Raw genomic sequence first — 1,146,030 nt, forward strand, 5'->3', positions numbered from 1 at the left:
TTTTAGTACTTTGAATCCGCCAAGGAGACATGATGTGGGTTTGACCGTTCTCTCCGGGTGAAGGTCACGGTTAACCACGAGGGTGCCTCTCCCTCCAGGCCCGCGCGGCGCCCTCTCACCCAGATTCCCGTCCTGCACCGCGCCGCAAGTCCCCCACCCCGGGCCGCCACCCGATCCTCCCAGCCCCGCCTCCCCCGGGGCAGCTGTCAGCCTCAGCGTCCCACAGAGAGGGCGAAACGTGGGGACGCAGAGAACTAGACCCGGCTTTTGGGGGACCGCCCGGGGAGGGGGTGCACCCCCTCCTTAAGTCGCACCAATCGCGCAGGCCAGCGTCACACAGCAGGCGTTGGAAACCCGGCGCCGGCGACCCCTCCTACCGTACCTTGAGCTGCACCCCCGCCCTCGGCGGCCCAGCCTCCTACTTCCGCCCCGCCCCCGGGCCCTGGTGGGCGGGTCCAGAGGGGGCCTGCGCTCGGGGAATCTGTCAAGGCGCTGGCCGGTGTGTTCTTATCCGAGCGGCCGGAACCGGAGCCAACATGGCAGCGGGGTTCGTGCGATGCTGCAGGGTGAGAGGGAGCCCAGCGCTGCGGTGGGGCTGGGGCATGAGTATTGCGGCGTGTGGTCATGGGCCAAAAATAAGTGCGGCCTGGAGGAGTGAGAAGCCGGTCTGAGGAGGGAGCCCGCCTAGGGACCCCGGCCCTGCTTTCATGCCTCCTACCACCGGACGGAACGTGGTCCGGAGTTTCATTTTCCCGTATCCTCCCATCAGCAGACCCCTTTATAGGCGGCATCCTCTCTTTAGAATATCGTTTTTCTTTCTCTGGCCCGGGAACCCTCCAAATATTTACCCCAGGAATCCCACCTTTTTCCGAAGTGAATCTGTCTCTGTCAGAACCACGGGAAAAAGGAAAATGGAGCAGCTACTCCTTGAGATACTTAATATATTTAATAAGTTTTCGTTGTGTAATATGGTGGAGGACTCGTCCACTTTGCTTACGGGAAAAAAAAAGTAAAAAGAAGAAACCTACCGCAGAATTGTGTGTGAACTTGTCTGTATATTCTAGTATGTGTCTTACGGATTCTAAATAGGTTTGTCACTAGATGGATGCATTTTGGGATCTTAAATATTCTTGGTATGTTCACATGACTGCCATTTAGATGTCACTTAAAATTATGTTTTTAACCAAAAAAGCTGCGGTTTTAGAATAATCCTAAAGAATTGCTGCCCATATTTTGCTGCTTTTATACAAGTTAATGTGCAGAGAAGGCAGAAATTGGGGGATTTTAGCTATTTTTAACTCCAGCACCAGAAAAGTAGATTTCTCAGCCTCCAAGGAAGGAGCCAAAAAACCTGACATAGAAAACTTACATCCTTTTTTTCTTCTTTCACTCATAAAACTAACACTCATATTATTTCTAAGAAATGCACAAATGTTTAATTCTAGTGGTGCCGTTTCGATGTTTAAAATTCCATTGTTCTAGACAGAGAGCCTGTAGTAAGAAAACCAGTATTTACATAGCATTAGGCTTTGAAAACATTCTCTTCTTTTAAACATCCCAACATACACAGTGAGATTAGCCCTATTTTTCGGCTTTGAATGGAAGCTATAAGCAGTTTGTAACCTAAGGCCACAACTATAGCTGTGGATTCAAATTCAGCAATTGTTAACTCCAGATTCGGTGATGTATCTGTTTTCTATTTGTAAACCACCTCTCTACTTAACTGGCTAACTTGGTTATGTGACTGACAGGTGGATGTGCATTGTATTCTGGTAATAGCAACCTTTGCCCTTTGTTCTATATAACACATTTTCCTGAGCAGTCATATGTGAAGTGACTTTTTCCCTATTTAAAGTCTCTCGGGCCGCAGCGTCCCACGCCTGTAATCCCAGGACTTTGGGGCGCTGAGGTGGGTGGATCTTCTGAGATCAGGAGTTGGAGACCAACCTGGCCAACATGGTGAAACCTCATCTTGTAGTGGCATAAGCCTACTTTCCCAGCTACTCAGTAGGCTCAGGCGGGAGAATCACTTGAAACCAGGAGGCAAAGTTTGCCGTGAGCCAAGATTGCATCACTGTACTACAGCATGGGTTACAAGAATGAAACTCCGCTTCAAAAAATAAAGTCTCTTGGTTGGCCGGGAGTGGTGGTTTATGCCTGTAATCCTAGACCTTGGGAGGCCTAGGCCAGCGGATCACTTGAGACCAGAAGTTCGAGACCAGCCTGACCAACATAGGGAAACTCCATCTCTACTAAAAAAATATGAAAAACTAGCTGGGCGTGGTGGCGTATGCCAGTAATCCCAGTAGGCCGAGGTTGCAGTGAGCTGAAATTCACCCACTGCACTCCAGCCAAGGTGACACAGGGAGACTCTGTCAAAAAAAAAAAAAAAAAAAAAAAAATTCAGCAGACCATTTAACCTGGCTTGAGTTCTGACATTTGTGTATGTAGTATTCAAAAGCATATGTATAATAGAATTGGGTTTTTTTGTTCTGATATTTGTGGGATGTTTTTCTTTGTTATTGAACTTAGTGAACAATTAGGAGACCAATAGAAAGATCAATATGGCAAGGTGGTTTACAGCATGTGCTCTTGATAGTAAATGTTAGAAACCTGGTTGCACTAAGAGTAGAGTAACTTGCCTAATTTAGTTGACTTTCTGAGCCTTCGTTTCCTCACATGTGAAATTGTAATAAAAATAATGTCTTAATCATAGGCTTGATCTGGGATTCAGTGAATTAACCTGTCTCAGGTGACTGTAAACAAGAATAGATTTGGTCTGTGACTACTGGACAATGAAGACCAGAGAAACTGTTTCACTTTCAAAATAAAATTAATGAAATTGCAAAGAAAATGTGAGCTTTCATGCTCTGTGTTTTTTAAATTATAGTATGAGGTATGTTATTTTGAAAGCTCTATTTCAGTTACAAATATTTGACAATTATATTGTCACCTTACACGTAGGAAATTCTCTTTATAAGTGAAATTGTCATCTACAAAGACAGTTTCTTTTTACAGATTTTGAAAAACATAAGTTAAATTGTAGAAACTTTAGTATATTCTTCAGCTTCTCTTTTCTCTTAGTATCTAAGCTTATTAAAATTGCCAGATAGTTCAATCAAAATATTTTACAGTGAAAATTGTGTAATTTTGGCTGTCCCAAAACCTTTACTCAGGAACACCATTGTGGTCTCCAGTTTGGCAGCTTTAATAAATACAAATGTTTACTTTTGTATGCATTAAACTGTCATGAATATAAAAATGCAAAGCAATAATGCAAAGCAATGATATATGTATATTTGATTTTTTTAATATGTTCCTTTGAAGAAATATGAGTATATTTCAGATCCTAAGACAAATAGTATATTAGTAGTTTAGAACAGGGTTGGGAAACGTTTTTTGTAAAGGAGCAGATAGTAAATGTTTTTGCCTTTGTGAACCATATGGTCTCTGTGGTAACTACTTAGATCTGCTGTGAAAGCAGCAATAGACAGCATGATGTGGCTTTGTTCCAATAAAATTTTATTTACAAAACTATTGGCTGCCATAGTTTGGTGACTCCTTGCTTAGAACACTGTAACAATGCCTGTAGACAATGAGCAGAAAATACAGAACATGGTTTTATGCTAATTTGTTTTGTTAAGAGTGGGGTATCCTAAAAACTGAAATCCTCTGAGGGGAAGGTTCCCAGAAGCATGCATGGGAGGCTTACAGGGACAGAGTATCAAAGTTGATGGACTAGGCAACTCTTGAACACAGTATGTTCACTTCTATCCTATTATTCTCCCCACCCCAACTCTCCAATCATCAATGTCCTAGGAGCTTATAAGATACCCAGAATAGTGGTCCTACGTCTACTACTACCCTTAACTGTTGTTTGTCCTGGAAACCCTCCACTTCAATAGTGTTAATACCACTGATTTTATTTTCATTACTTTTTAAAAACATCTCCTCTGTGATAGGAGTTTAGATAGCTGGTAATTGGCTTATTTAAATTATGATTGAAAGCATTCAAATAATGATGACTGTAAAAACTATGAGTATCCTCAAACAAGTTGCTTTACTCACACAATTATCAGTATTCTCTTTTGATGTTTAACTTATCAAATGTATTTTAATAAAAATGTTCTTTACAGGTCCTGAGAAGTATTTCTCGTTTTCATTGGAGATCACAGCATACAAAATCTGCTCTACAACGTGAACCAGGATTAGGATTTAGTTTTGGTATGTGTTCTATCTTTTGACTTTAAAGTTATATATATGAAGCTCTATGTATTTGCTTGGAATATGTTTGTAAATAAACTTAATAATGTCTTTAAATGAGTAGAACCAGTCCACGATCCCTATATAGTTCACAATTAATCACACCCATTCTTTCTGATCTCATTTTCTTCCTTAGTATACTACACTATATATTAGATCTGTTAGCAGCATATATACACTTCTTATGTTCCTTCCTTTTTTTTCTAAATGTTTAACCCAAAATAAATGAGATTTACTGATATATATGAATAGTCTTCAACTTATGTATTTGAATGCCACAAATGCATTTTAAAACACCTGTTAGATTACAATGCTAGGTGCCTGGTAATAAGCTAAAGCTTGTTTTTGCTATAATATATCTGAACTGCAATTTTGGTGCTATTAGATGAAGTTCTCCTGGGACCAAGTAGCCATGTGGTTAGTATAGGGAAAAGGAATTTGTTTTTCTTCCTCTGTCCTCTATAAAATGAAAACCACAAGCACAAAATTTGAAATAATAATATCTATCTTTGGCATTCTTAGCCTCCTAAAGTGCTTCTTCAATTTTTTTTATTTTTCCTGTAGTTAAAAGCTATTTACTCAATTCATTTGATCTTATAACATAGTTAAAGGCAGCTGAGATAACTCACAGGTAGGTTCCAATGGCAATCTCAATGTTCTCTAGCGTGATTGTTTTATTATTTGTTGTTTTTTTTTTTTAAAGATCTTTCCCTTTTCTTTATAAAGGTTTTTTTTTTTTTTTGAACCACAGTTTAAAGAAATTTTATTTTCTTTTCTTTTTTAAAGATGAGGTCTCATTAAGTTGCCCATGCTAGTCTTGAACTCCTGGGCTTAACTGGTCCTCTTGTTTAAGCCTCCCAAAATGCTGGGATTATAGGCATGAGCCACTGCACTCAGACCAAATGAAAATTTTCTGGTTCGTTTTTTTTTTTTTTTTTTTTTTTTTTTTCTGTGACTCTAGCCAAAGACTAAATGAAAATTTTCTTTTCTTTTGAGATGGAGTCTCACTCTGTCACCTAGGCTATGGCTCACTGCAACCTCCACCTCCCAGGTTTAAGTGTTTCTCCTGCCTCAGCCTCCCAAGTAGCTGGGACTACAGGTGTGGGCCACCATGCCCAGCTAATTTCTATATTTTTAGTAGAGATGGAGTTTTGCCATGTTGGCCAGGTTGGTCTCGAACTCCTGATTGCAAGTGATCCACCTGCCTCTGCCTCTCAAAGTGCTGGGATTACAGGAATGAACCACTGTGCCCAGCCTAAGTGAAAATTTTCTTTTTTTCTTTTCTTTGTCTTTTTTCTCTTTCTCTAGCCAAAGAGAAAATGAAAATTTTCAAGCAGTGTGAGGATAGCCATTTGGGATAATGGATCCCTGTTTTTGTTTTGTTTTGTTTTTTTGAGACAGAGTCTTGCTCTGTTGCTCAGGCAGGATTGCAGTGGTACCATCTGGGCTCATTGCAACCTCTGCGTTCTGGGTTCAACTGATTCTTCTGCCTCAGCCACCCAAGTAGCTGAGATTACAGGTGTGGGCCACAACTCCTGGCTAATTTTTTTATTATTAGTAGGGATGAGGTTTCGCCATATTGGCAATGCTGGTCTTGAACTCCTGGCCTCAAGTGATCCACCCGTCTTGGCCTCCTAAAGCACTGGGATTACGGGCATGAGCCACCATGCCCAGCCAGGACAGTAGAGCTTACTGAGATAATTAATTTGGTATGGTTGCTTGTCACTTAGAATTTTACGCTCAGTAGTAAGAGACTCACAGGAGAAATCTATGGTGATTCACTGAGTGACAAAGGATAAGGTAGATATAATTGTTTGGGAGAGAGATTGTGACGTTCAGTACAGGTTTATTCTTTGAACCAGTTGCATCTGTTTCTTTATAAAATGGGAATAATATGTATATACAGAATTTCTATGAAAATTAAATTATATGGTATATTTAAAGTCCCTAGCATATAGTGACTGGATCAAAGTAGTTTCTCAATAAATAATAATACATCCCTGTCATTTCTACTTTTTTTTTTTTTTTTTTGAGATGGTGTTTCACTCTTGTTGCCAAGGCTGGAGTGCAATGGCACCATCTCGGCTCACTGCAACCTTCACCTCCCAGGTTCAAGTGATTCTCCTCCCTCAGCCTCCCGACTAGCTGGTACTACAGGTGCATGCCACCATGCCTGGCTAATTTTTTGTATTTTTAGTAGAGACGAGGTTTTACTGTGTTAGCCAGGATGGTCTCGATCTCCTGACCTTGTGTTCTGCCTGCCTTGGCCTCCTAAAGTCCTGGGATAACAAGCATGAGCCACCTGGCCTGGCTAATTTTTTTTTTTTTTAAGAGAGAGTTTCACTCTGTCACCCAAGCTGGAGTGCAGTGATGTGATCATAGCTCACCACAACCTCGACCTCAGGGGCTGCAGGGATTCTCTAGCCTCACCCTCCTGAGCAGTTAGGACAACAGGCCCATGTTACCGCACCCAGCTGATTTTTTAAATTTTCAAATGTTTTGTAGAGACAGAGTCTTGCTATGTTGCGCAGGCTGGCCTCAACCTCCTGGCCTCAAATCATCCACCTGCCTCAGCCTCCCAAAATTCTGGGATTATAGGTGTCAGCAACTGTGCCCAGACATTCTCTACCCTCTGTCTACCCGCAGGATTGATATACTGAGGGACTAGAATGTCCTTACTCTGCATTAGTTTATCTGTAAATAGAGACATTTGATCCTATGCGCTTCAATTCAGCACCAAAATTCTACTTTTATATGTTATTTCTCACATCCCCATTCGAGTGATTAGTATGGTCTTAAACATTCTTCTGTGTGTTTGCTCTCATTTTTCTTGCTTGAAATATCCTATTATCTCTTTTAAATTTTACCTAGTCTTTGACGTTAGATGCAACCACATTAAAACACAAAAATACCAGGGATTTGAAAAAATGCAGTTAACAATGGGCTCCTGCCTTCAGTCAAGCCACCATACTAATTTAATTAATTTTATAGCAATAATCCCTTATTTTAAGTAAACAAATTATTTGGACACCATTTATTAGCATTGCAGCAGGATTTTATGTTATTATTGTCTTTTCAAAAACCTTTCTACAACTTTTACCAGTGGCCTTGTGCTAATTTATAAACATGTCTGAGTTTAAAGGAGCAGTATGCTTGGGCTTGGTGGCCTCATGCTTGTAATCCCAGCACTTTGGAAGGCCGAGGCAGGCAGATCACCTGAGGTCAGGAGTTCTGAGACCAGCCTGACAAACATGGAGAAACCCCATCTCTACTAAAAATACAAAATTAGCCAGGCATGGTGGCACATGCCTGTAGTATCAGCCATTTGGAAGGCTGAGGCAAAAGAATCTCCTGAACCCTGGAGGCAGAAGTTGCGGTGAGCCAAGATCACGCCATTGCACTCCAGCCTGGGAAACGAGTGAAACTCTCAAAAAAACAAAACAAAAAGAAAAAAAAAAAGGACAAAGCAAGGTGGCTCCCAGCACAAATGGTCAAATCATTTGAGCCCAGGAGTTCCAGACTAGTTTGGGTAACATGGCAAAATCCTGTCTCTATAAAACTTACCATAATTAGACAGATATGGTGGCATGTGCCTGTGGTCCCAGCTTTTGAGAGGCTGAGGTGGGAGGATCATTTGAGGCCAGGAGGTCAAGGCTACAGTGAGTTGTAATTATACCACTGCACTCCAGCCTGGGTGACAAAGTGAGACTTTCTCAAAAAGAAAAAAGGGTAAAATGAAAATTATGATATTGATATTCTTATATGACACTTTGAAATAAGTTTTATTGCTTTATGGTCACTGTATTTCATCTATTAAATTGATTTTTGTGATTGGGGATATATCTTCTATGTTAGTTTCACTTCAATGTTAGTAAACATTTGATAAATAGGCTTAGGAACTAAGTTAAATATTTTTTATATCACCAATTGGAAAAGAAAAGCTCACTTGAGCTCTATGAGTTAAAATCTATTACTCATTTGTAAAAGTTAGAAATCTTACCTATTTCCTTTAGCATTTGTGTTGACATAGGTTTATTTATGTTGTGTAGTGAACTCTTGATTAGTCAAAAAATGCACTGTAGTCTGACTTTCGGATTAATCAAGGGTTTAAGTCCCCACTATAAATACATATTTCCATATACTGACTCCATAGGACATTTTTCCTTAACTTGTTATCCAATTTTAACCTTTTCTAAATAACTTTCCCTTAGAGCTCACGGAACAGCAGAAAGAATTTCAAGCTACTGCTCGTAAATTTGCCAGAGAGGAAATAATCCCAGTTGCTGCAGAATATGATAAAACTGGTGAAGTAGGTATATACATTTTAAAGAGAGAAAAATCTTTTATATTTTTTATAAGATTATGTAATCAAACTGTCTGGATTTTAAAATATATTATAACTCAGTTCTTTCCTTTTTCTCCTAGTATCCAATCCCCCTAATTAGAAGAGCCTGGGAACTTGGTTTAATGAATACACACATTCCAGAGAATTGTGGTAAGCTTTCTTTATATTTTTATTACTGGAATGCATATGATCAGGAAAAATCATGGAACTGTATTCAGTCATTTTTTTCAAATCCTTTGTATTCCTGCTTAGACTACAATGTTTGCCTACTTTTGGAAGCTTGTATTCCATACTTAGATGTATTTTTCCTTCTTCTAACTGGTTCCGACCTTAACTTGCACCTAAACTTTGGTAACTTTTGTTTATAGAGTTGGTCAATTTGTTGCTTTTTTTTTTTTTTTTTTTTTTTTTTTTGACTGAATTTCACTCTTGTTGCAAAGGCTGGAGTGCAATGGCGGGATCTCGGCTCACAGCAACCTCCACCTCCCGGGTTCAAGCGATTCTCCTACCTCAGCCTCCTGAGTAGCTGGGATTACAGGCATGCGCCACCATGCCCAGCTAATTTTGTATTTTTAGTAGAGATGAGGTTTCTCCATGTTGGTCAGGCTGATCTCGAACTCCCGACCTCAGGTGATCTGCCCGCCTCGGCCTCCCAAAGTACTGGGATTACAACCGTGAGCCACTGCACCCCGCCAATTTGTTGCATTTTAATCCTACCTTCTATATTAGATTTTATTGAGTCTTTTTTGTGAACTATCATTCTTTTCCTCAGAGCCAGTTTTGGAGTTGAATTGAGTTGTTTTTTTTTTAAAGATGGGGTTTCACCATGATGGCCAGGTCTTGAACTCCTGACCTCAGGTGATCTACCCACCTCGGCCTCCCAAAGTGCTAGGATTATGGGCGTGAGCCACCTCACCCGGCTGAATTGAGTTTTAACAGAATCAAGTTAGAACAGGAATATAGGTTCAAGTTACAAATAGTATGTTTTTGAAAATTTTAGAGCTTGCCTTAGAAGAGTATAATTTCTTATTGTGCCAGCCAGAACACGTGTAGATATTATACTTCGAATTTCCTTTTAAAACAAATTCTGGGTCATATTGAAAGCAATTAAAATCATTTACCTTTATTTCTATCATGATGCACTACATATTATAATGTGTTAAAACATTTTGATACTGTAGGAGGTCTTGGACTTGGAACTTTTGATGCTTGTTTAATTACTGAAGAATTGGCTTATGGATGTACAGGGGTTCAGACTGCTATTGAAGCAAATTCTTTGGGGGTAAGTTACTTAGAAAATTAATTGCCTAACTGAGCCCTTGTTAATGAGATAGTGACTCCCCAAAAAGCTGGATTTTAAAAGAAAAAAAAGAAGAGTCAGTTACTACTAGGTTAGGTTAATGGGTAAACACAGTTTTCTTTAAAAAGGAACGCAAAATTCAGCAGTGAAGCCTGGAGTTCTGATTTCAAGGCTTAATCACTCTGACCTTGTTGTCTCTAGTACTCGGAGTTCTGACTGTATTTGTGAGGAAACTATATACTTTGGCTGCAGCTTCAGTGGCAATTCTTAGGTGAAGCCAAGGGCTAAATCCAGCATTCAGGAGCAGGATTGGGATGGCTTGCTGCCTCTACTGGCAGTACTGAAATTTAGCAAATAATTCTTAGGCCTGATCATATATACCATATCACATATTCTAAACATAATTTTTTATTCGTGCATTTTACTGTAGTAGATTTTCACAGATTATAATGCCACGAGTCCTACAGATAAAACTTAATTTTATGAAAATGCTTAGATTAGCAGATTTATTTCCTCATAGTTTTAGCTCTCTAATTTAGAGGCAAGGTATAGGCCAGTTCTTTGGACTTATCTCTTGGGTGAAAAATAGTTCTTTCATTTTGAATTATAGCATCTCTGAATTTACATATCTAATAAAAATGACTTGACTTTTTAATGTCAATTTTCTTTGGTAGGAAATACCTGTTATTATTGCTGGAAATGATCAACAAAAGAAGAAGTATTTGGGGAGAATGACTGAGGAGCCATTGATGTGTGTGAGTATGTGTAGCAACGCTTTATTTCACACTTAAGAAGGGAACAAAAGTGCTATTTCTCCTTTTCAGTCTCTATGTATATATTGGGATATATGGGATATATAGCACTGAAATAAAGTTAGCAACATATTATTACAATGATGTTTCGAAGATGCCAAGAAAGTATCATAATAGGTTGAGCGTGGTGGCTCATGCCTGTAATCCCAGCACTTTGGAGGCTGAAGCAGGCAGATTACTTGAGGCTAGGAGTTTGCAGCCTGGCTAACATGGTGAAACCTCGTCTCTACTAAAACTACAAAAATCAGCTGGGGGTGGTGGCACCTGCCTATAATTCCAGCTACTCAGGAGGATGAGGCACAAGAATCACTTGAACCCAGGAGGTGGAGGTTGCAGTGAGCTGAGATCACACCACTGCACTCTTGCCTGGATGACAGAGTGAGTGAGACTCCATCTTAAGAAACAAAAAGTGTTGTAATAATTTCCTTGCTTATTTCCAGGAGAAGACATATCTACTTGCGATGTTTTTGAGATGTCAAAAAGTGTCATAATAGGGCCAGGCTCAGTGGCTCACGCCTATAATCCCAGCACTTTGGGAGGCCGAGGCAGGCGGATCACCTGAGGTCAGGAGTTTGAGAACACCTTGGCAAACATGGTGAAACCCTGTCACTACTAAAAATATACAAAAAAATTAGATAGGTGTGGTAGCATGTGCCTATAACCCCAGCTACTGGAGAGGCTGAGATAGGAGAATTACTTGAACCCAGGAGGCAGAGGTTGCAGGAAGTGGAGATTGCACCATTGCACTCCAGCCTGGGTGAAGAAGTGAGACTCTGTCTACAAAAAAAAAAGTCATAATAATCCCCTTACTTTATCCAGTAGAGAGACATCTATTTAATGGAGCATTCTGCACTTCAAGAACTGAGTCATTGTGTCAGGAAGTTCAGATTGAATGTACAGCAATGCATGTTTGAATTAGTAAAACACTAGTAGTGTTTTGAATTAGTAAAAAATTAATGTTGGCCAATCATGGTGGCTCATGCCTGTAATCCCAGCACTTTGAGAGGCTGAGGCAGGTGGATCACTTGAGGTCAAGAGTTCAAGACCAGCCTGGCCAACATGGAGAAACCCCGTCTCTACTAAAAATACAAAAATAGCTGGATGTGGTGGCATTAGCCACCTAATTGGAAGGCTAAGGCATAAGAATCTCTTGAAACTGGGAGACACAGGGTGAGTCAAGATGGTGCCACTGCACTCCAGCCTGGGCAATTATATATATATATATATATAATATATAATATATGTAACAAAAATATATTAATCTGGGCTGTGCATAGTGGCTCACACCTGTAATCCCAGCACTTTGAGAGAATGAGGCAGGAGAACAGCTTGAGCCCAGGAGTTCAAGACCAGCCTGGGCAACACAGTGGGACCCTGTCTCTAAATCAGTCAATCGATCAATCAATCAACCAACCAGCCAACCCATCAACCGACCAACCTACCGACCAACCTACCATTAACTGAAGAAATAGCAACTTATTTGTTGAATGACTGGATGACTTGGGAAGAATAGTTGTAGAGTTTATGTAAACCTCTGAGAGCAACTCAACAAATTTTCAAATTAGATTTTTTTTAAAAACATACACACACTGACTCTGTTCTGAAACCTAAGGATTTTTACTTCTTGTTTACTCAAACATATTTCAATCTAAGGTGTAATTGTTATGCTGAAATACAGATTTATTAGTTTTGAGCTAATGATAATTCATCTTAAAGAACAGAAAGTAATATTTAAAAATAAATTTTTCAATTTCAGATACCTACATATCAGGCAAACTGTTTAATAAAGGTGTTTGTACATATTTCCTAGGAAATTTGCAATTGTTTTTAACAACGGAGAGTTTAGCTAAACATTCTCACTGTTGATGGTGAGAACTGTGTGAAACATCCAGATTTTTCTCCAGTCAGCTGTCCATATCCATGAGGGAATGGTTTAGGACCTGTTGTTCTCTGTATCAAAATTTTTGATTGCCCAAGTCCCTTATATAGAATGTACAGTTAGCCCTTCATATCTGTGGGTTTTGATCCACAATTGGTTGAATTCACGGATGCAAAACTCATGAGTGCCAAGGGCAAATTTTTTAAAAATTAAAATATTTAAACTCTTCTGATTATAAAATACTGAGTATAGAAAATTTAGAAATCTTTAAAGAAGAACAGAAAATCTGTAATCTCTCAGATATGAATTAGTATTACTTCCTTATTATAGTTCCTGCCAGATTTTTAAGTATGCAATTGTGTTTTTAACAGTAAGGGCCCTATTATATACTTATAGTTATATATACTTCTTTATTTAATAACATGAACATTTTCTTATGCTCTCCATTTTAAATGCTGTAACATTACTGCATAATTTGCTATCTAATGGGTAAGCTATAAATTATTTCACTGTCTGTACTGTTGCATGGTTAAACTCCTTGGGTTTTTACTTTAGAAAACAAAGTTATGGTAAAAAATGATACAGAAAATAAACGAATGAATGAATGAATGATCAAATAAGAAGATAAGGCCAGGCCAGGCATAGTGGCTCATGCCTGTAAGCCTAACACTTTGGGAAGCCAAGGCAGGAGGATTGCTTGAGGCCATGAGTGCAAGACTAGCCTGGGCAACATGGAAAGACTGCCTCTACAAAAAGAAAAAAAACATATATGTATTTTACATGCATATGTATTTTACATGTATATATTATAATACGAAAAAAAAGAAAAAGAAGACAAGAACAATTCTGAAGTACCAGTAGTGACAAGCCATTTTGTATAGGAAAAACAGACCCGTTTACTTCACAAGCTCTAAAAACGTCACATTTCTCTTATGAAACAGAAAGATGTCTAATAGCATATTTCAGTGAAAATAAAAGTGGTTACAACAAAATTTTGGTACTTAATAGGGGCATCTTTTATGGACAGCTTCTTATTTTGTTATGCTGCTGAAGACATCATTGAATCTCCAGGTAGCACAGTAATCTAGTTCATTTAACTTGAATTACCCTGAATTCCCTCTACAGAATCCATGTCAAAAGACCATCTAGCTAACATGTTTTTATGCTTCAGGTGCCTGAGAGTCAACACCTTTTGACGTAGCACCATCTTTAAGCATCTGTCATCATTAGAAAAATATTTTAGATTTCATGGTGCTAAAGCACAGAATCTGTCATTTTTATAATTTTAGCAGCTTATAATATAATAGGTGTTTAATAAATGTTAGAGTACTTTCACTGTAGTTTTCCCTTGGCTATATTGCCCTTCAGATGTTTGAGTGTAGTTATTATGATTATGATTATTTTATTTTTTTCTGAGATGGAGTCTTGCTCTGTCACCCAGGCTGGAGTGCAGTGGTGGGATCTCGGCTCACTGCAACCTCTGCCCCCGCCCCCACCCCCGCCGGTTCAAATGATTCTCCTGCCTCAGCCTCCCCAGTAGCTGGGAATACAGGAACCTGCCACCACAACTGGCTAAGTTTTTGTATTTTTAGTAGAGATAGGGTTTCACCATGTTGGGCTGGTCTCAAACTCCTGACTTTAGGTGATCTGCCCACCTTGGCCTCCCAAAGTGCTGGGATTACAGGCATAAGCCACTGTGCCCGGCCCTAAATAATCATTTCTAATGCCCCTATGTATTCTTACTACTTTAAATTAAAATAAAATGTTTATAGTTTTTTTGTTATATGATTTTTAAAAATAAAATGAGATGGGTTCTCGCTATGTTGACCAGGCTGGTCTCAAACTCCTGGTCTCAACTGATTTTCCCATCTCAGCCTCCCAAAGTGCTAGGATTACAGGTGGGGGCCACCATGCTCGGCCCACTTTCTTTCTTTCTTTGGATTATAACTACCTTAAGGGCAAGGAAGGAACTTGTTTCTTTAGTATCCACAGTACCTGCCACTCTTTAATTAACTTGAACTAACGCTTGCCTTGTACCACCCCCTTTTATCCATTATTGCTGTCTTGTCACTCCTGTTTAAGAGCCTTAAGAGGGTCCCCTCTTTCTGCCAGATAAAATTTTAAATTTGTAATGTGATATAAAGGATTCTCATCAACCATTTCCTTTCTTTCTTTCCAGACTCATATCTTACATTCCCTTTCTTTCCAGACTCATGTCTTACATGCATAGATTTCACATACTGTGGAACTCTGGTACTTTCAGCATTACAAACACTGGGTAACCCTGTTTCTTATCTTACTATCATTCCATACGCCATTATTTCTACCTGGAATGCATATTCCTCCTCTTTTTCCCTCCTCCCAAATAATCCATTTTCCTTTTTGAGACTTAATTTAAATATCCTCTTCTCTGGGAAGCTAGTTTCTCAAGCCGCTTGTCTGTGATTTTTACATATAGAGTTGCAATATAGTTATTTATTTCCACTGTTACATGGTGAAAATCTCTAGGACTGAATGTCTTTTCTCTCTTATTTCCACATATCCTAGGTTATATCATGCTACATAGTAGATATTCAATAAACATTTGCATGAATGAATACATGTGAAATTGAATTTAATGAACTTGTTTGAAGCTATCTAACATTTTCACTTTTTAATTAAATATGTGATTTATTGATATTCCTATGCCTAATTTTAATTTATATATTAAATGTTTTTAGGCCAGGTACTGTGGCTTATCCCTGTAGTCCTAGCACTTTGGGAGGCTGAGGCAAAGGATTGCTTGAGCCCAGGAGTTTGAGACTAGCCTAGGCAACACAGTGAGACTCCATCTCTACAAAAAATTTTACGATTAGCCAGGCATGGTGGTGTGTGCCTGTAGTCCCAGCTATTATACACGGGAGGCTGAGGTGGGAGGGTTTCCTGAGTTCAGGAGGCTAAGGCTGCGGTGAACCTTTGCACTCCAGCCTGGGCAAAAGAACGAGACCCTGTTTCTCAAAAACAAAAAAGTTTTTACATTTTAGTGGTTTATTTGTTCTTCTAAGAACATTTTAATTTTAGGTATTTAAAAATATTTAAAATACAGCTTAAACTATCCTGTTTCCAAACATTCAAAATTTAATCACTAACATTTAATTTCATTTCTCTTGTTTTTATGTATTCAAGGCTTATTGTGTAACAGAACCTGGAGCAGGCTCTGATGTAGCTGGTATAAAGACCAAAGCAGAAAAGAAAGGAGACGAGTATATTATTAATGGTCAGAAGATGTGGATAACCAATGGAGGAAAAGCTAATTGGTATGTTGCTCAAAACATCTTTGTATATTTCTTCTTTATTGTTTTTATCTTCAAATCTCGTTTTTTCTTTCCGTATATTGTTAAACCACTATGGTTAAGGTAAGTTATGTTATGTTGGTGGAACTGGAAGGTCTATAAGAGATTATAAACAGTTCACTGATTTTCAAAAACGATTTTTAAGCCCCTGCACTATTTTTTCAAATTAACTCTCAGAAGTTTAATTTGTAAAATAAAACACAAATACGTGCTCTGTTTGAATCTGATTAGGAAGCCTAGCACTCTTATCTATTTGGCTGGTTATCTCCACTCCTCATCTCCTATGCCAGCCACTCCTTGGAACTCCTAAAATTCTGAGGAAAAAGGAAAACCTTTGGTATAGTGCATGTCTCTGATTGTCAGAAATAAGCAGAGGCAGTCTTAAAACAGGTTATCCGTTAGAGAAGATAGAATTTGACTTTAATAAAATCTGAAAATTTCTAATATATGTTCAAAAAATAATATGGAGTTCAACAAAGGATCAAAAGTCATTTGTATAAATATAAAATATTAAAAACACTTGAATATTTGTTGATAAAACATGAGGAAAGTTCAATAAGTGACTCTGGAGTTCAATAGGAATCAACAGTATGAGCCTTTAAAAAGCTAATATAATTTTAAGCCAAAGTAATAGAAGTACAGCATCAAATAGGAGAGAAAAAAATGTGTTGCCCAGTTCTGGGCAACACATTTTAAACCATGTACTGAAAAAATGGACTAAATCTAGAAGCAGGTAAGTGTCTTGCATTAGGAGGATCCTACAAAACATGTTCTAAAAAGCAAAGGCTTGGGTGTTTTGGAAGAATCTTGAAGTTTTTCAAATATTACACAGAAAGATGATCAGACTTATATGCTTACTTCAGAATCCCAGCTTAGAATTAATGGGTGAAAGTTAGAAAAATGTAGAATTTAGCTCAACATAAGGACAAACTTTCTAGCAGCAGTGCTGTTAAGTTGTCCTGGGTAATAAATACTATATTTAACCATCACTTACAAGTATATAAAGAGTTTCTAGAAGAACTTTTTTTTTTTTTTTTTTTTGAGAAGGAGTTTTTGCTCTTTGTTACCCAGGCTGGAGTGCAATGGCGCGATCTCGGCTCACCGCAACCTCCGCTTCCTGGGTTCAGGCAATTCTCCTGCCTCAGCCTCCTGAGTAGCTGGGATTACAGGCACGCGCCACCATGCCCAGCTAATTTTTTTTTTGTATTTTTAGTAGAGACGGGGTTTCACCATGTTGACCAGGATGGTCTTGATCTCTCAACCTCGTGATCCACCCGCCTCGGCCTCCCAAAGTGCTGGGATTACAGGCTTGAGCCACCGCGCCCGGCCTAGAAGAACTTTTTATTGATTGGAATAAAGTACCAAACGGCCTCTCTTTGTGAAAATTCTGATTCAATATATTTGTGTGCCATATAGTATGGTTTTCTAGCAAATGAAACATCATTTTTGGGGAATGAGCCTGCTAAAAATTTATTTAGTTTAAATATATCAATCCATTCCTTATGAGCATCCTAAATGTATTCAGTATTATGGAGTGCTATATCTTTAAGCAATTCACAGTAATATCAGCAACTAATAAAAAAGTGAAGAAACTATTAAAATTTAACAAGTTGAGAGAAATGTAAAAATGCAGTTTGAAGTTTTTGTAATTGTAAGAATGGATTAGCTAGGTGCAGTGACTCACATCTGCAGTCCCAGCACTTTGGGATGCTGAGGCAGGAAGATTGCTTAAGCCCAGGGGTTCAAGACCAGTTTGGGCAACATAACAAGACCCTGTCTTTACAAAATTAAAAAAAAAAAAGAAGAAGAAGAAAGCTGATTACAACTGTTTATATAGTAAAACAAATTAGGTAATATATCAAACCAGAAAACAATTTTTACAATTTTGTTATTATTAATATTAAATAAAACTATAGAGTGAGTGGTAATGTATTGGTTTTAAGCATGGAAAATGAGTTTGTATTGTTTAGGGAAGAGTATACCTTTTTAAAAGAATTTTTCATGTACCAGGGTATAGAGAACATGAGTTAGACAGATGCTTGGACATTTGCATTTTTTTCTTATGTTTCACTTCAAAATCTTTCTGAGAAAAATTTTTCTGGAGGAAACAGCAAATATTCATAGTAACTCAGCTATTACAAAAACACTGACTTTGCTGCATAAAACAAACAGTAGTTGGAACATATCGGTCTCTGTTTTCTATTACTCCTTTTCACAGGCAGCTCTGTTTGCCCTCGTTTTCAAGATAGCGTGCCCCTTAAAGAATAGAATTCGTTTTGCGAAAGAAAAAGTGCCAGTTTCAACATTCAAAGACTGTCTTGTTATATTACATTATTATTATACCAGGGATTTTTACTTACAACTCATGTTACTAAAACTAAGTTAAATACCATTCTGTAGTCCCTCCTTAGCCTTGCAGGATACATTCCAGGACTCCTAGTGGATGCCTGTAACCTCAGAAGTACCAAATCCTATACATACTATGGTTTTTTAATAAAGTGGGCCCAGTAAGAGATTAACGACAACTACTAATAAAATAGAATTATAACAATGTATTGTAAAAAGTTATGTAAATTTAGGCCAGGCATGGTGGCTCACACCTGTAATTCCAACATTTTAGGAGGCCAACGTGGGAGGATCCCTTGAGTCCAGGAGTTTGAGACCAGCCTGGGCAAGGTAGTGAGACCTCATCTCTACAAAAAATACACAAAATAAGTTGGGCATGGTGGCACATGCCCATAGTACCAGCGACTCAAAAGAGGTAGGAGGATTGCTTGAGCCTGGGAGGTCAAGGCTGCCGTGAGCCAAGATCATGCCACTATACTTCATCCTGGGTAACAGAGTGAGATCTTGTCTAAAACAACAACAACAACAACAACAACAACAACAACAAAAAGTTATGAAAATGTGTTCTTTGTCTTTCAAAATATCTTGTGTGTACTGTACTGTGGGTAACTGAAACCACAGAAAGTGAAACCCCATGGAATGGGGGAGGGCCTACTGTGTTATTAAGACACAGACCTCAAATACTAGCTCTTCCATATACTAGGTACTATAAGCCTAATCATCTTTCTGCGTAATGATATTTGAAAAACTTCAAGATTCTTCTAAAATATCCAAGCCTTTGCTTTCCAGAACATGTTTTGTAGGCTTCTCCTAGTGACTAGGTAAGTTTTTAAACCTGATTCTTTATTTCTTCATTTGTAAAATGTAGGTAAAAGTAATTGGGATTGTTAAGAGGATTAACTGAGAGAGCAATCACCATGTTTTATTTGCTGATATTATAATCACCATTATCATGTGTATATATCTCTTAGGTATTTTTTACTGGCACGTTCTGATCCGGATCCCAAGGCTCCTGCTAATAGAGCCTTTACTGGATTCATTGTGGAAGCAGATACCCCAGGAGTGCAGATTGGGAGAAAGGTAAAGTGTTTATCAATCATTAGGGCCCCAAATATTATTTTAGTTATAAATTGCAAAATTACTTTACTTTCCTTTAATGAAAACATTTGTTTGTATTAGGTTGGAGTAAAAATAAAGCTGTATTTTGATGATATTAGATCAAATAGTCTATATACTACTGAAGATTTTGTGAATAGTCATTTCAAGTCATTTTGAAAGAGTGGTGCCAACCTATGGAAAAGGCTAATAACAGCTGTAAGGAATAATGAAGTAGAAATCAAGCTATCATTTATATTACCTGACCAATAATAAGAATTTTGGATATTTCAAAGGACTTAACCACTCTTTCCCCATTGGATCCTCACAGCAACTTTTGGTAGTGTAAGTGGCACTATGCCCATTTTACAGATAAAAACAATGACATAATTGAGATGATACAAGGTCATACAACACTAAGAAAAAAGTCTATGCCTGAAAAGAGTGTAGAAAATAGCAAATAGCCTTGAATGTGGAAAGGCGAGAATCTCATTTAAATAAGAAAAGGTAATCTAATACATTTGAAAAGGGTTGTATTCTGAATATGTGGAGATACATTTGGCATTTAAAGTAGACTAAAAAGAGTTTAAAATTTATAAATCAGAGTTTAAAATTATACGTTTTACAAAGAAGTGTAGGGCTGTTGGGCCCCACAGGGTAGTGGGGTGTCCCTTATGCTGTGCTGAAGTGCAGGATCCGAGAAGTAAAGAGACAGGACACTGTAGAACTGGTGAAGAGCATCTGGACTTGGGGGGCCATGCCATCTATGAGCGGAGACAAGTGAGGCCCCGAATGCCCAGAAGCATCTGTATTTATTACATACAAGCAGAGGGCAGGGTCTCGAGTGAAGTTATCATCTATAGGCTTAGTGATAAGGCATACATAATAGCGTGAGTCGCAAAAGAGGGGGCTACCCCATTATGTTACCTGGGCAGAGAGGTGGGACGTGCGCAGTAGGGGGTCGTGCTTTGCGCAATAGTAGAGGGTCGTGTACAGAAAAGGGATCCACCCCCATTAGGTCACCAAGGCAAGGAGGTGGGCTGTGTGCAACAGGTGTCTTACACAACACTTCTTATCTAGGGGCTGGAGACTTCAAAAGGATTTCTAATAGAAGGATACTGTAAGCCAATGCAGTGGGAGCTGACAGACTTATGCTCTTCTCTTAAGATATTTATGGGAGGATGATTTGGGCTAGCACAGAAGCAAGAAAAGACTGACAGGGTGTACAGCCGCAGTGACTGGTCACACCAGAGGGGTTCTTCTCCTTCGGTTATTTTCAGGATCACAGGCCTGAAGCCTACTTTCCACTGGAACTGGATGCAAGGTATTACAACTCCTTTATCAGGAGGAGAGGCTCTTACTCCAAGCCTGCCATACAGCATATGCCCTTTCAGGCAGTCACGCCACCACTTGGGTTTTTGGTTCTTGTCCTGGTCTGGCTGTTTTCCCATGTACTGCTTCTGTTCTGTGACTGCTCTAGGCATTCCTCCTACTACAAACTACTATATGGTTATATGGAAGGATTATATAAATCAGCACTAAATACAGCCCCGACTACAATACCTATATGATTATATAGAAAGATTATATGAGACTAAGTATGATTATATATATAAGCTAGATATAGTAAACAGTAAGTTATACTTCAGGCACTAATTCTATAAACTAACATGATTTTATATATAAAGGATTATACAAAGGAAATAGCTGAGTAATAACACTGTAAACTAAGATATTCTTCAGGCACTAATTGTGCCAGGGGTCTGGACAGTTCTCCTTCCTCGGTGCCCATGGGGGGTGGGGGTGTTACCCACAAAGAAGGAAACAAAGTCATTAAAGTTATATATATATATATATATATATGTGTGTGTATGTGTGTGTGTGTGTGTATATACACATATTTACATTTATATTCCCCCCACCTTTTTTTTGAGACACAATCTTGCTTTGTTGCCCAGGCTGGAGTACAGTGGCAAGATCTCGCTTACTACAGCCTCCACTTTCTGGGCTCAAAAAATAGTCCTGCCTCAGCCTTCCGAGTGGCTGGGATTATTGGTATGCGCCACCACACCTGGCTAATTTTTATATTTTTTGTAGAGATAGGGTTTTGCTGTGTTGCCCAGGCAGGTCTCAAACTTTTTTTGTAGAGATAGGATTTTGCTGTGTTGCCCAGGCAGGTCTCAAACTTCTGGGCTCAAGAGATCCTCCCACCTTGGCCCCCTAAAGTGCTGGGATTACAGGTCTGAGACACTGGGCCCAGCCAAGGTCACGAATTTAGAGGAAGAGTGAGACCAATATGAAGGTATCCTAGGACCTTACCCAATGTAGTTTCTGATGCTATATTGTGTATGTTTTCTTTAAAACTCAGATATTAAAGGTAGACTGCACTTGATAAATAAAACTAATGATACTGTTGCACTTAACAAAATTTAAGCACTAAAAATTGTACTTTTCCCAAGAAATTGGTTTTTGTTTGTGTAACAGATCATATTTTTGTCTTAGGAATAGTGGCCAGCAAGCTTGGCCAAATGTATGGCCCATCTTTAGAAAGTATAAAGGACCTAACAGCTTATATTTCTTTCAGTAGTAAACTCACACCTGATTTTTATCTTGCTATTTCTAGTTCTTTTTCTTTTTGCTTAATTTTCTCTCTTAAAAAAAATCTCTACTTCAATAAATATTTGGTAGTGCATACTACATGCAGTATTCTTGCTATTAGAGATACAGTATGGATCAAAATAGACAAAAAATCCCTGCCCTTAGATAAACTACTTTCTAGTGAGAGATATAAATAATTATATTATATATATTTAAGCCTCCTTAAATCTTTTTTGAAACAAATGGATATTTACAAATTTGTGAAATTCAGTGTTTTTAGGCCAGGTTTGGTGGTTCATGCCTGTAATCCTAGCACTTTGGAAGGCTGAGCGGAGAGAATTGCTTGAGCCCAGGAGTTCAGGAACAGCCTAGGCAACATGCTGAGACCTTAACTCTACAAAAAAATTTTTAAATTAACCAGTTGCAGTGACACACACCTGTAGTCCCAGCTACTTGGGAGGCTGAGGTGGGAGGATCACGGAAACTGAGGAAGTTGAGGCTGTAGTGAGCCATGCTTGTGCTACTTCACTCAAGCCTGGATGACAAGAGTCAGACCTAATGTTTTCAAATATTTTGTGTTTTAGAAATCATATGGTTTGAGATTAGCCCAGGAAGCATTTTGGTTTTAAATGTTGTGGGGTTTGGTAAGGTGTTTTCTCATTATATCTCAATGGTGGTCCAAGATTCTAGTTTATTAAGTTTTAAAGACAAAATAAAAGGATGTTGGTTTTCTTTCTAGGTCAAACTATTGTTATCATTTCTTCAAACTCCAAAGCAGACTATTAAAACCAGCAAATTAAGGATTAGTTTATAGTTCTGTGTTTCCATTGCCCTGTTTCTTATTCTACTTATTAAATATGAGATCAAGTTCAGGTGTGGTGGCTCATGCCTGTAATCCCAGAACTTTTGGAGGCAGAGGTGGGCAGATCACCTAAGGTCAGGAGTTTGAAAACAGCCTGGCCAACAAAAAAAATTAGCTGGGTGTGGTGGTGCACTCCTAAAATCCCAGCTACTTGGGAGGCTGAGGCAGGAGAATCGCTTGAACCCGGGAGGTGGAGGTTGCTGTGAGCTGAGGTTGCACCATTGTACTCCAGCTCATGCAACAAGAGCAAAACTCCATCTCAAAAAAAAAAAAAAAAAAAGATCAGATCTTTCTTTCCTTAGGAAGAGTCATTTCTGCAACTTCCTCTCATGGTTCAGCATAACACTAATAGTTATATACAAAGAGAAAGAGAGAAATAAAAAACAAAGCAAAAGTATCAAAACATTAACAATTGGTGAATCTATTACAAGTGAAGGGTATGTAAGTACTTATATAACTATTACAACTCCTCCATTTGTGTGAATATTTTTATTTTTATTTCATTTTTTTGAGATGAAGTCTCACTCTGTCACCCATGCTAGAGTGCAGTGGTTCACTGCAACCTCCGCCTCCTGGGTTCAAGCGATTCTCCTGCCTCAGCCTCCCAAGTAGCTAGGACTACAGGTGCACACCACCATGCACAACTAAGTTTTGTATTTTTAGCAGAGATGGGGTTTCACTGTGTTGGCCAGGCTGGTCTTGATCTCCTGACCTCATGATCAACCCGCCTCAGCCTCCCAAAGTGCTGGGATTACAGGCTTGTGCCATCGTGCCCAGCCTGAAAATTTTTAAAACAGGGTTGAGGGAATATAGCTACTTTAGTAGTTTCTTATAAAGTCAAACATACATTTATCACATAACCAGTGCTCATAAATACCCAAGAGAAATGAAAATAAGGACCTATAGATAAATGGTTATAGCATGTTTATTAATGATTGCTAAAAATGAGGAGGGGGTATCCATCAACTACTGAACAGATAATGGATATATGGTACATCCATAGCGTGGGATACTATTCAGCAGTAAAATAAATTAATTATTGATCATGCAGCAACATGGATGAATCTCAGAAGCACTATACTAAGTGAAAAGTCAGACATAGAAGGCTGGCCTTATTATTTCACTTAAATGACATTCTGGAAAAGGAAAAACTACACGGAGAGAAATCCAACAGTGGTTGCCAGGGGATGGGTGTAAAATAAGCAAATTGACTATAAAGGGAGAACAAGGTAACTTTTTGGGGTTCTGAAATACTCTGTCTTGAGCATGGTGGTGGTTACACACATATACACTTGTCAGAGCTATTAGAAATGTATACATAAAAATGTTGAACTTTTCTATATGTAAATTATACCTCAATAAACCTAATTTTAACCTCAATAAACCTAATTTTAACCAAGAGTTGAAGGAAAATAAAGTCAATTTTTATTCAGTAGATTATTGTGCTGGCTCTATTAGTTAACTAAGATTTAAGGTCTCAAATCAGATTGTGTTAACTAAATGTTTTTTCTGACATGGTAAAATAGATAGCTTTCAAACATATGATATTTGTCTTTGTTGATATGATATACTTGTAGATCTTTAGACTAGTGTTGGTTTCAATTTTGTGAAACATTATTTTAGATTATGGTTGGCAAACTTTTTTGTAAAGATTCAAATTATAAATATTTCGGGCTTTGCAGGCCATATCTTTGTCACAACTACTCAGTTCTGCCATTGTAGCAAGAAAGTAACCTTAGATGATATGTAAACAAAAATGTGTGACTGTATTCCAATCAAGCTTTCTTTGCAAAACAGACATAGTAGACGATAGTTTGTTGACCTCTGTTTTAGGTAATTGCAGAAAGTCAGGAAACAGTGATTAAAGCACAAATTGATACTGATCACATTTCTTAAAATATATCAATTTTTTTATTAGGAATTGAACATGGGCCAGCGATGTTCAGATACTAGAGGAATTGTCTTTGAAGATGTGAAAGTGCCTAAGGAAAATGTTTTAATTGGTGAGGGAGCTGGTTTCAAAATTGCAATGGGAGCTTTTGATAGAACCAGACCTGCAGTAAGTAATATGAATTGATAATCTTTATGGGATCCTTTGTTTATTACATTAAATAAGTAGTTTTACTTTAAAATTGTATGTTTAGTGTGTTTCTCTTTTTAATATCTGCTTATTAGGGATACAGGAGAAATATTGTTACTTTTCATAATTTTTTAGATTTCTTCAACTTTTATATATATATATATATATATATATATATATATATATATATATTTTTTTTTTTTTTTTTTTTTTTTTTTTTTTTTTTGAGATGGAGTTTTGCTCCTGTCGCTCAGGCTGGAGTGCAATGGTGCAATCTCGGCTCACCACAACCTCTGTCTTCTGGGTTCAAGCGATTCTGCTGCTTCAGCCTCCCAAGTAGCTGGGATTACAGGCATGCACCACCACGCCCAGCTAATTTTGTATTTTTTCGTACAGACGGGGTTTCTCCATGTTGCTCAGGCTGGTCTTGAACTCCCAACCTCAGATGATCCGCCTCCCTCAGCCTCCAAAAGTGCTGGGATTACAGGCATGAGCCACTGCGCCCAGCCCACTATCCATTATAGAAATTGTTTTAGCTACTGCGAAATTAGTTGGTGCTAGATTTAGAGAGGCAGTCCATCCTAAATTTGATCATCCTGTTAATATGTACTCATTTTCTGTTTTCACTCATTAAGCATATTTCCCCTACTAAGGTTTCTCTTGTTAAACAAAAGGAATGAGTTTTTTCTAGGGTATGATTCTACACCTAACACTACCTTTAATTAACAAATAATATAAACTTAAGTGCCTATTCCCCCCTCCCCACCAGTTTCTTGTTGCTATACATCACCTTCTCTTTATGTAATCCCTAACTTAGAAACTTAGGCAGACAGCTATCTATTGTGTATTTTAAAGATAACATGAACTTTTGCTTTATAAAATATTAAAATAGGTAGCTGCTGGTGCTGTTGGATTAGCACAAAGAGCTTTGGATGAAGCTACCAAGTATGCCCTGGAAAGGAAAACTTTTGGAAGGCTACTTGCAGAGGTAATTTTAATACTGCTTGCTTTGTTCAGATATAAAGACAGTCATTTTCATTTAATATTTAGAAATTAATTTTAAACCACGAACTAATCTGTTTCTACTTTGATAGCAAGAAAACAATGTGGTTTTATCAAGATGAGTTTCAAAGAAAGATTTTTTTCTAGATTATGCCACTACTATTGGTTACTTCTGTACCTGACACTGTGGTACGTATTTTTTTTTTTTTTTTTTTTTTGAGACAGAGTCTCATTTTATTGCCCAGGCTGGAGTGCAGTGGCACGATCTTGGCTTACCACAACCTACACCTCCAAGGTTCAAGCAGTTCTCATGCCTCAGCCTCCTCAGTAGCTGGGACTATAGGCACGCGTCACCACACCCAGCTAATTTTTGTATTTTTAGTAAAGATGGGGTTTCACTATGTTGGCCAGGCTGGTCTTGAACTCCTGATGTCTTGATCCACCTGCCTTGGCATCCCAAAGTGCTGCAATTATATGCATTTTAAATCTATTCTAATTCAGTAACCCTTTTTTGGGTAGTGTTAACTCTTTTAAGGATCAAGAAACTGAAGCTCAGAGAGGTATTAAACGATTTGTCCAAGGCCACACAATTTATAAGCCTCAGATCCAGGATTCTAATTTTTGCCCTTTTATGCTTTTTTTTTTTTTTTCTTTTCTTTTCTTTTTTGCCAGGGAGGAGGTGGGGGACAAAGTCTTGCTCTGTCACCCAGGCTCAAGTACAGTGGCATTATCTGGGCTCACTGCAACCCCACCTCCCGTGTTCAAGCGATTCTCATGCCTTAGCCTCCTGAGTAGCTGGAACTATAGGCATGCACCAACATACCCAGCTAATTTTGGTATTTTTAGTAGAGATGAGGTTTCCTTATGTTGGCTGGGTGGTGTTGAACTCCTGGTCTCAAGTGATCTGCCTGCCCTGGCCTCCCAAAGTGCTGGGATTATAGGCCTGAACCACTGTGCCTGGCCTATGTTATACTCTTAAGTCTTATTACTTCCTATGTCTTCTTGAGTATCAAATAATTTTAGTACTATAAAGAGTCATGTCTTCCATGAATTTCCAGGGTAATTCTTAACTCTTACCTCTTCAAATATTGATGCTCCTTCATTATCTGTATTCTCTCTTGCAACTCACTATGAGTTGTATAGTGAACCTCCTATTTCTTTTTTTATTTTTTAACTTAAAGACAAGGGTGAAGAAACTTTTTTTTTTTCCTGAGACAGGCAGGATCTTACTCAGTTGCCCAAGCTTGAGGGCAGTGGTGCGATCATTGCTCATTGCAACATTCTAGGATAAAGTGATCCTCCCACCTCAGCCTCTTAAATAACTGGAACCATAAGGGCACACCACCATGCCTGGCTAATTTTTTTTTATTTTGGTAGAGATGCGGTCTCACTATGTTGTCCAGGCTGGTTTCAAACACCTGGGCTCAAGCAGTTCTTCCACCACAGCCCCCATGAGTCTCCAATTCCTATTCCCATGTGTCAGTGGTTCTCAAATTACCTGTTGTGAAAGACCAGTTTGTTTTAATTCGCAATTAATGTGGACCATTATTTCTGTAAAATATAAGAATGTCACAACAATGTTAAATTGCTGTAAAAGTTTCTAAATGCTTATTCTCTTCTGTACCATCTACCAGTAACAGTTTGTGAATCGGCACTGTGGACAAACTTGGATTAGCACTGCTCTGTGCCCCTTAACCTTAGTTTCATAATTTATCTCTCTAAGCTATATTCTAGATGATTTTCTCAGATCTGCTTTCTAATTCTCTTATCTTGTGCCTAATCTATTTAAGGCTATAAAGAAATCTGTTGATTTTTTATTAATGACTACTTTTCATTTCCAGAAGTTATATTTGTTTTTTTCCATTATACCTTCTTTCCAACATAGTACCTCTTTTTCCTTTTTCGTCATTAATCATAGAAAAATTCTTCATTTATAATCAATTTCAGATTTTTTTGTTATCTCCAATTCTTGGAGTGCTAATCTTGCATGTACTGTGTCTGCTAACTCTTTTATGGTCAATTATTTCTCTTTTATTTTTTGTTTGTAAGCTTATCTGCAGGAGATACTATTTTTCTCAGTGCATTATGGAAGCATTTTAGAAACTGGCTTTTGTACTTTTTCAGCACTTTTGTTAGGTACTCCAAGATTTCACCATTCTAAGAACTGTTACTTTACATTAATTTCTCAACTTGGGGAATCCTGTATCACAGAAGCCATGTATATTGATCCCACACATTAAGAAATTCCCTACATTCCAGTCTGGGCAATAGTATGAGACCCTGCCTCAAAACAACAACAATAACAAAAGTCCTTTCTCTTCTTGTTCTTTCTTTAAACCTCCTGGGCAAGAGATAAGCTTCTTTGTGGCCTTGTATCCTGAGACTTTTAATTGCCCCTTTGGAAAGCAAAGCTTTTACATGCAGGGGATCTCAGTTTTAGCCCCTTAGCTTGTTCATGCTTACATCAAAATCTCCCGGTTTTAGTGTTTCTTAAAACTCTGGCTCCTATCCTATCGAGCCCAAATCTGAGTCTGATTTTTTTTTTTTCCTCCATGTCATCTCTTCTCATCAGGATTTAAATTCCTGTTTAGAGACACTTAGAGATTTCTGTTTCTTTCCTACGAGCTTTTTTTTTCTTTACCAACAGTAATTGAATACCTACTCTATTAAAATACTAATAATCGGATGCTTTCCTTGTTCCAGGCACTATTCTAGGTTCTTAACATGTATTAACTCATTTAATCTTCATAATACTGTGGAATAGGTGCTGTTATTTCCATTTATCACATGTAAAACTATTAGGCCCATCTAATAAATTATGGAACTAAGATTTGAACTCAAATAGTCACTTGTGTCATGAAAAACTCTCAAACCATGTTTTTCTTTTGTTCTTGACACCACAAAAATTAACACAGAAAAAGACTTCTATGACCAAAGATGTGGGAGGATTTCCCATACACACCAAGCAACAGACACCAGCTGGGTATTCTCCAGTTTAGTTCTAACAATACATACTCAGAGATAGCATCAGATCCCACAGGCTTAGTCTCACAGGACTGCCCCTTCTTTCCCCCCAGTTGCAAGTCTTGGCCTTCAGAACTTCTGGCCAACTGGCTTCTAGGTGGGGCTCCTATGACCCCCTCTATGAATTCCAGTAATTTGCTAAAGCAGCTCACAGAACTCAGGGAAACACATTTACCAGTTTATTAGGAAAGATTTTTTTAATTTTAATTTTTTTCATCTTTTTTTTTTTTTTTTTTTGAGATGGAGTTTCACTCTTGTCGCCCAGGCTAGAGTGCAATGGCATGATCTCAGCTCACTGTAACCTCCGCCTCCCGGAATCAAGTGATTCTCTTGCCTCAGCCTCCTGTGTAGCTGGGATTACAGGCACCCACCACCATGCCCAGCTAATTTTTTTTTTTTTTTAGTAAAGACAGGGTTTTACCATGTTGACCAGACTGGTCTTGAACTCCTGACCTCAGATGATCTGCCCACCTCAGCCTCCCAAAGTGCTGGGATTACAGGTGTGAGTCACCACGCCTGGCCAGGAAGGATATTTTAAAGAATATAGATGAAAAGATGTGTAGGGTAAGGTATCAGGGAAGATACATATGGCTTCCATGCACCCCCTGGGAATCTCACCCTGTAGGAACCTCTGGAAGCTCTCCAAACCCCATCTTCTTGGGTTTTCATGGAGGCTTCATTATGTAGGTATGATCAATTAAACTATTGGTCATTGATGATTAACTTGACTTTTAATCCCTCTCCCCTCCCTGGAGGTTGTCAGCGGTGGGGCTGAAAATCTCAACTCTCTAATTGTGCCATCATCTTGCCAGTGACCAGCACCACTCAGAACTTTTCAAATAAAAGACATACATAAAAGATAGCACTTTGAAGATCCCAAGGAATTCAGGAGTTGTATGCCAGGAAATGGGAACATATTTCCATCCTATAACATATCTTGGCCATAACTAACTCATAGAGCACTTACTGTCTCTTATTGAAAGTATTTGTTTTATGGCTTCTATTTGATTCTGATCCTCTAGAGTCTAAGAAGCATCTTTTAGTTTTCCTTTCCTCTGTCTTTGTATCTGATACAATGCTTTCTCTATATGTAGCAACTTTCTTTTAAAAAGTCCTAGCAGAGGCTAGGCATGGTGACTCACACCTGTAATCCTAGCACTTTGGGAGGCCAAGGCAAGAGGATCGTTTGAGACCAACATAGGCAACATAGAGAGACCTTGTCTCTACTTAAAAAAAAAAAAAAAAAAAAAGTTCCCAGCTACTTCGGGGGCTGAGGCAGGAGGGTCACTTGAGCCTGGGAAGTTGAGGGTACAGTGATCTGAGATCATGCCATTGCATTCCAGCCTGGGTGACAAAATGAGACCCTGTCTCAAAAAAATAAATAAATAAATAAATAAATAGGCAAATCAAAATTGAAGGACATTTTACATAAAATAACCAATCAACATTCTTCAGAAGTGTAGGACATTTTACATAAAATAACCAGTTAACATTCTTCAGAAGTGCCAAGTCATGAAAGATAAGGAAGAATTGAGGAATTATAGTAGCCTGGGAAAGAATAAGAAGAAATAACTGAATTCAGTGTGTAATGGTGGAACAGAAAAAGAACATTAGCTGAAAACTTGACCAGATCTGAGTAAGGCTTATAGTTTAGTTGTTAATATCATACCTGTTTTAATGCCCTGTTGTTGACTATGGCACTATGGTTTGGTAATATGTTAACATTAGAGGAAGCTGAGTCTAACTTTTCTGTAAACCTAAAATTAATGAAAACTTAAAAAAAAAAAAAAAAAGGCCAGGCGCAGGGGCTCACATCTGTAATCTCAGCACTTTGGGAGGCCTAGGTAGGATTGCTTGAAGCCAGGAGTTGCAGACCAGTCTGGGCAACATAGCAAGACCATGTCACTATAAAAATTAAGCAGCCCCAGGAAAAACTTTTAAGGTTTCTCAATAAATATCCTTTAACTTTTTTCTTTTCAATTCTAGCACCAAGCAGTATCATTTATGTTGGCTGAAATGGTAATGAAAGTTGAACTAGCCAGAATGAGTTACCAAAGAGCAGCTTGGGAGGTTGATTCTGGTCGTCGAAACACCTATTATGCTTCTATTGCAAAGGCATTTGCTGGAGATATTGCAAATCAGTTAGCTACTGATGCTGTGCAGATATTTGGAGGCAATGGATTTAATACAGAATATCCTGTAGAAAAACTAATGAGGGATGCCAAGATCTATCAGGTAAGGTTAAAAATGATTTTTTTTTGGTTTGTGAGGAGAGAGACTATTCATAAATGACAAAGAAGATTTCTTACTATTTAAGAATTTTATGTCCCTAGAAGCAAGAAATTACTATCATATATAGCTGTGAGTCAGTTTTTAGAGAAATTAATTAATAGAAAGAAGAATGTTATTTGTAATTAAGTATAAGTCTGAAGAGAGAACAGACTAACAAAACAAATGGTACAGACATGTGTATTATGTTTGGATTATTTTTCTTTGAGTTTTAATACCTTAGCTAATTGTAACCCAAACTTTTCTCTCCAAAAAGTACGCATGTAATTTAAAATTAATTATTTTGATTTGAATCTTGCCTGGCAGCTCTTGAATTAATTATAACTATACTTGGAGTCAAAGTTCAACATGAGGAGACAGTGATATAAATGAATTCCAAATTAAATTATTAGTCAAAAAAACTTAGAAGAAATTTTATAAAATAAAATATGTGTGCATATTCTTTACATGTGGCTTAAGTAATTACTTAATAATTACCACAGTCTTGCTCTTAAATATCTCTTCCCTTGCTCTCCCTATACCTAGAAAATTATTTGACTTATCCAGTCATTTGAAATATTGAGTTCGAATCAGAATGTTAAGAGTGAGAAGGAATGTTGGACATAGTGCAGCCTCTCCATGTAGATATGAAAAAATTCAGGTCCAGAATTTGTGCCTTACCCAAAGTTGCAGGTTTATCTGGTGATACTCTTCCTCTCCTAGAGCCTTTAATTATAATTATTACTATTAATTATTATCAACCATTTAGCTTTCCTCTGCCATTTGAGAAGATGAACTAACAAATGGCTAAAGTTAGACGTTTAGAATGAAAATAAAGTCTGATCTTGAAATCATTCCAGTATCTTTTTCTTTAGCAACTCTGTTCCATAGGCAAAGGGAGGGAAAAAAAAAATAGATTTAAGAGTAAGAATAAAAGACTGAAGGTGACAGCTTTTAAGAACAGTTCAGAAAAGTTGGACAAATATTTTGCCATATTAAACTTTAGTTTTCCCAAACTTTCTGAAATGTAAATTTTCTTTTTTATGTTTTGAAGACTCTCCTCCAAAATTTTGATAAATGACTTTTTATAATAACTTAAACCAATCTTTAGAGAATTCCATATTTTCAGACTTTCACAAAATCAGGTTTTGGAATCTCTATAGGCTACAGAGCATATATATGATTTGATTCAGTTTTGTATTACAATGCAGCTTACACTACTGTCTAGAATGTTGAATAAATGAAGGTATTTATGTGCTAAAGATATTTAACCTACACTTATATTTTCTTGCAGATTTATGAAGGTACTGCACAAATTCAAAGAGTCATTATAGCCCGTGAACACATTGGCAAGTATAAAAATTAAAGAAATTACTATAGAAACATGATTAAACATTGAGTAACTAGAACACAATCTACTGTTATAGCTCCAGAAAAGAGAAAGGGCTTTAACACTTTTCCAGTGAAAATAAAAATAAGTCCTCTTATATTAAATCTAATCAACTGATTATTATAGTAGTTTATACGTTTGTTTATGATGTCTCTTAAGCAGGTTTTTTATTAAAATTATGTGTTTTCTTTAGTATCACTTTACTTGAATTACATTAACCTAGAAAAGTGCGTATGTTTTGTTATTTGATCTCTTAAGATAAAAATTGCAGAAATTTCTTGGAATTTTATTTTTTTAATGACAGAAAAGTGGGCTTAGAAAGTATTCAAGATGTTACAAAATTTACGTTGAGAAAATATTGTAGAATTTGAATACTATCAAATAACTTGCCATTGACTTTGTAGACCTAATGTATTATTTTATTAAAGTTCATTTTGTTGCAGTTTTAAAAGCATTTGCTTTCAGTCTGGCACAGAAATAGTCAAAATTTTGACATTCACATTCTCCTATTTTATAAAATTTTGAAGAACTTTCTTGGAAATCTTGTTTAATTCTGAGCCCATATTTCACTTGCCTTATCTAAAATAAATCAATAAAGCTTTCCTTAAACTATTTTTATATGATTGTTGGTCTCTAGTTAGCCTTTGGTCTATTGTGCACAATCTTATTTCATGTGTATGCATTTTGGCCAAGAACTTAATACAATTGTTCAATGCCTGTTATTATATCTTTCTGTATTTTTTCCAGAAAATTTCATTACTTCATATAATAGTGTATATTTTGTGTATTTACTATCATGAAAAAAAGTCAGGTTTTAATTTTGAATTGAATAAAGTTATCTGTTCATTTTTATTAGGCTATATTAAACTGTGTTATACTAAATGGAGTGCTTTCTGACATCATATCTCATTCTCTAGCTCCTTGACATCAACTGTGTCCTACATTTCAATTCTGTTCTGACACTATGCAGAGTTAGGCTCAATCCCATAAGGCTGCCCTCATATCATCAGAGGCCAGTCACAAGTCCTGAGTCCCCAAGCTACCCATTCTCTGTCCAACATGACTACAAATTCAGGTATTCCTGTGACCCTGCTGTCAGGTTTGATAATTTGCTAGAATAGCTCACAGAACTCAGGAAAACACTTTACTTATATTTACCTGTTAATAAAGGGTACAACTCAGGAACAATTAATGAAGAAGTACATAGGGAAAAGTATGGAGGGAGAAAGGAGGTGCAGAGCTTCCATGCCTTCTTCCAGCATACTGCCTTCCCAGCATGTCTATGTATTCATCAACTGGGATGTTCTCCAATTCTCAATCGTGAGTTTCCATAGAGATCTATCTCCAGTACTTCTCTCCTCCCAGGAGGTCCAAGGTGAAAGCTGGAAGCTCCCAACTGTAGTAGTCTCCTAGGGTTGCCATGAAAAATACATGGCAGACTTGGTGGCTTAAATAAATTTATTTTCTCACAGTTCTGGAAGCTAGAAGTTCAAGTTCAAGGTGCCATTTGGGATGGTTTCCAGTGAGGCCTCTCTTCCTGTCTTATAGACTGCCACTTTCTATGTCCCTACATGTCCTCTTCTCTGTGCATCATGAAGGATTGGGTTAGGGGGAGCTCTTGTGTCTTTTTCTCCCCTTCTAAGGACACCAGCCCTATGAGATTAGAGCCCTATCCTCCTGACCTTAATTAACTTCCTAAAAGGCCCTGTCTTCAAGTACAGTAACATTGAGAGTTAAGGTTTCAACATAGGAATTTTGGATGGACACAATTCAGTCTATAACATCACCCTCTAGTTACTTAGTCCTTCTGGTGACCAGACTCCTCTTGAGACTGTCTAGCGGCCTAACCCTAAGTCATCTCATATGCTAAACTCAGGTATGATTGAAAAGGGTTTATAAGAAATAGCAGAAAATACTCCAAGCACTCAAGAAATTCCAAGTGTTTTAGGATCTCTGTGTCAGGAACTGGGGACAAAGACCAAAAAAATTTCTTATACCACACTAACTTACCAAAATAAAAATCTAATCTTTTACAAATATAAAATATTTAAATGACTTTTCCTTCATGCTCAATGATGAAATTGTATTTAAATGATACAGCTTGAGATTGGTTAAGGAGATTTAGAAATTTCTTAATTGGGTATTATGTAGAAATGAGAATAGAATATATATAATTCAAATGCAAATTTGAATTTGCAATACACAGGCCCAGCCATTTTTTAACATAAAGCTTCTAGAAATGGGGTGGGCATGGTGGCTCATGCCTATAATCCCAACAGTTTGGGAGGCTGAAGTGGGAGGATCACTGAAGCCAGGAGTTTGAGGACAGTGAACTATGATAGCTATTTATAGTCCAGCTATTTATACTCCAACTATGAACTATTTATACTCCAGCCTGGATGACACAGTGAGATCTTGTCTAAAAAGAAAAGAAAGTTTCTATACAAGATATAAATGTACACCAAAGCCTTATGACGGGAATATTAAAGTATCCTTGCTAATAAATATTAACCACTTACATAATTTTATATCAGTTAAGCCTTGTTAGTCCCAAGTAACAAATGAACTTAAGCTACTTTAATCAAATATGTATTTTACGTATGTGGAAATGCCTCCTAGATCTGAAAGGCAGGAATGGAGTCAATCTCAGGAAGGGACTAAAACCAGAATAACCAGTCCTCAGGATTCCTTGAAATATATATAGTCTTTTGCTAACTCTCTACTTGTGTCATATTTTATTCATTGTTGCTCTGTAGCCTAACTTCCTCTGCTTCTTTGATCCCATGATAGAATCAGACTTCACTGTAGCATATTTATAAACTGGATTGACCATCACACATATAAGCTTGCTGACTAGGGCCATTACAAGAAGGAGGGTAGGTACAATCATGGACTACAAACATGATTGTTAGTTGCCTCCATCTGTCAATTGATGGTTCCTAGAGAAAGCATAGTTTTATATGTGATCTGGTAGGTTTACAACAATTGTAATGAATGTTTAAGCAATCTATCAGTCATCAATTTGCATAGAGGGAGAAGAATTATTTGGTGACTCCTCTGGATTAAAAAAAAAATGGTTGTTGATATGGCTTCTAGAATTACAGCCATTAATTTGAATACATTACCCATGATCAAATAGTATGAAGCGTTTTTGGAGATTAAAGATTACATTCCACAGGTAACACTGTTTTTTTTTTTTTCTTAATATGTGAAAGACTATTTACTCAATAAAGGAGGGAACTAGTATGAAGTTAAAACTGGTATAAAGGAGAATTTGAAGCGCAGGTATAGGCAGTAAGAAATGCTTAAAATAATTTGCTACTAGATTAACTATATCCTATAGGGCATGAGTCCCCAAACCCCAGGCCACAGACCATTAGCAGTCTCTGGCCCATTAGGAACTGTGCTGCACAACAGGAGGTGAGTGGTGGGCCAGTGAGCATTACTGCCTGGGCTCCACCTCCTATCAAATCAGTGTCAACATTAGATTCTCACAGAAACATGAACCCTATTGTGAACTGCACACATGAGGGATCTAGGTTGCATGCTGCTTTTGAGAATCTAATGTCTGATGATCTGAGAACAGTCTTACCCCCAAACTATCTCCCCCCACACCCCCAACTGTGTCTGTAGAAAAATTGTCTTCCACAAAACCAGTCCCTGATGCTAAAAAAGTTGGGGACCACTGGTATAGGGCAATAAAACCTAATGGAACCATCTTTTCTACAGAGCAGAAATTCGTTGTAGTTCAGGTTCAGTTGCATTACTTTCCATGTTTTTACAATTTAACATTTACATTTACAATTGTTTCACAGTCTAGCCAATAAAAAGACAATGGTGCATATCCCATCAGGTAATATGCAGATGATCCATTAGATAATACCTAGCACACTACTAAAGGAACACCAAATAATTTATTGTATCCTTTTTCAAGGCTTTGACAGCGTTTCTCAACAGTCTTCCTTTTCATCAAAAGGAATCTGTCACAATTATTCTTGATTAGTAAAAAGCAAATTTCATTAGGTTTGTCCAGATTATTTGCCTAGGTACAGCAAGAGTGTTCATTAATCATGTAGATATTCTCAAATTTACTTTGCAAATCCAAATCCATACAGTACAGAACAAATTACTAAGGCCACAGGATTAACTTTTGTCTGAAAGTTTTCATCAGAAACCTCAGATTGGACTTCTAAAAGCCTTTGTAACTTTACATCTCAAGGCTGGGGAACCAAATCCAAGAAGCTCTCCACTAGATTTCTCCTGTAGTACCTAAGAATTTGGTTGAATCTCTTTCCTTAGCATTTTCAAAATTTGCTAGGATTCCCAGCCTCCCAAGCATTGCTTTTCCTTACCGCTGATAAGACAAACATTTAAGCCAGGCACCATTCCACACCTTTGTAGGCATTGACTCTACATATAAAGTCAACTTGAAATGTATATAATCTTTTCCTAACTCTCTACTTGTATCATATTTTATTCATTGTTTTTAATAGTGGGCTTGTCATAACTGGTTAAATGAGAATTATTTTCAAAAAGGTCACTCTAGATACGGCCCTCACGACCTAATCAATTATCCTGGTAAAAAAGGACAGATTCCTTTTGAATACTGCTATGACATAAAAGGAGATTCGGCACATTTCTGAATTCTGAGGGCTTAGAATCACATGACATTTAAAAATTTTAGGGCTGGGTGCAATGGTCTATGCCTGTAAGCCCAGCAATTTGGGAGGCTGAGGTGGGAGGATTGCTTGAGCTCAGGAGTTGAAGACTAGCATGGGCAAGATGGGTGAGACCTCATCTCTACAAAAAATTAGAAAATTAGATGGGTATGGAGATGCACACCTGTGGTCCCAGCTACATGAGCTGAGTCAGGAGGATCCCTTGGGCACAGGAGGTTGAGGCTGCAGTGATCCATGTTCATACCACTACACTCCAGCCTGGATGACAGAGAAACACCCTGTTACAAAAAAAAAAAAGAAAAGAAAATTTCAATTTACAAAAGCAGAGTACACTAAATTGAGGTCAATAGCTTATGAAGAATTTAAAAGGGATTTCTCATATACCATAAAAATAGAACACTGCATCAACAATATTCCAAAAAAGAAATAACTATGATTAACTTTCTCTCATCAGTTCATTCATTCCTATGTACTTATTCTGCTGGAAATTGTGTTGGTGGACTGCTGTCATGAATCAGTTTCCAAAAGAGAGTCCTAGACATGCGGACTCAGTTCACTGCCATGTCTTGAAAGTTGTCTAAGATGTCTGCTCAGAAGCCTGTATTCATAAATCTATTTTTTGAAGAATTTATCAGTAGTTCAAAGAACCTGGTCCTTTCTATGAGGCTCGAAGACTGCCCTTTCTTGAAAATACAAATTTGGCCTCTAGTTTATAGTAGAGCTCTTGAGCAAGCATCAGAGTAGCTCAGAAACTATTGATGTAGATGGCCAAAGCAAAATGGTGTTTGATATGGTTTGGCTCTGTGTCCCCACCCAAATCTCATCTCAAATTATAATCATCATAATCCCCACGTGTTAAGGGAGGGACCTGGTGGGAAGTGATTGGATCACGGAGGTGGTTTCCCCCGTCATAGTCTCGTGATAGTGAGTGAGTTCTCACAAGATGTGACAGTTTTGTAAGGGGCTCTTCCCCCTTTGCTCTCTCTCTCCTGCCGCAATGTCAAGAAGGTCCTTGTTTGTCCTTGTTTCCTCTCTGCCTTCTGCCATGATTGAGTATCTCCTGAGGCCTCCCCAACTGTAGAACTGTGACTCAATTAAGCCTCTTTATAAATTACCCAGTCTCAGGTTTTTCTTTATAGCAATGTGAAAAGGGACTAATACAGTGTTAATTACTTTATTCAATAACAGAAAAAAAATAAAATTCTTCATTATAGCATAGCTACTACATTTCTTTGGCCGGGAATCATTCTTATTTGAATAAATGTACTGGGATATTCAGTGAAAAGTAGGATTGGTTGGTAGGCAGGATTTAAGAAAGGATTACTTTTCACTGAATATTCTTCTGTTAGGCAGCTACTTTTAGTAATTCAAAGCACCTGGCCCTTTGTTCACAGATATATATTTTTTCCCATGTAAATAGTAGCATACTATATGGTTTGTGGCTTTCTTTTTATGTTTGCTTTCGCTTGGTATATTTTTAAGACCTTTCCATAGCAATATGTGTAGAGCTTCATTATTATCTTTAATAGGTACATATGAATATACCATAGTTTATTTAACCTTTTGATGGTCAGTTAACTTTTTTTTTCTTTGAGATGGAGTCTTGCTTTGTCACCCAGGCTAGAGTGCAGTGGTGCGATCTTGGATCTTGGTTCACTGCTAACTCTGCCTCCTGGGTTAGAGTGATTCTCCTGTCTCAGCCTCCCGAGTAGCTGGGATTATAGGTGCGCACCACCACACCCAGCTAATTTTTGTATTTTTTTAGAAAGAGGGTTTCGCTATGTTGGCCAGACTGGTCTCAAACTCCTGACCTCAGGTGATCTGCCTGCCTCAGCCTCCCAAGTGCTGGGATTACAGGCATGAGCCACCGTGCCCAGCCAGTTAAAAATTTTTAAATCTTTTGCTATTATAAAGATTGCTCCTACGGTTATTTTTCCACATAAGTGACTTCACAACCAAGGGGATATATTTGTAGGATAAATACCTAGGAATAGAATTTTCAAATGTAATTCAAGAATTGGGCTGGAGGTGGTGGTTCACATTTGTAAATCCACACTTTTGGAGGCTGAGGCTGGAGGATGGAGGGTTTCTTGGGCCCAGGAGTTTAAAACCAGCTTAAGCAACACAGGGAGACCCTGTTTCTAAATAATAATAATAATAATAATAATAATAGCTGGGCATGTTGATGGTCACCTTTTACAAAAGCAGAATACACTAAATTGAAGTCAATAGCTTATGAAGAATTTAAAAGGGATTCCTCATACACCATAAAAATAGAACACGGCATCAACCATATTCCAATAAATGAATAGCTATGATTAAATACCTTTGGTCCCAGCTACTCTGGAGACTGAGGTGGGAGGATGATCTCTTGAGCCTGGAAAGTTAAGTCCACAGTGAATCCTGATCCCACCATTGCATTCCAGCCTTAAGGACAGAGTAAGAACCTGTCTCAAAAATAATAATAAATAAAATTAAAAATGAATTGTTAGAATATATACTTCCTACAAATATTTCTATTTTGCTTACCACTGTACCCCCAGAACTTAGAATAATATTGGCATATTCTAGGCAATCAATACATATTAATTGAATGAATTTATACAGTAGGAAAATAGGTTTATTTTTTATTCCTTCAGCAGTTATTAACTCAATCTGAATAATGCTACTTTTTGGATCTAATGCTTACATGATTCTTATTTCAAGCATTGCTTTTCCCAGGAGATCTGATCAATCCTTGCCTCCCTCTGTTTCCCCCTCTACCACAACTCTCTCCCATCTGACTTACAAGTCACCTTTTCTGTAGCATACTAAGCTTGCCTTTGTCAGAGAATTTGTCACCGATTGTTTACCAACTGTCTTTCCCACTGAGCTCCTTCAGGGTAGAAGCACTTCTTAGAGAGCCAGCTAGGCTGCACATTGTTTGCATGATGTAAATTTAGATGATATCACTCTTTGGCTCTTGTCAGAGCATATACAAATATTCTCCAGAGAAAGGCACCTTCCAATGAGGCCCTAATATGAGCTGACAACCAAAAATCTTCAAAATAAATAAAGAACCAATCAGCATGAAAAAAAGTCAACTGAAAATTAAAAATAACACATTTGGGAACCTGATATGGTTTGGATCTGTGTCCCCACCCAAATCCCAATTTCAATTATAATCCCAGTGTGGGGCCTGGTGGGAGGTGATTGGAACATGGTAATGGTTACTAATGGTTTAACACCATCCCCCTGAACACTGTCCTCATGGTAATGAGTGAGTTTTCCCCTGAGATCTGGTTGTTTAAAATTGTGTGGCACCTCCCCATCCCCACCCCCACCCCCGCACCTTTTCCTCCTGCTCTAGCCACATCAGACTTGCCTGCTTCCCCTTCACCTTCTGCCACAATTGTAGGTTTTCTGAGGCCTCTCCAGCTGTGCTTCCTGTATAGCCTGTGGAACCATGAGCCAATTAAACCTATTTTCTTTATAAATTACCCAGGCTAAGGTATTTCTTTGTATCAGTGAGAGAATGGACTAACATGGACCTCAAGACTCCAGATATAAGAATGATCAAATAAACAGTACAGTTGGCCATACTCTGTTTCCATGGGTTCTGCATTTTTGGATTCAACCAACCTCAGATGAGAAACACTCAGGGAAAAAAAAAATTCCACAAAGTTCCAAAAAGCAAAACTTGAATTTGCTACATGCAAGTACTACAATGAATCCACACAAATGGAATGATATGTAGTCATCTTATTAGATATTACAGATAATCTAGAAATGATTTAAAGTATATGGGAGAATGTACGTAGGTTATATGCAAATATTATGCCGTTTTATATAAATGACTTGAGCATCCTTGGAGTTTGGTATTGGCAGGGGTTCCTGGAACCCTACAGATACCAAGAGACACTGAATAAAATAATGTGTGAAATATGTAAAAAAAAATTTTGAAAAATTACAAAATGGAAAACAATAGGAATCTATAAAAACAAACAGGCAAGGCCAGGCAGGGTGGCTCATGCCTGTAATCCCAGAGTTTGGAAGGCTAGAGCAGGCAGATCATGATGTCAAGAGATCAAGACCATCCTGGCCAACATGGTGAAACCCCGTAATTACTAAAAAAAAAAAAAAAAAATAGTGGGTGTGGTGGCATGCCCCTGTAGCCCCAGCTACTCGGGAGGCTGAGGCAAGAGAAACGCTTGAACCCAAGAGGTAGAGGTTGCAGTGAAGTGAGATTACACCACTGTACTTCAGCGTAAGTGACAGAGCAAGACTCAGTCTCAAAACAACAACAACAAAAAAACGCAAAAAAAACACAAAAACCCAGGAAGATCTGAAAAACAATCAAATTTAATCTGAAATAGTATTTCTTAAATTTTAAAATGCATAAGAATCCTTGGGGAGATTATGCAAATGCAGAATGCGATTTGTTAGGTCTAGGATGTGACTCAGACTGCCTTTCTAGTAGCTCTCAGAGTGCTGTTGATGCTTCTAGCCCACGGACTTTAAGTACCAAAAGAACACTATATAGTCAGATAGATATGAATAAATTATCCAGGATCCATCACAGAAAGACAAAAAAGGTGAAATATGCAAGAAGTTAAGAAATACGAATGATGTAACAAGAAAGTCTAACTTTTCGGCCAGGTGCAGTGGCTCACTCCTGTAATCCCAGCACTTCAGGAGGCTGAGGCAGGCAGACGACTTGAGGTCAGGAGTTTGACACCAGCCTGGCCAACATGGTGAAACCCCATCTCTACTAAAAATACCAAAAAATTAGCCAGGCGTGGTGGCACACGCCTGTAATCCCAGCTACTCAGGAGGCTGAGGCAGAAGAATCACTTGAACCCAGAAGGTAGAGGTTGCAGTGAGCTGAGATGGCACCACTGCCTCCAGCCTGGGCGACAGAGAGACTCCACCTCAAAAAAAAAAAAAAAAAAGAAAAAGAAAAAGAAAAAAAAAGAAAAGGAAAAAAGAAAAAAAGGAAATCTAACATGTCAACTGAAGTCCCAGAAAGGGAGAATATCGAAAGAGAGAAGGCTTACTCTTTACATTTGCAGGGCCTGGAGCAAAATCACAAGTGCACGCTCACATACCATGCAAGGCACATTTAACAATTTAAAGTTAAAACCCAAGCTAATCCATGTTAAATAAAATATGCTCTGGGCAGGGCATGGTGGCTCACATCTATAATCCCAACACTCTGGGAGGCCATTGCTGGTATGACAAGAGCAAGACTCCATCTCAAAAGAAAAAGAAGACACTAGCATTTTGGGAGGCCGAGATGGGTGGATCACGAGGTCGAGATTGAGACCATCCTGGTCAACATGGTGAAATCCGTCTCTACTAAAAATACAAAAATTAGCTGGGCATGGTGGTGTGTGCCTGTAGTCCAAGCTACTCGGGAGGCTGAGGCAGGAGAATTGCTTGAACCCAGGAGATGGAGGTTGCGGTGAGCCGAGATCGCGCCATTGCACTCCAGCCTGGGTAACAAGAGAGAAACTCCGTCTCAAAAAAAAAAAAAAAAGAGAAAAGAAAAAGAAAAAGAGGAAAAATGTTTTGACCAGACACTGTGACTCAGGCCTGTAATCCCAGCACTTTGGGAGGCCCAGAAGAGGGGACTGCTTGCATCCAGGAGTTCAAACTACAACAGATGATTTCCTTCCTTCCAGAGTTCAAACTAGAACAAATGATTTCTTTTTTTCCTTTCTTCCTTCTTCCCTCGAAGAAATAATTTCCTTCCTTCCTTCTTTCCTTTGCTCTTTCCTTTACTCCGTCATCCTTCTTTCTTTTCTCTCCCTCCCTCCCTCTCCTTCCTTCTTTCCCCTCCCTCCCTTCCTAACTAGAATAATTTCCTTCGTTCCTTCCCTCCATCCTTCCTTTTTTCTTTTCTTTCTTCCTGTTTCTTTCTCTTTTTTTCTTTATTTCTCTCTTCCACCCTCTCTCTCTCCCGGCCCCGGCTCACTGCAGCCTCCGCCTCCCACGCTCAAGCCATTCTCCTGTCTCAGCCTCCCGACTACGCTGGGACTACAGGCATGAGCCACCACGGCCAGCTAATTTTTTTATTTTTAGTACAGACGGCGTTTGCTCACATTGGTCAGGCTGGTGTCGAACTCCTGACCTCAGGTGATCCGCCCGCATCGGTCTCCAAAAGTGCTGGGATTACAAGCGTGAGCCACTGCGCCCGGCCCAAATGATTTCTTAAAAGCAACTCAGATATTTAAATATTATTTAAAGCTGTTGCTAGACAAATCAGACTGACTACGGAACGAAAGTATAGGCGCCAGAAACTTTGAACGCAGGCAGGTGAGGACACCTATGAACAATCAGTGGGGTCCTACGGCAGCCTTAAGATCTGCTCTGCCTTTCAGGCGAAAGTGTGGTCAGCTATATCGGAGGGCGGTGGGGGCCTGAGAGGTGCTTCTGCGCAGGCGCCCGGCTCCTAAGTCTACGCAGGAACTGACCCTGCTCTTTCTTTTAGCTGTTAGACATGGTAAGTTGCGTTTCGTGCTGCTGTCCAGATGAGTTGGTAGCAGACTGGTCGCTGTAGGATTGTTTTCCTGGTGCTGGAGAATGGTTTAAGCACAGGTCTTAGAAGGTTTCTTGAGGGTGAGATATTACTCAGCGTTTTCTGCAGACCTTCAGGGTAATTTCGCTTCTAATTTTACCCAGGCTGCCTTCTGTTGGGAGGGCCTGTTAAGAGTTGAGCCGTCCGATTTCTTAACCCCTCTAAAAAGCTGGGGCTGATTGATGGCTTTCTTTTTTGGAGGGAGGGGGGGGTGTCAAAAATTTCTTTAAAATCGTTAGTGATGTGGTCTAGCTTGAAGGTTTCGTAGATTTTTAGTGGGATTAGAGGAAAATTCGGTGCTTAATCATTTCCGGTAATCGTCATGACCTATTATAGTGACTGCAATGTACTCTAAATGAGGAAGATACAGATACGAAAAGAACTAGAGCCGTATCCCATGGGGACTTCTGCAAATACAGAAACTCGGATTAAAGGTGGAGAAGATGGAGCTAAAGGAAATGCTTATTTAGTATATTTGAACATATTTTGGGATACTTAGAAGGTGCTCTGAAACCTGCATTTGATTAAGCAAGAATTTGCTTGCAAGTTAAGGGCTAGCTAGATTTGTTTTTTTTTAATATGCTTTCTGCCGCATGTAAACCGTAAGTTGTCCTGAAATGCTAAGCTTTGATATTCTATTGTGTTTATTTTTTCCGAGACAGAGTTTCGCTCTTGTTGCCTGGCCTGGAGTGCAATGGCGCGATCTTGGCTCACTGCAACCTCAGTCTCCTCAGTAGCTGGGGTTACAGGCGTGAGCCACCGTGCCCAGCCTGGTGTTTATTTTTACTTTTTTGAATGAAAAATGAACAAAAAATGCTGGTGGTAATTTTTTGGGTCGATGATGAGCTGGCATGTATTCTGAATCTAAAGTTGATTATTACTACTTTAGCTCTAGAATTACTCTGAGACCTGAAAATTACCTGAATTGTGACTAAGGTGGAGCTTGAACAATTTAAGTTCTTTTTTGTTATAAATATATACATACCTGTACTTTATTTATTTAGAGTCAGGGTCTTCCATTGCCCAGGATAGAGTGCAGTGGCACCATCTAAGCTCACTGCAGCCTCAATTTCCCGGGCTCAAGCCATCTACCTCAGCCTCCCTAGTTAGTTACAATTTTTAAATGGAACGTTTTCCTATTGCAAGGTGAAGTCAACTAAAAATTCAGATGTATGTAGAATCTGCTGTGGGGCAGAACGTTGTCAAGGTAAACATTGAAATTACTGCTTTTTTATTTTGAAAGGGCACTCCACAGAAGGACGTTATTATCAAGTCAGATGCACCAGACACACTCTTATTGGATAAACATGCAGATTATATCGCATCCTATGGCTCAAAGAAAGACGATTATGTACGTATGAATTTTTTTATGTTGGAAAGTTTATTTTTAAAGAAGCGTGACAGTCATAAGCAGTGAGGCAGTATTTATGTTTTATGTGTCTTAAAACGGTATCCAACTCCATGCAGAGAACTGAGGATGTGCTGGGCCTTTGAACTTCAGTGAACCGTGCCTTGAATGCCTGAGGTTGTGGACTTATCAGAATCATAGTTCAGGCCGGGCGCGGTGGTTCACGCCTGTAATGCCAGCATTTTGGGAGGCTGAGGCGGGCGGATCACAAGGTGATTGAAACTAGCCTGACCAACATGGTGAAACCCCGGTTCCTCCAAAAATACAAAATTAGCCGGGCGTTGTGGTGCGCGCCTGTAATCCCAGCTACTCACCTATACTGAGAGGGCTCACCAGACAAAGTAGATAAGTGTTTGGGTCAAAAACAGGTGTCCCCTTTTGTAGTTAGTGGTAATACTTTCAAGGTCAATGATGTTTTGGCATGTATTATCTGAATCTGCTGCTGATGTGTAATAACACTTTAGCTCTAGAATTACTCTGAGACCTTGAAAAAGTTTTACCTTAAATGTTTTAATTTTGATGAAAGCTCTCTGGGACAATCTTAGCCAAAAGTAGTAAACAACTTAGTTAAGAGTAACTGTTTTTCCCTGTAGTATCCAAACTCAATTGTATGTACTGGTATGTGGGATATATGGTATGTATTAATTTTTTACTTAAGTGTTAGGTTCTCATAACCTTGAAAATACTGGAGTAGCTGTCCTGGAGTTAAGGTCATCACATGGATGGAGCTGGACTCGTTTTTGCCTTTATCTGCTATCTGTATGCTCTGGATTTGGGTTAGTAGCAAACTGAGATGCACTTCCTCTTACAAAACTTTGTCATTTTGGGAGATAAAACCTCACTTTGTTGCCCAGACTGGAGGGCAGTGGTGTGTTCTGGGCTCACTGCATCCTCCACCTCCTGGGTTTAGGTGAGCCACCTGAATAGCTGGGATTACAGGCGAGAGACACCATACTCGGCCACAAAACTTCTTAAAATGTAATGCATTGTTGAGTGTGGGAAAAATTTGTTCTGGAATCTTAATGTTCGTGTATCATTGATTAGCCAGTGTTTTATCTGAGCTCTGAAATCTTTCGCATGTTTAGGCCATTTTGGTTTTCATGTAGTTATATAATTTACGAATCGATAATAGGTTATGTACAGACTCCACATTAAAATGCATGCTTGATAAGTATGGTATAGGTACTCTGATAGAAATATTCTCCCTGAACTTTACTGATGAAAACGGTAGATGCATTTCTGTCTGGTTGGCTTGTAGGAGAAACTGAAAGCCCTATTTGTATTGTTAGCCATAGATGAATTAATCCTGTCCTCAGATAATTGCTTTTTTCTGATTAATAGTTGTGTCTGAAGATGGCTTCTGACATTGAGTCACAAATTTAAACTCGCTACTGATTAGTGCTATTAAGATCAGGAGAGGTAAAAAATAGCAGCATGGCTAATGAGTTAGCTTTGCTGACACATTTAAAATTGTGTCTTGTTTTAGGAATACTGTATGTCTGAATATTTGAGAATGAGTGGCATCTATTGGGGTCTGACAGTAATGGATCTCATGGGACAACTTCATCGAATGAATAGAGAAGAGATTCTGGCATTTATTAAGTCTTGCCAACATGAATGTGGTGGAATAAGTGCTAGTATTGGACATGATCCTCATCTTTTATACACTCTTAGTGCTGTCCAGGTAAATACTAATTAAAATTTCAACGATCTTGATAGTATGTTCTTTTCAAGAAATGGGAATTGACACTATATATAGGATTTGGTCAAAAAGTGAAGCTGTCCTACAAGGTCAATGATGTAATGGCATGTATTAGCTGAATCCAAAGTTGATGTGAGTTCTAAAATTGCACTGAGACCTTGGAGGATAAAATTTTTATCTTCAGTATGTGTAAATACTGAAAAATAGCTATTTGAATTCGATATTAGTGAACATCTACCTGGTGGTTTAAAGTCTGGTGCTGGGTGCTGAGATGGGATAAGGACTTTGTGTATATTGGAGTATGTTGGAATGCCAAGTTAAAATTTATATGTAGAAAAATTATATTTTATGGATAAAGATTTGGGTTTTCTTGGTATCTTAATTGTATTGAATGACAGGAGAGTCTTGAGAAAAAAAGAGTTGAGCATAAGAGCTTTAGAATAAACATAAAAAGGGTATTTACCTAATATTTGTCTTTATTGCAGATTCTTACGCTGTATGACAGTATTAATGTTATCGATGTAAATAAAGTTGTGGAATATGTTAAAAGTCTGCAGAAAGAAGATGGTTCTTTTGCTGGAGATATTTGGGGTAATGTCAGATTTAGTCCATTCTTCCCAAAATACCAATGTAAAAATGTACTGGTTTTGCTAGTAACCAGTTTATAAGATTTTCATCTTTTCAGGTCCCACTAAGCAGCTGGTCTAACTGGAGTTAATGGTCTGCTGGAACTTCCAGCATGTACTGTGGTAGTTATATCAGCATACAGGAGCACTGGAACAGAGGGGGCCAGTCTAAAAGATAAGGTAGGTGAAATTTTTTTCCCCCCAATATTTGGTGGCTTTGTAAAGTTTTTAAAAAACTACTTGCTGGTAAGGGAAAAATATTCAAAAAAACTTTACAAACTTACTGAATATTTGAGTGGAGGGAGGGAATAGAACTTAATTTGATAAATGTAGATAATCTCTGCTTTAGGGATGAACACAGTGCAGGCCAGAGAGACCAGCTGCTTCATGGGATGTGAAAAATCTACTTTATTATAAAATAGGGTAAGTTTATTTGCATTATTAGGAATTGACAGTTATAGTAGTTTTCTTCTCTTTCTGGACATGCTTTAAGTAGCTTAAGATAATTTATTGTTTTTAGAACAATAAATTTTATGTTTTAAACAAATATATTTTTTTAAAAAAGTTTTTGTAGAGACGGGTTCCCACTATGTTGCCGTGGCTAGTCTCAAACTCCTGGGCTCAAGTTACCCTCCCACCTCAGTCTCCCAAAGTGATGGGACTATAGGTAGGAGCTACTGTGCCTGGTCAAATTTGCTGTTATTTTCAACAAAGGAATTTTTTGGAAAGTAAAGACACTTTAGATTTAGCTTTCCTCTTGATACCTAAAGTAAAAGTTGAGCTTGAACTCAATTTAAAGTGGTAGTTGTGCAGTTTTTTAGATGACTCAGGTAACACCTGCCTTCATTTTGGTCTCTTTTTATTATAGGAGAAATCGATACAAGATTCTCTTTTTGTGCGGTGGCAACTTTGGCTTTGTTGGTAAGCTTTGAATATTGATTTGAAATGATTGAAGTTCATGAATACTCTAGAATTTTTTATTTTTTATTTTTTTTGAGTCTGATCTGCTGAATACTCTGGAATTAAAACGTTTTTTGTTTTTGTTTTTGTTTTTTGTTTTTCCTGTTTGTAGGGGAAGCTTGATGCTATTAATATGGAAAAGGCAATCGAATTTGTTTTATCCTGTATGAACTTTGACGGTGGATTTGGTTGCAGACCAGGTTCTGAATCCCATGCTGGCCAGGTAATTTATTAGTCCAGATGAAAATTTATTGTCATTTTGGAAGCAAGAATCAGTGTAGGAAAATGAGTTATTTCAATGTTTGTCAAATACAAATAAAGTTAATTTGACTGTAATATGGTATCTTACATAACAATTGCTTAATTGTTAACATTAGTTTGCTTTACATACTATATACCTTTCTCTTTCAGTGGATCCCTCTGACCTAAGCAAACATAAGTGGGTTCATAAGCACCAAAACACATTTTTATTAAGTATTTGTCAGATCAGAAAGAAAAACTTAAGTTATAAAGTGGTGTTTTAATAATTTGAGTTTTATCACTTTTACTATCAAGAAATTATACACATTTACTTTATGTCTGTAATTTTAGATCTATTGTTGCACAGGATTCCTGGCTATTACAAGTCAGTTGCATCAAGTGAATTCTGATTTACTTGGTTGGTGGCTTTGTGAACGACAGTTACCCTCAGGTGGACTCAATGGAAGGCCAGAGAAGGTATTGTTTGATGATCTGTGTTCTACTAGCCTTAGAACCTTGAGTTATTGCTACTTTGTCTTGCCTATTTCAATATACTTGTAAATTGGCCATGAGCTTATTTATTACCTTTCTCCGTTATAATTTTTCAGTAATACCTCCTACTAAAAGACTTCCCTTGACAAAAGTAGAGCCCCATGGGTTGAAATGCTCATTGATCCTGATGTCCATTTCCGACAGTCTTGTACAGAAATCGTCATGTTTATCTATGGATGTGAAGGGACAGTTGATTTTGCCAAACTGGATTTTTTAAAAAATTTAAATTTTCTTTTACATGATGAATCTATCTATATCAGGTCTGTAAGGGACAAATAGGAAATACTCATTTGAAACTGTGTAATTTTCCTGTAGAGCAAATGCAGTCATATGTGGTAAAAAATGAATGGATATGGCTGTTCCATTTAGAATTACTATGGACAGATACACTCATTTCATATGTCAGAATTTTTTTTTTTTTTTTCAAAAGACAGGGTTTCACCATGTTGGTCAGGCTGATCTTGAACTCCCGACCTCAGGTGATCTACCCCCCTCGGCCTCCCAGAGTGTTGGGATTACAGGTGTGAGCCACCGCACCCGGCCTATGTCAGAATTTTTTTTTGAGACAGTGTCTCACTCTGTCACCCAGGCTAGAGTGCAGTGGCGTGATCTCACTCCACTCACTGCAACCTCCGCCTCCTGGTTCAAGTGATTCACCTGCCTCAGCCTCCAGAGTAGCTGGGACTATGGGTGCATGCCACCACACTGGGCTAATTTTGCTTTTATTAGTGACTGGGTTTCACCATATTGGCACGGCTGGTCTCCAACTCCTGACCTGATCCCCCCCACCCGCACCGCCATGCCTTGGCCTACCTCAGTGCTGGGATTTACAGGCGTGAGCCACTGTGCTCGGCCTGTATTTTTATTTTTAAACCTCAGTATTCCTAAATAAATAATAATGGATAGAGAAATATCCACAGTAGCTGTCTAGAATAGAGTGGGGCAGGTGTGTGCCCACCTGGACAGAGCTTGCAGAAAAATGGAACTATACCCCTGGATTTCATGATGCTATATACTACTGGCTTCTTGGTTAAGGGGCTGAGTTAGGCATTCATTGCAGGTAGAAATAAGGTAGATGCATGCTTATCAGTGAGTACTGAAATATTCAGCATGGCTACCTATGAATTGGAATTTAGTCTCTTACCCATTAATTGATTATCTTTTATTCTAAGCCAGTATTTCAAACACTGCATGTCAGTATATCCCTGGATTTTGTCCCTCCACATGGTTTGATGCTTTGAACATCAGATTACCTGAGAGTGAGACTTAACCCACTTTTAAATTGTTCTCGAAATTAGGGAAATAAAAGAATGAAATTGGCAATTTTTCCCCCTCCTAGTTACCAGATGTATGCTATTCATGGTGGGTGCTGGCATCCCTAAAGATAATTGGAAGACTTCATTGGATTGATAGAGAGAAACTGCGCAGTTTCATCTTAGCATGTCAAGATGAAGAAACGGGGGGATTTGCAGACAGGCCAGGAGATATGGCAAGTAATATTTCTGACATATTTGTATAAGTTATGTTTTTTAGTGTTGTATTTCTTAATGGTTCTATGGATTTCCAGGGTGGTATTCCAAGTGTTGCTTTGAAAGTAGTTTTTTTTCCCTACTTATTGTAGAATATATGAAGGATATAGAACTCTCTTACAGAAATTTCTTGTTGCTAACAAAATTAGTGTATGGTTAAGGTTGGGTGTTAATAACAATTTGGTTAAGAAGTTTTCATTTTGCAATCTCTATAAATTCTTGTTATAGGTGGATCCTTTTCATACCTTATTTGGAATTGCTGGATTGTCACTTTTGGGAGAAGAACAGATTAAGCCTGTTAATCCTGTTTTTTGCATGCCTGAAGAAGTGCTTCAGAGAGTGAATGTTCAGCCTGAGCTAGTGAGCTAGATTCATTGAAGCCAAAGTTGCAAAGTATAGTTTTGCCATTTTAACATTTCTGTATTTGAAGTGCTATTGAATCTAAAAATGACTACTGTTAATATTTTGTATATTGTGTTATATTAATTATGATAAATTATATAATTATACATATTGTAAAATAAAAACCTGTATTTTATTTTCTGCTTTTTATTGTGAAGTCCTGTTATTCTGACTATAGTTTTTTTGTGTATACTTCTGTGTCTGTTATTTATGTTTCAGTAACTGAGCAAACTTAAAAAAACTCGTGGTTTTTACCTGATTTTTTTGGTTTTTCCCTATGTATACCTTTCATGTGTTCTATAACAAGTTGATGTAGTATTTGTGTCAACAAGAATGTTAACTGGACAGAACTCATACATGAATTAAATGGTGCACAAAATAAATGGCTGTTGACATTTGGAAATGATTGACAGGTTTGAATACGGTTATTCTGAATTGGTCACAGACTTAATTTAGGTTAAATGTCAAGCCACCATCTTAAAGTGAGATTGTGATTTGGACTGAAGAATTACCCAAGGAAAGGGGTTGTCTTCAAATAAGATAACACTAATGGATAAGTTGATGGTTGCCACAGTGTTTTTTGCACCTGTCTTTTTCCAAAGCTAAATTGGGTACAATCTTTAAGGGGTTACAGTTTTGGTGAAAAGTCTTATTTTGTTCCCCAGGCTGGAGCGCAGTAGTGAAATCACAGTTCACTTGCAGCCTCAAACCCCTGGGCCCAAGCAATCCTCCCACCTCAGTCTCCTGAGTACCAGGCAGTACAGGCAACTGCCACCACGTCCACTATGCCCAGCTGATTTTTAAATTTTTGGTACAGGCAGTTTCTTTCCCAGTTTGGTCTAAGGTGAAATGATTCTCTGGCCTCAGCCTTTTGAAGTACTAGGATTACAAGCAGGAGCCACTGTGCCCCGTCTGAAAGTTTTTTGGTGGAAATTGAGATTTTAAGTAGTTTGTAACACCCTGCACAATAGTCATTCCAAGAACAGAGACGTTTTTAAGGACTTCTCACTGCCTGTGGGTGAACCAGGCTGTGCATGACTGTTTACTGAGAAAAGACAACAGTGGCAGGATTTCAGTAGTGGTGTAAATGTCTTCTAATAGCTTTTATATGATGGTATCCAGAAAATTTTGTCATGTTTAATCCATGCATCTCTGATAAATTGGTATTACTGGCCATATTTAAGTAATTTTATGAAGGTCACTATTGCAAAGCTGGAGTTTGAACTTCTTCCAGTGTGCTATTAACTGATTTATGTTTGAAAGCACAGTATTAGAAATGGTGGGTGGGGAACTATGAACTGTCTGGGAGATCTCACCCTGTCTTTCCCTGGTTCCTGCTGGACTATCCACAGCCATGTGTGTATAGTGATATATAACTGGATATTTCGTGTATTTGGTCACAAGGTCAACCTTAGGTGGGTTATGCTGTGAGCATTGCATGTTTTCACTGTGTCAAAGGCACGGGGTGTACTCTGTTGGATGGTTTCTCATTTAAAGATAAGCTAGTGTGCTTGGATGTGTGGGAATTGCATCTAACCTTTTGCAATAAGGGAGATGGAGTGCTGTGAGAATAAAGGGGGTAACAATTCGGGTGGTAATTGATGGGCCTTAGGGAATTCTGTTCAGTCTGATACCTGCAGGCTGAGGAGGTTCCAATGAAGTTCACGTGGAAAGTGACGGGTTTGGGAATGGCTGGGAGCAGGGTCATAGACCGGAAGCACGTGAACCTACGTGGAAAGCTGAGGCGTGCGTGCGCCTGCGCAGTGCAGCTTAGTGCGTCGGAGTGCCGTTCTCCCGCCCTTTCCAGCGACGCAGCTTCTGTAGTTGGGCTACGGGAGCTGGCCCTCAGAAACCTGTACTTCTTGGGTTAGGGAAAGTTTTGGAGGATGCTGAGGCCTGAGGTCTCATCAACCTCGCCTTCTGCCCCCGCGGTTTCCCTCTCGTCTGGAGAAACACGCTCGCCACAGGGTCCCCGCTACAATTTCGGGCTCCAGGAGACTCCTCAGAGCCGCCCTTCCGCCCAGGCCGTCTCTGCATCCACCCCTCCCGGCACGTCAGGAGCCGCGGGCGACCGGAGCAGCAGCAGCAGCCTCCCCTGCCCTGCGCCAAGCTCCCGGCCAGCTCAAGGTAAGTGGTCGGGTGGAGGAATCTCCTCGAGGCTAGAGGCCGGCAGCCCCCGGAGGCTCAGGGACACCTGGGTGATGGTTACCACGGCGAAGTTCAGTTGTGGTTTGATTGGGGCGTGAGATCAGAGTGCCCTGGGAATTTGGTGAGTCTGGGAGATTAGAAGCCTTGACTTTTCAAATTGGTTCTATTGCAAGACCTTGATGGTGGATGTCTCAGTCCTCAGGAAGGCTGAAGTATCGCGCAGAACGTCCCTGACGGTGTCTGACAAATGACGGTTTGTGTATCAGTTTACTGATACAAGTGGTGAGCTGATCTTTGGCTGCTGAATTTAATTCTCCAAATCCTGCTAGGCTGGGATAAAACAGATTAAATGGAACATTTCATTTCATATTTTAAGGAAAATAATGTGTTTGGTATTAACAGACGTGAGCTGGACGGGGTGACTCACACCTGCAATCCCAGCAGTTTGGGAAGCCGAGGTGGGCGGATCACTTGAGGCCGGGAGTTCCACACCAGCCTGGCCAACATGGTGAACCTCCCACCCCCATCCCCATCTCTATAAAGATACAAAAATTAGGTGGGTGTGGTGGTGTGTGCCTGTGGTCCCAGCTACTCAGGAGGCTAAGGTGGGATGATCTCAAGTCCAGGAGGTTGAGGCTACCTTAAGCCGATCACGAAATTGCGCCACTACATTTGAGCCTGAGTGATACGGTGAGACCCAGACTCAAACAAAAAAAGATACATGTCCTTCAAATCATTTATTAATGTGTTAGTCTCCATTCATGACAAAGCGTCACCATTTTTCACACATGATTGCAACGCAATGGTAAAGTAACAAATACCAAATCCAGTGGTCATTTTTCTGTTCATCTCATGTGACCTTTCTGCTGTATTTAATGTTCTTAATTTCTTTTTTCTTAGAAGCAGAGTCTTGCTATGTTGTCCAGGCTGGTCTCAAACTCCTGGCCTCAAGCGCTCCTCCTGCCTTGGTCTCCCCAAGCGTTGGGATTGCAGGCATGAGCCTCCACTGTCTGGCTCATTTTTGTTTGTTTGTTTGTTTATCGTACTTTGGGCTCTGGGGTACATGGGCACATTCTGCATCCTGAAGGATTGTTGCATAGGTACATTCATGCCATAGTGGTTTGCCGTCTTCATCCCCCGCCCCCTACCCCGGTCACCTACATCAGGCATTTCTCCCGGTGTTATCTCTCCCCATCCTCCCTGCCCCCCCAACCATGTCCCTCCCCTCCCCTCCCCCCCCAGCCCAGTGAGTGTTGTTCACTTCCCTGTGCCCAAGTGTTCTCATTGTTCATCACCCGCCTATGAGTGAAAACATGCGGTGTTTGGTTTTCTGTTCTTGTGTCAGTTTGCTAAGAATGATGGTTTCTAGATTCATCCATGTTTCTACAAAGGACTTGAACTTGTTTTTTATGGCTGCATAGTATTCCATGGTGTATATATGCCACATTTTCTTTGTCCAGTCTATCATTGACGGGTATTTGGGTTGGTTCTAGGACTTTGCTATTGTAAACAGCACCACAACGAACATACGTGTGCACGTGTCTTTATAATAGAACGATTTATAATCCTTTTGGTATACATCCAATAATGAGATTGCTGTGTCAAATGGAATTTCTATTTCTAGATCCTTGAGTCCATGTTTAATGTTCTTGATTTGCCTTCTCTTAAACTCTTTTAATTTGCCTTTCTTGATTCCACTTGCCCCTGTTTTTCTGCTACCTCCCAGAGAACTGCTATGCTCACCTTTGTTCCCAAATTATGGGCATGTCATTAAAGCTTTTTTTCCTAGGCCACTTCTATCTCCACAGCTCAGATCTCATCTGTACTCCAGACTCTTATTTCAAACTGTCTTCTGAAGTTTTTATTGATGGACCAATGGATACCTGAGACTCACTATATGATTAATTAAATTCTTCTCTGCATTTTTTTTTTTTTTTTTGAGACGAGGTCTTGCTCTTTTGCTCAGGCTGGAGTGCAGAGGCGTGATCATGACTCACTGTAGCCTCAAATTCCTGGGCTTGAGCAATCCTTCCATCTCAGCCTCCCAAGTAGCTGGGACCACAGGTGTGTGCTCCTACAGATGGCTAATTTTTAAAAGTTTTTTATAGAGGCAGTGTCTTCCTATGTTTCCCAGGCTGGTCTTGAACTTTTAGGCTCAACTGATCCTCCTGCCTAAGCCTCCCAAAGTGCTGAGATTACAGGCATGAGCCACTGCACCTACCCCTCAAACTCCTAAGTGTTCTTCCTTCCTTCAAGTTTACTTGACTATACCACCAGAGTTATGTAGAAAATGATTTTATCATGACACTTGCCACTTAAATCAGTAGCCCTATATCTACAGGTAAAAGATCAAACTCTTTAGAAGGATATCCAAAGCAATTGGGATCAGTTTCTAATCTTTACACCTTTATCCCTCATCACTTGTTAATGTTTACCCTGCTTTCTAACAAAACTGAGCTACTTGCAGTTCCTCTAAGGCAACATGCATGTTCACATTGTCAGTATAATCCCTCTCTTCATCAGATGCTTTGTTACCCACTTACTTTATCAGTAACGATAACATTCACTAATTCATATGCACCTACTTTGTTCTGGCTTTTTACTAGGCAGATGGTATCTTTGATCCTCACAATAATTCTTCAGAGTAGATTTTTTTTTTCTGGTTTTATAGACAGAACCAAGGCCCAAATAGGTGAACAAAGGCCAAAATTATGTTAGCAGCTGGGGATAGTAATCTACGTTTTCAGGGAACTTAAGGTCTAGTAGAGAAGACTTAAAAATCAACAAATACACATTTAAGAGATAACTGTATTTGAGGTATTTATAATTTTTGAGGTATTTACAATTAAAATATGGGACGAAAGTGGGAAAAGACGTTTTACAGAGTAAGTGCACCTTGAACTGGTCTTGAAGAATGAGTAGGAAGAAGAATGCCAGCCAAAAGGAAAGAGGAGAGACGAGAAACTGGAGTGCATTCTTGAGAAAAACATGCAAAGGCACAGAATGTAGAACTGTAAATAATTTTGCTTGGCTAGAGCAGGAGAGTGATCTGTGTAGATAAACTTGGATGTAGATATACTTGTGGGAGTTAGATCTGGGAGACAAATTTTGTCCAGAGAGCCCCATGTTCAATACCAGGTCTCTGGCTTTGGTGACTGGATAGATTGTAGTAGTAGTTTCTGGTACTGGGAATTTTGTAGGCAAAGCAACTTTTAGACAGAAGATGATGAGTTCTGTTACAGACATGCTGAGTGTGAAGAGCCTGTGGGATGTCCATATATTTATATCAAGATAATTGAATATAGGGAACTAGGAGTAAGAAGAGAGAAACTTGAGGGAAATATAGATTTAAAAGTTTCAGTTCATCTGAGAACAAGAAACAGCCCACTCCATCTCCAGTTTCTGGGAACCACTTTCTTCTTTAGCTCCCCAAGAACTAAGAATGCTAATGGAGAACATTTTACATTGGTTCTCTGAACTTCTTTATGATAATAGCCCTACACCCTGTCCACATCTTTGTAAATATTCTCTATATCAAATTATCCCAGTTTGAGTATATCATTGATTCCTGCTGGAACCCATATAATGAAGTTATATTTTACCCTATCGTTTGTGGAGACACATGGGTATTGTAAGAAAGAGAGATACTGATCAGATTTGTTTTTCAGAAAGATTACTGGTGATGTGAAGAATAAATTAGAGAGGTATAATACTGGAAGCAAGGAAAAGGAGAAGAAGTGAGACTTGCATAAGAACCAAAGAAGATACAGGTTTAAAATGGGCTGGGAAGAGTAGAGAGGGATTTAAATGTTAGTGATGTTAAAAAGAAAAGAATTCTGCCAGGAACGGTGGCTCACACCGGTAATCCCAGCAGTTTGGGAGGCCGAGGCCGGTGGATCACGAGGTCAAGAGATTGAGACCATCCTGGTCAACATGGTGAAACCCCGTCTCTACTAAAAATACAAAAAATTAGCTGGGCATGGTGGCGCGTGCCTGTAATCCCAGCTACTCGGGAGGCTGAGGCAGGAGAATCGCCTGAACCCAGGAAGCAGAGGTTGCAGTGAGCCGAGACCATGCCATTGCACTCCAACTTGGGTAACAAGAGCGAAACTCCGTCTCAAAAAAAAAAAAAAAAAAGAAAAGAAAAGAATTCTGATTGGGGAGGAGAGGGGGAAAAAAAAGAAAAGAATTCTAGGACTCACTCACTGAGTGTTAGGGTTGAGGAAGGAGGAGTTGAGAATGTCTCCTAAGCTTATTATGACTTGAGTGACAAGGGACAAACTGGTACAATTGACCATACTGGCAATAAATAATTAATTTGATTTAATTTTTTTTTTTAAATGGAGTCTTGCCCTGTTGCTCAGGCTGGAGTGCAACGGTGCCATCTCAGGTCCCTGCAACCTCCACCTTCCAAGTTCAAGTGATTCTCCTGCCTCAGCCTTGGAGTAGCTGGGAATACAGGTGTGTGCCACCATGCCTGGCTAATGTTTTGTATCTTTAGTAGAGATGGGGTTTCACCATGTTGGCCAGGCTGGTCTCAAACTGCTGACCTCGTGATCCACCTGCCTCAGCCTCCCAAAGAAGTGTTAGGATTACAGGCGTGAGCCACTGCACCTGGCTAAATAATTTTGAGGGACATTTAGAATGCTGGGAAGATGCCTCAAGGTTTATGGCCAAGAGATAGGTATAGTGACCTAGAGCTACATTGTCTGATTGAATATTCTGTGATGATAGAAATGTTTCATACTTATGCTGCCCAGTATGGTAACTAGTAACCATATGTGGCTTTTGAGCATTTGAAAATGTTGCTAGTGTGACTGAGGAAATTTAAATTGTATTTAATTTTGATTTAATTAAATACCCACATGTGCCGCTTTATTGAACAATGCAGCTGAGAATGTTTTTTGTACTTTTAAAGGATTAAAAAATCAAAATAATATTTTGTGATGTTAAAATTATATGAAATTTAGAATCAGTATGTAGAAATAAAGTCATTTTTAATTGAAACATGTCATTCTCATTTATGTTTTATCTATGACTGCTTTTTCAAGGTAGTGTCAGAGCTGAGTAATTATGACAGTGATTACATGGCCCACAAAGCCTAAAATATTTGCCATCTGGTACCTTTATTTAAAAGCTTATGGGCCAGACATGGTGGCTCACCATATCCAGCTAATTTTTGTATTTTTAGTAGAGACACGATTTCACCATGTTGGCCAGGCTGGTCTCGAACTCCTGGACTCATGATCTGCCCTCCTAGTCCTCCCAAAGTGCTGGGATTACAGGCATAAGCCTCCTTGCCTGGCAGGAAGTAGATGTTAATAGAAACAAAGAGGAGAGATGAGATGCTCAGAGGAAATGTATAATGTTGATTTATGAGGGAAGGATTAAAAGTATGAAGCCCTGGAGACCAACAGTTAAGAGGCAGAGGAAAAAGGAGTTGGCAAAGGAAACTAAAAGTGATTTAAAGAGAATCAAGATACAGAGTTGTTGTGGAAATCAAAGAGAATAGGAACACAGAGCCTGAACATTTTTAATTTTCTCTATAACTTCTATGTGCCAAGAGGCTATGCTAGTTTGTTTCTGTATGTTATTTAAAACTTTTATGACAATGCTGTAAAATAGGTAATGCCTTACATCAGTAGATAAGTACCTAAATAAGAAACTGAAGCCAGTTGAGTCTAAAACTCTACAATGGCATTTGGATGGGAGGAGAAAATTTCAATAAAGAAGAGGTCCAAAAATTACTATACAAATGAAACATATGCCTTAGTCTGTTTTCTGTTGTTTTTAACAGAATACTTGAAACTGGGTAGTTTATAAAGAAAGAAAATGTGTTTCTTGCAGGTCTGGAGGCTGCTGGGAAATCCAAGGTCAAAGGAGGCACATCTAGTGAGGACCTTTGTGCTGGTTTAGTCTCTGTAGAATCTTGAAGTGGTACAGGGTATCACATGGAGAGGGAGCTGAGCACTGTAGCTCAGATGTCTCTTCTTCTTATAAAGCCACCAGTCCTACTCCCATGGCAACCCACTAATCTATTAACTCATGAATGGATTAATTTATTCATGAAGACAGAGCCCCTCATGACACATCGCCTCTTAAAGACCCCACCCCTCTACTGCCACATTGGGGATTAAATTGCAATGTGAGTTTTGTAGGGGACAGATACTCAAATCATGGTAACACATCTGGTATACTTGAAGATTAAAGGGTAATTTATGATTTTAGCAAGAGTAATTGTGGTGAACTTGTATAGGTAAAAGCTGTATTAACATATTCATAAGATTATCAATAATATTAATTTTGTTATCTGTTATATTTTAAAAAATCTTTTTCACATGATGTTTTATAGAAAGTAAACATGGTATAAATTATAATGGTTAATATATCACTGCATAATTCAAATCTTTAAAAATTGACTTAATTTTTCAAATTTAGGTTCATACTTTGGAAACAAAAGACTTTATGTAGAAAACACACTTGCATCAAATTTTACTTTTGGTGTAAGCTCATCTTCTGCACGAGAAACTAATTATCGTCAAACACTTAAAACTCCATTGTCTACTGGAAATCCTCAGAGATCAGGTTATAAAAGCTGGACACCGCAAATGGGATATTCAGGTAAAATAAGTGGAAGATTAACCTAGATGATCTTTTGAAACTTAAAAGTTTTATAAATTATAAATTAGGGTTGTTAAGTTCATTTGAATTGATCTATAAATGATATGAATGAAAAATAAATACATTAGTTTACCTGTATCCGTGATTTGACTCTAGATTAATAAGGCAACATAGTTTCTGATATTGTTTGTTAATAAAAAATGCAGGTCTATATTATTTTAACCATTCTGACAAAAACCACTCAAGAAAGAGAAACCTCTTCCTTTTAAACATGATGTTCATTTAAAAATAAAAGTTGACCCTGATAATACTAGTTTTGTTATACCTTAATTTTTATCTAAATCTACCAGATTTTCTTGAAGAGTAGATGGATAAGATAGATTTTCATGTATAACAGTTTTCTAAAGTATATACAACAGAATTTCTTGGTTACAGGGTATGTTACTTGAATGCATATATTTATAAGATAATGACAAATTGTTTTTTATACATTTATACCTATGTATAAATGGTTAAATTTATATTAGATCTGCAGAAGTCAGTTTAAGCTCTGTAGTAGAATATGACCTTCTTATTTTTAATTAGAAAATAAATACCAAGTTCCAGTGGAAATTCAGTAGACATAAAAGATACCTCCTCTAAGGTTCTAAAAATCTGTTTATGCTGTTATCTCCCTGTTGTAAATAACATAATAATGAGCATCTTAATGCATAAAGCTTTTTTCTAGGTCTCTTATTGTTTCCTTAAAATGCACTCTTAGAAGTCAAATTACTGAAACAAAGGGAAGTTACTATTTTCTTTTTCTTGAGTTAAAGTCTCATTCTGTCACCTAGGCTGGAGTGCAGTGGTGCCATCTGGACTCACTGCAACATGTGTTTCTTGGGTTCAAGTGATTCTCATTCCTCAGCCTCCTGAGTAGCTGGGATTACAGGCATGCACCACCACGCTTGGCTAAATTGTGTATTTTTAATAGAGACGAGGTTTTGCCATGTTGGCCAGGCTGGTCTCGAACTCCTGACTGCAGGTGATATGCCTGTGTTGGCCTCCCAAAGTGCTGGGATTACAGGCGGGAGCCAGCGCACCTGGCCAAAATTACCATTCTTTTAAGAATCTCAGATATATTGCCAAATTTCTACTGCGAACTGGACTAATTTTTAATTCCATCAACAGTGTATGAGGAAAGCCAGTCTCACTGTATCCTCATCATTACTAACTTCTAAAATTTATTATGATTATGATTATTGGCTGATTTAATAATAATCATAATCATAAGGTTATTAAATCAGCCAATAATCATAATCATAATAAATTTTATTGGTTAATTTACTGGTTATTATGGTATACTCTTAATAATATATAAAAGTCTACTTCAACATTTGATATTGTCAGACTCTTAAAATATTTTTCAACGTAACAGTTATAAAATACTATATGAGTTTGCATTTTCCTGATTACTAGTGAGATTATCTTTTTGTGTCCTTGGGGGCTATATATTTTTAATATTCTGTGAAATTAATGTTCATGTCTTTTACTCATTTTTATTTAGGCTTATGTTTCTGGATTTCTAGCAATACTCTATATATTCAGAATACTAAATATTTTGATCAATTTCCTGTTTGTTTCTGTGTTTCCAGTTCTCTTTTAACTTCCCTGGGTCATTATGTCTAACTGTGTGCCAATATCACATCATCTTTAGCTTTATAATAAATCTTGATATTTAGATATTTAGTAGGACAGCCCTACCACCCTTACCCTCCACAAGCCACCTTCTTCTTTAGAGGAGTCTTGGTTCATCTTGGCCCTTTGCTCTTCCATATAAATTTTGGGCCAATTTTACAAGTTCTACCAAAAAACACATTGAGGTTTTGGTTGAAATTATAGTTGTACTGAACCAATAGATCCTTTACGGAGAATTGAAATAAGAAGCTAAGTAATATTTTCTAGGTTGCATTATTTTGTTCTCTTGATTAAGAATTTCCTCTTCAGTGGATGTCCTTTGGTGAACATTCACATAGGATGCAAATATTTTAAATTCTATGATCGATCTTAGAGATCCATTTATATACTTCTTCCTCAAATGTTCTTGTCACAGTCTTTCACTCATGTTCCTTCCAAGTCCCAGCCATCTAGGTAAATCATTAGCAACTGCTTATAAATGAATCTAAATCTGTACTTCTGACCATCTCTCATTCTGGACGTGATAAACAACCAAATGTACTGCTGAAAGATGAGAGATCCAAATGAACAGGCTGTGCATGGTGGCTCATGCCTATAATCCCAAGGAGGCTAAGATGGGAGGACTGCTTGAAGGCAGTCCAGCCTGGGCAACAAAGTGAGACCTTGTCTCTACAAACAAATTAAAATTAGCCTGGTGGTGTGGCACGCCTGTGGTCCCAGCTACTCAGGACGCTAAGGTGGGAGGATAACTTGAACACAGGAGTTCGAGGCTGCAATGTGCCATGATTGCATGCCATTGCACTCCAACCTGAGTGACAGAGCCAAACCCTGTCTCAAAAAAGAAAAGAAAAACTCAAAAAAACATAACAAAATAATAATGAGGCTGAGTGCAGTGGCTCACGCCTGTAATCCCAGCACTTTGGGAGGCCAAGATGGGCGGTTATGAGGTCAAGAAATCGAGACCATCCTGGCCAACATAGTGAAACCTGGTCTCTACTAAAATATAAAAATTAGCTGGGCGTGGTAGTGCGTCTGTAGTCCCAGCTACTTGGGAGGCTGAGGCAGGAGAATTGCTTAAACCTGGGAGGCGGAGATTGCAGTGAGCTGAGATCGTGCCAGTGCACTCCAGCCTGGCACCTGGTGACAAAGCAAGACTCTGTCTCAAAAAAAAAAGAAGAAAAAAGAAAATAATAATGAATATTGAATATCTCAATGGAGGAATTTCTTAGCAGAAAAGCAATGGAAGAAATTATACAGACAAAGATTGTGCAAAAATAGAAATTTTTGAGATAGCAAAAATATCAAGATTGCTAGCAACTATATATTATTGTCATTGATTTATACAATTCTCATAAAAACATACTGAAAAACATTAAGACCTAGTAAACATATAAAATGATGTAAACATCTCTAAAAAGAAAACAATAGAGATAACAATGGATATATTAAATTATGTTCAATTTCAATAGTACTTTTAAAAATATAGATTTAAGTGGCAGTCCATTAAATTAGCCAATACTTATATTCACAATAAATTCTAGAAGTTAGTAACGATGAGGATACAGTAAGATTGGCTTTCCTCATACACTATTGATAGAATTAAAAATCAGTCCAGTTCCCAAAAGAAATTTGGCAATATATCTGAGCTCCTTAAAAAAATGGTGTTTTAGTAATTTGTTGCAGTAATTTGAGTTCTAAGGGTGCATTTTAAGGAAATAATAAGAAACCCAGAAAAAAGCTTTATGCGTTAGAATGCTCATCATTGTATTATTTACAACAGACAGATAATAGCATAAATGTACTTTCAGAACCTTAGAGATGTGTTTTTTGTGTACTAAATTTCCACTGGAACTTAGTATTTATTTTCTAATGAAAAATAGGAAGGTCATATTCTATTACAGACCTTAAACTGACTTCTGTAGATCTAATATAAACTTAACCACCATTTATTACATAACGTTCATGGGGAAAAGGTTTCTGAGATTTAAAAACATAGATTTTTGAGTGAATCCTTAAGTTTACTGCTGACTCAGGTAGCATAAATATTTAAGTTTTTAATGGGCATTGTAATAGAAGAATGGAAGAAGAAATGAATCTAAGTCAGGGAGGGAAAAGAAGGAGGAAAAGTAATTAATTAAAAGGTTGACAAGGGAATAAAAGACTAGTTTGCCTCTTTGAAAACAAAATTATAGAATTTTTTAGTCTGACTTTGTTCATATGTGAATAATGCCCATATTTTTGCATAATTTCACATACTTTATAAAACATTTCTATATGATTGCATTTAATTCTTATAATAATCTTTTGGAAAAGTTTGGTATTTCTAGTTAATAGATGAAGAAATTGTAACTTTAGAAGTTTAAAAAATTTACCTGAGCATTCATAGTTTGTAAGACACAGATCTCCAAATCAATAATGTCTGTAGTGGTTCATAGCACCAGCTGTGGAACTAGACTGCCTGAGTACAAATGCTGTCTCTACCAGTTACATTCATGCCTTGGTCTCCTTATAACTAAGTGGAGAAAATAATGGTGGCTATCTGATAGAATTGTTGTAACAATTATGTGAGTTAATTTAATCAAAGAACTTAAAACATTCTTGACACTTAGTAAGCACTAATACATGCTGGATACTTCATTATATTACACAGATATCTCATAATTGGAATTCATAGTTATATAATGTTTAATATTTTTTTTTTTTTGAGAAGGTCTTGCTCTGTCACCTAGGCTGGAGTGCAGTGGCATGAAACACAGCTCACTGCACTCTCAACCTCCTGAGCTCAAGTGAGCCTCCCATCTCAGCCTCCTCAGTAGCTTGCACCATGCAGGTGCACAACACCACACCCAACTATTTTTCAATTTTTTTGTAGAGGTGAGGTCTTGTTATGTTGTCCAGGCTGGTCTCAAACTCCTGGGTTCAAGTAATCCTCCCACCTTGGCCTTCCTAAGTACCAGGATTGCAGGTGAGCCACCATGCGCAGCCCCAAATAGCTTTTATTTTATTTTTTCATTTTTTCATTTTCTGAGGCGGAGTCTTACTCTGTCACCCAGGCCGTAGTTCAGTGGCACGATATCAGCTCACTGTAATCTCTCAATGTCAAGCAATTCTTTTGCCTCAGCCTTCCCAGTAGCTGGGATTACAGGCATGCACCATCATGCCCGCCTAATTTTTGCATTTTTAGTAGAGATGGTGTTTTGCCATGTTGAATGGCTGGTCTCAAACTCCTGACCTCAGGTGATCCGCCCACCTCAGTTTCCAAAGTGCTGGGATTGTAGGCATGAGCCATCGGGCCTAACCTCCAAATAGCTTTTAAATCACAGAGTAATAAGGTAAATAATCTGTTTTCTGACACCAAGTTTAGTGTTCCTTTTATGACTCCATTCCAACAAAACAGAAAATAAGACAATGTAAAATTTGTTATTTCTAAATGTGAAGTCAAGTTTTGGTAAAATACTCAGAGAATTAACATTTTTATTTGTTCTGGTAATGAAAAGTTACTTTTTGATGAGGAAAAGAAATGGTTATTTCCTTGTCTGTTAAAGAGTAGCTATGTCGTAGACTAGGTGCTTTAAGAAATTATGTGAAAGAATTAGAAATTATTATTAGGCCAGGCTTGGTGGCTCATACCTGTAATCCCAACACTTTGGGAGGCTGAGGTAGGTGGATTACCTGAGGTCAGAGGTTCGAGACCAGCCTGACTAACATGGTGAAACCCAGTCTCTACTAAAAATACAGAAATTAGCCAGGCATGGTGGCGCATGCTGGTAATCGCAGCTACTTGGGAGGCTGAGGCAGGAGACTCACTTGAACCCAGGAGGCATAGGTTGCGATGAGCCATTGCACTCCAGCCTGGGCAATAAGAGCAAAACTCCATCTCAAAAAAAAAAAAACACACACACAAAAAATGATTATTATCAATGTTTGTATTTTTTTATTTAAAAATTTACAGCTTCATCCTCATCTGTGATTTCTGCACACTCCCCATCAGTTATTGTAGCTGTTGTAGAAGGGAGAGGACTTGCCAGAGGTGAAATAGGAATGGCAAGTATTGATTTAAAAAATCCCCAAATTATACTATCCCAGTTTGCAGACAACACAACATATGCAAAGGTAAGTATTAATAATCCTAGAAAATGGTTGCTCCGCTAGGCAGTATCTAGATTTTAAAGTCAGCTTTCCTGATTAGTTTTTTGATAGAATAAAGGTTATTCATTATTACGTCAATGTAAATACTCTGAATTAAAATAAAATTATCTTATATTTGATTTTTATTTTTAAACGTATTTTGTCCTAGAAAGATTGTTTTACTGTTGCTTGAATAAGCTATTGCTAGTATTAGTTTTTAAAATTAACATCTTCAAATTAATAATTTCTGAATTTATTCCAAAGGTAATATATGTGATAATGTGGTACTGATCACAATCCTTAAAGACAATCTCAGTGGTCAAATCTTGAAAGATCAAAATCCTTAATGTTGAAATCTTGAAAGCTGAATTCTAGGAAAGTCATAATTTAGCCTCTTAACTTTTTGCCTTCACTTCTTATTTTGCCTTTTGCCTTTATTTTATATCACTCATTATTAATTTGGGCCACTTGCCCATTGTCGTGGGAATTTGCATGATCTTTCAGGTATAGGTAGCTTACCTCCTAATTTCTATGTTATTTGACCTAATTATTATTTTAATTTATTTTTGGAAGGTCTTGCTCTTTTGCCTAGTCTGGAGTTCAGTGGCATGATCACGACTCACTGTAGCCTCCCACCTCAGCCTCTTGAGTAGCAGGGACCACAGACACTCACTCACACACACAGCTGATTTTTAAATTCTTTTGTATAGATGAGGTCTTGCTTTGTTGCCCACGCTAGTCTCAAACTCCTGGACTCAAGTGATCTTGCCCCCTTGGAAGTTGAATTGCCCCCCCTCAGGTTCCCAAAGTGCTAGCACTATAGGCATGAGCCATCGAGCCTCGCCAATTACGATTTTGAAGATGTGATCTAGTGTTTTATTTCTAGTGTTTCATTATTTTTTTATTATCTTCCTTTAGTTTCTCTTTATGGTCCTCCAGTATGTACACTTCCCTTTCCTAATAATTAATTTTTTATTATAGCGAACAACCTTAATGATATTAGTATTGCATACTAATTTCATCTGTGGGTATTTTATACTTTTATATAATTTCAAAAGAGTAGGAAAAGAGTTTTTAAAAAACAGGAATGTTAGACAAATTGAGAATTTCTGTGTTTATAATAGTTCTAAGAAATACAACCTATTTTATGAAAAGCTAGGCATAAGGCAGACATTTTTCATTTGCGTTTCTGTACTTTTCAACACTTAAACTGTACCAGTGTGGCCATACTGATTGTATTGCCATAGTTCCCCACCCTCCTTTTTTTTTTTTTCTTTTTTTTTGAGATAAGGTCTCACTTTGTCACCCAGGTTGGAGTGCAGTGGTGCAATCTCGGCTCACTGCAACCTCCGCCTTCTGGGTTCAAGTGATTCTCCTGCCTCAGCCAGTCCCAAGTAGCTGGGATTACAGTTGCGTGCCACCACACCAGGCTAATTTTTGTATTACTAGAGACAAGGTTTCACCACATTGGCCAAGCTGGTCGTGAACTCCTGACCTCAAGTCATCTACTCACTTCAGCCTCCCAAAGTACTGGGATTACAGATATGAGCCACCGTGCCCAGCCTTTAGTTACCCTTATTGGATATATTTATATTTTTCATGGAGATGGAGAAAATATTAAGAATTTATTTACAAAAAGTTTTATTTTGGGAATACATATTTGATAAGTTCAAATTAATTTTTGAACTTAAGGCTGTTACATAGCCTATTTTATGACAGTATTTTATATTAGTAATTATATAGGATATATATGTTTAATATTTCTATTACCATTAGAAATATATATATTTGCATATATATATTTTGTTGATGGTGGTGGTGGAGGTGGTGGTGTTTGTCTGTCTGTTTCTTTTTAAGGCAGAGTTTCCCTCTGTCGCCCAGGCTGGCAGTGGCGCCTGGTGTGAGCTCAGCTTACTCCAACCTTTGCCTCCTGGACTCAAGCATTCCCATACCTCAGACTCCTGAGTAGCTGGGATTACAGGCGTGCAACACCATGCCCGGTTAATTTGTGTATTTTTTTTTTTTTTTTTTTCTTTTTAGTAGAGATGGAGTTTCACCATGTTGGCCAGGTGGGTCTCGAACTCCTGGCCTCAAATCATCTGCCTGCCTCGGCCTCCCAAAGTGCTGGGATTACAGGTGTGAACTACCACATCTGTCTAGAAACATATTTTAATTGAAATATATCCTTAGAACAGATACAGTTTTGTGTATCTATGAATTAATTTTGAATACTTAAAAATATGAAACTTTTTTATTTCCTAAGCTTATATGTAAGAAATTGTTTGTTCAAATGATTTCAGGTGATCACTAAACTCAAAATTTTATCACCTTTGGAAATAATAATGTCAAATACTGCTTGTGCTGTGGGGAATTCCACCAAGTTGTTCACTCTGATCACAGAAAATTTCAAGGTAAGTGATTTTTATTCTTGTTTGTAATATTTTATTTAAAATTTATTTAATAATATCATTATAAAGGACAATAATTTTAGTAACTTTATATTTAGTGTCCTAAATACAAATCCTAATCTAAGGGGACTATTAATACAGATAATAAAAATGATAGGGAGTTTTCTTATTTGATTTGACACCCTTGATCTACTTTAAACAACAGAAAAAAATGTTTTAGGTAATAAGGAAGTTTCTCAGAGTCTACAAGGGGCAGACCAATAGAGAAAACATAGGTTTCCCTTATGTGTAGCTTCCTGGAAACTACTTATTGTGCCATCAGACTGGTTGAAGTTGAAGTTCTTACCCTTCTAGGGGATAGCACCTATCAGCAAGTACTTTTTTCTGTTGGGAATTTAATTTGTATTACAGCATTGTTTCAGCTTCCCCTGGTAACATGTAATGCTTTACAATTAGCCTGCTACTCTAGTCTCCATCTGTGGGACTGTGGTGGGTAAGCACTGTGGAACCTTATCCAACAAATGCTCTTCTCCTCAATTAGGGCCTTCCCACCACATACTAATAATTTATTCCTTCCCTCTAGCAAAAATCTCTCTGTTTCCTAGAATGGGGCTGTGGTTCCAAACCAAGTAGATGGCATTGCAGTTGGAATAATTTCTTAGGATTGCAAATTATTTTCAGCATATACTATATTTTGTTATGTTTGTAGACGTTTTACTTTAACACGTTAGGAACCAAGCTGAGGTTTAGAGTCCAGTGAGTTCCTTTCCTGTTTCTAATATATTCAGCATCTGCAGTCATATAAGATTTGCCATGGTACTCTTAGAGATCCTATATAGATGAGCTGTCTCTGCCTCATTGCCAGAGATGTTCTTTTATTCTAAATCTATTGTCTCTATTAGACAAATCACTTCATCTGTTCTTTTTCGTTTATAACTTTATACTTCTTTTCATCACCCCTATTTATCCATACCTTTCCAACCTTCATTCATATTTTATTGTTGTTATGATTAGGCCTTATAATTCTTTTGGCTGTAAATAACAGAAATCTAATGGAAACTAGCTTAGGCAAAAAAGGAAATGTATTGCCTTATGTAACTGGGAAGTCAATGGTTGAATAGATCTTTTTCCTACTGTCTAAGGTAAACAAAACCAAACACTAGCTAAATATTTTAATCAGTACTATGCTATTGCAACAGAGAAAAGAGTCCAGTGTGGACTGAACTGAACTTCAATTTGTACTGGGCATTTTAATGGGAGAATAAGGGAATAGGGAGGGGTAAAAGCACAGGAGTCAGGGAAATAAAAAATTATTATACAAAAAGTAGAAAGGTGGGATTGGTCCATGTGAAACCTATCTGGGTTTGCTAACTGGCACTTATTGAAGTTAGGCTCCTATTCTCCCACAGAGGATAGGAGACAAGGATCCTACCTTTAAGTGGTAAGTGGAATGAACAGTAAATTGTTATTGGCAGCCTGAGTTTTCTTAGGCAGGCACTTTAAGAGACGCTAAGGTCATCCTAGGAATGTGGCTTTGAGCAGTTAGAAACAATGTTAGTGTTTTGTTCAAGTCTTTATAGGTCACATGGAGGATTAGTTGAGAAGAAGGCTTATAATAGCCCAGGTAGAGTTTGGGCAAGGAGAGAATCTTTATCACTACTCTGATTCCCCATATCATCCTTTATCTACTGCAGATAGTTTACTTCTATGAGATTTAAGAAGATGATTGCTGATGGCTCCAGGCTAATATCATCTAAGTTTAGCTAATCCAAAGGGAAAATAACTTCTTTATTCCATTGTCCACGTATGAATTCCAGGGAAGGATGCTGATTGATCCTGCTTTGTTCATTTTCCCACACATTAGATTAATCACTATTTCTGGGGGTAGATACACTATGATTGACTAATCCTTTTGTTGTGGGATGCAGAATACTATAATATATAGGCCTGCTAGAATCACATGGAATGGGGGATAAGTCCTCCAAAGGCAAAAAAAAACATAATTTCAGTACATTTAAATAATAAGGCAGTATAGCATAGTGCTTAAGAATAGAGAACTCAGATTGTCCCGGTTGCAAATCTCGACTCTAAATGACGTTGTGCAAGACACTTAACTTCTTTGAACTTCAGGTTTTTCATCAGTAAATTAGGGACAGTAGGAGGTACCAACTTCCTAGAGAATTTATATTTTATATAGGGTAACCAGAGATGGCCTCATTGATAAGGTTACATTTGGGCAAAGCCCTGAATGGAGGAGGGAGCAAGATATGGAGACATTTGAGATAAAAGTATTTTAAGCAGAGGGAATATTCAATATTATTATTGTCATTATTGTTATTACGACTACACTTACCTTCATTAGCCAGGTGCAGTGACATATGCCTGTAGTCCCAGCTACTTGAGAGGCCAGGGTGGAAGGATCACTTGAGTCCAGTAGTTCAAATCTAGTCTGAGCAACATATAGTGAGACTCCTCTCTAAAAAAAAAAAAAAAAAAAAAAAAAAAACTTCAGTAAATCAAAAGTAATATGAAGTAAAAGGAAAACAGACTTCAAGGAAATCTAAATTTGAGTCTCAGCTTTGGCAGAGATCAACTGTGTTAAATTAGAAAAGTTACTTGATTTTTCAGAATTTTATTTATGTGAACACTGGAGTTAAGATATGTCATAGGATTATTATGAAGATTAAATGAGATAACTTTTAAAACAGTCTTGACACATAACACATTCTCCACTTGGTCATGATTTTTTTCATTCTTAACATCTCTTACATAAGTCCACTAACATAATATTATCTTTTGTTACCCATTAGTTTTATTGAAAGGAGGTAAACCTTTTACTTAACAACTTCACACTTTTTAAAAGTTTCATTATCAACTGGGTGCTGACGTCTCACACAGGTAATTCCAGCACTTTGGGAGGTCAATATGGGAGAATCACTTGAGTCTAGGAGTTTGAGACCAGCCTGGGCAACATAGTGAGAACTTGTCTCTGCTTAAGAAAAAAAAATTAACCAGACATAATGGTGCATGCCTGTAGTCCCAGCTACTCAGGAGGACGAAGCAAGCAGATTGCTGTACCCTGGATTTCAAGTTTGTAGTGAACCATGGTCATGCCACTGTACTCCAACCTGGGTGATAGAGTGAGACCCTGTCTCAAAAAGAAAAAAGTTTTATTATTGTTTTCTCTTTGTTCTAAGTAAATTCCATTCACTTTATGTAAATAATATATCATAGATTTGATAGGCAGAATTGGTGTTTTCATCTTTTTACCTGGTGCATTATAAGAATCTATTCTTTCTCAATTATGATAGACTATGGAAAGATGATTATAAAACTGTGAGATGTTGTTTCTGTACAGTACAACTACTAAAAGGCATAGACTGTCATGTTTATTTTTTATTATTGTATCTAACATATTCCATTAAAACTCATGAGTGAGGTCTAATTAGAAGTACAAACTCTATTGTGATTCACTTAGCAAGGTTAATCATTCTTTTTATATAAATATCTAAGAAAAGTTCTTATTTAAATGTTAAAATATTTATACAATATTTAAGCCACCTACCTAGCTACCAGCATGTGCCTAAGAAAGCAGTTCTGAGCAAGCACATGGCACTTAAAAGTTTAATTTGAAATTAAAATTTCTTTTCAGAATGTTAATTTCACTACTATCCAAAGGAAATACTTCAATGAAACAAAAGGACTAGAGTACATTGAACAGTTATGCATAGCAGAATTCAGCACTGTCCTAATGGAGGTTCAGTCCAAGTAAGTTAGGTGTTTATTTTTTTACTAGCCCACAGCTACCAATATCACATCAAGTAAGTTATAACTTAAGGAAAGTAAATAAATTCCTAGTGTGGGTTCCACAAGGGCAGGGACTTGTGTCTGTTTTGTTCTCTGCTGCATTCCTACCACCTGGAAAATCACCTGGTTCATAATACATAGTAATTACTGAAATAGTAAAATAGTTAACTAAAATTTATACACAAGGCATATATTGCCTTTGAATTTCTTCAAATTTGTCATAATCTATTAATTATGGTTGCTGCTTACTTTGGAACGAAAAGCTGAAGTAGCTACAGTAAACTGAAAATGTGAGGGCATAGAAGTGAAACACAGGTAAAGCTGTATTCCTGTTACTTCCTATCTTTACTCCAAAAAGATCCAGCAGGATGGAGAATGATATTTTTGGATATCATTTCATAGAACATACCAAATGTTCTAGGAAACCTACCATGTTATTTACTAGAACATACCAAATAGATACTTTCTTTGAGCCAGATTGGATTATGTGTTTACTCAGCTAATAACAATCATTATTCTCACCGAGATCATAACATACTTTTCTATGCATTGGGAACTTCTTATTCTACCTTTAAAGTACCAGATTTTTCCAGGTTGGGCACAGTGACTCAAGCCTGAAATTCCAGCACTTTGGAAGGCTAAGGAGTTTGAGACCAGCCTCGGCAATGTGGCAAAACCCTGTCTCTACCAAAAATACAAAAATTAGCTGGGTGTGGTGGTACATGACTGTCATCCCAGGTACTTGGGAGACTGAGGCAGGAGGATTGCTTGAGTCTCGGGGGTGGAGGATGCAGTGAGCTGAGATCACGCCACTGCACCCCAGCCTGGATGACAGCCAGACCCTGTCTGTAAATAGTAAAGTGTCAGATATTCCCAACATTATTTGAATATTTAGAATGGTGCAAATTACCTTTGGTTGAATGTTATCCTTAACACAGGATTTATTGGAGTCTAAAGTCCCTTAAGTGTCAGACTTGAATAAATTATTTATTTTCATTAATTTTTATGATTTAGGTATTTACCTAGTTTTCAAAAAATATGAAATACCTGGTGTATCTTTGTCTTTTGATTTTAAGCAATGCTATGCAAATATTTATAATTTTTCTTAAATTAAGGTGAAATATAGAATTTTTTATACTAAAGACTTATAGTGATGTATTATTGATCATCTTTTAGGTATTACTGCCTTGCAGCTGTTGCAGCTTTGTTAAAATATGTTGAATTTATTCAAAATTCAGTTTATGCACCAAAATCGCTGAAGATTTGTTTCCAGGGTAGTGAACAGACGGCTATGATAGATTCATCATCAGCCCAAAACCTTGAATTGTTAATTAATAATCAAGACTGTAGGTAAGATCATCCATTTTTTTCTTATAAAATACATAGGTATATTTTATTTTATTTTTCTATAAATAGTTACTTTAAAGTTCTTTTTTTTTTTTTCCTTGAGTCAGAGTCTAGTTCTGCTGCCCAGGCTGGAGTGCAGTGGTGTGATCTCAGCTCATTACAATCTCTGCCTCCCGGATTCAAGCAGTTCTTCTGTCTCAGCCTCCAAAGTAGCTGGGACTACAGGCATGTGCTACCGTGCCTGGCTAATTTTTGTATTTTTAGTAGAGATGGGGTTTCATCGTATTGACCGGGCTGGTCTCAAATTTCTGATCTCAAGTTATCCACCCACTTCAGCCTCCCAAAGTGCTGGGATTAGAGCCATGAACCATTGTGCTCAGCCTAAAGTTCTTTAAATTATTTGATGGATAATTTTATTTAAGAGGTAGAGTCTTGCTATTTTGTCCAGGCTGGTTTGGAACTTCTGGGCTCAAGTGATTCTCCTGCCTTAGCCTCCCAAGTAACTGAAACCATGGGAACAAATTGCCATGCCCAGCTAATGGTGGAGAAATATTGAATAAGCATGTTTTAAATTATTATACTGTTGTTGCTGAACTGATCAGATGTTTCACCAAAATCAAGTTTTAAAAAGATATTTATAGTAAGTAATAAAAAAACAGCCCAGTTCAGAACTTGGTAAAGGATCTTAATAGATATTTTCCCAAAGAAGGTAAACAAATGGCCAGTAAGCACTTGAAAAGATACTCAACATTACTAGTCATTAGGGAACTACAAATCAAAACCACAGAAGTTATGACTTAAAATTACTCTCTTTCACTTTATGATATCCTATGTTATCATAGCATAGAAAGTCAATGACCAACCCTGATAGTTATCACAAAGTGTTTTATATTCAGTTTTACCTTGTTATGTTTCATACTTTATCATTATTTGTCATTAGCATTGTCAAACATTGTTTGACTTTCTGCTATATGTTAGGGATACAGAGACTTAAATGATAGAATATCTGACCTCCAGGAGTTAGTATTATAGTTGAGAGGAACAACTAAAAAGTCTTTTTACACACTTAACTGAAAGAATCTCAGGTTATAAGATGGATATTCTGCCTACTGAACTATCTGAATAGCTCCAATGCTTCCATAGGCTTGTCAGCTGTTCAATACACTGTTACATCCATTGATTTATATAATAAATGGGAGATTTATGTGTGCCCCTCACCTCCTTTGTTCCTGCAGAAATAAATTCTCAAAAAACAAAAAATTGTACATGTGATGGGAGATCCCCAGCCAGTTGATGATATGAGTAGTTCCCTAAAAATTTGTTTAAATTGGTATGACAAAAATCTGGTGGTATGATGACTAAATCTTGAAAGTCATTCTTGTTTCTTCTCCTTTCACACCTCAGATTTGATCCATCAGAAAATCCTCTTGATCCAACCTTCAAAGTATATACCAGTATTGGATCACTTTTCACCATTTCCAAGGCTATCACCCTAACCCAAATCTCTGTCATCTTTAGCATGGACTACTATAATAGCCTTCTAGCTTTTTGCCCTCTTCTTACCCTCCTGTAATTAGTTTATTATCAACATATTAATCGTAGTCAGGCTGTCATATTCTTTTAATCCGGAAATCAGATCCTGTAACTCTTCTGCTTAAAACCTTCCAGTGGCTCTCTTTACATTTGCAATAGAATCCAGACTCTCTGGCCTACAAGGACTTCTATGTCCTGGCCTCTTCATTCATCTCCCTCTATTCTTGCAAAGCTCCACCAATCTTAATTTTATTATTCTGGAACCAGATTTCCTGGGCTTAAATTGCTGCTATGCTGCTTACTCGCAAATCTTGGACAAATTACCTAATTTCCTTATACTTCAGTTCCTTCTGTTGTAAAATGATTTGGCCAATAGTAGTGTCTGTCTCATAACATGGTTATTAGAATTAAACAAGTTAATACATTTAAAGCGCTTAGAAGAATTCTGGGTAAATACTAAGTGTCATTTTATGTTAGCTATCCTCATTATTGTTGTCATCATTCCCATCCCGTCATCATCTTTGCATTGCTACCTTCTTTTTTAATCATTCAGGTCTCAACTCTATTGTCAAATACATAGAAAGGTCTTTCTCAATCAGCCTAACTAAAGCTTCGCTCCTGGTCCTTCTCTATATATTCCTGTTTGTTTGTTTGTTTGTTTTAGCGGTCTCTGTACCTGAAGTTATTTTCTTGATATGATTATGTGTTTTTTGTTTTTATTGTTTATTTCCCCTTGCTCTTTGTCTTCAGTCATGGCCAGTAAACTGACAAAAGTTATTGGCAATGGGTGGGCGCAATGACTCATGCCTGTAATCCCAGCACTGTGGGGAGGCCAGTGTGGATGGATCACTTGAGGCCAGGAGTTCGAGACCAGCCTGGTCAACACAGTGAAACCCTGTCTCTCCCAAAATACAAAATTTAGCCAGGTGTGGTGGTGCTCCTGTAATCCCAGCTACTCTGGAGGCTGAGGCATGAGAATCACTTGAACCCAGGAGGCAGAGTTTACAGTGAGCCTAGACAGTGCTGCTGTACTCCAGCCTGGGTGACAGAGTGAGACTCTGTATCAAAAAAAAAGTTATTAGCAGTCAGCCACTAGGTTGTAAGGTCCATGAAGATAGGAATCATGTCCATCTTGCATGCCCAGTGTTTAACATAGACTTCTGAATACCATAAGGGCCCCAAAATATTTGTTAAAGATTAAAATGAATTAGATTTTTTACATGTATTATATGAAATTATCTAATAAATAGTCCAACTAACTGCATTATTTTTGTTTGTTTGTTTTTGTTTTGTTTTATACAGAGTCTCACTTTGTAGCCCAGACTGGAATGCAGTGGTGTGATCTTGGCTCACTGCAACCTTTGCCTCCTGGGTTCAAGTGATTCTCATGGCTCAGCCTCCCAAGAAGCTAGGATTACAGGTGCCTGCAACTACACCTGGCTAATTTTTGTATTTTTTTTTTTTTTTTTTTTTAGTCAAGACGAGATTTCACCATGTTGGCCAGGCTGGTCTTGAACTCCTAACCTCAAGTAATCCACCTGCCTTTGCCTCCCTAAGTGCTGGAATTACAGGCATGAGCCACTGTGCCTGGCCAGCTCTCTTTATAATAGCTTGTTTCTTTATAAATCACTTAGAAATTATGAAGTTCTCTTGTCATTAGAGCAAGATGATTATAGTAAATACTTATTTTAACAATATAAAAATTCCTTCACTCTTAAGGACATATTATTGATATCTTGCTATTATGGATGGAATATATAGAATATAAAACTTTATATTAGTCTGAATATTGTAACTAATAGAGTCATAAAGTGCAAGGAGATTCTATTCATCCTTGTTAAAGTATAGTTCACTGACCAATAGCATATTTGGGAGCTTGTTCAAAAAATACCTAAAAACATTTTTTTTTGAGACAAGATCTAACTCTGTCACCACACTGGAGTACAGTGGCACAGGTATGGTTTACTGCAGCCTTCACCTCCTGGGCTCAAGCAATCCTCCCATATCAGCCTTTTGAGTAACTGGAACTACAGGCCTGTGCCACCGTGCCCAGTTAATTTTTAATTTTTTGTAGACCCAGGGTCTCACTATGTTGTCCATGCTGTCTTGAACTCCTGGGTCCACGCATTCCTTCTACCTCGGCCTCCCAGAGTGTTGTTGGGATTACAGATGTGAGCTACTGTGCCTGGCCCAAAATGTAGATCCTCATGCTTTTTCTTAGACATACTGAATTAGAACTCATGTAATTGTATGCACAATAAAGTTTAAGCATCATTGCTGTAGATTATGGGATTATTTAATTATAAGCAAAAATGAAATTTTCTTGCATTTTTCTTTGTATTCTTAATGACATTTCTTGTGTTTTCAAAGGAATAATCACACTCTGTTTGGTGTTTTAAATTATACTAAGACTCCTGGAGGGAGCAGACGACTTCGTTCTAATATATTAGAACCTCTAGTTGATATTGAAACCATTAACATGAGATTAGATTGTGTTGAAGAACTGCTTCAAGATGAGGAACTATTTTTTGGACTTCAATCAGGTAAATCAATATTATTTAATTTTATAAATATAAATTATTGAAAATACAATTGGCTTAGTTATTTTTTCCATGTATCGGAAAGACAAGTAGTGAAGGTGTAAATTCTTGTATTCTTTTATGAAGGCTATTTTCCTGAAATTTTCTACTGAATCCTATAGTAAATAATTTCAGAGGTATGTTATGTAATATATTTTGATTTCCTGGATGCTTTTCTTTTCCATTGTTTTTTCTTTTCTTTCTTTCTCTCTCTTTTTTCTTTTTTTTTTGTTGTTGTTGTTCATAGATATCTTCTATTCCTTTTCTCCATGGAAATCCTCAAAGAAAGGAAGATTTGTCTAGACTAGGTAATTATCAACAGATAGGATGTATAAGTTTCCTAGCCTGCTGTAAAAACTACTACATATTCCATAGTTTAAAACAACAGAAAGATTTTGCCTTATAGTTCTGGAAGCTAGAAGCTGAAAATAAGGTGTCAGAGGAGCCATGCTCCCTCTGAAACCTTTGGAGAGAATGCTTTGCCCCTTCCTAGCTTTTCATGGTTGCTTTCAGTCCATTTCGGGCCTTGGCTTGCAGGTTCATCATTGCAAACTCTGCTTCTATTGTCATATTTTTTTCTCCGTGTGTCTTCATATTGTTTTCTTTTTTTTTTTTTTCTTTGAGACACAGTCTCGCTCTGTCTCTAGGCTGGAGTGCAGTGGTGTGATCTCAGCTCAATGCAACCTCTGCCTCCCAGGTTCAAGCGATACTCCTGTCTCAGCCTCCCGAGTAGCTGGGACTACAGGCATGTGCCACCATGCCCAGCAAATTTTTGTATTTTTAGTAGAGACGGGGTTTCATCATGTTGACCAGGATAGCCTTGATCTCTTGACCTTGTGATCTTCCCGCCTCAGCCTCCCAAAGTGCTGGGATTACAGGTGTGAGCCACAGCGCCCGGCCCACATTGTCTTCTTATAAGGAAACTAGTCATATTGGATTAAGACTTACCTTAATAACCTCACTTTAACTTGATTACATTTGCGAAAACCCAATTTTCAAATAAGGTCACACTCACAAGTACCAGGAGTTAAGACTTCACAATATCATTTGGGGGTCACAATTCAACCCATAATAAGAAAGATAAGAAAATTGCACTTACCTCAAGGTCTGTTTCTGGAAAACCCAACCTAATACAGTCACCAACAGGCATATATATATTTTTTTACTTTTATTTCTGGGATTGATGTGCTGAAATGTGCTCAACATGCAGATTTGTTACATAGGTATACATGTGCCATGGTAGTTTGCTGCACCTGTCAACTTGTCTTCTAAGGTTTTAAGCCTTGCATGCATTAGGTATTTGTCCTAATGTTGTTCCTCCCCTTGCCTTCCACCCACCAACAGGCCCCAGTGTGTGACGTTCCCCTCCCTGTGTCCATGTGTTCTCATTGTTCAACTCCCACTTAGGAGTGAGAACATATGGTGTTTGGTTTTCTGTTCCTGTGTTAGTTTGCTGAGGATTATGGTTTCCAGCTTCATCCATGTCCCTGCAAAGGACATGAACTCATTCTTTTTATGTCTGCATAGTATTCCATGGTGTATATGTGCCACATTTTCTTTATCTGGTCTATCATTAATGGACATTTGGGTTGGTTCCAAGTCTTTGCTATTGTAAACAGTGCTGCAGTAAACATACGTGTGCATGTGTCTTTATAGTAGAATGATTTATAATTTTTTGGGTATATACCAGTAATAGGATTGCTGGATCAAATGGTATTTCTGGTTCTAGATCCTTGAGGATTTGTCACACTGTCTTCTGCAATGGTTGAACTAATTTACACTTCTACCAACAGTGTAAAAGTGTTCCAGTTTCTCCACATGTTCTGTAGCATCTGTTGTTCTCTAACTTTTTAATGATCGCCATTCAAAGTACTTTGAAACCAATGAGAACAAAGAGACAATGTACCAGAATCTCTGGGACACAGCTAAAGCAGCGTTAAGAGGGAAATTTATAGCACTAAAATGCCCACGTCAGAGAGTGGGAAAAATCTAAAATAGACACCTTAACATTGCAATTAGAAAAGAAACTTTGTTATTTCTGCCTTAATTTCATTATTTACTCAGTAGTCATTCTGGAGCAGGTTGTTTAGTTTCCATGTAGTTGTGCGGTTTTGAGTTAGTTTCTTAATCCTGAGTTCTAATTTGATTGCACTGTAGTCTGAGAGACTGTTATGATTTCCATTCTTTTGCATTTGGTGAGGAGTGTTTTACTTCCAATTATGTGGTCAGTTTTAGAATAAGTGCTATGTAGTGCTGAGAAGGATGTATATTCTGTTATTTGGGGTAGAGAGTTCTATAGATGTCTGTTAGGTCTGCTTGATCCAGGCTGAGTTCAAGTCCTGAATATCCTCATTAATTTTCTGTCTTGTAGTCATCACATTCACCAAGGTTGAAATGAGGGAAAACATGTTAAGGGCAGCCATAGAGAAAGGTCAGGTTACTTACAAAGGGAAGCCCATCAGACTCACAGTGGATCTCTCTGACAAACCCTACAAGCCAGAAGAGAGTGGGGGCCAATATTCAACATTCTTAAATAAAAAAATTTTTAAGCCAGGATTTTATCCAGCCAAACTAAGCTTCATAAGTGAAGGAGAAATAAAATCCTTTACAGACAAGCAACTGCTGAGAGATTTTGTCACTACTGGGTCTGTCTTACAAAAGTTCCTGAAGGAAGCACTAAATATGAAGAGGAAAAACCAATACCAGCCACTGCAAAAACACACTGTAATAAAGACCAGTGACACCATGAAGAAACTGCATCAACTAACGTGCAAAATAACCAGCTAGCACCATGATGATAGGACCAAATTCACACATAACAATATTAACCTTAAATGTAATGAGGTTAAATGCCCCAATTAAAAGACACAGACTGGAAAATTGGATAAAAAGTCAAGACCCATCAGTGTGCTATATTCAGGAGACCTATCCAATGTGCAAAGAGTCATACAGTCTCAAAGTAAAGGGATGGAGGAGTATTTACCAAGCAAATGGAAAGCAAAAACAAAAGCAGCTGTTGGAATCCCAATCTCTGATAGGACAGACTTTAAACCAACAAAGATCAGAAAAGGCAAAGAAGAACATTACATGATGGCAAAGGGATCAATGCAACAAGAAGGCTAATTATCCTAAATATATATGCACCCAATACAGGAGCACCCAGATTCATAAAACAAGTTCTTAGAGACCTACAAGGAGACTTAGACTCTCACACAATAATAGTGGGAGACTTTTTAACACCCTGCTGTCCGTATTGTTAAATTTAATAGACACATTAGTTCTCTTATTTGAATAAGAAAATTGCTCTTGTGCAAAGTACATCAACAGATACTTCTCAAAAGGAAGACATACAAGCAATCAACAGACGAAAGAATTCTCAACATCACTAATTATCAGAAAAGTACAAATCAAAACCACAATGAGATACCATCACACACCAGTCAGAATAGCTATTAAAAAGTCAAAAAATAACATGTTGGCAAGTCTGCAGAGAGAAGGGAATGCTCATACGTTGTTGTTAGGATTATAAATTAAGCCTCTGTGGAAAGCAGTTTGGAGATTTCTTAGAGAACTAAGAATAGAATTACCATTCAAACCAGCAATCCCATTACTGCATCTAAACCCAAAGGTAAATAAATTGTTCTACCAAAAAGACACCTGCACTCATATGTTTATCACAACATTATTCACGGTAGCAAAAACATGGAATGAACCCAGGTGCCCATCAGCAGTGGATTTGGTGGAGAAAACTTGGTACATATACACCTTGGAATACTATATAGTCATAAAAGAATGAAATCATTTTCTTTGTAGCAGCATGGATATAGCTGGAGGCTATTATTCTAAGTGAATAAACACAGAAACAAAACCAAATATTGTGTGTTCTCACTTATATGTCGGAGTTAAACATTGGGTATACATGGGGATATAAAGATGAGAATAGTAGATATTTAGGACTCCAAAAGGAGACAGGAGTGGGGCAAGGGTTCACAAATATTGGGTACTGTGTTTACTATCCAGGTGCCATATTCAATCAAAGCCCAAACTTCAGCATTACACAGTATATCTGTGCAACAAACCTGCACATGTACCCCCGGAATCTAAAATAAAATTTTTTTAGAAAGGAAAAGAAAGTTGCCTTTGCAACCTGGCTGTTGTTTGTCCACTGGCATGACAGTACTGTTTTCTTCTTAAATCTGTAGATGAAAGAATAGTTTATATTCACTACTCTTTGTCCAATTTTTGGTTGCTTACAGCTTGGTCTGTCTTCCATACCTCCACTTGCCTGACTACCCTAGCTGGTGTTCTGGTAGTCTATATGAAAGTGGTACATGAAAATGTAGAAGACATTTAAGACCTGAGTAGGCTTTCTTCAGTTCAATTCCAAATGCCTTTAATTAGTGTAATTCCTTCATAATTCTGATATTATATTGACTGTGACTCTGCCTGTCCAATGTTGTTCACCATATTCTTTTTTAAATATATATATTCATGTGTATTTAGTGAGACATTGGGAAAGGCAAAAAGGGACCATTTTTAACTATCCTTTACTTGTTAACAGTAACATCTTGTTGGTCTACCTATACTTGCTCCTTATATAATACATAAATGCTAGGAATATGTAAAGTCATTTAATCATGTTACATTGGTCAAGCTCCAACCATTGTTATCTTTTTTAACTTTCTGCTACCAAATATGCATTTATACTTATCTGTTTTTCACTCCCTTTGTGTAAGCTGGAAGTGGTATTCTCTAACTAATTCCTCCATCTGTGCTCTGGATCCCATCGTTGCACTTATCTCCTGAATCTTCATTATTTTTCTCTCTATGGGCTTCTTCTAAGAGGATTCAGACTTCCTCATGTCTCTCCCATCTGTGTAAAAGTTCTCCCTGTACTTCATCTTCTCCAGCTACCACTATATCACTTCTTTATTCATAGCCAAATCTGTTGAAGAACAGATTTCCTATGCTAACTATCTTCTTTTCATCACCATGTCTCAGTGTGTCGCAGTCTTATTTCTGTGCCCAGTACCGCGCTGAGACTGCCTTGTCAAGGTCACCTTAGCAGATCTTGTTGGTTCTCTGTTCAGACCATCTTGAATCCTTTTGACCTTTCAGTATACACCTTTTGCTGCTCTATGAGCCTAATGGCCCACACCTGGACACTTTTTCAAGGCCTACTCTCAGGCTGTTAGAGCCGTCTGTTCTTAAGTACAGAGTAACCAAAGTGCCTGGTAGCCCTTAAATAACTGTATGGTATGAAGGTATGAACGCCCAGCTCTTTCACATTGATTTGGCAAAAACCTGAATATAACTTCAACTCCAGAATTCCTTTGCAAAATCAGTTGATCAGTTACCTTCCACACAACTTTGCCTGAAATCACACTGTTGGTTGGCTTCATTTCCCTTCTCTGTCCTTTTCTCACTGCTCTACTGGTTTCTTCTCGAAGCTGATTCTTTTTTTTTTTCTTTTTACTTATTTTCTTTTCTCTTTTCTCTTTTCTCCCTTCCTTCCTTCCTCACTCCCCCCCTTCCCCTTCCTCCTCACCCTCCCTCCTCCTCCCTCCCTTCCTTCCTCCCCTCCTTTCCTCCCTTCTTTCCTTCTTCCCTTCCTTCCTTCCTTCCTTCCTGGGCTACAGTGTAGTGGTGCGATCTCAGCTTACTGCAACCTCTACCCCCTGGGCTCAAACAATCCTCCAACCTCAGTCTCCCAAGTAGCTGGTGTTACAGGCACATACTGCCACACTTAGCTAATTTTTATATTTTTCGTAGAGATGGGGTTTTACCATGTTGCCCAGGCTTGGAAGCACATTCTTAATAAAGTCCTTGCCTCAGGGTCTTTTTCTGGAGAGCCCAACCTAACACAGTCACAAGAGGCGTATTGTTAAATTTAATGGACACGTCAGTTCTCATATTCATGAATAAGAGAAATATCCACAATTTATTCGATACTGCTGAATATCTGTCGTTATTCAGTGACTGCCTTTCTTTGCTTCTGTGGTTATAAAATCTCCTGATTTTCTTCCTACGTCTCTGTGGTTTCCTTCTGAGTCTTTTTTATATACTTCTCTTTTATGCTTATTTCCTAAATGCTATGGCTCTTCAAAGATATGTGCTGGGTTGTCCTTTTATCCTGAATATCCTTATTATATTATTTATTAATTTACCTTAATAAAGTAGGGGAGCAGGGCATAGGACAGACTGGGAGGGTAATTTTTATAGTTTATTAAAATACAGGAATCTAAACCTTAAAAAAAAACCAAAACAGAACCTCCTTTATTAAAGGCATTCTGTAGGTGTTAGGGATAAAAAGATGAAGAAAATTAAGCTGTCTGTCCTCAAAGACCTTATATCCATGTTAGGGAAACAGAACTCTAAATCATTTTGATGCAATGTGATAAATGCAATAACAATTGAGTAGTTTATGGAAACACAGAGAAGGGAGTTGAGATGAAGACAGAATCCAGATGGGATTTGCAGAAATAATTTTTCAGCTTTGTCTTAAGGGAAGGAATAGGATTTTAGCAACAGGCGAATCCTAGCAGTGATATTCGAGACAAAAGAAACATGCCTGTGCAAGGTATGTTGAGGCCCATAGGAGTAACGAAGATGTTTTTTGGAAATAGTGGTTAGGATAAAGATCTGGTATATATGCCATTGGCTATGATCTTGACCTGTCATTTCCTTCTTTCCCTCTCTCCCCTTCTTCCTCTCTTCCTTCCTTCCTCTCTCCTTCCTCTTTCTCTCCCTCCCTTCCTCACTCCCTCCTTCTACCTCTCTTCTTTCTTTTGTTCTCTCTCTCTTTCACAGAGTCTGGCTCTATCACCCAGACTAGAGTGCAGTGGCACTATCATGGCTTACTGTAACAAACCTCTAGGTTGAAGTGATTTCTTTTGCTGCAGCCTCCTGAGAAGCTAGGTCTGCAGGCCCGCACCACCATGCCTGCCTAATTTTTATATTTTTTGTAGAGCCAGGGTTTTGCTATGTTGCCCAGGCTGAACTTGAATTCCTGACTTCAATCAGCCCTCCCATCTCAACCTCCCAAAGTGCTGAGATTGCAGGCAATAGACATTGTGCCTGGTGTACTTAAGTTGATATAAAAGAGCTTGCTGTATTTAAGGATTGGCCAGTTGTTATTTATGACGTAAAGCCTTGAAGAATGGCAGGAAATGAGGATTGAGACTAGACTATGGAGGGCCTTTTTATAATGCTAAGGAGTTTAATTTTTTTCCTTCAGGTAATACGGAACTGACCATTCTGAACCCAGAGAGCACTGATCAAATCCTTATTTTAGAAACCTTCTGGTTGTAATGATAGATTTGGGGAAAGGAGGAAGGAGGAGTCTGGAAAGAGAAAGAGCAACATGAATGACAGCTTTAGAGAGTGTGACTAGGAGAATCACATGTAAAATATCATAATAGTATTGTTGGGGAAGGAGATCCTTAATCCTCTTCAGCCTTCTACATTGCATCTCAAAAGGAGAAGTTAGAAGTCAGCCAGAGGAGGGACTGGTTGGCACCACCAGCCAGGTTAAGGGTAAGACCCCGACTGCTAACCACAGTGCCATCTATAGATCACAGATACAGTATGGAGGAATCTTTCTGGAAGGCATTGTTTTTACTTAAACACCATCAAACCCCCACCTAAGTCATGTACCCCATGCCTACTTCATGGATCAAGACCCTTTCGCATGTAATTTCTAGAGTTGTAAGCCTTTAAAAGGGCAAGGATTTTCTTTGTTGGGGAGCTCAGCTATTAGGCAATTATGCCACTGCTGCTCCCAGCCAAATAAATCACCCCTTCCTTTCCAGTTTGATGTTTGAGAGGTTTGTTTCATGGCCTTTCCTACTTCATTGTATTATATTGAACATAATGAAGATTATAACAACAATATATTCAGCCTATTCTAATTTTTTAAACTGTTGGCAAGATGAGTCAAACTCTGTAAAATATTTGAAGACATTTATTCTGAGCCAAATATGAGTGATTATGGCCCATGAACATAGTTCTCAGGAGGTCCTGAGAACATGTACTCAAGGTGGTTGGGGTACACCTTGGTTTTATGTATTTTAGGGAGGCATGAGACATCAATCAGATACATTTAAGAAATACATTGGTTTGGTTCAGAAAGGTGGGACAACTTAAAGCAGGTGGCGTGGCTTTCAGACTATAGGTATATTTAAACATTTTCTGTTTGACAGTTAGTTGAGTTTATCTGAAGACCTGTGATTAATAGAAAGGAATGTTCAGGTTAAGATAAAGGATCCTGGGGACCAAGTTTTATTGTGCAGATGAATCTCTCAGATAGCAGACTTCAGAGAGAGAACAGGTTCTAAAATGTTTTTTATTGGACCTAAAAGAATGCCTGGGTCTTAGTTGATTATCTCCTGGATCTGGAAAGAAAGGAAGGAAAACAAAGGGGGAAGGGGATTCTCTAGAATGTGGATTTTTTCCCAAAAGAGACTTTGCAGGGCAATTTCAAGGTAGGGCAAGGAAATATATTTTGAGGTTAAATATTTTATTCCTTGTCTCATAATGTTATACCAGAGTCAGATTGAAAAACAAGTCACAACATACAGGGTCAAATAAAACCCATCTGATAAGAATCCATGGTTTGCAGGGCATAACTTCCCACATCCCTTAGGTAGGAATTTGGGCTAGCCAGAAAATCAGAGCTTAGTCCTCAAAACACATTTTGAACATGATGAATTACCACAGAAACAGAATATTAGAAATGGGACAGTTCTAGGGGTAGGCAAACTGAAAACTATCAAAAGACATCTGACAGTTTGAACAGGTAGCAGTAAAATAAAAACTTTCTTATATTGTGTTTTAAGGGATAACAGCATGACACCACTTTGAGAGCAGGTTAATAAGTTTACACAGAAACTTTTTTTTTTTTTTGAGACAGAGTTTCACTCTTGTTGCCCAGGCTGGAGTGCAATGCCATGATCTCAGCTCACCGCAACCTCTGTCTCCTGTATTCAAGGATTCTCCTGCCTCAGCCTCCCGAGTAGCTGGGATTACAGGCATGTGCCACTATGCCCAGCTAATTTTATATTTTTAGTAGAGATGGGATTTCTCTATGTTGGTCAGGCTGGTCTTGAACTCCTGACCTCAGGTGATTCAACTGCATTGGCCTCCCAAAGTGCAGGGATTACAGGTGTGAGCCACCGTGCCTGGCCACAAAAACTTTTAAAGTAATACATTACAATAAGCATGAATCGTTAAGAAATAGTTATCATTGTTTACTGTATTTTAAGTATGGGGAAATGTGTACATTTTTTTTAAACAATCTGTATGTTAAATGGTTAAAATTTATTATTTATATTTATTTTTATTAATTTTTTTTTAAACAGAGTCTTGCTCTGTTGCCAGGCACCAGGTTGGAGTGCAGTGGTGCAATCTTGGCTCACTGCAACCTCCGCCTCCCGGGTTCAAGCAATTCTTCTGCCTCAGCCTCCCAAGTAGCTGGGACTACAGGCGTGGGCCACCACGCCCAGCTAATTTTTGTATTTTTTAGTAGAGATGGGGTTTCACCATGTTGGCCAGGATGGACTCAATCTCCTGACCTTGTGATCCGCCCGCCTCGGCCTCTCAAAGTACCGGGATTACAGGCGTGGGCCACTGTGCCCGGCCAAAAGCTTCTTTTAAAAAAACACTTGGAGATATTTAAAAGAGATAGATTGCATGATCTATAAATTTATTTTTGTAGAACACTGTAAACTGGAAGATAAATTGAGAAGAATAAAATAAGCTTTTGAGCCATGGTAAATGCAAGACACTTTACACATTGTCATAGTCTGTGTTGTGATAATAAAATAGCTGACACTGGGCAATTTTTAAAGAACAGTGATTTGTTTCTTACAGTTGTGAAGGCTGGTATCTGCAAGGTTAAGGGACCTGTATCTAGTGAGGGCCTTCTTGATGCATCATAACATGCCAAAAGGCAGAAGAACAAGAGAGCACACATACAAGAGAGAGAGGAGGTGGAGGGCAACTCATCCTTTTATCCGGAATTTACTTCTGGAACAAGTTACCACTTCTGTGATAATGGCATTAATCCATTCATCAGGGCAGAGCCCTCTTGATCTAATCACCCTTTAAAGGTCCCATCTCTTAACAAGGTTGCATTGAGATTTAGTTTACAACACATGAACTTTGGGAACACATTCAAACCATAGCATTCTGCTCTTGGCTCCCTTAAATTCATGTCCTTCATACATGCAAAATACATTCATTTTATCCCATTAGGCTTAAAGTCTTAACTTGTTTCAACACTAACTCAAAGGTCCAGAATCTCATCTGAATCAGATATGTCTGTGAAACTCAAGGCATGATTCATCCTGAGGCAAATTCCCCAGCAGCTATGAGCCTATGAAATTAAATAAGTTATCTCCTTCCAGAATGTTGGGGCAGGGATAGGATAAACATTCCCATTATAAAAGGGAGAAATAGGCAATAAGAAACGAGTAACAGGCCCAAAGAAATCACTTCAAACCTGACAAGGAAAACAACAGTAAGTCTTAAAGCTGAAGAATAATCTTCTTTGACTCCATATCCCACATCAGGGGCACAGTAAGGTAGGAGTTGGGCTCTCAAGGCCTCAGGCAGCCTCAGGCTTAGTCCACCCAGCAGCTCTCATGGTTTGTAGTCTCATGCCTATGACTTTCTCAGACTGGAGTTAACATGCTGATGCCGCCCATAGTTTTATGGTCTCAGAGTGGGGAGCTGGGGAGTGATTGCCCCACTCCCATGGCTTTACTAGGCATTGCCCTATTGGGGACTCTGTGAATGCTGGCCTTACTCCTATGGCTTCACTAGGCATAGTAGGGGCTTTCTGTGGTAGGCTCTCCTTGGTGGGTCTGCCCCTATGATAAGTCTGCTTGGGTCCCAGGCTGTCCTCAACATCCTTTGAAACTTAGGCAGAAGCCACCATGGCTTCATACCTTTTGCATTCTATGTGCCTGCAGAATTAGCACCACGTGGACACTGCCAAGATTTACTGCGTATACCCTCCGGAGCAGTGGGTTGAACTGCAGCTGGGTCCACTTGAGCTACAGCTCTGGTGGCTGAGAGGCATTATGCCAGAATTGAGGGAGCAGAGGTCCAAGGCGCTGCAGGGCAGCAAATGCTGAGGTCACACAAGCACCTCTCTGGAAACTTTGCCCTCAAGGTCAAATCCTAGCTTGCTTAGATCTCTGAAATGTTTTTGGGGTCATTCTCTCATTGTTTTCATAAATAGAACCTGGCTTCTTTCTATACTAGTTTTTTTAGCAATCACTTGACAACCCCTTTACTATTCTTTCCGGAACATACATTTTATGTGGCCAGGCTGAGAGTGTTCCTGATTTTTTTATTCTGCTTCTTTTTAAATTATAAATGTCATCTTTAAAGTATTTCTGTCTTCTTTCATTTTACTGTAAATGGCTGAAAGAAGCTTTGTAACATCTTGAATGCTTTGCTGCTTAGATAGTTCTACCAGATATCCTAGTTCATTCCTCTTAAGTTCTGCCTTCCACAATATCATAGGCCATGGATGCAGTCCTCCCAAGTTCTTTGCAACTGTGTAACAAGGATGGCCATTACTCCAGTTTCCAAGATTTTGTTTCTCAGTTCCACCTAAGTACTCATCAGAATGGCCTTTACTGTCCATATTTCTACCAATGGTCACTGATCACGACCACTTAAGTAATTGTTACAACATTCCAGACTTTCCCTACATTGCTTTCCTTTTTCTGAGGCTTCACTAGAATTCTCCTTAATGTTCTGTTCATGGCATTCTGGGCTTTTTCTAACCTGCTCCTCCAAATTCTTCTAACTTCTGTGCATTGTTATTGTTCAATTCCTAAGCTGCTTACACATTTTCAGATATTTGTTACAGCAACAAACCCAGTCTTGGTACCAATTTTCTATCTTAGTTTGTTTTGTGCTGCTATACCAGAATATCTGAGACTGAATAATTTATGAACAGCAGAGACTTGTTTCTTACAGTTCTAGAGGCTGGAAGATAAAAGTTGAGTGACTCACATCTGGTAAGGGCCTTCTTGCTGTGTCTTACCTAACATGGTGGAAGTGCAAGATAGCATGCATGCATATGAGACAAAAAGGGAGCTGAACTCATCCTTCTGTCAAAAACCCATTCCCATGGTGATAGCATTAATTCAATCACAGAGGCAGAGCCCTCATGACCTAACCTTCTCTTAAAAGTCCCACCTCTCAAGACTGTTGCATTGGAGATCAAGGTTCCAACACATGAACTTTGGGGGGCATTTTCAAACCATAGCACATATATAATCTCACTTAATTCTCACAACACACTTGGGAAGTCAATGTTACCAGCATTTAAAAGATGAGAACAGCACCAGGTCTGGTGGTGTGGGTAACCCCCCCCATATAGGCACCGAGGAATGAGAGCTAAGCAAAACCCTGGCACAGTTAGGGCTTGAGGAATATCTCACTTTATAGTGTTACGGCTTGAGGAATATCTCACTTTATAGTGTTACTACTCAGCTATTTCCTTTTATATAATCCTTTACATAATCATATATTAGTTTATAGAAATAGGGCTTGAAGTCTCCCTTTATATAATCCTCTCTATATTATCATATAATAGTTGATAGTATGAGTGCCTAAAGAATATTTCCCTACATATATACCTATAATTATATCTTAGTTCATAATTGGAGGAATGCCTAGAGTGGACACAGTACAGAGCATGAATTAAGGAATAAGCAGCTTATAATTGGAGGAATGCCTAGATCAGACACAGTGCAGAGCATGAATTAAGGGAAAAACAGTTATACCAGGACAAGAATCCATGGCCCAGGCGGCAGCGTTCAGTATTGTAAAGATACCCACTGTATGACAGGCTTGTGGTGAGAGCCACTCCTCCTGATAAAGGAGTTGTAGGACCTTGCTCCAGTTCTCATGGAAGGCTGCCCTCAGAACGGCAGTCCACCTTGGTGACTGTGAACTTTATCAGCTCTTGCTACTGTGCTGCTTGAAAAGCATTTTCCCATAGAATGCATTGGAAGCTGCCAGAAGGTGACGGTAACCTTGACAGCTCTGTCACTGCTATGTGAGTTAAAGCATCCTCCCATAAATCTTCTTAGTAGTTTCCCATAGATAGAAGTATTGCACACTGCACCCTCTTCACTTCGCACGACCCACCTTGAAGCCTTGGTGACCTAATGGGGGTGGACCCCTTACTACACATGGCCCTTGCCTTCGTGGGAACGGGGCCCTTGCCTTCATGGGAACAGGCCCCTTGCTGTGCGCTGTCCACCTCCTGGCCTAGGTGACCTAATGGGGGTGGACCCTATGTTTTATTGCTCACGACCCTATCACTATCCTTAAAGATGATTTCACTCACTGCCCTACTCCCTAACCTGTACACAATAAATACTCATGCTTCTGGACATTCGGGGCCTCGCCAGGCGCCTCACCGGCCTCGCCAGCGTCGCCTGAATCTGTTTATAGGTGCCATGGCGCCCCGAGCCCAGCTACATTTTCTTTATACTTCTGTGTCCTGTCTCTTTATTTCTCGGATCCTGCACCTCAGCACAGCATAAGGCTCACCCCACGACCCTATGGGGCAATCAGCCATACATCTGGCTCCCAATGTGCCCTACAGGGAAGTCAATGTTATCAGCATTTAAAAGATGAGAACAGCGCCGGGTGTGGTGGCTCACACCTGTAATCTCAGCACTTTGGGAGGCCAATATGGGCAAATCGTGAAGTCAGGAGTTCAAAACGAGCCTGACTAAGATGGTGAAACCCTATCTCTACTAAAAATACAAAAAATTATCTAGGCATGGTAGTGTGGGCCTGTAATCCCAGCTACCCAGGAGACGGAGGCAGAAGAATCACTTGAACCCAGGAGGTGGAGTTTGCAGTGAGCTGAGATCGCGCAACTGAACTCCAGCCTGGGCTTCAGAGAGAGACTCCATCTCAAAAACAAGAAATAAAAATTTTAAAAAGATGAGAACAGCTAGAGTTTAGAGATGTTAGGTAACTCTTGGGAAGGTTATGTGGTTAGTGGTTGAATTATATTTCATGTGTCATGATATTGAATAGACAATATCCAAAACCAGAGAAGTAGGGTTTCAAGAAGGAAGGTAAGTCTTAGTTTATTTAGTGTTGCTATAATGGAATACCTGAGGCTGGGTAATTTATAAAGAAACGAGTTTATTTGGGTCACAATTCCAGTGACTGGAAAGTCCAAGAGCATGGCATTGGCATCTACTCGGCTTCTGGTTAGGGCTTTTGTGATGCATCATAAAATGGAGGACGGTCAAAGAGGAAACAGAAATATGCAGTGAGTAAAATGAGGGGCAGTCTTACTTTATAACAACCTGTTCTAGTGTGGGAACTAGTCCCTTTTCGTGTGAACTAATTCAGTTTTATTAAGGGGTTAACTCACTCATCATGGTAGGAATCGCACCAAGCTTCTTGTGAGAGTAGAGCCTCTGTGACCCAAATGTTTTCCACTAGACCCCACCTATTAAATATTTTACTTTCCAACATTGCCACACAAAGAATTAAGGTTCCAACCTGAGTGTTGGTGGGGAAAGGCAAGCCATAGCAGAAGGGATGGTCAGCAGCATCAAATTTTGAGGTGAGATTGAGTAATCAAAATTAACAAAAGAACATCATAATTGAGTTAAAATACTCACTTTACATGTAAGATAGTTAAAGAACACATAACAGGTAATATTTGCAGGTAGAATTGTTCTATTTTATTCTTTGAGGATAATATTTTACATAGTCAATATTTGCAGCTGTTCTATAAAGTTTAAATACTCAACATTTGTTTGTTTGTTTCAGTTATATCAAGATTTCTTGATACAGAGCAGCTTCTTTCTGTTTTAGTCCAAATTCCAAAGCAAGACACGGTATGTTTTTGTATACATTATATATATTATTATACATTATGTGATTGAACTTGTCTTAATGTAACAATTGGAAAATATAAAAATGTTTTGAGATAGTCCTTCATTATTGATATCTGGAGTATTTTATGCCATTGTAGAGGAAAACTTTTTTCTTAATGTATTATCTTGTATGTTATAGTAAAATTTAAAATTTCAGCCTAGCATGGTGGCTCATGCCTATAATCCCAACACTCTGGGAGGCTAATGCAGGAGGATCACTTGAGACCAGCAGTTCAAGACAAGCCTGGGCAACAAGTGAGGCCCCATCTTTATTTTTAAAAAATAAATAAAAAAATTAGCTGGGCATGGTGTTGCACACTTGTAGTCCTGGCTACTGGGGAGGCTGAGGTGGGAGGATAACATGAGCCCTGGAAGGTCAATGCTGCAGTGAGCTGTGTTTGCACCACTGCACTCCAACCTGGGTGATATAGTGAGGCCTTGTCTCAAAAAAAAACTTTTTTTTTTTTTAGATAATTAAGGAGTTGGCCTATTTTCATTCATAAGATATTAAGGAGTTGTATATAATTTTCAAAAGATGTAGACTGTAATAACGTTTGCCTAATAACTAACTAAAATATGTTAGCGCTAAAGAGTATAGATTCTTCTTAAAAGTGACCATTATGTGAAGTTTGATTAGTGTTCAAATATTATTATTATTACTGAGATGGAGTTTTGGTTTGTCATCGAGGCTGGAGTGCAGTGGTGTGATTTTGGTTCACTGCAATACCTGCCTTCCAGGTTTAAGCGATTCTCTTGCCTCAACCTCCCAAGTAGCTGGAATTACAGGCACGCACCACTATGCCTGGCTAATTTTTGTATTTTTAGTAGAGATAGGGTTTCACCATGTTGGCCAGGATGGTCTCAAACTCCTAACCTCAAGTGATCCACCTACCTCAAATTACTGGGATTACAGGTTTGAGCCACCACACTTGGCCAAGTCTTCAAATATTCTTGATTTTTAAGAATGAAATAACATCTTTTCTGGATACTTTTCAAATTTAAATAGTGCTTATGGGTACATTCTATAAAGAAAGTAATAGCTTTCATTATTCTGTTTAAGGTGAACTGAAGAATATTTACTATAATGAAATACAGGTATATTTTTGCCCATATGCTTAAAAAGAAAAGAAGTCTTGCACATCAATAAAATTTAATTTACAATTTGATGACATCTGTAAGTCCACTGAAAGCTTATCTATATTTGAAGAGTCTTTTCGTATCATAAAGAAAATACTCTTCAGGTTCATTTATAATAAAAACATCACTAGATTGAAAAGCTTTGGCTATTGGGTAGGCAGAGAACTAGGTTTCCTTAAATAATTGAAGCTGCTTATAATTCAGTATATACAACTGGGAAGTAACCTAAAGCAACTGATGTTTGGAATTAAATTAGCAGCCCTCATAAAATAAGTTTGGAAGTATCCCTTTCTCTTTAATTTTCTGGTAGAGTTTACATAGACTGGTATTATTTCTTCCTTACATATTCGGTAGAATTCACAAATGAAGCCATTAGAGCCTGGAATATTTTTTGGTAGGAAGGTTTTTAACTATGAATTCAACTTATTAAATAGGTATAGTGCTCTTCAGGTTAACTGTTTCTTCTTGAAAAAGCTTTGGTAGCTTGTGTCTTTTAAAGAATTTTTCATTTCACCCAACTTTCCAATTTATCAGCATAAATTGTCTTATAATATCCTTCTTATATCTGTAAAATCGGCAGTGATATGCTCTCTCATTCCTGATATTAATAAATTTAATATGTTCTCTGTTTTTCTTAATCAGTCTGACTAGAGGTTATTGTTTTTATTGGTATTCTCAAGGAAACAGCTTTCTATTTCATTGTTATATCTTTTTTTCTCATGTTCTTGAAATAGAGATTTCTGGTTTTATCACTCTTTCTTTTGCTTACTCTGTGCCTGCTGTTCTTTTATGAGATTGTAAAGGAGGAAGCTGAGGTCATTGATTTGAGACCTTTTTTCCTTTCTTTTCTTTTTTTATTTTACAATTAAGTATTTTAAGGTTGACTTCTTTTTTTTTAATCTTTTTTTTAATCCTTTTTTCTTTCTAATATAAGCATTTCAGCACTGTAAATTTCTCTCTCAGTAATACTTTACTGTATTCTACAATTTTAGATACATTGTGATTTCTTTTTCATTCGAAAAGGTCAAAATACTTTCTAATTTCTTTTTAAAAATTCTTTGATGTTTGGGTTTTTAGAGGTATGTTATTTTGTTTCCAATATTTGGGGACCTTCCAGATTATCTTTTTGTTATTGGTTTCTAACTTAATTCACCAATGGTCAGAGAACATGTATTTACATATTTAGATCCTTTTAACTTTATTGACTTTGTTTTTATGGTCCAAAATAGAGTTAATATTGGTAAACGTTCCATGTGAACTTGAAAGCAATGTGTATTTTGCTGTTGGTTGGAGCGTTCCATAAATGTCAATTTGTTCAAGTTGTGTGGTAGTATTCTTCAAATCTCATCTATCCTTATTGTGTTTTACTGTGTTTTTTTTTGTTGTTGTTGTTCTATTTGTTTTACCAGTCATTGAGAGAGTAGTGTCAAAATCTCTAAATGTAATTGTGGATTTGTTTCTTTTTCCTTGCAGTTTTATCAGTTTTTATCTAATGTATTTGGAATCTCTGTTATTAGGTACATAAACATTTAAGATTGCTTATGTCCTCTATAAATTGAGCCTCTTATCATTATGAAATGACCCTTTTTATTCCTAGTAATTTTTTGCTATGCAATCTACTGGGTCAAATATTAATATAGCTGTTCCAGCTTTCTTTTGGTTAGTTTTAGCATGGTGTATCTTTACCATCCATTTGTTTTTAACTTTTTTTTTTTCTTTATACTTACAGAATATTTTTTGTAGGTGATATATATTAGGTATTAACTTTTTGTATACAATCAGAGAATACCTTATTTTTAATTGTGGTATTTATTGCATTTACACTTAATAAGATTATTGATATGTTTTCATTTAAATCTGCTATCTTGGTTTTTTTTTTTTTTTTTTTTTTTTTTTTCATTTTTCTCATCTGTTTGCTCCCTTTTTTCTTTTTTTCTCCTTTCTTTTGTATATTTTTTATGATTCCTTCTCATTTCCTTTGTTGGCTTATTAGATAGAAGTCATTGCCTTTATTAGCTTAATTATTGACTTAAAGTTTATAGAATACATCCTTAGCTGAATTCAGTTCACTTTTATTTATTTTTTATTTTATTATTTTTTTGAGAGAGTCTTGCTCTGTTGCCCAGGCTGGAGTGCAGTGATGCCATCTCAGCTCACTTTCACCTTTGTCTCCTGGCTTCAGGTGATTCTTGTACCGCAGCCTCCTGAGTAGCTTGGACAACAGACATGCCACCATGCCCTGCTAACTTCTGTATTTTTAGTGGAGTCAGGGTTTTGCCACATTGGCCAGGCTGATCTCGAACTCCTGACTTCAAGTGATCCACCTGCCTTGGCCTCCCAAAGTGTTGGGATTATAGGTGTGAACCATTTTTTGATCAGAGACTAGAATTGCAACCCCTGCCTTTTTTTGTTTGTTTTGTTTTTTTTTTTAATCTCCATTTGCTTAGTAAATCTTCCTCCATCCCTTTATTTTGAGTTCGTGTGTGTCTTTGCACGTAAGATGGGTTTCCTGAATACAGCACACCAGTGGGTCTTGATTTCATCTAATTTGCCAGTCTGTGTCTTTTGATTGGGGCATTTAGCCCATTTACATTTAAGGTTAATATTGTTATGTGTGAATTTGATCCTGTCATTTTGATAGTTGCTTGTTGTTTTGCCCATTAGTTGATGCAGTGCCTTCATAGTGTCGATGGTCTTTACAATTTGATGTTTTTGGAGTGGCTGGTACTGGTTTTTCCTTTCCATGTTTAGTGCTTCCTTCAGAAGCTCTTGTAAGCCAGGCCTGGTAGTGACAAAATCTCAGCAGTTGCTTGTCTATAAAGGATTTTATTTCTCCTTCACTTATGAAGCTTAGTTTGGCTGGATATGAAATTCTGGGTTGAAAATTATTTTCTTTAAAAATGTTGAATATTGGCCCCTACTCTCTTCTGGCCCTTAAGGTTTCTGCCAAAAGATCCACTGTTAGTCTGATGGGCTTCCTTTTGTGAGTAACCCAATCTCTCTGGCTGCCCTTAGCATTTTTTCCTTCATTTCAACGCTGGTGAATCTGATGATTATGTGTCTTGGGGTTGCTCTCCTTGAGGAGTATGTTTGTGGCGTTCTCTGTATTTCTGGAATTTGAATGTTGGTCTTCCTTGCTAGGTTGGGGAAGTTCTCCTAGATAATATCCCAAAGAGTGTTTTCCAACTTGGTTTCATTCTCCCCATCACTTTCAGGTACACTGATATCAAATGTAGATTTGGCCTTTCCCATAATCCCATATTTCTTGGAGGCTTTGTTCATTTATTTTCACTCTTTTTTATCTAATCTGGTATTCTCACTTTATTTCATTGAGTTGATCTTCAATCTCTGATATTCTTTCTTCCACTTGATCAATTCAGCTATTGAAACTTACGTATGCTTCACGAATTTCTTGTGCTACGTTTTTCAGCTACATCAGGTCGTTTATGTTCTTCTCTGTCCTGGTTATTCTAGTTAACATTTCATCTAACATTTTTTCAAGGTTCCTAGCTTTTGTGCATTGGGACAAAAATGCTTTCTTCTGAAGCCTACTTCTGTCAATTTGTCAAACTAATTCTTATCCAGTTTTGTTCCCTTGCTGGTGAGGAGTTGTGCTCCTTTAGAGAAAAGGCATTCTCATTTTTGGAATTTTTGGCCTTTTTGCATTGGTTTCTTCCCATCTTCATGGATTTATCTACCTTTGGTCTTTGAAGTTGGCGACCTTTGGATGGGGTCTCTGAGTGGATGTCCTTTCTGTTGATGTTGAAACTATTTCTTTCTGTTTGTTAGTTTTCCTTCTAATAGTTAGGCGCCTCTGCTGCAGGTCTGCTGTAGTTTGCTGGAGGTCCACTACAGACCCTGCTTGCCTGGGAATCACCAGCAAAACAGCAAATATTGCTGCCTGCTCCTTCCTCTGGTAGCTTCATCCCAGAAGGGTACTCACCAGATGCCAGCCAGAGATCTTCTGTATGAGGTATCTGTCAGCCCTTGATGGGAGGTGTCTCCCAGTCAGGATACATGGGGGTCAGGGAGCCACTTGAGGAAGCAATGTGTGCCTTATCAGAGCTCAAATGCTGTGCTAGGAAATCCTCTGCTCTCTTCAGAGCTACCAGACAGGGACATTTAAGTCTGCTGAAGCTGTAGCCACAACCATCCCTTTTCCCAGGTGCTCTGCCCCAGGTAGGTGGTGGCTTTAATTATAAGTCTCTGATGGGCTGCTGCCTTTTTTCAGAGATGCTGTGCCTAGCAAAAGAGGGATTCTAGTTACACAGTCTGCCTGCAGAGACCGTGCTGAGCTACTGTGGGCTCTGCCCAGCCATTGTGTAAACTTCCAGGTGACTTTGTTTATACATGTAATGTTAAAATCACCTACTCGAGGTCAGCAATGGTGGAAGCCCCTCCTCTCACTGAGCTTGAATGTCCCAGGTTGAGCTCAGACTGCTGTGTTGGCTGTGAGAATTTCAAGCCAGTGGATCTTAGCTTTCTGGTCTTTACAGGGGTGGGACCCATTGAACCAGATCACTTGGCTCCCTGGCTTCAACCCCCTTTTTCAGAGGAGTGAACAATTGCATCTTGCTGGAATCCCAGGTGCCACTGGTGTATGATTAAAAAAAAACAACTGCTGTGGCTAGCTCAGTGTCTTCTCAGCACAGTGTTGCTGGAAACCTGGGACCCTGGTGTTGTAGGCACTGGGGGGAAATCTCCTGGTCTGCATTGCCAGGGAAAGTCCCTAATGGCTTCCTTTGGCTAGGAAAGGGAGTTCTCTGGCCCCTTGTGCTTCCCCGGGTGAGGCTTCCCAGCTTTGGCTTGCCCTCCTTGGGCTGCACCCACTGCCTAACAAGTCCCAGTGAGGTGAACCAGTTACCTCAGTTGAAAATGTGGCGATCACCTGCCTTCTACATTGCTCTCATTTAGGAGCTACGTGCCGGAGCTGTTCCTCTTCAGCCATCTTGCCGGCAATTCTTGCCTTCTATACTGTTTGACTATCACATTTTAGAAAAGTCCTCTGGTCTAGGTTTAAGGTAATTCAGTAATCTAGGAATTTGGATTCTATTTTTCTGTTTAGAAAAAAAAATCTATAATTAGCTCCATAACGTTTTTGTCACTGTTACTTTCCATCCTTTAAACTAAGGCAGTCAATTACAAAATCTACATCCATTACAAAATCTTTTTTTTTTTTTTTTTTTTTTTTTTTTAAGACAGCAGGATGGAGTTTATTGAGACTACAACAGTAAGGGAGAGAGATGTCAGTGAAGGCTGAACTCAACTCTGAGCCATGCAGAGGTGACTGGGCTTTTTTTTTTTTTTTTTTTTTGAGACAGAGTCTCACTCTGTTGCCCAGGCTAGCTGGAGTGCCGTGGAGCAATCTCTGCTCACTGCAAACTCTGCCACCCAGCTTCAAGCAATTCTCCTGCCTCAGCCTCCTGAGTAGCTAAGATTACACCCAGTCAATTTTTGTATTTTTAGTAGAGACAGGGTTTCACCATGTTGGTTAGGCTGGTCTTGAACCCCTGACCTCAGATGATCCTCCCGCATCAATTACAAAATCTACAAAAGTTAAACTATAAGGCAAACTTTAGTTTTGGAAGAATCAGTTATAATTGTAAATCGTTTCCTCTCCATTGTATTTCTGTCCTTTGTGGAGGCTTTTTGTTAGACTTTACACATCAGATGTTACTAAGGTTTCCCTTAGTAACCTTCAGGGAAACTTATACTTATACAATATATTTAACTTTATACGTGATTCATGGCTTTCATTATTTCTTATCATATGTCAGTTATCTTTTTTTTAAACCTTTTTTTTAAAAATCTTTTTTTTAAATATTGTATAAAAGGCTCTTTTCTCATTTAAGCACAAATCTCTTAATTAAATACAATATTTACTAAGTTCAGACTTGTGTTAAACTGAATGATTTGCTAAAACTTGTGAATGAACTAAATGCTCTCAGAAAATTTTCAGTAAGAAATTGTTTGCTTAAGATGAGTTCTTATTCTTTCTTTTTAAGAATATTGATTTCTAGAAAATGCATGTTTCTGATCGTAAGTGTTCACACCAAATACTGTATGTTCTCACTCATAAGTGAGAGTTGAACAACGACAACACGTGGGCACAGGGAGGGGAACATGACACACCAGGGCCTGTGGCATGGGGGAGGGGCAAAGAGAGGTATAACATTAGGAGAAATACCTAATGTAGATGACAGGTTGATGGGTGCATCATATCACCATGGCACGTGTATACCTATGTAACAAACCTGCACATTCTGCACATGTACCCCACAACTTAAAGTATAATTTTTAAAAAAGCAAGAAAAAAAAACAAAAAAGACAGTGCATGTTTCTGATCATAAGTGTTCATTAAGAATAAAGCTTAAATTTCTTATTTTAATTAACACAATTTTCTTTCTATACAATATCTACAAACATAGAGCTTAATATGCTGCATGTATTGCATTAAGAATATTTGTGTTTTTCACTGAAAACCCCTAAAATACTTTCTTCAGCATTTGAAAAATGTATATTAAAATTTTTTCTAATTTTTTCATGAGTTTTTTGCATCATTTTGAATAACTTTTTTCCAAATGATTTCAGACTGCCATATAGAGTATCTGAAGTATATGACTCCTTCTTTCATTTATTCTGTGATCCATTTTAGTTAAGTTTCATAATAAGTGCTAGAAACACCATAAGAAGTATAGCTCTGATCCAGAGGAATTTGTACTCCAATGTTATATTTGAGTAAAAATAAGCAATTATAGCATAGTATTATCTAGAACTGTAAGGGATCTGAGATTCTACCCTACTTGCAAACTAAATAGTTAGCCTGCCACAGTTTCATAGATGCTGATACAAGGCACAAAATACCTAGGTCAAAGAGAAATACAAACTTGTTGTTATCACTTCATTAAAACAAAATAAAGTGACTTTTTTGTTTGTTTTTACTTCCTCCTCTACTTTTCTTCTGTTTCTATGTAAAGCAATATTTTTTTTTTGGAAGGATTATATGTAATTGGTGTATCTAATTATGCTCCTTTTCTCTCCAAACTCACTCCATTCATATCTTCACCACTCCACTGGAAGGATTATCTGTAATTGGTGTATCTAATTATGCTCCTTTTCCCAAGGCCACCAACAATTTCCACATTGCTAAATCCAGTGGTTAATGGGAGTGCTCATCATGCTTGACCTAGCAGCAAAATTTGACACAGATGAACACACTCATTTCCTGTTTTCTTTTTTTTTATTCCATAAGAGTACTCTTTTCTTTCTACCTTTCTGTTTATTATCATTTTTAGCCTTAAAGTAATGAGAAAGAACATACAATCCAGAAATTTGTACAAAATAAAAAGGTAGTGCTCATTGATTTATCACAAAGTGAACATTCATGTAACAACCACTCATGTAAAGAAATAGTTATTACCAATACCTCAAAAATTCCCCTTCTTCTCCTTCCCATCCATTATTTTTCACCTGTCTCTAAAAAGAAGCCAATTTTAGTAATAATTTCCTTTTTTTATAATTTAGTTTGACCTGATCTATTAAAAACTTTATATATAAAGGAATTACTCAATGCATGTGTTTTATGCCTGACTTCTTCAAGTCAACATTATGTTTGTGAGATTTAACCATGTTGCTGCATGTGTATTTAGCTCATTTGTTTCATTGCTATATAACATTCCACTGTATGTGAATATGCAATTATTTATCTATTTCATTATTGCTGGACTTTTGAGTTGCTGACAGTTTTTGCAATCAGAAATAATACTGCTAAACCATCTTGTACACATCTCTTTATGTAATTGTACATATGTTTTTATTGGGTCTATAGTTAGGAGTAGAATTTCTGGGTTATGGAGTATGCATATATTCAACTTTGGTAGATAATGCCAAAATGTTTTTCACAATGATTTATCAATTTATCTTCCCATCATCAATGTATGAGAACTCCCATTTGTCTTCCCCAAACCTGATATTGCTAGTTTTAAAATTTTAGCTATAGCATTTTGATAAACAGTGGTTTTAATTTGCATTTTCTTATGAATGAGGTTGAACATCCTTTCATATATATACTGACCATTTGAATATCTTCTTTTATGAAAGCCTTGTTCAGAATTCTTACTCATTTTTCTATTGGATTAATTTGCTTTTGTGATTTGTAGAGATTCTTTTCACATATTAGATATAAGCCGTTTTTGGTTATGTGTGTGGCAAATATTTCCTCCCACTTTGTAATTTACTTTTGCACTGAGTATTGTGGGATAGATGCTGTTGGTGTGCTACCCACATTGTCTTGGTATTCACTTTTGTGCAGGAAGACTTCTTGCTTGAAGCAGCTGAGACTCTTTCTGAAGACTTTCTCTGGCTATAAGAGAGGCTGGAGGGTATTAGGGAGTTGATACCCTGGCAGCAGCTCTTAACCAATACTGATTAAGCGTTGATGAGTAAATACCCCATTTTCCTTACCTCTGGTGATAGCTTCTGAAACTTACTCTATGCTATCTCTCAGATGGAGACAATCAGAACATAGATGGAGACATCTGAGAAATGGAGACAATTTGGTAACTTGATCATTAATGTCTCCTCTATTGATATCCTTTTCTCCTCTGTCTTACTTCCTCACTGCCTTGCCTGTTTTTGCTGGAATTACTTTTTTTCTTTTCTTTTCTTTTTTTTTTTTTTTTTTGAGACAGAGTTTTTTGCTCTTGTTACCCAGGCTGGAGTGCAATGGCGCGATCTTGGCTCACCGCAACCTCCGCCTCCTTGGTTCAGGCAATTCTCCTGCCTCAGCCTCCTGAGTAGCTGGGATTACAGGCCTGCGCCACCATGCCCAGCTAATTTTTTGTATTTTTAGTAGAGACGGGGTTTCACCATGTTGACCAGGATGGTCTCGATCTCTTGACCTTGGGATCCACCCGCCTCGGCCTCCCAAAGTGCTGGGATTACAGGCTTGAGCCACCACGCCCAGCTGGAATTACTTTTTTAAATAAATTATTTGCTCTCAAATTCTAGTTTCTCACAGTTGGCTTTTGGAGAACCTATCCTGAGTTAGTAATATCTTTTGATGAATAGAAATTCTTAATTCAAATGGATCTAGTTTATCAGTTTTTTTCCTTCATAGTTAGTGTTTGCTATGTCCTGCATAATAAGTATTTACCTACTCTAATGTCTTTATTGTACTATGGAATTTTAATTTATGTGGGTGATTGAATGATAACTTGGAGACACTAATGCCATTGTTTATTACTTATAGTTCCCAGGAGGAGAGGGCATGCCAGGCAGGACCACCTGGGGAAGTACTAGGGCTGGTCGAGAGGCAGAAGGAGCAAGGAGAAACATGGGCAAAAATCCTTATTACTACAGTGCCAGGAAGTTGCTAGGTATGGATAGCACCTATTGGGCAGGAAGTAAAACACAGATGTTGAAGTTGTGATTAGAGGGTTTGTAATATGATTTTCACATGCCCATAAAAGCCAGACTGTAAGGGAGATGTAAACAACTTTAGCTGTTAGTTTCACTGTGCGATTAATGGATGCCAAATCATCAATTACAAAATCTGCAAAAGTTATTTAGAACACATCAGGCCATCAAGATATTCTTCTTTATTAATTCCAGATATTTTATTGTTTTACCGTTTATATTTACATCTACAATCCACCTGGAATTAATTTTTATGTGTAGGGTGAGGGAAGGGAAATGTTTCTTTTTTTTTCTCATATGGGTTCATAATTCTACTGGTACTATTTATGGAAAAGATACTACTTTCCCCACTGTTCTGCAGTTAACTTTTGTCATAAATGAAGTGCTCATATATATGCTTGGGTCAGTTTCTAGACTCTTTATTCTGTTCCATTGGACTCTCTGTTCTTGTGTCAATACCATCATTTCTTAATTACTATAATTTTATTAGAAGTTAACATGCATTACAGTTACTCTTTCCACCTTGTTCTTCTTCAGTGGTGTGTTAGCTATTTTTGGAATTATCCCCTCGCCCTTTTTTGAGACAGGGTTTCACTTTGTCACCCAGGCTGGAGTGCAGTGGTGTGATAATGGCTTACTGCAGGCTCAACCTCCTGGGATCAAGTGATCCTCCCACCTCAGCCTCTGAGTAGCTGGACCACAGGCATGTGCCACCACACCCAGCTAATTTCTTAAATTATTTTTGTAAAGGCAGGGTTTTGTCATGTTGTCCTGGCTGGTCTCAAACTCTTGGACTCAAGTGATCTTTCCACGTAGGCCTTTGAGTAGCTGGACCACAGGCATGTGCCACCACACTCAGCTAATTTCTTAAATTATTTTTATAGAGGCAGGTTTTGCTTTGTTGCCCAGGCTGGTCTCAAACTTCTGGACTCAAGTGATCCTCCTACCTTAGACTCCCAAAATGCTAGGATTACAGACATGATCCATTGCACCCAGCATGAATTATTCTCCTTTAGTGACAGTGATGATAGTTGTTTTCTGTTTAGTGAATTTTATTTATTTTTAATCTTCCAGTTTCAGAGATCCATTGTAAGAGAATATGACATATTCCATTTTGGGGCTAACAACATTTATTATGGTATTTTTTCTAAATTGATGCATATAGTCACAGAACAGTCCAGGTATTGTGCAGAGGGACCTTAGACCAGGGTACCTCAAAAAGAAACATCTGGCTGGACACAGTGGCTCATGACTGTAATCCTAGAACTTTGAGAGGCCGAGGTGGGTGGATCACCTGAAGTCAAAAGTTTGAGACCTGCCTGGCCAACATGGTGAAACCCCATTTCTTTAAAAAAAAGAAACATTTTCATATTGAGTACATTATGTTATAATTGTAGTATCCTAAAACTCGACTTCATCTTTCAGTATTGGTAAATTAGTCCAGGTATAGGAACATTCCTCATTTCTCCAGGTTTGGTACCATTCCTCAACTCTAGAGTGCAATTTAATTTGTATAAAGTTTATTAATAAAATTTGGAATGTTGATGTTGCTTTATTTTGAAAAACTATAATTAAGACTAGTAGAGTTGTGAAAATAGTTTTACTTGCACAAACAGGAACCAATGAGGGAAATCCATGTTGTTTTTTAACTGTCTGGGAGGTTTGGATTCAACCTCTTAAAATATCATCTATGTACAAATACTTGTGCCTTTTTCTGTTAATGTTAGTCTTTTGGTACTGCTCAGGATGGAACTGCATCTTCTTTTGCTATTCAGTTTAAATTGAACCCAGGAGATTGAAATATAAATGAAAATTGGATACAATGAGATAAATTCTTCTCATTTTCAGACTTTGGGGAAACTAGTGTATTAGGTTTATTATGGTGGGTCAATAATTTTTTTGTCATTCTTTAGGCTTGCCTTGTGGCTAGGCTGATACATACATATATATAAATCTATGGAATATGCAAAGAGTAAGAATGTTCAAGAGGAAAATGCATAATTGTATTAAATATTTAGGTTGTCCATCCAAATTTGGGTTTTTATCTTAACAGGTCAATGCTGCTGAATCAAAGATAACAAATTTAATATACTTAAAACATACCTTGGAACTTGTGGATCCTTTAAAGGTAATTTATATGTATGTGTATTATACAAAACATGTCCAGCATTATTTTTTAACTTTTTATTGAGAAAGAATTTCAAACTCAGGGAAAATTGCAAGAATAGCATGGTGAATTCCTCATATATTTTCTCTTTGTACATGCTTTATACACACATACACATTATTAGCCTTATTGCACTTATTAAACGATTTGAGAATAAATTGCAGTACCTACTGATGCAATATTATTCTAAAATCAGCGGGTTAAAGTTTGATGAGGATCAGGTTATTTACACATTCTCATATCAAATATGCAATACCATTTTATAATATGTATCCCATACTCAATTTTTAAAAATTGTCCTAACAATGTTCTTTATAGCATTTATTTCCTGATACAGAGTCCAATCAGGATTATACATTATATTTAATGTCATTTTTTAAAAACTCCTTTGAAGTGGAAAAGTTTCTCAGCCTTTTGTTCATGATACTGACATTTTGAAGCATGAGGTCAATTTTTAAAATAGAAATTCCTCAGTGTTTGTGATTGCTTTCTCCTGATTAATTTCATCTATGCATATTTGGCGTTAATACTCTATGGTGTATCCTTTTTAGTACATCACATCAGGAGGCACATAATTCCATTTTTTCATACTTGGTGATGTTAACTTTGAACAATTTCTTCACCATAAATTCATATTTTCTTTTGTAGTTAATAAGTTACTAATCTATGGAGAGTTATTTTGAGAATGTATAAATAACCCAATACTCATCAAACTTGTACCCATTGATTTTAGAATTAATTGATGACTCTTATTTGAAGTAATTATTACTCTGATGGTTACAAGATGATTGTCTCCTTAATTTTTAAATACTACACTGTGTAAAACTTATTTTTATTAAAGTGATAAAGGAACTGTTTTTGAAAAAGAAATAATGAAAAATATGGAGTCATTTTGTTATAGAGATTATTCTAATAAATATTAACATGTTTTGGCTGTGTCCCTACCCAAATCTCACCTTAAATTGTAAGAATCCCCACATGTCAAGGTGTGTGGGGGACCTGGTGTGTGGAGATAATTGAATCATGGGGGTGGTTTCCCCCATACTGTGCTTTTGGTAGTGAGTAAGTCTCACAGGATCTGATGGTTTTAAAAAGCAGAGTTTTCTTGCACATGTTCTTCTTGCCTGGTGCCATTTAAAATGTAACTTTGCTCCTCATTTGCCTTCTGCCATGATTGTGAGGCCTCCCCAGCCATGTGAAACTGTGAGTCAATTAAACATTTTTCCTTTATAAATTACCCAGTCTCAGGTATGTTCTTATTAACACCTGAGAATAGTGTGGTATGGTAAATTTTGCCAGTAGGGTGGGGTGCTACCGTAAAGGTACCTGAAAATATGGAAATGACTTTGGAACTGGTTAACAGGAAGGGGTTGGAACAGTTTGGAGGGCTTAGAAGAGAAGAAGATGTGGGGAAGTTTGAAACTTCCTAGAGACTTGTGGAGTGTCTTTGACCAAAATGCTGATAGTGATATGAACAATAAGATCCACGCTGAGGTGGTCTCAGATGGAGATTAGGAACTTTGGGGAACTGAAATAAAGGTCACTCTTGCTATGTAAAGAGACTGTCAGCATGTTACCCCTGGCTGGAGGTCTGTGAAACTTTGAACTTGAAAGAGATGATTTAGGGTATCTGGGGGAAGAAATTTCTAAGCAGTGAAGCATTCAAGAGGAAGTACAACATAAAATTTTCGAAAATTTGTAGCCTGAGTATGCAATAGAAAAGAAAAATCTATTTGCTGGAGAGGAATTCAAGCTGGCTGCAGAAATTTGCATAAGTAACAAGGAGGCAAATGTTAATCACTAAGACAATGGGGAGGATGTCTCCAGGCCATGTCAGAGACCTTTGTGGCAGCCCCTTCCATCACAGGCCCAGAGGCATAGGAGGAAAAAATGATTTTCGGGGCCCCCTTGCTGTGTGCAGTCTAGGGTCTTGGTGCTTTGTATCTCAGCTGCTCCAGCTGTGGCTAAAAGTGGCCAAGGTACAGTTTGGGCTATGGCTTCAGAGGGTGTAAGCCCCAAACCTTGGCATCCTCCATGTGGTGTTGAGCCTGCAGGTACATAGAAGTCAAGAATTGACGTTTGGGAGCCTCCACCTAGATTTCAGAGGATGTGTGGAAATGCTTGGATGTCCAGGTAGAAGTTTGCTTCAGGTCTGGGATTCTCATGGAGAACCTCTGTTAGGACAGTGTGGAAGGAAAATGTGGGGCACAAGCCCTCACACAGAGTCCTCACCAAGGCATTGCCTAGTGGAGCTGTGAGAAGAGGGCCACCATTCTTCCTACTCCAGAATGGTAGAGCCATCAATAGCTTGCACCGTGCACCTGAAAAAGCCACAGACATTCAATGCCAGCTTTAAAAGCAGCTGTGGAGTGTGGGGGGCTGTACTCTGCAAAGGCACAGGGGCAGAGCTGTCCAAGGCTGTGAGAGCCCACTTCTTGCATCAGTGTGACCTGTATGTATGTGATCTTCTTCTACATAGAATCAAAGGAGATCATTTTGGAGCTTTAAGATTTGACTGTCCTGCTGGATTTTGGACTTGCATGGACTGTAGCTCCTTCATTTTGGCCAATTTCTATCATTTGGAATGGGTGTGTTTACCCAATGCCTGTACCCCAGTTGTATTGTAAGAAACTAACTTGCTTTTCAGTTTCACAGGCTCATAGGCAGAAGTGACTTGCCTTGTATCAGATGAGACTTCGAATAGTGGACTTTTGAGTTAATGCTGAAATGAGTTAAGACTTTGGGAGACTGTTGGGAAGGAATGATTGGTTTTGAAATGTGAGGACATGAGATTTGGCAGGGGCCAGGGGAAGAATTATATGGTTTGGCTGTGTCCCCACCCAAATTTTGCCTTGAGTTGTAATAATCCCCACATGTCAAGGGCAAGGCCAGGTAGAGATAATTGAATCATAGGGGCAGTTTCCCTCATACTTTTCTCCTGGTAGTGAATAAGTCTCTCAAGAGCTGTTGGTTTTATAAAGAGGAGTTCCCCTGCACATGTTCTTTCTGCCTCCTGCCATGTAAGACATGACTTTGCTCTTCATTCACCTTCTGCCATGACTGTGAGGCCTCCCCAGACATGTGGAATTGTGGATCACTTAAACCTTTTTCCTTTATAAATTACCCAGTCTCAGGTATGTCTTTCTTAGAAGCATGAGAACAGACTAATACAAATATATATATAGTTAAAGTAATGTGGCAAAAGACATCAAAAATGTTATTACCTTTCTTGTAGTGAAAGAGGTGGAATAAATCACCAGGAAAATATTGAGAGATTTTATGAAACACAAATTTTAAACTTTGGTATGTCAAAAGCAAGTAAAATTCAAAGATAGGAAAAATTTATAAAAAGTGACCGTGTATTAGTCTGTTTTTGTACTGCTAAAAAGAACTACCCAAGATTGGGCAATTTGTAAAGGAAAGAGATTTAATTGACTCACAGTTCAGTATGGCTGGAGAGGACTCAGGGAATGTATAGTCATGGAAGAAGGAGAAGGGGAAACAAGGCACCTTTATGAAAAGGCAGCAGGAAGGAGAAGGAGTACAGGAGGAACTACCACATACTTATAAAACAATCAGATCTCATGAGAACTCACTCACCATCATGAGAACAGTATGGGGAAAACCACCCCCATGACTCAATTACCTCCGCCTGGTCTCTGCCTGGACAAGTGGGGATCTTGGGAATTATAGGGATTATAATTCATTATGACTTTTGGGTGGGGAGACAAAGCCTAACCATATCAGACAGACAAAATACTAATTTCTATCATCACAAAACTCATGTAATTTCATAGGAAAATATTGAAATCTCAATGGAAATTTGGAAAATGACCCAAGGAAGGAAATCAAGGTGATTAATAGATGTTACCAAAAATGTTAACCTCATTATTAATGGAAGCAATACAAATTAAAACTATAGTTTTATATCTGTCAAAGAAGCAGACATTTTTGTTTATCTTAATGGATGTAACTCTAATTAGAGATCTGTGAGACAGACAACTTACTAAACAGCTGGTAGGAATACAAATTTCACATCCTTTACCGGAAATTGTACTGGAAATGTTAGCAACATATATCTTTTGATCCTGTAATACTACTTCTAGAGATTTGTCTGAAAGAACTTTTCAGAAATGTTAGCCAATATTTATGTCCAACAGGGGCTATTCCAGTATTATTTATTTAAATCAGTGAGAAATTATAGGTAGAGTAGAACTTCAATAATTAGAGGAAGAGACTATTTGGTTTCCACAGAGTAGAATATTATTAATTATTAAACATTTTTGCCCTGAAAATTTTTTCATATGTATTATATAGTATAAGTTAAGCATACCTAACCCAAAAGTTGAAAATTTTAAATGCTCTAGATTCTGAAACTTTTTGAGTACCAATGTGATGTCACAAGTGGAAAATTTTACATCTTGACCTTATGTGATGGGTTGCAATCAAAATGCAGGTATTCAGCGCAGTCTATTCAGCATCCCCAAGGGAAAAAAGACCCTCCCAGCTCCTTTCAGCTATAGTATATCATTTCTGTGCACTCCCAGATTCTTATATGCAAATATCCCACAAAGGGTAATAAAATGACACAGGGTTGGTTGTGCCAATGGCAGGTTTCCATGATGCCCCACGTAGGACCAAGATGGATGTGCATTATTGTTTTTTACTTATTATCTGCTTGGTCTAGTGGTTAGGATAACAAAAACAAAACAAAGAAAATGTCAAAAAGGCCAGCAGATACCCCTATGAGTAACAGTTATAAGAAAAAGAGGAATCACTTATGTTTATATATAACACAAAGTCAAGCTATTGGAGAAACTGGACAATGTTTTAAGTGTGAAGGTCTTAAAGAAGCATATGCTTCTTGGGATGACTGCCAGATATGACCTAAAGAAACAAATGGATAAACTATTGAAGTTCTATGCTGAAAGTGATGAATAGAAGCTAATGAAAAATAGAAAAACACTGCATAACATTAAAAAAAAAAGGGAAAGAATAGATCCATCTGCCTCACAGTGAACACATGCCACTTAATGGTATACTGATCATGAAACAAGTGAAGATTTATCACAATGAAATGAAAATTGAAGGGACCTGTCAATATTCAACAGGCTGATTACAGAAATTTAAGAAGAAAATGGCATTAAGTTTTTGAAGATTTATGGTGATTGAGCATCTGCTGATCATGAAGCATTAGAGAAATTCATTGACGAGTTTGCCAAGGTCATTGCTGATGAAAATCTGATGCCAGAACAGTAGATAATGCTGATTAAACATCATCGTTTTGGCATTATTGCCTCAGAAAGACACTGACTACAGCTGATGAGGCAGCCCCTGTGGGAATTCAGGGTGCCAAGTACAGAAAATAACAATGCTGGGCTGTGCAAAGCAGCAGGCACACATAAGTGTAAACTTGCTATGTTAGGTAAAAGCTTGTATCCTCACTGTTTTCAAGGAGTGAATGAATTCCTTACCAGTTTGTTATTATGCTAACAAAGAGGCCTGAATCACCAGGGTTATTTTTTTTTTTCCAATTGGTCTCACAAACATTTTATACCAGTGGCTCATGCTCACTGCAGGAAATCTGGATTGGATGATGATTTAAATATTTTATTATTCATTGACAACTCTTCTGTTAATCCTCCAGCTGCAGTTTTTGTAAAACATAATATTTACTCTATATGCTTTCCTCCAAATAATTTTTTAATTTTAGTTTTGGGAGTACATGAGCAAGTTTGTTATGCAGGTATACTTGTGTCATGGGGGTTTGTTGTACAGATTATTTCACCACTCAGGTACTAAGCCTAGTGCCCAGCAGTTGTTTTTTCTTCTTCTCTTCCTCTTCCCACACCCACACTCCACCCTCAAGTAAGCACCATTGTCTGTTGATCCTATCTTTGTGTCTATGAGTTCTCATCATTTAGCTCCCACTTTTAAGTCAGAACATGTGGTATTTGATTTTCTGTTCCTGCATTAATTTGCTAAGGATAATGACCTCCAGCTTCATCCATGTCCCTGCAAAAGTCATGATCTTGTGCCCAGGCTCGAGTACAGTGGCACAATCATGGCACTCTGTACCCTTGAAATCTTAGGCTCAAGTAGTCCTCCCACTTCAGTTTTCTGAGTAACTGGGACTACAGGCATATGCCACTCTGCCCAGCTAGTTTATAAACAAGTTTTTATGGACAGGAGTCTTGCTATGTTGCCCAGGCTGGTCTTGAACCCCTGGCCACAAGCAGTCCACCTGCCTCATCCTCCTGAGTCACTGAGATTACAGGTGTGAGTCACTACACATGACAATGGAAAGTTTTCAAAGGAAGTTTAGTGTGAAGAATGCCATATGTGCTGTTTCCAGTGCTTGGAACATAGTTACTAAAGACATGGTTGTGCATACCTGGCACAACCTCTGGTTTGTGATGCTGTTCAATGATGATGATAAAACAAGATGGTGACTTGGTAGGATTCCATGTCAAGTGAGAAAAAAATTATGCCTGACCTCCTAAAATATGCAAAATATATACTTTCAGAGTCTGTCAGTAAGCTGGAAGAAGTGAGTGTTGAAGTTTATATGTATGTATGTATGTATGTATGTATGTATGCATGTATTTATGTATTTACTTTTTGAGATGGGATCTCACTCTGTCAACCAGGCTGGAGTGCAGTAGTATAATCTTGGCTCACTGCAACCTCTGCATCCTGGGCTCAAGCCAGCCTCTTACCTCAGCCTCCCTAGTAGCTGAGACCACAGGCACGTACCACCATGTCCAGCTAATTTTTTGTATTTTTGTTAGAGACAGGGTTTCACCATGTTGGCCAGGCTGGTCTCGAACTCCTGAGCTCAAGCGCTTTGCCCACCTTGGCCTCCCAAACTGGTGAGATTACAGGTGTGAGCCACTGTGCCCAGCCAATTGACATTTTTAACATCAATAATAAGGCCCAGCTATTCATTCATCAATGGATGATGAAATAGAAAAAAATGGTTCTAGTTTAAGGTGATCATGGCAATAATGATGATGAAGATGATGTTGTAACACTGCAGAAAAAGAGCCTATAGACATGGTGAAAATGTGCGATGGGCTTATTGAAGATCTAGAGTTTTTATTAAGCACAATAAAATTCCTATCTTTACCATACAAGAATGGAGAAGCACACATTCATAACAGAACAAGAAATGTCAGTTATAAAATCAAAGAGAAATTTCTATGACAAAACCCATTATTAATGAGTCAGATGACTCTGGAGGAAACATTTTTAAAAGCTGTCCAGCAAAATGCCTCTGTATCCTTAGAATACCCACTTCCTGGTCTCTTAACTGTTTCTGATGTTCCATTTCACCTAGAAAAATAAAGTACAGTTTACAGTAACCTCTTAATCAAAACATAGCATCATAGGTAGATACTTAAAACTGTTAGTTGTTGCTGTTATTTAAGAGCTGATGCAGGTATTCCAGGGGTGCTACCGTGCTGTTACCTTGAGCACATTTTTTTCACTGGATTAATGATATGTCATTTTTTTTTACTGTTAAGTACTTATGGGTAAATAAGTGTTAAAAAAATGATTGCTTATTGGTAGCATACAAATTCAGGGTTAGGAATGATAGTACGCCAAACAATCAGATTGTCCACATAAGCGACTGAAATAGTGACACCTTTGCTTTCTGATGATTCAATGTACACAGATCTTTTTTTTTTTTTTTTTTTGAGACAGAGTTTCACTCTTGCCCAGGCAGGAGTGCAAGGTGCGATATCCGCTTACTGCAACCTCCCCCATCCACCCACTTGCAATAGCTTGCAAATTCAAGCTATTCTTCTGCCTCAGCCTCCCCAGTAGCTGGGATAACAGGCTTTTATGCACAGAATTACTTTAACTGTTGTATAAAATTACCACAGTCAGCCGGGCGCGGTGGCTCAAGCCTGTAATCCCAGCACTTTGGGAGGCCGAGGCGGGTGGATCACGAGGTCGAAAGATCGAGACCATCCTGGTCAACATGGTGAAACCCCGTCTCTACTAAAAATACAAAAAACTAGCTGGGCGTGGTGGTGCATGCCTGTAATCCCAGCTACTTAGGAGGCTGAGGCAGGAGAATTGCCTGAGCCCAGGAGGCGGAGGTTGTGGTGAGCCGAGATCGCGCCATTGCACTCCAGCCTGGGTAACAAGAGCGAAACTCCGTCTCAAAAAAAAAAAAAAAATTACCACAGTCTATCATATAAAGCGTGTATGAAACATAAATGAATTTCATGTTTAGACTCAGGTTTAATCTCCAAGATATCTCATTATGTACATATGCAAATGTTCAAAAATATGGAAAAAAATCCAGAATCTGAAGCGCTTCTGATCCCAAGCATTTCAGATAATAAATGCTCAACCTGGATTAGGTCAGAGGCTTGGGAAGGAGCACACAATTATATAAAATTATTTATTTCAGATACTGACAGGAAAGATACTGTATTTAGAATGTTTGTCTTTAGAATGATAGTAGATTTAATTTTTTTCTTTGTTTTGGTAAATTTTTAGTTTTTATCTGTGCGTATTATTTTCTATTCATAAGCAAAAAAAGTGTTATTACCATTGCTTCATATCAAACTAAAAAAGTAGATAATGGTCGAGCTAAATGTGTTTTCTTCTCTTCTTTTCTGTTTATTTAGTGACCCCTCATAGTTTTTATTAAGCAAAATAAAATGCCTATTTTTACTATTTAAGAATGGAGAAATTGCTCTATTTATGAATATGCAGAGCACCTTTTTGGTTTAATGTATATCTAACCTAAATTTTGGAATTATATGTAGTGTACTCTAAATGTGCAACAGTAGTTGTTTAAGTACCTATGTCTACAAGTTGTCAGATGTTAACAATTTAGTAGGGAGGTAAGAAAAATAAAAGTTCTAATAAGCAGTGGATGGCACTTATTAGTCATGTACACTTTATCTGAAAAAAGAGAGATACTATCTGTCCTTAGCTACATGGCTAAAATATATTTCATGAGAATATAAATGAGGAAATCAAGAAAGCACTTGGTAAACTATAAAGTATTAAACAAATGTAAAATGATAACGTTTGAATGATGTTGTAATTGATTATCCTTAACTTTTTTATTTTATTCTTTAATAGATCGCTATGAAGAACTGTAACGCACCTTTATTAAGAGCTTACTATGGTTCCTTGGAAGACAAGAGGTCTTTGTCACTAACTGTTAATAGAAACTAAGATTTTTCTCTTCTTCCTGATCATAACTGATCTTAAAGACTCTAGTTGTATGAACAAATATTTGAATTCTGGTTAACAGAATCTTTAACTTAGTCATCAAAATTCTAATTGCACATTTTACCTTAAAAGTACAATAAATAGGGTAACAACACATTGATCATTTGTGTTAATGGACAATTAGAATGGCATGGAAACTTGAAGTCCATGCACAATTTTAATATTTCTTTTTAAAACCATTCTTCATGGAAAGACTTGCAAATAATAAAAATATATTTCTTTATTTTGCTAAACCATGGTGGATCTAATATAACAAAAAATGGTAGATATAAATATTAAATATAATCTAAATACAGTTTAATTTTAATAATGTTAAATTATTAGCAGTGGTTGTGGACTGAAGAACTACTGGTTCTTCAGTAGTTTCTTGATTTGTGATACTTAAGAACTATTTTTCTATTAATTGAAGATTTATACCCTGCATGAGGCCGCACATTGAAGTTAATAATAAAACTGGCTTGATTACAAATAAAACATAGAAGGGAATGAAGGAAAACTTGAGGAAAATATGTGTTACCAGATTTCTGGTTTGCATAATCATTTCACTTTGTCACTGATAATTGTGAGGTTCATGTTATGCTGTTTACATATATGTTTAGTGTCCCTTCCCTCTACTAAAAGCAGGGATCATATGTTATTCTTCTCTGAATCTCTTCACCTAGCATAGTGCTCGACATGGTGTAAGTTAATGTTTATTGAGTGAATGAGCATGAAGCCAGAATTTTTATAACAGTTCTTTAGAGATATATTTTATACCCACAGGCACATCAGTATATATAATTTAGGAGATCTATATAGAATTGTTCTTGGGGTCCTGATGCTGTTTTAGACTAGTCCTGTCTGATGAAATAGTTTAAAATTGAAATAATCACAGCTCTAACTTAAGTAAATTTAAATATTTATTGCTTAATTAGCTATTTCAAAATATATTTCAGTGAAAATTTGCTACCTACTGTGATTCAAATTATAAATTAAAATAACTCTTTGACTTATTGCCTATAATATTTTTCTTCTTGACTTAATATTAGATTTGGAATCATACTTGAAAAGATTAAAACAGTAATTAATGATGATGCAAGATACATGAAAGGATGCCTGAACATGAGGACTCAAAAGTGCTATGCAGTGAGGTCTAACATAAATGAATTTCTTGACATAGCAAGAAGAACATATACAGAGATTGTAGATGACATAGCAGGTAATTTATTTATTTGATAATGCTTTTTATTTTTGTAGGGATGAAGCAGACTTTTTAGGACATACTGTTCTTCTTTGCTACTAACTAGCCATACATATTTTTAATTTATTTTTTGTTACCAAAACATAAGGTTAGCATGTATTGCCATTTAAGGAAACAGCATATGTAGCAGCCTTCATACTGAACTCCTTTTGAAAAACTTCCATTGCCAGGTGTATTAACTCATGCCTGTAATCCCAGCACTTTGGGAAGCCAAGGAGGGCTGATAGCTTGAGCACAGGAGTTTGGGACTAGCTTTGCCAACACAGCTAGTCTTTTGGAGAGACAAAACTTTGTCTCTACAAAAAATGAAAAAAATTGCCATGCATGGTGATGTATGCCTGTAGTCCCAGCTACTCAGGAGGCTGAGGTAGGAGGATCACTTGAGCCCAGGAGGTCGAGGCTGCAATGAGTTGTGATTGTGCTGCTGTACTCTGCCTGGGCAACAGAGTGAGACCCTGCCTCAAAAAAAGAAAAAAAAAATCATTAGAGTTTGAAAGAGTAACAAGACCTCCTCTTTAAGTATAAAATAACAATAATTTAAAAACCATATGACTCTTTAAAATAGAGTTATTTTCTCATTAAAATTTGTTCTTTTTTTTTTGTTTCTGGTCACCAGGAATGATATCACAGCTTGGAGAAAAATATAGTCTTCCTTTAAGGACAAGTTTTAGCTCTGCTCGAGGATTTTTCATCCAGATGACTACAGATTGTATAGCCCTACCTAGTGATCAACTTCCTTCAGAATTTATTAAGGTTCATTTTAGAGTGGTTAGGAAATTATTGTTTCTGATTTTATAGAATTACATCTACATATTTTTGGGACTTCTTGAGTTTTACAAGCCAGATTTCTGAATGTTCTACTTCTTCTCCTATTCCTACCCACCTATCTAACTAATATACTTATCTAAGAGTGACTTAGAAGCTTTTACAGAAATACCAAACTCAACGTTTCCCACAGTTCTGGGAGCATGGTGTAAGACAAAAAGGAACATAAGAAAGAACACCCAAAAGCTGTTTATAATAAAAGAAATTAGGAAAATACCACACCATTTGCCTGTTAAATGTTTAAAAAGTCCTGAAGTAAAGAAATCTACTTAACTTAAAAAAATCTAATATTTCCAAACTTTTATACCACAGTAATAATTTTTCCTATATAGCTGTTTTACAATGTCCAGTTTGCAAAGGTCTAACCCACTCTAATCTTTGTTCTGTTTGCTTCTGGGGGTACTTTTTGGTAAGAACAAACCATTTAACTTTCAGGCTTTTAGATATTAAGATAAGAGATTGAGTTGAGGATCAGATATAGGACAAGGGTATGACAGGGGTCAGAGATGGAGTAAGGATCACTTATGTCCATCATGCATGTTACTTGGTAATAAGATGCCGTGTTTTTAATGTTTTAAGACCTACCAGAATAGTCATCCCAGATGAACTAGGTCAAAGTATCCTGCTTTTTAAGGATGAATGTATGGGTTGAAAAAAAATCTGGCTTTATCCTTTGAAGTGATCTTCCTTTATGTTTCACAAATGTTATTTAGAACTTTCTTTGTAATACCATATCTCAAAGATTAAAATTATTAACCTAAATATCCATATTTCTGTTGTTTAAAATCTTATATTTCGTAGTAGTGTGCACTTATCTTGATAATTGTTTTTTAATCTCCCAGATTTCTAAAGCGAAAAATTCTTATAGCTTTACATCAGCAGATTTAATTAAAATGAATGAAAGATGCCAAGAATCTTTGAGAGAAATCTATCACATGACTTATATGTAAGAGCATTTGAAGTCTTTGAATACTGAATTAATTTGGTTTAATTTGAGAAACTGTGATCAATTTTATTAGTTGAATTTTTGTCTAACTATAGACAATTATAGAATTATGTATGTTAACAGACAGTCTGTCGTTATGATTAGAATCACTGAGCCACACAGAAGTTTCGGGGAAGATCTAATTGTAAACGAATACTATTATAATTGATATTTCTGTAATATGCATTCTACCATGATGTAGAACTTGCACATTATGGGTTTACCTGGGCTTCATTCAGTTTATTCTTTTCCTATAGTCTGTAAGCCCTCGGCTTCTTATACCTTGATATTAATAATTCAATAGCAGTATCACAGTAGTGTCAGTGGTCATGATGTGGTAGCAATACAGCCAGAAAGAAGAAGAAGGACATTTAGAACACTTACTGGCTCAGATAATAGAAAGGTTGGACTTTCAAGACAATTTCAAGGCATGGACCACAAACATTTTAATATATTATAAGTTTTGGGTACATATTTATCTTTGCAAGAGGAAAATTTTTTGCACTATATTACAGTATAACTCTGCCTTATAAAAACTTAAATAATTATACGATTCAGATATTGTGTCTGCGTGCATGTGTGTGAGTGAGAGAACAAGAGAGAAGAGGAAAGAAAAAATGGGTGAGAGACAACATGCATATAGCTTTTGTGTGGAACTAAGCATTTGCAAATTCACAAAATGATTAGGAAATGGGATCTGCCCAAGCATAATGAGGGGTCAATTTCACTATCAAATATTTTTATTAGTAAAAGCTTATTAATATCAGATAAAAGCAGTTATTTCAAAAATTTGTTAATACACCAGAAGATAGATTCTTTGCCACTAAGTAGCTGTGATCTTGGAAAAAAACTTTGATTTCATTATCTCTAAAATGAGATAGTTGAAAAATAAGCTTTATCTGTAGTATGTAACTCAGGTGTGAATATTATTTTACTTCAGCTAATGAATTTAATATTATTTTACAATTACAATGTATGTCCCTTTTGAAAAAATATTATTACATGTCTTACCAAACATGTGTTTTCAGGATAGTGTGCAAACTGCTTAGTGAGATTTATGAGCATATTCATTGCTTATACAAACTATCTGACACGGTTTCAATGCTGGATATGCTACTGTCATTTGCTCATGCCTGCACTCTTTCTGACTACGGTAAGTTTCTTTGGAAGAAATGTGTTGCATACTTAAGTTTGTATTCCTTTCAAACAATTTGATATAATAGTTGAGACATTGAAATTTTTAAACTTGAAATAGAGTCTCTTGTCTCAGGTCCTAGACTAAGACACAAAATAATTTTTGGGGGGGAATCTAGGGGAGGGATAGTAGGGGGTAGGGAGCTGGGAAGGGATAACATGGGGAGAAATGTGAGTTATAGGTGATGGGGAGGAAAGCAGCAAACCACACTGCCGTGTATGTACCTATGCAACAATCTTGCATGTTTTTCACATGTACCGCAAAACCTAAAATGCAATAAAATATATAAATAAATAAATAATAAAGTAAAAAATTATTCTGTCAGAAATTGGCAAACAAAAAGAAAAAACTGCAAGAAACTAAAGATTCCCCATATAAAAGAGACTTCAAGAACTGTCTCCTTGGTAAAAATGATAATGATCTAAATTTATAAAGTTCAATTCCAAATACTTATTAGAAGTAGTGGGATAAATATTAATAGAGAGAAATGCATCTCCAGAGTGAGCATTTTAATCCACTAGCTCCTTAGATGTGAATATACCAAGATCAGGAGTTACGTAATTTATTTTTATATCCCAAGTCTATACAAAGGCCTTGAATATAAATGTTAAGTAATTTTCTCATGTTAAATGAATACTTTGAGTTAGTGCTTTGACATTTCTTATCTAACTTCTCAGTAATAACCATACTCCTGTATGCAAATTTACTGGACTAATATGTGATAATTACCGTTGAATAATTGTAGGCTCCATTACATTAAAAACATTGAAATTTCTAATGTAAATCAGCGGTAACATTTCTAAAATGTTATGTTAATTTACTTTTATGGGAAGTATCTTTTAAGATTTTTTCATATTTCTTATGGAAATATTAACTTTTTCCCTTAGTATTTCGTAGGCCAAAACTTTTCAAACTTTTTTATCTCCTTTGAGTCAAAACTCTACTTTAGGGGACAGGTATTCCAATAGTAGTTTAAAAAAAAAAGAGAGATTTAGTATTACTTCATTTTAGTTTGTGAGGGATCATTTTGAAGCTCCAAATCTATAAATAATGAAATTCTGAAAATACTTAAATTTTTTTTTTCTAACCTCACTTTTATGATGAATGTTTTCAGGTTTATCTATGCATTTTAGATAAAGATACGTAGCATTTTGGTTTTCATATATCCTTTCACCCTCTTCCTCTTCCCTCTGCCTCAGGTGGTAGCCATAGAAACCTGGTCATTATTTGTTTCTATAAATTAACAAATCATTTGTGTTGATCTTCTGTATTCTCTGAAATTTTCTTTTATACAAGTTTTTTTCATGGGCTTAGAATTATTTTTATATTTCATATTATTCTGTGATCATACCTCAATTTATAAGCGAGGTGTTTGAAACCAGCCTGGGCAACATAGCAAGACCTCATCTCTAAAAAACAAATAGTGATAAGTGGTGGCAGGTGCCTGTACTCCCAGCTACTTGGGAGGCTGAGGCAGGAGGATGGCTTGAACCCAGGAGTTTGAGGCTGCAACAAGCTATGATTTTGCCACTATATTCCACCCTTGATGATAGAGCAAGACCCTGTCCCTAATAAATAAATAAATGCTAAGTGTGCCAAATTTGAAATAATAGTATAGGGAAATAGTGTTTATGGTAGAGTAAGTAAATGTGCAACTCTGTAGTACTAGTAATCAATTATGATTTTTAAAGTACTGTCAACGAGTACTTGGTTCTTTTTGTTTCTTTGAGACAGGGACTCGCTTTGTCACCCAGGCCTGGAGTGTACTGGCACAATCTCAGCTCACTGCAGTCTCCACCTCCCAGGCTCAAGAGATTCTCCTATCTCAGCCCCTCAAGTAGCTGGGACTACAGGCATAAGCCTAGCTAATTTTTTTTTTTTTTTTTTTTGTAGAGACAGGGTTTCACCATGTTGCCCAGGCTGGTCTTGAATTCCTGAGCTCAATCAAGCAATCTACCCTCCTTGGCCTCCCAAAGTGTGCTGGGATTACCAGTGTGAGCCACCACACCTGGTCTACTTGGTTCTTTTTCAACTACACAAAGCTGAAAATTTTATAAACTATTTTGGAGCTCAGGATAGGATAAAGAACTGAATTCTAGAGTTCTCTGAAACTGAGTAAAAGTTGTGATAGTGATTAGAATATGTCCATTATAATTTAGAGGAATTTGGGTGGGGATTTGGGATAAAATGATACCTTAATGTTATTATTTCAAATTGACCCTTGTAAATATCACTAAGATGTAGACAGTACATACACACCACAAAATCTTTAAGCACAAATATATTAATCCTTAAAAACCATTCTATTTTTTTTCTTAAGTTCGACCAGAGTTTACTGATACTTTAGCAATCAAACAGGGATGGCATCCTATTCTTGAAAAAATAACTGCAGAAAAACCTGTGGCCAACAATACCTATATTACAGAAGGGAGTAATTTTTTTATCATAACTGGACCAAACATGAGTGGAAAGTCCACATATTTAAAACAGATTGCTCTTTGTCAGATTATGGCCCAGATTGGTAAGTTATGGCTTTATTTATAATGACCACTTTGACACTTAAGTTTAATTAGATCCCAGTTGTCTATTTTGGTTTTTGTTGCCATTGCTTTCGGTGTTTTAGTCATGAAGTCCTTGTTTATGCCTATGTCCTGAATTATATTGCCTAGGTTTTCTTCTGGGGTTTTTATGGTGTTAGGTCTTATGTTTAAATCTTTAATCCATCTGCAGGTAAATTTTGTATAAGGAAGGGATCCATTTTCAGCCAACTTCTGTTTTATAAACATAGTTTTACAGTTGGTTCTTTTATTTTTCCACTTACACAAACATCATTTGCAGAAAGTGATAATTCTGCCTTATTTCCAGTGTTTTTGCTTTCCATTTCTTTTTCTTTAATTGTTTTGACTAAGACTCTCAGAAGAATATTAAATAATTATAGTAAGTTAGTGGGCATACCTGCATTGATCCTGACTTAAATGGGAATGTTTCTGATGTTTTATTATTAAGCAAGCTGAATTAATTCATATCATTGTATTCATGATGTATCCATTCTTATTGCTTAAGTTATTATACTTATTAATCAAGGTGAAATGTTGAATATTATTAAATACTGTTGCTGGCAACTTTGAAGATGCTCATATAGTGTTTCTTAATATAGTGAATTGTATCAGTAGGTTTGTTAATATTGAAACCTATCTTCATTCTTCATATGAACTTATTTTATATGTTAAATAATTCTGCTCTTCTGTTGGTCAAATTCCATTTTCTAATATTTTAGTTAGAATTTTTACATTGATATTTATACACAATTAGACTATAGCTTTTTTGTGTGCTATCTTTTTAATGTGTTTATGTTAATGTTATGCCAGCTTCATGGAAATAATTTAAAAGTTTTCATTTTTTTTTTTCTGTAAGTTCTAGAACAGTTTAACATTGGCACTATCTATTCTTTAGATATTTGTTAGAATTTACTTCTGAAATCACATGGGTTCTTTGCTTTTAGGGAAGGTAAATTAAACCATGTACTCATTATCTTCTGTATTTTAGTTGATATGTGTATGTTTTCTATCTTGATGGATGTCTGTTGGCCACGTTCAGATACCATCTCACTCCAGTTAGAAAAGTGATCATTAAAAAATGTGGAGACAACAGATGCTGAAGAGGATGTGGAAAAATAGGAACGCTTTTATGCTGCTGATGGGAGTATAAATTAGTTCAAGCATTATGGAAGACAGCGTGCAATTCCTTAAGGATTTAGAAATAGAAATACCATTTGACTCAGCAATCCCATTACTGGGTATATACCCAAAGGATTATAAATCATTCTCTTATAAAGACACATGCACACATATGTTTATTGTAGCACTGTTTACAATAGCAAACACTTGGAACCAACCCAAATGCCCATCAATGATAGACTGGATAAAGAAAATGTGGCACATATACACCATGGAATACTATGTAGCCATAAAAAAGGATGAGTTCTATAACTCAATCAAGACAAAAAAAAAAAAAGGGATGGGTTCATGTTCTTTGCAGGAACATGATTGAAGCTGGAAACCATCATTCTCAGCAAACTGACACAAGAACAGAAAACCAAGCACCACATATTCTCACTCATAAGTGGGTGTTGAACAATGAGAACACATGGACACATTGAGGCGAACATCACATACCAGGGCCTGTTGGGGGGTGGAGGGACTAGGAGAGGAATAGCAGGAGATGTGGGGGTTGGGGAGGGATAATATTAGGAGAAATACCTAATATAGATGACAGGGGGATGGATGCAGCAAACCACCATGGCATGTGTATAGCTATGTAACAAACTTGCACAATCTGTACTTGTACCCCAGAACTTAAAGTATATATATTAAAAAGAAAGTAAACATAAAAAAGAAAAATTTATTGAGCCCACGACATTAGTAGTGTCATGGGTGAGAAACCTTGGTCTAATGTAATGAATTATAAGGGGAACAAAGCAATAATAATGTTGGTGATACCATACAAATTCACCCTTAGTACTGGGAAATGAAATCAGAGATTAATGAGTTAATGAAGAGTAAATATTTTATTGATTTTGTAGGTTTATTGGAATTAAAAGGACATCTTAGCTAATTTCCCTCCCCTTATAAGAATACTTTCTAATTCATGTAAGACACAATACTTTTATTTGAATAGCTATGAGGAGCTCTGTTTTTTAAAAAACAGGCTGTCCCATTGCTGAACAGCCTTAGCTCTTAGAGTATTCATTACATTGAACTGAAATCTCATTTCTATAATTTCAATTCATTAGTCCTTACTATTCTGTGTGCTACAGAATAGTCTAGTATTTTTTCCCAATATTAGTTCTTCAAATACTTGAAGATAATTATTATACTTCTCTGGTCAAAGACCAACTTAAACCTCTGAAACATAGATGATATTTCATATAGTCTAACCATAAGATACCAGTGGGACTTGAAAGGCATGGAAGTTAGGAACATAGACTTTGAAGGTAGATCTTGCTTGTCCAGTTACTAGCTGTGTCATCTTAGGCAAATTATTTAACCTCATTAAACCTTGCTTTTCCTATCTGAAAATGAAAACTACAGTAACACCCACTTCTAATAATTTTTATAAGGACTGAGGTAATATAAATAAAATGCTACAGATTTTAGGGGAAAGTATGAAAAAGAAGGAGACTTTCCAGGCAGAGGTAAGACTATGTGCTAAAACACAGCAACAACAACAACAACAAAAGTATGATGTGCCCAGGTAACTGAAAAAAAAAATAGTACAGAGGCTTTGTACTTCCTTTGCTTTGTAGTGTTAAGACTAACTGTGAGAAATAGCAGAGTATAAAGCTGGAGACATGGGCAGCAGTTAGGTCATGGAGGGCTTTAGTTATTTACCCAAGGAGATTGAGCTTTATCCAGTAATCTGTAGGGAGCTATTGAAGAAATTCAGTTAATCCCAGCACTTTGGGAGGCCGACACGGGCAGATCGCAAGGTCAAGAGATCAAAACCATCTTGGCCAACATGGTGAAACCACGTCTCTACTGAAAAATAAAAAAATTAGCTGGCTGTGGTGGCATGCACCTGTAGTCCCAGCTATTCAGGAGGCCGAGACAGGAGAATTGCTTGAACCTGGGAGGCGGAGATTGCCATGAGCCAAGATTGCACCACTGCACACCATCCTGGTGTCTGGAGACAGAGCAAGACTCTGTCTCAAATAAAAGAAATTTAGTAAGAAAATGGCATGATCAGATTTGACTTTTAGATAGATTGTTCTAGCTGGAGCATAGATGAGAGCTAGACTAGAAGCAAAAATACCAGCCAGGAGGCTCTGTAATAATCTAGGTAAGAAAGGTTGCGAACCTTTTTGATGGAGGTTAAAAGAGCAGAGAAAATACAAACATATACCACTTAATAATATATGTATTACCTTCACATTTATTTTCTTGGAAATTCCATAAGAAAGCTGTATTTAAGAACTCGCAAAGTTCTGCTCTCCGAGGGAAGGGCCCATGTCTATTTATTTACCCTAACACATAGAAGGGCTTCCATAAATATTTATTAAATTTCTATAAAATGAGGAAAGTCAGGCTCAAAGACTTGCCCAAGATCACCCAGTATCAATCCTTTACCTTAGTCTTCCCCATTTGCCCCATTATACTGTTTGGTTCTGTGTCCCCAGCCAAATCTCTTAAATTATAATCCCTACGTGCTGAGGGAGAGACCTGGTGGGAGGTGACTGGATCATGGGGGCATTTTCCCCCATGTTGTTCCTGTGATAGTGAGTTGTCACGAGATCTGATGGTTTAAAGGTGTTTAGAAGTTCCCACCTTGCTCTCTCTCCTGCTCCCATATGAAGAAGGTCCTTGCTTCCCCTTCACCTTTCACCATGATTGTAAGTTCTGAGGCCTCACCAGCCATGCAGTATTGTCAGTTAATTAAACCTCTTTCATTTATAAGTTACCCAATCTCAGGGAGTTCTTTTTAACAGGGTGAAGAAGCAGACTAATACACCCCAGTAGGTAATATTGAATGTTCACTATGCCCGTCACTGGTCTATGTACCTTGCATGATAATACACATTTCACATCTTCCTGGAAACTCCTAGTACATATATCATAATACATATACTGATTATCTAGTTAATACTTATAAAAATATGATAAAGATTATTAACTCCATGTAAAAGATGAGTAAGTCAAAGTATTGAGAAGGAATTTGTCCATAATCATATAGTTTGTAAGAGGCAGCACAAGGATTCAAACCCATGCAGCCTGACAAATAATCTTTGCTCTAAATTAGCAAATTGTCCCCACCCTTCTCCAGAATCTTCAGAAGGTAGCAAGTCATTTCTATTATCTTGGAAATAGACAGTTTGTTTCTGTTTTTGTTTTGAGCCAGATGATTTGGATTCAGATTCTGGCTCTATCACTTCATTGTTTATTTTCAGCAAACATCATGAGATTATGTGTCAGGAGCCACTTTAGGTTCATAATTTATGCTTCTTTCTTTCTTTCTTTTTCTTTCTTTCTTTCATCAGCCCTGCGTAATTTATGCTTTTAGGTAAATAAACAAAAAAGTAAAGTAGAATGGAGGAGATACGTCTTTCTCGTTTTGTGATCCTGAGCCTCCACTTTTTCATTTGTAAAATGACAAAAATAATACTCAATTTAATAGGTTATTTTGAAAATTAGGAAGAGTGGATATAAAATACCTGGTATGTAGAATGGTAGGTGCAGTCATTATAATTATTGCTGTTAAGATTATTACTTTTGTTTTCATTAGTATTAGCCTGACTTTTAGTTTTGTTTTCTGCTAGTCCTTATTCCTCAGAGTTAGGCCCTATTCTTTATCCTTATTTTTGTTTTTAATCTTGGAGTAACCTGGCTTTGCTTTTTTCCTCCTGTTATTTCATGATTTTATATATACAGAATTCTGTATATGTGGTATTTTTCCCATTAAACTATTTGTATATTTTTTCTTCTTATAATGTTAGAATGCCTTTTAGATTTTATTCTGTATTGGGATGGATGCATTAATCAGATTGATTTGTTTTCAAAAAATGAATATTTTAGTTGAGTTAGCACAATAACTTCTTGGCAGGAACAGTCTTGTGGGTAAAAATTCACTTTTTTTCTTTTTATTAATTGTTTTGCTTTTATTTTGCTTCTGAATGTTTCTGCATGTTTGTAATCATAGAAATTTATTTAATGATTGAATTAACTTCAGCTTTATAGACATTTTCTTCAAATTTTCATATTTCTTTTTTAAAAATTTATTTTTGACATATAATAACTGCACACATTTAAGAAATACATAGTGACGTTTCAATACATACCATGTATAATGATTAGATCAGTGTAATTGGCATATTATAGTCATATTCTCTTCACATTTTAATATTTTGAATACTCTTTATCATTCAACTAAGTTATTTAAAAATTTATTGAGTTTATAACACTCTCTTTCTTATATACTTGAATATCTGCTGTCTCATTTGCACTTCTAGATAACTTTGTACAGTAGGTAGGGCAACAATTTTTATTTTACATATGAGTGAGATGGAACTCGGAAAGTTTAAGTGCTGTCTAAGCTTATATAGTAAGGATAGAGCTGGGGCCATGTCTTCTGATGTCATATCTAGTGTTCTTTCTACCATATAATCTTTGTAAATCTGAGAAGTGCAAAATGTTATTAGACTTATATTTTATAAACACATTTCAATTTATCTTGACCTTATGTTTTACAGGATCATATGTTCCAGCAGAATATTCTTCCTTTAGAATTGCTAAACAGATTTTTACAAGAATCAGTACTGATGACGATATAGAAACAAATTCATCAACATTTATGAAAGAAATGAAAGAGGTACCCAACAAAATTTTCTTATGTTAAAAACATTAAATTCTCTCACTAATGATCAGTTATCACATAAAATATTTTTATACTGAAATATGTAGAAGTGTTTATACCCTTTTCTAAGAGCCAGAGGGCAGTCAAAGACAGCCTCCTAATTTCTGTTTTATATAAAAATAGAAGAGAATGTTTCATTGAAGAATACAGTTTTAAGAGAAAGAGCTAGTGTTATTGAGTAATAAAAGTGTGCTTAAATGTTTTTATAGGGAATATGTAAAAGACTTCAGAAAATGATGACTGGTTCAGTATCATTTTCCATAATATTTATTGTTCCTCATAGGTTTGATTTTAAAACAAAAAATCGTTGTGTTAGAAGGTTTTCAAAAATCATCGTTTTCTTTGTTCTTGTAGAATTTTCACTTCTTGTACCAAAGAATCACCTTTTTCTGATTGAGCAAACATTGAGTAGGCTTTAGAACTAAAGGAATTAAGTGTAACTTGTGGGATATCTGTATTAAAAATTATGGGATCCCTGTTTAGTTAGATAATTTTTTTTTCAAGTAGATAGGTGGTAAATAAAGTTATCATTTGTCCCGCAATTTATATAATTATTTATTGTGTATGGAATATAAGAGAGCATAGCAATATACTAGGCACTTAAGGTATATTTTTAAATAGTCCTAGCCCTCAAAAAGCTTAGTTTCCTAGAAAGATAAAATATCCATCAAAGTTACTATTGTGTCAAAGTATAATAAAGGTAAATTTTTTTTTTTTTGAGAAAAGTTAATAATCTTCAGTGGAAAAGAGCACTTCTGTCGATTTAAGACTTGGTCTACATTGGTTATGTATTTAAATTTATTTGTTAAACCAGTAGTCAAGACTTAGGTACTTTTTCTTAAAATTTTTTTACCTCATCTTTACTGGATATAGAGTAATACTTAAATAAATTTGAGAGATGGTTTTGGATATTTTATAACAGTAATTGATTAGTCATTTGTTGAGAAGAAAATGACCATCTTTGTGCTTAGTTTAAACATTTATTTTATTGCTTTATCTCACTGTATCTAAAGCATCAATATTTTAGATAATGATTATTTACTCTGTGTTGTCTCATATACATATTCAAATGTCTATGTACACATCAGCTATTTTATTGGAATTATTAGTGATGAGATTTTTAGAAAAGAAAACAATGTGTTATTTTCTGCTCAGCAAGATGTCTCTATAAAAATACATTTCAGATAAACTTACAAGGAGACTGGATTTCTCTTCGTTTTTTAGTGTGATAGTGACAGTTGTTTGGTTACAATGAATATATATTAAAATTATATCTTTCAGATAGCATATATTCTACATAATGCTAATGACAAATCGCTCATATTAATTGATGAACTTGGCAGAGGCACTAATACAGAAGAAGGTATTGGCATTTGTTATGCTGTTTGTGAATATCTACTGAGCTTAAAGGTATTGTTTTATTTTAAATATGTTAATTTTGAGTCCTCTTTATGTATCCTTTTATTATAATTGAATTTTGCAGATACCCACAAATAGCTTTTAAAACAATTTAGTCAACATGTATAATATTTTTATTTTTATTACTTCATTTCCAATGAAAGTGGGAATCATTAGTTTGATAGCCATGATATAGATAAGGAAAAGATGAAATCAAGAAATACGAACAACACAAAATTAGTCAGTTGGCTTTAATTTCATAAAATTAAGTAGCAAAATATGAAGGTCTTTCAGTAATTGTCTCCATGTGCAATAATGTTGACGATGATATTACAACAGGAAGAAAAGCACCAGGCATCTCAGGTAACTTTACAGACAATCTATTTTACCTACCTAACTAAAATTTTATTCCTTTAAATAGTTTTTCACAAATCAACTATGTGGAACATTGATTTTTGCTCTATTAAATTAATTTATAAAATATCTTTTTAAATGATCATGCACAATGTATACAGATATGAACAAAACATAAAAATAATTTTCTTATTTAATATACCTTAAAATGTCCCTGAGATGAAATTATTTCATCTTATTTCATTTATTGAAATGAATTTCATATTCATTTAATGAATTAACTTCATCTTAGGAACATTTTAAGGTATATTAAATAAGAAATATGTTATTAAATAAATATATATTAAATAAATATATTTATGGATCTTAAATGTAAGTCCATAATTATTTATTTATTTTTATTTAATTTATTTTTAGTGGGGACAGGATTTTACTCTGTTGCCCATGCTGGACTGCAGTGGCATAATCTTGGCTCACTGCAACCTCTTATCTTTCAGGCTCAAGCAATCTTCCTGCCTAAGCCTTCTGAGTAGCTGAGATTACAGGCATGCACCACCACAACTAGCTAATTTTTGTATTTTTGGCAGAGATGGGGTTTCACCATGTTACCCAGGCTGATCTTGAACTCCTAGGGTCAAGTGATCCACTTACCTCAGCTTCTCAAAGTGCAGAGATTACAGACTGAGCTGTCATGCCCGGCTCATAATGATTTATTATATAGAATGAGAAAAATCCATTTTATACTTAAAGGTATGTGATAAATCAAAAGTATTGTTAAGCCGGGCGTGGTGGCACAAGCCTGTAATCCCAGCACTTTCGGAGGCCGAGGCGGGTGGATCACAAGGTCAAGAGATCCAGACCATCCTGGTCAACATGGTGAAACCCCGTCTCTACTAAAAATACAAAAAATAAGCTGGGCATGGTGGCTCGTGCCTGTAATCCCAGCTACTCAGGAGGCTGAGGCAGGAGAATTGCCTGAACCAGGAGGCGGAGGTTGCGGTGAGCCGAGATCGCGCCATTGCACTCCAGCCTGGGTAACAAGAGAGAAACTCTGTCTCAAAAAAAAAAAAAAAGTAATGTTGATAAATAATATTAGTCTTTGTAATTTTTAATGTATCAGTTATAATTTCTCATATAAATAAAGTGCATGTCTTACGATTAAAAGCTAATTAGGGCCTATGATGGTTAATTTTACCTGTCAGTTTGACTGGGCCACAGAGTGTCCAGACATTTGGTCAAACATTGTTCTGGGTATGTCTGTGAGGGTGTTTCTGGATCAGATTAGAATTGGTAGACTGAGTAAAGACGATTGCCCTCCCTAATGTGGGTGGGTCCCACTCAATAAATGCAAAGCCTGAATAGAGCAAAAAGCCTTCCAAAGAGTAAGAGGAAACTCCTCTTTCAAGACTGCCTTCAATATGGAAGATCTATTCTTTACTGCCTTCAGATTCAAACTGAAACATTGGCTTTTTCCGAGTCTGGAACCTGCCAACTTTGGACTGGAGTTATACCATTGACTTTCCTGGACCTCTAGCTAGTCCACTTTAGATCTCAGTACGTGTTAGCCTTCATAAATCACATTAGCCAGCTTCTTATAATGATTCTCTTTCTCTCTCTCTCTCTCTCTCTCTCTCTCTCTCTCTCTCTGTCACACACACACACACTTTCTCTCTTACTCTCTCTTTCTCTCTCTCTCTCAGTCCTCTTTCTCTGGAGAATCCTAATACAAATCTTGGTTCTGGTATGATCTGACAATAGTGATAAGTAAAATATCACTATCATATACTCTTAATTACTGCTTGTAAGCAGCAGAGATCCACATGATTTTATATATGATACTTCCAAACATTTTTGGCAAACTAATGAATATAATGGAATTGGCTGGTTGCTCCTAGTGTCACTATACAAAGTTGGAAAAGCAAAGGATGAACTCAAGGATTCAAATTGCCAGTTCAGACCCCCACCCAAGGGACTTCCAGGCACTGCCTGCCACATATCTGGTGAGGACCTGTCTTTCACTACCAGGAAGAACCAGGCATCACCTGTGTCTCTAAATCACAGCAGGGGGTTTGTAAGAAGGGCCTGGGTTCTTAACCTGAGATCCATGGATCACCAGAGCTGTGTGAATCTGAAAACTTGAGTCCAGGAGCCTCAACTTAGATGGAAAAAATCCTCTTTATGGTCACTAACCTCTACTCAAAATCTAACCTTTTCTCCTGGGTGAATGCAGGCAAGGAAGCACACCAGGGTTAGAAGGAACTGTGCATTCCCTGGGTAGAAACCACAGATGTTTTCCAGTTCTGTGACAGTGGCTGTAGACACCAGGAAATGTGTATCACCCCCTCACTGCTTCCAGAAGTGGGACTTATTAGTCTTGCTGCTTTTTAATGCATTACTTAATGTGTTAACTTAGAACCATGTGTATTACTTATCTTTTTAACTAAAAAGGACTCAGTTACACCACCAGCTAAGTGACAGTATGTTTCAGCACTAAGGAAAGGTTTTCCAGAAAGCTGTATATTCTTTGAATCAGCTTCCAATATACAATGCTGTTTCTCCCATTGCCAGGATTCATGGGTCCAGGAATCAAGAAGTGGAAATGGAAGTGGCATCACTCACCATTATCCCTAGTGACTCAAAGGCAGAATATCTACTTCCAGTTTCTACAGCCTTGCTCTGATGACCTAGAGGTCTTAGTTCTAAAGGGAGTATGCTTTCACCAAGAAAGGCCTTAGTTCCAAAGGAAGTATGCTTTCACCAAGAGACATCGTGATAACTTTTTGACCTGGAAGTTAAGACACCTGCTCAGCCGCCTTGGTTATCTTATGCTTCTGAATCAACAGGCAAAGGGAAATTAGCAAAGGGAAACTGGACTGCTACTTCATAATGCAATAAAGGACGAATATGTCTGGAATGCAGAAGATTCCTTAGGGTATCTCAGTTCTGTCATGCTCTGTGTTAAAGGTTAATGGAAAACTACAATCCAATCCAGGCAGGATTATGAATAGCCAAGACCTTTCAGGATGGAAGATTTGGGTCACCCCACTTAATAAAGAGCTGTGACTAACTAGGGCTTGCTGAAGGCAAAGGAAATACAGAATAGGTAGTAACAGGAAAAGGTAGTTGTAATTACCAACTGCAACTCTGTTACTAGTTACAGAAATAAGGACTGTCTGTAATTGTCATGATTATTTTCTCTTTATTTTGTCTGATTTTTTTGTGTATATATACATATATTTTCTTTCTTCTCTTAGTCTCTTATAATGTAACATAAGATGTATTGATTTCACGTCATGTTATTTAAGTATTTCTAATTTCACATTATAGTATTTAAGTTATGAGATATCAAGGAGAAGAATTAACATCACTCAAGGACGTTAACCTCTTTTTCTGGAAAAGGGGTTAGTGCTTTCTAAGTTGTACTAAAGATAGTTGTATCATATTAGAGGGAAGTATGACCTTGTTATCATCTTCATTTGCAGATTAAGTGTGGTATAAGGAGATGCCTGTAGATGCCAAGTTTACAAGGGTTGGATTTGTGATGGATAGTTTTATGTGTCAACTTGGCAAGGTCGTGGGGTGCCCAGACATTAGTCATACATTCTTGGTTTATCTGTAAGGGTGTTTCTAGATGAGATTAACATTAGCATTGGTAGATTGAATGAGCATATTGTCTTCCCTAGGGTGGATGAGTCCCGTCCAATAAATTGAAAGCCTGAATAGAACAAAAAGGCTGATCCTTCCAAGAATAAGAGAGAACTGAGTGCCTCCAATCTGAAAAACTAGTTCTTTCCTGCCTTCAGACTCAAGTGAAACCTTGGCTCTTTCTGAGTCTAGAGTTTGCAGGCATTTAGAATGGAGTCATACCATCAACTCTCCTGGGTCTCCAGCTTGCTGACTGTAGACTTTGGATCTTGTCAGCCTCCATAATTGCATGATCCAATTTCTTATAATAAATCTCTTTACACACATACAATACACACTTGCATGCGTGTGCACGCACACACACACACACACACACACACACTCTTATTGGTCTGTTTCTCTGGAGAACCCCATCTAATACAGTATCTGTTTTCTTTTCTTTTCTTTTTTGAGATGGAGTTTTACTAGTCACACAGGCTGGAGTGCAGTGGCATGATCTCAGCTCGCTGCAACCTCCACCTCCTGGGTTGAAGCATACAGTATCTGTTTTCAAAGTATTCTGCAATAGTTTAAGAATAGTGCTTTTAGCATTACTTTACAATATTATTTTCTAGTATAAATAATTTAGTCATAATGTAATATTGCTACTTACTTTTAAAGTTAATCATTATTTTCTAACACAGTATCCTTAGTGCCTAGCACAATCCTTGTAAATATAGGATCTGAATAATTATTTGCTAAATTGATTTAACCTGAAACAGAGTTTACAAAGTTACTATAATAGATTTGTTTGGCACATGACTTTTAACGACATTATTGTTATTGAATATGGTCTGTAGCTTTTAAATGGTTTACTGTATTCTAAATATTTTCCTGTAGCTTTATAAATTTGGTTTTGTTTTATACTCCTTTTGATTTGTTGAGTAGTTATTTAAAATTTTTATTTTTCTGTCATGTACAAAATTATTCCTTCCCTTGCTTTTTACCTTCCACAGTTGATAGCCATTTTGCCCATTAGTATTTTTTACTGTCTTAATATTTAAATTTTCACTGATCACCTACCTAATTTTTCACTAGTAATATCTTAAAACATAAGTAGTTATTCAGATCTAGCTGCCTTAGTAACTTCTGAGTTGGAAATCTTGTGCTGGCTGTAAATCACATGAACCACTTTCATTAAAATCACCCAAAGTACTTATGGAAAATGCCATTTCCTGGGGCCCCACATTAGAACTATTGATAGAGAATTTTAAAGGGGATATGTACCAAGAATTTGCATCTTTAACAAGCTCTCTAAGGGATTACTAATGTTTGAGAACCATTATCTTAATTGGTGTTCTCAATCTTTCTTTTTCCTCTACTAGTACCTAACCCAAACACAATGCAAATCTAAAAACTAAAAACTTTTGGAATTTTACATACCTAAAATAATCTCCTGATTGCATTGCCAAAACCTACTTACAAGGAGGGAGGCTACTTTTATAGTGAAGCTTTTTAAAAATTGAGGAAAAATTATGATTTTTTTTGCATGTGAGTTACCTCCCTAATAAACGATTACCTCAATTCATAGCTTTGTTTCTGGTAAACATCTTTTCAGTATCTTCAGATACATTTCTTAGGAATTTATTTTTGGTTTTGTTCTCTTTCCTATAATGTGGCACACATGTCTGTGTACAAACATAATAAACATGTCTTCTTCATTTAATATAAAATCTCAGAACATTTAAAAATGGTTTGATAGTATTAGCCTCCAAATTATTAGTTTTATTCCTACATCTTTGCCAAGCTACTTGGAAAATTAAATTAAAATTTTATGTTCATATAGTTAAAATAGAATTTTCTAGTTAATATTAGAAGTACTAATATTCATCTGTTATATATTCCAGGCATTTACATTGTTTGCTACACATTTCCTGGAACTATGCTATATTGATACCCTGTATCCTAATGTAGAAAACATGCATTTTGAAGTTCAACATGTACAGAATACCTCAAGAAATAAAGAAGCAATTTTGTATACCTACAAACTTTCTAAGGGACTCACAGAAGAGAAAAATTATGGTACTGCATATAGAAGTTATACCTATACATTCAAGTAATATATATTTTCCTAAGACAAACTTTTGTCTCTTCTTTACTTGGCTGTCAGTCTAAGCAGATTTTTCCCATTCTTTTGAGTGCTTATATTCTCTTAGATTGTATTTTCTATGACAAACTCATTATGTGTGTGTGTGTATATATATATATGTATATATATATATATATATATATATATATATATATCTTAAAATTTGTATGAACCAGTAACTTTGTAAAAATTCAGTGACAACTGAAAACCCTAGAAGTATTAGTTTCTATCCTTAGAAAATGTAATTTAGCTTATATTTGCACGTTATATAATTATTTGAAAATTATGTATTTTCTACACACTCTTTCAGTATTAGGGTCCTGTCTCTGTTTTCCTCAGGTTGGGAGTACTTAATAATTAAATCTAAAATCTTAAAAGGGAATCTATTACCAAACCATATAAACCATATATATATTTGAGACAGAGTCTCACTCTGTTGCTCAGGCTGGAATGCAGTGACATGATCTCGGCTCACTAACCTCCACATCCTGAGCTCAAGTGAGTCTCCTGCCTCCATCTCCAGAGTAGCTGGGACTGCAGGCATGTGCCACCATGCCCAGCTAGATAGTCTTAAACTTGATTAGATACTTTCTGTCTAAATCATTAAATCTCACAGATTCAGAGACTTTTCAATTAATCTGTACGTGTAAGTTTCAAAAATTATTTTAGCTATGGATATGACCCTTTGAGGGGAAAATAAATCTTTGTTTTGCTATTTAAAATGGAAAATCAAATGGACAACTTATTTATATCAGATGTTTAAACTTTATAAGCCTCAATTTTATGACCTATGACATGAGAATAATTTGCCATATATGTAGAATTACAAGAATTCAATGAATTATCAAATGTGAGCTGTGTTGCACAGTGCCTAGCAATTACTAACATCTCAATAAATTTTGATATTGCTTCTATTACTTCTAAAGCAATAAATATAGTTAACTGTTGGCATATAGTAAAAAGCCTATATGGCATTTATACAATAAAATTAAGCTCTAAAAACATGAGAATATAATTGATACTTTGAATTTGCATATAGAGTACTCACCTACTGTTATATCTTCTGAGAAATTTCTGTCTCATTTATTTAGGTGGGTGAATGTTTAGCTGTAGTGTTATTGCTGTGATTAGTTATTACCTTCCCCTGCAAAACTCGTATGCCTTTTGACCTTCTGTTAATCAACCATATTTGCAATTGGAATTTCAATGTTATTATTTTCTAACTATCTTTTTTATTCCTGATATCTTAGAGATATATTAAGAGTTAACTGATATTCTAATTTGCCTTATATGTCTTGGACAAGTAATTAAATCTATTAATTGGTAAGTTGTCATCCAGAATTTTAGAAAGCTTAATTCCAAGAATTATGGGGCAGTTCAGAAATGCCTTTAGAAGGAAAGTTTAAATCTGTGAATAAAAGGTTAATACTAGTTAAAACAAGCATAAAAATACCAGCAGTAAATTGAAGCCAATTTAAAACAAATAATTTTAGGATTAAAAGCTGCAGAGGTGTCATCCCTTCCACCATCAATTGTCTTGGATGCCAAGGAAATCACAACTCAAATTACAAGACAAATTTTGGTAAGAAACTTTGTTCTCATTTGTTCTTTGAATTAAAAATACTTTTAGTGTAGATTCTTATTATGGCCTTTAATCTAAATATATAACAAATAATACAATAATTAAAATATTTAAAATAAAAACCTAATTTCTAAACAAAGAAAATCCTTTTTACTTCTTAAAACTCTTTTGGTTTGGTCTATTATAATCCTTGAAGCAAATCAGCTAACAGACTAGGAGATAAAAAACAGTTCAGTTTCTAAAATAATTATTGCTATACTAACTTTATGATGAGAAAATAAATCTATTGTAAGTGGGCATTACAAATAAAAATCACTATGCACAATATTTATATGATTATATATTTTTTATAGTTTTCAAAGCTTTTCTACTTATCACATGTAAACCTCATAACTCTTTATGAAGTAGTTAGGTCTTTATAGTAAAAGATTTAAAAAGGATTACTTCTACTCTTAATTTTACAGAGGTTAAGTGATTTGTTTGGAAGCATTAGGTTCAACACTAAACTCACATCTGTTGACTCAAAATTTGGAAAATTTTTAAATGTCAGTTTGTTTTATATAAGTGCTTTTGGTTTTGGGTTTTCGTTGTTGATTTTTTTTCTTTGAGATGGAGTCTTGCCCTTTTCACCCAGGCTGAAGTGGAATGGCACGATCTCAGTTCATTACAACCTCCACCTCCTGGGTTCAAGAGATTCTTTCACCTCAGTGTCCTGAGTAGCTGGGATTACAGGAGCCCACCACCATGCTCAGCTAATTTTTTTTTTTTTTTTTCCCATAGAGATAGGGGTTTTGCCATGTTGGCCAGGCTGGTCTCAAACTCCTAACCTCAGGTGATCCACTGGCCCTGGCTTCCCAAAGTGCTGGGATTATACGTGTGAGCCACCATGCTCAGCTGCTTGATAGAATTTTAAAAATCCAATGTGTTCAGTAAACAGTCTAGGTGCAGTGTGATACTTTCTTCAATTACAATTTTCTGTGTCCATCACTCTTTCTTAACCTGTCTTCCTTTTTTATTAATTAATCTGCCCTTTGAATTCCTCTAGTCTCTGTGACTTCACTTGCCTAATTATCTATTTGGATCTCTTCATCAGAAATTTTAACTGTGCTGTACTCTGAAGAAGCTCTTACTACCTAACTCTTTAGAGTTCATCTTACCACATTTCAGTTATGGACCACCTCTCCTCTAGCCTTTTAGTAGGCTTTAGTTCTCCTAATGAAGTTTGAAAAATGTTCAAAACAAGCTAATTTTAACCACTGTAAATTCATATATACTGATTTTAGTTGAATATTTTACTGGATAATTGTGATTTTTTTTTCTTTTTTTAATTGGTACTTAATAGTTCTACATATTTTGGGGGTACATGTGAAATTTTGATACTTGCATGCAATGTGTAATGATTAAATCAGGGTGGTTGGGATAGCCATCACCCCGAACATTTATCTTTTGTTTGTTTTTGAGACAGAGTTTTGCTCTTGTTGATCAGCCTGAAATGCAATGGCACAATCTCAGCTCGCTGCAACTTCTGTCCACTGAGTTCAAGTGATTCTATTGCCTCAGCCTTCTGAGTAGTTAGGATTACAGGCATGCACCATCACGCCTGACTAATTTTGTAATTTTAGTAGAAACAGGGTTTTTCCTTGTTGATTAGGCTTGTCTTGAACTCCCAACCTCAGGGACCTGCCCACCTCAGCCTCCCAAAGTGCTGGGATTACAGGCGTGAGCCACTGTGCCTGGCCCAAACATTTATCTTTACTTCATGTTGGAAATGTTCCAATTCTTATCTTCTAGCTATTTTGAACTATGCAACACATGTTAACTATAGTCACCCTACTGAACTATCTTACACTACACTTTATTCCTTCAATCTAACTGTATTTTTGTACCAATTTACCAACCTCTATTCATCTCCTTCCTCCCCCAAACCCTTTCTATCCTCTAGTAATCATCAATCAGCCCTTCACTTCTATGAGATCAACTGTTTTTGTTCAGACATATGAGTGGGAGAATATGTGGTATTTGTCTTTCTGTGCCTGGTTTATTTCATTTAGCATAATTATTCTTCATCCATGTTGCTACAAATGCAAGGATTTTATTTCTTTTTGGCTGAATAATATTCCATTGTGTATATGTATCACATTTTATTTATCCATTCATCTGTTAATAGACACTTAGGTTGATCCATATCTTGGCTATTGTGAATAGTTCTGCAGTAAACATAGGAGTATAAATATCTCTTAGATATATGTATTTTCTTTCTTTTGGATAGATGCTCTGCAGTAGGACTGGTGGATCATATGATAGTGGCATTTTTAGTTTTTTGAGGAACCTCCATACTATTTTTCATAGCGGCAACACTGATTTACATTCCTGTCAGCAGTGTGTGCACATTCCCCTTTCTCTATCCTCACCAGCATTTAATTGTTTGTTTTTTAGATAAAAGCCATTTTAACTAGGGGAAAGAAATCTTGTCGTGGTCTTGGTATGTATTTCTTTAATGATTAGTGATGTTGAACACTTTTTTATATACTTGTTAGCTATATGTTTGTTTGTTTTTTAACCTCTTCTATTTCACTTATGTTGTTCTCTCTGCCAAGAATTTCATTCCCCTTCATCTACCTCATGCATATAATTTTTACTTGTCATTTTCTCTAGCTCAGATGTGAATTTCCCCAAGAAACTTCCCTGAGTTTCTTTTTTCAGTGGAGCAATGAATCATTTCTTGTTCTTAAGGGGCCCTTCTCACAACTACAATGTAGTTGCAATAATTTAGCCAAATTGCTTATTTTTATTTTTATTTTACTTTATTTTAAATTGTGGGGGTATATGTGCTTGTTTGTTGCATGGGTATATTGCGTACTGTTGAGAGTAGCGTTCCTAGTATATCCAATAGCAAAATAGTGAACATTGTACCCAACAGATCATTTTCAGCCCTTGCCCCCTCCCACCTTTCCCCCTTTTGTCCCCAGTGACAGTTATTTCCATTGTTATGTCCATGAGTACCCATTGTTTAGCTCTCACTTATAAATGAGAACATGCAGTATTTGGTTTTCTGTGTCTGAGTTAGTTCATTTAGGATAATGGCCTCCAACTCCATGTATGTTGCTGTGAAAGGATGTGATTTTATTCTTTTTTATGGTTAAATAGTATTCCATAGTTTTCTTTATGTAGTCACCTATTGATGGGCATTTAGTTTGGTTCCATGACTATGCTATTGTGAATAGTGCTGTGATTAACATATAGGTACAGGTGTTATATATATATATATATATATATATATATAAAGCTATATATGTATAACTAATATATATAAAAACTATATATATAAAATTATATAATTTTATATATATGGGGAATGCTGGGAAGATGGCCGCCTAAGAACAGCTCAGGACTTCAGCTCCCAGTGAAAGTGCAGAGGGTGAGTGGACGCCACATTTCCAGACGAACTCTTATCGCCCACAGACCAGGAGATACCCAGGCAGAGGGGTCGCCAGCGTCCCAGTCCCAGCCGGTGCGGCTGTTTTGGCCCCCGCGGGGCTGATTCCGCCCGCGCAGCTGCTGTGACCACTCCCTGTTGCTGCGGTTCTCCGTACAAAAGCCAATGGTCTGGGAGCCCTCTTAGCTGGCGAGCAGAGCCCTGAGACGGCAGAATAGCCCATTCATCTGAAATAGCGAGTCAGGCCAGGAGATTCCTAGGCAAAAAATCCGCCAGGAGCCGGCGCCGCAGTTTGAGCCGACTCCGTGAGTCGCAGCACAGGAGATCCCGGCGCCTTTTCAACAAGCGACCAGAACGTGGGGTCGTTCAACTTAAAAGAAAAGACTCTGAGTCAGAGAGCCAGGTGATCAGGCTCGGTTGGTCCCACCCCTCCACCCCCAACAACAACGAAAACAAAAACAGTAATTGGAAACCCTCTGGGTTGAGCCCTTCAAACCAAGCACAGCTGAACCAGGACAGTCCGGCTCCGTGGGGGAGGGGTTTCCGCCACTACTGAGACTCTCCACCTCTACGGAGGCAGGCTGCCGTTGCCGAGGCAACCCGCCGTTGCCGAGGCAACCTGCCACAACAGAGAGAGTCCACCATAACACAGGCGGGGCCACCATTGCCGAGACAGTTCTAACTACGCCCATATAAAAAGGACTACAGGGAAGAGCTCAGGGCAGCTGGGCGGAGCCCACAGCAGCTCAGCAAAGCCCCTGCGGGCAGGCAGTGGCTAGGCGTACTGCTAGCTGGGCGGGTCAGACCTGAAAGAAAAATCAAAAAAGGCAGTAGTGCAAGGGAAACTCATAAAGCTCCAACTCCCTGGGACAGAGACAGACAACAGGTGGATAAACCCACAAAAATGGGAAGAACCCAGCGCAAAAAGGATGAAAACTCCCAAAACCAGAACACCTCTCCTCCTAAAAGGGATCACAACTCCTCACCAGCAAGGGAACCAGACCGGATGGAGAAGGAGGGTGATGAAATGACAGAATCAGACTTCAGAAGGTGGGTAGTAAGAAACTACAATGAGCTAAAAGAACATGTTCTAACCCATCGCAAAGAAAATAGGAACCTTGAAAAAAGATTGGACGAACTGCTGACGAGAATGGACAGCATAGAGAGGAGTATAAATGAATTGATGGGGCTGAAAAACGCAACACGAGAACTTCGTGAAGCATGCACAAGCTTCAACAGCCGAATTGACCAAGCAGAAGAAAGGATATCAGAGGTCGAAGATCAACTCAATGAAATAAAAAGAGAAGGCAAGAACAGAGAAAAAAGCGCAAAAAGGAATGAACAAAATATTCAAGAAATGTGGGACTATGTGAAAAGACCTAATCTACGTCTGATAGGTGTACCTGAATGTGATGAAGAGAATGAATCCAAGCTGGAAAATACTCTTCAGGATATTATCCAGGAAAACTTCCCCAACCTAGCAAGGCAGACCAATATTCAAATCCAGGAAATACAGAGAACACCACAAAGATATTCCTCAAGAAGAGCAACCCCAAGGCACATAATCGTCAGATTCACCAGGGTTGAAATGAAAGAGAAAATGCTAAGGGCAGCCAGAGAGAAAGGTCGGGTTACCCACAAAGGGAAGCCCATTAGACTCACAGCAGATCTCTCAGCAGAAACCCTACAAGCCAGAAGAGATTGGGGGCCAATATTCAACATCCTAAAAGAAAAGAACTTTCAACCCAGAATCTCCTATCCAGCCAAACTAAGCTTCATAAGTGAAGGCAAAATAAAATCCTTTGTGAACAAGCAAGCACTCAGAGATTTCATCACCACCAAACCTGCCCTACAAGAACTCCTGAAAGAGGCTCTACACATATAAAGGAACAACCAGTACCAGCCACTCCAAAAACACACCAAATGGTAAAAAAGCATCAACACAATCAAGAATCTGCATCAACTAACCAACAAAACAGCCAGGTAGCATCAAAATGACAGCATCAAATTCACACATAACAATACTATCCCTAAATGTCAATGGACTAAATGCCCCAATCAAAAGACACAGACTGGCAAATTGGATAAAAAGCCAAAACCCATCAGTGTGCTGTATCCAGGAAACCCATCTTACATGCAAGGATACACAAAGGCTCAAAATAAAGGGATGGAGGAAGATCTACCAAGCAAATGGAGAGCAAAAAAAGGCAGGAGTAGCAATTCTCATCTCTGATAAAATAGACTTTAAAGCAACAAAGATCAAGAGAGACAAAGAAGGACATTACATAATGGTAAAAGGATCACTGCAACAAGAAGAGCTAACGATCCTAAATATATACGCACCCAATACAGGAGCACCCAGATACATAAGGCAAGTTCTTAATGACTTACAAAGAGACTTAGACTCCCACACAATAATAGTGGGAGACTTTAACACCCCATTGTCAATATTAGACAGATCAACCAGACAGAAAATCAACAAGGATATCCAGGACCTGAATACAGACCTGGAACAAGCAAACCTAATAGACATTTACAGAACTCTCCACCCCAAATCCACAGAATATACATTCTTCTCAGCACCACATCACACCTACTCTAAAATTGACTACATAATTGGCAATAAATCACTCCTCAGCAAATGCAAAAGAACAGAAATCATAACAAACAGTCTCTCAGACCACAGTGCAATCGAGTTAGAACTCAGAATGCAGAAACTAACTCAGAACCGCACAGCTTCATGGAAACTGAACAACTTGCTCTTGAATGTTGACTGGATAAACAATGAAATGAAGGCAGAAATAAAGATGTTCTTCGAAACCAATGAGAACGAAGACACAACATACCAGAATCTCTGGGACACATTTAAAGCAGTCTCTAGAGGAAAATATATAGCAATGAGTGCCCACATGAGAAGAAAGGAGAGATCTAAAATTGACACCCTATCATCAAAATTGAAAGAGCTAGAGGAGCAAGATGAAAAAAACTCAAAACCTAGCAGAAGACAGGAAATAACTAAGATGAGAGCAGAACTGAAGGAAATAGAGACACAAAAAACTCTTCAAAAAATCAATAAATCCAGGAGCTGGTTTTTTGAAAAGATCAACAAAATAGACAGACCACTAGCCAGATTAATAAAAAAGAAAAGAGAGAATAACCAAATTGATGCAATAAAAAACGATAAAGGGGATATCACCACAGATTCCACAGAAATCCAAACCATCATCAGAGATTATTACAAACAACTCTATGCACATAAACTAGTAAACCTGGAAGAAATGGATACCTTCCTGGACACCTGCAACCTCCCAAGCCTAAACCTGGAAGAAGCCGAAACCCTGAATAGACCAATAACATGGTCTGAAGTCGAGGCAGCAATAAAGAGCCTACCACCCAAAAAAAGCCCAGGTCCAGATGGGTTCACAGCTGAATTCTACCAGACATACAAGGAGGAGCTGATACCATTCCTTCTGAAATTATTCCAGATAATCCAAAAAGAGGGAATCCTTCCCAAATCATTTTACGAGACAAACATCATCCTGATACCAAAACCCGGCAGAGACTCAACAAGAAAAGAAAATTTCAGGCCAATATCCATGATGAACATAGATGCAAAAATCTTCAATAAAATACTGGCAAACCGATTGCAACAGCATATCAAAAAGCTCATCCACCATGATCAAGTAGGATTCATCCCGGGGATGCAAGGCTGGTTCAACATACGCAAGTCCATAAACGTAATCCACCACATAAACAGAACCAAAGACAAAAACCACATGATTATCTCGATTGATGCAGAGAAGGCTTTTGACAAAATTCAACAACCCTTTATGCTAAAAACCCTCAATAAACTAGGTATTGACGGAACGTATCTCAAAACAATAAAAGCTATTTACGACAAACCAACAGCCAATATCACACTGAATGGGCAAAAACTGGAAGCATTCCCTTTGAAATCTGGCACTAGACAAGGATGCCCTCTCTCACCACTCCTATTCAATATAGTACTGGAAGTTCTAGCCAGAGCAATCAGGCAAGAAAAAGAAATAAAGGGTATCCAAATTGGAAAGGAGGAAATCAAATTGTCTCTATTTGCAGATGACATGATTGTATATCTGGAAGACCCCATCATCTCAGCCCAAAATCTCCTGAAACTGATAAACAACTTCAGCAAAGTCTCAGGATACAAAATCAACGTGCAAAAATCACAAGCATTCCTATACACCAGTAATAGACTTCAAGAGAGCCAAATCAAGAACGAACTGCCATTCACAATTGCTACAAAGAGAATAAAGTACCTAGGAATACAACTAACAAGGAACGTAAAGGACCTCTTCAAGGAGAACTACAAGCCATTGCTCAACGAAATAAGAGAGGATACAAACAGATGGAGAAACATTCCATGTTCATGGTTAGGAAGAATCAACGTCGTGAAAATGGCCATACTGCCCAAAGTAATTTACAGATTCAACGCTATTCCCATCAAGCTACCAATGACCTTCTTCACAGAACTGGAAAAAAACACCTTAAACTTCATATGGAACCAAAAGAGAGCCCGCATAGCCAAGTCAATTCTAAGCAAAAAGAAAAAAGCAGGAGGCATCACACTACCGGACTTCAAACTATACTACAAGGCTACAGTAATCAAAACAGCATGGTACTGGTACCAAAACAGAGATATAGACCAATGGAACAGAACAGAGGCCTCAGAGGAAATACAACATACCCACAACCATCTGATCTTCGACAAACCTGACAAAAACAAGCAATGGGGAAAGGATTCCCTGTTTAATAAATGGTGTTGGGAAAACTGGCTAGCCATGTGCATAAAGCAGAAACAGGACCCCTTCCTGACACCTTACACCAAAATTAACTCCAGATGGATTAAAGACTTAAACATCAGACCTAATACCATAAAAACCTTAGAAGAAAATCTAGGCAAAACCATTCAGGACATAGGTGTAGGCAAGGACTTCATGACCAAAACGCCAAAAGCAATGGCAACAAAAGCCAAAATAGACAAATGGGACCTAATCAAACTCCACAGCTTCTGCACGGCAAAAGAAACAGTCAGTAGAGTGAATCGGCAAGCAACAGAATGGGAAAAAATTTTTGCAGTCTACCCATCTGACAAGGGGCTGATATCCAGAATTTACAAAGAACTAAAGCAGATCTACAAGAAAAAAACAAACAAGCCCATTCAAAAATGGGCAAAGGATATGAACAGATACTTTACAAAAGAAGACATACAGGAGGCCAACAAACATATGAAAAAATGCTCATCATCACTGGTCATCAGAGAAATGCAAATCAAAACCACATTGAGATACCATCTCACACCAGTTAGAATGGCGATCATTAAAAAATCAGGAAACAACAGATGCTGGAGAGGATGTGGAGAAATAGGAACACTTTTACACTGTTGGTGGGAATGTAAATTAATTCAACCATTGTGGAAGACAGTGTGGCGATTCCTCAAGGACCTAAAAATAGAAATCCCATTTGACCCAGCAATCCCATTACTGGGTATATAGCCAAAGGATTATAAATCATTCTACTACAAGGACACATGCACACGAATGTTCATTGCAGCACTGTTTACAATAGCAAAGACCTGGAACCAACCCAAATGCCCAACGATGATAGACTGGATAGGGAAAATGTGGTACATATACACCATGGAATATTATGCAGCCATCAAAAACGATAAGTTCACGTCCTTTGTAGGGACATGGATGAACCTGGAAACCATTATTCTCAGCAAACTGACACAAGAGCAGAAAATCAAACACCGTATATTCTCGCTCATAGGCGGGTGTTGAACAATGAGAACACATGGACACAGGGAGGGGAGCACTACACACTGGGATCCGTTGGGGGGAAATGGGGGAGGGGCGGGGGGGTGGGGAGGTGGGAAGAGATAGCATGGGGAGAAATGACAGATACAGGTGAGGGTACGGAAGGAAGCAAAGCACACTGCCATGTGTGTACCTATGCAACAATCTTGCATGTTCATCACATGTACCCCAAAACCTAAAATGCAATAAAAAAAAAAAAATAAATAAATAAATAAATTAATTAATTAAATAAATAAATAAATAATTTTATATATATGGAATTCTTTTAGTTTTTTCAGAAATATCCGTAAGGTTGAACTAATTTACATTCCTGCCACCCGTTGGCTATTTGTATGTCTTCTTTTGGGAAATGTGTATTCAGATGTTTTTCCAGCTTTTCAATTGAGTTATTTGGTGGGATTTTTTTCCATCAGCTACTGGCTTTTCTTTACTTTTTCTTTTCTTTTTTAAAATTTATTTATTTATTTATTTTATTTTTTGAGACAGGATCTTGCTTTGTTTCCCAGACTGGGGTCCAGTTGCAGAATCCCAGCTCACTGCTTACATGACCTCCTGGCTCAAGCAATCCTTTTACCTCAGCCTCTCAAATAGCTGAGACCACAGGTACACACCACCACATCTGGCTGATTTTTAATTTTTTTGGCAGAGATGGGGGTCTCCCTATGTTATGAGCTTTTCTCTGATGGGAGACTTTTTTTTTTCCTTCAATCTTGTTATTCATTTCTTCATGGTTCAATCTTGTTAATTTGTATGTCTCCAGGAATTTATTTATTTCTCAGATTTTCCAATTTGTTGGCATATAGTTGTTTGCAATAGTCTCTAATGATCCTTTGTATTTCTGTGGTATCAATTGTTATGTCTCCTTTTTCATTTCTGATTTTTTTGGGGTCTTCTGTCTCTCTTTTTAGTTGGTCTAGCTAAAGATTTATCTTTTGTATTTATTTTAGTTTCAGCTTCATTTGTTTCTGCTTTGATCTCTATTATTTCTTTTCTTCTACCAATTTTAGGTTGGGCCTGCTTTCACTTTCCTAGCTTTGAGAAGTACCTCGTTAGGTTTTCTGTTTTGTTGAAATTTTTCTACTTTTTTGTTGTAGGTGTATATTGCTATAAACTTCTCTCTTAGCAGTGCTTTTGATGTATGTCATAGATTTTAGTATGTTGTGTATGTTTTTCAAGAAATTTAAATTAATATCTTTATTGACCCATTGATTATTCAGGGGCATGTTGTTAATTTTCCATGTGTTTGTATAGTTTCCAAAAGTTTGTCCTGTCACTGATTTCTAGTTTTATTCCATTGTGGAATAAAATATACTTCATATGATTTCTACTTTTCTGAATTTACTGACACTCGCTTTGTGGCCTAATGTATTGTTTATACTGGAGAATGTTTCATGTGCTTATGAGAAGAATTTGTATTCTCCAACAGTTGGATGAAATGTTCTGTAAATGTCAGTGAGGTCCAAGCAGTCTAGAGTGTAGTTTAACTTCGATGTTTAATTGTTGATTTCCTGTTTGGATGATCTGGCCATTACTGAGAGTGGAATGTTGAAAACCCCTACTAGTATTGTATTGCAGTCTACATCTCTCTTTATATCTATGAATTTCTGCTTTATATATTTGAATGGTCCAGTGTTGGGTGAATATGTATTTATAATTGTTATGTTCTCTTGCTGAATTGACCCCTTTATCATTATATAATGACATTGTCTCTTTCTGCAGTCTTTGACTTGAAGTCTGTTTTATCTTACATAAACATAGCTACTCCTACTCTTTTTGTGGTTTTCATTTATCTGGAATATCTTTTTTCATTTTTTAACTTTTAGTCTGTGCATGGCTTTATAGGTAAAGTGAGTTTCTAGTAAGCAGCATATAGTTAGGTCTTGTTTTATTAATTAATTAATTTATTTATTTATTTATTTATTGGGGACAGAGTGTTGCTCTGTCACCCAGGCTGGAGTTCAGTGGCTTGATCTCAGCTCACTGCAACCTCCACTTCCCAGGTTCAAGCAATTCTCCTGCCTCAGCCTCCCAAGTAGCTGGGATTACAGGCACCCCCCTGTATATCTGGCTAATTTTTGTATTTTTTTTGTGTGTGTGTGTGTGTGAGACGGAGTTTCGCTCTTGTTATCCAGGCTGGAGTGCAATGGCGCGATCTCGGCTCACCGCAACCTCCGCCCCCTGGGTTCAGGCAGTTCTCCTGCCTCAGCCTCCTGAGTAGCTGGGATTACAGGCATGTGCCACCATGCCCAGCTAACTTTTTGTATTTTTAGTAGAGACGGGGTTTCACTATGTTGACCAGGATGGTCTCAATCTCTTGACCTTGTGATCCGCCCGCCTCGGCCTCCCAAAGTGCTGGGATTACAGGCTTGAGCCCCCGCGCCCGGCGCCAATTTTTGTATTTCTAATAGAGACAGGGTTTCATCATGTTGGCCAAGCTGGTCTCGAACTACTGTAGGTCTTATTTTTTTAAATTCTTTCAGGCACTCTATGTCTTTTAGTTGGAGAATTTAGAACATTTACATTCAATGCTATTACTGATAAAAACTTGCTACTACCATTTTGTTACTTGCTTTCTGGTTGTTTTGTAAGTGCTCTCTTCTTTTCTTCCTTTTTGACTATCTTCCTTTGTGATTAAGTAGTTTTTTTCTGGTAGTATGTTTTAATTCATTGCTTTATATTTTTAATATATCTATTACAGGTTTTTAACTTATGATTACCATGAGGCTTATAAAATATTTTATAGCTATAACACATTATTTTATAAAGATAACTACTCAGTTTTGACCACAGAGAGAAAAAAAGTAACAAAGGAAAAACTAAAATATTCTGTACTTAAACTTCATTCCCCTGATATTTTGACTTTATATTGTCTCAATTTACACCTTCTTATATTGTCTCTTTCTTAAAGATTTCTGTAGTTATTATTTTTTATAAATGTGACTTATAGTCTTCATATTAGAGATATGAGTGGATTACATGACATTTATACTGTTAGAGTATTCTGAATTTATGTACTTACATATACCAATGAGTTTTATACTTTCAAGTTTGTCTTTTCCATGTTAGCATTCTTTTCTTTCAAATTTAAGAGCTCCCTTTAGCCTTGTTTGTTTGTTTGTTTGTTTTGAGACAGAGTCTCACTCTGTCACCCAGATTGGAGTGCAGTCGTGCAATCTTGGCTCACTGTAACCTCTGCTTCCCAGGTTAAAGCAATTCTCCTGCCTCAGCCTCCCAAGTAGCTGGGATTACAGGCATGCGCCATCACATCCAGCTAATTTTTTTTTTTTTTTTGTATTTTTAGTAGAGATGGAGTTTCACCATATTGGCCAGGCTGGTCTCGAACTCCTGACCTTGTCATCTGCCTGCCTCTGCCTCCCAAAGTGCTGGGATTACAGGGATGAGCCACCAAGCCCAGCTCTAGCATTTCTTATAAGATAGGTCTAGTAATGATGCATTTCCTCAGCTTTTATTTGTCTCGGAAAGACTTTCTTTCCATATCTAAAGGAAAGTTTTGCTAGGTATAGTATTCTCAGTTTGCAATTTTTTTTTTCCTTCAGCATTTTCAATCTGTTGTTCTGTCCTCTCCTGGTCTATATGGTTTTTGTTGAGAGATCTGTTGCCAGATGAATTGGAGCTGCTTTCTATGTTATTTGCTTCTTTTCTCTTGCTGCTTTTAGGATTCTCTTTGTTCTTGACCTTTGAGAATTTGATTATTATATTTTTGGGGTTGTCTTATTTGGGTTTAATATATTTGATGTTCTGTGACCTCTTATACCTGGATATTTATATATTTCTCTAGGTTTGGTAGGTCTTCCGTTATTATTTCTTTAAATAGGCGTTGTACTCTTTGCTGTTTCTCAGTTCTCTCTTGAACACCTGTGAATCTTAGATTTGCTCTTTCAAGGTGTTTTTTAAAATATATATCTTTCAGTCTCTCTTTATTCCTTTCATTCTTTCCTCGCCCTCTTCCCCTCCCCCCACCACCTTTATCTTGGCTTACTGCAACCCCTGCTTCCTGGATTCAGGTATTTCTCTTTGCCTCAGCTACCCAAGTTGCTGGGATTACATGCATATGCCACCATGACTGGCTGATTTCTGCTATTTTTTTTAGTGAGAAGGGGTTTTGGCATGTTGTATAGATTGGTCTCCCACTCTCAGCCTCAAGTGATCTGCCTGCTTCAGTCTCCCAAAGTGCTAGTATTACAGGCATGAGCCACTGTGCCTAGCCAGTCTCACTGATTCTTTCTTCTGCTCAATTTCTTTCTTTTTTTTTTTTGAGAGCCTCCGTACTTTTTTTATAGTTCAACAAATGTATTTCTCAGTTCCAGGATTTCAACTGTTTGCCATTTGATTTTTTAAAACTTTAATCTGCTATGTTGTTGTTGTTTGTTTGTTTCTTTTTTTCAGACAGAGTCTCGCTCTGTCACCCAGGCTTGAGTGCAGTGGTGTGATCTTGGCTCACCACAACCTCTGCCTCCTGGGTTCAAGAAATTCTTCTGCCTCAGCCTCCTGTGTAGCTTAGCTGGGATTACAGGTGCGCACCACCATGTCTGGGTAATTTTTGTACTTTTACTAGAGATGGGGTTTCACCATGTTTGCCAGACTGGTCTTCCTGACCTCAAGTGATCTGCCCACTTTGGCTTTCCAAAGTATTGGGATTACAGGCATGAGTCAACATGTGCAGCCAACTTTAATCTCTTTATTAAATTTCTCTGATAAATGTATCAATTGCTTTTTCTATGCTGTTTTTTAGTTCAGTGAATTTTCTTACAACTGCTATTTTGAATTCTTGATCTGAGAGCTCATGTATCACCATCTTCCCATGGTATCGATCACCACTTCCTTGCTTTGTTCATTTGGGGAGGTCATAGTTTCCTGTTTGCTGTTGTTCCTTGTGGACGTATATTTATGTCTTTGCAATGAAGGATTAGTTTATCTTCATTGTCTCGCTTGTTGGACTTTCTAGGTTGTATGTTTGCTTAGAGGTTCTTTGCATTTGCCTGTGATTCTCCTTAATCCTAGATTGCTGTCGCCTTTTCAGCACTAGATGGCACCTTAAGCCCAGATTTTCCTCAGCTCTGACAAATATTTGCAGTACTGCCCATCTCAGATGGTGGGGTTCTTAGAGGAGATACCTCAGCTATGTGGAAAGGCTGGCATGGGGTTCATACTAAGATAACCTGTGGTATCTGCTTTCTATAGTATGGTGCTGCTGAACAGCCACTCTGATTTGGTGTCTCCTTTAGCTGAAATGAGTAGTTTTATAGACTGGAGTTTCTAATTCCCACCCCCCACTCAGGGGGGCTTCTCCCTCCAGGCACTAGTGGTGCTTCCTATGGGTTGAGGCAGGAATTATTTTTCTGAAAGGGAACCCAAGATAGTGGGGAAACTGACTATCCATCTCAATCTCACTTTTTCCAGAGTAGAACAAATGAGACTGGGAGGAATTTCCTGTGCATGATGCCTGGCAGAATGGGGCAGGGACATCGAAGATAGAAAACTTTGTTTTATTGTCTGCTCAGAGTTTTTCATTTCTCTGTGTCCCTGGTGTCATTTCAGCCTCAGATTTGGCTTCTGAGATGTTGTTGGTGTTCATCTGTGCTCCAGATACTGGCTTTTGGTTCTCTGTGGGAAGAGTGAAGGCAGATTGCTTCTATTTTGCCATTTTGTTGATACTCAGAATTGTATTTTTTTTCTTTTTTTATTGATATACTTTAAGTTCTGGGATACCTGTGCAGAATGTGCAGATTTGTTACATAGGTATACATGTACCACGGTGGTTTGTTGCACCCATCAACCCATCATCTAGGTTTTAAGCCCCATGTGCATTAGATATTTGTCCTAATGCTATCCCTCCCTTTGTCCCCTACCCCCACAACAGGCCACGGTGTGTGATGGAATTGGTTTTTTTCTTCTTATTTTTATTTATTATTTAGCTTATTTCACAATAACTCTTTTAAAACATTTTCACTCTTCCTGAGCTCTTGATTACCTCACTCTCTACAGATGATCGGCCTCCTACTTTTAACAAATTTGAGGTCATCTTGATGAGTTCTTGAACCGTCCCTCCTTCAAAATCTTGCTTTGAATATTTCTGTTTTTCTACCATCTCTCCTCCCTCTTATCTCAGAGGAAGAGATTGTCTTTCAGACATTTTAAGGTTAACTTTTTTTACCATATTTTAAATCTCCATTGAGGTATTACTTCTCAGTTTCCTTTATTCTCTTGCATCTTTAATATTTTCTTCACAGGCTTTTCCTTTTTCTATGAGTATACTTAGATTTCTCCCCTAAAATTCTTCCTGTTGACTCCACTTTTCAAACTATTATTTAATTTTCTTTTTACTACAAACTTATCAAAAGTAACCTATGCTTGCTTTTTTCATTTCTCATGTTTAAACTGAGTCTTATTGTAATTACTCTACTGGAACTTTTCTCTTAAATACTAATTATCAAATCCTTTGTCTTTCTTTTCACTCTGTGGCACTTGATACTACCCTTCTTTTCTCTTAATTCTGCCCTCTTTTGGCTATGCGGAATTATTCTCTCCTGGAAGTTTTTATTCTCCTACCTCTTTGATTACTTCTTCTTTCTCTTCTTCACCAGTTCCTTTCCTCTTTCCTTTTTCTTCTTTCCTTTTTTTCCCTTTTCCTTTTTTTTTCCTTTCCCCTTTCCTTTCATTTCCTTTCTTTTCCCCTTTCTTTTCCTTTCATCTTGGTGTGTTGCCCAGCCTGGTTTTGAACAAACTCCTGGGCTCAAGCATTCCACCCACCTCTCCCTCCCAAAGTGCTGGGATTACAGGCATGAACCATTGCACCAAGCCATCTTCAGTACTTTTTCTTATTCCACTTACTGAATATAAAAGTTTCTAAGATTTTTGCCCTTGTTTCTTCCCTTTTTAAAATCTGCACTTGGTGATCTCATCTTTTCTCACAGCTTCCATCATCATTTCTGTTCAACTCTGAATCTATATATTTTTCTCCATATTTCCTCTTCATATGTTAATCTATGTTTAAAGGCCAAAGTTAAATATATCATCTTCTAAATAATTATCTTATCTCTTCACCTGTAAGTCTCCCAGAGACCCACCAAAGTCCTATATAGATCCTTCCTCTTAATCACCTGTCATTAGGACTATGCAGTAAGTTCTCTCTCTTTTTCAGTCTATCCTACGCACTTCTACCAGATTGTCTCCTACTGCATAGTTTTTATTATGTAGTTTGCCTACTCAGAATCTTTTAGTGATTTCTCATGAAGTAAAAATTGAACTCCTTTGTCTAGTATAAAAAGTCCTCTGTAATTCTCAAAATATATTTTAGAATTACCTACATTAGAATTGCCTGAGATATTAGGTACCAGACTAGATTGTCAAGGATCTCCTATGGCTCAGGGATTTGCCTTCTTAATCAGTCTTTATGTGCTTATAAAACTTGTTGGCGTCTGCTTTATGATTTTCCTTTGTTTTCTACACGAACTATCACTCAGTTTCACATAATCTGCATTTCTGCAATTTTAATCTTGAAAATTGAATTGATTGTCATTACTATATTTAATTGTTTTCCATTTTATCATATTGACCTGATTGTGTATCATGCTTTCTAATGTACCTGCTCTAGCTGTTTCCATTGTGGAATACCGTCTCTTCTAGGCTCTTTACCTGTCAGAATTCATTCCAAAACTCTTTCCTATTTAAGCTTTTTTGGGGCTAAACTGGAAGTGAATTACCCTTCCTCCGAGAATTTTGTGGCTGTTTTATGGGACTTTTCATAATTACCATAATCAGTTGCTTATAAAGAAGCCTTTTTTTTTTTCCAACTATTTAGACTGTAAGCTCCTTGAGTTCTGTAATCATGTGAGGTACACATTCATTTTTGTAGTCCCCATAGATACATAAGCACAAGCTTTGAGGCCTGGAACATAGATGACAGTAGGTATTCAATAACTTTTCAATTTTAATAATAGACTAATTGGCAATTGATCAGTGTACCAAATAGATAGATGGGTTAATATATGATAGTCTTATTCTACCTCATAAAATCATTTTTGTGATTTTTTTCCTACACTCATTTTTCCTACACTTAAAAGCAAAAATAGAATCTGGAGTTGCTTGCTAGTATGAGTTGAAGGGATTATATATCTGGGAAACTCGCTAAGAGTTTACATAAAAAGTTAAGATTAAAAATGCTGATTCCTCTATCTAGTTCAGGCAAAGAGGAGAAATAAGAATTTTCTAGGTATATTTGCAGTCCTCAAGTTCTATTCAAGAACCAAATATCTAAAGGCCTTCTACATTCCCATTTTAAATATTATTTCTTGGGTATCCTGAAGTTTAGTTTATTAAGAATTAAGGCGTAATTTTAAATTGCTATTTATATTATTTATTTTTAAAATGTAATTTACCCCTCAGGCAGTATTTTCTGTTAAGTTCCAGCAGTTTCTATGTATGTACTCTCTATAGGAGCAACCAATTTTCTGATGATCCATTCTGTGTATCAGTTTATCTGTTGGGGAATTAAAATAGGAGATAGCAGAATAGTACTCTTGAGCATCATTTAAAAGTATGATTACCACATAGCAATGAACAATGCTGTTTTCCCATACCTTTTTAATGAGAAGGGGTTTGTAGAACCTATCTCTGGTGGATTTTCTGTTACTTTTTGGTATTATGTTGAGAAATCTGACCTATTTAGCAGAACTCTTATTATTGAAAAGTGATTTTCAAAAATATAAAATCTGATAAAGTAGCAAATACTCAGAAGAAATTATATTCTTCCAAATACAGAATTTCTTTTTTTTCTTCTTATATATTTTTTCCTTGTTGGATGAAACTGATTTATTCAAAGGAATTAGTTAACCCTTGAGTTCCATATGTCTATGGAAGGAGATAGAATATTGCCCACATGTCATTGAAACAACAATTATAGTATTCATATATATATAATGTATATTTTTCAATGACAGCAAAACCAAAGGAGTACCCCTGAGATGGAAAGACAGAGAGCTGTGTATCATCTAGCCACTAGGCTTGTTCAAACTGCTCGAAACTCTCAGTTGAATCCAGACAGTTTACGAACATATTTAAGTAATCTCAAGAAGAAGTACAAAGAAGATTTTCCCAGGACTGAACAAGTTCCAGGAAAGACTGAAGAATAGTAACAATTTACATCTTGTACTAATTTAATAATATATCTTAATTCAAGGAACCTAGAATTAATTTTTCTCCTTAGAGATAAGGAAATAATATTTGCTAAATTTCATATTTTAATTGAAAATTATATTACATTAATATCAAAATTGTCATCTATATACTATATATGAAAAATATTTGTTATAATTTAAATGAGAACTACTTGGAATGGTTTTTATGTTAGGAAAAAGTATAACATACCACTTTTTTCTCATAAAAATTCACAATTAAGACCTAAGTTTATTTATTTATACTTAAAAGTTATAGTTTAAAATATTACTGTAAATACCTTATGTTAATAAATAACTTTCTCTTTAGGTCTGGAAACTTTTATGAGCTTTTCTTTTACATTCTATTCTGAAGTAATAATGCCCTATGACTCAACAATTTATTAATTAGTACCCCACATTCCAAGACTGGAAGGTTCTGAAGTTCATCAGAGTAATTTTGGAATCACTCTGCTAAGTGAGTAATCTCAACCTAAAGGCCTAACATAGATAAGTTATTATTTTCTTGGGCAACTAAGTGTCTGAAATTCAAGGTATACATTTGAACCATTTATTCAGTGAGTTACAGTATTCACAGTAGTTTGACCCACCAACGTTATTCACAAACCACTTAGGGCCATATTTTATTCTATAATATTTAGTATTAATATTTGTTGATTTTATTAAACTTTCAGCATTATAAGTAAATATTAGTAGGCAAGTATATTGAAAAAGTTATAATTTAAATGATATGTGTATTATTTTGGAAAAGTGAATGTAAATTTTTTGTTTTACATTCAATTCAACATATATTAAATGTCTTGTTAGATTGCTTATATTCCCTATTGTCATGTTTTAGAAAAATTATCACAATATTTATAATTAACTATTAGCTATGTTCTAATTCACAGCCTCTGAAATAAATACTATTTTGTGTGGTCATTTCTAAAGGCAGTTAGGTAATTTAGGCTTGTGGCAAATTTCAAGAAGACACTGAGGAAGAATAGGGCATGGCAGATTGTTTAGGGTGGCAGGAAGGAAAAGAGAGGAAGCAATAAAAGGTAGAAGAGGAGTAGTCAGTGGGGAAAAATAACAGACAAGCAGAGACAGGTGCAACGTATCAAATATGCTGAATATTATTTCCTCAAATACGTTAACTTCTTTTTAGATTTAACCTCAATATTAGATTCCACCCAACTTTTAAGAAATTTTTCATGAATTAAAGCTTTTGATGCAAAAACCGCAGCCAAATGATTAATGTCTTTTATTTTAGAATTGAGATACTGAAATAAAAATAGGCTTATATCTTCTTAAATTACTTTTTCTTAAACCATTTTGTGTGTAGCAGAAACATACAAAAAAGCAAATCAAATAAAGATATAATTATTATGTCATGGGACTATGGAAGGAAGGTGAATACTAGGGAGACAATTCATTTCTTAATTTTAAGATCTGTTTGCTTTACTCTTTTGTTACTCTTTGCCTTTTTCTAATATTATAGATCATTATCTCATAATCCAGTCTTTCAAGGTAAATGCCCGTAATGTGTTAGCTAACTCCTTTAATTCCACCCCTAAGCCATTATTTTAGTCTGTTCCACCTGTCTCCTCACAGGATAAAATCCTACATAAGATAGTCTTTTTCAAGTTTAGGGGTAAAATATGTGAGGGGTGGAGAAGAAACACAGTTTATTCTCATGCCTAGGAAGTAATGCATTTATTTTTACATTTATATTCAGTAAAATATAATTTTTTTGATGTACCATCTTATGAATTTTGTACATTTATAGATTCACATAACTACCAGCAAAATCAGAATACAGAACAGTTCCTTCACCACAAAAGACTTGCTTGGTGCTGTTCCTTTGTAGTCAAATCCTTCCCTGACCCTTAACTTTAACCCAGCAATCACATGACTGTCTTCTTTCCCTATAGTTTTGGTTTTTTCCCAGAATGTCCAACGAATGAATCTATATAGTGTGTAACCTTTTGAGACTGGCTTCTTTTGCATAATGCATTGGAACCTATACAAGTTGCTGTGTCTTTTTATTGCTGACAATTATTTCATTGTTTATATGTGCCAGAGTTTGTTGTCCTTTCATTCACTGAGGGTCATTTGAGTTTTTAGTTTTCACTGATTATGAATAAAGCTGCTGTAAATCTTTCTATACAGGGTTTTTGGGGAGAATAAGTTTTCATTTATCTAGATTAAACAGGAGTGAAATAGCTGTGTCATATGGCATAAGTGTATGTTTTGCTTCATAAGAAGCTGCCAGACTTTTCCAGAGTGGCTATACCATTTCTCATTCTCTTTTTTTTCTTTTCTTTTTTTTATCTCTTTACCATTTCTCATTCTCATCAGCTATTTGTGAGTTGCAGTTGCTCCTCATGTTCACTAGTACTTGGCATTGTCAGCTTTCTTTTCCTTTTTTAATTGATCCATTTTAATAGGTGCATAGTGAGTAATGCTTTTAAAAAAAAAAAAAATTAAAGCTATTCTGATAACTTTTTAGCCAGCAGTGACGTTTTATTTTATTTATTTATTTATTTATTTTTGAGACAGAGTTTCGCTCTTGTTACCCAGGCTGGAGTGCAATGGCACAATCTCGGCTCACCGCAACCTCCGCCTCCTGGGTTCAAGCAATTCTCCTGCCTCAGCCTCCTGAGTAGCTGGGACTACAGGTGTGCACCACCATGCCCGGCTAATTTTTTGTATTTTTAGTAGAGACGGGGTTTCACCTTCTTAACCAAGATGGTCTCGATCTCTTGACCTCGTGATCCACCCGCCTTGGCCTCCAAAAGTGCTGGGATTACAGGCGTGAGCCACTGCGCCCGGCCCCGACATTTTATTTTTTTTTATGTTTTTTTTTTTTTTTAACTGCTTTTAGTCTACCCTGTCTGATAGCATATTTTGAAATCTGTTCCTTCAAGCAAAAGTTTTAGAATAAGTATTACTTTTAGAAAACCATAAAACAAATCTAATTCAATAACTGTTTTCTATGGACCAGGCAACATATTAGGTGTTAGTAGTACAAGAGATAGGACATTTGACTTTGAGGCCCTCAGGTGTAATAAAGAGAAAAAATAAAACACATATATTAGAATTGGAGCACTATGTGATAAGTACCATAATAGAGAAATGTTTAAGGCAATGGAACCAAGAGTATGTAACGTTTGTTGGTCAAACGGAATTTAAAGATTAAGATATATTGGGTTTTTAGGAAGGAAAAGGCATTTTAGATAGATTAGCATATGTGTAAGCAAAGATGTGTATAAGTAAAGATATGTAAAACAATAAGCAGCCTGGTTTAGCTAGAGGATACAGAGCATATGAGAGTGTGAGGCTTGGTGCTTTCTGTCAGTTTCTCCTATAAACCACTATAGAGTTTTAAGGTATGTTTGCGCTTGGGGGGTCAGCAAGGGATGGTGGTAGTAGTAATGATGGTATAACATGATTAGATTTGCATCTTAATAATATCATCTGGGAGTTAGCATGAATGATTTTTAAATGGGCAGTTGAAACCAGAGTTAAGGAGAACAAATAGTTTAAGAAACTATTTTAGTAGAGTTGATGAGGGTTAAAGGTAGAAATGATGGGAATGGGACAGATGCATGTAGGAGGAGGGAAGAGTTGAGTGGGCAGTGTCTGATGAAGGAGAGAAGACATTAATTTGAAAGATATTTCCTTTACGGGAACATGGATGGACCTGGAGGCCATTATCCTCAGCAAACTAATGCAGGAACAGAAATCAAAAACTCCGTGTTCTCACTTTTATAAGTGGGAGCTAAATTATGAGAACACATAGACACATGGAGGAGAACAACACACAGTGGGGCCTGGCAGAGGTTACAGACAGGAGAGAGAGAGTGTCAAGAAGAAGAACTAATGGATGCTGGGCTTAATATGTAGGTGATATAATGATCTGTGCAGCAAACCACCATGGCACACATTTAGCTGTGTAACAAACCTGCACATCTTGCACATATACACCTGAACTTTAAAAAAAAGACAAAAAATGTTTTAAATATGACAATAAAAAAGATATCTTCAAGTTCTAACCCTCAATACCTCAGAATGTGATGTTGTTTGGAAATAGGATTATTGCAAATGTAATCAGATAAGATATGACAGCTGTCCTTGTAAGATCACATGAAGACAGAGGGTAAAACCATAAGAAAAAAAAAAAAGAAAAGAAAAAGAAATGGTGCAGCTATAAGCCAAGGAAAGGAAACCACTAGAAGCTAGAAAGAGATAGGGAAGAATTCTCATAAAAGCTTCAGAGGGGCCGGGCGCGGTGGCTCAAGCCTGTAATCCCAGCACTTTGGGAGGCCGAGGCGGGTGGATCACGAGGTCAAGAGATCGAGAACATCCTGGTCAACATGGTGAAATCCTGTCTCTACTAAAAACACAAAAAAATTAGCTGGGCATGGTGGCACGTGCCTATAATCCCAGCTACTCAGGAGGCTGAGGCAGGAGAATTGCCTGAACCCAGGAGGCAAAGGTTGCGGTGAGCCGAGATCGCGCCATTGCACTCCAGCCTGGGTAACAAGAGCGAAACTCAGTCTCAAAAAAAAAAAAAAAAGCTTCAGAGGGAGGTGGGCCCTGGTGACACCTTGATTTTGGACTTTTAGGATTCATAACTGTGAGATAAGAAATAAAGTACCCAGTGTGTGGTACTTTGTTATGACAACTCTAGGAAACTAATGCAGAAGGGAAGAGTTCAGTATGATTGTGGGTGATGGTGGAGTGATCATGTTGAGAAATAGGAAAGTAATCAGAATTCCAGTAGGAAGAAATTCCTGAAACTTAGATGCTGCTTATTGCCTACTGTTTACAATAGGTATGAGCTATGGTCAATAAAAGTGAAGACTAGATCAAATTTATTAATTTGCTTAGAGTTGAAGACATATGAATAGAAGGATGGAAAAAAAGGATGGAAATTAGAGAATAAATGTAAAAAGATGTGCTAAGATATTTTGCCTGACAAATCACTTCATCTGGATCAGCAATCTAGTGTTTCTTTAAAGGTAGCTTTTAGGCTTTCTTTATATTAACTGATTTTTAACCAAAATATACAGCTATTTTACTTTTTCTAGTAAAGGAAATATTCATATGAAAAACCTGTGTATGATATGTACTTCTATATTTAAAATATGCTCAGTTATAAACATTTTAATAAAGTATGTAAATAAACATTTCTATAATTCAATCTTAAAATGTATTTTTACTTCACCCAAATGAAAGTGAAGGGCAAGAAAAAGCAAGTAATCTGGTTATATTGCTCCATGTCTTTGCTACTTTACTATTTACATTCTGTTCTTTAGAAACTGTAATAATAATATTCACACAGTTTATGTTAGTATAGGACCAGAGTGAACACTCTATGAGTTGTCACGCTTTGATAGTACCCAGTCTGTGAATGGACAGTGGAAACTGCTACTATCTGCCATAATTTGCGAAGACAGGTCCTAAAATATATAGTGAAAAGATGGGAACAGGTGCTCATTGTCAAGAACTGTGACAAGTCTGGTATTTTTACCCTAACTGCAAGCAAGCAGTTTAGCCTGCCATCTCTTCATGCTTGCTGTCAGAGGCCAAGAAACTCCTGGTTAGAAACAAAGGATTTTATTACTAATGGCATTAGCAAGTAGCATAAGATTCATGCTTGTGTAAATTCCACTTAGATCCACCCTCCAAGATAACGGAGTGGTCCAAGTAGATGTGGACACAGTAGATTTGTGTCACAGCTGAGGGGCTCAGAGCTCTGTTTTTTTAGGGAAGTTTTTTCGTGATGAAAGAACATACAGTATTAACCTATATTTGCATTTTAATGTAATTTGGATCGAAATAGTTCATTTTTCTTTGTGTAAAATGCATATAATTTATTCCATTCTGTAGAAGGTAGTAGGCAGAGTCACGTATTGATTAAAAAGTTATCCAGTTAAGATGTTGTGTGAAAATATATTTTCTGGCACTGTTCTTTTTTTTCCGAGACGGAGTTTCGTAGTTTTGCTCTTGTTACCCAGGCTGGAGTGCAATGGCGCAATCTCGGCTCAACGCAACGTCCGCCTGCTGGGTTCAGGCAATTCTCCTGCCTCAGCCTCCTGAGTAGCTGGGATTACAGGCACGCACCACCAGGCCCAGCTAATTTTTTGTATTTTTAGTAGAGACAGGGTATCACCATGTTGATCAGGATGGTCTCGATCTCTTGACCTCATGATCCACCCGCCTCGGCCTCCCAAAGTGCTGGGATTACAGGTGTGAACCACCGGCCTGAAAATATATTTTCTAAATGAATGTTCAATACAATAAAAACTTACTTGAAGTTAATTTTTATTAACTTCTAAGCCATACTTTGGTAAGCATTGTTAAGGAACTTAGGACATTGATGTGTGTTAGATTTCTAAATTCAGATAGTTCTGTAGACGAGCAGGAATTAGAAGTGAAAGTATTCCATTTGGGAGCATATTGTTGGTTAATAGTTGATTCCTGATGGTTATTCTGCAAAGATGTAATAGTTCACATGGATCTTTGTATCTTGTTGAAGGAATGTAATCAAACCAATTTGAAATAATTGGACGTCTTCCTAAACTCAGCTGTGTCTGAAGAAAAGCAAAATATTTTACTTTTGTAATGTTTTGTAATTTGGATTAGTCTAAATTATTAACACTTATTTTTAATTTAAATTTAGAAAATAGATTATAAATTTATAAAACCCTTATAACTTTTTTCCAAAGTATTTTTACTTGAGGCAAGTATTTTATTTCCATTTTTTTCACAAGGATAAACTTTAAATAATCTGTATGTCTAAGGACACAAGGCAAAAATTTTTTACGACTATGAATCTGAACAAGTTTTTAATTTTAGTTGGATTGTACTTACATTTTATCAACTTCTTCCTGTAGAGTAGTTATGGTCGACTTAGCCACATAGTAGAATTATCTGTGAAACTATAAAAAACTAGTGCTCAGGCCCTACTCCACAAATTCTGATTCAACTAGTCTGGGATTGGATGCAGACAATGTAAGTCCTAAAGGTTTCCCAGGAGATATCCATTGTAGAATAAGGTTTCTATTGTAAAGTTTCACATATAAGAAGACCCGGGAGGCCTGTCCAAATGAAAAGTTGTCTTTTTTTTTTTTTCCCCATAGAGACGAGGTCTCACTGTGTTGCCCAGGCTGGTCTCAAAATTCTGGGCTCAAGTGATCCTCCTACCTTGGCCTCCCGAAGTGCTGGGATTACAGGTGTGAGCCACCACGCCTGGCCTAAAGATGTCTCTTTTAAAGGTTTAGAAAGGCATCTTTTAAAATGAATCTTACAGGTCAAATGTCAACAGATTGACTTAGGAGGAAAAGACATTGCTGTATTACAGAAATATTCTCCACTAGAACATATACTCCACAGGTTACATGACACTATTTCTTATCTAATTATATTACATATATAATGCATTCATTATTTATTCAATTATTTAACTATTAAAGAATATATACTTAACATTGTGGTAAGTGCTTGGGATAATTGCTAGGGCAGGTAAAATAGACATAGCCTCTGTGCTTGCAAGACTCGTGATGTAGAGGTAGAAATATCTAAACATACACTTACAACAGAAAATATGTGCTGTGATAGGGAAAACTACTGGGAAGTGTGGAAATGCAGAACAGAGGTATTTAAAGTGTTTTTTACGCAGTTTTAATGCTACTCTTTATCTTCTTGCTCAATGCTATTTTACTTTATTAAACTGCAATTGATTGGAACTCAGCTATAATTTTTTTGCCACTTAGGCAGGTGATTTTGGTCAACTCACTCTATGCTAGTGCTTTTCTACCGGGGTTGTATCTCAGGAATAGCATTCATGGAACTTGCTGAGAATTTGTATGTTATGTAACAATTGTGCAGGACTAATACTGGACCAAGGACAAGCAAGTTTCTGAAAATGAAAAAAAATTATTTTTGTTTTAAAAATGGGTTGCCAAAATAATTTGATAAATTGGCTTTGCTTATAGTTGGCCCAAGCATTCTTTTAAAGGTTTAGAAAGGCATCTTTCATTGCTGAGGCATTAAAGAAAAAAAAAATAGTACAGTTATATCTTTTATGAGTTTATTTCTGAAATCACATCCTTAAAGGATAGGGGAACTGCTGGATTCCTTGATAATTTGACTTATTTCTTGCTACTGATGGAAATAATTTGATTTGATGCTGACGCTGGCAGTTCATTTTGACAGGGGAGCATATCTTATATGCTGTTAATTGTTTTCTCTACATTTGGTGTATTCCAGAAACCTTACCAAGGAGATCATCACATTTCTGAGGGTTAGATATTTTCAGTTGAACAAATAATTTAAGCCTTTATTTATATTTTTATAATGCTTGACATTGCTTTGAGAACTTGAATGCAAAATCTGTTTTTTGACATATGATTGTATTTGTGGGGAGAAATGTAACCCTCATTTTGAAATATTCAACTAGAAAGGAGGTCTGTTAAATTTTTTTGATTTTGTTGTTAAAGGACAGAGAAATATTAAACAGTTTAAAAAATATCATTAGGATATAATATATATCTACTTAATACTAAAATACATATAACTTAAAATTCTTTCATATTTCTAAAAACAAAGAAGTAAAGAACTGTTTGAGATTTTCCCTATTATTTTTATTAATAGGCATATACTCAGTGATCTGTCACTGGATGTAATCTATAAATTAAAAATTAACAATTATTTCCTTTACAGTTGAATCTTAAGATTCACCGATATTTGAACCTTTTCCCCCACTTAAAAGCAGTATTTTGCTTACCTCTATTTCCTTGACTGAAATGACAGAAAGCACTCTGGAACATAGTACCAAACATGTTTTGGCATCTTCGTGGATGTCAGCCAATTCACGATCAACCATTACTCTCACTCTTGAAGGGTAGAGTACTATTGTTAAGACAATGTTGATAGGGTTTTTTTCTCTTTCTAAGATTCCATATTGCAGTAATATTTTAAAGATATTAGACTGTCTTGTCTGAGCTACGTAAAGGAGAGGTGTGATGCCACTTAATGGGCTTGGACAGTATACTGGTGTGAAAGTTCTGTGAATTAAACAAAACAAAACTCACTGGATATAGAATTAAGAAATGTGACAAACACTTTGTATTACTAGTAATGGAAAAATAATAGTATTATCTTAAATGTTAAATATCTTAAATGTAACTTTATATATTACTTAAAAAATTTTTTTCACTCTATGAATCTAGGTCAAACTGAAGGTTAAAAGAAAACTCCTACCAAACACTTAAACCCCCTTTACAGTTGTAAAAATAAGCAAAGCCAGTTTATCATATATGTAAAGTGTTTACTTTTAGTCATAGCAATTCTAGTTGAGAAATCTATACTGCTTAGGACAGTATTTCAAATTTGAGGTAGCTCTGGAAAAAATAAAATGGAAAAGAAGGACAGACCTTTTCGATTTGACTTTATTAAATAGAAAAGAATGTGATCATTGGCATATCTTTTTGTTTTTGTTCTTCTTGATCATATATCAGATATGAGCTTTAATTGAGTTTGGAGATTAGGAAAGGAATAAATGCAACTATTTTTATTCTATGTTTTTCACTTTAATAAAATTAGAATTGGTTGGGCTAAGGAAATGTAAATTATAGTGAGAGCTGTATCACATCCCTCAAGGGTAGAATTTTCTTCTTGAGTAAAAGTTTGAGTCTCCTCTGAAATCTTGTTTTTCCTAGAGTGCCACAGGATGGCTAGAGTTAAAAATTTCCCTTCCCTTATGACAGAAATGAAAATTTTATTTTTTCTAATGGTATATACTTCTTGCAGTTGTTTCGTTTAATAGACTTTTATGCTGTTATGTTGGTCACTGTAATTATTGTTGTGGTGTCCTTGACCACAGGGGATTTTATTAGCAAGCCAAAATTATTAGTAAGCCATAATTTTGCCAAGTAATGTGGTTTTTAGGCTAACAAAAGTGAAATTTTATTAATGATTTTTGTCTGTGGAATTCCCTTGACTGGCCTAATAAAATACGGCAGAAAGCCACACACAGTATAAATACTGATTTTAGACAACTATTCAGAGCAAGGAAAGTCTTATGAAAAAAGGGGAACTTTGGGGACGGGCCCGGTGGCTCAAGCCTGTAATCCCAGCACTTTGGGAGGCTGAGGCGGGCGGATCACAAGGTCAAGAGATCAAGACCATCCTGGCCAACATGGTGAAACCCCGTCTCAGAAAAAAAAAAAAAAGAAAAGAAAAGAAAAGAAAAAAGGGGAACTTTAAGATTGCATGTATAGTACTTAGGTAAAATGGGAGGCAGCATGGTATAATGGTATAAACAACAGAGACAAATGTTCCAGGTTCTAAGTTTTGACTCTTCTAATTGGGCAAGTTGTGTGATCTTTGGCAAGTTGGCCTCTTTACATCTGTTTCCACAAGCATTTATGTACTCATGTGCTCATTCCCTCATTACCTATTTAACACTTGCTTGTCTAGAGTGTACAGAGGAGTAGATACACCGAGATGAAAGATATAGTTCTTGATTATTATTATAATCTAGTAAGGAAAACACAATAAATTGTATAAAAGCAATACAAGGTGACAATCACAATGATAGAAGCATGTTCAGGTACTGTAGTAACACTGAGGAAGGGTACTTAACTCTATCTGAAATGGTCATTTTCTGTAGGTTATCCAGAAACTGATTTGAAAGATTAGCAGGTGTTTTCCAATAAAAAGATTCAAAAGAATGTTTTAGGCACAAGCATAAACCAGCACTGGAGGATTGCTATACCTGAACCAGCTACAGAAAATAAATATTTTGTAATAGATGAACTGTTTTCACACTGTTTTTTGAAGAATCTGACAAAACTAAGAAAAGATAGTTTTTCTGGTTGAGGTCCAAGAGCCCTTACCCCTACTGGGCCTGAATCCAAAAAGTATATAGTTGGAAAGTCACTGGACCAACTAGTTTATGTCCAGAGCTTCACCAAACTCTGATGGCAGGATTTTGTAATTAAAAAAATAGTTTAGTATAGTGCAAAGTAGCATTTTAGAAATCAAGATGTAGGTTTTTGTCGTAACTCTGTCACTGGGACTATACATACACATATATATATATATATATATATATATATATATATATATACACACATATACATATGAATATGGATATGTATTATTTCCTCTCTCTCCTGGAGTCATCTCCAGACCAGTAATGTCCTGGACATCTCATCCTTTCTTTTTATAAATACTTGCAACACATAGAGAACTTCTAAACTACTTCTCTTTCTACATTATCTATCATTGGTATGCAGTTTTCCAAACGACCGCTGCATCCAGGTCTTTCACATGTCTTTACTTTGTATTTATTCTTCTCCCCCACCTTTATTTTTTTCAATTTTGTGATAAATCTAGCTCATCTTTATGAGACCTTGTCTAACAAACTCTTTTGTGAAGTTTTCTTTGATTACCCTGATACACCTCATACTTCTCAGGGCACTTTGTACATAACTACATTAAATTTGTATCATGGCCAGGGGTGGTGGCTCATGCCTGTAATTCCAGCACTGTGGGAGGCTGAGGTGGGCAGATCACCTGAGGTCAGGAGTTTGAGGCCAGCCTGACCAACATGGAGAAACCCCATCTCTATTAAAAATACAAAATTAGCCAGGCATGGTGATGCATGCCTGTAATCCCAGCTACTCTGGAGGCTGAGGCAGGAGAATCACTTGAACTCGGGAGGAGGAGGTTGCATGCATTCTAGGCTAGGCAACAAGAGTGAAACTCCATCTCCAAAATAAATAAATAAATAAATAAATAAATTCGTATCATTTGGAAAACGTATTTAACATCTCTAAACTTTCATTTTCTCATCAAAACAATCTACAAGTGTAAGCTCCCAAAAGACAGTAATTTTCATCTTAATTCACGACTGTATATTTAAGTGCCTAGAACAATGCTGGGCCCACATTAGGCACTCAAATATTTGTTAATTGGAAATTTTTTACTGGAAATTTTGACTATATATATGTGATAGTAAAAAAAATCCTTGAATTTGTCTTGTAGCTTTCAGGCCTAATAAGATTTTTGTTGATGTGCAATTACTTAAACTTTTCAAAGACAATTTAATGTATTCACCTCACTAGTCCTTAAGAAAATATTTGACTTAAGAACCCTGTAAGTATGGGAATTTGAGAGACTTAGGAGACAAAATATACCATAAGTGGTCATTATTAAGATTTAGAGATATTAGTTGATTCTAACATATTAAGATTGACATTACCTTTAGAAGATATTGAATGAATACTAAAAAATGTTGGAAACATGAGTAAAACTCAAATAGATTTAAAATGAGATTTAAAAGTCTAATCTCTACCCAAATGACATTTGATTAATCCTCATGTTTAAAGAGTATGTTACTGTAAACCAGAATTTGCTTAATCTGTACTGACAGTTAATTATAGCAGTACTTATATGGATGAAGTACAGCAAGCAAAGCAAGATTAGTTTTTAAATGTGAGGTTAATGAACTGAACCCTTGGTATCTGAAAACCTGTCATAATGCTTATGAAATGGGGCATAATATTTCCATATAGACATTCAGAGAGTGATTCTGTTTTTTAGCTGTAATTATTTCTAATTTTTTCCCTTCTGATTCTCCATTTCTGAAAAATCTGAAAGATGCTTCTCCATAACAATTTTGTGTGTGTGATATTTCACATAGTTGACTTTCTTAACACTTTGTTTTCCTTTTACTTAGTTGGGCTAGTCTCTCCAAGTAACCCATTTATCTCTTTGGGTATTTCTCCTCAACCATCTTTCACTGGCTTCTCTTCCTCTGCCCTCAACATCCAAGTAAGTATGCATGGCATTTAGACCATTTTTTTGACTATTCCCAGGAAATTTCATTTATGACCGTAACTTCAATTCCTGTCCATTTATTTATTTTAACAAATATTGAATGCATACTATATGCCAGGAACTGTTTTAGGTGCTTGGGTTATATCAGGAAACAAAATAAGTATCCCTACTGTCTTGCTTATATTATAGTGAATGATTAGCAACAATATAGGATAAACATAGTAAACGAGCAAATTTTATATTAGATGTTGATAAGTGCTTGGAAAGAAAAGTAGAGCAGAGTAAGTATGGATATGCTGTGGGTGGGTATAGTTAGGACATTTAAAAATATTAAATAGGATGATAGGAGAGTACATTATTGAAAGATGACATTTGAACAAAGACAAGAAGGAGGTGAGGAAGTTAACCATTTGGATATTTCATGGCCCTGTGGTGGAAGAGTGTGCCTGGATTGAAGGGAGAATAAGGGAACAAGTGTGGCTCAAAGAAGACAGAGGTAATGGGATGCCACATTATTTAGAGCTTTATGGGTCACTGTACAAACGTCCCCTTTTAATCTAAACCAAATGGACGAGTCATTGGATGTTTTGAGTAGAAAAGTAATGTGATCTGCTGTTTGTTGAGAATTTGTTATAGGATAGAAGGAAAGAAATCACTTAGCTTGGAACATAGTAGTGTAGGCTGTATATTATTTGCAGGTAGAACCAACAGATATCCTAATATAGATGTGAGTTGTAAAAGAAACATTAAGGTTGGCACTGTATATCTAGCCATGTACTGCACATCTCTACCTGGATATCCATTAGGCAGTGCAAACTCACATTTCCAAAACTTAGGTTTTTGTAATATTTTATCTTGCTAAGTTTGTGGTATGACCATTTTGGTAGGCTGAATAATGGCCCCTCAGTATGGCAAATATGACTTTGCAGATATGATTAAGATCTTGAGGTGGGAGATTAACTAGGTGGGCCCATGTAATTGCAGGAGTCCTTGTAAGTGCAGAGAATGTTGGAAGCAGAGTCAATGAATAAGATATGATGGCATTATGGTGATAGCTTTGAAGATGAAGAGGCCATCAGCCAAGGAATGTAGATGGCCTCTGAAAGCTGGCAAAGGCAAGGAAACAGATTCTTCCCTATTCTCCATAAGGGATCAGACCTACTAACAATTTGATTTAGCTCTGTAAGACTATTTTGGACTTCTGATCTCCAGAACTATAAGAACTAAACTGTCGATTCGTGTTGTTTTAAGCCACTAAGTTTGTGGCAATTTGTTGCAGGAGCAACAGGAAACTAATGCAATTTTCAACCACTCTCAAAATTTAGAAATCTGAAAATTAACTCTTTTTTCTCTTAGATCCTCCAATTATAATAACTTACTGTGTCTTGTTATTTTGTCTAAAGATCTCTCTCCTTTCTCCCACTGCTATTGTTTCAGTTTAAGGTCTCATTGTAATTTACCTGGACAGTTGTAGTATCAAAGGGCGACCGGAGGTTGGGAGGGATGTTGGCAGAGCAGAATTAGTTCTCCCCTCAAAACTATTATAAATACATGTGTAAATTAAGTACACACACTATGCATGCTATGCAAATTCAGCCTCAGGGATCTTCTCTAATCACCTCCCTTTGAAAAAATTAGATCACTTTCCGCCAACTCTTCCTGCATAGAACATTGTACTTGCAGGGCTTGAGTAGTCTGCTAACTGGTTTCCCTACCCTAGCTGCAGCCTATGTTCCCAAAATCGAGTCTTCAAATGGGGGCTGATGAATCTTTTTTCTACAAGTTGACCTTCACTGGCCAGGCGTTACCTGTGGTATAAATTTCATGTTCCTCAGTCTGGCCTACAAAGTCCTTCATTCTTTCAATTCCAGTGTTCATTTCTCTTACTACCTGATTCCGATCTCACTCTCTAGCTGTTACTAAACTGCTTGTAGTCATTGGATACAACAATGTTGTTTATATCTCCCTTAGTTTCAGTCATCCTCTTTCTATCTAGATTACATGTCTTCAAGGGAACTTGAAGAAAGAAAAACTCTCCATTGTCTTTTAAAAATCAGTTTAAGACATCACCTATTCTAGTGAGCCTTCTCAGAGACCTATTCCTCCCTGTTAAGTTTCTTTCTCTGCTCTTTCTACCTGTACATGCTTCTATTTTTGTATCTATAGAGTAGTTATAATTGCTGTTTACCTTTATGCCTCACTTCTAGTATGTGAGCTCTCTAAAATCAGGAAATATGTCTACTTTGTTTTTGTATCCCCAATAAATAACATAGTGCCTGGCACTGAGAAAATGCTTAATAAATTATTATTGTTATTTGAATGGAATGACATCTTCTCTCTTTAGCCACCTACAATCTGTCACACCATAGAATTTAGATGTTTTTTGCAGGTTTGTGGTGAAAATGAACAAACTTGAATTTCTTTTCCTCATTAATTCTATCTCCTCTCCTCCAGGGAGATATAATAGAGAAATTATCAAATTAGAGTGTAAACAAGGGAGGATGACCAAAGAATGATGTTGTCGAAGTAAAGAACAACAGATAGGAAATTTGTAATGTTCATTATGAGGACATAATAGGTGTGTTCAAATATTTGAGAAGTTTTCATGTAGAAAAGAGTTAGCAGATTGATTTTTATGGCCACAGGGGCAGGGTTGGAGAAGTGCAAGCAGATTTCAGCATACTACGAGAAAGAATGATCAAATAAAACTATTTCAAAATTCACTAATTCAACAAAATCTTAATTGAACAGTTGCTATGTGTATGACATAGTTTCACACACACTATCCGTAAGGATAGTGAGCAAACAAACCAATGAAAAAAGGAACAACAGTAAATAAACAGGTCAGTGATCAGTGGGTGCAGAGAATTAAAGTAAAATACTATAATAATGACTAAGTGGTTTCTTTAGATTGTGTGAGTAGGAAAGGCCTCTTTGAGAAGATGATATTTATACTGTGACCTAGCTGATGAGGAGGAAGATCCAAGTGAACAGATTTTTCAGGCAGAGGGAACAGTGTTTTGAGGCCTTACAGGTAGGAATGAACTTGGAAAAACAAGGACCCCCAAGGCGAAGGAATGGTTTGCCTCAGGAAATAGTTAACTCATTACTACTAGAATCGTTCAAGAAGAGACCAATGAGCATCAACCAGTGATGCCCTACAGAGGGTTGCTGTCCAGAGTAAAGGTCTGCTAATGAATTCTTAGGCTCCATCGAAATTTAAAATTCTGTGATTCTGAAAGGTCCAAATGATGTTGTGATCAGTAGAACTGGCCTGTAATGGGTTTTACCTTGTGGATGCATCTAAATTGAAATTTATTAATTTTAAACCTGTCTTAAGATGGTTATTAATGGCACTCTATCATGTTCTATGATGTTTCTCTTTGTTTCATTTTCATTCTAGCTTTCCTCTCTGTGCTTCCTTTTTTAATTTGTAAAAATGTATCTCTATCCCTCTGTTTGACTCCATTTTTGTTTCTAATGGGACGTTCAGGGTTATAGACAGACACTGCTTAGCCCAGCTAGTGACAGTCAGCTTTAGAAGCTTTGCCGATCTCTTCTGTAGTTACAAATATAATAGTTGCTTAAAACACAAAGTACTATTCGGTGGTTTTGTTTACTGTTGTTTCCAAACCACAGCTGTCAGTTCATGTACTTTAGTAATCATTAAGAAATCCAGTGGTTCTGCAATACCATAGTGATGCACAAACAAGAAAAAACTCTGCTTTAGGTAGAACCTAAATTGATTTAGTCTTTAACTGATTTTGTCACTTTTGTTTTTCATTGCATACATGCATCTATCATTGCACCTAATGCGGTGCTGCATACATAGTAAGGTGATCAAGAAATACTTTGCTGAATGAATGAGCACATGTGTGTTTGCTTTATTCAGATAAACATCCTAAAATCAAAGAATAAATTAAAGTTAGTGCAAACTAGGTTACTTTAGAATCTATTTTACAGGCTCTATCAAGATGATACATTGGAGATTTTATTTTCATGAGATCCTCAGTAGTATGTATTAGGTCGGTTGATATGTGAAGACTATAAAAATTCGGCTCTATAATAAATAGCATCAGGTACTTGACCTTCATTGTGCTCAAATTTAGAGAATTTGGGGTCCAATTTATCAATGTTTAACACAAATAGGGAATTGCTGTGTTTAATAAGCATTACTCTGTGAAGATGTGTGCATATTCCCAACTGTACTTTGAAAGTCAGCTTATAAATATATATAAATATAAAACCTCAGGATTCTCAGAAATAGGAAATCATAGTATTACATAATGAAGTGTCTTTGTTTAGAGAAACTTGTTGTTTAGCACTACAGAATCACTAATGATTCATAGGTATATAATAATGTACATATAGGTATAAATGAAGTACATGAAGAGTAAAGGAGTGAATAAATGGTCAAGCAATTAGGTGAGAATTCCTTATTTCACATATAGCCACTATTCATATTAATTTTAGAAAAAAAGAAGCACTCCACTCCCCTAAAGATAAATTTTCTTATTCTATAGTGAAAACATGTGAGATTATTACCTCCATATCAGTGCCAGGTTACAGCTTCTGTCTTGAACATAGTCTTTTGTCTTCTTGAGAAGCAATTCCACAAAGTCAGGATTACCTTTTCTGGCAAAAACCCAGTACAGAATTGTATTCACACATATTTCAGTAAAGTCGAGGTTAAAACTTACTTCAAAACGGTATCCTGATTTTTCCACAAATGCAATGTAATCTGTGAGTAGTGCGTCAAAACCATCCAAATCCACATACCTCAGAATTTTTGCCAGTGACCTGTAAATCCTAGGTTCATAACAGTGATATCCCCACTGACCCAAAAACTGCAAAGAGGGTCTTTTAACAATTTTGTCAAGGAGATTACAGAATATATTGCTTCTTGGACAAGAAGTCTTACGACATAATTTTGTCGATTTACTCATTGTTACTTATAGCAGCGGTGTAGAAATAAAATCAGAGGTAAGCATACTGTAATCCTCCAGTTACATAGTTTGATAATGTGTATCAAACTATGGCTTTACTCCACAAACAGAAGTGCCCTTTAAACTGTAACCAGGAAAAATATGTGAGATATTACCATAAAGTAATGGATGACATCACAATAGGTGGAGATTTGTCACCAGCATAGGTCAGAGATTGGAGATATTATATGTAACTAGTGACATTTGAAAGAGACATGTTGGACAGAAATGGCATGCATGAAAGCTAAGATAATATATTTAATTTTCTAAGAATTCAATTCAAGGTAGCTGGCATATTTCTTCAGTTCTGCATGTTTCTGCAGTAGGCTAAATAATAGTAATAAACAGATTAATTATCCGTTGTGGACATTGTATAAGCAGAAAATGATTGCTAGACTGAATAAATTCAAGTGTTGTTCACATGTTCTGCATGAATACTGTATGCTCTCACTTAATCATCATTGACTATTTTCCCCTATCTTATAGTTGAGGAAATTGAGGCTTCATGGGTAGTTTTTGTTGTTTTTGGTTTTTGTTTTCTGAGCAGAGTCTCAGTCTGTCACCCAAGCTGGAGTACAGTGGTATGATCATGGCTCACTGTGGCCTTGACCTCCTGGGCTCAAGCGACTCTCCCACATTTTTCTCAAGTAACTGGGACTACAGGCATGCAATGCGATGCCCAGCTAATTTTCACATTTTTTGTAGAGACAGAGTTATGCCATTTTGGCCATTCTGGTCTTTCACTCCCAAGCTCAAGTAATCTGCCTGCCTCAGCCTCCCAAAGTGCTAGAATTACAGGCTTGAGGCCCTTGCCTGACTGAGGCATACATAGGTAAGGTAACTTGCCAGCATATTCATCTAAGTAACCCATTTATTTTATTTAAGAGAAGGGATGTCATACAATATTAACCAAAATTTAAAGACTTTGTTTTAGTATTTTAAATTTTAGAGAAATTATTCCTCTATAAACCAGGCAGAATGTATACAATTTAGGCATGAAAGGTACTTCAAGCTTGATATGGTGTCCTTGCCCCCGTACAATAAAGGGGAAATATGTTATGGTTGTTTTTATCATTATTCTGTAGTTAATTTTTCAGCCATCTTTTTATACCATTCACAGAGTGATCAGAGTTAACAACTTTGGGTATATATATCAGCATTTCTAAAGGTAATTAAATATTTTCTTTTTTCTTTCCATCTTTTTCTTTCAATCATATGAATGATGTCTCTTTAGTAAGAAAAATTATAACTTTAGATTTACTATACTTCCATTAATACTGCATTTTATTTTGTAAACTCTAAACTGTCTTTTCCCAGCTGGACAACCTAATTAAACTAACTACATATTGTCATCTTTCTGAAAAGCAAGTTTTGTTGTTTTCTTTCACTTTTTCTGTTCTAATTTTTTTGCCTCAAAAATATTTTGTAAATTAAACTATTTTATTAATTTCTTAATATAATACATAAAACTTATAAAAAGTAGAAACATTATAGAGCCAGTAAAAATTCCTCCCTTAGGTAATCATGCTAGCAGTTTTATGTATACCCTTTCAAACATATTTTTGCTTATGTGTATATAAAATTTTGTCATTTTTTAAAAAATAATACCTAATCTGAATTTTTTTTGGTCATTTTTATACAAATAGGATGACATTATACATATCTTCCTTTATGAGTTACTTTTTATTTCTATAACAATGTATTATTATTACCTTTGTATGACCATATATGGTCATGCATGCTAACTCTGTGTACTACTTGTTACATATCAGGTACTGTTTTAAGTGCTTTATATATTAACTCTTTTAATTCTTACAACAACTTCACAGATAAGGAAGCTGAGATACAGAGCTTAAGTGTCTTGCCCAAGATCATTTGTCTAATAAGTGGTAAAGCTGGAATTTGAATCCAAGGAGAATGGGGCTAGAGACTTTCTCTCTACTTTCACCTGATTCTTCAAAGAGAGCTACCTTTCCTTTTTTATGGCTAGTTGATGAAGACTAGTCATGAAATAAGAGCTCTACAATTATATGTCAAAAAGCAGAAGATAGTAGGTTAATCCTGCTTTTGGAAAAAAGTGTTTAGAATATCCATTAAAGTAATACTAATGTAAATCTGTGAATATGAAAACTTGAGTGATTCTTTTCTCCTTTTTATTTATACTTTCTTGATAATTTGAATATCAGTGTGTATTTTTTGCAGTTATGAGAAACAAGGCATGCTCACTTTGGAAATAATAACCACAACATAGTAAGTCAAAACTGTTGCTGTATTAGTTCTTTAAAATTTTTAAAAAGTTGGCCAGGTATGGTGGCTTATGCCTATAATCCCAGCATTTTGGGAGGCCAAGGCAGGTGGATCACTTGAGGTCAGGAGTTCAAGAACAGCCTGGCCAACATGGTGAAACCCATCTCTACTAAAAATACAAAATTAGCCGGGTGTGGTAGCATGTACCTGTAATCCCAGCTACTTGGGAGGCTGAGGCAGGAGAATGGCTTGAAGATAGGATGCGGAGGTTGCAGTGAGCCAACATTGTGCCATTGCCCTCCAGCCTGGGTGACAGAGTGAGTGAGACTCTGTCTCAAAAAAAAAATTTTTTTTTAAGTGATTTTCACTGCTAATATGCCAAGTCTGTCCTGCAGACTCTGGCCAAGCGACAGATGAATGGAGTACACAGACACAGACTTGCCTGTCAGCGCAACTAGGGCACTCCTGCCAGAGTCAGCAGCAGCCTCCATAAGTGATAAGCCAGTGAGGCTCACATTTATTTAACAAATTTAAGGCCTAGAGCAAACATCATTTGTGCGTAATTGACATTGTCGACCTCCCAAGTAGGGAGCAGTCCTGTGCATGATGATCAAAGGGTGGTTTCCAGAGAAATAGGTTAACAAACTTATCTAGATAAATTCCTTTGCACCCCCTTGTTATCTGCCCTATGCTATTAGCTCAAGGTAAGAGGATTAGTCTGCCTTCAGCCATAACCCTTTCCCAAAACTTTTGCAAAATCTCCCAGCCTTCCAAGAAGGATCATAATTTTTCTATAATTTTTCCCACCACCCTGACTGATCTCCTACATCTCCCCAGTTTCTGTTTTTTGATAAGGTTTTGTAGATTGAAGAGTACAGATGTGTGCAGCAACAGGTTTGTCAAGCACTGTGGTTATAAGTTGTGTTCCAGCTTTGCATTCTAGAGTTAGTAAATAACATCAGACAAACATGAGTATAATCAGTAACATTCTTTTCCAATCAAGGAGTGACATGTAGTGTTACTTGGCACCTCAGTCCAAAGTGTGCCATTAATGAGGGACCCCACCAGGGATATATTAATCCTTTCTAGCCAAGCAATCACATCGTTAGAGGCTAGGAAGGGAGTGTCTGCCTAAGTAAGAAGCAGAAAAAAGACAGATTTAGAAGACAGGCTCAATAGAGTGTAGCAGGTACAGATTGCAGGCAGAGTGAGAGAATAAACAAGGAAAAAATTATCTGGACTGAATGATGTTTGGAGCAGGATTTGCTCAGCCTCCTGAGTTGTTTTTTTCGGCATTTCCCAGGTAATGTCCAGGGCTTGTTTCAACCAAGGAGGTTGTGACATACGGGGCTGTGGGTCCTGCAGGGTCATTTTTAAATTTCTGATACTGAGTTGGGTCCTAGCCATGCCATGGTTTGGTTTGATGTGTTGTGCGGGAATCCAAAGAGGACCTGAGGGGCTGTGAACACAAGCATATCCTCTTCCCCATGTGAGCAAATCATTTGGACCACACCATACATTACTGTTCACATCTTTCCGTAAAACTGTGGGTTTTATGTCTTAAGAGGTTTTAGCAAAGTGCTTTTCTATAGCTGATTGAAATTTGCCATTTAAATTAAAAAAATTAAGGATAAATAAAGCTTGTGCTAGTAGTGTTGCAGGTTCCTTACTCATATTTCCCCTTTTTCGTTTTCTGAGCATATTTAACTACTTTTATAGGCAAAACTACAGGAGTATGAAATAAAAACTGAAGTAGTTTGTCAGCACGAAGGGCATGTTCTATATGGCCTGTATAACCAGAGAGTGTTATCTGAAGATCTAGATATAGGGGCAATACTGCTTCAAACTGCTTTTTACTCAGAGGAATTTTTATGACATCAGGGTCATAAGCCAGCAACAGATTGCATTGTCTGTGGCCCATATAGATGACTTTACTAACTAGCTGGATATAGGGAGACAGTGTTTTAGTTGAGGTATGTGAGCAAAAAAAACCATTGTAGGAAGGACAGCCTTGGGGCCATCTGTCCTGTTAATCCTCTTGAGGAATGTTTTGTAGGAAAAACAAAAAATTGAATTGAATATTTTGGGTCTGTGCAATCTAGTTGCCTCTGAGAAATAGCTTGTTCTGTTTTCTCAATTTCCCTTTTTTGCTGGAGAGGTTAAATACTTGGGAGAATCTAGAGTTTTATTGCCCTTTCCGATAGAAAACAGGTTTTGCAGTTTATCAGTAGTTCTGCCCAAGGTGGAGCAAAGCCAGTTAATATCTCTCCGTAATTTTCAATAAACATTTAAAGTACGTTAGTTGCTAGTATTTAATTTAACCTTCTGGGGTATTACTGACTGAGAATTTAGTATGTCCAAGATATTTTGAAGGAGAGGACATTTGTGATTTTTCAGGTGCTATGGTTAAACCTGTTAAGTCTGCATTCCTCTGGACAGAGGCATATCAACCTAAAATACTGGCTCTAATGGGGCTGCTAATAAAATGTCATCCATAAAATGAATAATCTTACAATTAGAAGATTATTTTCTACTGGTGAGCAAAACCTGATTTACTGATACTGACACATGGTAGGACTGTTCAGTATTCCTTGAGGTAGCATTCCTTGAGGAAGCACTTTCCAGTGAAATCAGCAAGCTGGCCTTTATTGATAAATGGTATTGTAAACACAAATTTTTCTCTGTCCTGTTCTGCAAGGGGAATAGTACAAAAGCAGTCTTTTGGCCGGGCGCGGTGGTTTAAGCCTGTAATCCCAGCACTTTGGGAGGCCGAGACGGGTGGATCACGAGGTCAAGAGATCGAGACCATCCTGGTCAACATGGTGAAATCCTGTCTCTACTAAAAATACAAAAAAATTAGCTGGGCATGGTGGCATGTGCCTGTAATCCCAGCTACTCAGGAGGCCGAGGCAGGAGAATTGCCTGAACCCAGGAGGCGGAGGTTGCGGTGAGCCGAGATCGCCCCGTTGCACTCCAGCCTGGGTAACAAGAGTGAAACTCTGTCTAAAAAAAAAAAAAAAAAAGCAGTCTTTTAAGTCAATGAGAACTATAGGCCAATTCTGAGCAATCACCTCAGGGGAAGGGAGCCCCTGTTGAAAAGCCTCTATAGGTTGCAAATTAGCATTGATAGCCCATAAGTCATGCAAAAGTCTCCATTTGCCAGACTTTTTGGGAATGATGAATATGGTTGAATTTCTATATGGCTGGCTTTTAATTGCTCCTCGACTAATTCATGGGCTCATAGTAATTTCTCTACCTTTAAAGGTCACTGTTCTACCCAAATAGGATTTTGAGAGAGCCATGTCAGGGGTAGGGGACGAATAACAGTGGCCCTTATTAGAAAAGCGTTAATTTTTCACATAATTCATCGAAGTCTGCCCTCTAGAGAAGGTTATCGACTGGCTTCTAAAGTTGTTTTAGCTAGCACTGACCAGTCCCATGAAGTCATAGGGAAGTTGTCTGCTATGGTTTCAATTAATCCTTTTGTAAATGGGCTAATAGCTCCATTTTCTCTAATGCTTTTTCTTATCTCTCTGTAAGCATCAGAAGAAATGGGTTCATATACCTGATTGCGTTGTCGATCTTGCATTACTGGGCAGGCCAAGAACTCCCCTTGTAATGCTTCTTGCCTAAGACAGGGTCCCACAGCTTTAGTGTCTCCCTTGCCCTTTTTCACTTTATGGGGGGAGGGGACTTGGGAGTCTTCTGTGGCACTTTTACTTGGTAATCGTAGGGCTGAGGGAGGAGGAGGAGGAGGCAGTGAGGTAGGTGCCTTCCCTTTTTAGGCTCTTCTGTATAGAGTGGGGCCAAAGCAGCCCTGACTAAGGCCCGTAATGTTAAAGACATTACTGTTGTTGTTGTTCTTGTTCACGACATTGTTTTAAGATTTCTCCCGACTTGTTCCCAGAACTCTAAGTCTAGTGTGCCTTCTTCCAGGAACATGGGTTATAGGAAACAACAGTTTGCATTAGGTCCCTTAATTCAGCCTGTGAAACCAAGGCTCCACTAGCTTTAAGCAGCTGTTTCAATACTTTCATATACTGTTTCTGTTGTGGTGATAACTGTTATCCCATGATGAAACCCTAGCTTGAATAATTCCCCTGAACTTGGAAATCCTGAGCGGGCACCAATGACTTACTGACTGCACAGTCTCTTCACTTTTGCCTTTGAGGGTTCCATTGTGATCTATTGCAGTGTTCCTCACACAGGAGCACCAGCTGCTAAGTCTGGCCTGCAGAATCTGGCCAAGCAATGCCTAGCTACATTTTGTTCATAAGAGGGTAGCATATCAGGAAAATCTGAGTGTAGTGGTTTAGGAATTGGGAAACTATAAAAGGTGTAGCACAACAGCTCTAGACAACTGAGGTAGTCACTTGCCTAAGGAGAGATGCCAAGAACAGAGTTGGCCAGCTAAGCCCTTGCTCCAGAAATGAAATGTGTAGGTAAGTCACAGATTAGTGACATGTTTGTATAGTCTCAGGAAACTACAAATGTCAGTAGATAAGAATGACTTTTTGATGAATTCAGAAATACAGTTGTTACATAATTTTATAAAATTAAGCTTGTAAAAGTTATATCTACTGTATAAAGTTTATAGAGGTACATAGGTTGAGCATCCCTAATCTAAAAATCCAAAATCCAATATATTCCAAGATTTGAAACTTTTGTGGCTCTGATATGACATCAAAAGTGGAAAATTCCATACCTGACATGTTTGCTTTCTGATGAACCAACGTGCACAAACTTTGTTTCATGTATAAAATTATTTTAATGTTGTATAAATTTATCTTTAGGCTACATGTATAAAATATTTATGGAACATAAATGAATTTCATGTTTAAACCTGGACCTCATTCCCAAAATATCTCATTATGTATATGTATGCAAAATTCCAAAATTTGAAACAAATCCAAAATCTGAAACACTCTGGTCCCAAGCATTTTGGATCGGGATACTCAACCTGTATTAGCCCTTTTACCAGGCTTTCCCATTCCCAGTACCATTTGTCTCTAGTATTGATTTGTGTATTTAAAATAAAATACAAAGGAAAAAGATATTTGAGAGAAGTGGGATTTCCTGATTTTTGAAGTATGGGTAAGATCAGTATGTATTTTCAAAGGCAGAGTGTCCATGTCCATGTCTGTGTACATATTATATGATGCCTTGAATATATTTTAGTACCACTGTTTCAGTTTTAAAAAGTATCTTAAGATACATGGCAAACTGAATTTTTACTGTTCTATTCATGAATTCAGACAACCCTCAGGAAATACTTAGACCTGTCATTTTGCTTCCCTCAGAACTTTGGCCTGCACAAAGCTCAACTGGTAGACTTTTCTCTACCTCACAGCATCTACTCAAATTTGTAACACAATTTTTAAACTTAATTTTAACTCACATTTTTAAGTTCGGCTGTTTTAACACATAGCCTTGATCAAATTTTATGTGAGTTTTCCTTGGGACTACCCCTCAGGCTAGTCAGCTGTGGCTAAGCAAGGCAGAAAACACAAAATATCTAGTATTACAGTTAAATTTTAAAAATAAACACACAGATGACTTATATTGAGCATGTTGGAAATGCTTACAATTACTAACAGAAAATCATAAGAACATATATGAAATTTTAGCCCTTTAAAAAACAAAATCAAAGATCTAATCTCTTAAATTTCTACTTAAAAGTCTCACCATGATAGATGTTCTGGGATTATGAATAACTAAAAGCTATGAATAGATTCTTTTATTGTCTGTCATTGTTCTATTGAGCTGTGCAAGGTTCTTTGAGATAAACACATTTAAGGTAGAAAGTATCGTCAGAAGTACATTAAAATCCCGACTTCACTTTATGTGTAGAAATCGTGACCTTTTACCCAAGTAAGAATGTAAGACTCTTACCTTCCCTCTTCCCCAGGAGAATATCATCTTTTCTGCTTATCTTGTAGATATCACTTTCCCTTATCTTATGTAGTGTGGTCAAAGAAACACAAAGCATAAATCTGCCCTCTTAATAAACTTTCAAGTGTAAGCAAATACCTAGAACTTTTTTATTTTGCATGACAAAAACTGTATGCACATTTATCAGAAACTCCCTATTTCTCCCTCCCTACAGCCCCTGGCAATCATCATTTTACTTTCTGCTTCCTTGAGTTTGACTAATTTAGCTACCTCCCATAAGTGGAATCATGCAGCCTTTCTTCTTCTCTGACTGGCTTATTTCACTCAGTATAATGTCCTCAAGTTTCATTTATGTTGTAGCACATGGCAGGATTTACTTTTTTATAAGGCTGAATAATATTCTGCTGTACATATGTGGCCCATTTTCTTTTTTTTAATTTAATTTTTTTATTGCATTTTAGGTTTTGGGGTACATGTGAATAACATGCAGGATTGCTGCATAGGTACACACATGGCAGTGTGATTTGCTGCCTTCCTCCCCCTCACCTGTATCTGTCATTTCTCCCCATGCCATCCCCTCCCACCTCCCCACCCCCATCCCTCCCCCATTTCCCCCCGACGGACCCCAGTGTGTAGTGCTCCCCTCCCTGTGTCCATGTGTTCTCATTGTTCAACACCCACCTATGAGTGAGAACATGTGGTGTTTGATTTTCTGCTCTTGGGTCAGTTTGCTGAGAATGATGGTTTCCAGGTTCATCCATGTCCCTACAAAGGACAGGAACTCATCATTTTTGATGGCTGCATAATATTCCATGGTGTATATGTACCACATTTTCCCTGCCCAGTCTATCATCGATGGGCATTTGGGTTGGTTCCAGGTCTTTGCTATTGTAAACAGTGCTGCAGTGAACACTTGCGTGCATGTGTCCTTATAGTAGAGCGATTTATAATCCTTTGGATATATACCCAGTAATGGGATTGCTGGGTCAAATGGAATTTCTATTTCTAGGTCATTGAGGAATCACCACACTGTCTTCACCAATGGTTGAACCAATTTACACTCCCACCAACAGTGTAAAAGTGTTCCTATTTCTCCACATCCTCTCCAGCATCTGTTGTCTCCAGATTTTTTAATGATTGCCATTCTAACTGGCGTAAGATGGTATCTCAATGTAGTTTTGATTTGCATTTCTCTAATGACCAGTGATGTTGAGCATTTTTTCATATGTTTGTTGGCCTCCTGTATGTCTTCTTTTGTAAAGTGCCTGTTCATATCCTTCGCCCACTTTTGAATGGGCTTGTTTGTTTTTTTCTTGTAGATCTGTTTTTGTTCTTTGTAAATTCTGGATATCAGCCCCTTGTCAGATGGGTAGACTGCAAAAATTTTTTCCCATTCTGTTGGTTGCCGATTCACTCTAATGACTGTTTCTTTTGCCGTGCAGAAGCTGTGGAGTTTGATTAGGTCCCATTGGCACATTTTCTTTATCCATTATCTGTAGGTGGATATTTAGGTTGTTTCTACCTCTTGACTATTGTAGATAATACTGCAATTGACATGGAAGTATAAATATCTAATTGAAATCCTCTTCTCAATTCTTTTGTATAAATACCCATAAGTGGAACTGCTGGATCATATGGTACTACTATTTTTAATTTTTTGAGGGATCTCCTTACTGTTTTCTGTGATGGCTGCACAATTTTACATTTCTACCAATAGTGCTCAAAGGCTCCAGTTTCTTCATATCTTCAGCAATGTTTTTTGTTTTCTGTTTGTTTTTTGTTTTGTTTTTTAAATAACGGCCCATCATAATGCCTGAGGTGATATCTCATTTTGGTTTTAAACCTCTTAACTGGTTTTTGGATATCTAACAAAGATGAGGCACATAACATAATAATCAGCATTTTAGGGAATTCAAGCATGAAACTATTAGAATCTAGCACTCAACCAGTGGTCAATTGACATCTGATATTTGAGAGACAGAAAAATCTACGAGACAAAATAATTAGGCATTTCTATAGCTTATCCTAAAATTTCTGCACTCTTAGATTATAACGAATTTGTTTCTAGATATTTTTTTTAAGCTGCTGTTATGTGACTCCTTTTAATAATAGACATTAACTAGTATAATCAATTTTTAAATAAGAAAATTTATATCTCATAAAATTTACTCTTTGAAAGTGTAATAATCAAGGTTTTTAACCAGAGTTTTATAAAAAATCTCCAAACTTTTTCTTTTTTCTTTTGAGATACAGTCTCACTTTTTCATCCAGGATGGAGTGCAGTGGCACAATCTTGGCTCACCATACCCTCTACCTCCCGGGTTCAAGAGATTCTCCTGCCTCAGCCTCCTGAGTTTCTGAGATTACAGGTGTGTGCCACCATGCCCAGCAAATTTTTGCATTTTTAGTAGAGATAGCATTTTACCATGTTGGCGAGACTCTTCTCAAACTCCTGACCTCAGGAGATACACCCACCTTGGCCCCCAAAGTGCTGGGATTACAAGCGTGAGCCACTGCGCCTGGCCAAAAATCTCCAGACTTTTAAATTCATGCGTGTTCCATTGTTTGATTCCCTTCCATCTCTTAAAAAAAGGGTTTGATATTTATTAATAATTCAATGAAGGCATTTCTGTAATAAGCTTAGACAATACCCAAGTATACATTTTTTACAACAAAACTGAGTAATTTGGAAATACTGGCAGTTGCCAAGAATTACTTTCAGAATCAGAATATTTTTTCTAGTCTCTATGCTCCTGTGTCAGTAACACAATTGATTTTAACTCTTAAAATTACCCCTCTATATGAATAATCATTTAACCATTCTATTCTATTTTAATATATGAATCTTCAGTTTGAGCATTGCATCATATAGATAGAGATTTAGGATCTATTAAGTCAAAGAAAGTTGTGATATAAATTTTAATTCTTTCATCCATCATCATTCTCCTTTAGGTTTTAAAGTTTATAATCGGCTTTTACAATCAATTTACATATATAGTATAGGTGTGTGTGTGTAGATATACAGTTAGTCATACATCGCTTAACAATGTGGTCAGGTTCTCAGAAATACATTGTTAGACTATTTCACTGTTGTGTGAATATCATAGAATGTACTTACAAAAACCTCAATGGTTTAGCCTATTATACACCTAAGCTATATGGTATAGCCTATTGCTCCGAGGCTACAAACCTGTACAGCATACTAGATATGTGGGCAATAACAACACAATGGTAAATGTTTTTGTATCTAAACATAGAAAAGACACAGTAAAAACAGTATAAAAGATTTTTAAAAATGGTATACCTGTTAAGGGCACTTACCATCACTGGAGCTCGCAGGACTGAAAGATGCTCTGGGTGGGTAGATCAGTGAGTTGTGAGTGACTATGAAGGCCTAGTATATAATAGTACACTATTGCAGACTTAATAAACACTGTACAAATTAACTACACCAAATTTATTTAAAATTTTCTTTTCTTCAATAATAAATTCACCTTAATAGAACTTTAAAAAACTTAAAAAATTCTGTGGATACATAGTAGGCTTATATACTTATGGGGTACATGAGATGTTTTGATACAGGCATGCAGTGTGAAATAAGCACATCATAGAGAATGATGCATAATGTGAAATAAGCACATCATGGAGTATTCATCCCCTCAAGCATAAATCCTTTGAGTTAAAAACAATTCAATTGCATTCTTTAAGTTATTTTAAAATATACAATTATTATTGACTATAATCACTTTATTTTGCTTTAAAATAGTAGGTCTTATTCATTCTTTCTATGTTTTTGTATCCATTAACCCCACCCATCACCCCACCAACCTCTCCACTGCCATTCTCAGCTTTTGGTAACCATCCTTCTACTCTCTATGTCTATGAGTTCAATTGATTTGATTTTTAGATCCCACAAATAAATGAGAACGTGATGTTTGTCTTTCTTTGCTTGGCTTATTTCACGTAACATGATGATCTCCAGTTCCAGATGTGTCGCGAATGACTAGATCTCAATCTTTTTTTAAAATTTTATTATTATTTTTTTTATGTAGAAAAACAATTTATTCCATTTTGAACACTTATGCAGTTAGTCATGGAGAGTAACAGGGCTGCTGGTGAAACAGGTCACCCAAAATGGAGATGGCATCAAACTAGTGGCCAAGAACTCACTCCTAAAAAAAAAAAAAAAAAAAGCAACTTTTATCAAGGATTAATTTAGTTTTTAAAACAAATATAATTATTGATTTACTCTTCTCAACTTGACAGTCTACCTTTGGTATAACTGTCAGGTAAAAACATACATATTTACAACTTGTTGGTCCCAAGTTAAAAACAAAACAAAACACAATTTCACAGAAAGGAAAGAAACAACATGAAAACAGCTCAAGAAATACACTAACAAGCAAAAATATATGGGTAAAGAGGAACATAGAGTTTTTGACTTAACTGAAGAAATTAAGAGGAAACTGGTCTACATATGAAAATGTCCATCCTGGAAAGTCAGGTGTCAAGATTTTTGAGTAGGAATACGTATGTCTTGAATCTCCCCTATTTCCTGAATAAAAGTGACATCTTTCAGTATTTATACTTCATGGCTCAGACACCTACCTCATTTGGCTCTATTCCTTACTCACTCTAGCCTTTACTTGAGTCTGAATAACTTGGGGATATAGCTTAAGAAAAATAATCACACATAATATTCCTCTTTCTGCAGCTACTTTAGATCTGGGTTTGTTACTTGAAAATTCCTAAAGACAATTTCAATGTAAGTCTTTGGCTTTGCTGAATCAAGCCCCCCCACCCGCCCAACACCTCAACCATTAATATTTAGAAAACACCCACTGTTAAGGCTAATAGCATTATTGGTGGTACCTATTATATAGAGGGAAAACAGAACAAAATCTGTGTCTCAAAGCCAGGGTTATATCATTCTCAGGGTGGAGAAGAAAATACATGACTCTAAAATCACAGGAAGTAAAGACATATATATCTAGGACCCTTGTCCTTCTGGATCCATGCTTCCTTCAGGGTTTTCATCGTTATAAATGTTCTCTGCCATTTGCCGCACTTGCATGATACTATCTTCTGATACAGAACAAATAACCCAAGGCTCATTGGGATTTCAGGAGAAATCAGATATCTTGGCATTGTGACCACCATGAATAAACAACTCTGGTGGCCTGTATTCTGCATCTTCTGGGGATTGTTATTCTCCAATTTTACTTAAATCCCAGACATTCCATCTGTAATCAGTACCACTGGAAGCCAAAATAGTCTCATTGTGAGGTGACCATTGAATCTGGAACATTCAATGTTTCAGATTTCTCATATCACACAAGGCAACAATCTTCTCAGCTGATCCTGTGGCAAGAATGAACTCACTCTAAGAACTGAAAGAGAGGCAGTTCACTTCAGCAGTGTGAGCATCAACTGAGTGGCTTGGTTTGAAAGTATTGTTTGAATGAGTATCTCAAATCAGAAGTTTCTGATCATCAGCAACTGACCCAAACAGAGACTCATGGAGCAGTTGCCAGGAAACACCTTCTACTACTGCCGTATGCCCTGTAAAGATGGTCTTCACATTCACTACTTTTTCCTCCTTTGGAATGGCACTGATGTCCCACAGGCAGATGGTGTGGTCATCTGAAGCACTAAGCAAGTGCCCACTGAGAGTTGGGTTTCAAGAAAGCCCATAGCCTGCCTTCTGATGTTCATGGATACACAAGTCTGGGTTGCATTCTCCAGAAGGATCTGGTTTAGAAGGATGTTTCATATAGTCAAAGACAAGAACATCACTGGAAGAAGTTTTGTTGTGATGTTACAAGGGTTCTGGGGCATACAGCGATCTCTGTTTACTTCTCCATCATGGTAGGCCTTGATTTCTATTTCAATGTTTCCACTAACTGAACCAAAACCTCCAAATTCTCCTTTCTCACTGTCATAGTGTGACACATCAAACAGCATCGTCATTAGGGAGTTGCACACTGACTATAGTAAGATGGTTTTGTTCATCTGATGTGTGTGTCCTCAGGACAAGTCGATGAATGCTGAAATCTTTCACTTCTGGTCTGGTTACATCTGGAAGCCACTGGGAAGTTAGGTTGGGCTACTCCAGAGCATGGGTCATCACCAAATCATAAAGAAAAAGAGTGTGCTTTTTCCATATTTTGTACTCCTCACTGATCACTCGTTCTTCCACTGCATCATCGAAGGCTGCTTCCTTTTTGGCCATGGCGAGCAAGCAAGCCGGGGAATCCTGGGGTCGAGCATTGCAGGAGGGCCCAGATCTCATTCTTTATATGGCTGAATAGTACTCCATTGTGTGTATGTACAACATTTTCTTATCCATTCACCTGTTGATGGACACTTAGGTGTTTCCAAATCTTAGCTATTGTAAATAGCGATGCAATAAACCTGGGAGTGCAGATATCTCTTCAATATACTGATTTCCTTTCTTTTTGTATATACCCAGCAGTAGGATTGCTGGATCATACAGTAGCTCAATTTTTAGTTTTTTGAAGAACCTCCAATCTGTTCTCATAGTGGTTGTACTAATTTACATTTCCACCAGTAGTGGACAAGGGTTCTTTCTCCACATCCTTGCCAGCATTTGTTATTGCCTGTCTTTTGGATTCAAGCCATTTTACTGGAGGTGAGATGATATCTCATTGTTGTTTTGATTTGCATTTTTCTCTGATGGTCAGTGATGTTGAGCACATTTTCATTTGCCTGTTTGCCTTTTGTATGTCTTCTTTAGAGAAATGTCTGTTGAAATCTTTTGCCCATATTTTGATCAGATTATTAGATTTTTTCTATAGAGTTATTTGAGCTCCTTATATATTCTTGTTATTAATCCCTGGTCAGAGGGGTAGTTTCCAAATGTTTTCTCCCATTCTGTGGGTGGTCTCTTCACTTTGTTGATTATTTCCTTTGCTGTGCAGAGCTTTTTAACTTGATGTGATCTCATTTGTTCCTGTTCACTTTAGTTGCCTGTGCTTGTGGGGCATTGCTCAAGAAATATTTGCCCTGACCAATGTCCTGAAGAATTTCCCTATTTTTTCTGGGTTTGTTTCTGGGTTCTCTATTCTGTTCTATTGGTCTGTGTGTCTGGTTTTTGTTTTTGCCAGTACCATGCCGTTTTGGTTACTAGAGATCTGTAACATAAGTCAGACAATGTGATTCCTCCAGTTTTGTTCTTTTTACTTAGGATGGCTTTGGCTATTTTGAGTATTTTGTGTTTCCATATAAATTTTAGGATTGCTTTTTCTATTTTTGAGAAGAAAGTCATTGGTATTTTGTTAGGGATTGCACTGAATCTGTAGATTGCTTTGGGTAGTAAAGACATTTTAACAACATTGATTCTTCCATTCCATGAACAAGAAATTCTTTTCCATATTTTATGACCTCTTCCGTTTCCTTCATGAGTGTGTTAACAGTTTTCATTATAGAGGTCTTTGTCTTCTTTGGTTAAGGTAATTCTTAGGTTTTAAATTTTATTTGTAGTTATTGCAAATGGGATTACTTTTAAATTTTCTTTTTCACATTCTTCACTGTTGCCATATAGAAATGCTACTGATTTTTTAATGTGGATTTTGTATTTATCAATTCTAATAGTCCTCCTGTGGAGTGTAGGGTTTTCCAAAGGTAAGATTACATCATCAGCAAACAAGAATAATTTGACTTCTTACCATCCAATTTGGATGCCCTTTATATTTTTCTCTTGTCTGACTGCTCTAGTTAGGACTTCCAGTACTATACTGAGTAACAGTGGTGACTGACAGTGGGTATGCTTGTCATGTTCCAGATCTTAGAGGAAAGGCTTTCAACTTTTCCCTATAGAGGAACTGCCTTGATGGTCTTGGACAAGATCTAGGGGAATTCTCTGGATTGCCAGGCAGATACCCTTGTTCCCTTCCTTTACTTTCTCTCATACAGACAGAGTCTCTTTCTCTGTTCTGAGCCACCTAAAGCTAGAGATGGAGTGGCATAAATATCCTGTGGTCACTACCTCTGTGGTTGCACTGGGTGAGACCTGAAGCTAGCACAGTGCTGGTCCCTGTCCAGGGCCTTCCCTGTCAACTGCCTATGTTCCCTTAAGGTCCTGGGGCTCTACAATCAGCAGGTGGCAAAGCCAGGCAAGCCTGTGTTCCTTCCTTTAGGGTAGCGAGGTCCCCCAAGTCCCAGGTGGGTTCAGAAATATTGGGAGGCAGGGACTAGTCAAAAACCTTAAAAGTCTACCTGGTGTTCTATTATATTGTGGCTGAGCTGGCCCTCAACCCACATAACACAGCCCTTCCCTGTGGGTGGAAAGTCTCATAAGTGCTGAGGCAGAAGACTGAAGCCTCAGCCAGTTCCTGTTTAATAAATAGAATATAGAAGGCTGGGCATGGTGGCTCACACCTGTAATCCCAGCTCTTTGGGAGGCCGAGGTGGGTGGATCACTTGAGGCCAGGAGTTTGAGACCAGCTTGGCCAACATGGTGAAACTCCATCTCTTAAAATAAATAAATAAATAAACAGATAAATAAATAAATAAATAGAATATAGAAATCTAGTAAATTTCCTGAGTGATTCGATATAGTCTTATTGAATATTATCATGAGTGATTAGATATTAGTCTTATTGAATATTAAGCCTTGATTAAAGCCTTCTTGTACTTTATGCATAATTATCTAGGAACTTCAAGTTGCTGTGTTCAGGGACTGATAAGGGACACTGTGAAATGAGGCCACAAGGCAAGAGCTTTAATACCTGTCTAACATCTGTTGGTGACGATCAGCAGAGATAACCTGTTGAATGCCAAAACAAAGCCCTCCGTCACACCCGCATAAGGGTTTCTGAAGGGCATCTAAAATCTCTGAGGTAGTGCCAATGCTTGGGGAAGCACCTCTACTCGGCACACCTTGGAAGGGAACATCTCCTGTCCTTGGGCGAGTCAGAGAACACTCCACTCCTGCTGCGCTCTTGTGAAAGGACTGATATCAGTCAGCCCAACCCCCAGTTACCCAGGGGCTTAATTGTCTCTGTGTGGTGCTGTGCTATATTGGTTGCAATCTGTGTCTGCTTTCACTCTCTACTTCTGCACCTGGTTCCTTTTTTGAAGACAGTAGGAAGTAGCACAATTTTTGAAGCCTTCGTTCGTACTTGGCAAGTATAACATAAAGAAGTGCTGACACATCTTGCTGTCCCCTGCTTCAGCTACTTGAAAGTCCTGAGCCCCTTGTTCCTTAGACACATGATCTGTTTGCAGATCCACCCTACTTACCCTGCCCCTCTGTTTTGTACCTAATAAAAGAATGTTTAGGCACTTGGGGCCACTACTGATCTCTCTGCAAACTGGTGGTAGTGGACACCTGGGCCCAAACTCTTTTTCCTCTTGATCTCAGTTTATTGTATCTTTATTTCTACAGTCTCTCATCTCCATACCCATAAAGAATACCCTCTAAACCAGGCATCCCCAAACTTTTTACACAGGGGGCCAGTTCACTGTCCCTCAGACTGTTGGAGTGCCGCCACATACTGTGCTTCTCTCACTGACCATCAATGAAAGAGGTGCCCCTTCCTGAAGTGTGGTGGGGGGCCAGATAAATGGCCTCGGGGGCCGCATGCAGCCCACGGGCCGTAGTTTGGGGACGCCTGCTCTAGACCCAGCAGGACTGGACCCTGCACTTCCCACTCTTCCTTACCCTTCCCAAAGGCAGAATAGCCTTACCCTATAGCCACTGCTACTACAGGCCATGAGGAATACTTGCAGACTACCACTGATGTTCCCTGAAGACTCGAGGTCTCTTAAGTCAGCTGAGTGAATGCTCCCTGGCCTGGGACTCACCCTTTAGGAAAGTAAGTTCCCCTCTGGCCCAGGGCAAGCCCAGAAATGCCATCTGAGAATCAAATCCTGGAGTCAGGGATCCCAAGAACCCACCTGGTGTTCTACTCCCCTGTGACTGCACAGGTGTCTAAGGTGGAAGTCAAAGTCCTGTTTAATTTTTCACCTGCTTTCCTCAAGCAGAAGGAGTTTTACCCCATAGCCACCACAGCTGATTATGTGTTGAGTTTCACCTGAAACCAGCAAGTCTCAGAGGCTCACCCAAGGCTCTCAGTGTAGTACTTGGGTGTTGCTGCTGGTTACTCAGGATTCAAGGGCTTTTCAGTTAGCAGGTAATGAATGCTGGCAGGACTGGGTCCTTTTCTTTAAGGCGGTGGGTTTCCTTCTAGCCCAGGTGTGCCTAGCAATGTTGTTTTGGAGCAAGGATTGGAACAGGGGCCTCATGACTCTGACTGGTGCTGTATCCTGCTGTGGCTGGGCTAGTATCTTAGCTATAATATACAGTCCTCCACACTTTTCCCTCTCCTCTCCTCTCCTCAAGCAGAAAGAAGCGGTCTCTTCTGGAGCCGAGAGCTGTGTAGACTTGGGTTAGGGGATAGGTGATGCTGGGACTCCCTCGGCTGCCCAAGCTGGTGTCTCGGTATGTAGTGTGCACCCCAGTTGGTTGTCTGTTGGCCTAATTCAGCACTGGGACTTAGACCTACTGAGTTACAGTTTTTATGTCCCAGACTACCTTTCAAGTTTACTTAAGAGTCACAGAGTGCGATAGCCCTTGGTGGTGAGCTTCACAGGCACTCGAAAGTTCAGACCTCTGAGATAGGCGCTTTCCCTCTGGCTAGGACTGGTTTCTCTCTCTGTGGGCAGGTGTTGGCTGTTTGGTCTTTCTTATTTAACAGACTAGCACTGAGTTCAATGTCTGACAATTACTGTGTTCTCTCTCCCCTAGTTCCCAGAGGTGCTATCAACACCACATTACTGCTGCCCAGGGAGGCAGAGGAGTGGCATTGGTGATTCAGGACTGTTTATTCTATCTCTTCAGTGCCTCTTTCAGTGATATGAAGTTAAAACCAGGTACTGTGAGTGCTCATTTGATTTTGGGGGTTCTTATAAAGATTTTTTTCTGATAACTGAGTGTCCTTGCTGTTGGAACAATGGGTAGAGCTTTCTATTCCTCCATCTTGCTCCACTTCTCCATAAATATTCAAAAGCCTAATGTTCTAAGTTTCTGATTAGCAAGTTTCTGTTAGCAATCAAGTTTCTGATTAGCAAGCTATGATATGTAGTTGAGTAGTTATTAGAGTTAAAACTACAGAGAGTGTTAACAGTGGAAGAGACTTTAGAAATGGTTTAGCTTAACTCCCTTAGCAGATGAAAAAACTTAGGCCCAGAGAAGATAAAATTACTTTCCCATATTCAAATAGCCGGCACTCAGGCAAGTCTAGATAAAAATTCATATCCGGCTTTTAGTCCAATGCTGCTTTTCACCCATGCTCTGAAATAAGCTATGTTGTTGATGAATGACATGGCAGATGAAGTGGCAGAGGTCTTATATCATTTGTAATCAGAGTATTGTTTGTGTGTACGGTGTGCAGTTCCTCCGAACTCAATGTCGACTTCTAACTTCTTTTGTGGAAGAAAGGTTTTTCAGTTTTGCTTATTCATGCCTTAAACCTCAGCCTGAAACTTTGACATTTCTCTTTGTCAATATTTACTTGTTCCCATACCTCTTTTGGGGTGTCACTTGTTATAATATTTATCAAACTGTGTAATTTCATGTTTACTTTTCTTCTAAATTTCATGCCTCGTTCACATTTGTACCTTCAATGGTGACTAGCACAGTTCCTTTCACTTTGTGTTCCACAATTATTTGTGCAGGAAATAAATGAATAAATATTACCTGATTTTAAAATAAAGCATTATGGAGTAGATATAGGGACCAGATATCTTATTTCAGGAAGAAAAATCCCATATCTCACTTCAGTTTCCCCATCAGGCCTAATACCATGTTCCCAAAATGATTTTTGGGAGGGAGGGAGGGAGGGGGAGAGAGAGAGAAAGAGAAGGAGAGAGAGAGAGAGAGAGAGAGAGAGAGAGAGAGAGAGAGAGAGAGAGAGAGAGAGAGAGGGAGGGAGGGGGGGAGAGAGAGAGAGAGAGAGAGAGGGAGAGGGAGAGAGAGAGACAGGGAGACAGGGAGACAGGAGAGACCTGCCAGTGCCAGAGACAGTAAAAACTCTAAGAGGTTGTATTGATTGCAGAAAGCTGTTCCAGAAGCAGTGTCTTTGGAATGCCATTTAAGGCCCAACTCTTTAAGAAGGAAAAGGGGAAGGTTGCAGCTGGTTGTTTTTGTTGCTCTTGATTGTTAAGGATGCCATTTCATTATCTTTCAATCAGGCTTTATTGTAAAATGTTTTTAGCCAAGATTAGAATTATTTTTTAAAGAGGCCTAATGTGAAGAAGAGCTGAGCTAAGCCACATTCTTTAACTGAATTAAAGAAAAGAAAATCACAAAAATAAAATTATTACCAAAATAATAACTGGAAGAAAGGGCTCCCTTGACACAGGTGATCTTGCCTCAGCTCAGAAATTGAGGTAACATGATAAAGCAGTGTTAAGGCAGCTGCTGGTGAGATTCAGATTAAATAATGAATGAGCTGGCCAGGAGTTAAGAAGAAAGTGTTTAGGAGTGTTTGGCTCAGAGTAAGAATTTATTTTCTTCCTAATTTAGCGCTAACTTGAGCCCCTTCGACCTTGAGCCCTCAGGTTGCAAAATGTTCTCTAAAACAAATTGTTATACACCTGTAAGTTGCTGCTATTGATATTCTTTCTTTTGCTTAAGGCTAAACTTTTGTTTAAGAGGGTTATGGGAGAAGGGTTAGGACTCTTGCTTAATTAGCTCAGTTGGATTCCTCTACCGCTAAGTTTCCCAATGTGGGCACTTTCAACATCTGGGGCTGGACATTTTGTTGTGGGTGGCTGTCCTGGCCATTGTAGTATGTTTAGCAGCAAACCTGACCTTCATTCACTAGATGTTTTTAGGACCTTCCTCAGTTGTGACCTATAAAAATGTCTCCTGACATCACTAAATGTCTTCTAGGAGGCCCCAGCCTGCCCCCTGTCCTGTACTTTGAGAACCACAGATTTAATGAAAGAGCTGAAAGACAGATGACTACATTGACCTCTAGACTTTGCCATGAAGTTACCATGATTCTTAAAAAAAAAAAAAAAAAAAAAAAAAAAAAAAAAAATTTGATCACAAAATTTACTCTATTCCAAATTAAGTTTTTATGCATTCACTAAGCATTTTACAGGCTGTCTGCAAGCACTGTGCTAGGCCCTTGGTGTACATAGGTAAGTATGATCTGGTCCCTGCCTTAAAGGACATTGATTCTACTACAGATAGGAAGTAATGCTTTACTAGTTCATTTCAATTCATTGCTGTTAAGTACAATCATATATCTTAAGTCAATATAAAGTGTAGTGGAACTGCAAAGGTGAAGTCTTCCCATTCACTCTAGGGGAAAGGTGTCAGTTAAGGCTTTGTTGATAAAGGAGTAACCATATGAGGCTATATTTCAAGTCACCAAACAAAATAAAATTAAACTCCAGACATCTAAATATAGCATTTTGATATTGTATTTTCTGCCTGTTTTTTTAAATTTTATATGTATAATACATCATTTCTTTGATATTGTGTTAGGATTCTCCCAAGAAACAGAATCAATAGGACATACACACACATATATACATATGTATGTACATACATATACACACACAAAAAAAGGAGATTTATAAGACATTGGCCCATGTGATTTTGGAAACTGAGAAATCCCATGATCTTCTATATAAGAACTGGAGACCCAGAAGATCAGCTGATAGTATAGGTCCACACTGAATTCAGAAGACTGACATTCCAAATAAAAAACAAGCAGAGAAAGCATATTCTCCCTTACTTCTTTTTGTATTTAGGCCTCCTGAGGATTGGATGACACTCACTCATATCGGGTAGGGCAATATACACCTCCGTATCCTGTCCTGTCAAAGATATTCAGGAGTAGTAACACAAATGAAGCTGTCATCCATGATAACAGTACCTTCTTCTAGAATACCTTCTGAAGGACCTGCTTGAGACTGCTTTACAATTGCCTTTTTAAGAAAAGTATGAGTACACTCTAAAATAATGATGATAAGTATATTATAGTAAATACATAAGCTGGTAATGTAGTCATTTATGATCAACTATTATATACTGTACAGAATTGGATGAGCTACACTTTCATAAGACTGGCAGCACAGTAGGTTTGTTCACACCAACATCATCACAAACGTGTGAGTACTGCATTGCACTATGATGTTAAGATGGCTACAGTGTCACTAGGCGATAGGAATTTTTCAGCCCTATTATTATCTTATGGAACTACCATCATATACGTGGTCTGTTTTTGACTAAAACATTGTTCAGTGTGTGACTCTGTGTGTGTGTGTGTGTGTGTGTGTGTGTGTGTATGCATAACAATTTTCATTTAATTGGTGGTAGTCCAACTTACCCAAAACACAAATATAAACTTTTTTCTTTTCTTTTTAGAGACAGGGTCTCACTATGTTGCCCAGGCTGATCTTAAACTCCTGGGCTCATGCTATTCTTTTGCCTTGGCCTCCCTGAGTGCTGGAATTACAAGAGTGAGCCACTGCACCTGGCCCAAATGTTAAATTAAAATGGTCTTGGAGTAACAAAAGCAAACAAAAGCAAACAAACAAATAACCAACTCAATAATTTCCAAAGCCAGTGTACTTTAAAATAGTAGAAAGTCAGGTAACTTAATATGGCACATAATATTAAGGCTAGGGACTTGGCAAACTTGGTCTTTTGTTATTTTCAGGTAACTTTCATGATTGACAGGTTTTCAAAACTGGAAATTGAATTAAGGGGTAGTAGGTCAGGCCAGGCAAGCACTGCTGGAGGGTGCTGCTTACACAGGTAGAGCTGATATAAACAAATCTTCAAATATTAGCGAATCTAGGATTGTTTATTGTGGCAGAAAACACAATTATATTTTGAGGGTATTTTACACTTACAGTAATTGATATTGCTATTTATAAACATATTTATATTACATAGGCTCTTTTTAGCAAATAGGGACATAATTATTTTATACATTTATAACCTGTTTATTATAAAATTAGTCTTTACTGAAGTATAAAGAAAAATTGCTTATAATTTCACTACCCAGAGATTACCATAAACATTTTGAATATAGTCAGATCTATCTATCTATCTTTTTTATTTCTTTTTTTTTTTTCTTTTTTTTGAGACAGAGTCTCACTGGAGTTCAGTGGCACAATTGTGGCTCACCGCAATCTCCACCTCCTGGGTTCAAGCGATTCTCCTGCCTCAGCCTCCTGAGTAGCTGGGATTACAGGTGCGTGCCACCACGCCTAGCTAATTTTTTGTATTTTTAGTAGAGACGGGGTTTCACTGTGTTAACCAGGATGGTCTCGATCTCCTGACCTCTTGATCAGCCTGCGTTGGCCTCCCAAAGTGTTGGGATTACAGGCATGAGCCGACACTCCCCACCAATATAGTCAGGTGTATATCTTTTTAAAAATTGGTATTAGCCCGGGGGTGGCGCCCACTGCCAGCCCCACCCAACCAGGTTGAGGAGGCCAAGGCCAAGGCCGTGGCCGAGACGCAGAAGCAGAACCTGGAAAACTTCCTTGCCAAAATCGACAAGAAGAAGAAGAAGGAGTGGAGCAATGGGGGGGGTGTGGGGGAGGTGGGGGGGTACGGCTGGCCGCTGGGCGGGCTTGGGGACCCGGCCGGTAGACGGACTGCAAGCGCTCTGCAGGCCCAGGGGACACCACCAAGGCTATGACGAAGGACGTAAATGAATAGAAAGAATTGGAGCAAGAAGAAGTTGACTACAGCAGCATCAGCGTTCAGGCAAAGCAAATAAGTGAAAAGGAAGAAGACGATAATGAAAAGAGACAAGATCCAGGTGACAACTGCAAAAAAGGTGAAGGTGGTGGTGGTATGGAAAAATCTTCAGGTCCCTGGAATAAAACAGCTCCGGTGCTTCCAAACCAGCAATGACTAGTGGTGTGCATAGGCCTCCTGGGGCCTGGTTAACGACAGCAAGGAAAACACCACAGGGACCACCAGAAATCTATAGCGATACACAGTTCCCACCCCTGCAGTCAACTGTCAAGCATGTAGAAAGCTGGAGCAAGTACTTAAAATGAATGCTACCTGGAATTAAATGACTGCCTATGGTATATCTACATCTTACTTAGGGATATGAATTTAAAAAAATAAAATGGGAAGAAATGTAAATGACATCAGATGGAAATGTTTTTTGGGGTGGCTTTTAGAATAAATCCCAGCCTTTTCACCACTTTGAGAGCACAGCTGGCTTGAATTTAAACCTCCATGTGGACTTGCTCCTCTGCTCTGTCTTAAAAAATGTATAAGGGACCTTTGGGAGGGCAGTGGTTTACCACACTCAAGTTTCTTTACCTGATCAAGTCAAATCTCCCACAAAATCGATGTCAGGAGAAATCATTGACTAATGAGTAGAATTTACTTGAATGAGAAAATTGTTACCCTTGTGCATCAAGAGAGAGATGTATTATCTATCGCTTGCTAAAAGTGAAAGTCTTAGGAGAATGTCATTACACAGCTTTTAACAGTTTTCTTCAAGTGTCCTGAAATAGGGTCATAGTTAATGCTATTCGGTAGAAGATAGGACCTTAGAGCTTCAGGACAGTGTTCTGTGTTTTCTGTTTGAATTGAAGCCTTAAAATGGTTTGATAAGGATTTTATATACACCTCCCCATCTACCCCTCCCCAGAGGGGTGGCATTTTTAAATTCAAGGATGAATATTTTCAAAAACCCTAGTGAAGAAGAAATATTTACTGATTACATTTCTTTTCCCTTAGGGACAAAGAAATGGAGAAGAGCTTTGAAGTAGTAAGTCACTAAAATAGAGGTAGGAATGAGGTTTCAAAAAACCAGGCCTTAAAACTTCAGCTAGACAACCAGTATGCTGTGCCTGAAAATCAGAAAAACAGCCACTCACATAGAATTAAGAAATGGGCATTGCTAACCCTTCTGAGGTAAACAGACTAAAGGTAACCACCATGAACACCATTCATCATCTGATTTCTGCGGGATCTACAGACACTATTGCAGACCACTCGATCTCATGACTGGCCTTATTGTGCTATGGAAGTTAAAGTGTCATGACTGCTCTATGCATATTGGATTTAGGGGAATTTTCATTGTTAGATAAATGTGTGAACTAGTTGCAACAGTGTTCTTTTGTATTTACTCTGCAAAGACAAAAAAAACCCTGCAGCAAGTGGTCATTTCAAAATTTTTTTATGTTCAGATACTGAGCCTTCGTAAGGGTTGACTACCTCAGATTTGATGCACTCATTGTGGACTTCATGTGGATCACAACTTCTGGATAAGGAAGTTACAACTAAGGTGTCGATGTGAACCTTGAAACCAGCTCTACTGGATTCTTATCAGAAATCCTGCATAAAAAGTCAGCCATCTGAGTTCTAATCTGCTGTAAAAGATGATGATTTAAGTGATGTTAATTAACGTGACCTGTACCCTACCCTTAAGGAATAGGCTGTGTAGTATGCTATGGCTACATTAGACTTCCTGGAACACACCGCTGAAAAGAACTGATGTGTTCAGATAATCTGTGTAGGGCTGTGATTTGTAGTCTAAACTCTTAGTTGTATTCTGAGGTAACCACAAAATAAATTCAACCACACTGGGGTCCACCAAGTGGGGGGAGGAGTGAAGGAGACAATAATCTTGTTTTTTTGTGGTTTTTTTTGTAATTTTTTTATTTGGATAGTGCTTTTTTTGTTGTTGTTTTGTTTGTGTTCTACATTAAAGCCTTTTTTGCTTTGATTTGAAATGAGTTCTTTGGTCTATGGCCATACCACACTGACGGTGCCAGATCTCATCTGAAATAAGTTCTTTGACATTGTATTGCTTGGTTAAGTAACCTGAAGTGCGCATTAGGATTGTGAAATGTGTCCTGAGTATGCGAATCCTGAGGGTGGAAGAGGGTGGAACCAAATAGCCTTTGATGTAAAGGAGATGCTGGAGGCTTGACTTCAGGTGCTGCTAATGCCTGGTCTAATCAGGTCTAAATTGTATAATAAACTGCAGTGGGAAGAATATGCTTTCTGCTCAGGCTAAGGGATTCACTGATCTGTGCTTACAGATTCAGAGCAACATGAGCAAAACCTCAGCTAAAACCCTTTTAAGTGTCATGGATTGTGCATGATCTTTGATAAGAATTTCTTATATACTTGTGTCCAAAATTTCAAGGTATTGGCTATTCTAAAGGTTCAGTGATTATACCAGCTAGCTCTGTTTTTAACCTTTTAGCGTGTCTTTATGTTCATTTGGAGAGTCAGGGAGAAAGACAGGTGATGTAGCACTTCTGTTTTTAATAATTCCAGCTTAAAAATACCTATTAATTTTAGTTTTTGGTCCCTTAAAGGGACTTGAGGAAGCTACCCAAGATTACAGAAGAGTATCCACTTAATGAGATAGTCTGCCAGTTTCCTAGTTTTGTAACTTTCGTTCAACAGAAATATCTGAAATTTATTTAATGTAAGTTTTTTTCAACTTTTAAGTTCAGGGGTACATGTGCAGAATGTGCAGGTTTGTTACATAGCTAAACGTGTGCCATGGTGGTTTACTGAACAGATCATTCCATCACCCAGGTATTAAGTCCAGCATCCATTAGCTATTCTTCTGATACTCTCCTGTGTCCCTCCACCCTGACAGGTGCCCAGTGTGTGTTTTTCCCTGCCATGTGTCCATGTGATCTCATCATTCAGCTCCAACTTATAAGTGAGAACATGTGGTTTTTTGTTTTCTGTTCCTGTGTTAGTTTGTTGAGGATGCCTTCCAACTCCATCCATGTCCCTGCAAAGGGCATAATCTTGTTCCCTTTTATGACTGTGTTGTATTCCATGGTGTATACGTACCACATTTTCTTTATCCAGCCTATCATTTATGGGCATTTAGGTTGATTCCATGACTTTGCTATTGTGAATAGTACTGCAATGAACATACATGTGCATATATCTTCATAATAGAATAATTTCTCTTTCTTTGGGTATATACCCAGTAATGAGATTTCTGGGTAAAATGGTATTTCTGCCTCTAGGTCTTTGAGGAATCACTGTACTGTGTTCCACAATGGCTGAACTAATTTACACTCCCACCAGCAGTGTAAAAGTGTTCCTTTTCCTCCACAACCTTGCCGGCATCTGTTGCTTTTTGACTTTTTAATAATTGCCATTCTGACTGGTGTGAGGTGGTATCTCATTATGGTTTTGATTTGCATTTCTCTAATAATTAGTGATATTGAGCTTTTCTCATATGTTTGTGGCCACATGTATGTCTTTTTTTGAGAAGTGTCTGTTTATGTCCTTTGCCCATTTTTTAATGGGGTTGTTTGATTTTTTCTTGAAAATTTGTTTAAGTTCCTTTTAGATTCTGCTTATTTAATGTAAGTTTTATGTGACATGAGAGCCTTCCGAAATAAAGATTCCCAGACAACTTAGACTGCTCTTAATGCTAAAAAATAGCTCAAATACTTTCAGAACAGTAGTACCACCCAGCAGCTGGGATTCTTTTCTTTTCTTATTTGCCTTCTGTCTTGACTTTTTTTCTTCAGATGCTTGAATTGGAAGTAATCTTAAACCTTCGGAGTTCAAGACTTTTTAAAACTGACTAAATAAATAATCTCCACATGTAAAAGGCCACTGATGCCTACTTCTGTTTAGAGCAACTGTTGAACTCAGCTGCTGAGGGGCTTCAAGACAGCTGACCAGAGACATCTCCTACTCACCTCCTCCACAAAGAAGAACCTAAATAGTGAGTAGATAATTACACTTAAAATAGATCATCCAGGAGAGAACACTGGAATTAAATGAAGAAGTGACAGGAAACACCTAAAGCAAGGAAGAATAAGAAAAAGAGGCAACCTGCTTAGCCAGGATCAGCTGGGAGCCAGGAGAGACTCCCCAGTGCAGGGAAAGGTTAGTGAGAGACCTTCAGTGGGCCTCATTCCCACTATGAACTCCTGCCATTTTAGCCATGGGAGAGGGCCTCAACTCTTGCAGGCCTTGAAACTAACATAGGAAATTGCCTGGAGACTACATAGTGGCACTGCTCCTGGGTCCCACACACTCCTAGAGACCTAAGCGGCTACAGCAAGAGCCATTTTGAGAATCCAATGCCAATAGACTACACCTCACCCTGGGGCCCAACAACACCTGCATTTACACATCCCTAGGGCTTCACTGACATCCTTTGCATGCAACCACTGCTGGAGCTACCTCTGATGCTAGGGCCCAAGTGCAGGCCACAGACTGCAACTGCCTCCAGCATTGAAGCCACTGTGCAGTTTCACATGCCTAGATAGAGTTTCCTGCCCATGGCTGTTATTGCTGTGGACTGCTGCATGTGGACTAAAGCATGTGCAGACCACAAGCTGCCACTGCTGGAGATAAGTGCAAGTCAAGCACAGGCTGATGCTGTTAGGGCTGAACTGCGAGTGAAGTACTTTTCTCACTCCGCTGTGTACAACTGATGCCACTGAAAGCAACCCTGGCCTCCTAATTTTTAAGGCTGTAGTGCATCCCTGAATACTCTGCCAGGGGCCTGGGAAATCACCCCATCTCTGCCTACCACAGTCAGTGTCTGCACACACTATTGAGAGGCTTGAAGCCAAGTCTGCTTTGTCTAGCTTCACACCCCACCCCTCAATGCTAGAAAACAGAGTCCCAGAGTCTGGAGAATTACACAGCCCGGGCTACCACTGTTGGTACCTAAATACCTCTCTCGAGGTGTTGAGGTTGGACCCACCCATCCTGCTGCTACTATTACAGCTGGAACCTACCTTCATGTGCCATTTGTGGGCCTGGAGACTAGTCTGACCAGCTCATTGCAATCACCATTAACACCAGTGTGCACCCCTTGGGATGCAGAGGGTTTACCTGCCACTGCCACTGCCATTGTTCATGCTATGCCTTCTACCCAGAGGCCTGAAAACCTGCCCATTTGTTTGGCTCACTGCCGCCATCATTGGCATCTGAGCAAGCTGCCTAGAAGCCTAAGAATCAGCCTGGCTGGACCAGCTACTACTGGTGCCAGCCTACACCACACTGGGACCCCAAAGGCAGATATACTCAACCCAACTGCTGCCATCATTGGGACCTGAAGACTGGCCCACCTGGTATCCCCATTCCCAGCAAAATGTCACAGCCTCTACTAATAACCACACTCTAAGCCATCAAGTAAATAAGACTCAACTAACACTATTTACAGCTAAAGAATTATAGCAAGACTACTACTGTATCCACCCAGAATAATAGCCAAAGTGCCCTACCCAACACTACAAAACATTGTCAGGAAAAGTTCCTCCCTTACAAAAAGTAAATTCAAAAAAATGGAGGAAGCAACCATTAGACCAGATGCACAGATATCAATATAAGGGCACAGAAAACATTAAAAAACAAAGAAATGTGACATCTCCAAAGGAACACAATAATTCTTGAGCAATAAATTCCAGTCAAAATTAAATTTATAAACTCTCTGAAAAATTCAAAATATTGATTTTAAGGAAGCTTAGTAGAAGACAAGAGAATACTGAAAAACAATAAAAAAAGAAAAATTCAGGATATGAATGAGAAATTTATCAAAGAGATAGATATCATAAAAAAGAGCCAAACAGAAATTCTGGGAATAAACGACTCATCAAATAAAATACAAAATACATTTGAAAGCATCCACGATAGACTAGATCAAATAAAAGAAAAATCTGAAACTTGAAGAAGGTCTTTTGAAATAACCCAGTCAAACCAAAATAAGGAAAAAGAAAAAAAAATAATGGACAGAGACTTTCTGATATATGCAACTCCATGAAGTGGCCAATTAGTCAAAATTTTGGAGGCCCAGAAGGCAAAGAGAAATGAAAGGGATGGAAAACCTATTTAGGCCAGGTATGGTGGCTCTCACCTGTAATTCCAGCACTTTGGGAGGCAAAGGTGGGTGGATTGCTTGAGTCCAGGATTTTGAGACCAACCTGGGCAACATGGAAAACCCCTATATCCAAAAAGAAAAGAAAAGAAAAAATTACATGGGCTTGGTGTCACAGACTTGTAGTCTCAGCTACACAGGAGACCAAGATGGGAGGATTGCTTGAGCCCAGGAGGTATAGGTTGCAGTGAGTCAAGATCATACCACTGTACTCTAGCCTGGGTGACAGAGTGAGACCCTGACTCAAAGAAAAAGAAAAATAAAAAAGAAAATGTATTTAATTAAGTAATAGATGAAAACTTCCCAAGTGTAGCAAGAGATTTAGACATACAGATTCAGGAGGCTCTTAGATTTTCTGCTGCACATTATAGCCAAAATGTCTAAAGTCAAAACAAAGAGAAATTCTAAAACAGGAAGAGAAAAGCATCTAGTCACCTATGAAGGAACCCCTATCAGACTAACAGTAGATTTCTCAGCAGAAATCTTACAGACCAGGAGAAAATAGAATGGTATATTCAAAATACTGAAAAAAACCTCTGCCAGTCTCAGATACTAAACACAGCAAAGTTAGCCTTCATAAATGAAGGATAAATGAAGTCTTCCCTAGACAAGCAAAAGCTAAGGGAATTCATCACCCCTAGACCAGAACTACAAGAAATGCTTAAGGAATCCTACACCTGGAAGTGAAAGAAAAATATTTATCATCATGGAAGCACATGAAAATATAAAACCTACACATAGACCAAACACACAAACGGGAGAGAAAAGACTCAAATGCTGCCACCATATAAAACCACCAAACCACAACGAGAGAGAGAGAGAGAGAGAGAGAGAGAGAGAGAGAGAGAGAGAACAATCAGAGATCAATTAATAAAATGGCAAAAATAAGCCATCATGCATTAGTAACAACCTTGAACATAAACAGATTAAACTTTCCATTTAGAAAATATAGACTAGCTGAATGGATAAAACATGACTCAACTGTATGCTGCCTACAAGAAAGTCACATCATCTGTTAAGATACATAAAGACTGAAAGTAAAGGGATGGAAAAGAGTTTCCATGCAAATGGAAACCAAAGTAAGCACAACTAGCTATACTTATATCAGATAAAATAGACTTTAAGTCAAAAAAAGCAAAAAGAGACAAAATGGTTCATTATATGATGATAAAGGGATTAATTCTGCAAGTGGTTCTTGGTTCTTGGTCTGTCACTCCAGGTTCTTGGTCTGTCACTCCCCAAGAATGGGAGAGGAGACCACAGCACAGTGTACTCGTAAAAGTAAATGCCAGACTCAAAAGTGTTTGTAGAAAGTCATTTATTGAGGCAGAAAGAGAAAACCCACGAAGGGCATGTGGAAGTGGGGCCCCAGAGGGGAAATCCAGGAGGGGAAAGAGAGCTCCCACTATGTGGGAGGGGATTCCAGAGAGCTGGAAATCCAGTGTGGGTGAAGAAGCAGGGGAATTTATCCTGGGAGAAATTCCTACCTACCTAAGTTCCTCTGGCAAATGAAAGGAGTTCCTTTAAACGTCCACTGGGATGATTGACTCAGTTTCTTCCTGCTCCCATGAAATTTAAACATAAACTGTTAAATCTCCTGGACGGAGAGAGATGGAGGGGAGGCATGGCGCTGGGAAGTTCTTGCCCTTAAAACTATGCCCCCTTGTGGATCCGGAAAGGGAACACATTCCCTCACCACTCAGCATTAGACAGATCATCTAGGCAGAAAATTGACAAAGAAACATTAGATTTAAACTGCACATTAAACTAAGTGGATCTGACAGACTTTACAGAACATTTTATTCAACAGCTATAGAATGTATATTCTCATTAGTACATCAAACATTCTCCAAGATAGACCATATATTAGGACACAAAACGTCTCAATAAATTTTAAATAACTAAAATCATTTAAACTATCTTCCTGGACTGCAATGGAATAAAACTAGAAATCAATAACAAGACAAACAATGATGAAAGAAATTGTAGAGAATGCAAACAAAGGGAAAGACATCCCATGTTCATTCATCAAAAGAACAAATGTCATTAAAATGACCATATTACTCAAAGCAATCTAAAAATTCAGTGCAATCCCTATCTAAACACCAATTTCATTTTTCACAGAATTAAAAAAAAATCTAAAATTTATATGGAACAACAACGAAAAGCCCAAATAACCAAAGCAATCCTGAGCAAAAAGAATGAAGCTGGAGGCATCACACTACCTGACTTCAAAATATATTACAAGGGCACAGTAACCAAACAGAATGGTATTGGTATAAAAACAGACACATAGACTAATGGAACAGAATAGGTAATCTAAAAATATATCCACATATTTACAGCCAGCTTATTTCCTTCCTTCCTTCCTTCCTTCCTTCCTTCCTTCCTTCCTTGAAGGACAAAATGTTATGTTATAATGGTAATAAATTAGGAGGAACTTGGCAAGGCTGTTTGTTCAGATTCTTCTTGGTATCCCTGTGACATTCCTTCCTTCTGGCTATAGGACAAGACACTGATCACATAATGGTATTCATGGGAGAAGGGAAGGAGAAGGCCGAGAGTGACTTTCCTGGCTTTTATGGCCTGTTTCAGGGAAGAAGGGAGTAGGGAAGGTAAAGTAGTCTTCTTGCTTCTGCTGTTTTCTCAAATACCTAAGTGCTATATTTTGGGAACACTATCAGTGCTAGAAAGAATTTATGGTAAAAAGGTATTACTGGCCTAACCATGGAATGTTTTGTGGATCTTTAGCTAGATCAACCCAATATATGAGGGCTCCTTGTTTTTCTTAATCTTCTCAAATTCTTTTTTACCGGAGAGCTTTTTCTTTTAAAACTTTTTTTCTGAGATGGGCCTACTTGTTTTCACAGATTTATACTTCTAGACTTTAAAAAACTTTTTTCTTGTCCTCCTTAGATAATCATTAACTACAGATTTTCATTGTTGCCAACCAGAACAATTATTGAATTGTCTCTACATTTTCATCACATTAATTCATATATACACTGATATTATATCAAATTATATCACTTATTAGGTAGCTTTATACGTTTTTTATTTTTCAGAGGAAAAATCTTATTATATAAGGGTAAAATTAGTAGGCTGTTATGTATCCATGAACCATTTTCCCAATGTTAAATAATACTAAAATTATTTTCCTTTAGATGAAAAGAGATGACTTCAGTGACTTTTCTTTTATAATTCAGTGTGAAGCTAGCTTGAAGCTATCTTTGAATGCAACTCAATGTGATGTACCTGCCTGAGGCAACTGACATTTCAGATTATGATTCTTTTTACCCCAAAGAAAGAAGGTCTGCTCTTTTCTGTAGTTAGAGCTATTTTAATGAAGTTAATTTAAGAGGTCAGAATCCAACTTGTGACTTCTCAGATTCTTTCATTTGCATTACAAATCATTTAAGGGAAAAAGGAGCAACTGACTAAAAGATGTTGGAGAAGGACTAGAGTAAAACATTATTAATGTGAAATTTTTGAAAATCTGATCATTTAGACAGAGGTAATGAATGCCACTGGACAAAATGCTCTACAATGGAAATCAGTAAGAGTTCATTGGAGAGATTAAAATATTCACTAGAACAGAATTTTTAATCACTCTCAGTATCTGAGAATACCAATTACATGATGCCCAGAGCACATTATAAACAACTCCTTCCTGTTTTTTAGGCCAAGTGGTAAAAGAAGTGAGTCTTGATCATTTGGTCTTGTGCATCACTCTGTTGGTCATCATAACTGTATGAATGGATGCTGGAAACCCAATCCAGTAAGTCTTCATTTCATGTCCTTGATAAGATTCTTGGAAACCTTGCAACTTTGGAAGAAACCATCTATAACAAAACAAATTTTACCATAGGCTGATATAAACCAAAGTTAAGTTTTAAGATATATTTCTGATCACAAAAACATCACTAAACTTTAAATTTTTAAAATTCTACTTTTTGTTTTTGAGACCGGGGCTTCCTCTGTTGTCCAGACTGGAGTGCAGTGGTGTGATCATAGCTCACTGTCACTTTGATCTCCTAGGCTCTAGTGATCCTCCCACCTCAGCCTCCTGAGTAACTAAGACTACAGTTATGCCCCACCATGCCCAGCTAATTTTTAATTTTTTTTTTTTTTGAGAGATGGGGTCTCGCTGTGTTTTCCAGACTGGTCTCAAACTCCTGGTCCCCCAAAGTGCTGGGATTACAGGCATGAGCAACCAGCATAACCAGCCACTAAACTTTTAAATAAAGACACAAAACACTTTTAATATTAAGCATTAAAATACATGTGAACTATTCATAGATTAATAAACACAAGCAAGATAATTATTTACCCAGTTTTTGGTGAATCAGTAAGTGATGGCAGTCATAACGGTTGTTAAGTCAAGGAACATATCCTACTATCACACAGTTAAAAAACTGACAAACAGGGCAGGTGCTCTGTGCACTTTCTTAGCTCATCATTTATTGTCATCGGTCTGTATGATTACCACCTACATTATGAATTCTTATTTGATAATAATTTGTATTAATTCATCCATTTTTCAACTTGCTTATTAGAGTTCAAGGTCTGGGGTGGCCAGAGCCTATCCTGGTAGCTCAGAGCACAAGGTGGGAGCCAATCCTGACAGGATGTCATTCCATCACAGGGTGCACTCACCCCCATGCTTAATCAGACTGACACCATTTAAATGCACCATTTGCACACACATGCACAGCTTTGAGATATGGGAGGAAACTAGAGTGCCCAGAGAAAACCCATACAAATGTGGGGAGAATGTGCAAACTTCACACAGACAGTGGTCCCAGCTTGGAATTATTATTATTTTTTTTTCTCATCAATGTTATAACAAAATGATGTTGAATGAACCAACATTATTCAAAGGTCTGCTGTATCAATATTTATTGACTATCTGGGCAGTATCGTTCAGAGGACATAAAGTAAAATCAGTGTGTGGTATTCTTTCTTAAAGCTAATTTTGTTTTAAAAATAAAATAATTTGTCAAAAAGCATATTGAAATGCATACAGCTAGTGCTCGACTTACGACCACGATTGGTTCTGACAGACCAGTCGTAACATGGTTTGGTCGTAAGTTGAGTAGGCTATATGTACAGTACTGTGAAATGATGTTGTAAAAATCTTTAAGTCATATTTTATCATAATTTTCTTTCATTATTGTTATATATCATAATTTTCTTTGTTCATTTTATGCCATTTTTATCATCTCTACACCATTTTGTTTCTTATTTTTATATTCATCAGGGTTAAGTAAAACACTGCATTACCAGTACAACTGGTTTAATATTTGCAAAACATACAAAATTACAAAATACCGGTGCATACAAAAATACAAAATACAGGTGTAAAAAATGCCATAGGAAACATTTTCCCAATTGCAAAACATATCAAAATATATAAACATGTACGAAACATTTTATTGGCAATTCCTCTTTGTAGACATCTTGGGAGGGGTTTAATGAAAAATATCCAAGACACAAAACACAAATTGCTGTACCAAGTCTGGGATAACAGTTGAAATGGTGCACGTGAGATGATAGTGCTGCCGGAAGCTGGTCCACACTGCCGTGCGCCCAGCTGGGCAACGTTTGTGCTGCCAGACGTGGAGCAGTCATGGCTAGCGATTGTGGTCGTAAAGTCAAATGGTCGTAAGTTGCATAGGTTGTAAGACGATCAATACCTGTAGATTACATTGTTGTAGAATATTACTGGATTTTGTCAGTTGTCATTTTAGTGCTTACATGGGTATTGATCATGTATTTGAATTTCTAACAATTTTCTTGCAAACAAATGGAGGAATAAAAGCTTACTCTCTCTTTCAAAACAGCAAGTAAGCAAACAAAACCACAAGCCAATAACTAACAAACATGGATATCTACAGCTCTGTCAGCTCCCTGATAAGATGAAAAAGAGTGAGAGATTTATTAATGGTAGAGGTGGGTTTTTTTTTGTCTTTTGTTTTTGTTTTTGTCTACTTATGTTTAGGTAAGTCTATCATACTACGGGTATGTATTCATGGACAAATGATCAATCTCTTCATATTGAAAAGCATTGCGTCTCAGCTGTGGAGGGAGATAGAAAGACAACAATGGACCCAATCCACACAAGTTTTAAGCTTATAGATATTGTACATGTTTTTTCTTGTTCCAGAATTTCATTATGTTTGTATTTCTCTGGGAGGCGACATACAATTTTATAATCAAGAAGAACATGGTAGAATCTTTTGTGCTTTCTGCTGTAGTTGCTCATTTGTGGTTTTAATTGTTAGACCAGTAGGGAAATAAATGACTTTAATTCTAAAGAATTAAGAAGACATGAGCAATATATGAATGCAGAAGATAGAGGCTGGAGCTCTTCTTAGGAAAACTAGTCAGCCTCCACACACTCAGTAAGCAAGTGAATGAACTCCATTGGTAAAAGATAAACAAAAAGTGGTGCTTCTTTCCTTCTTTACTATATGGCTAGTTATTTTTACTTTCCCATATAATAGGAATGATTTATATAAATAGCATTTGTCTCTACTAGTGAAATGAGCATTGTATAGAGAATGAGAACTGGATTTAAACATGACACTATGGTTAATTAAATGTGTAATTTTATCCAAAATTATACATTTAAACTCCCTGGGTGTTCTTTTTTTTTTTAAGTGAATATATTATAGCAGAAAACTTCTAAATTCTCCAGCTTATCTCTAAATTATCTAATATCTAGTGCAGATTCAAATTTCCCTAAGTGACCTAAGATGTGTCTTTAGAGATTTTGTAAAAATGTAAAACCAATACAGATTAATAAATTCCATGTAATGTTTTGTCTTTTTTGATTTTGAAACAGTTTTAAAAGTCCTATCATAATAATGACTCCCATGATGATTATGGAATATCCCATATTCTGAATTTGTCTGATTGTTTCCTCATACTGAGATTTAAATTCTTTCTTTATCTGTTACATTTTCTTTTCCTTTAATTTTTTAGTTTTTTGTTTGTTTTTTGAGATGGAGTCTTACTCTGTTGCCCAGGCTGCTGTCACCCATGGAGGAATGCAGTGGCAGTGATTATGGCTCACTACAGCTTCCGCCTCTCGGGTTCAAGTGATCCTCCTGTTCCCGGACCAAACTGAGGGTTGGGCTGCTGTTTCTTGTGGCCCAGTACTAGATGCAGATGTACTGGGGAGGAAGAGGTTTTTTATTTCTGTAACTGGTTACAGGGAGAAGGCCTGGAAATTATCATCAGATGAACTCGAAATTACAATGTTTTCCAGAGCTTATATATCTTCTGTGCTATATGTTTACATGTAAGTGTGCATTGATCTAAAGACATAAGTGGTTAACTTCTTTTAATCTATAACTAAGGTCTGAGTCCTGAAGACCTTCTTCTGTAGCCTCAGTACGTTTACTTAATCTAAATGGGGCTAAGCGCTGGGGTGATTACCCTTATCTTGTCTCCTGCTAAATCATAAAGGTTTGGAAAGTTCCTTTAGACCCCAATAAACTTGTTTGTGGAGGCCTGCGGAGTTTCTTCAGACCCCCAATAAAACTTGTTTAATCCTAAAACTTAGGAAAACTAGTCAGCCTTCACACACTCAGTAAGCAAGAATTCCTTTCTTATCTTGTCATGCTTAAAGGCCCAGGAAAAGCCTAGGCAAAACTCTTGGTGGGCTCTTTGTTACATTCCAGCCTTTGTATATGGGCACTGGCTCAATCACCTTTTAATGTTTAACCCAGCTACTCAGTCAGTGCTGGGACAGTTGTAATGGGGGCCTACATTAGTGAGACCTGGCCTGCCACACTCCCGCCTCAGCCTCCCAAGTAGTTGGGCCTACAGGCATGCGCCACAACTCCCTGCTGATGTTCGTATTTTTAGTAGAGATGGGGTTTCACCATGTTGGCCAGGCTGGTCTTGAACTCCTGACCTGAAGTGATCTGCCTGCCTTAGCCTCCCAAAGTGCTGGGATTATAGGCGTCAACTACCATGCCTGGCATTATCTGTTATATTTTTCTGTAAACTAACTTCATTTATTTCAGTGTAGCATTTTTCACAAGATTACTTCATAGGTTATATTGAAGTATATTCTGCATCATACCAGAAATTACATGATGTCATACTGTCCCAGCGTTAGTGATGGAAAGGTTTATCCTTGATTAAGGTGGTGACTACCAGATCACTCCATTTTTTTTTCCATCCAACTTATATATTTTGTACTTCTTTGACTTTCAGTGTCATTTCAGGACTTTTTATTACTATACTTTTGGACTTCCTAAACATACATTCATCTTATCAATAGTTGCCAGCTAAGTCTTTTAATCATTTTCATTATCTCCTTGGAACAGGTAATCCCAGTTGACTATTAGTATCTAAAATCCCTACTCTGTTGTGGTAGTCTAAAAACACCTTATATTTTGTGGTCTTCTACCAAGCTTCTTTCTACTCCAACTAAATTAATTTGCTTTTTGTATTCTACGTATGATCTTTTCATCCTTACCTCTGCCTTCAATATCCTATTGCCTTCCTCTGTAATTCCTCTTTGACTGCCCCGGCTTGTTTATCACCTCCTTTATAATTTATCCCAAACCACTAAAATTATTCTCAATATTCGGTTTTCCCTAGTGGTCAAATATTCAGTTTATGGCATATATTTTTATAATTTTCAATACAATGTTTCTTTCAACTGGAAGTAATAAGTTTTCAATATAAGGATTATATTGATTCAAAGTTATAGTAATTGAAAAATTGAAATAAGATTAAAACATGATAAAACTGTTTAAGAGAATAACTTCTTTGTTTTTATATCCATAGCTTACATAAGAACCCCTCTTAAGAATATGAGTCAACATAATGATGATGAATGAAAATACTGTTCTTTATAAAGTCAAGGAAGCCACCTTGTGAGACTAGGCTATTATTCAGCAGTCTTGTGAGTTTTGCTTTCAAATTTCAGGTTAGTTGTGATTTTTATGTGCTCTTTTTTTTTTTCTGGAATTGGGCAGTTTGATCCAGATGGAACTTTTATGACTATGGTTTGCTAGGAAATACTGCTGGGCTTGCAGATCATACATTCATTGTTAAACTGAATTGACTTTTTCATATACTTAAGTCAGTTTTTTAATGTGATGTAGTGAGAGAAAACTGGATTTGGAATCAGAAGACAGGGGTTTCAGTACTGCCTCTGCTACTTACCTTACATGCGACCTTGAGCAAATCCTTTAACCTATTTGAATTTTACCTCACTGAAAAACAGAAATAAAAAACAGTATTTTACCATGACTACTTCATTATGTTGTTGCAAAACACAAATTAGGTATTGCGAAAAATCCCTTATGATTTATAAAGCACCATCAAAATATACAGGGTGATTATTTGTGTTTTACAACTTAATAAGAAGATTAATAGCTTCTTTTTTGGAAAAATTCTATTCCAAAACAATAAAATATTTGTCTGTTTTTGTAAAGTGGGAAAGGTAGATTTAATTGGGATTTTTAAAAAGAGATATGGTTGAAAATAAAGAGAAAGAAGGTAATTTATTTTTATCTGAATTCCTTTTTTGCCATGTATTTCACTCATTTTCTCTCTTCTCTTTATTCCTTCTACATTATAACATTGTGTGTTTTTGTTTGTCTGTTGTTTTGGTTTGGTTTTGAAAAGTGTGCAGTGATATCTTGCTAATTTTCAAAAATACTGAACCACCTCCTAGTTTTAGGGATAGCTTTACCTAGTTGAACAAACTTCTCTACCTTTATATCCTTCTTTTTCTGACATTTTTGCAGTAATTCATGTTCAATCAGTTAATCACATGATCAATATTTCTGGCATACATATTATATAAAAGTCAGTCTGTTATTAACGTAAAAATTTAAAAATGCATAACACCTGTCCTGGATTCAATTTATTTGGATAATAAACTATATTAATCATCTACTATATTCATGGTTGTATAAAAACAGCTTCTACTCTCAAGAAGACTTGATGTGAGTCTGGGAAACAAACCTAGAAAGATCTTAAGAATAAAATTATTAGTATGGAAATGAGAAATAAAGAAGAATTTATAGAGAAGAGATCATTTATAAATTGTCCCAAATGAAGGGAGAAGCTATTCATTGTAAAATATGGTAACTTTCAATTATACCAGGTGGTGATTTTTATTTAGAGAATACTTAGGAATCCTATGGTGAGACTATTTGGGAAGGGGATTTGTGATCTATTGGTATGTAAAAAATTACCCTAATATGTAGTGGAAGTCACGTTCTGTCTCTCCTGCCACATTTTACTGATTAGAAGTCCCTAAGTTCAGCCCACATACAAAGAAAAGAGAATTAAATGATTCAGTTCATTAGTACATCTTATACTTTCCATGCAACTGCAGGTAATATCGTCAATAAACTTTCTGCCTCAAAATACTGAGGAGCCCCTCTCCTCCAGTTTCCAGTAATGTTTTTCTTATTTTTTTTTTTAAGTCATCACCAGTAGCCTCCTCAAAGCCCATTAGGATTCTGTTAACACTCAAAGTCCTTTCAGCTTCCTCTCAGTTCTTGATTCTGAAACTTCTCCCACACTTTAGATTTTTATTACAGCATAGTACCTTTTTCTGTGCTAAAATCTTCATTGGTTATCTATTGCTGTATAACAAATTGCCCAAAATGTAGTAGGGCAATATTGTATTATAAAAACAATAACAAACATTTATTATCTTCACAATTTCTGAAGGTTAGGAATCTAAGAGTGGCTTAGCTAGGCATTTCTGCCTCAGGGTCCCTCTTGAGGTTGCAGTGAAGATGGAGGTGGGAGACTCTGTTTCCAAGGATTCTCACTCTCAGGGCTGCCGAGTATTGGTGAGAAGTTTCAGTTTCTCCCAGTGTGGCTGCTTGAATGTCCTCAGGACATGATGGCTGACCGCCTCAAGAGCAGCCAATCCAAGAAAGCAAGGTGAAAGGGACAGTGCGTTTTATGACCTAGTATCAGAAGTCACAAACCTTCACTTCTGCCACATTCTATTCATTAGGAGAAAGGAATGAAGTCCAATGCAAAATGAAAGGTGGGGACTTAGGCTTCTCCTTTTGAAATAAGAAGTGCCAGAGAATTTGCAGACATATTTTAAAACCATGCAGTCTAGATCCTGTTCTTGACCAGTAAGACCTCTGAAAAGATCTCCAAGAGAATGTGCACACACACACACATACACACACGAGGAAACAAGGCAAAGCTGGAATTTGATCCCAAACTCCAACATCATGTAACTCCAGGTCTATAGATAAATTTTTTACTGAAGCTACATGGGTCTGAACAACATAAAAGCAGGCCAAAAGCCTCTTACATGTTCTTTCCTTCCAAAGCAAAACATGCCAGTAGGGGGAAAGTGGAAGGAGTATCTGTGAGAGAAGATAGGAGAGCCAAGCGCAGACAGACAGACCACGTTTCCTTTAATGTCTGGAGTTGCTTGCCTCAGCTTTCTCCTAATGGGTAGTAGCTCCAGAGCTTCTTTTGTGTTGGAGGAAAAAAATCGGCAAAAGGGGAAATATAGATAATGGAATTTTCTTAGGGCAGCTATAGTGTTCTTATCACTCCAGGCCTGTGAATGAAAAGAGAAGAGGAATGGCCCAACATATGTATTCTGTGAAGTTTAGCAAAGAGACTTTACTCAGTAGTACACTGGTCAGTACTGTGTCCTGAAAACTTACCAGATCATAGCACCAGACATCTCCTGTTTCAAAGCACAATAACCCGGGGGCTAGGATTAGAATTTCCTCAGTTTTTCACTTATATCCTGTTAATCTAGTTGGTTTAACCATAATAATAATAGTCAATTTATAGTGTGATTGTGGCTTTTGTGGGGAAACGATCAGCAGCACATTGAATAAGTCCCATTGATTCCATTTGTGGAACTCCTTCAGCAGTCTTTTCTACTACAGCAATTGAGATCTAATGTCAGGGCAGTGCAGGCCTTGAGTCCCTTTATGTATGTCCCTTGATGTTGCCTCTAGAAGTTTCTGAAATAGATTAAGCCTGGAGACCAAGTTTATCCCATAATCACCATATGCACTATACTGATTTCATTCTTCAAGAAAACCTTTTATTAATTCCTGCCACCTAAATGATGTTTAACTGCTTTGGCCAATAAAACAGGGTAATTAAAGTGAATATGATATAGAAGCAAAGCCCAAAACACAGTTACACATCATAAAAATGCTTCAGTTTTTTGTCACCATATTAAATTTTAGAAATCTCTTCTCATAATCAATACTATTCCCACAATCCAGAGTGATTCTCAAACTCTGAGTGATGGTTCTCCTGTGACTTCCAGTTCTTTTCAGGGTGAGAGAGGGAGGCAGGTGGAAAATCATCGCCTTTCCTACACTCTCTTCCACCATCAGGAAAATGGTAAAACTGGATAAAAGAATAAGTGTCAAACTGTCTTTCCTCTAACTTTCTTTTTTCCTTCTTTACATTTCTAGCTCTTTCTAAACAACTAAAGAAAAGGTTCTTATCAAATAGATTCTGCTGGAAGATCACAATGTAGCAAAGCATGTGGTGGAGATTCTAGCACCGATAGACTTGTTAACTCTGAACGGTGAAGGAAATATCTTGTTTTTAGCAATAAAGTGTTATCATAGCACTTGACACAATCCTGTTGGATTAATACAGATGATTTATATGACCCATCTAGATTCCTGTGCATGTCACTGAAGATCCTCTTTAATATAAGTACTGGTACTTCTGTTTTTGTCCCCTGACCTGTTCACTGCTTGCGTCATGAGAAGCTACTGTCTTCTCCTCACATATCCTGTTGTTTCTATGCTCTGATTTCTTTTTATATGCTTTCCTGCTCTCTGGGATTGCTCTTCCTTCCCCTTCTTTTCTCCCCATCATCATGACCATGCTGTTCTTCACTTCATCTGTAACTTCCAGATTGAGCAGACCACTTCTTTCTTTCATCCTCATTAAACTCTGGACTCCACATTAAACAGTAACTAGATTGTAATCTCATTGAGAGCAGAGAGTACCTCTGAGTTTCACTGACCCTTCTGTGTCTAGTACCAAGCACAGTGCCTGGCACAAAATAAGTGTGAATACATAGTGATCTGAATTGAGGTTCTGAAGGGAATTTACTGTGTCCAATTTTTTCATGCCTCTGTAAGGGTCCCTATATCTACTCTTCTATTTTTACTTGGAAGATGCATTTTGGGAACAAGTCATTGAAAGCAACTTACATTAGATTCTTTCTACATTCTCTGATTGCATGCCTTTCACAAGAATATTTTATAGACAGTACTTCTGTCACTCTTATGATCTTCATATCACTGTATTGAATGAATAACTTATTTATTGAGCTGCTGTTTTTCTCATAGACTCTTTTTCTTTTAGAAAAATACAGCTTTGAGAGATAAAGGACCTAGAATATCTATATGTAAGAACAGAGAAAAGATGTACTTGGCCTCTAATTTCCTGACACTGTAATAAGCCAATTTTGATAACATTGATTTAATAACTAACCCAAGATAGATCTTAAAATCACTCAATCTATAGTTTCTTTAAAGAAAATAATTCAGCCAACAAAGAGACATGAAATGAATGATAAGCAAGGATCATCAATACTATGATATTTATTCCATGTCTTGAGTCCAAGAGAATAATACTGGGATAGTTTCATTCCATAAAGAAGCCAAAGCAATTTATGCATTGTGACTATTATGAGAAATGCAATTGTGTAGTAGTTTTTGCTACCATGTGCTAGGTGCTGTACTTGGTAAATATTTTATTACTTCATTTAGACCTTATTACACTATTGTATGAATCAGGCTTCTCCAGGAAAATGGGACAAATAAGATTTATCTATCTACATATCTTCTTATACATGCATACATATATACACACATACATATAAATCTATATAAAGAGATTTACTAAAAGGAACTGGCTCATATGACTATGGAGGCTTTCAAGTCTCAAATCTGGGAGTGGCCATAGACTCAATACAACCAATGGTGTAGTTCCAGTCTAAAGGCTGATAAGCTTCAGACCAGGAAGAACCAGTGTTTCAGTTCAAGTCCAAAGCAGGGAAAAAGGCAATATGCATATCAAAGGCACTCAGGCAAGATAAATTCTGCCTTACTTGGGGAAGGGATAGCCTTTTTGTTCTATTTAGGCCTTCAACTGACTGAATGAGATCTACCCACATTAGGGTGGACAATCTGCTTTACTCAGTCTACCAATTTTAATTTCATTCAAATACATCCTCCCAGAAACACCCAGAATAATGTTTGAACAAATACTTGGGCACCCAAGGCCCAGTCAAGTTAACACATAAAATCAATCATTGTTACATCTTAGTAGTAAGTTCCACAGCTACCTCTGTCTTTTAAAAGAGAAACAGTGAGAGGTGATATAACTTCCTTGTCACATACAACTGGTAAATGGCAGAAGCTGTTCCAACCCAGGTCTGACTGACCAAATCACAGTGTTTAAAAAGAGATCAGGGTTTGGAATTTAGATAGAACTGTGGTTTTTGTGAGAATTAATTTTTTTAAAAAATGAACCACCAAAGAATGTATCACTGTGATTGGCACACAAACTCATTACATCTAATATTATTATTAGCATTAAAAGCATTATTATTAATTTGTTAATATCATATAAACCTTTGTATCCTTAGAATAGTTGGTAGTGGGAATGCCAAAATGGACATTAAGTGAAAATATATGTGAACAATATTTTGTTTAATCAATCTCTATTCTTTTTCTTGCTTTTGTGACAAAAAGGTAAAAAAAAATTGTGAGTCACCAGACAATTAATTTCTCTAACATATCTTCTTGTAAAGATAATATTACCTTTGGCAGAGATATACCTCATTCCTGCTGATGTCATTAGAAAGTAACAAGGTCAACCAAAATGAGAAATTGACAGTGTTCCTGTCTTTCCAGCTTTTAATAAGTATTGTCAAAAGAAATAATAATCAGATTTGAACTTGTTTGTCCTTGAAGTACCTTTTTCTAAAGGCCTCCTAGGAAATCTACTGTAAGATCAAAAGCAGTTGGGAAAAAGTAAAAATCACTTAAGCATACTTCCTTACTCTATTCTATGTGATAGAAATAAAGTACTTATTCACTGTCAATGACCTGGGCACTGGGATATTTGCATTCTTTTTTAGAAAAATGTAGGAGACTGTTGGTAAAGGGAGCTCTGATAAACTAATAAGCCATATGTTCTTATGTGTAAATAAAATATGGACTTATGGGGAATGAATGGTGTTTTTAGACCTTCAGCCTCCTTTTTAGAGCAAGACTTCAGGTAAAATTGTGAAATTAGTTACATATATGTGTATGTATGTGTGTGTGTGTGTGTGTGTGTGTGTGTGTGTGTATTTATCTGTTTATCTATCTATCTATCTATCTATCTATCTATCTATCTATCTATCTATCTTTCCTCTTCTGCTATTGAGTCTCCTATCTTCCATCACCCTCAGGGACCAAAATCCTCATGTTCTTTCATCTTCACATTTTGTGTTTTCAGCAAAGGATGTGGTATCTCCTTTGAGATACCATGACTTACAAGAATTTTTATACTCTTTCTACAAATCCCCTTTATAATTTAATGAGCTTTATAGTTTAAAAAGCCTTAATTTTAGGCATCAATGCAATTGAGGAGGCATTTGCTAGAATCAGAGAGAACTTCCTGGAATTGCTGAAATCACAGCATATAGAAAACAGGCCAATTCTCTGATTTTCCTAGACATTAAGGCCAGCCTGTTTATTTATCATTTTATATCTAACACAGGCTCTCCATTTCAGCCATACAGATCATGGTACTGATCACCTTTTCCTGATTTATACTAGTGCTTTCTTTATCTAGAAACCGCTAGTACTGACGAAGCTAGCAGTACAGAAGAAAGTAGTGGTTTCTTCTGTATTAATACTGTTATCTCCACTCAGAATGCCTTTCACTCATCTCTTGGGCAATCCATACCCCTTACTTTATCTGAGCCCAATTTAATCCAAATTCTCTTCTCTCTAACACAAACTGTTTAATCAAGAAATGAACCATCCTCTGAAGAAACAACTGTAGCAGAGTATAACATAATATGCAGCAATAGCCATTTGTGCATGGGCTGGTGATAGATTCATTGTACTCATCCCTTAAGAGCATATTTTCTTGTAAGGGACACAGATAGATATATAGAAAAAAATAATATAGTGAGGAGGATTCGATAGGAGCAAATGACCCAGGATATATAGGAATACAGAGCGTGAGGGTGCATTGTTGTTGGCTGGGCACCCCTTAGAAATTGTATCATCTTGTTTCTCTAATTTTGCTAAGTAACCAATACATCATAGTTATAAAAGATACTATTTTATTATAATATGACCAATAAAAATATATACCATAAACAATGTTTCCTGCAAAGGGAGTTGTAGTGAGATCCATGAGCTCCATTAGATCTTCTTATCTTTTCCTATCAGCATCTCATGTTTCACATCAAAGAGGCTGCTGGTTCATATGCATCCCAGCTTCCCTCTCCCTGGTGTGGAAAGGGGCTCACTGAAGTGAAGTCCCCACAACCATACCAACAAGCAGTGTTTCACATGTGGTTGCCTGAAGAAACAGCCATATAAAGGGTATTTAAATTCCTCAGGCACTGGGAGATTATAGAGAGCAATGATTAAGAATTGGCCTGCTTAGGTTTCAGTTTATCACTTACTGTTTGACATAGGAAAGAGGATTAAACTCTTCATGTCTTGATTTTCTCATCTATAAAATGGAGTAATTATAATAGTACTACTTCATAGGATTGAAATGAGAAGAAAATGAGATAAAGTTCTTCATAATGCACCTAACTTAGCATAAGCCTGCTGTAAAAAATCACCACAACTAGGTGGTTTAAAACAACAGAAATTCATTGGATATGGTGGCTCATGCCTGTAATCCCAGCACTTTGGGAGGGTAATGTGGGAGGATCACTTAAGGTCGGGAATTTGAGACCAACCTGGCCAACATAGTGAAACCTCATCTCTACTAAAAGTAAAAAATTAGTTGGGCATGTTGGTGCATGCTTGTAATGCCAGCTACTTGGAGGCTGAGGCGAGAGGATTGCTTGAACCTGTCAGCATCTGGTGGTTGCTGGAAATCTTGGCATTCCTACATTTATAGACACATCTCTCCAATTTCTGTCTCTGTCATTATGTGGCTCTCCTTGTATGTCTGTCAGTGGCTTCACATGGTCTTCTTTTAAAGACACCAGTCATTGGATTTAGGACCCACTTTAATCCAGTATGGTCTCATCTTAATTTAATTAATTACAGCTGCAAAGATTCTATTTCTAAGAGAAGTCACATTCACAGGTTCCAAGTTAACATGAATTTTGGGGGACAATATTCAACTCAGTACATCTAATAGTCATGCAATAACTGCTAGTTAAAACACACTCACTTGTTTCATCACACAAGAAAACCCTGCAAAGTACAAGTTCACTCACTCACACAGAGGAGATTTTGGGAAGATATTGACTTCCACATGGCCTTACTTTTCTTCACCCACCATTCCACCTTATCCATTTCTGAGTCTAGGAGCAGGTGGAGCTTCCAGAAGAAGGCTCTATGGGTGGGAATGAGGTTGCTGGAGGGAGCTGGTAAATAAACACTATTTTCTGGGTCACTCCCAGGGGAGAGTTGATATCAGAATACACGGTTTCTCTGAACCTCAAGAAGTCAAGGAGTAGCTTAACAGACAGGCTTAGTCCTTTCTAACCCAGAGAATGAGCAAATGGGAAGAAATTGGGTACAGAGATGATGGATGGGCCCAAACAGCCTCACTGCTACTATAGTGCTTCTTCCCCAAAATACAGAGACCAGGTGTGCCTTCTTCCATTTGCCTTTGGCTTTTCAAGGTACCATAGAATCTGTGTCTGAATCTCAATAAGCAGACAAAGGAAAATAACAAAGTGCATCATGGGCCCAGTTAGAGACTAAAAAAAGGAGCATGACTCTTGGAATGGACTCCTATTGAAATACAGCTGCTTCGAGAAGACAAAGGATAACCTGGATAAAACAATGAAAGGCACCCTTAAGGATATAAAAGGAGAGCACAAAACAGATTGTTTGAAACTGAAAACATGATTTGCAAATGAAACGTCAGTAGATGAAGAAAGAAGAGCATAGTTTCTGCCTAAAGCTATGTACTGATCTGAGACATCAAATTTCTCAAGACATAGAGCAAATATATACATTCCAAAAATGAAATCATGATGGAAAAGAGAACAGATTTGGAGACAAGATCTTTGAAGCCTAACAAGGAAAAAATAGGAATTCCAATTAAAGAAAAAGCAACAGATCGATGAGAGAGCTGAAAAAAAAAAAAAGGCCTGATTACTATTTGAAAGTGTATACCACATTTTAGGAAAGACTGAAAAGAAAAGACTTAACTAGGCATATCCTGGTAAAATTCCTGAATTCCAGGATAGAGAAAAAAAACTCACAAAATTCCAGGTGGAAAGAAAAAGGCAAAATAATCAGACTGTCTTTGAATTTCAGCAATATGTGAAGTGGTAGAATAGCATTCACAGATGACTTAGAGAAAAGGACTAAAACCTAATGATCCAATACAGAGGCAATATATAATTTATGGGTCATGCAAAAGGAAGATGTTTTGGGCTATGCTCTGCCTAAGAAAAGTATGTGAGAAAGGACACCAAGCAAAGAAGTTGGAACTAAGACTTAAATGTAAGGGAAGATGAAGGAGAAAGAAAAATATGTGTAGAAATAAGAAAGGAGGCTTAACTGAAGATATAAAAGAAGCCGTAGATACAGTAGAGAGAATACTATGTGCAACTTTTTAACAATAAATTTGAAGACCTAGAGGAAATAGATGTTTTCCTAGTAAAACACAAATGATCAAAGTTGGCATAAGAAGAAATAGAAAACGATAGACCAATTCCTGTAGCAGACATTGAAAGTATAAAAAAGATCATTATTTAAGAAGAACAGCAGAATCAAAGTTTCTCAGCTGCATGTTATCTAACTTTTAAAGAAAAGTTAATTGTAGTGTTTTGTTTTTTTTTTTAAAAAAAAAAAAAAGAAAAAAAAAAAACTATTCCAGATCTAGGAAAAAATGAAAAGTACCCAGATTCATTTTATAAATCTGATTCATTTTGTAAGTTCAGCATTAATATCAAAGCTTGACAAATAGTAAATAAAAGGAAATTATAGCCAACTCCAATTATAAATATAGAGGTGGCCAATATGAGGGTCAGCAAGAAAAGGATAAGGAACTTTGAGAGTATCAAATTCTGAATATAATAGTAGCTTCTTTCTGCTCTTCATCAATCAGAACTAGATTTGCTAGTGGTATATGACAGAATAGCCAAAATTACAGAGGATTAAATGTGACAGTTTTAACTTTCCATTTTATAAAAAAGTCAAGAGCCAGGTTCCGTCCATGGTTGATACACTGACTCCTCAAAGTTATCAGGAACCCAGGGCTTTGTCTAGCTCTTTTATTATCGCTAGAGACTTCATTCTTTTAGTCCAAGGTGGCTCCTGGAGCTCTAAAATTCACATCCATCTGTAGCAGCAGGATAGAGAAAGTGATACAGGAAAAAGTTACAAAAGGTACATACCAATTATATTTTAATGTGGTTTATCTGAAATTGCCAGTATCACTTCTGTTTATAGCATACTGGTAAGAATTTAGTCTATTTGCCACATTCAGTTGCAAAAAATCCTGGGATTATTGGTTTGTTTTTAAAATCACCTTGGCCCTATGAATCATTGTAAATCAGAGGTTCTGTGACATAGGAAGTGGGAGAGATCAGATATTGAGATCCAAAACTAGCTACCTCTGTTCCATGTATCCTGGGACAAAAGCAACTCCCTGTCTGTAGGAAAGAAGTACCTTACAGTAGATAGTGTTGAAGAATGGTTTCCTTCCATGTTGTTCCTTTGAGATGCCAATGCTCATAAAAAGGAGGTTGCCTCCCAACTCACATCCTAAATAGCATAGTCCAGAAGCAATCCATCTCCACACGGATGTCGAAAAAGCATTTCAAACCTTACATGTATAAAGCAGAGCACTTGCCTCCATTGGCACCCCTGCTCAAACCTGTTTCTTCTCCAGTTCCAGCTCTCATAAAATACCATCACCTGCCCAAGTGCTCGAACCAAAAACCTTGGAGTTATTTTTTATTCCACTCTTATCTTCACTATTTCCCTACCCCCTTACCTTCATTGCATTAGTTCTACCTCCAAAATCTAAACCACTTCTCTCCATCACCACTATTTCCAACCCTTGTCCGAGCAACCATCAGCTCTTGCCTTGTTGCCAAAATATCCTTCCTACCTGATCTCTTCATTTCCAGCCTCACCAACTAATGATTTATTCTCCACATTAGAGACTGAATGTTTTTACAGTCCTGTTTTATTTGATATTTAAACATTAAATAGTAATTTTATTTCATAAGATGAAACAACACAATTCAGATGTGCATAAAGACAAATCTAGTCATCTTCCCTGTTGCCCACACCCCTCTGAGGTCACTATTAACCTCCTGGCTGGTCTTTTTCCTCACCAATCTCTTTTACACATGAACTTATACAAACAAATTAATAAATTTTACTTATTTTTTCTGAAAAAAAACGGTATTCATTATTCAGTTTGTTAGCTTGTATTTTCATTTTGTATATAAATTGTATCATGTCTTGAGAGGGGGGGTCTCCTACTTTCAACAGGGAAAGTTAAGCCTCTTTTAACTTGTATTTGCCCAGTTGGTATAGGCTGAGCTAGATAGGAATTAAAGAAGCAAGTGGCTGAACTAGGAATTAGAAACCAGTGGGCTAGCAGTCTGCCACATCTCTTAAGCAAGCTATAGGTAAATAGAAAAATGTCAAAAACATTCAGATAACTTTTCTGAGCCAGAGGGACATCTTTTAGAAATGCTGCTGTATTTAAACAGCTATCTCGTGTGCATGCTCATGGTGTATAAGGTCCCCCTCCAATGGTTGTGCCAATTTACATTCCCATCAGTATTTTGTTTCCATTTGTCCATCATCCCTGTTAAGTTTGGGTGAAAGTGACCTGTCCCTTTTAATAAACTACTCATGTTTAAAAGATAGAGAGCTGAGAACTGCCTACCTCATCACAGTGCAGAGGAAACAATTGGAGAAATATCTTTAGACTGTCAGACTTCATCTTGGCCATTTAGTTAAACAAAAACTGAAAAATCTACCTGCTGACATGACTCTCATTCACAGTTGAGGTCGGGAAGCAAGAATTGGTTTGAATAGGCTTCTGTTTCATTTGAATAACTTGGTTATTCTGTATTGGAGTTCACTGGTAGGTCATATGCTGATAAACCATTTTCTGAACTTTGAAAATGATTGCTGATCTAGATTAGAAAAGAGGTAGATTTGGAAATGCTCTGAAAGCTATCGGTGAGAAATACTTTGTGTCAGCTTTCAGATAAGCATGACTGACCATGAGCTCCCTGGTCATTTGGGGAAGCTGAGCTATTGCCTATGAAGCTTTCTCTGCAGGGTCTATGGCAAAGTGAGCTGAAAGCTCTGTGTGGCCGAGTGAACTGAAGAGCAGAATGCCCGCTGGCTAAGTGTCCCAGGATCATCTCCAATGTCTGAGTTTCCACTTGGCCACACAGAAAATGGGTTGCTTATAAATTATTGTTTTAGTGTCAGCAAATAAAGTTATCATGAATCATATTTTTCCCTTTTTATACTTGATAGAGTTTAGCTTTTTAAAAGATCTTTGCATTGTGTATTTCTTCGTTTTTTTTTTTTTCAGTGAATGCTGAAAGCTTAGAATTGAAACAGCCTCCTGTTTAGCTGTTTTTTTGTTTTTTTTTTAACATTTTCAATTTCTTGCTGCATTTCATGAGAGTCCTAATATCCTAATCTAGTCTCACTACAATGATTTTCATTTATAGGATAAAATTGCACCCATAGCATCAAATTAAACTGCCTTTTAAAATTAAATTGGTGGTTAAAAAGTTAATCCTGTGAATAATAAACATGTATAAAGTAAATATCATGTATTTAAGAAATTATAGTTTGCAATGCCTCTCTATGCATATTTTAATCAACCCTTATGCCAATTCTGTGAAGTTGGTATTATTGTCCTATTTTGCAAATAGGAGTTGGGTTTCAGGAAGAATAAGTGACTTGCCCAAGATCACACACTAATAACTGGTAGGAGTAGAACTCTTTTTTTTTTTTTTTTTTTTTGAGACGGAGTTTCGCGCTTGTTACCCAGGCTGGAGTGCAATGGCGCGATCTCGGCTCACCGCAACCTCCGCCTCCTGGGTTCAGGCAATTCTCCTGCCTCAGCCTCCTGAGTAGCTGGGATTACAGGCACGTGCCACCATGCCCAGCTAATTTTTTGTATTTTTTTAGTAGAGACGGGGTTTCACCATGTTGACCAGAATGGTCTCGATCTCTCGACCTCGTGATCCACCCGCCTCGGCCTCCCAAAGTGCTGGGATTACAGGCTTGAGCCACCGCGCCCGGCCAGGAGTAGAACTCTTACCCATTTTTTTCGGATTCTAAGTCCTGTATCTTGTCTCCTCCTTAGAAGAAGCAGTATTGATTCATTCACCGTTTATTTACTCAACCGTTTAACAAAGTTAACAAAAACAGTGTTGGCACTGAATTGGCTCCTAAGACACAGGAAACAACAGGACACAGTCCCTGCTTTGATGAAGCCTATAGTCAAATGGGGGAAGACAGTCAAGTAAATAGGAAGTGATTACACAGGATGGTCCACGCTTTGTTAGGGAAACCACAGGGAATAATGGGAGCCCTAGAGAGGCACCTAACCCAGAGGGGCAGAAGGAATGATGGAGTGGTCAGTGAAAGCTTTCTAGAAGAGGTGATGTCTAAAATCAGACAATGAATAAGAATTTGTGGTATGAAATGGAGAAGAACATTCTGGACTGATAGAGCAGAATGTGCAAAAGCCCTGAGACAGGACAAATAAAAAAAATCCAGTGTATAGCACTGCTTGAGGAAGGCTACTCTGGCATGAGTATGGAATGAATGAGAGAGAAAGTGAGACTACCGCAAGGGAGGGCAGATAGGAGATTACAATAATAAAAAAGGTGGTGGATGACAGTGGCCTGTACTGATGCCTGGTGACTACATCTCATCACTCAAGTACTTGTGGCAGTTCCATTTGGTGAACAAAAGGCAGACCTGCCTGAGCACTGTCTAAGGCTAGCAATGCGAAGAAAGGTCTCCAGGCTCCTAAACTATCCCAACAACAACCATTGAGCCCCTAGTAATGCAAATTTTGCTCAGTTGGCTGCCCAGTTAATTTGCCAGATCTTTGAATTGGTTTATAGTTTACCTTCTCCAGATACGCAGAAACTTCTTCCTTGGTGGTATTTTTTGCTGCTTAGTCAAAAGCATGTGACTGACATGCAGTAGACATCTTAGCCACTCTGACTGGTTTTATGTGATTGAGTTGTAGTTATCTGAGGATTAGACGGATATTGATTCATGTCATGTTTCATGTATTAGATTCTCATCTTATCAAAGCATTGCAAAAACATCATCTCCTAAATGTGAAATTACTCAGTGAATAAATCATAACGTGAAGCTCTCAGGCAAGCCATATTTAGGAAATGAAATTAGGAGAAATTACAAAAGGGACAGGGTAAACAATTACCATTCTGAAAATAATCATTTACACTCTCCTAGTACTTGGTGTCAGAGAAGCAATGTGATGAATAGAAGGGATATGCAAATTGAGAAAGTCTACTCAATTAAGCAGGATATCATCCTCTGCTATTTACAGAGGATAAAATCTAACTTCCTCAGCATGGCAGATGAAGCCTTTCAGGCTCTTTCCTCACCAGGCTGTTCTGCCTTGTATTCTTCCCTCACATGCTTCCCTCTTCTTGGAATATCCTTTCCTTGTTTGCCTATTGGCCAAATTCCTGTTTACTTCACAAGTTTTTGCTTAAGCCTGACTTCCTCTCTGACAGCTTTTCCATCTTCTGTGCTTCCCCACCCACTGCATTCTGAAGTTGTCTTTCCCTGCACTTCTGTTGTGCCTTGTTATGCTTTTATTACTGTACATTATGAATGCACATACAGTTTGTAAGGTTTATTGCTGATGTAAAATGAGGAAACTGAGGCAAGTATGAGAAAATGAGAAGCCAATTTATTCAGCTCCCTGGTGAGGTTCTGTGGTCCAGGAAGGGGCCATAGAAGTTGCACCCAGCTGCTCAGATCATGGGGTTTTATAGGGATGGAAAGCGATTGATTGGCTATTGGGGAAACAAAGCAAAGGCAATTTTATTGGCTGTTAGGAAGCAGGAAGTGCTTGGAGCTAATGGTTAAGGGTAGGCGGGTGGGACCTTGGGCCTTGATTGACTGTTGGGGAAACAAAGGGAAGGTACTCTTATTGGCTGTCAGGAAGTAGGAAGTGCTTGGAGCTAGTGGTTATGGGTAGGCGGGCTTTCTGGGGGCATACAGAGCAGACTGCTACTGGGCAGGGTTTGATGGGGCTTCTTTAAAACTTTTTCCTGCAGGGTTTATCAACAGCGGGCTGGATGTTGAATGCATAATTTAGTGCTGAATGTGGGCTTGGGTCTGGTATGTGGAGGCAGGTACGGGGAAGCCCTCAGGCAAGGCCAGATAATGGGCTTGGATGATGACGCAGTTATCACGTGCAGAGAGAGATGGATGTGTCCGTTTTAACCCTCTGTGAGGCAACCGGCCTTATACAGTTAATCCTCATTATTCACAGAGTTCATATTTGTGAATTTTTCTACTTGCTAAAATTTATTTGTAACCCCTAAACAGATACTTGTACCACTTTCCTAGTCATTCATGGACACATGCATAATGGGAAAGTTTTTGTGTCCACTGACACACATTCCCAGCTGAGGTCAAATTTAGGGATACTCTGCTTTTCTCCTTTTGCTTTCATACTATGAACATGTATCCATTTTGCAGTCTGTTTGGTGCCATATTGTCTCATTTTTGTGCTTTTCATTGGTGATTTTCCCATCTAGAATGGCCCCAAAGATAGTGCTGAAGTGCTGTTCTAGTGTCCCTAACCACAAAAAGTCTCTGAAGAAAGAAAATATGTGTATTAGATAAGCTTCATTTAGGCATGAAGTGTAATGCTGTTGGCTAGCGCTGTATTCAATGTCAGTGAATCAACAATATGTATCAAATAAGGTATCTTTAAACAAAATGCCATGTAAAACAAGGTTACATATCCATCAGTGGACATAAAAAATTTGTCACCAGAAGGTCACAAGAACTTAATCCCATATTTCCCCTTGGAGCAGTGGTTCAATATTTGCTAATTCGGCATTTGGAATGACTTTATAGTATATGATTCTCATGACTAATGAGAATCAACTACATTCATATATTTGTGTGCCTATAAAATTCCTTGAGGAATGAGACCGTCACCTCTGTACACTTAACATTAGCATTATGGTTAATATATGCACATGGTTGGTGCTTAATATTCTTGACAATAATACCAAGGGATATTTCAAATATTGATTTCATTGGTCATTACAGGTTCTTCCTTATGCCAGTCCACCAAGAATATCTGCTTAAAGGTCAGGTAATTACAAGTCCCTTTAAATATTAGCTGGGCCATAAGCTCCTAATAAATTATTAATTGTCTTAAACATTTATCAATTTAAAGAGATTGTGGCATTACTGGGCTGGGAATTATGTAACTCAAGGAAAAGTCAAGATATTATCTACTATACACAGACAGAAAGAGGCTACTTAAAACACATTTGCTAAGCAGCAGGTTTCAATGGTAGGGCCTAGGAAGTTGTATCTTTAACAAGGACCCTAGTGATTCATATGTAAGATGTTAACAAAACACCATGTGAAACAGTGCTATCAGGTATTCCTTACCTAGTTATCTTCTCTAGGGATACTCAAAGGGATCTTTAACTCTGGTAATTTTTCAGATAACTGAAGCATTTTTGTGACTTCATGAATTTTAAATATTTTACCATATATGTCAATTTACAAAAAAACTCTACTGGGTCTATTTCATCTCTTTTTCACTAAGGAGCAAGTGGTGATAAATTTGACTAAGAATTCAGATTAATACTACGATGTCTTCTTAGTGTCTTCCATTGCTCTTGGTCTATACAGTCCACTCAGAGCTGGGATATTAGCTTCTAATTTGGGTGCTCTCTTAAAGTTAAGTTTTAGGGTAGTATCAGGATAGGTTAGGTTATGCTGTGGTAGCAAGCAACTCCCAGACTCCCTGGGTTTGAAAAGACAAAAGTTTACTTTTTTCTAATACTACATGCTTAACTTGTGGTGGCAGGGACAATGCTCATTAATGCTCATTCAGGCACCCAGGATGATGGAAGCATTATCATTTTACAACATTTCTATTTCAACACGAGGGTTCAGGGTTTGCTGTGACAGTGGAAATAAGCATGGAGGATATTGTGCTGGATCTTAACTGTACCAGCTTAGTAGTGGCACATCACTTCTGTTCTCATTCCATCGTCCAAAGCAAGCAACTGGCTATGCCTAACTTCAAAACAGAGAAGTATAATCCTCAGTATTCCCAAAAGAAGAGAAGAGAAATATTGAGGAGTATTTTTAATTTCTACCATAATCTAACAACTAAATACTGATTCAACCTTTCCCCCCACATCCAAAATACACTTCTTACCCCTGCTCCCTGCAAGAGAGAGAACTCCAAATCCCCACGAAACACTATGAACTAAAAAGATGTGCCCCTCTCTCACTCCCTACTCTTCCTATAGGATAGGACAGGATAATGTCAATAAATGATCACATTCTCTGAGAGGAAGAATGGTAGATACATAACAATAGCTGATCTGGAGCAATTATGAAAACTCACTGGGCATGTGATGATTTCCTACATTGGAGATAGAGAGTATTCCTTGATTGAACTCCATTCAGATCTCTAGGAGAGTCTCCCAGTCCACCAATCCCTACAGCCCTTGGCTTGGCCCTCTAGGAGGTACTTTCTTGTCTATTATCATCCTTGCTTTGGGTGATGCTGCCATCTCAACATGGGTCTTCAGGGTTAGCTGTGTCAGGAGAAGTGAAGAATCATGCTCTGAATTTTAAATGCTTCTGCAATAAAGTATATTATGTCATTTTTGTTGGCCGAAACCAGATGAATGCTAACTGAAATGGGGAGGATCATGTCCTCCTCCCATATGCTCAGAAGGAGAGAAGAACTCAAATACATTAGCGAGCCTTGGTATTGTTTACCACACTTAGTTTTTGTTTATGCACTTACTTGCTTAAAGAGCAGAGTTCCAGCAGACAGACTAGGTCTCAGGCCTGGCTTTGCTATTTACTTTCCCTGAGACCTTAAGTAAATTACTAACCTGTTAAACAACCCTCAGTTTCCTTATGTATAAAAAAGAGACTGTAAGAGTACCTTCCTCTGTGGGTGGCTCCAAGGATAAATGCATGTCAAGTATGTAGCGAAGTGTGTGGCAAAGTAAATTCTCTCAAATGTTAGCTGTGGTGTTTACTGCCTTCCTAATCACAAAATTCTGTGCTGGAACATTCTGGAAACTACATTCTTTTCACAGAATATGTGTTCTCTTCTGTGAGGTCTATAATCCCTTTCCCCAGTGGATTATTGTTGAATGTGATGGGGTAGGTGAAGAGGGATTTTTGTTGTTGTTGTTTGTTGGTTTGTTTTAAGACAAGTCTCACTTTGTAGCCCAGGCTGGAGTGCAGTAGTGTGATCTGGGCTCATTGCAACTTCCACCTCCTGGGTTTAAGCAATTCTCCTACCTCAGCCTCCTTAGTAGCTGGGATTACACGTGCCTGCCACCACACCTGGCTAATTCTTCTATTTTTAGTATAAATGAGGTTTCACCATGTTGGTCAGGCTGGTCTCGAACTCAATAATCTCAACTGATCCACCTACCTCAGCCTCCAAAGTGCTGAGATTACAGATGTGATGAAGAGGGATTTTATGAGTGTTTTGTCAAACAGGGCTTCTTTCTGAGAGCCCCCATTTGTGTAGCACCATGACACTTGCTGCACAGCATTGTTAATCATCTTTCTGGCACAGTAGTTAGGAAAATTTTGTTTATTCACTTCATGCCAGCTTAGGGAATGCCACAGACTCCCTCTAAGACCATGTATTTCATTGCTTGAGTCATTGAACACAATAGGACAATACACAAAGATTTCTGAGAAATGACTGAATTTCAGCAAATTCGGGATAAATTATAGGAAATCAATGATTGTTAGTACTGTGAGGTAAAAAGTACCCTCTTAACATGTCCTTTGAGCCTTCTGGGTACTGCTAATGACATGTCTTTTTTTACTATCTTGAAGCAAGATTTCATAATAATGAATGCTGTTTAATTCCTCTGCACCAATGGAAAAACACCCACTGGCTCCCACAAAGCATTTTGGAAACCTGTGATATAACAGGCATTATAATTATCATTTGGAATGTGAAAATATGGGAGATTGCTTCTTGCCCTCAAGGAATTTCCAATCCAGTGGGAAGAAGATGAATGGGGGAGAAAATTTTATACACTGTGTTAAATACTGCATCCGAAGATCAAACAACATGAAATGGATTCTCAAAAAAAACAACTTAGGTCTACCTAACTTATGTCAACCTGCAGTGTTAAGATTTAATTTAGTTGCCATGACAAGTGGGCTGAATTGATCATCAAAATATAGTTGGTAATTCTGTACTGTGACCTATCTATACAGCTAAATCATATTCACTTTATTATCTTGAGATAATAGACCAAACAGTTTTGGTTTCTATGGAGTCTGCCTTGGCCTTACTGCATTTTATAACAGCAAAATAGCTTGTTACATTCATTTTGTTTGTTTATTTTTCTCCTGGCCTTGTTTGTAAAGAACTGTATATAAAATAAAATACTCAGTTGATTTACATATTGACATTTTGGCATCCCTAATCAGAGACTATTCATGACTTCACCTTTCTAGTGTCTCATCCTTAGGAACCTCAGAGATAGATTGGTGAACGTTATCTATCAATTTGCCTTTCTTTTCACTGGAAATGTAGAAATTTATATTATTTTGGAATGCTGAATTTGACCATTTCCACACCAGTGTTTTATCTGCCTGGGAAAAAGGGGATAAAATGGTCAGTAAAAAGCAGGTCAGAGGAGAGGATTACCGATGAGAAAGAAAGCTTGATTCAGAAGGGTGGTAGTGGCATTCACAGCGTTTTTGAAGTACTTAAGGTATTGCAATATCTCAAGAGAAACTGTCTTCAACAAGCAAAGAAGAATGTCAGGAAATTGTATGACTCTTCGAAATAGCTCTCCATCAAAGAGTGATGAGAGAGCTTTCTGAAAGCAACAACCTTATGAAGTGGGAGCCTAGGTAATACCTAGACTATCATCTAACAAACTTTCTGAGAGTTTAGTCATTATCTCAAAATTGGGAAAAGATCATTACATAAGAAATTAAACACAAATGTGGGCTAGAGATCAGCTATCAGAAAGTAAGACAAATCTGACTCCAGTATCTAGATAGACAAATCCGTAAACTAGGCCTGGCTAGCCTAGGCAGAGCAGCCACACAGGACTGCGCTCATTGTCAGGCACACAGCAGCACCACACTGAAGGGAGCGCTATCCTCATCATAGACCTGTGCATTTATCATTTGAGTCAGATGGCAGTAAAGTGTCTTGTTCTAATAAATCCATATGCTAGAGCAATGTCCTCACAAGTGTCACGAGGAGGGGGACTCCTTTTCTAATTTGCACAGAGCAGTGTATGGAGTAGCAGCACCCTGGCTCCTCCTCAAAAATAATGAGTTCTGACATTCCTCAGCATTTTTTGGTGTTTGAGTCCATTCTGGCAGGACTGTGTCACCAAAACTCATTCGTTCATTTGGCTAACAACTAATTGAACATCTGCCACATGACAGCCACTATTGTGGGTACTTGGACACAAGAGAGAAGACAACAGACAGAACCTTCTGCCCTTAGGAATCTCTCCCTCCAAAGTGAACTTTGAACTGAGGAGTAGATATAGTAGAGGACATGGAAAGAGTGGTGCAGAGGACCATGATCAGGCTTAAAGGACAAAAAGATCCTGTGCTTAATCCCAGCTCCAGAATGGTATGGCCTCAGGCAATTTGACTCTTAGATTATTTCCCTACAGAAACGTTAGTAATACTTTCCTCATTGGGCTTGCTGGAAAAGTTGAAGATGAGATTCTTAAAAAACCCTTTTCATGTGGGGCTTTGACAGCAAGTATGCAATTGACGATAGTAATAGTTATTATTGTTGTAATTATTATCTAAGCAAGGATAATAGAATGTACAATCCAATTCTGAATCTACTCCTGGACAGCAACATCTGCTAACTGTGGCTGCCTGAGATGGAAGTAGGGTGTTAGAACTGGAAGTTTTATTTTACTTCTGTGTAAAACTTGTTCTCTAACCCTCACTGAAGAAGGCTAGGATAGCGAAAGCAGGACAGACCTTTCTCACCTATGTGAGAAAAAAAGGCTTAAAGAAATTAAGACCCTAATCACCTCTATGGGAAATGGACGTTGAAATGAGATTTCTCTGAGATGGGAAGGCCATGCTTAGTTATGTTTCTACGTGTTTTTAGTGGGGATGAGTTTGATGGGAAAGAGAGATTGAATCAGGAGGCTGTCCCTGGTCAGCTCCAGGAGGCCAATTCTGAGATGGGGATTTGTGCGCAGGAGGATTGTCGAGTGCGTTCCTAGGTTCAACAACTATAGGAAGCAAGGAAAGCAAGATTGGGCAGAAGGAGAAATTAAACAGCAATATATTGAAAGAGGCCTCACCTGAACTTGTAGGAGCTCTGAAGCTGGTGGCTCTTCAGACTTGGCTAGAATAGGAAAGAGGGGGCCAGGCTTTTATTCTCATCTGCCATCATTGAATCATTCTTGCGTGTAGGCTGTCCTTGAGGAGAGTGACCTTGAATGAAGTGGCTCTCTTCAGAGGAAGGCAAATCCTATTGAGGGACTCAGCTGAGAGCTGCCAGCTGCCAACATACCCAGCAGCTGGGAAGCAAGTCCTGCAACTCTAGAGGGAAAGAGCTGAGCAGAGCATCTACACAGAGGTGAAGGACACCTCCAAGGCAAACCTATCCATAAAGAACCCTGCTGACAGATGAGCTAGCTATACTTCCTAATCTTGTCCTCATTACAGCATATCAAAAATAATAATATTTGTATGCTGTATTGGGGTAAAAAATTAGGCTGCTTGTGGTCTGAGGCAGTGAGCTCATGAGCTTCAGCTGCCTGCCACATGGCAACCAGATAGCCCTGAGGATTGACGGGATCAGGGTTTCAGCAAACTCATTTAAGTATCTGGAGCCTGTGCACACTGCTTGGGAGATGGTGAATTAAGGTCCTAAGAACAGGTTTTGACGTGTACAAAGATGGTGAGGATCATTTGGAAAAGGCATGTGGTCAATAGTGTATAAGAAATAAACATAATTCCTCCTGCCACATTTGTGTAAGATTCACTCTTTGAGTATCTTAATTGTTACAAAATCAAAGACTAGGCTCTAAGTAATGATGTCTTCACTCTGACTTTCCTCACCTGTAGCAAAGTGTTTGAGACCTAGGAAACCTCTCTGGATCCGGAGACATGGATTTAGTTTCTCTGGGGCTGCCAATTACTTTGGAACCCAGAATTCAGTTCATTATTATGTAGCCTGATTGAGGTGCCCCTAAAATACATTATTGATTCCCTTCCTCTTTTGTTTTCCATCTGTGCTGCTCTTTACAAAATGATGAAAGGTGGAGAGCTGTGCTATGGCTCATGGTCTGTCTGACTGCTGCCATCCATCACAGATTTGCAAGTCAATGCCTTGTTGACAATTCTGTTATTAAGCAACATGTCAGACATTACAGCCTAGGGTTAAAAATGTGTTTTGTTTGGCCCTTGTATTAGGCCATTTTTGTGTTGCTATAAAGAAATAACCTGAGGCTGTGTAATTTATAAAGAAAATAGGCTTAACTGGCTTGTAGTTCTGCAGGCTGTATAAGCATGGCACTAACATTTGCTTGGCTTCTAGTGAGGCCCTCAGGAAGCTTACAATCATGGCAGAAAGTGAAGTGGAAGCAAGCACGTCAAACGGCAAGAGACTGGAAGCAAGAGAGAGAAGAGGTGCCACATAGTTTTAAACAATCAGGTCTTGCATGAACTCACTCATCACCAAGGGGATGGCACTAGCCTTTCATGAAGGATCCACCCCCATAATCCAAGCATCTTCTACCAGGCCCCACCTCCAACACTGGAGATTACATTTCAACATGAGATTTGGAGGAGACAAATATCCTAAGCGTATCAGCCCTCATAGTGTTATTAGTTCATACAGTATATATATATATTTAAATGCCAGTTTCCAGCTTAAAAAGAAATTAAGAGATTTATGAAAAACTCAAAGAATCTGGAAAGGCTAGGCTTTGATTTGTTCCCACGTGGGGAAAATTGGTTCAAGCCAACTTACGGCTATAACTTATTATTATTATTATTATTTTGAGAGGGAGTCTTGCTTTGTGGCCCAAGTTGGAATGCAGTGGCATGATCTCGGCTCACTGCAACCTCCATCTCCTGGTTTCAAGCAATTCTCCTGCCTCAGCCTCCCAATTAGCTGGAATTAGAGGTGCATGCCATCACACCTGGCTAAGTTTTGTATTTTTAATAGAGACAGGGTTTCATGTTGGCCAGGCTGGTCTCAAACTCCTGACCTCAGGTGATCCACCTGCCTTGGTCTCCCAAAGTGCTGGCATTATACATGAGAGCAACCATGCCCGGCTGGGTATACCTTCTTGAGATGGGGTTTGGACTCACTGGTTTGTCTCAGTCTCCACCATGTCCTAGTCTCTCCTTACCCAATTGCTTCAGTCATTTATGTTATTTGCTGGACCCTATAAGAGTTTGAACCCAGTTGCTTCAATCCTTAATGTTACTTGCTGGACCCTATAAGAAATTGATGCTTGGTTTGTATGTTTGGGGGCCTTGTGAAACTTCTAATAGGCATGAAGGAAAATGGTTAAAATTAGTCTTGGGGACAAAATAATATTGTAATTGATTGATACGACTTTGATTCATCAAGCTTAAAGTGTGGCCAAGGTCATGGGAGCCTATAGGTGGTATCCATCAGGGAAGAAGACAGCCAAGCAGCAGCTGCTGATGAGGAATGGCTGTGGAAATAGTGAGGTAGGGGAACCCTCCAACAAACCTCAGCAGTAAAGACACATAGTGAGAAATAGGTTAGTAACAGGAAGCTACTGAAAAATATGGGTTCAGAGAATTCAGGAGATGAGCCAACAAATGGGTTCCAGGAACCTAGAATAAGAGGGAGTGAAACTGGAAAGATACTCACTTGCTTATGGTGACCAAGGGTTCCCCAACACTGGTCTTGTCTCCTTTGTATATCAGACTCTGCCTGTGGTTTCTAAGGGTACATGGACTCAGCCTCAGGCACCTTGAAAGACTCATACAGCTGATGAAAAGAAAAACGCCTGATTGAAAAAAAATATATTTGATTCAGGTAGTGTTCTGTTCCATTCCAGTCCAGAATACTAATATACTGACATAATGACCAAAGTAATATATTATTTATGTAAACAGCATAAGCATAGGAACAATTAAAATTTAAAATCAGATAATATATGTTGTTAGGTAACCACTGTAGACCAGCTCCAGGTCAGATAATTGATCAAATCCACCCTCTCCCAATAGACAATGCATAGTGTTACTGACTCCACAGGAAACTTGCTGCTCTTTTTCTCCTTCTGCACAGCTCCATACCTTTTACAAGCAGGAGGCGTTTTAAGTCATGTATTAGGTACATGACTCACATGTCTTTTTTATGAGATTTCTGAACTCTCCTTCTATAACAATGATCACACTGATCAAGCTCAGTCCCCTTCTCTTCTTCCTTTCCCTCTTGATCTCTCTCACTTGCCCGCCCTGCTTTCTTCTCTGCCAGCTGCCCTTCCTACTTTTCTTGCGTTTCTCTTCTTGTTGTTTCCCCCTTTCTCTGATTGACAGATAAGTCGTTTTTGTTTCTTGCTGGACATTAGAGCTCCTTCACATCCTGTGTGTGTCTCTCTCTGCTTTTATTTCTTTGATGAGAAAAGCAGACCCTTAAGTCTCCAAGGAGTTTGGAGCTATAGAGGTTAGAGTTCTCACTTCGACCTGAGGACAGCTTACCCCTTCCTTCGCCTTTTGTTGGGGATAGGAATCTTCCTCTTTCCTATGGTTTTGGTGGCCTTTGGCTGGAAGTTTGGAGAGTTAGGCTACAGCTACCAAATTAGTGATGTTTTGAGCCATTTCGGCTGATCATTCTTATGTATGGACAAGCCACAATGCCCTGTCAACAGGTGAAGCCATGGAGTCAGTAAGAGACAGGGTGTAGGTGTCTGAGGATTATTCCATCCAGCTCGGCCAATGAGACACATAGTTTGTATAAGAATAAACAAAAGAGACAAAAATAGCTTGAGAAAGCCTGGGCAGAACTGTGAAATTAGGATAGCAAGAATCTATACAGAAAGAGAAAGGAATTTTACTTTGAAGTTATTTTGTGGCCATCTGAGCAGAAGCTGCTCACATGTTCCTTCCATTTGTGAACTAGAAGTGAAGTTAATGACAGTTGATAGAAACAGCTCCTTATTCACAGGAATTAAATAAAGGGAAGCTGTAAGTAAGTGTTCCAAGTGCAAACGTGTGGCTCAAATAAGCCCAAGACTTAGCTGCCTGTGTGTTGAATGAGGTTGTATTAATACTAATTCCCAAATCTCACTGATTTTACACCTACTCCCACTGTGAAAGATCATCTCTCTCTACCTCTCCTGTCCCCTAGATACATAAGTCAGTCCCCATGTCTTACATAGGAACAGGATCAAGACAGCTACTTTCTGCCAACCTTGACAATTTAGCCACTTTCAGGTTACCGCTGCGTGTGATGGCCCACTTAATGTTGTAGATATATTTGTGAGCCACTGTCTCTCTTGGAGCTGGGCAAGTGTTGACATGGTGGGTAGATCTAGGTGGGTTTTCTTGATGCTGGTGATTCTGAGTCCTCAGTGAGGTAAGGGGAAACAACTCCTGTCCTCTGTGATGTGATTGGTGTGTGTGTGTGTGTGTGTGTGTGTGTGTGTGTTGGGGTACTCACAAAGCAGAGTTGTTTGGTTCCAAAATGTTGCAAGGTTTTGTAAAAATACTCTTTCAGCTCATGCTCCAGCAAACTCTCTACATGGGGAGTGGGTCTGCCAGAGTTATGCTACTTTCAGACACTCCTATTGCTTCATTTCAGGCTAAGTAAAACTCCTCACCATAGGAGAAATTCCCACTGCAGATCTTTGCACTTACCTTCACCTCTTCTGCCCCAGCCCTGTGCACGCTATATTTGCCATACTTTGAACAGGATTCAAGCATTTTTCACAGAAACCTTCAGTCTCTACAAAAATCAATGTTGACAAACATAAACTCAGAGGGATACCAAGATACATCCAGATTTTATCTCAGGCCTGGCCTTGAACTAAAGGGTGAGTGAACGTCATATTTAACAACTTCAAAAAACAACTTGAGGCCACTTCAAAATATTCACCCCCAAAATTTCAATCTACTTGTCTTTACCCCTTTCTCCCACTTTTACTCAAGTACCAGAATTTCAGATGAAGATTTTAGAATCTGTTTTTCACATTTCTGTGCCTGGCTTATTTCATTTAAACAATGTCCTATAACTCCATCTATGTTGTTGCAAATAACAAAATTTTCTTCCTTTTTTAAGGTGGAATAGCATTTCATTACATGTATATACCACATTTTCTTCACTCATTTATCTGTCAGTGGAGACTTAGGTTGATTCCATGACTTGTCTATGGTGAATAGGGCAACAATAAACATGAAAGTGCCAACATTTCTTCAACAAATTTATTTCAGGATTGCTGGTTTACATGGTAACTCTGTTTTTAGTTTTTTGAGGAATCTTCACACAATTTTTCATAGTGGCTGTACTACTTTACATTCTCAACAGTGTAAAAGAGTTTTCTTTTCTCCACATCCTTGCCAACACTTGTTACTTTTTGTATTTTGATTATAGCTATATTGAGAGGTGCGAGGTGGTATCTTATGGTGGTGGGAGTGTAAATTAGTTCAACCATTGTGGAAGACAGTGTGGAGATTCCTTAAGGATCTAGAACTAGAAATACCATTTGACCCAGCAATCACATTACTGGGTATATATCCAAAGGATTATAAATTCTATTATAAAGACACATGTACACATATGTTTATTACAGCACTGTTCACAATAGCAAAGACTTGGAACCAATTCAAATGCCCATCAATAATAGACTAGATAAAGAAAATGTGGCACATATACACCATGAAATACTATGCAGCCATAAAAAAGGATGCATTCATGTTCTTTGCAGGAACATGGATGAAGCTGGAAACCATCATTCTCAGCAAACTGACACAGAACCGAAAACCAAACACTGCATGTTCTCATTCATAAGTCAGTATTGAACAATGAGAACACATGGACACAGGGAGAGGAACATCAAACACTGAAGCCTGTCTGAGGGTGGGAGGCTAGGGGAGGGATAGCAGGGGGTTGGGGAGGATAACAGGAGTGGGGGAGGGATGGGGGAGGGATAGCAGAGGGTGGAGGATTGGGGAGGGATAGCATTAGAAGAAATACCTAATGTAGATGATGGGGAGATAGATGCAGCAAACCACCATGGCACATGTATGCCTATTTAACAAGACTGCACATTCTGCACGCATACCTCAGAACTTAAAGAATAATAAATAAATTTTAAAAATTTGCATTTCCATAATTAGTAATGTTGAGCATTTTTAAATGTGTCTATTGTCCATTTATATGTCTTATTTTGATAAATTTTTATTCATATCTCTTGATCATTTTTCAGTTTTTCTTGTTTTATTGCTATTGAGTTGTGTTTATATATTCTGAATATTAACCCTTTATTGAATGTAAATATTTATTGCTTGCATGTATTTTCTCCCAATCTGTAGGTTGTTGCTTCACATTGTTAAGTGTTTTCTTTGCTGCACAAAAGCTTTTTAGTTTGATATAAATTCATTTGTCTGTTTTTGCTTTTATTGTCCACACTTTTGGTGTCAATTCCAAAAGGGAATTGCCCAGACCAAGGCTATACAGTGCTTCCTCTGTGTTTTCTTTTATAAGTTTATGGTTTCTTATCTTACATTTGAGGGTTTAATCAATTTTGAGTAGGTTTTTGTATATGATGTGAGATAAGAATCTAATTTCTTTTTCTTTCTTTCTTTTTTTTTTTTTTTTAATGTGGATATCCAGTTTTCCCAACTATTTATTGGAGAGGCTATTTTTTGCATTGTATATTTGTATTAGTTCATTTTCACATTGCTATAAAGAACTGCCTGAGACTGGGTAATTTATAAGGAAACAGGTTTAATTGACTCACAGTTCAGCATAAGAAACTTACCATATGGTGGAAGGAGAAGGGGAAGCAAGGCACCTTCTTCACAAGGCTACAGGAAGTAAAAGTGCTGAATGAAGGGGGAAGAGCCCCTTATAAAACCATCAGATCTTCTGATAACTCACTATCATGAGAACAACGTTAGGGGAACCACCCCCGTGATATAATTACCTTCACTTGGTCTCTCCCATGACACATGGAGATTATGGGACTTACAATTCAAGATGAGATTTGGGTGGGGACACAGCCAAACCGTATCATTCCACCTCTGCCCCTTCCCAAATTTCATGTCCCCTTTGCATTTAAAAACCAATCATGCCTTCCCAACAGTCCCCCAAAGTCTTAATTAATTCCAGCATTAACCCAAAAGTCCACGTCCAAAGTCTCATCTAAGACAAGGCAAGTCCCTTCCACCTACGAGATTGTAAAATGAAAAGCAAGTTAGTTACTTCTTAGATACAATGGGAGTACAGGCATTGGGTACTTATACCCATTCTAAATGGGAGAAATTGGCCAAAATGAAAGGGCTACAGGCCCCATACAAGTCCAAAATCCAGAGGGGCCATAAAATCTTAAAGCTCTGAAATGCTCTCCTTTGACTCCATGTCTCACATCCAGATCATGCTGATGCAAGAGACAGGCTCCCACAGTCTTGGGTAGCTCTGCCCCTGTGATTTTGCAGGGTTACAGCTCCCCCACCTTTCCAGCTGCTTTCATGGGCTAATTTTGACTCTCTGCGGCTTTTTCAGGCGCATAGTGTAAGCTGTCGGTGGATCTACCATTCTGGGGTCTAGAGGATGGTGGCTGTCTTCTCACAGCTCCACTAGGCAGTGACCCATCGGGGACTCTGTGTGGGGACACTGACTTGACATTTTCCTTCCAAACTGCCTTAGCAGAGGTTCTCCATGAGAGCCCCACCCCTGCAGCAAACTTCTGCCTGGACATCTAGGCATTTCCATACAGGCTCTGAAATCTAGGCAGAGTTTCCCAAGCCTCAATTCTTGATATCTGTGCACCCACAGGCCGAACATTATGTGTAAACCACCAAGGCTAGTAGCTGGCACCCTCTGAAGCAATGGCCTAAGCTTTACATTGGCCCCTTTTAGTTATGACTGAGATGCAGGGCACCAAGTCCCAAGACTGCAGAAAGCAGCAAGGCCCTGGGCCTGGTCCAGGAAATAATCTTTTCCTCCTAGGTCTCCAGGCCTCTAATGAGAGGGGCTGCTGTGAAGACCTCTGATATGCCCTGGAGACATTTTTCCCCTTTCTTGGTGATTAACATCTGGCTCCTCATTACTTATGCAATTTTCTGCAGTAGCTGGAATTTCTCCTCAGAAAATGTTTTTCTTTTCTATAGCATCCTCAGACTGCAAATTTTCCAAACTTTTATTCTCTGCTTCCTTTTTAAAAATAAGTTCCATTTCTAAAACGTCTCTTTGTGAATGCATAAACAGAATGTTTTTAAGAGGAGCCAAGTCAGCTCTTGAACACTTTGCTGCTTAGCAATTTCTTCTGCCAGATACCCTTAATCGTCTTTCTCAAGTTCAAAGTTCCACAGATCTCTAGGGCAGGATCAAAATGCTGCCAGTATCTTTGCTTAAATATAGCAAGTGTCACCTTTATTCCAGTTCCCAACAAGTTCCTCATCTCCATCTGAGACCACCTCAGCCTGATATTGTCCATATCACTATTAGCATTTTGGCCAAAGCCATTCAACAAATCTCTAGGAAATTCCAAGCTTTTCCACATTTTCCTGCCTTCTTCTGAGCCCTCCAAACTATTCCAACGTCTGCCCATTACCCAGTTCCAAAGTTGTTTCCACATTCTAAGGTATCTTATAGCAATGCCCTACTACTTTGATACCAATTTACTCTATTAGTCCTTTTTCACACTGCTATAAATAATTGCCCAAACTGGGTAATTTATAAAGGAAAGAGGTTTAATTGACTCTCAATTAAGCATAGCTGGAGAAGCCTCAGGAAATTTACAATCATGGCAGAAGGCAAAGGGGAAGCAAGACACCTTCTTTACAAGGTGACAGAAAGGAGAAGTGCTGAGTAAAGGGAGAAGAGCCCCTTATAGAATCATCAGATCTAGTGAGAACACACTCACTATCACTATCTGGAGAACAGCATGGGGGAAACTGCTCCCATGATTCAATTACCTCCACCTGGTCTCTACCTGGACACATAGGGCTTTTTTTTTTTTTAACTATACTTTAAGTTCTGGGGTACATGTACAGATTGGTCACGTTTGTTACATAGGTATACATGGTGGTGGTATGCTGTATCCATCACCCTGTCAACTATATTAGGTAATTCTAAAATTATCCCTCTCAATCTGCCTCCACGCTATTCCTCCCCTAGCCACCCACCCCCTGGCGCTGGTGTGTGAGGTTCCCCTCCCTGTGTCCATGTGTTTTTGTTGTTCAACATCCACTTGAGTGAGAACATGAGGTGTTTGGTTTTCTGTTGTGTCAGTTTGCTGAGAATAATGGTTTCCAGCTTCATCCACATTCCTACAAAGACCATGAACTCATAATTTTATATGGCTGCATAGTATTTCATGGTATATATGTGCTACATTTTCTTCATTCAGTCTATCACTGATGGGCATTTGAGTTGGTTCCAAGTCTTTTCTATTGTAAACAGTGCTGCAATAAACATACTTGTGCCTGTGTCTTTAGAATGATTTATAATCCTTTGGATATATACCCAGTAATGCGATTGCCAGGTCAAATGGTATTTCTATTTCTAGATCCTTAAGTAATTGCTACACTGTCTTCCCCAATGCTTGAATTAATTTACACTACTACCAACAGTGTAAAAGCATTTCTTTTTCTCCACATCCTCTCCAGCTCTGTTGTCTCCAGATTTTTTAATGATCCCCATTTTAACTGGCATGAGGTGGTATCTCAATGTAGTTTTGATTTGCATTTCTCTAATGACCAGTGATGATGACCTTTTTTTTCATGTTTTTTGGCTGCATAAATGTCTTCTTTTGAAAAGTGTGTATTCATATTCTTTGCCCGCTTTTTGATGGGATAGTTTGTTTTTTTTCTTGTATATTTGTTTAAGTTCTCCATAGATTCTGGATATTAGCCCTTTGTCAGATGGGTAGATTGCAAAAAATTTTTCCCATTCTGTTGGTTGCCAGTTCACTCTATTTATAGTTTCTTTTGCTGTGCAGAAGCTCTTAATTGTAATTGGATCCAATTTGTATATTTTGGCTTTTGTTGCCATTGCTTTTGGTGTTTTAGTCATGAAGTCCTTGCCCATGCCTATGTTCCGAATGGTATTGCCTAGGTTTTCTTCTAGAGTCTTTATGGTGTTAGGCCTCATGATTAAATCTTTTTCCATCTACAGTTAATTTTTGTGTAAGGTGTAAGGAAGGGATGAGCTTCAGCTTGCCACATATGGCTAGCCAGTTTTCCCAACACCATTTATTAAATAGGGAATCCTTTCCCTATTGCTTGTTTTTGTCTGGTTTGTCAAAGATCAGATGGTTGTAGTTGTGTGGCATTCTTTCTAAGGCCTCTGTTCTGTTCCATTGGTCTATATCTCTGTTTTGGTACCAGTATGATGCTGTTTTGAGTACAGTAGCCTTGTAATGTAGTTTAAAGTCTGGTAGCATGATGCCTCCAGTTTTTTTTGTTTGTTTGTTTGTTTGTTTTGTTTTTTTTTTGTTTTTAAGGTTAGGATTGTCTTGGCTATGTGGGCTCTTTTTGGTTCCACATGAAGTTTAAGGTGGTTTTTTCCAGTTCTGTGAAGAAAGTCATTGGTAGCTTGATGGGGATGGCATTGAATCTATAAATTACTTTGGACAGTATGACCATTTTCATGATATTGATTCTCCCTAACCATGAGCCTGGAATGTATCTCCATCTGTTTGTGTCCTCTCTTATTTCCTTGAGCAGTGATTTGTAGTTCTCCTTGAAGAGGTCCTTCCCATCCCTTGTTACTTGTATTCTTGGATATTTTATTCTCTTTGTAGCAATTGTGAATGGGAGTTCACTCATGTTTGGCTCATGTTTGTCTACTATTGGTGTATAGGAATGATTGCAATTTTTGCACATTAATTTTGTATCCTGAGACTTTGCTGAAGTTGCTTATCAGCTTAAGGAGATTTTGGGCTGAGATAATGGGGTTTTCTAAATATACAATCATGTCATATGCATACAGGGACCATTTGACATCCTCTCTTCCTATTCGAGTACACTTTATTTCTTTCTCTTGCCTAATGGCCCTAGCCAGAACTTCCAATACTATGTTGAATCGGAGTGGTGAGAGAGATCATCCTTGTTTTGTGGTGCCAGTTTTCAAAGGGAATGCTTCCAGTTTATGCCCATTCAGTATAATATTGTATATGGATTTGTCATAAATAGCTCTTATTATTTTGAGATATAATCCATCGATACTTAGTTTATTGAGAGTGTTTAGCATAAAAAGCTGTTGAATTTTGCGGAAGGTCTTCTCTGCATGTATTGAGATAATCATGTGGTTTCTATCTTTGGTTCTGTTTATGTGATGGATCACATTTATAGATTTGCAGATGTTGAACCAGCCTTGCATCCCTGGGATGAAGCTGACTTGATCTTGATGGATAAACTTCTTGTTGTGCTGTTGGATTTGGTTTGCCAGTATTTATTGTTTTTGCATCAGTGTTCCACATGGATAATGGCCTGAAATTTTCTTTTCTATTTGTGTCTCTGCCAGGTTTTGGTATCAGGATGATGTTGGTCTCATAAAATGAGTTAGGGTGGATTCCCTCTTTTTCTATTGTTTGGAATAGTTTCAGAAGGAATGGTACTAGCCTCTTTGCACCTCTGGTAGAATTTGACTGTGAACCTGTCTGGTCCTGGACTTTTTTTGGTTGGTAGGCTATAAATTGCTCCCTCCACTTTTACTGGTCTATTCAGGAATTCAACTTCTTCCTGGTTTAAACTTGGGAGGGTGTAAGTGTCCAGGAATGTATTAATTTCTTCTGGATTTATGGGTTTATTTGCATAGAGGTGTTTGTAGTAATCTCTGACAGTAGTTTGTATTTGTGTGGAATCAGTGGTGATATTCCCTTTATCATTTTTTATTGCATCTATTTGAATCTTCTCTCTTCTTTTTTACTAGTCTGGCTAGCGGTCTATCTATTTTGTTGGTCACTTCAAAAAACCACCTCCTGGATTTATTGATTTTTTTGGAGGATCTTTTGTGTCTCTATCTCCTTCAGTTCTGCTTTGATCTTAATTATTTCTTGTCTTCTACTAGCTTTTGAATTTGTTTGATTTTGCGCCTTTAGTTTTTTTTAATCGTGACATTAGGGTGTCGATTTTGTCTTTCTTCATTTCTCTGGTGCGCACTTAGTGCTATATATCTCCCTCTAGACACTGCTTTAAATGTGTCCCAGAAATTCTGCTACATTCTATCTTCATTCTCATTGGTTTCAAAGCCTATCTTTATTTCTGCCTTCATTTCATTGTTTATCCAGTAGTCATTCAGGAGCAGGTTGTTTAGTTTCCATGTAGTTGTATGGTTTGAGTGAGATTCTTATCCTGAGTTCTAATTTGATTGCACTGTGGCCTGAGAGACTGTTTGGTATGATTTTTGTTCTTTTGCATTTGCTGAGAGTGATTTACTTCCAATTATATGGTCAATTTTAGAGTAAGTGAGATGTGGTGCTGAGAAGAATGTATATTCTGTGGATTTGGGGTGGAGAGTTCTGTAGATGTCTATTAGATCCACTTGGTCCAGATCTGCATTCAAGTCCTGGATATCCTTGTTAATTTTCTGTCTCATTGATCTGTCTAGTATTGACAGTGGGGTGTTAAGGTCTCCCAATATTATTGTGTGCGAGTCAAGTGTCTTTGTAGGTCATTAAGAACTTGCTTTATATATCTGGGTGCTCCTGTATCGGGTGCATATATATTTAGGATAGTTAGCTCTTCTTGTTGCATTGATCTCTTTACCATTATTAATACCCTTCTTTGTCTCTTTTGATCTTTGTTGGTTTAAAGTCAGAGACTAGGATTGCAACCCCTGCTTTTTTTTTTCTCTTCATTTGCTTGGTAAATCATCCTCCATCCCTTTATTTGGAGCCTATGTGTGTCTTTGCACATGAGATGGGTTTCCTGAATACAGCACACTGATGAGTCTTGACTTTTTATCCAATTTGCCAGTCTGTGTCTTTTGACTGGGGCCTTAGCCCTTTTACATTTAAGGTTAATATTGTTATGTGCGAATTTGATCCTGACATTTTGATGCTATCTGGTTGTTTTACCCATTAGTTGATGCAGTTTCTTCGTTGTGTTGATGGTCTTTATAGTTTGGTATGTTTTTGCAGTAGCTGGTACTGGTTGTTCCTTTCCATGTTTAGTACTTCCTTCAGGAGCTCTTGTAGGGCAGGCCTGGTGGTGTCGAAATCTCTCAACATTTACTTGTCTGTAAAGGATTTTATTTCACTTTCATTTATGAAGCTTAGTTTGTCTGGATATGAAGTTCTGGGATGAATATGCTTTTCTTTATGATGCTGAATATTGGCCCCCACTCTCTTCTGGCTTGTAGGATTTTTGCTGAGAGAGCCACTGTGAGTCTGATGGGCTTCCCTTTGTGAGTAACCAAACCTTTCTCTTTGGCTGCCCTTAGCATTTTTTTTTTTTTTTTTTCATTTTAACACTAGTGAATCTGATGATTATGTGCCTTGAGGTTGCTCTTCTCGAGGAATATTTTTGTGGTGTTCTTTTTATTTCCTGAATTTGAATGTTGGCCTGCCTTGCTAGGCTGGAGAAGTTCTCCTGGGTAATGTGCTGGAGAGTGTTTTCTAACTTGGATTCATTCTCTCGACACTTTCAGGTACACCAGTCAAATATAGATTTGGTCTTTTCACATAATCCCATATTTCTTGGAGGCTTTGTTCATTTCTTTTCACTCTTTTTTCTCTAATCTTGCCTTCTCCCTTTATTTCATTGAGTTGATCTTCAATCTCTCATATCCTTTCTTCCACTTGATCGATTTGGCTATTGAAACTTGTTCGTGCTTCATGAAGTTCACATGCTATGTTTTTCAGCTCCATATTGTCATTTATGTTCCTCTTCACACTGGTTATTTTCATTAGCATTTCATCTAATCTTTTTTCAAGGTTCTTAGTTTCCTTGCATTGGGTTAGAAAATTCTCCTTTAGCTTGGAGAAGTTTATTACCCAACTTCTGAAAACTGCTTCTGTCCATTCATCACACTCATTCTCATCCAGTTTTGTTCCCTTGCTTGTGAGGGATTGTGATCCCTTGGAGGAGAAGAGGCATTCTGGCTTTTGGTGATTTCAGCCTTTTTGTGCTGGGTCCTTCCCATTTCATGAATTTATCTACCTTTGGCCTTTGAAGTTGGTGACTTTTAGATGGGGTTTCTGAGTGGACATCCTTTCTGTTGATGTTCAAGCTATTTCTTTCTGTTTGTTAGTTTTTCTTCTAACAGTCAGGCCCCTCTGCATCAGGTGTGCTGGTGTTTGCTGGAGGTCCACTCCAGACCTTGCTTTCCTAGGAGTCATCCCCAGGGGCTGCAGAACAGCAAAGGTTGCTGCCTGTTCCTTCCTCTGGCAGCTTCATTTCATAAGGGCACCTGCCAGATGTCAGCCAGAGCTCTCCTGTATGACATGTCTCTTGGTTAGGATACACAGGGCAGAGGCAGTGAGCCACTTGAGGAGGCAGCCAGTCCCTTAATGAAGCTCAACCACTGCGCTGGGGGATCCATTGCTCCCTTCAGGGCTGCTGGACAGGTATGTTTAAGTCTGCTGAAGCAGAACCCACAACCACCACTTTTCTCAGGTGCTCTGTCCCAGGAAGGTGGGGGCTTTGTAAGTCCCTGACAGGCTGCTGTCTTTTTGTTTCCTGAGATGCCCTGCCCAGCAAGAAGGGAATCCACCTGACAGTCTGCCTACAGAGGCCTTGCTGAGCTGCCGTACTGAACTTCACCCAGCTGCCCTGTAAAGTTCCCAGCAGCTTTGTTTACACAGCCAATGTTGAAATTGCCTACCGGAGTCTCAGCAATGATGGGCGTCCCTTCCCCCACCAAGCTCAAATGTTTCAGGTTGAGCTCAGACTGCTGTGCTCTCTGGGAGAATTTCAAGCCACTGGAGTTTAGCTTGCCAGTCTTTGTTGGGGTGAACCCACCAAGCAAGCTTGCTTGGCTCCCTGGCTTCAGCCCCGTTTTTCAGGGGGGCATGGGCAGTTCTGTCTCATTGGCATTCCAGGTGCCACTTGACTAAAACAGCCACCCAGTTTTGTGCTGGAAACCTGGGTGCTGATGTTGTAGGTGCTGGAGGAAATCTCCTGGTCTGCAGGTTGTGTAGACCCTGGGAAAAGCGCAGTATCTGAGCTGAAGTGCCAGAGTGTCTGGAAAAGTCCCTAATGGCTTCCCTAGGCTGAGAGAGAGAGTTATCTGGCTCCTTTTACCTCTTGGGTGAGGCAATGCTCCACCCTGCTTCAGCTTGCCCACCTTTGGCTCTTCCCATGTTCTAACCAGTCCCAATGAGATGAACCTGGTACCTCAGTCGGAAATGTGGAGATCACTCGTTTTCTGGCGTGCTCTTGCTACGAACTACAGACAGGAGCTGTTCCTATTTGGCCATCTTGGCAGAAGTCTTCAATTCAAGATGAAATTTGGGTGGGGATACAAAGCCTAACCACATCAGTCTTACTGGTATCTTTGTTGAAAATCAAATGACTGTACATGTGAGTTTATTTCTGGGCTCTCTATTCTTTTCTATTCGTCAATGTGTCTTTTTTTTTTTTTTTTTTTTTTTTTTTTTTTTTTTTTGGCCAGGACCATGCTGTTTTAATTACTATAGCTTAGTAGTAATAGTTTGAAATCAGGTAATAATATGTCCAGCTTTGTTCTTTTTGCTTGTGATTGACTTGACTGTTTGTTTGTTTGTTTTGTGTGTGTGGTTCCATATGAATTTTAGATCTTTTGCTGTTTCTATGAAAAATGACATTGACATTTTCATAGAAATTGCACTGAATCTGTAAATAGCTTTGGATAATATGGACATTTTAACAATATTAATTATTTGAATTCATGAACATAGGATCTCTTTGAGCTTTTTTTTCCTTTTTTTCCTTCCCTCCTTCCTTCCTTCCCTCCTTCCTTCCTTCCTTCCTTCCTTCCTTTCTTTCTTTCTTTTTCTTTCTTTCTTCTTTCTTTCTTTCCTTTTCTTTCTTTCTTTCTCTCTCTCTCTCTTTCTTTCTTTCTTTCTCTATCCTTTGTTTATAGGATCTCACTAGGCTGGTCTCAAACTCCTGGGCTCAAGTGATCCTCCTGCTTCAGCCTCTCTAAGTGCTGGGATTACAGGCATGCATCACTGCACTGAGCCACATTTATTTTTGTCTTCTTCAATTTCTTTCATTAGCATTGTATTATAATCTCAATGTCAAGGTCTTTCATCTCCTTGATTAAATTTATTCCAAAGTAATTGTTTTTTTGGTATCTATTGTAAAAGGTTGTTCTCTTGATTTCTTTTTAGGATAGGTTATTGTTAGTGTATAGAAACACTACTGATTTTTGTGTGTTGATTTCACATCCTCCAAATTTACGTATTAATTCATTAAGTCTAGCAAGATTTTGGTGGAATTTTTAGGGTTTTCTGTATATACAACCATGTCATTAACCAAACAGTTATAATTTTACTTTTTCCTTTTCTGTTTAGATGCCTTTTATTATTTCTCTTATCTAATCACTCTGGCAATTCAATACTATGTTGAACAGAAGTGGTAATCGTTGACATCCTTGTCTTGTTCCATGTCTCAGTAAAAAGGCTTTCATTTTTTCACTATTGAGTATGTTAGCAGTTGGTTCCTCATATATGACCTTTATTGTCTTGAGGTACCTTCCTTTTATAACACATTTGGTGAGTTATAGAAACGATGTTGAATTTTGTCAAATGTTTATTCTGCATCTAATGAAATCATATTTTTGTCTTTCATCCTATTAATGTGCAGCATCACATTTATTGATTGTGTATGTCAAATCACCCTTGCATTTTTGCAATAAATCCCATTTGATCCTGGTAGATTAGCAGTCACCAACCTGTTTGGCTCCAGGGACCAGTTTTATGGAAAATGATTTTTCCACAGATAGGGGTCAGGGGGACTGTTCCACCTCAAATCACCAGCCACCAGATTCTAATAAGGAGCACAAAACCTAGATCCCTTGAATGCTCAGTTCACAATAGGATTTATGCTCCTATGAGAATCTAATGCTACTACTCATCTGACAGGAGGTGAAGCTCAGGTGATAATTTTTGCTGGTTTGCCACTCACCTTCTGCTGTGAGCCCTGGTTCCTAACAGGCTGTGGACTGGTATTGGTCCATGGCCTGGAGGTTGGGTACCCCTGTGGTGGATGATCCTTTTACTACGTTGTTGAATTTGGTTTGCTAGTATTTTGTTAAGGATTTTTTCATCTGTGTTCATCAAGAATATTGTAATCTAATTTTCTTTGCTTATAATGTCATTGTCTGGCTATAATATCAGGGTAATATTGGCCTTGTAAAGAGGGTTTGGAAGTTTTCTCTTCTCTTTGGTTTTCTGAAAGTTTGAAAGGATTTATATTAATTCTTCTTTAAATATTTGGTACAATTCAGCAATGAAGCCATCCACTCCTGGGCTTTTTCTTAATGGGAGACTTTTTATTACTGATTTAACCTTTTTGTTTGTTATTGGTTTGCTCAGATTTCCTGTTTCTTCATGATTCAGTCTTTGTAGGTTGCCTGTGTCTAGGAATTTGTCTGTTTCTTCTAGGTTACCCAATTTGTTGGTGTATAATTGTTCTTCATGTTCTCTTATGATCCATTGTATTCTGTGATATCAATTGTAGTCTCTAGCCACTTGGAGCTAGAAGCAATATTAGTGCTAGGCCAAACTTCCTTTTCTTTCTTTCTTGTTCTTTTTGAGAAAGAAGACAGTTTTATTATTAAATAAATATTAAGCCAAAATGTGATACACATCGCAAGCAATCCACTAAGAACTTGCAAAGACAGAAAGAAATCTCACCCTTTTATAAAGCTAAATAGACACAATCCATTATGTTCACGTTTTCAAGATAAAATTGCTACCATTCTAGTATCTTCTTGAGTGGAAGTAGATTTTACAATTTGGAATCAAGTGATGGCTGACAAATTTCCACATTCTCCCAGGGGACAATACTGTGCCCTATGAGGTCCATACCTAGAAGTGAAATTGCTGGGTTGAAGCATGAGCTCACTTTCAGCTTTGTTAGAAATAGCAGTGGTGTCGGGCGCGGTGGCTCAAGCCTGTAATCCCAGCACTTTGGGAGGCCAAGGCGAGTGGATCACGAGGTCAAGCGATCGAGACCATCCTGTTCAACACGGTGAAACCCCGTCTCTACTAAAAATACCAAAAAAATTAGCTGGGCATGGTGGCATATGCCTGTAATCCCAGCTGCTCAGGAGGCTGAGGCAGGAGAATTGCCTGAACCCAGGAAGTGGAGGTTGCCGTGAGCTGAGATTGCACCATTGCACTCCAGCCTGGGTAACAAGAGCGAAACTCCATCTCAAAGAAAAAAAAAAATAGCAGTGGCTCTCCAAGTGACCCTGCTGACTTACAGAAGCACTCACAGTGCATTCATGATCCTGTTGTTCAGTATCTATTATGTGAGAGAGTGTTATTGGTCATTGGGTATTCTTTTCTCATATTGGCTGTTAATATTGTTTGCTTAGTTTTCATTTATCTTTTTCTATATTAATTTGTTCGAATCTTTTAATGTTATGATATCATGGGCAATACAGTTTTGTAGATACATGTGTGCAAAACATTTGTCTAGTTTATCTTTTCATTTTTATGATATGTAACTAAAAGTACAAATTTTAATACTTTGGGTTTATTAATATTTTTCCTCGTTTTTGATTTTTGTGTTTTGCATGAACATCACAAATACCTGTGGTCAATATATTGTAATTTTTAAAAGCTTGGGTTTTTACATTTAGGTTTTTAATCACCTGGGATTTATTTTGTTTATAGTGTGAGGCAGGAGTATATTTTTATTTTTTCCACATCGAAAAAAATTTACTGTTTTCACTTCACCAAGTTGTGATGGAATTTGCATGATTTTTTGAATACTTTTTCTTTTACTCAATGACCTTTGATGCTGCATATGTCCTATATTGGGATTCTAGATGTATATGGGTCAGTTTCTGGGATCCCTATTTTGTTCCATTGGTCTTTTGTCTATCTCTGACCAATCTCAGATTGTCTTAATTACAACAGATAGAAAATAAATGCTGATGTTAGGTAGGACAAATCACTCAATCCTGTTTTCCTTCTTTAAAATTTTTATATTTGTTAGGCCAGGCGCAGTGGCTCACGCCTGTAATCCCAGCACTTTGGGAGGCCAAAGCGGGTGGATTATGAGGTCAAGAGCTCGAGACCATCCTGGTCAACATGGTGAAACCCTGTCTCTACTAAAAATACAAAAATTAGCTGGGCATGGTGGCGCACGCCTGTAGTCCCAGCTACTCGGGAGGCTGAGGCAGGAGAATTGCTTGAATCCAGGAGGCGGAGGTTGCGGTAAGCTGAGATCACGCCATTGCACTCCAGCCTGGGTAACAAAAGTGAAATTCCGTCTCAAAAAAAAAAAAAAAAAAAAAAAAAATATATATATATATATATATATATATATATATATATATATATTTGTTATTGGTCTTTTGTTCCCCCATATACACTTAAAAATCATGTTATTAAATCTATGAAAACTTTTGGATTCTCTGTTAAAATTACATTGGATAAATGAATGCACTGACAGAGTGCTTACATGGTCCAGACACTGTTCTAAGCATTATTTCACTTAATTCTCACAATAACTCTACAGACAGGTGCTGTTATCGTCCTTAGTTTTCAAAGGAGGAGATGCGATATAGAGAGGTGAAATAACCTTTCCAGGACTACACAACCAGGAAGTTGCAGATCCAGGATTCCAATGCAAGCAGTCAGGTTCTAGAACCTCCATGCCTTACCATTATATGGAAGGAAACCGATGCTTGCAGAAGCAGAGAAACTAGTCCATCTGGGCAGGGCTTCAGAGGCATTGATTAATGACCCTGTCTCTGATTCTCTTATTTTATTTTCTAGATGTTCACTTCTCCAGATCCTCCCATGTTTACTGTAAAGTCTAATTCCCATACTAAATCCTTTAATCCGCTAATACACAGCTCTGCTTTCCTAACTGAACCATGACACACTCACTGTACTTTCCAGCTCACACATAGACATGATCTCATTTACTCCAAAGCTCTCCTGGGATTCAAATTATTATTTTTTCTTTATGAGTCTCCCCAAACAAACCCTAAGCCTCTCAAGAGTGAAGATGCTAAAAGAGAGAAATGCTCTTCCTGTAGTGACCTCAAGTCTTAAGTGAGAAAATAGATACAAAATATAGGAGTCACAGTTCATGCATTTGCCAAATGAAAGCAATTCTGAACTTCCAGATGCTTTTGCAAGAAGGTAGAGGTTTGCAAGTCTGGAAGACAGCTCCTGCAGATGAAAATAAATTCTACCACTTTACCGGAGAGTTTTATTTCCTCCATATGTTTATACATTTTTCTTTCTTTATGGTTGTGATTCATCTCTGGCTCAAGAGATGTGTGGTGCTTGGGAATTGATGGCCATGAGGGCTGCAGAAATGGTGTAGACAGTTACTGCAGTGACATGATGCAATTCTAAGCATTTGCACAAATATGGAGTGTTCAGACAGCCATAGAATGGTAGAAGTAGCTCTGCGAACCCTGACTTTCACTGGGAAATCACTTGGTTTTAGGTAAGGCCAGAGATTACAGAAAAGATGATTGATAGCAAACTTTTACAGCAACTTTGGGATAGCCTTAGCTATGAGTAAACACTTTCACTACCAATCACAAGGATGTTAGCTTTGATCAGGCCTTTAATGAGGCGTTCTAGTGCTTGTTGTTCCGTCTTCTGCTTTTTTGCTCCTTGGAATTTTACTGTCTCCCTCATAGGCTAGTTGCAAGGTGGATGAAATAATCTATGTGGAACACTTGGCACTTCCCCAGCTTCTCCCATGTTTGCCTGGCTCAAATACCTACTAAAGTGCCTACTGCATAACTGACAACTTGAGATTCATTGGAAAACCAGAAATAATTCCCAGGATGTCTGACTTCTATTCTGGTACTCCTTTTGCATTAACTTAAAAAAAAAAAAAAAATCAGTTATGTTACGTAATGCTCACGCATATATTGCCTTCATATCTCATGTGGCAAAGCACATACTTGTGTTGTAACACCATATCTGGTTAGAGACTGCTTTCCTGGTTCTACTCATTACATTCCAATCATGGCATATCCTCCAAACTTTCTTTTCCCTTCATAAATCCTCTTTCTTTTTTTCCCTCACAGCTTTCCTTAACACGATGCCTATTAGTTGTGGCTGCTTGATGTGGACACCAGGTGGCGCTGGGTATCAGATTTGGAGAGGCAGTTGTCAAGGGAACCGGGCTCTGTGCCAGCACGGGAGGCAGGCAGGCTTTCCTCCTCCAGGGATGCTCATCCAGGAGGGAGAGATTGCAGGCTGTACACACTAACCTTCAAGAATTCTCCTCTCTCAGTCTCTTTCATCATTTAGAAAGGAAGAAATTGTTAATTTTAAAAAGTAAGTCAAACTCGAATTTTACAAGGAAGTCCACCTCTAAACAAAGCCCTACCACACCCAGCTACAAAGTAATGAAAATTGATAGTTTCTTAACGCTGATGCAAAGGCTTCACTGAGAATGACTTTTCCATTTTTGTGGCAACAGAACAAGGAAGCAAAACATAAGCTCTAAGAAGAAAGGTAGTTTTTCAGAGAAGGGTAAAGAGACTCCAGGGGGAACTGAATCACAGCCTGGAATGAGAAATATTACCATACTTCATAAATGCTAAGATGTCATTGATTTTAAGTCTCCCCACTGTTTTATTTGCACTAAGGAAGAAAACAATCCTGACAACTAAATTGAATCATTGATTTTAAGACTCAATCTGATTTCAGAGATATTTAAATGTGAATCAAACTTTCTGTTTTTGTATTAATAAATATGGTAACACTGAGAAAAGTATTCTGAACTGATTGCCTTCTAGTTATCTTAGCCTCCTCCTCAACCTGTGTCTAGCCTGGAGCACCTAAGAGATGGGCTTGAAAACAACCAAGGTTACAGACTTCCAGAAGAATCATTCTTGTTCTTACCGAGAGTAAATACAGACTGCTTCCTTCCACATCTCCTTAGAGAGCTAAATGAACCCCTGTAGTCGATGATGAATGATGATTCACTGCAGCCACTAGACCAGGGTTTGGCCCAACTGTGGTCCTTTGGGCCCTGGGTCCTGTTGAGGCCCTGGGTCCTTTGGGTCCTGGGTCCTGTTGAGGCCCAACTGCCTCAACACCTGTTTTTTTTTTACACTCCAGAAGTTAAGAATGGTTTTCATAGATGAATATTTACAATCAATTTGATAACAGGAAGCATTAACTGTGACTCCAATTAAGTAAAATGTGATGCCTCCTAAAAGTATTTTATTCTTGTCATTAATAGACATGTACTTATAAGAAATTATACTCAATTATTATATTTTGAATTTTGCCAATAATTTGTGAATTTTACCTCTTATTATATAAGTAGTTTTATAATGTCATCAGCTTTGCCACTTGGGCTGAAAAGCCTAAAATATTTGCTACCTAGCCCTTTACAGAGAAAGTTTACTGAACCCTACTCTAGACCAAAATGGAAATTATGGGTTAGTCTGTTTCAATCATCGATAAGAGTGCCAAGATACCTGAACAGGAGTCAGGCTGAATAAATCAGTTTGCTGCAAATGGCCAGACCCAATCAATAGATGCATAGTAGGAATGTAGCTATTCAGTAATGAGATTTTTTAAAACACTAGATTTCCACATATAAAATTAGTGCTATTCTACCCAAAGTGGACACCTAGAGAAATTCTATGGTTATTTTAAAACTCTCAGGATGGTCTTTAAAACTAGTTTATGAACCATGTAATGAAAATCTATTGTCCATTCCTATTAGCATTTCTTGAGTATGTGCTCAGTAAAGTGAAAGACATTGACGGGTTAAAAGATGAATACCGTATTGTAGTTTGAACTTTATAATCATATTTTGTTTTGACCTCAAATAATGTTTATCTGATTTCAATCACTAGTTTTAACTTTAAACGACTTTGAAAAAATTTGTAAAATATGCCCTCAACTTTCGAAGATGCAATTCAAACTAAAATTTGGCCAGGCATGGTGGCTCATTCCTGTAATTTCAGCACTTTGGGAGGCTGAGGCAAGAGGATTGCTTTAGGCCAGGAGTTCAAGGTTGCAGTAAGCTATGATCACACCATTGTACTCCAGCCTGGGTGATGGAATGAGATCCTGTCTTTAAACAATAAAAATAAAATATATTGATATAATGCAATCACAAAAGAGAATTGTAATGGAGTTTTAAAAATGCTCAGAGCAGTGGCACAATTGCACAGCTTTCTCATGTTATTGGGAAGAAATACTGTCTGGAAACTCTCTAGCATACACCAGCCTAATGTTTTTGATAAAAAGTTCATTCTGTTATTTTATGATCACACTTCATATATTCATATACCACACCAGACTACAACTTGGCAAGGAACAAATTTCTTGTTTTAGTTGGGAGAAGGGCTATATATAAGGGAGCGGGAATGTTGAAGCAAAACTTTAACTTCTCATTGGAGAATTCTTAGATGCTTTCCCCTTGAAAAATCATACTGCCTCAGAATTAATGGTCATGATAATTTTGAATCCCACTTCTTGAATCTTGGATTTACAGCTGATTTCCTTACTGAAATCTGTATCTGATACTGCTTTCCAAGGACACTGGACTGGTTAATTATGTCTAATTCAAACCTTATTTCTGAAAACAGGGAAAGAGATTGAGAATGGGGAGAGGGAATGAAGAAGAGACACATGTACAGAGAGAGCAAGAGATGCAGAGACACAAAGAGGAATTGAGAGATATTAAGAGAGAGGGATAAAACAATGCAAGATAGCCCAGTGTGGTCTGCATCTGTTTGGGAGTTAGGAATTGGATTTAAAGTTGGACAGAGAAAAATGGGAGGGCCACTCTACCCTCCTATTTGTCCTAGTTATGTAACTAGGGATATAATAGCAATGTAGTAGTTTATCTCTCTATTAATGTAACTGGACCTGACATACTCACTAGACTGATTTTATTTCTTTCGTAATTTTCTGTTCTTGGTTGCTTTCAAAACTGTCTCGGACTGGAACAAAGACAATTGTACATTCAGGGACCTCTATAAGTTCACTTTTATTAATTATCACTTCAGATCTTGTCAGCGAAATTGGTTTATTGTGGCTTTAGCTCAGATGGTAATGTACTTATTGGTCTCTGAAATTCCTGTTTTGGGGGCATGGAGGCAGGGATCGCTAGAAGATTTTCCTCAGGGCCACATCTATAAGAAAAATTGGCATAGTTATATCAAAATATACAATTTCCTCTAAGTAACTTTTAAATTACATTTTATTATTTATGTCCTTAAGGATATTTGTCTCAATCTTTTCTTTCCTTAAAAAAATCAATCTGTACATTCTTTTCCTGTGAAGCTTATGTTAACAGATGAAAAAAGGTTTAGGGAAAGGACAAGAGTTAGGATATGGTATTTTTGAGCTAAAAAGCATCCCAGAAGGAAAGATGCAGTGCCAGCCAGTCTTCCAATGTTTTGGGGAACATGATGAGATGGTTTATTTTCAAGGCTGTCAAGTCTCAAGCCTTCCTTGGATTTTCAGTGTGGTAGTGTAATCAAGATGGGGATATAACCTTGCTGAAGTACCTGTTGTCTCTTCCACCTTTTAGAAGCAAAAGATCAGTTTGTTTCTAAAAGACTCATGTTGAAATAACATTTGTAGTAAATAAAGTAATGAACTCTTCTATACATTTGTCTTTCTTTTGCCTGAAGTGCGTTGATGTGAGTGTTAAAAATCTCACCAAAGCAGAATTCATGTCATATAGCCCCCTAAAAGAATTTTCTGCTGGGAGGTAATGCTGAGTGTTTTGTTTTGTTTTTAACTTGTATTAAAAATATTCTGTGCGTAGAGATGTCTGGAACTGATTATTCATTGAAGACTGCTCTTTGTATGTTTTTAATGTTCATCCAGAAGATTCAGCTCTGGCTCAACAGATAAACATTTTAATATACTTGTGCATTCAAAATATTTTAATTATTACAAAATGAGGAGAGTTGAAATGCCTTTTAAAAATTCAGATGCTTGTCTGTTGGTTTTGAAGTCTTGGATAGTTTGCTTTTTTACTTCTGCATAGGGTCTGTATGATGTGCCTTGTATCCACATGGTGCATATGATAGCAGTCCCTGTGAATGAATATCAGTGAGTATAAATATAACTGGGATTACGCCTTGAAACATCCCTCTGTAATAATGTAAAGAAATATGATTCTAATGGCTCTGACACTTTTTAGGTAAGGTACTTATGCTTAAATCTGCACAGACAAGCTTCAGGTAACACTTGCAAATGTTAACAGCTGTAAGAGAGATAGGGCTGTAAATACATTGGTGGTCATGATTTCAACCTAGAACATAAGATTATAATTTATTATTTTATAAACTTTCTATAACATATCCTATTTAAACATTTTCCCTAGTATCACTCGGTACGAGAAAGGGTTTCATAGTGCCTTGAGTTTCTTCCTCACCCATATTCTATGGACTACAAACAGATTTCAGTTCAATACTCAAAACTATTATTTTCTTGTGTGTGTGTGTGTGTGTGTGTGTGTGCGTGTATGTGTGTGTGTGTGTGTGAGAGAGAGAGAGAGAGAAAGAGATCGACTATGTAGAACTGCAGACACTGTTCTAACTACTTTCGATGTATTTTTAACTCCAACAACCCAATGAGGTGTATTATATATTTTATTTTTTTTCCAAAGGGGTAGCTGCTAACACCTAACCCCATACTAGTTAGTAATCATACTAGTAGGTAATCATTACTACCTATTCATTTATTCCTGCCAGGTGTCCTATTTTAGCTTTGAACAAAAGCTAAAATCTGGAAAGTAATCTGGAAAGTAATCTGGAAAGTAATCTTTGGTTTCACTAAGAGCTAGTAGGGGAGGCATGGTGGGTGGCCATCCCAGCATCCCTGAAGTTTCATCCTCTTCCCTGTCTCATTGGCCACAAATACTGGCATGGTGGAGAGTTCCTGGAAGACGTTAACAGAGTCATGGAGCATAGCTAACATGCTTCAAGTCAAGCGTAGCATTTTCTTTGGTTCGCGGGCATTTTTTGGTCACACTGCCTATTACAGGGATAACATTAGATGAGGGTGATTATATTGTTTTATGAAATATGTTTTATTATATGTTTTGTAGTATGTTTTGTTATTTGGATTAAAAAACAGTGGAAGTTCAAAGAATTTTTGGTGACATATTAACTATACATTTTATTGGCCTAGTGTCAGTACTAATGTTTTATATTTAGAAGTTAACTATTATTGTTATTTAAAATTTTCTAAAGGCTGAAAGTAGCCTTAATGGAGACCTCATCTCCATTCATGTTTATATGGCAAAAGCAATCTTATTCTTTCAGGTGCATTCACAGATTTGAAAATCAGATAGATTGTTCTTAGAAATCAATTTACAGTGTTATTGTTTGAGTATGGCATATACTGGGTTTTTCAAAGGAAATATGCGATCTTCTTAAACTCAAATCAACATCCTCAATCTGACAGATGAGAGGAACTTGGTGAAAATCAAACAACTGCTAATTTAGCAAATTGCAAAGTTAAGAGTGGAGATGGAAAATCTATACTCAGAAGAATATTTTTCTCAACAGATTTATATTTAAATAAGCCAGTCAAATGGGTTGCCTTAAAGGACAGAATCAGAAGCATAATTAACCTCTCTGTGGTTGTTGGAAATTTAGAATGTTTACTGTTTTATAACTGTCTTTTTCTTTTACAAGATAGTGGGTTACATTATCTTTAAAGGAAAATTCTGAAAGTAAGCCCTTTGGTGATTATAAAAAACCCTGTGGTTATTAATTCAGATGAATACTTTTGAAGTCATTCTTGCTTTACATTTTGGACTTTTAGTTTTAATTCTTCCCTTCAAAATTTGCTGCTTCTCCTCTTGCCATTACCTTTGGAAAGGCAAATATTTGTCTCTTTCCAATATTAATGAGATCTTGTTTCCTCAATAACAAAGTAACTGCTGATGGATAAGACAATGAAAATGTTCAGTTTTTTTCCCCTCAAGGCATTTAATTCACTTGGCTTTTCATCTTTGAGATTGTCAGTTCTGATAAAATTTCAGTATAAATCAGCAAAATATTTGGCTTATTAAGAAGAGTCAAACTACAGAGAATGCTGGTCTACAGAACCTCAGACAATCCCTGAGAGAACTCTAAGGTAGTATTTTTGGCTATATTTTATTGGGTGAATGCTCCTGGAAATAGCTGTCAGGATGTTGATCTTTGGAGCTTTAATACCTTAATTTTCTTGTTACTTTATTTCTAACTTTCTTCTGCATTATTTTACCTGGACTAAATTCACCCTTCAGTCAAGACACATTTAGGATAATAGTTGTCAGGGAATCAACTTGTTTCCAGGAAGTTTTTAAGGCATTTTGATTTCTTCAACTATTATTCTAAATTGATGTAAAATGGAGAGTTTTTCTCTCTACCATACAATTTATTAAAATATTATAAATTTGTCAATAAAAATGAGGAAGGCTTACTCTCTGTGGTTTTTCTTTTTTAACTATATCTGACCATTGCTGAGAAAAGTCTTTGGAAAGCCCATTGTATTATATGTATTTGTTCATTTGACTATCATTCTAATAGACTGTGAGCTACTCAAGGACAAGGTTTTGCATCTTGGCACCAAGTGGATACTAAACACATGAAAACAAACGACTGCAGGTTAAGAGAAGGTCCTGGGTCTTGCTTCTAATTCCCAACAAGACTAAACCAAAGGCATCCGACAGGCATAGTTGTAGCATATCCTATATTTTAAGAGTCTTTGAAGAATAATGGTCAGCAAAATTGTGTGCAACGTGTAGCATATTTACACAGTGCACTTCCCAAAGTACTTACATAATCATATCTATCCTAATAATTAGGTGATGTGTATTGATCCTGGTTGGGTATTGCACATAGTAGACACTCAATAAATACTTGCTGAATGAGTGAAGGACTAAAGAATTTAGCAAATGAGGGGTTTAAAACACAAATCAACTGTGACTGACTTAAGAAAGTTAACATAATAATTTGAACTAAACTTCAAGTTTCCTGAATTGGTAATTATATCATGTTGTCTCTTATTTCACCTCTGACTTTACACAGTAAGACAAACACTTCTTACAGATACTTGTTTTTCAAAGCTTGCCACAGCTTAATTTGGAGGAAGGTCAATATGACCTAATGTAAAATTAGAAGTATGCAATATTTTTTTAAAATGGACTTCCTCGTCCTTCACTTTGTGATATGGTTTGGATGTTTGTCCCCTCCACATCTCATGTTGAAAAGTAATCCTCAGTGTTTGAGGTGAGGCTTGGTGTGAGGTGGCTAGGTCACGGTGTGAGGTGTTTGGGGGTGGATCCCTCATGAGGCACCCTTCCTGCAGTAATGAACTCTCACTGTTAGTTCATGTGAGAGCTAGTGGTTTGAAAGAGCAGGGCAGCTCTTCTGCTCCCTCTCTTGCCTTGTGATATCCTGGCTCCCTCATCACCTTCTGCCATGACTGTAGGCTTCCTGAGGTCCTCACTAGAAGCTGAGCAGATATTGGCACCATGCTTCTCATGAAGTCTGAAGAACCATGAGCCAAAATAAACTTCTTTTCTTTATAAATTACCCAGCCTCACATATTCTTTTATAGCAATGCAAAATGGACTAACACACTTGGTTTCCAGGATATGACATTCTCTTGGTTTTTCTTCTACCTGAGTAGTTGAGCCTTCTCAGCCTCTTAAATGCCATCTACATGCTGATGACTCCTACATTTGTATCTCTCTCTCAGACTACAGACTTGAACAAGAAATTGCGCACTTGACACCTCTACTTCATGACTCACAGACCTCTTAAATTCACTTCATTCAAAACAGAGCTCCTGACTACCCTCCCACAACTTGTGCCACTGCAGCCTTCCCTATCTGAAAGGATCTTCAATGTTTCATTTACTAAGCTCAAACACTTGGAGATATACGTGTCTCCTCTCTGTATCTTCATCTTAGAGAGTCTATATAATTTACTATGCAAACAAGGTACTTTCAGAATGAAAGAAACTGCTATAACCAGTTATGACCAGACAGCAAATTAAACTGGGATTGTTCGGGGCAAAAGGGATTCGTGATACCCTACTCCTACCCCACATCTGACCCATCAAGAAATGTTAGCTGAACCTTCAGAAATGATCCAAAATCCACCAACTTTTTACCTTTGCCAACTATTAAAATCTTGCCTCAAGTCACTGTTATTGTCTCTTCTGGATTCTCCAATAACTTCCTAATTAGCTTTCCTATTTCCACCATTCTCTCATCCCGTCCAAACTCAGTCCCAGGTTGGCCCTGTGTGTGTAGGCTTCCGTGGTAGGGCTTTTTTCAATGTTTCTTCTCCCCTTCTTCTTTGCAAGTACTTTAGAGTATTTTGTGTATGTATAATAGAATGCCAAGGACAGAGTAATTTATAAAGAAAATAATTTTATTTCCTGTAGTTCTGGAGGTGAGGGGCCTATATTTGGTGAGGGCCTCCTTCCCATGTCATCCCATGGCAGAGGAAAAAGGGCAAGAGAACATATACATAAGAGAGAAGGAAGGGGACAAACTCATCCTTTATAAGGAACTCACTCCTGAAATAACTGATGTACTTCTGCCATATGGCAATATTCCATTCAGAAGGACAGAGGTCTCATGATATAACCGCCTCGTGAAAGTTCCACTCCTCAATACTGTTGTATTAGCGATTATGTTTCCAACACATAAACTTTGAGGCACACATTCAGACCATAGCATTTCACCTCTAGTCCTTCCCCAAATTTACGTTCTTACGTGCAAAATGCATTAAGTCCATCCCAATAGTCCCTGAAGTCTTAACTTGTTTTAGCACCAACTCAAAAGTCCAAAGTACAGAGTCTCATAGGAATCAGGTATGCGTGAGACTCAGTTCATTGGGAATGGGTGAAGAACAATTCATCCTGAGGCAAATTACTCTCCAACTGTGAGCCTGTGAAATTAAACAAGTTATGCACTTCCAAAATACAATGGTGGCAAAGGCATAGGCTAGACATTCCCCTTCCAAAGGGGAATAACAGAAAAGAAGAAATGAAAAACATGTCCCAAGTAATTCCAAAAACCAGCAGGGCTAACAGCATTACATTTTTAGACTCCAAAATAATCTTTGGCTCCCTGGGCCAACTTCTGGGCATGCTGGGGTGCGGGTTAGGCATCCAATGCCTCAGGCAGCCCTGCTCTCACAACTTTGCTGGGCTCAGCCCACTCAGTACTCTCACAGGTATGCCTGCAGCTCTTCTAGGCTGGTTCTGCATACTAGTAGCTCTACAGTTCTGGTGTCTCAGAAGTGGCTCCATTCTCACAGCTCCATTAGGCCTAGTGGGGTCCCTTGGCAGCCCTCCTCCTGTAGCTTCAGTAGGCATTATCCTAGTAGGGACTCTCTGTGGCGATTCCACCTCTGCAACAAGTCTTCGCCTGGGCTTCAGACTCTCCACTACATCCTTTGATATCCAGAGGAAGTCACGGACCCGCAATTCTTGCATTCTGCATAACTGTAGAATTAGCCCATGGATGCCACCAAGGCTCACTGCTTGTCCCCTCCAGAGCGGAGGCTTGAGATGCACTTGCGCCTGCTTGAGCCAGGTTGGAGAGGCTGAGGAGTGCTGCACTAGAATGTGGAGAGCAGAGACTGAAGTATCCCTGAGCAGTGAGCTCCAAGGTACAGAGAGTACTTGATATGGTTTGGCTGTGTCTTCACCCAAATCTCATCTTGAATGAGATGATTGAATCATGGGGTTGGGTTAGGTCTTTCCTGTGATGTTCTTATGATAGTGAGTAAATCTCATGAGATCTGATGATTGTATAAGGGGGAGTTTCCCTACACAAGCTCTCTTTGCCTGCTGCTATCCAGGTAAGATGTGACTTGCTTCTCCTTGCCTTCCATCATGATCGTAAGGCTTCCCCAGCCATGTGGGAACTGTAAGTCCAATTAAACCTCTTTCCTTTGTAAATTGCCCAGTCTTAGATATGTCTTTATCAGCGGCATGAAAACGGACTAATACAGTACTCTAGGCCTTTCTTTTGATCTATTTTCTTCTCCTAGGGCCTAGGCATTTGTACTCTGAGCCTGGGCACTGGTAATTTTCAAATTCCCTTCCAGGTTGTTCTTCCATTGTTCTGATAAATAGCCCCAGGCTTCATCCTACCCATACTAATCTCTTTATCAAATGATTGCTTGGCTGCATCTTTGATTTCCTCTCCTGAAAATGTCCTTAATTTCTTTCCACACAGCCAGGCTGAGAAGCCTTCAAATCCCTAATCCTGTTTCTTCTTTAATTACAAATTTTGTCATTTAATCATTTCTCTCTTCTATTTTACTGTATGCAGTTAAAAGAAGTCGCATAACTCATAACTCCTTTAATATTTTGCTTAGAAATTTCTTCTACTGGATAACCCAGTTTATTGCTCTTAAAGTCCCTCTTCCATAAAGCCCTAGGATATGAACATACTTCTTCTAAGTTCTTTGCAACTGTGTAATAAAGATGGCCTTTTATTCCAGTTTCCATTACCTTGTTCCTCAGTTCCATCTCAGACCTCATCAGAATGAACTTTGCAGTCTAGAGTCTATATTTTTACCAACATTCTGATCAAGACCACGTAAGTAATATCTCAGAAGATGTAGGGTCTTGCTTCAAATTTTGTCTTCTGAGCCCTCACCAGAAGCTCCCTTAACACTTCATTCGCAGCAATGTAGACATTCTCTAGCCTGCTGCTCCAAATTCTTCTAGCCTCCGTACCCGTTACCCAACTTCAGAGCCACTTCCATATTTGCAGGTATCTGCTGTAACAGCCTCACTCTCAGTAGCAATTTTCTGTCTTAAAAAATTCTCACATCTGCCAGGCATGGTGGGCCACACCTGTAATTCTAGTACTTTGGGAGACTGAGGTGAGAAGATCGTTTCAGGCTGAGATTTCCAGACCAGCCAGGGCCACATTGTGAGGACTCTGTCTCTACAAAAAGTGTTCTCACCTCTGGCAAGGAACTTCTTGATGCATTATTGCATGGCAGAAGGTGGAAGGAGAAGAGAGCACATGTTGGGGTGGACAGGGGAAACTCATCCTTTATAAGGGACACCAGTCCTGCAACAATTAACCCACTCCTACAAAAATGCCATTAATTCACTTGTGAGGGCAGAGGCCTCGTGACCTGATCACCTCTTAAAGGAAAAAAAAATCCCTGTCCCTTCCCCAGTGATAGGAGAACTCAGTGGTGTAGAAGTTCCTTCTATGTCTTCTCCACAGGTGGAGGGTTTTCTTTTTTTAATCCCTTTTTTCTTTGTAGCATTGAGTCTTTATGTGTGCCTTGTTTGGGGGCAGTGGTAATAGGATTTGCTGCTCTCCCCAGTGGTTTAAGACTTTTGCTCCACATGGAAGAAGGGACCTGGGAAGGAATTATACCCACAGAGGGGGCTGATCCCATTCTGCACATCTGCACTAACAGGGTGGATCCTCTCCAGGCTCCCATCTGTCCTTACTCTTCCTGTGGTGTTTTGGGGCCAAGAGCTTGCTGGAGTGCAAACTCCTCTGTGTCTGGGGCTCACAGGGCTCTTTCTTGTCACAATAGCCCACACTTGGCCTCTAGCAGTGTATTAACATTTTAGTTGATTCCGTTTTGCCCAGGTGCACAGTGGCTGTTGCCTCCTTCACCGGTGCTCTGCTGTAGGTGAACCAGTCTGTGCATCCCACTCTTCTTGATGGGGCTTGTTTCTACTTGGGATTTGGGAACTTTGTATCCTTGCCACTTTAGCTGTCTCTGTTAGGGTGAGAAAAATGCTTTTTCCAGTTTTTTACACTCAAGCAGAAGCAGAACTTGGCTCTTATTTTAATGATGTACCTTTGACCAAAATTTTATGGAACCTCTTTTTGAGAATTCTCTTCTACATTGAATATCCCTGGTTTGTAGCAAAGTTTTACTCTTTAACAGTGAATTTTACTCTTGTAGGATAGCTTGAAGTAATTTTGAAATAAGCTTGATCAATAAATGTGTAAACATGCTGAATACTGTTACTTTTAATAACCATAGACTCATAAAAGATGAGGGTATAACATAGTAATCAGAAAGAACTATAAGAAAGCATGACTTAGCCCAGCCAGGTTTATTTCATCTTGGAATTGCTTTGTTCTGATATTGAGACAGCTGCACTCGTAACTTTGGAGAAACAGAGGCAGGAAAAAAAGGAAAGAAAAGGTAGTGGGTAAGCACTTTAGAGGGGGAAGCTCCACCCACCATCACCTACATCAACACTGCCAGACATTCACTAAATAATTATAACAATCTGACTTTAGGCAATTGCGCACATGCCTAGCTCCCTCTCTAGAGTATGGTGTAATAGGAAAAATCAACTAAAATTTGAAGGCCATCTCTATTACTTAAAGCTACATAAATTCCAGCATGTCATTCAACATCCAGAGTTTAATTTTTTCATCTAAGAAAAAAGATAAGCATACCATTCTCTTCATAGGGTGGCTGTGAGGCTCTATCAAAATAATATATGGAAATTGTTTGTATAGACCTAATCCAATGTTAGTTGTTAGTGATTAGATTTTATTATTTTGTTTGTGAGCAATCTATCACTATCATAATTATTAACAAGTGTTTATTGAGCAACATATTACATTAAACTATGAGATTAATAAAATTATTTTAATGACTGCTTAATAAGTAGAAAAAATTACTTTTTTGAAAAAGAAAGTATAAGCTTACTCTTCATTAGATAGATCTGGGTTATTAAAAATGCCTCTTCAAAAAATATTTTCTCTTACTCCTATATTATTTGTAAATATATTTCCACTGACATATCAGCCTTAGGTCAGACTTTTTATGGGATTTTATGTTTTTCCTACATTGGGATATCTTTTATGATTAATGTCTATATTACTTTACTACAAGTGATTTTAGAGAATGTGGTAGTTTTATTATATATTATTACACATATTTTTATTATGTTTAATATATTTTTATTATAAACTTTAGTTTTACTTAGCTCTTATATATTGTTGGAATACATATTTTATATTGATATACTTTATTGCATATGTATGCAGATTAATTTTAATTTTCCTACTTACTTTCCGTATATAAATTAATTGAATCCTCATGACAGCCCTCTGAGGTTGGTAGTAGTAATATTTCTGCTCTACAGTTGAGGAAACTGAGGTATAGAGAGTTTAAATAATTTGCCCAAGGCCTATGGTTACAGAGTGGACAAGCTGGATTTCACTGCTTGCTCTAGCCTGTGTTCCTGTAACTAGGGTGGAAACTACCCAGGGGCTTCCCTAGAGACAGGGACAAAATACCTTGCCTTACATAGGAAGACGTGATGGATTACCCAGAATTCCTCTTGGACTTACAGTTATAGGCAGGTACACTTTTTTCCTCTCCTGTTTTCAGAATAGAAGTTAACAACTGAGCTCATTCTATATAGATGCCTTCTACTTTTGTATCCATCACAGACCTGTTATGGGTATTCACTAGAGGCTCAATAAGTGAATAAAAAGAGACTTCCAGGTGAGACCTTCCTAACCAAGCCAGGGGCAAAGTCAGGTTTTGGCAATAAATTACTATCATTTTTCCCTTTGTCCCAGTCACCAGGGCCCAGGTCCTTCCTGCTCCAGAATGGGTCTCTGTTCAAGCCACAGGTAAAAGTGTGATGGGGTCAGAATGAGGTTCTCTCTTTTGATGTTAAATGAGTGAGAAAATAGTGAATTGGCTCCAGTGACAAACTTAGAGGAGAATTTCAAGTCTTGACATTTTTATTATTGAGAGGTATTTCAGATTGACAGATAATAAGAAAAGGTAGGTTATGCTGAAAAACAGTAACAAGAGATATCCATTTTTGTTGTTGTTGAGTTTCTAAGTCAGTATGGAAAACTATTGGCTTATTTCATTTCAAGCCAACTTGGACATCTGTCATCAATAGAAAAAATATGCTGTGTAATGATGCTGAATGATGCTTCTCCCTTTGGAATTTACTGTCTCTTCTTGGAAAATGTCACCGGCTCTTATGCATATGGATTTTAATCCCCCTTTTGGCTACATTTTGCAAGTTATAACTTCAGCTGATGGTGCATAAACTTTGGTTATATCATCTTTAACAAATTTGTTAGCAAACAGAAAGACCCTGAATGACTGCCATGATCTTGGACAGTGGCACTGACTTAAAGAAATTTCTCTGCAGCTCCTAATTATGTCCCAAGAAGGCCTTTTTTCATTTTTACTAATGAACTTTAAACTTGCAAAAGGCAAGCAGCTATATTCTATGGAATTTGGCCAGTTATGTTTTATTAATGGAGGCCTGGATGACAAGCAAATGTTCCTTGACTTCTTTCCAGTTGTGGCTTTGTGTAGTGCAAAGCCATCATTCAGGATCTTCCCCAAGGCTGCATCATGGTTCACCTGGGATCCTGTACTTTTGAATTGCTGTACATGAGATTTCACAGAGATGTTTACAGTGATGATTCACTTGATATTTAATAACATGATCTGGTATCCAGTCACATGTTTATAGTGTCTTGAACAAATATTTGGATCAAAGAATGTCCAAAAAGCAATTCTCTAAAATATGTATTGCAAAAACCTAAGAGACCCAAATACATATAAAGTGGAACTTCTTTTCATGATGAAGCCATGGCTAGGATATAAGTAAACATCTTCTCCTTTTTTCTTGATAAAAGAGGATGCTGGTAATGTGCAAGCTAAGAGATTTATTGAATTTTAAACTAATTGTCCCTAGCATTAGAAAAAAAAAAAACAGCAGGAGAAGCAAACAGCTTATATAAAATGCCCTGTTCATATGAGGGTGAGTATTAGATTTGAAAGAATCATCATCCTTCTCCAAAAGGAGAGAGTTACAAAGTCCTAAGCCAAATATTTCAGCAGACATGGAGGAACTCCTCATTGTGACTGGAAGCCCCTTGGAAATCCTGTTAAATTTGTTGATTTCTGTTGGAAATATCTGTGTGTACCCAAGCAATGCCCAAGTGTGCCTGGAGTGGGATTTTCTAAAGGAAATCTCTGCTCATCAGAGCATTTTCTTTGGGATGCTTCCAGGCCATCTCAGGCCTCTAAAGAGATGCTCTTGTGTCCAGCTCTTCCTCAGCATCTCAGAGGCTTTAAAGTATTTGGATGAACCAAGTAGATCCACATGGCAAATATCTGCTGAAGTACACATCTATACTAATAAGATAACATGAATTATGAATTGCCATTTAAAACCATGCTATGATAGAAGAAAATGACTGCAGTTTCAGCATTAAAGTGACAACATATATTAACCCCCTGGAGTCACTTCATGACCCCTCCACATGCACCAAGGTCAGTAAAGGTTCCCATGGTCAGAAGGATGAAGAATCAACACCACCACCTGTCATGGTCACTTCAGTAGCTGGTCAACTTTAGTACATTAATTAATGCCTTCTTTCATATAGCCATAAGGTTGAATGAAGATCCAGCCTCTCAGTTTTCTAAGACAAGAACTAGAGAATATCTTCTTACTCAGTTATTTACAAGTAAAGAGGGCATTGGTGGAGAGCAATAGTGAATCCAGATAAACTAGTACAAATAAAACAAGAAGCTGGAGCTGTTTACAGATCAGCAGTAGGGAGGCTCATCAATCAAAAGTTGTTTTGCTTTGTGGCGCTGAAGAGAATTATAGATAGTTACATAGCTAAGACTGTAAAAGAAGTTTCATTACTGCCCTGAACTGGTATAAGACAACAGAATCTCTGTGGTGGACACCATGATTGTCACCCCAATTTCACGCTCCCCATTGTATGCCAGCCATAAGGTTTGAGAGCTGACCCCCAGTCGGGGTGAGCTTATCCTCTTTTCCAAAACTAGAAGTTCAGGGCAATGAGACTCAAGGAAAGATTTGCTAGAGGCTTCTGGGAAATAATATTATTACCCTTAAGAGGTTCTGAAAGTGACTTTCTCTATTGCTGGATGGGAACAAACCAGTTGTGGTAGTGACTGCTACCAGCAGCCCTCCTATGTCCATGAAGAGAACCAGCCTTAGGAGCAATGTCATTAAGAACTCAGGTTCTTTTTCCCTGTATCTACTGTCCTCTCCACAGTAGATACACGAAAAAAGAACCTGAGTTCTTAATGACATTGCTGGGCACCTGGTAAAGCTGAGGCACACTTTATTTCTGGACTTTTTAGTACATGGACCAATGCCTATCCTTGTTTTTAGTTTGAGTTTGATTAATGAATCTTGCTGCTAAAAGCCTCGTTATATACTCATTATTTTGGCAGACTTTCACACACGCACCAAGAGAAATTATGGATCTCCCTGGCTAGGTCAACAACCAAGGGATGACCACTCTGCACAAAATTTGAATTGTAGTATATGAGATTTCAGAGATGGCATGTAGTACACATGGATGAATCACCTAGTGTTTAAACATAATCTAGTGTTCACTCATACGAAATGTTTGGTTATAACTAATTTCTGTTGTGGTAGGATAGGTAATCTAGGAATCTGCCCCTACTAGATGGAATTGATGAAGAGAGTACTAGAGGAAGTCTGATGAGATAGTACTAGTCTTAAAATACCCTAACAGGCTTACTTTCAAACAGGACTTAGATACAGATCAAGATTGTGACTAGCTTGGGGAGGTTTGTATGCAGTACAAGAAAATCTGTACAAATTGGGGAAAAGGGCACCAGTGAAATCTCCATTATGAAATACCATTGAGACATTAGACTCAGCTCACCTCTGTTCTGAGGCAAATAGTACCAAAATGTCATGTAATATTTAGAGGTGACATGAATTTATGTGTTATTTGAGGCCATTTATTGTAAAAATTTATATATTTATATTTCTTCCAAACACTGGGGAGTTTCAGTAAAGGCTTCATTCTCTCCCTTCCTCCCTCTTTCTTCCCACCCTCATTCCCGTTCTCTCTCCCTCTGACTGTAGGTCCTACTCTTGCTAATCTTTCGAATCTTTGGTTCTTATTTTAGCAACAAGTGGAGGTGGGCCATGTGCATTGACATACTTCATGTTCATATCTTTTTATGTTCATGAGAATTTTCATAGCACATTGACCTGATGCTTTCTATAAGTTTATTATAAAATGTTGATTGGATTTTGTGGGTCTTCCTGATACTAGACAGATCTTAAGAAATCTATTCTTTTTTGGTTTGTTTACAAGATAAAAACCATCTGAGCATCTGGGGTCCAAGGCCTAAAAGCCTCAACAGCAGGGAGCTGTAGTAGTCACCACTCACCTTGTCCTTTTCTTCTTCTTTTTCGTGTCCTTGTTTATAATTTTTTTATTCTGGCAGAAATTGGTTACTTTGCTTCTGTCACCTATTAAAAGAACTGACTCTTGATAGCAGGAATGAACCAAAGAATCTTCTGGTTGTTTTAAGACAAAAAACCTTGAATAATTACAGCTAAGACTACAACAAAGTGAAAAGATTTTGCAAAGCCCAGATAAGATAACATTGAAATCAATATCACTGAGTATTTTCACTTATCCCCCCACCCCCCATCACAAAGCTTTCTGTGAACCTCTCCACTGAAATAAATCCTTTTATCTTTAGTACCTCTCTCACCTTTCCTGGACCTCTCTTCTAAGATTGACTTCATTAACTGTATAGGCTTTAGGCTGTGTTTTCTTTGTCTCCATATTCTGGTACCTGGTCTAGACCTAAGTAGTACATATCACATGTTAAGTTAGCACACAACTACAAAGTTGTAGAGGCATTTAGGCCTCACTTACACAATAAATATTAATTGAGCCTCTATTCAGTACCAATCACTGTTCTGGGTACTGGGATATACTGTGATAAGTAGAACTGTCAGTCTTTGCCCTCATGGAGATTTCACTCTAGTGAGAGAGACTGAAAATACACAAATAATATGAAATATAATGTCAGGCAGTGAAATGGCAATGGGGACATAAAGAAGGATAAGAGGATGAAGAGGATGGGGTAGGATGAAGCTAGAGTACTATTTCCTGAGAACTCAGAGATAACAAAGGAAGCCACGAAAATATCTGAGGAAGGAGCACTCTAGGCAGAGGGAATAACATGAGTGGAAGAGCAAGAACACCAGTGTGACCAGCAGGAATGCTCAGAGAGGAGGTTGAGACCAGCAGAGCGGGATCATGTGGGATCTTATAGGCTATGCAATAGTTTATTTTTAGTATGGTGGGAAACCAGTAAAGGATTTGGACAAGCAATGGACATGATAAGAAGTTCATTTTTAAAGGTTGTCCTGATTGCAATATTCAGAATGGATTATTGTGGGATACAAGTGGATGCAATAAAACAGATTTGGGGAAAATAACTTCAATCTAAGTAGACCAGAATATAGGTAATGAGAGTGGTTAGCAGTGGTTAGATTCCCAATGTAGTTTGGAGTTCATATTATCAAGGCTTATTTGAACTATTAAAACTCTCCTAGAAGGTAAGCACTTTACAGAATTTACACTGAAGTAAAGGCTGACACTTGACTGCTTGGGCTACAATCTAACACAGTGGTTTCTCAATAGTTTTGATTCCAAGACTACACTCAAATACTATTGATAACCCCAGAGTTTCTCTTTATGTAGATTAGATTTATTGAAAAAAAAAAATATATATATATATTTAACATATTGGTTGATTCATTTAAACCAACAGTAATAAACTTAATATACCAATGACATGTTAATAGAAATACCATAATTTTGTAAAAACTAACTATATTTTTAAAACAAAAACATTAGTGAACATAATGGCATTGCTTTACATTTTTACCAATTTCCTTAATGTCAGAAGACAGCTAGATTCTCATTTCTGCTTCTGCATTCATTCAGTCTGTTGTGATACAGCACATCATCTGACTTCTGAAAAACTTCACTGCACACAGGTAAGAGAATTTTAAATCAAGTTTAACCTAAAGCTGCCTCTTTATATATTTTTAGTTTGGCCTAAACGTTTCTCTACACATGATGGACTATCACCTAAATGGAATTGTAAACAGACTGTGGCCTACTGTTGGGCCAATCAAATGTGGCCAACTGTCCAAATTATGTTAAAATGAGGCAAATGCTGAGTTGTAACCAACCTAGCTGTGTCTGCACCTCACGTCCATTTTCTGTAGGTCACTTTCCTTTTTTCATCAATAAATCATAAGTCTTCTTCCGCCATGTGCCTGTGCTGAAGTCTCTGAGCCTACTCTGGGTTGGGAGACTGCCTAATTCATGAATTGTTCTTCTCAATTAAATTCTCTCAAATTTAACTTGGCTAAATTTTTTTAAAACAAGAATGAAAGTACAAAAGGTCAAAAACATATTAATATTACTGTTTTTTAGATGCTGACCTCATGGACTCCCTGAAAGGATCTCCATGTCATCTATGGTTCCTTAGACTACACTTTGAGAGCTATTGATATAAAGGAAAAAATGCTCTTAGTGGTAAGATTACAACTATATAAAAGAGATAAAAGCATCAGTCCCATGAATTACAATGATAGAACCATTGTAGAATGTCTTTGTCACTTGTAATCACCAGCACTCAATAGAAAACCAGACTACAGTTTAAAGACTGCTTTAAATTAGGGATCCTAACCTTTTAATTCTGAACACCACCAATAGGGGTAAGCATGAAACAGCAAAGATTCTGATAGAAGAGAACAAAGCAGGGAAAAAAATCATAAAAGAAACAGGCTGGGCACTGGCTCACGCCTGTAATCCCAGAACTTTGGGAGGCTGAGGCAGGTGGAAGACCTGAGGCCAGGAGTTCGAGACCAGCTTGATCAACATGGTGAAGTCCCGTCTCTACTAAATATACAAAAGTTAGCCAGGCCTGGTGGTGCATACCTGTAATCTAAGCTACTCAGGAGGCTAAGTCAGGAGAATCATCTGAACCTAGGAGGAGGAAGTTGCAGCGAACTGAGGTTGCACCACTGTACTCCAGCCTGGATGACAGTCCCAGACTCAGTCTCAAAAAAATAAAAAAGAAAAAAAAATTAATAAAAGAAACAGAGACAGACTCATAGACCAATGATAAAGAGGTGACAAAACAGAAAGGATTTCTGTTGTGAGATTGGGAGACTAATGATAAAAATTGCCGTTGGGTGGCTCACTGGTTCTCCTGTCCATTAGCCATTCTGATCTAACAAGTCAGCTTTGCTCAGGCAGCCTGGTTCTGAACTGTGTGTCCTAAGGCCTTTCCCACAGATGGGGTCGGGGAGGGGGCCCAAGGAGGAGACACCATACATCTGAAGCCATATGTTGGTCTGACATGACTACATGAGTTGCAAAAACAATCTCCACCAAAACTTTTCCATTTCCAATGCCAACACTTCATTTCTCCAAGTTAAATTCTGGATTTAATACTATATTTGACATAAAATCCACCATAGGTGAGTGTGACTGAATATAAAATAACCTAGTACACCATTTGCCTGGATCAGAATTCCAGGGAGTATACTCAGACAACCGCAGTAGTGAGGGAAAAGGGAGAAGCTTTATCCCCTCCAAACTAAGCATCAAGCAAAACTCAGCTTGTCTTTCCAGAAGGCACAATGGATCGGTACATGACATTCAAAACCAAAACTCTATTAACACTCAACTTTTGCCAAAAGGAGCCACAGGAATCCACAACATTTTTACATGGCCTTAACTATCAAAGTAATGTGTAAGATGTCAGAATAGGTTTTAATGGGCCAGGCACAAATTTCTAAAGAAATTCTGCTGAGTTCTGCTCAGTCTTATAGAACACAAGCCCAGCTGCTGCTAAAAGTAAGGCAGCTTGAAATTTCTATGCTGGGCAAAAGGCAGCCAGAATGTCAGTGACCTGCTTACTCCCCTTGTGTGCATGGGACTTGGTATTCTGCCATGCATCTGACACCATTGAGAAAGGTTATTTGAGCCCAGTGGGACTGGTAGCAAAAATCTAAATGCTTACCAGCTTGCAACTAGAACATATGTACCCCATTGGATTGTCATAGTGTTGTGCAGAATTTATCTGTTTTTTTTTTTTAATCTGCAAAACTTCCTCTTATTCTTTCTCTTTTTAAAAATGCAAATGAGAGTGGCACTGGTGTCTCAGGGTTTTAAAGAGCAGAGAGTGCCTGTTAGGCAGTGATGTGTGACCGAAGCCAGCAAAGAGGTTAGGGACACATTGTCAAGAGCTAGGTACAAATCCATGGGCTTAAGAAGGCCATGACTTATTTACAACTTCTTATTTGCCACTGGTATCACTTAAGTTTTTATAGGTTTTAGTAGAGTAATATACATATATTGTTCTTCTTTGGAAAACAAGCATGTCTTAAATGTTCCTGAGATTCTTGTAACAGTTATCATTTTGTTTTTGCAGTTCCAGTTTAGCACAGAATGAAATCTGGACTGTGTCTGTTTGTGAGGATTTTATGCCTACTTGGTCATCAGGTAAAATTCTTTTCTGTGTTGTGAAAAGAGGCAGACTGGAGTCATTAGTCACTGCCAATGTCGTATCAGTTCTTGCTGGCTTACTCTCTTAGCACTGGAGACATTAATAAAATGGGCTGCCAAAGCCCCTCGCAGGCAAACTTGTAAAGTAGGAAGCAATTTTCTTTGGTTGATTCCCTCTCAAAGGCAGTGGGTGTTGTAGCATCAGTGAAAAGAATTAAGATCATGGGCTTTGCAATCAGAGAGGCTTATGAATGGATTGCATTTTTTCATTTACTGATTCAACAAATATTTATTAAGTGCCTACTAAGTGCTGGCCTCTTTTCCAGCCATCGGGATGCAATAGTGGGAAGAAAACAAACATGGGTGCATGCTTGCTAGTTGGGAAGCCAGCCACTAGCATCTGGGTGACAGGCTTGAGGCCTAGCCTTATGCTGAGCAGTTTTTTTACCTTTTAGCTGCAAACCTTCCTTTCTATACAGTATTCCATGGGTCTGGGATGGGACTCTTTCTCCTTTGCCCACTGGCTTCCTGTAAGGGTCTTATGTATCAGTCTGTCTGCATGCTGCTGATAAACACATACCCAAGACTAGGCAATTTACAAAAGGAAGAGGTTTATTGGACTTACAGTTCCACAATAATAGCAGAAGACAAGGAGGAGTAAGTCACATCTTACATGGGTGGCAGCAGGCAAAGAGACCTTGTTCAGGGAAACTGTTGTTTTTGAAACCATCAGATCTCATGAGACCCATTCACTATCATGAGAGCAGCATGGGAAATATCCACCACCATGATTCAATCATCTCCCACCAGGTTCCTCCCACAACAGGTGGGAATTATGGAAGCTACGAGATGAGATTTGGGTGGGGACACAGAGTCAAACCACATCAGCTGGAAATAGGGATGCTAGAGGGAGACTAGGAGGGTGGAGAAGGGACTTTCTTTTCCCTTTTGGTTTTTGTTGTTCCTCTCAGCATTGTCCCAACAGTGACCTTGGCCTGACAGCAGCAGTTGGTTCCAGTCTCCAGACTCTTGTGAAAACCTGAAAGCCAGCCTGTTGGTATGTTCTCAGAAGTAATGGCAACAGCGTAATCATGATCTTCTTCAGAGGTCTGAGCCCCAGCTCTTTCTCTGAGCTTCTGGGCTGTGATTATTCCAACCTCTTTCTCAGAGAGCAGCTGCTCCTGCTGTTGTACATCAGAGTTACTCCAGTGATCCCTTTTGCCCATTCACACTCCATCATCTGGAAAAACAAGTCCCTGTAGTAGATTTTATGTTAAAATGCTTCATGCATTTTTTGTTTTCTTGACAGGATCCTGATATACTCACACTGTACCAGCTTACCTTAAGATATTTGAGATTTGTAACAAGGATGCTGGGGAATAGTTAACCGGTTATGAAGCACATTATCTTCGTACATTCACCATTTTCAATAATGAAAAAAGAGCAAGAGAGTATACTTATGTAGTTACAAATTTTGTATGATTTCAAGGAGGAGAAAGCAAAAATGTCTGTGCTTACTTACAATAGATTAACATGACATTTTTGTGAAAATGAAACATATCAGGGGTAGCTTTTCTTACACATTTGTTTAGACCTATAAAAGAAATAATTTTATGACCTACCAAACCATAACTGGATATTATAAACCCATATTCTTCCAGTTTTGTTTATTGGGAACAAAGCTTCTGCTCACTGTCATTCTTCAACATCTTTTCTGCAAATTCATTTTATTTCTATCATCTCCATATATGATATAAATTAATTTAATCTGAATATGCGTGGATTCTATTGTAAAGAATGCATTTAACAACACTTGTATCCTTCTATTTTATTTTTTTATTTTGATGGAATCTTGCTCTGTCACCCAGGCTGGAGTGCAGTGGTGTGATCTCAGCTCACTACAACCTCCACCTCCCTTGTTCAAGCAATTCCCCTGCTTTAGCCTCCCAAGTAGCTGGGATTACAGGCACATGCAACCATGCCCTGCTGCTTTTTTGTTTTGTTTTGTTTTTTTAGTAGAGATGGAGTTTTACCGTGTTGGCCAGACTGGTCTCGAACTCCTGACCTCAGACAATCTGCCCACCTCAGCCTCCCAAAGTGCTGGGATTACAGGCATAAGCTACCACACCTGGCCCATATCCACTTTTAAGTCCTGCTCTTACTACTTTTTGATGTTAATTTCTTTTCTTTTTCTTTTTTTTTTTCTTTTTTTTTGGGGGGGAGGGGGATGGAGTTTCGCTCTTGTTACCCAGGCTGGAGTGCAATGGAGTGATCTCGGCTCACTGCAACCTCCTCTTCCTGGGTTCAAGCAATTCTCCTGCCTCAGCCTCCCGAATAGCTGGGACTACAGGCATGTGCCACCATGCCCAGCTAGTTTTTGTGTCTTTAGTAGAGACGGGGTTTCACCATGTTGACCAGGATTGTCTCCATCTTTTGACCTTGTGATCCAACCGCCTTGGCCTCCCAAAGTGCTGGGATTACAGGCGTGAGCCACTGCACCCGGCTTGATGTTAATTTCTAAGTATAGAATATACTTTTTCCTAAATGCAATCTAGCATGTAATGCACTGGATTTTTGAGAGCCAACTTTATATAAATAGAGTCAGTGACTCCCTCTCAGATACTGATATGCAATTTCAATTCTGTCAGATTCATATTTATACACTTAACAATCTTATACTCTGAAATGAAAATAGTAATCTGTCTATCTGGCTATCTATCTATCTATCTAACTATCAAGCCTGTCTGTCTCTCTATTTACCATGCCCTTTTAAAGTTGCTTTAATATGTTCTAGTAGATGGAAGTTTGGCAAGAAGATATAGGTCTTTGTTCACAGGAAATAGGAAAAAGCCTAAAATGTAAAAGTTCAGTTTCACTTAATTTCGAAAATGTACATGTAAGATACCTCTAACTAAAAGACTAGAATGCATTTAATTAAGAATTAAACGTCCCTTGATGAGTCTTTGTACAGATTTTACAAGTTGCTATAGCTCCCAAGAAATAAAAAAGTGTATCTTTTAGTTTCACTTTCATAAGTCAGATTTTCCAATTTCTTTTTATTTTTTGTTTAAGGAGGACTTTTAAAAATTGTCAGATGAAAGATCATGAAAAAATAATTGTTGATGATAGACCACTGTGCGATTTTTGGCATCTAACTCAGGAGATCAAAATCTGGTAACTTACAACTCTTCATTTCCATCAGCACTTATATGCATTAAAAGATGGTAATAAGGATTGAACTGATGCTGAATCCTGTTTCATTTCGCCATTAAATAATATTCATCCAAGTTTACCTAACTGAGAAAGAAATATGTTGCATTCAGAAGTGGATTTCCAATAGCATTTTACTTTTTTTTTGCCCAATAATTTCATTTCAAAATTTGAAACATACTTACATTTATTTAATCAACCATGTATAACTAATAATTGTAACAATAACACAATACAGAAAAATAATTTAGTACTTACAGCTTCATGTTTACAAAACAAAAAACTTGTTTCTTATAATTTTCAGTTTCAAAATATATTTATAGCAGAGAAATATGATAGGGCTATCAATAAAATATTTCCAAGCATAACATCATATTACATTAGGGCAAAATTATGTGAAGGAAGTAGAATGAAAAAACTTCACAAAGAGACCAAATATTGGGTAAAATGTCCAATCATCAAAGAGCATGGTCATTGATATGGCTTGCCTCTGTGTCCCTACCCATATCTCATCTCAAATTGTAATTTCCACAGGTCAAGGGAGGGACCTGGTGGTGATGAATCCTGGGGCCGAATTTCCCCACTTGCTGTTCTTGTGGTAGTGAGTTCTCACAAGATCTGGTTGTTTGATAAATGTCTCACACTTTCCCCTTCTCACTGTCTCTTTCCTGCCCCCTTTTAAAGAAGGTGCCTGCTTCTCCTTCACCTTCCACCACGATTGTAAGTTTCCTGAGGCCTCCCCAGCCATGCAGAACTGTGAGTCAATTAAACATCTTTTATTTATAAAGTACCCAGCCACAGGTAGTATCTTTATAGCAGTGTGAAAATGGACTAATATAGTCATGTATCTTTTAAATAGATGATTATTGGTATAAAAACACTATGGTATTTAGATTTATTGCCTTTATTTTAAAATGTAATGAAACACTTGATATTTATATGTATAATATAATGAAATTATGTCTTTGCCACTTCTTAAACTAATATTGAAGTATTTTAAGTAATAGCCTAAAAATATGTATGGGGGTATCTAGATTTTCATACTTATTTTAGGAGACAGAAGTCAGAAAATTTGAAGACCACTGGCATACAGAGACCAGCAAGTAGCTGAGACTATCCTGGGCAACAAAATAAGACTCCTTCTCCCTCAAAAAAAGAAATAAAAATATTGTATTTAGTATTTTTCTTAAACATACATTGAGGAAACATTTTTAGAACCAAAATATTGGAATTCTATTTTTAATATCAGACATAATCTTTTGTTTTTGTATTCACTGTAGTAGCCCATGGATTATCCTGTTGGTATACTATTTTAGTGTAAATCATTTGTATAACTCTTCCAGTTTGCTTGGCACATAGAAAATAACTAATAAATGTTGACTTTAATTTAAATTAAATAAGATAAAGGCCAATTGGTCCTTTATTGGTTTGGTTTGGTTTTGCTTTTTTGAGACAGGGTCTCGCTCTATCACCGAGGCTGAAGTGCAGTGGCATGATCATGGCTCACTGCAGCCTCCACCTCTTGGGCTCAAGTGGTTCTTCCACCTTAGCCTCCCAAATTGTTGGGATTTCAGGTGTGAGTCACCATGCCCAGTCTAGTCCTTTATGTTTAAAAAAAAAGTATGGCTTCAACTTTAATAAACAAATTTAACTCTAGATAAGTAAAGAAAACTGGTGCTTCATTCCATAACTATCATGGCTTAGATAACACCTCCATCCCAGCCGTGTTTTGCTGGCCAGTGTGGAAACACTCATTACCTGTCACTTTTAATTACATGATAGGACTGAAAGGTCACAGACACTTCTTTTTGAATGGGACTTTTCACGTCTACAGAGGTTATTAGTTGCTGAATCCTATAAGCTACTAACTCCTGACTAGATTCCTGCCTGAATCTGTTGCCTGTAGATATAACTACAGATTGTAAAAACCATGATTATTCTGGGCAGATATAAAGCTCTTTGCATTGCACACAGCAGCAGTGGAAAAAAACAAAATTAATCTTGCAAATGTTATTGAAATGTAAATGTCAACATATTCTCAATTGGGTATGAGCATTCACAAACTTGTGTTCAGGCACCAGGGGTGCTCAGAGCACTTGCAAAGGAAAAAATCTCAACTCTGAAAGACAAAAGCAAAGATGCAAGCAGTTTCCTCATGCTCTCTGTTTGCAAATGTGCTTAGCATGGACTCTGTCAAATCCTTGTTCACAGAACCCAACTTGAGTCATTCTGTTTAAATAAGCTGTTAGTGTCCTCTCTCTTACTTTCTACAAAAAGTGACTATATCATTGAAACTGCTGTTATGCAAGATCGTCTCCATTTCCTGCCTCCAGCCTTGCAAGCTTTTGCCCTAAAATTGATTCCAAAAAGCAGCCAGGAAACCTACCCATGGAAAGGGTGTTCTGTGCCAATCCAATCTTCCTGAAAAGCAAGCAGTCTCTTTGCTCCTGCAATTTCCTATGCTCATACCACAAATAGTCTGCTGTCGTTGCTAGTGTGCTTTCATTTACATTTTACAAGTTTGGCAAGGCCACTCTCAAAATAATTTCACCAACCAGGTGACATGTCAAGGTGTCTCTTAGTTGTATACCTAAAGTTAATTCTTTATTTTCTTGAAACAACCAATAAGGGATTCCAAAGACAGAAGAGGAAGCACTAACACCATGAACATCATGGTCAAGTTATTTTGTGAGAAGAACAAGCCTAAAGTAAAAACCTTGGATTTGTCTTTGTCCTTGTACATACTATCTGGAAAGAGTTTTCTTAAAAGTATTATTGTGGGGCCGGGCGCGGTGGCTCAAGCCTGTAATCCCAGCACTTTGGGAGGCCGAGGCAGGTGGATCACGAGGTCAAGAGATCGAGACCATCCTGGTCAACATGGTGAAACCCCGTCTCTACTAAAAATACAAAAAATTAGCTGGGCATGGTGGCGTGTGCCTGTAATCCCAGCTACTCAGGAGGCTGAGGCAGGAGAACTGCCTGAACCCAGGAGGCGGAGGTTGCGGTGAGCCGAGATCGCGCCATTGCACTCCAGCCTGGGCAACAAGAGTGAAACACTCCGTCTCAAAAAAAAAAAAAAAAAAAAAAAGTATTATTGTGAACCCATCCATTTCCCAGTATAGTTGATTGCAGGGTTTAATGAATAAAATGAATCTAGTTTTAGTTCCTGTACTGCTGTGCTTTCAATAACCTCTATATTTGAATAACACATTTCAGTAGATATGTTTGTTAGTGTTGACTTTGTAAGTTGACAAAGAAAGGGTAGCATTATCAACCATGAAAGGATAAAGAAAATTCTATGTGTTTTACAGACATATGTTTATCATTTTGAATTTATATGTGGTCAAGGATGCAACTCCTCCCTCAATTTATATAAGCTCTTGATGGCTTCTACAGGTATCCCTCCCTGTAAATATTTTATTAGCTGAGTCAGATTATTCACATACATTCTCAGTAAGAATGTATTTTAAAGTCAGAAGTTCAGAACTGTTAGCAAGCTGGTTACAATGCTGCAAAGTAATGGAAATCCTTAGACAAACCCAGCCAGTTTGGTTTTGTTTAGTGAGGGGGTATACTGAGAAACCCCATCTTCAAGTACCAGTTAAGTAACAGTAAGATGTATCCCTGAGGTCCCAGTCACAGTTGTACCACACCCCATGAGGAGACTCAGTCATGACCAAAGCCCTTTGACACTCACTATCTTGACTACATCAAGGCTCCAGGAGCAAAGAGTTTCAAAGCTGTTCATCCACCATGATGAGTTTTGAGGTACTTGAAACTTCTCAGAAAAGAGATATATTATGGGCATTGATCATTGCATCAGTGAAGAGGAACACATGGCTGCAGATGTCAGAACAGTTAATAGTCTGCTCTGTTAAGAGGGGAAGGGATAATAAATTAGAGAGCACTTAATATTGGCACCACTGAAGGCAGTATGGGAATTGATAGGACTGACTGAGAGAAAATCTTGTGCCACTACTAACAAACCCCTTAAACTCTTAAGCTCCCTTCAGAGAAAATTGCTTTCCTCTTAGGTCTTGCCTGAACCCTGGTTATACCCCCAGTACAAGTCCTTTCCTCCAGAGCTGTTGAGTGGAGCTATTCTTCCATAGTGTTCACACTACAGGTGGAAAGTTGGGGTGTGTGTTTATTAGTGTTCCCAGGCACCCCATGTCACTTCACACAGGCCTGCCTTTACTTTGTGTAAAACTCATACTTTCGGGAGGTTGATCCCACACCGTGGCATACGTGGTACACTGTTGCTTACAGAGCCCTAAGGTCATTCTATTTCATGAAAGTCTCCAGCTTTCACTATCACTCTCCATTCCAGCTACTGTTATAATTGTAAGGTATTTCAGTATCCAAGGGAATTGGGTGAGCTTAGAAACCTCACAATATCTCTGGACTTTCTAAATTCATTGCATTTCAGCCACCTAGGATGAAAATTATGGGTTCTCCTTTACCTCTTCCTCGCTATATTAAGGCCTGCCTAATTACCTCTTGATTCTTGAATCCATCCCTACCACCAGGCCCTAGTTCAGAGTTTTGTGTCTCTCCACTTCCTTATATCTTCATCTAATCCCTTTTCTGCATAACGACCAATGTAATATATTTTACAGCTAGTGCTCGACTTATGATCGTGATTGTTTCCAACAGACCCGTTGTAACACAATTTGGTCATAAATTGAGTAGGCTATATGTACAGTACTGTGAAATGAAGTTATAAAAATCTTTAAGTCATATTTTATCATAATTTTTTCATTATTGTTATATATCATAATTTTCTTTGTTCATTTTATGCCATTTGTATCATCTCTACACCATTTTGTTTCTTATTTTTACATTCGTCAGGTTTAAGTAAAACACTGCATTACCAGTACAACTGGTTTAATATTTGCAAAACATACAAAATTACAAAATACAGGTACATACAAAAATACAAAATACAGGTGTAAAAAATACCATAGGAAACATTTTCCCAATTGCAAAACATATCAAAATATATAAACATGTACGAAACATTTTATTGGCCGCTGGTGCTTGGCTGCGGATCATTGATGTCGTCATCTGAGGCATTGGTTTTTTGATAAACATGGTGAGCTTTGTCTGAATTGTTATGTTTCTTTTTTTTCTTCATAAATTTCACAATACGGACAAAACACATCGTGCGCCATCCGTTCAATCCTTGCAAATCGTTCAATGTTTGGGTCCATTGCTTCGTAATGCATAAGAAGTTTATTCAGTAAAGATAAACCGTCTGATAATCCCTTAGTGGTGAACTTTCTTTCTGGCTCCTCCTCTTCTTTGTCTGCTTCTCTTCTTTCTTCTTCCGCCACTCTTTCTTCTTCCAGTTCGATTAGCTCTTCATTTGTAAGTTCATCAACATTGAAAATCTATTCTGCTAGATATCCCTCATCTGTAATTAATTCATCCAGACTATCAACAAATTTACATGCTCCTTCCTCATCTGCACTTGCTGCATCTCCAGTCATTCGAACACTATGCATTTGGAATCTTTTCTTGAATCTCTGGAACCAGCCAGTGCTTGCTACAATTCTTGACTGTAATCTTCTCCAACACGCTCCTTCAGAGTCTGAAATAGACTTCTTGCCTTCATCTGCACAATAAAAAGACTTAATGGTGTCCGTTTTTGAATTTGATCTTCCATCCAAATATATAGCAATTTCTCCATTTCGTGGATGGGCCCGCTTCATTGCTTTGTTATAACTGCTGATTGCATGGGTGCAGAACTTTTCACAGCTTCATGAATTCTTTCTTTATCTTTCAAAATCGTCGACACAGTAGAGTGTGATAACTTCGTATCACGTGCGGTCACATTCACTTTCTTTCCTCCTTCGTACTGCTTAATTACCTTCATTTTTGTGTTGAGATTGATGGCCTTTCTTTCCTTCTTGGCAGGCTGAGGCATAGACAAACACAATTTCCTCTTGGTAGGCATCTTGGGAGGGGTTTGATGAAAAATATCCAAGACACAAAACACAAATTGCTGTACCGAGTCTGGGATAACAGTTGAAATGGTGCACGCGGAGATGGTAGTGCTGCTGGAATTTGGTCCGCACTGTCGTACGCCCAGCTGGGCAACGTTTGCGCTGCCAGGCATGGAGCAGTCGTGGCTAGCGATTGTGGTCATAAAGTCGAATGGTCATAAGTTGCATAGGTTGTAAGTCGATCAATACCTGTATTTAAATAAAGCCATGTCAGCTGGGCAAGGTGGCTCACGCCTATAATCCCAACACTTTGGGAGGCTAAGGCGGGTGGATCACTTGAGTTCAAGAGTTCAGAATCAGCCTGGCCAAATTGGTGAAACCCTCTCTCTACTAAAAAAATGCAAAACTTAGCTGGGAGTGGTGGTGTATGCCTATAGAGTCCTAGCTACTCAGGAGGCTAAGGGAGGACAATTGCTTGAACCTGGGAGGCAGAGGCTTCAGGGAGCTGTGATCGTGCCACTACAGTCCAGCTTGAATAAATATAGCCATGCCAATTCTTTATTTAAATACTTTACTTGCATTTTTCTATCAATTTTCTACCAGGTGGTATTCAGAATCCTTACCATGACATGGCTCCATGAGTTAACCCCTGAGCCGCTTCCCACTTACCTTTCCAGCTCATCTTTCCATGTTCACCACTCTCTGTCTTAGACTTTGTGGACAGTAAGATTGAAGGGCTTGGAGCTCCCTGTACATACCATTCTATGCCTTGCTTCCATGCTTTTGCTCACACTGTTCCCTGTACCTGGACTGCCCTTCCATTCTCCCCATTCTACCTTAATGTACCCCTTAGGACCTACTATGTAATATTCAGTGGGAAGGCCTCATATAACATGAGTTCAATAATCTTTCTTCAAGTTCCCAAACTACTCTGGGCACCTTTCTAGCAGTGTGCTCATTACTTTCTATTCACTCATTCATTGGAATTGTCTGCTTATGTTTATCTTTCCTCATCTAGATGTAAACTGTAAGTTCCTTGAATTCTTAGAAGATATCTTATTCAAATTCCTATTTCAATACTTGGCACAAAGTGGTTATAAGTAAAAAATAATGATAAAACAGAGACAACATAATGAAAGCCTTCTATGCACAAGGCATTTAATAGGCATTTACATATCATATATTATCTAATCCTCACCACAGTTCTACATCAAGGAAACTCAGATTCAGAGAGATGGAACAGTTTGTCCAAGGTCACCTGGCCAGGGAATGGCAGAATTAGGATTTGAATCCCATTTGTTTGATTTCAGATCACACATTCTATTTACCACAACCACGTGTGAAGGTCATCCTGGAAGAATTCTCTGCTTTCTGAATCACGATGAGTTGGAGGGGAATGAAAGCTGCTGATAAAGTTAGCACATTAAGTGTCTAGCTGGTCACCACACTCCAGGGCAAGTGCAGCATTTCATCATTGCCTGCATTCCTACATCCTTCACCCATGACAGTCCTGTGGTCATGGACATTCAAAGATGTTTAATAGATAGACTTACTGGAAAATGTAACTGACTTATAGAGCAAAGAACGGCATAAAGAACATGTCATTCATATTTCTATTACTTAAGTAAATTGAAGACATTACAGAAAAGGAGCATCCATAGACACTGTTTTACTTAGAGCTTTTCCCCCATGATTCATGGATTTACTTATGTAGCAGAATTCTTAAATATGAAATTCAAGTCATCAGCCTAATTAGAGTTTAATATAGTTAATATAGTAACTTTATTTTGAAGAGAATAAAAATATACGGAGTCAGAGATATTCCAGAAAATAAAGAAACCATAGGTATTATATCTTAAGAAGCAGCACAGTGTAGTTACAGTAAGTATTGCATAGATGAAAGCTATGCATATTTCAAAACAAAATTTCCGTGACTTAAATTAGCATCTGTTATTATGACAGCTGCAAACCATCCCCAAAGAGTCTCATCTTTATGTGTGGTTCAAGCCAGCCCATTAGTCACCATTAGATCAAAATCCCTCTCCATGATGCTGGCAAATGGATCTCATCTAATAGAAATGCAACAAATGTTTATTGAAAAGCTGCTGTAAGACCTGAGCTAGGTTTTGTGGAGGATATAAAGATAGCACATCTCTCCCTTCAGACTCTTACAAAACAGTCACGGATTAAAAGTTGAATCAGAATACAAGGTGTTATACTGATAGTGAGTCACACAGACAGTGGCTGTTACCAACTCTCCTTACCTTGGTTGACATTTCCTCATAGCACTATTTCCTGAAGTCTATGTGTATGTGTGTATGTTTGTGTGTGTACAGACATTATCTGTTACTTAATGATGGGGATACATTCTGAGAAATCCATCATTAGCTGTGTTGTCATTGTGGAAACATCATAGAGTGGACTCACACAAATCTAGATGGCATAGCCTATTATACACCTAGGCTATATGTTATAGCCTATTGCTCTGTTCCTAGGCTACAAACCTGCACAGCATATTACTGAACTTAATACCATAGGCTACTGTAAGACAGTGGTAAGTATTTATGTATCTAAACATATTTAAACATGGAAAAGTAAAAATGTGGTATTATAATGTTATGGTACCACTGTATATGCTCTTTCATTGACAAAAATGTTGTTATATGTCACATAACTGCATCTCTATTATCTATCTATCTGTCTCTATCTGTCTATTGATCTCCATCTCTATAGCTACATCTATCTATATCTCTTTGTATTTGTTGTTTTTGCCCTAGACTCCTCACTAGAATTTTAAGTGTAGTAAGGGCAGGGACTTTGTGTGTCTTGATCACCATTGTATTCACAGGAACTACAATTCCTGGCACATAGTAGGTGTTCAATAAATATTTGTTGAATGAATGAGCGAATTTGGAGAAGAGATAAATTACTACAAACAGAACTAATTAAAGAGCAGGGGACATTTCATTTAGTTTTTGATGAATGAAGATGATCTGGATAAAGGCAGGGAGATATTTCAGGATGGACATTTAACAAGTGTGAGGTTAGCTGCAGATAGACCTTTCTAGCTTGAAAGTATGTTTTCTGTTGTTCATTATTTAGCCATAGGATTGATTGAGCCAGGTAAGGAGTATTCTGTAGAGTGTAGGCACTAGAACTGTTTGAGAGATTAAGTTGCTCATGTCAAAACAATTTCTGTTTCCCAAAGTTTGTGGCAGTCTCTCTATGCTTGTAATTGCAGTTTCTTACCACAACCTAGGACTACATGTTCATTGCCTTGCCTGTAGCAAATGGCTAACAAGTCCTGTGTTGAGCATGCTGTCAGCACTGATGGGCTAAAATGTCAGTTCATCTGAAAATGATGCCTCTTCACCAGTGTATTTGGCAGAAAAATCCTTCAGAGCAAGGACACTGGCTCATTCATTGTGTTTTAATTTTTATATTTTCCCCCCATATGCTTGAAGTTTCATCTGTCTTGATTTTACTCTCAACCCACAAAGATTGATAAGCAGTGACTGAGCACTCAAAACCCCACTACATCTCCTATCAATTCTCCAGATATGTCTGCATGAAGACTCAGAGGTGCCAGGCTGGGTGACTTTGTCATGGAGGTCATCAGCAGCAGGGATTAAGTTTGTATATCTCCACTTGAAATTCTAACTGAGTGATCCAAGTATTCTTATCTTAACTTGGAACATATGTAGAAGCTATAAAATTATTAATTTGTTGAACTTTTAAACATTCTTCTTTGCTCTTGCAATTTCATCAAATCTGCTTTGTGGCTCAAATTTTTGCCTCAAGTTTTGAAAACAAGCTGCAGGAAAACTTTTAAGTTTTACTTATAAAGATAATATTAAGATGGCCAACATATATTAGGGCTTTGGTTAATTTTACAAATTAATGAGGCCAGGCTCAGTGGCTCATGCCTGTAATCTCAGTACTTTGGGAGGCCAAGGCAGGTGGACCACGAGGTCAAGAGATCAAGACCATCCTGGCCAACATGGTGAAACCCCATCTCTACTAAAAATACAAAAACTAGCTGGGCATGGTGGTGTGCACCTGTAGTCCCAGCTACTCGGAAGGCTGAGGCAGGGGAATTGCTTGAACCCAGGAGGCACTCCAGCTGGTGCCTGGCAACAGAGTGAGACTCTGTCTCAAAAAAAATAATAATAATAATAATGAAAATGGTGGTTGTTTGAATGGACTCTGTTGTTTGAATGGAATCTTCTAGGGATCCCCAGTATATAAAACAAATTAGAAGAGAATTGCTCTGGTTAGAGAAGGGGGCCCAGAGCACCCTGGGCTAGACTTCTGCTCTTTTCCTTCCTACCCCATCCTTGTAGCAGGCAACAATCTTGAACTCCATTGAATAAAACTTTTGAACCAGTGAATAAAATGACACAAAAGCCAGGCATGGTGACTCATGGTTGTAATCCCAGCACTTTAGGAGGCTGAAGCGGGCGGATCACTTGAGATCAGGAGTTCTAGACCAGCCTGGTCAACACGGCAAAACCAATCTCTCCTAAAAATACAAAAATTAGCTGGACATGGTGGCACACACCTGTAGTTCCAGCTACTCTGGAAGCTAAGGCAGGAGAATCGTTTGAAACCAAGAGGTGGAGGTTGTGATGAGTGGAGATCATACTACTGCACTCCAGCCTGGGTGACAGAGACTCTGTAAAAAAAAAAAAAAAAAAAAAAAAAAAACATTTAATTGTGTCACCCTGAAGACCATAAAGATGGTCATTCTTCCAGGGTTCACTTCGTAGTGTCATTACCCCAGTTGCATTCTTCTCTCCTGACAAATTAGGCTACGAATAGTATGTTTAGTCTTCTGAAAAATTCTCCTCACATGTGCTGGGAATATAAGATAGAAAAATATAGCCTGCATCATGTTCTAGATAAACATAAAGTATCCTGTCAGTGATATAAATGATTCTTGTGAAAAATAGAAACTTTCACTTGCAATATTATTTGTTTTGCCTAAACTCTTAACATTTCAGTCATTTAGTATAAATCCATGGTCAGTACACAGAACAGGTGACGGATTTGAGTAGAAAATGTTAATATAGCACTTTCAATGCCATCAGGAGCTCAGTGATTTGTAACCTTTTGTTAATCTTCAGGAGCCGCCCCCACAAACCCTATTGGTTAATGATGCTATGGCTACTCCTGCACAGATGGTGCAATGTGGCTGTGGAGCTTGTTATGGAGAGATATAGCAGGTGCTCAATGCACACTGAACTTGTCACGGGCATGGAATAGGTCAGAAATCAGGTCTGGCTTTCACCCTTTGAACCTCTCCAAGAGTCATGCTCCTTTCATGTCATCTACAGATAAAAAGTGGCTAGTGTTGCCTGCTATTAATTGGATTGGAATCATAAACTGTCATGTAAAAACACTTATTTAATATAATTATATAAGAATATACCAAGATATCATGTAATTAATTAAATTTAACAAAGGGTAACCTCTATGTTGTGAGGAGGGTGTCATAGATTACCAGGGCATACAACGTTACCCACTAAATGAGAGAAGAAGATATTAGAATATACTTAACTTTTATAGCATTTTACAATTTTTCTATTTTTGTATCTTTCATAATATACATATTATGTTATTGTAGCATCACAAATACATATTAATAATTTATGAATCCATATCTATACATGTGAAAGATTTTACTAATAAGATATGAGAACTACTTCATGTGGCTCTCATTGCACAAAAATGAGTTCTCCATTTTACTGCTCAATAGTTTAGGTGAGTACAGAGCCAAAGACAGAGGCATAGGGATAGAGTGAAGACTAGCACCCAACAGGTCTGTATTTAAATATGGGCTTGGCCAGTTGCCACCCTGGTCATCTAGGACAAGTTTGCATCCCCAAATATCAATGTCCTCATCCATGAAAAAGGGATAATAATGTCATTATTTTAAATTGGCAATCTGTTTACAGTGTATACTAGCGTATCTGACACAATAAATTGTATCTATTATCATTTGTGAAACTCACTATTCAAGTTGTCCTCCAATTTGTCACATTTTCAGCTATCAGTAAAACATAGTTACATTAAAAACATAAACAATGTCTATTCCCTTGGGATAAAAAGAGGTCCAGATTTTCTCGTTCTTTTCAACTCTTTGGCCATGAAGGCTGCATTCTGCACTCATGAATCTGTGTATTGAAGGAGGAGGACCCTTGATTCTTGTCTTCGATAAAGCTCTGCTCTGCTCAGCCATGGCTGGATTAATGCATGTCCAGATCCACATTACAGAATTCAGTAAGAAAAGAAAAGTTAGCTCACCCTATGTGGTTAAAGATAATATAAATTTGCTTATTAGAAGTCTTCCAGAGAGGAAATTTTTTGATTACTTGCTTTTGATCAAAAAGAAGGTAAATAGAAGCAATTCTGAAGCAAGCCTTGTTACTGTGTTTTTCTGAACATAGTGTGGAAGTCTGACAATTAGGGAACAGTTTCCTGCAGTTCGTTCACATTTGTTTGAGTCTCACAGAGCTTGGAACCAAACTAATAAAGAAGGGAGTCACCTCACATACTTTTTAGAAGAAAGTGATATATAATTATGGAGTTTGCCAAGAACAAATCTCATCAGAGCAGCCTAATTAAAAAAAAAAAGTGCATTACTAGTCCATTTAGTCAATAGACTACAGTAGACACAATATGTGTGATTTCAGAAAAGCGTTTGCAGAACATGTCATGGTAATCTTACAGTCAACACAGGAAATGTGGTCCTGACCATGCCAGGATTAGGTAGGTAAGATTGTAACCCAGCCCATACAGAACATTATGTGATTAAGTTAGTAATGCTTTGAATGATTGTTTTTGGGGGGATGGTTAATGATGAATTTTTTTGTGTGCAACAGGGAAAGCCTAGTGATCCTTATGATTTTAGTGTGTAAAATATTACTCAAATAACTACAGCTTTCTGAAAAACCTGGCTGCTTTAGAATGAATGTAGCCATGGTAGAAAATGCAGTCAGACAATCTATACAAAAAGAAATCTAGACGTCTAGTCCCAAAATGGCTGCATAAAAGCAAACTAGCTTTACTTCCCACAACAGAAAATAAAAAATCAATTATACTGTGCCAAGATTATCACCAGCAATTGTACCAGAACTCAAATATAAGAGGAGACAGTTCCTAGGACCATCAAGAAGTGAAACAACTTCCAGCACACAATAAGAGAATCAGACTTCCATATCTGAGACATCACTCTCCACAATCTGGCACGTAGTGTGTGAAAAATTTTCCCCGACTCACGGTTTCTATACTGGAAAGTGAGATGAAGGTTAACAAACAGCTTCCCCACCATCTTGGGTTTTCTAGAAAGAGATCTGTCCCAGGCTCAACCCACAGGAAGCATCAGGAGTTCTTGAAAGGACAAATTCCCTGAGGACAGCCAAAGACAAAGGGGAAAGCCAGGACTACCATCCCCAGCCCTGGAAACTCTGTAACTCAGCCAAAGGAGAAACCAAATCAGAGTGGCTAGTCGGCAGCACCACACTGTAGGTTTTTTTTCGTATATCCTCTGGGCATGAACCCTAGCCAACCTTTCCACGACACTGGGATATCCCCTGAGCCTTCCACCATTTGAGATGAACGGCACTCAGGTTGTTTACTACAATCAAGACAAACCTGGGCTTGAGGCACCATGTAGTGCCGAGACGGCAGCAACCCAGCATCAGGGAGAAAAAGAAAGAAAAACAACAGGTGAATTACAAAGAATCTCTAAGCAAACATATCCAGTAAAAAACAAGCCAGACAGAGGACTGAAGTAAAGAAGAAATAATTCAGTACAAAGACATATTTATGTACATCCACAAGAAACAGCAGCAAACGGGAAACTATGACCTCCTTATATGGAGAAAGCAAGGGACCAGTGACTGACCCCAGTGACCCTGTTAACTATAACAGGGTCAGATATGTTAACTCTCTGACAAAGAATTCAAAATAGCAGTTTAAGGAAACTCAGTGATCTCCAAGATAAGGTAGAAAAGCAAATCAGAAACTTGTCAGAGAAATTTAACAGAGATTAAAATAATTTTTAAAATCTAAAATAAATTAATGGTGGTGCTAAAACATGCTAAGAGGAAATAAACTATCAAGCCATGGAAAAGTATGGAGGAACCTTAAAATGTGTATTACTAAGTGAAAGAAGTCATTTTGAAACGCTTACATATTATATGAAACCAACTGTATGACATTCTGGAAAAGGCAAAATTGTAGAGACATTAAAAAGATCAGTGGTTTCCAGGGATTAGGTAGGACAGAGGGATGAGTAGGTGGGATACAGAGGATTTTTAGGACAGTGACATCACTCTGTGTGATATTATAATGCTGGATACTTGTCAGTACATTTAACCAAACTTTTAAGAATGTACAATGCCAAGAGTGAAGCCTACTGTAAGCCACAAACTTTGATTCATAAGGGTGTGTCAATGTAGGTTCATTAACCGTAACAAATGTACCAGTCTCATGGGAGATGTTTGATAATGGGTGAGGCTAAGCACATGGGGATGGAAGTATATGGGAACTTTCCATACCTTCTGTTCAATTTTGCTGTGAACCTAAATCTGCCCTAAAATTAAAATCTATTAAAAATCAAAATAAACAAAACAAGAGCTCCAAAGCTGCATCATCACACAATCACTTTGTGTATAAGTATAGCAGTAGGTCAGATTCTTCTATAGGAATCAATTGATTAAAAATGTTTACTATGGTCAAGGTATGAGTAGAGACTATTATCACATTTCTCATTAGTACTGAAAGTCTTAAAGAGTGGTGGGTTGGTAAATGTTTAATAACGAGCTCTTTAGGAAAAAAAAATGTATGCTTATGGATACCATAGAAATAATAACCTCAAGTACATAGATAATAAGACAGATAATAAGAAAATAAATAAGAAGTGATGAGTTTAGAGTTTACCTTTTTCAAAAAGGCTTTTAAACTTTAAAAGTGTTTTGTTTTGAAAAAATTATAGATTTACAGAGAGTTACAAGATGGTACAGAGTGTATTCATATAACCCCCACCACCCAACTTCCTCTAATGTTAACTTATATAACCATGGTCATTTGTCAAAACTAGCAAAAACATGGGTATAACATTGTTAAGTAATGTAAACGCTCCATTTAGACTTCACCAGTGTTTCTATTACTATCTTTTTCCTATATTCCAGAATCCCATTTAGGATGCCATGTTGTATTTAGTTACCATGACTCCTTAGTCTCCATGATCTATTTAAGTTTCTTAGGCTTTTCTTCTTTTTTCATGACCTTAGTTTTTAGTATAACTTATTAATTGTATGTATATTTATGAGTTATTGACTTTACAGTTTCATAATTTATTAAAGCAGTTACCCAAAGAGTGTGGTTTCATGGATTGATGTCATCTGAATAGAAGTTACTAGGGACATGCCCACGAGAACCTGTCATTGGTCTTTTCTCCTCAACAGTTTTACTAATGACTTAGAAAAATCTATTGCTGTCATGAACGTCATATTAGCAAGTGATACAGATCAGGAAGTGTTGCAAATACATTGAATAATAGTTCAGAACCATGGGGACTACAGCATAATAGGCAAATCTAACAGTGTAAAGTATTACAGGGATGAATGTATTACCCCGCAATGTGTGCCAAAAAATCCCTCTACCACTGAGCCTAGAGAGATGTTATTTAAAAGAAGTGAATGCGAAAAACATGCTTAGGGCTTTAAGATATTCACTTTTCTTTTGTGGACAGAATGGCTACCCTAGGGCCTGGTAAGAAGCAACTTGAAGGTCTGAGTTCCATTTGGGAGCATGATCTCTCCTCCATGTGAGGGAGATAAAAATATTTTCAGGGACATGCCAGCCCAAAATTAGGTAGCTAGTCTAAAAAGGGACACAATAAGAATGATATAATCTTCAAGGGAGAGTCCAGAATCATAAATAGCTGTTGCCTAGTGGGGTATGAAGAAGGACCTGGAAAGGTGAGGCCAGGCAGAACTCTCTGCCAGTGATCAGGCAGCCACAGAGGCCTTGTATTTAGTTTCTCAAATGAAGGGCAAGGTTGTTCCCAGAGGCTAGAAGTTACCCTCTAGATTAGGGCATAGGTGATTGCAAGTAGAATATGGGCCCATGATGTTATTTGTCTGCCAAAAATCTGCTTAGCTTACTCTGTTTCCACAGAAATACAGTGTCTAGCCTAAAAGAGCTGATAGTTGTATCTGTATTGATCAAACAAATTCAGAGTATTATGGTTGATAATTCTGGACACTAATACCCTGACCATTTCAAAGGGATATAGGGTGAGTGATTAGAGACTGTAAGCAATGCCATGTGATAAGCATGTAAAAAATTGAAGAATGCTTAGCTGAGCAAAGAGAAGATATAGGGGAGGTAAGATGGTTATTTCTGAGCATATGAAAAGCTGTGTCATGTGGAAGCACAGACTCAGATAAATGGTGGGCACCACAGCAAAACAAATTTTAGCTCAAAAAGCAGAAGAGCTTTTAATTATTAGGGCTGTCACTGGGCATGGTGGCTCATACCTGTAATCCTAGCACTTTGGGAGGCCAAGGTGGGTGGATCACCTGAGGTTGGGAGTTCAAGACCAGCCTGGCCAACATGAAGAAACCCTGTCTCTACTAAAAATACAAAAAATTAGCCAGGCATGGTGGCACATGCCTGTAATCCCAGCTACTCAGGAGGCTGAGGCAGGAGAATCACTTGAACCCAGGAGGTGGAGGTTGAGGTGAGCCAAGATCAAGCCATTGCCAAGATCAAGCCATTGCTCTCCAACCTGGGCAACTAGAGTGAAACTCCATCTCAAAAAAAAAAAAAAAAAAAAAAAAAAAAAATTATTAGAGCTGTCCAAAAATGGATAAGGCTGTCTCAGACAAAAGTGTTCCAGTAGAAGAGAATAAACATTTGGTAGACATGCTGTCTGGATGATTGATTTAGATCTGTGATGCCAAGACATGTGTTTCTAAATGTGACATAGTGCCTATATAGCTGGCCGCTAGCAGAATAGTATAACAGAGATGTTATGTTGGATCATTTTGAGCTCACATAAGCCCTTTCATCTTTTGCACTACCAAGCAACCCTGTCTGAATGCAACTTGCCCTCATGCTGCTGAAAACAGCCAGCCATGTAGAACAATGCAGTATCCAATGTCTGTTCCATCCAGGTTCATCTGGCTCAGTTTGCCCAGGTATTCTGACTTAGATGTGCTTGTTGTACAGTTCTTCCCAATCTTTGTGGTTTTTTAAAAAAGTCAATACTTAATCTTTCTTACATTCTCTTCCATCAAACTAACTCCCTCTTTCTTTCAAGGTTAAGTCCTATATTTACTCTATCCATTTTTAAATGCAGTTAACATTTTGAAAACCATACTGGTGTTTTTCTATTATCAATGTTTTTGTTAATGGCCTTCTAACCAAGTTACATGTACTTTCAGTAGTCTGTTTTTGTGTCTATTTTGACCATTAGCCCAGGAAGTTTTAGTTTGTGATTTGGAAGAGTAAGTGGTGACAGAACAGAATTGCCTATACTGAATGAAGTGTTGGACTTAGAGCAATGGTTCCCAATCCTGACAGCACATCATAATCACCAAGGGAACCTAAAAAAAAAAAAAACCTTCAAACCTCTAGGGCCCACCTCTGGGCCTCCCAGGAGTAGGACCCGTAGCTTTGTGTTTTTAGCAAGTCTCTTTGCAGCCAGCCTGAAACTAGCTGTGAAGCTGTGATTTGGAATCACTAGACAGATGACCTCTAGCTTCACAATTTTAAGATGCTGCTCACCTCCCCTGTGATCTGTTACAAGACACACACTATCCTTGGAATAGTGAAGCAGCAAAACATGCATTTCAATGTCTCCATCGACAGCTGCCCCCACTGCACTGAATTTTATGTATCAAGCACAGTATGTTAAAGCTATGAACACTTTGCCAGATAAACATCTCCAGTTAAAATAGCCTTCAAGTCACAAATGTCTTCATATCACTAAAAGTTTAGCTCTCAAGAACATTGTGTTTATCAGGCAAATTTAAAAAGTGAGCTTGTCTTTCAGCTAGACAGCCAGAAATTTAAGTAGATTAAGAATATTCTGAAGTTGGAAAGCAAATTGCCAATAGGACTCTAATTTGTGACTATTTTCATCCCCACCAACATGGGACATTTTGATATTATTGAAAATCTTTACTTGCAAGACCTGTTATTAGAATAGGAAGGGTGGGGTGGTCAGGATAGTGGTATGTTTACTCTGCAGCTGATCATTAGCCTGGAACTTGCTCAAGTCAATTTTATGGCCATTAATTTCAATGCCCCCATTAGAAAATTTACTTCAAAGGCCATTTGCATGACATCTGCTCTCCTTTCAATCTTGTCTTCTCCCCTCAGTAAACGTAATTTCCACAGAGACTGCTTAACTGACAATTTTAAGCCGGCAAATCTTGAACTTTCCACGTTAAATAGGATCTAACTTTTTAGAAAGTTATCTATAGCAATGAAGTATTTTCTTAGTCTTGTGCTAAAGTATAAATAGACAGTTGAGCTATGGGCCTACTGCTGTTGAATCTTGATAAGAGACATGCCAAGAGGTTTGAAGGAGAAGAATAAGAAAAACCTGATATAAAGCTGTGCTTCAATACTTCCAGCAAATTACAGGATATTAACAACCCATCCCCAGTTGTCTCGTGTGCAGGCAGGCTCATTCTAGCAGAACAGAGATTATGCCCTCTTTTGTGTACCTTGGATGTCTGGTAAAACACATTTAAAACAGAAATCTTAACTCACAAATCAAAGATAAAAAGTATTCCTTTTAACATTTCCTTGGAATTACTAGGTCTGTTCAGCAACTACTCTCACCTGCTAATAAGTTAAGATCTCATTAGAATGGTGAGTGATTCTGTAAATCAGGAACCCTGTGTTTTGCAGCCACTGGTCTCAAAATTGTCACCACCTGCCTTGACTTCTTGGCCTTCTGTAGGTCTTTACAACAAAGAGAAAACCAGAATTGCATTTCTTCAGTCCCTTTATAGAATAATTTGACTACAAAATCATACTTTATTGAATAAATTTCTGTAGGTACTCAGATGATATTTGAAATAATAATAACATGGGAAAGGTAAAAGGAGTGAAAGCAAGTCCTTTGTAGAAACTAGAATCTTTGCCACCCTTCACCCTGAGGAAGAGAGTGAGATAAAAGTGGCAATATTTACTGAGCCCTAAATTATCTTAAATGAGCAAGACTGAATTGAAAATTTCAGTGGTCTCTAGGCTACTTGAATGAGAGGCCCTAATCCAGAACAAGAAGAATTACTGAAAATAGGAGCAAGAAATGAGAGGAAAGAAAGAAGACAGGAAAAGAGAGAAATGAAAGTAGATAAGGATGGAAAGAGAACAATGTTTCATACCTCATATACTATGTTTGATACATTGCATACAGCAACATCTTAGAAATATCATTTGAAAATGACTGTTCATTTTCCTAGAAAATTAAATATTAAAACAGCTTGTTGTTCATTTTGCTACTCTATTGTGAGTTCCCCTACTGTGATTAATCTTCCAATACTACCATACACTTAGTACATAGTAGACACTCAATATACTGGAGGAGGGGAAGGCAGGACAATGTTTGCTTTTTTATTTTTAAATACTTCAGTTTTTGAATAAGTATTACATTCACATTGTTATGAACTGAATTGTGTTGTCCCCCACTTCCAAAATGCGTATTTTGAATCCCTAATCCTCAATATGACTGTATTTGGAAATAAAGCTTCTAAGAAGGTAATTAAGGTTAGATGTGGTCATAAGAGTGGGGCCCTAATCCAAGAGGACCAGTGTCCGTATAAGAAGAGGAGACATGGGGAGTGCATGCATGCAGAGGAAAGATCGTGTGAGGACACGGTGGGAAGGAGGCCATCTACAAGTCAGGAAGAGAGGCCTCGTGAGACCAAGCCTGCAGTCACCTTGGTTTTGGAATCTCAGCCTCCACAACTATAAGAAGATAAATTTCTGTGAAGCCACTCAGTCTGTGATATTTGGTAATAGCAGCCCGAGCTGACTAAAACAACATGGTCCCAAGATTCAAAGGTAACAGTGAAAAGTCTTTCTCCTTGCCTCTTTCTCAAATGATGATATCCTTCCCTACCTTTAAAATAGTAGGTAGCATATTAATGAATTACCTTCTGGCGGACCATGACTAATGTGTCCATCAGTAATACGATGGAATCTAATAGGCTGTAGTAGAGTGATGTCTTTACCACCAGGGGATATGCAGGGCTTTGAACTATTACCCTTTTTTATTCTCACACTGTGGTAACTTTCCATTTTTGAATTTTTAAAAATAGTTTTTAAGATTTTTCTCCATCAAGTTATCAGCTATTATTGGGTCTATGAATGTGCTTAACAATAGCACCTGCCACACTTACTGCTGATCACCAATTTTGTTAAAATTGTTTCTTTTTAAAAAAAATCTTTATTTGATTTTAAGTTCTAGGGTACATGTTCAGAAGGTGCATTTGCTACAAAGGTAACGTGTGCCGTGGTGGTTTGCTGCACCTATCAACCCATCACCTGAGTATTAAGCCCCACATGTGTTAGCTATTTATCCTGATACTCTCCCTCCCACTTCCCTCCACCGCCTGCCAAAAGATCCCAGTGTGTGTTGTTCTCCTCTTGGTGTCCATTGTTCTCATGGTTCAGCTTCCACTTAGAAGTAAGAACATGCAGTGTTTGGTTTGCTGTTCCTGAGTTAGTTTGCTGAGGACAATGGCTTCTAGCTCCATCCATGTTCCTGCAAAGGACATGATCTGATTCCTTTTTATGGCTGCATAGTATTCCATGGCATATATGTACCACTTTTCTTTATCCAGTCTATCATTGATGGGCATTTGGGTTGATTCTTAAAATGGTTTCTAAAGTAGAATTCAGTAAGATCTAAGTGACAGCCAAGCTTTTTTGTATGAAGTAAGCACATGGGCTTTGATTTTTCTTTTACTGTTTCAAAAGTCATTTTTAAACATTATTTTCTATGTTCTGGTAGTTGAGGCTGCCAGAGAAGTGATTTGCAGTTAGCATTCTGTATTCATAACTGATTGTTCCTCCTGTATAATTTCACAGTCTAAAATATCCTGGCTTTGCCAGGAGATGGCATCAGTTTGCCTGGTAGCTTATAGTTATAGGCCTTGCATTGTTTGCCTTTGAGAGTTTCAAAAATATCCACTTATTCTCAACCCATCAGTTTCATATATCTGCCCAGATGATTCGATATCCAAGCAGAAAACTATTTGGAGCAATATACTACAAATTAAACAAGGAACCCTTTAATTAGTTGTGAGCTTTTCCATTACACATGCATGTAATGCTCTCTGGAATAGTGCATGGTGGGCAGCGTTCAGATTGAGAGCTAAACTGTGAGAGCCCCTTTAAACCATTGCTTGTTAAGCATCATCATTGTCATAGATTGAAACTAGACAGATATGAGCACTCTCTATTTTTCTCTCCCAGTCCAGAAAGGGAGCAGCAACTTTCTTGCTCCTTAGTCTGAACTTAACCATACAATAAAATATAACCATTTCCCTATCGTTTTAGTCCATTTGGGAGAATTAGCCAGGCCCGCATGTACCTCTAGTTCTTTTACATGAATCTGGAGTCTGAGAGACATGAGTTCAGATCTTGATTCCAGCACTTACTGGCCAAATGACTGTATTGAAGTTTCTTAATATTTCTACACCTTGCTTTTTTATATGTAAAATAGGAATATTCTTAGTATCTATCTCATAGGGTTGTTGTTAGGATTAAATGAGGTGATATATGTGAAGAACTTCTTGAAACCTTTTGGCATGAAGATCAATTTAAGATATATTAACTATTTATGGGCTACTTTAAAAATTGAGATTTGAAATATATTTAAGTCTCTTGGAAAGAATATATATCCATACAAATTAAATTACCTACATTATTTAATAGAAGAATGTCAGTGAGAAAATGGCATGCTCATTATCCCCAGCAATTTTGCTATCAGGGCACAACTCTAACTTTCATTGTGGAATTAGCTTGAGAGTCAAAAGGGATCCACAGACCATGGGATGTTCAATGTTGAGCACAACACTAAGAGTTAATGGATAATTTGACTGATCAGAATGACTTATCATCATCAATAAATCACAGCATGTGAAACCATACTGCATACCTTGAATATTATTGCTTCAACTCTCATTCCCCTCTCATAGCACAAAGTATTTTGCTTAACAGCCCCATTTTTTTTTTTTTTTTTTTTTTTTTTGAGATGGAGTCTCACTCAGTCACCCAGGCTAAAGTGCAATGGCATGATCTTGGCTCACTGCAACCTCCGCCTCCCAGGTTCAAGCGATTCTCTTGCCTCAGCCTCCTGAGTAGCTGGGATTACAGGCGCATACCACCGCGCCCAGCTAATTTTTGTATTTTTAGTAGAGATGCGGTTTCAACATCTTGGCCAGGCTGGTCTTGAACTCCTGACCTCATGTTCCACCTGCCTTGGCCTCCCAAAGTGCTGGAATTTACAGGCGTGAACCACTGCGCCTGGCCACCACATTCTTACTAAAGTGAGCCCACAGGAAATGCTGAAAATGGTATCCTAAGACCAGAATCACATGAAGGTTTTTTGAAATCCAGATTTCTGAGGCTGGGCCGGTTCTGGGAGTATGAATTATTAAGGATACAAATGATGACAAATTTACAGAGTTATTGCCCTGAAATGTACAGAGGTAGGCTTTTTAAGCCTTTTTCTTGAGTTTTCCATTTTTTTTCTTGTGCATTTTCTCCAAACAACAAAGCAGTTAATTTAGAACAGTGATTTCAAACATCATCTCCCACCTGCCTTTGGATTGCACATTGAGAGTCTGATTTCAAAGGTGTGCAGTGAAGCTTGGATCAGTCTAATGTTTCTCCAGAAATCATGGTTCTGACAATCCTGATTTTATCAAAGCTCTATGAGTGCTAAATAGATTTTCTGAATAGAAGACAAATATCTTTCTCTTGTTAATTATTTTATTAAACGATAGATAACTGTATGTTTTATCCTACTTTAGCCTTAAAAGAAAACCTAACCCCAAGCCTGTATATTATGTAGTATCTGACATTTTGAATAAATAATAGAGCATCTAGAATCTTCATGATCAACCTAGAAATTTCAGTTTTGCACAAATCTCTTAATACTCTAAGATCTGGAAAAACAAATTACATTCCCTATGCTGAGTAAAATCAGATTAATGAAACATCATAAGTATCTTAGTGTAATTCTCCAGATTTGACGTAATCTACAACCACCCTCCTCTGTGACACATAGTTTTAGAGAGGCACATTCTCCTTTGCCTCAGAGAAGTCAGATCTTCCCCACACTGTCAATCTCCGTGGCTATCACAACTGGCTTACTTCTTTTTTTAAGTTAAATTATTTATCTTCCATGTAGTTGGAGAAAGTCAATTATCTTAAAAACTTCACTGATTTCTTGTTGGGTATCTTCAAATGTGACACCCACATAAGGACAAAGAAAACTTCTCCAAAGGTCCTGATAAAAGCGGAGCAGTTTTAAAATTACTCAGGGCTTAGTACTCAACTTTTCAGCTGGAAGCAGATGTCCGTGCAGTGAGAGAAAATTCCAACATTCAACAAATGTTGAGTCCTAAGTCCCAGGACTCAAGAAATACATTTAGTACTTTGCCGGAAGTGATGCATGGAAAACAAATACTTTAGTACCTGCAACATTATAGGATAAGGGCATACTAGCAGGTGATGAATATCCTGCCTTAGGAACTCCAAGCAGACAGTGATTTTCTGTACTTTGCTTTAGAGGTGAGATCAGCATTGGAGGCTCAGAGAAAGTTGCATACACAAGACACTGCATTGTGGTTGGAGGTGATTTGAAGGTGTTTGTTATTTCATGTGGTAGGGATGAGAGAAAATGGGTGGTAGTGAGAGAGGTCTACTTGTTTATTTCTCATCTCCTGTGAAGTATTTGACATCTGGGAGTTCCAATTAGCATTTTTGAAGCTGTGTTTCGGATCAGCCTTATGCTTTTCAATTGGCAATAATCTAAGATGTCCCAGATGATCTTTTACACTTTAGTTAAACATTGTGATGATGACTTTGTAACTACTTCAAATGGCTGAACCACTGGCCAAATTTCGAAAAGCAGATCATTAATCCAGAAAGCGTGACATTGTGTTCACACACAACCAAGGATTGCAAATGATGCAATTTTAGCATCATATTCTTCATCTAAGACAACTTACCAGAATCCTTTGCATAAATTAATAGTTAAGGTTATTTTTATAGTTCTCCAGTGATCCAATAGTGCAAATTCTCTAGTACTATACATAGACATCAGTATCTACATAGAGTCTAATCAAGTTGTCCAAATGATACGCTGAGTTCCCTGAAGAAACCCAGGAATTTTTAGAAAAGTGTTAGTTACCTCTGGAAGTGTTATTTCTTCCACTTTTTCTCATGTTATCAAATAGTTTCGCATTAGCTCTACAGGAGGTAATCTACTTACTCTATCAGGTCCTTTATCTGTATTATCTGTGGCAAAATAATTCTGCTGACTGAATGATTACCAAGAGCTCACTTAACACAGCCATAATTCTCTCTCCATCTGACTGAGGAATGTTCTTAATCTCCCTTAATCATTCCAGTCCACATTATTTCAGTATAGCAACAGAGTGTCTGTAACTTTTGTTTCCTCTTAATTCAGGATCATCAAAGTGGGTAGAAAACAATGACCACCTTTCACAGAGTGAACGATAATTACATTGTTTCAAGTATATTATCTCAGTTGATTCTCAGGACAAAAAATTATATACATATATGTATATATAAATGTATGTGTCGATTGCTTTTTATAGGTAGTACTGAAACCACAGTTCAAGGGCAGTAACCCAAGATTACTCCACTAGTGAGCAATAAACTTGGGATTTTAACCACAGTCTTTGCTTTCAAAAGTCTATTTTGTTAAGGCTCATAAAATAATTCTTTGGTTAGCAAAGTCCATTTCTTATTTATATAAACCACTTTAAACATATTAAGTATATTAGTTAGAAACATTTTTTTAAATTTTTTATTTTTTTTTTGGACACAGAGTCTTGTTCTGTTGCCAGGCACTAGGCTGGAGTGCAGTGGCGTGACCTCAGTTCACTGCAACCTCCACTTCCCGGGTTCAAGCAGTTCTCCTGCCTCAGCCTCCTGAGTAGCTGGGACCACAGCTGCTTGCCACCACGCCCAGCTAATTTTTGTATTTGTTTCACCATGGTCTCGATCTCTTGACCTCATGATCCGCCCACCTCTGCATCCCAAAGTGCTGGGATTACAGGCTTGAGCCACCACGCCCAGGCTAGTTAGAAACATTTTGAATACTAGTGACCAAAAAAAAAAAAAAAAACACCCTCAAGCTAGTTAAGTAAAAAATGGAAACTTATCAGTTCAGTTGCCTGCAGGAGAAAGCAAGGGTGTGTCCGAACACAGGCCCCTGGGGTCAGGGATTCTTGTTCTGCCAGGCCTCTTTCTGTCCCTCTTTTTCTGTCTTGTTCTTTTTGCCACATCACTCCCACCCCCGACCCCCCACCTTTTTTTCCAGACAGACTTCTTCACGTAGTGAGAAGCAAAGCTTTCAGCAACATCTCTAGCTGGTTTGGGTCAAATGCCCATCTCTGGACTCATCAATTGTGGTCAAAACAATGGGACCCTCTCATGTGAAGCCCGCATTATTAGAACCTCCGCATATCTAGAATCAGGGAGAGAGGATTCCCCAAAGAGGGAGGTTAACATTCCCAGGAGGAGGGAATTATATGATTTTCAACTTATATTTTCATATGAGTAGAAATGCATTTACCACGCTCCCAATTTATATCAGAATTTCTGATTTTCTGATGCTCTAACCGCATTTCCTAATGCTACACTGCACCCAGCACAATGTCTGGCACCCAGCAGATGTTCAACTGCTATTCTTGAAAGTATAAATACATTTCACAGATTTTTACCTTCATTCTACTGCTTCATTAAAAATATTTTGTGTTTTCTTACATTCCATCTGGAAGTCTATAACTTAGTACCTTGTGTAATAAAGAATTTGGCACTATCACTCCTCCAAAATAATAGGTTAAAATGGTAAGCATTCTATGGTTTTCTTGAGGAGACTTTTTTTTTTTTTTTTTTTTTTTTAAGACAGAGTCTTGCTCTGTCACTCAGGCTGGAGTGCAGCGGTGTGATCTCAGCTCAATGCAACCTCTGCCTCCCAGGTTCAAGTGAGTCTCCTGCCTCAGCCTCCCGAGTAGCTGAGAATACAGGCGATCGCCACCACACTCAACTAATTTTTTTGTATTTTTTTTTTTAGTAGAAACGGGTTTTCACCATGTTGGCCAGACTGGTCTCAAACTCATGATCTCAGGCAATCCACCTGCCTCGGCTTCCCAAAGTGTTGGGATTACAGACATGAGCCATGTGATCGGCCAGCGACACATTATACATGTAAAAAGCAAATTTATCTTGTCATTGAGATGCGCATCCACAAGTCACAAACCCCATTCTAACGCCAGCTTTGTGGTTTACGAAGTGATGTCAATTTCCCAACGTGGTGGATGACAAGGTATGTATGTAACTGAAATAAAAGCCAGGGCAAAAAGTTGAAACCAACCTCATTGTCTGGGTACTACTGGAAGTTCTTGGTATCACAGCTGAGGTAATCAAGGATGCGGATACTCCAGACTTGAGCTTAGAGCAGAAGTTTGATACATGAAAGGAAGAAAGCTCTCTGGAGCAGAGAGGGGTCCCAAAAAGATGGGTTGCCATTTTACAGAGAAATGCAAGCGTTTTTATAGACAAACTGGGGAGAAGGGTGTTTTATTTATACAAGCCTTGAATTTCTGACAGTTCCCACCCCACTTTTTCTAGTGTGCATGCCGGCTTCTTAGTCTGAGTTAACGTTGCTTATCTCTTCCTACTGTGCATGTGTGAAAAAGATGAGGCAACAGAACCCAACCCTCCACGGTGGATGGACGCGCCTGGACCAGGGTAGCTCTTCTCATCAGTGCTGCTGTAGGCACCCCCCCGTGCAAGCCTCCTTGTCAGTATTTCCAAGAAGGGAGACGACTGTGCACACTGGGCCCACTGTATGTCTGTATGTCACACAGGAGGCCTCTTTCTGTGTCCGTAGCTACTTTTTGTTAGAAGGAAATTCTACTGAGGAGTCTTGCCCTATCTGCCTAGCTGATTTCTCTCTCTCCTCTCACAGAATGTAGCAGAAAAAACTCCAATCTATCAAGCAAATGTAATTAACAACAATTCAGATCTTTATTGGATGCTTAGAAAATATACAAGGAAATCTAATTTGTAGCTCCCACATACCGAGATTTTTGTCTCCGTTCCTGTTGTTTTTGTTTAATTCAACAATATTTACTAAATGTCTCCTGTGTGTCAGACGTGCTTCCAGTGCCCATAGAGCCTGCACGGCTCCATTCCCCTAGTTCCCCTCACCACTCCTTGGATTCAACTCTCAACTTCAAACTGACTTTTTAAGTCAGTCGGGTGGGGGAGGGTGGTTCTTGACTTACAGGGCCTCCTCTCCCTTCCAAGATCTTTAATTCTGCACATTATTTTAATTCTTTCTAATAAGTACCTTGATCTTTATTTGTGACATCTAGTGACCCAAAGGCAGCTCCCAGCTTCCCTGGGAGTGGATATGGGTGGGGTTCCAAAGAGAGGGGAGATAGGAAGAGTCTTCCCAGGAAGGGTTTTTGTTTTGTTTTGTGTTTATTTGTTTTGGTTTTTAGTAGATGGGGGATGTGCACGTAGGAGGTGAGGGAGAGAGCAGACTGCAAATCCTGTAACTGATCTGTTTATTATCAGTTCTTTCAATGGAGTAATACGCTTTTCAAAAGTGATTTTCTATGTTTCAGAGACAGAAGAGGGGAGAGAAAGAAGAGAAAGTTCTGGGAGGGAGGTAAAAGAAAAGAAGAGAATGAATTGCAGCTGAGGAAGTGGAAGAGCGAGAAGAGCTTCCAGAGTCCAGGTGACCTCTCTCTCTGACTCCTGATTTTTAGCTTATTTCCCTAAATGCCTTAATGACCTGTGTAACACAGGTGACTGTCATGAAGGCTACATGGTGTATGTTTCTCTTACCACTGTCTGCTATTGAAGACATAGGAATTAGTTTTGGGAAGATGTGTAGTGGAGAAATAAAAAGCAAACACAGTGGTTGAATGCAAAATGAATCATAGGAATTACCCAGTAAAATGGCTTAAAATCATATTCCAGGCTTTGAAGTCATGGAAAGTCTCTCTTAATGTATTGGAACCTAATCTAGTAATTTCACCTGGCTTCCCCATCCAGGGATCTCTTCTGCAATATGTTCAGAAGTAAACAAATTAACAGCTTTTAAACAGCCAATTGCCATGGACATTGATGAAATCTACAGGTTTCATTATTTGGTGTCCAAAGACATTTATTCCTATTTACATCAAAAACACTTTTGAATTCTTAAATAGAGTAAGCCTTTATTTGAAAGAAATACACATTGAAGTTCTTTAATGATGAAAGCAGAACTGTCTTGGAGCTGATGCTAAAGCAGACCAAGAAGACCATATGTATTTTCAAATAAATCTTCAAAAACTCCTGAGATTTGAGAAAGGATCTAATAGTACACTGCCTATAGCTGAGCCTCACAGAAGCTTATCACAGCACAGAAGAAATTGTTGGAAAACTCACATGGGCATCAGAAGTTTCCTTTTATTGGAAACTTGCAGTTTTGGAGACTCCTTATAATTTAAAGACCTGAGTTGTTAACAGGAATCTAAATCTAGCACCAGAAACAGTTGAGACGATTTTACAGTGTATCTGCCCAGATCCTCATTATTAGATTTTCTGAGTGTTTTCTTATTTTTGACAGTTGCCTCACTCAAATTGAGGCAGTCTTTTAAATTTCTGTCTAAGATTAACTGGCATTTTCAGGTATATTGGCATCGTTTTAAAATCCACTTATTTTTAAGAACATTTGAATGTGAAAAGAGGTGTATATGCAAACTGTTGGATCAGGCAAGTTTCCTTCAGGCTGTCTGGATGTGTCTATCTATAGCATTTGGCAAATACCTTGCTGTCACTCAAAAAAGACAGCTTATGTTCAAAGTTAATCTACAGTACCTACTTGAAGTCTGCTTTATTTATTTGTTTTTAATTTGGCCAGATTATTCTTGGGGAATGGAAAGGAAAGAAAATGGCCAGGCACAGTGGCTCACGCCTGTAATCCCAGCACTTTGAGAGACCGAAGCAGCCAAATCACTTGAGGTCAGGAATTCAAGACCAGCCTGGCCAACATGGCAAAACCTTGTCTCTACTGAAAATACAAAAGTTAGCTGGGTGTGGTGGCACATGCCTGTAATCCCAGCTACATGGGAGGCTGAGGCAGGAGAATCACTTAAATCTCGACTGCAGAGGTTGCAGTGAGCCAAGATTGTGTCACTGTACTCCAGGGTGGCGACAGAGTGAGACTTTGTCTCAAAAAAAAAAAAAAAAAAGAAAAAAGAAAAAAACAAGGAGGGAAAATGAAAGGAAGTGTTTCCAGTTATTTAACTTAATTCCATTAAGTTAACTTTAAAATTTACATTGAACATTAGAGAGTTCCTCAAATGAATGTCGAATAGTAGTCTGTCATTTTACATTAGAAGCAATGGGCTTAAGTCCTCTAACCACGTTACAGCTAGACAACACAAATGTTCAACCTTAGTGTTAATTAACTTGAATACCCACATCAAAGGTCTTTATTTTGGAGTGTGAATAACCAAATACTGATAATTCAGTTTGTTGGTTGAAATTGCAAATCTACAGGTTTTGGGAGATTAAAGTAGGGTCTTTTTTTGGAGGGTTGGATCTGGAGTTTGTAAAAATCTGTCATGAGGCTAAAACAGAACTGGAATTCACTTCTTTGTCTCTGAACTCTTAGAGATAAAGCCTGTATCCTTAGTGAATAGCCCAGGTTTGAAGAGAATTGATGCTGATGGACTCTTTGTTGCCTATGCTGTATCCTTTCTTCTTCATTTCTACCAGACCTTCATTTTGTTTAGATTACATTCTCCTGCCCCAATAGTCATATGTTTCAGGGGAAGCTGACCCCAGTCTCACCTCTAGCTGTGGGCCTGATCGGCAGAAACATGACAGTCTTATTCCCTTGCTAATGTTTTTGGTTCAGTGATGGACATTGGGCACAGCACTGGCCAGTGGAAATAGAGGCAAAGTCTGCTGCATGGGGGCAGAAGAGGAGTTCTAAGGAGCATTTCTGGGAGAGAATTATAAAGCTGTATTTCCCTTATTCCTCTGATGTTGTCGTATCTGGATGTGATGCCTGGAACTGCTGCAGCTATGTTGCTACCAGCCTGAGGTTAATGTTGATATGAGGAAGGCAGAGCAGAATAAAAAAGCATCTGGCTCTTCTATGACCATGATAAGCCACTGAATCAACTAACTACTTCTGGACTTCTTTCTTTGTGAGATAATAAATTTCCCTATTGTTAACACCATTGGGTTTCTTTTATTGCCAGACAAATGGACCATAACTGATAAAGCTGTCCGCGGGGATTTGGAGCCTTGGTCGATTCAGTTGCTGAAATAGCTTTTCTAGTGCCACAACTTACAATAATGTGGGCTTTAACTATTCTATCAAAAATGAAAGCTGTGTGAGACAGCTCAGTTGAATATATGCCATTTTAAAGCAAGAATCAAAGCTAGTCTGTGTGATTTGGGGTGATCCAGCAAACTTCAGTGTCACTTATTAAATTGGGCTGAAAGTACCTCTGTTTCCCAGAAGTACTTTCAGGATAAATTCAATTAAATAGTTTTAAAGTACTTTTAGAAGAAAGACATGTCATGAACTTGAATAATGATAGCCTTTTATGACATGTCTTTATATCCATATAAGAACAAAGGCTTCTAGCATTTCCTCTCTCTTGAGTCTATGGAGTAATCATGTTTGTATGCTGTTGTAATTTCAGTGGTAGCAAAGAAAAAATTATTTAAGGATGTCATAGAGAAAATCACTGGAGAGATGTACTTCTCAGATCCATTCCCATTATACTCAGACCAAATATCTACCCATAAGTGACACAGAAGTATACAGAATCTCAGAACTAGACTTTTGACACACCAGTAGAGTGCAGATTCCGTAACATCACGCAGAAACTAACAGCATGTTTTTGAAGAGAGTTTAAAGACAAAATTGATATTCAGTTATTTTAAGAAGAGACACATACATTTGTGGATAGAATGATTCAAGTTGAAACATGCTAAATTTTCATGAGCAAGAGAATGAATGAATACAATTGAATATTATGTGGCAGTGAAAATTAACAAACAGAATATACCTAGATTTACATCAATGAATTACACATGTATAACAATGAACAGAAAAATAAGGCAAAGAATATATACAATATGAGTGTATTAATATAAAATATAGTACCATGTAAAGTGAGACTTCTTTAGGGATATTACATTTTAGTAAGTATAAAAGAAACTCATGATGATGATAATCACTGCATCTAGAATACTTGTTACTTCTGAGTATTAGGAAAGGGAATTTGATCAGAGGGAGAAGCAAATGGGTACTTTAAGCTTTCAATTATATTGGAAATATTTTATTCTTTAAGCTGAATAACAGATGCATGAATCTTCACTCTATTTGGTACTGAAAGTTTTCTCAGCTGTGTGAGAATGACAGTCTCACTTTTGGTTTAGAAGATTCTAGGTTCACTATTCACTGTGGTATTTTTCTAACCATGTAAAAATGGAACCTCCTTGATACTTATATAAGAGAGCCAGACAAACGTGTGAGTCTAACCAGAGTCTAGTTAGTTTATTATAATTGTTTTTCTTTTAATCCGTGTTGAATGTACTACCCCGTATTCTAGCGGGCAGGTTATATTACTCAGATACTCTTCTGCTTGCAAGGTGATTGTGATGTTGTTTTTATGTGTCAATGTGACTGACTTAGAAGATGCCCAGATGTCTGATTAAACATTATTTGTAAATGTGTCTGTGAGAATGATTCTAGAAGTGGTTAGAGTTTGCATTGGTAGACTGAGTAAAGTAGATAGCTCTCCCCAGTGTGAGAGGGCATCATCCAACCTGCTGAGGACTCAAATAGAACAAAAAGGTAGAGGAGCTTTCACTTTACTCTCAGCATCTGGCTGTGTAGGCTAAGACATCTGTCTTCTTCCATTCTTGCACTGGGACTTATGCCATCAGAGCTCCTGGTTCTCAGGCTTTCCGACTCAAACCAGAGTTTACACCACTGGCTTTCCTGGGTCTCTGTTTCTCAGCTTCTGCAATTATGAGTCTATATATATAGTATTTATTTTAATCAATTTAATTAATATTGATTTTAGTTATTTTAATATAATTTATGTATTTATTTTCAATTTTTATATTATATATAAAATATATATCATATATATATATAAAATCTTCTGTTACTTTGACCCATTTCTCATTATTATCTTGCAATTAAGTTTTCACTGTATATCTCTCCTTCATGGCATTTAAGGCAATTATATTTATATTTATTTGTGTAATTATTTGATCAGTGTCTGTTTTCCAGTAGATTGCAAACTCCAAAAAGGCAGACTATCACGTTTTGCTCACTATCATATTCCCAGATTATATACTGGTTGAATTAATTGAATTGAATTAATTCAGTACATACTAGTTGAATTAATTGAATAAAATAAAATAGGATCACATCATGTTTTTTTCTTCACTCTAGCCTACTGACATCAAGACCTTCTTAAATTTTTCCCAGTGACATAAGAGAATGGGTTACTGTCTTTCTTCCCACCAAATCTGTTTCATTTTTCTTGATTATTCTTGGCATTACCTGACGAGTTTATTTTAGGTTTCTCAAACTAAAACCTGACTTGGAATAGGTGATACCAGGAAACATGAGGAAGGCAATGAGAAGAGTGGGGCAGTAGAGAGGAAAAGCCGTGGAAGGAGACTGGAGCAAGATTCAGGTCTGAAGAAAGAGGCCTTGCAGGTCCATAGCCTCAGAAGACTGGCTGCTCCTCATTCTGTGTTATAACCAGAAGGGGAGCATTAAGTGGGGAATTGAAAATTAAGCGTCTTGGAGGAAGGGCCACTCAAGTTAGTTGGCCACAAACTCATTGCTCATGTAGATTTGGGGACATAGTGTGGCATAGTGGTTGAGATGCAGGCTGGGGGAGTTAGCCAGACATGGTTCAGACCCAGGTAGGTTTGAGATCTGCTTCTGCCAGTGCACATACTGGGGAGCTTTGGACTGTAGTCAATAGAAAACCTAACGCAGATGAGCTTAAACAATAAAAAAACTTATTGACATAACTGGGAATTCAAATTTGGTTAACTTTCAGGGTCAGCTTGATCCAGTGGCTCTTTTTTCTTTTCTTTTCTTTTCTTTTTTGTCCATACTTTCCTCCCTCAAAAAGTTCATGTGGTTTTCTCTGTCTGCTCTGTCCCCAGGCTGGCTCCTCCCTTGGTGACTCTGCATGCATGCTGCCTTCCCAACATCAGTCCTTTTCCTCTTGTAGGAGAGCCCAGATTTTTTTTTTTCTTATTGTAAAGACAATATATGTTCATTTAAAGCAAGCGTCCCCAAACTTTTTACACAGGGAGCCAGTTCACTGTCCCTCAGACCATTGGAGGGCCACCACATACTGTGCTCCTCTCACTGACCACCAATGAAAGAGGTGCCCCTTCCTGAAGTGTGGCGGGGGAGGGAGGCAGATAAATGGCCTCAGGGGGCCGCATGCAGCCCACGGGCTGTAGTTTGGGGACACCTGATTTAAAGAATTAGGAAAATACAGAGAATAATATATACAAATAAAAATTATCACTAATACTTCAATTTCAGAAAATCTCTAATAAGCGTATGTATTTTTACATATACTTGTGTTTATCTTTAAGATACATCTGTGTGTATGCATGTGTGTATGTATCTCATAATGTATGTTAAAAAAGTTTGGCTTTCATTTATATTCTGTTGAGTTTCCCATACTTAATCTTCTCTTATTAGACATTTTGTTAGGTTTTAATAAACACGACATCACTTTTCCAAAAAGAAATTAATTTGAACTTTATATAGTTGTTTAAATCTAAATGACCAAGTTATACCTTTTATGCAAAGTTATTAAATCTCATTTCCTTGCAGCAGGGATTCTGTTTAGTTGACAGTACTTGTTTTTCTTAGAACACTTAGCTGATTTGAAATTGAGTATTAGTCTTCTGGTTTTGCCTTGTGTTGTTTGATGTTGGATTCGAGAATAGTTTGCCTGGGTCCTTCTTAAACCCACACTGAAATAATTTCCTCATCTGGTGATTTTTATGTCAGAAAAGTTCTGCAAACTTTTATCATTTACTCCCTGGTGCAAGGTTACTGTACTATCTGGGGAGCTCCTGTACACACATACATTTATGAACATGAGGATGGTAAGTTGATTGTGGAAAATTTCCTTTATACATATAGAGAAAATGCTTTTTAACAATATATACATTCTAAGTCTAATACTGCCAAGAGTATAAAACCCCAAATCCCTAGCCGACGTAATGTGTAGTTATCTGTGAAACTAGATTGTGTGTGTGTGTGTGTGTGTGTGTGTGTGTGTGTGTGTGTGTGTGTGTGTCAGGACACAGAGCTTGCTCCCCGTCACCTGTGGGTAATTAGCTGGGATTGCAGGACGCATCTGGCCATCCTTGTAGACATCAGTCTCTGTTAGGCAGAACCAATAATGGTTTCTTATCCTGGAAGCAACCCCCTGCTAATCTTGGTGAAATAGCAGTAGCACTCACAGCAGCTCTGCTTTGATTAAAAATTAATGGTGATGTGGGCACTGGGAATTAATTATGAGCTGTGAAATCTGTGCCTGATATGTTTAAGAAAAAAAGAAAATTATGACTGCTCAAAATAGACTATTTTCAATGCATTTTGGATGTTCCCTTTCTACCAAAAAAAAAAAAAAAGGTTTAATTGATTTCAATAACTCCTTTTTCTTGCTCTTTTTATTAAAAAATACACAGTTCTAACTGCTTGTTTTGCTCTTCAATGATTGAAAAAGTCAAATAGTTCTTCCTTCCAAATATTTTTTTCTAATGAAACTGGTAATACATTCTTAATTTTGCTGGCAATTTGGGTACAAGAATGTTTGTATTTTATTGAAAGCCTAGAACAATGGTAATGAAATCAGAAGAGATTTGTTATTTGCTGCTGTTACTTGTTTAATATTTGTTTCTGTTAATTATTTGAATTACATGAAATATGTTTTGCATGAAGTCTTTTAGTATGAAGGAACAGATGCTTGGGAAGATGGAGAAGAATCTTTTCGCCTTGGGAATATTTTCTCCTATTTTTTTATGATTTGGAATTTGGTGCTTTTCCAAGGTATTCTAGATGCTTAATGAGGTCTGGTAAGGATGATATGACTAGCTTACAGGAAGTGCTAAGTTTTACAAATGACTTCTTCCAGGATTTGCCCTCAAGATTTCACTACCCTATGTTTTAAAAGAAAAAGCTCAAAGTAAGGTACTTACGTTCTGAAATATCTGTGGGACCCGCACTTTCCTTCTTTCTTCCCTCCTTCCCTTCCCCCTTCCCCCTTTTCTTCCTTCTGATTTATTTATTCCTCCAATGATTTATTCATCCCCCATTTTTGATTACCTTAGGTGTTCACTACACTTGGTTCTCTCTGAGACGTGAAGATAAAACAAAGCCCTAATGAGCCTTTATTTAATTAATCCTTATAGCAACCCTCTGGGTTAAGATTAAATTTTTTGTTTCCATTTAATAAATCAAGGCTTAGGAAGTTAAGTCCTTGGTTGCTCAAGGTCACTGAGTTAGTAAATGATAGGCTGGGGACTTTTTTTCTGTCTTTGCCTCCCTTGGAGCCAGCCCTCTCCCTGTGTGTCAGAGATGGCTCAGAAACCAGATCTGTGGGTTTCCAGAATGTAAGCTCATTACCCTACACCATTCTGCATTCACGCATGAGATAGAAAAATGTGAGAATGATGAAGCATGATTTAAATAGACTCAACTAAAATGTAGATGAATCCATGAATGATAAAATCTTCAGGAAGTTACTTTAAGAATACCATTGCTTGTGCACTATTATGTTCAAGAAGTATTTACATTTGTTATCACTAATTCTTACTGAAATCCTGTAAGGCTTGCCCCATCTAAAGATGGAAAACTGTGGCTTCCTTTAGAAAGATTATCTTGCTGAAGACCATACATCTAGAAAAAGTTTGGAGATTTAAAGCCAGCTCTGTTTGATACAGGTCCTTTTCATTACACCACATGATCTCTGGAGGATGAAGTCATAGAGAGCCACTTGCTATGGCAGAGAGGAATCAACTAGAAGTTTACATGTTCTCTTATTGAGTGCTTAGCATATGCCAGGCTCTGTGCCAAGCACCTAAGCTACAGCAATTGTGGACAGACAGATCCTTCCCTCAAAAAATACTGTCTAGTCCTTTTGACACTGAAATCAAAGCTGCTTTTAGCCCACTGCCTGTGAGAACATTTCTGACAAGCTTATCTATTTTGACTAAAAATGGAGCATAATCAGGCCATGTTTCTGAAAATGTTAATTAGAAAATCCATTTTCTGTTTTCATGAAGGACAAGCATCTTTGGTGAGGAGAGGGAAGAATAAAAGTTAGTATTTGTTGAAACACTGGGCCACACTAATCATCACATTAATCGCAGGAAGAAAGTCAGCTTTGGGGTTTTAAGTGTTTAGAGGTCTCTTATGTAAAAAAAAAAAACAGTTTATTTGAAGTTGCTATGGTTATGTTTTATTCATAAAGGTAAAACAATTGAGAAAGTGGCCTAGAGAAATAATAATAAAGTCATGAGCCAACATTTGCCAAGTGCTCAGTTCATGCTAGGCACCATGTCATATTTAATGTAATCCTCAAGACAATCCCAGCAGATAGCCTTATAATTCTCATTTTACAGAGCAGACTGAGGCACAGACAAGTACAGTTAATATGCCCAAGGTCCAACAGAAGAATGGGAATTTGAACCTAGGTGGTTTATGATCTGGGTTGATTAGATTCATTTAACAGTTGCTCATTTGTCCCTTTATTTTGCTCATATAACACAATATTGCACTCATTTCACTTAATTCAACAGATAGTTTTGCTTCAAGTCTTCTAAAGTGTCATAATTATTCATTGTTATCACAAAACATTTATTTAACACCAACCACATGCCAGGCCTCAGACTAGCTGGTCAATATACACACTGTTTAGCAAAAGCTAAGGTAATATTTATCTTCCAAGGTTATTTTTTATGTAGGTCCCTATGATGTTATATCTTCTCACAATCTTTCTGCAGAAAATTACAAGCTGGCTGCAAAATAGCAATGAGTTATTCTTTTCTGTTCTTTTGTGTAAGACATAATTCTGGTTGTAGAAAGGTCTGATTTCATAAACGTGTGTTTAGGTGAGGTAACATACAGACATGTGGATTCATTTAGGGTCTAGTTTTTACAGCTTTCTAAAGTCCATATGAGAACTCCCGTGTTTCTTCCTTTAAAAAATATATACTTTTTTTTTTTTTTTGCAAGATGATCTAGAGGGTGAGGTAAGATTGAGGTCACAGGAAACAAGGGTCCATGAGCGTTCAGTGCAAGGCGCTATTGTGGTTACTGGCAGTCAGAGAGTGGTTAAGTGAGGACCGTTGCAGCTCCCTTCCTCTGGCAGCAGTGGGAGCTGGGTGACGCTGAGCTGCCTGTTTCCAGGCCACTCATTGTGGCTTTGTTGTGCTGTGTCTGCACATCATTCCCAAGCTCTGATCTCCAGCGTTTCATTGTCAGCCACGGCCAGGGTACCCCGCTGCCTCTCATTTCTATCACAGGGCCAGCCCCAGGCAGGCAGTTTAAAAAATAATACGCCTGTCTTGCTTCTCTGCAGATGGAATGTTTTACGTGAGAAATAACCCAGCTGAGTGTTTGCTCCACAGTTTGAATAAGAATGAACTGGCTTGTGGCTTAGTAGGGATTCGAGTCAGGAATGTGTTTTGCTGTCAGAAGGGGAAGTTAGTGGTGGAAATCTGTAAACTCCTGGTGTTGGGTTGACATAATAGGTATGGTCTAGTAGGAATAGGAGTTGGTTGTAGAGTTAGACACAGGTTCAGGTCCTGATGTTGCTCTTCACTAGCCACTTTTTATGAGCCTCAGTTTTCCTTCCATGAAACTGAGGAAAAAGTTGATGCAAGAAGTGAAGAGATAATGCAGGCACAGTGTTTATCATATTGCCTTACACAGGATGAGTGCTCAGTTAATACTATTATTTTTGTCATTTTGGTCTTTATTTTATGGTAAAGCAAAAAGCAATCCACTGTTTTGAAATCTTCTGCAAAAGCATAGTTAGCAGTAGCCTAGAAAATAATGAATATGCTGGGCGTGGTGGCTCACGCCTGTAATCCCAGCACTTGGGGAGGCTGAGACGGGCGGATCACCTGAGGTTGGGAGTGTCTAGACCACCCTGACCAACATGGAGAAACCCTGCCTCTACTAAAAGTAAAAAATTAGCCAGGTGTGGTGGTGCATGCCTGTCATCCCAGCTACTTGGGAGGCTGAGGCAGGAGAATTGCTTGAACTTGGGAGGTGGAGATGGTGATGAGCTGAGATGCACCACTGCACTCTGACATGGGCAAGAAGAGCGAAACTCAAAGAAAGAATAGTGTTAACTCATTCATGTCAGTACCCTTTCCACTAATATTGTTACTAGTGGAGCCAGCATGATTATGCTTTGATTTGCTAGCATGATTAAACATGTAAGAGTGTAAGAGTCAACTAACAGATGACTTTATCATGGAAGCCTCCATTTTTATTTTAAATTTTCTGTCTTCTTTTTTCTTTTTTTGAAACAGTATCTCATTCTGTCACCCAGGCTGGAGTGCAGTGGCGATCATAGCTCACTGCAGCTTCAACCTCCTGGGCTCAAGCATCCTCCCATCTGTCAGCCTCCTGAGTACCTGGTACTCAGGCATGCACCACCATGCCTAATTTTTAAAAAAATTATTGTAGACACAGGGTCTCACTATGTTTCCCAGGCTGGTCTCAAACTCCAGGGCTCAAGCAATCCTCTTGCCTCAACCTCTCAAAGTGCTGGGATGACAGGCATGAGCTATACTGCACCTGGACTCTCGTAATTTTATCAGATTTGCTTTAAATACTTTGTGGTTTTGTTGCCCAAAACATGCACATTCATACTTATTTTACCCTCTTGGTGTAATTTTCTTATATACAGTCCCTCTTTAGCCCCTATGGTACTTTCTGATTAAGTTTTCTTTTGTCTGGAATTAATAGTGAAGCATCAGTTTTCTTTTCTGAGCAATGGAATAAACTAGTGATACACATGACATGAATGAACCTTAAAAAACATTAAGCGGAGTGAAAGAAGCCAGACACAAAGACTACATACAGTCTAAAAGCATTTTTCAAAAGACTCTTGAAAAAACAAATCTAATTTATAGTGACAGAAAACAGAGCAGTAGTACTTGGGGCCAAGGGTGGGGTGGGTAAATTGACTGGGGAAGGGATAAAGGAAACCTTTCATGGTGACAGAAATGTTCTGTATCTCGATTGTGGTGGTAGCTACAAGAGTGTGATCTAACGGTGCTCTTAAAATGGATATACGTTATTGTATATAAAGTGTGTTTCAATAAGGTTAAATAACAAAGTTCTGATCTTATGGCTTCTGTGTTTTTTACAACATGGGTTTATTTTGTCTTAATTATTAATAACAGTATTTCATACTCCAAAGATTTCAGACTGATAATTATTTTCCCTGAAGATTTAAAATATATTATTCTGTTACCTGCCTATTGTTGCTGAGAAGTCAGTCAGTTACATTGCTAATGTGTCTTATTTTCTTCTCCCAGTAGCTTTGTTTACTTCTTGTTTTGGATGTTGTGCATTTTCAGTAAGATGTGACTAGTTGTGTATTTGTGTTTTTATTCTGCTTAGATTTTGCTGTGACTTTTTAAAAAATATAATGACATTTCTTTAGTTGTGGAAAGCTCTCAGCCACTGTCTCTTTGGATATTGGTTATCTTTCCTCTCCATTCCTTCCTTTTGGAATTCCTGTTAGGTGTATGGATTATACTCTTATTTTAGCCTTCTAGTATCTTAATATTCCTTGGATATTTTAGGTTTTTAATATCTTTTTTATTCGTGCTGCACCTGTGCTAAAATAATGTCCTTAGGTCTGTCTTACATTTCATTAGTTCTTTGTCACCTGTGTTGGGGGATTTCTGTTTCAATGCATATACTTTCTGTCACTATAATTTCAGTTTCATACTTTTCAAAGAGGGCTATGTGTTCTCTAATATTTTCTAGCTCTTGCCTTGCAACTTCTGTTTCTACCTTTAGCTCTTTGCACATGTTAATCATGTTTATTTTAAAATCTCTTTTATCTTCTTCCATTATTCCAAGTCACGGTGTGCCAGCTCTGCTCTCTGCTGTGTATGTGTCCTTTTTCCCTATGTGGTTTGTAATTTTTGACCAGAAGCACATTTTCAGCAAAGTTTATTTGCCATGGGACGCCCATGAGGCCTGGACTATGGAAATGGTTTGGGGTTTGACTCGGCCAGGTCTCTGGAGGTTTCATTGGTCCTAGATTAATTTTTATGTTAAACTTCTGTGGTAAATCGTGTTTCTGGAGAAGACTACCACAATAGACCCTCTCCCAATAGCTCTTTTGTAACGTGATCTTGCCACTCCTCCACCAAGCGGTGTTGTTTATGATCGCTTCCCCTGATTCTGGGCTGCTTGTGACTGGCTTTGATTGATAGGATGTGGCAGAAATAACACTGCATCACTTCCAACACTGGCCTTATGAGACTCCCAACTTTTGCTTTCATTATTTGGAGAGCTCCCTCTTGGAGGCCAGTCATCACATTAGAAGCATAACTAACTGGAGACCACTATGTGGTGGAGAAGCCCATGCTATCTACATATAGAGGGAAATGGCACATCAAGGAATTAAACACGAAAGTCAAGAGTTCTTGGCCTTTTCCGTCTTACTCTGCCCATTGGAGCCACCAGCTGAATGAGCCCAGCCCCCAGTGGAGCAGAAGACCTGTCCAGCGAAGGCTGACATGAATTCCTGACTAACAGGTGGGGAGCAAATAGTTTGAATCCACCACATAGCCTTGGGATTCTGATTCTTTCAGTTGACCCTTTTCCACTCATAGTGTAGGCAGGCGTCCCCAAACTGCGGCCCCCTGAGGCCATTTATCCGGCACCCCGCCGCACTTCAGGAAGGGGCACCTCTTTCATTGGTGGTCAGTGAGAGGAGCACAGTATGCGGCGGCCCTCCAACGGTCTGAGGGACAGTGAACTGGCCCCCTGTGTAAAAAGTTTGGGGACGCCTTGTGTAGGCAGTTGGGAACATGTCTTCTCATTTCATTAGTCTAGTAGGTGAAGCTTTTCAAGTGTTTCATTGGGTCCCTTTCCAGTCAAATTGGTTTAGAAATAACTAGAAATGCATCTTCACTCATTATGGCCCAGGTTAGGTCTTTACCCTCTGACAAAACTGTCCTCATCAACATCATAGAGAACCATGCCATGCGTAACTATTCCCTCTCTCATGCCACCCCTCTGCTCACAAACATAATGGTTTCCAATTTTCTGTAAAATAAAACTTTTGTTTTTCAATTCCAGATATTTTTATCTAATGAAAGCCCCACATTTCCTATTTATCTATTTATTTATTTTTAAGAGATAGAGTCTCACCATGTCGCCCATCTGTTGTTGAACTCCTGGCTTCCAGCAATTCTCCCATCTTGGCCTCCTAAAGTGCTGGGATTACAGGTGTAAGCCATGGTATCCAGCAAAATCCCCACTTTTCTTATCTCACTGGTCTACATATCTGTTTCTCAATCAACCTAAACTATCTCTTCTTCCTGTATATACCCCACTCCATATCCTGTCTCCATAATTTGCTCACATTTTTCTCTTTGCATGAGATATACAACCCTCTGGTGTTCACCTTTAGATCTAACCTATCTTTCAAGCTCCACTAAATCACTTCCTCCTCTATAAAACCTTTTTTGATAATGCAAGCTGTAATGTCTCCCTCCCTTGAAGCTTAATAATATTTTTTTACCTGTCAGTGTCTTCTGATTTATACCTTCTCAGATTTTTAAATCATGGTGTTTTAGAATGGAAATTGACAAATTACGGTACACTGACCAAATCCAGCCCACTATCTGTCTAGGGGAAATAAAGTTTTATTGGAACACAGCTACACTTATCCATTAATACATTGCCTATGGTTACTTTTGTAATACAATGGCAGAGTTGATTCTTTGCAATGGAGACCAGAAAAGTTAAAATATTTACTATCTGGCCTTTTATAGAATAAATGTTGCTGATCCCTGATTTAGTGCCACCGTGGTTTGCTGCACCTATCAACCCATCAACTAGGTTTTAAGCCCCCCATGCATGTATTTGTCCTGATGCTCTTCCTCCCCTTACCCCAACAGGCTCTGGTGTGTGATGTTCCCCTCTCTGTGCCCACGTGTTCTCATTGTTCAACACCCACTTATGAGTGAGAACATACTATGCTTGGTTTTCTGTTCTGTGTCAGATTGCTGAGAATGATGGCTTCCAGCTTCATCCATGTCCGTGCGAAGGGCATAAACTTACTCTTTTTGATGGCTGCATAGTATTCCATGGTGTAATTTTGCCACATTTTCTTTATCCATTCTATCATTGATGGGCATTTGGGTTGGTTCCAAGTCTTTGCTGTTGTAAATAATGTTGCAATAAATATATGCATGCGTCTTTATAGTAGAATGGTTTATAGCCCTTTGGGTATATACCCAGTAATGTTACCCTTAATATTTACCACTTGTATGATTCACAGCTTGCCATGAAGGCCAAGTGACAGAACATGAATGGACTCTTTTGGAATCCATAAAGTAGAAATGTAGAGTGTTACTATTGTTATTACTTTTGCCTTAAATCAAAGTATGTTATGGTTTGCCTCTGAGTAAACAGTTTTTATAAGAAAATGGAAAGAAATTAGAAACAGGGTGGTGTTGTGTGACATCACCTTATTCCTGTAAGAATAGGTATAATAAAAAATTTAAAAAATTAATAGATGTTAGGTGGGACGTGGTGAAAAGGGAATGTTTTTACACTGCTGTGGGAATGTAAACGAGTATAACCACTGTGGAAAACAGTGTGGAGATTCCTTAAAGAACTACAAGTAGAACTACCATTTGATACAGCAATCCCACTAAAAAAGGTGCTTGCACATGCATATTTATAGCAGCACAATTTGCAACTGCAAAAATATGGAACCAACCCAAATGCCCACAATCAATGAGTGGATAAAGAAATTGTTACACACACACACACACACACACACACACACACACACACACACACAGACACACCATAGACTACTACTCAGCCATAAAAAATAACAAAATAATGTCATTCATGGCAACTTGGAATGGAATTGTAGACCATTATTCTAGTTGAAGTAACTCAGGATGGAAAACCAAACATCGTATGTTCTCACTCGCATAAGAATGATACAATGGACTTTGGGGACTTGGGGGAAAGGGTGGGATGGGCAAGGATAAAAGACTACACATTGAACACAGGGTACACTGCTCGGGTGATGAGTCACCAAAGTCTCAGAAATAACCGCTAAGGAACTTAATCATGTAACTAAACACCACATGTTCCCCCCAAAACCTACAGAAATAAGAAAAAGAAACAGGGTAGTGTAATGTTGGAAGTTATTGCATTCTTTCTATGACAGTGTATAGATATGTGTACACAAGCAATGTGATCTAGATAGATGCTTCAGTAAGCAGATACCTGTATTAAACTTAGGGAAACAGAAAATTTTCCTTTGTAAGCTCTGATGTGGAACAGCGTGGCTACAGAGTAGACACAGGTTAGTGTGTGCCAGCACGTCTCTGGTACACAACTTTTCTGTGCAAAATGTCCACCTGAAGATGAGATTTCAAAAGTGGAAATGCTAACATTGTCCTTTCTATAGTGAAATAATCTCTCAGCTTTTGTATTTTTGTAGAGGCAGATTTTTGAACATGGAATGTCAAAGATGATTTCTCAGTGTGGATAAAATAAAGGAGAGGCCATTGTTAAAAACAAACAAAAAAAATGAGGCCAGCTGCATGCTGACAGCTCAGAGATGGTGGTTAAGAAAGCTGTTTCTAACCAAATCCCACAGCCAGTGGTAGTTTAAAAGAAGTAATGTATGTCCCATCAGGAAATTTTGCTTCTACATCTCTTCTGGGATGTTATTAAATTTTCTTCTAGGAGGGAGACCAGGAAGCCACAAATTGTTTTCTCTAGTGTTTGTGCAGTGAAAACAGCAGGTAGGAGGGGAGTGTTTAAGGAGTCTGGCATTCCATGGGGCATCAGGGGATCTTTAATTAGAGAGAAGCTGTCAGGGAAGATGGACAATGCTCCCTTTGTTAGGGCAACACAGTGTCATTCAAAATGATATTTGTTTTTAAACTTGCTGTGTTTGCACACAACCACAATGAGATATACAGTTTAGATGATGCATGAGAATTTGGATAGGAGATGTTCACTTTCAAAAATAAAACAAATTGTGATACAGGCTTTTGAAAACTAAGAGTTGCAATGAGAGAGCTACAAAAAGTTCACTCTAACTTTGAAATTTGCTGATAAATGGGTTATATCAGCTTGAGGGGAACTATAACACACATGGATACTTTGAATCTGAAAATGGAATGAAAACTGTTCTCTTCTGACATTAGAAGCAAATTTTACAACACTGAATCCTTTATTGCTTTCTTAGGTATCTTCAGTTCTAAGTAAATTCATACAACAATAAAATGATATAAATCCTGAAAACCTTTCAATTTGTAGGACTTCCATTGACTTAGGTAAGAATAGGAGGAGAAGTCAGTGTCTGCATATTTTAGTGATGATATTCACATCATCCAAGAAATTTTATTTTCTATAACAAATTGACTCTTATGGCTAATCAATAGTATACTGATACCTTAATGAAGCATTTCCTTTAAGAGAAGTGACCTAGGGTGGAACCTGCTGTTGACATTTGACCCAGGTCACTGTGTATGTAAAATGCCCTGTGTTGTGCTTGTTTTTTTTATGTTGTTTTATTATATGCAATGATTACCCAGTAAGCAAGCTACGTATTCCAAAAGTATCAATAAAAGAGGGGCACAAAAAATAAGCAACTAGGGATGGCCAAGGAATTGATATATAGACATCAAAGTAATTTTCATGAAAGATAAAAATAAGGCTCTGTTGGACTTCATTACAGCTGCTACAGTCAGCCACCACATACTGATGTTTTGGTGAATCATGGACCACATATGCAGCAGTGACTCCATAAGATTATAATGGAGTTGCACTGTATAGGTGTATCATTTTTCTTTTATACTATATTTTTGCTGTACCTTTTCTATGTTTAGATACACAAATACTTACAATTGTGTTACAACTGCTTACAGTATTTAGTAGAATAACATTCTGTAGAGGTTTGTAGCTAGGAGAAATAAGCTGTACCATAAGCCTAGATGTGTAGTGGGCTATACCATCTGTGTTTGTGCAAGTACACTTTATGATGTTTGAACACTCATGAAATCACCTAATGATGAATTTCTCAAAACATATCCCTGTCAGTAATGACTATATGAATTTTAGCAAGGTTTCTGCGCTAAATTATACATTGGGGGAGGGAACACCATAATATTTTCAATGCTTAGGCTGTTAAAAATCATAATCAGGCCTGATTATAGGTCACATCACAATTATGCTGGGTCATAGTAGGCTTTCTAGAGAAAATCAAAGAAAGAAAAGACATAGCCCCATAGGCTCCACAAGGAGTCTACACAAGCACGAGAAATATACCCAGAAAACAATTAGAGACCTAATCAGTATATAATTTAGTTATAATTGTATTGGATGTTTTATTTGGTTTGACTATGTTGTTAACTCTCATGTTGACAGAGTACTTTATCAAATTGTTAAATACCTGTTTGTTTGAAATATGGGTAATTTGTAGTTACTGATTGCACACCATGAGACATGACCCACCACGCTGCAGGCAGATGATCAGAGAGTATCTCTCCATAGTTGGAGTTTGTCCAGCTGTAGCCCAACAGACTAATGACTGTGGAAGTGAGCTACATGGAACTCAACTAACTAGCACCTTCAAATAATTGGATTTTTTCCTCTTATACTTTTTTTTTTCTGATTAAAAAAGAAGTAATGCCATGAAAATAACTCAGATAAATTTTTTTTAAAGTGAGTTCCTGGTTGTAGTTCTGGATCAGTATATGTTAAGCCCAATTTCCTGGCCCACTTCCATCTACAGTTCTGCTTAGCAAAAACTATTATTGCTAAGGATGATGGTAGAAAACCTCAACTTTAAAGAACTGTTAAATTTGTTTGCAATACTGAAATAAAGTAGGCAAACAGATTCAGAAACATTTTTTCACCATAAAAATTGAGGCAGACTGTAGTCCCAGCTACGCAGGAGGCTAAGGCAAAAGAATCACTCAAACCCAGGAGGCGGAGGTTGCAGTGAGCCAAGGTTACGCCACTACACTCCAGCCTGGCAACAGAAGGAGACAGCATTTCAAACAAACAGAAAAAAAAAAAAAAAAGATAGGCTCGGGTGTCATTTTTAGGAAACTGTCCTTTGACCCTACCCCACCACCCCCTTCTATGCTTCTATCATAACCAGTTAATAACATCATTAATATACCTAAGACATTTCACATCCATTAAGTTCCAGTGGATCTCAAATGTTTAGTGAGCAAAATATTTACTTGAGGGAGTTGCTAAAAATACAGATTCCCTTGCCCTGTGCAGATTTTGATTTAGCAGTTGTGGGGTGGGCCCAGGGGGCAACATTTGTAAATAAAACCTTCCTCAGTGATTCCTTTTTTTAAAAAATGATTTGTTAATCTTTATTGAAGTATAATCAATAAATTTTTTAAAATGTAAAAAAAAAAAAGAAAAAAGAATTGAGGCAGAAATTTTCTATGTAACTCTAGTTCATTTTGCTGAAACCACAGTTTTATTTATTCAGCTCTACTTCTACCATTGAGGTGGTTAAGTTTCATTGTGTCTGGCCTGACATCTTTCTTAGGATATCCAGGGATGGCAGCATTTCTAAATAGGCCTACCAAATACGTTCATCCACAAAGCCATATATGTGCCCCCCAAAATTGTTTCCCCTTTGGAAAATCTCATTGAGTTGAAATAAACTTGAGGCCAAACTTCTGGTCTAAGGAAAAATTATAAAGTATGTGAAGAGAAACCAACATTTGGTGAGGACCTACTATTTGCCTATTGTTTTGTCTATATTACTTCATTACTTGTGTAAACCAAAAAATATCTCAGACACATTTCAATCAATTTAGAAGTTTATTTTGCCAAGATGAAGGACATGCCGGTGACACAGCCTCAGGAGGTCTTGATGACATGTGCCTAGGGTGGCTGGGCTGCGGCTTGGTTTCATACATTTCAGGGAGGCATAAGAACTCAATCCGTACATGTAAGAGGTAAACTGATGCAGTCCGGAAAAGCGGGACAACTTGAAAGCGGGTGGCGGATTTCCAGGTCATAGATTGATTCAAAGATTTTCCAAATGGCAACTGGTTAAGAGAGTTCATCTAAAGATCTGGAATCCATAGAAAGGAGTGTCTGGGTTGAGATAAGGGGTTGTGGAGACCCAGGTTCTTATTACACAGATGAAGCTTCCAGGTAGCAGGCTTCAGAGAGAAGCGGTTGTAAATGCTTCTTATCACACTTAAAAAGGTGCCAGACTCTTAATTAATTCTCTCCTGGGTAGAGGAAAAAACCTGGAAAAGGAAAGGAATTCTCTACAGAATGTAGACTTTTTCCATAAGAGACAGCTTTGTGGGGCATTTCAAAATATGTCAAAGAGGCCAAGCGTGATGGCTCATGCCTGTAGTCCTAGCACTTCAGGAGGCCAAAGCAGGCAGATCATCTGACATCAGGAGTTCTATACTGGGCAACATGGTAAAACCCTGTCTCTACCAAAAATACAAATTTTAGCTGGGTGTGGTGGTGCATGCCTGTAGTCCCAGCTACGCGGGAGGCTGAGGCAGAAGAATCACTTGAACCGGGCGGTGGGGGGTGCAGTGAGCCAAGATGGAGCCACTGCAGTCCAGCCTGGGTGACAGAGTGATACTCTGTCTCAAGAACAAACAAACAAACAAAATATGTCAAAGAAATATATTTTAGGGTAAAATACTTGGATTTCTTTCAAGGCCTGCTATCTGTCATGCGATCCTATATTAGAGTCAGGCTGGAATTTACTGTCTTATTGCTACAAAATGTCTTAAGATCTCTGTTTTAGTGTTAATGCTGGTCAGCTATACCTGAATCCCAAAGGGAGGTGGGTATAATGAGGCATGTGCAACTCCCTCTTCCCATCATGGCCTGTGCTCATTTTTCAGGTTAATTTGAGAAAGCCTTTGGCTAAGAGGAGGGGTGCATTCAATTGGTTGGAAGGGTTAGACTTTGGCTTACACTTCTCACAAAACTTCTAGGGATATTTGCGTTCTTACAATCTTCATTTTTTGGATAAGAATGCTGCAGCCGTATTTTTGCCAAAAATATTTAACCTGAGTCAAATCATGAAGAAATAATCAGGCAAATCAAATTTGAGGAACATTCTGCAAAACAACTTTTCAAAACAACTGTTAAAAACGACTCTTCAACACTGTCAATGTCTTGAAAGACAAAATAGGAGAACTGTTTTAGATTAAAGGAGATGAAAGACAAATGATAAATCAAAAGGAATAGATGACCCCTGCTGCCTTCCCGACTGAAATCAACAATAGGAAACATTGCTGATACAAAAGGAACATTAAAATATGGTCTTAAATGTGATAATGATGTGTGGTTATGTGGAGAATATTCTTGATATTATAAGAGACATGCTAAAGTCTTTAAGGGCAAAATGTCTTAACGTCTGCAACTTACTGTCAAATGCTACAGGAGTGTGTGTGCACACGTGGAGAGAGAGAGAGAGAGAAAGACAGCGGGGGAAAGCAAATGTGGCAAAATGTTAACAACTGTTGAATCCGCCAGGCACAGTGGTTTGAGTCTGTAGTCCCACCTTCTCAGGAGGCTGAGGCTGGAGAATTTCTTGAGCTCAAGAGTTCGAGGCTACAGTGAACTATAATTGTGCCACTAAACTTCAGCCTAGGCAACGAGAGAGACTATCTCTTAAAAACACACAAAAAAACAGGCCGGGCACGGTGGCTCATAATCCCAGCACTTTGGGAGGCTGAGGCAGGTGGATCATGAGGTCCAGAGATCAAGACCATCCTGGTCAACAAGGTGAAACCCGCTCTCTACTAAAAATACAAAAATTAGCTGGCCATGGTGGTGTGCACCTGTAGTCCAAGCTACTCAGAAGGCTGAGGCAGGAGAATTGCTTGAACCCAGGAGGCGGAGGTTGCGGTGAGGTGAGATCGCGCCATTGTGCTCCAGCCTGGGTAGCAAGAGCAAAACTCCGTCTCAACAATAACAACAACAAAAACAAAGTAAAACCAACTGATGAATCTCTGTAAAGTGTACATAGGGTGTTCTTTGTATTAATACATTTTTCTTCAGGCTTGAAATTTCTCCAAATAAAACACTAGGGAAATCCAAAAGGATGTTGAGTTGCAGAGAGGTAAAATAATGATAGTAAAATGAGATTTAAACCAAGGTATTTCTGCTTTAGCTTTGGTCCCAACTCCCTGCATACAAGTTACCTCTCCTCTGTCTGGGAAAATGAGAGGTCACTCTTGAAAAATTGGCTCACAGTACAAAGAAGTATATCCCAACTCACAAATGAGTCAGAGTTACGGTAAAGACTGTAGGAGTTTGGAAGAGGAATGGATGATGCCATCGATTCCTAAGGCCGGGAACTGTATCTCTTTCTTCAGGGTTCTATGTACAGGTTCTTACATACAGTAGGCACTCAAATAAATTTATTGAGTAAGTATTTCCTGTTAGTATTGGCCATCCTATGGATTGCGGCTTTTGAATTAGACACTTAAAGTAAAGGTGAGCTGAATTTTGATTACTGAAAAGAAGGGAAGACTATCCAGATAAATAAATGGCATATAAAAAAAAATGCAGGGCAGGGAAGAAAAGTGGGGAGTGAGGGGTGGGGAAAGCTAGATAAACTCTGATAAAATCATTTAATAGCTTATCCTGAGGTTTCATCACTCACATAGACTTGATGATGGTTTTAGAGAGATATTATTTTGTGTTCATGTTTTTCTTCTTCTTCAACATATTGCTCTTACTGCCTCCCTTGCCCATATGCATTTTGGAATCAGAGAAGGAACATTGCTTATTTGCAATGGTCAGCTTGGGTTTTAGCCTTAAAATGCCCCAAAGAAAAATGCCTGCGCACATTCACTCTGAGGTACAGAGCTAGAAGAAAGATTTTCTGGACTCCAAGAGCATTTCATTTGACAGCATGTATTTGCTTTCACTCAGGATGAACTCTTAGCTAAAGCTCATTATTCTGCTATTCCTATTCCGTAAAGAAGCCATTTGAGGTGCCCAAAGAACCAGCTGTTAGCATGCCAGTTGTTAGCACGGCTGGTGCATAAGGTCTCTAGCACTATGTACCCTGCAAAAATGCCTGCGCACATTCACTCTGAGGTACAGAGCTAGAAGAAAGTTTTTCTGGACTCCAAGAGCATTTCATTTGACAGCATGTATTTGCTTTCACTCAGGATGAACTCTTAGCTAAAGCTCATTATTCTGCTATTCCTATTCCGTAAAGAAGCCATTTGAGGTGCCCAAAGAACCAGCTGTTAGCATGCCAGTTGTTAGCACGGCTGGTGCGTAAGGTCTCTAGCACTATGTACCCTGCAGAAATGTCATTTCAGATGCATCATTTTGCTAAGTAAGTGTCCCTGCTTAACGCCAACACTAGTTTGTCTTCTGAATAGCTGATCCCATGGCATAACACACATTACATATTTAGTGATGTCACTCTCACTCCCTGGTTGCAGACAAGAGACACCTGAGAAGAGGAGGAAGTTTACCATTGAGGGGAATAGAAAGTGATTTTGTTATGTCTCTCATCGGAGGCTGAATACCAGACACACAAATTTCAGGGCTCAGCACCCTGAACATGCAGACATACATGGAATCTGGAGTGAGAATGTGAAGAATCCAAGTGGAATGCAGGATCAGAAAGGGATGGGAAGATCAGAGTTATGTGTAATAAAAGAGATTTAATACGTTGCAAGGAAAATTTTGGGTTTCACATAGAGGAGGATTTTGAAAAGATTAGAACTATTGGTGCTGAGGATGCTTATAGAATGTTGTAAAGATTTCCTACTGAAGTACCAAGGATTACTTTCTGAGCTGGATTGAGTTTGTATTATCTTGCCTGAAACAGAGGGTTAATTCAGAAGTCTATTCAAGACACTATTAACATTTATGCAGTAGCCAGATTTGTGTGACTGTTTCATATCATTAAAGAATAGAGCAATTTTGGCAAAAAAGGATGCTGCCATGTTCGCTTTCTTTGGTCTTTCCTAGGCTTAACTAGTGGATTTTTGGTCTTGCTGAAGTGGAAGAAGGAGTAGGAGGAGGAGGAGGAGGAGGAGGAGAAGGAGAAGGAGAAGGAGGAGGAGAAGGAGGAGGAGAAGGAGAAGGAGAGTGTAATTAACAAGAAAAAACTAACACCTTCAATATTTAACAGAATGTCAGCTACTCGCCTGTAATTCAATCACTGTTCTCTACATAGCTAAACTTTTAGTAATAATGTACGTATTCCCTGGGCAAGAGAAAGATAGAATGTGTGTGTGTGTGTGTGTGTGTGTGTGTGTGTGTGTGTCTATGTATGTGTGTGTGTGTATAGCAGAAGAAAATGGAAAGAAAACAAAAGATATTTTGGAGTCAGTGAGTAAATATTTCATTTTAAAGCATAGCATATTTTAATGGAATATGATGTCTAGGGCTGGAGAAGAAATAACAAATATACGTATTTATAATTACTTATTATTTTTACAAACTCTGCTTACTAAAAATAACTTGAAACAGCTCACATTTATCCAACAAACACTGCTGATGCCTCATATATGCTTTGCCTAAATTTGCTGAGAGTAGGTACAGAGCATGAGTCAGAATTTGTAACAGCAGGTACAAGGAATGTGATCACTAGTGGGAGGCAATTCTCTTTGAACTTCCTGAGTTTCTGTATGTCTTGTGATAAGAGGTAGAGAATACCTCTGTTGTGGATTATTCTTTCAAGGATATTTGCATTATCGACCAGACTTGGGGGAGAAAAAGGGAGAGACAGAAAGACAGAGAGGATAGTTCTCTCAAGAGCAATGGACCAGCATGCTGCCTATTATAAAGGATTTGAACTCCCTAAGCTCAGGGATTTTTTCTCTTAAACAAAACCCACAATGGCTTGGTTTTCTTCAAGTTACCATGTGGAAACTGGGGCTTGGGGAATGGATGCAATTGTTGTAATCAACAGTCCCATAACTGTAAGTAATAAATAGTTCTACATCTCTGGCCCATGGGGTTTGTAGCTTTATCCAACACCCATAAAAAGGTGTAAGTAGTTTCTTGGTTTGCATGTGGAGTGAATTTTCAGACCCTTCACATATTTTGTCATTTGCTTTGAGTATTTGCATTTTATTCAGACAAATACTTGAGCCAAACTAGTATTTCCTCAAGGTAAAATATCCCCTGTCGTATTTAATTTTCCTGTTAAATTTAAACTCAAAAACCTCCTCAGAGGAAAATGAGAAAAGGATGTTGTAAAAGAAATAAGAGTCAAAATGGAATGATAAGAATACCAAAAATAGGCTGGGTGCAGTGGCTCATGTCTGTAATCCCAGCACTTGAGGAGGCCAAGGTGGGAGGGTCACTTGAGGCCAGGAGTTCAAGACCAGCCTGGGCAACATAGCAAGACCCCATCTCTATTAAAAAAAAAAAAAAAAGAGTAAAAAACAGACCCAAAGTACCAAAAATAATGAAAAACAAAAAACAGGTCAAAGAAAAGAGCAGGGCACAGGCATTAAAGTTTTAAAAATGTGTTTAGACAAATGTTGTTTAAAAGTGTTTTCGATTCATCCAATGGTTATGCTAATAGACATACTTTTGTGGAAAATATGGAAAAGAGTTAGTTTATTGGAAGAGAGGTGGTTGACTATTCTTCACCAATTTTTAAATGGCAAAGTTTTATTATAATTCAAGAATGGAGACAGACAGCTGTGAATAACTCATTTAAAATGTAAGCTGATGAAAGAACAAGGACATAGACATTTTTCTAGTGTTCAAATTATGCAGTGCTTGCCCTAAATACTGCTGAACTCACCACTTGGAAGGGAAGACTAATCTTATTTGGAACATGCCATTGTTTAGTATGTAATTTCCTATCATGTCTTAATTTAAAGGTGTCAGTGAAAACTGCAAACTCAGTTATTTAAATATCTGACACTTTTGAAAATCCAGCTGTTTTCATCTATTAGACAAAACATGTATTTACAAGAGTCTATTAATTACATTTTAATAAAAGTGAAGATGAAATAAAGTGGAACAAACTGAAAGAGAAATCATGGTGTTAGTGAATCATTTTTAACTACACTAAATATTGAATAAACACAATGCACCACGGCTGATTCAAAAGTACTACATATAGTGATTTTTTTTAAAAATCATGATATAAATAAGGTAGTTTCCACTTAGAAGAAAAGCGTCACTGATTTCTCAATCAACTGAGAACACCCACAAGGATAATCAGAGGCCACTCTTGTTGTTAAACATAAACTCAAAATTCATCTAAATCAAGTAATCAGTCTGTTGATTAAAAAGTTTAAAGAAAATGCCTTATAGAAAAATATAAGATGATCTAAGAATATCATATGTAATGAAGGAAGTAATAACACATCTGAAATTCCTTACCCAAAACCTTTCAGCAGCATTCAGCATGATAGGACAATATGATTTTCAATTTCATAAATTTATGGTTGCTAGCATCTTTTATCTGGAATTCTTAGTTATCTCTTCAGAGTTGAATGAATTGAATCGGATTAATCAGCATTTACTGAGTATGTAAGGTACAGTGTTTCCTTGCTGGGGGCACAGAAAGGTGAAGGCTGCAAAGAAAAAGAATACACCAGTAAGCTTACAATCTATTAGGGAAGTAAGGCTAAAAAGAATAACAATAAAGATATGGATAATAGGTCAAGTGAAGACTGGAAAAAAATTCCACCAGATAGGTTGTGATTCATTGCCAAAAGAATTTTGCAAACAGTGATTGCTGGAATTCAAAAAGGAGAAATTACACTGGACTAGGGTGGTCTGAAAAGTCATCAAGAGCCAGATGGGATTTGATCTGAGATTGAAGAATGGTGAAATCCAGCTGAATGAAGAATGCAAAGATCAAGACAGAGGTTGGCAAACTGCTGCTTGGGGGCCAAATCCCAATTGTTTTTCTATAGCTGCAGAACCAAAAATGGATTGTACATTTTTAAATGGTTAAAAAAGCAAAGAATATTTCATAGCACTGAGAAGTATATGAAATATAAATTTTAATGTCCATGAAAAAGTTTTATTGGGACACAGCCATTGCCCAGTTTATGCCTGCTTTCGTACTACAATGGCAGTGTCGAGTAGTTGTGACAGAGACCAAATGGCTTGCAAAGCCTAATACTTACCATGTGCCTCTTTGCTGACAAAGTTTGCCAACTGTTGGTGTAAGAGAATAATGGGAAGTGATCGTGGAAAGAATGTTGGCAGGCCTATAAATACACCAGGAGGCCACTGAAAGTTTTGACTACAGGAGGAAGCTCATTCACAAATTGTTTCTGCTTCCTATACACATCACCTGGGCTTGCAAATGTTTGTTAAACCAACAAATGAACCAGGATTTTCATATTCCTAAGACACTTGTTGCTTTATATCTGTTGCTCTTGAAAAGGGTGAATGGCTTTTCCACAGGGGACCTGCCCCTTTACTCTCTCAGTTTGTCTGTTCCACCTTCACACAGGAAGCAGGGAGCAGCTTGATACATATTGACATTGTTGGTCACAATAACAATACCTTGTGTTTCAGGGGTTCTGTAAGAATGTACTTAGGTGACTTCTTTTGGGACCTTTTTTCTTTGCATTGCATGATGTTGTTCTTTTACTTTTCCTACAATAGTTCAGACATAGATACAAACAAGAGGGTTTGGGGAGATTCCTGGAAGGGGTTGGTATTGATAAGAAGAATCAGCAAAAAGCATAGCTGTCTTCAGAGAGTTTTCGAGGGCCAGACCATTAGAAAAAAATGGTTCAGGAGAAATAAACTGCAGCAGAACCCCAACTGTTAGCTGTTCTCCCATGGGTGTTCCCATCAGTCCTGCTTGGATGCGTTCCAATCAGCAACTTTCCACTTTAATCTTTTACGGCAGCATGTAGCCAGGCCTCACTGAGAGGAGAAATACAAGAAGAGTGTAGACAAACACACATGAGACGAACCTCACAATAAAAGGAAACACACTCTGGGAAACATGGTTAAGAAATATCAGACTCGATTAATAACAGAGGCTTCAACAGCCTTGGAGAGATCCAATACAAACTAAATTCAAGTTACATGCCAGTGCTTCTAGTCATATTTATTTATTTATTTGAGATGAAGTCTGGCTTTGTCATCCAGGCTGGAGTGCAGTGGCACAATCACAACTCAGTGAAACCTCTACCTCCCAGGTTCAAGCAATTCCCCTCCCTCAGCATCCCGAGTAGCTGAGACTACAGACACACACCCCTATACCCAGCTAATTTTTGTATTTTTAGTAGAAAAGGGGCTTCACCATGTTAGCCAAGCTGGTCTTGAACTCCTGACCTCAGGTGATCTCCCTGCCTGGCCTCCTAAAGTGCTGGGATTAGACATGAGGCACCATGCCCAGCCCATATTTAGTTTCAATTGGTTATGTTTACCAAAAAAATCTTAAAGGGAAATTCTTTAAGAAAAACAAATCTGGTTAAAAATTACATTCTTCTAGGTAATGAAAAGTAGGTAAACAGCATTAATTTTGAATTAAAAAAATTAAAAACAGCTTTTTAAAAATTGATTCATTTGAAAAGAAAAATTTGGGAAAAGATGAAAACTTCCAATAGGAAATGTAGAGCTGAGACGAAGTTAAAAGAGAATGTTACTGAATGGGAAAATATATAATATTTTTAAAATGCAATTTTAAATCATGCATAGCTTGTCTTGGAGTTCATCCCAGATAAGTATCAGTATAGTCAGGGATAATGATGAATTCTGGAGTAGAATTGTGTAAAGGTTTGAAATAGCAGTAAGCTCCAGTCTTGGGAATGCAAACTGATGTCATTTTGGAATGTCCTACTATTGAAAAGGAGGGAAATGAAGCTTAACCCCACATGTCAGCGTATTCTCATAAACAGCCACCTAAAAGGGCATAGCCACAGACACTTAAACACAGCTACAGATACACACGTGGACATGGATCACATAGATACCTGCTTTAGGATATGAAAAATTTCCTAGGTCACAATTATAAAAGTGCAATGGTTTCTAGAAAAAGAAGGTCATTTCCTATCCTGGCTCAGAATGTTAAAAAAATGACTTTCCCATAATATTTTCTAATGAATCTTCCAGTCACAGTCTCCTATGGAAGCATAATTTATGTAGTGGATGACAAAAGAGTTTTATGATATCTGAAATTCATTTAAAATCTTTAGGTCGGAAAAATTGAGATCCAATTAAAATCTTAATAAATGTTGCATATAAATATATTAAATTAGTATGTGTGCAGGATGAAATTGGAAAAGTTATGAGAGTCAGCATGTTAATTCTATTTCTATCAGGGAACTAACTGTATGTTATAACTCTGAGAATTACTGGGTAATGGGGCTGTTTATAGTGAAGCAAAACCAAATTTAAATAGCAAATTTGCATCCGTGACTTGTCATAACTCATGAAGTCTCCACCTTGAGGCATGGTGAAATCTCCCTAGTGAAAGGCCTCTGAGGAGAGGGAAGGTGGACCAGTTGGAGCCAACAAGAGCCCTAAAGAGGCTGATGTAGTGAAAGGGCCAGGCCCCAAGGATCTCGCCATGAAGGGAAGCAAAGGCTGGCAGGCTGCTCTGGGCACCCCCATGTAGTAGGTGAGATACAGCAGTGAGAATTTTTGATTGACAGCTATTCTAAGGCACAGAAGGTGGTAACAGCTTGGTTGGTGAGAGACAGATGAGAAGCGCCAAATCTTTGCTAAGGCATGACCCAGGGCTGAGGGTTGAAAACGCAGGATGAGTGTATCCGGTACACTCAGATCGATAGAGTGCACCTATCCTCTGTATGCCCACATATTCACCGTAGGTTTTGTATCCTAGTATGTATCCTAGAGAGGATTCATACTTACTCTACGTTTTCTTGCGGCTACACTGAGACAACAGATTAAATCTGAAGAGTGCCAAATGACAGAGATTGGGCTTCTAACATACAGGACAGCTGAATGTAGCAGTTAAGATGGCAAAACTACGAGGCCCTAGATTCAAACCACTGTTCCCTTAGTGACTAGCTGGGGATGATAACATCCATGTGGATATTGTGAGGATCAAATGAGGTATTTCATGTTAATTGCAGGATGCTTCCATTTTGTTATTATTATTTTTGAAAATAGAAGTGCTTCGCTTTAAGTCGTATAATGTCAGAGCTGGAAAATTATGCTACACCTATAGACTAGACTAAGCGGTTCCTGTAGTTTGGCCAGTTTTACAACAAAAAAATCCTGGCCACACACTCCTACCCTCCTAGCCCCAACAAATCTGGCTGTACCTTCATTTCTTGGTAGGTTCAAAACCTGTTTTTATTTCCATCCAAAAGCTTTTTTTCCCCCAGATATCAAGAGTGATCCCTCTGAAACAGTGATTCTTAATATTCTTTTGTAAATCTTCCAGTCCAGATTTATTCTAGAATTTGAGTTTGTTTTTATATTGCTATAAATATACCTCTATTTCTAGCTGTATTTAGACATAACTTTTGGATGCTAATAAAAAAATAACACCTTGGGAAGTATGGACATGGGTGGGTAGAAATTTAATTGAGAAAGCCATACCCAAGTAAACTGAGGGAGTTAGTAAAGGCCCATCCTGCTATACCCAAGTCATAACATGTTAAATGTCAGCTCCATTGGTGTTCAACCTCCTGAGACACGCAAGGTCATCCTATTCATCTTCTCCCACAAATCTATCTTCAGTGGAAGATTTTCTTCTTTATATTTAAGCTATCATTTAAAATGTGCTTATAGTGCTAGAAATTGAGTGTATTTGCAAACATTATTATCTCATTTAATTCTTGTGAGGATAGATCCTATTAGATAAGGTAAGGATGAAAGAGAGGTTAAGAAACTTGATCCAGGACATCCACAGGGAAGTACTTAGCAGGGCTGTTCACTAGGACCTGATGTTTCACTTTCCAGATGTACAGACTTCCTGGAGAGAATGATGTGCTCTGCCCACCCTTGCCCCTTTGCCCTGCTGTTCTGCCGGGCCCAGACCCTCCTTCCTGAGAGCTTTGCTTCTGCTTTGGCTAAGGCCCTTTCCATGTTATATTATCATGTATCTCTTATTCTTATCTTTCTAACTTAACTGTGAGCCCACGTTGATGTTAGATATCCTGAAAGTCATTCTCCTATCCCTGAAAGGTCCTCAATAAAGATTTTTTCCTCCACTTAGTGGAAAGTGAATAAAGTTTATTCTTCCATTTAGTAGTAGCTCAATAAAAAAATTGTGGAGTTAACCAAGGGATGAGTGAATGAATGAAATACTGAATTTTCCTGGCCCATGAAGGACCATAAGCTAAAGCAGCAGTTTAAAAGTATATAGTCCCGAACAAGGAGTTTGTACTGAAAACACACTGGATCTGTAAGGCAGAGGAGGAAGGAGAGGGAGGAAGTCGAAGAGCAGGCTCTGTGGTACCCCAGGGAGACTGAAGACAGGAGATTCCCATGGGAGAGGCAGTTCATCCACAGGCTCAGCTTCTGCAACCTCCTTCTTGTGGTTACTCCTGCGTTCTAATAATTTCACATGCTCTCATCCAGAAAAATACCAAATTCCTTGAAAGTCTGGTGTCTGCCTTGTGGTTTGTGAGCCAATCTCATGACACTACCAGCCCACAGTACTTTTCCTGATTCCATGGAGGCAAACTAGACAGGGCTTCTAGGAAGTGAAACTTCTTCTGGATAAATATTTGGGGGCTGCTTTAAAATGTTTCTGACAGACCAAGTGGTAAAAATCTGTGTATATTCAGGGAATGCTCTCTGTCTTCTGCAATGCGTTTACTCTCCTTGTAGAAATAACTGCTTCTCTTAGCCAGCTCTTGCTGGGAGTAGTGAGGAGCAAAGTCCTGCCATGTACACACACACACTTTATAAACATAGAATGTACAATCAACATGTGCATATATAATGCAATATACACCTGTGTACATCCTGTGTCTATATACTGTCTATTATGCATATACAATTTTATAAACAAGCTGGTAGCACTAAAAGGCAATCATCTCTATATTATACACAAGCATAAACAAAATATGTGATATGCAGTGTAAGGTTCATGACGTCTTTCGTTGATTGACATTTGTGCTCCCTTATTAGTGGCAAATTACTAACTTTAGATGAGCCCATCACAGAGTGAAGGCTCAATCCTTGAACAACCCAAGAACTTCTTGCTACTTTTGAAGAACCCTTTGAAGTCTGCAGAAGGGCGATGCCAAATCCACTGAACTTTGACGAAAGTGTGAAACTTCTGTAAAAAGGAGTTCTCTGAAGTGTGAGAGGAGACGGAACCAAGAAGAAAAGAAGGTTCTCTGCTCCCCCGCGGGACCCAGGTCCCTGACTGCTGCGGAGTGCACTCGGGGCGCGTCGAGCCGCCAAACGGTCACAGAAGAAAACAAGGGAAAGAAGCAGCCGGCACCGAGGGGCCGCCGGCGCCGGCGCCCGGGACGGCACGTGACCTGGGGGGGCGGGGCCGCGCGGGCCGCGGGCCAGTGGATGGGGACGGGGGCGGGGCCGCGGCTCGGGGGGCGGGGTCTGTGGCGGCGCAGCTTGTGCCGCGGTCCCCTTATTTGGAGCTGCGGGAATGTGGGCTGGAGCGGTCCTGCCGCGGTACCAGCCTCCAGCCTGCCGCCGGGACTGCCCCTGACCCAGGCGCGCCCGCTGCTCGGTGGCAGGAGGGCCGGCGGAGCGCCATGGCCTGCATCCTGAAGGTAACGACTCGGATCTGTGGCTCGGACGCGTGGTTGGCCAGCCCCTTGCTGCTCAGAGTCACGGAGTCAGCCGCGGTCCCACCGCATCCTCGTCTCAGTTGTCTTTTCCTGGCATTGATTTTCTTTTTGTTCCTCTGGCAAATGCATATGGAGGGAGATTCTGAAACATGCAGCTGGCACAGCTTCTTTTCCCACCATTCCTGCCTGCTCGCGCCTGCATTGAAGGAGCTGCAGACTGTTGGCTCCAGGGGAGAGCAGGGCTGTGTGCAGAATAATGGGGATGGTAGGGAGAGGAGGGGTGTTCCCGCGGGTCCCGCGGCTCTGTGGAGCCTGAGGCCTTTCAGGGGCCACGGGGAGGGGTGGAGTGGCTAGGTGTGAGTTGCTGGTGGTGAGGGGCATAGCGCTTTGAATGGAGGGAAGAGTGAGCGGAGGTGGGCTCTACTGTGCATTTGCTCATGTGAAGACAGAAACTTCTGAGTTTACAGGTAGTCCCTTATGAATGAGTTTTCTATGAGATCGGCTAGCTCTGTGTGCCGTTACCTCTACTTTGGAAAAGTTCACACGAGGATGTATGTGTTAGCAGAGAACCTCTCACCCGTCTTAGGCTCACAAATTTGAATAGACAAAATGATTTTATACTCTGTCAAAGTGCGCTCAGCTGCTCCTTCTTTGTTGAGTTTTCTTTCTCCAAGACCGGATTCTTAGCCTCAGCTGAGCATCTTTATGGGTTCACAGACTTGTGGCCTCAGGTGGGGGGACTTGGTGTGAGGGCCTCACTTAAAAAGAACTTTCCATCCAGCTGTTAGAGGCTCTCCTTCCTGCACTACGTTTCTACGAGAACATAACCTGGCCACGTGAATCAAAAACATGCACAGCGTGAAAGTTTCCTGGGCCTTGACTGGAAAATGCAAAGGCCTATTTGTCCAAGCCTGGGGGAACTGTGTGACGAAGGAAAATACCAGAAAACAATTCGTTGTTGTTGTGTTATTGTGAAGTAGCATTTATTTCTCCGTAAGATGATATGAAGTCATCTACTGCTATTCTGGTTACCTGAATCATCTTCTAATGTGCCTGGTGTTAATGATGCAAGTAAGAAACGATCCTCGTAGAATTTATTTCTCCTTCTTTGAGTGAAGGAGATCAGACATTTCCTGTGATCTTTCTGAACTTCCTTCTTTTGTTTCAGAAAATTTTCCAGGACATAATAAATGGCAGCAAAATCACAAGGAAATAATACATCAGTATTACAATATGGAGTATTTAACCTGGAGACTCTTAGTACAAGGACTGACATATGAATATGAGTCATCTCTACTATTCATTGTGTTATTTGCTGAAAGGGACATTGAGAAGCATGGTATTTATTGTTGGCCATCTTTTTCCCTTTTGGTTTCTCCCTTGCCTTGTCCTGTACACGTGCTAAACATCTTTAATGCACATCCCAAACTACACATGAACCTGGTCCAATTTTTCTCCTCTAGCACTTCACACTGCCCTCAGACTTTGGGACATGTCTGTCCACCTTATCTTCCCTCCACTGAAACTAATCTGGGTTTTAGACTTAGATGTGTCTGGATGCTGGCTCTGCCTACTGCTACCTCTGTGATGCTGGAGAAGTTACTTAAATGTCTCTGGGCCTTAGTTTCTTCGGTAAGATCAAAGTAGTGACACCTGCTTTACAAGGTTGCTGTGGGAATGAAATAAGATAGGGCATGAAAAGTACTTTTGGCACAGGCATTAGTATGTGCCTTTTTTCCCTCTAATGTGTAATAATAACTGCAGTTTGGTTGACCCTTAACTATATCCTTAGTCTGTTTCATATCATGATTATTTTTTATAAAATACAAAATGTTTTTTAATTCTTTAATCTTTATATAAAACCCTGAAAGATAAATATTATTGTTTTAAACCCCATTTTACAGGTGAGAAAGCTGAGGCTCCCTAGTTGAAGAGATTTGCCTAAGGTCACACAGGGTTAATGATAGAGTGATCCTGAATTTAGACCCAGATATGTCAACCTTCCTTATACTTTGCTGCTGTTCCCAGTACTTTCCCAGGTGATTAAGATGTCCTAATGCCATTCAGTTTCTACCACCTTTGAGCACCTTTGAGCAATCATTTTCTCTAGTTATGGTCCAGACGGTCTGGGCTGGGCCTTTTGTCTTTGTTGTCTTCGAAAAGCTACAACTGGAGCAATGCAGAATACAGGTTTCAGTCCAGAGACCTGAGTTCAGTGTAAGTTTGGTCTCTTGCATATGATTTTAGACAGCTGCTGCGACTTGGAGCCTCAGTTTTCCCATGCTGAAGTGTTCACAGCGTTATAACCATTGCGCTACAGGGTTGTTATGAAGATAAAACTATGGCCCCACCTTTTTTTAAAAATGAAACATTTTCTGCCATATGCTGGCCCTGGACTTGGTGTTGGCATCTGTAGAAAAGGAAAGATTTTCCTCTGCCTTCTTAGTTTCTGTGCCTGGTTCTGATAACTAAACTGACAAAAAGCATATTAACAGAGGAAAAGCATTCAAATTTTATTTGATGTTAATGTTTTTATATGTACACAGAGGGCTTCATATATAAGCAATACTCAAAGAAGGGGAGAGGCCTGAGAGTTTATAAAACATTTTAATAAAGAAGGCTAAATTGTGTGGATGTGACAAGACAAAGGAAAAACGGGGTTTGGCCTGGGGCAGTAGATTGTGGGAAAGTGACTGGGAAATGTATGGGGAAAACTAATGGAAAATAGGTGAGTGTTTTTAGTAGAGATTCATCTTGGTGTTCACTCTCCATCTTTGGTCATAAGAACGTTCTCCTCTTCCTGGCACAGGGAAGGCACATTTCTCATGGGAACTTTTATGCCTTACTTTTAGGTAGAAATGGGGAGGTCAGAAAGCCCTTCCTGTGTCTGCTTTTTCTCAATTGCCTTTAGCTCAAAGTAATCAGTATGTCAAAGTGATATATTTTGGGGTGGCCTGTTCTGATTCCTTTTACATCACAAGACGCATAAACCATTGACCCCATTCTCAAATGGCTTGTGGTTTAGTAAGGGTGATAGAAGAGTAAATGAGTGCTTAGGTTACAATGTGAAAAATGAAACTCCATGAGTCCCTGGCGGGCACAACAGAAGCATGGAAGGAGAGAGCAATTACCCCATCATTGGGTAGTTCAGACAGTTCCCACTGATGATGTTCGAGCTGTGTTTTGAAGACTAAATAGGATTTGCTGTGATGGAGCTTGTGTTTCAGGAAGATAACTTTTGAGGCAGTGCCAACTTTGTTCTGTGGGCTAAGACTTTAATTTTTTCAAAAGACTTTTGCAGATTTTACTATCCATTTTTACAAATGAGAAAACTGAGAGATATATTGATTAAAGTATCGTTATTGCCTACACAGTAGTGACCCTCAGTAAGAAGAGGCACCCATGCTGTGGCATCTAATTTTGGTCTTTTAGGGAATATGAAACTATCCCCTCAAGGTGTTGTGCATGCTGAGGGCCCATTTTGCCAATGCACAGGGCTTGTTCCCATAACAGAATGTTGATCACCTCATAATCATTCAATTTTGGAATACAGACTTCACATTGCCTGGACTTTAAAGCCAGAAATATGTGAATTTTAATTATGGATCCACTCCTTTTTAGTTGTAGGGCCATAGCAAGTTTCTTGATTTTACTACCTCAGTTTCCAAAATGGGAATGATCACGCATTCTTCAATGGGTTATTCTAAAGGTTAAATGAGATAATCTGTATATTAGTTATATTGCAGGGGGAAAAAAAGAAACTGAATCTTAACAAGTTCATTTCTTGCCATGCTCCTGGTTAGAAGGCTCTTCTGTGTAGCTCTACCATTGAATAAAGAATCAATTCAAGGACCAGTCTCTTTATTATTATTATTTTGAGACGGTCTCACTCTGTTATCCAGGCTGGAGTGCAGTGGTGTGATCTGGACTCACTACAACCTGTGCCTCCTGTATTCAAGCGATTCTCATGCCTCAGTCTCCCAAGTAGCTGGGACTACAGGTGTACCCTCACCATGCTTGGCTAATTTTTTGTATTTTTAGTAGAGATGGGGTTTCGCCATGTTGGCCAGACTGGTCTAAAACTGCGGGCCTTAAGTGATCTGCCTGCCTTGGCCTCCCAAAGTGCTCTGGATTACAAGGCACGAGCAATGGTGCCTGGCCTAGAACCAGTTTCTTTTCATTAAGTAGCTCTGATGTCTTCTTGGGTCCCAGAGCCCTTGTCAGATTCTCTGCCTTTCCAGCAGACAGAGTATAGGGAAGATCTCGTGGGGGTGTTTAAAAAGTCTCTCAAATTTGATAGACAAGAAAATTATTTGCTTTAATTTTTATTTATTTGATTATTAGTGATCATTTTACATTTGTATTAGTCATTTGTCTTTCTTTTATAAATTATAGAAACTTTGAAATTTTACATAATAAAACCTATCCATATTTTATGATTTCTACCTTTGGTCAGCAGGTACATTTTCAGCACAATGTCTTGTACACTTATATTTAAAAAAATAGGTAACTTGTATGAACTTTTGTATCGGAAGTGGACATTGAGTGGACATGAGGGCACAAGATCCTTGTGAATCATTTCTGCTTTGGAGAAGATTGTGGTTTTGCAGGTTGATGCAGCTTATGAACATGAAGCAGTTAGCTGATACAACACATGCATGACTAAGCCACAGCTACCTTCTCTCCAGTGACCTGTCCTCATATATTAATCTTGATTGATGGGAAATTAGATGAAACATAATATCAAATTATGAATTTGGTGTCTTCTCATTTCCTCTTCCTCCCCCTGCCCCAGATCTAATCCTTCTCTACAGTGAATCAATTCTGTCTCTGGAAAAACTCAACTTTGCCCTGTCCTCTCCAATCTTACTCCCTCTGCCTTGTTCAACTCCTACTTTAGAGTCACGTCCATGGTCAAGCCATCTCCTGCCTCAGCAGGCCTCCTCTGTGCTCCTGTGGTCTTAGTTCTTGATCCGGTAGTAGCAGGTGTTGCCATGTACTGTCAATAAACTGCTTTCGTGCCCAACTCTTTTGTTTAACTATCAACTCTTAGGGAGCTGCAGCCTTCCAGTGTTTACTGAGCATCTGTAAATGAATTCTGTTCTCCCCCTAAGTGAGATTATAGACTCTTTGAGAAGGCAAATAATTAAACTAGTAATTAAAACTATGCAAATTACTTTGAAACTTACACCTCATGGTATGGAAGTATATGGATGGGATGGTGGTGGTTTCTTACCTGAATCCAGAAGGCAGAAAAGGCTTTGTTTTATTCAAGTTTGTATTCCTAAGAACTAGCCTGGCTCTCAGTAGGTGGTCCTTAAGTGTTTGCTGAATGTATGAGTGGTGTTATTCATTTTTTTTTTTGATGCCAGATATAGACACAGGTCCAACCTGTCTTCTGAAAACAGCTGAGTTCTTCAAGGATGTGGGATGGATTTTTTTTGCTTTAATATACAGCAAGCAGATTAGAGCTTGACAATTAGTTTGCTCTTTACATTTTTTCTTCGTGTGTTTCTTGTAGGTAGATCTGTTATCATTCCTCATATAAGACCTCAGGCCAATTTAAAATTTGGGGTTGGGGGTATGGGGAGATGAGAGAACTGGGCTAGAGGGAGAAAAAAAGGGAAGCATAGGAGTAGCTTAACTTTCTTGAGACAGAGTCTCGCTTTGCCACCAGGCTAGAGTGCAGTGGTGCCATCGTAACTCACTGCAACCTCCACCTCCCGGTTCAAGTGATTCTCCTGCCTCAGCCTGCCGAGCAGCTAGCACCTGGCACCATGCCTGGCTAATTTTGTTGTATTTTTAGTAGAGAGATGGGGCTTCAGCATATTGGCCAGGATGGTCTCGATCTCTTGACCTCATGGTCTACCTACCTTGTTCTCCCAAAGTGCTGAGATTACAGGCATGAACCACCACTCCGGCAAGAGTGGTTTAACTTTCATCATGATCATTTTGGTTCCCCAGATTAACAGAAACAGATAAACCAAGAAAGCAAAAAACTAATCAAAAACCAAATGCCCACAACCAAACGATTGTGTGGTTCTCAAACTATGAGGTCTCAAAGCATTTGAAAACAGTATGGCTTCACTGAGACTGGAGAGCCACAGGGACCTCACAGGTACACAGATGATAAATCTGAAACTAGGATAACCCTGGCAAGTAGACAAGTGACTTCATTTAATAAATCTGCTATGACATTTCTTACTGCTGCCCAGGAAATGCTGAATTCTCAGCAGCTGCCTGGCCTAATTTCCAGTCTTACGGTGACTGAGCAGATGCTTTTGCTACGTATATCAGCACACCGTGGGGAATGAGTGGCTTGTGTAAAAGTAGTGCTCTTTGGATGTACTGGTAACAACAGTGACAATAGGTTCCATTTACTGAACAGCCAGAGTGCTCAGGCTGGGTTCCGTGCTAAGTAAACTTCTATTACACATATTGACACTGAAGTTCGGAAAACCTAAGTAAATCGTCCTGTAGCCAGCAGTCAGTTAAGTGTTGGAGGCGGGGTTCGCCCCGGCTTTGCCTGGTTATAGAGCAGGGGTGTTCAATCTTTTGGCTTCCTTGGGCCACACTGGAAGAAGAAGAACTGTCTTGGGCCACACATGAAATACACTAACACTAATGATAGCTGATGAGCTAAACATAAGTAAATAAATAAAAAGCAAATCGCAAAAAAAAAAAAAAAAAAACTTATAATGTTTTAAGAATGTTTGCAAATTTGTGTTGGGCTACATTCAAAGCCCTCCTGGGCTGCGGGTTGGACAAGCTATAGAGCTTGTCTTTTACTTTCAGTGCCAATTAAGTCAATATTTGTAGGGATTCTGAGTTTATTTCACCGTCTTCTACCACAGGCAATATTCAGTCTAGACAACTTCCTAATCTGGTGACCTGATGTGGACCACTTTTAGCTGTGCTGTTTTTATTTGTTCCTCCAAGTTTCCTTTGTGACAGAGGAACTAGAGGGGCTGCAAAGACTGGGGAGCTAAGAAGGCTTTAATTCTGTGTCTAACTCTGAATAGCTCTTTGATGCTGAGCAAGTTATGTGAACCTGTATGTCCTTTATGGGGGTGGGAGTGAGGGAGAGTTGGATTTACCCTGAGCCCAAGTTTCCGGACCCTTCCGAGGTTCTGGAAGAGACACTAGCATTTTGGTATTTATAATTTTATGTTCACTTTATCAAAGAATCCCACAAATTGTATACATTTCAGGATCCCCAACCTGGATCTGCCCCTAGGGTGGTGTTGGAGACTGAGACACTGCTTGTGAATGCACTTTGCAAAGCAGAGTGCACTGCACAGATAGGAGGTGGAAACGGCAAAAAATATTGCTAGTATTAATACTGATAATAGCTGGAATTGAGGAAACCTTTCTTGACGGACTAGTGGAAGAAAGAAGCGGTTTATATCAGAGGAAAACAGAGGAAGCCTATTAAGCTTTCTAGTAAACCACTGAGCAAAGTTATGAAAGCTTCTCTCCAGGAGAAAAATTTCTGTTTGTGAGAATTTAACACACACTTCTGCCTGAGGGCTGGGAGCTGAATGAGGTTCTTTTCTGTTTCCTGGCTTAAGGGAACAGTGCAGGAAGGCATTTTTCTAATTGGAGGGAGTAGATTTACAAGTGCTACCTGGATCCCATTACCAAAAGCTGCAGTTACCTCCTGGTTATTAAAAGGCTCATTATTCAGCTTATGGATTCTCCAGACCCTGTTCGCCTCCAGCTATTCTGATGTACACATTTTATGCATTTTACTGCCAATTAGCATCTTCACCTGAGCAGGGAAAGAAAGGGGTGCTAAACCCCAAATTGGTTCATTTCTCTCCCTGTTAGCAGCACTGTAAAGGTTTGTCAGCAGGAGAGTGGGTCTAGGAAAAGGCTCAAATGAGGTGAAGGGATTATCTGTACTTTGTCTATTGCTGCCTCTCTCAGTTCAAAAATCGAGACTAGCCTCTGGCTCTGATTGCAAAAGGATTTCAAGTCACTAAGTTAGAGACCTTAGCCTGGGATCTCAAGAGACTTTAATAAACAGCAGCCCCAGGGTAGGTGGCATTCTTTGAGAAGCCCCTTGCCCCACACTCGGTATCTCCAGGCCTCTCTTTCATTTCCTGTGTGATGTGGAGGGGTGGGGGCCAACAACATCTGGCACTTGAGAGAGCGAGGGAGAAGTTAACTTCCAAACAGATTTGTCGGAGGTCAGAAAAAGAGAATACTTGGGTGGTCTTAGTGTGTGTGTGTTTTTTTAAAGGTGTGTGTCTCTGTGCACACGTAGTAAATATAAATATGCATCCACATTCATTCAATCTTAATATTTACTTTGAAAACTGTCGCACATAAAATCCTTTTCTGGAAGGGACTTCCCTCTGATTTCAAAGGTCTTTGGTTTCTTAATGAATTTATAAGCTGTGCATTTACTAGATATAAAATAAAATCTTAATTGGTCAGCTATGAAAACTATTTGTGTCTTGCTCTGAGAAGATCATGAAGACAAGGGAACTGGAAGTCCAATTGTGTATGTTCTGGGTTGGAAGTGAGTCCTGATCTGGGATTAAAACCCAGTTGTGATACTCATCTTAGATTTTTTTTTTTTTTTTTTTTTTTGAGACGGAGTTTCGCTCTTGTTACCCAGGCTGGAGTGCAGTGGCTCGATCTTGGCTCACCACAACCTCCGCCTCCTGGGTTCAGGCAATTCTCCTGCCTCAGCCTCCTAAGTAGCTGAGATTACAGGCACGCGCCACCACGCCCAGCTAGTTTTTTGTATTTTTTTTTTTTAGTAGAGACGGGGTTTCACTATGTTGATCAGGATGGTCTCGATCTCTCGACCTCGTGATCCACCCGCCTCGGCCTCCCAAAGTGCTGGGATTACAGGCTTGAGCCACCGCGCCCGGCCTCTCATCTTAGATTTTGAGAACTAGAATGAGTAATGACTGTGGTGAGTTGATTCCTCTCCTTGAGACTAGTGGGATATGCACTTGGATGAGCAGGGCTGAGATTCTTGGTGCTATGTGTTGCCTGGCTGGCTGCAACAATGGGCTGGACTCTAAAGAAGGAGAAATGAAAGTCTCTCTTTGTGAAAAATTTGCCTTATCAATCAGAGAAAGTGGTACCAGAGAAAAGATGCAGGAGCTGCTCTCTGGGGCGTGGGCAGTAGGAAGACTGTGGGGTGCAGAGGTCAGAACTAGACCGACTCGGAGGCCCACTCTGGCTTTGTGATTAATATGACTAAAACAATAATACCTTTATTTCATGCTCTGTAGCAGTGCTGTCCAGCAGAAATATCATGTAGGCTATTTATGCAATTGTACATTTCCTATGAGCTATATTTAAAAAAGCAAAAAAGAAGCATGCAGAATTTAATGTGTTTTAATTAACTTGAATTATATCCAAAATAATTTCATTTCAACATGTACTCAATATAAAAATTACTGCGATATTTGTATACTTTTTTTTTTTTTTTTTACAAAAAGTCCTTAAAATTCAGTGTATGTTTTACACTTATAGCATCTCTCAAGTTGGATGCTAAACTTTTCATCAGAAATATTTGATTCGTATTTTGATTTTTAAAGTCAAAAAGTAGGTTCACTCATCTAAGTTGAATTGTGCTTAGACCTTTTCCAAAAGCTGAATGGAACATTATTTTTTAAAGGTAAATTACTTAATATAAAATTAAATAAAAAACTGTGGTTCGTTGGTTTTGCTAGCCGTGTTTCAATGCTCAAAAGCCACATGTGGCTAGTGGCTACTGTGTTGGATGGCATGCTCCTTTGGGTATTCATCTTCGCCATCTGAAGAGACCACGAGACTCAGAGACAATGAGAGTAGTGTAAGGGGCTGCAGAAAGGATTAGCCGCTGGGTCAGATTCAGATGGGGAAGACACACCTGTTGGCTAGACCTCTGGCAGCCAAAGGCTGGCAAATAATGAGCAAGTACTAAGTGCCTGACTCAGAGACACATGTGAGCCTTTGATGAGCCCTTGAAATTTTATCTGGAAATGCAGTCCTATGTTTTACCATATCCTGAGCCTAATTTTCCTGCAGATGTTGTGCAGCTGTGAATTTTCCCAAGGGAGTGCTGCTTTGTGGGATGTGTGAGTTGGCTCTTTGGTCTCAGTGTGGTAGTGTGAACTTCTGGAGGCTCAGAGGGCAGAGACTGACCTGATGCACTTTGAGTTGTTTCATTGCTCCAGCAGGGTAGTACACATATGGGAGCAATTTAAATGTCCAGAACAAACCACATGTCTTCTTTTAAGTCAAGAGAGCAAAGTGATTGCAGTTCCTTTGTTCAGTTTGCTTATTTTTTACTGCTTATTTCTGTGTGTGTAAATTCAGCAACATGCTAATAGACATATGGCCAGTGGTGCTTAGAGCAAATCTGTTTGTAAACCTTTATCTCTGTTTTGCCTACACATTTGCATTGTAGTCCTGCCCTGCTCCAACTCCTTGCCCTAGATCATCTAGTGTAGGCATCTTTTGGTGAGATGAACATTTTGTTATAATAATGACAGTAGATGTCATTTGCTGAGGGTTTTCTCTGTGTCAGGCAGCCTACTAGGTAGTTTACAGAATTTATTGTCTCACAGCAACCTTCAGCATGGGCAAGATTTGTTTCATCTGATAGGTGATAAAACTCTGGCTTGACAACTTTACCAGTATGGGAGTGCTAGCCTAGGGTCAGCAAACTACCTTCTCTAGGACACGTCTGGCCTGCTGCCTATTTCTGTGCAGCTCCTGAGTCAGAATGGCTTTTGTGTTTTTAAATGGTTGGAAAAAAATCAAAATAAGAGTAGGATTTCCTGACATGTGGAAATGATATGAAATTCAAATTTTCTGTCCATAAATGAAGTTTTATTGAAACACAGCCATGCTTATTCACCATATCTGCTTTGATGACACAAAAGCAGAATTGATTACTTGAGATGGGTAAGGTATGGCCTATAATGCCAAAAATACTATCCATCTCTTTACAGATAAAGTTAACCCTTGTGTTAGATAGTTGAGTTCTTTCGGTGAACTCAAAGCACCACAGTGAAGAGCAGTGTGGTTCTCCCATGTCTGGCCAGCACCAGGCCTCATGCCTCACACTCTGAATGTTGGGGGCCTTTACTGAGCATAGAGCCAAGCATAATATGTGGAAAAGGAGACTGAAGCTTAGAGAGGTCAAGTGACTGCCCAAGACTCATAGTGGGGCTGGAATTCAGACCCAAATTCTGAGCCCATAACAGTTATGTTGACCTCAGTGCTGCAAAACTTGAACTACATCAGGACCACTGGAAGGGATGGTTGTGCTAGAGTTTGCTAGGCCTTACCACCAGTTTCTGATTCTTCCAGTCTGGGTAGGACTCAAGAATTTGCATCCCTAACAAGCCACCAGGTGATACTGGCACTACACATCTGGGAACTGCACTTTGATTAACCCTACCATATGACATCCAGCTCAATGAACAGTGTTGAGTTATGGAAATTGCAGAGCATGGATTCAAACCCATGCATTTCCCAAACAAAATTGACTAGAAATTTAAATCAATTTAGAAATTTAAGTGCAGTGTATTCCAGTTAACTTTCTTGGCATTGTAATAATCTGTTTTCTGCCTGCACTGTTTTCATTGAACTCAAGATTTCTGATGCTATGAATCTGAGGCCACCATGTACTTTGAAAAGCTTTTGCCTTTGCATGAGCTAGGTGGGCTGGGACTGAAATTAACCCCTCACTGGTGGCATCACTTGTGTGTTTCTGGAAAAAGCAGTTTATGATTATTTCTAAACCAAGGAATTTTTTTCCTGCTGATTGCATACCAAATCCTTTCTCACAGTTTGGCCCCCCATATCTTTGCTGGCTAACAGGGAGAATTAGGGGTGCAGGAAACAGCTTTCATAGTTAGACTATGCTGGCTTTGGTTACAAAAGTTTCTGCATCAGTGCTAGAGTTCACTATCTGAATTATTGGCTTACTCTCATACTTAAAAAGTCATTATTTAAGGATAAGGAATGGGAGGATCGAAGACTGGTGAAAGATAGTTTTTTTTTTTCATGTTGATGATTCATAGCCTTGTTTTAGATTTTCCTAAGTAACAAAAAGCACTAGATACTGCTGATTTAGTCTCTTCTTATAGACTCATATTTGTGTAAAGAAGGAAATTGCTCTGTAAGTTTTCCCTTTTGCTGTCTCCTGGCTCTCTATTTCTGTGCCTTTATCTATAGTGCAGCCTATTTTTCTGCTGTTCCTTCTTCATCTCCAGCCTTCACATGCCTTCCCAATACAAGTGTTGTAGGGATTATTAGCTAGGATGTCTAAGGAACCAGACTATTAGCCCAAGAGAAGGGAAGCTTGGGGAACTCTTACAACCAGGTAGATGAAGCCCTCTTGCGGAGTCCCAGAATGTAAGCTATTCCGTTAGGAATCCTTCTCTGGAAAATACGAATATTTGCTATGCCTGACATAGTCATTGGCATGGCGTTCATGACAGCTCACCGTGTCATCCCTCACACCTTTGTCATGGCCTGCAGGCTGACTTCCCTACTACTTGTGTTTGTTCTTTTATTACTGACCTTGTCAACCAGGTCATTCCGTCTTTCCTTCTTCCTATTTCTAAGAGAAAATTCATTCCCAGAAACAGCAAGTACCTGAACCATTGCTGCTTTATATGTGCTGCCTTATTTATTTTCCTCTAATTCTTTTGGCTTGGAGTACCCTGGTTTATGTGGCCTGATGATCTGTTCATTGGCTGGTTTGATGTTTATTTAATTCTACCATACTGCTTAACCTCAGCAGCCCAGTTTTATTTTTGCATGTGACTTCTAACTGGTTGGCAAATTAAGGTTTGTTTTTCTCTCACCTATTAAAACCTTGTTTGAAGAAAGGACATCCAACCCATATACCACTCTAGACTTCTGTGTTAGAACTACTGAATTTCACTGTACATTACTTCAGATTTATGTAGGTTAAAGGGATCTGGGTTTGACCTTTCCCCACTTACTTTCAGCAAGTAGAGATGTGTGAAGGGGAGGTTTGTTTATCAAGCACTTATAGAGAATCTAAGTACTGTGGGTAAGAGGAGGCGTAGAGAGAATAGAGATAAAAGAGACACTGAAGATCTAATTATTTTTCTAGGGGAATCTTCGGGTGTGTGTGAATGGTAATAATAATTGTAACAATAGCTTACATTTACTGAATGCTTACCTGTACTGTGTTAGGGCTTTATATTTGTGGATATTCTCATTTCATCCTTATAGGCTCATGGGGTACATCCACCTAGATGAGAAAACGAAGGCTTGGAGAGGCTAAGTTGCTTCTCAGAAGTCAAATTACTTGTTAAAGGGTGTTATGCTTGAATAAAGGAGTTTGGCTGAAGTAAAATACATTTCCTGGAACATATTACTAAGATCATACATAGGCAAACCTATCTGTAACTTGCTCACAATAATAATAACTTTAATGACACAATAACATCAGCAAACATTTTCTGGGCACTTACCATATGGTAGGCACTCTATTTAATGCATACAGATGATTTCTTTTAATGTTTAGCAATCCTATTAGAAATCTATTTTATCTGAGGAAACTGAGGCTCACAGAGAACTTAAATTCTTTGTCCAAGGTTGTGTGGCTGATGAGTGGAACACCATGGGGTCATGTTATTTTTATAATTGTTATTGTTATTAGCTAAGAGTTACTATCTGCAGTAAGGAGGAGACATTGTTCTCAGCACTTTACATTTATTAATTCATTTAATCCTCATTTTACAGGTAAGGAAACTGAGGCACAGAGTGGTTAAGGTTATAAAACTATTCTATGGCAGTGGTGAGATTTGAACCCAGGCACTTTGACTCTGGAATATGTAGCAGACACGTATTTGACCACAAACTTTGTTTCTTTTGCCACTCTGGTGGTCGATCTCCTAGAGCAGAGAATCACTAGTACTATTAAAAAACATCCCAGTAGCAAAGTAACTTACTTAGAAGGAGCTTGTGGAAATGAAAAATACAACTTGAATTTTGACTTGAAATAAACTGAATTTTTAAAATCCTTTGAGGCTTTAAAAATATGTATTTGAAGAATTTCAAATCAGATCAACTTAGGCAGGCTCACTTAGGTCAAATCAGACATGGAGGAATTCATTTCCTTGTGGAGCTGGTGTTGAGCATGAGTCCATCGAGCTGCCTGGGTGGGAGTGCCCGGCAGCTTTCCTTCTGGACTGCTCCCTGTTCTCCCCTCAATCACTCATCTCTCTGGATAAGGCCACAAAACAGCCAGAGTGATCTTTTAACAAAGTAAATAGGATCATGGCAGCCTATTTGTTGATCTGTCAGTCAAAAAACTAAAAGGATCACAACAAAAACCAAAGGGATCGCAACTGTTTTGTTTATGGTTGTGTACCTATCATCTAGCACAATGCAATCAACAAAAGAATGATGAAATTTTTTAGGCAAAAAAATAGCATATGCTAAGATATGATGCCATGAAGGAACGGGACATTTTGGGAAACAGTGAAAAGTTGTGGATGGCTGGCATTAAGCTGGTTTTGGGAGCTGGAAGAGATAACACAATTGGGATCAGATCATAAGGATCATGTAGATTTTGTTAAGGAGTGTAGATTTTATCCTCTAGAAATAGGGAAACACTAAAGGATTTATAAACAGAGTCCTTGGGTTGGCTCTGGACATTGTATTTTGTCTTTGGAAATTGCTTGTCTTGATGATTTTGCTGCAGTGATTGCACAGTGGTGGTTTCAAACACAACACTGAGAGCTAAAATATGCCAAAGATGTAGGTGTGCTTGTTTATGACAGAGCTTGGAGTTGTATGTATCAAATGGGTCAAGCCAATGACAACATAACTGAACATTTTATTCAAGTAAGTAATTAGTTGTACCGGTTGTTAAATTTTCCATTTGATGAAGGGAATCACATTTGAGCATTATCTCTTGGGTCATTTAGATGATACATGGTGGATTTTTGGCTCCTTTTGGTAGAGTCAACAACTGACATTCAGTTGACAGTATTGCCCTTAAGGAAGATGCTAGGTGGTCCTTCCCTCAGAGTCACTATATAACAGCTGTCTTTGAGTCCTGCCTTGGAAGGAAACTATTCTTTCAGCAGCTACTATTTATTGAGCACCTACAATGTGGCAGAGGAACTAATTATCTTACCTTACGTGAGTAAAAACTTTACAGCATCTCTTTGAGGGAGATGTGTCCGTATTTAACGAATGGAGACACTGTGGCTCAGGGAAGTTAAGAATAACTTAGAGTACAGTTACATACACCTAGATGTGCACCTCGAGTGTGCTTATATACACCTAGAAGTTAAGAATAACTTATCCAAGCCACAGTTTCTCCATTGTAAGTGCTGGTGGGTCCACGGAATAAAATTCAGATCTGTCTGACCCAAAATACCTTGCTTTTAACCATCTGGTATTCTACCTCTGTAGAGGAGAGAATCATTTAGGACTGTTGAAATGAACTAAACATCAGTACACTTTGAAGGAGCTTATGGACATAATTTTGATCTGAATTAAACTATTTTTTAAACATCAAGGAATTCCTAGAACTTTTCTTTGATATTAAGAACGTTTCAACTAGATGGTACTTAAGAAGACTATTTAACTTGCTTAGTTCAGGTCAGACCTAGTGGAATTAGCCTCACTGATAAGCAGATACTTAAACAGAATCTTGGTGAATAAGCATGAGGGTTAACTTCAGGCAAACTGGTCAGATGGCTGTGCCTCCTGGTCTCCCTGCCACAAGTTCCTCTTCTTCCTTTGTCACTCTTTTATCATTTCTTGGCACAGCAACCAGAAGGAATTTTTAAAAGATGTACCTAATTTGATCTCGTTCCCTTTCTTATCTGTTCAGTGGCTTCCTCTTTCATTTGGAATGCGTTAAGGTCTTTTCATCGTGACTCCACAGGCCTAGTTATCCCTCTCCAGACTCCTCCAAGGCACTCAGACTCTTATTGTTTATTTTCCAGCTACTGTGGGGTCCTTCCAGGCTCTGAATCTCAAGCATGACGTTTGTGGAAAGTGGTGGGGAGTACTTTACAGCTAGAGCTTAGTCTGCACTTGGGGGCTGGTAGGAGATTAGGTAGACTAAGGGGTTTGGACTTGACCTTGTAGGTAATGGAACACCTGTGAGACATTTTTAGCACAAAACTAAATGTGATGGAGCTACTGAGCTGGGGGGTAGAATATTCTTCTATTGTCTTATTGCGTTTTTAAAGTGCTCAGAGTGCCTGCATTAGCACTGGTCATTGCCCTTTGTTATTTGGAAATGACTTGTTCCAATTATGGCGGCCTTGCAGTTGCACAGGCAGAATGTTTATCAGAAAGCTGTAAGTTAAAACATGGCAATGGCATCTCTCCTTGTGTGTCATATTTAAGGCACATGTTCTCTGAAATAAAGGAGCTGGGCTGGGTCTTGCACTGGCCCCAGACCACATTCTGTTACGACCATGCTTCAGTGAGAATGCATCACCTGTAAAATGAAGATAAGCAAGAATATCTGTTTGAAAGTAATAATACAAGTGAAATGTTCTTGGCAAATAAAGCTATTAATGTAGGTGTCGAAATTTTCATTTACTCAGAGCAGTCCTAAACTTAAATGTAACATTTCAAGCCTTGAGATCATTGAGTTAAGGTTTTTCTTCATGTGGGTGAACAGTAAAGGCTTGTGATCTGAAGGTATAATTTGGGAGGAGTAAGGTACTTCTGGCCCATTGTGCATCAATGCCTACTGTTTGTTTCCCTGACTTAGAGTGTGGCTCCGTAATATTGCCCTCAAGGCAGCTGTTGATGGTGTCACCCTGTGCTCCAAACCTTGAGCTAAGCACCACATATAGGCATGTGCCACATAACCATGTTTCAGTCTAGTCAGTGACAGACTGCCTATACAACAGTGGTCCCATAAGATTATATCACATTTTCACTGTATCTTTTCTATGTTTAGGTACACAGATACTTATCATTGTGTTACAGTTACTATACCTACAGTATATAGTACAGCAATGAGCTGTATGGGTTTGTAGCCTAAAAGCAATTGTCTATACCACATAGCCCGGGTGTGTAGCAGGCTACACCATCTAGGTGTATGTAAGTGTGCTTCTCTATGATGTTCACACAACCACACCTAAGGATGCATTTCTCAGAAAGTATGCCTGTCCTGGAGCCATTCATGACTGTATGTATATGCCAGTTAAAGCTTATAACAACCGTGTGAATCTGTTTTTTCCTCCTGCTGTGACTCTGGATTGTTTATTAGGAAATGCAAACTTAGAGAAGTTAATTGCTTAAAGTCAAAGAGTTAGGAGATCCTTCAGTTTTGACTGATGTCAAAATTTGTGCTCTTAACCTCAGCCCTGTCCAAGTCATAAGACCGTCCTATAGACAGGCCAGAATGGTACAGGTAGAAGCCCAGGAAGAGATCTACTTTCCTGTAGACCTTAAATAAAAATGTCTCTTGGACCATCTTGTCTGAAAGCCCATCTTTTTGGGTTTATTTCTCTGATTAGAGATATACCTTTTTTTGCCTAATACATATTTTAGTAAGTAGTACAGGCATCAGCCTTTTTGTAAACTATCAGATTTAAACAAGGAAGTTTGCTATTTGAAAGACTGGCTAATCTCTCGGTAAAGAAGTATCTTATAATTAACTATTAATGCCTTAGTAGCTCTTCTGTTTCATAATTTGGCTTTCAAAAAATAATAATGGCAAAAGATAACTTTTTTGATAAGCACCAGGTGCTTTTATAGAAGTAGTTTTTATGGGAGTTTCTAGTGCAATCATCACAGCAACCCTTTAAAATGGGTGCTATTATTGTATCCATTTGACAGATAAGTAAATTGAGGCGTTAGAGGCTAGATGCAGGGATGGCTTCATGGCCCCACACTTGGTGTAATATTCTGCAATTATTGTCTTAAAAGCCTTCGTAAGTTTGAACAAGGGCCCTGAATTTATATTTTGCATGGGGCCTCATAAATTGTGTGGCTGGTCCTGCCTAGCCAAGCTGTCCAAGGGCATTCTGTGGTGAGCAGCAGAGTTGAGATTCAAGCCCATACTGCCTGGCCTCCAGCGCGTGACCTTCCCATTGTGTCCTCCTGCTTCCCACATTCCCATCTTAAAGCACTGTCCTCCATCTTCTTTTTCTCTGGGTGTGTCTTTAGAGGCATGTGGTTTGACTCACCTCTGTTCAGTTCTTCAGATTCGAAATTTATTTGTTGAACTGAATGTTTGATATATACAATTTCCTAATTAGGTTTGTGGAAGTGCAGTAGTAAAGATTTGAAGATACGGCAAGAATTACATATCCTTGCTGTAGTGAAAAATCATAGTCTAAAAATAGATGGGAATAAAGTAGAAACATTGTAATTTGTTTTGTACAGCTTTAATGGAAAAAGGAAAGGAAAGCAAGCTCCAGTACATCTGAAAGGAAGGCAGTCCCTTGGCACTGCCTGTCTCAGTGCCGTGTGTCGTGGGCTGAGGCCACTTAATTACCACGTACAATTTTATGGACTGTTTACGAGAAACTGCTTTTTAACTTTTCATGGATTGCAGTAAAGGAAAATGTAGAAAGATAGAGGAGGATTTTCATCACTTTGGCAAAAACTGTTTCTCCATGGTCTTTGGCTAGAGCCTGAAACTGCCCAAGTTCCATCTCTCACCATTTTCTCAGCACTTTCCATGAAGTTCAGAGGCCGGTAAAACAAGCATGGTTACGAAGAAAATCAGAAGATGACTCCCCCAAATCTGCCTCTCTGGTGTAAAATTATTTTGAGCTGAAGGCACTTAAGAAGCAGTAAACAGGGGAAAAGCGCTCTCTATTCTCATTTTCTGCCTAAAGACAGGATATAAATCTTCCTCTACTGGAGACAACTCCAGACTCATCAGCTCAGAGACAATGCCACAGGAATCTGCAAACAAACCTCACTTCACTAATTTCTGCTATATATTTGCCTTCCCACAGTTTCCCATCCTTGGAAGCCCAAAACCTCACTCCTTTGTCCTGTCATTTCTTGACAACTTTATTGTTCTCTGTTGAAGGTGCCACATAAGCCGGAGTTGTAAGCTGCTGCTGTGGGTTACCTTTCATTGAGGTTTCTCCTGTGTGATGTACACTGCATGCATGCATTCATAAGTTGTTTGTTTCACTTCTGTTAATCTGTCTTTTATTATGAGAGTTCATCCCAACTAAGAACTCATGGCGCTTGGGGGCAAAATTATTTTTCCTCCCTGATAGTCACTGGGGGGGGCAACTAAGGCTCTGACAGAGGCAGGCATCTGCCACAGGACCGGCTGATAGAGTCAAGAGGAGTCCAGAAGGGTCAGGGGAGTTCTCCATGTAGAGAAGAGGGAGAGTTCATCTATGGAGGGAATAGTAAGAACAAAGTCACGGAGGCGAGGGAGATCATGGTCAAGATGAACTGCAGGATTTGGCCCTGGGGGAAGTGTTAGAAACGTAGGTGGGGACCAAATGCTAGTGTGCTAAGTTAAGGAGTGTGGATTTATATATCCCAAGGCATTAGGGAAGCTGATCATAATAGCTGACATTTATCGAGAGCTTCCCAAGTGCTAGGCACGATTTAGCCCTGTAATATCTTTATTCTCCAACACTCCTTTGGGGTAAGTTATTAATCTCATTTTACAAAGAAGAAAATGGAGACACAGAGACATTCAGTAACTTACCTAAGGTCATACAACTAGAATGTTTCAGAGCCGGGATTGTGAACTCCGGAAGTCTGGTTCCAGAGCCTGTGTTCCTGATGGCAACGTTATACTGACTCCAGTGATGGAAGAATTTTAAATAGAGGAAATGTGGATATAATTTACATTTCCAAAGATTGTTCTACTGGAAGTGTGGCCTGCTGGATGCAGGGAGATGAGCGTCTCTGGTTTTGCCACCGCAGGAGCTATGAACATGTGTTCTTTAACAGTGACTTATCTCTTCCCTTGGCATGCGGGCACAGTCAATTCTGACTTTAAACCTTCTCCCCGCTCTGCCTCTGAACAGTTTCCTCACCCCTCTCCACCACTCCTTACCCATGGCCTTCAGCATGGGCTCTTTCCATTGTGTCTTTTCTGCGCTTCCATATTCCCATGTTCTTAAAGCACTGTCCTCCATCCTTTTCTCTGGGCGTTGTCTTTAGAGGCAGGTGGTTTGACTCATCTCTGTTGAATTCTTCAGATTCAGAATTTATTTGTTGAACTGTTCAACAAATCAACAGAGATGAGTCACTGACTCAGCAATCTTCAGTGACCTTTATGCTACTTGACCATCACTCAACATGACTCACCAATCTAGCTTACTTTCTTCTACTTGGTACTGTTCTCTACATTAGAAACCTCCACGTGGTCCCTAGTCACCTGTATGTATACGTATTAGGTGATATAATGTGCACACTCAGTGGTCATTATTAGCACATGAAATGACTGAGGACTCCAGAGGCATGAAGGGAGTTAGAGTCCTTCCTGTGTTATATATCCCCCTGGGATCTGGGGGGCAGGCAGCAAACCTCTTTGGACCTTAGAGATAAACTGGGCAAAGTAATCATATCTGCTACACTGGTTGTTGTCAGAAACAAAATGAGATAAGATTATATACTTTGTATAAATAATGTTCTCTGGCTAAATTGTCCCTAGTGTTAGCAATTTTATTTACTGTCTGTACTCTACTTGTTTTGATATCATTTATGGCAGCCTTATGTATTATAGCATTTAAACCTGGAGGGATCCAGGCAGACTGTGGTTAATTAGCTGATGTTTAGAGAGACTGGTTAATTCACTGCCAGAATGGAGGTTCGGTGGGTGGCGAGGATAACTGTTTTCTCCAGTCAGTGGGTCAGACTGTTCCCAAAGTGTGATCTTACCCATATCACTTAACCTCTCTGGGCCTCTGTTACTTCCTGGAAAATGAAGGCAAAATTGCCTACTTGTAGAGCTAATTGTGAAGAAGATTGAGATATTTTGTGTAAAGAACTTGGCACATAGCAAGTGTTCTTCTATAAATGCTATTATTATTTTCATTCCTGAAAAGGAAGGAGTTAGCATTCTAGTGTTGAGTGTAAAAAGTGGGGGAAGGAGTGTGGGAGGGGTTTATACAGTTTTCTTCCTGTCCTCTCAGTTGTCCTCCCTCATCTCTACTCCCTCCATCTCCAATCTTTTCTCCCCTCAAGGCTGAATGAAATTGGATGTCTTGTAAATGTGTGCAGCCTTTGCCACAGGGCCATCAGACATGTCCTTCTAACACTCTGGCATAATGGATGAAAACATGAACAGCTGAGAGTCATTGGTTAAATCTCCAAATATTTCACCCCCTCACTTGTAGGGATGGTGCCCTCTGCCTGGTGAACGCAGCCCAGGCAGAGCTTGCAGGAGCCAGCTCTGCTGGTGGTGGGCCTGGTTACCTAGGCAACATTTACCTGTGCTGATGACAAAGGGCCTGTCACTGCCTCCTGATGCATGTAGAAGAATATTAAGTTTGGGGGAGATGGAAAGAAACAATTTTCTCTTGAAATGAGGTAGATGCAGGTGTTAATTTCTTTGGAGTGAATTTTATGTTTTCAGAGAGGCAGGGGTAGAGCTTAAACACAAACTTCTGGCTGAAAATACTTGGTTTGCAAACCGAGCAAGCCTCTGAAGAAAAAGAACCATCCTAGCACTGGGTCTGTTAGACTTCTTGTCTTTTTCAGCAGCTTATTGCATTTATTTTACTACTTCGAAGGATTGGAAGTCTGAAGGCCATTTCTTTAATGACTTGGAATACTGATGTAAAAACTTGATTGTTGGACAATATAGTGAATACTAAAGTTTGTCTCTAATTGGCTTTTCAGTTCTTCACTCTGTAAAGCCCCCTCTTTTAAGATATTTTAAAATATAATATATATTTATAAATTCTATTTATAAAATATGCTTATTTTATAAATAAATTAGCAGTGAAGGAAAGTGCATCAAACAAATAGCCCAATGATTTATTATGAAATGAATATACTGATGATTGCTGCCGTTAACAAGGTGGAGACAGATGGTGTAGGTGTCCCAGAAGCAGTCCTCCTAGTTTCCAAGCATTACCTTCTCTCACTTCTCCAAAGGAGACCATTGTCTTGGCGTTCCAAAGAAATCAACAAAGTTCTTACTAGAAGTTTTGTTGCTTAAGCGTTCATGTTAAACACTCTTGTTTAGTTTTGTCTCTTTTGAATTTCATGTAGATGAAGTCATATAGCATTGTTCTGTGTATGGCTTCTGATGTGGTTTGACTGTGTCTTCACTCAAATCTCCTGTTGAACTGTAGTTCCCATAATCCCCATGTGTCATGGGAGGGACCTGGTGGGAGGTGATTGAATCATGCGGGTGGTTACCTCCATGCTGTTCTCATGATAGTGAGTTCTCATGAGAGCTGATGGTTTTATAAGGGATTTTCCCCCAACTTTGCTCTGCACTTCTGTTTGCTGCTGCCATGTGAAGAAGGATGTGTTTGCTTCTCCTTCTGCCATGATTGTAAGTTTCCTGAGTCCTCCCCAGCCATAATGTCAATTAAACCTCATTCCTTTATAAATTACCCAGTCTTGAGTATGTCTTTATTAGCAGCCTGAGAATGGACTAATACAGCTTCTTTTTTTCAGTGTTATGTTTATGAAGTTTATCCATGTTGTGGTGGACAGCTGTAGTGCATTCATCTTACTTGTTATATTTCATTATAGAAATATTCCAGTTTATCTGTCCACTTGACCATTGATGGATATTTGAGGTATTTCCAGTTTTTAGCTATAAATAATGATGTTATGAATGTTCTTGTACCTGTCTCTTGGCCACACGTGCATGCATTTCTGTTGATTGTGTTCTTAGAAGTAGAATTGTTGGGACATAAGATATATCTTATCTTTGACCTTAGTAGAATAAAAAAGTTTTGTTGTTTTTCACAAAAAAGCAAAATAATTGCTCTCATACAAATACACAATGAACATATGTCAAAGGTTTTATTTAACTCATTAGTTAACGAGGGAACCAGTAGATGTTAACAGCTGGTTGAAAGGAGAATGGAAAGATCTGTGTATATGTAGGCAGTAAGAGATGAGGAAATGAATTTATTAATAAAAAGTGAAATGGGTCTGTCCACAAGGCAATAGTTTGTTGCATTTCTAGCATACACAATTCACTTGCATTTCTTTGAACAGGAAGAATTTGTGTCATTATCAGTTTTTCTCTACTTAAATAGTTGTAGAATAGCTGAAAGACATAGAAAGGCAAAGTAGGGTGCATTAGACTGGACACTCAGTATGCTTTTTTTTTTCTTTCCTATTAAAAATCTTTCACAATTTTTCCTGATGGCAGATAATACCAACCTGTTTTCCAAAGTTAGTGTATCAGATTACCCTTCTACCAGAAGTATGCAGGAGTTCCTTTTGCTTCTGGCCAACAATTGGTTTAAACTTTTGCCATTCTGGTAGGTACGCGGTGGTATCTTTGTGGTTTTCATTTGTATTTCCTTGATTGAGAGTGAAATTGGACACTTTAAGATATTTATTGGCTATTTGAATATCTTCTTGTGTGAACTGCCTGTACTAGTCTTTTCCCCATTTAAAAAAAATGGGTTATTTGTCTTTTACTTTTTTGATAGGTAGGAGTGTTTTATGTATTTTATGCATTAATATATACTTTCCAATCATTTGTGTTGCAGATATCTTCTTTCATGTCTTAGCTTGCCTTTTCCTTCATTTACTGGTGTCTTTGATGAACAAAACAATTATACTGCAACCCATTTTCTTAATCCTTTATTTTACAATTAATGATTGTTAAAATGCCTTCTTAAGAAGTCTTTTACCAGTTTGATTTTATGGAAATATTTTAGCATATTAATGTCTAGAAGCTACATTATTTTGCCTTTCAAATTTAGATCTAAAATCTATTTTGATTTTATTTTTCTGTATGGTGTAAAATAGGGCATCTTTTTTTTCCCCTAGTATGGTATCCAATTTTCCTGACATCTTTCATTAAAAAGATTGTGCTTTCGCTACTGCTCAGCAGAGACATCCAAATGTTCATATGTTTGAGTCTTTTTCTGGATATTTTGCCAAATTCTATTGATCCATTGATCTATTTGATCATTGTAATGCCAATGCCACGCTTTAGTTTTTATAGTAAGTTTTATAATAAGTCTTTATTTCTGATAGAGCCAGGCCTCCCACCTTGCTGTTCCCCTTTGAGGCGATCCTGGCCCTTTATACTTCCTTTGAATTTTAGAATTAGCTCATAAAGTTCTGCAAAAACTGTGGATTTTATTTATTGAGTTTTTATTTAAGACTACTTTGAATCCTTAAAAATTCCACTTCTAGGTGTTTATTCAAGTGAAATGAAGACATATGTCCACAGAACAGTGGTACATGCGTATATTCATAGCCCTTTTATTCATAGTTGCTCCAAACTGGAAACGACCAATATGTTTATAAAATGTAAAACTACTAAGCAATGAGAAGGAATGAGCTGTTGATACATGCAACAATATAGATGAATCTCAATAACATTACATTAAGTAAAAGAAGCCAGACCTGAAAGAATACATAATACATGATTCTATCTATATGAAGTTTATAGTAGCCCCAACTTTACAGTGATAAAAATCAATCAATGGTTGACTACAGTCAGGGATGAAGTGGGGAGATTAGAAGTGAAGAGCCTTACAGGGGCATGTGGGTACCAACTGGGGTGATGATTACAGAGATCACCAAACCGCATCCTAAAAATGTATATATTTTATTGTAAATAAATGATACTTTATTAAGTTTTTTTTTTCTTTTTTAAAGACTCCATTAACTACATAGATCTGTTTAGGAAGAACTAACATTTTTGCAAATTGAGTCTTTCCACCTAGGAATATGTTATATACCTCCAAGTACTATTGCATTTCAATTCTTGCAATAATATTCTAATTTTATGTAGAGATTTTTCATATTTTTCAAAGAAATATTCTTAGGTACTTTTTTTGAGGTATTGTTAAGTATTTATGATACAGTGGAAATTAAATTTTCATTATAGCTGGTTTATAAACATGTAGTTAGTTTTTACTTATTGAAAATTATATATAGCAATCTTGCTACATTGACTTACTAATTTTATCTGTAGATTCTTTGGATTCCTACATCCACAATCATATTATTTGCTAAAATGGCACTTTTACTTCTTTTCTAATTGTTTTATCTTTTATGTCTTTCTTTTTATCTGATTATACTGGCCACAAAAATGAATACAATGTTGATATCAAAGAGAAAGTTTTTGACATTTTATCAATGTGTTAGGTTTGCAATAGTGTTTTTAAAGATACATTTTAAAGTAATTTCCCTTCTGTTCCTCCTTTGCTAAGAGGTTTTATTAATTAATGGATGTTGAATTTTATCAAAGCTAATCTTGCATCTATTAAAATTATTATATGTATTTTCTCCTTAATTCTGTTAATGTAATGAATATCCTTTAAATGTTGAGCAACCATGCATTTCTGAAAGCAACCCAATTGGGTCAAGACAGATTAACATTTTTATATGATGTTGTATTTGGTTTGTTACTATTTTGTTTAAGCGTTTTGCCTTTATGTTCATGAATGAGATAGACCTGAAATTTTCCTTTCTCACAAAGTATATGTCAGGTTTTGGTTATCAAAGTCACACTTAAAGTTAGTTAGGAAATGTATTCTCTTATTGTTTGGGGATATTTGAGTGTGATCAGTATTGTTTCTTCTTTAAATTTCTGGTACATTTATCTGGTGAAGTGACCAGAATCTGTTTTTTTTTTTTCTTTGTGGGAAGTTTTTAAATCATGCATTAAAATTTTTAATGGACAATTTTTTACAGAAGTTTTAGATTCACAACAAAATTGAGCAGTAGGTACAGAGATAACTAATATAATCCTTGCCCCATGCATGCCTAGCCTTTCTCGTAACCGAGATACCCCATCAGTGTGGGATATTTGTTACAATGGAGAAACCTAAGTTGACACATCATTATCACCCAAAGTCCATAGTTTATATTAAGATTCACTCTTGGTGTTATACATGCTGTGAGTTTGGACAAATATATCCACCATTGTGTCATGCAGAATAGTGGTACTGCCCTAAAAACCCTCTGTGCCTGTCTATCCATCTCTTCCTTCTACCATAACACCTGGAAACCACTGATCTTTGTTTCTGTCTCTATAGTTTTGCCTTTTCCAGAATGTCACATAGTTGGAATCATACAGTATGTAGTCTTTTCAGAATGGCTTCTTTCACTTACTAATATGCATTGAAGTTTCCTCCATGTCTTTTCACAGCTTGATAGCTCATTTCTTTTTTAGCACTGAATAATATTTCATTTTCTGGATTTATCAGAATTTGCTTATCCATTTCCCTACTGAAGGCTAGCTTGGTTGGCAGTTTCGAATATAGCTGCTGTATTCATAAACACAGAATAAACACCTCTATGCAGTTTTGGCATGTACATAAGTTTTCAACTCCTTTGGGTAAATGCCAAGGAGAATAATTGCTAGATTGTGTGGTAAGAGTGTTTTCAACACTTCATCATGTTGATCTTCTATATCATATGTTTGTTTTCACTTCACTCACTTCCATTTTCTTCATTCTACTTCCTTTTGTTGAAATTTCCTGATTTTTAGAAATGATTTCTTGAAGTGGTTGACAGATTCTCAGATTTTGTTCCGATGTATTTAAACGATAGCTTTCTGTTTAAGTATTGCTTTTGCTGTGTTAGATGAAATCATTTTATTATTATTCAGTTAAGAGCATTTTCTAATTTCCACCAGGGATTTTCTAGCCATCTTTTCATTATTGATTTTTGGCTTCATTGTATTGTGAGCAAAGAACACATTTTGAATGATTTCAGTGCTTGAAATGTGTTGAGATGTGTTTGATACCGTAACATCTGGCACATTTTTATACGTGTGCGCTATGTGCTTGAAAATAAAGTGTATCCTTATTTGTTGAGTGCAATGTTCTATATGTTTATTTGGTCAGCTTTGCTGTTTGTGTTCTTCAGATTTTCTGCATCCTCACTGATTTCTTTTGTCTCTTTGTTTTATGTTTCTGAGAGAGATATGTGAAAATTCCATAATATGATTGTAGACTTGTCTTTTCCTCAATTACAAAGGATCTTCCATATACCTAGTAAGACTTTCTGCCTTACAGTTTATCTTATCTGATATTAATAAAACCACATCAGCTTTCTTTTGATTAGTATTTGCCTGGTGTGTGTGTGTGTGTGTGTGTGTGGTGTGCGCGCGCGTGTGTGTGTGTATGCCTATTTTCATACTTTTAGCTCCGGTATTTCTAAAGCATTATTTTTAGATGTGTCTCTTGTAAATAGCATGTGGTTGAGTTGCACAGAATTTGTCCTTTAATTGCAGCATTGAGTTTTCCTAATTTTAATGTAATAACCTGTGGTGGGTTGAAATTTAGTATTTTATTAATTTACTCTCTTTCTTTTAGTCCTGCTTGTTCCTGGTTCCAGTTTCTCCTTTTTCTCCCTTCTTTTGAATTGAAGATTTGTTGTTGTTGCTTTTAACCATTCCACTTTTTAATGTCTTTTACCTTTGAAGTTTTATATGCTTTTATGATTATTTTGGTGCTTCCGTTAGAGATTATAGTAAGCATCTTGACTGAGGTCTTAGAACACTTTAATGGCATTTATCACTCTCTTGACTTCTGTGTCAATGTTATGTATTTCACTTTTATACCTTTCAGATGCCCAAAACATTATTATTATTGCTTTATTCAATCATAATTCATTTGATTACTCATGTGTTTATTCTTTCCTTTGTTCTTCATTTTATTTTCTTGTATTATTTATCTTGCATCTGGGGCACTCTCTTTTTTCCTGAAGAACAGCCTTTAGTATTTCCTTTGTTGTAGCTCTGTCAGTACCAAATTCTTTTAGTTTTTGTCTGAAGTGCTTTGTTTTACTATTACTCTTAGGGATATTTCCTCTGGGCATAAAATTCTAGGCTGTCAGTTATGTTCTTTCAATACTTAAAAGATATTTTATTTACTTCTGGCTTCCTTTATTTCTGTTGATAAGTTAGCTAAAAATTCAATTTTTGTTTCTTTTTCCCCCTTAGGCTGATTTTAGTTCTTTTTATTCTTTGTAGTTTTAGCAGTTTTATTGTAATTTGCCTATGCTAAGTTTTCTTTTTATAAATCCTGCTTGGGGTTTCCAGGGTTCTTTGTCTTGGCTCCTTCTAAGGCCTGATATCTTTCTTCAGTTTTGGAAAGTTCTTAAGCATCATTCATCTTGTCAAATATTGCTTTTCCCCATTCACTGTCTTCTTTTCCATGGGCTATAATTACATATGTGTTATACCTCCTCACTGTATCCTGTAGTGTCTTATCCTGTATTTTCCATCTTTTTGTCTTTCTATACTTTATTCTAGTTATTTTCTTTTGGCTTCTAATTCCTGCTTCAGCTGTGTCTGTTCTTCGTTTATCAAGTTTATTAATTTTAGTTAATGTATTTTTAGCCTAAAATTTTCATTTGACTCTCTCTGTTTCTGACTCTCTCTGTTGTCTTTTTATTAGTTTCATAGGAAGGCATAGCAAATTCCTAGAGACTGGGTAGCCTAGACCACAGAAATGTCTTCTCTCCCTGTTCAGGAGGCTGGAGGTCAAGGTGTCAGCAGCCACTCTCCCTCCAAAGGCTCTAGGGAAGAATCCACCCCTTGCCTCTTTTAGTTCCTACTGGCTGTTGGCCTTCCTTCACTTGTAGCTGTCTCTCTGTCTCTCCATTTTCACATTGTTTCTCCTCTTTGTGTCTGTCTTAAAATTTGTTCTACCAATCTCGTGTAAGAATACATGTGATTGCATTCAGGGTTCATCTTGATAATCCAAGGTAAGGCCCCCTCTCAGCACCCTTAATTCAGTCACATCTTTTTCTATATAATGTATTATTTGCTCCATTGCTACATAAGGTAATATTCACAAGTCTCAGAGATTAAAAGATGGACATATCTTTTTGGGGTCCACCTTTTAGCCTGCTATACTATTGTATGTTGAAATTCTCAACTTTATAATTTTATCTTTCTATATATAGGAAGACTTTTTACAAAAAGTCTGTTTCAGATAATTCTAGTATCTGGAGGCTTGTGGGTGGGTTTCTATTTCTGTTATTTCTGCTGGTTTTGTTTATATCTTCTTATCTCCTTATGTGCTTGGTTATTTTTAATTGTGTGTGAGACAGTATATTCGTACAATTTTTTGTAGATATAATTTGAGGTCAATATTGAGTTTTCTCAAACCCAGAAGGGATTTAGATTTGCTTCTGCAAGCACTTGGGGTATTAGAGTTCTGGAAGCATCTGATTTTAGTTTCAGGTATTAAAATGGCTTAAAGATGATCCATAGTCCTCTGCAAGGGCCTCTTAGCTCTCTACTCTCCCTTCCTGTTAGGATACATCTCTTTGAGGAGCCCAGTCCAAAACAAATGATATACCTGGTCAGTTCCCCAATCCTTAGCAGGCCTTAAACACAAATCTTTATTTCCTTGGCTCCTCAATACATCAATAAGGGAAACACAGGTCCAGAATGCTAGCCTCTTTTGTCTGGACATCTTCCTTCCCCTGATCCTAGCCTGATGCTCTTTTTTTTTTTTTTTTTAGCTTACAGATGTTTGAAAGCATTTAATAAATGCTTTTTCTCTCTTCTACTTGTCTTCAATGGGAGGGTGTATTGGTCTGTTTTCACACTGCTGATAAAGACGTACTTGAGACTGGGTAATTTATAGAAGAAACAGTTTTATTGGACATATAGTTCCATGTGGCTGGGAGGCCTCACAACCATGGTGGAAGGTGAAAGGCACACCTCACCTGGCGGCAGACAGGAGAAGAGAGCTTGTGCAGGGAAACTCCCTTATTTAAAACCATCAGGTCTCATGAGACTTACTCACTATCATTCAATTACTTCCTCCTACAACATGTGGGAATTCAAGATGAGATTTGGGTGGGGACACAGCCAAACCATATCAGAAGGTATACCTGGCATGTCCAGTGGATCATTATCAGAAACAGTAGTCTCTCTGAAGCTTTTCTCATCTGTTGCCCTTAAATTTTTACGATTAAAAATTCCAAACATTGCAGAAGTGGAGAGAATAGTAAAAATATTCCCGTCACTCAAATATAACCTTTATCAAGATTTTGTCACATTTGTGTGGAAATGTTCACAACCTATAAGAAGAGAAAGTTATAAAGCAAGGCAATATCTCAACTCACAACTATCCACTCACCTCTAATGGCCAGCATCAGAGACAGAGACTTCTGCCTTGGTTACTGCTGTCCTGAGCTTCTAGCACAGGTGTGTCCCTAGTTGATACTCTGCGAGCTATTGTTAAATGAATGTGAATTCACTGAAGAACCACAGACTGTTGGATCTGAAGGAAGTCTTTCCTTGTCATAATGAACATCAGATTACAGATGGTGATGCTGACATCCTGAGATTTGAGATGGGCTATAGGTCACACAGGTGCATGGTGGAGTTAGACTAAGGTCTCAACTCAGAGCTCTTTTCACTTTTCCACACTTCCTCCTCACTTTGCTAGCTCATTTAACTACCACTTTTTCTTCCTTTCTGATAACACTGAAGTTTAAGAGCATTTCATTATAGTGTGATGATACAATGTGGTATTAAGACATGACAAAGCAAGTTTTATTGGCCATTACTATTTGCCTCAAGTGAGTGGCAAAGCCTTTGACCACTCGAGGCATATATTAATAGCCCTATAAAATACATCCTGGATTGCTAGTGCTATTACTGTCTGGCTATTACCTTTAAAAATATATTGTACAAATACCACTTCAAACAGTTTTCTTCCTTTTTTTTTTTTTTAAACTGGAAAGATGAGCTTTTTTTTATGAGGGACAATTCTTCACATGCTGCTGGAGAAAACAGAATTGTCAGGTAACACGGAAAGAGTATAAGCTTTGGAGTCATACCAAACTGTGTACAGGCATTTGCTCTGCTATTTATTATCGCTATGACATTAGGCACTTTTCTTAAACTCTCTGAGTCTGTTTTCTCCTCTGTCAAATGACAACAAGAATACTTGTCTTTTAGAATTCCTATGTATATTGAAACACCTAGCATAGAGCCTTGAGCATAATGAGTGATCAATCTTACCTTTTTGTTGTTGTTATTATGGTTATGATAATGAAAGCAAATGGGAATTTTTTTCTTTTAATTAGTTGATTTATTTGTAAGATTAAAAATGTTGTCGTTATAACAGATCATTGTCTTACAGGGCAATCTTTAATTTCTTCTCTAGCCCGCATTCCTTGGAAAAATAAACTGAACCATGTTGGTTGGTACAAGAGGGGCTGGCCAAGAAGAGTTTTCACAAATCCACAAGATAGCTTTGGAAACTTTTTGCCATTTTTCCTCCTACTCAATGCTGCTGGGACTTTGAGCTCATCGAGGGGGTCTGCATCTGCGCTTTGACTTCAGCACTGTGCCTTGTGCTTGGGATAATTGTGTTTTCCATTTGATGGCCCCCAGTGCTTTGTGTAGGAATTGGATGGTGCACCATGATCTTCAAATGATGAAGTAGTCATGTCACTTGGTGGGGTGAGGTGGATCAACTGCAACAACATACTATTCTTTTCTCTTTGAATTAAGCATATGGAAAAAGCCATAATTTAAACATGAGGGACATTAAGTTTTGGATGGAAGAGAGTAAATTTTGCAACAATAACAACTAAGAGCCCAGGACAGAGAATAATGACTGAAAGCAGCTTGCTGAAGTATATAAATAAATAAAAGTATCACTTCCAAAGTGTCTTTCCTTCCCTAGGCTCGCTGCCATTGTCATGGGAAATGTGTGCATGGCAGAATTTACTCTGAAGTAATAACATAGATACATTTCCTGTTGCTCAAAACTTGCACGTGGAGTCTAAATACAATTTCTTGCTATCTTGCTGAGAAATTAACTTCTATTTTTCCCTTCCTGTGAGCCAGAAGAGTAATCATCACATGTTCCCAGTCATGAGTTTATGGAAAGAAACACAGGCTTCATTCAGGGTCTTCACCAACTGGGTGGAGTTGGATTGGTCATGGAGGGAACTTTCATTGTGGGTTTATAGCTGTACTGCAAACATCTCTTCAAATCTGGAGCAAACTCAACCCCTCTTTCCTGACTAACTTCCTTGACTAATCCAATGAAGACAGTGGTTCATGAGAATAATAATAGTTATAGCATATTAAGTATTAGTCATGTTATTCTTTAAACACGTTTTTGCTTTTTTTCAGGATAATCAGCAATCCAATGAGATCCATTCTCTTTTTAATCCTCATTTCACTGAGGAGGTACTGGTGGCTCTGAAGAGTTAAATTACTTACCTAAGCTCACAATTTTAGATGGTGTGACCAAGACTCAAACCCAGATTGGTTTGATTGTCAAAGCCACTCTCTTTGGTACCAGGATTATCTCCTTGCCTTATAAATATTCTTGTATGTGGTATTATCTTTGTCTTATTATTCATAGTACACAGGAGCTTTTTTCTTCCTACTTCCGTTTCCAGTTCCTTCCTTATTAATCAGTGCAAGCTTTTTGTGATTGAGTCTTCTTTTCTCTTGCTCTACCTGCCCAGTCCACCTCTTGTTCAAATACAGCCCTGTGAGTGGATACTATGGGCAGCCCATGTGTGTAGGCTCATAGGAAGATGCAATGTGGAGAAGAATGAAAGCTTCGATGGCAGATCTAGATTCTTTTTTCTACCCACTCCTCTCTGTAACCAATGTACTTTTTGGGGGGTCAGTTTCTGCTCCTATATGCCCTTTCATCATCCTCAGAGCTGGTAGCCTTGGCATTTTTGTCTGGAGACATTTATATCTCTTGGCATTGAGGCTATAGATCTCTGATACTTGAATTGATTTTCAAAATTAGGGGAAAGAGCTGTGATGTTACTTATATATTTGGGCTGTTTGCATTGAGAATGATGAAGAGTAAAGTAATGTCTGGGTAGGAGGCGGAAGGCAGGACTGTGATGTGGTCAGCCTGACTCTTAGATGTGTGATAATGGTCTGGCACTGCCAGTCTTTCACTGTCTTCTTGAAATCACCTCTGAAGAAGAATTTGATCTGGAAGGTCAGCACTGGCAGTGGGCTGAAGCTGTTCTCCCTGTGTGCATCTATTCATTTATTCACAAAGCAGTTACTGGCCTATGTGCCTCAAGATTCCTAAATCTCATTGAATCACCAACCCCTTTATTGAAAGCTACAGCCTCTTTTTTTCACAAAAATTTGTAGAATACATAACATGGTTTTGCATGCAATTTGAAGGGATTCACAGATCCTTTGAAGCCCATCTGAGGACTACCAGCCAGGACCCCTAGCTTGGTGATGCACTACCTTTCTTGTTTAATCACATTCTAATCTCCAGATCAAGGGCTTTTCCATTGTGAATAGAGATAGAAACTCAGCCCAGATTCTTTGATGGAACTGTGTTCAGCCAAGTTGTATTTACTCCTCACTAGAGCTTTAAGAGATGGTTAAAGAAACAAAGTAACAATGCGGAATTACTCATGATCAAAAAGGCATCCATAGCAAAGGATCTGTCTTCATAGGAGTTGCCTTCTGAGCCTGAGGGTCTCTAAACTATTTCATGGGAAATTTAAATCTCTCGACTGAAATAAATTATCATAGGAGGGAAGAAAAAGAAAATCTCAGTAATGCTTAGGTGTAGTGGGTTAAATATTTGCAAAGTCTTATTCATTTTGAAAATGGTAGTACCAGTTCAATGAGTTCTGAAATCTGTAGACATTGTGTGTGTGTGTGTGTGTGTGTGTGTGTGTGTGTGTGTGCGTGCGCACGTCTGAAGAAAATAAAAATTTTCATCTAAAATAAAGGTGCAATTTCCTTTGGGGTTCCTTAGTTAACACCAGTATGACAGCTAATCAGAAAGCTGCCATACTGTGATTCTGTTTTTATATTATTTAATTAGATGATTTAAAGATTCTCTGAAAAATCTGGTGCAGGCTTTGTGTTCCTGGGAGGAATCTTACATAACGTGGAGTCCCAGAATACAGGAAGAGAACAGTGGTACCGAGGCCTTGTTTGCTGTCACGGTTTACATCACTGACTTGATATGTATGACTTCCATCAACAGAAACAGAAGTTGGCAGGTTACAAAAGAGTGGATAAAATTTTTTGCCGACTTTTCTCCTGGCTACACTCTCCTTACTCTATACCCATTAAGAGTAACAGGAGAGTTCCTGAACTAAAGTGGCATTGTGTTTCCATGCAGAAAACCAAAGCCTCCCGTAAACTGAGCTGAGGTAGGCAGGGCATGAAACCCAAGGGCTACAGGTTTGTTGTTCGGTGTTAAGAGCTGTGGCGTAATTGATCAAAGGGGCTCACTGTCTAGAGCCTTCTATAAGTTATTTTGTAATATTCCATTCAAAGGAAAAGCAACCAAGTTCTGTTTCCACCTTTCCAAAGCCTTTGGTGGTCCCTGTCCATTGTGTGTGTGTCCTGCTCTTTGCCTCATTGTCTCAATGTGGCATGTGAAAACCAGTTTTCTCTCTGGTCTGGCGGATCTGTTGAGCAGGGAGTGGCAAAGACTGCATCTGCTCCTGGCATTGCCTGTCTGCCAGGGCACCAGACAGAGCTTGGGCTTTCAGGCACATTTTGGGTGAAGTCATTCTTCCCTGAAAACTGAGATGGGGAATGTATTCTGACATGTCAGAACTGACGAAGAAGACTAAGTCATGGCTAGCTGAGCGTTAGGCTGGGAGTGTGTCCTTTTAAGCACAGGTTTAGAGAGGGATCACTTTACCCTTATTTCTATTGTTTTCTCTACTAAAAAATTATGAACGTAGATTTCCATGAAAAAGAAAAGACCAGAATTTGAAACTGTAATAGAGTGCACATTGATTATCAAGATTATTAGAAAGCCTTTGAGAAGATCAGGCAGTGAGCTGAGAATTATCATTGAAGTTTAATTTGTTTGTTGGATATCTGGATGAAAACCAGCAGGACTGGCCATGCCCTCTTCCTCTTTCATAACGCTTCTAAATCTTTTTTATTCTTTCAGCACCCTCATATTCTCTACATACCTTTCTCCTCTGGAATCCTGCTCTGAGGAAAGAAATGGGTCTCAGTCACCTATACCTTTTACACCTTACTGTGAATGTAAGGATATTGTATAACCTGGATACTGATACTCCCAGGGCATTTGATTGTTATCGTTTACTGTGAGTTAGAAGACTTGACCTTCTTTATAAAGGAAGTAGAAGCCATACTTAAATGCTTTCAAAAACAAACCTGCATAGTTTGTGCTTTGCACTATTTTCGAATCATTTGTATTAATGCTGTGACTTTGCGAGCACAGTATGTGTGAGTCTCAGCAGGGACGAGGACCTACAGAGTTCTGGCTTGCTGTTAACCTGCACTGTGGCTTTGGGACTGTGAGCTCCCTGCATCACTGTAAAATGAGTAGGTTGTATTAGGTGATCTCTAGGGTCCCTTGTAGACCTGAGAGCCCAAGGATAAAGTTGAGTGCTAAAGGAGCAGGCTGTGTAGCCAGATTGCAAGTGTCTACCAGTGGATGGTCTTGGAAAAACAAGGCTGCCTCATGCTCGTCTTTGGTCTCGGCAAGTTCAGTATAAAATGGAAGAAATGTTGTAATTGTAACCATCGGTATCAGACTTTCCCTTAGCGGGAGAATTGCCTTTGTGTGGGAAAATATCATGATGAGACATTTGGAGTAGATTGGAAACATTAGTGTCTGGGAACCTAAGTGAAAAAATGGATGCTTAATCTTTTGTACACAAGAAAGTAAAAGAAATTTGTTCAACCTTATGCAGAGCTAGAAAAGAAAATAGAAGTGAAGAGACAAGAGAGGAAGGAGAGAGAAACTCTGGAAAGATGGCAGAAGACTAGATGCTGTGTGTCCTAAAAGCCAGTAAGAAAGCCTTAGAGATGTTAGGAACTATAATGTCTAATGTGAGATATCTATTTAGTTTACGATGTGTTTTTTGCTATCTTGTTTCTGTGACTTACCAATCTTCAATAACTCACAAATTGATTTTGAGTGAATTATTTTGTAAAGACTAAGGAAGTCATGGAGGTTTTATTTATTTATTTAGGTCTAGATTAATGTGGAAACAGATAGCTGGTATGGAAATAAAATCTTTGAGGCAGAGGTGAACAGAAAACACATTCCCACCTAGACAATTGTAGACATCTTAGTGAGAGGTTTGTGTCTGCACTGGACATGGAGTTTGGGAGTCTCTAGCCAATCTCATCTAGATCTTGTGGGGCTGGTCAGGTGGGAGGTCCCCAAATCGCATTATTATGGGGTCTTATCTGCAAACACAGGACTCTTATGACATAATGATGGATGAGCCGTTTAACAAATTTGCTAGATTCCAGAAGAAAGAAGAATCTGGAATGTGTTCTTATATACTTTTTTTGGTTTATTTTGTTTTTCTATTTTTTTTTCCAAGTTGGATACTCAGTTTAAATGTTCTTCTGTACTGTAAATTGTACCTCTAAGATGATATAATGACCTCATCTAGCTCTCAACGATGGCTCCTTTTTGGCCAGCGGTTATTTGACTGCTTCAGAGAGATCTGGAAAACACAATTCCTTACTTTTATCTGTGGCCAATTGTAACTCCATAATGGCTGTTTTGTCCAACATTGTTTCCTGAGATTTCTTAGGAAAATTCTGAGACAAGTAACTCCTTTGTTTGTGGAAGTTAGTTTTGGAAATGACAAATTTCTATCCTAAAATGGTATGCATTCTCTAATCCCCGGTGGGTAAAAAATGTATATATATTTAATTGTTGCTCTCAAAAAATATAGAAAGCATGGGTACCAAAATCTTAACTATAGTAAGGGTTCCCATCATAGTTTTCATAGCATCCTATCCTGTACTTGTATGTTGTCACATTTATAAAGATTGAAATTCATTACTAATGTGGTTGGTTATCAGTTTCTTTTCTAGAACAGAGAGCAGCTGTCCTGCACCAGGCAGGTCCAGAGTAGTGTAAATGACACCTCAGCAATAGAATGAGATGTGTGTATCTATAGTCTTGCTCTGTCACCAGTACAGTGGCGCAATCTCAGCTCACTGCATCCTCCGCCTCCTGGGTTCAGGCAATTCTTCCGCCTCAGCCTCCCAAGTAGCTGACTGCAGGCGTGTGCCACCACGCCTGGCTAATTTTTTTGTATTTTTAGTAGAGATGAGGTTTCACCATGTTGACCAGGATGGTCTCGATCTCTTGACCTCGTGATCCGCCCACCTCGGCCTCCCAAAGTGCTGGGATTACAGGCGTAAGCCACTGCGCCCGGCCGAGAAGTGTATATTTTTATATTTTTTATTTTCTCTATCTAGTTGTACAGTTTCTACAGTGAACATACTATTTTTCCTGATTAAAAAATATAAATGTCTTTTAAAACGAAACATGTATAATTAAGTACTCAGTATTACTTTCAGGAAATTATATTTGTACAACTGAAGAAAAGGCCTACATGGCAAGAACTAGAACAGAAAGGAACAGTTGAGAGGTGTTTATAAATGGTAGGTTTCCTACTTTGAGAGGCTGAGGCAAGTGGATCACTTGAGGTCAGGAGTTTGAGACCAGCCTGGGCAACATGGTGAAACTGTATCTCTACTACAAATACAAAAATTAGCCAGGTGTGGTAGCTCATGCTGGTGTGTGCCTGTAATCCTAGCTACTTGGGAGGCTGAGGTAGGAGAATTGCTTAAACTTGGAAGGCAGAGGTTGCAGTGAGCTGAGATCATGCCACCACACTCCAGCCTGGGTGACAGAGCAAGTCCTTGTCTCAAACAAAAAACAAAAAACAAAAAACAAAACAAAAAAAAAGTAGTTTTCTACTCTTGGATCTAAGTGCTCAATTATAGAGAAGATATCCTAAAGAGAGTCCAAAATGTGAGTTCATACCCACAATAGCCAGTAATTGACATGGCAGCTTCGTTTTGCCTGCACTTAAAATACTGGCACAGTGTGTGTTTTGTTCTCTGTCCTTCAGAATTGGATTTTGTTTTTTCAAGGAGAAAAATAAATGAGACTGCTATTATAGAATCACTTGTGAGATATATTACATTTCAGGATATAGTTCCAGGCACTTCATGGTGGAAATTTGGCTCTCGGAGCTTAGGCTTGGTTTTGGTATGTTTTCTGCATGTCAGTATATTTCAGTATGCCTCTAAGTAAACCACATAGCTCCTCCTCCCCCTCAACACCTGGCATGATTCATGACTGATCTGGGTAGCTATAATTTTTCTAATGTCAGTTAGAAGGGAAAGAATTTAAATTTACTACATGTCAATCATATTCCAAAGCCATACTTGGTATTAAAACCACAGACGGAGTGATTTACATTTAACAGGAGCTGTGGGGTCTTAAGCAATGATCATTTGGTAATGTATGTTTTGATTTTAGGTTAAAATGAACCTTGATGTTGTGGGATTTCTGGTTTTCAGATGAGTGGCTAATAGCCTGTTTTTAGAAAAACACTGGGGATGGGAACATGTACTCGGCTTCTTCGCGTACAGACATTCTGCTTCTTGGTGGACCACAGTTTGACTTTGTTTTCAGGGTTGCCTCGGTGTAACAAAGCATCCCTTATGCTTCAGGGCTGTCCTTGCCAGCCATCACCTGCCAATCGGTTCATGTCTTTGTCAGTGTTTCGAGTCAGAATATGAGGTGTGAGAAATACTTTGTTCAATTTTAGACCACTCCTACGTTTTGGATACTATTACATTTGAAAGTTTAGGATTTGGCCTAGTTCACTTGCTTATTTTTTCACTCTAAAATAGATGTTAAATGTATTTTGAGCATTTACTGTGGCAGGGCACTGTGCTAGGCACTAGGAATTAGATACAGACTGGAGAGACAGGCTCTGCTTGCATTAAACTTATCAAATGATAGGAAAGAAAGAAAACAATCAAAAAGCTATGTAGCCCTTTCATTGCAGAGTGGACAGTGCTATGTGTGGAGAGGGTGTCCTGAGGGAGTCTAAGTAGAAGGTAGGATGACGGAGAAGTAGATAGAGAGTGTGTGGGACCTTACGCAAAGGTCTTAGAGTAAAAAGGTGCATCTGTCATTGAAGAGATGGAGAAAAAAAAAAAAAAAAAAAAAACACTAAAAACTGCAGGGACAGGAGCTCAGTGAAGGAAGGTGAGTATGCCCAGAGGAGGACAGGATGGGCAGTGAGGAGCCAGACCATGAAGGCTCCTGGGCTGCAGTGAGGACTTTGAACTCTATGAGTTAGGGGTGTTCTGCCCACTTAAAAAAAAAAAAAGCATGTAGGGGACACATTATTTTATTTGCCTGCAGCTTGACCACTTGTCCTTTGGCTCCCTTCCGCATTCTGGAAAATGCTTCTCCATTTCTGTAGCTCCATGGTTACCATGGAGGCAGCCACTTATTTTAAGCTACTCTATGTCCCAACCACAGATGATTGCTCCAGAGGTTTTATTTAATTCCTTGGGGATATTGGAATTGGATTATAAAGTAAAGACATGCTGGAGGCCATGCTCTGTCAAGCAGCCTGAAGAGCAGAGATGGAAGAATGAAGCAAGACCAAAGAGAGGATTTAAAGTAAAATCTGGCTGGTGCAGTGGCTCACACCTATAATCTCAGTACTTTGGGAGGCTGAGGTAGGAGGATTATTTGAGGCCAGGAATTTGAGACCAGCCTGGCCAACATGACAAAACCCCATCTATACTAAAAATACAAAAATTAGCCAGGCCTGGTGGTGTGTGCCTGTAATCCCAGCTCCTCAGGAGGCTGAGGCAGGAGAATTGCTGGAACCTGAAAGGCGGAGGTTGCGGGGAGCCAAGATCATGCCACTGAACTCCAGCCTGGGTGATAGAGCAAAACTCTGTCAAAAAAAAAAAAAAAGAAAAGAAAAGAAAGAAAGAAAACAAATAAAAATAAAGTAAAATCAAGGAGGTATCAAGGAGGTATAGCATATTCCTGGGCCTTCCACATGTTCCAGGCACTGGTTCCAGACCTTTCTAACATGTATCCTAGTCTTGGATTCTGTAATACAACAGTATTCCTCTAAAAAGTCTTCTCTTCCCATTTTCTGTTTACTAGCCAGAGTTGGTTTCTGTCACTAAGGTCAAACTATTTTCTCTGTATGTGCAGGTATTTGTAGATATTTACAATAATTTGGCTTTAGGGCGATCTTCTGCTTGTAAATGGGCCTTAAAGCTTCTTAATTCATGGAAAGTCAATTATCCTCTGGTTTAGTTTGAGGATACAAAGGGACAGGAGAAGTTAAGCTCATCTCATATTTCCCAAGAATGTAAATGTGATGAAAGGGAACTTTTCAGCCTAAGCAAAAACAAACAAGATAACTTAGGGATTTGAGTGTAAAAACTTAATAAGAAGTGAGCTTTTACGTGTAACGTTCTCTCTGATGTGAGTCTTTCCAGCCTACTCAGGTCTGACTTCTTTTGAAAATGATGCAAACAGCAATATGATTAGCATAAACCTAAAATGTAGTTTATTTAACATAATCTTATGACCAACTGCACTTTCCTAATTCTGTCTTTGCTGCATTATCAGCTCTTGGAGTGTGTAGCTTTGCCAATGGCAGGGTTATTCACGTTGGACTGGCTGCTGAGCCTTGTAATTCAAATGAGCGGTCCCTGCCAATCACTGCTAAGCTTTGAGAAAGTCTAGCCTAAAGATGGGAAAATGAAAGACAGTTCCACACTGTGGTAAGACAATCAACTAGTCTGGTTACCTAGTAACTAAGCTGAGTGGGAAGCAGCGTAGTATAGGAGATAAGAGCAGCTATGTGGATTCAGATCTGTGTGGGAATTCCACCTCTGCTATCTACATGCTGGTTGACTTCAAGCAAGTTCCCTGATCTTTCCAAATCTCAGCTTTCCTATTGATAACGTGAAATAAAACCAGTCCTACTTTGTGGGACTATTATGATTCTGTAAAATAATATTTATGAGGCACAGTAAGTTCTTTTTTAAAATTACTTTAAGTTCTGGGTTACGTGTGCAGAACGTGGACATTTGTTCCATAGGTACACATGTGCCATGGTGGTTTGCCACACTTATTAGCCCGTCATCTAGGTTTTAGGCCCTGCATGCATTAGGTAAATGTCCTAGTTCCTTCCCTCCCCTTTTCCCTGGCCCCTGACAGGTCCTGGTGTGTGATGTTCCTCCCTGTGTCCATGTGTTCTCATTGTTCAACTACCCGTCATGAGTGAGAACATGCAGCGCTTGGTTTTCTATTCCTAGACACAGTAAGTTCTTAAGTATTAGCATTATTATGGATATTATTTCATAAAGCAGTTAGCATAATGCCTGGAATTTGATAAATGTTATTCACTCTTTTACCTTAAAAATGTACCTATCCGGCCAAGCGCGGTGGCTCAAGCCTGTAGTCCCAGCACTTTGGGAGGCCGAGGCGGGTGGATCAAGAGGTCGAGAGATCGAGACCATCCTGGTCAACACGGTGAAACCCCGTCTCTACTAAAAATGCAAAAAACTAGCTGGGCGTGGTGGCGCGTGCCTGTAATCCCAGCTACTCAGGAGGCTGAGGCAGGAGAATTGCCTGAGCCCAGGAGGCGGAGGTTGCAGTGAGCCGAGATCGCGCCATTGCACTCCAGCCTGGGTAACAAGAGTGAAACTCCGTCTCAAAAAAAAAAAAAAAAAAAAAAATGTACCTATCCATATCTTTGAAACTATAGTGAGTAAACATCTACCCTGATTTACCTGTCTCTGGACAGCAGGTTAAGAATCCCTGAAATAAACTGACTGTCTCTTTTTGTAGATGGAAATCGAAACCCCAAAGAGTGGTAATTTTGTAGGGTCAGGCGGAGCTGAGTCTGGAGCTTAGGGGCCCGTCTCCTAATTCAGTGTTTTACCAGCTACACTGCTTATTTCAATGACCTAGGGCATTCTTTGGCTACATGGATATGTATACAGAGACATATGATGCTTGCAAAAGATGCAGTTTAAGACCTTCCCAAACCCACAAATTTGTGAATATGGAAATGCTTATATGCTCCTTATTTTTCCCAAATCATATTTCTATAGGGTTTCTCATTTCCTATACACATTCCTTTTTTTTATGTGCATACAGTTTTACTAAAATATCTTTCCTTGCTTGACGGCAAGTATTTACAAGGAACCTGAGTTTGTAATCACTTCACAGGTATTACTGCACCCAAGGACAAAGGAGGAATCTCCAAGTTATATTGCCAGAAAGATGCTGGGCCCTTGGGAGCTGCATAGCTATTCTAAACACTGGGTACATCAACCACAGGATCCAAGTCTGCATCTCAATGAGATTTCACACTAGAATATGCTCTTTGGAATTCCTCGTGAATAATTGAAAAAATGATTGTTAAGTCCTTTCATGCTAAATATTTACTCTATAATGGTCCCATTCTACTTGACAGTAATCAGACTGACATGTTCCACTGAGGGTCGTATTTAAAAGAGCTGTGGCCAAACCTAAGTTCACAGAACGGAATGCATTGAGGCTGAGAAGGAGTTCTAGAAGTTGTTTGTGGGATGGTGTATTTGCCCTGCACGAGAGATGAAGGGGAGCAATAAAAGCCACCATTAAATGTTTTAAGGCTGTCAGGGGAGGAGGGATTTTACTTACTCCATCATACTGGATATTTCCGAGAGGCATGTTTTTTTGGCTGTTTAATAGAAATTTCGGTGAAACTTGACCAAAAATAATAACTATAACAATTAAGGCTGCAGGCTCTTGAGCACTTAGTAAGCACGATGTTAAGTGCCCCCAGGGATTGCAATACCTGTTTTACAGATGATGAAACTGGGATTCAAATAGGTTTGGGAATTGGTCCTTAAGTGGCAGATCCATCAGACTCTAGAGCCTTGGGAAGAGCAAATGCCTCCTCACAGAATACATAAAAGTTGTAGGAAGAATAGTTCTGTGAGCTACTTTTTAAAAAATTTAATTTAAAAAATGTTTATTTATTTATTTATTTATTTTACTTTAAGTTCTGGGGCACATGTGTTGATCGTGCAGGTTTGTTACATAGGTATACATGTGCCGTGGTGGTGGTTTGCTGCATCCATCGCCCCCTCATCTACATTAGGTATTTCTCCTAATGTTCTCTCTCCCCAATGCCCCCACTCCCTGCTATTCCTCCCCTAGGCTCCCATCCCCCAGGCCCCAGTGTGTGATGTTCCCTTCCCTGTGTCTGTGTGTTCTCATGGTTCAACACTCACTTATGAGTAAGAGCATGTGGTGCTTGGTTTTCTGTTCTTGTGTCAGTTTGCTGAAGAATGCTGGTTTCCAATTTCATCCATGTCCCTGCAAAGGACATGAACTCATCCTTTTTTATGGATGTATAGTATTCCATGGTGTATATGTGCCACATTCTCTTTATCCAGTCTATCCTTGATGAGCATTTGGGTTGGTTCCAAGTGTTTGCTATTGTGAACAGTGCCTCAATAAACATAAATGTGCCTGTGTCTTTATAGTAGGATGATTTATAATCCTTTGGGTATATACCCAGTAATGTGACTGCTGGGTCAGATGGTATGTCTAGTTCTAGATCCTTGAGGAATCACCACATTGTCTTGCACAGTGGTTGAATTACACTCCCACCAATGGTGTAAAAGCATTCCTTTTTCTTCACATCCTCTCCAGCATCTGTTATCTCCTGATTTTTAAATGATTGTCATTTTAACTGGCATGAGGTGGTATCTTAATGTGGTTTTGATTTGTATTTCTCTATTCATATCCTTTGGCCACTTTTTGATGGGGTTGTTTTTTTCTTGTAAATTTTTCTCCCTAGATTCTGTGTATTAGCCCTTTGTCAGATGGGTAGATTGCAAAAAAATTTTTCCCATTCTGTTAATTGCCAATTCACTCTAATGATTGTTTCTTTTGCTGTGCAGAAGCTCTTAATTTTAATTAGATCTGATTTGTCTATTTTGGCTTTTGTTGCCATTGCTTTGGTGTTTTAGTCATGAAGTCCTTGCCTATACCTATGTCCTGAATGATATTACCTAAGTTTTCTTCTAGAGTTTTTATGATGTTAGGCCTAATGTTTAAATCCTTAATCCATCTAGAATTAATTTTTCTATAAGATATAAGGAAGGGGCCCAGTTTCAGTTTTCTGCATTAGGCTAGCCAGTTTTCCCAACACCATTTACTAAATAAGAAATCCTTTCCCGATTGCTCATTTTTGTCAGGATTGTCAAAGATCTTAACACAATCTCACTGTGCACAGTAATTGTCTGCTTGTATGTTTGCCACTTTCCCTCCAGCAAAGCTTCTTAAACATTAATGTGCAGAGGAATCACCTGGGCATCTGTTAAAATGCAGATCTTGATTCAAGAGATGTGGGGTGGGTCCTGAGAGTCAGCATTTCTTATAAATGTCCAGGCGATGCTGATACCGCTGTTCCACAGACCCCACTCTAAATAGCGCTGATGCAGACTACAAGCTCCTCCAGAGCAATGCCTGGAGCTGTTTGAGCTTTGTGTCTGCAGCTCTCATCTCAGTTCCCAGCAAACGGCATCTGCACAGCAGGGTCTGGCTGAGCTGATGAAAACGATGCTACCTGTTCCTGGAGCTCCGGTACCCCTTTTGCAGCTCGTGCAGACATTCAGAATATGGGCAGTGCTTTGGGGTCCAATGTACATTCTGAAGCATAATCACCCCCATATTAAACTCATGAGAGGGTTATGAAATGTGTGCATATAATTGTAAGTGGTGCATAGCCAGTGAAAGAGGCTTCAAAGGAGTCATTGGTTCACCTCGGGAAATTTTCAGTAAATAGCTCAGTGCTTTGCCAGAGAGTAGACAGCTCTTCATTGGCTTGAGAGAGAGAGAGAGACCATTCACCTGTTCACCTCCCTGCCTCCCAGAAGACATCGCGGCATGTTTGATTTGTGCTGACTGATTTTTGGGAAGGTGTTAGGAAAACATACACTTTGCTGATGTTACAAAATCATACTGTTCTTTAACCACCTATGAAGAAGACGCATGAGGAAGGGAAGAGCACATGCTATCCAGAGCCAGAAGACCTAGATTTAAACCTCAGGTTTCATCTATATATTTATTGAGCTCTTACTATGCGCAAGTAATCACTTCAGGTTCTGCAAAAAGGCAAATTCTCTACCCTCATGGAACTACCCTCTGAGGAAGAAAGGTAGACGATACACTTACAACCACTATATATACAATATATGGTCAGTAGTGCCAAGTGCTTGCATGGGACAATAAAGCAGGGTAAACTGGCAGTGTCAGGTCAGGCGGGCTGACATGGAAGATAGCCCTGCAGAGGTAAAAGTTAAGCGAGACATGAAAGAAGGGAGGGAGGGAGACACACAGATATCTAAGGGAAGAACATTCCAGGCATGTTCCAGGTATGGTTATACACCAAGGGGGCTGGAACAGAGTGAGTGAGGTGGAGAGTGGAAGAGAGGAGGTCAGAAATGTAAGGCCAACAAGGGCAGGCAGTAGGGCCCAGAACCATGAGAAGGGATATGGGTATTCTTGTTCTGAGTAAGATAGAAACCTCCTGGAGGCTTTGTGTGCAGAGCAGTGGTGTGATCTGACCCACATTTTTAACATGCTGCTGTACGGAGAACAGAGAGTAGGGAGGCAAGGCTAGAAGCAGGGAGATCAGATGGGATGTTCTGGCATAAATCGCCCAGGTGTGAGAGGGTGGCAGGTGAGGTGGTCGGGGGTGGGGATCCCAGCAGGGTTTGCGGATGAACTGGATGAAAGAACAAAGGGCGATCCTTGCAGTAAGCAGAAGATCGGCCCACAAAATGCCAACATCCCGATCTCTCAAACCTGTGAATATGTTGCTTTGCATGCCAAAAGGGACTTTGTACATGTGATGAAATTAAAGATCTTGAGGTGGGGGATCGTCCTGGGATATCTGGGTGGGACTCCGTGTAATTACAGGGATTCTGATGAGGGAAAGATGGAGACAGGAGGGCCAGAGTCAGAGAAGGAGATGTGATGATGAAAGCAGAGGTCAGGGTAATGCAAACCACTTACCAAGGAACATCAGGAGCCTCTAGAAGCTGAAAAGGCATGGAAACAGTCTCCTCTGAAGACTCCACAAGCATTGCAGCCCAGCCAACCCACATTAGATTTCTGGCCTCCGGAAGTGTGAAATCATAAATTTGTACAGCTTTTATATTGGTGGTAATTTGTTACAGCAGCAATAGGAAACTAATGTATCTGGGTTCTCTGGGATGCCATTTACTGAAACAGGGAGCATCAGTGCTCTTCAGAGAAAGAGCAGGAGTCAGGAGCTCTGTTTAGGTCATGCTGGATTTGAGGTGCCCATTAGCTATCCAAGTGGAGACATCAAGTGGGCAGAGGATAACTGACCCTGGAGCTGAGAGAAAAATTGGAATTTCATATGACCTTGAGCAAGTCCTATAATTTCTCTTAGCTTCGATGTCTTCTGCAAAATGGGGCTTATATCTTCTTTATCTACCAAGGATCAAAGGAGACATTTTATGGCAAGTGTTCAAAGTGTGCCACTAACTTAAGGCATTTGCTATTCCTGTAAATTGGCCTCTCACCCAAAGGCAATAGGAGTCATTTCTCACAGAGACCTTTTAAAGTCTTTTGTCCCTACAAAGCTTATCATGTCCCATCAAGTGCCACAAAATGCAGAGAGCAGCACTTAGGGCAGTATGTGGCCACAATTCTCAGGGAAACATCAGATCATTCTGGACACATCCAGTTAATAGAACTGTAAGGAAAAATCCCACCCTTTGCACTCTCAGGAACTGCCACTGTTCCCCTAGTCCAGCCTTGCCAGACTTTAACTGTGATGAGTTTATATTTAACAGCCAAGTGACGGGGGTGTATATTTTATTTCCACCTAAATGATTAGTGAGTTTGGAAGGGCCTTCAAGTCCAGTCAGACAATTCCAAGCTTCCACTAAATGCAGAGTCCATTCATGTGTCCACTGCACAACCATTTGCTGAGCACTGGCAGAGGCCAGGCCAGTGCTGGGCCCTCTGGGTAGAGTGGGACACAAAGCAGGCCTGTGCTCACAGAGGTGGGACTGTGCATGTAGTGTTTGCATACCCCAGAGTTGCTCCCTGCCCAGCACAACTTTTTGGATGAAGCTGGAAACCATCACTCTCAGCAAACTGACACAAGAACAGAAAACCAAACACTGCATGTTCTCACTCATAAGTGGGTGTTAAACAATGAGAACACATGGACACAGGGAGGGGAACATCACTCACTGGGGCCTGGGGGATGGGGGCTTAGGGGAGGACTGGGGATACTGGGGATACTGGGGAGGGATAGCATTAGGAGAAATACCTAATGTAGATGACAGGGTGATGGATGCAGCAAACCACCACCGTGGCATGTGTATACCTATGTAACAAACCTGCACAATCTGCATATGTACCCCAGAACTTAAGTATTAAAAAAAAAAAAAAAAGAATGGGAAGAGTAGGAAGCACAGCTACCCAGAGGGGATCATCCACTCTGAGTATGTGAATGCATTTTTCTGTGTGTATCAGGTAAGGGGATAGGTGTTGGGCTTGGTCAGGAATAGCTAGCAGAATGAGGTCATAGCTGAAGTAATGTTTGGAGGATGGAGTAAATATTTTAATAATCATCATCATAGTTTTCACCTATTGAATACTGAATAATAGTGTAACAAATAATAGTAAACACTTGTATAGTTCTTAGCATGCTCCAGGTCCAGCTCTCATTTTTATTTTTCTTTTTTGTTTTTGGGATGTCTCACTCTCACCCAGGCAGGAGGGCAGTGGCGCAATCTCGGCTCACTGCAACCTCCACCTCTGGGGTTCAGGCAGTTCTCATGCCTCAGCCTCCCAAATATCTGGGACTACAAGTTTGCACCATGATGCCTGGATAATTTTTGTATTTTTTTTTTTTTTCTTTTGGTAGAAACAGCTTTTCACCATGCTGGCCAGGCTGGTCTCAAACTCCTGACTTTTAGTGATCCACCCGACTCTGCGTCCCACCCAAAGTGTTGGGATTACAGGCATGAGCCACCATCCCCAGCCTCATTTTAATTTTGAATGCATTTGTCTTAAAACATTAGTTTTAATCTTTACATGTCTTTGTGAAGTACACATGGTTATTATACCCATTTTTAAAGTAAGGAAACTCACTCGCTGAGGCCAAGTAATTTGCACAAGTTGACACAGCGAGCGAATATTAGCATGGGACTTGGGTTTGTCTTTAAAGCCTGATGTATTATCTACATGAGCATGATTCTGTCTCTTCTTGGGTGTGTATGTATGTCTGTGCACATGCGTGTCCATGTATGTGCGCTTGCGTGCATGAGGGAGAGGACAAGCACCCACTAGCTGCATGGTGTTGCTAAAGTACAAAACAGGAGGTGAGGAAGGTAAGGACCTGTGGGAGATGAGGCTGGAGGGGTAAGCAGGAATCGGCTTTCATTTCATAGGCTTAGGTGTCAGAGTTTTGCCCTTTTCCCCTCTCAGGAGTGACAGTTTCTAATGAACAACATTTGGGGTTATCAGAAGAGAAAAAGAATACTTTTGGTTTCTGACACAGCTGTGAAGTTCTCAAAAGCTGGAGAAAAGAGGCAAGCAGAGACCAGGCATGGCAGCTCATGCCTGTAATTCTAGCACATTGGGAGGCTGAGGTGGGTAGATTACCTGAGCTCAGGAGTTCGAGACTTGCTTGGCCAACATGGTGAAACCCCATCTCTACTACAAATACAAAAAATTAGCTGGGCATGGAGGCGGATGCTTCTAATCCCAGTTACTTGGGAGGCTGAGGGAGGAGAATCACTTGAACTCAGGAGGCGAAGGTTGCAGTGAGCCGTGATCATGCCATTGCACTCTAGCCTGAGCAACAAGAGTGAGACTCTGTCTCAAAAAAAAAAAAAAAAAAGAAAAGCAGAATTTAGTAGAGCTCCCAACTATGATTGCTGGAGTGCCAGGTGAGCCCCAGCTGGGCAGTTCCATTCATCTGGTGCCTGCCCTTCCTCCTTGGGGAGCCTGCCTTGCTGCTGATGAGATAGAGGTAGAGAGCCGTGAAGCGGAGTCCCGTTAGCATTCCCGTGATGAAGAAATCATGCACATTCTTTCAAGGTGATGTGAAGAGATGACTAAAAGGTTTTGAAAAGTCCCAGAGAGAAATCTTCTTAGATGGCATTGACTGGGCTGGGGAGGGGCCTGTTTCTGTGGGTGAGTCGCAGTCCTCCCTACTTGACCTTGAATAATGTAGCCTGTCCCTGAATGGGGACATGCCGCACTCCACCGACTATGTATTAAAAAGCGGTATTGACTTATTCCTAACAGGGAACAGGCTCCGATTTCCATTTCGCAGCAGCTGTCACCTGCTCTACTCTTTAGCAGCAAACACAGGGTCATCTTGTCCCCCAGTTTTTTCCCTCTTGTGATAGTGTTAAAAAGTTCCCCAATTGTCCCAGTCTTTCTGTACCTGCTGGATTTGATACTCTGCCTCCTACCTAGGCCTTTCAGAGACCTCCTTTTGATCATCTGCTTCTTCAGGGGTTTTTATTATTGAAAGAAAATTTGGGGAAAGATAAAATATTGGTCTACAACTACATATTAATCTTCATTGTCCAATATGGTAGCTACTAGCTGTGTGTGGCTCTACCGAGCCTTGAAATGTGGAGGGTCTGAACCAGATGTGCTACAAGCGTAAGACACACACCAGATTACAAAAGACTTGATTACAAAATGTGAAACATCTCATTACTAACAAGAAGATAAAATAGCTCATTAATAATTTTTATATTGATTAGTGAATATTTTGGATCTACTGGGTTGAGAAATTATACTAAAATTAATTTCACTTGTCTCTCTTTACTTTTTATTAATGTAACTCCTGGAAAATTTAGTTTCCTATGTGGCATGTGTTTGTAGCTTCCATTACATTTCCCTGGGGCAGCCTCTCTCTAAACCCATTTGACCAGGAGCAGCCAACAAGGTTTCTGTATGCCGGAATCCATATTTAGAGTCAAACGTTGAGTCAGTTTAATTCCACACATGGCATTTTCCCCCCACCCCCTCCTCCTTACCTGTTCCCTGGACCTCATATCAGATCTTGTTCAGGTTTCGGACACTGCACCTATGACTGATCACTCAGTGGCTGCTGGCTGGCTGTTTGTCCTACCTTTACCATCACCTGGTCTTTCTGGGACTCCTCAGCTGGCTCCTCTGGGTGAGCTAGCCCTAAATGTGAGTGTAGTGATGGATGTGACCCCTCCGTCACTACTCTCCTCTCTGCTTCTCTTACCTGGTTTGGGACCCGGATTCACATTGAACCTTTTTTTTAACTGGCAGGGCAAGCCTCCATGATCCATCTGGAAAGAGCCATAAAGCATCCTTTGTCATCCTGGTTTAGTACCTAGAATACGCTCTGAAGATCAGAAGCAGCCTCTTTGTACGAGACATGTGTTTCCCATCAGCAGACAGCAGGCTCTTTTGTAGCTGGGTTCAAAATCTTTGTTGTTGACTGCTTCTGGCATCTTAGCTTTTGTGAATCTGGGGTGATACCTTTTGGTTTCTCCTCCTTTTCTTTAACATCAGATCTACTTCATCCTGATGCATTTGTAAACGCCAGTCAGGATATGCCATTTGTGTTCGTGCTGAAGTCTTCACTGACACTCACCACACCAACTGCCTACTTTCATTCCCAGTTACTATGTTAGATCCATTTAGATAGATGGAGCCAATTGAGCAGGCCCTGCAGAAAGCCGTATTCAGTTAGTGTAAATCTTTCTGCTGTTGTTGGAGACAGCAAGGTCCCCTGGGATTCTGTCTAGAAATCTTATTGGATTTTCAAGACTTAAGTTAATATTGAGACCCCCCAGATAGTATAGGGCCTCATTTCTTTGCCTTGAAAGATGTTTTTAGAGGTCTGTCTCAAGAGTCTTGCTGATAAGGAAGTTACCTCAAATATTTCAAGAGAAACGACCACAAAGGGTCTTCTATTTTCTCAATATATTTCTCTCCCTGCCCTTCTATCTTTTTAGTATTTTTTAAATGCCTGCCCTCCACATTTATTTCCCTCTTTCTCTCATGCACTCATTAACCTTAGGACCCTGTTTCAAATGGAATTAATTAGTAACCATAAAACTTTGTAAGTGATGGCCTTAAGGGAAAAGTTTCCCTCCCTCCCTCTCTCCTTCCTGCCTTCCCTCCTTCCCTCCCTCCCCGCTCCTTCCCCCCTCCTTCCCTCTTTCGTTCTCTGTCTCTGCCTCTCATGAGGAATGAGTATACCTTATAGACATAAGTGAATACATTTCATGATACTGTATTTCTTTCTTAATAACTGAACATCTTCCTCACTCACATACAGGATACTATTTCCTGACTTTTGCTCTGGGAAACAGCACTCAACAGAGTGACAGAGTGTGGGCTTTGGATTCAGAGCCATGAGTTTAAGTCCCAGCTCTGCCTTTACGCTGGGCAAACAATGTCACTGTTCTAGAAGTCCATTCCCATGTTTGTAATACAGGCGTGATCCTGTCTGCCTTGCCATATTGTGTTCAGAACTAAAGGTGACTGTGCATGTGAAGTACCTCACTCCCAGGGGACTTACAGGGAGTAGTTCTAAATACCTCCTACCGGTGTCTTTGGTAAATGTCTTGTCTCAGCCTTCTTGAGTCCAGTGAGGATATCGCCCTCAGACCTTCAGTAAACTAGATTTTGTACTTTTAAAAAGCTTTTATTAGGCACATAAGAAAATGATGCTAACAAAGTTCAAAGTTGCTCAGTGTTGCAGTGATCTTTTAAAGGGGAAGTTTTGAAGTAGTTTTGACGTAGAATTCTGGAATCATTTTCAGGACTTTTGTGAGCTCATTGCAGTATGCTATGTGAAATGCATGTCCTCAAAACGTGGGTGGTTGTATAAACGAGGAAGCTGGTATCATGGAGCCAAAGAGGCATGGAGAGGTCCAAACAGCTTGCTGTGGGGAAGCCTGACTGCCCCTGGGATTTTTAATCAGCATGAAAAGCCACCCAGGGCCCCAAGCCATTAGTGATGTTTTAATTGGCAGCGGAGTAATAGTGTATCTACTTTGGCTTAAAGATAGAAATTTCCTGCTCTCTCGTAACAGATGGTGATGAGGTGCATGGTAACTAAAGGAAGCATGGCAAGAACTGTGTTACTCAAAATGTAGACTTCATTGCAAATGTGAAATGGAAATAAAGTAAAGGTTCTGTCTTTATTTTCAATAAATTTCACGTGCTAAATGGACTTGTCTGTTCTTTTATTTTACCGAGCGACGAGATAATAAACATTTATTATGTGCGTCTGGCATGCACTGTGTTAAATACTTTACATGGATTATGCCATGGATCCCTCGCCATGATCCTGAGGAAAGTATTATTGCTACTTTTAGTCGCATCAAAAGCTTGGAAGGAAGTCTGCAAGGGAACCTGGTAATATGTCAGTGATGTCTGTCTTCTGAGATGATACAGTGATGAAAGGGCTGACTGCCCACCTAGGAAGGCAGTCTCATCTCCCATGAGTGCCAGGAGCCACAGAATGTGAGCCTGGAGGCTGTCAACACCAGGTAGGTGACCCTGTGCACACCCTCCCATTGCTTTCATCACATTCAGGTAGCATCTACAGTCTTTACTGTCACCGTTAAGGCCCTACATGACCCAGCTTCACCTTCTATTCTCCCTACGTTCTTTTTTCTTCCTCTGCTTGATGTTCCTATGTAGCAGTTATTCCTGCCTGGCATTATGTTATACGTCAAATAGGAAGATCCGGCTGCCAATCCCACGTGGGGATTCTCAACCTGCGGACGATGCCAAAGAGTATAACAGCACCAATCACTAGAAGTCGGAGCCCACTGAACTTGGGCCCTGCATCACCTATGGGCTTGGAGTCCACAAGGAGACCTCAGCACACAAGGCGCTGGTTGGAACAATGCTTTAGGAACAGAAAGGAGAAAAGGCACAGCACCTGCAGCATGTGCCAGTCTTCCGTGGTTACCAGGTCCCTCCAGATCAAGTGGAAGACTGGACGCAGGCTGCTCTGACTGCAGAACACCCCATTTCCTCCCCCAGGGGAGCAGATATACAAGTGGACTGGCCAGATGCCATATGATGCACACACTTAAGCAGTACAAGAAAGTTTTGTCCCCAGAACAAGAAAAAATTTCTCCCAATGAGGAAGAAGAATCTGGCAGCCAGTGGCAGCTCCACATGAGGAAAGGTTCCTGGTCCAGGGCACTGACTGGGCAAACTTGGGGAGGGGTGACAGGTCGAGCAATGACTGATTCCCCCACAGCACATCCCCAGGTCCTCATCAAGATGCCAGGACAAAAACCTCAAGCATGTCACATCCAGTGGGACAAACCGCTCCCCCCAAAATGGAATGCTTCTGCAGTCACCACTGAAGATAGAGGTGTGTTCAATGGGGTCCTAGAGTGATTCTCATGGCTCACAGAGCTTTCCTGCCCAGCTGAGATAGCACTTTGTCAGGGCCACTAACAGGGACAGTCCAAGGAAGATGATCAGGCCTCCCTGATTGTCAGCCCTGAGCCACAGATGCTGGGATTTAGTCAGTTAAAAAAGTCAAAGGAAGAGTCTAGTGGATACACAGGTTTACAGACAACAAACATTCTGCTTGAATGTAGATTGCTTTTCCCGAATAGTTGATGTATACACAGCAAGATGTGTTGGCAGTGGCGTGGACTCTGCCCTGGATAGTGTCCCAGGCTGTCTGTCCTAACCCAAGGGCTTCCACCTCTGTAGGAATACATTGCTCTTGCTGTTTATCCAAACCTTTCTTCCCTGATCATCCAATCGAGGCAGCGAGTTATGTCTTGTACAAATTTTGTGTGTCCTATAACATCACCCACTTCTACACGGGAGTTGGTAGTTCCTGATGCTACCAGGGAAATTTTGGTCTTGTGGTGTTTTATGCTCTTCTCCTTTCCTGGGGGTCCCCAGGAGGTGAGCAACCTGGGGCAGCATAACTTCCAAGTTAGAGTAAGGGATGGAGGTCCCTGTCAGGCACTACTGCTGCAAGGACCGCAGACCACTCTGGGCACCGTGTTCCAGAAGGAAAAAAAGGAGTGGTTGGGTACACAGATGGGGATGCCTCAGGCACAGCCTAATCAGGCGACTGCCTGCTCCTTTACCCCCTGCCAAACTCAGGATGCCCCAGTGTGCATTTCAGTGCTGTTTCCCTTTGGCTGGAGTGCAGTGTCAAGTGTCCAAATGGCCTCAGCGAGGTGAGGGTATCATCCTGTTAATAATCCTTCTTTACGCCCCTTTAATTGTCGATTTCGTCTTCTATTCCACTTCCGTGGCTCTCTTAGCTTATGGGTGGTGTGAATGTGGGAGGTGCAGCGTATACCATGGGATTGTGCCCATTGTTTTGTGGCTTGTGCTATAAACGAAGTGCCCTGATTTGATTGGTGTTTAGCATGGTATCTAAACTCACGGCAAAGATTTTTTTCCAGGGCAACTATGGTGGCACTGGCATCCACATGCAGCACAGAGATGACAGTTCTAAACCTTGCTTAGGTGTCAGCTGCTGTGAGGCACCAGAAGAATCTGTGGCTGGGTGTTAAAGGTCCAGTGTGATCCATCTGCCAAACCCAAGCCTAAAGATGCCCCTCACGATAGGTCATAATTCTCATCACACTGGGCTGACTGGCAGGAATTGCACCACATTCTTGGCTTCTGTGTCTTCAAGGATTACACCCATGGATTTGGCCCATTCCTGCATTTGAGGTGGGCTTCCATGACTCGTTCATTGATGCACCCAGCGTGTGACCCTTGCAACTTGTTTTGCACAGGCTGTGATTCCTTAGGAATTCCCCTTGTCTTCTTATTTAAGAGGCATTTTGCTGGGAGCGTCTACATGAGTGATAAAGATTTGCCCATTTCATGCAGCGAACATGCCATAATCCCTGTCCCCACACAGATTTTTAATAGTTCAGTCATGTAGTTGCCAGTCTCCTGACCAAATGGCTAGACCACCACCCAGGAATCGGCAAGGACGTAGCAAGGTGTGTGGGGTGGGGTGGCTTGGATATCATTACCATCACATGAAATTCAGCCCCTCGGGCCAGGTGTTCTCTTCCAGTTTCAGGTAAGAATGGCTCTCCATGGGTGGATGGCTATGGGGGCACTGTGGACTCCATCAACTCATTTTGCAGAAGCCTGGGTAAACTAGGCCATAACTTCAGCTGAAACCTCTTCAACATGGCCCAGGTGACCAGAGAAGGGACCACTAGGTCCTGCAGACATCTGAAGCTTCATGTGGCTAGCAGGCTCCAAATGTCCCACTCAGGCAGGGCCCAGGCCATGGCAAGCTGAATAGTTCTCATTGCTCACTGCTGAGAAGGGCCCCATTTAAAGGTTGCTGTCTTTTGTGCCACCTTCACAAAGGGGCCCGAAGGATACCTAGGTGGGGTATGTGTTGTCTCTGATGTTTGAAAAGATCCACCAGTTGCTGTGCTTCTATCTTATCAGTGGGACAGCCAGGGACTGTAACTTCTATGTAACTTTCTCTATGATACTCTGTTGATTTTATGCCCAGATGGTCCTGAGGAATTGTACTTATTGGGTGGGTCCTTGAATCTTAGCAGAATTTATGGCCCAACTGGTGTTAGTCCTCGCATTGGTGCTCGAGGGAAAAGCCAAGGCCACTTGTTCTTCAGTGGGACCCACAAAGAAGATGCCATCTGTTAAACCTGAATTGGGCTTGCTGTAAATCAAGCCCTACCTGCTGCTGACAAATGGCAGGGTCATGAAGGGACCCCTGAAGGAAGACAGAAAAAGTGTATTACAAGCCATTCCACAGGATGCAAATTGATCTTGGTCTTCCTCCCCCTGGGAAATTGAGAAACAGGCACTGGCCAAGTCTGTAACAGCATACCAATCTCCAGTATGAGCTGCCACGGACTCAGAAAAACGGGATCATTGCCAGCACTCAGGAGCCAAGGCATTTGGCCTGAAGTATTCCAAGCCAGCCTCTGGGGCACAGAGTCCGATGCAGCCTCTTAGCCTCCCTGGGTTGGAGGCCTTTTTGGCCAGGATATTAAATTGTAACAAAGTTGTTTGAAGCAGCCCTGCTTGCACCAGGTTATTTACTCTCGTACTGAAAGGGTAATGCCTTTCTTTCCACAGTGGGTAGTGGCTTAGGCAATTCTGAGAGGAGGAAGAGGAGAAGTGTATTTGGCTCACATTGCTCAAATATTGCCCTGGGGAGGTGCAGTGCACATTCCTGCAGGTGACCCTTGTGTTCAGTGTCATAGGCCATCAAAATGTCATTACCCATAACACATGGTGCAAGGGGTACCATGATCATTGGTGCCAAAATGGTCTTGCTCATAATTACATGTTTATTTGTTTTCCATGGGCTATCATGCCCTCCCCCAAAACACCCAAGGCCACCGTTCCCCTCTTCCCCCTGTGGGGACTTGGTATAATAATCACTAAGCACCGTTTGTTTTCATACTCTCCCGCACCCCCATATTTCCCATTCACCCCAACAGGGCCACAGAGCTGCAGGACCCCGTGGGAGCATGGAACCTTTGGTCCTACCCCTAATCGTTCTTTTTAAAAGGAGTCAAGATATAGGTAGCACAGCTCCTCCTCTTCATCTGAGTCTAGCCTGTAATTGGAAACACCGTTGTCCTCACTTTCCGAGCTGGGTATTGGAAAGCTCCAGCAGCAGTGGGGTGGAGCAGGGAGTATCTGAATCTTCAGGGTGGCAATCCAAGACTCTAAATCCTTCCAATCTGGTGAGCGCCCCTCTTCCTGTTCCTTAATGGTCTCCATGAGTTCCTTCATCTCTAATTTGGGGGGTCCTCTTTCCGCTTTATGTCATGGAACAAATGTCTTCAGTGGCGACTCTATCTCAGTCGTATCTATTCTCTGTTTAGAAGTCACAACCATAGTGCACTGTGCGTGGGTCCTGACCCTTTGATTGTCTCCCCTTTTCGCCCTTGGAGGACCACTCACAGGGGTTTCTGCTGCTCCGGTCTCATCCATCCACAGCTAAAATGGCTTCCACCTTGCGGTTCTCTCCATCAGACAAACGGGACATTGCAGTGATGTGTCTCCACCACCTCGCTCATTATCCCAGGGCACAGAAGAAGGGACAAGGGAGTCTTCCATTGTGGGGGATCCTGCCTCTTAAAGGCCTCTAAGGCTGTACAAGATGGGACAGCTTCATCTACATCCTGTCTGGGGGAGGATCATACAGCAAGGTGTCAATCGCCTTTATATCTTAATGGCTATACTGGTTTTATGAAACATTTTCCAGGGAGCCTTGCTTCCAGAAAATTCCCCTGCAGTAGCATCCACTGTGGTTATTCTTCCAGTCACCCAAAACTAATAGTGGCATCAGTTTGTCTTGGTTAGGTCCCTTTAGTTGTTGTATGTGATCCAGGTGAAAATATGCTGTAGTAGGGGGATAGGCTCTCAACTTCCCCAAACTACACTTTCTGCTGGAGACACGTGGGTCCGCAAGGCCCCCTCATGCAATAGGCACACCAACCAGGTAGCTTGGGACTCTCCTGGCCTCTGCCCACATCTATTCTTTGATTTCCTTATCTTGCTGCCCCAAATTGAGCACTTTTCCATGGTTTCACCTTCAGGGACACCATCAGTCCTTTGGCCTTTTGTGACAATGGATCTCATCTGCCTGTGGCCGCAGAGCCTCACTGGTTGGAACTCTGTCCTAGGGCCTTCAGTCTGCATTGGAGTTTGTAATTGTTGAGATACCAGTGTACCAGCAGCACGGTGGCCGGCAGTCAAGGGATAGTTTTCCTGCTCCTCTTATATCTCCACCAGGGGTTCCACTTCCTGTCTCTCTACCATATGACCCATTGCCCAAGTCATCCTGGTCTAAAAGTAGATTGTTAAATCTCATCTGTCCTGTTTCCAGAGGGTGGCCAAAATTTCTGCCAGCTGGTTACCCCGTGGGGAGCTGGTGACAGAAACATACACCCTTGCTTTTGGTGAGGCCACAGTAAGTATCTTTGGCAAACCTAACTTCTAGAAGCTGTGCAGCAGGAAGGTGCAGCTGCTGATCTCAGGGAAAGATGCTGTTCACGTGCAGCAGGGAGCATACATTGCCGACTTCCAGGAGAAGGATCCCACAGACATTTGCTCACTGCATCTTCTGCAGGTCTGGATTCACCAAAGAGGACTCGATGCACAAGGGCCAGTTGGAACAATGCTTTACTTACAGAATGATGAGAATATGGGTCCCTCCGATAACTAATTCAGGGTGATGGCCTGCATGCAGCCCTTTAGGTTATAGGCAAAGACCCCCATCCCACCACTCCACCTAGTCATATCGACAAGGGGAGCTGTCCAGGAGCCATGGACACACACGCTTAAGTGGTACAAGGAAATTCACCGCATACCCAGAACAGAGAAATATTTCTCCAAGTAAGGAAAAGACTGAGGCTGAGGAATAGCTGGACACCTGGCCTCTAGATTAGGGAATGTCCCAGGTTCAGGGCACTGATTAGGCAATCCTGTGGAATGATGGACAGGTCACAAGATGGCTGCTTCCTCAGCATTGTACTTTGTATGTTTGTTTATTTTCCTCCCCCATACATTCTCCAGAAGGCAGGTACTTTGCTCACAGCTGTATCCCCACTCATTGAAACTGAGTAATGTCTGGCATGTAGTTGGTGCATTCAATAGAAACTGTTGATTGAATCAAGAATGAATAAATGCCCTTCAACTTTTGCAGGCCTGAAGCTCCTACTCTATGAGATGAGAGCACTGGACAGATGACACCTGAGGTGCCCTGCAGCTGTAACTGCATTCTGTGACTGTCCTGCTGTGGAGGGGTGTCCCACAGCAGCCAGTGATTTAATCGAGGGTTAGAAGACAGGTCAGAGACAGGATTGGGCTTTTTCCTGCTCAGTTTTCAGACGTCCCTTTTCCCTCAGCTTTTCTTCGTTGTGAGTCCCTGAGGTGTGAGCCCCTCTAGGGGTGGCCAGTGCTTGTTTCCTGTTTGCGTCGTCCTGACCAAAGGCGCAGCACCTGGGCTCCTGTATGGTCAGTGTTTACCAGCTGCTGGGGGAATGGCTCTTGCCTTGTGTCTGTGTCTTGAAAAGCACTGTCTTCAGACAGACTGTCTCCTTCAAGAACACTCAGGTTTAATAACTACCTGTTACTAAAACAATAACATTTTGCCATTATAAGAGTAATAGTTTCTGGCGGAGTATGGTGGCTCACCCCTGTAATCCCAGCACTTTGGGAAGCCGAGGCAGCAGGATCACCTGAGGTCAGGAGTTTGAGACCCGCCTGACCAACATGGTGAAACCCTGTCTCTACTAAAAATACAAAATTAGCTGGGCGTGGTGGCACATGCCTGTAATCCCAGCTACTTGGGAGGCTGAGGCAGGAGAATCACTTGAACCCAGGAGGCAGAGGTTGCAGTGAGCCGAGATCACACCACTGAACCCTAGACTGGGCAATAGGATGAGACTCTGTCTCAAAAAAAAAAAGTAATATTTTCTTCTTAAAAGTAAATTTGGAAAAAAAAAAAACTTGCTAATAAGCACTCCATACAAATGTAGCATGGCTAAGGTTCTAGAGAATTTCCTCCTATTCTGTTTTATATGTTTGTTTGCTTTATTGCACCAAGTAGTGTTTTGCATTTGTGTTTATATATATATATATATATATATTTAAACTTAATATGTAAGTATATTCCATGTTGTTGTGTGACTTGTTTTAAAAATGAACCAAATATTGAGTATCTAGTGATACGATGGAAACTGAATTAGGTATTTTTATAAAAATTAGCTAGTTTACTACACTACTCTAGTGAGGTGGACTTCATTATCCCTATTTCGCTGTTGAGAAAACTAAGGCTCAGAAAATTTCACTTACTCAAATCAAATCTCTAAGAAGCACCAAAGTCAAAATCCACTGGACATGGGGCTGACTTGAAAAACGTGTGTTTTTTTGAGTATGCACTGTAACGGCTACCAGATATTGCATCTATCATGCCGTGAAGCAAATTGAACATCAGGTGAGGGGCCCCGTAGTGGAGCTACCTGCCATCCAAGATAGGATTTCTCCTTTCAGGCAACTTCTTCAAGGCCCAATTCAGCCCATAGACATATAGGTAGAAAGGTGGTTGTTTCCTGCCTGGGATAGGCTTCCCTGCATTGGGCTCTGCTGTAATCTTAGGTGCACATTATAGATTCCAGGTGTCATATGTGTCCCTATGCATGTTGTGGATAAGAAGCTCCACAGTCTTTTCTCTTGAAAGACTTCGCTCTGGCTCAGCGGTGCCTTGCATCTGTGATTCTGTCACATACCCCAGGCTTCTCTGCTCAGGATGGGGCCCCTTTGAGACCAGGTCTTTTGTGCAGTCTGGAATCAGCTGCACGTGGCTGGGAAGCTGCGCCACCCACCTCTAACAGGCTCACAGCGGAATTCTCAACACAGGTGCTTTATTTTAGAAGTTTATACTCTTCATTGTAAATAGCTAATAAAAAGTGACAGCTACAGCTCATTTATAAATGCACTTCCAGAAACCAAATTCAAAGGGTTTACTAAATGGCAGGAACCTGGTCAACAGCTGTTTTAAATGCATTTATTTCTGTCGGGAGGCAAATGTTCTGCAAAATGGCTTTGTTGTCAATAGACTCTTTGTTCCTTGATTTATGACTTACAAATAAATGCATTTATAGGACCTGCTAATGTATGAGGGTGCTGATATTAGTGCTAAATTTGCAATCTATAATATATCATGTAGTCATCTTTGACAAACTCAATTTTAATCTAATTAAGTGGTGTCTTCTGTGATTCTGAGATCCCTAAGGTAATTCAATCCTACTTGATTTTCACAGGAGTAAAAGAATCCCTAAGAGTACTGTTCAACAATGTGTGTGTGTGAGTGTGTGTATAAAATAGTCCTTTTAGATGAGCAAAACCAAGAAGATGCCTAGTAATAAATAGCTTTCACAGCTGGTTAAATATCAGAACTGGGGAGGCATGTGACCCCGAAATCATATGGCATCTTTAGTGCATGGCAATTCTGGGAAACTGTTGCTTAAAGAAGGTTTAAGGTATTTGGGAAGTAATTTCTCTTTTATTTTCGCTCCCTTAGGATGATTTGGATTTGCAGCCTTTATCACTAACTCCTTGATGAGAATTTTTTCATAAAGTTTGCCAAATCTATAGGCCTCAGAAATGGCAGTTCTCATACAAATCCCAATAATGATGGGATTCATCCAGTGTCAGAGTCAATCCAAGGTTCTTGAAAAACATTTCATTTAGTCTTTATAATAGCTTATGCAGTCGGTACTTTGATCTCAGTCTTTAAATAAGAAAGTAAAAACTCAGATTGGTTTAGTAATCTGGTCAAGATTCCAGATCCAGGAAGTAAAAGGAGGAATTGAAAACAAGGTCTGCCTGCCTGGGATTCTGTGCTGTTTTAAGTCACTTTTCTGTCCCATGCTCTGTCTCTGTCACACTGCCTGCGTATTCAGAGAGGAGGCAACCACTAGGCTAAATGACTGTCTGGCAAAAATCTTTCTGGAGTTGGTTCTTCCTATTATATCTGTCTGGGACGTCTGAGTGTTTGCAGAGATTCTTGCCCTGATTTTCGGTGCCCTTCGCTGTTAGCCGCTCTATGGACCTGATGTTGGGATTGAAGTAGCTAGTTGCATGTAGATGAGAAGACTTTCTTTAACTTCCCCTAAGTAGACATTCTGCACAGTCAGTATGTGTGACAGAGACGTATTTCTGGGAGGCAGGTGATCCAAGGAATGTTGATCAAAAAGCACAAAATATATAGAGATGGAATAGAAACAAATGCCATGAAAGATCAGGACATTTTGTTCAAAATTGAAATTTCCAGTAAAGAATCTTCCTCCCACCTACCCTCATGAGCTCCAAGAAGATTTTAAGAATCCTAGTCTTTTTGTGTGCTCTTTACCATATGACTAAAACATGTTACTGATTTCCCTTTTCATTAAGTTGTAGTCATGCCCCTGCAAGGGAGCTAGTTTGTATGTACTACTTGGGGCTTTAAGATGGCGATTCTCCAGGCTAGAAACCCTTCTGAGATATTCTATTGCTTACCCAAAGATTTCATTTTCCCCCCTTTCTCCCCCGTGAATATAAGGAGGAGTTTAAAAAATATCTATGCATCGACACATACACACATAACACACACAATCACACAAACATAAGCACACGTACCAAACATAAGCACACAGATCCACACCAAGGGCCCTCATATACACACACATTCACAACTCATACATGCATATGCACCTGTATAGCACTCACATGCTCTTACAAATATACACATATACAAGCACAAACACATACAAAGCCGAAACACTTGTCCCATTTAGCAGGAAATGTCTATGTGAATATGATTTTCTTGCTTTCAGCCATTTGTGGTTCGGAGTTAACTGGTGCCCTGAGGAAGCCACCTCTGACCCAAACATTCCTTGTGAAACCACTGGCATGGCTCAAGTGACTTGGAAGCCTCACTGTAAATATTATTGTGTAACTTCCACAACAAACCTTCATTCTTTTGTGGTAAAACCTCACTCGATATTCAGACATACATTAATTAGTACCTGTATTCTCGTAAACGTGCACTGTGCATCATGACATGTCCTCAGGATATGGAGATAAAATACTTCGTTTTTGCTCTCAAAGTGAAGTGAAGAAGACTACATTCTGAAGCCTCTGAATGTCGAAAAGTTCTGGTTGAAAATATTTCATTTTTTGTCAAACATGAGAATAGGTAAAATCATTTTCAGAAGCAGTTATGGAGGGGAGACATCTGGACCTTTAGAAAGGCCAGGTCATTGAACCCTCAGGGCTTTAGTGAGGTGACAGAATAGAGTATCCCAGAGTGATGTGTTTCCTTGAAAGATTCTTTCTTTGAGAACATAGGGTGGGGTTCTTCCTGAGGACAATAATGATATTGCCAGCCTGATCATGGTGAGGTTGAGAAAAGCCAGGAAATTTAAACAAAGACACCATTCAAGACCAATATTTAGGAGGAAGCGCTCACCACAGGACCAGACCCTGACCTTTGGACCCTCGGACTCTGCGTCCCAGCAGTTCCCATGCTCTTCCCAGCACCTCCCTACAAACGGGTCATTCTATGCAAATCCCAACAGCCTTCCAAATAGATTGTCACTGCCCTGCTTAGCGAGTGTTTGTATACTTTTTCTCTAAAATGTCTACTTGATGTATCATATCTTCTTGTATGTTTCTTCTGGCTTCTATTTGCTCTTTACAACTTCAGTACAATTCCTTTTTCCATCTATCAGACAACGCAAAGGACTTCCAAAACTCTGCAGTGGGATAGATGCATAGCTTTGTAATGGCAGCCAAAAACGGTTTGTAAAGATTTTATTTTCCCCCCTTTTACCCCTGTGAATATAAGGAGGAGTTTAAAAGCATCTTTGTACCTACACATGCATACATACACACACAATCACACAAACATAAGCACACCTATGTGCACATTTAAGCACACATATGTGCACGTTTAAGCACACAAAGAGCCCTCACACACAAACATACATACATTCACAACTCATACATATGTACATGTATAGCATTCACATGCTCTTACAAATATACACAAACATATACACTATATATAAACATGCACACATGCAAACATATGCGTACATATAAACCAATATACATACACACTGTGCATGTATTGTTTCTTGGGAAGAAATGCTCATTCTGTGACAGTGGCTTCTTTTTCTTTGTGGATTTGCTCCTTGGCCTTTATCCCTATAGGAAGCCAAGCTGAAACCTTTTAAACGGGTACAGCTTTTGTCCTGATACCTACAACTGGGTGACATAGATTCTCAGAGAGAGAGGGAGAGATATTAAAGGGAAAAAAGTCTCTAAGCAAATCATAATCTTTCCCAAAGAAGTTCTTGCCTAGTGCCAGGTTTCTGGGCTCAGAGCAGATTAGTGAAACAAGCACTCAACTAGGAGTCCAGGGCCTGCTTTCTAGTTCTGGTTTTGACCCTAATCAGCCGGGCAAGTCACTTATGTTCTCTTAGCCTCAGATTTCTCACCTGTGCAATGATGATATCTCAGATTCTAGCTCTGAAATTCTGTGCATGTCTCTTTCCCAGTGACTGAGGAAGTTCAAAGTAGAATAGGATGGGGATAACACGTGAATAAGCTCTGAATCCTCACCTGTCTCGAGGAGGAATGAATTCAATCCTAATGCCAAAATGACAGAATCTCTTTGTTTCCTCACTGCTTTGCTAAATGCTCATTTAGATGTATCTGTCAATCACAGGTTTATTCATATGGTGCCTCTCACCATGAAATCTAGGTTCTGGAACAATATAATTGGTCTAATTTTGGTTTTCTGCCTGCAGAAGCGGATGCTTCCTCTGCCTGTCTCTACTCTCAGCTCTTATTGATTTTGATGGTGAAAGAGATTAATCCGATGCTCCGTGGAAGTAGATATCAAGATCTCTTGAGCAGAGAGATGTTTTGCATTCTGCCTGTTTGACATTTACAAGGTATTTCATTAACACTGCGGGCAATTCCAGCCCCTTTTATTTTTGGCTGCCCTTGCAGTGCCTCTGAAGGAAGGGATGCCGTTCTTCTGCAGGGTAAGAAGCAGGAAAAGGCATGGCTCCAAAGCTACCTGGAGCCTGATGGGGGTTAGGTAAGTCCTAACTGCCCCTCTTGGTCACACGGTCCCTGCTTACCCTGCTTGCCTTCTGTCTTCCTCTTTGTGGACTCCCGTTGATTCCTATACTTCCTCTGGCAGAGTGTTTATCATATTATATTGAAACTTCCTGTTTATTTCTGCCTTTCCCACTGAACAGTAAAAACCTCAAAGACTGGGGCTTTGCCCTTCCTTCCTTCTTCCTTCCTTCCTTCCTTCCTCCCTCCCTCCCTCCCTCCCTTCCTTCCTCCCTCCTTCCCCCTCTTTCTTTCTTTTCTTTCCTTCCTTCCTTTTCTCCCTCCCTCCCTCCTTCCTTTTTTTTGGACACAGGGTCTCACTCTGTTGTCCAAGCTGGAGTGCAGTGGTGCAATCACAGCTCACTGTAACCTTGGACTCCTGGGTCAAAGGATCCTGCCACCCCAGAGTCCTGAGAGGCTAAGACTACAAGCATGCACCACCATGTCCAGCTAATTTTTTTTTTTTTTTTACATTTTATTTTTTTGGTAGAGGGGGTGTTGCTAAGTTGCCAGGGCTGGTCTCAAACTCCTGGCCTCAAGTAATCTTCCCACCTCAGCCTTCCAAAGTGCTAGGATTATATGAGCCACCATGCCCAGACTTGATTCTTATTGCATACTTTGGGACTTGCCTATGGTAGGTACTCAGTAAATGTTTCTTGAAAAAATTAATGATTTGGGTTCATTTGGATGAAAGAAGGAATGGATGGAGGGCATTTTTTAGTAGCTTGGAGACTTGGTTTCTATGCCCCATGCTGGGATGTCCCTGGCAGCCCATCTACTGAGCTGGTACCAGGATGCTTACTGGTCTCCTTTGTGACAGGCCCAATGGACATTTTTATTGGCCAGCATCGTCTATTTCATAATGCTGAGTGGCAACACCCTGCATGGCAAGGTTTGTTTTTTTGTGTTTTTTGCTGTGGAGACAAGTTCTAAGAACTGTCTCCATTCCAGAACAGAGAAGGTTTCTCTTGTCTGTAGCCCAGAAAAGAAGTAGTTTACACATGCATCAGCCCTGGGTCAGGCTAAGAAGTGGCCCCAGCACTGGCATGCTAGACTTACAGATTCTAATATTCTCCCAGCCAAACCCTGAAGCAAACTGCACCTCTTAGGTCCTGCAAGTCCCCATTAAGTGTGCTTGAATCATTTGAACTCCTAGAGAATCTATTTCAGAGGTGGGGAGTCAGATTCTAACAAAAGATAACATGTAGATCTTTTTTTTTTTTAAGCGAAAAAGTGGGCCGGGTGTGGTAGCTCACGCCTGTAATCCCAGCACTTTGGGAGGCTGAGGTGGGCAGATCATGAGGTCAGGAGTTTGAGACCAGCTTGGCCAACATGATGAAACCTGTCTCTACTAAAAATACAAAAATTAGCCAGGTATGGTGGCAGGCATCTGTAATCTCAGCTACTCAGGAGGCTGAGGTAGGAGAATTGCTTGAACCTGGGAGGCAGATGTTGCAGTGAGCTGCGATTGTGCCACTGCACTCCAGCCTAGGTGAAAGAGCAAGACTCCATCTCAAAAAAAAAAAAAAAAAAAAAAAAAAAAGCCAAAAACTAAAGCTTGCCTTTTATATTGATCGTCAACATGTTTACTTACAGCAAAAACAAAATAAAACAAAACAAGTAGAGATAGACTTTTACCATTTAAAGCATTTATTAAAACCCCTATTTTAAGCCAAGATTTATGACGAAGTTTTTAGGGAAATAACATATATCTCCTCCCATCTAGAAATGAAAAGAACAAGCAAAACGGATCCACTGTCTTCATTATAAAAGGTACCTTAGCATGTACTTCAGTCTCCCCATGGTAACCAATATGTAAGGATAGGGAGAGGCTCTGCAAGCCTCCCACTTCCACGCTGCTCTAGAGCTGAGATTCAACCAAGACCCCTGCTTTAATTTGGGCTTCAATGAGCCTAAGACAGGAAGGAATATACTCACAAGGCAAAGCCCTGTGCTTATTGGCACCTGATCAAGTGCTAAAGCTTCAGATGAAAAGGGCAACAGAATCTCCCAGGAAAAGGGATCAGTTAGTGGAGGATTCTTCAGAGAGAAGGGAAGAGACCCTTCCTGGGCCTTGGGAATGGAGCATTTAGTCATGAAGATGACATCCCAGTAAGGGGAGTCTACCCTTAAAAGCAAAGGTGGGGAGATGGGAGGGAACGCGGAAAGGGGTGGAGAAATTCCATCTTTGTTAGGACAGGAGTCAAGGATGAGTGAATTCGCCTCTGAAGGAAGAGGCTAAGCTGTTAGAATACAGAGGTTTAAAGCATCAGTGGCTTAAATCAAATATATTTTCACATCACAGAGTAGATGTGGCCTGGTGTCTAGAAAGGGTATGTGACTCTGCTCCACTGTGCCTCTGAGGGACCCAGGCTTCTCTTGTCTTCACACTCCATCACTTCCTAGGGTGTTGCCTTCATCTACATAGTCATAGCTAATTTTCCACTGTCACCACCAACCAGGGGAAGAGGAGGAAAGTTAGCCTCCTTTTCATGATAGGTGTGAAGTTACACAGGACACTCTCAGAGTGAATGGACCACAGTCTGGCCCCTGACGGGGCAGGGAGGATCTGCTGCTGGAGAAAGAAGAGAAGAAGACAGTCGGTCATCTTTGCCATCATGAGTTGCATAAGATGGGAATAAAAACTGGACAAGACCTTAATTACCGTTAATAGTGAACTCTAGCCATTCTAAAGACATTGAAGAATCCTGTTTGGATCTTTCAGCAGTGAGAAGCAGCCAGCTCTGGTTATCTGGAGAATGCAATGGGTGGAACTAGTTGGTAGAGGCCCTGCTTCCCCGACTTGAATGCCTGGCTTTTTTTTCTTTTAAATTTTGCATCTGCTTCTGGATCACATTGCTGTGAGCCACATTGGGTCAATTCACGTGGAGGATTAGATCCGGACACGCCGTATCTTTTATGTGTCTTTTATTTCCTTGACTTTATTCTGCTGGAAAATGTTGGCTCACAGCCAGAACCAGGAGAGGCCAAAGGAGGGATTACTTTCTTATCACAAGGAAATTAGATGCCTAAGCCAGCAATAGGATGATTTTTTTAAAAAAAGAATTTTTAGGAAAATTGAACGTACCCTGTTTACTTTTATGGAAGGCTTTTTGGACTGCGGGAAGGAACCTATTTTTGAACTTAATGAAATGGATCTTGGCAGCAAAGGGTTTAAACTAACTTTGGATTTATTTAAAAAGTAATATCCCTGCCACCAACTTGTCTTCTGTCTTTAAAGGGAGGAGAATTTTTACAGTGCCTGTAGAACACGCCATTCCTCACCAGTCGTTTGACAGTCCTATTAGCACACTCATTTGTCAAAGCCTCGTTAGGTGATCGCAAAAGTACTCTCCCAGGACCCACTTTGGACATCTTACCAAGTCGTGTGTTTGTGTGTGTGTGTGTCCATCTGTGTGTGTGTATATTTGAGATGGAAGCGTGGGAACATGACAGTGTAGAAAAGCTTCCAGCCCCTGTTTTTCTTCAAGTGGCCCCCTCTGATACAAGGTTATATCTTGGAAGATAACTTAAAACATTTGAAAAATCAAATTCTCTTGGAATATAATGCCAAAGCGATGCTGTTGTTTTTCTTGCATCTACATGTTCTGTAAATATTTTCCAAACAATTCAATAAAGTACTCTTCAGCCCAGTGCCCGCGCTGACATAAAAAACTTTTGGGAAGAAAAATTGTCATCGAATAGCAGTATCGCATCAAGCAGGTGGGATCATTGTCCCCCAGGCTAAGGCATTTCTCATGTGCTGGAGAGGAAGACTGTGGATCTGACAATAGGATGAGGACTGTGGCTTACTGAGGACTTGCTCTTGAGAGGCGGCTTGGAATGATGGCGAAGAGTGGGCTCTAGTGCAGGACTGCTGGGGTATTAAGCCCCCTGGACCACTTCCTAGCTGGCCAACCTTGGACCAGTCGATAGCCTTTTGGGTGTCAGTCTTCTCCTCCATGAGATGATGTAATGTCACCTCCCACGTCAATGTGAGGCGTACATGAATGGATACGTGTAAAGAGCTAGGAGCACCATCTAGCATGTGGAAATGCTCAGGAAATGAACCAGGTCTCTCAAACTCTAGGGCCCATTGTTTTTCCCCGTTACCACTAAGAAACCTCATAAGCAGCATGTGCTCAGGAATGGCAGGAGGCTTCTGGCACAGAATGAGAAGATGGGAAAGTGCTGCTCGGCCACGATGGAAAGAGGAGAATGGTCAAGGAGCTCGGTCAGTAATGCCCACCCTGAGGCCAAGGACAGAGGATGGAGGAAACAGCAGCCAGAGCGTTGAATGCCACATAAGCAAGAAACCATACGTTTCTTTCCAAACTAACAGTTAAGAAACCAGACCTAGCCACTTCTTGTCAGGGACTACACCTTTTATGTTTTTGTATCCATAGTGCCTGGCCTCTAGTTGAGCTTGACAGATACTGAGTGTTGACCTGTTTCTTGTTCACTCATTTGTTCAGTCATTCAACAAATATTTAAGTGCCTATCATAGAACAGCCACTGCTTTGAGAGCTTACAATCAATGCTGAAGAAAACAGACATGAACGGATCTCCCTGCCTTGGTTTTACCTGGGAGTGGAGATGGGCAGTGAGCCCATGCTAGCTTCTAATGCACTCACCACTTCTTTTTTTTTTTTTTTTTAGAGACAGAGTCTTACTCTGTTGCCAGGCACCAGGCTGGAGTGCAGTGGCACAATCTCAGCTCACTGCAACCTCCGCCTCCCAGGTTCAAGCAATTCTCCTGCCTCAGACTCCTGAGTAGCTGGGACTACAGGCGCACGCCACCGCACCCAGCTAATTTTTGTATTTTTAGTGGAGACGGGGTTTCAATATGTTGGCCAGGATGGTCTCGATCTCTTGACCTCATGATCCGCCCGCCTTGGCCTCCCAAAGAGCTGGGATTACAGGCTTGAGCCACCGCGCCCGGCCACCACTTCTTTTAATACATATAATACTCTTCCCAGTTTCCCCTGCTGATTTTGTGAAGCAAACTAGTCTACAGTTCCTGGTGTCTTCTTTTCTTCAAAATTTGACATAAATGACAGTTGAGTCCTGAAGCCTGATAGCTTTTATGAATTTTTCAAACATTGGTTACCAACTGGTTTGGGGATCAGCTTGATAAATTGTGTTATTTAGAGGAGAGGCCTCGTTTCTTGGAGTCAGAAGACCTCCTGGGTTTGTATCTTAGCTCTGTTATGAGTTGAGTGGCCCCGGGCATCTTCTGAGTTTCTCATTCCTTTACTGCAAATAATAAGAATGCTTATCTTAAGTCAGCTTGTTCAGAACTTGCCTTGTCCCAAGAATCAGCCAGACATTTATAAACAAATCCGAACCCTGAACCACAACCCAGGCTCGTCTAAGAACCCTTCTCTTTATTATTCTTAGCTGCTCAGAGTAGAGAGCCTGTCACCACATCTCACACTGTTATTACAGTTTCATGTTTCTTCTTAACATTTGTTCTACCACATTTTGCACCTATGACTTTAGGCCTCGAACTTTCAAGTCTTTTAGACCAAAGGCACAGCAATGCTTTCCAGAGAGTCCAGCAGTAATCACACTGGGTAAGCTAAAAAAACAACTCAATCCCTTTCACCCAGCAAATTCCTCCAACCCCGCTGCCCTTCCTTAAAACCTGGATGATCTATTGCCTTGAGACTCAAAGTGCGGGACATGTACCAGCAGCATAGGTGTCACCAGGGAGCTTGTTGGACATGTGGAATCTCAGACTCCACCTTAGACCCACTGACTCAGAATCTGAATTCTGACAAGGTTCCTGCATATCATGTATGTTATTCTTTGGGAAGCACCAGCCTGTTGAATACCTCTGGGCCAAAATACTATTCAGATGTTTTGTTCTTTTTCAATTACAAAATAATTAGTGGCTTAAAACTCACTTCTGATTCACGACTGCATGACTATGTAAGTCGATATATCTGCATTAATGCTATGTAATGACATCACTGAATTGCGGCGTTTATGAGCTAGAGAGTAAATTCTATGTGTGTTTTAAAAATTAGATAAATAAGAATTTACATGACAGTTTAATAGGGGCTTTAAAATTTTAACACGGATAAGTCATCTGCTTTTTCAATGAATTTTCCTGAATAGTGGGATCACAAAAGACATTTATGTGTTTTTCTAAGTTTTTAAAATTTCTTTTCATGTGGATTTACAAGTGATCAATTTATAAATTCACTCTCTGATGAGCAGGTAACATTTATAATCTGGGCCTGTACCTAAGACAGTGTGGCAAATAAACACAAACGGCTTACTAGGTCTTTGCTTTTGAAAACGTATGACCATCTAAAAGTAGCAAAGGCAATTTAATAAATACAGACAACCTGCTACGTGGCCAAGGAGAAAAGGTGCCTGAATCCTATATGTCTGTATGAATGGACAAGACGTGCTTTTCAAGATTAATGATTTAAGCTGTTCTTCACATTCCCAGCCTCATTAAACAAGGCCGAATTCTAAACAACACTTTGGCCTTTTCTTGCTTCTTCAAAATGCACTGTCCTTCTCCATCCCCGCAGGATTGATTGCAGGGGCGATCCCGGATGGTGTCTGTCTAAAGCCTTAACTTCTCCCTCTTTATAAAAGGAAGATGATCCCCTTTTTAATTCCTTGTTTTCATTGATGTCACATGGGAGGCATTCAGAAGGAGTGAGTCAGCATTCACTGCGCTTTCCCTGAAGGTGGCTCAACTTTGGATTGAGACGTTCTTGAGGATTCTGTTAGTGGCATCTTGACATGTTCCTGTCCTCTCTGACTCTGACGGCTCCTCCCCTCCTCTTCTCCTCCCTCACACTCCTGTCCACACTTCCAATTAAGTGCTTGCCAGAGCCTGCCATTCAGTTTCTTCTCTCTCCCCCAGATCTATCATCTTTTCCCAATTTAAAGGATTTTCTCTCTTTCCCTCTTGTTCAGCATTTCATAAAGTTTGTCCTGCCAGGTTTTACTAGGGAGTCCACGTCCCTTATCTCTAAAACAATAAATTGGTCAGGACAAAGTATCAAATATTAATTTAGACAGTTAAATATCATTTTGCTTGTTGGTTTAGGCTCAGGACAATTTAGAACTTTTCATATGCTGCCAGGAGGGGGTTAGGTGGTTGTCTCATTTCTGAATTTATTTTCCTGTAGAATCTGCTTTGGGAGTATCTAGGAAGACCCATGCTCGATGAAATGCATTTCCGACCTCCTCCTTAATGTCTCTGCTACGTGCATCTCTCTGTCTCATGCTGTGTCTAATGACTCCACGGGCTGCTGCATATGTAACATCCTCAAATGCATCCTAAATTAAACACTATGAACACTAGCTAACTTCCACTGATTGCTCCTCCTGCTTTTTTTGTTTTTGTTTTTGTTTTTGAGATGAGTCATGCTCTGCTGCCCAGGCTGGAGTACAATGGCACCATTATGGCTCACTGCAACTTCCGCCTCCTGGGTTCAAGCGATTCTCCTGCCTCAGCCTCCCAAGTAGCTGGGATTACAGGCATTTGCCACCATGCCCAGCTAATTTTTGTGTTTTCAGTAGAGATGGGGTTTCACCATGTTGGTCAGGCTGGTCTCGAACTGACATCAGGTGATCCAACTGCCTCGGCCTCCCAAAGTGCTGTGATTACAGACATGAGCCACTGTGCCCGGCCTGATCAGTCACTTTTACTGCTAAGACTTTTACAAGCATTTTGGCTCTTTGGTTGTTGGTGAAATCAAGTGCACATACCTTAACCTGATATGCAAGACCGTGTGCGTTCTTGGACCAACCAGGTTGCCATCATACTTCCCCCGTCCCCAGCGTTTGACATTCTCTTCTGTGCTTGGTTTCTCTTTACGAGGGTAAACTTTACCCCTCCCAATATACTATACCATTTACTTATATATTTTGTTTACTATCTATTTTACCTCAGCTAGAACGTAAGCTCCATGAGACTGGGATATTTGTTTGTTCAAGCTGTGTCCCAAGTACCTACAACAGTGTCTGGGAAATGGTAGGTGATCAGCATGTGTTTCTGATACAGGCCGAATGAATGAGTGAGCATTCAGAGTCTTGTCTCCTGCCTGTGCCTGGTCTTTTTTATTTATTTATTTTTATTTATTTATTTATTTTTTTTGAGACAGAGTCTCACTCTGTTGCCAGGTGCCAGGCTGGAGTGCAGTGGCACAATCTCAGCTCACTGTAACCTCCGCCTCCCGGTTTCAAGCAATTCTCCTGCCTCAGCCTCCCAAGTAGCTGGGACTACAGGCACACGCCACCACACCCAGCTAATTTTTGTATTTTTAGTAGAGACGGGGGTTTCACCGTGTTGGCCAGGATGGTCTCGATCTCTTGACCTCGTGATCCGCCCACCTTGGCTTCCTAAAGTTGGTCTTTATTCCTACTCTTCCCTTGCCTTTTTTCACTCTCTTTGCCTTCAGTCTCCACCTGTCATCATCTCTCTCTATCCCTCAGAGTCTGTCTCTCTGAGCAACGTTTCTTCCAACAAGCCCTCTCTAACTGTGACCCTTCTCTCTTTCTATGGGTCCCTCTCTTTGGAATGTTGTGGGTTTTTTTTTTTTTTTTTTTTTTTTTTTTTTTTTTTTTTACCGGTTTTATCAGTCAGTTACATTCTGCCTTGTAGTAGAGTTACTTTTAAGCTGAAAAAGGATAATGGGGTATTCATGTTTGCCTCTTACATCACTGTGGAATATGCTCAGTAAATTTATAATGAATAGGACAAATCCAAAATTGTGCTTCCAGGAAAGTAAACCCCATGTGTGCCTCAGTCTGTACCACGGAGACTGCTTGACACACCTGCTTCCTCAGTTGAGCCCTTAAGATGAATGCTTGATATTCTCAAGAGGCTATTAACGAGATTTTTTATTTCCCCAAAGTTTCTTTTTTCCTAAAAAGCATTTCTTTGATATATAACAAAGCTCTGTTATAAAAATTTCAACTGTTCATCCCGGTAGGAGAGAATGTTCTACAAGTTCAGATATAGGAGGGGTTCAGGGGCTATATTTTATTTTCTTTTTGGGTTTTCATGTTCACGTTTCATCTATTTTTCCCCTTTTGGGCAATAGGTTGCACTATTTAGGGAAAATATTTCCTTCTGATGTCTTTATTTATTTTTTCTTATTATTTGCTTTCGCTTCCTTCCCTCCAAGAGAGTTCAGATACTTACCACAAAGGATAAACTTACGTTGGGAAATTGCAAAGCTGTCCTTTTTTTGCAAAGTTCAGGCCTCATGTACATACAAAGGCTGCTGACTCTAGCTTTCCGTCTGGCCACAGGAAAGTGTGTCCTCTCTTTCTTCCACAGCTTGTCTCCTGTTCCCAGGGGCCTCAGTGGAAGCCAGGCAATGACTTGTCTGTCTTTCAAAAACCCACCCAAATCCCCAGGACCTTCCTAATAAAGCTTTTCCATATAGTCATGTATCACCACCTTAAACTTGTTCCATTCTAAGTTAAGGATTAACAAAATGAGTGAAAACTATTTATTTGGGAGACAGAATAGGAAGGGCTTAGAATCAGGCAGACTTGTGTTTCATCCCGGAATTCTCCTGTTTACTCATTGTATAACCATAGCTCAGTCAATTCCATTTGCCGAGCCTCAGATTCATTGTCTGTCAATTGGGGATAACAATGCCTGCCTCATTATATTCTTGCAAAAATTAAGTCAGATAATTCATGTAAGGCTTGGAGCATAGTATGCGGCACCAGGTAATCGGTCTCTCTATGATGAAGATTTGCTAATGATGCTGCTTGCTTTTCTGGCTTACGGGGGCCTAGGTTCTGAATCTTTTAAATCTTTTTGTGCCTGAGGCATATGGTCAAATCATTTTAGTTTGATAGGCAGATATGTGGGGTTTTTCCTTAACAAGCCATTCAACCATGTTATAGTAAAGAATTGCTCATGATTGGTGTTAGTCTACCATGTCTAAATATTAGAAGAAAAGGCTAAAACATGAGGTTACTCTCTATAGCGCAGTGGGAAAGAGTATATTGCCAGGAAGCTGGCACCCACTATTAATCTATAAACAGACCTATAAGCAAAGGAAGGGCTTTAGGATGCCCCCCTCCCCCACTCCACCAGCTTTATTAAGGTGTAACTGATGAATAAAAATTATATGTATTTTTAGTGTACAACATGATGTGTGTGTGTGTGTGTGTGTGTGTATATATATATATATATATATATATATATATGGATTGTGAAATGATTATCACAAACAAGGCAATCTATCAGCTCACATAGTTATCCCTCCACGTTCATCCATGTTGGTGCAAATGACAGGATTTCCTTCTTCTTTAAGGTCAAATAATATTCCATTGTGTAATTATATCACATTGTATATTCATATCTATTTATTCATTCATTGATCCATGGATATCTAGGTTGTTTCCAAATCTTGGCTTTTGTGAAGAAGATGTGATGACCATAGTGCTGCAGATATCTCTGAGATACTGATTTCATTCATTTGGCTATGTACCCAGAGGTGGGATTGCTGGGTCATAATATAGTGTAGGAGTTGTTTTGCATGTTGCTAGATGTTTCTTGAATGATATGAGGAGATGCTTAAATATAGGGACCTCCCTAGAGCCAAAGCTGACCTGATTTATTCTTCCTAGGAGGGACATGGTGGTGGAGAGAGAGCTCTGCTGGGGAGGATGAGGACTTAGCTCTTCAGCATGCTGCAGTTTGACACAGGAAGAGCCAGGCTATTAGTAGCCAGGTTGTAACGCTGATGTTTCAACTACTTGGACTCCGGAAAGGTGTGATCAGGCCCCAGCCTCCACATTTCTGGACTGCATTTCCTTCTCTACAGGATGAGGAAGCAAGCCTAGACTATGTCTAATATCTTACAGCACTGCAGATCCTACCCCCGCCCTTTTTTTCAGCCCCCATCTAGGAGCCTCTTTCTGTTTGTGGTAAGAGCATCTTCACCTGTCACCGCCCTGGTGGGCTGGCTTTTACGTGAGTGCTTTGGCGTGAAAGGCAGGCTTCTCTCAAGTTGACTTCAACTTCCCTCTTTAGCCTTTTCTCTTGTGTTCTTGTTCATTCTCTTCCTTAACGGTGTCAAGGAAAGCGAGTAGAGATGAATCCGGTTCGCTGTTCTTTTGGAGATGTGAAATCCTTGAGTGGGACTGGGTTTCACTGTGTCTCCCTCTGGGTGGACTCGCTTCCCTCCTACTTGCCTTTTTCCTGTTGATCATTCACATCTTCTGCCTTGGAACTTCTTTAAAGTTTTATCATGGTCTCCCTTCATCACGTCCTTCCCTTTGTGACTTCGGATTTTCTGTGGATAGCTCTAATTTCCTGCTGAACAATGTCTACTAGATTCCCTCTGAGCGTGGCTGGGCAGTGGTAGGATACTGCGAAACCACCTCTGTTTTATCTGGATGATGATAATTACAGCACCTCAGATAGGTGTAGAGATTTCTCCAGCAGTGGTCTAATGGTGGCCTGTGTGCCCAGTGGACTGGGAACCAGAAGGTGACTTTATCAAGGAGCTCTTAGTTGCAGGTAAGCCTATTTCTGCCATGCTGGGGATTGTCCAGGTCTTGGTAGAGCTGGGTGTTTTGCACCATTATTAGTAGCCAGGCTGTACCTCTGACATTTCAACTACTTGGACTCTGAAAATGTATGGTCGGGCCCCAGGTCTTCAGCCAAAACTTCCACTCAGCCTGCTTCATGACCTGACATGCTTAGCATCTGGGCCCTTTTCTAAGAGTGAAGTAACACACTAATAGGAAAACAAGGAAGTGAAATCATGGCCCCTTGATTCTGATGAGGAAGGGAGGAGATGTGTTTAGGGGCTCTCCGCCTTCATTGGTTCCTGGGCGAGAATCACTGGGAGTCAGGAGGAGCCATCAGAACAGCCTTGAGATCTTGTGGGGCAAACAGAAGGCCAGGGGTGATATTAAAACCAGGCTTTGTCACTTTCAAAAGCCTGCATCGTGATCAGCCCTGGAGAAAATGGCCTACTTTCTACATCACAGGCATGGCTTAAAGATATAATGCCAGGCCATTTGAAAAGATTTAGCCCCTGGCAGAAAGACATACACCACCCCTCCTAGTTTGGGTTCCCACAGAGGCAGGATTCCAGTGCACATAGTTTATGTGGGAGATGATCCCAGGAAATTTGGGAAGGAGAGTGGGGGCCTGAGAAGGGGAGGGAGGAAGCCAATAAAGGATGTGCTGTCCAGCTCGCCATCGCTGTGGACAAGTGGAACTCAGTTCCACTGCGAAAGTTTGGGAAAGCGTGCAGCACAGGTGTGTCTGAGTGATCCCACCTGAGAAGGAGCATGCTGCTGGCCAGAGAGCCTCAGGTGAGGAGGTGCAGGGGCCGGCAGCTGGAGGTCAGGCCAGTGGACACTGTTATAATGAAGGCTGAGGGAAAATGGGTGGGGCATCAATTGCTCCGCTGTGGGTCCTATTCCGGACTCACCTTCCGAGGGAACCTAGATGGGAGTCTAGACGTTGTCTTTATAGAGAATGAATCCAGAATTTGGAAAGGCAACCAAGGCCCCCTGTGGCAGAGCCAGTTCTTGAGAGCCGGGTGAGAATCCAGGCTTCCTGACTCCCGCTGCACTGCCCTTTCCACTTGGCTGCTCAAGGCAGACACTGAAACGGGTGATGACTTATGAGGCATACCGCACCCGATTCATGGAACAATGCTGTCCTTCCCACCGTGGATACTCTTCAGTCTTTCTCGGAGTGAAAAATCGTCAAGGGATTAAATCCTATTTGAGAGCCAGAGAACGAACAAAAGAATGGCTGAGTATGTAAATAACGTCTCCCAGGAAGATCATAGTTTTGAAGGCATTTATTATTCATGTCTTTTTGTCATTGTCGTGTTGTAAGTGTTTACTTGGCTTCTAGGTTTTTGCTTTTCCAAGGACACTGCTGATCTACCCTAGAAGAAGCTGACAGCTATCGCCTTAACACTTGTTCGTGGCTGTCCGGGTTATTTAAGATGTGGAGGAAATTTATCATAGAGAAACAGCTTCTGAGCATGTCCTGCTAGGTGCACGATGAGGTAAAGGCTGCCCAGGTGCCTTGTGCACACCACATGCTTGTGGAGCCACTCTGATGAAAGGGTGGAATTGTTTGCGAAGTCTTGCGCTAGGCAAAGGTGGTCTTTCTTAGATTATGAAATGCCCACAAGTCTTTGGTAATGGTCATAGCTAATCATCTTAGCTGAGCCCAAACCTTCCAAGGAGGCTGTGCCACTGAGATTGTTGACCATGACCTCCTGGCAGCACAAAAGGCCTCCACAGTTTCCATTTAAATTGTAAGCCTTTACATTGAAAATAAAGTGCTGGTGTATGATTCTGAACTCGTGAGACGAGGTGGAAACCGGAAAACACCTTTTTGACCTTTGGGCAGAGATTTCCCATCATGAGATCAGCCATAGACCGTGTCCACTGGGAACGTGGAGAAAAGGTTCGGAGGTTTCACCAACATTTTCCCTAATTCTTCAATGTCGTTTGGTGGTTGAATTCTGTCTTTATTTTCTTACGTATCTGAAGCCCAAAGCATAAGCTCTATAATGCGGTCATTCATAAACCTTTAGAAAAGGGATATTCATATTGGAAAATGTTGTTCAAGTTTTATTTTAGAGTTCCCAGAAGGGAATTACTGGACCTTAAGATATGCACATTTTTAAGATACTGGATACATCTGGTCTCCAGAAGCGGGAAGACCATTTTTACTTCTTTTAATAGTGGTTTCTGGTGTCTTTCCTCAGATATTCAGTAATGGATATGTCATGCTTTTTCATTGTGCCCTTCTGATAGGTGGAAAATGATGTAACATCCTTAATTTAATTTGCATTTTTTGAATGCCATTGTGAATTTTTGCCCCCTGTGGCTACGGCCTATTTGCATACCCTCTGAAGTTGCCCGTTCTTGAAGGACGCTGACAATGTTCTCCTCCCCTGCCCTTTCCTCCTCACTGTCAGAATAACCTAATCTAGTATATGTGCTGCCGAAGCGAGCACAAGAATAACCTAATCTAAACCAGACACTCCATCGCTTCTTCCCCAGGGCTCCTATAGACCTACAGGCATCTAGAGTATTATATCCGTGAGCCTCTGGGGAGATGGCCCACCCCTGGAGAGCTGCCCCCAGCTCAGGACCTCACCTGCCAGTGCCTGCAAAAATCACACCTGAGATGGAGTGGCTGCGTCCAGCTAACAAAGCCATTTGGGGAGGGGATTTCAAGCGATCATATTCCTTACTCACTTCAGTAAAACATGGTATGAATTCAGGCAGAGGGATTCAGTCCTTCCTCTCTCAGGTCAGACTTTTCTGTGTTTTGCTGTTGGTATAACTTGTCCTGTGTTAAGTTTTAAACATATCTCTATTTGTTTAAAACACTAACCATGGCTTTGAGTGACTTATTTTTGTGTCCTAAGGAGGTGACAAAACAGGGGAAAGTTAGCCGTATTCTGTGTCAGGCCAATCCCTCTGACCCCTCCCCTTCTCATTTTCCTCTGTCTGAAGTGATGTTGTTGGCTGTCAGGTTTGAGGAAATCTTCCCCGTTTTGCTGTTTGTCCACAGGCACGCCCCTCAGCAATGGGCAGCTGGGCAGCCGTCTTCATTTTGGTGTCTCCTTTAAGACCTTGCCTACTGGCTTAAAGAGTTGGCCTCATGTTCCTTCTTGGTGATGAGACGCCTGCCCTGCAGTCTGTAGTCCGCAAGGCTTTTTCTGTGATGGGAATGAGCTGCAAATGCAGGCAAAGACTGATCAGGAGACATGAAACCCAACCTGGCCCAGTCGGCTTCAAAACAGTCCCATCATTTTCCCCAGGAATGTTCTCCCACTTATGTGGGTGGGCAATTCTCTTGGGACACCACCAAGATCATGAAAAGGAGAAAACAGGAGCAGGCAGCAACCACGTGAATTCAACCCAGGCCGACCCTGGGTGCGTTGGCCCGCGCAGGTTTGCACCCTGCATGCAGGGCCGTTTCTCCTCCACGAGAGGGCGCTCCCGTCACTCTGAAAACCGTCGTGCTGGGGAAACCTCGGGTTGTTTCTTCGTGAAGTCCCTGGAGAGCACTGCGCTTAAGCTGCTACTTGGTGTCTCAGCTTCTACTTTTACAGGTTTGTTGTGAATGTAAGGACATTCTCCAACCCGAGCAGGTGTGAGCAATGTTAGTGTCTGGAAACGCCTGTTGCAAATGAAGCACAGCCCCTGCTTCTCTGTGCTTCATTAGTGAAGCGTGATAGTAACCCGGGGTTTCTGACACTCCGCAGAAGCCTCCGCCGTGGTTGCGCTGTACCTGCAGGCTGCTCTTCTCCTTTGCTGGCACCTGGTTGCAGTGTGGCCCTAGTATGCTTGTGCTGAGGTCTGACAGGTGATGAGGACTCGACCTCCTTCCTGGGCTGATCTGACTCATTTCGGGGAGAGCAGTCGTGCCCAGGGTTAGTGAGGATCAGCCTGGCAGGAGATTTTCCACTGAGGGAGGATTGAAGACTGCAGGCAAAGGAAATACAAGCCGTATTTCACCAGCTCAATACATCAGGTTTTGCTACCATTTAACAAAAACCACCATTCTGACTTCTGGGTTTTTATGTCAGCGGGCAGCCACTGTGGGGTCAGTTCCTTGGCCCTTGGTTAGAAGACCCTTCTTATTACAAAACATCTCTTGATTGAAATCTACTCATTTCCACTAATCTTTATTTTTTCTTTAGCTGTAGAGGATGTGTGTGTGTGTTAGGGTGACCTTCTCTTTATTTATGGGAATCGGGATGTCCCCTTCTTCCTACAAAGTCCCTGTAAAACTATGGGCTGTGCTGTTCTTGGTACAGGCTCTGGAAGTGGTTGTTGGGTGGTGACCAGCACTGTGACAGTTTATTTCCTGGGTCTTTGAACCTGAATTCCCATATGAAGAACACAAAGGATTCAGCAAATCTTGCCCCCAACCACTGCCACCTCCATCCCCCTACACTGGAGCCATGAGTACTACTGCCACTGTCACTACTGCCAAATAATTATAGAGAATTACTATGTGCCAGGCCTGGGTAATTTCTGGTTGTTTCAGTAAACTTTGTTTCAAACAGCTTTAGATTTGCAGAAAAACTATGAACATAGCATTCCCCTACTTTCCCCTATTTTTAAAGTATATTTCTCCTGTTTTTTTAAACCATATGAGCATAACACATTTGTTATAATTAGTAAATGAATGTGGATGCATCATTATTAATGGAAATCAACACTTTATTCGGATTTCCTTTATTTTGACCTAGTGTCCTTTTTCTACTCCCGGAGCCTACCCAAAACACCACATTACCTTAGGTGTCATGTCTCCTTAAGATCCTGCCGACGGTAGCAGTTCTCAGACTTTAAACGTTTTAATGACCTTGACAGTTTTGAGGAGTACTGCTCAAGGGTTTTGTAGAAGGTTCTTCTTTTGGAATTTGTCTAAGGTTTTCTAATGATGGGACTGGGGTTATGGGTTTTTGAGAGGAAGATGACAGAGATAAAATGTCATTCTTATCATGTTATAGTCAGGGCACATATGAACATGATTTAACATTGTAGATGTTGAACGTCATCACCTCGCTGAGACGGTGTTTGTCAGGTTTCTTTTCTGTAAAGTTACTGACCCCCATCCCTTTTTTATACTGTACTATCACAAGAAAGTGACCACGCGCAGTGCACACTTAAGGAGGGGGAGTTGTATTCCATCCACTGAGAGCACAGTACCTACACACATTTTTTGAAATTTCTCTGCAGAGAAAATTTATCTCTTCTTCTCCATTTATTTACATATTGAATTGTTTATTTCTATCAGTATGGACTCATGTATTCCATATTTGGGGTTATAATCAAATGGTGTACTTTAGATTTTGTGGATTGTGTTGCCTCTGGGAGCTCTTTCACTTGGCTCCTGTGTCCCTTTGCCACACCCCATCATTGTGGGTGTTTGTTTTCGAGCTGTTTCTTTCTTGCTTGCTTTCTGGCACTACAAGATACTCCAGGCTTATCTTTTATATCTTCTGCCCTAGTCCTCGAATCAGTGATTTCTCCAAAAAGTCCTGGCTCTGTTTATTGGAGGGTAGTGTTAGAAGCCAAGGTCTGGGCTCTGGGTGTGCTCATACTTCCAGGTGCTGCTACTGCTGTATAAGCTTTCAGCTGACAGCCAGGAAACATGTGCATACAAACCGATCTATAGATGCCTGTCTATTGATCTACAAATATATCTGTACATAACCCTTTGGGTCTGTATTATGCTAAACGAGTTCACACTGATGTCTCCACCTCTTAAGCTGTTACATATCTCCAGCTCTAAGCCATTATCACATGGATCATTTTAGCCTTCCCTTGCCTATCTGTAGCCTCCTACTCCAAAAACGATAAACTTGGCTCTCAGCATCTGCCACACATTTATTTAATTGTTCAATTCCAGTATACATATGTAGCAGTATCAAAATTGTTAACTCATACCCCATGGAAATAGCTTCATCAACTGGAGTACAGTGCCTGTGTATGGTTTATTTTGCCTTTAGTCTTACAGACTGCATACATTTCCAAAGCCACTTAAATAGCACCTATTTTTCCCACCCACTTTAGTGGGCTTGCTCATATATTTGTACCACAGATTGCTTTGGCACATTCTGCATTTCATTCTGGGATTCTCCTAACCTCCAATTAAATGATTTTGTTTGTTTGTTTGAGGTGGAGTCTTGCTCTGTTACCCAAGCTGGAATGCAATGGCACAATTTTGGCTCACTGCAGCCTCTGTCTTCTGGGTTCAAGCGATTCTCCTGTCTCAGCCTCCTGAGTAGCTGAGACTACAGGCCACCATGCCCAGCTATTGTCTGTATTTTTAGTAGAGATGAGGTTTCACCGTGTTGGTCAGGCTGGTCTTGAATTCCTGACCTCATGATCCACCTGCCTTGGCCTCCCAAAGTTTTGGGATTAGTGGCTTGAGCCACTTGCCTGGCCTGATGTTTTTTTAAGTTTACGTATGTTAAGATTTGCTCTTTGTCCTATAAATTTCAATGAGTTTTCACAAATGCATAATATTATGTATCCACCATTACAGTAATGTACAGAATAACTACACCACCCTAGAAATTCTTGGTGCTTCATCTGTTCACCTATTTAACCATCCTCCATCCCTGGAAATCATGGATTTTTAAAAACTATATTTATCTATAGTTTTGCCTTTTCCAGAATGTCATATAATTGGAATAATATAGTAGATAGGTTTTTCAGACTGGCTTCTTTCACTTAGCAATATGCATTTAAGATTTAGCCATGTCTTTTCATGGCTTGATAGATTATTTCCTTATATTGCTGAGTAATGTTCCATTGTGTAGACATACCCCAGTTTGTTTAACTATTCACCTATTTAATGACATCGTGGTTGTTTCCAGTTTTTAGCAATTGTGAATAAAGCTGTTGTAACATTCACGTGCAGGTTTTTGTGTGGACATGGTTCTCAGATTAGTTGGGTAAATGTCTAAGAGTGTGATTGCTGGATTGTACAGGAAGGCTATATTTAGCTTTGTAAGAAACTCCCAAACTATCTCCTAAAGCGGTTGTACCACTTTGCCTTCCCACCAGCAGTGAGTAAGAGTTCCTGCCTTCTTTGCCAAGAACTGACACTTTCATTTTGGATTTTAACCATACTAATAGGTGTGTAATAGTATCGTGTTTTCAAGTTTTCTAATGAGAGATGATTCTCAGCATCTTTTCATCTGCTTATTTGCCATTTATATATCTTCTTTGGTGAGGTCTCTGCTCAGATCTTTTGGCCGTTTTTAATTGGAATTTTGTTTTCTTATTGTTGAGTTTTATGAGTTCTTTGCATTCAAGTCCTTTATCAGATATGCGTTTGCAAATATCTTCTCCCAGTTTGTGGCTTTTTTTCATTTTTTGAACTCTGCCTTTGTAGCACATAAGTTTTTAATTTTAATAACATCTAACTTAACAATTTTTTCTTTCATGGATTATGCTTTTATGATGTTATATCTAAAAACTCATCTCTAAACCCAAGGTCACCTAGATTTTCTCCTTTGTTCTCCTCTAAATGTTTTAGAGTTGCATTTTACATTTAGGTCTGTGATCCAGATTGGTTTAATTTTTGTGAGAGATGTTAAGGTCTGTGTTTAGATTCTTTTTCTGCATTTGGGCATTCAGTTGTTCAAGCACTTTTTGTTGAAAAGGCTATCCTTTCTCCATTACACTGCTTTTACTCCATTGTCAAAAGTTAGTTGACTTTATCTGTGTGAATCTGTTCCTGGGCTCTCTATACTGTTCCTTTGATCTATGTGTCTATTCTTTTGCCAGTACAGTGCTGTTTTGATTACTGTAGCTTCATTGTTAAGTTTTGAAATTGGATAATGTTATTCCTTCAACTTTGTTCTTGTTCGATATTATGTTGGTTATTCTAGGTCTTTTACTTCAGACATGGTTTGAGTCCTTTACATATATTAACTCAAAGAAGTGAAACCACTTGTTCAAATCACATAAATAAGAAATGGAGGTTGTAGGATCGTGGTTTCAGAAGTGAAACCACCTGAAGAAGTGAAACCACCTGTTCAAATCACATAGGTAAGAAATGGAGGAGGTAGGATCCTGGTTTCAGAAGTGAAGCCACCTGAAGAAGTGAAACCACCTGTTCAAATCACGTAGGTTTTAAATGGAGGAGGTAGGATCGTGGTTTCAGAAGTGAAACCACCTGTTCAAATCACGTAGGTTTTAAATGGAGGAGGTAGGATTGAAATCTTGGCAGCGTGGCTACAGAGGCTGACTTATAACCACCCCACAGACGGCCTCCGAAGGTAGGGGAAAGAGACATGCTTGTTAATTTTTGATAACCTAGTGAAAATATTTGTAAGGTGGCTTCCTGGACCCATTTCATTGGAAAATAGGCAGCATAGTGGGGAGTTTCAGAGTTCTTATTTTAACATTAGAGACTTGGGTTGACCCTGGCTTCCCCATTTACAACCCGGAGAACTCTGGGTAATCATGAGTTCTAAGGTCAGAGTCCTCAACTGGAAAATGGGAACATAATAGTGTTTTAATCCTGTCTTTCCTGGCTTACTAAACAATTCTTCCTTTCAGGAATGTGGGGGAGGGGAGATCTGTGCAATGCAGTTGTGCACCTGGACATAGTGATATTGAATCAGGCCAATTAACTTCTCTAGCCTAGCGATTTGAAACCCAGAGCCTGGGCCCTCTGCCATGAAGTCACCTTTATGTCTGCAGTCTGGAGGGCAGGCCATCAACCGCTGCAGCCACAGTTCCTGGGGTGGCCCCAGGTCTGGATGCTTAGGGATTTATTAGTTCTTTGAGCAACTCCAGTATATTAAAGAAAAAAAAAAATCATCCTTCTCTTCCATTCTTTGTTGTTCTTCTTTTATTCTTATTTTTAAAATTGAAGCCAGGTAGAATTAGCCCCTCTTGGCTACAGGTACTTTAATTACTATGGGAGATCACAGTAACTACCTCACTGGTCATACGAGTTAAATAAGATAATATATAAGGCAGTTAGCACAGTGCCTGTGAGGGAGTAAGTCCCTGGTAATTAGTAGCTTTTACTATTATCTAATAACAGTTCTTGATACTTACTTAGAGCTTTGTAATGTGAACCATACACTCCTGTGTGCTTCTCTCCTTGACAACTGGGTGGAAATGGCATCCCCATTTTATGGATGAGCAAATGGTGATGCTTTGGGGTTTGCCAAGGGTCACAAAGCAGGCAAGGGACTGAGCCGGGATTATGTCACGTATCCAGGGTTCTCTCCAGTGTGCCAGGGCCCTGTGTGGTTTCCCAGGGATGTGAGTGATGATGGAGAGGGAGGCAGCTTTCCTTTCCCATTTTAGGGACAAGAGTGGAGCTGGGAAAGCACTCTCCTGCCGACAGGATGGAGGTGAAGGTGGTGGATTTCTTTAGCTATGGGGAGTTACATTGGGAATGTTAGGCCGCCAGGCCTTTCCTTTTCTCTTCTTTTCTTTTTCCTTTTTTTAATAAGATTCTTGCTCTGTTGCCTACGCTGGAGTGTAGTGGCAGGATCTTGGTTCAATGCAATCTCTGCCTCCTGGGTTCAAACGATTCTCATGCCTCAGCTTCCCTGGTAGCTGGGGTTACTGCTGTATGTCACCACACCCGGCGAATTTTTTTGTGTTTTTAGTAGAGAATGGATTTCACCATGTTGGCCAGGCTGGTCTGGAACTCCTGGCCTCAAGCGATCTGCCTGCTTCGGCCTCCCAAAGTGCTGGCGTTACAGGTGTGAGCCACTACACCCGGTCTAGGCCCTGAGTCAGTTTCTGACCTGCCTTCCAAGCTCTGGATGGTGCCTGGGATCAGTCTGCTTCTGGCTTCACCACTCTCTATCCTGCTGCATTTATTGTGCAGACAGTTGATTTAATGGCTGTGTATGTGGCAAACACTGTACTAGGGATACAGATGAAAGAATGCATGAGACCCATTAAGGTCTGCCTTTCAAAAGCTTGTAACATGTTGGAGAAACCAGACGTGAAAACAACTAAGTATGATACAACGTAAGGTCAGAGAGATAAAAACAAGTGTTTTAGGAACACAATCCTTACAGAATACCTACACATGCCATAAACTCTGCTGAGGGTTTTCCATGGGTTAGCTAATTTAATTTTCCCCATCAGCCCTACAAAGGAATTGCTGTGGTTGTGATTGTTCTTATTTCACAGGTGGGGAAACTAAGCACAGAGATGTTAAATCACTTCTTTGATGTTATAAAGACAGGAGTTGTAGAGTTAAGTTCCAGAACCTGCCCGATTAACGATGGCACGAAGCTGCCTTCCAGGGAGGGTCAGAATGCCTAGCTCTTTCTAGGATCATCGGTGAAACTAGCAGAAAGGGTATTTTCTGAACTGATATTAAAGGATGAGTAGGAATTTATAGATGGAGAGAAGAGTGTATTCCAAGTAGAGGAAGCAATGTGAGTGGATGCACAGGTGGATAAAAATATATGATGTGTTCAGGGAATGGCTAGTAATCCCAGAGGTGAAGAGCGGCAGAGTGGTTGGCTGTTACACTTAAAAGGTTAAAGCTGATGCCCTAGGCACTGGGGAGCTCTCAGAGGATTTTAAGCAGGGGAGTGAGTGTCTGTAAGGATTCCTGTAGCAGCAGTGTGAAGGCTGGCTTGAGCATGTGTCGGCATTGTTTGAAAGGCGAGAGGGCCTGCTGGAAGGCCCCGCAATAGTCTAGGTGAGATCATGCATCGGCTTTGGGACGTGACAGTAGAAGTGCCCATTTCTTGTGGTTTTGGGGCTTGGTGCTTCACAGAGTGAAGAAAGAGATGTCAGAAGAGTCGTTAAAATCCCACTTGTGGCCAGAGGCGGTGGCTCATGCCTGTAATCCCAGCACTTTGGGAGGCTGAGGCGGACAGATCACGAGGTCAGAATATCGAGACCATTCTGGGTAAGATGGTGAAACCCCCGTCTCTACTAAAAATACAAAAAATTAGCTGGGAATGGTGGCAGGCGCCTGTAGTCCTAAGCTACTCCGGAGGCTGAGGCAGGAGAATCTCTTGAACCCAGGAGGTGGAGGTTGCAGTGAGCTGAGATCATGCCACTGCACTCCAGGCTGGGCAACAGACTGAGACTCCATCTGGAAAAAAAAATCCCACTGGTGTGCCTGTTGATATAGGAAGCACCGATCTTACTCTCTAAGAGTGCTCTACAAACTAGCCTGGCTGTGAAACTGCTCATTACTGTTTGGGCCAAAATAAGGGGCTTACACCGGAATGTAGATCAATGCACTGCTTTCATCATTGAGAAAATCTTGGTGCACACACACACAGTCTACTGAAGCAAAAAGTGTGCTTAGTGACAGTTGATTTGGATTCTAGTGCAAGCTCCTATTTTCTTGCAGTTGACAACGTGGACTTTCACCAGTCTGCAACCATGCAGAGAGTACCACTGCTGTATCATCAACTTATTTTATTTGCCATATAGTTCAAATATCTTTTTCTCTACAGCTGAACTTTGCATGTGAAAAAAATTATTTTAAAGTTTCAACATTTTAAGAGGTTTCTTTTTACTCTACAGGCAAACCACTTATGTCAAGGAGCCATCTCTTAATTTTTGATTTTGGGAACCTTACATGAGTACTTAACCTTGATTAAGAATTGATAACTCTTTCCATGGAGATGGGTCAGTGACCTCTTCCTACTTTCTAGCATGGTTAAGTACTATTGCCTTGCAGACTGCAGATTCTTTCCAACCTCTAACACTTAGGTTGTTATTCCTTCTCCAAGCTTCTCAGAAGTGATAGAGCACTGGAGAGGTAATGAAAGCAATGATTTCTCTATCACTTGAGTGTAAAGTGTAAACTGAATTATCACTTAGCAGCCATGTTATAAAAGGGATTCAAACATTGGTACAGTGTCTGGACTAACAGAACTTCAAGATTCTTTGCAACCCTGAGATTTTCGATTTGTCTGGGGTTAGAAAACTGGTAAGCAGCAGAGTGGGGCAACAGCTGGGTTTCCTGACCCTTGCTTCCCTGCCGCTCCCCTCAGTCCTTCATCAAGAGCTGCCAGAACAAGTACCATGCTTTCTGGAGGACAGGAGCTGTGGGTCTTCATTTAATGATGGGACCTCCAAATACTTTTCTCTCTACTAATCACCTAAGGATGCTTTACATACTGTATTAAGATCTAAATTTGTATTGCAGATGGGCTGATGCTGATATCTTAAAGTACATGCTAGGAAGATAATCCCCATCTCTAGAGGAAAGAGCATTCACATTTCTTTTTACTCAGTGCTGTTCTGTAATTTGGCTCTCCTAACTCTGGCTTGCCCTAGCAATGAGCTACGTAATTGACCTTAAAGGGCCACCCATTGATTTGGACAGGGTCTGGACATGCACCAGTTAAACACAGTGCCTCATGCTGGGTCTGTGTATTTCTGCTGAGCTTTCTTTTCTAAATGTTATTTAATTCCAGGGTTTCCATTAGTGTTTTAGTCAAATATTGTCAGGCTTTGGTCAAAAACCCTTACCTGATGATCAGGGTTGGTCATAAAAAAGTTGGAAATTGATATCTGCCAATACCAACTGGCAGAGAGTTGGCACTCAAATTAGGGAACAGGGCCAGGCAAAAAAAGATCTTCAAAAATTGTTCTCCCAATCCTCTAAAATTCACTGTGATTGCATCATTGCCCAAACTTACAGCTTAATATGTTGGCTTTGCTGCTTATCAGCTGTGTGAGTGGGCATGTTACTTAACCTCTGTATTTCTCCATCATAAAATAGAGATAATACATTTAAACCCATGGGATATTGTGAGAATACGTAAGATAATCCATGTAAAAGATGCTCAGCCTAGTGACTGGCATATGACAGGTACTCGGGAAATGTTTAATTTGAGTCTGTTGCATGTGTATTGCCATTGTAGCCAGGTAAGTCTCTCTGCACCATGAAATGCTATTCTATCCCTGCCTCTTAGTATGACCTAAGGGTTAACAACATGGCCGTTGGTGTCCGGCACAACTGGCTGAAGTTTTGCTTTTTCTGTTGCAGGACTGGGTGAGTTAATTAGCTTCTTTAAGTCCCAGTTTCTTCACTACATAATGGGGGAAATAATGGTAGTGATCTTACAGTGTTGTAGTGAAGATTTAAATGAGGTAAAGTTTGTGGATGCTTGGTTAAGAAAATTATGAGCAGGCTTATTGAACTCCAATTATGAGTTAGTCCTGGAGGTAGAGTGCTGAGCACACCCAGCTGGGTCTGATGGATGTATAACCATAAACAGTTACAAGCCTTGAAGTAAATACAAATAATTACAAAGGGGCAATGCATGTACGTGCCATGGGAACAGTTACTAAGGGGGCCCAAATGGGTCTGGTGGTCACATAAAACTTCTCAGTTACCTTTAATACCACACAGAATGTGATATTAAAGGTTGACGTGAAGGACAAAGAGAAGGTGGCCAGGCCCAGAGCTGGGGAAGACTGTCCAAGGAAGGGGAATAGCAGTGTGTGGACTCAGAGGCCAGAGGGCATGTGCTATGTTTTGAAGAGCCGAGAGAAGTCTGATGTGGGTCTTGTCGGTGCTACATCAAAGGCAACTGTCATTCTAGATTCCCTCTCAGGCTGCTGAATCCTAACTCACAGCTTGAGTACCTTCCTTAAGTCTCATTTGTTTCTCATTTTAATGAGGCTGCCTTTGACCAACTCAGAACTGATCCCAATCTACTCTAAAAACTTACAGTATTTTAGTCAGTGCTATATAGTTCAACACTTAGTTATATGATCTGAAAAGTTGTTCTTGAAGTTTTATGTATCTTTCCTGAGTCATCAAATTGAGTGAACCTTCACTGAAGAAAAGAGCCCTGATTTTATATGATCAGTCTCCAGAGGGCTTAGCACAATGCTGAGTCCACAGTGATTAACAAATAGGTAACACTTGTTGTAGAAATAGATCTTCCACCTAAAACCTTATAGTGTACCCTGGGCAGTGCTGGGGGGGTGCACACTTGGGATCCAGATTCAATGACTTCACCATTTTCTATGTGTGTAATCTTGGGCAAGTCTTTCTTTTTAAGTCTCAGTTACCTGAATAAAAAATGAGGATAATATCATAGTTCATTGACTGTAAGACTCATTTTCTTTCCTTTACATTTTAACATGTCTACAACTTGAATGTGTCTTACAATAAATGGCATGTTATAGTTTAATTGGCCGTTTTGTTGTTTTGTTTTTTTTTTCTGTGTTGGCGATTATAAAATAATGATGTGTCTTAAATTCAGTGGCATTTTAGTTTTGATGAAATACAACTTTTACATTTTAGGATGGTTATGAAAATTCAAGCTAATTTACACAATTCATTTGTCCACAATTCATTTACCTGATGTTGCCATGACAGTGAAAAGGTGGCTGCAGACAATGAAAATCATTTCTGTGATCCAGCACAAGCTTTGCTAACTGCCAAAGTTAAACACTGTTGTGGCCCACGCACATGCCAGAACTCAAAGCCACCTACCCTCAGCCTCAATTCCTCTAAATGTATTTTGCTACTTGTACACATTTTAAGGTTCATGGCATGATGCTTAAGATGTTGGATTAAGCCGGGCGCGGTGGCTCAAGCCTGTAATCCCAGCACTTTGGGAGGCTGAGGCGGGTGGATCACGAGGTCGAGAGATCGAGACCATCCTGGTCAACATGGTGAAACCCCGTCTCTACTAAAAATACAAAAAAATTAGCTGGGCATGGTGGCACATGCCTGTAATCCCAGCTACTCAGGAGGCTGAGGCAGGAGAATTGCTTGAACCCAGGAGGCGGAGGTTGCGGTGAGCCAAGATCACGCCATTGCACTCCAGCCTGGGTAACAAGAGCGAAACTCCGTCTCAAAAAAAAAAAAAAAAAAAAAAAAAAAAAGATGTTGGATTTGTTGAGAATCTCCAACCCTCCTACCTAAGTTCTAAGCCAATTGAGAAATAAGGTGAAAAACCAACAGACGAAGAATCAAAATGTCACTAAATTCTAGGTTGGAGTGTGTAGGTTTTCTCTGTGGTTAAGTGGGCTCTCTGGTACTGAACCCAAGAATTATCTGTGCATTTAGGGGTATGCTGATAGGCTGTTGCTGTGAGGGTGCAAAGGAGAATAAGGATGCCTGTGGCAGCCCATTCCAAGGAGAGAGGGGAAGAGCTAGGAGCCGGACTATACACGTGACTCACAGATCACGTAAGTCATTCTCCAGGCCAGGAGAGGAACTCCAGTAGGTCCCTGCCCAACGAAGGGAAGCATCTAGGGTGGGGCAGCACCTGGCATAGAGTAGGCTTTTAGTAGATGATAGCTAATCGGGAAAATCATGGCAGCTTTAAAGAAAAAGAAGTGATTTCATGTTCAAAAATACTGTTTTTACATTATATACCCTATAAGTAGACATTTAAGAGCATGTATGTTGGTCTAGGATTCCTAAGCATTATTTTCATTAAATATTGTTAGCCCAGCGATTACTTGGTTATGCAATTCTTAAATCAGGTAGATTTTAAAACATTAATATCTCAGCAATATTTAAACACACTATTCAAATTATGTACTTAACACTAAGTTCATAATAGGGTGTTGCAAACACAGAAATTGTCGTAAACTTAAAGATAAAAATAACTTGAGTAAATTAGGAAGGAGAAAGGCTGATGTTAGTCAATGCCAAGGCTGATTTTTGTGCAGCTAGGATAAAAAAAAATATTTGATTGAAAAATGTGGGCATCTATCTGGAAGACTTTCTCAAAAAAAAAGTGAAGATAGTAGTAATAAACTGCATTGCTGGAGAGAGGGGACAAAAATGTGTGTGTTTTTTCTTTATCTTTTAAGTTCAGGGGTACATGTGCAGATTTGCTATATAGGTCAACTTGTCTCAAGGGGGTTTGTTGTCCTGATTATTTCATGACCCAGGTATTAAGCCTAGTGTTATTTAGGTAAGCGTGTGTCATGACGTTTGTTGTGCAGATTGTTTTATTGCCTAGGTATTAAGCCTAGGACCTGTTAGTTATTGTTCCTGATCCTCTCCCTCCTCTCACCTTCCGTCCTCTGATAGGACCCAGTATGTGTTGTTCCCCTCTGTGTGTTCTTATCATTTAGCTCATACTTACAAGTGAGAGCATGCAGTATTTTGTTTTCTATTCCTGTGTTAGTTTCCTAAGGATAATGGCTTTCAGCTCCATTCGTATCCCTGCAAAAGACATAATCTTGTTCTTTTTAATGGCTGCATAGTATTCCATGGTGTGTATATATATATATATATACACACCACATTTTCTTTATCTAGTCTATCACTGATGAACATTTAGGTTGATTCAGTGTCTTAGCAATTGTGAATAGTGCTGTAATTAACATACATGTAGATATGTCTTTATAATAGAACGATTTCTATTCCTTTGGGTATATATCTAGTAATGAGATTACTAGGTCTAATGGTATTTGTTTTTAGATCTTTGAGGAGTCACAAATGTCTTCCACAGTGGTTGAACTAATTTGCACTCCCACCAACAGTATATAAGCATTCCTTTTTCTCCACAACCTCATCAGCATCAGTTTTCTTCTGACTTTTTAATATAGACATTCTTACTGGTGTGAGATGGCATCGCATTGTGGTTTTGATTTGCATTTTTCTAATAATCAGTAGTATTGAGTTTTTTAAATATAATTATTGACTACATGTATGTGCATGTCTTCTTTTGAAAAGTGTCTGTTCATGTCCTTTGCCTGCTTTTTAATGATTTCTTCTTGTAAATTTGTTTATATTTCTTATAAATGCAAGATATTAGATCTTTGTCGGATGCATAGTTTGCAAAAATTTCCTTCCATGCTGTAGGTTGTCTGTTCACTCTGTTGAGAGTTTCCTTTGCTGTGCAGAAGCTCTTTAGCTTAATTAGATCCTGTTTGTCAATTTTTGCTTTTCTTGCAATGGCTTTTGGTGTCTTTGTCATGAAATCTTTCCCTGTTTCTATGGCCAGAATGGTGTTGCCTAAGTTGGATTTTTTATAGTCTTAGGTTTTACATTTAAGTTTTTAATTCATCTTGAGCTGATTTTTGTATATGGTGGAAGGAATGGGTCCAGTTATTCTGCACGTGGCTAGCCAATTATCCCAGAGCAATTTATTAAATAGGAAATCCTTTCCCCATTGCTTGTTTTTGTCATGTTTGCTGAAGATCAGATAGTTGCAGGTGTGTGGCCTTATTTCTGGGTTCTCCAGTCTGTTTCATTGGTCTATGTATCTCTTTTTATACCAGTACTATGCTGTTTTGGTTATTGTAGCCCTGTAGTACAGTTTGAAGTCCGGTAGTGTGATGCCTCCAGCTTTGTTTTGCTTAACATTGCCTTGACTATTTGGGCTTATTTTTTTGCTTCCATATGAATTTTAAAATTGTTTTCTCTAGTTCTGTGAAGAATGTCAATGCTAGTTTAACAGGAATAGCATTGAATCTATAAAATTCTTTGGGCAGCATGGCCATTTTAATAATACTGATTCTTCCTATCCATAAGCATGGAATGTTTTTCCCTTTATTTGTGTCACCTCTGATTTCTTTGAGCAGTGTTTTATAGTTCTCCTTGTAGAGATCTTTCACCTCCCTGGTTAGCTGTATTCCTAAGTAGTTTATTCTTTTTATGGCATTTGTGAGTAGGATTGCATTCCTTATTTGGCTTTTGGCTTCACTGTTGTTGGTGTATAGGAATATTAGTGATTTTTGTACATTGATTTTGTATCCTGAGATACAGCTGAAGTTGTTTATCAGCTTAAGGACCTTTTGGGCTGAAACTATAGGTATAGGATCATCTTGTCTGCAAATAGGGATAGTTTGACTTCCTCTCTTCCTAGATGGATGCCCTTTCTTTCTTTCTCTTGCCTGATTGCTCTGGCCAGGACCTAATATTGTTGAATAGGAGTGGTGAGAGAGGGCATCCTTGTCTTGTGCTGGTTTTCAAGGGAAATGCTTCCAGCTTTCACCCATTCATTATGATGTTGATTGTGGGTTTGTCATAGATGGCTCTTATTATTTTGAGGTGTATTCCTTTAATACCTAGTTTATTGAGAGCTTTTAACATGAAGGATGTTGAATTATATCAAAAGCCTTTTCTGTATTTATTGAAATAATAATTTTTTTTTGGTCTTTAGTTTTGTTTATATGATGACTCATTAATTGATTTGGCATGTGTTGAACAAACCTTGCATCCCAGGGATAACAAGCCTACTTGATCGTCATAGATAAACTTTTTGATGTGCTGCTGGATTTGGTTTACCAGTATTTTGTTGAGGATCTTTGCATTGATATTCATCCAGGATATTGGCCTGAAGATTCCTTTTGTTGTTGTTGTGTCTCTGCCAGGTTTTGGTATCAGGGTAAGGCTGGCCTCATAGAATGAGTTAGGGAGAAGTCTCTCTAGCTCAATTTTTGGGAATTTTTTTTTCCAACAGGAATGATATGAGCTCATCTGTGTACCTCTGGTAGAATTCAGCTATGAATCCATCTGGACCTGGGTTTTTATTGGTTGGTAGGCTATTTGTTGGTTCAGTTTTAGAGCTCATTATTGCTTGTTCAGGGATTCAGTTTCTTCCTGGTATAGTCTTGATACATTCCAGAAATGTATCCGTTTCTTCTAGATTTTCTAGTTTATGTGCATAGAGGTGTTCATAATATTCTCTGGTGTTGGTTGTATTTCTGTGGGGTCAGTGGTAATATTCCCCTTGCCATTTCTGATTATGTTTATTGGAATCTTCTCTCTTTTCTTTATTAGTCTAGCTAGTGGTATATCTATTTTACTAATTTCAAGAAAACAGCTCCTGGATTTATTGATTTTTTTAAAATGATTTTTCATATCTCAGTTTTCTTCAGCTCAGCTCTGATTTTGGTTATTTCTTCTGCTAGCTTTGGAATTTGATTTTCTAGTTCTTTGGTTGTGATGTTAGGGTGTTAACGTGATCTTTTTAACTTTTTGATGTGGTCATTTAGTGCTATAAATTTCCTTCTTAACACTGCGTTAGCTGTATCTCAGAGATTATGCTACATTGCATCTTCTCATTGATTTCAAAGAACTTCTTGATTTCTGCCTTAATTTATTTATCCCAAAGCCATTTAGGAATAAGTTATCCAATCTCCATGTAATTGTATGGTTTTGAGTGACCTTCTTAGTCTTGATTTCTAATTTGCTTGTGCTGTGGTCTGAGAGATTGTTACGATTTCAGTTCTTTTGCATATGCTGAGGAGTGTTTTATTTCTGATTACGTGATCAATTTTAGAGTAAGTGCCGTATGGCAATAAGAAGAATGTATATTCTGTTGTTTTTGCATGAAGAGTTCTTTAGATGTCTATGAGGTCCATTTGATGTAATGCTGAGTTCTGGTCCTGAATATCTTTGTTAATTTTCTGTCTCAGTGATCTGTCTAATATTGTCATTGGGGTGTTAAAGTCTCCCAATATTATTGTATGGGAGTCTAAGTCTCTTTGAAGATCTCTCAGAACTTGCCTTATGAATCTGAGTGTTCCTGTGTTGGGTGCATATACATACATACATATATATATATATATATATTTAGGATAGTTAGATATATATATATATATATATATTTAGGATAGTTAGATCTTCTGGTTGAATTGAACCCTTTACCATATGTGATGGCCTTCTTTGTCTTTTTTGATCTTTGTTGGTTTAAAGTCTATTTTGTCTGAAATTGAAATTGCAACTCTTGCTTTTTTCTGTTTTCCATTTTCTTGGTAGATTTTTCTCCATCCCTTTATTTTGAGCCTTATATGTGTCATTGCATCTGAGATGGTCTCTTGAGGACAGCATATCAATGAGATTTTTTTAATCCAGCTTGCCACTCAGTGTCTTTAAACTGGGACACTTAGCTCATTTACCTTTAAAGTTAATATTGATAAGTGAGGATTTGATACTGTCATAATAACGTTAACTGGTTATTTTGCAGACTTGTTTATGTGATTGTTTTATAGTGTTACTGGTCTATGTACTTCAGTGTGTTTTGTAGTGCTGGTAATGCTATCCTTTCCATATTTAGTGTTTCTTTCAAGAGCTTTTGTAAGGCAGGTCTGGTGGTAATGAATTCCCTTACATTTGCTTGTCTGTAAAAGATTTCTCCTTTGCATATGAAGCTCAGTTAGGCTGGATATGAAATTCTGGGTTGGAATTTCTTTACTTTATGAATGTTGAATATTAGCCCCCCACCCCAGTCTCTTCTGGTTTGTAGGATTTCTGCTGAAAGGTCTGCTGTTTGTCTGATGGGCTTCCCTTTGTAGGTGACCTGACCTTTTTCTCTAGCTACCTATAATATTTTTCCTTTCATTTCAACCATGGAGAATCTGATGATTATGTGCTTGGGGGTGATCTTTTTTAGTATTAGTAAAAAGTATTTTACTGGGGTTGTCTGCAGTTTCTGCATCTGAATGTTGTCCTCTCTAGCTAGGTTGGGGAAGTTCTCATGGATGATGTCCTGAAATATGTTTTCCAGGTCGGTTGCATTCTCCCTATCTCTTTCAGGGACACAAATGAGTCATGGTTTGGTCTGTTTACATAATCCCATGTTTCTCAGACATTTTGGTCATTCCTTTTCGTTATTTTTCTCGATTCTTGTCTGTCTTATTTCAGAAAGCCAATCTTTAAGCTCTGAGATTCTTTTCTTCACTGGTCTATTCTGCTATTAATACTTGTAATTGCATTACTAAATTCCTGTAGTGTGTTTTTTAGCTCCTTCAAGTTGGTTACTGTCCGCCCCCCCCATATACTGGCTATTTTGTCTGTCAGCTTTTGCATTGTTTTGTCATGATTTGGAGAGGTGATGCAGTCATTTGAAGGAACGAAGGTACTCTGGCCTTTTGAGTTTTCAGAGTTCTTGCACTGATTTGTTTTTTTGTGGGCTTATCTACCTTCAATATTTAAGGTTGCTGACCCTCGGAATTTTTTTTTTATCCTATTTGATTATCTTGAGGGCTTGATTGTGGTATAATGTGGATTTAACTGATTGCCTTCATTTCTGGAAGATTTCAGAGGGCCAATATTCAGCTCTCAACTCCTGCACTGTGTGCTCTAACTCTGGAGGACTTCTATTGGGCCCTAACTTTGTTCTTTGGATCCTCAAGGTTAAGAATCCACTGCACTGAAGAGGCCCAAGGTATGGCAGCTCTAGGAGAGTGCTAGCAGGTGTCGGGATGCCTGCCTCTAAGTGGGTGTTCATCACAGTGGCAGAGGCAATGAAGCTGTTGGGGGAGTCCCTGCTGGCAACTATGTATGTGGTTATGCTGGACATGGTGTTGGCTTGGGGTGGGATGCTGGCAGACACAGGTCTGGGTGTCTTTCCTGTGCCCCATAAGCAAGAGTGATTGCTCAGTGTGAGGGAGGACTATTGTTCTCTGCAAAAATGTTTAAAAAAGAAATTGTTTCAAAAATCTATGTAAAGCTTTGGATTTTGTAAATCCAAAAGTCATTACTAGTTTATTACTTTACTGGCCAGGGATTATGGCACCAGAAGAGGGATCTGTGGTATTGACAATAAGCCATGAATGTGGTTTGTCCTGTACATGGTTTAGCTTTGTTTCTGTATCAGACATGCTAGTTTAATTTACAAATGGAGTTTTGATATACTCAGAACTGTGAATAAGTATTGGGGGGATGGTGTCTGGTGAAAGGCAGACAAACCACAGTAGCTCATTCCTTTTATTGATCTGTGTACAAAGCATTGCTGTTGCATCTTAGAAATTAAAATCCTTGATTCACAGAATAGTCTGGTGCAATCTGGAAAGAGGTTGTTGCGGTCTCTTAGGAGTAAATACTATGAATTTTTAAACACTCTCCAAGAATAATTTACATGATTCCAAACACTCTAAAGCATCAGGATATACAGTATGTCTTACAGTAGAGGAAACTGCCAAATATTTTTTTTAATGTAAGACAGAAACTATATGTTGGTAAGAATGCATTTTTAAAGACTATGTATTTTGTTTGTTTTTAACTGAACAATTATTCACTGACAGGTGTGTGTGTGTGTGTGTGTGTGTGTGTGTATACGCTGCAGATAGTATTTTCCCAAATATCACATTATATAGAGGCTACAACTCAGACTTACGAACTGCTCGTAATTGCAACTAACAACAACCTCCCATACCCTCTTGGCATTTCTCTAGTGAAGCTATTGATGTAATTATTGCTTTTAGTGTTCTGTATTAAATTTAAAAAACAACTTCTTTTAATTTTGTGCTTAGTACAGAAATCCTAAAAAATCAAAGAAAAACACATAGGGAAAAAAATCCAGCATTAACCACTAAGTGGATAACTAAGATCAGAGCAGAAACTAAAACAAGTAACAAATAACTAAGATCAAGAAGAATTGCAGGTGATAGAGACATGAAGAACCCTCCAAAAAAAAATTCAATGAATCCAGGAGATGATTTTCTTTTTATTTTTGAAAAAAATCAACAAAATAGACCACTGGCTAGACTAATAAGGAAGAAGATGGACAAGAACCAGATAGACACAATAAAAAATGATAACGGGGATGTCACCACTGACCACACAGAAATACAAACTGCCATCAGAGAATACTATAAACACCTCTACACAAGTAAACTAGAAAATCTAGAAGAAATGGATAAATTCATGGACGTATATACCCTACCAAGGCTAAACAAGGCAGAAGCGGCATTCCTGAGTAGACCAATAGCAAGCTCTGAAACTGAGGTGTAATTAATAGCCTACCAACCAAAAAAAGCCAGGACCAGATGGATTCATAGCTGAATTCTACCAGAAATATAAGGGAGAGCTGGTCCCATTTCTTCTGAAACTATTCCAAACAATTGAAAAGGAGGGACTCCTCCATAACGCATTTTATGAAGCCAGCATCATCCTGATACCAAACCCAGGAAGAGACACAACATAAAAAGAAAACTACAGACCAATAACTCTAATAAATATCGATACAAAAACCTTCAATAAAATACTGGCAAACTGAAACCAGCAGCACATCAAAAAACTTATCCATCATGATCAAGCTGGCTTTATCCCTGGGATGCAAGGCTGGTTCAACATATGTAAATCAATAAATGTAATCCATCGCATAAACAGAACCAAAGACAAAAGCCACATGATTATCTCAATGGATGCAGAAAAGGCCTTTGATAAAATTTAATATCCCTTCATGTTAAAAAGTCTCAATAAACTAGGTATCAATGGAATATATTTCAAATTAATAAGAACTATTTCTGACAAACCCACAGACAATATCATATTGAATGGTCAAAAGCTGGAAGCATTCCCTTTGAAAACCAGTACAAGACAAGGATGCCCTCTCTCACCACTCCTATTCAACATAGTGTATTGGAAGTTCTGGCTGGAGCAATCAGGCAAGAAAAAGAAATAAAGGTATTCAAATAGAAAAAGAGGAAGTCAAGTTGTCTCTGTTTGCAGGTGACATGATTTTATATTTAGAAAACCCCATCATCTTAGCCCAAAAACTCCTTGAACTGAAAGGCAACTTCAGTAAAGTCTCAGGATACAAAAATAATGTGCAAAAATAACAAGTATTACTTTACACCAACAATAGGCAAGCAGAGAGCCAAATAAAGAATTGAACTCCCATTCACAATCACTACAAAGAGAATAAAATACCTAGGAATACAGCTAACAAGACATATGAAGGACGTCTTCAAGGAGAACTGCAAACCACTGCTTAAGGAAATAAAGGACAAACAAATGGAAACACATTTTATTCTCATGGATAGGAAGAATCAATGTCATGAAAATGTCCATACTGCCCAAAGTAATTTACAGATTCAGTGCTATTCCCATCGAACTACCATTGACATTCTTCACAGAATTATAAAAAAGCTATTTAAAATTTCATGTGGAATCAAATAAGACCCCATATAACCAATACAATCCTAAGCAAAAAGAACAAAGCTGAAGGCATCATGCTACCTGACTTCAAATTATATTACAAGGCTGCAATAACCAGACATATTGACCAATGGAGCAGAATAGAGACCTCAGAAATAACACCACACATCTACAACCATCAGATCTTTGACAAACCTGACAAAAACAAGCAACGGGGAAAGGATCTCCTATTCAGTAAATGGTGTTGGCAAAACTGGCTAGCCACATGTGGAAAACTGAAACTGGACCCTTTCCTTACAAATTATACAAAAATTAACTCAAGATGGGTTAAACACTTAAATGCAAAACCCAAAACCATAAAAACCCTAGAAGAAAACCTAGGCAATACCATTCAGGACATAGGCATGGGCAAAGACTTCATGACTAAAATGCCAAAAGCAATTGCAACAAAAGCCAAAATTGACAAATGGGATCTAATTAAACTAAAGAGCTTCTGCACAGCAAAACAAAAACAAAAACCCCAAAAAAACTATCATCAGAGTGAACAGGCATCCTACAGATTGGGAGAAAATTTTTGCAATCTACCTGTCTGACAAATGTCTAATATCCAGAATTTACAGGGAACTTAAACATATTTACAGGAAAAAACAACCCCATCAAAAAATGGCCATAGGATATAAACAGACACTTCTCAAAAGAAGACATTTATGTGGCCAACAAACATATGAAAAAAAAAATAAACTCAACATCACTGATCATTAGAGAAATTTAAATCAAAACCACAATGAGATACCACCTCATACTAGTGAGAATGGTGACTATTAAAAAGTTAGGAAACAATAGATGCTGGTGGGGCTGTGAGAAATAGAAAGGCATTTACACTGTTGGTGGGATGTAAATTAGTTCAATCATTCTGGAAGACAGTGTGGCAATTCCTCAAGGATCTAGAACCAGAAATACCATTTGACCCAACAATCCCATTACTGGGTATAACCCAAAGAAATAGAAATCATTCTATTAGAAAGACACATGGACACCTATGTTTATTGCAGCACTATTTACAATAGCAAAGACATGGAACCAATCTAAATGTCCATCAGTGATAGACTAGATAAAGAAAATGTGATACATATACACCATGGGATACTATGCAGCCTTAAAAAAGAATGAGATTATGTCCTTTGCAGGGACATGAATGAAGTTCGAAGCCATCATCTTCAGCAAACTAACGCAGGAACAGAAAACCAAACACCTCATGTTCTCGCTAGTAAGTGGGAGTTGACCATCGGGAACACATGGACACAGAGAGGGGAACAATACACAGCAGGGGCTGTTGTAGGTTGGGGGTGAGGAGGGGTAACTTAGAGAATGGGTCAATAGTTGCAGCAAACCACTATGGTACACGTATACCTAACAAACCTGCACTTTCTTCACATGTATCCCATTTTATTTTTCAGAAGAAATGAAGAAAAATATCCAGCATTAATGACTGTTTACATTTTTGTGAATTCTTTCCAACATTTGATATTTATACATACATAATAAAATTCTATCTATCTATCTATCTATCTATCTTTCTAGTCCTCCTTTTTCTTTTACTTAAACATATGTTTCCTTTCTTTCTTTCTTTCTTTCTTTCTTTCTTTCTTTCTTTCTTTCTTTCTTTTTCTTTCTTTTTCTTTCTTTTTCTTTCTTTCTTTCTTTTTGGAGCTGGAATATCACTCTGTTGCCCAGGATGCAGTGCAGTGTGCGATCTTGGCTCACTGCAACCTCCACCATTTGGGTTCAAGCAATTCTCCTGCCTCAGCCTCCCAAGTAGCTGGGATCACAGGCTCCCGCCACCACGCCCAATTAATTTATTGCATTTTTAGTAGAGAGGGGTTTCACCCATTTTGGCCAGGCTGGTCTTGAACTCCCGACCTTAAGTGATCCATCTGCCTCGGCCTCCCAAAGTGCTGGGATTAGAGGTGTGAGCCACTGTGCCTGGCCCAATATATATGTTTCTGTGATATGCTACTTAATGGTACCTGTTACATTTGATGTATGGAAGTTCCATTGTTTACTTAATCTGTTCTTACTGGACGTTAGGTCTCTAATTTTTCTTTATTGTAAAATATGATATCTTAAACATCTCTACATATTCATGTTCTTGCATGTCTTTGATTATGTCCTTTGTATAGTTCTTAATAGTGTTTTTGCTGGGTCAGTGTTTTTGTAAACCAAAAAAAAAAAAAAAAAAAATGTTAAGGATTTAGACATGTATAACCAATGTGCCCTCCCAAGAGAGTGTAATCAGCTTATACTGCCTCCAGGACTTTTTGGGAGTGCTTGTTTTTTCATATCCTCTCCCACCAGATAAACTTATTATTTTTACCATTTTTGACCCATTGGATAGGAAAATATTTTCATGTTTTTATTTGCATTGCTTTCGCTTTTTGAGGCTAAGTTTCGCAAAGCTGTTACTTTAAAGCATACCAGAGAACACGAAGTCCTATTTTATTCATATCTTGGTTTTATCCACTTGCTTTCAACCCCCTGAGTCAGCTGCCCTGATGGATGGGTCTTTTTGGTGGGGGCCTGGCTAGGATGGGGACTTGGTTGAAAGATGAGTGAAGTTAAGGCAGTTCAAGGGTATCATGCTTTTTAGAAGTACCAGAAGATAAGAAAGAACTACAGAATATGAGAAACAAAGAAATCAAATACTTAAAAATATACTCCCCCAGGTCAATGCTTTGCCACAAAACTGAAGAAAAACAGTTCTTTCTCTCTAAGCTACAGTACCCCTGGGTCACTGTTCCAAAGCTCTCAGCATAGACCGTTTGTCCTATACATGGCTACATGTGGGTGAAGTTATTTTTGTGTGTTCTTTTAAGAATGAAGGTACTAATCACAATTTTAACATTGCTTCTCCAGAAAAATACTTTCTAAGTTACGAACTTTGGGGACACAAACCTCTTGGTCATTTGGGGAACTAGTTACCCCTTTATTTTTCTAAATTAAACCTTAAGACAATCTGAGCTTTGCCTTTTTTTCTTTTGGGTAATTTGATTTCCCAATTATAAATAATGATTATTTAATGTCTGTTAATTCTTTCACAGTTTAGGGTGAATTCTAATTAGCCATCTCCCTAAGATATGTGGTTTGTGGCTTGAAAGGTTTTCTAATGCCTTCCCTCCCTAGAACTAATGACTCAGAACTGAGAAAGACTGACACAGAGCTTCGTCTTCTGCTGGGGCTGCAAATGCTCTGGAGATTGCTCACGCCCTCTTGCAGGCACTTCTAGCTGAAGACTAAAGCCCACTGCCCAGACAGCATCAGTATTTCACCTGCTCCGTATTGCACACAAAAGGCATGGTTTGACTCACAGAATGCTCATTGCTGGAAGGTCACAACCACTGTTTTTTGATAGAGTTTTGAGTAGTCATTTTTCCTAGTGCTTTAAAGAGATTTAAATGTGGTTTTATGGGTAGTCATTTCCCAGATCCTTGTGAAAACGATTCTAATCCTATTGATGGTAGAAACAGATTCAGAGACTCAGTAAAAAAAGATGTCTGTGACTTTTAGTTCAAAATAGGTTTATTATTGATGGATCACCCACCAGCATTAGCTTATAGATACTTGAAGATTAAACATGGCTTTCTGGAACAAAATAACATTGTTTAGTCTTTTTGCTAAACATAATGTACAAGATGAGCTTAAATAAGTAAAATTAGAAAATAATCTCAATTTTGCCCCATATAAGAATAAAACATCAAAATATTTAAAGAATAGAGGTTTCTGTTTGGTGCAATCTTCTGGTTAAATGGTTAATGGAGGGGCATGGAAAGTAATTATTTTATGGATACGGAATTTTAGTTTTATTAGACAAAAAGAATTCTGGAGGTAGATGGTGGTAATGATCGCACAACAATGTGAATGTATTTAATACCGTTGAGCTGCACATTTAAAACTGGTTAATGCCTGGTACAGTAGCTTGAGCCTGAAATCCCAGCTCCTCAGGAGGCTGAGGTGGGAGGATCACTTGAGCCCAGGAGTTCGAGACTACAGTGAGCTCTGACCGTGCTACTGAACTCTAGCTTGGGCAACAGACTAAGACCTTGCTTGTCTCAGCAAAAGGAAAGAAGAAAAGAAGATTAAGATAGTAATTTTTATGTTATGTGTATTTTACCACAATTTTTTTTAAGTGTTAAATGGAAACAAACCTCTTTTGGAGAGCCTTTTGGTCTGTGCTTTGACTTAGTAAATACAATATTGAATGTAACTGTATTTAGTAGATATTTGAGGGACATTATTCTGGAAGCCAGGTCTCATTTCCTAGGACTGGAGAAGACAGAATGTGTTTTGGACTTAAGATGTGTTTATGAAAGAGCTTAAAATTTCTTTAGGTGATTGTGCATTCCTGTGCTATGCATTTTCTCCAAAATGTACAGAAAGAAAATACTTTGAATCCTAATTAATTGGGTTCTAATTGGTCTGTGTTTTAGGCTCTAAAGGATCTTAAAAGATCAGTTACCAATGTAGTATTTAATTGTTACTGATTTTTATGCAACTGAGCAGGAGAAGAATTGTTCAGATGCAGCTTTCTGCACATCCGTGCCTTCCCTAGGCCATTGTGCTTTGTGTTCTTGAGACTCGGTGAATGTTTCTGAAGGTCAGCTAGAGTGCAGAGGAGAGTTAATATTAAAATGCTTTTAATAAATAAGCTGTCAGATGATTCCTGAAGATACCATAAGCAGCAGAAAGTCTTCTTTCCTCTTTCATTCAGATCTCTGTGTACAGAGGGTATACTGGTTAATATAGTCTCTGTTAGTGTCTCCTAACGGGCTTTGGTAATCATTTCTAGCCCAGCCGTGCTCCACTGATTTCATCACTCTTGAGTGACGGGGCCATTTCCTCACAGAACACAGCCCCTCCCTGAAAAAAGAGGGAGTAGAAATAGTCATCTAGCAGGGTAATAGTTGGGGAATAGAAAGAAAATGACTGATTTTGCAGAGAAGGCCTGCATAAACTGATCCAGTGTTTCTGGCAGTTTGAGTAGAGAGTGGGATTTTGGTCTTTACTTTGAATTGTCATAATTATTTGATGTCAAACCTATGGAGTGTTATGAGGTTGTAGGATTTTGAACTCTGTACCCTTCAGAGGCTTTGCCTCAGGGCACAAACACAGGAAGATTAAACATTAATTAAAGTAACCACACAGGAGAATAAACAATGTAAAGAAGTAGAAAAAGATCTGGCTTCCCCACCAGGGCAAGCCATTTTAGAAAGAGAGATCTTATATTGAACTTCAGAGATAGATGAAATAGGCTTCACTAGACCCAAGGGCATGGCTTAATTTCTCAGGAAAGCATTCTGCCGTTGATTACTGGAAGAAAAATTAGAAAAACTCATTGGATGATGGACCAATCCAGAGGCCTTAATGGTACAGAGAGAAAGGAAACATGACCATGTTCAAGTTACAAGTTGTAACTGACCTTGATGTTTATTGCCAGACCGTGGGAGGTTTTGGAACCTGACTGATGCCTTTCTTCCCTGTGGATTCTAATTCAGTGCCTGGGATGTGGGCCTAGGAACCTGTATTTTTAAAAGATTCTTGGATGCAGAGCCAGGTATGAAAACTACTGATCAAGATCAATAGTTTTAATTAACGTCAGGGTGGAAGGAATAGGAGGGAGGGAAAGACAGAAGAAAGAGGGACAATGAATGAGCTTTGGATTCCTTTGTTCAAATATGATCATGTGAGGAAGAGAAATTTGTCAGTTCAGAGCAGAGCTGTGCTGGCTCTGTTGGAGCTGGGAGGCTTTTCTTAGGTTCCCAGGGCCACAGAAGGGAAGCCCATGCAGAGCTATCCAGATTTAAGCCTTACCCATTGGCCTCAGATGCCTGTTCCCGTCTTTCCTGTCAGCTACTGCCACTGTCAGCCCTTTGTAGCTGTTCCATCCCATGTGTCAGCTATTTGTGGGCTGGTTTGCCTCTGGAACTATTGCTCTGGGTTCTTCTGTCCATTCCCTGCTTGGCTGAGTGGGCTCCCAAGTTAGCCTTCAGCATGACACCTTCTGGTATCTCCATGGTACTAGGACCTCCACTTTTCATGAGGGCTCTAACCAGCAGCATCACCCTACTGGGAGTGTCTCAGCCTGGTGGACAGGAGTGGACACTCAAGGTGGGTATGAATTAAATATTAAATGAATTTAATAATTAACTATTAAATGAATTTCAATACTTGGTGTACCTTTGTGAAACAGCATGGTGATTTCGAGAGAGCATTGACTTATATCTGATAGATTTTTTTGCAAACTTCTTTTCAGCAAATGTCTTGCTGTCCTTCCATTTGCTGAGGTCAGACTCCTCAGAGTCATTCTTAACTCCTTCCTGTTTTTCACACCCCACATAAAAATGGTGAATCCCTTAAAATATGTGAAGAAGCCAGCTCTTTTCCCCGCCTCCAGTATCAGCATCTAGGTCTGGGCCGCCACCGTGTGTGGCCTGGATTGTTGCCACAGTCTCCTAATCGGTCCACCAGTTTCTGCTCATTTCCTGAATCTTTATCTTACATAGTCCTATAATGATCCTTTAAAAACATGACTGAGGTTCCTCACTTTGACTCAGAACTCCTGTCTCTTAGAGTCAAAGCCAACGACTTTATAGTGTCCTACAAAGCCCTTCATGACATGGTGCGCCTCATCTGGATTTACCCTTGATCTTAGCCAAAAGCTTGAGAAGCGAACTCATCCGAATCTCACCTCATCTCCAACTTATTTTCCCCTTAGTCACTCTGTTCTAGCCATAATTTCCTCCTTGCTTTTTCTCACTTGGCCAAGCATGCTCTTCCCTTTGAGCCCCTCCCTCAGTTCCTCTGGCTGAGAGATGTTTTTGTAAATGAGGTATTTGTCTGGTTTCCTCACTTTCCTTTAAGTCTGACCAATTTCGCCAGTCAGTTTCAGACCTGCCTATATAAAAATGGAACCCCTTTGTTAATTTTATACACTGTTTTCCCCTTACCCTGCTTTACTTTTCTTCACAGCACATTTCATCATGACATTCTGTTTATTTATTTTATTGGTTTATTATTTATAAAGTGCTAACAAATACTTTAATCCAAGCTCTGTGAGGGCAGGGCCCATGTTTTGTTCACTGAAGATTCCCAGTGTTTAAAAAAGAACGTAGCGCATAGTAGGTGTTCAGAAAGTATTTGTTAAACAAATGTATTATTAGTAAATATGAGTTTTAAATTCAAATTTATCACTTCTTAATTATGTGACACTCAGCAAGTTACTTCTCAGAGTTCAAGCCTTCTAATGTTAAGAATAAACATAACTTCCATTTCATGGAGTTGTTTTGCAGAGTAGAACTAATGCTTAAGCTTCCTACCTAAAGTGTGAGATCAAATTTGCATTAAAAATAGAATATTTTTATTGCTGTTGATGCCGACAAGAGACAGGGAAATACTGGGTAGAAGAGGGCAGTTCCCCAACAAAGGCCTGCCCCTCAAGCCTGGTTACCCATGGCCCTTTTTGGCAAAAAGGCCCAAAACGTTGCCTTTTACCCCACCACGCCCCACATAAACCCTGAACCCCAGGCTCCAGAAGCAGATCAAGAGATGAGGAGATGAGAAAGATGGGCAGTCAAGCAGACAAATGCAGAATGTCGCATCAGAAAAGGAGAGAAGGAGCGTCTGAATGTTAGCAGGAGTTTGGCTAGAGATGGTCAGAAAATCAGCCACTGGATGGCCAAACTCCAGGGGAAGATCAACTTCCCATTCCATTTCCTATCTACCTCCCCACCCATCCTGCTGAGAGCCACCTCTACCACCCAGTAAAACCCTGCACTCACCATCCTTCAAGTCCATGTGTGACATGATTTTTCCATGATGCTGGACAAGAGCTCAGGATATGAAAGCTGCCACACTGGCCCTCTGCCCTTGCAAAAAGGCAGAGGGTCCACTGAGCCAGTTAATACATAAGTCATGCATGGATGGCAAGCCTAAAAGAACATACCGTAATACACACCCAACTGGGCTCTGGAAGTCACGGGCTCCCATCCCTGGATGCTGCTGTGGGGCCAGAGTCCAGTGTCGTGGCTCCTGCACCTGTCTGTCTGCATGCTCACCCTCCTGTAAGGGGTTTGAGCAATGGTGGTGACTGAACAGACAAGCCACACCTCTGTCGCAAGCCCTGCAAGGGAAGTCGGGGAACTCTCCTGTTTCACTGTTGTTAATATTGGTAGAGCTTTAAGACTGAATTTATTCTGATATGGGTAGAATTTCAATGAAAGTGGAATTCAGGAACCGGCTTTAACTCTGTGTGACTTTTCTAAAAGGAAAGTCTTGATTGCCTCTATTTTACTTCTAAAAAAGTGTAGGCTACCAGCTAATGCCTCCCGGATTTCTGCTTGAATGATCTTTGAATAAGTAAAGGCGTTCCGATTATAAATTTTTCTATTGTTCTGAAGCAAGTCATTAAAATTAAATATGACTATAGAATGGAGAGAGTTTTATTCTTTCAATTACATAAGGTTTGTTAAGAGTCATTCTTTGTCTACTTATATTTAATCAACATGCAATATTTTATGTGCTTTTATTATCCATATGTTAAGGTAATATTCACGTTAGCTAGCTATTTTTTACATTAAACCAAAAAAATATGGTTATGTGCAAATTCTGTGAAGAACATGCATGCAAGTAGTCTGCTTATTAACCAGGTTTGGTGTTAGCTACACACTTATAAAGCTACTAATTGCTAACTGTTAATATTATAACTTTAGTTCAAATATTATTGGTATCTGTTCTTCTAAGACTACATGTTAAGATTAGGATTTAGAATTTAGTACAAGTATGTATAAATCATTTCAACAGAAAAAAATGAATGCAAATCAGGAACCAGCTGGAGGCAGATTTGCATGATTATTTGAATGCTGTGACAGGACACGCGCACTCAGAAATTCGAATTAGAGTGCTTATTTCTCATACTTACAGTGGTCACCAAGTCTCTCTTACGATATGACCAACTATCACCCTGGGTTATCAGTAAACCTTCCTGACAGAAATCTGTGAGTCTAATATCAAACTCACTCTTTCAATTTGTTTTCTCTGCACCCTGGGTTAGAAGACTGAAATGAAATAAGTGTTTTCACTATAGTGAACTACACTTATCGTTTGCATTATTGGAGCTGCTTAGAAATTACTCCACAACTTTTCAAAAGATAAATCATGCCCCATTTGATTATCAGCAATCATTAGTCCAATCAGCACCCAAATGCAGTGTTTTCTTTGCCACTCTTACAAGAGATTTAAGGAGTAACAAGGCCATTTTTGTGGATAAGTCTAGACAATAGTCTCTTTTGCAGCATGAAACTAATATCTGGAGGGTTGAGTCTTATTGCATGATCATTTGTCATGCACATTCTAAATCCTTTAGTGCCATTCATAAAACTTTTCATAAGAATGACTTCATAGGAGTTTCTGTTCTTTTTAGAGATATGATTATCTGGCTGCTTTTAGTTTATACTGTCGCACTCGTGTGTAGGGGGATGTCCTCTGGTCTTTTGCAATTATTTTCATTTTAGTTACTCAAATGAATTGCTGATTAAAAAATAAACTTTGATGGTCATGTAAATTGGAGATGATTCTGGCTTAAAAGGATAACTAAGCAGGTATTTTTTGAAAATTAACAAGCAAGGCTATCACTCCACATAAGCAAAGTGATTTTTTTAGGAGCAGAACACTTGATATACTGGTTGATGCTTCAGTCTGGTGTGGTATTTGAAGAGCATAAAGTTGTAACATAGATTTTCATTTTAATGAGAGTGTTGTAATATCCTCATAATTTTTTCTTTTTACTTCTCATTAGCTTTTACAACCTATGAATTACCTAAAACAACTTTAGTCATTTGAATTTTGACTTGCCACTTATTTTACTATGTGCAAAATTGTCATTTGAGAAATGGAATCTGTATTTATGGTATTGGTGTCTATGGCTAGACATTAGGACTACTGCAGAGTTTGGAGATGTCACTACATATAATGCGGTTCTAATGCAGATCTGTTTGGGGTTTTGTTGAATATAGAATTATGGAGAAGTCTAGAAAGGAACGACAATGAAGTAGTTGTTACTGTAAATCTTGTGGTCATGTAATGAAACTTTAGGGGGCTTTTCTGTACACCAGTTTAGTTCTGCTCTTTGTAGACTGACTCATCTAGAGGAGATTTTGTACAATTTTTTTAAGCTTATTTCTCCAGTTCATTTGTTTATTGATCTAGTATTACATTATTATTTACTTAAGAAAATGGTCTATAGCACAAGACTTCAAGCCTCAATGTCTTCTTTTTTGTTGTTGCTTTGTATACTAAATTTCAGAAATGTCTCTTTGTGGGAAGGATTGGAGACAAATAATGACTATATACACATACATTTCACATGTATACATTATTGAAACATGTGTCATATATGTTTAAGTGGATGGAGACAAGTAATGACTATATATACATATGCAATCATGTGTCACTTAACAGGGATACATTCTGAAATGCATCATTAGGTGATCTTCTCATTGTGGGAACATCACAAAGTGTACTTACACAAAACTAAGTAGTAGAGCCTATTGCATCATACCTAGGCTATATGTTACAGCCTATTGCTCCTAGGCTACAAATCTGTGCAACATGCTACTGTACTGGATACTGTAGGCAATTGTGACACAATAGTAAGTATTTGTGTATCTAAACATATTTGAACCTAGAAAAGGTACAGTAAAATTATGGTATTATAGTCTTATAGAATCACCATTGTATATGCATTCTGTTGACTCAGATGTAGTGCATGAATATATACATGTATACATATATACACATATGTTACTGAATATGTTATGTTATTGAAACCTACTTTTATTATAACACACATATACATACACACATGGCCCTACTTCTGCAGTCATGTGAAGTTATGCCTACTGATATGTGTATTAGTCTCTCTATCTTATTTCTTCTTGACACTTCTCCTCTCAACTGAGCCCATTCAAGTGACCCATTTTAACAACTACTTATAGATTATTTCATAATTTTCTTATTTTAGTTCATTTCTAATCCTTAACTGTGTTATTGATTACTGTGTTATTGATTACCCCTTATGTGAGTTCTGCTTTATTATAGGTAAGTCAGCTTATCCAAGTCACCAGAACTGAGTTAAGAAACATACAATGGCCAGGTGTGGTGGCTCAAGCCTTCAATCCTAACATTTTGGGAGGCTGAAGCAGGCAGATTATGTGAGCTCAGGAGTTTAAGACCAGCCTGGCCAACATGGTGAAACCCCATCTCTACTGAAAATACAAAACTTAGCCAGGTGTGGTGGTGCATGCCTGTAGTCCCAGCTTCTTGGGAGGCTGAGGCAGGAGAATTGCTTCAACTGAGGAGGCGGAGGTTGCAATGAGCTGAGATTGTGCCACTGCACTCCTGCCTGGGCAATGGAGCAAGGCTTGTCTCAAAACACACACACACACACACACACACACACACACACACACACACACACACACGAAACTTATGGGCAGTCCAGTGGATTCTAGTTCTTCAGAGTTTGCCCAGGACTAAAAGTGGCAGTACAAAATTGAGCACTGACCTTTTGAGATCACTGGGAGCAGACCAACTAATGAGGACCACCCATGGGAACTGATGGACTTCAGAAATGGGCTTGAAATTGGGGCTCACTCTATAGAGGGTATTGTGGCATGAAAAGGAATCTGTTTGCTTGGGTCAGTGGGGAAGTTCTTAGGTGTCAGACTGTCTTATTTTGAGTTAAAAGTTTTATAGGTGAGAATTTTGCTGTAATTTTCTATTCACGTTGTCCAGTCGAGTAGGGCCTTGTGTGCTTCTGTCTCTGAGGAGAAATAATAATGATAAAGATCATGAGAGAAGCAGGTACCACTCTGGCAATGAAGTGCCTTTCTCTGTCCCAGTTACTTAAAAGGTGGCACATTTTTTAATCCTCACCACAACTCTGTGAATCCATGTTTCTTTCTTCCTTTTACAGATAAGGAAACTGAGGATCAGAGAGGAAAAGCAACTTGCTCAAGCCCACCAGGCTAGTTACTGTTAGACCTAAGATTCAAATCTAGGACTGCAGCACTTTCTACCCCAGGACAATATTATCGGTGCTTCTTGATGTTTTGAGATCAGTTCAAATACTTCTTATTGTGCTTTTCTTGTGGGCCTGCTGGCACTGGGGCCAGCACTGAGGAATTAGTGATAACCAAGACGTGGTCCCTGCCTGGAGAGGTTCACAACACGTGTACCATTTTAATGTAACATCGCATTACATTATGTTTAATGTGGCATAATATGAGCTCCAGATGAGGAGGCCTTTTCTTTATTTTGTTCTTAAAACAGTGCCTGGAACATAGCACTCAATGAATACCTGAAAAACACAAAATATGTCATGAAGTCCTGTCATGGAGGGAAGCACTCTTTGCTTTGTCTGTGATTTTCATCTGTGCCTTACTCTGAATCCTACTCCTAGCTCCTCACCTCTGATGCATTTGCCCATGAGCTCCTGGCATGCCTTGCTGTCCTTAGCATTCATTCTGCAGAAAGTTTAGGGAGCACATACTGTGTCCCAGGCATCATGCTGGCACTGGGGACACGGGTGGACAGACCAGACACGGTCCTTGCCCTCATGGAGGAACACAGTTGCTTCTCTGTACCCATGGGTTCTGCATCCATGGATTCAACCAACCTTGGATCGAAAGTACTCAGGGAAAAAATATGTGTCTGTACTGCATACATACAGACAATTTTGCCTTGTCATTATCTCTGAAACAATACAGTATAACAACTATTTAGCATTTATATTGTGTTAGGTATTATAAGTAATCTAGAGATGATTTAAAGTATACAGGAGGATGTGTATAGGTTATATGCAAATACTGTGCCATTTTATAACAGGGACTTGAGCATCCGCAGATTTTTGTAGTTTTGAGAGGTTCTGGTACCAGTCCTCCGCAGATATGGAGGGAACACTACTCAGTTCTCCTTCAGGCATTCAGAATTCAGCTCAGCTCTTCACCCACACACATTACACTCTTCCACCCACTGCCCCTATGTCATTAATAGGATTGATTCTTAAGTGTGTGAATGGCAGTCAGAGCCCATGCACCTCAACTCTGACTTGACCAGATGCCACACCCCGGAGTTTCTCCATAAAGACTTCCTGCTGTGAATCCTCATGTGAAATCAACTTCTTTGTGCATATGGGAATGTCCATGGTGGAAAGAAGCAGAGAGGTCAAAAGAAACCCATTAACTACTGAGAAAAGAATTAACATGTACGAGTCCCCTGACTATGTCTCAGGCAATATTATAGGGCTTTTCCTCCTTCATTCAATTCTGATAGTAATCCTGAGGGGGTAAAAGTAGTATTTTCTTTGTTTTTCTAGATGAGGTCCATGGAGGTTACCCTGGAGAGCTAGGGAGTGGCACAGCTGAGATAAGGAATGGAGGTCGGTCTTTGTACAAGCCTGCTTATTTTGTACAAACCTGCCATGTATTCTCAAGGCTGTGAGAGAACCAGGGAGGGCTGGAGACTGAGCTGCCTGGTGGTGCCTATTGATATCCATGCCCTGGAAATTGTACATGTAACTCATTACTGTGGTCATCTGCTTTCTGTAGCCTCGTGATGGGCCCTTCTCATGTTCCTCTGTAGATTTATGAGCTTGTACATGGCACCACCATCCTACAGCAGTTTTTAGAGTTCCGTGAGGATTTTATAACAATCACAATTATTTAGGTTCTAAATTACCCTTGTCCAGTGTTAAGCAGATGAGCAGTGTTTTCACCTTCTAAACAATGATTCCTGAGGCGACTGCTGCCATAATATCACATTTTGTTTCCAAGGAAACTGTGTATCTATCCCTTCCTCCCACCCTCCCCACTTCCTTAAGCATGAGATTTTTTGAAACTCAAAATGTGCTATTTCAACCTCTTGTTATTGTGAAAGTTTTAGTTCCGGCATTGGTTCCTAGGAAATTATAGTTTTCCTTCTGATCTTCTTCTTAATGTTTTGGATGCTTTTCTGCAGAATAGCCTTGCATTCTAAATGGTGAAATAAATTACTGCCTTCATTATGACACACAATAGATGAATGTATTCTACTTCAGAGTCACAGCTTCATTAGCCAGAATACCTTGATTGTTTTCCATCCTGAAGTTCTATAATTGCTTACTTGATATTCCATTTTGAGACCTCAGAATAAGGTAAAAAGTAGGCTGTGGTATATATGTATCTATTACCCTCAGGATGTATGTGCATTCAAGTTAACTGACTGGATGAATTCAATAAGTTTGTACCCTCCAGATAAAGTAAATTACTGAATCTAAGCATCCCTTTTCTATAGATTACGCTACCAGTGACTAAAAATATCTTCAGATATTGTGTAAATCATGGAATTCAGGCAGCCATGTTTACTACAAGTGGCAGTGAAGTATTTACTAACTCCAAAGGGACTCTGGAGTACTTTGCAATCCTGCTGGAAAGCAGGCGAGATGGGGGTGGCCACACAGGGTCAGAGGATGTCAGCATGCAGGTCCTGCATAGGCATTTGAGCTGTGTGGATTGAAGACTCTCTCCTCACTCTTTAGTTTCCTCACTCCAAACAGACACACACACACACACACACACACACACACACACACACACCCCTCAGGAAACAGTGGTGAGCAGCCCTGTGTTTACAGATACTCACTTCTGGCAATATCCACGCAGCTAAATTCTGGTCACCATGTCTGTCCCAGGACTGCCTCAAGCCTCCACACTTCCCTCCAGCCTCTGGGCTTTTGACATAGAGACCTGGACACTTGGATTTTGATTTTGTTTTTCCAGAAAAATCTCTCTGAGACTCGGCTTTTAAGGTATGTGAAACTCAGAATCTGACTTTTTTTTTTTTTCAAAGGAAGGGGTAGTCGTGAACAGCCTATGAGTAGATATAAGTAGATGCAGAAATTATATGTATGTATTTAGTAGGTAAGGGTGAAAATGATTATTATGGTGTATGTGGGAGTAGGAGGAAATTAGCCCAGGTACAATTAGACTGGTGAGGTGTTGTATATGCAAAATTGATCTTCCGTTTACCTAGCCTTTTAAGCACTTGGGCCTGGTCAGTTGACCACGTAAAGTTGACCCATGAACTATATGGGAGTTAGGGGCGTTGATCCTGTACAGTGGAAAATTTGTGTTTTAACTTTTGACTCTGCCCAAAACCTAACTATAATAGACTACTATTGACTGGAAGCTTTACTGGTAACATGAGCAATTGATTAATACATAAAAAATGTTATTAAGAAAACCATAAGAAAATAAAATGAATTCATTATTCATTAACTGCAAGTAGATCATCATAAAGATTTTCATCCTTGTTGTCTTCATGTCGAGGAGGAGGAACATTTAAGTCCAAAGTCGTTTTGCTTAGTGAATGTCGAATCTGAGATAAAATATCCCCTTTGATGAGCAGAGAGTAGAATGACTAATAAGAGGTCAGAAGCCAGCAAAGAGTAAATCCAGCGACAGCAACAAGAAGAATGTAGAGTTTGAAATTTCTTAAGTTTAAATGAGAATGTTAGCTTATTTTGCAAATAGCTTTGTCTTTTTCTGACCCCTCCTCCCACCCATGTGGAAGTATGGAGGAGAGAAATGCTCTTGCAGAAAAGTATAAGCAGTGCAAGTGGAGAGAGCGGCAGAGATGGAGGTGGAGGCTCAGTCTGCTTGTGAAGGTCTTGTCTTACAGTCCAGGCTAAGATGTTCAAGCATCACCTTAGAGGTATGAAAGAATCTCTGAAGGCCATTAAGTGGGGACTGAAATTCTAAAAGCCCAATTATGAGCCTGGCTATGGGATCAGTTTCTAGTCATTAGATCACAGTAGACTGAATTCTGAGAGCTCAGTGTGGCAGATAAAGGAAAGTTTGTCAGGTGGATACTCTTCTGACTTTTGGGATAGAGTTAAACCCCTTATTTTAAAGCAACTCACTATGTCTAGTTGGTAATTAATGTAAAAAAATTATACACTATGTGACACTCATGACATTTCACCTATAAAGTAATTTGTGGTGATTTGTCCTAGAGTGTTCTATCAGAGGTTGATAGGATTCAGGAACTGTATCCTTGTTTTCTACTCTAATAGACTGGAAGGTGGATTAGGATGAGAGGCAGGTTCAGAGACAGGAAGAAATAATTTTTTCAAAGCAAAGCAAAACTGTTAGAAAAGTGCATGGTACTCCAAGCTTTCAGCCTAGTTAACTTCTTGCTGCTGTGAAATGGCTGCTGTTTCCTTCTTTGCAAGTTTGGAACGCAGACCCAGCTGCTGGAAGGATTTGGTTCACAGCATATTGAAAAATAAGGCCAGGAGCAGTGGCTCCTGCCTGTAATCCCAGCACCTTGGGAGGCTGATGTGGGCAGATTGCAAGGTCAGGAGTTCAAGACCAGTCTGGCCAGCTTGGTGAAACCCCATCTCTACTAAAAATAAAAAATTAGTTGGGCATGGTGGCACGTGCCTGTAATCCCAGCTGTTCAGGAGGCTGAGGCAGGAGAATTGCTTGAACCAGGAGCCAGGAGACAGAGGTTGCAGTGAGCCGAGATCATGGCACTGCACTGTACTCCAGCCTGGGCTACAGAGCAAGACTGTCTCAAGGAAAATAAAACAAGACAAGTAAAAGAAAACAACATTAACAAATAAAACTCATAAGCAAGCACACATAAAATGATTTAGTGAGGTAATATCTCACAGATTTCAGAATTTCCTGTGAATGTTCAGAAATGGGTCTTGCCTGTGGCTCACAAGGGCTTCAAGAATTTAATTTACCCATGTTGATCAGATGTGTAAAATGATGGTTCTATCATTTGTTGAAAAAACTTTAGGTGCTAGAGTTTGGAAATATTTGCTTACAGATGTCTCATCATTGTAAGCTAAAGCTTTTTAGCCATCCAGGCCACACAATGGGATTCAAATTCCATTTGCTATTGTTCTTATGAACATCTAAAAAGAGCAATCAAGGGGTTTTTATATTTATTTTACATTTATACTCCCATTCCCAGAAATCCATTTAAAAATCGATATTGGTTCTGGTAGCAGAAAAAGTGGAAGTGAAAGTAGAGTATAGAAACTTATTTTTCAAAGTGTGGTCTGCAGACTGCCCACATCAGCATCACCTTGGAGCTTGTTAAAAATTCAGAGCTGCTGGCCCTACACCATCTCACTGAACCGGAACCTGCATTTTACCACGATCCTCAACCAGCACATTACTGTTTGAGAACCACTGGTGGAGAATACCCTTTTAGGAAGCATGGTCATGAAGAAAGTAGGGTGGATGGGGAGAAGGTCCTAGCTAGAGATGGAGCATGAGGTCAGGGCATTTGTTTGTCTTAAAATTTTGACAAGCCTTGAGCATGTTTATACTTGTAGAGAAGGAGAACTTTGAAGTAACCAGACACTGAAAGACAAATACCACATGATGTCACTCTTACGTGGAATCTAAAAAAAGGATTGATATCATAGAAACAGTAGAACCATGGTTACCAGGATACTAGGAATTGGAGAGGGATGGGAGGAAGGGAGGATGGTCAACAGGAACAGAGTTACAATTAGGAGGAATATGTTCTGGTGTTCTATTGTAGAGAAGGGTGACAATGGTTAACAGTTAAGATGTGGTATATTAAAAAAAATAGCTAGAACATAGGGTTTTGAGAATGTCCTCACCACATAAAAATGATAACTACATGAGGTGATAGTCATGCTAAATACCATGATTTGATCATTATACAACATATACATCTATCAAAACATCAAATTATACCCCATAAATATGTATAATTACAATGTGTCAACTAAAATATAAATAAGAAAAGAAGCTGAAGAGAAAGAAGAGGTGACTGAGGTCCCTGGGGAGCTAGAGGGCTGAGATACAGTCATAGGAGGGAGATTAGACTAAGGTAGATGAATGACACTTGTTCTTCTGAAATGAGACGGAAGGAAGAGAGAGTGGGCTAGGGTGGGCTGCATATAAATTAGCTCATGTATTAAAGAAACTGGAAAATTGAGAGTAGTAAAAAATGGTGGCTTATTTTTACCCATGATGGTGGTGAAGTCATTTTTTGAACATAAAGGGGCAGACCTGGTCATGGGGTTTCAGAAAAGTGCAGGGCCCCTTGGTAAAACACACTGATGAGGGGGAAAGAACAGATGGGGGTAAGGGACCTGAGTTACTGGTTGCTTTGGTCTCCCCCTCGTACAATTCAAAACACCTTTCAGATATGTAGAATGGAAGAAGTACCCAACACCGATGTATATTAAATCCCAGCCCTGAACATCATGCAATTAAATAAACGAATATAATACCTACATAAAATGTGAGACTGTTTTGCCTATATTGGTACTTTCCTTTTTCCAAAAAGGCAGAGCTGCTTTTGCAAATGAACTTATTTTCTTCAAAATCCATTATTCTAGTGTGAGAGATGGAGAATTTGGGGCATAGAAAACATGACAAATTTTGCCTGTAGTCCTGAACTGAGACTGGTACCAGCCTCTTCTGGCTGCCAGCTAGAATTCCTTCCAGTAAGCGATTTCCATTTCATGATTTATCAAGACCTCCTCTCTACTTGACTTGGAAAAAGAGTTTTTGAAGAGTCCTCATGGGACATCTGTGGAATGCAGAAGGAAAAAGTAAAGAGAAGCAAACTTCAATATTTTATTATCTCAACACACAGCCTCAAAGGTCCCCTCAATTGTCTCTGCCTACAGGAAGGCTCAGCTGCTTTTTTTTTTTTTTTTTTTTTTTTTTGAGATGGAGTCTAGCTCTGTTGCCCAGGCTGGAATGTAATGGCATGATCTCAGCTCACTGCAACCTCCGCCTCCCGGGTCCAAGTGATTCTCCTGTCTCAGCCTCCTGAGCAGCTGGCACTACAGGTGTGCACCATGATGCCCAGCTAATTCCTGTATTTTTAGCAGAGATGAGGTTTTACCACATTGGTCAGGCTCCTGACCTCGTGATCCTCCTGCCTCGGCCTCCCAAAACGCTGGGATTACAGGTGTGAGCCACCGTGCCCAACCACAGCTTTTTATTCTTCCATTGGTGCCTTGTTTCAGGGGCTTGTGTTTTGGTAAGATGTTTTTTTTTCTGAGGACAGGTGGTTAAAACACACTGCCTTAACTGGAATATTCACAGGTATGTAGTTCTCGGCTCTGTGAATCATTTTTCAAAAGCTTTTCATGGCTTCTACTCTTTGATCAGGATAAATCATGCCACAGTGAGGATGGAATCTACTTTCATAGACTCCCATACGTCCTTGTTCTCAACCACTGGGCTTTACTTCTCTGAAGAACCTGACCTTATGAATTAAATTCTTTCTGATTGTGACATATAATCAGATGAATTTGGGAACTGGGGACTTTTGTTTATTGATCCTTTTATCTTCTGCTTTTTTGCTCAGAAAGGTCATTTTTCAATTCCCCCAGAAGGTAATTCTACTTCTCTTAGTAATTCTCCACAAATGCTAAGCTTAGGACATTTATATACAAGCCAAAATAAACATTCAGTTTAGAAGTATCATATAAAAACTAGAAACAGGCTTTCATGCTTCTGAGTATAACTTAAATTAGGTAGAAAAATATCTAATAATGGAAGTAGATACTTCTACCCTGTGTAGGGTCCACAAAGGAAAACACGTGGCCTCTTCTTTCTAGAAAATGTCTTTATTTATTTTTAATTGTCAAAAACTTGTGCATGAGAAATATACACATGTTGTTTTGAAGTATGTGTACACTGGGATGGCTAAATTGAGCTAATTAACATATGTACCAACTCACAGGAAGTATCCCTTCTTTATCTTATCTTAGCATCCTTGATTTCCTCAACATTTAACACAACTGCAGTATATTTATTTGAATAATTATTGGTTTAACCACCTCCTCCTTGCCACCCCAGACTGTAAGTCCCATAATGGCAAAAGCCTTGGTAGCTGTAGTAGACACTACATAAATCTTTGTGGAATGAATAACAATCATAATAGTGGAGAATATTTGTTATGGTTATGATGCCCCAGGGACTGTGTTACTCATCCTATCTTACTCAACCTCTGTCTTAGTTCACTTAAGTTGCCATTACAAAATACCATCGACTAGGTGGCTTAAACAACAGAAATGCATTTTCTTGCAGTTCTGGAGGCTAGAATTTCAATATCAAGGGTCCAGTGATTTGATTTCTAGTGAGGGCTTTCTTCATGGCCTTCTTCTTGCTGTATCCTCATGTGGTGTAGAGAGAGAGAGAGAACGGGTTCTCTTGGTGTCTCTTCTTACGATAACGTTAATCTTATAGGACCAAGGCTCCACACTTACTACTTCATTTAATTTTAATTACTTTCTTATGCCTACTATAGCCACACTGGAGGTCAGTACTCCTATAGATAAAATTTGAGGGAACTCACAGCAATCCATAAAACCCACCTAACCACCCTAATAAAGTAGGCTCTGTGATCATCTCTGTTATACATATGAGACCTCTGAGGCTTAGAGCAAGGAGCTTTCTCAAGGTCACATGAGTAAGTGAACAAGCTGGGGCAAGGTTGTAGGTCTTGTTTACTCAAACCTGGGCTTATAAAGGTATAAAAATCTGAACTAGTTACATGTACTTTCTCTTTGGAAGAGGTATGATCTGAGATACATAGTAGAAGCTTAAAAAAACTATTATATATGCAAGGAAAAAAGTTTATAGGCTGAAAGAGTGGTTTTCAAACCTTGTGTTTTAGGACCCTTCTATACTAAAAAATGTATTAAGAATCTCAAAAAGCTTTTGTTTATGTAAGTTGTATCTGTTGATACAATGTTAGAAATTAAAACTGAAAAAATTTTAAAATATTTAATTTATTTCAAAGTAGCAATAAACTCATTACATGTTAACACAAATAATATATATTTATAAAAAATATATTTTCCAAAATAAAAAATTGTATGAATGATCACATTTAAAACATTTTTTGCAAATCTCTCTCACGTCTGCCTTAAGAGAAGATGTAGATATAGATTCCCATATCTTCTTCTGTATTTACTCTGTTGCAATATGTTGTATTGGTAAAAGTAGATGAAAATTCAGCCGCACACAAATATGCTATTGGAAAAAGGAGGAGTATTTGATTAGCCTTTTCAGATAATTGTGGACATTCTGTTTTGTTATTACAGCAAAACTCCAATTGGTAGTTTTCTAAAGGTTAGTTGCAATGTGAAATCTGAAACAGAATCAATGAACTTTTCATATTCTGCTACTTTGAAATCCATTGGTCTACCTTGCACTTTGAATGGATTTTTCACTCATGCATGATTTTTTAACATCTTCCATTGGTCATTTGAAAATATCAGTTCACTGAGTTAATACAGGTCTTTCAGATGTTGACATATTTCATTATATAATATCCAAAAATCACATTCCTTAATGCCACCATTGAAATATCTCATCAGAAAAATCTTTATGTACTGGGAAGCTGTCAAGACCATGGTAGCAGATATGAGTTTTATAAAATCCTAATTTTCATTGGAAAATGAGATTTTTATCATAGGCATCAATGACTATTAGTTGCTTTTCTTAAAGTGTTAAGATGGTTTCATTCATTTTTAAGAAAACATCTGCCAACTGCCCACGTATAAATAACTTTACTTTGTTAATTTTCCTTTCAAGTAAAAAATGTGTTCACAAAAAAAGCAATTATTTGAGTTTGCAACTCAAACAATTATACAAGTGCTTTTCTTTGTGACAACCAGTGTATTTATGTGTGTAATAGAAGTATTTTATATATTTTCCCATTTAATCACATAGAATATTAAAAAGAATGTGTACTCAAGGTTGAATAAAATTAATAATTTCTTCTCCTTCAAGGACATTCTTAATTAAAACTAGTATTTATTTTATTGAGAGTACAGGGCTGTGAACAACGCATGACTACTAGCACAATTTGGAGCCACTGCCTTAATTTGTGCTAAGGCGGCTAGAAATTATCTTTTGTATTTTTGGTGCAAATGTTAACATGGTTTAAAAAAAAAAGGCAAATACACTTTAGTATTCTTACAAATACAGTTTTGACCTTGTGGTTCCCTAGTAGGGTCTTAGGGAGCCCCTAACATCCCCTACTCCCCAGCATTCCTCCAGGATCAAGGACTTCTTCCATGAGGATGAGTTCTATAAAGGAATTCAGGAACAAGCATGCACTTGGTTTGACTGTACGGTTCAAGAATTAGGGAATCTGAAGGAGTATAGAGTGGGGAATAGGGAAGCCATTAACTGAGGTTGGTAAGGAGAAACGTTTCTGCAAGAGTCTTAAAGCTCAGAAGCTCCGATTCTGTAATTTCTCTTTAAGGAAAAGCAGGAGTTTCTGTAATTTGTTGAGACAAAAATTACACTGTCCATGTGTTTCCTTATCTGTAGTCAGAGTATTGTTATTGTTTGAATCAATGTATAAACAGTTTAGAACAGAGCTGGGCACACAGTAGGTCCTATATAAGTGTTATTATTGTGAAAATGGAGTTTTCTTCGGTTGTATGATGAATTGGAGCAGCTGTTCTTAAACTTCAGTCAGCAGCAGAATGCCTTGGTGGGATTGTTAAAACACAGATTGCTGGGCCTTGCCTTTGGAATTTCCGACTAAGGAAGTCTGAGATGGGGCCATGATTTTGCATTTCTAGCAGGTTCCTGGGTGATACTGATGCTGCTTTTCTGGGTAGCACACTATAAGAAACTGATCACGGGAATTCACACAATGAATACTATAAATATCAACAGATACAATTCACATAAACAAACGCTGTTTGAAATTGTCAATACTTTTTTTTTTTTTTTTTTTTTTTCGAAATGGAGTTTTGCTCTTGTCACCCAGGCTGGAGTACAATGGTGTGATCTAGGCTCACTGCAACCTCCTCCTCCCGGGTTCAAGCGATTCTCCCACCTCAGCCTAGCAAGTAGCTGGGATTACAAATACACACCACCATGCCCAGATAATTTTTGTATTTTTAGTACAGATGGGGTTTCATCACATTGGCCAGGCTGGTCTTGAACTCCTGACATCAGGTGATCCGCCTGCCTAGGCCTCCCAAAGTGCTGAGATTACAGACATGAACCATTGCACCCGCCCTCTCAATACTTTTTTTTTTAAGAGTGTCAACAGGCCCTAAGATGCAAGGTTTGATGCTCTTCTGTTTTCTAGATACTCAACAAGCCATTGCCTCTTATTCATATCCATGTATGGAAAGCAATGTCTACTTATTCTTCTACTTGTTTTCATTTAACTTTGCTCAAGAACTGGTTTCCCCCATGTTTATATTTTTATCTGCACAGTAAGCTGGAACAGTAACTGGTTCAGTATTTATATTTTTTTCAGCATGCCCTATTTTGCTGTGCCTAATTGCTATTAAAGCCAGATGGCAGGGTTCCAAAGACTTGTCTGATTTGCCAACAGTTTTACTCACCTGCATAATTTTCACTGGCTCTAAGCTCCCTGACTTATGTTACAGGGCATCATTGCCACTTTTCTGAACTTGCCAAAGCATACTTGCTTTCAGGGCTTAGAAGTGTAGATTCGTTGTTAAGATTGCTGATGAAGATGTGCTAAATGAAGAGTGTTGGTATTTGATGATTACTGATGTTGATTTTAAGTCCTACATTCATTTAACAAATATGTGTGTGCCAACTGTATGCAAGGCTTTGTGCTGAATTCTGGGAATCAATCTGAGGATAAGATAGCCAGGGACTCCGATTTTCAGTCTGGGGAGACACTAAGTCAACAGGCAATTATTAAACAGTCCAATGGCAAGGGAAGGGCAGCGAGATAATTGGGTTAAAGGGGGCATCTAATCCATGAGGGACAGGGAAGGCTTTCTAGGTAAGTGATGTCTGAGCTGAAAACTTAGAGGAGACTTTGAATTCGTTAGGTAAAGAAAGCAGGTAAAAAAAGCATGATGGTATCCCAGGCTGAAAGGGACAGAGTGTGGAAGGACCTAGAGGAGAAGCAGCACACTCCACCGTCTTTGAGAATTTTCATTTGGCTGGCTCACTGAGTTTAGGTCAAGGTAGGGATGTAGAAGGAGGAAATGACAGGAAAGTAAAAAGGTTAGGCAGGACCCTCTAAGCCTTTGGGGTTTCTCAGCCTTAGCACTATCCACATTTTGGGCTGGATAATTTTTTGCTGAAGTTGGGGAGGGTGAGCTTATCTATGCATGATAGGATGTTTAGTAGCATTTCTGGCCTTTGTGCTAGATATCAAGAGTGACTCCTATCCCTCCAGTTTTAACAAATAAAATGGTCTCCAGATATTGCCAAATGTACCTTGGGAAAGTAAAATTGCCCCTGATTTAGAACAACGGTTACAGAGTTTTTTGCCTTTATGTATGTTTTTGTTGTTTGTTCTGAGACAGGGTCTCACTCTGTTGCCCAGGCTGGAGTCCACTGGCACAATCGGGGCTCCCTGCAGCCTTGACTTCCCAGGCTCAAGTGATCCTCCCACCTCAGCCCCAAGTAGCGGGGACTATAGGCATGTGCCACCACACCCAGCTAATTTTAAAAATATTTAGTAGAGATGAGGTTTTGTTATGCTGCCCAGGCTGGTCTCAAACTCCTGAGCTCAAGTGATCCTCCTGCCTCAGTTTCCAAAAGTGCTAGGATTACAGGTGTGAGCCACCATGCCTGGCTTTGTCTTTATATTGAGAACAGTGGTGGGCACGTATAAGGTGAATTACAGCAAGATTTATACCTTTTGGACATTTATTTATAATAACAGTGTGGAAAATGAACAGAGGGTTGGCAGTATTTGAGAAAGGGAAACATATTAGGATGTCACTGTTGCAGCTAGGATGTATCTAAAGAAGTGGCTGCAGGAACGGAGACAACTATATACACTTGAAATGTAATTGGCAGATAAACTCAACAGGGTTTGGTGGCTAATTGGACATGAAGGGTGAAGGAGAGAAAGGAATCAAGTCTGCCCCAAGGTTTCTGGCCTGGGTCCTGAAGAAGATGGTGCAATTCACTGATGAAGGTAGCACAGGAGGAGAGACATACTTACTTGGAAAATCAGGAGAGGATAGCTGGTATTTGAGATATGTTAGATTTGAGGTGCCTTGTGGCAGCCATGTGGAGATTTTCACCTGCAGGTAGAGTTGGGTTCTGGAACTTCGGAGATATAACTGAGTCAATCAGCAACTAGACAGTAGTAGAAACTCTGAGCAAAGCTAATTAAGAAAGGCTGCATTGAATAGGAAGGGCTGGGGACTAAGAGCGGGTCCTGGCTGACACCAGGTAGATCATGGCAAGAGTTGGAGGGGCTGGTGAAGAGGATATTTCAGAGGAGGAAATCTAGGATGTGGCAGTGTCAGGGAAGTTTGGAAGAGTTAACTATGTGAAGAGAAGCAAACTTTCCATCCGTGGTTCAATGTCCTTCCTTTCCTTCAATGAGTAAAAGTTTCTTGTGGTTCTAGATACTCATTAGCATTCTTCTGAAGTGACTGGGTCCTCTAAGATATGGAAGGTTATGGCTGGTTATAAAAATTGCCACATTTTCCTCTGGTATAACCCAAATAGAAGCTCTGAATCATAAAATCTAGAGTTGAAGACAGATACCTTGATAGGATTGATGCTGGGCCAGACTGCTGAATTATGTAGAGGCCTTATAATGGAGATACATCTGTCCAGCCAGATATCACTTGCCACTTCCATAAGGAAAACTCCCTTGAGTTGATGAGTAGTAGAGCGATGCTTCTGCTTTATAAAATCTACTTTTGATGAAAAATTAACATTTTAATTTAGAGATGTGTAGTTACCACCAAAGGGTTATGATGTCATGTTACTAAGTCTCAGAGGCCAACATTGTTCAATATTGTATAATTTTTTCCTGAGTGGTATGTGCTCTAAATATCTGACCTTTAAGGTAGTAATGTATTATTTACATGAAACTAAAATCCAGTGCATTCTAAATGGTTGTCATTTATCATGACCGTTTTGAAATTGGGTCCTGTGGCCTTATGCTAATCTGACTCAAAGGAAATTCTATGCTGTATGCTTGGATTTCATGCTTAAAAATTTCAGCAATAGTTTCAATGCTCTTTTAATTAAAATAGGATGCTTCATAACATTTCCCACATAATGTGGAATGTACTCTTTTGCTCATATATGAATGAAAACCCTTAGAAGATTTATATTTTCTCATCTGGTGACCTTCATTTTTCTAATGTATGTGTCCCATTTGTGCTGAAGGAGTTGGGAAGTTGAGATTTAAAGCCATCCCAAATGGGAGATTTAAGATTCTTGATTAAATGAGAGCTTGTTTGTTTATTAAAATGGAAAAATGTGGGTGGACAAAATTAAATTTGCAGTGGGTTATCTACTGAACAGTTTTGCCTTTCCTGGTAATTTCACCCTGCCCAACTATCCACATGGTAAGTATGAGAAAAACCATTTTTGTATAATAAAACTTTTTAGCAGTAACTGACTAGACCATGTTGGGCTTCTATTCCAAGTTATTCTAATCAGCCCCTGCATCTGAGACTTTGTACTTGGCTCCATCATATTCCCAGTATGCCTTTTGTGTGTGGCCTTTTTCTGCTATGTAAATAGGAAAACTGAGAAATCAGGTCTGCAGAAATAGAAGGATGAATGGGGAGAAGCAAAGACAAGCATTACAGAGAAAGAATTCCTAGTCATTCCTGGTGCACTGCAGTCCCCAGTTTCTCTGAGTTTCTAAGACTCAACTCATCCATGCCTTTGGGGTCCTTGAGAGACCCCTCTATCCTTCAGGGATCTTTGAAAAACCCATTTATTTCAACCAGCTCAGATGGCTTCCTGCATGTGGGAGCAATTAAACAACCTATATTGCTTAGACTTCTATTTTCTGATTAATGTCGGCTACCATGCTACGTGTATATCCTTCAAACAAGCCCCTTCATTTAAGTTAGATAATATTCTATGGTTTTGGCTGAGCTAGTCTTTGGCTTAAGTGTTATTGAAATGTTTGTGAAAAAAATATGGTAAGTATAGGAAATGTATAATTTCACACAAGTTTGAAACTATTTTAATAGATTCTTAAAGGAAAGGTGTATTTGTAGACATGTTGGTTGGTTCCAGATCTAGGAATCCAGGCCATTTACAGTTTGATGTGTGGAGAAGGAAAAGAGAGTACAATCTCTCAGTGGTAGTAAGGAGGCAGGATAGATGGGGGAGGGAACCAGAAATGCCCCTGAGATACAGTGTCCCAAGGTCCAGTGTTTTTATGCTTGAGAAATAGACTGCTATAAAATTTTTGAAATTTGAAGATTATTAATAATAAATGTCCACACTAACTTCCTCCATTCATAGGATAGTAATGCAAAACAAATTTTACCCCAATGCAGCAGTGTGAAAAAAAGAAAAAAAGGCCAAGATTATTAAATTCTTATGTTCAAACTGAGAACCAGAAAGTGAAAGAGAGTTAATCATTGAGTTGTGTATTAGTCTGTTCTCACACTGCTAATAAAAACATTCCTGAGACTGGGTAATTTATAAAGGAAAGAAGTTTCATTGACTCACAGTTCCATATAGCTGGAAAGGCCTCACAATCATGGCGGAAGGCAAAGGAGGAGCAAAGTCATGTCTTACGTGGTGGCAGGCAAGAGAATTTGTGCAGGGGAACTACCGTTTATCAAGCTGTCACATCTTGTGAGACTTATTCACCATCACGAGAACAGCAAGGGAAAAACCTGCTTCCATGATTCAGTTACCTTCCACTGAGTTCCTCTTGTGACATGTGGAAATTATGGGAGCTATAATTCAAGATGAGATTTGGGTGGGGACACAGCCAAGCCATATCAGGTTGGAAACAGAATGTATAGGTGGTCATAGGGCTAGACGGCATTGATGACAACTGTTTGGAGTCTTCTGTGTCTGGAAAAAAAAAAAGTAGCTTTCCTGCTTAGAAAGTCATAATGTAGGTAGAAGGGAGAAAAAACTGTTTAAAAAACAACAACAACAACAACAACAACAACTTCAAAGACTGGAATAAACTACAGTTTTGTAGAGCTACTATATTAAAATATAAGAGGAAAAAGAAGTGGAAAAGTTGGGGAGTGGGAATTGCAGGCCTCTGCAAAAAGGAGATAAACAAGTGCCTTTGGGTGGGATCATTTGTGATTTTAACAGAAAGACATAAAAAGACACGAATATGTCCTTAGAAGCAGAGTGGCAATTTCAAGTTTATAATTACCAATAACCCCTGTGTACACAGCATTCGGCATGCGCAAAATATATTGGCAGATGCATTAGTAAAATTTAACTATACTAAAGCCTCTGGGAACATTGACTTGGTAAAATAACGGAATCTCCATTAAAGCAAAAGTAATGAACTGATTCAGCACTCCTGAGGAAAGTAACCAAATGTCAGAGATACCCCTGAAGGACACAGAGGGCAAATCTGGTGAATTTTCTTGCTACAGTTGGAAGGGTGGCACACAGAGATGTAAAACCATGAATATACCTTTGACTTCAAGTTTACCTCAAAGGCAGTGACATTTACCTGGAGAGCAGGGAGAACCACTGATGCTTCCGAGCTGATTCTTTAAAGAGGTACGGGTGGAGAATGTGTGTATGTGTGTCTGTGTGTGTGTGTATGCGTGTGTACGTATATACACATATATAAAATTAGCTCCAATGCTTTAAATACATTCAATACAAGTATTTATTCAGACCTTTTTTGTGTAAGGTCCTAGGAGGGAATACATATATGCGTGAAGCCCTAAGCCTTGCTTTAACAAAGCTAAGGGTAAAATGAGAGTGAAGAGCACATCACCTCCTCCCCAAGCTCTCTCCTCCAGCCTCTTCCAGTCATGGCTCTCTAGAGACCCTGCAGTAGGAACAGTTGAATGTGTGTGTAAGTCGTTGGAAAGGGAGGTAGAGATGATACTTAGATAACATAAGTGAGAGAAGTGTGAAGTGTTTGCAATCAGAGAGTAACTATACCCAGTAGGATGCTTTTCATTCTGATAAAACCATTCAGTTTTGGATGTTGAGATCATTTTTTTCAGTGAAAAATCTGCCCAAAATCTTAAAAATGCAAGCAAGTCATCTGTATATGGCCTCAGCCATATACATTTTCGATGTACTGATTTTCTAGGTATATATTGAAGTGGTCTTTGGACCCTGGGTGTTAAATATGGAGATCTGAGTGTCCTTCAGTTCATTTTAATTGTGGAGAAGTTAACTGCTGAGGAAACACATGCTTCCTGATATAATCAGTCTGTAGCCTTATAGAGATCCAAATATGTCACCTTTAACATACAATTCAAATTTATTATGATTAATTTGTGGAGAGTTGCAAGATTGGAATTTACAATATTTTAAGTGAAATTGTTGGATTATAGATTTAAAAAAAATTTTCAAAAGTCAATTATGTACAAGTTCTGGGCTAGGTCCTAGGGTACATGCCAAAGGAATATGAGGATGTTCCCAGTCTTTGTTTCAGAGCAGAGTCACCGGGAGCATTTTAGAAAACTCTTGAGACTCAGGCAGCACTCAGATCCATGGAAGTGGCACTCAGAATCTGTGCAGGGGGTGCCCATGCTTTACTCAATTGTAAAGCCCCCTCCCAATCACGTGATTCCAAGTGCAGCCATGTGTGAGAACTAGGTCAATTTAACATCAATTTAAATATGAATCTCTGGGCATTAGTTTGCAGTTGGTTAAGTTTTCCAGGCTCTCCAGGTGATTCTGATGCACATGGAAGGTTTATAGACCCTGCCCTTCAGGTGATTATACTCCAATGAGGGAAAAAGTGACTTATGTGTTAAACCGTTTAGAAAATTATAAGAAAATTTGCATTTAAATGCCAAAAAATGGATAAAAGACAATAAGGAGTAATAAGAAAATGCAAGAGGTAAACATTTAGTGACTAAATTAATAATGATCTATATTTAGCATGTTGATTCAGGTGAAAATTGTGTTTTTAAAGTGTATATATTTTTAGAAATGCTTTTTTTATTGTATATTTTCAATATGTATTCTACAGTATATATATATATATGTACATATATATACATATATTTATAATTACATAATAGGTCTACATACTTTCAGATTACCTGTCATAATTTAATACACACATATAATTTGTAAAGATCAAATCAGTGTAATTGGGGTATCCATCACCTTAAATATTTGTCTTTTCTTCATACTGGAAACATTCAATTTATTATCTTCTAGCTATTTTGAAATATATGATAGATTGTTGTAAACTGTTATCACCCTCCTGACCTATCAAACACTAGCTCTTATTTCTTCTATCAAACTGTGCATTTAATCAACCTTTATCAATCCATTAATTAACTTTTGTTTATACCTTTCACCCCTACTACTCTTCCTGGCCTCTGATAACCACAAATCTACTCTCTATCTTCATGAGATCCACTTTTTTAACTCCCAAAGAATAGTGAGAACATGCAGTGGTTGTCTTTCTGTGCTTGGCTTATTTCACCTAACATAATGACCTCCAGTTCCATCAGTGTTGCTGCAAATGCCTTACTTATGGCTAATATTCTCTCTCTCTCTCTCTCTCTGTGTGTGTGTGTGTGTGTGTGTGTGTGTGTACCACAATTTCTTTACCCACTTATCCATTGATGGGCACTTAGATTGAGTCCATATTTTGTCTCTTGTAAATAGTGTTGCAATAAATATGGAGGTAAAGACAGTGGATGAAAACATAATCCTCTTATTTGAAGAATTACTTAAAATTCTAAAGTCGAAGAGTTGGAATTGAGAGCTAGATAGATCATCTGGTCTCTGATGATCTTTCTGTTTGCAAAGGGGAGTTGAGTGGAACTGGGTGCTCTGGGAGTACTCTGATGGTGGAAAGAGTCCTTTTTATTTCACTGTGGGGGTGGGGGTATGTGCTTAGGTGGGGTTTTGGGTCTGGATATCCAAGAGCAGTATTTCTCAAATGGCACTATTCTGTATATTCCCTATTGCAAGATGTGTATCTTCTTGCTAAAACCAAACAGTAGCAGTATTTTTCTATGGGATGTAGGGAATATTTGATAGACATATTGGTATAACTTTTTTATTTTAAGTTTTATTTCCATAATCTTCTCTTAGTCCTTTGGTAACTATTACTGGTAGTCTCAAGAAAATTGAGTGAGAGATAATATGCGATATTTCTTTGATTTTCATAGCACCTCATCTGAGTACGAGTAGCATTGGATTCTTATGTTAATAGCTGTACCTTACCTCATAGGATTCTTTTGCAGACTTACATGAATTGATATATGCAAATGTGCTTAGGAAAATGCCAGGCACATGGTGAGCCCTCAGTAAATGTCAGCAATTCTGTAACTTCCCTACCACTGCTGTTATTCCCAACATCATTTGCTTCATGAACTGTGGAACCCATGAGGACAGGCCAGATCTTTTATCTTTATATTCCCAGTCTCCTAGCACAAGGTTTGACGCAGTATCAACACTCTTCAGCATGTGCTGAGTGAAGGATTGGCCAGCTTAGATCTGATTCGCCCCAAAGCACTTATGCAGTTATTTTAAGAGTATTGTATCAGTGTTTAACTACTTTTCTACCTGAGTGAAATGCTTCCAAATGCTCCTCTATGTTAACAGTGCAGAGAATGGCTGCTTTAGAAGAAAGAGCCCCTTGTACACTCAATAGTCCATAGACTCCCCCTTTACCTTCCTGATGGTGGGCAGGCCACTATATCTCCCCATCTGCCTCCCTGCTTGCTTAGGGTTCCCCCACACACAGATCAGCCCTGATTCATCATTCCCTACAGAAGACTGACCTTGGGGCCAAAAGACTGGTAGATACGATTCAGGGGATGAGGAGAGGAAATGAGCCAGCGACGTGCCAGCTGGACACCTGAGTCCCCTTTCAATAGAGCATCTTGTTTTGTCCCATCAGACATCCTCTGAGGGAAAGTTAGCCTGCACTTATGAATGAGACCCTTGCTGCTGTTTTGATATTGTAAAGGAGGAGGGAAATCTACAATGGCATTGAGGAATAATGAAAGTGCATATATTTTTTCTCCCAAAGAAACCAAAAGTATTTCCTCCTCTGTATTATCCGATGCTGCCGATTTTATGCTTCAAAGAATTGAGAACGAATACCTGGCAGTAAGTACTAAATCTGTGTGTGATGACTGACAGATTAAGCACTAGGGATGTTAAAGGAGATTATACCATGGATCCCCAAACAGTGAATGTCAGTGTTATTTTCCATTTTGAAATTGAATGAAGTTACCTTTCTGATTCTTACCATAGCCAGCACCGTTATATCCTCCCAATTTGGTTCTTACATTACTTCATTATTTAGAACATTATTCATTTATTTAAATAGTATTTCTTGAGCTCCTTTTGTGTTATGGCTTGGTTCTGGCTATGGAGAAGGATATAATAAAATGTGAGACATGGTCTTTGGATCCAAAAAGTTTGTATTTTAAGAAATGGAAAAATAAGGCCATAAGTCATGATTATGTGATTAAGTTCTATGATTCCATAGTGAAAGGATATTTTTGAAGTACAGAATACAGAACAGAAAATAATGCAAACTTTCAAGATGAGTCTAATTATACCTCTTTTGTTGTCAGCCTGTGAGAGCTGAAGGATTGTGGCTTTTAATTCTCATTTAGGTTGTTGAAGGCAGTGGGGGTGTGGAAGGAGTGTGATCATTAGAATTAGTTCTGGATTCACATCCCAACTCTGATGTTTTCCACTTGTAGAAATTTAGGCAAGTGACAATATTTCTGAGCACAACTAAATATATCCACATCTTTCAGAGTTGTGAAGAATTGCACTAATGCTCACAGTTAGAAAAATGCTGTCAGTGGCGGGCGGATCACGAGGTCAGGAGAACAGGACTATCCTGGCCAACATGGTGAAACTTCATCTCTACTAAAAAATACAAAAATCAGCCAGGTGTGGTGGTGTGTGCCTTAGTCCCAGCTACTCAGAGGCTGAGGCAGGAGAATTGCTTGAACCCAGGAGGCGGAGTTTGCAGTGAGCTGAGATCGAGCCACTGCACTCCAGCCTGGTGACAGAGTGAAACTCCATCTCAAAAAAAGAAAAGAAAACAATGCTGTCGTTAAAAAGGCCCTCAATAGTGCTAAATGGTGATTGTTATTAACAAGGATCACTAACAGTAAATATATTGCTTTTATAAAGCTCATGCTTAAATGATAACTTCCAGAAAAACAACTCCATTTACCTTGCTCAGGTTAAGCTGTTTTTCTTTATACTACAGAAATAGTACTTTTTGTCCCTCGAAATAGGCAGTATTAGACAATATATCACAGAGAGATGTTTCCTTTCCTTGAGGAAGCAATATGCTATTTTATTTTTCATTCCATGGACATTTCTTAAGAATTCCCAAGGAAGGAAGTCTCAGGTGGCCTCCTTCCACATATTAAGAAAGAACTGTCACTTCATCATGTTGGACTTCTGATTCCTCTTCCTATAATTTTAAGTCACTGTGCTGAGTATTTTACATTGTGTTTCTCATTTAACTATCCTCAGAGTTCCCTGAAGTAGGTGTTAACCCTGTTTTACAAATTGAAGCCCAAATTGCCCAGCCAACTAGCAAGTCATTAGGTGGGATTTGAGCTCTGGCAGTCTGGCTCCAGAGCCTGTGTGTCTCACTGTGATGCTAGGCTTGTCTGCCTGTGTGCCTGTCCCACCAAGCAGGGGGCTGGCCTACCCCTACATCTGCTCCTTCTGCTCCTGCCTATATGGGCTTTGGCACCATTTGTGAGAACACACAGTAAAGGTAGTGTCTTTGTTAGCTTTCTGTTGCTATAACAACATATATTGGGTAGTTGATCACGACAAGTTTACTTGGCTCACGATTCTAGGGGCTGGAAAGTCTGAAAGCATGGCACTGGCATCTGGTGAGGTGCATCCCAAGGCAGAAGGTGTCATGTGGCAAACATGTGAGATAGAAATGGGACTGACCCTACTTCCTTGACAACTAACCCACTCCCGTGATCATGGTGCTAATTCATTTATGAGGTCTCTGCCCTCATGAGTTAATCACCTCTTAAAGACCCCACTACTTAATAGTATTACAGAGGCAATTCAATTTTAACACGAGTTTTGGAGGGAGACATTCAAAGCATACCGGGTGATTACCCACAGCCCCCATTCAAATTGATGGTAAAGAATGAATGTTAAATTTATCTTCTCTCCAGTATTGATTCCCATAGTCCATATGCTTCGCTGGCTATTAGATTTTCACCTTACATGCTCCAATGTGCTTAATATATAAAATGATCTTAGAACCTACTTTGTGAAGATGCTGCACCATCCTGAAGGGACAACAGGAATCAGGCCCTGAGTTCTGCTGCTGTGTTTCAGAGGGGCCTGCATTAGCCAGATCCAGCTGTTCCCACTCGTGAGTGCCCCTCCCTCCCAGGGCCAAAAAATTAGTTCACCAAGAACCTAAGCTAGTCCTTTTATGCGGCAGGTACTCAAGATCCTGTAACTCCCCACTTAAACATCCCTGACCCCTTCTCAGGGCCTACCAAGACCTTTGACTTGGGCCTGTCCTCCTGAGGTCAGCCTGGCACCACCAGTGGGAGCATCCCTAGACCTCAGGGATATAGGGTGACTATTGGGATGGCGCTACGACTTGCGGGCTGTCCCAAAGATTATTGAAACAGTGATTCAATATGAAAGTGCTTTGCAAATGGTAAGATGTCGCATGAATTTAGCCACTGTTTGGTCCTTTTCACTTTATTTGCGAAAGCTCATATTTATAGCTAAACATTTGGTTAGAGGATTAAAGTCTATGAAAAGAGTTGGATCTAGTAGGTCACAGCTTATTAGGAATAGGACAGAGACTCAAACCATGTGCCTCCGTCTTCTGGAGTTGGACTTTTACCATGACGTTCCTTCTCTGGATGAAATCTGAGGGCTCTTCAGTCTAACTTTCGAAGGGAGTCATTCAGGGAATGTTTTAGTGTCAAGCCATTAAATCACACCTCAAGAGGCTGAAAGTGGCCCAAATATGAGTCCATATAGGTGGGTCTGGAAAGGTGGGATGTGTTGCTATAACAATCTCTGGACTTAAACTCTGCTGAGATCTGAGTGCCTCGAGCAGAGCAAGAATCTCTTTCCATTATGGTGATGGAGTTTCTAAAGTAATTATTGCTTTTTTTTTTTTTTTTTTTTTTTTAACATTCTGCCTCTGCCATTTTCCAGTCACACTGTTCTTGGAGCAATGTGCATCATAAATACTTTTTACATTAAACAGCCTCTGCTATTAGATTTACCTGGATTCTAGAGGTATCTTTTTCGCATTTGTCTGGAGACAATTAGTGCTGATAAGGATTTTCTGAGGTCTCTCTTGCTCTCAAGCTTGTTTTCCTTAACTTTTCTTATCCCAGTTTCCACTTTCTTTGGTCTCCCGAAACCTTCTAAACTTCATCTTTAATGATAAATTCATCTTTTGTAGTTCTCCTCTCAAAGGTTTTGTGTTTAATGACTTATTTTGCTTAATTGCTAGAGTTTTCTGGCCTTTTGTTATTTGGTCCTGCATATTTTCAAAGATTCCATAGAAGTTTCAGGCTATTACTCTCATGTCAACTTGGTAGATTGATTGCTAAGTTACAACAGAGTAGGTTTTTGAGGTTATGCCTATGATAAGGTCTGCTTCGACCTGGAGTCCATTACACTTGGAGTGCTTCTTGAAGCCCCTGAGTTTGTGCTGTGATAAAAGCATGGACGTTTTACTGTGTCATAGCACAGTGGCTCATAAGGCTTCAGAAGCTCTGGCTTTTACATCAGAGCATCTCATATGGTTGTGCAGATTGCATCTTGGTCAAGCATGCTGGGCTGAGGGTCCAAGGGGGTACTGAATGCCAGCCTGTGCTTCATTTGCCAAGCCTTGCATCTGATGCAGGACTGTATCCTCACAGGGAGCACCTTTTCCTAATACACACAAAGGTATCATGTGGGTTGCTATCCTGCTATAACTTACAAGTTATAGGCAGTGGAAGAGGTGGTGGTGTTTCCCCTGGGGAACTCAGATCAACTTACTCACCGGGAATCTTTAAGTGTCCCAAGATGAAGCCCTTAGTGCCTGCCCCCACCAATTTTTTAAAAGTTGTTAAAAAACTGCTTGACATTTGCTAGCATGTTAGATGCTCAGGATGATTTATGAGGCCATGTCAGTTATTCTTTACTCAGAAGGGGACTTGAAGCTGCAGATCTGATTTCAGCCTCTGCTCAGCCCCGGGGCTACCCTTCCTGCAGAGTCTGAGCCCTACTGTCTCTAGAGGATTAGCCTGGGGTTTATTTTGGCTCCTGGCTTTAAGTCAGAATTGCTGCCCCTCAAGTTATATTTAAACAGCTCTATTAAGATAACCTTGTTTCCAGGGGCTGCAACCATCCAGTTTCATTTTCCAACTAGTTTAGTTGGTCAGTGTCCAGAACTGACCCGCTTGAAATTGGAGCTGTATTTTTCTTTTCTTTTTTTCTTTTTATTATTGTACTTTAAGTTCTGGGATACATGTGCAGAACGTGCAGGTTTGCTACTAGGTATATGTGTGCCATTGTGGTTTGCTGCACCCATCAATCTATCACCTAGGTTTTAAGCCCTACATGCCTTAGTTAATTGTCCTGATGAGAGCTGCATTTTCTAGAAGTCAACAACACAGTATCTTGAAAACCTTCTTTGTCATATCGCAGTTGTGTCTGAGACCTGCATGTACCTTAGTTTTTTGGGGGGTTTTCTTTGCCCATGTAAACCGCAGTTATCCTTTCTCTGGCTAGTATGCTGAAGTGATGGTACATTTCTCTTTAGCAGCTGCTTCCTGTGATTGGCCTTTGTTCTGAAATCTATGACTTGGACTTTATCTATATTGATCCAAATTTAATATCTATCTGCCTGGATGCCTGTACTAACATAATTCATTTTGTATTTACCCTCATATTAATCTGGTAGGATTTCCATAGCAAAATACTACAGGCTGGGTGGCATAAACAACACATACATTTCATGCAGTTCTGGAAGCCGGAAGTCTGCAATCAAGATGTTGGCATGTTTGATTTCTCCTGAGGCCTCTCTCTTTGGCTTGCAGACAACCGCCCTCTCTCTGTGCCCTCACATGGACGTGGACTTTTCTCTGTGCATATATTCCTAGTATCTCTTTCCCCTCTTTTTTTTTTTTTTTTTTTTTTTTTTTTTTTGAGATAGACTGTCATTGTATCGCCCCTACTGGAGTGCAGTGGCATGATCTTGGCTCACTGCAACCTCTGCATCCTGGGTGCAAGTGATTCTCCTGCCTCAGCCTCCTAAGTAGCTGGAGTTACAGGACCTGCCACCAAGCCTGGCTAATTTTTGCAGTTTTAGTAGAGATGGGATCTCAAACTCCTGACCTCAAGTGGTCCACCCGCCTCAGCCTCCCGAAGTGCTGGGATTTCAGGCGTGAGCCACTGTGCCAGGCCTCTCTTTCTCTTCCTATGAGAACACTGGCTATTGGTTTAGGGTCCCATGCTTATGACCTCACTTACTCTTAATTACTTCTTTAAAGTCCCATCTCCAACATAGTCATACTGGGGATTAATGCCGAAACATAGGAATTTGAGGGGGAGCACAGTTCAGTTCATAACAATTTTCCCTTGCTAGGCTTTCTCATTTAAGCATATCCAGTAGATATTAAAACAAAAACAACATTTCAGTTATACCTATTCTGTCCATTTGGGCTCATGCAGCTTGTTAAAGACTTCATTTCCATCCTCAGAAAAACATTCCATTTAGCAATAATTGTATTTTGGATCTTGCCCCTTAGACAGCTTCCTAATTGTTATTTCCAAAAATCTAAGCCTCATTTTTGGAAACTGCTCCCCTATGTTAAATATAGTGAAATGCTTCCAGACAATCTCATTTTGTTAAAATTAAATTGGTGTTTTCTGGACCGTGTTTGTCCCATAAGCAGCATTCTCGAAGGGCTCGGCAGGCTGGGGCCCCCAGGCTGTACTTGTAGGAATCATGTTGGTTTTTAATCAAAAGCCTTATTTTGGCAGCTTCCGTTTTTTTGATTGTTTGAAAAATACTTCCTGATGGTTTAGATTCTCAGTTGTTGGATCCTGGAGAGGAGTTTGAGGCCTTAGTTTTTTAGAAAAATGCACCTGATCTGTGTATATTAAGCTGCTAAATATTTAGGAGCATCAGGACTTAGTTCCACTTCTACCACACAACATTGAAGCAATTCAACGACTCGATTTTTTTTTTCCACAAGGAGAGAGGGTTTTTCAGGCCACTTTGAAATGCAGGTGGTTGATTTTAAAATGTAAATTCTTTGGGGATTAATCATGAAATGTTTCAGGGTTTTTATAAGGAAGCTTATCCACTTAGTGAAATAAGGGATGCTTTCTTGGTCGTGGATTTTCTTTTTGCCTTATTTTGTTAGTTACTTGCTAGGCTGGATAGTATTTGTGGGTGCCACTGGCAAGTCTACAACACAGGAAGGGAGAAAGTAAACAGCTGAGACTTAGAAAGTCTGACTCCTTCTGTGCTGGAAACATTTGGTAAATGGTTAAATTTACTGCATATGCTGGAAACGAATAGCTGAATAAATAAATGAATGACTGTTAATTCAAGCTGTTCTATTTTTCAAATAATACAAATTAGGGATAGTGACAAAAACCGTGTAAGCTCTGATCATATTCCTCCTGGGCACTTAACAGGAATTGTGCAACTCATTCTCAAGAGTTGTTGCGTAGGGCCATGGGGTTGGATTCTGGCCAATAGGATCTGTTAGGAATGACATGTGGTACTTCAAAACCTAAAAATCCTCCTGCATGATTCTCCACATTTTCTGTCTTTCTATATCTACTGACCGGAGGGTGCTAGGGGACGGTGGAGGTATAAGAAGCATGTCGTGTCCTTGAAACACAACACAGAGCAGAGCCCCTGTCGGTGCACGTGAAACTATAATTGACCAAGAAAGAAACCTTCGTTGTGTGTGTTTTTTTTTTTTTTTTTTTTTTTCTGAAGCAATTTGCATTTTTTTTTTTAATTGCATTTTAGGTTTTGGGGTACATGTGAAGAACATGCAAGACTGTTGCATAGGTACACACATGGCAGTGTGGTTTGCTGTCTTCCATCCCCTCACCTGTATCTGTCATTTCTCCCCATGCTATCTCTACCCACCTCCCCACCCCCCCGTCCCTCCCCCATTTCCCCTCAACGGACCCCAGTGTGTAGTGCTCCCCTCCCTGTGTCCATGTGTTCTCATTGTTCAACACCCGCCTATGAGTGAGAATATACGGTGTTTGATTTTCTGCTCCCGTGTCAGTTTGCTGAGAATGATGGTTTCCAGGTTCATCCATGTCCCTACAAAGGACGTGAACTCATCGTTTTTGATGGCTGCGTAATATTCCATGGTGTATATGTACCACATTTTCCCTATCCAGTCTATCATCGTTGGGCATTTGGGTTGGTTCCAGGTCTTTGCTATTGTAAACAGTGCTGCAATGAACATTCGTGTGCACGTGTCCTTATAGTAGAATGATTTATAATCCTTTGGATGTATACCCAGTAATGGGATTGCTGGGTCAAATGGGATTTCTATTTTTAGGTCCTTGAGGAATCACCACACTGTCTTCCACAATGGTTGAACTAATTTACATTCCCGCCAACAGTGTAAAAGTGTTCCTATTTCTCTACATCCTCTCCAGCATCTGTTGTTTCCAGATTTTTTAATGATCGCCATTCTAACTGGTGTGAGATGGTATCTCAATGTGGTTTTGATTTGCATTTCTCTGATGACCAGTGATGATGAGCATTTTTTCATATGTTTGTTGGCCTCCTGTATGTCTTCTTTTGTAAAGTATCTGTTCATATCCTTCGCCCATTTTTGAATGGGCTTGTTTGATTTTTTCTTGTAGATCTGCTTTAGTTCTTTGTAAATTCTGGATATCAGCCCCTTGTCAGATGGGTAGACTGCAAAAATTTTTTCCCATTCTGTTGCTTGCCGATTCACTCTACTGACTGTTTCTTTTGCCGTGCAGAAGCTGTGGAGTTTGATTAGGTCCCATTTGTCTATTTTGGCTTTTGTCGCTCTTGCTTTTGGCGTTTTGGTCATGAAGTCCTTGCTTACACCTATGTCCTGAATGGTTTTGCCTAGATTTTCTTCTAAGGTTTTTATGGTGTTAGGTCTGATGTTTAAGTCTTTAATCCATCTGGAGTTAATTTTGGTGTAAGGTGTCAGGAAGGGGTCCTGTTTCTGCTTTCTGCACATGGCTAGCCAGTTTTCCCAACACCATTTGTTAAACAGGGAATCCTTTCCCCATTGCTTGTTTTTGTCAGGTTTGTCAAAGATCAGATGGTTGTGGGTATGTTGTATTTCCTCTGAGGCCTCTGTTCTGTTCCATTGGTCTATATCTCTGTTTTGGTACCAGTACCATGCTGTTTTGATTACTGTAGCCTTGTAGTATAGTTTGAAGTCCGGTAGTGTGATGCCTCCTGCTTTGTTCTTTTTGCTTAGAATTGACTTGGCTATGCGGGCTCTCTTTTGGTTCCATATGAAGTGTAAGGTGTTTTTTTCCAGTTCTGTGAAGAAGGTCATTGGTAGCTTGATGGGAATAGCGTTGAATCTGTAAATTACTTGGGGCAGTATGGCCATTTTCACGATGTTGATTCTTCCTAACCATGAACATGGAATGTTTCTCCATCTGTTTGTATCCTCTCTTATTTCATTGAGCAATGGCTTGTAGTTCTCCTTGAAGAGGTCCTTTACGTTCCTTGTTAGTTGTATTCCTAGGTATTTTATTCTCTTTGTAGCAATTGTGAATGGCAGTTCGTTCTTGATTTGGCTCTCTTGAAGTCTATTACTGGTGTATAGGAATGCTTGTGATTTTTGCATGTTGATTTTGTATCCTGAGACTTTGCTGAAGTTGTTTATCAGTTTCAGGACACTTTGGGCTGAGATGATGGGGTCTTCCAGATATACAATCATGTCATCTGCAAATAGAGACAATTTGATTTCCTCCTTTCCAATTTGGATACCCCTTATTTCTTTTTCTTGCCTTATTGCTCTGGCTAGAACTTCCAGTACTATATTGAATAGGAGTGGTGAGAGAGGGCATCCTTGTCTAGTGCCAGATTTCAGAGGGAATGCTTCCAGTTTTTGCCCATTCAGTATGATATTGGCTGTTGGTTTGTCGTAAATAGCTTTTATTGTTTTGAGATACGTTCCGTCAATACCTAGTCTATTGAGGGTTTTTAGCATAAAGCGTTGTTGAATTTTGTCAAAAGCCTTCTCTGCATCAATTGAGATAATCATGTGGTTTTTGTCTTTGGTTCTGTTTATGTGGTGAATTACGTTTATGGACTTGCGTATGTTGAAACAGCCTTGCATCCCCAGGATGAATCCTACTTGATCATGGTGGATGAGCTTTTTGATATGCTGTTGCAATCTGCTTGCCAGTATTTTATTGAAGATTTTTGCATCTATGTTCATCATGGATATTGGCCTGAAATTTTCTTTTCTTGTTGAGTCTGTGCCGGGTTTTGGTATCAGGATGATGTTGGTCTCGTAAAATGATTTGGGAAGGATTCCCTCTTTTTGGATTGTCTGGAATAGTTTCAGAAGGAATGGTATCAGCTCCTCCTTGTATGTCTGGTAGAATTCGGCTGTGAACCCATCTGGACCTGGGCTTTTTTTGGGTGGTAGGCTCTTTATTGCTGCCTCGACTTCAGACCATGTTATTGGTCTATTCAGGGTTTAGGCTTCTTCCAGGTTTAAGCTTGGGAGGATGCAGGTGTCCAGGAATTTATCCATTTCTTCCAGGTTTACTAGTTTATGTGCATAGAGTTGTTTGTAATAATCTCTGATGATGGTTTGGATTTCTGTGGAATCTGTGGTGATATCCCCTTTATCGTTTTTTATTGCATCAATTTGGTTATTCTCTCTTTTCTTTTTTATTAATCTGGCTAGTGGTCTGTCTATTTTGTTGATCTTTTCAAAAAACCAGCTCCTGGATTTATTGATTTTTTGAAGAGTTTTTTGTGTCTCTATTTCCTTCAGTTCTGCTCTGATCTTAGTTATTTCCTGTCTTCTGCTAGGTTTTGAGTTTTTTTGATCTTGCTCCTCTAGCTCTTTCAATTTTGATGATAGGGTGTCAATTTTGGATCTCTCCTTTCTTCTCATGTGGGCACTCATTGCTATATATTTTCCTCTAGAGACTGCTTTAAATGTGTCCCAGAGATTCTGGTATGTTGTGTCTTCGTTCTCATTGGTTTCGAAGAACATCTTTATTTCTGCCTTCATTTCATTGTTTATCCAGTCAACATTTAAGAGCAAGTTGTTCAGTTTCCATGAAGCTGTGCGGTTCTGAGTTAGTTTCTGCATTTTGAGTTCTAGCTCGATTGCACTTTGGTCTGAGAGACTGTTTGTTATGATTTCCGTTCTTTTGCATTTGTTGAGGAGTGATTTATTGCCAATTATGTGGTCAATTTTAGAGTAGGTGTGATGTGGTGCTGAGAAGAATGTATATTCTGTGGATTTGGGGTGGAGAGTTCTGTAAATGTCTATTAGGTTTGCTTGTTCCAGGTCTGAGTTCAGGTCCTGGATATCCTTGTTGATTTTCTGTCTGGTTGATCTGTCTAATATTGACAATGGGGTGTTAATGTCTCCCACTTTTATTGTGTGGGAGTCTAAGTCTCTTTGTAAGTCATTAAGGACTTGTCTTATGTATCTGGGTGCTCCTGTATTGGGTGCATATAAATTTAGGATCGTTAGCTCTTCTTGTTGCAGTGATCCTTTTACCATTATGTAATGTCCTTCTTTGTCTCTTTTGATCTTTGTTGCTTTAAAGTCTAATTTTATCAGAGATGAGAATTGCAACTCCTGCCTTTTTTTGCTCTCCATTTGCTTGGTAGATCTTTCTCCATCCCTTTATTTTGAGCTTTTGTGTATCCTTGCATGTAAGGTGGGTTTCCTGGATACAGCACACTGATGGGTTTTGGCTTTTTATCCAATTTGCCAGTCTGTGTCTTTTGATTGGGGCATTTAGTCCATTTACATTTAGGGGTGGTATTGTTATGTGTGAATTTGATACTGTCATTTTGATGCTACCTGGCTGTTTTGTTGATTAGTTGATGCAGATTCTTGATTGTGTTGATGCTCTTTTACCATTTGTTGTGTTTTTGGAGTGGCTGGTACTGGTTGTTCCTTTATATGTGTAGAGCCTCTTTCAGGAGTTCTTGTAGAGCAGGTTTGGTGGTGATGAAATCTCTGAGTGCTTGCTGGTTCACAAAGGGTTTTATTTTTCCATCACTTATGAAGCTTAGTTTGGCTGCATAGGAGATTCTGGGTTGAAAGTTCTTTTCTTTAAGGATGTTGAATATTGGCCCCCAATCTCTTCTAGCTTGTAGGGTTTCTGCTGAGAGATCTGCTGTGAGTCTAATGGGCTTCCCTTTGTGGGTAACCCGACCTTTCTCTCTGGCTGCCCTTAGCATTTTCTCTTTCATTTCAACCCTGGTGAATCTGATGATTATGTGCCTTGGGGTTGCTCTTCTTGAGGAATATCTTTGTGGTGTTCTCTGTATTTCCTGGATTTGAATATTGGTCTGCCTTGCTAGGTTGGGGAAGTTTTCCTGGATAATATCCTGAAGAGTATTTTCCAACTTGGATTCATTCTCTTCATCACATTCAGGTACACCTATCAGACGTAGATTGGGTCTTTTCACATAGTCCCACATTTCTTGAAGATTTTGTTCATTCCTTTTTGTGCTTTTTTCTCTGTTCTTGCCTTCTCTTTTTATTTCATTGAGTTGATCTTCGACCTCTGATATCCTTTCTTCTGCTTGGTCAATTCGGCTGTTGAAGCTTGTGCATGCTTCACGAAATTCTCGTGTTGCGTTTTTCAGCTCCATCAATTCAGTTATAATCCTGTTTATGCTGTCCATTCTCGTTAGCAGTTCGTCCAATCTTTTTTCAAGGTTCCTATTTTCTTTACGTTCAGTTAGAACATGTTCTTTTAGCTCACTGTAGTTTCTTACTACCCACCTTCTGAAGTCCGATTCTGTCATTTCATCACCCTCCTTCTCCATCCAGTCTGGTTCCCTTGCTGGTGAGGAGTTGTGATCCCTTTTAGGAGGAGAGGTGTTCTGGTTTCGGGAGTTTTCATCCTTTTTGCGCTGGTTTCTTCCCATTTTTGTGGGTTTATCCACCTGTTTTCTTTGTAATTACTGTCTTTCAGATTGGGTCTCTGAGTGAGCTTCTGGTTTGTGGATGCTGAAGTTACTTCTTTTTTTTTTTTTTTTTTTAAGCTTTCCTTCTACAGTCTGGCCCCTCTGCTGTAGGTCTGCTGAGGTCCTCTGCAGGCCCTGCTTGCCTGGGGGTCACCTGCAGCAGCTGTAGAACAGTAAGGGTTGCTGCCAGTTTCCTCTTCTGCTATCTTTGTCCCAGAAGGATGCTCGCCTACTGTCAGTCCGTTCTCTCCTTTATGAGGTGCGTCTTTGGATCTATGGGGGTCAGGGAGCTACTTGAGGAGACAGTCTATCTTCTATTGAGGCTTATGTCCTGAGCTGTGAGCTCCGTTGTTCGTTCAGAGCTGCTGGGCAGGTATGTTTAGGTCTGCTGCAGCTGAACTCATAAAGCACTTTTTGTTCCCAGGTGCTCTGTCCTAGGGAGTTGGAGCTTTATGAGTTTCCGTTGCACTACTGCCTTTTTTGATTTTTCTTTCAGGTCTGACCCGCCCAGCTAGCAGCACGCCTAGCCACTGCCTGCCTGCAGGGGCTTTGCTGAGCTGCTGTGGGCTCCGCCCAGCTGCCCTGAGCTCTTCCCTGCAGTCCTGTTTATATGGGCGTAGTTAGAACTGTCTCAGCAACGGTGGCCCCGCCTCTGTTATGGCGGACTCTCTCTGTTGTGGCAGGTTGCCTCGGCAACAGCGGGTTGCCTTGGCAATGGCAGCCTGCCTCGGCAACGGCAGCCTGCCTCCATAGCGGTGGAGAGTCTCAGTAATGGCGGAAGCCCCTCCCCCACCGAGCCGGACCATCCCGGTTCAGCTGTGCTTGGTTTGAAGGGCTCAACCCAGAGGGTTTCCAATTACTGTTTTTGTTTTCGTTGTTGTTTCGGGTGGAGGGCTGGGACCAACCGAGCCTGATCACCTGGCTCCCTGACTTAGAGTCTTTTCTTTTAAGTTGAAGGACCCCGCGTTCCAGTCGCTTGTTGAAAAGGCGCCGGGATCTCCCCTGCTGCGACTCACTGAGTCTGCTCGAACTGCGGCGCCGGCTCCTGGCGGATTTTTTGCCTAGGAATCTCCTGGCCTGGCTCGCTATTTCAGATGAATGGGCAACTCTGCCGTCTCAGGGCTCTGCTCGCCAGCTAAGAGGGCTCCCAGACCAGTGGCTTTTGCCCGGAGAACGGCAGCAACGGGGCGTGGTCACAGCAGCCATGCGGGCAGAATCAGCCCCACGGGGGCCAAAACAGCTGCACTGGCTGGGACTGCGATGCTGGCGACCCCTCTGCCTGGGTATCTCCTGGTCTGTGGGCAATAAGAGTTCGTCTGGAAATGCGGCGTCCACTCACCCTCTGCACTTTCACTGGGAGCTGAAGTCCTGAGCTGTTCTTAGGCGGCCATCTTCCCAGCATTCCCCCATTGTGTTTTAAGTTAAAGGAAATTTGATTGTGGGTAGCTTGTTACAGTAGCTTGTGTTAATTTGTAAAAGTGTCACTATGGTGTAGTTTCTTAGTATCATTATGCTAAAAAATGTTTGATCTGAAAGCAACAGATACTGCAACTAAAGTACCTATGCCAGTTTCTGTTCTGTTGAAAACAAATTCCTCATGCTCTGTTCATTCCTAGTAGAATCACAGAGATGTGCTCATTTACAGGCCAGCCGAGCACTTGTCACATGCACATTAAAACAGTGAACACACAATCTTTTGGGGAGGTGAATAGTGGCAGGTGTCTATTCTCCCTCGGGACCCTTCCCAGGAGACTGCTTTGCCTGGGCATAACCCAGCAGATGAAGTCATCCACCTCTGCTGGCCACCATCATCTAATGAGAGGAATTCAGACCACATGCTTTAGATGGTGAATGTCTCACTAAAGGGTATGTTGTCAGAGATGAAGTGTACGAATTCCACGTATGACTACCGCATCATTTGTGAATGCTTACTGTATATGACTGTATGAATGGGCCACCTGCATCTCAGAATGTTTTTGGAAAAAAGGATTAAATATAATTGAAAGAAGCCAAAGAAAGAGCAAAGGCCATAAGGAATGACCGTATAAGGTTTTATGTTTTTCTTCCCCTTTGAGAGGTGGCCATTTTATAACCTAGATTCCTCCCGAGCTGTGCAGCTCAACATGACAGACACTACTATTTAAATTTAAGTTTAAATTAAAATTAAATAAAAAACGTATTTTCTCAGTCATACGAGCCACATTTCAAGAATACAATAGCCACATGAGCTAGTGGTTGCCAGACTGTACAGCACAGATACAGAACATTTCTGTCATTTCTGAAAGCTCTCTCAGCACTGACCTAGGCTGGCTTTCATATTTTCATCTTTTCATGATGCAGTCCAATTGCCAGATTTCTTACTCTCATATACTTAAAGCAACCCCTTGAAATGTTTTTAAGATTGTTACAATATAAATTCTGGAAAAGGTTCTAGAACAAATCAAAAAAGGTTTATTTTTAAGTACACATTAAAGGAAACTATGATAATTAGAAAAACCAAGCTTTCACTGAAATTAAGTTACTACACATTTACTTCATTTCCTTCAGTGACTGGAATAAAAATCTAAGCTTCAATGAAAGAAAGGACTTTTTTTTTACATTGCCAGATATTTGCAGTTCTTGCACATAGTAGGTACTCAATAAATATATTTTAAATGCCTATTAGAGAAATAAAATTGGTATAGTCAGTTTTAGATTTTATCAGTTTAAATGAGAAAAGTCCTTATGCTGCTATTGAAAAAGTGGTTATTGGGTAGTATGGCAGTTGAGTGAGTTGCCAGAGAGCTAACCAGTCATGAGAAGCAGCTGACGAAGAGAGCGTGAGACTTGAAATTAGATACAGACCTACCTTCACTTCTAGGCGTTCACTTGATCTATGTAATCCCAGGCAGCCATTTCACTTCACTGAATCACTGTTTCTTCATCCTCAATTGGGCATTATAGGGTGCTTATAACAAATATCACAATATTAAGAGCTAGCATGAACATAGCCTGGAAGGTTTCTAGCAGTACGCTATGGTGTGGTTCTTCATACTTATCTAGCCAGTGCTTATATCTCTGATTTCAGTAAGGATATACTGATTACATTTGTGGATGACTCGAGATGGAGTAAGAATCAGAATTCAGAGGGACCTTAGTAGACAAAAAGATAGGCTGAATGTAATCCTTTAAAGTTTCATAAGAGTAAATAATAATTAAGAAAACTGCAACAGTAATTGACAGAGGACACGTAGTTTAACCTCATTGTGTAATAGACTTGGGGATTAAAAAATAATGTCATTCACTGTGTGATGTGGCTGCCAGAATTTAGATTTTAGCAACAGAAAGAAGGGATGCAGACAGCACATTGGAACTCCTGGGAAGTTAAAATGCCAATGGTGGGGTTGTTGCCAGAGATTATTTAATTGATGTGGGATGCAGCTTTGGCATTGGGATGTTTCATGCCCCTGCTCTGCCCCAGGTGATCCTAATATTCAGCCACATTGGAGAACCACTGGTTTAGGCTGAGGGAAGTCCTGCCTATTTCTGTTTGCTCCAGGTTTACATAGTCTATTGGGTTACTGTCATGGAAAAATGCATGCTGCCTGTAGTTCCAAATGCCCCACCCAAAGCTTGGAATGTATCAGGAAGACAGTTGGGACAGTGAGTAGATGGCAATTGTAAGAGAAATGTTGAAGAAACGAAGAAATTTGTCCTGAAGAAGAGTAGGAAAAGGTAGCAGTCTTGAACATTGCCTGCTTGGTCTATCTCAGGAAGCTGGCTTCAGTTCTTCTCTCTGGCATTCCAGAGGGTAGACAGCGATCCACTGGGTGGCAGCTTCAGGGGATGAATGTAGGGAAGCACGTGCTTACCATAGTACTTTCTAGAGATGGTGGGTTTGTCAGGTGCCAGAGATTGACAGAGACACCAGAGATGTTTCTGAGAATTTAAAGGTACATAAATGTTTACTGACAGATTCAACTTCCAGAAGGTTTTGTTTCATCCCTCTCCTCATCTCTTATTCTTTGGCTTTCACCTCCTGCGTTGGCAAGACTGGTCTCATGGATGTTATTTGAGGCCCGCATGTACCAATTCAGGGTCTTTGGACTTGCTGTTCTTCCTGGTTGAAATACTTCTCATATCTGGACAGTTTACTCTCACCTCCTTCAGGTTTTTGCTTAGATTGCAACCTTACCCTGGACTCCTTGTCCTTCTTATATTTCTCTATCCCCATCTCTCTTAAACACACCACTCACACACACAAATATGCAAATATGTATGTGTTCTCCTCTAACAAAATGTGAGCCCCACGTGGGCCAGGACTTTTGTCTGATGTGTTTGCTGATGTATCCCCAGGGTAAGTATAGTGCCAGGTTTTCAGAAGTGCTCAAGAAATAATTGGTTGTCGAATAGATCTCTAGGATCTTCTAGTTCCTTGGAATTTCCTATACAGGCAACTTGGTAGCTTGAATCTCCTATTTGGGCCTGGACAAATGTCCTGTGAAGAAGGCCATCTAATTTGTATCTTCGAAGGATGAATCCAATAATATGTGGGTAGAGTGACCACTTTCAAGATTTTCTTCTTTCTTCTTTTCTCCCCCTGCGTCAAACAGGAACAGCATCTTCTAAAGACAAAACTTTATTCATTGGTCAGCAGTTTCAGGCAACCGTTGAATACAATCCAATGTGAAACGGAAATCCAAAACTTCACTGCAGTGTAATTTGTTTCTTCTGTGCCACTTTGTGTACAGTAAAGGTCAATAATGCGCAGGAAAGCTAGGTTTAATTTCTTTGATGTGTAAAACTTAGTGCTTTGTCATCAGTTACAGTTGCAAGAGGACAAATCACTGGCACATTAAGTTGTTCCTGCTACATAAATTACAAATCTTGTTAGGAAAAAAAATATTCGCATCCTTCCTTGCTATTTTAAAAATGCCAACACTGATAAACCGTCAGCCTTGGGCATATATTAAAATCTTTGAATTGAACTAAAATAAATTTGGTCTTTTAAGATAACACCTTATTTTAATTTCATACATGATTAAATCCATCAATTCAAAGGTCTTTTAAGATGTAAGTTTTGAAATAATAATAGTACCTTTTAACTCCCTGTGAAAAACTTAAACCTCTCTCTACTTCATTAATAATGATCTTGACAGACAAAATTTTTAAAGAAAATTCTCAGCTGCTTTGTTTTGTATGTTTTTCTTGAGAAGAAATTAAATTATGATCCTGAATCCCTTTCATTTTTAGAAGTAGATTTTTCTGTTAATCATAATCCATAGGAGGTGGAAAAAACTTTGTGAATCAAATGTTGTATTTCTCACATGATGACATAGTCTAAATTATTGTCCAATATTCAGCAAAATCTTTATTTCTATATGTGGCAGAATTGAATTTTTAGTTTTAGCGTAAATAGTGCCTCCTTTTCCCTATTTAGGGTGATGACTGCTTCTTCGTGACTTTACAAACACAACTTCTTCTTCTTATTATTTCAGTAGGATTTTGGGGAATTGGTGGTGTTTGGTTATATGAATAAGTTCTTTAGTGGTGATTTCTGAGATCTTGGTGCACCTATCATGTAAGCAGTGTACACTGTACCCAATGTATAATCTTTTATCTCTCACCCCCTCCAACCTCTTCCCCTGTGTCTCCAAAGTTCGCTCTATCTTTCTTGGGCCTTTGCATCCTCATAGCTTAGCTCCTATATACAAGTGAGAATATATGATGTTTGGTTTTCCATTCCTGAATTACTTCACTTAGAATAATGGTCTCTGATTCCATCCAGGTTACCGTGAATGCCATTATGTTATTCCTTTTTATGGCTGAATAGTATTCTATGGTATATATGTACCACATTTTCTTCATCCACTTGTTGATAGATGGACATTTGGGTTGGTTTTATATTTTTGCAATTACAGATCGTGCTGCTATAAACGTGCATGTGCAATTATCTTTTTTGCATAATGACTTCTTTTACTCAGGAGTGGGATTGTTGGATTAATTGATACTTCTACTTTTAGTTCTTAGGGAATCTCTACACTGTTTTCCATAGTGGTTGTACTAGTTTACATTCCCATCAACAGTGTAGATGTGCTCCCTTTTCACTACATCCAAGCCAACATCTATTATTTTTTGATTTTTTGATTGTGGCCATTCTGCAAACACAACTTTGAAGAGACTTTCTAAAGCTGGGGCTGGATATGGATCTGATGACTCACCCTGACCCAGGAGGCCACCTTCAGGCAGAGCAGCCCTGTAGCCTTTCCAGAAGAGGTAGCCTCCTGCCCATGTCAAAGACCTTGGAGGCTTGATAATTTGCACTTCTGCTCTAATCAAGATCTCTTTGGAAAGAAAGCAATCAGCAAATCTTTTTTGAGTACTTTCCATCAGACAGATTCTGTGCTTGGGGCTGGGTATCTCAGCCCCAAGGGGTTGAGAGATATATATATACATACACAAACACACACACACACACATACATATATATATACATATATACACACACACACACACACATATACATGTGTGTGTGTGTGTGTGTGTATGTATATATGTATGTGTGTGTGTGTGTGTGTGTGTGTGTGTGTGTGTAGAGAGAGAGAGAGCATATCGGTATTTATCTACTTTTCCTTTCCATGCCTCCCCCATCTCTTTCCACCATCTTTCCCTTTTTTGTTTGTTTTCCTCCTGTATTCCTCCTTGTTTTCCATCCATTCCTGCAGCTTAATTCTTATTAACTAAGAGTTATATTGCAGATGTGTGAGTTAAGAGCAAAGGCTCTTGAATCTGGAAGACCTATGTTTGAATCCCAGCTCTGCCACTTCACAAAAATATTGGTGTATTTGTTACTGGCACTATTATTGCCATCATTTGTAGCATAGACAATTACTACTTGTGCTATTTATGCTTATTAGTTATTTACCATATCAGGCACTAAGAGATTTGCATGCATTTTGAATTTAATCCTTGTAACAATTATATGATGTAGGTAGTATTATCCCCACTTTATGACAAATGAAACTGCCTTGAGATTTTTAAGTAATATGTCGCCCAAGGCCGCATAGTAAATATGTAAAAGAACTGAAACTAGCTTTGTGCTTTGAACTTACTGAGATTTGCTTTATCTTCTGTAAAATGGAGATACTAATTCCTGCCATGGTAGCTGGTTGGGATCATTCAATGAGATGGAATATTTCGCATTTGCAGTTTGGTTTCCTGCATGTAACGTATGCTCACACAGTATATGGCTGTTCCTGCTCTGCTTCCACTACCTGCTTTAAGGTTAAATAATCTTTCTTTTTTCTCTCTTAGCTATTTCCTAGTCCCTCACTTAAGTTTGTAACTTTTTTTCATCAGCCTAGAAAACCAAATGAAGCCCGAAGTATTAGAACTCACAAAATATTTTTGAGGTCTCATGTGTTTCAGTGGCAAAGGCAGAGCAGGTGCAGATGCAAACCTCTGGGCTCCTGGATGTGAACCTTCTGTCTGGTGTTTTCTCCTGGCTTGTCTCTGCAGCAAAGCAGGTGCTAGGATCCAAGTGGGTCCTTGAGGCCAGCTTCCCCCAGGCACAGAAGTGTGCTCTCCCTCAAACCATCCCCTGGCAATTTTTTCTGGCAATCAGGGGCCCTAAGGGGTGAAAAGATTTTGGCAAGTGTGTTAGTAAGAAGCATGAGGCAGCTAAGGACTGGATGTGGTGGATGTGTCACAGGACACATGGAGTGGCATTATTTGATAGTGTGCCATTTTCTGTCTGTAACTAAATCAAATACTGTGGTTGAAAATGACTCATACATAACCTTGGTGTCCTTTAACACAGTAATAATTCTTGTGTTAAATAAGTTAGGATTGGAGAATCAGATTGCTAGACCCCAGGGGAGTGGCTCTGGGTCTTGTTTTGGTTTCCTGAGTTGCTGTGGCATCCAGTTCTAGGCAATTCCTGCGACTCATAGTGGTGGTTATAGAGAAGATACACAGTGGTGAATGAGAAGGATGCTTATTGTTATCTGTAAGCACCATTTGTTTGAAAATGTAATGGCAAACTGCAAAAGTAGAAATACTTATTCCCAATTAATTGTGGTTTTGGTCATAACTTTCTTTTAATTTTTTGAGAGTTATTTGATTCAAATTTCATAAGATCTCACCTAAAAAGCTGGTAAATTTCACCAGAAGTATGAAGACAGAATAAACTTTCTTGAATTTTTTTCCCTGCAATATTACAGTCTGATTCTAGATGACTTCTTGAAGAATTATCTACTCTGATTTGTATTTTTTAGGAGACATCAGAGACAGAAAAAAATTCACGTTAAGGAAGATATGCATATTATATAGGTAAATAATCTTTGCTTACAGTTCTTTTTTAAAACAAATATTATACAAAGTAAAATAATTCTAGCAGTTTGGTTTATTTTTAAGGTATCTCATGCCTGCATGCATGATTGAGTCATTCATTCTTTTTGACTAATATTTGAGCACATAAAATATGCCAAGAAATGGGGCTACTCAGGCCTTCACAGATCTTATAATCTATCAATCAATATAAACACATAATCAGGTCATTATAATTTAGAGGACAGTGTTGTGAGAGCACATGGCAAGGTAATCTAATGCTGAGTTGGTGGATGATGCAATGACTTCCTCCTGAATGAAGTAGGTGCTAAGCCAGATCCTGAAGGAGCGGTGAACATTAACCTGGTGAAGCTGTGAGGGCAGGCTAGGGCTTTGGGTGAGGGAATAGCTCATGCAAATGCCTGGAGTGGGCAGCAAGCCATGGTGTTATTTTGTTCTTCTTCTCAGAGATATGTACGTGAGCAAAACTTCAGATTATACTTGATCGTGACATTTGCAGTTTCAAAAAACTGCAAAAGCTGCCTGGGGAAAACCATTCCAGCTGTGACAGGTGCATAGTCTAATATGTCCAAAGGCAACAGGTGGCCTGCTTTGTTGAGACACAAGCCCTTTAAGCAGTTTATTTTCACCCCATGGCCAGGTTGGCTTTGGAGCAATTAATGCAGCCTGGAGTAGAAATCCTGCTGGATAAGGTGAGTAGCCTTTGTCAATCAAGGGTTCTAGGACTGCTCCTACTAGGAAGATAGAAGTGATAGGTGGAGGCCAGGCGCGGTGGCTCAAGCCTGTAATCCCAGCACTTTGGGAGGCCGAGATGAGTGGATCACGAGGTCAAGAGATCGAGACCATCCTGGTCAACATGGTGAAACCCCGTCTTTACTAAAAATACAAAAAATTCGCTGGGCATGGTGGCGCGTGCCTGTAATCCCAGCTACTCAGGAGGCTGAGGCAGGAGAATTGCCTGAACCCAGGAGGCGGAGGTTGCGGTGAGCCGAAATCGCGCCATTGCACTCCAGGTTGGGTAACAAGAGTGAAACTCGGTCTCAAAACAAAAACAAACAAACAAAAAAAAACAAAAAAAAAAAAAAAGAAAAAAGAAGTGATAGATGGAATGGATGGGTAACTATAAAGAAATTCTTTTGGTTCTAGAACCCTCAATGTAAAAAACATTAGAGGCACATAGGTCCATAATCATGTAGCATAATTTAATTTCCCAGGAAACCTTGATACTACAAAGTCATTTTGTATCATAAACTTGTGTTTTATGCTGCAAAGAGCCCTGGACTTGGGAAAGGTCCCAAGGGTCTACGTTCTAGTTTCAACCACGTGCCCTGGGGCCCATTATTTATAATGTATAATGAAGCTGTCATATTGTATCACCATGACATGGATCTGGTTGTGCCAAGGTAGACATTTGAGATGAGATGCCTTAAAATACCATGGAAAATAACTGTGGCTGTCTCCATCTCTAGCCTCTTTCTGGGCTTCATAGCTCCCCTTCCCCAGTGTTCCTGAGAATATATCATTTAGACCGTCTTCCTTCCTTCATTCAATGTCATAGTCCCATGACTCAGTGATTCAACAGTCAAGCTCTGTGACCCTATTTTTGCCTGCCCTTCTTTTTCCTTTCATTTCAGGTGTTCAGTAAGTGAAAACAGAAAAGGGAAAAAGCATTATATGAATATATTTCATACTCAATATTAATATTGACAAGATTGGCCTTTTTCTCTATGTTCCCTACAATGAGTGATAGGTTCTCACTTAATTTAACTTAAATAGAGGGATTATTGGCATAAGGGTTATTAATATAAAAATTATTTGACTCAAAAATATCTCCACTGTTTAACACCTCCTGCAAACTTTATTATTGCTCTTGGCATGAGCTTTGATTGTGTTGAAAGAGTGAACTTGCATTTTTGTTCTTGTATTGTAAATGATGGACAGGGGAGTGACTTTTCTGTGGCTGAGTGGTCATCCTCTTCAAAAAGAGGATTCTGAAATTTTCTTTTCATGTGTGTGTGCATGTATCTTTTTTCCTTTTCCATTTTTGGTTATAGTGAAAGTTCTATCTCTAAGCATTAAAAATTAAACATTTAAAATGTGCTTTTGCAATGGGGAAAAGACTCTCTATTCAATAAATAATGCTGGGATAACTGGCTAGCCATAAGCAGAATATTGAAACTGGGCCCCTTTCTTAAATAAAATCAACTCAAGATGTAAATGTAAAACTGAAAACTATAAAAGCCTTGGAAGATAACCTAGGAAATACCATTCTGGACATAGGATCTGGCAAAGATTTCATGATGAAGATGCCAAAAGCAATTGCAATAAAAACAAGAATTGACAAATGGGAACTAATTAAACTAAAGAGCTTCTGTACAGCAAAAGAAATTATCAACAGAGTATAGAGACAATCTACATAATGGGAGAAAATATTTACAAACTAGGCATCTGTCAAAGGTCTAATATTCAGAATGTATGAGGAGTTTAAACAAATTTACAAGCAAAAAGCAAACAACACCTCCAGAAAGTGAGCGAAGGAAATGAACGCTTTTCAAAAGAAGACATACACACAACCGACAAGGATATGAGAAAATGCTCAATATCATTAATCATTAGAGAATGCAGATCAAAACCGCAATGAGATACCATCTCAAACGGCTATTACTAAAAAGCCAATAAATAAATAAATAAAACCCAGATGCTGGCAAGATTGCAGAGAAAAGGGAACACTTATATATTATTTGTGGGAGTGTAAATTTGTTCAGCCATTGTGGAAAGTAGTGGCGATTCCTCAAAGAACTTAAAACAGAATTACCATATATACCAAAGGAATATAAATCATTCCACCCTAAAGACACATGAATGTGTATACTTATTGTAGTGTTATTCAAAATAGCAAAGACATAGAATCCACCTAAATGCTCATTGATGGTAGAGTACATAAGGAAAATATGATACATATATATCATGGAATACTATGCAGCCGTAAAGAAGAGCAAGATCATGTTCTTTACAGCAACATGGATGGATCTGTAAGCCATTATCCTAAGGAAGCAAACTAAGGCAGGAACAAAAACACTGAATGCCGTCTGTTCTCACTTATAAGTGAGAGATAAACAATAAGAACACGTGGACACAAAGAGATGAACAACAGATACTGGGGCTTATTTCAGAATAGAAGATGGGAGGAAAGAGAGGGTCAAAAAACTACCTATTAGATACCATTACTGTGCTTAATACTTGGGTGATGAAATAATCTGTACACCAAAACCCTGTGACATGCAGTTTACCTGTATACCAAACCTGCACATGTACCCCAAACTGGAATTAAAATAAAAAAAAAGTTGTGCTTTTAGAAGTATCCCGGCCAGGCCAGGGCTTGTATAAATCCATGTTACTATCTTGCAGTTGGTCAGAATAGTTAAGAACCCGTGTAACGGTGTTTTCTGAAATATTGGAACAACTTTCTATCTTTATTGCAAGGGTTTCTGTCTTCCTGATTCTACTAATTAATTATTCCAATATCTCCTGATCATGCCATGATGATATATTTTTTTAAGAATTTGATCCTGCAAGCTTTTATGCCTAAAATCTCTCTAGCTTTACTACTGCCGCCAGCAGGAATTCTTAACCTAAGTTCATAAATTGCTGGCAGGAAATTGGTGAACTCTGAAGCTTTCTGTACACTTTTATGTGCAGAGCATCCAGAGTTTGAGTCAGAGCCTGAAAGGTATCCTTGATTGGATTTAGAATATCCTAATTCTTTAGTAAGAAATACACTTGTCTAGCTTTACATGCATCCACCAGCCATGACATAAGACTCACCTCACACTAACCTGTTATTCAGCATTTCCTGATGCGTCCATACTTCTCTGCCTTTGAACCTGATGATCATTCTACTTCTAATGCCCTTTCCTGATCCTTAGCTTTGCCTGTTGAAATTCTATTTCACCTTCAAGGTTTTACTCCAGAGCCACCTTCTTTGGAGCGATTTTGTTTACTTTGCCAGGGACAAAATGCTGCTTTTTTTAATCTTTTTGCCTCCTTTATAACACTCATCACATCTCCCTGCTAAAGTTGTGGACAAGAAATGTATTCTATTTACCTACGTATTCCCAGCTCAGATGAAGATACTGGCCCAGAATAAATGCTCATTAAATATTGTGAATAAATGGGCAGAAGGATAGAAGACACATTCTTTACTTAGATGGAGTTCAGATAAACTTAAGAGAGTCATAGTGCTAGAATCAACATTGCTTTCTTGCAGGCAAATGATTTACATAATCTGGACATCAAGTTGCCTGTCCTTTGGATGAGGTATCTCAGTCTCCTATGTTAAATAATAGTATATTGATTCTTTCTCCAACACAAACAGGGTATAGCAAATACCTCTAGGTTTTATGAAACAAAAAATTTCTGGTGCTGGAGATTGATGTTGGTAGTTACAAGCTTCTCAGTATATCTTCAAAGAGATAAAGAGCCTAGGTGGTTAAAAAGATTTCCCTTAAATCAGCCTGATAAAAAGTTCTCTATGGTAAGGTAGCCTTGTCTTGTATTAAAATTCGTTTTTCTCGCCCAGTGACTTTGGCAGGTTGGTGAATCCTTTTAAGAAAAAGAGATCTGGTCTGGAGTTGTGGGCCCCCAGGGATTTGGTTGCTATTGTGATCATCTGATGACAGCAGAAAACCCAGGAGGATCAGCATGGTTTATTTCAGACTGTGTAGATGTCAACCTGGTATTGTAGGAGTGGGAGCTACCTAGGCAGATGGCTGCTTTCTAATTTGTGGATTGGGAACACGAATTGAGCAGCAGCCAATGCAGTGACACTTGTAATACTCTTCTGAAGGCCCCTCTTTTTTTGGCTACTGAGAGACAGTACCCACCTGCTAACCTACAAGGCAAAGCCATCCTTATTTCAAAGTGTATTTGATACAACAAAATTCTTTATGCTGAAAGGCTTTAAAAGGTCTCTACATTTCTTGAAATGAGATTTAATCTGATATTTGAATCTTATGCCTTCTATCCAAAGAACGATTTCTGCCTAGTTCCCATTTCTATGTAGAGATGCAGAAAGTTCATAATTAGAAACCTGTGACTTTAGCTTATGGCTTGGTCGCTCGTGAAGAATGTATTATGCTTTTAAGTGATGTGTGTATTTGTCTTCGTCTCTCAGAAGTGTCTTTGTTGAGACTAGCCATTGATGAAGATGAGAAAGAGAGCTGGTAGGGACACCAGGAGGAAAACAGAGCCATTAAAGAGAAGAGAGAACTCCCTGCCCCTACCCCAACAGCACTTAAGGCCACCAAAGGTAGCTTTTTCTGTGTTACTGTTTATTCAGGAGTTGGCTTCTAACCTGCCATATGCTTCACTGTATTTAAAGAGCCTAGTTAATGTTCTCTCCTTTTGTAACGAAATATTACTTACATAAGAGCTTGCGCAAACTGAGGAAAACAGTTTGCTAGTAAGTTACATGCCTCCGTGAATTGCACTATAGAGATGAAATGATGACAAATTGGGATGAGAGGCAGTGAGTGTTGAATGGGAATATACAGGATTTAATATTTGAAAAGAGCCATTTTAAGAGCCCATGTTTTGCTTTCTGTCCTCAGCTTAGCACCCCAATTATACTTACTGGCTTCATTGTACCTGACTTTACCCATTCAGACACCTGTCACCCAAAATACTACGAAATATTTTCCTTTAATGTTATTTTTGCATTTAATCCCCATGAAGGTTAATAAAGTCCTCTCTCTCTTTGTGATAGGAAAGCATAACTGATGACTTTATTGGTGCAGATATATTATGGCTGCTTTTGACATTTATGTTTTCAGCCCAGATAGATGAATGATTCTAGTGAAAGTAAATCAATTGCACCCAGACTGTGGGTATAAAACACCACACTCAGAGTTTTTCTTCTTGTCTGGCAGATAGTAGAGGGTGTGAAATATTGAAATTTGACTTAATGCTGTATATTTCTTCTGGAAAAGATAATTCCCTTTGACTGTCTCCAAAGTACATCTATAATCAATATTTGGCCTGGCATTTAATGCCAATCTAGCGATGGGGTGCCTCTTTTGTGGGGCCTGTTTGCTCTCCAGGGAAGCCTTTATGGCTTTCTTTGGTCTAGTTGGAGTGACTTGTTTTTTCTTCTAGAGGATTGAATTCAATAAAGAGTGATTACAAATTCAGTTATTAAGAATTTATCAGTGATGGGAAATGGAATTTTACTGGTGTGTTAGTCCATTCTTGCATTGCTATGAAGAAATACCTGAGACTGGGAAATTTATAAAGAAAAGAGGTTTAATTGGCTCACCATTCTGCTGTCTGGCTGTACAGGAAGCATAGTGGCTTGTGGTTCTGGGGAGGCCTCGGGAGACTTCAAATCATGTTGGAAGGCAAAGGAGGAACAGCCATCTTACATGGCAAGAGCAGGAGCAAGAGAGAAAGTTGGGGGCGGGGTGCCACATACCTTAAACAACCAGATCTCAGGAGAGAAGTCACTCGCTATCACAGGAACAGAACCAAGGCGATGGTGCCACACTATCCATGAAGGGTCCACGCCGCCTCCAACTTCCAGTCACCTCCTCACCTCCAACATTGGGGATTACGATTCAACAGGAGATTTAGGTGGGGACACAGATTCAAACTTTATTAACAGGATTCCCAACAACTGGAAACACGAGAGGGTAATTTCAGTTTCTAGGATGGGTTTAACTGGCTTTCACGATAAAAAGAGAAATATTTCTTGATCCACAAAAATACAGGTTTTTGTCATTGCTGCTGCGGTTTTTTCCAAAAGTGATTTGAGTTCCTAGTATGAATCGAAACCAGATGCAACTGTAATTGTCAATGGATGGTACAAATAGACAGGTAAATCCAATAAGCGTATTTCTCTTTTTTAAAAGTTCTGTACCCTGGAATTCCCTTCTTCAGCTTGCCTCCCACCTCTGCATTCAGGAGAGCTCTGGCCCCAATCAATCAAAATGAACACTGGCTGTAAACAGCTAGTATGGTGGTGGTGCTGAGCCTGCATGTCAGCTTTTTCTGGTCCTTCAAGCAAGAATTAATTACATTCTCATTAGGGGTCCCGGGATCCTCAGGATCAATCTTTCTTGTGGCATTGATCACATTGTTTTAAAGCTATTTGTTCATTTGTCCAGTTCAATTTCCTGGTAGACAGTGAAGTACTTGAGGGCAGGGATTGTATATATCTATCTTTGTATCTTTATCACCAACTTGCTGCCTAGTGCAGAGACAGTTCTCAATCTTTAATGTACAAAATAAATTAAAATTATAGAGAATATTGAGGATTTTTATTTTAAGGCAAATGCAGATGCGTTACTGTGTCCAGCACTCATTTGTATTTAAATCCCACTTACTGGAATGTGTTTTAACAACAGTTTTGTCTGCACATTACATTGACTGGATGAGTTTCTATCCTACAGTTTAAAAATCTCTAGGGAAGAAAATTTCAAAACTTCATTTTTGCTCTTTTTAGAAGTTCAATTACAGTAATAATCAGCACCTACTAACTCACTGGGATATTTCTAGTAGTATTTGCACTCATGTGACCATATAGCATGTATCTCAAGTGCTGCAAAAGATTTTCAGCTGTGACTATCTGGAAACCTTGGGAAATATTGTGCTGAGCTGCTTTTGTGAGGGATGTGGTTTCTAGAATCTGTGTTCAGGGGAAAAAATGTCTAAAACCTGCAAGTAGTCATTTGTGGAACATTTAATTTCATTACTTTGTTAACAAAGTATGTATCTGGAGGTAAACACCAATCAGCTTCAATTAGCTTCAGGCCCAAGAGAATTGAGGTTAGGAGTCAAGACAGAAAGATGGCTATTGTAGCAAAATACATTTGCCCTAGACTAGGATAGATTTTCCTATTGAAATATGGAAATGGACCATTACACAGAAGTCTGCCTACCACTTAAACATTTTTAAGAACATTATAGTTCAAGGGTGCCAAATTTTAAGCAAAGTCCTGTGGTTTTAGTAATACTATTATCAAATCATGATAACAGAATGCTGTACAACAGGAGTTAAAAAAAAGTGTAGCTTTCTCTCACAGAAATTCATACAGTTTCACCGTCCTGTCTTCCACTAATCTGAGAAGTTTATGGTACAAATCCAATTATTTTCCTTAAACACTTGTACTTACCAGGTTAATTCACAGGTGGTCTAGTAACCTTGCAAAGAAAGGTCAGTTTGGGGAAAATCCTTGTGAAGCCCCCTTTCAAATTCATTTCTGCCCTACTTTCCATCTGATTTAATCCACCACATTTCTTTGTCTACTTCGTACTCTAGGTCAAACCACAGCAGCACATTTTAAAACCCAGTAGGAAGTGAGTCTCAGAGCTCTGGAGGAACTATTATGCCAGTCTCACAAATTATTTTTTAATTATCGATTTCTCAGACAACTCACTTGGTTTACTTTCAGGAACAATGTTATCGCTGTAAATGAGTTGTACTTTCTTCTGTCAGAAAACGTAAAATGTGTAACCAGTTTTATTTTAGTTGAGAGTAAATTTTTTGATTCAATTTGTTTGCCATGTATTTCTCAGTTTGTCAATTTGAAATGAAGCAACATAAACAATAGTTTCTGCCTGGAGAAGGTCATGCCAGTCAGGACCCTGTGCATTGATGGTTATCTTCAGGTGATTAACATTGATAGACACCTGACCTGAGAATAGTGCGGGATAGAGAAGGAGCCACCCTCAGACAGGGTTTAGCACATTCAGAGTAGACTCACCAGGCTAATGTTCACTGAGTCTGCCCTGGTTTCATTTAGGGCTAAGAATGGATGGACAATAGCCAGACCCTGGATGAAAATAGAACCCTGACCTACAACCTACAGCAACCTGCCCAGGAAACTGACCCTTTATCTACAATAAAGAACCCAGAAAGCTAGCCTGCCATGAGTTAGACTTGAAGCAAGTCAGATTGCAATCTCCGGTCACCATCTAGTAAGCTAAACAATAACTTCAACAATTGACTCCAAGTGGCCAGGACTTGATCAATAACTGCCAGCTTCCCTAATTTTTGTCCCCATTTTTAACTTAGGATGAACCAGAGAAAGCCAAATAACACACCCCTAACAAATAGACAGGATGCTCCACTTCCTGTTAGACCACCTACAGCTTCCCTGCACCCATAGCCTTTAATTAGGGCACATCTGAAACCTCCCTTTTTTTCAGGATAAAGCTTTTCTACTTCTCCCCCTACCTTTGTGTCTCTGCCAAAATGCAAGTGACAGTGTGGCTGGCTCCCTGGCTCTTGCAAGCTCCGAATAAATAGCCTTTGCTTGTTCTCATTTGGTTGGTCTTTGTTTATTTCCAGAGGGCTTGGTTGGGCAGGAAATGATACTGTCCAGGAGCACGTTTTAGTTTCATGGTCTCTGTAGGTGGGTAGCTGGTGCTCCTTCGGGTACATTAGCATTTTCTAGCTTTGGGGTGGGGGCCGTGACTGACCTGTGACAGAGGCAGCCTTGCTCCCACTTGCTGTTCTGTTTGCGGAAATGGCAGAGCAGTAAAGCACATTACTAAATGTCAATGCATGCATTAGGAATTACCATCTCACGGTGAACCCCACTCACATGGCGCCCAGTAGGGAGGAGCAGAGGGGCCTCTTTGCAACAGAGATCAATGGCCAACAGCTTTTCTTTTTTTAAAATGTAAAACTATAAAGGAACACCTTTTCAAACATTATCCTCAAAAGATTTGAAAATAGGAGATCTGAGCTTAGTGGGTCACTGAAAGGCTAGCACTTGCTTATAGATGAGTTAGTTTAGAAACTCCAACTTCCTCATACTTTCGTTTGCGCTGATAACAGAATGCAGTACAGCAAGAGTGAAAAACAAAGCCAAGTTATTTCTTTATCTTTTTCTAATGAAAATTCAATGACATTTCAGCAGTGACCTCTTCCCAAACTTTAAGGAGTACATATAAGTGTTAAAATGAGAATTTAGACCAATTACCCAAGCACAGTTTGGAACTGCATCACACCTTGTTTTGTTATTATATTTGATTTCTGCTGCATTGAGATCATAATTTGTGTTCTCTCTGTTATTACTGAATTTAGGAATTGTAATTATGGAGCTTTAACAGGATGAAAGAAAAGAAAGATGCAAAAATAGTTAAATACTGTTCATGATGAAAGATCTACATTATTTTCAAATTCTTTTATTAGCTGAGTTGAGTCCTATAGCAATATACTAGAGTCAAAGTATTTTTTCAAAATAATTTAATGCGATGCTGTTATGATTAGATAAGCCTACTGAATTGAATCAGTTTATAGGAAGAGTATTAAATTAGTATTATTAAATTTTATATTGTAGTCTTTGGTTTATTTTAATATACCTATATAGGTATGTATGTGTGTATTTAAGACTTTAGTTGCGAAATATAGACTCCTGTTAGTAACTGATACCTTTTCCTCTTTTTGATCAGAAGAAATGTATTAGAATGGTATCACAATCAACTCATTTGCCAGTTGGCAAACATTTCTGCAATTTTAAGAATTGTAATAACAATAAAACAGTAACTGCTTATTAAGTGCTTACTATGCACATTGTTCTTAGTGTTTTACTTCTGTTACTCTAAGCATTAGATTATTTATATAGATCACAGTAATCCCTTCATTGTTTATGCACACACACACATTTGCAATGTAAATTTGCTGTCTGCCCCACCTCCTTCTGTGAGAGAAGTCTATTTTCTTTTCTCTTATTCTGGTCTGGCCTTGTGACTTTCGATGAATAAACTGTGATGAAAGTGATATTTTGCAAGACAAGGCCTTGAGAGACAAGGCTGCTTTCTCTCTCAGCTTCTTGGAACACAGGGCTGGGATTAACGACCATGGAGGGAAGAGGCCCCTGATAGGCAAGTGAGGCCATCTTGAACAACCCAGGTCTGGCTGAGCTACCAGATGGCTGCAGGCCAGACCCAATCCAAATGGTATATTATAAACCAAGATTTATAAACTAAGTAAATGTTTGTTTTTTAAAAAAAAATTTAACTTTTTACTATTTTATTGTTAATCGTAATAAAATACACATAATATAAAATTTACCATGTTAACCATTTTTAAGTGTACAATTCAGTAGTGTTAAGTATATTCACACTGCTGTACAACCAATCTCCAAAACATTTTCGTCTTGTAGGACTGAAACTCTACCCATTAAACAACTTCTGTTTCTCCCTCCTGCCATTCCCTCAAAGTAAAATTACCATTTTACTTTGTTTCTGTGAGCTTGACTATTCTAGATACCTCCTCATACAAGTGAAATCATGCTGTATCTTTATGTGACTGGCTTATTTCATTAAGTGTAATGTACCTCAAGGTTCATCCTTGTCATAGCCTGTATGAGAATTTCTTCCTTTGTGAGGCTGAATAATATCCATTGTAGGTATGTGTCACTTTTTGTTCATCCATTCGTCTGTCAGTGGAAACTTGTGTTGTCTTTATCCGAATGGCTATTGTAAATAATGCTGCTATAAACATGGGTGTACAGACGTCTCTTTGAGACCCTGCTTTAGATTCTTTTGCATATTCCCAGAGGTGGAATTGCTGGATTATATGGTAATACTATTTTTTAACTTTTAGAAACGATGGTGGTTTTAAGCCATTAATAACTGAGGTGATTTTGTCTGTGTGATAGCTGAAACACCTAACTGAATTTTGACAACAATGCTTAGAGGTAGATACTATCATTCTTATTTTTCAAGAGAGAAACTTCACTTATCCAAGGTTATGTGGTTTGGACAGACAGAGCCAGGCTTTGATACCATGAAGTCAGGTAGTAGAGCCTCACTCTTTGGCACACTGTGCTACTTTACAAAAAGCGTGTTCAGAATTATTTTACCTATAGTGGTTGATACTGGACAGAAAGAAACATTAGCAACCAACAATATTGAAAAAATGCCTATCTTGACGGTTAGAGTTCAAGGAGGTATACGTTTCCAGAGTTGATAGTATTTATCCATCGTGTGGTGGCCTCTGAGCTTATTTCTGTGTTGTCAGTTAGACGTACTCCGGTGGTGGTGGGAATGCTACTGGGTGATCTATAAGGAGATCCATCCCCCCACTCCAGGGCTGCTGGATGCAGATGGGCAAACTGGGTTTGAACAAAGGGCCTTGCCAGAGTGGGCTGGAAGACAGAGCCCTTCTGGATTCCACTCAGTAGGACCAAGCCTATGCTCTGGCCACCTGGGAGTAAGGGGTCCTTTTTCTAATTGATCCTCCCTGGAAAGGCTCCTTTGTGCAATTCATCTGACTGGAGAATGTCCTCTCCTTAAGTTTTTCCCTGTGTCCTGCTTCAAAACACTCTTCCCTCAGATAGCAGTGCTATTGTTGAACTGTGTTACAGCTCCCTGTTCTCCCCACCACCCAGTCCCTGCCCCTTAGAGCTGGGTGACTCTTGTTTTTCCTCCATCAACATAACCTGTGTTGTAGAAGAAGTCACCTGAAAGAACTGTGGTTGAATGATAATGAACTCTTGACTTGAGTGTTAAAGCTGGGCCCCAGTAGTCTGCAGGAGCCAGCCAAGTAGAGAGAGACTGCAATGGAGATGAGCCACCATTAGCCGAGTGTGTAATCCAGGAGGCTCTCTTTACACAGGCCTGGGCTTTGAAGTCGGAGCAACTCCTGGCTTTACCACTTAGGAACCACGTGACTTTGGACACTGTACTTAACCTCATCAAGTCTCTGAGACACAGGTACATGAGAAATGCCTACCTTACAGGACTGCTATAGGCTCAGGAAACAAAGTCTCTAAAGGAACTGGAAGAGAGTCCACTAAATTGTCAATGTTCAATACACATTCATTGGGTACCACACCCATTCCTCCTGGTTACTTCCTTCCTTCACTTCCTCCCAAATTCCTCTCCAGTAATAATGTTAATATTACAACAATTACCACTAAAACCAGAGGCCAGTTTCATTAGATTTGGTGGTATCTGATACAGTTAAGAGAGTTATAATAAAGACCGGCTTTTGATTGCAAAGTTTCACTTGCAAAGGCATAGGATGAATGGGATATGGATTAGCTGCAGAATTATAAAAAGCTTCACAAGTTTCAGTTGAGAATAATCTAATGTGCTCTGACCAAAGCAAGCATGCAAGTAAGCCCATGAGCAATGAGCAGGAAAGGGCATCCACCAGCCACTAGGCCAAGGCAAGGCCTAGGTGTCTCTACAGGAGAGAGAAGAATTGTGACCTGTAGTTTAATCCACCACAAAGGGCATGTGCTGGTATGCTTGGCCAGTTTAAGACATGTATCCATCCTAAATGGGTATCCTAAATGCTTGATTCATAGTGCCAGTGTAGTGCCTATTAAGTATTTTGAGTAGCATCCTCATTGCTAAGAACTTCATCTACAGTGTATATCATTTACTCTTTTTCTTTCTGCATTAGTCTGTATTACGATATACCTATTTATGTATTTGTTATTTATTTATTTATTTATTTATTTATTCTGAGACAGAGTTTCGCTCTTGTTACCCAGGCTGGAGTGCAATGGCACAATCTTGGCTTACCGCAACCTCTGCCTCCTGGGTTCAGGCAATTCTCCTGCCTCAGCCTCCCGGGTAGCTGGGACTACAGGCGTGTGCCACCATGCCCAGCTAATTTTTGTATGTAGAGATAGGGTTTCACCATGTTGACCAGGATAGTCTCTATCTCTTGACCTCGTGATCCACCTGCCTCGGCCTCCCAAAGTGCGGGGATTATAGGTGTGAGTCACCGCGCCCAGCCTGTATTTATGTTTATTTAACTAAATTTCAGAAGTACAAGTGCAATTTTGTTACATGGATATATTACGGTAGTGGTGAAGTCTGGAAGGAAATACCATTTACTTTTAGCAACAAACATATACTTTGTGTACATGTAAAGAACAGATATATATGCAGTATATAAACAGATGCACAGTATATCTGTGGTATTAAAATTCAATGTGGGGAGCAATTAGAAAAAATGTCTAAGAAGTGTCCTTAGAGGGACAATAATAAAAACAGTCTAAGAAGTACTGCCAATTGATATTACTACTTTTATTAAATAATGTGAAAATGTAGGTTGAGAGGTTAAATAATTAGTCCAAGAACATAAAATGATGAGGTGTCAGAGCTCTGACTTCTACCCACGTTTTTGCAGTCATGAAGCGGGTGCTTTTATCCACCTTATCACCTTGCCTCCTTGCCCTTCATTCAGCTCTCTCAGCCTCTGCCTCCCTCCAGGGGCTTTTCTGCTTCCCTTCCTCCCAAATCCCTCTGTATCCTCCCTTCGTAGTGGCCTGGGTTCTCCTAAACTGCTCCGTCCTCCTTCCAGGATCTGAGACCGCGCCTCTTTGGTTTCATTGTTAGTGAAGAAGTACTTCAAGAGAACTTTCTGCTCTTGGGTTGGAGAAATGAGTGTTTGCATTTTAATGCCCATGCAGAGACATTTCTCAAAGGACTGGGTCTTTTCCAGGGGGACTTCAGGATCTCTCGCTTGCCCGTGGGAAGCAATTTGGAACTGTGTGCTTTGCAAACTCATGCAAATCATAGCAGGAACCAACGCCTATCTCTCATTGAAGCCTTGTGTGCTACATCTCTTCATGTGACCCTCTGGACTAGAATCCCCGCTGTTATGCCATAACCTGGGCTCTACGCCTGAGTTTCTCTGTGTAGCAATTCCAAGAAAATTCAGTCTTCAAAACACATTTTTTTTAGTAAATAAAGGCAGCCATGGAAACATTTTGTTGCTCTGAAAGTTGTTTTAGAAAATGGAATAGTAAGTCTCAGCTTTTTAAACAGGGTTTCTAGGATCAATTTGTCAGGAAAGAGTGGATTCCTTTCTCTTCCTCCCAAAAAGCCTATGGAAGATCAAGAATCTATGCAATAATAGCAAATCAATCAAATTTACATAGCAAAGAGTCCTTCACAAAAGTACTTTAGAGGGCTCTACATAGATAATTAGATGCTGACAGTACCCCTTTCCCAAATATAGTCCACCTCTGCAAAGAAGCAAGAAGGGTTGGCTTCAGCTTCTCTACAGAGTCCCTCGTGGTTAAACTCAAGGTAGCAGGGCCTGACATGTGGGCATTGCTGTGTAGGGCTGCCAAGAGTTAGCCACTCAGCTGATGGCCTCTGGTTTCCAAAGGTAATGCAAAACCTGTTCAGAGCTATTGTTCAAAAGGGAAAAATGATTGCCCGCCAAATTTTAGCATCCAAAAGCACACATGTGTCAAGTGCTAACATTTTCCTGAGTCAGGTCTGGTGGCTCATGCCTGTAAACTCAGCACTTTGGGAGGCCGAGACAGGAGGATCACTTGAGTCCAAAAGTTCAAGTCCAGCTTGGGCAGTATAGTGAGAACCCATCTCTACAAAAAAATGAAAAATAATAGCCAGGCAAGGTGGTGCATGCCTGTAGTCCCAGCTACTTGGGAGGCTAGGGTGGGAGGAGCATCTGAGCCTGGGAGGTTGAGGCTGCAGTGATCCATGAAGTCACTGCTGTACTCTAATCTGGGCAACAGAGCAAGACAGTCTCAAAATAAATAAGTAAAATAAAATTTGCCTATATTGAATGCCTACAAAAGCCAAGGTTATTTCTTAGAATTATAAGTAAATAGGGGTCTCTCATCTGATATATTGGATAAATTTATTCAAATGCTTCAGTTTTCCTATCTTTAAAATGGGAATCATAAGAATACCCACCTGCAATAGTTTGCTAGGGCTGTGGTAACAAGGCACAGCAAAATGGGTGACTTAAATGAGAAACTTACTGTGTCACAGTTCTGCAGGCTAGACATCTGAGATCAAAGCATCACAGGGCTGTTTTCTTTCTCAGGGCTCCTGGGGTGTGCTGCCAGTCTTTGTTGTTTCTGATCTCTGCCTTCATCTTCACATGGTGTTCTTCCCTGTGTATGTCTGTATCCAATTTCCCATTTTAATAATGGTACCAGTCATATTGGAGCCATCCTACTACAGTATGACCTCATTTTCTTTTTTGTTGTTTGTTTCTTTGAGATGGAGTCCCACTCTGTTGCCCAGGCTGGAGTGCAATGGCGCAATCTTGGCTCACTGCAACCTCTACCTCCCAAGTTCAAGCAATTCTTTTACCTTAGCCTCCTGACTAGCTGGGATTACAGACACACACCACCGTGCCCAGCTAAGTTTTTGTGTTTTTAGTAGAGATGAGGTTTCACCATGTTGGCCAGGCTGGTTCCGAACCCCTGACCTCAGATAATCCACCTACCTTGGCCTCCCAAAGTGCTAGGATTGTAAGCGTGAGCCACCGCACCTGGCTGACCTCATTTTAATATAACTAATTATATCTATAATGGCCCTATTTCTAAATAAGGTCATACTCTGAGGTATTGGGGTTTAGGATTTTAACATAGGAGTTTTGGAAGGATATAATTCAACCTATGACACCACCTCACATAGGTTGGTGTGGATTAAATGAGTATATAAATTGCTACATAAGGGTTTGCTTTAATTATTATTGATAACTAGATATCTTAAAGGATAACAATATAAGCAATGATTACTACTTGAGAACCTATTAAGTGTCAGACACTATATTGTCATAAACTCTTTCTAATCCTTGTAAAACCTTCAAAGTGTGTTTCGTATCGCTAGTATCCCCAGTTTATAAATGTGTAAGCTGAAACTTAGGTGAAAACATTTTGATGTAGCTGAGGCTTCACAATTGTTTCTGATTATAAACAAGACTAATCTGATGGTGAAACTTGTTGAATAATAGAAGAACATTTAAAAAATTCATACCTCCTTACTTTAGTTTTTGTCTGTAAATGCAATCCTCCATATAATGTATTGAGTTTGTGTAATCAAGGGGTTCTAAAATATTTTTTTAGGTAGGAAGCTTAGCTGTTACATGAAAACTGTCAATTAAACAGATAAAAATATAGTCATTTTGATATTGTCAATAATTAACATAGTAGCAGGTACCTGATTTAGTTATCATTCAGTGAACAGAGTTTCTGAATCTGTGCTAGGAATCTCAGACCAATAAAGCCTTGCTCCTGCCTTCAAAGAGCTCACAGTTGGTTTGGGAGTGTGCTAAGGGGATAGATGGGCCACGGGCCAGGTAGGCGACTATAATTGGCTTGGAAGAGGCCGCGTGCCGGTGAGCTGGAGAATAGTGAGCAAGATTCAGGTTCATGGTGTCTGGTACAGGTGTGAAATAACTTACTTGGGATCAGTGAATTATTCAGGAATTCCGTTTTTTACATTTTCCCCACGCAGGCAAAAGTGCTGTGGTGCAATCTTTACTCACTGCAACATCTGTCTCTTAGGTTCAAGCCATTCTCTTGCTTCAGCCTCCCAGGTAGCTGGGACTACAGGTGCCTGCCACCATGCTGGATTAAGTTTTGTGTTTTTAATAGAGACAGAGTTTCACAGGGTTGGCTCAAGTGATCCACCTCCTCAGCCTCAAAGTGTTAGGATTACCAGAATGAGCTACCCTGCTGGCCTGGAATTCTTTAAAGCAGTGAGAGGAGGTGAAGGCCACTTAAGCTAAGCTTTTAGGTTCATTGAAGGGCCATTCAAACAGCTGAAAGGTTTGACATACACTTCCCTATATCAAACCATGCCTGATTTTTCAGAAATAAGGTGGAAGTTAAATGGATGTCATAGTCTAAAAATTTGTAACATAATCACTGTAAATGGAGGAAAAAAACCCTGTTATTTTCTTTCAGGGCCATTTCTCATGGGAATGCAGACTAAAATAAAAGTAAGTTATTTATAGTGTGTTTACTCCCCAGTCACCCACCATGATTCTAGATAGAACAAACATATTTCTGGATATGGAAATGCTGGCTTCAGTGTCATGTGGAAAATTTTGTTGAAGACCTATCATGTGCAAAAAGATGAATACAATAGGGTCCTTGATTTACAAGAGCATATAGTCTAGAGGAAGAAGACATACACTTCAAACTCTTCGCCTCACTTGCCTGGATATGAAATGCTTCCTGCTTTTGAATGAATTATGTTGATGTTGATTAATGATAATGGAATAACATTACTTTGCATTTGGAGGATGCTTTTAACATTTCAAAGTGCTTTCTATATTTCTCCCATCAAACTGTCCGACAAGCCTGGTGTGGATGGGGGCTGGGCTTACACTCCCAGGGGCACAGGGCCCCCAGGAGCCTGGCCTGACCGCTACTTTTCTGCCAATGGCGTTCGCTTGCAATTTCTTCCCAGCCTGCGCCTTCTACCTTTTCTCTCTAGTTCCCATGCTGTGCTTCCTTTGTTTTGGTCTTCCTGGCTATTGCCTTGGATTCTTTACGTATCCTGCCACGCTCTTTGAAGCAAAGCTATTACAGAAATGTAATAAATAATAAATTTCATCACTCAGACAGATCAATAAAATGCATGATAAGAAGAGGCCATTATGGAGAGTGAAAAATGCACAAGAGGATGCCCACAGCATGAGTCAGTCTTCAGCCAGGAGATGCCAAAGACCAGCCAGGCCATTCCAGGGTATTTTAAGCTTTTATTTGTTAGTATATTCACAGACATTTGCTGAGGATATGTTTCCTGCTATGCCCAGGGCTAGGCACTGGACATGCTGAGACATACTGTGTCCAGAAGCTCAACAATTTAGCTGAGGAGACGGATGATGCAGCCATAACTAATTGTAATGCAGTGCCGTTACCTCTGTAGACAATAGGCAGAGAGCCGTGAGAGTTCAGGGGGGAAGAAACCAGCTTTGAAGAGGAGGGGGAGAGGGGGCTTTTATTAAGGCAACGACATTGGACTTCAATTATACAGTATAAGCATAATTTTTCTCAGGTAGAAGAGTCGAAGTAGATGTGAGATAGAATATTTTCCAAGGGCAGGAAATGTCACATGCAAATATGATGGATCCTACACTTATTGACAATGTCTAGGGATTTTTTGGTTCACAGTTTTTATTCAGGTATTTAAAGTCTTTCTCAGTCTGGGGCAGTTTAGATAAGCAGCCTTACTTTTCCACTAAGTCTGTTTCCCACTAATCTTTTTTTTTTTTTAAACTGTTTAAAAGATAAGGCCCAGTAAGAGAGAAGTGAGCACAAAAGCAAGGGGCTGCTCTGCTCCAATGGCATAGCATATAGGTAGCCTGGGCTTAGGCCACCAGCTGCCCCACGGGCTCTCAAGCCTGGAGTCCTGAGGAGCCTCTTGTCCCTCTCACTTCTCTGGTCTCCTTGAAGGAAGAATCCAAAGAGAAGGATTCAGTATTATCATCCTGGTAACATGAAGAGAAGAGATAGAAGGGTGACGCTGTTTCTCTTTACACCCCAGTTTTTGAATATGTGGCCCAAGTCAGCATCCTTGATCTTCACCAGTCAGTGACAATGCTCCTCTTCCATGGAGGAAGTAGGGAGGATGTGGAGAAAGGATATATTAATCCATTTTACATTGCTATAAAGGAATACCTGAAGCCAGGTAATTTATAAACAAAAATGTTTTATTTTGGCTCACGATTCTGCAGACTGTACAAGAAGCCATGGTGCCAGTGTGTGCTTTTGGTCAGGACCTCATGGCAGAAGGCAAAGAGGGAGCAGGTGTGTCACATGGTGAGAGAGGAAGCAAGGGGGAAGGGAGAAGATGCCAGACTTTACAAACAGCTCTTGCATGAATGAATAGAGCAGGAACTCACTCATTATTGCATGGGAGGCACCAAGCCATTCATGAGAGATCTGCCCCCATGACTCAACACCTCCCACTAGTCCTACCTCCAATATCAGGGATCATATGTCAACATGAGATTTGGATTGGATAAACATCCAAACTATATCAGAGGAGCTTTGAATTATACGGTGCAGAAACATCAACTTCCAACCACAACTTTGTTATGAAATTGGATACAGGGCTGAGATGAGATGCAAAGAAGGTCCTATGCGATAGAAATTTCTTCCATTCATCTTTTTCTTCTGGATTATCCTCCTTCATTTATTCTTTATTCTCACTTTACACTCTTTATTCCCAGGTACAACGTTTTAGCCTCTTTTGCATTTCTGCTTTTCTCTATTAAGGTCACCATTGATAAATTAATAATGGAAAAGGAGTATTCACTTTGGAGTCAGAGATGGGTTCAAATCCAAGAACTATTACTAGCTTAAATGCATGACCTCGAAAAAGTTGCTAGGAAAATTCAATAAAATAACATAGGTATAATACATAGTACCTTACAGTACAAGCATCGTTGCAATGTCTTGCAGTACAAGCATTCAGTGAATTGCACACACACACACACACACACACACACACGTATATATATTCACTATTAGTTTTTTACTAGTGATGTGGTATGCTGGAAAGAATAAAATATGTAGCAAGATGTTTTACATAAAACTGCTCAAAAATGCCTGTCTCATCTCCTCTTTTGATTCTCCATAAAGCTTCTACCTTGCTTTACTTTTTACTAGCAATTCTGTCTCACTTGCTAGAAGACTTATATTTGGTTAGCTAATGTTGAACACTAACTGCCAACTGTCTAGCCACATCCATTCTCTTGTTCCTCTTTAGTTGGATCATGTCTTCTCCATTTCTCAGCCTTTTTATAGTTAAGTGTGGCCATCAGACTAAGTGTTCACTGGTGTGGAATGTAAGGAGAAGTGATGTGTGTCATTTCCAGTCTTGGCCATTAACTTCCTACGAGCAATTCTCTGTGTTCTTATCTTCCTTCCAGACAGCTGGGATGGGGCTGCCCAGAGCAATCTTGGAAGACAGTCCGCTGATCTGTCCCTCAGCTGAGTCCCTAAATGACTGTTGAGCCAATTGCCTCCCACAACATGCAGATACATTGTGAGCATGAACGTGCACAAACACAGAAACAAAACACTTGAAAACAAACTTGCCTTTGAGCTATTTAATTTGGGGTCTTTTTGTCCTGGCAGTTTATCCTATTTCCAAGTTTGACTGAGATAGCTGGAAAAAGCCAAACCATAAGATACTTTTTGAAAGAGCACTAAACCTAGATGCAGAACTAGATTTAAGATAGTGTTGTGCCTAACAGCTATATAATTTTTTTATTTACCTATTCAATGCTTCTCTTTCTTATTGAAAAAATATCTAATAATCTCTGTGACTTAGTTGAGCTATTTAACTTCCTGGTTATCAGGTCACTAACTTGCAAAATGTGTCATGGAATTACTGTGAGAAATAATTAGGATAGTGCATGTCATAATTTTAAATTTGTAGAGTCCTTAGAGCTTCACTGTCCAAAATAGTAGCCACTAGCCATATGTTGCTATTGAGTACCTGTCTTAGTCTGTTTTGTGTTGCTATAAAGAAATATATGAAATAGATAATTTATACAGAAGAAGAGGTATCTTTGGCTCACAATTCTGGGATCTAGGAAAGGTCAAGGTCGGGCATCTGATGAGGCCCACAAACTGTTTTCACTCATGGTGGAAAGTAAAGGAAAGCCAGTGTGTGAAGAGATCACATAGTGAGAGAGGAAGCAAGAGAGAGGTGGGAGGTGCTAAGCTTCTATAAACAACCAGCTCTCGCAGGAGTGAACACAGTGAACTCAATCACCCTGTGCCTTCCCCAAGAATGGAATTAATCCATTCATGAGGGATTCTCCTCCATGACCCAAACACTTCCCGTTAATCCCCTTCTCCAACACTGGAGATCAAATTTCAACAAGAGATTTGGATGGGACAAATATCCAAACTATAATAGTACCTGAAATATGGATAGTCTGAATTGAGATACTTCATAAGTGTAAAATACAAACTGTGTTTCACATGTCTACTACACAAAAAAGTATATCAGATGGTTCATTAAAATTTTAAAATACTGATATATGTTGAAATGATAATATCTTGAGTCTAGTGGATTAATAAAATATGTTATTCAATAGGATTTCCTCTTTTTTCCACTTTTTGTGTGCCTATCAGAAAATTTAGGATTATGTATATGACCCTCATTACATTTCTATTGGACAGCCTTGCTCTAGACATAAAGTATTATGTTTTAGTGCAGGCAGACATCCTCTAATACTTTTGAATGTGGGTCTTGGGTAGTAGGAGTTAGAAAGCAAGATCTCTTTAAATGGGATTGATCGTCCTTACCTTGCAGGGTTGTAATTGGGATTAAAGATCTTATGTGCATAGTGACTGGTACATAGAAGTTGCTCAGCAGATACTAGCTGTTGTTCTCCCACCTTTTCCTTTCATCCAAAAGTAGCTTCCACAATCACAGGCTATCTGGCTTTGGATTTTTCTCATTCAAAAACAATTTCTTTTATTTCCGCTTTTATTTTATTTTATTGTATTTTATTTTGAGACGGATTCTTGCTCTGTTGCCAGTGTCACCAGGCTGGAGTGCAGTGGCATAATCTTAGCTCACTGAAACCTCTGCCTCCCAGGTTCAAGTGATTCTCCTGCCTCACCCTCTCTAGTAGCTGGGACTACAGTCACGCACCACCACACCCAACTAATTTTTTTGTAGTTTTAGTAGAGATGGGGTTTCACCATGTTGGCCAGGATGGTCTTGATCTCTTGACCTCATGATCTGCTTGCCTCAGCCTCCCAAAGCCTGGGATTACAGGCTTGAGCCACCGCGCCAGGCCAGAAGAACCTTTTTAATAGCAAAAAAAAGAGAGTAGACTGAGGAAAATGAGATAAAAGAAAACCCCGAGGCTGGGATGAGCTAGAGTTGGAAGGAAGGTCTTGGAGGTCACTGCATTCTGAGTACATCACGTCTGGAACATAGCTGGGAGCAAATGTTAGGGTGATGTTGCCATATGCTTTTTTTTCTTTTTCTTTTTCTGTTTTTTTTTTTTTTTTTTTTTTTTTTTAATGGAGTCTCGCTCTGTCACCTAGGCTGGAGTGCAGTGGCATGAACTCAGCTCACTGCAACCTCCCATCTCCTGGGTTCAAGTGATTCTCCTGCCTCAGCCTCCCAAGTAGCTGGTACTATAGGCGTGCACCACCGTGCCTGGCTAATTTATGTATTTTTAGTAGAGATGGAGTTTCACCATGTTGGCCAGGCTGGTCTTGAACTCCTGACCTCAGATGATCCACATGCCTCAGCCTCCCAACATGCTGGGATTACCTGGACTTTTCTTTTTCCTTAAATTTTACTTTAAGTTCTGGGATACATGTGCAGAATGTGCAGGTTTGTTACATAGGTATACATGTGGCATGGTGCTTTGCTGGACCTATCAACCTGTCATCTAGGTTTTAAGCCCTACATACATCAAGTATTTGTCCTAATGCTCTCCCTCCCCTTTCCCCCCACCCACAGTGGGCCCTTGTATGTGATGTTACCCTCCCTGTGTCCATGTGTTCTCATTGTACAACTCCCACTTACAAGTGAGAACATGTGGTGTTTGGTTTTCTGTTCCTATGTTAGTTTGCTAAGAATGATGGCTTCCAGCTTCATCCATGTCCCTGCAAACAACATGATCTCATTCTTTCTATGGCTGAAAACTATTCCATAGTATATATGTACCACATTTTCTTTATCCTGTCCGTCATTGGTGGGCATTTAGATGGGTTCCAATAATTTTCTATTGTAAAATAGTACTGCAATAAACAGATATGTGCATACATCTTTGTAGCAGAATGATTTATAATCCTTGGGGTATATACCCCGTAATGGGATTGCTGGGTCAAATAATATTGCTTGTTCTAGATTCTTGAGAAATTATCACACAGTCTTCCACAATGATTGAACTAATTTACACTCCCACCAACAGTGTAAAAGCATTCCTGTTTCTCCACAGCCTCACCAGCATCTGTTGATCCTGACTTTTTAATACTCGCCATTCTGACTAGTATGAGATTTTTGTGGTTTTGATTTGCATTTCTCTAATGACCATTGATAATGATCTTTTCTTCATATGTTTTTTTGCCACATATGTGCCTTCTTTTGAGAAGTGACTGTTCATATCCACCTGCTTTTTGCTGGGGTTTTTTTTTTTTTTCCTTGTAAATTTGTTTAAGTTCCTTGTAGATTCTGGATAGTAGATGTTTGTCAGAAGGGTAGATTGCAAAAATCTTCTCCCATTCTATAGGCTGCCTGTTCACTCTGACAAGAGTTTCTTTTGCTGTGCAGAAACTCCTTAGTTTAATTAGATCCCATTTGTCAATTTTGGCTTTTTTGCCTTGGCTTTTGGTGTTATAGTTGTAAAGTCTTTGTCCATGCCTATGTCCTGAATGGTATTGACTAGGTTTTATTCTGGGGTTTTAATGGTTTGGGGTTTTATGTTTAAGTCTTTAATCCATCGTGAGTTAATTTTTGTAGAAGTTGTAAGGAAGGGCTCAGCTTTTTGTTTTCTGCATATGGCTAGCCAGTTTTCCCAGCACCATTTATTAAATAGGAAATCCTTTCCCCATTGCTTCTTTCTGTCAGGTTTGTGGAAGATCAGATGCTTGTAGATGTGTGGCATTATTTCTGAGGTCTCTGTTCTGTTCCTTTGGTCTACATATCTGTTTTTGTACCAGTACCATGCTGTTTTTGTTACTGTAGCCTTGTGGTATAGTTTGAAGTCAGGTAGAGTGATGTCTCCAGCTTTGTTCTTTTTGCTTAGGACTGTCTAGGCTATACAGGCTCTTTTTTTGGTTCCATATGAAATTTAAAGTTGTTTTTTCTAATTCTGTGAAGAAAGTCAATGGTAGTTTGAAGATAGCAATGAATCTATAAATTACTTTAGGTAGTATGGCCATTTTCACGATATTGATTCTTCCTATCCATAAACATGGATTTTTTTTCCCCAATTTGTTTGTGTCCTCTCTGATCTTCTTGAGCAGCAGTTTGTAGTTCTCCTTGGTTTCCAAGAACTTCTTTATTTCTGCCTTAATATTATTATTTACCCAGGAGTCATTGAGAAGCAGGTTGTTCACTTTTCATGTAGTGTTGTGGTTTTGAGTAAGTTTTTAAATCTTGAGTCCTAATTTGATTGTGTTGTGGTCGGAGAGACTGTTTATGATTTCTGTTTCTTTGCATTTGCTGAGAAGTGTTTTATTTCCAATTATGTAGTCAATTTTGGAATAAGTGCTATTTGGTGCTGAGAAGAATGTATATTCTGCTGATTTTGGGTGGAGAGTTCTGTAGATGTCTATTAGGTCCACTTGCTCCAGAGCTGAGTTGAAATTCTGAATATCCTTGTTAATTTTCTGTCTCCTTGATATATTTAATATGACAGTGGGTTGTTGAAGTCTCCTACTATTATTGTGTGGGAGTCTAAGTCTCTTTGTAAGTCTCTAAGAACTTGTTTTATGAATCTGGGTGCTTCTGTATTGGGTGCATGTATATTTAGGATAGTTAGCTCTTCTTGTTGCATTGATTCCTTTACCATTATGTAATTCCCTTCTTTATCTTTTTTTTATCTTTGTTGGTTTAATGTCTGTTTTATCAGAGACTAGAATTGCAGTGCTTGCTGTTTTGCTTTCCATTTTCTTGGTAGACATTCTTCCTTCCATCCCTTCATTTTGAGTCTATGTGTGTCTGCACCTGAGATAGGTCTCCTAAATACAGCACTCCAATGGGTCCTGAGTCTTTGTTCAATTTGCCAGTCTGTGTCTTTTAACTGGAGCACGTGGCCCATTTACTTTTAAGGTTAGTATTGTTATGTGTGAATTTGATCCTGTCATCATGATGCTAGCTGGTTATTTTGTACATTTGTTGATTCGGTTTCTTTATAGTGTCATTAGTCTTTATATTTTTGTGCATTTTTGCAGTGGCTGGTACTGCTTTTTCCTTTCCATATTTAGTGCTTACTTCAGAAGCTCTTGATTTGGCTATTGATACTTGTGTATGCTTCATGAAGTTCTCATGCTGTGTTTTTCAGCTCCATCAGGTCATTTATGTTCCTCTCAAAACTGGTTATTCTTTTTTTTTTTTTTTTTGAACTTAATACCTCTTTATTAGGATGTTATGGTGATCAAATTGAGTTAATACATGTAAAGTAATTAGAACTATGACTTGTACATTATAATGAATGATTTCAGTTTTTATTATCATATCCAAAGCTGAAGTAATTACATGCTCTTCCAAAGTTACTATTTTTCCATCTTAGATTTTGGAACTTCTAGTTATTCTAGTTAACAGTTTCTGTAACCTTTTATCAAGGTGCTTAGCTTCCTTGCGTTGGGTTAGAACATGTTCCTTTAGCTCAGAGGAGTTTGCTATTACTTACCTTCTGAAACCTACTTCTGCCAATTAATCAATCTCATTCTCTGTACAGTTTTGTGCCCTTGCTAGAGAGGAGTTGCAAACATTTGGAGAAGAAAAGGCATTCTGGTTTTTGGAATTTTCAGTGGTTTTGCACTGATTTTCCCTCATCTTCATGGATTTATCTACCTTTGATCTTTGAGGCTGATGACTTTTTCTACCAGAAATGTATGGGGGAAACAATTGCTCCACATCCTTGTCAACACTTGCTATTGTCCATCTTTTTTATTTTAGCCATGCCAATGACTATGAAATGTATCTTGTGGTTTTGATTTGCATTTCTCTGTTGATTAATCATGTTTAACATCTTTTCATGTGTGTGTTAGCCATTTGTATGTGATTTTTGGATTAATGCATATTCAAATCCTTTGTTCATTTTTGAGGTTTTTTTTTTTTTTAAATTGTTGAGTTGTAAGAGTTCTTTGTATATTCTGCATATAAGTTCCTTATTAGATATGATTTGCAAGTATTTTCTTTCATTTTATGTTTGTCTTTTCACTTTCTTGATGGTATCTTCTGAAGCATGAAATTTTAATTCTGATGAAGCCCACTTTATTTTTTTATTTTGTCATTTGTACTTCGAATGACAGATCTAAGGAATCATAGCCTAATCCTTAGAAGTTTCTCTCATGTCTTTAAAAACACACATATATAAAATAGAATGGTTTGTCATTTCCTACCAGCCCTTGTCAGGCTTCAGTGGCTTCCAGACAAAGTTTTGGCTGTGCTAGCAAAGACGTGTTAAAATCTTACTTTCATAGCTAGCCGGTGGTATGAGGAGGGCACAGCTGCTAGGCATTTGGACAGTGCAGCAATTGCCTTAATTGGACATTCCTCACCCCTCTTGTCTGACTTGTTAATGGATTTTTAAGTGAGACACACCATCCAAGTGAATTAGACTATTTGGCAAGTCAATTCCTGCTCACTTGGAAGTGTTAATCCATGGAAAATAAGCAGAGACCTTCAGCCAGGAGGAAACCTGAATTTCATTTGCAGAGGTGAAAGAGAAAGAGCTGTTGTCTGCGGTCTCAGGAGTTTCCAAGTACACTTCCAAGGGCTGCCTGGAAAAGGTCTTATCTAACTGGCTCTCTCTCTCTCCCAAACCCACTTTTTCAATTCAGCACATATTTATTTTTACCACCAGCATGGGTTTGAAGCATACAAGTGAGATCTGTCGCGGTGCCTGCCCTGCGAAGCATCTATGCATTGGAAGCAGGAGAAAAATACACATACAAAATAATTAGCAATAATTTGCTAATAATATAATGTATTTTCCATTCACTCTTTGACTTAGCATATTCTGACTTCAGTCAACCACTCTACTTAAATTGATCTCTTGAAAAACAATGACATTCACCAGTAACCTATTAGGTGTCAAACCTGATGATTTTTGAAATCTGCGTTTGTATCTTCGACCTTTCTTCTGGGCTTCACCCTCAATTTCCCCTGCCTATCACACATGTTTACATAGAAATCCTAGCAGCACATCCTTCACACATCAAAAGTCAAACTTCTCTTACCCTTTTGTCTTAATCTCCTTTTCCATCTTCAACAATGTATTCTCCTCCTCTGATCATGGCTAAACACCTACTTTTAATCAGAAAATTCTCCCATTAACACCTTCCCATCACTAGTTTTAGTCCACTTATGTGACTTCCTTTCTACTCCCACTGCCTCAGTGTAGACTTTCTGTTTCCTGCATAATACAGTATAAGGCTTCTTCCACACCCAGCTTCTCCTCTAATACTTTGTCTACACTTCTGCTCAATTTTTTTTTTCAAAACCACAAACCTTATCTTGTCTGTTCTTTTTTCACACATCTTCAGTTATTCTTCAGTGTCTGGAGAAAAAGGTCGAAATCTTTGGGCAGCTTTTGTAGACCTGCTCACTCTTGCCTCAACCTCTCTTTCTGGCCTTGTCTCATGCAGCACTAAATCCTTCACTGTTCTCTCCTCCCATTAGGCTCATCTGTACATCCACTCTCTTTCTTCTCCCTGAAATGCCCTTTCTTTTGTCTGTTTGGAAAACTCTTAGTCATTTCTTAAGTTCCCCAATCCAAAGTGAACTTGGAAAGTCTTCCTTGAGATCCACGGCCTTGTATATACATCTTTGTGCACACATTTTTCTCGTGCTCCAATCCTGTACTTTTGATCCCTCCAATGCATTTTTCAATCTCTTGCTCTTTATTCCTCTCTCAAACTCCCTCTACACCATACTTCCATCTATGAACTGGTCTGCTCCTAGGTAAGTGGGGACAGTCCTGCCTGAGCACCTTGTTTAGTGCCTCACTTAGAAGAGATGCTCCCTAAAGGGCCTAAGGAAGGAATTTGCTGAACTAATTATAAGTAAAACTATAATTAAACCTCACCCATCTAAAGGCAAACATGCTCAGGTTTCAAATTAGTTTAAAATATGGCTTAAGGGGATTTTTTAATGTGATAGTTTTTGTCATCATTGTTAGATGGTGGGGAGCATTGGAACGGTGGGAACAAAACCTGGAAAAACCAAATGTGAGGAATTTAGTGATACAGAATTGCCGATGGAGGGCCAGAGGCCATCCCTGGAGTGGCTTATCTGACCCTGTAGGTGATGTTCATTTGGATGGATGGCTGTAGTGTAATAGTCACTTGGACACCAGCGTTAGAGTCAGAAGAGATTTGACTTCAGGCTTTTGTATGTCTCATTCGTGGTCATCTGCCTAACTTATCTGAACTTCAGAATCTACTACTGTGATATAAACAACCTCTCAAACTTTGAGGGTTTTGTGGGAATAAATAGGATAATATTTGTAGCTTAATCAAATTCTTTCCTGTGGCAAATGCTTATCAAGTGGGAGCTGTTTCATGTTTGTGTTTAAAAGAGAATGTATGTATTATTTAACTAGCCTGGAAAAATTACAGATGATATTTTTATTATATCTGACCAGTTCTCTTGAGGATGCTCCTCGTTTTTAAATTTCTTGGGCTGGGGACCCATCTCTCATTCCTGAATGCTATGAGTACTGAGAGAAATGTGCCATTAAAGCTAGTGAATGGCAATTGTACACTGAGACACTTTTTCTAGAATTTGTCCCTGGGGATATTTAAATAGCAATGTCCAAAGACTGTAAACACAGCTGAGAAATGCTGTTATTGCATTTAAGAATCTCTTTTCTGTAATATTAAGACGTCTTGATTTAATTGGTAAGCTGCTCTGTGATAGTGTTCAATTTAAATGAGGTTTGTCGAGTGGAGAATCATAAGGCAATCTCTCATGGACCAGGGATTGCTGATGAAGTCTACCTTATTGCCATATGTCAGAAATTAAATCACTGTCTATTATCATGAACCAGTCGATCAGATTCTCCTTCTGATTGGAATGCGCTGGTGGGGGAGGGAGAGAAAGTGAGAATTTAAAATAGAGTTTTACCACTTCTGTATTTTGTTGCTTACTTCATGATAATAGAAATGCTCTTGGCTCACTAGAATATTATCAATCAGTATTTTCATAGGAAACAAAAATATACACACATATATACACTAACAGAATGAAATCTAGACGAAATATGTATAGAGGAAAATATAATTTTGTCTTTAAAAATCCCAGAATCCTTAGACTCCCATGATTAGAATTGTTTTCAACTTGTACAGTCTTCTGTGTCATTCATTCTTTGGTAAATTGAGAATGACTAATATGTGCTAGCTCCTTTCTGAATAAGGAAGTGTAAATAAATGTTTGCTGAATTCCCTGAAGTCCTGGGCAAAGCACACTGTCATAATGTCTTTGGTTTGCATGAAGACGGAGGCGCTCATTTATAATGTGAAGCCTTTCACCATTAAAGCTTCACATGAACCCTAACTGACACAGAATCAACGCTTTCGTGAGAGCTTGGTGGAAAGAGATTATGTTACTATATCCAGTCTCAAAATGTTGTGAAGTATCAGGCTTCTCAGGGTATTCCATGATACTTCTAGAATCTGTCTCATATTTGGCCACATAGATCATTATTTTACTATTTATCATTTTAGATGAGTTCAATTGGAGCTTGCCCTCTAAGGGAAATTATTGATGCAATTACGTTAATCCTGATCACCATGGTGATGTATAGTTATAAAATTGGCTTAAAATACTGTAAGGCAGGAAAACTAGGCAACCTTAACTCTTTTAGTGCAGGTAGTCCTCTCTGCAGAGCATTCTGACTTTCTTAGTTTCCAGTATTCTAGCAGACGGCATGGGTGGTTGGGCACAATCAGTTCTCTGTGCACTGCCTCACATCTTCCAGTGAGATTCTGTGGAAGGATAGCGTGTGCACCACAGATCTTGGGATTTTTCAAAGGATCCTCAAAGCTCCTCAGTGGCCAATCAGCAGTTAAAGGGGAAATGGTGGTAAATGAGGTAGAAGCTCTCTGTGAATGAAGTAATGTTCTGGAAGGGGCTATGCATTTGGATTTTCATTCTGGTAATTTTCTCTATAACCTTGGAAAATGACTTTATTTCTTGGCTTTTGCAGATGGAAGGAATTTTAAAAAATGGTTTTATGAAACCTTGAAACCATAAAATGCTGTAGAGATGCTAAATATATAGCATTTAGCATGCGATTTCCCTCTGTTCTTAGGACAGTTACTATTTCTAGACCTTAGTGGATTGGGGAGAAGAGTGCACTAATGCTCTGAGAAGGAAACGAGTGTTAAGCTGGATACTGATGTGCTGAGCTGCAATTAAGGAAGCTGCTGTGGAATTAGTGACTCACCCTTCATCGGGATGGAAAACTGTCTCATGCCGTGTTTTTGATTTTTCTCCCCTATTCAGTTTATTTGAAGTCTGTCTTTTGTGATAGGAGAAAATGACAATTATCCTTCTCTTGTGTTGTTTCCATTTTTGGTAAGCAGTGGGCAGAGTTTACATTGGATGAAATTTCAAAAGCTGTTTTTGTTTTTTGTTTTTGAAAAATCACTTCCTCTGAACAGTGGCAAAATGGTGAGAGAGAGTCTATAGTTAGCTTTTAGTTTACCAGGTTTTACCACCTGCAAAGGCTATATTCAAGACTGACCTATAGACATTGAGAATCTAGTTAATGCCACTCTCTGCCTGTGAATTTCCTGCCTTAAACTGTCTGTGATTATACATTAAACTGTTCCCCCTCACCCCCCCACCCCATCCCCACCCCCAGCCATAATGCTTCAGAAAACAAAATTTCAACAAATTGAGCTTAAAGATCTAACTGGCTTTTATTGGTGATTCATGAATCCGTTTACATCCCATCTACGAAACAGCAAGGTGCTCTTTGGGGTGTGGCAGGAAAGTGGTTTTCATAAGGTAACTTGCGCAGAAACAATGAAACAACAAGTGCACACAATGGATTGGTTAACATCGTATTACTTCGGGTTACTTTCCTTGTACAGGAAGAGCACAGGAGGTTTCCTTATCATCCTGGCTCAGCCAACCTTCTGCTTGGTTTCCACAAATCTCTTATTTTTTTTTATGGAAAACTGGCTCATTTCGAAGTTCGATTTGATTATGTGGCACCTGGCATAAGTGATGCCATTCTGGTTTTATCAGGTCTGTTAGAGTCAGGAGCCTAGTCCAAAACATTGGCCTCCCATAAATTTTATTCAACAAATGTTTCCTACACCCCTGTGTCAATTTCATCACCTACATAAATTCGTCACCCCTGCCCCTCCTCTTCCCCAGTCCCTTATACTCATCACTGAGTTGTTTGTGCTTGGGAGGAATACAAAGTATTTTCAATATATGGTTAGCATGAACAAATTATAGTTAAATGATAAATTTTATAGAAAAAGCAATGCACACTGAGGTCATTGGTATGCAGATATTAAAATATCTGCTTTTTGTGTTATTATATGTGCAGTAGCACTTATCCACTGGTGTAAATAAGAAAGTCAATTGAACACTCTTTGTCTGGAGAGAGAGAAAATGAGATTGGGAATAAAGTCTTGCAAATGTTGCAGATTGACCCTACAAGGCTGAATTCAGCCCTTGTATGTATTTTGTTCAGTTGGTGCAAAGTTAAATTTAAATGCAGTTAAATGGCTTTCAGATACACTTTGCTACAGTCCCCATTGCTCCTTAGTGTTCTATGCCCTTTTTGTTTCACTACTTTGTTGCTAACTAGTCTCTGAACAAATTTGAGCTTGCAACCCCTGGTTTACATACTTGCTCCTATTATGAAACTGTGGGTGCTCATGCTAAGGACTTAATCTTTCTCTCCTGCATAGCAGGAAAGGATATTCATACCAGAACAATAATTGTAAACTAGGAGAGTAGGAAAAAACGTGGTGTCTCAGGCCGGGTGCGATGGCTCACACCTGTAATCCTAGCACTTTGAAAGGCCAAGACAGGTGGATCACCTGAGGTCAGAAGTTCAAGACCAGCCTAACCAATATGGTGAAACCTTGTCTCTACTAAAAATACAGAAAAGTTAGCTGGGTGTTGTGGCCTGCACCTGTAGTCCCAGCTACTAGGGAGGCTGAGGCAGGAGAGTTGCTTGAACTGAGGAGATGGACGTTGAAGTGAGCTGAGATCGTACCACTGCACTCCAGCCTGGGCGACAGAGGGAGAGTCTGTCAAAAAAAAAAGAAAAAAAAAAGAAAAAAAGAAAAAAAAAAGAAGGAAAAGCACACTGTAAAAGGCAGGGAAAGAATGGAGATCAAATACATTTATTATTTATTAGAATGAGAGCTTCTATACAGGAAAAGAAAAAACAAAGTATAATAATAGAAGGCAACCATATAATTAAAGAATTTTTTTCCAAAGACTGTCAATGGTAATACACACACACACACACACACACACACACACACACACACACAATTAGGAGAAGCCGTGAAAGGGTCTCAAGTCTGACTTGACAAAACTGAAAGTATGTTATATTTTTAAAATAAAAATTAAAGTACTTTAAACTAGTTTAAAAATATATCTCTACTTCATTTACATCTGTTCTGTTTGACATGTTATAACAAAGGTTAAATTGTCTTTATAATTTAAGAAGACAAGAAAAGTAATGGTCTTCCTTCTTTCCCTCCAATTCTAGTTCTTTGGAACAGTCATTGCTAATTAGATTGCAGATATGTTCACTTTTTAACATTGTAGTAATTTAAAAAGACCATGCCTATGTAAGAAAAGGCCAGGTATTCGGAATTTTTCTTGATCATAACAAAAAGACACTGAAACTCAGAGGCAGCAAGAGGCCCCATTACGAGGGCAAAGAGTAGCAGTGGAAATGAAAGTGAGTTCCTGAACAAGTTGCTTCCAACAGGGTAGGGGTATTTTAAAGTGGTGTCATAAGTGGCACCCTACTGCTTCCATGAGTTTAAATGGTATCAACCAAGTATAAAATGTAAGCCAATTTAAAAAATAAGAATTTGTAGAATATATGTGATTAGATTCAAGGTTTTTTAAAAGTAAGATTTGAATTTTGTGGGGGAGCATGGAGGAGAGCGGCCAGTGGGGGGTATTTATAATGTGTTCATAGGATGACGGCAGATATCTCCAAGGAAGTGGTTTGAAGTACATTAAGTTCTGAATACATGAAATTACTTTTTTTTCTTCCTTTTTATTCTTCAGGAGACTTGAGAAAACAAGTGCTGTGTTAAGTTATAAACAGGACACATGGAATACTGATTCTGCAGGAATGAGAAAAATACTCCAGTCACAGAAGTTAAAATTAGAGTAATCTGAGGCATTCTCCATACTTTGGATATCCTGTCCACATTCAGGGCTACTGATTATATTTCTAAAGAAACTTACAAAACCAGATGTCTAGCTGGCAATTGGTTTTGATGAATCTCCAAATCTCAGCAATGAGAAAATTTGACAGTTGTCAGAAAGCAGCTAGCTATTACGAGTGAGCCAGGGAATTTTCTTATCTGTTACAAGTGTAGAACTATTACAGGGAGGTACTGAATCCTAATGTCATGTTTATAAAGAAGGCTTCAGAGCATATGGTTTAATCCCCAAGTTTCTAAGAATGACAGTTCATTTTCCTGGATGTTGAAAGATGCTTTCATACCTATACAACATGAATATGGTTTTATTATCACCAATCAAAATATCTTGGTATTTCTTAATTTGAAGAAATTCATTTTATAGGAATTACATTGCCAAGAATTCACACCATGACACTGACATGGCTCATAATAGTGGTTCTAAAGCCTGCATGTACATCAGAATAATTTGGGAATTTCAGGGGAATTGTTAAATATACAGTCACTGGGTACCCCCCTGTAAGATTCTGATTTAATAAATTTGGGGTGGAATCCAGGCATCTACATTTTTAACAAGCACCTTGGCCAATTCTGAATCATGGTCAGGTTTGAAAAGCACCGGGTTTGGGCAGGCCTGGTTTATTTCAAAGAATTTTCAGGTATCTTTAGTTGTGCTGTTCAGTAATAGTAGCTTCTCTTGTTACTGTGTGCATCCCAGTAAATCTCTTCCCATTTACTCTTTCATCACCCCACTTTGGGTTCTTCCGCTCTGCCGCTGTCTATTTGGCCTGTACCCACTGTTCACCAATGAAAGCCCATAGCTTCTAAAATGGGCTGAGATTCACAGTTGATAGCAGCTGAGAAAGACTGACAAGTTATTCTGCCAAATGATACTGGAAAAAAGAATAGGATAGAGGGCTGATGATGATATTTTATTTTTGTCCAGCATCTTTACACTGTTAGTTGCTTTTTCGTTTGTCAAATGGAATCTCGTGTAGAATCCCACTCTATAAAGCAGATGAAAAAATGTGGAGCCAGTCTGGCTGGCAGTCCTGTCCCCTTGGTTTCCTCTGACTCAGGCACTGGTGTCCCAGGCCTCTTTGTCTCAGATGTCCCTGAAAACTGCTGTGACATTTAAGCTTTTGTGTCTCACATAAAGGCAATAAGCATATTGCAAGCTTTTCTTTTCTTCAGGATTCAATACTCTAGTATAACAGATATGTTCTCAAAGTAGAATTAGTCCTTAGTTAAAATGATTCACATGTAGTCTAAAGTGTTTTTCCGCATAAACTCATCTCCAGCTTTTATAGTGAAATTCAGTTGTAAAATAAGATGAGGTATTAAGTTTAATTTTTTGGAAGACGTTCATTGCATAAATATTAAGCACTCTCTAGATATGGCACAATTCAGTTTCTGTAAAGTACAGTACACCTCTTACAAAACTGGATAATCTTTAAACTGAAAGGCCAAATATCTTCATCAAATACTGCTTCTTCAGATCCCTGCTTCCTTAGCTCTTTAAAGAAATGGGCACCTTTGGCATGGATGGGCTTATATCCAGATGATAATTCCAGAACCATCAGGGCTTCAGGTTTTGCTAGCAAAAGAAATCAATTTTATTGCTACTTGAAGACTCCCCTGGGCTGAAGCAATATTGGAGGAAGCAATGCATTCTAGAATGTCAACTTTCACGGGTTTGGAGTTTGCTCAAAAAATAAATGATCTCTGACTTGATTAAACCTCTTTTGAGTTCCTACTATACATAAAGGGGCTGTGGAAGGGCTGGGTACCCCGGTGTTGTAAGATGTGACGTCAGCCCTCAAGGGGTTTGCAGTCTAGCTGGAAAGAAGGATCTGGCAATAAGAAAGCACAGTGAGCCCAAACGAAGGGTTCAGATCCCACAGATGCATTCTACATACAGAATGCATCATATAATTGAAGAAATAGAAATCACCAGGTTGCATGGCAGACCTAAAAAATTCAGCGAGTCTCTTCGAATGTACTTGTGACTGTCAACATTTACTTTGTCCAAAATTTTCCAGTGAAGTGAGGGCATTAAAAAACTCTTAAACGCTTTCATATGTGGTGGGAGCACCTTGCTTCTATGAGATTTATATTCTCCTTGCCTTCTCAGTTCTGTTTCCCTATCTTACATGCTATAAACAAATCCTCACTCAGGAAAATAAAAGATGAATGCGTGTTCTGAAAGAATACAGAATCATGACAGCTGAAATGGTCATGGTTTCTTTTAGGAGGTAAAAAAATTAACTATGTAAGTGAAAAGCAGTTCAATGAAATTCTCTAGCTTAGCATATGTTTACAAAAAAAAGTCAAAAGCAGCTGCAGAAATGGAAATTTCTAATGACAGAAGAAATCAAATACCAGATACAGTAGAGATGTTAGAGATAAATGAGTGGCAATATAGTGGTAAGAATATGGGTTCAGAGGAGATCCCATGTACCATCTAAATCCTGGTTCCATCACTCACTGGAAATGATTACTTGATATCTTTCTGTGTCTCGTTTCATGTGATAATATCTATCATACGCAATGTTGAGTAAAACACTTAGCATAATGCCTGGCACCCAGTCAGTGTTCAAGAAATGTTGAATATTATCATTATCACCACCACCATCATCATTCTCTAATAAAATTTAAGCCCTTCTCTCTCTTGAATAAACCATCAGTTAATACCAGTGGCTCCTTTTAAATGGCCTAAAAGCAACCAACACTCTATAGATTGCAGTGCAGAAGATTGTAAGTGAAATGGCTGCTGTGACCTTTCTGGAAAATAACCCTTCTCTCTGTTAGTATCTAAATGCTAGTGCTGAGTACACATACTCTGAAGTTGAACTTAATTAATTTGGGGCAGTAGCATTTTCACTGTTGATGAGCTTGTATTTATTTTCTCTGGCTTATAAAGCAGCTGGTGGTATCTAAAAATTAAAAAAACCCTTTCCAAAATTTAAATGACCACTTCATTTACAGTGTTGTTCTAGAACCTGGGATGACACTCTACAGGGTGAGTAGACTGGTCCCTCTGTTTTCAGTTTTGCTTTTTTCTATCTATCTTTTTTTTTTTTTTTTTTTTTTCTGACTGAAGCATGGAATAACTGGCTGTGTTGATTGAGCTAATTTCCTTACCTGCTTCAGGGCCTTCAAACCCAGAGACCTGTGGGTGATCTGTGGTCATGGCAGGCAGGAAGACTTGGGGACCACACTTCACTTTTGGAGTAGTCCTGGTTTGAAAATGTGGGAGGGAAGCCGGGCAGCCAGAGAGGACCATGTGGCTGCTGACTTAGAAAATGCTGAAATGGAAAGATGCTGGAATAGAAAATCAAATGTCATTTATTCATTGGCCTACACTTTCACAAGTACCTTCCTGGCAGCCTAAGCGTATTCTTTGTGGTGATGGCCTTTTGAATGTCAGTCTGTGGAAGGACTTCTGTTTTTAAAAAAGGCTGATCTTTAAGGCAATTAAATAACAGTTATAGTAATAGCCCCCACTTATTGAACACTTGCTGTATACAGGGTAGTGTGCTCAGCACTTCCCATGATTTCATTCAATTGGGACAACAGCCTAATGTGATAGGGTATTATTATCATCAGTTTGTAGTTGAGGAAACTGAGGTTAAGGGATAAGTGACTTCCCCAAGGTCATAGGAAGTAAGTCGTGGAGATGAGATAGGAACATGGTCTTTCTAATTTCAAAGCTTGTGCTGTTAACCATTTTGCTATACTTCCTCACGTTTGCTTAATGGGGTCCAGTTTCTACCGAAGGAATATTTTACTTCTATGGTAAATCAGACAGATCTAAAAAAATTAGGTGTAGACTGTGAATAATATAATATATTTACCCATCTCTCATTCCTCTTAGGCTCATTTAAAAAAAAATCTGTTTTAAAAAGGAGGTTTTCTTTTTAAACTTAACAATATATCATGAACATCCATCCAAGTTAATGTGTGTCTGCTTTTTAGAAATTCTAAAAAAAGTTTAATTGACAAGTAAAAATTATATCTATTTATGGTGTACAACATGCAGTTTTGATATGTGTGTATATATATGCACATTATACACATATTACATATATTATGTATAATAATGTATAGTTATATACATTATGAGCTTGATTTGGGCATTTCACAATGTGTGTATATAAATACGTATATATACACATACACAGACTGAAATGGCCAAGTCAAGCTAATAAACACATGTATTAACTCAGGAATTTATTTTTTATATTATATACCTAAAATCTAATTGCTTAACAATTTTTAAGTATATAATATGTTATTATTAACTATTATCTCCGTGATGCACGGTAGACATCTTCAGTGTATTCCTCCTATATAACTGAAGTTTAGTCCCCCTTCCCACTTTAAGTATCTGTCTTTTAATGGCTACATGATATGGTTTAGATACACTATAATCTATTCAATCAGCCTTTTGTTGATTTGGATATGCCATAATATACTGAATCATTCCTTTATTGATAGGCTTTCAAGTTACTTCCAGTTTGTTGCCATTTAAGTAAATTTTTCACTTGAAAGCTGCCATTGTCTGCATCTCTACCACTAGGGGACCCATTTTGAATGCTGGTGACGCTCACACAACAAGGAGACACAAGCCCAGAGGTGAGCTCCCAGGCGAGAGTTATCCAGCAGCCGTTCTGGTCCAAGTCCTGGCCCTACGACTTACCTGCCACGTGTCTCTCAATAAGCCGTCCGGCCTCTTTTAAGTCTCAGTTTCTTCATAGGAAAAACAAGAAAAAATGCTTCTCTCAAGGAATGACCACAAGGACAAATAGAATAATGTGCATACAGGGCTGAGCAGAGAGCCTGGAACAGGTGCTAAACAGCAGAGTGACCACATTGCTGGAGCCCTGCGGAAACATCCTCTCACTGGAGCTTGGATGGGAGCTCTCTAAGGGCCCTAACTCTCCTCTTTTGGCTAAATGCATAATAAACATTTGTTAACCAAAAAAGATTTGGAAAACTGTTCTGGGCAGTATTTTTCTTTTCTTTTCTATGTTTTTAATCTAACAGTCTCTAAACCACATTTTGAAAGTGTCTGGGATGGAGAACCTTCAATGGTTTAAATAGTTTTACCAAGGAAATGTTTTTCACATGGAAACAAGATTGGGATGAAACTTATAGAGACCTTGCCTCACCCTTTCATTTGCCAAAACCATGTATTTTTGAATGTAGTGTCTGAGCTCTTAAGCACTAAGTCATATTGCTTTAATAATGGTGATGTGATAATAGGTACCATCTATTGAGCACTTACTGTGTCCCAGAAAAATTTGCTCAGCAACCTTTACCAATGATCCCTTAATCATCACAGTAATCCTGTGAGAAATATACCCTCAGTATATCTGTATTTAATTTGGGGAAACAGAGGATTAAAAAGATCTAACAAATTTTCCCAAGTTAGTGGAACCAAAACTCTAATCCAGCTTTGCCTGACACCAGTGCCACTGTGCTAATTCCATGGCAGGCTGTGGTGACTATGTATTTATTGCGCTCTGTTCATATGGAAAGTTGTATGCATACAGAAACTGGGAGCATTTGCTATAATACTTAAGGGAGTAAAAGAGGAATGTATACAAGGCTAAAAGAGGAGAGTATTGTTTTGTCAATTTTGATGTCTTTCTTTGATGTTGATATTTGAATCATCTAAGTACATGCTATGATGAAAATAACATTCAAGAGTCTGGTCTGGCTGTCTGGGTAGAATGAGGTAGTTGTAGTAAAAGCTGGAATGGAGGAAAGCTAAGAGGCTATTATAGTCATTAGACATTGAGGTAAGAACATGTGGAGGAGAAGGATGGCAGTGGTAATAATTAGGGACAAATTGGCAAACAAGTGGGTAGTAATTAGACCTTCAGTCAGTGGCTCGTGGGAAGTGGGGGTCATGGTTCATCATCCTCCAGGATGGATCTATCCCTGGAGATTGGAAACATGCACCCACTCATTTCTTACTTCCACGTTCCAAACTTTGGGGAGCATTCACAGGTGGTATTTCCCAATCTCTTGGAGTCATGTTTATTATATCCGGGATAAAGAAGCACTTCTTGTCATCTGAGGCTCACTGGGTCTAGGGTTGTGTGGTGATCTAAAGGCCTTGCCTAAGGAGTTTGTCTAAGAGTATCTCAGATAAGGGCTCTCAGGAACAGCATTTTAGCTGAGCCACCAATCTCCAGATTTGATCTTCAATCTTATGACTGTAGAGAATGAGTATTTTCAGGTGACTCAGTTCAGTGTCTACCTCATGAAAATTAGGCTGAAAGAACAATATAGAGATTATAGTTCAAGTCCTCTGCCACTGTGTAACTGTGTAAGCTTGGGCAAATTATTTAATCTCTGTCAGCTTCAGTTTCCTCACATTAGCATGGGATGGTCCTCATAAGATACTATGTTGGTTAAATGGGCCCATGCACACAAAGCACTTATAGTGAGTGCTTGGTACATTGCCAATACCTGATAAATATTATGTGCTAATATTTTTATGGTTGATCTATAAATCATAACTACCTTGTCATGTAATTTTTTTATATGGGTATCAAATCTAAAACCTGCATATCAAGAGCTCTCTGAGCCTTTTTTGTCACCTCATCTTTCCCCTACCCCAATTCTTGTGTTGAGGTTATTGGGAAACTGAACTGTTAATCAGGAGGTAGCTTAGTGTGGACTCAACAAAGAGAGGAGATCATTGAGATGTGTAAAATTGAAGACCTGGGAAAGTGACAGAATATTTATATCCTACAATAGCAGATATCTTTCTGTCAATGGAATTGGTTTAGTTTTTCAGCTCCATTGTCCCATTCTTTTGGAGACTTCTGGGTAAACACATTTTGCTCCTCTGAACGCTGTATTTCTCTACTGTTCCTCCCTGGCAGTTGCCATATTCTTTCTGTTGATTTGTTAGAATCACTTATTAAACTAAAGTGAGGGTCACCCCTTGTAGGTCATAGAAGTGCTTTTTTTTCTGAGACAGAATCTCACTCTGTCACCCAGGCTGGAGTGCAGTGGCACAATCTCAGCTCACTGCTCCCTTCGTTCAAGCAATTCTCCTGCTTCAGCATCCCGAGTAGCTGGGATTACAGGTGCCTGCCACCATGTCCAGCTAATTTTTGTATTTTTAGTAGAGAAGGGGTTTCACCATCTTGGTCAGGCTGGTCTTGCACTTCTGACCTCATGATCCACCTGCCTCGGCCTCCCAAAGTGCTGGGATTACAGGAGTAAGCCACCTTGCCTGGCCAGAAGTGCTTTTTTTAAAACCTTTTGTCTGTTGATGGAGCTTTTGTTTCTGAGTGGAATCTTGTAGTGAATGATATTTGGTCAAGGTAGGAAGAGGTTTGAACTAGAACAGCAAATAAAAGGCATTGGATGGACAAATCATCTTAAATGTGTAACTGCTGCAATCAGGGTAGTTGAAACAGGGAGATAAGAGAAGGTTACCAAAAGTTCTGTGTTAGTTGGATAAGACATTTTGTACAATATACAGAAATGATTGTCTACTCATACAGCTGAAAGGAGCCGTGGAGATTACCTCTATTCCCCACATTTTACAGATGAGGAAACTTCTCAGCAAGTAGGTGATAGTCTAAAATTCTATTACTTAGAGCAAGCAGGAAAGGTGTCAGGAGGGAGTTGGGGTTAGCTCTAGGCAGCCATATCAACATAATAGTAGTAGCTTCAATTTTTCTTCCTATTGCACTGAATTCATTTGTAGTAATGAACCTATCTGTCTATTTATATTATAGTCATCAAATTATCTTCAGTAACTATGTAGGTGTTATTAGTTTAAACCTTTAAGACCCATGAAAATACTTGGGTCACCAAGCACGTCTGCCATATGCACTTAAGGAGATTCTTCACTGAATAGTAATTGTAGTAACTGCTGCCCTGCTCTTGTAATATCTTCTATAAAAATAATAATTTGCACTTCAAATGTCTCTTTCTGTGAGGTGCTCGGCGTACCTTGCAGGAATCACTTACCTAAATCTATCCTTCAAGGTGGTGTATGGAATAGCTTCCAGTGGAGTAGCTCAGTAGGAGGAGAGGAAGCGGGCTGGGAGTGCCTAGAATGCCAACCAAAAACCTGGTTTTGTTCAGACAAAATCTTTATTCATCAAATTAAAATAACACCTTATATGTTCAAAGCTCTTTTATACTTATTGAATTAATAGAGCCATTAAACCCCTCTGAAATAGTAGGAGTGGATAGGGTGACAGATGATTAAAACCAGAAGGAGAAGTCTTTCTTGACGCTAACAACACCAAACTGATTAGTGATGAAGACATACTTCAAGATACTTGACTGTAACTCCAGTGCGCGCTCTCTCTCTCTCTCTCTCTCTCTCTCTCTCTCTCTCTCTCTTTCTTTTACTAGATTATATTAACTAGAGATTTTTCTTGATAAAACAGTGGTGGTTTAAGGCCTTTGTTCCTCTGGATCACAAAAAGTAAGTTACCTATTCCTCATTATATGAAGCAAGTTAACTTTCAGGAACATCTAGAGACCATTTACCACATCACAATAAAACTCAAGGTCATTTTGCTCCAGGAGTGCTTATACAGGTAATATTTGATGGTGGTACCTACCTTGAAGAGAAAATAAGTCATTTTGACTAGAGTAAGAACAGTTAAAGATGGTCATGCAGTTTCCAATGAATCATGCCTCTTTTTATGGCACAATTAAATTTTTTGAGACCAACTGTGATTGTATCAGCTATCCAGGTCACCTGTAGGCAGGTCATGATTGTTACATGGGGTGGTGATATTGGTACAAGGTCATGTTCTAAGCATGTTATAGAATAGTAGTCCAGCATTGCTATTTTAAATCAAGAATACAAAATTCAACTGTAGCATTTCACTTCAGAGAAAATGATTGCATTTGCTTGTCCATGTTGCTATTTCCCTTCCTCTCCATGTCTTTCTCTCCCCAATTCTCTCACTTTGATAGGCTGTAAGAAGCTTCATACTTAGCAAATATGACCATATTTCCTCTCAGCTCTTCAATACAAACATGCACTTTTATCAAAAATTTTAAAAAAAGACTGAAAATGAGACACAGAATCTCCTATTTTTCACAAGAAGGGACCCTGGCTCAGCTGGTTATTGGCTGTGTAAACTTGTTTGAATCAGTTTCTCTGCTTAGAAAATAAGGAAAGTAATACTTGCCTCACAGGGTAATTGTAAACATTAAGTGAATGTGTATAAAATCTCAAGCTTAGGGCCTGGAATGTATTTTTCCATAAATATAAGTTTCTGTGTTTTTCAAACAGCTGTGTGCATAGGGATCACCTGCATTACTTGTGAAATCTTCAAATTCTTGTGCTTATTCCTGCTCCCCAAGGATTTTGGTACAGTAGGACTGGTTGAATCTGCAGTTGCACAGGTAGATGGTCTGAGGATCATAGTTAGAAATGCCATGCATTAAGTTTGAAGCAAATGGGCTGTATAACACATTCTTCATAAATTTCTGGGTTATGGTCAAATTTCCTACATTTTACAGAGAAAGAAATTATAGTGTTCAGGTGTCACTTAACTAACTGGAAATAAGTAGCAACAGAAAACTGGATGTTGTTGAATTTATTTCTTGATTCACCATATGTTATTGGGTACCTTCTCTCTGGCAAACTTGCCCATAGCTGCAGGGAACACAGTGATAAATGAGGTAGAGATGGAGGCAGAACACTAAATGAGTAACTCCCTTTCCTGGAAGCCCAGGGCTCTGTTACACAGGATATGCTGTCTTCTTCAGCATAAGGATGACTCTATTAAGTAGGTCTGTAGATACTTTCAAGTCTTTACTGCTGAAACTCTTACCCGTGCTCTAGAAAGGTGTTGGGTCTCAAAGGGAGTTGTCTTAGAGGAAGACAACCTGCAGCCTTTATTTTGTTGGGACCAGACCCTGCATCCTTGGCTCAGATCCATATTTACATGTCCTTATCATCAGATGTGGAATAAAGGCTTCTGGAACAGCAGATGTGGTTTTCTGCCTATGAAGGTGACACTCTTTAAAGCCTAGAGGATGGAATCTGATCTCTAGGGATAAAAGAGCAACAGTGGCTCTTAGGAGCTTGTCTAACAATTGGTTCAGTAGGTTCTATCTCCAATTCTTATCTACCTGCTCTATCTTGATTTTAGCCACCCATCTAAGCTTCCAGCTGTCACCTTTCTTGTGATTATGCTAACCACGGACTGTGCTCCCTTTGGTTCCACTTGGGAAAAAGACAATCCAGAATGCTGGGAATTACCTGAACTCTCATCTCACTTGTCTTTCCAGCCATGTGTTAGGTTCTGTGGCCACCCACAATCTCAGGCCCAGTTGTTCTGTAGGACCAGCCCCAGGTGGCCCAGAGAAATATTTTCTTTGGGTTATATCCAATAGAAGGATATGCTTGGGTCTTGTTGAGGGGCAGCCTGGTAAATGGAGCCAAAACAGCTGGAAGCAGGCAATGCCAACATGAAGTCCCTCTGGTCCAGCCAGCTTCCCAACCTTGGCCAAGTGCCCACTTTCTCAGGAGAATCCCACCTCCCTTGCAGACCAGAAATGCTGTGGGGCTTGACAGCCAATCTGCGGTCTCTTTCCTACATCCTGACCTCTTTGACTCAGGTCCCGGATCTTTTGATCCTCAATGATGAATCCTCAAGTTTCAACTCCTTGATCATGATCCCTTGCCTACTGGACTCATGGAACTCTGTCTCCTCTCTCTAGCCCCTGCTAAGCGTTCTGGACTTTGTCACTAATCTACTTCACCTACAGTCTTTCTAAGTTGCTTCCTCTGTCACCTCCTTTCCCAGCCCACCCAAGCGCTATCCTGCTGCTGGTCCAAAGTCAGATGAGGCAGAACTGCCTTCCTTGCTTTATTTTATTTCCCTTCTGCTTTGCTCTTTCTTTCTCTGCAGAGCGTCTGCAACCACTCTCACTGCATTCATTTTTTTTTTTTTTTTTTTTGAGGTGGAGCCTCCCTCTGTCACCGGACTGGAGTACAGTGGCACAATCTCAGCTCACTGCAGCCTCCGCCTCCCAGGTTCAAGTGATTCTTCTGCCTCAGCCTCCCATGTAGCTGGGACTACAGGCATGTGCCACCATGCCCAGCTAATTTTTGTATTTTTAGTAGAGATGAAGTTTCACCATGTTGGCCAGGGTGGTCTCAGTCTCTTGACCTCATGATCTGCCCGCCTTGGCCTCCCAAAGTGGTGGGACTACAGGCATGAACCACCATGCCTGGCCCTCTCACTGCATTCTTTACCACCTTTTCTTCAGGGCCTACATGAAAATGAAACATAGATTTGTTAGAAATATATTTTTATACTGAGGCTGAATAAGAATCTGATCTTTATGACTCTTAGAGTTGAAAAAATATATATTTTCTGAAGAAATAAACTATTATCTTCATTATCACCTGTGTAAAATTGCAAATTGTCAAAAACACAAAAAAATGGCTTTGCTCTATGTATAATAGGCAAATGAAGTGAATTCATGGCAACTGAGGCCCTTGCTTTAAAATCAGCTCTTTGTGAATGGAAAGCAGCTGATGTTCCGTAAATCCTCCCCAGATAGAGTTTCTTACAGAAGTACTGGCAGACTGTCTAATGACTGTGACTGCTTTGATATGAGGATGTAGTAAATATCTCATGAAAAAAGATTGCAACTTTCTACCTTCTGCAGTATAGAGAGGAGAAAAGAAAGTATATGATGTTCTCATGTCCATCTAACTTAGCGACCAAAATGCTCTATAATTTTTTAATTGATTCATCTGGAAAGCCTCCATGCGCTGCAGAACTCGCAGTTCTCCATTTATGTAGGAAAGAAAATTGTAGTCCTATTCCCTTGGCTGCTTGAAATTCTGTTATTGATGTGATGAGCCCTTTGTTCCTCATTTTGATACACATAAGATATTGAACTGAAGAAAATGCACAAAATATATCTTTCTCCACTAATGAATCGAAAAGTGGTAGTGGTGCCGTTTGTTAATTTGGGATTTATTTTGCTTTGCCAAATGGATTTGCCATTAATTTCACTCAGGCCACACAAAACTCTACATCAGTGACATGCAGAAATAGAGGTGAGATTGTCCAGTAGTTGCCAGAATTTGTCTTCATGATGCTTGATGCACATTCAAGAGAGAGAAGGCAGAAGCAATCTATTTCCCTGGGGTGCTGGAGCCAGGAGGTCTGAGACTGCCACAATGTGTGGGGCCTTTCCTTTCTGAGCACAGCCTGATGGCCATCAGCCTTTCCCTCCAGCCCCTGCACAAAACAAGTCGGTCAAGCCATGCACGAGTGATCTTGATTCGAAGAGAGAAGGAAATTGGATCCCCAAGTCTCAGAGCTGAGGTACTTATGCGCTAAACTCTAAGAGGCATTTCATTTCTAACTAGCTTAGAATTTCCCATAGTTTGACAGCAATCCAAATAAAGAAAATACTTGAGGAAGCAAAAGTAGATGTGCTGGAAGTTAAGGGCATTACCTGATGGCTGAATGAATTTGGCAGGCTTTTCTCCTGTTGTTTCGTTGCAATTGTGTGTTCCTCTACATAGCTGATGGAGTGCTCTGCCTAACCAGGACGCACCCTCCTTCCATGGCTCAGCTGAGGGCGGCTTTGTCAGACCTCTCCGTCTTACTCATTCCTCGCCATTGCCTGCTCCCATTAGGGACCTCCCAGATCACTTTATCACACCCAAGACCACACATTTTAGCACGTCTTGCTGCCTTCTCTTACTCTCTGTTTCATGTTTTATTGCTTCATGGCATTTAATGTTATTACTACAGCAAAATTGTATTTCCCTAGAGGGAGGAAATTTGACTTGTTTTGGTCTAAAACTCTAAACTCTGGTCAGCTGTAAAAAAGCTGGGAACCAAATTTGCAGCCCTTCTCCAGGAACGTATATAAAATTGTGTGATGGGTACTGTGGGTCATGACCCTATTCATGGCTCCATCTAATTGTTCTTCTCCCTCCCTCTTTCCCCTTCCTCCTTGCTGCCAATCTTTTCTAAGCTTCTTCTTTTTTTTTTTTTAATCTATTACCTTGTAATTCCATATATGGGAATTATTCTTTTTTTTTAAATTTTTTATTTTTTTATTTTTTTATTGCATTTTAGGTTTTGGGGTACATGTGATGAACATGCAAGATTGTTGCATAGGTACACACATGGCAGTGTGGTTTGCTGCCTTCCGTCCCCTCGCCTGTATCTGTCCTTTCTCCCCATGCTATCTCTTCCCACCTCCCCACCTCCCTGTCCCTCCCCCATTTCCCCCCAAAGGACCCCAGTGTGTAGTGCTCCCCTCCCTGTGTCCATGTGTTCTCATTGTTCAACACCCGCCTATGAGTGAGAATATATGGTGTTTGATTTTCTGCTCTTGTGTCAGTTTGCTGAGAATGATGGTTTCCACGTTCATCCATGTCCCTACAAAGGACGTGAACTCATCGTTTTTGATGGCTGCGTAATATTCCATGGTGTATATGTACCACATTTTCCCTATCCAGTCTATCATCATTGGGTATTTGGGTTGGTTCCAGGTCTTTGCTATTGTAAACAGTGCTGCAATGAACATTCGTATGCACGTGTCCTTGTAGTAGAATGATTTATAATCCTTTGGATATATACCCAGTAATGGGATTGCTGGGTCAAATGGGATTTCTATTTTTAGGTCCTTGAGGAATCGCCACACTGTCTTCCACAATGGTTGAATTAATTTACATTCCAACCAACTGTGTAAAAGTGTTCCTATTTCTCCACATCCTCTCCAGCATCTGTTGTTTCCAGATTTTTTAATGATCGCCATTCTAACTGGTGTGAGATGGTATCTCAATGTGGTTTTGATTTGCATTTCTCTGATGACCAGTGATGATGAGCATTTTTTCATATGGTTGTTGGCCTCCTATATGTCTTCTTTTGTAAAGTATCTGTTCATATCCTTCGCCCATTTTTGAATGGGCTTATTTGTTTTTTTCTTGTAGATCTGCTTTAGTTCTTTGTAAATTCTGGATATCAGCCCCTTGTCAGATGGGTAGGCTGCAAAATTTTTTCCCATTCTGTTTGTTGCCGATTCAATCTACTGACTGTTTCTTTTGCCGTGCAGAAGCTGTGGAGTTTGATTAGGTCCCATTTGTCTATTTTGGCTTTTGTTGCCATTGCTTTTGGCGTTTTGGTCATTTAAGTCCTTGCCTACGCCTATGTCCTGAATGGTTTTGCCTAGATTTTCTTCTAAGGTTTTTATGGTATTAGGTCTGATGTTTAAGTCTTTAATCCATCTGGAGTTAATTTTGGTGTAAGGTGTCAGGAAGGGGTCCTGTTTCTGCTTTCTGCACATGGCTAGCCAGTTTTCCCAACACCATTTATTAAACAGGGAGTCCTTTCCCCATTGCTTGTTTTTGTCAGGTTTGTCGAAGATCAGATGGTTGTGGGTATGTTGTATTTCCTCTGAGGCCTCTGTTCTGTTCCACTGGTCTATATCTCTGTTTTGATACCAGTACCATGCTGTTTTGATTACTGTAGCCTTGTAGTATAGTTTGAAGTCCGGTAGTGTGATGCCTCCTGCTTTGTTCTTTTTGCTTAGAATTGACTTGCCTATGCGGGCTCTCTTTTGGTTCCATATGAAGTTTAAGGTGTTTTTTTCCAGTTCTGTGAAGGTCATTGGTAGCTTGATGGGAATAGCGTTGAATCTGTAAATTACTTTGGGCAGTATGGCCATTTTCACGATGTTGAATCTTCCTAACCATGAACATGGAATGTTTCTCCATCTGTTTGTATCCTCTCTTATTTCGTTGAGCAATGGCTTGTAGTTCTCCTTGAAGAGGTCCTTTACGTTCCTTGTTAGTTGTATTCCTAGGTACTTTATTCTCTTTGTAGCAATTGTGAATGGCAGTTCGTCTTGATTTGGCTCTCTTGAAGTCTATTACTGGTGTATAGGAATGCTTGTGACTTTTGCACGTTGATTTTGTATCCTGAGACTTTGCTGAAGTTGTTTATCAGTTTCAGGAGATTTTGGGCTGAGATGATGGGGGTCTTCCAGATATACAATCATGTCTTCTGCAAATAGAGACAATTTGATTTCCTCCTTTCCAATTTGGATACCCTTTATTTCTTTTTCTTGCCTGATTGCTCTGGCTAGAACTTCCAGTACTATATTGAATAGGAGTGGTGAGAGAGGGCATCCTTGTCTAGTGCCAGATTTCAAAGGGAATGCTTCCAGTTTTTGCCCATTCAGTGTGATATTGGCTGTTGGTTTGTCGTAAATAGCTTTTATTGTTTTGAGATACGTTCCGTCAATACCTAGTTTATTGAGGGTTTTTAGCATAAAGTGTTGTTGAATTTTGTCAAAAGCCTTCTCTGCATCAATTGAGATAATCATGTGGTTTTTGTCTTTGGTTCTGTTTATGTGGTGAATTACGTTTATGGACTTGTGTATGTTGAACCAGCCTTGCATCCCCAGGATGAATCCTACTTGATCATGGTGGATGAGCTTTTTGATATGCTGTTGCAATCGGTTTGCCAGTATTTTATTGAAGATTTTTGCATCTATGTTCATCATGGATATTGGCCTGAAATTTTCTTTTCTTGTTGAGTCTGTGCCGGGTTTTGGTATCAGGATGATGTTGGTCTCGTAAAATGATTTGGGAAGGATTCCCTCTTTTTGGATTGTCTGGAATAGTTTCAGAAGGAATGGTATCAGCTCCTCTTTGGATGTCTGGTAGAATTCAGCTGTGAACCCATCTGGACCTGGGCTTTTTTTGGGTGGTAGGCTCTTTATTGCTGCCTCGACTTCAGACCATGTTATTGGTCTATTCAGGGCTTCGTTCTCATTGCTTTCGAAGAACATCTTTATTTCTGCCTTCATTTCATTGTTTATCCAGTCAACATTCAAGAGCAAGTTATTCAGTTTCCATGAAGCTGTGCGGTTCTGAGTTAGTTTCTGCATTCTGAGTTCTAACTCGATTGCACTGTGGTCTGAGAGACTGTTTGTTATGATTTCTGTTCTTTTGCATTTGCTGAGGAGTGATTTATTGCCAATTATGTGGTCAATTTTAGAGTAGATGTGATGTGGTGCTGAGAAGAATGTATATTCTGTGGATTTGGGGTGGAGAGTTCTGTAAATGTCTATTAGGTTTGCTTGTTCCACGTCTGTATTCAGGTCCTGGATATCCTTGTTGATTTTCTGTCTGGTTGATCTGTCTAATATTGACAATGGGGTGTTAAAGTCTCCCACTATTATTGTGTGGGAGTCTAAGTCTGTTTGTAAGTCATTAAGAACTTGCCTTATGTATCTGGGTGCTCCTATATTGGGTGCATATATATTTAGGATCATTAGCTCTTCTTGTTGCAGTGATCCTTTTACCATTATGTAATGTCCTTCTTTGTCTCTTTTGATCTTTGTTGCTTTAAAGTCTATTTTATCAGAGATGAGAATTGCAACTCCTGCCTTTTTTTGCTCTCCATTTGCTTGGTAGATCTTCCTCCATCCCTTTATTTTGAGCCTTTGTGTATCCTTGCATGTAAGATGGGTTTCCTGGATACAGCATACTGATGGGTTTTGGCTTTTTATCCAATTTGCCAGTCTGTGTCTTTTGATTGGGGCATTTAGTCCATTGACATTTAGGGATAGTATTGTTATGTGTGAATTTGATACTGTCATTTTGATGCTACCTGGCTGTTTTGTTGGTTAGTTGATGCAGATTCTTGATTGTGTTGATGCTCTTTTACCATTTGGTGTGTTTTTGGAGTGGCTGGTACTGGTTGTTCCTTTATATGTGTAGAGCCTCTTTCAGGAGTTCTTGTAGGGCAGGTTTGGTGGTCATGGAATCTCTGAGTGCTTGCTTGTTCACAAAGGATTTTATTTTTCCATCACTTATGAAGCTTAGTTTGGCTGCATAGGAGATTCTGGGTTGAAAGTTCTTTTCTTTAAGGATATTGAATATTGGCCCCCAATCTCTTCTGGCTTGTAGAATTTCTGCTGAGAGATCTGCTGTGAGTCTAATGGGCTTCCCTTTGTGGGTAACCCGACCTTTCTCTCTGGCTGCCCTTAGCATTTTCTCTTTCATTTCAACCCTGGTGAATCTGACGATTATGTGCCTTGGGGTTGCTCTTCTTGAGGAATATCTTTGTGGTGTTCTCTGTATTTCCTGGATTTGAATATTGGTCTGCCTTGCTAGGTTGGGGAAGTTTTCCTGGATAATATCTTGAAGAGTATTTTCCAGCTTGGATTCATTCTCTTCATCACATTCAGGTACACCTATCAGACGTAGATTAGGTCTTTTCACATAGTCCCACATTTCTTGAAGATTTTGTTCATTCCTTTTTGTGCTTTTTTCTCTGTTCTTGCCTTCTCTTTTTATTTCATTGAGTTGATCTTCGACCTCTGATATCCCTTCTTCTGCTTGGTCAGTTCTGCTGTTGAAGCTTGTGCATGCTTCACGAAGTTCTCGTGTTGCGTTTTTCAGCTCCGTCAATTCACTTATACTCCTCTCTATGCTGTCCATTCTCGTCAGCAGTTCGTCCAATCTTTTTTCAAGGTTCCTATTTTCTTTGCGTTCGGTTAGAACATGTTCTTTTAGCTCACTGTAGTTTCTTACTACCCACCTTCTGAAGTCTGATTCTGTCATTTCATCACCCTCCTTCTCCATCCGGTCTGGTTCCCTTGCTGGTGAGGAGTTGTGATCCCTTTTAGGAGGAGAGGTGTTCTGGTTTCGGGAGTTTTCATCCTTTTTGCGCTGGTTTCTTTCAATTTTTGTGGGTTTATCCACCTGTTGTCTGTCTCTGTCCCAGGGAGTTGGAGCTTTATCTCTAAGCTTCTTTCAAGCCTTTTAGGGATTGCATGGAATATAAATAACCTTCCATACGCTAAGCCAGAAGTTATCAACATGGATGTTTGCTGATGCCAGGCAAGTAATGTAATATAATGACTCAGCCAAGGGAAGTGGGCATGACTCGTCTCTGCACAGCTGCAGTCACTGGTGGCCATGCTGGCATGGAGGCCCTCTGTTGCCAGATTTTCAGATATTTAAAGAGAAGTTAGAAATACAGAGTCTTTGGCTAACTTCACAATTTTTAAACACTTTAGAGTGTGGGAATATCCTTGGTGTTTCCCTTAACCTGAAAAACATATTTGGGTGCCATATTCAGTTTGTGCATTACTGGTTTGCACAACCTGCTTTAAAGTTTCATTTGGTAGGTACCCAGTTATAATGAAATGAACTATCCTACTCTGGCTTTCTTTCTTTTTCTTTTCTTTTGAGATGGAGTCTTGCTCTATTGCCCAGGCTGGAGTGCAGTGGTCCAAGCTTGGCTTACTGCGACCTCCGCCTCCCAGGTTCAAGCAATTCTCCTGCCTCAGCCTCCCAAGTAGCTGGGATTATAGGTACATGCCACCATGCCCAGCTAAATTTTGGATTTTTAGTAGAAACAGGATTTCACCATGCTGGCCAGGCTGGTTTCAAACTCCTGACTTTGTGATCCACCCACCTTGGCCTCCCAAAGTGCTGGGATTACAGGCTTGAGCCACAGCACCCGGCCTGCCTTTCTTAGCACAAGGCCATGAGCCATGTGCTGATCAGCATGAGCTGTTGAAGTATTTTGAAAGGACTGGAAAGAGGTAAATCTGGTTGTTTAGTTATCTAAAGACACTAGACTGTGTCGTATCCACTATGAATACACCCTCCAAAATCTGAGAACTTGTTAATGAACCCTGTCTTTTCTCCCAGATTCGAACTGCTTTTCAGTGCTGTGACTTAGAGGGGATGCCATAATATATGTGTGCCTGGAACCCAGTGAGGCAGAGGTCCTAATGTGAAGCGTGAAGTTAGAGTCACATAGAGCCTCACACAGAGGTGTTACCCTTCTGGATAAGGGATTAAGGAGCATTTGCATTCATACTACCCAAATAGTGGTCCCTGGGAAAATTTCTCTGACATGCTGAGAAAAAAATAAAGAATTCATAAGGTTGAAATTATTGAACTTATTTTGAGATTATGTACTTTTTTCCCTGTGGTTGTGCCAAAATATCTCATTGGGTATATTTACGTGACAAAATAAAAAGTTGGCAACCTTAGAATGGTTCCTCTCATCTCTCTTTATTGTTTCATTTTAAAATTATAGTTTCATTTGGTAGCTACCCAGTTATAATGAAACTGTAATCTATAATGGTCTGTGAAATCTAAGTCTGTGACCAGATTTGAGCCAGACCTTCAGTTAATGACAGGTCCAGGAGAGGAAGGGAAGTGTGAGAATGACCAGGAACACCAGGTACAGATGGAAAATGTCCATCCTCAGTAAGACTGGTCACCTCTGTGAGGGGTACATGTCCTCATTCAGTCCATAGTCAAAAGAGATTTATCTGAAAGCTGTCACAAAGCAGTTCAGGATTTGGGACAGGGGGTTGACCTTTTCTGGTCTTTGAAAGAGAATGTATTACTCTTGAGAAATGAAGGATTTTATTGGCAGTGTGTTTGAATTCAGTAAACAGACCCGGAGATGGTCCCATGGGGACAATAGGCTCAAAGAACATAGATGATACCATGGAACTTTGACCTGTTTCATATGAGCATCCCTGAGCCTGCATTTGGGACTGACTGCCTTGTTTGTTTTATAAGTTGATCCTCATATTGATTCCTTACTTGCTGGCTATGGGAAAGAAGTCTCCTTTTTGTTTGAACTTGTATCTTTGTGGGCTGCCTTTATGCTTATTACATAAGAGTCTCCCCGATTCTTGTTGATTTGGTAAGAGACTTCCTTGCTTAGAATTTTGCAATGGGAGAGGTTCCAGAAGAGGATCCAGTTTCCATTTTGAAATGCCAGTTCTTGGAACCAGAAGAATTTATTCTAGGAGGGAGAAAAGAATTACCGATAAGTTCATAATTATTCACAATTATTTGTGGAGTATCCGCTCTGTGCCAAGTTGTATTTTAGACAGTAGGGCTCTAGTAATCATTAAGTGACATGGACAAAATTGCTTGTCCTCCGTGGTCTTATGCTTTATTGGGACAAAACAGATTGGAAACAAAACTCACAACATATAAGAACATCACATAGTATGTGAGAAGCAGGCAATTCTACTTGGCAAATTTAGCAGAGCAAGTGTGATCAAGAGTTTAGAAGAAGGGATTGCTATTTAAAACAGGGAAGTCGGATTAGGTGTCCTTGACTAAGTGATAGTTGAGTGACAATGACCGCTGGCTGCTTTGATTGGGAAAAGACTGCAGAGCAGCTAGAATGACGCCATGGAGACCTGGAAGGAAGCCATTGCACAAGTCCCGGCAGATGGCTTGGAGCAGGGTGGTAGCAGTAGAGGTGGTGATTTTGAGGTTAGATTTTGAGTGTATTTTAAAAGTAGAGCCACTGTGGACTTCCAATAAACTGGATTTTTAAATAAAGCTAAGAGGGACTTTATAGATCATTTAGACCTCTTCTGAGACTGGGTAGGTGGCACAACTGAGTGAAATTAGCTCCATGGCAAGAGGGTCTCTTAGAAACAGGGTGCATTGTCTTATTACATTAAAAGAATTAAGACCAAGCATGGTGGCTCATGCCTGTAATTCCAGCACTTTGGGAGGCTGAGGCAGGTGGATTACAAGGTCAAGAGATCAAGACCATCCTGGCCAACGTGGTGAAATGCCATGTCTACTAAAATAAAACTAGCCGGGCATGGTGGTACACACCTGTAGTCTCAGCTACTCAGAGGGCTAAGGAAGGAGAATTGCTTGAACCAAGGAGGCAGAGGTTGCAGTGAGCCGAGATCGTGCCACTGCCTTCCAGCCTGGTGACAGCACAAGACTCCGTCTCAAAAGAAAAAATTAAAACACCATTCAAGCCAAATTGTATCTGCACAATAGGCCTATGAACTTCCAAAACTACATCCTGTAAGAATCAAGCCCATTCTTTTTACAGATGAGTGATTCGGGGTCTTACAAAGTTTATTGACTTGTCCAGGATAGAAGCCTCAGGCTTCCTCATTTGTAGTTAGAGTTCATTCATTACATCTCTACTTGAACCATGAGCAGCTTTTCCCCTTAGTACCGCTCTGAGTGGATGCTAGCCATGTAGAATATTCTTCTATTTTCCCACTGGTGCAGCATTTTACTCTTCATCTCTATCAGGTATCACCTTTTGAAACTTGTGAGCCCTTGGCTGTCCCAGCCACCTACAAAGAACATCCTTGGGATTCACGGATTGGCTGCTTGTGCTCTAGGACCACTATGTGGGGAGTATGAATGCAAATGCTCCTTAAGCACATTGTGAGCAATGAAAGAATAGGTCAACTCACCCTGCTCCCTAGTTTGGTGGGTCATATCAGAGAGAGGAAGACTATCAGAGAGAGGAAGACTAACAAAGAAGGCCTGCGTGAAATGGGAACTGAGGACTATCTTTTGCTTTAGGCATCCTGATGGATGCCTAAGGTGGATCAGTATTTATGTAATATAACAGGGGTACTTTACCCGTGGGGAGAGGAGTGACCACTTAAAACACTGTTCAAAGGGATCACTGATAGTCCTGCATTTCTAAGTTTTTAAAAAATAGCTTTTTTTCCTATTATAAAAGACATATATCTTGTTATATAGAACAATTTTATATATTTGATAAAGAAGATACTTCCAGGGAAATGATGTTGAGAAGATTAGATATCCAGGAGAACATTAAGTTGGATTTTCATTTTATATTGTTGACAGAAATAAAAATCTGCATGGATTAAAATTGAAACAGAAAACGCTTTTAAAAACTCTAAGGCAATTTAGCCAATATTTATTTAACCTCTGATAGAGGTTTTGAGACTTTAAAAGTAATGAAAAGGGAAATAAAACAAGTAAAATTTATCACTTGAAAATTAAAACACAAACCAGAAAAGTATTCACAATAAATATTGAATAAAAGGTGAACAACCTTAATGTGAAAAGTTATGTTTTTCTTGGATAGGAATCCCATGGCATCAATAGATAATAGAGCTGAGAGGAAAAGCTCATAATTCATGAAAGAGGAAATACAGATATGGCAAGTCAACTTGCAAGAAAAGGTAGAACTTCTTAGTAATCAAAGAAGACAGGTTCAATTAAAATGAAAACCAATTTTTTTGGTGTGTCAGATTGGTAAAGATTGAATAAAATTTGTAATACGTGAAGTCAGCAAGTTAAGACAGACCTGTTTACATATACCTGGAGTTAATATCACATGGCATATGAATTTGGAAAGTAATATGGCAACAGGCATTGAGAGCCTTAAGATGCTGATATTCATCAATCCGTGAATCTCACTTTTGGGGCTTCATTCTAAAAAATACAAAAGCTAAGATTTGAGCAAAAACTTGCATCATAGTCTTATTTATAATAGAAAGAGTTGGTAACAATGTACATATCCACTCATAAGATGTGTTAAGTAAATTTTGCTATAGTTATGTGATTGAATGATGTATCTGGATGTTTATTTCCCTCCATACATACTCTCTATGCCACTCCTGTGCTTTATATGCTATGCGGGTCTACAGTTAAAAATCTCACTGCTTCATCCAGTGGTAACATGTTTTATGGCCCACAGGTGAGAGTCCCATTTATCACAGAAACTTTGGAGTGTACATAAAACTAAAAGAGAGAAAAAGACCAGCCATGATCACAACATTCAAAGTCAGACATAGTCAATATTTTCATATTTTTCTTCTAATTTTTGCAAAGTACATTCGTAGTTCAAGAGAGTTTTACTTAGGTGTAATCTCTTAGTAATGAAAACTCATTCAAACTATGGATCAATTATGCATATGTGCACCTGTGGGTACATTATACGTATATGTCTGAATATATGTAAGCAAGTTTATGTCCTCATTCTCCAATTTAATATTAGTCTCTGAACCTTTCCAACTCATCTTACATTTTTTAGGTTTTTATAAAAATTCTAATTTGTCCTTTTAAAAACAGAACTGCTATGTGAAGACATGTTAGAGAACTCCAGCCCAACTCTGTAACTATTTTAACAGCATGGTGGCTTATAGCAGGCATGGGGGTTCTTTTACAACTTTGCTCCCAATCTGTCCCAACCTCCTGCAATTCAGGCATTTCACTTTGCTCAACCTTATCTCTGATCAGCCTCTTCACCCATTACTCATCATTTCACGTCAGGAATCCACAAGTAAGCAATTCAAGAACCTTGAGTGGAACATGAGCGAAAGCTATTTCTGCAGCCTAAACCCCTTCAATCAATACAAGAATGTCAGCAATTCTATAGTCTGCGCTTATTAAATTCTCATATTATTTTTAAAATGCTAGCACCAGGCCTCTTTGTCTGATTTCTAATCTGTGAAAGAAACAGTAAACATAGAGATTTTAATGGGATGGGGTGGAGAGGGGGTGCTTTTCCAGGGTATTCTCTTATCGTTTTCCTGACAAACTTATGTGATTTAAGAGTTACTGGTAAAACCTTTCACCAACAGTTTGTTACTGTGAGAGCAGAAGCACTCAAATTCAGAGAATGTCGAACTTCATCTTGTGAATTCAGACCTGGCAGAAGGCCATTGCTTCACTAGAAGATGGAAGAATGTCAGTCTCTGAGACTGCAATAAATGGACCCCAGGGTTCTGCTTTGTGTACTGAGTGAGAGGATAACAGGGTGACATCCCTGTAGACAGAGAGGCTGACTGTGCTCTACAGAGACGATGTTTTCTAAAATGTGTTAAGGGCAATTCCAGCTTCTTGGCTTTTGATAGATGTTTCTCTAGAAATGTTCATTGCTCAAAGGCATTTAGGAAAAGATTCATTGCAGGACTGTAATATGCTCAGATTTAATATGAATCAATAAGCACAAATTGTAGCATACAACATTGAAACCTACATGAGCATGAAACCCTTTTTCAAGGGAGAATAGTGTTTTCCAAAGCCTGATTGGAAATGCTTGTTGGATGCTTTGCTCTTGTAGCAGATTTGAATCTTAGTTCATAAACTCATATGCAGGAAATAGACATTTCACATTTTTGAAATATTGAACCCTGATTTTAATGTCCCCATTCCTCCCAGGCGGCAGGCAGCTTAACTTTGGCCTTTCTTGGAGCTCTGCACCCACCCGTTGGTACCATGCCAAAGTTCTGGTCGTTACTCATCTGTCACACTTGCCTAGTTGCCCCTTGACTCAAACAGTACCCAGGATCCATCCTAAGGTCTTCCTTCAGGATGCTTCATGGGCAATACCTGAGTCTCTTTCTACTGGTGGTATGGGGTGTAAATCTTTTTTTTCTCTTTTCCTTCCTGTTTCTCTCTCCCTGTACTCCCGAAGTCTTCCTGAGTATACCTAGCGTTAGGTTCTACTGTTTTATTTTCTTAAGTGATGGCTAGTATTTAAGAACATTACCTCCTTTCAGTATTCATGTATTTTTTTGAGATGGAGTTTTTCTCTTGTTGCCCAGCCTGGAGTGTAATGGCGTAATCTCGGCTCACCACAACCTCTGCCTCCTGGGTTCAAGCGATTCTCCTGCCTCAGCCTCCAGACTAGCTGGGATTATAGGCATGTGCCACCACACCCAGCCACTTTTGTATTTTTAGTAGAGACCAGGTTTCTCCATGTTGGTCAGGCTGGTCTTGAACTCCCAACCTCAGGTGATCTGCCTGCCTCAGCCTCCCAAAGTACTGGAATTACAAGTGTGAGTCACTGTGCCCAGCCTATATAGTTTAAGTAAGACTATTTACTGTCTTATATATCTAAATGGGTCACATGTAGTGCAAGCTTCAAGACTGGTTTGATTCAGCAGTTCAACAGTGTCATCAAAGTACTAGTTTCATTCTTCCTTTATGTTTTGTGACTCTGATATGACATCAAACCTGAGATCCCTTTATGAAGGGGAAATGGCTAGCATTTCCAGGTTTTATATTTGCATACCACATCTTCCAATAGAGAGACACAGTGGCTTTGGGTAACTTTTCAGAACGTTAAACAATTCTCTCGTAATAACTTCCACCAAACCTCTATAACATCTTATTGACCTTCATTGCATCACATAAGTACATTAAAATTATTATGGAATATTTTATACATGTAAAAAATATATATAATATGTAAGATATATGAAGAAAAATATAATGCGATTTCATAGCCTCCTTTTAGGCAATGCCTCCTATATTCCCTGACAGGGGTAAGGTTTCTTTGTGTTTATCAATATCTTACTTTCCTGCATAATTTTGCCCTTTATGTATACAATCCTAAACAGTATTTTTTTAGTGTTGCATGTTTTTAAAATTTCCTTAATGGTATCATCTATGTGTTTTCTTCTGCCACTTGCCTTTTCGATGTCACATGATTCGTGAGATTCATCCACGCTGGTGGATGAATCTATTTCTTCATTTGTACTGTGATATATTATTCCTTTGTGTGATTAAACCACAGTTTACTTATCTGTGTGGTGTTGAGAAACTGTTAGGTTGGCTCTAGTTTGGGAGTATTAGAAATAATGCTGCCAATCTTCTCTTATACATTCGTGTGCCTGCATGAAAGAGGCACCCAAAAGTACATGCATACTTAAGAGTGGCATTGTCAAATGAAATGAACAGTTTTTAATGTTACTATATAATGCAAAATTATTTTCCAAAATAGAATAATATTTTCAATATAAGGAGAATATAAGAAGTCCTGTTTTTCCACATCTTTGTCAACACTTGGTTTTGTCAGCATTTTTAAAAGTTGTCACATTGGTGTGTATGAATTTATACTTTACAGTTTAATTTACCTTTTTGGCAAATAGGCTGAGAATATTTGCTTTTTTTTTTTTTTTTTTTTTGAGATGGAGTTTTGGTCTTGTTGCCTAGGCTGGAGTGCAATGACTATCTCGGCTCACTGCAACCTCTGCCTCCCAGGTTCAAGTGATTCTCCTGCCTTAGACTCCCAAGTAGCTGGGATTACAGGCGCTGCCACCATGCCCAGCTAACTTTTGGATTTTTAGTAGAAACGGGTTTTCTCTATGTTGGTCAGGCTGGTCTTGAACTCCTGACCTCAGGTGATCTGCCCGCCTCGGCCTCCCAAAGTGCTGGGATTTCAGGCATGAGCCACTGCACCAGGAGAGATATTTGCATTTTTAATTGATATTTTTATTTCCTCGTTTGTGAAATGTCTGTTTATAATTTTTACCCATTTTGATTTTGTGTTGCTTTCCCCTTCGTAATGGATTTGTGGAAGTTTTTGTATGTTCAGTGTCAGTTATACATGTTGCAATATCTTCTCCCAATTTGTAATTTACATTTTCACTTTTTAAAATAAATTCTTTTAACAAACTAAAAAAATAAAGTGGTCAAATTATCAAACTATTCCTTATGGTTGATATTTTGTTGTCTTATTTTTAACATTATTTCTCTAACTTCATACATATTGTGTATGCATATGTATGTGTGTGTGTATTTACGTATGTGCTTATATATTTGGGTAGTGTGGTGCAGATATATTTGGGCAGTATGCTACTGACACAAAGACAGACCAATGAGACATAATGGAAAGCCCAGAAATGAATCCCTGCATATATGTAAATTTGGTATATGACATTACAGAACATTGGGAAAAGATACGTGGTGCTGAAACAATTAATTGCCATATTCAAAAAATTAGATGGAATAAGACCCACTATAGGTCAATTAAAGCCATATGTGTATATGTTCATATATATATATATATATATGCATACATATATATATGCACACTTATTTCTACATATATACCTATATATACACTAATATACACATACATGTCTTTAACAAAAAGGAGGAGTCTTATTTCATCTATGTTTTAATATGGCTATAAATAGTCTCAGCATCATTTACGTTTCCCAATGATCTGTAGTGATATCTCTGTCATGTACCAATTTTCTACATATTTCTGACTTTATTTCTGGGCTTTCTGTTGGTGCCTTTGGTCTGTTGTCTTTGGATCAGTACCATACTGCCACTAGCTTCTGTACCTTTAAAATAAGCTCTTAGTCTAGTTAGGCACGTCTCCTCTCACATTCTTACTCCTACACCTTATTCTTCAGGAATATCTTGGTAATTCTTGGCTCTTTGCATTTCTACAGAGATTTTTTTAATTGACTTGGAAACTTTTAATATCTTTATTAAATTTCATTATAGTTTTGGGGAAGAGTTGCTATCTTTGTAACATTATAATGTTGAGTTTTTCTATCTGTATCTTTATCGAAATCCACTTATTTAGATCTTTCGTGTCTTTCATTGCTATTATAAATGGTATCTTTCAGCATTATGTACTCACATTATTGCTAGGCATTCTTTTTTCTAATGGACTTCGGTGTTCACATAAGAAGAGCCTTTGATATCTGGTTACCTCTACTTTTTGAGGAAACTAAATTCCTGATTCAGAAAATGAAAGCATTTGTCTATCTGCTTAAACGGAGAAGAAAAGAAAAATAAACAGAAAATATTGCAATTTAAAAGTAATTTTAGTAAATTTGCCTGCTGCTCCTACATAATCTTATTTAATCCTCACCACAACGTTCCAAGTTAGGTGTTATTTGTCCTGTTTTCATGACAAGGAAAGCAAGGTTTAGGAAAGCCAAGTCATTTCTCAAAGTCACAGAGCTAAGGTGTTTATGGTAAAGCCAGGTTTTAAAATCAGGCGGATTTCACGCCAAAATGTTTCTGTTCATCATGTAATACTTCTCTCCGGCAAGAAGAATGTTTAGAATTTTCTAAGCATTTGAGTACAAAGACCAGAATGAATAATCCTTTCTGGAGACAATTATGTGACAATTATGTCTCCCCATGCTAAGGCCAGCAGACATTTGATACAACTTTATCCATCTCTTCTTGTCACTGTTACTGGCTGAGGACACCACTTGGCTCTCAGGGAAGAGATTTTGCACACCTGAGGAAACAGACAGCAGACAGCACCAACACGCTTCCCCTAGACTGCGTTTGGACACATGCAGCCAGGTGGGGGACCTGAAATTGTAGAGCAGCATTCTGTGTGGAGTCATTTTAATATTTTCTTAAACAGTCAGTGATGGAAAACTGATAAGTGAAAGCTTATGGCTGTGAAAAGCCTCCTCTGTGGATTTGACTGGGAAGGATCCTCTGCTGAATATGGCTTAGATGCCTGAGCCCCGTGTTCTTTGGTAAGAAAATTACTGCAAGTCATTCACCATCTGTGATCCTCAGGGGTGGAATCTTTTGCTGGAAGACATAGTTGTTCTCAATCAACCTGCACTAGTCAGCAGGCCTCCAGGGCTTCGCGGGTGGGGGGGAATGGTATCACAGAAGAAACGGGAGAGAGGAGCCTTTGTGGGAAAGGATGATTAGTATTCTTGATGGCTTCTCAGAGGCAGTAGTGGCCAGAATCAGTGAGTGCAGCACTTGAGCGGGTTCAGAGCTGCAGTGCCTGCAGTCCTGTCTGCCAGCAGCTGCCGAGGCGGAAGTGGCGTCCATGGTGGCCACTTCCTCAGGAGAGCTCTTCGGTTTTCAGAGCCAGAGCACAACTGTGCCTCCTGCACCAGGCGCACTGGACCTCGGAAGCCTTACTGGAGTCTCCTCAGAATTCAGAAAAAATAAATATGAAGAATTAAGAAGAAAGTTGACAAAACTTAGTGGAGATCCTCTTAATAGATGCAATTTGAGAAAGCGCACAGATATAGGTTACTCAGCTGCAGGAGTTCTGTGTTGGTGTTTTCCTATCATGAAGAGTTCAGGAGAAAGTGGGTGCTCGCTAACCATTGGTTCTCTCCTGTCTTCTCTTCCTTTTCTCTCATCTTGCTCTTTCTCTTTTGCCCCTGTTCCTTTTCTCATTTTTTGTTCTCCTATTCTTCCCTTCTCCCTCTACTTCTCCGTTTCTCTCTTGCTTCTTTCTCTGCTTTACTTCATTCTCCCTGTTCTATCCTCTCTTCCAGTCCCCCCTTTCTCCACTCCACCCTTTGCTGTGTTCTCAATTAGTAATTTACTCAGTGGAAAGTTGGAAACCGTTTCGGAAATCCTATTTATTTTATTTCATCCGTCGTTACTCAGTGCTTTTTGTTTGAGTGAATTTCGGGTATACCCTCAATGTTGCTAATGGAGTACAGAAATTCTGGTGACTGCTCCTCTCCGATGTCCTTCCTAGAACTGACTACTGGTTCTTTCCAATTCGGGTAGACGGATTATATTTCCTGCATAGCACTTTCAGCATTGATCATTTTTGGTAAATGAATGCTTAGTGTGCCACTAGGGAAGCTAAATTCATACCTGTTTCAGCTGGGGTGAGCACTGTGACCTTCTGCTATACGTACCTACTATTGCCACCAGAGACAGAACATTGAGTTGGGTGCACTAAGGATAGAGACAAGGGCTGGTACTACATACTTATCAGATGGGATTCTTCTAAGAATTAAGTAAAATAATGGGCATAAAATTTAGAATTAAATAATGCTATGTGCATGGTATGCTACAAAGATTTAGACCTCTTTGCGAATCTCAGATTGTCATTTACTAGCATGCAAACTTGGGCAAGTCACTTTATTCCACTTGAAACTTAGTTTACTTTTCTATAAAATGGAATCAAATGCTTCTTCCCTTCACCCAACTATGCATTTATGTATCAGTCGAGCATTTGGATCGTGCTCACTTTATGGCATGCACTGTTCTAAGCACTTTATAAATTTAACTATTTAATATTATCATAACCCTTTGATACTTACTATCTCATTTTGCAGATTGGGAACTGAAGCACAGAGAGGTTTAATAACTTGTTTAAACCCTCATGGATAGTAAGTAGTGGAGCCACTAACAAATTTTTTTGTGCAGCCAGCTTAATTCAAGCTTTTTTCTCTTTTAACTGAAGATATTATTGCCCTGAGATATTGCCTTGAAATTGATATAGATTTTTTTTTTCTTGAGTTTGCAAATTTTCTCTCTTAGAGGCCTTAGGAAAAAATAACATTAAACAAACGCACACTTAATTATGAGTTCATTTTCTGTGTTAATGTAGTAAAGAGGTGAATGAATGTCATAAAATATATTCTCATTTGGTTCCACTCTGAGAGAGCCTTTGGATTGCAGCCCCAGCGCTTTTCAGCAGGGTAGCCAGCCAGACATGGCTGCAGCCTGCTGGGCAGTGTGTGGGCAGTTCGTCCAGCAGTGTGCCTGCACTCCTCATCTGCACAGAGCATGCACAGTGTTCAGAGGCACACAGATGGGGACTCAAGTGGGGCCAAGATCACTGGGAAGAGTGTCGGAAAATGAAACCTGGCCAACAGACAGCACCCTTCTGTTTAATCAGAATGCTGGAGCCAGGTCCAGAGAATAATGACTACAAACTGGCTGTGGCTTGGGCCTATTCAGCATCTTGTTCTCATTTTCAAGTGTCTGGTCCTTGGGAAGGTCTCAAACTTCACTTTGCTACTCAATTATACTGCCTATTGAGGAGTTTTCAAGGCAAAGTGAATTCATGTGGCCTGGATTCATTATTATTATTTAAGATCATTAACACATTTTTAGACCAAATTGGCAGCAAGGAGAGGGAGGAAGGAAACATCTATTGAAGTCATACCAGGTGCTGGGTGCTGTAGTGGGTGCTTCTAGGCATGTTACCTCAACGGACGATACCAGAGAAGTGGAAATAACTGCAGATTGTCGTGGAAAAGACAAATAGAGAAGGTGAAATGCATGAAAAATGGACTTCTAAAATCCTAAATCAGTGCCCTCAAGTCACCTAAAATGATTAGAAACAGTTTATCGTTGCCTTATATATATATATGTATATTTTTATATACATATATATACATGTATATATATGTATATATACACATATATACATGTATATATATGTATATATACACATATATATAAGGCAATGATATATATATATGTATATATATATGGCAATGATAAACTTTCTAATCATTTTAGGTGACTTGAGGGCATTGATTTAGGATTTTAAAAGTTCATTTTTTATGCATTTTTATATATATGAAATATTTATATATACATATGTATATATGTGTATATATGTATATTTTTATATATTTATGTGTATATTTTTATATATTATATATTTATATGTATATTTATATATATAAAATATACATATATATATTTTTTATTGTGTTTTAGGTTTTGGGGTACATGTGAAGAACATGCAGGATTGTTGCATAGGTACATGCATGACAATGTGGTTTGCTGCCTTCCTCCCCGTCACCTGGATAACATGGGGAGAAATGCCAGATATAGTTGCCTTTTATGAGGAGACAAGAACTGTATGTGTCCCTTGTTTTTTCTCCGTCCGCTTGCTGAAGGGTCCCGGTTTCACTTGTGTAGTCCTTCTCCTTCCCTTTGTCCAGCCTTGAAGACTGAGTTTACTAAGCTTTTGTGCAGAATTTCAGGTGACAGGGAACGGAAGGAGAAAAAAGAGCCTTCGGGACACATGTTCTTATTCATATGTGTATGTGCATTTATGTGACATATGTATAATTTTATACACGTGATACATACACATTACACATGCAATGAAACCATACTTAATGTTTCATGATATATTTTAAATCCTTCAAGTTTATTAGGAACATTTTCCCATGTCAACACATTTAAAACCACAGTATCATTTTCAATATTGCCTGAAACTCCTACTCGGTATACATCAATACTTGATTATTGGATACTTGGGTAGTTTCCAGTTTTAGTTTTATCAACAGCAGTGCGGCAGTGACATCTGAAAAAAGTCATTTAAATTGGCACCAATTCCTGTTTCTCAGGGATCAGCTTTATTGTGATTTTTCTTAAATTAGAAGAGTTGCCTATATATTTAAACTTTTTGATAGATTACTAGAAATATTCTTGTAACAATATCTTATGGCAGACCCACTGTATAAAACCCATAGAAGTGTACTTCCCTGGCCAGGCATGGTGACTCACACCTGTAATACCAGCACTTTGGGAGGCCAAGGCGGGTGGATCACTTGAGGTCAGGAGTTCCAGACCAGCCTGACCAACATGGTGAAACCCTGTCTCTACTAACAACAACAACAACAACAACAACAACAACAACAACAACAACACAAAAATTAGTTGGGCTTGGTCGTGCACATGTGTAATCCCAGCTACTCGGGAGGCTGAGGCAGGAGAATCACCTGGACCCAGAAGGCGGAAGTTGCAGTAAGCTGAGATCAAGATCACACCACTGCACTCCAGCCTGGGCGACAGAGCTAGACTCTGTCTCAAAAAGAAAAATAAGTGGTATTTTCCTCCATGGGTTGCCTCCTTTCCCTCAACACCCCATCCGTCTGTGACCTCTGAGCTTCCACAGTACCCAAGACTGCTCCAGAACAATGGTAAGACCACTGAGCTAGGTGCTAGTTTTGTTTTGTTTGTTTCTTTATTATTATTTGCTGATGTCACAGAGTACTGAAAATTTGCTTTTTTTCTTTAAAAGAGGAAACTGTCTTTTTTGAACTCAGATTGAGCTTTGATGTGCTACTTTGTTACCTGAATTCATAATGTTTTCTTTTTTTTCTATGATATAATAGAATCTTTATATTTAAACAAACTTGAACACATTCAGGCACTGTGGTCTAGAGTTCACTGAAAGTGTTATGTATACATGAGCAGGAACCCCCCAAGAGCCAGCCTGTGTTTTTTGTCTCATTAGCTTGGAGAAAGGCATGAGGGGTCAGGACCTACCCTATCTCTCGGAAATTAAGAATATAAAGACAATCTGGCTTGTTTGGTAAAACTGTGCTTCTCCATGTCTTGCCCCTTTTAATCTCTTGCCTCAGCTTTGTTTTGAAACGTTAACACCGTTCATCTTGTCATGATCTTTTGATCTTGGATATTAAGGTAGTTTCCAGTTTTACTTTTATCAACAGTGCAGCAGTGACATCTGAAAAATGTCACTTAAAATGGTACCAATTCCTGTTTCTCAGGGATCAGCTTTATTGTGATTTTTCTTAAAGGAATTGTCTATATATTCAAACTAATTTTTTTAGATTACTAGAAATATTCTTGTAAGTGAATATTGAATCACTTGATCGCTTCCCTAAATTTTGTTTTGAAAGGTTCACACTATTCGTCTTGTCATGACTTTAATCAGATGACTTTCCTATGCAACGATGCTTCGTTTTTCCTAAGTTTCTTATTTCTCCAGTGATTCTGGGGTGGGATGGAGAGTGAAATAGAAATACAGGCATCAGCCTTAGTGTTTTCATTGTAATTGTTTTGTTTGTGCCCCTCAAGGTGAACCTCTCTGAATGAATGTTATCATATATCTCACAAACTTGTGTTTTCTCTTCAGATGTTGGGATTCAAATTATTGGGAAACTTCACATGTTGAACCTAACTTAGTGACATCATGTGATCATGCATAAGAGAACCTTCATGACTTTTTTATATTATTAGGAATCTGATCTCTTTGTCATTCCTCTATTTTGTGCCCTGGCTGTTGGAAGATGAGAATCTTGTGATTGGATCTAACCAATGGAAATGCTGGAGAACTGAGTCAGATATGCATATGCGTAGGATGTTGAAAGAACAGAAATTTATTCTTTAAAGTATTACTACTATTAGATTTATAAGTTTATTTTTCCCCCTCTGGTCTTAAATAAAGCAGATTGCTCACGTCTCTGACACCAGAGGGAAATGAGATGGTAAATGTATGTTGATAATACAGAAGGATCAGAGAGAAAAATCCATTAGCAAATAAAAGAAAATGGGAAAAGTAAGTACATCATTGTAAGCAAAAACTGGCAAAAAGGAAGGTTTGCAGCCAGAAACAGTCAGATCGTTTTTCTAAAAGTGAGAAAATGTTTATGAGGCTCACATTAGACATATTTTCTATTCTACTGGGGTCTGGATAAATAGATAGGAAGGTATGATTGAACAGGTGGAATTTAGTTGTTTTTCAAAACTTGAACAAACAAAAAAGGGTATTTTGGGGTCCAATTAGCAACATTAAGATAAATTTTATGTACTGGCTCCCTGGGATTTATGCCTTCAATTTACAAGTTTTGCTGATAAAGAAGAAAATCAATTTTATTTTATTCTGTTTCCCAGGGAGATAGCAAAATGCTTGAGGAATTTTTTTTTTTGCAAGAGACTTTTTAATTAGGACTATTATAGAAACAAGTTAAAGAGCCAAATATCAAACCTGAAAATGATCTCCTGAGGCAAGAGTGTGCATGATTATTAGGTTTGGAGGCAGACTATTGTTAAGGATTCTCATGTAAGGTTTCTTAGTCTCCACAAGCAAAAGTGATCAAATCTGGTTGAACTTGGTTTACACCATATGCAGTTGTTCTTCATTCTCCCAAGTAGACAAATCAAGCTTGATTATGTATGAGATACCAAGGCATCTGGAGAAATGCTAGTGGGTGTAAGTCATGTCACAATGGGGTGTGGGTAGGTGTTTCTGGATAGGGAGGTGGATGGCCGCACAATCCTGCCTCCTTCACCCAGCCAGTTCACATCTTAAGAGAGGCAGAAAACAGGGCAAGGAAAGGAAGATCTGACCCCTTTCTGGAGCTCAGCTGCATCCTGAGGCACATATCTAATGGACTAGAACTGACCACGTGGAGAATTCCTTGTGTCTAACCTAGAACTGAAGCCCATGTGAACACTCTCTTAGTTTATTTCCATCCTGAAGCTCTAACCAGAAGTTTAGATCTTAGCATTCCAACATAACAAGGAGACAAGTGTTACCAGCCTAATCTCTGAGAAGTAAAAGAATATGTGAAAAAAGTAACATGAGCCCCAGAGTCTAAAGCAGAAGTGGATAAGATGAGCTAACCTACAATCTTCTAAGCTGAGACAAGAGTAGACCAGGCCCCTGGTCGGGAGGATGGTGTGTGTGTGTGTGTGTGTGTGTGTGTGTGTGTGTGTGTGTGTGATTTACCCATCAGGCACCATAGGTACAGTACAGTGGGACCATGACAGTTTTAGGGCTCCACAAAAATGTTTCAATCCTTTTTAAAATCAAGAATAAAAAATGAATATAATAAAAATAATGAATATTTAATAATGAATTCAGCATGGATTATATAAACTTGCCTTATGCCAATGTAGTCCTAAAATATGTTTTCATATTTTTTTTTTTCTATGGAGGAAGGTGCTCATTACGGCCAAAGTGACTAGGGCAAAAAATGTCATCGCCAGCTCTGACAGATTGACCATGAGAGACACAGAATGACAACCTCCCGATACAGAGATGCAGAGAGATTGGCAGAGAGGAACAGAGACAGAACAGCAAGAATCAGACACAGGAAGATACCTGCAGAGTGAGAAACATGGACAGAGAGAGGGAGATGAAAACAGACACACAGGCACACACACACACACAGAGGGAGACAGGCAGACACACCCCCGCACTCCCTCGCCCTCCCTGACCTGCCCACCAACACCTTGACGGGTACAGGAAGGCGGAGAGCATGAGACAGATGGAGAGACAAGACATAGAGAACTAGACAGACAGACATAGGCTAAGATATCACAGGGAATATTCTACTGGAAGGAGGTGGCCATCAGCTTGATCTTACTTGTTTCAGCCTCCCAGGTTCAAATATGTCTGAAGAGTAACAGGCCTTTCCATACATTCTTTATTTGTAGCCACAGAGAAAACAGTAAGAGAGAAGAGGGCAGACTCTTCTGTTTACCAGGATTTTAATTGGCTACCTTTGGAGCCTGTGGGCCTAAGCTATGACTGTTGTCTGGAAGCTTTGGGAGAAAGGTAAAATCACAGTGTAAAATCACAGTGGAAGCTTGGAGCTGAAATGATTATTGTATCTTCTCCAACCTGATACCCAGTAATGATGTGTTTGTAAGGCCAGTGGTCCAATTTTTTTTCCTGCAGAGTGAACAAAACAATGGCTCCCATACTACCTCTATGTAGATGTTTTAACACAGACACATTTAAACAGCAAACTACATCAGACACCATTCTCCTATAAATACCAGAGAGTGAGTCTCCTCCTGGCCTTTATTTTCCCATGCTCCTGGATACATGAGTGTCTGAAGAGGGAGGTTTGATGTCAATCCTTGCCCTCGACCTTGGGAAACGTTCTTCCCTTTTGTGGGTGGAATGAGTTGCCATGACTTGTTGCTTTTATTGATGAAGTGCCTCACTTGTTGATCTGAAGCCACTGGCCTTATGGCCATGCCTCCCCAAACCAGCTGGGAATTGTGAAGATTGGTTTGAGGCGGGAGGTGCCCTGACTGTAGAGCTAGGACAGCTGCTTCGATTGTGGGTGTACCAGGAAAGTGGGACAATTGAAACCTGAAGACCTTGTTCCTTAACTGAAAGTCACAGAGTTCCTTTTCACCTTTATTGTCTCTGAAAAAATTGGAGAGAGATGATTTATACAAGACCCAGTAAGATACTTGCCTTTTAAAATGCCCTACAAGAAATCACAGTGAAATGAAACAATTTACATGAAAAGGTGTACGTACTTCAGTCTCCTCTGAATTCTGGTCTTCTGATCTTACCAGAGATGGGTGTAAGAATAAATTGATAATAACTATTTTTTTTTAATTTATTATTTTTTTTTTATTGCGTTTTAGGTTTTGGGGTACATGTGATGAACATGCAAGATTGTTGCATAGGTACACACATGGCAGTGTGCTTTGCTGCCTTCCGTCCCCTCACCTGTATCTGTCATTTCTCCCCATGCTATCTCTACCCACCTCCCCACCCCCCGTCCCTCCCCCATTTCTCCCTAACGGACCCCAGTGTGTAGTGTTCCCCTCCCTGTGTCCATGAGTTCTCATTGTTCAACACCCGCCTATGAGTGAGAATATACGATGTTTGATTTTCTGCTCTTGTGTCAGTTTGCTGAGAATGATGGTTTCCAGGTTCATCCATGTACCTACAAAGGACGTGAACTCATCGTTTTTGATGGCTGCGTAATATTCCATGGTGTATATGTACCACATTTTCCCTATCCAGTCTATCATCGTTGGGCATTTGGGTTGGTTCCAGGTCTTTGCTATTGTAAACAGTGCTGCAATGAACATTCGTGTGCACGTTTCCTTATAGTAGAATGATTTATAATCCTTTGGATATATACCCAGTAATGGGATTGCTGGGTCAAATGGGATTTCTATTTTTAGGTCCTTGAGGAATCACCACACTGTCTTCCACAATGGTTGAACTAATTTACATTCCCACCAACAGTGTAAAAGTGTTCCTATTTCTCCACATCCTCTCCAGCATCTGTTGTTTCCAGATTTTTTAATGATCGCCATTCTAACTGGTGTGAGATGGTATCTCAATGTGGTTTTGATTTGCATTTCTCTGATGACCAGTGATGATGAGCATTTTTTCATATGTTTGTTGGCCTCCTGTATGTCTTCTTTTGTAAAGTATCTGTTCATATCCTTCACCCATTTTTGAATGGGCTTGTTTGTTTTTTTCTTGTAGATCTGCTTTAGTTCTTTGTAAATTCTGGATACCAGCCCCTTGTCAGATGGGTAGATTGCAAAAATTTTTTCCCATTCTGTTGGTTGCCGATTCACTCTACTGACTGTTTCTTTTGCCGTGCAGAAGCTGTGGAGTTTGATTAGGTCCCATTTGTCTATTTTGGCTTTTGTTGCCGTTGCTTTTGGCGTTTGGTCATGAAGTCCTTGCCTACGCCTATGTCCTGAATGGTTTTGCCTAAATTTTCTTCTAAGGTTTTTATGGTATTAGGTCTGATGTTTAAGTCTTTAATCCATCTGGAGTTAATTTTGGTGTAAGGTGTCAGGAAGGGGTCCTGTTTCTGCTTTCTGCACATGGCTAGCCAGTTTTCCCAACACCATTTATTAAACAGGGAGTCCTTTCCCCATTGCTTGTTTCTGTCAGGTTTGTCGAAGATCAGATAGTTGTGGGTATGTTGTATTTCCTGTGAGGCCTCTGTTCTGTTCCATTGGTCTATATCTCTGTTTTGGTACCAGTACCATGCTGTTTTGATTACTGTAGCCTTGTAGTATAGTTTGAAGTCCGGTAGTGTGATGCCTCCTGCTTTGTCCTTTTTGCTTAGAATTGACTTGGCTATGCGGGCTCTCTTTTGGTTCCATATGAAGTTTAAGGTGTTTTTTTCCAGTTCTGTGAAGAAGGTCATTGGTAGCTTGATGGGAATAGCGTTGAATCTGTAAATTACTTGGGGCAGTATGGCCATTTTCACGACGTTGATTCTTCCTAACCATGAACATGGAATGTTTCTCCATCTGTTTGTATCCTCTCTTATTTCGTTGAGCAATGGCTTGTAGTTCTCCTTGAAGAGGTCCTTTATGTTCCTTGTTAGTTGTATTCCTAGGTACTTTATTCTCTTTGTAGCAATTGTGAATGGCAGTTCGTTCTTGATTTGGCTCTCTTGAAGTCTATTACTGGTGTATAGGAATGCTTGTGATTTTTGCACATTGATTTTGTATCCTGAGACTTTGCTGAAGTTGTTTATCAGTTTCAGGAGATTTTGGGCTGAGATGATGGGGTCTTCCAGATATACAATCATGTCATTTGCAAATAGAGACAATTTGATTTCCTCCTTTCCAATTTGGATACCCTTTATTTCTTTTTCTTGCCTGATTGCTCTGGCTAGAACTTCCAGTACTATATTGAATAGGAGTGGTGAGAGAGGGCATCCTTGTCTAGTGCCAGATTTCAAAGGGAATGCTTGCAGTTTTTGCCCATTCAGTATGATATTGGCTGTTGGTTTGTCGTAAATAGCTTTTATTGTTTTGAGATATGTTCCGTCAATACCTAGTTTATTGAGGGTTTTTAGCATAAAGTGTTGTTGAATTTTGTCAAAAGCCTTCTCTGCATCAATCGAGATAATCATGTGGTTTTTGTCTTTGGTTCTGTTTATATGGTGAATTACGTTTATGGACTTGCATATGTTGAACCAGCCTTGCATCCCCGGGATGATTCCTACTTGATCATGGTGGATGAGCTTTTTGATATGCTGCTGCAATCAGTTTGCCAGTATTTTATTGAAGATTTTTGCATCTATGTTCATCATGGATATTGGCCTGAAATTTTATTTTCTTGTTGAGTCTCTGCCGGGTTTTGGTATCAGGATGATGTTTGTCTCGTAAAATGATTTGGGAAGGATTCCCTCTTTTTGGATTGTCTGGAATAGTTTCAGAAGGAATGGTATCCGCTCCTCCTTGTATGTCTGGTAGAATTCGGCTGTGGACCCATCTGGACCTGGGCTTTTTTTGGGTGGTAGGCTCTTTATTGCTGCCTCGACTTCAGACCATGTTATTGGTCTATTCAGGGTTTCGGCTTCTTCCAGGTTTAGGCTTGGGAGGATGCAGGTGTCCAGGAATTTATCCATTTCTTCCAGGTTTACTAGTTTATGTGCATAGAGTTGTTTGTAATAATCTCTGATGATGGTTTGGATTTCTGTGGAATCTGTGGTGATATCCCCTTTATTGTTTTTTATTGCATCAATTTGGTTATTCTCTCTTTTTTTATTAATCTGGCTAGTGGTCTGTCTATTTTGTTGATCTTTTCAAAAAACCAGCTCCTGGATTTATTGATTTTTTGAAGAGTTTTTTGTGTCTCTATTTCCTTCAGTTCTGCTCTGATCTTAGTTATTTCCTGTCTTCTGCTAGGTTTTGAGTTTTTTTGATCTTGCTCCTCTAGCTCTTTCAATTTTGATGATAGGGTGTCAATTTTAGATCTCTCCTTTCTTCTCATGTGGGCACTCATTGCTATATATTTTCCTCTAGAGACTGCTTTAAATGTGTCCCAGAGATTCTGGTATGTTGTGTCTTCGTTCTCATTGGTTTCGAAGAACATCTTTATTTCTGCCTTCATTTCATTGTTTATCCAGTCAACATTCAAGAGCAAGTTGTTCAGTTTCCATGACACTGTGCGGTTCTGAGTTAGTTTCTGCATTCTGAGTTCTAACTCGATTGCACTGTGGTCTGAGAGACTGTTTGTTATGATTTCTGTTCTTTTGCATTTGTTGAGGAGTGATTTATTGCCAATTATGTGGTCAATTTTAGAGTAGGTGTGATGTGGTGCTGAGAAGAATGTATATTCTGTGGATTTGGGGTGGAGAGTTCTGTAAATGTCTATTAGGTTTGCTTGTTCCAGGTCTGTATTCAGGTCCTGGATATCCTTGTTGATTTTCTGTCTGGTTGATCTGTCTAATATTGACAATGGGGTGTTAAAGTCTCCCACTATTATTGTGTGGGAGTCTAAGTCTCTTTTTAGGTCATTAAGAACTTGCCTTATGTATCTGGGTGCTCCTGTATTGGGTGCGTATATATTTAGGATCGTTAGCTCTTCTTGTTGCAGTGATACTTTTACCATTATGTAATGTCCTTCTTTGTCTCTTTTGATCTTTGTTGCTTTAAAGTCTATTTTATCAGAGATGAGAATTGCAACTCCTGCCTTTTTTTGCTCTCCATTTGCTTGGTAGATCTTCCTCCATCCCTTTATTTTGAGCCTTTGTGTATCCTTGCATGTAAGATGGGTTTCCTGGATACAGCATACTGATGGGTTTTGGCTTTTTATCCAATTTGCCAGTCTGTGTCTTTTGATTGGGGCATTTAGTCCATTGACATTTAGGGATAGTATTGTTATGTGTGATTTTGATACTGTCATTTTGATGCTACCTGGCTGTTTTGTTGATTAGTTGATGCAGATTCTTGATTGTGTTGATGCTCTTTTACCATTTGTTGTGTTTTTGGATTGGCTGGTACTGGTTGTTCCTTTATATGTGTAGAGCCTCTTTCAGGAGTTCTTGTAGGGCAGCATTGGTGGTCATGAAATCTCTGAGTGCTTGCTTGTTCACAAAGGATTTTATTTTTCCTTCACTTATGAAGCTTAGTTTGGCTGCATAGGAGATTCTGGGTTGAAAGTTCTTTTCTTTAAGGATGTTGAATATTGGCCCCCAATCTCTTCTGGCTTGTAGGGTTTCTGCTGAGAGATCTGCTGTGAGTCTAATGGGCTTCCCTTTGTGGGTAACCCGACCTTTCTCTCTGGCTGCCCTTAGCGTTTTCTGTTTCATTTCAACCCTGGTGAATCTGACGATTATGTGCCTTGGGATTGCTCTTCTTGAGGAATATCTTTGTGGTGTTCTCTGTATTTCCTGGATTTGAATATTGGTCTGCCTTGCTAGGTTGGGGAAGTTTTCCTGGATAATATCCTGAAGAGTATTTTCCAGCTTGGATTCATTCTCTTCATCACGTTCAGGTAGACCTATCAGACGTAGATTAGGTCTTTTCACATAGTCCCACATTTCTTGAAGATTTTGTTCATTCCTTTTTGCGCTTTTTTCTCTGTTCTTGCCTTCTCTTTTTATTTCATTGAGTTGATCTTCGACCTCTGATATCCTTTCTTCTGCTTGGTCAATTCGGCTGTTGAAGCTTGTGCATGCTTCACGAAGTTCTCGTCTTGCATTTTTCAGCTCCATCAATTCACTTATACTCCTCTCTATGTTGTCCATTCTCGTCAGCAGTTCGTCCAATCTTTTTTCAAGGTTCCTATTTTCTTTGCGTTGGGTTAGGACATGTTCTTTTAGCTCATTGTAGTTTCTTACTACCCACCTTCTGAAGTCTGATTCTGTCATTTCATCACCCTCCTTCTCCATCCGGTCTGGTTTCCTTGATGGTGAGGAGTTGTGATCCCTTTTAGGAGGATAGGTGTTCTGGTTTCGGGAGTTTTCATCCTTTTTGCGCTGGTTTCTTCCCATTTTTGTGGGTTTATCCACCTGTTGTCTGTCTCTGTCCCAGGGAGTTGGAGCTTTATGAGTTTCCGTTGCACTACTGCCTTTTTTGATTTTTCTTTCAGGTCGGACCAGCCCAGCTAGCAGCACGCCTAGCCTCTGCCTGCCCACAGGGGCTTTGCTGAGCTGCTGTGGGCTCCGCCCAGCTGCCCTGAGCTCTTCCCTGTAGTCCTTTTTATATGGGTGTAGTTAGAACTGTCTCGGCAATGGTGGCCCCGCCTCTGTTATGGCGGACTCTCTCTGTTGTGGCAGGTTGCCTCGGCAACGGCGGGTTGTCTCGGCAATGGCAGCCTGCCTCCGTAGCGGTGGAGAGTTTCAGTAATGGCGGAAGCCCCTCCCCCACCGAGCTGGACCTTCCAGTTTCAGCTGTGCTTGGTTTGAAGGGCTCAACCCAGAGGGTTTCCAATTACTGTTTTTGTTTTTGTTGTTGTTGGGGGTGGAGGGGTGGGACCAACGGAGCCTGATCATCTGGCTCCCTGACTCAGAGTCTTTTCTTTTAAGTTGAACGACCCCGCGTTCCGGTCGCTTGTTGAAAAGGCGCCGGGATCTCCCGTGCTGCGACTCACTGAGTCGGCTCGAACTGAGGCGCTGGCTCCCGCGGATTCCTTGCCTAGGAATCTCCTGGCCTGACTCACTATTTCAGATGAATGGGCAACTCTGCCGTCTCAGGGCTCTGCTCGCCAGCTAAGAGGGCTCCCAGACCAGTGGCTTTTGTACGGAGAACCGCAGCAACAGGGAGTGGTCACAGCAGCCGCGCGGGCGGAATCAGCCCCGCGGGGGCCAAAACAGCTGCACTGGCTGGGACTGTGTCGCTGGCGATCCCTCTGCCTGGGTATCTCCTGGTCTGTGGGCAATAAGAGTTCGTCTGGAAATGCGGTGTCCACTCACCCTCTGCACTTTAACTGGGAGCTGAAGTCCTGAGCTGTTCTTAGGCGGCCATCTTCCCAGCATTCTCCCTATTTTTTTTTTTAAAGAGAGAAGTTTTAAAATTAGAGCCAGCTAAGCCTTCCCTTCATTCAAGGTTGGAGAAGCAGTAGGCAGTGAGGACTTGGGACAACAGTCTTGAAGAGGAACTTGTTCACATGTCCTTAGTCATAAAAAGCATGTTGAGGTGAAGTGATTTCTTGTTTTGCACAAATGATCACAGCATGTGTCTGTTTGTGAATTTGGTCGTAACTGCTGCCCCACAGCATTATGGAGATAATTTGTTTAGCTAAGAGGATAAGGATAGTTGAAGTTTTTCTTTTTTTCTTTTTTTCTTTTTTTTTCTTTTTGTATTTGTTGACACCAGCTGAGTGTGGGATGGTGAACAAATACCCTCAGAAATGGAATTCTATGATCACAGTCAACCTCTCCCCAACCCCCAAGATAACAGTAATTACTTTGGATTCATTTTAGTAGGTATGAAAAGCTCATCTGTTTAAAAGATGAGTACCGCGGTTTATATAGGATCCTCTGGTAGCAGCAGGTCAATTTAAGAGTGATTCTATCTTCTCTAGCCCAAATCACAGGCATTATAAAAGCCAGCTTGCTTTGTGACTGTCATGTGAGAAATGTGCACACTGATATCCCAGAGTTAGAAGTTAGTTCATTGGATGGGTTTGTTCTTCACATTATACAGAGCCTCTGCCACTTTCTTCTTTCTTGATGATATTCACCTTTGCACACAATAGTACAGTTAACAACACTCTTCTAAGGGTGCCACATTTAATTCGAGGTGGGAATATAGCTTTAATCCCATTTTACAGATGAAGAAATGAAGGCAAAAAGTTGTTGAGGACCTCTGTCCAAGGTCCTAGAGTTTGTGAGCAGCGGAAGGGGTTTAGCAATCAGCCTGCCTTGGGAACTATGTGCGTATTACCCACAATTCACTGCCCACCTGAGAACTAGCGTGGGAGATCACATCTCCCACTCATCTTTGAGATACTGATTCATTATTTGACTAAGAGGGCAGACTCTTCTGCTTATCAGGATTTTAATTGGCTACCTTTGGAGCCTTTGGGCCTCTGCTATGACTGTTGTCTAGAAGCTTTGGGAGAAAGGTAAAAATCACTGTAAAATCACAGTGGAAGCTTGGGGCTGAAATGATTATTGTATCTTTTCCAACCTTATACCCCGTAATGATGTGCTTGTAAGGCCAGTGGTCCAATTGTTTCCTGCAAAGTGGAAAAAAAAATGGCTCCCTCACTGCCTTGATATGGATGTTTTAACACAGACATGTTCTAAATAGCAAACTACATCAAACACCAGTCTCCTCATCCCTGGAGGCATCACGCTGTGTTCTGGGCCCCGGAAAAAGTAACCAGAAGTATAAGTTCTAAGCAGTCCTCACCACCAAGGAACTTGTGGTGTAAGAGAAGGAATGGCACACAGAACTGTCCGGTCATCCTTTATTGCAAAGAAGGTCAGATGAGTGGTACAAGCAGTAACTGCTGTGGAAGCTCAGATGAGGAAGAAAACAGGTCAGGCTGAATGGTATGGGTCTCCAAGAAGGGGGCAGAATGTGTGCTTGTCTGAGTTTGCGGATAAGATTCAACTTTATTCTCAAAAAAATTGCACTTGGATGAATGGAGAGAACATGCCATGTGCAAGAGATGTGAGCAAGACTCTGTGAAGGTAAAAGACGGGTGATGGTCAGAGTCGGGGGGAGAGGCTGAACAGATACCCACTGACTCAGGCTCCACTATAGCGAGCAGAAAAATGAACACGTTGTACTTTGCTCGTTTTGTATGTGAAAGTGTGTGGCTCAAAAATGTGATTACTGTGTGTGGCTGTAGAACTGCACTTCCCCCTCCAAAGTATGTCTCACACCATTGTATATTCTCACCTTGTCTATGAAGAAGCTGTACCACTAAGTGCCATCAACTCCAATAAAAGCAGGGTTTGTTCTTTCCTCCCGCTTGTGTTCCTGAAACCTATGTTTCTAGGACCTTATGTTACTTACACTTTGGTGCATTACCTTTAATCTCAACCTCTGTTTGCTACAAACAACACTGAAAGGTGACAGTTTCATATGGGATAAACTCTATTGATCTCCGTCTGTGAGGCAAGATGTTTTTCCCAAGCATTTTTGGGCACATTTTCTCTGAGAGGTGGCATAAGGCAGTGGTCGGGAGCATAGACGGAAGTCAGATCGTCTGGGTTCTGATCCTGGCCCTGGCACTGATTGCTGAGCAACCTATGGTACGTACTTCTCTGTGCTTCAGATTTCTCATGTGTTTAAAGATTAAATATGTTAATTCAGACACCATGCTTTAAGAAGCACCTGGCACATAGTATGGAATAGTTAGCATAAATCATGGGTTCCCAGCAGGAGTGACAGCACCCTCAAGGGGGCAAAAAGTTTAATTTTCAGGAATGGTTTCATTAGGAAAAACATTTGCTTAAAGAGGCTTCTTGTGGGGCTAAGGGGTAAGAGGAATGAGTAGAGAGGAAAAAAGTAGAGAAACGCTGGGTTGCACCAACCCGATTAAATTCGACCCAATGAAGCATTGATAGAATCCCGACAGAGGTTTACATGTTGTGCTTGGAGGCCCATAACCAACAGAGGATTTAATCAACAGGCTTTTACCTAGGGCCTGCTGTAGGTTTCGCCTTAAGGCCATCACAGTCGCTGTTTTGTCATTTGCAAAGGAGGGAACCAGTGGAAACCCAATCCCCCTTCCACAGGGTTCTTTCTTGAAGCTAGTAGTGGAGGGTCATAGGGAGGAGGAATGAGTTGCCTGCTTTGCCTGAGAGAAAACAGCTGGGATAGATGTGGTGCGTCCTGGGCAGAGTTAGTAGTCAAAGTTCACATCCACCTAGCGTTTTCTGTTTTTCAGAGTAGTTTCACACTGGCAATCTCACAAGCACTCTTTTTCTTTTGAAGTGATTTTTAATTACACATGTAGTACAGAAGTGAATTATTTTATAATAAATGGAAGTGTTACTGATAAAAGTAAAAATGCCCCATGAGCCACACCTGGTTCTTGTTCCCTGCTCCTGCCAGAGGATTAACCCCTATTAACACTGTGCATGTCCAGCACTTGTTTCTGTTCATTTACACTCAGGTAAACCTCTTTTTAAAAAGTACAGTATTGCTGTGTAGATCCTTTAAAACTAAGGATATCAACTATATGTAATTTTTTTTTTTTTTCTTTTTGAGATGGAGTCTTTCTCTGTTGCCCAGGCTGGAGTGCAGTGGCATGATCTCAGCTCACTGTAACCTCTACCTCCCAGATACAAGCAATTCTCTGCCTCAGCCTCCCAAGTAGCTGGGATTGCAGGTGCCCACCACCATGCCTGGCTAATTTTTGTATTTTTAGTAGAGACAGAGTTTCACCATCTTGGCCAGGCTGGGTCTTAAATTCCTGACCTCATGATCCACCCACCGTGGCTTCCCAAAGTGCTGGGATTACAGGTGTGAGCCACAGCACCTGGCCTTTATATAATTTTTCTACTTCAAGCTTTTTAAAAATCATAATAGGTCGTGGCAATGGTTTCATAATAAAACATACAGATCCACCTTTCTCCTTTCAATGACTGCATGCCCATGGAATGAGTACCTTATTATTTATTTGGCCATCTCACCTTCTGGTAAATACTGATGTTTTCATATTTTTCTTCTCTTTTTTTTTAAATATTTTTTTTACTGTGCTTTAGGTTCTGGGGTACATGTGCAGATCATGCAGGATTGTTGCATAGGTACACACATGGCAAGGTGGTTTGCTGCCTTCATCCCCATCACCTATATCTGGCATTTCTTCCCATGTTGTCACTCCCCAACCTCCCCATCCTCTGCTGTCCTTCCCCTAGTCCCCCCGCTACAGACTCCAATGTGTGATGCTCCCCTCTCTGTGTCCATGTGTTCTCATTGTTCAACACCTGGTTATGAGTGAGAACATGTGGTGTTTGATTTTCTGTTCTTGTGTCAGTTTGCTGAGAATGATGGTTTCCAGATTTATCCATGTCCCTACAAAGGACACAAACTCATCGTTTTTTATGGATGCATAGTATTTTAGGGATGCAAAATGCCACATTTTCCTTGTCCAGTCTATCATTGATACACATTTGGGTTGGTTCCAGGTCTTTGCTGTTGTAAACAGTGCCGCAATGAACATACCTCTGCATGTGTTTCCATTTTTTTTTTTTTTTTTGACCACAGCTATGAATGCCACCTCTTTAGGTATGTGGGTGCATGTCTACAGCTGCTCACTGAGGCAGATATTATCTTTATAGAAAAGGAGACTGAGGCCCAGAGAGGTGACACAGGCAGTGAATAGCACGTCCAGGACCAGAGGCCAGGTCGTTTTGTTCCAAATCCAGGTTTGATGGATTTTATTCCCTCATTCCACAGCCGCTTCCCACCCTTATCCCATACTGAGACATTTGCATTTGGCAACTGATTTCCTAGCGGTAACATCCCTGGGGTGGCCCTAAATGTCGCTACTTTTCTTGCTGTAGATGATGGATCAGCTGCTATGTGTCCCTGAAGGAAGGCAGCTTCAGGAAGTGGACAGCTGTGTGTGAATAAAACAGGGAAGGAGGGGATCCACACATACCTGACCCGACCTATTTACCGAGCGAGCTGTTGAGCCAAAGCAGCCCCATGTTATCTACCCAGAGCAATAATTTGAAGGGTCCGACTGAGAAATGTCAGGAGGAAGTAAAGCTTAAATTATTAAGGAAGTAGGTACTAAAGGAGATGGAGAAGAATAACCTATGAGACCGCTTGTTTCCAGCAGGAAAGGAAGAGATGGATGTTCTAAGTGACCGACATAACTTTAAAATAAAGTGGTTCCTGGGGCCTACTAAAAGTTTAAATTTAAGAGAACCCGAAGCTTCTTTTTGATGAGCCTTCTTCAATATTTTACAACGGCATATCTAAAGGGTTTCTCAATTAAAATCCCCAGCATGTTGGAGGGGCGGGCTGATTGAGGATGCAGCGCCTGCAGGCAGGGTGCCCACCTCCATCAGACATGCCAGCAGAGGGGGCACCCTGCAGCTCCTCTGTCAGAGGGATTCCTGCCAGAGCACATCCTGGCAGAGAGCATGGGGCCCGGCCGGCTCAATGTGGTCTCACTACCCCGGCCCAGCCAGGACACTCCCCAGGACCCAATTAGCCGATTGGAAATAGCATCCAAGTATGTTACAACCACCAAGTTAAAGGGGAATAACAGACATGAAAGAATCAAGTGGGAAAAGGACATTTTGGATCCTGAAGGAGCAGGTTGCTTGTCGGAGATCTAACGAACCGAAACAAAACAAGTAGTTGCTCCTTAAGCCTCTTTTCTAACACTGCTGAGATTGGTTAGTGTGGAGAAAAGCACCGAAATTGCAAATGAAAAAAATGCTTATTGTTTCTATGTTCAATTTGTTATATAATATAACTTGTTTTTTAAAGAATTTAATTAAAAAAGGGAGGGCATTATTAATTTTAGATTCCGTGAGAAAATGAAAAATGATCTGCTGATTAGTGATGTGCAATTTGTTCCTTGAACATCTCCAGTAATGTGTGAATGTCACATTACATAACACTTATAATGATTAAACCAGAAGATGAAATAAGATAGGATAGATCTTGTGTTCTTTCCTAGACTGGTGGACAACTCATCTCATTAATCTCTCTTGGGCTTGCAGCCTTAAATTGAACAAGCAGTGTTATTGGGGGAGATTTATGGCCAAAAGACTTAGCAGCCTCACTGAGGAAATCTTGTAGTACTATTTTGAGAGCTCTCCAAGATAATTCTTGGGATTCGTATTAATTGTAGCTCATCATAAAACATTGCTCAAACCAGAAATGAGCAATGTACCTTCTCAGGAACTTAATATTAGAGCAACATTGAAAATACGCACTTCTTGATGTTCCATCTCATGAGATGTTAAAACATTCTAAGTCTTAATTTAAAATTATTATGTTAGAAATGGTAGCTTCAGCATCGTGGGAAGTGATACGCCGATAGACCTGGGCACTGAGGAATGCTGGTGAAAAACCAGTGAGCTTTCAAAATCACAAGGGCAGCTCTTCACAGAGGAGTGAGCAGAATGTCCACATGAGATGTTTTGTGAAAAAAATGAACAAACTGGTAACCACGAGTCCTCTTTTTAAAATGTAAGTTCTCTTTGTGGCTGAATTTCTGTGGTGTTTAAGTACCAGTCAGTAAGATTGGCTCACTTGATGCAGTTTTTAAAGGAAGTGCCTTGCCACACTCAGAGCCAGTAGCCTGGAATGAAAGTTGAAAAGAGGTTAGATTTAACAAGTCATCCGATAAATGCAAGATTTCCCTTTAGCAGTCATCAGTAAGCCTTGCTTGATGACTTATTCATTTGGGGTATTCACTTCCTCTCACCGCAGTGTGTTTATTGCTAGACCGTGGGCTCCTTGAATGTGACTCTGTGCCCTTTCTGTAGCCCCACATGTCATTTATGTACAGGGCACATTAAATACTTGCTAAACATTTTCTGTGATAAAAAACCAATATTATTGTTTATATGAAGTCAAAATCTACCTGCTTAAACTTCTACTTGGTGAACCTAATCCTATCTTCTACAATAAAATGAACATGTCAACTCCCTCTTCCATGTGAGTATTTGAGACTAAATCACTCCTCAGCTCTTCTCTGTGCCAGATTAATCCCTAGTTTCCTAAATTAATTGTTTTCTTAAACAGCCCTGTCAATCATTTTGTGCTTCCTGGTCAACTAAAACTTCAGGTTTTTCTTCTCTTAAGTAATATAAAGGAAACATTTCCACCCATCTTTTATTGGAGTCATGTTTTCCTTTTAATTTTTCTAACTGAATCCTACTTTATCATTGTAAATTTTAATTATGCTTTTTAACCAATCTTTTTACCTTACTGAGTTTTTCAAATGCTGATTTTGCCAATAATGCTGTTGCCATGGTGTCGTATCTTTTGCAGATTTGCTCAACAGAACTGGTAACAGAAAAATGCAGATGCTGTGGTAGATGCCACTAGGGTCTTCATCTCTCCCTGTCCTGGCACTGATCTATCACCTTATGTGATCTTTAGCCCCATACAAATTTTCAAATGACATTAGAAGTAAATTTAGAAAATATTAAATCTATTTGTTCTCTCTATTGAGGACAGATTATACTTGAGGAAACTGAGTCCCAAAGAGCCCATGGCCACATTACTGGTTAATAGAAAAACTCATATTAGAACCAAGGTCCAAGTGACACCAAACACAGGTGTCCTTTCCTCTTTATCATAACTGCCAGTCTTCATATCATTTGCAAGATCAATGCAAGAAACATGTAAGCATCTTGTTGGAATCCCAACATACTGTGGTCGGTTACCTACTACGTGAGAGTCATATACCACTGTCAATTAGAAGATAAAGCAAAGCAGTGACATTTTTCTCTTTCTTATTCTAAGATCTTCAGTAAAATTCCTTCTGTTTCTAAATATATAGATTTGAAACGGACTATACTGATGTTGTGGAAGAACTGGTACATTATAAGTAGAAGTGTGTGTGTATGTGTGTGAGGAAGGGGTATTTTATATATATGTATGCATTTCCTTTATATCATAATTAAAGAGTATAAGAAACAGGATGCATTACTGGTCAATGAAAACTTTGCAGAGGAAGGTAAACTAGTCATTTATAAAAAAAAAACATTTGGGGACCATGTGGTCTTCCTTTGCACTCACTAAGAAAGCACCCTTTTTAATGAGGGAATATACATTTGTTCAATGAAAAGAAAGTAGCTCTTTGTACCTTGCTAACTGAATTGTGAACTATTCTTCAGATACAAGTCTCATTGTTCCCACTATTCAGTATTTAAACACACATAATGCCATGTCTTTACTGCCATTAGTCAGTACTTTCAAAGAGCTCTTTTTATTAAATTTCTGAAACCCAGGACCAAGGAACATTTTTCTCTTAGGTGTATATTTGTTAGAATAGAAACAATCAATACATTTTCAGAGTCAAAAAGCACTGAGAGAAAGTTTCTCTTAGAATCTTCTTAGAACTTGGTCTGAGGGTATTTTTATTTATTTTTTAAGAAAACCTTTAAAATATTTTGTTTTATCAGAATTGTTTGTAGGGAAAATGTAAACCTCAGTATTGTTTAACTGCAGTCCATAGAGGACTATCATATTGCACTTCTAATAAAAATAAATAAATTGAACATAGTGGTAGGCTTACAGAAAGAGAGAGAATTAGGTTTGATTAGATTAGCTTTAACCTGCCCAGAATAAAACTGTCTGCCTTTCCTGTTATTTGTCAGTGTTTATAGCGGGTTTCGTCTACAATGCTTTCACTATTATTTCTGGGTGGTAAAAAGCAGTCAAGCAGAAAAGACACTCATAAATGTCAGAGAAGAGTCAGTTTTTCTTTGCATTTCAAGGGCTTTGAAGGTCAAGTTCATCCCACTTAAGGGAAGCAGAGTGATGGGTATGTGGTCGCGTGTTGTTAGCTGCCGAGTTTAGGCATGTAATTTATGTGAAGTTAATGCACTTGTTGATCACTCTAAGAAAGCAAAAGGTCCTGGGAAGATTCTATTTATTTTATCCATTTTGTTGAACGTTTAGAAGGTAAAATAATTCAAATTTCCATAATTTGTAATGGGAAAGAAACATGATTAACTTGTTAACAGCTGATGGGGTAGAGCACTGTAATATTTCCCTGGCTCTTCCCGTTACAATTTGTTGCTTCTTCCAAGCAGCTGCCCCACTCCATGCTGTGCAGAAGAAGAGCTCTGTTAGGAATTTTTGCAAACCAGTGAGATTTTTTTTTTTCCTCTGGATGCCATTATTGAGATGTTTTCTTTTTCTTTCTCTCTATGAGGCTATTTTTTCCCACCAGGGAGCCTGAGCAATTATAGTTTAAAGCTTCCGAAGATAGGTATGTTCTTTGATATCAAAGAGCTTCTTGAAGATTTCTCAAACTAAAGAGACTCAAAGATTGTATTTTAAGGTGCTACCAGCACGGCCCTTTGTAGTTGAAAACTCTCAGAATGTCTACCAAGTGTATTATGCTTTATTTGGAAATGTTGGACCTCCGTACTATTGCATTTGGTAAAAGGCAGGGTGTTAGAGTCTGTGTGTATGTGTGTTTCTGCTGCTGCTCAGTGGAGTCTCTGAAGTTGCAAAGTGTTTCCCTAGTGATATAGGATAACTAGGGAGAGAACAGGGAGTAGGGAATAAAATGGACATTTATTGAGCACTCACTATGTGCTGGAGGTATAATGTACATAGGGGATGGAAAATCTTGTCTCTATTCTTTTGGTTTTTTTCCCCAGCTTGAATTGAATTGACATAGGTAGATCAACAGGAGAAAAATTTATTTAATACAAGTTTTATGTGGCACAGGATCCTTCATGAAAAAGTGAAGACCCAAAAACACAGTTATTGTTGAACACTTACATACTGAACTGGACAAAGAATAGTGAGTTGTGAAAAAAGAAAATAATTATGTGGAGAGACTAGAAGGTAAGACTTATTTTAACAAGGTTAGTACAGAATTCTCTTAGTCTCAGCTTCCTGTCCTTGATAATAAAAATGTTCCTTTCATTCTGCTATAGGGAGGGGATTCTTCACAAGAAATCCACATGGGAATTTCACCTCCTGCTTTTAGGAAGCACATAGAGGGTCAGAGTGATTTAGCACCTCCTATTTTTTAAGTACTTTTAGCTCAAAATGATTACGCCAAAGTAGCATACGTGGGGGTGGTGTGTTTTGAATGTTTTTATGCATCTTATTTCTTTCAATCCTCAGTTATTCTGAGAAATGGCAGCTTACTATCCTCATTTTCCCAAGTAGAGAATCAGAAAGGGAAAGTTTACTTGCCTTTGAGTCAAAAGGTTTCTTTTAACATCCGTGGTGGCCTTATTAGAATAGTCTCCAGAAGGAAGGAATTGGAGGAAAAAGAATGAAAACTCACAAAGCAAAGCAGACTTCTTGGGGAAAGTGTGTGTCTTTGTGAAAATAGATTTTCGTGTAGTGAAATGGTTTGAGTACTGTAACTCTGAGTTCTTTCATAGCTTTGAGGACTTTCACGACTAAATGGTAGAAATTCAGGTGTTCTCTTTTCTTTCTAAGGAAATGTCTTTGCACCCCGTTGAGGTGTTGGCTTGCTGCCTCTTTCCTGGACTTCTTTTTCTCCATCGACCTTTCTCTTTTTCTGTTTGTCAGTTCTCAATCTGCAAATTCCTGTCACTTTTCGTATGTAGAAAATTCAGTTCTCTCTTTGTTTTTACCATCCGTTTCCAGATCATGCTTTATCTTACAAACCCCAAATGTCCACAGCAATATTTTACTGAATAATGAACCATGCATGTGTATTCAACCAATGAGTGTTGAGTGCCACCTGAATATCAGATATTATACTGGGATGACATGATGGTATACAAAACAGACACAGTTCCTGCCCTTGCACAATTTCAACCCTGATGAGAAAGAAAGGCATTACATTATTTTATAATAAATACATTATAGTTTTTCTCCTTTATACTTTCTGCTGCCTTTATTTTCCTGCAACTTTATTATTTTAGGAGAAAAGATGGAATTTCAACCCTATAGCTTGTGTGATGCAGCTGCTCAATAAAAGTGTATTGATTGGTGGAAAATATCACATCTCTTTAGCTCTCATATTTTCTTGTCACAAAAAATAATATTTTGTATTAAATGGTCAATGAAGAAAATCATGTGTAATTGAGCATCAGCATCAGTCAGCATCTGTATAGAACTTGAGAGCCTATAAAGGGAGGATTTTTATATACTTTTTCAGAAGTAAGCTTTATAAATCTGTGGGGAAGGGGCTCTTCTCTCCATTTTGCAGTTGAGAAATTAAGTTGGAGCTGAGATGAGAATCTCGTCTCTCCTGTCTCTAAATCATGTTTTCTTTTGACTGTGTTGTCTCTTGACAATAATTAAAACAACAAAGAATAATATAAGTATCTCAATATCCACTGAAATAACTGGGTTTTTTTTTCACTTGAAAATTACAAGAGTGGATTATTTTGTTCATTTAATGTATTGATTCATCAACATTTCTTGCACATCTAATATGTGCCAAATAATACAGTTCCAGAGCCAGGGGTATGTTGTACTTTTCCTCAAGGCATTATATTATAACTTATTGGAATAGACAGAAACATGACTAAATAAATACAGGATCCTTATTTAGGATATATAAGGACACATCACATAAGTGCAGAATAAGATATTCTTGTGGAATAATGGAAAGATCATTAGCTTTTTAGGTGAGTCTTGTTTGAATCTTGACATCACCAGTTACTAGCTGTTAATTTGAGTAGATCATTCATCTTTTTTCTTTATTATACTTTAAGTTCTGGGGTACATGTGCAGCTTGTGCAGGATTTCTAAATAGGTGTACACATGCCATGGTAGTTTGCTTCATCCATTCCCCCGTGATCTACATTAGGTGTTTCTCCTAACGTTATTCCTCCCCAATCCCCCCTTCCCCTGCTATCCCTCCCCTGCCTGCCCCCGCCCCCAACAGGCCCTCATGTGTGATGTTCTCCTCCCTGTGTCCATGTGTTCTCATTGGTCAACATCCACTTATGAGTGAGAACATGTGGTGTTTGGTTTTCTGTTCTTGTATCAGTTTGCAGAGAATGATGGTTTCTAGCTTCATCCATGTCCCTTGCAAAGGACATGAGCTCGCCCTTCTTTATGGCTGCATAGTATTCCATGGTGTATATATGCCATATTTTCTGTATCCAGTCTAACCTTGATGGGCATTTGGGTTGGAACAGACACTTTTCAAAAGAAGACATTTATGCAGCCAATAAACATATGGAAAAAAAAGCTCATCACCACTGGTAATTAGAGAAATACAAATCCAAACCACATTGAGATACCATCTCATGCCAGTTAGAATGGCGATCATTAAAAAATCTGGAGACAACAGATGCTGGAGACGATGTGGAGAAATAGGAACGCTGTTACACTGTTGGTGGAATGTAAATTAGTTCAACCATTTTGGAAAACAGTGTGGCAATTCCTCAAGGATCTAGAAATAGAAATACCATTTGACCAGGCAATCCCATTACTGGGCATATACCCAAAGGATTATAAATCATTCTATTATAAAGACACACCCACATGTATGTTCATAGTGGCATTGTTTACAATAGCGAAGACTTGAAATCATTTTTTTAATGAACAGTGAAACTATGTTCAACTATGAAGTGGCAGATAAAGGTATTTACATGCATTGTAGTTGTAAAGATCAAAGGTTATGTTTGTAAGAGACCTAGTATAATTTCAAAAACGTAGATGCCCAATTAATGGTACTGCAATTTATCATGTCTATCACACACACACACACACACACACACACACACACACACACACACAATTTGTACTGTACTTATGTGTTTTTTATCTACATATCTATATTACTTTGTCTATCTGGCTACCCACCTACTTATATACTTGGCTATGTATTCCTCAAGAATCAAGAGACTAACTTCCTGAAGAGACAGAAGAACAGCTAGGAGAACTATCAGAGAAGTAAAGTTTTTTTAGGGTTGAAGACAGTTTTTTTCCCTAAAACTTAAGTTTTATACAGCAAAAAACTATACTAATATATGTGGCAATTGAAAAGTATGGAATTTATCAAGAACCACAAAAAGCTTACCATGGATAAAGTATGGAGTATAAGTTTGGGAGGCTGAGAGATGAGGCTGGATGAACAGTCAGAGGTCAGATTATGAAGGGGTTTCATAACATCTTAAGATACTTGAACTTTATCTTGCCATACAGACAACTCCCTCTCACTTAAATAAGAAGTGACAAGTTGGCAATTAAAGTGCTTCGAATCATATATCTTAGTTTGTGGAATTCTTAATTGTGTAGAAAGAGGAGAAAATCTATTTTAAAACTTACCCAAAATACCAACACATGATATATACTGAATAAGAATCCTTATGATTGATGGGCAAAGAAGAGGTGAGATTTCTAGTGAAATATACCATTAGAAAGTATCATAAACCAAATCCCAGAAGGAGCATGCAGTGCTAAAATGTTATAGGCCAAAGCACCCTCAGGCAGATTTTGTCCATTACATGGTAAGTTCTAAAACAGCAGGGACAGGGCTCAGAGTAACTAAATGCCATGGAACACCTGCAGTTTTTCCCTGAATGTCAGCATAAATATTTGACAATGTCTCCCTTTCTGTGAAGGGACCCTGTCCCAGTGGGAGTGGTGTCTGGTATTCCTTAGCAGAAGTATTTGTTTTCTTAAGTTTTTCTTTATGTCCTAGAGGTGGATTCTAAAAGCTCCTAACGTATTTGAGTTTGAATTTTCACAAAAGCGTTTTTTTCTTTCACAGTTATTCAGTATAAAAGGCAATAAAAATGATATATTCAGAAATATTCAGGACCTGCTATCAGCACCGCATGGGAATAAACTATCTTGTCACTTGCACATCCCATGGGAAAAAGGAATCACGATCCACATATAGGAAATACTGCATGTGTTTGCTTCCGTTTTGCTTGTATTGTCTGCTCTGCTGAAAGGCAGATTTTTTTTGCAGATAAAAGCTGCCCTGTGTTGCTGAACTGCTCACCTATTTTACTCAGGAAGAAAAGGCTTTGTGAAAATCAGGAGCAAAGCCTGATTTGCAGAATACCACCTAAAAATAAAATGCATAAAAATGTCAAAATAGCTAAGAATATAGGTCTAGCTTCATGCTTTGAAAAATTACCTAGCAAATACAGCAAATGCTGTTTTTAAGTGAATATAGATTGTGTGTTTTTGAAGTATCATCTTGTGAATTGGTGGTTATTTGCTGGAGTAGACATGAGGGTTTGGAGGTGGCCTTTCTCTTCTTGCTGCACTAGGGCAGTAGATCTGTGGTTAAAGCTAATGAAGTGAAAACTCTTGATTGGGCCTACAAAATACCCAGATTCTTGTGTATTTTCTAGTTTGTGTGCACAAGGCTTCTGGCTTGAGGCTGCTTTTGCCAGTGGGGAAGCATTAATGAACAAAACAGATATAGCTTCTGGTTTTCAAGAGCTCACAGTCTAGCAAGTCACCTCAACTTTAAAAAGGGGATGTGCATGTGTGGTTTAAGGTATGGTGGGTAAAGCCTGTTAGGGGTTATAAAAGTTCAGTCATTGTGACTTAATTCTGCAAAAGAGAAATTCTTACCAAGTCTGGGACACAGTGAGAATCTTGGACACTAGAGCAGAAGTTTTAGTTAAGATATTAAGATCCAGCCCAAAGTTACCTCCCACCAATTGAAACTGTTTTCGAAATTTGGAGAAATGGCCTCTGTTTCTCCACAGCTATGTTTTGGTAATTCTTCCCTAGGGCTAGCTTCATGTATATTTTCACAATAATGCTTACTGAATCAAACTGAATATTTTGCTTATGGAATCAACAAATAATTTCCAGAGAAAGTTTCATTATGCAGTCGTGTATAAGATACATAATCCCCTTTATTGTGAGAAGTATACATAGAATAAATATTCTCAGGCTTTCGTTGTTTTGTGTAGCACCATTTCTGATAAGATACGGGGTTTCAACAGACTAGCTGAGTAGACATTTAAAATTCCCATTGTGAGTGCCAGGGCTTAGTGGAAGACATTTGACCATGTGTATTAACATGTCAGTGTCCATCTACATATTGGCAGACTGAACCTGATCTATTCTGCACAACTGGGTGAAAAAATATGGAGGTATGTTTTCAGCCAAGGGTTAAAAAAGGAAATAATCTCTTTTGCTGCAAACTTTTTCTCAGCAGGTGTAAAATAGCTGCTTTGGTAAATGACAGCTGCTATCTGCCAAGTTGAAAGATCAGAAACTTTTACCCCATTTCTATTTCAATTATGTAGACAGTGGCTTCAATTTTCAAGTGTCTAAAGGCATGCCTAACTCTGTGATAAGAAATGGATGTGGGCCAGAGTGGGAGCCATGTGCAAAGCTGTGCTGCAAACCCTTTTTCTAGTGATACCAGCTCTAGACAATCAACGTCCCTTGGTTATCATTATAGAGTCATTTAACTCAGGAGCCAGCAGGGATCACTAAAAAAATGGATGTACACATGAGGAAACTGAGGCCTAGAGAGGTTAACAATCTGACTTTGGTAAGACAGCTTGTAGACTTATCTATATGTGGTCTCTGTCCTTAAGCTGTTGCCTGTTTAGTGCTAAGTGGTAAACTCATTAGTATCACAACCACCTGGAACATTATATTGCAGTTGCATCCTGACTGAGGTGGAAATAGCACTGTGATTGATTAGCAATGTCTGCCTGGGAAGAAGGTGGGATATGGTGTGCTATGTATTTGCTGAATTTGGTTGAATGATAATGGTTGCTTGGTAATCACATGATTGCTACAGGATATGAAGTGTGCTTCAGTCAGAACAAAGTCCTCTAAAATCTTCTTGGAGGAGCAGGACAGTTTCACAGAGGATAAAACATTTGAATTTGATCTTGAAAGACATGTAGAAGTTTTCTTGAGAGAAAGAGGAAGGAAAGGAAAGAAGACATTGCATGAAGAAAGAATAGTTTGTATAGGCAACCTGATATGTGGAGAAAAAAAGGAAATTGATGATCATTGATTGTCTGCTATGTAATGGGCACTAAGCTAGGCCTTTTCTGTGCTATGTAAGTATTTAATTTTCAAAATGACCATTTGGTTTTACAGATGAGGAATCAGAGACAAAGAAAATTAAGATGTCTGCGATTATTCAGCTATTAAGTAGAGCTAAGATTTTAATTCTTGTAGTTTCAAAGTAACCTTAGTGGCAGCAACTCAGAGGGACAGTATCGGTAACGAAGAGTGGAGGCAGAGATCATTAGTTTAGATTCAGACTATTGAACTTGAGTTGCTTCTGGAACATCCAGATTGGGATGGCTAATACTGTTGAAAATCTGGCACAGAGTGATCTGGTGATGAGGCAAAAAAAATATCAAAGTCTCTTTGATAACAGAGCTGGTGCATTGTATATTTAGGTTCCTGCCTAACAGTGCAGATCTTTCTGCCTTTGCTGTGCTAATACGGGAGACTATATGTAATAAGTGAATATGCTTTATATTATATTAATGATTCAAATGACTTTCAATGCAATATTAAATTCATAATTGATAGGAAAACTGTCCTACTTAGAAATTCAAGTGTTCTTGGCACAATACTATTTATTATCACCATGAGACCTGTGCTCTAGCAAAAACTCTGCTTGTGTTTCAGTGAAAGACTGTTTAATATGTATGTGTTACTTTACCGAGGTTCAACTTTGACCTCTAAGAGGACGGTGTATATTTTTTAGAGAGATGCTGGGAAGTACCACAATTGATATCTATGCGTGGGAAGGGGTGGGATACGCCTGCACGAGCAACATAATCTCAACCATGTCCAAAAAAAGAAGGGTTGTGTTTTTCTTTTACAGGTGCAATCTTGACAAGAAGAGAAACCTCAAAAAGATATTTTACACTAGAAAATTCTGATGTCTTGGGCAGCTCCAGAACTGTTTGTCATCCTTTCCTTATGGACTTTTGGTTTTGCTTCCTTAAGGGTGTGGGATGAGGGATAAGTGTTTAAAATAATCCAGGCACCATTTCTGATTCTTTGTTCCCTAGGATGATGATAATGGTGGTGGTCCTGACTGCAACAGCAACAGCAGTGATACCACCATAGTTCACTGATTTTTAAAATGTTTTTCCACATTCTCACATATCTACAAATGCTTATACTCCGTATTTCCTTGCAGTCACTAACAGCCTGCATCAAAGTTAAATTCATCCACAGAGAATTGGTGTTATTTCAGATGGTCACCTGGGGACACTACCAACTTGAGACCCCTTTTAAAAATATTTGCTGAGGTTTTTTTTTTTTATCACACTTTCTGTATCAACTTGTTTTGAGACCCCTTTTAAAATTATTCCCTGAGGTTTTTTTTTTTTTTTTTTTTTTAAATTACACTTTCTGTATCAACTTGTATCAAAAATCTGCATAAGTATCTGCTCGTGGTTCAAATTCTCAGGGAAGATTATTTTTCCTCTTTCTCTTCTTGCTGTGCCTTTCTGAATGGAAGCTTTATTTCTGGCATATTCTAGCACTAAGGAAATAGCTGTTTGGTGTTTCAGCTTTTTGCATAGGTCTCTTATTAGACTCCTCATCTTATTTTGCTGTCTTTTATTTAGAGTAACAGTGTGACTAGCAATTGACGGTCTCTTATAGTTGATGAACTACTATAACGATAAAAGCTAACATTTACTTAGCACTTTCCTTTTGCCAGGCAGTGCTCTAACGGCTTTTTATATGTGATAACTCATTTAAACCTTTGATAATGATATTAGATAGGTACTCTTATTTTCTCCAATTTTAGGTAAGAAAACAGAGACACAAAAGTTCCATTGTGTGCCCGTTTGTGTGTATCGACTCACTCAGTTTTAGCGTGGAGGGTGTCCAGGTTCTGGGCGTTTTGAACAAAGAATTGCACCAAACACACAAATAAAACAAAGTATGAAGCAGCAAAAGCAGAGATTTATTGAAAATGAAAGTACACTTCATAGGTTTGGAGTAGGCAGAGCATAAGGGGCTCAAGGGCCTGGATGTGGAATCTTTTCAGGTCCAAATACCCTCTAGAGGTTTCTCATTGACCACGTGTATTCACCTCATGTAAATGAAGTGGTGGTCTGCAACCAGTCCGATTGGCTGCAGAAAGCAACCAATCAGAGGCTGAAGAGTTACAACGGTCACAGTCTTACGCAAGCTTTTTGCAAGCAATCAGAGGCTAAAGTGATGTTACAAAGTTGCACCTCTATGCTAATAAAGACTTGGTTGGCAATCAGTCTGATTCATTGCAGACAACTATTAATCAGAGGCTGAAGTAAAGTTTCATAGTTCACACTCCTATGCAAGCATCTGATTGGTTGCAAAAAACAACCGATCAGAGGTACTTTCAATTTTCCATCTGCCACCCAGAAAAGGTGGAGGTTTGCAAAGGGAGTAGTCTCTGGACCTTTAGTTACCAAGCAGTGGAAAGTCAGGGTTTTCCTTTCAATTTAGTTCTAGGAAGTCAGTGTGAAACGGCCTTAGTTTCCCCGCCTCCAGACCCTATTTTCCTGCCTCATTAGTGTAACCTGACCATCCTGAGTCTACAGGTACACTTGTGATGAGAATTCACTTTTAGCTCTGTAAGGTACTTGGCATAATACCTGATACTTGCTGAGTATACAGTGAGCTGTTGCAAGTCCCTTCTGCTAAAAAGAAAAAAAAAAAAAAATAGGGTATTGTCCTTATCAGAAGAATAGGATACTCTTTTGTTATCTATTTCTCATTCCATGATATGGGAATCTAGCTTTAAGTGTTGTCAATCTCAGATAAGAGATGATTTTCTAAAAAAAATATGGATTCTTGTAAGTCTTTTCATTATGTGCCATATAAAAAATGTTGCTCTAAGCAGGTTTACTAGTTTACCACCACTCATATTTACAAGTTCTATCGGGAACTTCAAAGCAATTTCTAGTAAAAAGTCCAGCTTAACAAATGTTTAAATTTTTCTCACTTCTCTTTATATTTCACACCCTAGCCCTCTACCTCACCTTCCCACCACATTCACCCCAAATCTACACAGAAATCTTAAAGTGAGGTGAATTAAGAAAAGAAGGAAAAAAATGCCTTTTTTCTTTTATAGAAAAACATTTTTATAGTAATCTGAATCTTTTAAAATAATTTAGGACTTATATTTAGAAAACATAACATTTAATCCCTCCACCTTCCTTCTTTCTCTCCTTCATTCTTTCATTTATTCCACAAATATTTACTGAATATTTTCTAAGTTAAAGACATTGTGCTTGATACTGCTATATGAGATATATTTCTCAGATTTTGTTGATGACCTCAAGAAATTTTCAAAGACAAAATTAAGGCGGAATCCTTCTCTCCCTCTTTCCTGTTCTTTCTTCCTCCTCTCTCCTTCATCCCTCTTTCCTCCATCTTCTTTCTCCATCCATGCCATCATAGTCATTTTCATCATTGTTGGGATAGCTCTGGCAGGACTTCCTCCCTAATGACACCAGGACCGCCAGAATTTACACGTATGCTCTGCTTCTATGTCCTGAACACCTTGGAGGTAAGAATGGATTCTAAGAGACAATCTCATGTTTGGAGTGAAAAGACAGCAAGCAGAGGTTTGCAGAAGCCACATACAACCAATGAAGCCTGTAAGATAGCTGAGAATTAAACAAAAGCACGTGTTACGAACACCTTCATTGTTCCTGGTTTGTTAGCACCTCCCTTTCCTCAACAGAATGCCAGGGGCACAGGAGTGGGATCTGAGTGAGGGTAACAGGTGGATTGGAGAACATTTCTTCCCATAAATAGTAGGATTTGATGGAAAAACAAGTAGCTTCGGGGTAATAAAATGATGGAAAGTTCTGATGGGCCGAGTTCATATCTAAGCTTATGAAGGGCAGCCTTAGGCAGCATAGCTGGTGCTAGAATCATTGATATCATCAAGAAAAGGGTAGTAAGGTGAATGCCAAAGAAGATCACTTTGGGATAATGAACAGCGTGACAGAATCCAGGAACCTAATGTAGAAGATGTGATATAGTAAAAGAAATACATTGAGAGTAGGCTTTGAATAGGGCAGAAGAAGTGGAACTAGAAAGGCAAGAAGAGATGTGCTTATGGAAGGTTCTGTATATCATACTAAGGGTCTGTCCTTACACTGTAGAGTCCAAAGGGATCTAAATGTGGGACAGGCAGGGTCAAGTCTGATTTTAGAAAGTTCCGTCTGGAGGTGGTGTGGCCAGTGTTTGGAGGTGGTAAAGACTTTCAGGAAGGACAATATCAAGAGCAAACATGGACTACTTCATCAGGTATCACTAGCAGATATTAAATTATCAGTATAAAAATCAGCCATTATTACTTTCAGATTGGCCTTTCTTCTCTTAGTCAGGGCACTTAGTAGGAGAATCTAGTCCAGATAGAGTATAAATGCATGAATAATCATCATAGTCTTACCAGAGGGTGATGTTTAATGAGTGTTATCAATTAGAGAAGTATTTATATAATCTCAATTTTCAAGACAAAGAAATAGAGGGATAGTGAGATGAAGTGACTTGCCCAAAGTCATAGATTGAGAAAATGGTAAAGATGACTAGCACTCTGATATTTTGCCTTTAGAGCCCAGCCCACATTCTACTGTGTGAATTAACTAAGTTGTTAATTGTTATTCATACCAATGGGAGCATTCTCATATAACTGGTTCAGAAATGTTAAAAACTGGTACCAGCCTTAGGTAGATTTTGTAATGCAGTTTGTCAATAAGCAAAATACCTAACTTGTACAGAAAATTAAGAGGCTGATGTGAAGCAAGATAATTACATTTACTTTGAAATCAGCAATTTGTGGACAAATTTAATTCATTTTGCCCAAATCTGGCTTCATTCCCAGTATTAAAAAGACAACTACAGGGTACACTTGGTTAGCACTCAGGGAAAATAAAGCAATTATTTTCCAGTTTCTGCTAGAGAACACTAGGTACCCTTTGCCAGTCAATGGTATTGACTCTTATTGTAGGCAGTTTGTAGGAACCAATCTGATGGAATGGGTATGTCTCCCTCGTTCAGTTCCACAATCCAATGACCCTTTTATTCAACAAAGACACAACTAAACAACAAAATGTTGGTAGTTTAAAAAAAAAGTTTAAAAGTAATAGAATGCCTTCAACTTGGTAATCTACTTTAGAGCACATGTCAGTATGCCACCTCCAGACATGGTTATAATCAAGTAAAAATTACAAATCCAACAAACAAGAATCAGGGCAATAAAATTATCCTGGGTACCACTGTATAAAGTCTTCTGTGCAAAAAGCCAGTCCTACAGAAAAATTACAGTTAGGCAACATTTCCTGAGGGACTTTTTTCCCAAAGGAGATTTTGTTTTGGCTGCAGATATTATTGAGAAGTTCAAGTTAACATGAGGATTATGAATGCATAAGATGACATGATAAGAGGTTACACTGAACTTTCTAACATCTATTTTTAAATTATAATAGAAAAACTCAACAAGTTTTAAATATGCCTGCACATTTTCCCGTTTTGTTCAGGGAGTGGATTTAGGTTTTCCTGGCCTGACTGGATTTTTAAACTGCTACAACATAACATGAAAATAATCATGGCTGTATTCACTGAGTTTGGTTCATTTGGCAAAATTATGAAAAACAAGTTTATCTCATTCAGCCTTTTTAGCATATTGATTCAGTATATCTTACAGAGAAGAAAGAAAGCAGAGATTTTCACAAGATAGAGCTGAAGACTGATAGTGAGTACATAGAATGAAGGAAGAGCCCAGAAAGCAATGTCTCTCAGTGTGGCTGGACAGATAGATAAATATAAATGTAATCCAAAGGGTTAGTTCTGAGTATGAGAACATGGGCGTCTGGGGCCTTCCTTACTTATCTATACCCCTAACAAATGAGTGAGGTTTTTCCTAGAGTTTACTATAGTTTAATAAACAGGATACATCCAGAATGTGGATTCAATAGATGAAACAAAATGAATGAAGGTTTTATTTATATACTCTGTGCTTTGCTACTTCATCTTTTTGCAAATGGCAAGAAGCTTTATCATATTCAGGGAGAACTAGATTTAGAACTTGGTCAGTGGCGCAAAGTAGAACAATAACATTGATGACACAACTTTTTACATGGGAGAAGAATTAGCATTTGATAAAAATCACAAAGAAGCAATGGGCAGGGACTCATCAATGTGTGAGGTGACTGCGCATTGATATGCATAATACAGTTGACATTGTCTTTAATGTTTATTGAATAAATGACAGCATATGAACAAAAGCGTATACCTTTTCACACTTCTTCACAAATTATAGCCAATGGTATACAGGTGCGTTTTTAATTTAAAAATATTGTTTAGTGACTACTTGGTCATTAAACAATATTTTTTAATAAACGCACCTGTATACCATTGATTATAGTTTATGAAGAAGAAAACAAAAAAAAATCTAGGAATAGACTGGATTAAGAGTTAAAGATTTTATTTTGTGGTTAAAGACTACTTCTTCAGTAGAAAGAATGAAAACATCTACATATTAATATAGGTTGCAAATTTACTAGGTACAGATCTTTGCACTTGTGTTCTCTCCTGAGATAATGGATTCTCTGTGGGTTTTATTTTGGAATAGGTATTTCTGCTATGAAGTCTGATAAATGATATTCCCACTCTAAAGAGCAAGCAACTAGCATGCCACATTTTTGATGCATATTTTTGCAGCACAGAGGGGATTAAATTCTAAATGTCTCAGCTGTTAAAGGCCCCTTCAGACTTGCCCAAAATGAGAACAAAGAAGGAGAAAGCTTTCCCTACAGCAATTCATCAGATCTATTTGGGCACAGTGACATTCTCTCAGAACTCTTATGGATAAGTTACACTGAACAGTTCAAGGGTTTGCAGCTGCTTGGAATTCTTTGAGAAAAAAAAATATCTCTGGTTCTTAGGCAATTCACGTGGCCTGACCAGTGCTCAGCACTGGCGAATGTTCACTGAGGATCTAACAGTCAGTAGTTATATCATAATATCTTCTGTTTCTCCAGTGTTCACTATATACCTGGAACTGTGTTCTGCATTTTCCATCCATTGTATCACTTAATATTCATGCTGCTAATCTTAGGGGAATGACTGTTTATATTGCATATATGCCAGTTTTTTGCAGTATGAAAAATTTGTTGAGCTGAGTGTTATACATTATAAACTGACATGTAGTTACTGTTGTTTAATCTAATTGGTGGTTGTTGAATCTAAAAGATGTTCTGACTACTTCAATAAAGGCAGCAGCAATCACTTCCATAAATAAATCATTAGACGTTGAACACGTGTAAACAGGTAGAGTCTTCTAATTTGCTGAGTGTTGATGGACTCAAAACAGTTACTAGAACAAGCCATCGATGGAATACATTTATTGATGGAATAAGTCAGACAACTTGAAACAAGGTGTTGTGGTGTATTAAATGGTAATTCAAATAAAATGAAGTGACTGATAACATTTTCACTTGTTTGGAAAGTGGAGAATATTTAGAATTACAAAACATCACACTTTTACATACATTTATCCTTTCATTATCCCAGTGTAGGGTAGATAGGACAGAGGATTGCATCCAACTTAATTTACTTGGTGTATTATCTTTTGTTTTATGATTTTAACTCTGTCTAGCATCGTCTCCTACCACTTAGAGCCTATGTATTCTTTTGACCAATTGACTTGAAGGTTTCTGACCAAATTATGGCCTTTCAAACTGTTAATGCCTCTGCCTGGAATGCCCTTTGCCTCTTCTCTTGGTAAGGCCTCCTCGGTCCTCAGGACTCCGTTGGAATATCACCACCCAGACAAACATTTCCTTGACTGTTTCTTCTGTACCCACCCTTCCTCTGAACTCTCACAGCACCCTGTGCACATCCCCATTAGCCTCATTTGACACCTGGTATTAGAGTGTTCTATTTACTGGCCAGCTGCAGTAAGTTGTGACTTTTTGGAAGTATGGTGTGTCTTTTATGGTTTTATTTCTGTTTCAGCACCTAGCCAAGTCTACACAGAGTATGAACTCAGTAAACAATTGTGGCTTGAAGATGTAAATTCTTTAGTATGTATTGCATGATATCCATGTGATACATGCAGGTATATCATGCATGTTAGTACTTTGTTCATTTCCCAACTCCCACATCCCTACCCACTGTCCCCTCCGCCCACCCCCCCCCCCCCACACACACATTCTCACTACATTCAGTGATGTGTAGACTTCTGTCTCATCCATGGTTTTTATTGTAGTTGCCGAAGCTTGAGGTCACGATCTGGTGGAAGTGAGTGCTAGAAGAAGGCACCTGTGCATTGTATTCTGTTGTGCTTGTCATCTGGAGCATGCAGTGTGCCTGAAGGTATGCCTTTCCTAGTAGAAAGGAAATACTAGCACTATGAGAACACTTTCATGCCAAACAAGAAGATGGGCAAAGAATGAAACCCAGGCAATGTAACAGAAATTGGGTTGGGGGCGTGAGCTGCGGAAGGAACCTCTGTCCACTGCAGAATACCACTCCCAGTGGCTCACAGAGAAGTCTGTGTCTGGCTTCTGCTCTCTGCTTGCTCCCTTCACCCTCTCTGTGCTCATTACTTGGTTCCCTTTGATAGAACATGAGAGGCAGACATGGATCGCCAGGAAGCAGGCTTTTACAACTGTGATTTCATTCTGTTTTGAAGTTTCTCTCAAAATGGTTGATTTATTTTTCTCTCCTGTATGCATTATGTATGTGTTGCTGCACGCAACAGTGGATTCAGAAAGGCTGTCCACGTCTTTGTGCCCAAACCCCAGCTATGCAATGCAATGCAATGCAGCAACCAGGAGAACCAGAGAGCCGTGCTGGGCTCGGAATAAACAAAAGCGCAAATCCCATCTGGGTCTCCTTCAAAGCAAGCTGCTGTTTTGCAACAAGCTACCAAATGACGATTTAAAAAAAAAAAAAGATTCTTACCTGTTTACTTAATGGGTGACTGGCCTCTTTGCTTTTATTTAGCCATCTGTTCTGGTCTATGTCCCTTTAAACTTGTAAGATCCATCACTTCATTTAAGCTGTTACCTTGACACATTGCAATGTTGTGGACATAATGATTTCACAGAGGAGCAAATTAAAACAGTTTTTCATGATTAGAAGGTTAAATGAGGTAAGGCTGTGGTAGTTAGTGGTGAGATAAGAGGTGTGAGGCAGCAGAGCTCAGGGGACTTTCAGGTGATTGGAAAATTAGGCTGGCGAGACAGAGGGCTGGGGCTTTTACAAATTATGGTAGGTGAGCAAGAAGCCAAACTGCCTTTGGGTATCGCCGACTCCTGGGGGCTGGTTCCACTGCCCACACAGAGGCTATGGCCCTAGCCCTGCGAGTATACAGGAACTGCCTTCAGGTTTCTTGACTTCCCTGGGAGAGTCTGAAGAGCAAAAAGAACTAATTCCACCACGTAGTAGTAAGCTGAAAACACAACAACAATAAACATTTTGGTCTTTCTCAGACAGTTACATGACTTTTCTTAAGTTCAAAGAAGAATCGGGGGACCCAGCCCAACTATATGAAAACAGATTTTATTGTGTCTTTAGCCTGCACTTCATGGCTTCAGCAATGCTCCTTCTTGCTCTAGACTTGACCTTCCACCTGACTCCTTGACAGTCCTTGAAAACTAGAAAGCAAAGAGCTTTATATTTTTTCTGATCTTAAATCAGTTCCTGCTCTGACAACTCTGGTTTCTCTTGATATGATCCATAATATTGTAGTCACCTAGACTCAAAATCTGAGGCATCTCTGAATTTTCCATGAGCCACATCTGTCCTGTCAGTAGCCCAAGGTCCATTTCTTTCTCCTAAATCACGTTTCTCACATTTTTTCCCACCTTGTTATTTTCTCTGCTTCTGCCCTAGTTTCCATCCCTCATTACCTCTGTCCTAGGCAATTGGGAAATAGCCTCCTACATAGTCACTTTTACTCTCTCCCCGCTCCAAAGCATCTTAAACACTGATGTTTGATCATAACTCATGACTGTCTTCTTTTTCTTATTATACTTTAAGTTCTGGGATATATGTGCAGAATGTGCAGGTTTGTTACATAGGTATACACGTGCCATGGCTGTTTGCTGCACTATTCAACCCATCACCTACATTAGGTATTTCACCTAATGCTATCCCTCCCCTAGCCCCCTACCCCCAATAGGCCCCAGTGTGTGATGTTCCCCTCCCTGTCTCCATGTGTTCTTTTTGTTCATCTCCTACTTATAAGTGAGAACATGCGGCGTTTGTTTTTCTGTGATTGTGTTAGTTTGCTGAGAATGATGGTTTCTAGCTTCATCCATGTCCCTGCAAAGGACATGAACTCATCCTTTTTTATGGCTGCATAGTATTCCATGGTGTATATGTGCCACATTCCCTTTATGCAGTCTATCCTTGATGAGCATTTGAGTTGGTTCCAAGTCTTTGCTATTATGAATAGTGCTGCAATAAACATATGTGTGCATACATCTTCATAGTAAAATGATGTATAATCATTTGGCTATATACCCAGTAATGGGATTGGTGGGTCAAATGGTATTTGTAGTTCTAGATCCTTGAGGAATTGTCACAGTGTCTTCCACAATGGCTGAACTATTTTACACTCCCACAAACAGTGTAAAAGCATTCCTATTTCTTCACATCCTCTCTAGCATCTGTTATTTCCTAACATTTTAATGATCACCACTCTAACTGGCATGAGATGGTGTCTCATTGTGGTTTTGATTTGCATTTCTCTAGTGACCAGTGATGATGAGCATTTTTTCGTATGCTTGTTGGTTGCAGATATAGAGACCAACAGAACAGAGGCCTCAGAAATAACACCACAAATCTACAGCCATCTGATCTTTGACAAACCTGACAAAAGCAAGCAATGGGGAAAAGATTCTCTATTTAATAAATGGTGTTGGGAAAACTGGATAGCTGGATAGCCATATGGAGAAAACTGAAACTGGACCCCTTCCTTACACCTTATACAAAAATTAACTCAAGATGGATTGAAGATTTAAAGTAGGACCTAAAGCCATGAAAACCCTGGAAGAGAACCTAGGCAATGCCATTGAGGACATAGGCGTGGGCAAAGACTTCATGACTAACCCACTGAAAGCCAGAATTAACAAATGGGATCTAATAAAACTAAAGAGCTTCTGCATAGCAAAAGAAACTGTCATCAAAGTGAACAGGCAACCTACAGAAAGGGAGAACATTTTTGCAATCTATCCATCTGACAAAGGGCTTATATCCAGAATCTACAAGGAACTTAAATTTACGAAAAAACCCAACCCCATCAAAAAGTGGGTGAAGGATATGAACAGACACTTCTCAAAAGAAGACATTTACGCAGCCAACTGTCCCCTTTAACGAAACAAATAAGCAAACAAAAAACAAATGTCTTTTGGCTTTCCATAACCTAGCAAACTCAGTATAGATGTATTAGCTTGATATCTGAGACAATTCAGCATATAGTTAACATTTGTGTTCTAGCTTTTTCTCTTTCTTTGTGCTTCAGTAGGGCAAACTACTGTAAAACTTTGTAACGATGAGTAACTCTATGTATTCTTGTCTTCATGCTGTTTCCTTTGTCTAGAAATCTCTGTTCACATATTCCTATCAAGTTTAACACATGCTTTTTATGAAGCTCAATCTCAAAAACATCTTTGCTTTCTCCCGTCTCAATCAGATGCAGTTGTTCCTGCTTTTCTTCCATGGCAGCACACTTAGAAGAATGTTCTGCTGCTTGGCACGATTTTTTTTCCCTCTCATTTTTTGAATCTTACTTTTGCACATCCTATAGCACAGGCAGAATTTCCTACTCATGGAGGGTGCTAGATACAGAAACAGAAGAATGAATAATAGTGATACTGTGTCCACAAGAACGTGAACATCCATTCATTCATTTATTTATTCATTTGTTTCACTCAAGTGTTCTCTGAATGCTTGTAACGTGTAAGGTACCATGTTAAGAGCCTGGGATACAGAGATCAAGATGACACAGTACATTACAGTTCTCTAAGAACTCAAAAATACATGGAGGAAAAACCACATAAATAATTACACAGTGAAAAAGCACAACAATAGAAGTGTCTTTAAAGTATGGGAGTGATGGGGCTTTACCTCTGTTAGAGTGGATAGGTTGGGGGTCAAAGCATGGTGGTGGTGAGGAGATTGAGCAATTAGAAAAGGTTTCCTGTCATTGGAAATGTCTGATTTGCGTTTTGCAAACTGAATAGGAGCTTACAAGGAATATAAGGAGATAAGGAAGGGTGGAGAGGCAATGGAAGAGTCTAAGAAAGCAGCTCTGCTTGCTCTCAGCAGCTCAGCACACTAGGACAACATGGTCACCAAATAATTATTTTCTGTTTTCAAGTAAAATATCCTGAATGACAGAATCCTTTGATTCCTATGAAAGAAAAAGAGAGGAATAAAGGAAGCTCTTTCTGTGACTGCCTTTGATTGAAAGTCATTCATTCTTCTTTTTTTTTTTTTTTTTTAATGTTTTGTAGAGAAAGTCTGTGATTGCTGTGAGCTTCATAGCAGCGTTCCTTTTCCTGCTGGTTGTACGCCTTGTAAATGAAGTGAATTTCCCATTGCTACTAAACTGCTTTGGACAGCCTGGTACAAAGTGGATACCATTCTCCTACACATACAGGCGGCCCCTTCGAACTCACTATGGATACATAAATGTGAAGACACAAGAGGTAAGACCTGAGAGAGTTACCTAGCAGTTGGAGAGTATCCATGGTAACAGCTTTTCTTTAGGAGCAGGAGGGCTCCCAACTCACTGAACTTACTCTCTCTCTGCCCTGGAGAGCTTGCTTAGGTCCCTGACAACATCTTCTGTTTTATATTCTTAGACATTTACTGACAAATGTCTAAGTCTGCCACCCCTACTACATTAAATCTTCTGATTCACTGGTTTCATATGGAGTCAAGGAAGCAATTACTTGTTTTCCTGGTGGTTTGTGACATAACGTACATATCTCTCCATTTAGAAGCTCTGATCAGCAGTTACCAGCTGGAGAACTGGCTGGCTTGATTTCCTGTAGGTCAACTGGGTGGGGAGAGATCTTTATAGAACTTCAAAAAGGCATTTATACTCCTTAAAACTCTGTAATCCTTAGACCTGGAGCTAGAAAAGGCCAAGCTGATTTTAAAATTTGCAGTGGCTGCAGAGATAATGGGATTTTAAGAGTTTTCAAATTTAAAGGGGTTAAAATCATGTAAATCCTATAATCACTGAACCTTTAAATCTTTGTAGCCAATTGGTAGTACAGGAGAGGATGGAGGTATGTTGACAACTAGAAAGTGCACAGGATGCTGGCACTCTTGCAGGTGAACATTTGCCTTTAAAGTAAAATAAAAATAATGAACCGCACAAAATATGTGACGTATATAGAAGTGGTTAATAAAATTTTTCACTCTTCATTTCTATGGAGTTGGATGAATGTGAGTTTAACATTCAGAGACACAAAGTCCAAGCCTGTTGGTAACAAAGGTACAAGCTACCAGTGTGTCTACATCACTGGACAGAGCCTTGGATCAGATCCCATTGAAAGGTCATTTTGTAAAGATACTAGAGGGTAGAGTCATGCATGGAACGCTACTCCTATCTTAAGAGTTATTCTTAGCATTCTTGCAGAATGCTAAGAATAACTCTTAGGATAGGAATGCTAAGCTCGGTCTATCTCCTTTTGTAGGCAATCTCATATCTGAGTCATTGCTTCTGGTTAATTTGATTCTTCGAAAATTGTTTCTATATCTGCAGGATTTACAGGCTTTTTATTAGAACTTTGTAGTTGAAAAAAAAGCACCATTAGTAACATAAATTCTTAGGATCTTTGTTTGATGTTTATCCTTTAATTGGTTTTAAATTAATTTTTAAAGTGTCTATTGCTTGAATTTGTTGAGTGTCTTAGTAAATTGATTACCTATTTAAAAATGTGTCTGTTTGAGGACAGTTTGTCTCACTCTCGTCTTTTGTTACTTTTATTTTTTGCTGTCACTTAATATTCTATAACACTACTTTATGGTGTTAATCAATTCACAAGTGCCTGTCACAGGTTGAAAATGAAACATGTGACTAAAATGTCTCACGAATTATTCTCATATGGGAAATCTCGTCAAATATCAAAGACCCTTTCATTTATTTAAATATTGATCAATTGACTTTTGGAGTGTGAAAGGAACAACTGACCTATGGATGCAGTTATTTAATTGGTTATATTAACTAGACTATCTGTGAAATTATTTTGATGTACTTTTTAATGTGACTTTACAAAAGAATATTGAATATCATTTTGCTCTTGCAAAGGTTATTTCTTAGGAGAAAATATAGTTACTGGAAAGAATTTGGGCTCTGGAGGCATACAGGCATGGTTTGAGTGTCGTTTCTAATACTTAACGAACTTAAGCTATATATTTGCTTTGGGGTAACTTCCTTAACCTTAGAGCCTCAATTTCCTTATTTTGCAAATAAGGATAACAACATCAGCCTAGCAAAATTCTTTTGAGGATAAAACAGGTCAAAGTATTTGAGGTTCCCAGCTCCAAATTGCTATTCAATGAATGAATTTCTTTTGCTTTCCCGGTACTTTCCAGTATGGCATGAAGTGTTCAGTGTGGATAATATCAAATGATCAAAGTCCAGAGTACCTAAATTTATATGTACATTTTAAAGTTTCTGGCCTTGGGGCAGAAAACACATGTAGGGGTTCTCAATCTCATTAGTAATCATGGTTTTACAAATTAAAGACACAATGAGAAAAAAATTAAAAATCACAAGGAGATACTAATATACACGAACTGCCAGATTGGCAAAAAATTAAGAAGTGTGACAATACCAAGTGTTGGTGAGGATGTGGAAAACAGACACTATTGTATACTTGTAGGGGAAGTAAAGATTGCAATACCCACTTTGGAAAAAACCGCTTCCCTGTTGTCTTGAGCAAAATTGAAGATTTACGTGCTGCATGCCCAAGCATTTCTAGTCATGGATATCCACATTAGAGGTGCTCATGAACCTGTGCACTGGAAGGCAAGGACAGAACATGTAGCCGCACTGTTTCTAGCAGCCAGAACCTAGAATGCACCTAAATGTCAATGAGTAGGAGAATGAATTAAAGTCATGCCACATGCACTGGAATACCATATAGCAATGGCAATGAAGAAACCACAAGTATATGTGACGACGTGGACTATAAAGCGAAGTACAGTTATGTTCGTTTATGGGTCACAAGCAGAGATGAAACTAAATAACGTTGCTTAGGGACATATACAGCAGTAAACCAAAACAGGAAAAGAAAAGCAAGAAAATTATTGTCATGAAAGGGAGTCTAGCAGTTACCTCTGAGAGGAGTGGGCAGTTTGTGATCAGTATGGGTTTCTGGGGATTTAGCAATATGTTATCTCTTGATCCTGTTGGAGGTTACACAGATGTTCATAGTTCATTTATTAAGTATAAATTATGGTTTTTGGACTTTCTTGTATGTCTATTTTATTGAAAAGTTAAAAATATACTCTGATCCCAGGAAGAATATTTATCTACCACTTATTACGGTTAAGAAATCGTACAAAGCAATTCACCTAATTGAGCAGCAGGAAATAACTAAAAAGAAGCAATGAATTGGATATTAAGCTACCTAAAGTAAACGAGGAGTATTTGAAATAGGCAATTTGATTTTACACAAAGACTAACAGACACATAGGCAACTTATTCCTCTAGTCCTGGTCTATGCATGATAGAGAGGCCCTGTATTGCAACACGAATACAGGTGATAGAGCAGAAAATTTTGCATGAAAGTTAAAAACATTAGAATGCTAGAAGAAAGTGACAATTTTCTCCTGAATTCAAGTATTCGAGGCTAAATCAGGAGGAAATCAAAACCTTGTGACTTTTTCCACCCTTCTCGCTGATTTTATCCTTTGTTCTGATAGTCCCACCCCTACCACTATGTCTGTGCCATGCTCTTACTAACAAATGATTTTGCATTTGTTCTCACCAGTAGTGTCCTCAGGTACAACCTATTATGGAAATGGTTGCGTTAAATAAGAGATATACTGTATGATAAAGCTTTCAAGATCCAAAGTTAAATAGCTGAAATGATAGGTGGTGAGTTCAGTGTTTTAGGGCAAATAGTTTTAATAGTGACCACAAAACCATGCTTTAGAGATTGTCATATGCTTTATCCCTATTCATTCTATTCTAATCCTGAGAAGGTTAATACGCTTAGCTGAAGCAAGGCAGGTGATCTACTTGTTTCAAGATCTTGGCCCTTAAAGTTTTCTCAGAAGTTTCTTTCTTCTTAAATGCATATGCTTTTTGGAAATCACTAAACTTCTTAGCATTTTTTTACATATGCAGGCATACCAGCAGTGATTTCCAGACCTAGAGTATCTGCAAACATGATGGCTGTTGAGAGTGGTTTCACTGCCTGATGCTCCAGCTTGGCCAGAAGTTGCTATAACTAGACATGGATTTTATGAGCTAAAATGATTACAAGAAAGAATATCTCTTCACTGCTGTCTAATGAAAAGTGGAGTAGGAGGCAGCAGAATTAGGTCAAACATCTAGTGGACACTAAATTATAGGGTTGCTTAGTAGCAAAATCTGATTCTTTAGCTATCTTTTAAAAATAGATGAGTCTGGTCCTTTGGATTGTTACAGCTAAAAATATAGGTGGTCTTGTCAATCTGTGAAAGCCTATCCTGAAGTTCCCACATATAGTAAATTATGCCCAGTTTAAGCTCTGCTTCATTGTATCAATTAATCTTCTTTTTAAAAATCATGTTTCCAGGGAAAATTAAAAAAAATTAAAAGGAACACACGAGAGATGTGCTTTTGCTTATATTTCAAATTGTTTATTTTTTCCCTGATCTAGACCCATAAAAAGGAACACGTGAAAACTGTGATGACTATTATAAAAGAGTTAAGTAGAAAGATTAAAATATTCCTTCCCACTGAATAATGATGATCTAAATATAGCAGAGTTGGTGATTGGCTTTAACTCTTTACCCAGTCTCCCCTTTGCTTTCTCAACCAGTGCAAGCTAAGGGTCTTTTCTGTGGGGGAGGGGAAATCTTGAGAAGCAGGAAGGAAAAATGAGTGCCAACTAACTGTGAGTGCTGAAATTCTAAAAGTCTTTGCTGGCCACACAGCCCCAAATTCCTCATCAACACATGTTTAAGCTGATAGCAATCATGATGTCAAACCAAAGCTTGGATCAGGAGTGATTTAGATTTTACAACAGACCTAGCCCTTACCTCCCTGCTCTATCATTACTGTATCTATAATGCAATCCCTCATTTTAAAAATTGACAATATGGAGATTCCACCTATAACATTATGGCAGAATTACTGTATTATCAACCGGTCTTGGATATGGTAAAAAGCATGTGTCACCCATGTGTATTTCCAGAAAAAAATTAAAAACATATTCATGCTTGACAATATCCTAAAACCCCATTTTCTTGACACAAATACAATTTATTTTAAATTATTAATTGTAGCAGACAGAGAAGGTATAAAGGACTAAGGTAGTCCAGGGCTTGGTTTAAGGTAAACTTCTTTCCTCCCTGTTGAGATGATGGCAGATTTTCGGGGGAAAGGAAGAAATGAACTTCAGGCTATGTTTCATTTGTAGTTTCCTATCATGGACTCAGTCGTTGGGTTGTCTTTTCTGTTGTGTGACCTGGTGTGAAAACATTGCTCAGGGCAAGCAACCTGCAATTTGTTTGCATTTACTTATAGGTGAGAGGATCCAGCAGTAAATGATCTGATGATCAATAGGATGCCAAGGCCAGATCTTTTTGGTAATCACCGGGGGTAACAGATGTCTTCCTCAGATCTGATAGGATCTGCCTTTTAAGATGCTGGGGCTACAGAAGACTTCTGGTATTTGGGGAACAACAGCGCCCTTTCCCTGGGTGCCTGGAATGTGCCAAGTGGATAGATGCAAGATTTCCAGAACGCAGAAAAGCAAGTGCAGGGGTTGCATACTGACTTACTCGACAATTTAATGAGGCTGAAGTATGCCTCTTAAAAAATGAGAACATTTTAAAACCTCAAGTAGACGAAATAGGAATATTTAGGATCAGTTGCTGTGACAGACAGGCCACGCTAGCCTAATTAAAGATGTGCATAACATATTGATGTTGCAATAGAATTTCCCAAATTATGGTTATAGTAACAATTAAGGAAGAGAGCTGACTTTCTTGGCAATAAAAGCACACACTCCACACATTTAAATAAATGTACACATGTAACTAAAGCTGATGTGAATAGGTTTTCTATATTTGGAAATAGAGGCTTTCGGTTTTACATAAGTATATTGAGAACAATTATATGCAAATGTATGTTCCAAAAGTTTCAAACTGATCAATTTAATTGTTAATTAAAATCTGAGCAGTCCTATTTATGTAATCGTAAAGCAAAATAAAATTGACTATTAAGTTGTTATAAAAAGGAGACAGCTAAGTTAACATGTAATGAATCAAAACTTTGGACTTTTTACCACCCTCCTCATTGATTTCAGCCTTTGTTCTGACAGTCCCACCCCTACCACCATGTCTGTGCCATGCTCTTACTCCCAAATGAATTTGACATGTGCATATTGGATTTGTCCTTTTAAGGATAATTTATCATTTTCCCCAAGTATGAAAAGATGTATTTTTTGAGTGGAGAAGAGATGACTATGTTTCTCAGTCTGATTGTGAAATAGCAACTCTCAATCAATGACCATATCTCAAGACAGTCTATGATTGAGTGCCAAATGAGAAGGTCATATACCATTGTGGGTATTGGAATAATTCCAGGAAGCTTTTATGGAAGAGGTGAGACACGTGCTTTGGAGAAGGATCTGGATGGGACAGAGGAAGAAGAAAAAGTAAAGTTGGGTAAAAAAGCAAAAGTTCAGAATATGTATTGTGCATTTTCATTCAGCCCCTATCATTCCCAGGAGGCCACGGACACTACATCAAAAGCCACAGTGAACCCCTAATGTCTATGCTGGTAAGCATCATTGCCTCTCACTCGGCGGATCCATTTCATACCTTTCTCTGGATCCAATATCTTTAGGCCTAATCTTGTGGCTCTTCTTTTTGTTTGGCTGGTTACCTAGTCTTGGAGTGCCCTTACCTTGGTCCTGCTGCCCTGCATACTACATAGGTGGTCACTTCTGATAATGCTTCTCTCTATGTACCCCTGACGTGGACACAACTCCCCACTTCTGAGGGGCCCCTGAAGTACTGCCCCAGGTCTATGTGATCCTCTGACTTCCAGAGAAGAAATTCGGGCACATGTTTGGTTAATATATAGGTCTATCTGGCTGGAATTCACTTACTCTGGAGTATAGAAGAAGATAGAACAGGCATTCATTGGGTAATTATGATCGAGGAATGTGAGTGGGATTATGAAAAGACCACACTTCTGTGCAGACATTGGAGCAATGCATACATGCTATATATATATATATATATATATATATATATATATATATATATATCTCCATTCATATTTATGAATCAGTATAGGCACATATATGGAAAATACATACATGTATGCATGTATCCAAAATATACATGCATACATGTTCACAGATAAAGTTTATCTTCTTAAATACAAGCATACATAGAATATATATATACATACTATGTTACACGTTAAAATGTGTAAATGGTATGTAAAATGGGGTGTTCATAGTGTAAAATGGCACGTGTACTCCCCCCACACACATGCACACACACACACACACCCCATCATATATATAGACTGGTAGGTGTATATCGCGCTTCTTGTGGTTGTCTACTCTCGACCTTCCCTTTATTAGAGAAGGTGGCCCCTTCTTTTGACCACGAGGATGAGCAGAAAAATCAGCCTAGTGATTGGTCACTCAAGTGATGTGTTGAGAGGTGGGCACATGGCTCAAGATGAGCCATGCTGAAGCCTTCCCAAATTGTATTATGTTTTCCTGGGAAACACTGGCAGGAAAGGCCCTCTTTTCTCTGGTGGTAAAGCTGTTGGGATGTGATTCTCTGGGTATCAGTAGCTGTGTTCCCTTCAGAGAATGACACCAAGACACTGAGAGAAGCAGAAACCAGTTGCAAGGCTAATGTGAAGACCCAGATAACACTTCAGGTCCTCAGCCCAATCTTAAAGGCAGCTCCCCTCCCATCCCCCACGGTTTAGATATATAAGCCAGTATATTCATCTTCTTTTTACTTTTGCTGGTTTGAACTGTTTTTGTCACTTGCAATCAAAAAAGTCCTAGCTGATACACTGTAGTTATTTTACAATCTCTACCACCAAATGTTCAGTAACTCATTTTTAAACAAGGTGCCACCTAGAGGAGGAGAGACATGGTCTTTCCCAATCTGTACTCTCAAACCTGCTGTGGGATCAAACACAAGTCACATCAGTCAGTTCAGGTGTCTGCAAGAGGCACTGTCTCTCTTTCTGCTTGGGAGCATAGTGCTTAGTAAATTAGCTTATCCTTTTGTGGAAGGAAAATGAAGGTCAATTTCCCAGGGTTATAAAGCCAGAAAATGGCTGGACAAGATTGATTACTACCTGAATTGCTAGTTGTACTCAACTGATAAATCATATAGTTTTATTATAATTGCTGGATGAAATTTTCTCTATTGCTATGAGGCATCAGCAGTCAAAATAGATTGATTTTCACTTTACAAATTGCATTTTTGATTGATGAAAAATCCATTATTATCATAGGTTTTAATGTAGTAATTGGTTCCCCAGGAAGATATACCACAATTTTATTTATTACAGAACCTTAGGTAGAAAAGTACCGATTTGCCACCTGTCTTGTTAGCACACTTGAAAGGGGTATATTAGAAACTGAAATATCAAATTACTTCATTTGTGACAAGCAAAGGAAAACAAAGCATTTTTTTTTTTTGTTTATTTGTACTGGTACCTCGATTTGAGGGTTGAAAAAGATAATAGAACTCATGTGCTGATGGTGAGAGTTCGTAGCTTTTCTCAAGCTGATGGCCTGGCAGAGTGACTAGCACAAAAAGCTTTCATCAAATGGCAATTAGTGTTATCCTTAAATGTTAGTTAATTAGCAAATATTATAACAAGTGCTTATTCTGTTCCAGACATCGTGCTAAGGATCAGCAATGAACTATAATTTAAAGAAGTGTTAAAATTGGGGTTCACCAAAGAAGAGAACAGCAAGGACTCAAGTTAGGCGTATCCTGGAACAATACCACCTAGAAGGTGATTGCATGGCAGCCTGTAATGATCATGGCTGAGTAACCATCTTACACAAGAGATTAATTTCATTATTCTTCAGAATAGTGAACATTCAAGTAATTTCAGTTAAACAGTTGTATTCAATGTCTGAAAGGTAATTTGTCACTAAGTAGATGGCATCAAATTGTGAGTTCTCATTTTCAGAGTAGTTTTTCAAAGGCTTATTCACAAAAGAAAGATAGCCATTATAGAATATTTTATTTCAAAAAATAAATATATGCTTTTATATCAAATGTTATCCGCCCCACCAAGTTTGGGAACTGGTATGTCTGGTTAACCGAGTCACTTGACTAATAGGGATTTGCCAAGTATTTAATACAGAGGCTATTTATTTATTTATTTATTTATTGAGATGGGGTTTCGCTCTGTTACCCAGGCTGGAGTTCAGTGTCGAGATCTCAGCTCACTGCAACCTCTGCAATTCTCCTGCCTCAGCCTCCCGAGTAGCTGGGATTACAGGCATGTACCACTGTGCCCGGCTACTTTTTGTATTTTTAGTAGAGATGGGGTTTCACCATCTTGGCCAGGCTGGTCTCAAACTCCTGACCTCAAGTGATCCACCTACCTTGGCTTCCCAAAGTGCTGGGATTATAGGCATGAGCCACCCTGCCCGACCTAGATTATTGATTTAAAAGGAAAATGAAACCAAGAGTTTTGGTCTGGCAATACATGGCCTAAGATAACATGACAGCCCTCCTGTTGTAGCACCATGACACGCTAGATAAAATTGGATGCATTACTTAATGCCCAGCTGGCCTTGACAGAGTGGAGGAAAATCTTCAGGTACCAGAAGGTGAGAAGGAATGGGAAGAGAGATAAGCATGAAAGCTGTGGGTTGTGGCTTCCATAGTTCATCAGTATCAGTAACTGAGGGGATTTGGTAGTATTGGCTCTACAGGTCAGAAAGTGAGGCCTGGGCCCAGGAAAGGCAAAAAGTGAGACCTACTGTCACACATACCCACTCATAGCTGGGCCTTTAGAAGCTATACTCTAGCAAAAGGGATACCCTAGAAAACACACACACACACACACACACACACACACACACACACACAAAATGAAACAGAAGGAAAAAAAGCTTAGTTATATATTTGGTCTTTGGATAACAAAAAAATTTATCCCTGGAAATTCATGATGCTAGACATGTACCCTAGTGATCTTACAGTTTGAATTTTACTTCTTACCTTTTCTAGGAACCCTGCAAACTGACAAATCTACCAAAAATTGGTCTCCATTTAATGACAAATCAGGGCTAGAGGCATTAAAGACTCCTCTAGAGAGTATTCACACAACCTAGACCCAAGATATTCTTAAAATACACCATTAAGAATTATAGAGTGCACAAGGAAAGAGTCTATTTATTGTGATTAGTCATGCTTCGCTACAAAAATCTTACTGTTTGATTACAGTGTGTTAGGTATACTGCTGTGGTGTTTCATGTATACTGTGTATTTGCTCCATTGTTGTCTTCAAATATGAAAAATTACAATTCCAAAGTATAACCGGTTCAAATGATTTTGGATAAGGGATTGTGGGCCTGTGTCAAACACAGACTATAAAAATGATTAAGAATAATTAAATAAAATAAAAGGGAAGCAAAGTTCTAGCAAAAATAAAATAGCTCTGAAAAACAATAGACTATAATGCCTAGAAGTAAATAAATATAATTTTAATACCTCAGTGGTTAAGTTAAATGACAATCACTGTGTTAAGTATTTTATATGCCATTGTCTCTGTTAGCGCTTACAGAATACATGCTATTTTACTAAATCAGTAAAACTAATTTTTCAAGACGCCAAACTATTGATTCTATGCTAGTGTCTTTCATTGTCCTGTGTGGCAAAACAAGAACCTGAGATTATCCTGATCAACAAATTCCTTTAAATGTTTTCACAGAATATCTGCCAATTCATCAAGTCAGTAAGTTCATGGGATCCCATTTGTTGAATTTACTACCTGCCAGGCACTGTGCTAGGCTCTGGAATTATAAAAAAACAAAAACAAAAACACTTTAAGCATAAATGAATCTTTTTTATAATGTTAAATGGTAATAAGGAAGGTAGAATAACATATGTAAAAGATTATTTCAACTCCTGAAATGTTGTCATAGAAAGAAGGTTTGTAGATAATACTTCAAGATATTAACTGTGGTGGTCTATACCTGGGTTGTAAATTTTAGTGGTTTTTTTTTTTTTTTTTTTTTTTTTTTTGAGATGTAGTCTCACTCTGTCACCCAGTCTGTCATGCAGTGGTGTGATCTTGGCTCACTGCAACCTCTGCCTTCTGGGTTCAAGTGATTCTCTGGCCTCAGCTGCCCGAGTAGCTGGGACTACAGGTGCATGCCACCATGCCTGGCCAATTTTTTGTGTTCTTAGTGGAGACGGGTTTCACCATGTTAGTCAGGATGGTCTCAATTTCCTGACCTAGTAGTGACCCACTTGCCTTGGCCTCCCACAGTGCTGGGATTACAGGTGTGAGCCACCGCACCTGGCCAATTTTAGGATTTTTTTTAAAAAACATGTTTTCCAAATTGTCTACAGTGAGCCTGTTTTGCATTTATTACTTGAAAAAGTTTTTTTTATTTTTTATTTTTTGAGATAGAGTCTCATTCTGTAGCCCAAGCTGGAGTGTAGTGACATGATTTTGGCTGACTGCAACCGCTGTTTCCCATGCTCAAGTGATTCTCGTGTCTCAGCCTCCTGAGTAGTTGGGACTACAGGTGTGCACCACCACACCCAACTGATTTTTTGTGTTTTAGTAAAGATGGGGTTTCATCATGTTGCCCAGGGTGATCTCAAACTCCGGAGCCAGATCCGCCTGCCTAGGCCTCCCAGAGTGTTGGGATTACAGACATGAGCCACCATGCCTGAATGAAAAAGTATTCTTTAAGTATATGTATCTGTAAACACTCTAGAACTTTCACTATTATTTAAAAAATAGGATTTAAGATGTCTAAAAAAATATATTATTTGGAATACTTAAAAAAGTGAATATTCTCTCATTCCTTAAATGTGGGTTTCTCCTAGTGACTCCCTTAGTGGGACTACAGTATGGAAAGGGGAGTAAATAGTAACTTCATAGTGGAAATGCTAACAAACACTATTGCAGCTAGGTGATCAAGGCTAGCATCAGTATTGACAAATGGTGTTGGTAGTATGTACCCTTGCTATGATGTGATGAAAGCAACACTACTACTGAGGTCGTCATCCCCAAATCCCTTAAGCCTGTCGAATAATGAGATAAATACCAGACAAATAAATATTGAGAGCCCTTCTACAGAATACCTAATGTCTACTTCTCTAACCTGTTAAGGTCATCAAAAACAAGGGAAGTCTCAGAAACCACCACAGCCAAGAGCATCCTAAGGAAACATAACAATTAAATGCAATATGGTATCCTGGATGGGCTCCTGAACAAAAAAAAGACATTAGATCAAAACTCAGTATGAATGAAGTATGGACTTGAGTTAATAATAACTAATTGTAACAAATGTATCATACTATATAAGATGTTGATAATGATAATGGGCATGGGCTATATGGTAACTATTCTATCTTCTCAATTTTTAAATAAATCTGAAAGTATTTTAAAATAAAAGCTTTACTTTTTAAAAAGGTATTTAGGTTTTTGACCTGTGCATCTAGAAGGTTGGAATTGTCATTGACTGAGATGGAGAAGACCATTGGAGAAGGCGAATTGAAAAAATTTGAACTATATTAGTCTAGATCTGTAGGGCAAGGATGTATAAGATACATGGGTTGTGAATACATCACTGTTTTAGTATTCTGTACTGAATGCAATAAATATTTTGGCAGGAAAAAAGTGAATATTCTAGAAGTAATTCCTGTCCTCTTTAAGAAGTACAAGTTCTTCAAAGATTCCCCAAGAACAGCTGTGCAAGTCAGTGTGGCTTTTTAAAGTCTTTCATCTATACTTATGTACTATAACAGTTTCTTCTATTGCAACACAACCCAAGTTTTTGGCAAGGTAAATTATTTGTGATATTCTTAGGAAGAAAAGGTAGAAAGTAAATTACTTTTTGGTGGCTTGGTATGGTCTTGTATTTTGCCAATAACGATTTCTTTCCAATAGAGTTTAACGATATTTATTGGATTGAAGAAACTTAGTTATCTCTCAGATATCTTTCACAGAACGCACAGGACAATATTTCTAGCATGTTCCCAGAATGGTAGACGTGCTGAAAATATTGTCTTGTGAGCTCTGAGCATCTAGTAATTGTCACAAATAATTATTACAATTATTATTGTTGTTATATTATTGCTACCATTAGTATACATACACACAAATATATATCCATATATATATATATCCATATATATATATATATATATCCATATATATATATATATATATATATATATATATATGTTCTTTCTGTGCTCTTTTGTTACATTGATCAACTTTTTTTGGTAAATATTCTTTTAAAATAATTGTTGCTTGTGGTATTAGACCTACTTCTTTTTGCTCATCTTTTTTCAGAAATATTTAATAAGTGCACCTCTGTATGAATTTCAGCATCATTTTATTAAGTAAAATAGGAAATCTTGGCTGTGTCAGACAACTATTTGCATAATAATGCTGTGTAACAAATCCCCCAAACTCAGTGGCTTAAACAACAATTGTTTATTCTTGCTCTTGTCTTTGTGGGCCAGTTTCCATCCAGGCTGAGATCAGCTGGGCTTAGTTCCAAACCTGCAAGTTGGGTCCTGGTCTGTTTCATGTGTCTCTCTTCACCAATGACCACGGGGCCACCTGGGGCAAATTCTTCTCATGGCATGGTAAAGGAAAAAGCACAAAAGATTAAGTTCAATCTTGAAAGCACATTGCAAGCTTCTGGTGGCCTCACATCTGTTAACATCCCCTTGATCAAAGGCAGGCCCAAAATGAAGGGGGAGGAAAGTGCACTTCACCCACCATGAGGTCAAGTCAAGTTACATGGGGGAGTCTAACATCAATGAAAGGAGAAGTGTACTCCTCCTATGAAGGTAAGAGGAGAGAGAGGGACTGTTTGCCAAGAAGAATTTTATTCACCATAGTGGTGGAGTGTTTATGGAAATTGCATTAAATGTTGACTTGAAAATAGTATTATAACAATTGCTTTTTCTACTAAGATAATCTTACCAAATAATTCTTAAGTAACTTGCTGAAAAAGACCATGAATGTACATTTCAAGTATACTTCCTGTGGTATCTAGTAAGAGCTTGAAAAATGTTTCCTAAAGTCTTATTCATGGATATTTTGTATTTTTCTTGAGTGCAAGCTCTTAAAATGAAATATGTAATTTTTTGGCATGCAAAAATACTATTAATTTTATATGTTTTTCCTGCATTTGGTTGCTATACTGAACTCTTCTAATTAAGTTCTGGAAGTTTTGGGTTTTTTTTGCATTGTTTAGATATGCCAGCTCAATGTTTTTAAATAATCTTTTTCTCATTTCTTTTCAATACTGATTGCATTGGCTAGAGCTTATCAAACAATAGTAAACAATACTGTTAGATTTTTAAAGACAGTACTTCCAGTGTTTGCTCACTTAGTGTATAGTTGACCTGACTTCCTTTTCTTTACCATATTAAGAAAGAATTCAAATATTTTAAAAATTATTTTTCTAAAATAATACCTATGTGTGTTGAATTTTTATCAAATGACTTCTTGGCATCTACTGAAATAACTGCATGATTTTTCTCTTGAATCTTCTCAAGGTGGTATTTTCTTATTTTGAACCACCATTGCCAATTAATTTCTTTTTTTAAAATAGTGTGTATATTAGTCATGGTTCTTCAGAGAAAAAGGACCAACAGGCTGTGTGTGTATATATCTATATACATATATATATATATATATATATATATATATATATATACAATTATTACAAATTATTACAATTATTTTTGTTATATTATTGATACCATTGTTATACATACACACAAATACATATCTCTCTATATATATTTGTTCTTTCTGTGCTCTTTATTTTGTTTCATTGATCAACTTTATACACACACATATGTATATATTTGTGTGTATATGTGTGTGGAGAGAGAGAGAGAGACAGAGACAGAGAGAGATATTGAGAAAGAGATATTTTAAAGAATTGCCTCATGAGATTGTGGGGGAAGCCCAGTAGGCTGGAGACTTAGGAAGATTTGCAGTTTGACTCCAAAGACAATCTGCTGTCAGAATTCCTTTTTGCTCAGGGACAGTAGTCTTCATTCTGTTGAAGCCTTGAACTGATTGGAGGAGGCCTATCCATTTTATGAAGGATAATCTGATTTACTCAGAGTCTACTGACTTAAATGTTACTCTCATCTATAAATTATCTTCACTGAGCATACCATTTTAGCATACTGTTTATTTTTTGTTTGTTGTTGTTGCCTTTTTTTTTTTTCTTTTGATGCCGTCTCACTGTGTCACTCATGGGGAAGTGCAGTGATGCAATCGCAGTTCACTGCAACCTCCGCCTCCTGGGTTGAAGCCGTTCTCCTGCCTCAGCCTCCTGAGTAGCTGGGATTACAGGCGCCTCCCACCATGACCAGCTAATTTTTGTAGTTTTAGTGGAAATGGGGTTTCACCATGTTGGCCAGACTGGTCTTGAACTTATGACCTCAAGTGATCTGTCCTCCTTGGGCTCTCAAAGTGCTGGGATTACTGGGGTGAGCTCCCATGCCTGGCTCAGAATAATGTTTGACCAAATATTTGGATAGCATAATCCAGTCAAGTTGATGCATAAACCATCACAACATATAATTTTAATGAATTGTCGAATTTGAATATTTCGCAGAAATACTCTTCGAGTTATACAAATTATTCTCCCATATAAAAGATGAGTCGATTGAAGCTAGGAAAGATAATACAACTCACCCAAAGTCACACATGCTCAACGTAGCAGGACTGAGATTTGAATCCTGGCTCCAGAGTCCCAGGTTTTGGTCACAAAATCAAGTACACAGAAAGAACATCCAATGTGCTGATACATTATTCTTCAGACTGGCCTTACTTCCTTTGCTTAGGATCCACCTGCCTATGGCTGTCATGTGTGATTTAATCTTGATTGTTGTTATTGAATTGGGAAACTTAATGAATGAGAAATACAGGAGTTGAGATTTTTACTTTCTGGCATGAGCTGCTGTTCAGCCCATTATCTTGCTGCAGTCCACATTTCCGCCAAGTACAAACGTAAAGCTCTCCTGACTTTTTACTCTATGGTGCCGATAGGAACGGCAGGCAGAACACCACCATTTTTGCCATCTTGCTGGTGAACTGACCTACCTAAGTTTTTCAAAATCGTGTTCTTTTATGAGTTACTCAAGCCCCGTTTCAAAAGCAGTGTGGTTGGTAAGTATGTTTCATACCTGCTTGCACTGAGCTTTTTTAACCCTGTGCTCTTGAAATAATATGAGCTTTTGGACACGGTGTATTCAGCACAGCCTTTCAGAGTGAAAATGTTGATTCTCCCAAATTAAAGAACTAGGGGATATGGTAATATATGCTCTCGATTTTAAATTGGGTGGAAATTGACATCATTAGTCAGAAATCTACTGAGGACAAAAATGAGGTAAAGTTTTAGGTGCTGAGCTAGGTGCCAAATAGCCCTTGTGTTTCTTTCTTGAACACCTACTTCAAAGAAGCAGATTTGCCTTTGATATCCCTGGGAGCTACATGAATGTGAACGGACTCCAATTGCCCTCATCATCCCCAGAATTTATTTTTTATTTTTTTTTTTTAGGGCACGAGTCTGTGGTCAATTTGCTTATTTGCCTCTCCAAACCAGCATGATCATTATAATTCTTCTTTTCATGAAATAACCCACTGTCAGCCTGTTGTTAATTCTACCTAGAGGTTGGGAGTGGAGTCACCTAACATGAGGGCATTCATCTCTTCAGTAAGTGGTGTGCTTGTGTCAGAAATTTTTATGCAGACAAAAGCACAGGAATCTTCATGGCAACAGAATAATGTTCACCACCTGAGCCACCTTGACATTTCCCTGCTAGCAGGAAGCTTTCCTTTTTCTTTTGTGCTTTTAACATAGAAGAATGCCTCCTAAATTTTGTAGGCTACATAATCATGCCCATGAGCCTCCTCTTTTCAATGCATCCTGCCCCCATAACCATTTTTCTCTGTAAGTGATGTTAACTATGCAGAAAGCCAATTAGGAGATTCCACTTAGGATTCCTTCTCTTAACTGTTTCTCGAAGCTTATGTGGTATAACTCCTAGAAAAAGATGTTTGAAAAACAAGAATATATATTGTATTGGCCATTCAGTGTCTCAACTTCATGCCTTAGCTCAAACTGGCAAGCTTCTTTATGCCATCTCTGCATGCGGAAAGTCTACCTATTCCTTAAAACCCCATCCAAAGGCCATTTCCTCCATGATGTTTGCCTGTTTTGCCTCCTTAGCAGTCATAGCTCTTTCTCATGAATCCTTTTAACATCTTAATGATAACTAATAATTATAAACACATGGGTCATTTTTTAGGCTTTACAAGTTTGTTGACATATCATTTTATTTAATAAATAATCCTGTGGCCTTGATTATATTATTATATTCTCCATTTTCTTTCTTCTTCTTCTTTTTTTTTTTTTGTTTGAGATGAAGTCTTGCTGTTACCTAGGCTGGAATTCAGTGGCGTGATTTCGGCTCACTGCAACCTCCACCTCCCAGTTTCAAGCACTTCTCATGCCTCAGCCTCCCAAGTAGCTGGGATTACAGGTGTGCATCACCAAGCCCGGCTACCTTTTGTACTTTCAGTAGAGACAAAGTTTTGCCATGTTGGCTAGGCTGGTTTCAAGCGTCTGACCTCAGGTGATTCACCTTCCTTGGCCTCCCAAAGTGCTGGGATTACAAGTGTGAGTCACCATGCTTAGCCTATATTCTCCATGTTCCATGGATAATATTAAATAAAACACAGAAGGGTTAAAGTAAGGTTTGTTTGTTTGTTTGGAGACAGGGCCTTGCTCCGTTACCCAGGCTGGAGTACAGTGTTGCAACTTGGGCTCACTGCAACTTCCGCCTCCCAGGTTTAAGCTATTCTCCTGCCTCAGCCTCCTGAGTAGCTGGGATTACAGGTGTGTACCACCATGCCTGGCAAATTTTTGTATTTTTAGTAGAAACGGACTTTCACCATGTTGGTCGGGCTGGTCTTGAACTCCTGACCTCGTGATCCACTTACCTCCGCCTTCCAAATTGCTGGGATTACAGGTGTGAGCCACCCCACCCGGCCAAGTAATTTGTTGAGTGCCACACAACTGTCCTCTGTCTTCTGGCATCAAACGCCTTCCTGTGTTAGCTATATCCTGTTGATCTCAAATTATCATTATCCTAGCTAACCCTAATGGAGCACATCTCTGTGCCAGGCATTCTTCTAAGTGGTTTATATGCATCAACAGTAATAGCTAACATCTTCTTGCCAGATATTCACTTACTCTTCAAAGCAACCCTGTGTAATAGATACCATTATTATTCCACCATTTACAAATGAATAATCTAAGGCACAGGGAAGTTAAGGAACTTTCTCAAGGTCAGATAACTACAGGAAGCTGCTGGAAGGGTCATTCTTTCCATATCCAAAATCTGGTGTCTAGTCAGTGAAAATGCTACAAAATAAAATTGACAGAGGCCACCCTGTAGACATCATTGCTACAGGAATAGTGATTCCATCTCCTCTTGTATTTCAACTCTTGTGAAGTGCGTTCCACAGGCAGAATCTAAATGGTATCCAAGACCCTGATAGCAAGAAAGTATGGGAAATGTGGGTATTAGATTGCCAGCCTCTGTTGTGTAAGATGGCAGAAGAGCACAGAAGAAGGTAAAAATGAATACTGGGTACCTATAGGCAATATCTAGCGTATCTGTGATAATGATGTAAGATTACTGGCATTTCTTTTGAATGTGATCCTGGTAAGATGGCCAATGAATGTTGAGTCACTCAGGTATGCAGTGGTGTCCCCCGATCACTAGTGGGGGATGAACAACCGGCGTAGTTTGATGGCTTAAGAAAGATTATTTGTTAATGAGTAATGGAAAAAAGGACCGAGAAAGAAGTGGGTTTTTCTATGGCTTATGAGGAGAAGCTTAGGTTATCTTTAATGAAAAATTAATCAGGCAAATGAATGCCCAGAGGAACATATCCACATATATTCCTATTTGCAGTCACTTAGTGGATGTGCGAGCATCCAAATGCTTCCTTCATCCTTCAACTACCTAAGTAATGATTGAATAGAACCTGTGCTCGCCCTTTCCTCCTCAAACGCTACTTTATTATTATTACTTCTTGTCCACAGCCATCATTTTCTAAGTGCTCTGCAACTTATCTATATAAATACTAGACAGATTGTCATCAGTTCCTCAACTTAGTAACCATGTGTTTCACCAGTTACTTGCAAGTTCTCATTCTCGCGATGGTCCTACCATGGAAGTGTTTCATCTCCTTGTTTTCCTCACCACCTCCAGCTAATCAGGGTAGCGTTTGCTCTGATGAGCTTGTGTCTCAGGTGGGCGGGTCTTCCTGTGAAAAACTGTCAAGATTCTTCTAGTGGGGAACAAATATTAATGTAAATGTAGACATTTATTTGCCAAAAGAGTAGTAGCTCAAGAATTACTAGCTAATAATTACCCTACTTGCCAGTGTATTGTGTCCTTTTTGATTATTGCTCTCGTTCTGTGTAGAGACCTACCTAGAGCAGCTCATAATTTTTTCTCCCTCAAGAGTGCGTTTGTGAAGTTTCCTGAAAGATTGATTGGAACCCAAGGATTTCAGTTCATGGCATCTTGTTAATCAGCTCAGATTTGTTAAAGTCATTAGTGTTATAAATTTCCTTGTACTCACAATTCTCCTTACCCAGAGTTAGTTCTGTGGCAGTGTATTAGTGTGAGCAGGGTATCTTCCATCAACTTAGAGTTTTTAATGGAGCTTACCAGAGTTAATGACAGTGGCAATCCCCCCAGGGAAAACAAGGCAGTTGGCTCAGATGTCTTGTTGGAGCTGAACCTGCTGGAATGTTCTTCTGGGGATTTCGTCACTAATCTGCCAACAACTGGAGTCTGTATCCTATTAGTTTCTATTCCCTGAAGTTGTGACATGCCATGAACTTTCTTTTTCCAGTCATCTCATTTTTCTCATCATCTAATTCGTGAAAGGGACACAAATGTTTAGAAAAGTTGGGACTCTGCAAATTGTGAGATTGATTTTCCTATGTTCATCCCATTGTTCAGATTGAGATAAGGTACTTCACTAAGCTCTTAAGTTGTCTACTGTAAGACAAAGTCAATACCACTTCTTGGAAAGAAATAAGGCCATGATGAGTGAGGTTTTCACCATGTGTAGGTTATGCTAAGTGTTTCAGGGCTGATGACATCCCCTGAGATAGTAGGTAGATAAGTTGGTCATCAGGTTAGAGCCTGTGTTGTGAATCAATTCATGTGTAGTCCTTAAAACCATTCAGTCTACAGATTCTGATATCTACCCACTCTCAGGCCCACTTCTCATTGCACCCTGTACCCACAGTGCTCATGCTTCTCCCATTCTGAAACATTTTGAGTTCTAAATTATACAGTATACTTGATATTTAATATATTTCTGAATTTTCAAGTGCCAGCTCCTCCCCTCATTTACATGGTAAACTCCTCACCTTCTAGGTCTTTTCTGGTGATCTTCCTGACGGTGTGCTTAGGTTCCCAGTGTAGCTTATACCTGTTTCAGCCAGAGCACCTGTAGCAGTTTATTGCCATCACGTATGTGCAGAGCTCCTTCTACAGCACCATAGGCCCCTGAGAAGCTGGACCCTCTTTACATCTCAGGTCTCTTCTTCCATTCCCTGCCTGCCAGGAGTGGTGTCTCAACAAAGTATTTGTTTCAGCCCATAGAGAAAGTGAGATCAGATTTGTACAGAGATGTGGTTCTTCTCAATTATGGTAACTTTAATGGGTGAGAATGCTCAGCAGGATTTGCATTTCATAAAAATCACAGGAATTAGAACTAGTGACTAGAATGTTCAAAGAAAGATTAAGCTCAGTATAAGTAATAACTCTCTGGGCATTAACATTGTTCAAAACTGGAAGGTGCTATCTTTTCAGCTAGTGAGGTCTCAATTACTGAAAGTATTTGTACCAAGACTCATAAGGATGCTATCATATGTATTCTTATATTGGTTTGGAAGAGGTGCTTAACAATATCTTTTCGAACCTTAAGATTCTATTTTTATTTCTGTAATTCAATTCAAATATTAACTTCTTATAATTGCCAATTATGGCTTTTATATTTGTCATTATTCATTTGATATTCATCATCAGTTAAAATTTTTCTGTTGGTGAAAAAATTATCTTTTGCCTCACCCTTCAATGAATCTGACTGTCCCTGTTTGTCCATGTTTCATTTCACTTCTCTCTATACACACCATAAAATTAATGAGACTTTAAACAAATCTTTCAATTTTAGTCAATAAATACTTCAGTGTTGGTCCAGATGCAGTAGGAGGTACAAGGAAGATATGACATTGATTACAGTAGCTAGTGTTTATCAGTGATTACTGGCATTTTCTATATATGAACTCATTTGTTTCTCACAACACTATCCAGTAGGTACTATTTTTCCATTTTATAGATGAGAATCCTGAGGCACAGAGAAACTAATTTTCCAAGATTGCATTGCTCTTAGATGGAAGAACACGAGCAATCTAATCTAAAATCTGAATGTGTAACCATTAAGCATTACTGCCTCTTGATGAGTAAATTTAATAAGATACCATCTCATACCTTCAAAGATTTATTATTCACTGGATAAGACTGTTCTTACTTTTACTTATTGTAAAAAATTATTCTTTCAGACTTCTCTGCATTGGTATCACTTTATAGTGTTCTGGCATTGGCCAAACAAAAACCCATGTTTATGTAATTTACATCACTTATGATATTCTAAACTTGCTGTGTAACTATATATCTATTTTGAACTCAAAGCGTTAGAATTGTATCTCTGTAATTGTGTTAATTATCCTTCCCTGAGACTTCTCCATTTACCTTTTGCTTTTGTGGAAATCAAAACAGCGTGCAATAATTCAATGACACATAAACCTTTTGATTTGGATATAGGCATCTTTCCACGTTGTTAAATGCATACTACCTGTAGAACATCTAGGAGGAAGTAGAAGATATATGCATCCAACAAAAGATACTATGTGAGAAGTACAAATAAAGCAATGTTGGGCAAATGAAGTGAAAGGAGCAGTCATAGAAATGAGATTCACCAATATGCCTTTATGAGCATCTTCCCTGGCATTTATTTTGAAGGGGCCATCATGTTGGTAATCTCACAGTAGGCAGGTAATAGGTTACAGTGATTCTTCCCAATCTTTCCTGAACAGACTCCTTCTTTAAGCACAGCTGAAACCCTGGAAAGTATAATTTAGAAAAGCAATTTTTAATCTTTAGTATGCATCATATTAAACTGAAAGATTAGGTAAAACACCAATTGATGGGCCCCAGCCCCAGGGTTTCTGATTCAGTAGATGTGAGGTCAGTTTCAAGAGTTTGCATTTGCACTTTGAAAGAGCTGGAATAATACTAAGAATATGCATAACTCCTGGGTGTGCATTAGGATCATCTGTGATTCTGGTCACAAAAACAGTCACCAAACTTCCAAATAAAGACCCAAAGATCTTTTCTAATATTATACCCTGAGATAAATATGACCTGTATGTATACTTTAAAAAGATGAATACAAACAAGTAAAGGAGCCATTTACCCAATTTTTGGTGAATAAGTGAGTGGCAGCAGTTGTAGTGGTAAGTTAAATCAGAGAATAAATATTTGCAAAGTGAAAATTGTAAGAAGCAACTCCTCTACCATGCAGTTCATAAACAATCACAAATAGGGCAGGCTTGCTGAACTCTTTCATACCTGGCAGTTTATTGTCATGAATTTGTAGGATTATTATGTACTTTATAAATTTTTATCTCACAATAATTTGTATTTTCCATTCATTCATTTTCCAACCCACTTATTCCAGTTCAGCACTGAGGATGGCTGGAGCCTATCCTGGCTGCTCAGGGTCTAAGGTGGTAACCAACCTGGGACAGGACACCACCTCAGCACAGGGAAAACACACACACACACACACACACACACACACACACACACACATACTCACTCACTCACACACACAGAGACACTCTCAGACTGGCACCATTTAGACACACCAGGGAACCTCACGTGCACAGCTCTGAGATGTGGGATGAAACTGGAGTGTTCAGAGAAAACCCACACTGACATGGGGAGAACATGCAAACTCCATACAGACAGTGGCCCTGGCAAGGAACTGATTTTTTTCTTCATAAACATTATAATGAAATCCTCTTGAATAAACGATGTTATTCAAGTATTTGCTGTAATTAATTGAGGCTTTTAGTATCTCCTTTTCCAATTATGTTTTCCAATTACCAAACATTGCCCATCATATAATGGATGCTCAAGTAATGTTTGTTAAGCAAATGAGTATCTCTTATGATAAAAAATATTGCACCAGGCTAGGTAGACTGACCACGTATCTCTAACCATGCTGGAATGACTTATTTATGATGAAAATTATTAACTTTATTGATCTAAGAGGAGCCATGTAAAATTGTTTTCCTCTTCTTGCTTGCTATTTTCAAGTTTTCCAATTTGGACTCAGCTAGCAGTGCCACAGCTGAACGAACTGCATGGATTTTAATAAGGACCCCTATTGCTGAGAAGGATAATAAGTGAGTCTGCAGGGCAGGGTCGCACTCTTAAAGCCTTTCTGATGGGAGGCAAGATTAAAATGCACGGCAGGCTGAGAGGGCTGGGAAGAAGCTATGGTTTCTCACTGTGGATTTCCTCAGAGTGCCATTAGTGTACCAAGGAGAACACAGGGAAGATTGCATTTACATGAGGAAAGCAAGTTAGAGCTCAGTGATCTTGAATTTTTTGGTGTTATTTTAATTATTCCTTGGAATAATTTAACTTTGACCCAAAACATGTCTTAGTATGGTATAGATTTGTAGGTAACAGAATATTTCCAGTTTTCCCCTAATTATTGTCATGGAATCCCCTTAAATTTACTGAATAAGTGAATCCCAAGACAGTGGTATAGTGCCTTCTAATTCTAAAGAGTAATGTATTTTTTTGTGAACTAAGGCTCAGTATTTCCATTCGATTCGGTGGCATTGATGGAATCTGAGCACATTGGGCGGTTCACAACACAGTCATATTCTTATTCAGTCTTCATTAGAAATTCATGAGATAATCACTGTGCTATTAACCTCATTATATAGGTGAGGAAACTAAGTCACTAAAAGTTTAAATGACTGCTCCAAATTAAAACAGCTGGTGAGTGATGAGGCCTGTGAAGACATCCCAGGATTTTTCTTCCCTGGCTCAGTGCTGCTCTACCCAGCACCTCTGTGGACAGGCACTCCTTTTATCCCCACTTGTTTGATGAGAAGTTTATGAGACCAGGGAAAGGCAGGTGACATGGTCAAGGGCAAAGGGCATTGTGAGAGTCTGTTCAGGAACCACATCTGAATCTAAGCAGAGATCTACCCTCCTTGCCATCCTAAAGAGATTCCTTATTTGCTCCCAATCCTCACTGGGTCTGTGGTGTGTTTGTGAACAGCAGCTGCATTTGCAAGTAGCCAGGACTTCCTCCAGATGACCTAATGTGCTGCCAGAGTGGAGACAAGCGGGGCTCACTTCACAGGCCAAACAGGGCATCTGCATTTGCCGCTCAGCCCCAATTATTCAAATCGACTCAAGGCAGGCAGGATGGTGGGTCCCTTAGGCACAAAGGCCTGCCTCTGATCTCCAGATGCTCTCATTTTTCCTAAATCTGCTCCCTCCTGTTGCTTAAGCAGAAGCCAGGCTCTATCCCCGCCCCACCCGTGAAAGAGAAGCCCATCATTCCTACATTCCCTAAGCACTCTCTGGCTGCTGTGTCAGCAACTGGATGCTCGCCCAGGCTCTGCAAGACTCTAGAGTCTAGTGCCTGCTGGCCTAGAGGCAAGAGGGCTGCCAGATGTGTGTGCTAGCAAACCGCAGGAGCTATTGTGAGATTAGAGTGGCACAGAAATAGGCAGGAAATTACCCTTCCCACTGGACTTGGAATCCAGGGTAACTGAGGCAGCAAACAAACTTCTCTGTGTGTGAGGTGTCCCAGTGTACCAGTGTCCTCTATTCAGAGATGTCCTCTTCTTGGAAAGAGAACTTTTTTTTTTTAACCCCTAAAGGGTTAGGGCTCTAAAAGCTGGTTGACAGCAGTACTTGATGCCTGAATTGTGGTCTGGGGGTCACCATCACCTGGGTGCTAGTTAGAAATGGGGAATCCCCTGGCCCAGCCCAGACCTATGGAATCAAAATCTGCATTTTAACAAGATTACGAGATTTATTTGCTTATTTGGGAAGCCCTACCCTAAACAACACTCATGAGCCGGGGGAGAATCTTAAGGGTTTGTGAGACACTTGAAGGCTGTGACATTTCCTGGGTACTTTTGGAGCCTAAGTTGGTCCTGTGTGATTGGGATCAATCTCTAGTACTGGGTCTGTGGCGATACTAACTTTCCTGTCTTTCCTGGCCCACACTGACATTTCCAAAGGGCTGCATGAAGTGGTGCATACCCAGGCAAGGCATTAATGGTCACACAAGCACTCCAGGGCTTTCTCCTGGTATTGTTTGAGCCACGTAGCCCTCCATGGAGCACTTACCTCTATCTTGGACCTTATAGGAAAGCCAACAGCTGCCCTGCGTGGGGGAACTGCACAGTATGCTAATGGCAGAGCGGCATACTGAAAATGATGTTGTGGCTATTAACATTTTTATGGGTGGACTGCTTTGCAAAGCAGAGGGAAAGTATTACTCTTCTAGGATTAATATATTTAACAAAAAGTCTGCCAGGAGAGGAGCTTTTTGCTGATAAATATAATTCTGCTGTTGATTTATTTAGTAATGGAGACTTGAAATTACAGGAATCAATGTGTATATGGAAGCCATTGTCATTTCGTTAATTATGTTTTGCCAGCAGGATGGGGAAGCACTTTATGCTCAGTGCAGCCAAATGTATTTCAGCCAGAATCCTGTGTTATAAATGATGAGCACATAAATGTAGATAAAGAGAAAGACTCCTATAATTCTAGATTCCTGGGCACTCGACCCTCCAGAGGCTTGACGTCCCTGGCCCCCTGCGCAGGAGGCTGTGGTGCGTAGCATAAGTAGGTCTGTTTCTTCTATAGCAGTGCTTCTTAACTGGGCCGATTGTGCACCCATGGGATATTTATAGATGTCTGGAAACATTTTGATTGTCAGAACTGGACAGGGAGGGTGGGCACCAAGAGGGGAGGGGCCAAGGATGATGCTGATTCTAAGTATCCTGCAATGCAAAAGATGGCCCCCAACCCTAGCCTTGACGAAGAAATATTTGGCTGAAAGTTCCATAGTTCTGAGATTAAGAAGCTCTACTCTAGAGCATTCCTATTTACAATTCTGACCAAAAGAAATGGGGTCAAGTTTATATTATTTCTGTTGACAAATAAAGAAATAGGCTATGGCCATCACGTCTGGTTATGTAGGATTATCTTCCAAGATACCCACCTGGGGTGGAGTCAAGATGCATGTATAGTAGGAGAGGCTGGAATAGTTCTGCAGCCATGGTCACTTATCTGAAGAGGTCTAGCACTCTCATTGTCGCCATCCTGTCTTCAGGGTCTTCCCCAACCTTCCTTCCCCTGCGTTCTGATGAATGAGCCATATAGCATAACCTTTGCTACAGTCACAGATGTGCTATTTACTGAGTGACACTGAGAGTGGTACACAGTATAATGGCCCTCAAAGATGAGGCTTACATCCTAATTCCTGGAAGCTGCGACCTTTCGTGGCAAAGGGGACTTGCAGATGTGATTTGGTCAAGGGTTTTGAGAAGGGAAGTTTCCCCTGGATTTTCTCAGGGGGGTCCTTGTAAGTAGAAGATGAAGACAGGAGGGTCAGATTCAGAGATTTAAAGATGCAGTGCTGCTGGTTGTGAAGATGGTGTGAAGCTAAAGGAAGGAGCCATGAGCCAGGCATGTGGGAAGTTCCTAGAAACTGGTAAAGACAAAGAATCAACTTCTTTCCTAGAGCATTCCGAAGGAACACATTCCTGCTGACACCTTGATTTGAAAACCCATTTTATACTCATGACCTCCATAACTAGATAAAAAACAAATTTGTGGTAATTTATTATAGCAGCAATAGGAAACCAATCCATTAAGAAAGGCATTTTTCCTCTTGAATGTCCCACTATAAAATAGGGCTTCATCCACTATAAAATAGGTGTTGCTCATTTATTTGTTCCTTTGTTCATTCAACAATCATTTATTGAGTGCCTACTATGTGTCAGCTCTTCTAGGCACTTGAGAGAGACCAGCAGACAGCAGAGACCAAGAAGTTCCTCTAATCTAGTGAAAGGAGGCTGATAATAAACTTCCAAAAAATATGCAAAGCTACAGTGATAAGTGTTATGAGGACAAATGAAGCCGGGTAAGGTAACCAGAGTCCACATCTAACAAAACATTCAGAGCAGGTTCCAGTGATAAGATGACATTTAACAAAAACCTCAAGGAAGTGGGAGAGAGAGCAATGCAGATATTCAAAGGAAGAATATTTTTATTAGGGGAAACAGCAAGAATACGCCCCTGAGAAAGGAGCTTGATTCCGAGATTCAAAGAACAAGGGAACCAGTGTTGATAATGGTAATAATGACCTCACAACGCTGGTATGAGAATTTTGGGCAACATGAATGAAACCCTCTGGTGAATTTCAAAACACTGTACAAGTATCAATCATCATTGCCATGGTCCCTCAGAGTGCATTTTGGGGGCTGCCAAGGAATGTGTAGAGTGACCTTCATTTTTTGTCTATATGAATGTGAAGGGGAAACAGCTGTTGGCCTAAGATCCTGGAAATTATGCACAGAGGCCTAGAAATAGGAGTATTTTCCCAACAAGGAGTTGATGATGACTCTGTGTGTGTCCCTCACAGAGGCAAACCTTCAAGTGGCGGAGACATCATTGCTACTGTGATCCTTACAACCCTGTGGTCCAGAAGGGTGCTCTCCACAAGCCAAAGGGGGCCCAGAGTGGCCAGCTTGTCTGTCATTGAGGCATACAAAGAGAGAAATCATCAAGGAATTCAAAGACCTCAACCTCTGCCTCTCTAGGGCCCAGAGAGAAGCAGTTAGGAGAGCCACTGATTCCCAGCCTTGCCAGCAGCGAATCTGCCAAAGGATGAGATGGTAATATTTGAAATACAATCCATACACTTCTTTTTCCAAGACAGGTGGTGAAATGGTCTAGTTTTTACAAAAGGCTGAGAAAATTAAAATGCTAAAATGTTGCACGTCTTTGTGTTTGGGAGTAGGACTTCCCATGGAAGCTGGGGTGGGGATTAGAGAAGGCTGAGTGTGAGGCATCTGGACGTCTCTCAGAATCTAAAGCTGGCCCATTAAAACCTTAGGTTGAAGGAGCTTTTTCAGCTCATTTTGTATTTCTTATCTTCAAATGACCAAGGCAAGGCCATAGATGATGTGTATGTATTTCATCCTATTTTATGCTGAAGAATCCATTTGTAACTGAAAAGTATTTTGTATGTTAATTTCACACGTTAGATTCTTTTTTCTAAGTGAGTTTCTTTAGGCTGTTTCTCCTTACTTAAAAAAAATTATTTTTAATTTTAGATTCAAGTGCTACAGGTAGAGGTTTATTGTATGGATACATTGCGCCATGCAAGGATTTGGGCTTCTAATGGTTCCGTTGCCCAAGTAGTAAATAGAGAACCCTGCAGGTAGTTTTTCAAGCCTTGGCCCCTTCCTCCCTCCCCTGTTTTGGTTGTTGACAGAGTCCCCAGGGTTTATTGTCCCTATCTTTGTGTGTCCATGTGGACCCAATGTTTAGCTCCCACTTGTAAGTGATAATATGCAGTGTTTAGTTTTCTATTTCTCTATTAATTCACTTAGAATAATGGCCTCTAGCTGCATCCATATTGCTGCAAATGACCTTATTTAATTTTTTAAGAATGGCTGCATGGTATTCCATGGTGTGTACATCATACATTTTCTTTGCTAATCCACTGTTGATGGGCCCCTGGGTGGATTCCATGTCTTTGCTGTTTTGAATAGTGCTGTGATAAGCATACTACTGCAGGTGTCTTTGGCTATATATACTCAGTAACAGGATTGCTGACTGAATGGTAAATCTACTTTTAGTTCTTTGAGAAATCTCCAAACGGCTTTTCTTTTTTTTTACTCCTTTTCTTTATTATACTTTAAGTTCTGGGATACATGTGCAGAATGTGCAGGTTTATTAAATAGGTTTACATGTGCCATGGTGATTTGCTGCACCCATCAACACATCACCTACATTAGGTATTTCTCCTAATGCTATCCCTCCCTTAGCCCTTCACCCCTGTCAGTCACCACTATGTGATGTTGCCCTCCGTGTGACCATGTGTTCTCATTGTTCAACTCCCACTTGTGAATGAGAACATGCGGTGTTTGGTTTTCTGTTCCTGTGTTAGTTTGCTGAGAATGATGGTTTCCAGTTTTAGCCATGTCCCTGCAAAGGGCATGACCTCATCCTTTTTTATGGCTGTGTAGTATTCCATGGTGTATATGTGCCACGTTTTCTTTATCCAGTCTGTCATCAATGAGCATTTAAATTGGTTCCAAGTCTTTGCTATTGTGAATAGTGCTGCAATAAACATATGTGTGCATGTGTCTTTATAGTAGATGATTTATAATCCTTTGGGTATATACCCAGTAATGGGATTGCTGGGTCAAATTGTATTTCTAGTTCTAGATCCTTGAGGAATCACCACACTGTCTTCCACAATGGTTGAACTAATTTACACTCCTACAACAGTTTAAAAGCATTCCTATTTCTCCACATACTCTCCAGCATCTGCTGTCTCTTAACATTTTAATGATCACCATTCTAACTGGCATGAGATGGTATCTCATTGTAGTTTTCATTTACATTTCTCTAATGACTGGTGATGACATACTTTTTTTCATGTTTATTGGCCGCATATGTGTCTTCTTTTGAGAAGTGTCTGTTCATACCCTTCACCCACTTTTTGATGGGGCTGTTTGTTGTTTTCTTGTAAATTTGTTTAAATTCCTTGTAGATTCTGGATATCAGCCTTTGTCAGATGACTAGATTGCAAAAATTTTCTCCCATTCTGTAGATTGCCTGTTCACAGTGGCTGAACTAATTTGCATTCCCACCAACAGTGTATAAGCTTTTCCTTTTCTCTGCAACCTCACTAACCTGTGTTATTTTTTGATTTTTTAATAGTAGCCATTCTGATTGGCATGAGATAGTGTCTCATTGTAGTCTGGATTTGCATCTCTCTGATGACTAGCAATGTTGAGCTTTTTTTCATGTATTTGTTGGCCACTTATATGTCTTCTTTTGAGAAGTGTCTGTTCAGTTCCTTTGCCCACTTTTTAATGGGGTTATTTGTGAGGTTTTTTCTTGTTGATTTAAGTTTCTTACAGATTCTGGATATTAGTCCTTTGTCAGATGCATAGATGCAAATATTTTCTCCCATTTCATAGGTTGTCTGTTTACTCTGTTGGTCATTTCTTTTGCAGTGCAGAAGCCTGTCTGCTTAATTCAGTCTCGTTTTTCTATTTTTAATTTTGTTTCATTTGCTTTGGGGATCTTTATCATAACTTATTTGCCCTGGCCAATGTCTACCAGAGTATTTCTAAGGTTTTCTTCTTGTTTTTTTTCTATTTTTTTGATAAAACAAATGCCTACATTTTTCAGAACTGGAATATTAATGTGTACATGTTATTGTCTTAGTGGGCAAATTCTTTTTTTTTAGACTCATAGTGACAAAAGGAAGGTGGACATCTTTAGCAACTCTTTCAGTGACAGAACCTCTTTTATATAATCTGAACTTTTATATCAGTTGTTTCTGAAGTCTGAAGGGAATATAAGAGGAAAATAAAGGAAGGGTGGACAAGATAGGTAGCTCCATATCAGGAGAAATAAAAATGAAAAGACCGTCAGATCAGTGTGTACTCTGAGCTCTGTGGGAGCTGAGTCTGTATCCTAGAAAGCCTGGGAAAGTAGTCTAGGGCAGAAATAAGCCAGGCAGGCTGCCAGGATGAACAACTAGAAAAACCCTTTGGAACCATGGTCTGTCAAATGCTGATGTGCAGGCAGCTTCCTCTGTCCCCAAGGTCAGAAGAAATTCCTATCTTACTATTTCTTTCTTCTCCTCAACATCTGAAGCAAAATCCTACTGAGTACAAAGGTAAAGTGAAGACAAAACAAGTTCTTCTAGCTTCGAAGTGCTTTGATATTCTTTGTCTTTTATTTTCATAAAGCCTTGATAGCATGCTAATGCCACAGAATAGCAGGATTCCCTTCTATTATATGATAAACATGCTAGGAAAAAAAGAATTATAAAATAGTTTGAACAGAAGAATTAAGGCAACCTATGAGAATTGTTTCAAGTGGAATATTTATTCATGTATTCATCAAAGAATTGTGATATCCACTAGATGTCAGACATTGAGCTAAGGATTGGACAGGGGGCAAGTATGGGACAAGACCCTATTCTGGGCTCCTGGAATTCATAATATAAATGGTGGCATAGACAAATATGCAAATGAACAAATATGCACTTGAGTTACAAATTGTCAAAAGTGTTACGAAAGAAACAGACAAGGTATTCTGCTAGAGTTTTGACTGACAGATAAAGGGTGAGTAGCCAGGGATGGCCTTGCTGAGATTTAATCTGAGACCTCAATGATGAGAGGGAGCCAAGTATACTGTTATAGGTTAGGAACAGAAACCATCTTTACTCTGGCTCTTCTGGGAAGACAGGAAAGCCTGTGTTTACAAAAGGAGATTTTGGATTTGCCGAGTCACATGATCTAAAGAAACACTTTCATTCTTATGCTTCTAAAGAGATCTTTCCTGGTCCCCCACCCTCCTGACCACATTTCATCTTCTTTTTCCCTGCATTATTTTTTTCTCCCCAGGTATTATAAATCTCTGACATATTTTTTCACTTACTAATTTGCCTGGTTGAATGTCTGTCTCCACTGCTAGAATATAAGCCCTATAAGGAACTGGTTTTATCCATTTTGTTCATGATGACTGTGTCTCTAGTGCTGAGAAGAGTAACCGGCACATAGTAGCTACTCAATGAATATGATTCCTGCTATTCTAAGCTATTTATTTTGCCTCTGGGGAGGGAGTGCGATACAGAAGAAAGATACAGAATTTTGAAAACTGCCAGGTTTGGAAGAATATGCTATACTGTCCAAGGTTGTTAGATTTGAATGAGAAAAATATATACTGAAAGGAGTTCCATGCTGATACATAGTAAAGGCTGAGTAAATATCATTCTCTGGTACTTCCCTGTCTCTTTTTTCCTAAGCACACTGAGTGAGGTGGGAGCTGTGAAATGTTGTGATTAGGAGAAGGTGATGTCCAATGTTTCTCTACTGCCCTGTTGGGGGTCCCCATGTTTCTCTCAGTGCCTTTGCCCAGCCTTCCTCTGCACACACTACAGCTAGCTCTACCATTTCCTCATGCTCCATCAAGTCCTACCTGTCTTCCTAGACCCTCAGGATCCTTGGCTCTGGCTTACAAGGGACATCTGATTAATCTGTAACCAATTCATGTTGATCCCTAGCTGATTGCCTCTCTGCCACCATGAGGCTAGCTAGCCTCCTTACCATTTGTGGGTGCAGCAAGCAGGCACAACATCACCCTGCTTTTGACATCAGGCTCCTTCTCCCCCAGACAGTGATGAGGAGACACTGTCATCATTGGCCTCTTTACCTTTCTCATTTTAAAGCTATTGACTAATTTGGAAAAAAGACTTTTTGAATTTCTTTTACCCAAATGAAAGCAGAACAATGGAATAGTAAGGAAGAACAGAGAAATCAAGGCTGGAGAAGAGAAGACAGAGACACAGAGAGACAGGAAAGGGGTAAGAGAAGAGAAGACAGGAGATAAGAGAGTGAATGAAAGAATAAGGGAGAAGACAGGCAGTGGGTAAACAGCCTGTTAGATGTTGGCATAGCTTTTACCTGTTGAAAAGATGTTCACAGCGAGGTCTATTAAAACCTATTATGGTATAGTGGCTCTATCTTGAAATCGTATTTCTAATGATAAAAATAATAACACAAGAAAGTTTATTAACCACTATGTTAAGACCTTTGCATATGTTATCTCTTTCACATGATTCTTTTGGTTGAAGTCGAATTTTATCCTATGCTCAGAATTCTTCAGTCACCTCTCATCTTACTTTAAGTAAAAGGATGGGGATCTGCTCCCCACCCTTTCCTCCAAGTAGGAACCATTCTTCAGCCCCAACTTTGATAGTATGTCCTTCCCACTCTCTCTCTTGCTCCCTCCATTTCACATATACTGGTCTCCTTGCTCTTTTTGATCAAACTAATTGTCCTGCCTGAGGGCCTTTGCACTGGCAATTGTTTTGCCTGGAAAAGTCTTCTCTCATATGTCCTTCTGACCTCTCCCTTACATCCTTTGGGGGCCTTCTTCCTTTACTTCTTAAGCAAAAGTTTCCCATGGCCACCTGTATAAAATGTCAGCCCCCACTGCCATCTCTTCCTCCTGCTAACTACTCCCTCACTTTGCTTAAATTTTTTCTATACTACTTATCACCACCAGGAGTATAATGTTATTTTCTGCCAATTGTTTGTCTTTTAACTCCAAATTATGAGTACAGGGACTATGTCAGCTTTCTTCTTGATTCATACGCAATCAGCACTTACTATATCCTCATAAGAGCCCTAGAAGGTGGATACTGTTTTTTCTTCCATTGTAGAGGTGGGGAAGAAAAGCTCATATCACATAAGTAAATTTTCCAAGGTCACAGACAGGAGGTGATAAAGCCAGGCTTCCAATAGAGCTATGCCCATGTCCAAGGCCCATGCCTTCAACCACTGTGCTGGAGGATACCCCCATTGGCTTTCCTCACTGTTAGGACACCTGTCCCAAAGGGTAGTCTGACATTTCAGGAGATGCCTTTTTGTACTCATCAATGCAGATGTAATTGTGGAAAGCAAGACAGGACTACAAGGCAGACGTAATCGTGTAAAGCAAAACATGGACTATAAGGCAAGGTGGATGGAAATGCACTTGCCTCAAGGTCGACCTGTACGGTTGACTCTGGCTGTGCCCCACAGCTGCAGAGACAGTGCTGTATGATACGTGGTGGTTAAGGATGTAAGTGTTGCGAGACAGATGTGGCTTCCAATTCCTACCATGCCATTACTTAGTTCTGAGACCTTGGCCAAGTTATGTAATGCTTCTGAGCCCCCAGTTCCTTCTACATAAAATGAGGTTGGATAAATGGGAATAATGCCTACCCTTAGAGTCGACTTAAAAACTAAATAAGGGAATGTTTATACTGTTCTTAGCATAGTACCTGGATCACGTAAAGATTCAATGAACACTAAATAAATTACTATTATTATAATGATTATAAAGTTTACTTAGTATATAGATGTACAGAAAGTGTTAGTTGAAATTGTATCTGTTAATCCATTATTTTCTTTTAAGAATGAACATCTACATTTGGAAATAGGACAAAAGCTTCCTGCATATCCTTTCACTGTTATGCCACAGCATTCTCTAATGAGCCGTCCTAAGGGTCATCTCACTCTGTCAGACAATGTAATTTTGTTCAGCTTAAAATTTACCATTGATTACAGTCTAGCCTCTGCAAAGTAGATGTTAGCATGTAGAAAATTAATAAGATGCAAATCACTGCTGCCCAATAGAGAGACAAATGATTTCTAACAATAGAGAATAAAACAGTAGAGAATAAAATGTTAGGGTTTTATGGCCCTTTAGACTATTAAGCAGTTTTGGTTATATGACTTAAAAATATTATTCCAGCAAACTTTTCCCCATCCATCTGTTCATCTATCCACGCACTTACTTTCCTACTTACCTATCTCAATTTCTTGCATTCTTCTTAAATCTATTTTGTTAGTTCCTTTATTAATGATTTTAATATATCTTGGATATATTACTCCTATGTATTTGTATGATAATAGGTTTTTGTATATATAATAGAATAGAATACAATACTTATATAATATAGATGTTCTCCTAGAAAGCAATTGGTGGTATCTAAGCTATTTAATTTTGGAAAACCCTACTGGATACCTAGTTTCTATGCTGCTACTTCTGATGATATCGACTACTTATAAGTTTAACTTATAAGTTAAAATACTTTGTTTACTAAATATGGGAAAGGTATATCATAGTGTTTAACATCAACGGCTCTGGAGTCAAACTTCCTGGGTTCAAGCTCTTGCTCTATTACTTATTAGCTCAATGATCTTGGAAAGTTGCTTAACCTACAAACGAAGTCAGGCCATATGAATACCTCTTATCTCAGAGACTGTTTTGAGGAGTAAATGCAATAATGCATGTAAAAGTGGTTAGCGTGGTCCATGGTGTTTAATAAATATTGGCTATTATGATTTAAGATTGACTTTGATTTTAGGAACTTAATAAGGAAAATGAAACTTTGCAGTTCTATCGTCAATGTTTGATTTTAATATTTCCTTGGCAAACTCTGGTAGTAATTGTATAATACAACTGTTTTTCCTAGAAGCCTACCACCCAGAAGTTCTGAAAGCAAGTGTTTACCATGAAGGATATTTTATTCTTAGAGACCCCTACAAATTAAAATAGCCTACACAGAATGCAAGTGAAAAATGACCTTCAGATTCATCCATGTCCCTGAAAAGGACACTAAATTATCATTTTTTATGGCTGCATAGTATTCCATGGTGTATATGTGCCACATTTGCCTTGTCCAGACTATTGTCGATGGGCCTTTGGGTTGGTTCCAGGTGTTTGCTATTGGAAACATTGCTGCTATGAACATACGTGTGCATGTGTCTTTATAATAGAGTGATTTATAATCCTTTGGGTATATACCCAGTAATAAGATTGCTGGGTCAAATGCAATTTTCTAGGGAAACCATCGTTCTCAGCAAATTGACACAAGAACAGAAAATCAAACACCTCATGTTCTCACTCATAGGTGGTTGTTAAACAATGAGAACCCAGGGACACAGGGAGGGGAACATCACACACTGGGGTCTGTTGGGGGGCACCAAGTAGGGACAGTGGGGACTGGGGAGGTCGGGGAGGGATAACATGGGGAGGAATGCCAGATGTAGGTGATGGGGGGATGAAGGCAGCAAACCACATTGCCACATGTGTACCTATGCAACAATCCTGCATGATCTGCACATGAACCCCAGAACCTAACACATGAACCCCAGAACCTAAAGTACAACTAAAAAAAAAAGAAAGAAAAGAAAAATGGACTCTACTGTTTCTTTTCTAACTTTCTATACTATGGTACAGACAGAGATAACTTAATTGTTTAGTAGTGACTGGTCTCGTCTGTTTTATTGTCTTCTACACTTTCTGACCCTGTTGATTTACCCTGAAAGTCTAATTTAGTGTGAGAGATCACCTGTGAATTGTGTATATTTCCGAATGTGTAAGTATCTTTCCTAGTAACTTGTACATTCTGATTTCCTTTGCACATGAGAATTGATGTGGAAAAGGCAGCTGAGCAGAGGTTGGCAACCTTTCTGAAGTACTATGCCAACTCTCCACTTATTCACTCTAATTTAAGGTTTTCTGTGCCAGAATGAGCCTCTTGTCTTCCAAACCACTGGAGGCTGAGAACTTCCGAGACAGAGCAAGGCTACAGAAATTGAAATTATCATTGTATGATAGATTTTCTAACTTTTTTCCTTTCCTGAAAACCAAGAACTTTGAAAATGCTGATGCCAATTTTATGCAATCCAGGCAGAATGATCTTATATATAGGCAGGTGGTTGGTGGAGAAGATTGCAGTTCCTAAATCTCTTGAAGCTTTTCCTACGGCATCTATTCATTGATGCATGCATGACTATAGACCTGTATTGTGCATTCATTTAGTAATTCATTCATTAAATCAATATTGAGCTTTAACAATGTGCCAGCCACTCTGGTTATGGCTTGACATATACAATACTTAACGGTTTTGAAGACTAAGTGAGAGAACATATTTAATGCACCTAGCAGAGTGCTTGGCTCATAGTATGTATTCAGTAATGAAAACCATTAGTTTTAATCTTCTCTTTAAAATTTTACAAAAGTAATAAATGTACATAGTAAAGAATCTAATAGTGCAGGAGAGTTGAAATAAATAGCGACGATTCCCCCTGCTGCTTCTGTTCTCTCCCAGTCATATTCTCCAGAGCCTTAGTTTTAAAAAAATTAGTTCTTCCGATATTTACCTATGTGGCATTAAATAATGCAAGTTCCAGTGGTGCGCGTCCTCCCCTAGGCTCTCATAGGGAAGTTCTCTGCTTGTTCAATCTAGATTCACCTTGGTCAGGGGCAGAGTTCCCTCTTATCATTTTTCTAGTGGGATTCTTAAAAGCCTCTGTGGCTGTTGGACACCAGACCTGTCATCCAGAGTAATCAATTGGCATGGAGGAGACCACCGTGGGGGACAGCTCATCTTCTAAGTCCCTTTTGCATGCACTGCTTTCCGGACCTATGTGGGAGGCAATATCGTTTGCATCCCTTCAGGATTTCTTCTGTTCTCTTTCAGTGGCTGCGTCTTGCCTTTTCTTGTACGTTTCTCTATGTTCTGGGCTTTCCAAGAAAAAAAACACCCTGAAAGCCTCTTAGTCTGGCTTTTTGAATTTTTGTTTTCCCCCTTGGTAAGGATTGAGAGTGACATGGCGGGAGGAAAATGAACCAAAGGATTTGCAGGGAAATGCACAGAAAACAACTAGATTAATATTTCAAGACAGAACAATCCTGCTCTATTTTCTTATTTGACTATTCTTTGATTTATCCACTTCGGACATTGTTTATTGGCTCCTCTATGAAAAAGGAGGATTTAGCTCGTACTTCTTTGTAACTGCTTTTCTCCATCCCAAAGTTGGATCACTAATGTTGGTATTTTGATTCTTCTGTTGTTTCTTTTTGTAGTTTTAAATAACAAACTTAGATCTCTCTTGTTGCATCACCTTGAGGCAGTGTCTCTTGTCTGTCCAGCAGAATGAGGGTATTTGCTCCCCTATGTTTTTTTTTCCTTTTTCGTTGTCAAGGTTGCTAGCGTTCTATTCTATAGCTGTGTTTAAAGTTTCTAAGTTTTATATATAGCTTGATTACAAAAGTTGAAAAATTATATACTGGATTGATTTTATGTTGCTTAGAAAAATGTGAAAATTGACTGTGTATTAGAAATTATTCATTCTAATACATTATTCATATAACATTTCTGTTTAAATTTTTTTCGACATAAAAATTTCAAGAGAAAATCTGGCTCATTTCAGAATCCACATTTTTAAATAAAAGGGTTTTTTAAAGCAAAGGAATCTCCCTGTGTTACCCAGGCAGGACTTGAACTCCTGGGCTTGGGTGATCTTTCCTTCTCAGCCTCCTAAGTAGCTAAGATGATGGGTGCACATCACTGCTCCTGACTCAAAATCCAAATTTTCAAGCGAGTTTAAAATAGGTAAATTTTATCGTGATTTTAGCTCCTTTATAAGATTTACTAAGCATCAGTTTCAAAAAGGAATATTTAAGCTTTACTTTTTAAAGGAATAATTACTGACAGTTAATAATATTAAGAAAAAGAACATGAAAATGTCTTTTGAATGACATTTTAAAAGCAGCATTAGTTTGAATCAGATTTCTTCAGCTCAAGTGCAATTAATAGTCTAATAAAAGAATCATCAATAAGATGGGTAAATGTGTGAATCATGTCTGAGATTTTTAAACTAAGGTTGAAAATAAACACATTTTCTGGCTTCTTAGATAAGCCTTCTGTTATACCCACTCTGTGACATAGATTATAATTATGATAATGGATTAAAAGTATTATTTTGTCTCATCTAAAACATGAAATATTAGCGCTGTAATGTCTTTTAGTACTTAAACTAATATATGGGCTGACAGTGGTAAAACAAATACTAGGTTACTGAAGTTTTCCTAAGCATTATAATTCTGATATATGATCATATTATTTTCAACACCACATCTCAATTTTCTGACACATTTTTCACTTTTATAAGTCTAAGGATTTGCAGCATCACATTCTTCTCTAACTCCTTGCTTATGTGACTAAGAAAAGTGTTAAACTAAATACAAAAGTTCAGAGTGTAACTCAGTGTTAAGAAGTAAGCCAGATTTTGTCCCAGATCTTACATACTAATCAACTTTCACTGAGAGATTAATTTACTAGAATTTCTTTTGAGTGTGGGTGTCTACATTCATACAGAGATTGGGCTACAGTTTTCTTTTTTGTGTATTAGCTTTGTCAAGTTTGGCATTAGGCTTATGCCGGTTTTATAAAATTGATAACTTTCTTTTTGTTCAGCCTTGGAACAAATTGTTTAGCATAGTCATTATACGTTTTTTGAAGATTTCAAAGAACTCTTTTCAAAGAAATGTATGGGCCTAAATATCTTTTTGAAAACATTCCATTGATAACATTTTCAAAAAATTTCATAATTATCTATATTGTTTTAAACTCCTTCTTGAGTCAGTTTTAAACACTTGCACATTCCCAGAAAATTCCCTTTTTATCTAAATTTTCAAGTTTTTTATTATAAAGACTATATGGCGATCTGTGATATGTTTTAAAGCTACTATATCTTTTTTATAACTTCTTCTTCTTCTTATTATTATTATTATTACTATTATTTGAGACGGAGCCTTGCTTTGTCACCAGGCTGGAGTGCAGTGGCGCCATCTCGGCCTGGTGTTTTCTCCTTTTTGTCTTTGTTAGATTCTCCATGTTTGCCCATTTTGTTCATTTTCCTGACAGCCCAGCTGTTGAATTTATTTGTCCACTTTAGAATTCAAATATTGCCAATTTTATTTTTATAATTAAAAATTTTTCAGTTTGTAATGAGTAAGAGAAGCACATATCCTAGTTGCCTGGCATATTCTGGTATATGCCTTCTATCCCAGCATCATTATTAGTAGTATTCTCTTTCCTCCCCAAAATATGTCAGTTCGATAATAATAATAATAATAATAATGTGGCCACTATAATGATGAGTGAAAGATACATTTTACTCTCAGTAAACAGCAGGCTATAATTACAATGCATATTTATAATCATAGATATTGTCTCATCCCGAGGGGTATGAAAATTCATGTTGAGGAGGTTGGGGTGCGGTAGGGCAAAAGGCTTTTGATATTATAAAGGTGTGTGGCCATCCAAAGGGCCATAGTCCCTAAGTAGATAGTCAGGTTAACTGCAGTATCAAATTTCATGTAGGAGGAGGTGTAAGTAGGATCAAAGTGTCTTAACTAGGCTTTTTAGAGGGACAATAATGGAAAAAAAGGCTGATAAAAATGTTATAATACTGTTTGAATACCACCATTGATTCATTTTATTTTTTGCCTTAATAGTTATTCGGTGTTTTAGAATTTCTAAGTATATATAGTTTCTGTTTAAACAATAAGTTACTGTTTCAACACTGAAATACCCTTGTTGACATCATCAGTGGTCAACATTGTCAACACAGTTGTTCTGTTTTTAGCTGACTCTGCCTTTCAGTAGCACCTGTCCAACTTGACTACTTCCTCCTTTTTACAGTCAGAATATTATTGGCCTCATAGAGTTAAATTAAAGATCTCCAAAGAGATCTTTTAAATATACAAATCGGATTGCTTCACTCCCCTCCTTAAATTCTCTCTTGGCCTTTCACCGCAGTCAGAATAAACACTGAACTCTATCATAGCCAGTAAAGAACCATACTCCCATCTCCCCTCCAGCCACACTGGCCTTCTATTCATTTAATGTGACTAACCAGTTTCTGTCATGGGTTTGCTTTTTGCTTCTTCTACCTGGACATTCTTCAGGCCCACATGTTCCTGTAGCTGGCCCTTCTTGTCTGAGCAGTCTCAGCAGAGTTGTCACTCCCTCAGAGAGGCTTCCAACCTGTTGCCATAGCATATGTCAGCTCCTTTTCACCAATGACTATTGAGTTCCCCTGTCCAGTTTTTCTTCTTCTTTTTTTTAATCATTGTTTTGCACTGGAGTGTTTATTGCAGAAATTTGGCCTAGGTTCCAATTGAGTGACTCCAGTTGAGGTTAGACTGGGGCGCCTTGCCCAGGGCTGGGCACATGAGATAGGAAAGAGTGGAGGCATCTGGGCCTCAGAGCCATGGGATGGGACTAGGGCCAGGCCGCAGGTGAGGCCTGTATGGTCAGGCTCATGCAAGGCCTTCACCACACCATCCTCTATCACCAGGAAGAATCTTAAAAGCCATCATCCCCAAAGAGTGGCAACAGCGAATCATCTAGTAACAAATCTGTCTCCTTCCCAGAGGCCCCAGGGCGGCCACCCATGAGCTGAACTTGGCCTTCTGCACTGTGGCCTGTTGCCACTAGCCAGTCACAAAGACACAAAGACAGTGGCACTCAGACATGGAGCTGGCCCCTCTTGACCTTCAGAACCCCAGACTACTCCCCAAACCCAAGCAGATGGGTCTTTGACAGCTGGGGGGAAAGCCGCAGTGATTCTGAACAGCACACCCTTCTTACCCTGGCACAGTTCTGTCGGGTCCACCTTGTTCCCAGGCTCCCTTTCAAATACCACTAGTGCCAGGATAGCATCTCCCAGCATGACAGGGGCCATGGATGCAAAGGCACTGCTGAAATTGTGGGCCCCCAAGCATCCAGCCTCCTCGTCTTTCCAGTAGTCACCCAGCTCCTGCTGCTGCTGCCGCTGCTCCTGCCACTATGATTCTATCATGGCAGCTCCAGCGAGGACCAACCCAGTCCAATGTTCCAGGGTACACAGTTGTGCCAGCTCCAGGCTTGGCGCTGTGGCTGTGACAGTCCTGTCTCTTTGGTTAGGCACCACCGATTGTATTCAGTCTCCTTAGAGTTATCTTAGTTTTTGGTATAGTGCTTTCTTTCCTGTTGTCCTCCCAGTGCTATCATGTCAGTTCCTTGCGAAAAAAAGGACCTGTTTCTTCATTCACAGTGCACATGCTCTCAGGACCTAGAACAGCTCCTGTCCCGCAGTAGGTATTTGTGTGTATATTTTATGTGATGGACTTTTGGATTAATTCTCATAGAGTCAAATGATGAATGTGAAATTCTTAAATGCTGAAGGTTTGCTGTAGTTAGAGGTTTTTGGTCTTTTTTTTTTTTTTTGACTGATGGGTTGGTTGGCTTTAAAGTGAAGTAATCCATCAGGTTTTATGTATGTGAAATTTTATGGAATTTGGTGAAGTGTGTGCCTGTGTAGATGAGGATATAGGAGAGAGGTTTTTATTTGTTTTCAGATGATTAGTTATGCTTTGCCGGTATTTCCCTAGAAATTCTAAGAATGTTGGTTTGGGGGAATGTATTCGGCATTGACAATTCCACATTTATCTACATTCAGCTATCAGGTTGGTGAATTAACCATTCTGAGGCTTTTCTTTTCTATTATGGACACTTTAAAAAAAGCAAAGCAAAATGAAACTAAACTGTTTTGGTAGACTTTTATTGAGGGAAAATGTAAGGGGTAAAAATTGCCAAGTTATTTGAAATCATTTTTTGATGCAGAGGTTGACTTTATTGACTGAAACAGAATTTAAGAAGTATCTGTACATTTAATTGATTGTAATTAGCATCTTATTTGGATGTTAAGAATTGACTGTCCTTTGGTTGTTTCCAGAACAATTATGTAGGTTTCTTTTTGCTTAGACTGGAAATGATTTGGGATGAAATAAAAAATTCACTCCCCCACGATAGATTAATTGCTTCTCTCAGTGGAGAGGCCCTGCTGTCAGAATTTCTTGAAAATGACCCACAAGCTTAATTACTAAGCAGCTTTGGGCCAAAGAGCACTCTTTTAAAGAAAACATTTTATTTATGTTTCTAATTCAAGAATAATATATATTCATTGTAAATAAATAAAATAGAAATTATGTCTATTCCTACCAAAGACAATTTCCATTTTAGTGAATTTCCTTTCTGTTCTTTTTCTGATATACTATCTTTTCCCTTCTGCTTTGAGATATGCCTTGTGACTTCCCTTTGTGATAAAGAGGATAAATCTGCTGGCTCATTTCCTTTTATAGACTGCCACCTTCTCTACCAACCAAGAAAAAGTGTATTTTGGATTTCGCTTGAGTTGAAACAATTTATGCTGGAACAATTATAAAAAGTAGCATCTGTAATGTGAATCTGGCCCACTCTGCGTCAGAAAAAAGTAACTCCCACCACAACCCGAGAGGAAACTTTACGTATCTATCACCGATAGAGCCAATGCTTTTAATACATATTTCATGATCACAGCTGAGGCTTTTCCAAACTCAGAGTGCTGTATCATTCATTCACTCTTTTAAACTATGAGACTATTTTTGGCTCTTTGTGTTGGCACATAGGCCTTTCCGTTGCTGATCTGCATGAACCATTTATCAAGTCAAGGGTTTAATCTATCAAAGTCAGAGTTTCTTTGTTCTGCCTGTCTCTGTCTTGCCTTCCCAGATGGTATTTTCTCGTATGTGTACACTGTTGGCTTAAAAAATGCTATTTGGAATGCAAAGGTTTATCAAGTTTCTCCATTTTTTTCAAAATAATATATTATGGAGCAAAGTGGTATTTTATAGGCCATGATAATTATAGTGTTGATTAGGTTCTAGAACATTACCTTCACTATAGTGTCCCAAACCTTTTTCTTGGCTGGTATTCTGGTTCTGCTCTTGCCAGTAGTTCCTGCTTTCTCTATGCACTCATTCTGAAAACTTGAATCGTCTTTGATTTTCTTCTCTCCTCTTTTCAGACATTTATTGAATTGTCAAATCCTTTGGATTCTATCTCCTGGGTATTTCTTGAATTCATCCTCCATTGCCTTTGTTTACTGGAGTCATGATGCTTCCGGTTGTCTTCAAAGAAGCAGGCAATCCATTTAGAATGCTTTTGATTTGATCAAATATAAAGGCTAAAACAACTTAAGTCATTTATTTAATAACACTGACTGCTTGCCACAGGCCAACCCCTGATCTAGGCTCTGGTGATACAGCAGTGAATATAGGGTTAAAAAAAAAAAGTGTGATGGAACTTACATGCCAGTGTAGGAACAGGAGAGAAAGAGACAAAAAAAAAATAACACAAGTAAGTAAATTATAGCATGTTGGATTTTTTAATGTTGTTATGAGGAAAAGTAAAGGAATGAAAGACCGCAGGGAAAGCTGGGATGGACAGGGAAGGCTTAGAGCTAAAGCACGTGGTGGACATGATAATGAAAGCTAACTGAAACTTAAAAGAGGCATCATAAACAAAGAGAATACATCAAAAAGCATTCTGATTCTGTCAGCTTGGTGTCCTGATGCCCAGGATGCATAGATGATGAAAGGGGTCTTCTATACCTGAGTTTAATGCAGTAAGAATGATTACAGTAGCCACCAAGCTGTTCTCCCTCTCTTTGAGCCATCCCCTTCCCAGGTCAGCACTTTCAGCAAAACTGTATTGTGATCTAAACATAGGAATTGTGCTTAAGAGAAAGTGCTAAAGTTGATCCAAAGAGATATGTTCACAATAGGTAACCCAAGGCATACAAGGTGAGACTTCCTGGGCAAAAATAAGACTCAAATCGAAATCATGAATAATATTTAGTGAATCCTTTCTATCAAGTTTAAAGTCTTTACCCTAATGTTTATGGCTCTCCACCAGATTGCTTCATGCTAGTTTTCTTTTTCTTTTCTTTTCTTTTGTTTTTTTTTTTCATGTTTGAGACCGAGTTTTCCTGTTACTCACACTGGAGTTCAGTGCTGCAATCTCAACTCACTGCAACCCCTGCCTCCCAGGTTCCAGTGATTCTCATACTTCATCCTCCTGAGTAGCTGGAATTACAGTTGTATGCCACCAGGCCCATCTACGTTTTTGTATTTTTAGTAGAGACAGGGTTTCACCACATTGGCCAGGCCGGTCTTGAACTCCTGACCCCAGGTGATCCACTTGCCTTGGCTTCCAAAAGACTTTGCTAGTTTTCTAACCTTATTCCCTAGCACTCATCTGCACATCCTTCAACATGTTTTCCGATTTCCATCCTTGTTATCTTTCTTTGATTCTTTTTTCTAGGTGGAAGGTCATCTTCTACCGTATTTTTAGGGTCCAAATTCCGTCTATCCAGTAGGACTCACATCAGATGTTTTCTCTTCTGTGATAACATTACAGAAATCATCACGTCCTCTTTACAATGTGAATAACAAACTCTCTTGGGGCACTTGGTATTATATTTACTATATGTGTGCCTCAGCATTTCTGTTAGACTAGAGCTCTTCAAGGGTAGCCTTCTGGTCTGGCTGTTCTTTGATCCTTTCCCCATGGCCCACACAGGGTTCAGCATGGATGAAGGTATGATTAACAAAGTGCTCAGTGGCATTTTCAATGACCTATTTTTTCAGTGGCAATTGAAAAATATTGTTGCACTGGACTGCCTCCAGATTAAGGTAAATGGTAAAATTTCATGAAAATTTCATGAAATGGTAAAATTTCATGAAATAATCAGTCAAGACATGGAATGTTTAGCTTAGAGAGGAAACAAAGTAATGATAGGCAAGATTTTTTCAGTATTCAACACCCCCCACCTGCCTCCCCCACACATACTCCACTTTCTCAGTATTTTTATTAACTGACCTGGTTGTATTCATCAGTGTTCACTGCTTCTTTTTAAAAGCCTTTTCTCCCCTCCGTGTGCGTGGTATGTCTCTAATCTCTCCATCTCTTTTGCTGGCTTTTTTGCCCCTGTCCAATCTTTAAATGTTAGAATATATGCTGAGTCTTAGATGCCCTGTTTTTCTCAGTTCTGACTTATTGATGCTTGTAGCTTCAATTTCAACCTACATGGTGGAGAGTCACAAAATTGTACTTCAACCCAGGCAAGACCTCAGAACTTCCAACTACTCACTCAACATCTCTCCAAAGATGCTTCAGAGGACCCAACATGTACATATGGAACTCACAAAACCTTTCCTCTTGTTTCTAATTTTAATGAATGTCTTTGCAAGCCTTCCATGTCCTAAGTAAAATTCTAAAAGTCACCCTTGACAGCTTCTTCTCCCTTATTCCTTATAAACAATCCATGTCCAAGCCCCTAGTTTTTACCTCCTAATGTATCTAAAATCTACTTAGATCACTTCCTCATATAGGGCAGCATTGTCCCTTATTTTACTTAGACTTCTCCAGTAGCCTCTAACTGGGCTTCCCCATCCACATTTGCCTCCTCTACTCTGTTCTCCACTCCTCTACAGTTGCCAGGGCAATTTTTTTGAAATGCAGATTTTATTGCCTTATTTCCCTGGGTAATAATCCCAGGGATTCTTCTGTGCCTTCTCTAAACTCCCTCTGAATATGGCCCACAGGTCCCTGTTTCATCTGGACCTTCCTACCTCTCCAGCCTCACCTCCTACCATGTTGCTCTTGTCTTCCTTTGGTTCATCCTTCAAGCATAGAAGACAAACTAAATCTTCTGTCTGGGATGCTCTTCTCTTCTGTTTCTACCTAGTTAGATCTTTGACCTCTCAGATCAATCATCACTCCCTTGAAGAGGCAAATTTTGATCCTCCTGAATCGATGAAATCCACTATTAGAGTCTTCGCTGGCATCAGGTTATAAAAATATGTATTGCAATTATAATTTTACATTTGTTTCTGAGTATTTCTGGGACTGGGGTGGGAAGAAGGAGAGCTGCAAGATATGAAACAAGAGAGGACCTAGGGGTCAGAGTATGAAGCACCAGTAAACCATGTTAAGACATTTTGGATGTTATCCTGAAGACAGTGGGGAACCATTTTAAGAGGAAATGACAGGATCTTATTCACATTTAAAAAACATAATGGTTGAATTGTGTCCCTCCATAATTTTTACGTTAAAGTGCCTCAGAATGTGAACTAAGTTGGAAATTAGGTTATTGCAGATGGTGTTAGTAAGATGAGGTCATGCTGTAGCAGAGTGGGCCCCTAAACCAATAAGACTGATGTCCTTATTTTTAAGATATCATGTGAAGAGATGGAAATTCACACAGGAAGGATGCTATATGAAGATTGGGGTTATGTTTCTACAAACCAAGAAACTACCAGAAGTTAGCAGAGAGGCCTGGAATAGATTCTTCCCCAGTACCTTCAGAAGTAGCATGGTCTGCCAACACATTGATCTCAAACTATAGATTCCAGAACTGGGAGACAGTGGACTGCTGTTATTAAGCCACTCCGTTTCTAGTACTTTGTTACAGCAGCTCTAGAAAACTGATATACTAAGGATAATTCTGGCTCCAGTGTAGAGAATGTTTTGGAAGTGGATAAAACTCACTATGGTGAGACAATTTGAGGCTATTAATATAAGAGACGACAATGACCATGGGAAAGATTAGAGAACTAATTTGAAAGTAGAATCGATGAAGATAGGTGAATGATTAAACTTGCAGAGTGGGGAGAAGGGGAATGGCTTGAGAAATGATGGAAGATTTAAAATCCCATTTATTCATTGATGACTCACAAACGTACATCTTTAGCTAAGACTTCTCTTCAGTCTTCTGGATTCTCATATCCAAATGCCAGTTTAGCTGTGGATTTTCCACAGTCACTTTGATGAATGTTTAAAGAAAGAAAGAAAATGGCCAGGCGCATTGGCTCAAGCCTGTAATCCCAGCACTTTGGGAGGCCGAGGTGGGTGGATCATGAGGTCAAGAGATTGAGACCAACCTGGTCAACGTGGTGAAACCCCGTCTCTACTAAAAATACAAAAAATTAGCTGGGCATGGTGGTGCGTGCCTGTAATCCCAGCTACTCGGGAGGCTGAAGCAGGAGGATTGCCTGAACCCAGGAGGCGGAGGTTGCGGTGAGCCGAGATTGCGCCATTACACTCTAGCCTGGGTAACGAGCGAAACTCCGTCTCAGAAAAAAAAAAAAAAGAAAAGAAAAGAAAGAAATTAATAACTAATAGTTGATAAGAGCTACCATATAGAGTACAAAGAAGAATTGATGTATTATTTATCAAAATAACTGTTAAAGGAAGATTAACTTTCATTTTACCAAGGAAAGAGTTTTTTATCAACCATAGCTCCCCTAAATAGAATGCAATGGAAAACCTGCTCCTGGGAGGTAGATTTCTGTCTCTGATGCCTTCTTTCAGGGTCTAAATGTCTGTAAGTCTACAACTTTAGCCTGTTTATCTTTCTCTTTTTCATTCATATGGTTGTTTATAGCTCTCATATTGTTCTCTTGACATTCAGGTTGTACAGAGGCCTAATGTTAGTCCTCATATTCTGGTAAGGTTTCTCACAGCAAAGACCAAGGTTTGTTAATGTGGTCAGCACATGGAGTCAAACACTAAGCTGTATTCCTAACCACTTAACTGCTGCTCTGTTGAGAATGAGAAAGTTTGGGCCCCAATTTCAAATATTTTCTATCCCAACTATCTTATTCAGTATGTTATTGCTAAATATGCCAGTCTACTTTCTTGCTTAATAATAAAAATATAATGTGTTGCGATAAAATATTTCTGGTAGCTAATCAATATTCCTGTTATCAATTATCCATGCTAGATTATATTATGCATTAATTTGATTGCATGCTCTGCAGTATATTGTGTATGTGTTGTGCAAAGGCATAATTGCTCATGTTCATACATAATAAGTAGGTTTGGGAATATTTCTGAAGGTATATCTTAGTTATTAATAGTGATTGTCAAGTACACATTTCAAGTTTAGAGCCTCATTGGCCTTCTGGGAGTCACAGTCTCAATTTCAAGGAAAATTTAAACCTTTCCTTTCATATATTCCTGTTCATTTAATTCTGTCAAAATAGAAGATTTTGTGTCTAAGAAGAAAGAGCTAGAGGCTAATTAAAGGACTGAAGCAGAGGGTTTCATGGACCTCTGATTTCCCTCCAAATGAGTGATTAATTAAATGTAAATGAGTCAGAAACATACCTTAGGTTTTCCTTTTTTTCTTAATTGTTATGAAAAAAGTAACAATATTTAGCATCTTAACCATTCTTAAGCACACAGTTCAATAGTATTAAGTATATTTGCATTGCTGTAAAGCAGATCTTCAGAAGCTTTTTCATCTTGCAGAACTAAAACTCTATACACATTAAACAACTACCATTCCCCTGTCCCCTCATTTCTTTCCTGGTAACTACCATTCTCCTTTCTGTTTCCATGAAATTGACTACTTTAGATGCTTCATATAAGTGGAACCATGCAATATTCGTTTTTCGGTGACTAGCTTATTTCATTTTATATAACATTCTTAAGGATCATTCATATTGTAACATGTGACTTGATTTCCTTCCTATTTCCTGTGTAATATTCCATTGTACATATATACCACATTTTGTTTAACCATCCATTTGTCTATAAACATGTGGGTTGTTTCCACCTCTTAACTAGTCAGAAAGGAAATTATGAATTTCTTTTCTAAGTGTATTTGAAAATATAAAGTTTCTATATCAGTTCCATTTAAAATTTTCTCTGTATGAAAACGAAAGAATATTTTTATATGCTTGAAAAATTTAAACTCTTTGTCTGTTAAGCCTTCTATATTAGTACATTCTCACACTGCTAGAAAGAAATACCTGAGGACCGGGAGCAGAGGCTCACACTTGTAATCCCAGCACTTTGGGAGGCCAAGGTGGGTGGATGACCTGAGGTCAGGGGTTTGAGACCAACCTGCCCAATGTGGTAAAACCTGGTCTCTACTAAAAATACAAAAATTAGCTGGGCATGGTGGCACATGACTGTAATCTCAGCTACTCGGGAGGCTGAAGCAGAAGAATCACTTGAACCCAGGGGGCAAATGTTGCACTGAGTCTAGATCATGCTCCTGCACTCCAGTGTGGGAAACAGAGTAAGACTCTGTATCAAAAAGAAAAGGTAAGAGAAGAAAGAGAAGAGAAGAGAAAGGAAGGAAAAAAAGAAAGAGAAAGAAAGACGTGAGACTGGGTAATTTATAAAGAAAAGAGCTTTAATTGGCTCTGGGTTCCACAGGCTGTACAGGATGCATGACAGTGGCATCTGCTCTGCTTCTGAGAAGTCCTCAAGAACCTGACAATAATGATGGAAGGCAAAAAGCGCGAGCCAGCACTTCGCATGGCCAGAGCAGAAAGACGTAGGGGGAAGTGCTACACATGTTTAAACAACCAGATCTCATGACAACTCATTCATTATTACCAAGACAATAATAAGCGGGATAGTGTTAAACTATTCAGGAGAAACTGCCCCCATCATCTAATTACCTCCCACCAGACCCCACCTGCAATATTAGAGATTACAGTTTGACATGAGATTTGGTAGGGACACAGATCCAAACCATATCATTTCACCCCTGGCCCTCCAAATCTCATGTCCTTCTCATATTGCAAGATACAACCATTCCTTCTCAACAGTTCACCAAAGTCTTAACTCTTTTCAGCATTAACTCAACAGTCCAAAGTCTCATCAGAGACAAGCCTAGTCCCTTCTGCCTACGAGCCTGTAAAATCAAAAACAAGTTACTTACTTCCAAGATACAGTGGGGATATGGGCATTGGGTAAATACTTCCATTACAAAATGAAGAAACTGGCCAAAACAAAAGAGCTATAGGCCCCATGCAAATCCTAAACCCAGCGGGGCAGTCATTAAATTTTAAAGCTTCAAAGTAATCTCCTTTGACTCCATGTCTCACATCTAGGGCACTCTAATGGAAGGGGGTGGACTCCCAAAGCTTTGGGCAGCTCCGTCCTTGTGGCTTTGCAGCAGTCAGCCCCCGTGGCTGCTCTCTTGGGCTGACACTGAGTAACTGCAGCTTTTCCAGGTTCAAGGTATGAGCTGTCAGTGGATCTACCATTCTGAGATCTGAAGGATGGTGGCTCTCTCTTCTCACAGCTTCTCTAGGCAGTGTCCCAGTGGGGACTCCGTATGTGGGCTCCAGTCCCACATCTCTCCTCCACACTGCCCCAGCAAATTTTCTCTATGAGGGATTGGATCCTGCAGCAGGCTTCTTTCTGGACATCCATGCTTTTCTTTTCTACCACATGGCCAGGCTGCAAATTTTCCAAACTTTTATGCTGTGCTTCCCTTTTAAATATAATTTCCGGTTTTAGGTAATTTCTTTGTTCACGCATATGATCATAGGTTGTTAGAAACAGCCAGGCCACATATTATATACTTTACTGTTTAGAAATTTCTCCCACCAGATTCTATAAATCATCACTCTCAAGTTCAAAGTTTCACGGATCCCTACATCAGGAGCACAATGCAGCCAGGTTCTTTGCTAAAACATTGCAAAAGTGATGTTTACTCCAGTTCCGAATAATTTCCTCATTTCCATCTGAGACCTTCTCAGTCTGGACTTCATTGTTCACATCACTATCATCACTTTAGTCAAAACCATTCGACAAGCCTATAGGAAGTTCCAGACTTTCCCTGACCTTTCTGTGATTCTGAGCCCTCCAAATTGTTCCAATCACTGCCCATTAGCCAGTTCTAAAGTTGTTTGATTTTCAGATACCTTTATAGCGATACCCCATTCAGTACTAATTTTCTGTATTAGTCAGTTCTTGCACTACTATAATGAAAAACCTGAGAGTGGGTAATTTATAAAGAAAATACATTTAATTGATCCATGGTTCTACAAGATACACAAGAAGTATAATGCTGACATCTGCTCTGCTTCTAGGGCAGCCTCAGGAATCTTACAATCATGGTGGAAAGCAAAAAGGGGGAGTGGGCACTTCACATGGCTGAAGCAGGAAGAAGAAAGAGAGGGGAGAGGTGCTACAGACTTTTAAACAAACAAATCTCCTGAGAACTCACCCATTGCCAAGACAATACCAAGGGGGATGGCGTTAAACTATTCATCATAAACTGCCCCCGTGATTTAGTCACCTCCCACCAGGCCCCACCTCCAACATGAGGGATTACAATTCAACATAAGATTTGTTGGAAATACAAATCCAAAGCACATCAGCTTCTTATTGTAGATTGTTTTTCTCTGTTTAAAAACTGGTACCAAATACCTTTAGACAGAATAATATTATGAAAGTCAGTACAAGGAATGTATGTAAGTCTGAAAACAGATACTAGATTTATTTGGCAGATTGGTGAATAGGCAATGGAAATGAATGACTCTTTATTTCTGAAGGACCAATGAGACTTTGAAGAGAATTACTAAGATATACTCGTACCTTTTTAAAAGTAGCTTTTGGTCAGGTGGCTCACGCCTATAATCCCAGTACTTTGGGAGGCCAAGGTAGGTGGATCATCTGAAGTCAGGAGTTTGAGACCAGTCTGGATAATGTGGTGAAACCCCATCTCTACTTAAAAAAAAATACAAAAATTAGCTAGGCATGGTGGCAGCTGCCTGTAATCTCAGCTACTCAAGAGGCTCAGGTAGAAGAATCACTTGAACCCGGGAGGCAAATGTTGCAGTGAGCTGAGATGGCACCACTGTACTCCAGCCTGGGTGAGAGAGCAAGACTCCATCTCAAAAAAATAAAATAAAAATTTATTCTTCAAAATTCAATATTTTCCATCCTTATTAGAATCTAAAAGGATCTCAAACAGCTCAACAACAACAACAAAATGATTAAAAAAAACCTCATTAAAAAGCAGGCAAAGGACATGAACAGACATTTCTCAAAAGAGGATCCACAAATGGCCAACAAAAATATGAAAAAAATGCTCAATATCACTATGAGCAAAATACAAACTAAAAGCACAATGAAATATCATTTCATACCAGTCAGAATGACTATTAAAAAGTCAAAAAATAACAAATGTTGGTGGATGTAGCTATAAAGATATGCTTATGCTCTATTGGTAGAAATGCAACTTAGTTCAAACACTGTGGAAAGCAATTTGGAGACTTCTCAAAGAACTAAAAAGAACTCCCATTTGACCTAGCAATCTCACTATTGGGTATGTACCCAAAAGAAAACATTATATTGAAAAAACACCTGCATTCATAAATTTATCACAGCACCATTCACAACAGCAAAGTCATGAAATCAACCTAAGTGTTCATCAATAGTGGACTGGATAAAGAAAATGTGGTACATGTATACCATGGAATACTATGCAGCCATAGAAAAAAATGAAATCACGTACTTTGCAGTAACATGGATGGAGCTGGAGGCCAGTATCCTAAGGGAAATAGTTCAGAAACTGAAAATCAAATACTGCATGTTCTCCCTTATAAGCGGCAGTTAAACAATGGGTACCCATGGACATACAGAAGGAAATAATAGATACTGGGGAATCTAAAAGGGGGAAGGTGTTTGGGTGTGAAGGTTGCAAAAGTACCTATTGGGTACAATCTTCATTATTTGAGTGATGGGTACGCAAGAAACCCAAACACCAACACTACACAATATACCCGTGTAACAAACCTAAACATTTACTTCCTGAACTTAAAATAAAATTTAAGATTTAACTTCTTTTCCACCTTTATTAAAGGTAAAACTATTAATTTTGTTTTAACACTAAAGTGAGTAGACTTCTCTGTGTTGTTTTAAATAATTCAATCATCTAAGTATCTGGTACAGAGATTTTTACCAACGAACATCAGTGGTTTTTCCACAAAAGCAAACTTCTCTAAGACGAATTCACAAGGGCTTTGAGTGTGTATGTAAAAATAAGTCCTAGAGTTCTTTTACAATAATGACAAGCATGGTCTTTCAATTTTTCAACATTCTGAAAATTGATGAACAAAGCCATTTGCCCTGTCTCATTTTCTGAACATTAGGTTCATTAATTTAACTCATGGTTATAGTTCTTGTGTCAACTGTACTGATGTATGTATCAATAAACACAATCTTTCACTTTCACTCAGTCTTCTGTCTCCACCTTCTCTCTCCAGTTCTTACATTTTTCAGAATCCCTGGCAATTCATATGTGTTAGGTGTGAAGATATGGAACTGTCAGCATTAGAAAAAGCTATTGCCTTTCTACTTCAGACTGAGTCCTTCTCTTTTCTTTGTTTACTTTAGGTGATTTCTTTTTTTTTTTTAAAGACGAGTTCTTGAATTCTTATTCTCTGACTTGCTTCATAATCCATTTCAGAATTTCTCACCCCTACACCATATTTCTTTATTAATCATCTGTGTATGAAATGTATTCCATTTTTATCCCTGCTTAAATTTCTCCAGTGTACTCTTGTTTTGCTTTCAAGGCAGTTAGAAGCTCTGAATTCAAGCCTATGATCTTCTTTTAGAAACCTGATCTGATTGACTCCTGGAAAATTCTACCTTTTTTTTTTCATGGCTCTTAATTTAGCTTAAAAAATGAAGTACATACTATTTGTTTGGTTATACATTTAAAAGTAGATTCTAAGTGCAAAAAACGTGCCTAGTCAATTCAAGTTGACTCCTGATTTTTTGAAAAAACATTGAGAATTTAATAACAAGAATAAGAATAAATATAAGGCTATTGACTGCAATGTACCATGATCTTTCTTTTGATCTTATTTTGAACATCGAATTTCACAAATTTCTAAGTCCTTTTCTATTTGGCTTGACCTCTTCTATATGATCATGGACATAAAACAATCAAACAGAAAGTTCCCATTCAGCAAATATCAAGTGTTCTTAATACCATAACTTGAAATCAATGAAGAAATCACTTTTGCTTTGTAAAAACTGCCTCATGTGTTTCTGATCTGGCAAAACACACACACACAAGCACTGAAAATGGAAGACTGTAACACCAGCTAAATAGCGCCATTGCTAGGCATGAGATTTGAAAGCCAGCACTTAGCAGGCCAAATTTGAATAAGCAATCCTCTGTAGAAATACAGTTAATTAAATCTCTATTCTATAAACTGCGAACCAGAGCTTATATAAAAGAGAGACTGAGAAGTCTTTGTTGTAAGTATTAAAAATTCTGACATAAGGAAGTGACCACTCTAGCATATCAGTGTTCGAAAAATGACAGTGTGGGACTCCAAGGCAGAGGATCAGTGAGGCTGCAAAATCCGCACAAAGAAAGGCAGAACATGATAGAGACTACAGAAAAGAGAACATTCTCTGAGCAACACCAGGCTAATTCCTTGGTGTGAAGAAAATAGGAGCTAATGCTGAAAACATATGGCTCATTATTGATGTAATTATGCTTATTAGCTATATAGTAAACTGTGTATGAAATTTTCATTCCATGATATAAATTCAATCATTAGTTTTTCCTTTTTATATACACATTAAGTAAATATATATTGAGGACCCTCAGATGTCTCAGGCATGGACCTATAATATTGAAGGATTCAGCTCAAGGATATTATAGGAATGGGGCAGATGGTAAGGAAAGAAACAATACTGTGTGGTAAGCGCAGGGCATTAGGGGAACAGGAAGCAGGGACATTTATCTGGAGGCTTGTGGGCTGAGGAAATAAACATAATTAAGAACAATGAATGATAGATTTACAGAAGGGTAGGGGAGAAGGTTGCAAGTAGAAGCATGTACTAAATTTTGAATTGGGCAGAAGTTCAGTGAAACTTGTATTTTTATTATAAAACCACCAAAGTAAAAGTTATCAGCTTATATATTATACATAGCTTTCTGAACTGGATGAATGTCAACTGCGATTTCAATCAAGCACTGATGATGTGGCCTATGAGTGTGCCACCTCCCTTCAGCATTTTGTCTTAAGAGGGCTTCTAATATGGCTTGTCAGATGGTATGCATATTCCGCGTATTATGGGAAATTTGAGGCTACCATCTAGAAACACAGATCTTGGTCTTAGCAGCATGCAGTGGGTTAGTGCCCCCCATTACCTCGGATAAAAAATGTATCCTCTAAAGGGCTCGACAAAGCACAAATGTGAAAACATGCTACAAAAGCATCTCTTCCTTTCATAGTGCCACAGGGGCTATCACTGTGAGTCTGACTTGCAAAGTGCACAGAAAAGCCAACCTGTGGACTCACTACTTTGCTTTATACTACTGCCCACTCCAGCACCTACATAATGCTGAAGGATGTCCACTGAGAGAATGCTCATCACTTTGCCAGCTGCTCTCTGTGCTCTAGCCTGGGATGGGCATTTTATTTTCTGTAAAGACCAGCTGGCAAATATTCTAGGTTTCAAGTACCTTACAGTCTCTGTGACAACTTATCAACTCTGCCATCATAGAGAAAACCAGCATAAAACCATCTGTAGGCAATAGGCAAATGAATGAATGTGGCTGTGTTTCAATCAAACTAAATTTGCAGAAACAGGCAGTGGTCCACAGGACATAGTTTGCTGATCCCTGCCCACAACAGTCCTTTAAGGTGTGGTATCTGGATCCTAGCATATGCTGTTTCTGTTGCATGAAGCATTCCTCCTTCCTCTCTCTACCTAGCTAGATTTTAGTAATTCTTCAGCTATTAGCAGAGGTCATTTTTTGAGGGAAGATGCCTCATTGATGCCCTGAATCTGAGAGTGTGCGCCTTCCTCTCTGGAGTACTAACTGATTTCTCATTGCCTGGAGACTTGCTCTCTGCACTTAGAGTGTGAGCTTTGTAAGGGTAAAATCTGCTTCCTTTTCTCTCAGCTGAATCCCTGATACCTAGCACACAATGCCTGGGACTGAGAAGTGACTTAATACATATTTGTTTAATGCTTAATGAATGAAATTACTTACATCTTCCTTACTTTGTTAAGATCATAAGTCTAGCAGGTGAAATTTATTTATGGTCTTATAGTTTATGAGCCATGTCACTGTGTTATCACATTGTAACACAGCAAAGGTTTAACTATATCTCAGCTCCAGTGGCATTCAGAGGGCTGTGGAAATCGATCGCTTTGGGTTTGTTTAGCTAAGTGGAGAATGCCATTTGGACAGTCTGTGTCTACTAACAACTTGGCCCACACCCACTGCTTTGCTGTCTCGAGGTAGGGGATAGCAATTCTCTCTGTCCCCAATCGTGTCTTCCACTCTTTTTAGAGTTAGTGCTAGCACAATGCTGTCCGTACTCCAATGTTTAATAGAATTTTTAGTGAAATGTCACTTACCTTTTTGACATATCTTATTATCTTCCTAGAGCCCAGAGAAGTGCATCAGATTAACCTGGAATCAGAATTCAGTGTAACCAGAATAACTTTTCTCCACCAAGACTAATTCTTTGGTACCGGGTCTAAAATGTTGGGCTCAGTTCTTGGGAAGAATTACTTCCCAGGAAGCTCTGTGCCTCTTAGGCTCACTCTTCAAGAAGCCTGCTCACTAATTTTTCAGCCTACTCCGATTATCACTTTGAATCGTAGCCAGAGCAAGCTGGGACCTCGACTACTCTTTTTTCCCTCTTCCACTTGCAGGTAGACCAACAACTAATAACAAATGTTTATATGTAGCTCACTATGTGTCAGGCATTCACCATCTGTAAGTTATTTAGCAGTAGTAACTTAAGTGACCCTCATGGTGATTTTTTTTGAGACGGAGTTTTGCTCTTATTACCCAGGCTGGAGTGCAATGGAGTGAACTCAGCTCACCGCAACCTCCGCCTCCTGGGTTCAGGCAATTCTCCTGCCTCAGCCACCTGAGTTGCTGGGATTATAGGCATGTGCCACCATGCCCAGCTAATTTTTTGTATTTTTAGTAGAGGTGGGGTTTCACCATGTTGAGCAGGATGGTCTCGATCTCTTGACCTCATGATCCACCAGCCTCGGCCTCCCAAAGTGCTGGGATTACAGGCGTGAGCCACCGTGCCCGGCCCGGTGACTCTATTGTATTATCTTTATTTCACCAAAGAAGAAGCTGAGGCACAGAGATGTTAGTTAGAATGCCCACAGTCACACAGCTAGTAGTGATGGAGCTAGGAATTGAACTCAGACTCTGGTTCTGAGTCAATGCACTAAACCCGTGCTGCTAGTGCTGTGATAGCTGACTCTCAGCCTCCACCTTGCTTCTACCCCCATAAAAGATACAGTCTTCATTCTCATGACTTCTTTCTCAGAATCTCAGGAACTAGGAACAAAAGGAATAGAAAACACGTAAGAGTGTATCATTTACAGTACAGACTGAGACTTGAAGGGAAGTATTCAGAGACCACTTTAGATATTAGGCAATGCGAGCTCTATAATAGGTAGAAAATTCCAAATTCAAGATATTCTGAGCCTTGAAAATCATGAGGGAAATAAAAATGCCCTTGAATGGCTACGCTGCTTTCTTTCTTCAAAGAGCTAGCTTGGAACACTAAAAGGATGTTCTTATTCACTAAGTGTTTTTCACTGTTTGAGTCTGCAGTGGAGTTTTAGCAACAAATAAATGTTTTTTCTAAAATTGAAATCAATTTGTAAAATAATGTAGAAAATATAAAGCCTCTTGCTGTTTTTCTCGGTGATAAAGCAGCAGGAACCAACCAGGAAAAAGGTGACCACCCCGTTGAGCTTTGCACTAGGAAGTCACTTCATTTCCACATGCAAGGATTCTCTCTATTCCGTGTTGCAAATAAAACTTAGTAAATTAGTAGTACTAAGTTTAATGAACTATGCTGAACTCAGTGTGACACAGAACCTGACCACTGTGGGCCTGAAGATATTACATCCCTGTTGCCCTGTGAAAATTATCTTTATTCCAGACTTGATAGAATTAGCATAAACAGATAACTCATCCATCTTTCAATTTAAAAACCTTCCTTTTCTTTCTGTGTTTCCATCTTCAATGGTTAATTCACATTTGAAAGGATCATTCCCTTCATAGATGTATCCCCAGATTAAAACATGCCCTTTCTGACCTAAAGAAATGGTTTCTTCATAAACTCATAGGCATTAACATATTTTTGAAAGGTCACCAAAAGTGACTTGTTCGGGGGCACCTGAAAGTCAATGTGGCAATAAATTGAGATTTTTGTCTCCCTGATTTTTCTAAGATTATTATGGGTAAGATGAACTATCACTTTTTGGGCCCCAAAAACGGATATATATAGAGAGACTAGAAAATGTTTTATATAGAGAAACTGATTTATATGGAGATTAGGAAATGTTTTTTTGAGTTTATTTTTCCTCCAGAAAAGCCAATTTTTTGCTATGTAATGACTCCATTCACCTACCCATCGACCCATTCACATGTCCATCCATCCATCCATCCATCCACCCAACCACCCATCCATCCATCTATCCACCCAACCACCCATCCAACCAATCTATAATTCCAGCCGTCTTGACACTTTTTATATTGCTTCTCTGTTTCATTTTTCTCTTTGCTTTTGTTATCTTTTACTATTTGACACAACTTTTAATCTCATTTATTGTCTGTCTCACACTTTAGAAGGCAAATTCCATTAAGTCAGAAAGTCCAGTCCATTCTGTACATAGTGGATCCCCAGAACCTAGAACAGTACTTAACAATAAATGGTAATAAATGTGAGGAATGTCGCAAGAATTTTTTATTAAATATTTATTTAGCATACACTACTTTTAAAGCACTAGATTAAGTGCCAAAAAGGATCTAAGATGAAACAGATATGGGTCTCACTGTCAAGGAGATTCCAGGCCAAGAAAGCTATCACCAAAATATAACCTTTTCATGGCATCATTATATAAGGAGGAAAGTTGTTTTTATGAGAAAAATGAAGCAGATATGCTATTTATACTTCTACCTGAGTGAAAGGCTTTCCCGAGGAAGTGACACATGACACTGAATAAGGGGAAATATTTGAAAACAGAGAGTTGTAGTGGAATGGCATCCTAGAAGAGAGTGACAGCTGGAATTAACAAGTAGAAGTGGGAGATGCCGGATATGTAGGAGGCAGAAAAGCAATTGGTTCAGTTTAGAGGAAGCCTAGAGACTGGAAAGATGGTAATGGAAGATCTATTTGGAAAGAGTGGTTGAGTCAGATTATGGAGGATTTTGATGTCTCCTGTTGGCAGTAGTGAGTCTGAGATTCTCCTGAATCTGAACTTCTCTGTCTCCCCTATGTTATAACTTTTGAAATGATAATATTTTTGCTTCCTGTTGTGATTTTCAAAGGATGTGGCCATCCCAGTTTCTAGAGCCTGGAAGGAATCTTGTGTGAAACGCAGATTTAGTTTTCGATCTACATTTTGTAGGTCGACAAGCTCAGTTTCTTGGTGGTAATTACAGGGCTCGCAAGGATATTGTTTGGGAGTAATATATCTAATATATTAGTCACCAACAGTGAGCATCTCATTTCCCTTACTCCTGCTTTGGGCTAAGGAACTACGAATTGTCCCCAGTTCCTTGAGGTTTCTTCCAGGTTCATCTGGAGCATGGATTTCCACCTTCACAAACATTTAACTTGCAGCCCTAGAGCTGTGTGATAACAGATAGTATTTTATACTCCCAGCCTCATTTAGGGAGGACACACACAAAAATGTGTTTTTTATCTTGGCGTGTGAGACTATCGAGTGTGTCCTTGTTCCGTAAGTGTACTTTGGCACCAGGAAGCAGAGACAGCAGCTTTCAAGTGATGGGAGAAACAGACTGATTAAGAGCTCTGCCTGGGCAGACGGTGCTGAAACTGTTTGTATAGTCCTTGCCTCATCATTTCAGTTTTTTAAATGTAAATTTTTATTTTTGATTGAAATATAATAAGGTATTTATGGGGCACAATGTGATGTTTGAGTATACACACACATACACATTGTATTGAACCATTATTCACAATAGCCAAAACAGTTTTGGGGTTTTCATGAAAAAAAAATCCAATTTTGAGTCTTTTAGTATAGTTTATCATTTCCCTCAGTCTCAATTCTTTTTCCTCTAAATTCCTTTCCCTCTCAGTTAATACTGATACTGTCATATCTTTCCAGGTACCCAGTATTAAAACTTCAGTGTCAATGGGAAAAACTGATAATAACATAATCTATTTTAATTAAAGTGATTTATTTACTTAAAAAATCAAAAGGAAAATACCTAATTTAAATTGGCACTGAAGGTCAGCACTAATTCCTATGACATGGGCATTTATTTGTTCTTTAACTTCATTTTCTCCTATTATTTTCACTGCTATCCATTGAATATGGATATATTCCAAAATGGGAATGGTATCAAATGGTGACCATAGAATACTACTTCCACACTTTGCTGGATCGAGCAAACCTTTCACCTCACAGAAGGGATGAAAGTCAGTTTACAATGGCTTCCCTGATCCTGCCAGCCAGACATGCTCCTTGCCTCTTTTTGCCTCCTCCTTTAATATTTAAAAAATATTTTAATTTTTTAACTTCTTGTAGATATAGGGTCTTGGTATATTGTCCAGGCTGGTCTGTAAGTCCTGGACTCAGCGATCCTCCTGCTTCAGCCTCCCAAAGTGCTGGAATTATAGGCATGAGCCGCTGTGCCTAACTTCTGCCTTTCTGTAATAACAGATGGTAATAGGAATGACGTTACACTCATGTGTACCACCGTCATGGCTCTAATTATTATGGCTGTGCAGTGACATCATTTGTTTAAAGAGCTCAGGTTGGTGGCCCAGCAAACTGGGTTCAAATTATGACTCTAGTACTGACTTGATGACTTGGGACATGTCACTTGACCTTGCTGGGCTTGTTTTCTCACCTATAACATGGAGGTGACAGAAACTTTCAAGGTTTTTGTGGGAAGTAAACAAGTTAATATATATATATAAGTCACATGCTCATAGTGTGGGCCCTGGTAAATAGGTGCCAGGGGTAGTTGTTGTTGTTGTTGTTGTTTTACTAGTACTAAAACTGGAAGATTCCCAAGGACAGAAGATTCATCTTCTACACCTTGAAGGGTAGTGGTTTTAATAAGCAAAGGTGAGTGTGTGAGGTGTCAGGTATGAGCACCGAGCTGTGGAGGCTCTCTTGGTCTTTTGCTTTCTATTTTAATAGATTTCTTTTTTTTAGTATCCTGCCTTCTGGTAATGAGAAAGGGGATAAGGTAACTTACACATTAATTTGGTTCAGGTAAATCATTTTTTGTCTCTAGATCATAGATGTCTATTTGCAAGGATGCAATCTGTGATAGCTAAATGCTTGCTTTGTTTTCCAAAATCGAGCTGAGAGAAATGAATGTTAGGTTTGACAATAAAAAAGTCCTTTGAGGAAAGAGGGTGCTGTAAGTATTTTCATTCTCCCAAAGCATTCTAGAGACTGAAAATGTGTTTTCTAACCCCCTCCCATCCCTGCTATTCTTTTCTTTTGGTGCCTGGTGAAGATTACATTAAAATAGGAAGGAACATTCCAGAGTGCCCAACTGCCTCTGTTCAGGGGCCACAGCTGAATTTCTAAGTTCTTTCTCCAGTGCTTTATGCAGTATATACGTTCATTACTGCTAGTTAAAGAGAAGGAGAGCTCACACATTTTGCAGTGAGCCAAGGTAAAAGAGAACTCTTTTGTCAAGGTAATAATAACACTTAGCACTTATACAGGGCTTTTTATCTTCAAAAGGCCTTGCAAACATTAGCTAATTAAGAAGTCTGCTCAATGTGCAGCAGCTGTTGAAAAAATAAATGTGATGCTTGGGTGTTTTAAAAAGAGGAGCGAAAACATGAGGACATCCTATATCAAGCAGCTGTTGTGCTCTGTCTAATTTGTTTCCTTCACCTTATGGAATAGATCGGATGTTAAAATAGACCTGCTCACAGAGTAGTAACGGTTAGGGATAAGGCAGAGCTTGTACCTAATGGAATATTGCAAGGGCTGCTGTTACTTACCTGAAGACGAAAAGCCAAAGAAAAATTGCATCGCCTAATTTTTATTAAACTTTTATAATCATGGGCACATGCAGCACTAATGAAACAGGCATCTGCCATGTCCAATGACACGAGCATCTTAGATTCTTTAAGAAGAAGCTATTTGCAAGAGCAAGCATTCATTCAGATTTCCTAACAAATATGTATTGCGTACTTACCAGGCACTGGAGACGTATATTTAAAAATTACTTGGAGACAGTTTTAAAACAGCTGCAGCTCTATCATCTTACATGTTATTTACCTATTGTACCTTAATTTTGCATTAATATGCAACAATCTTTCATATTCTTCACATGTACCCCAAAACCAAAAAGGCAATAAAAAATAAAAAAAAATATTGACATACATGCACACAAACACATATTAAGTTCAATTGCATTTTTCTTTGTTGACTCTTAGGCAGAAATGAGCTAATACACCAGTGCAAGAGCTGAGCTATTACCTTGGAAAAAAAATAATAAAATTTAAAAAATAACCAAAAAATGCTTTTTGAAGGGGTTTTCGCAATGGATGTTTGGATGTGGCTATCGTTTCTTTTTCTTGTTTTTTTATAACAACATTCATTGATCTATACCTGCTGTTCTGTTTTAAGTACCTGTTTCAAGTGGTTGCAAATTCCAAAAACTTGCAAATTTCAAGAGGTTCCAATTCCAAAGGAGGTGGCACATGAAAAGAAAAGGGAGAGGGATCATATTACGGCAAAATGTAAGTGCCTGCATCCCACTAGGGTATACCCCATGTTATTTATAACAGTTTACACACATGCAAGGAATATTAGAATATTTATACTTTGAATTGAGTTGTCAAAATGGGGTTGTAAGAAAAATTACTTTCTCATTCAAGGAGGACAAATTATAAAAGCGATAGCAAGGAAATGAATAAAGAGAAGGTGTTCTAGGTATTGGGAAAAAAATTCAAGCAGAAAATGTTCCTAGATTTTTCAGGAGAAAAATGTCTGAAGGAATTAGAAATAGGTTTATTTTGCTAAGGAAAAATTACAAACTGCCAAATAAAGTAAAATAACAAGGAAAAGACAACTGATGCAAAGGCATGGCCATCATTACAAAGATAAAAACAGCATCTGCTTGTCATTCCCCAAGTTCAGAGCATGGCACAATGAGAAGTGACTAGAAGCCCAGGACCAAGAGTTGATTTTTGAAGGTAAATGGCTGGGGAGGGTCTGACTCGTTAGAAAAAAAAAAGTCAATTCAGTTATTACAGGCTCATGCTGGAGCATTGCTTATAATTGGAAATATTTAGAATTTTTTTTATTTGATCATATTTTTCTGGGAAGAAAGAATTGATTAAATAAATCAGGATTTATTCATGTAATAGAATACTATGCAGCTATTAAAACAAGGAGTTCTGTCACTACTCAAAGCTCAAATGTAGGTTGATAAAGCAAGGTAGAGGAAAGTGTGCATGGTGTTAAAACTTGTGCAGAAACTATAAATCCAAATGTGTGAGTGTATTCATGCATATTTATATAGGAAGAGACTATAGGCTATCTCTGGAAGGACATGCCTGAAAATACTGCAGTGGTTACCCCTAGTGAGGGAATGGAGAAATTGGAAGACCAGGCAGATGGGAGACTCTTACTTTTTAGTGTATATTTCCTCCTTTTCTCCCAAATTTTTTTACGAAAGCATTTTATTTTGAGATAATTATAGATTTACATGCAATTGTAAGAAACAATACAAAGACATCCCATATACTTCTCATCCAGTTTTCTCCAATAACATCTTGCATGAAGAGTGTAATCCACTGACCTTATTCATATTTTGCCATTTTTACATGCATTTGTGTATTTGGTGTATTTGCATGTGTGCATGCTTAATGCTAGACATTTTTATCACATGTGTAAGTTAGCGTAACCAATACCACAGTCGAGATGCAGAACAGTCCTATCACAAGGATATTTCTTGCTGCCCCTTTACAGCCACAGCCAGCTCCCTCCTTCTCTCCTCTCCTTACTCCTGGCAACCAGTAATCTGTTCACTAAAGCTATAATTTTACCATTTTAAGAACGTTGTCTACAAGGAATCATGTAGTATGTAGCCTTTGAGACAGGATTTTTATATTCAGCATAATTCCCTTGAGAGTCATCCAAGTTGTTGGGTGTATCATTTCCTATGCAGAGCATGTTGTCGGATTGTTGTTTTTATCCACTCTGCACTCCACAAATCTGATTTGTAGTTGGTGTATTTAGACCATTTATACGTTAAGTAATTATTGATATGCTAGGGCTTAAATTTGCCATTTAATTTTTTGTTTTCTGTTTCACCGTTTCTCATGTTTCTATTTGTCTTATCTTCCTTGGGGTTACTTGAACATTTTTTTGATTTTATATTTATATATTTACAGCGATTTTGAATCTATCCTTTTGAATAGTTCTCTTAGCGGTTTCTCTAAGAATTATACATATAAAAAGTAGTTTTATCCATAAGAATTATATTCCCTTTTTACCTTTTGGGGTATATCACCTTATCTACATGTTAAATTTAAAAATAAATAAAACTAGCAAACCAAAACACTCCTTCATATATACTTACTTAAAACAAATAAAACTCACCTGGGTACAGAAGGACTGTAGACAAGAAAATAACTGAAAACCAAAGCATTTCAGAAGTCATGCAAATAAATCTTCAATCAAAAAACTGGGGGCTGTCCAGGACATTAGAAGCCCGGAGCAAAGAAAGCCATGTTGTTGAATGTATAAGTTTGTTCTCACATTGCTGTGAAGAACTACTTGAGAATTGGTAATTTATGAAGAAAAAGGTTTAATTGACTAATGGTTCCATGGGCTGTATAGGAAGCATGGCTGGAGACATCAGGAAACTTACAATTGTGGTGGAAGGGCAAAGGGAAGCAAGCACATCTTCACATGGCAGAGAGAGAAGAGGGAAGTGCTGCATACTCTCAAATAACCAAATCTGTGAGAACTGTACCATGAAAACAGCAAAGGGGATGTCCGCCTCCAATAGTGAAACCACCTCCTACTCGGTCCCTCCTCCAACACCAGAAATTATTATTATTTTTTATAACCTATATTAGACTTTATTCATATTACTCATTATCATTAATGTCTTTACAAGAAAAGTAAAAAACCTGTGGTCCAGGAATCAAAAAAGAGTCCCACGTTGCACTTACCCATCGTATCTCCTTTGTCTCCTCCAGTCCAGGATAGCTCCTCTGTCTTGCCTTGCCTTTCATGCCCTTGACATTCTGGAAGAGTACAGGCCAGTTATTTTGTAGAATGCCCCTCAATTTGGGTTTGCCTTATGAGTGCTCAAAATTACAGTCAGGCTATGCATGTTTGACAGGACAACCCCAGAAGTAACGGCGTGTCTTTCCCAGGGTACGGTGCTGTCCTTCAACAGGAGGCAGAATGCAAGTCCCTTCACTGGCAACACCAGAAATTATAATTGAAAATGAGATTTGGATAGGGACACAGAGCCAAACTATGTCATTGAGTATCCAGGCCTTGGCTTTTATGACCTGCTGCTTACCAACTGAAGGACCTCATTTCACGTCTTAAACTTTCTAGGTCCCAAATATGAAAGGAAGTTAATAATAGAACCTACCTCATAGAATGTTGTGAAGATTCTCAACATGTTTGTAAAGTTCTTAGTGTCAGGTCTGACACATAGAAAAACTCAAATAATTGCAATCATATAACTAAACTTTTTCCTGAGTGTCTACTGGGGTTCTAGGGGTTGCAGGTTACAGTGATATGGTACCATTCCTCAGGATGAGAAGCCAGTGCCCCAGACACATTTATAGACCCTTTGATACTGCTCACTTCCCTAACTGTATGAAACCCTCCTTTCCGTTTCTTTCCACTAAGAACAGATTTCAGCATATCCCTATGCTCGAAGTAAAACGAGCTTACTCCAGGCCTCGGCTCATCTCCCTACCTTAGACTGATAGCCTTGGTTTTTGGTATGTAAAGTAGCAGTTCGAATATGCAGTACAAAGAGTGAAAAACAGATTGAATATGGATTTTTAGGCTCTTACTTTGGGAGGATGAGAAAAAGTTCTCAGAATTGATAACATTGTCCCTAGTAGTAAGAAATACCATTTTTTCCCCATCTTTCTAGGCATCCTTGTTGATAGATCTTTGGATAGATTTTTTTTTTTTTTGCAGAGAATGGGTGATGTTTAAGTTTTTTATATAGGACCCAGAATATATGTAAATAATTCTACAGGTTGCTATTTTTAGGCCGGGCATGGTGGCTCATGCCTGTAATCCCAGCACTTTGGGAGGCTGAGGCATGTAGATCAGGAGTTTGAGAACAGCCTGACCAATATAATGAAACCCTGTCTCTATTAAAAATACAAAAATTAGCTGGGCATGATGACATGCACCTGTATCTCAGCTACTTGGGAGGCTGAGACAGGAGAATTGCTTCAACCCAGGAGGCAGAGGTTGCAGTGAGCCAAGATTGCACCACTGCATTATAGCCTGGGCAACAAGAGTGAAACTCCATCTCAAAAAAAAAAAAAAAATGTTGCTTTTATTAGTGTCTGTACAAAGGATCATTCAGGTCTGATGGTACTTCGCACACATAGAATTGTCATTTTAGGCTATTCTAACCATGTAGAGAGCAATTCCTTGGGATGGTCTTTACTTTCATTTCCCTCATTTCTAATCTTTGTGGTGTAGAGCTCTGGCTCCATTTCAAATCAGTGGAAAAATTATCATCCGACCTAAGAATGTTTTTTATCTCCTTGTTTCTCTTCCTTTTATGAGTTCTAATCTTCTGTTTAAACAATTTCTACTTCATTTTGACCATACATTTTCTTTTCAGGGCTTTTTCTACCGGCATCTTTCCAATACCACTAACCTTATTGCACTCTGGCACACTCCTCAATCTCCCACCATGAATTTTACTCCCAGGTTAGACTTTTGGCCTCATCACCCATTCTACTAAACAAACTGCAAAAAATATTAATACTAAGGGCAGTTTAGAGTCAACAAGAACTGAGAAAACTTGCAGCTGGTGGTACCATCTGTGCCTGTCAAACTCTGGCCAAGTAGTTTTCCGTGGTTGAGAAAGAGAGAATCTGATGATGGCTTTTGGTTTGGGGTTACTGAGAACTGAGCTTGCACTGGAGGAAGTCAGGAGAGCTGGGATGCAGCTCTTTCTCTTTGTAATGTGTGGCTCATCTCCCAGAAAAACAGGCCTCTCCCAGAAAGTGGTCACATTTGGCATCTGAGACCTGAGAGTGGCCTCCTGTGAGTCCTTTCTCTCCTAGCCCATCTGTGAAATCAGTCTGTGCCAGGTGCCCCACATGGCAGAGGGGAGTGGTGGAGTCATGAAAAAGAATTAAACAAACAAACAAGCCTCACAGCACACACAAGAAATTTCTGAAGAGAAGTTTCCCAGGCTCTTGGTGAGGCAGAAACAGGAGGACAGTAGAGGGTAGCAGCAGAGGAGGAATGGAGGCTGTGGAGGGTACCTGATGGCTTAATCAGTTCCAACAAAGCTCTTCTTTGTTGGAGAGAATCTGAATCATGCAAGAAGCAAATAAATAAAGAAAAAAGTATGGCAGCTAGGTCATATCAATCTACATTAAGAAAAATAAATGAGGGAGATTAGGGAGAAGATCCTAAGAAGAGAAGGCCAGAGAGGGACTTTTAGGAAATATTCTTAAAATGGGCAGAAAAGTGAAAAGGTACTTTAAAAAGAGGATTGTGAGATGAGCAATGAATAAGTAAAAGGATACTTAACCTCATCATTCATCAGGATAGCGCAAATTAAAACCACAATGAGATAAAAATACTACCAGAATAAACCAAAAATGACTGACCAAGTGTTGGCAAAGATATGCAGGAATTGGAACTGTATGACACTGCTAGTGTGAGTGTAATTAGTGCAACACCTGTGGTAAACTATGCCATTCAATTGCTAGAATTGAACATATGCGTATCCTACATCATAGCAATTTCTAGGTGTACACCCAGGCACGGCGAGTACATATGACCACTGAACATCATGTACATAAATGTTTATAGCAGCTTTATTCTCAATAGTGATATTTGGAAGTAATAAAAATGTCCATCAACAGTAGAATGGATAAATATATTGTATATGTCATGGAACACTATGTAGCCTGAAATGAATGAAATGTGAAGGAATGAAATGTGGATGAGTCTCACAAAGATAATAACAGAAGAAAATTAGATGACCTGGATGACAAGCATAATGTTTGGGGTGTTATGTGTATGTAGCACATTATGGAGAAAAGAGTGATAACTTGAGTTCTGGTGAGCTCCAAAGTGATGGAATGTGGTGTAAAAATTACCAGAAATTTTCTTTTAGCCATGCTGAACCTTTCTATAATGAGACCTAAATAGAATAAAGAATTGGGTAATGAATGTTTCCCAAATGATAGCATGAATGTTTAAGGATTATTTCATTTTAAGAGATGCATTGTCCAGAAATGGTCACTATAGTAGTAGTTTTAAAAATGTGTTCCTCAGAGCTGATTGGCTCCAAGACTGTGTAACTCAGGATTGTTGTTATTTACCTACGTATTTAACTATCTATTGTAGAGAAGGTTGTGATGGACTAAACCAAACAGGCAGCTCAATTCATTTGTTGGGGATCTGCACAAGATATTTTTAGAAAAGTTTGGGCTGCTAAAAAAAAAAAAAAAAAAAAAGAAAACACTTCTTTAGAGAACTGTTAGTGTGGTGATAAGAGATTACAGGGCACCAAGAAAATCTAGCAAATACCGCCATTTAACCAAAAGGGAATATCAGCATCCTTGCAGTGCCAGGGGCAAGTGTTGGTATATACAACACTTGGAATTTGGAGTTTGGGGGGAGGACTCCTTGGAACACTTAAAGAAGCCCCTAATAGAACTAGCTAATACGTAGCAATAATAATATTAGTAAACATTAATTGATTATTTGCAATTGTTTAGTGATGTCTGCTATTTTTACACATTATTTAATCCTCACAAGAGCATGGACCTTATAGTCATGATAAAGTGGCTGCTATCAGGCTAACCCTCCCACCAAGAAGCTGAATAAATTACTGTTTGAAGGAATCAGAGTACACCAAAAGGGGCTAGCATTTGAGAGATCAAGAATGCTCAAAGAAGGGAATGCATTGAGGTGAATGGGACCTCTGTGGTTTGCTTCCTGCGATGCTTACGCAATACATAGAAGAGGCATAGTGGCCTAGATCTTACAGAAATTGCAGTGGAATTGGTAGAAAAAAATTCCTGTTCTGGAACAGTGAGACAGTCACAATATGAGGCATGAAGATCCTGGTGAGAAGGAGCCACAGAGTTCTGAGCCAAAATTATGGGTGTTACTTTCCCTGAAGAATTTGCAGATTTCTCTACTACACAAGCAGTGAGATACTGAGAAGCCAAGAAGAATACAGTAGTTTAAAAGGCCAAAAATCTAAGCAGAAATTTAAGCAAGCCCACAGAACTGAACTGAAGAGACAGAAAGTGCAGTTCAGAGCCTCCCAAGCAAAAAGGGTCTTGATAAACATGGCAGATTCTCAATTGAGACTCTGAAGAGCTAAATTCTCATAGTATGGGCAAACTGAACATAGACCATTTTCTATTGGATCAAGATAATCTGTCTATGTTCAGTCTTCCAGAAAAAAGTGGAATCCTCTCTATAGGATTTCAGGGTCTAAAAAATTATCCTGGGCCTAAATAATTATTTTACTTACAATGTATGATAGGTCAATAGAAAATTACCAGGCATGTCAGGAAATGTAACCAAATAAATTACTTTCTTAGTGAAAACAAATAAACTGTAGGTTATTGATATATTGGGATTATCAGACAGATTTCAATAAAACTATGATTAATTTATTTAAGAAAATAGATATAAAATTGATTATTTCACAACTGGAATCTGTAGACAAGAATACAGGGAAAATCCTAGAAGTAAAAAATTTAAGAATGTAAAACAGGTGTTTAATAGCACATTATACATAGTAGAAGAGTTGATTAGTAAAGCTGAAATGTTTATAAAAATAACAGATCAAAGCATCAAGAGTAAAAAGACGAAAGATAAAAGAGCATAGCAGACATATGACACCCAGTGGAAAATGGTGCTTCTCAAAGTATGGTTCTGAGACCACTTCTGGTGCTGGCCCCTGACAAGATAGAATGTTCATAAATGTTTATAGTAATTGACTTTGCCACAGCATCTTAATAGTGTATTTTATGACAAAATTAGACCATAAGGGATTATAAATAAAATAAAAAATATTCATCACAACTAGCTTAAGAAACATTTGTATAACATAAGCATGTTGGAGTCCCAGAAATTGGGAAGAAAAAGAATAGGGCAGAAGTAACATGTGAATCTCTGTCGGCTAAAAATTTTTCAAAACTGATAAAAGCCTAAAGACACAATTTCAAGAGGCTCCATGGACCCTAAGCAGCTTAACTACAAATAAAACCTTACCTTGGTACATTAGAATGAAACTGCTAAAAACCTAAAAAGAAGAAAAAATTAAAGTCTGTCAGAAAACAAACAAACAAAAAACCAAACTTCAAAGGAACTGTAGTTCCTAAAGCTGCTGCCTTTTCAACAGAACTGGTGGAATCCAGAGGTTGATGACATGGCATTTTCAAAGTTCTGAAAGGAAACAGTCACCAACTTAATAAAGTATCAAGTGAAAATATCCTTCAAAATAAAAATAAAATTAAAATATGGATAAACAAAAGTGGATAATTTGTTAACAAACCCACACTAAAATATTATTTATTTATTTTTTAAAAAGTTGTAGAGACAGAGTCTTGCCCTGTTACCCAGTTTAGAGTGCAGTGGTATGACCAAAGCTTACAGTAGCCTTGAATTCCTGAACTCAAGTGATCTTTCCACTTCAGACTCCTAAGTAGCTAGGATTAATGTTGCATGCAACTATGCCTAGCTAATTAATTTGTTGTTGTTTGTTTGTTTGTTTTTGTAGAGGCAGATTATCTCTGTGTTGCCCAGGGTGGTCTCGAACTTCTAGGCTCAAACAGTCCTCTGAACTCAATCTCCCAAAGTGCTGAGATTTACAGGCATTAGTCGCTGCACGTGTTCCCCACACTAAAATATTAAAAGAAGCTATCCAGGAAAAAGAACATGATCCTAGATGGAAGTATAGAAATGAAAGAAGCAATGAAGAGTAAGAGAAATGTTTAATATAAAGGAACATATAGATAAATGTTGTGCAAAACAAGTAATAATATCTAGTGAAATTAAAATACTATACATTAATAGCCAAAAATGCAGGAGCAAAGTAAAATATTAAAATGTTTTAAGACTCTTGCAAAGTTTAGAATTTGTGAATACATTATAGTAAGTCAAGAATTAATAATGCAATTTTAGGATGACCACTAAAAAGAATAGCAAAAGAATGTAGATGTAACAAAGTGATAGATAATAAATAGGAAATTTTCTGAAGTACTTGATAAATTTTTTAAAAGACAGGAGAAAAATATAGGACCGAAGAACAAATGAAATAGAGGACAAATATGAATGTGTTAGATTTAAATTCAGGCATCTGTATTTATATTAAATATAAATGGCCTAAATATTCTCATTAAATGACATATTACTTAACTATATAAAAATAATTTTAGGCTGCCTAAAGAAACATACTCTTAAATATCAGGGCACAGAAAGGTTGAAAATAAAGTAATGGAAAAATATATACTATGCAAACACCAATCATAAAGAAGCTAGTATAGCTGTACTGATATTAGGCATTGTAGATTTTAAGGAAAGAAGTCGTGTTAAAAATAAAAGATACCATGTCATAGTGATAAAATGGGCAATTTGACAGGAATATTTAATAATCTGAAAAGATATGCATTTAATAACACAAAATATTTAAAGCAAAAACTGACAAAACTAAGAAGAGAAGTAGATAATCTGACAATCACAGTTGGAGGTTTTAATATACCTTTCCCTCTTTAACTGTTAGCATTAGCAGACAAAAATATGAGTAAGAATATAGTAGATTTGAATAACACAGTTAACAAACTTGATGACATGTAGAACTTTCCATCGAGAAGCTACAGAATACATTCTTTTCAAAGTAAACATAACACCTTTAACAAAATTAATTACATACTGGTCAATAATACAAGTCTTTAAAAAAATTCAGTGAATTGAAATCACACAGAATATTTCCTCTGATCAGAGTGGAAATAAGCCATAAATTATTAGCAAAATGATAATGAGAACATACACTTAATGCTATGACCCAGTAATCCATTCCTAGATACCTCACATTCATGGGAACATGTGACATGAAAGGAAGTATACGATCATGTTTATGCAAATTCAAAATAACCCTGCGCTCATCAATAGTGGAACAAAAAAATTATATGTCATATATTAATATAATGAGATAGTAAATGAGATAGTGATATGTACAACATGCATGAGTATTGCAGATAAAACGTTAAGCAAACAAAGCTAGACGCAGAGAATGCATACCATAGTAATTCATTTATACAAGCCAAAATGGGTAAAATTAAGTGATAGTGATACAGGTTGGAATAGTGTTCTGTTTTTTTTGTATGTGTACTTGTTATATTTCATTAACATGTGTTTTAAAAACTCCAAAATATCTCAAGATGTCTGGGTAAAGAAATATGGATAAACATCACAAACAGAAGGAAATTTGGAGGGGTTCGAGTTCGATATCAGTCATGAGTCTTCTTTCATTCACAAAAGTTACTTCTGAACTTTTAAACTCTATTAACATTCTTATCATTTATTATGGAACTAGATGTACCTGCTTATAGTATTATTTAATTGTCTCAAATCTGATTTATTTCCATCTAGAATACATGTAAGGTGGTACAATGGAGTGATTAAGGACACAACTCTGGAGGCAGACTGAGGATAAATCTCAGCTCTATAATTTGGGCAAGTCACATAAACTCTCTGCATCTCAGTTTCTTCACTGGAAAATAGAAGTAATAGCAGTATCTATGTCAGAGTGCTGTTTTGAGAATTAAATGAATCAATATAGTTAGTTACAACAGTATCTGGCACAAAAGTAAGCACTTCATAAATGTGTGTGATTGCTACTATAATTACCTTGGAGGATTGGATCATTCCTTTTATTTGTTTTAAATACCTCTAATACCTATAACTACACTAAGCAAACAGGAAGACGGGCTTTCTGGACAGCTAGAGAGGAAAGTATTTTGGAAATGGACTGTTTCTCTCTGTGGGTGAGGATGAGCTTACATTGATGACAAGTTTGGCTTAAAAACTGAGAGCTTAAGCAGAGCTGCATAAGGTAGTTTAAGTGTTGTGAATAAGAATTTGCTTTCTCAGCTCTGGCAGGAGTTTATACCCTGAGAGTCACTTTATGACCCTGGGAGTGCCATAAGAAGCTTAGTGTTCTGATAGGAAACCAAATGGTGAATGCCGAGACATTGGGGCATTGGTCTCTTCTCTGCATAGTCACCTTACTTTCACCGTGTTCTTTATTCATGTTATTTATTCAAGTTGGGAACTTCTAGCAAGGTTACGTGCATGTTATCTGCAGATATGTAAGCAATCTGGACTCTGAAAGCCTATGTATTTAAAAAAAAGTTTATGTATTGAATTGAATTGAATTGTACTGACTTGAACTGGAGTGAATCTTGAGAGATGCCTAAGAACCAAGAAGTCTTAGTGGCTTAACTTGTAGAAGTTAGATGGATATGAGTTTGATTCATCAGATACATGATTTTTCACAAGACACTTAACTTCTCAGGCCCTTAGCTTACTCCCTTGTAATTTGTGGCTAATAATCATAGGAATCCCACAGGGTTGTTGTAAGGACTAAATGAAAAATATGCCTGGTACATGCATTAAGCATTCAGTAAATTATAGCAATTGCTATTATTGTGGTTGCTATTTTTATTTCTCTCAGTCAAGCGGCTCAAGCAAGGGTGAACTGAATTTTGAAGCTGCAAGTGTTTCAAATGTGTTCCTTATTTTAAAATCCATTCTGTTTTCATTCTCCTGACAACCCTGAGAGCTTGGACAGGGTAGGTGCTATTATCTGCAGGTGGCATTTGAGATAATAACATAGACAGATAAAGTGATTTACCTAAGGAACTCATAAATATGGGTGTTAGAGTTAAGCCTAGAACCCAACATTCCCTAGTGTCAGCCTTGAGATTTTTATTCATTCCTGCTAGTTATCATATCTTTTGATAACTAGCGAGAGATTATTCTTTACCTCTGTGTAGAAGATTCCTGAAAGAGGAGTATTATCCAAATTGCCAGCAAAAGAAAATCTTATCTTTTCAGATATGGTAGTTAGATGGCTGATATAGGTCAGTGGGGGTGGGGGTTTAAGTTCTGGGGTACATATGCAGAACATGAAGATTTGTTACATAGGTATACATGTGCCATATTGGTTTGCTGCATCCATCACCCTGTCATCTACATTAGGTATTTGTCCTAATGCTATCTCTCCCCTAGCCCTCCACCCCCCTGCTATCCCTCCCCAGCCGCCCACCCTCCTGCTATCTCTCCCCTAGCCCCCCACCCTCTGATAGGCCCCAGGGTATGATGTTCCCCTTCCTGTGTCCATGTGTTCTCATTATTCCATACCCACTTATGAATGAGAGCATGCGGTGTTTGGTTTTCTGTTCTTGTGTTAGTTTGCTGAGAATGATGGTTTCCAGCTTCATCCGTGTCCCTGCAAAGGATGTGAACTCATCCTTTTTTATGGCTGCATAGTATTTGTAAGAAGTTCAAAACCGAAGTTTTATTTTAGGGCCTGATATCCTCACTCACCCAAACTGGGGCTCATTTTACCCTTACCCTCTCTCCAGCATGGCCTTTCATCTTACTGCATTCTTCTTGCTCTTTGGTGGGCTTTTTCCTAACTTAATGAAGAAGATTATCTCACAGTTCCCAAGATTGTTGCTTCTCATTTCAGGCTACTAGGAGAGATTCAGCAATAAATTTTTACACTGAGGATTCAGTTTCCTTGAGAAATCTTTAAGTCAAAACCAAACTCTTTAATTTTCCTTAACAGTGGTAACTCTAGGGCTGTGGGAAGTGTTTGTTTGTTTGTTTGTTTGTTTGTTTGTTTGACCTTCCCTCTCAGCACTAAATGTAAGGTCCCTGAGGACAGGGACTTTTTCAGTCTTCCTACAGAATTCCTCAGGGGACAGTACAGTGCCTGGCACATAGTAAGTGCTCCTTACATATTTGCTGAATGAAGGCACAATGTCCCAACTCTGAATTTTTCATATTTTAGTTAATTTCATTTCTTTGTTATCTTTTGCTATATGGATCAGATTTTTAGCTTAGATTCTGTTTAGATGCTTTTTGGTTTGATTCTGGTGTTGGCAGCGTGAGAAGTCTGTAGAATTACTTCATGTTCTAGTTGGATTTTAAACTTACTACTCTTCAGCATAGCTTTCTGCCTCTCCCTTGGCCCATGTATTTAAGTCCATAAATTTACCTGCTTTTGAAGACTAGATTTTGAAAGTAAACAAATTAAAAATAATTATTTTGTCTTAATTATAGCACTAAGTTATTTAAGAAATTTTGGGTATAGGTAGGGTACTCTGTTGGCTAAGTTCATAGGATATTTTGAAACTTGGTTTTTTGATCTGAGATACTGCATTCTATTCTTGCCAGGTCATATGAAATAGCATTTGCTACTATTATTTGTATTTGATTTCCCCTGATAGACTATTCAGCTAGGGCAGCCTTCTATGACTGAAAACAGGAATCTTTAACAAACAAAGCCAACAAACAAAGTAGTAAGCTAGCCTGTTTTGGGTCTCAAGGCAAGGACTCTAGAGCAGAAATTCTAAGTTTCTTCTGACTCCTGGCCTGCCTGATGCCTTAAGAAGGCGCAGGGGGAGATTTGCTCTGCTTCCCTTCTGTGTCAAGGCAGACTGAGTAGCTGTTAATCCACTGTATTTAAAACAGTTGCAAGTAAAAAATAAAAAATGTCATGGGAATACCCAGACGTAGGCAGATAACAACCCTGCTTTTTACATCCCACTTATTAAACCATAAGAAGGAAGGGGGTGAGAAATAGTCTTTGGACGGTCAGCTATCCATGCACAGTAGTTGGATGCTGAGCCCTTTTCAAATGCACTCAGAATAAAAATGAAACCCTACTACTTGTTTTGCCCATTAGATAGCATTATCTCCATGGAACACCAATTCATATCTCTTTGTGCTGTGTGTGGTTCTCACATATGGGATTTTAATAACTTTCATGCTGTGCTATGAATTTATAAGCAGAGCCAATAGAGGGAAAGCACCACAGGACTTTATATTTTCATTATTACTCTTTTGAAAAACAGGGTCTGCCTCGTTTCTGTAAGGTTCTGACAGCACCGGCAATGTTGCGGCCAGAGGAATAGTTGTTACTGTGGAAAGGACTAAGCTCTTTATTTATTTGCTATCTATTTTATTCCAGACTCCCTTTCCCACCGCTGTCCTGCCTTTAGCCACCTCCATAATATCCACTGGCATTGTACTTGAAGCTTCAGTGAACTGATTGCAAAGAAATAGGCCCCGTTTGTTCTCAAGCTCTGCAGTTTATCTTTCATTCTAAATGTTTTTTTCTGCCCATCCCTTTAAACATGATCACATTTCTCCTCTGTATAATTCTGTAGGTCTAAGGAGCTTATTTAGTGCAGTGGTTAAGACAACAGGCTCTGTAGTCAGCTAGTCATGGATGTGCTGACATTGCTCTTCCTTCAGAAATTATTTGAATTTTATAAATTCCTCTGTATAATGGTAACGATTAACCTTCCTTCTAAGGTTGGTGTGAGTGTTAGTTGGTATATCTCCTTTTTTTTTTTTTTTCTTTGAGACAGCATCTCCCTCAGTAGCCCAGGCTGGAATGCAAGGCCATGATCTCAGATCACTGCAACCTGCATTCTGTAAAAGGGACTAGTGGGGAGGATTTACCCTAAGCTTGATTGGGTGTTCAGGAAAAGACTTCTTTGAGAGGCTGAGCTCTGAGCTAGGTCCTGCGTGATGAAAAGGTATCTGCAAAATTGGAGGATGAGCAGAAGACAAAGAAGTCCAGGAAAAAGACAGACTAGTCTCAGTCCTCAGGCTGAGGCAAGAAAATGGCATGGTTGAGAAATGTAAAGAATTTCAGTTTGGGGGCTGACCACGACTGAGATGACCAGAGTCCAGGGCACCTGGAGCCACATGAAGAGTTTTGAAGTTTATTCAACATGCAACAGAAACCTGTTGATTTGGGGTTAACACAAGTAATGATGCAGTTTCTTCCAGGTTTCTTCTACCAAGGAATGCCAGAGAGCCGTGTCTTGCTTTGTGTGATGAGTGTTTTGATTCATTTACTTTTATGGGTTGATAGGCCTTGTGAGAGTATGAGATGTGGATTCCAGAGCTTAAAATCTGCACTTTTATTTTGAATGCTAATTACCACAAATATGTTTTTAATTGATAACTGTGTATCTTTAGACATACTTCATTACATTTGACCTTTGAGATCACTTTTAACTCATCTTCTTTAAAAAAGTTCTCTTTGAAGAAAGTATAGTACACACCAAAGGCATTTCAATTATTTACCTTTGGAATATTTTTGTGTTGCACACAATTTATCCATCAAAAAAAAAGTTTAAAAAGTCATATTTTGAGAAAATAACACAAAATAGGGCCAAATGCCAAACATCCTAATATATTTGTTTTCTGCATGATTTAGTATTATGCATTTACAGAGTTTACACACTTAGCCTTACATTTTTTGGTACCATTTACAAAGAATGTATATAACCTAATTTTTCACAATAGCCAGCCATTTAAGGTAAGTATTTGCTTTCTTCCATATAGATTATCTTGTACCACCTATCATTGTATGATACTGATCTTTAATCCAGCTCTTACACACAGTCAGTTATCAGGATATTTATTGTTTCAATGGGTTTTGGTGGATTTCCCTATGCTTATTTAGTTATATAAATGATTTATTATTTATGTTGGTTTTACAACAGTTGTTTATGCATTTTGTTTTGTTTTGGTGAAGCCGTTTTATATTCTCAAAAATATTTCTTAATTGGGAATGCATGAATTTTAGGTAAGTTGTTCATATAAATAAATGTTTTGATTCCTTCTTCCATTATCTACAGCTGTTACCATCTTTAACCTCCAGGTTTTCCTTACTTTCAAAAGGAATGTATTGAACTTAATCTGAGCCAGTGAGACAGACTTTGGTGTTAACTAACAGAGATTAGTTGCCCCTCTCTGATGTCTACATTACTGATAAGTTATTAACTACCAAACTCCTGTGACACAGTATCCTTCAAATTTCAAAACTTAGCTACAATTTACCTTACTGAAAACTCTGCTACTGGTAATCGGCCTTTTAGCTAATGCAGCATATATTTAGCTTCTGCCAGAAGATGGTTTGCTCCCAAGGGCTTTTGGCTCCAAAGACTAAGTGTTACTCGGTGGCTTGGCAGGACTCAGAGGAGGCTGGCTGTTGGGAACTGACATGCTCAGAGCTTGCCAGCCCCAAACCATTGTGTACCTCGCAGCTCTCTAGTGCCAAGCATTTGTGTGCCAAGGAAACAGAAACCTGTCTAGAAAATGAACTGTTTTCTCTTGGATGTGTCCTCTAGGAAGACAAGAAGAGGCTGAACCTGTAAGTTGTTTTGTGATTAGAGACGTTTTAGGTCTTTACATGGGAAATACAATGCTATGACTTCATATGTAAAACAAAATGGCACATTATGCTCTGTGAATCATTTTACCTCCAATTATCAAAATGCTTATCAGTCTTTTAAATGATCAATATGGCTGTTATCATGGTGACACTAATTTCAGCTCTTGTACTGAGGCAGTTCCTGTGTGTGAAAATCTTCTAATGTGAGTGTGTGCTGTGGATGTATGGAGATCATCCCGGCTGGGTGGTTGTAGATGAATGAATGTGGGTTATGCGGGCAGGTAATGCTGGAGAAATCAGTGGAAGGTAAATTATCCAGCTAACAAAACACGTGCAGAATTGAAGGTTCTTTAGAAACAAGTCGTGAGCCATTAGGGCCTTCCTTCACTCCCTCCCTTCCTCCTTCTCTCCCTCCCTTCTTTCCTTCCCTCCCTCCCTTCCTCCTTCCCTCCCTCCCTTCTTTCCTTCCCTCCTGCCTTCTTGCCTTCCTGCCTTCCGTTTCCTTCCTCCCTCCTTCCCTCTCCCTTCCCTTTCCTTTCTCCCTACCTCCACTCTCCTCCCCTCCCCTTCCCTTCCCTTTCTCTTCTTTTCCTGTAGCACATAACATTGGAATCGACTCACTTTCATCCAACTATTCCTACCTCTTCTTCCTACTTACCCTAGATTTTTATTTCTATGTCTCTATTAGTACATATTTTCCTCCATCTAGTTTTCATCAGAGAACATTTTCTACTTCATCAAACACAAAACTGAGATATAAATGTGGGAACATACGAAATTAAAGCTTGACCTATGTTTAGTACAATTAGTACGATGCTAAGGAGGTACACACTTGTGGAAAAATAAAACTTGGAACACAGAAAAGATTAAATTCATGGCACTTATGCAGCTTATTTTCATCAGACCTATTACCTAAGTACTTATTAGAATTTCTTTATTTCTTTTAGACCTTGGTGTGTCAACCTCAGCACTATTGACACGTTGAGTAGGATACTCGTGTGGGTAGGGGCCGTGCTGTGTGTTGCAAGATCTTTAGCAGCTTGTTGGCTTCCACTCACTAGATGACAGTAGTGTCCCCCAATTATAACAATCAAAAAATATCTCCAGACATTCCCAGATGATCCCTAGGGAACAAAATTGCCTCCTGGTGAGAGCTGCTTTTTAAAGATCCAGGTACTTAGCCAAATGATGATATGAATCAGTCCATTAAGTAGAGGGATTCTTCAAAAACTCAGTTTCTAAAGACTAGATTTCCCAACAACTTATCACATTATTTCCAACAGCATTCAAATTCAAAAACTGATGCCCAATGCTAGGAAAGTATGAATAGATAGAAAGTAAACATCTTCCTTTTTATTAGAAAAGATGTCCAGCAATGGAAATCCCTGGATTTAAAGAGCTTGTTAAGATGTATTATGTCAGATGAAAAGTGCTATTTTAATAACTCATTGTTATTCTTAGCATGGATCTTTTATTTTAGAAAAATGGATAATTAGCATTTTGGCTTATCACTTTCCCTCCATGAATACAAATAATTTGATAGACAACCAAGAGAGACTTCATTAAATAATGGGATTAATCAGCCTGGGACTGGAGTAAATTAGAGGTTAGGCTTCCAGGCTGAGAGCTGGAACTCAGGGTTTGGTGGCAATGTTATCTAATTCATGCAGGATTTTTTTTCTTGATTGACCTAATGTTGCAGTCAAAAACCAGAGCAAGGGTCAACTGGCCAAAAATAAAAGTCAAAACTCAGCTTGGGAAGTTATAGGCTACACTGCATTTAACTTGCAACTGGTTAATTGCAAGAACACATTCACAGCATCACTGCAAAGCCTCTGATGTTTAGCCGTAGCTGCTTCAATTTCTAGATAATGGCCCATTATTAATGTGGAAGTATTAGAAAGTTTTCCAGGGAAAAATATCAGCCTGGAACCATGCCCTTTTGCATATATTATACACTTCACTGCCATCTGGTTATCCATAATATCCACAAACCCCTACCGGCTTTCCAAAAAGAACTACAAATAACTCCTTATAAAATTTTTAGAAAAGCCTTCCTAATACCCAGCCAAGAAATCTATTGTGAAGTTAATTTTCTTTTTTGAATTTTTAAACGTAAGCTATCCTTTATTTCTAAGAAACAAAGCCCAATGCTATGTTTAAGCAGTGATTTGGAATTGTCTTATTGTCAGTCAGAGAAGACAGGTTAGTGGAATCTTTGAGGCCTCGGCTGTCCTTTGAAGCTAGTGTAGTCTTAAAGTCTTAAGAAAGGATCATGATTCTTACTTAAGATTTTTTCTCTGGGGCAGTGGGAGAACTTAGATTTGAGAAATTATTCTCATCATGAGTTAGAGGAATGATTTTATTCACAATTCATAGTCTTCATTCATTATCCAGCCTACATAGAAGTCTTAGTTCTGTGTATCCTTAAGCTGCATTTGACATTTTACCTCCTGATGTTTTTCTAAGTAGCATTTTTCTACCAACAGACTCATGTGAAAAAAATGAAGGTATCAAGTATATGATATGTTCTGAAATGTATCTAACTTTATTGCTAGAATCTTCCAAGAAAAATAGCAAAGAGCTAAAACCAAAACAGAATGCTAAGTCCCGAAGGGAATCTTCCTGTGATACAGTGCAAGCAATAAAAAGGCCTTATTTCCCCACAAAAAATGTGTGGATATGTGCTCTTAATTATTTAATCACGTAATTTGTTTTTGCTAAATCTCTACTGGCTCCTAAGAGTGTGAATCCTGGTAAAAAGAGAGTCTTTAGTGCACTGAGTGAGTGACAGCTGTGAGGATACATGAGTGGAGAAATGAGAAGAGATAAACTACTGCACTTTACAAAGAAATGGAGAGAAACTGAGTCTAGGGTGTGTGGCTTGGAAGAAATAAAGACCCAAGAGGGCAGAGGCCTCTTGCATATCTACAGAGCATCTTAAGCAAAGTTTAAGTTGTCCGCTGATGCTCTATGAGTAACAGTGTTGAATTTTATCTAAAGTTACCATGGGGTAAAAAGGCTGCTCTTAGATGACCAATACATGGGTTGCAGAAGTTAAGAAACAGATTCTAGAAGTTGAGAAATCTCTGCAGAAACATGTAGCCAGAAAGTAGCAGAGTGGTAATTGAACACAAATCTGATGACAGAGCCAATGCTTTCTTTTATTCTGGCATGCTCCTAGAAACTGGTTCTTTAATAATAGTCTTAAAACACCTTAAGCCTTTGAGATGAGACGAAAGTGAAATATGATGAAATGTTGAATATTGTAATTGAAATTATACAATTACATATTTCTTTCATATTAGACTTTCAAAGTCCTAGTACTAATAGCTTATATTTTAACTTATGTCTTTATTGTTTAATCCATATTGGAAAATACGGTTTATGGAAAATTATATGCCTTTGACACCAAAAAGATATAGAAAAGATATGGTCACTGTATGATAAATTTCTTGTCCTCTCTAATAAGAAATAAACATTTAGCTGAAATAAGTCCCAAGTTTTGAGGTGTTACCTGTACTTTTTCGAGCCTAAAATTTTATACTTGAAAATTAGTGATAAATAGTTATTATAGGTAATAGGCATGTATTGACAAGCACTTATTTGTTTAGATATGCTACTAAGTGGTTATTTATTTTTATGTTAAGGTTTATCAATAATATATCAATTCATAATTCATTAGCTTATTAAGTAGGTTCTATATTTCTGATATGTGGCTACAGATAGAAGCCCAGGTGTGAGGCAGTGGGGCTGTAATGATGACCTTTGTTTCAGCAGTGACTCAAGGACAGGATTCCAAGGCTCAGAATTTTTCTTTTCTTTCTCTTTGTGAGTGTTGTTGTCTGTCAGTAAACCCATTTTGTGAAGTGAAACAAAAAAAGGTTTGTTTAGATTTTGGATTGGCTTTGCATTAGCATTTTATGACAATCGATCTGGTTTGACTTAAAGGTCTCTTTTTTCATCTTTAAAGTGTGAAGCTGCTCAAATATTCAGTGCTTAAGGTATGCCACTACTGCTCTATCAAAATTTTGCCATGCAGGTCATAAATTCAAGTTACAAAAAATTTATAGAAGGTTATCATTTTAGACTGTGCCCCTGCAGTAGACCTCATCATACCAGACCTAACCAGAATGCAGTCACTCATGCTAAGTGCCACGTAATCAAATGGAACTTAGAAAGGAGCCAGTTTCAAAAACAGGAGTTACACAGCACCAAATCCAAAGGGGCCCCATCAATCCGAGCTCTTATACATTGGTGGTAGAATTGCAAATTAGTATAGTCATTATGGAAAGAGTATGGAGATTTCTTCAAAAACTAAACATAGAACTGCCATATGATCCAGCAATCCCACTACTGGGTACATCTCAAAAAGAAAGCAAATTAGTATATCAAAAGGATACCTGTACCCTATGTTTATGGCACCACAATGTACAATAGCAATGATATGGAATCAACCTAAGTGTCCATCAGTGGCTGACTGGAAAGAGAAAATCACACACACACACACACACACACACACACACACACACACACGAATATTATTTAGCCATAAAAAAGAGTAAGATCCTGCCATTTGCAGCAAGATGAATGGAACTAGGGGTCATTCTGTTAAGTGAAATAAGCCAGGCATAGAATCACAAATAGCACATGTTCCTACCCATATGTGGGTGTTAAAAAGAGTTTATGTCATGGAGGTAGAGAATAGAATGATAGTTGCCAGAATTTTGGAAGGGTGTGGGGCTGGGGATGAAGAGAGGCTGGTTAATGGGTACAAATATACAGTTGGAATAAGTGCTAATGTTTGATAGCAGAGTAGGGTGAATATAGTTAACAATAAGGTATTGTATTTTGTAAAATAGCTAGAGGAGAGGACATGAAATGTCCCCAACACATAGAAATGATAAATACTCAAGGTAGTAGATGCCTTAAATATTGACTCGGTCATTCCATGTTCTATGCATGTAACAAAATGTCACATGTATCCCATAACTATGCACAAATATTATGTATTAACAAACATACTTTAAAAAGAAAAAAAATTCTCCTCTGCGTTAACTCTATAAGGAAAGTAACTTTGAAATGACTAATCTGGCCAGGCATAGTGGCTCATGCCTGTAGTTTCAGCATTTTGGAAGGCCAAGGTGTGAGGACTGCATGAGTCCAGGAGTTCAAGACCAGCCTGGGCAACATGGCAAAATCTTGTCTGTACTAAAAATATAAAAATTATTCAGGCGTGGTGGCATATGCCTGTAGTCTCAGCCATTTGCGAGGCTGAGCTGAGAGGATCACTTGAGTCTAGGAAGTAGAGGCTTCAGTGAACCAAGATGGTGCCACAACCCTCCCAACCTGAGCAACAGAGGGAGAGCCTGTCTCAAGAAAAAAAAAAAAAAAAAAAAAGAAAAAAAAGAAACCAGTCCACTTCTTGTTTGTTCTTTGTTTATTCTTTCCACAGCCTTTTTTTTTCTGCCTATAAAGGCCCACCTCTATCTGCTTAACTCATTGGAGCACTTTCCTATTTTGTAGATGGGTTGTTGCTCAATTTATGAATCGCTAATAAAAGCCAATTAGGTGTTTGAAACTAAATCTGTTGAAACTTGTATTTTTGACTCCACTTTTGCTCTTTATCAAAGATCCCATAGAGAGTCTACAGTCTTTTCTTCGTGTTTTCTCCAAAATCTGTTGGGGAAGATATTAAGAAAGTCCTCTTAAGTCTGAAAACTGTGTTCAGTAGGTACCATTGTATTTAATATAGTATTTTGGTTTAATCTTGATCTTCTAAAATCTGAGTAGGGTCTTTAGTTTGCCTAGTTTTGCAGTCTTGTGTACTAGAAGGGTGGTAATTTTCCGCTTCAGTTAATTACTATGCTTTACATAGTCATAGGGATGAAGCATTTTAGAATGCCACTTCATTAAAGCAGTAAAAACACTGTGGACTCAGTAATTTCATTTACTGGGTCAGTAGCCCTTAATATCTAGAAGAAGATTTAAAGTAGTTTAAAAATAATTATTCAAACAAGAAAGGGATTTCAAACTGTAATTACCATAGCAGTAAAGGAATGAATGGCTCCAAAGCAAATATAAATATTATATTTAAATCTTAATATCTGATTGCTATAACTCAAAGGGTTTAGCTCTTCCAATACTAAAGATCACAAGATCTTAGGCCTGAAGTAAACTTCAGCAAGCCGATAGTCTTGGTGTAAAGATTAAATTTGTTCCTGAAAAACCACTTATAGTTAAATATCTAGACTGACAGTCTGTTGGAGCTCATTCTTCTATAAGGTGCTCATTTTTTTGTATTTTGAGGTGGAGTTTCGCTTTTGTCACCCACGCTGGAGTGCAATGGCAATCTTAGCTTAATGCAACCTCTGCCTCTTGGGTTCAAGCGATTCTCTTGCCTCAGCCTCCTGAGTAGCTGGGATTACAGGCACCCACCACCACACCCAGCTAAGTTTTTGTATTTTTTTTTTAGTGGAGATGGAGTTTTACCATGTTGGCCAGGCTGGTCTCGAACTCCTGACCTCAGGTAATCTACCAGCCTCGTCCTCCCAAAGTGCTGGGATTACAGATATGAGCCACCAAGCCCAGCCAAGGTGCTCATTTTTCTTCGAGTATTTGCATATCTCTTACTCAGTTTTTTCACATGTATTTGCATTTTGGTTGCTATTACATGTGAGACTCCTTCTACTGTGGTCTGTTTTTTTTTTTTTTTTTTTTTTTTTTGCTTGTTTGTTTGTCTTTTGATGATGTACTGTTGGTGATTTTCTGTATCTATGTTGTAGCTGGTTACCATTTTTAATTCTCCTATTAGTTCTAATAGTTTTTCTCTGGTTGCTGTGTTTGCAAGGAGGACTATTGTATCATCTGTAAATATAATTGTTTTTCTTATCTATTTTAGTATTAATACTTCCCTTCACTCTGCCTCTGGGTTTCTGTGATTACATGGAGCAGAGCTTCCAGAACAATGTAAAATAAATATTAGCAGAGCTTCCAGAATCATGTAAAATAAACATTATTTCTGTTTCCAGTTTTAGTAAGAATATGTCTAGTTAAGAGCTTCTAGATTATGGTCCAAACCATTATTCCATGAGATGCTAATCAATTTCCTACAAAAAAAAGTCTTCTAAATAATTTTCTAGAACTCTGAATTAATCAAAATGAGACAAATCTCTTTAGTCAACGGGCTTTTATAACCGTTACTATTTAATACGCATTGACAGTCTCCTAGAGATGGAAAAAGTATGTGACTTTTCCCAATATATTTGTCATAGAACACTGTTTTTGAAGAACATTTACTAACATTTTATAAAACAATACATCAATGTTTCTCTGGTAGGGTACTGTCAATTGTGATGTTTGGTTTAGGTTTCCAAACGATGTTCTTTACTATATTAAGAAAATATCCTACTTTTAGCTTACTTAGAGTGTTATATAAATCAAATCTTTTACTAAATACTTTATCTGGCTTTTGCTGAACATAACGTTTTTTATTTTTATTGATGCTTATTTTTTTTTAATGCTGGATAGTAGCCCTTACTCAGGCATCATAAAAATTTGTGTGGTTTGTAATTTGAGGAAGTTATAAACAATGCTGCTTTGAATGTTTGTGTACGTGAAAACTGATACACAAAAATAATGCATTTTTTATAGGACATACAGCTGGAAGTAGAATTTCTGGGTCATATAGCATATATATGTTCAGGTATACAGTATAATGCTACAGTTTTCCAAAGTGTTAATGTAAAGTTGACACTCCCGCCATTTGTTGTCTGAGACTTCCAGTTGCAGTGCATTTTTTTTAAAAAAAACACTTTAACTTTTAATTCACAAATTAACTTTTAATTTCAGGTAACCAGGTATCTATGTAGTAACATCTCATTTTTAAAATTGGCCTCTTCTAGGTTATAAATGATAAACACCTTTTCTTGTGTGTATTTGCCATTTGAATTTCCTCTTTAATCAGTGATTGCATCTTATGCTCATTTTTTCTTGTTTGGGATGACTTTTATTGTCTACATATAGGAATTTGTTACATATTTTGTATATTAACCCTTTCTATAATTATATTCTCCCTCACCATAGCCTGTCTTTCACTCTTAATGTCTTTTGAAGGATAGTCATTTTTAAATTTGATATAATTCATTTTATCAGTCTTTACTTCTACTGTGAGTGCTTTCCTATCTTGTTTAAGAAAAATGTTTCTTACCTGAGGGTATGAAAATTTTCTCCTGTACTTTCATCTTAACTGTATTATATTTCAGATGTGGGTTTTCAATTCACTTAGAACTGAAATTTGTGTATAAGTAAGGCTCTAGATTTACTTTTTTCCACGAGGTTATTCAGTGTTTTTAAAAAAGTCTAATTTCCTCTGCCCAGTACTCTGCTTGGCACTCTGTCACAAATACTTGGGGTCTTTGTTGTGTTGCATGGGTCTCTGTGTCTGCCATTGTGTCCACACCATCTCGTTCCTCTTCATCAAGAGCATTAGCTTTCTGGTCCTTTGCATTTCCGTAAAATATTAGGATCCGCTTGTAGAGTTCCATGGAAGAAATCTTGTGGTATTTGGGGATTTTGATTGAGATTATCTTGAAAAGAAATTATCTTAGATTCATTTGAGGAGAATTTATCTCTTTATATCACTGAATTTTCTATTCCATGTACATTCCATGTTATGTCTCTCCAATTACATAGATTCTTTTTAATATTTCTCAGTAAAATGGTGTTATTTTCTCCACAGAGGTCTTGCACATCATTTATTAGACTTATTTAATATTAGACGTATTTAATATTTTGAGCCAGTGATGAATATCTTTTCTAAAATTTTTATTGTTGCTATATTGAAATATGCCTGATTTGTATTCTGATTTGTATCTAGCAATCATAACTTTAATAAAAATTGTAACAAATTATATATGAATTTTAAATACCATGATATCACTGTAAATGATTATATTTTTGTTTCTTCTTCAATCTTCAAACTTCTTTTATTTTTTATGACCACAGTATAATATTAAATAGCAATGGTGATAGTGGAAATTTTTGTTTTATTCCTCATTTCGAAGGGATAGCTTCGAAAAACTTCACATTAAGTACATTGTCTGTTACAGAATTTTTGTTTTGTAAAAACGTTTTTTTCAGAATAAGGAAGCTCCTTGTTATTTTCCTATAACTAAGAGTTTTATTAGTCAGCATTGAATTTTCTCAAATTCTTTTTTGGTGCATCTATTGAGATAATCATATAATTTTACTTTTGGGGTGATCATATGATTTTACCAGTTGCAAATTACATCAATTTATTTTTCTCCCCAACTTTTTTTGTTGTGAAGAATTGCAAAGGGTTGCAAGTTTCTGAACATCATTTTTACTTGAAAGAACAGCCAACAGACAAAGTATGAATATTCAGATTTTGGCATTGGGAAGACATTTTCTCAAAAATGAATGAAGTGGGCCCGTCACTTCAGGAAAATAAAAATGACTAAGAATATAAGAAAGATTGGAAACCAAATGTTTGAAAACCGCTGCCCTCTTAGAAAGTGTAATGTTATTTTTAGTGCATTTACCCTCTTCTCATGACAATATAAGATACTTAAAACACTTAACTTTATACCTCCTCTCAAATTGTGTGCTGTTTTATAATTTTAATTATACATTTTCCTCTCTGTTTTTGTTTGATGAAGCTTAACTATGTTTACATGTGGATTTATTTTGAGAGTAATTGAGCCTTTTGAATTAGTGAATTCTCATAAATTCTGAAACACTTTCAACGACTTGCCTTAACCATATCTCTTCTCTCCCTCTGAGATTTCAAATACGTGTATAGTAGGACTTTTCGTTGTATTATCTGAGTCTCTTGCCCTATTTTTTAAATCCCATGTTTCATTCTGAGCACTTGCTTCTGTCTTCTTTCATTAATTCTTTCTTTAGCTTTATATAATTTGCTGTTAAATTCATTTCTTGAGTTCTTTATTTCATGTATTTTATATATATATATATATATATATATATAAATTCTAGAACTTCTAAGTAACTATTTTACACATCTGCTCCATCACTTTTTATGGCTTTCATTTCCTTGCCAAAATTTTCTCTTGACTCTTACCTCCTTGAATATTGTAAACATGATTGTTTCAATCTGTATCCTGTAATTCCATATGTGGAGTTTTTTGCGAGTATTTTTGTTGGTTTTCTTTAATGGTGGTTTGTTTCTTTTTATATCTGGGGTTTTAAATTGCATATTGGGCATTGTACTTAAAAACGTATTTGTAACAATGATTTGAGATATTGTCTTCGTCCGGAGAAGATTTTTCTTTGGTTATTCTAGGTGTCTTAAGGTCCACAGAAGTTCGGGAACACATAATAAAATTTCCAAAACTGAGCTCATCAGACACAACGAATTGACATAAAATAGGTTGACAGATTTATAAGACTGATTTATTTCCAGTTCAGACTTCATCTGAGAATACATGTAGGAATTCTAGTTCAAAGCCAATGTTTGTTCACCCCTGGGCTCTGGATTCTGATTTCTATTCTTCTAGGCCCAACAGCTTCCCGAAACAGAGCTCAGCTACTCCTTCCAGAATTACTAATGCCCCTGGGCAAAAGCAGACTTTAGTGTTAGTGAGTTCTAGTCTTCTCCAGGCTGTTAATTTTTTACCATCTTGGTGAGTCTTTGATGGTTTAGAGATGATCTTTTATATTTTTTTCCAGCTAAGTTGTCTTTCATGGCAGGGCAGTTTGAATTTTGAAAGTTAACAATATTGAAGCCAAAGTTCTCATGATGGTACTTTTGAACAATAATGAAGTTGAATATCTTCTGTACTTGGATTTTTATTTTGATACTAGAAGGCATTTCCTGTGCTACAGCTTATTTCCTGGAGCCTATCCCAGTTGCAATCAAAGATTATGCAAGCCCCTATTCCTAAAATAAGCCTAGTCATGGAATATACAATGTAAACATATCTCTCCTTGTCTCAAAGGAAGGTACATAACTCCACTAAGACTGTCTTGCTTCCCTATCTTTTCCATTTACTAATATTACCACCATTTCCTTCCACTTTCAGTGTGGAATCCAGGTTTGCTAGGGCCCATGACTATTTCTCAACTTCTAACTTTAAGTACAGTACTCACCATAATCTCCTAACTAGCTGCTTTCTTCATTCCTTCCTTTGTGCTCCTGAATATTATTTAGGCAGAATACATACCTTACAGTAGGTTCATCACATGTCTACCATTTGTAAATTCTAGCTAAAATGGTATTTGCAATCCTTTTTATTCTCAACTCTCTTGCTCAGAATATTCTCTTTCTCAAAAATTCATCCTATTTTGAAGTCTGTTAACTGTACCTCGAAGTACCCTATCTCTCAACAAATAGCACTTGCTTCCTTTTAGAAATATAAGTGGATCTAGAGGAAATCTAGTTGAATTCCTTTCTTGTAAAGTCATATGTTTCTTCTCTCATTCTTGGTTCATTCTTCCCATTTCCAAGAAAGATGTATTTCTGCCTTTCCAAAGGGTACCAATCCAACTATACTCTCAAATTATTGAGTGTTGTCTTCCATGTGTTCTTACTCCATCAGTGGTTCTTATCTTGCATTTTCAATCACTCCAGCTCTACCAACCTCTTCCTCTCAAACTACAGACTGTAAAGTATCCTCCAGCTCAGAAAGCAAAACAAAATGAAAAAAGAAAAACCAGAAATCTGTATGGCGTGAGTGGCAATGACTGTTCAGTTTACCACTAGCTTTATATGCTGGCAGGAATCCCACATGAAAATTAAAAGAATTTATTAGGTAGTATGATTTTCCTTACCGCCAAAGAAAATTCTAGCCAAAGCATTGATACAACCTCTAATTAACAATAACTCAGTAGGAAATAGAGTTCTCATGCTTGGCACTACATGCAGACTTCCAAGAACCCAAGAAAACTTTCTTGGTTTGAGAAAATGTATTTTTTTTGCCTCCCAGTGTGGAGAAAACAAGTTGCGTTCCTCTGGCACATCTACATGTTTATGTAGATACATTCCTTAGGAACTTCCAAATAAAGGGAGCACATTATCTATGCCAACTGAGAAACATAGCTTCATGTTGTCTGTTGTAGAATTATTTCTTAACATTTACATTTTTATGCAACCCCCCGTATTAAGTTTTATGCTCAGTTTACCACTAGCCTTATATGCTGGCAGGAATCCCACATGAAAATTAAGAGAATTTATTAGGTAGTATGATTTTCCTTACCTCCAAAGAAAATTCTAGCCAGAGCATTGATAAAACCTCTCATGCTATATAATTAACAATAACTCTGCAGGAAATAGAAGTTCTCATGCTTGGCACTACATGCAGACTTCCAGTATCCTCTTCATTTGCTCTTTACAATGTCTGACTTCTAGGGCTGACTTCATGTGTAAGTGCTTCTTGCCAATCTGGTAGTATTTGAAGGATAACTAGAAGGATTTCCTACCCCAGCATCATCCCCAGTGATTCAAATTTATTTTGTTTTCATCCCTTTGATCGGACATTAGAGTCTCCTCTTTTATTATTTTTAATTATTCTAGAAGAATGTTACCCAAACCTAGGTGTCTATTGGAATCATATGTGGAACTTTTAAAAACTACTATGTGCAGGTGCCATCCTCAAAAATTGACTGTCTTATTTGGTCAGGCCATTGCCATTTTTAAAAGTTGTCCTGGTCATTGTAATGTGTAAGTTGAAAACTATATTCCTAGCTGAGTGACGTGAAATGACACTAATACCATATAACACCAATCAGTTTTCTTACCTTCTTTATGTGACATTCCTGTATGGCATTTTAGCAGCAGGTTCTGAGATCATCCTTCTGAAAGGAGAAAAAAATAATCCAGAGGTAAGTTGGCCATTAATTTATCAAAGTTTTACTGGGACCTAGTAGTAACAATGGAATATCAATTATCACCATAATTTACATCTATATGAGAAAACTCTTTCTTGGTTTGAGAAAATGTGGTTTTTGTTTTTTGTTTTTTGTTTTTTGTTTTGCCTCCCAGTCTGGAAAAAACAAGTTAGGTTCCTTTGGCGCATCTCCGTGTTTATGCAGATACCTTCCCTAGAGGAACTTCCAAATAAAGGGAGCACATTATCTATGGCAACCGAGAAACATAGCTTTATGTTGCCTGTTGTAGAATTATTTCTTGACATTAACATTTTTATGTACCCCCATATTAAGTTTTATGCTTAGATTTAATGTCACCAGGTAGGAACCAAGGTAAATGCCACATCCCCAATCCACAGAGAATTAGAGCTAAACCATCAGTTATCAAATCTGTCTTTTTATGTGCTGTTTGACTTATACACATTGCTTTAGAAAACTGCATTAACTGGAAGATGCTGGTTTGTGGAGGGGCAAGGAAGTATATTTACAGGTTAGCTTGGCTGAACTGTGTTGATTTCTCTCTAGAACAGTCTTCACAGTTCTTTGCTCACAGTTAGAGGTCTGCTGAAAGTGACTCAGTGTAGATGAAAACAGCTTGCTTAATCATTCCTGAAACACGGGAAAAATTAAAATACATTTTTTCTTTGTTAAGCAATGAAAACAATGCCAGATTGTTAATGCCTCTTTTGTACCTTTCACTTAAAAGACCTCAAAAAGAACATCAAGGAGAATAAAGGCAAAATCTATTCCCCAGTGGCATCATTATACATGTTGAAGCCTCTAAAACTAAAATACTCTAAAGACATTCAGGAAGAGCAGAGGAATAAATGGCAGCAAACAGAAGAGTGTGTCTCTAGAGCTTTGTTCTACCTGTTTTGTTCAAATTCATTCAAATTGGGTAATGAAAAGCAAAGATCTTTTTTTGTTTCAACGGTAAAATAGTAAATTAGTGAGTGGTGAGTTGCTAATTGTTCTGTAAAGTATTTAAGGTGCTGGGAGTGTCCCGTCACCAGTTTTTAAAATTGCGTCCTTATGGTTGAAATGAAAGCAACCATTGGAGTAGTGTAAAACATGGTTTTTAATATCATTTATGCTGGCTCAATCAAAATGATTTTCATTTCAAAATACTCATCGAAGTTTTTGTTTCTACTTTAGATAAGCAAGTTTTATTTTAGACTTCAATATATCAAATAGAAATTCATTTTTATCACGTAGGGCTAAAGTAGGAAGGTAGGTTAGAGCTATCCAATGTTGTGTTTCAAACCTGGCTGTTTCTACTTGGTTCTAGGTATAGAATTAGCAGGTTTGGTTAAATTTTTCTTGAATTTTAGGTGACCTTTTCTATCCTGACTGTTTCATAATTTAATGTCTTGACCTTCGCTTTCCATAGAGCCATCTTAGTGATAAATGCAGAGATTTAAGAACTAGAACTGGTTGGCAGGTGACCTTTCGTACATGGCTGTTCCTTTTGCTGTGGAAACCACTGTTTTGCAAGTTTTATTTCACAAATTTTAATTGCCTATTCTATTGTCTATAAGCTTATTCAGAGAGAAAAAAAGTAAAGGTTAAATATTTCATTCTCCTTACTGATTAAAATGTAAAGTGCTTGGCAGTTGTCCCAGTATGTCATTCAGAAAGGATAGGGCAATTTGTCAGGTTCGTACCCAAAGAAGAGAGAGGGATCGTTTTCCCAGGGTGGTTGATAAGGATGAAACTGGCCTAGGAGAGTGAGCAATCACATCAACTAAGTGAAGGTAACAGGGTGTGTGTGTGTGTGTGTGTGTGTGTGTGTGTTTGTGAATTTAGAATGGATGAACAGAAGAGTTCTTTTACTGCATGTGTACTAATTGAAAGAAAAGTGACTCTCAGTCAACAAGAGGTGAAACTTGCCACTAAAGGTGAATAACCTGCCAGTTTTGGCGCTCTCTCTCTCTCTCTCTCTCTCCCCCCTCTCTCTTCTCCTCCCTCCCTCCCTCCCTCCCTCCCCTCTCTCCCCTCTCTCCCTTCTCTCCCCACCACCTCTTCCCTCTCTCTTTCATCCCCCCTCTCTCTCTCTCCCTCCCTCCCTCCCCTCTCTCCCCTCTCTCTTTAATCCCCCCTCTCTCTCTCTGCCCTCTCTCTCCCCCCTCTCTCTCTCTCCCTTCTCTCTCTCCCCTCTCTCTCATTCACTCACTTTCTCTTTTAACCAGGAAAGAATTGGTTAGGCATATCATGGTAAATTGATTTCTGGAATCTATATCAACAAAATAAATTGTTTAAACACGCAGAAATAAGGCTGAGTAATTATAAAAATGCTAGAGACTCTTACAAAGAGTTAAGAATATCTACACTTTTCCCCCAACCCTATAGTATCAGAGAACGTAGGACCTTCACAGGGAATCAATTCCTCTATTTACATTCTTCAGTATTTTTTAAACCAGAAATAATTTATATGCTTCTAAAATACTCATGCTTATATTAAAATAAAAATAATAACAGGTATAGTATAAAAAGACCCATTGTGTGAAGATAGTACCCCAGTCAGCCATTGCCTTGGATCTTCACAGAATGGAAGAACCATTCACGAGTTAGAGGACCTCTTAACAGTCTTCAAGGAACTTTGATTCCCAAGGACTTCTAAATGGCCAGTGTGTTTCTAAAAGGAATTTCTGAAGGGGGATTTGGGGCAGACAGGAGGTATTATTCCCTTTAGTCCTAAAGACCAATTTAGAAAATAATATCATCTGCCATGGTCTTTTTCTCCCTCCGACATGGATGTTAATTATTTATTGCTTGAGAATCTTTCACTGCTGATGTAAAAGAAACAGTTTGAAAAGCAAATTGAGTAAGCAGATGTGAAGGACCATTTAAAAGCTAATAAAATTGGTCATGATTAGTTTATCTTAGACTGAAATTTCAGCCATATTTCAAGCTGAAAATATCAAGAAAAACATTTTTTTTTAATTTTTATGCCATGCTAGCATTATTGCCAAAAAGGAGAGTTTATTTATGCTCACATGCAAATAATAATTTTGGTGAAATTATTGATTTTAAGCATGTTTAAAGCATTAATTTATAATTAAAATATTTTAAATATAATAGTGAACCAGATTTAAGGTTTATGCATGTATGTATATTAAGAATCATGAAAATCAGTAATTATTTCTTCGATATTCCACATTTCCTAATGCTGCTGTGAGTGCATTTTCCAAAATATAACATTTGCTTTTCTTTTTAATGTGAAATAAAGGTTGGACATCACATTTATTTCAACTTTATCAACTCTGTAATGGAAAATAAAATAACTTGAAAAATCTACCATGAAAATGATGTGGAATAATGTAATAAAGTAGAGAGAAAGATGACTGACCCATAATAGGTATTCAATCACGTATATATCAAAAAATATACTACACTATACTTACAGGGCTCTCTGGTACTGTTTCTTCCCATCCTCTCTGTCTTACCCTCCACCCGTGCCCCACCCAGTAATCAAGTCATTTTTCCTGTAAGGTGGCAAAACGTCAAGATTCATTTTAGCAGAGAAATGACTTGTTTTTCAAGGCAATCCCTTAGGCCTCTAAAACAGCATAGGAATTGACTATAGTTGATCACGACTCCCCCATACAGTTTAACACTGTGTATTGAGATTAAGTTTTCACTGATTAGAATTTTAAAATTATTTTACTCTTCACAGTGCCTTACACAGAATAGTTACTAAATAGAAAATATGCGGTTATTCAATAGATGTCACCAAATTCTTAACTCCTTCCAAGCTGATTGTTTTGAAACCAAAAGTGTTGGTATAGAGCTAGTATACTTTTTCGGAGGAAAAAAATAGCCAAGACAAATATAGTGCTGTTACCATAAAAGAAAATCAATATTTTAGATCTTAAATAAAGGGAAGTGTTTGACATCTGTGGGCTTTCTTTAACAAAAACATAGGGGCCCAGACAGCGTTGGCTGAATATTTGTGGTGCTCTCAGTTTATAGACACAGCCCAAGCCCAGTGCAAGTATTTTGAATGTACAAGATGTTTTCAAAAATGTTTTAAGTGTACAAGAGACAAGATGAAGAAGACAAGTTTGGTTTTTTTTTTTTTTTTTTTTTTTTTTTTGAGACGGAGTTTCGCCCTTGTTACCCAGGCTGGAGTGCAATGGCGCGATCTCGGCTCACCGCAACCTCCGCCTCCTGGGCTCAGGCAATTCTCCTGCCTCAGCCTCCTGAGTAGCTGGGATTACAGGCATGTGCCACCATGCCCAGCTAATTTTTTGCACTTTTAGTAGAGACGGGGTTTCACCATGTTGACCAGGCTGGTCTCGATCTCTTGACCTGGTGATCCACCCGCCTCGGCCTCCCAAAGTGCTGGGATTACAGGCGTGAGCCACCGCACCCAGCCAAGTTTGCTTTTAATTAAAAAAAAAATAGAGACAATTCAACTATAAAAAGAGAATTCAAAATTTAGATGGGGCTCGGTAAAGTGAAACTGGATAAATCTTAAAGGTCTTGGAAAATCTAGGGCCTCAATCTAGAAAGAAAGAGTAACTGCTTACTGAAGCAGAACTGAGTAAGTGGAGACATGTGGAATAAATGTTCAAGCAAAGCCCCAAATGAAATAATATAAATGAGTTCAAAAAATAGCAGTACACTTTAGCAAAGAAAGTTGAGATCAAAAGATGTAGCAATAAAGCTAATAAAAGAAACTGAGATAACTAGATAACAGCAGATTTGGGGTCAAATTGTCCATTTGTGCCCAGGTATGTTTTTCTTTTTATCATAGCATACTGTAGTTTGAAGGTGCCTTCAGATGTATAAATGAGTCCCTTGGTCTTTGCAAGCAAGCTTTTTGTGCTACCTGAGGCTCCTGATTATGATAAGGAATGTTTCATTCATCTGGCCCCACACTCTTGTCATACTTAAAAGATGGTTCCTGCAAGTGGTAAAATAGAGCAATTATCATGTTCATTCATGTCTCCTGGTACCTTATTTAGGAAGGCAGATAGCTAGGCAAAGCTATTACCCAGAAGTATCGACCACAAAGTATAAACGTCTCTTAAGATGATGGCCATGGTGACAGTAGGGCCAAGTGAATAGTTAAACAAAAAAACACAGTGGCAATTTTATAGATCACCATCTACCCTCAAAGCCATTGCATTCATAGTACTCTGCCAATGACATATTTGTCACATAAACAAGAGTCTGTTGTTCCCAATGTTTGCCCTCAAGTTGTTAGTTAGCTGCTGACCTCATAATCTGCACAGCTGTGGCATCCCAATATGTTGTCATGAAACAGATTGTGATGTCTTAATTGATCACTTTTAGAGGTTACAATTGTCAAGTGAGACCAGTATGCTGATTCTTATTAGTTAAATTATGCCTTGTTACAGCAGAACTGGCTAATGCACTATAATGACTAGGAAATCCAATGTAATTTGCTGCATTTTATAGATTAGAACACATCCGAGGCCTTTTCTTTTTCTTCTTTTTGATTGTTTAAATATGTGGAGGCTATACCCCAACCATGCTTTTATTATACAATGAAGCAACTTCTTGGAATAGTAAATGGAGTGTAACCCCCCCGCACCATATGCATCTTGGTGATAAGTTGGAGTATGCCATATGACACACACAATTTAAATCAGGCATTGATTTGCATGACTCTAAGTGAATTGGAGGACTCAGCTAAGAGTAATAGATGTCAGGCTCTGCTGCAAATTGACTGGCAAGAAAAATATTATGTTCTTCCATGTTGTCTAAAAGAAGGTAGGCTCCTAAGAGGATGAGGAAGGGTCTTAAATCAATGCCTGCCCCCAAAGGTCAACTCCTTGTGCCTCCATTTTGGTCATTGGTGAAGTCTTCACTATGACACTAACCTATAAAACCCTGTTTTCCAAGTGTCCTAATACACTCACTCACCTTGTATGGACTTATTCTCGTCTGGTGCCTGGACCACCTGCTACTCATATTAGTTGAGAAACCTTACTGTGGCAGGGGCGATGAACAGTCCCTTTAATAGCTGAGTTTTAAGACAACTCATAAATGGGCCTTTGTGCATTCTGTAAGTCAAGTCAAGTTTTTTTTCAAAAGTTTTATCTTTGACATTTGAAATAAACAGATGCCTTTGTCAATCTAGCACATTTTACAGGAGCACAAACAAAAATGAAATCAAAGAAACTAATTTAAGTTAATGTAATAACTGTTAGCATAAAAATACAGCAGGAAGCACAAGGATGTTCATCAAAGCACTTTTTTTATAGTAGAAAAAAAAACATAATAGCCCAGCAGTAGGCAAATTGGCACATATGGTATATCCATATAATGGAACCTTGAGCAGGCATTAAAACTATCTCTAAGGGCTGACATGGAGATGTTGATGATTTTTGGTTAACAGTGTCTCATTAAGTGAAAAAACAAGGTAGCCAAATTGTATAAATGGTATTTCTCAACCTGTCTAAAATAATATCTGGGGAAAGGAAAAAAATATGACAAAAATACGTGTAGTATTGTTGAGTGATGAGAATATGGGGAGGTTTTTTTTTAAATCATTTTATCCATTCTTTTTGGTTTTTCGAGTTTCCCATATTACTTTACTAATTTGGGGGAAAACGTTTTTAAAGCAGTTTGAATAGTTTGTTAAAACATTTGATTTAAGAGTTTGCATTCAGGCATCTCAAATCTAAATGATATGAAAATGAATGAGCTCCTGATCTCCCTCCCAGATCCTGCTCTCCCAAAGGCTTCTCTCCTCAGTTGAAGGAAATTTCAGCCTCCCAGTTACTCAGTCTGAAAACCTGGAGCTATCTGTCTGTGACTCCTCTCTTTATTTCATATCCCACCTTCAATCTATGGCCAATTCAATAGGTTGTACCTTCGGAATGTTTCCAGAATGTGAGCAGCTTCTCTCCGTCTCCTTTGTTACTCAGCACAACCCACATCACTGTCCTCTCTTGCTGGGATTTTAGCAGCAGCCTAATCCTGTGCTTCAAGCCTGGCCAGATTTTTACCAAGTTTCCACACAGCTGCCAAAGCTGTTAAAATTTAATGCAGTTCAGTCATTCCTCTGTCCAGAGCCCTTCAATGGCACTTCATCTCGCACAAAATGAAAGGCCCTACGTGATTTCTCCCCTGCTGCGTTTCTGACCCCAGTATCTACTTGACTCCACACTGGCTCTGCCAAGCTACATTGCTCTTCCTTTTATTCCTTTCTTTCCTCAGGGTATTTGCATTGGTTTTTGCATGTGCTCTGCAGGAATGCTTTTCTCCTAAATATGCTCGTAGCCAACTCTTTCGCTTCCTTCAAGTCTTTCCTCAAATATTATTTTCTCAGCAAGGTCTTTTTCTGATTACTCCAGCAACACACACACACACACACACACACACACACACACACACCCCTCCTAACCTCCTTTCCTGCTTTTATTCTATTTTGTACTTAGCAACATTTAACATATTATATGGTATGAGAGTTTATTTATTGCCTTTCTCCTGCACCCAACTTGAATATAGGCTCTATGAGGACAGGGATTTTTGTTTATAGTTTTCACAACTGAACTCTCACCCCTGGAACTGTGCCTGACACATTTAGGTGCTCTATGACTGCTGTGAGTGCCTACCATTGATAGGAACAGTGATCTGTTACAGTTGTATGATTATCCAGTTGATTTTTATGCAGCATCTTACATCCCAATGTAATTATTTTAATTCAGTTGCTTTCATATCCTGATTTAACCAATTGAGCCCCTAATGTATTCCAGGGACTTCGGAGGAGTGGGGTTAAAATGAAGAAGATAGACATTGTTCTGACATAGTTTACTATCTAGTGGACAGACATAATTAAACAATACACTCCAACGCAATCCATAAAAGAAGGACAGTACCCAGTTGAGAGAAGCTACTCACCAACAGGCACAATTAAAATTCAGGATCAAATGTCAGATCCAAAATGTGGAATCTCATAGAAGAGAGATGAGAAAGATGCATATCAACAAAGCACATTGCTGCTTTATTACTGTTTTAAAAGAGAGGGTGACTGTGTTAGAGGGAAGCAGCAAAAGTAATTTATTTGGTTGTTGTAGGAGAAACGAAAGCAAAGGATAATGGAAAGGGCAGTGGGCTTAGAGTTAGAGGATCTAGATTTGAATCCAACACTGCAACTTTATCACCTCCAATTCCTGAAAGGTGATGCTTAACTTCTCTGAGTCTCTATTATCTCCGTGGTTAAATAAAAAGGGAGAAAGGGACTTAGACTAGCTCTGGAGACTGTCTGTGTAGATGCCTTCCCATCTGAAAGAAGGCCTTTCTTTATCCATCTAGAATAAACATAAACACAAAAGCCAATTAACATGATGACTTGAGGGAATCTCTAAAGGGTCTCTGTAATATTTCATCTAACCTGGGACTTACCTTAAATGGTTATGGGTTCTGAAAGTCTTTTTCATAACCTCATTGTTTGCTAAACTCTTCATATTTTTATCAATCACTTATACCCACTCATGCATGTAAGTAAAATACATAATTGACCCCCAGATATGCTTCTTTTGTATTTCTTTTATAGCCACCAACCTTAATACAAAGATCAAATCTTTTCATATTTTCTGTTTCACCTGAAATTATAGATCTGAATATAAAAATATTGACCATTTAGCCGGGCGCGGTGGCTCAAGCCTGTAATCCCAGCACTTTGGGAGGCTGAGGCGGGTGGATCACGAAGTCGAGAGATCGAGACCATCCTGGTCAACATGGTGAAACCCCGTCTCTACTAAAAGTGCAAAAAATTAGCTGGGCATGGTGGCACGTGCCTGTAATCCCAGCTACTCAGGAGGCTGAGGCAGGAGAATTGCCTGAGCCCAGGAGGCGGAGGTTGTGGTGAGCCGAGATCGCGCCATTGCACTCCAGCCTGGGTAACAAGGGCGAAACTCCGTCTCAAAAAAAAAAAAAAAAAATATTGACCATTTAGAGTGAAAAACAAATAACTATTGTTTGGCTATAATTTTAAACCAGCATATGGGGATTGTAGAAATTAAAATTATTTTTTGACAGTGTACGTTTTCTTTCTTAATGGAAGCCTGGTGTTGATAATCTGTGGCAGAGACTGTGGGTTTGGTATTTGTAGGTACTGTAGAGATATTTCTGCATTGTAATTATACGGTATCTGAATTTTTGTTTTACCAGAGGAACTTATTTGACTAAGTGCAATTTACTAATTGGCATGCCTTCTTTCTCTATTTTCAGCCTTTGCAACTGGACTGTGACCTTTGTGCCATAGTGTCAAACTCAGGTCAGATGGTTGGCCAGAAGGTGGGAAACGAGATAGATCGATCTTCCTGCATTTGGAGAATGAACAATGCTCCCACCAAGGGTTATGAGGAAGATGTTGGGCGCATGACCATGATTCGAGTTGTGTCCCATACCAGCGTTCCTCTTTTGCTAAAAAACCCTGATTATTTTTTCAAGGAAGCGAATACTACTATTTATGTCATTTGGGGCCCTTTCCGCAATATGAGGAAAGATGGCAATGGCATCGTTTACAACATGTTGAAAAAGACAGTTGATGTCTATCCGAATGCCCAAATATATGTGACCACAGAGAAACGCATGAGTTACTGTGATGGAGTTTTTAAGAAGGAGACTGGAAAAGACAGGTGAGTCCTCTCTGAAGCAGCTTTACTGTCTTTTATTATCTTTTATGTTAAATCTTTGCTGATTCCTTTTGTAGGATATGAAATGAACAGTTATTTTTTTTAAGCTGATTGTTTTATGTTTTGACTATTATGATTACTTGATGAGCCAGCCTGAGGTCTCATTTATTCCACCTATACGACCTTCTGTTCTTTCCATTCTGATTGGTTTGAGTCTCCAAGAAACACTTCCCCAAGGTATCTTTAGATCTTTTCTTATTTTGTTCCATTTGCTATTGACTAAGTTGGATTTCAGCTGGAAGAGGGTCTACATATGTCTGCTTCACACCTTAGTAATAGCAAGGAACTTTAGGACTATGCATTAGTCTAAACTCCTCTGGGAATTTTGCCAAAATTTTTACCTGAGATCACAAACAGAACAGGCTATTGATTCTCCAGTAAGATTATTTTATGTAGCTTCTCGCATGCAAATAGGCACTGTGATCCTGAACATCGTAACTTGGTATCAAACATGCTTAGCAGAATAGCATATTGAAATTATACGTCACTTAAAATTATTAGCAGTTGGATTATTTTAAAGAAATCAGGTATAAATACCATTCATTCAATTATCCAAAAACCAATTTGCATTTTTTATTACATCTATATCTTTTCTGTAGCATTCTGTACACTATACTTCCTACTTTCTTTTCTTGAAGTTTCATTCTTTCCCCTCCCCTTCCTTCTATTTCCTCTCTTTGCTTCCTTTCTAGCTCCCTCGTCTCTCCTGTAACTGGATTGCATGCGATTTTCTCCTCCTCTTTAGAAAGATAACTATTAAAATGGAGAAAACAAGAATTACAAATCAGTCAATCTTGGTTCATATATCTAGCTCTAATAAAGAACTGCTAAAGAAAGATATTGAAACCAAAGGCTAAAGTTTTAAATTATCTGTTAATTTTGCTTATTTGTGCAATATCATAGATAAATTGAGCATCTGTAAGTTCCAATATTAGCATTCTAATTTCAAAATGTATGTATTTCACTATTCAATATTATCGAATCTAAGCTTTTAACCAAATTGAGGTATGTGCTTAAGGGTTGCAGTTTCTGATATCTCTGGATATAATTTGAATGCTGATGATTATTTTAAAATCCTAGGTGGATCAGCTCTTCTATTGGCAATGTGGGTTGATCTGAATTTAACATTTTCTATTTCTGAGCACCAAAACTACACAGCTTCATGTGAAATGCAAGACAGAAATAGCCATGAAATACTAGTTTCTCCTACTGTATGAGTTAGCAAGAAGAATGCCAAAGGTGAGATTTGAATCAATGTAGGATAAACTGTCCAAAATGGCAGGCAGTAGAGATGAAAGGAATTGGTACGGTGCTTCAAAGAAATGCGATCCTGTGTCTCACTATTCTATATAAATATGATGCCTATTCACAAAGGGCTTTGGAAATTTCTGGTCTCTCACTAGCCCAGAGCAGTGAAATTAATGAGATGTATTTGGATTTTCATTAGTTAGAGTCAGCCCTCAAGGTATCGCCCAGACATAACTATAAGCCCTAGAGTCATTTGGGGGGGGGGGGGTATTAGAGAAGAGCTTAGCATGTGGTTGGTTCATGTTTTATGTGTTTATTTCACATTGACTTTTGATGTGAGCTTTCACGGAGACAACACATCACATATGTATAAATTTTACAAGAACTGGGAGAGAATAGCTTTGGGAGATCCTTTTCTTCTTGGCCATGATAAAGAAAACTGTATAGTGGGAAAATTACTAAGTAATTTTACTAATTTGATAAAGTTAATTTTCAGGGTATCATTTGATTGGTAGAAGTTACCAAAATGAGAGTTAAAGAAACCAAAATATGGTTTTGGTTCATGGTGTGTACTTACCTTTTTCACTGAGTCTATTTCTGTCTGGTTGCCTCACTGAGTAATCCAACCAGACAGGAGAAGACAACTATGCCAGTGTTTTAGAAATAAGCAGAATGGGTGATTTATTCATTTTTGTAATAGATGGATAGATAGATTTTTTATTGTACTTCAGGTTTTGTGGTACATGCACACATCTGGCTAGAACTTCCAATACTATAGGTATATACACGGCAATGTGGTTTGCTACTTCCATCCCCCATTACCTATATCTGGCATTTCTCCTCATGTTATCCCTCCCCAACACCCCACCCCCTGCTCTCCTTCCCCTAGTCCCCACCAACAGACCCCAGTGTGTGATGCTCCCCTCCCTGTGTCCATGTGTTCTTATTGTTCAGCCCCTATCTGTGAGTGAAAACATGCCATATTTGATTTTTCTATTCTTGTGTCAGTTTGCTGAGAATGATGGTTTCCAGATTCATCCATGTCCCTACAAAAGACATGAATTCATCATTTTTATGGCTGCATAGTATTCCATCATGTATATGTGCTACATTTTCCTTGTCCAGTCTATGATTGATGGGCATTTGAGTTGGTTCCAGGTCTTTACTATTGTAAACAGTGCCGCAGCGAACATATGTGTACCTGTGTCTTTATAATAGAATGATTTATAATCCTTTGGATATATAACCAGTAATGAGATTGCCGGATCAAATGGAATTTCTATTTCTAGGTCCTTTAGGAATTGCCACACTGTCTTCCACAATGGTTGAACTAATTTACACTCCCACCAACAGTGTAAAAGTGTTCATATTTCTCCACATCCTCTCTAGCATCTGTTGTCTCCAGAGTTTTTAATGATTGCCATTCTAACTGGTATGAGATGTTATCTCAGTGTGGTTTTGATTTGCATTTCTCTAATGACCAGTGATGATGAGCATTCATATATGTCTTCTTTTGAAAAGTGTCTGTTCTTGTCCTTTGTGCACTTTTGAATGGGTTTGTTTTCTCTTGTAAATCTGCTTTAGTTTTTTCCAGATTCTGGATATTAGCCCTTTGCCAGATGGGTAAATTGCAAAAATTTTTTTTCATTCTGGTGTTTGCCAGTTCACCCTAATGATTGTTTCTTTTGCTGTACAGAAACTCTGGAGTTTAGTGAGAGCCTGTTTGTCAATTTTGGCTTTTATTGCCAATGCTTTTGGTGTTTTGTTCATGAACTCCTTGCCTATGCCTACGTCCTGAATGGTTTTGCCTAGGTTTTCTTCTAGGGTTTTTATGGTGTTAGGTCTTATGTTTAAGTCTTTGATCCATCTGAAGTTAATTTTAGTGTAAGGTGCCAGGAAGGGGTCCAGTTTCTGTTTTCTGCACATGGCTAGCCAGTTATTCCAATGTCATTTATTAAACAGGGAATCCTTTCCTCATTGCTTGTTTTTGTCAGATTTGTCAAAGACCAGATGATTGCAGATGTGTGGCATTGCCTCCAAGGCCTCTGTTCTATTCCATTGGTCTATATCTCTGTTTTGGTACCAGTACCATTGCTGTTTTGATTACTGTAGCCTTGTAGTATAGTTTGAAGTCAGGTAGCGTGATGCCTCCAGCTTTGTTCTTTTTGCTTAGGATTGTCTTGACTATGCAGGTTCTCTTTTGGTTCCACATGAAGTTTAAGGTAGATTTTTCCAGTTCTGTGAAAAGGGTCTTAGGTACCTTGATGGGGATAGAATTGAATCTATAAATTACTGTGGGCAGTATGGCCATTTTCACAATATTGATTCTTCCTAACCATGAACATGGAATGTTTTTCCATGTGTTTGTATCCTCTCTTATTTCCTTGAACAGTGGTTCACAGTTCTCCTTGAAGAGGTCCTTTACATCCTTTGTTAGTTATATTCCTAGGTATTTTATTTTCTTTGTAGCAATTGTGAATGGGAGTTCACTCTTGATTTGGCTCTGTTTTAGTCTGTTATTGGCATATAGGAATGCTTGTGTTGATTGATTTTGTATCCTGAGACTTTGCTGAAGTTATTTATCAGTTTAAGATTTGGGCTGCAAATACAGACAATTTGACTTTCTCATTTCCTAACTGAATACCCTTTATTTATTTTTCTTGCCTGATTGCTCTGGCTAGAACTTCCAATACTATACTGAATAGGAGTGGTAAGAGAGGACATCCTTGTCTCGTTCCAGATTTCAAAGGGAATGCTTCCAGTTTTTACTCATTCAGTATGATATTAGCTGTGGGTTTCTCGTAAATAGCTTTTATTATTTTGAGATACGCTCCATTGATACCTAGTTTATTGAGAGTTTTTAGCATAAAGGACTGTTGAATTTTGTTGGAGGCCTCTCTGGCCTTCTGTTGAGATAATCATGTGGTTTTTGTCTTTGGTTCTGTTTACGTGGTAAATTACGTTTATAGACTTGCATATGTTAAACCAGCCTTGCATCCCCAGGATGAAGTCTACCTGGTCATGATGGATAAACTTTTGATGTGCTGTTGCAGTTAGTTTTCCAGTATTTTATTGAAGATTTTTGAATATATGTTCATTATGGATATTGGCATGAAGTTTTATTTTTTTGTTGAGTCTCTGCCAGGTTTTGGTATCAGGATGATGTTGGTGTCAAAAAATCACTTGGGAAGGATTCACTATTTTTGCATTGCTTGGAATAATTTTAGAAGAAGTGGTACCAACTCCTCTTGGTACATCTGGTAGAATTAAGCTGTGAACCCATCTGAACCTGAGCTTTTTTTGGTTGGTAAGCTATTAATTGCTGCCTCAACTTGAGCACTTGTTATTGATCTATTCAGGGTTTCAACTGCTTCCTGATTTAGGCTTGGGAGGGAGCAAGTGTCCAGGAATTTATACATTTCTTCTAGGTTTACTGGTTTACGTGCATAGAGTTGTTTGTAGTAATCTCTGATGGTAGTTTGTATTTCTATGGAATTGGTGGTGATATCCCCTTTACCGTTTTTTTATTGCATCTATTTGATTCTTCTTTTCTTTTTTTATTAATCTGGCTAGCAGTCTATTTTGTTGATCTTTTCGAAAAACCAGCTCCTGGATTTCTTGATTTTTTTGAAGGTTTTTTTTATGTCTCTGTCTCCTTCAGTTCTGCTCTGATCTTAGTCACTTCTTGTCTTCTGCTAGCTTTTGAGTTTTTATGATCTTGCTCCTCTAGCTCTTTAAATTTTGATGATAGGGTGTCAGTTTTAAATCTTTCCTTGCTTCTCATGTGGGCATTTATTGCTATAAATTTTCCTCTACACACTGCTTTAAATGTGTCCCAGATATTCTGGTACATTGTATCTTCATTCTAATTGGTTTGGAAGAACATCTTTATTTCTGCCTTCATCTCAATGTTTATCCAGTCAACATTCAAGAGCAAGTTGTTCAGTTTCCATGAAGTTGTGTGGTTCTGAGTTAGTTTCTTAATCTTGAGTTCTACCTTGATTGCACTGTGGTCTGAGAGACTGTTTGTTATGATTTCTGTTCTTTTGCATTTGTTGAGGAGTGATTTACTTCCAATTATGTGGTCAATTTTAGAGTAGGTGTGATGTGGTGCTGAGAAGAATGTATATTCTGTGGATTTGGGATGGAGAGTTCTGTCGATGCCTATTAGGTTTCCTTGGCCCAAATCTGAGTTCAAGTCCTGGATATCCTTGTTAATTATCTTGTGTTGTTCATCTGTCTAATATTGACAGTGGAGTGTTAAACTCTTCCACTATTATTGTGTGGGAGACTAAGTCACTTTGTAGGTCATTAAGAACTTGCTTTGTGTATCTGAATGCTCCTGTATTGGGTGTGTTTATGTTTAGGTCCCTTAGCTCTTCTTGTTGCATTGATCCTTTTACCATTATGTAATGTCCTTCTTTCTCTCTTTTGATCTTTGTTGCTTTAAAGTCTATTTTATCAGTGACTAGGATTGCCAACTCCTGCTTTTTTTGCTCTGCATTTGCTTGGTAGATCTTCCTTAATCCCTTTATTTTGAGCCTTTGTGATTCCTTGCATGTGAGATGGGTTTCCTGGATACAGCACAGCAATCAGTTTTGACTTTTTATCCAATTTGCCAGTCTGTGCCTTTTGATTGGGGCATTTAGCCCATTTACATTTAAGGTTAATATTGTTATCTGTGAATTTGATCCTGCCATTTTGATGCTAGATGGTTGTTTTGCCCATTAGTTGATACAGTTTCTTCATTGTGTCCATGGTCTTTATCATTTGGTATGTTTTTGGAGTGGCTGGTACTGGTTGTCCTTTCTACATTTAGTGCTTCTTTCATGAGCTCTTATAAGGCAGGCCTGGTGGTATTGCAATCTCTCAGCAATTGCTTGTTCATAATAAATTTTATTTCTCCTTTGCTTATGAAGTTTGGTTTGGCTAGATATGAAATTCTAGGTTGAAAGTTCTTTTCTTCAAGGATGTCAAATATTGGCCCCCACTCTCTTCTGGCTTGTAGGGTTTCTGCCGAGAGATCTGCTATGAGTCTGATGGCCTTCCCTTTGTGGGTAATCCGACTTCTCTTTCTGGCTGCTGTTAGCATTTTCTCCTTCATTTCAACCCTGGTGAATCTGACGATTATGTGCCTTGGGGCTCCTCTTCTTGAGAAATATTTTTGTGATGTTCTCTGTATTTCCTGGACTTGAATGGTGACCTAGCTTGCTAGGTTGGGGAAGTTCTCCTCTATAATATCCTGAAGAGTGTTTTCCAGCTTGGATTCATTCTCTGCGTCACATTCAGGTCCACCTATCAAATGTAGATTAGGTCTTTTTGCATAATCCCATGTTTCTTGGAGGCTTTGCTCATTTCTTTGCAGTCCTTTTCCCCTAATCTTGCCTTCTCATTTTATTTCATTGTGTTGTTCTTTAATCTCTGATATCCTTTCTTCTGCTTGGTCGATTTGGCTGGCTATTGAAACTTGTATATGCTTTGCAAAGTTCTCGTGTTGTGTTTTCCAGCTCCGTCAAGTCATTTATATTCTTCTCTAAGCCATTTATTCTCATTAGCATATCATCTAACCTTTTTTTCAAAGTTCTTAGTTTCTTTGCATTGGGTTAGAACATGTTCTTTTAGCTCAAAGAAGCTAAAAGACAGTGGGTGTTGTTGTTACCCACCTTCTGAAGCCTGTTTCTGTCAATTCATCAGACTTATTCTCTATCCAGCTTTGTTCCCTTGCTGGTGAGGAGTTGTGATCCCTTTGAGGAGGTGAATCATTCTGGTTTTGGGTGTTTTCATCCTTTTTGTGCTGGTTTCTTCCCATCTTTGTGGTTTTATCTACCTGTGGTCTTTGTAGTTGGTGACTTTTGGCTCGGGTCTCTGAGTGGATGTCCTTTTCATTGATAATGAAGTTATTTCTTTCTGTCTTTTAGTTTTCCTTCTGACAATCAGGCCCCTCTGCTGTAGGACTGCTGGAGGTCCACTCCATACCCTGCTTGCCTGGAGATCACCTGCAGCAGATACAGAACAGTAAGGATTGCTGCCAGTTTCTTCTGTTATCTTCGTCCCAGGGGGAAACGTGCCAGATGTCAGCTGAGCTCTCCTTTATCAGGTGTCTCTCTGGATATATGGGGATTGGGATGCTGCTTGAGGAGACATTCTGTCCCTTATAGGAAATCAAATGCTGAGCTGGGGGTCCTGTTGTTCTCTTCAAAGCTGCTGGGTAGTTACTTTTAAGTCTGCTGCAGTGGAACTCATAACCACCTTTATTCCCAGGTGCTCTGTCTTAGGAAGATGAGGCTTTATTTATAAGTTCCTGATGCGCTGCTGCCTTTTTTCAGAGATGCTGTGCCCAGCAAGGAGTGGTCTAGTCACAGTCTGCCACCAGAGGCATTGCCAAGCTGCCCTGGGCTCTGCCCAGCTGCTGTTTGAACTTCCTTGCAATTTTGGTTACAGAGGTACGGTTAGAACTGCCTCAGTAATGGCAGTCTGCGTTAGTAATTATGGACTGCCTCAGTAGTGGCGGACTGCCTCAGTAAAGGATTGCCTTGGTAATGGCAGACTGGCTCTGTAATGACAGACTGCCTTGGTAGTAGTGGACTGCCTTGGTAATGGCTGACGCCCTTCCCTCCACAGAGCTGGACTGTCCCGGGTCCAGCTGCACTTGCTGCAAAACTCTCAATCCAGAGTGTTTCAGATTGCTGGTCTTTGTGGGGTGTGACCCACGGAGCCAGATCACCTGGCTCCCTGTTGCAAGCCTCTTTTTTTTTCAGTTGAATGGGTGGCTCTGTATCCAGGTGTTGCAGGTGCCCATTGAAATGGCAGTCCAGATTTGTATGAGTTTTTGTGCAGAGGCCTATGGTGCTGGCTGAAACAGCCGTGCTGGAAACTCGTGGTGTTTTCCAGCCTGGGAATCTCCCGGTCTGTGGGCAGTAAAAACTTATTTAGAAATGTGGTGATCACTCACCCTCTGATTTTTTGTCACTGGGAACTGTACTCCATAGCTGTTCCTTTTCTGCCATCATGGATCTCCAGAACAGGTGATTTAAGTGAGCCTGATTGGATAAAAAATGTTGACCAAAATGATGTCAGAAGCTGCTGTTCCCAATCTATGCCCTAATGACATCTATGTTAAAGACTTTCATTGTCTTTAAAGAATTTTATTGTCTTTAACATAGATGTCATTAGAATATAGATTCAGAACAGCAGAATTTTCCATGATAAATGATATTCATTGCCAAATTTCAAATAAGAATATATTTTTCAACTTTTCATGAAGGAAAATGTCAAACTTATAGAGAGACTAGTGGTGTAATGAGCCTCTATATAACCACCACTTAGCTTGAATAATTATTAACTCATGACCAGTATGGTTTCATCTACACCCCTACCCACTTTCTGTCTCCCCAAAGAATATGTTGAAACAAATCTCAGATATCATATTACCATTTTATTTATAAATATTTCAGTGTATAACTCTAAAAGATAAAGAATCTTAAAATCAATACAATGCCATTGCCCTACATAAAAATCAACAGTTCTATCTTAATAGCATTATATATTTAGTTTGCAAATTTTTCAATTGTCTCATTGATATATTTTTCATAGTTTGTTTTAATTAGGATTAGCATAAGATTCATACATAGCAATTGATTTATATGTGTCTTATATTTGTCTTAACCTATGTAGCTACTTTCCCCTCCCCTCTCCCCTCTCCCCTCTCTCCTGTCTCCCTCTCTTTTCTGTCTCTCTCCATATCTGTTGTTGAAGAGACCTAGGCATTTATCCTATAGGGCTCTTCACAATCTAAATTTGTTAATTTCATTTCCATGATCTTTCTTTTTCTACGCTGGTATTTATATATTGAGGCTTGGTTGGATTCAGGTCTTTTTGTTTGTTTGTTTTCTTGCCGAAACCATTTCAGGAGAAATATTCTCTAGTTTTCTCTTTTTGAATGTTACATTCCATTAATGATTATTTTCTAGATTGAATAATTTATTAGAATTGCACAATGGTGCTATTTCATCATATCCTTTTTATTTAATAGCTGATATACTTTATTAAGAGTAATTTACCCTCTTACTCATTTGATTAACATGAGATAGAAGTCTCATGGTCTCCTCCTTATTTACCAGTGTTAATGCATTAGTTTTCTTGCATTCTCTATAGTGACCAATAAGCTTATTATTAATATTTACATATTAACTTATAGACTTAAACAGACTTGAAGTATTTTAATTTATTAATATTACATCCTTATTCTCAGATTTCCTATTTTGGTCCATGGGAACCTCTTTAAACCAGCTTTGAGTTCTTTTGACATGCCCTTAATAATCCTTGATAGCTTCCATGTTTCCTGGTATTCTCGGATGTTTCAGTGATTTTTGTACATATTCCGAGGCAGAAACAGACTCAGACATTTCCACAAAGAACATCAGTTTCTTTTAGCAGTTAAGGGAGCATAATAGTAGCACCGTGGCTGCTCATTGCTACTGGATTGGTCTTTGTTTCTTGGGCTTTACAGTGAACAGAGCTGATATATAGACAATATATACTAAGTATGTTGTTTCATTATGAAATCATTATGAGTTCAAACTGAACCTTCAGTTCAAATCCAGGGCTAACAAGTTTTAATTTTACGTCATCTATCTTACATCTCTTCCCTCTTTTTACCATGCTGACAATCACAGGTCTCAGAGATTTCAATGTATTTATTTATCTGCTTTATCCCAACACGCGCACACACACACGCGCGCGCACGTGTTCACGCACAATAATCTTAGAATAACAGCACAGCACAACAAGCAATATAATTATGGTAAACACTTTAAGGATATTTTGCATCAAAGAAAACATTTGAATGGCAAGCATTTATGTGGATCTATGCTCACAAAATATATGTTGATTATAGTCTCCAAAAAAGTTTTTAACATTTTTCTCCTAAGTAAATAGGAGTGAATTAAGTGATATACATCACTGCAGGCATGAGGAAATAGAGCATAAGAGCGTCCATTTAATTTTTTTTAAATTGTAAAGCTACTTTGCTTGATTTGCCTATAGTTATTAGAACATTAGTACTCATTTAACAAAGAGTTCATGTCATCATTATTATGTATAATTTATAGAATTAAAAAAAATGTCACTAGTAGGTAAAGTGATTCATGATAGGAAAATGATTACATGGAGTTCCTCAAAGAAAATTTTGCTTCTCAGCTTGTTTCTTGAAATTGTAAAAATACTTTAAAAAATATATAGCCCTTCCATTTAAGGTAGGTGTCTTCATTTTTCCAAGCATTGTGTTTTATTGTTTGTTTGTTTGTTTGTTTGTTTGAGATGGAGTCCCTCTTTGTTGTCCAGGCTGGAGTACAGTGGCACGATCTCAGGTCACTGCAACCTCCACTTCCGGGTTCAAGCGATTCTTCTGCCTCAGCCTTCCAAGTAGCTGGGACTGTAAGTGCACCACCACGCCCAGCTAATTTCTGCATTTTTAGTAGAGACGGGATTTCACCATATTGGTCAGGCTGGTCTTGAACTCCTGACCTCATGATCTACCTGCCTTGGCCTCCCAAAGTACTAGGATTACAGGTGTGAGCCACTGCACCCGGCCAGCATCATGTTTTTTGTCTTAAGGAATTCCTCATTGAGGAAACATGAAGCAGTAGAAGAAATGTGTATACCATTTAAATATCTTAGAGTAAATTTAGGCCAATTCACAAGCATATTGGAATACCTTTTTGAAGCAAATGAAATTGATTTTGCTTTCTTTTTAGTTAGTGTTTATAATGATTTTGCTTGTCAATTAGAGAGAGTGACCTTGTGGGAAAGGCTAAGAAGGCTGCTTTCCCTTTCCATCTTTATCTTCTGGGGCCCAGTGTGTTTTTTGTTTTTTATTTTTGAAATCTAGGTTCACTGGTTAGTGGTCACTTTTAGATAGTCACCTACCAAACATACTTCTGGAAAACAAGTATTGTGAATTCTACACAACTTTCTTTTCTTCTAGTAACCTTTGAAATTAAAAGTTTTCAATCTGGACCAAAACAATCTGGACCAAATATCCTTTTTTGCTTTGAATGATTGGTATGCATAAATAATATTAGCCTGCTGACATTTACATGTTTGCATTAATACATCTTAAGAGTGAAATATAGAAATGCTGGAGGGCTGACAGTGGCACATTGTGCCACATTTGACACTGTAGAAGGTGATCATGTGGCTGGCACACACAAATGCAAAAGGAATGTTAACTTTTCTAGAGAAGCAGTTGAGAGCCAATGTGAGATATTTTGCTTTCCTATGGGCAGGTGGGCAATTGAAGCTTGGATTTCACTTTAGAAATATGCTGGAAAATATAGGCACATTATTTAAGTAATAATTGAGAAAGCTATAGTCCCCATTAAAAGAGCAAAGCTAATCCTGGGCTGATAAAGGACTCTGAGCTGCCCTAAATAGGTCTTAATTAGCTGGTGCCAATGTGGCTCCACCTTTAGGGATGGATGAAATTAATGAAAGCTAGCAGCAAATAGAATCAATGTTTCAAGATGTTCCTGCCTCAGATGAAGAGGATGAAAAGAAAGGGAGTCATTTTTGAAAACTGTTTAGGAAACAGAATGCACAAAAATCAATTTTTGAAAATACAAAATGGGACACTGATTTGTAAATACAGTAGCAAGATCTCCACCTGGCTCATCTTTGCCAGCCTGCTCCATCCATTTCCACTCAATCTTAAGGAGAGAAAAATCAGTGATGTGTCATTCCTCACTGTTTGGAGGTGACAGTTTTATAACCTAGCAAGGGTTTTAAGGACAGCCCGGGTTTTGCTCTTTCAGCTTGGCCATTTTGAAAGTTTCTTGTGTCATCGCATGATCAAGTGTAGAGATTAAACGGGTTCTCATTTCTCAGGTTTGCAAACCTTTAGTAATATCTAGAGTGGAAAGGGGTTTCAAGTCTTCTTCCCTGAAAATTTGGGAATCCTCTTGAAGTTCCCTCTGTCAATACACAAGGAAGCTGCCTTAAGACACACAGTGTGGCAGGAAGGTGGAGGGCAAAAACCGAAACCAAAATAAAACAACTATGCCAGCCTTTTCTTAGAGTCAGCCATGGGATACAGAAATGTCCCACGTTTGCCCAAGGAAATGCCATAACTAGATTCCACATACAAAGATGTCTGGTTATTCCTAACTCAGAATAAATAGCTGCTAACCCCAGGAAAACTTCAACCAAGGGAAAATAGTCAAAGTATAAAAATCTTATTTGAAAGACAGGACACAGTATTAAAAACAGTATTTTCGGGTTTTTTTTTTTTTTTTTTTTTTTTTCATTTGAAGATGGTCTTTGCAAATATAAGTATCTCAGCACTTTTTCAGGAGCAATGCTGACAAGCCTCTGTTAAAATGAATTAATGTCCCCACCTCAGCTGATGTATTTGGCAGGAACAATAAGTTCATGCAGCAGTCATGGGCAGATCCATAGGACCCGTTAGTCAAAAAGCATAATACTGCATCCAGGGCTGTGTTTTCACGCTAATAAGCATTGTGAAACGGGAACTTCCTCCTTACCATTATTTATGATGGCATTCCATGACCTACATTAGGCTTCCTATGTAATACACGTGTGCTGGAAATTAAAAATTCAGTAAAAAAGAAGGCATAATCTAGTTTAATAATGGGAGGTCCGGAGGGGCATTTGTAATTTATCAAGATATCAGTACCAACCTTTCATGTGTTTAGAAACACCCACATGTGCACACACACACACACATATATATACACATATACTGGGTGAAACTATGAGATATTTGACAAGACAATTTAGGATTCAAACAAGAGCAACATCACAAGTTTAGCAATCATATTTTAAAGCAAAAAGCTGTGCAGAACATCAGTGGTTGTGGAAATCAAGACTTGCAGCCAGTCTACTGAGTGAAATAAAGTTCTCTAGGCCAGAGGATGACTTGACAGACACCCAGATGCTCCGACAGATTATACTGTATAGAAAAATGTCCCAGTAGACACAGATGGTCAACAGTTTCCTCGATGTAGAGGCTTTTAAACCCCCAAAAGGGTGTGAAACTCAAAGACAAAAGGAAGTCTTAAATGAGAAGCTTCATTAAAATATATCCAGACTTCTAAATTTTATACAAAATTTAAGGGGTTTATTTTTTATCATGAGATTTATCTCTGCAGTTGACTAACTTCCCTCTTACAATTATTTCTTCTCTCCTTAGATTTTTTTTTGAACCATGTCTCCTTCTTCAAGTTTAGTTCAAAATTATGACAATTAAGAATAGTTACATTCTTGTCTTTAAAACATATAAGCCAGCAGCAATCTCTGTTTTTTCTCTATTCTTGTATGCTTGACTCTTTTTTAAGACAGAGTTGGTTGTTTTGAGAATTTTCACCCTATACTACGCCCATCTGTACTACTAGATTTTTAATTGCTTGGACAAATATTTCAAAATACCTTTCACTGTGTCTGGGATGTTGTAGGAGCTCTACTGATGTTTGCTGAATTGAATTTTTGCTTCTCTATAAACAGACTTCTTATTAGATACGGCATTACTGACCTACATGGTCTCCTCTACATAGCTCTTCTCCCTCCCTCCCTCCCTCCCTTTCTCTCTCTCTTTCTTTCTCTTTCTTTTGTTTCAAGGAATGGGAAGTTTAATAGGCAAGAAAGAAGGAAAAACTCCAGGTGCAGAGACAGAGGAGGGGTGCTCGGAGTGGAGAAAAACCCCAGAGCTCTTTTTCTTAGTGAAGAGTAAGTCCTCCAGATCAGAGCAGTGCTTTTCAAATTTTAATGCACATCAAGTCACCTGCTGACCCATGTGATTTGAGGCAGGGCCTGAGATTTTCATTTCTAACAAGTTTCCAAGCTTGGTCAATCCTGTTCATCTGCAGATGGCACTTTGAATTGTGCTGTTAACAAAGTAAAAGACATTCATTGTTTCTTGAACCCAAGAAATACATAGGTCAAGAATATCTGTTTCCTAAATAGCTTGGTAATCTGCTTGTAGTTGGAGCCTAACTTTGTGATCCCGCCCTATTCCTTAGTAAATTAATAATGGGGCTCAGAGAAGTCCTTAAGAATTCAACTAGAGACTTGTTTATCTGAATTGTGCTCATTTATTCATTTCTCCCATTGAACAACACATTTCCTAAGGACAGGGACTATACGCATCTCCATTTTATTCTCAGACCTAGCATAATGATGCTTTGCCATAAAATACAGTACCAAAAGAATGTATCATTTTCACTCTCTTTCAGTGAAAGGGCCCACAGATGTTTCAGGGGTCCTCAAATTGACCTCAGCAATGACTCATTTTCTTTGTTCTGTTATTATTACTACCACTGCTCTAGTTTAGGCCTTCTTTACCTCTCACATACATGACTACCTATCCAGTCCTACCTCTGTGTTTTTGCAGAGATAGTTCCCTCTGCCTAAATTGCACTTTCTCCCATCACCATGCACACACATGCTGCCCATACTTTATAAATAAGTCAAATGTTACCTTTTTCTTGAAGCCTTTTGTAATATCCCTAGATAGAATGCATACTTCCTCTGAAAACCATAGTGTTATAGACTTCCTTTTTATAGAACTAATCACTTTCTACCATGCATTATTGCTATTTATGTCTAATCTCTTCAAGTGGTCCATAAACTGTTTGAGGGAATACCAGCACTTATTTCTCCAAGCACCTTGATATAATGCTTGACTTTAATAGGTATTCAGTAAACATTTAATGGGGAATGAATAAATAAATGACAAATAAAAGAAATAATATTTAATATATTTTTTAAGCTTAAAAGTCCCTTTGCCATTTGTTGAAATACTAGTGAATTTCAAAACACTTTTGTTTTTCAATATAGAAGGGTCACAGCAATGCCAAAGAGGCAAGTTCTCGAATTGGATTTTGATAGAAAAGTTTCTACAGTTCTATTTAGAGAGACCACCTCTTGCTTTATTTTACACAAAGGCTGGCAAATCTATTACCTTCTCTAGGGTTTTTGTGATTGGGCACCGGGTTTTTAATAAGTAACTGGCAGAGCCATTCCTCAAATACAGATTTCCATTTTAGTTCCACTTCAGCTGCGAAGCAAGTTCCCAGGCTTCACTCACAATTCTTTTAGCTGTCAGTTGCCTGGTGTAAAAGCAGATCCTAGTACCCAAAGTCAAAATTATACTCTTGGGTCTTAGGAGGCAAATATAAGCATCACCACAGAAGTCAGGAAACAGAATACCCAAGTAAAGGAGAACTGAAAACTCTCATAAAACAACCCGAGCTTCGCTGTCAAACTTTATCTTTAAATCACTCTCCAGAAAAGATTTTCGTCTTCGGTAACAAAGAAAATAAATTGCCTTACTTTTCAAATGCTTTCATGATGAACATCAAGAAAAGAAAAAAATTGGTAGTGGTATCTTTCAACCAACTGCATAAATGATGGATAAATTTGTATATAGACTCAGAGGAAAATTAACAAAAGCATTTCTGGCATATTCAGATCATGTCACTCTCCTGCTCAAAACCCTGCTATAGTCCTCCATTTCCCTTGGAATAAAAGCATGTGTTTACAGTGATTTCCAGTCAATTCTGATGAGTATACCAGGGCAGCATTTAAAATTGAAATCCTGGCCCGGCATGGTGGCTCACTCCTGTAATCCTAGCACTTCAGGAGGCCTAGGCCGGCGGATTGCCTGAGATCAGGAGTTTGAGACCAGCTTGGCCAACATGGTGAAACCCCGTCTCTACTAAAATTACCAAAATTAGCCAAGCATGGTGGTGGTAGCCTGTAATCCTAGTTACTCGAGAGGCTGACGCAGGAGAATTGCTTGAACCCAGGAGCTGAAGGTTGCAGTGAGACGAGATTGTGCCATTGCACTATAGCCAGGGCCATGAAAGCGAGACTTCATCTCAAAAAAAAAAAAAAAAAAAAAAAAAAAATTGAAATTCTTACCTTATATACCCAGCATTCCCAATGTACCTTATCTTGTTCTATTGTATTTTTTCTCTCATAGCATTACCTTCTAATATTCTATATAATACGCTTATTTATTTTAATTTTTAGTGTTTTCTATGTATTTCATCTACTGGGATATAAGTTCTCTAAGCTCAAGGATTATTGTTTTGTTTGCTAATATAGCTGAAGCACCTAGAAGAAAATACATTGTATAGTAGACACTCAATATTTACTAAATAAATGACCCAGAGGTGGAAAAAAAATTAAATAGAAGATTCAGGCAAAATTGTAAAAAGTTATCTTGGGGTGTACCAAAGTATTAATAGCATAAAGAAAAAAAATACATCCACTCAGAAATAGTGCAATTAAGTTAAAAATTTAAGACTGTTTGTTCTGCTGTTTTACAAAAAGGTGCTAGAATTAGAGCTGTCTCATCAAAGAGATCATCATTTCACTCAAGAAACTGGTCTGACTGATTTTTATTCTTCAACACATGGACCAGTTGTTTAAACAGAATTGATTTCTGATTTCTTTGGTATCCAGGAGAAACAGCAAAAATCTCTCACTCTTATTTGGATTACTAGAACAGTGGTTTGCAAACGTGAGCTTGCATCAGAATTACGTGGGGGTACTGATTAAAATACAGATTGCTGGGCTCACTGCTGGACTTTCTGAGTTGGTATTCTTAGATTTAGGCCCAAGAGTTTGCACTTCTAACAGAATTTCAGGCAATGTTTCTGCTGGTCCTAGGATCACACTTTAAGAACTATGATGATAGAGAATTCTAATAAGATATCAAGAGTCACATTCAATTATTTTGAAAACATTTGGTCCTATAATCTTTATTCTATTGGCATATTGTTGTAAGAACATCTACAACTATTTTTGTTACGATATTTTTCATGGTTAGGAATTTTTTTAACCTTCTGTGAAAGTCCTACTGCAGCTCTGTCATTTTCTTCTTCTCTCTCTCAAGATCTTGCTCCTCTGTAATTATGCCAGATGGTGCTGCTCATTAGCTTATAAGGGAGTGATGCTTTATCATTCTAGACAGAGAGACAAATCATTCTGTTCTCTGACTTTTGAGTCAAGAATCAACATTTGGGTGTATGTTCAACCTACTATTTGCTTTACAATTTTGCTCATTAGGTATTATTACCTTGACAATGTATGAGCTAGTCATTTTCCTTCTGCCATGTAGTTCAGATTAGCACTGTTTGACAACTGCCATCATCACAGCATTACCTCCAGTAATATGTAATTTTTTTTTTTTTTGCCTATGTTATTTGGGTGAGGTGGTTATCTAGAGAGTATATCTATAAAATGAAGATCACAAATAATTTTCAGTTATCTGACTTATCATGTTAGAAATGCATAACTAGGGCCATTTACTTGGAGTTTCTGGCCCTAGGATTGGCATTGCTGATTTATGAGAAACAGTCAAACATGAGGACAAAAGAAAGCAGTATTATGACCAAAGTCAAGCACTCTTTTTCATTGTATGTTTTCATTATGAAGAAGGTCAAGTGAAGTAAACATACAATGTAATGAAAAACTTTGAAAAAGAACAGAAATATTTATTTCTGGCAAAGTAGGTGGGCAACCCTTTCCAGAAACATGGAAACCATGCAGAGCACAGAAGTGGCTTGAATTTATAACCTGGGAAAAAAGTCTTATCTGAGATATTCAACAATTGGAGTAAAAACGTATTTTCCTTTTCTTTATAATCTTCACTAAAAGGTGGACTGAAGTTATTATTAGATAACTCTTGCAAGAGCACCATTAAAAGTGTGTAATAACATTCTTCTGATGTGAATCGTTTTTTCTCTCCTAAAATACTTCTCTACATAATTTTAATTTTAAACTTATGAAAATTAAATTAATATTAAACTTTAAGTATTAAACTTAATTATTAAATACTAAACTTAATTAAAATTAATATTAAAACTAAATTTAATATTAAAATTATGAAAATATTAAAATTATGAAATTTTCTTGACTTTTATTGATTGAAATGTAATAGAGAAGGGGATATAGTTGGGAGCTTCTGGGAAGGATTGTCAATCTATCTGAATTTTTTCTAGTTGATAGTAGATTTTGGACCATTAAATCTTTACTCACCAAGGGGCTAATATCCTTGTAATGAAATGAGTGTCCTACATCAGCTGTATCATTGTGGAGGCACAGAAGCTCCGAAGGTAAATGCAAAACAAAGAATGGTTGCTGTTCCAAGGTGACTTTTCCACAACATGTTCTATATTTCTGATATGTCTTCTAGTCTTAACCTGTGAGTTCATAACAAACACAGCTGGCTTTATTTCGGAGTGTATTCAATTTTCTTCCATTGAGCAAATTTCACTTTTACTTCATAGTGATTGTAATTACTTTGCTCTTTATCTTCTCTTTATCTTTGCTTCGCTCATTACTCATCTGACAGCTCGCCATCCCACCTTAATTAGAAGAGAAGACCCTTCCAAAAGTGAACCATTGGCAGTTCTGTCATCTGGAAAGAGATACATAAAATATGTTAAAAACAAAAATGACTATATAACTGGTTCATCGTATTTCCTTAGCAGGTGGTTTCTTGGTGGGCAAAGAGCGTGTTTCTGGTGATTTTGCTGCCAAGCACATTGTGGGTGTTCAATAAATATTAAATAATAAAAAGAGTTTTCTAATTAAGATGAACATTTTTCTCTATTAAGCAGATGGTGCTCAATAGGAGTAGCCCATTATTCATAAGTATGACACAAGGTGCTGGCAATTGTTGAGGAAATGTGGCTCTCACTTCAGATGCTGATTGTATGTTATAGCAAACTTTTGTGACAAACAGATTGGTCAATATTAGTTAATATTTGTGATTAAAACTGTCGCTAGAGATGGACTTGTGTGTATAGGTCTATAATTCTGTTTTGATTATTAATACTGGCTTCATCTATTAAAATATTTCTTGCTATTTAATGCAAGGCAAGTTTTAGCAAATGAATGTATACCTGATTTTACCCCATAGGTTCACCATTTGATTTGAATTATCATCATTGTCTGGTTTCTAAAGAGATTTTTCTTTTAAGCCCTTCGAGTCTCTTTGTGGTTGCTAAAGCTAGATGTGAACACCTCCCTGATATTTGCAATGCTTATATTCGTAGCTGAAACCTCAGTGGAACTAAGGAGAGTTAATTAGGCATTCCCAAAAATACACATCATTTTATGATTTTGCAGATCACCCCGATGAAAATAACAGTTTAATTTTGTCAAGTCATGTAAATTACAGTGAGAGGGATGATGAGAATTCTCAGCTCTTTGGAGAAGTTAATTTTGTTGTCAGCACATCCACATTTCAAAAATCACTAACTAGAGGCAGAACTTTCCAGCGCAAGTGAGATTTGGTGATCAGATACTGTTTTCATTTATAATGTCTGCCTTCTGTATAGGGTCTATGCAAATAGGGGCTTTCAAGGATGCAAAAGTAGCAGCTTCCCCTATTAGGAGCTTAGCTAGCAGCTGCTGTGTTTCTCATAAAAGATAGAAAACATCCTGTTTACTAACAGAACCATACGCCCTCACCCACATACACTCACATCAAGCTCTTCTATTTAGGCAGAGCTTTTATTTTGGTTTGAGATGGGCAGCACAGAAATGTAGTCTTTTACAAACATTCCTTGAGCACATATCCCCTGGGTGCTAACTAGGTGTCAGACATTGTTCTAGATGTGGGGAATTTGCTGATATTTGAAACACATTCTCTCATTTTACTGAGAACTCATCAGAACTTCTGACATTTGTTGGCAGATTCTTTGCATCTGGTCTCACCTCCTTATTTTTAATATTTATAAATCATGCTCATCAGGATGTCAGTAGAGAGGAAATGAAAGAAGCTGAGAAACCCTGCTGAGAGAGACCAGATACCAAAGTGAACTAAAAATATCTTGACCACAAGGATAGAAAGTGAACTAAGATATGTTCTTGAGGCAGCAAAAGTAAGTATTGTGCCAAAATCCAGGCTTGACCTCAGTGTCAGACAATCAATGGACTAGAGATTTCACTGTGTTCCGCACAGCCCTGTTAAGAAATCAAGACCATGAGCTTTTTCTATAATCCTAGAGTCTGCCCAGAACATGAGCTCATAAATATGTTAGCTTAAGTAAAGTTTATGATAATATAGATGATGAATCATCTTCCTGTTTTGAAAAGCAAATATTCTATAACTCAGGATTTCCGGAGTCTCTCCAGAAATCTACATGACTTTCACCCCATTTTCTTTAGGTCTTGATTCAAATGTCACCTTATCAGAGAGCCTTTCCTTGACAACGTTCTCCTACTTCCAGCTTTCCCTTTAAACTCTATTTTCCTTTATGTTAACTTGTTGTGGCCTGATATGTGTTTGCTATCGTCTGTCTTCACTTACAAGACTGTAGGCACCATGAGGGCATAACTTGTTATTTACCTCTGTGTCCCCTCAAATAGCATCTGACACATAGGTGCCACTACCCAGTTGTTGAGTGGGTAACGTGAGGCTGTCTGGGACTGTTAGTTCCTCATCCTAGGCCACCACGGGGTCAGAATCACCAATATCACTGTCTTCTACCTTCACATCTTGTCCCACTGGAAAATCTTCAGGGACAGTAACGTGCATGGAGCTGTCATCTCCTGTGACAGCAATGCCTTCTTCTTGAATACTGTCTGAAAGACTTGTCTGCAGCTGTTTTACAGTTAACTTTTTTTTTGCAAGTAGAAAGAATACACTCTAAAATAATGATGAAAAGTATAGAAAAATAAAGACATAAGCCTAGTAACATAGTTGTTTATTATCATTGTCAAGTTATATACTGTACATAATTGTATGTGTTATACTTTTATATGGCTGGATGTGCAGTAGGTTTACTTAAACCAGCATCACCACAAACACATGAGTAAATATGTCGTACTATGATGCTATGACAGTTACAACATCAGTAGGCTATAGGGATTATAATCCTATGAGGCCATGATCATATATGTGGTTCATCACTGACTGAAACCTCGCTGTATAACTCTTTAAGTTTCATGAGAGATTCTGATAACCAGAAGAACATTGAGGTGATATAATTTAATCCAAAAAAGTAGATGTTTCAAATAAGATTTTATATTGGGTAAATAAATAATTACTGTTTGACTTTCTGGAATTACATACATAGCTCAAGAATCTGTACTGCCAACTTCACGGTCCCCTAAGTGGTACAGAGATCTCAGAAAAGAAACTCAGAAGTGAGTGCAACACACTTATTTCATGGGTAAAGAAACCTAAGACCAGGGCAAATCTAGTGACTTTCTCAAGGTCCCACCGCTTGCAGTGAAACTACATTCATGGGGTCTTCTGAATCCTAGGTGAGTGTCATGTTTACTGGCTCACAAGGACTGCTGCCGTTGAATTGAGCACCAGCTTCAGTATTTCTCAGATATGCTCTGGGGACCATCTAATTCAGAATCTTCTGGAGGGTTCTGCTAGAAACATAGCCTCTCAGCCCTGTGGATTCAGAGTCTCTGGAAATGGCTCTGCATTTAAACAGTTCCCCAAGTGTGTCTTACACATTCCTATCCCTGGAGAACCAATGACTGCATGTGATTGGGTCATATTGATTCTCCTCCATGGAAAAATTTTAAAAATTAATGATATCACCCGAGTACATATCTATTGAGAATCTGGACCAACAGTTTTTCTCGGGGAGGGACGCTGGTCCATTTTAAAATCAGGTTAGTTTACCATCAAGTTGGATAATATGAGCTACTTTGAACTTTTGGGTTTAAATCTAACTAGTTCATTAATTTCTGCCACAAAATTTTTACAATGCAAGTTGCCAGGAATTCAGAGACAACTGGGACAGCCCTACTGCAGTTGAGGGAGACAGATATAGTTTCACAGGGCTATAAAAAAGCCCTAAAAGATCTGTCTTGTCTCCATGTGAGGCCTCAGAACCAAGTAATGCAACTGACTAAGGCCAGCTGTGTATAGTAAGCCACATTCCTATATGTCTTTGCATAGTCCTGGGTATCTCTCCAAGTCCACCAAGTAGCCTCAGCCTTCACGTGAAGAATAGTGCAGAGGTCTGCTTATTCTCAGAGTTAGTGGACAAAAGCAAATACTCTATTAGATGTTATTACTATTATTATTTTCAGGACCCACACCCACCCCCTTCTTGCCATAATCACTATCCAATCACATTGCCCTTTTCCTTTGTTCTAATAAATTTCTCCCATTCTTCATCATCTTTGAGGATGAATCATACAGTTCATCAGCATCTTACTTCCTGATGTACAACCCTGAAATTGAACAATTCAAAAAATTTCCCAGAAATGACTTTGTGGGATTTTAATCTCATTCCCTGACTGGTGAAAACTCTTTAAAACATTTTTCAAAGGCTAGGCTTTTGAATATTTTATACCATGGAAAATATCTTAGGAAAGAGTTGGAGACTTAAGGTCACAAAAATTGAGAAAAATTATACTTGAGAAAACCTTGTAAACTAGAACTTCTTGTAAGAATATTAATATGTTATTTTTGCCACCTTAAAATATCCCCAGGCATGTGCTGAATGAGCCAACTTCATGGTTGTAGTTTTGTTGTTTTTTCCAGGTTACTTTGCAGCTCTCCCTGTGGCCATCATATTGATTTTAACACTGTGGTCATCATTATAGGAAAATGGAGGCATTAATAACTTGGTCTCTATGGACAGATTATAATAGAAAACCTTATAAATAATTGCCCACTAATGGGAAAATTGAAAATATGCACTGTATTATAATGGTCATAATGTAATCATTAAAATTATAATTATGTGACAATGAAAGAGCTCATTATGCATTAGTTTATCTTTACATAATGCTAATAGCTAATGAAATTGTGACAATTAGATATAATTAAGTTTAATAACATTTCTGCCTTCTTGTAAATGGGCTATGTTTTGCTAGAAATTGTATATGTGGGGAGATTAGTGATGCCGAGATCCATCTCTAATATGAGTTTTGAAATGTAACCATTAGTCCTATGAAGAACCTTCACTTAATAATGCCTTTTTGTTAAATGATCTGGAGTGTGATTCCTTACTAAGGGTAGCTTTATAAAAATGTTTCTTGGATTGTGTCATGATTTAAATTAAAAATAACAGCCCTTCCTCTCCTATAATCTGTGCATACCTATTTTTGTATGTATATGTGTATGTGTGTATTTGACTCATCTGTGTTTTGTTTTTAACAATAGAATTGCTATACTGAATTATCAAGTTAGAGGTTTGATTGATTGATGATAACTAATAGAGTAGGTGTTGGTTTCTTGTCATACATTATGGTGTATAACAGTCTACCATGTCCTATCTGTATGATCGAGGCCAAGTGTAAACTGTGCTTCAGGTTTCTCATGTATAAAGTAGTGTCTGCACTTTGTTAGAAATAAACTAGAAATTTATAAATTTTTTAGCCTGGGCACAGCACATGGCGCTAGTATTTACTATTATTATTGGGATTTATTTTATATCTGTATCATAATATCAAGAGAATTATTCCAACTGGTAACACTTTTCCTCCACTGACACTTCATTGTTCATTTAGAAAATTATCCAGACTTATTTTTCCCTCATTTAGGAAAATCATCACATACAGTATATTGAAAACAGAATAGAGGCCTTCGATATGTGCTCAGCATTATTCTTCAGAATAGAGTTTTGAGACTCTTGAGCACTGGAAGACACTGGCTACGTCACCATGGTTTCCAACTGCTCAGGTGATACTCACAGAATGATAGACAATGAGATCAACTATGAGTGACTCTTGGCCACTGTCATCAGTCTTGGATTATCAGGAAGTCTCGGGAAACAGAGACTATTCAAGTAAATACAGGTAGAAATTGGCAAACTCGGTCACTTGCTACCATGCTTCCAAAAAGCCGTGATGTTGGTCTGTACTTTTCTGCCATTCCTTTTATTAATATACGTTCAGTACAAATGAAACATTCTCTTCCCAAGAGGACTCATTCACTTCCAAAAGTCAGCCATCACTGCTACATCTTGTCTCCATCTCTGATATCACTTCTAAACATTGGTCTCTTAAACTAGGCTGGTCTTTAGGAACTTTCTATGTGAAATTCAGTCTGTTTAAATTGGACGCATCTTTCCTAACCAAAATTTAATTGAGTTACCAAGGCTACAGTCCCTTACTTCAAAATATTAGTTGATTATATGCTTTATTTCTGTCTCGAGGCTCTCATTGTTTCATGTCTAGACTGTAAAAAGTCTCTACCTATTCTCATTGCTTTCCATCTTTTCCCCTTCAATCTGCATTTTGTACTTCCACCAGATTAATCTTCCTAAATCACTTTTGCATTCTATTCACCTACCCACAAAACTCTGATGGTTCTTCATTGCCTTTAGTTTCTTTTATCTGGCATTCTTGTCCCTGAAAGTATTTTGTCCAGCAATTTTTCTAAGTTTGTTGACAACTAGTCCCTACAGATATTCTCTAGCTTAACCAAAGGTGTCTGTTCATTATCTCCAGATACACATTCTGAGCTTTGCATCTTTGCTGACCCTGTTTTACCAGCTGAAATGCCCTTCCTTTTCTACTCTCGTCATATAAATCATTTAAGGCGTAGCTCAAGAGTTGACTGTTTCCATCCAGCTGTCTCTAGCAGCCCCGCTTATCCCTCCCTCCTATGAATTCCTCAAGCATTTATTTTTCTCGCCCGGTATTTTGCACTTGTACAGGCTGGTTTGGCTGTTTCTCATCTTTTATGTATAGTTCTGACTGGCCAATGGGATTGGCAATATTAGAAGCCCCTCGAGGCTGTTTTTTCATCTCTCTGTGCAGAGTTCTCAGCATATATTAGGTCCTTAACAAATATTTGTTGATGCAAATGCCAGTTTCATAAGCACTTGGAGATAGTACTAAAAAGCCTTCTTGCAACTTGGATCTTCCTGGAGCTGATTTCATACTTCCAAAGTAATGTTTTTCTGAGCCTCCTGCTTATAGAAGTCTTGTAAAGTCTCTTGGTAGAATGAAGCATGATTCCCTCTACTTTGAACTCGAAGACATTTTTGGGAAAGTACCATTTTAGCTGAGAATTTAAGGGAGACGACACAGATTCCTGTGATGCAGAGATCAGCATCACAGACCTGGTAACCCACCTTCTCTTGCTGATAATAGCTGTTTCAAACACCAATTTTAGAAGGGCCCCTAGCTTTCCTTAGGTCTGCTAAGAGCAGGTTCTGAGTCACCCGTAACTGCTGCTGCTTAGAGAATCCCAGAAACAAAAGCAGGGGAACACTGAGTACGCTGGCCTCAACTTTGCCACTAACTAGGTTAAGCTGGGGAAGACAGCTCACTTCCAACAGTCTCAAATGCTTTATCTCCTCTGCCCTAAAGTAGATGAAGAGCTCCAGAATTAAAATTTGATGATTTTTATTTTATTTTTAAATCAAAGGTAGTTGAAAATTGAATTTTCATTAAAAAAATAAGATTCAAGACAAAGCCACCTGAATTTTGTAGCTCTTCATTTCACAGATGCAAATCTATCGCAAATATCATTCTGCCTCTCAATCTCTCTCTCTGTCTCTCTCATACACATACATACAGATACACGAAATATTCTGTAAAATCTCTATCATACTGGTTCTCCTCTACGTAGAAAGAGCTACAAATGAGATAGAACATGGGAATAGAACAAGAAGCCAATTCTCTTTTAAAATGCACTATTTGTTTTTTATTTGGAAAGCCTGGATTTTTAAAGACTTCATGTTTTAAAGCAGTTTTAGGTTCACAGCAAAACTGAGAGGAAGGAATAGAGTTTTCCATACACCCCTGCCCCCACATACACTGCCTTCTGCATTATTAACACTGCCCTCTGCCGGAGTGGTACATTTGTTACAACTGATGAACCTGCACTGAGACATTATTATCCCCTAGAGTCCACAGTTTACATTAGGCATCCCTCTTGATGTTGTACATTCTATGGGTTTATACAAATGTATGAGGACATGTATCCACCGTTATAATACAGAACAGTTTCACTGTCCTGAAAGTCTGCTCTGCTCTATTTGTCCCCCTCTCTCTCCTAACCCCTGACAACCAATAATCTTTGAGTATCTCATTGTTTTGCCTTTCCAGAATGTCATCTACTTGGAATCATATGGTATGAATCCTTTTCAGGCTAGATTCTATTACTTAGTAATATTACACTCATTTAAAGTTCTTTCTTACTACAGTCATTTAAAGTTCTTCCATGACTTTTCACAGCTTGAAAGCTCACTTGTTTTTAGTGCTGAATAATAATCCATGGTCTGAACTGTACACAGTGTATTTATCCACTCATCTACTGAAGGATATCTTGGCTGTTTCCAAGTTTTGTCAATATTGGGATTGAGATGGATAGAGTTGCTGTATATCTGTGTGCAGGTTTTTGTATGGATATAAGTTTTCAACTAGTTTGGGCAAAAAAATTTTAATTTATACACTGAAAAATTCTGGCTGAAATATGTAGGTAAGTTGCCTTTATTGCCTGTTTTTTTTTGTTTTTTTTTTTTTTTTTTGTATTGTTTTGCTTCGGTTTTTTAAGACAGAGCCTCACTCTGTTGTCTAGGCTGGAATGCAGTGGCACAATCACAGCTCACTGCAGCCTTGACCTCCTGGGCTCAAATGATCCACCCTCCTTAGCCATCCAAATAGCTGGAACTATAGGCATGTGCCACCATGCCCAGCTAATCTTTAATTTTTTTTTTGTAGAAGCGGAGTCTCTCCATGTTGCCTAGGCAGGTCTTGAACTTCTGGGGTTAAATGATCCTCCCACCTAGACCTCCCAGAGTGCTGGGATTACAGGTGTGAGCCATGACGCCCAGCCTACTTTTGTATTCTCTTATAATATTGGGTGACTTACCTTTTCGGAGTTATGGATATTAAATATAACTTGAAGTCTTTTTCCTTCATTTGTACCACCAAAAGGTGTTTCTGGTGTTTTATGAAAATTTTAACGAAAGGAATCTGGCAGTTCCCAAGCTTCTACAGGCGGTCTTTGAGGATGAAATACGGGGGCGTCTCCATTCTCATTATGTTAATTTATCCTTGTGACAAAGGCCTTTCACCGTTCCTCCTGCTTTCCCTCTTGTGCTCTGTCTTTTCTCTCCTCTTTCTTTCTGCTACTTGCTCACTCTGTTTTTCTCTGTTATCTCTCTTTGTTCTTTCTCAGAGCTCTTGCCTCTGACACACTTTTGAGTATCATCGTTTTTTGAGACAGCCTGATTTGATCACTGTCTTTTCTCTTTCTCTTTGAAAGCTTTCTCTGTTCTGTGTATTTCCTAGATTTCTGGTGATACTTGTCATTCTGGCTAGATTTTGTTCCTATTTTGATTTCATTTTTCTGTAAGTTTTTTGTTTGATTTTTTTTTTTTTGAACTGTTAAGAAAGTAAGAGATTTTTTTTTTACTTGCATTCCAGACTTTTTTTTCTGTTGTGCTGTGTAATGTGAGCGTGCAATATGTTCTAAAGTCCAAAAGGATAGTTAGCACAGTGGGTGGCGGGGCTATGCATAATTTTTGCCTTCTTTCTTATAGCATTCTGTGTTTTCTGAAATCGTTTCGTGGTGCATATGTACACATAATAAGAAAGAAGAAGCAATGAAATGATGTCTATTTTGACAAGGAAAAAAATCTTAATGAGAGCCTGGCCTTGGGTCTTGCCTTTAGCTCTCTATGAAACCTTTATCTTTTCTGTCTTCACTACCAAGCGTAATCACAACAGCTGGCTGAGCTGGAGATGGACAGCAGTCTGTGGGGATTGTGAAAGTGATCCGATGGTTAGCTGGAACCTACCAGACTACAAGTCATGGGTCACTTCTGTTGACTCCCCAAGGCTGAGCTCTTACTGTCAATTGTTACTAACTGGAAAAAACGCAGAGAAAGAACACTAACTGCTGTATAAAATCCGGTACCCTTTGTCCAATATGAAGACTAGTTTGGAAAGCTGCTGACGATAGCAGATAGGGCTGATACGTGATAATGCTTATTCATTATGGTAGCGTCACACTGTGATGGTAGAGTTTATTTTTTATTTTATCTGTTTATTCATTCATTTATTTCAGCATTCTGATCGATTGCTCTTATTGATTACGGCATGCTCATTTAAGTTGTATGACAAGTGCTGTTATTTGCTCACTCCTCACAGAAGGCTTCGAAAAGCAAAGCATGGCAGGTCACCCAGAAACTAAGGTGGCAGGGCACTGAATAAAATGCAGGTCCCCAGATTTCCTTCCAGCTGGTGTGATCATAAACCTGGGTTAGCTCCTTTCTAAGGCAGCAGGAATTAAAGATAGAGGTAATAAACTTTGACCAGAGAGGAGACTCACTTTTACATGCTTGTAAAGTTATTTTTACATGCTTGTACAATGGAGTGTGTAAATTCACAGTCCACTGTGGACATAGGCATGGTATTTCATGACTATAAACTGTCATGTTTTAAGCACTTTGGTCTGTCAGGCTAACTAAATATAAGCTGCTGTCCTAAAGAATCAAGCTCACATAGTATGACAAGATCAGCATTTTATTTGTTTGTGCTAAAAGCATTTATTGAACAGCTGTGTACTAAAATCTTGCAACAATGGGTAACATTGAAATTTCCTTCAAGAGCTTCTTCTATTGAGGAATGTAGACATATTAACAAATAAATAAAAAGTAGGATTATAAAAAAATATGTTAGAAGAGGTAGCTCTTTACAGGATAGAGGGAGAGATTAAGGTTAAAAAGTTAAATTAAACTAATTTTTATTATATGAACAAAAGTATCTTCATGTTAAATTAACTATAATTAGCTGATATATTTTCACAACTACTTTTATGAGCTGTCGCTAGAAGATGACTTTTTACTGCCATTTTTTTTCTTTGTTTTGGTGACAAGGTTTCACTCTTGTCACCCAGGCTGGAGTGCAGCGGCAGGATCATAGCTCAATGCAATCTCCAATGTCTGGATTCGAGCAATTCTTCTGCCTCATCTTCCTGAGTAGCTCAGACTACAGGCATGTGTCACCAGGCCACATTTTTGTATTTTTAACAGAGACGAGGTTTCACCTTGTTGGCCAGGCTGATCTCAGACTCTTGACCTCAGGTGACCCACCCGCCTTGGCCTCCCAAAGTACTGGGATTACAAGCACAAGCCACTGTGCCTGGCCACCATTTTATATTTTGATAATCCATATTTAGTACTCTTAGCCACTTAGTTTCTCAATATCTGAGTTTCTTTATAAAGTTGACTTAAACATCTATGTGTTCTATATTCAAAAAGTATACTGGTTAGGAATATTTTAAAATATACATCAAAGAGGTGACTATGAATCTAAAATCAATTTGAGACTACATACAAAATTAAAGGTATTATAAATGTTATTAGCTTATATGTGAGTAAAATAAATGATTAATATGTGCATGCTATGAAAGAAAAATTTATGAAGTGAATATGTACATTTGGCAAATGATGAGAAAAATCCAGTATATCCTCTTTCAGAAATAAGGAACATTCTTTCTCAGCTGCTAGAGCAAAGGTTAAAGAAAGTTTTAAAGACTTGATGTTTCTGTATTTGAATGATAATTCATAGATAATGGTTGTTCTGAACACTCAGTAAACAATTGAATAAATCTAAAAATGTGATATGCATTATGCTAAGACCCTGGTTGTACTCTTCCTGAATAATGTTATTTGGGCAGAGCTAAAAAGACTTAACTATAATTCCCCTAAAATTAATGTTTCTTTTCTTTCTGAAAAAGTGGTTTTCATAGGATTTAGATAGTATTTCAGTGTAACTTCAAAATAATAATAAGTTTGATATGTTCATGGTTATATTGGTAAATTAGTTTCAGCTGATAAATACTGAATGGTTCATAGAGAATAGCAATCAACAATAAACCTATTACTTGATGCTTCAAACTTTTTTTATTTTAATTAAAAATTTTTTTTATTTCCATAGGTTTTCAGGGAACAGGTGGTATTTGGTTGCATGAATAAGTTCTTTCGTGGTGGTTTGGGAGATTTTGGTGCATCCATCACCCAAGCAGTACGCACTGCACCCGATTTGTAGTCTTCTATCCCTCACTCCCTTCCCACCCTTTCCCCCAAAGTTGCTTCACCTTTTCTAAAACTAATATGGAGTAAAAGCCAAAATCATTTTTTGCATTTTTAAAACACTGTTTAGTAAAATTTGTAATCCAATCTTTTTCGTATTAAAGCATTTGAATGCAAAAAGTGTAAATTTTGTCTGTGTCAATATGCAATTTCCTCAACTCACTTAAGCTGAAACTGCTAATGATCAAATGAGACTGAGTTCTAAGATAGATTAAAGGACAACTGATTGAGGACGGCAGTGATTCCTAAAGGACCTGAAAGTTTATCAGAATATCACATTTAGGAAACTGCTGGTCATTAAGGTGTTGGGTTGTGAATTTGAGTCTAAATAGATGCTGCTTTCTTTTAGAATGTATTACCGGGTAGTTATTGAGGTATACTGAATCAGGATTTTCTAATTTAATGAGCTCTGCATAAGACTTAAGAAATCGAGGCCAACATTTTCATTTTTTACCTGTTTGTGGTGCATCCACCATTATTTAATACATTAAATACTGGAAATAAGATCTTAACCAAAAATACAGACTTTAAGCAAAAACATAAATGTTAGGGCTTTTTAAAAGCGTTCAGTGAATCCTTAGTTTTGTGCCAGGTACTGTGCCAATTATTTTTCTTACATTATCTCATTTAATTCTTAAAATAACTTCGTGAGGAAAACTATCCTCCCTCCCCTCACAAGGAAGGAGACATAGTCATGCTATCTTGAATGCTGATTAAATACAGGTAGTGCTCGACTTACAACCACGGTCAGTCGTAACATGGTTTGGTCGTATGTTGAGTAGGCTATATGTACAGTTGAAATGGTGCACACGGAGATGGTAGTGCTGCCAGAAGCTGGTCCACACTGTCGTACGCCCAACTGGGCAACGTTTGCGCTGCCAGACGCGGAGCAGTTGTGGCTAGCGATTGTGGTCGTAAAGCCGAATGGTCGTAAGTTGCATAGGTCATAAGTCGATCAACACCTGTAACTGAATAAAGTCACATTATGTAGAGTCCAAACTTGTCTTCATTTAAGATAATATTCAATACATTTGGGAATTTTTTTTTATTTTAAAAGTTGTTCCCATTTTGAAAACTGAAGTAACTATGATATCATCATTTTTAGGAAATGAAACTTGGCATATCCTAGGAATTTTATTTTCAATCTCCAATCCAGGTAGCATTCTGAAAAGTGGACTGTTGCTCTGACCAGACATTCAGCCTGGTTGAGCTTTGCTGTACACTACTCAACTGACCTACTTCTTTAAGGGTTTTTAAAACTCCTGTGTTGACAATAATAAGCATGTCTCTGTGTACTGTGATCAACTGAATGCACGATATTACAGACTAAGCAGCTTCTTCTTGGTTTCTTTGTTTTATGTTTTTTTCCTTGAGTCTTCACATCCTTAAAGGAAATGTATTTTATAAAATTAGGTCTGAATGAGAAAGCAAAGCTTCACCTAACAGAGGAGATTGTGTCTTTGGAAGATGATTTCTGCATCTCAGCTTCCTCAGGGCTCTCGAGATACCTACCCATAGTTTATTTGTCAGGTATCTCAAGATACTTATACATATTTCCATACTATGGAAACACATGATTCTCGGTGTGAGCAGTTCTGTTAGGCTTCCTGTCATTACCTCTCTCTCAGAAACCCTGTTCAGTAAGATTTTCAGTGCCTAATTGTTCTTATAATCAAATGTGCTTTTCCAATTAACAAGGTGAGTTTGTTTTTAATAAATATAACATTCGTTGGTGCCCAGTGAAGACTTTTTTTTAACTGATTGAATTATTTAGTACAGAAAAATAGCTAAAATTCTACATTAATAATAATCATTTTGTTTCATTTGGAACTTTTTCAATTTTGCATTTTCTCAAATTCTTAAGATCAATTCTAAGAATTTGCTTGGTAAATAACAGGTTCTTTATAAGTATCTATTTTGAAAATTAATGAATTAATGTCAAAATAAAAAGAACTGAACACTCCAGGTGCAGAGAATAATTCATTTAAACATTTTTTTCTAAGATGATCAGTCTTCTACATTTTTTGAATGAAATAAGAGGCTATAAAAAAACATATTCTGACTTTGTAATAAATTACTTAATTGTATTAAATTCCTAGAAACCTCTTCAACATCCTTATATGAGATTCACATCTTTAGGCTCTGCCTTTCTTACATAAAATATGATAAAACCTTTTTATTCTCTCTCTTCCATCCTTCTCCTTCCATATCATTTAGCACCTTGTGCTCTAATATAAAAACATTTTAAGCTTCCCTTCTTGCCTTTATGCTCCTGAATACATTTTCTTCTACCTGTAATCCCAGTTCCCATCTAACCTCCCCCATACCTCTCCACTGAGCCAAATCTGGTGTTTCCGTGATGCTCAGAAATGGCACCTCCTCTGCAAACCCTCCCTGCTCTGCCCACGCCTAGGCAGAATCGTTCGTTCTTTCCTCAGGGCCGTCACCTTTCTCGAGTGCTGGACAGAATAGTTATTAAAACAAATGTTTTTAGTCAAATGGTTATTTGACCTCCCGACCAGCTAGAATGTGAGCTTTCTGAAGAGCAAAGGGCAATTTTATTCCTTTTCTGTCTGCAACACCATGCTCAATAAATATTAATTTGGAAATCAGAGAACTGATGTCATGATGAGTTAAATGTCTCCTGGTTCACTTTTTCTTCTTTGAAATAAGGACTCCAGTGTTCATTGCTGCATACCTTTGTTGAAGGCTGAAGTAGATGTTGAGATGCTGTCTTTGTAAATGTCTGAAGGTTTTTCCATGGTAACGTGGAGACTTTCCACATAAACTGTTGTCCAGGATAAGTGATCTTCAAGGGAGGGCATGAAATGCCACATATCACTGGTTTCCCTGTGACAGCTGCAGAGAGAACACCCTGGAGTAATGGTGCAGTGAAGAGTCTTTGCCCAAGAGTTATGTCAAAAATGAACTAAGCTGTTCCAAGAGGCTCTTAAGTCTCTGTAATACGTATGACTTAAAATAAAACACGATGTACAGAAATGAAAAAATGACGTTTATTTAAAAATGTTTGGGGCTTTGAAAAGCTGTGCTTTATGTTTTCAGTTTAGGAGTATGTAAGGCCTTTGGTTATCGCTGCAGGTTGAAGCATGTACTTTATCACAAGTATACCAGCTCAGAAACCATTTCTGTCCTCTCATCTGCCCACTTTCCTTTCTACTCAGGTGCCACTCAACCCATTTTTGCAACCAACTAAAGATACAATAGCATACATGGTGTTAGGAAAGTCTGTAGAAAATGTAGCTGTAGTTTTCTTATTTGGGTTCATGCAGTTAGTAAACATTAGTTAAGCACAGACTAAATGTAAGGTATGGTGCTGGGCAGTGAGGATTGACGGGTACATAAGATAAGGAGCTTGTAACACATCAGACTAAGCAAGTAGCAAAATGGCAGCATAAACAAGACTCTACACTAGAAAAGAGGGCAGAATTAGTTCTGACTAATCAAAAGCAGCTTCTACTTACCGTCAGTGTCACTTTGGACACATCACTTAACCTCTATGTGCCTCACTTTTCTCTTTTATACATAGAGATTGTAATAATACTACTTCATAGGATTGTAGTCAAGATTAAATTAGTTTCTATGTTGTGGGTGCTTCAAACAGTCCCTGACATCTAGCACGTGCACAAGATAATTATAATTTGTTTTACAAAAGATATCATAGACTTTTTACAAGGTAAAGGGCAAAGAACTTCCTGGGCAGAGGCCAATAGCCTGAGTAAAGACAAAGAGCATGAAAGTGTGAAGTGTACTGAAGGAGCTCAGTGTTGATAAAAATGTCTTTAATGCAAGAGTGGAGAGATGTCCTGGAAATAGATTTAGGTGCCAGATTGGAAAGGGCGTTATGTGTCAGATCAAGAATTTGTGACCCTAATGTTTATATTTTCAAAAGGTGAGCCTTGTGGCAAAAACGGAGTTTTGTAGAAGAGTGTAACCATGGAGCCAAATTACTAACTGCTTATTACAATGGCCCAAGTTGCAGGTGATGAGGCCAGATAGGGACATGCTGTCCAAGGGGTTGACAACATGAACTGGGATTTGAAAGCAGAGATTATGCCAAGGGAAAAATATCCACTGCAGGTGTATCCTTTCTCTTTTCTAGAAAATAGAATTGTATTTTGTAAATCTTTTTGTTCTTTATCAAACTCTGTTCTTAGACTTTTATCTTCAAACCACCAAGAACATATGGCCTCATAAACTATAAATGATTAATTTTATGACTATTTAAAGTAAACTGAAATTTTAAACTTGTTTTATCATAAGAGTCCCTGTCTAGCAAAAACTGCACAGAGAAAACAAGATAAAAAATGGATCTTCAGGATCTACTAAGTAGAAACAGCAACAAAGAGACTGGGCATGGTGGCTCATGTCTGTAATCCCAACACTTTGGTAGGCCAACGCGGGTGGATCACCTGAGGTCAGGAGCTCGAGACCAGCCTGGCCTACATAGCAAAATCCTGTCTCTACTAAAAGTAAAAAAAAATTAGCCAGGTGTGGTGGCACGTTCCTGTAGTCCCAGCTACTTGGGAAGCTAAGGCAGAAGAATCGCTTGAATTAGGAAGGTGATGGTTGCAGTGAGCTGAGATCATGGCACTGCACTCCAGCCTGGGCAACGGAGTGAGACTACATCTCAAAAAAAAAAAAAAAAAAAAAAAAAAAAAGAAAGCAACATAGACACTGAACTTCAAGGAAATGTGAAATAATATGGACTTGCTCAACACAAACTATTGAAAAATGTGTATAGTTATAATTATTGTAATGATCATAAATATAATTTACTGAGCCTTTACTATATGTCAGGCATATATTACTTATGTAATATGTAGTGTATTACCTACATTATCTCATTTTGTCATCTCAGTAACCCTATGAGGCAGATATGACTGTTGTCTTCATTTTGCAATAAGGAAGGTGAACCTCAGAAAGATTATGTGAGTTGCTTAAGCTAGCAGAGGAAGGAACTATAGGAAAAAAAAATGTGGTCAAGACAGAATTCCAACCCAGATCTGATTTTTTAAAAATTTTTATGGAGACATAGTAGATGTACATATTTATTGGGTACGTGAGATGTTTTGATTCAGGCATGCAATGTAAAATAATCACAGCATGATGAATAGGGTATCCATCCCCTCAAGCATTTTATCCCTTGTGTTACTAACCATCCAATTACATTCTTTTAGTTATTTTAAAATGTATAATTAAATTATTGACTATAGTCACCCTTTGTTCTATCTAATGGTAGGTCTTGTTTATTCTTTCTTTCTATTTTTTTTTTGTATCCATTAACCATCCCCACCTCCCTCCAGCCTTCACCAGATCTGATTTTAGAGTCCACGCACTTACCTGTCCTGCACTGAGAGCACCGAAAAAAACATTAGCATCAAATTTGGTTCTTTCTCTGGCCAAGCTCCCTGAGGACACATTTTGAAAGGGTAAGCTTCTTTGATGCCAGCCGAAATCTTCAAAGCGTTTTAATTTCTCGAAACAATGCTTGGACAGTCTCTCGTGCAGTAATTTAGCAGAGCCTTTGTGAGTTTATTTATGTTCATCCACTATAATAAATACTAGTGTGCAGGTGCATGGGGCAAGTAGTGCAACTGAGTGAGAAAAGAACTAAGAAACATGTGAGAAGATGGGACCTTGAATTGTGTGTCCTGAGTTAGGTAAATTTATCTCAGTTGCAGTTTTCCCTTCTGTAAGATGAGTTTATATCCATTCCCCTTCATAATTCAATGATTAGTCAACTCTAAATTTGCCACCTTGAGCGTATGTACAGAAATACTCCATTCCAGGTTGATTCATTTCTCTATGCCAGTTGTCTCCTCCATCATTTGATGTGTATGTAAGGGCTACACACTAATTTTCACATTTCCACAAGGTAAACCTGATGCCTCCCAAGTAATACAGTATCTACTATAACCAAAAGTAAATGACTTTCTGATTTTGCACTCTTTTGGAATGTCTGCATCACGGTTTGCTTTCATTTGCATAACAGTTCACAGTTGATTATACTAATTTTACTTTCTACACATGCTAGTGGCAATGTATTTGTGCTGTGATATAATTCATTTCAGGATTTAGTGAGTCATGGTGTGAACTAAGGAAAAAAGAATTAGGTACTTCTTTTTGCTCAGTCAGCCAAGAACACATCCTACTTTTTCCATCTGTCCCCAGCAACAGATGTGTTATTTGACAAGAACCCACTGATTTGTACCTCGCCTGGCATATTAGGTTCATACCACTGAACAAGGTATCTGATGTAGTGGGCACCTTGGCATAGTCCCTCTTAGGACCCTTCTTTTGGTTTTCATTAACAGAATGTTACTGCCGATCAGAATATGTATTTTGTAATGGAAGATTTGAGTAGAAACAACTTAGCTATTCCTTCTCCATCAGATTCCTGCTGAATACTGCTCAATCAGAATCCTGCTCATTTTCTCACACAGAGGACTGATAAAGAAGATCAAAATGGTCTCCTACTGTGTTTAAGATCTTTACTTTTCACTCCTTAAATTACTGGCTTTCTGTAACTTCCTTCTGTAGTTTTTGACGTTTACAGTTTCACAATTATGATCCTTCAAGTTTTGTTTCCCTTGAAGTCTCCATTTTTTAAGTCTAGGAGGATCACCAAACTTGGTTTTATTCCAGCACATTTACTGATAGACTTCTTCTGCTTTTTTTGTTGTTGTTTTGTTTTGTTTTTAAAGACTAGGTCTCACTCTGTCACCTGAGCTGGAGTTCAGTTGTGGTGGATCATAGTATAGCAGCCCCAATCTCTTGAGCTTAAGCCACCTTTCTACCTAAGCTTCCTGAGTACATAGTTGGGACTACAGGCGTGAGCCAATGTGTTAGCTATGGATACACTTTACAATGAGAAAAGTTGGCCAAACCAAAGCCAAAGGCAGACCTTTCATGAATTCAGACAGTTCTATGAACAGGTTAAGATAAACAGCATTCTACTTTGCCTTAAGAGTGAAGACTCTATCGGTTCCTTGAGGCCAGGGGAGTCTACCTCCTGTCTGCAAGATGCTATTGCAGGGTCCAAGGCAGGATTTCTCAGAAGTCTGACTGGGGTAGGGAACTTCTGGTCTTTTGTGATTCCTAAGCCTCTTCCTCCTTTCCTACCCTGCCCTGATTAAGAATCCTACACCAAAAAGTATTTGGCTAAAGTATGAAGGAGACTGAATTGGCTTTCTTGAAATTTTTCAAGTTCTGAAGCTCTACAAAAATTATTTTATGATTTCAAAAGAAAGTGATTTTAAAATTAAGGTACTATGTTAGAAAGTAGCCTTCTAGTCTTGCCTTATGCATAACGAAGAACTCAAGTTCCCACCCAAGAGAGAGATGGTGAGAGTTATACTTCACATAAATACTGTTATTTCACTTTCTAGGAGACTCTACAATGGGTGCAGTTTGGCGTTCTAATAACTGTTAGTACAGAAAATTAGAGTAGTTGGAATCAAGGTTTCAGGTAACTGGAATTGACCTCTTCTCAGAGAACTAGAAGCCAAGAAGTTGGCACCTTTCTAGAGATTAAGTTTTAATTTATGACAGACTTGGTCGACTACCTGGCTTCACTGTACTTACACTCCAACTTTCTCCTCTCCCATCAAGAAAACTGATAGCCACTAGCATGGCAGGTGATCTTCCACATTTATCTCTCTAAAAGTGCACCAAACTGTAGACCCTCAGAGTTAGATTAAGGGATTCTAGAAAATCTCAATTTTCTGAGGCTAGAGTAAAGAAATTTTTTGTTTTCTCTGCATGTGTTCTTGAATTCTCCCAAGCAGCTCCTGTAACGCTTGTCTAGCCAGTTATTGAACGATTTTCACTCAGTACCAACTCTGGACCTGACACTGTGCTAGACACAGGGTCCAGTAAACAACAGGCAACTTCCTGAAACCCTGTAATGAAACTGGGGAACTCATTTTGGTTTTGTCCTTAAGAAGCAAATGAAAAGGTGAAAAAGAATAAGTGAGAAGCTAACTGGCCAACATGTGAGTAGAGATTTGCATTTCTGATACTTCCTTAACATCCTAAGTACCTAGGGATGTCCTTTCCATTCCAGACACCATTGAGCACCTAGGGCAGTGTCTGGACTCTGGTAGGGAGCCACTAGAGTAAGTCCTTCTCCACTTTCCATAGTTGCTTCTCCTCTGGAGAAGGGATCAGAGAACAGCTTCTAACAGTGAGAAGAGTAGCATCAGGGAACACCCTCGGCTCTCTTGTAACCAGCTTGCAAGTAAGTATCCTCTCCTTGTTAGGCTGAGCCAGGGCTCCCTTTCAAAGACCCCAGATTTACTATGTACCCTCCCAGCCATCCCTAGCTTGGAAGATTTTGGTCATCAATCTAAACATTTCATATGCAATAACTTTCTCATTTGTCAATTTCCTTAATCAAAGGCATATAAAAATGCCAAGCACAGCTGCTGATTTGTCTGAAATAACCAGTAATGCCTAGAAAGTTCTAGTCCAAAGCAAGGAAACATGATGTTTGGGGTTACTATGTGCAACCTCATAATTGGTAAATCAAGAATTTCCATTAAGATTTATCAGTAGTTTTAAGACTTTGTGAAACTTCAGAGGCTACTGAGAACCACGTAAGATGCAACTTGGGAACATCTCTACTAAGAAGACTTCCCGGACTCCCGTGCTGGACCAAGTGTATCCAGACACTCTGTATATAACAATCTTAGTGCTGTTGCAAGTGTAGTCCCAGATCAGCAGTGGCAGCATCTAGCATCTCCTGGGTACATGATGGATATGCAAATCCCCAGGTCCCACCTCAAATCTGCTAAATCAGAAATGGAATGCAGACCTAAAATCTTTCTTTAAATATGCTCTCAAAGTGATTCTGATACACACTTAAGTTTTAGAATCCCTGCATCCTATTAACAAATATATTAAAACGATTATTTTTATGTATTAAATTAAAAGTTGTTTGAGAGCAAAGACCATGTATTTACAGTATAAACACACTGCATATGGGTGTGTGTTAACAAAAATGGAACCAAACAATATGTACTATTGTGACATGCTTTTATTTTCTTTCAGCAATATTTTGTGAAAATTTCTTATTTTGCATGCATATATTTTGTGATATGGTATGTGATGGCTGCATAGTATCTTACTGTGCCAGTTCTATCAAAATTTCTTTAATTCTCTAGTGTAGGATACCATACAGCTCTTTTTAAAACTAGCTTTTATTTTTTATAAAAATAATGCATGCACGTACTTAAAAAATCTGTTTAAAATAGCAGCCCACTCCACCCCTTGTCACTTCTTATTCTTACTTCTAGCAGCAGTCACTTCTTGGTCCTTTAGCTGATACTATTTATGCCCATGGTTCTAAATGACATACATATACTTCTGTGCTGTTTCAATTTTAGATATTATCTATGAAATTCCTGTGATGGCAGTTGAGAATTTTTCTCTCTCATGTCTCTCCACACCTTCTTCTTCAATCTTCCCAATATAGCTTTATCAAATTTTTGGTTACAGCAAAAGTTCAGTATTTATAACTGTATAAATATTATTTATTGCAAAGCCCACAATATGCTATGGTTATATTTATTTTCTTTAAAATATTTTTTCAAATGATATTGTTCCTTTTTCTAAATAAGCTTTTTTTTTTTTAACAACAATTTTAAGTTCACAGCAAAATTGAAAGGAAAATACAGCATTATTCCCACATGCACAGCCTCCTCCAGTATCAACATCCATTATTAGAGTGGCATATTTGCTACAACTGATGAACCTATGTTGACACATTCTTACCCAGCATGCAAGGTGTATGTGAGGGTTCACTCTTGGGGATGTACTTCTTAAGGATTTGAACAAATGTGTAATCACTTGTATCAATATTATACCATCATAAACAGTAGTTTCATTGTCCTAAAAATTCTCTGTTCTGCCTATTTATCTCTTCCTCCCACTAACCTCTGGCAACCACTGATTTTGTTACTATCTCCTTAGCTTTGCCTTCTACAGAGTGTCATATAGTTAGTTGGACTCTGATATGGTTTGGCTATGTCCCCACCCAAGTCTCATCTTGAATTCCCACATGTTATGGGAGGGACCTGGTGGGAGGTAATTGAATCATGGAAGCAGGTCTTTCCCATGCTGTTCTGATGATAGTGAAAAAGTCTCATGAGATCTGATGGTTTTAAAAATGATTCCCTGCACAAGTTGTTTCTTTGCCTGCTGCCATCCATGTACGACTTGATTTCTTCTCCTTGCCTTCCACCGTGATTGTAAGGCCTCCCAGCCATGTGGAACTACAAGTTCATTAAACCCTTTTCCTTGTTTAAATTACCAAGTCTTGGTAATATACAATAAAAGTGCTGGTACACTGGCCGGGCTGAGCATTTTTGGATTTTTCCCTGAATCTGGATACTGACTCCTGGATCAAGCCCTTTCCCATCAGTTCCTAGCATTACACTTTCCCCTTTTTCCCATTTAGGGTCTTGGGGGTTTGTGATGATTAATTCTACTGGGTTATAATGTTCTGAGACACAAGGGACATTACTCCCTGGAATGATGTCTCTCTCTTTTACAAGACGAACAGGATTATTTGCATTATTTTTCCAAGTGGCCCAGATGATGTATGACCCAAAAATGCAATTACCACACCAGTAGGTTCTCTGGCAGATATACTTACGCTCTTTTGCATAACTCGTTCCCATCTCCCATCCGAGAGAACCACAGTCCCCTCTACTGAAATGATGGGCATTGATGGCTGCACAGGCATCAAACCTTAGTGTAACCTGTTTTGGCTTCCATTCTCCTCTGTTTTAGCTATTAATTTAGTAGGGCTATTCTATTGCTTTGTTAGGAGTCTAATTTCAAAATAGGATGTGTAGGGGGTTCTGATGGGTCATAGCATACATTGGGCTGTCCAACCCCCAGATTACACACCTTATACTGAGTACCATTACATAAGCAGGTTCCCTTCTGTGTCCCTGTGCATTCATAATAACTGTAGAACAAAAGAATGGCAGTAACTTTACATCCTACCTCAGTAACCTGGTGTGCACACTGAGAGCATTCTTCAAAATTAGTTAATGTGCCCACTATACATGTCCAAATATTAAGAAGAAGTCCCATGATGAATTTCCTCTTGCTTTGGCCATGTGTGGACCAGCCAGCTTCCAGGATGTGGCTGGAGCTGGGCTTGTTGTCCTCCTCCTTAAGATGATTCTGCAGTCATTAGGGTCTGGTGTAGCTTCCCAAGTCTCAGCTGCTGCCAGTTTTCACACAGCTGTGGTAGATCCGGGCTGGAATTCCCTCTACCTTTACGGCTGTGGGAGTGGTCAGGATCACAGTCTGAGGTTCTTTCCACCATGGCTTTAGAGGGGCTGCATTCCAGTTCTTTATCCACATGCAATCACCTGGTGAGAAAGGGTGAACTGGGGAGAATATGCTTGCAGGACATTTTTCATTTATCCAGGTTGAAATATCCTGAGCGATTCTCCCTAGAGCTGGTAACTGGCGTCCTAACTCAATCTTTTCCCACTCCTGAGGAGTTCCTGGGAGTGCCTGGAGTATGGGAGGGGGCATATGATATAAGACTTCATAGGGAGAATATGCTGTCCTCATAGAGGGAGTGCATCTAATTTTGAATAACACCAAGAAAAGTGCCTGCACCCACTTTGATCTTGTTTCCTGACACACTTTCCCTAAGCTATTTTTGATGATAATCCAGTTCATTCTTTTCACTTTTCCTGAACTCAGAGGGCAATAGGCAGCATGCAGTTTCCAAAGTAATACCCAAGGTCACTGCTGTCTTCTGGGCCAAGTTCGCCACAAATGCTGGATTGTTGCCTGATCCAACAGGCAGTGGTAGTCCAAACCTGGGGATGAGATCTCGAAGCAGCACACGGGTTATTTCATGGGTTTCCTGGCACCAGGGGCAAAGTGGCAGAGTTTAGGGTGTTGCACAGACCCCATTGGTGATGTAGAGATTTTCACTTTAGCAGGCTCAGGTATTTGGTAGGCCTAGCGTCTGTTAACCAATGATGTCCTTTGATATTCATTAGGGTCACTACTGTGGGGGGTGATTTAATATTTAAATTATTCCCAGAGTTGATGCTAGAACTTCAATTGCCATTCATTTCTTTCTTTCTTTCTTCCTTTCTTTTTTTTTTTTTTTTTTTTTTGAGACATACAGCCTGAGAGCTTTGTTAAATCAGATAGCCCCAAAACCAGGGCTGACAAAAGTTTCACTTTTAGTTTCTGCCCCTTTCAAAGGGTTTCTTGTCTTCTCCCCTCCCAGCTTTGTCACTTTGTGTAAGGGTTTGGCCAGTACTGCAAAGTTTAGAATACACAATATAAAAACCCATGGCTCCCAGGATCCCCCTCACCTGCCGTCTCGTCTCGTGTTCTGGCAGGTTGCAAACGGCTTGCTTCCTCTCTGCTCCTAGGCTGCGTTCCCCCTTCCAGATGGTGAACCCCAGATATCGCACTTGCTGTTGGCAAATCTGGGCTTTCTTTTTAGACACTTTATATCCACAGTCCTCCAGGTGCTGAAGTAATGCATCCGTTCCTTTTGCACACCTGACTGCTATGGGGTGTCCCAATAAAAGGTCATCAGCATATAGGGGCAGCATGCAACCTAAGTTCTTAGCAAGAAACTTCTGGGGGGCAGTCACAGGCTAGTGCCTCCCCAAGGATGGTAAGAGAGTTTCTGAGCCCCTGGGAAGATAGATCCAGGTGTACCGGGGTGGTCGCACCTGTTTCTGGATTTTTCCCATTGAAAAGCAAATCGTTTTTGACCCTCCGAGACCTGTCCAGTGCTAAAGAAGTATTCTTTAAGTCCAATCAAGTGAACCAACTATCCAACTGCATGCACAAATCGGGTGCAAGTGGGTGCAAAGTCACTGTAGTTTGATTAACTGAACACAAGCCCTGCACTGGCCTGGGTGGAAATACCAGTCTTCCATCCCTGGTTAGGGAAGGTCTCCACCCTCCTTCCCAAGGGATGGTGAGAGCCTGGATAAGCCCTGCCTTGAGGCAGTCAGCTGCAGGGAATCCTTATTATCGAGTGGGATAGCTGTAGCCCTTAATTTGCACAACAAGTTTTACTGGAAAAGGGTGGTAGGGGCAGTCCAGCAAGTACAAGAAAGTCTGTTTTCCTAACACCTTAGTAGCTCTAACAATATTGGTTTTGTTTCCTTCGATGGGAGTTTACAGGGCCGTAGTTGGGACCATGGGCTCTTTGGGGGCATATGAGCCTGCCCCCTCCTTTAGTCCAGTGGCCCTCCCATTAGACTGAGCAGAGCTCCTCCACTTTCATCTGGTTCCTCGTGCTGAGGCTCATCCTGTGCTATAGTTAACTGAGGACATTTTTCTCTCCAATGTCCCACTTCTCTACAGTACACACACTGATCACATTGCAGGTACGGGTGGGGCAGACTGTAGGGCTTTCCAGGAACCCCCCCTTTTCCCACACTCTTGGAGATGCTCCTTTAATAGCAGCAGCTATCAAGTCGGCCTTTTGTCAAACCTGATGCTGGTTTTCTCTATGACTTTTTCTGCAGCTCACCGCTTCTCAGTTAACAAACACCTGGTTAGCTATCTCCAGTAACCGTGAGGTATTCATGCCCGCAAATCCTGCCCGTTTCTGTAATTTTCATCTAGTGTTCTGCACACTGACTGACTAATGTTACATTTATCATGTGTTGCTTTTCACGGCTTTCAGGATCAAAAGGAGGATACATGCAAAATGCTTCACCCAGTCTCTCATCCGTGTTAGAAAGATACATAAGCAGCTGGTGGCAGTCAGCAGGAGTGGGGTTATGAGTCTGAATAATCATTTGCAGTAGGTCAATGAGAGCCTGTGGCTTCTTGATATCAAAAACTCTTCTGCCGCCGGATCTGCCAGAACCTTGGGGTCCATGTCTCTGCCACTGAATCTGCCCCATCTGGGTGCCAGATCTTGGGGGTCTGCATCTCTTTGTGGCAGGGGATTTTTTCTAGCAGTCTGTCCCTTGGCCTCTAAAACAATTACTGCCTGTCTTCTTAACCACTTTGGAGATTTCAAAACTAACTGCAAAAACGAGTCTATGTGCAGAAATTGATCAAGGTGTTCTGGCTCGCCTCATATAACCTCATGCCTTACTTTGGAGACAAGAGACCTGTCGAGGGTCCCCTCTTGGGGCCAACCTACCCCAAATGCTGGCCAATCTACCTGACATAAAGTCCTTAATTTCTCTGGTGTCATAGCTACTCTATAATTTCTGCTAAAGCCCTTCTTAAACCTTTTCAGCATGATCTCTAAAGGAGTGTGTTTGGTGTGAGCATGGCCCATTCCTATGCACCAAAGAAACAATTTCCACAGTTAAGAGAGTGTTACTCCACCCACAGCAGTTCCCACCCAGCGAGACGCAGTACACACTCTCTGATTTACATTCACTTCAATCCTTTTACAATGCCTAGATGGCAAAGGCTTCTTCACTCAGCCTTATGTGGCCATCTGTAATTCCAACTAGCCCCACAAATTGAGTATGAGGCTCCTTCCAGATGGGCCTGATGCTCCCACCTTTCATGGTTGATGAGTCCAGTTGGACCTTTACACACACACACACACACACACACACACACACACAGACACACACACAGTCACTCTCCTCCCTCCACCCAAATGAAAACCATAAGCACAAGCTTCTAAGGTTAGTTACAAAAGGAGAGAGAGAGAGAGAGAGAGAGAGAGAGAGAGAGAGAGAGAGACAAGTTCAAAAGTGCCAAATCTGGCACACGTGGGTGATCAGGCCATGCTTCCACCTAAAGGAGGTGGGCAAGTTTCCTGGGACCAATCCTACTGTGTTTCTGTTGTCCAGATGTTCCAAGTACCCATTCCTTCTTGGTGTTCAGCCACTGGGTGGATCCACACTGCAGGGGCTTTCCTGCTCCACTCTAAGGAGGCTTTCCACCAGGTAAATAGCTGCCCGGGGGCACTCTCAGGAACTGCATCACCCCACCAATCGGAAGCCCCACACAGGGATGCTCCGAAGGGCTAGGCAAACTGCCTGAGAGGCTTTTCTGGCCGTCTGCCAACTGAAACTTTCTTCTCAGTCAGGGAACAAAATGAAGCAGGAGCAGCCACAAGAAACAGACCTCTCAAACACTGAACTGGGAAGGGAGAAGTGTTTATTATTATTATTGCAGCCAGGAGCCGGGCAACAATCTGTCTAAATGCCCCAGCTCCACTAACAAAGAGAAGCTCTGCCTTTGGGCTTACACTCTAGATATTACACATAAAAGGATCTTAGGTTTATAGCCTAGAAATCACATATGAAAGGGTCTTGGGTTTACAGTTTTAGGAATTACATGTGAAAGGTTTCTGGTCTCTGGATGGAGGAGTGGGGTAGGGATTTGATCTTGTTTAAGTAAAAACAGTGTCTTCCGGAGAGATTTCCCCCATCCCATGCCTGCTATTTACAGGAAGGTGATCTAGAAGTTGCTAGTCAGCCAGCCTTTTCTTCTATTGAAACGCAGTGTGGAGGTCAAGGGGGAGGGTGATCCGAGATGCCTGGGTCTCCTTCCTCACCATAAGTCCATTAAATGCTTTTTCCTCTATAAGTTACCCAAAGTCAGGTATGTCTTTGTCAGCCATGTGAAAACAAACTAATGCAGATGGCTTTTACTACATTAAGTTATGTCTCTTCTATGCTGGTTTTGCTGAGAGTTTTAATAATAAAGGATGGTGAATTTTGTCAAATGCTTTTTCTGCATCTGAGATGATCATGTGATTTTTGTTTTTAATTCTGTTTTTGTGGCATATTACATTTATTAACTTGTGAGTGTTAAACCATCCCTGCATCCTTGGTATGAAACCTACTTGATCATAGTAGATTATCTTTTCAATATGCTGTTGGTTTCAGTTAGCTGATATTTTTATTATGGATATTTTCACCTATGTTCATCAGAGATACTGGTCTGTGGTTTTCTTGTTTTGTTGTGTCATTTCCTGGTTTTGGTATTAGGGTGATACTGGCTTCATAGAATTAGGAAGGGTTCTCTCTTTCTCTATCTTGTGGAATAGCGTCAGTAGGTGGTACCAGTTTTTCTTTGAATGTCTGCTAGAATTCAGCTGTGAATCCATCTGGTCCTGGACTTTATTTTGTTGACAATTCTTTGATTACCATTTCAATCTTGGTGCTTGTTATTCATTTGTTCAGAGTTTCTATTCCTGGTTTAATCTAGGAGAGTTTTATCTTTCCAGGAATTTATCCATCTACTCACGGTTTTATAGTTTATGCACATAAAAATGTTCATAGTAGCCTTGAATTATCTTTTGTATTTCCATGATGTCAGTTGTGATATCTTCTATTCCATTTCTAATTGAGCTTATTTGGATTTTCTCTCTTCTTTTCTTGATTAATCTTCCTAGTGATCTATCAATTTTATTTATCCTTTCAAAAAACCAGCCTTTTTGTTTTATTTATCTTTTGCATTTTTTGGTTTCAATTTCATTTAGTTCTGTTCTGATCTTGGTTCTTTCCTTTCTTCTGCTGGTTTTGGGTTTGGTTTGTTCTTGTTTCTCTAGCTCCTTGAGGTGTGACCTTAGATTGTCTGTTTGTGCTCTCTCAGACTTTTTGATGTAGCCATTTAGTGCTATGAACTTTCTTATTGGCACCACCTTTACTGTATCCTTTTAGAGGTTTTGATAGGTTTTGGCACTATTATCATTCAGTTCAAATAATTTTTAAATTTCTGTCTTGATTTCATTATTGACCCAAAGATCATTAGGGAGCAAATTATTTAATTCTGTTTATTTACATGGTTCTGAGAGTTCCTTTTGAGTTGATTTCTAGTTTTATTCCACTGTGGTCTGAGAGAATGCTTGATCTAACTTCAATTTTCTTAAATGTATTGAGACTTTTTTTGTAGCCTATCATATGGTCTATCTTGGAGAATGTTCTGTGTACTGATAAATAGAATGTATATTCTGTAGTTCTTGGGTAGAATGTTCCGTAAATCTCTGTTAAGTCCATTTGTCGTAGGGTGCAGTTTACCTCATTGTTTCTTTTTTGACTTTCCATTTTGATGACCTGTCTAGTGCTGTCAGTGGAGTACTGAAGTCGGCCACTATTACTGTGTTGCTGTCTATCTCATTTCTTAGGTCTAGAAGTAATTGTGTTATAAATTTAGGAACTCCAGTGTTAGGTGCATATATAGTTAGGATTGTGTTATTTTTCTGTTGGACAAGTCGTTTTATCATTATATAACGCCTTTCTTTGTATTTTTTAACTACTGTTGCTTTAAAGTTTGTTTTGTCCGATACAAAAGTAGCTATTCCTGTTTGTGTTTGATGTTCCTTTGCATGGAATATCTTTTCCGACCCCTTTACCTTAAGTTTATTTGGGTCCTTATGTGTCAGGTGAGTCTCTTGAAGACAGTAGATACTTGGTTGGTGAATTCTTATCCATTCTGCCATTCTTTATCTTTTAAGTGGAACATTTAGACCATTTATATTCAATGTTAGTATTGAGATGTGAGGTACTGTTCTATTCATCCTGTTTTCTGAATACCTGGTGTTTTTTAACTGTGTTTTTGTTTTATAGATTATGTGAGATTTGTGCTTTAAGGAGGTTCTATTTGGGTGTGTTTTGAGGTTTTGGTTCAAGATTTAGCACTCCTTTTAGCAGTTCTTATAATGCTGGCTTGGTAATGGCAAATTCTCTCAGCATTTGTTCGTCTAAAAAAGACTATCTTTCCTTCATTTGTGAAGCTTAGTTTCACAGGATACAAAATTCTTGGCTGATAGTTGCTTTATTTAAGGAGGCTGAAAATAGGGCCCCAATCCATTCTAGCTTGGAAGGTTTCTTTTGAGAAAACTGTTGTTAATCTGATAGGCTTTCCTTTATAGGTTACCTGGCGCCTTTGCCTCACAGCTCTAAAGATTCTTTCCTTCATCTTGACTTTAGATAACCTAATGGCTATGTGCCTAGGCAATTATCTTTTTGTCATAAATTTCTCAGGTATTCTTTTAAATTGGTCTTTTTAAATGAATTGTGCTAGGCTTCAGTGAGCAGTTTGAATATGGAGTGAGCAGTTTGAATATATATGTATTTTTTTACTTGATAATTTTCTTCTTTGTATTTTTTTTTTCAGGTTTCTTTCTGGAACTACTGTTAGTTTTGTAATAAGTAGGAATCTTTTCTCTTGATTTCTTTATTTTTAAAAACATTCATCTTGTTGTCCTTTTATTTTGCTTTTGGGGAGATTTACTTAAATATATATTCCAATTATTTGACTTTTTAATACTCATCTGTTAATTTTTTACTTTCAACTCTCCTTTTGCATTTTCATATTGTTTCTTTTTCATAACCTGTTTTTATTTTGTGGATACAATATCTTTTTTATTTATTCTATCATTATTTTCCATTTTCTGCAAAAAATATACATGTATATTATTTTTTGCCATTTCCTTGTTTTCTCCTTGTTTTGATATTTGACATTCATTTTGGAAGTTTCCCTCCATTTATGACCATCTTCTGCTGCTGATTTATATTTACGAATAAAGCAAAAAACAAAGGCAGATTTTAAAATGTGTTTGAGTGGAAGGTTTTATGTTCACTGTAGCTTGGTCTTGCTGAGGCAGCTCTTTTGGAGGATACCTAATTTAGTATATGTAGGTTTCTCTCAAGAGAGGCATTGAATTTTTTCAGAAAACACCTCATTCTCCTGCTTGGGAGCATAACCCTAGCTTCTACGAGGCTGAGGATCTCTCCATTCTGTGTATGGATATGGGGCTTTCAGCTGCAAGTTGAATACCAATTCTCCATTATGTCCACTGCTCTTTTTATTTCAGTTACTGTGGAAAAAATCTTTTGCCTGATCTCTGGGAGAGGACTACAGTTGGATGACTATTCTCTGGGTATTGACTTTCAACTAGTACTCCATTCCTCTTTTAACCCAGCATTTTATTTTGTTTTTTAAGATACTCTGGACTCTTTGACAGACTTACTATCCCTAAAAATGAAAATTTCTTGAATTTTTAGAGCCTCCTTACGCTTATCTGTAGGATATCCACCTTAGGAATTGAAAGAATTATTTGTGTAAAAATACTTTCTGACTGGGTGTGGTGGCTCACACTTATAATCTCAGCAGTTTGGGAGGCTGAGGCAGGCAGATCACTTGAGGTGAAGAGTTCGAGGCCAGCCTGGCCAACATGGTGTGCCCCGACCCTACCAAAAATACAAAATTTAGCCGACCCCTGTAGTCCCAGCTACTCCAGAGACTGAGAAAGGAGAATCACTTGAACCCAGGAGGTTGAGGTTGCAGTGAGTTGAGATCATGCCACTGCATTCCAGCCTGGGCAACAGAGTGAGACTGTGTCCCAAAAAGAAAGAAAGAAAGAAAAAAAAAACTTTGTTAACTAACTGTGAAGCACAATACAATTCTGCTATATTACTGTGACTTCTTTCTGTGGCATTAGATGAGACACTCATATATGCCAGCTGTACTGCTGCAGATGTATATGGTGTATTGTAGTTAACGATGTGCTCTTACATGTTCTTAGAGGCAGGGGACAATGAACTTGCCCCTTCAGAATCTGGAGGCCAGTAAGAAATTACTTTTAAGCTTTATACAATCTTAAAAGTTCACATGGATCTTGCATCTTGGTCCATATTTTATCTGTTTTGATGTAAAAATAATGTTCTTCAGTCTTTTATCATGAAGTCAAACTGACAATTCAGAAAGAGATATGTATTTCTTTTGGAGTTTATGTGCCTCCCGGTATATTGGTAAATATCCTTAGCAGTTTATATACTCTTGTTTAAGTTTTATAGAAATAATCTCTAAGCAATTAGTTTTGATAAATTTGGTTCCTTCCAATCCCTTGTTTTTAAACTTTGATTCAGAATGAGCTGACAAATTAAATGGCATCCTTAAACAATAAGGCATCACTGCGTAGTATACAGAAAATATGGAGATAGGATAGAATTGACTATGGACTGTTGAGGGAGTAGCTTATTACAAATATGTAAACCTACTTGCACCCTGTTGTTAAACAGAACAATAAAAATTGTAAGGGGAGTGGAGAAGAAAATTAGCAGCATCTCCATATTGCAGAGGAGAACAATAGGGACACTGGGAGTAGAAAATGTATGTTATGCTTTAAATAAATAGAGATCATGAAACATGAACTCTGTTGAATACACAAAGTTTATTATATTCTCTCTGCATCCACAACAAGAAATTGTATTCCATATTAATTACTTTAACTTTGAAAAACTGGTTACTTCTATGTGGTATTTTAACATTGGTGATGCTATGGGGTGATGTCTTTATATGCCCCCTTCCTTAATCTCCATCAAACGCATACTCCTAGCCCTTCCTCCAAAATATCCAATCTAGGTGAAAAACCATGCTCATTCTTAGTAAGCACAATTTTGAACCAAACCTCTAGACTGCTTTTAAACATGTGTCTACCCCTAAACATTTTCCTCAATTCTGTATAGAACTTCTGGAGCTGCCATGCTGTGTGCGTGTGCATGTGTGTATGTGTTAAAATACACATAGTGTTTACTATTTAAACCATTTATAAGTGTACCACTCAGTGGCATTTTGTACATGTACAATGTTGTATAACCATCAACATTATCCAGTTTCAGAACATTTTCATCTCCCAGAAGGAAGTACAATGCCCATTAGGCAGTTATTCCCCATTATCCCTTCCCTCCAGGCCCTGGCAACCACTCACTAATCTGCTTTCTGCTTCAATATATTTGCCTATTCTGGATATTTTACATCAATGGAATTAAGCAATAAGCGGACTTTGGGTCTAGATTCTTGCACTTAGCGTGCATGATTTTTCAAAGTTCATTCATTTTTAAGCAGATATCAGTGCCTCATTCATTTTTATGGCTGAATAATATTCCATTGTATGGATATAACTCATTTTGTTTATTCAATCATCAGTTGATAGACATTTGGATGATTTCTATCTTTTGGCTACTGTGAGTAGTGTTGATATGCATATTCTTATACAAGTTTTTACTTGAATACCTGTTTTCAGTTCTTTTGGGTATACCTAGGAGTAGAATTGATGGATTATATGGTAAATCTATGTTTATTTTATTGAAGAACTGTCAAATTGTTTTCTACAGTGATTGTATCCTTTTATATTCCTATTAACAATGTATGAAGGTTCAAATTTCTTCACATTCTTGCCAATCCTTATTATTTTTCATTTTAAAATAGCTGTGCTAATTAGTGAGTGGTGGAATCTCATTGTGGTTTTGGTTTTCATTTTCCTAATGACTAATGGCATTGAGCATTTTTTCATGTGCTTGTTGACCATTTATATATCTTTAGAGACATGTCAAGTCTTTTGCCCATTTGTAAATTGGGTCAATTGTCTTTGTGCCATGGTGCTTCAAGAATAAAACTATAGACAAAATAAAAGCTACCGGTTGGCCATTTAATTAGAAGTCACACAACCTGGGAATGTCTCAAGGATAAATTTTGCTAAATTCTTTGTCCGCTATTTACTAAGAGGGTCCCTTCTCCTTTCTTTTCCTTTGACCTTTGGTTGTCTGGCTTCACCTGTCAAGAAACAAGCCACCCTTTGATTCTGGATAATAAGTAAGACACTTCAGAATCAAGTCTCACTCTTGCATCCAAAAAGTTTCATCCCTGTGGGTTTCCAGGAGTCAGCATTGCCATCAAAGTCAATTACTGAATAACTCTGACTTTATTATTCTTTATCTGCATTGACAATTGCTCTAAGCAGTAACATGATTATAACCCAAACCAGCAGCCTGTTATCTACCATTTACTTGATTTAATACACAGAAATGGATGTCTTTTAAAGAGGATTTTTTTTCTTCACATTCTCTTCCAAAATCATTATCAATGGATACATTTAGCCTTATAATATGGATGGATTCCTTTGTAAATCCAGTGACTGTGTGGGAAACTTAGAATTTTGGATTTTATTAACTATTTAAGTAAATGGGCAAAGAGAAGAATGGTGGCAGATTTTATAATGGTTGGTTTAGGCTTCTGTAGGCCTTGAGTAAGGTGAGTAGGAGTAATGTCTGTGGTCATTTCATCTGAATGGCCAATTTATTGAAGTAAATTCATAGCTCAAAAAGATTCAACTTAGAAAAGCCTGAGGTGGAAATGGAATCCTGGGAGTCCAGATTGGTCATGGTCTTATTTCATCAGATTTCACTTTATTCTCCTCACTGTGAAATCATTCTTTATGATACTCTGTATCTACTGGTAGTTCATATCCTTCACAGAATCCTCTAACTATGCAAAACACATAGTGATCAGTTATCATTTGAATCTTAGTACAACTTTAATAAGCTGTGTTTCATATTTAAGTAGTTTCTCCCCTGGTGGTTGCCTGTGGCAGACTTTGGAGTTTGATAGCTCTTCACTCTCTGTTTTATACATGTCTAAGTAATTGTACCCTGTGCCCTTAAGTCTCAAAAGCATCAAATTATTTAAAAACACACAATTAAACACTTCAGATGACAGTGTTAAAACTTCAGAAAAAGACACTCACTTTGGAAGAATGGTGCCTGGCACTGGAGCTTTTATGTCAGTTCCTTCTTCTCCAGAGCCTTCGGGCTGAAGTTTCTGTCTCAATATGGATGTCGTCTGCCATGCTTGTTACAAGCTCAAAATGACCCAGCCTCAAAAATTCTATTAATTTGGATACCAATTTGCAAGGGAATTCTTGTCATCAGCTTTGAAGGAGGGGAAACAGAATAATATACCTGATGCTGGCAGTAATTGTTGTACTTGTGTTATGTTCCTGATGGTATGCTAGGCTCCTTAGGTACATCGTTTTACTTAATCCTATTGAAACCCCACAGGGTGATTGTTACGACCCTTTCGTTTTACAGGTGGAAACACTGAGACTTAAGAGGTTGTTTTGATTAGTGAGATGGGAAGAACCAGAATGAGGATCCAGACCTGGGTGAACTGACCACAGCTCTGCAAAAGCAAGCTGGGCAGGGTCTTGATGGTGCCTAGCATGTCTTCAGCATGGTCTCCTCTGGGCAGTGCATCTGACTTTCCTAATCAGACTCAACACAGAGCAGGAGTTCATAGGCTTGTACAGGGTGGCCTCCTGTTTCCTTGGCATCCTGTACATGCCTCTTCTGTAGCTGTTGTCATCGATGTGGTAACTCCTTCCGAACGTGTCTCCATCCTCCCAGCCTGTAAACTTCTTGAGAGCAATGATACTGTGTTGTTTGCCTCTGTATCTTCAAGACTCAACACAGAGCAGGAGTTCAAAGTTTGTAAAATGAATACCGGAATGAATGGTTTAAAAAAACATGTACATAAGTGAATTCATAGGTCGTTTCCTGGTCTCTCAACTCTTAATGTAAAATGGGCCCAGCCATTTTCGTAAGTCCCTGGATAAATCATTCCATTGTTGTTCCCTTTACTTTGTTCAGTCCCCATAATTTCTCTTTTAGACTGCCTGTGCATTCTTATTTTTAGAGTTGGCACTTTCTATGAGCTAAGTCACATACAGCCTTTTAAAAGTATAGGATGCTACTCATTAGTAGGTCTTGAAATTAATTTTGAGGGTGACAAGCAGCTTTTTTTTAAGAGGAAGAGACTAGAAAAGAATACTACTTCTCAGCATGCATGACACATAGAAAGATACAGCATTTGTCTCAGATGGATAGATAAATAGAGGATATATATGTATCACTAGCACTGATTAAATATAGATATGAAGGCATGTTTAAAGAGGGCAAATGCCACATTGGGATGCTCATTTAGGGGAGTGTATTTCAAGATGTTTGATCACTATCCACATTTTAAAATTTTTACATTGTGACCCATTACATATCTGCGTGTGTACTAGATTGCAGTCTGAATTATATTTCTTATTGTTTGAAAAACACTGTCCTAAATGACATCCCACTGTGTGACTTGTCAAACATCCCTTGCCCTGCTAAAGCGGTTCCTAAAGTCTTATATTTTGTAAAAGCTATTATAAAACTATCACCAAAGTTTAGAAAATTTAATCCCAGTGCAATTATTTTAATGATGTTAAAGTATAAATGCTACAGAGAATTTAAAAGGAAAAACACAGAGAAAGTTCTAAAAATTTTAATAGTGGAAGCTTAACTTTGAAGTTTGCAGAATTATTTTGTTTTGTACTCGTCTTTAAATTTGCTTCTCCAAATGTTCACCTAAAAGCCCTACTGCTTTAGGTAAATTGTGGGGGCTCCATTTATATCAGTCAGTGGCATTCATGTAGGATTTCCACTTTAACTTGCTGTGAAGGAGCCAGACTTTGCTGTGGAATGCATTCATGTGCAGAGCCGCCTTGCACAGCTCATTGGAGATAAGACAGTTTGGACTTCACATGCCAAACTTTTGTCACTTTGTCTATTTTCATATTTCTTTATGACTCTGCAGAGCTGAGCTTTTGATCGGTTGAGCAGCGAATTGAAAATCCTCTTCTTAAAAAATCTAATACTAAAGTGAATACCAAGCAATAGTGTCTTTCCTAAAATGAGTATTGGTTGAGTGCTTACTCTGAGCTAGGCAACTGTTGGACCCTGGGGTTATAAAAAATGAATGAGATTCACTTTCTGCTTTGAAGAGTCTTCTGGTCGAGGAGCTTTCCCACCAAAGGGTTTGGGTTCATCTTGCTTGGGGTATGCGTAAGACTGAAGATCCTCTATTTGCCCTCCCAAGCCCATTCTGGGCCTTTCTCCACCTTGCTCTTTGCCCTGAGACGCTGGCCAATATGGGCTGCAGTGGAGGGCTCCTTTGCTGTCTGGCATCTGGTTAGATTTAACCAATGGGAGCACTAGCAGGAACTAAAGGAAAGGAGAAAAGGGAGGTTGGCATATGTGTTCTCCCAGCTCCCTCCTTGCAAGGTCACCCAGGTTGGCTCTGTCTCTCTACCAGAAGTCACAGCTCCTTTCAGATGTCCTCTCCACATTATTGTTTCTATGTTCTAGTGACTGCTCCCTCCCCCAGCTTGTCCTTCTTTCCCCTATAGGGTACTGCGCCATCCCTCATGGTTTTGTCACCTGCCCTTACCCTCCTAAATCATCCCTTTTGCACAGACTTAGTACCTTGCCAGACACGACCTCACTCTGAACTTTTTCCTTTAGGTCCTTTCAGTGCTTCTGACTTATGCCTTAGCTAATTTTCTGCCATATGCCTTGGAAATGATTTCAAAAGACTTATGTATTTGTAAATATGTTTCCAGGAAGCCATCTTATTAATCAATATGGAAAGTTATTTAAAATCACAACCTCTGGTTCCTATAAATTATGTGTCAGCTCTATCAAATTGACACTTGGAAAGCTCAATAACTATCATTGTGGGTGATGGTGATCATGGCCTCTCAATAGGTCAGAGCCTTCATTATTTATTTCCTAGTTCACCAGGCTTTGTTAGAGACTGGAAGTAGATATTTTGGGAGGAACAGTCTTGCAGAAGAGTAGGAGAACTTACCGCTTTGCTGACAAGTTGACCACCAGCCCCCACTCTGTAAGTCCTATTTTAAGTGTTGCCATCTGTTCTTCGAAAAAAAATGAAAAAGGATGAGATAACCATTTAAGCCCCTGGCAACAGCAATATCAGAGTAAGTGGTCATTTGTTCATTGCCTCTGTATATCAGGTATTCTACTTGACAAGCATCTTACTAGAATATTTAAATTATCATCTTATTTAATAATCACAATTACTCTATGAGGTCATTCTTAATTCTGTTTTATAGACAGAGAAGCTGGGAATAAAAGAATGTAGGTAACCTCCTGGGGAAGCACAGCTGGTTATTTCCAGAGCTATGATTTGAACCCAGCTTCATCCAACTCAGAAGTGTTCCTCCCACTATTTCATCTCCCAAAATCTCTTTCTTTTTGCCTTCCACTTTGTCAAAAGTCATGTTTGGCATCAGATTTGAGGTTATTAAAACTTCAAACTTTCTTTTTCTCAAAATCAAGTATTCTACAAATAGAATTCATCTCCTTTTCTTCCAGTGGAAATGGAGTAGAGGGCATAGAATTTGAGGGAAAAGGAGGAAGAATAAATGAATGGCCTGTTAGCAAAGGGCCTGGGGAACCCCCAAGTGACTAACAATCAAAAATAGAATTTTCTGCATTTTAGATACTGAGTTATTCGCCATATGGCCCAATTAACCTTTCTTCTGATTCCAGATTTTGAACTTGTGTGTCCTTGGAAAACAAAAGTCTTACCCATTGCTTGGCTGAGTCCCTTTTGTGCAGTTTTAGAAGAACCTTGCTTGCACTTGATTCTCTTGGAAACAAGCATTTTCACACTAGGTTAAGGACCGGGATTGAAAGAAAAGAGATAGCTAAGATGTCCATCTGAAAACTCTCAGTGTCATCTCACTGGAAAATTACAATGTTTTACTTCTCTGAAAAAGCTAATGAAAGCAATCTGGCCAGTTATAAATTTAATTTATGAAAATAATATCACAGTCCTAAATCATCCAACACTAAAGCTATTGATTCTTCTTTCTAGTTCCTTGGGGAGCAGTTTGCTGTATTTGAGATGGTAGAACTACAGTTGTCTTACTTTATCATTTAAATGTCATATTAGCCAAACACTGTACACAGCTGAAGGGTTGCAAACTGACTAGGAAAGAATGGAATAGTATTTTTCACTTACTTTAAAAAATGTAATTGGTAGACAGATTTTCCTGTCGGTGAGGGCTGATTTTTTTTTTCCTCATTATTTCTCTCTCCTTTTATCTTCACCACAATGTTGCATTTTCTTGGTTTTGTGTGAAGCATTAAAAAAAGATAAATCATGACGTTCTGGGTCTATGGTCTTTTTTAACCTCTGGGATTATTTTCTTTAACAGAATTGTTGAAAAGTTGGCTGTTACCTGACAGAAAATAAAACAACCAATTTTTCATCACAAGTTAAATAAACATTGAAAAATCAGCATTCTACAAGGGCCATTAGCTTATGTATCACTGTAAAATGTTTTATGACTCTTGGTGTAAAGGATGCTCATATAAAAATAAATTGTGTCATAACAAACATTTCTCCCTGTCATAGTTTGTAATAGCCTTAATCTCAAATAAATCTAGGTTGAAAATTGCAGTCTCCAGTAAAACTGACCTTCAGTTTCAAGTACTTGGGTTAAATCATTGCAATGATGACATAGTCTCAGATATAAGGAGATACAAACTTGAATCAGCTCCCCAGATAACCTTTTATTTAGAAGAGGGGAGATGTCTCAATGAACTGAAATTGCTCTTGAGTGACCCATTTTATTTATATATCTCCTTATTCTGGCTACCAGTTCACACGCCATGCCACTGAGAATCCTGCACATAGCTCCCTAGAGTTCCTGAGAGAGCAATCCATGGAAATACCTAGATTAAAAACCATGAGCAATTACCATTTTACATCTGTCAAATTTGAAAACATTTTCGAAGTGCAATACTGCTGGTACAATGCTGGTGAAGTGACTGGACTCATATACTACCGGTAGCAATATAATTGCTTGGGAAAACATTTTGGCAATACATAAAGTGTTAATATACTTTCATACTACAATTACACTTCTGAGAATTTTGTGTAAGGAATCATTAGAGGAATTCAAAAAGCTAAGATGTTCATTGCAGAATTTTTTATACTAGTGAGTTAGAAACAACCTATACACTCAACAATGGAGACTGTTAGTCAATTTTAGAAGTCTATTATGAGTTATAAACATGAAGTCTAATTGGCAATGTTTAAAATTTTGTGGTGTAACGCTGAGGAAAAAGTACTAATTATAAGCATATAAAATTATTGCACATAGATAAGCAAACTTTGCTGAAATTATTCAGATATAGCTTTTAAATTTTATTTTAACTTTATAATTTTGTATTTAACAGTAATTAAGATCTAAAAACTACTTGACTGTGAAGATTAATATTAATGAAAAAAATTTTTATAAGGACTTTCCTTAAGATGTTTTAGTTGTTCAGGTAGAAACCTTTGAGACCTAAAAGTGTCAAGGATTTAGAGAATCAGCATTGATATGATTGAATTTACAGAAAAGAAAGAAACCAAATAAATGAACAAAAGAGACAAACATTCTTCCAGAATAATGAAACCTCCCATTCTTGTTTTTTTGAGGATTTTTAATGTTGGCACTTGGAGTAAGATCTCATCAGATAATTTAGAGGGAAGTCATTCATTTAACATGATGAAGCAGTATGGCTTGTGGCCGTGAACCGTGAAATGTCCTGATAGGAGTGGGGTAAATAGGCTTTTTGGAAGGGGCTCTATCCCAAAGGACCATAGGACAGAAGAAAATGTGAATATAGGCGATCTATCCCTGCTAGGCTTGAATCAGTTTCATAAACATCACATAGGGAAAAAGAAAAACCTTTGGAAATAACCTGAATGCCCAACAACTGGGGATTGGTTAAATAAAGCATGCTATAGTCAGATGATGAATTATTAAGTAGGCATTGAAAATCAAGTAGAAAAATATTAATATTAATCTGATTAAATGTCTGTAATAAAGTTATGTGGAAAAGGGAGATAAAATTAGGCATACAATATTATAATTTTTACCCATTCATAGGAATAAAGGAATAAAAAGTTGTAAACTTATCAATAGTGGTTAACTGGATGTTGGAATAACAGACAATTAATTCTCTATTCCTGTCCATAGTCTTCATTTTTTCTCCTGTACTGTGCATTGCTAAAATAATTAGGAGAAAGTTTTTCTAGTATTTTTCTTAAACTGTATGGGTACCCAAATATGTAATAAATGAACTATTACCTGAAATAATTTTTAAAAGTGGCAACATATAAATTGCAATTTTGACTGAAATACAATTTTGACTGTATCAATGGAATAAAAGTCTACAGCAGTGATCAGGTAAGGACATTTCCTTGTAATGTAACTCCACCAGTGAGTAGCTTGCATTTAAGTGCCAAATATTGGTATTTATGTTTATGAATGTTCTTCCTTACTCTGTCTCTTTTTTTTTTTTTTTTTTTTTTGAGATGGAGTCTTGCACTGTCACCTGGACTGGAGTGCAGTGGCACTATCTCAGCTCTCTGCAACCTCCCCCTTCAAGCAATTCTCCTGCCTCAGCCTCCCAAGTAGCTGGGCTTACAGGCTCCCACCACCATGCCCGGCTTATTTTTGTATTTTTAGTAGAGATGGGGTTTCACTATGTTGGCCAGGCTGGTCTCAAACTCCTGACCCCATGATCTGCCCACCTTGGCCTCCCAAAGTGCTGGCATTACAAAGTGCACCACCATGCCCAGCCTCTCTCTTATATTTTCATTTTTCTAAAACTATTTTTTTGCTAAAATTAGGGTGTCATATATACCAGAATCAGTCAATTCTTCCTTTCCTCCTTCTTTCTTCTTCCTTTCTTCCTTCCTTTCTTTCTTCCATCTCCCTACCTTTCAATTCTGTAAAGATAGGGAAGCTAGTGGGGGTGGGTTTAGCTTATTGCTTGCCCGTATGTAAAATGTTTTGAGTTCATAAAATCCTGAAAAAATTAAAGTAGCATACAGAAAACAGAAAAGACCCTCACTTAGGTACTGGTTAGCAACTAGACACAAACATTTCCTCTAAATACTTCAGTGCTTGTGATTTAAGTAGCTACTTTGGACACATTGAAGAGTCTGTTGTTAGCTTTCTGCATTCAAATGATAAGAAACAAAGAATTCTTTAGGCTTGACCTTTTTAAATAGAAAATCCTGAAAATGAGAATGCTGTAATTTTTCTTTGTGAAGCTCAAACACATATTGAAGGAGACTGGCCCCAAATCTGTCATTTTCTCGTCAGTAAATATGGCAGCCTTAAAGTTAATGAAATAATGCAAATGCTCAAGGCGGCTCTCACTCACTCCTCTCAATCCGCTGATAAGTGGAGGATTTTATTTAGGGGTTTGCTCTTGTTCTTACGTATTTTTTACCAAAAGATTTTGTAGTACTTGAGGATCTAGACTCTTGTTATCTCAATTGAGGCTAAGGGACCATGGGATTCCCTGTCCAGAGTATGATGGGCCAGTGTAATCATTATAAGGGATTTCAAATCAATATAATTTGACAACAGCAAAAACTATGGAAATTTCTCCTAAACTTTTTATTGATTTGAGGTAAATACTTATGAAGTGGAGGAAAGAAGGTAGGACATGTGAAGAGAAGAAAGAAGGGAGGGAGGAAAATACTCTGAAGTCATGCAGGAAAAAATTATTTCTTTCCTTGCCCACTGTACCTGCTGATGTGGACTCATTTGTTTTTATTCTATCTTGGTAGTTTAAAAGAGAAAGCCTCACCAAAGGGTAATCAATTGATTATTATAATATTATTGGCTGGATAATAAAATCATGTTATTTGTGCAGAAAACAATGATTGCATATGTTTGTTTTAAATTCCTCTGATTATGTGTTGTAATGGTTTAACCTAGGAGTTAGCCAAAAATGATTTTTTTTCTAACACAAGACTGTTGTTGAAAGACTTCTTTTTCCCTATTCATTGCTGTCCTAACACAACACACATCCTCCTGTTTCCTCCTTTATGTCATCATCATTTACATTTTTGTTACCTCCTTGTGAATTTGAGGGAATGATATCTAATATTACAAAACATAGCCGTTGCTCCAGGACCTAGCACAATGTCTTGCATAGTGTAGATGTTTAGTAAATACTGAATGAATTAAATTTAGAACCCTGGGGAGAAAAGTCACAAATTTATCAAGTTATTCACAAAGAAACATATCCCTGACAGCTAATCCAGTTAAATGTATTAAGGTAAGCTGAATCCAGAATACGTTTCAAGTCATTTCTCTTCTTACAAGAGTTTTGTTACTGGCTGGAACACTTGTTTCTCAATATGCTGATCGAATGTGACTTGAGCCAGAAAGATTCACAATAAATAACACCAGGAGGCTTATGAATGATGTATCAAGCCCACCAATCTAATGACAGGTAAGACAGAGGTGAGCAGTTACTTTATTTCAGAGCAGCCAAAGCCTTGGCAGTGTAATGCAGCCATGGGAATATTGAGTGGTCGTGACCAGTTTGTAGTAAACGTCTAGAATGAAATAAGCTTGAAATGTTCTGAGGGATCTTTGATCTTTTATTTTAATGGAGCCATTGCTTCAGATGAGCACAAATGAAAATGGCCGCTCTTGCTCCTCTAGTATTTGCCCAGTGGTCATAAGGATCAGCTGAGTGCTATGTAGATTATTAACCACTTTTTACTTACAGTGAAATTATATTTTTTTGGTAATTAGCAATTTGAATACACTAAAACTTTACTAAATAAATATCATTAGTGTTAACATTAGTGTTATGACTATAATTGAAGACCAAGATGTCACCATCTTGAAGAAAAGTGTGAAAGTTTACCTTCTGTTCCAGATTGATGCATCAGGACCAACAATGATGACCTGTTAACAGAAATAATACAAAATTTTCTTTTCAGTTTTTTCTGAATTTTCTTTATAAAACCCAGGTTCTACAGCAGATTAAACAAAGGATGTATTTCTTGCCACTGTGTGCCTAGCACTATGATTCTCTGTGACCGACTTGATAGAAACATAGATCATAATATTGTTGGGTGGAAGTGAATCACAGCGTATGGTTGCAAAAGATTCCACATGAAGCTAACTGATTGTAGACGTCTGGGAATGGGAAATGATATAGTAGGTAGGCTAGCCAGATACTGGGCTTTACTCACACTGCATGTGTTTCTATATATAAAACCAATCACTCATGCTTCTGTTTATTCACTAAATGAAGCTCTTATTTTATCAGCTGAGTGCTATGTAGATTATTAACCACTTTTTACTTACAGTGAAATTATATTTTTTTTTGGTAACTAGCAATTCGAATACACTAAAACTTTACGAAATAAATATCATTAGTGTTAACATTAGTGTTATGACTATAATTGAAGACCAAGATGTCACCATCTTGAAGAAAAGTGTGAAAGTTTACCTTCTGTTCCATATTGATACATCAGGACCAACAATGATGACCTGTTAACAGCAATAATACAAAATTTTCTTTTCAGTTTTTTTCTGAATTTTCTTTATAAAACCCAGGTTCTACAGCAGATTAAGCAAAGGATGTATTTCTTGCCATTGTGTGCCTAGCGCTATGATTCTCTGTGACCGACTTGATAGAAACATAGATCATAATATTGTTGGGTGGAAGTGAATCATAGCGTATGGTTGCAAAAGATTCCACATGAAGCTAACTGATTGTAGACATCTGGGAATGGGAAATGATATAGTAGGTAGGCTAGCCAGGTACTGGGCTTTACTCACACAGCAGGTGTTTCTGTGTATAAAACCAATCACTCATGCTTCTGTTTATTCACTAAATGAAGCATCTTTTCAGTTGCAAGTTAAAAGAATTTAGAAGAACTAGGAAGTGAGGAAGTGATGCCACAAACAGGAAATACATTTTCTCCTGTGTTGTCTCCCTTTTCAAACAGGTGTTTCCCTCATAGTTCCCCAAATCGAATAGCGGAGGAAAATATCAAGGGCTTCTCTTCCCCAGGAGTTTGGATAAAATCTCAAAGATTGATCTCATCAGTCCAGATTGGGTCACCTGTCCATCCCAAGAGGCCATCAATGAAGCCAAGAGTGTACCTGGGTCACAGTTCTGTACTGGAAGCAGGATTAGCTCCACATATGAGCATAGGGTGGGAATTCTTATGCTAAGGTGATTTTATCAGAAATAGAAATTGTATGTTGTAAGCACACGACAGATACTCACTGTGCTTACTGATAGCCAGTTCCTTTACAGATGTTGACACGAAGGCAAACATGACTTGATCTCTTCCCTCTCTGAATCTCACCCCCTGATCTTTTTTAATAAAACCCTGTGATCAATGTTTCTTAAGTCTTATTTCTAATCCTGTTCTACCCTTCTTCAAAAATGTTTCTGGTTCTTTAACATTTATTCATTAAAATATTCACTCCTTGGTTAACCGTTCTTCCTGTCTACCTCTCAATCCTGCCAAAAGTGACTGATCACATATCCTTGGATTTTCCTGCCTCTGTGACTCCCCTGGAATGTCTTCCTCCATGCTGATCATTGATCATTTGAACACCATTAAGGCACAGTTCAGATACTGTCCTCATGAAACACCCACTAATTTCCTTCATCTACTGTCTACAGCACTTAATGTGAACCTATCTTAAAGCACTTGCTGTTTGTTTAACAAGTACTTGTTAAATGCTTAAATATGTTCTTACTGCTTTTCTAAGTGCTTAAAAATATGTGTTTGTACTTTGCATCATTGTTCATGGTGCTCTTGTCTTTTTTTCCCAATAAGTTTTTTGCTCATTGAAGGTGAGATTCTTACCTACCCATGATGGGCAAAAAACGTCTTTCTTTCTTTCTTTCTTTCTTTCTTTCTTTCTTTCTTTTCTTTCTTTCTTTTTTTAATGGAGTTCCGCTCTTGTTGCCCAGGCTGGAGGGCAATGGCACGATCTCGGCTCACTGCAACCTCTGCTGTCTGGGTTCAGGCGATTCTCCTGCCTCAGCCTCCTAAGTCTGAGCTGGGATTACAGGCGTGTGCCACCACACCCAGCTAATAGAGACAGAGTTTCTCTATGTTGGTCAGACTGGTTTTGAACTTCTGACCTCAGGTGATCTGCCCACCTCGGCCTCCCAAAGTACTGGGATGACAGGCGTGAGCCATCGCATCTGGCCTACAAACAATGTATTTCTGATGGATGAATACTTGTTAATCCAGTTTGCAAATTTATTGAGCACTAGCACTTAAAGCCTAAGAAGAGTAGGGCTCTGTTTTCTTTCAAATCTCTCTCTGAATGTGGTATGGTGACATACATGTGTTAGGCATTCAGTAAACATTTGCTAACCATCTAAATGTGATAAAAATTTTAAATATCCAAATATCTAAGAATGAACCATTTCCTTTTGTTTTATGTTCGTCAATCTTTAGGCATCATTTTTGAAACCTCTTGTCATTTTGCTCTTCTGAACAGCTTTTACAAGAATGCCCAAATTCTTTCTAAGTTGAGTGGGATTAGGGTCACTTTTTTTTTTTTAAAACAACAGAAGCTTTTCAACAATTGCAAATGCCAATGTTATTGAGCCATTGCTAAAATACTGGGTTTTATAAAGTGCTTCTAAGGGCCAAAGGGCTTTGTAGGCTCATGGTCTGTGCAGGTGTTCATGAGTTAAAGCATTCAATGGCTCTAGAAACACGTGGCACTTAAGGAGGTAAGCATTGATTTGTAGGGTCACTTACAAGCACAATTGAGCATCTTGCCTTCATTTTTGAGTTTGTTATGTGAAATTACTGACATTTTAGGATTTCCTTGTGGAAATTTTGTCTAAAATATGTAAAGCAAAAATGGGTGAAAGATTCATTTTCTTGATCTCATCTATGCTGGCCAAGGATAAGGCTTCCATGCTCTCTTCCTACTCTGAAAAAGAGGTTGAAAGCCTCTTCTCTCTCTTTTCTTTTCTCTTCTCTTCGTTTCTTTTCTTTTCAGTTTTCCTCTTCTATTGTTTCTCTTCATGAATAACTTTTCAGCCAAGTTAGATGAATGCCAGTAGGTGTCAATTGCCACTGGCAACTAGAATGGCCTTGGTGATCTGTGTGAGGACAGTTTTGGAGAAGTGGTGAAGGCAGATGCCAGAGGACAGTGGACTGAACAGCATGAGCAGCTGACTGAGTAGTCTGGTAGGTGAGATGTGGGTTCTGGAAAGGGACCAACCAAGCTAAAACCCAAATTCCGCGACCCGCTAGCTGCCGACAAGAAGCCGGTTACCAAAGCACTCACTCTTCCTGCCTCAATCTTTTCCCTTATAAAATGGGAATAAAAATAGAACTATCTTAATGTTGTTATGAGGAGGGAATGAGTTCAAATGGATACGATGCTTTTGAACAGTGCCAGTTTCATTGTAAGTCCTTGGTAAAAATTAGCTGTTGTTTATAATGTGTATGCAAAGACAGCAAGTTGAGACTACTTTTGAAACTTAATTATGAAAGTTGGAGAGAATGTGAGACCATTGACAGGTACAGGCCAGGAATTAGATGAAAGGTAAATATTTTATATGCTGGTGGAAAAGAAGTGGCTCAGAGAGTGACAGATAAAAATGTGGGAGGAAGGATTAATTGATGTAGTAATAGTGCTGAAAGGTGAGTGAGGATGGAATTCAGAGAAGAGGTGAATCGATGGCTGGGTAAATTTTGAATTGAAGGGGCTTCTTGTTCTATAAGGCTGAGGCTAAGGTGGAGGTAATAAGAAGGAAAGGCTAAGAATGCATGTCTGTGGGTGGGGCGCAGAGAGTTGAAAGCATTCAACGCTAATAGCTTAATGTCTTTGTGAAATAGAAGCAAGCTCATCTGACGGGAGATAAGAGGTTTCAGGAGTGAGGAATAGAGTGGAACTCAGAAATGAGGAAGAAGTTCCACAGCGGTTACTCCTGGAGACATGATGACAGTAGCCAGAATGCATAGTCTAACAAAAGGATTGAGAATTCAGGTATGATCAGAAATTGTGCTCACACCGTGAAACACTGGCATTTGCTTCAACAGGTGGGACATTTCTAGATGGTGACAAATCTAAGAAGGACCATTTGAAAATTTTTGTGGTCTGCAGTGTAAATCTTGGACTTAAAAAATATTTTTGCCACAAATAAATGATTGATTATATTCGTACATTTCTTGAGTTATGAAATTATCCTGTTTCCTATAAATTTTCAGTGCTATTGGGATGGTAGACTTTCAGAGTTGAATTAGATCCTGCCTCTATCCTACCCAATGGATCCTTGAAAATAGTTATAAATGGGAAAGTCACATATGATTGTGCTGATCATCTTTTTATTTTTAGTAGACCGCATTTCATTAAGGTAGAAACATACATGGTGTGATGTGGATTTTATCTTGTGATGTTCACATGAAAAGTCCTCCTTTCCTGCATGCCCTTTTGCAATGCTATTTCATCACTCTTTCCATCAAGAGGTGAAGTCTACATTTCCTCCCATTGAATCTGAGCCAGACTTGGAATTAGTTTAACTTAGGATAAGGCAAAAGTAGCACAGTGTGACCTCTGCACCTAAATCTTGAGACACATTGCACTTTCCATTTTTGCCGTGTTAGAATCCTAAGCTAACATGTTAAAAAAAAAAAAAAAAAAAAAAAAAGATCTAATTTCCCTGGCCTGCTGGAGAGAAAGACCAAGTAGACAGAGACCCAAGGGATGAAAACCCATAGAAAGAGATAGGCTGAGACAGCCGCAGTGAGTTCAATCACCCCATCAGAGACATCGGACATGTTAGTAGTGCCAGCTTGCCTCAGTCAACACATGTGGCACAGAGACAAGCCATTGCTACTGAGCCTCCCCACAACGCAGAATTGTGAGCAAATACATGGGAATGTCACTTTAAGCTGAATAGTTTTGAGAGTTTTATTATGCTGCAATAGGGCATGAAAAGAAAGAGCCTCAAAGCAGAGAGACAAATTACAAGACCACTGGCATAATCCAAATGTCAGGCAATGAGCTGGAAAGTACAGAAAGAAAGGTAGAGGAAAATGTGGGAGAGCAGTAGCTGGCAAGTTTCAGCAGGACCTCATGATTGGATCTGGGGCAAAGGAGAAAGAGAAATAAAGAGGACTAGGACACTTTATTTCTACAAAAAGAAAGTTGTGAACAGCAATATGGTTTAGATAAAGACCTGGATTTTGGAGGAAGAAAAGTCCAATTGGCAGTTGCTATTTCCTGATGTGATACCACAACTTCCATGTAAAACATTCCTCAGCAGGTGGAGATACAAACCAGGAGCAGAGAATTAGTTACCGCTTACTAACTTGTGCCCTTACCAGATTAAGAGAATGGAGTCAAGTGATTAGAATAGCTATTAACTGTTTTCGTTTGAAACAAAAAGATGCAGCCAGCTCGACTTCCCTGTTGTTCCAGTCTAAAGGGCGTTTTCTGATTTCCTTCTAACTCCTATATTGAGTAGGAAAGGAACAGATGTCAAGTGAAGGTGGAAGTGAGAAAGAGAGGAGAGGGAGAGGACTCTAGAAGAGAAAAAAACCAACCTCGCATCCTGTGGGATTGCACCTTATTTTAGTTGCACCTCTTGGAAGCTTCACCGCTTATGTAAAAATGAGGAAAGCAACATACACACTCAACTAAAATTACCATCATTCAAGGGTCCTCCCTTTAAATAGCATCAAATGAAAAGAAGAAACCCTAACCTCAGCTTTTTAAATCACAATGAAAGGATAAGAGATGCTTTCCATTTATGGATTCTTAGAACCTTCAAAATGTCCTACTTTTGTTCTGTGTGTACATAGGGAGGAAGCTGGGAATGCCGAGGTGGTGAGGTGTCACCTGGCAGGCAGTATTACTACTTCCCACTCACCTAGTTGTGCACTATTTGCAAGAAGAGTAAAAACTAAAAGATAGTCTCTCTTTAAAGCGAGACAGCATAGTTCAGAGAGGCTACAGTGTAGCGTGGTGGCTTATGCTCTGTGTTCAGCAAGAACTGAGTTTAGATCCTTGTTCCATCACTTATTAGCTGTGAGACTGGATACAATATCAAGTCCTCAAAACCTCAGTCACTTCCAGCTGTAAAATGGGGAGAAGGCTGTATACTGGGGTTCTTTTGAAGAGTAAAGTAGAATATGTATGAAAATCACTTAGTCTGGTAAGAGCACAAGTTAGTAAGTGGGAACTATAGTCATGGAATTAGTAATTTGGGACTTTCACATATTTGGCTTATCACTAAGACTATTTTCCAGGAATATTTGCAATATAAAGAAACAAGGGCCAACTGCATTTTAGTCAAGGATTAAAATGTAACAAATGTGTAATATAATGTTATGTAACAACAGGTACATTTTACAATTTACAAGTGTCATTAAGATTTCTCTCCTAGGGTACAAATGTTGCTGTTTCACAGCATTTAAAAAAAAATTTATTTCTTAATTATACCTCAAGCTCTGAGATACGTGTGCAGAACATAAAGGCCTGCTACATAGGCATGCATGTGCCGTGATGGCTTGCTGCACCCATCAACCTATCATCTACATTAGGTATTTCTCCTAATGCTATCCCTCCCCTAGTCCCCAACCTCCTAACAGGCCCCAGTGTGTGATGTCCCCCTCGCTGTGTCCATGTGTTCTCACTGTTCAACTCCCACTTATGAGTGAGAACATGTGGTGTTTCGTTTTCTGTTCTTGTGTTTGCTGAGAATGATGGTTTCCAACTTCATACATGTCCCTGCAAAGGACATGAACTCATCCTTTTTTATGGCTGCATAGTATTCCATGGTGTGTATGTGCCACATTTTCTTTATCCAGTCTATCCTTGATGGGCACTTGGGTTGGAATTTTTATAAATTTTCAAGCAAACCAAAACTGACATACTGGCTACTTCTTATTTTTTTCTTCATAATTTTGATGTCAGAAAATGAACAATGTTCTAATGTAGAAGGCAAACTTTCTATGAAGGACCAGAGAGTAAATATTTCAGCTTTGCAGGCCACATACGATCCCAATTGCATACTTCTTTATTATTTTTACAACCCTGCTAAATGTATAAAAACTATTTTTGGCTCATACAAAAACAGACTATTGGTTGGATTTCCTTCCCTGACTGAAGTTTGCTGACCCCTGCTCTAGTATACATTTGTCTTATTTATTACTAGGGTGCTTATGCCAATAAGCATTTTTTAAAAGAGAGAAATGCATTAAGTAAATAACATTTAAGTGATTCTTTTTCTGATTTAGACATATTCTGGAATGAAATGAGACCATTGATCATTTTCTTTGATGGGATAGAACTGTTTTCATTGAAACGCAATGAAATTAGGTAAGATTTTGAGGACCGGGGACCATTCAGCACATTAGTTCTGAACCATATCTTTGTGCTTTGCAGAATTTTTTTACTCTTCCTCAGAGGAGCACTTTGGATCAGGGCTTTATGGCGTCAGGCATAAGCTGCCATTAAAACCCTCAACTGAAAATTGTGCTGCCCTTTATGAAAATGAGCAGCTGGTCAGCCGAACCGTCGCCGCCCTCAGCGCTACTCATGTTGTGTACAAGTAGCTTAAATAGCCCTTCATAAGCAGTGCTTTCAAAGACGTTTTCCTATCAGCTGTTGGGAGGAAATTCCACACCAGCAGCTAGTGTCTCTTTTAGCCTCTGTTGTGCCTTGGCATCTGACCTTCTGTGGACCCAGGACTGAAATATCCCCCTGGAAGCAGTGATCAAGGATGGCCTTGTCTCTCTGACTCATGTCCAAAGTTGCTTCCCTAGAGATACCTGCAGCATCCTTTTCCTCCTTCACTGTTTTCTTGCATTTCCCTCTATTTTCCACTGATTACAAAGATAAAAGAATTAATAATTTTAAAACAGATAAAGTACTTTGAAATATTTATCCTTGGATATGTGGAGACTAGATCACATTCTTTTCATCCAGCATGTATGTTGGTGAATACCATATTATGTGTTTAAAAAGACAGATGGAGACATGACTCACTCTCTGAATCTTCCAGTTGTACCATCAACTGCTTCCTTAAAGTCCTGAGAATACAAGGTCAGGCAAAGGAGCCTCTCAGTTGAGGTCCTGGCCCCAGGCCCTAAACCGGTCCTCTGTGAGCCAGGCCAGACCAGAATTCCTTTTCACTGGAGTAGGTCTTAGCAGAACGTAGGGCCTGGAGCAGATGTGGTCAAACAGCTTCCTTTGCTCCCGTCTCCCTAAGTCTGCACTGGAGCCTGGCTTCTGCTGTGCCACCAATCCAGTCATGAGGGAAGGCTGGCTCAGAAAGAGCACCTTGTCAAGGAAGAAGCAGCTCAAGACCATGAGAACCTGAGCACATTGCCCCTGTGCCCAGAGCAGAGCTGGTCTGGTCTGCCTCTCCCTGCATTCTTGGGGCTCTTCACTCTGTATGTTCTCAGGGCAAGGGTTGTAGCAAGGGAGAGCACACTCAACAGCCTCCTCTCACTGGTTCATTCAGTCATTCAGTCACTCAATACAGATTTAGTATTTGTCATGTGCCAGACACCGTTCTAAGTACTGAAGACACAGAAGCCTTTGCTCATTTTACTCCGTATCTTGCTCTGAAGAGATGCCTCCAAGGATCTCCCTCTTTCGTGGGCTCTGTTCTTGATCACCTTTGTTCAGTACTGTGAAACCTGTAGGCCTGTGATCAGGAAAAAAGTGTCTTTAAAGCAGTCTGATCCATGGCAAGATCCTCTTTGGAAGGGGAGTAGCAAGGACTGATGAGAAGGGAGCTGTGAGTGCTTTTTGAAGGTAGGCCCTGCTCCTTGCTGTGGAGAAGAACTCAGTCATTCCTACCTTCCTCCAGGTCTCACGAGCATGCACAGTTCCTGTGTGTTGCCTCTCCTAACCTCATCTGATCCTCTTCTGTTTGCCTGGTCTTGGACTAATTTCCCTTTAGCCCACATTATGATCTTTGAGTTAAGTCTCAGCCTATTCAGACTCAGGCTGCCTCACTCACCTTGCAGTTACCATCTTTATCATATCATGGGAGTCAAAGGTTATTTTGCTTGGGCAGAGGAATTATTCTACTGGATGGTGGCCTGTCGTAAATGTTCATATACATACCCTTTTGTTTTCTGGAGTTTCTCCTCGTTTGTTTTCTGATGGATTTCTGTTGACTCCCAGATTGAACCAATGATTATCCTGTTAGGTGTATCAGGCTTTTCTGTTCTGACTGACTTACTGTAGCTAATTTCTAGGGAGACTTCAATTCCTCACTGAAGTCAAGTTCCTTGCCACACAGGCTCAGTATTTCTAACTCCCATTCAGACAGAGAATTTGTTTTTATCACCCACGAGAGAAAATGATCTGACTTTCCTGCTCTAAAGATACCCCTAGTACTACTATTTTTTTCCAGTCATGTGTTTTTAGATATTTTTCTTTAATTGACCTTCTCTATGGTCAGATTTATGGCTGTATTCCTTCCCTAGTTTATTAATCCTTAAGAGCCTTCCTAGAACAGTGTAAACAGGCTTAACCTGTTATTCTAGACACATATAGCAGAACTAAATAGTTTCCACTCCACACAAGGAGAGGCTATTTGGAACTACATGTATCTTCACAGAGGTTACTCCAGTAAGTAATTTACAGCAGGGTGGGTCACTGGAATATAGAAACAGACAGAATAAAATTTGTTCCCTTTTCCCCAAACCTCAGATAGCCTCATATAATTGAGATCTTGGTTACCTCTCAGCCTATAAAGATTCCCCTGAGTGTGTATGTGTCAGTCCTGTCTTAGTTCATTTTATGCTGCTATAACAGAATACTGGGTAATTTATAATGAACAGACTACACAATTTATAACAAATAGAAATTTATTTGGGTTATGGTTCTGGAGGCTGAGAAGTCAGTCCAAGAGCATGGTGCTGGTATCTTTTGAGGGCTTTCTTGCTGTGTCATAACATGGTAGAAGGCATCAAATGGTGTACAGGGAACACACACAAGGGTGGGATGGAAGGAGGCCACACTTTTCCGTTTATCAGAAACCCACCTCCATGATAACTCATTTCCCCAGTAATAGCATTAATCCATTCATGAAGATAGAGCCCTTATGATCAAATCACCTCTTAAAAGTCTCACTTCTCATCCCTGTTGCATTGAAGATTAAGTTTCCCACACACTAACTTTGGGGGACATATTCAAATCATAGCAACTCCTTATTACCCCAGTTTATCCTTATACCGGTCAACCCATACTTAAAAATTTTGCATTTTTTTTTTTTAAATACAACATACTGACCTGAAAGTAGTCAACTTATCTATAATTGCTGGTTGATGAAGGCAACAGAATTGACAGCTCCCACATCTGTAATTAAATGTGTGAAACTAACAAATGGAAATAATAGAGAAAGTTTTTTTTTCTTTACTGGTTATGTTGTGACATCAATTTGTTTTTAATGATGAGAAAAGAACTTAAAGGATTTGCTTTTTATTATAGTGCAAATTAACATTCAACTACTGAACTGAAATAGATTTGCATAAGAGTTATCACTATCAATAATCATTTGAAATTCGTTTTACTGAGATAAATTAGACTCTCCAGTGATAACAAGCAAGAGTTATCTCCTGCATTTTTGAAAAAAGGTTAAAATAAGAGCTATTTTCTATAACTGAATCTTGAGATTAGACATAAACCTTGTACATGCAGCTTTCCTTGTCTCATTTTAAGTTTTCTTTAACTGTAAACATGAGTTAATGCCACATGAAACTAGGGAAATAAGGTGGAATTTGAAGATGGTGTTGGATAGATGAAAGTAAGGAAATTCTAGATTTGAATGATACGGCAATGTAACTTAGTTCAGTGTTCTGTACGGGTACATAGTGTCTCTAGCTGCTGTCATCCTTAATGATCTCCAAGAAAGAAAGTAGATAAAAATCCTTTCATCATCATCAGTTGTAGGACTCCCCTTAACCCTTCCCCAAATACTACTAGACCTTCAAACTGTGTTTGAGCAGTAAATTTTAGGTAGACATTAATATATATCTTAAATAACACATTTGATAGAGATGATAAAGGTAATAATAACAAGTAATCACTCTCTTTATTACTCTAAAAATATTGTATATAACAGTAATATCAGCCACAATCAAAATGCCATATATTGAGTATTTAAATGCACTAGACTCTCCTCTGAGCCTTTTTTTAAAGCATCATTCCACTAGTTTCCATTGCCATTATCCATGAAGAAATAGAGACTTAGAGAAGATAAGTAATTGGCTCATTTCCACAGTTTGTAAGGGACAGAGATGTAATTCAGGAGCAGACCACATACTTCAAACCCCCCTGACCCCGCATCATCATACAGTAACTGTGTATCTACTGAAAGTCTCTGGTTAGGTCCCTTGTGAGCTTTCTGATCTCTGAATTAATTATTTTCCATTTCTAACATTTTGCTATAGTGTCATGTTCCAGCATCAGTCACTTATGAAGATGTAGGATGTGCTATTATTTTAAAACCACATTCATCAAGAAAATAGGCCTAATTGGAGGGAATTAAGGTAGTTGCAATTTCCTGATGATTAAGCACTAGAATATGTTGCTAGGAGAAATTGGAGAATTGTCTTTTTTGAAAGTCTGAAAGAAAGGCACCAGTAAGGTTTCAACAAACTCTAACTTGAACCCCAGTTTCCTGATTTGTTAAATGAATGGTTTAGAGTAAGTGATCTCCCTTGGGTCTCCCTCAACCCTAACAACACACAAGTCTGTAACTTTAAGTAGCAATTGGATGTTATAACCTCTCAAGGTCCTTTTTAGACTTCTATTTTTATGCTTGAATCTTGTTCTCTTTGGTTCAGCTCCACATTCTTGAGTTTCTTTCAAATGGAGATCTCATAAGAGCTATTATTTGACAGTATCCCAAATGTGCAATGTACAGAATTAAATACAGCCATGCATTTAAGACTTTAACAGTCATAGTTCATCAGCACTATGTGTTCTTTCTCCTATTTGATTAAGGTTAAACAACAAGATGATGTCTCCTCATTGGGCAGCATTTTAAAGTGCATTGTGTATGTGACAGATGGGATCTTATAAATGCATTAGGCATGCTTATTTTAATATCTAAGCATATGCAAAAGTTCTAGAATCTTTTACATGCAAATGTCTGGGGTTCCACTAGGGGCCATAATAGAAAGCCATACTCTGTGACTTCAAAGCCATAGTCTCGACAACTAATCACTTGGCTATTTCCAAATCAAATTTCTTCAAACAAATCAAAGGCATTTGTCTTACCCAAGAACCAAGTTCTCTGGCAAGTTTGACATTTTAAAATTAAGCTGCTTATTGAGATATTCATGCACTTTTTCAGTGCACACCGAATTTCTTTTAAGAGATGAGACACACCTTTTTTCATGCTCCAGTGAATTAGAAATATCTTAAAGAGAATGTTAACAAATTTTCTTCACACACACACACATACACACACACACGCACACAAAATCCTCATCTTTGTGGTAAGAGCCAAGATTCAGAATTTCAGCCCAGGAGAGCTTTCATTTTCTGAAAGGTTATGAGCCCCTGAGATTTCGCTCCTTTCAGAGTCATAATTACTATGTTGCTTCCAAGTTGTTAGCAATAACACTGATTAAAAGGAAGACCAAATGAGAAGAGATTGTCCACATACCATATTAAATGGCTTCACAAAGTAGGAATATTTTTAACACCACAGCATTTGTGGTAAGTACAACAGAGTATGCAATTCACTGGGAAGCAGAACAGAAAAGAAGAGAATGATGCTGATAAATAACTCACTTTACCCAGGGCTCCCTATGGGCAAGGCACCGTGCCAAGTCCTCCACAGGCATTGTTGCATTTAATACACCCAACAGCCCTCTGGTGAGGTGCTTTTACTATAGAATTTTTACCCATGAGGAAACTGAGGTTCAGAGAAGTTCAATAACTTGACAAGAGTCACCCAGACTCCAAAGTCGCTGTTCTTAATTGCTCAACTATGCTCCTACCTTTTCTAAGGGAACAGTAAAACCAGAAGCCCTAAGAAGAAGAGTGATAGAGTTTGGATATTTGTCCCTGCCCAAATCTCATGTTGAAATATAATCCCCCTTGTTGGAGCTGGGGCCTGGTGGAAGGTGTTTGGATGATAGAGATGCATCCCTCATGAATGGCTTGGGACATCCCCTTGTTGGTAAGTGAGACTTTGCTGAGTTCACATGAGATCTGGTCATTTAAGCGTGTGGCACCTCCACACCCACTCTCTCTCACTTGCTCCTGCTTTTGCCACGTGACATGCCTGCTCCCACTTCACCTTCTGATTTTCATCTTCCTGAGGCCTCCGAGAAGCCAAGCAGATGCTAGTGCCATGCTTCCCGAAAGCCTGAAGAGCCGTAAGCCAATGAAAACACTTCTCTTTATAAATTACCCAGTCTCAGGTATTTCTATAGAGCAATGCAAAAACAGCTTAAAACAAAGTGGTAACTAACAACATGAAGACCAGGGTAAGCTTAGACCCACCCTGTAGTTATACAGGGTGGCACAAAGCCAACACTTAATACATATTTGTTGAATAAATAAATACATGGGTGAATTCAACACAATGCAAAATAATTTACAGGGCATGTTGGCCCTTTGACCCCCACTAGTCATCCAATCCATTCCGCATCTGTCAGTTGTCCATGATTCTGTAATGCAGCAGGGCTTCCACACTCAGAGCCAGCTCTGCACACATTTGTGAATAACAACATGCCTACTTGGCAGCCTCTGTCTTCTCTTGTTCTTTGCTGGGACTGCTATATTCCAAGCCTGTGTTCTCTTTCATGCTGGCCCTTGACCGTCCAGAACTCAGCAGGCCCAGGGCAAACTCCACTCATAAAGTTTTTCTAATCCGCTTTCTTCTTCATTTCTTTTCTCTATTCCAGTCAGAATTTCAACATTTCTCGAAGCAATTGCTTGTTTGCTTGTCTGCCTTCTTCTTCAGACAGTAAGATATGTGAAGACAGGCGCTGCATCATTATTCTGTCTCCAGTGCCTGGCATCATACCTGGGAAAAAGTAGTTGTTTAGTTAACATTTATTAATTTACATAAGTTAGTGGATGAATGCATGGATGAATGAGTGCTCTCCATTGCAAACCTTGCAACCTTGCTTAGCAAGATTGCAGGTAATTGAGTACTATTACTATTAATTGTTATTCTAATGTTGAACTTATTTGGAAGTATTACTGTTGGAAAATTCATAATTTACAGGTGTATAAAACTATCATGTTTCTCATTTACTCAATGAATGTTTATTGAGTATGTACTATGTGACAGGCACTAGGATATATTATATTATTGTTGACCATTATCTTTCACCATCCCTTTAAATCTTTTAGGAGAGTTTCTCTCTTTCTCTCTCTCTCTCTGTCTCTCTCTCTCGGCATGTGGATGAAAATTCCAAAAGGATCCATAATTCTCTGCATAACAGACATCCTAAAATACCTTGACATCAGAAACACAGGCTCAGTTCAGGAAATATGATTTGTAGTTCCACAGAAAAATCAAAACTCTGAACTGGAGTTAATATTAAGCCTTCTCCACTTCAAAGGTGGAAAGCTGCTTCTAGGAGGGGTCCTGGGACTTAAGTGCATTCTCTGCTCCCTCCATGCTCACCTTTTTGCTCATCTGATTACTGCTGTTTCCGATCTGCGTAACTCATGGCTGGACGAGAGGGAAGAAAAGGAGGTAAGACCTTAGTCTCACTAGTTCTTACTCGCTGTCAGTTCTCTGAGCCTGTCACACGGTTCAGGTTGTACCTGGTTGAAGAAACTTTTACGTCCTCTTCAGGGATCCCCCAACAGGGCCTTTCTTCTGAGGGTCCTTATCCTAAGCACATATTCTAGTCTAAACGGTCTCTGGTGGCTCTTCCCTAAGCCCCAAGCAGCTGGAGGGAACATATCCAGCCTCGGTGTAAACCTTCCAGACAGACTTTTAGGTATGATGTAAGAAAATCCCACACTTGCTGTCTCACTCACGTGGTCCTCACATGCTTCATGGGAAACATTTGCATCCCTGCCCCAACAGCCTCTGGGAGTCAGGGGTTAATTAAGCATCAGTCCTCTTTATCTCCTGGCCCGAAAATAGCCCACAGCTCTCCCGGTGACCCTCTTACATATCCCCTCTCCAGACCCAAGGTAGAAGTAGGAAGGTAAAGATGGCTAGAGAGGAGAGAGTTTTCTGATGAGATTCCTTACCCTGCTGTCCTGCTCACCACTCTCTAGTCCTGCTTGGATTCTCAAAGCAGATAGCAAGTTCTAGGATCCAGAGGCTTAAAAAAAAAATCTGCATTTGATAGGTTGGCCTTGGAAATTTCCGTTTTATTTTGTAGTCCCCTTAGACACCTCAAGTTTGAGCATATTATTTTATATAATATATGATATATAGTTACATATAACATATCTCACATATAAATAATATGTGATATATATTATATATCAATATGTCATATATATAGTGTGCATGTTTCTGTGTATCTCAGTGTTTTGAACACAAATTGTGAAATGCAATGACAAAATTATTTTGTCACCTCTCCCTTTAAAATATATTCAGTTCTTTCGCTGCTCCTGGATGAATACTCATCTTGGGTCTTCCCAGAGCTTTTCTAATATCTCTTAGATAATAAAAAGTATTCTGGTCACTTAAAGAATAAAATACTGTTATAATTTGATATTTTAAGTGTCCAGTTCCACATAATGGTAGAACCTTCCATCTTCATTCAAAATTACACCTACTCCTCGTCCTCCCAGGGGCCTGCAGTCTGGGAATGCGATGCATTTAGTTTCTTTTCTTTCTTTCTTTCTTTCTTTTTCTTCTTTTTTTTTTTTTAAATCTGAGACCGGGCTTCATTCTTGTTTCCCAGGCTGGAGTGCAATGCCGCGATCTCATTTCGCCACCAGCTCTGCCTCCCAGGTTCAACCTCCCGAGTATCTGGGATTACAGGCATGCACCACCATACCCAGCTAATTTTGTATTTTTAGTAGAGATGGGGGTTTCTCCATGTTGGTCAGGCTGGTCTCGAACTCCTAACCTCAGATGATCTGCCCACCTCAGCTTCCCAAAATGCTGGGATTATAGGTGCAAGCCAGTGCACCTGGCCAGTTTCTTTTCTTTTTCTTGCTTCTCACTGTCCTAGCTAGCTGTTATTCATAGATCATTTGGTGTTGAAGCAAGAGGGTTGGAGGAGAGGCAAGATCTTACATCAACAGTTTTGCTGTAAGCTGGCCTCGTGTTTTCTGGGTCTGGCCATTATTAAAACTTTGTCTCATGGAATACTTTGAGAGTTTCTTTGAAATGCCCCTCCCACCTCTGTACTGGGAAACTTTCAGCAGTACAGTTCTCTTGATATACGTCATGTGTTTTCCTCTGACTAGTTCTTTACATCTTCCACCGTCCACAGGAATTGGGAGGTGGTGGTTACCCCTGGCTTCTGCATGCTGAGTTTTTAGTCTCTCATCTTAAAGGCCCCATTGATGAGGATGGAGTAAACATAACCTCATTCTGAATGCCTTGTTTGTAGGGCCTATGTTTAATCTAAGGGAAACATAAAACTTTTACTCCTAGAAACTCTAGGAGACACATCTGCCGTTGTTACCAGTGGAAGTGAGATGCCAGTTCACTGTATCTCCCCAGCTGCAGGGCACAGATATTTCCAAGTGATTTTGTCAGAATCTCTTTCACTAGACTAGAAGTGAAGGGGCAAGTACTGCTTTGGAAGAGGGACCTCAAAGTACGGCTATTGTTAAAGAAATTCCCCCTCAAGTTCTCTCTCCTCTCAAACCTTTTATATCCTCTGTGTGCCTGAATTGTTTACAAGCCATGTAATTAGTTTTTGTTGTCTCTTTTTCAAATCCTACAGGCTGGCCTATTTCACAGATCATTTTGGTCTCTGATAACTGTGAGAGCTGAGTGTTCAGCCAAAATTTTCAATTGAACGTCCCAATATGTACACAGTTGAACACATACAACTGTCCTGTGGCATCAGCAGCACACATTGTTATTCCTGTTGGACATATGAGTACCCTAAAGTACAGACAAGTCAAGTAACCGGCACCATGGCTAGTTGGATTTTCTCACTCCATGTTTTCACTCTTTCCCCAACTATGAGTCAACACATTGTTCTTTTAAGAATGGACTGAACGTTTAGCAGTAGATGAACAGGAGTAATCTTATTGGTGTTGCGTAAGCCTACAAAATTACTAAGAAGTCTTTACAGCAAATAAATATAACATGTATATGATGGGAAGTAAAATAGTAGATTTAGTGATGGTTTAGAATAAGTAGTATTAAGTAAGGAAAACAGGCAGACACACACACACACACACACACACACACACACACACACAAAGAAAAGACTGAGAAATATATGCATAGTAAAAATTGAAAGAAAAACATCATCTATTATTGAAAATTAAATATCTGATTGTGTGATAATAAAAGCTTGATGTTATTTTGCCCACTTTTGAAAGAAAACTGATTGACAATAGCTTATCACCAATAATGAACCCCACCTGTGCCATATGAAGTGTCTTGGGACACCAAACCATCCCGCACCCCCCATGTTGTAACACCACAGTAATACAAGGAGGTAGATGCACAGACCTAATTTGAATGTGAAATAGGCCATGGTGTGGGACTACCCAGCATACATGTAAGCCACTTGAGGGAAGTACTGAGCAAGAATCTAAGTGGGCTCAAAGAATGAATGAATAAAGGAAAGAGAGCAGGGTTAAGTAAATATGCAAGATGAAGCATATGATTTGAGAAGTTTTGGGGTTCCACAGATCTATTGCAGGGCACCACCAATCATGACACTCCTGAACCATGTACCTTTACCTGTTCTACTAACTAGCTGATTTTCTTGAATAAAGAGATCATCCTCTGGTGCCTTGGGATTGGGACTACTTAAGTCATTTTTAACCTTACATTCTTACTTCCCTTTAGGGTTTGGCCTAGAAGGGGGAAGAGGAAGGACATGAAACAAAGAGTTGACACCTTCTGACTTTTTTTTAACCAAAATTAATGGTACCATTATATGTCATTTGACTTCCCATTAAGTCCAATTTCAGATTTTTTTTTGTTGTTGTTCAATTGCTTATATCATTTAGCAGCCTTTCAAAATTGAATGCTGTCTTTGGAAGTGAAGAACATCTGCTATAAATCTAGTTGTGCTGGAGATTTTTCAAGAAGCGAGAGAGGCAGATGCTGCCATATAGAGTTGGCAAAGTCCAAAAGACATGACCTACAGGCACACCAAGACTAGAGAAACTGATGAGAAGTGCTGCTGCAAAATAACCCTTAGAGGAGGATTTGTAAAGCAAAGGAATTTAGAGGATATTAGAAGTGTAATCCAAGTATGAAATAAAATCACAAAAAAACTACAGTGTAATACCTTCACCTCTAGTCTCTTTTCTCAAGCCTAGCCTTCACTCCTGATTTTGCACTGTGATCTCAAAGTACTGATTGCTGATTTTGATTGACCATTTTTCAAATTTCCCCTATGAATTTAGAATCTTCTAGTCTTCTGCATATGAGCCTTCCTGGACCATACAAAAAGAATGTCTCTCTCTCTGCTTTAAATGTAACAGATATGGATGTGTTTTTAGCTCCTCAGTATAAAAAACAGTACAAATGTTGAGCATGATTTCTGTCTTTTTATTATTCAGTTTGGTCTAATTTCAGGATCTATTTAACATGTACTAATTTATCTGTTAGGCCCACTTTGTCATTTTAACATGCATATTAAAAAAGAAGAGGTGTTGAATTCAATGATTAAGATCTTTTTCAAATTGGAGTCAACATCAGAAACTTCCACAATCTGAAAATGTTCCTGTGTGTAGGGCCATTTCCTTAAGGTTGTGAATAGGTTCATGAAGATGACCCACACCTCCAGATTTGTTCCTCTTTTTCATCAGAACTCCTTTGTCATCTTTGCCTGGGCGCTTAGGAGGGTTTTCTACCATGTTAGTATCCTGTCAATTTCTGCAACTCTACGAAGTCTTTCACTTAGTAGAATATATTGTCAGAATGTCTTGATGTCTTATTACAACCTTTACCCAGTCTTGGCAGCAAGATTTCTGAACACACTCCTGGTGCCTTTTTCCTAATACATTTATTATCCATTGTGAGAGTTAAATGATATCTCAACCACATCCTAGTCTTCCTGGAATCCATGCCACCTAAAATATCTAGCAGCCTCATTTCCATCATTCTGGTTGGGAAATCTATTTTTAGGTAAAGTTGCTTATTTTTGTTGGAGGAAAGTTTGATTTTACGAAGTCTCTTAAGCGTCTTGAATTAGGTTTTCTAATCCATTTCTTCATTTAAAATATTTATTGATTATATTAGAGTTCTCCAGAGGAATAGGACTAATAGGATGTGTGTGTGTGTGTGTGTGTGTGTGTGTGTGTGTGTGTGTGTACTTTCCCTACTTTCTTCCACTTCCTATCCTTGGCTAAAGCATGATATATATATATATAACTCCTTCAGTTATATACACACTCATACACACACACACATACATATATATGTAGGAAGAGATTTATATTGTGATGCACTGGCTCATGTGATTATGGAAACTGACAGGTTCTAAGATTAGAAGTCAGTATGTTGGAGACCCTGGAGAGCCAATGGTATAGTTCCCATCTGAAAGCTGGCAGTCTTGAGACCCTGGAAAAGCAGATGTTTCAGTTTGAGTCTGAAGGCTGAAAAAAATGATGTCCCAGCCCAAGGCAGTCAGGCAGGAGGAAATTTCCTCTTACTCAGGAGAAGGTCAGCCTTTTTGTTCGGTTCAGATCTTCAACAGGTTGGAAGAGGTATCCCCCACATTAGGAAGGGCAATTTGCTTTACTCATTCTACTGATTCAAATGTTAATCTCCTCCCAAAACACCCTCACAGACATATCCAGGATCATGTTTGACCCAATATCTGGTTACCCCACGACCCAGTCAAGTTGACACATAAATTAACCATAGCAGGCACATACTGTGTATGTGCCAGGTACTTAACAGACATTTTTTACTGTTCGTTTTACTATTATTAAAAAATGTGGCTGAGAAAACAGTATACTTTTCATAATATTGTTGCATATGAATTAGATGTTTAAGGGTGGGGTTTCTTGTTCTGCTGGGAAGTTATGTATGACTGCCTTTGCCATCTCAAACAAAGGTGCAAAAAGTATCATGACTTAGGGTAACTAATGGTAATTACCATGGCAATCACTCCCTACATTTTCTAGTTGAATTAAAAGAAGAAAAACTTATTTCTAACTTACTTCACAGTCTGACGGAGATCAGGAAACTCTCCTAGGTAACTTACCTCCAAGTTGTAGAATTCAGTCCCCTTTTATGTGTTTAAGTATAACCTTTTTTTCTTCCCCTCTAACTCCCCTTCCTAAAGATAAACTTTTAAATCAATATGTATCTCACAGTACTTTGGGAAGGAAGGTAAAATAAAGTCAACTCCAAAATTGTATATTCAATTGATTACTGACCTCTATAATTTAAAAGCTGCTTGATCTTGGACAAATGATTCTTTTCCATTGATGATCTTGGAGCCCCATGGGAAAGAACTACGGATCCAAATAGTAAATTAAATATCCAAGATGTTTGGTTACTTGAAAATCTTCTATTAGGTTGGTATAGCAGAGGAAACCTTCCAGTTGAGTTTTTAGTTTAAGTAACAAGTTTTCCTCACCAAGCTGGGCAATCTGGGCAAACCAATTAACCACTCTAGGCTTTGTTTTCCTCATTTGAAACTTAGCATGTTAGCCACACTGATTTTTCTAAGGTCACTTTCAAATCAAAATTGCAATTATTCTAATTGGACCATCTCTTTAGATCTGGATTAAGGATGAAATCTATGTGGAAGTGAAGGAATCAAATGGAAAGATGTGAAATGGTTCCTCCCTCCATATGAAAAAATCTGCCTGAGATTTAGACAGACACTATTCAAAACTGTAAATCCACTGAGCACCAGCTGGGGTACAAAAAGTTGAATTCCTGGGTCTCATTTACACAGTAGTAGCTACTTATTAGCTATACCATGCCAGAGATTCAGCTGGAGAAGCTGAGGCAGAAGGCAGTTATGTAACCTTTACAAAGGGGTGTGGGGGAAGCACTTGAACCCATACCAGGTATTCTGACTTCTGGTCAGATATGAGGGCTGGATTCAATGTCATTTTAATCTTTATTCATTGTTCCAATCTGTTAGCACTGTTATAGTTCTGAGCTCCATAGAGAATGCAAATTTGCTCAAATGAATTTCCAAGAACTTGCAGCAAGAGCGCTTAGAGCCATCCTGGACAGCCCCTTGCTGTGCCTCACACATGCACGACATCTTCCCGAGGTCATACAGAAACTGCCTCCTAGCCTCCCCACCCACTTCCGCTTTGCCACAACCCCAAGAGAGGCCACCCAACTGGAAAAGGTTTGCTTTCCTGTGGAGCAAGAGGTATAATTAAATTGTGTCCCAGCAGTGAAGCTTCCTTAACGATGATGAGCCAAAACTAATTGTATTGATTTGTTTATTACCGGCTTAGGAGGCCCATCAAACAAATGGACTCAGACTATTTCCATATTCTTATCTGTTGGGTAAATGAGAAACAAATGACCCCTCCGTATGTCTGCATCCTGAAGTCATGGCCCTCTAAGGCTGAGTGCTCTATGGCTTTGGGTGGGAGCTTTCTCCAAAGCTGGGGCCATTCTGCCCTCTGGCTTCTTCAAATAGATGAAGAAAGCTGGAAATTTTGGTATTCATTCTTTTATTTTTCATGTATTTGGAAGGATTTGTTTTTAACAGTTACAATTTGGATCCTTGCCAAAGGTACCAGATGCTCTGCTTTCTTCCGGAGACCCGGTCATGAGTGTTAATGACCCTAATTTGGAATTCTCTGTGGAAGAGGGAGCCACAAGAACGGGGATGGGAGGAAATGTAGGATCATTGCTATCAAGTGAATTTGGAGGAAAAGACTCTTGAATCTCGGTCAGGAGTGAGGCATAATGGTAGGAAGGCAGCTTCAGGGGGCCACAGGAGAAGCCTGATGTACCTGCACCTACCCCTCTTAGCCTTGGGGAGCCTTCTCAATCTATTGCTCCCCAAATTAAGAGAAGTGGAGAGGATTAAAAGAGAGCTCTGAGGAGAACCATAGCAACATCCAGAGTTAGGTTATTGAGCCCAAGCGGAAGAGGATAAAAGAAATAGCTTCAAGAATGTGAAGAAATTAGCAGCAAGAATGTCAAACTAAACAGTGGATGGAGGGTTGATCTGTGACTATTCACTTTCACTGAGATGAAGGAGCAGCACTCAACCTATTCCTCAGGAAAGATTTAGGGGGATATAGAAAGAAAACCAATGTTTTTTGAGTTCGTGTTCTGCTCCAGTTACTTGGCTAAGGAGTGGTCAGGAGTGAGCCTGACATATATTGCCTCTAATTCTTTCCCGTAGCCCAGCAGGTAGGTATTCATATCCCATTTTGGAGAGGAGGCAGCTATGGCTCTCATGGCTTAAGTGTCCAGTTAAAGTTGGTAGATTTAAAGTCACTGCCATCTGCATGAAAGCGCCTAATCTTAATGACTGAAGCCTGATCTCTAACCCTCCCAAGGAGTTCCATTTAGCACCTCTGTGTGGGCAGTATTGAAGAGCCCAAGCCTTTCTTTTTCTCTGACTTGCCTTTACTCTCTTCCAAGGGAGGGTCTCATCTGAAAAGGGAGAGAGCCTGAAGCCCTTTGATTGCGTTGGTCAGGGGCAGGACCGCAATATTGATACATACCTAGGCCACCCTATGGCTGAGCACTCTCTCGTGCCCTTTACACCAATCTGTGTCCTGCTCCAAGGGCCTTGCCCCTGTGACCCCATGCAGTAAACAAGCCACACAGCTGCTTTCTGTAGCCCAGGCAGAACTCAGCAGAACCCTGGTCTCTGTGTTTCAGTTTGCACCTAGTGGCCGAGTCAGAGATGTAAAGTTCCAAGCAGAGAAGGTGATCAGAGATCCGTTCATATTCCCCAATTCCTTTGATCATAAACACAGCTGATGCTCCATTTTGATCACCAATTTGCTGTTTCTTTTTGCCCTCAATTGATTAGATTAGATTCTCTAGGAACGAGGCATACTTAGGTATTTTTCCTAACCACCTATCTCTACTACTGATGAGACACATGAGGAGCTTTCCAAATGTGAGCATCATTCAGGTGACCTGATGGCTTATGGTGACTGGGATGGTTTAGGGAGAATTTTGATTAACTGGAGAAAGAATATTTTTAGGAAACCTGTAATGTTGCTTGAAGCTGATTTAGTTGTTCCACAAAGTTGCATTATTTTTTACCTAATTGGAGAGTTTATTTTAGAGGTATTCATCTTCTAAAAATATTCTACATTTAACCTCCATTTCCAGATCTAAACTACTTTATCATTTATGTAGACTTTGAGGAGTTAAGAACCTTGATAAACATTGCCTCATTTGATTCTCAACACAGCAGGGGGAAAAAAAAGGAGAAAGAAGAGAAAATTTCCTCTTTATAGAGGAAAAAATTTATTGACTTTTAAATGACTTGTCCAAGGTCACTTGGTTGAAAAGTGTCTGGGAAGAGACTCTGCTTTTCTGTCTTCTGAGTTGGCCTTAAATTATTGCAACACTTCACATACAAAAAAAAACCCCAAATACCTGATAAATTTGTTTACATAAGAATGTAAGCCTTCTGCACAGCCATAAATATTATTAATTAAAGAACATAAGATAACAAATGGGGGGGTAATTTTCCCTACTAGACAAAGGGTTAATTTTCTTAATATACAACAAACTCTTTAAATATCAATAAAATATATAAACAAAATATACACAGAAGAAAACATGCAATTAGTCAATGACCATGAAAAGATGCTTAAACTTGTATAATTAAAGAAATGGGCACTGAGTTATCATTTTTCACTAATTGGCAATAATTAAAAAGCTTGATATAGTGTTGGTCAGAATACGGGAAAAACTGTTGGTGGGAGCATAATTTGAGACAGCTTTACCAGAAGGGAATTGGAGGTATTTATCATAACCTACTAGTAATGCCTACAGTATCTGGTAAGGTGTGAACGTTGAGTTCCATTAACAGAAAGTATTCCTGGAGTTACAGGAGGAAGCACTTATCAAACCACATAGAGTCCAAGTCATGTAAATCAGAGAGCTTCCTCTCTAATCACCTTTTTAATGGCATCTCTTAGCTTCCTCCCCAGCTGGTCTTTTCATCTTTTTGGTCTTCCTGAGGTTTGCAGCTTCCAGGTTCTCATTTCTACTAGCTTCTCCCTTGGTAGGAGCCTGTTGTGTTCTTTGGACCTCGGGCTTTAGTGGATGGGAGGGGACCTTAGGGCTTTCACAGTGAAAATGTATACAGTAATAAAACATTTCCCTTGCTGATTTTGGCTATTACCTATAACTCAAATGTACTGTACTAATAGAACCTCCCTTAGTGTGCAAGAGAGAAAATGAAGGAGGAATAAAAACTTGTAATCAATTACAATATAAATTGACCCAGAATTGACAGATGGAGGAATCTATTCCATGGACACACTTACAACAGTATCTCAAGATACATTTGAGAAAGTAGTTGTAACTTTGTAACTGCAGAACATGAAATGTAAACAGCCATCACTAGACAACCGACAAAATAAAGCATGCTGCATTTCTAGTATGGAATACTATGCAGTGCTTAGGAATGGGATAGGTCTTCCATAATGTTCTAATAGAAAGTTACCTAGAATACAAAAGAATCTCATCTTCTTCAACGTGGGGATTAAAAAAAAGTCTTTGGCCAACTTAAATGTACATGGTTTTAGAATCATAAATGAAATTATTGAATGTTTACTTGTATTTAGTTTATTAATCTAGTTACACATTCACATTTAAGATGCATATCATATAACCTATTCAGAAATATTTCTACTTTTTGCATTTCTTGAATCAGTTTTATTTTAATACTTCACTTACATCTTTGACATTAATCTTTTACAAACTGGAGCTGCTTTCTGAGTCATCTGATACATATTTTTTTCAGAGTACATTTTCCTTATTTCCATCTGTTACTTGAGAAACAGCATTTGTTGACCCACATATGATGCTATCACTGGAAATTTTATCACAGACCACAAGTACCCATTCATAGAACATTAGTAAAACTGTTTTATTAAAATTCACTCTGTAGGGCTGTGTGTTGGATCTCACAACACAACTACTTATTCTATTGCTTGGTAAATAATCTTTGAAAGGCTTGTTTTTACAATTTTAAGCTTGAAGCTTTTAGTCTTACTCCAAGAAGTAAAGACTAATCTGTGATAAATTTCTTTGCCCCTTTTAATCAATGTCACAGGTGACCTCAATAGGTATCCCAACTCATGATGACCGAGATTGTTTCAGGTGAATGCATCTTTTCCAAACAATAATCTTTAGTTCAAAATTAAGTAATAAAGAAAGCTTCTCATAATCAGAGAGACTTTGCAAAGACCTGGTGATAATTATCTTTCTTTTCTGAAAGATAATTTTAGCAGAGTAACCTTATCATTTACTCAGGCATTTATGGAATGTATATAAATGTACACTCAAGTGTCAAGATACAGTCTGAAGTAAAAGAACAGATTGTAGAATAGTATTTACAGTGAACCCATTTGTAGAAAATAAAAAAGGCTATACCAGTAAATGTTATCTATAATTACATGTGACTACATATTCATACACCTTTCCTGGAATAATACGTCATGATTACTCCTAAGGTAGTAAGGGGAAGACCCCAGGAGGAGGAGGAAGACTGATATATTTCCCCTTTTTACCCTTGTTCCAGTATTTGCAGTGATGTATTAAATGAAATTTTGTTTCAAAATGCATGCCTTTCCTATTCCTTCCCCTCTCTCCCTCGTCCTGCAAGCTGTTTCTCATTTGGAGTTTTGCTTGCTATTACCTTGAGCCAAATTAAACCAGCGACCTCCTGATGGAAAAGGCCAGGGCCTGTTCAATGACTCCAGCCCCTTTCCCATCTATTGTCCACTAGAGCCATAACCAAAGCCCTGGTCACACTCTGTAATTTGTAAATCCTGAAATGGTGGTTTGCAAGGCAAATGATTCAGAGCAAGGTCTTTATTCCCAGCAACTGATCCTCCTAGTTGCACAAAAACAAACACTAGGGACAAGAAAATTCTCTCCTTCCTTCCTTCCTCCCTCCCTCCCTCTCCCCCTCTCCCCCTCCCTCCTCTCTCTCTCCTCTCTCCCTCTCCCTCTCTCTCTCTCTCTCTCTCTCTCTCTCTCTCTCTCTCTCTCTCTCCCTGTCTCCTTTTTTTTGGGATGGGGGAGGAGAGGAGGTCAGTTTGTGGAAAATGAACTGAAGGAAGTGAATTGTTAAGAGCTGGTTCAAAGAAAGAAAAAAAAATGCCTGTTAAAGAAGCTAACTGCAGTTTTTCCACATAAATTAAACCAAAGATAGAGAGACAGACTATCAAGGCAGCCTAAATGAGGACGCCTCAAAAGGAAGAATGAGGAACAAAGCTTCAGAAGCTTCAACATGAGAACAAAGAGGAAAAGTAAGCAGTGTTTAATGAGCGCGCAGTATGAAGCAGGAGCCTGACTGCTTTGGTTTGCTGTGAGAATCTCTAGCTAACAGTGCCTAAACAATAGAAGTTTATTTTTTCTTAAGACAAGCAGTCTTGATATAGGCAGTCACTGGAATTGATTCAACAAATCAATGAAATCAGAGCTCCCTATCAGTTCAGCAATTTCTGTGATACTTTTAGCCTCTTCAATGTGCCCACATTCTGAGATGGCTGCAGCAGCATCAAGCATCACATCCTCCCACAATCCACTTCAAAGCCTTGAAACAAAGAGCAACACAGGCCAGTGATGCTCCTCCTGTGCGTCTCTTATCAGGGGGAAAAAAAAAAGTGTTTATCAGAACCCCACAGCAGCCTTCTTTATATCTCATGGGCCATAGTTGTGTGTGTCACAAGCTCACCCTGTTCTGGGGATTGCCTCCACCTGTTTCAGATCAAGGGCTCTCTTCCTGCTACCTAAAGAAAAGTTAGAGTACTGTTAGTGAGCGAGAAAAGGTGATACCTTGGATAAAGCAGCCAACAATTTCGGCTACATTAAATAATCTCCGTATATCGCCTTTTGAAGTAAGTATTACTATTGCCATTTGAATTAGTCTGCTATGGTTGCCAAAGAAAAAGACCACAAACTGGGTGCCTGGAACGTCGGAACGTTATTGTCTCCGAGTTCTGAAGACTGGAAGTCCAAAATCAGGAAATCAGCAGGCTTGGTTCCTTCTGAGGGCTGTGAGGGGCATATTTGTTCTAGGCCTCCCTTTGGCTTGTTAATGACCATCTTTTAACTATGTCTCTTTACATAATCTTCCTTCTAAGCATGTCTGTGTCCAAATTTCCTCTTACTTAGCTTTGTAAAGATCCTGTTTCCACATTCTGAAGTAGTAGGGGTAAGGATTTAGACATACAAATTTTAAAAGGGTATAATTCAACCTGTAACACCATTGTACAGGGAAAACAGGCTAATAGAGATTAGCCTGTTTTGGTCTTGCCGAAGACCACAATAGTTCCAAACCTACACCTGCCTTACAACAAACGTATGTTCTTTCCACCATAACACGAGAAAACAAAAGTTAATATGTGAGAAATAGAGTGAATGAACAATATTAAAATATTTCTAAGTCATATGACAGAAGTATAGGAATATTATGAGGATATGTGGGCAAAAATACAGATTTTCAGCTAAAACATTTTGATTTGTATCTCAGTGTAGATACAGTTTAAATTAAAAGCTGAAGACTCAATAACATGAAACGGAACCTGCAAGTTGGGTGCTTTAATCTCTATACACCAAAATCAATGAAGCCCAGAAAAGAATTTAAGAAGGAGGCAGAGGGGATAGCTGGCTGGCCAGTGCTGTCAGCAAGCAGGATGTGCCAAAGGGAAGGCCAACCAATGGGAAGGCCAGCCAATGGGAAGGCCAGCCAAAGGGAAGGCCAGCCAATGGGAAGGCCAGCCAATGGCAACGCCTCTCTCAGAGCTTATTCTCTGGCCTTCACTTGCTTTTTCTGAACCCATGTCCCACTGATTCTCGCATTCCCACAAACTTGCATCCTGACTGCCCAACTCCTCGCCATTTGTCTTAGCTCTGCTCCAATCAGGCTGGAAGAACGCCCACTGAGGATTGCTCTTTTGCTTTTACACCACTGCAACTTGCTATACCTCTTGTTCCCACCTCTAGGGCGCCTTAGGAAAATTGGGTTCATTCCTGCTGAGGTGTTACTGGCTGGTAATAGCAAAATCTGTTCCTATCTTGCAGGCTGAACGTTTACTTTTACAGAGGATACAGTCTTAATTCAAAGAATTCTTAATATTTTTTTCCCACAAAGTGGGTGGTCTAGTAAGATGTAGGGGAGAAGGAGCTTTGAGAAAGCTGGAGAAGTCTTGAAATCTGGACGAGTGTGCCAGACACTGTTAGTGACTGCCTGCTCTGAACATTCTGTTCACTGAAGTAGCAATAGTGGTAGGAGCGGTCAACTGAAATGTATGTTTGTTCCTAATCAGGACTGAATAATTAGAACTGAATAATCTGGAACGTTTTTACAAACTAAACTTAACCATCCCCTCTTCCAGAAGGCTTCCCTGACTACCTCTTGTTCACCCGCTAGGCTGGTTGAACTCCGTGGCATCCTGGCAGTTCCGTATCCATTCTAACGCATTGTCATTGTTGGTTTATTGGACATCCTTCCTCAAGTGACCACAAACTTTTCAGAGGAAGGAACTGGGTTTCTTATTTCTATAGGCAATGCCACGCCCAGAACTGGGCACATTGCTGATATTTGTATTAGGCTCCTAGTCTGCCATAGCAAATTCAGTGGCTTGAAACAACAGAAATTTATTCTCTCACAGTTCTGGAGACCGGAAATCAGAAATGAAGATGTCAGCAATGTTAGTTTCTCCTGGAGGCTCTGAGAGGCAATGTGTCCCATGCCTTTCTCCTAAAATTGATGGCTCCTGTCAACACCTGGCATTCTTTGGCATAAAGCTGTGTAACTCCCATCTCTGCCTCCTTCTTCATGTGGAACTTCCCTGTGTGTCTTTGTATCCATTTCTTCTTCTCTTATGATAACCTGTGATTGGATGTAAGGCCCTCCCCAAGCCAGGGTTATATCATCTAATGATCCCTACCCTAATTACATCTGCAAAGGCCTTTATTCCATGTAAGATCACATTCTCAGGTTCCGGGAAGCCATACTTTTGGGGAGCCACAATTCAACCTAATCTAATATTGAATAAATATCTGAGGAATAAATAAGTGGTCAACATGGCTTCAATATCTAATGTGAAGAATTTATACTTTCATACCACGTGAAAGTAATCTGTATTTAAAAGTATAAGAGAAACCCAGTTGATGCTTGAAGAACCTTTAGATGCTTGTGTTAGATGGTAAGACTAAGTTACTTTGGGCTTTCACTGTATGGAGTCTTAGATTTGAAAGAACCTAATGTCTTCTGTGGCCCTGGACGGTGATACATCATATTACAGTGAGGTTTTATTATTGTTAGACTTACCTTAATTGCTATTTGAGCCTTTCTCAACTATTATCTATTAGTGTTGATGCTAGGTATTCAGTTATTTTAACAAGATTTAGACTAAAGAAAGATGTTCTGAGGTACAGAAGCATATTAGTAGGATCATACCCTCTGTCGCTTTTTTCTATCATACTTCAGACATGGCCTTATTCAAGGATAGAGTAGTCAGAGGCTTTTAGTACTTCTCTCTCATATAGTAATTTTACACTTGAAACTCAACATGAGGAAACAGGTATCTTTCCTCAAACAATGAGGAAATAGGTATCTTTCTATCATAGTCCTATTAAACACAGAACAATTCTCTGTTAGGTAATGTGGCCAAATATTTTCTGGTATCTAGTAGAAGCATTATTTTTAGTATTGATATAAGCCATAAATGGGCAGCCAAAACTATTTTTAAAATTTGTGTATATCAAATAACATTTAGACATTAATTGAACTAGAGCTTGTCCTATATCAACAATTATTGAGATCACAGGGAATAACTGTCATTCATTTCTAGATAGGTCCAAGTAAAACCTAGACAGGACCCAGACTGGCAAGACTCAGTCTCACTTTAGAATTTTATTTCCAAAGAAGCAAAGATCTGAATAAATTTAGAGGTAGAATCACCTCAACGTTCCTGGGGAAGCAGATCTAGCCCCTCTGGCTTGCGCTGCTTGAAATGCAGTGTTGTATTGTATATTAGAACACTGAAAATGAGGTTCAGCGTGGAGAGCCCTAGGCTGCACTAACATGAATCTTTCACCTTTGCTAATCTTAAAAGTCAGAAATAATTTTACAATAGATGCATGGAGCAACGTATGCATGGGGAAAGTGGGTGCCACTTAATTTCAGTGCCAGGCACAGTGTTCATTTGGCCATTCATACTTGTCAATAGCTTCCAAGGGTAACCTTCTTATTTAACTGCAGGGAAAAAAAAAGATGAAATATGTTCAGCTCCTACCTTGAGACATAATCATTATTTAATAAGGCACTATATATGAAACATGGGCTTTATTTGACACATGATATGCTAATAAGCTCCAGAATATTGTTAGGTGCTTTGAAATGGAGGCTGTGAGATCATGATAGTCAGTCACCTGCTTATAGTACATGTAGAAACCCTTCAGTCTGCTGAATGTTGAGGCTCTTGCAAATTTGTATTAGCTGATGTCTACCTGGTGAGGGGAAAGCAACCACTTCTGGTACTCCTGAAATATAACAGAAGTGATATTGCATTAACGTGGAAAAGAAAGAGAAGACTCGTATCCCAGAAAGGAAGGAATTTGGGCCTGTCTCAGGCAAAACTGTGATAAAGTGAAAGATCTCTTACTCTAAAACCTCATATCTGCGCTAATGGTCAGTTTCTTTAAGTGGCTGGTGTAAGCAGATTTTAATTACCCCGAGGCGTTCCCTGGCTCCGTGCGCCTTCCCAGTCACCTTTGCTGAAGTTATCAAAGTAGCAAAACCCTCCCTAGGTTGTGCCACATGCTCTAGACCTTCCCGACCCATTCCTTAAAAATACCAAGTTATGACTGTGTTTGATTCCATATTGGGGGATATATCTAGGAATATATCAATATGCTTTTCTTTCTAAGGCACATTTACAGTTCAAGGTAGACTTCGAAGTTTTATTCCTAAGGAGACACTAATAAAGGACATTTATGGTTCCAGGCAGGTGGCTTGGCTAGTAAAAAGAGGCAGACAATGGTAGATAATATGTCTAAAGAAGCTTGGATCAGATGACAACACTCAAATTGTGTCATAAAGGCAATCAGCTGTCACCTCTCCATGTAGAGAAGGCCCTGGAGAAAAGACTAGAAGTCAGTAGAAGTAAATATATATGAATGTTGACATAGTGGAGTAGAGCCTTGGAGCATGAGTGAAAGAGCAGAAATAAATATTTAAGGTGAATGTTTCTTTGGGAATAATGAAAAGTGATATGTAGTTGGTGTCTGGCAGAAGTTTTCAGGAAGAAGCAAGCAGGATCAAACAAAGGCCCCTGCTGTTTGTTATTTCACAAACTAAACAGAACATCTAAAATTCTGACCAGTCCAGAGCTGTGTCTCTCAGGAGCTGCTGCTGGTTTTGATCCTGTTGGCCCTAAGTATGAGGAAGGTGAAGTTGGAGGGAGAGGTTGCTGGTGGAGGTAATATGGTCAAGTAACCCGTGACACAGTCCAAGAAATCATCTTTGTGGGAAATACTTATTCTTTCCACTTCTTCTTTTGTTTTAAAAGCTCTATTAGGATATAATTCTCATGCTATATAATTTGCCCATTTAAGGTGTATAATTCAATGGCTTTTAGTATATTCAGAGTTGTGCAGTCATTCTCACAATCAATTTTAGGACATTTTCACCACTCCAAAATGAAGTCCCATACCTCTTAACCGACACCTCTCAAGCCCCCCAGCACTCTCAAGGCCCTTGAAACCACCAATCTACTTGCTGTCTCTGTAGATTTCCTATTCTGGCTATTCCATGTAAATGCACTGATAAATAAGTGGTCTGTTGTGAATGATATAATGTTTTCCAGGTTCATCTATATTGCAGCATGTATCTCATAATATTTTCAAAGTTAATCTATATTGTAGCATGTATCTGTACTTCATTTTTATGGCTGAATTATACTCTGTTGAAGTATGGATATACCATGGTTTATTCGTCTACCCATTCTCTGACAGACATTTGGGTTATTTCTACTCTTTGGCTATTACAATAATGTGCTTATGAACATTCCTATACAAGTCTTTGCATGGATACAAGTTTTCATTTCTTTGGATAAATACCTAGAAGTGGAATTGCTAGATCATACGGTAATTCTATGTGTAGGCTTTTGTGGAAGTGTTAGATTGTTTTTCAAAGCAGCTGCACCCCTGTACATTCTCACCAGCAGTGTGCAAGGGTTCCAATTTGTCCACATTTTAACCAGTATTTATTATCTGTCTTTTTCATTATAGCCATACTAGTGGATGTGAAGTGGCATCTCCCTGTGGTTTTGATTTGGACTTTCCCGATGGCTAATAATGTTGAGCATCTGGTCATGTGCTCATTGGCTCCTTTCACTTCTTCACTTCAACTAGTAGACCTGCCTTAGGGCAGCAGCTTCCGACCTTTTTGGCACCAGGGACTGCTTTCATGGAAGACAATTTTTTCATGAGGTGAGGGTGGAGGGGATGGCATTGGATTCTTATAAGGAGTGCAAAACCTAGCTCCCTCGCATGCGCAGTTCACAGTAGGATTCATGCTCCTGTGAGAATCTGATGCTGTTGCTGATCTGACAGGAAGTGAAACTCAGGCAGTGATGCTTGCTTGACCACCGCTCACCTACTGCTGTGTTGCCCAGTTCCTAACAGGCCAGAGACAGGTACCGGTCTGTAGCCTTAGGGTTGGGGACCCCTGCCTTACAGGAATTTGGCCCAGTACTATAGTTATATAATGGCAGAAAAATCTCAACATTTTAATCTCTGTGGACAGAAGAGCTCCCAGAGTATCCACAGAGAGACCTAGGAAGACAGCATCATGTTTGGAGGTGGGACACCCAGGACCCAGTATTGCTGAAGCATAACCCTCAGGAGTCTACCCGTAGAGCCTCTGTGTTGCTGAGGAAGGCATCTAAACAGACTCTGGAACGGGAGTCAGAGAATGGAGAGGGCTTTGCAATAAGCACCAGCCAGGGGCTTAGCTGGACCCCAGGTTTCTAGGTGACCATCTGGTAGCCTATACCCTGTGATCTCCTTTCATCCTCCCTATTTATTCTCTACAATTTTATAGCTACAGGAACACACTCTCACTTTCACATTATGGAGAAGTTGAAAATAGCTGATTCTGAGAAACTGGGCATATTTCTCATTCAAGAACCAATAAGAAAGATTTTTGGCACATAAAAGTAGATGTAAATTTCTAGAATAAACCAGATGGTGAGTTTAGAGTGTCAACTTACTAAGGACAATATGCATTTAGAATAAATACCTTAGCAAGTAGGACAGAATAGGCTAGGTCTGGGCTGCTTCTAATATGAGTCTAAGAGTTGAACAGCTTGTCATTTTCAACTCGATCAATACATGGGAGTGCAATTATTTATTCTGGAAAAACCAACAGAGTTATTCTTCAATTGTTGATGTAGTGTACAATGATTTTAATGCCTGTGGTCTAATGAAGTATCTCTAGCACTCAATGGAGTCTAGAATAAATAAACAGGCACACAAACAAGAAAACACAAATTGGAAGATAAAAGGAGCAGCAAGCAGTGAGTAGTTGTTGCTTAATTCGCATTCAAGAAATGGTTCAAATAATATTGGCAGAAATCCAGTAAACTAGCTTAAGTCAGATGAACTTCATATTAACAATAGATGAAAATTTATAATATTGGAGTTTGGCTGATACTACAAGAATTTCCTGGTTAGAAACATACAAAGATGAGAGAAGCCATGTTAATTCGGACACTTTGTAATATAAGAGTAGTTCTTAAGGTATTGAATCTACATCAACGGAATGGAATAAATTAGAAATGATTTGTATCGAGACTTGAATTATCAGCATGTGTTAGTTTTCTGTTGCTGCTCTAACAAATTATCACCAACTTAGTGCTTTAAAACAACACAAAGTTATTTTCATACAGTTCTGAAGTTAGAAGTCTAAAATGGGTTGGTAGGGCTGTGTTCCTTCTGGAAGCTCCAAGGGAGAATCTGTTTCTTTTTCCAGCAAAAAAATGCAAGGCTGCCTACATTCCTTGGCTCATGGCCCCACTTAACTGATTTCTGCTTCAGTTTTCATAAATCTTTTTCTCACATTTCTGTCTTTCTCCTTCTCTTTTAAGGACCCCCATGGTTACACTGGGCAAGAATAATCCAAAATTATCCTTCAAATTCAAAATCCTCAATTTAATTACACCTATAAAGTCCTTTTTGCCATGTAAGGCAACATATTCACAGGTTTCAAGTTTTAGAGTGGGGACATCTTTAGGGAGCTGTTCTACCTAGCACAGGGCAAAAAAGGATTTTCTCAGTCTTTTAAGTATCAGCCTGAAGGTGGTAGAAAGTGTTTGTTTTGTGAGGGCTGAGCCTGCAGGGCATAGTTAAAACACAGTGATTCTGCCCTGACCTGTTGTCTGCTGTTGATGAAATCAAAGCCTTGGATGGCATAGCTTTTCCCTGTTAGAGTAAGTAATCATAGCATTAAGATGTAGGACATGATTTAACCCACAGCATACTAGGAGCTGTGGCCAACAATTTTAGAGTAGGTCTTCAGCATTTTGAGGCATGATTAGGAGCTAAAAATACTATGTGTAAGATATTATGGCCTTTGCTTTCTACCTTTCATGAAAAATATCTTGAGGACTTTGTGCCAGGTGGGTGGTAAGAAAAAAAAAAAAGAATAAGATACAGACCTTGCAGTCTAGAAGCCAGCAGCCAGGTATTATGCATAAAACATAAATATATATTATATAGAAACAAAAGAGTGAGATATGGAACCAGAGAGAGGGAACCTAGAAGGATGGCCCAAAAAGTAGAAGTAAAGACAGAGTACGGCGAACCCAAGAATAATAATGACAGACAGTTATATGGTGTTTCCTCTATGCTATCCGCTGTCTGAGATCTTTACACAGATGTTCCTTGAATTATGATGGCTTGATATTTGGATAAACCCATTGGAAGTTGGAAATAGTGGAAGTCAAAAATGCATTTAATGTACACCTATATCACCTAACATCAGAGATAAACCTGGCTTACCAGAAACATACTTGGAACATTTAAATTAGCCTACAGTTGGACAAAATCATCAAACACAATGTGCATTTTATAATGAAGTGATGAATATCTCACGTACTTTGTTGAGTACTGTACAGAAAGTGAAAACCAGAATGGTAGTATGAATGCTTGAAGTACAGTTTCTACTGAAACATGTTGCTTTTGCACCGTCATAAAATATTTTTTAAAAAGTAGGTCAAACCATCATAAATTGGGGACTATCTGTATATATTAACTCATTAAATCCCCATAACCCAAGCGTGGTAAATTGACTTCCTAGATGGGGTTCTCAATCACATCTCCATTTCCCCTCCCAACGATTACGACTGTGGTTCAGGACATCTGGGTCTTTTGCCGATGCTTGCTAACTAGTGTCCCTGCCCTGTACTCTTATCCTACACCAAAGTGATCCATTTATAAAGTAAATCTAACTGTGTGACTTAAAACCTTTCAAATCTTGCTCCAAATAGAGCTGACATTCTTTAACTCTCATTTGAAGCCCTCAAGTGTCTGACCTCGGTCCTCCTCCTCTCTGACCTCACCTCCACCTTCTCTTTCCCACCCACTCTCACCAGTTACAATCCAGAAAGAGTGGATTCCGCCTCCTGGTAGGCAGCTGTGCTGTTTCAGGCCGGTGGACCTGCCTCCACCTTTCTCGCTGACTCCTGCTACTGTTCACGCTGCTGCAGCTCACATCCCCAGCCTGTGTGCGGTGCCTCTCCCCTTTCCTCCCACAGTGACCTGAGCACAGCTCAGGTATTTATGCCTCTGTTCTTCCCCCGGTAGGCTTAAAGATTCTTTAGAGCAAAGATACAGAATTTTCATCTTTTCTTCTCCAGCCGTTTTACAGTACCTGGCGCCTAAAAGCCATTCAGCCAGTGTTTGTTAAATTCGACTAAACTGAGCAGGAAGCATCTCCCTGGCGTGTGGCTGTGCCTTTTTGCCATTCAGAGAGAGGCAGTACAATCGTGGTGATTCGAGGACACTTACAAATGGAAAGGGCTCCACATCGAAGGCCTCTTGAATGTAGTGAAAACGAATATCAAAATCAATATGCTGTTCAGTTTAGGGATATGAATAAATGATTTCAAATGAATTGAATTTTCCTCTCAACATTAAGTGGGGAAGCAAAATGAATTATTAGATAATGTATTCGCAGTAATAGCTCTCTTCTGACTGTTCCTACAATTTGTTTTTACTTGTCTTTGGATCTCTGTGTGTCATGTGATACTGTGTGTCATGACACTCTGAGAAATATTTCTCACTCCTAACCTTCTAAAGGTCAGAGACTGTATCTTAAGATCCAAATTTCAAATTATTTCCTGAGATTAGTCTCTTCTTCCTGTGTGTTCCCATGACACAATTTCTTCTTTTTAAATGGTTGTTTAAAATGGAAAAATGTCATAGTTGAATATTATAATTTTGTGGGTGAGGAATTTACTCCAATGAAAAAAATAGCACCACACTGCTGTCTGCAGGGAACCCCTAGTAAGAGTTTCTTTCTTTTTCATCCACACATACACCATGTATGTATGTGTTCTTTGTTCTTTCTGTTGCTTCTTATTAGTAGGTAAAATTATACTCTCAGCATTATTCTGCCATTTGAGTTGTTTTTTGGATGATACTTATAAAACGTTTTTATTGACACATTTTATAATTCTATGTATTTACGGTGTACAATTTGATATTTAGATACACCCATGTTGTAGAACGATCAAATCAAGGTGTTTAGTGTGTCCATCACCTCATGGTGGTAGAACAGTCTAAAGCTTCTCTTCTAGATATTTTATAATACACAATACCATCCCGTTAACAATTGTCACCGACTACGCAATAGAATACCAGAACTTATTCCTCCCGCCTAATTGTAACTTTGTACCCATTGACCAGCCTCCCTCTATCCTCTCTTCTCGCTCCCCTCCCAAACCTCTGATAACTACTGTATTACCCTCTGCGTCTGTTATATCAACTCTTTATTTATATATACACAAACACACACTTTTTTTTTTTTTTTTGGTAATAGCCATTCTAAATAGAGTAAGGTGATGACATCTCACTGTGATTTTGATTTGATTTCCCTGATGATTAATGATGTCGAGCATTTTCTCATGTGTCTATTGGCCATTTGTGCGTCTCACTTTTTCTTTTGAAAAATATCTATTTAGGTATTTTAGGTTTTTTTCTTTTGTTTAAGTCCCTAATATATTCTGGATATTAACTCCTTGTCGAATGTATAGTTTACAAATATTTTCTCCCATTCTATAGTTTGTCTTTTTACTCTGTTAATTGTTTTTCTTGCTGTGCAAAACCATTTTAGTTTGATATAATCCTATTTGTCTATTTTTGCTTTTGTGGCCTATGCTGTTGAGGTCTTCGTTTAAAAATCCTTGCCATGCCCAATGTTGTAAAGGATTCCCCCATGTTTTCTTCTAGTAGTTTCATAGTTACAGGTTTTACAATTTGTCTTTAATCCATTTTGAGTTGAATTTTGTATATGGTGAGAAGTAACAGTCTAGACTCATTCTTCTGCTCGTGGATATCCTGTTTTTCCAGTACCATTTATTAAAAACACTGTCTTTTCTATAATATGTATTCTTGGACCTGTGTTGAAAATCAGTTGAATGTAGGTAGGTAAATTTATTTCTCTATTGCGTTCCATTGATCTATGTGTCTGACCATATGCTGGTACCATAGTGTCTTGGTACTTAACAGCTTTGTAATCTATTTTAAAGTCAGGTAGTGTGATGCCTCCAGCTTTGTTCTTTTGTTCAGGATTGCTTTAGCTATTTTGGGCCTTCTGTGGTTTTAAATTTTAGGACTTTTTTTTCTATTTCTGTAAAGAATGTCATTGGTATTTTGATAGGAACTGTGTTACATCTGTGGATAATTTCAGGTATATGGACATTTTAACAATATCAGTTCTTATAATCTATGAATATGTGATGTCTTTCTATTTATTTGTGTCTTCCTCAATTTCTTTCCTCAGCATTTTATAGTTTTCAGTGTAGAGATCTGTCACTTCCTTAGTTAAGTTTATTCCTAGATATCTGAATTTTTGGAGACTATTGTAAGTGGAATTCTTTTCCTGACTTCTTCTTCAGATAGATGGCTGCCAGCACACAGAAACGCTACTGATTTTTCATATGTTGATTTAGCGTGTTGTGACTTCACTGAATTCATTTATTAGTTTTAACAGTCTTGTTGTGGAATCTTTCAGGTTTTCCGTACGTAAAGTAATGTCATTTGTAGACGGGAACAGTTTGACTTTCTCCTCTCCAATTTGCATGCCTTGTATTTCTTGCCTAGTTGCTGTGGCAAGCATATTCAGTATTATGTTGTGGGTTTCCCATATATGGCCTTTCCTGTGTTGAGTTATATACCTTTTATACTTAATTTGTGGAGAGATTTTATCATAAAGGGTGTTGAATCTTGTCAAAAGCTTTTTCTCCATTTATTTAAATGATTGTATGCTTTTTTTCCTTCTTACCTTTTGTTAATGTGGTTGTATGGTTTGAATATGGTTTGTTTGTCCCCGCCAAAGGTCATGTGGACATTGAATCCCCAGTGTGGCAGTACTGGAAGGTGGGGCTTAGTGGCAGGTGTTCGAGTTATGGGACAGATCTCTCAGGAATGACTTGGTCCTATTCTCAGTGAGTTCACATCCTCTCACAACTGGATTGGTTCTTGCAGAAATGGATTAGTTCCAGTGAGAGTGGTCTGCCATAATGCCAGGATACCACTCAGGATTCCCTCTCTTCACACCAGTATGCCTTCCCTTTGACTTTCCCTGCCGTGTTATGATGCAGCAAAAGCCCTTACAAAAGCCAGGACCATGCTTTTGAACTTCTCGGCTTGCAGAACTATGAGCTAAATAAACCTTTCTTCTTTACAAATTACCCAGCCTCTGATATTCTCTTATAACAACATCAGATAAACTAAGACAGTGGTGTATCACATTTGTTGATTTGCGTATCTTGAACCATTCTTGCATCTCTGGGATAAATTCCACTTGATCACAGTAATTGATCTTTTTAAATAGGCTACTATTTTGTTTGCTAGTTTCGTGTTGAGAATTTTTACATCTATGTTCATCAGGAATATTGGACTTTAGTTTTCTTTTTTTTGTTGTTGTGTCCTTGTGTGGCTTTGGAATCAGGGTAATGCTGCCTCATAAAATTAGTTTGGAAGTATTCCCTACTCTTCTATTTTCTAGAATAGTGTGACAAGCATTGTTATTAGTTCTTTAAATGTTTGATAGAATTCAGCAGTGAAGCCATCAGGCTGGGTTTTTTATTTTATTTTTTGATGGAGAATATTTTATTACTGATTCAATTCCCTCACTCATTATTGATCTGCCCAGATTTGCAGTTGCTTCATAATTTAATCTTAGTAAGTTGTATGTCTCCAGGAACTAGTTCATTTCTTCAAATTGATTCTCAAATTTGTTGACACATAGTTGTGCATAATATCTCTTAGAATCCGTCATATTTCTGTGACATCAGTTTTGGTGTCTCCTTTTTCATCTCTGACTTGAAGTTTTGGGATCTTTTCATATTTTTTCATAGTCTAGCTAAATGTTTGTTTATTTTATCTTTTTTAAAAAATCAATCTTTTGTTGATTTTTTTGAATTTTTCAGTCTCTATTTTGTTTATTTCTGCTCTGAGCTTTATTGTTTCCTTTCTTCTACCAATTCTGGGCTTAGTTTCTTCTTGTTTTTCTATTTTCTTGAGGCATATGGTGAAGTTGTTTATGAGAAATTTTCCTTAGTTTTTGATGCAGGCATCTATTGGTATGAACTTTCCTCTTAGAACTGTTTTTGCTGTATTCCATAAGTTTTGGTGTATGTGTTTTCATTCTTTGTCTCAAGGAATTTTTAAATTTCCCTTTTAATTTGTCTATTTATCCAATTGGAGCATATTATTTAATTTCCATGTTCTTGTAAGATTTCCAAAATTTTTAGGTTGTTGATTTCTAGCTTTGTACCATTATGGTTTGAAAAGATGTTTGATATGATCTCTGCCTTTTTAAATTTTTCAGTCTTGTTTTTTAGACTACAGGATTTTTCCTGAATGTTCCATGTGCAATTGAGAAGACTCTAGCTGTTGGATGGAATGTTTTATAAATACCTGTTATATTCATTTAGTCTACCATGTAGTTTAATATGATGTTTCTTTGTTGATTTTCTGTCTGTGTGATCTGTTCATTGTTGACAGTGGGGTGTTAAAGTCCATTACTATTATTGTATTGCTGTCTATCTCTCCCTTTAGAACTAATAATATGTGCTTTATATGTCTGAGTGCTCCAAGCTGGCTGTCCAGCCATGGATAGGCATGCATGTGCTTGAAGGCTGCACAGTGCCTCTCTCCAGTAAGTAAGGCTGACTTCAGGCCAGCTGTTGTGCTGGAAATGGGTACGTGCAGGCCCAGAGGCTGCACAGGGCTTTCCTGATGTGCAGATATTCCTGTTTCCCTGGGGGATAAGAAGCCTATGAGTTTGCACATCAAGGTTTTGGTCATTCCTTTGAGCCTAGACTTTGAGGAGCCAGGATACTGAGAAGGCAAGTATCTGTGTGAACATAGTAAAATGATGGTGGGGCCTCAGGGATGGAGGGGTCCATGGCTGCTGGTCTCTAAAGTAGTACATAATTCAGCTATGGTTCCAGTTTCAAGGTGATACCATGGCACAGCAGCTTAGGTTGTGGGGTGAGGAGTGCCAAGAGGGTTCCTGCTGAGGGCAGTGCAGCCATGTAGACTCCTGACACTGTCTACACTGGACTGAGGGCTTGTGAGAAGTCGGGGACCATTCTGTAGCAATGACTTCTGGAATGTGTAGCAGTGAAAGAGACCACTGAGGGTCTCCAGGTTACCTTTTCCCTGTAAGAAATCTCTCCTGGTTTCAAGCTGGTCCTGTTAGGGAAGACAGGATAGCAGAGGCAGGATGCTTTGCTTCCCTCTCTACAGTGCTAGCCGAGTCTTCTGTGTTCCACGGGGATTTTGCTGCTCCCCGATACACTCCAGCATACTTCCGCATTCATTCCCATAGAAATACACAATTGTTCATTTGTTGTTTTGGTCCTTTTTTGTGGGGGCAACAAATGCCAGGCAACTCTACTTGACTATCTCATTGATATCAAATCCTTTGAGTTATTTTTAAAATGCTATTTTCCAATATATCTTGGAGATTATAGGTACACATACAGACATACATATACAGATACATATATGTGTGTATACCTATATTATACATTTCCTTTGTTTTCCTATTGTTTGCTTTTAATGGGCGTATAGTTTTCCTGTTTGCTTTTGTTTGGTTTTGCTTCAACTTTTTAAGATAGGTTTTTATAACTGGCAATTTAAAAAATATACTTTTTTGCTATCAATGAGTATATATGTCTTTTGTCTAAATGTAAGCTTTTTTACACAAAAGATTCCTAGAAGGGAGCTTGCCAGGTCAGGTGATATTTGCATTTTATATTTTGATAGCTACATTCTGACAGATAGCTTCAAAAAGAACTGTGCTTAGATAACATCTGAGCTTGTTCTTTTCACCACATTTTCGAAAATACTATCAACCTTTTTCTTCCATTCTCAATCTAATGAGCAAAATGTTATGTCTTCTTATTTTAATTTTTATTCCCCTTTGCTAGTGAGTTAACAAGCACAGCATATGTCTCTTAGTTCGTGTATATTTCCCTTTGTAAATGGTCCTTTGTTCAGGAATCTATTAGCTTGTCTTTATGTTTTTTGAAAGAACTCTGTATAAAATGAGTATTAAACCTTTGTTTATTATAGATGTTATAGCTGTTTCCTCCTTGTTATCTTTAAACTTTGTTCACTGTAGCTTTTTCAATGTGGAAAATTAAAATATATGTGTAGTGAAATTGTTCAGTCTTTAAAAAAGTTTTTCTAAGTCTTTTTATCATTTTGCTTTTAAATTTGATATCTGGTGAGACAGATTCCAATTAATTATGGTATAATTTTAAGTTTTTCTTTGGGATTCTTGCCTATTTTATTGTTCCATATAAACCGACAAATTATTGGCTTAAATTGATTAATAATCATTAGGATTTTGATTGAAATTTTATCTTTATAGATTTACATGAAATCAACTCATTAAAATTTGGACTCTTCCCATCCAAGAACACAATATATTGTTTTATATGTTCAAGGCTTTTTAAATGTCTTATCATAAATTCTTTTCATTTTTAATATAGATCTTACACATTTTTGGTACCTCTATGTGTTTTTTAGTTTTATTGTTCTAGTGAATACGACTTTCTAAGTATGATTTTAATGTTTTATTTTTGTCATATAATCAAGCTTATTTTTAAAATTTTATCTAACTTTCATATAGTTTTTCATTAGACTTGTCAATTTTTTGTAGATTTTATTTATTCTTGCAGAGTCACTTTTTGCTCTGATTAATCAAGCCTTCCTTGATTAATTAAACTTTTAATTTAAACCTTTTAAAGACTTACTGTAAATTATTACTGTGTTTAATTTTCCATCCTTAATAATTCTTTCCTTCAACTTTCTTTTATTTTCTTTGTTGTTTATTAAGTTGATTATTTAATTATTTTCAACATTTTTGCTATTAATTGGTACATTTTAAGGCTACATATTTTTCCTTTGAGCTTATCTTTGGGGTAGCCTATTTTGATGTATATTCACAGCTATTCACTTCTAAACAGATTATGTTTTTAATTTTGAATTTCTCTTACAGTTCAAGATTTATTTGAAGTGAAATTTTAAATGTATACAATTAAAGAGTTTTCTTGTCGTTCTTTGTTTTTGCAGGAAGGGGGTGTTTATTTCTACTATTTATTTAGTCAGAAAATGTGGACCATAATTTCTACTGTTCACAATGTGTAAAATTATTTTGTAGCATTATGTAGTCAATCTTTATAAGTATTCTATGAATATTAAAAATAAGTTATTTTTGTTTGTTTGATATAACTTTTAATATTGAATAATCTACATTGCTGTTTATTTGACTACTTCATATCATAGATTTATAATTTGTGTCCAAATACAACAGTGAATTTATTTCTCCGTATAAGATTTTAATAAGTTGACCTTATATTTTTGATGCATGTTATTAAGTACCTATGATGTATTATCTTAATACTTCTTTATTCTTTTCATCTTAAACTCAAGCATATTTATGATTGATAGGACCAGTCTTGATTTATTAGTGAATCTTCATGTTCAACCATTCTATGCCATTTTCATGTAGTTATAATTCTAGTAAGAGCATGTAGCTAAAACTATGATGTATATCTGACATGGCTTCTATTTTTAATGAGGTGTTTTACTTAATTCACATTTATTGTAATGTTCGAAATATTTAATCATATATAACCTGGTTATTTTTCTTCTTTTTTGTATTAAGCTGATTTTACTAGGTTTTTTTGTTTGTTTGTTTCTTCTTTAGTAATTATGCGTTCCATTTTTCTTTCATCATGTATGTTTAAATACAGTATGTAAACTTACAATTTCCAATTCTATGTTGACAGTAAATATGTCCTAAAATTGCTCTTTCTGAATTAGACTCTTAGTAATTTTTCATTTTCTTTCTAATTCCCTGCCCTTTCCTGTGTTTTGTTAAACTGATCATCAGTTATATATTCAGCTTATTTGTTCTTTAAAGCAGTTTTCTTAGGAATTATTTCCTGGAAATTGCCATTTAAAGTGTCATTTAGGCTGGGTGTGGTGGCTCATGCCTGTAATCCCAGCACTTTGGGAAGCCAAGGTGGGCAGACCACTGGAGGTCAGGAGTTCAAGACCAGCCTGGCCAACAGGGTAAAAACCTGTCTCTACTAAAAATACAAAAATTAGCCAGGCATGGTGGCACGCACTTGGGGTCCCAGCTACTCGAGAGGCTGAGGCACAAGAATCACTTGAACCCAGGAGGCAGAGGTTGCAGTGAGCTGAGATCGTGCCACTGCACTCCAGCCTGGGTAACAAAGCAAAACTCTGGGGAAAAAAAGTATCAACTAGACTTATTATCAATAATTTTTAGACTTGAAAACATGAATTCTGGTTAAATTGTTGACCATCTTTTCTTGTATTTCACACTGTCATCTTTTTTTAGATTTTTTGTTTGTTTTTCTTACATATATCCTCAAATATTTTCTTCAAAAGAATCCTATGAGATAAAGCTTTCTGAGACCTTGTGACTGAAAATGTCAACACAGTCTTAATGTATGAAAGATAATTTCAATGTAAAATTCTAGATTAAAAATTATATTTTCTCAGAATTTTGAAGACATGTGTCTACAATCTCTTTGTATCCACATTTTGGGATGAAGATGATGAGATCAGTCAGTTCCTTGTTTTTTTGCAAGGAATCTTTATTCACTGCACAGTCTAAAACATAGCCACCAATCACATGTGTCTCTTAAACCTTTCTTTGAAAGGTGAGTAGCAGATGAGGAACTGAATTTTAAAATTTCTTACATTTTAATTAATTTAAACTTAAACATAAATAGCCATATATAGCTAGTGACTGTTGATTACTACAGCTCTACATCATGAAGATACATACAGTTGGTTCATTAATCTTTATGGATATGTGATATGGGCCTTCATTCTCCATGAGTTAATTCATTTTCATACTCTTCAACCCTTTGTCATCTCTACTCTAGGAGAATCCCTCATTTTAATCTTCTAGTTTATTATTCTATTTTCAACTATTCTGCTGATTTATTAAGTTTATGGTAATTGTGTTTTTAATTTCTAAGGACTCTGCCCATTAATTTTTTATAGTACCCAGTTGCTTTTTTCATAAATATTTATGAAAATTTTAAAAAGTGTATAAATATATATGGATATATCCATACATACATGCATACACATGTGTACTGTATGTTTATTTTCATATATATTTATACACTTCTAAAATTATATATTTTTACACTCACATATACACTCAAGTGTATGTATTTTTAAATATACACTTTAAAAAATTATATATATATATATTTCCATTTTATTCCTGTTTCCTCTATATTAACTCCTACTTTCATAGTGGCTACATTTTTGCTTGTTGAATCAGTGAGTCTCTTTTCATACTGTGATTCTCTCAAATGTTTAGTAATTGATTATATTTTGATGGAAAAGTATTGATAGTGTCATCTTATTTACTCAGCACAAATGAGAAGTAGTGTTAAATATGGGTAAAGGTGGCAGAAGCCTTCATTCTATGTACAAGGCAAGAGAAAAGAGACATAACTAGAAGGGCCCCTCTAAAAGGATAGGTCATAGCCTCTTATCTTGGCACAGGAGAACATAATTTATCAAAGGTACTTCTCAGAATTCCCACTTTATAAAGCTGTATTTACAGCATGATCCTAGAAGCAAACATTGAGGTCAGCTGCTCTGAGGGCAGGAGATTGGCATAGTATCCATGCACATACCACACACACACACACACACACACACACACACACATACACACACAATAATAAAAAAAATACTGGTCCAGTGATCCATAGTTTCAGAAGCCTTCTCTGTTTCTTCTGATCTTGTGCTTAATTGTGGTTCATCTGGCAAAAATTACTTACTTTGGAGGCTCTTTTTTTATCTGCATGGCTTATACGTTTCAGAGACCTGCTAAGTTTTTTTTTAATTGGTTGCATTGTGATTTAGGATTGGTATATATCATCCTGGTGGACCTCTTATCACTATGATGTGACCTTGTTTATTTCTAGTAATATCAGTATAGCCATACCAGTTTTATTTGGTTTGTAATTACATGGTACATGGTACCACTCTACTGCCATGAGCACATACAATTTTTAAAAATCTAGCTTGACAATGTTAATCTTTTACTTGAACTGTTTTGTTTACTAATGTACTTATTGATATATCTGGATGTATATCTTTCTTATTTAGTCTCTCTGGGCTTTTTAAACTGCCTTTGGTTTTTTTTCTTCTTTTAGATTAATCAAGTGATTTGTCATTCAGTAGTTTATTATCTTATTATTTTTACATTTTAAACAATTTTTTAATGCTTAAGATATCAAAATATGTGCATGACTTATTACAGCCTAATACAAATGATTGCTTTCACCTCTTCCGCAAAAAGGATACAACCTATAACACTTTAACTTCACTTATCCCTTTGGTATTATTGCCATGCATTTTAATTGTATATATATTTTTTAAATTTCCCAAACACAACCATTTATATATGTACACACACACATACACACACACACACACACACACACACACGCAAAGAGAGAGGGAGAAAGGGAGGGAGATTGATAGAGAGTCTCACTATGTTGCTCAGTGGGCAACTGAGCTTATCTTGAAACTTCTGAGCTCAAGCAACCCCCTGCCTTAGCCTATTGAATAGCTGGGATTACAATTGTGAGCCATGGCACCTGGCATATATTCACTTATATTTACCCAAATATTTACCTTTGTGTTGCTCCTCATTTGTTTCTTCATTTCTTCATTTTCCTCTATGGCTATGTTATTTATGAAAACTAAGTTTATTTAATATTTCCTTTAGTGCAGTCCTACTAAGGTGAATTGTCTTGATTTTCATTTTTCTGGAAATGTTAGTGTTTTCTGTTTAATTTTAAGGTATATTTTCATTGAGTGTACAATGCTAGTTGATATTTATTTTTTGCATTTAAAAAAGTATCATTTCAGACCAGGCACGGTGGCTCATGCCTGTAATCGTAGAACTTTGAGAGGCTAAGGTGGCCAGATTGCCTCAGCTGAGGAGTTTGAGACCAGCCTGGGCAACATGGTGAAACCTTCTCTCTACTAAAATACAAAAAACTAACTGGGTGTGGTGGTGTGTACCTGTAGTCCCAGCTACTTAAGAAGCTGAGGCAGAACCTGGGAGGTGGAGGTTGCAGTGAGTGGGTTCCCACCACTGCACTCCAGCCTGAGTGACAGAGCAAGACTCCATCTCTTTTTTAAAAAATCATTCTTCAAAGATAACATGTATTTTTTCTTTTTTCTTCTTTTATGATTTATATTACTTCTGTTTTTCTATGATATTCCTTAACGGTTTAAAAATATTTATTATGCTTTTGGTTTGCTGATTTGTTTGAATTTATGGATTGATGCTTTTCTTCAATTTGGAAAATTTTTGTTGCCATTATCTCTTCAAATATAGTTTCTTCCTAATTCTCTTCTCTCTTTCTGATATACAAGTTACATATATGTGATACGATTTCTCTTTTGCTCTATTCTTGCCTCCTCCCTTTCTTTTTCTATTTGTGCTTCCACTTGGATCTTTTGTATTGACAGTCATTGAGTTCACTAATCTTGTCCTCAGCTATACCCAGCTTGGTACTGTATGTATGCATTTAGTTCTTATTTTAAGACATAGCACTTTTTATTTCTAGAAATCCCACCTAATTATTTTGTATAGATTCTACGGTGGCTTTATATTATGTCAGTTATGTTAGACTGATCTACATTTCTCACAGTTCTTTTTCTTCCATGTTTCCAGTTGAAGTGGGTCACGAAAGACATTTCTTGTGAAATTTGGAAGGTGGAATTAAAGCAGTGACCATTTTGATTTACACCAGGAAAGTCGTGACCAGACTCAAATGCTGTTGCAGCTCACACATGGTGTCATTGATCTGTTGGTTCACATCACGGGTGTTGGGCAGCAGACAGGCCTTCAGCTACTCCTCTTTCAGCATCTCTGAATCCTCAGCCAAAGGTGTGCCAGCTGTATGATGAAGGCTTATAACTGCTTGTGCACAGTTCCCACTGAAGGTAGAAGCAATGAGAAACTGGAAGGGGGCTAGGTCCATCCCCATGTGTTCCAGTTTATTCCTACAGATTCCAATTTATTCTTACTGACTCAACGTTGGCATCCATCCTTTTTCCTCAAACGTTTAACCTTGAGACGTGAACCTCTGGCATCAGATACAAAGGCATCAACCTTAATGTGATTCTAACCAGCTAGGCAGATCATGACTGGTTCAGATTTTAATTATCTGATAAAATTCTCCAACATGTTATCTTTCTGCTGTATAATTTATCTGCTTTTCTTGTTCATGTTAGTCAGTTATTTTTTAGTCTTTGTCTTATCACCTACATCACGTATGGACTTGTTCTTGTTGCCTATTTCTGTTCTCTTAGCTTTTGGACCCATGGCACTGTCTCTTGCCATGCCCAAAAGGATTTTAATAAGTGCAGAACACTGAGTATAAAGAGTGCAAAGGCTCCGGATCTTGTGATCTTGCATTAGAAAAGAGTTGCCCTTTCTTCTGCTAGGCAGAGAGGCTATCACCTTAATTTATCCAGGAATAGGCTGACTTTAGACTCACTAGAAGTTGTGATTAAGACTCATTCTATTTTTGGTTTCTTTTGTCTGTAGTCTGGAGATCTCTATGGCTTGCAATGAAGGCACTACTTTATTCACTAGTTCATTCATCCTAGCAAGTGTTTGTCTTCTCAACACTAGGAGAGTACAAAATGTCCCACTCCACCACTCAGGGTTTGTAGCTTAGCTCTCTAGCTCCACCCTGTACACCTTCAGTATTTGGCATATATTTTGAGGGGAGAATGAGTTGTGTCTTGAGGCTCTTCAGTTGTCCAATTTTGTGACTCCAATCCTTGTAAATGCCAAAATATCCACTGGTTTCTCTGTCCCCAACATTGCCCCCTTCCCATTTGAAAGCCTACCTTCCCAGTCTACGCATGTCAAGAATCAGCACAATCTTCCAAGAAAAAAATGCAGCTGAAGATCTTTATTACACCTGTCCAATTGCCTTCCTTTCCAGTGATTTTAGCCTCTCTAGTCCTTATTATTTCTACAGCTATTACATACTTTTAAAGAGATAATGTTTGTGTTTATTTTCTTGTTTTTTTTTTAAACCATTTATCAACAGGTAAATCAATCTACTGAAAACTAATCTTCATGGAATAAAAAGCCTGCCAATCTGTTCTTATTTATATCTAACTGAAATTTCTATTCTATTAGTATACTGCTCTGCTGTTGGGATAACCAGTTCTCTAGTCTTACCCTGGCTTTTACAATCATATTATAAGGTCTTGTCAGTACTAGTTTGAGAGGGAAGATAGGTGAACATGTCCCTTTAATGAGCCATCTTGAACTAGAACCCCAGGGCATTTTGAACCTTCTGCATGTGTTACAGTTATCTGATTATATTTGTCTCTACTGCTATGTTATACATTTCTTAAAGGTAAAGACTTTGTTATTCATATTCATGCTTATCATAATACTTAGCATATGTAATCATATGCTAAGGTGGTCATCATTTATTTATTAAATAACGTGTGAACAGATGACTGCATGAAGTTCAGAGTCAGTGGCTTTCTGGGTATCTTTCATATAATGAATAGTATTGCCTTTAACAATCCAAATATTGTGTATAATATTAAAGAAATAGAGACAAACTTTTCTTTTTTAACAGAGCTTGGTATATTCTATGCCCCTAACAAAACTCAAGCAATAATAAAAACAATTTGTCTCTATCTTCTGGGATTTTTGAGAGAATTCTTTATAAATGAAGGGCTTTAATCATCTTATCCCCCTAGATTTTATAGTAGTTGAAGAAATATAAATAAAAAATTTGTGAAATATATTTTGGTTCTCTCCTAACATTTATATTACCCTTTAGAAAAGAAAAAATCCCACATGAAAAGGGACGTTGAAGAGAAATATTACCTACCACATAAAAAGTCATACTTTTCAAAGATTATATTTCCATTTCTACATAATATTCTCTCATTACAAAATCATCAGTGCATTTTTTAGTCATAAACAAGACAGTGAAAGAAAATGAATAACAATATAAATGACTTTCTGGAAAATGAGATCTATTCCAATTTCAGAAAAAAATTTAACTCTGAAATATTAATCAATCATAATGAGGAGGACAAACTTCAGATACACATGGGAGCCATGGAACATTTCCCACAGGCCTACAGCTTGTGAAGATGTCTAGGAACACTGGCTTGAATTAAATTTAAAAGTAAATAAAAATAGATAAGGCTATCAGACTGTCAACTTGAAGAACTTCAACAAGGAATGCTATGCTTCTGGCTTTTTGCAATTCAAATACACAGTAGGAAGAAACATCATCCCACTAAAAAATACAATTGCCATAATTCCTGACCACTAGAAAGGAATTTCAAAAAGGTCAACCTCTGCTCCTTTCTTCCCTAGGAAGGAAATTGATGACATAGATCATCTCATGAGCCCATGAACAGATGCCCAGTTCTTTTGGCAGTATTTTAGCCCTCTGGAGAGAATCTTAATCTAGTATCTTTCTCAGTACTGCTACAAGAGGCATCACCACTATCTATAAACTTCCCAACCCTGTTTAATCTTCACATTCTGGTCTTCTCCTTTGACATTCTACCTGAATATTACGTTTTCTTTTCTTTTTTTTCTTTTTTAAAAATTTTTTCTTACTGGCAGATACCACTATGCTGATGTTTGTGGCAGTACATTTTTCTTTAAACAATTGTGTGTGTGTGCATATATATATGTAACTTGTTTACAGAGACTAAGACAACTCATTCAGTACAGCTCTTCCAAACACCAAATTTTTATTACCAGATGCTTCAAATGGACACCTCTCTAAAGTGGTAGGTCCATGTATGCATCTTAAAAATGGAAGCAGACTCTCAAGTCCCAAGCTTAAGAACAAATACCAAAAACAATGACAAACTCAGGAGCTGTTCAATACACTGACCTTTCAGAAAGAGAGGCTTGACCTTGCTTCGTCTTACATTGTCTTCTGAATTCACTACCATTAGATTTTGGAATAGCATAAATTTAGAAGAATGAAGACTCATCGTCACCCCTTCCTTTGCATATCTCTCCAGGATCATGATAGAATTTTCCCTTCTCTCTGGTACTTACCCTGAGTATATAGTATGCAACACTCCCCGATCTTCTCAATGGACTAGTGACCTTATCACTTCCATTCTAGCGCTGTTTATCAAACAGTGAGCTGTGGAATCAAAGTTGAGCAAATTTTCTTTAGAACCTGGTTTAAGAAAACTAAATCCCTTGTGGTTACAACTTCAGGTTGTTTTATGCCCAGAGAATGAGCTACAGTCCTTTCCAGATATTCATGCATGAAGCTCATTAATAATTTTCTTCTCTCAGTAAGTAAAGACGAATCCTTTAATTCGAAGCGGCTTTAACACTAATGAGTCATGTCATTACTCTGGAATCCTTTGATTTTTTTTTCTCGTTGACTCAGTGAGGTAGAAATTAAGGACAGCTCCCTTTAACTTTATGTATTTCTTGAAGCTTCTGCTCATGGTGGCAAACTGATCTATCCTAAATATTTATTTGTCTATAAATGTTATGGAGTCAACATATCACTTTCAACTATCTTTCTTTAACCCAAACATAAAATTTCTTTAAAAGTGCTGTCAATAACATCATTTGCAATTTAAATGCTTTAAATATATGATCCTTTTTGCTGTGTTTTTGAATATTTCCTTCATATTTAATTGTTGTAGACACTTTAGTTCCTAAATAAACTTTATTGTTTATGATATGGAGTCATTAATAGACGTGATAACACAAAAAGCCAGTTGTAGAAAATTCTCCAACTGCTAATTCCAGCCTTAATCTGAACACTTTCTATAGCCAGTGAACTCATGGGGTTGAGAAGAGGATGGGTAGAAAGAGATACAAAGCAAGTACATAGTTCATGTTTTTGAGGATTTACTAGATGTTCTGGAAGACAAACTTGAATTAGACTTGAATTGAATTGGACTCCGTGATTTGTAGGGGAGATTAACTTAGAAATAATATCTCAAACAATTGCAAGATAAATATCCTCCTTTGTCAATTCTGTTTCCAGTGCATCCCCAAGTTTTGCACTGGTGACAGAGAGGATCATACATTGCACACAGAAATCTTGCTTCATCCTCAGAGCCTTAAAGCACTTTTATTATGAGAGAATGGAGATACTTGATGAATCTGATGGGATCTGGTCATGGAAGGATTTTCTATGAACTGTTGCATCAAGGCTGAAATGCCCAAGAAGCTGACAAGCTTATTGTCCATTTCAGAGATTAAATAGTTTTGGAAAAATTTTCTCCCCTGGCAGTTGTAATTGTGTCTATGAAATCAGTGTTCATTCTGCTTGAGCACTGTGGTTTGAATGCTTCCTTCTATATTTCCCTCCAGTGGATTGATTCAAAAATGATTTACTTTTTTAGACAATGCAAATTAACCCTGTGAACCTGATAACACCTCCCCCAACTCCTAACATCCTTGCTATGTCTCATGCTAATAGGCAATCAGAGACACTGTCAACTCTTTATTATGGATTATCTTTGTATCTGTTTGAAGAGAGGGAAAGGAACTGAAAAATCACTCTTCCGGGTTAGTAATATGGTTATGAGAAATGAACAAAAGCTACCATTAATAACCTTGAGAGCTTTGGGCTGCTAGAATAGCACTCATGGGTCAGTGAAGTGCCCATTTAGTTGTTGGGACTTCCAAGGTACCTGAAAAGGCCTTGATTGTCCCACATAAAATAGAGTGAGGATACCATCTCCAAAAGAAGGGAGATGATATCAGCAGAAAAATGTAGACTCATTATAAGCCAATCATCTGTTCCCTGACTTTGCCCTGTGTCAACGTTACATATTAGTATGCTACCTGCTGACAAGTATTTGACCTTTTGAGTGATTTACAGCATTTCTGTCTCTAACCTGGTGAGATAAAGATCATTATGTGTTAACACAGACCACAACATATTCCTCTTTCACAAGCAATTATATCTAGAATTCTTAAGTTTATCATTTCATGATAGGCTCAATATCATGCCTTGAAATTGAATGTGAGAATATCAAAGAAACCTGGGGACAGTTAATAATATTTGCCTCTGAGCATTTCACTGTATCCCTGGCACTGGTCTAAGCCTGTGAGTAATTTCTTTGTTTAATCCTGTAACAATTCTATGAGGTAGGCTCTGGGACTATCCTGTAGAAACTGCCACCGACATGCAGAGAGATAGAGATGCTTACCTAAAGTCACACAGTTCGTAATTCACTGAATCAATTTGAACCCAAGCCTTCTTCAGGATGCTAGAATTAGAGCTCATTCATAACTATTGTCCTGTACTACCTTCCTTTCAATCCTCAGTACCCTGAGACAGCAGGATAAGCTGATGCTAGAAAGAAGATGCTTTACTAACCAGATACATACATGGTATTTTGACACTGGTTGGATATGATTTTTTTTGTCATTCTATTAATAGGAATAACTTGTAACTAATTTTGAAAGTGTTTGTGGCTCCAAAGCATCTTAGGATAGCGTTTTTAGCCCTTGTTTAAGTACTTTTATTATTCCACATATTTGAGTTGTCAGAGTAATTGGCATCCATGCCTGAATTGAGGCAACAGTGGTCCCAGGATATGAGCGAGAAAACAATGAGCAAGAATACCTTTATTCAGGTGACTAGTGACATCAGCTCAGCATTGTTCTCTAGAAAATATGAGCCAAATAACAAGGCAACATAAAGAAAGCTATTAACATATTGAATGTGACTGAAACCATACTAGATGTTAGCATCAAGCAGTTTCTTTTCCATGAAAGGTAGAAGTAGCAGTGGGAAATAGGACTTGGAATATAAATATGCCAATATCATGAAAATTGACAGCTAGAAGCACTTCTTAATTAGTGGAAATGACCATTCATGAGATCTCAAGTGATTGGTGTGCGGGCATCACCTGTTGAAGATGAAGATGCAGGCTGCTTGCTGTTTTCTTACATTTCAACCAGTCAGAAGTGAATAATAATTATTATATGAATATTTTATGCTGAAATGTATGTGTTGAAGGCAAACCTCCACAGAGCCGGAGGATTTTCTTTCACCTTCACTGCCCACAAGTCTCTGTCATTCTTAGCTGTATGTGTTTCCTTGCTTAATTTATCTAATTATTTTATTCCTTCTTTAGTCGACCAAGTATTTAGATACCAGATGGTAGGGAGATCAGAGGCAGGCTCAGGAACCTTTCCTGTCTCACATGGATGTTGTAGGGATTAATGAACTAACATATTCTAAAATGATTTTAAAAGGTGAAGTGCTATATAAGTGTCAAGCATGATTAACTAGCAGCCAAGTTATTAGGCACCTGAATATTATGCATCTTTCCTGAATTTCAGAAAAATGGATGTACATATTAATTTTCAACAGCACTATTATTTGAATGATATTCATATACTCAAAAGTTTAGCCCAATCCCAATTATCTCTACTTTTCTCATACCAGTCATGCAGGCCTTACAGGTGGAATATGTATGAGACTTTGAGTAATACAGACACGATTACCAATCTTGTGGAGTTTTTAGTGCCTCAAGGGAAAGATACACAGTAAAATGCAAAATATTACAGGAAGAACTAAGGGGAAGCAAGACCTGGTGATTGAGAGTATGAATGTAGCTCAAGCCCACTGGTTCCAAACCCTGGTTTAACCACTAGTTCTATGACTTTGGGCAAGTTGTTTCACCTTTCTTTGCATTAGTTATTTATGCAAACACTGGGGCACATGATAGGACCTACTTCATAGTTTATACATATAAAATGCTCACAAAACCGAGCACAGTTCCTCACATGCAGTGATTGTACCTTAAATGGTAACTATTATCATTTTAATTGTCATTAACACTGGCCTTAGCTGGTTTCACTCTCTGAGAGAGTTAATACATAAGATTTGTAGTTATTTGGTTAGGATTCATATATAACTTTTAGTAGTTTACAAAGTCCATTTACTTCTAATAGTAACCTATGATTACTCAACACTTGCTTATGCCAGAATCCACAAACCTTGGTGAAATAGGTTAATAGAATGGTAGCGCTTATTTTTGCCTTATTTTCTCAGCAAGGTTTTTAGTTCCCTTCTTCTGGTTATGTATTCTAACCCACTACCTTTCCTCCCAGGTACAGGGGTGGACACAACTTCATGGCTGATTAATCATATACTGCTTAACCTAAGGCAAACATGTAAACCAACAGGGCTTATCTGAGGCTCCCTCTGACATACTAAGTAAGGATTTAATTTGAAAAAAATAAAAAACAGCCTTGCCTTGGGGTTCATTATACTAGAAGAATGTGAGATTGGGGCTAAAACCGACCACGTTCATTGCTACATGAAGAAAGTCCAGCTGTAGTAAAAAGGAATGAAGCCAAACAGAGCTGAGCTGAGCTGAGCTGAGAGATGGACTAGGGAGTGATTTCTCTTGGCTTTGAGTTTTGATCCTAGCAATTGAGACCTTGATCCCTATCCTTTGATTTGGTCAGATAGCCCAATATCCCTTCAAGCCACGTGAGCCAATAAATATTTTCTCTTTGTTTACTTTAAAGTAGTTTGAACTGGGTTTCTGTCTCTTGAAACTTAAAGAATCCTTACAAAACAAATGCTATAATTTGCCCATTTCATGGATAAGGGAATTGAGGCTCAGAGAGATTAAATGACTTGATCATGGTGACATAACTGGCCATTTTTTAGAGCCAGAACTTCATAACCTAGTTAACGACTCCAAATGCTGTATTTCAGTTAAGAGAACAAGGCCAGGGAGCTGGTAGCTGGAGCTGATTATTAATGAAAGGAGCAGGGAAGTTAGAGGGCACCATCAAATTGTGGCTATCCTCATAGCTAATTCATTCACTGATTCATCAAATATTTGTTCCAGCACTGAGAAAAAAATCTAAGGCAAGTTGTTTAGATAGAGAAAGTAAGTGATCTGCAGGTACCCTCAGCCCTGAAGGGTGGCTGTCTGCTGTCAGCTGCTGTCACCCAGCAAGAGGTGAGAAGCCACAGAGCCAGCCTACTCATGTCTCCAAGTTTTTATTCCAGTGAATGCAATGTATGCAGAGCATGTCAAGCTCTCGGGCCGCTCAGAAAATTGATTATGGAGCTTGCCCCTTCGTTAAAAAGCAAGCTTTTGTTTTTATTAGCATGTGTAAATATGGAATAACTTCTGAATGCAAATATGGATGACATTTTATTTTTCTGACATGTTTGGAAGCAGCCTGGGGCAAGGTGGCAGTGAATCAGTAAACATCACAGGAACTATACTGGGAATTCATCAACTGTGCATACTATTAATGGGCTTTTGCCATATGTTCCATAATAACATGTTTGCTAACATGAATTGGGCTGCCTGGTTGTATGACAAAGCTGCCACGTCAGTTTCTTGATGTATAGAAATAGGGTCTATTAGCCAGATATAGAAATCTAGCAAGGTCATTTTAGTAGTTATTTCCATTTCGTGTGCTTTTTTTCCCCCTCATTGACTATAAGAGAATGCGATTTGCCTCATTACAATACAATTCCAGGTGCAAAACATAATAATGACCCGTATGCCAAAGACTGAAGTTCACATAATTGATAAAATAGACTCAGTTCTGCAGTGATGGAAACCATTCTGCAGCTGGAGGCAGGAACCGCGTTAACTCCATGGCATGGGAGGTCAAAGGTCAAGGTAAAGGCCCAGGTTGCACCACTTCTGGACTCAGAAAAAAAAAAAACAGTGCTGCCCAGCAACACGGGAGTTTGCGGCCCTCCCTTGGAGCATCAAAGACATCCTGGGGCATGTGGAAAGTGAAGGAAAGGCCCGATATTAAGGTGAGGGCCGAAAAGAAAGCAGACAACCACAGCTGCACAGTGACAGCCTGGAACAATGGGCCTCGTGAAGCAGGGATGTTGGATACCCATTGCTCCGTTTCTTTTTTCTTTACTGATTTCCTCTGCTTCATATCTGACCCCAAATCCTACTGCCCTATATGGAGGCATCACTTCTTTTTCCTCTCCTGGATTCTTGATTGTTGGCGCTCAAGGGAGAAATCAGGAATGTGTTATGAAATCTTTACAGTTCCATAGGAAACTTGAGCCTACCATTTTCACCAAACCAGGGAAGATATTTGCCTGCCAGAACCATAGGGTGACCTAACATCTGCCTTTTGTTTAAAGTTGCCAAACAAATCATGTCCACCATGTGGTGATTATGACAAGTGTATTGATTGCCATTTTATGAAACGTGCATTTACAAATGGTGTCTAAATACGGAATGCCGAATGCCACTACAGACCTTAGCACCCTTCCCCAGGCAGCTCGGTCAGAGTGATTCACCACCAGCGTTCATTCTCCCCTTCACTCTGGTTCCACTCTGATTGAGAGCGCAGTGTTTAATATCTCTTACGAATGACAACAACAAAAACCTAACGTAGAAATGGGGAGTGAAAAGGGACAGTATAGAGTCACATGCTATCTGAAACTTACAGCTTATAAAGAATGTATATATTTGGTCAGAAGGAAAAAGAAGTGTGAATAAGGGTATTAAGCAGAGGAAAATGCCTAAAATGATAAATAAAATGGCTAGTCCAGTTGTTTCTTTGTATCCCTGGAGCTATAAGTATCTCTATCTGATCATGAGTTAATGGTATTAAATATGTTTACTGCTGTTTGATTTCCAGAGCTTCTAGACCAACTGGGCATGAAAGCTCTGTGTTCTACCAATGCTCATAGATGAATAATGCTTTTTAAAAAATATCACCAATTCTGCTGTCATTTCAGACCCCAGAGACTCTGCTTATTAGGATAGCAGGCAAGCAACGAAATGAGGTGGGCATAGAGGTGGCAGGGGTTAATTTCATATTTATCATGAGATCTTGCATGATTTCCCTAAAAGATATTTAATTTCCACTGGGCATAATCACTTGCAGCTGCCAGAATGTGCTGTGTACCAGTGGTGAGTTCTTGTCTTTGGAGACTCATGCAAGTCATTATTTAAAAATAGAGATCCGGGAGTTACAGCTGGCTAATTAATCTACCACTAAGGAAAGCTAAGCAAGTGACCCACTTAACTGCTTTCAGGAACCATGGCTACTCTGAAGCAAACTTTTGAAAAAGTCCCATACAAAGAGCCAAACTGACATATCCTCATGGCACTGTCGTGGTCTTCTCAGAAAACGTGTTCCAATCTGCTCCTCCTTCCCAGGAACACCACCAAGTCAGACCCTTACCCATACACATGTGAACGTCCGTAGTGTGGGTTTCCGATGCTTTGCCTTCTGAATCCTTCTTTCTGAGGATGCTGCCAGACTCTTATTCTTCCTCTCTTTTTCCTGCATCAGCCGCCTGCTCAGAACCCCGCTGCAGTCCATGTTCCCAATCACCTCAGCTCTGAGGCCTCTGCCTGTCTTCGGAGGATTCCACTAAGAGACCCCACCCATACCACATATTTACCCATATTTCTTCCCCTCCCTCCTCTGCACCTTTCCCTCCAGGCAGAACAGGTCTCTGCCCTCTCATTCTGTCCCCTTATACAGACCACATTTCCCATTCCTGTCTCAGCCTGAATGTGGTCTGTACGTCCTGCAAAGCTCCATGTGTCTATCCCAGGATATTTTTCCTTGGACTTAATAGCAGAGGGCTGATATAATCAAATCATGACACACTTTTATCATTGGTCTGTGAGGACCCTAACCTTGTTCTTCAGTGAATCTATTGATGTATTTATTATATTTCTTCCTACTCCTTTCCTGCTCCCTGAAGAGGTAGGCATTCTGTTACATTTCATGTACATCTTTTTTTTTTATTGCACATGTCCTTGTCAAAAAATTATTGTCATATGTATATGTATTTTAATTTCCATAAGTAACATATGTTAAATTTCCTGTTTTTTATTTTATTTACCCAGTCCTGTACCTTTTATTTTTCTTTTTTGAGACAGAGTCTCACTCTGTCGCCCAGGCTGGAATGCAGTGGCATGATCTTGGCTCACTGCAACCTCTACCTCCTGAGTTTGAGTGATTATCCTGCCTCAGTAGCCTGAGTAGCTGGGACTACAGGTGCCCACTACCATGGCTGGCTAATTTTTGAATTTTTAGTGGAGACAGGGTTTCACCATGTTGGCCAGGCTGGTCTTGAACTCCTGACCTCAGGTGATCCACCCGCCTCAGCCTCCCAAAATGCTGGGGTTACAGGCATGAGCCTCTGTGCCTGTCCCTGTCCTGTACCTTTAAAGTACTTCCATGTCTCTAACACTCCATGGTAGGGAACCACCACCTTTAACTCTTCACTCTCTTCATAATGTACACATCAAGATCCCTCTTACCTCCTACGTCTCCCCTTCTTTAAAACCCCCGGCCTTGGGCCGGGCACGGTGGCTCACGCCTGTAATCCCAGCACTTTGGGAGGCCGAGGCGGGTGGATCACGAGGTCAAGAGATCGAGACCATCTTGGTCAACATGGTGAAACCCCGTCTCTACTAAAAATACTAAAAATTAGCTGGGCATGGTGGCGTGTGCCTGTAATCCCAGCTACTCAGGAGGCTGAGGCAGGAGAATTGCCTGAACCCAGGAGGTGGAGGTTACTGTGAGCCGAGATCGCGCCATTGCACTCCAGCTTGGGCAACAAGAGTGAAACTCCGTCTCAAAAAAAAAAAAAAAGGCCGGGCGCGGTGGCTCAAGCCTGTAATCCCAGCACTTTGGGAGGCCGAGGCGGGTGGATCATGAGGTCGAGAGATCGAGACCATCCTGGTCATCGTGGTGAAACCCCGTCTCTACTAAAAATACAAAAGCTGAGGCAGGAGAATTGCTTGAACCCAGGAGGCGGAGGTTGCGGTGAGCCGAGATCGTGCCATTGCACTCCAGCCTGGGTAACAAGAGCGAAACTCTGTCTCAAAAAAACAAAACAAACAAACAAACAAAAAAAAACCCGGCCTTACTTTACTCTAAAGTAGACTCTTAATTATATATTATTTTGTAATTTTGGGAAGGTTTTATGTTTCTCCCTTGTCTCGCATGTAATTCCTCTGAGATCAGAGACCATCTCTTCTACTCTTTTCTTTCCTACTCTACCCAGCACTACTTTTGTAGATGTTCTTTGTAGCTCTGCATAATTCATATTCAATAAATCCTTGTTTACTCAGTGAATTGAATAGCATGACTCCATGAAGGCAGGCGTTTTCTCTGTTCATAACCATATCTCCAGTGTCTACATTGTACATGGCATGTTGCAGGTGATCAGGAAATAGCTTTGAAGAAAATAATTGTCTTACCTTTCACATAAGAAGAGATTATGAAGTAATAGATTATACAGGGGTCAGGATACCTATGTTCTAGTTTCTAGTTTGCTTGCCAACTAGATTGTGTGACACTGAGAACATCAGGTAGCTTTTCTGGATCTTGGTTTGACAGAATGATTTTGCATATCCTTTTTCACTTTAATTGACTTAACAAATTTTTAACATGAAATAAGACAATCTTCAATATAAAATAATCTCTAGGGATGGAATAATCATACTCAAGGCAGTAGGGCATGGGAGAGGTAGTGTTAGGTAGAGAGATAAGAAAATATCCTATAGTTCTAATCTTTGGCTCTCAGAATGGTTGGTAGAACCAAATGAATTACTACCTGTAAAGGGCTTAGAAAAGTGCCTGGCACACAGTAAGTCCTAAATAGTGCCTATTATTTTTATAAATTTAAGAAATTTTACTAGCCTTTATAATAATCTTTTACCTGGCATTTGGAGGTTATCACTGTTATGAACCAAACAGAATACCAGGAATTCTAGTATTACTACTGAAATTGATAGGTTTTTTTTGATAGAGCAATAATCACCAGACACAGTCTGATTTCTTTAAGCATAAACATTTTTTTCCCTAGTAACAGACAAATTCTAATTCTCATGGTTTTTATTAAGTGAAGTAAAGGAATATTGTACTTCAACATCAGGTAGCAGCCAAGAATGATATTGGGACCAGAATACTGAGCTCTATATTTTTTATCTGTTTTTTTTTTTTTTAAATGACTGTTTCTTCTGTAGAGCAGTCACTTAAAACTGGAAACAGAATAGAGCTGTGAATTTATTAATATCATATCAGGATGCTATTTTTCCCTATGGTCAGGAAGTAGTAACTAAATAACCTAATTTGGTTTCTCTTATCCTCAGGGAAGTGAATCCAAATATTGGACAAACCATTATTAAAATTCTGAACGGCATTTAAAGCATGAGCTTGTTTGTGCTTGCTATAAGGCTATTTTTTTTCTCTAGGTCAAGAGGTAAAGCTATTCGTCTTAAAGAAAAAAACATTAAATGGTATTTGTAATGGGCTGCAGGTTTTATAACTTAACTATATTTGCTTCATGAGCAAAAATAGCATTTGATGACTATTTTATTCTACTATTCTTGGACAAAAGAAGTCTTAATCCAACATCATTTCAGTTTAATGCTTTTACATGCAAAATTCAGTTTGGGAATTTATCTGCTATATAAATGTTAAGATAAAATAAGATAAAATACAAACTGAGGACTAGAGACTCTATATAGACTAGAAATTTTGGACAAAGGAAGGAGTACAACTTCTACCCAAAGGGTTGGAGAAACAGGTAGATAAAATGTTCAGTTATCAATAGCAACCTAGGAAAATGACCATGATTCAGTTGTTTTAGAGCTGAGAAACACTGGAGTAAATTATAAGACTTACAGGATGTCTTAGTCTGTTCTCACACTGCTACGAAAAAATACCGAAAAAAAAGATTGAATTGGCTCACATTTCAGCATGCCTAGGCAGGGCTCAGGAAATTTACAGTCATAGTAGAATGGGAAGCAAACATGTCCTTCTTCACATGGCGGCAGGAAGGAGAAGCTTTTGCTCTATCAAGCAAAAGCTCCATATAAAACCATTATATCTCATGAGAGCTCACTCAACATCATGAGAACAGCATGGCGGAAAACTCCCCCATGATTCTATCATCTCCACTTTGTCCCTTGCCCAACATGTGATGACCACAATTTGTATTACAATTCAAGATTAGATTTGGATGGGGTCACAGACCCAGACCATATCACATGGTGAAATGAAAATGTATTAGCAAGCCAAGAAAAAAAACCAGGGGTTGCAATCTTAGTCTCTGACAAAACAGACTCTAAACCAACAAAGATCAAAAAAGACAAAGAAGGGGATTATATAATGATAAAGGGAACAATTCACCAAGAAGAGCTAACTGTTATATATATATATATATATATATATATATATATATATATATATCTCCAATACAGGGGCATCCATATTCATGAAACAAGTTTTCAGACACCTACAAAGAGACTTAGACTCCCACACAATATTAGTGTGAGACTTTAACACCCCACTGTTAATATTAAACAGGTCAATGAGACAGAAATTTTTTTTTTTTTTTTTTTTTTTTTTAGACGGAGTTTCGCTCTTGTTACCCAGGCTGGAGTGCAATGGTGCGATCTTGGCTCACGGCAACCTCCGCCTCCTGGGTTCAGGCAATTCTCCTGCCTCAGCCTCCTGAGTAGCTGGGATTACAGGCACACGCCACCATGCCCAGCTGATTTTTTTTTTTTTATTTTTAGTAGAGACGGGGTTTCACCATGTTGACCGGGATGGTCTCGATCTCTTGACCTCGTGATCTACCCGCCTTGGCCTCCCAAAGTGCTGGGATTACAGGCTTGAGCCACCGCGCCTGGCCGAGACAGAAAATTAACAAGGATATTCAGGACTCAAACTCAGCTCTGGATAAAGTAGACCCAATAGACAGCTACATAACTCTCCAGGCAACTTACGCAATGGGAGAAAACTTTTGCAATCTACCCATCTGACAAAGGTCAAATATCTAGAATGTATAAGGAATTTAAACAAATATACAAGAAAAAGAAAAACCCATCAAAACGTGAGCAAAGGATATGAACAGACACTTCTCAAAGGTAGACATTTATGCAGCCAACATACATGAATAAAATCTCCACATCACTGATCATCAGAGAAACACAAATCAAAACCACAATGAGATACCATCTCATGCCAGTTAGAATGGTGATTATTAAAAAGTCAAGAAACAACAGATTCTTGCAAGGCTGTAGAGAAATAGGAATGCTTTTACACTGTTGGTGGAAAAGTAAGTAAGTTTAACCATTGTGGAACACAGTATGGTGATTCCTCAAGGATCTAGAACCAGAAATACCATTTGACCCAGCAATCCCATTACTGGGTATATACCCAAAGGAATTTAAATCATTCTACCATAAAGATGCATGCACACATATGGTTACTGCAGCACTATTTACAATAGCAAAGACATAGAACCAAACCAAATGCCCATGAATGATAGACTGGATAGAGAAAATGTGGTACTTATCCATCATGGAATACTCTGCACCCATAAAAAGGAATGAGATCATGTCCTTTGCAAGGACATGGATAAAGTTGGAAGGCTTCATCCCCAGCAAACTAACACAGGAACATACAACCAAACACCACATGTTCTCACTCATAAGTGGGAGTCGAACAATAAGCACATATGGACACAGAGAGGGGAAAACATACACCAGGGCCTGTTGGGGAGTGTAAGGTGAGGGGAAGAAACTTAGAGGATGGGTCAATGGGGGCAGCAAACCTATCACAGTACATGTTTACTTGTGTAACAAAGCTGCCTTTTCTGCACATGTATCCCTTTAAACAAAAAATAAAAACAAAATTTTTTTAAAACTGGAAATTTGTTTTGACACATGAATTTAATTTTGGGGAGTACCATAGTTCTCTATTAAGATAAAAATGGGCTATATTTTAATAATGTTATTCTGTTTTGTGTTACTATATTATCACAATAGTTCTCAACTGAAACTGCCACTTTTTCTTATATGGTACAAATTGAAATACAATAGGCATTTTGAACACCCATATGATGTTGCCATGAATTAAAGGAGATGATATTTAGAAAGGCAATTTGAAAAATCCCAAGTGCTATACACATTTGTTTCTGCTATTATTTTATTCAGTAAAAATCAGAAAAGTGCCCATTATGTACCAGAAACTGCTTTAGGCACTTGAAGATTTATGGAGAAATAATAATACTGACCTTTGCCCTTAAGGATTTCATAATTATGTTGGGGAAACCAATATCTAAACAGAATGTCAATGTAATGTGGTAAGTGTGGTGATAGAGACATGTCAAGGTGCTTGGGGGCATAGAAAGGGATCGCTAAGTAAGCTTTTGGAGTCAGAAAGTTCAAAGGAGGTTAGGGAAAATAGAGGAAGGGAACTTCAGAGGAGGAGGTGGCAAGAATGTAGCCTTCAGGTGAAAAATAGTATAGTATATTCTGAGCAGTAAAGAGATCAGCATTCCTAGAGCTTAAAATATTGAGCAGAGAATAACAGAAGATGAGTCTGTACAAGTCAAATTACAGAAGGGCTGTTTGTTAAAGTTTCAGATTTATCTTCTTGGTGATGGAAATTCAATAAAGTAAGGAAACGATGGGGTCCCTCCAGGGGAGTATGGAAGGTGGATCCACCGGTCAGAGAACAGTGAAGAGGGTATTGCTGAAGTCTAGGAGAAAGAGCCTTCGGTTATTCATGTTTCCATACTGTTTCTTAGAGGCTTAGCCCAAGTATCTGATCTTTCCCACATCTATGCATAAACTTTTCTCAAGCAGTGCTGGTGAGCTCCATAATCCATCTTCCTCCTAAAATATTTACTGATTATCTGCATTCAAGTTTGTTATAAACTATTTTAATTTGACATATAAATATCAGTCATGTAGCTAACTGCATCCACCTTCCCAGGAGCATCTGCTTTTCGTGGCAGAGACTCTGGCTTTCAAGGGCCTTGCCTTATTACACCATGCCCCACTATTCAACCTGTCTTCCTACCAATGCACTAATATGCACGCTGTGCTGCAGTTATGAATAAGTCTTCACTGTTCTAGAAAGTAAAGCACATGGTGTGCATATCACATGGCTGGAGTAATCATTAGGGCAGTGAAGATTTTCTGAGGTGTCCCCATCATCATATCACACCTGTTGGGGAATGCCATAGGCAGCTCTGTGAGGGGTGCTGCTGCTTCTGAGATGGTATATTCCCACACACATTGCCTCATTCATGACAAGTTTTCAGCTACAGATTACGAATACTATTCATCCCTTCTGTCTTAGCAGAATGTTAGGAACATTTGAATCAGTGCTACTTTTTTTTTAATCAGGTTTTACTGCTGTTTGCTATTTACTATCACAATCACAGAATTAAAGGCTAATCCATTTTCGTCTTTAAAAAAAATTGTGTTTTACAATATGTCAAACAATCTCCAAATGAATAGAAGAAAAAATGCCCACAGAATTTTCTTGGACTCACTATCATATCTGGATACTTTATTTTCAGATGTTCTGGCTTTTCCCAGGCTGATAGGATGGCTGAGCTAATAATACAAACACCTTAAGAGCTCTGTTCTCTACTCAGTCTGGACCTAGAATGTGCAGCTTTAGGATTAAGGTGCTAATTTTAGAGTCAAACTGATCTGATTCCTGATTACCACTTACAAACTGTGAGATGTCTTTAGGATGATTGTAGGGATTAAATGTGATCATCTGCATTGCTAGTATATAGTAAGGGCTCAACAAATGAAGGCTGCTATGGAATTATGACTATTAATAATTCATGATTTAATTTAAGACATTGCCAGGCAGAGGCTGGGACTGCTTTCTCATCAGGCGTCAGCTATATGGCTACAATATAGAGCGGTTCCTTTTCAGATATGCACACACACTTGCTTCTCATCACTGATGTTGCTTGCTCTCTCTAGTCAATTAATATGATCCACCTCTTAGGGTAATCATTTCCCTAAGGACCAAATGTGCTTGCATTCAGTGGCACCCATTATAATGCAATTAATTTTTTCCAATAATTTCCATCTAATAGATACATACATTATAAATGAGGGCCATAATAATAAGCTACCTCCTGTTTGCTCATTTTGAAGAGATTCATTAGGGACAGTGGTCCTCAATGTTAATGAAGTGACAAAATCTAATTAGAAGATTGTAGCTACACATGCTAGTGGCAGAATGAGAGGAATTGCTACCTAACAGGTAATGTCACTATCTGTGCCTTGTTTTTGCCCTCCATAGGGGTTGTTTTCACTTTGGTCCAGATCTCACTCTTTTCTTGGGCCTGTTTCAGGTTTCCACCGTCTTCTGAATGCTGGCAAATGCCTAAGCTGTAAACAGCTTGCTTTTCTGCTGAACAGCTCATGCCTGAAAAGGTTGATAATGATTTCAAAATTTCTTTTAATTGAGTTTTTAATTACAACACAGATAGCAAATATCCCTATCACATGTAATTTTGACAAAGATAACAAGCAATTTCATATTCTTTGGAGAACGTTTGACAAGTGTGGGAGCCCACAGTTAAGTACCGACTGCCTTGTTTTTAGACAGGAATATCTGACAACCATTCATTCAGGGAAGGTCAGGAACTGGAACATCTGGATCTCACTAAATTGTTCAATATAACAATCCAAATGCTATAATGCAAGCTGCTACTGGGAATGTAAATATGACTGGCTGGCTTAGGATCTTGTCTTTCTAATTAATAGACCACATATTATGAATTGGGATACTGTAGAGACAGTTGGTGTATGGGCACAGTTTCACCTTAAATACTTTTTCTATCTTCAGATCTTACCACATCAGAAAAAAAATAAGCAAATAAATTATTCCAAAATGCAAAGCTTACACTTGAAATGGGTACCATGTTTATTTGCTACTTTTCTTTTATTGGCACTTACTTAAGAGTTCTAGAGCCATGTCCAGATTTCCAGAACTCCAGAACTAAAACTAGACAAAGAAATTTCCCTATCTTGGAGAGTAGAGAACCCACCCACATTAGCTGGATTACTAGCACCTCCCACAGACTCTCAAAGGTCATTTGCATAACCCCCATGCCTCCTAGTAACATCTAAAGGCTCAAGCTGATATATCCTTTCAACCACAAACCAGTAATTATCAGACTTTTGCATTTCAAAAACCCAGAAAACAAAAATTCTTCTTAATTCAAGTCCTAAAGAGTGGTCAACTTCTTATTTTATTTATTTATTTATTTATTTATTTATTTATTTATTTATTTATTTATTTTGAGACGGAGTTCCGCTCTTGCTACCCAGGCTGGAGTGCACTGGCGTGATCTCGGCTCACTGCAACCTCCGCCTCCTGGGTTCAGGCAATTCTCCTGCCTCAGCCTCCTGAGTAGCTGGGATTACAGGCACGCACCACCATGCCCAGCTAATTTTTTGTATTTTTAGTAGAGACGGGGTTTCACCATGTTGACCAGGATGGTCTCGATCTCTTGACCTCGTGATCCACCCGCCTCGGCCTCCCAAAGTGCTGGGATTACAGGCTTGAGCCACCGCGCCCAGCCCCTAACTTCTTATTTTACTAAGTAAAAATCATTAACTTTTTTTTTCTTTTCACTCATTTGTTAATTCAGTGAATATTTACTGTAAGACCGGTTGCCTCGCTGGGAGCCAGATGGACAACACCCACCCTTCTCCATGTCTAATAACAGCGTTATCATTCTGGGCGCGTTACTCAGCATCTGGCTTCTCCATGGGGGCTCCCCTCACCCACTTCTGCATTCTGCTTCCAGATCTATATCCAGCACTAAACTATGCACTCTCAGCACTAAACTATGCATTTAAACCCGCCAACATTTTTTAAAAATCCCGCCATGCCTTACCCAATGGCATCTTGCTCCATACTTAGCCAGCCCACCCCCAATAAGTCCCACCTCCCTACCTATAGTAGCTCGCCCCGTCCAAGCCCTGTCTCCCTACAACTACTAAAATTGCCTATGCTTTGTTTCCCCAATATCTAATCAATTGCCTCTAACCCCTATCAAACCCCCTGCCCTAAGAAGTTAAGTGCGACTTCTCTGGCCCCATCCCGGACCATAGAACCTTGCTCGGGAGCTGAATAAATTGGATTTTCATTTTCATATATTGGCCTCAGTTTCCTCATTTCAACTCAGCAATATACCTTACATTTACTGAGCACATACTATGTGCAGCTACTAAGGTATGTTCTGGGAATGCAATGAAAATCAAAGCCAGATATAGCCCATGACCTCAAGCATTGTATAGTCTAGTGGGGGAGATAGTCATCATTAATTACCTTAATATATATCAAATTTACATTGAACTACATACTCTGCAGGAAATAGACATGGTTCTCTGCAAGTGTGTCATATTATACATTAATATTATATGGAATGAGAGTATCAGGGAAATATTTCCCTAAAAATTAATGCTTCCACTGAACAAATCTCAGATTATACAGGCCATTTATACATGGTAAGGATTTTGAGCTTTCTGTTAGGAGTAAATAAAGATAACTAAAGAATTTGGAGCAGAATTGATGTTTTTAAAGAATTCCTCTGGATACTATTGGGGAAAGGATTGGAAGAAAAGCAAAAGTGGAAGGAGAGAGATCAGTTAGAATGTCATTTCAGTGGCCTAGATATGACCCGTGTGATGGCCATGGTGCAAGTAACTAGTTGGATCTAAAACATATCTTGAAACTAGGATTTTTGAGACTGACAGATGAAGAGAGAAGTATCAAGGATGATTCTCATATTCCTGGAAAGAGCAACTTGCCATTTAATACACCGTTTACTGAGCTCTAAAGACCAAGAAACGAGCAGGTTAGGGTAGGAAGGGAGAATCAAAGGTTCCTTTGGGGGCTTGTTAAATTTAAGATGCCTATGATATATCCAGGATAGGAGGATATAGATGTCAGAAGCTTAGAGGAGGGTTTTGATGCTAGATATACATTTAGGGGTTATCAGCATATCGATGGTATTTAAAGCTGTGGGAGTCAATAAGATTTCACAGGAATAAGCATGATGGAAATTATAACATTTTGAGGCCTGAGACAGAAGGCGAAATCTTCAGAGCATCTTTCTATGAAAGGAATTACATTTTAACACACACAAAGTAGAAAGAACATAATATCAGTCCTTTAAATTAAGGACATTTGGCTGCATGAAATCTTCCCTCCATTGTCTTTATCATTCTCATTTTGCGCAGATCAGTGAGAACTTTGTTGTGAAACAGCAGTGCCAAACCACTACCATGGAGTTTTTGCACCTGCCTTAGGCGGGAATGACCTCATTTTGGTAGCAGAAAGTCTTGTCCACACCCAGACTCACCTGACCTCTTAGATTTTCCAAGCTTGAAACACATCTGGAGTTTCTGAATCAATTTAGGAAGGACTGAAAGTCACAAAGTAGCCCAGATCCTACAATATGACATCCGTTCCCTCCTATCCTACAATGCAAAATCTGTTTCTGTGTATTTTGTAGCATTCCTAAGTCTGGGCACTTCATTGCAAATTGTACATTGTCAGTCATATGTAGGGTTAAAAAAAACTTGCACAGATATCGCCTCTTCCTGCCGATCACAGTACTGGCATTCATTGCCATATTTTTTCCTACTGAACCTAATATAAGTTTCTAGATCCTCCTGTTACAGTGTCCAAGACAGTCCTGATCAATCGGATTGAATATGGGAGATAACAGTAATAATAATAAAAATAATTTGATTAGACTTATAGCTGCTATAATTAATAACATTTTTAGTACTTTGTCTCATGCATTACACTAAGTATTATCTATGCCTCACCTTATGTAAACATTAACTGCAACTTAGAAGATTGCTAAGAGGTGAAGAAACATTTTACAGATGAAGAAACTGAGGTTGAACAGCAAGCATCCCAGGTGTACATTTCATTATTGTTTATACGTTGTGTTGCAATTAAATGCTATTATCTGCTTCGATGAAAACTCTCCAACGACTGAGACTCTGTACTTTCCAATTTGGAATCTTAATATCTAACAGTGCTTGGCACATTTAAGGCGTGTATTAAGGCGTGAATTATGGAAGACCTTATGTACTTTATAGTGACAGAAGCTTTTCAAAGGGCAGTGGTTATATCCTGTGTGATTTGGACCCTCTTACAGCACCTAACATGATACTCAATAAGTATTTGGAAGGTTGAGTATGTGGATTTAAAATTGGCTGGAAAAACTCAAGTAAGCTCAGAAGTTTCTGAGCGATGGTGCTAGTAGAGGCATCACTACTGAAGGAGGACTGAGATGAGCCTCCTAATATGCTCTTGCTGCAACTGTGGATCTGACTCTTATTTAAGAATTCTTATTCATGACCTGGATGGAAAAAAAAGGAAGAAGCTGCTCATTTTTAGAATTCACTAATGATTCTAATTTGGAAAGTATCTTGAGCAGCTCAGGCAACAGAAATAAAATGCAAACGACCTTTGAGTCTCGAGGTATGTACGCTGGGAATAATAACTTTGTGAGCATTTGAAAAAGGCAAGGCACTGAATACACCTGGGGAAAGAGAATCCAAACACAGAACTGTTCTGGGAAGCAGACGCCAGATCGCAGTGATGCCAAAGTAGACCCAGGAGGCACAGTGGTTTGCAAATTAAATTCAGGCCAGCCATGCAGTCTGGCAAGATGAAAGAGAAGTCCAGGTTGAGGCTGCCTGTGCAGAAGGGCACGGAATAACAGTTCCTCTGTGGACAGTTGTAGCTGAGCCGCACCTGGCACCACACGTTGTGTTCCCACCACTTCATTACTAGGGAAGCTCAGGCAATTTGGAAGTGCAGAGAATAGCAATAAGAGTGAATGAATTCAGGAGCCCGCGGAAAGGATGCGGATGAAAGATTAAAAGGATTAGATAGCTATAGTTTAGCTACAGAAAGCTAAGGGAAGAGAAAGGAGAGGCCTGGAATCTAATAATAAATATTCAAGTCTGTTCTAAAATAGCCAAGTGGAAACTTGCAGAGTAACCGTCAAATTAAGATTTTCAGTTGAAAATCGACATTTTCTTCCAAGTCATAGGCTTCTTGCCTGAACCAGTACTCTGCCTACCCAGGTGCTCAGTAAATACTATCTTATTGAATAACTTTTATTTGCCAAGAGTGTAAGATCTGGGAACGAGACCAACTGAAAGCACATGAAAAAATCAGCCAACGCGCTCCTTAGTGCCCCGTGAGGACAGGAGTAAAGGAAGCAGATTTTTGTTGTGTTGTTCAAGTCATACTCTTTTCGTTACGTCCTCCCATTCAGACAGATAAAAAACAAAATAGAAACCTTTGTAGCACAGGGAATGCCTAAGACGGTTGACTAGGCTGGTTAAATCCCAGCATTGCAATTTACTTTATGCCAAAGGGAACAAGCACAATGCTGATGCCCACCCCCTCAGACACACCTTCCTAGGCAATGGAGGGGTGTAGAAAAGGCTGTACTTCTGGACTAATGGACTTGATGGACTTCACCTTAAAGGATCAACTGCTTGGGAGGCCAAAGCAGGTGGCTCATGAGGTCAGGAGTTTGAGGCTAGCCTGACCAACATAGTGAAACCCCGTCTCTACTAAAAATACAAAAAATTAGCTGGGCTTGGTGGCGGCAGCCTGTAATCCCAAATCCCAGCTCTTTGGGAGGCTGAGGCAGGAGAATTGCTTGAACCCCAGAGGCAGAGGTTGCAGTGAGTCAGGATCAGGCCACTACACTCCAGCCTGGATGACAGGGTGAGACTTCACGTCAAAAATAATAATGAAAGGATAAATTGCAAATAGCCAAGTATCTAAGTTAGAGGTAATTTCTTTTTTTTTTTTTTTTAATTGCATTTTAGGTTTTGGGATACATGTGATGAACATGCAAGATTGTTGCATAGGTACACACTTGGCAGTGTGGTTTGCTGCCTTCCGTCCCCTCACCTGTATCTGTCATTTCTCCCCATGCTATCTCTTCCCACCTACCCACCCCCCACCCCTCCCCCATTTCCCCCCAACGGACCCCAGTGTGTAGTGCTCCCCTCCCTGTGTCCGTGTGTTCTCATTGTTCAACACCCACCTATGAGTGAGAATATACGGTGTTTGATTTTCTGCTCTTGTGTCAGTTTGCTGAGAATGATGGTTTCCAGTTTCATCCATGTCCCTACAAAGGACGTGAACGCATCGTTTTTGATGGCTGCGTAATATTCCATGGTGTATATGTACCACATTTTCCCTATCCAGTCTATCATCGTTGGGCATGTAATTTCTTGTTCTATAGAAAGAAGTTTCTGTAAACAGCCAACTCCCCTTGATTTGTATCATCCTTTGTTTACAGATCATTAACTACACCTTTCTTAACCTAGCAACTGGGTAAGAAAATAAAGTATTCAGCTTCCCAGCCAATTGCAAAGCCAAGGGAGTGCCATTATTAAGCTCCAGGCTCAGAGGACTTCCTCAAACAAGCCAAGCCTTTGAGACATACTGCTCCTCCCTCTCCTGGTCTTGTTTATCCTCCCACTTCTCTGCCCCATTCTTGCTTTCTTCCTCGCTGGCTCCCTCTCATTCTTTTCCTCTCAACTTAAATGTCCCCTCTTCTAAAAGGCCACTCTGAGTGTGAGTGTGTATGTGTGTGTGTGTGTGTGTGTGTGTGTGTGTGTGTGTATCTGCTTGAGATGATTTTGGTTGCAAATAAGAGAAAATTGTATTGATAGTGGCTCACACCAATAGATATTCATTCACTTGCTTGAAATCCATAAATATATGGTCCAGCTCTAGTACCACGGCTCAGCAGTGTGGTCAGGGACTAAGCAGCCTTCTGTCTCTCTGCTTCACCTCATAGCATTGGCTTCCATCTTCATTATTTCAAGATACCTGCTCTACTCCAGCATCACATCTAGGCCCCAGGCAGGATGACATAGCAGGAGTTAAAGGAGCATAAAGTCTTTCTTACAGTGAGGCTTTGTTTCTTTATTCAGGAAGGAGAGTCCTCCCCAGAGACTCCTAACTATCTCTGATTGATTAGAACTGTGTCATATGCAGGGTAATCTGAAATATCATGATTAGCTTCCCAACCTCTATAGCAGAGGAAGGCAAGGGAGAGGGGTCTGTGGATAACTTTTAGGTGGCCAAACTTCAGTGTCTGCCATGGTATACGCCTCTCCCTCCCCTTCCCCCATTTACCTTCTGTCATGGTTCCATAGTTTTTCTTTTCATGGCAGTTACCATGATTTGTAGTTGTACATTTTAATCCCACTGGGATAGATACCTTCCATAGCTGGTTCTGTCACCACTGTATCCTCAGCCCTTAATGTCCTGTGCCTGATGAATAGCAGATACTTAATAAACCTGGCTTGATTTGTGGGTTAGTTGACTGCTAGGTGAAAAAAGAAAAGAAATTATTTCTGGAGTTATCACACAATTACAGTATCCTGGAAAAACAGGATCTGGTTGTCAAAATTTGATTTACACATACATCTTCTGTATTTATTAGATAATGTTTCAAATATAAAGATATGTATATATGAAATAAGGAACATTCAAATACTCACCATTCAGCTCTATCAGATTTATAGATCTTGCCATAGACCCTTGAGGTCTGTTGATATTGTTACATTTTGAGAAACAAAACATCTCAAATACTATTGAAGCCCCCAGGTCCGTTCCCTGGTTCTGCGTTCCTGCCTTTCTGTCTCTGGAAATAACCATTACCCTGAATTTGAGCTTACCAGTCTAGTGTGCATTTTTATGCTATGGCTACATATGTACATATTCATAGCAATTACAGGGCATTATTTTGCATGTTTTCAAGCTGTTATGTAAATATTGTATAAAAATTGTATAGATTATAAAAATACTGAAAATATATTACCTCTTCAGTCTATTTTGTTATTGATATTTAACTACATTTTTGCTTGTAGCTATGTAGTGTTTTGTTGTATAAATATACCACAATTTAGTTTTTTCATTTTTCTATTGCTAAACATTTTGATTGTTTACAGTATCCCCCTCTTACAAGTAATGCTACGTACAATTAACATTCTTCTACTTTTTGTTTTCGTCACACATGTGAGGGTTTCTTAGTCTAAGATATACACCTAGAAGTAAATTTACAGGGTAAACGAGGTAGGATTGCTTTGATTTTCTTTGATTTGGCAGAAGTGTTCTACAAAACAGTTGTGCCAGTTGATATTCCCACAAGCAGTGGATGAAAGAAGCTGTTTCAGGTTTCAGCAGTTGGTATCATCAGACAGATCTATATCAATCTTTTGGTGTGAAATAGCATCACATCATTTTATTTTGTGTTTCTCTGACAATGAGGAAGGTTGAAGATCTTTTAATAGGTATCTTGGCCAATCAAGTTTCTTTTATAAAAAGCACATATTTGTGTCTGTTTCCTTTTTTGAGGGGATCGGATTTTTTCTTATTGATGTATAGAGTACTTTATATATTCTGGATAGCAATTCTTTGTTGCTAACACGCATGGCAAATGTCTTTTTCTACACTGTTTCTAGGCTTTTCATGTTGTTTATGATGTTGCTTTATTAATAGGAGCATTAAATGTTAACATAGTATGATTTATCAACCTATTACTCTGTGGTTGGGGCTTTTTATGTCTCATATAAGAAATCCTTCTTGATCTCCAAAATTCTAAAGATATTCTACCATATCTTCTTATAAAAGCTTTACAGTTTGGCTTTCCACAAGTAGTCCAGCTGGAATCATTGTTATATAATATAATGTCCTCTGATTTTATTTTATTTTTTTCTGTGTAGATAACTAGTCATCTCAGCAACATTATTGAATGCTTCATTTTTTGGTCACTGATTGATGCCAAGTTTGCATTTATGTGTGAGTCTCTTTTTGGATTCTGTATTATGCTTCAGTGCTCCATTGTTTTCCCCATGGCAGTACTACTGTAGCTTTAGAGATATTATTTCATAGGGTTAGGTGCAGGGACATAGTAGCTACACTGCTTGAATTTGAATCGTAACTCTGCCACTGTCTAGCCATGGGACCTTGAAAGAGTTCCATAATCTCTTTGTGTACTTTTTATCTGTAAAATGGTGACAACAATCATATCTAACTTATAATGGATAAAAAGTTTTTGCTGGCCTTTTTTTTTTTTTTTTTTTTTTTTTTTTTGAGACAGAGTTTTGCTCTTGTTGCCCAGGCTGGAATGCAGTGATCTCGGTTTGGTTCACTGCAACCTCTGCCTCCTGGGTTCAAGTGATTCTCCAGCCTCAGCCTCCTGAGTATTTGGGATTACAAGTCTCCACCACCAAGCCCAGTTCATTTTTGCATTTTTAGTAGAGACTGGGTTTCACTATTTTGGCCAGGCTGGTCTCAAACTCCTGACCTCAGGTGATCCGTCCCTCTTCAGCCTCCCAAAGTGCTGGGATTACAGGCATGAGCTACTTTTCCCAAACTTGCCTGGCATTTTAATAAACCTTATAAGTTAGCAGTTTTAGTTGTAGTATGAGTATCAGTATTATTATTACTAATTGTGATATCTGATAGGTCGGGTCACTTCTACCCTTTTTGTTTTTTCAAAGTAGTCTTAACTATTGTTGATCTTCTGCTCTTTCACATGAATTTCAGTATCAGCTTATAATGCTTCATGACAAAGTCAATGAAAACAGAAATGCCATTGCATTGACATATGGATTAATTTGATTCTTCTCCATAAAATTGGCATAATTTTGTTTAGTTATTTTATGCCAATTAGAAAGTAGTTTTGTAATGTATTCCACAAAGGCCCACATGTGTTTCCTAGAATTATTTTTAGCTACACTGCAGTTTGTTGTTGCTATTAATTATTATTATTACAGCTTGGATTCTAGTGTCAATGCTATGTTCTTTTTTATTGATACATAATATTAGCACATATTTATCCAGTCTATGTGATATATTTTCGCATTTATAGAATGTGCAATTATTCAGTCAGGGTATTTGGGGTATTCATTACCTTGAATTTTTACCATTTCTGTGTGTTGGGAATATTTCAAATCCTTTCTTCTAGGTGTTTTGAAATTTACAATACATTTTTGTAAACTATAGTCACCATACTCTACTGTCAAAGATTAAAACTTATTTCTTCTATTTCACTGTATGCTTGTATTCATTAACCAACCACCTCACTTCATACCCCTTCCCCTTGGACTCCCCTCCCCCCACAGACTTCACAGCCTCTGGTAACTATCATTCCAGTCTGTACCGCCATGAGGTCAACCTTTTCAGTTGTATGTCAGCTCCACCATTGGGGGCAGTGGGGTCGCTGCCAATAGTTCATGCATTGGCGCTGGTGGCACCAGCCAGGAGCAGCAGCTGCTGCAGGTGGGGGATGTCAATGATTCTCCAAGGGTGTGGAGATGAAGGGACTGTTGGGCCCCAAGGGCAAGATGCAGTCTGGTGGAGGCTGAGCTCTCAAAATGACACCTTGCTGTAGCTAGTTAGAACTTGGAGTATGTGTGGGACCCAATGTGAGCTCCCTCTCTGGAGCAGTGCTGTTGTGTGGACTCCAGGCAGCTCCCTATGTTAGTTTCAGGGTCACAAGGGTCAAGGGACTCTCTCATGCCTAGGATTGCCACAGTCTGTGGTGGTTATGTGGACCACTGAGGATCTCTCACTTACCCTTTCCTTCACACTGGGGAGCTTCTGTAGGCTCTGAGCTGCTCCCTACTGAATTGGATGCCTCACTTCCCTCTTCCTTTGCTTTTCTTTCACTTTTCTGCTGAATTCCAGTGTCCTCTCTTAGATGACTTATTTGATGTGTGATTATCTGTTCACTCTTTTGGTTCCTCTTTGTGAAGGAGGTGAGTGCCAGATGCCTCTAGTCAGCCATCTTGAAGCTCCTTAGTGTTATTATTCTTGAATGTGTTATTACTGCTCTGCACAAATTCCGTTGTTACTTTTATGTTGATCCGGTATCCAGCCACCTTGCTGAACACTGACTAACATTTATGGTCGATAGAGTCCCATGAATTATTGATGTAAACAAACTGATTGTTTATGCTTCAATATAGTTTTGTTTCTTTCTAATATGTGCCTCATATTTATTTTTCTTTTCTTAATATGTTGACTGACACATCCTAACAGCATTAAAGAGGTATATTAGTAGCAGGCATCCTTATCTTATTCTAACTCTACTGGTAACTTTAAGTTGCATTATTAGATTTAATTCTTGCTATAGGTTTTTGGCAGATAACATTTATAAAGTTTAGAAAGTTTGCTTTTATTTCTAGTTTACTATGATTTTTAGACAAAAATGAATGTTAAATTTTTTTTGGAATCTATTGAGTTTATCATGCATTATCTATTTTTCATTTGTTAATATTGGGTAATACTTTAATAGATTTTCTAATGTTGAAACATCTTTTCATCCTATGATAATAATATACATTGGCTATCAATAGTGTTTCAAAGAAATACTTGGGTCTTTTCCCAAAGGACAAAAAACCTGAATGTTTCAATCAACTACTTTGATTTGATTTTACATAAGTTGTTGTTAGATCTTCATAGGTACCATTCCTTTATCTCTGTCACCTTTTGGTATTTAGTTATTTTTTAATATGGAACATGTAAAATGTGTCTAATAGTAACAAAAGATATGAACAGTGGGAGGTGAGGAAGATGAAAATGTTAGCTCGACTTATTCTGGACCATGAAATGAAGGGTTAGTAGAATCTCCTCAGAAGTACCGGATTTGAAAATTGATCAGCCAAGAATTTCTGGAGTCACTCAGGCCAGTGCCATCCTTCTGTTATTTGCTGAGGAAGTGAATCATGTTGGCCATTTGTCTAAAGACCTGGTGACACCTATATCCAAAATTATTTACAAAAGGAGCCCCTAACTGCCCAGTGTAATTGGGTACTGCTTGTGAACTGCAAGGACTTGGCTTCTTAGGAGCTGTCCTGTGTAGCATTGATGATATCTGGCATGGAAAATGCATCTGCTCTTATTCTCTTAGAGCCACTTTGTTTTCTCCGTTTTTATTTATCTTTGGTAATTGCATCATTTTTGGACTAACATGCATGTAAAACCTTTTGCAGATCTGATGCTAAGCAAAGAAACTGTTCTGCTCAATAAGTTGAGTTTCCATCTTACAAAATTATTTCAGTGTAATTGTTCTTGGTGGTAAAATGCCAAGCAGTGTAGAAATATGGTTTTGATGATGGTTGAGCAGTGCTGTTTCTGTCTAATTATACTCACATATTCATTTAATTACTGAGAAATTACTGTACCAAAAGTACTATATACACAAAGTAATAATAATGCAATGTTCTGATTTGTTGGCTTTTTAAAAGATTTTAGAAATTGATTAAAACATTTAATGTTCTTCTTTCAAGTATTTGTGAAGCAAATTTCTTATTCCAATTGAAAATATGTTACAAAGAGAATATTCATTTCTCCTTCCCCCTTCATCATGTAGAACACAGAGAGAAAGATACAGAACTCCTGGGAGTTATCTCCTTGATTAACTATGAAGTAATAAACATAAGAAAACAGCAACAATTCATGTAGCTGGGTACTAAATCTACACCTTTATGGCCTGCATTTGCCAACTGTCTCCATATTTGACAGATAAAGTGCATCTGTGAATTTTAAGGCTCTCAGGTTATAGTTAAGATATGTAATTAGAGTTCCAGATATACATCTTACGTAAAAACTTCTGCTATGGGGAGGGGAAGAAACAAATTAAGTCAGTTTTACTTGCTTCAGAAAAAAAACCTTCAACCTGAAAATTGATGAAATAACTAATGAGAGCACTTCATGTGGGGCATGTTGTTTCTTGATAGAGGAAGTGTGCTCTGGGACACAGGCTCTTCTTTCCCTGAAGGCTGGAGTCAGGAGGTTTACTTGGTTAATAAAATCACCTCCTTTAGATGTGTGACTTGATGTGTGTGCGGGGGAGGGGGATAAAAACTAGTGTTTTTAAAAATTTGCTATATATAGTTTCCTAAGCATTTATACTTACCAGGAGAAAGTTAACTATCTGAGAAACTCTATTAGCTTAAACAGGCCAGTGAAGAGCTGCTTCAATGCACTGAAGCACAAATGCGTTACAATCCCTGGGCTGCTAAGTACCAATTCCAGACTAGAAACATTTCCAATAACTATCATGATAAAAAGTAACTCATATTTCCTGAGAAGATAGTACATACAAGACTTACCAAATATTAAGCAAGAATTAACTTATTTAATATTCAAGAAAAACATACATGGTAGGTAATAGGTCATTTACAATTAGTAACTGAGGTTCAAAACAGTTAACCAATTTGCCCAAGGTTCATAAATAGCTTTTTTGGCACGTTAAATCCCCTTTTCTTCTGTAAAATGGAAACAGACCAGTTGATTATTGTCATTTATAAAATAGCCTAATGCCCTTAAAAGTAAAAACTTCCTTGAATAATACATGGATAGAAGGCAGGAAGGTGCTGAAAATGTCAGTTTATTAGATTAAATATGTATTTTATTGTTAACTGGAATCAAAAATTCACATAGAAGTTACTAGAGATCTTCAGGAAGACTGCAATCTAATCAGACAGATAAATACACAAGAAATTACTTAAAATAATGAAAGAATAAAATGTCAACAAATGTAAAGTAGGTAGATAATTGGAATTGAATTTTAGTTTCTCTGGAATTAATGTCATTAAATCAGACACAAAATGATGAGACAGGGGGAGGGTGGGCAAATCCTTCCCTCAAAGAATTCATTCTACTTTTAAATGTAAGTTGGTGATTCCAATGAATGCATGAGAATAACTCAATGTGAATGCACCAGGAAATGCTGACTGATCAAAACAAAGTGATGCTGGTCACTAATGTTCTCCTAAAGGTGAGATTTGAGATCCAAAGAAGGTGCGAGCCAATTGATCAGTTCAGAAGCACCAGGGGATATTCTAATTTGAGGATAAGGTGGAGAGAGCAGATTAGGCTATTGATAGGCTGAAGAAATAGTGAAAAAAATAGCAGGTGTAAAGGAGGGAGGAGTAAAGTAGCTGGCTCAGGAAAATTTGAAGAATTAGATAAAGAGCACGGTAGAATTGCCAGGGTTCTATATTTTTAGAGGGGTTCTGAATATCAGGAAAATTAAATCAGAAACTCTGGGGTTAGGACATAATTTTTTATAAACAAATTTATTAAGATATATTATTAACATACCATACAATTCACCCATTTAAAGAATATGATTCTGTGTTTTTAAGTATATTCAGAGTTGTGCAGCCATTACCGCAACCAATTTTAGAAAATTTATTACCTCAAGATGAAACTATACCCATTAGCAGTCTACTCCCCAGTCCTCCCAATAGCCTCAGCTATAAGCAGCCACTAATCTGCTGTCTCTATAAATTTGCCTATTCTAGATATTCCATACAAATGGAGTCATATAATATGTGGCCTTTTGTGACTGGCTTCCTTCACTAAGTGTAATATTTCCCAGTTTCATCCATGCTGTAATATGTATCTGTACTTCACGATTTTTACAGCTGAATAATATTTTATTCTATGGACATACACACATACATTTTAATTAATTTATCAGTTAATGGACATTGGCTGGTCACTTTTTGGACATTATGAATAATGCTGTTATCACCATTCATTACAAGTTTTGGTGTGACCATAAGTTTTTATTTTTATTTTTGGAAAAATACCTGCCTACAAGTGAAATTGCTGGTTCTTATACTAACTCTATGTTCAACATTTTCAGGAACTACAAGACTATTTTTTAGAGCAGCTGTACCATTTTATATTTCTGCCAACAGTTTATAAGGGTTCTGATTTCTCTATATCTTTGTCAACCCTTGTTATTAGCTATCATTCTGATAGTAGCTATGATCATGGGCATGAAGTATCTCATTGTGGTTTTGGTTGCATTTAATGATGTTGAGCATCTTTTCCTGTACTTTTTTACTATATATCTTCTATAGACAAATGTCTTTTCAAATCCTTTGACCATTTTTAATTGAGTTATTTATCTTTTTCTTATAGAGCTTTAAAAATTCTTTATATATTCTATATACACATCCTTAATTATATGTATGAGTGCAAATATTGTCTCTCTCTGTGGGCTAACTTTTCACTTTCTTGCCAGTGTGCCTTGAACACAACTATTTTTAATTTTGATAAATTCAATTTATCTGTTTTTTCTTTTGTCACTTATGCTTTTCGTGTCAAATTTAAGAAGGCTTTGGCTAATCCAAAGTAAGGAGTATTGACTCCTACATTTTCTTTTGAGAGTAGCAGAGTTTTAGCTATTATGCTTCAGTCTATTATCTATTTTGGGTTGAATTTTGTGAAAGGTGTGAGGAAGGTGTCCAACTTCACTTTTTTGCATATGAATACACAGTTTTCTCAGAACCAGATGTTGAAAAAATTACCCTACCCACCCCCATTATTGAATTGTCTTGGCACTCTTGTCAAAAATTAGTTGATCATAGATGTATATGCTTATATTTGAACTCTTAAATTTATTCCATTGATCTTCATGTATTTCCTTCTTTCAGTGCATGCAGCTTTGATTACCAAAACCTTGTAGCAAATTTTAAGATCAGACAGTGTGAATCCTTCAACTTTTTTTATCCTTTTGTAGGCTTGCTTTTGGTTATGCTGAGTCCCTTGAATTTCAATATGAATTTTAGGATTAACTCAACAATGGGAAATTGGAATGTGGACTTCTCCAAAGTCCCCAGGAAAAACTAATGTTCAATCAGAATTTCAAATCACAGGTAAAGATCTGAGAGGAGGCCAATAACATTTACTGATTACCTACTGTGCATCTAACCTCTGCAGTGGGGAATTTATATGTCTTATTGCTTAATCCCCATGGTAGCTTTATGGGGAAATGCTCCAATTTTCAGGTGATAAATCTGAGCCTAAGAAAGATTGTCTTGTCTATAGTTTATAAATAGTCATGTCAAGATTTATCTTAGGTTTCTACATTAGGTATTTTAACTCTTTCCCCAGAAAAAAGTAGATTAGATGGACTGGAAACTAACCCTTCCACTCCTATGAATAGCCTTTGCATCCTTAATATAACATTTATATTGTATTAGACTTTATATTATATTTCTTCTATGTGCAGAATGAGAGTGGGTAGAGTCATTCCAGCCAAAAGCAGAACAAAAGAAAATAAATCATACATTTTCGGTGTGGCTACATCATAAAGTTACATAAGAGGAAGATAACAGAAGATGAAATTTGTTAGTAAAACGGAACCATGGTGTTTCCCAGATAGCAAACTGTAATAAATATTTCTCCAAAAACAAAACTACAATGAGACGCCATCTCACAACAGTCAGAACGGTTATTATTAAAAAGAGAAAAAGTAACCAACATTGGAGAGGTTGTGGAGAAAAGGGAACACTTATACACTGTTAGAAGGAATGTAAATTAATTCAGCCACTGTGGAAAGCAGTTTGGGAGATTTCTGAAAGAATTTAAAACAGAATTACCTTTCCACCCAGCAATCCTATTACTGGGTATATACCCAAAGGAAAAGAAATTGTTCTACCAAATGACACCTGTTCATCACAGCACTATTCACAATAGCACAGACAGGGAATTAACCTAGATGCCTATCAACAGTGGGCTGGATAAAGAAAATGTATATATACACCATGGAATACTAAATAGCCGTAAAAAATAATGAAATCATGCCCTTTGCAGCAACGTGGATACAGCTAGGGGCCGTAATCCTAATTGATTTAACTCAGGAACAGAAAACCAAATGTCACATGTTCTCACTTATACATGGGAGCTAAACATTGAGTACACATGAACATAAAGATGAGAGCAATAGACACTGGGCACTGGGGACTACCAGAGTGGGGAGGGTAGGAGAAGAGTGAGGGCTGGAAAGCTACCTACTGGGTACTGTGCTCACTGCCAGAGTGACACAATTGTTTGTGCACCAGACTTCAGTGCTGCAATTTACCCATGTAACAAGCCTGCACACATACCCCTGAACCTAAAAGTTGAAAATAAAGTAAAATAAAATGTCATAGAATGTTATAGATACATTTATCTATACCAAGGTTCTGACTTTGATATTTTACTACAGTTATACAAGTATAAGTCTTGGGGAAAATTGGGTAAAGACTACGTGGGACCATTCTGTACTGTATTTTCAACTTCCTATAAACACACAACTATTTAATAATAAATTTTAAAAAAAGAAAAAAGGGGGGCAATGTGCTGAGTTTTCAATAAAGCTAAAATTACTTAAATACTTGACTTCTAAGATTATTTTCCTTCTGGTGTGTGACTATATATGAAAAATAACTTATTAATAATGGAGAGAATGCATAGAAGGTATTTCTTTTTTCATTTTCTCTCTTTACTTGGAGTATTAAAAAGTTTGTAACTCTAGGTAAGTCTTCCAAAATTGTTACTTTTACTTTGCTGGTTCAAGAAGGCAAAATCTAGAAACCACTGCCATAGATGACTGTAAGCTACTGAACAATTTTGAATGTAAAGTGCAATGAATCTTTAGACTCAGGTGTACGACTAATCGCCCTTTCACCAAATGATATTAGGACAACTGCACATGCAGATGCAAAAGAATGAAGTTGAATCCATACCTCACACAACCCTCCAAAATTAACACAGTGAATTATAGACTTAAATGGAGGATAAACAACTCCTACAGGAAAACAGAAGAATAAATCTTCATGATCATGGAGTAGGCAATGACACCAGAAGCATAAGCAACAACAATAAAGAACCATAGATACGTTAGACTTTATCAAAATTAAAAACGTCCTTCAAAGGATGCCATCAAGAAAATGAAAAATCAGGACTTGGGGTGGAGCAAGAAGGTAGAATAGAAGTCTCCCCTGATGATTCCCCACTCAAGGACATTAATTTAACAACTATGTACACATAATAAGGCACCTTCATAAGAACCAAAACACAGGTGAGCATTCACAGTGCACAGTACCTGGTTTTAACTTCAAGTCAATGAAAGAGGTCCTGAAGAGGTAGGAAAAAAAGTCTTGAATTGTGATGCCACCTCTCTCCCATTCTGCTGCACTGGCAGCATGGTTGAGAGTGCTACTATGTGCTGGCAAGAGGGAGATCACAGCAACTGTGACAGATTTAATCGTGTCTCAAGACATTTAATAATGAAAATCCCAAAGGTCAAGGATAGCGAAAGGATCCTAAAAGCAGCAAGGGAAAAGAAGCAAGTGACATACAATGGAGCTCCAATAAAGAATAGAGAACCCAGAAACAAATCAACACAGCTACAGTGAACTCATTTTTGGCAAAGGAACCAATATCATGCACTGGGGAAAAGACCATATCTTCAGTAAATGATGTTGGGAAAACTGGATATTCATATGCAAAAGAATAAAACTAAACAGCCTATCTTTCACCATATTAAAAAAAAAATCAAAATGGATTAAAGAGTTAAGTCTAAGGCCTCAAACTGTAAAACTACTACAAGAAAACATTGGAGAAACATTGGAGGACATTGTTTTGGGCAAAATTTTATTGAGATACCCCAAAAGTAGAGGCAACCAAAGCAAAACTGGACAAATGGGATCACATCAAGTTGAAAAGCTCTGCACAGCAAAAGAAACAATGAAGTGAAGAGATAACCCACAGAATGGGAGTAAATACTTGCAAACTACCCATGTGACAAGAGATTAATAACCAGAATATATAAAGAGTTCAAACAACTCCATAGGAAAAAAATCTAATAATCCAATTTAAAAATGGGCAAAATATTTGAATCAGTATTCCTCAAAAGAAGACTTACAAACAGCAAATAGGCATATGAAATAGTGCTCAGCATCACAGATCATCAGAAAAGTGCAAATCAAAACTACTATAAGATATCATCTCACCCCAGTTAAAATGGCTTGTATACCAAAGACAGACAATTGCAAATGCTGGTGAAGATGTGGAAGAAACGAAACCCTCACATACTGTTGGTGGGAATGTAAATTAGTATGGTCACTATGGAGAACAGTTTAAATGTTCCTCCAAAAAACTCAATATAGAGCTACTGCATGATCCAGAAATCCCACTGCTGGGTATGTACCCAAAAGAAAGGAAATCAGTATATCAAAGAGATATCTGTACTGCCATGTTTGTTGCTGCAAAACTTTGGAAGCCAAAACTTGGAAGCAATCTAAGTGTCCATCAACAGATACATGGATAAAGAACATGTGGTACTTAGACACAATGGAGTCCTGTTCAGCCATTTAAAAAAATGAGATCCTGCCATTTGCAACAACATGGATGGAACTGGAGGTCATTATGCTAGGTAAAATAACGCAAGCACAGAAAGACAGACATTGCCTGTTCTCCCATTAATCTGTGGGATCTAGAAACCAAAGGAATAGGATTCATGGAGATAGAGAGTAGAAGGATGGTTACCAGAGCTAGGAAGGACAGTGGGAGGGATGCGGGGAAGTGGGGATGGTTAACAGGTACAAAAAAAAAAAAAAATAGAAAGAATGAATAAGATATGGTGTTTGATAGCCCAATAGGGTACTATAGTCAGTAAGAGTTTAGTTGTGGATGTTTAAAAAGATAATGAAAAATTAACTCACAGAATGGGAGAAAGTATTTGCAAATTATGTATCAGATAAAGGACTATATCTAGATTATATAGAAAATTATTACAATGTAATTTAAAAATTTGCCTAATGATTTCGGTAGACATTTCCCCAAAGAAGATATACAAATGGACAATAAATACATGAAAAGATGGTCAACACCATTAGAAATCTGAAAAGTGCAAATCAAACCACAGAAAGATACCACCTCATACCCACTTGATGGCTACTGTCAAAATGATAGATAATAATTATTGGCAAAGATGGATAAACCGTAATCCTCATACATTGCTGATAGGGAATCAAAATGGCACAGCTGTTTTGAAACATAGTCTAGCAGTTCCTTAAAATGTTAAACATAGAGGCCACATATGATTCAGTAATTTCACTCTGAGAAAAATAAAATCATATCCACACAAAAACTTTTACATGCATTTTCAAAGCAGCATTATTTTCATAATCAAAGAGTGGAAGAGACCTACATGTCTGTCAACTGATTAATGATTAAAAATATACCCTATTCATACAACATAATACTATTCAGTAATAAAAAGTACAGATTGGAAACATTCTAAGTGAAGCAAGCACATCACAAAAGACCAAATATTATATAATTCCATTTTATGAAATGTCCAGAAGAGACACATCTATGGAGGTAGAAGCTTAGTTGTTTCCCACGACTGGGACAAGTAGGAGCCGGAATGAGAAATGACCACTAATGGGATGTTTCTCTTTGAGCTGACGAAAATGTTCTAAACATAGATTGTGGTGATAAATGCACAATGCAGTGAATATAACCAAATGCACTGAACTCACTTTAAATGAGTGAATTGTATGGTATGTGAGTTTTATCACAATAAAACTCTTTAAAAAGCGGGAGGAAGATCACTAAATGTCATAGTGAAGGACAGGATGTAAGAAACTGAGTTCATAGACAAGGACATAAACAAAGACAATGTTTATGTAGTTCAGGAAAATTACAAGCAGGGCTTGAACTAGCATAGTGGCAATGGGAACGATATAGTGGGAACAAATGCCAGACGTCATGGTGGGAACGAGGCACACTGTCTCTGTCTACATTGTCAACACCCACTTGATAGCTACTGTTAGCCACTTCAGAGCTACTGTCTCTGGTGAGTAGACACCTCACTTTACTTAAAAACACCCAGAGCCACCTCCTGAGTTGGCCTGCCTATGTGGAGAGTCATTTGAATTATTTTTACTATTTGAGGCAAAATGTGCTTGACTGCAACATCTACCTATTGTCTTTCATTGTGCCCTGTGAAAGTAAACATATTACTAGGATAATGTTTGAAAATATTTGTTTAATAGATGATCCAGATCTATTGGAGATTATAGACTATATCACTATTTCTACAATAAAGGTCAGAGAGACAATTCTCAAGTTAGAATTTTTGAAAAATCTAAACTGCTCATCCGACAGGCTGATGAAGAGACCAAGCCATCATATGGTATCAAACCAGCTTTCTCATCACAAATATTCATACGTTTGGGCCGCACATAGAAGGTATAAGAGCCGCACTGCTATGTGGGGCTTTTACTGATGATATCTTTCTGGAATCCTGAGAAGGTACTATCCACACTCCTATCATTCAGTTTAATTGAGATGTGACCCTTTCAGGCAACATAACAATATGTTTACATTACACAGACAGACTTTTTTGCTTAAGATTCCATTAAATATTTAACTAACACCACTAAAGAATAATACAACCGGCACTATAGCTGTATCAGAATGGGAAATCAATCAGTTTTCATTCTTGTTTGGCAACCCTCTCACTAAACCAGTCAGACAGAAACCCGGGGAAGGGGAGAAAGGGATGTTAGGCCTTGAGCCAGAGATGAAATTAAATCTGTGTTGCATCTATTTTGAAATCTGTATCACTTTCCAAGTGCTAACAAAGGGACAAACTGGGAGAGGCTGGTGCTATGTCTTCTATCTGGAGAATAGGGAGGTTTCCCAAGAAGTCATGCTGATTGCTTCTGACAGTTTCTTTAAAATGTTGCTCTTTTCACCCATACAATTTTCTTCAGTATTCCTCAGAGGAAGATAATACTTGGAATTTCAAATCAGCAGCACCCTGGTGGCAAAGTCGGGTATTTAGAAATCACTATAACTCTCATGCTCCCAAACAGTAGAAATAATGACAACAATAACAGTAATAAAGTTATTTTATATTTATTTAGCAGGGTACAGTTACAAAGTACTTCATATATATTGTCTTAATTTACCCAGCAGAGAAAGCTGTGTGGTTTAGCTACTCAATATATGTTTTGTTTGATTTTATTATTAAAATATATGAAGCAAAAAGTCTTTCTCCATAGAAAAATCAAGTAAATCCCATAGAACAGTTATTAGCCTAGCATATATGAGAGTACTCAATGAAGGTTCTTTCTCCCTCTGCCCCTCTAAAGCTACTTTGGCTAACAGGCAGTCAATGTTCCTAATACCTTCAGCAGTAGAGATTAGTTATTATGTACAGGAAGGATCCATTAAGAATCCCAAGTCCAGGGAGGGGAAAGGGATGCCAAGAAGTAGCCAACAAGTATGGGAGTGAGCCTATAATGACCTTGACCACATCCCCCTTTCTCCAACAGACAATCACGCCAAGGCAGTAGGCTGTGTTCTTCTAGTTAGACCACAGACTTCATCTTGCAGCATTGGTTCTTTTGGAAAACAGGACGATCTATTGAAATAAACGGAGTACCTGAGATATAAGACAAAGCAGGTGAAGCTTGTGTCAGTGCCTCTCACTTGCAAGGACCCAGTGGGAGGTCAAGAGATTATAGAAGAAAAGAAACTGAATTACCAAGTCTCCAACAATTTGTTGTGATCTGGTTTTTTTTTTCATTCTAAATATTTACTTTTAAATGTACTTTTTATTTGTAATTTTATTTTTTCTTAAAGATTCTCACTTTCTTCAATAATATAGGCTATAGGTGCCACACAAGCTAAATTCACCCTTGAAGAGAACTTAATTCCAAAGAACCTCACAGCAAATGACTGCAACCTTCACAGCCAGGCCAGGTTCAGAATTAAATGCTAAATTAGTAGTGGATTCACTGGTGATGCCAAAGTGGTGATATCAAAAGACAACATACCAGGCTCAAATATGCAAGGTCAATGCAGCATTTTCATTATTCTGAAACTGATCTAATTTTGATGAACTTTTACTTGCCTCCTAGGCAGCAGAAAAAGTTCAACTTGTTAGTTCTATTTCTTATTTTTGTTTCCACTTAAAACGGTCCCCAGCAGGAAAATACTTGTCCTTTTAGAATTCTTCCCCTTCTGCTTTCTGTTTCAAAGATGATTGCTGGGTACATGGATGGGAGGATGTCTATCAGTCCTGGTGTCCAAGCGGAGGGGCCCCTCTGATCTCATCGATGCTGCCTGTGCTTTTTGCTGGCTCCCATTGGGTCAGCATTAAGGGGGCCGGCTATGCTGACAACAACTGAGGACATACCACTTTAAAGCTCACCAGGCACGCTATCCTTCTATTGACTTCTAGAATGCAGAGGAAGCTTCTGGATACCTTCTACACCACATGGGAGTTGAAGATTTTGGAGAGCTAACCTCAGCCCATTTTACTTTGGTGGAGCTACCACTGTGGTCTCCTCCCAGAACACAATTGTCCCTCTTCTCCAGGAAGCATCAGGACGTGTCTTCTCTTTCCCTTAGGAAAATTCCATGTCTTCTTTTCTCCCCACAGGAAACTTCCTCTGGAAAATAGCAGGCCCTTCCATTTTCTCTTCCTTTCTTGAATGGGCTTCCTCGAAGTCGTCTCCTTCTTCCTGGGGCACTAAGCACCCAGCTCGGCAGACATGGAAGAAAAGGTGTCCTTCCTACATTATAGAAAAAGCACAGATATGCCAGATTTGTGCTTCAGGCCTGGTTCTTGATGTGTTAATTAAGGCTAATTAACGTTAGGCTCATTTCTAACAAAAACGGTTTCATTTCTAACAAAAACAGTTCTTCAAAACGGTTTTCTTGTTTTCAGTGCCAAAGCTGTGGATATCCAAAGATGTTTATCAGCTCTCCCTCTGCCTCTGCACTCCTTCCCTGGAATGCTTATCCTCCCTGGGCAGACAGATGCCCCTGGAACAATATGGGAGTGAGACAAATAAATTCAGGAGAACAAAGCACATTTGTGTAGTTCAAAATTATTCTCTCTATTTAGGATTAGTAAAAAGCCTTTGTTCAGATTTTTTGATTGTGAGCAGTGTTGTATTTTTATTTTTGTTTCAAGTGATAGGTTGATCTTTTGATATCACTTAGAACCGAGTCACTTGAATTACATTATTTATCTTTGATTAACTAAGATTCTGTTTTTAAAGAAAAAGGGACATGTTTGGCTAGTAAAGATTGGGTAACAGTGAATGGCAGGTGCCCTGTGGATCCCTGGAGCACACACGGACATCAACCAGCAAGTATCTCCCACATTCTACCCTAAGACAGTGATAATATGTCATGTATGGGCTAATATATATAGTAGCTTTCAAAAGGGACTGAACAACAACTAGCAAGTAAAGAGTAATTTATGTTAAAACATCCCAATAATAGATGGACTATGGCAAGAAGCTCCAAACTGGTCTCTCTGCTTCTACTCTCCCTCTCTAGAGTTTATTATCTACACTGCAGTCAAAATCTTCCTTCCAAATGTAAGTAACCATCCAATGGCTGGAATAAAAGCTCACAGTCATTACAATGGCCCTGCAGGTTCCCCATCTCTTACTTCCAGCATCTTCACCTCCCTCTGCTCCAGCCACACTGCCTTCTTCTTACTCTTCCAGACCCCCAACACAGCCTGCCCAAGACCCTTCCAATGATTCTGATCCTCTTCCCTGTGCTACTCACTGTCTCACTCCATTAGTTTCTCCACATCCTGCTCTAATGCCACCTAACCAGAAAGGCTTTGTGGAACCACCCCAAATAAAATAAAGTCCCCTGCCCTTACTCATCACTCTTGCTTGCCCGGTTTAATTCTTTCTAGCACTTACTCACATTGTGAGAGTTTCTTTTCTGCCTCCTGCCTCTTTTCACTGGAAACTATTCTACATGAGAGGAGGTTTGCTTTATTCATTGCTGAATGTTCAGCACCTGGAATAATACCTGGCCCAAAATAGGTTCTCAATTATTATACCCAATTCCTCCTAGTTCACTTGGAAATTTCCCCATTTTACCATTGAAAATTCCACATCTTCGTGATTCACTCTGTCCCAGTGAATTTCGAACAGTTGGCCATCCTAACCTTAATAAATAGTTGTGGATGAAGGAAAGGAATTAAGAAAAAAGGAGGAAAGGGAATGAAGGAGGAAGCTAAGAAAGGAAGAGCGAGAGAAAAAAATTAATATTTTCCTGTTCTATATGTAGAAAACTAAGGAGTATTTTTGTACTGTTTTTACAAGAAATGCCTGGATCAAATTCAGTATGTTTTTTAAAGCTACGAGACCCCCATATTCTTGGTTTTGATGTTGCACAGTATTATAATACATCTGATCAGAATTTCAATACCAGGTTTAATATACTATGCAAGCTGGTATAGGCTCTGAAATTATGCATATTCATGAGAGCAATAACACCCTTACTTTTGATGTAACTGACAAAGTAAGGTATCAACAAGAGAACAATAATCAAAGAAACAGGAAGGAGTACCAATTATTTACTTGTGACATTTTACTGGAAAAACTCGAGCAACATGAAAGACTGTTTCTAAATGATGTACTAAAACTAACAAAACAATGTTATAAAGTGCCATATTTTCTTTCCTTTTAAACAATAAAGCATTGTAAAGCTGCACCACAATGCAGCCACTTCACCAGATGCAATAATACCCAAATGTGAAGGTAGTTAATAATATTGCAGTTTTAATTCCCTTGGTATTTCGGAGATATCCTTTGAACAGCTCGAATCAAATGGTACTTATGAGAAACAGATATCTCTTGTGAGTCCTTATATTGCGGTTCCCAAGAACCTACAGTGTATTTCAGTTATTTACCTTGAAAATTCTTCAGTCTGTCCAGAGTGAGTATGGAAATGTGTAATCATTTTGTGGAATGTGATAAGGGAGAACCTGCCTTCCTAAATTCCCAAACTTGGAATTGTCAATTTACAGTGTCAGGACCATAGGCTCTCTAATGCATATATATTTGCCCTGAGCAAATAATTATTTATCTCTATGCTTCAGTAGTTGCATCTGTATGTTAAAAATAAGATTATTAGATTATTGGTATGTTGATTTCTTTCTTTTTTATGTTTTTATTTAATTGCATTTTAGGTTTTAGGGTACATGTGAAGAACATGCAAGATTGTTGCATAGGTACACACATGGCAGTGTGGTTTGCTGCCTTCTGTCCCCTTGCCTGTATCTGTCATTTCACCCCATGCTATCTCTTCCCACCTCCCTACCCCCCGTCCCTCCTCCATTTCCCCCCAATGGACCCCAGTGTGTAGTGCTCCCCTTCCTGTGTCCATGTGTTCTCATTGTTCAACATCCACCTATGAGTGAGAATATGCGGTGTTTGATTTTCTGCTCTTGGGTCAGTTTGCTGAGAATGATGGTTTCCAGGTTCATCCATGTCCCTACAAAGGACGTGAACTCATCGTTTTTGATGGCTGCGTAATGTTCCATGGTGTATATGTACCACATTTTCCCTATCCAGTCTATCATCGTTGGGCATTTGGGTTGGTTCCAGGTCTTTGCTATTGTAAACAGTGCTGCTATGAACATTTGTGTGCATGTGTCCTTATAGTAGAATGATTTATAATCCTTTGGATATATACCCAGTAATGGGATTGCTGGGTCAAATGGGATTTCTATTTTTAGGTCCTTGAGGAATCGCCACACTGTCTTCCACAATGGTTGAATTAATTTACACTCCCACCAACAGTGTAAAAGTGTTCCTATTTCTCCACATCCTCTCCAGCATCTGTTGTTTCCAGATTTTTTAATGATCGCCATTCTAACTGGTGTGAGATGGTATCTCAAAGTAGTTTTGATTTGCATTTCTCTGATGACCAGTGATGATGAGCATTTTTTCATATGTTTGTTGGCCTCCTGTATGTCTTCTTTTGTAAAGTATCTGTTCATATCCTTCGCCCATTTTTGAATGGGCTTGTTTGTTTTTTTCTTGTAGATCTGTTTTAGTTCTTTGTAGATTCTGGATATCAGCCCCTTGTCAGATGGGTAGACCGCAAAAATTTTTTCCCATTCTGTTGGTTGCCGATTCACTCTACTGACTGTTTCTTTTGCCGTGCAGAAGCTGTGGAGTTTGATTAGGTCCCATTTGTCTATTTTGGCTTTTGTTGCCATTGCTTTTGGCGTTTTGGTCATGAAGTCCTTGCCTACGCCTATGTCCTGGATGGTTTTGCCTAGATTTTCATCTAGGGTTTTTATGGTGTTAGGTCTGATGTTTAAGTCTTTAATCCATCTGGAGTTAATTTTGGTGTAAGATGTCAGGAAGGGGCCCTGTTTCTGCTTTCTGCACATGGCTAGCCAGTTTTCCCAACACCATTTATTAAACAGGGAATCCTTTCCCCATTGCTTGTTTTTGTCAGGTTTGTCAAAGATCAGATGGTTGTGGGTATGTTGTATTTCCTCTGAGGCCTCTGTTCTGTTCCATTGGTCTATATCTCTGTTTTGGTACCAGTACCATGCTGTTTTGATTACTGTAGCCTTGTAGTATAGTTTGAAGTCCGGTAGTGTGATGCCTCCTGCTTTGTTCTTTTTGCTTAGAATTGACTTGGCTATGCGGGCTCTCTTTTGGTTCCATATAAAGTTTAAGGTGTTTTTTTTCCAGTTCTGTGAAGAAGGTCATTGGTAGCTTGATGGGAATAGTGTTGAATCTGTAAATTACTTGGGGCAGTATGGCCATTTTCACTATGTTGATTCTTCCTAACCATGAACATGGAATGTTTCTCCATCTGTTTGTGTCCTCTCTTATTTCATTGAGCAATGGCCTGTAGTTCTCTTTGAAGAGGTCCTTTACGTTCCTTGTTAGTTGTATTCCTAGGTATTTTATTCTCTTTGTAGCAATTGCGAATGGCAGTTCGTTCTTGATTTGGCTCTCTTTAAGTCTGTTACGGGTATATAGGAATGCTTGTGATTTTTGCACGTTGATTTTGTATCCTGAGACTTTGCTGAAGTTGTTTATCAGTTTCAGGAGATTTTGGGCTGAGATGATGGGGTCTTCTGGATATACAATCATGTCATCTGCAAATAGAGACAATTTGATTTCCTCCTTTCCAATTTGAATACCTTTTATTTCTTTTTCTTGCCTGATTGCTCTGACTAGAACTTCCAGTACTATATTGAATAGGAGTGGTGAGGAGGGCATCCTTGTCTAATGCCAGATTTCAAAGGGAATGCTTCCAGTTTTTGCCCATTCAGTATGATATTGGCTGTTGGTTTGTCGTAAATAGCTTTTATTGTTTTGAGATACGTCCCATCAATAGTTTTGATGATAGGGTGTCAATTTTAGATCTCTCCTTTCTTCTCATGTGGGCACTCATTGCTATATATTTTCCTCTAGAGACTGCTTTAAATGTGTCCCAGAGATTCTGGTATGTTGTATCTTCGTTCTCATTGGTTTCGAAGAACATCTTTATTTCTGTCTTCATTTCATTGTTTATCCAGTCAACATTCAAGAGCAAGTTGTTCAGTTTCCATGACACTGTGCGGTTCTGAGTTAGTTTCTGCATTCTGAGTTCTAACTCGATTGCACTGTGGTCTGAGAGACTGTTTGTTATGATTTCTGTTCTTTTGCATTTGCTGAGGAGTGATTTATTGCCAATTATGTGGTCAATTTTAGAGTAGGTGTGATGTGGTGCTGAGAAGAATGTATATTCTGTGGATTTGGGGTGGAGAGTTCTGTAAATGTCTATTAGGTTTGCTTGTTCCAGGTCTGAGTTCAGGTCCCGGATATCCTTGTTGATTTTCTCTCTGGTTGATCTGTCTAATATTGACAATGGGGTGTTAAAATCTCCCACTATTATTGTGTGGGAGTCTAAGTCTCTTTGTAAGTCATTAAGAACTTGCCTTATGTATCTGGGTGCTCCTGTATTGGATGCATATAAATTTAGGATCGTTAGCTCTTCTTGTTGCAGTGATCCTTTTACCATTATGTGATGTCCTTCTTTGTCTCTTTTGATCTTTGTTGCTTTAAAGTCTATTTTATCAGAGATGAGAATTGCAACTCCTGCTTTTTTTTTGCTCTCCATTTGCTTGGTAGATCTTCCTCCATCCCTTTGTTTTGAACCTTTGTGTGTCCTTGCATGTAAGATGGGTTTCCTGGATACAGCACACTGATGGGTTTTGGCTTTTTATCCAATTTGCAAGCCTGTGTCTTTTGATTGGGGCATTTAGTCCATTGACATTTAGGGATAGTATTGTTATGTGTGAATTTGATGCTGTCATTTTGATGCTACCTGGCTGTTTTGTTGGTTAGTTGATGCAGCTTCTTGATTGTGTTGATGCTCTTTTACCATTTGTTGTGTTTTTGGAGTGGCTGGTACTGGTTGTTCCTTTATATGTGTAGAGCCTCTTTCAGGAGTTCTTGTAGAGCAGGTTTGGTGGTGATGAAATCTCTGAGTGCTTGCTTGTTCACAAAGGATTTTATTTTTCCTTCACTTATGATGCTTAGTTTGGCTGCATAGGAGATTCTGGGTTGAAAGTTCTTTTCTTTAAGGATGTTGAATATTGGCCCCCAATCTCTTCTGGCTTGTAGGGTTTCTGCTGAGAGATCTGCTGTGAGTCTAATGGGCTTCCCTTTGTGGGTAACCCGACCTTTCTCTCTGGCTGCCCTTAGCATTTTCTCTTTCATTTCAACCCTGGTGAATCTGACGATTATGTGCCTTGGGGTTGCTCTTCTTGAGGAATATCTTTGTGGTGTTCTCTGTATTTCCTGGATTTGAATATTGGTCTGCCTTGCTAGGTTGGGGAAGTTTTCCTGGATAATATCCTGTAGAGTATTTTCAAGCTTGAGTTCATTCTCTTCATCACGTTCAGGTACACCTATCAAACGTAGATTAGGTCTTTTCACATAGTCCCACATTTCTTGAAGATTTTGTTCATTCCTTTTTGTGCTTTTTTCTCTGTTCTTGCCTTCTCTTTTTATTTCATTGAGTTGATCTTCGACCTCTGATATCCTTTCTTCTGCTTGGTCAATTCGGCTGTTGAAGCTTGTGCATGCTTCACGAAGTTCTCGTGTTGTGTTTTTCAGTTCCATCAATTCACTTATATTCCTCTCTATGCTATCCATTCTTGTTAGCATTTCGTCCAATCTTTTTTCAAGGTTCTTAGTTTCTTTGCGTTGGGTTAGAACATGTTCTTTTAGCTCACTGTAGTTTCCTACTACCCACCTTCTGAAGTCTGATTCTGTCATTTAATCACCCTCCTTCTCCATCCAGTCTGGTTCCCTTGCTGGTGAGGAGTTGTGATCCCTTTTAGGAGGAGAGGTGTTCTGGTTTTGGGAGTTTTCATCCTTTTTGCGCTGGTTTCTTCCCATTTTTGTGGGTTTATCCACCTGTTGTCTTTGTAGTTACTGTCTTTCAGATTGGGTCTCTGAGTGAGCTTCTAGTTCCTGGATGCTGAAGTTACTTCTTTTTTTTTTTAAGCTTTCCTTCTAACAGTCTGGCCCCTCTGCTGTAGGACTGCTGAAGTCCTCTCCATGCCTTGCTTGCCTGGGGATCACCTGCAGCAGCTGCAGAACAGTAAGGGTTGCTACCAGTTTCCTCTTCCATTCTTTGTCCCAGAAGGATGCTCGCCAACTGTCAGTCCATTCTCTCCTTTATGAGGCGAGTCTTTGGATCTATGGGGGTCAGGGAGCTGCTTGTGGAGACAGTCTATCTTTTATTGGGGCTTATGTCCTGAGCTGTGAGCTCCGTTGTTCGTTCAGAGCTGCTGGGCAGGTACGTTTAGGTCTGCTGCAGCTGAACTCATAAAGCACTTTTTGTTCCCAGTTGCTCTGTCCCGGGGAGTTGGGGCTTTATGAGTTTCCGTTGTGCTACTGCCTTTTTTGATTTTTCTTTCAGGTCTGACCCGCCCAGCTAGCAGCATGCCTAGCCACTGCCTGCCTGCAGGGGCTTTGCTGAGCTGCTGTGGGCTCCGCCCAGCTGCCCTGTGCTCTTACCTGCAGTCCTGTTTATATGGGCGTAGTTAGAACTGTCTCGGCAACGGTGGCCCCGCCTCTGTTATGGTGGACTCTCTCTGTTGTGGCAGGTTGCCTCGGCAACGGCGGGTTGTCTCGGCAACGGCGGCGTGCCTCCTTAGCGGTGAAGAGTCTCAGTAATGACGGAAGCCCCTCCCCCTCGGAGCCCGACCGTCCCGGTTCAGCTGTGCTTGGTTTGAAAGGCTCAACCCAGAGGGTTTCCAATTACTGTTTTTGTTTTCATTGTTGTTGGGGGTGGAGGCTGGGACCAACCGAGCCTGATCTCCTGGCTCCCTGACTCAGAGTCTTTTCTTTTAAGTTGAACGACCCCGCGTTCCAGTCGCTGGCTGAAAAGGTGCCGGGATCTCCCGTGCTGCGACTCACTGAGTCGGCTCAAACAGTGGCGCTGGCTCCTGGCGGTTTTTTTGCCTTGGAATCTCCTGGCCTGACTCGCTATTTCAGATGAATGGGCAACTCTGCCGTCTCAGGGCTCTGCTCGCCAGCTAAGAGGGCTCCCAGACCAGTGGCTTTTGTACGGAGAACCGCAGCAACAGGGCGTGGTCACAGCAGCCGCGGGGGCGGAATCAGCCCCGCGGGGGCCAAAACAGCGGGACTGCGGCGCTGGCGACCCCTCTGCCTGGGAATCTCCTGGTCTGTGGGCAATAAAATTCGTCTGGAAATTCGGCGTCCACTCACCCTCTGCACTTTCACTGGGAGCTGAAGTCCTGAGCTGTTCTTAGGCGGCCATCGTCCCAGCATTCTGATTTCTTATGATATGGGAGAAGAGGTTTTAAAAATTAGAGAAAAGAAGAACACTTTGAACTCGAGATGGGAATCATATCTTATTCTTTCGTATTCCCAGTGCCTAGCAGAATGCCTGGCTAACTCACTGGGGGCATTAGCCAGTTCCTTGTCTACTACCTCATTCCATCTTGTGAGCCACCCTTTGAAGCAGGTACCATTACACCTTATTTGTAAATAAGAGAGGTCTAGTGGCTTGTCCAAGAACAGACCACAAGTACACAGCAAAGGCATGATTAGAACCCTGCCCTTCCAATTGCAGTCTGGTGCTCTTTCCTGGACACCTGCACATCTCTTCCAGTAATTGAACTGACCTGCATATTAAGCATTTCATATCGCTATAACACAACGAAGCCTATCTACAGAAATGTTCAGGAAGATTTGTTCCCAAGCCTGCTTCCATGTCATGTGTGCACTTTTTTCCTGGCACTCTTTGCAGACCATCTCTCTCCCAGCATGAAAGTTGTCTATAAACCCTGTGTAGTCCAATTGTAATTTGGAATCTCTACAGGAGCCTGACTACATTAAACCAATGCATGGATTAACACCGACTTCAACACATGCAACCATTCTCCACGTACATGGGCTGTTTTACCCAACCAAACAATAGCAAACAGGTTCTACTCATAAGAGAGGAGGCATTGAAAGGCACAGTAGAAACACAGACTGCAGCATGGTACTTCGTGTCCAGGTGCATTAATGAGCTGTGGCGTCAAATCCCAGGTTTGCCAAGCGTGATTCTGCTCATGTATCAAAGCAAAGTCATCCTGGGTGTGAGTGGAAATGCTAGTTGCATTCTTGTCGGCACTAGACATTTCCTGGAACCCATTATGCAAAATTCATTTTCCAAATGGATTTTGTTAATTTTTTTTTTCCTTTTGTAGTTAGAAACCTAGAGGAAAACTGGGAAGAATAAATGTGGTTAAACTGCCCCAGGGGATGGCTTGTCTCTGGAAGCAACCCAGGCATACCGAATGGCATACAGAAGAGACCTTAATGAGTACTGCTTGTCAAAGGATCTGATATGCATTTTGTGGAATAACATAACTCCGTTTTCAGCTGTTGATCAACTATTCTCTAGGGAAATGAATGAAGGGCCATATACTGCTGTCTTTGCTGCCCAAACATACACTTGTTTGAAGGGAAAGCAATGAAAAGAAAAGAAAACAAAAAGCCCTGCTGGTTTCTCCATTTTCTAATTACGTTTTCTTTCCAAGACATATTTTGTTGTATTGGTACAAAATACATTCAGTAAATTCAAGGAGGAGAAAACATTCCAGTCTGAAATGGAGTTCGGCTTGGCAAAAATGAATTAATAGAAGCATGTCAGGTCACTCATTTAACTAAATACAGGGACTGCCATATTAACCTTGTGTGAGCTGAGAGAACTCAAGAAAATTCTTTGTTTGTCCTACTGCAAAATTGGCCCAGGCAAATCAAAATAAGATGCCTAGGCAAATCAAAATGACACGTTCCAAATAAAATCATGTTAATGCTGGTTGCAAATGCAACTTTATTAGCAAGTCAACTTTAGTAGAAGTGTTGTCTGAATGTGAAAATCTGATTGCTTGAAAATAACACCCCCAAATAATTAGCTCTCCTAATAAAACTACAATTAAGATCTCATAAGACAGCATTGAGGGAATTTCTTCCTGCTTATTCTCACCATGTATATTTTGTGTGACGGCAGGTTAGTTTATACCTCCAAATATCATATTTCTCACTAGAAACAGCACTGAGTAATTGGGTGCTGCAGGGCTTACTGTTCAATACTGAGTCATTTTGATTAGACCCATATTTTATCACTTGTGCCATTAGCATCAGATATTTTTTTAAGCCATGAAAATCCTCTGTTCTTGGATTTGATGTTCATAAAATTAAGGAAATCAGTTTCTACCATCTATTTTTCTCTTCAAAAATCAAATGACACGGAATCTCATTCATGTCAGGGCAGTCTAAATCACTGATCATTTTCCATCTAAGGCTAGGTGCGAAGCTAATCCATTTTCTGTAATGAAGCAGGAAAGCTAAAGAAGGGCAAAGCTATGCTCTGAACTATGGAAATAATGGTTCTAATTTAGATAGTTAATCCAGCCATTTCTGAATAGTGTGCACTCATGTTTGTTGAGCTAATAATGTCCATCTTAAATCAGTAAGACATTCGAGCCTTTATGGAATATCTTTATAAAATATCAACCTTTATGGAATGTTATTAAAAATGTATGTATGGTAATGGGCAATTCTTCACCTATGATTTGAATCTTCTGCCCTCAGACCAAAGATGCTTATTTTTCTTCCTTCCTTCTCTTCTTCCCTATCTTCCTGCCTCTCCTCTTTCCTTTCTTTCTCTCACGTCTTCGATTATTTCTCTGTACTCCATGCCGAATGTGCAGTTGCTTAATTCAATTCATCTTTACTTTTTTAAAATTTTTTCAATCTTATATCTTCCTGTATTTACTATGATAAAACTCTTTCATACTTCATAGCAAGCTCCTTAAAAGATGTATGTACCTTCAATGTCTTTCTCCCTAAATTTTCACTTACTTCTAACTCAAAGAGTTGATTCTTTATACTATCACATGAGTAAACTGGCCAATGATATCCTATGTTGCTAATGCGTTTGGGTGCTTTTGTTTGTTTGTTTTTACTTATTTTTCTAGAGCATTTGACATAGCTCCTTGTCAAAGTGTTCTCTTCTCTTGCCTTGTGGAACACCACTCTGGTGGTTCTTTTCTTCATTTCCTTTCTTGGATGTCCCATTTCACCCAGAAATATTATTCTCTCCAGGACTTTTTTCTTGGTTCTCTCCTAATTCTATTCTACAACTAATCTCTCAATAATTTCATACAGGCCCATGTGTTTAGGTGCCAATTCTCTGTTCATATTCCCAGCCTATGCCTACTGAGATCCAGACTTATATATCAGGGCTCTTCTAGATGTCTCTACTTTGGTACCCTTTTAGACAACTAAACTCAAACTGTCTAAAATTAGCTCATGCTTTCCTCTCTCAAAATGACTCATTGACTTATTTTCCTAATGCTGGTAATGGATAAGGTTTCTATCAAGGCCTAAGGATAGAATCTCAGTTATTCAAGTATCTTTTGCATTCAATTTTACAGTAAATATTATCGATTCTGTCTCCTGTCTGCGTACATCTTCCCATTCATAATGCCTTTTAATTGTCATTTCTTCAGTGAATTATAAAGATGTTCTGAACTATTATCCCCTCTTCTGGTATGGCTTCCTGCAAAATTCAATTCCAATGTCATGCTCTTGATTAAAATCTCCCAATGGCCCCTCACCATTTCTAGACCTTAACTTAGCATATTGAGATTCTCTTGAAATTGTCCTGAAATTATCTCCTGCCTCTGTGGCTCCTCCCATCTCCACAGCTGTACCACACCACTTTTATTTTCACAAGTGCATTGTGGTTTTTGTTTCTGTTTTTTTTTTTTTTTTTTTACCACACTGTGCCTTCCCTTTGCCACAGAATAATTTTCTATGTCTCATCCCCTTTCTTCTTCTATCTGTGATTTATTCTTAAACCTTATATCTATCATCCCTTCTAATGGAAAAATCCTCTCTGCAGTTTACATATGCCTCTCTTAAAATGTACTAAACTTTACTGCAGTCATTAATAGTAATATTCTATCTGCCTTCATAGTCCTTGGGCTTATAATGATACCTAGATTGTGTTAGATGCTCAGTAAATGTTCTTAGAACAAATGAATGAATTGATAAAACAGTGAACAAATGACTGAGCCCTTCTGGAACTCTTGGACCAAAAACTGTGAGCGACCTCTGTATCCATTTACTTTTTTAAAGAGGCAACTTTCACACTTATAAGAGACAATAATCCTTGTGCCAGTTGAAATATTTTCACAGCCATGATTTTATGATAGATCGTAGAAAATAGATCCTCTTTCTTCTAAAAAGCATGTTTTGTTGTGGAATTGTGTTGAATTCTTTGCCCCTATTAACCTCCATTTTAAACTTTCTGAGCACCAGAAGTATTTACTATCTTATATTATAAATACAAACTTTTTTTCTGGATCAAATAATTGAAGGAAAACTAGGATTATGAATGGGAAAAAAAGATTCACTGTGCCTGAGTTGAGTCGAGCTGGTGTTCTTTGCTTGTCATATATAAAGAGTGATTGAATTTATTATCAGCCTTGTTTGTATGTGTTAACTCAAAATTATTTTGGTACTCACTGTACTTTGTACTATTGGGTTCCAATGGCTTGTAAGGTAGCTATTTATGCAACATAAATCTTTAATTCTTAATTAAGAAAATAAAGAAATTTTTAATAGTCTATTAAGCAAAAAGGGTTAATTTTTCTATATTCTCTTATAGCAATCCTCTGATCAAAAATTATTGCCCTTTTGAGAAAACTACATCATGATAACATCACTTTGTATCTTCTAGCTTTCTCTGATGTCAAGGCATTTTTTTCTTAAGCAAGTTAAATATTCCTCATGGAAAAATAATTAGCCAATATTAGCCAGCTCCTTAAATTTGACAAAAACATTCAGAATTGTTGCTATCATTCATTTTATTTTCTGCCTCTCTCTCTCTTTTTGGATATTTTGTGTCCAGGCAAATGGTGGAATAATTGACTTTATATTCTCTACATGAACTATCTTTTCTCCTGCCTATCCTGCTAATATTACAGCATCTAATTTATTTTTTAACCATTTAACATATCCTTTTCTTTTTTCTAATAAAAGATAGTTAACTCAGGCAAATGAAGCAGTGCCTGACACATATTAAGTGCTATTAAATGCTCAATAATGTTGCATGACTGAATAAACTCAAGACCAGGTCATAAGAATAGAGAAAAAAGTAAGAGTGAAGCTGTGATAGGTAGTTTTTTGTTTGTTTCATATCTATAACCTCTTGGTAGCTTCCCCAAGAATAGTTGATTGTCCATGTGACAAGGACTTTATATCCTTATGTCACCTACTTCTGCTTCCTTCCCCCACCAGTTTCTGGAAAGAATTTTGCCAGATCACCAGATGCACACAGTTAGCTACTGAAGAATCTCTTGTCTGTCTCTTTAGCTTCTCCATAAATACACACATTTCTTCATTTGTTTTTAAGGCAATGCTGTATGTGTAATCATGTGTGAATCTTTATTGAACACTTATGGAATAAGCCACCTGTTCTTACAAATTAGCTGAGTTCTCAAGAAGGCCCAAATTAGTGAATTAGTTGATGAAGGAAATTTGTTGCAGAGACAGCAGGCAGCTAAGAAATTTTTCAGCCTGTCAAAAGTATTGTTAGTCTCACAGCTTGGCAAAGAGACAAGAAGATACCATTTTGAAGAATTTTAGGTAGTGACTTGATACCTTAAACTCACTAGAGAAGAAAATGAAATTGCTTGTCTTATCAGTTAAAGAGAAGCTTTACTGATCTCAGACCATAGCCCAGAAAGTTAACTAAAAGTTTTGTAGAAGTAGATTATCTTTTCCCGGTGATCGATGTGGCAAGATTAGAAGTGAATTGCCAGGGGAGTGAAGGGGAAATAGGCTTAATCATTTCAGTTGTATTCGTGCTGAAGGCAGTGCTGAACAAACCTCAGAAGTCACTTGGCCATGTCTTTTCCAGGGGGCATGCAAGGTGCCTGCTGATTTCTACAGACACTTTTTAAGCGATTGCCAGTGCTGGCGAGTGGAACCACCTTTTGGGTTCTCTTACAAGCATACTGTCACTTTCTGAAATGTGATAAGCGAAATAAACCTGCTGACAGGCCAAGGCCATTGTGTCTCCTGCCTCCTCCTCCCACGTAACAAATCGCGTTGTTGACTGGCACACAGCAGCAAGCATCCCATACACACAAACACCCAGAATGGTGTCCTTATTTCTGAGGGAGAAGGGTCTGTGTGTGAATTGCACAGTGGGGAGCAATCCAAGAAGGGCCTCTACCATGATACAGGGAACCTGAGTGCTTAGTTCCTTCTGTGCTAAGAACTTTATGTGACGATGTGGCCTAACTCACGTTGTTTGTGTTTTACCTACACAAGGAAAAGGAAAACATTCTTGTCCTTTTGATTCTATGTTTATAGAGATGTTGGTCCAGTTTGAATGAACATATAGTCAAGGTAGTATCTTCTCCTTTCTTCTCCTTTTTTTGGTATCATAGGTGTAATAAAATTTCATTTAAAAAATAAATATAAAAATGGAAAAGCATAATTGAAAAATAAACACATTTATGAATTTTTATGCAGATATAAATAGTTAATATTTTAATTTTTAACCTCTGATCTTGTATTTCTAGGAAGTAATGAGTGGTCTGGTTCTTTGAGTCCTTGGAGCCATTGTGGGTAGGAGTGGGGTTGGCAGGGACGTTAGAGAAGAATGCAAGGAAAACATTTGCTCTGGGTAGATAACTGTGTCTTTTTCATCCAATCTTATGGGTAAGAAAATGTTTAAAATTCAAAAAATATTCAGTGAACAGCTACTATGTGCCAAGCACTCTTTAGATACTAGAAATACTGCAATGAATAATGCAAAAAATGCCTTTGCGAAGGTTATAATCTATGGGAAATGGAAGAGACAGAGTAGAAATACCCAGTACGAAACTAGACAATTCAATAAAAAGTAGCCAAATTATTCAAATAAATACTTTAAGGACCTGGTATCTGGCACAATTTTGAGTGATGTGTTAAATTTAAAATCAAGAATTTTTATCAAAACTGTGTATCTAAAATAATGGATTACATAAAATGAGACAATCTTACAAGTCTTATTTCTAGATATTTTATAGCCTTTTGACAATTATTTAGGTCTGCATATAGAATTTATCACCACTTATGTAGACTCTATTAGGATCATAGAATCTCTTAGATGAACTTAAATGGTCTTCCTTCCCTGTTTCTGTTATCTACACTGCACTCCTGCTCCCATGCTGAATCCTGTCCCTGACACATTAAGCAGTAATTATCAGCCTCTTTTTGAAATCTTCAGGCACAAAAAGCTCTCTACTTACTGAAGAAGCCCATTCCACCAGCCAGTACCTCTAATTTTCAAAATGATCTTCCTTTTATTAATCTGAAGTTCAAGGGCCCATAGTTTTTTCTGCTGAAAGTATGTGTAAGCCTCTTGGAACTATCTGAGGCAGCCGAGTTGAAACATGAGGATATTTTTTCCCAAGTTTCAAAGTTCAAACTGTCAGAAGAGCCCTGAAAAGGTCTAAGGTGTTAAAGGCTTCTATAAAACTGATGAAGAAAATAATAGATTGTATCAAAGGAAATTTAAGGAAATTTGTTGTGGAGACAGCAGGCAGCTAAGAAATGTTTAAGCTTGTCAATTCCAGTAGCATATGGAAAAACTGGTTGTTAGGTGATCTAGCCTTGATCTGCCACTCTTATGTCAGCAGAGTAGATGAACTCACTTAGCTAGTTGAGAAAGTGGCCCTTCCTCAATGTGTGGTCTTTCTCAAGCCACATGCTTAGGCAAAGAATTTGACCTAAACTCTGTCTTCCATAGGGCAAAGGTACCTGAATAGTTGAGTTACTTTAGTGGAAACTCCGAATATGGAATTACAGTTTGAAGCAGCCAAAATATCAATTTTTATAGCTGGGAAGAGACTCTCACGTACAAAACATGTTGTTGTGGAGAAGCCAGTGATGAAATGTCTTGGTTTGAGCCATAGCAACAGTTCATCTTTATATGCAGAGGAAATGGAAATCCATTTTAATTACCAATGTAAAGATAATCATTCTTAGGTTCCTTTCCTTAGAATCACAAACACTCTACGTTTCCTTGTAAAATAAAACAACTGAGTATTCCCTCCATCTTGTGATTTCTAATGGCACCTGAAAGCTAGTATCCTATTCTCTTCTTTCGTTAGTGGCCACTCAAAAGAGAACAGATGTTATTTATTAATTACATCATTAATGTATTCACCAAACATGCATTGAGCCTCCAGGGTGTGTCAGACACAATCATTAGTACTGAAGATAAGAAATCTGAGATCCTCAAATAAAATAGTAGACTGTGGGTGGATTGGAGTAGACTGGGTTAGAAGATATTGAGGAAGGAGATTTGATGATAACTAAATATGAGAGTAGTGAATGCATCAAGATTAATGCTCCAGTTTCTTATATGTGGAGTTGGGGAGTTGATGGTGACTCCATAAACTTGGGTAAGGCACCTAATTTTGCAGGAGCAACATACTGAAGGAAATCTGTAGGAAAAAGGTGAAATGGTGTATTTACCAATGATGATATTTGGGCATCAGGGTCTGGGAACTTTTCTTCAGATATGGAAGCGAAGGCTTGGTGGTATAGTGGACTGTATGGTAGAGAATTAGCATCTTTTCTATAAAGAACCAGATTTTCTTTTCTTTCTTTTTTTTTTTTAAATAAGAGCACCTGGTTAAAATCTATGTGTCAGATCCCACATGGGGGCTGTAAGATCTAATTTTACTTAAGGGCCCTGAGGCATAGAGGCTAGCCAAGATTCTGAGAAGATATCAAATAAAAATCTTGGAACCAATAGAAAGCAATTTTCATAATTAGGAGGAACACAGCACCCCATATATCATCATTAGTCTGAGACAAGGAACAGAAGGTTGGGGAGGAGAAAGGATGGTTTCCCTAAACAGGGAACAGGTGGCCAGTGCAGTCAGGGCCAGCTAGGGAAACCTTAGGCAACTCTGCTCGAAAATTTCTCTGCTTCTCCCCTAGAGACTCTCAGATACAGAGGAAAAACAGGATTATTAGTTATTGGCAGTGGGTGTTTGCCTCCATGATAGTGTTTTCATTCTTACAGAGACACAGAGAAAGGCCAAGGGATAGAATTTAATGGCACCCATAGACACTGTGGAAAATGAAGTGTTTTTGTATGTCCTGACAAACTGAGGTTTTGATGTCACAAAATGTCCAAAATGCAATTTGGCTTTCATTTGAATTGCTTCCTGCAAAGTTAATTGTTTGCTCCCAATCCATAATTGATGATAGCTTTTCCCCTGTTGCAGTTAGACCAAGGAATCTTGGCAGTCTAGTGCTATAGAAGTCAGACACATGCAAGTGATAACACCCCAAGAAGAGCTGAAATATTAGCCTTCTGAGACACAGGCTGTGCAAATTTCTCTGGCTTACAAAAGAGACATCAGTTACACCTTAGAGCTTGTCTTGTAGACTTAGTTTCATAAAAGTTGTATAGTAATTTTAGAAAGTACAGATGACATGGCAGAAGAAATGCCAGAGGATAAACTCTGGGGAGCCTGATTAATCATTTTCACAGTAGGTATAAGGAATGAGGGGGTTCTCCTAGCCAAAGAAGTGATTTGCATGTCTAACTAATTTTTTTCTGCCATTTCTTCTGCATTCTCATGATGTCCAGTACAGAGTGAGCGTGCAGTGTTGATTGCGTGAACAGCAGCCACTACATACATGTCCTGCTCCACCCACAAAAGGAAGGAAAAAAGAAAGAAAAGAAACAGCAAGATAGAAAAACTAAGCGAGACAAAACTATCCACATCTGTAGTTCAAAGATTGAGACTGTGACTTTATATAAGGTTCTTTCCCTCTGTAGACTTGCTGCGAATTATTCAGATATGATGGTAACAATTTTTAAGAAGGAAGGGAAATTGTGATATGTGGTATGTAAATATTTTTTAAGTATTTTCTTTGTTTTGATCGCTTTTGCTTTATTCAATTTGTCTTCATTAAATATTATCGAAGCAAAACTTGTTCTTCCCATTACTCTGTTTTGATTAGAGGACTACTGAATGGAGAGCTTTTTGATTTCTCCAAGGGAATTGTTTTGTAGAAAAGGCCATGCTAGGTTTCCCTTGCCACTGCCTCCTTCTGCTGGGAAGGTAACCTTTAGCAAGAGCTATAGCCTCTTAATCTTCTAGTGGAAATTGCTCTTGTGAAAACGAGCCCTGCTAGTATCTTGGCTCACTAATGCATGCCATGTGGCCCAAAATTAAAGCATTAAAATTTCATAGATGTAATATCATTTACAAATCATGTCATAAAAAACATTTATTTTCTTATAGACCTTGAAAACTGGGCATGTCTTTTTCCTCCAGCTGTTGCTTAAAGTTCATTACAGCACACTGATATTTGTCGAAAACAAAGCCCTGGTAAGGTGGGGAGATATTTAGCAGCAACACCTTCAGAGCATCAGGGCACTGTCCTCCCATCCTTGTGTACACGTTGCTCACATTAGTGGTCATGGAGACTGCAAGCCCACCTCTGTGTAATGGGAGATTCCCAGCAGAATTGTATTAATGGAGCAAGTGGTTCTGGGAGGGCAGTTTTATCATTCTTTATGTCCAGTGTTCACTTGGAGAAAGAGACTATTTACCATTGTCCCTGAATTTCTCTCCTATAAAATGGCAATATGTTTAGTGGAGGAGGACAACAGACTAATTAAGTAGATGGTCAACATTTGCTACATTTCAAAAAATGACAATGACAGATGATTCTTTTTGCCGTTTATCCTTAAGAAACGGATGGGGACTTGGTAATTGTTTAAGCAACAGAAACAATGCCCTAATATACTCTCTAGTTTTTTGTTTGTCTTTGACTATGCCTGAATAAAAACCCTTTTGTCCATTCAAAATGGTGGAAATTAGAATATCCGTGTTGAGGTGTTTTTGGGAGGTACATGCCACATATTTGGCTTGCAGATGCTAATGGATATATAATCACATTTGCCAACCATAAAATCCCTATTGGTAAAACACTTTCATCCACAATAATCTGCTACTTTCTTGAAACATGCTAATTTTCTTAAATAATGTAGACACCTATAAGGACTTCTATTTACATAAACGACTAGAGGTGGTAAACAATCCGATGCAAGAGGCCATTAGATCATAATCTGGACTTGGTTACTTTTCAGGAGTTTGGGGTTTTTGTTTGTTTGCTTGTGTTGTTTTCTTTTAATTTCATTTGGCTAGCATTTTATAGTAGAGTATCAAGATGGATTCTTTGATCTTTGATACAAAAAGTAGCTGGACCATCTTTTTATTGCTTGATTTGTTGGACTGGAGAAGATTTTGTCTATTCAGTATTAAAGATTAACCCCAGGAAGCTGGGAGCTACTCTAAAGTATGGAATTTCCAAGTTGAGTGCATTTTCTCCAGGCTAACATCAGCCTGGACACAGATATCTGATAGTGTAGAATTCCCTTAATCTTTGAGGCACAGCATCTGTATGCTCATTCACATGGACACATTTACATACACTACCTGTCCATGCCACCAGGATCATTTGTCTGGTATGTGGGTTTGTGCTAATTGAAATATTGTTTTAGTTGTTGTCAGCCTGAGATGCCTTCTTCAACAAGGCTAAATGCAATTTCAAACAGAATATAAATAAGATGCATCTGAGGACATACCTATGCATACACAGACTTGTGTGTGTGTGGACATACATATATTCTACACAAATGCAATGAGGGAGAGAGCAAGAGGGAGTTTCTATTTTCATTCTATCATGCTTACATATATTCATATGCTTTCACATTGGATATAGCTTTGGATCTGAGAAAAACAGACTATTATGTGTCTGGTAACTTCACTGGAAAATCTGAAAGAGTCTAAATTAGCCAATTCCTGCTGATCTTTTGGATACATGAATTCGTATGTCCACTAATTTGTTTTCTTTTTGCTTTTTATTGTGGAGGGAGGAGAAATTCAAACATACACAAATATAAACAGAATAATATAGAAGAAATCTCTACACATCCATCACCAGCTCCAGAAAAATACCAACTCATTGGTCTCCACAGCCTCATCTCTATCATCAGTCACATCTTCCCAACCATTCCCCCACCTATGTTTTCATGAGGCAAATTCAATATCATATTATTTCATTTCAAAATATTTCATTATATACTTTTATAAGATAAAAACATAGTTTTTATATATGAGTAGAATCCCACACTAAAAAAGACACCATTAGTCTTAATGTTATCAAATCTCCAGTCACTGCAATTATCTAATGCATCATACATTTTTTAAGAAATCATAATTCAATATTCTATGTATGCAAAATACATACATTGCTTGTCCATAGATTGATTTGTCTTTGAGACTTCTAAAAACATATGGGTGCTCCTTTCCTTTCCTTTTTTCTTCCTGAAGCTCATTTGTCAAACTGCAAGAAAAAAAAAAATGATGGTTTGTCCTGTAGCTTCTCACAGTCTAGTTTTTGCTGATTGCATCCCCAGGATACAGTTTAATATGTTATTTGGTCTCTTATTTGCTATACTTAGTAGTGGGATCTAGACGTTTTACTGTATTAGATTTTTGTGGGATTTTTTTTGATAAGACATTTACATATGTGTTCTTGTCCACTTAATAAGCATACTATATGCTCTCTTTTTGAAGTGCTAGCCATTGACATTCTATGCCTAAATCCATTAGTTTATTAGAGATTACAAAATAGGGATATTCTTATTTTCTCATGCCTTCATCATTTATTAAATGTGACATTTTTATAATAAAAATTTCCTCTTTTCTACTCTTTGGTTAAGTGGTAGTACAACTAGTATAGCCAAGGGAGGATAAACTCTTGATTCTTTTATTTTCAGTTTTCAAAATTATCATTAGTTCCCTGACAGTATCCCTCGGTACTCAATAATTTTTTAATATCATGAAGAACACATGGATTTAAAATTTATTGAAGTATTTCAGTCTATTATACTTGTATCATTCTTGTTGATGCTTAAATTGTTACAACTTTGGCCTGTAGGAGGCTCTTACAGGTTACTCTCACATTCTTTTGACAGATTCATGTCCACTCTTCACTCTGTTGAGGATATTGAATCCTAGGGATATTGGAAATAGCTGCTACCCTCTCCCTTTCACTAAGTCTACCTTTTCTGTCTCTTGCTCTTTCCAGGTGTTCGGTCACCTGACTTTAACTTGGGGATAGTTCCTGAAGGAGCTAGTGTTTATATGTAAATTATTGAGAAACACGAAAGTGCCAGAACACATTAGTTTTCAACAACCTGTTTTATTCTTCTCACATTTTTATGTTATCTTAGGGAACCAAATTCACCTGGTGTTTGGAATTCTAACTTTTTGATAACCCCTTAGCCCCAGGTTGCAAATTGCTGTACTCTTTTTATGTCTCCATCACTGCATGGCTTGTGGTAGTCACTTGAATACTTGTTGAATGCATCAATGACTGAAAGAACAAACAAACGAACAAAAAAACCCATGACCTCTTTTTACTTTAAAGCATAAATCTACTTTTAGATATGGTGCCGTGAAACAGAGCAATCTTAGCTGATAAGAGAGAGTTGATATTGCATGCGCAGGTTGAGAGCACATTTCTGAGTCATTTGGGAGAGGGTCTTCAATAAGAAACTGTCTCTTGCATGGAAAAGCATTCCCTATACAGTCTTTCAGACACTTTGACAGGAACCAAAGCAAGACACATGCTTTGAAGTGCTGTGGGATTTTATGCCAAGAGGTTGAAATAATTTAATGAATCTGGAGGTGGTGGAGGTAGCATAGAATTATGGTTGCTTTATCCATTTTTTTCTGATCTGTTTAGGTGATTTATCTATTCCGATTTCCCTGAATTGTTTAGTGCTGAGATTTCATGGAAATAGGTGTTCTAAAACCCACTAAATAAAATTGTTTTTTAATTACCTCACGGCCTCAAAGGAACAAGTAATCCTCATCTTCTTTTTATTGGCACTAAAATTCTCTATAACCACCAGCTCCCATAAAAATGATTCTTTTTAAAGCCTTTTTTTTCCACTAAAGAATGTTGATATTCTAGATAGATCACTGCAGGATGGAGTCAGGCAAAGAATAATTATTGTCATTCAAGTCAGTATTTCATAATCTATCTGGGTGCTAAGAACCACCCCAATTGGAAAGAGTGCATGTGTTAAAATTATCTATTCATCAGACAAGGAAAGCAATAATTTTGTAAGACGTCATGTGTCTGTGTTCACATATATACACATCTGGGGAGCGATGGTTAACACTTTCCTAAGCACTGTTTATGCTAAATTCACACTTATCAGGTATCTTATTCCTTAAACCAATAGTCTACATAGACATTTTTACTGTACTCACTCCAAAGTAAATAATTTTTGAGGATTTAACCTCAACAAATTAGATTGAACCATATGAAATTGATATTTTATGAGTCGAAAGTAGTTGAACATTGGCAATTTCATATTTTTCAACTTTCTAATTTTATCTATTAGTTACAAGTATGTACATATGTACTATCATCATTAATATAGCAAGCACAATAACTCTTTGGGTAAGAGTCAATAATATATTGGATGTAAATCTGTACTTCCAATAGTCTCCTGGGTAATTTCTAAATCATTGAGTTAGTTCTGATGAGATCAGATCATCATAGCTTTTACTCTGATACTGTGGCTAGCTAGAAACTTGCCCTAGGAGATGTATCAGCTCTTCCAGTTTCTTCTTGTGTCGATGTGCTTGTCTTATTACTATTTTTAGTCAATTTATAGTTTCTTTGCAGAAATCTCTTTATGCTCCTTGTCCATTTTGAGAGGGCTAATTAATAAATCAGAACTAAATAATATAATACATATATAAACCAGTTTGACCAGACCATTTAATTCAGAATATGTTGCACCGTACCCAAAGAGAAGGTTTCACATGTTGACTCTGACATGCAGATGAGTGATGGTGCCGTAGACAAATAGGATATTAGATTTTAGTAGAACTTAATTTATTTCTAATTTTTCCAGTGACACAATGGATATAAATGAAAGTTCAAATCTAATTTGAATTGTGCCTCCCACATGCAGTCTTTCCGTGTGGCTTGGATTTATCACAGCCTGGTGGCTGGGTTCTGAGATAGAGCATCTGCAAAGCAAGCATTCCAAGAAATTAGGTGAACATTGTGTAGACTTTCATAACTCAGCCTTGGAAATCACATAGTGTCACTTCCTCCTCCTTAATTAATTAACGCAATTACAATCCCATGTAGATTTAAGAGGATGGTGCATAGACCTCTCTATGGAAGGAATGTCAAAGAGTTTGTGGCCACTGTTTATAAACCACCACACTACTCAATGCATGAATCCCTTAACAAATAGCCATCCACATTTACTACCTCTACTGATAAGGAGTTCATTATCACAGAACATAAACTATTTCTTTTGGGGGACAGTATTAAATATTAAAAATATTTTCTCAAGCTGAACAAAAATGTGCTTCTTACCCAGTTTTTGTCCCCCATTTCTGCCCTCCTGAACAGGACATAGCATGTCAGCTTTCCTTTTTGCTTGGAAGTAATTTTCAAGTGAATTGTGTTTTCTTTTGGAGGTTCATACTCCTAGTTCCTTTCCTGTTTCTCTCATCACCTAGTTATCTTCTAAGCAACCAACACTTTATCTCCATTTCTCTTAAAGTGCTACTAAATTTGAGCACATGAACCATTTAATACTGTCCTTGTTGGCTGGGTTGTTACAGTACTATTTGTGTATGTAATCGTTTCTCAAAAGAAATATCTATAGAACAATTAATTAGCACAAACTGTTAATATAAAATTTTTCAGATCCTCGGAGTACTGGCATACTCTGAGCCAATGAGAGCTGATATGGGAGATTGTAGCGGATGCTGTCAGGCTGCAAACATTTGTGCCCCATATGGCAAATGTTCTCAGCCAGTGAATACTCTGCTGTACCATACCGAGTTGAAAGTCTTCAGCGATGTTTGTTATGTACCCCTCAGGAGCCTCTCTTTCTGCCGTATATTTTTGTGTTCTGGTTAACTGTTTGAAACCATCATGGCCAACAAAATGTATACAAGTGATAGTGTTGGGACTGAGGCGAAGAAACCTAGGAAGAATATTCCACTGGGTGTTAACATGCAGGGCTTCCAGCAGCTTGAGGAGCCTTTGATGAAAAGGTCAAAGTAACAGATGGTAAAGATCAGCAGGAAATTAGGGATTGGGATAAGTCCTTTTGACATTCGGAAGGGCATTATAAAATATCCCTGTAGGATTGCCCAACAGTTGTTTGAAAAACTTCTAGAAGAAACTAAGGCTAGAATATGTCATGACTTCTGGTGATTTAACAAAAATGAAAGAATGCCATTTGCTGCATGATGCCAGGAACTCATCTTTATAGGAACTATGTGCATAGTACCCTGTGCAATGCAGATATACTAAGTACTCTTTCTTTTTCAGAAATGAATGTCCCACACCAAAATCATATTTCTATATTCCAGATGAATTTTGATCAGAGAAGACTGAAGTAGAATTAATTTTTTTACAATATGACATTTTTCATCAACTACTTAAGGTGGCTTTAGCTTTTTAAACAGCTGCATAATACTGTTGACCCATCTTAAGCTTCTTCAGTAAAGACCTCCATCTTTTTTTCAGGTAAAATTCTTTTTTTAAAAAAAATTGTACTTTAAGTTCTGGGGTACATATGCAGATCTTGCAGGATTGTTGCATAGGTACACACATGCCATGGTGGTTTTCTGCTTCCATCCGCCATCACCCACATCAGGCATTTATCCTAGTGTTATCCCTCCCCAACCTCTCCTTCCCCTGCTGTCCCTCCCCTAGCCCCCTAGCCCCCAACAGACCCCAGTGTGTGATGTTCCCCTCCCTGTGCCCATGTGTTCTCATTGTTCAACACCCATCTATAAGTGAAAACATGCCGTGTTTGATTTTCTGTTCTTATGTCAGTATGCTGAGAATAATGGTTTCCAGATTCATCTATGTCCCCACAAAGGACACAAACTCATTGTTTTTTATAGCTGCATAGTATTCCGTGGTGTATATGTGCCTCATTTTCTTTATCCAGTCTATCATCGATGGGCATTTGGGTTGGTTCCACGTCTCTGCTATTGTAAACAGTGCCACAATGAGCTCACATGTGCATGTGTCTTTATAACAGAAAGATTTATAATCCTTTGGGTATATATCCAGTAATGGGATTGCTGGGTCAAATGGAATTTCTATTTCTAGGTCCTTGAGGAATTGCCACACTGTCTCCCACAATGGCCGAACTAATTTACACTTCTACCAACAGTGTAAAAGTGTTCCTAAGTCTTCACATCCTCTCCAGCATCTGTTGTCTCCAGATTTTTTAATGATGGTCATTTGAACTGGTATCTCAATGTGGTTTTGATTTGCATTTCTCTAACAACCAGTGATGATGAGCATTTTTTTCATGTTTGTTGGCCTTATAAATATCTTCTTTTGAAAAGTGTCTGTTCATATCCTTCACTCCTTAAAATTCTATTTGTCATCACCACTCTAATACATAATCTGATCATGGTGGTGATGAGGACTGTGACTAATGTTTATTGGCACTTGCTTAGCTCAGGCACAATTAAGTGATTTTCACTATTTCAGGAAATCCTCACCCAAACCTATGAGGTAGTTATTTTATCCTCCCTACCTTATGTATGGGGATTATAATAGAGGCTGTAGAGGCTGAGTAACTTGCCCCAAGTCTTATCGTTGGTAGAGCTATATATGGTAGAGCTATATATGGTAGAGTATATGGTATAGTTAGTATATGGTAGAGTATATGGTAGAGCTGAGATCAGTGGAGCAGTTGTGATAATGTCAGATGTTGAAGATGTCATTTATGATGTCAAATATCTATCTCAGGTTGGGTTGTATTTGTAAACTGCATGACAGCAGGATTTGATCTGAAACAGTGCTTGCTTGATTCAGAATCGATGCTGAATGAATGAATACATTGTGGGCCTGTTGATCCATGAATTCACTAATAAGCATCTGTGATGCAAAGCCCAATTCCTCCTGCTGCAAATCATGTCTGTCAATCTTAATGTGCACCAAAAATGTTTTTTAAAGCCATGATTTCATAATTATAGTGTTCCGTAAAAACATCCTCTTGGGAGCATCAGCAGCATTAAGGCACAGCAATATTTTTGTTCAGGATGCATTAGGTATCTCTGATTTGCCAATATCTTAAATGCTAGTAGCAGCCTCAGACGTGAAATTACTTAGTGGGCAATCCTAATAGGAGAAACAAGCTCTAAAAGAGAAACATATAAGGAATCCTACCTCTGGCTCTCAATGGAAAGTGGCATGAGTCATGCTAGCTCTAAAGATACATGGTATCCACCACTGAAATCATGCGACAGAAGAAACTAAGCTGAGATGGTTGAGTTGAGCTTTCTCAAAGATCAATTGACCTATTTTGTCCGATGATATGTGGACAGAACTGATATAGGCTACTTCCTAGCAGAAAATTTTAGAGACCTTATGTAATATACTGCCACATGGGGCTTTTTCTCTGTCACAAGGCCAGCAATGTCCCAAATATGAGTGTCTCATTAGTCTGGGTCCCAGAGTGAAGAAGACATCTAGCCAGCCCATTATGATCATGCAGTGCTAGCAAGAAATAAGCTAAGTCCTTGAGGACTTGGGATTGTTACCACAGCACATGTAACCTAAGCCGACTAAAAAAACTGTAAATATGCTTGGCCAGGCACTGCCGCTCACGTCTATAATCCCAGTACTTTGGGAGACCAAGGCGATGGATCACCTGAGGTCAGAAGTTTGAGACCAACCTGGCCAACATGGTAAAATCTCATCTCTACTAAAAATACAAAAAATTAGCCAGGCATGGTGGCATGCACCTATAAACCCAGCTACTTGTGAGGCTAAGGTAAGAGAATTGCTTGAACCCTGGAGGTGGAGGTTGCAATGAGCCAAGATCGCACCACTGCACTCCAGCTGGGCAACAGAGCGAGACTCCATCTCGAAAAAAATCAAACAAAACTACAAATATGCTTAAGGAAATCAGGGCTAAAGCTGGAGAACCATGTTAAGCATAAGGGGAAGAACAACCCCTTGCAGTCCCAGGTACTTCCAGCGAGGGGAGAGCCTAAGTGCAGACACCACCTCGGAGGCATAGTTGGACATACTGGGCGGAGGGGCAGATGCAGAGTAAATGCACAGTTCATGATAGAACCAGATCCACAATGGAGGGCCCAGGAATAATATGAAAGAAGACAGTATCTTCATGTGGCAGAAAGTGAATAACGTTTATTTTAACAATTATTTCATCTAATCTTACTGCTCTTCCCTATCATAACCAACCCATTCCATAAGGCCTTCCTCTGAAATACACAGCTTTCTACTTTCTGTCAGTACCCTAAAATCAATCAAATACCCAGTGGATTTTCATTTTACTTTTTTATTATCTAAAAGAATAGTTTTAGATTATGCATCTCAAAGTCTATGGCATTGAGAAGTCACTGGCCTGGAATACCCTGACCCCCTGCAAAAATCAACTGACCTATCTCACTTCAATCCATTTCAAATATTTAGTTTCTAATTAGATTTCATTTGTGCAAAGGGTTCTGCAACAAAAAATGCTTGAAAATCACTGCCTCTGATGAGGCCACAGGCTCATTTCAACTATTTTGAAATGATTATCATCAAATTCTGTGGACTCTGTTTTGGTCTGTCCTAATCTCAACCCTTCTTTTCAGAGCATGTGGCAGAAGCAGCTTCACTACAGAGATAAATATTCATGTGCATCGCATTTTGCTCACAGGCACTGTATAAACTATATTTAGAACTCTGAATGTTGAGATGTACTGTGTCAACATTGAAATTTAATTACTGTGATGGACTTTAAATCCATGTACCTTCTTGCACTGCGGTATGAATATTACCTCTTGTGTTTCTTCATTCTTCTTTATGTTCCTGTAGAAGAAGGTTGCAATCTGTCTAACCAGAACACCCACCTGCCCTTCTCCTCCAAGTGAATGAAATGAACTCTCAGTTTTACGACTGTTTTATCTTTGTATTGTGAAAAAGAAATATTGTCTTGCTAAACTCTTTGGACACTTCCCAATATGCACTATCTCTCTGCTACTCCTATTATCACTCATTCTGGTAATAAATGATAATGTTCATTGCTAGGATTTGTAAAGCACTGTCAAGTTAGCCCATTATTTTAAACTCAGGTTAAAGTAAGGATTTTAGATTTATATAAGCCTGGTGCAGTTTCATTAAGAACCAAAGGCATTTTAATTTTTCTCCCTCTACCCAAGAGACTTTATACTTTTTAATGTGACATTAATCAGTGTTTTAATATTTCTTCAAAATGTATCTATTCTCTGTATGCTATTTACTGTCTTTGTCAAAGTCAATGAACGGGAATAAAAAGTAACTACATGATATAGAAACTACTGCCTTCTTGGCCCTTGTGTAATAGGTAAAGTGGATGCTGTTAAAAGTGAATCTATCCAGGGTGCTTTTTCTATTTCTGTGTAGGATTTTGATTTCATTTTAAATGAATGTCATAAACCCCAGGTCTGAAAACTAACGGAATTTTTGCATTTACCTACTGATCTATAACCTTTAGGTTCGCCTGTATGTCCATTTGCAGTCAGTTCATTGGATGATGTAATGCTCTAATGCTGAATGAAAAGATTTCTGCTATATTCCAGACACCAGATATGAAGGCCAGTTTGGGTGGATTATTATTAGAATGATTTTATATTAGTTCTGATGGGTAGTACAGAATAAGCTGTAGGAGTTAGCTACAGCCCCCTAAATGAGAGGAGACAGGGAAAGAGATGTGTTTGATTACCTGACACTGACTCACTTTGGGAGATGGAAGGCTAATTAGGAGTCCAGGGATTGGCAGAACAGATTTTCCGAGTCCTGGTCAGTGCACAGTGAGTGTGTACACTGTTGCTGGCTGGCTGGTCCCCATGGAGACATTACTGCTCAGTCAGTTCTTCTCAGCACCTATGTGTCAAGAGCTGTGACTGTGGCTTTGAGATGCCTGGTTAAAGGGAAAAGTTCTCTAGATGCTGAGAGGCTGGTGTACATGTGGAGGAGCCTGCATTCTGCTGCCCATCCTGGCCCTGGACGGTATGATGCAGTATGTGCTTACACGCAATGAATCAGGTCCAAATCCCACCTCTAGGCTTACTGGTTGAGTGACCTTGGGAAAATTATTTAACCTCTAAATTGGTCTGTTCATCTGTAACCTGATATTGGCATGAGTATTAAATGTGATAATCCAGAAAAAGCATCCAGTCAAGTTCCAGGCACATAATGGGCTCTCGATAAATGGAAGTTAAAAGGAAAGCCTGTCCCTCAGGCAGCTCAAATCAGGTCTAATGACATCCAATGGGACAAGAGATGTGGCATGTGGGTGGGAAAAGCCTGGAGGCTGGTATTGATGAGTGGCAGGCTCAGGGTACCAACAGGTGCATAGAGGTCCTTCCTACTACTGGCTGTGACAGCACCAGCTCTCCGTAAACATCCATCAGTTAGGATCCACCAGGCCTTGAGGAGAGTAAAGACGGCACCAGGGAAGCTATCCCTGGGAGACCTTGCACAAACCCAAAGGAGAAGGTAGGACACAGGGATGATGAACATACAGAGCACACATTTGGCCTCTTCCATTTTTACCCGCAGCCTATCTGCTCCTGACCAGATCAGATCTCAGCCTAGATCCCATTTCTCTTTGTACTGCATATTCCCCTAAAGCCATCTTAAAAGAGAATCATAGACCCAGTGAATGCTTAGTAGCCACAGGTAATTTTTTTTTTTTTGAAATAGTGTCTGTCCAAAGAAATACAAATTAAAAAAATAAAGCATTTCCCCTAGTTTTTTTTTAATGTAGCCATATAAATAAAGTATATGATGCCTTCCCCACCTGTCTCCTCCCTTTCATGTTTTCTGGATTTCTGCTTTTCTACCACAGCAAACTCCAGTGTCTTAGTGCTACACAGAACACAAGGATTAGTCAAAGTTACTCAGACATATAAGCTAAAGAAAAGAAGTAAACTGAGCTTCAAAACCAATAGCACAAAAGTAATGCATTTGATATTTGCCGTGGACAGGATGCTGTAGATCAGCACGTGTGCTAGTTGGCCATGTGCCTGCATATCCTTAGATTCATTTCCCTCCCTTCCTCTACTCTGCTGCCAATCACAGGAAACACCATTTGCAGGGGCTCCTTGACAACTAGCTTCCAGTAGTTTTGGCAATCATGGGTACTAGCAGAAAAGTGTAGGATGACGAAAGGGGAGAAGTCACCGTATTTCTCCCTCTGCCTTGGGGAGGCATTTCCATCAGGAAGAAGCTGTGTCTTCTGGGGCTCCACTCCCACTAGACATCCTTTCCTTCATGGTCCCAGCTTCTGCCAGGCATTCACTAGGTTCCACTTGTTGCAGCCTGAGTAACTGGTTTCTGGAAATATCATATCCTAGAGGTACTGTAGTGGCTTCCTGTTCTTATATATCTTTGAATTGCCCCCTCTGTCCCTGATTAGCTTTTCAGGTCATTTACCATCTGTGTAACCAATTCCAAGTATTAAATTTTCTCTGTTTAAAGCACTTAGAGTAGTTATATTTCCTGTGTAGATCCTGACTGATGCACTGGTGATTTGAATCTATTCTGTTCAATGAATTAGTAGAATGGGAAAGTTAACGTATTTAAGCAGACATGTCTCTATGCAGCTCTGAATAAAAACAAAAATGCATGAATAATGTACCAAGGCATTCTATCACAGCAAAACCCTGCTTTGGTTTCTGATGTTTCATGCCAATCGCAAATATCTCCTTATTTGTTATTCTAGGGAGTTTTCATTAGGGCTAGACTATTTCACGTAACAAGTACTTTTACAGCAGTTTACAAGAATCATGCACTTTCCCAGGTTAGAAAAATAACTCTGAACTATATTATCCCTTAACGCTGTGCTTCCTGCATTGAGCCCATTTCTAACCAACAGATCCTGGACATACATTATGCCCTGGTGTAAAGGAATCTACCTGGCCCTCAGGACAAATGTGCCCTGGCCAGCTTTCCATGATCTCCTCCTGAGCTGGAAAAGCTGGAGAGAATTGTATTAAGCAGTTAAAGAATGAAACTTGATAATTCTTGTAGGAAATCAGACAATGAATGGCTTATAAAATGGGCTATTAAAATAATTCATGTCTGAAATTCAGCATTCCTATGATGCAACATGTCAGGTGGCAGAACTGACACCTTGGAGCTCTACTCCTAACTGCTTGGCTGCTTGAGTAATATTAAGATAATCTATCTGAAAGAAAAGAAGTGGAAATACTGACTTATTCTAAGGGTGGCTTAACTGAGCTTTGAAAATAGCAAGATCCCACTACAAGAAGATGAACTGGACATTCAAATACCTAATGAGCTAGAAAGCAATTCTTCCTTGATACCCAGCACCCCCTCAGCACCCCTTCATACATCTAGTTTTTGTCCATATGAAACTTGGGAAGTTGGGAGCAACAATAGTCCTTACTTTCTTCCTGAGAAGTGGGAGAAGTTCTCCAGTTCTACTCTCGTAATCCATTTTTTATTCGGCGTCATCTTTTTCAATGGGCTAAGTATCCTACAAACTGGGGATGCATCTTAATGAATTCTAGCCCGGTCCCATGGCAGTGAAGAGCAGGATCAGCAAATGGCCTTGGAAAATGTGCTCAGTATAGCCAAGTTGTACCCTTGAGGACTTCGGTACTTAAGATGTGCCTGTGTTTCTGCTCCTCATCAACGCCCATACAACTCTCTTTGTAATCAAGACCCATACTTCACTGAGGTTCTTGAGCAGCTGCTCAACATGACCACATTTCATCTGCCATTACTTTTCAGTGTCTTTTAATGTGAAGGAACACATTCATTCTGTAAGAAAAATAGGACTAGGATTTTAAAAAGGCTGTCAAATAATGCAACAATAAGTTATTCAATACCCAGTTGTCAGATGTTTCAGTAAATTGCAAATATCAGATTTCTTTTTAAAAATCATTTCAAACGTACACTGGGAATTAAACAACAACCATATATTAGAAAAGGAAATAAGCTTACCTTTTCTCTCGTTAGACTCCAAGCACCCATATGGATCTTCATGGTGGAGATTTTAACAACACTGCTAATACTGACTTATTTCCAATCAGAGCTGAGAGATCAAAAAAGACAAACCCTCTGTGGATCTACTCATTTTTTAAAACTCATGTTTAAAATTAAAATTTTCTTAGGCATTCAACAGTGAATAATAAAGTGGAGTTCATTTACTTAAAGTTTTAAAATAGCTCTGAGTTAGTTCTCTGTGATACAGGAAGCCAGTATGCAGAAAGCCAGTAACTATCTCACTGATTCATCTCTGACTGTGGCATCTCGGGCAAGTTACTTAATTGTACTCAGTGTCCATTTTCTGTGGAAAGTGCATATGATAACAGGGCTCACCTTGGCTGGTTATTATGAATATTAAAGTAAATTATTCATTTGCTTATTATTCAATAAATATGTATTGAGAATCTCCTATGTAACATACATGGAGCTTACCCTGTTGAACTTATGGTCTGGAAAAAGAAATAGAAAATAATTTTAAAAATATAAATAAGTATAATTATAGCTAGATAAAAGCTACTAAAGGAAGACATTGGATGCTCTAAGAATACATGAGAGGAGACATAATCTGTGGTGATAAGGGTTAGGAAAGGTTCCCTAAATAAATACAAATGAGATGTGAAAGATTAGTAATAGTTAACTATGCTGTGTGTGCATGCGTGTGTGCGTGTGTGTGTGTGTGTGTGTGTGTGTGTGTGTGTGTGTGTTGGACATTTCAGGCAAAAGAAGTAGCTGGTATATATATCCAGGTTTCCTCTGGAAATTCACCACCCTGAGGCAACAACTATAGCCTCCTTTCCAGATATATTTATCTTTTATTTTCAGCTAAATAAATTTTATTTCGATTCAGAAGTCTGTAGAATTACTTTCACATGACATGTGTGTGTGGTGGAGGGTCCTCTGATGATGCGCTTGTATTTTTTCCAGAGAGCCCCGGGCAAGTGTGCATGATGCAGATTTATCCTCTACATACATCATGGGCACATGCTATTATTCATTCAGAAAATATTTCCGTATTTATCAGGCACCTGCTTCATGCCTGGTATTACCCTAAACACTGAGGATAGAGATGAATAAGATACAGGCTCTGTCTAGGACTTTAACCATCAGTTTAGTGAGGAAAAGAGATACAAAGACACATACCTGTAATATGCCACATCAGACCTCTGTATGTGAGGTAATACATTCCAGAAGCATGGAAGACAGCCTGGCTGCCTCTACCTGGGAGGACCAGTGAAGACTACACAGAGGAGGTCATATGTGAGCAGAATTTAAAGGAAGGACATCCAGAAGAGTATGTACCAGGACACCTCATCTATGTCTCTAGGACCTAGAAGAGTGCCTGGCATGTGGTGCCTCCATAATAAATATCTATCTAATTTACAATTGGCACAGAAAGAAGTTCTGTGAGTTATTCTGAGTGGATCAAACATAACATGCAACTAAAGTGTCAGCCTGTAGCCAAGAAGCCAGAAATGTAAACAGAGGTAAAATTGTGAAGATGCTCTTATGCAAGGTAAAGGAGTCCACATTTTATTCCCTAGTTTAAATGATGGAAAGCAACTGAAGCCTTTTAATCAAGGAGGATGACATAATCAGCTTTGCTTTATAGAAAACTCAGTGTGTCAGCAGTTTAGGGGACATTTATGGAGAAGTGGGAGAAAAGAGAAGGCAGAGAGACCATCAAGAAGAGATTATAGTTGTCCAGCACAGAAATGATGAGGTTTGACGTGAAGGAAGATGAAAAGAATGCATTTCAGAAACATTTTGAAGTAAAACCCATCGAGGACACGTGGGATTAAGGAAGAACAAAGAGACGGAGGGATGAAGAAATGTTTCTGGCCGACACGGCTGCTGACACCACTAACTGATATGGGAAGACAGAAATGAGAAAAGGGTGGAGAAAATGCAAGATCCCTTTGGGGCATGTTATGGATGAGGTGCACGGGTGTAGGCATGAGGGAAATGTCCAGATGGAGAGACCACTGGGTCTCTTATATAGATTTGGGAATCATAAACCTGCTTCCCAGGAGAAAATAGAGACAAGTAGGCACCGAGAACATTTGCAGCCCTGACCTTTGCTCTGTCACCGCCCACTCCTCTTTGCCTCAGGCTTCCAGGTCAGTCCTTCCTGCTCACTGAGGGCCTTGTGCACTGGCTCACATTTCCCCACTGCCCCAATTCCTGCTCTTGCTCAGCTGTTCTCCCTCAACAAATTAGGTATCATATCAGGTATTGACCTTTTCAGAACAAGAAAACCAGAATAAATGCCAAGAGACATCTCGCCTTCTCTAGCATAGCATTTAGGGACATAGAGGAGAGGAGGTGTGCTTTACATAACTTGGAATGGTAGGGAGTGAAGAATCTTAGAGAGAAGCCAAAGAATATTTTATACAAATCTACTTTTTAAAAAAGGCAATTCTTTTCTGCATACAAAGAACCAAAAATACTCATTTCGTCCTCCTTTTTGTGTGTATCCACTCACAGCTGCTAAGAATTAATACCGACAACATTATTTCTTCTAAATAACTCCTTAGGAAGGCACTTAAGGCCTCCATTTATTATCCAAAAGTAACACGAGGACAAGAACAGAAGAATTTTTTCATAAAGAAGATAATCAATGAATCATTTATCAGTTTTCCTGCCCTTTGTATAACAAATTGTAATTAGTATGATGTCTTTGTTGGCAAGTGCTTATCAGACAAAATGCAGTATAGAGGCAAAGGAAGATTCTGTAAAGAACCGTGTTGTTTTGAAGACCTAATTGTGATGTTATCTCTGGAATTTTATGTGATTACATTGTTAATTTTTAATCTGGTATCCTTAATAGCATCAAGGTTATTAGGGCTTACCTAGAGTTCTGAGTGCCCACATTATATAACATAAACTTGGCATGGTGAACATTTGGAAACAGGCGTTTGTCTAAGATAGAAAAGAGATTCAGAAAGCTCTGATGACCTTGGACAGGGCACAATTTTGAGAAATGGAATGTGGCAGCATAAAAAAGAGGTTTTATCAAGCATCTTTCTAAAGTACTTTCATACATTTTCTCTTTGGTCAAGAATGTACCACACCCTATCAGAAGGGTTAAAATTGCCTCTCAGATACTTTATCTGAGACTCTTTGCTCTACTTTCCCCAAAGTTTGTTTTCACACATATGATTAATTTTTGAGTGCCTACTACTTGTGATACTTGTTGGAAAATTAAAGATAAATGGGACCCAGTCTCTGTTTTCAAAGCACTCACACTGGCGCCTAGTGGGAACACAGGCCTGTAAATAAATGATTTCAGTATGATGTAATAAGCATATTAACGTGGCAATCATAGGCACAGGGATGGCAGAGGAGGGAGACTTACTCATTTGAAATAAGCCACCTACTTACTTACCGAATCTCTGAAGAATACTAAGATTCCCACAGAGCCCATCATAAAAGTAACATGAAAAAGACCCCAGAGTGGAAGGGGGCCCTCATGCTGCCCCTTCTTCCCTTATTTAATCAACATGAAGTCCCTGGATTGCCTTTGAACATGGCTCTAAATAGGGCTTAGGGAATAACTTTTAGTGATTACTGAAATCCAGTCATATGACTATGTGATTTTAGTCATGGTTTGTGGAAATAAATGTGCTTTTCTTAGGAGTATAAGCAAACAATACTAACAAATGAAGCTATTTCTACATATCCAGAACTATTTTTTTAATCAGAGAGCTAGCAGCCTCATCAATCAATATTACAAATGATATTCATTGATTTCTAACTGCAAAATTATTCATGAATAAACAGCAAAAATGAACACCCCTCATCTACCAACTCTTTAAAGATTATGGCCTGCTCTTGGAAACATGTTTGTCCCTTATCTCAGTACCTGTATTGACTTTCAATACCTTCTAAAGAAACAAAGACCTCTCATACCCTCTTATTCCTCTGTTTTCAGAGGATGTGTGTTACCAAATTAAACTGTGTAATAAGTTATTCTTAATTACATTCTGACATTGTCTCCTCATAAAGGAAAACTAAATAACTATAGATAAATAGATGGATACATGGATGGATGGATGGATGGTTGGATGGATGCCTAGATTAGCTAGCTAGCTAAGTGATAGAATAGGTAGATGTAGATAGATAGAGAGATAGATAAATACATAGACAAAAGATAAAGCTGCTTCTTTGGGATCTTTAACCTCTTCAATCATCTTTCAGTGAACTATGATACCACTTAATTAGCCTGAATGAGCACCTGTAGCAACACTGATTCTTGAATTGATTTATGTGACCACTCAACAGATATGTCTAGATATGTAAGATATATGTCTAGATATATAATACATCATTCCTCATCTGTCTACAGCCTTTCCAAGGAGGTAATGATGTAGGTAGTCAATATCCATCAGGTGGTATTCCTTTGACAGACTCATAGGTCTCCCATAGGCCACATTTAGCAATTTGGTTACTTAGAAAACTCTATGACAGGAAACAGCCTGTGAGCAGGGCCGCCTCAGACTCTTCTCTTTGTGGGACACCTAAAAGAATCCATATTCTCTTGGCATCCAGGTGACAGTTTAAGTGTAAAGGAATGGGCCTCATGTCAGACAGGTGGGAACTGTTTTGGATTCAAAGATTTATGCCTCACAGGAGTCAATATCACCTTAACTCCTCCCTAGGGATAGCTCAAATCCCACACAAAGATCATGACAATTAAAAGACCCCACACTCAGGAAAGCCTAAAGCTGTGGTTTCCTGTCAGATATTTATAGGTTTTCTAGCTTAGATGCAATGGAGAAATTTATGACTTAATTAACATTTAGATGTACAATATATTGCAAAGATTGTAGTACAGGGAGGGTTATAGCGTACCTCACCACCAGTTTTCCGTATTATGATTAATAGCATCTTACATTAATGAATTTATCAATTTATCAATACTTTGTTTTTATTGTAAGCAACGTTGGTCTACCAACAGTTGACATTCTATCTTATTAGGTTGCAGGGGAAGAGATCTGGAAAGTTAACTGATGATCAAATTCTCATGCAGAAGGGGAAAAGTAGCATTGGATGTCATATGTCAGCCTTAAGCAAAAAGGAGAGGCTTTTTAAAATGAAGCTTTAAAAATGTTGAGTGGTTTTAGATGTACAATATATTGCGTCGATGGTAGGTAGATAGTGTTACACTGTATCCCACATCCAGTTTTCCCTATTATTAGCATCTCACATTAATATATTTCATTTGTCACAATAAATGAACCATTGATATATTGCATTATTATTAACCAAAGTTCAAACTTTACTGAAATTGTCTTAGTTTTTCAAGAAAAGTAGAGATGTTTAACTGGTGTTATGTTCTACGTCTAATCCATTGCACCCTTAAAATGCTCAGAAAACACTCAGGATAGTGGAGAAGAATCATTTCAAGTCCCTAAAACCCCAAAGTCTTTAATGTATATGAAACTCAGGTCTACTTGCTGATGTAGTAGTGCCTACACATGTAATTTTCAATGCCCTGTCAATAACTATTGATCACATCATACACACACACACATACACACACACACACATGAGTTCGTGCACATGCACACACACGGCAATTTTGGATTTGATTTTCACATTGCAGTCAGGTGTATAAAAGTGAAGTTATAGATTTTAAACATTTGTGTATCTCTTAAACTTTCTTTTCAAGGATACACATGGATCTGATGTGTCTTTTACCCTCCCCACCAAATAGCGGTCCCCTTGACTTAGGGCAGTGAGAGTCTCCTGTTGTTGTTTATTATGAAAAAGTTGCTCTCAGGGCTGAAGCTGTGATTAGAACCAGCTAGGGAAATTGTGTTTGAGTAGCAATGACTGAAATTTACTCAGGGGATGCAGCTTTAATTGATCTGTGCAGTCCCCTCATCCCATCTTTTAATAAACTCCCCAGGTGCCTGAAATGCGCAGCCAAGGCTGAGAACCAGCGCATTGGAAAATGCAGAATTTATCTCTTTAATTCAGATAAACATATGAAATGTGGACCTTGTGTATTAACATGAAGCCTGGAAGACTCCTAGAAAACTCTTCCAGGACCTCCTGCTTTAGCTTTGTTTTCCCTTTGCCACTCAAGCAGAATTAATTACTTCCTACCTAATAAAACATTCAAGCTTCTTTTATTTTAATCATCATGTGGAATTATAATTATTTTTTCAGTGCCTGTCTCTCCAGTTAGACAGTCGGTTTCTGAGGCCAAGATCATGTCTTGTTTCTGTGAGATAGCCTCAGCTTTTAACACAATTCTGGCACATAGTAGTTGCTCAATAGGTATCCTTGAAAGGGAAGGTGAGCATAAATCAGAAAAAAATAGAGAAAGTGTAGGTTAGTATTAACCGAAAAAAATTCTTCTTGGACAAGCACTCACTTCTAACTACAGGAAATTTAATGTAGGCAAATATATATTTTCTTATATTCTGATATTTATCAGAAATATGGCAGCTATCACTTCTTTTATTTAAAGATTTTAACCTAGCATCTCATTTCAGAAAATAAAGCAACATATATTGAAGTAGGGATTGCTAACAAGTGAATGGCTAGTTCTATTAAGCCATAATAAAACTGAAATAATATCAACCCAGGACTTTTCCCTACATTTCCTATGTTAGAACATTTGCAGTCATTGTTGGGATCAATGGATCATATACACTTGACCAGCTGGGATTGTCTGAGTTTCCACACACAAAGAGATAGATGGGATGCTGTTAGTTATTCTCTTTAGACCTGAATTCAATTTTGATTGAATATGTTTATACTTGTGAGCTTATAATTATCCTTGAGATCATTTTAAGAGATGGTTTTAAAGGTTTCTTTTTTCCCTTCTCACTATCTATTGCTGTGTTTTCAGAGAGATTTACTAGCATAAAATATTTCTGGGGACATTAATAAAATGGAAGAAAATCCATAGTTTAGTCTGAGTCTAAAAGCACAAAGCAAATGGGGTATCAGGCATCTTTCTACTGAGTAGGTTTCCCACTGATCAATGTTAGGAAGCTGCTAATGACAATCCTACCAAGAACTTTTGGAGAGGAGGGAGAAACTAACAAAATAGCAGAGAACTAAGGAATTCCAATATTACTAATCATTCACTTTGAGTCATTTATTTACTCAGTAAATATATGTTGCTTGAGTACTATATATTTCAGTAAATATATGTTGCTTGCCAGGTCCTGGTAACGACAGTGGTGATCTTCCTTCCCTTGTTAGTAGGATCTACAGCTACTTATAACTTAAGATTCTCCCCCTCACAGCCCAGACATACACACAATTCTAAGATCTGAATGTCTGTGCCCTGCCCCAAATATGTAAGTCGAAATCCTAACTCCCAAGGTGATATGAATAATGTACCAAACCCTGTCAAGAGTTTTAGAATTGCCTCCCAGAGACTTTATGTAGAGACTGTTTGCTCTGCTTCCCCAGTTTTTCATTCCAGCATTTAATCATTGAGTGTTGCTCCTTGTGATACTTGTTGGAAAGTCAATGATAGTCAAAGAAGTTCAAAAATTGGTTACTTTGGACTAAATAAGCAAATAGACTTCTAGGTGGCTTTTGAAAACCTAAAGTACTAGTAAATAGAGGGATTCTGTTTTTTACAGTGATTTTATTAAGAGTAACAGGCTAAAAGCATCGGAGCTGAATTGGAGCTCTGGGGTCTACACTGTTTCCACTGAATCCTTCCTAATGTGATGCTTTCACTCATTGGCTCTGTCTGGCAATTCTCCTCTCCACACCCTGATTTCAGTCATCCAGGCTAAGTTTAAGTACATGTAACTATCTCCATTTATTTGTGGCACTAAAACAAAAATGCTAAAGACTGGGTGCCTTAAACACCAAGAGTTTATTACTCACAGTTCTGCAAGCTGGGAGCACCAACAATAGGTATCTGCAGATTCTCTGTCTGGTGAGGACCTTCTTCTTAGTTTACAGACAGCACCTTCTTGCTGAGTCCTTCCATGGCAGAAGGGGTAAGAGAGCTCCTTGGGGTCTCTTTTATAAGGGCACTAATCCTATTCATGACGGCTCTACTCTCATGACCTAATCATCTCCCACAAGGCCCACCTCCAAATACCATCACATCAACATACGAATATGTGGGAGATATAAATATTCAGTTTGTAGCCATAGCCAAATGCTTTTGCAATCAAGATGGTAAATTCTTGTTGAGATTCACTTGGGGTGGCAAAATAGTAAAGATATATTAGGGAAAGTTATGGATTAGTGTCAAACCTTTTGGAAGTCTGAAAGGTTTTATTGGGACAGAGCGAAGGCCACTGGCCAGTCCATTAAATTAGGGAGAGATAAAGATGACCAAAAGCCTTACCCAACACCCATTTGTCTCCATTCTGTTTACTCATGTTAATTTTATGCTGGGTGGTCTCTCCTGGGAATATCAAAGGAGAATTACCTGTCAATAACATGTACTCTGGGCCCGGGAACCAAAAGCTTTCCAGTCCTAAAACCACTCTTTTAACCATGTTAATTATTCACAAGCGTGTTAACATAGAACCTCTGTTATGAATAAAAGTTGAACAGACAAAGGGTCTGGGTCGACTGGTTGCATTTCACCCTCTGAAAGCAGCCAACGTCCATCTCTAGCCCACTTGAAACACTGTAATGGTGTAAGAGTGCATTCATTCATCTGTCATTGAGTCAGGATCTGCAGATCAGACTTCCGCAGCAGTAACCCATGTCTCAGGTGGTGACCCCGACGTAATTGAGGGCACAAATTCTTCCTGAGCAGTTGCCAGCTGGACTCCAGGAGAGCAGGGATCCCATGCACTCACGTACTTCCATCCATCTCAAAGCCTCCATGGCCTTCAAAAGGTTGAGCTGCCCTCGGGAACCAGAGCAAGCACTAGAATTTAGCTGATAGGTAGAAATGTTTTGCTAAATGTTGCTTACAGATTCAGAATTTAAACTGATTTTGATCTCTTGGGAAAGAAATATGAATTCTAATTTGATTTCAATCTTTCTGGATCAAAAAACCTTTTGTATTGATCTTCAATGATGGGAAAAAGTAAAATACCTTTCAAGCCTCCACTAATCCTTCTACTGATGTCTTCTATACTCATGATTCAGATGTGCTTTGTAGACTGGCACAGATCTTCACTGCTCACTTCTGCCATAAATGCTTCACAAATTTGAAAAAAAAGTGGTAAGCCTCCGTTAGACAGAAAGAAAATGATTCTTTTCACTGTGCTTAAGAGGACTGATTAGGGCATTTCTTCAGTTGAACCAATGTCTACCATGCACTTCTTCCTATACCTATATAAAAATAAATTTCTGACAAAAATATGTAAAATCTAAACATGTCTATGTTTTTCATGGAAAGAGAAAATAATGATGAAACTTTGTAGTATTGAAATGTTTATTTTTCAAAAGTAATCTATTAATAATATTTGCTTCTTTTTTATAGTTGTAGGTTTATTGCACTGCTTTTGTCTTATAAACATTTTAATAATTGTGGAGTTTCATAAGTTTGATAGAAGAAATGCCATTAATACTTCTCATTTATTTTTCATTATCTGTTCACATTAAAATAAATTATCTTTTGTAATTTCTTTATGCATACAAATAATTTAAATATTTATGTAAGATTTTATGTGTTTTTTTAGTTTTAGAATATGAGCTTATTATAAGGGAACTATTGTAGATTAAACTTTTTTTAATTATGAAGTTCTGGGATACAGGTGCAGAACGTGCAGGTTTATTACATAATTATACATGTACCATGGTGGTTTTCTGCACCCATCCACTCATCATCTAGGTTTTAAACCCTACATGCATTAAGTATTTGTCCCAATGCTCTCCCTCACCTCCCACAACAGGCCCTGGTGTGTGATGTTTCCCTCCCTGGGCCCATGTGTTCTCATTGTTCATCTCCCACTTATGAGCCAGAACATGTGGTGTTTGGTTTTCTGTTCCTGTGAGATTAAACATTTTATGATGAAAGGAGCTAAGTGCTGTGTCTACATGTGAAAAATCAAATATAATTCAATCTAGAAGGATGAAATACCTGGAATATTTAAGTAATTCTGATAAAATGAGTTTGATTATTCCTCTCACCACCATATCTTAGCCCATTATGTATGTGTGTGTGTGTGTGTGTGTGTGTGTGTGTGTGTAATGTTGCTTAGAAAATATAAATACTTCCATTCTTCATCACAGTTTATTATTTTGTGTGAGATTATGATCATTAACACACAGTTTTCAGAATATGCGATTTCATATCCTATGTGCTGTGTTTACTCTCTGCAACTGTGAAACTGACCTAGTGAGAAGAAAGAAATAGGAAGCCCTTAAAATCTATTTAACAACAAAAGTTATTTTAACATAGATGTTATGGACTGAATGTTTGTGTACCCTTAACATTCTGAAATCTTACCTTCCTACTGTGGTGGTGTCAGGAGTTGAGGCCTTTTGGAGGTAATTAGGATTGGATGAGTTCATAAGAGTGGGGCCCTCACGATTGGGATTAGTGCCCCTAAAGTCATGAGAGAGCTTGCTTCCCCTCTCTGTTCTCCACCATGTGAGGATACAAGAGTTACAGTCTGTGCACAGAAGATTGCCCTCACCAAGACTCAACCATGCCGGTGCCCTGATCTTAGACCTCCAGCCTCCAGAACTGTGGGAAGTGAATTTCTGTTGTTTCCAAGTCTCCCAGTTTATGGTATTTTATTATAGCAACCCAAATTGACAAAGTTAGACTAGTCTGGAAATGGGATTGTCTTCAACTTTCCCCAGTGAAGAGTCAAATTTCAACCCCACCCCTATTATTCGATCCAACCTTTACTGAGTACTTATATTCTACTGGGTAGTAGGAATACAAGAACTGATAAGACAGGTCCCTGCTCATTGTCCTCTGCCCATTCCCCTCCAAAAATGTCTTGGATCTGAATCCATGCCAGTCTCTACTTCATCCAGTATGTAAATCTATTCCAACTCTGTGGTTATTTCACCATGCTGAGAGCGCATTGTGCTATGTCTTAAAGACATCTGTCTGGTATGTTTTAAAACATGTCAAGGTTATTATAAAATAAATGCATCAAAGCAATATTTTTGCCAGCTTTCAACTTATGAATATGGATTGGCTTTAATAATTAGATTAGGACACTACTTCAGAAGCCATTTATCTAATGTAGCTTTCCAAATATTATTTCATCAAAAAATTTCCTGGAAATGAGCAAGATATATTGAGGCCAAGATGTCACTAAAAAATATTCTCCTTTGGCGGGGTGGTGACTCACGCCTATAATCCCAACAGTTTGGGCGGCTGAGGTGAGTGGATGACTTTAGCACAGAGTTTGAGACCAACCTGGGCAACAAGTTGAGGTTAAGACTCTTATCTCTATAAAAACAAACAAACAAACAAATAAATAAATACAAAAATTAGCCTTCTATGGCGGTGCTTGCTTGTAGTCCCAGCTACTCAGGAGGCTAAGGTGAGAGGGTTACCTGACCCAGGAGGTGGAAGCTATAGTGAGCTGAGATCATGCCACTGCCCTCCAGTCTGGGCCACAGAGCAAGATTCTGTCAAAAAAAAAAAAAAGGAAGGAGAGAGGGAAGGAAGGAGTTACGTTTCAGGATAATAGCAAACTAAAGTTCACTAAGTTCTGTTCTTTAGAACAAAAAATTCTAAAGAATAAAGTATTTTTTAGAATGTAACAGGTTAAATTAAACAAAATGAGCAATGTAATTTGATGGAAGTATGTAGTTATTTTCAGATAATTAGGACTTGGGTATTGGTTTCAAAATTTTTTAAAAAGGGTAAAAATACATAAATCATTAGCTCCGGAAGTAAAGGAATTTATTTTTCAAAGTTGAATGAGGGGATTAAAGAAGAGGAGAAGAAATTGAAGGATAAAGAAAATTTGGCCCGGCACGGTGGCTCATACCTGTAATTCCAGCGCTTTGGGAGGCGAGGTGGGCGGATCATGAGGCCAAGAGATTGAGATCATCCTGGCCAAAATGGTGAAACCCCGTCTCTACTAACAATACAAAAAATTAGCTGGGAGTGGTGGTGCACACCTGTAGTCTCAGCTATTCGGGAGGCTGAGGCAGGAGAATTGCCTGAAACCAGAAAATGGAAGTTGCAATGAGCCTGGATAGTATCACTGCATTCCAGCCTGGTGATGGAGCAAGGCACCGTCTCAAAAAGAAAAAAAAGGAAGAAAGAAAGTGAGAGAGAGAAAAAGAAAGAGAAAGAGAGAAGAAAAGAAAGAAAAAAGGAAGGAAGAAAGAGAGAGAGAGAGAAAGAAAGAAAATTTAAACCTATGGAACTCCTACCATGTGCTGGCCTGAAGCTCAATTCTAAGTTCTGTACTGTATTTCATTAACCCTCCCAACAACCTAATGAGGCAGGGATAATAATTCCCATGTACAAGGAGTAAACAACATGTCAGTGGCCAAGCCACGGTTCACAGGTAGATTTCCTAAAGGAAACCATTTGGAATCCATGATCTAGAGACTGAGAAGAGGGTAGAAGCCTTTTGTACTGGAATGGGAAAGGAGATAGATTAGAACAGGCAGTGCTGAGTTAGAGATTCTGAAAGGCTCTCTAATGCTTTGCAAAGTAAGGGATGAGATCACCATGTGAGTGAGGGAAGATGTTCATGGGGCTTCAAGAATGAACAAAAGAATTTGACAAAACTGAGAGGCCTAGCTACAGACAGCCCGGGTAAGGCTTGCCTGTACACATAGGAATGAGCTTCAGTGTGCAAGTCTGATGGTGAGGCTTCCCCCAGGTTACAAGGGGGAATGTGTCAGTGGAGAGGCAGAATTGGTGATGTGGAGAGAGGAGAAAAGGAACAGGAATGTGTGTGTGCACGTGTGTATGCATGTGAGTGTGTATGTGCGTGTGCACACATGCCTGTGTGTATAGAAGAAGATCGTAAGTGAGTGTGGGTGGGTAAAAAATGTGTTCAAGTGAATCAGTCTAAGGAGGGACTAGGAAGGAGAATAGGAGGAGAAAAGGCAGAAAAGTGAACTTGAGAACTCCCAAATCATTTTGTTTGCAAGTTATTAGCATGGTATAATAATACTAGATAATAGATTTGTAATTCTAAGTAGTAAGACAAAGAAAATATGCTGTTAAAAAAATTCTTAAATTTCATAGCAAATAAAGGATTGATTTCTTAAAAACAGCTCCCAAAGCACAAATGGTAAGAGAAAAGATGGAATACATTTGATTACTTTATCTTTAATTTTATCAATTGATAAATTAATGTATTGGCTTTATTTTTTCAAATTTAACGATTTGATTAATTTATTAATTTTAAGTTAAAATGTAACATTTCAGAGATGTAAAGTAAATACACAAGCCACAGTGGGAGGAGATAATTACAACACATACAAACAAGAGTAGCATAAAGCACACCTTAAAAAAACCTAAAGAAAATACAAACAATCCATTGGAAAAAATATGCAATAACCTGAAGAGGCATTTCACAGAAGAAGAAACATGAATAGCTAATAAACATGTGAAAAGATTATCAGCCTCATTAGTAATCAGAGCAATACAAATTCAAAGCAAAGTTAAATATCATTTCACACCCACCAGATTGGCAAAAATTTTAGTCTGAAAATATAAGTACTACTGAAGATAAAGAGCAGCAGGAGCTCTTATATGCTGTCCATAGGAGCATCAATTGGTTCCAATCCCTTGGGAAACAATTTGGAATTACGTTGTAGTTGAACATTTGCTTACCTTTCTACCTAATAATTCTACTCCTAGAAATTTTCCTAGAGAAGAACTAGTACAGGTGTGTGAATGTTCAGAGAGGTAATGTTTGCAAAAGGAAAAAGAAAACTGGAATCATCTCAAATATCCATTGACAGAAGAATGGCTAAATAAATTGTTATGTATGCATAAATGGATTTTACTATGGTAGTAAAAAAATGAATGAACTGCAGCCATAAGCATTAACAGAGATGGATCTCACAAACAGAATATTGAATTGAAAAGACAAATCACAGGAATGCATACAAAAGGATGCCATTTATGTAAAGGTGAAAAACTCACAAAACCAAATAATGTTTTGTTCATGGACACATCCATGTACAGTAAAATGACATTGAAAAAGTATTGAGCAATCCAAAAACTAAAATAACAATTACTCCTGCCAGGGAGACAGAGGATGGGAATGTGTCTCAATTGACAATGTGCTGTTTCTTTTATTTACTTATTTTTAAATGTTTTAAGAGACAAAGTCTGACTCTGTCACCCAGGCTAGAGTGTAGTGGAACAATCACAGCTCACTACAGCCTGGAACTCCTGGGTTCAGGCAATCCTTCTGCCTCAGTCTCCTGATTAGCAGGACTACAGGCATGGCTAATGCACCACTTCTTAAGCTTGGTGGTTTATTATTCTGTGGGCCTATGAACACATTACCTACAGTCCTTCATATGTACGAAATATTTCATGATAACAACAAAGGCAAATCAAGGCCAAAATTAAAGGGGAAATAAAAAGCCAAGTATATAGAAGAAAATTTGGTATTAGTCTAAAACATTCACGTTTAGTTTAAATATATAAATCTTGTGACCTTCACTCTGAACTACATTGGCTCTGAATTGGCTGGGCCTTGCAAAATCAGAGTCCTTTGAAAGAATGGTTGAATATTTACAAAATGGGAAAAAAAATCAATTTAGTGTTTCATTTTTAATAGGTAAGAAGTACTTTATTATAATGAATCTGTCAGTTTACTTTCTGTACATAAAGAGCACAAGATTACTAAAAGAATGTAGTAATCTCGAGAATATGTTCAGTGAAACACCAGATGTTAAAGGTTCTGTAATTCATTGTGTCAGAACATGCTAGATACCATACCCACTCTTAGAAATTCATACATAAGCACCTAATATGGCTGCCAGATTATTTTTTCCAACTTTAAAAATCAAATATTAATGAAAAACTAAATTTTCTCTATGAGAAGTCTAGAGAGACTACCAATGAAATCTCTTGCGAGGTGTACAAAATTCCTGCATCAAAGGACATCTCTGAGAGTATTGCTCTCATTCTTTGGTTCTTTGCCCTCTCCTTACCTCTCAAACGTTGGTGTTCTTTAGGCTCATTCTTGTTTCTCTTCTCTTCTTGATCTGTTTTTCTCCTCTGCGATCTATAATCTGATCATTTCAAGATCTCTCTGTTCAGACTTTTCCAGATTCATATTCTAAATTCATATTGAAATTTCTCAAGCTATGATCCCACAGGCATCTCTGATTTAGCACATCCAAACCAGACTCTGTTACTTCACATCCTAAAATAGCTTGGTCTCTGGATTCTCCATTTTCATCATGGTGTCACCAACCCATCTAGCTTTCAAATTAGAAATCACTTCAATTGGACTCTTGCATCTCCTTGCATTTATTTTGCTATTTTTCAGGAGTGTCCTTGGCTGAGGATTAGAGGACTCTGTTATCTCCAATCCTTTGTCACATCTTAGTTTCCAGCTTTATTATGTCTTTTTTGGGTCATTCTATCTCAATATTTCCCATGGATGAAGTGCATAATTCACATAGTATTATCAACATTTAATCATGTTATTTCCTGTTAACATGAAATAACATGTTTCGTTATTTTTCCTGTATGGAGAACCTCCAGAAACTCTATACAGGTGATAGCCTGTTAAGGTGACAGACAGTGTGTTAGGTGATACTTGAAGGGCCAACAGATTTTTGGTAGTTTAGAAAAGGAAGTAACCATCTTTTATTGGGCATGTTGGAGAAGGTGTTGATAGAAGATGATATTTCTGGGTATTAAAGTATGACTAGGAGTTTGCCTGTTCGATGAAGAGGGAAAGAGACAGTTGTGGAGTTTTGACAATTTATCTTTGTCTTTGCGTCTGAACTAGTGGTGAATTGACTGCAGAAAGTCTTGATTATCATGAGGACCAGTGCTATCATAACCCTAAACTTTGTGTACGGTAGAAAAAGGTAATTCTTGCTCAAACCTGGGAGGCAGAGGTTGCAGTGAGCCGAGATTGTGCCACTGCACTGCAGCCTGGGTGGCAGAGCAAGACTCTGTCAAAAAAAAGAAGAAGAAGAAGGGGGTGATTCTGCAAAAGAAACTATCAACAGAGCAAACAGGCAACCTATAGAATGGGAGAAAATTTTTGCAATCTTTCCATCTGACAAAGGTCTGATATCCAGAGTCTAGAAAGAACTTAAACAAATTTACAAGAAAAAAACAAACAACCTCACTAAAAAATGGGAAAAGGGCCGGGCACGGTGGTTCACGCCTGTAATCCCAGCACTTTCAGAGGCCAAGGCGGGCAGATTACCTGGGGTCAGGAGTTTCAGACCGGCCTGGCCAACATGGTGAAACCCTGTCTCTACTAGAAATACAAAATCTAGTAGGGTGTGGTGGTGGGCACCTATAATCCCAGCTACTCACGAGGCTGAGCAGGAGAATTGCTTGAAACTGGGTGGCAGAGGTTGCAGTGAGCCAAGATCATGCCACTACACTCCAGCCTGGGTTACAGAGCGAGACTGCATCTCAAAACAACAACAACAACAACAAAAAGTGGGCAAAGGACATGAATAGACATTTCTCAGAAGACATTTATGTGTCCAACATGTAAAAAAACAGTTCAACATCACTGATCATTAGAGAAATGCAAATTAAAACCACAATGAGATAGCAGCATCTCATGCCAGTCAGCATGATAATTATTAAAACATCAAGATACAAGAGATGCTGATGAGGCTGTGAAGAAACAGGAATGCTTTTACACTGTTGTTGGGAAATGTAACTTAGGTCAACTATTGTGGAAGACAATGGGGTGATTCCTCAAAGACCTAGACCCAGAAATGTCATTTGACCCAGCAATCCCATTACTGGGTATATGTTCAAATAAATATAAATTATCCTTTATAAAGACACAGGCATGCATATGTTCATTGCAGCACTATTCACATTAACAGACATGGAATCAACACAAATGCCCATCAATGATAGACTGGATAAAGAAAATGTGGTACATATACACCATGGAGTACTGTGCAACCATAAAAAGGAATAAGATCATGTTTCTTGCAGGGACATGAATGGAACTGGAAGTCATTAACCTCAGCAAACTAATGCAGGAACAGAAAACCAAATACCGCTTGTTCTCACTTATAAGTGGAAGCTGAACAATAAGGACACATGGACACAGGGAGGGAAACAACCCACATAGGGGCCTGTTGGAGGGTGGAGGGGGAGGAGGAAAAGCATCAGGAAAAATAGCTAATATGTGCTGGGCTTAATACCTATGTGATGGGTTGGTAGGTACAGGAAACCACCATGACACATGTTTACCTATGCAACAAACCTGCCCGTCCTGCACATGTACCCCAGAACTTAAAAAGAGTATTAAAAAAAGAAAAGAAAAGAAAAGAAGATCTTTGTAGGTGAGGTATTACTAAATGGCAACTAAAAGAAAAAACATGTTTCTCTATACTTACAACAATTCTGGACACCAAATATGTAGAGTTTTTTCCCATGGTGACCAATTCTCTGACACCATCTGGTCTACTACAACTCAATTCAGTTGTGACATCACCCAGAGTTAGCATAGACCACACAGTTGAAGGCCTCAGTCCCACAAGACTGCCCTGCACTGCAAGTGCCAGTTGCAAACCTGGGCCTCTCATGTTTCTGACCAACCAGCAATAAATCAGAGCTGCCTACAACTTCCTCCTTAGGTTGGATAATTTTCCTCACAGCACTTAAGAAAGCAGTTTATTTGCTGTTGCTAGTTTATTAGAAATGATACAACTCAGTAGCAGCCAAAAGGAAGAGATCCAAAGGGCAAAGGTTGTGAGATGAGGAGCTACTTGCCCTCTCTGGGCCCGCCACACTTCCAGAACCTTCACGTGTTCACCGACCCAGAAGTTCTTGGAACTCCATTGTTGAGAGGTTTTATGGTGGTTGCATTATGTAGGTAGAATTGATTAACTCAATGGCTGTTGATGATTGAGCTCAATTTTGAGCTCCTCTCTCTTATCCCCTGAGGTCAGGGGATGAGGCTGAATGTTCTAATTGTCTAATCATATGATTGGTTCCCCTGGCAACTAGCCCTATCCTGAAGCTGTCTAGGGAGCCCACTCACCAGGCATTCATATTACTCTAGAGATTCCAAGGGCCTTAGAAGCGCTTGTGTCAGAAACTAGGGACTAAGACCAAATATTATAACAAAGGATATTCCTATCATTCCTATCACTCAGGAAATTACAAGAATTTTAGGACCTCTGTGGCAGGGACTGGGGGCGAAGATCAAGTGTTTATTTCTTAGTACATCACAACATCATAGTATTTCTTCTTCTGGGTTGATGCAGACAGAACCAAGGTGCAAGTCTTGTACAAGCAGAATTTCTGGTGCCACACACTTCCAGCCTCTGCCCAACCCCTAGCCCAGTACTCGTGTATAGGGGACACACTCCACAGGCCTAACCTGCAGCTCTGATTCTGAATCAGTAGTTCTGTACATTATATGGCCCCATGATTGCCCCAACCAAATGTAACATTTGCAGCTCTTATCTTTTGCAGCTATACTATCCTTGGCAGCCAGCCTGCTGCTAGGTGACAATTTCTCTTAAACTACTGAGATGAGCCAATCGGTCCACACAAATGGGAGTTTTCATAGGCCTGTGACAATCTCCAACTAAAATGTGGTTTTCTACCCAAAGCTTTAGTGTCCTGCTTCATATAAAGTACAATTTCATTACCAAATACCAAGTGCCTTCCAAGCTAATGAGGCATCTTTAAATACATGGACCTAAGGCATGAACATGCTGATATGAATGAAAACGACAGTCACACATTAAAATAAATTAGTCAGTGTCTAATGATTTTAGAAAATACTTCAAATAAATGCAGGAGACTAAATGGTATTTATTTATCCAATCAACAAATATTTATTGAGCCTCTATTATATGAAAAGTATTACCCTAGATCCTGGGAAAACAGAGATTAACCAAATAAACAACACTCACAAAATGTGCAGTCTAATGGGAGGAAAAAGACAATAAATTTAAAAATCTCTACTACGTTGAGTGGTGATAAATGTTGTGGAGAAAAGTGAAGTTGGATGAGAAGGCTAGGAAGTGCCCTGCTGAGGCATGAGGGCATTTGATATTTGATACAGGGTGGGCAAGAGAGAACCCTCTCAGAAGGAACTGTTGTCAGGAACAGATCAAAGCCCTGAGCTGGAAGTGTGTGTGTGTGTGTGTGTGTGTGTGTGTGTGTATATATATGTGTGTGTGTATGTGTGTGTGTGTATGCATATGTGTGTGTATGTGTGTGTGTGTGTGTATGTGTGTGTGTATATATATCTGTGTGTGTATGTGTGTGTATGTGTGTGTGTGTGTGTGTGTGTGTGTACCTGGCCCACTTTTACTTCCTTCAGTGTTTGTCTTTTTACAATCAGTTTAAAAGCGCAATTTTTATACTAAAAACATTAACCCATTTGAATTCCATTATGTGACCCACATTTTATCCTCACTTTGTCAATGTATTTTTCTTTTGTATATTTTTTTGCACCAGTGGAATTTTGATCAGAATTGTACTCAAATATATTAATAATTTGGGGAGAATTTACATGTCTGCAGCTTTCAGTCCTCCCATTTAGTAAAACTGGTAGTCCAGTCTTAAAAGTCCCACAAATTTTTATTAAGATGATTCTTTGGTTTTTAAAAATATTTTTGTTGTTATTAGGATTGTGGGATTATTTGGTTCATTGTACTTTCTAACTGTTGTTTCTGGTTATAAGAGAAAGCTATTAATTTTGGGGGCATGACAGCTCACACCTGAAATCACAGTGCTTGAGAAAACTATTTGTTTCTAAATTTATATGGTTCTGTATTCAGCCATTTTATCAAACTCCCTTATTTGAATAGTTTTTAGTTTCTTTCCACTATTTTTAAACAATTATTTCATGTGGATATAATATTTCTGTTTCTTCTCATCATTAACATATCATGTCTTAATTCCATTCACTAAAATTGCCAGGACAACCTTAATGAAAAAGAGATAACAGTAAACACATTTTTCTTGTTCCTAATTTTATAACATATATTGCTAATATTTTTACAATTACTTGTGATGTCAGCTGTTAGTTTAACAGAGGTGTTCTTTATTAGGTTTTAAAGAAATATCCCTTTAGTCAGAGATTAAAACATTTGTATTGGATGCTGTTATTTTATCAAATTCTTATTGTTATCTGTCAAAGAAATGATAAGTTGTTTCTTCTTTAAAAGGCTAATACTATAAATTAGTTTAATATGAGAGCTATTAAAATGTTTTTTAGAGAACACTTTTTCCACAGACTGGTCCATGAAAAATATTGAGGGTGGGGAGATTATTGTCTGATCAAATAATTTAGGGAAATGCTACATAGTATGTTTTCTTCTTGGAGATTAATTAGCTCATTAGCATACTAAAGGTACTGAGAAGTCCAGTAGTCAAGAATTCCATTAACTTTATTAAACCCTTCATTTCCAAACATTACCTGCCCCCCCCTCACATAACACTTATTAGCATCCCCTTGACTTGGTTCAATCTAACACACTTGAGAAGTGTTATATTAATAGCTTTCCTTATATTAAATCATCCTTGCACTCCTGGAATAGAAACTTCTTGGCTATAGAGTGTGGCTTTTTAATCTAGTGTTAAGATCAGTTGGTTGGGTTTTGATTGAGGATTTTTGAGTCTTTAATTATAAAGGGGGTGGTACTGTCATTTTTTAGTCTCTGCCCCCTTTTGGCTCTTTCTCTGATTTTAGTATCAATGTGATGCTGGATTGGTGATATGAATTGGGAAATGTTCCATATTTTTCTGGGCTCTGGAACAATTTATGCAGCATGGGGAATTACCGTAGGATTTTATTTTCTTAATTTGAAATATTTTCTACAAAATAGCCAAAAGAGAAATTAACCCAAACACAGTGCTAACCGGTTGTCAGTGAGCTTGTAATTAAACCCCCATGTTAGCTTTATTTTCTTTACTGATGAGGCTTCAAGTGTCTCCATTTTTCCTCATTGTAAGTAAACACCATTACTCTTTGCCCCAGAGGGTTGATGGTTCAGGTTCAGACAGCCTACTCTGCTTAGAAGCAATCACTCCTTGCTCTTGTCACTTCAGTTCACTGCAGAACAAGGAAGCATCAAAGTCAGGTCAGGGAAGCAGGAAATAATAGAATCCCAGGCAGGAGAATCAAACTTCTCCCTGAGCCTGTTGTCCCTGAGGCTGGGAACAAAGTGGGGTGACAAGTATGAAGGCCTGGAGCAAGGGAGGGAGGGGGGCAACAGAGGGAGGTGAATTGTGAAGTCTTGAATTCCAAGAAGAGGTGGAAGAGTATTGATCCTGTTTTGAAACCCTTTCTTTGAGGCCGTGTTGAGAGAATGTTGGACATTTACAGTCTATAAGTGGAGAGAGGGAGTGTTAAGTCCACTTCTAAGACCAGTACCTCCCAAGTCACAGAACTCTTTATTCAGAGAGATGCCATACTATTATAGACAAAATACTTCACACAACTAAGGGCTTAGGCATAAAAACACATAAAAAAATGATATATACCTTCTTTCCTGGTATGGAGATTACTCTACATTAAAAATCAAAATACCAGCCAGGCGCAGTGGCTTATGCCTGTAATCCCAGCACTTTGGGAGGCCGAGGTGGGTGGATCATGATGTCAGGAAATCGAGACCATCCTGGCCAACATGGTGAAACCCTGTCTTTACTAAAAATACAAAAATTAGCTGGGTCTGGTGGTGCATGGCTGTAATCCCAGCTACTCAGGAGACTGAGGCAAGAGAATCGCTTGAACCTAGGGATGAAGGTTACAGTGAGCCGAGATCGCACCACTGCACTTCAGGCTGGCAACAGAGTGAGACGCTGTCTCAAAAAAAAAAAAAAAAAAAAAAAAAAAAAAAAAAACGAAATACCTTAGCTATGCATTCCAGCCTCATAGCAGGTGCCTAGCCATGTGCTTGGTGTTTGTGAATAAGTACATAGTGTTTGTTAAATAAAGACGTGTGTCGTCTTTCCCTGTTTCCATGCAATAGATGCATTTCTAAAAGGTGGAGCATAAATTAAAATGAGAGGATTAATCTTTTTTCCAGGTGAGATACACACACACACACACACACACACCCCTATATATCCTTAGGCACTATATGTGTCTGTTTTTTAATACATTGTTAGTTGGTGTTTCTGAGCATGGAAACTTTTTCGCCTCTCCTTATCCTGGTACTCTTAAGGTATAATAATGGTCTCAGACACTTCAGTATATTAAATTTTGGAATTATCATATTAATATTCAAAATTGTATTTTTCTAAATAAGTTGATAGGTTGCCAGTATTCTCTATTGTTTCTTCATATGCTGGGTAGCTTGTGCCTTCATCTAAAATACAAATTGCACATAATACAATTCTTTAGCCAAATATTAGTTGTGTTTCTTTTGAGACAAAAAAGGAAACTGCTAAGATTACATATCTCGGAGTTATCCTCTGTAGTGTGATGAATGCCGAAAACAAGAAACATGTATAGTAGAAGAAAACAGTGGTGATCAACAGCAAAGTGGTTCCCTCTGCCCCTCTTCACACCCATCTCCTCCCTTCAGAGAAGCACATTGATCTAAATGAATTATTGGGAGAAACTTACAATCCATTCATACATCCAAGGATCCCTCCACATTGCAGGTGTATGTTTAACTTGCTTATTATATGCTGTTTCTTCTCTAGTAGTGTAAAGCAAAAAATAATAATAATCAAAGGAAAATTTTGGTGGTCTGTTACAATATGAAATCAGGATTTGAATGCCTGTAATATTACAGCCAACACTGAGTTCTTTGAAGTTCCTTGATTCTCACAAAGCTAAAAATCATTCCTTACCCTTGATTAGAGAACAATCTGATTTTCCTGTTGCATTGCCTTCTTGAAGGAGATGATGTGGGAAAGTGCCACGATGAATTGTTGCGGCTGAATCAGACGATATTGATTTTGTGTCTAACCCAGCTGTACTTTCTCAGTTCTCCCACCTCACAGGGAAATACAGAGAGGCCATTTCCACAATAAAGACACCTGTGATTAGATAAAATTATTGGTTAGGGACACGGGAAAGCATATTTTTCTCCATAGCCACACTTGCATGTTTTTCTTTTTTCTTTTTTATTTTACCCGCTTTTCTGCCTCCCCTTTTTGTGATTGTATAGAATATACCAACATTGTGAAGGGCCATCTTGGGAGGTGAGGCTGGTTCCTTGGGACCGGATTCTCTGCTGGTGTGAGCCACGTCACCACGTCATTCCCCTCTGGATGTTCCACAGTGGGTGGAGGTACTAATCTGAGCTCTGTACCCAAGTCATCTCGGGTTTTAGTCATGTGGAAAGCAAAGAAACAGATGCAAAAGACAACATGCAGAAAGAACGAACACAACTCAGTGACTAACAGGGCAGGCAGGATCAGGAAGAGCTAAAAGTCAAGAGCACCATTCATCTCCTGGACACTGAGGTGCCCCATCAAATTCATCCATTGATTAATCAAACAAAATCATTCAGAAGCTGGAGCCATTCATTCTCTGACACACTCTTTGGCTGTATTAATATCGCCATTAATTCCTGGACCACGAGCAGAAGGAAACAGTACTTAACACCATGGCTGTGAGCACTTAGTTTTCCTTCTCTGACGATGTGCAAATTGACTGTTCGATTTTCAAAAACCTTTCACATAAATCTGGATACCACCCTGAATGCACCATTCCTATTCACAGCATGCTAGTTTTGGAGAATTGCTACAAACGCAGCCTCAGGTGAACAGCAGCTGCTCTTCTCTGCTCAAGGCTACTTAAAGAAGTGGCAAGTCCAAAGCCATTTAAAAACCAAAAAGTGGCCTTCTGATAAATAAAATGACACTTCTGAGGCTCAACATCATTGAATGAATTTCGTGCTGACATGCAACTACGGAAGCTTTCCTGCAGGAGGCTGGCATGCAGATGTCACCATGGGGCTTTGCTGATTGTGAAACTGGAAGCCATCTCAGTCAGTGGATGCATGGAGGCAACCGAAAGCAGGAGGATGGTCTTGCCTGCATCCGTAGGATGACTTGAGACGGTAACTGCCACCAGAGTCCCTTAGGTGTGTGCTTTACAACTGAAGGATGGTACAAATGGCACTCTTAATTTTCTGAGAGTTTGCTTTGCAGTGAAGATTTAAGACACTGAGATTAATTTAGTTAAATTGATATTTCCCCTCGTGATTTCAGAGATTTAAGAATGAATAAGCCTCTTGATGTTGATATATCTCCTGGGGAGGGGTGTCCAATAAATTACAGAAGCACATCTTGCCATTTTTTGGAGCTTCTGCATCATTTATTCTCCTTTCTAAGGCATACTGTATATGGCCAGGACTTTGCTACAATTTGTTATTTATAAAAAGCACAGAGCACATTTCAATTCTGCCAGATCAAGTCAGGATTCTAACTGAGCTATGGGTCAACTGACTAGAAAAAGGAGTTTAAGACCCAGCTCTGGAGGTAAATGATGACATGGTTGTCTGTGAGTGGTATGGTTTGGATTTGTATCCCTGCCCAAATCTCATGTTGAATTGTAACCCTCAGTGTTGGAGGAGGGGCCTGGTGAGAGGTGACTGGATCATGGGGAGAGGGGGGATTTCCCCCTTGCTGTTCTCGGGATAGTTAGTGAGTTCTCAGAAGACCTGGTTGTTTAAAAGTGTATAGCACCTCCTCCTTTTCTGTCTTCCTCCTGCTCTGGCCATGTAAGATGTGCCTCCTTCCTCTTTGACTTCTGCCATGATTGTGAGTTTCCTGAGGCCTCCCCAGCTATGCTTCCTGTGCAGCCCATGGAACCATGAGCCAACTAAACCTCTTTTCTTTGTGGGGCAATCTCAAGTAGTTCTTTGTAGCAATGTGAGAATGGACTAATACAGTAAGGCTTATGAAACTTCGAGTGGTAATTTGGGTTGGATTCCTTGGTGTATCCTTAGACACATCATGGAGTCTCTCTGTTACATCATCATTGAGAAAACATCAGCAAAAACGCTTAAAATGTTTTGGGAAAAATTATGTTGGCAGATTCTTACTTAGGAACAGGCTGCATTCCAAAATTATTCAACTAAGTTGGACAAATTGAGTGTCTACTATGTGCCAGACATAATCGACTTGGATAGATGGGGCACCTTTGCCAACAAGCAGTCCTTACTGGCACGTTCCCAGTTCGTTTGCAAGTCAGCTGTGTATAAATTGGGATACATTTTCCTAAAGAGACAAATTTTAAAACAGTGGTTAGATTCTCAGATGAATTCTCAGAAGCTAAGTTAATTCGTAATGAAATGGAACTCAACTTCTAATGGAATTCTCAAACCTAACCACCATTTACACAGTGATTTTTAAACCTGGCTGCTGCATACCACATTATAACCACCTAGTAAGGCTTAAAAAATTTAATAAATACCAATATCCAGACTATGCCCATAGGACAATGAAATCAGAATCTATTACCAATAGCAATGGTGGACAGTGGAGCTTGGGAAAGAGTAGAGAGGACTGGGAAGCAATGCCTCTAGGGAGATCAGGGCTGTGACTAGGGGTAAGGGGCTAGGGTTCCAGGGGTTGGAGGGTGAGTTCTGTGGTATTGTGGCATTGGTGGCTAGAATAACAAGAGAAGATGCCTCTGGAAAAAGTAGTAGGACTGTGGGCTTGTTCCCTATAGGAGATTTTGGTCTTTCGACAGTAAACCATTTTTCAGGAGTAAGAAGATGGTGCATGGGGCTAGAATATTCAGCTCCAGAAGCATAAGGACTGGTGCTGCGATGATAAGGAGGAAGCTGATAAAAACCTAAGCATCACTCATCAGTTTCCTTTTGTCCGGTTCATGAGGAAATGAAAGAAGCTACCGTGAGTGCACCTTCTAACTTTGTGGGTGAGGCTTTCACAAAACGTCATGCCTCGTGTTTCCCCTCTGAATATGTAGTTCTTTTCAACATCTTCACCCAATTGTGGGCCCTTAAGACTCAGCACAGGTAAGGGGATGGGAAGGGAACCGAGGGAATCACCAAGAGAGCTCCAAAGGCAAGAGTTGGTAGGTAATTCTGCTCAACTACAGCCACTCTGTAATAGCGTTCAGAGTTCAGGAGCTCTTACTTTCAGTGACTTCTCTGCAATCCTTACAGTCAGAATTTCAGGGTTGAGAAACATTGGCCTGAAGTGTCACTACCATGTGGTGAAAGCAAATTCGCTGGGTGGAGGATCTCCTCAGCTGTTTTGCCAGGTTCTTCTCATTTTTATAGCTGGACATGGAGATTTCCTTTTTTTTTTTTTTTTTTTTTTTGACATTCTGTCACTGTTACAATGTAGGAAAATCTGTGGAGATACAACATTCTCACGTTTCAAGCAGCTGCTCTTAAATAAGGGACATTTTCTAAGTACTACTGTTAATTTTTCCCTGGAATTTTCTAGGATATACTGCTTTGGTTCTGTGTTCTAGTTTTCTCTTTATGACATTTTGGCTACTCCAGGTCAACAAAAATACTGCACTGGAAGAATTCCAGAGACAGTTGAAAGTTATCTGTCCTGCTTGAAGGGAAGAAATTACTACTGTTTTCTTCTCTTTGAGAGAGATGGCCCTTAAAGTGTTGGAATGTATCTCTTTTCTTGACATTTTCTGATGTTCCTGATTCTCTTTTCCTGGTGAGGGCAAAATCAGTTATTGTGGAAAAAAGGAGAGGAGACCGTGGTCCTACAGGTTTCTAAAGGTTCTGGTATGGGGAGGGGTGTGCACAGAAGGACTTCTTCCTAGATACAGATTTACTGTAAGCAACAAACAGATCTTTTGATCATAGATTCCCAGCTGAACTATGTAGCAACACTATGGAAAAGACGCCAAACACCTCCACAAAAGAAATTCTTCCCTTCACTAAGCAAGGAGTTTAGCTCAATTGGAAAATCTGGATGGACCTCAAAGGAAGAATTTTCTCCTTTCAAACCCAACCCATTTCAATAATGGAGAGGAAAAAGCAGTTATTTTTAGAACTGAAATTCCTTAGCAAAATTTAATTAGAATATCATTCTACCATAATAGGCAATATATTTGTTTAATAGGTGAGACTCCATTAGCTTTGACTGTTTCAAGGAAATTTCATAACCAAGTCACTTGACTTCAGGTATTCTGATGGAGCAGATTGACTCCTCATTTAGGAATTTGCTCATGCTGTAGTAGGAGAATGAGACCAGCACCTGCCTTGATATGCTGATGATTCCCTTTTATTTGGCACGGGTATTTTTAATAAGGTAGTCGATTAATGTCAGCCTATTGGAAAAATGACAGACTTTAAAGCTTCCTCTTTAGATTAGAAATGCTAAAATTCTAAATGCCTGCAGATCCATATGTCAGTTGTTGCTTCTGACCTTTCCTAATTGAATGAGCCTCCTTCTAGTGAGTTTGATAAAAAAAAAATTAATAGATGGGGTTGCTGGGGTAATAGCTTAGATTTTCCTATTGAAAATAAATATTCCCTCCAAGTAATTTTTTGGGATGTATTGAGCCGAAGTCAGAAATGTGGCAATCGCTTCAAATAGACAGGAAGCGGCTATAAAATTAGTCTTTTTTAATGAGAAGAAGGTCAGAGCTGCTTTATATTTTTTAAATTTCACTTTTATGTGTGGCTCATTACTTAGGCTCTGGCTGAGGCTCATTTAACAATGATCCCAGCGGTACTGGAGCCCTAAGCAACAAGACTTGGAGACCTAGCCTCCTTCCCTGGGGTGAAATCACCTTAAATCACTCTTAAATACTTGTTAAAATTTTCAGTTGCTTAAAAGTTATTCTAAACATAACTTTTCTTTTGAAAGCAAACAGGGACTCAGAAATGATTTTCGTCAGAATAAGTTTGGGTCTGACTCTCTCCTATTACTATTTCTTTTTTTTTTTTCTTTTTCATTTTTTTTATTGCATTTTAGGTTTTGGGGTACATGTGATGAACATGCAAGATTGTTGCATAGGTACACACATGGCAGTGTGCTTTGCTGCCTTCCGTCTCCTCACCTGTATCTGTCATTTCTCCCCATGCTATCTCTTCCCACCTCCCCGCCCTATTACTATTTCTAAAGGAAAAGTTTGGTTTAATTCAAGCTCCAGTTAAGTCCAAAACCTAAAGAAGAGCGAGTCATTTCATTTCTCCTCTAAAAAGTAAAGTGGCAGGAAAAATTCTTTTATCTGTTTCGATGTATTCCAACCTGATTACAATCTTTTTTTTAAGTCATAGGAAAGTATATGCAGAAGGAATGGCTGAAACGTAAACTAAAAGAGAAAGCCAAAATCTTTAATTATCTTTATCAGGATAGCAGGGAAGCAGGCACCTATGCCTTAGGTAGAGAAGGGTGATTAGCATTCAGAATACTGAAGCCCACATCAATTTAAAAAGGGCATGATTTTAAGATAAGTTGAAGGGTAAGTTAGAAAGAAGCAACTTTTTTCTAAGCTTAAGTATAAAACTAGGCTGAGATCAAAGATGGATTGCTAATAAGAGTCAAGAATTAGTTGGAAGTAAAGTCCCTAATTATATACAGACTATTTAATAGACTCGATTGTGTTAAAGAACATCTTAGAGGTCAACCAATCCAACTTCGATCTTTGGTTGCAAGGAACAGATGCCTCCTCCAACTGACACTAGCCAAAGACAGGAATTTATTTCAAAGTTATAGAAACTAAGCACTGAAAGAAAGCCAGGCTGGGAGAATGAAAGAGATTGTAGAACTTGATGTTTATTTCAAGATTTATCTCTTTATTTCTTTGAAAATTGAAGCAGATATCCTCATCAGCAGGTTAAAGCTACTGTTTGTACATGACTATGGGTGAAGTTCTAAAATATGCTTTGAATTGTGAAATTATTTCTCTATGTTACTATGTAGTTGCATGTACAGAATTGCTGATAATGCTGAAAGACCCTAAGCCTACCTAGACCAATCCTCTTATTCTACCACTAGAGAAACTGTAGCCCAGGAAGAAGTGACATGTTCATGATTTCCCAGAGGTTTAATAGTAGAGCCAGTAGAAAAATGGAGATCCTTCGATGGCTACTATATCAGATGTGATGCTTTGTGCCATATGGGGAGCAGTGGCCAAGAAAGAACTTAGTAAAGAACCGGAGTTCTCTAGTGTCAGACTGTCCTTGTACAAGTATTATACTTTCCTGAGCCTTCATTTGTATAATATGGGTATTAGTACTTCCCATAGGATGGGGTTGATGTGAGGAGTTAATGAGACAACAAATGCACAGTTATTGACACACTGTCTAGTACATATAAATGCTCTAAAAACAATAGCAGTTATCAATTGAAAAGCAGCAAACCACCATGTCATGTGTATACCTATGTAACAATCCTGCACAATCTGCACATGTACCCCAGAACTTAACATAAAATATAACTTTTTTTTTTTTTTTTAAGACAGAGTTTCGCTCTCGTACCCAGGCTGGAGTGCAATGGCACAATCTCGGCTCACCGCAACCTCCGCCTCCTGGGTTCAGGCAATTCTCCTGCCTCAGCCTCCTGAGTAGCTGGGATTACAGGCACGTGCCACCATGCCCAGCTAATTTTTTGTATTTTTAGTAGAGACGGGGTTTCACCATGTTGACCAGGATGGTCTCGATCTCTTGACCTCGTGATCCACCCACCTCAGCCTCCCAAAGTTCTGGGATTACAAGCTTGAGCCACTGCGCCCGGCACATAAAATATATCTATAAAAGAAAAAATACTAGCTTTTTGCTGCATAGCAAACAACCCTGAAACTCAGTGATTTATAAAAATATTTTTATTTCATACTTGTAAATTTGTATCAGCAATAGCTTTGCTAGGCTTAGCTGGACCTGGCTCCAGTTTTGGGCTCATGTTCATTCCATAAACTTCCTCATCCCAGAACCAGGCTGAAGGAACAACCCCTACCTTGGATGTGTTGTTCTCACGATAAAGGGAAATATAAGAAATGGGGACCATGAGATGCTTCTTAAAACCTCTACTGGACACTATCACAATGTTGACTTCTGCTCATATTCTGCCAATCACAGCAAGTCATTTGACCAAGCCCAAATTCAGTGAGGAAGAAAAGTTAACTGCACCCACAGGCAAGCTATGTTCAAGGGTGAAATGAACAATATAATCTAGTACAGGAAGGTTGCAAGAAACTCAGTGGTCACTGAGACAAGCAGCTTGAATAGTCTGAAACTCTAACTATATAGGCTATCTGTAATATCTTGAGTCTTCAAAATTATGGACTGTTTAGGAAAAACAGAGATCTAGGGAAGGCAACAAAGTTATTTTGGGTATAGACTGGAGACGAAAGTATATAATATCATTCCTTCTCCCAGAAGCTTCAATAGGTAGCGGATATACTAATTTAGAGGTCATTTATTTCAGTGTTTCTAGATCTGAAAGGTGTTTCAAAGGGTTCATATTCTTAAAGCAGCAGAGGTATCTGTTTGAATTTCTACTAATTTTTTTAAAAACTCAATACCTTTAATGTTTATGTAAAAACTGTTTCCATTGTAAATGGAACACATCAAAAGCCCCCAGGTGTATATGGAGGAAGCCTGCTTGGTGGTAAGTGGAGACTAGATGACTTTGCTAATGATTTGTAACTTAGTTTATAACATAGATGAGCACTACGAGGTGTATCCTTTATCATCATACATTTTTAATTGTTTTATTCTTAGTCATACGTTGTTTACATTCATTCTCAACTCTGAATTAATGAGGAAATTTAATGAAGAAGAAAAACATAATTCTGTCAATTTTCCTCCGGATATTTTTCTCCAGATCCATACATTTCTTTCATCTGAAAAAATAACTATATGAAACATCAAGATATCTCTCATATTTCAGAACATAATGTAAAAAAGAAAAATAAATTAGCACTATTTATTCATTCTGTCTCTAACCAAGTCTACTACTGCAGAAGTAAACACTGATAATGCTTTGAGGTCTGTACCATGTTAGGGGGTAGATCAGAATGACTCTCTGTTCCCATTACTTTTACACCTCGGTGCGACATCACAGGCCATTCCTTCTGCCTGAAAAGCCCTCCTCCTTCTCCCTTTGCCTAATATTCCTACTCAGCCTTAATCCACAGCTCAGCTCTTACCTCCCATTGGAGAAGGAATTACTCTCTTCAATTCTCTCAGCTGTATTTGTTGCTCTTTCCTCATTTTTCCCATAGCACATGCAGGGGAATTACCTCTTGAAAAGCCCTGGTTTGGAAAATAGTCACTGAGTCTGTCTCTGACTTAACTGATTTCAGCTCAGGGGCACTTTGGTTCTCCAGTGGCCAGCAACATACCTCACACCTAGAAAGTACTCAACACATCTTTCTTGAGTCGATGAGAATAAACAGAATTGCAGTTTGATAGATAAGTTTGAAAGCTGGAGAGGACACTGGGAAAAAGAAAAGCACACAGAAGTAAGGAGTAAGAAGATAGAGGCTGACATGCACAAGTTGCGTTTAACGAGCAATAAATGAGCCCACATGATTAGGGCAAAGAGTTTAAGAAGTCCTGGAGAAAGCAGTGTGGACTTCAGGTGTGTTAAGGAGGGTCTCAAGGGACACTCACTGTCTTAGTCTGCTCTGGCCATCCTAGGTCAAAATATCATGTGGCTTAAACAGCAGAAGTTTATTTTCTCACAGTTTTGGGAGTTTGAAGTCTAAGATCAGGGTACCAGCATTACAGGTTTCTGGCGAAGGCTCTCTTCCTGGCTAGTAGATGGCTGCCTTCTGGCTGTGTTTTCACATGGTGGGAAGAGGGAGAGTGCAGGTGTCTCTTCCTTTTCTTATAAGGAAACTCGTCTCATCCTCACAATCTCATCACATGGCAACTCACCCTGCTAATCTCATGTAAAACTAGTTATCTCCCAAAGGCCCCATCACCAAATATGAAATATAATCAAACTGGAGATTAGGGCTTCAACATATGAATTTGGGGGGAACACAATTGAGCCCATAGCACCCACCCATATTGAGTGGTTAAGAAACTGACCACTGATAAATGAAGTGGACCCTAAAGATTGCCCTCGTCCTTTCCTGCCATTCTTGGGGTTCCATTGTTCAGTTAAGAAGTGAATGAAATCTAGAAAATCAGCATTTCCAATTAAAGAGGCAGTAAAGGCTAAGGACAAGAAGAAAATAACCTTTTAATTTCTGAGACAAATGAACAAAGTAGTTTTTGTGAGTGGTATCTTCTATTTCTACAGCAGCCATAAATCATACCTTTGAGAGCTGTACCATTTTACTTTTAAATGAACGTTTTTGAAAAGAACACAGTCGTTTCTTATTATTCTCCTTTGGTACAATTTCATTGCATTCATCACCAGTCAGAGGGTCCTGTTGATTCTCCAGCAGAAAAACTATTTATTATATTCACAGTCCAAGTGCCTACTGATTAGCACAGGTGCTTTGCATTAGCTGATTGGGCTAGCAGTACAATCTTCCTCTAAGCTTTACTGCTTTCTCCATTTTCCATTTTTTATTATTTTTCAGGCCTGGATTCCTTTCACTTTGTTCATTCTCTTAAGAATTACCAGCCACAGAATGATGTTTTTATTCATTTGAAAAGTTTATGTCCACTTGCAAATGATTCAAGACAAGACTGAGAATTCCGCTGCCCGGTTTGCAGAAAGTTGTTGCTGCCTGAAAATGTGCCGAGCATGTCCTGTTGATAGATAGTACAAATATACAGTGTTAATACAATGGGAAAACTGCAGAGCATTTCCATAGCTCCCGACTATTGAATGATATACAAAAATATATGACTTGGGGACAGCTGAAATTGTTTCCACACTTTGAGCTCTGCTTCCATTAGACTGGTTCACAATATTAGATTGAATCCCAAGGTGCTACTGATAATCATCAGCTGTTTTTCTTGCCAATTCTCTTTGTTTAAATGTATTCTTTCATTATCCATGTACTTTTGAAAAAAAAAATTGAGGGAAAGAATGTTTTTAATTGAATAATCTGTATTCTGTCAGGTATTTCTTCTCCCTAGGAAGGTATCTGAAAACTTACTTTGCTGTTTTTATTTATCCTGCCAGTGCAGTATATTAATGAGAGAACTGAGGTCCAATAGTGTTAAAACAAAACATGAAATATTGATTAGTTCTTCTTTTAAATTCTCTTTTTACCCCTGAGTATAGCAGATTTCAGAAGCTGCTGCCACTACCATGCTCTCCAATAAACCTCCTTTATTGGGAGGGGGGGTCTTGATACCCTTCAGGCTTTGATAAATGATTATTATGCTTTTGAAATGTTAGCTTTGAATGCCTGAGGCTTGACTTTCATGAGTTCATGAAAGAAACAGTAGAATTGAAGCTGCAAAGTTTGAGCCAAAGACCCCCAAAGGAACCATTTCATGAAAGGAGGTAACCACAGATACTGAGGCTTCTGAACTCCTTGTCCCTGTCCCACCTGACACTTTTTCTCCATTCCTAATTGTACATTTTCCCATTGCAGGCTACGACTTGCCCTTTGGGTCTGGGCCAAGTGAGTTTGCTAATTTCTAAGGCTGTTAAAAAGTAAGATAATGGGTTTAGATGGGCATGTAAGGAAGGGAAAAGGAAGTAAGATGCTTGGTTGGATGAAGAAAACCAGGGCACAGTGAATGAGCAGAGTAGGAACTGGATATAAGAGGAATCTGGCTGTTCAGGGTCCAGGACACCCTCAGAGCAATCACCATAAGGCAAGAGTAGACCCTGGGGAGTCAGGAAATCTACTGCCCTCTTGGGTCCCAGATGAGCTTGGAGCAGAGGGGAATCTGATCAAATGCATTAGAGAACTGCACAGGGCAGCTACCCCACAACAAAGAATTATCTTGTCCAAAAATGTCAATAGTGCTGAGATTGAGAAACCCTAATCTAGAGAAACTGCTACAATGTTTTGTCATCAAAGTACAAGTTTCTCGAGTTCAGAACCCAACTCATTGGGCTATGGGTATTCAATAATTAGCAGAGCATTCTGTGAACAGATAATAAATCCAACATAATCCAGTTCTCTTTTGAAGAGTAGCCATCTCCATTTCCTCAGTTCCTCCCCTGAAATTATCTGAAAGGGAAATGTCACTCAGAAGTCTCTAGCTTGCCAGGTAATAGGAAGAAAGTACTTCACAGTATGTTTCCAGAAATGGGAAGAGGACAGAGTGCTCAGAAACAGAGGTGCAGGCAAATGAAGGCTGCTGACAGTCAAAACTGCAGAGACTGATAAACGTCATGATAGCTGGACAGACAAGGAATCCCTGTATCCATGTGATAGCCTTTCGCCAGGAAGGAATAGGGGTAAACATCAAGGGTAAAGTAGCTTATATTTTATTTGAAATAAACTAGATGAAAGATCATATCTTAAATGATATGCCTTCAAGCATGTGCTACATCACGGTCTTGACAGCATCATTTTCCCAAGAGATGCACAAGGAAATTTAAGTAGTTTCCAAGTTGTAAGTATCTTGATTACCAAGGAGCAGTGGGACGCAGAGCCTGACCAGTAAAATCAAAGGATTGATGGCTTCCTCTTCACACGCCTGCCTTTATTTTCCCCTGCATGGCTCATTATTCTGCTGCATTAATTTAAGCTTTCCTATTGCACTGAATTAGGGGCTTAAATTCTCTTATCATCCCTGTGGGAATCTTGATTGTTTATTTGTGGATAAGAATAATTGTTTTTATTGATCCTCAAATGTGGAGGGTTAAAAAAAAAGTGTCATGGTTGATGGCCAGCTGATGCATTGTTAGTGCTGCGTGCATGAGTGACAAATTATGAGGCAGTATTTGGCCCCAGAGGAGACCCTTTAAGAATTTTTAAGGCATTTGGTAGTTATCACTTTAAGGCATTTGATGGTTATCACTAAGTCTTTCCAAGCTGGAAATCATAAACAATTTCACATACATCAGGTGAAGTCTTTTTGTTGCAGTTTTTATTGAAACTTAAAGATCTAGTTGGGTATAATTTATACTTTCTCATTTCTAGTATGCCCACACACCAACCCAGGAGAGTTTGGAAATGGTGCAGCTACAAGATGTGCCAGAACCAGTGCCATCGGGCCAGTGAATTCCTCTAGGGACCCAGATTACTAGGATTTATTTGGAAGAATTCCTGTATTTGTCCAGCAGTTGTCATGATTCCACTGCAAGCATCATTGTATGGGCATTAGCTCCAAATAGTTTGAGGAAAAAACAATTTTGCTAGCCCCAGCTTCTACTGTGGGTAGGAAACCCCATGCCATTTCGCATCCCAAATATATCAGAGGCATCAGGGAAAGGAAGTGCCACTGTCTAATTAAGTGCTGTTTGTAGGACAGGGCACTTGGGCAGTATGAGCCTCCCCCATCTGAATCAAACGCAACACATCTTGTTTAAAGAGCTGTTGAGCTAATTAGCATGGCCTGTCTACACAGAAATAAAACAAATCAGGTTAGGCCCAAAAGGAATCAAGTATCAGAAATGTGGTGAAGTTTCCTTATTAGGTGGTAAAATGCAGACATCTTTGACCAGATGTTGGACTCTGAAATTCTTGATCCTGTTTTCCTGTGGTAAAGAGAACATAGGTATATAAAGAAGCCACTATGACAATTGTGTCTTCTTTGTTTTTTGAGGGCTCTGTTCTGGAAGCTTACTGATGAACCTTCAGAAATGACCGTGTGGGCTGGACCAGAATGAGTCAAGAGAGCTGGTTTTGCAGAATAAGTGTCCATATGTCCAAAGAGGATCTTTCTCTTTTTCCTGGAGTTTTCATATTATCTTTGTCTTTGATCATTAGCACCTCTGTGAAGGGACCACATCAAAGGGAGGATGATTTTCCCAATTATGATTATCTTTTCTCACTCAAATTCACCGTTACCCCTAGCACTGTGGCTCATTTGTGGCCTTGGCCTTCACCAGCCATTGCAGCAGCTTCCATGAGTGGCAGTATAGAGGAGGGAATCACGGAGCTCTCCCCACAAAACTGTTGTGACCATTGTCACTCCCGTTGCAAGATAAAACTTTATACCCAGTTTATCCTTTTATATATGTCCCATACATTCAGTGTCACGCCCATCACACAAGGGAGCATGAAATGTGATCTGATGCACATGTTTGCTCATTACAACGCCCAGTGTGCACGGAACATGGTACTGTGCAATGGTTAAAACTTAACTACAGACTGACTGTGGAACGTGATGATCACAGAATCATTTGATTTTCAAATTAGAAGAAACCTTGACTGTGACTTAATTCAACCATCTAATTTTAGACACAAGGAAAATGAGACCCAGAGAGGCTAAATAAGTGGGCACAGCCTCGTGTTCGAGGAGTGGCAGAGCTGCAGTGTAAAACCAGATATTCTCACTCCAATTCTGACGCGCCCTGTGTTGACTCTGAAACACGTGGCAGTGCTTTTCTGCACTGTGGTGTCATCAATTGTTTTAAGGTGTGTGCCTCCCTCACTAGACCATGTACTCTCCAGAAAATATTCATCACCAGGCTCCCAGCACAGTCAGTGGGACGTTATAGGATCCCAGTATATTGTTGAAAAAGTGAATGGATGAGTAAATACATGAGACCTGGTTTTCTGTCATCATGTAGAAACAAGCAAATGCCATAATTTTTAGTGATCTTTATGAGTGCTCAGTCAGCCTAATAATGAAGAATAGACAAGACAGGGAATGAAAGGTAGAAAAAATAGCATGAGTGAGAACAAAAAGGAGTACGCAATTCCATAGGAATATAACCAGACAAATTCAGTACATAGACAAAATGTTTAGATTCGATTGGGGAGCATTTTGTCGAGATTCTTGCCTCTTCTGATCTCTCCCCATTTTCACATAAGGGCTTTTTAAGCAGATGGTGCTTTAAGCAATTCCCATCAATGCTGCTCCTCCTCAGACCCTAGAATGCAGGATTGATGGCAGGTTAAGTTGTCTAAAAAGCAAAGTTGTTCATTAGTGTGTCTCGCCTCCCTGAGACGTCTTCCCACTCATTTTGCATCTATAGCTGCCCCATGTTGCTGCTGCTACCACGGAGGAAAGTGCATGTAACTCGATGTGATCTGGTTTCCGGAATATTTTCCATACACCAGAAGATGCAAAGGAATGGCTACTTAGGTAGTAACGTTTCAGACTCAGTGACAAGTATGCAGAGAGGATGTATATGGGCTGAGTTTGTCTCTCCTTGTAAATCACCCAAAGTCAATTAAAGTAAAGGCTAAAAAATCTAATCATCAACCCCCAGTGAGTTTGTGTTTTTCCTGAAATGCTGGCACATTCTATGTAATTTGACACTAAGCAGTGCCTGTTAAAAAGAAGCAGCAGCTGCAAAGGATTCAAGGCTAATAATTATAGCACACTGATGGCTTGGTACTGGGATGTGCATCAACAATATTGAGCATCAGTGGGGAGCAACTACTGGCTGGAGGGCTGTATCCAGAGAGCGGTTATCAGTATCTAAGTGTCAGTTTGTAGAACTGGGTGTGCTCCTATAGGCCAAGAAGTCTAGATGGAAGGTAGACAGCTTAATCTTTTCTGGAGGTGTTGCTACACAGCTGTCAAACAAATTGGGGTGGTTCAAATGCCCCTATGGAGAGAGTTTTAAGGAGACAGGCAGTCACTTCCTTTGAATGGATTGAGTCACACTGGCTAAAGACAAATATGGAGATCCAGCTTTTCACTGAACATTGCCTTGAACCATGTGGAACTTGGTAAATGCCAAATCAGCACTGCATCTGAGCACATCACCACTCTCTCCATCAGTTCCTTCATTTCCCAGCTCTTCTTTGAACATACCAAGCATACTTCCATATCTGTAATTTTGTCCTTGCCCTTCTCTCTTCCTTACATACCTTTTCCTCATGTGGTCCACATGGCTTCTTCCTCCTTGACCTTCCCCTCTGTCTTTTGCAGATCTCTGTGCTCATGATCAAAGGAGCCTTTCTTGGCCAACCTTTACAACATAGCTGCCTCCAAATCCAATCCACTGGCCTTCACAAAGACAGAAGTTTTGGTTGTTTTGATCACTGCTGTATCCCCAGTCTCCAGAAGAGTGATTAGCATATAACTTGTTCAATAGATATATATTGCAGAAGTTGGTAACATAGGTCTTAAAAAGGAAAAGTCTTGTCTTATGATGCCTGGAAAGCAGTTAAAGAAATTTTTCAGATGCTTTCATTTCAAGTTATTTACCTACACTGCATGGAAGTTATACTTAGAAACTCAAGCAGCCTTCAAGAAAGTAATAATATGTCTAGGTAAGCAAGATAGCACTATTATCATTCAGTTCCCATCTGGGCTCCAAGCAACTTTAAGAGAACCTTTCCTCTGATAGACAGCACTAATTTGTGTCTTATGGAAAATTAAATAAATTATTGTTCACCTGAAGGGAGCAGGATTATTTGACTTCAGATATTTGCCATATGGCTTCTCTTCCACACAACATAGCTTTGAGGCTTAAGGTAGTAAGAGCAAGAGCATTCCTATAAATTATTCAGAGATAATTCAAAATAAGTGTGCATCTTTGACATATTGTCAAGTTTCTCGATGCTTTTTCCTGATAACAAGTGCTATGTTTTTGATGAAATGTTGCTCATTTCTCACACACCTTATTCTGTGTGTGTGTTCTGTGTTTTGTTTGTTTGTTTTCATTCCTCTCAGAGTCCAGTCTGGCTCGTATCTCAGCACAGGGTGGTTTACCTTCATTCTGGCCATGGACGCCTGTTACGGCATTCACGTCTACGGGATGATAAATGACACCTACTGCAAGTAAGATCACAAGAAATTATTTGTATGCAGCTCCAATTCTGAGATCTTGTCAAAATATCACAATTCGTTTTAATACCATAAATCTGAGAAACAGATAAAGCAACAATTATTTCCCAGTGTTCTTCGCTGACATGACATTTTATTGTCAGTGCATCAAGTTGTGACTTCTAGGGGTGATAAAAAGAAAAATATTTACCAGTCCAATGTCAAATGTCAGAAGGAACACTTTTCCCTTAATCAGTGGCATAGCAGGGACTTGTGGCTTGAAAATACAGAAGTTTAGTGGTTGCTTAATTTGCAAAAGCAATTTTGTCATTTCTGCTGCTCTGATGGCTTGATGGATAGCTATCTACTCAACGGTTAGTTAGATTTGATCATGAAGGACAAAATGTCCTAAAGCCTCAGAGAAACTGACAGCTTAACAAGAATTCCTAGAAAGTATACTTCACTAATAAGTGAGTAATCTTCCAGATCCTTATTTAAATTGAGTGTATTTACCCACAATATATCCTCACTGGTGGGATAGTTTCTAATTAGATAATAAAACAAATCCTCCATGCTTCATCAGGATAATGAAATCTATTTCCCTACCAATGATTGGCACAATATAATTCACAGACTGTTTTAATCAGAATGTCAGAATTGTAACTCTCAGCCACAGTCTTCATGAACAAATATTTCTTCTCTGACTGTAAGCATAATGGTGCTCAGATGAACCCAATATCTTACTGTGAAAAATCAGTTTCTTCAGGTTCTGCAAGAGGCTATCTAAAGTTTCCTCCATTATATACCATTTCCTGTTTCAAAGGATTGCCATATGTTTGAATGTAATTGGCATGATATATAAATTTTATTTGATCTATTAAAGCACTGAGAACCTGGTACATCTTCCTGAAAGCTTTAATACATGTAATAGCTTTTAACTGAGTTCATGGACAAGAATCATGTATGGGTTTGTAAGTAAATGCATTTACTGGCCACATAATGGATTCTTGTAAATGAGTGCTCCATTCTTCATCTCAATCTTTCTCTCCTTTTCTTTTTTTTTTTCTTTTCTAGGACAGAAGGCTATAGAAAAGTCCCCTATCATTACTATGAACAAGGAAGAGACGAGTGCGATGAATATTTTCTTCATGAACATGCCCCATATGGGGGGCATAGGTTTATCACTGAAAAGAAAGTGTTCGCTAAATGGGCCAAGAAGCACAGGATAATATTTACACATCCAAACTGGACATTGTCTTGATAATGGTTGTTCTGATCTTGCCGCATCACTTAATGTGATCCCCATATTGCAGCTGTGATGCTGATGATGCTAATGAAGATGACGGTGATGATAAAGACAACAACAATGATTATCAAGTTTCTGTACACTCTCAGATGTGGATGGTGACTCTGCTAGTAATTTAAACTTGGCATTTCATGGAGGATGGTTGTGCTCATTATGTTCTTTCTGGAGGTTCAACACTATATACCGCACTTTATAATTTAACTGGAATTGAGATGAAGACCAGTGACATGACAACTGTGACCTAAGAAATGGGAAGATTATCCTTCAAGATAGCTGCGTAGAATTGTTAAACAGTGAGTAAGTTCCAGAAGCCAAAAGGGTTTGGCCTCATAAGGCAAGGTGACTAACTCAATGGCTTCTTGAATCTCAGCAGCTTCGCCATCTTGAAGAATGACTGACTGTCAAACACTGACCCAAGAACTGCTATCAAGGTGCAAGTATCTTACTAGTTAGCCTAAGGAGGAAAAATATCTCTTCCTAATATACCATCTTCCTACAGTATTTCCTATAGCTAAAGCCTCAGGCCACTGCCTAATTAACAACTTCATGGACATCCTATGCTTCAGGATTACTTGACTATCTCAAACACGTAAATGAAAATGGGCCAAGTAGCAAATCTTGATGACTTTCCACTCTTACCATCCATTCTTACTACCAACAATATAACTGAACATGTGATTATAATGATCTATATTAATGTTGAGTTATTTTTGGTTGAGTCCTAAATATTTCAGAAGGCTACTTAACATGTAAGATACCAACTTCAACACTGTAATAACATATACTGTGAAAACATTCCTAAAACATAACCAAAGGGTTTACTAACTCGCTTCTTCAACATCCAACAACACAAAACTGTATGATTTTTGAAATCATGAAACAGGGAAAGCAAAGCATATTTTTACATCAATTTGTATCCTATCATACTTCATAATATATATTTGTATATTCAAATTTCTATTTTATAGGCCCAAGATGTGTTTCTCCAAACATCACATTCTCATTGCCAAGTGCCAACTGTTAGACGTGGAGAGGAAATGATTCCTTGCGTTAAACCTGACCAGAGCTTTTGCCTTCTAGGGATTTATTTTCCCCATAGTGTGTCTGTTGTTATGCCACAATAACAACAATAATGATGACCTTAATGTCCAAAGTGCTTTCTCATTTAGAGTCCTTTAACATGTGTTATACCATGTGATGCCCATGAACACCCCGTTGGACTATTGTCTGTGTATTCTGCTATCTCTTTAGCAGATGATCTGTAATTTGGTCATTGTTTGTTATACTCTAAATTGCTCTACTTGCTAATATTTGTATAGAATAGAATTTATGTAAACTAGTAACCAGTTGATTTCTGTGCCAAATACATTATATCAGGATTACCCAAAAAGTATCACAAAGGATGATCTCGGCCATATGCTAGGGCCCCTGTGAAAATAACTAGTTTTGCGAAGTTTTTCTACATGTATATGTGTGTGTGGTTCTATTTAGGTGGGGAAAAGATGAAAAAGCAAGGACAACAGAAGGAAACAAAGGCAAAGAATATAGTTTCCTGTCCTAGGCTTGAGACAACTCTATTTTTCATGTACTCATTGCTCATTAAATATTAGAGGGTGGTTTGCTGAGAGAGTAGCTGAGAGTTCAAAAATGTCCTTGCAGAATGATTCGAAAGACAAAAGCCAGGTTCAACTGACAGTACGTTTTGGAGGCTGGAAGTAATGATACATTTCACTTCAGAAGCACTTGTAGGTCTTTATTAGTGCTAAATATCATGGTGAGTTATCATTAAAATGTGCCATCTTGGATAAAGGCCTTTTTCCTCCTCTTCTGCCATTTTGATACCTCAGTATTCACACCCATAAAAATTACCAAGCCCCAGTTCTACCGTTGGAAAGAGTTGTTATTCTTTTGTTGTTCCCTTATGTAATTTTTAGTCTATGAATGTTAAGTTTTTTTGAGCTAATGATAGATAGAAATGCCCACTCAAAGAAACAGAGACAAATGTTAAAATTGCCAAACAGACTGTTTTCCCCCTGTTGTTTCACTGTTAAATAAAAAGAAATCCTTGATTAATCAGAATGCCTTGGGACATGAACCTAATTTATTTAGTTTTCTAATAAATGAAGGGCCAACTCTATTTGTTTTAGCCCCTACTGATGAGAAACGTTTGAAAACTTGCTTGCTTTCCTGCCTTGCTGTGGCTTTTTCTGTTTGCAATACACTATATCCCTCACTCTATGGCAGAAGGTAAGTGTGGAATATGTAGACTCCAGTGTTTTCTTTGGAGGTGTGGGGAAGGGGTTTTTTTCCCCCTCTTCTCTCCTCTTTCTTTCTTTCTTTTATTTTTTCAACTAGACTCTTACTCTACATTTTTTATGGTTGTTTTCATTGTCATTTTCTTTCTAAAAACAGGAAACAAAAAAACCCAAGTTTTTCTCAATTTGGAGACTCAATTAAATAATTCCCAGTATAATCAGCATTTTGATAGAATCTCACAAGTTATTTTTGTTTGCTTTTATTTCCTGTTTTCCTTTTATCCATCTTTCTAATTCTAGTAAAAAATGCAAAGTATAATTTCTCCCATGTTGAGAATAAATTTTTCATCTGCAGTTTATTGATAGAGAAGAGCTTGGTAAGGGAGCAATTCAAGGATACTATTTTGTCATGCAAATTTCTGATCAATTCCACAGATTCTGGTCAAATGAAAGATATCTTATCCAACATTTAAACACTGAAAAATTTAACTGAACCCACTTACAACTGATGTGTATTTATCCCAGAAATTAATGTCTGTAAAAAATAAAAATATTTTAATATTACTCTCCATGGCTCTAGGCAAATGAGCTATAAAAAAAGGGTCACAATTTTTCTGAAATTGGCATGAAAACGTTCAAGATAAAAATAATAGACTAAATATTATTCTCTATTATGCAGAATTCTATGAAAAAGCAATGTAATTTAAAAAGAGTTTTAAAATGAATGTTTAAATCCTTTTCAATTTAACCAAGTGACAAGTAGTAATGATTTACATTGTTATGATGATAATGTGAATAAGAAATCTTTTAGATTATATAATTTTACATTGCTATTAAACCTATCAAAGAAAAGGCAATTGGGATTTGTAAGAATGAATATATGCACATAGAGTCCATTTGTATATGGGTGAACACACACACACACACACACATATATATATATATATATATATATATATATATACTTATAACTATATATAAAGGCATATATATATAATCCTATATTCTTCACTGGTGTGTGTGAATCAGAGAAAACCCTATTTTAGACTTCATCCGAAATTTGTTGGGTTACATTTTGAATCCTGATGAAAAAAGCAAAAATCCAAATTAAATGGACTGATTGCTAAGAGTACATAAAATCATATTCAAAAGCTGGCCAGAAGAATAAAGCTAGAGAAGCTGCTAAATCTAGAACTGAAAACACAATTAGATGCCACAGTTGTCACAAATCAGACTTGTAAGTATAGCAATCTGTATTGTGGGTTCTGCCGATTGCAGGCTTAGCTGAAGTCACATTGAAAAACATTGCATCAAGCTTCATTCACACTGAAGTAAATGAACACTGGTCCTCCAATTCAAATATGCCAGTCTTTACCATAAGCAAAATCCAGATTTGCATGATTTTTATTATATAGCTAGAGAACTGTGACCACTATGAAAAAGGAAATTTATATAAGGAAATTGCTCTTGGAGAAATTGGTATAAATCAGCTGAGGTAGGAACAAGAGTCTGAATTGGAGACCTTGCTGACCTTCCAAGAAGTAGAGGCCATCAGGAGAAAATCACTGTTACTTAGAAAAGAGACAACACGAAAGTACTTCACCTGGTAGTATTAATTGGATGTTAATTATGAGTTTGGTTTAATTTCAATAAGCAAGAAAATATAATCAGATGACTGATTAAAAAAACAATGTGCCATCTAACCTTTTTTTTTTTTTTTTTTTTTTTTGTTTGTTTGTTTGTTTGGTTTTTTTTTGTTTTTGGAGACAGAGTTTTGCTCTTGTTACCCAGGCTGGAGTGCAATGGCGCGATCTCGGCTCACCGCAACCTCCGCCTCCTGGGTTCAGGCAATTCTCCTCCCTCAGCCTCCTGAGTAGCTGGGATTACAGGCACGTGCCACCATGCCCAGCTAATTTTTTGTATTTTTAGTAGAGACGGGGTTTCACTATGTTGACCGGGATGGTCTCGATCTCTTGACCTCGTGATCCACCCGCCTCGGCCTCCCAAAGTGCTGGGATTACAAGCTTGAGCCACCGCGCCCGGCATCTAACCTTTAATATGACATGTCAAATGCAAAGAATAAATTATGTTATTCAGTGTCAGTTATTTGCATGTCTTAGCACAACAAAGGATTTACAGTATGGGGCCAGGAGGGAATATGTTCTTAAAACAGCATATTTAAAAGACAAGACCTCATCATTTTAATAGTGTACATAGTTTAGTGGCTGAAGGAGCCAGGGCTAGCCTTTATAAGTGGTCTAGGCTTTTAGAGCTGAAAGAGATTTTAAAGACTAGCCAATAAAACTCCTACATCTTGGAGCTGAGGAAAGAGAATTGACGTGACTTGCCTGTAATTATAAACTGGACTAATGGCAGCACTGAAACTCAAATTCATGTCTCAGGTTTTCTTCTCTAGTTCTTTTGCTACTACACTTTTTAGACAGAAGGATAGCTAGAAAAAAATGCCTAACTGATTACTAAAGAGTCTATTCATGGAATCCAAGAGCTCCAAATTGTGTTCATTCTGCTCAGGATTAGAGAAATCCTCACAATGAAGTGTAGAAATATTTTCATAATTGAAGGAATATGTCCCACGGACTGTCTACACTCTCCCTCCTCTATGTTTGTTGCTATTGCCAAGGCTAGGCCATGTTCTGTTATCTCAAATTTCTAGGACTTGGTTAAAGAACATAAAGGTGAGTTTCTTACTTTCTCTTTGTAATTGAGGATGAGCAAGCTATTGATACACCAAGCTGTTGAGTGTTGGAAGTTTCCTGGTGAAACTGGCAGGCCCTGTTGTTAACATACCCCAGAGCTAAAGTGTCCTTATATTCAAACCAACTCTGCTGCCCACGTTAGTGAAATTATTCATCAGCATTAACACTACCCTTTGGTTCATGCTCATCCCTGCACTACATGTGATCCTTGAGCCCAGATACCCTTCTGGAAGGTGAATGAAATCCCCAAATATCCCATAAGACTTAGTTGGCATAAAAGATTGAAAAAGATTTTTTTTCTCTACTGTCCATTTATAGGATACTGTTAGAAGTGAAGAATTTTGAAACTACATACACTGGGCTCTGAAAATCGTTTCTGTGGCTCAGAAATAGTATATTGTTCTGTTGCTTGTTTTTGCTGAACTCTGGAGAAACCACCAGAGTAAAATTCCATGTAAATTGCTAAGGCATCGAATCAGAACTGTCCTTGGGCTTTGTAACAGTGCAGAAAATCTCATTTAGTTTTGTTTCTTTTTTTTTCAGTTAACTATTTTTTTTTTCTTTTCAGAATAGGCAAAATTTGTTTTTGGCGTAGAAAAGCTCTTCTTTCTCTGCAGCTATATCTCTTTATGTTCATGCCTTGGAGACTTCAGAAAAATAGAAGCTCACTTCCTTCCATAAAGGTGAAGAACATCTTGATGAATAGTCAGCTACCAAGTTCACATATTTGCCTATGTGGTGAGAGTTGTTTCTAAGAAACTTCAAAGCCACCAAAAGCAGGCACTTTTACAGCTTTTTGTTACCTAATCTACAAAGTGCTAATTTCCTTGTGTTTAGCTTTGTTGTCACTGCTACTGAGCCATTTCTATTACATACGGTACCATTTTTGCTTCACCCATTTTCCTGAGTTCCCATGATTTTTTTTCTATAGTTTCTCATTCACTTTAAAACCTGTAATCTTCATCTATTTTTAGAAGAAATGTGCAGTTGTACATTCGTGAAGAGTTTTTATGGCATTATAGTGCTTTATTTGGAAACACTGTATCTTAGAATAAAGCATACAAAATGGCAAAGAGCTATTGGCATATTTCAGTTTGTTTTACAACAGGACAAGTAAGGATATGATAACAAAGCCAGAGGGGAAAAGGTGCATGGGATTTTTAATATCCTTGATATCCAAGGCAGAAACAGATCCAGGATACTATTATAAACAATAACAAGATAAAATGCTGGTCAGCCTTTGGAATTTGCTTTGTCCATATTAACTATCTGATGCTGACATATGTTTCCTTTTTTGCTATGCCAGACATATTAACAAAGTTGGGTTAGCACATAAGCTGTATAAAAGAAAGACGTCTTCCTTCTTTCCTCCCTTCCTTCCTTATTTCTTACTTTCCTTCTTCCTCGGCTCTTATTTTCTTTCTGCAAAAATCAATACTCTTGCAGTTAAATGTCAAATTGGGATAATTTTTCTTTTAACAAATCAGCTTAGACTTATCTATCCAACTCTGTAAGAGATCCATATTTGGAAATGATCTCAAAATGAGAGTCATCTTTGGAAATAATAACTTCTTATATGCCAGGCTTTTTTTTTTTTTTTTTTTTTGAGACAGAGTCTCATTCCATCACCAGGCGCCAGGCTGGAGTGCAATGGTGCAACCTCAGCTCACTGCAACCTCCACCTCCCGGGTTCAAGCAATTCTCCTACCTCAGCCTCCCGAGTAGCTGGGACTACAGGCACATGCCACCACATCCAGCTAATTTTTTTGTATTTTTAGTAGAGACGGGGTTTCACCATGTCCACGATGGTCTCAATTTCTTGACCTCGTGATCTGCCCACCTTGGCCTCCCAAAGTGCTGAGATTACAGGCTTGAACCACCGTGCCCAGCCTATGCCAGGCTTATTAAAAGGCTGTACATCTCATTCAGTTCCCCTAATACTCTGTGAGGTACCTAATGTTACCATCTCATATATAAGGAAATTGAAGCACTAGAGAGATTAAATAGCTTGCCCATGGTCACACAACTTTTGATGAAATGAAATTGGAACCGAGGCAGTTTGGCCCAGAGGTCCATACCTATTTGGGGGAGACCAACAGATACAGCCAATAACCCCCCAAATTTCAGTAGCTTAACAGAATAAGATTTGTTTCTCTCCAAAACATGAATTCTACATAGATGTTTCTCTCCAACAGCTTATTTCCAAGGGTGACTCAGAGACAAAGGCACCTTCCGTTACGTGGCTTTGCCTTCCTCCAGGTCCTTTGAGTCCTCTCTATTTGGCCTGCTAAAGAGGAAAGAGCAAGAGAGATCTTGTGTTGGAAGGTTTTATGGACAAATCTGGAATTGATGTATATCACTCCACCCACGTTCTATTGGCCAGCCTCACTCATGTGGCCTGGTATAGGCAATGCTGCATAAATGTGTAGGAAAAGAGTTTAATGAGCATGTAGCTGTTTCTGCCAGGATATTCTTAGTCATGATGACATAGAGCTGAAAAAGAAAACACTGAGTTTTGTGCAACTCTATGGGTAAGTTGTTTGTTTTGATAATTCTTATACAAGTACTAGCAACACTTGAGGAAAAAAAAATTGTATATAGATATAAGTACCTATACCTGAACAGGAATAAACTAAGAAACAATATATTGTTCTAGGGTATATTATATCAAGAAGAGAGAATATGGTTTCTTTTGCCCAAGGAAGCAAGAGAGAAACTGGTACACTAGAAACTTTTAAGTGACTGAACTCTACCCACAATAGAAGTAAAATGAGTTTTAAGGTCTTAGTGATCTATGGTTAAAGTAGGATAGATGTGCCATCACCTCTGATTAACCCCTTCATTTCGTGCCTGTTTCCCTTGAGAGATGTCACAGAGATTAGTCTTTTCTTTAACTCTCCTTTGGTCTTCAGGTCTATGCAGTACTGCGTATATTTTTTACTGTATCAAATATAATTGCTGTTTCTTGAATCTTAAATTTAGGAATTTCTCTCATCCGTCTTTTTTCTTTGTTAAAATTGACATATAAACTTAATAAAGATACTAATATGCCTTTAAAAGACTAGACATACCACATCACAGGGCTTATTTCTATGAAGAGAGAACCTTATATTCATTCTCTCCCTCACTCTTCTTCACTTCCCAAGACTTTCTACTCTTTGACATCATTTTCTTTAAGATATCTAGGAATCCTTCTCCCTTAACACTAATAGAATTTTGCATCCTAGAGTTCTTTTTCACCTAATAGGAAACTATTTGCTACTTTGGGGAAAGTATTTTGCATGTTAGCATATAAATTTTCTTAGTTTGTCCATTGAGGGAGATTAGCTGGGACTCTAAAAACAATATAATTAGAGAAGAGAATCTGCCAATGTTTACCTTCTTTCAGATCAATGTGAAATTTCTTTTAAGGACAAGAAACTTTAGTGCCTAGTTGGTAAATGACATAGGTTTAAATCTCTTTCTAAGAGTTGTAATTCATGATAAAAAAAAAATATTGTGTGGTGCTTTACAGGGATAAATTTAATTAGAGTGGTGACTCTCACTGTCACTAAGTCCCTGGGCAAAATTTTTGACTAATACAATCATATGGTGTAAGCCAGCATCACCTTACGCCATGCATTCCTGAGAGTTCTTGGTCTATATTTGATAACACTTTTCAAATATGCCATTTTCCGTGATTATAAAAATCACTTAAATATCTGTATAATCTTTCAAAATAATTTTCCTACAAATGTCTACATCTCTCCAGAAGTAGAACATATATAATCAAATTTACTTGGAAAGGTCTTCCTTAGTCAGTGGTAGTTTTCCTTCAAATTAAAATGGTTTCAACAACACATCTTTTGGTGATGCTGATTATGATGAGTTTCCTTCCTAGTTAAAAAAAAAAAAAGTGAGGATAATACTCCACAATCTTTGATGGATAAAACAACATTAATGTTGGATGAGGACACTAACATCACGCAAATGAATCAGCGAAATATTCATAACTGTGCCTGGCTGTTCAATAAGGAACAACTGAAAAAAAAATAAAACTTTTAACATCACAACATGTGGACTCAATAAAATCAAATGAAATTTGATAGGAACAAATGTAAAACCAAATAAAAAGGTTTGAAAAGACAGGAGCATGACTTAATAGCGGTAGTCATGAAAAATATTTGGAGGTTTTAGAACTCTGTAATAGAAGATAATAGCAATGAAAAGGTCACCATGACCCTGATACTTGCAGAAAGAGTCTAAGAACAAAACAGCAAGGTTCAGGACTGATCAGAAAACTTCTGGAATTATTTGTAAAACGCGTTTTTTGTTTTTGAGATAGAGACTCATTCTGTGTCCCAGGCTGGAGTGCAGTGGTGCAATCTTGGCTTACTGCAAGCTCCACCTCCTGAATTCAAGCCATTCTCCTGCCTCAGCCTCCTGTCTAGCTGGAATGACAAGCATGCACCACCACACGCAGCTAATTTTTTTATTTTTTGTAGAAATGGGGTTTCCCCATGTCGGCCAGACTGGTCTCGAACGCCTGTCCTTTAGTGATTCATCTGCCTCGGCCTCCCAAAATGTTGAGATTACAGGTGTGAGCCACCGTGCCTGGCAAAACTTGTTTTTATTCAATGAGTGAATGGACAGTTAATGTATTTTCTTTGTCAGAAACATTGAGGACAGAAAGGTATGATACCTATTATTGCACTGTCCAGTATTCATTCAGTATTTTTCTATAGATATTATCAATCAAAATACATATATAATTTTGTTTTATAGCCTGCTGTGTCTTCTAAATAAGGAATTACAAGCATTTTCTCAAAGTCATTAAATTATCCTAAAACATATTCAGTAGCTACATTGTGCCCTAAGCTATTTAACGATTTCCCCCTTGTCACTTTTCTTTATATGCTAAACAGTTTTGTTAATGAATTTTTGAACATTTCTCTGATTCTTTTTTCATTTATTGCATCAGCATACTGTGGTGCCTGCTTCCCTGAACCCTTGCCAAAAATGATGGGGCACTTCAACCTTGCCGACTTTATGTATGCAAAACAAGACTGCCTTCTTTTAATTAGCATTTAATCTATTACTATGGAAATTTAAAATTTTGCATATTTATAGAAAGCTAACATGTCTTCTTATATGAATAAGCTCTTCTTATACTTCGTCCAGTTTCTATTGCAGTAGAAGTCACCACAATATAAAGAAACAGACAATTGAGAATTCTTTCAAAAGAGAGGAAACAAGTTGAAATCAACCAGGATCATGAGGAAACTAGAAATTATATTACAGTAGGAGTTTGAAACAGCCAGATTACTAGAATGTTTTAGAGATAACGAAATCCGAATACTTAAAAGGCATTAATGCAGGTGCAACATTAGTTTTAAACTCTATCCGTCTATTGGACATAATAGAGCCAATATATGAGAATGTGGATTTTAATCTCAGGAGAGTATTTAGAAGACTTCAAAATTAGAGAGGAGAATTTTAGGATGAATGAAACTGTGTTAAGTATTTGCAGATAGATCACTTCACTTCTCAATAATTCATGTGTTTATGTAGCTAGTTGAACTCAATGACCACCTAGGTCCCTTCCAAAGTGCACCTTCTGTGAAACATGCAACACTGAAGCTCTGAAAAAAACAAAAAAACTTACTAAAATGTTTACCCTTGTCTTAGCAGAAGCATATTCAGAAGCCATTTCATAAAAAAGGTTATTTCTGATGATAGAAAATTTCACCTAGTTCATATTCAGAGCTGGTTCCCAAGTTCTGGAAGTGCATTCAATTAACGGTAGGTATACACTCACACACACACACACACGCACACACACACACACACACACTCCTTTCTCCTTGACAACCTCCCCACCACCACCCCCCAGCTCTACTACTGCTGATTGCTGACTTCATTCACGTAATGCCTCACAAAAAGGTATAAGTTCTTTTGCTTCCCAGTGGGGAAAATTCATTCACATTTTATACATCCACATTTTTATATACTAGCTATGTGATATGTACTTGAAATGTAATGACTCAAGAAAATTACATTTAGTATTGCAGCATTTCTCATGTTGGTAATTTATGATAATGGATGTCACTGTAGATTTAGGAGTCATTTATATTGTCCACCTTTTCCTATTTCTGCTAGATTAAATAAATTCTTCATATCGAATTTTGTTGCATTTTTCAGTTTTCTCGTCTGTACTATTCACTTTCAGTATATTTATAACCCTTTTATCTGGTCTTTGTAGTTTCAAAATGATGCCTTGGATGTTTTAAGTTTAGAGCAATCAATGTCCTTTTTAAATTGCCCTCTTAAGATTTTTGTAAAATAATATTCTCCATAACACAACTTTAAATTACCTACCTTTTCCTTTACTAGACTTAATCCAAGAAAGCTAATTGAACATTAAGCATTTTAATCATCCCACACTGTCAAACCTGTCTTCTCATTACTGATAATTGAATAGTTCATGAGCTTAATTGTGTTCCTGGCAACGTAATTAGAAAGAAAGTTTGATAATATGATTCATATATATCTAAGGAATTCGTACTGGTCTTTATTGATATATATGCAAAACTATCATCTCAACAAATATACTTTAAACATAATCAAATTCATGGTAATTTATTAAAGCTTTGGAGAATACAGAGATACATAGAATGCAGTACTTATATTTATGAAGTTTACTAATGAATTTTACAAAATAAAACTTCCAAATAACTACAAGATGACTAACAACAAGGTAATGGCTACAAAAGTGATACAAACAAAAATGTTACATGTAATACAAAAGCCTAAGTAGTGCAAGGACACAATAATTCTGATATTAAAATGGTCATTGCATTATATGTACAAGTAGTGTTCAACTATACCTATAGGGTGATTTAGACTCTCAGGATGGCACAGTACCTGCTGGATTTCAGGAAGTGCATTTTGAACTGCTATCAGCAATGCCTTATAGAAATGGCTAATACAGAAGACAGCGCCAAGACATAAAGATGCTTTCATCTAACGCACATGAGGATCCCTGACAGCAGTGTCTTGTAGAAGAGCAATATTTATTTGAAAATATAGGGCTTATTTTTGACAAATGAAATGAAAACCTTTATCGTATAGTAAAATGCTAAGAATTCTTCTATCTTCTCTGGAATCTGCTAGGGGCTACAGGGTTCAGACAAGGCTCTAGTACTATTTGAAAATGTATTCATTGAACAAATAGCACCTTTCAAAGACATTTTAAAGTGAGTGGTGAATTCAAATAGCATATGATGTGAAACCAATGTAGGTGTAAATATGGATCCATTTTATCCCTTTTATCCATGTAGATCAATTAGTCTTGTATTATTATTCTTGATATGCATTCACTCTCAGCTTTAGGAGTTACCATGAATGTGAATTACCCTGATTATGCTTTTTCTTATGACAATTTCATCTATACTTATCTGGAGTGCTTGAATGAAAATTGTCTAATGTAATGATAGCTATATGCGTCTAGTTGGATACTTCAGCAGGGCAGAGAAGCACACCATGAAATCGAAAATCATAAAATGCACCTGTCCCAACTTTTACCTGTCTCCCAAAGAAAATGTAATAGAGGAATCACACTCTTGTGTTTTATTAAATGGATCCCATATTCTAAATAATCTAATTGTCTTCCTGGAAGTAATCCATTAGATCACAGAAAAAAAAAATTTATTGTCCTACATAGTAGGTGATTTACTCCAGGTAAACAAGAAGAATAAAGGAAGAAAGGATGGCTACTTGCAAGAGCATAAAGCAGTACTCTTCCCTGTCTCTTCTCAGTTTCTGCTGAAGTCTAATATTCTTTGCTAGTCAGTCTCTGTCTTCATATATTAGCTGACTTGCTCACCTGCATGTTCTCATGAGCTCTGGTCATTTCTGTAACCTAAAGTCCAGAAATAGATCCATATTAGATTGATTTTTACTTTAACTAATTTTTTATAGAAATGACAAAATAATGCATTGGGAAAAATAGTCTTTTGACATGTGTTGCTGAAAAAACTAGAATCTGTATGAAAAGAAAAATGAAAAATTAATGTGAAATGGATAACTTACTTAAACATAAAAGATGAACCTATAATAAAAACAAAGGATAAAATCTTCATGATTTGGGGTAGGCAAAGATTTCCTAGGACAAAAAGCAAAATTCATGAAAGAAAAAATATTGATAAATGAGATTTCATCAAATTTTAAAACTCCTTTTTGAGAGAGACTATTAAGAAAATGATAAAGACAGCCACAGACTGGAAAAAATTTGTAATATGCATAGGAGATGAAGGACTCGTATCCAACAGATAAATACAGACGATGATAGATAGATAGTGAGATAGAGAGATAGATAGATCTTAAAATTCAACAATTCGGAGACAAACACCTTAATTAAAAGTGCACAATTTGAATTAACACTTCATAAGAGAAGATGCGCAAATAGCCAATAAGCACATGAAAGGATAACACTAGAGTGAACAGGAAGTACAAATTAGAACTGAACACTCTTATAGGTATAAAGGATTCACTGCCCAAACTCCTGCTTTTGTGGCGTTTACAGTGTAATGAGAGATACAATTAAATAGGCATTTCTAAACAATGGAATAAGTGCTGGGATGGGAGAAATACAAATGTTTTGGGAATATAGTCTCATGGAAGAAGTCTTAACACGGACGAGGTTGAGTAGTCAGGTAACCCAGCGTCGTTGGGTAGGCATGCAACTCGAGATTCCCAACATAGGTTTCCTTGGCAAAGTTAATTTAAACTGAGATCAGCATAATGAGTGGAAATGAATAGAGCAAAAGGGAGGTAAAAAAAGGCCAAGCATGGACAAAGAATGGAATAATACAGGGAGTCATAAGAAAGAAAGCATGACAAGTTCCAGAATTTGAAAGACGTCTAGTATGACCGGTTGGAGGATGGTATAGTTTGGATGATCCCTCCCCATCTCATGATGAGATATAATGTCAGTGTTGGAGGTGGAGACTGGGGGAGATGTTTGGGTTACGGGGCCATATCCCTCATGGCCTGGTGCTGTCCTCACAATAGCAACTGAGTTCTCAGGAGATCTGACTGTTAAGTGTGTGGCACCTTCCCCTCCCCTGCCAATTTTCTCTCTTGCTCTTACTCTGGCCATGTGACATGCCTGCTCCTGCGTCATCTTCCACCAGGAGTAAAAGCTCCTTGAGGCCTCTGCAGAAGCCGAGCAGATGTCATACCATGCTTCCTGTACAGCCTGCAGAACTGTGAGCCAATTAAACCTTTTTTCTTCATAAATTACCCAATCTCAGGTAATTTTTTATGGCACTGCAAAAATGAGCTAATGCAGAGGAAAACCACTGAGGTGAGAGGTGGAAGGTGGTGGTTAGAGATAAGCTATTTAAATCAGAGGTCAGATCACTCAAGCCTTACTGGCTGTAATACAGAGTTTTAACTTTATTTATAAGAGCAGTGCAGCAAAAGTATGGAAAGGTTTTAAACAAAAGAGTATTATATCTGATTTGCTGCTTAGAAGGATCACTGGAAGGAGAAAGAAACTAAGGACACTTCATTTGTTTTTGGCTTGAAGAGCTGGGCAGACACTGCTACTATTATTTGACAGATAAAATATAGTAGAAGAAAGAGCGAGAATGAGTTAAGTTTTAGATAAGGTGACTTATAGGAAACTGAAGTGAAGATTTACTTATAAAGCTCAGGAGACAGGTTTACCTTAAAGATTTAAACTTGGGAGTCAGATTCACTTATAAAACTCAAAAGATAGGTTTATCTTAAAGATTTAAACTTGGAGTCATCTACAAAGTGGAGAATAAGATGTGATAAGTGCTATGATAGAAATATGTACAGAAATGCCATAAAACCAGAAAAGAAAAAGTAGCCATCTTTATTAGTTATCTATTGCTGTGTAGTTAATTATCACAAATATAGCAGCTTAAATGTATGTATTCATGACACCACGGTTTCTGCAAGTCAGGAATACAGGTACAGTTTATATGGGTTCTCTTCTTTGGGGTGTCTCACAAAGCAGCAAGTATTAATCAGGGCTGACATTTCATCTGAAAGCTCAACCATGGAAGGATTCCCTTTCAAGCCCATGTGGTTTTGGTCATATTCAGTTCCTTGATGGCTGTTAGCGCGAGGCTGTGATTAGTTCTTTGCTATGTGGGCCTCTGTTGGGACAGATCACATTATGGCAACTGGCTTCATTAAAGTCACCAAAGGAGAGGATATTCTAGCAAGATAAAAATTATAACCTCTTGTAATAAAATCATGGACATGACATCCCTTCAATATTGATTTATTTTATTGGTCAGAGGCAAGTTACTCAAGGAGAGAGAATCACACAACACCAGAAGTCAGAATAGTTGGAGAAGGGGGATATCTTATAAGCTACTTACCTCTCTTCCGTCTTAGTCTGTTTTCTCTTGTTATAACAGAATACACAGATTGGGTAGTTTGTAAATAATAGAAGTTTATTTTGCTCATAGTTTTGGAGGCTGGGAAATCCAAGGGCACGACCTAGGCCTCTGGTGAGAGTCATTCCATGGCAGAAGGCAGAAGCAGGAACTGGGCATTCTAGAGAGAAAGCAGGAGTCAGTTCCCTTTAAAACAACCCTCTCTCTTTATAACTAACCTAATCCCTTAGAGATGACTTTAATCTTCATGGAGGCTCTGCTCTCATGACCAGTTACCTCCTATTAGGCCTCACCTCCCAGCATTGTTGCAATGAGGATTGGGTTTCCAACACATGAATTTGGGAGATATATAAAAATAGGATTCTTCCCCAGCACGCAAAATTTATGTCCTCATAATGCAAAATACATTCATTCCATCCTAACAACTCTCAAATCTTAACTCACTGAGTTTCAACTCAAAAGTCCAAAGACTCACTCAAATCAGATATGGGTAAGACTAAAAGCGTGATTCACTTTGAGACAAAGACTTTCCAGCTGAGCGCCTACAGAATCAAAACAAGTTATCTACTTCCAAAATACAACAGTGAGACAGGCACAGGACAGATATTTCCATTCCAAAAGGGAGAAGTGGGCCAGAAAAGAGGGATAGTTGGTTCCCAAGTCAGTCTGAAACTCCACAGAGGAAACAACATTAAGTCTTAAAGATGAAAAATAATCTTTTTTGATTTCACATCCCACATCCTGGATACACTGGGGAGTTGTGGACTGGGCACTCAAAACCTCAGACAGCCTCACCCCTAAGGCTGCACTGGGTTCAGTCTGCTCAATAGCTTTCATCAGTTAGAGTTGCATGGCGGTGGCCCTACAGTTCCATGGTTTTGGCAGTGGCACTGACGTTACAGAACTTCTGGTCATTCCCCCAGTTGGGGACTCCTTGTGTCTGCTTTGCCTCTGTGGCATGTCTATACCTAGGTCCCCAGGCTGTCTGCAACATTATTTGTAATCCAGATAGAGAGGAAGCTATGCCTACAGAATTACCACCAAGGTTTACAGCTTGTATCTTCTGGAGCAGCACGTTGAGTTACACCTGAGCCTTCTTGAGATGCAGCTAGAACAGCCAAAGGGTGCTTCATCAGAATGTGGGGAGCAAAGTCTTGAGGTGTCCCTGGCCAGCAAGTTCCTGAAGGTCTTCATGGACCCATTTCCCAAAACCATTCTGCCCTCTTAGAAGTCTGAGCCTATAATAGGAGGGGAGCCTGGAAGATCTTAGAAATGCCTTCAGGATCTTTCTCTCCTTGTCTTTACTAATGGCACCTGGCTTCCTTCTAGCCATATTAATCTCTTTAACAATGGGTCACTTGGTCATATAAAAGTTTTCCAAACTTTTTTTTTTTGAGACAGAGTCTAGCTTTGTCACCACGCTGGAGTGCAGTGGCACAAGTTTTCAATGCAGTGGCATTCAAGATTTAAAAATTGATATGATGTCAGTAATACTGTTTCCAGAAATGCATAAGTCACAGGCTAGAAAAAATGAAGAAGAAGCTGAAATGAAATTTTAAACTTAGGTTGAAACATATACATCAATGTATATAGAAAGGAAATTATAAAATCTCAAAAAAGATCTCAGTTCACTGCAACCTCCACCTCCTGGGTTCAAGCAATTCTCCTGCCTCAGCCTCCTGAGTAGCTGGGATTACAGACACATGCCGCCATGCCCAGCTAATTTTTGTATTTTTAGTCGAGAAAAATTTTTGTATTTTTTACCATGTTGGCCAGGATGGTATCATTCTCCTGACCTTGTGATCCGCCCACCTCGGTCTCTCAAAGTACTGGGATTACAGGCATGAGCCACTGCGCCTCGCCTCTGCTTATTTTTAATTAAAAATTTTGTCATTTTTTTTTCTCTTGCATGTCACTGTATGTGGTCAAAAGTAACTATGCAGCAGCCGGAATGCTTGGCTGATCAGATAGCTTTTCCACTAGACGTTCTAGTTCATCATACTTAAGTTCTGTATTTCATAAAGTCCTAGGACACAGACACAATTAAGCCAAGTTCTTTGCTACTTTATAACAAGATGACCTTTGATCTAGTTTCTAACACCTTGTTCCTCATTTCTCTCTGAGACTTCATCAGAAAGGCCTTTCCCGTCCATAGTTCTACCAGCATTCTGATCATGGCCACTTAACTAATCTGTAAGTAGACTCAGGCTCTCTCTAGTTCTGGTGTCTTCTGAGCCTTCACCAGAACTGCCTTTAACACTTTATTCACTGCATTATGGGTGTTTTCTAGCGTATTCCTCCAAAGTCTTTCAGCCTTCACCCATTATTCAGTTCCAAAGCCACTTAACATTTTCAGGTATCTGTTAGAGTAACAACCCACTTCTAAGTACGAATTGCTTTGTTTTAGTTTGTTTTCTGTTCTATAACAGAATACCTGAAACAGGTAGTTTATAAAGAACAGGCATTTATTTGGCTCATACTTTTGGAGGCTGGGAAGTCCAAGAGCATCTGGCAAGGGTCACCCATGGTGGAAGTGCTGAAGGTGGAAGTGAGCATGTGAAAGAGAAAGCAGGGGTGGACCTCTTTTTATAACAACCCACTCTTTTTAGAACTAACCCACTACTTCTGTGACAATATTCATACACTCGTGATGACTCCATTCTCCTGATGCCATCACTTCTTGTTAGTCCCCACCTCCCAATGCTGTTACATTGGAAATCAAGCTTCCAAACCATGAATTTAGGAAATACATTCAAGCTGTAGTACCATCTCTACCTAGAAGAGGTAAAAAAAGCCTTAGCAATAAGACATTTGAATCTGGGAAAATGAATGTGCATTTTATATAGTTAAAAGGAGAGGATAGAATACTGATGCCTTCGCTTTCCATCTTGATGTTTATTAGCAAAGTTTCCATAGTTCTTTATGTCCAAAACAACCACAATATACAGTTGTAATAAATCAAGTATATAGCCTGAACAGAATGAATCCAGTTAGAAATAACCTTATGTAGTTGACTTTGCAAGGAAAACAGAAATCATTAGCGGGGAAAGGAGACTTTAAAACGTTACCTCTTTAAAAGCATGCAAATAACCAGTAAAAAAGAATACAGGTTAAGTATCCCTGATTAAAAAAAAAATCTGACATCTGAAATGCTCCAAAATTGGAAACTTTTTGAAAGTTGACATGATGCTCAAAGAACATGCTCATTGGAGCATTTTTATTTCAGATACTCATATTAGGGGTGCTCCACCAGTAAGTAAAATGCAAATATTCATAAATCTAAGATTTTAAACACCTTTGATCCTAAGCATTTTAGCTAAGGGATATGCAAGTTGATTACATATTTACAGTAGAGGTCATGGTGGTGAAAGGAAGTAAAGAAGAATGAGGAGGTAGGAATAAAAGTATGTTCATTCAATCTTTATTGACAGTTTAAAAAATTAAAATCTGTTGCTAAATATATGTGAGTTGTTTGTAATTTGGCTTCCCAAACAGGAATAAACACATTGTGAATTTAGAATCCCAGACATGTTGGCATTGGATAGGGTCTGAGATGATGGAAAAACAGAAGGAATGAGAAATGCATTCAAGTTTTAAAAATTGATATGATGTCAGTAATACTGTTTCCAGAAATGCATTAAGTCACAGGCTAGAAAAAAACGAAAAAGAAGCTGAAATGAAATTTTAAACTTAGGTTGAAACATATACATCAATGTATATAGAAAGGAAATTATAAAATCTCAAAAAAGATAAAATATCATTTTGATATTTGATATTCTGAATTAATAATATTTATTAGCACCAACCATTCATTTACTCATTTAACAAATGACTGTTGAAAGTTTAAGTGAAAATAGTTTGGGAATTTTTTTTAAAGTAAGAAACTATATTTTAAATTAGTTTTCAAGTCTGGTGCTAGGTTATCTATATCACAGCTGGAATGTGGCAAAGGGATTGAGAAAAAAAATAAAATAGCTTCAGATCTCCACCACCTATGGCTAAAATAAAGTTGAGATTTCCTTTCTGGCTTTAATGACAGAAAGTATCCCTGACTTATGGATACAAAGTGACAATTCATAACTCTTGACAGAAAGAAGAAACTTAAGTTTAGAATATATTATAGATAACAATTTCAGAAACTTCTTTCATGACCTCTATCAAATGAAAAACTTGATGGAAAGCATAGGCATGAAACTGAATGAAAAATAAGAGACCCAACCAAAAGAAAACATAGGAAAATAACCTTAGGTATAATATTTCTTATTGCACTTATTAATATTGGGTAGCTGTTAGTTTTCTTTATCCAAAGTACATTCTTTTCTTCCTCTCTTCGTCTCGTAACAAAATATAGTCATAAAAGTGATTCTATAATCCAGGATACATTAAACTTACTATATCATATTGGCCATGGGGATCTGTGGGAATGGGCTTCTATCACAAGCATGAACAATCAGATCCCTTCCCTGTGATGGATGCATAGATTTTTGGAGGAAGAACTGGCTCTTCCCAGTGGTATTACTGTGAGGATATTATGTTAACAAATCCATCTGGCCAACAGCTATCTTGCCCTAAATGGTAAAAATGCCTATGCTACAAAGAAGTGAAGAGACAAAGGGCTGGTGATCTTTTGAACCTCCACAAACAAAAAAATTGTGACTGATGCTTTTTAAGAATGTTTTTCCCTGTTAAACATTAGCCAATAAATATCCCTGTTCTTTTTTGTTTCAAACTGTCTAAGAACTTAATTGGATTTTTATTATTTGGCTATCTACTGTCAAAAGAATATAGACTAAGAAAATCTACCAATGATATGAGACTCCATGTTTTGAAAGATATTGTCTACTATGTTGCATTTATTACGAAACAAGTAATTCGTTTTTCACATCGCATAACTGAGCAATTTTACTATTCTAAACTTCTCATTAGAATGAGAAAATTAGAATTACTAATTAAATTACTAGAATTCCAGCCCAAAAGAAAGTAGTACCATGCTTTATTCACTTTTAGAATCCATCAAAAGTAAAGCATATAACATTTGTTAAGTTTCTCAAAATATTCCAATAGTTTTAGGATCTGCATGACTTCCCTTAAAGCATCCAGAGACCCCAGTGTAGAAACAATGCTCATAAGGACAAATCTCTTATACAGCACTTACAACATAACAGTGTAACAGATTATTTTCATGCCTATCTTCTATATTATACCTTGCAATTTTTGAAGATAAGGCCAGAACTTTGCCTTCCATATAGCCAGAGCCTCTACTTTTTGGCTGAACATATAGTCATGTATCTGGCAAGCAGGTATGGTCTTATTATTAAGTTCTGGTCAATGAGGTGTAAGCATGAGTGTTGTGCAGCCATGAAGCTGGTACCTCCTTAACCCGGCGGGTCAGGCACGATGGCTCATACCTGTAATCCCAGCACTTTAGGAGGCTGAGGCAAGCAGATTGCCTGAGGTCAGGAGTTAGAGACCAGTCTGGCCAACATGGCTAAACCCTTTCTCTACTAAAAATATGAAAAAAATAGCTGGGTCTGGTGGTATGTGCCTTTAATCTCTGCTATGTGGGAGACTGAGGCAAAGGAATTGCAGGGAGATGGAGGTTGCAGTGAGCCAACATCGTGCCACCGCACTCTAGCCTGGGTGACAGAGCGAGACTCTGTCTTAAAGAAAAGAGGAATATCTGGCAGTTTTCTGCCTTCATTTAAGAAGCTGGCACAATCCATCCTATCTCCTATTAATTCCAGCTAAAATTCCTAGAAGAGAAAATTAAAGGAAGTATCTGATAACTTTGAAAAATAAATAATGACAGACTGGGGATGGAAACACAAATTTGAAGAATGTCCCATATAGCAATAAGTTCCTGATTTTTGCTTTTGTGGATTTTTGTCTTCTCGTCTCTCCTGGATTACACTCTAGGGTGTCCAAAATCCCAGAATAGTACATCATGCATGGTTCAATAAATCTCTAATAAAAATTCTTTCTTTCTCCAATCAGAGGACAAGAAGAGCAGGCTCCTGCAGGATGGAGCCACAGTAATGAAGCAGCATCTCTACAGTCATGGTGGCAGTGGCAGCAGTGGCACTGAAGGTTCTGTTCTCTGAATTCTACACTTCAAGGTAGACCCAATTGAGGGAAGTGCAGGGCAACTCAGGTAGGACAACAGCCTGAGTGTCTGGATGGGATATCAGAAAAAATGTGCCTCTGAGAGCCAGAGTGTATGACAGAAATCACAGAGAGAAAGTAAAGGGATTCTTTAAATCTGTATGAAATATGACATCTACTAAAAACTGACAGCCTAATATTACATTGAATGGTGAAAGACAGGATGTTTTTCTTCTACATTTTGTAGCAAGAAAAGGTTGGCTTCTTTCATCAATACTATTTATTGCTGTCTTAGAAGTTCTAGCCAGTGCAATAAGACAAGGAACAGAAACAAAAGGCATAATAAGGGAACAAAAGAACACAACTCTCCCTATTCTTAGATTAGACTGTTTATGTAGAAAGATCCAATAAATATACAAAACAAAAGAAATTCTAGAACTAATTATGAACATTAGTAATGTTACAGGGAAGAAAATCAGCATACACAAGCCATTTGTGTGTACAAATGTCTTGTGTATGCTGATACACATATATATATATATATATATATATATATATATATATATATACACACACACACATATATATATATACATATATATAATGAACAATTAAAAACTAAAGAAAAGAAGGACTATTTACAATAGCTACAAAAACAAAAAAGAAATAGGGATAAATTTGGGGAGACAATTCTTCATGAGTATACCACATTATTTTATATCTTGCAAGCAAGACACTGTCTACTCCTTTTTCCAAACTATCCTTTCAAGGACATTTATATATTTAAGAAATATAAATAACATTCCCAGCAGGATTTTATTGTACATATAGACTAGCTGATTCTAAAATCTTATGGAAAGGCAAAGGAACTACACTGGACAAAAATCGTTTTGAAAAAGAACAAAGTTAGAAGAATTATACTACCAAATTTAAAACTCACTATAAAGCTATAGTAATCAAAACAGTGTGGTATTGATGAAAGCATAGACATAATAAATCAATAGAACAGAACTGGAAGTCTAGATATAATTCCATTTACATAAGTTGAATTGTGTTTTATCAAAGATACAAAGGCAATTTAATAAAGAATGGATAGTATTTTCAACAAATATGCTGAAACAATTTTACATTGTATTAGGGTTATCTAAAGGAACAGAATTAATAGGATAAATGAACATATGAAGGGGAACTTATTAGGAGAAGTGACACACAATCTCAAGGTGAAGTCCCATGGTAGGCCGTCTGCAAGCTGAGAAGCCAGGAAGCCAGTCTGAGTCACAAACCTCAAAAGTAGGGAAACTGACAGTGCAGCCTTCAGTCTGTTGACTGAAGAGCTCCTGCCAAATCACTGGTGTCAGTCCAAGATTCCAAAAGCTGAAGAACTTGGAGTCTGATGTTTGAGGGCAGGAAGCATCCAGCATAGGAGAAAGATGGAGGCCAGAAGACTCAGTCAGTCTTCTCTTTTCATGCCTGCTTTTATGCTGGCAGCTGATTAGATGGTGCCCACCCAAATTGAGGGTGTGTCTGATGCTCTCAGTCCACTGACTCAAATGTCAATCTCCTTTGGCAACATGCCCAGACACACCCAGGAACAATACTTTGCAGCCTTCAATCCAATCAAGTTGGCACTCAATATTAACCATCGCATGTGTCACTACACATTGTAGAAAAGCATATAAGATGGTACAGCCACACTGAAAACAGTTTGGCCATTTTTTATAATATCAGATTTATATTCACCCTATAGCCTGGCAGCCTTACTCCTATGCACTTAAGAAAATAATTTATGCTCAGAATAAAAACCTGTACATGAATATTCATATCAACATTACTTGTAATCACTCCAAACTGAAAAAAAAATCCTACAATAGGTGAGTGAATTAATTGTGGTACAGCCACACAATGAAATATTACTCTTCAGTAAAAAAGAATGACCTGTCATTCACACAATAGCATGGATAAATCTCAAATGCATTATGCCATAGGAAAGAATTCAGTACTGTATAATTTCATGTATATAATATTCTTGAAAAGGCAAAATTATAGGGTTGGAGAAACAGGTCAGTGGTAGCCAGGAGTTGGGTGAGTTAGGCAGTGACTCCAAAGGAGCAGCATGAAGGAATTTGGTGGATTATGGGATCGTTCTGCATCCATTTACAGTGGTGGTTACACAAATCTAAATATGTGTTGAAACTTAAAACACGAAAGTGAATTTTATTGTATGTAACTAAAATAACCATAATAAAAAATAAAAACTGGACAACTAACACCCCTCCTTTGTCTTTTTACTTTGTCCTAGGAACATGAATGCCAACTTGGACCATGACAACATAGACAGGAGAAATTACCTGGTAATAGGCAACATGCTGGCCTATTATTTTGTGAGTTTCTGTTACTAGCAGTCAAAACTATTGTAAATAACAGAATCTTTCATTTATCAATCGCCAGTAAGCTCATAAAAGCAGTAGACACTCATCGTTTTTGATGGCTGCATAATATTCCATGGTGTATATGTACCACATTTTCCCTATCCAGTCTATCATCGTTGGGCATTTGGATTGGTTCCAGGTCTTTGCTATTGTAAACAGTGCTGCAATGAACATTCGTGTGCACGTGTCCTTGTAGTAGAATGATTTATAATCCTTTGGATATATACCCAGTAATGGGATTGCTGGGTCAAATGGGATTTCTATTTTTAGGTCCTTGAGGAATCGCCACACTGTCTTCCACAATGGTTGAATTAATTTACATTCCCACCAACTGTGTAAAAGTGTTCCTATTTCTCCACATCCTCTTCAGCATCTGTTGTTTCCCGATTTTTTAATGATCGCCATTCTAACTGGTGTGAGATGGTATCTCAATGTGGTTTTGATTTGCATTTCTCTGATGACCAGTGATGATGAGCATTTTTTCATATGTTTGTTTGCCTCCTGTATGTCTTCTTTTGTAAAGTATCTGTTCATATCCTTCGCCCATTTTTGAATGGGCTTGTTTGTTTTTTTCTTGTAGATCTGCTTTAGTTCTTTGTAAATTCTGGATATCAGCCCCTTGTCAGATGGGTAGACTGCAAAAATTTTTTCCCATTCTGTTGGTTGCCGATTCACTCTACTGACTGTTTCTTTTGCCGTGCAGAAGCTGTGGAGTTTGATTAGGTCCCATTTGTCTATTTTGGCTTTTGTTGCCATTGCTTTTGGCGTTTTGGTCATGAAGTCCTTGCCTACACCTATGTCCTGAATGGTTTTGCCTAGGGACATGGATGAACCTGGAAACCATCATTCTCAGCAAACTGACACAAGAGCAGAAAATCAAACACCGTATATTCTCGCTCATAGGCGGGTGTTGAACAATGAGAACACATGGACACAGGGAGGGGAGCACTACACACTGGGGTCCGTTGGGGGGAAATGGGGGAGGGGCGGGGAGGTGGGGAGGTGGGAAGAGATAGCATGGGGAGAAATGACAGATACAGGTGAGGGGACGGAAGGCAGCAAAGCACACTGCCATGTGTGTACCTATGCAACAATCTTGCATGTTCATCACATGTACCCCAAAACCTAAAATGCAATAAAGAAAAAAGAAAAAAAAAAGCAGTAGACACATTGTGCACTCAATAAATACAGGACAAAGAAGGACTAATTTAACGAAATGCTTTCTCTTAATTATCAAAACACTATATTCCTCAGTTTGGACAGTAAAACATTGTTAGAATGATTTCATCAGTGAGTTCAAAAGAAGTGCTGGCCAGGCGTGGTGGCTCATGCCTGTAATCCCAACATTTTGAGAGGCCAAGGGTGGTGCATCACCTGAGGTCAGGAGTTCAAGACCAGCCTGGCCAACATGGTAAAACACTGTCTCTACAAAAATAAAAAAATTAGCCATGATAGCAGGTACCTGTAATTGCAGCTACTCAGGAGGCTGAGGCAGGAGAGTCGCTTGAACCCAGGAGGCGGAGTTTGCAGTGAGCCGAGATCATGCCACTGCACTCCAGTCTGGGTGACAGAGCAAGACTGTCTCAAAAAAAAAAAAAAAAAAAAAGAAGTGCTTACTACCATCGTTTTTCTTCTTCCCTGGTAAAATAAAAGATTTAATAAGTCAGACATTATATCTGCAGACCAATCACATCAAATAATCCACTCAACTGTTATAAAACCATTCAATCTAAGGCAGTAAGACTCTCTCCTAGATCAGATTTCTAGGACTGATGTTTAAGGGTGGGCTGAAGTGTGGAGCTTTCTTTTCTGAACGTGGCTGCAGTCTCATAATCCCCAGAAAGAGTTCCCCTGTCCATATTTTCCTGGACTGCCCAATTTAGATTAAAACTGCTGTTTTGGAAACTGTGAGTTCCCAAATCTTCCTGTCTGTTGGAATATCAAAATCTCTTCTGCATTGACAAGAATAGGCAGAAATTGGAGTTGTCTTTGTTTGGAAATAACCTTTGCCAAGTCCTGTAAACCTAACTTACCATCTTCTTGTGAGTTCAATTGAAAGCAACTCAGAACTAAGCACTTTCTGCAGCAATCAGAAGCTAGACTCTAACAATTTTCTTGAAATCAATTTCTTCATTCAATAACCATATATTTTCCACAGCAAGGCTTCAATCTGGAATTTGGAAGCTGGCTCTGGTTTCTTTATGTCTAGACTATTTACTGTCTTCATCATATATACTCTCTCACACACACACACACACATACATGCACACACGAGAGAGAGAGAGAGAGAGAGAGAGAGAGAGAGAGATGAAAACAAGGGTTTTGTTTTGGAAACAAGGGTTGTATTTGATATTTTTCATACCCTCTTTGCATCCACCAGCCCTAGTATTATTTGCCTGTTAGTCCGTAATAAACAATAAAAAATCTTTCTGAAATAAATAACAATTTTAAAACTGTTATTAAAAAGACTAGAAAGAAATATCATTATGCCAAGTAATCAAAGAAAAGGAAGAAGGAAGTAGTCAAACATTTGCAGCTGTGCGTTCATCAGTTGTTTACCCCTCACTGGGCCTTTGGTCTACACACGGCGATTCCTCTGGCACCATGGCTACCACTGTACTCTAGAGATCAGGCCTCTTTTCTAAAATGGATCAAAACCTGATTATAGTTTTGGATAAAAATCAGAGGAGCACTTTGAGGCCTTAAGGCTTCTAAACTCTGACAACACGAGGCTGTTGGATCAAAGTGTCACCAGGATAATACCTATTTCATGTAGAATGAATAAATCCTGGGGAGTTAAAGGTTTTCAGAATTTCTGTATCTGACTCTTTTGACATTATTTTAAAGCTTTGATGTAGTTTAGCTGGTTCACTTTTCTGAGTCTATATTCATTTATCACAATGATTCTTCGATAACATTTTATGTTAGAAATTTTAACTTGTGAAAAAACTGAGTTTAGCATTATTGCTTTTAATGAAAGACATCCAATAAAAAAGTATTAATTCAGTTAGTAAATATATGTATATATTGTAAGTCAAGGTCTCAAATAAAAAATATACCTACCTTCTAGGAATTTACCACCTACTAGTAAAGATAGGATGTACACATCAAAAGTTACAACTGAAAAGCACAATAAGAGTTTCTGATCCCAGTGATGGCATATTAACTTGTATAAGACTAACCTTTACTGCCAAGAACAACGGAGAAGACTGGATAAAATATGAACCCAAAAAAATCTGTTGGAAAACACCAGGGAGCCATCCAGAAACAAGGATATTAGAAGCCATGGTTCTCAGAGAAGGGAAGTGCAAGGAGGTGGGCCTGACATTTAGTTCTGCGTTTCCCTTCGAAGCACTTGCTGATTTGTAGGCAGCCCCCAGAGCCTGGAAAGCTAACCAGTGTTCTTAGCAATCTCATAAGGATAGAGAGAAAAACATTCAAGTTCAAGTCTAACAAAGAGAAACAGCTCTGGAAAACATCCACAGCTTTTGGTTAAGACCCTTGAAGGACTACTCAATAGAAGAAAGGCTATACATAAACTAGCCCATAAGAACCAACATTCTAATCATCTCAGTCTGAAATTGACCTGCCCCCAGCCTAACTGCCTGCCAAGAAAAATTAAACCCTCTCTGAAAGAAAATAATATCAGCCAGAACCAAGTTTTTTCTGTATTTTTTAATATACAAAAGACCCACAAAATCTAAAAAGTAAATACGTAAAAACATACCACGCAAACTAGTTGAAGAAATGAACAAAGTAAATAGCAGACAATAAGACAATAATAATGAAGCTATGGGAAAAATAAATACTGGAGTTATCATTTATTAAAAATTACTGTGGCTAGTATAGTCAAGAAAAAATACAGCAAGAAAAAATTCAGCAGAGAACTAAAAAATCAAAAAAATTCTACGACTGAAAACTTCAAAAATTGAAAATTAGAACTCAGTAGATGAGTTTCGTAGCTGACTAGACATAGCTAAAGAGAGGACTAAAAGGCGAACTAAAAGGTAGGTCAGTAGTGAATATTTAGGCTTTGAAATACGAAGAAAAGATTAACATACTTGCTATTGAAATTTTAGATGAAGTAGACAGAATATTTCAATATATATGGCCAAATAATTTTCTGAAATAAGAAAAACATCAAGCCATAGATTCAAGAAGTACTTTACATTATAAGAAGGAAAAATACAAAGAAAACAACACGTAGGCACTTCCTACTACAACTGGGAAAAAACAAGTGCAAAGAGAAAATCCCAAAAGCAACTAGAAGAAAAAAGATACATTAATTTCAAAGGAGCTACCATTATACAGACAGCTGGCTTCTCAACAGAAATGATTAAATCAGATGATTATGTAACACCATCTCCAAAGTTGCCAACCTTGAATTTTACAACTAGTGGTGATATCCTATAAATATGAAGTCAAAACAAAGACATTTTCACACAAATTAATTTTTCACCGGTAAACCTGTGTTGAAATAAATGTCACATAATTTCTTAATGCATAAGATAACATGTCACAACTGGAAACAATGTGATATAGGAAGCAGTAAAGAGTAATTTAAAAGATACATACGTAAGTAAATATTAATCACATAAAACAAATAGAAATGATAAATGGGTAGAATTTTAAATATATGTTCAACAGACATATGACATGATAACTAGTCGGCGTGAGGAGGGTAAACAGAGTTAAAGTTTTCCAAATTCCTTTTTGAATTGAATTCCAAATTCCTTCTTTCATCCAGGAAATGGTTAAAGTACAAATTGATACTAGATTTTAAAGTCAAACATTAATTGTAATCTTGAGTTAATCACTAAAAATTAAAAAAAAAAAAAAAGAAGATTAAACATCCAACAAGCTAGCTGAAATGATAATATGTAGTAATAGGTAGTAAATCATAATCCAAAAGAAGGCAACAAAGTATAGATGCAGAAATGTAAAATAAATGGAACAAATACAATCAAAACAGTTCAGACTTCAACATATCAGGAAATTAATGAAATAGAATATGTGACAAATAATGACATACACAAAATATTTTTTTGTAGGCGGTACACCTTAAAGATAAGTATACAGAATAGGTGAACATAGGAAAAACCAAATGCACCATGCAAACATTAGTCAAGAGACAGATGATATATCTGGAACAGTATCAAAATAGACTTGAAGGCAAAGAAAAGAATTACTTTTTCATGATAAAATGACCAATCTAGCAAACAGATATAACAGTTTTAAATTTGTATTCACCTAATAACAGAGCCTCAAAATAAATATACAGAGTGAAAACTGACAAATAAAATGAGAAGTGAACAAGTTCACAATCCTACTGAGAGGTTTTAACAAACTGTGTTCAGTAACATGAAAAAAGCAATTGAAAAATCAACATAGCCAAAAGTTGGTTATTTTAAAAGACAAATATTGATAGGCTGTTTTGATTTGTGAGTCTTATTAAGGAATAGAAGACACAGATTGCCAGGATCAAAGAGTAAAAGGGGATAACATTGCAGATCTTACAGATGGCAAAAAGTTAATTAAAGAATAGTATGAGCAAATTAATGCCTATATATTAAGCATTTAAGATGAAATGGACAAATTTCCACCAAATGACAATTTACCGGGGATCTTGAGTCCCCTCACCCCCTCAGCACAGAAAGAGAATATGAAAGATCCTTCAGAAGGTGAAGAGAGAATTTGGGGGGAAAATTGGTTAAGAAATTTCTTTGGAGAAAGCTGTTGCCTTGTTTGAGTCCCCACGCCATTCTTTGGGGAAATGTTCTACCTTCTAATCCTTACCCCAGTAAGAAACATCTTAGGAGAGCTTTGAAATTGATTTCTTAAAGTGAATAAAAATAGAGAACTGGTACCTGACCCATATAGTGCTGATGCTGGTCCTCACCCAAATCTCAGGTTGAAATGCAATCCCCATTGTTGCAGGTTGGGACTAGCAGGAGGTGTTTGGATCATAGGGGCAGATTCCTCATGAATGGCTTGGGCCATCTCTTTGGTGATAAGTGAGCTTTCTGAGTTCCCAAGGAGAACTGGTTGATAAAAAGTGTGTGGCACCTCCCCTCTCCCCAATCCCCTTTCTCCCTTGTTCCTGCTTTGGCCATGTGATGTGCCTGCTTCTGCTTTATCTTCTTCCATGAGTAAAAATTCCCTGAGCCCTCCCCAGAAACGGATGACAGTGTTATGCTTCCTGTACAGCCTGCAGAATGGTGAACCAATTAAACCTCTTTTCTTATAAGTTACTCAGTCTCAGATTTTTTTATAGCAATACAAGAACAGCCTACTACACTGACCCACCTAAGACAGAAGGGTGTGGACTAGAGTCTGATTCCTGGTGGAAAGACCTGGAGGATGAAGGAAATTCTCCCTGCCTTCTTTGGTGGCAGGGCCATGAAAGCAAATCCCTACCATGATATGTCTCCACTTCTACAGCTTCTCAGAGCAAGGGGCCCACACAGAATACAGATCCATCAGCCAGGTCTGGAGAACTGCAGGAGAAAGGGATTCTCTTAGTCTGCTCTCATGCTGCTTATAAAAACCTACCCAAGACTGGATAATTTATAAAGAGATTTAATTGGCTCACAGTTCAGCATGGCTGGGAAGTCCTCAGGAAATTTAACATCATGGTGGAAGAAACAGCAAACAGGTCCTTCTTCACATAGCAGCAGCAAGGAAAAGTGCTGAGCAAAAGGGGGGAAAGACCCTTATAAAACTATCAGATCTCATGAGAACTCACTCGCTCACAAGAACAGCATGAGGGTAACCATCCCATAATGAAATTACTTCCCACTGAGTCCCTCCCACAACATGTGGGGATTATGGGAACTTCAATTCAAGAGGAAATTTGGGTGAAAGTCCATATCAGGAATTCTGTAGAGAACCTTTGAAGAGCCCCATAAGAAAGAGGTCCAGGTGGTTCACACTTCCAAAGCCAACAGACCCAGAAGCCATACAGCCAAATAAGAACATGTGTATTCCCTTTCCATCCTCCCTTCACACAGCCAACCCCAAGATCCCAGTGGGAGTCAAATGGCAAGGCAAATGGGAGAGGAGGTTAGCAGGAGAACAGTAGAGAGTAGAAGGATCTAACCTGAAACCAGGAAGAAAATCTGGTGAATGGGAGGAGATGTGATTGCTACATAATATTTAGATCATTGAGTGTTACATGAGACAAAATATTTTAATTTCTGAATTGAAGCTTATTTTTATGACATAGATGACCAGATTATATTAACTATTGCCTGTCAAAGTCTTTATCTTGAGACAGAGGAAAAATCACTGGCATTTAATAAAGTTTGAAGGGATTATAGGAGACACAATTGTGTGCTGATCATAATTTTTAATTGCTTGTTCAATATAATAGTCACAGAGGATGATGATGACAGATAGGATGGAAGAAAATGTAGAAACCTCAATGCTCTGTGTATGGTGAGTTACTTATAACAAATAGGCAACAAAAATTAGAAGTAATCAGGGATACAGTCAAATGACATGAACTTTATAAAAATAATAAATTTTGCCAAACTGTTGAAGAATAGCAGGGTGGTCCTATATGAAGTCCAGCTCCACCTGCCAGTCAAAAGTTAAGTAGAGAACAGGGGCACATAGGAGAGAGAGAATGAGCAGCATCTGGCAGTCCATGACTACACTTACCCATCTAACTCTCACTGTGGGTTTCAAAAGACTTTTGCCTTTAATCTAAAATTGGTATCTGTGTTGGATTCCTGTGTGGGATGAAATTAGTAAGCTGAGAACCTACGTGGATTCTAGTTGTGAACTTCTTAGCCCCAACTTCTGTGGCCAATCGGCTGGTCTGGCTTCAGGCCAAGGCCTCTGATTCTCACTCACTCCTCCTGGGATTTAGGTCCTTGTCCTGAAACGCTGCCCAGTTGTAAATTCCTCTCAAGCCATTACTGTGGTGCTACTGTCAACAACCTTTATTTTCGTTGGAAGAACCCTCTGAAGTACAACTCAGATATCACCAGACACTAAGAGCTGGTATAGCCAGAAATTTTCACTACCAGGTTCTGAGTTCTTCACAGATGGAACTCCTTAGATAATAATGTTGCCCCAGATTGGATTAGACTTGACTTGGGACCAGGTGATTTGTGTTCTTCCCTAAGGAAGGGTCTCTCTTGGATTGCTCAGTTTCCTTATCCTTCCCTTCTGTCACCCTTAGCTCATATTCTCCACTCCTTCCCCATGGGAATTGTTGGGATACAAATAAACACCATGACTTCTCAGAAAACCACAAGAAAATCTTTGTAGATGGGAGGAAGTGACTCTCGAGTTAATGTAAAAAAGTGACAGTAGCTCTCTAAAGAAAGATGATGGATGAGTACAGGAGATTCTAAAGCACAAGGCCCTAGAAGGTATTAAACAGGTGTTTAATTTATAATTTATTAAACTTCACATTTATGTGTCCTGCACTTTTTGTGGTATTGTATTTAACAATAAAATACAGCTTTTACAAAACAGTGTGGAAAAATTTCTTGATAATAGCCTGACATGGTAGAAAGGAAGATCAGGAGAAGAATAGTTGATGAAAGTAAGGGATGGGAAAGATAAGTGATGAATTTAGGGGAAGAGAAAGTACCATTAATGGGTAAAGCAAATAAAAGGAGCAAGAACTTAAAAAGTGTCTATTGTATCAAGTATAAAGATTTCTGGGTTCTCACTTTTAATCCTCATGTTAATTTTGTGCTGTAACTACTATTATTATCCATTTACAAATGAAGAAAATGAAGTTCAGAGAGGCTAAATATATTGCTCAAGGACACAATGCTAATAAGCAACTAGATAAGATTGTATTCCAGGTCTGGCTGACCCCAAAGGCTGAGCTCTGTCCAAGTTATCAGAAAGCATAAGGTCTTCAGGGAGAAGTGAGAAGGCAGCTGGAGGGGCATAGGAAAATCAAGCTAGAACTTTGACGCAAAGTTGTTTAAACAGCTCAGACTACCATAGCCAGAGTCCAGGGCATCCTGTAGGCTTCCGATTTCCTCAGGTGCTGGTTCTCTTGCTTCAAAGGCTCAGGCTTGCCAGAGTTTGAGAGCTATTCTCACCGTATGTCACAAGAACACTTGGAATATGTAAAGATGGGCGAAGCAACAAAGAGAATGAGAATTACAGGTAACTTGAGAATAATGCTCAACAGGTAAGCAAAGCAGTGGGTCAAGAGGCAGGGGATAACACTTAGGTGTAAATCTAACAAAACATATTCAAGATCTATATGATGAAAACTGCACAACTGTGATGAAAGAAATCAAAGAAAGACTAAATAAATGGAGGAATATTCCATGTTTACAGATAGGACAACCCAATAGTGTCAAGATGTCTGTTCTCAACTTGATATATAGATACAATGAAATCTCCCCAAACCATATTTTGTGGATATCAACAAAATAATTCCAAAGTTTATATGAAGAAGCAAAAGACCTAGAATAGCTGCCACTATATCGAATTAAAAGAACAAAGTTGAAGCATGATATTACCCAACTTCAATACTTACTATAAAGCTACAGTAATCAAGATTGTGTGGTATTGGTGAAAATACACAAAGAGAAGAATGGACTAGAATAAAGAGTCCAGAAATAGGTCCACATAAATATATTCAACTGACTTTGACAAAGGAACAAAGGCAACACAAAGCAAAGAAAGTTCTTTCAACAAATGGTGCTGGAACAACTGGACATTGACATGCAAAAAAATCAGTCTAGACACAAGCCTTACAACCTTCACAAAAATTAATGCAAAATGAATCACAAACCTAAATGAGAAATGAAAAACTACAAAACTCCTAGAACACAAGATAAGAGAGAATCTAGATGACCTTGGATTTGGCAATGACCTTTTAGATATAACACCAAAGGCACCATTCATGAAAGAAAGGATGAATAAGATGGACTTTATTAAATTTAAATTTTTCAGCTCTGTAAAAGACATTGTCAAGAGAACAAAAAGCCACAGTTAGGAGAAAATATTTGTAAAAGACACTTCTTCTAAAGGATTATCATCTAAAATACACAAAGAATTTTAGATGTCAACAATAAGGAAACAAAAAACAGTTGAAAAAATAAACCAAAGACCTTGACAGACACCTTGCTAAAGAAGATACGCAGATGGTAAATAAGCATATGAAAATATGTTCCACATCTTACATCATCAGAGAAATGCAAATTGAAACAATGAGATACCACTCATAGTGGTATAGTTGTTACAGTGGTCAAAATTCAGAACACTAATGCTAAATTCTGAGAAGGATTTTGAACAACAGAAACTCTCATTCATTGCTGGTCAGAATGCAAAATAATATAGATAGTTTGGAAGATAGTTTAGTGGTTTCTTACAAATGTTGTGTACTTTTATCACACAATTCACCAATCATTCTTCCTGGTATTTATCCAGGTTGAAAACTATGTCCATATAAAAATTTACACATGGATTTTTACAGCAGCTTTATTTATAATTGCCAAAACTTGGAAGAAGCCAAGACATCCTAGGTGTGTGATGTAAATAAATGGTGGTACATCCATATAATGGAATCTTATTCAGCACTAAGAAGACTTGAGTTATCAAGCCATGAAAAGATATGGAAGGACCTTAAATGCAAATTATTAAGTGAAAGAAACCATTCTGAAAAGGCAAGATGATGTGTGATTCCGACTATATGATCTTCTGGAAAAGGCAAAACTATGAACACAGTAAAAACATCAGTGGTAGCCAAGGGTTAAGGGGAAAGAGGGATAATAGGTGGAGCACAGAGAATTTTGAGGACAGTGAAGCTACTACACATGATACTATAATAGTGAAGGCACGTCATGGTGAATTAGTCCAAATCCACAAAATGTACAACACCAAGAGTGAATCTTAATGTAAGCTATGGACTCTGGATGACAATGATGTTAACAAATGTACCATTCTGGTAGGGGATGTTGATAACGGGAAAGTGGTTGGACATGAGTGGGAGCAAGGGATATATGGGAAATCTCTGAACCTTCCTTCTCAATTTTGCTGTCAACCTAAAACAGCACCAGAAAAGAAAGCATATTTTAGAAGCAAAAGCTTCAGTGGGTATCCAGTCAACTAGGCAAGTGGGAGGGAAGGCTCAGGTAATTCCTCAAGTAGCCCCCATCACCCATTGTTAGCTTTTGTGTTCATGATGAGTGAGCTGGTTATGATGAAAGGGGCAGTGTTAGAGCACAATAGCCACACTCGCTGCTGTTCTTCTTACTGCTACTGCATGTCTTTTTTCTCTCTTACTTTTTGGCTGGATGCTTTTTTTTTTTTTTTTTTTTTTTTAGAGCTGTGTGTCTTTTATTTTCCTTTGTTTTTCCTGTGATCCTTGAAGTCACCAAAACACTTTAAGGAATCCCACTCATGAATGACAAAGTTTGTGACCTTTATGTTCACATCTCTTCTTGGTCTCACTGACCAGTTTAGTTACTCACTAAACTGATTAGTTAGTTGTCACGGAAGACTACATGCAATATTCTGGTCATTACCTGCCTGAAATTTGACGGACATCGCAGGAATTTCTGATGGTGTCCCTTGCATAGTTCTTCGGTTGGCAAGTGTGCTGGTCTGCTCTTAGTATACCATCTTGTCTCAGGTTTGGGGTTGCCAGGAAAATCTAGTGGGCTATGTATGAAGAATCCTGATCCTCTGAAAACAATGGATTCTCTCTTCTACATTCTACTTTGCTTTTTTCTTTTAAACATTGCTGTTTGTCAGATCTTTCTTCCAGGAATTAAAGCCATACCTCTAATCATATCAAAGCCCACATAAAGTAGATTATAACACTTTTAAGATGACAGACAGGAGATTGGTAGTTTAAAATCGAGGCTCTATAAGACATGGATTTCAAACCCTGGCTTCCATTTACTGTGTTACCTTGTGCAAAACACTGATGATAGTAAAGATTGTGCTTGTCTACTACATGATGGGTGCTTACTCTGTGCTAGGCATTGTAGCTAAAAAAAAAAAAAAATCATTTTATTTCACTGAGCACTAATAAAAATCAGAGGGAATTCAGTAAACACCCGAATTTTCAGATGAGAAATTTGAGGCTTTTCAGATTCACTATTTATAAAATGCATGACTTTGGGTAAGTTGCTTAATCTTTCTAAGCCTCATCTACAAATAAAAATATCTCATTTCTGTAGCTGCATGATTAAAGGACTTGATTCATGTAAATAACTTAGTCCAAACTGAGCCAATAAGTTTTAGCTGCTGAAACTACTGCTATTACTTTTCACTCTCCCATATGTGAATCACTTATATCTGATATACAGAAATCAAAAAGAAAAAATTACTTGGCCAATTAGATCCAAAAGATACAACCAAATTGAGCTGTTCAGACCTAAGTGCTAATTTGAAGATAGTCAACAATATCCATTTCAATTTGCAGTATGAAATCAGAATCCAAGCAAGGCATAAGGATAGGTATCAGGCTGGAAATAAGCAAACAAAATCACTTTAAAAAATACTAGAAATATCCCTGGGTCACCTAGTGATAGATAATTAGGCAGACAGATGTTCTTTCCCAATTGCTTCCTCATTCCTACTTCTACACCCAACTGTTTGAGGAAATTTCAGGTGCCATAGCCCTTAACCCAGTTCATAGTCTATACTATGGTACATCAAGAAACTCACATTCAGCTTCCCCGTCGAAGACCACATATATGTAGTCGCTCTTGCTTAGCCAAGTGTTTCTTTTATCAACCTGGTTTCACAGTTCCAGAAGAAAGAATCAATGTAGTCACTATTCATCTCTATCTATCATGACACCTCAAAGAGCTGCCTTCACAATGACACCATCTTCTTCTAATGTTTTACACAATGTATCCTTTTGTCTCATTAATAATCTTACCGATAAAGGATGTCCTGTAATTCAACTAGCCCATGTGTGGTCCTGCTTTCCAGTGATTCCAATTACATACAGATGTTTCCCTGCCCTCTTCAACTTCAGACACTAGCAAAGAAAAACAAAAGCATTCTTTATTTCACTTCTTCTTATGGTGTGCTATTTATGACAAAAAAAAAAGATTATTAGCTCTGCATGTTTGTGTGTGTGTGGTTTCTGATTCTAATTTTTTAAATTTAGCATTAGAATAATAAAAGAGCGTTGGTCAGCACACAAGCCAAAAGTAGATGTCCCCTATTAATAAACGACAGAAATAAGTCCAGGTCCTCTGGCCTTTACTGTGATATGTAAGTACAGATTTTTTAATAATTAAAGGAAAAGCATAAAGAGTTTCTCTTCTGGCCAAGACAAGAAAAGTATGGATTTACGTTTTTACCTGAAACAAGCAAAAAAAGTAAACTATATTTAAAACATCAGTTTTTAAGACACTGTATGCAGGGGAACAAAGCACAGTGATCTCTCAGAGATGGGAAGAAAACAAGATGAGCCTTAAGATTGCCTTGGTTTAAAAGATTATATATATATATATATATATATATATATATATATATAATATTATATTATAAGATTACAGGAGATATATATATATAAGATTACAGGAGATTATATATACATGTAAGATTATATATATATATATAAGATTACACACACACACACACACACACACATATATATATATATATATATATATATATATATATATAAAAGATTACAGGAGATATATATATATATAATCTCCTGTAATCTTAACAAGAATCCTGTAAGTTAGATAACCTCTTTTATTATCAAGAGAGCAGAGGTTCTAAGGGTTGAAATAGTTATGCAAGGTCATCCAGAGACCAAAATAGAGACACAATTTGACCTCAAACTGATCCCAGCCCTCAGGTCTGAAGTTCAGCTGATCCACACTGGGCATGGCTCCAACCTGAGGGCTGGGTTCAAGTCAGCTCCATGCATACTTTTTGGATTAGCAGCTTCCTGGCACATGCTCTTCTCATGGTGAATGACAGAAACAAAACAGCATGAGCACAAAAACATGATGCCTCTAAAGCCTTGGCATTGAGTTAGCCCACTTTCCTTTAGACAACATTTTGTTTGCAGAAACAAGTTGTACGACTAAGTCCCACATTAATGGAGCAGAGAAACAGACCCTGGAACTCTTGGGAGATGTATTTACAGAAATCACATGCCAAAAGGTATGGCTGTAAAATTGTAACATATGAAGAGGTAAAGAATTAAGACTTTAATCTACCATACAGAAACAGAGATATGTAGTTTTACAGAATTGGAAGAGCCTACATCCTAACTTTAAAACTTCCAAACACTATAAATTATTAAGAAATGTAGAAAGACGGCCGGGCTTGGTGGCTCCCTCCTGTAATCCCAGCACTTTGGGAAGCTGAGGTGGGTGAATCATGAGGTCAAGAGATCGAGACCCTCCTGGCCAACATGGTGAAACTCTGTCTCTACTAAAAACACAAAAATTAGCTGGGCGTGGTGGCATTCGCATGTAGTCACAGCTACTTGGGAGGCTGAGTCAGGAGAATTGCTTGAACCTGGGAGGCAGAGGTTGCAGTGAGCCGAGATGGCGCCACTGCACTCCAGCCTGGTGACATAGCAAGACTCCATCTAAGAAAAACAAAATAAGAAGTGTAGAAAGATATTAGGAATAATAACATTTCCAACTTCTTTTACTTTTGGTAAAAGTTTTAAAGTTTTTCATTTGCTATTTTGTAGGTGTAGGTTTCCCCAGGTGGATTAGTCCCTTCTCACACTGTGATAAAGAACTACCTGAGAGTGGGTAATTTATGAAGAAAAGGGTTTAATTGATTCACAGTGCTTCAGGCTATACAGGAGGCATGCTGGGGAAACCTCAGGAAACTTACAATAATGACAGAAGGCAAAGGGGAAGCAAGCATTGTTCTCACATGGCAGAGCAGAAGAGAGGGAGAAAGAGCGAGGAGGAGGAGGTGCTGCACACTTTCAAACAATGAGATCTTGCGAGAACCCTATCACAAGACAGCATGAGGAGGATAGTGCTAAACCATTAAAAACCATGCTCATGATCCAGTCACTTCCCTCCAGGCCACTCCTCCAATACTGGGGATCACAATCCAACATGAGATTTGGGTGGGGATACAGAGCCAAACCATTATCACAAGGGATCAACAAAAAAAATTATGAATCTAAATTAACTATACTGCAAGAAACCTAGACAGCAAATAAGGAACACGATGACTGGGTGACTTTAACTTTCTGGAATACACAAAGATATATTAACCATTTTGAGAGAAATAATTTCCAGAATCCATATGGCCTGTTAACAAAAGATAATGAAATCTTCAGAGGAAAAGGGAGAGATTCATTTTTACACACACACTCACATACGCACATACACAAACACACATATCTGCAGACTAGTGGGGCATAGCCTTCAGTACAAGTGAGAGTGTGCCCTCTGAAGAACAAATAGAGGATCTGGCTTAAAGTTCTCACCCCAGTTCTCAGTTACGTCCTTTTACGCAGATGAAGCATTCGACCTTGTTCAGTGACAATTGGTCAAAATGGTCAAGCTTTGATTGAGTGGTTTCCAAGCCCCAAACCAGAAGTCTTTGTCAGATGTTTCTTTCAAATGCCCTTTGAGGGTAGTAGGCAGGGGATCTAGCCACAGTTTATCTTGGCACTGACAACATAAACTAGTTTGGCTTGACTGTAGAAAGGGAGATCCTGTGACACTTTTACAACATCCTGAGAATACAGAGTTCATGACTAATCCCCCACCTATCCATGACCAACTGGTTCTATTTTAACTTTGAACATCTCAGTTAGCCACGGGGAGTCCATTTTGTCTGTCAGCCAGGGGCGCACTTTAACAGACCCCAGATAAGATGGACCATGTAGAGAAAATGGGCTATATTTTCAAGTGATTATAAAGCAACCCCAAATGAAAAGACTGAGCTTAACAACAACAAAATCAAGAAGGATGTAAAAACACGGCTTTTTCTGCTTCAGAGGGAGTCTATTATAAAATGCTTCCATTTGCCCAAGGTCAGAAACAAAACAAAAGAGAATTTTTGATCTATTATATTCAGACCAACCAAGAGCTTCTTCAAACCTGAAATATTTATTTCCAACCTAGATTATCAGACAGCAAGAGTTAGAAATGTAAGTCTTGTGTAATCAGATAGCCATATTCCTATTAAAATGCAATAAAAAGTATTGATAAAATGAAGTTCCAGTTTGGGAACTGCTAAGTGCCTAACCTTTGCCCTGAAGAGTATTTTTGGGAATCATATCAGTTTATAATAGTGATAGTATAATCCCTTCATCTTCTAAATGCTTTGGACTCAAAGACCATGGGATTAATTATATACCAGGAGCAACAATTCATGAATATTTAACATCCTCATCTATACTTAATAAATAAATTTGCATTTTGACACTATTATTTAATGTGCTTTAAGGAAATACTGCTCATGCTTTTCAATTTGGTAGATTAGTTGAAAGTAATCAGAATGATAAGGCAGGAGAGATATAGTATTATTTAAATAACCTCGTTTTTTATGACTACGTCTGCTTCCATGAGTTTCTTTCCCCCTTTTCTTTTATGCAACTAGGTTTATTTCATTTTATTCTGGCTGTGCTGTCTTAATTATTTTGCCTCTGTGGTCCTTGCAAAAGGGAGTTTCTTTAGATTCGTGGGAAAACAATGCAAATTAAATAATCAGTGTTTTGCTTCCCTATGTGTGTTCTGTAACAGGGCATTCTCTCACACAAAATATCCCAATGCAATTGGCAGTAATTGTGTCCCAAGTTGGCAGTCTCAGCAAGGCTGCTGCAGCCCGCACAGCAAGCTGGGAGAGTGGCAGAATCAATGGCATGAGCAAAGGTCTCTGAATTTCCCCAAGAATCAGGGCTGAGAAAAACTGACAAGGATGTTGTGGAAGATAAGCTTTTGTGTTTGTTTGTTTTTTAATCTTTGGCTTATTATGAGGGTCTTTTTTCCATAAGCAATGAACTTTTCGTTTATGAAGTGGGCACCTAAGATACGTATGCATCTTAGCGAGTTTAGGCAGAAGAGCTTGCCTTTAGAAATCTGATTTTAATGAAGAGCCCATGATCTTTCCAAAAGAAAGGAAGCTTTGAGACCTGTGACAAAACTCTTGGAAGTTAGAATTCACACTTGCCAACAAAGAAGAAGGATAAAATTGGACAAGAACAAGAGAAAGGGGAAATAAATGAAAATCCAGATGCCTGACACTGTTGCACCAAATGATTTCACATATACTGTAATCTTATTTAATCCTTTCCTCTGAGATCTCTGCTATTATCATCATCGCCACCTTCCAAACGAGGAAACTGAAGCTCAAACAGGTTAACGTCAATCGTAAAAATTTGGGCTAGAATTTGAATTCACTTCTGTTAGAACCAAAAATTCACATCCTTTCCTCCATTCTTAATTAATGGATGCTTTAAAGGGGTTTGCTGTCAAACATGTCAGATGTCTTAGTTCATTCAGTCAACTACAACAGTACACCACAGACGCAGTGGCTTATGAACAACTGAAATTTATTTCTTCCAGTTCAAGTGGCTGGCAGTAGAAATGCACCCACAGATTCAGTGTCTGGTGAGAGCTTGCTTTCTCATTTACAAATGGCTGGGTTTTCATTGTGTCCCCATAGTGTAGAAACGATGAAGAAGGAGATTTCTGGGGCCTCTTTTATAGGGATACTAATCCTATTTTATAAGGCTCTACCCTCCTGACCTAAACACTTCCCAGAGGTTTCATCTCCATCAGGTTGAGGGTTAAGATTTCAGTATATAAATTTTGGGGTGACACAAACATTCGTCTATAGCACCAGGGTTGAGCGTGAAAAATGCCACTTGCTCAGGGAATTACTCCCAGCACTCCTGTCCTGGAGCAGGTTGTATGTTGATCACAATGTGTGATTATGTATGTGTCTATGAGCTATCTACTTCTTTAGTCCACACACTTGACTGTAACTTACAAGAGGGCAGTGTATTAACTTGTCCTTATATTGCTATAAAGAAATATCTGACTGGGCATGGTGGTGCATGCCTTTAATCCCAGCACTTTGGGAGGCTGAAGCAGGTGGATTCCCTGAGGTCAGCAGTTCGAGACCAGCCTGACCAACATGGTGAAACCCATCTCTACTAAATACAACAAATTAGCTGGATATGGTGGTGCATGTCTATAATTCCAGCTACTTGGGAGGCTGAGACAGTAGAATCACTTGAACCCAGGACACAGAGGTTGCAGTGAGCAAGGAATCATGCCACTGCACTCCAGCATGGGCAAAAAGAGTGAAGCTCTGTCTCAAAAAAAAAAAAAAAAAGAAAGAAAGAAAGAAAGAAAAAAGAAAAACCTGAGGCTGCATAATTTATAAAGAAAAGAGGTTAATTGGCTCCTGGTTCTTCCAGCTGCTCAGGAAGCATGATGCTGGCATCTGCTTCTGGTGAGGCTGCAGGAAACTTACAATCATGGCAGAAGGTGACAGGGAACCAGCACGTCATATGGGGAGAGTAAGAGCAAGAGAGAGAGCAAGGCAGGGGAGATCCCAGACTTTCAAACAACCAGATCTCTAGTGAACTTACCTAGCAATAACCCACTTATCACCAAGGGGATGATACCAAACCATTCAGAAGGGATCTGCCCTATGATCCAATCACCTCCCTCCAGGCCCCACCTGCAACCTTGGGAATCACATTTCAACATGAGATTGGGAGGAGTCAAATAGCCAAACCATATCAGGCAGGAACCCTTTTGCTCACCCTTCTATCCCTAGCACCCAGCAGACTGCATGACATAAGGTAGGTTTTCTGTGTATAGGTGTGTCTCAGTTTCTTCATCTTTAAAAATGTGGTGAAAAATATCTATTTCACAGTGTTAATGTGATAATTAAACAAGACAATTTATATAATATGACTTTCACACAGCCTGGAAAACAGAGTGCTCAATAGACAGTAGTTTTAAAAAGTAAAGATGTGTATGCCACTCTGGGCCCATGAAAAAGGGCCAAAGCCAGGTTTTGAGTATAGGTATCATACTTGAGGGGCTCTGAACCAAATACAGATGGTCTTAATTATTCTCAAGACCAGTGTGGCCTAGGAAACCAGGCAGAGAACTATAAAGAATATAGAAATAGCAGGTATAAGAATCGGTCTTACCCTTAGGGTAAGATGTGAACAGATTAAATGGCATAAAAGTCAATAATGACTAAATTTGAACCCTCTGTCTTCATGCAGCCTGCCTAGCTACTCACGGTGTTATAAATCTGATCTCAGAAGCACAAATGGAATACAGGTGGAAAAAAAAAAACTTTTACAAGCTCCACCTGAGCCCACGATTCCACTACCCTTCTTTCCAATGGAAGGATTCTAGCTTTCTGGGTCAGCTTCAAGGTGTCATTTACAGTATTCAGAGTTGAGCCTGACAAACTCGTGAGTAGAGATGCAGAATCTAACCAAATGGTATTAAAATGACTTTAGAAAATTGTGACTCATTGTTGTGGAAATTCAGAATTCACTCAAGAATGGAAAGTTTTTAAGCGAATGGCTCCTGTTAGTTGCTATGAAGAGCAGATATCCAAGAACCTCTGCGCACTGCATCTTGGCCTCTGAGTCACCATGAAAAACACGACACAGTCAAGCACTGGACAGAACAAAACTTTGCCCATACAGAGAAGAGAGAGTGCAAGATCCGCTTCAGCAGAGCATATCAATCCCCTGTGGCCAAAGGGTCCCTGTGGCAGCAGATACCAGGCAATCAGCCTGCACTCACCCTTCTTGCTGCAGCAGAAGGAACATCTTCTTATGTATCCCAGTCGTGGTCAAAGACTGCATGCATGGAATTACCTTTCCCAGCAGAGGCTAAGTGACATCTGAATGAAAATGTAAGATTCCTAGTACCCAAATCACATGAAACAATTAGGAAAAGTGTGACCTTCCAATAGACAGAGACTATTTTTTAAAAAGGACTAACTGTATCCATATATGTTTCAGAAAGAATGACTTGAATGGATATAGTCTGCATATCTGCCTCAACTTACCCAAGATCATGATTGTAACATGAGTATGAGCTGTAGATACAGTAACATTAGTTAACTAAACAAAAAACTGTCCCATAGGTGGGTGTCTTTTCTACACTGAAAAAGTTTAAAAATAAATACAGAAATGCATAAACAACTCAAAGCTACAGTATAAATATTGTTGTATTAAGTTCAAGCTAATCCATATTTCCTTACTAAAACTGCTTAAGATAGTCTTGGCATATTGAAAAATCCAAAAAATTAGCCTTTAGATGCCAAATTTAAATCAGTAATTGATTTTAGAGTTATGATTTAAGCTCAATGCTCTACAAAAATTTGACTAAGTTTGTAAACACATTGAAATGCTTATGTGAACTTGAAATTTCCTGTATTTATATACTTTTTATTAGATATACAAACACTGTTTAACTGTTTGGAAAGATTTTGCTTACTAAGACATTTAAGTTTCTCCTTGCAGGTATTTTGAGTGCTTAAATTGAAAATTAAATGTAGTAGGCACAAATATAAAATTTTAAAGTCTAAGCATATTGAATGAATTAGGTGCATAAATGAAGCTGCTTGTTTAACTCATGTTGTATGATACAGTGTGCAAATGAGTGTCCAGATGCCACATCCTGTATGGCAGTCAAGGTCCAATCAAGAGATAGAAATTGCACAGCCATTCCCCAGGGAAAGTTAGATATAGAGTGATTGCCATAATAGGGATTGGAATAATAAGGCAATCTCTAATAAGAAGTAAAGAGAACCACAAAGACTATAGGAATAGCAGATATAAGAAGCTGTCTTGCCCTTAAGTGAAATGCAGCACATGGGAAGAGGTCTACCCAGGCCTGTGATCCAGAGCTTGCTGGAGAGGGCATGATCATGGCTCACGGGTTGGTGGAGAAGTCACTGTGGTGCTCTGTGCTTGGACTTTCTAGAAACCATCATTCTCAGCAAACTAACACAGGAATAGAAAACCAAACACTGGATGCTCTTGTTCCTAAGTGGGAGTTGAACAATAAGAACACACGGACACAGGGAGGGGAACATCACACATCACATCGGAGCCTGTCGGGGGGTGGAGGATAAGGGGAGGGATAGCATTAGAAGAAATACTTAATGCATGCAGGACTTAAGACCTAGATGATGGGTTGATGGATGCCGCAAACCACCGTGGCACATACATACCTATGTAACAAAACTGCACATTCTGCATATGTATCCCAGAACTTGAAGTATAACAATTTTTTAAAGATTCAAAAGAAAAGAAGCTGTCTTGCCCTTAAGTGAAATGTAGCACACAGGAAGAGGTCTACCCAGGGCTGAGATCCAGAGCTTGCTGTAGAGGTCATGATCATGGCTCACTGGATGGTAGGGAAGTCACTGCAATGCTCTGTGCTGGGACTTTCTGGAAATCCACCCTCTGGAGCGTCCATAAATCCACTCTCTAAGATGCCTGCTGTTTATGGGAGTATCTTGCCAGAAGCATGCTGCTACAAAACCTTCTGAGAGCGTGCAGGGGAGGGAAGCTTCTGGCTGGCAGGTGCTGCTGACTGTGGGAGCCTCCCAAGAGGAACACACTGGAATCAGGAAGAAAAGCCCTGTCCCGCTGCAGTGTCCAGTGCCTACTACTGAAGTGTAACATCAGACCAGCTGGCAGAGAAAAAGATATTCAGGAAGCCCATTGAAGATGAATTTTTGAAGAGCAAATAATGAAGGACAGGACATGTGACAGTCTAACTGATAACAGTCACAGGGAATTCAGTCTGTTCATAACGTTAATAGTTTTTATTTTATACCAAAATTACTAAATTCATCAATAGATCAATAAGACTTGAAGTTCAACTTAAAGACTTAAATAAAACTGAGTTTTAAAATTATGACTGATTTACATAAACGAATATTAATTTAAAACCCAGGTAACTAGAAATAAAACCAAGTTCTTTCTATGCTCAAAATCTATCCTTGATTATTAATAGTTCATATTAACACTGGGGTCTTACTGATTCTGAAAATTATATAACTGTGTAGAGTAAGAAAAAATGAAGTAAATATATAAAGAAATAAGAATGTAGCAAGGAAGAGAAAACAGAAAAGCAGTTATGAAAGTGGCGAGGAGACTCTGGCAGAGTTTTTAGCAAAAAGGCTTAGGAAGCAGCCAAGGGTGTGAAAAAATTGGAGAAGAACAAGGAGGATTTATAAATAATTGCTTCTGTGTTTTAAATTGGATTCCTTTTACCGTTTCTTAGGAGATGCAAGTGAAAATTGGAAGTGCAGTACTTTTTAGTCATTTTTTTGTTGCTGAATTGTGTTTTGGTACATGAGACATTATGGTGAAACCAAGTGATGTGAAATCCTGGAGCTTATTTGGATCTCACCTAAACAATGAAATCTGACAAATAATCTATTTAAAAAGCAAAAAAAAAAAAAAAAAAAAAAAAAAAATGCTGCCAAAGCCCTTCCAAGATGATGATGTCACCAGCCCAGCAGAGACAACGGCTGTGCCCAAGGGCACATCACCTACAGTCTGCTGTCCAGTGCGTGGCCTCTGCCCCTCATGTGTACACTCTATGGTACAACCTGAGCTAAAGGAGTGAGAAAAGGCTTCCCACCTTCACCTGTAAGTGTTTGAGAGCACTCACCCTTAACATCTCTCCGTCTTCCCCACCCAATTTGTGAAGTAATAAACAGAGAGATCCAAGAGTCGAATTACTGATGAAAGCTAATATTGAAGAGCGGTGACTCAGACGTACCCATTCACAGCTTTGGGAGTACTGAACAGCCATAGGCTACCTGGAGGGGAAGCACAAAGCAGAGGGGTTTTTTTTTTTTTGGACTCTGCTACCCAGGCTGGAGTGCAGTGGCACCCCTTGGCTCACTGCAACCTCCACCTCCCAGGTTTAAGCGATTCTCCTGCCTCAGGCTCCCAAGTAGCTGGGACTACTGGCGCACACTGCTACACCCCACTAATTTTTTGTATTTTAGTAGAGACGGGGTTTCACCATGTGGCCCAGGCTGGTCTCAAACTCCTAGGCTCAGGCAGTCTGCCTGCCTCAGCCTCCCAAAGTGCTAGAACTACAGGTGTGAGCTCTATCTGGCAGCAGAGCATAATTTATACCTTCTGTCAATAACTGCCTCCAGAGACCCCCCTCCACTCCCACAAGAAGAGGAAGGGACTGAATCATGTGAACAAAATGCCCCTGAATCCATTAATTATGACAGGTTCCTTCATAAGGTGACATGAAGCTATAGAAATGAGTTTCTCCCTAGATATTCCCTAACCTAACACTCAGTCAGTAATGCAGCTTCTCTCTTGAGGGAGGAAATTGTCCTAACCACAAATGGGACATTTAGATCCTACCTCCAACCGGAGAGTCTGAAGTGGGTCAGAAGCATACCCAAGGCAGGATCGGACAGTACAAGGTCATTCTACAACCAGGGTTGAAAACTCGCTCTGCTATTTGGCTCCTCACCCTAAATTATGTCCAGGCAGTGTCTCATTTAGCACATTAGTGTTTTTGCAATAAGATTACATGCCAGTTACATAAGATTACAGAAGAAAAGTGAATTATTCACATGGAACTTTGCAAACTATTTGCAACCATTCTTCTGTTTCTTGTTGAAACTCAGAAACTTTACAGGCCCCTTGGATCCATCCCCTACTCAATAATGGCTCCCATCCCCTGCTTTCCTTGTATATAGGAATCCGGTATCTATATTGTCTTTTCCATCTCCATTCTGTGGCTGCATTTAGATGTCAATTCATCAACTTCCTATAATCTCTCAATCTCATCACCGTACTGCCAGATCCCAACCGCTGAAAAATGTGTGCAAAGATGCTACTTAAACTAGATGCTGTGAATTATGTTAAATATATGGTTTCTTTTATCAAAAAACAAAAATCCTTTGGTGATGAAGGAAAATGCCAAAATCTATTTTGGCACGAAGTACTACATTTTTATTTTCGAAAAGTTTTTATTGTGACCAATAAACATTTTTATTTCTCTTTGGGTAGACCTCCTTAGCAAAAGAAAAATTAAAAGGGTTGGTCAACCAACTTCGGCAACTCTAGGTTCTACAACCCTGGATCACAGGGACAAGACTATATTCTTAAATTCTTAATTCCAGCAATGATTTCAGAGGTAGTAGTCACCCAAAGGATCCGTAAAAAATGGTTTTGTGACTCATTCTAGTGCCCTCCTAGCACCAAATCCAGCAGTCCTTCTGACAATTTTGAAAGCAATCAAGTCCCCCATCTTAAATTCTTATGGTTTTAAGTATTGAGAGTGGTTCTGTTTCCTGAGTGAATTTCTGAGTTATCATTATCATTTTCCCTAGCTCTAAAAGGCAAAAGATTTACATAAACTGAAGAGAAATGAGTCTATCACCTTAGCTCTAAAACCACATAGCTCACCCAGCTGCTAACTCTCTCAGTGTGAATTCAGCTACTCATTTTTTTTTCTTAGAATTTCACTTTTCTTCTACATTTGCACTTAATGCTGTGCATTGCTTACCATCCAGGTTCATCTGGGGCCCCAGGACAGTAATTTTGCTGAGACAACTCTTAGGGCATCTTGGCGGAACTAGGAAAAAAATCTAGTGATTTTGCTGATTTAATGTTTAAAGCAAGAGTGCAGTTTGAACCTTTGAAACAGCCAGCATGGATCTGGAAACTGTTTTCCCAGCAAAGATATTTAAAAACTGGCCCTTCAAGAGTTAATTTTCCAGGGGATAAATGCATTTCGGCAAATGTTGATTACAAATTTTAAAAGACAAAGTAGTTGAATCTTTTTCACAAAAGCCAAAAGGTGAAAACAAGTGTCCATCCCAAATGAATAAATAAACAAAACGTGGTCTGTGCATCCTATGCGAAATTATTATGCAGCCATAAGAAGAATGAAGTTTCTATTCATGCTACAATATGTGTGAACCTTGCAAACATTATAGCAAGTGAAATAGGATGGACACAAATTGACAGATATTATATAATTCCACTTACATGAAATATCTTGAATAGGCAAATTTTTAGAGACAGAAAGTAGATTAGAGGTTACCAAGGACTAGGGAAGAGGAAATATGCTGAGCTAATGCTTAATGGTTATGATGATTCTATCTGGTGTGATAAAAAAAATTTTGGAAATTCTGGTGATGGTTGTGTAACACTGTGAATGTAATTAATGCCACAAAATTGAATGGCACAATTAAAAAATGGCTAAAATAACAAATTTTTTCATATATTTATATAAAACTACAAGACCACAAAAGATTAAGTAAATGGCAATTATACATAAAAACAGTGTTTAATTCTCTAAAGGTTTCTGGTAACAGTTCTGGGAAGCAATGATGATATGATGCAGTTTTCATAAACACATGGACTGTGCATCTGGAGACCATCTTTGTAAAAGATGATTGTAGGAGTCAGTCTTACCATGTAAAACCATGCCACTAAAAAGTTTTTCCAAACTTATAATCAGCACCCAACACAGCCTTCAAAGTGTGGGAGAAGGACAATTCATTTAAACAAAAGGAACTTAGAAAAATTATTTGCCTTAGAAAATGTCTTTCAGTCTCCTCAGATCAAAATATGAAGCTTGATTTGCTTGCCCACCCACGTATCTTTTTTTCTTTTTTAAATCTTAATGTCAGGATAGCATAATAGCCCACAAACAAATAAATCTATCTCTGACAAAGCAGCTTTATCATTATATATGCCAATGCTGGACCACACCATGGCTTCTGGTAGATCAGAATTTCAAGTTTAAGTAGGATATTAGCCATTGCATTCTAAAAATGAAAATGATATTTCTTGAAATTCATCAGGCAGCTGAAGGTAATTTTCTCCAGATTTATAAGATTCTTCAGAATGGTATTCTAGATACTAACCTTAAGCCCCCCCCAGGTGATTTTTGGGGCTGGAGGATTTGTTGTTTAATCTATGCAACTGGCTTTCACCAAGATAATATTTTTTCCACGTGACCTATTAATGCGAGACATGTTTGAAAATGCGTCACCCACAAGCTTTGGAGTTAATAGGGGTACTTCTGCCTGGTAGCTCATTTTCACCATCTTCAGGTTCATTTACCAAAGAAGAATACCTGTGTGTGGCTAGGAAATCATCATTTTGGAAAGTACATTTTGTAAAACTGACTAAACCCCCCAAGTAGGAAAAATCTTATGAAATAAGTCCCTTCTCAGAAGCATGTTTCTCTGCTTAAATGAAGAACTTTTTGTAACACATATCACCTTCTATGTCCCTTCACTCTCTTCAGAACCCCCTCTCTGCCCCTACAACCACAACCACAACCTACATTAATTAAGGAATTATTTTACACTATACTCCTTTGAAATAACTGAGGGTTTTTCTATGACAAAGACACTGTTCAAATGTGAAATGTGACAACCCTCATTCCATTTTAAGTTGCTAAAAGTTAGAGGAACCTTTAAGATGACAAATGTATCCAAGGGAAAGTCTGAGATAATGTGCTGGTAATGGGTACTAGGCAAAAAGAATTATTAAGATCATAATCCTTCAGGCTCCATACCTTGTTGCAGAGCCAGAAAAACCTTGGAGACTGTTTTTTCCTTTAAACCATTTCTCTCTTTTGAAAAGGAGGGATGCTGAGGCACAAGAGCTGGAAAATCTCTTAATTTCAGTCCAGCCAGACCACAGACACTCTGTGATGAGCCCCGTCATGGACTGGGGCCTGCAGTGGGTGGTACAGCACTTGCTCCTGGCCCCCATCTATGTGCTGCCTGACATTGATTATGTGATACCATAATGAAAGGACGCTTGGGTGAGGCAGAAGTAGAACAGAAGTGAGCCTGTTCCTCGTACTTTGAGGATAAAGAGGCCGCTTTAGAGGCACGATGGCCTCTTGCATACCTACACAGTTTAATAAGGTTATTCTGGCCCAGGAAGCAGAAAATGCAGATTCCAATCTTGACTCTGGCACTCATTGCCCCTGCCTCTCCGTATTTCCTCTGCAAAAGTTTTCCCAACCTCAGTTCCCAACATCTATAACAGGCAAGTCTAGATACCTAACTTACCTTCACTAGATAGGTAGAAAACCATTTGCTTGTCATTTAACAGGATGATGAGAAGAGATTTCTGCGGAACAATGCTGAAAGGATAAGATATTTTATGTTGGGGGACAATGGCTCCATTTTCTGCATCAAGAGTTGCATTAGGAAGAATTCCACTATCACAGTTTTTTGTGAATAAGAAATTTGCTGGAATTTAGAAATTTTACAGATCCACTGAGCTCAAGAAGAGGAAGAAGGGGTGGGAAGAAGAAAAGTGAAACAGAGAGACAGAGGAGAAAGTGTGTGTGAAAGGGAGACAGAATTTTTTGAGATTTTTAAATTCAAGAAAGGCTTTATTAAGACATTTTTCCTGTTAAATACTAAATGGAGTGTTCAACAAGTGCTGTCCTCACCCCTGCTGTGGCCCTGCCTTGTTAGTGAAATCTCTGAGGACAAGTTCTTTTTGGCCACTTGACTAAGAACACTCCCTCAGATAGGTTGTATAACTTTACACTGAATGCCAAGCTGAGGCAGGTCACATTACAACAATATTCTGCAATGAACATTTTTAACTGGCCTTTAAAACTTAAAGCAGTCCTGAATTAGCTTACCTGATCAATCTCAGCCCTGGGCCCACTCAGGTCTGAGTAACTGCACTTCTGTCTCTGATCTGATGGCTCGGCTCCTGTCAGCAGAGGAGACTAACACCTGGGTCTGTACATCTTATTCATGGCAACACAGTCATCTCAAGTGGAATGTTTTTCTTCCAGTATTTACTGAAACTGATCTGAGAGTCACTTGGTATTCTATGACCAAACACAAAGGGAATGCAAGGAGGCTGTGGCCTGCTGTTTACCTGTCGCAAGAAGGATGGTCAGAATAACTAAATTCCTACTATCTTCATACTAGCATTGTTTGAATTTGATTATTCAATATTAAAATGAAGCAGATAGAGGGTGAGCTAAAATGGAGAAAGGAGTGGGTCCCCTAAACATTTAGAGTCCAGGTCACGGGTTCCACTTTTAAAAGTTAGTCATAAAGTCACTTGGGCTGGAGAAATTGGGAGTGAACTGATCCATGCATTTGTAAAACTCTCAAATGTCTGCACATTAAGCCTTAATAATCACCGAAACCTATCTCTCTAGTACTGAGGCCACTTACTACATATGTGACCCTACCTAAGTCACTGAATGCCTGCAGGTACCTTGGGACTTATTGATGTTATTATCATTATCTTTGTCATCCTCATGGGACTTTCTGGTCAGAAAGAACGTCATTTGGAGAGTCTACCTTCAGACTCTCCAGGACATCTTATATGGGTAATAAAACTGCCAACAAGGGAGGTGTGAAACTTTATCTTTTTCTGATGGATCTCTCATACAAGGGAAGACTGCTTGCATGCCAACTTATTTGTGTGAATGCTTCCTTGAACAAGTCCAACCTTGCACAATCGGCCTTATTAATCAAGCAGAGCCAGAGCTCCTCATTCTTCTTTTAAACAAAAGACAACTGGGCTGGTACCTGGGCTTGACAAAGAAAGCCACAGGGTCCCCACTTCAAGACAGTTCTAAAGGACTCAGTTCTCTGGCTCTTATGGTGGGGGATGGCATGAGGAATTCATTGTATTTCACATCCTGGAATGAAACTGAGGGTAGAGTTCCAAGTCCAACTCTTGCTCTAAGAAGATCTCTTGGGAGGCCTCATAATTGTCTAATCCATGGGCCAGGTATGCTCTCATGTAGTGCTTATAGTTTAATGCCAAGGGAAAGAGCATTTTCAGTTCCTGTGTCTATGCTAATGACCCACAAAAAAATCATTTCTCCAAAAAGATGGTACCCTGATGTCATCTTTTGACCCTGAGCATTGTGGTAGGAGAAAGAAACCCTAACCTCCTCTTTCTGGCCAATAAAACCTCCACTTTGAATCCAACATGGAGGGTTATAGAATTTCTTCAGTTTCATTAAATGTTTGCTTGGGTTTGGACAACCAAAAGTATGATCAGGAAATATGAGGATTCGACCTGATGTCCACTTCTCACTGCTCGGGACCAAGAAGAACCTCTTGGAGAATTGAGTCAGAGTTGGGTAGGTGTGCATCAGAGGAGGGGTGTGGCACAGTAGAATCCCAGTTTGTACTCCACTGTAATAAAACTGTGTATAGTAAAACAGCTCTTACAACTTAATGGGACTTGGTGTCTAGTCTACCTTTTGGTATGTCAAAAACCTGTTTGTTAGCCTTGAAAATTAATAAGGATGACAAAATATGTTCGATTAATTGACAAGATGAAAATAAAATAAAGGCCTCAATTGGGAGATGTGGTGACCTAATGAACTTGTCTCTTTGAGTAAATGCCTGTACTTTCTAAGTATACAACATTTCTGGAATAGATGATGAGGACAACGCACACACATAACACGCCCTCACCTTCTCAAGGTATCATTTAAAATGTCTGCAATGCCCAAAGCTTTTTGTTGTTGTTGTTAGACAGAGTTTCTCTCTTTGCTGTCCAGGCTTGAGTATAGTGGCACAATCTTAGCTCACTGCAACCTCCACCTCCTGGGTTCAAGCAATTCTCCTGCCTCAACCTTCCAAATAGCTGGGATTACAGGTGCCTGCCACCATGCCCGGCTAATTTTTGTATTTTTAGTAGAGATCAGGTTTCACTATGTTGGCCAGACTGTTCTCAAACTCCTGACCTCAGGTGATCCACCTGCCTCAGCCCCCCAAAGTGCTGGGATTACAGGCATGAACCACCACGCCTGGTCTCCAAACCCCTTCTTAGGAAATCTGCCCAAGTCTGCAGTCTCTGCCGACAGGCCCAGCCATGCTCTGCACCACCTGAACTCAATCTGGCCACAGCTAATTGCCTGTCCCGAGATGGGCATCTCCCTCCAGGGCAATCCAAAGTAAAGAGACAAATGACCCAAGATTTACATGGCCAGGCTGAAAATGGCTAAGCAAGCTGGACCAGTGAGATTCCTCGATACATATTGGAACTGGGAAACTGAAAAGCTGTGGATAGTTGTCTGGGGCCACTGCAAACAGAGTGACAGAGGCTCAGGGTGACCCTGGTGGGCCATGCATTGATTGAGCTAACAGAAACGTGAGTAACAGAAACACAAGTAAACAGAGGAGAGCAATAGTGGAAAAAAGGGGAATGGAGCCAGTAAAGGTACAAAGAAAATGCTGTCAGATGGGAAAGATAAAAGAAAAGAGAGCCCTGAGCTATCCCTACTCCCCTGCTGTTCCTAGCTTTCACATCCTTCCAGGAAACTCCTCTTTTCTTGCATCTAACACACACGAAGGATCTAAAACACCACCTCTGGTCACTCTAGGGACAGGCTGGCATTTGGAGGTGCTTTGCGGGCACGTCTCAGTTCCCAGCTAGATGGGGATGTCTAGTCTCTTACACTACACGATTTTATTTTCTATTCTTCACAGGCAAAAACTGCTTATGCTTGTACACTCTTGACATTAAATATATGGTACATGCTTCCAGGTCAGTTGGTGGAAGTAGTGGCCTTTACCCCAAAAACTGATTGTTTGATCACAGACTTATTAGAGTTGGAAAATATCACTCTTGAAATGACTCTTTACCACAGTCTCAAAAGGAATCTCATTTTTCTTCCTGAGGGACACATTTTAAAGAGCCAGATGGTGCATGGCTGTGCCACAACTCCTTTTCTCCCCTCCAGCCCTGTGGATTAGCCGCAAACACTTTCTTTTCACCCTGAGGAAGTATTTATGTGCCTTTCTTTAGCACTATTTCAAATATCTCACTTGGCCCTCAAGACATGAGGCGATGGAAGTAGATGAAATATTATCTCTTACAAATTTAAGACTAGAAATGTAAGGTACAGAGAATTGTAGTGACTTCTTGAGGGTCACACAGCACTAACATGGCAGAGCAGAGACTTGAACCTTTTGATGCATAGCCAGTGTCCTTTCCAGTATGACAGAGAATATGTCTGGTTTTATTTTGTACCAAAGATTTTACATTAAATTTACAATCCTAGACAGTGTGATTGGGTTGAACCAAAAGTCCTTTGCCTTTGAGTAGAATATATTTAGAGCACACAGGTAACATTGAATAGAAAGGTACACACTGGAGCTGCTCACTATTCATCTCTAGCGGCCAAATAGAACTCAAACCCATCACCCCTAATTGCCAGTATCTTTAAAAGCCTTAACGTGTTCATGGTGTTAATTGTAGCGTTCTTTCAGTTATCACTTTATTTAAAATATACTTATTGTGTGTATTCTATGAGCCATAATTATTGTATGGGCTAGATATAAACATGTGAATTAATAAGGCAAAGTCCCTGTCTTCATAAAACTCTCTTTCCAGGGGGAAACAGAGTTAAAAGAAAATACACGAAATCAGATAGTGATTAGTAAATTTAAAAAAAAAAAAGAGTAAAGAAATAGAGAGTGACAGGGAGATCATGAGGTAGTCAAGCAAGGATCGGGGAGGTGATGTTTAGGTAGAAGCCTGAATGAAGCGAGAAAACAATGCATGGAAAAATTTGAAGAGCGTTCCAGATGGGAGAAACAGTAAGTGCAGAAGCCCAGGCTGGGAGAAGCCTTGGTGTGTTGGAGGACGAGCAGGAGGTCAGCAAGGCTGGAGCTGCATATCGGAGGAGACAGTGTTTGGAAATGAGAAAGGAGAACTAGCCAGCAGGATCTTACAGGTCATCGTATGGGCTTTGGATATGATTTAAGTCTGTTGGAAAGAGATCATGACAGTATTTGACTTAAGAGATGCATACTCAGGGGATAGTTGGAGAAAAGATTACAGGATGCAAGAGTGGATGTAAGAAAACAGTGACAAAGCCACTGCTGGAGGATGATGCTGTACATCTATCCTGTCACACTCAAATACATTGTTACTTTTCCATTTATCTTGACCCTGTGTTTCCCACCAGTTACTTCCTTATTTCTCTGCTCCTCTTTGCAGCAAATCTCCTCCAAAGAGAACTCTATATTCACTGTCTCCAATTTATCTACTCTCATTTCCTCTTAAATCCTTAACATTCATGGATGTGTGATACCACTCTTCCAAAATGACTCCTGTCAAGGTCATTAATGACATCTACATTGCTAAATTTGGTGATCAAGTCTCGGTTCTTATCTTACTCATCAACGATGAGAGTGACCAGTAACCTTTGGGTGCCGTTGTACAGGTTGTAACTGCCCTAGGGCACCTAAAAGAAGGGATCAGTGGCAAGGTTGGGGGGAAATCTAATCCACACTGCAGTTGCTGACTTGCTGGTTAGAGGGAACACATTTCCAAGAAAGGTTGCCTTTTTCTACTTTATGCAAGGCATTATATTGACAAGTAGCGGTGATCCAGTTAACAGCAGTTGACATAGTGAACCAGTCTTTCCTCCTTAATATGGCTTCCTTATCTGGCTTGCAGGACCCCATTCATTTGGTTTTCCTCCAGACTCGCTGGTGGTGTCTTCTCTGTCATTTTGCTGATGTCTCATAATCTGCTGGCGGGCACGTTGGTGTGGGAATGCCTCAGCACTTTCTATGCTCTTCTGTTACCTACTCATAATGTGATCTCATCCAGTCCCTTGGCTTTAATGCTACCTATTTATTCATGACTCCCAACATTGTGTCTCTAGTTTAGACTCTTATTTCTAGGACTCTGCTTGAACTCCAAGCTCTTAAATCCAATTCCATCCTCAATATCTCCACTTGGTTGTTTAATAGACATCTCAAAATTAACATGACTGATACCGAATCCCTATCGCTGCCTCCTGAAATCTGCTCCTCCCACAGTCTTCCCAGCTTGCTACAGGATAACTCTCCCCTTCCCATTGCTCAACCCAAACACCAGGAGTTGACCTTTCATTCTTGTCTTTCTTTCACACACCACATCCTCTCCAACAGCATATATCAATGGGCACTTAAAATCTACAATCTATGCACCTACTATGTACCCACAAAAATGGAAATTTTAAATTAAAAACAAATATATAAGGATACCAACCAAATCACTGGATACCTTCCAAATCTGTCTAGAATTGAACTTCTTACTACCTTCATTATCCTTTCGTGGTGGGAGCCCTCCTCACTATTGCTTGCTTCACTGCAGTAGCCTCCTAACTGGCCTCTTCTCTCTGCTCCCACCTTTGCCCCTTACCTTCTATTTTTGACATAGCATTCAGGCAGATCCTTTAAAAATAGAAGTCAGATCATGTCACTCCTCTGCTCAGAACACTCCAGGAACTCCCAATTTCCCTTACAGAAAAAGGGAAAGCTCTTTACAAGGTCTTCTGAGTTCCCACTTGACCTTCCCTCCTACCTTCTGTGACCTTGTCCTATTTTTTTTTCATTCTACTTCACAGGCTCTGGCCCCCTTGCTGTCCCTTGAACATGCCAATTACACTCCGATTTGGGGGTCTTTGCGTAGCTATTTCATCTGCCAGAGACACTTTCTTCAAAATATCTATGTGGCTGAAGCCTTCTTCTCTTTCAAGATTTTATTCAAACATCACCTTTTAAAATGACCATCCTGTCCTCCTACTTTCCTGTCACTCTCTCTCTTCTTCGTCCAGCTTTATTCTCTCCCATGGTGCTTATCATCTTCAGACATTTATATATTATGCTTAAAATTTTGTGACCTGCCTCCCACCACTACAAATAAAGTCCTATGAAAGCCAGAATGTTGTCTGGTCCCCAGCAGAGCCCAAGTGTCTGGATTAGATTCTGGCACATGGGAAGTGTTCAAAAAATATATACTGAAGAAATGAAATAATGAGAATATGCTATTGGATATTGTCAAATTTTTATTCCCAATGTGTCTACAAAAGAGTAACTATGTAAAATTCTTATATAAAAATAGTTAATGGCTTGGAAAGCTATTTATAATCTATTGCTAAATTTTTCACAATCAGGTTTCAGACAACTAGGTACAGTATGGTTCACTTTTAATTTTAAAAAATGTATATATTTAAAAAACAATGGAAGGAAATATGTATTCAACAAATATTTCTTGAGCACCTACTATGCACCAGGCCCTGGCAAGTTAACTCTCTCTGGTGTGAGATTATACATTGTTTTTATTTATTCTGTCAGATTATTTGTCTTTTCTGTATTTCTACTCTAATTTTTTCATTAATTTTATAGTAGAAAATTAAACAGAGTGCTTTTATTTGCTTATGTGCTTTTGAGTGGTCTATTTTGGGGCAGCACATGTTCAGGATGTATGAATGACCCTACTTACATACTAGTTTACTAGAGTATTAGAAGAAGATACAAATGGAGTTATTCATCCCAAATCTCATTGCCCACTCAGGCAAATGCAGGGAGAGCTATGACATCAGAAATCAACACTCCTCCAACAACCAGGAAAGTATTCTAGGAAATTTGTAAACTATAAGAGTAGACATTTTATCATTGTCCACCCATCCCGGGTCTCTCAGCAGTTTACGTACTTGTTAGAAAGACACTTAGCAAATCCTTGAGCATGAGAAAAACAACACACAGTAAATTTAAGTATAATTTTCTCATATTCATTAAATCACTGCCAACTTGAACATGATTTTGTCTGTACTGAGGTACACTTGTCATTTCTAAGAACAGTACATTCTATGTACAGGTTTGAAGAGCGAACCTTACCTAGAGTTTATTCCCTGGAGGTGTTTCTATAACATGCTATTTGAAGATTCCTCTATTTCAATTTTTTAAAACTTCCACTGGCAGATAATGTCCTAGGCTGTGAAATTCTCAGGATTAGAGTGAGACAGATGTTTCCCAGTGCTGATTTTTTCTCACTGCCACTTTGTGTTTTGTTATATCAGTCAGATAATGAAATGCTTAATTAGCTCTTTCCTTTTGCCACAGGATCATTTTATAACATGGTAAATTAAGAGCTTTCAAAATGAGAGATCTCCACTTAGCACTCAGGTGTCTAAGTCCAGGTGGGTCTCCTAGCCATCTTTGTCTGATTGAAATACTCATGCAAGGTTGCTCATGGTCAGACATCAGACTTCACGATTCTATATAGATGCTGATTGCTGAGAACATTGTCCACACTAGCTAACACTAGGCTACTTAGAAGCTTTGTCTCGCAGATTATGTCAACTGAGAATGTCTTCACCCATCTGACTATCTGTGTGGAGCAATCCAGTGGAAGAGTAATTAGTCCTTTTCCTAAGGGTCCTTCTGCCCCAACTGCAATTCATGTTGTTTAGTGTCTCTCAATTTCTCCAATCTTGGAAACAGAGAAGTTATTTTCTTTCTCTCTACTCCATCCACCTTGTCACTCCACATGCCAGCCTTTTCAGTTTGCTCATTATAAGGGTGATGTGCTCAGCCAGCTGCCTATCCGTGTTTTCTTTCCTGTTTAGTCTCTTTGTCCCTGGAAGTGAGCAAAGGTATTTTCTGAACAGAAGATTATTTTCTCGCCAGTCAAACTGGAATTTCCAGTGTGAGCTTCCCCCTACCACCCACCTTGAATGACAGATATTTGCTCAGGGAAAAGCTAGCAGGCATATCAGCTGACATATGGCCTGAGGTGACCAGTCAAACAATAAACATTCTCAGGATGTTGCTATAACTACTATTTTTGCCAAGTAGAGACATTCTTTCTGCTAGTAGGTATGGCAATTTGGTTGGGTTAGGTAGCTCCAGGAGACAAGTGCTCAATGCTGATCACTGTTAAGCAGACAGGGACGATGGTGCATGCAGTGATCAGCTGATTACATTAATGCATCAGCACATTCGTTTAACGTAGTCAAGGTCAAGGTAGTCTTTGTCTCAGTGGTGCTAGACAGGAAACTCAAAATATTATGTATGCTGGCAACAAGTGCCATGATTGATTTTTGTTATGGAATTAATCTGTCAAGAGTAGCAGTTTCAGGTTTGCTGCCATGAATTATATCTCCAGTTCAGCTGGAAGACACAGTGCCAGAGCAGAGGGCTAAGCCGTCTGTGGCTATTTGCCTTAGTCAGAGCTTTGTTAAGTGCTGCTGCTGCTGCTGCTGTTTATAGGGAGGTAGGTATGAGAGCCAGAGCTAAACATTATTCCAATAAATTGTAATATAAAAAGACACCCATCCCCTGTAGTGACAGCCAGGCCAATGTGGATGGAATTGTTGGGTTGAATTTCTTAATTTAAGGGTCCTAGCTTCAGAGACTCTGGAGGTGGAGATCAGGGACAAACATGGTTAGTTAGCGTCCTCGCTTGGAAACAGGTGTAAGATGTTAGAATTTCACCACAGTTGATGATGAATTATTAAAGAAAAAATTTACATGTCATACTGTAGACCTGTGGGGAGTCCTTGAGGGGTATTAGGCAGAGATGAATTGGCATTCTAGAAGAAATACTTAGCCAAGAGTATACAAATGGATTGAAGACTAAAATGGGAGAATAGCAAGGAAGCCGTTTGCAATGAAGAATTATTGCATTACCCCCTAATGGAGACACCCATCAGACTGCCATCCTGACCCCTTAGGAAGCACAGGGTGCACAATCAAAGGGCATGTTTATCACAGCCACAGCAATCATCCCTCATTTTGCCTGTATCATACCACAGAGTCTTTTTATAGACTTCTCTTCTAAAACAGATTTAACTTTGACTCGCATCCTTCTCTGCTTTCTATCTCTACCTCTGCTGCTCCTAGATGCCCAAGTGCTGGTTTTAGGGGGAGCTATTTTCTTTTGGCAGTCAGAGAATCTTTGTATGAATAATCATTCAAACATGTTATTCATTACCATTCAGGAAAGTATGATGGAAGGTTGTTTGTTTGTTTTTTTTTAGAAAAAAAATGGTTTGTTGTTGTCACTTTGTTTTTGACTTTCAAAAATGCCTCAGCTGGTGCTTAATGAGCAATTTTAATCTTTTCGTGGCAGAGTATATAGAAACATAGGCTCATGGGATCTCAGAGGAGGAAGATCCCATATTGATCATCCAACCAAGCTCATCCAAAGCACAGATTCTTTCAACAACAACACCTCCAAGAAATAATATCATTAATAGAGCCTGAAACTTACATAGCACTGATGCACTTTACATTTTTTAATTATAGGCATTGCTTTTATCTCCATTTTTACAAGTGGGGAAACTGAGGCACAAAAAAGCACAGCTTGAAAGGGGTAGAGCTAGGATTTCAACCCAGGTAGTGTGTCTAGAATGCATGTGTGCTCTTAACCATTAGGCTATACTTCCCTCAGTGCAAGTTTTGCTTGATTACTTCCAGGAATGGGTACTAATTAGCTCCAGAAATGGCCCACATCATTCTTGTCAGTTCTGACAATTAGACCTGTCTCCCAATGACTTAAAAGTTTCTCTATTTCTCCCCCAGGAACCCTCTGGAGTAAAAGTTTAATCTGTCTGTTGCCAAAATTCTTTTTCTGGGAACACAAATTTTTCCTTCAATCCTTAATTCTCATGTCTTTTCCTCCATGAAGTCTGTGGGTGTGACAGTTTAAAGCCAATGTATATGTTCTTTTTTTTACATGAAGTTCTGTTGGCTCCTCTCTAGCTGTGCACGTAGTTACTGTGGCAATTGTATGCTTAGTGATGTAAGTTTCTTCAAATCATGAGTAGAATTTCACGTATTTTCTTATTAAATTCCTTTTAAGGCAGAGCCTATTTGCTGCAACATATTGAGGTCTCTTGGGATCTACATACTGGTATCTCAAATACTGTCCACTAGTTCTGTTTCCATGTTAATCAAAATTTAAGGAAAAAAAAATGAAGAAACTGAGGCTCTGAGAAGGTGGTTGCCCAAGGTCTTAATAAGAAGAAGTCGCATGCAGTTCTCTCTGATTTAAAAAATGCACGCTAATCCCACCTCTTGCTCTTGCTGCCCGATCTGCTGTTTGCAGCCTCTGTTCTGGGCTTGCCTCAAGCTCCAATCCCAGTCCCCAACAAGTGTGAAAGGGGCATGGTTCAGGCAGATCGCCTTGTCTCCGCAGCCTCCTCACTCTCCATTCCTCATTTTTATTTGACTTGAGTTGGGAGAAAAGGTGTTGTCCTGATATATTGCCTAATCATAGTGTAGCTTTTGGCTTGATACCGACTCTTTTAAGTCATCTCATCTGTACTATCTGTGATTATAATTTTTTTAAAAAAACTTAATGTCATAATGAAATTAATTCATGGCTGTGCTGATGTTCAGAAAAATATATTCCAAAGGCAAATGCAAATTAGTAAGAGGGTTTCTAAATCTCTGTTCCTGGGCTAGGGGATAATACAGAGTCAGTTGCCAGCATTATTTTCTCAAGGAAGAGTAGAGTGATGCTTAGGAAGTTATCTGCAAGTTGTATAAACTAGAGCGAAATATGTAACCATCAAGCAGTTTGACAGCTCGGACTAAGAGGAAAGGGTGTAGTGGCAGTGGAGATCACCTCACAGATCACTTTGAATCCTAAAAATAAAGGTAGTAATAGTGAAGTAAAAAATAGAAATGGAATTCTCTCTTCAGGACCTTGAGCTCATTTTCAGTCTTCCCCAACTCTTCTCTCCCTTTGCCATCGCTGCAGCACATCTGCGGACACAGGGCATTCTTAATCATTTACAAGTTCTTGTCTCCATTTTCATTTTAAATCATTTTCTTCACATCCCTTCTTCTCTAATCAACTTAAGATATGATTAGGAGCTAACTATTATCTCAAAACTATGCTAGTTACTCTGAAATATTTATAGAACGATAACTACAAGACGTTTTTAGAATTTGAAATCTGTTGTTAAGACAGAAGATACAGAGAGGAACTAGTCCTCCTGCTCATATTCAGTATATCATTCAGGCTAAACCCATCATGCTAGATACATATTCTATGATAATTAGGAAATTTATTCATTTTACCTGAAGATATTCAGTGAATGCCTGCATGTGTAGGATTCTGGGACAGGCTTATAGAACAAAGATGAATCAGATATTCCTCCTGACCTCAGGGGCACATATGCTACTGAAAGAGATCGAAACACTGACAGATGATCAGAAATCTCCATGAGCTGGTCTTTGTGTTAGGTCTGGGAAGATAAGTAGGATTTTACTGTATGTGGATCAGAAGGGAGCTGGTAATATGGCACATTTTAGCTCAGCAGAAGGACAAGAGAAATACAGGGAGTTCATAAGGCACACCACCTGGGTAAGGAAGTGACTTTTTATTTGGAGAAGGATTATAGAGGAATGAGGAAGCCAACCTGGTTGGCAAGACCACCCCATAAATAAGGCAGTTAGGGTGGTTACTGGGGGGCCTGTGTTTTGGAAGAAGTGCAGCAAAACGCTGTGCCTTACAAAAGCAACACTCAAAGCACTTTTTAAAAATGAAATCTATTTTACATATGCATGCGTTGTTCTATGACATTATTTTATATAAATACCAGTCTTAATAGAGTCCCCCATATCCTACACTCCATCCCTAACGTTTTGTAGGGCCCAGAGTAAGACATACAAAATAATTTAAGTATTTATAGCTTATAAATCAATCTAACAAAATGTCAGATGAAAACTATTTTATGTTTCTATTTTGATAAATATACCTTCATAACAACCTGTGTGTTAGCCTGTTCTCACACTGCTATAAAAAGAATACCCGAGATTGGGTAATTTATAAAGAAAAGAGGTTTAATTGGCTCATGGTCCTGCAGGCTGTACAGGAAGCATAGCGGCTTCAGCTTCTGGGGAGGCCTTAGGAATTTCCCAATCATGGTGAAGGCCAAAAGGGAGTGAGACATCTTACGTGGTGGGCACAAGAGCAAGAGACAGCAAGCGGGGAGATGCTACACAATTTTAACAACCAGATCTCATGAGAACTCACTCACTGTCGGGAGAACAGCACCAAAGGGATGGTGCTAAACCTTCATGAGAAACTCACCCTCATGATCTAACCACCTTCCGTGGGGCCCCACCTCCAACACTGAGACTACAATTCGACATGAGATTTGATGGGGATACAGATCCAGACCATATCACTCCACTTCTGGATTCCTAAATCTCATATTCTTCTTGCATTGCAACATACAATAAACCCTTCTCAACAGTCCTCCAAAGTCTTAACTCATTCCAGCATTGATTTAAAAGTCCAAAGTCCAAAGATCTGAGCCATGGATAGTCCCTTCTGCCTATGATTTCATAAAATAAAAAACAAGTTAGTTACTTCCAAGATACAATGGGAGTATAAGCATTAGGTAAACACTCCCATCCCCAAAGGGAAAAAATCATCCAAAGAAGGGCTACAGGGTCTATGCAAGTTCAAAATCCAGCAGTGCAGTTTTAAAATCTTAAAGCTCCAAATTAATTATCCTTTGACACCATATCCCACATCTATGAAACACTGATGCAAGGGCTGGGTTCCCAAGATCTTGGGCAGCTCTGCCACTGTGGCTCTGCAAGGTTCAGCCCTTGCAGCTGCTTTCAAGAGCTGTCATTGAGTTCCTGAGGCATTTCCAGGTGCAGGGTGCATCCTGCCGATGTAACTAGCATTCTGGGGTCTGAAGGAATGTGGCCCTCTTCTCACAGCTCCACAAGACAGTGCCCCAGTGGATACTCTGTGTGGGAGCTCCAACACCACATTTACCCTTTGCACTGCCCTAGCAGAGGTTCATCATGATGGCTCTGTCTCTGCAGAAGGCTTCTGCTTGGATATCCAGGCTTTTCCATACATCCTCTGAAATCTAGGCAGAGTCTGCCAAGCCTCAACTCTTGCACTCTGTGCACTCACAGGCTTAGCACCCTGTGGAAGCTGCCAATTTTTATGGCTTGCAACCCCTGAAGCAGAAGCCCAAGCTGTACCTAAGCCCCTTTGAGCTATGGCTGGAGCAGAAGTGACTGGGATGCAGGGAGCAGTATTCTGAGGCTGCACCAGGCAGTAGGGCCCAGATCCTGGCCCACAAAGCCATTCTGTCCTCATAAGCCTCTGGGCCTGTGGTAGGAGGGGCTATGACAAAATACCTTTGAGGCCTTTTCCCCATTGCCTTGATGATTATCACTTGGTACCCTTTTACTTATGCAAATTTCTGTAGCATGCTTAAATTCTTCTTCTGAAAATGAGCTTTTCTTTTCTACCACAAGACCAGGCTGCAAATTTTCCAAACTTTCACACTCTACTTCCCCTTTAAATATAAGTTCCAACTTTAGGTCATTTCTTTGCCATATGAGCATAGGCTGATAGAAGCACCCAGGCCAAATCTTGAATACTTTGTTGCTTAGAAATGTCTTCTACCAGATACCCTAAATTATCACTCTCAAGTTCAACGTTCCATAGATCCCTAGGGTTGGGGTACAATGCAGCCAAGTTCTTTGCTAAGGTATAACAAAGGTGACCTTTACTCTAGTTCCAATAAGTTCCTCATTTCCATCTGGGACCTCAGCAGTCTGGCCTTAACTGTCCATGTCACTACCAGCATTTTGGTCATGAACATTCAACCAGTCTCTTAAAGTTCCAAACTTTCCCTCATCTTCCTGTCTTTCGAGCCCTTCACACTCTTCTAGCTTCTGCCCATTTCCCAGTTCCAAAGTTGCTTCCACATTTTTAGGTATCTTTCTAGCAATACACCACTCTTTGGTACCAATTTTCTGTATTAGCTTGTTATTGTATTGCTATAAAGAAATGCCTGAGACTGGATAATTTATAAAGAAAAGAGATTTCACAGTTGCACATGCTGTACAGAAAGCATGATACTGGCATCTGCTCAGCTTCTGTGGAGGCCTCAGGAAGCTTCCAATCATGGCAGAAGGCAAAGGGGAAGAGAAGTGTCTTAGATGGTGGGAGCAGGAGCAAGGGGTGGGAGGAGGTCCTTACTATCAGGAGAACAGTACCAAGGAGATGGTGTTAAACCATTTAAGAGAAAACCACCCCCTGTGATCTAATCACCTCTCACCAGACCTTACTTCCAACACTGGGCATTACAATTCCACATGGTATTTGATGGAGACAAAGATCTAAAACATATCAACATGGAAGTTCAGTCTTGTGGTGGTTTAGGGAAATATTATGATAACCCACTGTCCCCTCTCCCCACCCCCGATTTCATCCCACACTGTGGGATGTTCAAAATATCTGGACACTCCTGTTCACTTGCCATGCTCTATTACATCCCTCACCACATAAACAGCCCCTCTTTAGCCACACCTAGGGCCTATAGGGATGGTCATTTGAGGTATGGTATACTCTTGGGAAGATAGATTCAGAAAAAAGATGTGCACAAGCCCTTGTAACAAGCTTTCAGCTATGGGTCTGAGATACCCAGATGTAACCTAGAAGTTGGATGTTGGAGGGAGATGCAGGTTCCTCATAGGGCTGTTCCTTTGTCCCGAGCATGCCTACCCCAGTAAGGAGAGGTGTACACAGAGAAGTGTTATATGAGGTGCCCTAAAGTATAGAATGCAGGGCAGGTGCATCTCTTATCCACATCTAAGGGCAATACTTTCTCCAGCATCCTTATCTTGAAACCTTTACCCTTCTAAGGGAAGCCCTGATGGTTAGAGCTAAGGACTGTTTATGCTCATGTTCCCAGAGCTTCCAATAAGATGGCTCCCTCACTCAACTGTTACATTTTAATCTCCCCCTAAAGGCCTGTCTCATACAGCCATCTTCCTTCAAGACATAGCCAGGAGCCAGTTTATGCATGTGTGAGAAGGAAGAGTGTGATGGGAAATTTACTTTTCTTACAGGTTAAACATTATGAATTGTTAAATATCAAATATTAAACTCTTTTCATATTTCTTTAGGTTACATTTTACCACGTGCTTCTCCACCAGTGTGAAGAAGATTAACTTTTTTTTTGTCATTGAGTCTAGCAATGGAGTAAAATAATACAACATGGCCACATAAAAAGAAAAATTCTGCTTCTTCCAGCTGCAAGGGAATGGTGGGCAAGGAGTCCATCAGAGGAAGCAAGGGGTAGTGGGGAGAGCATTGTGCTGTGAGCACCATCCTGGGGAGAAAGAATGCTTTGAACCAGAACACTGTGACAGTCCAAAGACTCTTACCCAACTCTCTTTATGGATTTCTGGAGAAGGCTACATCACCACCTTTTGCAAACCACAGTAAGGACAGCTACATCAAAGCAGAGGTGAATATGTAGCAAGGTTAGCATAGACAGACAACCTGAGTACACTTAATAGATTTATCGTCTTAGCTCTTTGATGGCAAAGCTGGGATCCCAGAACCCTGAATTCTGATGGATTCAGACTACTAGTAAGTAGTCTGGCACCACTGATATATAGACTTCTGCTGCCATCGATTAATATGCATGGCTACAAGGACTTTTGGGTTTGTTCTATTTGTCACCTTGGTCATTCAGCAACATTTGACACATTCAACCACTTTCTGCTTCTTGAAAACTTTCTTCACTTGACTTTCAGGATATCAATCTCTCTGGGTTTATCTCCTACTTTACTAGTTTCTTTGAGTCTTTTTTTTGTCTGTTCCTTCCTGTCTTCCCAACCTATTAACACTGTCATGCCCCATGATTCAATCGTCAGATTTCTTTCTTATTTTTACCCTGTGTATCTAATCTCTTGGCCTGAAAGATCATCTAAATGCAATGATTCCCAGGTTTGTTTTTCAACACTGGACCTCTTCACTGAATGTCAGAATCATATATCCATCTGCTTACTCAAGAGTTTATTTGAAAGTCTGTTATTAATGTAAAATTGAATACTGGCAATCCGCTAACATAACTGGGTACTTAAACACAAGGTTTTCAATGATGGATAGATTAAGCCATCAAAATTGAGTAAGAATAGATGAAACAGCCCAATGAGCAATTTAGAAATAGCAAGAATATTGTGCCCCAAAACTTCAAAACACACTTCTTTTATGATACACAAGGGATATTTAGAAAAATTAGTCATGTGCTAGACCATAATGATAATTTCAATAAATTTCAAAGAATTAATACCAAGTACACTTATTTTCTGATCATGATGCATATAGTTAGCAATTAATTATTTTTTTAAAAAATACTAAAAAACTCTAAATGTGTGCAAATTTAAAATCATACTTTAGAACAACTCCAGTCAAAAAATCACAATAGAAATAGGACATATTTACAACTGAACAATCCTTGAAGCAATATTTATCAAAGCTTATGGTATACAGTCAATGCATTACTTAGAGAGAATTTATAGCCTCAAATGCTTACTTTAGAAAAATAATAACAAATGAAAATTAATGAATTAAGCATTCAACTTCTTGGTTTAGAAATAGAACCTAAATAAGCCTTTAACAGCAGAAGAAAGGCTTTGATAGGAGTAAGAGCAGAAATGGTGAGCTACTATAAAGAGTATTCACAAATCAAATACAATCTCTTTAAAAAGGAAACATTTTTTCCAAATAGGCAAAATTCTAGAAAAAAAATCAGAGAAGAGAAATCATAAATGAATAATTTTTAATATTTTTAAATATTTTTAATAATTTTTAAGAAGGCAAAGTGTGGAATACCTACACATGGAGCAGAGATTAAGAATATTAAAATCAGTTTTATACCAAATAAACCCTGAAAACTGAGATGAGATGAGCAAATTCCTAGACAACTATAATTTTCCAAAATTTACTCACATATAAGAAAATTGAATAGTCCATAACCATGAATAAAATCAGATCAGAAAAAAATGCTATTTTTACTGACATTGCTAAGAAATATTCAAAAGGTAGCTTATTCTAATCTTAAACTATTCCTAGAAAAGAGAAAAAAGAGTAGACTCTCTTTTTTATTTATTGAGGCTGGCACAACTTGTATACACAAATCTGACAATGATAGTACAAAAAGGAAAAGCTATAGTCCAATATCTCTAGTGAACATAAATGTAGAAATGCTAAATTACTAACCAGCCAATTCCAGACATGGTTAGATAATGTTTTCATGACCAAATTGGATTTATTTCAAAAATTCAAAATTAGATTAGCACTGGCAAATTAACAAATGTAATTCACTGAATTAACAGATGAAAGAGAAAAATGATATGGTCACCTTAATGACTTTAGAGAAAGCATTGATGATTTCCAACAAAGCAAGAAAAGAAGTTGTCATTATTTGCCAATTATATAATGATGTACATAGACAACCCAAAATATTCTACTGTTATTAAAGTAAATGTGCATAGTATTTCTATACATAAGCAGAAATGAACTAGAAAATATTATTTTAAATATCTATTGATAATGTCAAGAAATATATAAACTACCTAGTAACAAACTTAAGAAAACATGTAGAAGACTTCTAAGGATGAAATTTTAACTTTTATTGAAAGGTCTTAAAATACGCAAAATATGCAAATATGTGAACTGTACCATTTTCACTGATAGAATAACACAATATCACAAAATTGCTTGTTTTCCATGAAGGGAAATTTGAAAAATTTGCCCTATAAGATATACAAAATTATATAAAGCTTTAGCAATTAACAGCTTTGTGTTGGCTCAGGAGCAGATAAACAAACCAATAGAACAGCAAGAGAGTCTCAAAACAAATCCATTTTATATGGGAACCTGATATATGAGAAAACTGTCATTGCAGATTAGAGAGGCAATGACAGATTAGTTAATAAAAGGCACTGGGACAATTGGTTCTTCATGGAACAAAAGATGAAATTGGACCCTTAATTCATGCCCCACACAAAAATCAATTCCAGATAGTTTTAAAGCATGTGAAAAGAAAATATAAAACTTTTAAAACAGAAGATAGGAAAATTCCTTTATGACCTTGGGATGGTAAGGATTTCTTAAATGAGATACAGAAATTCAATATGTGAACTAAAAACAATCAATTTGACTACATGGAATTTTTTCAAACTTCTCTTTACCAAAAGATACAATCAAGAGAGTAAAATTAGACACTAGAAGCTGGCAAAAAAATTAATAATAACTTGCTACATATATCTAACAATAAATTTAGCATCCAAAATGAACAGTAGAAAAATATTATGTTGGCAATTATGGGAACAATGATAACTTTTATAAACAGTTTGTTGGATTATAAATTGGTACAACCTCTTTGGAAAACTGGCATTACACAGTGAATTTGAACATGCCACTAATTATGACCCAGTATTTCCTCTCCTCCTATATACAGCCAAAGGAAACTTTGTACATGTGTTTGAGGAGGCATATACAAGAATATTTATAATAACAAAACCTAGAAACAATCCATTATCCATTTGAAAAGATAAATTTTGAATATTCCATATTCAAAATATGGAATAATATGCAGCTATAAAAATAAATGAACACAGAAATATACATTAACAGGGATAGTTTTAAAAGAATAATTTTGAATTTAAAAAGGGAATCATTGAGATAGTATATGGTTACATATATAAAAATGCAAATAAATAGTAAAATAAAACATCAAATATTTTCAGGGATATATACAGATTTAATAAAACTATACAGTAAGCAAAGAAAATGATTATCATAAAATTCAATATGGAGGCTACCTCAGAAAGGTGAGAAGAGTAGGTAGCATGACAGACAGTGCAGCACAGTTAGGCTTCCGTTATATAAGTCATGTTCTATTTTTAAAACTGAGTGAAAAGCATATTTTTTAACTGTAGATATATATTTGGATTTGTTTCATGTGTTTCAACATAAAAACAAAATGTATATGTCCTAGAAAATCTTGATCAAGATAAGTCATTTTATATCTATACTCTCATATTCATGCAACACAATTTATACTAGCCCACCAGACTCACAACTGATGAAGGACATAAAGGCCCTCTTCAAGGAGAACTATGAACCACTGCTCAAGGAAATAAGAGAGGACACAAACAGATGGAAAAACATCCCATGTTCATGGTTAGGAAGAATCAATATTGCGAAAATGGCCATATTGCCCAAAGTAATTTATAGATTCAATGCTATCCCCATCAAGCTACCTATGACCCTCTTCACAGAACTGGAAATATCCACCTTAAACTTCATATGTAACCAAAAGAGAGTCTGCATAGCCAAGTCAGTTCTAAGCAAAAAGAACAAAACAGGAGGCATCATGCTCCCTGATTTCAAACTATACTACAAGGCTACAGTAATCAAAACAGCATGATACTGGTACCAAGACAGGGATGTAGACCAATGGAACAGAACAGAGGCCTCAGAGGCAATGTCACACATCTACAACCATCTGATCTTTGACAAACCTGACAAAAACAAGCAGTGGGGATGATTTCTTGTTTAATAAATGGTATTGGGAAAACTGGCTAGCCATGTGCAGAAAGCAGAAACTGGACCCCTTCCTGACACCTTACACTCCAGATAGATTATAGACTTAAACATAAGACCTAACACCATAAAAACCCTAGAAGAAAACCTAGGCATAACCATTTGGGACATAGGCATAGGCAAGGACTTCATGACTAAAACACCAAAAGCACTGGCAACAAAAGCCAAAATAGGCAAACGTGACCTAATTAAACTCCAGAGCTTCTGTACATCAAAAGAAACAATCTTTAGAGTGAACTGGCAACCAACAGAATGGGAAAAAGATTTTTGCAATCTACCCATCTGACAAAGGGCTAATATCTAGAATCTACAAAGAACTAAAACAGATTTACAAGAAAAAAACAAACAAACCCATTCAAAAGTGGGTGAAGGATATGAACAGACACTTTTCAAAAGAGGACATACATGAGGCCAACAAACATATGAAAAAATGCTCATCATCACTGCTCATTAGAGAAATGCAAATTCAAACCACTTTGAGATACCATCTCATGCCAGTTAGAATGGTGATCATTAAAATATCTGTAGACAACAGATGCTGGAGAGGATGTGGAGAAATAGAAATGCTTTTACACTGTTGGTTGGAGTGTAAATTAGTTCAACCATTGTGGAAGACAGCGTGACGATTCCTCAAGGATCTAGAAATAGAAATACCATTTGACCATGCAATCCTGTTACTCAGTATATATCCAAAGGATTATAAATCATTCTATTATAAAGACACATGCACACATATGTTCATAGAGGCACTGTTTACAATAGCAAAGATCTGGAACCAACCCAAATGCCCCTCGATGATAGACTTGACAAAGGATGTGGCACATATACACCATGGAATCCTATGCAGACATAAAAAATGATGACTTCGTGTCCTTTGTAGGGACATAGATGAACCTGGATACCATCATTCTCAGCAAACTGACACAAGAACAAAAAAGCAAACACCGCATGTTCTCACTCTTAGGCGGGTATTGAACAAGGAGAACACATGGACACAGGGAGGGGAGCATCACACACTGGGGTCTGTTGTGGGTGGACTAGGGGAGGGACGGTAGGGTGTAGGGAGTTAGGGAGGATAACATGGGGAGAAATGCCAGATATAGGTGATGGGGCTGGAGGCAGCAAACCACACTGCCATGTATGTACCTATGCAACAATTCTCATGTTCTGCACATATACCCCAGAACCTAAAATGCAATGAAAGATACATGTATACATATATTTTTTTAAAAAGGAAAAAATCAAAACAAGAAAAAAAGAATATAACCAGAAAAAAAATTAAAAGTGTATGTCTTAGATGTTTACTAGGGTCTTGTAGATAATTGTAAGAAATGCAGAAACGACATAAAAATTCAACATTAGAGATGTGATTAAAAGAAAAGCAAATCGAGAGAAAAATTATACCATAGACTAGTAGGAGCTGGGGAAGGGAGAAATGGAAAGTGACTGCTAATAGGTGCAGCGTGTCTCTGGGGAATTATGAAAATATTTTAAAATTAGATTGTTGTGATAGTTGCACAATTGTGTGAATGTATTAAAACCATTGGGTTGTACAAAATGACTATCAAATTGGGTGTGGAAGAGACAACTTTAAAAGATAGAGGGAGTTGGAAATTTGCTTCTTTAAGAAAAGTAAAAGGTGAAATTGTAGGGAGCACATAGTTCATGTAGTTTATGCAGGAATGAAAGGTGGTAATTTAACCCAGCAGTCCCCAACCTTTTGGCATTAGGAACTGGTTTCACGGAAGACAAGTTTGCCACGGATGGGTGCGGGGGATGGAGAGTTTTAGGATGAAACTGTTTCACCTCACATCATCACGCATTAGATTCTCATAAAAAGCATGCAACCTAGATCCCTCAGATGCGCAATTCACAATAGTGTTCTCTCTTTTATGAGAATCTAATGCCCAGGATATCCGACCGGAGGTGCTCAGGCACTGTCACCCACCAATCCCTTACTGCTCTGCCGCCAGGTTCCTAACAGGCCACATACCATATGGTCAGCGGCCCGGGAGTGGGGGACTCCTGCTTTAATCAATACATCCGTATACAAATGAAAGTCTTTCTATTTATATTAAAAAGCTAAGCAAAACAATGTGCATGTATATGTTTTAAGTTAAAATCCCTAATATACTTAAAAGTCTGTTTCTATGATGTCCCACCTCACTAAACATTTTCAAGTAACTGACCAAATATTAATAATGAGCATATCAGGTAAGAATGCTTCTGTGGTATTGCATCACTCAGTTTAACTAAAATTTAGTTTCCTTTCTTTTTCTGTTACCCAGTGAATGGCATCTTGTGAAAAAAAAAAAAGTGAATAGCTTATAGAGAAAATGTCTGTGTATAGTGTGAGTAAAAATTGTAAGTTTGTAACAAATCATTTATAGTTTCAGTGAATGAATGCCTAACTTTTGAATATTATGTCTATTTAATCGATATTTAGTATTGTGACAGAGACTGTTTCACTTTTCTCAGAATGATAGCTAGAAAACATTCTCCAATTGCCCTACAACTGGATATGGCCATATGACTAAATTTTGGCCAGTGCAATACAGGTAGAAATTATGCCACAATGTTTAAGCCTATTAAACACACACATGCGCGCGCGCGCACACACACACACACACACACACAAACTACCCTAAAATTTTCCCAGGTAAAATCTGCCATGATATACTCTCCATCCAGTTGACTCAAAAGGAAATGACCCTACAGTGGAACCTGAGAGCCAAGTTGAAGGTAATGGAGTTCTGAAATGGAAGGAGCCTTAGTCGCTGTAACATAACTTGAAAACAAACAAACAAACAAAAAAAAACCCTACCTGACCAGATCACCAGTACTGGAGGATGCCATAAGTAATAAATAAACTTCAACGATATAAGATATTTCAGAGATGTTGGGTTTTACCTGTAACAGCCATTCAAATTTGCTCTAACCAGTATCAGTAAAGCAATTTTTAAAAAGGGTAAAATGAGAGAGAGAAAGAATAAGGTTACAATGGAGTAACTTTTTTTCTCCCTAGAGAACAGACCCAGCTAATTCCATATACACCAAATGACTGGGCGGTGCCAAAGAAGGAAGAGGGCAACTCTGCTCATTTGTTCCCCAAAAATCTTTGTGAGCTGTGGTGTAGTCTGTGACCAAAGTTGTATTGTTACCATTGGTCCCATCAACCAACCAGTAATGGAATATAAGGCTATCAGAGGCTTGAGTTGAATCAGCATGCATTCATTGATTCAACAAATATTTAATGAGCAAATATTACGTGTCAAAATTGTAAGATTCTGAGGGTACAACATTGTGAAAGTGCTTTCCAAAGTGGAAATACCCAGAATACAAATATTTCATTAGCATTAGTGATGTCAGAATTATTGATCATATTGAGTCCAGAATTCATTAATCTAGAAAGCCCACCACATTCTTGGGAGAAAAGATGATTTCTTTGTTTTGTTTAGCTATGGATTGAATTTTCTTCCTTTCTCAATAGAAATAATTCTATTTCTTCTTAACTATGACTGAGCGTGTTCTTACTCATAAAATACTCATGATTCTTACTGTATTTCTTGTCCTCAAATATCAAGGTGGGGTCATGTGGCAAATTCCTGCCAGTGGATAATTAAAGAAAGTCTACATCTTTTCTAATCTGAGGCAAATGAGGGTGGATGTGCCTTCTCTGCACACACTCTTTCTCTCTTCTAACCAAGAGGCTGGAAGCAAAGGAGTCTAAGATTTCCAAGTTGCAAAATGGAAATAGCCTTGTTCCCAAGTCACAGCTTAGATAAGAGTCAGGCAGGATTGCCTCATGACCCACATCGAACTGAACCACGTGCAAGGAATTGATTCTATTAATCCAAGGAGACTGGGCTTTATTTAATGTAGCAGTGTCCTGATAAATACAAAAGACTGAATGATATACTAAGAAGAAGGAAGAGTAAAAGATGAACAAGATTTATTAAAATACTAGGAAAAAACTAAGAAAAACAGTACAGTCTCAGCCCTACATGTACACTGCTAAAGAAGGCTTTAATTGAAATTGGCAAATCAAAGTGTAAACTCCAGTTTATTTAAACATCTCAGGATCCTGCTATTCCTTTCCTTATGGCTGATTACAAAATTGCTGTACATGGAAGCTGAAATAGAGTGGTTTAAATTGTCACATGCAAAGGCCTTATTTATTTACTAGGTCTCTGTGGAAGCTTGAAAATTCAGCCCTGAAATAATTGGAAAATTTTTGTGAGTCAATGTGGAATTACTAATGATTTCTTTTTATCACAAGGGAATTGACATAACTGCAAAAGAGAAATAAAATATTTATTAATATTGTTACTATAACTATCATTAAATATTATTAACACACTAGCAGTGATATATGTAGTGATATGTTACAAAGAGAGCAAATGAGAAAAAATAAAAGGTCTTGCTCAATTTCTTAGATTTGAAAGGCTATAGCTATTCCCTAGTGTAAGAACTTTTGTATTATATTTGTAAAAGAAATCTATTTTTTTCCAAGTCTGCTAAAGATGAAGGAAGCCAAGAGAAGGGTACATTGAATGCAAGCAGCTACTTTCCTCACCACAAACATTGAATGCTAGCAGAGAAAATATTGAAAATATGATGCTGCATGTTAATAAAACAAGTTTCTCTTCCCTTTTTTGTAAAACAGTTTACCTAGAGCAGTATAGGCTTGAAGAGTTCTTTTGAACTGTTTCCTTTTACTATTTCTTTAAAATTTCTCTGTTGATAATCAACAAAGCCTCACTACTTATTCATAAAAAGCCATGTTTATCCTTTTAAAATTGTATGTATTTTCTAAGAATTATGCTGATATTACTCTATTGATAGCTGCATTTATAAGCCAATTCAAAATCCAAAATATTTGCCTCAGATGTTAGCTAAAAGTAGTACGTATTTATAAAGATACGTTGTTGCAGCATAATTTTCTCTTTCTTATTAGTCACCTTTCTGGGTACCTTGTTTGCTAGACTTTAGTTTTATTTCTGTATTTTGTAATAAAAAAATAGACTTCCTAAAGAAAACGGCTTGTTCCATTACTGCACGGCTGAAAGTTCTAGTGCAAGAAAGCACAGCTAGTTGGTTCTTTCAACCAGCTCCCACTGTGATATGATAAGATCCATCTAAACATGTCATCATAATCTCCAGAGGTAGGCTAAGACTGGCTTCAGACTTTTAAAAATCTCATCATGGAAACCTAAGAAAGGACTGATTTATGCTGAGAAATTTGCATATATTTCTTAATAATAACAAGCAGTACTTCGTCAATCATCGCTAAGACCAAGTTCCTATTACTCCGCACTGACAAGCCAAGTGAAAATAAGCTGTTGATGTGTTCAGAAAAACAAGAAATCTGCAGCTGTACCCTTAAATCTTAATTCACCTTAGAAATGTTGATCCAGGCCGGGCGCTGTGGCTCACACCTGTAATCCCAGCACTTTGGGAGGCCGAGGCGGGCAGATCACGAGGTCAAGAGATCGAGACCATCCTGGCCAACATGGTGAAACCCCGTCTCTACTAAAAATACATTCGTGGTGGCACGTGCCTGTGGTCCCAGCTACTCAGGAGGCTGAGATGGAAGAATCGCTTGAATCCAGGAGGCAGAGGTTGCACTGAGCCAAGGCCGTACCACTGCATTCTAGCCTAGCGCCTGGTGACAAAAAAAAAGAAATGTTGATCCAGCGTACTTACACATCAAAATATGTACCACTGAGGTTTGCATCATATGGCATAAACAGCATCATATTGGACAATAATTTAAAATCACAGAACTAAAAACATTTAGATCTAGAAAACATCTTTCAAACCACCATAATTCGATGCCTTTATTTTCAAAGGGAAAAACAGAGCTCAGGAGAGTTAAGTGACTTATTTGAGATTGATCACACAGCAGTTCAAGACAGAGTTGGGACTAACCACTCAGGTTTCTTGACTTGTCAAACATTTCTATCGTCCATACAATGCACGAGGTTGACCAGATGAGTCACGAGTGAACGGAAGCCAGTACACTACCCAAATGAACCACCAGGACACCTAGAGCTAGAGCTATTTGCACTGATTTGCTCCAGGTATTTGGAGAGGAACTTGAAAATGCACTACTTTCTCAAACCTGGGGGACTTATATTCAAAATAATGAATGAGTATCAAGACTTTACGATGTGAGATGACATAATCAGGGAATTTAAGCACTTTTTATCTTAGCATCCAGTAAAACCCTTTGAGATATTCCCATGGGAGCCACACCATGTCCTCGACATATTTTAATTTGCATATATTCTTCAGTAGTCCACAGTCAGCTGATAGAGACAAAAAACAAAAGGAGCATTTCGAATTTTGACGGGCGAGGTGGAGGAGACAGCAAACGGATGGCAGGGAAAGAGACCAAATCTCTTCTTCAGCACCTAAACCTAACGGCCTGTCCTTTTGTTTTTCCTACTTTCCATTCCACTTTTCTTCCCCCCTACATATTCCTCCCCCTTTTCTTCCTGCAAGTCCTGTCAGAAATACATAGAAGTCTAGGGTATCTAAACAGAGACAGAGATCTGGGATATTTCCTTTTTCTATTTTTTTTTCTTGTTTTCTTGAGGCTTCAGGTATATGAAAATAAAAAGATGACAACTCAGGATACATATATTAAATATTTTCATTTAAAGAATTGACAATTTTAATACACACACAAAGCAATATAATTGTACTATTCATTAAGTAATTATGATACTTTAAAAGAATTATTTCACTACACAATAGACACAGTGATCTGAAACAGTGCACACACGTGAAAGTGTAGGATGGATGCCTTCTTTCTAACCTGCGTTTCTAACCTCTTTCTAAATTGTGTAATTGGATGGGAGAAACCGGAAGGTTAAATCTGACTACTTCTGTGCACCTGCTGACCAAGTACCTTTCTCTCCCTTGCTTCTGTCTTTGCCTTTCTTCCATTGAACCCCAAGGATGGCAGAAGGTAGGTGTTTCTGGAAGCACAAAATAAGGACCACCCACAGGCCTTCTGTTTGGGTCTCAGAGTCATTGTAGGGCTGGGCAGGGTAGGGGACATTAGACGTACAACAGCAAACTAAAAGGAGGGTTTGCTCAAGGAAGTATGAACAATGATTTCAAGAGAACACAGTCTAAGAGCAAACCAGGTCAGAAAGTAGAAGAGGTCCACAATACTTTGTTTTTAAGACCACACCCAAAGTTCAAGATGAAACTGGGATGAAGGATCAAGGAGTATGGTAGCAGGAAGGCAGGATGAGACACCAGGGGCACTGTGAAAACTCCATGAAGGGCCTGGCCTTTCTACCCATTGTTACTGGCCCCTGTTTTAGGCCATTCTTACATTGCTATAAAGAAATACCTGAGTCTAGGTAATTTATAAAGAAAAGAGGTTTCATAGTCTCATCGTTCTGCAGGTTGTACAAGAAGCATGGCTCCAGGTATCTGCTTGGCTTCTGATGAGGCCTCAGGAATCTTACATTCATGGCAGAGGGCAAAGGGGGAGCTGGCACATCACACAATGAAAGCAGGACCAAGAGATGTGGGAGGAGGTACCACACACTTTTAAACGACCAGATCTCACAGCAACACACTATCGTGAAGACAGCTCCAAGCCATGAGGAATCCACCCCCATGACCCAAACACTTCCTACCAGGCCCCACCTTGAGCATTGGAAATTACAATTAAATGTGAGATTTCTGCTGGGACAGATATCCAAACTATATCAGCCCCACTGGAATAAGGAGTTCTCATGACTTCCTATCATCCTGAACTTGGATGGAGAAAAGGCTGGCTCAGAGGAAAGGCCAGAGTTGGGAGAAAAAAAAAATGGACAAAATTATTATCTAATCTCTCAGCCCTTCACCTTCCTCAAAACTAATAATAACATTTATTATTCAGGAGTTGATCTCATAAAATCCTCTCTCTTTGGCCACTCTCTGGAAATTTTTTCTCCATTGTTCCCTCTTCCAGAGTAAAATGGAAAGAAAGAGGGTGAAATCTAAACCAGTTAGAATCTGGCTTGTCAGGAAGACTAGGAAACTATTAGCTATGATCATTTTTTTAATTATATGAATTTAATTTCACCACTATAATTGGCTTTATTAAATCAAATATTTGAGAACTGACAGTTGCATACATTTTATCTGGAGGAAGAATTACAGAAGTTGATACTGACCTCTTTTTACATAAGCCTCAATCTTGAACTGCAGACTTCCTATTAGGTTTCTAGCCCTGAAATTTCATACAAAACCAGTATGTATGTGCATTTTTTCTAGGATAAATGTCTGCAGGTTATATTAGATACTTAGAACAGATTTGTGACCCTAAAACTATTTTAAAAATCTTGCTTTATAGTTTTATATATACTCTCTGACCCAAGCAACTTCCTTCTGGGTTAAAAAAAAAAAAAAGATAATTTACTTTGCTTTTCATACATGTGTCATTCAGCAGAATGGTCCTAGACAAGACAGAAAGTACCATTAAAAATAGTGCCATCTTACATAAGCTTGATATCTAGAGGGTACTGAGAACAGCTGTCTTAAATCTCTGAACAGGTGAATGGATTGCTGCAAAATGCAGACTGGAGTGGATAGGGCATCTGCACCCATCTTACCAGGCTTTTCCAGGCAAGCTGAGGTCCGAGTCCTGGTTATCATGCTTTAATCATGTCTTCTAAAATTGTAGGACAGTGATTGAAAAAGGGATCTGAGCTTGAGTTTTGGGTAGAATTTTCCCACAGAGAAGGAGGCACATAATTATTCTCTTTACCATAAACACTGAGTCTTCTTTGGCTGGAGAATCAGAATGGAGGAATTTCTCCCTCTATTCTGGATGGCTTGAATATGGTCCTGCCAGGCTCAGAGGGATTGACCAGAGGAAGGACTTCTCCAAAGATCTCTGAATTTCCAGCATTCTGTGTAGTTTAGAGTATTTTATATTTCTCCAACCTACCTTAAAAATGACCAGAAACGACACCTTGTTGCAACAATATAGCTTCCCCTCCAAAACCAATCTTCAGGCAGGTGCCAAGGCCTTGAGGAGCAAAGCAGTCTCTCCATTCTGTCAAATCCACTTAGGTGGGGCACTTTTTCTTACACTTCAGCTGTTCTCCAATGCCTGACCCTTTGTCTAGATTATTTTTTTCAGCCAGTTTGGTGTTTGGCTGACTCCCAGGGTCCTGATAACGACATTTGAAAGGATATATTTGAAAATGGAGAGGGCCATACAAATGGTACTTAGAAGCATCTACATTTGAAAATTTAATGGGACATATCCATCACTCCCAGACACCAAAATGATGATTTCATAGATCACGTAATCGTTCTGAACACCTTTTCTTGACAGCCTTCATCTTTGAACTGTAGCTATTTCATTTATTGCAGCTATTTGGATCATTTAAAATTTAGCCCACTTTTCTCCAGGTGATTTATTTAGTGTTTATAAGTCCATCTTGACATCTTCTTTTATTTCTTCCACCAAAATTTCTCACCCTATGGTCTTAGTGGAGGCATCATTTATAGCTAGAGAAGCATATCTGAAAATGTATTACCTTTAAATAGTAGGATTCATCATGTCTGAGTTCATACGTCTGATAGCCAAAAAGCACCATTTCATTTCAGAAGAAAAATTGCTTCTGTCAGTGTAAACAGAATGCATTACCCCTTTTTAATAACCATTCTTAAGTATGCCGCTATATTACTTTTTCACAGCTGTATTCCAATAAGCTGTAGAGTAATTGCCAGTTCTCCTATCTAATAGGTTCATTATTCTTTTGCCATAATTGCAGCCATTAAATGTTCAATTGCTAAATTTCCACTCCTACGTTTACTTAGTGTTACATTTTATAATGGGGCATGTCTTTACAGCACCCCAGTGGCCATGACTGTTGTTGAAAGTATTTCTAAAGTCAATGAGATCCCTGTGAAATATGTCTTCATTTTTCATTTGTTCAAATATCCACCTGCCCTCCCCAAAGTCCCTTATTCCCATTTTTAGACTTTCTAGAAGTAGGCTTTTAGAAATTGTTACCTTTTACTAGAAGTTTAAGAACCTGAACCAGACTGGAAGACATAAAGCTGAGCCCTCAATGTCTCTGGGCAGTGCTTTCTCACTTTAATGCCATGATTCATGTATAATAAGGTGATAGAGTGAAGATTTCACTAAGGAAATTAACATTTAAGACTTAATGGTCTTTTCAAGAGCTCTGATTTATCTTGTATCTGTTAAATTTGTGGAACTTTTTCATCAAATGAAAGATACGGTGGTCAGGGGTTATGGAATTGTTAACCCCTGATCTGCAATGCTTATGATAATAAAATGAATGCCTTCCTTTTATTGCTTGGTATTTCTGGATATGCCACTTCCTCCAGTCTGGGCTCACCTATTCTGTCAGATTCAGTGGATTGTGTTACTTTGGGAGGTTATATTAATGAAGATGAATAAGGAAATAGTAAGAGATTTTAACTCACTCTATATAGTGGAATATCTCCTGATTTGCTTGAATTATTTTTTGTCAATTTGCTCGAGTTATTTTTTGTCTATTTGCTTCCCTTGGGGTTTTAGTATAAAGCTAGAAGTTATTTTTTAAGACACCTAACATTTCTTAAGTACTCAAATATTAGCCAAAAGCTTTGATTTAGGTCATATTTCATTTTAAATAGTTTTCTAATCATCTATTCATCAGTTAATCATCACTTTCATGGTTATTTTATTTCACTTCCATTCATTGCATTAACTTTTATTTCCTTCTGAAGCTGAAAATAATTTTTATAGTCAATGGGTTAGTATTGTAATTTTGTCCAACTCATTTCAGCTCTATTTGGGAATCTATTTCAGTTCTTTTTGGAATCTTCTATCCTTTAGAGTAGTTTTTCTTTTTTGTAAGCACAAGAGAAGCTTTTTATTTAATGACATGGTTCATGAAACCAGCTGTGGCATAGATCAATTTGTATGCCTTATACCGTAACCACTACTAGACACACAGCCATTCCCCTGTTCGTTTTTTCTGATGTTGCTAACAATAATAGCTAACGTTTGTCGAGTGTTTACTCTCATCCTGTCTCTGCACCATATGATTCAATGTATTTTCTCATTTCATCCCTATGAGGTAGGTACATTTATTATACCCACTTTATGGATGAGGAAATTCAGACCCACAGAGGTTAAGTAAGTTTCACAAAGTCACAGCTAGTAACTGTTGAGTCCAGAGCCCACACTCTTCACTTTTATTTGACACTGTTATAAAAAGGTACTTCTATAAACAGTGCAAGAAGCTTAAATATTTATAAGGCAGAACATATTAAACAATCCAATAATTCTGCCACTTGCCTGGGCAGACAGAGGGATTTTCAACCTGCCAAAGGTCACAGGGAAAAACTGACACCCAGGAGAGAATTCTCCCACTGTCATTTTCCCTTCACAATATCAGCCTGCTCACAAAATAGACCAAAGGTAATAATTGACCTTAGACTTGTTTACAGTTTATTAGCCCTAGTAACTTTCCTACAAAGAAAAAACTTGCCTTTAAAATATTTGACATGTATATTTTAAATATTTATATATATATACACACGCACATCATCCCAAAACACCATCAAAGTTTCCCATCCCCAAAATTCTACCAACCCCAAAACTATCAAAGTGTTTTGGCAAAATAAATTGTGTGTTACGACTTTAGTATAATTTGATTGCTGATAATGAAAACTGAATGACACTTCTTTTTCTCTTCCTTGGCTATATTGGTTTTGCAACATTACTAGGAGTGAATATTTGTTGTTAATAAAGCAGTCAGCCATGTCACTTGGGACAGGAGGATATATGGAACGGATAGTGCTCTTTTGACAACTAGTTTCTTCCAAAGCAATCCACTAAGTGTGTCTTGTTTTGCTCGTTTACTTACGGCACAATGGCCAACCTGGAAAAAGAAAGAGCACAACATAGGTAGGGTCGATAAGAAAGCCATATTGTGTGATTAACAAAAAGAGGCACATTACCTGATGAAGTCAAAGGAATCACCCAGGGAGACTGTGACTACAATGGTTGCAGAAACTGGAGAGAGAATGAAAAGATAAGCATCCACATGTCTGGAAACACATTTCCTACCTGTCCAATTAGGCTGGTGATCTTTTGGTGGTCACATATTTTAGAAAATGGTCAGTGACCACAAAGAGAAGTAGTAAAAGATTTGTTAATCAAAAGTGGCTATCATTAGAGTTTTTCAGTGCAAGATAAAATTAGCTAATCAAGTCTCGGAAATTTTCTGAGAGAACTGAATATAAAGGATTTCAAGAGAAGGGCATTTTTTCTGTTCAAATTCTCTTTAGATTTGAGGCATCGGAGATAACCGACAAAATTGAAGATGAAAATATATACAAGTCCATTGTTCTAATATACTTAGTACATTCAAAAGCTTTTATTAGAGCTTTAATAATTAGATTATTTATTTTGTGATAACTTATTTAAACTGCTATACTAAATGGAGGGCATGGTCAAAATACTTATTTCAGTTACATATCTATGAAGATGTCAAGTGGTAAAACAGAAAAAGAAATGGGATGTTGATTTTCCCCTATTCTATAGAAACGTTGAATGACTTTAACCCTCATATATCCTTGTTTCTTAAAAGAAACACACACACACACACACACACACACACACACACACACACACACACATATTAAACACCAGGGACTCAAAAAAGAGAAAAGTCTAAACTTTTCTTTCTAAAGAAACTAATCTTTTTATTAGTTGGAAAGTTTTACGTGGATGTGATTCCATTCTCCAAGTCCAATTCTGGAGAGATCCAAGAATTATGCTCCCCAGATGTTAAAAAAGCAAAGTGAGAAACCCCTGGAAAGACAAAGATAGGTGGTTCCCAGTGTGTGTATCAGAGTGAGATGGAAGTGCTTTTCACCCAGGGTGAAAGAGGAGTGAGGAGGTGAGACAAAGTTTTCTGGTAATGAGCTTGACTTCACCTACATTGCCCCAAGTAGGGGAGAAAATCAGCAGCTCCAACTCAGCAAACTAACTGGATGTTCTGTCTATTGCTGGTAAAGAAATGCAATCTTTTTCTATGTTGATCTTGTATCCTGCAAACTTGCTAGACTACCTTATATTTAAGCAGCTACACTGTGTATCTTTTAATGCATTCTAACATCACTGAAATTAAAATAAATCATAATCTAATTTATAATCATTATTTTCTAGATAGTAATCATCATTGCTAGTGCATGAGTGAACTTGGTCATAGCTATCATTTCAACTGAATGTTGAATATAGTTAGCACTCCATGTGCTGAGTTTAACTGTCCATTAAAATGTCTTTACAATAATTATAATATTACTAAGTTTTGGAAAGAAAAGTTATTTAGTACACAAAAAGGCACAGGAACAGAGTAACAAAGCATAAATTATATACTAAGAGTAAATTTAATTATGGTGGGAAATAATTTTAAAAATTTCCTTACAAAATAATAACCTTTCCTTACAAAATAAAGTGCTATGTTAGAAAGGAAAATGTCCACAAGCAGATAAAAGCTGTATGATGTGTTATTACTACGATGAGTGGAAAATAATTATCTATCATATATCAAGTAATAAAACCAAGGGCAGGAGAACTTCCCTGAACACTGCAAAGACTGGGAAAATGACAAATCTCTCTGTTTAGTGAAAGACACTAATTCACATACCAGACAGGACTCTTGTCAAGGCAGTTTCAGAACATAATTGACATTACTCTTTTTCTTTCTTATTGGTAGAAAATAACGATGAGTCACAACAACTGATAAAAATTAGAGAGTCAATGAAAATCTATGAATTCTAACAATGTTCATTATCATAGTTGAAAATGACAGCTGTGTTTCTTTATAATCCATTTTTTTCCTGCCTTATTGTGCTATCTGGGATCTCCAATAAATACTAAAAGAAGAGAAAGTAGAAGCCTGTTCCCTTTTGCTAATTGTAGAAGCAAAGCTTTTAATATTTCATTTTATACAAAAGGTTTAGATTTTTAAAGATTGTTGTAAATACCTTTAGGGGTTAAGCAAACTTCCTGGTTTGCTCAGAGTAATATCATAAAGAGATGTTAAGTTTTGTCAAATAATTTTAATGAATCTCTGGAAGTAATTATGTGAGTTTTTAAAAATCTATTGATATGAAATATTACATTAATTAGTTTTTCTATTGTTAAATCCATCTTCAATTGTTCAGTTAAACACAAAGTGACCATGATGTATTTTCCTTATATATTGCTGCAATCAGTTTGTTACTATGTTGTTTAGAGTTATTGCATCTATTTTAACAAGTGTCCTGTCTTTTTCCTTACTTGATTAATTTATTTCAATGCTTAGTATCAAGAGTAAGCTAGTCTCCTAAGGTAAATTTGAGAGCAGTCATTTTTCTTCATAAATCTTGAACATTTTGTGATTGAAAGTATCATTTGCTTCAATACTTGATGAGACTTGTCTGAAATCATCTGGTTGATGAATTTGCACTGTATGAGAATAATTTTGGCGCTAATACAACTTTTTAAATGTGTTTATAATTCACATTTCCTATTTCTTTCTGAGTCATATTTGGTAAGTTATATTTTCCTAGAACTTTACCTATTATGTTTTTATATCATAACTTGTACTTTTAATAGAACATAACCTATCTCATCTATTTTTGTAATTTGTTTTTATGAAACTACCTCTAAATTAATAATTTTTATTATTTCTCTCATATCTGCAGTTTCTATATTTATGTTCCTTTTTACATTCTTAATATAGTTTGTGTCTTTTTTTTTTTTTGCTTTTTCACTCTCTCTCACAAATTTGTCAGTATTTTCAACTTTTCAAAGCATATTTTGTCTTTGGTAATGCTGTATATTACAAGTTTTAATTATATTTATTACCTTTTGCTCTTATATTTGATTTGTTTTTGGTTCTTTGATTTTATTTTGCAATTATTTTCTGATTTTAATTTGGATGACTAATTAGCGTTTTCAGTTTTCCTACTTCTTAAATGTCAGTATTTTAAGGTTTTACACAATATATTTCACTGATAATCGTTTTTATTAAATGTTACAATACTTAAAATGTAGGATTTTCATAACTGTCAATTAAAACTTTTTTCTGATTTCCAATGTGATTTGTTTTTTGATCCATGGGTTTACTTTAGAAGTGTATTTTTTAAATTTCTGAATATGTAATTTGTTTTGGCTATTACATTTCTTATTAAGGTACAATTGACTAATAAAATGTATATATTTACTGTATACAATGTGATGTTTTGATACATTATACATTGTGAAGTAGTTAATCAAGGTAATTAACATACCATCACATCACCAAATGTAAAATTTTTAAATTATTGAGTCCTGGGTTTACTTTATTGTGACCAGAGGATGTCTCTGATTCCAATCTTTAAATGTTTGTAGAGATTTGTTTTATGAATCAGAAAATATTCAAACTCTGCTTTGTGTTTGAGAGAATGTATTCTCTGTAGTTGTTGGATGCTATGTGTGTCCATTGGATGAGTTTTGTTAATCATATTGCTTAACTCCAGGAAAAACATCACTGAATGTGAGTATGATGGAATTGTCATTCATGATGAAACCATATGGCAAGGACTAAGGGGTTTGGAAAGTACACACGTGTGACATTTTGTTCACACCTCCACTGGTGTGTACAGTTTTAATCAATAAACTTACAGAATTACTGATCATAAGCAGAATGATATTGAACCACTTCTCTCTTTCTCTCACCAAAGTCAGTCTCCATAATGCACAAGAGATCTTGGAACCGCCTTATATTATACTAACACAAGATGTGTTTAAAAATATCAGAAAAACAGCTAATACATGGTAATGGAAGAAATAACAACAGAAACTTTAATACCATACAATGCGGTAAACAATATCAGTAAAGCAGGATGCGTGAGCATACAATGAAATAATGTGTTTGTTGGAAATTGCTGCAGAAGCACCCAAACTTGTGAGCCTTGATAATGCAAGTATTTCTTACCTGATACCTGCTGAAAAAATTTTCTCATTATTCTATTCCAGTGAAGAATCTGAAATTATTGGATATGCAGTCAATGCTGAGATACAGGTGAAAATTTCCATATAACTTATTTTCTTTTGTAAATCTTGGAAGCCAGTCATATTGTTGCATTCTCATTTCTAAATCCAAGACTTAAGGGAAGTTTTTATCAACTTGAAAACATAAGAAAATTAAAAACAAAAAATTTAAAAATTTAAAAATATAAGTGAGTACCTTGGCCTTTAGTTTACTTTTGAAAACAGTTAGACATAATTTTCAAGCAATATCCAAATCTTCCATTTGTTTCAGTGAAATTACATAGTCACCATAAACCAAATTTCGAAGTCCATGAATTGAAGTAAAGTTATATCTTTATACCAGCCCATTACTACTAGTAAGAAGAAAAAAGTAACAATAATTCCTGCCTACATTCTTATCAGGGAATCCCACACTGATAGAGTGATACCTTACTTCCCTTCTGACCCTGATTCAAGGTGTCTATTGCAAAAATGCAATATGGTACTCATAGCATCACCAACAGAGCTGAGAGTAGTCAAGAGCACTGATGATGTTTAAAATTTAATCACCAAACATTTTAATCATTAAATTGTGATAATTACACTTTATTTACAAAAGTTCAGATGTTATTCTTGTATAAAAGAGTTGATTCTATTATGACAACATTTCTGATTGGTCTCAATTTGATTGAAATTTGATTTGAAAACCCTGCCAAAATGTACCTTCAGAATATAACCTAGAGAAACTCCTGGAGAGTGTGCATCCAGAGATCTGTTTAAAATTACTCATGACAGCATTGTTCATAATTCTAAAAACTGGTAACAAAAAGGCCAATCAACGTGAAGTAAAATAAATAAATTATTATATATTTACATAACCATATACTACCTGCAGGTGAAAATAAACTATAGATATACTCATCAACAAGGACACATCTTATGAACATATTTAATAATTTCAGGGAATTTAAGGAATCATGTTGCCAAGAATATATGTGGTATAATTTTATCGATGTATATTCAAAAGCAGATCAAATTAAACACATATTGTCTGAAGATATATAGATAGTTGGTAATCATTTCTATAAAAAGGAAGGAACTAATAATATATAATCAGGATCCTGGGTACCTCTGCAGGGGAGGCAGTGGAATGGTATTATTGAGGAGCAAATAAGAAGCTACAGGTTATTGGTAATGGCCTGGTTCTTTGGTTAGGTGATAAGTTCATTAGTTCATCATATTATTATGAAATGAAATGAAAATAAAGGGCTGTGATTAGGACAATTATGGCTAAGTGCCATGAACCAAGAATTATGATTAAGGCAATTCTGTACATCAGAAACCAATGAGAAAAAGCAAACAAAAGAAGGGAATAATTATCCCCAAAAATCAGGGTAGTGCTCCTGATTATGGCTACCACTAATAGGTGAGAGAAGGGGTAGTGATTGCAGGCTTCTAAGGTGGGGACAATATTCCAGCTTCCAGTCTAGAAGACCCTTTTACAAGGGCACATGTTGTAATTCTTGGTTAAACTGTGCTTATATGTTTCAGACATTTTTCTGTATGTATAAAGGTCCATACTTTTTGAATGGTAAAAGCATATACACAAAACTGCTTTCGGACACAAGGATACATATGTATTACAATTCAGTTGTATAAATTAAACACACGATAGTATGCTTTAGTGGCAGCGGACATGGTGGTAATCAACGGGATGGTGTTCAGGAATCAGCAAATCTGTTCTATTCAATAAGCTTGTGATGTCAGCTCTGCTTACACTCCATCTCTTTAAATGATGGTGACATGAAGAAAACAGTACACCTAATGCTAAGGCTTACAACAGCTCCCCTGGACTCACATAACCCCATAACCATTTTTATTATAAAACACAGTTTATATTACACATATTTATAGTAATTTTTCCCCTACTAAACTAAAACAACAAACTCTCCACAGGCTTCAGCTAGATTTCCCCATATCCTCTTTACCCTATTATTTACGTTTTTTTTTTTTTTTTTTTTTTTTTTTTAGATTGGAGCAAAGTAATTGCAATATTTTTCATTTAAGGGCAAAATAAGCTAGTACTTCCCTTAACCAGTTCTGTTTCCATTGAATTTCATTGAAAATATATTTATAATTTATTAACTACAATTTTGGAAAAGAAAGGAAGATCACTCACAAATCCTCCAAACTAACGTAGCTGTATTTATCTCTGCACATTTTCATTTCACTTAGATGCATATTTTCAACAGATCCAGTCAGAAGGTCATAGCATTTCATTCCACTGTTTTCTTTAGATATCGTAATGTAAACATTATTTTCTTATTTTTTATGGCCTTCGTAATTATAATTTCACTGACTAAATAATATTCCATAGACTTAATTTCTATAATTTTCTAAACAATTTCACAACTGTTTCATTCACGTATTGTTTCTCAGAGACCCTTTTGCAGTTGTTATGAGAAGCTCTGACAATGAATATTGTCTTGCATATAGATTTTTTGCTTCTGTGGAATTATTTGCGTAGGATATATTCGCAGGGTGAGATTCCTGGATGAAGGATTTCACCCACCCTCCAGTTCTTGCTTCGTGTTGCCATATCACTTTCGAGTAGATCATAATAGTTCACTGTTGTCACTGGCAATGTACAGGTATTCAAATAGAACCAGATAGCATTTGTAAGGTTAATCATTTCTGCTGTCCTAAATTATTTTTCTCAAGAAAGAAAGTGTTGACTCTGTTTTTCTCTCTTTTTGAAAAATTTTAAACATCCTGAATCTGGCTTGTCTAAAGTTCCCAAGTTTCTTGAGCAAGTAGATTGATTGACAGCACCACAGTTTGGATTTGGCACACCTGAGACCCTGCAGGTCCCCATCTCTACCAGGGACTGGTTCTTCTGTGGCAGGAGTCCATACTGACTGTAAAGAGGCATTTATGGTGACACATAATAAATGTAATTATGTTACACTCTGTTGGGTGGGGATTCCTACCTTGCCTAAGTGCATCTCAATCATTTCTTAAAAATATTTTTTAAGATTTTCATTCCCAAGTGGATTTTCTTCAGTAGATAGCATGCTTATATTTTCTACCAAAATCTTGGTCCTTCATCTCGTCTCTGCACCACCTGTAGCATGTCCTGTTGAAAAACTTTTCTTTTCAAAGGAACTCTACATGTCTGTCAGTCTTTGAACACGTGCAGGGGTTGTTTGAAGCTAGAAAGTTAGCTATCACCATTTTCTGCCCTTTTCATTTTCAAGCCAAAGAGTCCTGGAGACCAGAAAAACCTCGGCTTCGTTCCACAGGCAGCCTTCTGCACCAGTGTTCTGGTGGCATCGCCATGTTCCCTGGGTCTACTCAAAACAGCCCAATACACACATGCTAGTGAAAGCTTACAGAAGGCAGCAAAACTGATGCCAAAAATTTGGAGGCAATTTTACCCCATTTTCTAAGGTTAATTCCTAAATATATATTTTCTCATGTTTTCTATTTTATTCTTCCAATCACCTTTTGCATTTTCCCCCCTTCTAGAGCGGACAGTTAAACTCTGCAACTTGTTCAGAGCCCCTAAATAAACAGAACCCTTAATAGACTCTAGCACACAAGACACATGGCATTAAAAATACTTTGTGCTGCAACCATAGAGAGGGACACCAACAAATATTGTTGTTCAACCTCTTTACATGAATGCTTCATCGTAAACAATATTAAAATCTCAATGAGAAGATGGCTTATCCCTTCTCACTTCATATGTTGGATCAAACGTTTATGAGAATATACTGCATTAGATTGATGTTGACACTTCCATTTTAGGAAACCATATTCTTATAAAAATCATCTGCCCTGAATTATTTTCTTTATTTTTCTCTTTAATGCATCATTCCTTTTGCTCTTACGCTATATAACAGAAGACATACTAGGTTAAAAAACATACACACAAAGGCATTGCTGTTTTAACCGCTTTTAATCAACAGCTGTGGTCATTCATAGGACGGTTTCCATTTTGATGGTATTACATAATTTGAGAACATTCACAAAATGAAAATGGGCATTGTAATGTTCCCTTTGATACATTATGACCCTCTAACATGCCTTTGTGCCTATTTAAGCCTCAAATTAATTTTTATAGGCCATAGCATTTACCAGTTAGTATATGTCATCCTCATATTGGAGCTTGGGTTTCTAGTCAAAAGAGTTTTCTTTTAGACCTAGCTGTAAAGTTGATATGCAGTTTTAGAACGTTAGTATACCTAACCGTGTAACCCTATAAATGATAGTGGATAACTCTCTGACAACTCTTTAATTCTCTATAAAGAAAATAAAACTTTCAGCTTATGTTTCTATGCAGAGCAGAAATGATTGCTAACTAAACAAGGAATATAGGCCTACTTCACAGGGCTCAGTATCCTACAAAAGTAGAGGAAAACCACTGCAGAATGGATGAGGAAGTTCAAAGTAATAAGGAGGCCATGAACAGAAATACTGGGGACAAAGGCAGCCCTGAGGCATCAGAGGGAGCCTATGTGTGACTAGTGGTTCATAAATATCTGTGGGGGGAAAACTGTTTTTCACAGTTTTTTTCCATATGTTTGATTTTAAAAATATCTTTCTGCATCCTCTTTCCATCAAAGCCAATGAGTTTTGGTTCATGGAACATATGCATTTCTGAATTCCAAGAAAAACAGAAAATTCTAAATGCTTCTAAAGAGGCAAAAACAGACTCTCGAATTGCTATTAGAAATATGAAACATTAAATTCTGGAAAACAATAGAGCAATGTCTTTAAAGTATGTCTATTTTAAACATAGATTTGTTTGCCAGGCCAACAAATAAAGAAAAAATGGGATAGTTTTAGACATGCAAAGATTTGGAAAGCATATCACTGAAGAGCTACTTCTGCCAGGATATACTTCTGCAAAATAAAAATAAATCCAAGCAGAAGAAATACATGGGATCATAGAGAAAATGTTGACCAAAGGACCAATAAAACTAAGAGCTGTCTATATCTATGTCACCTAAAATGTGAAGGCTTCTGTTTCTGGCCATGACAGAGTATCAGAGACTGAAATAACAACTGGAAGAACATGCAAAATAGATGAAACATTAGTTTTCAGCCTTGGAAAAGTGGCCTGAAAGTTCCAAAAAAATAATAGCAAAAAGAGAAATAGATGAGTTCTATAATTTTCCCAGTTTACTTCTTGGGGTCAATATCCAGGCCTCAGTGCAAGGAGAGAGAAGCCAAATATCTCAGCAGTTTTGCTAAATTGAGGAGATAAATTTCATAATACAGAGACGTCAAGTGGTAAGAATTTGTGGAGCAAAATACTAGAGATGAGAGAGTTGCACAAAAATACAGCTCCAGAGGTCCGCAGAGGGGTTCCTCAAATCTTATTCTGAGTACTAATGTGCACATGCATGGTAAGAAATTTTTTTAATCTGGAGAAGAAGCACTAGAAGGAAGTAGATGGAATAATCTCAAGATTGCATAGGGTCAGGAATGTTCCAACCAGCCAAAGTGGAAAAACCTCTAATCCACAGGGCAGTGGCCAGAGTCCTCAGAAGGGTGTTACGTTCGTAGTGGAGCTAAATCAACCCCTGTTAAAGCCTGCTCTGGAGCCCTCTTCACAAAGCACAAAAGTAAGCCTTGAAAGAATCAAATTTATTCCAAGTAATTTAACTACATCCCAAAACAAAACCCCACAATATTTAAAGAAATACAACAAAATCCAGCACCCATTACAAATTTCAAAATTGATACCTCTATTAAAAAATTAGGGGGCACCCAAAAAATCCAGAAAGTATAACCCTTGAGCAAGAGAAGCACCAATTAGGGAAATGACATCACTAAAAATAATAAAGTAAGAAAAATCCACACTCTACTCCTCTATCAAAGAAACAAATAAAATATGATAAAAACTTCTGGAATCAACTGCTGGAAATTAACCAAAGGCTTGCAGCGATCTAGTGCTGAGGTCAAGACTTATCCTCCAAACTCCACTTCTAGGCAATTCTGAAACTGGCTGAGTCAGCTACAGCTTTCCGCTTACCTGATGATTCAGTGTTTAGTTGTAATTAAAAGTGCATGTACCTTCTCTTAGCACCATCAGGAAGAAGGGTGAGATTTGTAAACACCTCTGTTCTTTAGCAAGACATATCAGCATAGTACTTGGTGCTAACGTAGCTCTTGGTGTGTAATTACCTGTCACCTGGAGGAGCTATTAGTTTCCTTCTCCTTCCTCAAAGGACAAATGTGAAACACAAAAGCATCCATCAAGATGAAAGATTAAAAATATTTTAAGTGGTGTCGTTATTTACATACTACATGGCCCTTAACCAGATTGACAGATCCAAAGTGGGGCCCAATGAGTTGACAGCTTGAAATCTCAAAGCTTTACCCACCAAAGAATGGCAGCAGGATTTAGTGGACAGTAGGACAGGCAACAACTGAGAGTGACTCCTCAAAGTGTTTTAGTCTGTACGTAATGTAAATGTGTCCACACAGAAATAGTCTTCAGGAAAGGAGTGTTATACCAGTTATATAGACCAATGAATACAAAGCAATGAAGGGAAGGAAACGAATATTGGGTGTGAGGTGCTTTTCACAATAATCATGTCTGTCTTTTACAACACTCTGCAAGATAGGTAACCCCGCCACCATTTTGCAGATGACAAAACTGAGGCCCCAAGAAAGAATGCAGACATTGACAAGGACACACAGCAGATGTCAGAGCCAGCATTCAAACCATGTTTCTCTTCCCACAACTTCTGCTCTCTCTTACATCAAGCAATTATTCCATGAACATGGGACTTTCCCAACTACTGTCTAAATATTTCAGCAAAGCAAGATTTCCACACATGACCCACTTAGAAGACATTTGTCTTAGTAAAAAGGCAGGCAACAACCGCCTAGTCAACTTAGATTCTAAATCTCTGTTTCTCTCTCTCTCTCTCATGCCTCACTGTGGAGAGGAATACTAGCCAACAACATATGAGGACATATAAAGAGGGTGATTAGAAGAAAGGGTGTGAAAATAAACTGTAAGAAGGCATGAAAGTTGGATCTCTACTTATATTTGGCTTCAACTGAGGGTTCAGTGCATGAAAGAGAGTCTAGACCAAGGCCTTTATGTGTGATTATCAGGAATGTGATTTTGAAATAACATCTTGTTACTCTGTATAACTGCTCCCGCCTGAGACCCTGTGCTGCTTATTTTCATCTTTTAGTAAGATTCCACCACAGTTAAGACAATATAGCCTTTATAGCTACAAATTACCCACTGGATTTCATCCTTTTTTACAGAGTCCTAACAATTAGCTAATATCTACTAATGACAATACTGGAGGAGGTCGATGATTTTGTCAGAGGTGCTAGTCAGTGAAAATTTTTAATGGTCTTACCACTCACCACAACCACTTGACTTCTGTTTTTCAAATTTCTCCTTATGAATTTTTCCCCTCTTCCTTGTTTTCTGCTCACATTGTCTTTTTTTATCTCTCCCTCTATCTTTCCAGTGTGAATCTTGCTAGTGGCTAATAGAGTTTTTTCCTTCCTGATTAAAGTACCCAAAGTTTCATATGGGTTTTCTTCTTCCCAAGAGTCTCTTGCTAGATTCGCTCATATATTCATTACCTTTAGAATAAGTTAACATTTCTAGATGATATGAATAAACTTTTCCTAGAGTGATGGCCTCAACTCACTGGCTCAAGCCATTATCCTCTTTCTCAAGAACTTGAATGAACTCTTCAGTGGCATTCCTAGTTACACGCTTTCCCCCCTGCAATCTATTCTCATATTTTCAGGCAGCAACTAGAGTTTTTTTCTTTCTTCCTTTTTGTTTTTTTTAATACAAATCCATTCTTGTTATTCTCTTGTTTAAAATCCTTTAATGGGACCGGGCATGGTGGCTCACAACTGTAATCCCAGCACTTTGGAAGTCCAAGGCGGGTGGATCACAAGGTCAGGAGATCGGACCATTCTAGCCATCATGATGAAACCCCATCTCTACTAAAAAATACAAAAATTAGGTGGGTGTGGTGGCGTGCATCTGTAATCCCAGCTACTTGGGAGGCTGAGGCAAGAGATTCCCTTGAATCTGGGAGGCAGAAGTTGCAGTGAGCTGAGATTGCACCACTGCACTCCAGCCTGGAGACAGAGCAGGACTCCATTTCAAAAATAAAAACAAAAATAAACAAAAACAAAAACAAAACAAAACCTACCAATGGCTTTGATCACACACAGAGAAAATCTGTGTAGGAACAGCTGGTCCTTTGCCTCCTTCTCCATCCCCATCTTATACTTCTCTTCACGTTTTATTCCAGCTAGAAGACCTCTCTCTGCTCCTGCAACCCAGCAGCCTGGTTCCGTCTTTAAGCCTCTGCATAAGCTGGTTTCGTTCTCTCTGCCAGAAATTCTCTTCCTGAGGTCTTTCCATGGCCAGTCCATTTTGTCATTCAATTCACTGTTTGATGTCACTTTCTGAAGGGGTCCCTCCTGCCCATTCAAACAAAAGTGTCTCTGAAGCTCTCTCACATCAGCCTGTTGTTTTCGTCATATTTTCTTGTTCATTTCTTTATTTTCTGTCCTCTTTACACAGCCAAGAGAATCACTGCCTCCATGAAATCTGGAATTTGTCTTTTGCTCACAAATTGCCAAAAAATGGTAGCTGGCACATAAAGGGTGCTTAATGAATACACATGAAATAGATTAATACGTATTTACAGTATCTTTTTAACTAGGAAAAGATAGGCTATAAAATATTTCATCTCCATTTTTGTAAGTATATTTGTGTAACATGCCTCTGTGTGTGTGTGTCATATGTGTATGTACAAAGTAAACATTAAAGCAGCAAAAAGAGTAACAGTAGTTATCCCTTGATGATTATGAACAATTTTTTTATCTTTTTATTCTGTTGTATAATGTCTATCATTTCTACATGTTCTTTAATTACCATGAATTTGCGTAGGATCACCAGGCCAGGTCTTACTCCTCAGTATTTCTGATGAGTCTGCCCAGCAGTGTAGAGTGAGGGCCCGCCCACTTCCCATTGCCACTGTAACACCTCCCCTACTGGAAGGTTATGGCACCCAGAATTCCAAAGATGAATTTGCTCCCCTGGGTCTATGGTTTCTATGAGAGCGTAGATGACATGGTCACACACAATGACAGCCATGGAGTCAAGTGGAAATCTACCTGACAGTGAAAAGCCTACCCCAGGAGACATCCCCACCGCACCGTCAAACACAAATGGAAGCAAGTCGTCTACAAATCACACACACCTGCGGCTCCTAGCAGAGGGCCGGAGACATGCAGGCACTCAATAAATCATGATTGAAGAGAATGGAATATTACAGGGCTTATTGTTCACAATAAAATAAGAGGCAGAACACACAGCTTGACGTCCCTATCTCAGAACGGCCCTGAGGTCTGTGCCCTTGGCAAAACGAACTCATCAACCCATAATCTTTGAGGTTTGAAGAGCATGGACATTGTGGAATGGAAGCTAGGCAGTCATGGCCCTGGTGTCATTTTGCTGTCATTTCCAAGATACCTTCTTCTCACTTCACAATGAAGAGCTGGCAAAACTGCTCATCTGGAAAAGGGAATTAGATGGTTTTGAGTTTCGCCTTCCTTAACGGTTCTTTAGGGGTACGTGACATTCAGCTGCAGCCACTGCCATTTTTCTTTACACAGGAATGACAGCCAAATCAGCTTTGGTGATGTGGTTATGTAGTTATGCAAAATCAATTGTTCGATACCATAATTATCAGCTATACTGAAGAAATTGAATTTAGCCACGAGAGTCAGCAAGTCTGATGCATATGAGACATTGGGGAGAAAAGCATGAGTTGTTAACTGTTCAGTGAACATACTTGGGCCTCTGCAATTTTCATTATGATGAATTGTTGACCCGGGAGAGATTTTCTGGCCTGTCCTCTACCATATCGTTCTGCTAGAGCAATTCCATTGCAGGCAATGGTGGCAGTTACTGAAAGTTGAAGGGGGGAAATGAAGCCCAGCATTACTAGGCTGAGGCATAGCCTGTTTTCAGATCAATAATCAGCACTTGTGCAAATGACGTTGGGACATGTAGAATGAGTCTCTCTGGTTCATTTTTATTAAGGTGAAGTGAGTTTTATTGCAGCTGTTATGAACAATTGATGGCAAATAAGGAGAGAGAAACCTACTCAGAGGAGAGGAGGGGCTTCTCTCAAGGGCAGCTAGAAATCCATTGCAGCGACCTAATTGCTCCCAACACACTGTGATCCTGGTGGTTCTTTCACAAAAAGGGTTTCTGTCTGGACATGAGGGAAGGAAATGGTGCCTGTTTCCCGCAAGCTAACTAACTGCAGAATGTTCCCTGTAAATGTATCTATCCACAATCTTACTTAAAAGTGAGATAACAAAAGGAACACTCTTATGGCTGAAGTTGGAATCATAATCACATGTTTTCTACTCAAGTTCTGCATAATTATGCACACCACCACCCCATGGGGGAAAGAGGGTAGATCTGTAAACAAAACAAGCCAGATTCACGTAGTGAAATCAGAAAGCAGATGGGAAATGTATGATTGCTTCACAAACATGACAATGAGCTATCCATAAGGCACGTGACTCATTCTCTCTCCTTCAACATTTGTGCCAGCTCAGCTTTAACTTGTTTATGGTGGAAGTAAGTGATCGTGACAGCAACAGCTTAGCACAGTAAAGCCTCATTAAGTCCATCGTTGCTTATTTGAAGTTTCCTGGGTCTGAGAGTGCTTTGTTTCTGACACTCTCTTTCCTCCCTGGAAGACCTCCTTTTCCGGCACTGCCTCCCCGGCTTCTGCCTCACCTGTTGGCCCCACTCCTTTCCTGGACCTCAAGATGGCTCTTGTGGGTTCCTAGATCAGAGCTTCTTTCCCACACCCCTGTCCCCACGTGGCACTTTGTTCTTGCTCCATGGGCAGGTTTCTCTCCAGGTACTACCCTGCCACTCAAAAGCCATGCAGCCATGGAGTGACTTAAACTCTCAGTGCTTAAGTAAAGCAGAAATAATAGTATGGTCCTCCTCAGGATTTGTGAAAATTAATTAAAATAATGCACATGATTTAGCACTTAGCACTGTGAGTTATGAACATTATTCTTCAGTAAACATTATTGTTGCTATCTTTTTTATTATAACATAAGGCTTTCAGGAAACCAATGTCTTCTGCTTGGGAAGCCATTCCTCTGTGGTTTAGTTACAGCTGATAAACAACACCTAGGTATCCCCTCCTTTTCCAGGACACAACTGACATAAACCAGGTCATATCAGAGCACCTGTCTCCCTGGCTACAGTGATTGGTTCAAGGTCTGGTGCATCATCCCAAATTATGTGGGACTACTGGGAAAGAGAAGCCTTCTTCCCACTGGGTTTTCTGAGTGGTAACATGTAAGCTTGGGACTGTTGTTGCCACCAGAAAAAGACATCCTTTCTGGAAATGAAGCCAACGCAGCTGAAATCATTGAAAAAGAGGGACTTTATGGGAAGGAGATCAAATGACAGAGTTTGAGCATCTGAATCCAGTTGTTCCTAAAATAAAAACTTCAAGCGATTGGCAATGGAGTCCCAATTAAATAAGCTCCTCTTCTCCTTGTACCCCTGGGATTTTGAAATGCTAATGAACAAAAACCTACCCTGCCACACAACAGTGTCCACCACTATTAATTATGCAAAAGAGGTGCTCAGTATCTTTTGACCTAACTTGTTTTAACAGTGGCCTGAAGAGCACATCTTCTCCCATTCCTGGGAAGCTGGCCCTCCACAGCCTCCACACTCATGGAACTGCTCTGGATGGAGAGCTGCCCTGCTGAGCCCCTTGCCCTTCCTTCAGGCCTACACCATTCCAAGTGGTAGAAGTAAAGAACGGCCTAGTGACTGAACCAGAAAACTTCCACTGATTACTTTCCTTCCAGAGACAGTGAGGATTGATACCAGGAGATCTCACATCTCTGTTTTCTTCAGGCATCATTCCATTGCCAAGCCCATTATCTTATTTCATTATTGCTTCCCTCCCTGTTCTCCCAAAACTTTCATGTTGCCCTCTAGCATTCATTCTATTACAGCAATCTCCTCATGCCCTGCAACCTCTTCTCTGAAACTTCTGGCTCTAAGGCACTGATTCTAAGAGCATGATTCAGCATCACCTGATAACTTATTAGAAATACCAATTCTCAGGCCTATTCCAGGTTTACCAAATCGTAAACTCTGGGGACAGGGCCCAGCAATATGTGTTTTAACGAGTTCCCTGAAGGATTCTGATGCTCTAACTGGACCCAGGATTTCCCCTGGAAACACTGCTTTCCTCGCGACACTCCTAAGATTACAGTATTTTCTTCTCTGTCTTCCCTTGGCCTATATCTTGGGAGTAGAGGTGGCGTATGTCCTGCTTACTCCATTTTGCTTCTCTCAGTTCAGTCACCCTGCTTTCTCCTAGGCCCTTTAAAGTGTAAATCACCAAATTTGTTACCTCGCATCCTTCCTGGTTGCTGCTATCTATCAACATCCAGGTCCCTGCTCCTCAATCATGGTGGTGATAGCATCTTAGCTTCTGTCTTCATATCCACTTCTTTTCCTGTTGTTATTCTGAGTGACTTTAGCATCCCAGGAAGGATCAATAGCAATTCCCTAACATAGTATCCTCTACCCTCCACCTCAGTACCTCCCTCCATGCTCTTAACCTAGGTATAACTTTTACCAGTAACAAACACAAACTCTCAATTATCCTACCCTCTCGCTCTTTCCACCTTCCACCATCTAGCTCTCCCAATCTGGTCCTCTCAACCTAAATCTCCTTTGACCCTACAAGCATAGTCAGTCTACTGACCTGTTGCCTCCGTTATTCATGGCTTCCGAATCTGCATCTCCAGTCGTGACCCTGTCATGAGCTATAGACATACAATTTTGACTACCTCTGAGATGCCTCTATTTGGATGTCTAGAAATCTACCTCAGTGTCTTCAAAAAAGTTCTTGTGTTTTACCCCCCAAACTTATTTTCCCAGTGTTTCCCCGTCTGAGTAAATGGCACCACAACTCAGGAGGTTTGAACCAAAAACCCAACATGGTCATCTTTAATTTCTGTCTTTTTTTTACATATATTTCATTCAGTCTTTCATCAAGTACTGTAGACCCAGCTATCAATGCATAGCCCAAGCCAGCCCTCTCCAACTGCGAAAGCTTCAGTCAGCTCTTGCTTAGGCTATCACACAAATTCCTAGTTATTTTCTTGCTGCGTTTTCTGTCTCCCAAATTCCATGCTCCACACTGCAGCAGAGCAATGCTTAATGCTTACATTAAATCACATCACCCATCACTGCCTCTCCATGGCAAGAGTCTTAGGGAAGCGTTCATCACTTGCTGACCTCATCTCCTCCGATTTCTCTCTCATTTAATATAGTCTAGCCCTACAGGCTCCTTTTCTGTCCCTTGAACACATCATTTGCCATCACGTCTCAGGTCTTTGCACATGTTCTACCTCCTGCCTAGAGCCCTCTGCTTCCCAAATATTAGCCTGACTATCTTGCCGTCATCGTTTTGATCTTAGATCATTGCATTAACTCAGAGACCTTTCCTAATGCTCTAACTGAAGTAACTTCCATTTCTCTAGACCTTCCCTATTCTAACTTCCTATTTAGTATTTTTACAATACTTAGTGATATAAAAATGTGTTGTTATAGTAACTCTTCTATCTCACTATCTGCATACACCAAAATAAATAAAAGCCCTATGAGGTCAGAAATTTAGGATTATAGTTTATGCTTTATCTCTGAGGCCTGAAATAGTGCTAAACACAAAGCAGAACCCAATAAGCATTTGTTGAAAATGAAGTCACTAACATCAAATTGAGAAATGGCCTGCAATTTAACTTTGTACTAACAGAGATAAGGTAGTGTTTGTCTAGAACAACGAAATGTATAAACAAAATTTTGAGGAGGATATTGGCTGCACCACACAGCAAAGCTTTGGAAAGATTTGGAAGCACCCATCTTCATACAAACTGGGATTCTCTAAATTCTTATGCCAATGCTTTCATTTACTAGCTATAGGTAATTTTTTTTTATTTCAATGTTAGGGCTGAACAGCTATTCAGAATCATGTTGGCTGGCATAATTTCCGACACAACGCAGAGTGAGCATAGTTACATTTATAATTGTTTTAAAAGAGCCCAGAGTTCAGACATTTTACCGTTCATTCCAAACTGAAAGTGTTTTTCCAGCCATGATCTTCGCACTGTGTGCCGATGTGACAGGTGTATTGTGAGTACCCAGCACTGGGATGGTTAAAAGAATATTTCGAGGAGGCACATCCCACCAAGGTGGTCAAGCAGAGCATGCCAAATACTGGTAGGCAGCCACCACCCTTTTAACCTCTGTCGCTCTTCAGCACGTGTCTTTAGCAACATGAGAAATGATGGATAAATTGTTGGAAATCATTATCTGACAAGTGACAGAGCTTGCCGGGAGCTGTGCATAGACTGGAATTGCACTGTCTTTCTAATCAATGTTTAAATTTACTCTGTACCAAGTGGATTTAGGTAGTACTAAAACACGTTTGACAGTATCCGTTTTGTTTAGAAACTGAAAAAAATGGTGAAAACATTGGGCAGAAGGCAAATTGCTACTTACAGTCAGTAAAAAAGTTACTTTTTGTTTTAAAGTATATCCTATTAAAATAGGATAATATTCTATTATAACCTTCTCCCCTTCATTCTCCTGATTCCTAGCTCTCAAGAATATTTGTATCATCAAGTTACCTGGGATGAAACCTTGCTATCCTCAGAACTGATCTCTCTCCCTTCCTTCGATTGCCTCCTAAGCTAAAATTTCTTCCACTCCATTGGTTTCTGCTTGTGTGGGTTTTTTTCTCCCTACTTGCAGAAATCACCTAATTAAATTTCCTCTCTACCTGCTGTAACCAATTCTCTCTATTCCAGGCATTGAAGACTGGGGAGCCAGGGGGAGATAAGGGTTGGTGATGTGTTGCGGAGAAACAGGGCTGAGTCCCTAAAGGCATGCCTCACACCCTCACAGCCTCATTAAATTGTCAGGTCAGAGGACTCAGTGAAAAGGGCCCTTACTCTTGCCCTGTAAAATTCACTGTTGAATGATCAGATCATCCATGTCAGGTAATCTCCATTTTAAAAAAAAACTTCATGAAACAGAACAGTAGCTTTTCCTGTCATGCTCTCCCCACTGCCAGGGAGATTAGGTACCACTCTTCTCTTCTATCTTAGCACCTAGGCATAGCTTTGTCAGGGGCCTGCCTGCCACAGTTATGCAGTTTATACAATTAAAGCTTTGTCTGACCCACTTAAGCCAGAAATCCAGGTACTTTTCGTCATTTTATCCCTAGTACACAACACCTATCGCTTGATCAGAGCATAGACATGAACCTGGTATGTAATATGCGTGCAATAGCTTTTTGGTTAATCAATCAATTAAGTATTGCAGAATTAGTTAATCAGATTGTTCATGGGACGGGAGGAGATGGCATTAGGAATTTAAAACTTACAATTTTGGATACACAAAAGATGTGATGTTGAGAGTTCAAAACAGAATTTGAGCAGCCGATGATCTCAGCGCTATATTGTAAAATAAAAACACTAATGTTTTTAAGAGCTCCATTTTTGTATGTCAGGTAATATGTGCTGCCTTGGGTAGAGTCTCAATTCTCCACATTTGCTCTATGCTTCTTCAGAGCTCAGTGAGTGGTTTATGATTGATTCAATAAAGCTGTTTTAAAAATCTAAGGTTCTCTAATGAGTCAGAAAAAGAAAAATGTTGCATTCTGTACAGCCTGCTCACTTCCGCCCATTGCTCATTTCTGAACACACATTTATTTGTTATTTTATTTTTTATAACTGAATGTAATTTTAATTTGTGCGTCCTTTTTATTGGGTAGTGGAAACTCAGTATCAATTCAGAGTGTCCTCTGGCAATTTATTTATTTTTTTATTTTATTGTGGTAAGAACACATCATGAGATCCATATTTTGAACAAATGTTCAAGTGTATAATATGTTACTGTTGACTGTAGGTACAATGTTGTACATCAGATCTCTAGAGTTTATTCATCTTTCTTGATTGAGACTTTATACCTGTCAATTAGTAACTTCCCATTTCCCTCTCCTCTTAACCCTGGTAGCCACTGTTAGACTCTTTAAAATACCTCACATAAGTGGAATAATGCAATATTTGCTGTTCTGTGCCCAGCTTATTTATTCACTGTAATATCCTCAAAGTTCATCTGTATTGTCCCAAATTGCAGAATGTCCTTCTTTTTAAAAGGCTGGAGAGTATTCCATTGGCTACATAAACTACATTTTCTTTATCCATTCATCCATCTATAGAAATTTAGATTGTTTCCACATCTTGGCAATTTTAAATAGTGCTGCAATGAACATCATTCATTGTTAATATCTCTTCAAGATCCTGATTTCAGTTTTTAAAAAATACCCAGAGGTGGAATTGCTGGATCATATGTAGTTCTACCTTTTTAACTTTTTAAGAAATCTCCATACTGTTTTCCATAGTAGCTGCACCATTTTGCACACACACAAGTAGTGTGAAAGGGTTACAATTTTCTCAACATCCTTGCCAACTTATTTTCGGTTATTTCTTTTGTACAATAACCATGCTAACAAGCACAAAGTGATAGTTCGTTGTGGTTTAAATTGCGTTTCTCTGATATTAATGATACTGGGCATTTTTTCATATATCTGTTGACCACTTGCATATCTTCTTTGGAGAAATATGTATTCAAGTTATTAGTCCATTTTTAACAAGGTCTTTTTACTATCACTCATTTTTCATTTTGGAGTGGGAAGTACTACTGAGTTACAGAAGTTCCTTAGATATCTTAGAAATTAATCCCTCATCAGATAGATAGTTTGCAAATATTTTCTCCTCATTCTGTACGTTACCGTTCACTTTGTTGATTGTCTCCTTTGCTATGCAGAAGCTTTTTAGTTTGGTGTAGTCACACTTGTTTTATTTTCATTTCTGTTACCTGTGCTTTCAGTGTGATACATGAAGTTATTGTCAAGAACAATGTCATGGAGTTTTCCTCCTGTGTTTTCTCCTAGGAGTTTTGTGGCTTCAGGTCTTAGGGTTAGGTCTTTAATCCACTTTGAGTTGATTTTTGTGAATGGTGTAAGATAAGAGTCCAATCATTATTTTGCATGTGCATGTCCAGTTGTTCCAACACCATTTGTTGATAAGCCTATCCTTTCCCCATTGTGTATTCTTGGCACCTATGTCAAAAGTTGGTTAACTACATATGAATAGATTTATTTCTTGGCTCTCTATTCTGTTCCATTGGTCTACGTACCTGTCTTTACGTCAGTACCACACTTTTTCGATCACTGTAGATGTGTAATTTATTTTGAAATCAGAAAATGTGATGCTTCCAGCTTTGTTCTTCTTTCTCAAGACTGATTTGGCTACTTGTGAGTTTCTTTGGTAGTTCTATATAAATTTAAGAGTGTTTTTATTTTTCTATTTCTAAAAAATAATTAGGATTCAATAAAAATTCTGTTGAATCTGTCAATTGCACAATGTCTCAGTCCATTTGGGCTGCTATAAAAATTAACATAGACAAGGTGGCTTATGAAAAACAAAAATGTATTTCTCATACTTCTAGAAGGAGGAAGGTTCAATATTAAGGTACCAGTGGAGTCTGTGTCTGCCTATGGCCTGATTTCTCATAATTGACCCTCTTCTTGCTGTTATCTCACATGGCAGAAGAGGTGAGAGATCTTTCTAGAGCCTCTATTATAAGACACTAATACCATTCACTGAGGCTCCATGAATGACCCAAAGGTCCCCCCAACCCCCAGTACCATCCCCTTGGAGGTTAGGATTTCAACATATGAATGATGGGTGGGGTGGGGGACATAAATAGTCAGACCATAGTAGGTAGTATGAACATTTTAACAATAATGAATCTTCCAGTCCATCAGAGTGGGTTGTCTTTTGATTTGTTTGTGTCTTATTTAATTTTGTTTATCTATTTTTATAGTTTTCAGTATTCAAGTTTTTGACTTCCTTATATAAAGGTCTACCTAGGTATTTTATTCTTTTTTATGCTATTATTAATGGGAATGTTTTCCTAATTTCCTTTTCAGATAGTTCATTGCCAGCATATAGGCTGATTTTTGCATTCTGCAACTTTTTAGAATTTGTTAATTGTAACATTTTTATTGAGTTTTTAGGGTTTTCTACATATATGATCTTGTCATCTGCAAATAGGGACAGTTTTATCTCTTTCTTTCTGACTTGAATACCTTTTTTCTTTCCTTTTCTTGCCTAATCACTCTTGCTAGGACTTCTAGTTGAATAGAAATTGCAGTTGTGGGCATCTTTGCCCTGTTTCTAATCTTAAAGGAAAAACTCAATTTTTAACCATTGAGTTTCATGTTAGCTGTAGTCTTTTTTATTTTTGGAAAGTTCTTTTTAGTATTATTATTATTGTTGTTGTTATACTTTAAGTTCTGGGATACATGTGCAGGACATGTAGGATTCTTACATAGTATACATGCCATGGTGGTTTGCTGCAATCATCAACCTGTCATCTACATTCGGTATTTCTCCTAATTCATCTGTACAAGTAGACCCATTTTTGCTCACTTTTGATGACAATTTATTTGCATGGAATATCTTTTTTATTTATCCACTGTTCTCACTGCCTATATATGTTCTCAATTCTACAGTAAGAGATATTGTATATATTTAAACATATTTTAGAGTTATTTTTAATACTTGGTCTTTTAGCTTTTATACTAGAATTAAAAGTGATTTAGCCACTGCCATTATAATAGTATAGTATTCTGTATTTGTTTACATATTTACCACTACCAACAAATTTCACATTTTCTCATGCCATTGTGTTGCTGTTCAGCATCCTTTCAATTCAACTTGAATAACTCCCTTTAGCATTTCTTGTAAGGCAATTCCAGTGATTATGAACTTTCTTAGCTTTTGTTTGTCTGGGAAAGTTTTCAATCTCTCCTTCAGTTTTAAAAGACAATTTCGGAAACAGTATTCCCAGTTAGCAGTATTCTTTCTTTCAGCACTTTGTTTATATTATTCCACTCCTTCTGTCTGCAAGGTTTCTGCTAATATATATATATATATATATATATATATATATATATATATATGGAGATTATCCTATGAAAGTTCTTTTGTATTTGACAAATTACATTTTGCTTGCAGTTTTCAACAATCTCTTTGTCTTTAAATTTTGACAATTTGATTAAGTGGTTCAGTCTGGATTTTTTAAATTTAAACTTACTTGGTGCTTTTTGGACTTCTTAAATCTAGATATTCTTTTTATTCCCCAAATTTGGGAAATTTTTAGCTGTTATTTATTTGAATAAGTCTTCTATTATTCCATTTATTTTCTTCTTCTGAGACTCCTATAATGTTTATATATCTGCTTGATGGTGTTTCACAGTTCCCTTATGTTTTCTTCACTTTTTAAATTCTTTTTTCTTTCTGCTCTTTTGACTGAATTATTTCCAGTGATCTGTTTTTGCATTCACTGATCCTTTTTTCTGCTGTTGCATCTCTCTAGCAAATTTTTCAGTTCAGCTATTGTATTCTTCAGCTCCAGAATTGCTATTTGGTACTTTTTAATATTTCCTATCTCTTTATTAAGCTTTTCACTTTGTTTATGTATTAGTCTCTTGATCTCAGTGAACATCTTCATAAGAATTATTTTTAATTCCCTGTCAGGTAAATCATATAATTCTATTTCATTAAGATCATTTTCTAGAGATTCATCTTATTCCTTTGTATGGAACACTTTTTCCTGATTCTTCATTTTTCTTAACTCTCTGTGTTGATATCTATACATTAGACAAAGTGGGCATTTTCTCCAGTCTTCAGAAACTTGTTTTATGGAGAAGAAAAATCCACCAATCAACATGGTCAGATTCTGGGGGCCTCCACCAACTCTTTTTTTCCCCCAGGAAGAGGTAGGAAGTTGCTGCTTTGTCCATGTTCTCTGTTATGAGCCAGAAGGGAAAGCTATGGCATTTTCCAACCCAAGTTGCTATCTCCATTGTACCCCCATGTGGCTAGAATATGCCAGATCTATTGGTGCTCCAGGGTTGATGAGAAAGATGCTATTTCTTTGGGCAGCCCCAAAGAAGTTGGAGTGTGGGATCCACAGGTCAATTTTTCTGTCCATGAAGGAAGGGAAAAGCTGAGGGCTGGGATTTTTTCATCCACTTAATCTTTTTGAGCAGTAGGGAGAATCATTGGTGTTTACCAGGCCAAGCCATGGCCTCTGTCCTCTTCCAGGTGGCTACACCATGCCAGACCCATCAGAGCTCCAAGACTGACAAGGTGGAGCAACTCCTCTAGGGGGTGGCTTACAAAAATCAGAGTGCTGGATGTTTAAACCAACCCCTGCCTCCCCTGAGTGGAGTTAGAAGTGAAAGATGATCTTCCTGATCATATGATGCTGCACTGGGGTAAGGGTCTCTGGAAGGAACATATCCCATATCTCCTTACTGGCTTCAGTGGGTTGCTATTAGTTCCTCTCAGGATGCAAGAGCCTTTCAGTTAGTTTCTGGTTTCTCACAATTTGTCTATAAGTTATTCCTTAATTTGTGTGTTCATTGAGGGAGAAGGATTCAGGTCTTCCTACTCTACCATGTTGATAACATCACTCTCTGAACCATTTATACTGAGCACATACTGCACACTAGGCTCTGTAGTTGTCCCTTTAGATTCATTATAGCACTTAGTCATCACAACATTACCACAAGATGGGTTTTATTATCATCCAGATCTTAAAGACAAAGAAATTGAGGTTAAAGAAAGTTGAAAAATTGTTCAAGATCACAAAGCTAATAAGTGCAGAGCAAGAATTATAAACCAGGTCTGTCTAACTCCTAAAGCATTTCTTAAGTGCCATGATATTCTACCTTTGCACAGAAGATGAGAGGACACATGGAAGAGAGAGAGGAGAGAAACCAACATTTTCCCAGAGGGAAGCAATGCTTTTAGGTAGTGCCAACATCATCAGTCAGTCTAGGATTAATGTCAGTGTTATCTGCAGGAGAAAAGCATGAACCCCTACACTGGGTTGGTCAATATATACAATGTAAGTAAGTCATATATACGACACTTATGTATGCCTTGAATTGTGCTTTGTGCTGGAAGGAACAAAATCAGTAAGACATGGTACCTTCCCTGGAGGATGCCTTAATGTGAAAATAAGATAAAGATATGTTTTGCTTTCTCAGGAAACACTGGACACAGTCATTTGGTTCAGTCTGTAGACTAACAAGGTTTCCCAAAGAAGCTAATGCCTAGGAGTTAGGTATCAGACGAAAAGTAAGGGTTTCCAGGCTGAAAAAACAGGATATGCAAAATTTCAAAGGCTTGAAATCATATGGTGGGTACAGAAACCTAAAAATACTTGAGTACTACTCAAGCACTTGAAGTGGAAATTAGAGAGTGGGCAGATGAATACAGTGACCATATGCTCAGGTTTTCCTGGGATGGTACAGTTTTATACACATTGTACCAGCTAAGTTATCAATTACACCCACACTTCACACGAAAAAATATTCTGGTTTGGGTGATAAATTATATGGCCACCTTATAATCACCCTACAGATGAGGCTACCCAGTGAAATAAAGGCCAAATCACAGAGTCATTTATATCAGGTTAAGAAGTTGACTTAGGGGGTACATGTGCAGGTTTGTTACATGGGTATATTGTGTGATATTTACACACATTTTTACAATATTTTCAACTCATAATGAACTTGTCTAGACATAACCTCATCATAAGTTGAGGGGTATACTGAATTTGTGTAGCTTTCATACCATTATAAAGTCAGAAGTCAAAACATCAAAAGTTGGGGGTCATTTGCACTAGATTTACTACTGGTAAAGGGGAGATGACTTTAGGTAACAAACAAACTTTTGAAAATTAATGGTTTTGTATGTATTTTAACATATGATGGGGAGAAACAGCTAGCACATTCAACACACAACTTTATAAATATTATTGCCCTGGATAAACTAAAATAACTATTGCTCTGGTGATGAATCCTACCTAAGCCCATGAATTTTAAACCCAGTGCTCTGGCATGAATATTCCAAACCCTGAACAACTGTAACTTCTCTCACAACTTTGGGAGGTTGAGAAAGCACATGATATGTGTTGGTTATATGTGTTCTCCTACATTGAATGCCTGTGGGTATCAATGTATTCTTTCCGGCAATACATCAAATATCACTTTCAGTGGTATAAGACTATGGCAACAATGTGAAAGAACTATGAAAATAGCTGAAATCTAAGATGCACTATTATGGGAGACTGGAGTGCAGTCAAAGGGTTCAAGGCCAGGGATTTCCATGGGAATCTCACCACTTTACTCTCCTGCTTAAAGATCTTCACTCTGGTTTCTCGTTGGACTTAAGGAATTAATTTTGAAAGAAGAAACTCTAATAAGAAAATTATTTTAGTAATTCAGAATAAAAGGCAGTAAAAACTAAATTGAAAAAGTGGTGGTGAGCTGGAGGGAAGAGAAATGTTTGAAATGTCTTTAAAAGCTAAAATCAACAGGTCTTAATGATTGAGCAAAGACGGGAAAGAAAAATAAACAGTCAAGTTTGAGTCTTAACATCTCTGACTCGAACAACTGGATAGAGAATGGATCCACCAACCAACTTGTACTGTAGCCCAGGACTGTAGAGCAAGCATATTTAAAGTAAAAGTCAACAAATTCATCAGCTCTCCAGCCACAATGTGACCACATAGAAATAGGAGGGAGATGAATTTTCCAGAAAAGAGCATCACATTTAGATTTAGAAGAACTTGGCTCAAATTTTAGTTTTGTTAGTTACTTCTTCTGGGAAATGTGTATAATATATTAGAAGGTTGTTGTGGGAATTAAATGTGAGGCTATGTGTGAAAGACTTTGTAAATTGTAAAGTGTCAGTTCTTATTTTGAAGTAAATAAGCAGAAGTGATAATGAATTCTAAGAGTTTAGAGATTATAAGGCTCAAAGGCACACTTAAGGAGGCAGACCACATGGTCTATTCTTAGCATGCTGTACTTGAACTATCTCCCACAGATAAGAATTATTTTGGTTTTTAAAACTCCTAGAGTAAGTAACCTTATTCACCCATTTTAGAGTTTTTAAACCCTGACTATTTAACAGTACTTAACCTACTTTTATTATTCTCTAACTCTTTCGTCCTATATGCATGGTTCCCTTACATTCTTGAAAACCCTTCATGAGGGCTTTCAATCTTTTCTTCAGTAGACTAAATGATACTTTATCTTTTAAACTATCTATAAGCTATTGCATGCATGTGTTTCTCAGAGTGGCCAGATTAAAGTAATAACAACTTCTCATCCCCTTAAATCCTTTTTTGAAAAGAGCAGGCTATAAATAATGAAGGCTTATTGCATGCTGTTTTTCTCCAACCTGAACATCAAGCTTTGCCATTTACAATTTATATGAGCTTAGATGAGTGACAAGACATCCAAGTTTTAGTTTTCTTATCAGAAGTCAATTCAGTGATGGCCGTTCTCTACTACAGGCAAGGGATGGGACTGAGGTAATAATGGAATGCTAAAGAGGAACTATGAGGACTAGAAAGTCAAGAGGGGGAGTAGAACTGAAAGCACTTTGCAAACTGTACATACCTACACTATGCAAAAACTCTTTATCATGCATTATCTTATTTGACCTTCTTTACAGCCCCATGAGGCATTTGCATGTAATGGCACCATTTCAGAGTTGGGGAAAAACAGATAATGAAAAGGTCAAGCCATGTGCTCAAGATCTTGTAGTCAATCAGTGATGATGCCAAATCCTCCCAAGATCTACTGACTTTTACTCCATTCACTCGTCATTAAACATGGGTTTTTTTTGTTTTTGTTTGTTTGTTTGTTTGTTTGTTTGTTTTTGAGACAGAGTCTCACTCTGCGCCAGGCTGGAGTGCAGTGGCACCATCTTGGCTGACTGTAACCTTTGCCTCCCAGGTCCAAGCTATTCTCCTGCCTCAGCCTCTCAAGTAGCTGGAACTACAGGAACTGCTATCATGCCCAGCTAATTTTTTTGTATTTTTATTAGAGATGGGGTTTCACCATGTTGGCCAAAATGGTCTCGATCTCTTGACTTCACGATCTGCCCACCTCTGCCTCCCAAACGCGTTCTTTTGAGCTCTTATTATATGTGATGCATTAGGTACTTGGGGAAAAATAAACAACTACAGACCCTACCCTTCCTCACTGCCTTCCCTAACCCTTCACCAGAGCTCACAGTCTAGTAGGGATGAAAAATAGATAAGGCCCTTGAGATCTAGGTCTAATATCCACACCATCTCTGAACCAACAAAAGTTTGTTAGAATCTGGTTAACTGTTTGCTTTATTTTACAGAAGCTTGAATTAACCTCGACGATGAATCATGTAGAGTATGAATTTGAGAAAATTGTTTATTCCATATATTATAGCACGACAAAAATATAAGCTGCCTAACCAATAACTTTACCAATACGATGTTATCTATATTTTCACCAATAGGGCCCTAGATTTGTCTGAAACAGCAAGAAAAAAAATTATCAACTTTGGTAACCTACTTTGCAAAATGTGGCCATTTGCTCCTGTTCTGACCAAAGAAATGGAAGCAGAAATATACTCAATTAAGATTTTATGAAACGTATTACCTTCCCGAAAAAAAAAAAAAAAAAAAGACAAACTCAGCCAGCTTATCACTTTTGCTTTTTATCTTCCCTCTTCCCACACTCTCTGCTCTTTTTTCTTGGAATTGGACGTGATGCTCAAATTAAAAAAAAAAAAAAAAAAAAAGCCATCTTGGAAGAAAGTCAAGCAGTAAGGGAGTCAAAGCAGAAAGGTAGGTAGAGCTTGGGGTCTAGAAAACATCATGGAGCTACCCTAAAGAACTAGAATTTGTACCTCCATACTTGAGTATGTAAGAAAAATAAAACCCTACTCTATTAAACCACTGAGGTTAAATTTCTGTTACATGCAGTCTAACACAATTACCAATATAAATGGAGCCCATATTTTATTAGCAATAAGGAATACCAGCGAGCACTCTCTGACATAAAAGGACATTAACAAATGTCACAGAGATACCTGGACTTTGGTTTTTGTTTCTGTACTCCATCAGCAGTTTGGAAGTAATAAATGAAAATAATCTAGAACAATGAGTGTTCTTAATTGAGATCTCTAAAATTTATTTTAATATGGTTGCTAGATCACAATTTTTGGAGTAGTACAGACATCCCTAGGGTGATTGGATGGTGTCAGAACTGTTTCCTGTGTGCCTTTCCCCTATTTGTTTGATACTCTACTGCCACAACACAAAGAGATAGGTGTATGTGAGATATATGAGACACAGTAGCTTAGAACACATGCTTGTATAGTCTGATGATGGAGATGCAAAATAGATTCTCTCCAAGATTAGTCTATTTACATGCAGTTATAGATTCGCACCATGTGGATACAAACACAAGCAAGCATTAATGTCTTGGTTCTGCTGAAGTCTAGTGGAAAAGAGAATGGAGGATCCCTGGCAAAGAAGACATGAAGTCTTCAAATCTCACGCCACTTCAGGCAGGGTGTGGTGCAGTTGTTCTCACAGCTGCAGATCCTGTGAGATCTGGATCACTTTATCAATCAGTCCCAATGAGTACAAGAGCGGCAGCATGGGCTAGCTGAGTATTCCAGTGCCTCAGGCTGTGCTGGAGAGCTAGCCAAAGTACCATCCTCTAATAAGCCTGGAGGAGATAGACCTGCCCCTTGTCAGAAGTAGCAGGGCAGCAGAGATTAGGCCAAGAGCTTTACCAATGGTAACTAACTGTGCACATATTGGACCGACAAGTATCAAAAATGGCAAGGCATTCAAGAGCAGGTGTCCTCAGACTAAAGTAACTCATTCTCCAATCTTCTAAAAACGTATACCTAAGAGCCAATACACATTGCTTTTGAAGAAAAATGGCTGTATTAACTTCTGGTTGCATGGCTGCAACAGCTGGTTTCATACTCAAGGCCTAAAAGCATTTTTTTTTTTTTTTGACTACTTCGGGGTCAGTCTGAAGAGTAATGAGAGGAAGATAAATAGCAGGGGAAGAGGATCTCTGTGCCTTCTTAAGACAGCATCCAATAAAAGCTGAATAAACCATTTGCAGATTTCCAATAAGATAAGAAATCCTTGCTTCAAATGCAAAGAAAAAAACATCTTTTTAATCATTCAATAAATATTTATTGAATGCCGATTCTATCAGGCTTGGTTCCTTTAATTATATCATTTTTCATTGTGTACGTATGGGTTTGCACCATACAGGTTACATGTGGCAAGCTTTTTCCCTGGCCTAAATTTCCAGCCAGCCAACGTGCTTTTCAACTCCTTCTCTCCCCCCATATACTTTGCCTTTCCTTTTCTCCTACTCTTCTCCCATCCAACTGCTGCCAAATATCTTCCCATGCGGAAGGACGACAAACTAATTTTACTATTAGCTTAAGCAAAGCAAAGAAGATGTAAATCCTCTATCAAAGAAGTCAAAGAGTACATTCCAAAGTCCCATTTTTATAAGCAATTTTCAAATGATCTACCATGTGGTGTGATTCATGACACTGTTCTTCTTCCATTAACTGAGAGTTAATTTTATGACCTCTACTTTTCGACACCTGAGATTCTAGAATAAAATTCAGCATGCTAAGAGTTCCTGTTACTCTCTGCTGTGGTGAACAGTCACCAATATTATATTGAAAGACACAGAAAGTCAGCTCAGTTCATTTGCACCATCACCCAATCCCACCAGCAGTTTGCCTGGGTGCTTATATATGACCTTCGAGGATTTCCCAAGACACAAGCAACTTTCTGGGTCGCTAAATCCATATATTAGTACAAAATTTCACGAAAACCACAGGTGAAAAGATGGTGAAGTAGCTCTGAAAATAATAAGGATCCAAACTGATATCCAGAGATAGAGCATCTCATAACCCAAAACTTGTGCCAGGAAATTCTTTTAGTCCATTTAACCTTTGCTGCCTCTCCAAGTCTCTCCCTCTCATTGAGATGTAACTGCTTGGTTGTCTAGAGTTAACTTTCCTAGGCATTTGTTTTAACAAACCTTTAATTTGTATCTTTTTTTCCCTCTTCTTTTTCTCCTCTTTCTGTTTTCTTCTTTTATTCTCCTGATTTCCAATTATTTTTAAATCTCATGCCTTTCTTTGCTCCAAATGACATTTGCGAATGCTGTCAAATGAAATCCAAAACTAAATTCAATTTTCTGATTGCTACTGGAGATGGTACGCTCATAATGCTTCCAGAGTGCCCTTCCAACATGTAAATGTGATCATATTACTCTGCTGCAAAAAATTCTTCAACTGTCCTTATTAGAATCTCAAAGTCAAATCAAGCTTCTTTAGCAGGGCCTTCATGTATTCATTTGATCAAACGAATCTATGTTTACTGAGAGACTGTTATGTGCCAGGCATGATTCTAACACACAGAAATAGAATATTAAACAAAGTGTCATGCCTGCTTTGGCAGCACATATACTAAAACTGGAACGATACAGAGAATATAAGCATGGCACCTGCATATGGATGGCACGCAAATTCCTGTAGTGTTCCATTAAAACAAATGCTTTATATCCTTATGGAATTTACATTCTAGTACAGAAGAGGGAGAGAGAGAGAGGAAGAATATAATTTTTGGTATAAAATATGAAGAAAATAAAAGCTATTAAGGGTAAAGAGTGACTAAAGGAGGGAGCTCTTTAGCTAGGATGGTTAGGGATGTCCTCTCTGAAGCAGTGACATTTGCCCTGAGACCTGAGTAACAAGAATAATAAACTCTTAAGATTAAATTGTTAGTGACCTCTGAAATTTAGTTAAATAAATGATTTTTCCCTTATAATATGAATTTTACTTTGTAAGACATATTTTGAATAGCAGTCTAACTTTGTCTATTTTTATATACTGCTTTCTTGCAGATTACATTTTTGAATTTGTGTGTGTCCTGTAAGTTACTAGAACCTTACAGTCCAAGAGAGCAAACTCCCTTTTTTCCAGTTAGTCTTACAGCTACTTAAAATATGGATCTTATTGGGCTTGTAACTCCTAAGTATTGTGAGACCTTGGGCATATGTGTTTCCTTTTCAGACAGAAAATGAGAACATCTACTATCCAAGACCCTTCCAAGTCTAATATCTAAAATGGCATGATTTCACTTTGAGTCATATGTTCATGATCTACAAAAAAGCTAGCATCTAAATTGACAAAAATCTATTTGTCTACAAAACAATGCTTGAGTGGAATAGAAGTTAATTAATAATGACTGGTGACTTTACTAAGTTTTAAAAATTAATTTGTAACTTAACATCTTGCAGACCTATTATGTATGCTAAGAGGCTTAATGCTTCAATGTTAGTGTTTTGCTCCTTCTGAATTCCAATGTCTGTAGTTTTAGAAGACCTAATGAATGGCCTTATCTTTTCAGTTGCAAATAAGATAAACAACAGGAAAATTGGACAATAATAGGTAACACTGATTGAGGTCTTATTAAGAACCATGCTCTGTTCTAAGTCTCCATATGTGAAAATTAACTTACTCCTCACCACACCGATATAGGTCATTATGCTCTTTTCACAGATCAGGACATCAAGGGAATTAATAATTCAAAACTATTCAATGGTAAAGCTGGAATTTGATCACTAGCAGTCTGATATCAGGGGCTATATTTTAATTATTACACTATACTATACTCTTAAACTGTATACTGAAGACCCTAGTTAGATAAAGGCAAATTTGCACTTAACAATAGGGCTATGAGAGATGGAGAAATTACAAAAGTTCCTACAGTTTTTTAAAAATAAATTTATCTCTCCACCAAAAGAAGCCACGATCATTGTACTTGACAAATATATAATGTTCTTTGCTAGGTCATAATGTACAGGTAAGAGGAAGAGTAGAAGTGTAATTCATATATTGCTTTAAGACTTTTGTGCAGTTAAGGGATCAAGACCACAACTAAAACTGAGAAGCAAGTACATGTTAATACCAGTAATCAACTTCATGAATTAGCACGAGTTATATCTACGGTCAACATGAATTGAACTTCTTTCCCTTTTACCACCTATCTTAGGTTATATCCAACCATAGATATAATCAAGCTAATTCATAAAGTATATCTCATAAGTTACATCTTTGGTCAGTTTCAGGTTTCCTGGTTATAAATTAATAGAGATATGATCACTAGACTCCTGCCAAATAACAGTGAAATATGACTGCAGGTACCATATTATACACATGTTCAATAAGCATTATGTAAAATTAGGCTGGTGGACATGCCTGTATAAGAAATAGATGCAAACTAAACATAGGTTTGTTTGTTTTTCATGTGCATGAAGGAAAGAGATCCATGGACATAAGACAACATGTTGCTGGTCCTAGGGACTATTTTTTCTTTTTTTAAACAAGGAAAGAAGCTTCTGAAAAAAGGAATCACATTGGGTCCACTATCGTAACTCACCAGAAGCCCCAGTAAACACTGTGATCCAAACTCTTATTGTTCAGTGAATGGACTCTGATGGGGGGGCTCTTAGAGGACAGATTGCCACCATCACTCTGGCTATTACTGACCAGTGTCCCAGACCTAACAGACAAAGCCTCAGAAGGAACGTGATAGTGCCTAAGTCTTGACTATGAGAGGATACCTGTTCTTTCCAGGGTTTTTCAGAGTTGCAAAGTCCACTGCCAGGGGTGGGTTTAGCCCATGTCATACCCATGCAGCTATAAAGGTATATTTACATCCTGCTCAAGTCAATTTCATACATAATCTTTACCATGTGCAAAGCATTTGGAATGAGGCATTAGCAGAGGATGAAAATGAATAAAATACAGTCTCTGCACTCAAAAATCTGTTTTTAACAAAATATGTAAATATAATACAGACACAATGAAATGCATTCTAATGACATTCTTGGAGAAGAGCTATAGGAGGACAGAGTGCTGAGATAGTTAAAATGTAGTACATCACGTGGAATTGGGATGGATCACTCAGTTGCAAGCAACAAACAACATCTCTAGCTAACGTGAGCAAAGAATAGTTTTAATGAAAGGGTATTGGGTAGCTTACAAAACCTCTAGAAGGGCCAGGCATGGAAGCTTTGCAAACAAAAGCAGTGTCCAAAACCGCATATGGCAGAGCTGGTCTGACGAAGACACAACTGCAGCAAGAGCTGGACACGGAGTCCACAATGGTGGTTCCAACTCATGGGCAGTAGACACACACTCAGTCCCCAGAGCCACTTTGTACTGCCTCAGAAAACGCGATGTTGCTGCTGCCATTCTCACCAGAACAGAGTCCATGCTGTCCCTCCTTTTCCATGTTAGCAGCATCCAGCTTGGAGTGTGGCGTGGCTATCTCTCATTGCCAAGGTCTGGGTCACGTGCCCACTCCTTAGCTTCCTGGGTCTAGGAGAACAACTGTGATGTTTTCAGCTTTCTAGCAGCAGGCAGTTCTTTATAATGTGATGGAGAGTGGGGGAATCACAAACATATAAAGAGCGTTGAAATGCTGGGAGGCCAAAATTCCTTGCAACCTTCTATTCCATGAAGGAAGCCACACCGAACACTCAGCTTAAGGGCAAGAGATCTGTAGTCAGCACATTTTGGCTTTCCTGTCTTCTTTCCTTTGTTCAGTGAGATAATGCTTTTTATCTCTCATTTCCATCCTGTATTTCTTTTTGTCTTAGCGCACTTTACAGTTTCCTTGTTGAGATAATCTGAGCTGGGACTCCTAAGATTTATTTAATCATGATATTTTCATTTGTGTCCAGGATTATAAACAAGGCAGTAGTGAAGGGCCAAATGTTTAATTAGAGCAAAAATGATAATTCTTTGAAATTAGAAGATGATGTAGAAGAAAAATAGATATTATGGCATATATGTTCAAGGAGACAGTTGGAGATAATTCATGGAGGTGGATCGTTCATCTCACAACCAAGATAAGTTTGATACTATGGAAGTAGAGATGACACAATCAGCTATTTGTTTCCAGACAATGAGCAACATGCAATGCAATAAATTTAATGATGCAGAATGATTTTAGGCAATGGAAAGATGCAGTAAAGAGGAAAACCTCACCCAAGCATTTAACAGGATAATATGGAACACGCTTCTCTAAGAAGCTCTGATTCACTCCCTTGATTTCCTCCTATTATTAAGTGTAAAAGTTTTAATAGCTAAAAAGAACTTTAAATCAAATGACCACACAGCACAAATGGCCCTATAGAAGATTCAGGTCATTCCCTCTGAATTTCAGGCTCATATATGCAAATGTCGACTAGAAGTTCTACTTAGACACTCTTGAGTACATCCTCCTAACTGCACTCACTATCTTCTCACCAATTCCTGTTTCCTTTCTAGAATTTTCTATTGAGTGAATGATGCCCCCATACACCCAGGCAACCAAGTAGGTACTAGAAAGTTGCCAGCAAGTCTTCCCTTGCCTAACCTCCTGCATCTAATCTATCTCAAAATTTCTCAAATTTTATGTTCTAAATATGTTCAAAGTCTCTCTGCTTTTCTTTGTCCTCATCACCACATCGACAGACCCCAGCTGAAATCAGAGCATCCTGCACAGGAATCATGGCCATGTGCTCATACCTGCTTTTCCAGTGGACCTGGTGCCCAGAGAACCATCCCTGTGCTGCACTCAGAAAGCTGCTGAAACACAGTGCTCTCATGGCTCCTCCTGGGGTGGATTATTATTCAGATGAATCTGGCTTCAAATTTGGACTTTTCCACGTATAAGGGAAATGGTCTTGGGCAAGTTACTCAACCTCTAAGCCTCAGCATCTACATTTTAAAAATAAAAAATAATGCTTTTTAAAATGGAGATTAGTCTGAGGATTAAATGAGAAAATGCGTTGAAAATTCCTAGCACAGTAGCCAGCATAGAGTAAATCCTTCAGTGAAATTTTTCATAATCACTCTCAGGAATTAAAGTCTTTTTGGTGTGGATTCCCAATCAGAGGAGAATTCTAATACAAAGTAGAACTATTTTCTAAAGTAAAGAAGCAGAAAGGACAATGGATAAAGAGTTATTTCCAAGCCATAGGTAACATATGACACCCTTGGAATCTCCTAAGGGAAAAGGTAAAAAGGAGGTTGTTTACTTCTCAGTGGGAATAGTGTTCGAATGCAAAAAAAGAACTCCACTGAGACACATGAGAAGTGACAGAAGCAACAGCTGCTGTGCCATTAAATGTTTTACAGGTATTTATTCATTTATGTATTCATCAAACATTTAATAAGCACCTATCATGCGCTCTATGCTTCTTGCTGGAAATACCAACAATAGAATTCAAAATACGCTCTTAAAAAATTCACAGAAAAACCATAATTTAACGTGATTATGTGATAATACAAATACATCCCACATCCTTTGAGATCAGTAAGACCAACATAGAAGAAGGCATTGAAGGGAGTGACCAGAGTAGGAGGAAAAGGAAGGGGGCGGGAAGGTCATCAGGGTCGAAGAGTAGCACCTTGACAAACTCAGATATCAGAGAAGTTCTGGTTGACAAATGGGCGATGAGTCAAAGGTGAGTCTTTTGATGTCACTGAAACATGCAGCTGGTTGTGGCAGGCCCTTGCTTTGTAATGGAACACCAACCTGGGGAAATAACAAGTTTAGTACTATTGCCTCTGGAACCCAGGTTCATCTGAGTGCCTCTAGATCATGCATCTATCTCTCCAATATCCCAGCTTAGTTCATTCAAAAGAAAAATATCTCTGTAGCTCCTTTACCACTAAGCCACACAAGAGGGGGTTAAATCAGTCCTTTTACAGGGCCGCTCGGAATGTCTGCTTCTACCTGACCAAACTCTCATTTCTGATATCTCTATCTCTGTGTCCCTCTCTCCCTTTCCCTTTCTCTGTCTCCATTTCTATCTCCGTGTGTCTCTGCCTCTCTCTCTCCCCTACCCCTACCTTCGCTACTCCCCACCACCCCATTATGTCTCCATTTAGTCACCCAGCTTCCCCTCATAAAATTTCCTCCAGTATCTTTTTGCCTCAGTTACTCATGGCATTCTCTTCAGCCCAGTAATTGGGAGCCCCAGAGAAAGAAGAAGGAAATATGGCCCCCCAGTTCCAATCTCATCTGCTTCTCAGTAAAAACTGCAGATCCTCTAACTTCTTTACTAATACTGAAGTCACATTCTAATTTTTAATTCCAGAACTACCTCTACCTGCAAAACCTTCAGAAAGTCACTTAACCTCTATGCCTCAGTTTCTTCATCTGTAAAATGGGGATAATCACAGTATCTCTTAAAGCTATTTAGTGATTAAATTAATTAATCCATATAAAGTTTTAGAATAATACCTATTATATAGTGAATGGTAAGTACTATTATCTCCTATGAAGTATGAACATTTCAAAAAGATACTTGTTATACTCATTAACATCCCTCAGGAAAAAAAAAAAAAAAAAGTCCCTGTCTTTGAAGGAAAGAACATTTTGCCAGAAGACGCAGAGTTAGATTGACTCTTTAGGTTAACCATCCCATCCCACCCACACCCTGCTTGTACTGAGAAACACTTGACTGCTCCTCCCTAGGTGAGCCCTCACTGAGGTCTGAGGCATGCCAACACCTTGGTGTTCTCCTTGCTGTCAAGGTGGAGAGGCACTGGCTTCGATGCTGCAGCTCATATTTAATCCTTTGTTCTCTCAGAGTTGATTCAACAGACCTTAAGATCACCATGAGGGTTCATCGATCATTCTAGTGTGTTTGGATTTTAATGTCAAGGCAATGAGGATGCACCAAGATTCTTGAAGGAGGAAAACGGTGATCAAATTTTCATTTTAGAAAAAGAAATCTGGCAGCAATTTATATAGCTGTATTGAACTGGAGGTAAGAGAAGCTGGAGGCAGGGAAACCATGCAGTGTGCTGGTAGGAGAGGGAATAGCTCAGGGGTAAGTGTTTGACTGCATAGAGTGCATAGTTTAAATAGTCCAGGTGTGAGATGCTGAGGCCTGGCCTCAAGTTTGGCAAAAAGAAAAATGGATCTATTGTGAAGGAGACATGCTAGAATTTAGATAAGTAAGGGAAAGGTAGGAAGTTTTTAGCTTAGACAATTGGGTAGATGACAGTCCATTAATTGAGATGAAGTATAAGAAAATCTAGAGAGTGCATAATGAGCCCCCCATTGGACCATACTGAGTATGGGCTATCTCTGCTCAGTGTGCAACAGGCTGTTGGAAATATGATCCTTGGGAAATATGATCCTAAGAGACATCACCACGCAGGGAGAACACAGGTCACCAAAATGGATGAGGTTGCCCAAGAGCAAAATATAAAGTAGAAAAGGAAAAGGACCAAGAACAAAATCCTAAAGTCCAAGGAGAATGAATATCTAGTGCAAGCAAGAGAAGGCATGGTCAAGGAGGCAACAGGAGAACCAGAAAGTGTGGTGTCCCAGGTGCTAAGAGATGAGGGACATTCAAACTCATTCAACCCTTGGAGTATGGACTAAGAGCAGCTCCACTTACAGAACATCTACTACGATGCTCTAAGCACTGCTATGGCTGCCAGAAATACACTTGTAATAAACCAAAGAAGAAGAGTCCCTGACCTCATGAAATTATATTCTGGAGAGACAGAAAAAGAACAGGTAGGTAGTGATACATGGTCTGAGAAAAACCTAAAGCAGGTAAGAGGATCAAAAGTAATGGCAAAGAGATGGGCAAAGGAGGTGCCACTTTAGATAACAGTGTTCAGGGATGGCTTTGCTAAGAAATGACACATTCAGATATCAGAATGAAGACCAGGAAAGAGCTACGCAAACGTCTGGAGAATCACCTTCTAGGTGCAAAGGCACCGACACATGCCAAGGCCGTGACATAGACTGCCATTTGCAGAACAGTTGTATGCCACTGTAGCTGTGGTGTGGAAGCAAAAGGAATGTAATAGGAAATGAGGCAAGAGACTTGGCCCCAGGCCAACCCATGCAGGGTCTCGCGGAGGGGTCAAGTGTGGTGACTGAGAAGATGCTATTGGATTTAAAAATTAACAGGGCATTGATGACCAACGCGAGAGTAATTCAGTCAAGTGTTGTGGAAGGAAGCCAAATAGACTGCAGGAGTTGAGAAGTGGATTGCACTAGAGAAAGGAGAGATGGCTAGTACAAATTCTCCTTGCAGATATGTGTCAATGAAGGAAGGGAGAAAAGGCAGGGGCTCGATCAGATTGCAGCATTGAGAGGGGATAAGCAAACCCCTATGCTAAGAGTGTGAGAACTGGATATATATGGGAGCCTAGGTAGGGTGGAGAAAAGAGACAAGGAGATTGGCCTGGAACCAGGAAAGGGGTTGGGAGAGTTGTGGCCCACACCTAAGACACATACAAAGGCAGAAAGCCTGCAAGACAGCTTGAGAGGCTCTACATCCAGTGAGGGTCAGCGCAGGGCCCTGGGAAGTGAAGGGAAGTGGGTCAGGCTAGAGAGGACACCAGAAGGTAAACAGAAGAGACAAGAGAGAAATAAGAATTATTGAGGAAGCTGATGCCCACACACGAGTGTCAACCCCTGGTGCAAAGAAATTGGTGGTTGAGAGGAAAATCTACACTGTACAATCCCTATTCATTTAACATTGAATATTCACAGCTAATTCAATTCATATACAAGTTGTCTATATCTAACTATTTCCTTTGTGTCTGAAGTTCTGGTAAAGCATCTACCATGTATGCTTGACTGACAAATATTTAAAATGGAAAGTATGTCAACCTCAGTTTTCAGGATGCTATAGAGTAGTCACTAAGAACATTGTCTCTGGCACTGGACTGCCTGAGTTTGAACCCTTCCTCTGGCAGTTACCAGCTCAGTCATCTTAAACAAGTTATTTAACCTCTATGCCTCATTTTTCTCAACCACGAATTGAAAAGAATACTCATACTTACCCTCACAGAGTTATTATAAATATTTATAAATCACTTAGAACAGGGTCTGTAAATGAACACTATATGAATATTTGTTAAAAAAATAAAATTAGTGGTAGGACAAGGTGGCTCACACCTGTAATCCCAGCACTTTAGCAGGCTGAGACAAGTGGATTGCTTAGGCCCAGGAGTTCAAGACCAGCCTGGACAACATGGCAAAACCTGTCTCTACAAAAAATATAAAAATCAGCCTGGTGTTGTGGCATGTGCCTGTAGTCTTTGCTACTTAAGAGGCTGAGGTAGGAGGATAGCTTGACCCTGGGGAGACAGAGGTTGCAGTGAGCTGAGACTGCAACCCTGTACTCCAGCCTGGATGACAGAGAGAGACTCTGTCTCAATAAATAAGTAAACAAATAAATACCATAAAATTAGCTTTTGAGTGACATTAAGGCTAATTGTTACACACAAATTAGCCTAATCCTCACTTTAAGAACTATAAGATGGGCTATTGTTCTCATTTTACAATGAAATAAGATAGCTAAGTGACTCTTGTCTTCTGAATGTCTGTGTCCTCCCAAAATTCCTGTGTTGAACCCTAATCTCCATTAGGTTTTAAGAGATGAGGCCTTTGAGAGTTGGTTGGGTCATAGAGGTAAAGCCCTCATAAATGGAATTGGTGCCCTTATAAAAGACCCCAGAGAACTGTCTTCCCCGTTCTACAATGTGGGGACATAGTGAGAAGTCATTATCTATGAGGAATGAGCCCTCACCAGACACTGAATTTGATGGTACATTGATCTTGCACTTCCCAGCCTCCAGAACCATAAGAAATAAATGTCTGTTGGTTATAAGCCACCAAATGTATGGTATTTTGTTATAGCAGCCCAAATAAAATAAAAAAGTGAATTCTCCAAGATCATACAGCAAGGAAGAATAGGAGCTGGGATTTGAACTCTGTTTATCTGACCCTAAAGCATGTGCTCCTTGCACTAAATTGCTGCAAAGGTTTTATCTTGCAAAGGTTACATTTATGCTATAATTTCCAGGTACAGAAGGTCACTTACGTACTTAATGCTATTGTTTTTTTGAGTGGGTTGTGTGGTGTGTTTTGATATACACCCTGGCAGTGGAATCCAAATCATTTTATATCACATGCATGCATGCATGTACACATACACATACAAACATACACACTCCAAGCTAAACACTGAATCACAGCCCAAGTTTTGAGATTAAGTTTAAAGTATATTTGTTTTGGTTTGATTGTTTTAAACCTTTAATGGCACTCGATACATTAAGTTTCTGCCACCCTGCAGTATTTTCAAAATGTCAACTGAAATGATTGATTTGCACTCACCTTTTAGAAGGTTGCTCAAGCCCTACCACAAAATGTAGATGATTTATTTTTAAAAAATGAGCTATTTCCCTTATCTGTCTTAGGATATCCCCCCACAAACAGCACAGAACATTTCCATTCTGGATCCCTTGCTGGCATGCAGCCTGCAGCTGCAATCTAGGACTTCCTAAATTCCAGTCCAGCCTGCTCTGTGATGATGTTATCACAGATCTGCAGCAAAATAAGAAAAAATAAAATAAAAATATCCACATGCACCCACCCCTAAAAACATCTGAGTATGTTTGCTGAGGTTTCTTTTTTGGAAAAATCATCTTATTAGAAATGCAAGATCATATGATGCTCAAGATCATGATATCATACCTTCCAGAGCCTGTTTCATGAATTCAACTCCCAGCTTTACCATCTATCAGCAGATGATCCTAGTCAACTTCTGAAATCAGTGCCCAATTTCCTCTCCTATAAATGTAGGTGGTAGTTTCAACCTTCTCGTCTTTTTGTGAGGATTAATGGAATCTATTCATATAAAGCATTTGGAACATGCCTGAAACATAGCACTCAAAACACATAACCCATTGGTCTCATCATGACATTTTGTTCTTTCTGCCTTTTTGGTTTTAGAAATATCCTTTACTTTTATAAACAATATCACTAGTGCACGGTTATGATAGAGCTTGATTTTGTTTTTTGGTATGTTTAGTTTGGTTGTTTTAATATTCCTACTTGGCACAATTAAAAAGTTTAAATAATGTCTCTAGCACATGGTGGTTGTTGATTCTTATTCATTTTGTCAATTGCTGTTTTAATAACAATTGACAAAATGAACAAGAAAAGAAAAAAGACAAAAGAAAAAGTTTGACAAAAGAAACTTTTTTTTGACAAAAGAAAAAGTTTGCAAATCTGTCTTCAAATTATTTTTTAATATTTACTAGCCTATGAATTCCTTAAATGTGGCCAATCACTATTCATCCTTAGAAATTGTCTCAATAAAATAGCTGCACTACCAGTTCATGTACAACCATGAATTGCATCCAATTTTAATCCGTCCATTTTAATCCAAGCCAGTGGGATAAAGGAATACAATGCAGACAGGCTAGTGTAACTCCTGAAACATTTTCATCAGCCCATCTAATTAAAGTCTGCAGCAGTTATTCAGGCAAGACAGAAAGATTGTATCAGCTTCAGTAATGAAACTAGGTTTACAATTTGAGCATCCGAGGATGGAAGAAGGCAGTCTGTCCATTTGCTTTACACAATGTCTCATGTAGTTGGCCAATATTTTTCTTTTAAATGTGAAATAACATCAATGTAGTCAGAATTTACTCTGCCTGCAAATATACAGAAAATCCTAAACTGAGCCGAAAACTCAAAATCTCAAACTTCTGCTAATGTATTCTTAGAGCATTATATCTGTTATTGTGGTAAGCTTGTTAAGCAACATTTCTCAAAGTTCCTCAAAACAGTGTCCCATTGCATAGTGTATTAGTTCCCAAGGCTGCCATAACAAAAGACCACAAACTGAGTGGCTCAAACAGCAGGTATGTATTGGGTCACAGCTCTGGAGGCTGGAAGTCTAAGGCTGCTGTGTCATCACGGCCACGCTCCCTCTGAAGGGTCTGTTCCGTCCTCTCTGGCAGCTTCCAGGAGTTCCTTGGCCTGTGGAAGCACAACTCCAATCTTCACATGACACTCTTCTTCTGTGTGCATTTGTCTCTGTGTCCAAATTTTCCCCTTCTCTAAGGATATCAGTCATATAGATTAGGGGTTCAGCCTGCCCCAGTATGACTACATCTGGACTAACCATATCTTATTCTTAAAGCAGGTCACATGATGAGGTTCTGGGGACTAGGCCTTCAGTATATGAATTTTAGGAGATACTATTCAACCCATAACAAAAATTCTTTCCAATTTTTGAAATATAATTTTGAAAATATTTTCAAAACTTCAAAGGAACAGAAAAAAAAGGATTCTAAGGCCAAAAATGTTTGCAAAATTTGGCCAAATCTATTCACTATCCACATCCAAGAGGTACATTGGCATCTTTAAAATATTAACCCACTTACAATATAGATACTTTATACAATTAGAAAACCCAATGTTTCTCAAATTTGGGTGACCGGGAAATCTATTTCCATAAGTGACACCCATTTACAAACTTCTAGTGTTCCATGAAATAACCTTCAGAAGATGCAACCAGATTTCAAGCAGTCCAATCGGAGAGCAGCCCAAGACTTAAATCCTGACCGTTATCTAAACAACAGTGAACATAAATTCCAGGCGAGCCAGCAAGCCTATGACAGCCCGTAACCCTCTCACCTCTTCCTGCCTCTTTGGGAGGAGAGTGGGAGTGTTACGAAGTCCTGAATAGAAACTCTTCACTGCAATTACAACAGACTCAAAATCAAGTGGCAAAAGGGAGCGCCATCTAAGCGAGGAGGGGGAAAACATGATGCTGACATTCTGCCAAAGCTTTTTAAATGAGGTCATGCACTTGAGCGCACAGACTATTGCTGATAACTGGCAGCGCAGGAAGAGTTGGTAGGAAACAACAAACAGAGCTTGCATGATGTGGCTGTTTTATGAGTGGGAAGGAAAGTGAGGGTGGGGCGAGCTCTGGAGCTGCCCTCGCTGCTGCGGATAGTCAAATTCACAGCTGGCTGCATTGAGCCAAGGCCTCAGCCCGTCTCAGCACCTCGGGCACACGCGGGCCAGAGCTCCGCTGCCACCGGGCAGCCGCTGCGCGGTGGGTGGATGCCCCGTTCGTCCCACTCCGCACATCCCCCTGCTTGACGGAGCAGGAGAAAAGTCACTGCGCAGCGGCTGATGCTCTTTCCTTCTCAGGCAGAGGCTGCTTTATTGGACGCCTGACTTTGAGATTAACTTTGGCTTATTGTTTGCCATATGCCTTTCCCAACGCTGCTTTAGCTCCGGGTGCAAGCTGAGTGCCTGCGATTTCATTAATCCGGTACTTTGCGCTCTCAGCAGCCTGGTTCACCACCGGGTCTGCAATTCATTTTGCTCGATTCCTTTGGCCTGGCTAGAACAGTTGCGGGCCTATTTGTCTCAACAGGCTCATTATCGATTTGGCCCATGGACTCATCTCAGACACTGCAGAGGCACCGTCTTCATTCAGATCTGATAGAAAAATACGCTATGACAACACCTGTGGAGTCTTCTTTAGGCCTGCCGTGGAAAGGGAAAATGAGCGACTGCAGTGCAGAGAAGCGGACGGCCAACCAAAGGCGTTTAATCAGAAAGCAGACTCACCTCAGGTATGTGAAGATGGGGGAAGTGATACCCGAATGTTGATGAGAAACAAATACTGAATAAATCATTTTAAAAAGAGATGGGAGAAGAATACAAAATCCGTTTGTGTTTTAAAGAAAACCCGTTCAACTGAGCTCTTCCACGTATACATAAACAGGGATATGATCTCATATGGAAGGCAATCGGCATCCTCTGGTTAAAAATCTGGCTTTGAAAGTAAACTTCCAGGGCATTCAATTCATCCTCTACATCCCCAGCACATCCACATGAAACAACTGCTAACCACGTTAAATGATTAGCTGAGCAGAGAGATCAAAGATTGATATTCCAATCCAACGTGCCATGAAACCCAAGCCAGCAGTGTCTGTAACATAAGCCTGAGCTCCCATTTCATCATTATTTGAAACCATACAAGAAGATCGCTATTCTTCCCTTTTTCCACGCTCCAGGAGACTTAAGTGCACATGTATGTACACACACATACACACAGAAACATGGCTGAAGTTTCTGCTTCTTTATTTAGAAAAAGAAAAGCATTTGCTTTTAAGACCTTCTTTGAGAAGGGTCTATATGTTTGCCTGCCTCCCCTCCCCATTCCATCTTAAAGAAGGCTATGGAACAAAATAAGCATGAAACACATTGAGGAAAATTGTGGGAAAATATTACTTGGTTCTCCTGGTGAGAAATTGAAACCCAAAAAGACTATTGTATATAATTCAGTTGTTCTTCAGTCAGCAACCTATCATAAATTCTACCTTAGAAACTGAACCAAAGGACTGCAGAAAGTTTTCTAGAAAGAAAACAAAACACCAGAGAGAGGTTAGTGATTCTCTCCAAGTGGTCTAGAGAAGTCTTTAAAACCACATCATTACAGCAGGCTTCCTGCAAGGCTTTTTCTAAACAGTTTCTTCTAAATGCTCTGAGCGTCTAAACATGTTGTAAGTTCTTTAAAAAAAAAATTACTATACTTTAAGTTCTGGGGTACATGTGCAGATCGTGCAGGATTGTTACACAGGTTTACACATGCCATGGTGGTTTGCTGCATCCATCCTCCAATCATCTACGTTAGGTATATCTCCTAATGTTATCCCTCCCCAATCTCCCCATCCCCTGCTATCCCTCCCCTAGCTCTCCCACCTTCCAGTGAAGAATGATTTTCTGAGATAGAATAGGCAACCTCTTTGGGATCTATTAACCAGAGGGTGATGCAGGAGAGCATTTGATGCTAGGCATTAGAATTGCTGCAAGAGATAAAATATGATGGAATCCAACCTTGTTGGGCAAAATTTGAAATATTTTGCAAAATTTTCACAAGAAACAGAAAAAAATCAAAGCATTTTATTTCTAACTGTGTTTCTTTCTTTCCTACCCCAGTGCTACCCAATTTTTGTTTCCACTAATAAACCACTTTAACAACAGTGTAGATGTCTTGAGCTGATTAATTTCAATTCAAATACACTCTATTTTGCTATTGAGACTACATGTGAGCCAGGCATGCTATGGCCCCCTCTGGCCCCTTTCAGAAGGCAGTACCTTCTAATTCAGTGGTTCTCAATCTTGGCTGAACAGTGGTATCACCTAGAAAGTATTTTTAAAATACTGCTACCTGGATCCTCTGTCTTCAGAGATTTTGGTTCATAATTGGTCTGGACTACAACATGATTTTTAAATTTGCAACCAAGACTAAGAACCAATGTAAGAGTAACCTATATTATTTGAGATTATAATTCTTTCAGTTTCTCTGGTTCTGGCCCTTTGGGGATTTTCCACAAACATCTCTTCTGAACCAATACTGACATCGTAAGTCCAAGGCATAGGCCAGTGAATGGACCTGATGCATTTTACAAGATGAAGTAGGACAGCACCTTCTCCCTGCTCCTGACTGCTTAGTCTCCTTGAATACACCAGGTTGTATCAGACAGATTAACAACAGAAGGGTTTGGGCAATTTCAGAAGAGAGTTACAAAACTGAAAAAAAAAAAAAATAGAATTTTCTACTAAATTGCTGTTTTCTGAGCCTCAAAAGGAAGGTATGCTTCATGGATATTTTCCCCACCGTTTACCAGGGTTCCCAGCCATCACGCAGCAAACTCTTCCCACCAAAGGGCCTCTGTCTAAAGTCTCTATAAAAAATCTCTATCTTTTCTAGGAAAATTCCTCCCCTTCCCACTCCCAGATCTTCCCCATCCCTACCTCATACACCATTTTCCAAGCTGGATTCCTGCCATCTTAAGATGCAACTGTATGTGTAAGCCAGATGAGCTTCCCAAGCCTCTCTACTTGCAAGTAGAAAATGGGGTCCAATATCATCAGGAAGCTTGGTCCTGGATCCTCCAATTGAGCTTTGTTGTTGTTGTTGTTTGTAGCTCACCACTAGGGCTGTAGTCATACCAGTGACTTCAACAAGAACATCTTAATTAGGCAATTTATCCCAAGAGTGCATTAATAGTTCCTCCTGATTACCTATGCACACCACTACAGTCCACTACAATCTTAGCTAAGGGTCGCAAACTTAAATGACTTCATTTAAGAGATAAGAAATGAGTTAATGGTCTCGGTATAAGACAGTAGAGAATGTTGGGAATGAAATTCATTTAATGTTATTCAATACTAAAGGCATAAAATATGAAAATCACTGTGACATTCAAACAAAATGCAGATGAGGACCTAAGCCAGTCTACTGGCCCATTGTTGAACTCTAATCTAAATTCTTATTGAGAAAAAAATACTTTCATTTAACTTTCAAGGCCCTAGACTTGGAAGCAATAGGAGTCGCTGCTGAGTTCATAAAGGGGTTTGCTCATTCCTGCCCCTTGAGGAGGTAGAGCCACCTAAATCAATGAAGGGCTATATTGGCATTCGTGGAGACACTCTATCCTCCTGCCCACCTGTGGCATATGTATTCCCACTTCTACAATTTACATCAAGCTGCTTCCTTTAGCCCTACCCCCCTTCCACCTCCCTTCACCCAGCTAATGCCCATTTATGCCTCAAGTTTCAGCGGAGGGAATACTCCCACAAGGGAGCCCTCTCTACCACCCCTCCAGACTAGTTCGAATTTTCCTTACACATTCCCATAGCATTCTATATTTGCTTATTCATAAAATACATCATCATATTAAATATCTGCTCTGCACCCACTGGCCAGATTGGAAACAATTAAAAGCCAGATGGTATTGTTTGTTGATGAGGTTGTGTAGTAACATAAACTGTTTAACATCGCTGGTGGTAGTGAAAATTTTAACATGTAATAATACAGAAATTCAATTCCTAGGTATAAACCTCTAAAAAATTATTGCAAATGTGTGCAAAGAGATATGGATGAGAATGTGCATAATAGTATTGTTTGTAATGCCCATTATAAGGAAAATTGATTTTTAAATTGTGTTAGCTAAAGTATATCCATAAAATGGACTATTATGTAGCAATGAAAAGGGAGGTATCAAAGCAACGTGTACCAAAGGTTGACTCTCACAGACATAATTCTCAGACAAAAATTTAAGTCATAGAAGACTACTTGCAGCCTGGTATAACCACATAAATCTTTAACATGTGTAATCAAAATTATGACAAGTTTAGGAACATATACAGGTATAATAAGTTGTGTTGGTTTGCTGGGCTGCTGTGACAAAGTATCACAAACTGGGGAGCTTCAACAGCAGAAGTGTATTATCTCACTGTTTTGTGGGCTAGAAATTGGAGATCAGGGTGTCGGCAGCGTTGTTTCCTTCTGAGGGCTGTGAAGGAAGGATCTGCTCAAGACCTCTCTCCTAGCTTCAGGTGGTTTGTTGGCAAACTTTGGTGTTCCTTGGTTTCTACATGCATCATCCTACGTCTGCTTTCGTGTTCACCTGGCATTCACCCTGTGTGCCTGTCTGTCTCTATATCCAAATTTTCCCGATTTATAACAACACAGTCATAATGGAGTAGAGCCCACCTTAATGATCTCTTCTTAATCTGATCATTTGCAAGTATGATGTTTCCAAATAAGGTCAAGTTCACAGGTACCAGGGTTAGGGCTTAAACATTTTGGGGAGAACATAATTCAACTCATAACATAAATATATGAAGAAATGCATGGTAATGATAAATGCCAAATTAAGGAAAATAATTAATTCAGGGTTGGAGTAGGAATCTGTATTCAGGAAATGATTGACAGGGGTCTCAATTGCCTCGGGAATAGTTTATTTCGACAGCTGATTGTGAATACGCAAGTGAACCTCTATTAATCTTTATAGCTCTTTTTAAATCTAAAATACTTATGGTCATTATACAATATATATTTTATAATAATTAAAATAGATATCTTTTCCTGTAGGGTTTCACATTGCACTGTGAAACATATGAGGGCAGCGCCACTGTATCACAGGGGAGCACAACACTGATAACAAGCAGGCATTCAACAAATCCTTGAATTAACTAATGAGGCTGACATTATTTATCACTACCTGGGTGTGAGGAACTGAGAGGGCACAAGTTTTGATTACATTATTCCATAAGTGATCAGCAGCATCAGGACTTTAACTCAAGTAATCTAACCTTCCAAATATCATCATCTCTCTTCCTTGATGTGGAGGAGGAAAACTGAGTACTACAGAATTCCAAAGAGCTGTTTTGCTGCTTCGTTCTAGTCATTGGGCACTCAACGGTCAAGTTGGCAGCGACACTCAGATGTTAATAGTCTCAACATCTTTAATTACAAACCCACTATTCAAGGAATTCAGAGACCAAGATGTTAATATACGGAGATTCACAGCCACTGTAATCTCAGTGCTTGTTACCATCTGAATCTGGCCTGGGTCCAGATGCGTAGCCTTAAAGAATTACAGTGAACATGTCTTCCTTGTGACAAAAGCATATAAGTAATAAACTAGATGAATGCAGGAGAAAAAAAGGGTGTACAGCAGCACATTTCTGGGGATGATGGTACCTGGTAAATTTGCGTGGTTCTGGTTTGTCTTCGTTATTTGGGAATTGTCTGTTGGTCCACAGAATCGGACCTTTCCATCAAGTTATACTGCGTATTTTCACCTCTTTAATTGCACCTGATTGGACCAGAAGTGAGCACCAGACCAAAGCTTACCAATCAGATGCAGATGAGAAACTGGTACTGAGAAATATTAGTCTCTGCAGCAGAATAGAATTGTAACATCCGAATTAAGGCACTGCGGGGTGGACACATTCTGTGTTTTGATCCAAAAAGAAAAAAATCTAGAAAGAGGGTCTGCAGAGGAGAGAGAGAGAGAAAGAGAGACAGACAACCAGTGAATCAGGAGAAGATAAGAGATGAAAACAGGAGAGACTCAAAGCCTTTTCAGGTGCTCTTTCTGGATCCTTCCTGAAACCTGTGTTTCTCTCCTCGGGTGTTGTGAAGGTTCCCTGTATCCTTAAAAGAAATGCCTATTTTATTTAAGTGAGGTCAAGTTAGTTCCTGTTACATGTAACCAAAGAGACCTGACTAATATAGCTTGGCAGATGGTGGGATAAAGCACAAAGGAGAAAGGAACTGAATTTCTCAGCCTAACAGGTGGCAGGAATGATGCACCGGTTCCATTCTTTCAGCCCATCCCACCCACTACCTTTCCTTCCCACTCAGCAGACACATTTACATATTTTTCAATCCAGAATGGGAAACAAATGAAAGAAACAAAACCTTCTAAATTATTAGCACAAGCCAAATGGAGCTGGACGGCCTCCAGCTACCCACTCAGCCACCCTCAAGCAGCTGTCTCTGAAAGCTAAATGAGAGCAGCGATGACAATAAGAATTCAGCTTTGGAGCACATGGGAGTCTTTCCTGGAGCCAGGGAGGTGGAACACTGAGTCAGCAAGGGAAGTAGGAAAGGGTTTTAGGGCTGAGAAGTTTGTGCAACAAAGGTGGGAACTGGGGAAAAAAAAAAAAGAGGCTGGGTGGCAGAACCACCAAACACCTTCCTTAACCTATTTAAGAGCTCTATTAGTCACTATTGAATTAGTCAGTGACAGTTTGCAGCCAAGAAGAAAAAGAAAAATGCCAAACTCACTTATTGGTATATTTCCATGCCAACCAGCTACCTTACACTGGCGACAAGCACCTATTACACATGAACAACATCAACTTTAATGAATTTCACAGAACTAAGCTGTATTTGGACTGTGAGCACCTATAATCATATCTTGTTCAGCTTTGTATCACCAGTAACTAGCCTGATTCTTGGCTTAGAGTTGGCACTGAATATATGCTTGGTGAATGTGATTACATTTATTTAAGTGTGCTGTCAAGATGCCCAGTATTGGTCCTGAGGCTTAGGAATATCCTCTTGATTATTACAACCAGAGGTGAATACCTAAAACTAATACATGGAACCCATGTTTCTGCCCCAAGGAGAGAAAATTAAAAAGCAACTTTTCTACCAGGAAAGTCCAAAATGATGTCTCTTATACTGCAGCATAACTACAAAGACAAAACATAGAAAAAGGGCCTAAAGCATCCAGACTATAAAGAGATAGAGTTTCAGTTTCAAGCCGAGTGAGACAATAAAGCATTCCCTGTAACTGGGCTGTGTTTCCCCAAAAGGCCACCCACCCATGTTTCCTTCCACACTTTCTGTATGCCTCTCAGCATCAGAGGTTTTTACTGTTTGATTAAGAGAGTTTGCGTGTGTCCCAGAAGGGTTGAACAATTGGAGAATGCCCATTTAAGACTGTTCAAATTTCCATATTTTTCAATCCAGAATGGGATTGAATGCTCACCAAAGCCTCATTTCTGATGGACAACCCATCAATGACAGGTGGGCTGGAAGCCATCACTAAAGGATCCCACCAGGTACACAAAAGGGCTAATGTGACTTCCTATCCCAGATACTGAACAGAGCTTCCCAGAAGGTTGCTGGGTGGTCCAGAGGATTGACCTGGCTTCCAGGAGGCCCCACTGCACTGGGAATCCGTGATCTTTCGTTTCTGACTTTATTCCTTTAGGTGGACCTCTTCTCCAGCTCCTTCTCTATGCCCAAATTCCATTCCATTTCTACTCCCCTCCAGGTCTCACTGACCCTCATTCCAATCCCCTAGGAGCAAAATCACCTTTCCCTTTCCAGCAGGTTATTCTGACATAATCTTTAGGTCCTATGTGCTCTAGGGCTGACCTTGGGATTCTCAAAGCCTTTCCTCTCTCGATTAGCCTCTTCTAACTAAAAAGTTTTTCCTTTTAAAATTTATTTCCACTGCAGACCCCAATATCCTATTTTGGAAGTCAGACCTCCATTTGAATCTTTTTTCTCTTTGCATTTTTGCTACACCAATTCTCATTCTTCTCAAGATAGTGCATATACTCCAACAGTGTAAGGAACATGTCATTCATCTTCAAGTAGATGCTGAAGATAAATAGGCCCATTTTTTGATGTTACCTTTACGTACTGTCTTAACAGGAACCAAGAGACCAGCATTTTGCAAAATCTTTTGCAGGGAGAAACCTTGGCAGTATTATTTCTGAAGATGGTACCTAAAGGAATTCCAAGTAGGACCATATAAAGAAATTTTAAACAACCTTTAGTCTTTTCTAAAGTTTTGTAGATAAAACCTAAAGTCCCTGAATCCTATCTTGGAATGAGGCTTCTAATACATAGACGCCCAAGGGACACTTCAGAAAATGCAAACTCTTAGTCACTAGCGAGGCTTTGCTCCAGTTTTTGCTCTCTCGAGTTTTCTATGCTAGTGAACGTAGCTGGTATGTGTGAAAACTGTTATAATACTTTAATCTTTCCGGCTGAAGTCAAGGCTCATTGAGAGTCCTGCTTCTTCCTATTTTCATTTCAGGGCCCCCTTTGACTCTTCGGACTTCCAAATGATGACGAGTCTAATAACCCAGGTGTCCTCCAACATCAATGCCAAATGATGCGGAAAGAACAATGAAAGAGGAAAACAAGAAGAGAAGGAAAAGATAGCTTTTTAACCCTCTTTTCTCTTCCAATCCAGTTATATCCCTATCAGAAAAATTCCACTGTGTGTAACCCAAATATTCTGTTCTCCTTTATCTAATCAAAATTTCTTCTTCTGAACTTGCACTGTCTAGTGTGGTAGTCACTAGCCACATGTGACTATTTAAATTTAAATTTCAACTAATTAAGATAAAATTAAAAATTCAATTCTCAATCATGCTAACCACATTTCAAGAAGCCTAGAGCCACAAGTAATAGCTACTCTTTGGAGAGCATGATATAGAATATTTCCGTCATTATGTGTAGACAATGAGAGAATGGAGAGTTCTTAGAATGGAGCGTTCCTTAGAGCTTAATGAGTGTGACCAATGAAGCAGACTCAGCTAATGACGGTAGGAGTAGTAGTAATAGCTTAGCGTTTATTGAGCACCTCTTGAGGTAGTTACAAGGATTATTTTCATTTTACAGAAGGGAATAGGAAGACTATGGTCTTGTGGAGTTTGAATCCAGCCACCCAGCTGGTCAGGTGCCAAGAGCCCATTCTCTTCACTATGCTTTGATGTGCACTATAGAAAAGTATCGACAGAACCTGAAACAAGAAGCACCCACACCAAACCAAACAGAGCCTACTACAGTGATATTTGAAAATAAATAAGGCTACGCTCTTCCAAACACTAGCTACAGGTTTCCATCTGCTACTTAGCGAAAAAGGTTAGGACATCCATATCAGAATCTGACAGGGTATCCTTTGTGGATATATGCACAGATGTCAGTATGTTGTAAAATGCATGTTCATTATTATTCCACAATCTCTAATTACCCCTTAGCTGTCATCCTAGTCTTCTAGATTGTAAGTTTCAAGGAGGTGGGGATTATGCCTATCTTTAACATGACTATATCCCCAATGTTTAACGCCAGCATTTAACGTAGTATAGAATGTGTAATAGTCCCTCAATATATATTTTTGTAAGAATAATAAGAGAATAAACAAAAATAAGCTTTGCAAGTTTTTTTTCTTTCCAAGATCTACCTGATCATAAAGTCAGGACTTTGGCATATACAGTAGGCAAAAACAGATACTCAGTGCCCTTTTCAGAATGTCTTTCTCGTGTAATGGGCATTTGTTGATTTAGTAACTCAGGCTGCATTCTCTCTTCCTATGGTGCAACACCCCAATTCCTATTTAGGGAATGACTAATTCCCATTGTGTGTGATCCTAGAGTACTCTAAGTCAAGGAGATCTGCATTCATCTAGCCAAAAGGCAAGCCAAGGTAGACCCAATCTCCTTCTAGAGCGAACTGCTAAGTGGAGCTGCTCAGACTTCAATCATCAGTTGGAACAAATTCACTCAAGGTGTGATGCCCATAAGATTGTCCTTTCGTTTCTGCGTCTGAATTCCTAGAACTGTTCTGATTTCTCTTTTTTTCTACATCTATTTTCTCAGCTTTTCCTTCAGTCCTATGCGTACCCTGCATCCTCCCAAACAAAACAAAGTAAAACAAAATGGTTTTATTAAGTTAACCAAGTTCGGTTTTCTTTGAACTCCCATGTTCACCCAGTGCATCTGGGAAAGCTTTTCCCTATGCAAGTGTTCTGCATCTCCCCACCCTCATACCACGCAGGTTGGCTTCGTGATTTGTCGAGCCCAGTGCACTATGAAAATGTGGAACCCCTGGTACAAAAACAGGGTAACAATGTCATTAAAGGTACTAACATATAAAGCTCTTTCCTTTCTTCTGTACTCATCATAAAGTTTGTTCTTTTATATATAATGTTTGAAGTGAAGAAAAATTGTAATTTTACATTATTATTGTAGATTTTGTTGTTTACCTTTATTGTACAATGCCCATGTTAAGTGCAAATAGCAGACCATTTAACTGATATCGAAAATTACCAAAATTACACAATTCTCATTTCATAGTTCATATATGTGAATGTATTTTGTTCTCACTAGAATAGTGATTAAACAAAAAACTAACTCAAACTCATTTTATTTCACTTCCTGGTACATATATGTTACACTTTTGGACTTACTGATGAGTAAAGAAAGAACTGAAATGAATGAGAATTACAGAAACCTTCCCTTTTAGGTCATCATTCCCAGCCTGAGTTTCAGGGAAGTAACAGAAGTGAAAAAGAATATGATAAGGGTTTTTGGTCATTCGTATTTCCTGGAACATCGTTGGTTCCCTTTTGCATTCAATGCCAATTCCAAGTAGAATGGAAAATGTAACCTCCGAGGGCTGTCAGTGCCCTTGTTTACTCAGCTGTAAATATACCGTGGTTACCTTGTACGGGCTTTGAGTGTCACTGACCTTCCACACATTGTGGATCCACCAGAATTCCATCCCCCTGGAGCATCAGGAAGGCTATATCTAGATGGGCTGTCAAGGAATGGCAGCAAGCACACATTGCCTTTATCTCCTCTGCTTTCACACCTACTCTATTATTTCATTGAACTTGGCTTTTGAAATATAAGTTCAAAGATACAATTATTAAGAATGTCAGGATAGTGACAGCAGACGACTAAGCCACCTCTGGGCATGGGATCCCATGCAACTGCCCAGTGAGATGCTACGCCTTGACACCACGACTTGCATCTGGAGCAAGAGTAGTCAAGCTACCTATCCTCTCATCAGCTTATACCCGCAAGTCTGCTTGATGTGTGGTTGTCTCATTGCAAGAAGATGTCCCTGCATGATGGTTCACTCTGTCCTTTGTGTGAGATTCACTGAGAGTAAGAGAAGACGGAGTTTCAAATAAGGTTTTGCACTTTTCCTATTTAAATGAGTTTCAGAGAAGCCTCTACAGCCCCACTTAGGTAGGACCAAAGATGAAACTCCTGAACATTCTACTGCTTTCTATAAAAGCAAATAAAGGGACATTTTACAGGGCAGGAGAGGATCCAAAAGTGACTGTCTAATAGAAAGGATGAGAACAGTCCAGGAAATATCCTCAGAAAGAAGCCCAGAGAGTGACCCTCCTCATTCTCAAAGCCTCCATTCTGTCATCCTATGGCAATTCAGATGTCATAACATTTAAATCCCAGATTCATATGCTTTTGAATTGGAAGGTCATCAGATAAAATTTGAGGTCATCAGATACAATTCTTTCATTTTACAGATGAGGGTAGGTGACTTTCCTGATGTCACCATGCCAATTACTAAGCACCAGGCAAGGGCCTTAATTCTTAACTTTTACCCTCATAATTAGCTGAAGCCTTCTTTTTTTAAAAGATAAAAATAAAGGGTATATGGTATGATTTTATTTTTACAATGCTGTTGAAATGACAAAATTATAAAAACGTAGAACAGATTAATAACGACTGGTGGCAGAGATAAATGAGGGTGGAGGGAAGTGAATGTGTCTATAAAAAAAGAAGTGCAGGGTCTTTGTGGTGAATCTGTGTCTTGCTGTATTAATGTTAATATCCTGGTTATGATGTTGTACTGTAATATTAAAAGATGCTCCTTTGGGGAAACGGGAAAGAGTACATAGGATCTCTGCATTATTTCTTACAACTACATGTGTCTACAATTATCTCAAAATTAAAAGTTTAATGTAAAAAATTAACATAAGACATATTTAAAGTTTGACTTCATCCACTTAAGATAAATAATAAAGAAGCCAAATATTAAATTGATAATAATTGAACGATTGAAATAAATCTGCTTCTCTTACATGAATGATTTGAGGTTGTACCCAGATTTTTATTTTGCATGTAATTCCTGCTTTTTTGTATCACTATTAGATCTTACTTTTCAGAGTCACCTCTTTCCATAGTGTATCTGACACCACTCATCCAAGAGGGCAGGAAGTCATAACCCTAGAATACGCACAATGGAGATGACATGGATGCCACTGTGACCAAGTATGTTTAGAATGCAGAGAGAAGATGAACATCAGGCGGCACACCTAGACAACATTGTTTTGTCTCTTCAGGATGTGTCAGTGCAGGAGAATAAAAATTTTAGAAAAATATGTCCATTGAATGCAAACTTGGCAAAGATTACTTAGGCCATTAGGGGCTGTTAGGACCCATTCTGAAAGACCAGAGAAATACTAGAGTGTTCCAAATGTGTCAACCTCATGTTAAACTAAATGAATCATTAAATGATAGTTCCACTTCTCTGAGTAAACACGCTCAGCCATCTGTACAAACTACCATCAAAGAAGTAATCCTTCCTTTATCAGATATGCCCTCCATCATAGGTGTTTTGGAATGTAACTTTAAGGAAAGAGAGAATGAAAACATTAAAATTCACAACAAGAATAATAAATTGGCTTCAAAGGAAGTTCTAAACAGGGAAGGTCTTTGTTCTAGAGAATTCCCAGTGGGTCACCTTTGATTCTATTTGGAGGTACAGCTAAAGCACATTGAGGAAGAACCAGAGTATATCCAAGGGTGGATGTGCATTGCTTTTCACGGACATGATTGCTTTGTAAAGAATCATGAAAAAGAGGTGACATATATCATTAGAACAACATTAGAGTGTAGATACATAAACAAAAAATATCAGCACAACACTTTGGATATATACATATTTTGATTTTATTCTAGCATTTGGGACAAAATGAAGATATTTTAGCAAACATGGACTTATTGACTAAAGAAAAATATATTTTTTCTTCTAAGAAAAAAAGAAAATACAATTTTTGTTTCTCTTATTTATCCATTGATTCCTTTTATTCCCAACTACTCTACGTAAACACCATATGAAGTTTTGGGATACAGCTGTGAAGAATAACAGCAACAGAAGTTTATGTAGTTTACATAGGCAATCAGACACTGTTCTCACAAATATTAAATTACACAGTTTTTCTAATGGCCCTGTGAGGTAGGTATTACTATCATCCTTGTTATATGGCTCAAGAGGCTGAACTTTCCCAAGGTTACAAAGCTAATAGGTAGTAAAGTTGAGATTTGAACACAGTAATCTTAGCTCCAGAGCCAAATTCTTAACTGGTACACTTAAGTAAAGATTCACTGATACAGCTCCAATTTCATGGAGTTTTTTAGTTTATCAGGGGAGACACATTAAACTAATAATGTTCATGAATACTAACAACTGGAAATTTAGGATATGGTGAGAATTAGCCAAGGGGAAATGGTCTTCTCTCATTCTCTTTTCCCAAAATATCTTACCCTTCCACCTGGTTGGGACAGACTCCCTTTCACTTTCATGGTTTTTCTCATTGGTTAAATCAAGCACGGAGCAGGTACTTGCCTTGTGCTGGATCTTGGCTATCTTCAGCATAATGCATCTGGAAACTTGTAAATTCTCCATAAGGAAAAATTATCTCTGGTCCATGTAAACAGCAAAGCTGTAAAACGCGCCTGGCAACCCAGTGTCAATTTCCAAGCTTCTTCTTATGGGCATTAAAAAAAAATCTTGCTGTTAGTATTTTATATTTCTTGCTGCTGATATTTCCACTGCAAACGATTTTATTAATGCGAGGATTCAAAAGGACAACGTGAAGTGAAATTTAAATAACTTTTTCATATTATAATAAACCTTCATGTGGGAACTGACTGTTAGAGCTCAATCTTCTTTGCTCATTGAGGGCCCCACAAGCCTAATTAACACTGGCTTGCAATCAAGGCTATTATTTGGTGTCTACTTCCTCCACGGACCTGCCGCCACAGCATTTCTGACCCTACATCTTGTTTTCAAGTTCACACAATAGATCTTTCTAAAATGTCTCTCTTTCCCCTATGAGAATAAAACTAGCGGTATTAGCTCTCTCCCCTACTGCTTTTCTTTGCAGATGCCTTTTTTTTTTTTTTTTTTTTTTTATTCCTAGGGCTCTCTCTGGAATGAAAGTACTTTTTCTATTTTGCAAAGGCCTCCTTTCACACTGGAAAAATTGGAGTTTGGTACTAAGTAAAGTGGAGGCCCTCTGACAGTAAAATGATTAGAAAGCACTTTGTCCAGAATTCTAATCCCCTGCCCCACTGTGAGAACAGGATTACTCCCCAGAACACGTTCAAGGGGCCCTGTAGGAAACGGGAAGGACACAGGCCTCAGAGCGAGACAGATTTAATTTTAAATTCCAAATCCGATACTTTCTAGTCCGTGACCTTGGACAAGTTAGCTGAACCCCAAGCCTAAGTTTCCTCACCTATAAAATTGAGGTACTAAAATCTACTTCGCAAGGCTGTTTCAAAGATTCCGTGCATACAGAACAGGGTCTACCAAAAAAAGCGTATTTTTTTTTCCTTCTTTTTGTTGGAGGAAGATGAAGGTCAAGGTCAGCAGGCAGAGCAATGTGACAGAGTAAAAGGAATACTGACTACTCCATAAAGACCCAAGATGCGGAGGTCTAGGAATTAGTGATGGCAAGAAACGACGACAGGGCAGACACCTAGTGTGGACTGTAGTGTGGGGGTCCATGATGAAAATCACCTGCCAGTTCTGAAGTCAGATAGACCTGAGTTCCATCCAGTCTCTGCCATTTTCTGGTTGTGTGATCAATCTTTCCTTCTCCTAAAAGTTGAGGGAATTGATAACTGTTTCAAAAGGTTATTATAAAAATAGCCATAATAATAATAATAAAAGTCCTGGCGTGGTGTCTCACACTTGTAATCCCAGCATTTTGGGAAGCCAAGGCAGGTAGATCACCTAAGTTCAGAAGTTTGAGACCAGCCTGGCCAACATTGCGAAATCCTGTCTCCACCAAAAAAAAAAAAAAAAAAAAAAAAAAAAAGTTAGACAATATTTGCAACATGCTTAACGCAATGCATGGCACATAAAACTCTCTTAATAACTGATAACTGTTTTTATTATTATTTGGTAGCAATTAAATGCCAGTTTTACCTTAATTAAATTTCTAAATCTTTGCAGGCCTTAATTTTCTCACCTTTAAAATTATATGTAATAGAAGCTACCTTAGAGGGTTATTGTTAGAATTGAGACAACCCACTTAGAAACAGTTGGTAACATACTTGGCACCTAGTGGGTAATCAATAATTGTTTCTTTTCTTGCCCATTCTGACGACTATAATCATAGCTGGAAACTGCCCCCTTGACTTTATGAAAATGTACCTCAGTGAATGAATATTCTGTGATTTGCACCTACTTCTCATAGTTTCTTTGTATCTCTCTCCACCTCTTAGAAATCTTGGCGTTTTTTTTTGTTTGTTTGTTCATTTTCTGTCATTCTTAGAATGGGCCCTTAGTGTGACAAAATTTCTGGTGACCTGGAAGATGTGTCTAAAGTTTCCCAGGAAGTTCTCCCTTCCAAAGAATGTCTCTGCCACAGATTCCACATGTCTACTATTAGTGATTTATTTCACCATGTGCTCTATGAAACAGAAGTTCATTTTAACACTGCATTTGGAGTGAGTTTTATCAGAAAACTTTCCTTCTTGAAAGAAAACTCAGGATCCTGTAAGGGACTGGATGCTGGAGCAAAAGAAGGGTGAGAACATAGAAGAAAAATGTTTACAAAGAAAGGCAGGCAGGGGAGGCAGTTCTCAAAGGACACCAACTTCATATTTTCACAGTGTTTTAAGGAATAGATCAAGACCTTCTAGAATTATCCTCTATCCTCTCCTCTCTCCTAGCCCCCTCTTCCTTTGCCTCTTTCCTCCATCTCTTTCTCTTTTCCTTTCTTTTCTGATTTACATTTATTTGTACATTTAAATAACGGTACCTGCTTTCTCTTTCTCTACCAGTGTATTGGAATTCACATTTATTTTTTTCCATCTAAGTAACTATACCTGCTTTCTCTTTTTCTATCAAGTATTTTAAACTGTTTCCCATTTTCCCTTCTTAGTTTCAGACACGATTTTTATTTCATTTGCAATCTATACGCTGACACAGCACCCATTCCCCTCCCTCTCTTTTCCCTTTTATATCAAACACTATGCAGAAAATTCATCCTGCTCAGTGTCAAATGCCAGATCCACTTTGGATATGCATTATTTTTGTTCAATGTAGGTTTTATGCCCACTCTTTCCCATAAAACACCACCCCACCTTCTCTCTCTCTCTCTCTCTCTCTCTCTCTCACACACACACACACACACACACACAGTCACTCACTTGTTCCCCACCATTACTTGACCAGTAAATCAAGAAACTATTTTTTATACCCTTTGGAGATGTGTGAAAATATTAGATGGTGAAAGCTGGATCCGTTCAGAATGAATTAGTGCTCAAAAGCTAGAAAGCATGGGAGCTGGAAGCTTATCTAATCAGATTTCTTTTTTTCTCCCTGAAACTTATCCCAGCTTTTGAATTTGTAAAGTGAATGAGTAATTTGGTGAGAAACAGATTTCTCAGAAGATTTGCATCATCTCCAGCTTCTCTTTAGGCTGAGTTTTTAACTAAGAACACCCTTGTCTTCTGGCAGTTCGAGAAATTCAGGTCCAGGGAAATAGAATGGACTCATGACCAAAGGACACACAGCTGTGGGAAACACATGTGCTATCAGAAATATTAGGTGAGTCTGTAATTACCTCCATTTGAATCCAGTTTAAGCCTAATACAGCGAACAATGTCTACTCTGGTGTTAACTTTCATTGGATTGAAGATCTAATACATAATCTGTGACCTAAATTATTGGAGAGTTTGACTGAAGAAATACCCCCACACTCTGACTCCAAAAACAAATAATTCCTTGGGGACACAAATGTGAAGTGCCTTAGTATATGATAATTACATTCCTTTGTCTCACTATGCCCATTAGACTCTGGTCTCTTTGAAGGAAGGTTGTGCTTGTGTTACTAATATTCCTGACCACTCAGCCCCCAGCACAGTACACAGGGCATGTTTGCAGTAAATGCTTTTTGAGGTGAACTGAACTGAGCGGATGTTTGCAAGGCCAATCTTAATGAATGATGCTCAAGATGAGTAGATTAAGGTTCAAAATACAATAGCTAGCCTCTTATCACATTCCACTATGTAGTCCCATCCAGGTTCCACACAAATCTAGACTCAATTTAAAGGCAGAGACAGTGGTGAGAGAAAAACTGCCCTTCTCTCGGGCAGTTTTCCATTTTTTTTCCTTTTGTAACAGTACTATGCACGTTACCTTTATTTGGTTTGTTGCTTCACTGAATTGTGCATGCAATGCAGTGGTATCACTGGACTGTGAGTTGAGACAGTCAATTTATGTGCAACCAGAAAGATCCTCAGAAGCAGTCATGTTGCACTGAAACAGCTTTGTCCTGACAGGAGGCTATTAGCAATGAGCTCCATCACTTCCAGGAAGATTTGCCTTTCTAAGATTGCAACATGGTTCTCCTTTGGAGTAACATTTTTTATAGACACCTGGGAATGGGAATCAGGAATCCTGATTTCCATTTCTGCCTCTTCCCACACTTGACTTTGGGAGTTTGAACAGGTGATTAAACCACTCTGGGCCTCTCCAAAGATACTTTGAATTTGTGCTTTTGTGTGGATTATCTCATCTTTTTTTCTTAATACTGATGTTTAGGTTAAATCTTTCTATGCTTATACTATAGATTTTTTTCAACAGCAAACATTTTTGAGCATGAAACATGTGCCTTGCACTATCACGTGCTAGGGATGATAGATCTTAAGACTCACAGGAGTTTTGTAGTAAGGTCATTACCTACAAATTTCTTCCAATGATGGTGTTCTAGGTAATTTTAATTAACTCTCTCAATGAAGACAACAAAGGGAAAGGTTGAAGTATAAAAAATGTAAAACTTTTTAAAAGTACCTAAAAGCCCACAGCATCTCAAGAATGACTCAGCCACAATCTAGGAGGATCAGAGGCTCCGGAAAAGTAAGCCTATCACCAAAAGCAGCATTTGTCCTCAGTATGGTTACCTATTTGGAGGAAATAGCTTCAAAACCAAGTTGTGGTTCTGGTGGCCTTAAAAGGCGAGAAGGGAAAAATGAACCCCAGGACTTGTCCAGGCCAGGGGAGTCTGACAACCCCTGCACATTAAGCTGATATCTCTAGAGGGCTACAGTCTCAGGATTAAACCAGAAATAAAGCAATTCTTGCTTACTGAACTTGTAGCCCAGGTTCATAGCAACTAGGAGGTCCAGGGAACCTCAAAGCTCTGATGAATGTTATCTAAGTTTAGGATTACCCCCAAGCCCCGGCATAGGCCGACAAAAAATCTTCTTTGGAGAAAAGTAGCTTTATCCTAGGCTTCCAGCTATTTATATAAATATTTTAAAATATAATGTCCAGTACAGAAATATAATCAAATAGCCTGGAAACATGATACCATAATCAAGACAAGCAGAAAAAACAACAACAGAAACACATGTACCATCTTAATGTGGGAATGACTGAGTCAAGGGTTTAAGTGGAGGAAACCAATAAAGGAGTGGAGAAGTGACACGTGGAAGGGAAGGCAGCCAATAGCATACATCCAGATAGTTACTGCTTGGGAGATTGGAGCTCAATCCTTCTAGGGGCCTCTGGGATCCAGTGAAGACACAGGCTTCAGAGTTATCCACCTTAGGGGAACGACAGCAGAGGCAAAGCTTCTCCCAGAGTATGTTAGTTGTCTAATACTTCTGACCTAGGAGTTTAGACCACCATAGCAAGCCTCCAAACAAAGAGGTGCAGAGGCTAGCACTGGGCCAGCATGCACCCAAATGGTAAGGTCTAAGGAAATAGGGGTGAGGCAACAAGAGTGTTTTCTATACTCACAAAAACTTGATATCCTCAAGTTATCAGACATAGACAATAAAATAAGACATTTTGCTTACCATGTTTAAAGAAATAAAAGGCATGCTGAAAATATCTATAAGAAACAGGAAAATGTAAGAATTTACACAGCAGATTTGAAGAGGAACCTCTACAAAACTTCTAAAACTTAAATTTCAATAACTGAAATTAAGCACTAAATTGCTATATTTAACCATGTTAGACCCAGCTGAAGAGAGAATTGGGTAGCTGGAAAATAGTTCAGAAGATATTTTAGTGAATGTAGCACAAAGAAACCAAAATACAGAGTATAAAAAAGAAAAGGTAAAGTATATAGAAGATAATATGAGACTTTCTAACATACATTTAAGGTAAATTACCAGAAGGAGAGGAGAAAAGGAATGGAATTGAGACAGTATTTTAAAAAATAATGGCAGATGATTTTCAGAAATGGGAAATTAAATTCAATTAATACAGGTCCAAATTGTATGCTCTTTCATGGTATTTGGAAGGGATTTTGATCTGTTTATCACAAACTATATTCACTTAACATTTACCTTTATTTTCCCTTATTTAATCTTATTATATATACTTGTCCTGAAAAAGTCTGGTCCTCAGAAGAATGCTGATGAGGTAGCTCCCTAATCTCTTATAGAAAGAAATAGGATAGAGGACTGAGTGAGTAATTTATAAAGAGTTCATTACAATGTTAAGGGGTTCTTGCTACAATGAACTTTTTTTAAAAAAAATAGTGATATGAGAACACAGAGCAGAAAGCAACTAATTCTGCCACTGAAAGCTTGAAAATCCTTCACCAAGGAGATAATGCTTCAATTGGGTCACAAAGAGTCTTGAGGGATGAGAGGGAGTTTGTCAGACAAATAAGGTGGAATGGGCATTGCAGACAGAAGGAAGAAAATGTGTGTGGTCAAGACATTGTACATCATGGAATGGTAAGGAAAGGGAAACAATGGATGTGGCTGGATATATAATGCGGAGGAAGAAAGGTCTGAAAAATTAAGATGACATGTAAATGGAATGGATACTCCTTTAAGGAATTTGGATTTTATCCTATAGGCCAATATCTCTCAAACTGAAGTCTATGGACCCTTGAGGCAGAGAAAGTGAGGGCACACTCTTGGGATGCATAGGTTCTCTCAGAAAAGCTTTTTTCCCCACTTAGTTTGATGAGAATCTAAACAAATTGAAACAAAAACAAAAACTCTAAAATGAATACGCATATGTTCCGGATCATTTAATTACAACCATATTTAGTGCCCATAGTGACATTATAGTCACCTTAGATACAGTATGGAAATTGAATACTCAATGGATTCCATTTTATAAATAAATGATTGCATGCTAACTATAAAACTGTCAAGAGCCCATGGTATATTAGAGATTATCTGCCTTATTTTTAAAAGTATTCAGACATGATTTTAAAACTAATAACTCTATGCAGTCCAAACAAAATACTGCACCAGCAGTTTGCAGTCCTGACCTAAAGTGACAGTTTTCAACTTTGGATGTGCTAGTAAGTATATTTGATTGTAGTGGGTTAGACCAGTACATCAAATGACAAAATAACAATTGTCCTACATGAATTCTCTGTATTCATGTTGAATTATTTTACCACTTATGATGATAAAACTGTTCTTTCTGATTGATAATTGAAGTAAAACATTTTTTCTAAAATGTGACTTTTGTTTCTTAAGGTAGACAATAAATTGAAACTCATGTGAAATCATTATAATTAACACTGCAGAAAGAAGTAAAGCCCCCTCTTTAAGTGTTTCTGGCTTAAAACAAATGAACAGAGGCAGATTTATTAAGCAAGTGCTTTGTTTATTCCAAGTAAAGGTCAAATAACATCATAGGACACTGTATAAAGGAGGCTTTTGCTGTAGTTTAAATAGGCTTTCTTCCAAATTTCAGACAAAATGGAAACAGTGATAGAAAATCTGATTTATGGCTAAACCACTTTGAAATGGTCTGAATGAGTCACTTCCAGTATTTACTGATGTCTTTCCTCTGGCTCTGTGCTGGGTCTATGAATATTTTTTCAACAAGTATAAGAGACAAAAAGTAACTTCAAATATTATTTTCCTGTTCACAAATCCAGTAATAATTGGATTAGGTAATCATTTAATGCAGATTTAAATATGCCATAATGATAATCTTATCTTTAAATCAACAAGACAGATTCATAGGGATCAAGGAATGGCTCATTAAAATTGGCATTTGATGATTACTCCACAGGCTGAAATAGGGTAAGTGGATGGTCTGAATACCCTAAAACAGTAACCAAACCTGTGATGCTACTTAATGTCATTATGAACAAGTTCTTCAGTAAACAGCATTGCCCTCTTTAGTACTTTTCAATTTAAGATACAAAAACAGATTAAAGATAAAACATAGAATACAGAAAGATTTAGCTTTTAGCTTTGTGCTATTAATCTTCCATATAATTAGAATTTTATTGATTTTATCATTTTTATGTTTAATTGTATATCTGTTTTTGGATTTAGATTTGTATATTATCCATGAGGAAAAGAAGTGATTATATCTAGACTTATGTGTCTGCAGACTTTATTATTACAATAAATTTAAGTCAAGGCTGGGAGTTTGAAAGAATTTTTTTTCCTTTAAAAGAGAAACATTTTTATAGGACTTACATTACTATCAGAAGATTTTAAAAGGGAGTAGGTAATCAGGTTTTTATTTTAATTTTAAATTTACCCTCAGCCACCATGTAAAGGTTAGGATGGGAAGAGGCAAGATCGAAGGCATGAGTCCCACTAGGAAGCTGTTCCAGAAAGCCAGTCAAGAGGTAATGAGAAGTTTAACAAAAGATATCATATTAGGGTGATAGAGGAGAGGCTTGAAATGTAGCATGCCAGATAGGCCCCTATATGGCTACCTTCCTTTTATGTACCTGATTTGAGATGTATTCCACAAGATCACCTGGCAAGACATCAAGAAAAGTTCAGGATCTCTGGATCTTAGTATTACTCCAGAGAGGGTTATGCTGTGAAATATGCTCTACCAGGCAGACATTTTTAGTCTGTGCCAAGTAGAAAGGTGATCTCCACTCAGCCGTGGGTCTCCCTTTCTATAGGATCAGCTTGAGAAAAAGCCTTGCCATTGGAGGAATACATAGGCTGCCTAGCACAAGACTGTCTGAATTTAAAATGCCAGCAATTTAGGATTTAACTAAGAATGCTGGCTCTTTAGAATCCAGAAAACTTAGACCCATGAGATATTGCAGTTGACCCTGCTAGAGGGAGAAAACCTCTTTAACCATGGGAAGTAGAGCTTGGCTCCAGCCTTTCTCTCTGGAAGAAGAGTCCCTAGTTACAGCTGGCTCATTGGTCAATGAAGGTAAGGCCAGGCGCGGGGGCTCATGCCTGTTATCCCAGCATTTTGGGAGGCTGAAGCGGGAGGATCACTTGAAGTCAGTAGTTACAGACCAGCCTGGGCAACAAAGCGAGACATTCATCTCTAAAAATAAAATAAAATAAATTAGCCAGGTGTGGTGGCACATGCCTGTAGTTCCAGCTACTCTGGAGGCTAAGACAGAGACATTGTTTGTATCCAGAAGTTTGAGATTGAACTGAGCTATGCTAGCATCACTGCACTGCAGCTTGGGTTTCAGAGCCAGACTTTGTCTCTAAAGAAAAAAATAAAATGAGGATGAACTTCCAGCATCACTTTTCTGTTCATTACACCACAATTCAAAAGTTATCTTATGGATAAAATTAGCCAGACTTGGTGATGAATTGGGTACAGAAGAGTACATGATACAGGGAAAGAGAAGTCAAGAATTACTCTGAAGGCTGTATCTTGGCTAATTGAAAGTATGATGATTTCATTAACTAAGATCAGAAATATAGGAGAAAAATAGGCTTTATGGGTGGAGACGATGCATTCAAGTTTGGATATATTGTATTTGAGGGATCTATAAGACATCCATTTGAAAGAAATGTAGGCTAGGGAATATTAATTTGAACATCAGATGTATTCATTATACTTGAAGCTTGGGAGGTGAATGACAATGACATTGTTTTATGTAGATTGAGAAGACAAGGGAAGGGAAGGGCATTTTAACACGTAAAAGGCAGTTCAGTACAGTTGGTCAACTGTTGAGTGGGGATGATGCTGGAGATGGGGAAAAAAACAAACATAATTTAAATTTTAGAAAAAAAAAAAACATGACTTCAGATGATAATGAGCTGCCAACAAAATGAGCCACTCAGACAATGTGAGAATTTGTAGAAAAGTAGTGAAAGCATGTTTTTGTTTTTGTTGGAGAAATGACTGAGCTGGGAAAGGAGATGGCTTCTTTTCAAGAAGTTTGCTGATGAAGAGAAGAGAAAGAGGGAAGATGGTTAGGAATCAAAGGAGAATCAAATAAGAGAAGATAATCAAATAGGAGAAGATAATAGTATTTTTGCCATAAAATCATATTAAAGAAATACCTTTTAAAGGTTTGGGTTCTTGAAGAGATAGCATGAGGAGAAATGACAGATACAGGTGAGGGGACGGAAGGCAGCAAACCACACTGCCATGTGTGTACCTATGCAACAATCTTGCATGTTCTTCACATGTACCCCAAAACCTAAAATGCAATAAAAAAAAGCTTTGGGTTCATATTATATAATATACATAGGATAAAGTGGGGATATATTTGCCTACCTCAAGTTTTTTTAAATGATAATTATGTTTTAAGGCACTTACCAGAAGAGATTTTACTTTAAGTATAAAATGGATCTTCAGAATAGTTCCTCTATTTTAATTCCCTTCTATGGCTTTCCCTGTCTTCATTTTTAACCCCTCTGAGTCAACCCTCCCCTAATTTCCAAGACCATGATAACTGATCAAAAACAAAAATTTAGTCACATTGCTAGATGTTCATGCCTTCCATGATCTTTCTTGCCCAGATTCAAATATCATTTAGCACATACCTATTACACACTTTTATGTAAGGTCTAGTGTGGAAGACAGAAAACTAAATGAGCAATTATAATACAGCATGGTGCATGCTATAATAGGGAGAAGAATGGCAAACCAGATCTAGAGGGTCCTCCAGTGTGGTCATGGGTGGGCTAAGTCCTAAGGAAATGATAGGAGTTGCCTTCATCTCCCACAAATGCCCCTTTTTGTTTTTCTGTCTGTTACTTTGCTTTTCTGTTTCAAATGTCCATGTCTCTGTATGTGCTGTTCCTTTCAAATGAAATGCCCACCCTCACCCCCAACAGTCTGTGGAATTACTATTTATTTTCAAGACTACGCATACATGTCACCTGTCTTTAAAGCCTTCACTTACACGTAGGTTCCTAGGCTGGATTAGGTGCCCTTACTTGTGGTCCCAAAGGATGCTGCAGCTATACTTCATATGCTTAGGATGTTCCACATATACCTGAGTACGTGCTCTTCAAAGGCAGGGTATGTCTTTTATCTCCAATTCCTCTCTTCCAGCATAGTGCCTGGCATATAATAAACCCTCAATAAATGTTTGTTACATGGCTGAGTGAATACATGTTATCTGTATTCTAGAGCTTTTTAGGATTTGAGGCAAGGGGGTGCTGTGATCCTTGAAAAACTTATTTCTCTGATCTTCTCCAGCTCTGTGTTTAGCTGTTAATTATTAAGGTCTTTCTGCAATGAAAACCTATAACTCTATTTGACTCTGTGTCTATAAACATATATAAGATTTTATTACTCAAATATGTCTGCAACTGGCTGCATCTCATGAACTAATTCATTTGCCCTTCAACCAATATTTATTAAACATTTACTATGTGCAAGAATCTGTACTTAGCATAACTATCAACCATGCAGACAGAAAAAAAAACCTTGTCCTCATGGAATTCACGATTTAAAGAGGGAAAGAGTAAAGAAAGAAACTTTTATATAAATACAATTTGGGATAAAAGTAATGGAAGAAAAACAACATGATGCAGCAAGAGAGATTAACAGGGAGGTCTAATTTAGATTGTGGGGTCAGAGTAGGTCCGTATGGAGAAGTGTTTAAAGCTAAGACACAAAATGGATGAATAGGAGGTAAGGAGAGGGCAGGTGGCATTTGAGAAGACCCTTTGTCAGGAAAGCTGGCATGTCCAGAGCCTGGTGAAGGAGAGGCAAGCCCCTCAAGATGAGGTTAAAGAGGTAGGCAGAGGATGCTGTGACTTTTCAGCCAGGTTAAAGATTGTTCCATTATTTCTATGAGTAATAGGAAATTATTGAAGGACTTTGAATAAGAAAATTATATAATCATTTATGTCTATAGTATAGAAAGTGGATTTGAAGAGGCAAGAGAGAATATGAGACCACAGTTAGAAGATCTACTGGTTAAGAATTTGGGCTTGGTTGCTTGTCATCAAAAATCTCAGAGAAGAAAGGTTTTAGAAAGCTGGGAGCTTGCTCTCCTCTCCTGCAAGCAGAAACCTAGAAGAGACAACCCAGGGTTGGAGAGACTTGGACATGTCAGGGGCTGAGGCTTCTTTGATTGTCTGGGCCTTTCTCTCATGGGGTGGGAAGACAAAGCATCCACCAGCACATCCACATTGCAGGCAGAAAGAAGAGGAAGGCTTTAAGGGCAAGGACGAAAGATGTTAGCATCTGTCTATCCCATGTAGCCCCTGCTTTGAAAAGACTTTTATTTCCCAGAATACCACCCAACAATTTTTCTCACATTTGTCTACACAAAGCTATGTCACATGGCCACCCTTATCTGCAAGAGAACCTGGAAAGTGTTGAATTTTTTTGAAACTGGATTTGTTACCAGCTCAAACAAAATCAGGCTTAGTAAGAAAGAAGAGTAAAATGAATATTTGGTAGGCAACATGCTACCTCTGCCCTGTCCACCACTTTCCATCACTCAAAGGGAGGGTAAGTATGGTTTGCTTGTATGAGGGATAGTTGTACCCTGTTAAACAGAAGCAGACTGTTGTTTCTAAGTTTAATCTTGGGAAGAGAAATGTGCTATAATGTAAAAGCACTGAAAAGGAGGGCTAGCAAATGACTATAAACCCACTCAAAATCCACCCTTCTAACTTACCATCCTGAGCTACATTGCTTTGCAGCTGAGATGCTGGCACATTATCTGGTTTACACCTCGCATACAGAGTCATCCAAATTTTGGATGCAGAAGTGAGCAATGTATAGCGGCATATCCATACTTATAGGGATATCAGCTTCTGTGGCAAGCAATTGACAGATATATCTCATCCTCCTGTGGCTGCCAAGTTCTGGGGTCTCAACCTTAAGCTTAGGGGCTAAACAGTCCAGGGGTGGGTGTGATTGGGCATTCTTCCTAAGTGTATTGCCCCTAACTGTGTTGTTCATTACCATAAAGTATCCAAAGGTAGTCATCTAGCGCTATAATGCATTATTTGAGTCAACTAATTTTTGGTGGTAAATACTGTCCTGCTACACCTAGCTAGAGAAGATTCACTTGTCTACAACTAAGGACCCTAAGCAGTATAAAAAGTATTAACCTATGGGTCAGTATATAGGCAGTTTCTTGTATTTTTGTGTATATAAAATATTTATATAATATTATGAATATATGTCATTTTGCTAAAACATCCCTATGTGCCAACTACCTATTGAACTCTCTTCTTGGATATCTCAAAGATACCCAAAGATCAACAAACAAGGAACTGCTGATTTTTGCCATTTAGCATTGTTTTTATGACTTTGGGTTATGAAATCCAGAAATCCAGAAATGTGGGAGGCTTTGTAGACATCCCTCTCAGTGTACACATTTATTCCACAACCAAGTTCTATTTTGTCTCCTAAATACCATATCTTTTGATTTCAGACACTTTTCTACATTTTCATCATCATCATCATTCTAATCCAAGCTACCATGATCTCTCACCTGAACTACCAAATTAGTTTCTTAACTGATATCATTGTATCTTCTCTGAACCTCCTCATATCTAGATTTTATAATTTTGCCACCATTTTTAACATGAAATATGATTATGTTTTCAACCACTTAAAAGCCTCCAATGGCTTCACATTGCTTGTGAGGTACAGACAAATGCATGAACTTACCGAGAAACCCCTGCGCAGCCTGGCCCTTGCCCTCCCTCCCCACATTGCCCCTTGCTTTCTATCTGTCCACGTTCTTGCCACATTCATAGCCCTTGCACATGCCATTTTCTCTTCTAGAATGTTCTTCCTTCCCCTCTTTTCCTAGGGAACTCTCACACATCCTTCAGATCTCAACTTAAGCACAACTTTCTATTTAGCTGGCTCAGAAAACCATCCTTTATGCATTCACAGTGACAATTTTAAATGAATTTGTTATTATTTGGTCAATGCCTACCTAAATCCACTAAGCTGTAAATTCTGTGTAAAAAGAAATAATGTCTTATTAGGTTTCTTCTATACCATGTATTGTTTTAATTCATAATTCTTTGATTACTGAGGTTGAACAAGCATAGCACCTTTTGAATAGGGAATAAAAGAATGATCAAGCCAGGTAGTTGTATATATAATTGATAATTTTGATGTCAAACTTGCAAAGTAGGCATTATTTCCAAATCTATAGACATGTCCCAAAAGCAGTATGTGACAAGCAAAGGTGGAACACAAATCCAGGTCTGTCAGAATGAACCCTAAGTCTTAATTCCTCCTATTTGGCCATGCTGACTTCCTCTCTTAAATGACACAGAGTATGTGAGAGGGCTTTGTGAAAAATATTATTGTTTGACATTTTTATCCTTATTATCTAGACTGGGAGAATGAATGAAGGGCAGTACTGCTGCTCGTCATCAGCATAAAATACCAAACAATGAAGGGAAGTACCTAGCATACCCAGTTTACACAACACCACACTGGCAGCATCCTTGCATTTCCGTTTGGCTGGCAGTTTCAGGAATTTTGTATTTTATTAGGTGTCTTGTGATAACAACCACTCAAAACACAATTCATCTTGATTATTAATGTCTTCAGTATTTGTGTAATAAATACAGTGTTCTGATCTGAACCAGATAAAACCGAGACTTTATTCAACTCTCCACATTTCAGAAACCTGTAAGTCATCAAGGATGTAATGTTTGAGGCAAAGAACAAAGGGGTAGAAAGATGAGTACAGACAGAAACAACTCATCATTTTCTTATTTCTGAGGAATGTGCGCTCCCTGTATTTCTGACTAACTCCAGCCAATTACTTTGATTTGTAGCTAGGAGTTGGTTTTCTCCAGGTAAACCTGTGGTCTACTCCTTCATAGCAGAGTAGCAGGAGGGAAACTGCATAGCTCCTTATGGTCTTAAGAGAATCCAAGTCCTGAGGGCAATAACAAAAGCAGACAGAATTTGGGAAACACTGCCAAGGGCAGGAGGAGTAGGGACTCTGGGGACTGTAAATGTCAGGGCTAACTGATGCCCAACTACTTCAGTCTCCATCTTAAATTAGGAAAGGGAGGACAAAAAAATCAGGACAGTTTTTCCAAGACACTCAATATGACCAAAACTACCCATTAAGTGGTGACAGATATTAAGAAGGTACATTGCTTTAAAGAAAAAAAAAGTGTTTTTTTAATTCGACTTGGGTTTTCACTCTATTGCCAAACCAGGATATAGGAACACAATCATGGCTTACTGAAGCTTCCACCTCCTGGGCTCAAATGATCCTCCTGCCTCAGCCTCTTGAGTGCTGGGACTACAGGTGCGCACCACCAGGCCCAGCTAAATTTTGTATTTTTCTAGAAATGAGGTTTCACCATGTTGTCCAGGCTGGTCTCAAACTTCTGAGCTCAAGCAATCTGCCGGCCTCGGCCTCCCAAAGTACTGGGATTACTGGTGTGAGCCACCATGGCCCGCCAATGTTTCCTTATTTTTCTATTGAGTGTTTGAAAGCTGAGATATTATAAAAAGCAGAAAGATGTCCATTAAAAAAATCAACCAAGAACTTGCTTTATGTATCTGGGTGCTCCTGTATTGGGTACATATATATTTAGGGTAGTTAGCTCTTCTTGTTGCATTGATCCTTTTACCATTATGTAATGCCCTTATTTGTTTCTTTTGATCTTTGTTGGTTTAAAGCCTGCTTTAACAGAAAGTAAGACTGTAACCCCTGCTTTTTGTTTGCTCTCCATTTGCTTGGTAAATCTTCCTTCATCCCTTTATTTTGAGTCTATGTGTGTCTTTGCATGTGAGATGGGTCCCATGAATACAACACACTGATGGGTCTTGACTTTTTACCCAATTTGCCAGTCTGTGTCTTTTGATTGGGGCATTTACCCTGTTTACATTTAAGGTTAATATTGTTATGTGTTAATTTATTCCTGCCATTTTGAAACTATCTGGTTGCTTTGCCTGTTAGTTGACACAGTTTCTTCACTGTGTTGATGGTCTTTACCATTTGGTATGTTTTTTCAGTGGCTAGTACTGGTTGTTCTTTTCCATGTTTAGTGTGTTTCCTTCAGGAGCTCTTGCAAAGCAGGCCTGGTGGTGACGAAATCTCTCAGCAATTGTTTTTCCGTAGACCTAACACTATAAAAATTCTGGAAGAAAACCTAGGCAAAACTATTCAGGACATAGGCATAGGCAAGGACTTCATGACTAAAATACCAAAGCATTGGCAACAAAAGCCAAAATAGACAAATGGGATCTAATTAAACTACAGAGTTTCTTCACAGCAAAAGAAACAATCATTAAAGTGAATCGGCAACCAACAGAATGGAAAAATATTTGTTCAAGCTACCCATCTGACAAAGGGCTAATATCCAGAATCTACAAAGAACTAAAGCAGATTTACAAGAAAAAAGACAAACAAACCCATCCAAAAGTGGGCAAATGATATGAACAAACACTTTTCAAAAGAAGACATTTATATGGCCAAAAAACAGGAAAAAATGCTCATCATCACTAGTCATTAGAGAAATGCAAATCAAAACCACATTGAGATACCATTTCATCCCAGTTAGAATGGCGATCATTAAAAAATCTGGAGACAACAGATGCTGGAGAGGATGTGGAGAAACAGGAACACTTTTACACTGTTTGTGGGAGTGTAAATTAGTTCAACCATTGTGGAAGACAGTGTGGCGATTCCTTGAGGATCTAGAAATAGAAATACTGTTTGACCTAGCAATCCCATTACTGGGTATATACCTAAAGGATTATAAATCATTCTATTATAAAGACACATGCACATGTATGTTCATTGGGGCACTGTTTACAATAGCAAAGATTTGGAACTAACCCAAATGCCCATCAAAGACAGATTGGATAAAGAAAATATGGCACATATACACCACAGAATACTATGCAGCCATAAAAAAGGATGAGTTCATGTCCTTTGCAGGGACATGGATTAACCTGGAAACCATCATTCTCAGCAAACTGACACAAGAACAGAAAACCAAACACCACATGTTCTCACTCATAAGTGGGAATTGAACAATGAGAACACATGGACATAGGGAGGAGAGCATCACACACTGGGGACTGTTGCAGAGTGGGAGGCTAGGGGAACGATAGCAGGGGGTGGGGAGGTTGGGGAGGGATAACATTAGGAGAAATACCTAATTTAGGTGAAGGGAGGATGGAGGCAGCAAACCACCATGGCATGTGTATACCTATGTAGCAATCCTGCAAGATCTGCACATGTACCCCAGAACTTAAAGTATAAAAAAAAAAACTACTCAATAATGGTGCCACTAGAAATAACTTCTGTTAATTTTTGATCAGACATTTTACTTCCAGTATTATATGAATGTCTTCACATTGCTGTTAACAGCCTAAATATACAATTTTGCATCTTTTTAATAAGATATAGTGGTATTATTTTACCATGTCATTAAAATTTTTTCACAGACATAATTTGAATAAACAGAATAATATTAAATTATACACATATACATAACCTACTTAACCCTAGCCCTAATTTGTTCTTCTTTTTTCTTTTATTATTTAGCACCATAATAAACATTTTTGTTGCTAAATCTTATCTCTATATATATGTTATTTCCTTAGGCGAGATTCTGTAAGGGGATTTTCGCATCAAAGGGTGTGAAAAGTAAGGCTTCCAATACAAATTACAAAATTTCTTTTCACTGCCAGCATGAGTTAATCTCACTTTTAATATCAGTAATTTAGAAAACTTAATATTCCAAAGAGTAATAATAGTCTTATTTAATTTTCATTGATTACTGAGAGTCAATTAGAATATTATCATTTGTTCTTTCAGAAACTTTTTTTATTTATCTTTGGCCCGTTTTTCTATTGGTCATTGCTCATTTTCTTAAACATTTGTGTAAGCCCGTTATATATCTAGAATATATGTAGCTTTATGAGAATAAAGCCTATGAGTAGTTCTGTTTCCTGAAAAAAAATAGTGTTTGACAATTCAATTGGCTCTAATTCATCTAATTTACTGTTAACATTTTAGAAGACAGCCAAAGAGAAAAAGATAAAGAAGACTAATCAAGCAACTTTAAATTTTTATCTATAATAAGTGATCTTTATGTAACCAGGGTTCTAGTAAAACAAGAGTATTTTTAGGAGAAAAGAGGCGGTTCAAATCCTCTTGTGGTCTGAAGGGAATTTGTGTTTGCATTCAGGGAAGAATTCCATTTTCATTTGACTTCCTATCTAGGTGCTGACCAATTATGTGTGTTAAAAATGCAAGCTGATCAGCGAGTAAGAAAATTAAGATGAAAAGACTTGAGCACTTCCTTCTATGTTGCTTTATATTTCTAGAATGATGTATTCCTAGACAAGGTAAAATAAGTTATCCAAAAGTCAAACAATAAAAATACTTTAAAGGTACAGAAAAGTAAAATAAAATAAAATTATTAAGAATGGCCTGAAAGGTGAGAATTGGGGAATTTTTTATTTCCATCATTATGCCTTTTTTCATTTGTTTTAGTAAGTATGTATACTACAAGCATATTGTCAGAGAAAACAACAAAGCTATAAAAAATGGCCTGAATTATTGGCAAATTCAACCAATTTAATATTTATTCCTCAAAAATATAGAAACAGAAATACCATTTGACCCAGCAAACTCATTTCTGACTGTATACCCAAAGGAATATAAATCATTCTATTACAAAGATATATACACACATATGTTCATTGCAGCACTATTCACAACAGCAGAGAAGTGCAGATCAACCCAAATGTCAATCAATGATAGAATAAAGAAAATGTGGTACATATACAAAACAGAATACTATGCAGCCATAAAGAGGAACAAGATCATGTCCTTTGCAGGAACATGGATAGAGCAGGAAGTTGTTATCCTCAGCAAACTAACACAGGAACAGAAAACCAAACATCACATGTTATCACTTTTAAGTGGGAGCTTAACGATGAGAACACATGGACACATGCGGGGAGCAACACATACCAGGCCCTGTTGGTGGGGGAGAGCATCATGAAGAATAGCTAATGGATGCTGGGCTTAATACCTGGGTGATGGGTTAATCCGTGCAGCAAATTATGGCACACATTTATCTGTGTAACAAACCTGAACATCTTGCACATATACTCTGGAGCTTAAAATAAAAGTTTATTTTCAAAAACACTAAAATAAAGACAAAATGATACCACCAGAGCCGTAACATGCAATGGTTAGTGGAGGGAAAATCTGGAAGCAGCATTTCTACTAACACCAAAGAAGGGGCATGTATTAAGTGACAAGATAAATTCTCTTGCAGTTACCAGAAGAAAAAACTAGAGGGTGCCATTTGGAGTCAGACCCACCTAGACCTATACCACCACTCAGTAATTGACTAATCTTAGAAAAACCCCTTAAACTCTGATCCTCATCTACCTCATCTGTAAAACAAGGGCTAATAATAATCACTTATAAGATAACTGAAAATTAGCACCAAGATATGCAACACATTTAGCATAGGTTAACACAAAGTAGGTACTGAGCAAATAAATATTATTTTTTATTATAATTGTTACATGATGATCACACAATTTGTCCTGACACAGTGAATCAGCAGAAAACTCACTGACTTCCTGAAGGAAAATCCAAGATAGGCACCTAACAACTAGTCCAGAGCCTAGGATATCTTTCTGTCGATATTATTTAAGACCACTCCTTATTGAGTACTCACTATGTGCCACACATTGGCATAAGCGCTTTTTATGCAGCACCTCAAATAATCATTTGAGGTGCTTTTTACCGCCACTTTAAAGACACTTTAAAGACACTGCTCAGAGAGATTAAATCACTTGCCCAGGAGTTGGTGAGTTGTGGAATGGGATTTGACCAACAGATACTTAACGTCATAGCTGTGCTCAGAACCACTAAGGTGTTCAATATATGATATTTGAGTGAATGAATAAATACTGAATATGATGTTAATATCCCCAAAGCCAGTTATGCAATCAATAGAAACCTGGATTCTGTCCCGGGTGAGTTTGAAGTTCTAGCTAGGAAACAGAAGGACTTTTGAGGCCTGCATGCATTTCACATTTTTTCTCAATAAACGTTTCTGTCTCTCTATTAAAGAGGAGTCCATCTAGTCAAACCTCTATACAGGGTGTTAGATGAACAAGATTTAGTTGTTAAAGTTTGTGGCAAGAGATGAAATACATATCACAAAAGCTGGGAAGAATACGTTTGGCAGAAGACACAATAACCCGACCAAAAGGATTTTACACTGAATTGTGGACCTGAGAAAAGTAAATAAAGAAATAAAACCACCAAGGCACATTCAATGGAGGACAGAAGATATGACAAAGAAAATCGCCATCATGAGGGTACATCTAACAATTGTCAAGGAAGACTGTGAAAAGCGGGTCATCCACAGGTCTTGCAGTACCAGGCATGTTGACATGGCCAAGGGAGATAGGGATATGTTCAGGAAAAGCAAACAGCATGTAAAAGCACGCATGGGATGAAGTGGGGTGAGGACCGGGCACAGTAAAGGGACTGTAACTGTGTTAAAATGGCTGATGGAAGGATGTCCGCAGGAATTATGAGAAGGAATCTGGAAAGACACAGGATTCAAGCTAGGACCATCTAGTATTTCATGCTATGAAGTTTGAGTTTTATCCTGATAAAGAAGAGAAGCCATGGTTGGATTTTAAGAATGGCAATGATGCAATCAATTTTGTGTGTTTTTAACGGAGGTTGGATGGAGAAGGATCATGATAGTTGGCCATAGTGGTGGTTAGGATACATAGGAAGTAATTAGGGCAAGAAAGCACGATGACTTAAATGCAACACCATGCAGAGAAACTGGAAGGGATAAGCTGGTTCACGGGCTGTTGAGGAAATAGAAGCCGTAGACCTGGCTGCGTGGGATGCAGGAGGATGAAGCATTGCAAATGACTCATCAGACGTGGAACATCTGCACTTGCTTCCTTGTCTCCCTGTGTCTCAGTTAAAATGTCTTTTCATCAGAGGAGGAGTCCTTTACCACGTTATTAAAAATAAATCCCTTTCCCATTTTCTATCACATCATCCTGTTAATGTTTTTCATAATAGCAATCTCAATTGGCAATTGGTTTACCTATTTATTTACTAGCTGTTGTTTGTCTCTCTCACTAAGTCATAAATTCAATGAGAAGAAAGGTATTTTGTCTTATTCATCACTACAGAGCCAGATACATACTAGGTGGTTACGTTCATGATTCTAACCTGGGCAACTGAGAGAGCGCAGTGCCAATGACAAAGTTAGAAAATACAGAAAAAAATAACAGATTTTTGTGGGGCTGGAGGAGGAAGATGAGGCACTCTGCTTTGGAAGTAAACAGTTTTAGGTGTTCATAGAAGCTACAAAGGGATATCTAGTGGCCAGTTGATTAAACACCTGTGAAACTCAGGGCACAGATGTGGGCTGGAAATGGTGGCTGAAGAGCTAACTGTATTTAACAGCAGCATTGAAGCCATTCATATGATGTGGTTCTGTGCACACAGGCACTGATCCAAAGGGATAACTAGGGGCTGAAATCCAAGCCTGGGTCTGGCTTGCCAAGCCTTATGCCCTAGTGCAAACCTAACATCCCTGGAGGAAAAGATGGTTTTATTCTTTACCAAAAACTCCTGTTGGCCAGACAAGCTACATGCCCAAGAAACTGTGACATCTACCAAAGAAAAGAGGAGCTCCTTTTTCTAATTTGCACAAAAGCACGGTCTAGGCAAACCGCATGTCAGAACATGAGTGAAGAATATTCTGAGTGTAGAATGGACGACAAAAGACTTACCACAGTTATCATTCTGTTGGGCTAAATTTTAATGCATGGGTGATTTCAGCTGAGAATCGATGGGAGGCTGGTGCGGGCTCCTGGGTGTGAATGATTCTTTCCAAAGTCCAGCTCCTCTACTTACTACCTGTCACCCCAGAAAAAGTCACTTTACCTATCCAGGCTTCAATTTTCTTATTTTTAAAATTGGGGAAACAGCAGCACTCATCCCACAAGATTCTAGAGAAAATGAGTTAAAATGATGTCAATAATGCACATAGCACAGTGCTTGGCACAGATGGAGCCTTGGGAAATACTGACTGTCATTTTCATAACTATGGTGGAGCCTGGTGTGCCACCACACAGACCCCTCTTCAGGAATAAAAGATCTTTCCCCCGCAGTGAAGAGTGCTACCAACAGAAAGATCTAACAGCTTCTGCATAGATAGTCATGCTCCAGAGAGCCATTTTACCCTAGGTCACACATGGTCCCCAGAGTAGCCAGCATCCAGTGAATAGTCCATGTGGGATATAGAAACCAAGACTTCGACTCCAACTCAGAACAACTCTGAAGGCTTATCCCAGCTTTGGAACTCCCCTTAGGGTCATCTCTGCCTCCATGGTGACTGTTTTATAGCTCCAGCTTCTCCTTCTGCACCCTTGCCTTTCCTTTCACAGTTGAAAACGTCCCCAGTAAAGATTACACACGTTAATCTCCACCTCAGAATCTGCTTCCCAGCAAACCAAATCTAAAACAGTGCTGAGAGTGATTAGAGGAAGAGATACTGCAAAGAGATTTTGCAGCTTGCTAACCCACCCTCTGATGGCAACGAAAACCCAATCACTGGTGGCAGGTAGAGCACAGATAGTCCCTGATTCATGGTGCAATTGTTAAAACTTCTGCCAGTGGTAAGAGAGAAGATACGCTAGTGGAAGATAATGTATCAGCTGGTTGATGTGTCAGGCTGTTATGAGATATGGAAGAAATAGTACCTATAAGTAAATGGAATTGGGTGGGCATTGCTAACTCAAACTGACCTCTGGAAAAAAGACAGCAAAAAGTCAGAAGGGTTTAATCAGTAATGACAAGCATACTGTGAAAGTCAAAGGACTTCTAGAGATGCATACAGAGATGCTCTGACCTCCGACAGTGGGAGGGGAGATAGCTGAGGACCAAGCCTAGGACTTCATTGGAAAAGTAGCATGAATTCAAAGAAAGTTAAATTCCTAACCAAGGAAGGTCAGCTATGCCAAGCTCAGGGCCTTGGCAAGAAGGAATGTGATCCTGACACATGGCACATCTATGTCAATGCACCAGCAAACACTGACTTCCAGATTCTGTGAACCCTCTGAGCCTGAGGGAGTAGCCCTTCTTTAAGAACTAGCATTTCTCCCTTGCTTGTTACAGAGGGAAGGGAGGATGACCCAGAGGCTGCTCTCCAAGATGAAATGTGTTCCTTTCCAGCAATGCCTCACCTTCCCCCCACCCCAGTCACTACACAAATAATAAGGATAAAATTACAAGACAACACAACTGGAGACATGCTGGGCTTGATAAACAGGAAAGGGAGTCTGTCCCAAAGAAGCCACAACACATAGCTAGCATGTAATGGCAGGGACTGGGATAATGCACATGGGACTGGATTCTGGGGATGCTTTGTCAAGGAAGTTGAACATAATGTTTGATAAGGAACAGCTTATCAGTTTGGGAGCACTCTCTCAGGATGTAAGATTTAACACCCTGGAAAGGATTTTGGAAGATGATGTGAGCATGCTACTAACATAACAGCTATAAGCATGGTAAAAATCATGATCCACACAACGACAACTGGAATAACTATGACATATGGCGAAAGAAAGGAATGAAAGACTCAAAGAAGTGGGCCATAAGAAAGTGGATCTACTATATAAAGCCAAAATAAGTACTAGAGGGCTGTGTTCCACAAGAAAGTTCAAATGATACACCATTTACCAAGAGCGCGCTGGTGAGATGGGCACCAGTGTCGCTAAATAGTTTAGTGGTGGCTTGCCTCTGCAGGCCAGAGCTGACGGGTGGAAATTCCACTACAGGACTGGGCTCACAAATAATCAGGGGATAATAAGACCCTGGAACATTAAAGACCAGATGCCAGAAGCCATATGGATTCAATTACAGTGAGTGGCAAAATCAGAAGAGCTGCCAGGGGGCCTGCCCTACAGAGGATATGGAGATGATTAATTGTGTATGGCGTTCCTGAGGGGGAAATTGATGAGTAGTCAAAAATGATACTGGTCAATATACCCAATCAGAAAAATCAAGGATAGATGAAGCAATACTTTGTGAAAATGAGAATGAAGAAACAGAAAAGTCACTCCAATAAAAGGTTACAATTCCTTGCCCAGTTTCCAAGCCTGAGCTAAGTTTCAGACCCAGAATTCATTGACTAAAAAAGATGATGAGCCCCAGGAAGAAGGACCCTATAACCACACAAGTGTACATAATAATGATTGCCTCTTAGGGGCTGTTTTAACTCACAACACTTCTGACACAAAATGTGAGGGATTCTTCACCCATGTCAACCAATTTAAAGATACCCACTGGGTGTCCTACAATTCAGTTCAATTCTGACACTATCTATCTGGAGTTAGCATCAGATCCTACAAGTTAAGAACTCAGTTTCAAAAGATTGCCCTCACTTCAGATACTAATCGCCAGTCTCATGCCTCTCATTATAAATTGGGGTTCCCATGACTCCATCCTCAGGTTTAATAATTTGCTATAACCACTCACAGAATTCAGGAAAATAGTTTACTTGCTATTACTAGTTTATTGTAAAGGATACAACTCAAGAACTGCCTAATGGAAGTGATGCGTAGTGCAGGGTATGCGGAGGGAGAGAAGTGTGCTGAGCATTCGTGCCCTCTCTCAACATGCTCCCTCCAAGCACCTCAGTGTGTTTGCCAACTCGGAATCTCTCTAAACTCTGTTCATTTAAGATATCTATGGAGCTTCCATTACATAAGCACAATTGGTTAAATCATTGGCCATTGGTTATTGCACTCAACTCCAACACCTCTTCCCTCCCTGGAGGTTGGGGGATAAAGCTGACAGTTCCAACTGTATATTCACATGGCTGGTTCTTCTGCCACCAGCTCCTGATCTGAAACTATCCTGGGGCCCACCAAGAGTCAGTTCATTAGCATAAACTCAGATATGGTTGAAAAGGGCTTGTTATTAATAACAAAGATTCTCTTTTCACCCTTATCACTCAAGAAATTGTGAAGGTTTCAGGAGCTCTGTGGTGAGAACCAGGAAGACAAAATATATACATTTTTATATCACAATATCCTACCCCCAAACTGACCTACAGCCATTTACTTGAATGGCTGTACACTGAAGAAAGGAGATTACCCAAACACTGAGACACAGGGTCTAGGTTGACACTGATAACTGGAGACACAAGGTAGCATCATGGTCCTCACTAGCATGATGATACAGCGGTCCAAGGCAGTGAATGCAGTCCTAGCCCAGTTTCAGGTCACAGTGGGTCCATTAATTTCTTGGACGTACCTACTATTCATTTTCTCAGTCCCCACATGTACAATTAGTATGAACACACCTAGCAGTTGGCATAACTGACACAAGGCATACTCCACCTATAAGACAAGAGCTGTTACGGTGGGGAGGGCCGAGTGAAATCCTCTGAAATTGTTCCACACCCTAAGCCAACATAGAAAATTAAAAATAATATTACATCTCAGGGAAAATGGGGGAAATTCATGTCACTCTTAGACCTAAGAGATGTAGAGATGGTGATCCCCATCACAAGAGCATTTAATTTATAATTCTGACCTCTGTAAAAAAAAGTAGATGAATCCTGGAGGATGATAGTGTGCTACTGTAAATTCAAAGAGTAGGAACCCTATTTGTAGCTGCTATACTAGATACGTTATCTATACTAGAGCAGATTAACACAACCTCAGATATATGCTATGCAGCTATTGATCTGGCAAATAAATTCTTTTCCATTCCTATCAGAAAAGAGGATCAGAAATAGTTGTGCTTACTGTGTGCACTCGAACAGACAGCAATATATATTTGCCGACTTGCCCTAGGGCTTTGTGGAAGAGAAAGAACACAGGACATCAAATGATCATGCAGCCAGAACTGTCCATCATGATCTGAGTTCCGTCAGACTCACCAACTCATAAAATTGGATAGGCCCAGCAGCAATCCATCTTCAACTGGAAGTGGTACAGCCAAATCTGAGCATGAATAATTTGGGAGTGCACAAGCAGGCTACGGGAGGAGGCAGGGCAGAGCGACATGTCATCCACCCTGGTTTTTGCACCAGCAATTCTCCCTCACCCATTCTTCCACAGCTATGGCCCCTTGGGCAATCCCTGATGATCCACCAATGCATGAGGAAAAGACTCCAAAATTTAGTTTATAGGCATGTCAGTTTGGCATGGGAGTGAAAGCTGAAAATAAACAGCGGCAGCAATACACTGTCATTTGGAGATGTCCCTCATAGAAAGTAATGAGTGGAAATCTGCTCAATGAGCAGAGTTTGGAACAGTTTACCAGGTCATCCAATTTGTGTCAAAAGTGAAGTGGCTCAGTGTGAGAGTGTAAGTCGAGTCGTGGACAGTAGCAATGGCGTCCCTGGTTAGCCAAAGGCCTGAAAGGAGAAAGATAAGAACATTGGAAACAAGGAATTCTAGAGAAGAGGGATTTGATAGTGAGCACTAACTGGTTGTTATCTACCAAGATTATACTGCCACTCATTCTCTCTGCACAGTTCTTCCGTCTGCCCTTCATGCTCCTACACGGTGAACCCAAGAATGCAACCTAAGAAATCTTCAGCTCAGAGTCTGCCACCTAGGGAAACCAACCTACAAAAAGTACCTCAAACATTGAAATCATAACTTGGTTTTCTACCGTATTCCCAGTGCCTGGTTCCGCCTAGCACATATTAGGTTCTTAACAAATACTTGTTGAATAAATTATTAAACTTCAAGGAAGCTAATTTGACAAGACCCATAACAGAACTACTTCTGAGCTCTGTACCCAAATGTAAATTCTTGCCTCCTTGGTCCTAATGTAGGTTCTAGCAGCCTGAGGAGGACATAAAATGGTAAGAGGAAGAGGATAATTCTTACTATATTTTGTAGGCCCAAATTGTCAAAACCGCAGACACACACACACACACACACACACACACACACACACAGGCACACACACATACACTCAAATAGACATACCAAAACATGCACTTTTGTCTATATTTTGGACAGTCATATTATATATTAATAACTTACAAAATCATTAATAACACAAAAATATCATTATAAAATAATAAGTATTGAACTTCTGGATAAATTGTATTAGAGAAAAAAACAGCATTTTGTAGATAATTAGAACTTTCAAACCCCCCAAAAAGAATCACTTTGTTGTCACTCAATATTCCTGGCTAAAAATTTTTTTATGGATGCTCAAATGCAATGCATAAGTACAGTTGAAAATGTGTTACATATTGTAAAAGCTACTTGTGTTCAAATATTCAAAATAATAGAGATAAAAATTTAAATATATATATATGATGTGTGTGTGTGTGTGTGTGTGTGTGTGTGTGTGTGTGTGTATAGTGTTTGTTGCAGGCCAAACTATAAGGGAGCTTGGTGATATATGATATTATGCATATTTCTGCTGTGGTTTAAATGTGTCCCCCAAAGTTTATGTGTCAGAAACTCAATCCCAATACAACAGCGTCGAGAGGTGGGACATTTAAGAGATGATTAGGTCATGAGAGCAGAGCCCTCATGGACTAATGCCATTATCATGGGGCTGGGTTAGTTAACATAGGAGAGAGTTTCTGATAAAAGGATGAGGCCAGCTTCCTCTCTCCTTTCTCATGTGTGAACTCTTTTGCCCATATAACGCTTCCGTTCATGTTATGAGTTAACAAGAAAGCACTTACCAGATGTGACCCCTTGATCTTGGACATCCCAGCCTCCAGAATCATGAGCCAAATAAGTTTCCATTCATTATAAATGATGAAGTCTGTAGTATTCTGTTATAACAACATAAAACAGACTAAGACAGAAAATTGGCAGCAAGAAATGGGGCTGTTTTTAAAACAAATACCCGACAATGTGGAAGTGGTTTTGGAACTGAGTGAATGGGTAGAAAGCTGGAAGAGTTTGGAGGAGCAGCCTAAATAAAACCTAGAATTCTGTAAATGGATAGTTAAGGACAATTGTGGTGAGAGCTCAGAAGACAAGAGCTATAGGGAGAGTGTATATCATAGCGATGCCTTAAGTGGTCAGGATCAGTATGTTGAGAGAGATATAGACAGTAAAGGCCATTCTAGTAAGGTCTCAGAGGCAAATGAGGAACAAGGTATTGGAAACAGCAGTAGAGGCCATCCTTGTTATGAAGTTGCAAAGTCCTTGTCCATGTCCTAGTACTTTGTGAAAGGCAGAACTTAAGAGTGATGAACTAAGATACCTGGTGGAAAACATCTATGCGTTCTTAGATTTCTCTTTTTTTTTTTTTTTTTTTTTTTTTTGAGTTGAAGTCTCCCTCTGTCAACCAGGCTGGAGTGCAATGGTGCAATCTCGGCTCACTGCAAACTCTGCCTCCTGGGTTCAAGTGATCCTTTTTCCTCAGCCTCCCAAGTAGCTGGGATTACAGGTGCCTGCTGCCATGTCCAGCTAATTTTTATATTTTTAGTAGAGATGGGGTTTCACCCTGTTGGCCAGGCTGGTCTCAAATTCCTGACCTCAAGTGATCCACCCAGCTCAGCCTCCGAGTGCTGGGATTACAGGTGTGAGCCACCATGCCAGGCCTGTTTTTCTTTACAGAAAAACATGTTCTTAGATTTCTAAGCAGCCATGTCCAGCCACATTCTTAGATTTCTAAGCAGCAAACCCTTCAAGGTGACACATAGCTTCTTTTGGCTGCTTAAAGTAAAATGGGAGAAGAAAGAAATGATTTAAAGATGGAATTAATAATTAAAAGGAAAGTAGAATGAAAGATTTAGAAAACTCATGGCCTGGCCTTGTAAGGAATAGAAAAGCATGTTTGAGAATGAATACCAACAGCATGACCAAGCAATTGTTTACTAAAGAAATTACTATGGTTAGAAGGAAGCTAGCTTCTAGTCACCAAAACAAGGAAATAATGACCCTAAAGGCATTTCAGAGATCTTTAAGGAAAGCTAAGATCTTGAGGGCAAGGTTTCCAGAGAGGTGCCCAAGGGACCTCAGCATTTGTTGCCTTACACTGCTTCAGTACTCTGTCCCCCCATATTCCAACACAGTGCCCCTCAGCCACTCCAGCTGTGATTCAGGTGTTCCCAGGTGTGGCTTAACTTACCACTCTGAGAGGTGCAAGCCTTGGCAGCAGCCAAATGGTGCTAATTCTGCAGTCGTACAGAATGCAATAGCTCTAGGGCCATGGCAGCCTTCATCTAGATTTCAAAAGATGTTTCAGACAGTGTGGGACCCTAGGCAGGCACTCATCACAGGACGGAGTCACCACAGAGAATCCTCAACAGGGCAATTCCCAGTGGAGCCATGGGAGAAGGCAACCTCCAGAACCTCAGAACTATAGGGCTACCAGTCTGCAATTGCGCCCTGGGAAAGCTGCAGGCACAGGACTTCAGCCCATTTGTGCTGTGGGGTGGGATGAGCCTAGCACAGCCATGGAATGGAGCTGCCTGAGGCCCTGGGGCCCAGTTCCCACCCTAGTGTGTCCAGGATGTGAGGCATGAGGTTAAAGAAGATTATTCTCCAATTTTAAGGCTTAATATTGTTTTCTCTGTTGGTTTTTGGACCTGCTTGAGACCAGCTACCCCTTTTTTCTTGCCTATGTATCCCTTTTAAAATGGAACTATCTATCCTATGCCTACCTACCACTGTAATTTGGAAGCATATTATTTTTCGACTTCACAAACTCAAGTCTGGAAAGGAATTCACCTCAGGTTAAGTTTCCCCCATATCTGATTCAGACGAGACTCTGACATTGGACAGTTGAGTTGATGCTGGAATGAGGCAAGACTTTGGGGCCACTGGGACGGAATGAATCCATTTTGCATGTGAGAAAGACATAGATTTTGAGTGCCAGAAAAGGAATTCTGTGGTTGAAATTTGTGCCCCAAAGTTCATGTGTTAGAAACTTAATCCCCAATGCAAGAGTGTTGAAAAATGGGCCCCTTAAGAGGTGATGAGGGCATGAGGGTTCTGCCCTCATGAATGGATTAATGCTGTTATCGCTAGAGTGGGTTAGACATCACAGGAGTGGGTTCCTGTAGAAGGATGAGTTCAGCGCCCTTCTCACACACAAGTATGACCCTGTGCACTTGCTCTCTTGCCCTTCCACCCTCCATGACGTGACACAGCAGGAGGGCCCTCAACAGATGCGGGCCCTTAGACCTTGGACATCTTAGGCTCTAGAAGTGTAAGAAATAAATTCCTTTTCTTTATTAATTACCCAGTCTCGAGAATTCTGTTAGAGCAGCACAAAATGGAGTAAGACAGCATTCCTCCTAAAATACGACAAATTAACTACTTGCTTTTTGTCAAGTTCCCTTCCTGACTTGCTTTCATATTCTACTTGCCTGAACAGAGAAAGAACTAAAGTTCTGCTTGCACCATTATTTGTGGGATAATAAAAATTCTAATTTTAATCACGTCATTTTCTATGTAGATGGACCAGAATAAATGGATTGAATATGAAGCTTGGGATCTCATATAATTAAATAAAACTGTATTGACCCAGCCTGGGAGTAGGAAAGAGCTTCCACAGTATCTGAAGGCTGTGGTGGTGACAGCAGCAGCAGCAGCAGCAGCAGCAGCAACCTGGCATGGTCCTTTAATGTACAACATAGTTGTCTGGGACATTGAAATAACAGCATTTTAATTACCAGTTGTAGATAGTAATTGGAAATTCATGTATCTCAGTAGTCTTTGGCCTGAATCATCACTAAAACATTAAGTTAATCTTCATTGCTAATCCATCTTTCATTTCTTTATTTTTAAATATTTGGCTGTTTACCATATTTTAAAGTAATACTTACACACTATAAAAATGCTAAAGCTAAAGTTATGGTCCTCCCCTTCCCTTCCCACTTCAACCCATATTTCGTTTTTTGAACAGGGAATGTATGTATGTGGGAGTGGTGTATAAGTATTTTATACACATTCATTTTTATATAAATGAGTTGGAAAATCACCCTACTTTTTATATTTTTTCAATCATTTGCTAGATGGTCTATAATATGGTTTCACTGTGTCCTCACCCAAATCTCCTCCTGAATTGTAGTTCTCATAATTCCCACATGTCATGGGAGGAACCTAGTGAGAGGTAATTAAATCATGGGGGTGGGCTTTCTTCACACTGTTCTTATGATAGTGAATAAGTCTTATGACATCTGATGGCTTTATAAAGGGCAGTTCCCCTGCACATGCTCTCTTTTCTGTGGTCATGTAGGACATGCCTTTGCTACTCCTTCCACTTCTGCCATGATTGTGAGGCCCTTCCAGCCATATGGAACTGTGAGTCCATTAAACTTCTTTTTCTATATAAATTACCCTGTCTCAGGTATGTCTTTATTAGTAGTGTGAGAATGAACTAATACAGTCTATATTTTGGTTTTATTTTGTTTTGCAAATTTTCATTTCTGACCTGCTTTTAGTTCTTCCAGTGTGACTTTTGTAACTATGTAAAATACACAGATGTCTCTGTTTCTTGGTTTAACAGTGTTATATTGAATCTGTTGAGTCTCTAAAATGAAAGTTGAGAGCTTTAGCATGTGTACCTCTCTCCTTGTTCCTCTCCAAATCTCCACCACCTCACAACCTCAGTTTTGTCAATGGTATTATTACTTTTTACATTGTCAATCATACCAACATTTATAATTTGTTTCGCAACCATAATTCTAATAATTTGTTAGCCCCTCCTCTTTTTACAATAGCTTTCTAATGCCAGAATTCTTCATTTTTATTCTCATAATTGGCATAATTTTTGTATTAATTACAGCTCAAATGTTTGAGAATATATTACTCCTGTATTTATTCATAAACAAATTGGCTTGATACAAATTCTTGAATTATCTTTTATTATCTCCTCTTAGACCTCTAAAACTATTGTTACAAAATCTCAAAAATTTGAGACCAGTCTGATTTCTTCTTTCTGTATGCACTTACTCTTTCTACGTGCATATCAATAGGGCTGTTTTTAATTTTTCTTGAGATTCACTGCCTCAGCACACCATGCCTTGGGTTATTTTTGCATATCTTTGTGTTGTTGTTCTTTCTGGAACAACCTGATGTAAGAGAACAACACACTATCCTGGAGATCAGAAGGCCTGAGTACTAGAACTTGACATAAATGGATGATTTTGAATAAGTTGTTGAAGCTCTCTGGGACTCAGTTTCTAAGAAGAAAGATTATGGTATCTCCAAGGAAACTTCCAGCTCCCAAAGCCAATGATACCCATTCAGATGCATGGCTTTATGCAATATTTATTAAGCTACTATATGTGATCCTTGATAAACTGATACTATCATAATAAATTTAAGTTAATTATAATAAAGAAGAGAGAATAGATGTGACTATCTCTTTAATTGCATCTTGCTACAGGTTCAATGGGTTAACATTTAACATAGATGAATGTTTATGTGTGATGCTATAAAAAACATGGGAGGATTAGTAGAAGAAAGAAACAAGAAAAGACATTCAATGCCTCAGGCTTTATTCTTAGAGTTAAGTTTCAATCTTGCTTGGAGGCATCATATCAGTAGGAAAATCACTGAGCAATGAGTCAGAAAACCTGGATTCTGGTCCTATTAATGCAACTGATTCATTGGTATGAATTTGAGCTAGATAAACCCAGATTTGAATCCTAGCTTTGCCATTTCCAAGCGGTGTGATGTTGGACAAATTACAACATTTCTCTGAGCCCCAGTTCCCTCGTATATAAATAACAATAATTATTCCAACTTTCTAGTGATGTTGTGGGTATTAAACGAAGCACATTTATTTAAATGGATATTTGGTTCTCCACCTCCAAGCCACTTTCTATCTGAGTGCACTCCCTATTTCAACATGCTATGAGTCTAATTAAATTTGGGACAATATAGCATATTGTTCATTTCCCCCCATTTGTCTGTAATATTTTTGTAAAGCACTTGTCATTATAGCTTGGGTGTAACATTTTTCTATTACTTGGAAATCTCCTTTTTAATAAAATATTTACTGAAGACCCATTTATGCTCCCTAATTAGGCATGACTGATGGGTATCCTTGAGACCACCATTTAGTAATTGCAAAATAGGCACCATAAAAATACATAAAGGGGAAGAAAACTGCCTTATAGCAGCCAGATTCTTCTCATGCCTCTATTTAACAGTTTCATTAGATCTGGGGAATTCTCTGAGGTCAAAAAGAAATTAGATGAGTGAACAAGAAACTTGACATTTTGTTTCTAAATAATCCACCTGCAGAATCTGAATTTGACATGAAATTTTATTTAATTAAAGAAAAGAATTTAAAAATAGTATTTTGCAAACAAAAAAACAGGTGTTGGTTAATATGCTGTATTCTGGTTCTGTTAAAAATGCAGAAGGGAAATATAATATATGCTTAACTGTTTTAACTCTTTTAATTTTTTCTTTCCTGAAACCATCCATCATCTGGTTAGATGATGGATGGTATCATTTAAATTCAATTCCCAAAAAAAAAAAAAAAAATAGTCCATTAAGTTGCAAATAAAATTGTCATATTTTCCATTGACAAAAAGAAAAGTTAAGAGATGAATAAATTAGTCTAGCATGCCTTTTCAGGGAATCTGGCAAGTATTTCTGAAGTAATGAGCAGTGTGGTGGAATCAACACTAGTATCAGCTCTGTTTACTAGTGAAGTGACATCAGGAAATGGCTCAGTCTCTTTGGGCTTCATTCTCTTAATCTATAAAGTGGGGTAGGAGGGAACTATTCCAAAGGAGGTTTTAAAGATGAGACTAAGATAGTAACCTAGAAAAGGCATTGTAAAATAAAATGGCATCATTAATAATGGCTAATAATTAAAATGAAATCCTGTCATCTTTTCATGCTTTTTATTTCATTTTCCTACAGCCCTAAATCTAGAAAATTTGTATAGCTTCCTTTTCTCTCAGTTTGTAGAGGAAAGTATAAATTTTAAGAAACATCACATTCCTCTAGATTTTAGCTCCAAATTTAAAGACTTAAGACACAACCATCTAACCAAATCAACACATTTTGGGGAAAGAAGGAATGCCAGGCACGTTAATTTATGGGATATTATAAAACAGAATAATAGTAAGCAAAGCCTCTTCAGTAAAGACGAGGCTGAATACTGGAGTCCTCCTTTGAAAAGGGGCTTACTCCAGTCTCTTTTTTTCTTTTTTTTTTTTTTCTTTTTTTTTTTTTCTTTTTTTTTTTTTTTTTTTTTTTGAGACAGAGTTTCGCTCTTGTTACCCAGGCTGGAGTGCAATGGCGCGATCTCGGCTGACTGCAACCTCCGCCTAATGGGTTCAGGCAATTCTCCTTCCTCAGCCTCCTGAGTAGCTGTGATTACAGGCACGCGCCACCATGCCCAGCTAATTTTTTGTATTTTTGGTAGAGACGGGGTTTCACCATGTTGATCAGGATGGTCTCAATCTTCTGACCTCGTGATCCACCCGCCTCAGCCTCCCAAAGTGCTGGGATTACAGGCTTGAACCACCGCGCCCGTCCAGTCTCTTTTTTTCTAACACCTTGAGCTGGATGTCTTCCTGGTACTTTGCCTTCTTGTTCTGTGCCAGCAAAGGTTGGTCTGTCTGTCTGTATCAGCGGTTTCCCCACCCCTGGTTGAGTTCAGTCAAAGAGAAGCCTCACAGGAGACTGGAGGCAGGAAGGAGGCTGAAGGTGGGATATTTCTGCAGCCCCTCCCATGGACTGGCCATGGCCTTGGCTGAAGGTCATTCAGCAAAGGGACCTGGGCTAGGTAGTTAATCTTGAAGAAGTAACTAAGAAGATAAAAGTTCCTTTGATAAGGTTTGTTTGATAAGGTTTGATTTCTCTGAGCCTCAACCTTCTGATGTAGGGAAGGCATTCTTCTGTGTTTCTCCTCTAGAGATTGCTCCTTCCTCCATCCTTGCTGGTTGAGCGGCATTAATGGTGTCTGTGCACTGTACCTCCCTTTATGGTTTTCCTAAACCTACCAACGTTGTAAACAGACTCTTTAGTAAACTCTCCTCAAATTGTTCATTTTGGACACACCTCCACTTACTCTCAAGCCACTAATGACTTCACCATTTTATTCCCAACCCTTCACCCAACTTCACCTAGCACCCATCCACTTCCAATTCTAGGTCTTTATAGGAGAGGAAATATTTCTCTTTGACTCTGTTAGACTCTAGCTGGGCTTAAGAATTAAACTAACGTTAAGACAGAATAACTGGAAAAAAGCATACAAGTTTCCTCTTTTTTTTTTTAACATGTTCATGGGAGTTTCACATGAAAAATGAAGACCCAAAGAAGCAGTTACAGTTGAAACCTTACATACTAAATTGGACAGAGGGTCGTAAATTGAGAAACATGGCAAGGCAAAGGGACCTGGGCTAGGGTAGTTAATCTTGAAGAAGTAACTAGGAAAATAAAGATGCCTTTGATAAGATTTGTTCTGTACAGATTTTGCTCAGCCTCAACTTTCTATTCTTAGTGATAAGAATGTTTCTTTCCTTCTGATACAGGGAAGGCATCCTTCACAAAGTCGTTTCATCTCCTGATTTCAGGAAGAAAAAGAAAGTTCCAAGTGCCCTTCTTACCTCTGCGGTTTTTCAAGTGCCTTAAACTCAAAACGGTCAATATGCCAAAGAAGAATATTTGGGTGTGGTATGTTCTGAACTCCTTCATGCTGTTTAGTTTGGTGCCTGAGCACCAGCACTTCTCAGACTTAGGAATTTGAAGACCCCAGAGAATACATTTATGACATCTCAGTGGTCTATGGATACCAGTTGGAAAAACAGTGCTTTGTCTATTATTCCACCCACGTTCCCCAGCATGAGAGCCCCATGGACTAACTCTTTTTCTATTTAAAGGAATATGACCTTACTCGAAAGAAATCAAAATAACAATTCTATGTTGTTTTGTTTTTATAGCATTACATATTATAAAATCCAGTAGTCTATGTGACCGCAGATTTTTAGGACTAAGAGAAAAACATAGAGTTTAATGAAGTATTTTTATTTTATAACATGAATGAACTAAGATTTAAAGAAGTGCAGTGATTTACTCAAGGCCATGCGGCTGTCATTGACCAAAGCTTTAATATGCATCTTGAGTCTTTATCCAATGCTATTTTCTGCCCAATATCATGCCCAGTATACACTATCATATACATAAGATAATGAAAAATAAAATGTGTGCCTGAATAGGAAGATTTTCCTAAGAATCTATTCCTATAAGGAGTGAAGAAATTATAAATTTGTGAGGTATTGGGGCTAAATAAAAGATACTTTTGGACTCCCTGACTTTTTAGACGGAGAATCAGAGCCCCGGGAATGATCAGTATCTTGTACTTCCACATTTTTTGTATTATTTCCATAGCATTTTCTCCATCACTTTCAGGATCTCTAGGGGAACTCGGAATAATTTTATAACCAGAATGTCCCCATAAATCTGTCATTTTTCTTGATGGTAGGATTTTAAGGCTCAAAGAGGTAGAAGATACAGAATGAAAAAGCAAAATACGCCTTCTGATAGTGAATGTTACAAGAGCTGACCTGGAAATTGAAATATGAGTTAGTTACCATTTCCCTTTATACTAGCTTGATGGCAACTGACAAAGGCTCTGTGAAAAGGACATCCTTGACCACTGAGCCCACAGGGTCCAGGTATCCGTGGTAGCGCATGTTCACTAACAAGTACAAGGAATGCTTTTGCCAGTGCAAGACATTCAAGATAAAGTTTTCAATCTCCATCTGAAGAAGGAGCAGCTACCATTCAATCCACGGGAACACTTACTCAGCGTCAAAAGGTGCCATTAACGCTGAGCTCGCATCATTTTTCATCTTAAAGAGGGCACTAAATAAGCACAGTAAATTCATACTGGTGAACCTGCATGTACTAGCCATAAAACAGCACATTGTTCAGGTTGAATTCCTTTATTAATGCTTATTCTTTGAGTCAATTGGCCAATAACTTTGCCAAATTGTTAATATTTGTATTGAGGAAAGCCACGAAATTGAGGTCTAGGGCCCCCACTATGTTACCATCGGCTCCAATTTTCCTTTTCTGCCATAATCAGTGGGCGCACTGGAATTTGGAGGGAGACACCTGTGTTTTGCCCTTAGGTGTCCCTTTCAGACAATGCAGGGCTACTCATCCCTGGGATCTGGTCATTATATTTTGCTCACTTTCAGAATAGAAAGACTTTTTGGAACACAGGCATTTTCCTCAGTCAGGTTAGAACTTCTCTATCTAAACAAGAAACTGGAAGGGGAAAAAGAGGTGAGATGTCCTCATATCAGAAATCCTATTGAGAAAATTCACAGTTAGGAAGGTGATTTGATTGGATGATCCCCAGGGTCCCTTTTAACTCTCTAATCCTCTGGCTAGGAACTACAGTATGCATCTCTGCCATGTTCTACAGCTGAATTAATCCACTGAGGTTTGCCACAGAGTAACCTAGACTTCCATGTGTCTCACTGCCAAATCCTTCAGCCCCTTTCTCCACTCTACCCTTCATCCGGATGCAGTGTTATGGCTCTTTGAGACTTACCTAACCAAAAGAGGGTCTTCTACAGCTGTAGAGGATTTCTCAGGCTCATCCTTCTGTTTGAAATCTCTAAATTGTCTGCAAAACAAGAGAGAGTTCAGAGATGCAGCCCACAAAGACACTAGGGTGTTTAATCCAGTTTATTGCAGAGTGAAACCCTTGGGTTCAAATCCTAAGTTTGAATCCTGGTATAGCCTTGGTGCAGCTGATTACATTCTCTGAGGACCCATGCTCTAATCTATAAAACTGAGCACATATATCTATCTAGTGGGGTGTATGAAAGAGTTAAAAGAGATCATATATAAGGCTTGCACCAAAGTTCATCTCCAGGACTGGGGTTTAGCCAAAATCTGGTACATAGCTTCAGCTTTAGCCCTGATCTTTAAAAGGCCTAATAAACAATATACCTACTTCATCATTGTTTCTTGCATCCCTCATCTTGCAAATGGTCAATAATTGTGTGCTCTCATCAGTAACAGAAAGTCAATACAACACACAAGATTGGTAATGAGAACAAAGGGTTCTATTCAGACTCATCATTAATATCTTTATATTCACCTTCTAGTAGGCTAACATTCCTGACCCTGCTTTATTTTTCTGTCTAGTCCTTATCACTATCTGACTCGATAATATAATGACATTTGTGTTTTCTACATATTGTCTGTCTCCCTAACCAGTACATAAGCTACACCAGGGCAGAAATTTCATGTTCTGTTTATCGCAATATCCTAAATGCCTAAACCATGCCAGCCACTTCACAGGCACTCAATAAATTATTGTCAAATGGGTGAATAAATTAATGAATCAGCAGCAAGTCCTAATCTCTATCTTCATACTCAAACCAGCAAGAACAATCTCTTTTTTATTCTCTTATAGCTGAACTAAGTTGCTCTTCACCAGATTGGCAGTGTGGGATTCAGCCCCTTTTCTAAGGTGAGTCTATTACATATAAGGTCTGGGGCTTTACACAGTATCGAGGTATTCGGTGGCACCATAGTCTCAAGGTAACCTTTCACTTTACCATGCTGACATCCACTGTCATTTTTCCATACTGTTACCCACAGATATATTCCTTCTAGTAGCTACCATGTCATTTCTTCTATTCCACCAGACTTCTAGTAGCTCTCTTTTCCTGCTGTTTCTAGGCCATTCCTGGACATCCCGGAAACATTGTGCAACTTCCATGCCACGTTAGAACTGAGGGGAATCCTGCATTTCTGAAGCCCAGTCTGCTTAGGCATCACACAGTCACTCCTCTTCTGGCATCTATTACTTAACCAGGGCTCTACCTAGGAGAGGACTCCAAGACCCTCTGTTTTCAGATTCCACAAGTCCATCTGAGTTTTTCAGTGGCCCAGAAAGCAGGGCACACACAGCTTCCTCCTTAGAGTCTCATTGGTGCTGCTTCTCTAGCCCCTATCCCTAGTGAGAGAATTCTTTCCCAGTCTTTGTTGAGCAGTCTGGGAATCTTCTCAGAGTCTGTGCTTTTGAAACTCGAAAACCAGGAGAGCAACTCCCTTTTCTCTTTTCTATGTAGGCATTTTCTTCATCTAAGCCAGTGAACACAGATTAGTTTAGTTTGTCAAATGTGGTAGAAGAGTCAGACATAAGAGGAGATATAAGGAAGGAAACATTTAGCAGGATTTCCAAAGTATCATCCCCACCCCACCAACACACACACACAAAACTACCAACTCAGCTGTTTCAGCCTCTCATTGAAAACTCGCATCTTCTTTTATTTGGGAAATAGCAGACCAATTTATGTAAGAGCTCTCAAATCCTCCTTCTAATAAACTTGTCTAAGCATTGTCAACAATATCTGTAAATAGATTCTAAGGTACCAAACTCCCAACATCGAGGAACATAAAGGAGGCTTGTTCTCCCAGACCCGCTTTACTATCACCTCCTCTGAGAAGCCTTCCCTGTTTTCCCAATTAAAAGGTCACCAGTCCCTCCTTAGTGTCCTTCACTATATCCTATTGCATTAACCCAATTAAGCTAGGCTGAAAGTTTCAGAAAATGCTAAAGAGTAGTAACTTAAAATAAATGCTTATTTTTCTCTCATGTAAATGAAATTTGAAGGTAAGACACCCAGACCGGAGGCTAGCCTCATAGTTACCAAAGGATCTGGAGTAGACAGTAAATCTACTTTCCTGCTGCAATATTCTCTCCTGCAAGAAATCTAGCTCAGGCAGAAGATAACTGCTGAAGCCACAGCTATCACAGACAGCAGAAAAGAAAAGGAGACATTAAAGAAATATCTTCTTACCTTCAGGAAACATTCCAGATGTTGCACATAGATCTTCTGTTTACCTCTCATTGGCTATAACTTACTTGCAAGACCCTATCTAGCTATAAAATGGAGTTGGGGATATACTATTGTAGCTGAAAGGCAATGTTTGCAACAAAAGTTTGAAATTCTTGTTTGTAGGAAAGAAGAATAGATGGACACTAGAAGGCACTTCACACTTTCTTCCACTGCTTCTTTGTTTATTTGTTTGTTTGTGTTGTTGTTGTTGTTGCTGTTGCCTTTCTTTTCACTCCTTATAAAATAGTTACCATGCCTGTTTACTTATCTTCTGAGCCAGATAGTCAGTCCCTCAAAGAAAAAAGAAAAGAAAATAGCGTTTCATTCATTTTTCTTTCCCAGATTCTAGCATAGGGCCTGACTGGAGTAACAGTACAGTCTTATCAGTAAAGGAGAATCTTCAACTACTGCAATGCATCTGGTGCTCGATATATGTAATCTCCAGTTCCTAATTAAAATACAATACCAAAGCAAGTCAGCTTAGAAAGAAACTGTTTCTTTTCTTTTTTTTTTTTTTTTCTTAAAGGAAAAAAAAAGGAGATACATTTTTTCCGTTTTCTTTTCTAAAGGAATCCCGTTTTAGGGAAAATACAGAAAATAGACTCAGAAATATTAAGTCACTTACACAAGATTTCATGTCCTTTAAATGGCAGAGGTCAGAATTAAAGAAAGCACACTCTTCCTACTCTTCCTACTGTATAGGAGTCACTGTTCACTGCTTCTAGGATTTTCTTCCCTCCCACTTTGGTGACAATACCAGGGAGGTAACATGGTCTTCTGAACCTTGGTTTTACTGAGCTGTGTGATCAGCTATATCATGACCACTCTGGCGGGCAAAGTGGCTGGTGAGAGCAGTGCACCACCCCAGGCTCTTGAAGGTGAAAACTTTCACTTACCACATAAACCCTTCCCCATTCAATCACACACTTTGCTGTCTACTCCAAACATTCCTTTGCTCCATCCCAAGCACTCCTGTAAGGGCTGGATGATATGAACCCGTTCTATTCTGCCTTGGTGACTTTATTTGCATGTGATTTTTGCTCGTCTTAGTATCTTGAGATAAGGAAATGCTCTGTACTTGGACCACCAAGGGTGATTCCTGCCAAGTCCATGGTTATTGAAGATTCCTGCCCATTTAATGCGACTCTGATAGATGCCCTTGGTTCTCATCATTGCTATGGTCACAAAAACATAGAACCTCATAGCCTTCTCCTCTCCATCTTAATAATGCTTTAAAATAGCTAACTATCTAAAATCTATTCATCCAAACTCACTGATTCATTATATTCTATTTCTATTAACATAGCACAAATTATTTCCAAGCATATGTAACTGCATAATTATATCTTTATAAACCCTCTAACCAAATACATTTTATATGCTTATTAAATGAATCCAATTTCCAATAAAATTTTATACAGATCTACATTATACATCACACCACACTATGTTGTCTCTCAAACAGAGAAATTATTAACCACTTTTAGCCTATCACTACACAGTTGAATTCAGTCACAGATCAGGCTCAGAGGTCTTTGGAGAAATTGACTATCTGTACATCTTCCATACCCCTATTCTCTGGCCCCCACTTGCTGTGCATCATATTAGCTCTCACTTATTACTCAGATTGATCCATATGGAATTAATGGTCTTTAACAGTGATCAGGCCCAGCTCTAAATGTTCTTTGTCTTCTTGCCAAACCAGATCTTTCAAGAAACCAGTAACACTCAGGAAAAAGAATGACGCTCATGTTTGGTTCCTCTGTTTTCTGACCATTTGAAGAAATGTTTGCCCAGAATAGCAAACTGCTCAACCAGGGGTGGGCATTCCTTATTTTCTTCAGGTACTGTCTCTAAGGGTTCTGCCATCATCTCAGCGAGCCAGTGAGGGACAAGTCAAATACTACTGGCATCCTCTAGGCACATATTTGGGACACAAATTTCAGAAGCTTCCAAGGAACTGGAAACTGGAATAGATCTAGAAATCCTAAATTTCATGTGTGTGTGTGTGTGTGTGTGTGTGCGCGTGTGTGTGTATGCATATAGATATGCATATATGAAATCATAAAAACCATTCAATTTTGACTAAATTCAATAAATATGTTTTGAGTGCCTAGTATATACCAAGACCAATACTAGGCACCAGGGTCAACTAGATGAATAAAACACATTTTCTATCTTCAACAGGATTACAGACTACAGAGAGATAGAAGTATATATAATTAGCTGAGGAATGTCACATTGTAGCATGCATTCCAATAGAGGTATAAGAATATGAATATGAACAAGAGTATAAATATAAATACAAATGCAAACATAAACATGCCAAATATTTGCTGAGGGCTTACTGTGAGCTCTAAATGCATTATCTTGCTTATTCCTCGTGGTAACCTGTAAGGTAGACGTCAGTTGTCTCCATATTGCCAACAAAGAAATGCTATTGGGATGAACAGGAAAGGAGCAACAAATTCTGCCTTCAGGCATGGGGAAAGGCTTCACTGAGAAAGGAACACTAGTTGGTATCATCAAATCTGGTTCCTGGTACAGCCCCCAGCAGGCAGCGGTGAAACTTCATAATAAAGTCACTAATAGAAATTACATACTGGAGGATTTCCAATGAAACTGCTAATGGGGAAACTGCCTACATTAGATGACCAAATATGCTGTTCTGGGTCATTAAAATTGTATTATGCATATGCTAAGGTTGGGATTGGCTACGGAATTATAGAGAGCTGCTACTCTGATCACTAGACCATGTTCAGTAAATTTGTTCAGGGATGAGCTAAAGTTAAAAGTATAAATCCAGCTGTAAATAAGGAAATAATTGGAATGCCTGAGTCAGTTGATGGGAGTCTCTGGCCAGCTAGAAACTTTTAAAAAATGTATTTTTTATAAAATATTTCACACATTCAAAAAAGGATGTATAATGAATACTGAAGGTATAAAGAATAATTAAGTGAACATTCTTGTGCCCACAGCCAGCTTAAGAAATAGAAAGTTGCTAATTCTGGTAAAGCCCTTGATATTCTTCTCCATTACTTTTTCATTTCCCTTCCTCCACCAGGATTACAGTTTTTAAAAATAGTAATAACAGTCCACCAAGTACTATGGCTTTTAAAAACAGTATTATTACACATGCATATAACCCAAAATTATAAACTACTTATTTTCGCACAGGTAAATGTTATGTAAATGGAATCATGCTCTGTGTATCTTTTGTGATTTGCTTTCTTCACATTATGTTTTTGATTCTCATCAATGTTGAAGCACATAGTTGTACTCAGTCATCTTTACTGCTGTATAGTACGCAATTTATTGATCAACTCTTCTGTCAACAGAAATTTGAGTAGACATAATAGGAATCTTATTACACATTGTACACATAAGAAAGAACCTCTCTATAATACATACCTAAGAATAAAATTTCTAGGTAATAGGATATGATTTTCTTCAAACTTAAAAAATAATGCCAAATAGTTTTCCAAAGTTGGTTATACCCATTTACAGTCCCACAAGGTCTAAGTGTCTCACATTCTCATCAAAACTTATCCAACTTTGCCAGTCTACTAAGTACAAGATGTTAATTTACTGTTGTTTTAATTTGCATTCTTCTGATTACTAATTAGGCTGAATATTTTCCTCAGGTGTTTACTAGCATTAGGGTTTCTTGTTCTGTGAAATGTCTTTTCATGTCTCGTGCTCGTTTTTCTCTTAGGTTTTTTTTATTTTTCTGTCTTCTGATAAGCACATAATTTTTTGTCAGTAGGATCAAATGTGGTGCTTTTTAAATTTATGATTTATATTTCATGTTTAAAAATACATCCCTACTCTGAAGTAAATGAATATATGAAGATTTTTTTCTATATTTTTTTATTTTAAAGATTTATTTTATTTTTAAACTTTTAAGTCACCTGAAATAGATATGTTTAGAATATGAAGTAGAGTTCCAATTTCACTTGTGTCCACAGGGACCGTCAGTTGCCCCAGCACCATCATTTGTATAGTCCTTTTCCTCCCTGTGCTGTGCAGTGCAAGATCCCTGGGTAATAGGCTTCCATAGATGGGTTAGTCTGTTTCTGGCTATCTGTTCTGTTTAGGTGCTCTCTTTATGTACCCACGTAGGAAGCTAATATAAAGCTTTATAATAAGTCTCCATGGCTAGTAAGTCAAGTTCTCCACATTTTTTTCTTTTTGAAATGTTGTTGGCTATTTGTTTGCCCTTCCCTCTTTTATATACATATTAGATGCCATCTACCAAGTTTCAGAAAGAATTCAACTTATATTTTAAAAGATTCATTATGGGAAACCTGATCACTTTATCTAGGAACACTTCATGTCTCTATTTACTTAGGTCTTCTTTTCGGTAAAATTGTGTACTTTTCTGACTGGCATGAAACGGTATCTCATTGTGGTTTTGATTTGTATTTTTCTAATGCTCAATGATATTGAGGGTTTTTTTTCATATGCTTGTTGGTCACATGTATATCTTCTTTTGAAAAGTCTCTGTTCATGACTTTTACCCACTTTTTAAGGAGGTTGTTTGTTGTTGTTGTTGTTGTCGTCATTGCTAATTTGCTTAAGTTCCTTAAAGTTGCTGAATATTATACCTTTGTCAGATACATAATTTGCAAAAATCTTCTATTCTGTAGGTTGTCTGTTTATTCCGTTGATAGTCTCTTTTGCTGTACAGAAGACCTTACATTTAGTTAAATCCCTTTTGTCAATTTTGCTTTTGTTGTGATCGGTTTTGGTGTCTTTTTCATGAAATCTTTTCCCATTCCTTCGTCCAGGATGGTATTGCCTAGGTTGTCTTCCAGGATTTTTGTAGTTTTGGGTTTTACATTTAAGTTTTTAATCCATCTTGAGTTGACTTTTGTATATGGTGTAAGGAAGGGGTCCACCTCCAATCTTCTCCCTGGCCAGTGATCCCATCCTTTTATCCAGCACCATTTGTTGATCAGGGAGTATTTTCCCCTATTGCTTGTTTTTGTCATTATCTATTACTAAAAAGTTAAAAAATAACAGATGTTGGTGAGGTTACAGAGAAAAGGGAACATTTATACACTGTTGGTGGGACTGTAAGTTAGTTCAACCATTGTGAAAAGCAGTATGACAATCCCTCAAAGAGCTAAACACAGAACTACCATTTGACACAGCAATCTCATTACTGGGTCAGTATATTCCTCTGGTATATATTCAGAGGAATATAAATTTTTCTGCCATAAAGACACATGCACTCAACTGTTCACTGCAGCCCTACTCACAATATCAAATACATGGAATCAACCTAAATGCCCATCAATGATTAGACTGGATAAAGCAAATGTGATACATATATACCATGAAATACTACGCAGCCATAAAATGAATAAGATTATGTCTTTTTGCAGGAATATGGATGAAGCTGGAGGCTATTATCCTTAGCAAACTAATACAGAGACAGAAAACCAAACACCACATGTTCTCACCTGTAAGTGGGAGCTGAATGATGAGAACTCATGAACACAAAGAAAGGAACAATAGACACTGGAGTCTACTGGAGGATGGAGGGTGTGAGGAGGGAGAGGAGCATAAAAAATAACTATCAATACCTGGGTGATAAAATAATCTATACAACAAACTCTCATGACACGGTTTACCTATATAACAAACTTACACACATATATCAAACTTAAAATATAAGTTTTTAAAAAATCTTTTTTTAAATTATGTACTTTTGTACATAAATGACTTGGACATCTTTTGTTTAAATATATTCCTTCATCACATTTTTTCTCCTATTTTCAAATATTCTATTTAAAATGAACACTTTGTGACTATTGGTTGTTGTTATATAGTTATGCAATTGACTTTTTAAAGTTGATCATATATATAGCAATCTTATTAAACTCTCTTAGTGTGTTTGTGTGTGTGTGTGTGCTATGTCTATAGTAAACATTAGATCTTCTATTCGGAGAGTTTTTATGTTATCTCTGAATAATCAGTTTTCCAATCACAGCAGTTTTTACTTGTTTTTCTTGTCTTACACCAATGGCTAGAGCCTCTAGTACAATGTTGAATAAAAGTAACACTACTTGGCTTGAAAATATTAGAATGTTTCAATAACATTCTTACATAGGAGTATGCTAATATTCTTGGACTTATTCCATTGTTGGTGCAGGTGCTGTCAAAGGAAGACACAGCCAAACTCTGCTCCCGTAGGTGGCAATTGATCCCTCCAGGTCAATTCCCCATGCACGGACCTGGGGAAATGACCGTGCAGGTGGGGTCTGTTTTCTGAAAAGAGAGAGACTGACTCCAGGACAAGAAGTTCTGGCCCGGCCGGGCGCGGTGGCTCAAGCCTGTAATCCCAGCACTTTGGGAGGCCGAGGCGGGTGGATCACGAGGTCAAGAGATCGAGACCAGCCTGGTCAACATGGTGAAACCCCGTCTCTACTAAAAATACAAAAAATTAGCTGGGCATGGTGGCGTGTGCCTGTAATCCCAGCCACTCAGGAGGCTGAGGCAGGAGAATTGCCTGAACCCAGGAGGCGGAGGTTGCGGTGAGCCGAGATCGCGCCATTGCACTCCAGCCTGGGTTAACAAGAGCGAAACTCCGTCTCAAAAAAAAAAAAAAAAAAAAAAAAAAAAAGAAGTTCTGGCCCTTGGATTGGAACCATCGTTTTGACCGTTATCACTCTCTGGTCCATTCCCTTAAATACACTCTGCACATCATAAACAACCATGAGATTTTTCTTGTGTTCTCTTACATTAACCACCTTGAAGAGTGAGCAACATTTCTGCCACACAATGAGCAGAGATCTCAGGAGGACAGATTCTCAATCCTCCAGAGGACCACATTTGCAGTAGGTACTAACACACTTGATTATTCTGCTAGCCTCAGATGTGTCGTTTGTATTACCTAAGTAACCACGTGAAAGTTCTTGGGCTTTTCAGCATGTAGTCTTTTGCCTTTCTTGCTAAATCCCTAGTAGAAAACTTGGGATTTCAGCAGCCAAGGGCAGGTTTCGGTCCACGCTACATTTTTCTGGTTTCTAAGACTGAAATTGAGCACATCGGTGTTAACTCTCATGGTTATATAATTTAATGCATAAACCAGGATACTTTTGAGAGTGGAAAGCGGTGCTAAGTACATAAGGTGGCTGAGCATAGGCATAAACCAGGACTCTCCTGAGCAACCCAGGGTATACAACCACTCCAGCTATAATATTTCCATAAGTCCTGTTTCTTTCTGTAGCTCCTCTCCATGTAGCACTTATGCCTGTCATATTTCATTCATAGTTCAAACATTCCTCGGTTCTATTTTGGGAGGGATTCACCCAACCACTATCCAAGCTATTAGTCCACTTGAAAACTGTGAAGCCACAAATGAGGCATAGCTCAAGTATCTCATGTAAAATGATTTCAAAGAACCTCTGACTGACCTCTAATGCTGTTTCACATCCTTTGTAACAGTGTTACAAAAGATAAGGCTCTAATCTTCTCACCTGCACTCTTCTTTCTAAATTAGACTATCCAAATGTCCTATTACAGCAAACAGCATACCTTACTTAAACACACATACACACACATAAAATAAAGCATGAATGATGTCTTTATCCCTGATCAGGAAATGTGCTATAAGGAGCACCACATAAAAATGTTCTTTGGTCACTTTTTTTGCGCTTTATTGGTGACACTCAAAGTAAAGCATTTCAGTTCTTTTCAAAGAACATTTAGTTGGGTTTCTAGCTTATTCCACCAACATGACAGGCATGCTGGGCTGCTTGTCTCTGAAAGCCTTTCCACAAGCCAACATCAGTCTACACCAGAGTTATCATTTATTAATTACATTTTAATTGGTCTAGCTATTGCCAGCTAACGAGGAGATGACCATCAAGTGTGACAAATATGAACTTAAAAGAGTGGAGTAGGAACTATGCAGAAATGGCCAATTTGAGATCTGGCTTATATGAAAAAGGCAATATAACTTTCAGAAGCCACATTTCCTGATACTCCTAAAACTGGTCCTCTGATGGTCTTCAGTTTTATATTTGCACAAGAAATTATAACGTTTATGTGTCAGAAGTGTGGCTCCAAAGAGTCAGATTCAAGCCTTACATTCAGTCTATTGTTTTACAAGTACATAGAGAATGACACACTCACAAAATAGCAAATGATAATAATAGTTAACGTTTATTGAGTTCTTACTCTGTTACCAATACTTACTATGTCAAGAGCTTAATATTTATTATGATGTTTAATCCTCAGGTGCCTATGTTGTGGGAACCATTGCTATGCTTCAGTTTACAGGCAAAAAAAACTAAATAACTTGCTTATGGTTATATGGTCAGTGGTAGACCGGAGTTTGATGACAAAGCTGGTGCCTCAGTATACAGTATGGCTTGCATTATGTTGGTATTAAGTGTAAAGCAATTGATACTTGTCTTTAGAGCCTCATGCTACTGTATTCTGCAGACTCGTCCAGTATACTGAAGAATACTTTTTACCCATGCCCCATGAATATGGCAAGATAGAGCTTATGTACTTATTCATACATTCATTGTTTCACCAAAAATACATATTACTACAGCTTTACAAAGAAGGACAGTTTGCTTTCAGGCTACAATAATAAAGCAGGATTTCACAGGTGAGGTTAGAGTTAACTAATTTCTTTTAAAAGTTAGGAGGGAAATCTTTCCAAGTAGAAGAGATAGAATGTACAAGACACAGAGTTAGGAAAGTACAAGAATTGCTTAAGAAACATGGTGGTTCAATGAGGACACAGCATAATATACTGTGATGGAAAATCCATTTGAAAGGTGGGTTGGGGCCAGATGACAGAATTTATTAGACTAAGCCAGGCATCCACGTGCACCCCAGAATGACTTAGAGTTCCTTGGGGTTAAGGACTATGATCATTCATCGTAGTGACTCCCTCTTCCTGGAAGGACATTGCATAATGTCTGGCTCATTACAGGCATTCATAGATAATGCTAAACATACGTATAAAGGAATGAAGAGTCAATCTTATCAAGACATTATGTTTTTTAAAAACATGGATCTAACAGTAAAGGAAATATGTTCAAGTGTTGTAGTTAGAGAATCATAAGAAGACAGAGAAAAATTTAAGGAGTTTTCAGCATCCCACTAGAATTCCTACAATTGCACGAGCTAATGCTAATTAACATTTTATGTGCTAGTGCTGTGTGCTAGCCAGTGTTCTTGGTGTTTCTTTTAGCATCACACTTAATCTTTACAAATCCTATGAGTACATACAATTATTATGACTACTGTCCATTTAGGAATACTAGGGAACCATTAGTAATCTTTGTCACATAAAGCTAAAATTATGTGTTATCAGAGTTTACAGAGGCCTCTAATTTCGTACCCTATTAAGTCTGATGAGTTTTCAAGGCTTGGCAACACTGGGAACATTCTACTGTATGGACATAGAGTAGTTATAATTCCCACTATTTGTGAGATGAAAACATGTCATTAGATTATTACTGGTGTTGTCTTGATTGACCAGGACTTTCCATGGGTGCTATTCTTGCTTTTAAATTAGCATTAGTTTAATTTCATTGCTTTTATTTATTTAAATTTTTTATCAGTTAATTAACTCTAAAATTGATAATGGCATTTTTTGCTTATAATTTTTCAGGAACTAACATGGAAGCATTTGACTATGGTTTTCTTTACTTTGTTCTTCCCTAGTGTTTTGTCACCATGGAGTATTTTTTTACACTAGAAATTGGAAATTGATAAGATATATGAATCAAGGAATCTTTTATCTACCTAAGCAGGCTTCAAAGATTAAAAAAAGAGAAAAATGACCTAGAAGAAGGCTGCTAAATAAATGCCATCCATAACCACCTCCTGCTCTCACAGCCGACATATCTGATTAGTCATGGCACACTTTTCACTGAGCTAAAAAGCAGCTTCAGAATCCTTCTTAACTCAGCATTCCAGATAGCATGTGAGTAGAAGAGTAAAACCCTATTTTCAGTCTCTACCCTATAGCTATTACTCTGATCTTTGATTGGAAAAAATCTGCAACATAATTGTTGCTTGTAAGTTATTGTTTTGCCTGGCATACTTACTTAGGAGACTATTCAGCATAATCAACATCATCATCCCATAGCCATGCTTAGGCATCATGCTAAGGGCTTCATACGTTATCTCCTTTAGTTCTCACAACAGCCATGAGCAAGTACAACCAACAACCACTTTGTGATAGTTTTTTATTTTAATTGTCAGATGTGAATCTTATTTCCCAGCTACTGGCTTCACTGTGGTCTTCAGATCCTAAAAACTAATGGCATCTCAGTCTTTGGGCAAAGGAAGGAGTCCCTAAAAGAATATTGCAGAAAAGCTTCAAATAGCAAATGTCTAAGCAGTCCTGATAAAAACAGGAATACAGGTGCAATAAACAAAGCATATTTGTAAAAGATAAGAAGGCTACATAATGGAAATGTTTCAAGACAGACGAGGTTAGAACTGAAATTAAGCCTCAGTTACAGATAAAAAACAGAAATATTCTGTACAGTGTGCATTATGTCAGGGAATATGACAAGTTGTTTCATCACATTTTATCTCCACAACTATCTAGAATGTAAGTACAGTTTGAGTGTCATTTATCCAAAACACTTAGGACCAGAATTGAATTTCAGATTTTTTCAAATTTTAGAATATTTGTTTATAAAATAGTTTGGTGATGAGACCCTACTCTAAGAAATTTATTTGTGTTTCATATACATCTAATACACATAGCTTGAAGGTAATTAGTTCAGTATATTGAGTAATTTTGTTCCTGAAACTAAGTTGTGACTACATTTTGACAGCTACTCATGAGGTCGGGCGTAGAATGTTTTACTTGTGGTGTCATGTTGTCGCTCAAAAAATTCCAGATTTTGGAACATTTTGGATTGTGGATTTTCTGATTAGGAAATCTAACCGGTATTACTAGCTCCTTCTACAAAGAAGAAAAGCAGAATTCTATGAGATTAAATCACCTTTCAAAGTCTTACCACCAGGAATGAAGATTCAAACCAGTTTGCCTTTCCCCACCCTGATGAACAACTAACATGGAAGTGTTTGAATATGGCTTTTCATTATTTTGTTGCCTGATGAGGCAACCTGAGGAAAAAAAAAAACTAATATCAATCCTCTATAATTTCCTATTGGGTTCAAAATGCACTGACATTAAAATTCAGATCCACTAGTTCCTACAGTTTGGAACTGACCAAAGCCTGTGATCAACTCCAGAACAATATCTAAGATAATTTTGGGTAGATGATCCAAGATGGCCAAGTAGGAACAGCTCTGGAGTGCAGTTCCCAGTGAGAACACAGAGGGTGAGTGATTTCCACATTTCCAAACAAGTTTTTACTGCCCACGGACCAGGAAATTCCAGGGCAGAAAAGCGCCTTGAGTCTCCAGCACAGGAGTTTCAGCCAGTGCAGCAGGTCTCCACACAAAAACTCACACAAATCTGGGTGGCCATTTCAACTGGCACCTGGAATGCCTGGGAGACAGAGTCACCCATTCAACTGAAAAAAGGGGGGATGAAACAGGGAGCCAGGTGATCTGGCTTGGCAGGTCCCGCCCCCACAAAGACCAGCAATCTGAAATGCTCTGGATTGAAAGTTTCACAGCAAGCACAGCTGGACCCAGGACAGTCCAGCTTTGTGGTGGAAAAGGTGTCCTCCATTACCAAGGGAGTCCACCATTACCAAGGCAGTCCACCATTACTGAGGCGGTCCACAATTACCAAGGCAGTCTGCCACTACTAAGGCAGACCACCATTACTGAGGCAGTTCTAACTATACCTCTGTAAACAAAACTGCAAGGAAGTTCACATAGCAGTTGGGCAGAGCCCACAGCAGCTCAGCAACGCCTCTGCTGGCAGACTGTAATAAGGCTACCTCCTTGCTTGGCAGGGCACCTCTGAAAAAAGGCAGCAGCACATCAGGAACTTACAAATAAAGCACCACCTTCCCAGGACAGAGCACCTGAGAAAAAAAGAGGGTTATGAGTTCTGTTGAAGCAAACTTAAACGTACCTGCCCAGAAGCTCTGAATGGAACAATGGAGCTCACAGCTCAGCATTTGAGCTCCTATAAGGGACAGGCTGTCTCTTCAAGCAGCTCCCTGACCCTTGTATATCCAAAGAGACACCTCATAAAGGAGAGTTCAGGTTGACAAGTATCTGGCAAGTATCCTTCTGGGACAAAGATAACAGAAGAGGAAACTGGCAGCAACTCTTACTGTTCTGCAGCCACTACAGGTGATCCTCAGGCAAACAGGGTCTGTAGTGGACCTCCAGCACTCCTACAGCAGAGGGGCCTAACTGTTAGAAGGAAAACTAAAAAACAGAAAGAAATAACTTCAACATCAACAAAAAGGACATCAACTCAGAGACCCCATCCGAAAGTCACCAACTACAAAGACCAAAGGTAGATAAATCCACAAAGATGGGAAGAAACCAGCACAAAAAAGGGTGAAAACACCCAAAACCAGAATGCCTTTCCTCCTCCAAGGAATCACAAGTCCTCTCCAGTAAGGGAACAAGGCTAGATGGAGAATGAGTCTGATGAATTGACAGAAACAGGCTTCAGAAAGTGGGTAATAACAAACTTCTCTGAGCTAAAAGAACATGTCCTAACCCAATGCAAAGAAACTAAGAACATTGAAAAAAGGTATGACGAAATGCTAACGAGAATAAACAGCTTAGAGAAGAACATAAATGAATTGATGGAGCTGAAAAACACAACACGAGAACTTCATGAAGCATACACAAATTTCAATAGCCAAGCTGATCAAGCAGAAAAAAGGGTATCAGAGATTGAAGATCAACTCAATGAAACAAAATGGGAATGCAAGATTAGAGAAAAAAGAGTGAAAAGAAATGAACAAAACCTCCAAGAAATATGGGATTATGTGAAAAGACCTAATCTACATTTGGTAGGTGTACCTAAATGTGATGGAAAAAATGAATCCAAGCTGGAAAACACTCTTTGGGATATTATCCAGGAGAACTTCCCCAACCTAGCAAGGCAGGCCAACATTCAAGTCCAGGAAATACAGAGAACACCACAAAGATATTCCTCTGGAAAAGCAACCCCAAGGCACATAATCGTCAGTTTCACCAGGGTTGAAATGAAGGGAAAAATGCTAAGGGCAACCAGAGAGAAAGGTCAGGTTACCCACAAAGGGAAGCTCATCATCAGACTCACAGTGGAACTCTTGGCAGAAACCCAACAAGCCAGAACAGAGTGGGGGGCAATATTCAACATCCTTAAAGAAAAGAACTTTCAACCCAGAATTTCATATCCAACCAAACTAAGCTTCATAAGCAAAGGAGAAATAAAGTTCTTTATAAACAAGCAATTGCTCAGATATTTCATCACCACCAGGCCTGCTTTACAAAAGCTGCTGAAAGAAGAACTAAACATAGAAAAAAACAACCAGTACCAGCCACTCCAAAAATGTACCAAATGGTAAAGAACATTGACACAATGAAGAAACTGTGTCAACTAACAGGCAAAACAACTAGCTAGCATCAAAATGGCAGGATCAAATTCACACATAACAATATTAACCATAAATGTAAATAGGCTAAATGCCCCAATCAAAAGACACAGACTGGCAAATTGAATAAAAAGCCAAAACCCATTGGTGTGCTGTATCCAGAAAGCCCACCTCACATGCAAGGATACACAAAGGCTCAAAATAAAGGGATGGAGGAAGATTTACCAAGCAAATTGAGAGCAAAAAAAAAAAAACAGCAGAAGTTGCAATCCTAGTCTCTTATAAACTAGACTTTAAACAAACAAAGATCAAAAGAGGCAAAGAAGGACATTACATAATGGTAAAAGGATCAATGCAACAAGAAGAGCTAATGATCCTAAGTATATACACACCCAATACAGGAGGAGCCAGATACATAAAGCAAGTTCTTGGCCACTTCAAAGAGACTTAGACTTCCACACAATAATAGTAAGAGACTTTAATATTCCACTATCAATATTAGACAGAACAATGAGACAGAAAATCAACAAGGATATCCAAGACTTGAACTCCGATCTGGACCAAGTAAACCTAACAGACAATTACAGAAGTCTCCACCCCAAATCCACAAAATATACATTCTTCTCAGCACCACATCACATCTACTCTAAAACTGACCACATAATTGAAAGTAAATCACTTCTCAGAATAATGCAAAAAAATGGAAATCATAAATAACAATCTCTCAGACCACAGTGCAATCAAATTAGAACTCAGGATTAAGAAATTTCACTCAGAACCACACAACTTCATGGAAACTGAACAACTGACTCTTGAATGTTGACTGGATAAACAATAAAATGAAGGCAGAAATAAAGATGTTCTTTGAAACCAATGAGAATGAAGACACAACATACTAGAATCTCTGGGACACATTTAAATCTGTCTAGAGGGAAATTTATAGCAATAAATGCCACATGAGAAGCAAGGAAAGATCTAAAATCAACACTCTATCTTCAAAAATGAAAGAGCTAGAGGAGCAAGATCAGAAAAATCTCAAAGTCTAGTAGAAGACAAGAAATAATTAAGAACTGAAGTACTTAGAGACACAAAAAAACTCTTCAAAAAATCAATAAATCCAGGAGCTGGTTTATTGAAAAGATCAACAAAACAGACCAACCACTAGCCAGATTAATAAAAAAGAAAAGAGAGAAGAATAAATAGATCCAATAAAAAACAATAAAGGGGATATCACCACAGATTCCACAGAAATACAAACTACCATCAGAGATTACTACAAATAACTCTATGTACATAAACCAGTAAATTTAGAAGAAATGGACAAATTCCTGGACACTCGCACCCTCCCAAGCCTAAACCAGGAAGAATTCAAAACACCGAATGGGCCAATAACAAGGGCTGAAGTTGAGCCAGCAATTAATAGCCTACCAACCAAAAAACACCCAGGTCCAGATGGGTTCACAGCCAAATTCTACCAGACATACAAAGAGGAGCTGGTACCATTCCCTCTGAAACTATTCCAAACAGTACAAAAGAGGAAATCCTTCTCAAATCGTTTTATGAGGCCAACATCATCCTGATACCAAAACCTGGCAGAGACTCAACAAGAAAAGAAAACTTCAGGCCAGTATCCATGATGAACATAGATGCAAAAATCTTCAATAAAATAATGGCAAACCAATTGCAACAGCACATCAAAAAGCTTATCCATCACGATCAAGTAGGCTTCATCCCAAGGATCCAAGGCGTATTCAACATATGCAAGTCTATGTACATAATACACCACATAAACAGAACCAAAGACAAAACCACATGATTATCTCAATAGATGCAGAGAAGGACTTCAACAAAATTCAACAGCCCTTTACACTAAAAACTCTCAATAAACTAGGTATCGATGAAACATATCTCAAAATAGTAAAAGCTATTTATGACAAACCCACAGCCAATATCATACTGAATGGGCAAAAACAAGAAGCATTCCCTTTGAAATCTGACACTACATAAGGATGCCCTCTCTTACCACTCCTATTCAATATAGTATTGGAAATTCTAGCCAGGCAAGAAAAAGAAATAAAGTGTACTCAATTAGGAAAGGAGGAAGTCAAATTGTCTCTATTTGCAGATGACATGATTGTATATTTAGAAGACCACATCATCTCAGCCCAAAATCTCCTTAAACTGATAAGCAACTTCAGCAAAGTCTCAGGATACAAAGTGAATGTGCAGAAATCACAAGCATTCCTATACACCAGTAACAGACTTAAAGAGAGCCGAATCAAGAGCAAACTGCCATTCACAATTGGTACAAAGAGAATACAATACCTAGGAATACAACTAACAAAGGATGTAAAGGACCTCTTCAAGGAGAACTATGAATGACTGCTCAAGGAAATAAGAGGACACAGACAGATGGAAAAACATTCCATGCTCATGGTTAGGAAGAATCAATATTGTGAAAATGGCCCTACTGCCCAATGTAATTTATAGATTCCCCACTATCCCCATCAAGCTACCAATGACCCTCTTCACAGAACTGGAAATATCCACCTTAAACTTCATATGGAACCAAAAGAGAGGCTGCATAGCCAAGTCAATTCTAAGCAAAAGGAACAAAGCTGGATGCATCATGCTCCCTGACTTTGAATTATACTACAAGGCTACAGTAATCAAAACAGCATGGTACTGGTACCAAAACAGAGGCGTCAGAGGCAATGCCACATATCTACAACCATCTGATCTTTGACAAACCTGACAAAAACAAACAATGGGGAAAGGATTCCCTGTTTAATAAATGATGTTGGGAAAACTGGCTAGCCATGTGCAAAAAGCAAAAATTGGACCCCTTCCTGACACCTTACACTAAAATTAACTCCAGATAGTTAAAGACTTAAACATAAGGCCTAACATCATTTTAAAAAAAAAAAAAAAAAAAAAAAAAAAAAAAAAAAAAAAACCCAGGCAAAACTATTCAGGACATAGGCATAGGCAAGGACTTATGACTAAAATACCAAAAGCTTTGGCAACAAAAGCCAAAATAGACAAATGAGATCTAATTAAACTCCAGAGCTTCTGCACAGCAAAAGAAACAATCATTAGAGTGAACCGGCAACCAGCAGAATGGGAAAAAATGTTTGCAATCTTCCCATCTGACAAAGGGCTGATATCCAGAATCTACAAAGAACTAAAACAGATTTACAAGAAAAAAACAAACTCATTCAAAAGTGGGCCAAGGATATGAATAGACACTTTTCAAAAGAAGACATATATGAGGTCAACAAACATATGGAAAAAATGCTCGTCATCACTAGTCATTAGAGAAATGCAAATCAAAACCCATTGAGATACCATCTCACACCACTTAGAATGGCAATCATTAAAAAATCTGGAGAGAACAGATGCTGTAGAGGATGTGGAGAAATAGGAGCACTTTTACACTGTTGGTGGGAGTGCAAATTAATTCCACCATTGTGGAAGACAGTGTGGTTATTATTTAAGGACCTAGAAATTCCATTTGACCCCACAATACCATTACTAGGTATATACCCAAAGGATTCTAAATCGTTCTATTATAAAGACACAAGTACACATATGTTCATTGTGGCACTGTTTACAATAGCAAAGACCTGGAACCAACCCAAAAGCCCATCAATGATAAACTGGACAAGGAAAACGTGGCACATATACACCGTGGAATACTATGTAGTCATAAAAATAATGATGAGTTCGTGTCCTTTGTAGGGACATGGATGCACCTGGAAACCATCATTCTCAGCAAACTGACACAAGAACAGAAAACCAAACACCACATGTTCTCACTCATAGGCAGGTATTGAACAATGAAAGCACATGGACACAGGGAGGGGAAGCATCACAAACTGGGGTCTGTTGGGGGGATTAGTGGAGGGACAGTGGGAGGTAGGGAATTGGGGAGGGATAACATGGGGAGAAATGCCAGATATAGGTGACAGGGATGAAGGCAGCAAACCACACTGCCATGTATGTACCTATGCAACAATCCTGCATGTTCTTCTCATGTACCCCAGAACCTAAAGTGCAATAAAATATATATTTAAAAAAACCTTTAAGTGTTAAGTGTAGGGCTAGGTGTTAAAGATGAAAAAACACTTTTACCCAATAGTTCTTTACTCAAATATTCTCCTTTCTACTAGAAAAAACTCTTATCCTTTCTCATCCAAACTACAGGTGCCAAGGGCCATCATCATTCATTTTACCCCATTGTATTGTCATCAGACAAATAACGCTAATGATTATTTCTGCTCAAGACTTGCCAGTGAAAATGCATCAGGAAATGTCAGCCTTCCATTTCTTATCTTAAAGATGACAACGTTAAATAAAAGCAGAAATTCACACAGGTAAGCCCATCTGTGCTAAACATAAAGCCACACAGTCTTCAAGATGAATTATTTCAGCATGTGAGCCTTTGAGTCAGCTGGCCAACTTTGCCAGATTATTAATGTGTTGGGTGTTTTTATCTTCTCAGAAAGAGACTGAATTCAGAAGGACGTTCTCACTCATACTCCCCTAGAATCTGAAATTTAAATCTTAGGTTTCAATGGCTAGATTTTTCTCACATTTTGGAAGCAATCTGGGTTTAGAGAGTCTGCATCCCTTTTCTTGCTGTGCTCCATTTAAAAATGTGTCTCCTGTCAATCTCCTAACCAGGGGGCATCTCCGCATAATAAGCTTTCTCATCTTCCCCCACCCTCTGCGATAACAACACTGGCCAAACTTCATTGAACTCTCACTTACTTGACATTAGAGACATTGAAGGGGAGCGTAAGATCACTATGAGGGTCAGGATGAGGAATCTGTTCATTTTTCCTGTGGTGTGCTTTGTCTTAATGTTTTTTAGTTGAGGACAAACATTCTTCCCTTCATAAAATATTTCTCTAAATGAAGTACAACTTACACAAAAATAAAATGTGTGTAAGTTCCTCGCCAGCAAGCAAATTAAAAATATATAATTACTTTTATACTTATTTAACAAGTAGATTGCTCAGTTTTAGTATTATAGCCATTTTACAAAGCAGTCTTTTCAGAATTATTTGTCAAGTCTTCCATTTTATGTCATATATAATAAGACTTAAAATTAGGAGCTTAAGCATAAAAATGAGACTTAACAATAATTACCCAATTTCTTATCCCCTAAATACTTCCTTTAATTGTTTTCTTATCACAAGAAGAATATTTGCCTCTTGGGAAAGTTTTGCTTAAAAATAAAATTCAGCCATAGTCCACCACGCAGAGTTAAGCTCTGCTGATATTTAAGTGTAGATGTCCCTCTCATTTGTCCCTAGGAATTAACATATAATGTATTCACTGGAAGTGGGCAAAAGAAACCTAATTGAAGTAATTAAAGCAAAAGAGAGATTTATGATAAGAATAGCAGAACGTCTCCCTGACCTCACAATCAAAAATGCACCAGGCCTTAGAAACAGACTTAAATACTGCTGGGAATTGGGAAAAATCAGTTCTCTGCATTCTTCACCTCTCTTTCCTCATCCTGTGGCAAGTAATAATAATAATGGCTAGTAACAACATCTTGTGACTTTAAATCTCCTCTGCTTAACATAACTGCTAGACTGAGACCAGACATTCTTGGTCACAATCCCAAAACCCTCTGGGTAGGAAATGAGGACTGGTCAGAAAACCCATCACTGACTTAATCAGCTACGGACAGGGACATGCACATCTTCTATTAATATGACTGCCTCCATTGAAAGTGTGTATCTGGGCTGAAGGCAGACAGGAAACAGAAAGGAGCCATTACTCTGAGCTAGGGAGACAACCACAGATACCCACCAGTAGTAGTTTTAACATCTTCATTTTGCAAAAGTGAAAATAACTATGCATATGGTTTTGTAACTTTCTCCCCTCATTTAATACAAAATGACTAATGTTCAAATGAGCTTCCTGCATTCCCCCTTTATTTTTGTTATTGATGCAACTTTCTCTGTATATTTGTTTCCCTAATGCAATGCTTCCAGACTTCTTTTACATTGACACACACATGCTGAAAATAATACTTGTGTTGCACACTCAGTAAACTGGAGGAAATATGAGGGCATATATAGGGCTTGATGCAAAATATATTTTCTTTATATTATAAAAGAAGTAAAATATACTTTCTTTATATTTAAACAAATAAAATGGTACAAATAGTAAAATTGAGGAACACATTAAATGTTAAATTATACAAAGCTTCTAATTAAAGTATTCTCAAGATGTTTAATGAAATTTGAGCTTGCTTCCACAACTCTTTTATTCATGTCCAGTTTTATGCTTGAAATAACTACAAAAAATTCCTGATGAAGAATTTTCCATGACCACATTTTCAAATTCTTCATAAAGCACTATCAAGAGAAACTCTGCATGCACAGGTCATAAAAGAAAGCAAAGTATTTTTACAAATTATTCCAAAATGGACACATTTAAATTATATTTAAAGAAACTAACAGCTCTTCCTTTTATCCATTCATGTAATATTGAAATTGACTGTGATAATGTGAATAGATTTTGAATCCATCGAATTTTTTTTTCATATTAAGAATCTCAAAATAATTGTAATTCTCTCATTTTCAGAACGAGCATACATTCTTAGGCCATTCTGAAGCTAGCTAAGTTGACACTAAAAATGCACTCTGCCAGAAATGGACAGAAGTTTCAGATACATGTCAATGCAGAGATTGGGATTATCACATGGGCCCAACCCCACCTGGGGCTGGTGCTGTACTTTCCCAAAAACATCATGTTAACATTAGCTGCTGAAGGAGATCCAGGTGATAGTAGTACCTCCTTGTCGGTGCTCTGCACATCATGGTGGGGCAGAGTGAAAATGAGTCAAGACACATTATCGGCCTGTGGGGACTGAGAATATATGACCAGACTACTGCACCCTTCAAGGTGCCCTGGATGAAGCAGCTCCAGTCAAAGGCTATGGGACTCCAGCAGCCCCAGGCCTGCCCAGCTACTCCATGGTCAGAGATCAATATTTCATGGCAAGTTGTAATCGATAAATAGCAGATTGGCAAAAGTTGTAGTCAAACAAAATGGAAGTTTTATTGATTTTATTCTACTAGTGTAGTGGTTTTCAAATTTTGTTCCATGAGCTGCAGGATTTTGCTACAGGGCTCTGCAGCAAAATACGGGTGAAGAGGATGACCAGGAGTTAAAATCCTGGGTTTGCTGCTCTGTCTCAACCAGAGAAGTCTTCACTGTTATCTCTGCTATATTCAGGTGTGTGGGTGCGTGTATAGAGAGAGAGGGGAGGATTTTAACTGCTAAAAACAGAAAGGTTTAACCTGCCATATTAATATTCATCCTTAAAATTTTTTTAAAAATAATGAAGATTCTGTATATGTATAGTTCTATAAATAAACACGACCCAGTGGTACTTCTTTGTGTAAAATGTAAAATCTCACATACACATGTCAACACTCCATTTTGTTGAAATTATCAAGATCTCAGTTCTTTTAATACATTTTGACATTAGGTTTCTTCTGTTTCCCTTTATTTTTGACATTTGCAGTTACTTTCATAACTACATTATGTTAGTAATCTAAATTTAATACTATTTCACTAGTTCCATCTTTCATTACATTTCCTTTGATAAATCTGCCTGATTTCTAAATTCTTTATTATGATTAATTTCTTGGTTCACTGAAGCACTTGTTCAAGTAATTTTTTCAGGAAGAATACACTGACAGTATGCTCTCTGAAGCTATGCACACTGGAACTTGTTTTTCCTCTACTGCCATTTGAAGACTAATATGGGTAGGACTAGAAGTCTGGGAACATTACATTTTGCCCCTGGAAATTATGTGGACAATGTTCCATTGCTTTCTAACAGTGTTCATTTTAAAGAGAAAAGTTCTGATGTCAACTAGATTATTTTCCTTTATAATGAATCCATTCGTTCTACTTGAATCTGTATTCAAGGATGCTTTGAAGGATGGAGAAATCATTGAGATTTTAGAACTTTAGGATACAGTTATTTCAACTCTAAGATTCAAGTTTTTCCTCCATTTGAAAACATTTTCTTTGGCTAGTTCTTTGGTTACTTCCCTCCACCTGTTTTCCTAAAGGTATTTCAATGATGTAATGTCAAATCACCAGGATCCTGTCCCACATCTCTTTTCTGTCATGATTTCCATTACTTTATCCTTTTCCTTCATGTCTTGTGCCAAATGATAAAGCTTATTTTTCATGCATTAATTAAGTTTTCTACTATGTTCTACTTCTTGCCTACTTCCTCCATTGTATGAATTCAGAGATCATGTTTTTCATCTCTAAGAAATGTTTTATTACTTTCAAGACTCTTTTAAGGACTACCTACTTCTGTATTATAAATACAATACTCTCTTACGGAAAATACAAATGAGTCATTATCTGGGAGTTCCCTTCTTCCTTGACTTGTAGGGTAACAGTGCCCCAGGTATGTTAGCATGTCTGTCATCTCTTGAGCCAATGCCTCTTCTGAAATATCTAGTGAGTTTTCCATTTGCCTGCTCTGCAGAGAAACAGCTGTTTGCCCAACATGAGGAGTTCAGGCAGATTCTGCCACAGAGGATATGGGTCCCTGATCAAATATTTCAGGCTCAAAACAAATAAAAAAGGAAAGAATTTAGATTGACTATAGTGTCACTTTGTGAGATGAGAAGTCTAGCTGCCCAGGGAAATTGGGAGGAAGCTACAGCCCCAGGGCAGTCACTTAGGGAACCTCATCTCTGTGCCCATGGTTCTGATTCTTTTCCATGTGTGTTGTGGCAGCCAGAATGTGAGCTGGGGCTCGTGCTTTCCTTCTTCTCTAATAGGCACAACCACCTTTGCTGAGAGCCTGCACAATATAGCTGATCATCTGAGTCAATTAAAATCTCTTAAGTGAGTACTAGGAGGGGTTCAGTTTTCTCATCTACACATGGGAATGGTGATACTTATATCATGATGATGTTGTGATGATGGAATGAGTTACTGCAGGTAAAGGCCATAGAACACTGCCTAGTGTGTAGGAAGCACCATGTTATAATCTATTGTTTTCATACTGGCCTGCACTCTGGGAATTCCAATACTAGTTGCTTTTCTCAGAGGAACAAGAGCATGAAGATCACACACACACACACACACACACACACACACACACACACCCCTGTCACATCACGTGTCCTGCTGTGTAAGCTGGTGGTGTCGCGGTCTTTCATTATGTCTCTTCTCCACTCACACCTTGGGCTCTTCCTTCACATGCAGCAATTTCAAAGCCGAGCAGTGCTTCCCTCAACCTGGCCACACCATCTTTTCCAATAACATTAACTTGCTCCTTTCGATGGAAATTTGGAGGAGGGAGTAAGTTTTTGCTCCATTCTGACAGTACCTGGCACATAGTCAGTTCTTAATTTAGGTCTGTTAAAGGAAAGTCTATCCATAGCATCAACCTTGCAAATCTAAAACTTTCCTGTTTATAAGTGTGAGAAGTGACCTAAAGTCACCTCTAGAATGTCAAGGCTTACTGAAAGCAGTTTTATCACAGCTGGCAGCAGCTGACACCAATCAAAGTCCAATTAGTCAATGAGAATGTCAGAGAACTGATTTTAGACTCCTTTAGGGCCGGGAGTTGGAATGGCAGTTGGTCAGTTGTGTTAGACAAGAGGCTTGGAAACTTATTGAAGCGTTTTTAAAGGAGTTGGAACACTTAAACGAACATTCCTGATCAAAGACAAACTGAGCTGCTAAAATCTGTTCAAAGGCTTTTAGAGCTTCAGCACTGAGCTAATTTTAATTACCATCTTTAGATAAGGGAGAAATAAGCAGATCGCTTTGGTACATTTAGAAATGCTATGTGAGTTTTGAGCATTTTGAGCAAGGAGGTGGAATCCTGGGTCTAAACCTTCCCCCATTGTGCCACAATTGCAGAGGCCCAAATAGCACTCCACATCATAAGACCAATACTTCAGTGCAGTTCCTGGAATAAGTTCAAAAAAATATTGAATTTGGAAAGTAGAATAAAATTCATTTTAGACCAACCAAACTAATCCTTTAATGATTAAAAACATGGTACATCCAGAATGAAAACAAATCTCAAAATGCCAAGAGTCAAACTATGTAAACAAGCTAAAGAGGATCTGAAATACAAGAAAACAAGATAATAATTCAGACCTTCATGAGGTTTCACCTCAATGGATTTGGTTATACATGGTCCAAATAGAAGTTGGTCAGATAACTTCAAAGCCATAGTTGTTCCTGGCAATTAATTTAGCAATGCCAAAAAGGAGGCTGTATCCTGAAGAAAATGGAGCCCCCTATAGCCTTCCCTAAATGAGAACATTAAACTCTTTTATGTCAAGTCACTGAAATTTGGGGATTTATTTATTACTGCGGTATAGTCTAACAGTGTCAGCTGCACTAAGTTATGCTGGGAAAACAACCACACAATACCAGTGGCTGATAACAGTATTAGATGTTCTCCCATCAGATGTGACTACGGATTGGCTGTGTCTCTGCTGTATGAGTCACCTTTATTCCCAGGTTCAGAGGGAAGAGGCAGCCCTTGTCTTGAATACCATTGTTCAAGACATGGGAGAGGCAAATGAAAGCTTCTACACCTTCTGTTCAGAAGTGGTACACAATGCTTCTGCTTTCATTTCATTGTTCAAAACAAGCCACAGCTGAGTGCAGTGGCTCACACTTGTAATCCCAGCACTTTGGGAGGCTGAGGCAGGTGGATCACGAGGTCAGGAGATCGAGACTATCCTGGACAATATGGTAAAACCCCATTTCTACTAAAAATACAAAAATTAGCTGGGCATGGTGGTGGGCACTTGTAGTCCCAGCTACTCAGGAGGCTAAGGCAGGAGAATCTCTTGAACCCAGGAGGTGGAGGTTGCAGTGAGCAGAGAGAGATCACGCCATTGCCCTCCAGCCTGGGGAACAGGGCGAGACTACATCTCAAAAAAAGAAAGAAGCCACATGGCTAAGCCTTACTACAGTGGGGCAGAAAACTATGATCTTTTCACAGTGAGGGGTAGCAAATAATTGGGAATATAATACAATCTACCACATCATCTTACCTTGATGAATACATATATTGGGAAGAGAAATGGTGAGCTACTACCAAATAACAAAGCCAAAAAAAAAAAAAAAAAAACCCATAAAGCTAAAATATGTGGCATTGGCCTAGCCATGAGTGTTGAGAAAACTGACTTCTGAAGTTGGAGATTTAGAGATCTATGCAATATATTTGGTGGAACCATCTTCTGAGTTAGCACCAGAAGCAGGTCATGTGTCTGGTGAGTAGGCATCCTAAGAGAAGTTGGAAGACCGAAATTTAATAACTGTTTTTGTTACTGGCCGTTTGGTAATATTATAAGATAAACAATATCTTAGTAAAGAATTGGGCAATTTCAGGCAAAAATGAAGTAAATGGAGAGTCCATAAATGTGGGATCTTGCAAGCCCAGAAACGCTGACTGCTTTCAGACTCCAAACAGTAAAGATGGAAAAAATGACCTTGAATGACAAACTAAAAAGGAACTTTGGTCTTTGGAACAAAACTGCCTACTCATCTTCGTCCTGTTACATAAAGAATAAACTTCTATCTATGGTGAGCTACTGACTTTCAGGCTCTCCTTGTAACAGAATCTTGGCTTGCACGTTGACTAACAGATAACTGTAAAGTCACTCTGAATACCAAGATTACTTCCAAGATTGGTCTCTTCCAGGCCAGGACAATTGCCTGGATTTCTTTGCTATCTAACTTAACTTTGACTAACTTCTTCTTCATTTAGAAGAATGTAAACTCCCCAAACACAGGATCTTATCCAATTTGTGTTTTTAATATGAAGTGCCATTCATAGGGAAATATCAAGGTATTCAAAGCAAGTTTATTCTGTAGGAAATTATTGTCTAGTAAAGAATTTCCATTTAATTTAAATAAAGCAGAAGATGCAAGGCCAAATCTAGGTGCAGTCAGGCATCACTAACCAGGATTCACTCTAAGAAATGGGTCTTTAGGAGATTTTCTCACTGGGTGAACATCACATAGTGTACTTACACAGACCCACATGGTATAGCCTACTACGCACCTAAGCTATGTGATATATAGTCCACTGTTCCTAGGCTACAAACCTGTCAAGCATACTAAATACCACAGGCCTGCTGAATAAATGCCTACTGTACTGAATACTGTAGGCAGTTGTAACACAATAGTGTTTGTGTATCTAAACATAGAAAAGGTAATGTAAAAATATGATATGAAAATCTTACAGGACCACTGTCGTGTGTGCAGTTCATGGTTGATCAAAATATCATAATTTGACACATGACTATACTGACATTGTTGCCAATCTAGTTCAGTTCTTCATTTATTGAAAAACAGAGAGATAGAGAGATATGCAGTTTTTATCCTCAAGAAGGTGATAATTGATTCAGGGAAACTTATCTTACACATATAGCTATGATATAGTGTGATAAATGGTATTGCAGAGAAACGTAAAAGGGGTGCCGTGGAAACACAGCTATAGATGCCTATCACAATCGAAGGCAAGGGCTCAGGGCAGATTTTGCAAAGAAGGAGGTGCCTTAACAGAGTCTTTTAAAAAATTAGAAAAGTATCCTAGTAAAGAGGGAGATAATTATCCCTCTGTGTTCGAGGCAGAGGGAGCCACGGGAACTGAGTTGAGTCTGTAACGGAGACATCTTTACTCCTACTCCAAGATCTGCAGTTGAATACTGAATCCAGATCTGTCACTCTGTGAGTAGTGGTCACTGAGACTCTGGAAGCTACCTGATATGTTTGCCTTTTTTTTCTTGAGGAAGCATTCTTAGACAGCCAGTCTCAAAGAGTGTCCTTAGGTACACTTGGTCAAGTGTGAAAAGTTGCTAAGGGCTAATATTCTTTCTCTCAGGTGTCAATTGACAATTCTCCACGGTGTTTCTGCCTGTCTCTTATTAGCTTTTGCTCCTATCTTGTCAAGGATGTTTGTTAAACAGGCAGCTTAGAAGAAAGAGATGGTGTCTCCCTCAAAACTAGAAAATATGTATGGCTCCTGACCTAATATAATGAAGATAATATCTCCCTCTAGGGCAAGGGTTGGGCAGGTTTACAAACAGCCTTTAAAAGATATGGGCTTTTTCACTTGCAATGTAGACCCACCATGTGTACATCATCACCTAGCTGTGCCACCAAATCTCCCCACTGGGGTTGAAGGGTGAAGGGAACCAATGTAAACATGAAGTTCATGCTGCTTGTTGGCTTGCTGTGCCTTCAATAATAAATAAAGTCCTTTGTCTCTGACCCAGGAGTCTCATATCTCCTGCCAGCATCTGTGAAATTGTGGCAGGGTAATTTGTTAGGTTCTGAGTGGGTAAAATCTCAGATTCCTGACCATTCTTGATATTCCAGAGATATTTTCACTTTGAAACAGAACGCATTCTCTTAAATCAAGGTGATAAATTTCCAATTTGTATTTTAAAGGGATGAATTTTCTTTATTAAGAATTTCAGACATTAGTGAAAGATTTTTTCAAGCCATGAAGACCTTTCCATCGTGTCCCTTGTCCAGCTGTTAGGACAGCCTGGATTGAGTGCTTTGGCACTAGCACGCCTTCTGAAAGCAAAGGACTGAGAAAGTCAGGCTCTTCTAAAGCAGAGCCTTTAGAAGACAATTGATGCATCTCAATATACCATAAATAAGATATTTAGAATATATTGATGTCTAGAACATTTTATGTAAATAACATTTTATCTAAATAAAATGTTCTAGAAGCCTGGCAATATTCCTGCATGTGCTGACATCTTTTCAATTGTTGAATGCATGGTATCTGGCTCCAGAGTATGATCTGTGGTTCAATCAGCTTTATGAGAAACCACATATGTCAAACTCCTTCTGAGTGATAAGGGCTCTATCATCTCCTAGTCATATCATCAAAGCTATCTCAGCATCACAGGGTTCATTTCTAGCCAGTGGGAAAGCAGAAAGTGAGTACTTGGAAGGCAACCAAGCTTCTTTAAGGAAAAGAATGGAAGCTGCCTACTTCCCTTCCACTCATACTCCTTTGAAAAAAGGTAGTCATATGTCGCTGCCAAGAGAACTAGGAAACGTTGCTTTTAACTGAATGCCTCTAGCTGTGTGCCTTGCTAAAATCTGGTGAGGCTGAGTGAAGGCTCTATAACCACAGAAAGAATATTCGGAGACAGCTGTCTCTTTCATGGACTGAAAATATATTAATAATAATCCTCTCTACTGTGCATCCTTGCAATAAACCCAATTATCAAAGGTATCCTGCATGAGTCAGTTCCTTAAAACGTCCAGCCAGTACATGCGCAGGCCCTAAACATGTGCTTCTTAGTTCACCTGAGGGGTTGAAGGGGTCCTTTACCTTTGTATTATAAGCAGAGCAACTGCAACAGGACTTGTGAGTGTTCATAACATACCCAGGAAAAGATGCAGAGCTGATGCCTGCAGAGAAATGAAAATCTCTTGTGTGCCCTGGCCAGCTAGACCTACTCAGCAGCGAGAAGTCAGTGTCACTCACGCTGAAGAGTAGCAGACACTTCTCTCTCAGCGTTACCTTATTAAAAGCCACTGGTGGTAGGAGGAGTGGTGGGGAGGACGGGATTAATCCTCCCTTCCGATCTGAGTGAGGCTGATCCCAGGAAGACATGATGGTAACAGGTAAGCACGAGGGGAAGACTTTCTTCCCTGGATACAGGTTGTTCCAGAATGAAGAAGAGAAGTGATGTCCAGTTAAGACTGGTCTGTTTTCTTTCTCAGTAATTTATCTAAATAATTCAGCAACATATTTTCTTGCTTGACGCAAAGGATACAGTTAAAAAGGTGCCAAGCAGCATTTTCCTTGATATTTGTAAGAATTTGGAAATGAGTTACTAAATTGGTTTGGATCCCAAGAGTGATTTGACTCCAGCTTTAAAAACAAAAGAAAACAAAAAAGACCAACAATCCCTCCATTAGTATTTATGCCTGTTAAGTGAAAACGCACTCCACTAAATGAAGACTAAGTTGGGAGCCTAGCGTCATCAGCACAATCTCCATTAGCAGCTTACTGCCTGAGGGAAAGACACCTCTAACAGCTTAACCCTTCCACAGGCAACACAATTGCCACCAGCATCTGAAATAAGCCCCTTTCATGGTGTAATTTTATTACGCTGCTTTAGGTTGTTGGCTGGTTTTGCTCTGTGCTGCCAATTCTAAAATGGGTCTCTCCACATCTCAGGCATCCTCTAACTGTATGTTTCTCCTTCCTCTGAATTCTCTACATGGTGGCTGGAATAATTCTTCTAAAACACAAGTCTCACTATGCCACTCCGCTACTTAATTTTCTTCCATGGCTTCTCCTGGCCAAGGACAGTGGCCTTCAGTGCTCTTCCCCCGAAGTACACAGAATAAATGTCATTTAGAAACAAGAATCCACCTATTGCTGGCCAAAGCCCACTCCTCACATTGTGTGCACAAGCAAAGCAAATAGTATCACAAATATTTATCAGAAGAACCTCATGGACATGGAACCAGCTAAACATCCCATTTCATAAGAAAAATATTGCCAATGACTGCTGATTTTTGTTTTTGAAGGGGGCCTGGGTTTCCCTCTTCCCCTCCATGGGACTGTGAGCTGCATCTTACCCTCAGGGCCTTTGCAGCCTCTTGAATCCTCACACAGTTTGCCACACGCTGCAGCAAAGACAGTTCTCCCTTCCTAGTTTCCACTCTGCTGCCACTTCTTTAGGGACACCTTCCCATCTGTTAGGTACTTTCATGTTCTTCCTTGCGTTTGTCACTCCCTGCAATTGCATAATACATTTATTCCTTTGCTTGTATGTTTTCTCCTGCTAACAGAACATAAGCTCTTTAAGGACAAGACTTTTCTTTTATGGTTATAGCCCCAGTAATTACAAGAGTAGGTGAAAAATTCTATTTGTTGAATAAATACATGATAATACACTATTCACTGTCTCCCAAGCTAGCATTATTTTTACATCCAAACTTTTCATCGAAGTTTAATATACATATGTAAAAGTACATTTACAGATCCTAAACTTACAACGTAATCAGTTTCACAAGTCGAACACATCTGTGTAACCAGCACCCAGATCAGAAAATACATTATCAGCACCCCCAAAGCCCTCTTCATATTCGTTTCAGTCACCAAGGACTTATAGAGCATAAATTAATTTATTCAGTTTTTGAATTTTATCTAAATAGGTTTATATTAGTAAGTACAATCATCCCTCGGTATCCATGAGGGATTGGTTTCAAGACCTCTTTCAGATATCAAAATCCACAGATGCTTAAGTCTTTTTATGTAAGATGGCATAGTATTTGCATATAGCCTGCCACCTGCGCACATCCTCCCACATATTTTAAGTCATCTCTAGATTATTTATAATACCTAATACAATGTAAGTGCTAAGTCAATAGTTGTTATGCTGTACTGTTCAGAGAATAATAATAAAAAAAATCTATGCATGTTCCAGTAAAGTCACAATTTTTTTCAAATATTTTCAATCCATGATTGGTTGCATTCACGGATGTACAACCCACAGATACTGGGGGCTGACAGCATGTACTCTTTTGCATCTGATTTCTTTCATGAACTGTATTTGTGAAATTCACATATATTGTTGTACATATTTGTAGTTGTTTCTTTCTCTTTGCTACAGGGCTTTCCATTGTATGGCTGTGACGTTATGAGTCTATCATTACACTGTGTTGTTGATGGCCATGTGGTGGTTTCCAGTTAGGGGCTACTACTCTCTGTGCTGCTCTGAACTATTTAAGGATGTGGTTTTGGTGCATATAACCAATGTGTAACTTGGGAGTGAAATCCGAAGTCAGAGAGTTTGCTATACATTCACTTTCTTTTCTTTTTGAGACAGAATTTTGCTCTTGTCGGCCAGGCTGGAGTGCAATGGCACGATCTCTGCTCACTACAAATTCCACCTCCCTGCTGTAAGCAATCCTCCGGCCTCAGCTTCCTGCATAGCTGGGATTACAGGCACGTGCCACCATGTCTAGCTATTTCTTGTATTTTTAGTACAGACGATGTTTCACCGTGTTGGCCAGGCTGGTCTTGAACTCATCACCTCAGGTGATCCACCTGCCTCGGCCTCCCAAAATGCTGGAATTACAAGCATGAGCCACCATGCCCAGCCACATTTACTTTTAATAGACACAACCAATCTTTCCAAGTAGAACATATGAATTTGTACCAATTTGCATTCCCACTGAAACAGGTAGGCAGGCTGATTTCCTGATTTAATGTGGTTTCGAGAAAATGAACAAAAGCCCTTCACTCAAGCTATAGCTTACCTAACTTCTAGTCAATCAGCAACAAAAGACCCAAGAAGCTATTAACCATAGGTTGCCTGTTAGGGGGCGAGGGACTTCCCTGAGGTCCCCCGCATGCCCAGTTAGACTTAAACTTCATGCCTGGGGTGGAGATTTAAAATGCTAAGGTTACAATCTATGTATGAAGAAGCATATAAAGCCACTGAGCAAGCATTAAATAAAGCTCTCCTCTACATGCCCTGATAAAACCCTTGCCTATGGAAATGTCCTGTAAAATAAACCCACATACTATCATGGGGAGCAGTCCGCCCTTTCCCTTTCATCATGCTGGTTGTCTTGTGCACAAACAAAAAACTCTCACTTTCTCTTTGTTACTATGTCTGGTGATCTCTTGATTTTCTGTCCTGGGAGATTACAAGAACCCAGGGTGCAGTGCCAGTAACATTACCAGCAGTGTATAAGAGCTCTAGATGCTTTCAAGCAATTCATAATTTCAATGATTATATATTTTTTCCTAAATATATCTGATTGGTTTTGATCGTTTCTTGTTCTTTGCTTTATGTTCTTTTCATTTATTTGACATTTCATACATAATTATCGTACTGGTTTTCCAGGACTGGAGTAACAAAGTACCATAGACTAGGTGACTTAAACATCAGAAATTTATTATCTAGCAGTTCTGGGGGCCAGATGCCCATGGTCAAAGTGTCTGCAGAGTTGATTCCCTCTAAGGGCTGTGAGTGGTATCTATTACAGGCCTCTCTCATTGTCTTGTAGACGGCTGTCTTCTGCCTGCGTCTTCATGTCTTCTCCCTTATATACAAGCCTGTGTTCAAATCTTCTCTTCTTATAAGGACACTAGTCATATTGGATTACAGTTCACTCTAATATCCTCCTTCCAACTTAATTACCGCTTTAAAGACCCTGTCTCCAAACGTAGTCACATACTGGGGCTCAGGATTTCAACAAATGAATTTTGGGGAGAGACATATAATTCAGCCTGTAATGGGAGTATTACATTATGTCTCAGATAACCCAGCTATCTGAAGCTCATAGGGTTCAAATATTTGATTGCTTGTTTCCAATGATTTTCAAACATGATTGCTAAGTTTGGGTTACTTAAAACCATTAGCTCATATAAGCTCTGGTTTTCTCCAGAGAAGATCTGTAAGAAAAAGTTCTAGATACCAGAACCAGTGGACGTTCATCCCTTAGCTTGCTATTTCACTGGCCACAGAGGTCATATAAATTTAAACTCCAAACACCACGTAAGAGTAGGGCAAAAGTAGCAAATTCCCAGAAGATACCTCTGTTTTCCACCTGGCAGAGACTAGCCAGTTTCACTGTCAATTTCTAGCCTACTTTTTCAGTGAATGTGGACACTTACAGTATCCCCAGTGAATGTGGGAATGACCCATTCAGCTGCCTGCATTGCAGAGGTCTCAGTTTGTATTCCTCATCCCTGTACACGTCATTAATCTCCAAAGTTCTATTTTAAGCGTAACTGTATTTCTTTCCCCTCCCCCACGCAGGACAGCCCCAGGTTGCTGTGCCCCTTGATCCCTCTGGTTTCATCTCCTAATGATGTAATTTTTAATATTCTTTTATTTATTATGTTGTTGGGATTTACTGGTCTTTGAACAATTCCCTTATTTTTTGCACATTTAGTAACGTATTTATAAATCTTTTTGTTTTTTGTTTTTGATGTTAACTTACCCATCATCTAGATGTTGGTCAGTGAGACATCTTTTCAATAATACATAATCTACCATGTTTCCCAAAGCCCAAGTCTATACTTGACCTCTTAACTTTTAAGAAAGAAGCACTTCTTTATTTTCCCTCTCCCTCCCTCCCTTCCCTTTTCCTTGGAAATGATGGCACAGCTGGGATCAAGGAAGGGGTGGAGCTGAAAGGCAGCAGGACCCAGGAGGGCTGGCTGCAGGGTGGGAGGCCTGAGGTGCTATGGAGGGTGTAGTGAGTCCAGAAAGTGCAACAAGGCTAGAGAGGCAGCAACAAGGCTGAGGACCAAAGAGATATCTATGGTCTAAAGGTTGGTGACATGCAGGGGGACTGAACAAATAAACATTCCCGTATTGCAAATAATGGGAGTAAGTTTCCTACTGTTCTGAAAAGATTACAAATATAGAAAGGAGGAAGACTAGAAAGAGCGGAATAAGAGATATCAGTGTGAACTCATGGCTTTTAATGGATATATAGATAAATATTGTTGTATATATGTATGTATAAATATATGTATACGTATGCATACATGAATACTTTTTAAAGGCTAAATATATATGTAAATATATATACGCCACTCTTTTTATTCATTGATCTTTCTATAGACACTAAAGTTCTTTCCATATGTTGACTATTGTGAATAATGTTGCAATAAACATGGAAGCGCAGACATCTCCATTTCCACTGAGTAGCTTTGAGATGCTGATTTCGTTTACTTTGGCTATATACCCAGAGTGGGATTTCTAGATCATCTGGTACTTCTATTTTTAATTTTTTGAGGAACCACCATACAATTTTCCATAATGGCTAAACCAATTTACATTCCTACCAACAGCAAATAAGCGTTCCCTTTTCTCTACATTCCCACCGACGCTTACCTTTTGCCATTTCAGCAAACATGAGGTGATATCTCATTGTGGTTTTGATGATGGTAAGAGATATTGAGCACCTTTCCTGGGTGATCAGAGATGTTGAGCACCTTTTTATATACCTGTTGACCGTTTACATATCTTTGAGAAATTATCTGTTCACATCGTTAGCCCATTTTGTAATATGTTTTTTGTTTGGTTTGGTTTGGTTTTTTGCTATTGAGTTTTTTAAATAATTCCTTATATACTTTGGATTTTAACCCCTTATCAGATGTATGGTTTGTAAATATTCTTTTTCTTACCATATTGCCTTTTCACTCTGCTGATAGTTTTCATTGCTGAGCATAATTGGCTTTTTAGTTTGATGTATCCCATTTGTCTATTTTTGCTTTTGTTGCCTGTGCTTCTGGTGTCATATCCAAAAAATCATTGCTCAGACCATTGTCAAGAAGTTTTTTCCCTATGTTTTCTTCTAGTAGTTTATAGTTTCAGGTCTTATGTTCAAGCCTTTAATCCATTTTGAGTTGATTTTTGTATGGTGATTGATACGGGTCCAATTTCATTCTGCATGTGGATATCCAGGTTTCCCAACATCATTTATTGAATAGACTATACCTTCCCTAGTGTGTGTTCTTGCCACTTCTGTCAAAGATCAAGTGAGTTTAAAGGCATAAATTTATTTTGGAAATCTGTATTCTGTTCCATTTGGTTCATATGTCTTTTTTTTATAATTCCAGTATCATGCCATTTTGATTAATGTAGCTTTGTAATATTTTTTGAAATCAGGAAGAATGATGCTTCCAGCTTTGTTCTTCTTGTTCAATATTACTTTGGATATTCATGGTCATTTTTGAGGCTATATGAATTTTAGAATTTTTTCCTATGTATTTAAAGATAGCCATTGGGATTTCGATAGGGATTATATAGACTCTGTAGACACTTTGGGTAGTATGAACATTTTAACATATTCTTTCTTTATCCATGAATGTAGATGTCTTTCCATTTATCCGTGTCTTCTTTAATTTCCTTCATCAATGTTTTATCCTTTCAGTATACAAATCATTCAACTCTTGGGTTAAATTTATTCCTAAGTATTTTTTTATTGTTATTGTGAACATAATTTCTTCCTTAATTTTCTTTTCAAATATTTCATTGTGAGTGTATAAAAACCAAACTAATTTCATATTTTCATTTTTGTATCCTGCAACTTTATGGAAGTTATTATCTAAAAATTTTTTGTTGAGTCTTTAAGATTTTCTTTATATACCATCATGTTATTATCTAACAGTGTTTTGTTGAGTCTTTAAGATTTTCCTTATATACAAACATGTCATCTGCAAACTGAATTTTACTTTTTTCTTTCTTTCAGCTTGAAATAAACTATTATAAGATGTAACTTTTTCCTTTCTGGTTCAGATGTTTTATTTGTTTATTTACTTATTTGTTTGTTTCTTTGTTTATTTGGTCTAATTGAACTAGCTAGAACTTCCGGTACTTTGTTGAATGTAAGTGGTGAGAGTGGGATAAAACTAAAAGCTTTCCCTCTAAGATCCTTGACTTGTACTGGATCTTAAAAGGAAAGTTTCTGTTTTCCTCCATTGAGTATGTTAGCCGTGGGCTTTTCATATATGGCCTTCCTTGTGAGATAAGTTCTTTCTATTTTGTGAGACTTTTTTTTTTTCATGTATTCAGAAATGCTTATTGAAAATGTAATACAAGTCAAACTTTTTTGGAAAATAGTGATCTACAAATAAGTACTTGTGTTATTGGAGCTTACATTCTAGTCTTAATGCAGTTGGTAATACATATAATAATTGACTTTTGATTATAAATTTATAAGTTCCTTTAAGTAACAGTAGTTGTGCTTTTTTTTTTTTTTTTCTTAAGGCATGATCTTACTCTCACCCAGGCTGGAGTACAGTTGGCATGATCACACTCGCTGCAGCCTCAACGTCCTGGATTCAAGTATTCCTCACACCTCAGCCTCCTGAGTAGCTGAGACCACAGGCATACACCACCATGCTCAACTGATTTTTTTGTAGAGACAGGGTTTCCCCATGCTGCACAGGCTGGTCTCAAACTCCTGAGCTCAAGTGATCTGCCCTTCTCGGCCTCTCAAAGTAGTTGTATTTTATTTTGGATAATACTCTGCTTTTAAAAAATGTATGCAATTATATTTTACATAAAAGCACACTAGAAATATGATCAAACTCCAATGAACAAAAGTGAACGCTGTTTCCCAGACTCATGTCAGCTTACAATGATGAAGAGTTCATTCATTTTCTAGGGTACAACACTTTCTCCTGAGTTGACTTAAACTACTAGATCATTCTTCTCTATGTTGAGTCAAAGTCATTTCAGTAACTTCAGCCTGTTGCCCCGTGTTCTGTTTTGTAGACAGATACACAAAATAAACCAAATTATTCTTCTACACATGCACTCGTATGTTCATTGCTGCATGGTTTACAATAGCAAATATTTGAATAGATGTCAAATTTTGTCACATGCTTTTTCTGTCTATTGAGATAATCATGTGCTTTTTTCTTTCATTTTGTTAATGTGGTGTATCACATTGATTTATTTGTGCATATTGAATCGTCCCTGCATCCAAGGTATAAATCCTCCTTGGCCATGATGTATAATCCTTTTAATATACTATTTGATTTGGTTTGCTAGTGTTTTATTGAGGATTTTTGCATCTATGTTCATCAGTAAGTTTTCTTGTGGTGTCTTTGCCTGCCTTTAGTATCAGTGATGCTAGTCTGATAAAATGAGTTTGAAAGTGTTCCTTTTATTTTTATAAAAAGTTGAAGAAGAATCAGTATTAATTATTTAATGTTTGGGAGAATTCACTCATGAAGCCATGTGATCCTATTCTTGTTTTTGTTGGAAGGTTTTTGTTTCCTAATTTACTCTCCTTATTTGCTATTGGTCTGTTCAGACTTTCTATTTCTTGATTCAGTTTTGTTAGAATGAACGTTTCTAGAAATTTATCCTTTTCTTCTAGATTATCCAGTTTGTTGGCATATAATTTTTCATAATAGTCCCTTATGTTCCTTTTCTATTTCTGAGGCATCTGTTGTAATGTCTCCTCTTTCATTTCTGATTCTATTCATGGGTCTTGTCTTTCTTAGTCTAACTAAGGGATTGTTGATTTTGTCTATTTCTACAAAAAAAAAAAATCTTAGTTTGCAGATTTTTTTTTCTGTTTTCTATTTTATTTATTTCTGCACTAATTTTTGTTATTTTCTTTCTTCCACTATCTTAAGGCTCAGTTTGTTCTTTCTTTTCTAGGTCACTGAAGTATAAAGTTAAGCTTTTTATTTGAGATCTTTCTTCTGTTTTAATGGAAGCATTTAATGCTATAAATTTCCATCTTAGTACTATTTATGCTGCACTGCATAAGTTTTGGCATATTGTGTTTCATTTTTGTTCCTCTCAAGATATGTTTCAAATTCTTTTTTTATTTTCTCTTTGATTCAATGATTGTTCAATAATGTGTTCTTTTCTTGTCACATATTTATGAATCTTTTTATTTTCTTAGTGTCATTGATTTCTGGTTTCATTTCATTGTGGTTGAAAATAACACTTGGAATGATTTAAGTCTTCTTGAATTTGTTAAGACTTGTTTTGTGACCTAACGTGATTTACCTTGGAGAATATTTCTTCTGTGCTTGAGAAGAATGCATATTCTTCTGCTGTTGGCTGGAAAATTCCACCTGTATACATATGATGTGTTTGTGTGTGTCTGTGTATGCACATATATAACATATATACATATATATATATATATATACACCATATATACATATATTTTTATATATACACCCTATGGTATATATACACCATACATATACATATACCATATATGTACCATCTATATATACCATATATATGGTGTGTGTGTGTGTATATATATATATATACATATATATAAAACATCTATATTGCATCTATATTGTATCGTGTATATATCTGTTTTCATATTCTTGGAGCCACAGTTACATATGCATATACATAAAGTATATGTGTATATATGGTATACATATATGGCATGTATATTTGGTATATAAACCATATACATATATTTACACATATAATATGTACATGGTATACATGTGTATATATAGAGAGATTATGTGTGCATTAATATATAGTGTATATATACATATATGGTGTACATATATATGGTGTGTGTATATATATATGGTGTATATATACATATATGATTTATATATATGGTGTGCATATATGGTGCATCTATATACACATATATTGTGTACACATATATGGTGTGTATCTATGGTGTCTGTGTACATATATGCATAGGGAGTCTATATGTATATACATATATACATCAAATATGTATCCATATGGCATGGTGTATATGGTATATATGTATATATGGCATGTTGGTATCTCATATATATACACATGATGCCATATATGTATATACATACACATATATGATGTTTAATGTATGTGTGTATATATGAGATACTGTGTACCCCATATATACATGTATACCATATACTTTATATATATACAATGTGTGTCTTGGTATGTGTGTGTATATATGTATATATAACTTAAGAGAAAAGATTGGGTAAATGTGGTAAAATGTAAAATGTTAACAATTGGGAAATCTGAATAAAGGGATTTTGAAAATTTTTTCTACTGTTCTGTTAGCTTTTGTAAGTTTGAATTTTTTAATAATTTTAAAATGTACCCATGGATAAAGTGAAAAATAAACATGAAGTGACAATGAAACTGCAACTCACAAACACCATTAACAATGCATTATTGACACAATCATCAATGTCACAGGAGTACCAGTGGCTCATCATGCTCTGTAACTGAGATGGGATAGATGGTCATTTGCATGCAATTCTTGGAGTCACAGCTAAAATTCTACTCCATTCTCTTACATTCAGGGAAACAAATAAGGATGCAAATAGACAAGATCGATTAAAGCAAAGTCAGCCTAATTCATAAAAGAAACAATGCACTTGTAAACTTTGGCATTTCAACTAATACTAGTATCAAATTGTGCCATGATAGACAAGCATGTTAACCATTGTACAGTCAAGAACTGCTGAGTTAGATTAAATGATTCCCTACCATTTGAATCGTAAGACTTCTTGTACTTCAAATTTTTTCACAGAATAGTCCATTATAGTAATTCCATGGATTTTCATTGAATCTGTAGATGAGGTTTGACCACATATGGATTCTTATAAACTTTGTTTTTTAGACTATACAACACCCTTGGGATTCATATCTCCCATACCAGGAATTAACACACAAGGATAAAAACTTCTTTATGATTAATTTTGCACTCACTCCTTGACCTAACCTACTTGGAGTTATCCAGACTCATCATGCTGTTTGAGACAGTCATCACTTTACTCGTTTCTTCCCTAAGTCAGGAGAACTTATCTCTCCTCTTCCTGCTTGCTTTTTCATTCTGTCATACTTAGGATTGTTAGATGCCAAATCTCTGATCAACACAAGACAAAATAAAAATTTTTGGAAGGCTATAGGATGGTTCCCAGGATTGAATGAATATCGGAAGAACCAGGCTCAGAAGAGGTAGGAGCCAGGTCAACTCCAGAGGGCCTTTTGGAAAAAACTGGAACATGAGTACTGCCACCATGAGAAGTGGACTCATGGGGATGAGTCCACTTCTATCAGACTCTTTTCATCTGTGCCTCATTCTGTTCAAGCTCCTAAATCCAGGGGATGGAAAGTGTGATTGGCCTAGGACATGTGTGCCCACTCATTGGCTGAGGAGGGCAGGGCCCTTTGATTAAGAATGCCATCTAGCTGACACAATGTGAAAGAAGTAATGCCTTAAAAGAAAACAAAGAAGAACAGATTCTGGGCAGCAAGAAAACTAACAAAACTTACCTCCAAAATTTTTAAGACTTAATTCAAACAATATCTTTATCAGGTAAAATAAAAGCATATCAAACTAAAAATGTACTCACTCATCCCCAAAATGAAGAATATACCAATGTAATATAGCATGATTTTTTATTGACTTCTGTCCTCCACCCAGCTCCTATTCTAATATTGGACCAAACAAAAATTCTTATCTTCTTGAGTGGGGAAAGGGGAAAGGTCAAGTTAAAGAATGACTGACTGCCTTATAATCATTTGGGACTTCCTTAAGTCAGCTTATAGGACGTATTTTGTTGTAATTATTGGTGTATTCACCACACGACAAATAATTTAGAATATTTTATTTCACATTGACTGAAAGACCAACTGTTTTAGTTCATTTTTGCTACTCTAACAAAATATCCAAGACCAGATAACTTATGAGCAGAAATACATTGGCTCACAGCTTTGGAGACTGTAAATTCCAAGATTTAGGGGGTGGCACATGGTAAGGGCCTTTTTGCTGCATCATCCTATGGCAGGAAGCAGAATGGCAAGAGAGAACAAGAGGAGGATGAACTCATCCTGTCATTATAGTTCCATGCCCATCCATGAGGGTGGAATCCTCATGACTTAATCACCCCTTAAAGGACCCCCATCTTAATACTGTTACAATAGCAAGTATCTTTCAATAGGTGTTTGGGAGGGGACAAACATTCAAACCACAGCAGCAAGTAATAAACACTGTTTTTTCACCAACCTCATAGTAACATAATATTTTTTAAAGTTTTGGGTTCCATTTTTTTGTGTTATGGTGCTTTAATGTGTGTGTGTGTGTGTGTGTGCGTGCACGTATGTATATATGCATATAGAGATTCACACATGCATACACAGATATATATGTACATGCATACATACACAGAAATATATATAGACGCATGCATGTGCACATATATATGGGCACACATACATATATATGTGTATAAATGAGTGTTTATTATATATCTGAATATATATAGAGATGCATGCATATTTATCTATCTATCTATGTCTATCTATCTCTCTATGTATCATCTCTACAAAATAGCAAGGAAGGGAATACAGGTCAAAGCCACACATGTTCTCTTACTTTGAACCATCAGTTCAATCATTGGGGTTCTCTGTCCAGTTCATTAATGCAGATTTTCATTATTTAGGGATTTGAACCCTTGGTGGATCTGCCTATGAGGGATTGTAACAGTCTTCTGTTACGATTCCATGCAAAGTCTACTGTTTCCATACTTCCTTCTCTCTATTCTCACTGTATAACAGCAACTCTATTTTGCCTTGCTACTCAAGTTCAACCAGCCCACCTGAAATACAACTTCTTTTTGTGTGATTGACTCATGGCATAAAAAACCAGAAAGGCCAAGGGGCACTGGCAGCCTCCAATTTAAGGCAATAATTATTATTATTATTATTATTATTTATTTTTTTTTTTTTTTGAGACGGAGTTTCACTCTTGTTACCCAGGCTGGAGTGCAATGGCGCGATCTCGGCTCACCGCAACCTCCGCCTCCTGGGCTCAGGCAATTCTCCTGCCTCAGCCTCCTAAGTAGCTGGGATTACAGGCACACGCCACCATGCCCAGCTAATTTTTTGCACCTTTAGTAGAGACGGGTTTTCACCATGTTGACCAGGATGGTCTCGATCTCTCGACCTCGTGATCCACCCGCCTCGGCCTCCCAAAGTGCTGGGATTACAGGCTTGAGCCACCGCGCCCGGCTTAAGGCAATAATTATTATGTCTCTGGGTAGAAATAGAACCCATAGTCATAAGGAAAAGCAACACAAATACTTTTAGGAAGTCATTAGATATAATAATGCAAAACACCACTCCCTTCCAGCTGTTGGTTCCCAAATGTCCACTTTTACTTATGAAGGGTACTAGCAGGAAAACATTATATTATATATCAATCTCTAATTTATAGCAACATCTAGAAGAATAAGCCAGCTTTATAGGGTGCTGGCATCAACCAAAAACAATAGTCTTCAATATTACATTCCTTCACTCTAGAAGAGTAGCTGCTCCTGGGTGTTGAGGCAGACAGTGGTACCAGTAATTTCTATGAGCATCATCCCATTGCCTGTTATTCTGCTATGATGCATTCTTTGGCCAAAATTGCATAGATCACCATTACACTGCATTTGGCATTGGTATACCCAGAGCTGGTGCCAGCAGAGGCATGATGGGTGGGGAAAACAAATCCAAATCTTCTTATCAACACTATGATATAGATATTCCTATTATTTCCACTTTACATATGAGGCAATTAAGACATAAATTAAATAAAACATGCCCAAAGTCACACAGTAAGTGGTAGGGACAGGATTCACATCCCTGTCTGGGTCCAGTGGATGATCTTAACCACTGGGCCTCTTTGGAGGAATTATGTGACTCAACCAATGCGATAACCAAGACACTGGTACTCTAATTACTGCTTTATGGCTGTGTAGTCTCTGCTATACTATCTGCCTGCTTCGTGGTTACAGGAAAAACACCAAGGATTTATAATCCCTAGGAGAGAAAGGGTAAACATTCTTTACACTACCATCGAAAGTGCTAAACATATCATGTTGTTTATCTTACAAAGATGAAATGTGAAACCTCATTAATTTTTAAGTAGCATAGATTTAGTAACATAGGTTTTCACCAAATAGAAGTAAACTGAAATCATCGTCAGCCTCCTATGTAAAACCCTTAAGCAATTTCCCACTCACTCTAAAATACTGTCCAAATTCCTTAGCCAGGTGATCTTCATGAACTGACCCCTGCAGACATCACCACCCGTACGCCACCACTCCAGTCTTACTGCTCCTGCTGCATCCTCACTACAGGTTCCAAATACATTGAAACACAAACAAATTCTTCCATTTACCTGGGCATTTGTGTAAGATGAACCCTCTTCTCAGAAGGTTCTTCTACTTCTGGTTTAGGCCTCTGCTCTGGCCCCACACAGTTGTATTAACCATGTTTTTTAATTTTGTGTATTTTGACCCTTTAACATTTCAGGCCCTGCTGTCTCCCCAGAGGGACTGCCCTTTCGCAGGTTAGCTAATTCTTAGAGAGAGCGAACAACTAGCCTGGGAGCATGCCTTTGATATGCAAACTAACCAATCCAAAGCCTCAACCGCCTTCTTTATCAGGTCTCCTCTACCTGCCCTAATCACCCCAGGGTCAGGTGCCAGACAACTAGGAACAGTCCTTATGCCAGAGACTGTGACAATTATTCAAACCAGCCAATCCTAAATCTGCTCACTCTGCCCAGTCTAGTCACAAGAAAGGCTGTTGCCCACATTGCCCCTTCCATCCTCCCCACCCCTACCTCCTGACTTGACCGACCCTGGTGCTTCCCCACCCGGCCTCTCATAGCATGGTGCACCCTCTCCTCTTGAAGTTTTTGAGTGTAACTATGTTTCTATCCATTCATTTCCTAATCTGTTGGCCTTATCATATCTAAATAATAGCAAAAACTTTATTTTGAGATACAGTGAGTTGACCGCTTCTGCTTTTTTGCTACCACTGTACCGTGAAGATACTGCTATTGTACTTTCACATGCCACACTGCAATTCTTTATGGAACTGTCTCTGCTTGATAGTCTGTGAGCTTTCTGAGAAACACGTCCCTGTTTGTACTATCAGCACTTTGCCTGCTGCCAGTCACAGTGCAGGCTCTCAATAAATGCTTAATAGGTTAATTAATTAATTAATTATTCCTAAAATCCACGGCATGTCAAGTCACTTCTATTCGAATCTCATCACTTTTCAGCTGCCCTGTCCAGGTAACGGCGCTTGTAAATCCAGGCACCAAATTTCTGCATGAAAACTTAGAATTCAACTCATTGGTACATATAACTAGTTAATGTAAGTATGAAACAACTTCAACAGTGGTAGCAAATGTCCAAGTCGGAAATAAGCTTTACAACGTCAAAATATTATTATTAGGTACAAATAATGTGTGTGAGAGAAGTTCTGAGCAAAGGTACAGAATGGAGCTTTATTGCCTCAATATTAAACTCTTCATCCCAACCCCATGAATCTGAGGGTTCATAAATTCTATTTGATGATAACTTACAAAAGGAAGACATGACCTCCATATATTTAAGCCCTAGATGTATAACAATACATAAATTGTAAAGGATTTCACAGTATTTCATTTCAGCTACCATGTTGCTAAAGAGGGAAAATCACATGTAACTGAGGGCCTACTATGTGCCAGGATCTGTGCCAGGTGTTAAATGAGTTATGGAGGTTAAGCTTCATGATAATCTAGCAAATACAGCACTGTAGCAGACCTCTTCCTTCAAAGACAGCATGTTAAATGAGATCCTATCCTTCCACCTGACTTGAAAAGATAAATAAATTCCCATGGGAAGTTAGTCCCGGTTGGAAGGCAGTGGGAGGGCGGGACTGAAAATAGAGAATGAAACAATGCATGCTTCCACTGTAAGAGAAAATAGTAACACCACAGAACATATAAGAATACGTGGAAAAAGATACCAGTATCTGGGTTGAGACAGTGCAACAAAGAAGTAGTCATCCAAACTGCACACAGGAGGAAATAAGTAGGCAGGGTGGGTGGTGGGGGGACTTGCAAGTGCCAAAGTGACATAGAGAAAGGCGGTGTAAGGGTGTATAACTGGGTTTCTGCTTTGATATCTTCAGCCCACTGTAGAATTGTGTCTCATTCATTATTTGTGTTCAATGTTTGTTGAATGAATGAGTGAATGAATGAACCAATGAATTAACATTTTTTAAACAGTTTAAGTTGTCACTTAAG

At 38.5% G+C, this 1,146,030-nt stretch overlaps 5 protein-coding genes, 1 long non-coding RNA gene, 5 other non-coding genes and 2 pseudogenes across 14 annotated transcripts; 9 read left to right on the plus strand and 4 right to left on the minus strand.

Annotated features, from left to right (window-relative positions):
* The first annotated feature begins 428 nt into the window (after window positions 1-428).
* ACADM (acyl-CoA dehydrogenase medium chain) lies at window positions 429-33,478 on the plus strand. Its single transcript, XM_039473607.2, has 12 exons — window positions 429-566; window positions 4,137-4,224; window positions 8,475-8,572; window positions 8,689-8,758; window positions 9,790-9,890; window positions 10,583-10,663; window positions 15,765-15,895; window positions 19,249-19,357; window positions 24,751-24,891; window positions 25,805-25,900; window positions 30,925-31,173; window positions 32,501-33,478. The coding sequence occupies exons 1-12, from the start codon at window positions 537-539 to the stop codon at window positions 32,570-32,572; spliced, it is 1,266 nt and encodes a 421-aa protein (XP_039329541.1). The 5' UTR covers window positions 429-536; the 3' UTR covers window positions 32,573-33,478.
* Window positions 33,479-36,491: 3,013 nt separating this feature from the next.
* On the minus strand, window positions 36,492-43,601 carry LOC141580277 (uncharacterized). The gene is made up of 3 exons (XR_012512454.1): window positions 43,359-43,601; window positions 39,602-39,722; window positions 36,492-37,553 (listed from the first exon to the last, which is right to left on the minus strand). It is a non-coding gene; the product is annotated as an uncharacterized LOC141580277 (long non-coding RNA).
* A 59-nt stretch (window positions 43,602-43,660) lies between these two features.
* RABGGTB (Rab geranylgeranyltransferase subunit beta) lies at window positions 43,661-51,656 on the plus strand. 2 transcript variants are annotated; one of them, XM_003921401.4, is made up of 9 exons: window positions 43,661-43,759; window positions 45,078-45,185; window positions 46,729-46,926; window positions 47,430-47,535; window positions 48,439-48,491; window positions 48,643-48,753; window positions 49,122-49,247; window positions 50,662-50,811; window positions 51,080-51,656. In XM_003921401.4, the coding sequence occupies exons 1-9, from the start codon at window positions 43,757-43,759 to the stop codon at window positions 51,218-51,220; spliced, it is 996 nt and encodes a 331-aa protein (XP_003921450.1). In that variant the 5' UTR covers window positions 43,661-43,756; the 3' UTR covers window positions 51,221-51,656. The 2 variants fall into 2 exon arrangements, with proteins under 2 accessions (XP_003921450.1, XP_074237126.1); XM_074381025.1 differs by lacking the exon at window positions 43,661-43,759 and adding an exon at window positions 45,901-46,018.
* LOC120366225 (small nucleolar RNA SNORD45) lies at window positions 44,668-44,746 on the plus strand. The gene has a single exon (XR_005580960.1). It is a non-coding gene; the product is annotated as a small nucleolar RNA SNORD45 (small nucleolar RNA).
* Window positions 45,646-45,729, plus strand: LOC120366223 (small nucleolar RNA SNORD45). The gene has a single exon (XR_005580958.1). It is a non-coding gene; the product is annotated as a small nucleolar RNA SNORD45 (small nucleolar RNA).
* Window positions 47,033-47,104, plus strand: LOC120366224 (small nucleolar RNA SNORD45). Its single transcript, XR_005580959.1, has one exon. It is a non-coding gene; the product is annotated as a small nucleolar RNA SNORD45 (small nucleolar RNA).
* Window positions 51,657-51,747: 91 nt separating the features above from the next.
* Window positions 51,748-154,984, plus strand: MSH4 (mutS homolog 4). The gene is made up of 20 exons (XM_003921400.4): window positions 51,748-53,380; window positions 59,840-60,022; window positions 65,652-65,812; window positions 68,128-68,238; window positions 71,888-72,003; window positions 73,219-73,392; window positions 77,293-77,465; window positions 92,331-92,398; window positions 105,045-105,119; window positions 114,267-114,331; window positions 115,448-115,617; window positions 116,276-116,412; window positions 117,327-117,430; window positions 118,498-118,622; window positions 120,985-121,185; window positions 126,907-127,025; window positions 128,352-128,480; window positions 134,354-134,528; window positions 136,089-136,177; window positions 154,432-154,984. The coding sequence occupies exons 1-20, from the start codon at window positions 53,140-53,142 to the stop codon at window positions 154,621-154,623; spliced, it is 2,808 nt and encodes a 935-aa protein (XP_003921449.1). The 5' UTR covers window positions 51,748-53,139; the 3' UTR covers window positions 154,624-154,984.
* Window positions 154,985-160,960: 5,976 nt separating this feature from the next.
* Window positions 160,961-172,569, minus strand: ASB17 (ankyrin repeat and SOCS box containing 17). Its single transcript, XM_003921399.3, has 3 exons — window positions 172,048-172,569; window positions 163,442-163,721; window positions 160,961-161,246 (listed from the first exon to the last, which is right to left on the minus strand). Exons 1-3 carry the CDS (start codon window positions 172,446-172,448, stop codon window positions 161,040-161,042), a joined length of 888 nt encoding a protein of 295 aa, XP_003921448.1. The 5' UTR covers window positions 172,449-172,569; the 3' UTR covers window positions 160,961-161,039.
* Window positions 172,570-185,616: 13,047 nt separating this feature from the next.
* Window positions 185,617-186,858, minus strand: LOC101033101 (histone-binding protein RBBP4 pseudogene; annotated as a pseudogene).
* Window positions 186,859-188,602: 1,744 nt separating this feature from the next.
* Window positions 188,603-201,713, plus strand: LOC101047937 (protein CDV3 homolog; annotated as a pseudogene).
* Window positions 201,714-339,072: 137,359 nt separating this feature from the next.
* Window positions 339,073-924,245, plus strand: ST6GALNAC3 (ST6 N-acetylgalactosaminide alpha-2,6-sialyltransferase 3). Of its 3 annotated transcripts, none has more exons than XM_003921398.4 (5): window positions 339,073-339,212; window positions 596,345-596,539; window positions 697,616-698,025; window positions 919,940-920,047; window positions 921,107-924,245. In XM_003921398.4, exons 1-5 carry the CDS (start codon window positions 339,195-339,197, stop codon window positions 921,291-921,293), a joined length of 918 nt encoding a protein of 305 aa, XP_003921447.1. In that variant the 5' UTR covers window positions 339,073-339,194; the 3' UTR covers window positions 921,294-924,245. The 3 variants fall into 3 exon arrangements, with proteins under 3 accessions (XP_003921447.1, XP_074237127.1, XP_074237128.1); XM_074381026.1 differs by lacking the exon at window positions 339,073-339,212 and adding an exon at window positions 443,614-445,406; XM_074381027.1 differs by lacking the exon at window positions 339,073-339,212 and adding an exon at window positions 443,614-444,852.
* Window positions 924,246-1,036,060: 111,815 nt separating this feature from the next.
* Window positions 1,036,061-1,036,163, plus strand: LOC120366177 (U6 spliceosomal RNA). Its single transcript, XR_005580922.2, has one exon. It is a non-coding gene; the product is annotated as a U6 spliceosomal RNA (small nuclear RNA).
* A 64,728-nt stretch (window positions 1,036,164-1,100,891) lies between these two features.
* On the minus strand, window positions 1,100,892-1,100,971 carry LOC120366240 (small nucleolar RNA SNORD66). The gene has a single exon (XR_005580975.1). It is a non-coding gene; the product is annotated as a small nucleolar RNA SNORD66 (small nucleolar RNA).
* Between the last annotated feature and the right edge of the window lie 45,059 nt (window positions 1,100,972-1,146,030).

This window comes from Saimiri boliviensis, chromosome 11 (genome assembly GCF_048565385.1).
Source record: "Saimiri boliviensis isolate mSaiBol1 chromosome 11, mSaiBol1.pri, whole genome shotgun sequence".
Taxonomy (NCBI): domain Eukaryota; kingdom Metazoa; phylum Chordata; class Mammalia; order Primates; family Cebidae; genus Saimiri; species Saimiri boliviensis.

What these genes read in the sequence shown, in the direction of transcription:
- ACADM (XM_039473607.2), top strand. Translation starts at nt 537, where the DNA reads ATGGCAGCGGGGTTCGTGCGATGCTGCAGG. An exon ending in AGGATTAGGATTTAGTTTTG is followed by an intron (nt 4,225 to 8,474) that starts GTATGTGTTCTA and finishes ACTTTCCCTTAG; the next exon opens with AGCTCACGGAACAGCAGAAA. An exon ending in GAGTGCAGATTGGGAGAAAG is followed by an intron (nt 19,358 to 24,750) that starts GTAAAGTGTTTA and finishes TTTTTTTATTAG; the next exon opens with GAATTGAACATGGGCCAGCG.
- RABGGTB (XM_003921401.4), top strand. An exon ending in GCTCAAAGAAAGACGATTAT is followed by an intron (nt 45,186 to 46,728) that starts GTACGTATGAAT and finishes GTCTTGTTTTAG; the next exon opens with GAATACTGTATGTCTGAATA. An exon ending in TCAATGGAAGGCCAGAGAAG is followed by an intron (nt 49,248 to 50,661) that starts GTATTGTTTGAT and finishes TCCCCCTCCTAG; the next exon opens with TTACCAGATGTATGCTATTC.
- MSH4 (XM_003921400.4), top strand. Translation starts at nt 53,140, where the DNA reads ATGCTGAGGCCTGAGGTCTCATCAACCTCGCCTTCTGCCCCCGCGGTT. An exon ending in CTGCACTCTTTCTGACTACG is followed by an intron (nt 118,623 to 120,984) that starts GTAAGTTTCTTT and finishes TTTTTTCTTAAG; the next exon opens with TTCGACCAGAGTTTACTGAT. An exon ending in AAATTACAAGACAAATTTTG is followed by an intron (nt 136,178 to 154,431) that starts GTAAGAAACTTT and finishes TTTCAATGACAG; the next exon opens with CAAAACCAAAGGAGTACCCC.
- ASB17 (XM_003921399.3), bottom strand. Translation starts at nt 172,448, where the DNA reads ATGAGTAAATCGACAAAATTATGTCGTAAGACTTCTTGTCCAAGAAGC. An exon ending in AACCTGGCACTGATATGGAG is followed by an intron (nt 163,722 to 172,047) that starts GTAATAATCTCA and finishes TTTAATTCACAG; the next exon opens with AACTTTCACACCAGTATACT. An exon ending in TTTCAGTCAAGGAAATAGAG is followed by an intron (nt 161,247 to 163,441) that starts GTAAGCAAAATA and finishes GCTTTTCTTCAG; the next exon opens with ACACAGCTGAGTTTAGGAAG.
- ST6GALNAC3 (XM_074381026.1), top strand. Translation starts at nt 445,290, where the DNA reads ATGACACCTTCTGGTATCTCCATGGTACTAGGACCTCCACTTTTCATG. An exon ending in AAGGAGACTGGAAAAGACAG is followed by an intron (nt 698,026 to 919,939) that starts GTGAGTCCTCTC and finishes CATTCCTCTCAG; the next exon opens with AGTCCAGTCTGGCTCGTATC. An exon ending in ATAAATGACACCTACTGCAA is followed by an intron (nt 920,048 to 921,106) that starts GTAAGATCACAA and finishes TTTCTTTTCTAG; the next exon opens with GACAGAAGGCTATAGAAAAG.